Raw genomic sequence first — 1,083,369 nt, forward strand, 5'->3', positions numbered from 1 at the left:
ACAAGTAAAGCACCCAGTAGAGTATCTGGCACTAGCGAATCTAATATAGAAAGCTACTAAAAGGCCTTACAATGGTAAGGAAATGGTCTATGATCTCAGCATTCAAGTGGTTATCATCACACAAGCACTACTTACAATAAATAGTTTTTAAAAATCATTTATTTCCTTCAATTTCTCTGCTTTCTTTTCAAAATGCTCATTTCTTCCCCCCTCCCAAATTCTTTTACCTTATTCCTCTCTCCTTCAGCTCCAAGCCTGTCAGCTGATCTTGGGAATTTTCCTTGGAAATTTGAAAGATTCTTTGAGGAGAGGGAGAGGACATCCAGATGTACATACAGTTCCTAAGAAAATAAAACTCAATATAAAGGTGTTTTTTTTTATTTCTTTGATGTTTATAAGTAGCACTTTGGCAGGGATTTTTATGATTTCCTTAAATATGGTATACCATTAGATGGCAATATTTGCAATCTTTAATAATTTTATTCTTATTTTAGGGAAATATGTATATAAAAAAGTTTTACAGATGATAAACATAGGACAGATCAGATGCTTCTCCCATATCTATATATATAAAACCCTAAGCAACCGGTTGAGTGGATGATGCGCACTGACCACCAAGGGGCAGATGCTCAATGCAGGAGCTGCCCCCTGGTGGTCAGTGTGCTCCCACAGTGGGAGCGCTGCTCAGCTGACCAACCGGTGCCAGACGCCGGCTTATGGCTGGCGAGCACAGCTGCAGTGGCACTAGCCTTTCTCCTCCAGGGCAGTGCTACCAAGCAGGGGCAGCAGAGGCAGGCACCATGGGGCCGGGATGAGTGGGAACTGCGCCCAGCCTGGGCTCAGGCTCCTCTCTGGCCGCCTGCTGCTTCCCGCACTGCTACATCCCTTGGGAGTGGGGGAGGGGGGTGTCGGACCAGTCCGATACCCGCAGGGATGTGAGAGGGTACATGCCAGGCTGAGGGACCCCACCGGTGCATGAATCTGTGCACTAGGCCTCTAGTCTTTAATAAAAGAGCTGCTCACTTTCACTGTATTCAATTCTCCAGATGGTCTTCAGACCTTCTGCTGCAATATGGCACAAGGGCTTTTGCAGCTGCTCTGAATGAGGCAAAAGAAAATCTTACCCTGTTCAACAATTGTGAGAACACATTTACATATTCCTTCCTAATCTAAATCTTTCAGTAAGAAACAAACTAAAATTAACTCAAATATGAGACATTAGAGATTTCGGTCCTTTGGCACTTCCTTGTCCCGTTCTCTGCCAGCGTAGGTTCTGTCACACGGCTTGACAACTATGTAAGGACAGCGCTGCATCTACTCACATAGAGAGCAGCACAAACCCAGTACCTAAAATTAGGTTTTACTAAATTATATCACATTGCACTTTTACACCTGCTTGGCAAATAATACCCAGAAGAAAGGTACAATTGCATAGGTTCCTTGCCAGAAATAGCAGACAGGTTAACATTTTTTAAACACTAAAAAAAGAGATGGGGAGGATGGGGAAAGAGAGAGAAGAAAATGAAAGAATCCTTTCCCCAAACCATGGTCAGCACATATTATCAACAACATCATTGAAAGTTACTTTTACTTCTAATTTTTTAAGCCTCACTCAATGTGTTTTTATTGATTTGTAGAGAGAGAGAGAGAGAGAGAAAGAGAAAGGGGGAGAGAGAGAGAGAGAGAAAGAGAAAGGGGGAGAGAGAGAGAGAGAGAGAGAAATCTTTCGTTTGCCTCCCATACAGGGATCAAACCCGCAACGTAGATATGTTCCCTGACCGGGGATTGAACCCGCAACCTTTTGGTGTACAGGACGATGTTTCAACCAACCAAGGCAGGGCTCCTTTTATGTTTTCACTGAGAATTGACTGTGTCAGGGCACTGTGATAAACTCCTTATAACACTATGAATTAGTTATTATCCTCATTTCCCAAATAGTGGGACTAAAGCAGGTATAAGTTAAATACTTGCTTACTGTGTTCGTACAGTCAAGTGGGCATGAAGCCAAGTTTGAAGCCAATATTTCTTGAGAGCTTGAACTAATTTTATACCTTCAATTATCCAAGGTATAAAATATACATCTCTGAGATCACAACTAGAAACTGGAGGTAATGGTGAGACTTCTACTTAGTCACCAACCCCAACAACCTAACCTAATTAAATATTAAGTATTAGGAACTGATCCTCCACATTAAAAATCTTTTTTTGGAGGGGAATGTGGGAAGAACTCATGTGGATATCCAGTTTTCCCAGCACCATTTCCTGAAGAACTTACCCTTTTCTCATTGTGCATTTTTGGCAATCTTGTCAAAGATCAGTTGATTATATATTCCTGAATTTATTTCTGAGCTCTGTATTGTGTTCCATTTGCCTAAGTCTATTTTGATTTGAAATCAGGAAGTGTAATGCCTCCAGGTTTGCTCTTCTTTCTCAAGATTGTTTTAGCTATTTGAGGTCTTTGTGGTTCCATATGGATATTAGGATTATTTTTTCTATCACTGTAAAAATACCTGATACTATAATACAACACCATAGTAATCAAAACAGCATGGCACTGGCATAAAAACAGATATATCAATCAATGGAACAGAATAGAGAACTCAGAAATAAATCCACGCCTTTATAGTCAATTAATATTTTACAAAGGAAGCAAAAACATACAATGGACTAAAAATAGTCTCTTTAATAAATGGTATTGAAGGGTTAGGGTAAAAAAATAACAATAAATGATATTGGGAAAACTGGACAGATATGCGCAAAAAATGAAACTACACATAAGAATAAACTCAAAATGTATTAAAGACTTAAATGTGAGACTCAAAACCATAAAAATCCTAGAAGAAAACATAGGCAGTAAAATCTCAGACATTTCTCATAGCAATATTTTTTCTGATATGTCTCCCAGGCAAGGGAAACAAAAGAAAAAATGAACAAATGGGATTACATCAAACTAAAAAGTTCTTGCACAGCAAAGGAAACTATCAACAAAATGAAAAGACCACACACTAAATGGGAGAACATATTCACCAATGATATATTTGATAAGGGGCTAATATCTAAAATGTATAAAGAACTTAATAAAACTCAACACCAAAAAAACAAACAATCAAATTTAAAAATGGGCAAAGGTCATGACTTCTCTAAAGAGGACATACAGATGGCCAATAGACATGAAAATATGCTCAATGTTACTAATCAGAGAAATTCAGATTAAAACCACAATGAGATATCAGCTCACACCTGTTAGAATGATTACCATCAATAAACCAGCAAACAACAAGTGTTGGTGAAGATGTGGAGAAAAGGGAACCCTGTGCACTATTGGTGGAAATGCAGATTGGTGCAGCCACTGTGGGAAGCAATATTGGAGTCACCTCAAAAAATTAAAAATGGAACTGCCTTATGACCCAGAGATTCCACTTCGGGGAATTTATCCAGAGAAACCCAAAACCCTATGTTCACTGCAGTGTTATTTATAATAACCAAGATTTGGAAGGAGTCCAAATGTCCATCAGTGGATGAGTGGATAAAACAGCTGTGGTACATTTACACAATGGAATACTACTCTGTCATAAAAAGGAAGAAAAATTTTACCCTTTGGGACAGCATGGTTGGACCTGGAGAACATTATGCTAAGTGAAATAAGCCAGACAGAGAAAGATGAGTACCATATGAGTTCACTCATGTGTGGAATTTAATAAACAAACTGAACTAACAAGCAAAATAGAGGCAGACTCTAGTCAGGGGTGGGCAAACTTTTTGACTCGAGGGCCACAATGGGTTCTTAAACTGGACTGGTGGGCCGGAACAAAAGCATGGATGGAGTGTTTGTGTGAACTAATATAAATTCAAAGTAAAGGAGCGGAGGGGAGAGCAAGAGAACCCTCCGCTCTTTCGGCTCCGCGGGCCGGATAGAACAGCCGAACGGGCCGTAGTTTGCCCACGGCTGCAGAGCAGGCAGACAGCTCTGGTGAGTGAGGGTTGGGGTGGGCGTGGAGGGACTGAGGAAAAAAAAAAAAAGGAGAGAGGGATAACTCATGGACATGGACAACAATGTGGTGATTGTGGAGGGGGGTGGAGGTGGAAGAGGGCATAGAGGGGATAAATAGTGATGGGGAAAAAATAAGATAAAATAAATGCTAATGGAATTTTGATAGGGATTGCATTGATTGTATATTGATTTGGGTGCTATGACATTTAAACATTATTAAGTATTCCAACCCATGATGTCTTTCCATTTATTTGTGACTCCTTTAATTTCTTTCATCAGCATTTTATAGTTTTCAATATAAGACATTTACCTCTTTGGTTAAGTTTATTCCAAAGTATTCCACATTATCATCTTTATATGCCTTTTTAGTTTCAGTTTTACTAATGATTTTAGCAACACCATTTGTTCTTAAAAAAAAATACTGTTTTCATTTATTTTCAAGATATTTAAAGGATTTTTGGTTTTATCTTAGTATTGTGGGATATTAAACATTAATGAGGTGATGGGAAAATGCTTGCTTAATCAAGCTATTAAGCCAAGAAAAGGCATGAAGGACCTTAAATGCATATTTAAACATTCCAAACAAATCTTAAAAGGCTTTATAGTATGTCATTCCAACCAAATGACATTCTGGAAAAGAAAAACAATGGTGATGATCAAAACAACAGTAGTTTCCAGGAAACAGGGTAGAAGGAGGGATGAATAAGTGGTACACAGAGGGTTTTTGGAGCAATGAAAATATTCTGTGTAATACCATAATGATGGATACATGTCATCGTATATTATATTTATCTAAATCCATATAATATACAACAAGAGTGACTGTAATGCAAACTATGAACTTTGGGTGATTATGACATATCAATATAGCTTAATCAGTGGGAAAACTGTGCCACTCAGGTGGTGGGTGTTGACAAAGCAGGAGATTATGCATGTGAGGGGGCAGGGAATTTATTGGAAATCTCTGTACCTTTGGTTCAATTTTGCTGTGAATCTAAAACTATAAAGTCTTATTCTTTAAAAAGTTAATCACTACTTTTTTCCATTATTTCCCTAGTCAGGGACCTGTTATGCTTAATGGTAGAGTAAGAAAGAGAACTTGTTCATGAAATTCTTCTAGTGAAATGAATGTTGGATTACTTTTTCTTTAGCATAAATTAACCCAGAGAAAAATGTAATTTTCTCTGCATGGCTTTTATCTGTAAATAAAGATTAATTAAAGGTAATGTTTTTTGGTTTAATGTATATGTTGTGTGTATTTGTGTTTGTGGGGAGTTTATCGTGAAAAAATATAAGCATTAACAATTCTGGAATTTTTCTTCTCTGTTTATTTTACAAATATTCATAGGAGTAACACATATAACATTTTAACATTTCAAATAATATAGAACTGTATAAGTTAGAACTCCTTGTTCTTCACCTCCCATTTTCTTTGCCCAGTGAAATATATAATTTCACATATATCCCAAAAATATAACACACACATTATTGGTATATTTCAAATAGCATATAAGTATATGCCCTTTTTATAGAAATAAAGATAATACCATACAGATTTTTATACACCCTGGTTTTTTCCCCTTCATTTTACCAGTTATTTTTTCATCTACATCCTTTCTCTTTCCTGCTGACTGGGATTCATATGTGAGGACAGGAGCAGGAGCAGCCACCTTGCATCCAAAAGTGAAAGTCATGTCAGGAGGAGGGTAGTCATCTGCCCTTTGACCTGATACATGGTGGTACTTTGTTTGTGACATTGTAATTTAGGGTTTGTTTTGGGCTTTGTTAAAGTGTCTTAGACTGTACTCTAATACAATGTCCCTCGTGCTCAATTCCAGCGGCATCTATTCTGGAAGGCCTCCAGATTTCCACCTCCTTCACCCATATGCCCATCAGAACTGGTCACTCCTATCCTAGTGCTCTTTGTATTTTGAAACTGTTGTGGGTTTTTTTTGTTGTTGTTGTTGTTTTATTAGAGAGATTTTAATTTAGTGTCTGTTGTCCAACGTAGAAGCCTTACCTAGTGCCCCAGACTAAGTTAGTACCCCTGTCAAGTGCTCCCCTAATACCCTGTACTTCTCTGTAACAATTTTGCCTAAATTTTTTTTCAATATTTGTCTTCACACTATGTTGTCTGTGTAAACTCTATGTGGACAGAACCTTGGGTGCCTTTTTGGTAACTGTATCTCCAACTCCCAAAGGAAATCTAGAATAAATGATTTCCTTAAAGGTAGAAAATATGAATTACTCATATTTGTAGCCTGCTCATTCCTAAGCTCAATGTCAGCTACCTACTAGGTGGCAAATTAGTGCAGAATGCAACAAAGTGGGTTTGAATGGGAGGGTATTGGATAAGATGGGATGTGCTTAGAATATCAGTTCTGTGAAGGGCACTTGGTTGGTATTTTTGGCCAAACAAGTTCTTACAAAAGGCTCATCTAGTAGTGTTTTCATTAGAAAATATTTTTGTTATTTTAATTGAGATATAATTGACATATAACTATATTAGTTTCAGGAATATAACATTATATATATATATATATATATATATATATATATATATATATATATATATATAAGCCTAAGTGACTAAACTACCGAACAACCAAATGACCGGCCGACTGGTCGCTATGACATGCACTGACCACCAGTGTGGTCACAGACAACCTCCTGTGGCCCCTCCCCAGGCCAAACCTCCCATGGCCCCGAATGCTGGCCAGGCCAAGAGACCCACCTGTGCACGAATTTGTGCACCAGACCTCTAGTCTATATATATAAAAGCCAAACAACCAGAATGCCGGAACGACCAGAATGACCAGAAAAACCAGTCACTATGATGCTCACTGTGGGCAGATCAGCCCTCCCCAACTACCCATGGCCCCTCCCCTGGGCCAGCCCTGCCCCTGGTTGGGGCGGGGCTGGCTGGCCAACTGCCTGTGATCCCTCCCCCACTGGCCTGGCCCCAATGGCCCCCATCATGGTGGGTCAGGCAGACCCCACCCGTGCACAAATTTGTGCACTGGACCTCTAGTAATTAGATAATTATGCATTGTGACATGATCATCATCATAAGTCTAGTTAATATCTGTCAGAATACATGGTTACAATTTTTTCTCTTGGGATGAGAACTTCTAAGATTCATTCTCATAGCAACTTTCAAATATGCAATATAATATTATTAACTATATATATATTCCCCATGCTGTACATTAACTCCCATGATTTGTTATTTTATAACTGGAAGTTTATATTTTTAATTAACAAATATTTTTAAACTTCTTTATAGCTGAAAAATTATTATCAGCAATAGTAATTTTTTTTTAATGAGCCAGAAAGGAATGCCTGTTACATAAATTTTAAGATGGGCCTCCATATCTTAAAAGCAGTTGTATGAATATTTATTTCAACTTGAACCCTCACACCCACCTTTCATGGTCAAGCTTTTGGGAGAAAGTCCATCAGGCTAATTTCCTTATTCATAAGCAAATTATATCCTCATATTATTTAGGAAAAAAGAATTTATGCTTATATGATAATTAGGAAAAAATATATACAGAATACTTAAATATATAAATGGCTTCTCAGTCATTTATGATTATTAAAGTTATTTCAAAAGTGTTTTTACAAATCTTTCATATAAACAAAATTACCTAGAAATGGAAAGAAATTTCTAGAATTGACACAGTGCAGAAATTTAACAAAATAACATATTTGGGCTACTCACTTTGAATGCTAAACAATTCCATTCAACTCCCTCACACTAAAATTGGTCAATATTAAGTTGTCTAAATTCTGAGAGAGCAGGTTCCCATTATTGGCTTTTCCTTCTTCACTGTTTAGTAGTTTTGTATATCTCTCAGAAGGGAGCTAGACATCAACTTGCTTTTTCCAACTGCTGGGACACATTTTGAGCTCGGTGTTCCTGTCTATGGGTTTCTATGAAGTCAGAGCACTTCTATAGCTTTGTTACGTCAAGTCTTAAAGCACCCAGGAGCCAGGGCACATCCAGGCTGGCGTGGCCTGAGGCAGTTTTGCCTTAATGGGCCCTTTCTCTAAAAAATAATATTAAAAATTGTATTTTATGACTGTGTTGGTATAAAAATGAACATAATCCAAACTGGATTGTGTTCGTTGTTTTCTTCTAATTGAAAAAGAAATTGAAAACATCTTCATGGTTCCTCGGCCCTGTGCCTCCTGGGCTGAGTGGGAAGCCAACCCTGAGTGACCCTCCATTGATAGAACCAGCACACTTAAGAAGTGAAACTCATGGGGCTGCTGTAACAACACAACATTATTTTTGTTTTCCTATTAGCAATTTATTGAACACTTACCAAGTATTAGGCACCATAGTAATACACATAACAGAGACCTGATGTTTTCAACATTTGAATGTAGTAAGTCAAATAGGTGGACTAAAGATGGTGAAAATAATAACAACACAATAGGAGAGAGAGAGAGAGAGAGAGCGAGAAATCACAAATGCTTGAACTCGTTTATGTGGTAAGTTATTCTCTTTTCTGAGCCAAACCCCATTTGGAGGACCATGGGCCCTGTTTGGTTTGGTAAAGGGTGGCCAAGTTTCCCTTTCCTGTTAATAATGAGTATGGCCAAGTTCTGGGTCCCTTGGATGGGGGAGCTACCTGGTTTGGATCTCTGCAGCATCTGTGGACTTTGGCCAGGTTTGTTAAGTTCTATGTTTCCAGCCTCAATTTCTTCAGTAGTAAAAAAAAGCTTAGAAGAGGTGTCCCTACTGCTCTTAGGAAAGCCAGGTAAGATATATTTTAAAATATTGATCAGTATGATTAAATCCATCAAGAGGACATATACTATGACTACATATTATTTCTTGAAATAAATGCACAGCCCATCTAGTCAACAACTGTTTGTTAAATGTCTACTCAACACAAGCGCTGTACTAAGTATTGGGGTTACAAGAGGGAATACAACAGGCTTTTGTCCTAGCCACATGGAATGTGGGAGCCTTGCAATCAAGCCTTTTCTACAAGCTAATGTATTGAACACTGTGGAAGCAAAGATTTTTATTACTGACTAAGAAATTAAAATAGCCCTTATATTGTCTGTTAGGATTAAAGAGGAAAGAAAGGTGTGTGTTTTTAACGTAAGGTACACACTTCAATTAAAAAATATCATTATCCCAATACAACATTAGCATGTAAATTTTGCTTCAGGCTTTGCTTTGTGGAGAGCTCAGTTTAGGCACTATCCTTGTAAAATGTTCATGGATTTTTAAAAAATATGTTATTATTGATTTCAGAAAGGAAGGAAGAGGGAGATATAAACATCAATGATGAAAGAGAATTATTGATTGGCTGCCTCCTGCACACCCAACACTGGGGATTGAGCCCACAACCTGGGCATGTGCCCTGACCAATAATAGAACTCTGAGCTCCTGGTTCATTGCCCAACCACTGAGCAACATCAGCCCAGCTGGATTTTTTTTTAACCTCAAGAAACAAGCTCTCGAAAACCAAAGTTATAATGGTAAATCCTTGAATTGGGATCAGAGGTCCTGAGTTCTTAGTCTGAGCTCCACCACTAACAACGAATAACAGCAAATGATCATTCCATGAAGTTGATCTGCAGTTTGCCCATCTCAAAAGTGGAAGGGAGCATTGTAAGTTAGAATTATGACATTTTCCACATGACAGCATACACAAAAATTGTATTTGTGCAGTACTTTGGAACACTGGTTCATGGCCAGAGGTGACAGGGATATGGCTTCTGTCTTTCCAGGCTCTCTGGGCTGAAGAATCAATATCTTGGCACATCTGTAACCCAATAGTTACGCACCAGAGTGTTATAGCAGGGCTCACAGGTGGGATTTTCAAACTGTTTGACAGCAATACCCAAAAAATAAATTCACCTTTACATCGTTATTAGTACAACCATATACATCTAAAGCAGTGGTTCTCAACCAGGTGATTTTTCCCTCTAGAGAACTTTTGGCCATGTCCGGAGTGATTCTTGTTTGTCACAGCTGGGGAGTGGTGCAACTGTCAGCTAGTAGGTAAAAACCAAGTAGGGTTGCCGAAACCGGTTTGGCTCAGTGGATAGAGCGTCGGCCTGCGGACTGAGGGGTCCCAGGTTCGATACCGGTCAAGGGCATGTACTTTGGTTGCGGGCACATCCCCGGTGGGAGGTATGCAGGAGGCAGCTGATCGATGTTTCTAGCTCTCTATCCCTCTCCCTTCCTCTCTGTAAAAATACCAATAAAATATATTTTTTAAAAAAAAAAACCATGTAGGGTTGCCATAAAAAAGTATCATATACTGAATTATTTGAACGATTGAAATTTATTTTTCACAGTTCTGGAGGCTAGAAGTCCAAGATCAGGGTGTCATGTCAGCAAAGTTTCTTCTTTTTGACTTGTAGATGTCCATCTTCTTCCTGTATCTTCTCAAGATCGTCCCTCTGTGTGTCTGTGTTCTGATCTCCTCTTGGTATAAAGACACCAATCTTATTGGATTAAAGCCCAACCTAATGACTTCATTGTATTTTAATTATATCTTTAAAGATTCTATCTCCAAAGATAGACACATTCTGAGGTATTAGGGGTTAGGACTTTGCCATATGAAATTGGGGGTAAGGGTGGGGAAACACAATTCAGATTGTTACACCAAGGATGCTTCTAAACATCCTACAATGGACAGGACAGCCCCCTACTCCCCAAACATACACGTAGTAAAGGATTATATGCCCCAAAATTTCAACAATGCCAAGACCCTGGTCTAAAACCATGGCCTAGAATACAGTAGGTGCTCAATAAGTTTTTACTCAATAATGAATGTGTGTCTAAAAATATATGACAAAGTTTGATTAAATAATTATTACCCCTATTATATATGATACACTCTGATATTTTCTCTTCTGCATTTTAATATTGATTGAAACCACTAAATTGGTTTTTAAAATCTTGTAGTCTCATATTTAAACACATTATGATATATAAAATAGTACTCTAAGTCACTGGACTGTTTTTTAACAAAAAGGCTAAAATTTATTCATCACAATTACTATTTTTAAAGCACCTGTTAGGAGGCAATGCAGTTCTTCAAATGGTGCTACAGTTTTGAAAATAGGCAAGAGCTTCTTTGGAGAAATAAATGCTGTTTCCTTCGGATTCAGTAAAACAATCATGTTACTTTATAGTTATATCACATTTTTTACAGAAAATTTATTACATAAATAGCGCGATTGTCTCATTCACCATCCTTGACTCTACAGGGCCTTTAGCTGCTATTTAAAATTTAAAGTCACCCTCAAATGGGGATTATTGCTATCTGTTAGGTGTCTTGGTATAACTAAAAGATGACGTTGAAAGGAGCCATTCTTACCTGCATACGTAAGGCGACATGTTCAGTGACCATCACCTGAATGCATGACCAAATGCTGGGGCATGTGACAATGTGTGACTTTGTCCAGTTCTTCAAGTCATACATCCCTATTCTGGTTATGAACACGTTTTTAGGACAGTTTTTTGTAGCTTGGGGTTGAGAAAATTTACATGTCCACTTTTACAGAAATGACCAGGAGAGGGGAGTTTTCCTTAAAGGCTTGACAGGCAGCACCCTTTGTCACTGAAAAAGGAAATAAAATGAATTCTCTTTGGCAGCTTTATGCTAAACTTAAAAGCTATCAAGACACATTTTCATTCTTTATACTAAAATTATGAAATAAATGCTACAAAAATGTAATTTTGATTCAATGAAATGGATCACTAAATGGCATAAGGATGAAAATGGTATTTATTATGTATTATAAAATTAATATATGCTCTTGGTTTAAAATATATCTTGCTAAAATTGTATAAAATAAAAAGTCTTTGTCCCTGAAGGAAATCACAGTTAAATGTTTCTTCTATATCTTCTGAACATTTAGAACATATAACGTTTTTATGCAAATGGAATGCACACTATTCAAATTGTTCTTTCCCTTGCCATTTTAATTTAAAATTTATCTTGTAGATCTCTCACATGGGAGCACAATTTACTTGTCTCATTATTTTCCATAGATACATATCACTCCATAGTATGTAAACTGAGAAACTATCTCATTCCACTAACTCATGTAAGAAAGACATTCAGATATTTTATTTTCTTCAATTCAAGTTAATTTTGTCTCAGGATTCTATTCCCCTGGGTGGTCAAAACCGAATCTTTTCTAATTCACGGTTTTCCTGCATGGAATTTATCTGAATTCCATGAGGCTATGTAGGACAGAGGTGTGGCATGGATGGGGCATGGGTGTGGCGCCTTGTGCTTGGGTGTCTTTCCAAGCAGACAGGTGACTGAGATGTGTAATGTCCCACCTGGTCCTCACTGCTCCATGGAGATCTCCGATGACCACCCCTGGCTCTCACTCCAGCCCCTGAAGGTCCTTGGGCTTTCCCTGTTGTGTCTATGTCACTCTCAGACATAGGGATTACTCTGCCATGTTGGGGTTTGAGAAAGACTTTACAAACTCTCTCAGCTCCATTTTTTTGTTCCACCTCACAGCTATTCCTCCTTTACTCTTTTAGTACTATGTCAGATACTGTCAAATTTTAGGGAAGCAGTGTTTCTGGTCATTTGCAGACATTTACCTAAGCAGCAAGTTGTTGACTCAATGGATAGAGTGTTGGCCTGAGAACTGAAGGGTCCTGGGTTAGATTCTGGTCAAGGGTACATATCTCGATTGCAGGTTCGATCCCGACTCTGGTCCCAGCCGATCGATGTGATGTTTCTCTTTCTGTCTCTCCCTCTCCCTTCCATTCTCTCTAAAAATGTCCTCAGGTGAGGCTTAACAAGCAAACAAACAATAAAATACCCACCCACTGCACATCCACACTTCTTTTTTTAAAAAAATTCTTTATTGTTGAAAGTATTACATATGTTTCCTTTTTCCCCCATTGACCTCTACCTACCGGCTCTCCTCCCCCAGCACATGCCCTCACCCCTCTACTGTCTGTGTCCCTTGGTTATGCTCATATGCATGCATACAAATCCTTTGGTTGATCTCTTGTTCCCCCTCTCATCCTCCCTTGCCTTCCATCTGAGGTTTGACGGTCTGTTCAATGCCTTTATGTCTCTGTATCTATTTTTGTTCATCAGTTTATGTTGTTCATTATATTCCACAAATGAGTGAGATCATGTGTATTTATCTTTCTCTGACTGGCTTATTTCACATAGCATAATGCTTTCCAGGTCCATTCATGCTGTTGCAAATGGTTAGAGTTCTTTCTTTTTTATAGCAGCTTAGTATTCCATTGTGCAGATGTACCACAGTTTTTTAATCCACTTATCTGATGATGGGCATTTAGGTTATTTCTAAATCTTAGCTATTGTAAATTGTGCTGCTATGAACATAGGGGTGCATATATTCTCTCTGATTGGTGTTTCTGATTTATTGGGATATATTCTTATAAGTGGAATTACTGGGTGGACTGGGAGTTCCATTTTTAATTTTTTAAGGGAAATCCATACTGTTCTCCACAGTGGCTGCACTAGTCTGCATTCCCACCAGCAGTGCATGAGAGTTCCTTTTTCTCCACATCCTCGCCAGCACTTGTCATTTGTTGATTTGTTGATGATAGCCATTCTGACAGATGACTTGCATCTCTCAGATGATTAGTGACTTTGAGCATTTTTTCATATGTCTCTTGGTCTTCTGTATGTCCACTTTCAAAAAGTGTCTATTTAGGTCCTTTGCCTAAAAATGAATGGAAAAATGTCCTCGGGTAAGGCTTATCAAACAAACAATAAAATACCCACCCACTGCACATCCACTTCGTAGCCCCTTCATCCTGTCTTATTTTTCTATATAGAATTTATCATCTGACATATTATGTATGTACTTATGCATTGTATCTAGAAATGCAATCTCTATGAGCTCAGGAATTTGAATCTGCCCCCTATATCTCCAACACCTAAAAGAGTGCCTGGCACACAGTAAATGCTCACTAAAATATTTGTAGAATGAATGAGTTTAAATTAATGAATAGAACAAGTAGCCATCATATCGCCATCATTGGCCTTATTTGTCTGTCACATGAGCCTCTGGGAAACTCAAGGGAGTCTGTTTTTAAAGATATTTGAGTTTCTTTAAAAAATCCAATTGAATAAATGTTTAATTGTGTGAGTGGCTGACACTGAAGCATCAAGGACATAAATTTTACTTCAAGCACTGACAGCTGGGAGGAGAATGTTGAAGCCAGCTCTCCTGGGCTGCCCTTGTGTTCCCTTCCTCCTTGCATAGCTCTGTATACAGAAGAGCCATTAGGGACACTCATTCTGAGAAATGTGGAAGCAGCATTTTTTCCTTTTCACAAGCCAAACACTTATTCTCAGTGGGTAACATTTAGTAAGGAAGTGGTTTTTGACTCTAGCACTTCTCAGTGTTTCTGAAATGTACAGCATAATTAAATTATGCAGAGGTTGTGCTGTAATCAGGAGCAAATTTAATAAATATTCAAGCTGTTCATTGTTAGGAAATGAGAAAAGATTGTCAGAATATTTTTATTACTGCCTCAAAAGTCATCCAGAAGAGGGTGCTGATGTTCTTTATAAAATATGCCACACACACACACACACACACACACACACACACACACACACTCAGCCAAGCTTTCTTATGTATCAAGTGAAACTAACTGTATGACATTAAAATTGGGGCAGTTTACAAAATCTGCTTCAGTTCTGGATAGGTTAGTTAACAATTAACTACATCACCACCAAGAATACTGTATTTTCCATGACCAAAAATGCCCACCAGAGTTAATACTGTGATATTTCATTAAATCATTAACCTCTTGCAAAGCTAAGAGAAGATGAACAAAAGATAAATATTTTGGCTAAAATTTAATATTATAGACAATGCTATATTTTAAATGAAAATGAACACTTCTTTCATTTGATTAATTGCATAGTCTTCATTAAAAGTCTTTTCTTTCAAGGGTAAAGATGATGACCAGTTATTACATAACTGGGATTCAAGAAAAAAACATATGTAGATTCTGGTTATCTACCCCAAATGAAAACAGAGACTTGACATTGACAACTTTTCTGGTTCACTTGGTCAAAAATAAAATTTCAAAAAGGATGACATTTCTATGAAGTAAATAATTCTCAAAATTCCTCTCCACTTGTGCTTTGGAGATATAAGTTGAAGATAGCCATGGCAGAAACATCTTTCTTTTAAAAATCTGCCCTAATTTATCTTCCTTATCCTAGGTTTTCTGAGCTCCTGTCTTTATAGTTCAAACAATTTGTATTTTGATTATTTCTTTGAAGCAGAGCAGTCATGTGAAATGCAGATATCCTCTGGGGAAAATAAATGCAAATAGAGGAACTTTTTCTGTCTGCCTAAATGAGCTACTTAGAATACAAATAAGAAAAGCCATGCCCACAGCAAAAACTATTTTTACATTCCACCATTAGCTTCTAGGCATCACAGCTTTGAGAGGATGTAGCTATTGCCAAAAGCTCAGTAGATGGATGGTCTTAAATGAAGCTCCCATTTGCAGAGCTTGTAGAACAGGGCGCTCCTTGGAAAGAAGCAACCTCTGCATGAAGGAGTCGGTTTGTCATCCACACATTTTCAATCCCACACTGCCCAGAAGGCCAAAGTGATGGAACACAGTAGGCCTCTGATGCCCAAACGTCTGCCTTAGGCTATGAGCCATTGCAGCGACTCCCCTGAGAGTAAGTTATGTCAATCAGTTCTCAGACCCATTCTCTGTCCTTGTCTGCCCAGCTGTGTATCGTGGGAAACTACATCTCCCAGGTTGTCTTGCAAAAGAAGGATAAAGCCAGAGTATTCCTTCCCCTTCCCACTCTATTTCAGGTGGCATGTCTGGTAGTAACTGAAACACCTGTGTGGCTCCAATTCCCGGAGGATGGCCTCCCTCCAAGGTGTCTATTTCCATGGGATAGGCTCACTATGTGATCCTGACTCTTGGGGTCTGATCCATCCACCTCCCACTTTTCTCACTGGAGCCCCAAGTTGGCAGTAGTGTCCTTGGTTTCATGAATGCAGGGTTGCTTCCTAGTGCTGTTTGGTTACTTAGCTATTCTGTCATCTGAGAAAGCGATTCCCTGTGTTAGGTTTCCTTGGTTTGAAATGCTTACAGGGCTCTACTACTGAAAGGGAAGACCATCCTTTGTGCTGTAGGAATATTTGGAAAGAACTCACTCCCTAGTGTAGCCTGCATATTTTATTGCACAGCTGCTTTGATTCAATCTGGCTGGGCACTGAAAAACAAAGATTGGGTTAAAAACATATATTTTCCACCAGTCTCTACCCCGCTCGTTGCACATACAAAACGACCATACAGATAACTCTGAGGAACTTATGACAGTGTGACACCATTACTGTTGGGATTAGCTAGGTATTACTAATAGGAAAGGAGTGAAAGGGAGGCCAGATGTTATAAGGAAGGTCAACTGGGCAGCTTCACCAGGAAGCTGCAACTTTACTCTCCCCAGAGAACCACCGGCCCATTCCCCACAGATCACTTGGGGAAAGGGTTTAACAAAGGGGAGATGGATGCATGTAAAGTCAGAGTGATGTAGGAAAGGTGCCTGTCCGTCTAACCTGGAAACAGATCATGGCCAGAGTGAGGCAGCCAATGCAAGCCCATGAAAATGTGGAAATACATAACCCCGAGGCTCTCTTGTTGCTCTCCTGTGCTGAGAACCAATTCCAGCATGTAATAATTACAAGAGTTCCATCAAAAGGTTGATGGGACTTGGGGGGCTCAACAAGGGTGAGCCACATATGTAATTTACCTGTTGGAAACAGCTAAGGCACTTCCCCCAAATCTGAATAGGATTATTGTTAGCTGCCAGACAGCTCAGGGCATTTTATTGGCTCCTGTTGGCCAAACACCTGAACATCTGTAGGCTACTCCCCAAACTGATAATGCTTCTGTATTCTACCCTTTGATACCTTACCTTACCCTTTGAAGTGTATATTTCCACCTTGCCTTGGGACAAATTGTGTTTAATAAAAGCACAGGGTCCTGAGACAAGGAGAGTCTTCAGTTCCTTTTAGCTGAAGCTCCTCTGACCCCCAATTCCTTTCAAAAATATCTTTCATCTTTAGACTCTTTAATCATCTATGCGCAGCCCCTTTCTCCAGAATGCTGAACCCTTTGTAAGGCTGGGAAAAGAACCCCGGCACTCCTGTTCCTCTGGCTTTGCTCCTGCCTGTGTTTCCTCCAAAACCATGTGGTCCTACACACAATGGACCGATGGACTGCAGCTGGGGACACAATCTAACCTAGTCCGATGCTGGATTGGACTGTGCAGACATGGAGTGGAAGCTTTGGGCAATGGCTTTAATCCTAGTTCTGCTGAAAGCTAAATGGGACTTTTTCTTTGGCAGGATGGAGGGAAATGGGACCTTGGAAACTCAGAGGTCTAATCCCATGCAAATAAATATGACTCATTCTCCCATGCAAGTCTCAGAAAATTCCTTTTCTCGTTACATTCCAAAAAGCCCACGTCCCCTGGCAACAGGTGGGGATACAAAGAGGTCCCCACCAATAACACTTCTATTTTGGTTATATTTAACATATCTTCTATTTTATTATTCAACTCTTTAAATGTTTATGAATTTTTAAATATGTCAGTCAGGCAAGAAATAAACAACCTCCATGCTACTTTCTTAAAGTTTTGGTCAGAGATAGACTTAAGGGTAGAATTGTTAATGCCCCACACATACATTATTGAATATATTATTCCATTGGCTTTTGTCCATTGTTCTATGTCAATCTGTGAACTGGAGATAACAACAGAATCTTTCTCATAGGTGGTATGAACTTTAAATGAGAGATTCTTAAAATGATACTGGACCCACAGCAACCACTCAATAAATACCAGCTATCATTGCTGACTAAAAGATTTGCCCATCTATCATTCCTTTGTAGGGATTTATCTTTTAATCGCTGGTAGCTTTTAAGACGTTTGCTTGTCTTTGATATTTGCTCTTTAAATATTAGATATTTGATTTTTTTTCAGTTCTGAACAATTCTCAACCATTTTCTCTTATAATATTAGGTCTCCCATATTTACTTTATTTTATCCTAGAATTCCTATGACATGTACTAGACCCTGTCCCCTACTTTTCACGTCTCAACTTCTCTTGTTTTATTAGCTCTGTCCCACACACTAGGTCTTTTCCTTAGAGCTGTATTTCAATATATACATTATTTTTTTTATGTGAATTTATATTTATTCTAATTATAAAACTAATTAATTGCTTCTTTAAAATATCAGTGGGGTTTTTTTTTGTTTTGATTTTTTTTTGGGGGGGGGGGTAATTCTCACCCAAGGATATTTTTTTCCTTGCTTTTCAGAGAGAGGAAGGAGGGAGGGAGAGTGACAGAGAACAGAGAGAAAGGAGGAGGAAGAGGAGGAGGAGGAGGAGGAGGAGGAGAAAGAGGAGGAGGAGGAGAGAGAAACATTGATGTGAGAGAGACGATGTGAGAGAGACATGTCGATTGGTTGCCACCGCATGTGCCCCTACTGGGGAGGGGGATTGAACCTGCAACCCAGGTATGCGCCCTTGACTGGGAATCAAATCCATAACCCTTTGGTGTGTGGGCTGATGCTATAACTGCTAAGTCACTCCAGCCAGGGCATCAGTGAGTTTTGATTTTCAATTTAAATTTTCATTGTAATCATTTTCATTTTCCAAATCTGTTCTTTTTTATACTGTTTAGTGCTTGCTTTACCTTCTTTTCCTCTTTACCTATTTAAATACTTTAAAATATTTATTTTAAAATCTTTTTCAGATGATTTGATTATTTTTTGTTCTTGATGTGAAAATTCTTCTTCCCTTCCCCCTGCCCCACTATTACCTCACTCTCCATCCCAGTAATTTACTTCCTTCCAAGATTTGAATCTTCACTGGGAGCTGATTTGAGACTGATTTCCACAGCATCCTGGGTTCTCTGGGCTATGGAAAGGTCCCTATTGGGCCATTTTGGCTTTGCCTCTTCCGAGAGTCCATGGGTTAGCAATTAATTAGATGAATAACAGTATAAACATAATTATGTTGCTGTCTTAATCAGGAGCTTCTGCTCTATACTGTTGGTGTGAATTTGGATCTGCTCATTCACATGATGGTGGGTTTGAATGTCCTTGGGTTCCTTTTTTATAACCTCAGTTTTGTATATGCAGCAGGTTTTCTTGCTGCTATTCCCAGCTGGGGGCCTGGCAGAGTGTCTTGAGCCTGTGACCCTGACTTGTAACTGGTATCTCAGCTCTAGCGCCCAGTGTGAGTAGGGTCTGTGTCCTTGACTACCTTCTCTGCTCAGGCATCCAAACCCTCAAATCCAGCTCTTAGGGCCGCTACCTGCTGACCACAATACTCTAATACATTCAACCTAAGCTCCTTCCCACCCTTCTGATTTTGAGTTTGCTTTGCATTCTGGAAATGAGTGTTGAATTTTGGTTTTGAATTTTCATGTGTATCAACCCATCTTATTTCTTTTTAAAAATATATATTTTATTGATTTTTTACAAAGAGGAAGGGAGAGGGATAGAGAGTTAGAAACATCGATGGGAGAGAAAGATAGATCAGTTGCCTCCTGCACACCCCCCACTGGGATGTGCCCGCAACCAAGGTACATGCCCTTGACCAGAATCGAACCTGGGACCCTTCATTCCGAAGGCCAACGCTCTATCCACTGAGCCAAACCGGTCAGGGCATCTTTTATTTCTTATAGAATATTTCATGAATTCAAATCTATTTAAGGGATTTCTTTCCTCATTTTAGTCTGCATATTGATCATATTAAATTTAAAAAATCCTTGATAATTACAGAAAGATTCTCTTTTTATTTATTGGTTGATTTTAAAAAAATTTACTTATTGATTTGAGAGAGAGAGAGAGAGAACGAGAGAGAGATTTGTTGTTCTACACATTTATGCATTTACTAGTTGATTCTTGTATGTGCCCTGACCAGGGATTGAATTCGCAACCTTGACGTATCAGGAATATGCTCTAACCAATTGAGCTATCCAGCCATGGCCTTCAGACAGATTCTTTTATGAAGTATATACAATCTCAGAAACACCTGGAAGGGGATGTAGGTATAGTCAATTACCAGAAAGAAAGTAATATTACTCTTAGCTAATTATGAATCCACAAAACATTCATGAAATAATGCAAAATACTTATTTTCCCATCAGGTTATTGAATCAGTTGATATGCTTTTGGCTGGAGGTAACAGAAAATTCAATTAAAATTGGTTTAAACAATAAGAAAGATTTACTTTCGTGATGGCTGGGTGGCTCAGTTGGTTGGAGCGTCATCCCATACACCAAAGGTAATTCTGGTCAGGCAACTGCAACCCATTCAAGTTTCTCACATCAAAGTCTCTCTCTCTCTCTCTCTCTCTCTCTCTCTCTCTCTCTCTCTTTCTCTGATCAATAAAACATATGCTCAGTGAAGATTAGATAAAGAAATAAATAAGATTATCAAGGATTTAAGTCCATCTCATAACTTATTTCTATCTCACATGCTTTTAAGTATTAAACAGTTTTTCAATCATAGTAGAATAGGATCATGACACCTGTCACTCTTTCCCAGTCAAGAGGGAGGGAATGTGGACTTTATTTTTATTTATTTATTTTTATATTTTTATTGATTTCAGAGAGGAAGGGAGAGGGAGAGAAAGATAGAAACATCAATGCTGAGAAAGAATCATTGATTGGCTGCCTCCTGCACAACCCACACTGGGGATCGAGCCCGCAACCTGGGCATGTGCTCTTGACTGGGAATGGAACCGCGACCTGCTGGTTCATAGGTCAATGCTCAACCACTGAGTCACGCCAGCTGGGTGGGAATGTGAATTTTAAAGGAACAGTTGATGAGAATGTCAGCAAATTGAAGTCACATCTATAAAAAGAGCTGGGAAACAGCACTCATACTGGGTGGTTGAAAGCCTGTCCCTATAGCTAAGTGATGGTCAACCCACAGGAAGCCGAGTTTGTATCACTACACTTTCCAAAACAGACTGCTCAGTTTTGGTTTGGATCAAACCCACACACCTTCATAACTCTCTGAACTTTTTGAAGGTTCAGAATAAGTGAAATACTATGGTTAAAAATATAGCAAAACAATGATAATTTTGAAATCTATTCTTTAAAGATAATGCATTTTTCTCCAAGATATAAATATACTGAATGATCTCTTCGCCACACTTCAAAACTCACTGCGATGAAATAACATCCTCACTTACTAGCTATCCGAAATTATGCCTTTAGGGCTGTATTTTGTTTCACTTTGATCCATATTAAATACAAATAACCTCTAAAAATGTTGAAACATATAAACTCCATCAGACATTAAAAGTAAGTGCATGAATGTCAGATTGCTTCTTATTTTAAACCACAGAATTAATTTAATAGCATCACAAACTGCTGGTACTTAAACCCCCTATTTTACAGCTCCTGTGTGTTTACCCGAACACGAAGGCTGCCTTGTTTTGTGTTTCTGCATTCCTTGCCACTGTTTGTTTGTTTTTTTCTTATGTTTGAAAATCACTCCAAAATTATACCTCAGTAGATGAGAGAGGGGTGGGGCTGATGAGAGGAGCAGAGGAAAGAAAGTGGAAGAAAATTAAAAAAGGAACTGATGAGCAGAAGAGAGGGACCAAGCCAGTACAGCAATTGCCCTGCCTCTAGGGCAGGTAGACACTGACTCAGAACAAAACAATTCTTTTCTAACGATTTATTGACACGAAGTTTCTTTCTTTCTTAAAATGAAATAGACGGCCTCTGGTCAGGACAAGATGGTGTAGAGGAGCGCCTCCCTGCCCTCCCACTGCCGTGCAGTCCACCCGGACATGGTGCAGGAGGAAGCAAAGGAGGATGCTGAGAGCTGGCAAGAGGAAGGTGGGATGGTTTTCTCAGAAATTAAGGAACCAAAAAGTGACAGGGTGTCCCCCAACAGGGGAAGGTAACCCAGGATCATTGTTTCTCAACTCCTGACCTAACAAGAGAAGGAGGCCCAGGTAGGCTCATTCTGCCCCCAGATAGAACAGGAGTCCCCCGGCAACTTCAGCAGGCCCACCGCCACTGGCCAGGAGGACCACTGGGAACCCGCCCAAGACAAGCCGTGAGGGAAGTGCTCTCCTTCCTTGTGGGTCTGAGACTCGCCAACCTTCCCAGAGACATGCGAGGCCAGGCCTGGGACACCCCTCCTGGCCCACCAGCATGAACCAGCGGGAGCCTAAGGAGTACCATACAAACCATGCAGACCAAAATAACACCACAGAGGCTAGAACGATGAAACTGCCATTGAAGCCACAGGTCACACAGGTAGTCCAAGACCTATAAGGTACCCTGAACAGGTGACTGCCTTCTAAAATGAAAGCTTAAATAGGATCTGGAGCCTCCTAACATAATAGATAAAATGTTCATAATGCAATTTAAAATCATTCATCAGACCAAGAACCAAAAAACCCCACACTTGAATGAGAGAAGAAAGTCAACAGATGCTGACATCCACCAACATAAATCAGATGTTGGAATTGTCTGACAAGGATTTTAAAGCAGCCATTATAAAAATGCTTCAAATATCAATGATAAGTTCTCTTGAAACAAATGACAAAATAGACAATTTTAGTAAAGAAAGAAAATTGATTATTGGGAAAAAAAGCCAAATGAAAATTATAGATCTCAAAAATACAACAATACTAATAAAATGCTCACTGGATGGGCTTATGAGTACAGTGGAGATGACAGAGGATAGAATTGGTGAACTTGAGAACATAGCAATAGAATTCACCCAATCAGAACAAGAGAGAAAATAGACTAAAATAACATGAACAGAACAGAACATCAGGGACCTGTGTGACGACAACAACAAAAACAATACATATGATATCACTATGTCAACAAGTTAATGAAATCATGATCACATCAATTGACCCAGAAAAAACATTTGACAAAATTCAATATCCATCCATGATAAACACTCTCAGCAGATGAGGAGTAGAAGGGAATTACTTTGATAATGAGCACCTGTGAAAAGCTACAGCTAGCATCATAGTTAGTGGTGAAATGCTTTCCCCCTAATATTGAGAACAAGGCAAGGATGTCCACTCTTATTCAATGTAGTACTGAAAATTCTAGCCAGGGAAGTAAGTCAAAGAAATAAAATGCATATAGATTGGAAAGGAAGAAATAAAACTGTCCCTATTAGCAGCTAACAGATTTGTCTACATTGAAAACTCCCAAATAACTTACAGCAATACTCCAGAAACTGAGTTTTGTAAACTTTCAGGGTACAAGATGAACACATCAATCAGATTTCTATGTACTAACAATTAACTGAGGGAAATCCTATATAATAAAGAGGGAATATGCTAATTGACCATCACTCCGTCACAAAGATGGCTGCACCCACAGCTGAGGCCAAGTTCCCATAAGGAGCCTTAATGAGCAATCAGCAGGGACCTGAGGCTACACCCTCCCCTGCCCCCGTGGGGCTTGACAGGGGACCTCAGGCCTCGCCCCACACCTGGCAGGGCTTTATAGGGGACCTCAAGTTGTACTTCCTGTCCTGGTGCTGGGCTAGGGGACCTCAGGCTGCTCCCCCTGCCCCAGCACCAGGCCAGGTGACCTCAGGCTGTGCCCCCCACCAGGTGGGGCTTGACAGGGGACTTCAGGCTGCTTCCCCCACCCCAGCACCAGGCCAGGTGACCTCAGGCCGCACCCTCTGCCCCAGCACCAGGCCAAGGGACCTCAGGCCGTGCTCCCTACCCAGCGGGGCTTGACGGGGGACCTCAAGGTGCACCCCCAGTGCTGGGTCGGGGGAACTCAGGCCGTGCCCCCCACCCAGCAGGGCTTGACGGGGGACCTGAGGCTGTGCCCCCCTCCCAGTGCCATGCTGGGCCGGGGGACCTGAGGCTGCACCCCCCCACCTGGCGGGGCTTGACGGGGGACCTCAGGCCATGTCCCCCACCCAGCGGGGCTTGACAGGGGATCTCAGGCAGTGTCCCCCACCTAGTGGGGCTTGACGGGGGACCTCAAGGCACGTCCCCTGCCCCGGTCTGGACTGGGGGACCTCAGGCCACGACCCCCATCCTGGTGCCGGGCCAGGGGACCTGAGGCTACGTCCCCTGCCCAGCAGGGCTTGACAAGGGTGGGACTGGCCAGGTCTGGATCTAGCCCAGTGGTTGGCAAACTGTGGCTCACAAGCCACATGCAGCTCCTTGGCCCCTTGAGTGTGGCTCTTCCACAAAATACCACATGCGGGCATGCATGTAGAGTGCTGTTGAAACTTCGTGGCCCATGCGCAGAAGTCAGTTTTCAGCTCTCAAAAGAAATTTCAATCGTTGTACTGTTGATATTTGGCTCTGTTGACTAATGAGTTTGCCGACCACTGATGTAGCCCAATGGAGGGGGGGGGGGGCGCGGCTGGGTCTGGGTCTCACGCAATTTTGAGGTGCATGTGGGTGGGTGGGGACTTGACTCTCAGTCCCGTGGTGTGCCCCAGACTCTGACAGGAGGAAGGTTTTTAGATACATTTTAATAATTTTCTTTCATCTCTGACACTTCTATTATAGAGAAAGGGCAAATAGCAATATTAAATTATTTCTCTAATTAATCCCCTTTTGATGTGCACGAATTTCATGCACTGGGCCACTAGTCAAAATATAAAACACAATAGCATCACAATCACTCCAAATAAAATTAAACACTTAGGTATACACTTAACATGCATAGGATCTGTATGCTGAAAATTACAAAATGCTAATAAAAAAATCAAAGAAGACAATTAAATGGAGAGACATACCATATTCAGGGATTGAACACAACATAGTTAAGATGTCAGTTCTCCTCAAACTGATCTACAGGCTTAATGCAATTCCTGTCCAAATTCCAACAATCCAGGGTATTCTTAGATAGAGGCAAGCTTATTCTAAAATTTATATAGACAAGCTAAGACATACTTGACTTGAGAAAATGAAATAGGAGGCATTGATCGTCCCAATATTAAGGATTCCTGTATAGCTGCAGTAATGAAACAATGTGGTATTAATCAGCAGATAATGCACACATCAACAGAACACAGTGGAGAACCCAGATAAAAACTCAAGCAAAACACCCAACTAATTTTTCATAAAGATGAAAAGGTAATTCAATGGGCAAAAGATATCCATATAAGCAACAAAAAGAAGTACCTCAGCTTAGTATGCTTATACAAAAATTAACTCAATATAGATCATGGACCTAAATATAAATATAAAACTATAACACTTATAGAAAAAATCTGAGAAAATCTTCAGGATCTAAGAGTAGGCAAAGAGTTTGCAAATTTCAACACCAAAAGCATGATAAAAAAAAAAAAAGGAAAAATCAATAAATTAGACCTCATCAAATTAATAACTTTAGTTTGGTGTAAAAGCCCATATGAAGAGGATGAGAAGACAAGCTACAGACTAGGAAGAAATATTTGCAAACCATATGTCCAACAAAGTATTTAGAATATAATGAACCCTCAAAACAAAATTTTAGAAGTGGAGATCAATTAGTGGCTGACCAGGGTTAGTGATGGAGGAGGCATCTCGGGGGAAGAGGTGGGTTATAAGTGAGAAACCTGAAGGGCCGTGTGATGTTGGAACTGTTCAATAGCTTGAGTGTGGGGTGGACACGGGTGAACATTTACTTTGACAAAGAGCATATGCACGGGTGATCAAACTGTAAAGAACTTAGTCCACACACATATGCATCTGCAAACACACACAAATGAGCACAAGTAAACCCGGAGAAGTCTGAATAAGATCACTGAATTGTATCAATCTCAATATTCTGGCTGTGATATTATTCTATAGTTTTGCAAACTTCCTCTGAGGGGGGGAAACTGGGCAAAGTGTATAAGGATCACTGTACTATTTCTTACAATTGCATGTGAATCTACGATGATCTCAATAAAAACTTCATTAAAGAAGGAAATAGCCTCTCACCATCACATTAATAATTGACATTTTTGACTACTGCATTTAACTATCTCCTGTACCAGGTCCAAACAGCATGTTTTACTAGAATCAGGCAGATCTGCACAGGCCAACCAGCCCAGAGCAGAACATACTGCCTTCTATTAACAAGGACTCTGGCTACAAGCAAGCCATCATTTGAACAGATGTTTTAAAAAGCATTTTGGAGCTTAGAAAATGTACTCCTCTCATCTAACAATTCCACAGAGGGCAACTCTAAAATATCTGTACAGCTGGGATTTCTTAGAGGCAACTCTTATTCATTTGCAGAATTGGGGACAGCAGTCTCCTAAAGGGCTACCACTCCAGAGTATGTCTCCTTTCCTTCCATCTTCATACAAACAGTGCAGGCAGCAGCTCTTGTGTGGTGCCTTCCCTCCAATGGTACCCAAAGGTCTAGCACAGTCTCCAACCAAATTTTTATAACAAATAATGTTGACATTTTGATCTTTGTTTATATCTGCCCTGCATCTATTTCTCAAGTATTTCTAAACTTAGATAAAGAAAAAAGGGCCTTTAGATTAGCCATTTCATTGGAAGGGAAAATGGCCATTGGCAATATTTCTATAGGCTGTCTCTGAACAGCGAACGAACATGGAAAAAATGGAGTGTGGAGATGGGGTAGACTAAATGCTGCCTGCAGGACAAGTCTTAATACTCCTTCCATTGATCTAAATTTCCTGCTATATTATCCTTTTCAGTTCTACTTATAATAACTAAAAATGGTATGATATTTCCAATCAGACTGAGGTGGGGGGAAGACATATTCCAGATAGAATAAATAGCATGTTCAGAAATGCAGACTGAATTGCATAGGTTTTTAGGGATTCAAGAGTCCCATGTGGAATTCCATGGTGCAGTGATGTCCACATGGGGCAGAGGCACACAGAGTGACAGGAGGAACTGGGCCTGGTGGCTGGAGTCACTGGATCTGGACCATGAAGGGCCCATGGCTTATTCTGAAGTTGATGGGAACTGGAGAGTATTGTCAACTTATTTTAAACCTGGAGATGAAGAAAAGGGAATTTGAATTTCTATCCCTCCTCAATGGTTAGAGATTTGTTTCTAACTGCACACCAGATGTAAGTAATGCCCACATTCAGACCAGGCCTCCCAGGGAGCAAGAACATTGGTTTTCAAATTCCAGTGGGCTTAAGAATTAGCAGGATTCTCTGTTAACCATGCAGACTCCTGGGCCCCACTCACTGCGCCTTGTGCAGTTGGTCTTGAGTGAGCTGTAGGAAGGTCTGTGAACCACGTGATTCTGATGGCCCGGGTCTGTGGATTATACTTGGAGAAGGGCTGTAAAGGATTACAAGGTAAAGAACCACCCCCCACCCCTTTACTCCTATTCTAGGAACAATAGATCTGAATGCACTTTCAGATGGAATTAGCAAAAGTGGGTCCTATCTCCACTAGAGGGGAGCAGATCAAAATTTTAAATTTTAAACAAAACTTGTTTAAATTGTATAATTTTTTAAGAATCAGAGGGTGTAAAACAATTTTAATGCATTTTCCCCCCCATATGAAGATGTTAAAAGAAAAAACATTGTTTGGAAACCTGGTATTTCACCCCCCTCCCCCTTTTTTTGTAGTTTAATGACTATCTCAGATTAAAATATTTTCTCAATTGCTAACACATTGTTGTTCTAGGTGATGCAATTATAGGACTTTAGCAAAAATACCTTCTCTGTTTTACAGATGAGGGATGTGAGCCCCAGGAGGAAACCAGCTCTACATCTTCACAGTTTGTAGCAGCTTGGGACTTATCCCAGGTAGCCAGCCCATCAGTCTAATATCATTGCCAATAAACCATCCTATAAAAAGGTTAGATGATTTTGGGCAATGTTAGGGATGGAGAAAATAATACTGCAATATCAAATTTTAGTTCTTTTTGCTATAGTTTCATAAAAGCCAGAATCTGAAATTTTCATTTGAAACAGTCTTGAGAGCCATGTGAAGTAACCGTTTTTTATGACTATAAATCTGACATATCCTCTGTAGATGAAGTTCCCTATTTCTCTTCCCCCTCCACTGGATTACTCTAGTCCTGAGTTACAACTCCTTGATTTCTGCCTTTTCTTCTTGTGCTCATGTTTTTGTTGTTGTTGTTTTTAAATGGTAGATATATAGCTGCCCAAACAAATACAAAATAAATTAAGATTAAGAACAACAGCAGAGTAATTCTAATTTGTTCACCTTGTTAAAATAAGGAAAACAGGAGTAAATGCTCCAGTAAACAAGCCAGTTTATATATATATATAGTTAATCCTCACTGGAGGACACTTTTCCACTTTTTTGTTGTTTTGGGGTTTTTTTTTTTGTTTGTTTGTTTTTTGTTTTTTGTTTTTTTTGGTTTTTTTTTAGAGAGAGAGTGGAAGGGAGGGAGGGGTAGAGAGAGAGAGAAACATTAATGTGAGAGAGATTCATCAATTGGTTGCCTCCTGCACTTATGGGGGATGAACCTGCAACCCAGGTACATGCTCTTGACCAGGAATAGAACCCGTGACCCTTTGGTGCACAGGCTGATGCTCTGACCACTGAGCACAGTGGCCACGGCACCAGTTTATATTTTAAGTGGCCTTGGCTTTGATTTAAAAATTCTGTGCTAAAGGGTTGAACTTTCTCTTTTTTCCCCTGACATGCAGCATTTGCTTCACCGAATGGCTTAGCATCTGGTGAAGCCTGGTGCTTTCATGGCATGGCTCTCTCCCCAAGAGCTGCTAAAATAAAATAAAATGGCCTTTTCCTAAAAGGATACTGACTACTTTTGATCTAGGGCCTAGCGTTGGGCAGGCCCAATGGTATTTTATCCCTATGAAGAAGTAGCAGTAGTATTATTGCCCTCTTGTGATGGAAGTAATATGAGCTGGAAGGCTTAAGAATTTAATTGGAATATTAGAAAAAGCCCTGGATGGCAGTCTAACATTTCCCCCTTTTTAATGGGAGACCACCAGTCATTCCATGCCCTTTAACATGGTATCCATCTCCTGAGCATCCCACTTACGTGTAATGAGGGCTTTGAAACTCCAAATTCCCAAGGTGCAAACCAGCCTTACTGTTATAATAAAAGCTAAATTTGCCACGCTCCTGATAAGTTTAATGCACTGCGCTAAGAGATTTATCCATGGATCTTATGTATCCCTCATAACAATGCCCACTTGCTATTGGTACACTAGTGTACCAAAGCATTTCCTACTTACTATTTTTATTCCCATTTTACAAATGAAGAAACTGAGACTCAGGTTGGGTAAGGAGCTAATATATAAAAAAAATAGAGGTGGATGAGTCTTTACTTAATGAAGGCAGTCGAAGTACAAGTGCCTGATTCTAACCTCTGTGCTACCCTGAGCCTAATTACATACAGCCCCTCACAAGGCAACAGACAGAAAGGGATCCCGCGAATGCTTACATGGCCAACCCCTTTGAGACTTAAAACATGATGTGTATCTATATTCTCTTTAAGGCTAAGGTGTTCTTAGAAGGAAAAATAAATGTTAATTATCAGCTACGTGTTAGCTAGTGAGGATAAGCCTGCAAAAGCTGAGATAGGGTTAATGTCTAGGAAAAACTCCAGGCCAGGCCTGATTTTCATGCTCTATTTCCTGTAGCAGACCAGAATCCTGCTTCCAGAATCTCTGGAAACAGAAAGAATAAATAGAAAATACATTAAAAGGACCAGGACCTAGACCTGCTGTGCATATTCACGTTAGCGAAGGTGCTATTTCAGATGGATGTTAAGTTTCTGAGATGTCGAAGTCTGTGCTTTTATTTATGAAGAGTTTAAAGCTCCATCTTTAATAATGATTACGCTGAGCGCTCATGGAAACGTACATGAGAGAAAAGGAAACCACTGGAAGGAAAGAAACACTGAAATTTCTACTCCGGGAGGCATTGGGCTGGGTGGTCCCTGTACCACGGGTGGTGTCGAAGATGATTCTAGGTGGTGCATGAATAAATTTTGTAATACTTGAATGTTAATTTAATGGGCATTGGGTTAGGGACACCTAGCATCTAAAACCAGTGATTTTGTAGATATATTTCTTGGGACAAGGCTGTTTTAAGAAATGAGCAAATGGAAACTTGATTTGAACAAAAGTATTAAGTGAATAATAGTAATAGTGGTAAATAGATATGTACAAAACTTTGAGGGTGTTATGCGGAGGGATTGGAATTTGGGAAACTTTAGTATGGCAGACACAGTATATGATAAAAGCTCCAGATACTTGGGTTTGATTTCTGGTTCTGAAATGGACCAGCCATGTGACCTCGAGTAAGCCTTTCATACCTCTAGTCCAGAGCAGCTTTGACTGTAATTGAGAAGCGTGGAACAGACCAGGGGGCCCCTTCCAGGGACATGGACCCCTGGAGGGCCTGGGAGTATCACGAAGGATCTGAGAAGCCTTGCACTCCATAAGCCCTGATTGAAGATGGAATCAATACATCTAACCAGCAAACATACGACTAAGCACAGAGATGCTGTCATGATGGATTATGGACTTAATTAATTTGAACTAATGCAAGTGAAAGCTCTACTGAGTGCATAGATACTTGAACTAAAAGTACATTTTTAAAAAGACAGATAGGAAGGTAAAATTACGATGGGTATTTTTTATGTCGGCAGCCATCCATGCAGATTTTCCCTATGAGTTTAAGGTTCCACTCTGTGGAAAAGTTGCAATTGTGCACATCATAGAGGGTGGCCCAAGCCGCCACATATAGAGAAGCGAAGTGGTTCTCCTGTGATGATAGTACTGAGGGGAAACCCCCCCTCATTCCATCTTTCCAACCTAGAATATCAGCCACAAGTGTCCTCATGACCTTACAGAACCAGGCCAATTTCAAAAAAGGAGGTTTGTCGACAGTAACTGTTTCTGATGGAAATTGTTAATGATAACAATGGTAATTCTGATGTGAATCACTCCCCTTTATTTACAGCATAACGTGTGTGTGCATCAGATGCTGTGCTTGGCACTCCGTGTATCTCTAATCTTTCCGTGTCTCTGAAAACTAAGTATGCATGCCCCTGATTTGTAGTTAATGGAGCTGAGGTTAGAGAGGAGGAGGTTTCACCCGAGGCCACAAATCTCTAGGTGGCAATAATAGAATTCAAATCCCAAATTCTTTGGTTCCAAAATGCCAACCATTTCTACTGTGCTACCCTGTTTTTTGATAGAATAAAAGTGGAGAATTCGAAACAGACATAGGCATAGAAGACAAAGTTGTAAATATAGGTTGAGAAGAATTTTATTTAATTAGGATAAAGGCTCTGAGGTTAAAAGAAATGATGATGCAATAACCTAAGATCCATTGGTGGCCACGGTGAGGATTTGGCAAGGATTGAGAGAGAGTATTACATTTTCACAGCTATGGTCCCATCACTGTACCACCTGCCAATAACTGAAAAAGGTTTTCTCAAAAGTTAAGCCACTGGGATAATCACAGGGTTCCAGTGGCTGTCCCCACATTTACAGAATCCTTCAGACATATTTTCTGCAGCATCAATTGGTATCATCCAACAACTTGGCACTGTAACAGACTCAGCTGGTAAAGAGATTGCTTGAATCAGACACAATCATTGTCTTCCCGTAATTGTTATCCTATGGCAAGGAGGTACCTCTGAGACAAGCCCAGTGGGAAAGGGGTTAAGTAATACTCTGGATACATGATCATCTGTATGATTCTCAGATGTGGAGTGACACCATTTAGGTAGAATGGGTTGGGGCATGGTTTATTTCACTCCAGCCACTATAAATGGAAAAGAAAAGTAACGTATGTATTCATCCATTCATTCGAAATACATTTGATGAGTTCCAATCCTATTGAAGAGACTAATAGCTGGAGAATGCCAATAAATGATAGGGGAATCAGGGTTAGCAAAGTCCTAAATAGTAATTGTACTTTATCCATCACCCGTCATAAAGACTGTTGCCCGCCACTGTTGCCTATATATGACAGTGACTTATGATACCACCGTTGTCAGAACACCGGACAAAGAGCCAGGAAGAAGTGATCAAATCCCAATTCCAATGCTTATCAGATATAGGACCTTGTGTAAGTTTTGGAAACTCTGGGTTTCAGTATATATGGGGATAAGAATACATCAAATCAGCCTGGCCAGTGTGGCTCAGTGATTGAGTGTTGACACAGGAACCAAGAGGTCACTGTTTGATTCCCGGTCAGGACACATGCCTGGACTGTGGGATCAATCCCCAGTGTGGAGCATGCAGGAGGCAGCCAATCAATGATTCTCATTATTGATATTTCTATCTATCCCTTTCCCTTCTTCTCTCAAAAATCAATAAAAAATAAAATAAAATTTTAAAAAAGAACACATCAAATCAGAGAAAGATCTAAAGCAATGATCCTTTTCCCCATCATATAAAGACTGCCTCCTCTCTTATATACCTGAGAGGATCCAAGGTTCAGAGAAACTCATGAAATAACATCACTTAAAGATGACAGCAATCAAGTTATTATCTGGTTCTCTATCAGGGACTCGGGTGGACAGGAAGCAAAAATAAGTTTTACCTTTTACCCTGGCCAGGCGGCTCATTTAGTTGGTGTGTTGACCCTTAAATCAAAAGGTTTAGGATTCGATTCCCGGTCAGAATACATACCTAGATTGCAGGTTCAATCCCAGGGAGGCAACTGATAGATGATTCTCTCTTACCTACCCCCGCTCCCTCCCTCCCTCCTTCCCCTCTTTCTTTCTTTCTAAAAATCAATAAAAACATGTCTTGGGTGAGGATTAAAAAAATATTTTTTAGTTTTACTTTTTTCTTTGCAATTTTTGAAGTAGCCACTTGGTGGTGCCATAGGGTCTAGTTTTGTTTACATGCAGGAAAAATTTCCAAAAATACATTTTTTTCTATGTAAGGCTACCAGAGAGGGACTTCTCTCCTCTTTGCTATTTATACATATTTGTAGTCTGGATTTAAGCCATAAAAAAGTTTAGTAGGAAGGGTCTGGAAATCTTGAGAGTGTGGTAACTGAGAAGAAAATACAGGGTGGAGCCAAATTAGGTTTACAGTTGTTTCTAAGGAAAATAATACAATAATTAATAAATAATGATTCAAGAATAAACTATGTGTTTCATGTACTCACAACTGTAAACCTACTTTTGCCCCATCCTGCAAATAAAGTAGAAAGCTAGAGACTATCTGGATAGAGAAAGTAAAAAAATGTGATACCAGTAAAGTTTCACAAAGGTCAGATTCAGAAACAAACATGCCTGAATTAATTGCTTTATTTATTTTTATAATGGTAGCTTTTAAAATTTTTTTTTATTGTTTACAGTACTACAGATATCCCCCGTTTTCCCCCCATTTGCCCTCCTCCACCCAGCCAACACCCCACCCCAGGCCTTCACACACTATTGTATGTGTCCATGGGCTATGCATATATGCATACTAGAGGCCTGGTGCATGAAATTCATGCATGGGGGGGGGTGTCCCTCAGCCCAGCCTGCACCCTCTCCAATCTGGGACCCCTCGAGGGATGTCCGACTGCCTGTTTAGGCCCGATCCTACTGAGATCCAGGACTGCTGGCTCCCAACTGCTCGCCTGCCCGTCTTCCTGATTGCCCCTAACCGCTTCTGCCTGCCAGCCTGATCACCTCCTAACCACTCCCCTGCCAGCCTGATTGATGCCTAACTGCTCCCCTGCCAGCCTGATTGCCCCTAACTGCCCTCCCCTGCTGGCCTGGTCACATAACTGTTCTCCCCTGAAGGCCTGGTCACCCCTAACTGCCCTCCCCTGCAGGCTTGATCACCCCCAACTGCCCTCCCTTGCAGGCCTGGTCTCTCCCAACTGCCCTCCCCTGCTGGCCATCTTGTGGTGGCCATCTTGTGTCCACATGGGGGTAGCCATCTTGTGTGTTGGAGTGATGGTCAATTTGCATATTACTCTTTTATTAGATAGGATAGAGGCCTGGTGCACAGGTGGGGGCCAGCTGGTTTGCCCTGAAGGGTGTCCCGGATCAGGGTGGGGGTTCCCTTGGGGCATGGAGCAGCCTGGGTGAGGGGCCTGTGGTGGTTTGCAGGCCAGCCACGCCCCCTGGTGACCCAAGCAGAGGACGTGGTATCTGGGATTTCTTTATCTTCTATAATTGAAACTTTGTAGCCTTAAGCGGAGGCCAGGGCAGGCCAGGGCGGGCGGAAAGCTTGGCTTCCTCCATCGCCGGGGGCAACCCAAGCCTCCTGCTCTCTCCAGCTCTGTGGCCACAGCCATATTTGTTGGGTTAATTTTCATACTCGCTCCTGATTAGCTGGTGGGCATGGCTTATGGGCATAGTGGAGGTACGGTCAATTTGCATGTTTCTCTTTTATTAGATAGGATTTGTCCTTTGGTTAAATTCTTCCAATCCTCCCTCCCCCTTCCTCCGACCCACCACCCCCCTCTGAGACCTGTTTGTTCCTTGCATCCATGTCTCTGGACATATTTTGTTTGGCAGTTTATTTTGTTCATTAGAGTCCATATACAAATGAGATCATGTGATATTTATCTTTCGCTGACTGGCTTATTTCATTTAGCATAATACTCTCCAGGTTCATCCAGGTTGTCTCAAAGGGTAAGAGATCCTTCTTTTTTATAGCTGCATAAATTGTGTAAATGTACCACAGCTTTTTTATCCAGTCATCTACTGATGGGCAGTTGAGCTGTTTCCAGATCTTAGCTATTGCAAATAACTATTGCTATGAACATAGGGGTGCATATATTCTTTCTGATTGGTGTTTTGGGATTCTTAGGATATATTCCTAGAAGTGGGGTCATGGGGTGAAATGGCAGTTCCACTTTTAATTTTTTGAAGAAACTCATACTATTTTTGATGGTGGCTGCACCTGTCTGCATTTCCACCAGCGGGGTACTGGGGTTCCCTTTTTTCCACATCTTTGCCAACACTTGTTTGTTGGTATGTTGATGGTAACTATTCTGGGAGGTGTGAGGTGATACCTCATTGCAGTTTTAATCTGCAACTTTCTGATGATTACTGACACTGAGCATTTTTTCATAGGTCTCTTGGCCATCTGTATGTCCAGTTTGGAAAAGTGTCTATTTAGGTCCTTTGTCCATTTTTAAAACTGGATTGTCTTCCTGGTGTTAAGTTGTATAAGTCAGTGGTCGGTAAACTCATTAGTCAACAGAGCCAAATATCAACAGTACAACGATTGAAATTTCTTTTGAGAGCCAAATTTTTTAAACTTAAATTTCTTCTAACGCCACTTCTTCAGAATAGACTCACCCAGGCCATGGTATTTTGTGGAAGAGCCACACTCAAGGGGCCAAAGAGCCGCATGTGGCTAGCGAGCCACAGTTTGCTGACCACTGGTATAAGTTATTTATATATTTAGGAAATTAACCTCTTATCAGATGTATCACTGGTGCATCTGTTCTCCCAAACAGTGGATTCCCTTTTTATTTTGTTGATCTTTTCTTTTGCTGTGCAGAAGATTTTTAGTTTGATGTAGTCTCATTTGTTTATTATTTCCTTTCCTCTTGCCCTAGGAGATATATCAGTGAAAATACTGCTACGTGAAATGTCTGAGATCTTACTGCCTATGTTTTCTCCTAGGATATTTGTGGTTGTGCAACTTGTAGAAATGATAATAATTTTTAAAAGTAATAATAATAAATAAAATATAGAATAGGAAAAGCAAAGTAGAAAAAAATACAGATTTTAAAAGAAAAAATAGAATAAAAGGTAAGAGAGAAATAAGAGACATGAAAGAAAAAAAAGAAGAAAAGCAGTACAAAAATAAAATCCAAGAGAAAAAATAAAGATTTAAAAATAAATAAATAAAAATAAGTGGTGTTCCCAACCTCAGATTTTTGTGCCTTCAGTGACTACCCTTTGGATCTGCTATTTGTGGAACTAGCTGGAATTTGCATCAATGGTGGTCACATATGGCCACTTGGTGAGCCAATCCCAGTTCTTCTGGGAGGTTCTCTGGTGCAAGCCAATGTCAGTCCTGGTCCCTGCCTGGCCCTTGGCAACCTGACTGAAGCAAGTAATCCAGCGGACAGGGACTCCACAGGCAGCAGAAGGGCCTAGATTACAGTGGTTGGCAAACTCATTAGTCAACAGAGCCAAATATCAACAGTACAACGATTGAAATTTCTTTTGAGAGCCAAATTTTTTAAACTTAAACTTCTTCTAACGCCACTTCTTCAAAATAGACTCGCCCAGGCCGTGGTATTTTGTGGAAGAGCCACACTCAAGGGGCCAAAGAGCCGCATGTGGCTCGCGATTTGCTGACCACTGGCCTAGAACATGCCCACCTGTCTCCCAGACAGAAGCCCACCCCAGAGACATGGTCCCAATGCCTTGGCTCTGCTTGGCTCCCTGGCATCCCCTTGCTGCCACAAGTAGGAGGAGATTTTAAAAAATCAACCCCGCTTAGCACTCTGATCTTTCAGCACAGCCCACTCCTACTTGGACAGGAGCCCCGACCAGGCCAAATGCCCAAATCCTCCTTGGCCCTCAGACCTAGCCATGGACACAGTTTTCCTCCTAAGCTGTTCCCCTTTGCCTTGGGTCCCAGCAGGTGGAACAGACCGAGCCCTTCTGCAGGTGGGGGGTGGTGCCACCTCTGTGCTTCAGGAGGGCAAGCGTGATTCTCTTTCCCAAGCCACACAGTCCAGCCCCCATCCAGCTCTCTGCCCAAAGTTCTTCCAGAGAATTAATGGCCCCTCAGATTCACTGCTTTGCTGGGTGGCCCCTCCCACAGGCACAGATTGGAGTGAACATCCCAGGCTGGTGGTGTAACAAAGAAATCGCTCTTTGCCTGGAATGGTGCACTCTGAGTCACCCTTGTGGACCCAGTCTTCACTGATTCCCACCACCCAATGCTACATGGGCTCCTCTTCTCTTCTTTGTTGCTCTGGATTGGGGATCTCTACATGGGGCTGACACCCCATAATTCCAGGAGGAGGGGGCTCCACTGCCACACTTTCCTTTCTGCTTCCCAGCCATGCAGGGCGTGAGTTCCCACAACCTCTTGACATCTCCTCCTGTCTTTTCTCTGCTTTTCCCACTCACAATATTCCAGATCAGCTACACTTCAACTGGTTTTTCAAGCCAAATGCTCTGCAGTTGACCGAAATCCCAGCTAGTGTTGGGAGTATGAGGACAGAGCTTCCAGCTACTCTGCAGTCATCTTGGAATCCCCTAATTGCTTTTAGTTAAAAGTCCATGAGATGGTAAGTCATTTGGAATTTCAACTGTTTCATTTATAAAAGGAAGATAATGCATCATTCCCCACCGGCTTGAAGGCAAAGAGAACATGATCTCGTAGGCTACTTTCTCAAACCAACACCACAGATTCTGTTAAAGGGACTGATCAAATTGATGCTACATTTACATGTCAGACTCCTCCCTTCCCACGTGGTAGAAGGATTCTAAGGAGAATGTTTATCAGCCAATGGCAGTTACATGTAATAGTTTAGAGAGTCTTCATAAACCCAGTGTGCTCTCCTACTCGTCTCATCTGAGCCCCACATCTCTCTTTGACCTTCTTCTCTACAACCCATCCAACTGCCTGAATAAATTAAATCACATCACTCACCTTCTTAAAACTCTTTGATGGCCATCCATTGCATTTATTTTTATTTATTTAAAAATTTTTCAGTGGGGAGAGTGGGGGAGGCAATGGGGAGACAAGGACACACATGTAATATCTTAATTAATGAAGAAAAAAATTTTCAGTCCTTCAACATTGTTCTTATTATTTTTATATTATTTATTTTATTCATTGAAAGAGAAACAATTCTTTATCTAAAGGGGAAAACCAATTCAATCTGGGGATACAACTAATTTTTTTCTTTTTATTGAATTTATTGGGGTGACATTGGTTAATAAAACTATATAGTTTTTAGATGTGCCATTCTATAAAACATCATCTGTATATTGTATTGTGTCTTCACCACCCCAAGTCATGTCTCCTTCCATCATCATTTATCCCCCGTTTACCATCTTCTACCCCACCCCCCTTTTCCCTCTGGTATTCACCATATTGTTGTCTGTTTCAATGAGCTATTTTTTTCTTAATCCTTTCACTTTTTCACCAGCACTGCAATGTCCCTCCCCTCTAACAGTTGTCAGTATTTTTGCTATGAGTCTGTTTCTATTTTGTTTGTTAGTTTATTTTGTTCCTTAGATTCCACATATGAGTGTAATCATATGGTATTTGTCTTTCTCTGACTGGCTTATTTCTCTCAGCATAATGTTCTCCAGGCCCATCCATGCTGTCACAAAGGGTAACATTTTCTTCTTTTTTACAGCTGAGTAATATTCCATTGTGTAAACGTACTACATCTTTTTTATCCACTCATCTAATGACAGACACTTGAGTTGCTTCCAAATCTTGGCTATTGTAAATAATGCTGCAATGAACATAGGGGTGCATATATTCTTTCAAATTACTATTTCAGTGGGTTTTTTGTTTGTTTTTTCAGGTAAATTCCCAGATGTGGAATTGCTGAGCCATAAGGCAGTTCCATTTTTAATTTTTTGAGGTAAATCTATACTGCTTTCCACAGTGGCTGCACCAATCTGCATTTCCACCAATAGTGCATGAGTGTTTCTTTTCTTCACATCCTCAAAAACACGTGTTGTTTGTTGATTTATTGATGCCACAGCTGGTACCACACTCACCCCCTACTGAGGCTCATCAGGTGGGAAATGCCTCACATGGGAAAGAGTTCAAGAGGCCAAGTAATCAAAATATCACCACTATCAGGCACAACACAGCATAGCTTTACAGGAAATGTTAGCTAAATTAATAAATCAATGGGATTTACAAACTGGTATCTGAAATCAACTCAGGGTGCTGGTGGACATTACCAGGGCTTGCTCACATTGTTGAGCTCCTTGACTTCGTGGGCTACAGAAGGGCACATTTTCTAAACACACAGCAGTTAGGCAGGGTGATGTGACCAATACTGGCCAACGGAATGAAGCAGAGGGGACCTGTGTCCCTTCTGGACTCACAAAATAGACACTCCCTGTGCAATTCTCGAGTCTCTCTTCATTGCTGTGAGTGTGGAACTCAGTGCGGAAATGGTGGGGAAGCACGATCACTGAGTCACTGCATGGATGCAGGAGCCCGGGGAGTACCTGGGCTACAGCAGATTTTGAGTGAGCCAGAAATACATGTTTATGTGTTAAACTACTGAGATTTGCAAGTGTTACCAATGCCCAAAGCTGGCCTAACTGGACTATTACAAACACAACAAAAACTTTCTGGCACTTAATTTGAAATGCCTTTTGCCCATCAAGATAAAAATAATGTGGATGGTCTCTTTTAAGTCACCTATGGACACCCCATTACACCCGAGTTAAAACTCACAGAACAGAAGTCAGGAGGTGTTTTGAAAGAAATGAGAATCATTTTAAATTTTGAAATAGACCTTTCACTAAAAGGCAAAACATAATTCTTGTCTCCTCTGGATCAGTCTTTCTAAATCTCATGATAGTATCTATTCTTAGGTTTCGTCATTTATCACCTTCCTTTCAGGTTTGGCTGAGCCATGAATCATCTGGAAACACTGCAGTATACTGTTGACCTCTTCCATCTGGGATGTCAACGCCATGCTCACAGCTGTTCACTGCTATTCTCTTTATCAGAAGGATATTTTGCTTCAAGAGTCTTCTCTAAAATGGCAAAAGCTTGGCACATAACTTACTGTTAAACAAGTTCATATTAAGGAGCCAATCTCCGTGCAGCCCTTTTCAGGAAACAACTGGTTATGGTCTCACGCAGAGGCACGCAAGATGCTCTTCCACTGCTTTGAGTACTGCCTCCACGACCGCCATCACCTAGTCATCATCAACAATGTGCGTGGCCCTATGCTAAGCCTTTAGAGATAGGATTTGATTTTTAGTTGTCCCTGCAGCATTTTGTGGTACAAATTCTTATACCTATTTTACAAACCAGGAAACTAAGGCTCAGAAAAAGTGAACTTTTCTAAAGTTGTACAGTTAGACAGTGTTACTGGCAGGATTCAAACCTGGTTTTGCTGACTAAAGAGCCGATGCACTTAACCACAGAACTCTGCTGACTCCCCGTGGGGGAAGCAGGAGGGCCACAGATGAAGCACAGAGCTGCTCCTCACCTCTGCCCATCTGTGCACCTCCTGGCTGCTTAGTCCTTGGCGTAGGGTCACAGAAGGTACAGCACAGGAGATCTTTTTTTTTTTTTTTTTTTTTTTTTTTTTTAGTTTGGAAGGATTGATTTTAAATAAAAAATATTAACTCAATAGGCATTTTAAAGCTAACACATTAGAGTCACATTGCCCCTTGATTTCAGTATTAAATGGCTCTTGCAAGGATTTCCTGAAAGTTGTTTTCCCACCAGCCAGGTTTTGGCTGACAGATTACATATCTGCCTGAGAAGATGACAGGCTAACCCCCTTCACATTGGTGCTCCCTTGTGCCATTGGCGTGCTGTCAGGGATGAGTGTATAGCCAACCAGCATGTCCAGAGAAGCTTAGAATATATACATGATCTGCTGGGTTGCTTCATGATCTTCTCAAGGTCAATCTTTAACACTGGGGTATTACCCAATAGGCCTGAAGAGGAACCTCACCTGCCTATAAGACACAGTCTGTCGGGACTGGTGTTCACCTGTAGCTTTATTAAACTGTTGGCAACACAGCAGAGAAGGCTTAAGGGCTGTCGAATGGGACCTAGGTAGACAAATTCTGGGTAACGTCTGCTACCTTACACAGCCAGACAATGTCTGCACACATTTCACGAGCAGTTCTTTTTAAATTTATTTTTAATTTTATATTTATTTTTAATTTTTCATTATAGTTGACCATCAGTGTTACTAGTATATTAGTTTCGGGTGTGCAACATAGTGATTCGACATTTATATACCTTATGCAGTGATTATTATAAGTCTAGTAATGATGTGTCACTGTTATTATGCTATTACTGACTATATTTCCTGTGCTGTGCAAGAGGAATGAACTTACACATACGATTCTTATTCTTTGTCCTGCTCTTCTTTCCTGAGAGGCTGCCCTTCAGCATCTGGGTCTGAGAATGCCCATCGGTCCAACATAGACCGCAAGGAGAAGCATGTTCTTCGTGGTCCAGAGGAGACCCCAGGGCCTGGCTGCTCACCAGACTGCCATCCGGCAGAGTTTCGTGCCTGAACAAGGTAGGGCAGGAATGGATTGGCATTTCCTAAGATGTATTAGATTCTTTCTCATAACAATTGTTGATTCATAACTAATATGAGCACAGCTACTTGATCCTAGGGCCCCTTTTTCTTTTCTCTCTAGGAAATCTCTTTTAACGTCTTTACAATCTTTCTCTAGGTGAAATCATCAAGCCCCGTGGTTTTACATACATTAAAAATTCTTGAATTCCCAAATTACTTTTCAAGTTTAACCTTCTCCTATTGAATTTATTTACCCAAGTGCCTGCTTGACAGGCATCTTAAACTTAAGATATTCACATCTAAATTCTTCATGTCTTCCCTCTGACTCGACCCTCGTATCCTCCTTAAACTCCTGTCAATCAAATCAGAGCCTAGAGCACTGCCGAGGGTCCAACCGGGAGAGAGAAACCACACTGGCTATTTAAACAGAGAATTGTTCAAATGTGAAGGCTTGTTACTAGATATAAAGTTGTTCACTGGTGAGGACTTATAAGACCTTTAATATCATAACTTGTGGCCCAGCAATTGGATTTTTGAAGTTTGAGCTCTGAAGCTGCTTGAAAGGGATAGCTTTGCCCTTTTGGGCTCTGAAACCGCCTGCAGAGCAAGCAGCCCCCTGTGCTGATTGTACTGTTTGATAAGTCACTGATAACTAATACTCCTTGTACTGTAATTGCGTGATCAAAAACCAGCCTTTTGATCTACAGGTGTGTGCTGGAACTAGGATGTTGATAAATGCTGAATCATATATTACCCATTGATCTTATCTCACAACCCCACTTGTGTGACCCCTGAGCTGACCATTGAAAGTCCAGTTGGCCCACAATCAGAAAATGAATAATGTACATTTATAACCTCATTTCCCTAGAAACCAAACCATGCTCTTTGATAATCAGCTCCTTGCAACTTAAGCCTATTAAAACTCTGTTCTCAGGAATATAACCAATCCTATATAATAAAGAGGTAATATGCAAATTGACCATCACTCCAACACACAAGATGGCCACCCCCATGTGGACACAAGATGGCCACCACAAGATGGCCAGCAGGGGAGGGCAGTTGTGGGAGATCAGGCCAGCAGGGGAGGGCAGTTGGGTGCAACTAGGCCTGCAGAGGAGGGAAGCTGGGGGCAATCAGGCCAGCAGAGGAGGGCAGTTGCGGGGGGACCAGACCTGTAGGGGAGGGCAGTTGGGGGGAACCATGCCTGCAGGGGAGGGCAGTTGGGGGGGGACCAGCCCTGCAGGGGAGGGAAGTTGGGGGGAACCAGGCCTGCAGGGGAGGGCAGATAGGGGCAACCAGGCCGGCAGGGGAGGGCAGTTAGGGGTGACCAGGCCAGGAGGCGAGGGCAGTTAGGGGCAATCCGGCCGGCAGGGGAGCAGTTAGGCGTCGATCAGGCTGGCTGGGGAGTGGTTAGGGTGTGATCAGGCTGGCAGAAAGAAGCAGTTAGGGGCAATCAGGCGGTAGGCAGGCAAGCGGTTGGAAGCCAGCAGTCCTAGATTCTGAGAGGGATGTCCAACTGCTGGTTTAGGCCCAATCCCACTGGGGTTCCAGATTGGAGAGGGTGCAGGCTGGGCTGAGGGCCCCCCTCCCCCGCCACCATGCATGAATTTCATGCACCGGGGCTCTAGTAATCTACACTAATAAAACAGTAAGATGCAAACTGACCATACCTTCGTGACACCCACCACCTAATCAGAAGTGAGTATGCAAATTAACCCAACAAAGATGGCGGGTTAATTTGCATACACAGGCGTCGAGTGGCTGGGGGCAGGGCGGGACGCTTGTGTCATCGCCATGGCAATGATGCAGGTATTCTGCACTGCCTCCGGCCGCTCCGGGCCTCTGGGCAGCGTGGGAAGGCAGAAAGGTGGCTCCCGCCAGAGCAAGGGCAGTGCTGGCAGCCAGGGGAAGGAAGGCCCATTCTTGCATGAATCTTCGTGCATCAGGCCTCTAGTATAATAACTATGTATGGTGTCAGATGGGTATTAGACTTACCGGGTGATCGCTTTGTAAGTTATATACATTTCTAATCACTCTGTTGTACATCTGAAACTAATATAATGTATGTCAATTGTAGTTGAATAATTAAAAAATTATTTAAAAACAAACAAACACCTGTTCTCCCCTCATCCCACCTCAGAATGTGTCTTAGGCTCATGCCACGGCCTACATTCTCTGACTTACAAATCATATATGAGTAAAACTCTTTTTAAATATCTTCTGGAATTTTTGGTTAACACTAGGTAACTGAAAAGAACAAAGAACACTCAGTTATCACTTGAAGTAGCAATTGAAGGAACAGCCACCAGCTCTAGGCCTGGAGAATAAAGCAAAGGTCAGAGTTCATGAGAACTGAAAGCTGAGGGTGGAGCTGTAGAGCTGAAACTCAGATAGCTGAGGAGGGAGCACCGGTTGGTGCTGGTGTCTCTGAGAGGAAGCAAGGAGGCTGGCTTTGTGGGTGTTGGAAAACTGCCATGAATTTAGTCTCTGTTGTGAGAAGGAAGAGCTTCTGCTGGGGTGAAGAGGGATGCTGGGGCGACTTTCTTAGGAGCAAAAAGCCCACAGGAAGTGACCAGGAGGAACCAAGTGCCTTCTTCCTACTGTTTAGTCCATTGCACCCCCTATTGGCAGAGCTGCACAGGGAGCAGCTGGGAAAGCAGATAACTTGATAACTGGATTATTCTTAGTTCTTTCTTCCTGTTTAACTCTAGCATCAAATCCATCAAAAAGTTCTATTTTTGCTCTCTCTAAAATAGTTCTTAACTTTGTTGACTTTTTCCCTTTCCCAACTTAAACTTGATCCAAGGCTCCATCACCTCCAACCGGGATTATGACAATATCTGTCTTACTGGAGTTTTCAATTTCATTCTTTACTCGCCTCCAAATTGTACATTCATTCAACTCATCTCCCTAAAAATAAATAAATAAATAAACAAACAAACAAATAAATAAATAAATAAACAAATAAATAAATAAATAAAATAAATCACTGGAAAAAATTTCCTCAGGTGAGTATTAAAAAAAAAAATGAATTGTGGTAAAACAACCCACCCAAAGGAAATAATTAGAGAGAAATATGCTAATAGGCAGCCAGGGTTGTTAAGAAAGAAGGCAAAAAGATGGAAGTATTTGAGGCTTCTCTCACAGTGGGCAGCCTCTCAGGCAGCCTCTAATAACTGAGAGTTTAACAAATGCTTTAGGAAGGGGTTGCGGAAATTCACCCAAATAAAATGAAATTCTGATTTAACAATCCCAAGACCATGACACATTTTAAGGAGCCTTTCCTCATAAATCCCTGAATCAAGAAAGGTCTAAGCACCTGACTTCTCAGCAGTGCTTCATTACAGACCCCAGGAGGCTGAAATGTCAGGCTAATTTTTCTTCTTCACCCAAATTGAAAACAGCTTGAGATCTTGAAAGTCCTTGTCATCAACCAAGGCAGATGGAAACTAAAGAAGAAAACAAGCTTATAACAAAATAACAGCAAGATTAACCTAGGGAGAGAGAGTGAGAACTCAAAGGGGTTCAATAGAATAACTGTTCCTGCAAAAGACTGACCTTGGGTCTCCTTGGTGTAGTACCTGGCATCATGCTAAAGGGTGAAGGAAAAGGTGAAGTAAAGGCAGACATGGCACTATCTCTCCCAATAGCCCGATTTATGAAAATAGCTCTGATTAGATTAGCAGTCCGAGGAAGAGGCCAGTCAGTAGCAGTGAGAGTCTACTTGTTGCACACTGAGTTTGAGGTCTCAGCGAAGCACAAATAAAGATGTCAAGTATGAAGTTATTGCAGAAAGTGATATGCGTCTATAATTAATATAATATTAAGTCAGTGTTTTTAAAAATAGGTTTTGCTGAGCTTTATAATTTATCCAGGGGACCGGGGGAAGGATAGCAGCCTGTCGTGTGTCCTGCACCCCTCAGTCAGCCCAAGCAGCTCCAAGCTGTCATTTTAATATTTTGACTTTGCATCTGAAAAATGGGTTTCACTGCTTTAAAAAGACTAAAAGCCATAGTACTGGGTGATTTCTGAGGATTCTCTGGATTCTAAGTGCGAATCTATGGAATTGGGAGGGTTTCCATTGCAAAACAAACCATTCCTAAGATTCCCCTAAAGATGGCTGCTTTCTAGGACTAGGGCTTTCCTTCTGTGTTTTTTAACTTCCCTCTGACTTTCTGACTTGATTGTAGCTTTCCATTTGGAAAGGCAGAAATTTGAAATTAAAAAGACATTATTAACAAAGAGAATTTTCACATGTGATTTGGCAGATGACATAAAGAAAATCCTAATTTAATGAATTTTCTAATGATTCCTCTTTTAGTTTTTGGTAGGAACATATCTGGGGTGTACGGGCTCTCCAGAATTTGCAAAACAATATAAATAATAACCTTGGTGAGTAAGGCAGCAGCTAAAACACACCTCAGATATCTACTAAGAAGATTAAGAAGAAGGACAAGGGAAGATAGAAAGAAAGGGAAAAAAAGACAAAGAGAAAAAGGAAGTAAGAAGGAAGAAAAAAGCAGAGGAGAGGAAAGATAAAACCAGTTTACAGAAAATTAATATGGTTGGCATAATTTCTTTTGCTTACACTAAGTGGTTTTATCTTCTTTCCATCATTCCTTTTGTCAGACATTCTCCTGTTACTGAATTCTCTGGACAGGAACATTAAAATGCAGGAGTGGTGATTTCAAGAATAACTAAAAAGTGAAGGGAAAGATGATGGAATTAATAAGTTAGGTTTGTAGGAAACCAGGCCAACCAAATCTATTCTGCTTGCAGCAAACATGATTTAGAGAGCCCTTGCAAACTCTGACGACCCTGAGATAAAGGGAAAAAGGGGAATTAAAAGGAGAGGTCTTGTATAATACCACTTTTGTTCACAATCTATTTCACTTTGATTGAATGAAATTTCTTTTAGGCTCTGATCAATCCTAATTTCCATCAGGAATCTGTTAGCCTGTGGCCAGATTACCCACTCCCTGCATTAAGGGGGACCACTAAAATTATTAGCCTTTTCATTATTCTCAGCACCAAGTACATAGTAGGCGTTGAAGCTGAATTGAATAAAAGTATTTATCAACCAATGCTGGCCAGGGATATATAAATACAGAAAAGAATCATTTTCATTAGTGAATAAGAGGTACAGTGAACTGAATCTCTATTTTGATTAAATATTCAAAAGGTCTTCACATTACATAGAGACTGTTCTTCTCTTAGTAAGGACAAGATTCTGTTACAGAAAAAAAATTGTTAGGTAGTATGATCTCCACGAATATTTTTAAACCCCATTTAGTTACAAAATAAAGTCTACATTCATCCAAGAAATACTTACTGAGCACCCAGAAAGCACATAATTTGGGGCAGCACTGAGCGAAACTAATGCCATTCATGCCTCATGGAGCTTCCAGTCTTCAGAGGGGATTGATATTAAGCAATGAATTAATTAATTATTTGATTACAATTGTGATCAATTCTATAATGAGGACGTTTAGGATGCTAAGAGGTTAGAGACTCAGGAATTCTTTCCTGAGTAATAAATTATGCTTGAACCCATATATGAAGGTTAAGGAAAAGTTAACTAGGTGAACAGGGAAAGGAAGACTAGTTTTCAGGCAGCTTGACTGAAAGGCTAGGAGATGAAGGAGCTATCCACAGCTGTGTTTTAAAGCTGGACCACCAGATTACTCAGAAAGGTTTATACAGTAAGCCTTGGATTGCATGTGAAAATTGTTATAATCTTAAACTTGTATCCTAGCTGATTCTGAAGTATAAGGACTTATCCATTCTAAATTCTTTCTACCATTGTTTACATTTTCCTGACCTTTAAAATATAAAATGATGTGTAGATTTCCAGACCAGACATATATTTTAAATAATTCTTTTATTAAAGGGATACGATAAAATGTAGAAGAGAATGGAGTGACAATGATCTAAGCTACCTTTTTTTTAAATCATCACCTAAGGATATGTGTGGTTTTTATTGATTTTTGAGAGAGAGAGAGAGAGAGAGAGAGAGAGAGAGAGAGAGAGAGAAATAGAGAGAGAAATGTTGATATGAGAGAGCAACATTAATGGTTGCCTCCCATATGCACCCTGACTGGGAATCGAACCTGTAAGCCAGGCATGTGCTCTGACCAGGAATCGAATCCAAAACCTTTTTGGTGTACTGGGCAATGTTCCAACCAGCCAGGGTGATCTAGGCTGCCATTTGCCAAATCGTATTCTGTGGATTTAATGAGGTATTGCCTTAAAAATCTTTTGAGTTCTGTGGTCAAACCTTTGGAGGGTAATAATAGGTTAATTAAAGGTAAATAGGTTTCCTTACTGAGGTATTTCTCAGAGCCTTTACTATTCTATCTCACCGTTTTCTTACTAGCCTACCATGTGCCAATCTTATATGTTACCCAGGGATCTAGAATGACTGTGCAAGACACAGTACCTGACTACATGGACCTTGAAGCCTATGCAACATGGACTGTGACCCTCCAATAGGGAGACCGAGTTTGCAGGACTTTCCAACCATATTTGAACACAAACTACTTTTCAGCAGAGCATCTCACAGGACAATATTTGAAAAATGCTTGTTAGTCCTATCTGGAAGAGTCAGTATGAGGCATCCCAAAAACACTTAGATTGACTTACATGAAAATATTCTTTTTAAATGCAGACGAGACTTTGTTTCCTGGAGGACAAACCAGACGACATGTGGTGGAAGGCACTTTTAAAATGACACAGCAGCATCAGTACAAGACCATATGTGCCCCAGAGTGAGAAATGCTAACTCCCCATGTGCTGGATTTGACAGCCGGTTAGGGAGTTCTCATGGTAAGTCCCAGAAACCCACATCTTTCCTCAGACTGACTCTGCAGACAGGCCAGTTCATCTTTCCTAAGCAGTTGTCAATTAGGCAATAACTGAGTTTCCTTGTGGTATCTTATTTTGATGCAATTTTAATTCAAAGAAGGGAATCACTCTAGGTATGAGGCCATCTCTTCACTTGACAAACAAAGGTATATTCTGGAAGTCGATGACTGCATGAGTGTGTGTGTGTGTGCACATGCATGCAACACTAATGAGAAATTTCCTTTATTTTCTGTCCATCTCTAACCCAAGTTCTTCTCAAAAGTGATCTTCCAGGAGAACAAACACCAATGGCATTGCCCAAGCAACTAAAAGGCAATGGATAGTTTGGTGTAGTAGATCAGTGGAAAAGGCCTCTGAGGTTTCATATTATTTTAGGTTCCTTAAAATTCGTCATGCTTGATGTTAGGATTTGAATAGAAATTTTTCTTTTTTTTTTCTAAAATGCTGCACATAGTAATTAGACAAGAGATTTGCTTATATTAGGATCAGAGAGACCAAATGGCTTGTCTTTCAATTCTAGCATCTCAGAGTTTTCCTTTCTGATGAACTATTTTTTTTCAAGAGTTCTATTTCTTGTAGATCCTCATGATTCATGCTATATTGAGTTATGAGCATTGTGTTGTGATGTCATTTAGAAGGATACAAAAGATGACTTATTTTAGATAAATCCATATAATGAAGCTGTCTTGGTACATAAAAGTACTCAAGATTACTTACAAAATTGTTTAATATTGCTAGTGACAAATGTTTCCTATGAGTCATTTTCCTTCGGTGACAATGCCATCAACTAGTTAAGTCAAAGATTAAATCCACCTGCTCTGGTTCCTGATTTTAAATCCATTTTTAAGAGAATTAGCATTTTTAGATAATGTGAGTGTAGAAACCAGAGCAGAACACATTATAGAGCAAAATTAATATTAAGTCAGGACATTTAAATACATGCCATGTGTCCTGGCACATGTCACTGAGTGAAAACACAATGAACTGTGTTGATCCTCCATTCACCCAGTAAACTCTGAGCTTTTATTAACAACTAGTGGCCTGGTGCATGAATTCGTGCACATTGAAAGGAAATTAATTAGAAGAAATATTTTAATACTTCTATTCGCCATTTCTCTATAATAGAAGTGTCAACCAAATTCACGATCAACAATGACAGATCAAAACACACGGGTGTGATTGGCGCCAGCGAGAGCTTTACATGTACAGCATATGAGCAAGTCAACTTAGCCTTTTAAATATATAGAATAAACTTGTTTAATTAGACCTGCTTTCTGATTTAGCTAAACTTTTTCCAGCCCAGTGAAGCACCACAAGTTCTCTTTCAGGTAATTGTCAGCAACACAGCAGTAAATAGCAACATGAAGCAGATTATTATTCTAGATCACACAGGGAGAATAAAGGGTAAAATATTTAACTGCTGCAGTGTTTGACTATACTCTGTGCAGTGAGAAAACCTGAAGTCATTTTCAAGGTCCACCATTTCTTACTTCTTTTCAGTCGGGTCAAGTTTCTAAGCTTTCTAAATCTCTGTTTTCTGGCTAATGAAAAGAAAACAGAATTCCATCAAATCTCCTACCTACCTATTCCAGGACTTCTGTGAGGATCAAATGAGATGAGGCATGGGAAAACACTTCATAGATATTTGGTTAAAGTGTAAAATGTTTCCACCTGGCTATAAAGCAAGTCATGTTCCTAGGCTGAAGAAACTCCAAGGAGGCTAGTCACTAGGGAGATGAAGCCAGTGTTGCTATATAACATCATTACCCGACACCTACAGTGACCATTTCTGGGCTGGGCTGGGCTGTGGCCTGCATTTTGAGCCATGGGGTCTCAGCAGCATCGGCTGCGACTTGGTAGGGTGTCACTCTGGGGTGGTGGTGGGACCTGTGTTCCACTTGGGGGAAGCCAAGTGTTGCTTTGTGGGTGCCAGGTCTGCAGTGCCATTTCTCTGTAAATGGCCAGTGCACTTCACAGAAACTCCCACATTGAGCGTCTGCCCCCTGGTGGTCAGTGCACATCATAGCCACCAGTCGGACGGACACTTAGTGTATATATAGTATATGTATAGATAACCTCGGCTACAAGGATAATGAGAATACAAAAACAATTGTAATTCCTTTACAAGAAAAGGCTGTATATTGTCATGAGGACCTGGAACTGGAATATCTGGAACTAAACTCTCCCCTCCTTCTCCCTCAGAGCCCAGTGTTTCTCTTTACCTTTGCATGTCAATTGCATCTTGTTCTCCTTCTGAAGGATCGTTTTCTCTTCTTTTCCATGCAACTAGAGCAAGATGACAGCCATAACTTCAACTCCAGCCCCAGCCCAGCCCCAGATCTGCATAGTCTCCTAATTCTCTTTTTTCAACCCTCATTTCAATGCTTCAGAAGAGAGACTCTGAGTGGCCCATCTGCTGTGGCCAGGATCAACGGGTTGTGTGTTCTGCTCTTCCCACAAGGAGAGGCATGGCATGCAAACTGATTGACCCATCCATTCTACTTTTCAGGCCTTTTCAAACCTAAATTTAATTTAATCTCTACATCACATTCAAAAAGCATTGGCTCCACAAACAATTTTGTCATGCAAAATTTAAATGATTAACATAACTCACATAAAACCTGTGTGATTTTCTATTGGGATGTGTTTATAAATGTTCATTGAGAAATCTTTCCATAGCATTTATCCTAAATTGGTCATTTTAAGCAAGTGGTTCTTAAATTTTAGGCCACAAAACAATCTCATATAGAATTCCTTTGTCCTACTTCAGAAAGTCCAAGTACATCTGGGGAGAAATAAAGATGTGTACACACTTTCTCTGGGCGTTTCGGTTGTAAATGGACTACAGAGGTGGAAACTATCTAAGATTAAATAAAAGAAAAATGGAAACAGGGGCTAAGAATTTGAGAGAAAAGTCTTCTATTGAGGAAAGAACAGTAGAAAACTGGTCCTTTATTGTTCCTGGCTGTAAACTTTCTCAACCACCCAGAGAACTGCCAACCCCTTATTCCTGAACCAAACTTTCTCAGTGGGTTTCACTGTAGTATTTATCATGCTCCTGGGATTTGTGGCCAGAAATACCCAGCTATTCCCCCAAAATGATGTGCAACATCTCACTTCAGATGAGAACATTTTCTAACCAAGGTAAGTAACGCATTATCTACGCCTGCCAGGCTGGTAACTGACTGAGAAAGCTATTGCTCATGAAGGTTCTGATTATGAAGCCAGCTTCCAGGCTGATCTCTGAGATCACCTGAATGAAAACAAGACAGAGTCATTGCAAGCATCTGTCAAGGAAAGAATACAGACACTCCACAGAGGGGCCACAGAAACGAGCTTGCACTCAGAGACAAAGCAGCGTGACAATCACTTCATTCTGTCTTGCAAGATTCAACTTCAAACAATAAAACTAATACCTCTAAAGTTTTATGTTTTAGTTATTCATGTACTACATAAATTATTTCCTTTATGTTTCCAAAAAGGTAATCCTTTTAGACATTTTTATGTATTTGTTATATGTTCTCAATTTTTGGTGAAGAAATATATATATGTTTTTTCTTAAACAATAAATGTTAAGAAAACAACCCTGAAAAATATTTTCTTTGGCTTTTTTTTTTTTTAATTCTCTCTCTTTCCCTTCTGCAGTCTCTGGTTGTAGCTAGAAAAATGTCTTCCAGTCAGTCCCACCCATGTAAGAGAGGAGAGTCATGGTTTGCTCTCTCTGCTCTTTATCCATCCAGGAGGCTAAGAAGCCTTAATGCATTTATGGAAGGAAATTTCAGCTTGCTCTGTCATTGCTGCCCCACACATGTTTTGCAGACATGATCCTGCAACCAAGCCAACAGCTTTTCAGACAAGGTGATGGGCACAGCCTCAGGGAAGATGCCAATGGTGCAGACAGCCCTGCTCCAGAGTGAGCTGGGCTGGGAGTCACACATACAGTGTTTCTCCTGGCCTGCATGTCTTACACCCACTTAAAGAGCAGTAGAGTTCATGCAACACAATCTCTTACACAAGCCAGCTTCTTCACATTGTGCTCAGCGGAAGAAATAGCGATCTGTTCTAATACTGAAGCATAACCAGGCTAAGTGGACCCTGGAGACAACTATTCAGTCCTCATTTCTCCTTCCTCAGGAATTTTTAAGGATTGATTTGGCTCGATGTCGTTTACTAGTTAGTTTTAGAAACTACTTTACACATGAAACATACACTTGTGCATGCAATTTCATCAAGATTAAACAGGAATGGTGCCACCCGGACACATCTAGGCTTACCTATTCCCACCTGATCCGTTTTGCTGCTTCTATTGAGACAACACATGGATATCATCATACTCGGGCCAAACTAAAAGCACATCCAGTTCCCAACCTTTTCTCATCTCAGAAATCAGATAAACCTTGCAGAACACCTTCCAAATGGCCACTCCCCTGACAGTAAATACCACAAGTTACAGTCAACACCCTTTCTCTAATTCAGGCAACAGCTCACTGTAGGGAAAGACTGAAAAATTTAAAAAGAGAGAGAGAGTGAGAGAGAGAGAGAGAAGTATCTAAATCATAGTCCCACTATTAAATTATCGAGAGACCTTGGACAAATTTCTTCATCTTTCTGAGCTTCAGTTTCCTCACCCGTAAAATAAGAAAGATAATATTTACTCAAAATGTTGAGAAAGCAACTGAGGTTTACAAAGTACCATTATAGTTGCAGGCACATCAAAGCTCTCAGCCTGCAGCCTTTTCCTGCCTTTTGCTGGCCCCTTTGAACTTCAGCATTCAACCGTAGGTAGCTTCAGAAATCAAACTCCAGCTGTGTATCTAAAGAAAGGTTCTTTGTCAAAGTTTAACCTAAAAGAATCTCTCATCCAGGGTACGTCTAGAGTTGGATAAAATGCCATGAAAGCAATGCAATGTGGAAAATTATAGAATAGACTACAAGTGGCCTCCACAGAATGGCATTGTGGGGCTATGTCCATGAATAAGAGCTCAAGAAATTAAAAATATTTAATCCTGTGTATAAGTCATATCAATTCCACTTCAAATAATAAAAAAGTCATAGGGATATAGGACAGACCAGAGGCTATTAAATGGAGCGGCTAACCGCACAAGTATAGTGTCAAATTCAACTGCGTTCTAGTCCCAGCCCGGCCACATCCTAACTGTGCTGTCTTAAGCAAACAATTTATCCTCTGTGAGCTTCAGTTTTTTTATATATAAAAGGGAGTAATATCATAGTATTTAATTTATGGTGTTTTGTGTGAATAATAAATATTGTAATTAATATACAGAGTGGCACAATATCAGCCAAGTAGCAAATGTTCCATAAATGGTATCAATTATTATTGCTCATGTTTTCTTATTTTTTTCTAGACAATTCAGGTCAGATCTGGTCCTCTTGTAAGCACAGAGTTTAGCCTTCCAATGCTCCAAAATGCATGACAGGAACCTGAGGTTTGGGTACTGAAACAAAAAAAGAAAATGCTTCTTTCTGATGTAAATGGCCAGGAAATACTGTGGTGGGGATCAGTAGAGAAAGATGACGCTGAAGAACTATTTCTAGGCATCAAGAAATATCCAGTCACTTGGAGGCCACACTTTACAACCATCAAACGACATGTGAATTTTATGAACATGCTCATTTTAGCTCAACTGCCAGCTTTTTTTCTAGAGTGAAACTAAGATACTCAGCCTTGTGACCAACGGAGAAGCTTTTGTCTTCATCCAAGACAACTGGCTGGCGTGACGGCTGAAATAATGGCACTTTTCAATGCCATTATTTTAGATACCTAGAAAAGGTAGAAAATCTAGTTCTCTGTGTTAAATGGCAGGTATTCACTGTGAAATTCAGCAGGTGTACTAATAATATTCTAGGTAAAAGCAATGTTCTCAGGAGGATTCTAGTTTTTCTTTACTTCATGGGACCATCAACAGAAAGTTTAATTCATTACACTGCAGAAGACTGAACATGTCAGCCCCAGTCTAGAGCAGGGCTGGGGCTACCAAGTAAGATCAGTGTGATATGGAACAAAACCAAAGAAAAATAATTATGGTATTACTGCTTTGAATACCAGTAGGAAAAGAAAATTGGTGGTGGTGGTGGGGAGAGGGTATCCAATGAATGAATTCAAAATCTCAAGTTCAAAAGCTCTTGCTGATCCTGGACTGAATGTTTCAGGAGTCAACAGCTGAAAACATTTTAATAATTTTACATTATTTAAAAATAGCAGGTAAATATGGATATTCATGTTATTTAAATATAATATGCTCATGTGTGTGTATGTATGTATACATATTACTTGACATACTGGGGAAACCAACATAGCATGCAGCTGAGCACTGTAAGATGATGAGATTTATAAAATTCAAATTAGAATGCCTCTGGGTTTTGTGCACAAATGTTCATGGAAGTTTTATTTCTAATTGACAAAAGATGGAAACAACCCACATATCTTTCGGCTGGTGAATGGATAACCAAAATTTAGCATATTCATAGAGTGGAATGTTACACAGTAATAAAAATAAATAAATTGATAATATACACAGCAGCATTGATGAATCTCAAAAACATCCTGCTGAATGAAAGAAAGAAGACTCAAAGGCTACATACTCTATAAACCTATTTGTGTAACTTTCTGGAAGCAGCTAAACTTTAGGAGCAGAAAACTGATCAGTGATTGCCAGAGGCAGGGGTGGGGGTAGCAATTATCTACAAACTGGTGTGAGAATTTGGGAAGGAGATGTTATACAGCTTGATTGTGGTGGTGGTGGCTATAAAAACTCATAAAACCATACACTAAAGTGAGTGAATTTTACACTAAAATGACTGAATCTCAACACAAATAAAAGAAAAAAATACAGCTGTGCTTAACAAAATTCTATGGAGGACTAGCACTTCTCAGACATTGCTATAAATAGCTGAGCCCTTTCTGAGGCAACCTCACTGAAGAAGCAAGGCCTTGTTGAGTTGCAGTTAACTAGTGGTGGACCAGGCCTTGCTTGGGTCATCCCACTGCATTGCACAGCCCTGAGCCTCAGTGAGAGGCAGCAACAACCGCCCATCTGACGCTGACTTTCTCCCACCTTCCATGAGGCATCCCAGTCCCCGTGCCTCAGCTGGTCTGCACGCCATGGCTTCTTCCCAGCTTCATCAGGTTAGTGACTTAGTTCAGATTCTTGGGCACTTGATCCCCGAGACTTCTCTTTGTCTCCACATATCAAAAGCATGGGCAGGAGAAACCAATGTCCCAAACTGCCCAAACTTCCCGGCCCTGGCCAGGCCTTAGCCCTGCAAATGCCCCTTGGTTGGCAGAAAAACTATTGCAAAAGATCGGCCTCTTTGCTGGAACTCTTCCAGAATAAATCAAAGGAACAAAACAAGATCGGAATTAGGGATCAGGTGTGTGAGAAAGATGAATTCCCCAAGATCTCCCACTGACAATGTCTAGAGGGCAGTAGGGGGCGATCAGTGTTAAGTAGCAGGAATCACCTGGAGGTAGAGTGGTGATATTATATCTCGACTTTTATTCTCTGCTTTCTCTACATATCCTTCCCCTTCTTGAATGCCAAGGCCACTGTGTTTGCTCTCCTCATCCATACAGAAGAAAAACAAGACTGAAAGATGCCACTGCCATAAGCATGAGGCAGAACTATTTAAATGCATGTTTTCCCTTTAACAGTGGCTAGTAAAAACAGATGTGCTAGCAGTGGAAAATACATATCACATATTTTGAAGACTCAGTACAAAAAATATAAAATATTCATTAATTTATATTGATTTTCATGTTGAAATGGTAATCTTGGATATATTATATTAAATATATCTTAAAAATAACTTTACTTGTTTTTTTATACTTTTTAATGTGGCTCTAAAAATTTTTAATTGTCTACGTGACTTGCATTGTAGTTCTATTTGATAGCACAGTTCCATAAGCCTTGGATAATGACTTAATTTCAGTTTCCTCATTGTAAATTGTTGTAAGGATCAAAATTAATAAAAATTAAGAATTTAGCAATGAGTCTGGATCATGGGGAGCTTTCAAAAATGTAACAACAAAACTATAGATTTAAGTAATTATTTGCATACTATACAGGGTATTCAAGAAATGTCAGATTATTAAATGACCATAATATCCTATCTAATAAAGAGGTAATATGCAAATTGACTATCACTCCAACACACAAGATGGCTGCCCCCATGTGGTCAAAGATGGCCACCCCCATGTGGACACAAGATGGCGGCCACAAGATGGCCAGCAGGGGAGGGCAGTTGGGAGAGACCAGGCCTGCAGGGGAGGACAATTAGGGGCAATCTGGCTGGCAGGGAGGGCAGTTGGGAGGGACCAGGCCAGCAGGGGAGGGCAGTTGGGAGAGACCAGGCCTGCAGGGGAGGACAATTAGGGGCAATCTGGCTGGCAGGGAGGGCAGTTGGGAGGGACCAGGCCAGCAGGGGAGGGCAGTTGGGGGCGATTAGGCTGGCAAGGGAGGGAAGTTAGGGGTGACTGGGCCAGCAGGGGAGGGCAGTTGGGGGCAATCGGGCCGGCAGGGGAGGGCAGTTAGGGGTGACCAGGCTGGCAGGGGAGTGGTTAGGGGGTGATCAGGCTGGCAGACAGAAGCGGTTAGGGGCAATCAGGCAGGAAGGCAGGCAGGTGAGCAGTTGGGAGCCAGCAGTCCTGGATTGTGAGAGGGATGTCCAACTGCCCGTTTAGGCCCAATCCCAGGTTTGGGCCTAAATGGGCAGTTGGACATCCCTCTAGGAGTCCCAGATTGGAGAGGGTGCAGGAGTGCAGGCTGGGCTGAGGGACATTCCCCGCCCCTCCCCCCCGTGCACAAATTTCATGCACCAGGCCTCTAGTCCTATATAATAAAAGCCCAGCAACTGAATGGCAGAACGACCAGTCGACCAGTCGCTATGATGCACACTGATCAGCAGGGGGCAGACGCTCAATGCAGGAGCTGCCCCCTGGTGGTCAGTGCGCTCCCACAGTGGGAGCGCCACTGGGCTGATCAGGATGAGTGGCACTCCCACAGTGGGCCAATCCCCGCAGGCCACACACCCCCACCAGTGCATGAATCCTGTGTACCTAGCCGCTAGTAAAGAAATAAGTTTAAGTAGAGTAAGAGCTAGATTATAGAGGTTAATTACCTGCCTTTGTAATTCATGAAAAAGCAAAGTACTTTAAAAGGTTTCATGGGCAAATTGGAGTTGTCCCTGAAGAGAGTGGTGCTGGTGATGGGGCTGTAGAGCAGCATGGAATGGCTCTATTGGAAGAAGAAAGTCAATTCTCTGGAGTTTGGAAGAACTGGAGTATTAAGTGGTTCTAGGAAGGGTAAGGACTTGCATCCCACTCTGCAAACCACGCACAGGTTACTGGCCCTTGAAACAGAAGATCTGCCTAAACCAAGGCCCCAGGGAGCTGGGCCTGGGCCGAGGAGCTTAGAGTGTTTCAGAACCTTGTTCCCATGCTTGGCACAGAAGGTGTGAGACCAGTCTGAGAACACAAGTCAGGTACCCTGATGGACTAGGGACCAGGAACCCCTACCCATATTTCTGGATGAAATAAATCCAAACATTTCTGCAAGATTTAAAGGTAGAAAAGGAAAGTCTCTCACACACACACACACACAACATCAAAATGCCTGAGACAGGATGTTGTAACAACTCTGGCAAATGACTGAATTGGTTTAGAAAATTAAAAGAATATAGTATTTCCTGCACTCCAGGTTCTGTCTTATATATCCATGGTGGATTCTCATATACAATTTTGTACACTCATGAGAAAATGTTTTGGAATGATATATCTTCCAGTGTTATAGTATCATTTGGGGGGAAAATTGTAAGTCCACAGAAAAAGCCTCTTCATTTGAGTAGCCGCTAATGCTTCAGCAACTTTCCCAGACTTAGATTAAGAAATGTTTTGTGCCATGGCCAGTTTTTCTCAGCGGTTAGAGTGTCGGCCCTTGGACTTAAAGGTCCCGGGTTCAATTCCCAGCCAAGGGCATATACCTCGGTTGCAGGTTTGATCCCTGGCCCCCGTCAGGGCATGTGCAGAAGGCAACCTCTCTCTCTCTCTCTCTCTCCTTTCTTTCACTCTCTAAAAAGTCAATGGGGGAGGATTAGAATTTAAAAAAAGGGAAGAAAATAAAAAATAAAGATTTTTTTTGTTAGTCTCCTGAGGCTCCTAGGAGTATGTCCTCAGGTATTTGATCTGTAGCTGCTGACTATGACATCCCCGTCTCTGGCCCCACCCTGAGTGTGTCCCCAGTGATCAGGCATCAGCTGGCCTGAAATGAGAGTGATAGGCCACCAGCCTCCACACTTGCTCCTTGAGGTGTGGAATGCATGTGAACCCCGCTCTGCTTCACAGCTCAGATAGTTCAGGCTTCAATGGCCAGGCCACCTGCCCAGGACCTCGACTTAGAAATTGCCCACCAGAGTGTGTTCCATGTTTCTGCTGCATCAGCTGCACCTCTGGCCATAGTGGGTCTGGGCCAGACACCCGACTCAAAGGAGGGCAGTCTGTCTGCCAGGGACTAGTCAAGGAGCCGAACAGAGTGTTGGTCCCACAGGGTACTGTGGACTCATACACAAACTTAGAACTTGGAGGCAGCAGAGAAAACTAGAAAGCAGAAAGAAGAGATGGGCAGATGGAAGCTGGGTGAGAAATGGCAGAGAATAGAATGTTGGTCTGATGGCTCAACTCTGCCAGGTTCCAGTCTCATCCAGTGCCCCATGGTCTTTGAGTTCTGTGAGACACCCATGTACCTTAAAATAATTTCCCTCCTCTTGCTTGTTGACTTAAGAGCATCTAGCCCAAGCATGTCAAACTCTCGGGCCTGCGGGCCGCGTGCAGCCCACAGTGAATATTTTTGCAGCCCAGCCAATATAACGGTATATAAGAAACCTTTTAATAAAAATTTCATAACTTAATTTTTACAATATCTTGTTGTAGATAATTATTAATAAGGAACTACAACGTTTGCTAAAGACTGATTACTATAATCATGTTGCATTCATTTCCCTTTATGTGGCTTATGCGCAAGTGCACCATTTCTCTCCACTAATACTAGCAGCGAATATTTTAGCAGCCGATTGCCACATCATTGGTCTTGGACTGACTTGTTTGGTATGTGCAACAGGAAACATTTCACTTTCGGAGAACAAGAAAAATAGGTTTATTTGCATTACATTTATTAATTTGTGCAGTTATTCAGTGTCTGGTAAGTTAATGTTCAAGAAAAAATACTAATTTTCATAAAAATGTTCTATTATTTTATGTTAATGATTACTCGTTTATTTCAGCCCTTTGTATTCAGCATGTCTCTATCAAAATAAACCTACATTTCTATGAAAACTGAAGCTTTTGTTTTTTTGCGGCCCTCACAAACTTAAACCTTGTTTATTTGGCCCTTGTTAGCCTTTGAGTTTGACAGGCTTGCTCTAGCCTATAGAAAAGTTTTACAAGAGTTTCTTTGAGCCAAAATTTTGAGAACGTGCCTGGAAGCAAAATCTCAATAGACTGGGAAAATGCTCTGGAGAGTGGCAGCTTTGTTTGTTTGTTATAGCACAAGCTTTTTAAAGAACAGAACACATTTCTCCACATTGTACTCAGTCCAGCAGAGCCCAGGCTGTTGCTCTTACTCATCAGCGAAATTCCAGGCTTTGCCACTTAGCACATTCTCTTGGGCTCTGGTTACCTAATCAGCACCGGAGTTGTTCAAAGAGACATTCTTCTCTTGGCCAAATGTTTCACGGGCCCAGAGTTTGTGCTGCACATGAGAGCACTCACAGCTTAGGATGGGTGGCTCGGGGCTCACCTTCTTCAGTTCCACATAGCGCTTCTCCATGAAGTCCCAGAATGTCAGGCCTCAGTGGTATTTCAGCTCCAGGCACAGACAAGCTCACCTCAGGACCAGCAGTATTGAACAATGTCCTCTGCCCTGGTGCCAACCAATCAGTGGAGAGCGTGGCACTGAAAGAGCATACTGGAAAACTGATGAATATTCTTTTGAGAGCCTCACCTAAAATCTCCCTTAAGATTCCTGCTTGCAAGAAAGAGATCAGTACCTCAACGAAAAGGACCCAGCTTGCACCTCCCTCAGGAGAGCATGCCAGCGCCATTCCCTTTTCCTCCTTCTTCACTCTAAGGGACCTCACAGGACTTGCAACTAGGGGAGCAATGGGCAATGGCAGCTCATCCCAGGCTAAGCCCCTGAACCTGTCTTCAAGGCCCCCTTTTTCTCTGATTTCCCAGTAGTTAAAGCGGCCCAGACTGGGCTCTCCTGGTGCTTCTTCTATGCTAAGCCCTTCCTTGTTTCACTGTCCTAAGTGTGCTTCAGTTGTGGCCAATAAATTCTCGCTTGCTTAGCTGCATTTTATCTCTTGACTGAAATCTTTCAAGAAGAACCAAGGTCTCTTCATCTCTCCAGTAATATCACCGTCAGGAAACAGAAGAGGGCACCCTAAGAATACCTAAGCAATAGCAAACAGTAACTGGAGCATGCTTTTAAATACTGCAATGAATGCTTTCTCTCAAGTGTAGGAAAGCAAAGTATGGTCACTTTCGCAACTAAAATTATACAATGGAGCCACATGATTAAGGTATAAAGGGCAAGAATGTCTAAGTCAGTTTTTGAGAAAAAGGCAAGGCCTAAAATAAAACTTAATATCTGTTGTGGGAGAGAAAAAAAATTTTTCCCTCTACCCTTTTAGGTTCTTGGCTGAGACACCTCTCTGTAATGAGAAACAGAATAACAGGAGAAAGACAAATAGAAATTTAGTATCATATATACACCTCTGTATACATGGGAGATTCTCAGGAAAACTGAGTAACTCCCCAAAATGGCCCAAGCCATCACTCTAAATATTATCTGTAGCTAAAGACAAAAGAAGATGTTGGGGGAGCAGTTATGGGAGGTTATCAGATAAAGCAAGGTAAATAAGGGTAAGGTTATTATGTCAATTTAAGTTCTTTCTTTTTCCCATTGATAAGAGTTTCTAGAAATGTAGAGTCTTCCTTCTCCTCCTGTACAGAGTAGCAGACACCATTACAAATGGAGATGTCCCTTTTAAATGTATATGTCTTACAAAAGGGTAACTCCTACTATTTTTAGAGCTTCCCCTGTCTGTTGTTTCCTGAAAATAACTAGATCAAAATAATCAGTATGTCAAAGAGGCATATTTTGGGGGGTGGGGGGTGGGGTGAGATATTCTGCTCTTCGATGCTATTAAAGGTATTATATTCCCAAATAATAATCTAATTTGATTGTCACAATGGTACAATAAAAAAGGGTGATCAGAATTTATTATGTTTAAACTTAACCAAGGAGGTAAAGGACCTGAACTTGGAAAACTACAGAATGTTGAAAAAAGAGATAGAAGAAGATATAAATAAGTGGAAGAATATAACATGTTCATGGATTGGTAGACTTAACATCATTAAAATGTCCATACTACCCAAGGCAATCTACAGATTCAATACAATCCCTATTAAATTACCAATAGCATATTTCACAGATCTAGAACAAACACTCCAAAAATTTATATGGAACCAAAAAAGACCCTCAATAGCCACAGCAATCCTGAGAAAGAAGAACAAAGTTGGAGGGATCACAATACCAGATATCAAGCCATATTACAAAGCCACTGTAATCAAAACAGCCTGGTACTGGCACAAGAACAGGCATATAGATCAATGGAACAGAACAGAGAACCCAGAAATCAATCCAAGCCATTATGCTCAATTAATATTTTCCAAAGGAGGCAAAGGCATACATTGGAGCAGAGTCTCTTCAATAAATGGTGTTGGGAAAACCGGACAGGTACTAGACCACCAACTTACACCATACACAAGAATAAACTCAAAATGGATAAAAGACTTAAATGTAAGTCATGAAACCATAAAAACCCTAGAAGAACCTGTAGGCAGCAAAATCTTAGACATCTCTCCTAGCAATATTTTGCCAATACATCTCTTAGGGCAAGAGAAACAAAGGAGGAAACAAACAGATGGGACTACATTAAAGTAAAAAGCTTCTACACAGCAAATGGAGATGTCCCATCAACAAAATGAAAAGGGAACCCACTGTATGGGAGAACATATTTGCCAATGATACACCTGATAAGGGGTTAATTTCCAAAATATATAAGGAACTTACACAATTCAACACCAGGAAGACAAACAATTGAAAAATAGGCAGAGGACCTAAATAGACACTTCTCCATAGAGGACATACAAATGGCCAAGAGACATATAAAAAAAAAATGCTCAAAGTCTCTAATCATCAGAAAGATGCAAATTAAAACTACCATGAGGCACCACCTCACACCTGCCAGAATGGCTAACATCAATAAATCAACAAACAAGTGTTGGTGAGGTTATGGAGAAAAGGGAACCCTGGTACACTGCTGGTGAAAATGCAGACTGGTACAACCACGATGGAAAAGTGTGGAGTTTCCTCAAAAAATTAAAAATGGAACTGCGATTTGACCCAGTGATCCCACTTCTAAGAATATAACCTAAGAAGCTTGAAACACCATTCAGAAAGTGTATGTGCACTCCTATGGTCATAACAGCCTTATATACAATAGCTAAGGTCTGGAAACAGCCCAAGTGCCCATAAGTAGATGAGTGGAATACTATGCAGCTGTAAAAAAGAAGGATCTCTTACCCTTTGAGATAGCATGGAGGGACCTGGAGAGTATTATGCTAAGTGAAATAAGCCAGTCAGAGAAAGACAAATATTACATGATCTCACTTATATGTGGAATTTAATGAACAAAAGAAACTGACAAGTAAAATAGATCCAGAGACATGGAAGCATGCAACAGACTGATGATACTCAGAGGGAAGGGGGGTGAGTTGGCTGGGAAGGGAAGAGATTAACCAAAGAACTTATATGCATCTATACATAACCCATGGGCACAGACAATAGTGCAGTGAAGGCTTGGGGAGTTGACAGGAGTGGGGGGAGGGGGGGTTAATGGGGGGGAAGAGTATACCTATAATACTTTCTATTATGTCTATTTAATGAATATTAAAATAGATTCAGAGAAGCAAATAATAAAACTAACTTTTATAGAGCCATTTCTATAAGCCAAACGTATTTATGAGCATTATTTTATTTAATATCAACTGTAAGAAGAAGGTACTCAACCCACCCCCACCCACCCCCTATAACGGAGCGCGTCCCCCGGAGATAGACCACCGAGACCAATTGGATCAAACAGGGAAAAAGTTTATTGCAGATTCGAATCTGGGCCCCGCCGTAGCTGACGCAGCAGCAGGCAAGTGCCGTGGCGAGAGCGCCGTTGAAAGGGGCAGTCCCTTCCTTTATACCCCTTCCCTCTATAACCGTTGGCCTGGCATTCCCTGATTGGCCCCTTTGAATGACCCGCGAATGTGGGACCCCTTTGTCCTGGACTTTTCCTAATATGGTTTGCTCGTGCAGTGAGGAAGTTCTACACCGGACCTTTCCCTATATGGGTTGTTTGTTACAGAGACAGCTCTGTAATGCCTCTGGCAGGTAGGGGAGTGGTGGTCAGGCAGAAACTATTTCTTTTATTTATGGAACGGGGAGTTCTATAGTGCCTGCGGGGGGTGACCTTTCCAAGTGGTTGTTTTAAATTTTTCTACTCTGACTCTAGACCCCGATGTCTAGTCCCTTCCTGCCCTCCACACCCCCCAATCTCTAGTCACTAAGGGACCTCCTGTCCTAATCATTTTAACTAGCAACACTCTTGGTTTATCCAAATGATCTTCCCCATAATAAATAGGTAGACTATTTAAGAAATCTATATTGAATTAAGCAGGTTGAGAAAAAAGAGAAAGGAGAGAGATTAAAATAAAGAAAAGATGAGCTAGGACCAGGAGGAAGTTGAAGGAAAAGAAAGTGACAGGAGGAAAGAAAGAGGAGACAGAGCAGAGCAACAAGGAGAGAGGAGAGTGGGGGGATTGGAAATAAAGCTAATGAGTCTTAAAAAAAAAAAACACAACAAAACCCTCATGGATCTGAGTGACCAGCTTCCCTTTATTTTTGTGCACACAAACAGCCCAAATACACATATTTCAGAGGCCCAACAACACATCAGACAACGTCAACATAGGCCACAATGTCCCTGTCTCAGAGTTAATGCTCTGAGCAGCCAAAGGCAGCTTCCAGAGGGGGAACAATGAAGGGAGGGGTATTGACTCAGCAAGCTCAGAAAGCAGCCTTCCCACAAAAGCTTTTCCTGTCTCCAGCTGCTCATTAGTTAATGAATATGAACTATTGACTGAAGGATGGCCCCACAGGTGTTCAGGAAAACAATCTCATTTCAATCCAGTCAATTGCAATAGCCCATAGCCAGAGGGCAGCCTTTTCTCCTCTCTTCCCCTTCCCACAGCCTGAGGCTAAGGTGGTTCTTTGGATCCAGATACTTTCCCCCAACTGGGTGGGGCAAGTCCTGAAATAAAGACAATAGGACACTCATGGTCCTGTCCTCTTTATAAACACTTTAGGACAGAGACAAATTGAACTCCAATTTTGGTAACTGGTAGGTAAAATCCTTTTTATTTTTAATTAACTCTCATGGATTTATTTTAAAGGGTATTTAAAAAAATAAACTTGCACATAAAGCCCTTAATTTCACAAATATTAGTGTAAAGCCAAGAGGCATGTATATTTCATCAAGTGGATATTGAAACCCAGAGTCCTCCTAATTCTGACTTGATTTAAGCTAGTTTTAAAACAATCATTTTTCCGTTCTCTCTCTCCGCACACTTCACTGACCTGACCTTGGCCTCTCACCTTGATGATCTTTGACCCCTGAGGCAGCAGAAGACAATAGCCCAGTTCTGATGAATGGTCACAAGGGGTAAGCCCCTAACAGGGTAAAGATGTCTTAATCTAAGTTCTGTTTTAGCTCTTGAGCCCAAAGGCAGGATGACCCCGAGGCTACCTATTAGTAGATGATGTTGAGCACACTAAAATGAAAAGATACTTGTGTGTTTTAAGTTTCACTTGTCAGTTTGAATATTTCAACTTCAGGGTAGCATTATTATCAATTCTGTGATTTTTTTCATTTTAATCAAGAAGTTATTTTTATTCTTTAATCATTAGTTTGATGAGTCATTGAATTTAATTATGTATCCCAAAATACAATATTGAATTTTTAAATAACTGTCTAATAAAAAAATTATTTTGACTTATATACTACTTTAAAGATAACTTTTTCTGTAGGCAGCCTCTAAAATCCTTCCAGCTGATATGGAATTTTTGGACTGGAACCCAGATTCTTTGTCCACTGGAGTGGAAGAATGAATTCACGGACAGAGGGTAGTATAGCAAAGGTGGCAATTTATTAAAGAACAAGTACAGACTCCCACATGGGGAGGGGGAAAGAGTCCCACAGACTTTCTGTTTCCATGGTTTATAAAGGCTGCAGCACCTGTGTCCTGATATCCCCTCTGATTGGTCAATATTCCTTTTCGAATTGGTTACTATAGTGATTCCTGAGGCCCTCCTCCCTCATTGTCCTCCATTCCTTCTGGGCTTTCTTCCTCCTTTATTTTGTAAATATAGACCTTTCTTGGCTACTTCCAGTTTCCTTGTCTTATGGAAATGTATCTGCACCTGGCTTCCTTGTGTTATGGAAACATACCTACTCCCAGTTTATAGCCCTGTGGTTTTCCATGGACCCCAATTCTAAAAATTTCCTAAGCCTGCCTATATTCCCCTAAAATTCCTGTTTCACAGCCATCCCTCCTGGTACCCATGCCTTTCTGCCACCCTGCCCCTTGGGTGCACTCAGAGACTCAGATCTAATGAATAGAATATGGCAAAGTGATGGGGTATCGCTCCATAATTAAGTTACAAAGACTGCTTTCTCTCTCTTTCCCTGTCTCTTGCCCTTGATCTGGGGAAAGTGAACTGCCATGTAATGGGTAGCACTGTAAAAGGTTTTTTGATCTGGCAGGGATTGACATCTCTGGCCAGTTGCCCACGAGGGCTGGGACCTGCCAACCACCCAATGAGCGATGGTGGAAGTGGGACTTCCTCCAGTTCAACTTTGAGGCGGTAGCCCAGCTGATACATGACTCCAGAAGCTGGAAACTGTGGGAAAACATTAGTTCTTGTAAGCGGCTAAATTTGGGCGTAATATGTTATGCAGCAATGGAGAAGTAATGCATTACTGACATTTAAGAATTCTTATAGAACATTCAAGAAACACTGAACTAAGCCACCAAGGTTCCTGGACCTTTGCATGTGAGCTTTGGCAATTAACTCACAACTTTTCTGACTTCCATTCCCTTAGCCATAATATGGTGATTAAGCCCTGCAACCCCACAAGACCTTTCATTTACTTAGCGTTTGCTGTGAAAGTTATAAGATTATGAGTGTCTCACTCCACAAAGTGTTTGCTCCATCCCATGAGGGTAGAAAGGAAGCACCTCTGTGAGTCTGCAGAAATTAAATACCAGTTTTTGAAATGGGAACTTAGTCTTGGGAAAACTAAAACTAGATCAATGTGCTTATCCTGACTTGGAGTTCAAATAAGTATTCAAGTCTAACTGTGTTGGTTGAGTCCTACTCAACTGTCACCTCCTCAGGGAGGTCTACCCTGATAAGCCTGGGTGAAGCAGCTCCCTCCACTTCCGCCCAACCCATATTTCTGCTTTAATCACTTCATTGCACTTATTAGTAATGAAATATATTGCATTCACTTGTTTCTTTTATGTTCATTTCTTAATAAAGTTTTTTATTTTTATTGTTTAAGGGACCTCTCTACCTTATTCATTGCGAGAGCACCGCCAGCATGCAGTAGGAGCAAGATACATTTACTGCCTGCCTGGCATGGGTTAGGAAGGTGAAAGAATCACTGAGCCTTTCAGGTAAAGTACTGGACTTAAAATAATGAAATCATCTTTATGTTCAACTTAGAATGTTGGTGGGTGGGGGTTAATAGAATTCAGGGCTGATAATAATAGAGAGGCTCTGGATAGAAGCCAGAGAGGAGTTAGCAATCATTGCAAATTCTCTAGCTCCAGAGCTGTAGAAAGTGAGAGATGGACCACAGCCTTGAAGGCCTTCTATCTGCTAACACTCCTTGGAACATTTATTTTCTTCACCTATTCTCCTTTTTTTTTGGGGGGGGGGGGAGGTGGGTGGGTGTCATTGTTAACATTTGTTTAGGAAATAGAAAGATTCATCACAGATTTTCAGAACCTTCAACTGAGAGAATAAGAGCCTATCTTCCAAAATTCGTATTTGGATGGCATTACTTTTCTTCTACTGAACCTCTATTTACCCTCCTCCTACTGCAAAGCATTCTTTGTTTAGCATGTGTGTGTGTGCATGTGTGGTGGTGGGTGCTTGTGCATGTGTGTAAGTGTGTCTGGGGTGAGGGAGCTGTGAAAGGAAGAATGAAGGGAAGCGTGGATGCATTCAGATTTTTAAAAAAGTACCATAGTTTAAAAGTACTTTTATGTAACATTCTGGAAAAAAAGTGGATCACTTATGTCACTTCATTTGAGGCTCCAAAGGGATAACATAAATGGATTTAGAAAGATAGCTTAAAAAATAACCTCAGCTCGTCTTAATCTCAGGGACTTCCCTGAGTCTTTAGCCTAAAAGAAGTTTCAGCCTTCATTTATCTTATCTTCTAAAGTAAACCACACAAGATGAAAACATTAATTTCAAGTTTTCATAGAAGTGGAAAGGGTGGGGAGGGCCTGTTTTCCTTATTACTTAACCCTTCTTCCTTCAGGCGTGATTCTAGAGCCGAACGAGACAGTCTGTTCCAAATTGCCAATCACATTAATCTCTGTGTGGGCTGCTTAAAACATGCAAATGGCTCTGAAAAATGTTTCTCCTCCTACAAAGATAAATGAAAGTGTGCACCGCCATCAATTGCAATGGAGTCAAAGGAGGACACAAAGAGTTGATAAACGAGGAATCATTTTCTTTCCATAGACAAACATGTTGTAAGGAGACACGAGTGTTGATGGGTTTTATCCGTCTCCTGACTGGACACATATCTGTAAACTCCACTGCAACCTGTCCTTCCCAGTGTTTCCAGAAAAATCTTAAAGGATAGCTTTGGTCACTTCGCTCCCAATGTTCAAACACCTTCAGTAGTTAGTTCCCTACTGTCCATTAAAAAAATAAAGAGGAGACAACCAAGGTGGCGGCAGAGGTAAATGCCTGTACTTGCTGCCTCTCACAACCACATCAAAACTACAACTAAAAAACAAAACAACGATCATCCAAAACCACGGAAAAGCTGGCTGAGTAAAGTTCTACAACTACCGTGTTCCCCGAAAATAAGACATCCTCCGAAAATAAGACCTACTTACAGGTTTCCTTCTGGGTGAAATATAAGGCATCCCCCAAAAATAAGGCCCTTAGGCTCTGTCTCAGAATGAAAATTAATTTACCGTAAACTGGTCGCTAGGGCCGCCCCGACTGGCGTTTAGCAACCAGTGACGTTACGCGGAGTCCTGACGTCACTGCTGTGTGGAGGCGGAGTGGAGGTCGGAGTGAGCAGTGAGCGTGGGGCGGGAGAGAGGAGGAGACTTTCGCAGATGCGTGTAGAAGAACAGGAGGATTAGAGCGGACGGGACGCGGCGAAGGTGGTGAGTGCTGGTCTGTCTCTGGTGACACTACCTGATGCTCATGGCCGCCTTCATGATGACTGAAGGTTCTCAGTCAGTGGCAGACCCTGCTCCAGCCCAGATCCAGGCCCCAGCAAGCCCAGTGACAGTCCCCAGGCAGGCCCCAGTGGGTAAATGTCTGATAAAGGGGTAGGGGGGATGTCTGGTGAAGGTGTTCAGTGGCACAGGGGTGGGGAGAGGGGGATCACTTAAAATGACACAGGAGGATCAGAGGGGGCAATCAAAATGACACAGCAGGATCAAAAGGGGTTACTAAAATGGTAACCCCCCTCTGATTCTCCTGTGCCATTTTGATTCCTGCCTCTGATCCCCCCTGTGTCATTTTGAGTGATCCCCTCCCCCCACCTTGATACCCCAATTCCTTTTTTTTTACCCCTAGAAATGAGCGCAAAAAGAAAAAGCTACTCCATGGAGTACAAGAAAGGAATCGTGGAAGACTCTTGGGGCCAAAATCTTACTGCTTTCTGCAAAGAGAAGATGTTGAGTATCCGATTGGTCCGAAAATGGCGAGCAGAGTATAGTAACCTCATTGAACAAGTGGACAAGGGAAATGCTAAAAAGCGCAAGTGTGGATCAGGTCGGCAACCATTATTTTCCGAGCTGGAAGACCTGATCTGTGAATGGGTTGTTGACAGGAGAGCAAAGGCTTTGGTTGTGAATAGGGCTCAGATTTAAGAATTTGCCCTTGCAATGGCACCACAGTTTGACATAGCCCCCGAAGACTTCAAAGCATCACAACACTGGCTGGATAATTTCCTTCAGCGAAGTGAACTGTCTTTAAGAAGATCTACAACATTGTTTAGTTTGGAAGATACTCAAGTTATTAAGCGAGCACTTGCATTCAAGTCCTTTATTGATGATGCTGACTTCTCTAAATACAATCTTTCCAACATGATTGCTATGGATGAAACTGCAGTGTTTATGGGCCAATCATCTCAAACAACAATTGAACAGCGGGGAGCCTCCTTAGCGTACATTCCCTCCACTGCTTACGAAAGTGCACGTGTTTCCTGTATTTTGGCAATTCGTCTGGATGGCACTAAAATCCCACCTTTAATCATTTCTAAGGGCAAGAAGGAAAAGATTGAATGTGTTTTGGGCGTTTTTATTCTTGAAACTGAAAAAGCCTGGGCCACACAAGCAGTTATAAGGAAGTGGGTCGATTTAATGCTGCCGCTTGTTATGCGAGGGAGCCAAAGAGGTCTGCTAGTCTGGGATGCAGCCAGCACTCACGGCGCTAAAGACATGAAGACATTTCTTCACGAAAGAAAAATAAATCAGATAATGATTCCCGCAGGAATGACGGCCTATCTCCAGACTCTTGATATTGCAATAAACAAGCCATTCAAAGACTATTTGCGCATGGAAATTAATGACTACATTGAAAATAGAATGGAGAGAAATCAGCGTGGAAACTTTGTGAAACCTAAACTGCAAGAAGTTGTGACTTGGGTGAAGAATTCATGGGAGAAAATCACTGACAGTTGCATTGCAAATGCACTGCGAGCAGGCTACCTTGACAAGAAGTACTCATTTAAAGACAGTGCTATTGCTAAACATGAGAGATTTGGTCCACTGATTCTGAAAGAAATGGAGTCACAAGAAATTCACCAGGAAATTCAGGAATTGGATTGTTATGATGATGTTCCAGAAGATGATGACATGATTGTCATTGAATAAATGAGTAAATTCTTGATACTGTAGGATTCACAGTTTGTCTGGTTTGTGTTGACAACTACTGTACTACCGTACCATATACAGGTAATAAATTTCCTTTATTTTCATTTAACAATAAATGTGTACCGTATTCTTCTTCATGGAAAAATAAGACATCCCCTGAAAATAAGACCTAGCGTGTCTTTGGGGGCAAAAATTAATATAAGACACTGTCTTATTTTTGGGGAAACACGGTAGAAGGAAAGAAAAAAGCGCATTGAGACTGGTAGGAGGTGTGGAGGTGCGGAGGTGCAGAGGCGTGTGCAAAACAGGCTGGCAACTGGATGTGCTGTTGTTGTTTTTTTCCATCAGGAAGGAGATACAAGCTCTTGATTGCTCTGAACTCCAGTTCCAGGTGAAACTCTGGGGACCAGACTCATATGGGGAGAAACTGGACAGTCTGGCATTGGGCCAGAACACGAGGGCGGCTTTTCTCTCAGAGGTGCTCACAGTGATCATTGTTCCTGCATGGGGGCGCGGGACACGGAGACACAGGGACCTCTCCAGTGCAGGACTGACTGGCAGCCATTGCTGTTTGCTCCGCTCTGGTGATTCCCTGAGACCCCACCCCATCCAATTTATAACCCCATCCAAGCTGTGTGCAGTGGCTTTTGCATATGAATGGTCTGTCCTTTCACAGACTAAAACCTAACAAGCTCTTTGGGTCAGAGAGTTCCAAAGCTTCCAAAAGAAGGCCAAGGCTCGGCAGCAGCAGCCTGCCTTGCTGCACAGCTGGGCCTCATCTGGGCACTTCCAAACCCCAAACAAAGAGGAGGAATCTGCAGATCTCCCTATAGCTCCTGCTGGGTGGCCTCACACAGTGGCTGACTTTGCACCTCCTTGGAGATCCAAGAGCCAGTGTACCCAGTGGTCAGTGTGAGATCATACAAGATTACAACTCTTCACATCCATAAGCGACACACTCAAGGGGCAGACTCAGTGAGCACCAAAGCCCCACTGAAACAAGTCCTGCCCCATAAGTGTGTCTCCAGCACAGCAGTTCTTCCATTGTAGACACAGCTGGTCCTCACAGCCAATTGGCCTGGAGGTCAGTTCCTCCCAGTGATACCAACAACAATCAAGGCTTATCTACAATAAGACTATGCACACAGCCCACAAAGGGGTGCACCAAGAGTGTCCAGCTCAGGTGATTGGGGAGGCTGAGGCACTGGGCTCTATAGGACACCTACCACACAAGACCACTCTATCAACACAGGGAAGCAGCCAAAATGCAGAGACAAAGAAACGTGTCACAGATGAAAGAAGTGGCGGAAAGGAAACTACTGGATATAGAGTTCAAAACCAGTTATAAGGTTACTCAAGAATCTTTTAGAAACCTCCGAGGACTTAGTGAGACCTTCAAGTATCTTAGTGAGAATGCCCCAAAAAATGGAAAAGGACAAGTCAGAAATTAAGCATACACTGACTGAAATAAAGAATAATATACAGAAATTCAACAGTAGACTAGAGGATTCCAAGAATCAAGTCAAAGATTTGAAATATGAGGAAGCAAAAAACACCCAACTGGAAGAGCAACAAGAAAAAAGAATCCTAAAATATGAAGATAGTGTAAGGAGCCTCTGGGACAACTTTAAGCATACCAACATCCGAATTATGGGGGTGCCAGAAGAAGAGAGAGAACAAGATATTGAAAACCTACTTGAAGAAATAATGACAGAAAACTTCCGCTACCTGGTTAAAGAAATAGACTTACAAGTCCAGGAAACGCAGAGAACCCCAAACAAGAGGAATCCAAAGAGGACCACACCAAGACACATCATAATTAAAATGCCAAGGGCAAAAGACTAAGAGAGAATATTAAAAGCAGCAAGAGAAAAATAGTTAGTTACCTACAAGGGAGTACCCATACGACTATCAGCTGATTTCTCAACAGAAACTATGCAGGCCAGAAGGGAGTGGCAAGAAATATTCAAAGTGATGAAACAGCAAGAACCTACAACCAAGATTACTCTACCCAGCAAAGCTATCATTCAGAATGGAAGGTCAGATAAAGAGCTTCACAGTCAAGAAAAAGCTAAAGGAGATCATCACCACCAAACCAGTATTATATGAAATGCTGAAGGGTATTCTTTAAGAAGAGGAAGAAGAAGAATAAGGTAAAGATAAAAATTATGAACAACAAAGTGACAACAAATACATATCTATCAACAAGTGAATCTAAAAATCAAGTCAATAAAAAATCTGATGAACAGAATAAACTGGTGAATATAATAGAATCAGGGGCAAAGAAAGGGAATGGACTGACAATTCTTGGGGGAAAGGAGGAATGGGGAGTGCGGGAAGAGATTGGACAAAAATCTTACACCTATGGACGAGGACAGTGGGGGCGCATGGAGGCGGGTAAAGGCATGGGGCGGGGTGGGAACTGGGTGGAGGGGAGCTATGGGGGGGAAAAGAGGAACATCTGTAATAATCTGAACAATAAAGATTTATTAAAAAGAAAATAAAGAAAGCCCCACCTTTTCATTCCAGTATTCAAGGCCCCAATCAACCTTCCCATTCTTATTACCCACAACTTCTCAACATACTACATGTTATATTCCAGCTGAAGTCAACTATAAGAGATCCTTTTTCCTGAGTATTTATCAAAGTCTACATAGTGATGGGGTTCCAAAACAAAGTGAAAGCTGTAAGAAAAATGATTTTCCAATGAAGAGGGTGTTATAATCTTAGGACCTCCTCTCACATCTCTGCCCTATGAGTCAATCTCTTGGTTCTCAGTGCTTGTCAGACAGTCAACTTCCTTCAATACAAAGTAAACACAATGTGAACTGATTGCAAATGGAATTGTAAACATTATGAAAAATTAAACATTTTATGAGGCTGATAAAAATAGTGAAGAAGTTAATGAAACTCTCAAATATTTTTGCAGGTATGACCTCTTGATGACCGATCTGTGAAAGTCAAGTATAAAATGAAGAACTCAGCTCATGTTACCATACAATTGTGTCAAAAGTATAAAACATATGTGCTAGCTATTTGGCTCAGTGGATAGAGCGTTGGCCTTCTGACCGAAGGGTCCTGGGTTCATTTCCAGTCAAGGGCACATGCCCGGGTTGTGGGCTCGATCCCCAGTTGAGGGCGTGCAGGAGACAGCCGATCAATGATTCTCTCTCATCATCAATGTTTCTATCTCTCTTTCCCTCCCCCTTCCTCTTTGAAAACAATAAAAATATATATATTTTAAAAGTATAAAGCATACAAAAACATATACAACCCTTGAGCTATTGTTTTAAGACTTAGCATATTTCTGTGATTATTATTGAAAAATTTTAAAAGATAAATTAAACTTATGTTTGTAAGTTTTTATGTTTGATATCAATTTCCAATCAAATTTGTGTCAATATAAAAATGTTCAAACCTATAGAGAATTTTTATAGGGTTATTTGAGCCAAACTGATGACAACTGCTGGGAAGCAAAATCTCAATGGATTGAGAAAATGCTCCAGAGAATGGCAGTTTTTTTTTTGTTTTTTTTTTTTTAAATATATTTTATTGATATTTTCACAGAGAGGAAGGGAGAGGGATAGAGAGCTAGAAACATCGATGAGAGAGAAACATCGATCAGCTGCCTCCTGCACACCTCCCACTGAGGATGTGCCCGCAACCAAGGTACATGCCCCTGACCGGAATCGAACCCGGGACCCTTCAGTTCGCAGGCCGACGCTCTATCCACTGAGCCAAACCGGTTTCGGCTAGAATGGCAGTTTTGCAGCTTATTTTATACATTACAATCAAAAGGAGAGGCATAAGTAGGTTACATGAAATCCATTGTTGATAGATTAGGGAGGTGGGAGAAAGAAAAGCAGGAAAACATCTGGGATTGGATAAAAAGTAAAATGATAGACATATACATCTTTTACATAGGTGGGTACAAGATGATTAACAGTCAACAATCTATATAACAAAAGGCAAGCGACCGGAAAGACTAGAATGACTGGTTGCTATGACGCGCACTGTGGCCAACCGGCCAAATAGGAGGCGCGGCCAGCTGGCCAACCTGCTGCAGCCCCTCCCACCGGCCAGCCCGGCCTCGATCACCCCTATCGGGGTAGGCTGGCCAGACCCCAACCGTGCACATATTTGTGCACAGTGCCTCTAGTTAACATAATAATAACAATGAGGGGATTTGTGATCTCTGCTCTGGTGAGGTTATTGTGCCCAGAGGGGTCTGGAAAAAGAAAAGTTACCCTGATATTCCAAAGGTATGTTATCATTAGATGCAAAAAGACAATAGACAGGCTCACTTAAGGTAAAGATTGACTTTTGTCAGGGAAGATTCAATGCCTACTTTCCATAAATTGCTTTTAGTTAAAAAAATTTTCATTTCAGACCATCTTCTGTGCTTACTTTAGGTCTGAGTTTGCAAGGCCACCACGCAGGCCTTCTCTGAGCTTGTCAGGTTCAGTATATGGCCACTTTTTGTCCCCATTTTCCTGTACCACTATGAAATTTTGGTTCCCACTTTAAGCGTATTCCCTTTAATGGAATGTCAATTGCCTTTGGTCCTTGCTTATCTCTCAAAGTATTCTACATTGTTCCATTCCTGCTGATTTACCCATCTTCCTATTGCGACTCTTCATCCTTCCAGGTACAGCTAAAATACCACTTTCTCTAAAATTTCTTCCCAACCTCCTCTAATAAAAAGGAATCTTTCTTCTCCAAACACCAAACAGATTTTGTTTGTAGCAACTCTGGGACATCTCAGACACTGCCTTGAGGTACAGATGCCAAGTATGTAAGTTCAGCTGAGGGTAGGTTCTATAGAGTTCTCATTCACGCCTTCATGCAGCTAATATTTGTTGAACTCTTTTTATGTATGAATTGGTGCTCTAGGGCCTTGTCTCTGTAAACCATATCTATGTTGAATTCTATTTGCTGAACAAAGGGCGAATAAACTTTTGTGTCACTTAAGTAAGGAGAGATGTGGACTTTTCACTGTGGACCTGTTACAAAGGGAAGTTTTCCCACGGGAGGGTTGGCTCCCAAGCTGGGGAGCAGCACACTGGCCACCCCCGCTCCACGCCTCTCATCAGCCCAGCTGCTGGGTGTGGATAATACGCAGCCTAGCCTGTCTGTGGCCAAACACAGAACTTGACAGCTGGTGCTCTGATGAAGGGTTGTCGGGTGGAGCTCCAGGCCCATCCCTGGTGAACCCCACAGTTTGTTTGGGGTAGTTTCTATGGAATGGTAAAGCTGTTTCTCTAAGTTTGAGTCCAGAATCCTTCAAGGAGAGGACAGAGAAGGCGGTTCTGAATGGGCTCTGTAACACTGATTTGTGTTACATGTCAATCTTTGTAGAGAATCCAGAATTTAAAACCAAGCAACAGAGAGTTTAATGGTCATGACTCACTTGACGACTGTGACACAAATGCTTTAAATGCCTCGATACAGCAGCGGAGACTGTAATGGGGGTGAGCTGGAAATTGCATCCCCCTTTTAAAGGGATTCTAGTTTAAATTTTTGTAAACATGTGTGTGTTTAACACCACGGTATGCCAGTTTGCAAATCCTAATTTAGGGAAACAATGAATTTGTATTTTTTTTACCTTTATTATTTTTTTTTATTAAGGTATTATATGTGTACATATCTTACCATTGCCCCCCCACCCCACTCCCATACATGCCCTCACCCCCCAATGTTTTGCATCCGTTGGTTACTCTTATATGCATGCATATAAGTCCTTCAGTTGATCTCTTATTTCCCCCACCTCTCCCTAACCTTCCCGCTGTAATTTGACAGTCTGTTTGATGCTTTACTGCCTCTGTATCTATCTTTTTGTTCATCAGTTTATAATGTTTTTCATTATCCCCAAATGAGTGAGATCATGTGGTATTTTTCTTTCATTGACTGGCTTATTTCACTCAGCATAATGTTCTCTAATTCCATCCAGGTGCCTACAAATGGTAATAATTCCTTCCTTTTTATGGCAGCATAGTATTCCATTGTGTAGATGTACCATAGTTTTCTGATCCAGTCATCTGCTGACGGGCACCTAGGCTGTTTCCAAATCTTAGCTATTGTAAATTGTGCTGCTATGAACATAGGGGTGCATATATCCTTTCTGATTGGTGTTTCTAGTTTCTTAGGATATATTCCTAGGAGTGGGATTACTGGGTCAAATGGGAGTTCCATTTTCAGTTTTTTGAGGAAACTCCATACTGTTTTCCACAGTGGCTGCACCAGTCTGCATTCCCACCAGCAATGCACGAGGGTTCCTTTTTCTCCGCATCCTCGCCAACACTTGTTGTTTGTTGGTTTGTTGATGATAGCCATTCTGACAGGTGTGAGATGGTACCCCATGTCGTTTTGATTTGCATCTCTCAGATAATTAGTGACTTTGAACATGTTTTCATGTGTCTCTTGGCCTTCCTTCTGTCTTCTTTCGAAAAGATTCAATTTAGGTCCGTTGCCCATTTTTTTTTTATTGGATCATTTATCTTCCTTTTATTAAGTTGTATAAGCTGCCTGTAGATGTTGGAGATTAAACCTTTATCAGTGATAACATTTGTAAATATGTTCTCCCATACAGTGGGCTTTCTTGTTGTTTTGTTGATGGTTTCTTTTGCTGTGCAAAAGTTTTTTATTTTGATGTAGTCCCATTTGTTTATTTTCTCTTTGGCTTCCGTTGCCCTAGGGGCAGTATCAGTGAAGAAGTTCTTTCGGCATATGTCTGAGATTTTGCTGCCTGTGGATTCCTCTAGTATTTTTATGGTTTCCTGTCTTATGTTTAAGTCCTTGATCCATTTTGAGTTTATTTTTGTGTATGGTGTAAGTTGGTGATCTAGTTTCATTTTTTTGCATATATCTGTCCAATTTTCCCAACACCATTTATTGAAGAGACTGTCTTGACTCCATTGTATGTTCATGCCTCCTTTGTCAAATATTAATTGCGCATAGTGGTTTGGGTCGATATCTGGATTCTCTATTCTATTCCATTGATCTATATATCTGTTCTTGTGCCAGTACCAGGCTGTTTTAGGACAGTGGCTTTGTAATACAGCTTGAAATCTGGTATTGAGATCCCTCCTACTTTATTCTTCTTTCTCAGGATTGCTGTGGCTATTCAGGGTCTTTTTTTTATTCCAGATGAATTTTTGGAGAGTTCTTTCTAGGTCTGTGAAATATGCCGTTGGTATTTTAATGGGGAGTGCATTGAATCTATAGATTGCTTTGGGTAGTATGGACATTTTAATGATGTTGATTCTACCAATCCATGAACATGGTATGTTCTTTCATCTGTTTACATCTTCCTCTATCTCTTTTTTCAGTGTCCTGTAGTTTTCCGCGTATAGGTCTTTTACCTCCTTGGTTAGGTTTATTCCTAAGTATCTTAATTTTTTTGGTGCGATGGAAAATGGGATTGCTTTTTTAGTCTCTCTTTCTGTAAGGTCACTGTTGGTGTATAGAAATGCCATAGATTTCTTGGCATTAATTTTGTATCCTGCTACATTGCCAAATTCATTTATTAAGTCTATTAATTTTTTGATGGAGTCTTTTGGGTTTTTTATGTACAATATCATATCATCTGCAAATAAGGACAGCTTTACTTCTTCTTTTCAATTTGGATGCCTTTTATTTCTTCTTCTTGTCTAATTGCAAAGGCTAATACTTCCAGTACTATGTCAAACAGGAGTGGTGAGAGTGGGCATCCCTGTCTTGTTCCTGTTCTTAGGGGAAATGGTTTTAGTTTTTGCCCATTGAGTATGATGTTAGCTGTGGGTTTATCATATATAGCTTTTATTATGTTGAGGTATGATCCTTCTATTCCCACCTTGTTGAGAGTTTTTATCAAGAAAGGGTGTTGGATTTTGTCAAATGCTTTTTCTGCATCAATTGATATGACTATGTGATTTTTATCTCTCAATTTGTTTATGTGATGTATCACATTTATTGATTTGCGGATATTGTACCATCCTTGCATTCCTGGGATAAACCCTACTTGGTCATGGTTTATGATCTTTCTGATGTACTGCTGGATCCGATTTGCTAGAATTTTGTTGAGGATTTTGGCATTGATGTTCATGAGGGATATTGGCCTGTAATTCTCCTTCATTGTGTTGTCTTTATCTGGTTTTGGTATTAGGGTGATGCTGGCTTCATAGAAGGAGCTTGGAAGTGTTCCTTCCTCTTGAATTTTTTGGAATAGTCTGAGGAGGATAGGTTTTAGTTCTTCCTTGAATGTTTGGTAAAACTCTCCTGTGAAGCCGTCTGGCCCCGGGCTTTTGTTTGCCGGAAGCTCTTTGATGACTGCTTCAATTTCTTCCATAGTTACTGGCATATTGAGCTGTTTAGATTCTTCCTGATTGAGTTTTGGAAGGTTATGTTTTTCTAGGAATATGTCCATTTCCTTCAGGTTGTCCAGTTTGTTGGAATAGAGTTGTTCATAGTATTTTTTAACAATCCTTTGTATTTTGGCGGGATCTGTTGTTATTTCACCTCTTTCATTTCTGATTTTGTTTATTTGGGTCCTCTCTCTTTGCTTCTTGGTGAGCCTGGCTAGAGGTTCATCAATCTTGTTTATCCTTTCAAAGAACCAGCTCTTGGTTTTGTTGATCTTTTGTATTGTTTCTTTGGTCTCTATGTCGTTTATCTCCGCTCTGATCTTTATTATTTCCTTCCTTCTGCTTACACTGGGCTTTTCTTGTTGCTCTTTTTCTAACTCTTTGAGTTGTAGGGTTAGGTAATTTATTACCATTGTTTCTTGTTTTTTGCAGTAGGCTTGTAGAGCTATGAACTTCCCTCTCATGACTGCTTTCGCTGTGTCCCATAGATTTTGGATTGTAGTGTTTTCATTGTCATTTGTTGCCATGATGTTTTTTATTTCTTCTTTGATCTCTCTGGTAACCCAGTCATTGTTTAATAGCATGCTGTTTAGTCTCCATGTGTTTGATTTCTTTGGGTTGTTTTTATTGTTGTTGATTTCCAGTTTTATGCCACTGTGGTCTGAGAAGAAGCTTGATATGATTTCTATCTTCTTGAATTTGAAGAGACTTTATTTATGTCCCAACATATGGTCTATCTTTGAAAATGACCCATGTGCACTTGAGAAGAATGTATATTCTGTGGCTTTGGGGTGAAATGTTCTGAAGATGTCAATTAATTCCATCTGGTCTAGTGAGTCATTTAGGATTGATGTTTCTTTGCTGATTTTTTGTTTAGAGGATTTGTCCAATGGTGATAGTGGGGTATTAAAATCTCCTAGTATGATTGTATTGCTGTCAATCTCTCCCTTGATATCCTCCAGGAGTTTTTTTTATGTATTTGGGTGCTCCTGTATTGGGTTCATATATGTGTACCAAAGTTATTTCTTCTTGTTGGATTTCTCCCTTTAGTATTATGAAGTGGCCTTCCTTATCTCTTGTTATGTCCTTCACTTTGAAATCTAATTTGTCAGATATAAGTATTGCTACCCCAGCTTTTTTTTCAGTTCCATTTGCCTGGAAAACCTTTTTCCATCCCTTCACCCTCAGTCTGTGTGCATCTTTTTTTCTGAGGTGGGTTTCTTGTAGACAGCAGATATATGGGTTTGTTTTCTTATCCAATCCGATACCCTATGTCTTTTGATTGGGGCATTTAATCCATTTACATTTAAAGTTATTATTGATAGGTACTTATTTGTCGCCATTCCTATTCTTTACCCCTGTGTTCCTTCTTTGCTTCCTATTTCTTTTTTTTTTTTTTTTTTACAGCACACCCTTTAGCATTTCTTGCATTGCTGGTTTGGTGGTAATAAATTCTCTTAGTCCTTTTTTGTCTGTGAAGCTCCTGATTTCACCTTCAATTTTGATTGTTAGCCTTGCTGGGTACAGTATTCTTGGATTCATACCCTTCCTTTGCATGACTTTGTATATTTCATTCCATTCCCTTCTGGCCTGATGAGTTTCTGTTAAGAAATCAGTTGCTAGTCTGATGGGGGTTCCTTTGTATGTAACTTTCTGTCTCTCTCTTGCCGCTTTTAAGATTCTTACTTTGTTCTTGGTGTTTGCCAATTTAATTATAATGTGCCTTGGCGTCGGTCTTTTGGGGTTCATTTTGCTTGGGACTCTGTGAGCTTCTTGGATTTGTGTGGGTTTTTTTCTTCCCTATATCAGGGAAATTTTCTGTCATTATTTCTTCAAACAGGTTTTCTATTCCTTGCTCAGCTTCCTTTCCTTCTGGAACCCCTATTATGCGGATGTTGTTTTGTTTCGTGTTGTCCCAAAGTTCCCTTAGGCTCTCCTCCTGCCTTTTAATTTTTTTTTCTAGAAGTTGCTCTACTTGGGTATTTTTTTCCATCTTGTCTTCTAGCTCACTGATGCGGTCCTCTGCTTCTTCTAGTCTACTCTTGATGCTTTCTATTGAGTTCTTTACAGGAGCGATGTCATTTTTCATTTCTTCTTGGTTCTTCATTTCCTCTTGGTTCTTGCTCATATTGTCAAATTTGTCTTCCATTCTTTTTAGCCACCTTATGACCATTTCTCTGAATTCTTTTTTTGGAAGGTTGCTTGCCTCCATTTCGTTTACTTCCTTTTCTGGTGATGCCTGCTTTTCTTTCATATGTGGGCTGTTTCTTTGTCTCCCCATGGTCTTTCTTCTCTGGATGTCTGGTTACGTAGTTCTCTCTCTCCTGCATTGATTTAAAGGCACAAAATACAGCACTACCAGGTACAACACAGAAGGCACTGAACAGAAATGTATTCACGATATTAATAACCTCCAATAAAGGTGACCACCAGAGAAAGGCATATTAGGGGATAGGAGAGAAAGAAGAGGAAAAAGAAAGAAAGGGGAAAAAAAAAGGAGTGTCAAAATGAAATTGGGAAAAGGAAAAAAAAAGTAAGAGAGACAAGAAAGAGACTAAGAGAGAAAGGGGAACAAACTATATATATGGGGATAAAACTCCAATAGAACAATCACTAATCCTAGCAAATGCCAGAAACAAGTACCTGGGGATTAATACAAACTACAACACCAACTAATATTGAGTGAGGCAAGGGAAAACAGAAGCACAAAACAAACAAAAAAATAAACAAACAAAAGAAGAATAAGCAAAACAATCTCACAAAAAAAGCATAAAAATTCGATATAATCAACATTCAAGCGAACAACAACAAAAGGACAGAGAGAAAAACAATTATTTGGATAGTTAAGACAACGAAGAGAGAGGTGTGTATGGACTTGGAGCAGGGGATTGGAGATTATATGTAAGTAGGGTGAAATTTTAACAAGGGGTAAACAGAAAGAATATGGAAAATCTAAAGCAGGAAAGGGGTAAGATAAACAGGACACCAAAAAGGGGAAGGTTAGGAAGAGAGTGATGGCATAAAGGTAGAGTTGAGATAGAGTAAAACGATGCTAAAGGAAAGATGAAAATAGAATGTAGAACACTAATCCCAAAATACAATGAAGAGATAATAAAATGACACTTAAAAAAAAAAACGATAAAATAGCAGTAGTAATAATATGAATTGAAAATAAAAATGTAATAATTAAAAAGGTAAAATCAAGTGATGAAAAAAGAAAAAAAAGTTTCTTGATTAAAAGATGCAAAAAATGAAAATAAAAAAAAATAAAAAAAATAAAAGGTAAAAATAAGATGTGAAGTAGTGAAGGTCATTCACTTCCTCTGTTTTTCTGTTTGGCACGCCTGTTTCTCAGTCCAGACAGTATTGCAGTTCCCTGCGATCCACTGCTCTTCAGTGTTGTAAGCCAGTCCTGATTTTAAGCAGGTGGTGTGTCTTAATTTCTCGTATTCCTTTATTTTTGATTACACAAGAGTCAATTTGTGATTCAGCCCCTGGGTGGCAGTGTTTCTGGATTGACTTCCGGGTCTATCTATGGCCTCTCTAGGCAGTGTTAGAGCCTTCTTTCCCTGTGGCACTCACTACCGGTTTGTGGAAGTGGGCTGCCTCAGAGCTGGCTCTCCGATGGTCACTCCCTGCTCCGATCCCCAGGTTCCAGAAAAACACTTTCCCCTGCAGTCTCCCAGGGTGTCCCCAACTGGGTGATTCTGTGTATTGGGCTTAATAATCAGAAGCAAGGATTTGAAGAGGAAAAAGCCCAAGTGTGCGAACTCCGGGGTTGAGCGCAAGTCTAGGCAGCTGGCACACCTTTGAAATTCTTAGGGTGTCCCTGCACATCAGATCAAAATGGGTTGCTTTTTAGAGAGCCCTTCTGTTAGCAGCTCTGAGGACCCCCTTCCACATTCACGGATCACACCAGCCCCAACAGCCACGGATTTTTCTAGGCACAGACTTCCCTGGTCCTCCAGCTCCCACAAAACACCCGTTCCTCTCTCCCGCCGGGACCAGAGACCTCACCTTATCCCAGGCGAAATCTGACTTTTCTGTGGTGGAGTGTAGAGCTCCTCTGAATCTGTGTGTTTGCGCCAATTGGGTAGCGTTGTTCTGGGGCTCGCAGCTGTTCCGTGGGTGCCGCAGTTGTGAATTCTCAGGCTTCGGATAAGCTCCTCTTTCCCGTTAAAGATGGCGCAAATTCCTAGTCGGAGCCTGTAGCTCCGGGAGGGGACCTAGCCGCAGTGGGGGCTGCCAGGCCAGTGGAACCCCATCTAGCAGTCCCCCACCTTCTTCTGGAGATTAGCTGTCCCTTAACTTGCCAACAAACACTCCTCGTGCGACCCTTAGCTGTTCTTTCTTTCTGCTCCGGGACAAGGCTTGGAGCACGTCTGTCTATTCCACCGCCATTTTTCCTCTGAATCTGTATTTTTAAAAAATTAATCTTTATTGTTGAAAGTATTACAGATGTCCCCTTTTTCCCCCATTGATTCCCTCTACCCCTCACCCTCAATCTCCTCCACTGCACTATTGTCTGTTTCCATGGGTTATGCATGTATGTATATAATGAATCTGCATTTTGAAATTATTTTTAGTTTCATTCATTCACTAATTCCTTCATTTTGCTGATGAGGCATTTCCTATGATCTCTTTGTATCAGGCACATTTATTTTCTTATGAAAAACATCCAGTTTTTCTACTAAAGCAAAAAACAAAGTGGACATATTATCCTGGAGTTTTAACTGTTAAACTTCAAGCCTGTGTATGTACTTAGAACCAGCCTTGGGACTCCAAACTGATTCTTGCAAATCTGTACCATGGTAGGGAATGAGACTCAAAGCCAAGCTGAAGGAAGCCAAGGGCCAGGCCGAGGATGTGCCTCTAACCTTTGGGAGAAGACTATGGAAAGGTATGCCCGGGCTATCACCCAGTGCCCTGTCCACAGTGAGGCGGATGCTAAAGGGGAAGGCTAGTCTTGTCTTTCCCAGAATAGAAAGTTTGCTGCAAGTTTAAGTAGTTCTTCACTTGTGGGTTCACAGCTCTACTGAGAGGACAGAGGATGGAGGGCGAGAAGAAATGCACATGCTGTGACCTAATTATTCCCCTTCCTTGTACTGCACAATGGGTGAGACCTTGGTGTTCACTGTCTTTAATCAAGTTCTTAACTTGCTGCACAATGGAATCACCTAGGGAGCTTAAACAAACAACCAAAGTGTGCTGCGATAGAGGACTGGATAAAGAAGATGTGGTACGTACATACAATGGAATACTACTCAGCCATAAGAAAGGGTGAAATAGTGTCATTTGCAGCATGTATGAACCTTGAGAACATTATGCTAAGTGAAATGTCAGACACAAAAGCTAAGAATCATATGATTTCACTCACATGTGGGATATAAAACTGAAACTTATGAACACAAATAGCAGAGTGGTGGTTGCCGGAAGGAAGCGGGCAGGGGGAGAAGGAGGTCCTAATATAACGTGACAGGAGAAGATTTGACTCTGGGTGATGGGCACATGGTGCAATAATCTTGTAACATAGAAATCCACACATGAAGCCTATATGTTAATCTTGACCAATGTTACCCAATCATTTAATAAATAAAATAAAATAAAATAAAATAAAATAAAATAAAATAAAATAAAATAAAATGAAAAAGAAACAAACACAGTAAAAAAACAACAACATACTCATGCCCTAGCTCAGTGGTCGGCAAACTGCAGCTCGTGGGCCACATGTGGCTCTTTGGCCCCTTGAGTGCGGCTCTTCCACAAAATACCACGGCCTGGGTGAGTCTATTTTGAAGAAGTGGCATTAGAAGAAGTTTAAGTTTAAAAAATTTGGCTCTCAAAAGAAATTTCAATTGTTGTACTGTTGATATTTGGCTCTGTTGACTAATGAGTTTGCCGACCACTGCCCTAGCTGATGTGATTCAGTGGTAGAGCATCAGCCCAAGGACCAAAGGGTCGTTGGTTCAATTCCCGGTCAAGGGCACATGCCTGGGTTGCAGGTTTGATCTCCAGGCCTGGTCAGGGTGCATGTGGGAGGCAACCAATCAATCTCTCTCTCTCTCTCTCTCTCTCACCCTCCCTTTCACTCTCTCTAAAAATCCAAACTATCCTCAGGTAAGGATTAACAAATGAAACAAAGCATCTGATTTGATGGGCTTGATAGAGCCTGAGCATCAGGATTCTTGGGGTGATTCCAATGTGTAGTCAAGGTTGAGCAGCACTCGCCAAGACTAGCTTGTGTGGTAAGATGGGGTGGAGGCTGGGCTATGTGAACACTCTATCTGTCATCTACTGTCTTTCCTTACTCACTTTCCACTGTGTTTCCTTAACCTCTTTGCATTTTATTTCTTTTCTTCCCTCTGCATATTTGGCAGCCTTAGGCATCCCTTGAGTGTTAAAGCTTTTGTTTTAATATTACATTGTGCAGCATTTTCTCCCTTGCCACTAAATATGTCATAAATGTAATTGTAATGGCTGCATAATATTTTGTCATGTATACACATGATCATTTATTAAAGCAGTCCCCTACAGTTATACATTTCAGTTATTTCCCATTTTGTGATATTGTAAATAAAGTCACTTTATATAAATAAAAATATTTGTTCACTTCTGTGGTTATCTCCTTTGGGGAACTTTTTAGCAGTGAAAATTACTGGTGCAAAGATAATAAACAGTTTTAAGGCTCTTGGTATATATGACTAAACCACTTTTCAAAGGGGCTGTACTGATTTATGAAACCAACCAAGATGATATTCTATAATTAATTCTTTCTTTGTTGCTGAGATGGGTGCATTTCAATTGCGTGGGATAATTTAAATAGAATTCAATTAAGGACTGTATTGTAGGCTGTACATTCAATAATGCGTATTAAACATGATGTAATATTAATAAATATTTATTGTACACACAGACAGAGCTACATTTTATTTGTTCACTGCAAGACTTCATTAGTTTACTGCCACTCAAATCAGTAAAGGCCTCAATTTATTTTCATCTGAGTAATTTCCTTTGTAATTGTAACAAAATGGGATATACTCATGAATTACAAACCAGGTCTGTGGACATACTACAGAAGAGTCATCTAGATAAATTTTGAACAAAACTCATTCCTGGATTCCTTCCAGAGAAGACTCATGTTAATTAGATTTAATCTAGACTCTCGGAACCTGTAGTTTAGACGAAGTGGTCCAGGTGTGGCCAGTCCGTGTTCAGGCTTGGGTACCACGGTAATGTGTTACTGCTTGACTGTCTTCATGACTGTCATGTATAACAACGTCCTTCTTAAACTTTATACCGCTTATCAGTAGCCAACAATTCAAGACTTATTTTAAAATTGCAATGGGTTGATAGAGCTTCAAATGCTTATGAATTAAAATTCATAATAGGTTTCAAGTAAAATGTTCTTGCAGATGAACTAACTGTGGCAAAAAAATTAATATTTGACTATTCTGTTTACTATATAATGAACATTAAATAACGTCATAAATATGTCAGAATTATAAGGCATAAGATACATAGCAGAGAACAGGGATTATCAATAGGGTGACCTACCACTCCAGGGTGAGCTGGTGTTACAAGCATCAATTTACAGATTACCGTATCATGCATTGACAGACTGGGTGCAGCCTTGCAGGTTCCTTTTATTCTAGGGCATGCACACCCTGCCCAAGCCAGTTGCCTCTGTTTATGATGGTGTGCATTTGATATACATATTTATGTGTGAATTTTTGTGCAGGCACATCTATTAGAGGAACTTCAGAGAGAAAAATTCAATGTTGGTATCTTTCTGTGGAATGCCTGTAGACACTACAGAGAGCATTAGGACCGAGAAATGCAATTTGGGAAATGCTGACTGTCTTAATGAAGGCATATACTGTTGCAAATGGAAATGCAATCCAACTGACTCATGTAACAAAGTTTACAGAAAAAAATACGAGAGCATCTGACATTAACCAGTGCAGAAATGACAGCGGGGCTTCAGCAGGCCTGACAACCACTTCCCACGATGCGTAATGATCTCACATCTGTCTGCTTTGAAATCCAGCGATTTGCTCACTTCATGTCTCTCTCAACAAGTCACAAGTGGCACATCCTAGGCCCTAGAGCTTCCAGAAAGGAGCGCAACCCTGCCAACATCTTGATTTTAGCCTAAGACCTGTCAGAGTTCTCACCTCCTCAACTGTAAGGTGACACAACTGTATTTTTTTAAGCCACGGAGTTCATGGGAATCTGTTACAGTAGCAATCGAAAGCTAATACAGTGTACTCCCAGGTTAATATAGTCAGGTCAGCGTCAGTTTCTAACGCATTTATTTCGTTTCCCCGTTAGGGCGAAAGGATGGCTGGAGGGGTCTCATTATACCACAGTGTTAGCCACCTCAAAAGGGGCCGTCAATATCACAAAGGGATGTGATTTGGGAGGCTCATGAGTATTATGATTTTTCCGAGACTCATTCTACCCCATTTCTCTGGGTTTCAGCCCATTGCCTCTTACCCCACCGTGTCTCCCAACCTCCCAGCGATGACAGACTAGATGACTCGGCTGAGTGGCCAGTGACACTCCCTTTGTCCTGGCCGTCACACACCCGCACTAGAGAATGTGGAAGCCTCTCTGCTCCCTTGAGTGGAATGAGACATGTGGCCCAGGTCTGACCAATAAATGCATGCCGGCCAGCACACCCTCTTTTCTCTTTTTTCTGTCTTTTTTGAAGACATGAAGGCTGGATCTCCAACATCCAACTTCCAGTCATCAGGAAAAGACCACAAGATGCCAGTTGCTGGCCTTAACTTGCTGAGTCCCTGAACCAATGGCAGAATTTCTGTGATGCCTTTACTCATTTACCACCTAACCCAAACCTGCTTAGATTCCTTAGCAGTGAGCGCTGTTTCTTTGTCCTGTCAATTATTCACATATTCAGTGTTTTGTGTGTGTGTGTGTGTGTTTTTGTCTAAATAATTTAAAAAGGTGCCTAGTTCATTCATTTCTTTGAGCCTCATTTTATGATATGTGCATCAGATTGTGATTCTTTTGTGTGCAGGTATTAAATTATTTTTCTCCTGTTAATCTAGTTTTGTATCCATTTTATTATTTTTTTTTATAAGTTCAGCTATAGGAACTACAGCAGGGGGAATTCTCTCTCCCCAACAGTGCCCCAAAGGAATTATCTATATCTGTCAGTCCAACGTAATAGTTACAGGCACATGTAGTTTAGTTGTCAGGCACTTGACATGTGACTAGTGCAACTGAGGAATAAGGTTTTAATTTTACTGAATTTCATTTTCCACAGCTACCTGTGGCAAGTGGCATCTTGATCAGCTCAGTACTAATGTGGCAACTTCTTAAAGAAAACAACAATGATGAACACATTTTTTGCCACTAGCAAAGGAGTCCATAGTAAATCATTCTTAGATGACTGTGGATTACTCCACATTGCTCACAGCTGTGGTTGCCAAGCCATACCCTACCGGAAATGGACAGGAGGGTAAAGAAAAGAAGTTTTCCCAGTCTAACAGTAGGGAACGGTGGGGACTGTCGGAGGCTGTCTAAGGGGGAGTGTCGTTCTAGCCCCAGATGCTATTGCCACAGTGAAGGGAGAAGCAATATGGCCAAATATTCCCAAGAAAATCTGGAAACTGGGACATATGGCTAAAAACATCAGATTTTTAAATGTTGACAATTCAAAATGTAAAAGAAAATAGCTCTGGATGGGTAGCACACATAAAAGACATGTTGTTGGAGGGCCACCAATTTGAGGCCTGTGACCCACAAGATAAATTTCAGATTCTTTCCAAACAGGTGAGCTACTGACATCCCAATATCCTCTGCTCCAGCAACCTGAGACCACACCCTGCACTCCACACCTTTCTGCCTTTCTTTCTGCCATTGTCATTACTTCTACAACACTCGCCAGCATCACTCAACCCCTGTGTCTGTTCTTCAGGCCTCAGCTCAGAAGTCTTTTCTTCTATAAAGCCTCCTCTGAATTTGCACAAAATCAAAAGGCTAGCATAGCCTGTTGTACAGACAGCGACTATTCTATTTCTTATACAATATTAGACTAAGTTGCCAACCAGCTTTAGCAATTAATGCCTGACATTGGGCACCATTTATCACTGGTGGGTCTGAATCCAGCATCTAGAAGTGTTCTGGAATCTGGAGAAGGGGCTGTGCATAAATTAATAAAGAGTCCAGAGATGAAACATAATTTTGAAAGGCATTTGGGGGCGGGGGTGGGGGTGGGGGTGGGGAGGCAGAGGTGCTTGGCTGAAGAAACCAAGTTCTCCTTGTCTCAGGACCCCTTGCTTTTTATTAACACAAATTGCTCTAAGGCAAGGTGGAGATATACATTTCAAAGGGTAGGGTTTTGTACAGAAGCATTGCCAGATTGGAAGAATTACTTCCAGCTGTTTGGCCAGGAGGAGGCAATAACATGTAGATTAAGATGCCCTGAGCTGTCTGGCAGCAAGCAATCATCTATTCAAATCTTTTTCAGGTTTTGGTAAATGCCTTTCAGCCATATCAGATGATTCAGCCCTTGCTGACATGCTGGAATTGGCTTCCCGCAAGTAATTACTGCCGGTTTCCAAGCACTGTGCTAGGTGACTTGCACAGCCAGTTGTGCTAAGGGACTTATATACCATACTATCTGTTCTCCCCAGGGTTAAATAAGTCTCTGCTGCTACTTCCTTCTCTGTATAGGGTGGGCAATGGTAATGATGGCAAAGAATAGAAGATATACTGCATGTCAAGTGCTTGGTAAGTAGCTGGAGCACAGTTAGCACACAGTAAGTGTTAGGCTTCATTGTCATTTCTTACCCTGGAATATGCCATGTAACAGTACCCATATGATCATTTGGTCTGATTTAAATTCTAAGACCATCCAACTAACTTAAGATCCAAATTCAATGGAAAATCCATGCAACTGTCTTAACCTGTAGTAGCAAGTAGATAAAACAATTTTGTTCAAGTAGAATTTTTCTTTATAACAATGCTATGACTTAATATTATGAATTTTACCTTTCAGGTTAAAAAAACAAAAGCACTAACAGGTAAAGTGGCTGTCCATCATCACATGGGTGTTGGAGCAGGGATGTAAACTGAGGTCTGTTTGAAATTGAAGCCCAAGAATGCTGAAGCCCAGGAGAAGGGCTGCTCACCTATTCCCCAGGCTGGGAGAGGGAGTGAAACTGGGACTGGTTACATGTCTTGACAATGGTTCCAGTGCCAGAGCAGGGACCCGGATCTCCTGACTCAGGGGCTCCTTCCATTCTAGCCAATGCCTCTCCCTGCCAAAGAGATCGTCTGCATTCCCAACCTCCTTAAAGGACGATGGGAGCTCGGAGATGCCTTTGCATTTCCTAACACAGAGTCTTTTGGGAGAATAGCCTGGAGCAGGCCCAAGGATTCTCCTGCATGGCACTGAGACTCCAAAGACGCCACAGGGCACAGCTGCCCTCCATGACAGCCAGGGCCAAAGGGCAGGTCCACTTTTCTGTCTTCAAAGACAACCAGCAGGCCTCTCGGGAGGCTCAGTGCAGCTCTTGGCTTCTTCCTGCACCTTTGAAAAACCTAGAATATGCAGGAAAATCGGTTTCATGCCAAAGATAGCAGGCCCCGTGTCTCCCAGAAGACTGCCTTCATTTCTTGGAAGAATCGCATTCCTAATGCTGTGAGGTCTTTGGCTTCTGAGAATTCTTACGAGTGGGTAGAGAGTCACAATAAATCCCTTTGTATTTCCTTGAGGAAAATAGATTTATTTTATTTTAATGTTTTTATTGTGGAAAGACTCTTTCACATGAGATCTACTGTCCAAACAAATTGTAAGTGCACAGCACAGTCTGTTATCTGTAGGCATGTAACACAGCAAATCTCTAGAATCTATTCATCTTATATAACTGAAACTTCCATTGAAGAGCAATGCCCCATTTTGCCCACCCTGCAGCCCTGGCAGCCACCACTTTACTCAATTTCTATGAGCTTGAGTATTTTAGATACTTCAGATAAGTGGAATCATGCAGTATTCATCCTTCTGTGACTGGCTGATTTCACTTAGCATTATGTCCTCCAGGTTCATTCACGTTGCCTTGTATGGCAGGATTTCCCTATATGTAAATATCTCACATTTTCGGTTGTTTCCACATCTTGCCTATTGTCAATAATACTGCAGTGAATATGGGAGTGCTATTTCTTCAAGATCCTCATTTCAGTTCTTTTAGATGTGTATCCAGGAGTGGGCTTGTTGGATCACAGAGTAGTACTATTTTTAATGTTTTGAGGAACATAAGATACTGGTTTCCATAGTAAGCACACCATTTTACATTCCCATCAACACTGTACTCGATTTCCAATTTCTTCACATCCTCACCAACACTTGTTATCTTTTATTTTTTTGACAATTGCCATTCAAAGGTGTGATATGATATCTCATTCTGGTTTTGATTTACATTTCTATGATGATTAGTGTCCATTTTTAATATACCTGTTGACCATTTGTATGTCTTTTTTTAGCTTACTTTAAATTGAGTTAATTTTTATGCTATTGAGTTATAGGAGTTTCTTATAAATTTTGGTTATTAACACCTATTAGCTATGTGGTTAGCAAATATTTTCTCCCACTTCCTAGGTTGTGTTTTCACTCCATTGATTGTTTCCTTTGCTGTGCAGAGCTTTTGTTTGATGAAGTACCACTTGCCTGTTTTTGTTTTCCTTGCTTATGCTTTTGATATCACATTCAAGAAGCCATTGTCTAAGCTATCATCATAAAGCTTTTCCCAGAGTTTTTCTCCTAAGAATTTTATCAAAAATGAAAACAACATATTAAAACTTATGGGATACAACAAAGGCAGTATGAAGAAGTTTACAGTGATAAATGCCTATGTCAAGAAAAAAATAAAAAACTGAAATAAACACTTTTATATATGAAGAACCTATAGAAATAAGAAACTGAGCTCTAAGCAGAAAAAAAGAATGAGTAGAACACAAATAAAAGAGATAACTGAAAAACAATACAAAAATCAAGAAACCTAAGAGTGTTTTGAAAGGTAAAACTGATATATGCTTTGTTAACCAAGGAAAATTAAGACTAAAAAAAAATAAAAATTTAGGAGGGGCCCTAGCTAGTGTGGCTCAGTTGTTTGAGCATCTTCCTGTGCACTGAAGGGTTGCCAGTTCTATTTCCTATTAGGGCACATAACCAGGCTGTGGGTTCGATCCCTGGTCAGGGTGCACACTAGAGGCAACAGATCAATGTTTCTCTGTCACATGATTTTTTTTTTCTCTCTTCCTCTCCCTTCCTGCATCTCTAAAATCAATAAAAACATGTTTTAAAAAATTTAAGAGGAGACATTACAACAATGCCACGGAAATAAGAAGGATCATAAGAGACTGTTATGCCAGTAAGTTGGTTAAACTAGAAGAAATAGATAAATTCCTAGAAAATACACCCTATCAAGACTAAATCATAAAGAAAGAGAATATATAAACAAACAAATGATGAGCAAGGAGATTGAATCAGTAATCAAAAACCTCCCAACAACAAAAAGCCTAGGACCAGATGGCTTCATTGGTGAATTCTACCCAACATTTAACGAACAACTAACACCAATCCTTCCCAATTTCTTCCAAAAAAATTGAAAAGAGAACACTTTCAAGCTCATTTTATGAGGCCAGCATTACCCTGACATGGAAGCCAGACAAAAACTACAAAGAAAGAAAACTAATGCCAATTTCTTCACCTGGTTTATTGGCATTAGTTTTCTTTCTTTAACAAAATACTAGCAAATCAAATACAAATGCACATTAATAGGCTCACACACCATGACCAAGTAGGATTTATCTCTGTAGTTCAAGGATGATTCAAATACACAAATCAATTAACAAAATGCACCACATTAACAGAATGAAGGATAAAAATCACACAATGATCTCAGTAAATGCAGAAAGGGCATTTGGCAAAATTCAAAGCCCTTTCATAATAAAACTCTTAACAAAACTAGGTATGGAAGAATTTTACCTCAATAAAATAAAGGCCATACATGAGAAGTTCAGAGTATCATCATACTCAATGGTGAAAAACTGAAAGCTTTTTCTCTAAGGTAAGGAACAAGGCAAGGATGCTCATTCTCATCACATCTATTCCATATAGTACTAGAAATCCTAGCCAGGTCAACTACACACAAAAAAGAATTCAAATCAAGAAGAAAGAAGTGGCCCAGCTGGTTGAGTGATGACCCATCCACTAAGAGGTCACTGGTTCAATACCAGGTCAGGACATGTGCCCAAGCTGTAGGCTTGATCCACACTAGGGGACACGCAGGAGGCAGCCGATCAATGTTTCTCTCTCCCTCTCCTTTTCTCTCTCTCTAAAATCAATAAAAACATATAAAACAATAAAGAAATAAAATGTTCTATATTTACAGAGGACATGATCTTACATGTACAGAACCCTAAAGGCTTCATCCAAAAAGTATTAGAATAATTAAATTCTGTAAATTTGGAATATATAGTCAACATGCAAAAATTAGTTGCATCAAGCACTGATAACAAACTATCAGAAATATATGTAAAGATAACAATCCTATTTATAATAGCATAAAAAAACCCAATCAAATGCTTAGGAATAAGTTTAACCAAGGAGGTGAAAGACTTGTCCCTGAAAACTACATAACATGAAAGAAAGAAATTAATGAAGATACAAACAAATGGACTGATATTCATGCTCATAGATTATAAGACTTAATCTTGTTAAAATGTCCATACTACCCAAAATGAGCTACAGATTTAATGCAATCTCTATCAAAATCCCATTGGCAATTTTTTTTTTACAGAAGTAGAAAAAACAATTCTAAAATTCATATGAAACCACAAAAGACCCCAAATATACAAAACAATCTTAAGAAACAAAAGCAAAGCTGGGGGCATCATACATTCTGATTTTAAAATAAATTACAAAGCTACAGTAATTAAAACAGTATAGTGCTCAACAAAGGAAACCATCAACAAAATGAAAAGACAACCAACTGAATGGGAGAACATATTACTCAATTATACATCTTACAAGGAGTTAATATACAAAATTTATGAAGAACCAATACAACTCAACACCAAAAAAGTAAACAATCCAATTAAAAATGGGCAGAGGACCTGAATAGACACTTTGCCAAAGAGGACATACAGATGGCCAATAGACATAAAAAAAATTCTCAATGTCATTAATCATCAGAGAAATACAAATTAAAACAATAACGTTGGCAAGGATGTGGAGAAAAGGGGACCCTCATACACTGTTGGTGGAAATGCAGATTGGTGAAGCACTATGAAAACCAGTATGGAGGTTCCTCAGAAAATTAAAAATGCAACTGTATTATAACCCAGTAATCCCACTCTGGGCATATATATGAAGAAACACTAATTTACAAGAAAATATGCACCCTTATGTTCATTGCAGCATTATTTGCAATAGTCAAGATATAAAAGCAAATCAAGTGCCTATCAACATTGAACAAAAATGTAGTGGCACATATGTGCAATGGAATTTATTTGGCCATAAGAAAGAATAAAATCTTACCATTTGCAACAGCATGGATGGACCTAAAGGGTATTATGCTAAGTGAAATAAGTCAGATCTTACTTTTACGTGGAATGTAAAGAACAGAATAAACAAAATTGAAGCAGAACCATTGACACAGAGAACATACTGATGGTAGCCAGAGGGGAGGATGGTTGGAAGGATGGGTAAAAAAAGGTGAAAGTATTAAGAAATACAAATTAGTAGTTACAAAATAGTCATGGGGATGTAAAGTACAGCATAGGGAGTATAGTCAATTATATTGCAATACTACGTATGATGCCAGATGGGTACTGGAAATATTGGGGGGAATACTTTTATATATATACTAGAGGCCCGGTGCACGAAATTCGTGCATGGGGGGTGTGTGTCCCTCAGCCCAGCCTGTCCAATCTGGGACCCCTTGAGGGAGGTCCCACTGCCCGTTTAGGCCCAATCTCGGTAGGATCGGGCCTAAACGAGCAGTCAGACATCCCTCTCACAATCCAGGACTGCTGTCTCCCAACTGCTTGCCTGCCTGCCTTCCTGATTGTCCCTAACCGCTTCTGCCTGCCAGCCTGATCACCCCCTGACCACTCCCTTGACAGCCTGGTTGATGCCTAACTGCTCCCCTGCCAGCCTGTTTGCCCCCAACTTCCCTCCTCTGCCAGCCTGGTCACCCCTAACTGCCCTCCCCTGCAGGCCTGGTCACCCCTAACTGCCCTCCCCTGCAGGCCTGGTCCCTCCCAACTGCCCTCCCCTGCTGGCCTGATCGCCCACAACTGCCCTCCCTTGCAGACCTGGTCCCTCCCAACTGCCCTCCCCTGCTGGCCATCTTATGGTGGCCATCTTGTGTCCACATAGGAGCAGTCATCTTTGACCACATGGGGGTAGCCATCTTGTGTGTTGGAGTGACAGTCAATTTGCATATTATTCTTTTATTAGATAGGATTAGATAGGATAGAGGCCTGGTGCACGGGTGGGGGCCAGCTGGTTTGCCCTGAAGGGCGTCCCAGATCAGGGTGGGGGTTCTCTTGAAGCATGGGGCAGCCTGGGCGAGGGGCCTGTGGTGGTTTGCAGGCTGGCCATGCTCCCTGGTGACCCAAGCGGAGGCTCTGGTATCTGGGATTTATTTATCTTCTATAATTGAAACTTTGTAGCCTTCAGCGGAGCCAAGCTTCCTGCTCACTCCGTGGCCACAGCCATTTTTGTTGGGATTTATTTATTTTCTATAATTGAAACTTTGTAGCCTTAAGCAGAGGCCAAGGCAGGCCAGGGCGGGCGGAAAGCTTGGCTTCCTCCATCGCCGGGGGCAACCCAAGCCTCCTGCTCTCTCTGTGGCCGCAGCCATCTTGGTTGGGTTAATTTGCATACTCACTCCTGATTGGCTGATGGGCATGGCTTGTGGTGTAGTGGAGGTACGGTCAATTTGCATATTACTCTTTAATTAGATAGGAAATATATATATATTTTATTGGTTTCAGAGAGGAAGAAAGAGGGAAAGAGAGAGAAACATCAATGATGAGAGAATCATTGATTGGTTGCCTCCTGCATGCCCCCTACTGGGGATTGAGCCCACAACCCAGGCATGTGCCCTTGACCGGAATCGAACCCAGGATCCTTTAGTCCACAGGCTGACACTCTATCCACTGAGCCAAACCAACTAGGGCAGGGGGGAATACTTTGTAAAGTATATGATTGTCTAACTACTATGCTGTACACCTGAAACTAATAGAAAATAAATTTTGAATGTAAACTCTAATTGAAAGAAAAAGTGAGCAAAATTGAAAAACAACAACAGTATGTGGCTGACATAAAAACACACCTATAGACCAATATACAGAAAAGTAAGTCCAGAAATAAAGCCAGGCATATATGGTCAAACTTGATCTTTGACAAGGGTTCCAAGAACACAATAAGGAATGGTTAGTCTCAATAGATTGTGTTAGGAAAATTAGATATTTACATGCAAATGAAGGAAACTGGACCCTTATCTTACACCATACACAAAAATCAACTCAAATTGTAAGATTTAAATGTAAAAACGGATTTAGATAAACCAATAAAGTGGTAGCACAAACCATATGTTGGTGAGTACATTTTGAAATTTAATATTCTACAGCAATATCTCCATCTCTTAAGGAAAACAGTTGTTGCAGTTTTCTCATTAAACATACACATATCCACTGGAGGACACAGAACATGCAGAAAAGCGCAAATAGAAAAAAATTTTATTAGCTAATTATCCCATCACTCAGTGAACCATAATTAATTTTTTGGTATTTATATATCTTGTCTGTTTTTTAAAATACATATTATACTATTGTCTTTATTTTTTAACTTAAAATAGTATGAACACTTTATGATGAAACTGTTCTACACCTTGACTATGATAGCCACACAAATCTACACATGTGATAAAATTGTCTTGAATTCACACACACACACACACATACACACATGAGTGCATGTAAAATGGAGAAATCTGAGTAATGTTAGTGGCTTGTATCAATGCCAGTTTCCTGGCTGTGATATTGTACTATAGCTATACAAGATGTTATCATTGGGAATAACAGGGAAATGTTATACTGGACCTCTCAGTACTATGTCTTATAACTATGTGCAAAACTACAACTGTTCAAAATTAAAAATTTTAAAAATAACTTACAACATTATAACATCTTCCTCATCAACAAACATTGTTATACTATATCTTTTTTGGATTTTTATAGTACCATATAATTTTTGGAAAGTAGACTTTATTTTTAGAGCCCTTTTAGGTTCACAGCATAATTGAGCAGAAAATAGAAATTTTCTGTATCTTCTTGCCCCCACACATGCGTAGCTTTCCCTATTATTAACATCTATCACTAGAATGATACATTTGTTAGAGTTGATAACCTACATTAACAGACCCAAAGTCCACAGATTAAACTAAAGTCCACTCTTGGTGTTGTACATTTCATGGGTTTGAACAAATGCATAAGGCCTTGTAGCTACCATTTTATTAGGATAGTGAAACTACTCAGTATACTACTAATGGAAAATACAATATGATTTTGAATGGCTTCCCACTTTTCCAATATATGGCTATACCATACTTAATTTAACCAATCCTCTAGTAAATTCCCTTTGTAAAGGTCTCAGGGACCATAAAAATTGCTCATTGCAGACATAGCTCTAAATTATGGACTGATAAAACCAGAAAAGTCCTGGTAATTGCCTAATTCTAGCATACCATTTTACAGAAGGGAAGATTAAGGCCCAGAGAGGCAAAGTACTCTGTTTAAGGTCAAAGAAGCAGTTAATGGAAAAGTCTAGCTTAGAACCTTAGTCTAGACCAGCCGTGGGCAAACTACGGCCCGCGGGCCGGATCCGGCTGTTCTATCCAGTTCTCTTGCTCTCCCCTCCGCTCCTTTACTTTGAATTTATATTAGTTCACACAAACACTCCATCCATGCTTTTGTTCCGGCCCTCTGGTCCAGTTTAAGAACCCATTGTGACCCTCGAGTCAAAAAGTTTGCCCACCCCTGGACACTCAGGTCTTAAGTGACATCTCTGAAAAGGTAAAACATGTACTTGCATGAATTATTGAGCACTGTACCACCACTGAATACAGTTAAGTAAGTTCTGGCTCTGAAAGAGCAAAATCTATTATTAAGTAAAAACACCAAGTAGCACAATGGTATGAATAATACAGCAGTTTCATTCCAATGCCTATAGGGCAGGCAGTTAATGTGACAGTGGCCTGAAAGGGTCACAATAGAGTAGGGTGAGGTAATGGAAAGATCAAGAAACACCCTTCCTCATTTCCTCCAGTTAACTGTTGACAGATAGGAATGCAAGCCATGTTGCCACAAGTAAAGTTGGGTTTTTATGGAAAAATATCACATTAAAAAAATTCGCACAAACTAAAATAAAAATAACTATGTAAGCCAAGCAAAACATGTGTGTGGGCGTGCACACAAGCATGCTTTATGTATATATATGTACATAGAAAAGGAAGTCTGGAGGAATAAGCAGATGACAGCCATAACCCCTGAAATATGGATATATTGAACATTTGTCCTTTTTTTGGTTGTACCACCTAAAGTCCATTTTGTGACTGGGGGAACTACCCACCTTGCTGCAAGTCTTTCCCCAAACATATCTGGAAACCACAGTCGATCTGATAAGCAAGACGCGGCTACTAAGTGAGTACCAGGCTGGGGGCTCTACAGCGTGGAGATTCCCGACAAAGGGCTGATTCACGTCCCCCTTGAAACAGTGGGAGATTTTATCACACTACTCAAAATGGTGCATGATTTAAAAGTTACAAACGGCTTACTGAATTGCTTATTTCTGGGATTTTCCATTTAATATTTTCAGACTTCAGTTGACCACAGGAAATCGAAACTGCAAAAAGCAAAACCTCGGATAAGGGGTGGGGGTGGGGGGACTATTATACCCAGAAGTAAAAACAGGACCCCAAGTTCAGCTGTAATGGCTTGGAGGAGCGGTCAGAGGGCCCGCAAGCACCCTGTTTACCTGAGCTGTGCTTGGCAGGCAGGCCCTCCCCTGCAGCCCAGACAAGGAGGGGCCTCCTTTGCCTTCACTGGGAAGCACAGTCTGTCAGAACGAAAAGGAGCTCCGAGGGTCACTCTAACCTTCTCTTTTCACAGACGGATAAGCCAAGGACAAGAAAGAAACTACTTTGCAAAGAAGACACAGCAAAGACACACTGTTGAGCGTGAACATTCACCTACCGTTGTTCCCTACAATGACTCCAGGTTGCACTATTCTGCTGCTCTGGCCTTTGGTGCTATTGAGGGGCTGCCGATGAAGGAATTTGAAATCGGCACATCTACCAAATGACCGGATCAAGTTTTCCAAGGGGGACTTATTGCACATGAAGTGCTGAATTTCCTTACAGTATCTCTCACCTAGCTTTTTTGATCACCCAGCATTCGTTTAAAAGAAAACATTAATTCATCTATCAATATTCATCCAAAATCTTACTTGGAGGTAGCAGACACCTTTTAGCTTATATGATCAATTCACAGAAATACCCTTTCCCTGAAAAATAATCCTACCCATACTCACCACTTTCTAAACGCAAATATTTGTATCATGTGACTGTTTCCCTGCTCACAGTTTATTGGACCAGGCATGATACCTGGCTCAAGCTGGACCAATCAGATCTTTTTTCTATGGATTTTGAAATCTGAGAGTTTTAGAGAATTAACCAGTGGGGAAGGCTTTGCTACAGATATGGAAAAGCAAAGAAAGCTTGTTGAAGGGAGAATGAGAGAGGGAGAGAATGATAAAGAGAGTGAAAGGGAGAGAAGTCAAAGGAGGGAGAAACTGAGGAGGAGAGGAGGGAGGAAGCATCAGAGAAACAGGAACAGAAAGAAACAGGGCCAGACAGAGTGAAAGATACAGAGAGAGAGAGGGGTGTGTGTGTGTGTGGGGGGGGGGGGGGCGGAGTGGGGGGAGAGAAAACTGCCTGAGTTTCAAATTTCTTTTTCCAGTCATTTGAGAGGCCCAGCTGCCTTGGCGTTCCATGGATGACAGTGTTCTCTCAAAAATTCCCCCTTTCATAATTTGAGCTGTTGTTGTTTTCTGTTAATGGCCACTAGGAGTCTTAACTCTAAACAGCTTGGCATGCAATCAAAAAGCAGTGCTGGGGAAACAGCAAAAAGAAAGCATACAAACCAAAAAGTAACACATTATGGATTTTGACATATTTAGAGACCCCCTTATGCTTCTCTGTATCCACTCAAACACCTAATTATCTGAATTAACAACACCTTCACCGGCTAAAACAATTTAATTCACTCTGCCACTGGGAATGACAATTAAAAATTCTTTTGATATTATCATATCATGGATAGAGCAAGTGACTGCATCCAAGTTTGAAGGAAATGGAATGGAGATTGCCAAAGAGAACTGCTTGCTTAGTTAATATGCCAGAGCCCAGCCAAAGGTGCTGAAGGCTTCCTTGAGAAAGTACCTTTGGAAACCAAAGTGGGAGCAGGGGACGCCAGTGGGGCCCAGCCAGGTAGGAGCAGATGAACCGAGATGAACACAGAACACACTGTGTCATAGCTGTACACTGTGTGTGGCACCCCCTGGCCATGCTGTACATTATACTCCCTTGGACTAGCCCTTTGCATCAGCACTGCTCAAACACAGCATTCATTCCCATGAATCCCTCCGTCTGTTTCTACCTTTCCTTTTGCCTGCAGTGCTCTGACCTAACTCCTCCAGATAAACCCTTGTGTCTACTCCTTGAAACGTTGGCTCCTCTGGTGCCTTTCCCAGCCACCCTGAACAAATTTGGTCACCTCGTCCTCTGTCGCCTCCATTGCATTTGGCACACTCATATGCCAAACACTGTTCTAGATATTGGGAACAGAGCAAAAATCAAAACCCTTGCTTTACTGTGCTTACATTCTACTTTGGGAGAAAGATAGTAGGCAAATAAATATATAATTTTCAGTATTAATAAATGCTTTGAAAAAAAAGGTAAGTCGTATAAGGTATTGATTGATGGAGGAGGAAATGGGATCTTATTCTAGTAGTTTATAATGTTAGTTGTCCCTGTGTCTGTTCAGCTGACTATGAGTTCTGAGTAGGCTCTTTGTCTGGCACATAGCAAGTACTCAATAAATTTGTAATAAAATTAGGGTGTATCAGGACCACTGATTCAGTATTTAACAGTCAACAGCAGGCTCTCCAAGGTTATACAGACAGCAGGTAAGCAAGAGAGTTAACCACTTTCCCAGTGAATGATTGAAAATTATTTTGTTCCCTGAAAAATATAAGTATCTTATTTTCCTCTGACTTCACCCAGGAATGTAATTAACCAGAAAGCTTTCAGTATTGGTACTAAACATCAATTTTCCATTTCTGAGTTTCATAAATTGCTGTGTAGACTTGACCCCACATTCCATTTTCACTGGCTTCAATTATTTAATGCCACACTTTCTGTCCCAAACCTGCTGTTTATTATGAGTGTGTCTCTCAGTATTTCTTCAGCCACTACCTAATGAGGTTATAATCCAGTACACTTCGATTTGTTGTCAGACTTCCATTCCAAATACCAGATAATTTGGCTATGGGGACCCTTGAGGGGCTGAATTACTAGGCGGAAACAGGATGCATTTTATTGCACAAGAATATCCAATTCATTTCTGATTACTGGCATAAAGATGGAGATATAGAAAATGCTCTGCATAGGAGCTGCTACAGATTGGTTTGAATTCCTATTCTGTTCTGAAGTATAATATTAAGGTGTTCTTGGACAAATCAATCCCTGGTTCCTTCTCTGAAATGAAGATAGTAATTCCTACTTTGCAATGTTGCTACAACAATCAAATAAAATGTCTGCAAAACACCTAGCAGAGTATTTCACATGTGGTAAGCACTTAACACATAAAATTAATAGACCTTGCCCAGCTGGTGTGGCTCAGTGGTTGAGTGTTGACCTGTGAATGAGAAAGCACTGTTCAAATTCTCGATCAAGGGCACATGCCCAGGTTGAAGGCTCAATCCCCAGTAGGGGGCGTGCAGGAGGCAGCTGATCAATGATTCTCTCTCATCATTGATGTTTCTCTCTCTCTCCCTTCCTCTCTGAAATCAATAAAAATATATTTTATAAAAAAGACCTCAATCAAAGTGGTCAGTATACTCTGAGACCCTCACATAACCCCAGGCTCACAATATGAGAAGGTCTATATAGACTTAGGATCCCCCATCACGGACAGCTCAGGCTTTCAGGAATTGACTTACACCACAAGTAAACATGGTCTTAGTAATTTTAAAAACATTTAAATTTATTTAAACATTTTAAATCTCTCTCAATCATAAAAAAAGTTATCATTTCATTATAAAGGGCTAATTCAAGTCATAGGATTGAGACACTGACAAATTCAACATTCTATTTTTTAATTTATCCTAAGCATCTAAGAACCATCTTTTCGGTAGACTTTCTCTTTATTGACATCTCAGGCCTTGCTATTTCTCACTAAGACACTTTCATTAATTGTTCTCAATTGTCACTCCATGTGCTGGTAGAAGGAAGAAAGAAAGGGAAAGCCCCACTGGTGTGTGGAAGTTGGGCATCAACTAGATTTATTCATTAGCCAAGAGACTCGCTCAGCATCAGTAGATTTCTTTGGTGACGGTGACAGGCAACTGTTGTGGAGCGAGCGCGAGTGAATGACCACTGGAGTCCAGACCAAATTAAAATTTAGGGAGTCTTTATTAGCTGGCCGACTGGCCGGCGACTGCTCTGCCTTTCTCCACGCAGGGGGTGCAGAGAGCAGCCCCAACCCTTTGTGCAGGACCACTTTTAAGCACATTAACCACATCCTGTTTTTGCAGAGCAGGCAATTTAAGACAAAACAGTTTTTCCTAAGCAACGTCAGGATAATGCCATTGATGACCATGTTATTCACAGGGTCATCCTGTTCTTCAGAAAGCTGACAGTGTTCTATGGAAGAATGCCTACGTGCTGGGAAGGGGCCATGAGACCGTATCTCAAGGCCTGGCCTGGTGTCAGCACTGACAACTCTATCTGGGGCATAGTCCACGGCCTCAGTAGTGCTCAAAAATTCCCACTCTCCAACAGCAACATAAACAAATTCTGAGAATATTACATAGAAAAAAGAATTTACCAGGGGTGGGCAAACTTTTTGACTCGAGGGCCACAATGGGTTCTTAAACTGGACCAGAGGGCTGGAACAAAAGCATGGATGGAGTGTTTGTGTGAACTGATATAAATTCAAAGTAAAGGAGTGGAGGGGAGAGCAAGAGAACCCTCCGCTCTTTCGGCTCCGCGGGCCGGATAGAACAGCCGAACGGGCCGGATCCAGGCCGTAGTTTGCCCACAGCTGACTTAGACGAATATATAGGGAAATCACAGAATAGAAAGGAAAAGCTGCGAGTCAAGTAGTTGAGACAAAGCCCACAAGTCCTAAAATATTTACCAGCTGACCTTTTACAGAAAACGTTTGTGATCTACTTGAAATAATGGGAATAAATGGGCAGTATTTTCGGGATACCATGGCAGAGCTAGATCTGCCCCAATCATTTTCCATCCTTGTATCTCTTGTTTCAAGATTCAAATTCCTTGGAGAGAAAGTCTGACGGACTAAAGTTGGGTCACATGGCCAGACTTTTCTCAGGGCAGGGCTGGTTCCTTGACTCGTGCTCCCACTAAGGCAGTATACAACGGGTGAGGCCCAGTGCCCCAAACAAACCCAAGGAGCTGCTACGGAAGAACGCAGACTAGTAGGTACCAGGCAGCCATAAACTACAGAGTCCAGGACACACGCCCCACACAGCAGCCCGCGGCGGGTTCAGACAGGTGCTTCAGGCACCTGCTGCAAGTCATGGAGCTTTACGTTGTTCAAAGTCAGAAACAGACATGATAACCATGAATTCCAAGGTTTACTATATTCCACTTCCCCTGGTCCCCAAGACATTCGAAATAGCCATGAGGGTAAAACCAAAACAACAGCACTGAACAGGCCTGGCACTGATAAGCAAATCATGCCACTTCCCTGCGACTCAGTTTCCCTGACCTTCCCAGCCTACCTAAGGGAACTGTGGTGAGGTTCAGTGTCAGAAATAGGTACTCTGTAAACATTTGTAAAATGGTTGAGGATCTCACATGAATAAACGGGCATTATGTATGGAAAATCATTAGACAAAAGTAAGGCGTGATTAAAAATCCAAAAGGAAATCTTTTATAGCAGCATCTGACTGTAAATGCAACATGCTACAGTTCACAAAAAGCTCTTTGCTTGTCATCATTGTTTTCTACAGTCTACAAGTAGTGAGACTCCTCTCCTCTTCCCTCCCCGCAGTGCTATTCCCATCACTGCTGGGTGTGGCCTCCTTGTGGTCACCAGGGAACATGGTAAACTTGGGCAACAACCCAAGTTGTAGGAGCCTAGAAAATCCTACTGACTCCATGATGCCTAGGGCTTTCTTGGGAGTAGCTCAGTTCACTGGAGGAAGTTTTCCCAAAAGTTTATACAGGCTGACTCCTCTGCACATCACCCCTCTTCACTCCACCCTCCAGGTCAGCATTACCGTCACCCCCTAGCAACCCACCATGGCAACATTAACCCAATGATTTTGTATTCCTCACCAGGACTCCTAGACCCTGGGTAATTCATCCCCAAGTCTCATCAGTGCTTTGGGCTTCATCTAATGACAATAAACAACCGCAAACCCCTAACACTGTGTCAAGCATCCTGTTAAGGCTGTATATATACATTTACTGCATACAAGGTACTTAATACCATTTCACAAATGGGAAAACAAAGTCAAGGAGAAATTACACAATGACCTCAAGGTCACAGAGCTTGTAAGTGCCGGCACTTGGATTCAAATCCAGACTGGCTCTTTTAGGGATCCTCTTGGCTTGGGGACAGGGCTTTCATCATCTAAGTTATCAGCAGTTTCAAATAGAAGGAGAGCACTAATGTTGCTCAGAACAGGGAAAAGGTAAATATGAAAAACAATGAAGTGCTCCACTTCAAGTCAATTTCCTTTAACTCAATCATAAAATAAGATGGGAGCCCTGACCCGGTGGCTCAATTGGTTGAAGCGTCATCCCATAAACCCAAGGGTTGGGAGTTCAATCCCCAGTCAGGGCACAGACCTAGGTTTCGGGTTCGATCCCCTGGGGGCAGGCGTGGGGCTTATGGAAGACAGGAGATCAATGTTTCTCTCTCACATCAATGTTTTTCTCTCTTTTTCTCTCTCTCTAAAAATCTATGAAAGCATAGACTCAGGTGAGGATTAAAACAAAGATGGGAATGAGGAATGCAGACCATCACCAGGTGGCACCAACTACACATAGAGACCTGCGGAAGTTATAATTATTTGCCACCCCTACATGTGGACTCAGCAGGCCAAATGGGTAAAGTTCTTTTGAAACCTGCATTGCATGTCTCTCTGCTTTAGGCTCGGTGTTCAGTAGAACTTACTCTAACTAGTCACTATTTTTACTACTTCCTAACACAGTGTTTTTGGGTTCTGAAGAAAGAGAGAGAGAGAGAGAGAGAGAGAGAGAGAGAGAGAGAGAGAGAGAGAAAGGAAGGGAGAGAAAGAGGGAGGGAGAGAGAGAAAGAAAGAAGAAAGGAAGAAGGAAGATAGAAATGAAGGAAGATCCACCAGTTGCCTTCTGCGCAAACAGGGCAATACTGCATCTGTCTGAAAAGTAGGTCCTACCCTCAGGTCAATGATGTATGAGTTGAATGGATAACTTGAATGGGGATATTTGGAAGGAAACTGGAAGGCAAGGGCTTGATGCTAGCCTGAAAGACAGCCACTTCCTGGTGAGTCACAGGCATGGCAGGACCAAGCCAGGCAGCAGAGCAGTAGCAGGGTCTCTGGCTTCTCGCTCAACCTGCCCCAGAGGGCATTAGGAAGCATGAATCTGCAGCCTCATGACTTTCATACTTCTCTAGTCCATTTGAATGTGAACTTCAACATGCCATAATGGTATATTTTATTTCTCTTACATACGTATTTATTCCAGCTCCCCCATCTCTGTAAATAGCAAAACCATCCTTCTAATTAATTGCTCAAGCTAGAAACATTGGAGTTCCCTCTTTCCCTTCCCAATTATAATTGTGACAAATCCATTCAGTCCCATCTCCAAAATAGACTTGAATCCAATGCTAGTCCCCTAACCCGAGCCAGCCCCTTCACTCTCCTATCCCTCCACAGTAGCTTCCTCTTTCCATTCATAACCTTTACAAGCCAACAGAAAGAGTGACCATTCTTTTCTTGTTAATCCTCACCCAAGGGTACTTTTTCCATTGATTTTTTTAGAGAGAGTGGAAGGGGGTGGAGAGAAAGAGAGAGAAACATCGATGTGAGAGAGACACATCTATTGGTTGCTTCCTGCGCTCACCCTGACCCAGGGATTGGGAATTGAATCTGCAACCCTTTGGTGTACTGGCTGATGCCCTAACCACTGAGCCAATACCAGCCACCGCAGAAAGAGTGACCTTTCTAAAAAAAAAATATACACACACACACACACATATGTGTGTGTGTGTGTGTGTGTATATATATATATATATATATATATATATATATATAATTATTTCAGAGAGGAAGGGAGAGGGAGGAAGAGATGGAAATATTAATAATGAGAGATAATTACTGATTGACTTCCTCTTGCAGGCCCCCTACTAGGGATCAAGCCCGAAACCTAAAACCCAGGAATAAAATCGTGATCTCCTGGTTCATAGGTGGACACTCAACCACTGAGCCACATTGGCCAGCCCACCCTGTTTCTTGCTCTCACAGTGTCCTGTTCTCTTCTTTACAGCACTGATAGAGATATTAGCTGGCTGCTTACCTGCTTGATATATGTCTTCTCTGTCAGGCTGCAAGCTCCACAAAGACAGGGGTACTCACCTGACTTCTCACCACTAAACTCCAGCCCTGAACACAGTGCCCAGCATACCAGACACCCAATAAATATGAAATTAGTAAATAAGGAATGTCCACACCGACCTTTGGTTCTTCATGGTTTCTATTGTCTCAATTATTGCCTTGTCAATTTTTTCCCCCGTCTGCTTAGAGACTTAGCGTGTGCAAAGCCTTGCCTTTGTCTTGCCCGCATCTGTGAAGAAAGCAAAGAAGCGGAGCTCAGCCTCTCATACATCTAAAGGAAACAAGTTCAGGCTCTTTGATCTTGCTTAAGGCTTAGGAATAGCTGGTATGTAGCAGAACCAAAACTAGAACCAAGATTTCAGAAAGATTCACTCAGTGCCTTGGCTCTTCCGTTCTAAGTGGTTAATTGTTATCAACAAAGAATTAAAAATACATGGAAATACAAGAAAAGGATATTTAAACAGAGCTAGGGAAAGCCATAAGTCCTATTTAGTCTTCTTTATTTGCATTGTCTTTTCAGGTTAATAAGCAAATTGGGCTCATTTATGCGTTCTCTTCCAAGCGAAGCCAGACAGAATAACCTGTCTCTGGAATTTCATAATTGGAGACTCTTTTCAGGTTTTATGAAGATTTATTACAAGCGAGGCATGATAGTGGGTAATAAAGCTAGCTTCATTGACTGCAGCAATGATGGAAAGTAATTAAAAGCTGTGGCCATACTAGATTTTAATTAGTGTAATGGAATGTCTAAAATGCAGAAGCTATAGCCATTCATTATTCTGTTAGAGTTCCATATTCTCTAAAACATTAATGTGTAAAAGTATGCCCCAAGACATAATGGCTACATATAATGGATTATTTTGAATATGAACATTATTTTAAATTTTGTGAAGACAGTTAATATTTTCAGAAATATCATCCAGGTAATTTTTCATGAAAAGTTTCTGCTGTCATAGAGCCACACTAGCACCTTATTTCTCCATTAGCTTTCTACAAAATCAACTTGTTCTTTTATCATTTGCAGAAAAGTACAGCAGTACCATATTCTGAGCATGGCTGTTCAAATATCATGATTGATTGACCCATTCATTTTTTTTTCTTTGAAATTAAAACAACTTGTGTAGAACAAGATGCCCTCCCCATTTACACTTTTGGACTCATCCAAGAATAATCTAATTCACAAAAATAAATATTTCAGATGAAAAATGTCAGACTGGAATGATCTGGTTTAGCTATCCAAACCGATTGAATGATCAAGTGTGGATCATCTGTAAAAATGGACACTAGCAATTTCTATCATCCCTGTATGCACATGCCACTACTCTCACCAGGAGGTGGAACCTACTCTCTTGAACCCAGTCTGGGCCAATAGAATGTAACAGAAGTGGCATTGTGAATTCTGAACAACAGGCCTTAAGACACTTACCAGCTTTTGGTTCTGTCCTCTTGGATTTAGTTCCCATGTAAAGGAGCTCAGGTGATGCTTCTAAATGCTGAAAGACCAGATGGAGAGGAGACCCAGCCACCCCAGCCATTGCTGCCATTCCAGGTAAGGTACCAGTCACCTGACTGAACCTTAGATGCTCCAGCTCTCACTGAGTTCTCAGCTCAGTGATGCCACATGTGTGACCTCAGCCGATACCACATAACGTAGAGACAAGCTATACCCACTTGCCATGTTCAAATTTCAGAATCATGAAAAAATGGTTGCTTTTTTAAACCACTATATTTAGGGGTGTTTTTTTTACAAAGGAACAGATAGTTGAAACACTAAGATAATAATTTATTTTTGCTCCATGTAGACATAAGCTAAATTGGTCAGTTCAATACACATATATTGAGCAACTACTGTGAGTGCTAGGGGTACAAAGATGATTGATAAATAGTTTTAGTCTTTAAGAACATCTTGTTTAAAGAAAGATATAAAAGTAGAATCACAAAATTATATTTTAAGTGCTAACACTGAGGTGTACAGTTAAGAATTTTAAGGCGGAGGGAGGGAACAGCTGAGCTGAGTATTGAAATATAAGTAGGAATTATCCAGATGTAAAAAGAACAGAGGTTATATAAACCTTTGGGGGGGGGCGTTGACAGTGAGTGGGGGTAGGAGAGTAGGGGACATAGTAGAGGAGCAGGAAGAAATTTGGTGTGACTACAGTGTGATATGAAACAGGGAATGATGGGAGGTAAGCCTGGGGAAGATGCCAGAATATGGGTAACCTCATGTCCAGTAAGGAGGTGGGTCTATGTAGTATATGAAACAGCATGTACGCTGGGCATGGAGCAGAACTAACTTTTAAAAGAGTCACCAAGGTATATACATTAACAGGACCCACATCTATCATGGTAGCAGCCTGGACTCTTTTAATTGTGATGAAACCTCAATTCAAAGTGGATTAAGTGAAAGAGATTATTTTTTGGTTCATGTGGCAGGGAAGCAAGCTCAGGTGGCTCACAGAACTGGAAAAAAAGCTGGAGAAACCTGGGATGCAAAGGACAGAACTAGAAACCCCAAATCACCAGGACACACTCAACATCCCAGGAGACATTTACTTATTATCTGTTCATCTCCCCGAGGCAAATACTTTAAACCCTTTAACTGTTTCTTCTAGTTATTACCTTATCTTTCTAAAAAATATGCCTAAACTCCCTTTTTTTGAATTCTCCAATGTAGACATTGTCCACTCATTTTCTCTTTAGATAGATGAAGATTTTGGTTCTGTTGCATTCCATTTTCTTTGCCTCTACCCTGTCAATTTAATTAGATTACAATTTCTGATGAACTGCACATCTGTGTTTTACTATTACGACCACGTGTATATCTCTCACTGCTCAGTGAAGTGGTGTACCATCATTACATTTACGTTCTTATACCACTTTTGTTTTACCTGGAATTAAAATGGACTTCTTTTTTATTGTTCGGTTTCATATAAATCAACGAACTCTAATAATTCTTCTAATAATTCTTCAAAAACACTTGTCAATACACACTTTCCACTGTCAGACTTACAATATTTGGTTTCCATAGTCTCTCCACTTTGCTCCTTGAGCCCACGGCCCTGCCCCAGGCTGGACCTGCACCTTCTGCCCCAACAGGAGCCCACGTTTCTCTAAGCCGCCATTCTGGGGACTCCCTTGGCCTGGGTTGGAGCTCCTGTCTTCTGGATTCATTCTTCTATCTTAGTCCATCCTTAAAGTGAGTAGCTGGAGCCAGGAAAAAGCTGCACTGAAGGTCCACATTTCCACGTGGCTCTGCTCTTTGCGCTCTGTGTGATCTTGGATCACTTACTTTCCCTCTCTGGGCCTCATGTTCTCTGCTAGAAAGTGAAGCAAATGATTCTGGTTCACAAGGTGCTTGGGAAGATGAACTGGGTTTACTTGTGTAAAGTGAGTGGCTTGGTGCTGGGTCCATGTGAGGTTAGTTCCTACGGAACGCCTAGTCTTCAGCCTTCATGTTACTTAGGCTGATGGCCTGTGTGCCACTTACGCTCCACTGCTGGGATCCAGAAACTAGGTCCTGTGTGTTACACGGAGGACACCTGTGGTCTGTTAACTGCACCCTCCCACACCTCCTCACCCTGTGCCCACTGAACTCAACCCCAGAGAACATTATCCTTGAGGTGTGAAGTGCTAAACTTTCACAACCTGGACGCAACTTGATGGTGGCTGTACCATCTGCTGAGGCAGGTTAATACGGGAGAAAAATGGGCTCATCGGGGCTTTTTTGCATAAACAGGGAAATTTATTATCTGGTTGACTCCAAATGTAAGACTTTTACAAACAAGCACTGTCTCATTTGAGGTACATAACAGCTCCCAAAGTGGATGTATCACTTGTTATAATTCTCTTTGTACAGAAGGAGGAACAACCTTGGAATTGGTTTAGGGTTTCCCCAGGGTCTTATTATGTAATAGAGCTGGTACTCGAAGCCAGCCTTCTGAACTAAATAACACACGCCAATCATCACACCTATTAGACAAGGACCACCTTGGACTGTTCAAGCCCCTTAACTTGCATATTACAGTTAATTTCCCCAAAAACATCTCTGGGAGGAAGGTAACACCTCCTTCCATGAGCAAAGAAATGGGCTGCTGGGAAGTGGTGGAGCCAGGACTGATCTGAGGCTGTGTGACTCCGAAGCCCTGGTCCACCCACTACAAGAACTCCTGCTCCAACACATGGACCCTCTCAACTGCACCAAAGCCTCAGTAGGATGTGCTCCAGGCAACTAGCACCGGGCTGCAAACGAGTGTTACTGACTACTCACACTCCTAGCTGGCTGTTCTGGAAGCATAGGTTTTGAGACGTCTGGAGAGAGTGGCAGAGTGAGCTAGCCTTTCATCAGGACTGAGTCAGTCCCACCTCAAAGACCTGCCAACAGTGAAGTAAGGGTTTGCCTGGCCGCCTTGGTTTTCTAGGCCCCACCCCAGCCTCTGATCATGCAGCCGTGCCCGCCCACTCACAGGACACAGGGCATGCTGGGCTGCTTTCATTCTTTCCTTCATTTTTTGGGATGGGAAATGGGCAATGGCAAACAGCTAACATTTCTGGAGAATTTACCCTGAGGCAGGAATTTAGGATAGAACTGGAGAAATCATTTCGCAACAACTGAGGAGCTGCTTTGGGCACGCCATCACAGCAAGAACTTTCCTTCATTCACTCAGCAGATATTTATTACAGTGCTAGGTGCTGTTCTGGGCCTGGGGTAGTCAACAGACAAGAGTCCATATTTTAATTTGTTTACTTATTTTTTTGTTAATCTTCACCTCAGGGTATTTTTTCCATTGCTTTTCAGAGAGTGGAAGGGAAGGAGGGAGAGGGAGAGAGGGAAACATCAATGTGAGAGAGGCACATCAATCAGTTGTCTCCCTCACCCCCTGACCTGGTGTGGAGAGTGAACCTGCAACCCAGGTATATGCCCTTGACTGGGAATTGAACCCGTGACCCTTTGGTGCATGGGCTCACGCTCTAACCACTGAAAGGCACTGGCCAGGGCGAGTCCATATTTTTAAACACCAGACTATAATATTTTAGGTCATCTATGCAGCAACTGGAATTTAAATCCCAAGTTAAGAGCATTGACCTCAAGTGTATAATCTTAACCACACCATCTACACCATTCTACTTCCCACCATCTATCCACTCCCCTTTTACTATTTTGTTTACTTATTTTTGTTTACAACATCTAAAAATCCAAGGTTTTTGCATGTAGCATTCACTGTGCAAAGACAGGCAACCTTGGAATTTCTAAGAAATGAAAACGGCTGCATTTGGTATTTGTTGGAATAATGGGATTAGAGACCTTCGGCGTTGGAAGAGACTTGGCACAGCTTGTGATCCAGTCCTGCCTCCCTCCTTTCCCCCTCTCTCCTGCTCCATGTCTTTAACCAATATACTAGGGTACTCTTTGAGGGTCACCCATCTTCTTACCCACCCTTGTTCACCGGGAGCCTAGTCCATTTTTGAACAGACTGAGTGCTAGAATTATATTATTTACACTTAGCTACAGTCTGTTTGCTTTATCATGGCCTGCCTCCATGGTCTGGCTCCTGTTTCATTCCAGTCTCTCTTTTTAGTGTCCCCCTTGCTACTTAAACCACTGGCTTTCTTTCAAGTCCTTAAATGTACCAAGTTCTTTCCACCTTTTCTATTCGCTCTGCTTAGAATGCTTGTCCCTATGTTCATTTGGCTATGAGGAAGGCATACTTCAGGTCTTGATTTAAATGTGACTTCCTTAAAAAAGCCTTTAATGAATTCTAAAGTTAATTTTTTCTTTCAGAGTTTGTTGGATAGATGGGTGGATGAAATGGATAAAGTGAGTTATACTCATTACTTTTGATTCCACCTTTAGGTTTTACTACATAAGCTTAGCTCCACTTCTTCATGAGATTCCCCTTCCATTATATGCAGAATGAGTTTACATCCTGGCTGACTCTTTTGTAGCTTAAACATCCTCAGTTTCTTCTGTATTCCATTGGATACCAGAGCATAGGTGTGGCTGCTATATTGTTCATAAGGCACCTCTCATGGTCATATTCGATTCGAGCTGAATCTGAACAAAATGGAATTTAATGCATGGGAGGAAAAATATCCTTGACAGGGGCCAGCTGTGAATGAAAGGATCAATAAATAACGGAAACAATGACAGGAGATCAATATAGTGATGTTGCCAAGAGCAGCTAAGTACAAAAAAGACTCACATTTATGGCATTTATACCATTCATACAAATACCTACAGACATTTTACCAATCAGCCCTTTCCCCAGGAGGCCACGGAGGTGAGCCACTCAGACTTCTCTTCCCAAGAAACTGCCACAGGTTCCTAAGGCCAACAATCTCCAGCCACAGCACCTTTAAGTCCCCTGTGACATCCCAGCCATGGCCTCGCTGCCCTCTGGTTCTGGCCAATGACTGAGCACTGGTCCTCTAACAAGTAGTTTTGTTCAGGGACAGCCTTTTGGCCTGGCCAAGACTTTCAGTAACTTAACCATGTTCTGAGGCGCTTCCTAACCAAATTTGATTCTCCTTCTTTCTCAGTCACAAGTCTTCCTTCTTCCTCTCCCTTTATCATCATACTTAGCTAGTTCTTAATATTAATAATGGGAAGAAAGCAATGGACAGGCCCGGCATTATAAGCACGGTCATCTTGGCAGCTCACCAGGAAGCTTCAACTTCACACTCCCCAGGGAACCACCTGTCCATGCCCTGCAAACCACGGAAGGAAAAGATCCAAGAAAGGGGGAGATAGGTGCATGCACAGTTAAGTTGGGTGACATAGGGAAGGTGCTTGCCTGTCAGTCTAACCTGGGAAAAAGATAATTGGCTAGATGGGTAGAGCCACTGCAAGCATGTTAAGCCCTCAGTCTTAATTCGTTAAGCTCTCAGTCATAATTCCCAGACAAAGAATTTTCACTCTCACCCTAACTGGTTTGGCTCAGTGGATAGAGCGTCGGCCTGCGGACTGAAGGGTCCCAGGTTCAATTCCTGCAGGGGCATGTACCTTGATTGCGGGCATATCCCCAGTAGGGGATGTGCAAGAGGCAGCTGATCGATGTTTCTAACTCTCTATCCCTCTCCCTTCCTCTCTGTAAAAAAATCAATAAAATATATTTAAAAAAAAATAAAAATAAAAGAATTTTCACTCTCTTGCTTTGCTCCTGCTCCCTTGCATTCTCTTGCTTCGTGACCCACACTTGCCCATATGGTAGCCCACCATGTGGCCTTAAGCAGCCACATGGCCATGCGGCCCCCACATGCAATGGACTGCAACTGGGAACACAAGCTAACCTAGCCAGATGCTGAACTAGACTGGGCTTTAATATGGAGCACACACTCTGGACAGTGGACTTAATCCTAGCCCGGCCGAAGACAAGATTGGACTTTTCCATGGCAAGACAGAAGGAGATGGGACATTGGAAGGAAACCTCTCTAATTTTATATCACCCACAAAGCTTTCCACAAAAACCCCATCCTCCCATGGGGGACTTGGAAAATTCTTTTCCCAGTAGCACCCCAAGAACTCCACTTGCATTGGTAACAGGTGGGGACCACGAATAACACCTTCATAGGTGTCAGAACTGCATTGCCAACTAAAGTCTCTCCTCACCTACTCTGGCTCCCTCTCCCCTTTATCTTTCCTTCCATAAACCTTTTGCACATCTAATTTCTTGGTGTCTGCTTCTCAGAGGACCCAAACTGAAACTCAGAGCCTTATTTGAGAAAAATGAATCAAAATCAATGGAATACAAATTTAAATACACATCCCTGAAAGCAATCTGTACAGAAATGAAGAGCTCAGAGCTCAGAGATATTCAGCTTCATTAGCATCACAGCAAACCCACCTCTGTCAGAGGTTCCACTTCCAGGAACCTTGGCTACACGGTGGAATCGCCTAGTTCTGATGCCTGTTTCCCACCTGGGCCTGCTGTGTGGCTTCTGCACCAAGGTTTTTCAAAGCTCCCAGGAAGTTCTGATGTTTGCCAGGATTAAGAACCACAGCTCTGCATGGATGCCTGGAGGGATAATTGACCATAGGAATTTGATTCCTGGCCTTCCTTCTTTTGAATATATGACAAAATCCTGTTTTGGTGTTTCTGCTTCTAATTGACTTGTGATGCTGAGCAAGACCGGTACTGTCTCTGAGGTTTCCAGTCCAGACCTGAAAAGTATGAATTTCATTACCTATTTTGCTGAATCAAATGAAACAATGAATATTAAAACACTTTGAAATTACTTTGGGGTTATTAATGATGGTTATTCAATATAGACCTTGGCAGATACAAGACTTTACAAACCTGATCTTGGGATAAGAATCTTGGGTAGAGATATCTGAAACTTCCTGATCACTTCACTCTGCGAATGTAAACTCTTAGGAGGCGAGGATCATCTTGTCTGTGTGTTTGGTGGTATTAGTAACAGGTAATGACAACGCATTATAGGAAGGCAATTAATTTTTGCCCAGATGAGCTAGACTGGTATTTCTTAATTTCTTTTTCATATTTCACTTGCATCAGATTCTCTTTGGGATGCTGGTTAAAATGCAGGTGTCTGGGCAGGAAGGCATACAAAATACAAATGAAGGAAGGTAAGGGATTGGGGAACAGTCTGCATTTATAATAATCACCCCACTAATTCTTATGCAAACCAAGGTGCCACCTCACTCTGGTGTGCTTGGAGCCCGGATTAGTCCCTAATTAAAATGACAATGCCCTTCATTCCTCTGAGAAGAATTCATTTCATCACAAACTTATTTTAGCACCAAATCCAGCCCACTGTTACAACCACTTGATTGCAAATTACTTGATCAGTGTAGACCTTACACATTAAAATGGAAACAATTTAAAAATGGGTTTTAAGAATGCAATGGACATAAAAATAAACACTCAGCAAACATAGTTTTCTATTTAAGAATATAAATGGAAAATTTTCATTATTCAGTAGCATAAGTACAGACATAATCAGGAATTAAAGGAATAGCTCTTCTTACTTCTCCCAAGCACAACGCAGTCAAGTTGACTCAATAGATCTGATACCTTTGTAATTAAGTAGTTATTAATAACAGGAGAGGAGCAAAGGGAAGGCCAAATATGATAGGCATGTCATTTGGGCAGCTTCACCAGGAAGCTAAAGCTTTACACTCCCCAGGGAGCCACCAATCTATTTCCCCCAGATCACTGGGGGAAGGGACTGGACAGAGAGGAGAATAGATGCTTGCCCAGTAAAGTTGAGGTGATGCTGGGAAGGTACTTGTCTGTCAGTCACACCTTAGAACAGGTCATTGGCCAGAATAGGCGTGGACACTGCAAGGGTGAGAAATTTGGGATATTTACTCCCCTAAATATTTTTTTTTTCTAGAAGTTGCTCTACTTGGGTATTTTTTTCCATCTTGTCTTCTAGCTCACTGATGCGGTCCTCTGCTTCTTCTAGTCTACTCTTGATGCTTTCTATTGAGTTCTTTACAGCAGCGATGTCATTTTTAATTTCTTCTTGGTTCTTCTTCATTTCCTCTTGGTTCTTGCTCATATTGTCGAATTTGTTTTCCATTCTTTTCAGCCACCTTATGACCATTTCTCTGAATTCTTTTTCTGGAAGGTTGCTTGCCTCCATTTCGTTTACTTCCTTTTCTGGTGATGCCTGCTTTTCTTTCATATGCGGGCTGCTTCTTTGTCTCCCCATGGTCTCTCTTCTCTGGGTGTCTGGTTATGTAGTTCTCTCTCTCCTGGGTTGATTTAAAGGCACAAAATACAGCACTACCAGGCACAACTCACAAGGCACTGAACAGGAATGTATTCACGATATTAATAAACTCCAATAAAGGTGACCACCAGAGAAAGGCAAATTAGGTGATAGGAGAGAAAGAAGAAGAGGAAAAAAGAAAGAAAGAAAGAAAAAAAGAAAAAAGGAGTGTGAAAATGAAATTGGGAAAAGGGAAAGTAAAGAGATAAAAAAAAGTAAGAGAGACAAGAAAGTTACTAAGAGAGAAAGGGGAACAGACTATATATATTGGGGATAAAACTCCAATAGAACAATCACTAATCCCAGCAAATGCCAGCAACAAGTGCCTGGGGATTAGTACAAACTACAACACCAACTAATATGGAGTGAGGCAAGGGAAAGCTGAAGCACAAAACAAACAAAAGAAGAATAAGCAAAACAATCTCACAAAAAAGCATAAAAATTCGATATAATCTACATTCAAGCAAACAACAACAAAAGGACAGAGAGAAGGACAAGTTTATGGATAGCTCAGACAGCGAAGGGAGAGGTGTATGTGGACTTGGAGCAGGGGATTGGAGATTAGATATGTAAGTAGGGTGAAATTTTAACGAGGGGTAAACAGAAAGAATAGGGAAAATCTAAAGCAGTAAAAGGGTAAGATAAACAGGACACTGAAAAGGGGGAGGTTAGGAAGAGAGTGATGGCCTAAAGGTAGAGTTGAGATAGAGTAGAACGATGCTAAAGGAAAGATAAAAATAGAATGTAGAACCCTAATCCCAAAATAAAATGACACTTAAAAAAAAAAAAAAGATAAAATAGCAGTAGTAATAATATGGATTGAAAATAAAAATGTAATAATTAAAAAGGTAAAATCAAGTGATGAAAATAGAAAAAAAAGTTTCTTGATTAAAAGATGCAAAAAATGAAAATAAAAAAAAATAAAAAAATAAAAAAATAAAAGGTAAAAATAAAATGTGAAGTAGTGAAGGTCATTCACTTCCTCTGTTTTTCTGTTTGGCACGCCTGTTTCTCAGTCCAGACAGTATTGCAGTTCCCTGCGATCCACTGCTCTTCAGTGTTGTCAGCCAGTCCTGATTTTAAGCAGGCGTTGTGTCTTAATTTCTCGTATTTCTTTATTTTTGATTACACAAGAGTCAATTTGTGATTCAGCCCCTGGGTGGCAGTGTTTCTGGATTGACTTCCGGGTCTATCTATGGCCTCTCTAGGCAGTGTTAGAGCCTTCTTTCCCTGTGGCACTCACTACCGGTTTGTGGGAGTGGGCTGCCTCAGAGCTGACTCTCTGATGGTCACTCCCTGCTCCGATCCCCAGGTTCCAGAAAAACAACTTTCCCCTGCAGTCTCCCAGGGTGTCCCCAACTGGGTGATCCTATGTATTGGGCTTAGTAATCAGAAGCAAGAATTTCAAGAGGAAAAAGCCCAGTTGTGCGAACTCCGGGACTGCGCGTAAGCCCAGGCACCCAGGGAACGCAGGGGCTGCGCGTAAGTCTGGACTGCCTGAAATTCTTAGGGTGTCCCTGCATGTCAGATCAAAATGGGTTGCTTTTTAGAGTGCCCTTCTCTTAGCAGCTCTGAGGACCCCTTTCCACAATCACAGATCACGCCAGCCCCCACAGCCACGGATTTTTCTAGGCACAGACTTCCCTGGTCCTCCAGCTCCCGCAAAACGCGCGTTCCTCTCTCCCGCCGGGACCAGAGACCTCACCTTATCCCAGGCGAAATCTGACCTTTCTGTGGTGGAGTGTAGAGCTCCTCTGAACCCGTGTGTTTGCGCCAATTAGGGAGCGTTGTTCTGGGGCTCGCAGCTGTTCCTTGGGTGCCGCAGTTGTGGATTCTCAGGCTTCCGATAAGCTCCACTTTCCGGATCAAGATGGCGCAGACTCCGCGTCCAAGCCCGCAGCTCCGGGAGGGGACCCAGCCGCAGTTGGTGCTGCCAGGTCAGGGGAACCCCGTTTAGCAGTCCCCCACCTCCTTCTGGAATTCAGCTGTCTCCCAACCAGCCAACAAACACTCCTTGTGCGACCCTCAGCTGTTCTTTCTTTCTGCTCCGGGACAAGGCTCGGAACACGTCTGTCTATTCCGCCGCCATTATTCCCTCCTACTCCCCTAAATAAAGGAGTTCTCTTTCTTGGTTCTTCTTGTGCTCTTGAGACTTTTGTTGCAGGGTTGTCTCTCTCGGTTCCCCTGCCTTATAGTCCATGGCCATGTGGACCTCCACACACAGTGGGCTGATGGACTACAACTAAAAGTCACTCATCCTATTGTGTGAGTCTCAGAAAACAACCCCCAGTACCCAGTGGGAAGAGGGCACCCCAATTTCTCTGATAACAGATCTACTTCCTGTTTTCATCATTTCTCACATGGATTCTACAGTTTCTTCCTAGCTGGTCTCTTCCTGCTTCCTATGCCTCTAGGACAGCCTTGGGCAAACTACGGCCCGCGGGCCGGATCCGGCTGTTCTATCCGGTTCTCTTGCTCTCCCCTCCGCTCCTTTACTTCGAATTTATATTAGTTCACACAAACACTCCATCCATGCTTTTGTTCCGGCCCTCCGGTTCAGTTTAAGAACCCATTGTGGCCCTCGAGTCAAAAAGTTTGCCCACCCCTGCTCTAGGACCATCCCTGTAGAGCAGGGTGATCTTTCTGGAATACTGTATTATTTCCTAATTCATAGTCTTTAATGCCCCCTTGCTTAAATCCTTGTTACTCAAAGCGAGTTCCCAGAAGCACTGATATCATCAGAGCTTGTTAGAAATGCAGACTCTCAAATCCCACCCAGAATCCACAGAATCGGAATCTACATTCAGAACCACTTACATGTGATTTGTATGTTATTACAATGTGAGAAAGCCTTAGTCTATAGCATATTTTACAAGCTGCTGAGCTTGGTAGGCAAAGCTCCTTGTGGCCCCTCTTCCTTCCTCTAACTTTGCCCCACACCTTACTCTCCTTCCACCTTCAGCAATGGCAAATTATCTGAAGCTCTGCACACTTAGTCTGATATTCCACTTACTCACACTTCCACACTTGCTGCTCCCACTGCCTGGAACTTGCCTGGGCATCCCTGCTCCGGGAAGCCTCCCCTGGTCCTCCCTGAGGGAGTTATTGACTGTCCCTTCTGAAATGTTTCTGTATCATCTATATCACATTATGTTATGATTGTTTTTTGTTGTCTGTTTTCCTAGATTGTGACCATGTAGACCTATTTTTATTTTTAATAATACTTAGTTGATAAATTGAGTTGAAAACAGGGAATATGTTGCTCAAAGAACTAATGAACTTGAAGATCAGGGTCACTGCATACGTGATGTAATGTAAACTATGATGTGACGAGCACCCCCTTGTGTTGTGCAGTTTACAACTGTACACGGCAAATCTGGGAAAGATTACATTTGGTCTCTGTACTAGCCACATGCCAGTGATGACAAGTGGCAGAAACCAATTCAAGCTCGTTTATTTCAAGAATGAGAACTTAATATAAGAATAATGGAATAATTTGGGGATTATAACCAGAATTTATGAAACCGAAATGGAAACAGAAATTCAAACAGTTATATGACTTTTTATTTCTTATGGCTGTTTCCCTTTGCATATCAGTATTAATTGTCTTCAGAAAGGTTTTCTTTGCTTCTTGTAACATACAAACTTGTGACCACTGCATAGCCCCCAAGTTTTGGTATTCCTGGTTCAGCTACCCAGAAGGACAGAGATAAGTTATACAAAATTCTCAGGGAAGATAATCTGATTGGCTCAGCTTGGGTTAGTGTTAATGCATTGACTAGCCAGCTATGGATTGGCATGGGGCTGTGCAGTCTAATATGGCTGCTAGGGGCATATTTCTAGGGATATGTGTGTGGTAGTGTCCCCTGAAAGATGGGGCTTATCAACTGGTGATTGGAACCATACCCCAAAGGAAATGGTGTCCATTATAGTGCAATTATGTAACAGACTGGCTTGACTACTTAATACTAAGAGTATTATTGAGGCAGGGGCCATAGGGTTCATTCCCCTATGAGCCAGGAAGATTTGCTTGGTTCTTTGCCAACAACCGCATTGAGCCCTGAATTGTTGTCTCAGTAATGCTGTAGTTAAGAGTTTCCCTTCATCCCTTTCCTAGTTCAGCAACCATAAACTATAGCGAAAGAATGAGGAATGGAGAGTACAGACCCCCACGAAGACAAAGAGTAAAATCTACTGACAGACTTTGCATTCACCAAGGGCAAGAAATAGATCTTATTTATCTCTGTCCTTTTTCCCTCTCAAGAGACTAAAACACTTCATGAGTCTCCTAGGCAGTGGTCGGCAAACTGCGGCTCGCGAGCTACATGCAGCTCTTTAGCCCCTTGAGTGCGGCTCTTCCACAAAATACCATGGCCTGGGCAAGTCTATTTTGAAGAAGTGGCATTAGAAGAAGTTTAAGTTTTAAAAATTTGGCTCTCAAAAGAAATTTCAATCGTTGTACTGTTGATATTTGGCTCTGTTGACTAATAAGTTTGCCGACCACTGTCCTAGTGGATTGCATTAAAATGGAGTAGACCTGGCAATTTTTTATTCCAGACACAGGCAGATTAGAACAGTTTTAAAAGTAATGTATAAACAGGATGTCATGAGTTGCTTAATATGAAACTATTACATTATAAACTTTGATTCAGTGGCTTTCAAATGAATGGAACCTTAATTTATTGTGAATGTAATAGTGGTTTTGGGTCAGGTATACTGAGGTTTATATAGACTTTACCATGTGCTAACACTTTCAAATCTTTTAACCCTTTTCTCTAGGCAAATTATTTAACCCTTGCAAATCTCATTTCCCTCATCTATAAAATAGAGATAATAATAAAATCTACCTTGTAGAATACTTGCAAGAACTAAAGGGGAAAAATGTATATTCTTGTACTTGGCACAGTGCTTAGCATATAGTGAACATTTGATAATTGATAACCATTATAGTTATTTATGCATTTATTTATTTCAAATAATGACTAGCTAAGAAACATTTTGCCAAGACTCTAGGCACCCACATGAGGAGGTTAATATTTCTGGGTTGCATCATAATCCCAAAACATCCATGATGGCCTGGACACAATAATAACTCTTTAAAGCCAGCTAATTTGCCACGAGGGAGCTTACAAAGATAATGTTTAATGAGAACAGGTACAATCTGCATGTGTTCTTTCTAGAGCTTGCACAATTTCCAAGGGACAAAAGTCCAACTCAATATTAAAGTGTTTTTGAGCACTAAAAACACTGCGCAGTAAAAGCCAAAGGCAGAATAAGCAATTTTCTCTCTTCAGTGTGCTCCAAGCATTCATCTCTCTCTAATCTCCTCTAAATCACCATGACTAAATCCTTGTCACTGTTTGGGTCAGGAGGAAATAAATATCATTCTTTGTAATTAGAAACTCTGGTATTCCAGAAATCTTGACCAAACTACCTTGGCTTCTTTTTCAGTATCAATCAGCTGACAGGTCCTCAGTGCATTCTGTAGTCCTTTCAATTATGTCTCCAGAATAGATGATCCAGTCACCAATGGGGGTCTAAAACCAGAAAGCTGCAGTCTGAATGATTTCCTTAACAAAGAATGAAGAGGCAGAGAGAAAACTCATTGAACTGAAAGAAAACCCAGTGATAACTGGCTGGATACTATTCAATAAGCAAGTTCTGTCCAAACAGCCAAAGTAAATTGGTTTGGGTTAATTTACTGAAGGTATATGATATATTAACCAGTCAATCACAACAGAAACTGAAGAGCTTCTACTTAATTTTGCCATCCATGTTCATTCATTTGCTAGTTTTGTCCATTTCTTTTATTAGACCTCAAGCTCAACAGGACAGAAACCGCAAGTATATCATTTTACTACTGTAACATTATTGTATGACATATAATAGGCACTCAGGAATGCATTGAATAAGTATGAATGATTTCAAGCTAATGGGGACATATGTTTCTGCCATAGCCAAATTCTCTGGAAGTAGATACTGAGTCAGAGGTTGGAGTGCAAGATTTTTTATTAGATATCAGCACTTCTGAAAGAAAGGAAGAGGACAAGATTGGGAAGAAGAGAAAGTCAAATTGTGATAAGGCCTAACAAGCCTTGGCCAACTTGGCAAGGAGTCTTTGGAGCAAATTGTCTACTAGAATGTCTTGCATCACCAAGATAACTGGCTCTTCATGTCACCACCTTGCTGAAGCAGTCCTTGCAGGCTTCCTCAGGAAAGGCATCACCTCAGGTAAGGAGGCTTTCTGCAACTGAGGGCAGCCCTGAAAGAGTTGAAATCTAGAAGCTGTCTGCTGACCCCATTCTCCCAGAGCTGGAGAGCAAGTCCTTCCTTGAAAGGGTAACTATGTTGTGCGTCTTCGGGTATGCCTCTGTTTCTGCTGCTTTTTTTCTCTGGAGAAGAAGGTTCTCTGTTGGCTCAGCACAGATGTGCCATGAGAGATCTCAAACTGAGTTTAGAGGTTGACCTATAAATAAACTATTCTACATAATAAAGCAGGAGGCTTTTAATTTTTTTTCCTGACAATGAGTAAAGAATGGATAAAAACAGAGAGGTCCAAGAAATTGGGCTGAAGACTAATGTCTAATGTAAGAATTAGAAGAAATGATTAAAGGATTTTGTTAAGCTCTGAAAAAATAAATATTTAATTTTAAATTATCTGCCCTATGACTTCTCATCTCCACTGCCCCCTGCCCATGAGAGTTACTCTGTTCCTATATTAAAAACCTATGCTTCTGATCCACATGTATCTTGTTAGTACACTGGAGTACATTCAAAAGGTCAAGGTCTACCCATTTAGCTCAAAAAAACACACAATATACTTAGTGTTAAGGAGTGGAGCAGAGACATAGCCAGAAAACATGGAGAAGGTATCCACCCAACAGAGACCTTTAGAAGTCTATGAAAACAAATCTATCAAGATAGCAAAACTGGAGCATTTCCAACTGAACCTGGCAACTATTCAGTCTGACCAGGCTCTGTTTCGCTCTCATTTCCAGTGTGTGAAGGCCAGGGAACAATTGTTACTGCCATAGTCTCACTTGGAACAAATCAACTAGCTAAGATTCATACCAACCATTGACTTCGTATATGAGTGCACATAGCTTATGTCTACCTTTATTGACTATCCTTGTAGGGTTCATAGCATGGGCATGTCCTCTGTGTCCACTTGAGCCCCCAACAGTGATTTCATGGAAATCCAGAAAAGAAAACTGAGTTTTGTATGTAGGTCACACACAACAGTGAAACACATGCAGGGGAAATTAAATATCCATTGAGAGCAGGAAATTTCAGTATGGAGCCATGAGAAACAATTCCAAGAAGTTCTAGGATAGCATGGGTTGTCAGTTTTGAGATGACATTTATGTCATAATATTCTTCAAGGCAAGAGTTCAGAAGTCAATTCACTCAAGGAGCAATAGTTCAAGGATAATCTCCTCAGAATGAATAACGGTTGCAAAGAGAAGTCATTTGAATCTAAGAATTTCAGTAATTATACCAATACTTGCACACATACAGTCTATTAAATATTTGTGTTGCAAGCCTTCAAAAACACAGCTCAAACTGGTTGAACCCTAGAGCGGTGGTTCTCAAACTGGGGGTGATTTTGCACCCAAGGGACTTTTGTCAACATCTGAAAATATTTTTGGTTGTCACAAGTGGGGGGTGACTGGTATCTAGTAAGTAGAGGTCAGGGATACTGTTAAACAGCCTGCAAGCTACAGGACAGCACCCACAACAATAAATCATCAAAGATTTTTATACCTGGCTCAATGTATCTCTCTCCACTACTCCTGCCATCATTTTTGGTGATTTTGGCATTCATGTAATGAGGCATCCAACTTCCTGACCTCTCAGTTGCTTAACTGCCTCATCTCCAAAATCTTTCTCCACCCCACCTCAGTCACCCTCTCCCATGAGCACACGTAAGGTCTTCTCATTAGTAATTACTGCAACTTGAAAGTCTTAACTTAAAGCATAGCAAACCCTGACCACCGCCAGTTTCCTAATATGTTCTTTTTTAGTGCCCTCACTCTAGCAATGTGTGGACTTCCTGAGATTCTAACATTGAGGCCTGCCACAGTTTCACTACCCATCACCCAGCACCCCCCCTTATTTTCAAACATATATTTCATCACTATTTACTTTCTTGAATATAAATTTCACTGTACTTTCCTGGAAAACCCCAAATTCTATTGATTAAAGCTAATTTTCTACCCATTCTACAGCTGCATTTAAGAAGCTAAATATGACTGGAGAAAAACAGTTGGTCTCATTTTAAATTTATCATCGCAAATCTCAAGTGGGCCCTCAGATTGAGACAACTGTTTCACACTTCTGTTTTCTCAAACTCCTAGCATCTCCTGACTCTCAGCTTGTAAACTTGCTTTTTTCACTAATAAAATCGAAGAGATAAGAAGGAAACTGCCTCCGTCTCCCATCAGAACATCCATCAACCTACATGCATTTGAGTCCAAATGTTCTGTCTTTCCCCTTATAACAATGAACACACTCTCCCTGCTTCTATCCTTTCTCCACCCTGCAGCCACAGTGAAGTGATTGCTTTAAAATACTTATTTGTTCATGTCATGCCCCTTCAATTTCTCCCCACTGACCTCAGGGGAAGGTCTCAATTGCTCAGTATTACTCTGCATTACTATAACAATAATATACTAATTAGACCGCAAGTCTTCTGGACGTCACTCCGAATATCCTTCCTGATGAATCCAGGGCCAGAGGGAAGGCAGCACGGGTCCCGGGTGCCTGTCTGTGGCCGGAGGAGGAAAGCCTGGGTCCCGGGTCCCGGGTACTGGGTGCTGGAAGGAAGCCGGTGCCAGCAGTCGGGAGAAGAAAGGCCTACTCTTGCATGGATTTTTGTGCATTGGGCCTCTAGTCACTATATAAGGCACTCCAGAATTGGGCCTTAGCTCCTTTTTCCAGCTTCCCCTCTCACTGCTTCCCACCCAATATCCAGATTCAAGGTTCAGTTTTTCCGAACCATTTGCCATCTACAGACTTTGCCATGAGTTCTTACCTCAAGGCTTTTGTAGGTGCGTGTTCCTCACCTGTGGAAACAAATCCTAACGGCGACGCCTCCCAAAGCCTGAGCCTACAGGGGTCCGGAAGCATTTCCTGCAGCCTGGCTCATCCTCCTCTCTGGCTGGAGCCACCAGTCCATCCTGACCAAGGGACGGGGAGCGGGTGGCTCTTCTATGTCTTTTAGCCTGTGCACGGCTGAGCCTAGCTCAAGCCTGGGGCACAGCATGGAGCTTGATAAATGCTTGCTGAATTCAATTGAGAACTATCCTGCAAGCTGGGACTTGTGATTTGCTCTCCAGCCTGCTGGGAGATGTTCCAGCCATGCCCAGAAGGGGGGTTTTGTGTAAGATTGTCACTGGCTCTGCCTCCCAGGTAGGGTCAGAGTCCAGGTAGGGTAAACTCCCGGTGAGACCCAGAAGATTAACCTACAAGCACAAATCATTAGCCCTTAATGGTTCCCATTGAAGTTATTTTCACATGTGGTACTCTGTTAGGAAGCAGGATAGAATCATGTTTGTTTCTGCACCAGTGGATCAAATCTCAGTTTTTAGAAGGCTTGCACATCCTGGAAAAAGTAGTTTGTGTGTGTGCATATGTGCATGGGGAGTATTTTAAGGCTAAAGAGATTAACTTCTCTGGGAGCTCAAAATTCTTTGGGGGTTTTTGTGTATATAAGTCAAACATTGCCATATTTGAGATGTGATTCCCTCTTCAATCCCTAATCAATGGTCATCTTACTACTTCACACTTGTGATTCAGTCTCCTTAATTTTAAATTTCTTTCGAAAAGCACAAAACCTTCCAATGAGAGGGGTTTCCTTTGGAGTGCCCTGCATAAGCCATAGCCTCTTTGTTAGGCTCAGGAGGAGGCCAGATGTCCACACTGCCAATTTGTGTTCTTCCACTCGTATGCAAGCTGCCAAATGGCATGGAGAGAGCCCTGGACACAAGGCCAGGCAGGGCTCCACCAGTTGGGAGGGCGGAGAGCCTAGAGTGTGGCAACATGCTTGTCAAGGAGTACTCTGCCAGGCCAGGCCAGGAGGCCCTTGGCAAATGCAGACATCTGATGGCCTTCTAGGTACATCACAGTCTGAGGACAGTGGCATGGAATGTATTCCCAACTGCCTACCACCAAGGGCTTAGGTAGAAATGGCCAAATCAGACACTTCCTCAAGCATGGCCAGCATCTATCCAGGGCCAACCAATCCTCCTATAGACTGGCTTCTTCAAGAGCTTTTATCCTCTCGTGTTTTACTCTCTCTTTCCTATAATATCAAAATTCCCCTCTCTGTCAACTCATTCTTATCAGCATACAAGAATGCTGTGATCTTACCACAAAACCTTTCTTAACCCCATATTCCTCTCTACTGCCCTATTTCTTTGTTCCCCATCATAGCAAAACTCTTTGAAAGATTATATCTTCACTTTCTCCACAATCTTACTTCCAGTTTTTTTTTGTTTTTTTTTGAGCCCACTCTAAATAGCTTTTGTCTTCACCACTTTACTGATTCACTCTTGTTGAGATCAATACCCTCCATGTTGGCAAATCCAATCTTTTAGTCTTAGTCTTCATGTCTTAGCAGGATTTGCATTGCCAATCACTCCCTCTTTGTTGAAAACCTTTCTTCACTTGACCTCCAGGGTACCAGGGTAGACCTCTCTCCTGAAATCTACATTCTGAGTACCTTTCCAATAGCTCCATATGTATGTCTCAGCCACTCATAAGTTGTGAGATATGGGGAAAAATATTTAATCTCTTTGCACCTCAGTATCATTTTTGTAAATTAGACATAATGATCTTACCTAATTTATAATGATGTAGTGGAGATCAGATGAGGTAATAACATGAAGAGCATTGATCTTAATGCTTGGCATATAGTAAGTGCTCAATAAATGGCAGTTTTTTCTTTGTCCCTCCCCTACACTAGCGCCTCTTTTTGGATATTTTCCACTCAGTGAATGGTGTCATCCTGTCACTGGAATCAGAACCTGATATCACTCTTGATTCCTTCCTACTCCTAACCTCCCATATCAATCAATTACCAATGACTCACATGTCTACCTTTTAAGGATTTCTCAAGTCCCTCCCACCCCCTTTTCCTATTCCTGCTACCTCTTCTGCAGTTCATCTCTTGTCTGGCTGTGGCCTCCAATTGGTTATCCTATCCTTTAATATTGAGTTGGACTTTTGTTCCTTGGAAATTGTGCAAGCTCTAGAAAGAACACATGCAGATTGTACCTGTTCTCATCAAACATTATCTTTGTAAGCTCCCTGGTGCCAAATTAGCCAGGTTTAAAGAGTTATTATTGTGTCCAGGCCATCATGGATGTTTTGGGATTATGATGAGGAGGTTGAGAAGCATGAATTGATCTAGACTAAATTTTTGGGGACATTTATTCCTGATAAATCCAGAGGCAGCTGAGCTTGATCCAGCAACTCAAAGAAGGTCACCAAGGAGTGAGTTTTCCCTGTTTTTGTTTTTTGTCCTGTTTTCTGTGTTTTTCGTGTAATCCCTTGGGCTTTCACCCTGCCTGCCAGCTCCAGACACTGCCCTGTGGCCCCAGCCTGGCAGCAGAGCTCACATCATTACTGCTCAGGAAGAGATATCTCTCCTGGTAGCTCCCACACAAATCGGCCACTCTCAATCTAGTGGTTCTCAATCCACTAGCGTCAGAGTGACTAGAAGGCTTTGTTAAAACACTGATTTCTGGGTTACACCTCAGTAGGTCTGGGGCATGTTTTCTAAAAGGATCAGGTAGTAAAATTCTAGGCTTAGCAGGTTACATGCAGTCTTGCTTTTCCTTCCTTTATTTTCATTTTTGGCAGAAGCCACTGCCTCCACCTAATCCTCTTCCTTCTTTTTTATCCAACTCTTCAAAACTATAAAACTGGGGTCATAAGCTGTCTATAAACAGGCCCCTGACTGGACTGGGCTCTGGGGTTATATTTTGTTGACCCTGGGCTTCCCTTGTTTAAATCACTGTGTGCTTTACAGGAAACATTTGCTGATTCCTATGATAAAAGAGTCACTACAAGAGGTAAGAGAACTCTAGATGAAAGGAGATCTGAGGGAGAGTACCTAGAACAGCTCAAATGTGGGCCCCTTCCCAAGGCTGAGGCTCAGACCTCACAGGAGGTATGGCTGCAGCTCACTGGATGATAGAGCTGTTACCTGGTTCTTTGGGTCAGAGCTGGTCCACATTGCAGGGCAAGCAGGAAGCAAGCCCTGGGGAACAGGCAGGGTGTAGCTGGTAACTGGGCATGCACGCTTGCAGAGGACTGGTGGTGTGGACAGGAAACCTAGATGTTCAGTGTTCTGTTGAAAGAACTATGGGATGGTGAGACTAACTGTATCTGCCAGGTCACTGAGGAACTCACATTCTGGGCTCCTACTGGGGAGAGAGCCTTATTGGCTATTATCCCCTCCACACCAATGACTGTCAGTACAGTCTCTGGAACCAGCAGGAAAGCCCCTTCCTTTTGCCATGCCCCCACCCTGTGTCCTCCACTGAGAAAGCTTAACGTGGTGCTCACTATGAAGGAGAAATGCTTAAAGCACCTCCATCCATTACTGCAGAGCAGCTGTTGAAGGGTGAATGTGGAGCTGAGGGGGAATCAAGTGATAACTGGTGCACATGTAATTTGTCATAATCCTCATAATAACCCAGTAAGGAAGAGATGAAAATTACTTACATTTTATAGCTGAGGAAGCTGATCAGACAGGCTAAATAATTTGTCCAAAGTCACACACACAGTTACTGGAAGGTTTAAACCCAAGGAGGCTGATTCCAGAGCCTATGTTCTTACTGATGCATTGTGCCACTGACCATCCTATATAATAAAAGCATAGTATGCAAATTGTCCTCTCGACCCGGAGGTCGTCTGGGAGTTCAACCAGGGGGCGGGGCCAGCTGGAGGAAGGGAGGGAGGCCCTGGCTGGCAGCTGGCAGCCGCTAGGGACCCTACCAGTGCACGGACTTCGTGCACTGGGCCTCTAGTATCATATATACATGCATATATACCACTTCATGTGTGTGTGTCTGTATAGCATGTATACATACATGTCACCGGTTAACTCATTGTCAATTGAAGAATTACCTATTTTGGGGGAGAGAAGGGAGATGTATGTCACCATGAAAGCCGTAAAAATTGTTTCCCAAATGCAACAAAGTAGTGTGCACCTGGGCAGCCAACTTAGCACCTCTTTTCCCAGGGGCTTCTTTTCCTTTGGGTTTGATGTTGCTATGCCTGGTGAATGCCACAAAATAGGGGCAAGAATGGGGGATCCCATCACTGTTTCTTTTTCTCTTTGACTTTCAAGAAATCTTTATTGTTCCTTTAGTCAAAAGCATTGAGATGCTTAACATAAAACACAAAAGCTTCACTTTTCTAGAGCTTCAGGGGGAAATGATGAAAGAATGCTTTCAAAATTCTAGTCACAGACACATCTCTATTTTATTCAATTTTATCACTGTCACAGATATTAAAAGTATTAGAGAACATGATCTGGGTTTCCTGCAGTTTTTAGCATCTCTGAATTGTGATCTAAAGTCTCATCTATCACTCTATTTATCACTTGGTCCTTGGACACTAGTATCCTGTTTTGCAAAGCTCATGAAATGATTATTTCCTGACTTGTTAAGTGCCTCTCTCTCATGAATCATGTTTTACAAATACCAACGGAAGCTGAAAGCAGCCCTCGGGAAATATCATTTATGAGGGGTAAAGTGAATGTCAAGGTCCCTCCATTCTCACAGCCATGTTTTTTCTTTGACATTCATATTACACAGGCATTTGTAGACCTGGGGTTTCATTCTCTGAATTTGTTGGTACTGGATCATCTTACTTCTACCTTATTAATACCTATTTGTTTTAAAATAAAACCTTCAAAAAATTAGTAGGTTAAAATGTATAATAATAAAAGGGTAATATGCTAATCTTCCGGACGTCATTCCAGACGTCCTTCCTGATGAAGCTGAGACCGGAGGGAAGCCAGCCCGGGTCCTGGGTGCCTGCAGGTGGCCCGAGGGAAGCTGGTGCTGGCAGCTAGGGTAAGAAAGGCCTACTCTTGCACGGAGTTTTGTGCAACGGGACTCTAGTATCGTTATAAATGTAATACATGCGGCCTGGCCAGTGTGGCTCAGTGGTTGACCATCGACCCATGAACCAAGAGGTCACTGGATCGATTCCCAATTCCTGGTCAGGGCACATACCTGGGTTGCGGGCTCAATCCCCAGTAGGTGGTGTGCAGAAGGCAACCTATCAACGTTTCTCTCTCATTGATATTTCTATCTCTCTATCCCTCTCCCTTACTCTCTCTCTAAAATCAATAAAAACATTTTTTAAAAAAAGGAACAAATGCTCAATCCCATTCCCCACTCCACCCCTATCCTGGGCCCTGCAGTTGCTAATCTGCTATCTTGGTTTCTGTCTCTGTAGATGAGATGGGCCTATTTCAGTGGTCAGCAAACTCATTAGTCAACAGAGCCAAATATCAATAGTACAACGATTGAAATTTCTTTTGAGAGCCAAATTTTTTAAACTTAAACTTCTTCTAACGCCACTTCTTCAAAATAGACTTGCCCAGGCCGTGGTATTTTGTGGAAGAGCCACACTCAAGGGGCCAAAGAGCTGCATGTGGCTCGCGAGCTGCCGTTTGCCGACCACTGGCCTATTTTATAACTTTGTATAAATAGAACCACATAGTACGCACTTTATTGGGTTTGGCCTTTTTTGTTTAACACTTTATGTGTGAAATTCATCCATGATGCTATGTGTAGCAGTAGTTAGTTCATTCTCATTACTGTACACAAACACCTTTTGATAAAAACCATTTTTAAAATATGTTTTTTATTGATTTTAGAGATAGAGGAAGGGAGATAGAGAAACATCAATGAGAGAGATAGACACCAATTGGCTGCCTCCTGCAACCCCTCCTCTTCCCCATGGGGAATCAAGCTTGCAACCTGGGCATGTGCCTTGAGAATGGAACCAGGGACCTCTTGGTTCATGGGTCGATGCCCAACCACTGAGCAACACCAGCTGAGCCATAAACAACTTTTTAAAAATATGTGGAATGAGAAGAGTGACGTTCATGGGAGCTGATCTCTGCCATCCCTAGTCAACAGTGCTACTCGGAATTCTTATTTGAGTAAAGGGTTAAGGTGGGAAAGTATGGAAGGTGACTTTCACAGAAACCTCCCAAGATTGTGTATAGTGTATGTCTCCAGGACTCCGGAGAGTCCCTCACAAGGTAAGTATCTTATGTCGGAAAGGGTTTTCTTTCGGAAAGATGTGTTAAAAGCAGAATGTGTAAAACGTTGGGATTTGACAAAGCAAATAAACGAACTCATAAGAACTTCTTTTATTCTGGTTGCTCCTGGGGTGTGCTTACAGCTCAGGGATTTGTTCCTGTGAGAGAGTTACCTCCCTGGCCCTGCAGAGCCAAGTGTGGATAAAAGTGGCTCTTCCACTGGCCGCAGCAGCTTCACAGCAGAGCTTGTTAGAAATGCAAGTTCTTGAGCCCCATCCTCCACCTGAAGAAGCAGAAGGTCTGGGTTTTAATGAGCCCCGCAGGTGATTTTGATGTTGATTGAAATTAGACAAGCCCTGTTCTAAAGCAGCACAGAGTGGTGGTGAAGAGCATGGATTTCAAAGTTGAGGAAAGCTGGGTTTAAATTCCACTTCTGCCATTTACAAGAGCATGATCCTGGGCAAATTACTCCACCACTTTGAGACTCTGCTTTGTTACGCTTTGTTATATATCAAAATCCCTCTCTCTTAGGGTTTCTGTGAATTTCAGACAAAGACGGTGCCTGTGAAGAGCTCACCGCATGCTCAGGAAAGGGTTCTTACCGTGAGACCTCGGTGTCCTTGGATGGATTTGGACTTTAGGGTTTCTGTGAAATTCCTGATTGGACACCAGGTGGACAAAATAGGCCACCCTCGACCGATCAGAGACCCTTCTCTGGGATTTGGAGTCAGACATATGAGAATGTAAGGCCTCCCTAACTGCCTGACTTGTGAACGTCAAGGGCAGGTGAAGGAGGAGCCCGGGCCACCCATCTTCTGCCTTATGTGCAGAGATGAAGATTCAGCAGGAGTGTTGGGGGAAAAAATAATAAAGAAAAGAAAAATGAACCTGAGCTTTAGAAATAAGGGGAAATGAGAGACCATATGGCCTCAGAGAGCCAGAGAATAGATGTTCAATTTATCAATTCAGTCTCTTTAGAGTCAGACTATAATTAACACCCTGAGCTCCAGAAAACACTCCTGTATCCTTATACTATAACCCCTTTCATGTTACAACTAATGTGGAAGAGCATATGTTAATTGTAACAGAAAACAAACCTTGACTAAGACAAAGCATGTCTTTCACCTTGTCCCAACAAAGGCCCGGTGCCACCACTGTGGGAACCAGCACAGGCAGCGGGGACAGTCTTACGTGGTGCCCCTGATGCTTCTATCTTCTCGCATCAATATCTTGAAAACAGAGCAGCTCTGGCCAGCTGCACTGCTAATCACAGCAGGGGCCTAATTTGCATGTTCAACATATGCGCCTGGAAGAATGAAGATGGAGATAAGTTTGTCTGCGGTTCACCGAGAAATCGTCCACAACTCCCTCTTATAATAATGAGGACATTTACTCCCTGGAGTCTCAGACTATCAAAGTGGCAGATAAGGCTGATCAGTAAGCTATCTTTGGGTGAATTTATTTTGCTAGTAACAGGAGGAGAAAACAGTCCTTTTCTTTTCTTTTTTTTTTTTTAAATATATTTTATTGATTTTTTTACAGAGAGGAAGGGAGAAGGATAGAAATATCGATCAGCTGCCTCCTGCACACCTCTTACTGGGAATGTGCCCGCAACCAAGGTACATGCCCTTGACCGGAATCGAACCTGGGACCTTTCAGTCCACAGGCCGACGCTCTATCCACTGAGCCAAACCGGTTAGGGCAACAGTCCTTTTCTTAAAGTTGCAGATCATTTAAAGATGTAACAAGTTCAATTGACTCTGTCCTATGTGTGCTGCATCTCCTACTAACCTGATTGTCAGCTGACAGAACACTTGGACTCCTAGCTGAGCTTGCTCATGCAGAATTTTTTTTTTTCCTCTTCACCTGAGGATATTTTGATATTTTTTTCCATCCATTGATTTTTAAAGAGAGAGTGGAAGGGAGAGCAAGAGACATAGAGAAACACCGATATAAGAGATACATCGATTGTTACCTCCTGAATGTCCCTGACCAGAGCCCAGAGCCTGCAACTGAGGTACGTGCCCTTGACCGGAATCTGGAATCGAACCTGGGACCCTTCAGTCCACAGGCTGACACTCTATCCACTGAGCCAAACTGGCTAGGGCCAGAAGTTGTTTTTAGCCAACCTCACAGGTAGCCCCATCCTTGACCTGAAGAATCAGAATGTTTGGGTTTTAATGAGCCCTACCGGTGATTTTGATGTTGACTGAAAGTAGACAAGCCCTGTTCTAATCAGGAGAGAGTGGTGGTACCGATAGATTATGCATTGAATGGATGCTAGAATGCTGCTCCTCTCCTTCCCACCATCGGTGGACCCCTTGAGAGCCAGGATTCAGAGTCCAGCACAGTGCCTGGATTACTCAAGGAGACTCTCCAGAGAGCTGCTGACATCTGATGTGGTTAATCTTCTATTTCCCTTGAAGGGGGGAGAATAATATTAACAAAATATGGCTATTGAACTCTATGGGTCCAACCAAAGAAGTTAAATTAGACCTAAGAAAGGAAATAAAATGTATAATACACGCAGGATTGCTCTAAGAAAGACCTTTTGTTCAGAAGTTAAGCCTATTTGCTGTTTAATATTTTCATTAAGAGAACTTGCCCAAGTGCTTCAAATGAAATCTGAGAGCGAATAAATGCCAATATTGCCTAATATTTCTGCTCTTGACAAAGTGATAAAAATGGGGGTCAAAGGCTGGGTGACCTGCTAACCTTCTGTGTCCACCAGTTGGTATAAGTGACTCAAGGTTTGGGGAAGGAGCAGTGAGGACAAGGGCATCTAAGCCTGCTCAGGCATTCAAAACAATCATGCCTTCATCAGAGGGCAGACGAGATAAGGTCATAAAATCTCAATGAGGATTTTCATTTGTCTAAGACAGTGGTCGGCAAACCGCAGCTGCGAGCCACATGCGGCTCTTTGGTCCCTTGAGTGTTCTAACGCCACTTCTTCAAAATAGACTCTCCCAAACTGAAAACCGACTTCTGCGCATGGGCCACAAAGTTTCAGTCGCACTGTATGTGCACGCCCGCACATGGTATTTTGTGGAAGAGCCACAATCAAGGGGCCAAAGAGCCTCAGGTGGCTCGCGAGCCGCGGGTTGCCAACCTGGTCTAAGAAAACGATTTTCTTTTTTATCTTTACTGTTGAAAGTATTATAGATGTCCCTCCCCCCACTCTCTGCCCATTGACCAATTCCACCCTGCTCCCGCTCCCTCCCCAGACCTTCACTGCACCATGTGTCCATGGGTTATGCATATATGCATATAAATTCTTTGATTAATCTCTTCCCGCCTCCTGCCCCCACTTCTTCCCTCTGTGGTTCGGCAGTCTGTTGCATGCTTCCATTACTCTGGATCTATTTTGTTTGTCAGTTTATTTTGTTCATTAGATTCCACATATGAGTGAGATCATGTGATACTTGTCTTTTCTTTGACTGGCTTATTTAGCTAAGCATTCTACTCTCCAGGTCCCTCTATTCTGTAAGACAACAGTTTTCAACTGATACGCTGCAGCACACTGATATGCGGCAAGAATTTTTAAAACCTGTGTAACCAGACAAACAATGGGTCCGTGCTGCCTGTCGCTACTCGAGCCAATTAAGCAGAGACAGGAATGAATCATATATGGGCATTTATTCCAATATTGCCAGCAGTATGGGAGAAGAACAGGTTATCCACGAAAATCTGCTCTCCAGCCCACCATAAGCCAGCTGCTTATATAGATGGAAGTACAAAAGAAAAGTAGGCAAAAGGGCAGTTTACAGATATGCAAAAGGATTAGGGGTCTTCAAAGGGCTTAGTGATATGCAAGGGCTGGAGTTACATGGGAAAATAGCAAAATGGAGACCCAAAATTAACAGGTAAGAAGGCTGGAGATTTGCAAAGACCTGCCGGGCTGGGGATTTTCAGAGGGCTGGCGATTTTGGTTTCTGTTACAAATCTTTGTTAATCTTTCCATGATAATAGGCAGCTCCAAATGGGGAGGAAGGGCTGCATCTCCAGGTCAGCTCCAGCCAGGGTAGAATGTGCCTTCTTTAATCAGAATAAAACAATCATGGTTAACAGAGCATGATTCGTATTTCTTATAATACTAGCTATTTCCCCAAATTCTATTTCTGCCCCCTTTCATATGCAATATCTAACTAGTCAGGGGCACTGACCTCTTGTCCCTTAGATTCTCAAATGAAAAAATGACAACAACCAACATGACAATAGCCATCCAGTGTGAATGAATCAATATTATATCTCTTTTTTGGTCAGATATTTTTTTGGTGTGCCATAGAATTTTAGTAATCAGATTATGTGTGCCATGAGATGGAAAAGGTTGAAAATCGCTGGGCAGAACAGAACACAGATGCAATTAAAATAATTTAAAAATATATTTGATTGGCATCTATCTTGTCTATTTCGGTATGTACTGAAATTATGTTTAAATGGATGAAATTAAGGCTCATTCATAGAGTGGAGTTTAGATTTATTAAGCTTTAAAACATTTATTCATCTTCACATTTACTTGTTTTTTTTTTCATTAGACAGTATCCAGTTCAACATCCTCATCACATACATTAAAAAAAACAAACAACACACACACAAAAAACTGAAATCAAGGAGGGTAAAGCAGTCTTGTCCAAACTAGCAAACATCAGAGTTTGGACCCAAACCCAGTCTTCCTGATCCTGAGGCCACTCTGCTGTCTCTTACTTCAGGCTGACCCTTTCTCTGTCCATGATCTGATTAACACAGTTTTAAAATCCTGCAAATGGAATTTTCCCAGTGAGTGAAACACCCATTGAGAGCTGAGGATCATACACTGGAACACCTTTATTCTATCTGAGTCATTCTCTATGCAGGGTGAGCCTCAGAGCAGTGAGTTTCCTTCCTTCCAATACAGAACCAGAGCCATGTCCTGGGAAGATAAGCTAGAGGTGGCCCGAGGACCCTGACTGTCATCCCTTAGACTAAAGCTACACTAGAGAAACTTTTATATCAAGAAGGTGCCTATTTCTAAACTTTTTAGAAAATTAAGAATTGTATATTTTGAAATTAAGCCTTTGGCCCTGAAAAAAGGTTTGTCTTGTTTTAAACACACAGTATACATGTTGTAGTGTACCCCGAATCTCACAAAGGATGCGTCAAAAAGTCAAATTATGGAGTCATTTATTCAAAGGCTGGCAGTTACAAGGGAGCATACACATTCCAAATCTTGAAACCCCAAAATGCTCGCCACATCGGCTTATATAGGCAGAATATCACAAATGTATCGATTACATCTTTGTGTTTGGAATGAGGAACCTGGTTTGCACAAAGCAGTTACAGAAGTGAAATTGAGCAAGTTAGTTACCTATAAAGATTAAGTATAGTTTTGGGTTTATGGATCACTGAATCAATGGAAACACATTATCTGGAGCCACTGAGGCAATTTAGGGTAAGTGTGCTGTCCTGGTCTTGGGACCACTGAGTCAACCGGAATGCATTACCTGTAGTTACTGAGACAATTTAGGGTAATTGTGCTGTCCTGGTTCCCAGGTACAGAAGAATGTGCTTCGATAACCAGTAAGATCACAATCAATGGGATATTCAAACCACCAACAATGGAGTATTCAATTAATTGGGATAGCATAGATAAGTTCAGAAAGTCAAAATAACTTTTCTATTGTTTTAGCAAGCAAATCAGTACAGAAGCCAAAACAGCAGGGTTAAAGTTAAAGTTAAAACTGCAGTTTCTACCTGAGATGATTGCTACCATACTTCATACACTTGTGTCATACATGTTATCTTTTTCTTTCTGTTTTCTCAGCATCTGTTGGGAATTTGCCCCTGACTCTGACCCCATGTGATTCTACCAGGATGTTAATCATGGGGTTCAGAGTCCCTGATCACAGTGTAGGAGGAACACTCAAAAATGGACTTGATGACAAATCAAGACTCTCCCTCCAGGAATTTGAATCTGGGACCACAACATTCCGAGGTGGCTGAAGGCTCTGTTGGCAGAATCCTGGGGAGACACAAATGAGTTCCTCCCACCCAGACCACTGAGGATGCCTGTTCCTATCTCTCTCGATGCCTAGGTCTTCAGTTCTTTCTTCAATTCATGAGTTGTCCTTACTTGTCTGTCTATTTTCTTTTCTGTCTGTTGCTTAAGTTACTGGTTGTTTTTTGCAATCAAAGTACTCTAGTCTTGCTCAACTACTGAGTAGGGAAGTAATCCTAAACAAATTCTTCCCTCTCTCTGAGCCTTAATATTCTTATTTATACAGTGGACATGATGAATTAGATTGAGTGACTTTATAAATGGACAAATAAGGAAGTGTGAATGAGATTATGGGCAAATTTTAAAAAGAATTGGTATTTTAAGTTTTGTGCAATGCCTGGAAGACTACAAAGGTAAATGAGATACAGACAAGTGTCCAGACTCCTCATTGTTGTTCTGGGCATCCAACTTTTTACATAATTAGCATAGCAGAGCCAGTATTCCTAAACTTTTTCTATTGAGATAAATAATTTTACTGTATAGAATTGGTAAGGAATCATAAAAGAGCTCACAGAGGCAAATTGTGTGGATATTTGGTGCAAGTAGCCCCTTTGTCCCTATTAGCTCTCCTGCATCCCTGGTGGGCACACTGTTGCTAGCTTGATGCCTCTACAGCCAGTGATTCTCTTACCCTAGAGACACATTTCAAAGCCTTGAACCTTCGCTCATCAATGCTGGGCTTACCCAGGGCAGCTGTCAGTGGTTTGGCACTGTTTTATTCCTGGCATTGATGCTAATGAGATCTTGCAGCTTTTAAAACTCTTATACACAGCTGTGTACACAACCTGAATTCAGGAAAGAAAGATAGTAGAAAATGCCACCTAGTCACTTGCCTCCAAATTGGTCCTTTTCATATCTCCTCATCAGATCCCAAGTGATAGCCACAAGGGTATGTGTCTGAAAGTAGTAAAATTATGGAGCCTCCTTTGAAAATGTGGCTTACGGCCCACCTCACATCTGGTTTATGGCCCACAATCACCTCACCCCACATCTGGGCCCTCATGTATCTTCAGCCTCAAAAGGGAGAATAGATAAGGTTAAACATTCTTTATTGGATCAATAGGAAAAGTTAAGATTTATTGAACACCATATTCTGCATATCTTAGCTGTTTTAAACTCACAAGAGCACAGTGAGGTAAGCATTGTTCACTTGGTTTTTCAGTGGGAGAATCTGAGACAAAGAGGCAAAGCCAGGATTCGAATCCAGCCTATTTGATCCCAACATCTTGGCTTATCTTAACCACTATGCTTTTCTGCCATTGCCCCTTCCCTTGGTAATGGAAACTGGGTGAGGAAATAGCTAAATAACCAGAGACAGGATTAATAACTGTACTTTTGCATCTATGTGGCATCGTTATGTTACTAACAAGCCCTGGCAACACTCTTACCTGAGTACTGTATAGAAATAAATATTAGCCTAGGTAGCGGAGATTTTGGTGTGGCAAGGCCACGAAGTAATACCAGCCTTAGTCTATCATTTTCTGCACCTTCAGATATTCAGCTGTAAGCGATTCACAGTAACATTTTGAATTCCAGATGGTTTTACTCCAACACCCAGGAAACTCTGGAGCTAAATTTCTTTCTTCCTCATTTCCCACTAGGGAACAAACTCTATTTAAGATTGAACTGTGAAAATATTAAATAGAATCTCAAACAATACACTCCTGCTAAATCCTATCATGCATTACAAAGTTGAATAAACACATTTGAACAACTGATTCTCTGCTAATCGATTGCACTGGCAGGAAAAATATCTACTCAAACCTCCAGGCTCAAATAGAGTGAGCATACAGTACAACTGGAGAAGTCAGTAAGAGCATACTTCTTACTGAGTTTTATTAAAGCCTCAGTTATGGATCTCATTTCCATATATTATAATTGTCACCACTTAGTAAGCACCAGTTGTATACCAGATACTATGCAAAATTCCACACAAATACCACTGTGTTAAAGAGAATAACAAGAAGTAGATAATAGATGTCTCTGTTATCCTGAGGAAATAGGGGCATATACATTTGCCCAAATAAATGGTACAGTCAGGACTCAAGCCCAGGCAAACCTGGCTCCAAAGCTTATATTCCTAAGCACTGTGCTAGATGACTCCACTCTCCCAAGAAAGAAAGCATTGCTAGGTTCTTAAATCATCCCACCTATGGATTCAATGTCATGCACTGTAAAAATATTCTGATAAATTCCACCTCCTCACTCCTATTTATCAGGCAAGAGAGGAAACGTATAAAAACATCCAGCCACATTTGTCAAACATGGTCTGTTTTCCATGAGTACAGTAGAGACTCAGTAGATTTCCACTGATATCAGCTGAAGAAATAATCAATTCTGCTGCAAATTTGCCTTGCACTTAATGTCATTCATTTGCCCTTGTAAATAGATGATTTATTAGAGTTCCTGGGGTCTTAAGTATTCATGCTATCAAATGCTAACATTGAGAGACAGGGGAAGGTGCTAGGAAATTCTTTTTATGTCCATGTGAATGGGGTGACATAATTAATAGGACATGAGTGTTAGGGACTTCGGTTGGACTAGGATTCTGAGGGGCACGAGCTCTTGAGTGACCAAGGGGCAGTGCCTCAATCAAAGTCTGAGATCTCAGTCAAGGCTCTGTCCTTCACTTCTTTGGAATATACAGTCTTCTCTCTCCTTCTTCCCTATGAATCAATGCTGTAGCAGCTCCAGAATAAATAGACTCCCAGTGAAGAAACCCAGCAGGGACACTGTCTCAATTTATGACCTAACTGCTTGATATTTGGTCAATTACCTCCTCTCCATAGAACATAGCTTAGATTTTTCTCTTATGCATTTGCTGAAAGCAAAACTAACTACTTCAACATCTCTCACATCAGAAATACATTTCTTTTTACTCAAACAAAATAGTACTTATCATAGAAAACAACAATAGCAACGAAAATAAAGCAGCAAAAATACATGATACGCTTCAGCAGTCTAGAGTCCTGCAGTGCTGGGATCACCTGAAGTGACTATTGGTATGCCTCCTTACATTACACATTTCTTGCCATTGGCTGCTGTTAATTGAGTCTATTATTCACCTATCAATAAAGAAGCCAAAAAGGGAGTTATGAGACAGGTCTCATTATACAAAGGTCTAATGCCTGCATTGCCTCCAACAGTTTATCCAGGTTTCCAGTGTCTTCAGAATTTAAGAGCTATCATTCAAAATGACCCTAAAGGGACTTCTTGAATAAGCTACAGAGAGCTGGGGGTGCAAGAAAACCTAATGAACTAAATTCCAGAAAGTAATAAGACCTTCCTACGAGAGAAGAGAACACTTATTTCATCCCTGGTAGAACTGTGGGAGGGAGAGAAGTCTGCTAAACATAGATTAGGATAAACCAGTCAAGCTTTTAACATATTTCTCAGGGTGGCTTGTGAGCTGGCATGAGAGATTAGAACTCCAAGAAGACTCAATCACAGAAAAGTTCTGCACCCATTCATCACCTCTTTCCCTCAGGCCCTCATGGGTGCTTGAGGGTATCATGCCGAAGACTAGGAGTTGTTCTTCCAGGGGATCCCAGACTTTTAACAGAATGTACTTCAGTGGTCTTCCAAAGGCTGAGGGTGGGAAAGAGGGCTGAGAACAATTCCCCAAGGAACACAGTACTGGAGAACAAAGAGAACTTCCAGAGATTCAAAATGCTAGGAGAGGCTGGAAAACAGAGAGAGATGCCAGAAGTATTGCCAGTACTCAGAAATCAAGTTCTGCTGAAAGGAAAAATTGTCAGGTAAACTGAATTTGACTAAATCTGCATCAAAGCTAAATGAAAGATTAGATAGACTCATTAGTCTTACAGATTAAGAATCATACCATTTTCTGGAGGCAAATAATACTTAAATATCTGCTGATCTTTTTTACATACAGTATGTAGGACACAATAAAAAAATTGACACCTTTAGAAGCAAGAACATGTGAGTCATGGTCAAATAAGAAGTAATCAATAGGAAAAGACTCAGAGATGATTCAAATGTTAGTAGTATACGACAGGGAATTTAAAATAATGATAAAAATAGGTGAAAATCTAGAAAAAATGGTGGACAGCATGTGTGAACAGGTGGAGAATTTCAACAGAAGGTATTAAAAAAAAGAACCAAATTGAAATGGTAGAAATAAAAAAATAATATCAGAAATGGGAAGTTTATTTGGTGTGTTTAACATCAGACTGAACATAGTAGATGGAGGGATCAGTGATCTTAAAGATAGGCCAAGAGAAATTATGCAAGTTGAAACCCAAAGAGAAAAATAATGAAAAATACATAACAAAATATCAGCAATCTGTGATTCACTATATATGTAATTGGAGTCCCAGAAAAAGGCGAGAGAGAGAGAGAGAGAGAGAGAGAGAGAGAGAGAATATACGACAAAAGAAATAGATCGATAAACAACATTAACCCACAGCTCTAGTCAGCAGGATAATCCAAAGGAAACCATTATCAGACACAGAGAGGTCACACTGCTAAAAAACAAAGATAAAAATTATTTAAAGTCAAAGGTAGATAAATAAATATTACACATTGAGAAACAACAGTAAGAATTTCAGGTGACTTCTCAGAAACAATAGAGGCAGAGACAATAAAACATCGTCTTTTAAGTACTGAAAAATGAACAGTCAAGCTAGACTTACTGTGTTCAGTGAAAACAGTCTTCAAAAATGAAGGCAAAAGAAAGACATTTGGACTTATGAAATAGAGATAATTCATTTTCAGCACACCTGCACTGTTAGAATGCTAAAAGAAGTCCTTCAGGCTGAATGAAAATGAGGTCAGATGCAAAGCCTACAACTTCAGGGAGGAATGAAGGGCTCCAGAAAGGATAAAGGTGTAGGTAAATGTGAAGGGCTTTTTATTACCTATCTATTTATCTGCAATAATATATTTCTTTAAATAATTTTAATTGTTCAAATGAAGAAAGAATAATCATATTCGGTGGGGTTTATAGAATTTGTAGAAGTAAAATAAGACGACAAGACTTTAAAGAATGGAGGTGGGAATTGTAATGTACTGTGATAGGGTAGTACTCCATCACAAAGTAGTACAATATTATTTAAAGGTTGACATCACCAAGTAAAAATGAACATTGTACTCTCTAGATATATAACTAAAAATGCATAAAGTATAAAACTAATCTTTTTAAATAGATAAAATTCTCAAAACTTATTCATCTAAAGAAGAAAGGAAGGAAAAAATGCACACACAGACACATACACATACACATACACATCGGTCAAATAGAAAACAAATACCAAGATGATGAGCTTAAGCCCCACTATGTCAATAATTGCCTAAAATGTAAACAGATTATATTCTACAATTTAAAGTATGAAGTTATCAGACTGAATTTTAAAATGATGTTTAGAAGAAGCACCACTTTAAATATGATGACATGAATAGGTTGAAAATACAAGGGTAGAAAAAGATAGTATGCAGACACTCAGGTAAAGTAGACTTCAAGAAAAAGAGTATTATCAAACATAAAGGGGCAAATTATCTAATTAAAAACAGTCAAGTCATCAAAAAGACATGAACAACAACAACAAAAAGACATGAACATCCCAGATTGATATGCATCTAATTTTAACCTAAAATGTATAAAGCAAAATCTGATAGACCTAAAGAAATAGATAATTCTTGCCTCATGAATTAATAGAATATACATAGACAAAAAAGCCCAGTAAGCATAGAGAATATAGCATAGAGAATATTTAAACAATGCTATCAAACAACTTTGCCTAATGAGTATTTATAAAACACTATACCCAACAACTGCAGAATATATGTGCTTTTCAAATGCTCATGGAACTTTATGCTAGGTCATAAAACAAGTCTTAGAACAATAAACAGAATTGAAATTCTCTGACCACAACAATATTGTTAGAAATTATTAACAATAGGATGTCTAGAAAAATACTCAGATGTTTGGGAATTAAATAATGTCCTTATAAATAATTCATTGATTAAAGAGGAAATCTCAAAGGAAATGAAAACATATTTTGAACTATAGTAAAAGAAAAACACAGCAAATCAAAATTTGTGGGATGCAGCAAAATTAGTGCTTATAATGGGATATATAGATTTTAATGCCTATATTAGTAAATAAGAAAGTTCTAAAATCAATTAGATAAGTTTCTTTCTTAAGAAGCTGGTAAAAGAAGTACAGTTTATGCTGAGTCATTCCCTCATACTACAGAGGACATCTTCCTCAGGCAGACCTTTACCATCCAGGCAGCTTTTGCCTGGGGGAAGGGGGAGCAATTGCCCTGCTCATTGGAAAACTTCTGGCTCCACCCTGTGGAGTTCATGCCTTGCTGTGTTCTACAGCCTGAGGCTCATTAAGAGACTGAGAATAACAATCAGCCTGCAGTCAGAGATGGATCTTTGGCTGCTTTAAGTCTTTGCCTGATCTTCTTCTGGACCTGGGGCTAGGTGTGCATCTTGGTCCTCTCCAAAGGCACCCAGCTCCAGCAGAGGGAGCCACAAGCTGTGGATCGCTGATAGCTCCAGACAGGGTACTCAGGGCCAGTCACAAACAGCATCTGCTATTGGCCTGCACCAGAGACTCTTCAAAAAGACTGGAAGTCATAACAGGCTTAGCTAATACAGAGAAACAAACCTAAACAGTCAGTCAAAATGGGGAGACAAAAAGACAAGCCCCAAATGAAAGAAACAGAAAATTCTCCAGAGGAAGAGCTAAATGAAATGGAGATGATTGATCAGATGTAGAGTTCAGAGTAATGATTATAAGAATGCTCAACAGAATGAGGAAAGATATAGAAACTATGAAAGTTGACCAGTTGAAAGTGACATAGCACAGCGGTTGCCAACCTTTTGGACCTCATGGACCACGAGTGGTCCATGGACCACTGGTTGGCGACTGCTGACATAGCAGAAGTAAAGAATACATTGGAAGAAATAAACAGCAGATTAGAGGAAGCTGAGGATTGGATTACTGATTTAGAAGACAGGGTAGAAAAAAATCACTCAACTGGAGAACCAAAAAAAAACACCAAAAAACAATTAAAAATCAGGTGGACAGTTTAAGGAGAGCTGTGGTACAACATGAAACATAACAACATCTGCATCATAAGAGTAACAGAAGGAGAAAAAAGTGAACAAGTGATAGAGAACATGTTTGAAGAAATAATTGCAGAGCCCTAGCCAGTTTGGCTCAGTGGATAGAGTGTCAGCCCATGGCTTGACCCTTTCTCTTACCTTTTGAGACAGCATGGAGGGACCTGGAGAGTATTATGCTAAGTGAAATAAGTCAGTCAGAGAAAGATAAATATCACATGATCTCACTCATATGTGGAATCTAATGAACAAAATAAACTTATGAACAAAATAGATCCAGAGACAGAGAAGCATGGAACAGACTGTCAAGCTTGAGAGGGAAGCTGGGGGTTGGTGGGTGGGTGGGAAGAGATAAACTAAAGAACTTGTATCCATATATGCATAACCCATGGACACAGACACTAGTGTAGTGAAGGGGGTGGTGTGGAGGAGGTCAGTGGGGTAAAAAAGGGGACATCTGTAATATTTTTAACAATAAAAATAATTTTTTTTTAAAAAAAAAGAAGCACAGTTTAAACCTAAACATAAGTAGAATAAAGGATCAACTAACCCAATTCCATCATCTTTCAGAGCAAGGAACTGATGCCCAAAGTTGCTAAGTAATTCACCAGAGGTCATGCAACTAATCAGAAATGAAGTGAAAACTTTAAAAAATCCATTCCCTTCAGATGTTCTGCCTCTTCCCACACTCAGTCTTCTGTTCTTCCCTCTTTACTTCTTGTGAGATTTAAAATTCTTCCTTTAACGGGCCTTCTTTCAACAGAACTCATCCCACCTTGTTAAGATGAGGGGATTGGCTCTCCTGTGGCAGCGGGGCTGTCACCAAGCTCACAAGCTCATGTCTGGGAGGGGCTCTCACCCTGCTAAGTGCAGAGTGGAAGTCTTGTTACAGGTCTTAGACCAGGGTTTAAGTAGAAAAAGCTCTATTTCCTCTATATCTCCTGATTTCATTCATGATGACACTACTTGTGACCTAGAATGGTAACCTTTATTTCCCTTTGAGGCTCAAAACCTAGTGTCCTAACCTGGAATTGAAAGATTCCTTCAGTCTTCTCCTTAGTCAAGCCCCCTCGTTTTCCTCTGGATAACCTCCTCCCACCCCACCCCCCCCCCCCCCCCCGCCGACTCATTTAGAGTCCATAATATTTCTGTGGTACTGATTTTAACTCATCTCTAATAAGGTACTCACTCTGACCTATTTGGGCATTTTATTGCCTCCACACTTGTCCCAACCACTGCGATTGGATCAGGAATGAGACATAACCCAATATAAGCCATTAAGACACATCTGGGTTCTTTTTGCTAGGACTTATATTTTATTCAAAGATAGAAGCATAGTTTCTTTTTTTTTTGCTAAACTTAGAAATGTAAAAATGTAAGCTTTCCGCTTCCAGGGGCTATATATGGGAGGGTTTTACTTGTTAGTGGCAAACAGGAAAGATGAGCCAAGAGGAAGAGAGAGAAAGACACTGGCACCTGCTAACACAGATAATACTCTGAATTAAGGACAAATATTCCCTTTTATTTTTAAATTATGTTTTTATATTGGATTTTTAAAAATCACCTTCAACTAAAAGAGTCCCAACTAATTGATAAGGAGCCCCCAAAAGACAATGTCTTAGAGACATGTAAATTTCTAAACAGTCCCCAAACTCTAGAGAGGCTTTGAGTCAGCTCTGTTCCAAGGGCAGTGAGTATCCTGCTGAAACCCCAGTGGAGTGGGCCTGGGTTAGCCACTCGATATGGAGGCAGCCAATGAGCTGTACTAAAAAGATTCTTAATTTTATGGATTTGAACTAGAGAACTTAAAAAGAAATGTAGACGGTTGGTGTTATGATCTGAGTGTATCCTCTCAATGGTAAGATTTAGCCCTATCCCCCAATGTGATGGTATGAGGAAGTGGGACTTGGAGAAGTAATTAGGATTAGATGAGGTCATGAGGGCAGAATCCTCATGAATGGGATTAGTATCATTATGAGAGTCACAAGACAGTTTTTGCCATTTCTCTCCTTCCATCATGTGGGGATACAAGAAATCAGCCATCAGCTGTCTGCAAACCAGAAATGTGTTGTCACCAGACCTGAGCATCCTGGCACTGTGACCTTAGACTTCAAGCCTCCAGAATTGCCTGAAATAAATTTTGTTGTTATAAGGTACTTGTCTGTGGTACTTTTTTTATAGCAGCCTGAAATAAGATGGTTGGTGATCAGAACTGAAGTTTAAGGTATTTAATATATTTTTTTTTCTTAAAAATGGGGGTATAAGATAGATTTAGTCCTCTGGAGTAAAATTAAAATGCAAGAGTCATGGTATTCCCAGTTAGGAAGCAGCAGAATCCATAAAAATGCAGAAGTTAGGAAGTACAGAAAACATATTCAAAATTCATTATCTTCATGTCCTTATTTTTTTATTAGTAATCAAAACTATAAGTTGCTTTTCTGCCAGAAAACTATACATTAAAAAGTTGTGACTCAGATATCTCATATTTCAAAGAGAATGATGCTTATGGTGATCTGTAGTCTTACATTCTATTTATTAACTTAGTAGAGGCCCGGTGCATGAATTCGTGCACCAGTGGGGTCCCTTGGCCTGGCCTGAGGGATTGGGCCAAAACTGGCTCTCCGACATCCCCCAAGGGATCCCAGCTTGCAAGAGGGTGCAGGCCAGGCCGAGGGACCCCACCGGTGCACAGTTGGGGCCGGGGAGGGACACAGGAGGTCTCCAGGGCGTGTCTGGCCTGTCTCACTCAGCCAGACCCCAGCAGCAAGCTAACCTACAGAGCATCTGCACCCTGGTGGTCAGTGCATGTCATAGCGAGCAGTTGAGCAGCCTTAGCATATCATTAGTATATTATGCTTTGATTGGTTGAACACTTAGCATGTTAGGCTTTTATTATATAGGATTTCTGAGAATAAGTCTAGATTAAGTTCAGCATCAGTCATAATTGTGGAAATAATGCTCTTGACTGCTCTTGTTTTCTAACCATGCAGCATCAAAACTCAGTAAATGGGTATGTCAGAGGCCAAGTTCATTACACAAAGATTGCTGAGACTGAAGGGAAGCAGACAATACCCCAAACTCAGTGGATTAAAAAGTAGCATTTCTCAGTGGAGATGAGCATCAAACCTGGGATCAGAAGAATTCAGGTTGATTCTTGGTACTATTCTTGCTTATGAACAAGTCACATTACATGCTTAGTCTCTATTTCTCCTTTGTAGGTTGAGGGATATACTTATTAGCTGTGAGGTTCAGCATCAAAATGAAAATGTAAACATGTCTCAAAAACAGTAATTCTGTAGTAAATAGAAAACACTATAAAAAGGGAAGATATTTGAGACATTTGAGTAACTTCCATAAGAGTCTTCAAAAAATAGCATTCAAATAATATTTTCAAATATATATTTTTATCATCTGGCTGGTGTGGCTCAGTGGTTGAGTGTCAATCCATGAACCAAAGGTCCCCAGTTCGATTCAGGTCAGGGCACATATCCTGGTTTTGGGCTTGATCCCCAGTAGAGGGAGTGACAGAGGCAGCCAATTGATGTTTCTCTTTCATCAATGTTTCCATCTCTCTATCCTTCTCCCTTCTCTCTCAAAAAAATTTAATTAGCCCTAGTAGATTTGGCTCAGTGGATAGAGCATTGACCTGCAGACTGAAGGGTCCCAGGTTCGATTTTGGTCAAGGGCACATGCCAGGGTTGTGGGCTCGATCCCCAGTGGGGGGTGTGCAGGGGGCAGCCGATCAATGATTCTCTCTCATCATTGATGTTTCTATCTCTCTCCCTTCCTCTCTGCAATCAATAAGAATATACTAAGTAATTAATTTTTTCATTGATTTCAGAGAGGAATGGAGAGGGAGAGAGAGAGATAGAAACATCAATGATGAGAGAGAATCATTGATCGGCTGCTTCCTGCACACCCCCTACTGGGGATCAAGCCTGAAACCCAGACAAATGTCCTGACTGGGAATAGAACTGTGACTTCTTGTTTCATAGGTCGATGATCAACCACTGAGCTACACTAGCTGAGCTAAAATAATCTTTATTACAGCCATGGTATTAATTTCCTGTTGGGTTTTCTACAAATTCCCTAACCTCAATTTCTCATATGAACAATAGATAAAAATGACAGACCCCAATCACCCCCACACACATACACACAACCAGATGAGTACTAAATTTCATTTAAAATGTCTATATTCTGTCATTAACTAGATTATTCAACAAATATTTACTTCTACTGCCTGCCCAGCACTGTGCTGACCACAAAGAGCCACAAAAGAGAAAGCAAACAGCCATCCCCAGTGCTCGCCCCTCTTGGAGTTTGCATTGCAGTGGACTTGAACTGCAGAGCACATGGTGGCTGGTGATGTGTGATTGGACCCATAGCTCTTGCCCTGTAACATATGTTACTGTGAGAGTCCCATGAGCCCCAACCTTTCTGGGCTCTGGCTTTTGTAGGTAAGAGTTAAAACCATCCTTGAACTAGCAGTCTCCTTGGACTCAGCTGTCTGCCGTGAATGAGAGTCGAACGTGACATCTGTCACTGCAGATGACACTGGCTGTCAGAAACAATTGCATCTTTAAGAAAGGATGAAGAAAATTTCCCCTCATGCTCCCAAGGGAGTGTGCCAGGTGTAATTGTTATGCAAGAGGGGACTTTTCAAGTCAGCAGCGAAAGCAGAGCTCGGGACAGACTGGGAAGCAGCAGACCCATCTATCAGGTGCTGGCAAGCCTCCCTTTAGGGATAACCTATATTTTTTTCCCAGGGATGGAATGAGCTTTATTCAAGCCCTGCACACATCTTCCTGAAGAGAAGGTGTATGTGTAGAATTTGGGGGGTTTGCCTGCCTACAATTAATTCATCAATCCCCTCTCTGTAGTAAAAGTTCTCCAATTGTCTCTAGGAAATTGCTCTTCCCTATGCAGATGCGACATGATTTGTTGGGGAGCAAAGCACAGAGCTAGCATCCTCTTCACCTGAGTAACTGGTTGAGTAATGGGGACATGACATAAGCCAAGCCAACATGTTCATTCAAAGCTTACCCCAGTATTTTGCTTTGAAAACCCAAGAAATAAAACATTCCAGTTCTGAACTGGAAACTGCATGTGAGACTGGACCCGCTTGCAGCCATCCGGAGGGTCCATCTGAGCAGAGCCAACAGAGAACAAAGAGGAGCCACGAGAAGGAGAGACACTCCAATCCCAATGAAATACTTCTCAGCATGGAGCTCACAATGCCTAAAGCAGAACCAACTTTTAAAAATAAGTTTGTATTGAATTTTCTGTTACTTGAATTTTCTGTTACTTGAGTTTGAGAAAATTATAATGGATACAGATGGTGCCTATTTAATTACCACTGGGGGCAAGTGGGTTGGGTGACAGGATGGTTTGAATTGTCTTATCTGTCCTCTCTCTACACCAATCATCAATTAGGAGATAGCTGAGTTTGTTCCCAGAGCTGTATGAACCCACAGCCCAGACATGTAACCATTCTGTTGGATTTGACTTCCTTTCAATTAATTCTGTTAGTCATCCCACCCAAGGACATTTAAATTTTAAAAGATGACTTACATATCCCCAAGGGATGCATTCTTTTAGCAATATTTGTCAGGTGATTGAAATACCTTCCCTTCCTCCACTCCTTACTGTTTATCACTAAATTGAAATACTTCTGGAAAATCTTAAGAGAAATATAAAATAGTTTTCCAAATCACACTATGTCAGAACTTCCATTCCACCCTCTTACTTCTAGACAAATATTTATAAAAAGGCCAATTTCTATCACACAATTTAGGAATCTTGTTAGTAAATGACTGTTACCTTCTAGTTTAATGGGGATGATACATCTTATGAAGATAGGTAGTGCTGAAATATTCAGGAGCTTGTGGAGATCCTCACTGTACTTTAGCCTGGCTGGAGCTCTCTAACCCTGTACCATAGTCCAGGAATCAACCAATCAGAGCCTTCAAATTGCTGACAATGGGTATGGCATGGCATATTGTCTAAACACATAGGCTTTGAAGTTAGACAGCCCTCAGCTCAAATACCGGCTCAGAAAACTAATATTAGAGGAACCTTGGACAAGTTACTTAACCCTCTTGAGCTTCAATGTCCTTATCAGTAAAATGGGTACAATCGTAGTGCCTGTCACATAGGGCTGCTGGGAAGATTAAGTGAGATATAGGTAAGGAGCTTAGGAACAGAAGAAGGGCTCATCAACGCTGACCCTCATTAGAACATACAAATTCTGCTTAAAGCCTTTGAGGAGTCCCAGTTCACTGGAATCACACTTGCATTGCATTTGGTTTTTAAGAAGGGATGGGAAGGCTCTGTGAATGCACTTCCCATGGCCCATTTGCTATGGATCTGTCTAGAACAGGGGTGGGCAAACTTTTTGACTCGAGGGCCACAATGGGTTCTTAAACTGGACCGGAGGGCCAGAACAAAAGCATGGATGGAATGTTTGTGTGAACTAATATAAATTCAAAGTAAAGGAGTGGAGGGGAGAGCAAGAGAACCCTCCGCTCTTTTGGCTCCGCGGGCCGGATAGAACAGCCGAACGGGCCAGATCCGGCCCGCAGGCCGCAGTTTGCCCATGGCTCGTCTAGAAACTCTCTGAGCTCAGAATTCACTGTCTCTCTGCACTGGAGCAGCTCACCAGCAGGGCTCCTCCACCGTCAGAAAAGCCCACACTCTTCCCATGTTTAAAAAACACAAACATGTGATTCTAAACAATAGTGGTATGCATGTACATGTATGTAACTGTTTACGTCAACAATTCACTGTGCCTCCATAACTTCACTTGTCCTACCCACCCCATTTCATATGACGAGAAATAAAATTTATCGGTAAAGGAAAATTATCGTAACATCACTATTAGCCAGCCATAGAGTCATGCATTAGATTTTTTCCTTGCCTTTGAAAATGTTATGTGACATTTAAGATGTAGCACAGATATATAATATAATGCAAAGGGAACTGTGTGCTCATTTCCCATGGTAAGAAATATAGCATTGCTAATGTAGTTGAAGGTTCCTTTCATTACATGTTTAAAAAGCAGGTCTACTTGAATTGCAGAGAAACCGAAGGCATATTATGGTGGGCATTTCATTCATTCCCTCCTATTGTGGAATCCACAGAGAGCCCATCTAATGTAAAGGCAACAAAGGTGTTGTCTGCCACTTCTGAGGCCAGAAGGCTTCCTGGCTCCACAAATTATACCTTCATCTTCAGATCTCCCTCTCTTCCCTGAGGCTTAATAATAGCCTGAGCCTCCTTCCCACACTAGAGAAACTGCAGCCCGAGACACTGCACTGGGAAGTATTGATCCAAGGGCAATCTCTCCAGCCGAGGCAGGACCTAGTGGGACGTGGCTGAAAATGGCACATCACCACACTGAAGGACTAAACTAGAATTTAGGTGCCATCCAGATCTGAGCTTCTATCCATAAATCCTCTAAGTCTCTCCAGTCTTTTCAAAGGGCCCAGTGTGTTAGCTACTGCTGTAAAAACAGCTTAGAGCTGGGGATTTTATCTCAGGGCTGGATTAGATGTGATCTCCACCTCTGTCTTTCAGGAATGGATATGTCTGTAGGTATTGAAGTTGTCTGGCAACTCCTCAGTCACACTCAAGCTTTTATCTCAGCCGAAGAATGAAAAATGAGTGCCGACCTAGGGTCCAGGGTGAATGTAAATTAGGGTAAAGGTAGTGATGTTTGAGATGCCACCTGGCTCTGTGGTCTTTAGGTTCTGGTGGGTGGGCCATATTTATTGAGAACCCACTAAGAGCACTTTAGTCTGTGCTATTCAATATCTCACAAGAAGTGAAAAACTTGGTTATATGTATTTATGTTTTCAGCCTATTCAGTTGGCATTTGAAAGTGTGCAATATCTCTGAAATCACTTTATAAACTCAACATCTCTTTGCCGATGCAAGAGATTTTCATGGTTATCAAAGCCGTTTTCATTGACCCCTGGATCATTCAATACAAATATCCTGTGACCAACAAAAAGTAGGAGGGTAGTCAGATTTGTGAGCCCTAGGGGAGTCAGTGAAGCTGGAATCAATCAGCTAGGACAGTGGTCGGCAAACTGCGGCTCGGGAGCCACATGCGGCTTGTGAGCCGCGGTTTGCCGCTCAGTTGACTAATAAGTTTGCCGACCACTGACCTAGACTCTCGATTCCAATAATTGCAGGCTATTGTTGTTTCTTGTGATTAAGCCCCTATCCCAGTGGTCGGCAAACTCATTAGTCAACAGAGCCGCAGTTTGCCGACCACTGAGCTAGGATATAAATCTCCACAAAGGCAACCTCATATACAATTATTAAGTATACCTATGTGTTGCTGAAAGTCCCTAAAAGCAACATACACTGCTAAAATAGATTGTAAATCACCTTCTGTAATGATTTGCCTGATAATTAGTTTATTTTTAGTAAATAACTACATTTTATTGGTAAAGTTATTTAAGATGATCATTCCTATTAGCATGCAGCCTCTTTGGTTTGACATTTGTTCATTTAGCACATACTATATCCCTGTCAGTTGTGCTAGGCACTATAGGGGATACAGCTATAAAAAAGACAATTCTTCAAAGTCAAATAAGTTACACTCTAAACCAAGAATGCAAGTGACTAAGTTCAAAAAGAGACATTCTGAATGCTATTAAGGATTCAAAGGATGAAGAAAAACATCATGCAGGACTTCAGAAAAAATTATTAAGTTTGTTCATATGATATAGACCTTGAAGGATGGGTAGGATATTAACACACAAGGATGAAAAAGAAAGACATTACGATCAGAATGGAGAAACAAATGGTGCTGGAAAACTGGACAACCTTATGCAAAAGAATAAAACTAGACCACTATCTTATACCATACACAAAAATTAACTCAAAATGAATTAAAGTCTTAAACATATGACCTGAAACTATAAAATACATAGAAGAAAACACAGACATTAAGGTCCTAGACGTAGGTTTATTGATATTTTTGTGGAGTCGACTCCAATGGCAAGGGAGACAAAAGCAAAAATAAACAAATGGCACTACATGAAACTACAAAGCTTTTGCACAGAGAAGGACACTAGCAACAAAACAAAGAGCAACCTGCTCAGTGGGAGAAGATAATTGCCAATCTTACATCTGATAAGGGGTTAATATCCAATATATATAAAGAACTCATACATCTCAACAATAAAAAAACAAAACCCCAGCCCCCCCACCCCCCCCCCCAAAAATGGGCAAAGGATCTGATAACATTTTCCAAAGAAAGCACACGGATGGCCAATAGACACATTAAAAGATCTTCAACACTAATTATCAGAGAAATGCAAATCAAAACCATAATGGGATATCACCTCACCCCTGTTAGAATGGCCATCATCAGAAAGACAAGCGATGCCAGCTGTAGAAGAGCATGTGCAGAAAAGGCACCCTAGTGCCCTGTTGGTGGGACTGTGAATTTGGACAGCCACTCTGAAAAACAGTGTGGTGGTTCCTTAAATATGAAGAGTACAGCTACTATATGATCCACTATTCCACTTGTTGGTATTTATCCAAAAAATACAGAAACATTAATTTAAAAAGGTATATGTATCCCTATGTTCATTGTAGTATTATTTACAATAGCTAAGAAACAGAAACAACCTAAGTGTCCATTAAGGGATGAATGGATAAAGAAAATGTAAAATAAAATTAGGTCTCCTCCTAATATTCAAAAAGAGTTCAGAACCTCCCTTAGGGGCCTTAGATTCTAAGAATTGACAAAGGAACATTTTCCATGTGTTTCTCCTTCTTCCTGGCTACTATAATCTTTTTTTTTTGTTTATTCTCCCTTCTTTTCTCTTGTCCAAATCATATTCCATATCTGCTTCCCTTCTTCCCCTCCCACTGCTCTGTCTCATGCTCTATAGGAAACATAACCTAAGATGATTTCATTTTTCCCTTTTTAGTCACTTTCAATCAATACCTAGCAGCAAGGATGCAGGAAACAGTACACAGTGGGAGAAAAAAATGTCATAAAATCCTATTAGAAGAGTGTTCAGAGTTCCTTTGTTCATGACATCCAAAGCCGAGTTCTGTTATTTTCTCCCAGCCAAGATCCCAGAAGCCATTCTTGGAACATTAGAGCTGGAATAGTGATCAAGGCCTGCTGTGATCTCAGTTACCAAAAGCCAAAGGGTAACTGGAACCAAATGGAAGCGGAGTAACACATAACCTTCTCTCAGATCTTCTCCCGAAGCAAGCGTTCAGGGCAGTCCTTGCTTCATTCATCCATTCATTTGTTTATTCATCAAGTTTCAATTGACCACCTATCATGTATGTAACAGACACTCTGCCAATGAAACAAAGATAAGTAAGACTTAGAAGAATGAAGCTGAACTGAGAGGTTGTGGAGAAAAATGGCCTCCAGTAAAAAATTCATACATAAATTAGTCTCATAGGAACAGCCACTATAGAAAAATTAACATCGTGGCCACTGTCAGACACAGACACAACATGAATTCATTCAATCCTTCCAACTCTGCAAGGAAAGTCTTAAGAATCCCCATTTACAAATGAATTAAATGAGATTCAAAGAGGCTAAAAAAAACCTACATGCACAAAGTCACAAAGCTCAGAAGCAAAAGGACCTGATAAGAATCTGTCCTCAAATTCTAAGCCCTTGGTGCCACAGATGAGATGAAATAAAGGAGAATGTGTCTCTACACTTTAGGAAAATTTGTTGTTGTTTTTTTCACTACTTCTGAGAGGTATAGTCCAACAATAACTCCCCTAGTTTGATGCCTTGAGGAAGCAGAAAGGCAAGATGAGAAGTAAGGACAGAATGACAGTCAAAGACATGACCCATTCTCAGTTTCCTGGTCCCCAAGCCACTCTCCAGCACATTCAGGCACACATGTGTGTGTTGGCACACACCATGCTAACGACCTCTCCCACTCATGGCATTATTTTCTCTTCCTGGAATATCTTTCCTATATTTCTCTGTCCTGTTAATGTAGGCAAATCCAGGTTGAAGATCTGATTTTAATCAAATTCATATTTAGATTATTCCTGATTGTTTCATTTCACAATGCCGCCATTTTCTGAACCAAAACTCTACTAGCTCCTATGAAATCCTGCCATTCAAATGACCTTGAACTTTTACACCAACATAGCTTGTCTCGACAACTCAATCTGAATAAACCATGGTTCACATGTCCTTAAATACTTCCTGTTTTAGAGCATAGTTGGGCATGGAGAGTTGAAAAAATCTTTATTGAAAGATACACTTGAGAACAGGAGGGGGAAAATTGATAGTGCAATGTGAGTGGGAGCCAGGTGTCAATCAATATATTTGGCCAGGACATGCATACCATTTTTATAGGTAATCAATCACAGCCATCTCTAGAAGGCACTTGATGACTGGTAGTCTCGACGTGGAGGAAACTTGACTGACAGCAGGAATGGGAAACAGTCCGAGGTACTGCTGGTGTCACTGCTGAACTGTCAGCGACAGCTTAGTACGCCGTAATGGAGCCTGAAGCCTGCGCCAGGAAGGCACAGCAGAGAAACGGAGAGGGGCCCAGCTGCACCTGATCAGCATTCTCACCAGGTGTTTTACTTCTGCTTTTAAGTAACCCAGAGGATTCTGAATTTTGAGGATTTTGTGCTTGAGATTGTGGAGAAAACATTGATGGTGTGACCCATAGGAAATGCTGAACTGGATACAGTTTTCAAATACTGAAAGAATATTCTCTCAAATTTTTTGTGCTGATCACAATGTAACAGCTATTGATATGATGCTTTTAAAGCTTCATTGGCATTATTAGTATTCTTTCTGGAACTTCCTCAGGTTTGGACAATCAAGAAGACCATAAATCAAGCCCTTATTTGTAGCACTTGCCGGTTTCTGTGGCGCACATGCTCCCACCATGAGCTGCTTTGGGCTACCAACGGGCATCGCTAAGGGGGAGGTGGGAAGAGGGAGCCAGATCCACAGGGACAATGGATGTGTGCAGTTAAGTAATTAAGAAACTAGGCTTTGACTATTCCTTACCTTTGTCTTCAATACAATTTATTTAATTTTAAGTTTTTATAATTTGCATTTTAATAAAGGCTGTGTTAAATAAAGGCCAGCTTAAAAAAATTCTGAAATTCAACAATTAGCTCTTGCAAGCTATTGAAGCTGACTTCAGCACTCAACTCTTTCCTCTTGCACTACTTCCTCTCTATCTCATTATGTTGAGACTAGAGGCCTGGTGCATGACATTCATGCACTGGGTGGGGGAGGGGGGTCTCTCAGCCTGCCCTGCACCCTTTAGCAATCCGGAGCTCTAGGGGGATGTCTGACTGATGACTTAGGCCCTGCAGGGAGTGGGCCTAAGCTGCAGTCAGATATCCTTAGCACTGCTGTGGAGGTGGGAGAGGCTTCTGCCACTGCCACTGTACTCGCCAGCCATAAGCCCAGTTTGTGGCTGAGCAACGCTCCCCCTGTGAGAGTGCAATGACCACCAGGGTACAGCTCTTACGTTGAGTGTCTGCCCCCTGGTGGTCAGTGCATGTCATAGAGACCAGTTGTTCCACCGTTCGGTCAATTCTCATATTACCCTTTTATTATATAGGATAATTTTCATCACAGTACTCATCAAAATCTAATAGTATTTATTGTGCACAGTATTGTTGACTTCCCACATATCTATAGAACAGAAACTCATGAGAACAGTAACCTTGTTGCTTTTTACTGTATTGTATTACCAGCACCTGGAACAACCCTGGCACCATAGTACATGCTCAGTTAAGAGCTACCAGAGGCTGAGTGAAGACAGAATATGTAATACCATTCAATGGGTGAGAAAAAGACAAACTAATGGAACCTGGTCTAAGGAAATAGCAGGCATTACAAGTGAAGAAATTTGCAAGGCCAATGTTTAGAAGATAGTCAATCTCAGCAGAAATGAAGAAAATGTCTTTATAATAATTACTCTGCACCCTGCGCGCAGCAGGGACTGTTTCTCTCCACACCTCCTTGGAGCTTATTTTACAAGGGTGATCCTCAAACGTGTGTGTGTCCATAAGAGATTCTGACTCAGGAAGCTCGTGACTGTATTTTTAAACCAGAACCTTAGATGACTCTGATTCGGGTAATTCAAGCATCTCTCTGTGAAAAGCACAGTTAATGGATGCAGTGTTCTTAACCCTGGCTTAGCATATGCTTAGGGGTGGGGGGGGTGGGGTACTAGGGGTGCTAGGAGGATATTAACAATAGAGATGCCTAACCACCATTGCTTTTCATACACTTTCATTGAAGATTTCCCCTGGGCATTTTAAGGATCATTTTTTATGTGATTTTTTTTGCCTGATGAAATCTAAAATCTAACATGTAGCCAGAGTCTAACATTTGAGAAGACAGTCTTCATTAGCAACACTTCCTGTTTTATCTCCATAAGTATAAATACTACCTAAAGAGTGAGCTTACAGAACTACAGAATTACAAAGCCATGTGTCTTAAAAAATATAGTTTAGATTTTGAACCATTTACACTGGCCTTTTCCACTGTCTTTTTTGAAATATGCCTATATATTAACCACACAAATATGTATGTCTCTGTAGAGACAGTTGACTATGGTTATTGTGAGCAGGGTGTGCTTGGGGTTAAATGCTAGCTCTACCCCTAGCCTGTGGTATGACCTTGAAGAGATTCTCTAACCCTCATGCCTCAGTTTCCCCACAGGGTGATTGTGAGGATTAGAGACTCAAAACGTGTGAAGTGCTTAGCAAAAGTGAGGAGGGCTCTTTAGTGCTGCTGTCACATCATTAACCACCAGTGCAGCCTTAGCTCCGGAAATGCATGTCCTCAAAGGAGAGGAAAAGGCTGATAGTGAAGAAGGAAAACCACCTACCACATCAGCATGTGTACTGGCTAGCCGATATATATATACTAGAGGCACGATGCACAAAATTCATGCACTGGGGGGGGGGGTGTCCCTCAGCCCAACCTGCACCCTCTCCAATCTGGGACCCCTCGGGCATCAGGCCTAAACAGGCAGTAGGACATCCCTCTCACAATCCAGGACTGCTGGCTCCCAACTGCTCGCCTGCCTGCCTGATTGCCCCTAACTGCTTCTGCCTGCCAGCCTGATCACCCCCTAACCACTCCCCTGCCAGCCTGATTGATGCCTAACTGCTCCCCTGCCAGCCTGTTTTCCCCTAACTGCCCTCCCCTGCAGGCCTGGTCACCCCTAACTGCCCTCCCCTGCAGGCCTGGTCACCCCTAACTGCCCTCCCCTGCAGGCCTGGGTCCCTCCCAACTGCCTTTCCCTGCAGGCCTGGTTGCCCCCAACTTCCTTCCTCTGCTGGCTTGGTCACCCCTAACTGCCCACCCCTGCAGGCCTGGTCCCCCACAACTGCCCTCCCCTGCTGGCCTGATCACCCCCAAGTGCCCTCCCTTGCAGGCCTGGTCCCTCCCAACTGCCCTCCCTTGCTGGCCATCTTGTGGTGGCCATCTTGTGTCCACATGGGGGCAGGATCTTTGACCACATGGGGGCAGCCATCTTGTGTGTTGGAGTGATGGTCAATCTGCATATTACTCTTTTATTAGATAGGATAGAGGCCTGGTGCACGGGTGGGGGACAGCTGGTTTGCCCTAAAGGGTGTCCCGGATCAGGGTGGGGGTTCTTTTGGGGCATGGGGCGGCCTGGGCGAGGGGCCTGTGGTGGTTTGCAGGCCAGCCATGCCCCCTGGTGACCCAAGTGGAGGCCCTGGTATCTGGGGTTTATTTATCTTCTACAATTGAAACTTTGTAGCCTGGAGCAGAGCCAAGCCTTCTGCTTGCTCCGTGGCGGCAGCCATTTCTATTGGGATTTATGTATCTTCTATAATTGAAACTTTGTAGCCTTAAGTGGAGGCCTGGGCCGGCCAGGGCTGCAGAAGCTTGGCTTCCTCCATTGCCAGGGAAACCCAAGCCTCCCTCCTGCTCTCTGTGGCCGTAGCCATCTTGGTTGGGTTTATTTGCATATTCGCTCCTGATTGGCTGGTGGGCGTGGCTTGTGGGTGTAGCGAAGTGATGGTTAATTTGCATATTACTCTTTTATTAGATAGGATAGTAGTGCATATACATACTTTTAAATTGTGCCATTATAAAAAACTAGAGGCCGGGTGCACAAAATTCATGCATGGGTAGGGTCCCTAGGCCTAGCCGGCAATCAGGGCCAATCTGTGGGGCTACAAGTGGGGCAATCAGGGGGCCCCCACTGGCACCTGCCTTAGCCGGCCTGGCACTGCCCACTCACCAGCCCCGCCCCCCACCGCTGCTGCCAGTCACCTCCCTCTGCAGGGTGATGGGCAGGGCAATCGGGGGCCCCCTGCTGGCACCTGCCTTTGCTGGCCTGGGGCCTGTGGGCTGGGGGCAGCTCCTGTGTTAAGTGTCTGGCCCCTGGTGGTCAATGTGCCTCATAGCAACAGGTCATTCCACCAGTCATCCTGCCGTTTGGTCAATTTGCATATTTGGCTTTTATTATATAGGATGAGCATTAGATGACAGAGTTAAAAGGTTGAGTTAAAACAATGAGAGAGAAGATTTTCACTTAAATAACCTCTTAAATCACCCATTTCGAATCAAGAAAAAGAAAAGTATAATTGGCTACCTGGGGATGTGTGGACTAAGAAGAACTCAGGAGTCCAACTTTGAAATTTTGAGTTCTATAAATATATTATCACGTTAATATTATTAAGAATTCTCCACTACCATGATGATGAAAACACAGATTTTTTTTTTTTTTTTTTTTTAAAGAAAGTAAAAGATAGTGTTGATCTCACCGAGCTCACTACCTAGAAAGCACTCTGGTAGGATGGGCCGGTAAAATATGTGAGGTAGTGATTCTAATACAATTTGCCAATTTTGAGAAGATAGTTAAGCCAAGGGGTAAAAAGTTTTCTAGGGTTTCTGTCATCCCATCATCTTTGTTCATTCATTCATGTAAGAATTCATCCATCCATTTATTCAACAAACATGTCTTACATGTCAGCTGCATGCCAGCACTCAGACCTAGTTCCTACCATAAAGTATCAAATCGCTTAATAAAGGAGAAAGACCAAGAGCGCAATTCTCTTTCACCAAGTCATATGCTCTTTTACCAACCCCAATATCCCTCTCCAGTTCACAGATGAGAAAAATGAGGCACAAAGAAGGGAAACAATTTATCCAGGGTCATGCAGATGAAAGTCATGAGTCATTTAAAATGCCAATGTAATACAGCCATGTGACATTTAACAATGGGGATATGTTCTGAGAAATTTGCCAATAGGCAATTTCACTGCATGAACATCATAGAGGCACTTAGACACATCTAGATGGCATAGCCTAATATACACCTAGGCCAGTGGTCGGCAAACTCATTAGTCAACAGAGCCAAATATCAACAGTACAACGATTGCAATTTTTTTTGAGAGCCAAATTTTTTAAACTTAAACTTCTTCTAACGCCACTTCTTCAAAATAGACTCGCCCAGGCCGTGGTATTTTGTGGAAGAGCCACACTCAAGGGGCCAAAGAGCCGCATGTGGCTCACGAGCTGCAGTTTGCCGACCACTGACCTAGGCTATAAGGTAGAGCCTATTGCTCTAGGCTACAAGCCTATACAGCATGCCGCTATACAAAACAACACGTGATTAAATCAAGCACAAGAGAAAATGATGCAATGAAGAGACAAGGTAAACATGAGATGCATGAGGCTGCTGCCAGCATGACACAGTATACCAGTTTACAGCAAATTTTAACTTTTTTTTTATAAGTAGAAAGATCATACTCTAAAATGACAATAAAAAGTGTAGGGTAGTAAATATATAAACCAGTAACATAGTCATTTATTATCATTATCTTGTACTATGTACTGCACGTAATGGTATATGCTATACTTTTATTTGGCCGGTAGTGCAGTAGGTTTGTTTACATCAGCATCAGCACAAGCACCTGAGTCGTGCCTTGCACTATGATGTTAGAGCAGCTGTGAGGTCACTAGGCAATAGGAATTTTTCAGCTCCGTTACAGTCTTATGAAACCACTCCTGTATATGTGGTCCCTCATGGACCGAAATGTCCTTATGTGGCATATGACTATATAATAGCTACAATGAAAAAATGTTCATAAAGAAGTAGCTCTGGAGAGTGGTCCTCAGACCCCATCATAACTTTTGGGCATTTGTTAAAACTGAATTTCTGGGAAGGCTGAGATTGTTCTATTTGAGCAAGCATCCTAAGAGTTTGGGAACTGCTTCCAAGGAGTTTCTGTTGACTATTCTATTGTTGGAAATCAAATTAGCTTAGGCCATCCTTCTATTTAAAAGAAGAAATGAACAAACCACTGCAACCCCCAGAGGTCTTTGTTCTCTTGCTTTTTTCTTTGTTCTTTTTCTAGTCTCTCTCAAGAATACAATGAAAGTGCCTTCCTTTCATTCCTTTGTTTTCAATGAAGCAGAACAGCCCCATTTCTCACTCCATGGACACCCTGGAAAGAAGATCAGAGGCAGCAGACTAGTGATAAAAATAGGACACCTTACCCATGTTGCTTAGGCAAGACCCTCTCAATTTTTTAGAGAGGGAGGTGTGGCATCTCTGCCAACTGCTGCCTCCTCAGATTCCTTTAGGAGCACTTACCCAGAGTTCTAGAACAGTCTAAGTCTAGCCAGACTGCTCACAGAAGAGGTTTGTGTTTTGTTTAGGCTGCCTCTGCACCTCCTGGGTGGCACAGCTTCCATTGTAATGTGTCTGCATCTGATATAGGCAGAGATGAATGCACTGGGCCACCTGCTTTGTAATTCAGTCGGTTGCAGAATACAAACCTCAGAGCAAGAAGGTTTACCTTGCACTTTCTTGGTCAGAATTCTCTCTCTTTCAGTCATACATTCTTTACCAACACCAGTATTTCTTTCTGGTTTAAAGATGAAAAAGTTGAGGCACAAAAAGGGTAAGAAATTGTCAACATAAGAAACATCCAAATCTGTAAGAATTTATTTGAGCCAAATGACAAGAGTTGCTGGGAAGCAAAATCTCAAGAAAATGGCAGTTTTGCCACTTATTTTATGCATCAGAATCAAAGAGGAAAACATAAGGGGGGTATTTGGGAGGTATGTGAAATCCAATGACGATAGATTAGGATGGCGGGAGAAAGCAAAGTGGAGGGAGGGAATTTCTGGGATTGGATAAAAAGTAGAAGGAATGGACACATCTTTTACACAGGCAGGTATAGGATAGCTAACAGTTAACAATTAACATGAAAAACCATAACAATGAGGGTATTGTGGTCTCTGCTCTGTTGCCAGTGGGGAGGGGGAATTACTTTGATAATCCAAAGGTATGTTATTAGGTGATGCAAAAAGACAACAGACAGACTTAGTTAAGGTGAAGATTGACCTTTGTTAGGGAAAAATACAACCCTAAGGCATGGCTACCCACCATGAACTGCTTTTAGTCAGGAAGTTTTAATTTCAGGCCACCCTATGTAGTTACCTTTTGTCTCTGAGTTTGCAAAGCTGCCATGCAGGCCTCCCCTGAGCTTGTCAGGCTTAGTATGTGGCCCCTTTGTGTCCACAAAATTAAACAAGGGTCACTATAGATGAAAATGATAGGTCATTTCAAATAGTAATGAATTAACACAAGAAGTTTAGTACCAGGAAATGTGAGCCAGAAAATGGAGGAAGCATCTTATGACTCTGGCCCTGGCTGCACATTAACATTGCCAGGGCGGAGCTTAAAATCGACAAAAACATAAAACACTGATTCTCAGGAGCCAGCCCCAGGAATTCAGATGAACTGGTGTGGAGTGCGTGTGGGCATCCATGTTTTTTGAAAGCTACCTGAATACTCCTAATGTGAAGCCTAGGCGGAGAGCCATTGAACTACATCAGTGGTTCTCAAACTGTTACAGCTTTAACTAGCTAGTTGATATTAATAATAGGAAGAGAGCAAAGGGGAGACCAGACATGGCCATCTGGGCAGCTTCATCAGGAAGCTGCAACTTCATGCTTCTCAGGGAACCACTGGTCCATTTCCTGCAGATCACTGGGGGAAGGAATAAAACAAAGGGGGAGATGAGCACATGGGCAGTGAAGTTGGGTGATGTAAGCAAGGAGCTTGCATGTCAGTCTAGCCTGGTGAACAAAGATCATTGGCTAGGAGGGCAGAGCCACTCGTAAGGGTGCAAAATCCTGAAGGCTTAATTGGTTAAGCTCCCAGTTAAAGTCCCCAGACAAAGAATTTGTACTCTCTTTCTTGCTCTTGTGCTCCTGATTCTCACTTGCTCCAGGGCCTGCACTCGCCCATGTGCTAACCTGCCATGTGACCTTAGCAGCCGCATGACCATGGCCATGTGGATCCCACATGTGATGGACTGCAGCTGGGAATACAAGCTAACCTAGCCAGATGCTGGACTGGACCCTGCTTTAATATGGAGCAGATACTCTGGGCAGTGGCTTTGATCTTGGCCTTGCTGAAAACAAGATTGGATTTTTTCTATGGCAAGATGGGACCTTGGAAGGGAACCCCCTTCATCTTACATCATCAATAAAGCTTTCCACAATACCTCATCCTCCCCTGGGGACCTCAGGAAATTCTTTTTCTTGTGGCACACCAAGAACTTCACTTCCACCAGTAACAGGTGGGGATGCAGAAGGCACCCCACTGATAATAAAACTTCAGCGTAGCTCAGAATCACAGGGAGCTGGGTTCTACCCTCAGAGTTTCTAATTTAATACATTTGAGGTGGGGCCCAAGAATTTGCAAGTTCCCAAGTGATGTTGCTGCTGCTGGACTTGGGACCACACTTGGAGAACCATTGGACTGGATAAGAATGTAATTGCTAGGAAAGGCAGACTCAGGGTGCAGTCTTTCAATCCTCACTCGGCTGCACAAGAATGGGCTTGGGCCTGGGTCACTTCCTTACCAAGAGATAAAGAGCCTGTGTAGCCTGTGCTGACTTATGACCGGCCTTCTGTGGGAATGTCTTGAGCACTCTTTTGTCTCTGCTGAGTGTGTGTCATATGGCACCTGGCCAACCCCACTGCTATGTCTGCCCTCTGCAGGGAGGTACAGGGTTCCTTACACTGTGGCAGGAGAAGGATGCACATAAATTGCCCTGTGTTGACCACCTGGAGTGCCTCCGCCCCCTACCCCAACCCTTCCCTACAGGCCCTGGGGGACAACCGCCTACTATCAAAGCTGTTCTTGCTCTGTCTCTTCCTTAGGTAAGAAGAATGCTCTTCCATTTAGTGCTGGGCTGCATTCTGTTTTCCTTGGTGACTCCAAAATCAAGATGCAATGGGCAGCCAAAACCGGTTTGGCTCAGTGGATAGAGCGTCAGCCTGCGGACTGAAAGGTCCCAGGTTCGATTCTGGTCAAGGGCATGTAACTTGGTTGCGGGCACATCCCCAGTAGGAGGTGTGCAAGAGGCAGCCGATCGATGTTTCTCTCTCATCGATGTTTCTGACTATCTATCACTCTTCCTTCCTCTCTGTAAAAAATCAATAAAATATATTAAAAAAAAAAAGATGCAATGGGCACATGTGTTTAGATTCCTCTCTGGGATTGGTAACTGGTGCATGGTATCCTGCTTGACAGTAATAGTACATCATGGTTAAGACTCCCGAATTAATATCTCAATTCTACCACTTTCTAGCTGGTAGAAGATGGGGAAATCACTTACCTTCTTTAGCAGTGGTTCTCAACTAGGGTGGGGAGTGGGGTTAACTCCCTCTTACACACACTGGGGGACATTTGGTCATATCAGGGAACATTTGATTTCCACAGCTGACAGTTTCAACCTGGCATCTAGTGGGGAGAGGCCAGGGATGCTGCTAAATAACTTACAATGACCAGGAATTAGCCAGCCTCAAATGTCAATAGTACCGAGGTTGAGAAACACTGCTCAATATAACTATAGTTTTCCCATCTATAAAATGGGGATTATTAGTTATCTGCCTCATAAAATTAGTGTGAAGATTAAATGAAATATGGCATGTAAAGGACTTGGCACTGTACCTAGAGACTGTTAGTTACTGAGCAAATCCCTTTCATACATTGTCACCAGCCTAAAATTTAAATGCCAAGTATCTTGATAAGAAATGGGGGGGGGGAGGGGTGGTTCCTTAAGTGTAGCAATTGGTACTATGGTATCCACTGGATGGATTTGGGGTGAGGAGTAGGAACACTTTGCCCCAAATGCAGGCAATAGAGAGTGCACACTGTCTTTAGGTAATACTGGTGTAAAAACCATAGCAAACTGGACTAACATCAGTCTGTTTTTTCTATCACCAAACACCAGAAATTCTAAACAAGGTTGTAGATCAAATACTCCTCCCACCCCTGCGATGCATCACTTCCATCACTACACCCTCCCCTTTCCACTGGATATAACAGCTGACTAAGAACCAGGCACTAGTCTAAGTGCTTTACATATTTATTCATCTAATAATTTTAGCAACAAGCTAAAGTTTGTTGTGAGCAAGGTATTCATGTTATTCCCATTTCATAGATGAGAAAGCTGAGAACCAAAGAAGCTTGATAATGTGCTCACAATCTCTCATCGAGTAAGTGGTAGAGAGCTGGACCTGAACCCAGGAGTCTTGCTCCAGAGTCTATGTTCATAGTTATAGAACCAGGTAGCCTTTGGCAATATGTCACTGTCATCCCAAATTACCACGAAGTAAACCTTTTGAAGAACTGGACTTCAGTTCTCCTAGTGCATTAGGTATCTTTCTATCAGAAAATAGGCAGCTTCAGTGTTGAGTAAATTTCCCTGTAATACTAACACTGAGGAAATTTCACAGTATGTAAGTTGTTGGGGCCTCATTCTCACAGACCTATAGGTCAGAACCAGGACTAGGTAGACCAGATATTCTAGCAGCTGACACAGAGCAGAAACCTGAATAAATGTTTATTAACTGAATTCATATTTGATGAGTTCAGATAAACGCTCAGAGGCCTGGTTCCTATTGATGTATTTGCTTGTTTGTGGGCAGAAAGCAACATCTGCTCCCCAGATCCCTGTTTATTTTTCAAAAGTTTGGGGTGCCTTTTCAGGGTTTGGTTCACCTCAGTGTGAGTAAACATGTGCCCCAGCTTCCTTTGTGCTGAATAATGGCTTCGCAGGGTCTAATTTCACAGATAAAGAGCAGAATCGATCCTTCTATTTTAGGATTTGGTACAGAGGTATTGAAGTAGGAATTGGCAAAATGCAACTCAAGAGAGAAATAATTTAGTTTCCCATGGAAATATTCCGCTTCTAAATTTGCTCTTGAAGACAATGCGGGGAAATCAAATGTTTGAATCGGGCAAGTTTGAAACCATTAGCTCTAAACCATCTGAATGACAAATAAGATTACAAAGGGAAGGGTTAAATCTGGGACATTCACTCTTTAAGGAGACTTCAGATGTGCCCTCACACACAGAGCTGTGCAGAGATGGTAATTAAAGCATTTTCCCACAAGGCAGATAAACTTAAGAGAGATTTGAAAGGGCTTACCTCTCTACCCACGGAGAGGTGGTATCTATTAGACCATGTGTCTAATCTATCAAAGAGGTGAGCAGCATCATGCAATTGCACTAGTATTTTCAGATAGCAGAAATGCCAAAATTTTACTTTAATCATTTTTTGGGGGAAATTCTTTAAAATATATTAACCATTTTTCCACCACCTTAAAAGCAGACAGCATTTTTTGTGCTTAAATAATAAATAGTAGCTTTAGGACTGTATATAATAAAATAATCCTCTCCAGTGCTACTGACTCATTTTTTCCTCCACTTAACACTAATGGCTCAGCCTGCTGTTCTCTGTGTCCATTGATCTTGCTGTCTCTGCCAGTCACTTCCCCCTGATACCTATGGGCTTGTTTCTGGTGGTCTTGCCTTTTATTCTAGTCTAATCCTCTTGCCTGTTCTGTCCTGTTGCAGTCTGGGACTCCAGATAACTAAGCTTGTTAGAACAGTTTTGAATACAAGAGTAACGGGTTCTAAATGAAACAGTGGAGGGCTCTCCTATGAGTAAGGAGAAGAATAACATAGTCATTTTTATTTAATTTTTAATTTTTTATTTAATTTATTGGTGTGATATAGGTTAATAAAATTACATGGATTTCAGTTGTACAATTCTATAATACATCATCTTATATTGTATTGAGTGTTTGCCACCCCAAGTCAAGTCTCCTTTCATCGCCGTTTATCCACCCTTTACCCTCTTCTACCTCCCCCACTCCTTTTTCCCTCTGGTAATCACCATAGTGTTGTCTGTCTATGAAGTGTTTGTTTTTGCTTAATCCCTTCACCTTTGTCACCCAGCCCTGCCAACACCCTCCCTTCTTAAACTGTCTTGATGATTACTATTTTCATTTTTTAGAGTGCTTAGGTCTCAGGATAATGTGATCAAATCAACTTCAGGTTAGTATGGTTTTACTGTACCCTTAAAAAAACACTGAGGTTAGATTATTAAGCCTCTGATTCTTACATCTGGTGACAAATTATAAATACAGAATACTCTGAACTGGTGAAGCAGATATTCTTATTCCATATTTTTAAATAATGAAATGATGATTCAAAGGGTAACTGATTTGCCTAAAGCAGGCAGAGTTAGATCTAAAGTATAGGTCCTCAAACTTGGCTGTATATTTGAACACTGGAGCTGGGGACTCATCCCAGATTAATTCTATCAGCATCTCTAGACCATGTCTTAGCATTTTTTAAAAACATGTTTTTATTGATTTCAGAGAGGAAGGGAGAGGGAGAGAGAGATAGAAATATCAACGATGAGAGAGAATCATCAATCAGCTGCCTCCTGCTTGCTCTCTACTGGGGATCAAGCCCGCAACCTGGGCATGTGCCCTGACCTGAAATTGAATCTTGACGCTCAACCTCTGAGCTACTGCTGGGCCACCTTTTTAAAAAGCCATTGAGTTGCTCTGGCTGGTGTGGCTCAGTTGGTTGGAGCATTGTCCCATACACTGATAGGTGGCAGGTTCTATTTCCAGTCAGGGAACATACCCATGTTGTGGGTTCGATCCCTGGTCTGGAGGAGGCTAATTGATGTTTCTCTCTTACATCGATGTCTCCATCTCTATCTTTCCCTCTCCCTAAAATCAATAAAAACATGTCTTCGGGTGAGGATTAAACAAAAAAAAAGGGGGGGGGAGGGGAGCATCAAAATGTATGAAATACCAAAGAATAACTCTAACAAAATATGTACAAGACTATTTTCTACTGAAAACTATGAAAATTATACAAAAAACCTTAAGTAAATATGCCATGTGCATAAGTAGAAAGAAGAGAATATTCTAAAATTGACAAGTCTTCCAAGCTGATCTGTATATTCAATGCAATCCTAATCAAAATTCCAGCAGATTGTTTTTGGTAGAAATTGGCAAGCCAATACTAAAATTATCATGAAATGAAAAGAACCAAGCATAACCAAGATTATTTTGAAGAAGTAGGAATTGCATTCAAATAACAAGACCCATTGTGAACCTATAATGTGCTACTGGTGCAGCAATACACACAGAGAAAGTAGGACAGAAGAGAAAGTCTGGAAACAGACCCACACATGTGTGATCACCTGACATGACAGAGGAATACTGCCATGAGCTGGGAAAGGTAAGTAAAGCTGGGTCTGCTAGATATCCAAATGGAAAAACAACAACACAGACCTATCTGACCCCCACTTTACACTGTATACAAATGCTAGTCTCAAATGGGTTGTTTTTCTAAATGAAGAATAATAAAACTTTTAGAAGAAAAAAGTAATAAAATATATTTATGACCACAGAGTAGGTAAAATTTTTGTGAATTGACATTAAAATTACTACCCATAAGAAAAACATAAAATATCAAACTATATTAAAATTAAGAGCTTCTGTTCATCAAAACACAGCATTAAGAAAGTTTAAAAGCAAAATCTAGACATTTAAAATATGACTTGGAAATTTTAGAATATTCTTTTCTTTCTACTTATGCACATGGTATATATAAATGCAACAAAGACACATATCAAAAATGCATTAAGAACTCCCACAAATCAAGAATATAAAGACAAAAAAGTCAACATAAAATTGGGCAAAAGACTAGAGTAGTAACTTTGACAGTGTTTATACAAATGATCAGTAGGCATAGGAAAAAGTACCCAACTTAGTCATCAGGAAAATGTACTCTAAACCACAAAGCAACATGACCACATACCCACCAAAACGGTAAAGATGACAAAGACACTCAATACCAAATGAAGATGAGGGTATAAAGCAACTGGAATTCTTACACATGACAAGTGGGCATGTACAATGGTAGAACCACTTTAGAAAACTGTTTGGCAATATCTACTAAGTTGAATATATACATACACTATGACCTAGAAATTCCACTCACAACAGAAATATATCCTAACAAAAATATTCCTGTGTAGCCCTGGCCGGTTTTGCTCAGTGGATAGAGCGTCGGCCTGTGGACTGAAGGGTCCCAGGTTCGATTCCAGTCAGGGGCATGTGCCTTGGTTGTGGGCATGTCCCCAGTGCGGGGTGTGCGGGAGGCAGCTGATCGGTGTTTCTCTCTCATCGATGTTTCTGGGTCTCTATCCCTCTCCCTTCCTCTCTGTGAAAAATCAATAAAATACATTTTGAAAAAAAATATATTCCTGTGTACACCCAAAGACATGTCCAAAAATGTCCACAACAGCACTATTCAAAATAGCCTAAAATAGAAAAGAAACCAATTGTCCCTCAAAAGTAGAATGGATTAATTTTATATTCACACAAAGGAACACTATAAACAATTAGAATGAACATACTAATACTACACACAGCATAGAGAAATTGCATGCATCATGTTGACTAAAAGAAGCCAGACACCAAAGAGTACATTTCTGATTACTCCAGTTATATAAATTTCAAAAACAGCCCAAACTCATCTCCGGTGTTGGAAGTCCAGAAAGTGGTTACCTTTGCTGGAGGTGATGACAAGGAAGGGGCAGAGGAGGAGTTTCTGAGCTGCCGAATCATGTCCCAAGGTGTGTCCATCAAGCTGTGCCTAATGGAGATTTCTCATTGTGTGTTTTACATTCAGTAAGAATTAAAACAGAAAGCTCTCTAGCTTTTCATGTGTAACCAGAGTTGAAAACCACCCATCTAGAAGTCAGACCAGACTTCTTCCCTTCTTTCTTTCTTTCTTTCTTTCTTTCTTTCTTTCTTTCTTTCTTTCTTTCTTTCTTTCTTTCTTTCTTTCTTTCTTTCTTTCTTTCTTTCCTTCCAGACCTACCCATACAAGCCTTCCTTTCTCAAACTCTCTGGCTCCAAAGTGTCAACCACTGTTCTGGGTACAAAAGATACAGAGGAAAAAGCTATCATCCTTCCTTCAAGAAGCGAAATGTTTTCTCAGCTATTAATTACAGCCTGTGCCTGACAGAATGCTTCCCTTGCTCGCACTGCAGTGGTCACACGGTCGAGTTATCACGAAGTGTAGCTACAGGGTTGGGATGAGCTTCCTGAAGAATTCTGTTATGAGTGAACAGGACAGGATCCCACTATTGGCAGCCAACTACAACAGAGAATGTTGAATGCTGCACTGAGGTGCTGGCCCCAGAGTTCTAGGGCCTAGAGGTTTCAGTTGTATCTGGCATAAGGGTTATTCCACTCCCACTGGGATGGTCCAATTCCCGGTCAACACCACATGCTTTCTGGAGCATAAATGATTGTCATCCTTATGCGTTGTGGTTGGTCTGTCTGTTATAAGCAGTGTGTGAAAATTGGACTTTTCTTCCCTTTTATTATTTCTTCTCAACTAACTCCCTTTTTCTCTCTGAAATAAATAATAAGCAACATCACGGCAGAATCTAGGCTTTGTGTTTCCAAAACACATCCCCAAGCTCATGTCCTTGTCCTCAGGCACTTCCAATAACCAAGGCACTGGCTGACATGGGAAGTCAAAGCAAATCATCTTTGTCTTTCACAGCACACTCTGTCTTTTAAGAACGTGGCCATTGATTATTTGACCATGGGCATTATGCCAAGGCTTTCCTTTATAAACAAACAGAAGATGAGCTAACCTTGGCCTGCATCCTGTCTTTAGTTTACAATCCCTCTGATTGCTGCAACCAGAACATCTAAATACTAGGGGCCAACGTGCCCTGGGAAGTTACCAGTGACTTCACCTTGGGCACAGATTCTCTTTTGCCTATACCTTCCTTCTAAGCCAGGTGACCCATCCTGATAAGAACATATAATATTTCCAAGAAAGGAGTTTTTATTTCACTGATTTCTCCTCACCCTTCATGTCCCAGATTATTATTTTCCAGGGCAGGACTCCCTAACCCTTCCAGAATAGTTTAGGTTCACATAGTATAAACGTTCACAGAATTATATAATTTTCTTTTATAGCACTTAGTCCAATTATAACCAATCAATTTTTGTGATTATTTGTCTCATTCACTGATGTATTGCCAGAACTTTACAAAATGCTTAGCTCATAGTAGATGCTCAGTAAATATTGTTGAGTGAATGAGTAAATGAATGAATGAATGAGACCCTCCTGAAATTTTCCATTGTTGAAAAATTTTTTTCTTCTCTAAGATTATTTTCTGTTGCTGTAGATGAAGCACATCACCTTTTGCTCTGCATCAATGGAGATGGATGGCAGACAGGTGGCCAGCAGTTCCCTGTCAGAGCCCTTCAGATAATTATAAATTATGGCAAAGATACTTATTCTGAGGTTTTCTGTCTTGGTGATTTTCTCGGAAGGAGACCTAGGTCATGGGGACAAACTCCAAAAGGAAGGAAGGATAAGGAATATGCCATCTATATCCTCTATTTACTGGCATTAGAGTCGTATTTCGGACCCTGGTGTGACTTTTTTTGAGATTTTGACCAAATCCTTCCAACTCTCTACTTATAGGTCTCTTCTCCACAAATCATAAAACTGGACTGGATCAAACCAGGGGCACCCTGCTCTATACCTTTGCTTATTAATCCGTTTAACAAATATTTTTAAGAGCATAGAATGTTCTTACTCTTATGCTAGGCACTAGTTACTCAAAAGTCATCTAGAGAAATGGGGTCCTGCCTTCAAGGCATCCAATTAGGACTGGGGAGAAGAGGATGATTAGGGAAGTCTTTCTGGAATAAAAGTTGCCTAGATCAGTGATTTACCTCTATCATAATCAACTGCAGGTCTTGATAAAATACAGATTGCTGGTCCCCTCCCCACTTTCTGATTGTCTGGGGTAGGCCCGAGATGCTGCATTTTTTACCAATTCCCAGGTGATTCTGATGCTACTGATATGAGGCCCACACTTTCAGAGTCACTGGCCTGGATGACATGGAATGTTAAGTTAGAGACTTAAGAAATATTTGTTGGATGGATAAATGAATGGGTAGATTAATTAGCCAATCAGTTCAAATGCATCACTACATCAACAGTATAAAACCCCACTGGATTTTGCAGTGGTTTATTTATTGCACAGCTCTGAAAGACTCCGCACCTTCTCTCCCTGTGGTCCATAACATGACTCATCACGAACAAAAATCATATGACTGGAATCAATCAAGCTGCATTTTCCTATTTACGTCTTGCTCTATCTGGAGTTGCAATGGGTACTGACTCCTCTGGAGTATAATTCTCGCTGACTCATTTCCAAATCACTGACAGAAAGGTCAGTGTGGCTCCAGGCCACAGCTGAGGGCTCATCCGGAGCTATTGATAAGGAGTTGCACATCAGGGAGATTAGCCAGATTCATTTGGGTTCTTTCTTGGCTGCCTTGCCAAAATCCAGCAGAACTAAAGGTTAAACACTCACATTGGCATATGTGTGTGGATGGGATCTGCAGTCAGCAGCACAGAAAATTACACTAGTCCAATAGGAACACTCAAGTGCATGGGCTTTGTTTTCATAAAGATAAAGGTGTGTGTCCTGATTCTGTCACCTAACAGTTACATGATGAGCACCTCTCACCCTCAGTTCCCTCATCTGTAAAACATGCATAACAATAATAATTACCTCATAGGATTGTTGCACATAATGTGCACAACGTGTTTAGCACAACACTGATCTCATATTAATCATTCAACACATTTTAACTGGCACTGTTGTTATTCATTAGCTTCTCAAATGTCTTCATCACATCTATTGATGCTTTTGTAAATAATAAACTTAGAGTTGGCATGTACCCTTCAATTACCTTCAGACTGGGTCTGTAGGAGGAATTTCATTGCTTTGGTTTTCATTTCTGAGCCAAAGAATGGAGTGATTCATACACAGCTAACTTCCCTTCACTACACAATATAAAGATTTCCATACTGCACCAGAATTCAGTCCTGGTTAAAGGGACCAAAAAGTGAGCTGTGGAAGATAGCTGTCTTCCTTCAAATCACCTTTCAAAGATAGTCCTTGTCTTGAATCTAGCCATGTTCTCTAAAATATGAACAACTGAATGAGGAGTGTTCCATATCAGCTTGGGGATCAGACACCTCTAGTTTCCAGTCCCGACTCCACCATGCCAAGCTGTGTGATCTTGGAAAAGTTACTTGAGCTCTCTATGTTTCTATTTCATCATTTTAAAAATAATAATAATGTCAGGTATGTAAACTCAGCATCTTATCCTGTTGTGTGACCTTCATTTTAATATCTCTGGATTCATTAAAGGAGTCCATGCCCTTCGGGATTGGAATGGTTTCAATTCTATGCCTGCCCAACCTCCTCTGTTTAATATAAAAGCCCTAAGCATTTTAGAGGGTCCACATTTGTTCCATCCCTTTGAATGTTTCTTCAGTTTTTCTGGCAACACTAAATAAGATCTTTCTAAGGTAGGCCTTTCATCTATGCTGCCCAATGCAGGGCCTTTTCCATAATAGGCACTCAATAAATATTTGTTGAATAGATGGATGAATAAATGCAGGCAAGACATTCAAAAATAATCATGGCATTGAGCTAAAAATAAGGCAGCTTTGTTCCTCTGTAGACATGCAGTGGGCTAAATCACCACATCCCCTTCAAAGACATGTTCCATATCAGTCACTTATAAGAAATAATGGAAAAGCCTTCTTAATCATGATGCTGTTGTAGAATACAAGGATGCGAAGGGGGACTGGCCTCTGCGTTAGGCATCTATCAGTCTTCCTCTGGCCCAAAATCTGCATTATCCAGACAGAGCTAAGATCAAAGGAAAAATGCCTGGGCTCTCATTGCCAGGTGCCTTTATTGACTGAAAATTGGCAGAAACCCCACTAGTTTAGAAACCCACAGACTGCTAGAAAGCTTTTAAAAAGATAAATTAGGTCATTTCCCTCCCCTCCAATCCCCAGCCCCCAACAGTTTAAAACTAGTCAATGAGATTCTGTGACACTTGAAACTTAAACTCCTCACTGTGACCTAAACAGCCCTACATGATCTGAGTCCTGCCTAGCTTTTTGCTCAATTATCATCTTCTTAGAAAGCCACCCCTCACCCCACCACCAGACACTCCAGCCCCTAAGACCGATGCCTGCAAGCTTTTCCAGTGAAGGGCCAGGCAGTAAATGTGTTAGACTTTGGGGACTACACGGTCTCTGCAACAATTACCCAACTTTGCCATTGTTGTCTAAAAACAGCCATAGGAAATGCATACATTCATCAGTATGGCTGTGTTACAGTGAGATTTGATTTGCAGAAACATGTAGCTGTGTGTGTTTGGCCTGTGGGCTATAGTTTATTGATCACTTCCCTAATAAAAGACCCCTTTTATAACTCCCTACCCCACATCCTGCTTGGTTTTTGTCACGTATGTTTACGTGTTTATTACTCATCCAGCTCAGTCACTTGAATATGAGCTCCAGGAGGACAGGACCTTTGTTTTGTTAACAGCAATGTCTCAGGCACCATGGACAGTTCCTAGCTCAGTGTTTCCTGTGACTCTTTTAAAAAAAATAATATTATTTTATTTTCCATCACCATTTATCCCCATTATACCTTCTTCCACCTCCACCCTCGCCGCCCCCCACAATCACCACATTGTTGTCTGTGTCCATGAGTTCTTTCTCTCTCCTTTTCTCTTTTTTGCTCAGTTCTTTCACCCCCAACCCATGAGAGCTGTCTGCTTGCTCTCTATGAGTCTGACTCTGTTTTGCTTTAGTTCAGTTTATTCATTGGATTCCACATATGAGTGAAGTCATATGGTACTTGTCTTTCTCTGACTGGTGTATTTCACTTAGCATAATGTTCTCTAGGTTGCAAAGGGTAAAATTTCCTTCTTTCTTATGGCTGATTAGTATCCCAGTGTGTAAATGTACCATAGTTGTTTTATCCATTCATCTACTGATGGACACTTGGGCTGCTCCCAAATCTTGGCTATTGTAAATAACGCAGCAATAAACATAGGGGTGCATATATTCTTTTGAATTAGTGTTTCGGGTTTCTTTGGATAAATTCCAAGAAGTGGAATTGCTGAGTCATAAGGCAGTTCAAGTAACTTGTTGTTGAAGGAACCACCTCACCTTCTGCTCCTTCCTCGGTCACTCACTGCTCCCTCCTTTCAGTTCCTAGCACACTCCAAGCTCATTCTTGCTTCCTTGTCTTTGCACATGCCTTTGCCCTCTGCCTGAAGCACCCTTCCCCTTATCTTTACGTCTGCCTCTTCCATTCATTTAGGTCTCCGTTCTTTGAAGTAGCCTTTCCCAATCATGCTAAACAAAGTTTCCCAGGAGCCTCAGCCACTCTTGTCTTATTTTTGTCATAGCACCTATTAAGAAGAATTATTTTTTTCACTTGATTCTTGTATATTCTCCCCCATGGTTCCAGAATGTTTCTCAGAATGTTTTACCTAGAGAAGTGTGTGACACGTAGTAGCTTTTGAATAGATATGTCTAGAGCAGTGATTTTCAAACTTTAATGTGTATATGAATCACCTAAGGATTTTGTTAAAATGCAATTTCTGAATCAGGAGGTCTGGGGTGAGCCTTGCAATTCAGCAATTCTAACAGGCTCCCAGGATGGAGATGCTGCTGCTATGGGTCCATGGACACTCTTTGAGCAGGGAGAGTCCAGTGAACATTTTTGGTTGCATCACTTCTAAGGCAGGAAGTGGACTGTTAGCTAAGTGTCCTTTAAAAAACATTTGATATGTTTGCTAACCTGAGCCAAAAATCAAAATGAGATACCAGTCCCATCCTTAAAAGTCATATGCAATGCTAAATGGTAAGGACAGATTTTACTGAGTCACTTAAGTGGTTTTGGCCTTGGGCACCATGTCTTCAGTGAATGAGAAATGGGAACATTTCCCATATTAAATTCACCTTAAAAATGCTGAATCATCCATGGGGAACCAAAATAATTCTGTCTTCATTCCCTGATCAGTTATATTTCCATTTCTTTCTATCTCCATTTCAGTCTATTGCATACATTAGGGGAGTTACCTGCTCTGCACCGCGATGTGGTAACCCTGAGAGACCTCATGTTAGGTAATATGGTGCTGGCTTGACCTAAAAGAGGACTCCCCATCTCAAAATTGAAAGGGACTGTATGCAGCAGGGAAATAGAATGTGGCAGAGTGATCAAGAGCTGTCTTCTGGCATCTAATTACCACTTAAATTCTGCGTGACCTGGAGCTCTGTACACACACTGTTAATGCCTCAGTTTCTTCCTCTTACATGGGAACTTAAAGCATTCTTCAGATGATTAAGAGAGATAATTCTCATAAGAACTTGGCACAGTGCATGGCACATAATGCATATTAATTAACATTAGCTGAATCTTATTCTACTCCACTATAGAATATTATTATTGTATTTATTGAAAGTCCTCTTTATTTTAACATATTATTTTAACATAATTATTTTTAATAACACAATTATTTGTATTTCACACAATTATTTTAACATAATATTTAAGACAAGTAATGCTTTCTATGTATTTAAGTGCTGCTTTGTCTCATTTATTTCTGAAAAGAAATCTATGACGTATATATTGGTGTCTATATTTTGAAGATGAAGAAACTGAGGCTTAGGATGGTGAAGAAGTTTGTTAAAGATCAACTAGTAGGGCCCTAACTGGTTTGGCTCAGTGAATAGAGCATCGGCCTGTGGACTGAAGTGTCCCAGGTTTGATTCTGGTCAAGGGCATGTACCTTGGTTGCGGGCACATTCCCAGTAGGGTGTGTGCAGGAGGCAGCTGATCGATGTTTCTCTCTCATTGATGTTTCTAACTCTCTATCCCTCTCTCTTCCTCTCTGTGAAAAATCAATTTAAAAAAATCAACTCGTAGGGCTAGGAATAAAGACTCGAGCCCAGGTCTGGCTGATCTCATACATATATGTCTTGGCTTCAGAGAGGTAGATCCTTCCATCCCAAGGTGATTGATTATCTCTTTGGGTGATTATCTTTTCTGTAAGTAAGAGAGTTCTGGTTGATGATCATCAAGCATACTTCCAAGTCTAGTGAGCTGAGGTTCTGAGTTCTATTCTGATGGGATTCATTAGTTTGTTTTCCATTGGCTTTTTGTTTTATTTTTTTCACCATAGAGGTGTCCCATTTGACAGAGCTTTGGCTCAATAAACATCATGTCTTCAACCCTTAAGAATGCGCCTTGAGCCCAGCCAGTGTTGCTCTGTGGTTGAGCATTGACCTATGAACCAGGAGATCATGATTTGATTCCTGGTCAGGGCACATGCCTGGGTTGTGGGCTCGATCCCCAGTAGAGGGCATGCAGGAGGTGGCCAATCAATGATTCTCTCTCATCATTGATGTTTCTATCTCTCCCTCTCCTTTCATCTCTCAAATTAATAAAAATATATATTTTAAAAAAGAATGCTCCTTGATGGCTATGCTCTCCTGTATAGATCATTAACGATTAGCAACCATCCCCAAATTTAGTGATGTGAAACAATATCAGATTCTGCATGTCAGAAATTTGGAAAAGAGGTAGTAGGAACAGCTTTTCTTTACTTACAACATCCAGGGCTCTGGTTAAGAACACTTGGGGGATGGGGGTGACTGTTGTCTAGAGGCTGGAGTACCCAGAAGCATCTTCATTCGCATGCCTGGCACTTGGACCAAAAATGACTCAAAGGTTGGTATCATCTAGGACCATGGACCAGAGCAACTGCATGTGGACTCTCCATGTCTCAGTCTTCGCACAGCATGGTAGCTCAGTTCTGAAAGGTGGTGTCCCAAGTGGGAACATAAGGAGAGCAAGAATTTTCTCCTCTTTCAGACACATCCTCAGGAGTCAGGTATGTTACTTCCTTAGTACTCTGTAGTCTTAATGAATTACCAAGAAATGCCCAGATTTAAGAGAGGAAAATTCAATTCCATGTCTCGAAGGGAATCAAGCTCACAATGATGAAGAGCATGCTGGGTGGGAGATACTGCTATGTTATCTTTGGAAAATACAGTCTGCTACAACCTTCAACTCCACACTTTCCTATGTCATCATACTAGTACTGAACACAAAACATTTTGAAAGAAGCCAAAACTTCTCATCCACCTCAAATGACAATGGCAATGGGAGAAAAAGAACTTTCCCAATATCTTGAACACCCTTAGAAAAACATACCGTTTGGTAATTCATAAATGGTAGTATATAACGGAGTATCAAGAAGTATCAAGTACCAAGAAGTCTTTCTTACAAAACCAAAGGAGTTGTAAAAGGAGAAACAAATTACATGAAAGAACTTTAATGAATAACTACCCTTTATTTGCACCTTCAAGCTACTCTTAACATGCATATAATCTTCATTACTCAGTGAGATAAATAATATTTCAAATTTTCTATAATATGAAGGAAAAATGAGGAAACAGTATGTAGCAGTTTAAGTTTCACCTGGATAGGAAGTGGTAGAATGAAGATTCAGGCCCAGCTCTTTCAGACAACCGTACCCATGCAGTGATAACCTGGTCATCTTCCCTGGAGATCAGATAGTTTCTTTTTTTCAGGTGATAAAAATACAACCAAAGTTAGTTTATGTAAGTGGCAAGTCATGCCAGTGACATGAACTTCAGGCATGGCTGGATCTAGGAGCTCCAGCAATGTCATTGTGAGTCTGTCCCTCTCCATCTCTAGGTTCTCCTTCCTTTTATTTCAGTTTCATTCTTAAGCAGCCTCTCCCCATGTGGCCATCATCAGCTATGAGCCTATATCTTAATACTGGGCAAAGCTCCAGTCTCTATAAATTTATGAAAGTGTCCTTTTATTTCTTATCTGAACTAAACTCTAACTCATCTCACTGTGAGCAGGGAGATGAAATAAGGTTGTTGGCCAGGTCTAAGCCAGGCTTTCACCAGCAATATAGACTGTTCATGGTGGAGGAATGGTTTCCCAAAAAATATCTGGGTGAAGTATTCAGTGGCAAGATTAAGGACACAGGGCAGGAAGAGCATCAGATGCTGACTGACTACGTCCTCATTTTGCGGAAGGATAGTCTTGTAACTGGCAAGACAGCCTATTCCATTTTTATCAGCTGCTTCCAGGCCCCTGGTGTTCTATTATTGCATCTGTTCCTCCTTCCTTAGAGGAAAAGAGTTGACAAATTTATTCACACTAAAGTGTGAGTCACTCAATCACCAAGAATCTTTGCATTCTAGTTTCTATAATGAGCATTCACTAACCTAATAGCTATTGAGCACTCACCACGTGGCAGGTCTGAGCTAGGTAAGCACTGCAGGTGCAGAGGTGAAATAAGAGAGGCATGTCTTGCATAGATGTGAGCAGGTATTAATATTGTAATGAAAAATAGACTATATTTCCATTTGTTAAAATGTTAAGGTCATCTGGCAAAGGGCAAATACGCAGGCATTTTTTAATTGGAAGGAGTTCATAAATATTGCTCAGTGCTGCTTTCTGTCTCCCGACCCCCAGAGATCAGATTCAGCAGGTCTGGAGTAAGACCCAGGAATTTGAATTTGTATAAAGCACTCCCAGGCAATTTTGATGAAGATAGTTCAGAGGCCTGACTTTAACTCCCACTGGCTTAACTCAAAGGAATCAATCTCTAATAACTGCATGTCTGAATGTAGAAATTTCTGAATCTCTCCTGAAAGAAAGAAATATTGGAGCAAGGGTGCCTCTCTCTTCACCACATCCTGCACAGGAGCACCTGACCCACCCTCATCACGGAGCACCCACCCCTCTTTCTGCATGTCAGGATGCGCAAGGCAGAAGAAGGATGCCAGCAGTGTGTTGCCCATGGTACCACTCTCTTCACACTAAAGTCTGCCACTGTGGTCTATGCAGCCTCTGTCTGAGGGATTGCTATCTGACCAACAGAGCACACTTGGCTCAGCCATGTCCAGGTGGCAAGCTGGAGAATGAATGTCCCTAAGGTGGCCCTCAACATATGTCAGAAGAGACCTTGGTAGAGACAGACCCCAACCTCCTACCTTTTTACTGGGGTACCTGAGTCATGTTCTAGACTTTCTCTTAGAGTGCCCCAGTGGCATTAAGCTCCACTTGTCCACAGTGGTAACGGGCTTGTGAGGTTCCCTCCCTTTGGTTTCCTTCCCTCCCCATCTCACATCCCACCCTCCACCCATGTTTCCTGCGCTCATCTCTGCATAAAGGAGCAGCATTCTCATTCTTGTCTCAGAGTCATCTTCTTGGGAAGCCCAAAGCAACTGCATGTGTATCTCACATTACTATGTGTGCCCTCAGCTATCAAGCAGAAGATGGAGACTTTATTATTGTTATTATTATTATTACCATTAAATTGGAAAGAAGCACTCATGCTAAATAGCTGTTCCAAAGAAGAATGTGTGGAAGGAACAGACTGATATTAAAATGTGGTTGTACTAAAATAGTCCCAGAAAGTGTAGAGGGTGTTTATTATGCAGAATGCGTCCGACGATGATGAGATGTTTGGCAGAATAAAAACTAGGAAAGAGTGGAGAAAGCTGCGCAAAACACCAGCCAGACCCAAAGGTTTACTAAAGAAAGTAAATGGATAGAAAACTATTCCTTGGAATTTGAATGTTGATGAATAATCGGCATTTTCCTTCTTCATCTACTTTCAAATGGTGACAAATCATCCTGATTATAATTACAGAATGTGTCTATTTTGGGCAATCTGATGGCTATGGAGATCATCCCATTTTGTGTTCTATTGATTACCTCCCAAACTGATTCACAGGCTTTTAGAAGACCCAGGAATAAATAGTAGCATCAAATCTTTGTTCCCTGATGTGAAGAGAAAAAGAAAAGGAAAATATTTCTTGAATGAACACATAAGGAAGAAAATCAGTATTCAAAGAAGCTGGAGGATAAGCTAAATATGTAAATGGGCTAGGAGGGCTCTTTCAAACAAACATTCCGAATTGTCTTTTGTTTTGCTAGAACCCCAGGGAGTGGTCAGTATAGAAATGTTTCCAGTTCCACAGCTCAGACCTTCATTGGGTTACAGAGGAAAACACACAGTGGAAAAGCTCCTGAAATCAACTTTGCTGTATTGTTTTATTCTGAGAATTTCAGATAATGCTATTCTTCTGCAACTACTTATTAGATATTTTCAGAAATCAAATCATTAAATCCTTTCTTCTACATCTAATGGTAGCAAAACCAATTATTTCTGTCAGGATTCTTAGTTTCCAAGTAATAGAAATTGATTAGGTCTGTCTAACTTGAGCACAAAGTATTTCATTGGAAGTGCTGGGAAAAACTTTCAGATGTAAGGGAAAGGCCAAAGAACCAGACAGAGAAAAGGTGACCAGGAGCCAGGGATGCTCTGGGGACCCTGGTAGCAACTCATCAGCCACCACAGCTGGGATGAACCAGTTTTTGCTGCCTTCATGTTCATGGATGTCCATTAAAGATTCAGAATACTGGGGAAGAAAGGATAATTTGTCCAGCTTGAGTTACACGCCCACCTCTTGGCAAGAAGAGAGCAGTGCACCTCGAATGACAAATCCATCAAGATGGCATGCAATGGGAGGAGAAATCATTCCCAGAAGAAAATTAGGTACTGGACCCAGAGGAGGGGGCTGTGGAGCTTGAGGACCAGGCTAGAGGCATTGATAAATGATTAGTGAGATAACAAGCTCGTAAAAAAGAACGTGTCAGCAGGAGAGCTCCTTGTCTCACTATTTCATGGTCCTGTTATTTTACTGCCTTGTCCACAATGCTTTCTTTATAGCCCTAATAACTATCGTGCCAGCATCGGGGACGTCCCCTTCTCACCACTGGCTGGCTTCTGCCCCCAAGCCCTGGAATGCCATTGTACTTTCTTATTTATCCTCCAAACTTCCAGCGCAGAAGCAGCCCTGCCAATCTGCCCCATCTCTACTGCTGCACGTGGTGTCTTCCAGACTCAAGTTTGAGGAACAATTGTCACTCCCTTAAATCTAATGCGTAATCAATTGCTATGTGCTAGGAGTCTGACATATTCCCTGTATTAGGTACTTTACGTTATTCACCTCTGTGCAGGAAACCTTATAGTATAAAACTAAGATAATAATGGTAATAAAACAGCCATTGAGAGCCCAGTGGGATGTATTGCAAGGCCCTTGAAAACCACCAAATTTTCAAATATATCTTTTTGAATCATATCCCTCCCTCCCCCCACAAAATGCAGTAAAGCATAACTGAGAAACTCTAGATAATTCTCTTGGTCTTTAATGATTCTATAAATATGGGACAGAAGTCATTTACAAAGCCATTAGAATATCCTGGCTGGAACACTCACTGACAATTTCACAAATCACTTTTTCTTGTTTGCCTAATAGAGAGTGTAGATTTCTGACTCACTGCTGAATGTAACATTCTCCTCTTTGATGTCTCCAGTGCATGTAATTCTAGATGAGAACTCTAATTTTGTAAACCTCTTTATATTCACCACCAATGCTGGAGGGCGGAGGTAGGTAATGAGGGGCCTCTGGACTTGGACTTCTCAGATTCAAATCCTGGCTCCATCACTTAGTTCTGTGTGAAATTGACAAGATCTCTCTTTAGTAAGCCTTGTTTCCCTCACCTGTAAAATGGTGTAATGACAATATCCCATGTGACAATTCATTTCAGCACTGAGTGTCTGGAATTCCATAAATGCTTAATGTACATTAGCTACTATTTTTTTCTTAAATCTTTAAAATAATTACAGTAGGAAAACAATTGCTTCTGCAAAGATGAGTGAAGAAGAACAAAGCACATTAAAATATACAAGCTGGCGCCCTAGCCGGTTTGGCTCAGTGACTAGAGTGTCGGCCTGTGGACTGAAGGGTCCTGGGTTTGATTCTGGTCAAAGGCACGTACCTCGGTTGCAGGCTCCTCCCCGGCCTGGGCCCTGGTCGGGGTTTGTGCAGGAGGCAATCCATCGATGTGTTTCTCTCACATCGATATTTCTCTCTGTCTTTCCCTCTCTCTTCCACTCTCTCTCTCTCAAAAAAAGAACCAAAACAAACACACACACACACACACACACACACACACACAAAACAAATAAACAAACAAAACCCCAAAACATTACACACACACACACACACACACACACACACACACACACACACACACAAGCTTTGTGTTCAGCAAGGTTCATTCACCAGTGAGGGGACTCATTCCCCACACAATTCATATTTGTGTCCTAGAGAAGTTAAAAATTCCTTTGCAGGTTCAGCCTTCAGAGTCACCTACAAATAACTGAAATACTGAATCCATATACACCAAGAATCTAATGCAGATTTGACAAATAATTTGGGATCAAAACAGTAATCTTTTAGAAGGAATGCCCTTGAAATGTCATCTGATTTTGTGAAAAAACAAACAAACAAACAAACAAAAAAGCATATTAAAGCCTGTAGCAAAGCATTTCAAAACATAACTAAGCAAAAAAAAAAAGTAAATTAAATTTAAAAATAACTGAGCTACAGAAGACTGTACATGAAATTATATAATCCTCTGAGTGACTTATTAGAACTTCAGGGTTAATACAAGACTAATTAAATAGTCAGTTCACTGAAGCAATCATCTCATAATGATAATGTCGAATTCCCAGGAAAAGCGTTGTCGTTGCTGAACTGCAGGCAGAGCTCGAAAAATAAATAAAGGTCCCACAATTTTTTCTCCTCATCAGAAAGTTGGCTTTAAAATGTCATAGGAAACACATCCATGGTAAAGTCTATATTACTACTAATGAATTAGCACCAACGTAAAAGCACTAACTGATGACAACTATTTGGAGACAAGAATTTGGCATTCGTTTTCATAAAAAGGATCCTCCCAAGTTCATCATGAAACGTGACACCTGCTCACTCAAACACAGGGCCTGTCTGTGCACAGAATCTGAATCACTAGGAATGTGGTGCGGTGGGTAAGTGGCCTCAGGGAAGATATGTGACTCAAATGAAATAAGGAACCAAAAGATGTCAAATATTCCTCTCAAGGACTGCTCTCAGCCAAAGAGGCCGGAAGGGTTTGGCTAGAAGGAAATTTACTAGTAAACACGTTCCCTCTGGGCAGCACTACAGAGGAACAGCTTCCTAACAGTGGGGCTGTCATCCTCTCACGGGCCTTTCCACACTGCAGGGGTCTCACTGCTTAGGACGATGGGCACTGGTCTCTCCATCCCCACCCCTGGGTCTCATAGCACCCAAACTACCAGCAGGATCCTTCAGTCCTTGAGGTTACCCCTTCTCCTGCCAGCAGACCTTATTTAAAATGCAAATACGCCTGGGAGGAGGCAATGCATCATTACTGCGCCTGAGTGTGAATTAATTCAAAGCAACCAAATTCGACCAATGTGTGGGGAAAAGTCACAGAATATGTGTGTGTGGTGTGGAAGGCTGGTAGAGCCACTGTGAAGAGAAAAGGAATGCAGCTGAGACAGTTAGGTGGACACCTAAGGAAAATGCTGTTTTACATGGTTGCCAATTTTCAAATTGTGATAGATGAATTATTTTCAGTAAATATTGCCTCCCATCCTCTAATCCCACTTGGAGTGGAACACTGACTTTGGGCCTATCCATGTGACTCATTTTACCCAATATAATGTAGACATGATATAAATATCTCATGTGCTGGCTTGCTCTCTTGCACTCCACATTGATTATAAGAGCAGCATCCTTCGTAGGCACTGGTCCAAGGAGGATGAGCAGAACTGAACTCAACCCATAGCCCTACATGAACCTAATCCAGTCAACCCACAGCACAAAAAACAGAACCATTTCAGCTGATCCTCAGGCCCATAAGCAAGAAAAATGAATGCTTATTATTACAAGCCACTGAGTTGTGATATGATTTTTTATGCAGCATTACTGAACATTAATTGACATATTAATAACAACTGCTAATGCCAACTGAGCCCTCACACTGTGCCAGGCACTAAACTAAGGACTTAGCCGACATAATTGGTTTTCATTCTTAAACAAACTGGTGGGGTGGACATCATTCTCCTGGTGAAATGTCACATGATTGGCCTGAAGAAGCACAATCAGCAAGTGGCAGAAGTAAGATTCAAATCCAGGGCAGCCTGCTTCTGGTGCCCACCAGCCCTGTATTCCTTAGCCTCATTCTAACAGTCAAGCCCCCACTTGTCCATGGTCTGGAATTCATTTGTCTTACATTGCTAACTATTTATTGTGTTTTTACCACATACTACGCACTCAGTCTTGCAGGCAGTAAGAACTCCCTGCTTGAATGTATGTCAGCTGTTATTACTTTTATCATGTGAATATGTCAAAAAAATTTAAACAATGAGATCTTAAAGCAATAAAGGAAGATACATAATGTGGTTCTTGAAATAATATGTTTGATGTAACTGAAGAAAGAAATCACTTCTCATTGTTCACATTAAATCACTGATGATCACCAAAGATCTCAAAGATTTAATTTCATTTAGAACTAAAAGACATTTTATTCTCTCTCTCTCTCTCTCTCTCTCTCTCTCTCTCTCTCTCTCTCTCCCCTAAAATGAAAGAACTATATGGGAGCCAAAATATTTATAGATAGGAAAAAATGCCTGTGCCCCAAAACAATATTCTAAGGTGTACAAGGAAGATATTTTTCCACAAACAATTTTGCAACATTGTTAAGAGTTAAAAGGGACAAAGTATTTATTGAACAACTATTTACAGATATAAGATACTAATATTAGTTCTGGGACACTTAACAGTATTTAATAAAACACCCTTGTTTTACATTTCAAAAAATCACGGAAAGTATTCACAGTATCCCTTGGCCACACAGCTGAACATGGTTCATGGAGACTTAGAATGAAGGCTCTTCTGATCTGGCAAATCAGTAACCTTGTTTTGCCAGAACCAGAAAAGTGATAAAGGTTGCTCTGGTCCTGAAGTCACAAATACAAACACCCACAAGGCCCTTTAGGTAAAGTAAATAAGTAGAGATGGCCAAGAGTGTGGAGAGCGGCTACAGTGTTTGGACAGGTTCAAGCCTCAGACTAATGAGAAAGCACAGTCCTCTCATGGCAAAGCCACAGGCAAGTCCCAGCTTGGAGGGCAAAGCCCTCCCAGCACAATTATAGCCAAAGGCTATAGTTGTAAGCTTGAACCTATGGTCTGAACCTGTGGTCCCACGAGACTGAGTGATGTGGGCTTGATAGAGTTCAGGTGCGTGTAATTGAGTAGATTCGAAACAAACGAGAATGTTGTAAACATCTTGACCATGCCCTTACTTTGTTTGCCTCGTGGAATCTGGCTATAAAATAAAGACACAGCTTTCAGGCCATGGCGCTGTCACTAGCTCCCCATCAGAGAGGACAGTGTCCCATCCAGACCCAGCTTTCATTCTCTTGTCTGTCTTTTCTCAGTCCTTCACCGCCCCCTCTCAGGCTCACCGAACCTGGCTGAGCAGGCTCGGCACATATGGTGTTCACCGTGGGGCTGAGTATGCCATGGCTGTGCTGGCTTGCCACACAAGGGTAAGTCTCAGGGACTGAAGAGGACTGGGATAGAATGGAGAGCACAAATCCGTGCAGTCCCTGTTGGTTGCCCACAAGAAGTCATTCCTGACACCCCGTGTTCTTGCTAACAGCACCCTGACTTTGTTCAGGACACAGTATTCTTAATCCTAGGTGATAAATCTCAATTGGTGTAAGCAAATAATGGTGTCCCCTTTTCCTTTGCCCAGGGGTGGGCAAACTTTTTGACTCGAGGGCCACAATGGGTTCTTAAACTGGACCGGAGGGCCGGAACAAAAGCATGGATGGAGTGTTTGTGTGAACTAATATAAATTCAAAGTAAAGGAGCGGAGGGGAGAGCAAGAGAACCGGATAGAACAGCCGGATCCGGCCCGCAGCCGTAGTTTGCCCAAGGCTGCCTTTGCCAGAAGATAGGGATGGCCACGTGACTTATCTCTGGACAATGAGATCCAGGGAAAGCTTCCAGGTGGCTTCTGAAAATCATTCCCTTCCTTGAAAAGGAGATAAATGGGCAAGGAGCACACCCTTGAATGACCTCTGTCCTCCTGACTGATGTGATAGGGAAGAAAAGAAAAAGCCAATGCACTGCAGATGGCGGCAAAGATAGAAAGATATCAATGTTAAGCTCCTGAAGGAAGCGTACACACAGACTCCAGACTCCTTGTCAAACAAGTAAAAACATCCCTGTAGTGTAAGCCTCTACTACGTGCAGCAAAATGCAGTCCCAACTCAAGAGGCAGCTGGTAGGCAGCTTCTGCTGATGATCTAGTGCAGGAATACAGGCCCAGGGTTGCCACACCTCCCAATAAGCCAGAAATCTATCATATTTTTTTAAAAGGGAAAACACTTGTTTTCTTTTTTCTTTCTATTAGAGTATAGTTGATATACAATATTATATTAGTTTCAGGTGTATAACAGTGATTTGGCATCTATGTACCTTGTGAATTGATCACAATGACAATTCTAGAAATCACCTGTTTTTAAAATACTGGCTACTAAATCAAATCAATAAAACATTGTGCACACCAAACAAAACATACTTTCAGGCCAATTCTGAGAGCTGTAATTCTGTAGCTCTTGATTGTTGTTCATATCAAGTTTATAAATTCAGTCCCAAATTAACTACCCCCCCCATTTTTTTTCCTGAGTGGTCTTATAGGAAACCCACAAAAGGACCATCAGAAAGTAATTATGATGAAAGCACTGAATCCTGCAGATATAATAAGCCAGTTTTGCCTTCCTAACCATTAGAAGAAAAGAAAGGATGGTGCCATACCAATGGCCATGGATTTAAAAAGAAAGTTGAATTACCAGGTCATAGAGAAGATTGAATCTGTTCAGACGTTTCAATGGGTCTGTTTTCCACATTGATTTGTCATTCTTCTGAAAAGGTCCCAGAAACTGATTGTAAAGCTACATGGAGCTCAGGTTCATACAACTCTCATCAAAAGAGGGAGAAAATAAGACCTGTTAGATGTCAATAATCAAACCAGGGACTTGCTACCAATCTCAGGTGCATTGTGTGGCTTTGGATATTGCCTCCGGCTAGAATAAAAATAGCATCAATGCTAGTAACAGCAACAATAACACCAATGGCCTCCATCAAATCTAAGCACTGAGACAGATCTCTGTTGTTTTTATGTTGGGGAACTGCCTTCCCCTGCCCCATATGGACCCAATAGAACTACCGTAACAGTAAATCCTGTGGGCTTGCCTACCTTATACATGCAAGGGGAAGCACATGACCCAGTTCTGGCTAATCATCTTCCGGTGACATTGGGTGGAGAGATGGGCAGGAGATGGAAGCAGGGAAAATCAGAGATCCTTAATGAGAGTGGACACGTGGCAAGGCATTGTCTTTTTTCTCCTCCATCACCCTCAACTATAAAGACGAATGCTATGCAATACCAGGCACTATCTAATCACCACATGCATAACGCCTGTCTGAAAAAGAAGCCAAGTGAAGCCAAGGCTACACTGACTTATGTGTTGCCTTGCACTAAAGAGAGACACAACGTGCCCGGAAATAGTATTTAAACTCCGTGATCCAACTGTGCCCAAACAAAGTTTACCCCTTGGACACTGCAATAAGTAACCTGATGAATTCCTTGAGAAATATTGCTAAAGGGTCAGAACAAAAGGTGCAATGTGCTGGGAATGAGGTGTGACTGGATGTAAACCATGCCTGACTGGGTGGGATGGGTGGGAGGACAATTTTAATTTATATGCTTATCAAACATTCCCAATGGAAATACAAGTTTTGTTAATAGGAACCAAAACAAAAAAAAAGTAATACAGTACATAGAAATGTAATTAAAAAATTTCTGCTTCCTATTCTTAACAAGAGACCCTATATTAAATTGTTCTTTTCACTTCTTCTTTTCCCAGTGTCTCTAAATGAAGTTTATATTCTACAGACACAAAGGGCATGACATTCAGTGAATGATGCTCTGCAAACAGGCATCTTACAAACCAGGAAAATCCTGTATCTGTCTTAAACCTTTCCCTTGCTCATTGTTAACAAATTATATTATTGCAATGACAAGAAAGAATAAACATCTTATTTGTTCTGAAACAGGATTTAGGGTCAGGTAGGTTTTGTTTGGAGTCTCAGATCTGCCCATATCTGGCTGTGATTCTTAAATAAGTTACTTAAACTCAGTCTTGGTATTCTCTGGAGTAATACAAGTTTTGGTGAAAATTCCATAAACCATTGGGTGTGACAGCACAGTGCCTCGAATGCTATATAAGCTCAAATCAAGAGGTGTTTGACACTCAGTCCTTTCTTTTCTCTGTTATCTCTTTTTGCCCTCAGACATTCAATCCCAGTTTTCTTTTCCTGTTATTTCACTCTTTATCCATGTTTCCTCTGACTGTATCTCTTTTGTTTTCCTCCCAGAATAAAGCGTAATGGAGAACCCACAGTGGTGTTCAATGACTCCCCTGCCCGAACTTACATCTTGAGCTCCTACATTTTATCTTCAACTGCTTCTTTGACATTTCTACTTAGATGTCCATAGGCACCTCAAATTTAACACAACCAAAGAGAACTCTTGATTTTTCCCCATATCTCCAATACTGTTCTTCCCTCTGATATCCTCATTTGGGGAAATGGCATGACCACCTTACCCATGCCCAACTGAGTTTGTTCTTCTATTCATACCCCACCTCCAAGTCATTCACAGTCCTACTGGCCCCGCCTCCTGAATATATTATGTACCTTATTGGCAATGTTATCATCCAAGTTCAAGCTACCATCATCTCATGCCTGGTATCCTAGAGTCTCAAAAGTCTATGATTGAGTTCAGAGTTGGCCTAAGTTGATTACCACAGAACTGATGTCCAACATCACTACTGTTTCTCCCTGGGACACTTTCAAGGTCATACTCATCCAAGAAGAATTCACTGTAAGCTATAAAAATCAAAGCCCGGTGCCATAGACTTCTCAATGCAGCAGAGTCCAGGAATTATTGAGAATCAGCAATGAGACTCATGCTGGAGAAGCATGAGCTGACATCACATGGCACCAATTCACATATATTTTTTCAAGCTTAGCCATTCTTTCTAGGGTTATTTTTTCACCCCCGTAACACTAGGAGGGAGACCTGGCTTCTTAAGCTCATGAGAAGTTTACAGAAACCTGGTGAATTAATTAGACTCCTGTCAAGTTCAATCAGTCACTGCCCAAAGCCCTGAAAGGGAAGGTAGTGATTAATCTCAGGTTTCTATTGCTCAAACAAGAGCATCTAGGCTACTAGGTTACTAGGCATGGAATCTTGGCAACAATTATAGCTACCCTTTAGTAATAATAATATTCAATTTAACCAAATGGAATTACCATTTTTATAGGTCAAAATGGGTAAATAATAGGAATTTCTATTATTTAACCTAATAATAAAATCTAATTTTATTTATCACTTACTATGTGTTAGGAATGGTATCAAATGCTTTGTGTGTATAGTATGAAAGGGCTTAGCACAATTAAGAGGATTCATAATTACTGGCAATAAGTTTAATAGTTAATAACGTATCACTCAATCCCACAATAATCCTACAGAGTATTACCACCTCATTTTATAAATCAGGAAACTGAGAGTGAGAGAGGCTAAATAATTTGCCCAAATCTAAACTATTAGTAAATGGCAGTCAAACAGCAGGTCTCTCAGATTCTAAATGCTATGGGTTACTGCTTTTATAAGTGCCTACTATGTACTGGGCACTTAGAAGGCACCATTTCTAATTTTCACAAAAGTGCATGAAAGGTAAAGATCATTCCATTTGAAACAGAAGGTATCTGAGCCTCTAAGAGTTTAAGTGACCTAAAGCCAGACAATATGCAGCGTAGCTGTGAATGTAAACCCAGAGCTTGCTTCTTTTCAGGATGACAAACTGCCTTTCACATACGGAAGAAACTGGTTGGGTTTTTGTTTGTTTGTTTGTTTGTTTTTTTAGGGGGAAGGGATATACACATGTATGCATGCATACACACACACACATCTATATGTACATACACAAACATGCATCCTCTTGGGACAATGATATAAATCACATAGTCTCCAGAAATAAAAGAAAATAGGTTTTTTCGTTATAAATCCAACTGAATGTTCTAAAAAAATGATAGACTGTTCAGACCCATTGACTGGATATCTAACAAAAAGAAACTTATTTTCTTTGATTTCTGCAGACCACGTGATTTGTGTCATTGTCCCAGGAGTATTACGTTCATGCTAATCAACTAAGAGCTCAGAAATGAAAGCTGGGACCCTGCGCCCACATTTGTTCTGGATAAAAGTGCTCTGATGGGCTTCCAGTTCCCCAGTGAACTTTTGAGCCCTTCACTCCCTGGTGCGAAACCTTCCTGCCTCTTCTCCCCTCCCCTCAGGGAACCAATGCGACAAAGCGTGTGGAATGACTCACTGAAACATTATAGAAATGAACAGATCTTTCTGAGGCTGTCAGCCAACACTAAGGAATTTGGTACAGACCATCAACCAAATGGAACCTGATTCATCTGTATTAGCATGATGGGAATGAGTCAACTCTCAGGAGCCTCAAACCTTTCATTTCAATTAGAACAAATAATGTAAATGCTTTTAAACCACTAAAATTCAACAAGCTGCCCACATCTCCCCCAATACTCCACCTCCACTCTTTTCCCCCTTTCCTTTTCACAGACACAAAAGATTGCTAATGTCCAAGGACAGCCTTGCAGAGTCATTGTCTCCCTACCCATATACTGACTGAAGTCTATAGCTGCCAGCATTCTGGTTCGATCAGCCACAATTCTTTCCGTAAGACACCCTGCGTGAAGGACTCGGAAAACTGCAACTAGGACTCACCACCAGAATAGAAAAGCATGTGTTTTAGAATAATTTTTTTACATCCTAGATAAACACATAAATGCCAAATGTTTATTATCCATTATATAAAGTTGTTTTCTCCTTTTAATTAATCATAATGTTGAGTTTAAAAGCATGACTCTGAGATCAGACACACCTGGGTTCACATTCTGGCTCTAACAGCCGTGGGCAAACTACGGCCCTTGGGCCAGATCCAGCTGTTCTATCTGGTTCCCTTGCTCTCCCCTCCACTCCTTTACTTTGAATTTATATTAGTTCACACAAACACTCCATCCATGCTTTTGTTCCAGCCCTCCGGTCCAGTTTAAGAACCCATTGTGGCCCTCGAGTCAAAAAGTTTGCCCACCCCTGCTCTAGCACTTACTAGCTGTGCAGACACAGGTTTCTCACCTCATTTCTCACCTGTAAAATGAGGCTAATATTAATTCCTACTTCATAGGGTTTTTGTAAAAATTAAGTGAAATATAAAGCTTGTTAAGCGCTTAGAACAATGTTTGGCACATAATAAGTGCTCAACAAATTTTATATGGTATCCTTATTATCATCCAGGTAGTGGACAATAATATTTTTGTTGTTGTTAATCCTCACCTGAGGATTTTTTTTCCCCATTGAGTTTTAGAGAGAGTGGAAAGGGGGGTGGGGAGAGGGAGAGAGAGAGAGAAACATCAATGTGAGAGAGACACATCAAGGGGTTGCCTCCTGCATGCACCCCAACTGGGGCTGGGATCAAGCCTACAACCCAGGTATGTGCCCTTGGCCGGAATGGAACCTGCAACCCTTCATTCCACAGGCCAATGCTCTAATCACTGAGCCAAACCAGCTAGGGTGACAATAATCATTTTGTTGCAAGCAAGAAAAACCCAACTTACACAGGTGTAAGCAAAAAATAAAAAATACAATTAATAAAGTAGAAATTTGTAACTTCTGGTAACATAAGTCTAGGAGGTCCAGCCATGGCTGAATCAAAAAACTCAACTTATATCACGAAGAATCTGAGATTCATTTGCAGCTTACTTTTACTCTTAGAAAGAGGGTCTTTCCCAGGAGTCCCACTGACAGTTCTCACATTAGGATAAAATTCTTATCTAACTGTCTCTCAACTGATCATGTGACTCTCAATGGCCAGGCCTGACTCCACTCTCCCAGCCCAGAGGCAGTGGCAGGAAGCAAATGCCACTGGAACGCCATGGTCTGAGGGTGAAGGGAAAATGGGTCCCCAGAATAAAACAGATTCTATTACCAGGAAAAGGAGCAATAAAGTCAGAGAGGATTTAAGAGTTAAAAGTTTTGAGTCCCCAAGAGTTAAACCTGGCTAGAGATATAAAGGCCAAGCCAACCTAGTGTCTTGTGATTCATCATGTAGAGAAGTCACACTGTGAGGGTGGCATGAAGCACCGCTTTTTTCCAGAAGCCATTCTCCATTCTGAATCCATTCAGTACACTGGGTCAAGTAAATAGTCTTTAGATTATTTTAAATTATTCTTTTTTTAAAAAATAAACAAGTTTTTTAGAATTGATTTTAGAGAGAGAGGAAGGGAGAGGGAGAGAGAAACATCTATTGGCTGCCTCCTGCACGCCCCCTACCTAGGTATGTGCCCTGACCTGGAATCAAACCGGTGACCTTTTGGTGCATGGATCACACTCAACCAACTGAGCCACACCGACCAGGGCTAAATTCTTTTCAAGACTGCTATAATCTGACTGGCCACACCAAAGATGGCATTTCCCAATTTAGTTAAAATCACTTCTAAATGTATAAAAGTCTAAAGAGACAGTTTCCCCTGTGGAAGGGAAGGTTATAGGCAGCATCTTGCCACACATTCTTTATTTAATCCTGAGAAGTAGGGATCTTTATCACTCTTCTCCAGATGAAGAAATTGACACTTGGCAAATCTGAGTAAACTGCTAAAGCCACACAAGTTCACGTGAACATGCCTGGTTGTGTTTCTGATCCAACTTTGTCAGGCTTCAGGGTTTCTACTGTACCTGCAATAACTAGCCATCACTGTTCTCAGCAACACTCATGAGTAGTCTCTCCCCTTTGTGGGTCCTTGTTCCCTACGTGCAATGCTTTCTTCCTGAAGTAGGTAGAATAACCCTGAGTGAATGTGAGAGTCTCCACACACAAACTACCTTTGCATAATGACACCATGTACAGGTGAAGAACAATGTCACGATAGGATAGTCGAGGCTCTGCCGCTTCTATGCAAAGCCCCCTCTTCAGATTGGAATGTCTCACTGCACGCAGCTCAGGGGCCAGAGGTTTAAAACACCCAAGAAAACTCCCTTCAGCATTTGAGTCAAGTGTGGGAAGGCAGACATCTGTCCCAGTTCGCTGTGTCTTTCCCTCACGTACTGTGGAGGTTCCAGCTCTCCCAGCAGCTCGCTCGCCAGGGGCAGCGATTGTGCTGAAGTGAAATGTTGGGCGGCTAGAATTGTTTGTAGTCATTGTTGAGAGCTTTTATACTTTTTTGGTTTGAGTTTACAAGCATGGTGGTCATGGGTCCCTCTTGAACTAATGAAAATGTGTGGGATATTTTTCCAAATAAGAGGAATGTCCTATCCAAGAGACTGTCTGTTAGAGAAGCTAGTTTATGAGACAAGCCGTTTTCCTTGAAATGCGGTTCAAATTATACTGTTCCTCGAGAGATTCCCACCATGTAATTCCTCATTGCCATCCTCAATTCAGATGTAGGAGGATTTAAAGCTGGACTTCCTGCCTCCAGAAGGACTGAAGAACATTCTAGGTTGCATCACTCATCCTGTCAGGCTGAGTCCCGAGACCATTCATCCATCCATCCATCCATCCATCCATCCCTTTATTCACTTCATTCCCAGAGCTCCCAGCTACATGACTGGCCATGACCAGTTCTGCACATGGTGACAGACTGGGAGAAAAGCTGCTGGCATGGGGACCCTAATGGTTACCTTGATTGCTCCTTTCCCACGTTCTTTTCAGAGGAGAAATGGCTTGGACTCTGGGAGGCTGCACATGGAAGATGGGATTATCAAATCCCTGTTTAAAAAGGGCTACGTGTATTTCCTCAAAATATGTGCCAGGTGGCACAGAGACGCGCACATGCACACACCGGATAGTAGACAGTCTACATAGTTAGAACTAATAGCGAGCATGGAAGCATTATCAGCCTACAGATTTTTCTTCCAGGCCTGGAACTAACATGAGAAATAAGAATAAATAAAAACTTCCTTGTCTCATGGAGGCCGACAGTCTATTAGACAAGGACTAGCATTAAGTAGATTTCAAAATGATTCCAGGAAGCCCCAACAAGGAGAGAGGAGGTGAAATGTGGCCAGGAAGAGAGCTAGTTAACGGCGCTTTCTCTAACAGCTTACCGCTGTGGGCAATGAGCTCAGTGACCCCTGGGACATAGGGAAGCAGTGTGGCCTCAGAGTCCTTGGGTGTTTTTTCAACTACTCCATCCTTTACTGATTGAAGCCTGCTCCTGTAAATATTAAGTGCTCAGCACCTGGGCTGGCCCCCTGTGAGGCAGGTATGCTCCTGAGCAGTGGTCGCCAACCTTTCGGACCTCACGGATCACCAGTGGTCCGCAGACCACCGGTTGGCGACCACTGCTCCTGAGGCCAGAGAAAGCTCTGGAGTGTTGCAGGTTCTCCTGGTAGGATGCCATCCCATGCAGTAGGATGGTGCATGCAACGCATACCTGCACTCTAGGCCATAGCAGACAGCCTCCTTATGAGCCCCGACGGTCCCCACCTTCTGGCATTCACACTTATAAACCTTCTTCTCCTGAGTGTGGGCTGAATCTAAGGACTCACTTCTAAGGAATAGAATATGGTGAAAATGTGAGATGTCACTTCTGGGATTAGGTTACAGGTCTCTCTCTCTCTCTCTCTCTCTCTCTCTCTCTCTCTCTCTCTCTCTCTCTCTCTCTCTCTCTCTCCCCGAAAAGCTGGCAGTCCTGTTGTGAGCTGCCTTATGGAGAGGCCCATGTGACATGGCAAAGAACAGAGGCCCTCAGACCAACAGCCACCGGGATGAGCCTGCTGAAGACCATGTGAGTGAGCCTGGAGGTGGACCCAGTGTTCAGACAACTGGAGCCCAGGCTGATGGCCCGTGCTCCTGTGAGGGACCCTGAGCCAGAGGCACCCAGTCGGTCATACCCAGATTGCCGACCTGCAGAAACTGTGAGATGATACGTATTTTTTGGTTTAAGCTGCTTGGTTTGGGGATTATCTGTAACACAGCAGTCTATAACATATACAGCTGCACACAGAGACAAAAATAAAAATGTTTCCACTACTTTCTAATGAACAACGTAGAGCTTCAGAAGAGGCATTAACTTGTTACTGCCAAGAAGCACTGCCTTTGAGACTTTCAGGGGAAGAATGTAAACAGGTCAGTGAAAGCCCAGCTGTTTATACTTTTCATTGATTTAATTGGGCCTAACATACCATCTAGATTGGAACAACAACTCATTCATTGGACACAGTAACTGAAGTCATAATCTGAACAAATGTATTTGAACTAAATGTATTTGTTAAAGCCAAAGGAGAATCAATTAACTTGACACAATCGATTCCTGACTTTTACATTTATTAGGTGTTTATCAAAGCTATTGAGTGAAACCCCGAGCCCTGCTAGTTTTGGTCTTAAAATAACTAAAGCTGAGAAAGTAGTCATTAATGGACATAAAGTCTGGTTGACACAACGCTGAAATGCAGTTTGGAAAGTCATGTGTTTGAGACCAGAGGGACTTGTTTTTTAACCTGGGACAGAGACATCAAGTAATCTTTCAGCCTCATTTTAAACGTGAGCATTCTATCATGATCAAAAGAGCAGAGTGACTTAGCTCCAGGTGTTTTATTATGGGATGTACCTGTTTGGTTTCCTCCTCTTCACTCCATTGGTGAAGGGATCCCCATCCTAGGGCTCTGGGGATGACCAAACACAGGATCCCGACCCTGGACCCATGAGATTGACAGCTGTTTATTAGTCACCTCTACTCACAGCCAGAGGAGGAGGACACCACGTGCCACACAGAGCGACCTGGGGGCTGCTGTCGAGGACATAGTGAATAATCAGGGACCGTGAGGTGCAGGCTTTATGGTACAAAGAGGGTGGGGCCACTGCTTCCCTGGGAGGGTGTACTTAGCTTGTTGAGTATTTCCATGGGTGGTCCGGGAATGGAAACCTCTACTGAGGGGAGCAGGAACTTGGTCAATTTAATAAGAAGGCTATAGGGGATCTTTTCCATGGAGCAAAATAGGGAAGGGGCCTTACCCTTAGGCCACTCTAGACCCTCCTGAATTTATCAGATGTCAAGGAGGCACATAATATTAGTGTCAGGACTCACACTACAATGCCCTTGGGGCATTTCCCCACAAGGGACCCTGGAGTCTCTATTCACAGTTTCTCTTGAGATGTTGTTGATGGGATAAATAGACCAGACAAGCTATTAGACTTAAGATGTAATGAAATTGGCATGCACTTTACTTGAAGATAAGCCAAATACCTACAAAAGGATGCACATGTTCCTTTTACAATTTCCCTGAGAAAATCCCCTTTTTGTTTAGAAAATTTGCTTGCTTGATTTTTATGATCTTACAGAAGAAGTTCAAAGTCACAGAATCATCCCTCAAGGTCACAGATGATATTAAAGACTATTGTTTGAGAAAGCTCAGGCCCACAATTCCAGCCTCGAAGGTAACAATGGAGGTTACATTAACAGTCACAGCCACGGAGTTACAGGCAACCCCTCTGTGGTCTCCGTCAATAATGCAACAGCTTGGCCCATGCTGGTGTCCAAGACCCACTGGGACAATCCAGAATCCAGAATCTGGAAACTTTCTGCATAATGCCACACACTGAGATGAGAGGAGTACAAGAAAGAGAAAAGTTGAAGGGACTCTGAGTGTTTGGCTGAGGTTACTGGAAGGAGGGAGCTGCATTTAGAATGATGAGGGGAGATTTGCTCGAGGCACAGATGAGAAGGAAGGAGTTTGGGGACACAAGTCTGAAATGCCAATTAAACAATCAAATAAAGGTTTCAAGGAGATAGTTGCTTAGGAGTCTGGGTTTCATGGGAGAGAGCCAGATAAGAGATTGCAGTGTGAGGGCCAGAGCCTGGCTCAGGCTTCCAGTGTTTATGGGGGAGATGAGGAGGAACCCCTTGTATTCTCTCTGCAGGGCTGAGGGAAGGCCTGGCCGGGAAGCCTGGCTGCAGAAGAGTGGTTCTTGGGCAAAACAGAGACAACTCAGCAGGCATCTCTATCAGTTTTCCGCACCCTATGTCCAAGCTGCCACTGCTTTCGTTCCCCTTAACTTCAGGTACAGTGGAAGGAAAGGGACTTGTTTGGGAGCTTGGGAGCAAGAAGAAAGCTGCCGGGGTCACCCCAGCTCCCCTTCTCCTGCCCTGCACTCAGGACAGCTGCACACCGGGTAGTTTTCCACTGGCCAAGGGCTGAGCGGATGTGGTGCTAAAACTCCTCTGTGAAGATGACTCAGCAGCTCTGGTCTTCTGCCAGAGTCCTCCTGGAGAGGAGAGGTGCTGGAAGAAGGTCCCGCAGAGGGGGTGAGCACCTGCGGAGGATGTCCTCCTTCAGATCTTCACCTTTACACCCCGCAGCTGCCCGCCCCCCTGCCCGTGTCATTGCCTAGGAATGGCTCCTGTGTCTCCTGCACAGGCCGGTGCCCAATGCCAGAATGCCACCTCTGAGATGAGAACAGAAGGCTCAGAGAAGCCAGGCAGCACCCCAATGCCTTCTCAGCCAGTGCTCTTGCCCACTGTGCCTTTGGCCTCCTGAGCAGAACCAGATTTCTCCTGAGCCTCCTCTCAAGGTCTTTGTATCAGAGCCTCGGAGCTCCCCCTGCGCCTTACTTCCTCCTTAAACCCTGGTCCAAGTAGCAGAGGCTCATTCCCAATGGCTCAGCCGCTCACTCCTGTGTAAGGAGACAAGTTCAGAGCAGCTAAGGCTAAGCATGCCTCTGGATAAGTCATTTCATCTTTACAGCCCCCTCTTGGATGTATAAGAAACCTGAAGCTCCACATCTGCTTCCATTTTGAACTAAAAAAAGAAAGAAATGCGAGAATGACTTTGCTTCTTTTCCTGGGAGAAAAAAACCAATGCACTGATTGGAAAGTCCCTCTGTTTGGCTCGATACATAGTCCATCCTTTATCTCCATGCCCCAATGTACTTAATTGCGGCTGCTGGAAATGCAGAGGTTGTCCCAGGTAAGAGCACCTACCGTGGGAAGCTGAGGGCATGGGGAGGCCGGTTGGCTATGTCTCCCCACTATGGCCCCAAGCCTCACTGCTCCCACATGCAGAGTACAGAATGATTTTTACCCCAAATGGGAACAATGTTACCGTATTTCTAAATCTGAGAGACTCAGACACATCTGCTCATATTTATACCAATTCTGTTGAGGCTGTAAAGTTGCATATGCTATTTTGATGAAAGTTTATCTTAATTTCATTACTAGCTTGAGTAATCATTTGATAATTGTCTGATTTCCAAGTTACTGAGCAAAAAATCTATTTAGGTGTGTGTGTGTGGTTTTTTTTTTTTTTAAGGCTCATGACTTGAATAAAATATTATGCTATTTCACCTTCCTAAATGGAAGCCAAATTAATATATTTTCAAGCTACTTATGTGACTGCACATTGAAGGGACAGAGAGGGTTGCCAATGGGCATCATGGTGGCCAGTCACCAGATGCATTTGCGACTAGGAAAGATGCTGCATAAGAGAGCTCAGCATTTGGCATCAGACCAACCTGCGTTACAGGTCAAGCACCTTCACTAACTAGTTAGCTCTATTACCTTAGGCAAGTAAATCACATAGCTTCTCTGAGCTTATTCTTTTATTTAGAAAATGTTTTTTTTTTTAAATACCTACTTCTGTGAGTTTTAGTGATTATATATATCAGGTGCTTAGGATAATGTCTAGCACATAGTAGATGCTTGATCAATGAAAACTCTTAGTATTTTTATTAGCACTCTCCAAACCAGTGCACTCTTTGTGATATCCAAATTACATGAAGTGTTGTGAGAGATTTCACTCAGTTCATTGGCGGGAACAATACCGGGTTTCTCTGAGTGCACTACAATTCCTTTGTTGGAACAAGAAGCCAGGGCCACTGTGTCCCACAGCACCACTCCGCATGTGCTGTTCACATTTTAGTCCACAGATGGCCTTTCTTAGCGTTAAGCATTGCAAAACCTGGAGGAACTTAGCCTGGAACTCAACACATACATAGATGTCAATAACCCCTCCTGCCTTCCAAGCTGACTTCTCCTGCCCGCAGGGTCTGGGACTACCCACAGATCCCCATGGATTCCAAGTAGTTACTGTTCAGTAATCTCCTGTTGCCACACTTCACTCACCAAGCTGGGTGTCCTTGGACATGACCTGAGTCTGTTATGACCCACTGGATATCTTCCTTGTGTGGTGGAGGCAAGCGCTATATCCTATAGTCTGATTATTTCTAGCCCCAGTTTGGTGAAGACTGTCCTACTTTTCCAGTCCAAATATGCATCAGAGGCTATACATGCATAACACTTCTTTTGATTTCAATTTAGGAAAAAAAATTTGAACTGGAAAGTAGGCACCCTGAGTTCTAGTCCTAGCTCTTCTACAAATCACGTGTGATTATAGATAAGTGTTGTAGATTTCAAAACAATCACAAAGTCCTCTCTTGTCTATGTGCACACTCATTTACAACCTGACTGCATCCCACCCCATCAAGAGGTGTGCTCTCTTTTTGTAACCCTTGAAGCCAGGCTTGGCTGAGTGATGTGCTTCAGCCAATGAAACATGAGCAAAAAAATAAGTGAGCAGAGGCTTGAAAAGAGGGCCTTGCTCACCCTTGCTGCTGAAACCCATGCTACCATACGTGAGTCAGTCCAGGCTAGCCTGTTGGAAGATGCTGTCTGTGAATGATGTCCCACAAGACTAACCAGCTCCCAACAACAAGAAATGTGAGTGAGACTACTCTAGATCATCCAGCCTCAGTTAAACCAACTCAGACCAGAAAACGCACCCAGGCAACCCACGGAATTATGAGAATGCATATAATTGTTGTTTTAGGCCAATAATGTTCGGGAGTGTTTGTAAGTAACTAAAGCCAACTGATATAGTACATCAACTTCTTTCTCTGGTTCTCTTTCCGCATCTTGAAAATGAGGGTGTTGAACTAGATCAGTGCTGGTAAGTACAAGGCACAGGAACCACCCTCCTCCTAACACAAGACCATGCAAAACATGGTTAATGATTACAGCACACTTTCTCCTTCAACCCAGGAACAAGGATAGGATGCTTCTCATTCCAACATTCCAGTAGCTACCCGAAATCCACAGCATCGGTACTGGGACAATACCCCTTTGCCAGCTGTGTTCAAAACCAGTAATTCTAAGCCCTGACCAATCGCCCAAATCCCCCAGGGGAGGTATAGACTGTCAGATTGTCTGTTTCCACTTTGTTGACATCACATTCAGTAGGTCCGGGTCAACCTGGGAATCTAAAGCTTTCCAGATGATTCTAGTAATGAGGTAAGTTTGGGAACAGTAGACAATGATTTCTTAGGGGTTTTCCAACCCTATCCTTTGATTGTTCTGAGCAAAACACTTTCTTTAGCCTTAGATTTGACTAGATAATAACAGTATCTTCTATTCCTGATTAATCCCATGAATACGTACTAGTACATATCAATCTTCAAATCAATCATCCAACACTGCTTTGAGTAACGTAAGGTTCTCCTCTAATATTCTTCTTTCAGCATTCAGTAAGCCAGAAGGAAAAAGTCCTCTTAGGCATTCAGAAGAAGGAGAGAGGAAGGGAGACTCCCAGAGTCAGAACAAGGTAATTAACTGGATGCATAAACAATGGCTCCTGCTTGGAAAGCAGTATTGTTAAGAGGAAATAAAACAATTTCTAACAATGACCTAACTGTGAGAGCGACACAGTTACATGGCAACCAGATCAGAATATTGAAAGAGCCCCGTCAGTGTGACTCAGTGGTTGAGCATCGACCTATGAACCAGGTGGTCATTGTTCGATTCCCAGTCAGGGCACATGCCCAGGTTGTGGGCTCAATCCCCAGTGTGAGGCATGCAGGAGGCAGCTGATCAGTGATTCTCTCTCATCATTGATGTTTCTATCTCTCTCTTCCTCTCCCTTCCTGAGATCAATAAATTTTTTTAAAATATTAAAAGATAACCCTGTATTTCTAATCCTATCTAATAAAAGAGTAATATGCAAATTAACCACCACTCCACTACACACACAAGCCACACCCACAAGCCACGCCCACCAGCCAATCAGGAGTAAATATGCAAATAAACCCAACCAAGATGGCTACAGCCACAGAGAGCAGGAGGGAGGCTTGGGTTTCCCTGGCAATGGAGGAAGCCAAGCTTTCTGCCTGCCCTTGCCAGCCTAGGCCTCCACTCAAGGCTACAGAGTTCCAATGATAGAAGATACATAAACCCAAACAGAAATGGCGGCAGCCACAGAGCTGGAAAGAGCAGGAGGCTAGGGTTGCCCCCAGTGATGGAGGAAGCCAAGCTTTCCACACACCCTGGCTGGCCCAGGCCTCTGCTTGAGGCTACAAAGTTTCAATTATAGAAGATACATATATCCCAATAGAAATGGCTGCCGCCATGGAGCAAGCAGAAGGCTTGGCTCCGCTCCAGGCTACAAAGTTTCAATTGTAGAAGATAAATAAACCCCAGATACCAGGGCCTCCACTTGGGTCGCCAGGGGGCATGGCTGGCCTGCAAACCTACCACAGGCCCCTCGCCCAGGCCATCCCACGCCCCAAGCGAACCCCCGCCCTGATCCAGGACACTCTTCAGGGCAAATCAGCTGGCCCCCACCCGTGCACCAGGCCTCTATCCTATCTAATAAAAGAGTAACATGCAGATTGACCATCACTCCAACACACAAGATGGCTGCCCCCATGTGGTCAAAGATCCTGCCCCCATGTGGACACAAGATGGCCACCACAAGATGGCCAGCAAGGGAGGGCAGTTGGGAGGGACCAGGCCTGCAAGGGAGGACAGTTGGGGGTGATCAAGCCTGCAGGGGAGGGCAGTTATGGATGACCAGGCCTGCAGGGGAGGGCAGTTAGGGGTGACCAGGCCTGTAGGGGAGGGCAGTTAGGGGTGACCAGGCCTGTAGGGGAGGGCAGTTTGGGGCAAACAGGCTGGCAGGGGAGCAGTTAGGCATCAATCTGGCTGGCAGGGGAGTGGTTAGGGGGTGATCAGGCTGGCAGGCAGAAGCGGTTAGGGGCAATCAGGAAGACAAGCAGGTGAGCAGTTGGGAGCCAGCAGTCCTGGATTGTGAGAGGGATCCCAGATTGGAGAGGGTGCAGGCTGGGCTGAGGGACACACACCCCCGTGCACGAATTTCGTGCACCGGGCCTCTAGTAATAATAATAATAACAACAGCTAGTAATTATTAAGTGCCAACCAGGGTGCTAAAACTTTATTGTATTGTCTCCCTGGGTTCTCAAGAACTCTAGGAGTTCTCAATTGTCCCCATTTAATGGGTGAAGAAAGTGGGTTCCAGAGGCAAAAGTAACTTATCTGCAGGTCAGAGAGCTCATGAGAGGCAGAGCCAGGCGAGGTACATGTAGGTCTGACTCCAATCTCACACTCCACACTAGCATGCCACACAACCTCAGATGATGCTGTCATTAATGTAAAGGAACAAAAGCAAATTCTCAAAAGATATTCTTCTAAAACACAGCAACTATGACAGAATTTTAAATTAAATTAAAAACGGTGCAAAGAGAATGAAGCGTTGGTACCTTTCTCTTACATTTTCTCATCAAAACTCACAGTCCCAGTATGTTTATTGCTCTCTCTGTTCTAGTTCTTCTTAAAAAGAAGTTTTGATTGACAGCTTCTTGGAAGTCACTATAATTTAATCCACTTACCTTCACCTTAATCATTATATTTTGTTTCTACTCTCAACTGTTTCTACACAGAGAAGAAATATATCACCTTTGCTTTTTCTATATTTTTCTATTTGGAAAATGTTGGAAGGCTTTGTATGTTTTTCTTTTCTTTTCCAAACTCTACCTTCCTGGGAAGAAAGTTATATGTTCAAGAGGCTGAAAGCAGGAGAGCTTGGCTCTGATTATTAGTTTTGCAAATGAGAATGGAGAAATCACTAACAGTGGCAAATATTTCATTCATTTGTTCATTCAACACATATTTATTGAGCACAGGGTGCTGACTCTTTGATAGATTTCTTGAAACATTCAATCTCCTGGAGGAGAGAAACACAGTAAGATAAATGTGTAGCTGCATTGAGAGCTGTGGAAGAGAGAGGCAGGATCCACGACCTTATAACAAGGGAGTTGACCTCATCAGGGAGGCCAGGGGAGATTTTCTGAGGAAGGCACTGTGAGCTAACTAGAACAAGGAGAGGTAGGGGCAAGAATGTGCTAGGCAGAGAGAATAGCCCACGAAGGGCCCTGTTGGGAGCAAGAGTTCAGAGAAGACCAACATGGCTAGAACAGAAAATGAGTGAGCTGTGGCTGAAGGAGGAGACAGTCAGGTGGGCCATGCAGATCAGGATGTGGGTTTTAGATTTTATTTCCAGATAATGAACACATGGAAGGATAGTAATCAACGGGATGGCTCATGTGGATTTGTACTGTGAAAAGATCACTCTAGTTGTAGTGATTTATAAAACACTTTCCCATGAAAGACCTTGTTCATCATCTTGACTTGGCACAACCAAGCATCTCTCAAATTATTTTCTAGTAGGCAGAGATCTTGGCTTCAGTGGAATGATCTCAGGAACATTAGTCCCCAAAAATTCTTGCAACTATGACAGAATTTTAAATTAAATTAAAAACTGTGCAAAGAGAACGAAGTGTTGGTACCTTTCTCTTACATTTTCTCATCAAAATTGAGCAGTGAAGGAAGCTCCTGAAATACTGTGTATTAACAAGGAAGACCTAGCATCTTACGTTCTCCAGAGCTAAGCAGACCTTAGCCTGGATTTGTTTCTCAGTTTCTTGCAGAAATCAAGGCCCTTTGGGAATCATCGTGATCAGCAGCAGCCTTACCAAACATTACTTGAAATCACTGATAATAATAGTCAACACTTGTGAGAGCTAATCAGTACCCAAACTGCTCTGATTTGATCCTTCCCATATCTTGCAGGCAGGTAGGAAAGAATCATGCTCATTTTAGGGGTGAGGGATCTGAGTACAGACAGATGCAGTGAATTACTGAAAGTGAAATCTGGGGCATGACTCCAAGTCTGCTGATTTCTAGTTGCTCCTTTTAGCAGTTCATGGACTGGATGGAATGAATTCTCGCCTTTCTCATTTTTGAACAAAATCAAGTTGGACAAGTTTTTAACTTGTCTGGAGTTCAGTTTCCTAATCTATAAGTGCAGATAATAATAGAACAATTTAAAAGAGTTATAAAAATTAAATAAAATAAATGCACACAATACATTTGAAACAGCCCTATACATAGTAAAGGCCCAATGAATGTTAGGTTTTATTTTTACCATTATTATTATTATTATACTAGAGACCTGGTGCATGAATTCGTGCATGGGTGGCGTCCCTCAGCCTGGCCGGCGATCAGGACTGATCTGGGCATCTCACCCAGTTCTGATCGGGCCAGCTGGCTGCTTGTGGGGGGAGGGAGGGGCTGCAGGAGGTTGGCTGGCTTGGGGGAGGGGCCGAGGGAGGTTGGCTGGTCAGGGGAGGTTGGCTGTGGGAGTGCACTGACCACCAGGGGGCAGCCCTTGCATTGAGCGTCTGCCCCCTGGTGGTCAGTGCGTGTCATAGTGACTGGTTGACTGGTCATTCTGGTTGTTCGGTCATAACGGTTGCTTAGGCTTTTATATATATAGATGTTACACTATACAGTGTTATTCTGGGCGGGGAATGGAAATGCCTGAAAATAATAAAAGTTATTTTTTAGGAGCTAAAATTAATCAGGCAAATATTCTTAGTATTTAAAGTGTTTTACAATGAGGTAGGCATTATTATTATTCTCTTTTATACTGATGAAGAAATTGAAGCACAGAGATTAAAGCAATTTATTCAGAGCCGCTAAGCTGAAATGTGGCAGGACCCATATTTAGAGCCAGGTTGATCTGGCTTCCGAGGCAGCAGGCCTGGCACCTTGCAGGTCTCCCTGGAAGCACTGGGACTTATGGAGTGATCTGCTCAAATGTGAAGACCAGGCTGCAAAGGCAGCAGAAAGGCACTGGGAGCAGAGAGTTGGGAAAGAGAAGCTTCTTAGAAATGAATGTTCCTTCTGGTTCATTAGAAGTCTGACGAAGTTTTTAAAGGCTGAGAATTTTAAGGATATACACAGCAAATTGTATATTTTTCTGTTTAAAGTTTTCATGAAGACAATGTGGTAATGATTTCCTAATGGGTAAGGCTCTCAGTCTAAATGTAGGACACATACATTTCAGTACTTCATACTATCAAAGCATCATTTTACTTAGAAATACAGTAAATGCAAGATATGTCTTACTGGGTTGAGTGGTTTTGGGGGTTCAGGAAATAATCTGATGGTATAGTTAAAGGCATAATCTGAAAATAGAAATTTTGAAAAAGACTGGACCCAATGAATTATTTTGTCAAATAAAATTTACCACAAGGTAAATAAAAATAGGATTAAAGACAGGGTAATATCTATTAGAACTTAATTCACAAAAGAAAGAGCTGTGAGGAGCAAGAGTACAAGCCTGGTTACAGCACTGTGTGTGTGGTCAAGCACATTATGGGAACTGGTTTAAGTGGGTCTATGTAATTTTATAAATTCACCAAATACTGCCTCCAACATATTTCCAAACTAGGATTATATTCAAAGTTAACTTCAACTGATGTGACTGGAACGTTGGGTCCTATTACATTTTTCTAAACATTTAATTCAATAGTTATACAGTGAGGCAATAAATATGCCCAAATTGCACAATTTTATTAATAAGAAAGTGATGTATTATAAATTTCTTGATTCCAAGCATGTCTAGAATGCAGTGTTTTATTTTAGTTTACTATGCAATACTTTTTATCATGCTCTTTGTGTTAAGTTTGCATTAGTATCTGCAGTAAACATAGACCATCTATTCAGCAGAGTAATTAATTGTGTAGTCAATTTGAACAAAGTAACTTATTGATATTGGATTGGCAAAGGCAGTAGTGTATTGAGTGAATTTTGTAGTTTGTAGCTTATTATTAGGCTGTCCTAAAAAAATACTTGGAAAATACACAAATGCAGATGCAGACATATGTTAGATATGTGATCTTATTTTAGATGTAATCTGCATGTATCATGAAAACTTAGGGGTGGATAATAAAGTTATTATAGAATATAAATGCTTTAAACACATGTATGAAATATGTTGTTTAGTTAATCCCAATTATAATATTAAATATGAATATCATTAAAAACCAAATGAAATAAAGACTTGTTATAATCATAAACATTTTAAAATGACCATGTGATATGCTGGCAATATTATCATGACTTGATCATGTCCTTTATTTCATAATCATTGTCATGTTGCCTTCATTAGCTAGCCTTCCTGTGAAGTATAAATAAGGAGTATAATAAATAAGGAAGCATTTCATAAACATGCTAAATAATCCTAGATTATGCAGCTAACGTAGCTGCATGCTGGAAGCCAGTTCCAGCATGTCATAATTGCAAGAGTTTCATCGAAAGGTTGATGGAACTTGGGGACTCAACAAGGGCTGAGTCACATATGTTATCACCTGTTGGGAATGGCTAAAGGCATTTCCCCAAACCTGAAAAGGATGATTGCTTACTGCCAGACAGCTCAGGGCATCTTAATCTACATGTTATTGCCTCCTCCTGGCCAAACACCTGAACAGCCAGAGGTAATTCCCCAATCTGACAATGCTTCTGTACCTAACCCTACCCTTTGATGTGTATATCTCCACCTCGCCTTAGGACAATTTGTGTTAATAAAAAGCAAGGGGTCCTGAGACAAGGAGAATTTGGTTTCTTCAGCCAAGCTCCTCTGCCCCCCCACCCCCATATGCCTTTCAAAATTATGTTTCATCTCTGGACTTTTATTTAATTTATGCACAGCCCATTCTCCAGGTTTCATGAACCCTTCTAGATGCCGAATCAATACCACAGGCATTAGCTGTATATGTTTGGCTGTTTTAAACAGATCTTACAATACATGTTGATACCTGAGTATATTTACCATTGATTCTGTAATAGGTAGAATGTGAAAACATCTCAGTTTCACCTAAAAATGATGCTCCTTATATAAAGATAAAGACAGATTAGTATAACCAACACTTGTACACTGAATTTTCTTCCACTAGTAGATATAGGTCACAAAAATATTTTTAAATTGTGAAGGGACTTTAATGCTTCTTCAAACTGCCATGACAAAGGGCACGATTTCAACTTGGCAGAATGAGGTTAAGAGGGCAGTGAATAGCCATGAAGGCTCAGTCTTTTTTCATGCAAACTTGCTAAGCAGTCCAAGTATCAATTTCAAACTTGACCTCATTGGAATTCATTAGCTGAGAAACATGATTTTGTAGACAAGGCCCTTCTCGCAATCGAAGAAAAACCCTCGATGTCTTTTATCCTACACAATAATTACCAGTTGCTAAGTTGGGTTTTATGCATGTAAAAATAAAAAAGAATGAATTTAAGTGAGGCTAAATATAGAAGCCAAGACCCAGATTCTATTGTATTAGAATTCCACATGACTCAAGCAATTCCCATAGGTTGACAACCACCAGTCTAATTTTAAATCTAGAGACTTTATAGCAGTAAAAAGTATTCCTAATTAGGAAAGAAACTTGCCTGTCATCCTCCACTCTTGGTAGTTATCATAAGAAAATCATTTACATTTGAACTCAACATTCAAATTGAAACTTCAAGTTTCCCATTTTGTCCCAAGCCCCATTTGACAAACGCACCTAATAGTTTTGAATGCTGTGTGATCAGTAAATGTGGTGGGTACTGAGCTGGAATTTCCATAAGCAGAGCTTTAGCTACAATGACAGGACTTCACTGTCATTCATGCAGGCCAAATCTCAAAGGCATGATAAATGGTAGAACCTCATTTAATTACCATTTGTTCTTTCATGACAGTAAAACTTATTGTAAATTATGCAGATAAGTAATTCATCATGGGGAATATGCAAAAAAAAAAAAAAATCTAGGTCTGTGACATTAAATAAGTTGACCCAAGGCTTTGTGAAAATTAAAATTAATAGAGCAAGAGGGTAAAATTTGCCCTGATACTTAATACAAATGAAGTCTCCCTTCTTCTTTGAATGTCTCTAGTATTATCTACTTTTTAATCATTGTTCAATTGTGCAGTGCAAAGAGATACTACAAATTTCACAAAAAATTTACCTCAAACCAATTGGTTAGGTGTTTATTCAGTACCTACTGTGCACAAACCTGGTATTAAACTCTAGTTCATGGGGCCATTTTGGTCTCATTGGAATTCAAGGTTGTGCTGCCAGTCCATTTCTTAAAGTGGTAAGAGTAATAAATAATAGCTTCTACCTTATCCTAAGAAAATGTCTCCTAAATTTTTAATACCTCAGCTTTCTAAATTCAGAAGGATTTGTTTAAAAAATGTACTTATCTTATCAAAGCCTGGAGTTTCAGCTTGTATCTCAGTAAATAAGATCTTTGACTCCAAGATCAGTGAGTTTTCCCTTGTACAAGAAAGTCTCTTCTAAAGTTGTACAAATGGAACTGATAACGAAGGCCAACATTGCGACAAAGCAAGGCATGGCACAAGCAAGCTTTGACAAAGGGCAACAGTGTTTTATGGGAGGAAGAGGAGCTTAGAGAAGTACTATAGCAGGGGGTGTAGGAGGACCAGAGGGAAGCTACAGGCCTCACTGGAAGTCTAAGGAAACTACACTGAAAAAGAAATGGTGACAGCAACGACTAGCAAGAGCAGCATTTTTGAATGCATAATGTTGCAGAAATTATATGAAGCACTTTACATGCATTATCCCATTAAGCCCTCCAAATAACAGCCATTCTCTACTGCTCATTTTTTAGTTGAGGAAAAAAACCCAAAAAACCACAACATAGAGAGGTTAATAAACTTGCCCAAGGATACACACAGCTGGAAAGTAGCAGAAGCGAGATCCAAACCTAGCTCTGCCTCCAGAATTCAAACTCTTAATCACTATATTCCAGTCCCTCACAACTGTAGATTTTACTAATCCAAGGGTTAGCATTGCTTTGATTATGACAGTTCAAGGGTGTGGAGTTAGTCTCCACTCAGTAAATAGCACCTCAACTGGCCCAAGTCAAACCTGGGAGTGATCCATGAATAATCCTGTTCCATTATTGACTCTCAATTTATAGTCCACCTTGTCAGTTCTACCTCCAAAGTGAATCCCAAATATGGTCACCATTCTTCAGTTTTACCTTCATTGTCCAAAACCCCAGAAGCCATCCTATCTTACCTAGACTACAATGGTGGCCTCTAAATGGTTTTGCTTGGTTCTCAACTCCCTCCTCATTCTGCACTGAGAAGCCAGGGTGACAAGTTTTAAAAGAAAATCAGATGACAACACTACCTTCTTTAGAATTCCCCAGTAGATTCCCATTACTTACAGAATAAAATCCAAAATTATTCCCACAGTTTACCAGGTCCTTCAGCATTGCTCTGTCTACTTCTTCATATTTAATTCCAATAACTCTTATCCCATTCCACTGTGACCCAGCTATGCTGATGTTTCTCTTCCTTGACCAGACATGGGACCATTGCTCCTCCCTCCACTGGGAGTGCTTTTCCTCTGTGACTTCTTCAGATATGCCTTCTTTGTCACCTAAGCTCCAGTTAAAGCATCATTTTCTCCATGAATCCTTCTTTGAACCCCAGCTGTAGACACCCTGTTTTTGTTTCTTCATAGCACTCAGCACTACCTAATAGTATGCCATTTATTACATATTTATTATCCCGTCCCAAAATCAAATATAATTTCCATAAGGGTAGGGTCCTAGTCTGTCTTTGTCTCTCATTTTTTAGCACTAAGAGCATGAAATGGAACATATTAGTTGCTGAAAAAATACTGAAGATGTATGACTGAATGAATAAATGAAAGGAGAAAGTAAGGCTCAGAGAAGTTAAGTGGAACTTACTTAATCCATGGTTCCTTGGCTAGTACCAGGTGAAGCCAAAACCAGCAAGGTAAGACCCATAAGACACAGAGATATCCAAGTGCACTGGCATTTGAGTTCAGTCTTAAAGAAGTGCAGGCATAGCGGCAAAAGCAACTTAAACAGAGGGTACAGTGTGGGCAAAGGCAGAGAGGGGGAGAAGTTCAGGGCGAGCATGTTCCCTTACAAGAACAAAATAGCAAATTGACAGAGATAAGCAAAGAAGAGAAAAGGGTTGACACATTGCCTCCCACTCTGCAGCCTTCAAGCTTGTGGAAGAGTTTTTGCAACTGACACTAGAGTTAAGACATTCTTAATTGTATCTTTTTATTTTTTTAGCTCATCTGTTGCAATGCCTAGCCTACTGCTATTCTGTCTCCATCATGAAGCTCTCACCCAGCACAGATTCAATTACCACTAGGTTGCTTGGGATTCTGACAACACAGTTGGGCCAAAACTTGGTGGTGGATGGGAAGGAGTGGGAGTGAAGAGATGTGGGTTCCTAACACACCTGAGAACCTTGGGGAGGTGTTTTCACCTTCTTTGTATCTCAGTTTATTCACCTGGTGAGATCTAGCTGCACAGTAAATTTCTAAAAGTCTTTTGGTTGATGTAGTGAACTGGTTACCAATCACTAAGTCCTTCTGAGAAGGATAACCCCTATTTTGTAAAACTACTGTTTGAAATTCTCTATTTTTTAGACAGCCTCTTATTCTGAAAATAAATAAATAAATAAATAACGTTACTTTCTAGCCTGCTTTAGCCTGCTTGAATAATGAGGAAGATAAACTTAGCTGTCTGACCTTGTAGACCAGAGACTAGATACGCCCATACTCTCATGCCATGCCAGATGTATTTTTTAATTGGAGAGAACTGTGTTGTTGTCAAGGCCACCAGCGAGATAACCACTAAGCACACATAGGGCTGGTTTTTTGTTTTCGTTTTTTTAATAAAAAGGGAAGTTCTGCTTATAGCTCTGCTTAGAATTTGAATTCATTTTTCTCTAAGCCCACGGGTGAATAAAGTGTGACTCCAAACTCTCTGAGCATTGCTTGATTTATTCCAGTTTTCTGTAACACTTCAGTCAGTCACTTATTGGTTCATTCACATAGGGCTCATTGGTTATCTTCTTTATGAGGAGTGTATTAGTTTCTTAGGGCTGCCTTAACAATGGGAATTTATCTCCCACATTTCTGGAAAGAAGAAGTCCTAAATCAATGGGTTGAGGAGGCCACAGTGCCTCACTGGCTCTAAGGGAGAGGTTCCTGGTGACCCCAGGCACTTGTTGGTTTATGGTAGCAGAACTTTAATCTCTGACTCCATATCCACATGGACTTCTTTGTGTGTTTGTTTCTCTGTGACCTTCCTTAGCTCAAAACCAGCTTCCACCACTTCCTCCTGTATGACCTTGAACATATAATCATCCAGGCTTGATCAGAGGATTCAATGTTATTAAACACATATAATTTGCACTTTGGCATATGACTGGCACTCAGCTAGTATCCAATAAGCACCTTTTTGAAACTCTTATCCTCTTTGGTAAAGCATTTCCAATGTTGGGGTTGTCTATATGTCCTCAAAACAAATTTGTGTCCACATCAAACCACTACAAAAGACAGTGGAAGTATTTAACTGGGGGAAACAAAAAACTTACCATAAAAAACATGAGCCTGAAATACTCAGACTGTCTCTGCATTGATTGCTTTATCCAGATAAATGTTCAGTTGCCAATGTAGTGACATCCAAATAGACAAAGGCTAGATTTAAGGTTCATTTAATACCTTTTTACTTTCTAACGGGCAATTTCAGATTCTCTCAGCACTCTTGGAAAGATGTGGTTAATATATAAGATTTCTTGGTGTAATAAGCCTATTGTGCTTAACACAATCATTTTTATTCCTTGAAATCTTGACAATAGGAACAAAAATCCAATTTCCAGAGTTTCTTTGCCCTTAGGTTTCCATGGTTTATGTACCTCAAACAATGCCTACTCCTATTGCAATGGCCCAAGGCTTTCTGCTCTCTGTTCCTAAATACCTGCAGTCTCCTTCTAAGATGCAGGACCTGGTCTCTACTTGCTTCTCCTGCCTCGTTATCTTTGCATTTATTTGGTAGATATTTGAGAGCAACAGGGATAATCTACTATGAGCCATGCACTCTTTTATTTCTTTTATGAATGAATGAATGAAAATGTGCTGCTTGTTTAACAAAATTGGGATCATGTTGGGCATGCTGGGTTTTTAAAAATTATTCCCAATCCCCACTCCCCCTCCCTTTTGACAAATATCAATTTGTTCTCTATATTTATGGGTTTCTATTTTGTTTTGTTTATTCATTAGATTTTTTTTTGTTTTGCATATAAGTAAGATAATATTATATTTGTCTTTGTCTGATTTATTTCATTTAGCATAATACTGAGCTGTGCATTCCTTTAGACACTGAACACACCTTGAGTAACTCATCAGTTTTTAAATATAGATTTTTGTGGGATTTTTTTAGTCTGGCTTGGGAATCCAACCAGGGCATCTGAATTATAGAACAAGTTATGATGTCTCAGGCTGCAGGGCAAGTCTGACAGCCATTTTTGTCTCTTCTGAAAAATTATGTGGTTACAATATGGCATCCAAAGGAGGCAGAGTGGGGTGGGGTCGCTGAGAATAGGTTCAGGAAGTTCTTCTTCTGCGGCTTGTCAGTTCTCTTTCCTGGTGTCTCAAGTTTGGTCTGCGTCACTGTCCATGTTGTATGCCCTAAGAGCCTGATATCTGAGCAAATGCCTGAGCTTGTGTTACCTCATGACTCTGGAGATCAAGGTTAGAGCAAGGACCTGGTACTATTCCATCCCCTTCATTTCACTTAAACCTCCATAATGATGGCAACAACTGTGTCTTGTTTACCATCATGTCTGCCTCTGGGATACAGTAGGTATTCAGCACATATGTGTGAAAGGAAGGGAGCAAGGAATGAAGGAAGAGAGGGAAGGAGGAAGAAGAAAAGAAAGAAGGAAGGAAAAAAAGAAGGAAGGGAGGAAGGAAGAAATCATAACATGTCAAATACTTGCAATTGAGCTATATTCCTTATTCAGTTATGACTTAGTAGATTATCCCTGTTGCTCTCGAATATCCACCCTGCTGATATTATCTATATCTCATAATTTGAATGTTCTCCTGCTTTTATACCTCCCCATTTCAGCTTACCGTGGTCTGACCCTGTTAGGGCCTCTCTATTCAACCTACAGCCTTAACTCCTACTAATTGTCTCCTTCTCTCTCCATTTCCCAGTTCAAACTCCCAAGAGATAGAGAATCACATTAGCTCATTTTATCTTTTCTATTGTTGAACCCTACCACCTCACAGGTTATTCATCACTAATGGCTAGACTAACTTTTTGTAAGATGCTCACCTTTAGGCCAATCAATTGTGGTTAGATTTATTAGGCAATTTACAGGATATTTACTTTTTGAAAAAATATATTTTTATTGATTTCAGGGAGAAAAGGAGAGGGAGAGATAGAAACATCAATTATGAGAATCAGTGATTAGCTGCCTCCTACATGCCTCCTATTGGGGATCATGCCTGCAATCCAAACATGTGCCCTGACCAGGAATCAAACTCTGACCTCGTGGTTCAGAGGTCACCGCTCAATCACTGAGCCAAGCCAGCTGGGCAATATTTACTTTTTTATAAACATTTTTAGTAAACATTTTTCCAGAAAAAAAATGCAAAGCTTCCAAAGCTCACTCAAATGGCATATCAATTTTTTAGCAGCAGTAGCTCATTACCATATTGGCCAATATATTTTAAAAAGACAGATACATCTGAGACCCAAATCATCTTTTTAGAATGACAGTGGAGCCAATGAGAGGCACCATCCATATAGCTTAGGAGATAAGCCTGACTCATTCCAGGACAACTGGCCCAACAGAGTGCCTATAAAATCCTCTGCTCTCCACTCTCCGCTCTGCATCATCTCCATGTCAGGGAATAATTTCCGTATGGCAAAAGCACCCATATAGGAAATATTTACACATGTAAATATGCTCACTCCAATTTGAAGAGACTTTGTTTGCTTCATTATTTCACAGTGTGCAATTTACACTGTTTTCTCCTGTTGCTCTAGCTATTGGCAACAGGGGAGAGAAGCAGATATGAAATAAATTGTCAGTTTTAAAGACATCACTGTCTTTTGCTTGAAGAATAAAAAGGCTTAGTGTATTGGGCCAAAATTGAGAAAAAAGAGAATTTTTTCTAATTTTTAGGTGTTTGGATAAGTGCTTAAGTAGAGAATTTGTGACAATTAAGGGATCAACAAAGCTGAAATGATACAATGATTATGGTCCTCTGATTATGCTACAAGTCTATGCTCAGCACAGCCTTGTTTCCCAGTCTCCAGACCTCCTTTAAGCTTACAAATGATATTTCATTTAGTTTAAATCAATCAAGTGTCTCTAGAGGATTTCACCAGAAACCCAAATATAATTACACAAACACACAAGCTTCCTAACTATGTATGTGTTATGCCAACAGAAAAATATATCTTAAGTGCAATGTAGAAAGAGTAAAGATTTATAAAATGCATGTTGATGTCTCATGAATAATTAATAACAATATTATAATTAGAGTTGGATACATATATCCTAGCCAAAAAAAAAAAGGACAGAACATATGATTATATATGATTTGACCCTTACTCTGGTTGGAATTACTCCCAAAGTAGCCTCTCCTCATTTTTTTTTTTAAATCCTCACCAGAGGGTATTTTCCCATTGATTTCTAGAGAGAGTGGAAGAGAGGTAGGAGAGAGAAAGAGAGAGAAACATTGACATGAGAGAGACACAGTGATTGGTTGCCTCCCGCATAGCCTCTCCTCATTTAAATGAAGTTTACTCTCTTTCATAGTTTTCATTTCAGTAACTTACTCATTCAGCTCCTAGAAAAGGACTAACTTCATCACCATTAAGCCATGCAATGGCCTGAGGACATAGCTGGTCTTTCATTTATTCACTAGAGGCCCAATGCACAAAGATTCATGCAAGAATAGGCCTTTCTTACCCTGGCTCCTGGCACTGGCTTCCCTCCGGCCCCCAGGACCTGGCCTTCGCTCTGGCTGCGGCCTTCTGCCTTCGCTCCGGCCAGAGCCGCCTTCCGCCTTCGCTACAGCCCTGCTGCCCTCCTGTAGCTCCCTCCACCCCCCCCCCCCCCGCATAACAGGCGTCCCCCCCTCATAGCAGGCGTCCTGCCCTGCCCTGGCTGCTCCACACCACACACGCTCTGCCCAGAGGCCTGGAGCGGCCGGGGTGGGGCAGAATGCCTGCGTCGTCACCATGGTGACAATGCAAACGTCCTGGCCCGGCCGCCACCATCTCTGTCGCGTCAATTTGTATATTCCCTCCTTATTGGCTGTGGCACCACCATCTTTGTTGCAGAGTGATGGTCAATTTGCATATTCTGTCTTTATTAGATAGGATTAGATCTATGTAATGTCTCTTTTCATAAGAGCTCCAAGCCCTACAGAGAATGTTGAACTCATGCTAAACCAAAGTTTCGTGGAAATGAGAACTGTGCCTAAGGAGCAGGTGTAGTGGAGAGAAACCAAGAAGGAAAATTGAGAGGCAATGGAGAAGCTTTTGATAGGCTGGAGGAGACATAAGCAGTGGGTAAAGATGCCAAAAATACCAGCCCTCGGTGGCTAGTGCAGATAATATGATGGCAGAAGTTCTGCTTCTATGAAGGGCAATATTTGAATCTCTCTTAGGATTACACAGGTAGGATTAGCTTCTAGGAACATCATTTTAGTGGATATGCTAAATTTTCATGCTGTATGCAGATAAAATTCAAACCCAATGAGATTTATATAACACATTTTGTGTCCTTATCTAATAAAGGAAGTGTCCTGCCACTTCTCCTGGGTCTTATGTGACGAAATGTTTTGTTTTATTTTATTGTCCACACCATTTGGAAAGCACTGGAAGTCAGAAAGGAAGGGGCAGAGTTCACATGTATTAGATAACTAGAGGCCCAGTGCATGAAATTCGTGCACTGTGGGGGGGGGGTGTACCTCAGCCCAGCCTGCACCCTCTCCAATCTGGGACTGCTGGCTCCCAACCGCTCGCCTGCCTGCCAGCCTGATCACCCCCTAACCACTCCCCTGCCAGCCTGATCGACACCTTACTGCTCCCCTGCTGGCCCGATTGCCCCTAACTGCCCTCCCCTGCTGGCCTGGTAACCCCCAACTGCCCTCCCCTGCCAGCCTGGTTGCCCACAACTGCCCTCCCCTGCTGGCCTGGTAACCCCCAACTGCCCTCCCCTGCAGGCCTGGTCACCCCTAACTGCCCTCCCCTGCTGGCCATCTTGTGGTGGCCAACTTTGACTACATGGGGGCAGTCATCTTTGACCACATGGGGGCGGCCATCTTGTGCAAAGGCATGAGAGTCAATTTGCATATTACCTCTTTATTATATAGGATTATGATATGGGACTAGAGGCCCAGTGCACGAAATTTGTGCACGGGGGAGGGGGGTGTCCCTCAGCCCAGCCTGCACCCTCTCCAATCTGGGACCCCTAGAGGGATGTCCGACTGCCCCTTTAAGCCCGATCCCCTAAACGGGCAGTCAGACATCCCTCTCACAATCCAGGACTGCTGGCTCCCAACTGTTTGCCTGCTTGCCTTCCTGATTGCCCCTAACCACTTCTGCCTGCCAGCCTGATCACCCCCTAACCACTCCCCTGCCAGCCAGATTGATGTCTAACTGCTCTGCTGTCAGCCTGTTTGCCCCTAACTGCCCTCCCCTGCAGGCCTGGTCCCCCCCAACTGCCCTCCCCTTTAGGCTTGGTACCCCCCAACTGCTCTCCCCTGCAGGCCTGGGTCCCTCCCAACTGCCTTTCCCTGCAGGCCTGGTCGCCCCCAACTGCCCTCCTCTGCTGGCTTGGTCACCCCTAACTGCCCTCCCCTGCTGGCCTGATTGCCCCCAACTGCCCTCCCTTGCAGGCCTGGTCCCTCCCAACTGCCCTCCCTTGCTGGCCATCTTGTGGTGGCCATCTTGTGTCCACATGGGGGCAGGATCTTTGACCACATGGGGGCAGCCATCTTGTGTGTTGGAGTGATGGTCAATATGCATATTACTCTTTTATTAGATAGGATAGAGGCCTGGTGCATGGGTGGGGGCCAGCTGATTTGCCCTGAAGGGTGTCCCGGATCAGGGTGGGGGTTCCCTTGGGGCATGGGGCGGCCTGGGCGAGGGGCCTGTGGTGGTTTGCAGGCCAGCCACGCCCCCTGGTGACCCAAGCAGAGGCCCTGGTATCTGGAGTTTATTTATCTTCTACAATTGAAACTTTGTAGCCTGGAGCGGAGCCAAGCCTTCTGCTTGCTCAGTGGCAGCTGCCATTTTTTGGGGGATTCATGTATCTTCTATAATTGAAACTTTGTAGCCTTGAGTGGAGGCCTGGGCCGGCCAGGGTGTGTGGAAAGCTTGGCTTCCTCCATCACTGGGGAAACCCTAGCCTCCTGCTCTTTCCAGCTCTGGGGCTGCCGCCATTTCTCTTTGGATTTATGTATCTTCTATCATTGAAACTTTGTAGCCTTGAGTGGAGGCCTAGGCCGGCAAGGGCAGGCAGAAAACTTGGCTTCCTCCATCACCGGGGAAACCCAAGCCTTCCTCCTACTCTCTGTGGCGTAGCCATCTTGGTTGGGTTTATTTGCATATTCGCTCCTGATTGGCTGGTGGGCGTGGCTCGTTGGTGTAGCAGAGTGATGGTTAATTTGCATATTACTCTTTTATTAGATAGGATAAGTAGTTAACTGGACACTCGCCTGTGACCTGCTTTCCACTCTTTCCTGGCCAAGGAGATGTGGGAGGGACTTGGGAGGAGACTTCTTCAGACATAACAGTTGTTGGACTCCTTCTATGACATGTAATTTCTACAAAACTCATTGCATAAGTGCATGAAGCCAGGTTCATGCCAGTTTCCACATGAACAGAAGAGAGGAAGTAAGGAACTAGATTATGATGAGATCATGAAAAATATTGGCATTTTAAAATGTTCACGTTGTGAGAAAAAGAGGAAATTAAATAGTTTATGCATTTTATATCCTTGTTGATATTAAACATTATTTATTAAAGCACTGATAATCACTGCTTTAAAAATTAAACAATGACATTCCAACAATTACATGTAAATAAGTCAGTCTACTGCTGATGGGAAGAGTCAGAGGGATAGACCCTGGAGTCTTTAACACTCAGAGACTAGGGGTAGAAGATAAACAATGGGAGAATGCACTGATCCCCAGACAAATATCTTTCAGAACTGCATTAAGGAATCACGGAGACGTGTGCTTTCTCCTGGACCAGCGTTTTCAGTCCATTTAATTGAGCTCAGTTCACTACTTGGACAGCAGCGTTGTGCTTGGAGCTGGGCACGTCCCAGCTCACATTGCCTGGGATCCCGGGAGCGATGTTAGAGAGAAGCCGAAAATGCCATACTATGAAAATGTAGACCTAACTGGTTTGGCTCAGTGGATAAAGTGTAGGCCTGAGGACTGAAGGGTTCCAGATTCAATTCTGGTCAAGGGCATGCACTTTGGTTGTGGGCACATCCCCAGTAGGAGGTGTGCAGGAGGGGGCTGATCTATGCTTCTAACTCTCTCTCTCCCTTCCTCGCTGTAAAAAATCAATAAAATACGTTTTAAAAAAGAAAATGTATATTTCCATCTTTTATCTTTTTCTTCTTTTGTATTTTCAAACCAGCTCTTTTATCAGAACATTATGAGAAACCAGTGAAATACGTATCTTTGTTATCTGTGAGCATTTATAAAAATTGTTTCAAAAATTGTGACAAATTTTTATTCCCATTATTTTAGAAAACAAATGATCTTTAGTGGCTCTCTGGAGAAAACTCTTGTTTTATCTCTAAGATCAATAAATGATTTCAAATCAGTACAATTAATTAGCAATGGTTAATTTATTGTCATTTTATAAATACTTTTCTAATTTATTATCTTCAAACTTATTGATCCAACAAAATAAATATTTAAGAATATTGATGGCAAATGGAACACAAGTAACTGAAATGAAAGTGGGAAATTTTAGCTCTTGTCCATTCTGTAAAAAGAAACTTAATTGAGTCCCTGTAACTTCAGAGTTCATTGGAAAGCAGTTTAAACTGCAAGTGGCAGTCCTATTACCAAACTCAGGCATTCAGGCTCTCTGTCCTCGGTGTTTGAATCTTAAGTAAACAGCAGAATGGCAGAGGGAATGACTGGGGCGACTCCCCCCAGCAAAGTCCTGTGGCCCACGGTCCCTGTCCTAGTAATGACGGGCTCCACATCCTGGTCTCTGGATTTGCCATAGAACCTCCCCTTGTCCTCGATCGTGGCCCTGAAACCTCTCTCGAGCTCTGTAAACCTGCACTTCCTTTTGCCCGAGAGAAAAGTGCCCAGAGTTGCTTTCTGTTGCTTAAAACCAAGAAACCTGGTCAAAAACTTGTGAAATGGTCACCTGACTCTTTGTTAATTTCTAAATAACTAGATAGATGTTTAAAAGTGGGGGGACTGTATTTTGTGGGGTTTTCTACCATGCTGCTTGGGGGCATTTTTACCTGGGGCTCTGTGAGTCAGAAGGAAAAGGGGTAAGTGTTACTCTGGAGAACTGTCCGTGACAGAGATAAGAAAACCTGTGTGTGTCCTGCGCCCAACCAGCCGGCCTCCTTCTTGGGGATTCTGGACAAACTTGTCTCTTTCCTTTAAAACTGTTCTCAGGAAACCGAAGCAAAGGATCAAGGATTAGAGAGATCAAAATGTATTGTCGAAGACATTTGTTCAGAAATGGCCAAATCCAGGTTATAATGGATAGATTGAAAACCAAGGAATGGAGCTTCCTGGTTTTGCCCATTAATTTTTTTTTTTTTTTAAAAAAGAGAGAGAAGAGGCAAAATGGCAGGACTTAAATATAAGTGTGGTGCTTTGGCATTTCTTCACAGTTAAAATGGTGTCACTTTGCACTCTTGTGATGTGTAGGGGGAACATAATGTCAAATTATGTAAGAAATGTTTAACTCTAGTAAATGGTAGTGTGCCTCTGGGGGATTTAAAGACACTTTACACACTTGGTTTAAAAGAGCAATCCTGAGAGCATTTCAGATCTTGCAGTGAGTGATACAAGTGTTTCAGAAGGTAATGGACCCTATTCTTAATTTTGACAGCTCTAAGTTTTTCCTGTGGTTTCCTTGTTCATTTGTTGGTGGACAGTTCTTTTCTTACCAAGAATTCCTCCTGGACTTTTCTCCTTTTTAGAGCAGAGTCAAATTAAGAAATGAACACTATTTTCGTATTACTACGTTGTTCTTACCTGCACTTCATCTCAACAGAGGTTTAATTAGTCATTTACAAGGCAACATGCTAAGTTTCTAATTAATGGTCGCTTGCCTATCAAGTTAATGTCCTTGCAAATTATCTCCTTCTAGAGATTATTACAATTTGCAGATGCAAACCCATTATTTATTATATAGGGGGCTTAGCAGACACTAATTTTAAATGTAATGCAGGGATGGCTCCTACCATGCTAAGCTTCCCAAGTGAGTATGTAAGATGAAAAATGAATGCAGTCAAAATTAGGCTCTTGACAAGCCCTTGAACAGCACTGTGTTACAGACCAACAAGCCTTTGTCCCGCAGTCCTGCACACCTACACGATCATCCTTTCTTCTTGAACACAAGGTCATTGGCATATAGGGGACACATTGAATGACAAATAATTACTTTTAAACTCTAGAATCACATTAAGCATGGCTTGGTGCCCACACTGTGAATTAAGCATGAAAACAGTAGATTCCCCCCATATCCCAAGCTCACCCCAAGGCAGGAACTCTGATGGAGCATGGCCTGAGTTTCTTGCATTATTTAAAATGTTTAACCTTACTCTCTCTATTACATCCCTTCCACCAACTCCACCTTTCTCTCTTTTGGCTAAGCCTATGTAGGTGAATTTAAGTATAGAATATGACACCACTGTCATTTCTTTTAAGCAACAATAGTTTCATGGCTTAGATTTGACTCTTAGTTGTTTCCATTTTTTAAATATTTGTATTGTTTCTTTCATTAATACAACCCATATTCTCAATTCTAATTCCTTGGCAAGAACCTATGTGAAAGTTTCAAGGAAAAACCAAAGAACTTTATTTGAAATCAGTGCATTGTCCAAGATCTGAGGTCTGGTGAGGTCTCACGAGGATCCCAATGTAAGTCTAGAAAATCATTTTCAAGATTGCTAAGTCATCTGTGCCTGGAAATGTTTTCTCCATTGCACAGGATACTGGCATTGTGTAGATTCTCAGAAAATATTTATTGAATGAAAAAGAAGGAAAGGGAGAGTGAGAGGTAAAGAAGCATGGATGATGGAAGGAACAAGGAGAGAATATGAGGGCGGGGGAAGGAGGGAGAAAGGGGGAAGGAAAGGAGTTAGGACATAAGAGCATGAGTCTGAGGGCTGATTCTATACATCTGGATTCCTACGACCTTGAAGTTACTCTACCCCTTTGATTCTCGGTTCCTCAGCTCAATGTATAGATAGTAATCAAATATCTGGCACTTAGTGATTCAGTGCCGGGGATGACCAGCAACCCCTGAATGATGGATGAGCAGATTACTCTGACACAGTTTCACTGTGCAGGAGTGGGCTAAGGGGCTTGCCCAGCTGAAGAGGCCAGGCTGCCACGACTGCCTGCCCCGTTAGGCCTTCATTGGAATTTTTATCTTTAGATACAATCAGTAGGGTGAGGAATCTTGGGAGGACACATGTGTTTACATTGTCCTTTAGGCAAGGGCATCCAAAGATTAAGCATAAGGATTCCGGTAAACACCCGGGAGTCTGCACATGCACAGACTTGTTTGGAAAAGTCAAAGAATAATTAGGGGCACCGCCTTCGACACTCTCCTAAGTCTCCCCTAAGTCAGAATTCTGATAAACAGGGCAGGTGGCCTTCCACACACTTCCCTATTTTCAGAATGTCCTCCTTACTAACTTTCCAACCAAGTCTCGTGTGCTCCCCAACAATTCAGCAATGGACGCTGCACCTGTTGAGCATTTATTAGCTTTATAAGTGGTATATTAGCATAATGGGTCATAGTTAGCATTCTGACTGTTTTGGAACATCACATATCTGCTATATTCATGAAAAGTAAATATATAAATGTTTATGTCTGGAGTCAAAGAGTTGGCCAATGAAAGTTGTGTTGTCCTGAATAATCTGCCTACAAAGACCAACATGAAGCAGGGAAAGTCTTGTAAAGGGCTTTCAAAAGACTCAGCCCTCATAGGCAAAAAGCACAGAATCGAGAAACACTGATGTGACAAAAACCTGGGGCCCGCTGAGTCATTCCTAACAGAGCTGGCACTCTGTGTCTGGGCCATGTGTTCGGTGCATACAGTAGTAGTCCTCACCTTGCTCAGGGATGGACGTGCTCCTGTGCTCATTTTTCAAATAAGGAAATGGAATGCAGAGAAGTTGATTAACATCCCCAAGGTCACACAGGTCATAAGTGCCTGGCCCGTGTTCAGTCTCACTTGTACTGATTGCAGCACACCTAGGCTTTTCCTACCACGTCACCCTCACACTTGCAACTGCTTATTGGGGAAGAAACACTAGTAAAAGAAGTTAAGTGTAGGTGCAGGTGTTGAAAGAGAGAGCTCACTATAATACAAAGCTCATGCACCACCAGGTAGGTGTCCTTGGGCCAGGGGAAAGGGTGTTTGTGTTTTATACGATATGAAGTTCTGACAAGTAATAGCAAAGGACCCTGCAAAAATGCTTCTAGAGTATGTATTATGTGCCAGGCACTTTTATGGTAGCTCATTTCATTCCTAGTAACTCTTTGGAGGCAGGAGATGGAGTTACTATAACCTGTGAGTAGGAGATGGAGTTGGTATCGGAACAACAGCAAACTGGCGCCAATGAGTTTCTTCCAAACAGCTGTATGGTTGCTCTGATGATTGCTTTTCACATGCTGTTTGCCTTAAAGGGCTGGTGAGAAGATGTGACGGCACACACGGGCAATGAATCTTAGAGCATGAGCTGGGACTTACTGAGGATGCACTCGTGGAAATCAGGAAGTCTGAGATTTCCATGCCTTCTATAAGCCTTAATTACCTCATTGGTAAAGTATGGCTGGTAATACCTAACTACACTACTTCAAGGAGGATCGTTATGAGTACAAACATTTGGTAAGAAACACAAGTCTAATGGTTAAAGCACAAGTGCCCAAGTCAGATTGCCTGGGTTTGAAAACTGGCTCCACAATTCAGTAGCTGTGTAACCTTGCTTAACTTAACCTCTCTATGCCTCTGTTTCCTTATCTACAAAATGGGGGTGATAACAGTAGATACCTCATGAATGGCTGATCGCATTATACATTCAGAGCACAGGGTGATATGGGTTGTCATACTTGTGCTCTCTGAAGGATTTATGCATTTAGGAATGGAGAACCATCATTACTTTATAAACAAATTTAGATCAACAATGTAGGCAATCCCTCCTGATTACTCGAAGCTGTATTGTTTTTTCCCAAATCACCGGAAGCTGAACGAATTGCGAGCAATGGGATGGAGAGTAAGGTAGTGCGTGAAGATCTTGCAGAGGCAAGTCTTTCATCTGCTCTCTGCTTTGTTGCCTGAAAGAAAATCTTCAGACATGTGCTCTGCTCGTTGATGTCCCCTGTTTTGAAAGCCAAGTCTATGCCTTGCCCTGTTTATATTACAAAGTTTACAGTGCCCCTCTTGGTACAGTGAAGTGATGGCAGCCACTGGTTTTGCTGTTAGGAAGTCATTTATAGTGTAAGAGCAGTAGGGTATCATGAGGGAAGAGGTGGGGGATAAAAGAAGAATATATGATTTATTGCCTCTTTATTTAAAAACAGCACCCAAATTTCCTCGACAAACCATCTCTTCTCCACCACAGTAAATGGGGTTTGGGCAGAGTTGACATTACTCACCATTTTCTCCATAATGGAGAGGCAGGAACTGACCCAGGGCAAGCCAATCGACACATTCCAGCCCCCTGGTGACACTCCCTCCCTCTCTCGATTCTTGTCAGAGTGATGTGTATTCTAAGACTGCATCTCTCTGTAGGCTCTACTATCCTATTAAAAAAACTCAAGCATCAGATCAGAGCAATTGGAAGACAACTGATAGCTGAAGCAGACTCTCACTTTCTTGAGGGAATCCGGTCTCCAAATTAATGAAACTACCAATGTCTCTATTGTGGAACACAACTCATCTCCCAAGTTTACAAACCTCCAGAGAGATACTAACTCTGTTAACATGCTAGTGGATTTATAAATCTGCTCTGAAATGGAAAGCAGATACCTCCCTATGATAAGACCACATGGCCTTTGGGTCCCATTCATCATATTAGAGGTAACACACAGAACATTGGAGGTGTCAGAGAACTGAGGTGTCTTTTCAAATCAGTTCACCATTCCAGCAGAAATAGGAAAGCAACAAGCCAAGTCTTCATTGTGTCCATCTCGCCTTCCAGATGGAGAATACAAACCAACATAGACTTGAAGGTGATTTATTATACACTCTCTGAGAAGAAACTGCAACTAGCTTCCCACAAGTCAGTGTCCATTGAGAATTACTAATAAAATAACACAGCTGCTGGCTAAAATGCCTCATTGTGACTATTTATTTTTAAAATCTGGGGTGATAGGTGCACAACTAAAAACTAGAAAAGGAGAAAGGTTTTACTTGGAAAATCATTGGATTGAGGGTTCCCCTTTGGCTTTCTCTCAGACATTAATTTTATTTGCTCATTCAGTGTGTATTTACTGAGCATGTACTGCATGTCAAGCATGGTTCTAGGTCCTGGGATACAGCTGAGACCAATGCAGTCAAGGCCACTGTCCACCTAAATTCACTTTCTAGGTGGCAACATATTTGAAACAGAGAAGCATACAAATAAGCATGAAAAAAGGTATAAGGTAACTTCATGAAAAAAGGTATAGGGTAACTTCTGATGGTCTTAGGCTCTACAGCAGCAGTTCTCAACCTGTGGGTCATGACCCACAGGTTGAGAACCGCTAGCAGGGTCACCTAAGACCATCAGAAAACACAGATATTTACATTACGATTCATTAACAGTAGCAAAATTACAGTTATGAAGTAGCAACGAAAATAATTTTATGGTTGGGGGTCACCACAACATGAGGAACTGTATTAAAGGGTTGCGGCACTAGAAAGGTTGAGAACCACTGGCCTAGTTGGACTTTCGGTTTTAAGTGATGGCCCCGGGGGCTGCAGGAGGCCAGACTATAGTAGGTGGAGTGTGGAGGCAGGAAGCAGGCAGGAGGCGCCTGCACTGGTCCAGCCGTGAAATGTGTCCTCACTTCAGGGGGATGGGAGTGGAGGAGTAGGGAAGTGATCTGACTCTGTCCAGGTTTTAGTTGCAAGCACTAGACACTGACTCTGCCTATCTTTAGCACCAAAGGGAGGGTTTTTGTTGGGCGGGGGTGCATGTAGAGGCTGAAGAACCATCGTTGCAGATGCTCAGGGACTAAAGACACAGAGGCAGCAGGAACCAACCGAGGCCATGCCCTGAAACAGCACAAGTGCCAGCGCCTCAGCTCGGCCCCTCAAAGCTGCATTCTCCATGTTGCCACCTCCTGAAAATACACTAAGTGGCCAGATTATTATGACCTCTGAACACATAATAATCTGGCCACTAAGTGTATATCCTATCTAATAAAAGAGTAATATGCAAATTGACTGTACCTCTCACTACACCCACCAGCCACGCCCACCAGCCACACCCACCATCAATCAGGAGGGAATATGCAAATAAACCCAACTAAGATGGCTGCAGCCACAGAGAGCAGGAGGGAGGCTTGGGTTTCCCTGGCAATGGAGGAAGCCAAGCTTTCCACCTGCCCTTGCCGGCCCAGGCTTCCACTCAATGCTACAAAGTTTCAATTATAAAAGATAAATAAAGCCCAACAGAAATGGCTGCCACCACGGAGTGAGCAGAAGGCTTGGCTCCACTCTAGGCTACAAAGTTTCAATTGTAGAAGATAAATAAATCCCAGATCCCAGGGCCTCCGCTTGGGTTGCCGTGGGCGTGGCCGGCCTGCAAACCACCCCAGGCCCGTCACCCAGGCCACCCCATGCCCCAAGGGAACCCCCAACCTGATCCGGGACACCCTTCAGGGCAAACCAGCTGGCCCCCACTCATGCACCAGGCCTCTATCCTATCTAATAAAAGAGTAATATGCAGATTGACCATCACTCCAAAACAAAAAATGGCTGCCTCCATGTGGTCAAAGATCCTGCCCCCATGTGGACACAAGATGGCTACCACAAGATGGCCAGCAAGGGAGGGCAGTTGGGAGGAACCAGGCCTGCAAGGGAGGGCAGTTGGGGGTGATCAAGCCTGCTGGGGAGGGCAGTTAGGGGTGACCCGGCCAGAAGAGGAGGGAAGTTGGGGGTGACTGGGTCTGCAGGGGAGGGCAGTTGGGGGGGACCCAGGCCTGCAGGGGAGGGCATTTAGGGGTGACCAGGCCTGCAGGGGAGGGCAGTTAGGGGTGACCAGGCCTGCAGGGGAAGGCAGTTATGGGCAAACAGGCTGGCAGGGGAGCAGTTAGGCATCAATCAGGCTGGCAGGGGAGTGGTTAGGGGGTGATCAGGCTGGCAGGCAGAAGAGGTTAGGGGCAATCAGGAAGGCAAGCAGGTGAGCAGTTGGGAGCCAGCAGTCCTGGATTGTGAGAGGGATGTCCGACTGCCTGTTTAGGCCTGATCCCACCGGGATCAGGCCTAAACAGGCAGTCGGACATCCCTCGAAGGGTCCCAGATTGGAGAGGGTGCAGACTGGGCTGAGGGACACCCCCCCCCCCCCGTGCATGAAGTTTGTGCACCGGGCCTCTAGTCCTATATAATAAAAGGCTAATATGCAAATTGTCCCCTCGACCAGGAGTTCAACCAGTAGGCAGGCCGGCTAACCGCCCATGTCCCCTCCCCATGGCCAGGCTGGCCGGACCCCACCTATGCACAAATTTATGCACCAGGCCTCTAATATATTTATATATACACTGAGTGGCCAGATTATTATGCATTCAGAGATCATAATAATCTGGCCACTCAGTGTATGTCCACACTGTCCCTGAATCTCCACATGCTTTCCTTATGAGTTGAAGGTCCTGGCAGGATCATCAGAATGGCCTGTCCCAGTGATAGGCCTGTATCTCTGCCATAGGGTCAAGAAGAGGGACTTTGGCTATTTTGGTATCTGTAGCAGGAGTGTGTGTGTGTGTGTGGGGGGGGGGGGGCTCTGCTTCCCAACATGACTCAGGCAAACGGTTCACCCAAATTAGGAATCATATTCAAACTTGGCAGTTCAAAAAAAATGGCTGATATCCACTACTGTACATGGGTATTGCTATTCGGGACCAGGAAAGTGACCACACATCATAAATCTTGGAACTGTTGACAATTTGTTAAAGAACAAAGATCAGAACAATTAGATGGATGTTCTTAAGCTAAATGTCAGCACGTAATGTCCAAAAGTTCCACCTGTGTGGGAAGAGAAGGGAGAAAGGAAAACTTTGCAGTAGCATGTATAAAACAGGATGGGGCATGTTAATGGCTGGTAGGCTTAATCTGAGTCAACACTGAGCTGTGGCTGGCCCAGCAGCAGAAAGCCGCAAGGAAACAAAGCCAAAGCACAGAAACATACTTGAGGCTTTCTGCCTGATTCACGATAAACCCAGGTGTATTTCCAGTTTATTTTTATGGCTGAAATGAGTGCTCTTCAATGTCCTGAACATCACTGAGCCCTGCTCTTGGGGTTAAATAATGGTGTTGAAACCTTGCAAGGAAATTAACATCTCAGGCTCCGTGGTCAGACAGACCTGACTGGGCAAGTGGTTCAACCTAAATCTTAGGTTAAAGGAAGATGATACTAGTAATAGGCCCAAACTGATATCATTATTATAAAGACTTAAATGAGAAAATACATGGAAATGAATGTCTAATGCCTAGACTGTGATAAGTACAATAAATATTAGTTGTTGCTTTCACACACAAAAAAACGTTTTATAGCTTCTAAGAGTACCTAGTTGTGTCTCAGAACTGAACACACATAGGCCAATTAATATATATTCATTTAGTTAAAATATATGCTTAGAATTGCCTAGGAGAGAGAAGGGGACTTGAAAACAAACATATATACAAAATTCCCAATGTAATTCATTTCTCACCTCAGTAGATTTGACAGGGTACTGCTCAAAATCCCTATTTCTGTGAGTTTACCAGGATATTGTATGGTGGCATTGACCGTGGCTCTGGGTCACACCCAGTCATGCCTGACCTTGTCAGCCAGCTACCTAGAAATCTAGAATCAAATACAGTAATCATAAATAAAGTTCACAGCCTTCCCTTCCATGTTCTACTAACACCCCATTTTACAAGACTGTTAGAGGACAAGGCAGGAAAGTGGTAGTTAAAATTTTATGCAACAGAGTAGTTTATACAGGGAGACAGTGACCTGTTGTATAAAAACCAGAATACTGAGGGCATAATTTACCAGATTCATTTACTGCCGTGTGTATGGTTTATATGTTCTACTTGATACTTTATAAAAATATTTCAAATAAATCTTTAACTTTATAAGAGTTGTCTTATTCATCTTACATTTCAATTTTTCATAAAAGAGAAAAATTGATCAGTAGACCAACTGATGAAGAAGGAAGCAGACAGGATTTTTAGCTTGGGAACAGCAGGCCTCATGGGGGATATAAAACCAATGTGCATTAAAGTCTAGGCCATAGCTGCATAAAATACATACATTTTCCTGAAAAATTTGGTTCTTAATAAGCCATGAACAAGGACATGCTTGGCTTGGCTCTATTTTCTGTAGATTCTCATGAAAACCATCTTTAATATCGAGTTTCTTTATATCACGTACATTGAGCCAGGGCTTGTACTTGCTCTACAGGGCACTTCCATGGAGTCAATAAATTGAATTCCCAGCATTCAGGAGCAATCTGAAATCAGATCTCAGAAAGATTATATTCCCACTTGGCTCTAAGTCAGAGATTCAGCAGGAAGGAGCTTGTTTTGTTTTGTTTATTTTCATGTTGTTTCTAGCATAGAGTAGTTGTTTTTGCTAAGTTAAGTTTATTTATCCCTGAACTACAGCTTTCCTCTGTTAATTTGGTCACTAGCTTCTTAATGATGACTTTTGGTGCTGAATACAGTGATTTCTTCCTCCCTTTCTTTATTCATTCACTCAGTATGTATTGAGGATAAGATATGATAGGGACTATGCTGGGTGCTGGATGCTGGGTAGGTGCAGAAAAGGCCCGACCCTTTAGCAGTTTTTAAAAAGTGAATTTTTAAAAATTAAGAACTATTGCCCCAGCCGGTGTGGCTCAGTTGGTTGGGCATCCTTGGGTGCACCAGAATATTGCTAATTCAACTCCCAGTCAGGACACATGCCTGGAATGTAGTTGCAGTCCCCAGTAGGGGGCATTCAGGAGGCAGTAGATTGGTGTTTCTCTCTCACATTGATGTTTCTTTCTCATCCTCTCCCTTCCTCTCTTTCTAAAAATGAATTAAATATATATATTTTTTAAAAATTAAGAACTATTGTCATGACTTCATCTGCCCTTGACCTGAACATTTTCATTGCTTTACTCCTTGAGTGGCTCTGTAGCCTGGGAGTCTGAGGAACGTAGATGAACTGTGAGCCTATCTAGACTTCAATGTCCTCATCTCTAAAGTAAGTAGATGGGATGAGATATTACCTAAATTCTCTTACACTTTAAAATTTCAAATTAGTTTGCATTTCTGGTGCAAATCTCTTATCTTATAGGACTTGTCCAACCAGGGAATGAAAAGGAGAGATTGAAATCTAAGCCTCCTGACTTTCTGCTAAGTCACAGGCAACATCCTGATAGGAAACTGGTTAAATACAGCCCTCAGACACACATTTTTGGTGTTCCGTTTGCTTGTCTGTTTGTATGTTTAGTTGAATCAATTAAGCTTAAAATTGGGTAATTTCATAAAACGTGGATTCAAGTCTTCTCCTACAAATAAGAGGACCTAGCAACACTGAATTGTATTCTCATGTGTCAATAATGGACCTAGAGAATTAGCAGCTACCTCCTCAAGCAATCTGTTCAGTCAAGTCCTCATGACTCACTATTGTATTACACAGAGCTCCCTCCTCTCCTTTATATTACTCACCTTGTTCTTTATGACTATGCATGAAAAGGGGACAATCTAGTAAATTTGACAAGCTTCGTGACCGAAACTAATCTCATAGCGTGATTTGATCATAAATTCCTAACTGGGCAAGGCATGGTGGGTAGTCACTCCTCAGGCCTATAATTTCCACAGTGAAAGGTTTATCTGTGCCTTAAGTAAGCTCTGTCCATTGCTATTGTGAATGTAGGTTAACACACCTTTGAAATGCCAGGAGAATCCTTTTTTTTCAGACCCCTCAGACTCTACCACGTGACCTTTTTGCCTGTCTACCATCCCTATTTACTGCAAACGTTAAATATGAACTAATCTGTATGCACCAATGGGAAAGAAGTATGTATCCATTTTACTTTTTATCCAATCATAGGGATTTCTCCCCCTTGCTTTCTCCTGCCACCTTAATCTATCACTAGTGGATTTCAGATAAGCTTCCTTACATTCTCTCTTTTGATTCCAAATGTATTAAACACACACACACACACCACCACCACCACCACCACCAACAAACAAACAAACAAACAAACACCTCTGTAGAACTGCCATTTCCTCCAGAGTGCTTTGTCAATCCATTGAGATCTTATTTCTGGGCATGTCTTCCTCCTCCATTTGACTCAAATCAACTCTCAAGAACTCTATTAAAATTTTCTATAGATTTGAATGTTCTTACGTCTACACGATTTAGTGTAAGGTTTGTAAACCAGAAATGGATATGTGAATTTCCGTGCATGCATAAGAGTGTGGAGAGGAAAGGAGTTTATTTTTAAATAGGGTTTATAATTATATATAAAATAAGAAAAGAACTAGGCATAAAACACTATAGGTTTTTAAAGTTTATATTTTTTAATTTATTTCAGAGAGGAAGGGAGAGGGAGAGAGAGATAGAAACATCAATGATGAGAGAGAATCATTAGTCAGCTGCCTCCTGCATGCCCCACACTGGGGATTGAGCTCACAACCAGGAATTGAACCATGACCTCCTGGTACATAGGTCGACACTCAACCACTGAGCCACGCTGGCAGGGCTCACTGATAGAGTTTATCCTCAACTAATTAGAAATTAAAGTTTGGGACTTACTATCTGCTTATGTTATTGAATCAGCAGAACAGAAATGGAAATGCCATTCAGAACTGTTATTTAAATTACTCACCAACATTAGCTTTTAGATATTTCTCCTTTGTGTAGTCCAATCCAATAACCACAATATATATAGAGAGAATTTCAGGTAAAACCCACACGACAAGGATAGAAAGCCTATCATGAGAAATGGTAGATTTCTTATTGTTTGAGCTTGTTTTCTTTAATTTCTGCCTATGTAAAAAGGATCACACAGCTAAAGAGGATCTTTGTCAATTTTTTAAAATATTTTGAACAGAGATTGTCTTGCTACCAGTTCAGGCTGGTTAATTAAAGAAGAATATAGGAAAATGTCTCCTCATCTTAGTTCTTTAATTCTTTTTTTTTTTTTTAAGTGCAAGCCATTTTCTTTATAGTCTTATTCAGTATTTCAGTCTTGTATGATTTCAGTATGATTTAGTATTTATTTTCTTTTGGTCTTCTGTTTTTCTTTTTTTTTAGTGGAAGATAAAGTAGTTAATTAAATGTTTATATTAAAGATAGAAAATGTGTTCAGGAGAAGAAACCACTGTTCTCATTTGAGTTTGCTCCCCTGTTGGACCAAGCTCTTTATTGTTCAAATTAAAAGGCAATTATTAATGGCACCTCATTCTTCTTTTCTTACATTTTTGGGGCTCTTCCAAGAAAAAATATTTCTTACCTCATTCCTTACTACCATTCCCAATGTCCCCATGATGCTTAGTTTTTCCTGTCCTTGAGTTGACTAAAGGAATTAACATTAAAAGATTAAAATATTATCAGTTAACAGACTTTTTTGTTGTTGTAACAATAGGTTTGAAGCAAAGAACCTAGGAAACTCAAATTTTTCCTTTAAGGCAAAAATTCCCCTCTCTCCTTGTAAAAGCCAGTCATTTGAATTCAGTGCAACCTCTCTCAAGATCATGAGGTCTGCTCTGATGCTGAGAATTTTTACAAATGTTATGCAAGGTCTTAAAACATCCCTGGTTTTTCCTCTGACAGCTTGTTGTTCTGCATCATTTACTGCTTTCAAATAATGCTTTTTAAAAGAGATGGCAGGTTTTTTGTGGAAAGTGACAGGACATATAAGACATTTTTTTTTTTTTTTGGCCTTACCCACAGATAAGAAAGGCATAATTTTGAGCTTGAGTTTCTTTCCTCTAGCAACTGAAAGATGAGTTGCCCACAATATGCAATTATGTGGCTCTAGACTCTTTCATAGACACAGCTACAAGCTGTCTGGAGAAAAGACATTGCCGACATTTCATGTGGGCACAATGTGAAATTCAAGCAATAGAAGGACGTCAGAGAGAATTTTAGCAAATAGAGCTATTTCTTTTCAATATTTGCCCAACATTCACTTTCCCCCATATGCCAAATTGTTTGTTCTTCACTTCATCATCATAAAAATAAAGTTTGTTTCTGGGACAGATCAAGGCCCACTGGCAATGGGGAAAAATGTGTTTTCGGGCTTTTGTATAACATCCATTTCTGTCCATTCTGCTGTTTAAATTTAAGGGATACTTCTTTTCAGTGCAGAAGCACAAAGAAAAGGAAGCAAATTACCAAAACAAACAAACAAACAGTTCGTCAAGATAATCAATATAAATAGAATGCTTGAAGCTAGACAAAGCCACCTGGAGAAATTGTTCCTAACGCTGCATGTTTAACTGTAACCCTGGGAGCTTTCAGAAAATACTGAGGACTAAGCCCTAACCCAGACTGATTAACCCAAAACTTCTGGGGGAGGGGGAACACCAGGACATTAATATTGTTATAACGCTTCCCAAGTAATTCTAATACTTAGCTGGGGCTGAGACCCATTGGCCTGGAGTCAAGGACGAGGTGAAGGGGTGCCTAGAACTAAGCGCTGGAAGACTCTGGTGTTCCTAAACCAGGAAGATGAGGCAGGGCCAGCAGAGGAGACAGTGACTGAGGCAAGAGGGATGTTGAGTGGTGGGCAGCAAACTGTACTTGTAGAGGGAGGAGAGCAAACATTTTTGGCTGTGCAGGCCTTACAGATGCCACTGCACCCACTGTCTCCTGAAAGCTACCTCAGGCCGTCCATCGAGAATGAACATGGCTGTGTGCAATGCCAGGGGCCAGTGAGGTGAGAATTAACAAGGAACCCAGGGGTGGCGTGGGTCCCTCTGCAGTGACATTTATAAAGATATCAAAGCCACTGTTGGGGCAGTCATTGAGTATGTGGGCCCCTTACTCATGTAAATATTTTTTAAAAAATTGTATTGATTCTGTTGTGCTTAATATAATGCTTGTAGGTCAGAATTCAATAATAGGTATACATTTTTATAATTTCAGAAAGGCCTTTTTCAAATAAAATACAACAACCTTAAAAAGACACGCAATCAAAAACGAATCCATTTGACATTGGGTAGGGTTTTCCTTTTAAGGTGACTGTACTGATGTTCCGACAGGGGGTGCGGGTGCATTTTCTCTCAAGAGCTCCCCTTTGGGTTTGCCTGGAGAAGAGTTCTCCTTCTCTCTACGCTTGTTAAAATGGGGCAGAATGTATTTCCTCTCTGACTTGTCTTGAACACAAAGGACGACAGTGTGTTACTAATGTTGAAACCAGAACCTCTGGAAAACCGAGGAGCCCATTGAAAATCCAGCTTCCCTCACAAGGAGAAAAAGCCACAAGGACAGTGATTCTTTGGAGACCCAGACTTGCTTGCACTGCGTTAACAGCAAAGTCAGCATGGCAAGCACGGTTACTTACAGTTTATAAGACCTCTCACTCAACCTCCTCAGGGAGTATCCCCACACTCTCCAGTCCCCTCTTACAATGGTAACATCTCTGGGCTTAAATAATAAACAGCACAGGAAGGCTCTGGAAAGAGAGAAGAAGAGGGCAGACTGTCTTAGGACCTTGGGATTCAGTGAGCTGCCTGGGCTTCCTTAGTGCCTCCCCTCTATCCAGGACAGGCACCCCAGAAGCCTTCAGCTCTGAACCACCAATCAGGACAGACCAGGAGCTCCAAGAGAAGCCTGTTCTGCCTAACCGAAGGGCCAGGAAAAGAGCAGACTAATAATAGTAATGCCCAACCTCCCTCAGCCAAACACCAACAGAACAAATGCTCCCTCCTCACTCCTCCCCCTCCCAGAGTTTAACAAGTCAAACAGGGAGCCACTCTTTTATCCAAGGAGCTGGCCTTCCATCCCCACAGCAAGTGGCACTCTGATTCCCCCACCCCAATGGGTCAGTGGGGCCAAGCAGGAAGCTGATTTCCTATCCCTTGCCTGGCCTGGTGGAGGCAGGCAGCTCGCAGATTCCCCTGCCACGTGGTGTCATCGCCCCACGGAGACAGTAGTTCTGATGACTGTCAACATGGACTAGTTCTGACAGTTCTTGACTTTCATTTAAATGGAACCATAGAGTGTGTATTCTTTTGTGTAACAAAACATATTTGAGATTTATCCAAATAGTTGTATGTATCAGTAGTTGGCTCTTTTAGGTGTGTGTCTGAGCAGTATTCTATTACATGAATATACACAATTTGTTTATTCAATCTCCTGTTGATAGTTATTTGTTTTATTTCCAGTTTGGGGCTATTATTAAAAGTTACTATGAACTTTCTTGTACAATCTTTGTATGGACATCACTGATTATGACTTGATCTTTTAGGCAACATTCCACATAAATCTGAATCTTTTGGGTGTATCCATCTACTTGAGCTAGGTCTTCTACTAAATTAACCAGATAATTGTTAACTATTTTCTTATTTCAACCGCAATCTGAAGAAAAGGAATTGGAGAATTGGATGGTATGAACACAATGTGGTTAAAAGACATTTCAGCTCAGACTATTTGACAAAGTAGAGATTTAGATTTTATTTATCAAACCCACTTACTGAATCTAATTAAGTGGCAACACTTAAGATGAATGGAGTGCCACTCAGGCTGCTAATGTGCGCACCCTCAAGTCACTCGATACACGTTAAACCATTGATTTGAGGGAGTCTGGGGCTTGAGGGATATCTTATTGAATTCTCAGTCCTTGAATATCATTTTTGTATGAACCTTTCAGAAGTTAGAAGTGATGACATTTTATGCTGAGCAAAGAAATTGATAAGCTTTTAAGATCAACAAACTAAAAGGAATGATAAGAGTTTAAATGGTTTCCATTTTGGGGAAAGTATGAGGTGATGGGTAGAATATCAATTCATCTTCATTTATGGGCAATTCCTCAGGTGTCCTAGTCTCTCCTCCATGAAAGAAAGTGAAAGAGAGTGATAGATGAGTTGTTTTCAAAACAGATCCAATGGCATAGAGCAGTGGTTCTCAACCTTTCTAATGTCGCGACCCTTTAATACAGTTCCTCATGTTGTGGTGACCCCAAACATAAAATTATTTTCGTTGCTACTTCATAACTGTAATTTTGCTACTGTTAATGAATCGTAATGTGCGACACAGATATTTACATTACGATTCATTAACAGTAGCAAAACTATAGTTATGAAGTAGCAACGAAAATAATTTTATGTTTGGGGGTCACCACAACATGAGGAACTGTATTAAAGTGTCGCAGAATTAGAAAGGTTGAGAACCACTGGCATAGAGACTCAATTCTTCCTAACAATTTAGAAACCTCATCTACCTATGATGTTTCCACTTGCTGTATGTATCTTGCCATAACTTAACCAATGCCACCCATTGCATTTAGATATGGCAAAACAAGACATTTTGAGTTGCAAATGCAAGCTAGTACTTGCAAATTTTATTTTGAAGTAGAAATCGGAACACCTGGAATCTGTAATCAAAAAATAAAAAATAAAAGGCTCTTAAATACAAATGTATTAGGGAAGTAAATCCCATTAATAGCATCATTCCAATTTCTATCTCATCCATAGACTTTAGCTTCATCCTTGCACCTTATCCCTTCCCTAGGGGCCCATTAAGCTTCCAGTTATGACTAATGTACTAGATTCAGGGTTTACATGGCATTTTTCTGAAAGGCTCGGTAAACATTCCCATCTAGGATGGTTATAAAGGTCTGCAAAGCAAAGCGCCTCCTATGAGATGCTGCTGAGTGCTCATCATTTTTATTAAGAGAGACGTGGTTCAGCTGTGAGAGTCCTGCAGCAAGGAGCCTGCGCACAAAGGGCAGCAGGGCCAAGGCCTTTACACTGATTACTCCGGTTCTCCGGGGAACATTAAAGGAGGAACTGGAATTACCTTTTTCTGAGAAACTCTTTGGACTCAAGTCCTCAATTGCTATATTCTGACCTGACCTTCAGAATATGATTTCCTATTGATATGAATCTGTGTTGTTAGCTCGCTTTGAAGTACAATAAAGGCTTGATCAACTAGATTAAAAATAGAGGTTGCTTCTTTCCCATGCATTCTGAAAATTGCTTTTTGCCCATTAGCTAGTAATGGTTTGCCTTCCATTTGCATGGCTTTGCAGTTTTCTGGATCTCTCTGAGCCCTCTCTGCACTCACTTCCATGTTCTGCTTTTGGACTATCATCTCTGCAACGTTTTTTGTTTACTTGTTCGCTAGGAAAGAAAATCTCCCAAATGTCACAGTGGGAAAGCTATCCCCTATCAGACAGGAATATGGATGCATTTCTAAGCATGGAAAACCATGAAGCATCACTCAGTCACACACCTCAGAACCAGAACAATCACTTTAAGTCATATAATCAATCATTTTCATCGGCCCTTTGAGGAATGACAGTGAGTTTCTGGGCTCCCATGTTGGTCACAGATGCTGTAACTGGTTCTCCCTTTGAAACCTCATGTACCTATGATGTTTCCAGTTACTAAAGTTTTAAGGACATCCTTTAAATCTCTTATCTATGCCAAATGCGTTTAAAGTTTAGCCTGACCTGTATCTCCAAATGCCAAAACCAGCAGCCACTTCAGGATGAAAATTCTACTTCCTTCTTATCTGTAACATCTAACAATGGAGAGACTGGCGCAAACTTGAAACTGCACCTAGAAGTCAGAGGGCCCCACAATATTGCTGTCCTATTCTGCCTAAAGCTGAGCTGGAGACCAGGACCTGCATGGCTCCTGGAGACTAAGCCATGACCATGTGCTTGACCCCAAGCCTGGACTGGTGGCTGGCTCTGTCAGATCCATTGATTTCCCAGACAGGAATCGATTCCTCCATTTCCTTCTACCATATATCAATTATTATTGAGCAATTTACAAAATAAAGATGACAACTGCCCCCAGGGAGCTTACATTCTGCTATAAGAAGACTATAAACAGATAAATAATAAAAAAAACACTACACTTCTGGATCATAAGTGTTATAAGAAAAACAAACAGTATGCCTTGATAGATGATAATGGCAGGATCTCTATCACAGATAAAGTAGTCTGAGAAGATCATGTGCTGTTTCAAGGAACTACGGTAAGCGCAGATATTGTACAAATAGGTATTTTACTGATGTAGTCTGGTGTTGGGGCATGCAGAGTTACTAGGAAATGTGACACACTTAAGGGGGGTATGTGGAGAGTTTGAGAGTGACTATAAGGTTGTGGGTAGGATTAAGGGAAACCAAGAAGAATTAGTGATGATCTCCCATCACAACTAGGCATGAGCACATAAGGAGGGGGAGGAGATTCTGGAACTTGGAATCTGTTGCTATAATTGTAAGAGAGATACTTTACAGAAGCTATGACTTAAACAAACAAACAAACAAACAAAAAAATTAGCTGGATTGTATCCGGGCAGAAATAAAACCCATAAATTCACCCTCCTTCTGTTTTTCAACCTTTCCAGTGCCCCCATAATTAGGGAAACTCAGCCAGAAGCCCAAGGGCAGGAGGTCCTGAATGGTGCAGTCCACAGAGGTTGGCCTCCCAGGGCACAAAGCCCAGGGGAGAAGGATGGAAAATAACCATCATGAGGTAGGGTGAGTCAGGTTCTGACATTGCTAGATTGTGAGCCACCATTGTTGACACACCAATGGGAAAATTCAACTGAAGGGTGAGGGAAACCAGTGTACAACCAGCCCCTCACCATGAAACTGCCCTGGGCAGGCTGGGGTTCTGTGGGCCACCAAGACTGTCCACCTTTCAGAAAGATATATTAGTCTTTGAAACTCAGTAACTACAGTCTTTCCCAGGAAGTGTCATTCTACAGAAAATCCTGTTATAATGAGATTGCACTGGGCAATATTTTAGAAAAATCAAGGCATTTTGGCAATTATAACAACAAACATTCTAAACAATAGGGAACCTACCTACTTGAATGACTATTTCAGACATTCCAGATGACAAGTTTTGGTAGATTAAGGTCTGATTTATCCTAGATAAAATGAAAATTGCCTCCTGGCTGGTCTTGGATAAATTTGGATTGCAGGTAATAAGTGACAAGATGAATTTCCTTTCCAATCAAATCACTTGTCACACTTCAGTCCACCTTCAATTACTTATGCTATCTTTAGCGTTCAAGATACATTTCTATTTATATACCAAGTTATGGGAAACTATTTAAGAGCTAGAAAGAATTTTCTTTTCCGGATGCATTTTGTATCTCCGCAATTTCAAAGTTATACAATTGGTGGTTTATTTTGACTCAAATTAACCCCACAGCTTAGCAAACATTTGTTGAATGCCTATTCTGTTCTGACAAAAATTACGTACACTAAAATTACTTTTGAAATGCTAACTCACCCAATGTGTACCATATTACATGTGCAATTTTGTGTTTACAGCCCTGTATCTATATGTCAATATTCTTTTTATTCAATGTTACTCTAATACTCACAATTAACATTTGAACTTCTTTCCTTGAGGATATTGACAGAGCATCACCTCCTATTTGCCTGGCTACTTAATGTGTTTCCCTTCTTGGTCACTGGTTAACACACATTAGAGTCATTCACACATTTTTTCCATAGGTTTTGCCAACATGCACTGACTGTAGCCAGCTTATCTACATCCACTGGCTATTTAAAACTAGAGGCCCATTGCATGAAGAGATTCGTGCAATAGGCCTTTCTTGCCTTGGCTTCCAGCACCGGTTTTCCTCTGGCACCCGGGACCCAGGCCTTCGCTCCGGCCAGAATCTGCCTTCTTCGTCTTTGCTGCAGACTCCGGACAGAGTCTGCTGTCTTCATCTTCACTGCGGCACTCCGCTCCTGTAGATCCCTTCGCCCCCCCCCCCCCCCCCCCCGCCCTCCCTCTCATAGCAGGCGTCCTGCCCCGTCTGGCCACTCTGTGCCTGGAGCAGCTGGGCGGCTGCCATCTTTGGCCTTCTAATTTGCATACTCACTCTGATTGGCTGTGGGTGTAGCGGAGGTATGGACAATAATAATAATGTTTGTCTATTATTAGGTAAGATAGCTAATGTGATGGTGGCATTGCAGCCTGGCATGGCTGAGATCCTGGACGTTGGATTTGCTTATGTTGTGACTCCACTGTGCTGTGGCAGGCACATGGTGACACAGAGGTGAGCCTTGCACAGTGTCTGAAGTCCAGGAAAGCCCAGCCTTATGTAGGAGGGAGGCGGTCCCAAATCACTAAAGGACTAGGAGAAGTAGTAAGTGTCTCAGGCAGAGCAGAAGAGGTCAACTCTGACAGTCAGAAGGGCTAAAGGGAGGAGGTGGCATCTGAGCAGGACCTGAAAGGATGGCTAGCAATGTAAGGGACACGGGCTGTGGAAAAGGAGAGTCTACTCTAGACAGAGAGAACATAAACTCTCAGAGCTTGGAAAGGGCAGGGGCATTCAGGGAATGTGAAGGTCTGGGCGTTATTACTCCTGGAGTGAAGAGAAGGGAGCGGGGGTGACAGGGGTAAGAGTAAGGCCAATAGGTTAGAACAAATCTGGATGTGAACCCCAGCTCTGCCTCTTTCGTGACCTTGGGCATGTTACCCACCCAACCTTGCTAAACACTGTGGCTCATCTTCTGAATTAAGAAAGCAACACTGTCTCCCAGGATGGTTGTGAGCGTTAAATGAGCTGAGGTGTTCATTGAATGCTAATACCCTACCCCCATACCTTATTTTTCTTCTGAAATCACTGTACCTCCAAAGAAAGCAAAAGAAGGATTTGAATACTGATTTTTTAAATTGTACAATAACATCTATTGAGAATTCAATATATGCTGACCCTGAGCTTAGTATTCTGTATGCATCCCCTCCTGAGTTGTTTATTATCATATGCACTTCCAGATGAGGAGACAGGGACCTGCAGAAGTGAAGTAAGTGTCCCAAGACTGGTAAGTGGTATAGCAGGATTTTGAGCCAGGCAGTCTGTTTCTGTGGTCCCTGTCCTTAAACATCACACTAAATTACATCCTTTCAAACTCCATCCCTCTATTCAAAACAAATTCGTTGACAACATATTATGAGTCAGACACTCTCAGTAAACCAAAGACACAATGATCTCTGGCCTCATAAACCTATGGTCTGTACAGGAGAAGATATATAAACAAACCAGTAAGTTGTATAATATTTTGGAAGGAGATGGTTCTATGGAGCAAGACGGAAGTAGGAACAGACAGTAGGGAGGCTAGGAGGAGGTTACAATGTTTAAATGTGATGGCCTGAGCAAAGAGGATGTTGGTTTAAATATAACAAAGCTGACATCGAGCAAAGATTCAAAGGAAGTGAGGGAGAGCCCTTGAGGATATCTGGGAGACCACAAATGAAAGGGCTCTGAGATGAAGCAGACTGGGCATGTTGGAGAAGCAGGTCAGTGTGGCCCTGTCTGGTTTGGTTCAGTGGATAGAGCAGCGGCCTGCGAACTGAAGGGTCCCAGGTTTGATTCCCATGGGGGGGGGGGGGGGGCATGTGCCTTGGTTGCAGGCTTGATCCCCAGTAGGGATTGTGCAGGAAGCAGCTGATTGATGTTGCTATCTCTCTGTTCCTCTCCTTTCTTCTCTCTAAAATCAATAAAAAAATATCATAATAATAAAAGGCTAATATGCAAATGGTTGTCATGCCATGATGCCGTAATGACTGATCATCAGGGACCTGAGGCTGCGTGGTGCTGGGTCAGGCCAGGGGACCTGAGGCCATGCCCCATGCCCTGGCAGGGCTTGACGGGGGTGGGACCAGCTGGGTCTGGGTCTCACCCAATGGGGGTGGGGCCGGCTGGTCTTGGTTTGGCACGATTTCGAGGTGTGCGTGGGTAGGCGGGGACTTGACTCTGGGTCCCATGGCATGCTCCAGACTCTGACAGAAGGGAGCTTTTCATATACATTTTACTAATTTTCTTTCATCTCTGACACTTCTATTATAGAGAAAGGGCAAATAGCAATATTAAAATATTTCCTCTAATTAATTCCCATTTAATGTGCACAAATTTCGTGCACTGGCCCACTAGTACATATATAAAAAAGGTCAGTGTGCCTAAAGTGGAGTGAGTGAGGAGAAGGGCCAGCCACATCTGTAGGTCCATCCGAGCCCTAGAAGGACCTTGGTTTTTCTAAGAATGAGCTGGGAGCCATGGGCAGATTTTAAGTAGAGGAAAGGCATGATCTCACATTATAACAGCCTCAGTCTGCCTGTGTACTTGGAGCAGGGGAGCTTTCTACAGGTACTACAGCCATCCGGACAAAGTGAAGATGGCATAGATGGCAACAGCAGCTGAAGAAGTGACAAGTGGTCGCATTCTGTATATATTATGAAGGCAGAGGCAATAGGGTTTGCTGATGGATTAAATGTATGAGAGAAAAGGGTAGTCTATGATGAAGGCAAGAGTTTTTAACCTCATAAGCAGAGTGCTCTGTGGCACCCATTCATCACCGCTGCTGCCACTAATCAGCTTTCCACACCAAGCAAGGGGTATCCACTCTCCCAGGACTCTCAAACTCAGGGTAAGAGACCAGGGGGGGGGAGGGGGGGGGGGGGGGGCGGGGGGGGGGGGGGGGGGGGGGGGGGGGGGGGGGGGGGGGGGGGGGGGGGGGGGGGGGGGGGGGGGGGGGGGGGGGGGGGGGGGGGGGGGGGGGGGGGGGGGGGGGGGGGGGGGGGGGGGAGGGGGGGGGGGGGGGGGGGGGGGGGGGGGGGGGGGGGGGGGGGGGGGAGGGGAGCAGGGTGCCGGAGGAGCCACCGATGGTGGATGTGAAATCGGAATTTTTGCTGTTGCACTGGCCCAAATAGAACAGTAGACTGTTTTCAGGATCCCCAGGGCGAAAAGCTGCTCAGTCTGACAGGAAGTGGGAGTCACCGAGACAGTGGGGAATAGCTCTCTGGGAAGCTGTGCTACCAGTTTTGCTTTAATTACTCTACATTTTTTTAAGCTGCAGAAAATATAAAGGCTCGGCCTAGGTTTCCCTCTGTGTCTGGAAAAAAAAAAAAAAAGCCATTTCCTTCCTCTTGGTCTTTCCCTCTCTTCCTCCAATGCACACATGTTCTCCTCCTGGTCTTCTCCTTTCTTCCTCCAATGCACACATGTTCTCTCTGAGCAGAACCTTGGGTTTCTGGACATATGAGCATTAGCCACATATCTGGGTGGACTCTTAGTACCCACACAAGTCAAACAAGGAGTGATGCCACTTTTCCACATAGATCAACAAATGAACACTTACATATATAGACTGGCTCCCCCATCACCTGCTGTATGATCTGGGCCAAGTTAACCTAGAACAGCTCCTTTTCTTAACTGTGTCAGGGGAACACCTCTTAGAGTTTTTATGGAGAGTGAAATAAAGTACATAAGTCCTTAACTCAGGGCCAGGCACATAGAAGTCCTTAATAAACATTGTTTGCTATTTTATTATCATATGGTTATGTTTGTGATTAACCTTATTTATAAGCTTAATTAAATGCCTGGAATAAAGAAGATGCCCAATAAATGTTCATCCATTCCCTTTCTCTCTCAACAAATTTGGGTTCTGAATCTTCCAAAACCAGAGCCAACCTTACTATTCCTGGAGGAAAGTGCACAGTGGTATCAGACAGCATGAGAAGTTTCAGCAGATGAAATCGAAGATGAGGTGCTAAGGGAGCAGCAGCGATGATGATGAGTAGTGGGTGAACTAGAGAGGTTTCCAGGACAAAAAACTGAGTAAGACCTGGAATTCACATACTCTCTACTCTTTCTGCCAAGTAGCAAAGCTTTTCTGCACCTGGCACCAGTTATCTACTGCCAAAGAATGCTGCATAACAAGCAGCCATAAATGCTCCATGGCTTGTAATAAACATGAATTTCCTCTCGTGTACTGGTCAACCAGGTAGCACTGCTGGTCTGGACCAGCCTTGGCTAACCTCAGCTGGGTTCACACATTCATCCTCAGGCAGGGTCTCTGGGACCTCGCTGGTTGACGATGACTGGATGTTGACTAGGGCAATGGTATGACAGGCCCATCTCATTATCTAGCAGACTCCCTGGGCTTGCTCACACAACTGCATCAGAGGGAAAACAGAAACACAGGCCTCTTGAAGCCAAACTTTGAGCAAACACTGTCTCTCTTCTACCACATTCTATCTTCCAGAGCCAGTCTTTGATAACTATTGGCCATGCAATGGGCATAGATATAGGGTATTAAGAATTGAGTACATTTTTGCAATCAATTCACCACCCACATGAACTTTTGCAAGTCAACACCTGCACAGAAAGGAGAAGGTGTTAGCTGTGCTCAGCTGGGTCACCCTACTATACATTTATGACAGAGTGACTGTCAATCAAAGGACTTATTTGTATCCTTTCTAATGACTGAAAAATTGAGTTTTCAGCAACTAAATGCACAGTCCCTGTTGGAAAAGCCCACTTTTCAGAGACAATATTAAAAAGTTGTATGCAGATCACATTGTTATAAATTGATCCTATTTCCCCAGAAACATGTTGTTTTTATTTTCATCACTTCTGATTGATTTTGGCAGGATCTGTCAGTCTCTGCTACCCTCTAACTCTGAGCTCACAGATTTCTCTGATCTCAGCCTCTCTGACAAGCTGATTTCTAATGTGTGTTTTTTGAATGCTTCCACTTATTGGAAGTATTTATTTGTAAAGCAATTCAGAGATAAATCCTTGCTTAAATTATTTGTCTACTTTGGAAAATCGGATTTTTTTTTTTTTAAAAAAAGAAGGCATCCCTGGGCATAGTTCTGGCAGATGCAAAAATCAGAAAGCAACCTGAGCAGTGTTTTTACTGAGGTCTTACCTAGAATTGAACAAGTCATCCTTAAACCAGTAAACTACTGCTTGGTGACTAAGTGACTTAGAGAGCAGCCCTGAAGGGAGTGTGCATAAAGCCTACTCCAGATTATGAGCTTCTGGAGAAGACACTATGTTCCTTCCCATTGTATACCCAACACCTACTACAGTTAGGCCTTTGGTTATTGATTAATTAATGCTTATCGAATAAGGAAAAAAGTGAGTTTAACCAGAAGTCATGTTCTCTTTGACAATTTTCAGGTAAATAACAAAATGCAATGGATTTATAGAGATAAAAGGCCCAGATATAAGTTGGCTTCCAAAAATATCCATCCATCTGTGGGGAAGCACGGGACTTGGTTGGAATGTCTGTAAGGAGGATTCTCCAAAAGGTCAGGGGCCTCTGAGGGGACCTTGCCGAAGGCAGCAGCCCCTATCCTGACTTTTCCAAACAAGTCCAAACCCGCCCCCCTTACCCCCGCCGGGGTGTTTTGCTAGAATCTCTATGTTTAGTCTTTAAAGACCCAACCTTGTAGAAGCCTATACTTTTTCAAGGATACTTACCCTGCTGATTATATCTAAAGGTTAATTTTAGTTCAAGCTGTTGTGACAATAAAAGCCTAAAAAGACAGGCTAACAGAACTGCTTTTCACTTTTAAAGTAAAAAAGTCCCTTAGCCCTCTCTTTCACAGAAATCTGTGTCAGAGCAATCTGTTCATTCGTTGCTCAGGGTCTTCCGGTCAGTCCCGGCATGCATCCACTTGAAAAGAAGAGCATTCCAACATCCCGCCCTCCCTAACATGTGCATTAGGCGGAAAGTGGACAGAAGGAGAGCAGGGAAATTATAGGGTTGTCTTGGACAAGATGCTTGAATTTAAATGCGACTCAACTTCACCAGTGACAGACTCCTGGCCTTTGTCTCGGACATCATTCAGTTGAGGGACAGAGGGGAGACCTGCAGCTGGAAATACTAAAATAATGAGAACATATTCAAAGAAGTTTCTTCCTGCCTAAGGAAAACTAGAAGATACAAAGTTGATTGTTCAATATATAGCTTTTAAAAATAATTCCATGATATGTAAGAGTTCTCATTAATTTCATATACTTGGTCCATTTTATTTCTTTTCAAAATCATAGCCACTCAATCTCCAAACACATATTATATTAATTAGGTATCATTTTCTTACCCAAATTGATATAGGGCTATTTTTGGGAAGAAAGTGATGGGGGAGGGTGTTAAGAACAGGGCAACTGAAGACAGACTGCCTGAGCTCAAATCTTTGTCCTGCCACTTACCAACTGTAGGACTTGGACACGTTATTTCATATCTTTGTGCCTCATTTTTCTTCATTGTAATTGGGGGTGATAATAAGAGTACCAAAGTACCCAAACCCATTCGGATGCTTCAAAGTTTGATGGAATGATTTATGTAGAGCTTATAAAACATAAAATGGTACCTTACCCAAGTAAATACTCAAGAAAGGTTAAATGTCATTATTGATTTTCTGCCATTATTAATGTACCTTATTTCTTTAGATCTCATTTGGAATAATATGGGTTGAGAGGGATCTACCATTCAAAAGTTAGCTTTGATAATAAAGCTGTTACCCTATTTTCAAATTTGAGCTCTTAGAGATGCAAGTTCCATTTACAGACCAGATAAGATGCTATTGCCATATGCTCAATTTAAATGTACCTGAGGTGTCTGGGACTAAACTAAGAAAATAAAGTATCTTACCTACCTATATCCTATCTAATAAAAGAGTAATATGCAAATTGACTGTACCTATGCTACACCCACCAGCCACGCCCACCAGCCACACCCACAGCCAATCAGGAGGGAATATGCAAATAAACCCAACCAAGATGGCTGTAGCCACAGAGAGCAGGAGGGAGGCTTGGGTTTCCCCAGCAATGGAGGAAGCCAAGCTTCTCCAGACCTGGCCTGCTTTGGCCTCCGCTTAAGGCTACAAAGTTTCAATTATAGAAGATACATAAATCCCAACAGAAATGGCTGCCACCACGGAGCGAGTAGAAGGCTTGGCTCCACTCCAGGCTACAAAGTTTCAATTGTAGAAGATAAATAAATCCCAGATCCCAAGGCTTCCGCTTGGGTCACAGGGGGCGTAGCCAGCCTGCAAACCACCACATGCCCCTCGCCCAGGCAGCCCCACACCCCAAGGGAACCCCCATCCTGATCCGGGACACCCTTCAGGGCAAACCAGCTGGCCCCCACCCGTGCACCAGGCCTCTGTCCTATCTAATAAAAGAGTAATATGCAGATTGACCATCACTCCAACACACAAGATGGCTGCCCCATGTGGTCAAAGATCCTGCCCCCATGTGGACACAAGATGGCCACCACAAGATGGCCAGCAGGGGAGGGCAGTTGGGAGGAACCAGGCCTGCAAGGGAGGGCAGTTGGGGGCGATCAAGCCTGCAAGGGAGGGCACTTAGGGGTGACCCAGCTGGCAGAGGAGAGAAGTTGGGGGTGACTGGGTCTGCAGGGAAGGGCAGTTGGGAGGGGCCCAGGCCTGCAAGGGAGAGCAGTTGGGGGGTACCAGGCCTGTAGGGGAGGGCAGTTAGGGGTGACCAGGCCTGCAGGGTAGGGCTATTAGGGGTGCCCAGGCCTGCAGGGAAAGGCAGGGGCAAACAGGCTGGCAGGGGAGCAGTTAGGCATTAGTCAGGCTGGCAGGGGAGTGGTTAGGGGGTGATCAGGCTGGCAGGCAGAAGCAGTTAGGGGCAATCAGGCAGGCAGTCAGGTGAGCAGTTGGGAGCCAGCAGTCCTGGATTGTGAGAGGGCTATCCGACTGCCAGTTGGGATTGGGCCTAAACGGGCAGTCGGACATCCCTTGAGGGGTCCCAGATTGGAGAGAGTGCAGGCTGGGCTGAGGGACAGTCCCCCTCCCCCCGCGCACAAATTTCGTGCACCGGGCCTCTAGTGTAGAAATAATGGCAGTAATCAATTATGATTATCTACTATGCATAGGAACATTATATAATTCTAATTCTTACCACCTTAAAAGGTAGACATTATTATCTTATTATAAAAGTAAACCCCAATGCCCTAACCAGTTTGGCTCAGTGGATAGAGCATCGACCTGCGGACTGAAGGGTCCCAGGTTCGATTCCAGTCAAGGGCATGTACCGTGGTTGCGGGTACATCCCCAGTGGGGAGTGTGCAGGAAGCAGCTGATTGATGTTTCTCTCTCATCGATGTTTCTAACTCTCTATCCCTCTCCCTTCCTCTCTGTAAAAAAATCAATAAAAAAATATATTAAAAAAAAAAAAGTAAACCCCAAGGCTCTGAGAGGTTAAGTAATCAGCATCAGGTCACACAGCTAGAAAGTGACTAAGATGGATTTAAATCCTGCTTTTTCTGACCAAAGCTCACATTAAATTACATCTTCATATACCCCTTCCTTAGTCAGCTGTTCTCAGCCCTGACAACACATGAGAATACCTGGGGAGCCTTTGAAACTACCAATATCCAGGACCCATCCAGAACAGTCCAATCACAGCCTCAGGGGATGAAGAGAAAAATCCAGGCACCTGTGATTTGTAAAGCTTTTCCAGGTGGTTCTAATGTGTAGTCAGAACTGAGAAGCACTTACCTAGACTCTGCTGTCTGTTTGAAATGTAATTAATTTAAAGGAGCACCTTTGGCATAATCTATTCCATTATTTAGTTTAAAGCAGCTTACTAGTAAATGGAGACTCATTTGCATCATTTACATAATGCCTAATTTTCCCTACTTAGAAAGTCATCCCTCCAAATTTGGGCAAAGAATCCCACATCACTTACCCTTTTTATCTAGATTATGAGCCATGTAATAGTTTCTGGTGATTTCTCTTTCTCATCCAAAAAGTATTTTTAGAGCCCTCTTTGTACTTATTATCAGTTATTACAGACACAAAGAAAAATGAGCCAATTTTTTTCCTCAAGGAGCTGGAGATCATCATTGCAACGATTACCTAAAAAGCATTTTATTGATACTGGCCATTGTAAAAGCCATCAGGTACATAGAGGCAAACAAACAACATGTAATTGCTGCCTCTTGAAAATTAGAGTCTAAAAAAAAAAAAGAAAATTATAGTCTAGTATAGAGACAGGAGATCACCATGGTAATCAGTAAATAAATATATAATTACAAATTATGGTAAATGCTATGAAGAAAACAAACAAAGAGGGTCTCCATTGGATCAGGTGGTCAAGGATCGGGTGGTCAAGGATAATTTCCATGAAACAGCTTTAAAATCATGAGATTGTTTGATAGTTATATAGTGTATACTAGTAATACTTAATTTTATAATAATGAATATATCAAATGAATACATTTTTATGTTTGACTTCTTTTTCTCAGCACAATATTTTAGAGATGCATTCATGTTGTTGAGTGTATCAATAGTTCATTTCTTATTATGACTAAGAATTCAAGTGTGGGAATATATCCTTGGTGATTATTATGCTCATGAAAGTGTAACAATCACTGGATTAGACTATTGGTTCATTAACAGCAGGAAAAATGCCTGATACAGTTATTGTACTTTTCAAAACTTGGCCCACAATCTTGGACTTAGTGAGTATATAATACACATTAGCTGATTAGGTAAATTTGGATGCTTATAGATATATTTTTTAAAACAAGAAGTTTGAGTTTAGCAGAGGAACCTAGATGGTGGCATAGGTAAATGCTGGTACTCGCTGCTTCCCACAACCACATCAAAATTACAACTAAAATACAGAACAACTATTCATAACTATCTGAAGTCCTACAACTAGAGAAATAAAGAAGAAAGTACATGAGACTGGTAGGAGGGGCAGACGCATGGAACAAGCTGGTCTGACATCCACATGAGGTGTGGCATATTTTTTTTTAAATTTAATAAATCTTTATTGTTCAGATTATTACAATTGTTTCTCCTTTTTCCCCCCATAGCTCCCCTCCACCCGGTTCCCACCCCACCCTTTGCCCTTATCTCCCCCCACACTGTCCTCATCCATAGGTGTACGATTTTTGTCCAGTCTCTTCCTGAACCCCCCCATACGCCTTTCCCCCTAAGAATTATCAGTCCACTCCCTTTCTATGCCCCTGATTCTATTATATTCACCAGTTTATTCTGTTCCTCACATTTTTAATTCACTTGATTTTTAGGTTCACTTGTTGATAGATATGTATTTGTTGTTCATAATTTTTCTCTTTACTTTTTTCTTCTTCCTCTTCTTAAAGAATACCTTTCAGCATTTCATATAATACTGGTTTGGTGGTGATGAACTCCTTCAGCTTTTTCTTATCTGTGAAGCTCTTTATCTGACCTCCCATTCTGAATTATAGCTTTGCTGGGTAGAGTAGTCTTGGTTGTAGCTTCTTGCTATTCATCACTTTGAATATTTCTTGCTACTCACGTCTGGCCTGCATAGTTTCTGTTGAGAAGTCAGCTGACAGTCGTATGGGTGCTCCCTTGTAGGTAACTAACTGTTTTTCTCTTGCTGCTTTTAATATTCTCTCTTTGTCTTTTGCTCTTGGCATTTTAATTATGATGTGTCTTGGTGTGGTCCTCTTTGGATTGCTTTTGTTTGGGGTTCTGTGCGCTTCCTGGACTTGTAAGTCTATTTCTTTCACCAGGTTGGGGAAGTTTTCTGTCATTATTTCTTCAAATAGGTTTTCAGTATCTTGCTCTCTCTCTTCTTCTGGCACCCCCATAATTCTGATGTTGGTACGCTTGAAGTTGTCCCAGAGGCTTCTTACACTACCTTCAACTTTTTGGATTCTTTTTTCTTTTTTTTGCTTTTCCGGTTGAGTGTTTTTTGCTTCTTTGTATTTCAAATCTTTGACTTGATTCTTGTGTTCCTCTAGTCTGCTGTTGGGTCTCTGTATAATATTTTTTATTTCAGTCAATGTATGTTTAATTTCTAGATGGTTCTTTTTCATATCTTCGAGGGTCTCGTTATATTTATCAGCCTTTTCTAGGATATTCTTGAAAAGCCTTATAACCGTGGTTTTGAATTCTATATCCAGTCGTTTGTTTTCCTCCATTTCTTTCGTTTGTGATCTGTTTCTTCGTCCCCCCATTTTTCACTGCTTCCCTGAATTGGTAGGGTAGCTTTGTGTGCTAGGTTTCCTATATGGCCCAGTGGGTCAGCCTCCCCAGTTAACCTGAGGTGGACACTTTTGGTGCACCCCTTTGTGGACTGTGTGTACAGCCTTGTTGTAGTTAAGTCTTGATTGTTGTTGGTATCACTGGGAGGAATTGATCTGCAGGCCAGTTGGCTGTGAGGATCAGCTGTGTCTACACTGGGAGATTTTTGGTGCTGGAGGCAGCCTTGTAGGATTAGCCTTGCCAGATTGCAAAAGCCTCTGTGCTCAGCTTGGGAGGGGCGGAGTCTCAGGGTGGAGCAGACAGCCTTGGCTTCCCATCAGCCCTGCCCTTGTGTGTCAGTCTCCAGACCTCTGCCTTCTGCGGCTCCCCTGAGTTTCCACCTTACAGTCCAGATTTCCCCTGTAAGAGCGTGGGTCCCCAGGGGCTCGCCCGGAACTGTGGTTCAGTGCAGTTGGAACTGGGGTTCAGTGCAGTCAGGAGCTTCCAACTCCCTTCCGCTAGGGATAGCCTGTGGTAACCTCCGCAGTCAGTCTTTGTGCACACTCGCGCCTCCAGACCCCTGCCACCGCGGCTCCCCTGAGTCTCCGAGTCTCTGAGTCTCTGTGTGCCTTTCTCTCTACCTGACAGTCCAAACTCCCCCTGTATGAGCCTGGGTCCACGGGGTTTCGCCCAGAACTGAGGTTCAGTGCAGTCGGAACTGGGGTTCAGTGCAGTCGGGGGCTTCCTTCCCCCTCCCGCCAGAGAAAGCCAGCCAGGCACTCCGCCGCCCTTCCTCTCTGGGCACACGTGTCTCCATACCTCAGCCCTTTGCCGCTCCTTCTCCGTGAACTTTCCTCTTTCCTTCTAGTTGTAGAATTTCCACTCAGCCAGCTTTCCTGTGGTTCTGGATGGTGTCCGTTCTGTCTTTTAGTTGTAGTTTTGAAATTGTTGTGCAGGGCAGCAGTTTAGGTGCTTACCTATGCCGCCATCTTGGTTTCTCTCAGGTGTGGCATATTTTTAATTGGGAGGACTATCTGGGTTGTGGAGGCCTCCTGTGAGGAGCAAGGGGTCCCAGCCCCACACCAGACCCCCTGCCCAGGAAGAGAAGTCCATGTAACTTCAGGCTGTAAAAACCAGTGGGGGATTGTGGCTGAGTGACACGAAGACTGCTGGAGACCCAGACAGTTTCTCTTAAAGGGCCAGCTCATGATCCCTTTGAGCTCCAGTGCTGGGGCACTGGCTTTGGGGAATCCAGGGACATATGGAGAGAAACTGGATTGTCTGACATCAGAGCAATAACTCAGGGATGGCTTTCTCTTGGACAGGGGTGCTTGCAGGGGTCATTATTCCTATGCTGAGACTTCCCCCATTGCAGAACTGACTGGCAGCCATATCTGAGTTTCCATCAGCCTGGCTCACACCATTCACTCCACCCTGGTGATTCCCTGAAACCCTGCCCCATTCAATTTGCAGCCCCACCAAGCTGTTTATGGCAGCTTTTCCATGTGAATGGCCTGTCCTGCTCAGGCTTAAGATTTTGCTAAAATCTCTTAAACAAGCAGCAGCTAGCATCAGTGTGCCCCAAACCTATCAATAAGAGGCCCAAGACCCAGCACTAGCACCAGCCTGCCTTGCTTCACAGCTTAGCCTCACCTGGGCACTTCCAAACCCAACACAAGTAGAAGCCATCTGCAGACAGCTCTATAGCTCCTGGTGGGTGGCCCCACACAATGGCTGACGTTGTACCTCCTGGGAGGCCCCGGAGCCAGTGCACCTGGTAGACAGCTTCAGACCATACCAGACTACAACTTTATACATCCACAAGCAACATACTCAAAGGGCAGATTCAGTGAGGTCAAAGCCCTGCTGAAGAAAGTCCTATTCCATATGGGTATCTCCTGCACAGCAGCTTTTCCACTATAGTCAAAGCTGGCCCTCACAGCCAATTGGCCTACAGATCAATTCTCCCACCCCCCACCCAGTGATGCCAACAGCAATCAAGGCTCAACTATAAGACTGTGCACATAGCCTGCACAGGTTCTCACCTACAGTGTCCAGCTCAGTTGACTGGGGAGGCTGAGCTACTGGGCCTTATAGGACAACTACTACACAAGGCCATTCTACCAATTCCAGGAGACATAGCAACTCTACCTAATACATAGAAACTAACACAGGTAAGCAACCAAAATGTGGAGACAAAGAAACATGTCACAAATGAAAGAACAGAAGAAATCAGAAAAAGAGCTAAATGAAATGGAAGCAAATAAACTACCAGATATAGAGTTCAAAACAATGGTTATAAGGTTGCTTAAGGATCTTAATGAGAGTTTCAAGGGACTTAATGAGACTTTTAAGGATCTTAGTGAGAATTTCAAGAACCTTAGTGAGAACATCAAAGACATGGAAAAGGACCAGTCAGAAATTAAGCATACACTGACTGAAATAAAGAATAATTTAAAGGGATTCAACAGGAGAGTAGAGGATTCCAAGAATCAAATCAACAATTTGGAATATGAGGAAGCAAAAACACTCCCAATCAGAATAGCAAAAAGAGAAAAGAATCTAGAAATATGAAGATAGTGTAAGCCTTTGGGACAAGTTCAAGTACCAATATTCATATCATAGGGGTGCCAGAAGGAGGAGAGAGAGAGAGATTTCAAACCTATTTGAAGAAATAATGGCAGAATACTTCCCTAACCTGGTGAAAGAAACAGACTTACAAGTCCAGGAAGCACAGAAACCTCAAACAAGAGGAACTCAAAGAGGCCCACACCAAGACACATCATAATTAAAATTCCAAGGGTTTAAACAAAGAGAGAATCTTAAAAGCAGCAAGAGAAGAGCAGTTAGTTACCTACTAGAGAGCATCCCTACAACTGTCAGCTGATTTCTCAACAGAAACATTGCAGGCCAGAGGGGAGTGGTAAGAAATATTCAAAGTGATGAATAGCAAGGACTGACAACCAAGATTATTCTACCCAGCAAAGCTATTACTTAAAATTGAAGATCAGATAAAGAGTTCACAGACAAGAAAAAGCTAAAGGAGTTCATCACCACCAAACCAGTATAACATGAAATGTTGCAGAGTATTCTTGAAGAAGAGGAAGAAGAGGAAGAAAAAGAGGGAGAAGAAGAAGAAGAAGAAGAAGAAGAAGAAGAAGAAGAAGAAGAAGAAGAAGAAGAAGAAATATGAACAATAAAATGGTAATAAATACATATCTATCAACAATTGAATCTAAAAATCAAAATAAACAAATAAGAAATCTAATAAAATAAACTGATGGATAAAATAAGCCAGAGGTATGGAAACATGGAACAGACTGACAAATCTCAGAGGGAAAGGGGTAGAGAGCGTGGGACGATATTAACCAAAGAACTCATATGTATACCAGATGCCTGGCGCCTGAAATTCGTGCGCGGGTACAGTCCCTAGGCCTGGCCTGTGATCAGGACCATCTTCCCCAGCTGTCCGCAGCCGGACCCGCCCCCCACCGCCACCCACCCCTGGTTCCCCGTTCGCCATCGGGTGACCGGTGCCTGATGGCCGGGAGAAGGGACCAAGAGGTTGGCTGTTACTGCCCGCTCGGTGGCCCTGCCCCCGCTGCAGGTGGCCATCAGGTGATCAGAGCCTGCTGGCTGGGGAAAGGGACCAAGAGATGGTCAGTGTGCCTCATAGTGACTGGTCCAGTGGTTGTTCTGGTCATTCTGCCATCAGGGTCAATTTGCATATTACCCTTTTATTATATAGGATAGAGGCCTGGTACATGGGTGGGGGCCGGCTGGCCTGCCCTGAAGGGGGCCCTGGATTGGGGTGGGGGAATCCCTGCTGGGGGGCGAGGCTGGCCTGGGTGAGGGGCCGCTGAGGGTTTGCAGGATGGCCATGCCCCAATCGGGGTGAGAGTCTTCGCTGGGGGTCAGGGCCGTCCTGGGCTTGGGGCTACCAAGGGTTTTCAGACCAGCCAAGCCACCGATCAGGGTGGGGGTCCTCGCTGGGGTGCAGGGTCGGCCTGGGCGAGGGGCCACCCAGGGATTTGCAGGCCAGCCACACCCCCAGCTTTGTCAGGAAGGATGTCCGGAATGACGTCCAATCTATCTGGTCTAATTAGCATATTACCCTTTTATTAGTATAAATATTCATTACCTATGGAAACAGACAATAGGGTGGTGAAGGCCTAGGGCAGGGCAGGAACTGGCTAGAGGGAGGGGCAATGAGGGCAAAAAAGGGGGACATCTGTAATACTCCCAACGATAAAGATTTTTTAAAAAAGAAGTTTAAGTTTATTTAAACAACAAGATGCTTGACTTGGAGAGAACACTATTTAGGATTCATTTCTTTTAGAGTAATTTATCCCTAATTAAAGACAGATTGCCCTACATGTAACAGCTATGTTCAAAAAGTTATAAATTGTCCTTGGCTTAACAATGATAAATGAAAAACATTAAAACTCCCCAAACAAGGTATGTAAGGATGTTTATTTTGTTCTTTTTTGTTAAACAGTGAGAGCAAAATAACTTATTGGAATATAAAGATAAGAGCTGATTGAGCTGCTAATGTAGAAAGGGGGTCTTTTCACAGAACCAGTATTTTCCCCATCCCATCTCCATTTGATGTCAATCAAAACATAGCACTGGCCATTTAGTTGGGAAAAAAAATGCAAATGCTTTTTTTTAAAATAACATCAGTTACTTTATGTCCAGTAAAGGAATGGGAAAGGGGAAAATGAAAGAAGAGAAAACTATGCTGTAATAGTCAGGGTGTGGTGGGACCAAATAGCAGTTTTCTAATGGAGAATGTCTTCTTGGTCTGGAGGAGCCAAGTTCTGGAGTAAAGTAGCAGTTCCCCTTTTAGCAGATGCCTCCCGTCTGCTGCTGGAACACATCACTTGTACCTTCATCTGCCTTGTCCAAGTGTGCAGTGTCTGTTTCATTGATTGGCTGCCTGTCAAATCGGAATTTCATCTGGCTCATTGACAAACCCTGTGGTCCACAATAGGCTTTCATTAGTTTGCTAAGTGGTCTGTGCCTCTTAATTGTAAACTGCACTCCAGAGCCATCCTGTCCCGCCACCTTCAAATGAATATGATCGTTGTTCTCCATTCTGATGAGTTTCCTCAGCCGCCCTTTCACAAAAGAGGTACCAGGTGGGCCCCGGAGGAGCACAGAGGAAGCACCATTAGCAGCAGAAGCAGCAGAAGAAGGAGGCAGCAGTGGTGGAAGAGGGAGAGGACCACGCATATTATGCATCTGGATAATATTTTTTATTCTCTTTGCAATATAGCTACCCACAATATACATGTGACTTTTTAAAAGTAGTTGTTAATTTGAGCCGACAGACATGCGAAAGATTTGTTTGAGGTGAGGACAAGTTAGCACATCAACAGCATTGAACCTGTTTATTCTCAAGATTTAAAAAAATGAAATGTGTCTAATGCAGGCAGACCTCAACCAATTTATGAACATGCCCACGGTTGAGTCTTACACTTTAGCAGTGATGTTAATTAATTACATAAAATTCCAATTCATTGAGAGGTTAGGGTACTCCTGTAAGACCCTAAGACAACCTGCTTACCTTTATTTCTCTCTGCCATCACTACAGCCCAAGTCACAGCACCCAAAATCTAGTAGGTGATCAATAAACGTTTCTGGAATTGAACCGAATGTAGACTAATTGCTTTAATATCAAATATGAATGCGTACAATGTGCTTATTCATAATAACTGCTTGGGAAGTGTTAAAAGAAATCCTTACCCAGCCTGCATTTTAATACAGGGCACATTGCTGACCCACGAATGACATTCTCCTTAACTTCTCCTGTGAAACCAGATTAAAACTGTATACAGTTAGTATGCCAGGAGCAGTCTGGGAAATGTCACTGTGGTTTGCGATTACCAGTTGGTCTAATGAAGAAAACAAGCTCCCCTTAATAAACTGAGCGTACACAGGCTGGGGAAACCTATTAAAATGAAGAAAGACTGGCTTGGCTAAACTAAAAGGTTTAGACATATTACTGCCTATTAAACTTCAGTCATTCATTATGGGATAAAGCCATCAAGAGTGGATCCATTTTGATAGGAGGCAGTTGGAAGATAGTTCTTGAGTGTTCAGGCTCTGGAGTCAGATTTAGACCTGCCTTGTCCTATCAGAGACCTTGAGAAATCTGCCCACCCTCTCTGACCTTTGGTTTCCTCACCTATAAGAGGTTATCAGACTAGCAACCTCGCTGAGTTGCACTCTGATTGAATTATACAATGTATCATAAAATTACTTGCTGGACAAATTGTGGCTAGAAGTCCAGCACACCAGCATTATCCGAGAACTTGTCAGAAAGTCAGAGTCTTGAGCTCCACCAGACCGACTGAATCAGGAACTCCGTTTTAGTGAGATCCTCAGGTGACTTGCATGCACGTTAAAGTCTAAGAAATGCAGATCCTAATTATACCTGCCAGGCACACAGTGAGTGCTGGATAAATATCCACATTCTATAAACAATTCAAAAATTATAAATAAAATGTAGTTCCATTCTCTCCCAAAGGATAGTCAGGTGTATTTCTTTACCATATTATATATGTCTTTCATCTTCTTAGATATTTTTTTTTTGCTATTTCAAAGATCAACTGTCCTTTAATGTACAGCATTCAATATAAGCACTGACTTTCTTAGTTTGATTATCCAAACCAGTGTGTAATAGTAGACGTTCATCACTTTAAAAGCAGGCCAGATTTCTTTGTGGATTACAAACTTACAGCTTCATGAAAATGGGCAGGTTGATGCTAAAATGAAATCATTAATTGACCTTTTTCCTCCGCACAGCCATGAACAGAGAGATTGGTTTTAAATGGATTCTTCACACTCTGGAAGCTTGGTCACTGCTCTGCACACCCATAATTGACAGCAAAAGATGAAACATAAAGAAACAAAGGGTAAACAAGTTAGAGGTGGTCATTTCTAATTTCCTTGCATCTATTTGAACAAAGATTGAATATGGTATAAATTGGGTAGAGAGCAACAAAGCTTTCTTTCCTCGTGGATTCTCCCCACTCTGAATCAATACACTGGTGCATGTTGTCTGCAAACCTCTAAGAGAAATAAGTAGCTCAGCATTTGGCTTTGAGAATTCTCCTTTTCCCCTGAGAAGTAGCTGGGAGCACAGCAAAGGCAATGAATGCATTGCTTATGAGTCTCCAACAGAAAGCACAAACCATGGAATTTTCCTGAGTAGCCTGCTGGCCCCAAAGCACATGGCCTGGAGATGGTGTCAGGCTGTAAAATGTTAACTTACTAGAGTCTCTTTCAAGAACAGACATTTAAAATCCTGATGCATTAGAATTTCTGCTCCTTCTTCCACAAACATAGCTGAATGAAAACAGAAGAAATAGAAGGCATTTTCAATGGAAGCTTTAAAGCAAGGCAGGATCAGAAGTTGGCCCTCTGGTTAGCATGCTGATCCGAGTTGTTATTTCTCTCTGCCTTTTTTGAGAATAATACTTTCTGGTCTCCCAAGATTTGTAGCCCCTGCGTGGTGATTAGGTCTCCCCGAACATCCCCGGACATTGTTTGTGTACTGTTATCTAACCATCAAGTCGAGAAGTATAATTTGTCTTCAACAACCACTCCCTACACACAGTTACACGCATGCACCATGCACACACACTCCTTTTCTTGGGTCATTTCTCCCCACGTTAAATAACTTTACCTCAAGTTGCCCCAAACCCCTCTTATCCTAGAGATGATGAATCCAATAAAATAATTCACATCGAATTATCTGTGCCTAATAATGCCTCTATTTTTAAAACCTTATTATGAAATGTTGAAGGCATACCCACAAGGCACAAAGAATAGCACTTTTCTATGCAGCACACTCCAAAGCCTTCCTGTTTCATAGAGAATGAAAGGCACATTTCCAACACTGGCCTCCCAGCTCTGCACGAGACTCTCCCCACCTCCCAGCCATTCTCCTCTCCCCCTCTGCCCAGCCATTTCCAGCGTCCGCTCCAAGCTTTAGCCCGCTATGCTCCCTTTGCCTGCAACATTCTCTTCCAAAAGATCTATTTGACTCCTTTTCTCATTTCTCAGATCTCTCTAAAATGTCTCCTCATCAGAAAGGCCTTTCCTGACCACACTAAGTAAACTAGGTTTCTCTACTCACCTCAGTCTCAGAATTTCAGATCCCCTTATCCTGATTTATTTTTCTCCACAACACTAAGCACCACCATACAGACTGAGTTGTGTACTTACTTATTGCCTGGTTGCTCTAACTAAAACATTAGTTCCATGAAGTCAGGGATTTTATATATTTTTTTTTCCTGATATATTATTGGACCTAGAAAAGAGTCTGAGACATAGTAGGGGCTCAATGAGTAACTGTAATAAGTGAATTATTTCAACTTTCTCTGTGCTGACTATTTAGCTTAAGTATAAATATATGATATAAATAAAATTTAAAAATTATATATATGTAAATATATGTGCGTGATGAGTCATCCATTTATCCTTCTTGGTTTCAGGCACCTTCCTCTTTCCTGGAGTTAATCAATATACTTTATTTTGTGCTTATAATTTTTTAAAAAATCAAAACTTTTTATTGATTTCAGAGAGAGGAAGGGAGGGGAAGAAAAAGATAGAAACACCAATGAGAAAGAATCATTGATTGGTTGCCTCCTGCATGCCCTCTTCTTGGGATTGAGCCCCAAACCCAGGCATGTACCTTGACCTCCCGCTTCACAGGTTGATGCTCAACCACTGAGCCACACCATCCAGGCTGTGTGTATCCTTTTGATGCATTTTAAAATCTTACATATATAGGTATTCTCAAGTAGTATGTAACATTATGTAGCTGTATACTATACTGTAGCATAGCTTAACAGAGCATGACATGGAATTAGTACTATAGTAAAGTATAACATAATCCTATCTAATAAAGATGGAATATGCTAATTGACCCTCACACCATCACAAAGATGGCGGCGCCCACAGCCAATTAGGAGGGAATATGCTAATTGGCTGCCACACCCTCAAAGTTGGCAGCACCCACAGCCACAAGATGGCAGCACCCAGTCCCCTCAGCCCCACCGAGGTGGCAGACCTGCCTCTGGAGTCCCCCAGTCCCCTCAGCCCCCCAGCTGCCCAGGGCCGGCCCGAGGTGCAGGCAAGCCTCGAATGGTGGCTGCCCAGCCGCCCAGGGTTGGCTCAAGGCACAGGCAAGCCTTGGATGGTGGCTGCCCAGCTGATGCCCGAGGTGCAGGCAAGCCTCAGATGGCGGCTCTCCAGCTGCCCAGGGCTGGCCCGAGGCTCAGGTAACCAGGGCTAGCCAAGGCTTGTGCTGCCAGCAGTGGCAGCAGCAGAGGTGTGATGGGGCATCACCTTCCTCTGATTGGTGTGTCGCCTCCCGCCCCTGAGGGCTCTGGGACTGTGAGAGGGGGCAGGCCAGGCTGAGGGACGCCCCCCTCCCACTCCAGTGCATGAATTTTCATGCACCGGGCCTCTACTATAATCATACTAGAGGCCTGGTGCACAAAATTTGTTCATGGTGGGGAGGGGTACAGGGGGGTGTCCCTCAGCCCAGCCTGCAACAATGCCAACATCCCTCACCCCGGTTTCTAGCCAGAGGCTCCTCCCCTCCCTCTGCGCAGCCTCTGGGAAGATTCTTGCCCTGGGGCCTCCTCAGGGCCCCGGCCCATGACGCCCGGCAGCTCGGGTACTTAGGGGCTTGGGCTCCCAGGTCCCGCTTCCCGGGCTCCCAGGTCCTGCTTCCCCAGCTCCCAGGTCCCGTTTCCCCTCCAGCGTGGTGCACATCAGCTGTCGTGGGAGCCGCACCTCAGGAGTTGCCCCCTTGGACCATACTACTTGTGAGCGCATGGGGGCAGGGAGGCTGTGGCAGCAGCAACTTGATGTCTGTAGCGCACCCACCGGATCCCCCCCACCCCCCGCCATGGCTCCATGCTGGCTGCGTCCGCACTGTGGGCAGGGGGCTTCTAGTCTGCAATTGGGGCTGCCGGGCTGCGACTGGGGGCTGCAGGTGGAGGATCCTGGAACCCATAGGGTTCCGTCAGTGTCAGGAACTGGGAAGATCCATTTTTCTGGGTCCTCTCCTCCCTCTGGGGCCAAGGCAGGTCCGCACCCCAGCTTCTGGCCAGAGGATCCTCCCCTCCCTCCGCACAGCCTCTGGGAAGATGCTTGTCCTGGGGCCTTCTCAGGACCCCAGCCCACGATGCCCGGCAGCTTGGGTACTCGGGGGCTTGGGCTCCCAGGTCCTGCTTCCCCAGCTCCCAGGTCCCTCTTCCCTGCTGCTGTGAGCTGCACCTCAGGAGTTGCCCCCTTGGACAGTACTACTTGCGAGCGTGGTGGGGTGGGGGGTGGCCGTGGTGGCAGCGATTTGATGTCTGTAGCACGCCCGCCGGACCCCCTCCCTGCCGCGGCGCCATGCTGGCTGCGTGGCACTGACTACATCCACACTGCGGGCTTCCAGTCTGTGACTGGGGCTGCAGGCAGAGGACCCTGGCACCCATAGGGCTCCATCAGTGTCAGGAACTGGGAAGATCCATTTTCTGGGTCTTCCCCTCCCTCCACATGGCCAGGACGGGATGAGCTCGCGTTACTGCGAGCCCAGCTTTGCTCACCCCAGCCTCAGGCCAGAGGCCCCTTCCCTCCCTCCTCACAGCTGGGGCACAGACGCTGGGCTTGCATCGCCGGGGCGGCGACATGAGCTCAGTGTCCTGCGCCCAGTCCTCTGGCCAGAGGCCCCTCCCCTCCCTCCACGGCCAAAGAGCGGGCACTGGGCTCGTGTTGCTGGGGCGATGGCGCCAGCGTCTGCCCTGGCCTCTATGGGCGCCACCATTTTTGTCGTGGAGTGATGGTTCATTTTCATATTACTCTTTTACTAAATAGGATAGGAGAAAACAGTGGCCTCAAACATTGATGCACATCAGAATCACCTGGGGAGCTTTAAAAAATCTCACTGCCCAGATCCTATATGAATTTCATCTGAAAATCCCAATGGTGGGGCACTGGCACTGTTGCTTTAAAGCTTCTAGGGGTTTCCAATGGCAGTCAGGTTGGAGGACCAGTGGTACTGCCCACAATCGAGTATAGTGGTCAGGAGTCAGGCTCAGGAGCCAGCCTGCTGGGGTATTCAGCCTCCACATCTCTCCAGAGTTCCTTATGCCTCCTAGATACCCAGCCACCCTGGGGTGGAGCAGCATACAGAACCAGTTCTCAGAGATATTGACCAGAATACAATGCTACTCCTTCAACTAATCTTTCTTAGGCATTTTTCTGAAATATTCAACTTTCAGTCATACTAATATGGCCTTCATCTAAGTCACTGGCAATCTCCAAAATAAGTGGTCAATTCCTTGCTTTAAAACACTCCAAATGCTTCGGAGTTTGTAGGACTTTATTAAAGTACAACACTATAAAGAAGAGTGCACAATCAATTCTACAGCAGATGAATTTTCATAAATTCAGCCCACGTAATGAGCACCTTGACCAAGACACAGCACCCCAGCCCCAGAGTTCCTCTTAGGTCTTCTCTGGGCTCTACCCTCCAAACGCAACTACTCACTTAACATCGAATAAGGGATTAATTTTGCCTGGCTTTGAACTTCACACAAATGAAATTATAAAATATATATTCTTTTGTCCGGGTCTTTTATTCAACATAATAATACAAAACACGTTACATCTTAATACTTGTTACATTTTAAAAAGAAGTCTAACATAGAAAAACAAGCAGAAAAGAAACTAAAAGGCACTAATTCCTAATAATGTGTTTGATTCTCTACCTAGAAAAGTCAGAGAAACGATGTAAAGGGTTCTATAATTTATTTTTTTAAGACAGCCATTTTTCTTTCAAAATAGAAAAACTTTAAGATTGCCTGTTACTAACTCATTCATAGACCTGTCAGTGTGCTTTTACATACTATATTTACTTAGAAAACCATGTGAATACAGATTATTTGTAAAGGCTTCCTAGGAAGGCAGGTGAGGCCCTGTTAGTAGATTAAAACAGTCCATCATCTCAAATTCATTTTTATTTTATCTGACGGTCTATGCTTCAAATGATAATCATGAACTCATAGTGATAATTTTAAGCTAGTAACTATATTAGTCTGAAATACCTTTAGATTCATTTATCCAACAAATTTTGAGTATCCTGTTGAGAAAAAAAAAATTGGTCCCTTCTCTAATGTATCTTACAGTCTGATGAGTAACAGGTATTAATTATAGAATAATGCAAATACATTTAAGCAATGCTAAGAGCTGGTGGGGGCAGGCACAGCTCTATGGGAGCAAATCAAAAGGAAGAACTGACTTGATTAGAAAAGTCAGAGACAGTTTCCCAAGAAGTAATGGTGAAGCTCGTAACTAAAAGCTGCATAACAAAAGAATGGTACTGGAATTTAAAACAGCCCTGCAAACTTACAAGCTACATATACAGAAATGGAGTGCTGAGACATTATCTTCTCCCGCATCACTGACTACACAGGAAGAAACTGAGGCCCAGTGAGTGGAACAAGGTCACACTGTGAGACTCCAGCAGCCCAGGGATGAACAAACATACCCCTTGACTCCAAACACAGTGTTCTTCCTAACATTCCACACAAGGTCCTAACTGCTTTGGGTAATATGGTATCAGCGTTAATTTTTAGTACAAGCCAGAGGAACTTGGCCACAGTGGAGTGGAAAATATAGTAATAGCTTTCATTTGGGTATTTCCCCAAATGAAAATTACATCATAGATAATAAATATGCAAATCAATAATACTTTATACACATTAAATGTATTAAAAGCTAATATTTATTGCATATTATGATGTGTCATTGTGTGAAGCACAAGGTATATATTAAATTTTGTTATCCTTTCAAACAACAACAACAGGGAATGAATATTGCTATCATAAGTCTCATTCAGCCTAGGGAGGTTGAATGGGTTGGCCAAGGTCACACAGCCTGTAAGAGCTAAGATTTTAACCAAATGATTCTACTAGAGCAGTGCTTTTCAATAGAAATATATGCAAGTCATATAATATAATTTTAAATTTTCTAATAACTATATTTAAAAAGTAAAAAGATACAGGTGAAATTGATTTTAACAATAATTTCTACTTAGCCTAATATATCCAAAATATTATAATTTAATATATAACCAATATAATGGTTATTAATAAGATCATTAACATTCTTTTTAATCATATTAACTTTTGACATCAGTGTATATTTTACACTTAGAGCACAGCTCTATTTCTTTATTAAGATTTTTTTAATGTTGATATTATTGCAGGAGTCCACATTGCCATTTGAATGCTAAATTTTCAGAAGAAATACTTAACCTGTATTTAGATTTCATACACTTGAAAAAGAAAATTCACATGCCAAAATTGTTTTAAGCATACTTAAATGTTTCTGATAGCTGTACTAGGTATTCATTTTTTAAAATTTAAACTTAATTTATGCTAAATTAAATTTAAAAATTCAGTTCTACAATCCCTGTAGCCACATTTCAAGTACTCAGTGAATGCACATGACCTGCAGGTATGGTATTGAACAGCACAGCTCCTGAGCCCATGTGCTAACCACTAGTCTACTCTGCTTCCTCTATCACTACCCTAATGCCATCATAGTGCTGTATGACCACCGCTATGGGATCCAGGAGAGTGAGGACTGGGTTCTACACTAGTTTCATCCAGGGTCACTTCATGCACCTTGAGTTCTCCTCAGCTGAGTTAACTGAGGCCCATGAACCTCGTCTGGACTCACTTGGAAAGGCTGTAAATTAAGAACCTAAGGAAGTCATTCAGAACAGAGTCTCAGCAGAAGGGAGAATATGCACTATTGAAATGAGTCTTTCTACAAAGACACATCTGGCACTTCTGAAGGGAAGAGCAGAACCTATTAAAAGAAAAGTATTCCTTCTGGGGCACCTCTGCCCTTTCAATTTGAGAGCATGTTTAATTAGTTAGGAATGTTGTGTTCTGATCATTCCAGTGTAAAAATTCTAACATGGAGGAAGGAGGTCTGGAAATGGAGCTATTACCTTATCACACGGATCACCCAGGACCTCGGAGAATTGCTTCTTTAATTAACATAGTTAGTGATGTACCTATTTCTGAAACAATCATATAGGCAAGGGGAACAATCCTTCGACTGACACAGGCCTGGGTCACAAGATCTACACCTGGAACTAGGGGCAAGGTCGTCTTTGTCCAGAAGCACTCTCTGAGATTGGAAGAGGATTCCCAGAGAAAGGGCAGGATCCTGGCCGAATGAGCAAGTTTTGCTCTTAGGGAAATCTAAGGAGGTTGGCCACTCGCTGCCCCTGACAACACCAGGCAAGAGGTGTGGCTTTGCCTCTATATGCTTAATGCCATGGTCAAGTTTTGATGTGATTTAAAGGGGGAATTTCCTTCTTCTTCTCCTTCTCCTTTTTTTTTTTTTTTTGAACATTTATGTTCTAAAAAAGATAAATAGATGAGGAAATGGGTGTCTTATTAACTAGTTGGGGGAAATTCTTTTAAAATTTATACTTACATCAAATCGTCATGTAAATATCTTACAACTTTAAATATCTTACAACTTTATAGGTCACTTATACCTCAGTAAAGCTGATATTTTTTTTAAAGGAGAATGTTCAGAAGTAGTAAGTGTCCTACATGATACTATGGTTGGTGAGTCAATGGTACAACAAAGGGCAGAGGGAGAATAGGCTGGGTGTGGTTCGTAATTTCTATTAGAAGACAAAATTCATCAGTCTTTCCTCAAAATTGTACCCATGGCCAAAGGACACAGTCCATCATCATAATTGGTTGGCCCTTTTTTATAGTGGCAGTAACAATCGTTGTGTTGGGAACTCACAGCAAAATGAACTATCATTCTCAGCTCTTGCAAGGAGCCATAAATTTCAAAGGAAAAAGATGATTATTTCTGTAAAACAAAGCTAGCAAATATCTCCAACTAGAGAACAGAGAAATAAAGTTTTAGTTTCAACCAGTGAATTACATGTTTTATTTTCCATGATTGATTTTTGCTAGTTAATTAGAATGATTCATTATTAAATCAAACATTTTCCCTCCAGGGATGCTGTAAATCTTTACTTTTTTTGACAAATACATTTGACAAATAAAATTTCCTTCTAGTAGTGTTTCTACTTTTATGCCCTAACATTTTTTATGACAAATGCTTATAGGAACTGGTAGTTTATAAAACAGATTACAATGGAATCATGAAAGAAGAGTTTCTAGTGGAGCAAAATTCCCTTAGATTGAGAAGTTTAAAATAAAATAAAGTTTAAAATAAAATTTTCTGTAGTTTTCATATTATATTTTAGTTTCTGTCCTCATGCAAAGTAAAATAGAGGAATCATGACACCAGGGCAAAATAAATAGATGTACCACATTTTATTGCACCTTGATGTTAAGAACATCTGCTTGATGAGGCTTTAAAATTCATATTTAATTTCACTAGACTAAACCATGAGCTTGATGAGGATAGAAATGGCTCTGCTTATTTCTACTGTATACATGTCTTGTCCATAATACAAGTTAAAATGTTGAGCAAATAAATTTAAAATGAGGAAACCAATATTCTAAGGGTTAATTGAATATGCAAGTCTTGGAGTTATGAGATCAAAATTATAACATGGGTTTCTTAATGTTCACTAACACAATGTTCTACTATCTAATTAAAGTAATAATAATGAAAAATAACATCCCTGCACATACTGTTGTATCCCAGCATCATTTTCTCTCTGCTTTTCCATCAGCTCCCAATTTTCATTGGAGATTTCTAGAATCTTTAAAAATTTGACACAATTACAACTTGAGGAGCACAAGACTTGAGTTAAGCCAATCAGTTCATTCCACCTTCTGGTTCCAGTGATTGGTTCAAGGGTAGGCATGTGACCTAAGCCAATCCAATCAGATTGACTCTTAGAACTTCAACAGGAAATGTTCTTACATATGCTTTCTTTCTCTAGTCTAGACAGAATGGAATGAGGTGTGAGTCCTGGAACACCTGTGGGGATGGGAAGAATAAGCCATCTTTGCCATCATGGGAGTAGCCAGTCAGATGCAAATGCAGAATCATCTGGAAAATATAACTAAAGGAATTAAGGGAATGAGACCAGAGTCCATTGTAAATCTCTAGATCAAACCACACCTAAAAGTTTAACAGTCTTAGAATGTTCTGCCATGTTACACATTTCACTTTATTTTCTGAGCTGAGTATTTTTGGGAAAAAGAGTTATGGCCAACCCAATGGCATCTGTAGAGCTTCTACCATATACAATAATGGTGATAAGCACTAAACATACAATATATTATTTAATCTTTACAGCATCTACATGAGGAAGTAATTCTGCTACTCCACTTTACAGATGAGGAAATTGAGAGTCCCAAAGATTAAAGATGTGCCCAAGATCACAAAGCTACTAAATGATAGATTCTGGCTCCAGAGCCCACCCAATTAACCACTGTACAATAATCCCTAAAACCACATTGCCTCTAACACAACAGGCTCTTTCCTACTCAGGGCCTTTTCATTTGTATTTCCCTCTGCTTAAGAAGGTTGTTCTTGTCATTCATGTCTCAGGTCCATGAGCACCTCTGAAGAAGCCTCCCTGACCACCTTATCCAAGTAAGACTGGCCAGGAACTCTGTAACATACCACTCTATTTTCTTTATTATGTTCTTCTTATTCTTATTTATTCCGCACCAAAATGTAAACTCTGTGAAGGCAAAAACCTTCAACCTTGTTCGCTTCTGTATTCTAGTATTTGACATAGGACGGGCCTTTAATAAACATTTTATATTTTTTGAATAGTAAATACCTCAAGTAATTAGAAATGATTGTGATCATTCAGATCATAATCTCACTCCCATTAATGTTTGTTAATAAAATTAAAAAGGGATGGACAGAGACACAGAGAGAGAAAGAGAGATACTTCAGAGTCCTTGGAGACCATAATCACTGGACGATTTGTTTTGCTGTGGCACCTAAGCAATGTGATGACTCAGCAGGTCTGCGTCATCTGAGAATAGCCAAGTTATCATTTTAATGTCCTCTGTATCCAGTCATATGCTTGGCTACCCAGACAGCTATTTAAGGGAAGAAAGCAAGGAGTTGACTCCAGGTTCTGTGTGATTCATGGGCACGAGGAGACCAAGTGGAAGTAAAATGGAATGAAAATGAGTGCTGAACAATATCAGTTCTTGGCCAGGTCTGTGTAAGTACAGGGCCTCCTTAGCATGCCCCTTCCTCAAACCCACTTTTACTAGAGCACTCTTGGCAAAACCCCTAGCCTACAACAGTGCCCTGAAACACTTCCCTGAGCCCACCTGACTTCAGAACCACTGTGATGGACAATTCCCTGTATAACACCAGTGTCCACCTCAAGAGCATATTTGGAGAAATCTATCCACTTTTCTGCCTCAGAAGTGAACTGGCCCTAAAATGTGGGGTAATTGGTATCCAAGGAGCAAACCTAAACCAATGGAAGATTGAAGTCAGTGAATAAGTGACATGCTCTCCCATTCTTTGACTGACAATTTCTCCAAATTTTCCTCAGAGAGTCTGCATTGTAATTGAACTCTAGTTGCCCAAGTATAAACCAGTTTTTTTTTTCTTTTTTTCAAATTTTTATTAAGGTATTATATGTGTACATATCTTACCATTGCCCCCCACCCCCACCCCACTCCCATACATGCCCTCACCCCCCAATGTTTTGCATCCGTTGGTTACTCTTATATACATGCATATAAGTCCTTCAGTTGATCTCTTATTTCCCCCACCTCTCCCTAACCTTACCACTGTAATTTGACAGTCTGTTTGATGCTTTACTGCCTCTGTAACTATCTTTTTGTTCATCAGTTTATAATGTTTTTCATTATCCCCAAATGAGTGGGATCATGTGGTATTTTTCTTTCATTGACTGGCTTATTTCACTTAGCATAATGTTCTCTAATTCCATCCAAGTGCCTACAAATGGTAGTAATTCCTTCTTTTTTACGGCAGCATAGTATTCCATTGTGTAGATGTACCATAGTTTTCTGATCCAGTCATCTGCTGATGGGCACCTAGGCTGTTTCCAAATCTTAGCTATTGTAAATTGTGCTGCTATGAACATAGGGGTGCATATATCCTTTCTGATTGGTGTTTCTGGTTTCTTAGGATATATTCCTAGGAGTGGGATTACTGGGTCAAATGGGAGTTCCATTTTCAGTTTTTTGAGGAAACTCCATACTGTTCTCCACAGTGGCTGCACCAGTCTGCATTCCCACCAGCAGTGCACGAGGGTTCCTTTTTCTCCGCATCCTCGCCAACACTTGTCATTTGTTGATTTGTTGATGATAGCCATTCTGACAGGTGTGAGATGGTATCGCATTGTTGTTTTGATTTGCATCTCTCGGATAATTAGTGACTTTGAGCATGTTTTCATGTGTCTCTTGGCCTTCCTTCTGTCTTCTTTCGAAAAGCTTCTATTTAGGTCCGTTGCCCATTTTTTTATTGGATCATTTATCTTCCTTTTATTAAGTTGTATAAGCTGCCTGTAGATGTTGGAAATTAAACCTTTATCAGTGATACCATTTGCAAATATGTTCTCCCATACAGTGGGGTTTCTTGTTGTTTTGTTGATGGTTTCTTTTGCTGTGCAAAAGCTTTTTATTTTGATGTAGTCCCATTTGTTTATTTTCTGTTTGGCTTCCATTGCCCTAGGGGCAGTATCACTGAAAAAGTTCTTTTGGCATATGTCTGAGATTTTGCTGCCTGTGGATTCCTCTAGTATTTTTATGGTTTCCCGTCTTATATTTAAGTCCTGTACCCATTTTGAGTTTATTTTTGTGTATGGTGTAAGTTGGTGATCTAGTTTCATTTTTTTGCATGTATCTGTCCAATTTTCCCAACACCATTTATTAAAGAGACTGTCTTGACTCCATTGTATGCTCATGCCTCCTTTGTCAAATATTAAATGCGCATATTGGTTTGGGTCGATATCTGGATTCTCTATTCTGTTCCATTGATCTATATGTCTGTTCTTGTGCCAGTACCAGGCTGTTTTGATGACAGTGGCTTTGTAATACAGCTTGAAATCTGGTATTGAGATCCCTCCTACTTTATTCTTCTTTCTCAGGATTGCTGTGGCTATTCGGGGTCTTTTTTTATTCCAGATGAATTTTTGGAGAGTTCTTTCTAGGTCTGTGAAATACGCCGTTGGTATTTTAATGGGGAGTGCATTGAATCTATAGATTGCTTTGGGTAGTATGGACATTTTGATGATGTTGATTCTACCAATCCATGAACATGGTATGTTCTTCCATCTGTTTACATCTTCCTCTATCTCTTTTTTCAGTGTCCTGTAGTTTTCCGCATATAGGTCTTTTACCTCCTTGGTTAGGTTTATTCCTAAATATCTTAATTTTTTTGGTGCGATGGAAAATGGGATTGCTTTTTTAGTCTCTCTTTCTGTAAGTTCATTGTTGGTGTATAGAAATGCCATAGATTTCTTGGTGTTAATTTTGTATCCTGCTACATTGCCGAATTCATTTATTAAGTCTGTTAGTTTTTTGATGGAGTCTTTCGGGTTTTTTATGTACAATATCATGTCATCTGCAAATAAGGACAGCTTTACTTCTTCTTTTCCAATTTGGATGCCTTTTATTTCTTCTTCTTGTCTAATTGCAGTGGCTAATACTTCCAGTACTATGTCAAACAGGAGTGGTGAGAGTGGGCATCCCTGTCTTGTTCCTGTTCTTAGGGGAAATGGTTTTAGTTTTTGCCCATTGAGTATGATGTTAGCTGTGGGTTTATCATATATAGCTTTTATGATGTTGAGGTATGATCCTTCTATTCCCACCTTGTTGAGAGTTTTTATCAAGAAAGGGTGTTGGATTTTGTCAAATGCTTTTTCTGCATCAATTGATATGACTAGGTGATTTTTATCTCTCAATTTGTTTATGTGATGTATCACATTTATTGATTTGCGGATATTGAACCATCCTTGCATTCCTGGGATAAACCCTACTTGGTCATGGTGTATGATCTTTCTGATGTACTGCTGGATCCTATTTGCTAGAATTTTGTTGAGGATTTTGGCATCTACATTCATGAGGGATATTGGCCTGTAATTCTCTTTCATTGTGTTGTCTTTATCTGGTTTTGGTATTAGGGTGATGCTGGCTTCATAGAAGGAGCTTGGAAGTGTTCCTTCCTCTTGAATTTTTTGGAATAGTCTGAGGAGGATAGGTTTTAGTTCTTCCTTGAATGTTTGGTAGAACTCTCCTGTGAAGCTGTCTGGCCCCGGACTTTTGTTTGCCGGAAGCTCTTTGATGACTGCTTCAATTTCTTCCATAGTTACTGGCATGTTGAGCTGTTTAGATTCTTCCTGATTGAGTTTTGGAAGGTTATATTTTTCTAGGAATATGTCCATTTCCTCCAGGTTGTCCAGTTTGTTGGAATAGAGTTGTTCGTAGTATTTTTTAACAATCCTTTGTATTTCGGCGGGATCTGTTGTTATTTCACCTCTTTCATTTCTGATCTTGTTTATTTGGGTCCTCTCCCTTTGCTTCTTGGTGAGCCTGGCTAGAGGTTCATCAATCTTGTTTATCCTTTCAAAGAACCAGCTCTTGGTTTTGTTGATCTTTTGTATTGTTTCTTTGGTCTCTATGTCATTTATCTGTGCTCTGATCTTTATTATTTCCTTCCTTCTGCTTACACTGGGCTTTTCTTGTTGCTCTTTTTCTAACTCTTTGAGTTGTTGGGTTAGGTAATTTATTACCCCTGTTTCTTGTTTTTTGCAGTAGGCTTGTAGAGCTATGAACTTCCCTCTCAAGACTGCTTTTGCTGTGTCCCATAGATTTTGGATTGTAGTGTTTTCATTGTCATTTGTTGTCATGATGTTTTTTATTTCTTCTTTGATCTCTCTGGTAACCCAGTCATGGTTTAATAGCATGCTGTTTAGTCTCCATGTGTTTGATTTCTTTGGGTTGTTTTTATTGTAGTTGATTTCCAGTTTTATGCCACTGTGGTCTGAGAAGATGCTTGATATGATTTCTATCTTCTTGAATTTGAAGAGACTTTGCCTATGTCCCAACATATGGTCTATCTTTGAAAATGACCCATGTGCGCTTGAGAAGAATGTATATTCTGTGGCTTTGGGGTGAAATGTTCTGAAGATGTCAATTAATTCCATCTGGTCTAGTGAGTCATTTAGGATTGATGTTTCTTTGCTGATGTTTTGTTTAGAGGATTTGTCCAATGGTGATAGTGGGGTATTAAAGTCTCCTACTATGATTGTATTGCTGTCAATGTCTCCCTTGATATCTTCCAGGAGTTTTTTTATGTATTTGGGTGCTCCTGTATTGGGTGCATATATGTTTACCAGAGTTATTTCTTCTTGTTGGATTGCTCCCTTTAGTATTATGAAATGGCCTTCCTTATCTCTTGTTATGTCCTTCAGTTTGAGATCTAATTTGTCAGAAATAAGTATTGCTACCCCAGCTTTTTTTTCAGTTCCATTTGCCTGGAAAACCTTTTTCCATCCCTTCACCCTCAGTCTGTGTGCGTCTTTTTTTCTGAGGTGGGTTTCTTGTAGACAGCAGATATATGGGTCGTGTTTTCTTATCCAATCTGTTACCCTATGTCTTTTGATTGGGGCATTTAATCCATTTACATTTAAAGTTATTATTGATAGGTACTTATTTGTCGCCATTCCTATTCTTTACCCCTGTGTTACTTCTTCGCTTCCTGTTTCTTTCTTTCTTTCTTTCTTTCTTTCTTTTTTTTTTTTACAGTAGACCCTTTAGCATTTCTTGCATTGCTGGTTTGGTGGTAATAAATTCCCTTAGTCCTTTTTTGTCTGTGAAGCTCCTGATTTCACCTTCAATTTTGATTGACAGCCTTGCTGGGTACAGTATTCTTGGATTCAGCCCCTTCCTTTGCATGACTTTGTATATTTCATTCCATTCCCTTCTGGCCTGATGAGTTTCTGTTGAGAAATCAGTTGCTAGTCTGATGGGGGTTCCTTTGTATGTAACTTTCTGTCTCTCTCTTGCTGCTTTTAAGATTCTTACTTTGTCGTTGGTGTTTGCCAATTTAATTATAATGTGCCTTGGCGTCGGTCTTTTGGGGTTCATTTTGCTTGGGACTCTGTGAGCTTCTTGGATTTGTGTGGGTTTTTTCTTCCCTATATCTGGGAAATTTTCTGTCATTATTTCTTCAAAGAGGTTTTCTATTCCTTGCTCAGCTTCCTTTCCTTCTGGAACCCCTATTATGCGGATGTTGTTTTGTTTCGTGTTGTCCCAAAGTTCCCTTAGACTCTCCTCCTGCCTTTTAATTTTTTTTTCTAGAAGTTGCTTTTCTTGGGTATTTTTTTCCATCTTGTCTTCTAGCTCACTGATGCGGTCCTCTGCTTCTTCTAGTCTACTCTTGATGCTTTCTATTGAGTTCTTTACAGCAGCGATGTCATTTTTCATTTCTTCTTGGTTCTTCTTCATTTCCTCTTGGTTCTTGCTCATATTGTCGAATTTGTCTTCCATTCTTTTCAGCCACCTTATGACCATTTCTCTGAATTCTTTTTCTGGAAGGTTGCTTGCCTCCATTTCGTTTACTTCCTTTTCTGGTGATGCCTGCTTTTCTTTCATATGCGGGCTGCTTCTTTGTCTCCCCATGGTCTCTCTTCTCTGGGTGTCTGGTTATGTAGTTCTCTCTCTCCTGGGTTGATTTAAAGGCACAAAATACAGCACTACCAGGTACAACTCACAAGGCACTGAACAGGAATGTATTCACGATATTAATAACCTCCAATAAAGGTGACCACCAGAGAAAGGCAAATTAGGTGATAGAAGAGAAAGAAGAAGAGGAAAAAAGAAAGAAAGAAAAAAAAGAAAAAAGGAGTGTGAAAATGAAATTGGGAAAAGGGAAAGTAAAGAGAAAAAAAAAAGTAAGAGAGACAAGAAATTGACTAAGAGAGAAAGGGGAACAGACTATATATATTGGGGATAAAACTCCAATAGAACAATCACTAATCCCAGCAAATGCCAGCAACAAGTGCCTGGGGATTAGTACAAACTACAACACCAACTAATATGGAGTGAGGCAAGGGAAAGCTGAAGCACAAAACAAACAAAAAAATAAATAAAAGAAGAATAAGCAAAACAATCTCACAAAAAAAGCATAAAAATTGGATATAATCTACATTCAAGCAAACAACAACAAAAGGACAGAGATAAGGACAAGTTTATGGATAACTCAGACAGCGAAGGGAAAGGTGTATGTGGACTTGGAGCAGGGGATTGGAGATTAGATATGTAAGTAGGGTGAAATTTTAACAAGGGGTAAACAGAAAGAATAGGGAAAATCTAAAGCAGTAAAAGGGTAAGACAAACAGGACACTGAAAAGGGGGAGGTTAGGAAGAGAGTGATGGCCTAAAGGTAGAGTTGAGATAGAGTAAAACGATGCTAAAGGAAAGATAAAAAATAGAATGTAGAACCCTAATCCCAAAATAAAATGAAGAGAAAATAAAATGACACTTTAAAAAAAAAAAAAAAAGATAAAATAGCAGTAGTAATAATACGGATTGAAAATAAAAATGTAATCATTAAAAAGGTAAAATCAAGTGATGAAAAAAGAAAAAAAAGTTTCTTGATTAAAAGATGCAAAAAATGAAAATTTAAAAAAAATAAAAAAATAAAAAAAATAAAAGGTAAAAATAAAATGTGGAGTAGTGAAGGTCATTCACTTCCTCTGTTTTTCTGTTTGGCACGCCTGTTTCTCAGTCCAGACAGTATTGCAGTTCCCTGCGATCCACTGCTCTTCGGTGTTGTAAGCCAGTCCTGATTTTAAGCAGGCGGTGTGTCTTAATTTCTCGTATTCCTTTATTTTTGATTACACAAGAGTCAATTTGTGATTCAGCCCCTGGGTGGCAGTGTTTCTGGATTGACTTCCGGGTCTATCTATGGCCTCTCTAGGCAGTGTTAGAGCCTTCTTTCCCTGTGGCACTCGCCACGGGCCTGTGGGAGTGGGCTGCCTCAGAGCTGGCTCTCTGATGGTCACTCCCCACTCCGATCCCCAGGTTCTAGAAAAACAACCTTCCCCTGCAGTCTCCCAGGGTGTCCCCAACTGGGTGATCCTATGTATTGGGCTTAGTAATCAGATGCAAGGATTTGAAGAGGAAAAAGCCCAAGTGTGCGAATTCCGGGACTGCGAGTAAGCCCGGGCACCCAGGGAGCGCACGGGCTGCGCGTAAGTCTGGACTGCCTGAAATTCTTAGGGTGTCCCTGCACTTCAGATCAAAATGGGTTGCTTTTTAGAGTGCCCTTCTCTTAGCAGCTCTGAGGACCCCTTTCCACAGTCACAGATCACGCCAGCCCCTACAGCCACGGATTTTTCTAGGCACAGACTTCCCTGGTCCTCCAGCTCCCGCAAAACGCGCATTCCTCTCTCCCGCCGGGACCAGAGACCTCACCTTATCCCAGGCGAAATCTGACCTTTCCGTGGTGGAGTGTAGAGCTTCTCTGAACCCGTGTGCTTGCGCCAGTTGGGGAGCGTTGTTCTGGGGCTCGCAGCTGTTCCTGGGGTGCCGCCGTTGTGGATTCTCAGGCTTCAGATAAGCTCCACTTTCCGGATCAAGATGGCGCAGACTCCGCGTCCAAGCCCGCAGCTCCGGGAGGGGACCCAGCCGCAGTTCGTGCTGCCAGGTCAGGGGAACCCCGTTCAGCAGTCCCCCACCTCCTTCTGGAATTCAGCTGTCTCCCAACCAGCCAACAAACACTCCTTGCGCGACCCTCAGCTGTTCTTTCTTTCTGCTCCGGGACAAGGCTCGGAACACGTCTGTCTATTCCGCCGCCATTATTCCCTCATAAACCAGTTTGATATGCATACTTCATTAACTTTTTTCCTCCCTGTATCACTCTATTTTCACTGTGCTTCCTGATACCTCTTCCTGAATAAACTATCTGCACCCTTGTCTCAGGATTTGCTCTCAGAGGAGACTTTGAGAAAATTACAAAAAGATTCTCCCAGAAGTGTAAATGCAAACAGAAGCCCTCTCTGGTGGAAAAATTACAAAAAGGAAAAAGGCATCCCTTCCTTTGAGTTGATATAGACACCCCTTGAAAAGTATAAGCTGTGTTTTAGCCCACCTCTTCTGCCTACTGGGTCAGATAATCTTGTGCAGCTCAAAAGTGCTCAGTTGTACATGGTTTTCCTACTCTAGCCTCTTTCTGCATCTCCTCAGAGGTAGCAAAAATATTTCTAAGGTTTATTAGCCTTAGAATTTATCAAATTCCAAAGTGGCTTTATTCCCTCAAATTCCATTTTCTCCCAGAGTAGATTTATTAAACCTCTTCTTCCTATATAACAAAAGCCTAATATGTTAAGTGTCCGGTCGTCCAGTTGTCTGTTTGACCAATCAAAGCATAATATGCTAATGATATGCTAAGGTTGCTCAACCACTCGCTATGACGTGCACTGACCACCAGGGGCCAGACAGTCAACCAGTCGATCACTATGACATGCACTGACCACCAGGGGGCAGACACTCCGACCAGTAGGTTAGCTTGCTGCTGGGGTTTGGCTGATCAGGACTGAGCGAGATGGGCCAGACATGCCCTGGAGCCCTACTGCGGTCCCTCCCTGGCTGGCCAACCTCCCGCATCCCTCCCCGGCCCTGATTGCGCACCTATGGGGTCCCTCAGCCTGGCCTGCACCCTCTCGCAATCCGGGCTGAGAGACAACCACCACCCCCCTTCCGAGTGCATAAATTTCATGCACCAGGCCTCACTTAGATAGATAATAATCATGATTATAATTAGTAAAGATTGCATGTGTTTAGATTCCCAATTACTCTGTCATACATTACCTCACAAGTTTCTCACATGTGTGTATTATTCCCATTGTATAGATAAGAAAATTCAGATTCAAAGAGGATAACAAACTTGCCCAAAGCAAAACTAGCTAGTAAGCTAGGATATAATTTACCTAATATTTAAACCAGCATCTTCTAATTTCAAGTCCTAAAAACTTTTCACCAGCCCAGGCCTCAATATGCAGTTAATGGAACACCTGGACGTATTTGGAACCTGAATATTCTTTCTCTGAGGCTACTGAGTTCTATAAATTTCCTATTGATTTGGAAAGTAATTCAGAGGGACAAGTATCTGACATGTATAACTCAATATATATATTTTTAACGAATGAATGAATGATAGAAAGGATGAGTAGTAAGAAGGAAATGGATTCCTTAATAATGAAAAGTAAAAGCCAAACGATTGCCCTTACTGGTGTCGCTCAGATGGTTGGAGAATCTATTCATAGTACACCAAAAGGTGGCAGGTTCGATTCCCAGTCTGGACACAAACCCAGGTTGTGGGTTTTATCCCCGATCAGGGCACATGAGGGAGGCAACATATTGATGTTCCTCTTTATGCTATTATACTAAAAAGACTCAAATATCTAAAGAAATGGTGGGTTTGATGTCAGATCAGGGCTGGAATATTGCCACTTACTAACTTTGAGACTTTGAGCAACTCACTTCAAGAGTTGTTTAAAGGATTAAATGAGATATTTCCCCCAGTGCCTAGGGCAATTTCAGGAACATAGTAGACTTTTAATAATGAAATGTTTTTATTAATTAATTAACATATGTTAAGTGCCTGCTCTATTCCATCACTGTGTGAGTCACATGGGGAAGCCAATAAAAGACAGTGCCTGTCTTCAACAAGCCTAGTGGGGAGCTGGGTTTATAAATCAGAAGATAGATTCAAAATGCTCTTCAGTTCTGAGTGTTCCCTGAACATGTGTTACAGAAATGTGCCCCTCATTGCCTCATCATTCTCCTGTGAGTTCCAGCAAAATCACTCAGCCACTGCTTTGTTTGGGGCTGTGTGTAAATCATGGTATGTGCTAGGTTTCTCTGTCCCTTTCTCATTTTGGAGAAAGGGACAACTGGCTCAGAAAAATGCTGGGACAAAGAATCAAAGGAACACTTCTAAGCTTGACTCTCAGAAGAGGAGTGTGAGCTAAGTGAACAGAGCCAGAAGTCCTGAGTTTTAACTGGTTCCTGTCTTGTAGCTAACTTAGACAGCAAGTATGACTCTCAGCTCATGAGCTTAGATGTGCAAAACAAACCAAAACAAAACTACACATTTTCTTATCTTTTTTAAAGCCACTTGGTGCCAATTCAGAGTTCACACCACCTGGCTGACTGGTGGGAGATGGGCTATTAGTGTTATCACATTACTGTTCTTGAGTCCCCCAAAATAGAAATCAAGAGGAACCCCAGAAAATTTCCAGGCAGATTTTACTAAGCTTATGCTTGAGCACAAGGGAGGCAGCACAGAGGAAATGGAAGATCTCTGAACTGCTTCGGGTGCTGGCTCTGAGTGGCTGCTTTTATAAGCTGGGGGCCAAAGTGAGCTTGTGTAAAAAGGTAGGCTTTTTGAAAAAGGTGGGCTTGTGGAATTGTCCACTTCAGGGTCGGTGACTTACTTTCCCAGCTGCGTTGTATGGTAACTATGTTCACACCTACACTGTGGGGACAAAATGGCAGACCACTCATTGTCACCACTCTAGGAAGGTCAAACAGCTGTCAAACCCAGATCAACCTTGCAGCAGTTGTTTACTAGTAAGTAGACAGTTGGAAGATAAAATCAGCTACCTGTGCATTTTTGAGTAGGGAGAGGGGTGGTGGTGATATTTTTGTGGTCACCTTATCCCGAATTCCTTCTGACCATCTGGCCTTAACTTAGCTTCCTGCCACCCCATATTTTTCATTCCCGGGCGCAAGTCCCTGTGCTGTCTCATTAGAGATCCCCCTTCCTTGAGACGACCAACATCCTAGAGCTGTGTAGCAGCACAAACTCTGGGACACCTCTCTGGTTATCACTGAGAGTCCACAGTACCTCCAGCCCACATTGTCCCTCTACTTCTGATCCGATGACTGCCTGAGGGCCAGGCTCAGAGCCTGTGAGCTTTGGGAAGACTGGGGCCTCTGGTGTCTCCTGGTACCTCATGTGGTCATCCTGCTCTAGATACTTCTCAAGGGCACTTCTAGCCCAAATCTCCACTGCTTAGGTCTCTCTTTCTCTCTCACACTCATACATTTCTGTCACCAAAAATTCCTTGTAATCCCAAGTAAAATTTTTTTTGCTTTTCTACTCTTGCTCCCCATAGAGGCCCCCTTCCCTCTTGTCTCCCTGGCAGAAGTCTAGCATCATCTACTCAATGGACTTAGGCTTTTGAGATCAAAAGCCCAAAGGGGAACAGAACCCTCTTTTTCTTGTTTGCTGCTAATCTTTCATGAGGCAAGAGAGCAAGACTTGCTACCTGCTTGAATGGAGGAAGGAAAAAATACATTGGAAAAACATGCAATTGAACATGTTTGTAAATGATTCTAACAGATCTCTCTACTACTTGAGTTTCAATGCAACAAGCATGGTAATCAATCAAGGTCTTGACTAGCTACATGTCTGCTGTCATATATCAAAGGAAGAGACTCATCTTAGAAAAGCATGTGTTTATGGATAATTAGAAGTTAGATTAAAAGGAAATTGCTCCTGCAATGTTTGTGTTTGAGCAGAATTGATTATGATGAGGCGTGAGAAAGACAAATTTGCCAGAAAGTATCACAAGTCATCCAACACCTTTCCCAAGAGAAACTGAATTGGAATCCAATACCACATGAGAGGAAGATACAGACAATGGCCCTCATTAACTGGGCATTCACTATATGTCAGTAACTCTATCATATTATCTTATTTAAACTTCACAAAAAGGTGAAATGTGAGCTCCAGGAGGAAAAGGACTTTGTCTCTTTCACCCCTAGCCATAAACAGTGGATGGCACATTGTAGGTACTCTATAGATATTTGTTAAGTGAATGAAATAATTTATTATCTCCATTTTCTAATTTAAAACCAAGGTTTAAGGATAATAGTCACATAGTGAAAGAGATAGGATTCGGTGCCAAATCAATGTAATACACCATGTCAATAAAATAAAAACCAAATCTCAAGATCCGTTTAGTGCCAAATATCCTTCTCTTTCTAATCAAAATTCTTGGAATTGACCAAGAAAAAAAAAGACTCAAAATTATGATAATCAGAAATGAAAGAGGAGATATCACTACTCCTCTCACAGAAATAAAAGGGATTGTAAATGAAAACTAAAAACCTATCTACCAACAAGTCAGATAACTTAGATAACATGGACAAATTACTACTGAAACTGACTCCCTCAAAAAGAAATGGGAAGTTTGAGTAGATCTACAGCAAGGAAAGAGGTTGAGTTGGTAATTTTGAAACTTCCACAAAAAGAAGCCCAGGCCAACATGGCTTTACTGGTGAATGCTTCTAAACACTTAAAGAAGATTTACCTACAGAAGAATTAATAAAAGTTTTCACAAACTCTTCCAAAGACTAGAAGAGGGAATACTTTCCAACTCATTCCATAAGACCAAAACAACTCTGATACCAAATCCAGACAAAGACATAAGAAAACTATAGACTAGTATCTTTTAAGAATATAGATACAAATCCTCAACAAAATACTAGCAAACTGAACCCATAAACAACAATAATAACAAAAAATGATGATTCATATGACCATGTGAGTTTTATACCAGGATCATAAGCTTGTTTTAATATCCAAAGATCAATGTAATGCACCATATCAATAAAATAAAAACCATGTCCTAGTTACTTCAAGCTCCAGGAAAATTAAAACTGAGAAGACCCTCCAAACGATCCATAAAATAACCCAATGGCACCAAATAAAGGTGAAGGCAGAGCAGGTTCCAGAAAAACTGAAGGGCTGTGAAGCATGAGAATCACATCCAAATTTAAATCATGCAACCCTGGTGGTTCAAAGTAGAGGATCTTAAAAACCTGTGGTGGGGGCAGAGTCCTGGGGAAGGGGGAAGCTGAGAATATTTAGTGTGGGGGACACTGATGTACCACCCAGCTCCCACTTCAGTGAAGGACTCAGGGCCCCTGCTTCTGGGAGTACTGTCAGTCCCTATAAGAACGGCACTGACGCCGAAACCGGTTTGGCTCAGTGGATAGAGTGTCGGCCTGTGGACTGAAAGGTCCCAGGTTCGATTCCGGTCAAGGGCATGTACCTTGGTTGCGGGCACATCCCCAGTGGGAGGTGTGCAGGAGGCAGCTGATCGATGTTTCTCTCTCATCGATGTTTCTGGCTCTCTATCCCTCTCCCTTCCTCTCTGTGAAATATCAATAAAATATATTTTAACAAACAAACAAAAAAAAGAACGGCACTGACTATAGGGACCACCTCTCCTTCCTGGGGAGCCTGTATCCAGTGGCCAATATAAATGAGATGGCTGGGAGTATGAGGGCCTGGGCATCTTGGTGCTCTCTAGGACACCTCATGAGGGCCTTCCTAGCCCATGAGCTCCTTGGATAGTTGGCAGAGACTGTTTTGGGGCCTATATCACAGCTCAGTTGCTCTCTGCTCAATTCCACTTCATCCCTCACCCTCACTGGTGATCCTAAGATATTCCTTAGATAAACCTCCTGCATAACACACGCTATCGCAGGAACTATTTCTCAAGAACCTAACCCTTGACACCCAGACATTTAAAATTCTTGTCCTAAAACACAAGCCCTGATCACTTTTATATCTTTTTTCTATAGCATTTGGCTGTTATCATAATGTCTAGTATAACCCCAGGTATGGATATTTTTTATCTTGGAAAAAATATATGCTTGACTTGGGGAAGTGTGAAGAATTAGAACTTCAATTCGTTTGTTTCATTAGCTTGTCAGCTTCTCCCTCTGATACCTAAAGCATCACAGGGGCAGAAAATCCCTGGCTGGGTCTGAAAATTAAACTGACACAGACAGATTAACATGAGAAAAGCATACAAATTTATTCAATATATGTTTTATATTGATACAGGAGCCTTCAAACAAACCAAATGAAGACCTGAAGAGTTAAACTTGAGTGTTTTGATGCTAGGTTTGATGAAGAGTGGACAGCTAAGGAGAAACATTATAGAGCAGAGAGGGAGAGGTCAGCGAGGTAAACTGGGGGTGATGAGCAGGGCCTGTGTATTCCGATTCTCCTTGGCATGCCTTCATCTTTGAAGACAAGGCTGCTGTTTCCTCTGGGTGTATGGAGAGTACCTTTTGTAGAAGTGTTTTATGATTAAGAGGGAAAGGTGGAGGAAGGTCAGGGTGACCTTCCTACTTCTGCCATTTTCTGAAATTCCTTCAGTTTAAAATATTCAATGTCAAGGTACGATATCTAGGGAAAGTATGTTCCGAACCCCATCAACATCAAGGAAGCTTGATTCCTTCTCTTCAAAATCTCAACAGAATCAAGACTTTTTCACAAATGCTTAAATGTACTTAGGCAGGTTTCAACCCTGTTTCCTCCAACCCCATCCCTACCCCTAGTTTGGTTTGTATGACCAGATTCACCCAGTACAGGACAATCAACACTCAGTAAGCCCCTAGTTTGTACACAACTCAGGCACAGGAAGTGGAAATAGCCAGGCCGTCCGATGCTGCCATTGTCCTGGGAGGACCACTCAGTGCCCTCTGGCTGTTCCCAATGGACAGTAGCTGCTTCTCCTGGGCCGAAAAGGCCAGAATATTAGCACACACCCCTCCAGGAGTCTGAGCCAATGATTACCTAGTGATTGGAGTTGGTGCATAAAATCTCTAGCACCCTCAGCTCTCTGTGAAACCAGGCAAAACACTGAAACCAGACCCTAATCAAGCTTTTCTCTCTAGCTATTTTTGTATTTTCTTTGTGTGGGTGTGTGTCTTTCAGGAGGTAATAGCAGGCCTTCTCAAAGTGCTCCTGAGACCAGCAGACCAAGCTGGGTCAAACTGGTCCCAGAGGTTTGAGCAGGCGTGGTAGCAGCCAAGTGCCCCTAAGCTGACCTCCAGAGCCCAGTAGAACCAGATTCACAGAAATCAAGTGACCAGAAGCCTTTAAAGAGCCAGACATCCGTCCACAAGGAAGGTTGGATGCCCAGACCAAACAGGAACACATAGAGGCTTAACCAATTCCACTCTGCCACACTTGGTACTTAGATGGCTCAGTTCCCAAGCTGTCTACTCAGACCCCTGAATTAGAATGAACACATATGCAGTCTCTCCTCTCGTCTGCTTCAGGTCTTCTTTTAGGGAGATTGGTTTGGGCTTCATGTCTGGTATCCTTATCTGGCTGCCTGGCAAGCAGACCCTTCTCTCTGCAAAAACCCTGTTGCCTCAGACTCTAGTTTCTCTGTGTGCGACAGCAATGAACCCAGCAACTTTGCTCGGTGACGCTGTTACAGAAGACCAAAGAAAACCAAGGATGCTTCAAAGAAAAGGAGGGACACTGTTTAATATGCAGGCGGACTCAGGGAACAGCCTTACAAATCTGAGTGAAGGAATATGCATGGGGCCCTCCCTTATATCTCCCTGTGGTCCTTGTCCCACAACATAGATTATGCTTCCAGTCCTTTTCGCTGGCCTTGCAAGAAGGCCCCAGGTATTGGGGGTCTCCAGGGCATATCTGATGGTCTGGCCTGGCACCAGCGTTAATAACCCTCTCTCCGAGGCAGTGCACTGTTCACAATAACAGGTTCTGCAAGACTAGTATCTGGGAAGGAGAGAGGGACTTAATTATAGGTTACACTAAGCTTGCTGGCTTGAATTCAGATCACTAGCCCCAAATATCAGGGTTTCGTTGGAATTAGCCCTTTTTAGCCTTCTCAACATCAGAAAGATATTCTGAGGCATGTTTTCTACTCCATAGTCCAGGCTCTGAAAGAGCGCTCTAGTGTAGCTATGTGCCACCTCCAGATGACCAACCCAGACTCCAGTGCCCTCTCTTCCTACCTTGTTCTCCTGCCTCCCAAACAAACCAGTCATTCTCATCTTTGCTTCAAGATCTACTTCCTAGGGAACAAAATTATGGCATACATCATTCTCAACTGTGTAGAATATTAAAGATTTAATACAAATACAAAATAACATGAACATGCATGTGGGTTTCTAATGATCCAAAGAGAAGTTTTTTATTCTTTCAGCCTTAATTTGATTCAGACTGAATTAGAAATTGAGTAAATAATGAATTAAAAATTCACCTCAGTGCGGAGAAAATGGAACCCTCTGGTGGGAATGCAGACTGGTGCAGCCACTGTGGAGAACAGTATGGAGTTTCCTCAAAAAACTAAAAATGGAACTCCCATTTGACCCAGTGATCCCACTTCTGAGACTATATCCCAAGAAACTAGAAACACCAATCAGAAAGGATATATGCACCCCTATGTTCATAGCAGCACAATTTACAATAGCTAAGATTTGGAAACAGCCTAAGTGCCCATCAGCAGATGAGTAGATTAGAAAACTATGGTACATCTACACAATGGAATATTATGCTGATGTAAAAAGGAAGGAACTCCTATCATTTGCAACAGCATGGATGGACCTAGAGCGTATTATGCTAAGCAAAATAAGTCAGTTAGAGAATGATAAATATCACATGATCTCACTCATGTGTGGAATATAATGAACAACATAAACTGATGAACAAAAACAGGCCCAGAGACAGAGAAGCATCGATCTGACCATCAAACCTCAGAGGGAAGGCGGGGGAGGGTGGGGGGAAGGGGAAGAGATCAACCAAAGGATTTGTATGCATGCATATAGGCCTAACCAATGGACACAGACAACAGGGGGGTGAGGGCATGAGAGGGGGGTGGGGTGGAGGGGCAATGGGGGGATAAGAACACATATGTAATACCTTAATCAATAAAGAAAAAAAATTCACCTCAGCCGTTTAGCATAATGGCTATTCGAGATTGCCATAGGGAGCTATTAGTTAATCCCATCAAAGGCTGCGCCTCCTGCTGAGAAAGTGAGGGCCTCCTGCTGTCCCCTCCACCTTTTCTCATTGGGGGGCCATGTCACCATTAGCACCTCACTGGTGGCAGATTCAGCAAATAGAGAAAGCTGTTCCTGCTTTGGTCTTAAATCAAAGAGAAATTTCAAAGTCCAAAACCATGCTTGAATTGTTAAACCTTTCTTTTAAAGTTTGAGGAGAAAGCCACATTGAGATCCAGTTCTTTCTGAATAACCAGGAAGGAAACACACACACACACACACACACACACACACACACACACACACACCCAGCAAAGGTAAGGACATTTTCTTCAGAAATCTAGAGAGTAAGAATAATAATAAAAATAATACAATAACAGCTATTTTTTTAAAAAAATTACCATGTACCTAGCTCTCTTCTCACAACAACCCTAAACGTTAGGTATTTTTACTCCCATTTTACAGATTAGAAAACTGAGGTTTGGGGGGTATAGTAACTTGAAGAAATATCAAAGGAGAAAATAAATATAAGCTCCATGAGAATAGTGATCATAACTTGTTCATAATTGTATTCAGTTAGCACATTATATCGTGCATAAAAAGTGCTAGATAAATGTTTATTGGTGCCAACATAAGAAACACTCAAACCTGTAGAGAATTTTTGTGAGTTCACTTGAGCCAAACTGACAATTGCCAGGAAGCAAAAATCTCAATGGATTGAAAAAATGCTCCAGAGAATGACAATTTTGCACCTTATTTTATACTTTACAGTCAAAGGAGGAGGCATAAGGAGGGTTACATGAAATCCATTGGCGATAGATTAAGGAGGTAGGAGACAGCAAAGTGGCGAAGCTTCTGGGATTGGATAAAAAGTATGACAGACACATACTTCTTTTACATAGGTGGGTGGAGGATAGCTAACAGTCAACAATTAACTTTATCACAATGAAGGGTCAAGAAAAAGGAAATTGATTTGACGTTCCAAAGGTGTGTTATTGTATATCCAAAAAGACAACAGACAGGCTTACTTAAGGTAAAGATTGACCTTTGTCAGGGAAGATACTGGCCTAGGACATGACTACCTGCCCTAAACTGCTTTTAGTTAAATTGTTTTAATTTCAGACCATCCTATGTGGTTACTGTTAGGTCTGAGCAAATAATTGAATTGATACATGCTCTCCTGGGAACTGACCTTTAGCCCACTTCACAACTGACATTCCCTTTTGCTTTTGCTAAGACCATTATCTTTCCCCTCCAGAGTTGTGCAGGATCCAGACCCGCCCAGAGAATTCCCCGCTGAAAAAGCTCACCTAGAATCTTTTAAAAGTCTCTGACTCTCCGTCTCTGGGTGCTGGTGCCATTTTGGGGCTCAGCCCATCAGGTGTTCAGATGACCTAATCTATATATATATAAAAACCTAAGCGACTGATCAACCAGTAGACTATTTGACTGGTCAATCGGTCGCTATGACATGCACTGACCACCAGGGGCAGACGTTCAATGCAGGAGCTTCCCCCTGGTGGTCAGTGCAGAGCAGTGGGAGCACTGCTCAGCTGACCAATAGGAGCCAGACTCAGGGCTCATGGCTGGCCGCTGCAGCCTGGAGACCACAGTAGAATGACAGTAGGCACAGAGGGGCCAGGAGTAGCAGGAACGGCAGAAGGCGTTGGACTGCCGGTTTCGGCCCCATCCCCGCAGGCCACCTGAGGGACCCACCAGTGCACAAATCCATGTACCGGGTCTCTAGTAAATTTATAATCCCTTACCACTTTTGGCTTTGTGCCTTCCTCCTTCGGTGACCCGAACAGTTACCATAGGTCTCTGAGTTTACCAGACTACCCTGCAGGCCTTCCCTGAGCTTGTCAGGTTTAATGTGTGGCCCCTTTTTGTCCACAATTGGATGTTGGATGAAAGTTGAAAATCTGTTCTGTGGACCAAGTTTTCAATATTAAAGGAAACATCCAAGGCAGAGGCAGCAAACTTTCTCTGTAAAGGGCCAGGTAGCAAATATTTTGGGCTTTGCAACTAATTCTGCCCTTGCAGTGGAAAAGTGGCCATAGACAACACATAAACAAATGGGCATGGTTGTGTTTCAATAAAACTTTATTTTCAAAACTGGATGAGGTCCTAAATGGCCCACTGATTGTAGTTTGCTGACGGCAGATCTAGAACCTTGTTACTCAACTTGGGGTCTGTGGCTCAGCAGCACAGGCATCCCCTCCTCCAGAAATGCAGAACCTGGTCCCTGTTGCAGACCTTCTGAATTAGAATCAAAATTCTAAAATTAGTTAGGGTCCAGGGATTCATATGCACAGAAGCACTGCTCTAGGAGTGTTGGCTGTCCATCAGAATAATTCCATAGGTTTTTAAATGAAGTTTTATTTCCATTCAACATTGTCTGAGTGTGGTGACAGCAGATATTTGCTTGGTTTTATGTGACGAGGTCTGCATAGACACTCCTCCTTATTAAATAAGGGGCAGAGAGATAGAAAAAAGGCTGAGGAAGATCAGTGCAAGCCTGCCAAATTGGAACCAATCACCTAATGTGGACTTTCAATTTAGCACAACTCATAAGTACTAGTAACCTCACCACTCCATAGAGCCAAGAAGACCTGTTCTTTTTCTTTTTCTCCCCCCAAAACAGAATAACTTCTACTGAACCGAACCAATCAGCCTTGAATCTGACTGCTCAGATATGCATACAAATAATTTACTTGGCTTTGCCATCACAGATCATTGCCCAAAAAGTACATGGCTGTGCCCATGAATGTCAGGTTCAGAGCCTTATAAAAATGTGACTACTTCTCTCCAAGAGTTGAATTGCCTGCTTGTTAAACTTACCAATCATTTCATGTTCTATCAAAGATGAGCCCAGCCCTAGCCGGTTTGGCTCAGGGGATAGAGTGTGGGCCTGCGGACTGAAGGGCCCCAAGATCGATTCTGGTCAAGGGCACATACCGGGGTTTTGGGCTCCATCTCCAGTAGGGGGCATGCAGGAGGCAGCCGGTCAATGGTTCTCTCTCATCATTGATGTTTCTATCTCTCACTCTCCCTTCCTCTCTCTGAAATCAATAATAAAAAAATTATATATGATGAGTCCACAGTGGAAAGGACAGAGGAGGGTGAGTATGGGGTTGAGAGTCTTGCCCAGTCAGAAAACGACTGGCAACCTGCTCCACCTCCTGCTAACCACCCGAGCCTGTGCCAGGCACTCGCATGCTCAGAGCCACTGTATTCCCATTGGAAAAGGGGATTAAAACCACCAGCTCCTGTTTTCTCAGTAACTATACTAGTAAACATTTTATTGGTGCATAACCCTTGACCCTTCTAGGAATATGTTTTATAAAATGTTCATATAAGTCTGTATATATGTGTATGACAGTTTATACTGGTACATACTCATCCAGTGCTATTTTAATAGTAAATTTGAAATTACCATGGTGTAAATAATATGAGAACGGCTAAATAAATTGTGGGCCAGATAACTATGTCATAATGTGTAACAGTTTAAAAAGAGGTGACGCAATTACCCTGAAGTGAAAATATATCTGTGCTATGCCGTTAAAAGAAAAACAATGCAAAACAATGCCATATTCCATTGATTCCAAGATGTGCATTTTCACACTTTTATAAGGTGAGTCTTATAATTTATGATATCTTGTAATTGTTATTAGCTAGGCCACAGTCTTGATGTTGTATATAAGATAATGACAGATTACATAATTAGTGACATATTAGCTTTAATTCAGTAAGCAAAAAACCCACATACTTATGGAAATGGATGTGTTCCTATATGTTTCTTTGACATTGTGTATAGAATTAAGTAAATAGGACTGGGAGTGAGATGGGAGAGGAAGTTTTGCTTTTCAGATTTTATACTGCTGGTATTGGCAGCAAACATGTTTCATTTTTTAAATTTGAAAAATAGTCTGGTAACGTCTTTATTCTTGTCTCACCAGGCAGGTGGAAATGTTGTTTGCAAAACTATTGCTGCAGAGCTAGCTGTGTGGGTTCTACTTTCCTTTCTCACCCACGGAGGCTAGGCATAAGACACAGAACCTGGAGGCACTCAGGGCTGGGCATAAGACACAGAAACTGCAGACATTGGGGGCTGCCACTTTTTTATTTTGCCTTGAGTACAACATTTATTCTGTGAGAAAATGAGACAAGATGGCCCATGGCAACAGGAGAAGCCAATCTTTGCTCATTGGGATATCACTTCTGATCATGAATGTGCCATGAGGCATTCGGCAAATCAGGGAGGAAATGTCAAAACATCAGCAAATTGTGAGTAAATAGACTCAGACACTTTGGTGGAAACTTGCTGAGAATAGAGGCTGGGGTTTCCATATGCCCTGACAGACTCCCCTGGTAGAAGCCCTCATGAATATTAACCACGTGTGCATTTCAAGGTGGATGCCAGTGGTATAAGCATATGCACACTTCTGAGAGTGTCTACCGTTAGCTCCTGGAGCCCAGGGCCCCTGCTTCACGTAACAGGGGCTCCGCCCACTATGACAGGCACCAGACCTAACATACCCCATATACTAGTAAGCAGCTGGTTTATGGGTGGGTGCAGAGCAGATATTCGTGGATGACCTGCTGCTCTCAACCTGTTTATGGAAATAAACACTTGTATATGATTCAACCGTGTCTCTGCTTAATTGGTTCAAGTAGTGACAGGCAGACCAGACTCATTGGTTGTCTGGTTTCAAAAATATGTCATATTTTCCCCCACATGCTTTTTTAAGCTTCTGTGTCATCTCTGCTAACATCCCCATGGCTAAAGCAAGCAACTAAGACAGCCCAGATTCAAGGTTGAGGAAGTAACTCCGCATCTCTGGTGAAAGGAATTACAAAGTTATACAGCCAAACATGGGAATACAAGAAAGAGGAAAGAATTGAGGCCATTAATGCAATCAATATGCCATATAACTACCTAGTAAGAACTAACATTTCTCTGTGATTTGTGTATTTTGCAAAGCATTATTATATCTATCTATCTATATAAAAGCCAGCTACCATAGACCAGAGACCAGAACACCAAGTCCGCTAGCCCTGGCTGGCCCCGATCCCCAGGGAGTGGTTAGGGGCGCCGCTAGGCAACGCGATAGGGTGTGAGTTTGATGGGGAAGGTCGAAGAAATAGAGGGGAAGGTCTTAAGGGTCTGCGGGGTTGGGGTGGTCGGCCCGGAGTAGGTTTGGAGTGTGCTGTGGAAGGAAGAGGAAGATCCGATTGGAAAATGGCTCAGCACGGTACCTTTCTCATTGCCAACCAGGACAGCGCCAGCCGTGGACTTAATGGGCAGTTGTTTCATGAGTGCGCTTGGGACCGACATGTTCATGGCAATGGCAGTGCTCCCGAAACTTCACTGATTCCAAATAGTAAACAGCCATCAATGTCAAAGAACAGAAAAATCCTCTCCCTGGACTTGCAACAAGACTGAACACCATTTAAGGAGGGGCTAGAAAAACCGGAAGTATGCGACCAGAGGATTGTGGGATTGTGGAGGACGCCTGGGCGCCCACGCTAGAACTGAGCCTGTTATTGCGCATGTGCACAGTCAGCACTGTAGTCCTCAGTCTCGCAGTATTTGGACATGAGGAGCACACACGCACCTCCCAGGAATTGCAGATGAGGCGCACCGCCATCGAAGCCTTCAATGAAACCATCAATATCTTCGAAGAGCAGTGCCAGACCCAAGAGAAGTGCACAAGGAGTATTTGGAGCGCTTCCGGCTGAGGGCAATGAGAACGAGATGCAGAGGATCCTGCTGAACTCAGAATGGCTCAAGTCTCGCATCACTGAGGTCCACGAGAGCCGCACAAAACTGGAACAGGAGCTGCGGACACAGGCCTTGGACAACTGAGAGATTGATAAGCGCGTGAACGGCCTAAAGCCAGACCTCATGCAGCTGCGCAAGATCCGAGACCAGAACCTGGCATGGCTCACCCAGTAAGGCGCCCGGCGGAAGAAAACCAACAATTGGGAATCAAAAATGAGCCTGAAGACCAGAATGCACTGATGGAGGATGAGGATGACCTCCCCCACCATGAGGAACGAACCTGGTATGTGGGCAAGATCAACCGCATGCAGGCCGAGGAAATGCTGAACAGCCAGCAGGATGGTACCTTCCTCATCCGTGAGAGCAGCCAGCGGGGCTGCTATGTCTGCTCCGTGGTGGCGGACGGTGATACCATGCACTGTATCATCTACCCAACGGCCACTGGCTTGGGTTTTGCAGAGCCCTACAGCCTGTACGGGTCTCTGAAGGAGCTGGTGCTGCATCACCAGCACACCTTCCTCGTGCAACACAACGATGCCCTTACTGTCACACTGGCACATCCTGCCCGTGTGAGCCCGGCCCCCTCTTCTACTCCCCCCACCCCCAGCCTGCTGACTCATACGGAGCAGGACTCCATCTTTCCGTCTGTCTGTCTCTCTTCTTCTTTGTGAATCTTCCTCTGTCTCAATCTCTCTCTTGCTGATGCTCAGCCCCAGCCTGGTGCCCTGATTTTTAAGCCATAGACCTGGGGTTAGGGCAGGAAGAAGGCAGGAAAGAAGTTCGCTGGGCCACTTCCAAGAACCGCAGCTGTGACATTTGGGGCCGGGCGGTCCCGCCCCACAGACCCAACTTCCCCTCCAAACCCTGAAGTGAAACCTGCACTGGTTACCCCCATATGGAGCTGCTTCCCAGAAACCCTTCTCCCCCAAAAGCAAAATGATTAAAAATAACCTCAAGAGCTGGGCTCTATCGGGCCCCAGGCTTCCCAGGAGCCGAGGCTGCTGCAGGTACTGCTGGGCCAGCTGAGATGCACGCTGCCCATAGCACCGCCGCTCGATGCAGTTTCAAGGCTTCTCCTTGATCATGTTGGGCTCTGATTTTGTTTCCTCAACTGTAAACCCAGTTTCTCCTCTTTTGGGACAAAAACCCTGGTTTTTTATGCTGCCATGGGCCCCCCTCCTGCCTGCCCAGCTAGGCTGGCAGGTGGGTTCTGTATGGTATGTTGATACTGATGTGGATATAAAACACTGAACTCAAAAAAAAAAAAAAAAAAAAAAAAGGAAAATGGGATAGTGATGAATAAGAAACTTGGGAGACAGTGAAGGGCAGTTTGTCCAGACTGTTGAGAGTTAAGAATCAGAGTTTAACTGGGATAGAAATCCTGCTAACAGCACCTGATGCCTGAAAGCTGAGCACTCTACTTTTAGGTTTTCCAGTTCAAGTTTTTGGAGCCTGTCTATTAAAACACTCCTGGTTGGAAAGTATTTGTATAGAAGCCCATAAGTATTAAGTATTTGCTGTGTTTACCATGCTTAGCTCTCTGTAAGGAATATGGAATAATGTTAAACGCCTCATGTTCTCAAGAAGCTTGACTTTTAAAATAAAAAATAAAGAAGAAATATAAATATTAAAAATAGAAAAAGAAGCTTGAATTTTAGGGGCAAAATCAGGCAGCCAGGTGAGTGGTTAGGGGTGATCAGGCAGGCAGGCACAGCGGTTAGGAGCTAGCAGTTCCGGATTGCGAGAGGTATATCTGACTGCCAGTTTAGGCCTGATCTGTGGGATTATGAGAGGGTGCAGGCTGAGCTGAGGGACCCCCCTCTGTGCATGAATTTTGTGCATTGGGCCTCTAGTCCTATATAATAAAAAGCTAATATGCAAATTGTCCCCTCATCCGGGAGTTTGACCAGGAATTCAACCAGGGGGTGGGGCCAGCCAGTCAACTGTCCACGGCCCCTCCCTTGGCTGGCCCCGCCCCTGATCACCACCCCCTCATTAGGGTGGGCCAGCCAGACTCCACCCATGCACAAATTCATGCACTGGGCCTCTAGTATGTGTGTGTATATATATATATATATATATATATATATATATATATATATATGCCTAAGTGACCGGCCAACCTGTAGCTATGACACACACTGACCACCAGTGGGCAGATGCTCAACACAGGAGCTGCCAAGCTGCGGTGAATTGGCAGTTGCAGTTCTCAGGTGACGCACCTGGAACCAGAGAGGAGGGAGCTCAATTCTGTGGTGCATCGCCCAAGAACCACCCTCTCGCAATCTGGGACCCCACGGGGGATGTTAGAGAGCGGGTTTCGGCCTGATCCCCACAGGCCAGTCCGAGGGACCCCACCAGAGCACGAATCCTTGTACCAGGCCTCTAGTATCTTTATATAGCTAAATCCATTCCTGAGGACTAAAGAGAATGAATTCTTTTAGTAGGGCAAATATGAGTTGTATCAATGCTGAAGTTCATTTTTACTTCTAGCATCTTGGTCCCTAATTTGTACGTATATGCTATGGTAGTCTTAAATTCTAGTTCAGAGATCAGTGAATAAAATTGCTTTTTTTGCTTTTTTGCACATGAACTTTGTGGTTGCCTGATATTCACTTGTGTTTGCCTGATAGACACCCATTTATCTTTCAAAACCTACCTATTATATCACCTCCTCCAGGAAGCTCTCTGGTCTCTCCAGATAAAATAAATCCTGCCCTTCTCTGATCTATATTTGTGCATTGTAGTTGAGTCTGTTTTCACCCTTGTCTATTGGCGTAAGCTGAGATCTGCCTTCTGGAGTCTGAGCCCATTGAGAAGAGTAAGGAGCACAGGTTCTTCAATCAGGCTGCTGCTTCCTACAGGTGGGACCTTGGATAAGTTATTCAACATAGGCTCTTTTACCTCCTTATTCTCATCTGTATAATGGGAATAATAATTACATTTGTTCAAAAGGGATACTGAGAGAAATAAATGAGCATTAAACATTTGGTAAAATACATTGAAGTAAATTTATAACACTGGGTCTAGACTGCTGAAGTAACTCTAAATCCCTGAGTTCTAACAGGGTCCTTTCAGGTCCAATGTTTAGGTATAAATCATTACCGATACTGCAATCAGGACCTGAAGAAGAGGGGGGAGAACGGATAACTGGGCAGTGTAACAGCCTCTGAAGACCACCTCATTCTGACCCTGATTCATGATTCATGAAGATAAAGAAAACACAGGGCCCTGACCCAGTAGCTCAGTTGGTTAGAGTGTGGACCTGCTAAGCCACAGTTGCAGGTGCAATCCCCAGTCAGAGCACATATGAGAAGCAACCAATGCAGGTGTAAATAAGTGGAACAACAAATTGATATTTTCTCTCTCTCTTTCTCTTTCTCTTGCCCTTCTTCTTCTTCTTCTTCTTCTTCTTCTTCTTCTTCTTCTTCTTCTTCTTCTTCTTCTTCTTCTTCTTCGTCTTCTTCTTTTCTCTCTCTCTCTCTCTCTCTCTCTCTCTCTCTCTCTCTCTAAAAATCAAGTTTAAAAAACCACAAAGAGGATATAAATGTACCCAATTAATATTCATCTTTATAGATCTCATTTCTAGGTATTGTCTTTCTGTTCCTCTGAGCAGAAGGTTTACTTAAATCATTTCAATAAGCTCTATTCATCAAAAACCAAATAATAAGATGTTGGGACAATGGGAAATAAAATGAAGTGGCATAACCCATCCCTGAGGCTGAAGAAGCAACAAAATGGAATTACATAAGCCACCCCGAGTCCTCAATTTGAACTATGCATTCACTTTGAGACATCTCATCTTCAACATGGGTGAGCTGAGGATTAGAGGAACAGAACAGATGGCATCTTGATAAATTAAATTAATACTCGGGAAATGAGGGAGGAAATATGTTGTCTACAAAATTCAGAAAGATTTTCTAGTAGAATAAAATGTACAGTATATTTTGAAGATATCTGAAGATTAATTTAAATGTTTGTGTCATCATCATTGTTTTAGCACATGGTGGGGCAAAAAAGAATCTTAAAACATGGAAAGATATACTTTGGCATCTATTTACTGTGTCACAGTGTTACCAAATATTAAATTCAAAAGACAAATTTGGTTTGTAAATAATAAGCATGTTATTGTTTATCAAAGAAATTGTCTTTGTAGAATTATATAATTGGGATTTTTAAATTGGTTTTCAGAGAGAGATGAAGGGAGAGAGAGAAAGAAAAAAAAAAACCTTAATGTGAGAGAAACCTTGATCAGCTGCCTCCTGAACACCCCCCAGCGGGGATCGAGCCTGAAACGTGGGCATGTGGCCTAACTAGGAATCAAATCAGCAACCTTTGGGTGCATAGGACAATGCCCAATCAACTTAGCCACACTGGCCAGGGCTATACTTGGAATTTTTAATAATAAATGTATACATAATAAAAATACAAATAGTACAAAAGGGTATACAGTGAAAACTGTCTTCCTCCCAACTCCATTCCTCAATAGAAACATGATTACCAGTTTCTTACATAGCCTTTCTTTTCTTGTATATGCTTATATATTCTGATAATTGCATTGCAACTTGATAGAATTCAAGGTGTTTTTTTTCAATTTATTGAAATTTATTTTCAATTTATTTTGCGTATTTTTTTTTTAAAGTGACAAAGCATTGAAGTTTAAAGAACTTACATGATTTGGGCAAAGTTGTTGAGTGAATCAGCTAGGATTTGTTTGGTTTCAAGTAACTGAAAGAATGCTGGTTAAAAAAAGTTATCAGCTCATGGGTAGATCTGACAGCTTCAAACACAGATTAAAGTATTGGCTATTCCTTCTCTCCCTTGCTGTTTTTGGCTCTGTTCTCCACAGGTTGCTTCCATTTTTTAGATGCCATGAAACAGTGGTCAGCAGCTCTAGCCCACATCCACCCAGTTTTAAATCTATCAAAATGAAAGCGCTGGTCTCTTCTTCACCTATTCAAAGAAAGTCTGAAGCTTAATTCTTACTGGTCCATATTGTCTCATACCCATTCCTGAACCAATCCCTGTGCTAAGAAGAATGTCCTTTCACCCTAAAAGCACTGCTTCCACAAAACACATGATCTAAGAGTGAGAGAAACTGTGTTGCCCAGAAACAACTAGGGTGTCATTATCAGAAGAAGGATGAATTGATGGCAGGCAGATGGAAATCACAGAAATTCACATCACTTATCCAATTAGGAGAAAGACAGGAATAGGTATCTCTTGCTTTGTGGTAGAAACTGGTCATATCTAAAACTAAGATTGGGGAAACTAGAGCTTCCTCTTATAATACCATGTAGTTGTTTATTTTCAAATCGTATTTCTTATACAGGATAAGCCTCAGTTGAACAAAGGCTATAAGTTAGCCAGTGTAATGTTCCTGTTTTCTACAATTCTGACTTGAATTCAATAGTATAATAATCCAGATTTTGGCCACTTTCCAATTACTTTCAGAACTGTTCCCAGTAAATATATGGTGATAGCTTTATATTTTTCTCCCTCTCAGGAAATTCATTATTGGAATCCTTCTTAACCCAGAAAACATGAACATATACATGAAACCCTAACTGAAATAAAAATGATGAAAGAATATCGTGACTTACATCAAATTAGGGAAATAACAGTTAAGACTCAAGTAGAAGTATATCGAGGCAAAAATATCCCTTTTTAAATGCACATTTCAAGTGATATTTAAGAATGTTGTTCACAAAAAAAAAAAACCCACCCACTATTCACTAATATTGAAACTATATTGCTTTTAACTTAATTCAGCAGAAAATTCAGGCAGAAATAGAGGTCACCTAGTCTAATGCTGTGGTATGACAAAGCAGACCATTGGGAAGAGAATTAACTCAGGTGCTGGCTTGAAATGCAAATTGTTGGGCATGACCTAGCTCTAATGAGTTAATGATCTGCAGGTGGGGTCTGAGAACTGCATATTAATTAGCCCAATTGGTGATGCTTATGCAGCCTAAACTTGGAAAAAATGAGAATGGTCAAAATTCTTTTATAAACAGGACTACTGAAGTGCAGAAAGTGGAAATGATTTGCCAGTAAATGGCAGATCTGGGTAAACTCATGTGTCCTGAATGCCATACGCTGACCTCTTCTCTTGCTTTCCACCTTTTCTTTCATCCATATCCATGGGGTCACTGAGAAGAAATCTGGCTGACCAGATTCCCCAAGGTGGTGTGAAATTCTATTAGAAAGATGTCTGGTGGGGAAATGATCATAGCAATGACCTTTAACTGTACCTTAGAGAATTCATTTTCCTGACCATTCAAAGCATCTGTCTGGTTTAATACTTAGTTGTTTTTTAAGCAAAATTGTCCGAGAGAGAGAGAGAGAGAGAGAGAGAGAGAGAGAGAGATTGATTGCCTCCCATACTCCCCAACTGGGGATTGAATCCAAATCCTAGGTATGTGCCCTTGTTCCAGGATAGGAGAGGGCCTCATCTCCCCCAGTTGCTAGTGGAAGTGGGGTTCTTTGTGTATTTCTGGAATTAGTATTTCTGGAGGCCCCCATAGAAGGATGAATTATAGTGGAAAGCTTTACTTCCATGGAATTACATCCCTGAGTTTTCAGTGTCCCATTTCCCTTAGTCCAGTATCCAGAGTTTTCTTTCCATGCTGGAGCCGGTTCCAGTCCAGCATCAGGCTAAATTAGTTTGTGTTTCCAGCTGCAGTCCATTAGTTCCTTGGGTGTGGGGTCTGCAGGGCCACATGGCTATGGAGGAAACAGAGCAGGAGCAAAACAAGAGAGCCCCACAAGCCAAGACCAAGCACAGCAAGGAGCAACAAGATAGCAAATTCCCTTGTTTAGGAGATTATGTATTCCCAAATTTCCCAGTGTTTGCAGTGGCCAATCCATGGTTTCCCAGGTGTGACTGACATTTAAGTGCCTTCCCTAGGTCCAACTTTATTGGGCATGCAGTTATCTTTTCTCTGCAGATGGCAGAGGGGAGGTAAGTTAGGAAGCAACTTTAGTGGCCCAGAGATATACAATATATACTTACAATGGTTGCTTTGACCTAAGAGGCAACAGCAGAAGCGATGAGAAGTGATGGTAATTTGTGTATAAACAAAGCCAAGAGGACTTGCTGGAGGAATGAGAGTCCTGGGAGGCAGAGAATTAAAGAGTCCTCCAAGGTTTGACGTCTAACTGAAAGTGGGGAGCCTGGAGAACAATAAACATATAGATCTGATAATGGATCAGTGTTCAAAACATATAAAGAATTCCTATGACAGGAAACACAGGTATGCCTTTATATTTTCTTCTAAAACTTTTAAAGCATTGTTTTTCACGTTTAGGTCTTTAATAAAAGTTGTAGCATTTCTCTTTATGGCTTGTGACTTTCTGGTTTGGTTTTCATAAATCTCCAAAGGAAGCAGCGGTACATATACAGCAATACCTAAGTCACATCTGGTAAGAGAAGTTAAGTTGGTGAAATTAAGTAATAGGGCCCAAGATTTCAGTGTGAGACTTGATCACAGGGTCTCTTCTTGGGATCCTACAAACACTTGGAGCAAATTTGTCATATTATCAACGTTTGTCTTAATTTTGACTTTTTGTTTTAATCTTTTATTAAAATAACTTGCTACTTAAAAACAAAAGTCTGCATCAGGAATCATGAGTTGAAATTCTTATAACAAAAGGCAGTGAAGTGATAAGGAGAATGAGCTTTGGAGTCAGAACAAACCTGCTGTGTGTTCTGGGTCAGTTACTTAGAAATCTCTGAGTTTTTGTTTTCTTGTTCATAAATTGGGGAAAAGTTTAACTACTTGTAGATTTGGGAATGAGAGGAGCAGAGTGAAATCATGAGCTAATCTAGTGCTTTTTCTATAATAGGCACTTAAAATAATAGCTAATATAGTATTCAATAATATTTTCTTTATTATTAATAATATATTATTATCATCATGAATTGACTCCCATTTTGCACCAATTATTCTATGCGCATAGTTTTATTTAATCCTCCCAACAACTATGCAAATGCTTGTTGTATACCAGGCTAAGCACTTTTCATGGTGTGTATGCTAGGAAGCATATTTTGTGCACTCAAAAAAGAGGGGGCGCATTCACATTTAAGGGGACATTAATAAATCATTATTCACCGAGCTGAAGGTAAGTCTGAAGTAGCCAGGAGAAGGATTGGGTCCCCAGAACCTAGTGAGAACTGTCTAAGAGAGTCAGCCGGGAGGAACCATGACCTTCCCTAGAGGCCGCCCAGAAGGCGGAGCTGAAGAAATAATTATCCTGACCTCATGCTCCTCTTGCCCTCATGTCTCCCACTGACTCTAGAACAATCAGAGGATGAGGGAGTCCATCAATGTCCCTGTTGGTCAGCTTCCAGGCACGGAACAGGGAAGGAGGACTCAAGAACAAGTGCATATATGACTAATTATATATTTTTTTGCACCAGCCCTAGGGATGTGTACCACTATTATACCATTTTCACATAAGGAAACTGGAGTGCAAAAGGTTAAATCACTTGCTGACAGATGGCATGGGGTGAGGATGGGGTCTAGGTCTACACCAAGCATGTCAAGCTCAAAGGCTAACACGGGCCAAATAAACAAGGCATGAGGCCAGCGGGCCGCGAGTTTGACATGCTTGGTCACAGTCCTGATCACGCAAATGAGATGCTCATGCCTCCCTCATAGTGAAGAGACTAAGTCCAGATAAACCAGGCAAAAAGCTGGACCAAGATCCAAAGAGAGAGCTAGGGTTCCTCAGTTCTGCCTGGCTTCCAATGCCTAGCTTCCAATGCCATGTTCCTCTGGGACGCCCCCATGTGAGCACCTGGCAGCGACTCACAGGAGGCAAACACTAGGGATTTTTCCTCATAATAACAAAGTGGAGAAGTGAGTACTAACTGAAGTGCTCCACTGGCTGTCACCTGCAGGGAGGGAGCAGTCATCCTTAGAAATGAGGTCTTCACAGTGACATGGAAAACGCTCAGAGGAGTCCGTGTTTGCAGACCAGCATTTTGCAAACTCCCAGAGATCACTAGATATGTTCTGAGAGTTTGCATAGTTTGGAGATTTGGGGAGTATCTGCACTCATTGATTTTTAAAGGCCATAATATAATTAGGAAAAGTTAATTAAAAAAAGAATAGTCTGAGGACTTGCAGCTTTTATCAGGACACTTTCAAGGTATGTGGCCACTTCTCCCAACCATTTTTGGCTTAAACAGGGGCTTTACAGGTACACAGCTTTATTTGTTTTTGTTTTCTTTCCACTTAATTTATACTCTTATTAGACAGGATAAAGTTAGGAAACATTTAAAAAGCAAGAAATTAATGATCATGAAAATGAGGGTAACTACAATTTCCCTTCCAATTGGCACTTTCTAGATTCATACATTGATTAATTTGATCAGAATTGTGTCTACTGCCCCATCTTCCATTGTTCCGTAAAGACAAGTCAATGGTGATTGTACTAAATTTGGCTTTTGATTTATTGGAGATAATAATAACTACCCATATGACAGGTTATATGCCGAGAAACATTGCAAGTAGAAGCCCTGGAATATTTTATTAACTTTTCATTTGGAAACAAAACAGTAAAACATTAAAAATAAATTTAATCAGTTAACTGCCACACATCCAAAACAGAAAACATCCTCACATGCCACGATATTTTAAATTTAATTAAAAAATCAATTTGCAATGAATATTATAAAAATAGATACATTACTCACAATTCGGGTGTCCTTGAATATTTTCAGCTGAAAATTCTCACGAAAAATGATTTTAAAGTTGGTCAGGGCTGCCACTTAGGGAAAACATTTTTTTTAATAGACACGCATGGCTGTGGAAGGTCCACCACTTGTGTGTACAGATGCTTATGGCATACAATGGGCTAAAAAAATCCAAGCATTCCAAACAATCAAGTAACGAAGCCATTTTAAAAAATCTATTTTCATGCTATAACACCTGTTAAAAACCAATCCCTGTTTTATGTAACCCTCAAACTAAATAAAATATAATGTCCTTTTAAAATATATTTTTATTCCAGAATTAATTCCAAGTACATTAACTGGAGTGGGGTTTCTTTAAAGGAGAAATGTTGGCATTTCTCTTTACATAGAAAATGATTACTATTGATGATTATTTAAAATTTTGTTTTATAATACACTACAGGTTGAAATGTTTATTAAATAAAATTTCTTCTCTATGATATGCCATGAATGAAATAATGAAGTTATTCATTAACCTGACAAGAGGATTCATGAAACATTGCTGTGTGTAACAGACATGTGTTTCTAGGAAATTCAGCATCATTTTCTCTTCTTCTGGCAATGTTGCCAGGACTCTCCTTAGGGAACTTCCTCTCTCAACCACAGTCCCATATAGTTTAGGACTTCATGCCTTGTTGACAGGCACCTTGAAGCAGATCAAGAAAATAAAAATCTAGAACCACCCACACTAGACTAATGACTTTTACTGGAACCAGGAGAATAAAGAAGCCCTCTTTTGGCTGGAGCCACTGAGCTGGAAGGACCTAGGCTGGGATTATCTTAGCACTGCATGGTAAGTAAGAGTGAGCCTGAGAAGAAGCAACACCCAGAAAAGCAGAGCCAAGTGACAGACAGATTCTTGATGACGTGAGTGAGCCCCTAGATCCAGCTGCTACTGAACTCAGTTGGATTTCGCTCCTAGACTTCTCAATTACATCAAGCAATCACTTGATAGATGACCTTGAGTAAACCACTTTATTTTTCTAGACTTTAATATCCTCATCTATAAAATAAAAAGTCATTACACTAGATGGCTGCCTAAGATCGCTTTCAAATCTTACATCTTTTGATATTGTGATTGACCATGCATTAGTGATTTCATTGATAGAATTCTTATATTGACCTGGTTTCAATTAACAACATAAATGGTGCTGACCATTTCTGTCCTCTTCATAGATTTAAAACAAAAAAGGTGATTTGTACAGTAGTTATAATTGTAGGGGCCTTGAGAGGTAATCTAATCTTACTCCTCAGTCTCTGATCTAAATTAAAAAACATGCAAATGTTGTTTTATACACAGTATTTTCATTCTGATGGAGCTCGAGGTCAAATGTGATCAAAGATGCTATTTATAGCTAATATTATAGCCTAAATATTCCTGCCACCATTTCAATGGGGAACCCTGGCAGTTATCCATTTTAGTCTTACATGTATTTGATGAAATTCTTCTTGTACAATTTAGCAAATGCAAAGAAAAATCCCCTTTATGTAATCCTTCATAGTTTCATAATTCTTTGATGGACAGCATCTTTATCCCCTGCTAATTATTTTCCCTATAAGGCAGGGTATTGAATTTCCCAGAAGATGTTTTACAGCTAGGGAAGCTTTTGAAAATATATAATATTTTGACCTTTTGAGATAAGAGATTTGTTGTAAAACTAGTCCTTTTTATTACTAGGGTGTCATTCAAAATAAAAGAATGCATTTAGACATGTTGCAGCAATTTACTTGCTATTACTCAAATCTTACCCTCTAATTAGAAAGAGAAATATGAAGCCTCATCAGTGCATAATTTAACAAATTCAATGTCATGAAATTATCATATTTTATTCTTGCCTAGCACCAAAATTTGTGGGCACAGAGAAAAAATGTTCACTTCTAAATTGTAAGATATGGCTTTTAACAAAAGAGTACTTGAAAGGCAAGAGTACAGGTTCAGGATAATCAAAGGTTTTGGACAAGTTCCAAAAGGCAGATTTTAAAAAGTGATTCAATCTTCAGATCCCATCTGCTTTGGGATGCAGTGAGAAAGACATGAAGTCATTAGGGGAGAGAAAATTGTGAAAACCAGGACTTTTGAAAGTCCTGATGGAAATGAAAATGGAGTGGTAGGGGTTCTAGGAAGAATTCTCAAGGGAATTAGGATTTCTTTTTTATATATATATATATATATATATATATATATATATATATATATATATATTTTATTGATTTTTTACAGAGAGAGAGAGAGAGTTAGAAACATCTATCAGCTGCCTCCTGCATACCCCCTTACTGGGGATGTGCCCGCAACCAAGGTACATGCCCTTGACAAGAATCAAACCTGGGACCTTTCAGTCCCCAGGCCGAGGCTCTATCCACTGAGCCAAACCAGTTAGGGCGGGAATTAGGATTTCACCTTCGGGTAAAGAAACACAAGTCCATGAAAATGTCAGAGATCTCTGGCCACTGGAATTCAAGTTTAGCCATATTACAGTAAGTTAGAGGCTTCACCTACCAACCCTAAAATTATATTAGTGTGACAAAATCAAAGTTATTTCTTATTCACATCACAATCCCTTCTACTTGGTCATTTCCTTTTGTGGCTCCACCATTCTCCAGGCCCTCAGGGTCCTCTGCATTCCGGCCAGCAGTGAGAAAAGAAGACTTAGGAAAAGCACACCCATATCTTAACCCCTTTGACTTAGAAAGGACACAAATCACTTCTCTTCACACTCCATTGACCAGCATTCACTCATATGTCTACATCCAGGTGAAAAGGAGGCTGGAAAATATAAGCTAACTGTGTGCCAGGAGAAAAGGGAAAAGGTTTTGATGAAATTTTCATTGTTTCTGCCACACTGCCTCACCCCTCCCTCCCTCCTTCTATCGTCTTTGCAGAAGCAATATTACAAAACAGTTAAAAATGCAGAGTTAAGTACGCTCTAGAGTCAGAATACCAGGATTCAGATGCAAGCTCTGCTCTTAGTAGCTGTGTGATCTTGGGAAATTATGTAAACTGTCTGTGTTTACTCTTCTGTAAAACAGGAATAATGAAAGTACTTACTCATAGTATCATTTTAAATATCAGATAAATTAATGCCTGTATAGAACTTGGAATGTGCCTAGAGCTGTTACTTCTCAGTGTCTATACCAGGCAGACTTCTGGATTGCAACAGAAACAATTTTGCTTATTTAAGCAAAAAAAAAAAAAAAAAAGAAAAGAAAAGAAAAAGAAAAAGAAAAAAACTTATGAGGAGAGTAGGAAGGCTGAAGAACCAGGCTGAGAAAACAAGCCTAAAGCAAAGCAAGCAACCTCTGGAGGCCAGGCCTTGGGAATCAGAGTGGTTTCCCAGCGGGAGCAGATCTCTCCCCCTCCCTCCCCCCAACCCCCCTCCACAGACCACCTCTGCTGCTGAGGAGATTTCCTCCAAACCCACCGCACCCTGCAGCACTTAAATTCCAAGTGCTACAAGAAACTGTCTGATTGGCCAAGGTGAAGTCCGATGCTGTCCTTGAACTTGCCAGAATGGAGATAAAGGGAATTTGGCTCCACTTGTTCTCCGTTTCCCAAGAATGCACACAATGACACATTTCTAAGAGGAGAAATAGCTTTAATGATTGGATTAAACGATTGGATGATTAGGTTTTAATGTTAGGATTCTGGACAATAACAGAAACAACAAAGAGATAAATGTCTATTATGCGACCCATCTTCTCTTCTATTCACCCACCCACTTATCTATCCATCCATTCAGCCATCTATCCATCCACCCATCCCTCCATATACTCAGTCAGCCAGTCAGCCACCCAGCTACTCACATAGTCAGACTCCCATTTAGCCAGACACCCATCCACCCACTCACTCACCCATCCTCCCATCTAATCATCTCTGTTCACCTATCCAGGCAGCCAGCCATCTACCCATCTATTCAGTCATAGATATATATTTCATAAACACACATCACCAGATTTCAGTCACGATCTTTATATCCTAGTGCCCATAAAAAAATGAATCTTTCAGAGGAAGCTTTTATAGACCTACTTCTCCCCAAGGCTTATGTCTCCCTGAGCAGTAGATGAAAAATATTGAAGCTTGCAAGAAATTGACTTGAAAGAATTAGGACCCCTGCCTAAATGCCTAATGTGGTATAAGATGACTCCGGCCCCAGGGTGAATGGAATCTTATGTTTCATAAAGCAAGATATTTGTATGATTCAGGACAAAATGACCATGGCCAAATCTTAAATTCAAGATTCATCTAAAGCAAGAATGTTTCTTTCAGATTCAGATCCAAAATTTGCATTAAAGGCAAAGAGTGCATATGAATTCTATTTAAAATTATCTTCATAGACTGGATTAGGGTTGAAACTAATACCAAATTTCTATTCTATCTGAGATGCATTTAATGTTTTGAGCAGAGTTTACAGCTTTTTTTCTGAACTAATAACCTCATTTAATTTACAATTTCTATGTTAGAATTGACGTAGTCAAAATAAAGAAAAAATCATGCTATTTTCTTCAATGAAATTCTAAATTAGCTCTTGGCATCTCTAGCTATGACAAGCTCCACAAAAGATTCTGTATTTTAAGGGAATTAATAGTCTTGGCATTTTAATGCCATGTTTTTGAGAAATTAAAATTCAGTCACTAAAATGTGCTGTGATGCTATTGTAATAGATACCTTCTTGTGTCTGCCTCCTTTCACCCCCCCCTCCACTTCATTAATGCTCAGATATTTATATAAATCAGCTCTTTTAGTCCTCACAACAACCTGTGACATAGGCCTTATAGTTTCCTTTGTATATTTGGGAAATTGAGATTTATAACATTAAATAGCTTTTCCAACTTCACATGCCTATGATTGATGAAACTGGAAATCAAATCCAGTAGTCTGATTCCAGAATCCATGTTCAACCATTGTATAGCTTGCAGATCCATGGACCTGTCTCATTCAGGTTGGCTCATTGGCAGCTATGCTTGGGATATGTGACCCCACCATCTTGATTACTCTTATTAGGGTTAGATACCTCATTCAAGAAGGACTAACTGGGAGTTGTTCTGAAAATCTGGAATTGAGATTAAGAGACTCCTATTTATTCTATGTCAGCTTCAAAAAATGGAAGGGACATAATCTTAGAAGTACTGGGTGGAATATTTTCCACATGATTTGGGGCTGAGTAGCAGAAAAACTTGGAGACAGAGGGCAGAAGAGTTAAGAGGATGCGCCAAGAGAAATTTTGCTTATTTCTTAAAACATTTTAGAGCCGAAACCGGTTTGGCTCGGTGGATAGAGCGTCGGCCTGCGGACTCAAGGGTCCCAGGTTCGATTCCGGTCAAGGGCATGTACTGTGGTTGCGGGCACATCCCCAGTGGGGAGTGTGCAGGAGGCAGGTGATCGATGTTTCTCTCTCATCGATGTTTCTAGCTCTCTATCCCTCTCCCTTCCTCTCTGTAAAATATCAATAAAATATATTTAAAAAAAAAAACATTTTAGAATTTATTGAAATATCACTTGGTAAAACATGGGTGTAATGGTAGCCTCACCAGTAACAGCAATGTTGCAGACACCCCTTCCCAGATTTTTGGAAATATAATTATTTCAGTATTTAAGAAAATCTGTAGAATCTGATAAATTAGACAATTCTCCTGGAACATGTACCTGTTATTTGCTTCACTATTATGCTTGTAACTGACATTTTTAGTACTTTATTTAACTTATGTTAGCAGTCCCAAAGGCATCTTAATCTGTAGCTTGTTATTCTGAATAAAGCATTGCTAATTAACTCATTTCCAGTTAGGATTCTCTCTTAAAATAAAGTGCCCCTTTTCTTTATTATAGAACTCTGTAAATGGCTTCCTAATCTTTATAAATTTTGTTTAACTATTATAAACATTATGTCAAACAATTATTACTCATGTTCTCTTTATCTTTTCAGTAGTTCAAATCCCTCATAAGCCCATTGCATCTTTTCCTTTGAGTTCTGGAATTGCCCCTGCATCTGTACATTTCCCATGTGTGTGATTTAGCTCGAATGGCGTTTTGTTGCTTGCAACCCAAGTGCCTAACCCTGTAAGAAGCACGGCAGGGATCCAGTGTTTATTAAAAGCTTACTACCTGCGAGGTCATTTACATAAGTTTACGGATTTAATTCGTCTGAGCTCCCTGGGAGCATCAAGTTCAAAGCACTTAAGTGATTTAAAGAAGTTTTATGGACTCTAGAGCCAAGCTCTTTCGCCTATCAGGCGTCCTCAAACTATGGCCCGCGGGCCACATGCAGCCCGCTGAGGACATTTATCCGGCCCTCCAGGTGCCACTGCCTTTCCTGCTTAGCAGCCAACTCGTCCCGGGCCCGCAATGCGCACAGGAATTTGTTCATAGTTTTGTTTTGTTTTTTAACTATAGTCCGGCCCTCCAACGGTCTGAGGGACAGTGAACTGGCCCCCTGTTTAAAAAGTTTGAGGACCCCTGCATCATGCTGTAATCTACCTCAGAATTTAGAGAAAAAAGAAAAGGAAGAAAACACTCAGGAATATTGCTCAAAACAGACCTTTCTGAGTAATGAGGGTACAGGTAAAATATGATGACTGCTGTTTGCTTCTAAAACGTATCACCACCCCCTCTAAAGCATTGAGGAGTAAGTGCCTATTTCTTTATGACCCTGTGTACCTGGTGACTGTCACAACTTGTGCAAATCAGAACAGAGCCTACCTTTTTGAAACATGTAGGAGTTAAGCAAGAAATGGAGAAAGAGTAAAGAAGAGAAGCCAGGACCTGCAGAACTGCAGCGCATATCCAGTTGTACATTTATACTGCTCACAAGGTACTGACTCTGACCAAATGAAAAAAAGCAAGTTAATTGTCAGGGAGACAGAGATCTCACTACAGAAACCCAGGAGAGTGGGCCCCAGAGAGGCAAAAGGGGAAGCCAAAGCAAGGAAACCTGGGCAGTGGCCTGCGCACATCTTCCCACCAATGTTCCGTCCGTCCAGGTGGTCTGACTGCTCTCTGTCCCATCTTGGTGCATTTTGGCCCTGCTCTCACTGCCAACTAGCTGGCTTTCCCACTGTACCTCATAGGTTCCGTTACTCATGGCATCTGCTTTCTAGTGCCTTCTGCATACTGACAGCTCCTAGCCACTTCTGTTCGTCAGGATCCCAGATGCTCCACTTCGTACCTTTCAACTTGACCTGAGACCTTTAGCAATGCAGTGGGCTCCATGCTTCCCAACACAAAGTCCCAGGCCAGAGCTTGATGCCTGAGCTCATCTTTACTTTGGCAGAAGTTGTGTTTGTTTGTGGGTGTTTTCTCCAGACCCTCTCATACAGAGCTGCCTAGTCCATGGATCTCCAGTTGTGCTCATCCCTGGTCCATACAACTCTGGGTAGTGGCGGGGAGAGGAGGGAGCAGTGGAGCCAGGACACACACTGTAGAAACTGCCATGGCTAAGGCTGCCTCTGACCAGAGGCAGTGATGGAAAAGGGTGTGGCAGTGCCAGGAAGAGGTGCTTGGTCTGGGTTTGGCTTGAAGTCTCTCCGTGTATTAATAAAACAACAGGTGGCATGTGCCAGCCCTTAATATGTGGTTGTAACTATTCTGAATGGCTATGTACATGGTCCTGTCTACTGCTAATAATAATTTTATGGACAACTGCGGCACCCACGGAACACCTGCGAGCCCCAGAACACCGGTCCCCAATTGGCGCAAACTCGCGGATTCAGAGGAGCTCTACACTCCACCACAGAAAGGTCAGATTTTGCCTGGGATAAGGAAAGAGAGAACTACATAACCAGACATCTGGAGAAGAGACACCATGGGGAGACAAAGAAACAGCCCGCATATGAAAGAAAAGCAGGCATCACCAGAAAAAGAAGTAAATGAAATGGAGGCAAGTAACCTTCCAGAGAAAGAATTCAGAGAAATGGTCATAAGGTGGCTGAAAAGAATGGAAGACAAATTCGACAATATGAGTAAGAACCAAGAGGAAATGAAGAAGAACCAAGAAGAAATAAAAAATGACATCACTGCTGTAAAGAACTCAATAGAAAGCATCAAGAGTAGACTAGAAGAAGCAGAGGACAGCATCAGTGAGCTAGAAGACAAGATGGGAAAAAATACCCAAGTAGAGTAGCTTCTGGAAAAAAAAATTAAAAAGCAGGAGGAGAGCCCAAGGGAACTTTGGGACAACACGAAATAAAACAACATCCGCATAATAGGGGTTCCAGAAGGAAAGGAAACTGAGCAAGGAATAGAAAACCTGTTTGAAGAAATAATGACAGAAAACTTCCCTGATATAGGGGAGAAAAAACCCACACAAATCCAAGAAGCTCACAGAGTCCCAAGCAAAATGAACCCCAAAAGACTGACGCCAAGGCACATTATAATTAAACTGGCAAACACCAATGACAAAATAAGAATCTTAAAAGTGGCAAGAGAGAGACAGAAAGTTACCTACAAAGGAACCCCCATCAGACTAGCAACTGATTTCTCAACAGAAACTCATCAGGCCAGAAGGGAATGGAATGAAATATACAAAGTCATGCAAAGGAAGGGTCTGAATCCAAGAATACTGTACCCAGCAAGGCTATCAATCAAAATTGAAGGTGAAATCGGGAGCTTCACAGACAAAAAAGGACTAAGGAAATTTATTACCACCAAACCAGCAATGCAAGAAATGCTAAAGGGTCTGCTGTAAAAAAAAAAGAAATAGGAAGTGAAGAAGGAACACAGGGGTAAAGAATAATTTTATGAAGAAGAGCCCCATTTTGAAGTAGTGTTCTATTTTAGAGATGAAGAAACTGAGACAAAAACAGCTTACACTCTTGACCCCTACATAGATTAGGGGTTATTAGGAGATGTGCCATTTAGAAAATGAAACAGAGAAGTTATTTCTTGTGTTTGGTTTCTGATCCTTGATGAGACTTGGGTATTTTTCAAGCACCTAAACAAACAAGCAAAAAGCCAAGGATGGAGGGTGTCCCACCATAAAAATGACATGGCAGTGCCCTCCGCATGACAGTCAGGCTCCAAATCAAGGACCTGACCCAGAGATAGTCTGCAGGAGGGTCATCTTTCCAAAAAGATTTTGGGAAAATGGACTCAGCCGAGCAATGGAGGTATAGGTGGACCAGGACACTCAGGTCTCCCTCTTCCACCTGGATCCTGGTTGTTAAAAGGGCACAGGGAAGGCCAATTCTGCTCCCACCTGACCGTAGGATGTGATATATTCTCCTCCTCCAAGAAGACTTCCCAGATATTGCAGGACCTCTCCTGCCTTGGAATGCTCATTTCCCTTATTTTGGGCCAATACCTGAATACTATCCACAAAATAGGAAAAGAAGAAATAATTGTGGGTCCAATGTCTGAGCCACTCTGTGACGGCTTTCCCTGTGGCAGCAGCAGGGCACAGCTGAAATATCAGCACTAGCAGTTGGCTCAGATGCCCAAAGCCAAAGTGGCCATGCGTCTGGGGCTCTTTGCAGTCTTCGCTGCGGTGGCTGCTGTGTTCTCTTCTGTCTGGTGCTCGGATCCCTCTCCTTTCTCTTTGGAGGGAGGGCCAGGTCCTGGTTCTGAAGAGGCTGGGGGAGCTTCGTGGCCTGGTCCATGTGCACTGAGCCATCAGCGGGAAGGGAGGGCAAACAGCCAAGATACAAGCTGCCAAGTGAAGGGAAAGGAAACCGAATACCATAAGGAGACTGCGGCGCCCACTGTGCATTTGGCAGCTCCTCCTGACGCAAACTGGGAGCTGGGGAGCTGGCCTTCCTCTCAGCCGCAGCAAGTGCCTCCTGTGGAAAGGGGGTCGTCTCCCAGCCTCTTGAACACAGGCTGGTGATGGCTTTCAGGCTGCAGCCATACTGCCTTGATATGAAGAAATGTGCAATCATGTGCAAAATCCATCCCTCGTCCTGTCTCTCCCTGCCCAAGTAGTTCCTACTCTATTTCTACCAACTGCAATTCATCAACCGGGAGAATGCCTAAGAGGCGCTTTTGTCTTCCTCTCAAAATTTAGAGTATCTTTTAATGTATTTGTATGCATGTGTTTTCAAGGAACCAATGCCCTGCAGAAGCAGAGTCACATATTTCATGACTATGTTGCATACCTGTCTATCAGCTATAGAATCAGAACATGTAGACTTAAATCTTGACGTGGTGTGTGTGTGCGTGTGCATGCACATGTGCGTGTGCGTGTGTTTTATTAAGATCAAATCTCTTTCTGAGCCAGAGGATGTCTGTCTTTCAGAAAAGAACCACTGAACTCAAGTAAGATTTTTGTTACTGGTCTTTTATTTTTGTTTTATTTTTAATAGCCCAGCGTTATTCTCTTTGGAAGATTTTTTTTTTTTAAATAGACACCTATATATCTTTTCTTCACTTCGTCCAAGGTTTCTGAGCCTTGCACATGTGATGCTTTGGGCTGGACACTGTGTTTGAAGGACGATCCTGTGCATTGTCGGGTATTTAATAGCACCTCAAACTCTGTCTACTAGATGTCAGCTCAACTCCTTCTCTCTCTCCCCTGCCTGTGACAACCAAAAATATCTCCAGGCATTACCAAATATTCCCAAGGGGGCAAAAGCACCGTTGGTTGAGGACCCCTGACCTAGAGTAAAGGCACAGGGCTTGTACACAGTAGGCACTCAATATGTAGACTTAATTGTGAATAAACAAAACAGTATTTCCCACTGTTCCTGAGGAAAATGCATAGCATCTAAACTTGGCTCTTTTGGTTAATATGGCCTGGCCATCACTTCTTTTGCAACTTGGTTCTCAAACCATGCACTCCCTCCTCTCTGCTCCAGCAGCATGCCCTTCTGCCAAGCTCATACCTCTGGGTATAATGACCTTCCCTCACCTTGTACACTCACTCCTGTTTGTCCTTTAGAGTTCAATTGAGTGACACTTCCTCAGGAAAATGACAGGGAGGTCTTCCCTTCCTGGATTCCAGCCCTTATTACAGCTACTCTCCTACCTCAGGTCTCTCCTCCTTCACTCTTGTTGAAAGTTTACATTTGTCCGTGAATTTTTGATAATGGTCTCTCTGCCCTGCCTGGCTGTAAGCTCCCCCAGGGCAGGGACCAGGACCAGGGGAGTTTTGCTTTTAGATTCCCGTTTTGTCACCATTGTTGTCCAGCACCCAGGACAGATCTTGGATCACCTTGAGGTAAAGGTATTTGAATAAATGATTATATGATTGAATGACCCTGAGGACTGTTTCCTAACAGACTGACAATTGAAAATATCTTACTTCCTTGTTCCTGTCAGCAAAGAGATTTTAATTCAAATAGATGCTGATTCCCTTTTATTTTAAAGCTGTCCTTTTATTTTAAAATCTTGATTTAGGTTAATCCATTCAATTGCAAGAATTTGCACATGACAATATGGATTAGGACAGTGCTTCTCTAACTTTAGATCGGCACACCCAGAGGGCTTGTGGAAACAGACCAAATTGCTGAGCCCCATATTCACGGTTTCTATCAGCAGGTTGGGGGCAGAGCCTGAGAATTTGCATTTCTAACAAGTTCCCAGTTGATGCTAATAATGCTGCTTGGAGTACCACATTCTGAGAACCACTATCCTAAAACAAGCAGATCCATAGAAAGCTGGTGGGAGTTTGGGCTTATTTTAGTGGTGGCTTTTCTGCAAAAAACTATTCTAATAATTATTTTATAGGAAACTGGGTTATCAAATGATGAAATGGAGGACCATGACCACACAGCTAGCTAGTAAGCTGTAGGGTCAAGAAACAGATTCTTCCCTCCCCCGGACCCTTTTTCAAATTACTTTTTATTTTTCAATTAGAGTTAACATATAATATTATATTAGTTTCAGGTGTACACTGTAGTGATTAGACATTTTACACTGAGTGGCCAGATTATTATGATCTCTGAACACATAATAATCTGGCCACTCAGTATATATATTAGAGGCCTGGTGCATGAATTTGTGCATGGGTGGGGTCCGGCCAGCCTGGCTAGGTGGAGGGGACATAGGCAGTTGGCCGGCCTGCCTGGTCGAGGGGACAATTTGCATATTAGCCTTTTATTATATAGGATATACACTGAGTGGCCAGATTATTATGTGTTTAGAGATCATAATAATCTGGCCACTCAGTGTATAACATACTAATGATCATCCCAATAAATTTCATACCCATCTCACATCATGCATAGTTATGATATTATTGACTATATTCCCTATGCTGTACTTTATATTTCCATGACTATACTGCTACTACCAATTTGTACTTCTTAATCTCTTCACCTTTTCATCTCCCTCCACCCCTTCCCCCCTCCCCCCGGCACCAAGCACTCTCCCATCTAGAAACCATCAAAATGTTCTCTGTATCTGTTTGTTAATTTTATTTAGATTCAATTGTGTGTTTTTTTTCAATTGGAATTCATTTTTATTTTTTATTTATTTATTTTTTTATTGATTCAGGTATTACATGTGTACATATCTTCCCATGATTCAATTGTTGATAGATATGTTATTTATTGCCATTTTATTGTTCATGTTTTTATCTTTTTTCTTCTTCTTGAAGAAGACCCTTTAATATTCCATGGAATACTAGTTTGGTGGTGATGAACTCCTTTAGCTTTTTCTTGCCTGGGAAGTTCTTTATATGTCCTTCAATTCTAAATGATAGCTTTGTTGGGTAAAGTAATCTTGGTTATAGGTCCTTATTTTTCATCACTTTGAATATTTCTTGCCAATCCCTTCTGGCTTGCAAAGTTTCTGTTGAGAAATCAGCTAACAGTCTTATGAGAGCTCCCTTGTAAGTAACTAGCTGCTTTTCTCTAATTGCTTTTAAGACTTTCTTTTTGTCTTTAACCTTTTATGCTTAATTATGATGTAGCTTGGTGTGGGCTTCTTTAGGTTCATCTTGTTTGGGACTCTGCACTTCCTGGATTGTGTGTCTATTGTCTTCACCAGTTTTGAGAAGTTTTCTGTTATTATTTTTTCAAACACGTTTTCAATTTCTTGCTCTCTCTCTTCTCCTTTCAGCACCCCCATTATGCAAATATTGGTACGATTGAAGTTGTCCCAGAGGTTCCTTATCCTATCCTCATTTTTTGGATTCTTTTTTCTTTTCACTGCTCTGATTGTGTGTTTTCTGCTTCCTTATATTCCAAATCCGGATTTGATTCTTGGCTTTATCTACTCTACTGCTGATTCCTGGTAAATTATTCTTCATTTCAGTTAATGTATCCTTCATTTCTGACTGTTTTGTGTGTGTGTGTGTGTGTGGTTTTCATGTTTTTCTTTTTATGCTGTTTAAGTTCTTACTGAGTTCACTGAGCATCCTTATAACCATTGTTTTGAATTCTGCATCTATTAGATTGCTTGTCTCCATTTTGTTTAGCTCTTTTTTTGGAGTTTTGTTCTGTTCTTTCATTTGGGACATATTTCTTTGTCTCCTCATTTTGGCAGCCTCCCTGTGTTTGTTTCTATGTATTAGTTGTAGATTCTGTGTCTCCCAGGCTTGGCTTATGTATTAGGTGTCCTGTAGGAATGGCTGCCACCACCATTGGAAGATCACCTGTACAGGGTTCAGGACTTACTTCAGTGGGGCTCTGGTGCCCATTGAGCCTGCCCTTGAGTGTGTCACTTGTGGAGGTGGTTAGGTGGTGCTTCCATGTGGTCTGAAGCTATCCACCAGGTGTGGCCTCCCAGGAGGCACAGGCCAAAGTCAGCCACTGCCTGTGTTCTACCTAGGGCCTCCCAGCATAAGCAACAAATTGATCTATAAATGGATGCTACTTGTGGTGGGCTTGGAGGTGCCCAAGAGAGGAAAAACTTTGAACCAAGGTTTGCTGCCTCTAGTGCTAGGCTGGGACCACTTAGTGAGAGGTATAGGGAATGCCGAGTCTAGATGCTGCTTATTTGAGAGATTTTAGGAAAGTCTGAACCATGAGCCAAGACAGGCCATTCAAATGGAAAAGCCACTGGAAACAGCTTGGGTGGGCTGCAAGTTGGGTGGGGTTGGGTCTTGGAATCACCAGGGTGGGGCAAACAGTGATAGCCCGGTTGATGGAAATTCAGATATGGCACTGCTTGCCAGGTCTGTGCAGGGAGGGCTCAGCAAAGGAATAATAGCCCCTGCTAGCACTTTTGTACCTCCAGCCCTGGCCCTGATGCCAGAAAATTCAGTTCCTCCCTTATGTCCCTGTGCCCTTCATGCTGCTGCCCCAGTACTGGAATGAGTCTTTTTTCTTTTCACTGCTCTGATTGTGTGTTTTCTGCTTCCTTATATTGAGTAGATCTGTGAGTGGGCCCTTTAAGAGGAACTCCAGTAGCCTCTGTCTCACTTAGTCACAATCCCCGTGGGTTTTTAGAGCCAGAAGTTGTGGGGACTTCTCTTCCTGGCACTTGAACCCTTGGCTGGGAGGCCTGGTGTGGGGCTGGGAGCCCTCACTTCTCAGGGGGGACCTCTGCAGTCAAGATATCCCTCCCAATTTATATCAGCCACACGTGGATGTGGGACCAGCCTATCCTGCATCTCCACCCCTCCTACCAGTCTTAATGTGGCTTCTTTTATATATCTTTAGTTGTAGGACTTCTGTTCAGCTAGATTTCAGGTGGCTCTGAATGGTGGTTGTTCTGTAGTTTAGCTGTAATTTTGATGTGGTCCAGATCCATTTCTGACTGTAAAGCCTGCACATGCCCATGTGTCTCTTAGTTGCCTAATGGTGAGAATTGCTGGAGGCAGTTGTTAAATATATAGGTGAGTTTTTCAGTGAAACAGGTTTGGGAAACACCGCACCAGCTTTACCTCCCACCTCCCACTCTGAGTTGCAGCTTCGTGGCTGGGGCTTCCCACGACTCCATCTTCTCCCCCAACCACCTCCAGGCAGTGCTGTCATTCAACTGTGATACAAACCAACCTACTTGGTACTTCTTCAGCTGGGATCGCTCCAGAACTAAGCAATTATGCAAAGATGCAAGGTAAAAAGGCCTTTTTAATTTATTTGTGAGAATCAAACTTTATTCCTTGGTAAGCAACTTAAAACATGAAAAAACGGAGCTATTGTAGATGTGTGAGAGTAATTGTGCATGTGTGCACGTATTTAAGATGAATTAATTATTCTTCATCATACAGCCTTTCTTTTCTGCTGCTGGAGTAATATTTGTGCTGTTAGGGCAATTTGGTGACAAGTTTAAAATGCTTTCTGGCTCAGATAATGAGAAGATTATCATCACTTCCAGGGAAACAGCAAGGACACCCAAGGATAATTCACTATTGGGTTTGAAGGTCCCTTTCATCCTGAAAAGCAGATAGAAAGGCAAGTCAGTCAGAGTTCAGTAGCCCCCTTATCTGCAGTTTCATTTTCTGCAGTTTCAGTTACCAGCCATCAACCTTGGTCTGAAAATATTAAATTGGAAAATCCAGAAGTAAATAATTCATGTGTGTTTTTAAATTAATTTTTGAAAGAGAGAGAGGAAAGGAGAGAGAGGAAGAGAGATTTGTTGATACACCTATACATGCACTCCTAGTTGATTCTTGTATGCACCCTAACTGGGGATTGAACCCACAACCCTGTCACATCAGAATGATTCTCCAACCGACTGAGCCACCTGGCCAGGTCAATTCATAAGTTTTCAATTGTGTGCCATTCTGAGTAGCATGATGAAGTCTCACACTGTTTTGCCAGGAATGTGAATCATCTCTTTGTCCAGTGTCTGCTCCATACAAAGATGCTCTTAGGAGCTGTCTTAGTGATCAGATCAACTGTCCTGGTATCACAGTGCTTGTGTTCAAGTGGCCCTATTTTACTTAATAAAGCCATATTTACAGAACTTTTACTACAGTACATTCTTACAATTGTTCTATTTTATTATTAGTTATTGTTGTTAATCTCTTAATGTGCTAATGTATGAATTAAACTTCATCATAAGAAACCCATAGTAGAAATAGGGTTCAGTACTACTCATAGTTTCAGGCATCCACTGGGGGTCTTGGAACATACCTCTTTCAGATAAGGGTGGACGACTGAACCTAATCTCAAGAAGTTACAATCCGGCGGGGCTCAGGTTGCCAGCTAAAATGCATGATGCCCAGTAAAGCTGGAATGTCGGATAGCATAACTCATGCAATACCTAGATATACTAAGAAGATGATGAATTGTTTAACTGAAATTCAAATTTAACTAAACAATATAGTCCCCTCCCCTCAAATGTAACCTTAAATCTAGCAAGCCTAAGTGGGACAAGAGGGCAAGTGCCCATACAATTATAACACAATTCCAGTGCTGCTTGGACAATGAGCGCTACTTGAATGGAACTACTGAGGAAGTGGTTTGAGCCTGAAACTGACCGTAAGTGTAAGAACTCCCAACTTATGTTCCACAGTTCATTCACACATATATGTATTTATGTATATACTAGAGGCCCGGTGCACGAAATTCGTGCACAGTGGGGTGGTGGTGTCCCTCAGCCCAGCCTGCACCCTCTCCAATCTGGGACCCCTAGAGGGATGTCCGACTGCCCCTTTAGGCCCGGGATAGGGCCTAAAGGGGCAGTCGGACATCCCTCTCACAATCCAGGACTGCTGGCTCCCAACTGCTCATCTGCCTGCCTTCCTGATTGTCCCTAACTGCTTCTGCCTGCCAGCCTGATCACCCCCTAACACAGCTGTGGGCAAACTACAGCCCACAGGCCGGATCCGGCCCGTTCAGCTGTTCTATCTGGCCCGCGGAGCCGAAAGAGCAGAGGGTTCTCTTGCTCTCCCCTCCGCTCCTTCACCAGCAGCAGTGTTAACATGGCAATGTCGGGAAACACGGCCGCAGCTCCTTCTTCTGAGTGGGCGGATTTATATCCGCCCATTCAGTGGAAGAAACAACCTCTCAATCTTCCAGAGGCTCCTTGTAATGCCCCCGGACGCGTCCCCCGACATCACCCTGGGAATGCGTAGACACATTATCGTGGTGATGTAGGGAGACACGCCCCTGGAGAGCACAGTATCAGAGCATTAGCTAAAAAGGAGACCAACAACACTGTTCCCACTGAAGTTGATGTTTTAAAGACCAAAAACCTTTCAACCCAGTCTACATTGCCATCTACATCTACATCCCGGGCGTAATTTGGAAGTTGCACTAAAGAAAATGTTTAATTTACTGTTTACACATTTTGTTCTTTTCTATTTGTTTTAGTTTTAAATTATTTTATTATATTTAAGTTTAATTTGAAAGGCTTTTGTACCTTTCCTTTGTTAGGCAATTTTATTTTGCCTTTGCCATCTTCAATATAAGGTATGTTATTGTGCTATGATTCCTCCATTTTTTGAAGTTTCAAATTATAATAATTAGTGTTTACATTCTTCTTGTTAAAATGTTTGAAATGAATAAAACTATTGAAATAAAAAAAAAGACCATACCCTTTTATGTAATGATGTTTACTTTGAATTTATATTAGTTCACACAAACACTCCATCCATGCTTTTGTTCCGGCCCTCCGGTCCAGCTTAAGAACCCATTGTGGCCCTCGAGTCAAAAAGTTTGCCCACCCCTGCCCTAACCACTCCCCTGCCAGCCTGATTGATGCCTAACTCTCCCCTGCCAGCCTGTTTGCTCCTAACTGCCTTCCCCTGCAGGCCTGGTCACCCCTAACTGCCCTCCCCTGCAGGCCTGGTCACCTCTAACTGCCCTCCCCTGCAGGCCTGGTACCCCCCAACTGCTCTCTCCTGCAGGCCTGGGTCCCCCGCAACTGCCCTTCCCTGCAGACCCAGTCACCCCCAACTTCCCTCCTCTGCCAGCTGGATCACCCCTAACTGCCCTCCCCAGCAGGCTTGATCACCCCCAACTGCCCTCCCTTGCAGGCCTGGTTCCTCCCAACTGCCCTCCCTTGCTGGCCATCTTGTGGTGGCCATCTTGTGTCCACATGGGGGCAGGATCTTTGTCCACATGGGGGCAGCCATCTTGTGTGTTGGAGTGATGGTCAATCTGCATATTACTCTTTTATTAGATAGGATTTGTGCAGAGAATATTTATTGTGTTTCTACCAGGTGCCATCCCTGTGCTAGCCATTGGGCATTTAAAAATTAATAATGATGATAATAAAAATAACTAATAATTATCAACTGTTTAAGACAGGCAAGTACTAGGCTAAGCACTTTTGTTGCACTAATTTTATATTTTTCATAAATGTAGGAGGTGGGTATGATTATTATCTATTTTACAGTTGAGGAAAATAAAACTGAAAGAGGGTGTCGACCATCCTAAGAGCCATGCAGCTAATAAACAGTAGAGCCAAGACTCAAACCCAGATCTTTCTAACTCTGGAATCTAAATATTGAGCTCTTGTTTCCTACTGCATCTCCAGCGTGAGATTTACACAGTTCCTGCCCTCAAGCAGCTCACTCTCTAGAAGAGGAACTAGATGTGTAACTACAACTAAATACACAAGGAGAGTATGGTGATGGAAGATGGAAAATGGGTCAATCTCATCCAGTTGGTTTACTGTCCCCTTCCCTACCCCTTCCCTCCCCGCACCCCCCCATGCCGCCGCCCCCACCTGGGGCAACTGAGGGCAATTGAGTCCATTTCCACCTTCTGCTTTTACCACCCAACTTCTCTCAATTTGTCCACCTATGTGTGCCCTCATGTCTTCCCTTCCCACGGCAGACACGGCTAATCATACGTGAAGGAAGCCTTTCCTGCCTAACCTGCATGTACCTCAGAGGTCTTCTCAACACGGCCTTCAGTGTAGCCATTATTAATTAGATTTAGCACGTAAAGTACATATATATTGTCTGTCAAAGCTAATCTACAAGGATTCGTCTTATAAAGTGAGGCATGATGAGCTGGAATAACTGGCCTGAGGTCACACAGTGAGTCAGAGACAGAGGTCTAGGAGTCAGGCGTCCTCCTTCCTAATCCAGGGCTCTTGCTCCCACCCACAGCCTCCCATTCTCAGCTGGCCTGTGTCATCTGTTGCCAATCAAGGGAAATGATGATAAAAGGAGTTCAAGTAGGGAGAAAGGAAGTAAAATGCCAATTACTGAGTCCCGACAGTTGGGTGCCTGCTTGCAAGTTGCATGGGGATACAACTACAGAAAATGGCTTAATTAAAGCCAGATTCTGGTGAGAGGTTGGCAGTGTCTCTGAAACTCTTGTTTACACTTAAGTGCATGGAACACTATGCATTTATGTCATTGCTGGACCATATTTGAGTTGAGGAATATTAAATATTTTTTCTTTGTCAGTTTCTAACATGCTGCTCCAATTGACTTTCCTATTTACTCACACCACTCATTTATTTAGTCCACCGCTGCATTTCCAGTTGGATATTTGAAATATCACTTCCAGAAAATTCTTAGGCATTCAAAGAAAACTTAAACTACAAGCAAAGGCATAGAAGGATAGAAAGTATACACCTTTAAGATTAAGTACAGGCCTAGTCATGGTCATTTAATCCCATGGTGTAGTAAGAAGGGCCTTTAGAACCAAAAAGATTTGAAGTTTGCACCAAAATTCTGTCCTTGCCACCTGGGTGACCTCGGACAAGTTAATTAACCTTTCTGATCCTGGTTCCTCATCTCTCTCAGAGATGCAAGGTTGGTGTAAGGTGACAGAGACTGTATTGTGTCAGACATTTCCATTTTCTTGCTAAAATCTTATTTTTTTGTCTACTTTATGCTAGGGTCATAACAGCTGATAGCTAGTAAGTACTTAATACATTCTAAGCCACATGGGCCTCTTTGTGTGATCCTTGTAGGTGTGTTAGTTTGATTTCCTCACTGCACAAGTAATCAGGACCCAAAAGCAAACAGAGAGAGAGAGAGAGAGAGAGAGAGAGAGAGAGAGAGAGAGAGAGAGAGAATGAGAATTAGGCAATGTTCCCTGCCCTGGCAGGAAGTTGCATAGCACCACTTTGGTCACACTGCTGGTTGGAGCAGTCACAGCCCACTCAGGTATGAAGGGAGAGAATTAGGAGAACTAGGCACCACCTTGGATAGAGAGAGACAAGGTTCTGGGAGAACACGTGGGGCAGAATATTGCTGGGACCTTTTAGGGGAAATATAATCTTGCTGTAGAATATGAGTGTCATGAGGGCAAGCCTTGAGGTATGTTTTGTTCTCTATTTGGCCCCATTGTCTGGGAGGGAACTGACTCCCAGAAGTGCACAGCAAATGTTTGCTGAGAGAATACCAGTTTGTAAGACCTGTGACTTGTCCAACTCCTTATTTTATGGAAGATAAAACTGAGACCCACCGAACAGAACGGATCTGTGCAAAGGCAAAGCTGGAACTAAACCTGGGATTCCTGCTTCCAGTCTCATGTCCTTTCCATACCCAAATTCTGCCTCTCTTGGGAAAATCCGAGAGTAAAAACTGCTGTCACTCAGTGCATGGCGATAATGACCAGCTTTGGAGCAACCCTTCTCCCAGCTAAAAATCACGACTACAAATTGCTACTTGTTAAGAAACCTGTGTGAGTGCACCATGTTCAGAAATATCTGGAAACCAAGGGAACGATTATTGCAGAATTGCTCGCCCATGGCTCTAGCCCAGGGGTGGGCAAACTTTTTGACTCGAGGGCCACAATGGGTTCTTAAGCTGGACCGGAGGGCCGGAACAAAAGCATGGATGGAGTGTTTGTGTGAACTAATATAAATTCAAAGTAAACATCATTACATAAAAGGGTACGGTCTTTTTTTTTTTATTTCAATAGTTTTATTCATTTCAAACATTTTAACAAGAAGAATGTAAACACTAATTATTATAACTTGAAACTTCAAAAAATGGAGGAATCATAGCACAATAACATACCTTATATTGAAGAAGGCAAAGGCAAAATAAAATTGCCTAACAATGGAAAGGTACAAAAGCCTTTCAAATTAAACTTAAATATAATAAAATAATTTAAAACTAAAACAAATAGAAAAGAACAAAATGTGTAAACAGTAAATTAAACATTTTCTTTAGTGCAACTTCCAAATTATGCCCGGGACGTAGATGTAGATGGCAATGTAGACTGGGTTGAAAGGTTTTTGGTCTTTAAAACATCAACTTCAGTGGGAACAGTGTTGTTGGTCTCCTTTTTAGCTAATGCTCTGATACTGTGCTCTCCAGGGGCGTGTCTCCCTACATCACCACGATAACGTGTCTACGCATTCCCAGGGTGATGTCGGGGGACGCGTCCGCGGGCATTACAAGGAGCCTCTGGAAGATTGAGAGGTTGTTCCTTCCACTGAATGGGCGGATATCTGCCCACTCAGAAGAAGGAGCTGCAGCTCTGTTTCCCGACGTTGCCATGTTAACACTGCTGCTGGTGAAGGAGCAGAGGGGAGAGCAAGAGAACCCTCTGCTCTTTTGGCTCCGCAGGCCGGATAGAACAGCTGAACAGGCCGGCCCGCGGGCCATAGTTTGCCCAAGGCTGCTCTAGCCAGTGAGATTGGGATTGCCCCCTCTTGTGAGGTGTCAATGAATCAAATGCTGCGATGTTTTGAAGGGACCATTGATTGACCTCTGAATAAGATTTCAAGCAATTTGGGGCCAAAAAAGCAATCCCGTAGGGGACTCCTGCTGAACTTGGATGCAGCCCCTGCACCATATGTTTACAAAGTAACTATGAGGCTGGTTGCGACATTTTACTGCTCTGGTTTCAGAAGATGGCACCGTGTTAGGTCATCCAATTAAACTACTTCATTAGCAGGTTAGCTTTAGGTACCATTACAGGGAATCCAGAGCTGAAAGAGAATAAATCAAAGGTCAGAGAAAAACCCACAACAGCTTCCAATTAGAATACAGAGAAAATGAAAGATAAACAAGATAAAACCTGGGAGCAACAACGGAACAGTGCCACCAAGATCCCTGGATTCCAGCAGCCCCTGCATTACCTGCTGGCTGCCTGAGCTTTGCAAGCTGCTGAACCTCACTGTCCCATGGCTCCTATAATGGAGACACTCATAGCATATGTCCATGCCTTTGTTTGAATATCACAAAAATGAACAAATATAAAGCATTTATTTAGGACAGTGCTTGGGACATAACAATTGCTATATAAATGTTAGCTGTGAGCCCTAGCTGGTTTGGCTCTGTGGATAGAGCATCAGCCTGTGGACTGAAGATCCCAGGTTCAATTCTGGCCAAGGGCACATGCCAGGGTTGTGGGCTCGATCCCCAGTAGGCGGTGTGCAGGAGGCAGCTGATCGATGATTCTCTCTCATCATTGATGTTTCTCTCTCCCTCTCCCCTCCTCTCTGAAATCAATAAAAATATATTTTTTAAAAAATGTTATCTTTGGTTATTATTATGAATCTGAAGAGTTGATCATTTTTCAACAAAGAGTTGTTAGCATCAGCTGCCACCTAGCTAGCAGGTGGTGGAGCTGAGATGCAAACTCCAAAGTCCAGAGTTTGTTCTCTAGGTCTTGACATCCTCCACCAAGAAGGTTCATTTTTCCCTTTCCTGGGAGCTGCATTTGCAGTCATCATTTGTTTGAAAGAGCTACCCACAATGTGGTTTGATAGACGATTTCCCTACAGACACTGCAGATGGAGAGAGGAACGTGGGACTTCCAAAAACCAGTGTCTGAGGTTCACTGAGCTGGGAAGTTTCCCTGAAGTGAGGCTGTGGGAAACAGGATGAGAGGAAGCAGCCTAAGAACAGCCAGCCCTGGGCGACCAAAAGCTTGGCATAGGCCTGGGCTATCTGCCTCTTTTTAATAAAGGCCAAGGCTCACTCCTCCTGCTCCATCCCTGTGGTGGCTGGGTTAATGGTCTCCTCTGTGTTTGCCCATAATCTCCTCTTACTTCGATGGACATAGACAGACAGAGTCACCTCCTCTGTCTTCCTTGCTCAATCCTCCTTTACAGAGAGTAGCTATTGAGAGTTCAGGTGCAACTTCCTGCCTCTTCCCACAGAATAACTTCCAGAGTGAGCAGAAGTCTGAGTTGTCAGATGTGTGTTACTTTCTGCAAAACTGTATTGAGCTCTCATACTTGCTAAGTGTTCCACAGTATTCTCGGGACAACCTCATGAAGTAGGTGCTATTCCTGCACCCATTTCAATGATGAGAAAACAATGGCTGGAAGAAGGTGAGTAACTGCCTAAAGGAACAGGAAGGACAAAGGTGAGATTCCGACCAGGTCTGCCTAACTCCAAAACTCCTATGATCAAGATTTGGGTGAAACTGTGCCCGTAATCCAGACTTCTTACAGTGGCCTACAGTGCCCCACATGCCCTGCCCCCCACTTCCCTCCCTGACCTCCTCTTTCTCCCCTCCTCATGCCATTCCAGCCACACTGGCCTCCTCATTATTTGAAGATGCCAGGTCCAGCTCTGCCTTTGGCCATTTTTCTAGCTGCTCCCTCAGTTTGCAACATCTGTTCCCCAAAGATCTGCTTGAACTCAGTCTCTCAGCTCAAGTCTTCACCCACCTCAGATTATTTTGACCTGTTCAATACTAAAACTGCCTCCACCCACTCTGTTCTCAGCTACCTCGATTTTTTTTCTTTTTTCCAAACACTTATAACTTTCTTACATACTATATCATTTACTTACTTTTAGGTTTATTGTCTGTTTCCCCCACAAAATGTAAGCCCAGTGAGTGTAGGGATCTTTATTTAGATCACTGATGTATCCCAAACACCTGTAATAGGACCTGATGTAGTAGGTGCTCAGTAAATAGTTGTCAGATAGGATTGAATATCCCTTCCTGAGATGCACACATGACTTCTTCAACGTTTCTCTATTCTTTCTTCTTATCCTTAGAAATTTTCACATGCCTGAATGATGTCCTACAAAAATCTTTCTAATATCTCTGAGTATTTATTTATGGAAATTGCATACATTCTATTTACATTTATATACAGAATTTTCCTTCAGTCATTCAGGTTTTACTTCCTTCCTGCCTCCCTCTTTCCCTCTCCCTCCGTTTCCCCCCTCCCTACCTCCCTGCTTTCCTTCCTTCAAGATTTTCTGAGGCACTTACCATATACCTGGCACTCTATCTCTTTCTGGGGATGAGATAATGAAAATTGCACAATCTTTGACCTTTAGGGAATTACTTACTGTCTTACATCAGACTCACCAGAAGGAGACCCCAAGACTAGGATTCATGGGCAAGTGATTTATCCAGTGCTCCTAGGAGAACCAATGAAGCAATAGGGACCCAGGAGAACAGATGGAGTAAAAGCCAATCACAGGGGCCACCTCAGGAAGAATCTCAGCCTCACACTGGTCCTGTCAGACAGGACTGGACTTTAAATTACCTCTAGGAGCTTGTTCCCATTGGAAGCAGGAGAGCTGGCCTTTCACACCCCACACCATCTTGGTTGGTCCTGGTCTTAAGGGTGCTCTGGGGTGAAATAACCCCCAGCCACTTCCACTTCTCTACTTGAAGCAAGTTTGGTAGCTCCAGGCCGAAGTGCTGTAAGTGTGGCTCACACAGCAGACAGGGGAGGGGGCACAGGCAAAGGGGAATTCTAGGAAACCTGGCTGGAGCACCGACAGTGTCCACACCACTTAATTGTCTTTAACATTAAATATAGAACTTCATCACCTTCTATTTGGTTCTATATACTGTCTCCCCCATCTCATCACCCCAGCCCCCCACCCTGATGTCTTCCAGATTTCTCCCTTCTTCCCTGTAGGTACATTTATTGAACACCAGGAATGGACCAAGCACTGTACCAGGGGCTGAATGAACATCAGCCTGTCCCCATGGAGATAACAGCCTGCTGCTGTGTACTGAACCATGCATGTGTCTGTGTCATGTATATTTATCACATGAATGGTTGTCACATCAACCCCATTCAACATTTATTTTATTGAATACTTTAACCAATTAGAAAACATTCTATTACCTTCCTTTAAAATATGTTTGATTTTTATCTTTTTAGGTAGTCAGCACCTATTAGGCTGTTTAGAATTCCTCTCAGTTTTTTGTCACCTATGGATTTGTGCAATAACAAGTCATTAACAGAAGTGTTGACAGAATCATACTGGAGACATATATCTATACATGGACCTCATACAATTAAATACAATTAAATAAAACTTCTGGAAGCATGTGCATAATCCACTCCATCTAACTATACTATTGTTTTATTCACTTCTTTCTTTCTTTTTCTAAGTTTTATGACAAATTTTGGCACATGCATTTGATACAGTTCAGATATGCTACACCTAGAAGAAGATCGCAGAGAAAGAAGACCATCAAGGGAAACAGGATATAATATTTGGGGATTTAACAAGTTAATATACATAAAACACTCAGCATGGTGCCTGGCACAGAGCCTTCAGTAAATGTTAGCTACAGCTATAGCTGCCACAACTAACACTATTCCCCAGTGCTAGTAATTTATTCATTTTCTGCCTTTTCTCTAAAACCTTTGGCTGAATGAGGTAAGTCAAATTCACCAAGCCATTCATTGGCCTCTTAATTTTAACCACCCTGGTGTGTTACACTAGAAAGACTACACTTAGCTATTTGGCAATATTCATCATGGTGACTGATTGCCTCCCAAGACCTGGGTCTCCCATGGAGCTTCCACCATGAGCAGTGTCTCCCTGGGATGGTAATCTGTTTCTCTCCATAAGATTGCCATCTTCAGATGATTAGAAGTGCACCTGTGTTCTAAACCAAAGAAGTTTGTTAAAAACTTTACAGTGTGAAACATGTTTGGCTTAAACCCAGGAAAGGACAAAATGGTACACAGAATTTCTCATCAGCTAGAAATGGGTGGTGTGTTCAACAGGGCCAAGGGCCATGATCAAATTACCAACCAATAGACATGCAACAACACAGTGCCTGGCACACCGTAGATCACCAATAAATACACGTGAAGGCAGGCGAGGGTGGGTGGGTGGGAGGTAATCAACCAAGGACCTTGTTTGCATATATGTATGGCCCATGGACACAGACAATGGGGCAATGAGGTCCTGGGGCAGGGGGGTGGGGGGTGAGTTAGAGGTGGTTAATAGGGGGAAGAAAGGAGACATATGTAATACATTCAATAATAAAGAATTATTAAAAAAAATACATGTGGGGAGGATGAATGAAGGAAGGAAGGAAGGAATTAGATTATAATCAAACCCAAAGTTTCTAATGAGAATAATATTGCAGGTCTTAAGCCACTCTGAGTTCTTTAAGGATTAAGACAGGATATTAATTAATTGCTTAAAAACCCCAATTTACCAGTCTTATGGCTCCCTCAAGAAAAGAAAATCAGATTAGATTACAAATAATTACCTTAACAATCTTCCTCTAGGGATTTTTCTCCTTCTAATCCATACTACAAATAGCCACCAAATTAATCTTTGAAGTTTAGTCTTTTATGAATTTATTCCTAACACCACCTACATTTCTTTCTCTCTCCCAGTTTCTCCACTCATTCATCAAGTATTCAAATTAGACAATAATAACTATAATTCTAGGTAATATTTCCATTTCAATGGGCGTAAGTAACTTGTGATTTCTATGTCCAAGATAGAAATGTTTCAAAAATGCACTGTTTGATGAGAAAGACAAATTTCCCTCACAAACCATGCTACCCTTTCACTCTCTTTGCATGACAAGTTATTTAAACACTTAGAATGGTGGTCCCTGGAGCAAATAGCATCATCCAGCTTATTCAGATCCTCCCATGGAATATGGCAGGAAAATAGATTTATGCAGCTACTTTGAAAATAGAACATTTAGACTCAGAAAACTACCTCTTGTGGAAAAGCTAAATGTTGCACAACTCTCTTAGAGTAACTTGATCTATTAAGACCTTATGAAATAATTAATAATCATTTCCTAGAGAATAATATTTATACTAATGATAATAATACCTACCATTTATTGAGTACTTTTTTTTGTATGTCAGTCACTATGACAAAGATTCTAGAGCTATCAGTTTATTTCATCTTTACTTCTCTATGAAAGTTACCCTTGAAATCCCAGTTTCATAGATGAGAAAATTGAAGCTCAGAAATGTTGAGTAATTTTTAAAAATATATATTTTTATTGATTTCAGAGTGGAAGGGAGAGGGAGAGAGAGAGATAGAAACATCAATGATCAGAGAGAATTATTGACCTGCTGCCTCCTGCATGCCCCACACTGGGGATCAAGCCCACAACCCAGGCATGTTACCCTGACAGGAAATCAAACCGTGACCTCCTGGTTCATAGGTCAACCCTCAGCCACTGAGCAAAATGTTGAGTAATTTGACCCAGGTGAACACATGGCAAGAATGGAACGGAATTCAAAAGAAGCTATTTGACACTACCTCCTCCCTTTTAACCCCTCGTTTTATTGACCCCATATATTTCTTTAAATAGCAGAGAGTTGGAAAGAGAAATAGCATGAATATTTCAGTATTTCTTCTTTGAGTTGTTGTATAGACATGGATAACCACTGTATCAGACACTGTTAATCACTCTGATCAATAAATCAATATTTGACTGTTGACAAAGGAGAGGGGAAGGAATGCAATCATTTCTAGCATTGAACATGTATCAGGTACTGTGCCAAGTGCTTTCCAAAGTTATTTCTTTATGCACACAGTAGCACTGCCCAGCACTGTGCTTGCCACAAAATAAATACTCACTAAATATGTGTTGAATCAAACAGGCAACTTAATGCTTTAAAGTAGGAGCATCAGATGACAAATCTGAGGTGGGGTGACCCAAAGAGTCCTCTCTTAGTTACTGTCCACAAATTTGTAGTCAGGAGAGCTGTGAAAATCTTCTTCACAAACATGTATTCTTAAATGGAAAAACAATAGTTAAAAATGTGAATAAATTTTTAGACTGGTGATATAGCTTAAGTTTACCTCTGTAAAGCACTAGAAATAGTGGCAAAAGTGTGTTAATTAACATGTGAAGTATGAATCAGATCTGTGATGAGTCCAGGGTAAATTTTCAGGGATTACGTGTGAAGGCAGAGTCCACAGAGGGTGGCTGGAATGAACACAGGGACATGAGGACATGAAGGGAGCCCCACTCTCTGGAGAGAATCCCAACATGAGAACCCAACAGCAATGGATACAAACTTGAAACACGTTTCCACAGACAGAGCAGATTGCTGACGGTTCCACCCACCACCCAATTAGCTGCAAAATGCTCCTCCTGCCAGCCCACCAGGGCCCCAGCTCATTCCAGGGGTCCATATGAAACCAGCTTCGGCAAACACTTGGCTAATGGTCATGCATCCCTTTTACCTTCACCCCATTATTTTTATTCTCCAAGTATTTGATGGTGATGGAGGAGAAAGAGAACCAGAAGCAGCTATCTTTATGTTTAGATTGTTTCATTCCTGGCTAACTGTAGGGTAATAGCAAATAGATACAAAGAGAACAACTCAGAAAATATTAAAGGTTTTGAAAATCCAATCCAGAAGACCAACTGTTCCCCCGTTTTACAGATGAGGAACTGGGGGCTCAGAGAAGGTAAGTAATTGCTTGAGGTCTTAGTGTGGGTGGCAGAGCTAGAATCTGAGTTCGGTCTCTTTGCTTCCAAAGTGCGTACTCTTAGCTTAATGTAAAGAGGATAACACAGAACACTTTCAAAATAAGTGTTCAATTTAGAATTCAAAACAGATGTTATGGAGAGGTGGTGACAAAAATCAAGCAGCAAGATTGATTTTGGACATTCTGCTTCGGCAACAACTTCAACACTTAAATAGTTGGAGCTCAAACAACAGATTGGGGCATGGAGCTTATGGGGTGCTATCAACAGATTGTTTAAAGAACCTCGTTAGAGGAAACTACTATCTATTTGTAGAGTACTGAAGGTGGAGAGGGGGAAAACCCATTTCACACAATCTGTCATGGTGGCATAAAACTATGTGGATACTTTGGAATTGAAGGTTTAAATTACTTGTACAATTAGTTAAGTCAGAACTAAGATTATGTGCTTACCAGCCAGAAACATGCCCTTCTTGGTGGTCATGACTGCCTACAGTCAAAGGATTCACATGAAGCCAACACACCAGACACATCATTTGCCACGTCTTAAGAGTCTTGAGGACTATTTTATCTGCATAGGAGCCACAGCAAACACAAAAGAAGCAATAATGCAACAACTCAACCTCACTCAAAGGAGTAAACTTTTATAAAATTCTGGGCAGATTACAACCTTTTCTAAAATAAAGACTGAGAAATTGTCAGAGGATGCAGAAAACTTGGGGCATGCTGGAGAGATGGGAGGCATAATAACTGAAGGCATTATAGATCCCTAAAGTGGATCCTGGAACAGAAGGAGGACATCAATGAAAAAACTTGGAACCCAATAAAGTCTGAAGCTTAGTTGATAACAACATGCCAATGTCAGTCTCTCAGTTTTGACAGTGTACCATGCTAATATACATTGGGGGGGAAATGAGTGAGGGATACCTGGGAGCTCTCTGTAACTATCTTTGTAACTTTTCTTACATGTAAAATGATTGCAAAAATAAGAAGTCAATTTAAAATACCTGGTATAGCCAACTGCAATATTTTTCCAGTGGTCTCCCAATTCAGCATTCTCTTCCCCATCACCATAGTAACAGGGTTCCCAGAGAGGAGGAAGAAGCAAGCAGGCAATGTGACCTTGGTTCCCAGTCAAGGACTTTGCCCACAGAGGGCTCCTCCAGAAAGTTTGTCTTTGTATGGTCAGTACTTAGTATCTCGGGCTATGGAACACCTGCCCATGAACATGGGAAGCATCCCAGTTTGTGCTGCTGATGGTCTTGGCATTTGAGGATATTGTTTAGTCCATAAGTGTGGTGCCTGGTTTCAAGGACTCAATGATCATAAAAATGTTTATAGTACATAAATGTACCCATCCCAAAGGGGAAAAGGCTGAACTTCCTAAGAAAAGACTTTGTGGGAAGACCCTGACCTTAGAGGGAAAGATTTCAAAAGTTAGAAAACTACCATGGTATCCAATGTAGAGATCAAAATGAAAGATAATTACCAGCCACATTCTAACTCTTCAAGAGAGAGGAAAAAAAAGACACAAAAAGCTCTCACAACTGGGAAAAGCCCCCAAAACATTTAGGACATAGGATGCTGTCTTCTGGGAATTCTATTATTTAACATCAATTAATTACTTACTAACTCCCCACTGTGTGCTAACTGGGCTCATGGATATACATGATTCTTTTCACTTAAAGAGTGGTTAACAGCTTTTAGGAAAAGTCTCTATAATAAAGTGCTCAACAGAAGTAACTGATTTGCTGAAATATATGTGATTCCCCAAAGTATGAGATAAAACAAAAAACTAAGATGCAACCTGCAGCATAAACTGAGAAAAGTCTGTAAGTTCTAATGTGGTAGACATCCAAATGGACTTTTGGTTTTAAATGTAAAGTGATACAGAATATTCTGTGATTTCCATTGTAATATATGTCTTACTGTAAATCAACAAAAAATATAATTTAAAGACTAAATTGCTCACTTCTTTACCTACAATCCAAATAATTAAATAAAATAATTTAAAATATTAAATAAATAAAATTTTAAGAAATAAAGGAGGAAAGAACATAAGAAAGAGAGAAAAGGAGGGAGAAAGGAGGAAAGAGGCAAGGGAGGAAGAGAGGCGAGAGGGAGGAGGGAAGAACAGATTTGTTCAGATACTTCCAGGGGCCTAATTTAATCCACCAGCATTTCTTCTCCCACTCAAAATGCTTAAACAGTGCTCTTCTTCCAGGAATACTGAGTTTGGGAAACACTCCCACAGTTATATAATGCTTTCTAAGAGGGAAGGAAAATAATAGATTTGTCTACTTGGTCCTTGTTAGGCAGTAACCATTCTACTGGTCTCATTGAAAATGCTATTATGAAGGAGAACGTTAGCGGACAACAGCCCAACCTCTCCCTTTTCTTGGATTTGTTATTGTTTTTGGTCATAAGATGTAGGTTCTAAAGATCAGAAGAATCTCAGCAGCACCTGTGCTGGCTTCCCAGATCACTGGCCAGGAGAACATTCAGGCACAATGTTTGCCTTAAAGCACCTTCCTTCCCCCCTCTCCCTTTATTATTGACTTTATTAGATATTTAAAAAAGTATAAGTTGTACAGTCATGCATTGCTTAACAATGGGATGCATTCTGAGAAATGCATTGTTAGGCGATTTCGTCCTCATGCAGTATTATAAAGTGCACTTGTACACACCTAGAAGGTCCAGCCCACTACTACACACTATGCTATAAGGTGTAGCCTATTGCTCCGAGGCTAATAAAGCTATACAGCATGTCACTGTACTGAACACTGTAAGCAACTGTAACACAATGGTAAGGATTTGTGTATTGAAGTATATCTACACACAGAAAAAGTACAGTCAAAATACAGAATAAATGGTAAAAATGGTGCACTTGTATAAGGCACTTACCACAGGTGGAGCTTGCAAGACTGGAGGCTGCTCTGTGCGAGTCCCTGCATGAGGCGTGAGTGAAGGTGATGGCCCAGGATGTTGCTGTGCACTATTGTTGACTTTATAAACACTGGGCACTTAGGCTACACTAAAGTTATAAAGAACACCAGATCAAAGCAAGCGCAAGAGAAATGATGCAATCAAAAGACATGATGTCTGAGGCTGCTGCTGGTGTAATACACACACGATTTTATATCAAACTTTTTATTTTTGGTAAGTAGAAAGAGTACACTTTAAAATAACAATAAAACAAATAGTAAAAAAGAAGAAACCAAGATGGCGGCATAGGTAAACACCTAAACTGCTGCCTCGCACAACAATTTCAAAACTACAACTAAAAGACAGAACGGACACCATCCAGAACCACAGGAAAGCTGGCTGAGTGAAAATTCTACAACTAGAAGGAAAGAGAAAACCTCACAGAGAATTGGAGGTACGGCAAAGGGGCTTTGTGCGCGCAGAGAGGAAGGGCGGCTGAGAGCCTGGCTGACTTTCTCTGGCGGAAGGGGGAAGGAAGCCTCTGACCGCACTGAACCCCAGTTCTGACTGCACTGAACCCCAGTTCCGGGCGAACCCCTGGGGACCCACGCTCTTACGGGGGGAGTCTGGACTCTCCGGCGGAGACTCGAGCTGGGAAAGGCAGAAGTCTGAAGGCGCACGCGGGCCAGTGCGCACAAAGGCTGCGGAGGTTGCCACAGGCTTTCCCTAGTGGAAGGGAGTCAGAGGCCCCTGACAGCACTGAGCCCCAGTTCTGACTGCAGTGAACCCCAGTTCCAGGCGAGCCCCTGGGGACCCACGCTCTTGTGGGGGGAGTCTGGACTCTCAGGCGGAGACTCGAGCTGGGGAAGGCGGAGGACTGAAAGCGCACATGCGCGCAAGGGCAAGGCTGACAGGAAGCCAAGACTGAGACTCCACCCCATCCAAGCTGAGCACAGAGGCTATTGCAATTTGGCAAGTCTAATCCTATAAGGCTGTCTCCAGCACCGAACTTCTCCCAGCATAGACACAGCTGATCCTTACAGCCAACTGGCCCGGAGGTCAATTCTTCCCAGTGATACCAACAACAATAAAGACTTAATTACAACAAGGCTGCACACACAGTCCACAAAGGGGTGCACCAAGAGTGTCCACCTCAGGTTAACTGGGGAAGCAGACCCACTGGGCCATATTGGAAACCTAGCACAAATATCTACCTTACCAACTCAGGGAATCAGTGAAAATGCGGGGTCAAAGAATCAGATCACAAACGAAAGAAATGGAGGAAAACAAACGACTGGATATAGAATTCAAAACCACGGTTATAAGACTTTTTAAGAATATCCTAGAAAAGGCCGATAAATATAACGAGACCCTCGAAGATATGAAAAAGGACCAACTAGAAATTAAACATACACTGACTGAAATAAAAAATATTATACAGAGACCCAGAAACAGAATAGAGGAACACAAGAATCAAGTCAAAGAATTGAAATACAAAGAAGCAAAAAACACTCAACCGAAAAAGCAAAAAGCAAAAAAAAAAATCCAAAAAGTTGAAGATAATATAAGAAGACTCTGGGACAACTTCAAACGTACCAACATCAGAATTATGGGGGTGCCAGAAGAAGAGAGAGAGCAAGATACTGAAAACCTATTTGAAGAAATAATGACTGAAAACTTCCCCGACCTGGTGAAAGAAATAGACTTACAAGTCCAGGAAGCACACAGAACCCCAAACAAAAGGAATCCAAAGAGGACCACACCAAGACACATCATAATTAAAATGCCAAGAGCAAAAGACAAAGAGAGAATATTAAAAGCAGCAAGAGAAAAACAGTTAATTACCTACAAGGGAGCACCCATACGACTGTCAGCTGACTTCTCAACAGAAACTATGCAGGCCAGACGGGAGTGGCAAGAAATTTTCAAAGTGATGAATAGCAAGAACCTACAACCAAGATTACTCTACCCAGCAAAGCTATCATTCAGAATTGAAGGGCAGATAAAGAGCTTCACAGATAAGAAAAAGCTGAAGGAGTTCATCACCACCAAACCAGTATTATATGAAATGCTGAAAGGTATTCTTAAAGAAGAGGAAGAAGAAAAAAGTAAAGAGAAAAATTATGAACAACAAATACATATCTATCAACAAGCGAACCTAAAAATCAAGTGAATTAAAAACCTGAGGAACAGAATAATCTGGTGAATATAATAGAATCAGGGGCATAGAAAGGGAGTGGACTGATAATTCTCAGGGGGAAAGGGTATGGGGGGTTCATGAAGAGAATGGACAAAAATCATACACCTATGGATGAGGACAGTGGGGGGGGGAGGTAAGGGCAGAAGGTGGGGTGGGAAATGGGTGGAGGGGAGCTATGGGGGGAAAAAGGAGAAATAATTGTAATAATCTGAATAAAGATTTATTTAAAAAAAGAAAAAAAAAACAAATAGTAAAGTTAATAATAAACCAGTAACATAGTCATTGATTCTATTTTCAAGTATTGTAGCACAATAGGTTTGTTTACACAAGCATCACCACAGACACGTGAGTAACACGTTGAGCTAAAATGTTATGACAGCTGCTATAATCTTATGGGACCACCATCATGTATGTGATCTGTAATTGACTGAAAGGTTAGTATGAGGTTCATAACTATACTTATCATACAAGTCAAACAAAAGTTAATAATATTTCCTTCCTTCCAAGCATCCTTCCTACTCTGAAGCTTGTTTTTTGTTTTTTTTTCATTTGACAATTATATCATGAACATCCCTCCAGGACAATACATACAGATCTAATTTACTTTATTTTTGCTTATACTTATGTAGTACTTCATGATATAAATGTGTGTCATAATGTAATCAACCTGCTCTCTATTGGTAGACTTTGTTTCTGCTTTTATTTTCCACTAGATCAATGTTACAATAAATATCTATATCCATCTATATCTATTTATATATTAGATATCTACAATTTTATATAGACATAGATGCTTTATTTCTGTAAAAGAGATACCCTGAAATGAGATTATTGTCTCAAGAAAGCAACCCACTTTCCAAGTCAGATGTAGAGACAATTACAAGTATCCATTGTTCCTCTTTTAATATTTGAGTCCCCTTGAGAATCATATGATAACATAAAAAGATAATGATCGAACACCCTGCACAATGTGCAACCAAGCAAAGTCCCCAACTGAACTTGATGGAAAAGCTTTTCATAGAGATTTTGTAAACCAAAGTGTGATGGTAACTTCACTAGGCCTTGAACCACCGTCGGCCATTCTTATCACCATGAAAACTTCTTCCAGGGAGTAGGAAAAGAGTTTTCTAGTAGTACCTTAGTCAGGGTGCTTGTCTCCTCCTGAAAATGCTAAGATTTATCCATCACTAATTTTTCCTATTCCTTTTTCAGGGGAGGAGTTGTATAAATAATGAGTTAGGGCCGATACAAATGACAAAGGAAAGCCATCTGATCTGCAGGGTGATGTAGCCCCCTGTGACCTCAAGAAGATTTACTAGGGAAGGGGAAAAAGGTCATTTTCTTAAATCAGAGCACATTTGAGATATTAGATTCCTTATAATGAACATCAATTTCTTTATGATTATTAATGTTATACCTCAACAGAATCTTCAGCACAGGGATGGCTATGAAAACAGATTAGTCCCCTTTGGTCTTTCCAAATGCCCAGTGAAGAAGAATCCTATCTAATAAAAGAGTAATATGCAAATTAACCATCACTCCGCTACACCCACAAGCCACGCCCACCAGCCAATCAGGAGCAAATATGCAAATAAACCCAACCAAGATGGCTATGGCCACAGAGAGCAGGAGGGAGGCTTGGTTTTCCCTGGCAATGGAGGAAGCCAAGCTTTCCGCCTGCCCTTGCCAGCCTAGGCCTCCACTCAAGGCTACAAAGTTTCAATGATAGAAGATACATAAATGAAAACAGAAATGGCGGCAGCCATGGAGCTGGAAAGAGCAGGAGTCTAGGGTTGCCCCCAGCAATGGAGGAAGCCAAGCTTTCCACACACCCTGGCTGGCCCAGGCCTCCATTTAAGGCTACAAAGTTTCAATTATAGAAGATACATAAATCCCAACAGAAATGGCTGCCACCACGGAGCAAGCAGAAGGCTTAGCTCCACTCCAGGCTACAAAGTTTCAATTGTAGAAGATAAATAAACCCCAGATACCAGGGCCTCAGCTTGGGTCACCAGGGGGCGTGGCCGGCCTGCAAACCACCCCAAGCCCCTCGCCCAGGCCTCCCCACGCCCCAAGGGAACCCCCACCCTGATCCTGGACACCCTTCAGGGCAAACCAGCTGTCCCCCACCCATGCACCAGGCCTCTATCCTGTCTAATAAAAGAGTAATATGCAGATTGACCATCACTCCAACACACAAGATGGCTGCCCCCATGTGGTCAAAGATCCTGCCCTCATGTGGACACAAGATGGCCAGCAAGGGAGGGCAGTTGGGAGGGACCAGGCCTGCAAGGTAGGGCAGTTGTGGGTGATTAGGCCAGCAGGGGATGGCAGTTGGGAGGGACCAGGCCTGCAAGGGAAGGTAGTTGGGGGTGATCAAGCCTGCAGGGGAGGGCAGTTAGGGGTGACCAAGCTGGCAGAGGAGGGAAGTTGGGGGCGACCAGGCCTGCAGGGAAAAGCATTTGGGAGGATCCCAGGCATGCAGAGGAGAGCAGTTGGGGGTGACCAGGCCTGCAGGGGAGGGCAGTTAGGGGTGACCAGGCCTGCAGGGGAGGACGGTTAGGGGCAAATAGGCTGGCAGGGGAGCAGTTAGGCATCAATCAGGCTGGCAGGTGAGTGGTTAGGGGGTGATCAGGCTGGCAGGCAGAAGCAGTTAGGGACAATCAGGAAGGCAGGCAGGTGAGCAGTTGGGAGCCAGCAGTCCTGGATTGTGAGAGGGATGTCCGACTGCCCATTTAAGGCCCGATCCTACTGGGATCGGGCTTAAAGGGGCAGTCAGACATCCCTCGAGGGGTCCCAGATTGGAGAGGGTGTAGGCTGGCCTGAGGGACACCCCCCTCCCCTGTGCACAAATTTTGTGCACCGGGCCTCTAGTTTCTGTTATAAAAATCTGAGCTAGAATCTTAACTCAGCCACTTTTGCTCAACATAATGGCAACTGTTTAGATTAGAACTCAGGAGACCCAGGTAACATTGAGTCATATAAACTCTCTGAGTTTACAGTTCCTTTTTGCAAAATGAGGCTGATACTGCTTCCTGCTCTCCTTACCTACTGTAGTCAATGGAATGAATAGCACACCTGGACGATCACTGAAACCCATATAAGGATAGAGCTTGAGCACACAGCCTGGAGTCACCCCATCTCTGACTGTACTGCTCCTCATTACCCATGAGCAATCTTGATCTCGTTACCTGCCCTCGGAGCTTCAGCTTCCAAAAGAAGATAACATACCTAATCTTACCACTGATTTAAGGATGAGATGGGATCATACATTCAAAAGTGCAAGCGCAGTGCCTGGTGCATCATGAGAGCTCACTAAATGAGAGCTGTTATTTGTAACGCGCCACTCCAAGGGGATAATTCCTTAAGGAAGCTCAAGCTTTCCTCTAAGGCCACTTATGCATTGTCTTCATTCAGTAGCTGCTTTTCTTCCTCTCCTGAGCCCTCTGTTCTTGCTAAGGCCCATTTGTCTTGTCTCTGAAAGATAAATAAAGGCCTCAGTGATAGAACCAAGGCTGCAAAAAAGGGGTGAGAACATGAAATCTAGCCTGTGGTTTGACACAGGCCACAGCAAAACACCACATGAACTGCTCATTGCTTTGCATCTCAGAGCAAACCAAGAGATCAAAGAGCAGCTAGGAGAGCCAGATGTAATTAGAGAAACTTCCTTCCATTTATTCTGAGATGCAGTATGTTGGTTTGGGGAAACTGAGGAATCAGCAATGTATTCCCCTGCCTCGCCTTTCACTAGCTTCCATGTCATCTTGATTTCTACTTATTGCCCTCAAATCAGGAAGTAGAGATTATTTGAATCAGTCACTTCAGTATAAGTATGGAGGCCTATTTTATTTTATTATTATTATTTTTTTTATTTTGGCTCAACTGGGGCTGGATTATTCTACCAGCTCTGGGGTAAGGGACAGCTCTGACTTTAGGTTGTATGGCCTGAGGGAGGTCGTTTGGCCCTTGTAACATGGTAATAGATTAGAGAACTGGGAGTCCCTTCTGGAATTACACAATTTATGGACACTACAAGTAGTAATAGTTATGATCCAATATTAAACTTCTGTTTTCTGCTTTGTAATTTCCTTCCTTAAGTTTATTAAATAACACAATCTTGTTATCATTGTGTTTTGGAGGGCTTAGAGAAGGCCCTCTGGTTATGCTTGGCATGCATAAAACAAAGAGGAAAACATATTGTAAGACGATGAAATGAACTAACCCATGTTGTGCTGAAAGTGTAGTTCAGACCAAAGAGGGGTGCCTTGAAGTCTCCAGGTCAGATTTCAGCGTGTCCCAGAAATTACCAAGGGAGGTGATCATGGTCTACTGAGTCTGGCTCAGGGTATTGTCTTGTCGGTCTTAAAAAGTTGATCCCACTGGAGAACTCTGTGTCATGTGAGTTATGTAATCATTATAACAGTGACTTCAGCAGCTGCCACTTCTTGGCTACCAGACACTGTGTCAAGAACACCAATGACGATGTAAGGTAAGTGGTCAATACCATTTTAAGTCCATTTTATAGATGAAGATCAGAGGCTCGAGCCACTTATTTGAGGTCCTTCCATAGAGGTATGTGGTGATGTGGAGTTCAGACCCAAGTCTGTATGTCTCCAAAAATGAGGCTTTTCACTGCACAGGCAGTAACCTTTAGGTTATCAAACTCAGACTTTATGTTCAGCCCTACCTTTGCCAGGGATTCCTGCCAACAATGCAGCCAGATTTTCTGCCTGAAAACTCCAAGTGGAACTTGGGGGAAGCATGGCAGTTATGAGCTATTGACTTCTGCCTGCTGTGACTGTAGAGATGCCCAGAGCAGTGTGTAAGGGGCGGGGCATGGAAGGGCATGGCTGCCCATTTGATGAGGAAGGACACTGAAGATAGGGAAGGGCAGTCAGCATGGTGAGGAGGGATGCTCCACTGAAAACAGTCAGTGCCCCCTCCCCATGTCAAGATTGAAAATGACATTTCGAATTCATCTACTATTGCCACCCAATAGAATTTTCTGTGAGAATAAAATTGTTCTGTATCTGCACTAGTCACCTGGGGCTATTGAGCACCTGAAATTTAACTAGTATACTAAAAAACCAAATGTTAACCTAATTTCAATTTAAATGGCCGCCTGCGGCCAATGACATATTGGAACAGTGTAGGTATTGACCATTTCTCTGCTGTCTAGTATGGTGTGCAAGTCAGGGAACTAGGTCCTGATCTCCATGTTCACACCCCTGAGACTTGGTTTAGGGGAGACTCTCCAATCAGGCTGCCTGGGCTGAAACACGGATCCTCTATTCACTACCGTGTAACCCCTCTGTGCCTCAGTTTTCTCATCTATAAATGGATATTAAAAACTGTAACTACTTCATAGGGTTGTTATGAGGATTAAGTTAGTTAGGGTTTAAAAAGTGCTTTACCATTTTGCAGCAGCATGGATGGACCTGGAGAGCATTATGTTAAGTGAAATAAGCCAGACAGTGAAAGAAAAATACCACATGAGCTCAAAAATTTAAGGATAATAAAGAACATTATAACCTGATGAACAAAAAGATAGATACAGAGGCAGAGAAGCATTGAACAGACTGTCAAATTACTTTGGGAAGGCTGGGGAGTGTTGGGGTGGGGGGTGAGTAAGAGATCAACTGAAGGACTTGTATGCATGCACATAAGCACAACCAATGGACACAATACACTGGGGAGGGGTGAGGGCATGTGCCGGGGGGTAGGGGAGGCTGGGGGAAGGTCAATGGAGAAAAAAAGGAGACATATGTACTACTATTTGTAATACTTTAAAGAATAAAATTAAATTAAAAAATTAAAAAATAATAAAAAGTGCTTTGCATAGTGCCAGAACCTAGTAAAAACTGAATAGATTAGTTAGGTGGGCATGCATTCATTCAACCAACATTTAATATGCCAGATCCTGTGCTCAGTTAAATGATATAAGGATGCAGAAATGAACTAGATTTATTGATATATTTTCTACCCTCCAGAAGGTGTTTTTTTTTAAAAAAAAAAAACAACAACACAACAACAACACTGCTGTATCTTTAGGATTTTTATTTCTTTTACTACCCCAATCCAGTGTGTCTAAATAGTATGCATAGATCAGCAGTATGAATCTAAATAGTTTGTATAGATTAGCAATATCTGCTGCGTGTGTGTGTATGTGTGTGTGTGTGATCTAGCATGGCACCTGGTCCATTGTAGGAACTTACTAAATCATAGAATTTTTATCTTGTTGAAAGAGTTTATGTGATATGCTTAGCTTCCTGTGCACTGAACTCAGTGGTAGGACAAGCAGGTGGTAGCATGATAGGGTTTGCCTTCCTGATTCTTTTCCCTTGGCCATATTTTAGAGGCTTAATGAGATTTGGGGGTGTGAGGGACCTGAGGGTAGTAGATGCTCCCCCAAATTCAGAAGTCCAGCAAGGGACTAACAGTCACCATTTGTTTTGTCTAATCAAGTAATATTAAGTTGTTTTTCTTTTTCCCCCAACATCCACTGATGTTCCTCTGAAGACCGAACACTTATTTTCCTTAAGAAACCACTCCTTCCTCTCGAAGTTCATGTCCTTCCGTGGGCGATTCTGTCTCTGAGGCTGAGCGTGGGGTTTTGGATTGCCTCATCAGAGCACTGCACACCCTTAGCCATGGCGATTAAACATGAGTGGCATCTGGCCCAAGTTAGTTCCAGGTTCAAGTCACAACTTTTGGAGGATTCTTGAGAAGAAAGAGTATTTCTTCCAAAGGACTTAAACTGAAAGGACATTGTCCGAAGTTGCCAGTGGACCTTATACAAAGAAGATCTGACCTTGAGTAAAGTCAACACAAGGTGAAGCAGAACTGAAAGAAAAGGAACGGAAGGAGTCTGATGGTTTCTCTTGAGTTCTGGACTGGTGGTGCCCAAAGCTCTATCACTGCACATTAGGGAGGTGAGCCAATACATTCCTTTCTGTGCTTAAACTGCTTCGAGTTGAGTTTCTATTCCTGTAACCATAGGCTGCTTCCTGTGCCATTTCCTCTGTGCTGAGTGTTTGCTCCCAGGAACTCTGTAGGAGTCGAGGCTAGATGACCTGCACTCTGCTTCCCTCTGGAGCCCTAATCATAACAGAGCAAATGGCCAAACTGCTCACGTGCTCGTGGCAGCAATTTTAAGGATGTCCTGTGTAGGACTGACCCTAAGAAGAGATTCTAAAAAGGCCTTGCTTTGTAATTTAAATTCTTAAAATAGCTGCAGATTGCGTATGAGAATGCCGCTGGGGTTCCTGACTTGCCTAACCTGGGATGGGGAGGTCAGAGATTCTCAGTGAATAAAAAATAGGCTGACAGCAAAACAAGCTAAGAACGAAATGCTCTCTGATCCTCACCAAGAATGAGTCAGGGCTCCACGGGGCAAATTAGTGACTTTGCAATTATCTAAGGACTTCTTAAAAATACCTTTAGCAGCACAGGAGGAAAGCTGACCCATTTCTGGGTCTGGAATCAATAGACTAATAAAAGGAATCCTTAAAAATAGCTTTCCTGTCTTAAAATATATTTCCCATTGAGCAGTAATCAGAAGAAAATTTTTATCTGGGCCCTGGCTCATTTTTTCTATGGTTTGACATAAGCCTTCGTATTCTGGGTGGTTCTTTGCCTGGACACTGTGCACAGGGACTCCATTCCTGAGTGGAGACTCCAGTCCAGGTTTCGCACTCTCTGTGGTGAGCAGCTGTTTCTCCCTCAGGTGGGGTAGGGGGCGAGGCCAGAGAGGCTCTCAGAGGTCACTTTGCCAAGAGGGATGCATCTGGTATTCACATCCTGTTTCCATCAAACTGCAACCTGGAAGCTAAGAGTAAGAAGCAGGGTCTGAAGTGCTGAGAATGATGACTTGAAGTAGGCCTAGGAAGTCCTACGGGAGGGAGGAGTGGCTGCTTAGATGATCCCGGAGCTGAGTGGACAGGAGAGGGAGGAAACCAGTCTTCAGAAAAGGGCAGATTCTTTAGGACTGGTGGTAATTTGTGGACAATGTCCTTTTCCTGGGCTTCGGTACTTCCTGATTCTGACTCCCTCAGAATGACACTGTCATGAAGACATTCTGTTCCCACCCCCCCGACCACCACCACCATGGGCTCTCTTTCCTACATATGTAGATCAAAATGTCTTTCTTCCTTCCAGGTTCTGTCCAGTACTTCCTGCACAAGTAATAATTTAGGATCTTGTCTCATCTTCTCTTGTGTCATCAGAATGAAAATTCCCTAAGGAGCATTTCTCTAACAGGGACATGGACCATTTGCACCAATTCTTTCTAGGGCATCTGACAAAAATGTGTATTTCAGAAATCAACCACAGACCAAATACATCAAAAACGTGGGGAATGGAGTCCCAAAAGTTCCATCTTTAAGATTATTTCCAGGCATCCTTTATGCACACTAAAATTGGAGAGCCATGGCCCAATGGTAAGAGCAATGTATTATGCAAAGTGGGCTTCCTATCACCAGACCCCTCCGATCTCCAGGGAAGGCCCCACATGAAGTTGTGGTGCTCAAATATGACTGAGTGGGAAAGTAGAAAAGAAAGGACAAAAGAAGTGGAAACCTGCATTTTCCTTCCCACCTCATTGCCAAAGCAATGAATCCTGTTTCTTCCCAGTTCAGGGGGAGAGACCTTAAAAATTCCAGAAGCTCCAAGCTCCTTCCTAAATTCAACTCAGAGTCACTTTCATGAATGCTGTGGTTAATGCTATTTTATGGACCTGGGAGGTTTGTCTCTCATGATACACAAGATGGCTCTGAAACTCACTTTATTGCAGAGCATAACGTGGATTTTTGTAATGGGGACAGAGGTGATTTCACAGCCATGCCTTCTGAGCTCCGAGGCTAAAATAATGCCCATGGGAGGGACAAAAGAAAAATGCAAAACTTGTGTCTTTCAAGATTTCTTAATATAAATTTGAAAAGGATGAAAAATAGAGGTTAATAACTACAAGTTACTGATGGGACATGGAGTATAAAATTAACAGATGCAAATTGCACAAAAGGGGCTTTCTAGGAAGCAGACAAAATAAGGTAAGAGTTGTCCATAATGGTATTTGAATGTTGTCTCATGGAGGCAATATAAAGGTGGCACAATGATGATTAACCCCACAAGTTCAAATATATTTATTCAGGAACCTTCCCTTAAAGTGAGAAGACTGCAAAAGAAAAAGAGAGAGAGAGAGAGAGAGAGAGAGAGAGAGAGAGAGAGAGAGAGAGAACCAAAGGAGAAGTCCTGCGCTATGCTGTTGCTGTAGTAGCTGTATCCATCAGTATGGAGAAAAAAACTAAGAGATGATTATGGTGAAATCAAATAGTTACATTTCTTAAACCTTATTTGAAATGATCCTTTGAAGTCCCATAGCAAAGCAAAACAGGGGCCTGAACCATTAGTATCTTGCTCAAGACACATGTATTTATTTATCAGGTAGTATGGCCAGGATCTGATCCAGGTTACTGTGGTTAAGGATTTGACTCATATCTTTTATTATTTCTTTATTTCTTTTTATCCTCATCTGAGGATACGTTTGCTGATTGTAAAAAGAGAAATGGAGAGAGACAGAGATGTCAGAGAAATGTTATAGGTGGGGTGCCCCTGTGTCCCCATCTGCTACTGGTGGAAGTGGAGTTCTTGTGATGTCATAAGGAAAGTGTTAGGTCTGATCAAATAATTGAATCAACACCCCCTCCCCTGGGAACTGATCTTTAGACCACTTCACAACTGACAATCCCTTTTGCTTAGACCACATTCCATTTGCTAAGACCATTATCTTTCCCGTCTGGACTTGCCCAGGATCCAGACTGGCCCAGAGAATCCCCTGCTGAAAAAGCCCACCTACAGTCCTTTAAAATCTCTGACTCCCTGCCCCTGGGTGCTGGTGCCATTTTGGGGCTCAGCCCGTATAGGTTTCCAGATGACCTAATAAATGTGTAATTCTTTACCACTTTCAGCCTCGTGAGTACCTCCTTCAGTGACTCTAATAGTAAGGAATTCCCAGAGACTCACACAGGAGGAGAAGTGATCTTTATATCCATGAAATTAAACCTCTGAGTTTCCAATGTTGCATTTTCCTCCATCCCACCATGGAAAAAGTCCAATCTTGTCTTCAGCAGGGCAAGAATTAAAGCCACTGCCCAGAGTCTCCATTCATATTAAAACACAGTCCAGTCCAGCATCCTGCATGCGGAGTCTGCATGGCCCTGGACCATGTGGCTGCTCAAGGCCGTATGGCTATGACTAGAGGATGGGGAGTGTGGGTCATGGAGCAAGAGAGAAGCAAGTAGGCAAGAGCAAAGCAAGAGAGAGACAACTGTGTGGGGATTATTACTACCAAGATTTCCTACACTTACAGTGCTCCACCCCCTGGCCAATTACCTTTTTCCCCAGGTTGGATGGACAGGCAAGCACCTTCCCTACATCACTCTGACTTCACTGTGCAGGTGTCCATCTCCCCTTTTGTTTGATCCCTCCCCCCAGTGATTTGCAGGGAATGTTTGCAGGGAATGGACCAGTGGTTTCCCTGTAGCTTCCTGATGAAGCAGCTAAGATGACCATGCTTACAATGTCTGGTCTTCCCTTTGCTCCCCTCCTACTATTAATACCAATAACTAGCTGATTACTACGATAACAAAACAGCAATGAACACGTGAGCTTAGAACTTCATTTGCCCATGATATACTGAGGTGTCTAACAAAACAAGTTCAAATCAAGACCACAAGATGCTTTGTTAGAAAAAAAATTAGAGAAAACTTATAAACCCCTTAGTGTCTATGTAGATTAAACAAACACCTCATTAATGAATGCTGTGTTCATCATCATTATCTCAACAACAACACTTATCATTATGAGCATTACCATTATTCCCCAGATAGGACAAATTTTAAAGCTTACTAACCTTAGCTCTCTAAAGCTCACAATAAAAGTCTAAATTAAAAATAGAAAAGTAAAGTGGGTTGTGAGTAGATTCAACTGCTCTAGGAAATTTCTACTTAGTTTAATGTTAGCTAGAGAGTCGCAGAGTCAGGATTTGAACCCAGGCCCACCTGATTCCAGTATCTGAGCAGATCCTTCCATGTACCATTCTGCTTCACATAGTTCTCCCTACCCAGAAAATGCCCTTTGCCCCTCTCCTTTTAGAAAGCTATCACCTTATGACCTTTTCTGCCACTATCATGGAGACATATTTCAAAATAGAAATTCTCCCCAGATAATCCTCTTTGATACACTTTCCATGTTTCAGACACTTTGGACTGTATAGTCCATTGTCATCTGTGCTTTTCTAGTTCCTCATACTATTTCACATCCCATTTCTAGGTTCCTCCTAGCTGATCCCATACCACCCAGGGCCTATAGCTCTATGCTTGGACCTCCCAGAGGACATTATCATTTTCTTTTATTATCTTCCCAACTAGACTGTGAGATCCTTGAGAGCAGGAAAGTTGGTTCATTTAACCTGGTGCTCAGGATCCAATCCAGAAGCTGGTACATAATAACAGTTCAATGTGTGTTTATAATAATCAATGAAAAAAGAATTAAACTCTAAAGTTGAGTTACTTAATAAGTATTAGAAGTTCCCATATACCTGCCATAAATGATAAAGTTTGTCAGAACCTCTGCTCACAAAATCTAACTTAAATGAAAAGTGATACCTGTTGCAATGGTAAAAATGCATTCACATTTGAATAGCAGAATTGAAATGCCGTGAGGCCCTGGAATGCACGGTCAGGGCACACACACCAGAGCTCTTGGCTCACTGGAAGATTTCACATATATTTCTTGTCACTTAGCATCCCCAGGCTTGAAAATTGGTGCATGCTGAAAGGAATCTCCCAGATAAGCGAAAATCCCGATTCCCTGCTATGTTCCAGCAGGGACAGAAGGATTGCAGTTTCATTTCCTGCCAATTTTTAAATTATGAATATTTTGGTATGATTATAAGTAAGCAAGACAAGCCTACCAGGGAATCAAATAATCCAGGAACATGAAAACATAGATTATTGTTTTCCTTCCCCTTTCCTCTCAACTTGATTTGTTTTGCTTTTGCAAAAGAAAATAAGGTCAGGTGGCAGGAAAATTACTTTGGGAAATTTAAATCTACAGAATCATAGCAAAAGGAAATTTGTTTGTTCTCTCTTACTCAGTCACACCATCCATGTGCATAACTCTTCTCTGGTGTCCTTAGAATTACAGACAAATTATTTAATAATTTTAAGCCCTCTTTTATGTAAAGAAAAAATCACCTTGCTTGGTCCCCCAAATACCTCTGCAGCTGAGGTAAATTCCTTAGGAACCACCTCTTTGAAATATTCATAGTAAAATGTAGACAGTTTAAAAAGAATCCCTAATTCAGAACAATTAGAGGTGACAGCAGACTTCCTTTTAAGTTTCTGGAGTGAAATAAAAAAGCTTAGCTTTCATGGCATCTTTTTGTAGTAACCTGAAGCACGGGTTTTGTTATGTTAATGAAACACGTTACTATTTGAGGACTCACTATATTTTCCTTTCATACAAAAGCACTTTCAGGATCCAGACAGATTAGATTAGGGCAGGACTACCTTTCTTTCCCATCACCATTTTATAAGCAAATCTACCCACATCCACCATATGTTAGTTGAGTTAATGAGAGCAATAAACAAAGAAACCAAGATTAGTGATGAACACAATCAACAGAAAACTTCACTTTGCTCTGAAATCTTCCCTTGTTTTTGTTATTTGAATGTTATTGCTAAACATAAGATGAGAATGCTTTCTTGTGTACTTCCCTTTATGTTCACAGACTTTCTGACTCACCGCTATTCATGATCAAACACAAATTTCACAAAAGGTTTAATTGCATCTAGACTTTAATAAATATTCTATTTGGGATCTGCAAGTAAGACTATAGGAAGGTGGGGGATCTTTTTGTTATGCAAATGCAAGCCAGTGGAAGCTCTTTCTGAAAGCTATTTAGCTGAGCCCTCAGAGAGCAATGTTTGAAAGGCCTTTTTCTTTCTTTTTTCTCATAGGAATGTCAACCTCATTACAAGTCTGGTTATAACATCTTTATTTCATGGACATTTGGCAAATCAGTTCTTTTTGAGATGACTTTTGATAAAATGTGTAATGATAACTTCATGTATTTTTATAAGCTATCTCAAATGCAGTTCTTTATTTAGGGATGGAAGGTCAATTTCTTGATAACACAGAATTTTTGCAGAAGTTTCTCCAAGAGGATTTATCTCTCTGCAGAAGGCAAATGTACATATATCTCTTCTTTTAGTGTTCCCATTCAGCAGGACACAAATTCATAGCCTCTTTCCTGAACTTGTGCCAGACTCATATTTTTTTGAATAGCCTAAGTTGAAAGAACTCTCCATTTTCAGTTCTATAAAACTGAAACTTATTAATATGAAACACTGATTCCATCATCCCCATTTACAATCTGCAGAAATCCTCCCAGTCTAAAGCCACCGTAGTTTGTGAAAATAAATACAACTGAGACAATCAACCCAGAAAACTATTTTGAGAAGGTGGAGATGTAAAGGCAATATTTACTCAGGTAAGCCAAACTGAAGAATTGGGGTAAGCAGAGCATTTACCTAATATATTAGTTATCATGTGGGAATAGCTATTTGGGTATGCATTTCAATGTATACCACATCTAGCTACCCACTTCTATTAAAATAAATTGTGTATGTAAGAAATTTGGTTACCCTTGTGAATAGTTGATTTTCAAAATTCAAGTTAAATATTTATTCTAAAATACGTTGTTCTATTTTTCCTTATCTTTTAAAATTGATTTTTGAGAGCGAGATCAAGAGAGAGAGAGAAACATCAATTTGTTGTTCCACTCATTTATGCATTTATTGGTTGATTCTTGTATGTGCCTTGACCCGAGCTTGAACCCCACAACCTTGGGATATAAAGACGATGTTCTAACCAAGTGAACTACTCTGCCAAGGCTCTTTTATATCTTCTTAAGTAGGAAAACATTAATAAGGTGGTTTTCCAAGACCAATTTCTGCAAGTATCATTATTTATCATTCCAAAGCATGTCTTATTGCCTACAGTGAAATATATTTTTGTGTGACTTGATTTTATTATTTTCAGTCTTATGATTATCCTTTAATTCCATCCTAACCCATTTCATTTCACATCAGCAAGAATCACCAGATAATAAGAGTAATGATGAAGATAAGATTTCTCAAACAAATAAACCACTTTCTAAGTCCCTGAAAATACTATCTAAAATAAGACAGGGATCAATTAAATAAATTAGCAAGTGAACATTGTTTTACTCAAGAATCTATTTCTAGATTATTTGATTTTTTAAAAATTTTAAAGTTTTTATTTTTTAATCTTCACCCAAATGTGTTTTACTGATATTTAGAAAGAGAGAGAGAGAGAGAGAGAGAAACATTGATGTGAAAGAGAAACATCAATTAGTGATTAGGTGATCACTAATTAGGGAATCAAACCAGCAACCTTTTTTCTTTGGTGTATGGGATGATGCTCCAACCAACTGAGCCACCCAGCCAGGACTTGATTTTTTGAATGTTGTTTTTCCATTCAATTATTTATGTCCAATTTTGGTCATCTCATTTATTACAAGTCCCTCTTCTACTAGTTGAAAAAGTATTTAAGCCTAAAATCTGTTGAAACATATTTTTAATATAACATCTAATTTAATTTTCATGTCATTCCACAGCGAATACTATTATCCCTTATTTTACATGAGGAATTTCTATCTAAGTCATTAAATAATTTTCTCAGAATAATTCTGCTATTGGGATTGACAGACCAAACTTTTAACTCAACATAGGCATACCATAAGGTTCAAATGACCATTTTGGTGCTTGTGAGCTATATTTTAAATTACAAATAAAATATTGATCGGATGAGATTATTACCCTCTAGATAACATAAACTTTATTGTGAGATTTAAAAAATTTCACTTGGCCAAAATCTTTTAGTAACAAACACACAAAAACATTAAAATAGGCATTAAACTCAGTTTTATTTCACTGAAACATGTTATATGAGTAACGTAAAGATGTGATTGTTTTTCACCAAAGTGTCTATCAATTGCCAAAGAGTTAGACATCCCCTCACACTTGTGGTCTTTTACATAATCATATCAAACACTGCAGAGGAGAATGGTGATAATCTAGGTCTAGATTAGGAAACCTTGGTTTAGTGTCTTACTTATTTCCATTTCCTCTGTACTTTGCTCCTAGTTGGTGGAATTAAAAAAGCAATGCTATAACTACTACTTTCATTATATGGTCTCCAGATGGCTGACTAAAATTTATTCCATCACCTTGAGGTTATTCAAGTTATTCCAAGCAGAACTGGAGGAGGTGGGGGTCAAATATGCAAACATAAAAGAGCTTATTTGAGGATATAAATACTTGTGCATATTGGAATCTTTGGTAGAATTGTATTTTTCTAAAATAAGAATATGGATGTTAACAAAAGGTAGATGTTAAGAGCCTTTGACTGTGTTCTGGGGTTATTTTCTTTCTTGTTTATCAGAATTTGAATCTAGGAAAGCCATATTTCCTGGTTAGATGCCTGAGTCCTGCTTGGCATATCTGATCTTCAGCAGTAGAAGAGTTATGATATCACCAAGGACATTGACTTGGCTTTTAGCTTATGTAAAAAGTATCTTTGAAAGGATATACATTTTAATAGACATCAAATAGACATTAAAAATTATAAAAGTATTTATATTAAAATCTGTTAATGTCTATTTGAATATGTATGGGGGGCATTAAGAAGAGCATTATATTTGTCTAGTTTATGTTATACTTAATAACCAAAGCAGAGATTTATATGATTAACAAAGGTAGATACTGAGTTTATATTTTAATTAGTTTAATAGGCAAAAAACTCACAAATCTAAAGGAATTTGTAAAAATATAAAACTCACTCAGCCGGCGTGGCTCAGTGGTTGAGCATCAGCCTATGAACCAGGAGGTCACGATTCCATTTCTGATCAGGGCACATGCCTGGGTTGTGGGCTCCATCCCCAGTGTGGGGTGTGCAGGAGGCAGCTGACCAGTGATTCTCTCATCATTGATGCTTCTCTCTCTCTCTCTCTCTCTCTCTCTCTCTCTCTCTCTCTCTATATATATATATATATATATATATATATATATATTCACAACAAAACCTTATTATAGCATTTAAGAAGTTCCAAATGGTTCTGAAGACAGAAGTCATGGTCATTCTCTACCTGTGTCTAAAAAAGAAATATTTGATGAATGGCCTTTTTCTGACCTTCAAGAGCACCCCTTCCACAAATCATCACATGCTCCCTATCTAACTAAATTCATTTGTATCTTAAACATGATCCCTCCTTTTGGCCAAATATTATTTCAGCTCTTTTTTTTCCTTCTTTTTTTCCCCTTTACCTGCCCACACCCCATCTCCATAACACTTTGTACCTCATTTGGTCCCTTGTCCTACCACTGTGGCTTGGCAAATCACTTTTCCCATTTGTAATATCTTCCCTTTGCACCATCCATGCATATGGTTCCTTCCTTTAAAATATAACTCTCTTCTTTGAGAAATATGTGATTCTGTTCCATTCTGTTACTTCGTCCATGCAAGCTTTTAGAAGTGTATTAACTTGGATTTGTTGGTATGTTGTCTTGAAGTATGTGCTGTCAGTTTTTTTCACCTGTTTATGTTGTATCTCCTAAAGGAGATTATAGACTCTTTAAGAGAATGTGTTCTAAAAATTGCATCCACCCTAAGTGCCTAGAACAATGTTCACCCCATAAAAGGTGCTGAAAAAAAGTTACTGCTCAATTTTTTGGCTTGCTACATTTTCTGTTCCAGGGAAACCAGTACAACATACTTTGAACATCTTTTATGTCTTTAAAATAATTATAACATGAAGCCTGCCAAATTGTAACAATTTCCACATCACTCGATTATTTATTTTAAATTGGTAGAGAATGAGTGATGACCACAAAAGTTATGCCCTTGAAGAGAGTATGGTGGTAAAATCAAATATATTACTTAATTTAAAAAAATCAAACAGGGGTGGTTAGGGTTAAGTTGAAACTTGGGTTTATTTTTAGTTCTCAAAGAGACTAGTTAGGGAGCTTCACTTGAATATCAAAGCCTCTAGCAAACTCATGATGCATTTGAAGATACATAAAGACAGATGTGATGTAAACTTTAAATTCCCACTACACATTTACAACAACTCCCATCAGTACCTACGAAAAATTAGAGCATTGGAAAATACATAAATATAGCCCATGGGGTGGGAGAAGGGGGCGGGGTGGAGAGAAGTCTCTAGATAGCTTAAGATCCAAGCGTGGAGTGTTGGTTTGTTTTCAATCCATCTGCGGGTCGCTGATTAGATTCAGCACGCTGGCCAGCTCCGCTCTCGGCGGATTTATTGGCCTAAGAGCACAGGGAGGAAGGCACCATCTGCTGCTTTTGAATTAATAGATAACTGGGAGCCAGGGATGAAGATGGTGCGATAGAGTCATCGTATTAGATGTTGATGCCAAAGAGTTTTCTTTTTCTTTTTTGGGGGGAGGGGGAGACTTTGTCTAATCTCGGGGTCCCCACGCCTCTACCCAGATCCTCCAGTGAGCTAGAATGGAGAAAGGGCTGAAAACCAGAAACCCTTCTATTTCTCTGCTTGGCTCATCACGGCAAGAAAGTGTTCCCAGTTCTTGGAATTGAAGGATCTTCATCATAGCTTTTTTTTCTACTTAAATTAGTTGAGCTGCAAGGCCGATACACAAGTCCGCCCTAAGCTGATCACTTTTATTTTAACGAAAGTGGGCGTATGTAAAGCAAATTGCTGGAGTCCGAGTTTACACAGGTGGGACACATACGCTGCCCACGCCCCAGGTGCGAAGAAGACTGGGGAAAGGAGGTAGGCGCTTTACCACACTGCATCTCGCTGGCTTTCTCTTAGTGAGACCTCTGGATTTAGCATCCTCGCTAACAAGTCATCACTGGTTAGTGTATTTCTTCCTCCCTCAAGAACTTTTGTCCGAGGGAGGGGGAGAAAGGTCGAGGCAGTGAGAGCTGAGGATCAAGGAGGAAATTGTCCACAAACGGAAGGGGGAGAAGAGGGTAGGAAAGCGTTAGGGTCCGTGCTGAAGCTCTGAGACTTTGGGGTCGCTCGCGCTCTCCTCCTCCAGCCCTCTGCAGCCACCCTTTATGCCACGGACACTGGAGAGTTAAGCCAATAAACACGTAAGCGCCGCTCCCTCCCCAATCGGCAAGTTGCCTCTTCGGCTCTTGGCTGCATCGACAGCTTGCAACACTCGGCATCTTTTCTGCAGGCGCCTCCTTCAGCGGCTGCAGATGGCATTCGGCTGCGGGCTCCGGGCTTGCCATTGACTGTCCCCTTTGCCCACCTCGGGCCCACGGACGCACCTCTCTCTTCCCTTCCTCCCCTCGCGCTCCTGGGTTTGAGCGCAGCTCCGGATCGCCGGGCGAAGGAAGCAGTCGCGGCGGCCGAGGCTGAGCTGTAGGGCGCTCGCTCCCTGATTTAGGGAGAAGCGCCCATCCGAGAGAGCCGACCCCCAGCAGCCTCCAGCGCCCCCCATCTTTTGCACCCCAAGTCGGGGCTTCAGGGACCCCCCTCTCCAGGTGACACCATGCTGGACCCTTCGTCCAGCGAAGAGGAATCGGATGAGATCGTGGAGGAGGAGAGCGGAAAGGAGGTGCTGGGCTCGGCCGCGTCCGGCGCGCGCCTGTCTCCCAGCCGCACCAGCGAGGGCTCGGGCGGCGGCGCCGGGCTGGGGGGCGGCGGCGGTGCGGGCGCCGGGGCCGGGGTAGGCGCCGGCGGCGGGGGCAGCGGCGCGAGCAGCGGCGGCGGGGCCGGAGGGCTGCAGCCCAGCAGCCGCGCCGGCGGCGGCCGGCCCTCCAGCCCCAGCCCGTCGGTGGTGAGCGAGAAGGAGAAGGAGGAGTTGGAGCGGCTGCAGAAGGAGGAAGAAGAGAGGAAGAAGCGGCTGCAGCTCTACGTGTTCGTGATGCGCTGCATCGCCTACCCCTTCAACGCCAAGCAGCCCACCGACATGGCTCGCCGGCAGCAGAAGGTAGGTGAGCCCGGGAGGCCGGGCAGCAGCGCCGGGAAGTCGCCGGGCGGGCGGGGCGAACAATGGGAGCTGGCGGCGCAGCCGGCGGGGAGGAGCTGGGGGTGGAGACCGCGCCCTGGGGAAGGGGCTGCGAGGCCCCCTTTCCGCGGCCGGGACCCCGGAGGGGCCTGGAGTGCAGCGCCGCGCTCCGGGCCTCCCCGGGAGCGCGGGATGCGAGCCTCGCAGGTCCTGCTCCGTGGCCCGGGAGGCTCTGGGAGTGACTTGCAGCCTGCGGCGCCCACAGAGGCCTGGCTTGCTCGCGGGCTCCCGGCACTCTCTGGCGGCGGGCGGCGGCTCTCTGCTCCAGGCCCGCCCTCCTGGGCGTGCGCTCGCCCGGCGGGGGCGCCAGCAGGTGGGGGCGCCCGAGTGGAGCCAGCAGAGCGCCTCTGTGCAGCGCTTGGCTCTCGGAAGCTGAGAGCCACCGCCGGGCGGAAGAAAGCAAGCTCGGAAGGCGAAGCTTCCAGTCTCACCGGGAAGGGCACCCTCCTGCCTCCCCCGGGTCAGCAGATCGCGACTGGGGTTGCCTAAGGGCCCTGGGGCACCGCTTCCCTAGGTGCCCTCCAATCCCCGTCCTCTTCCTCACTAACCCCAAAGCAGGGGCACCCCCTCTGGTCCTTCTGCCCGGGTCAGGCCCTCTACCTTCCCCCCTATGACCCTCTTTTCCTCCCAAGGTGACATCGCCGCGACCTTCTGGCTTTCCGAGGCCCTCAATGCCTGGCCGCCGCTGGCCCCTTAAAATGCTCCAGCAAAAAGCCTCGCAATTATAAGCTTGAGAAGCTTTCTGTGTCTGAGGTTGGAGCTAGGTTGAGGCGGCTGCGGGCCGCCTTTGATGTGAAAAAAGCGCCTATTTCTATCTACTGTTCTCCAGCCAGAGAAAGGAGGGGGGTGGCGCCTGCAGGAGGAGGGGCAAGAGGGGAAGGAAGGGGTCAGCGCTCAGGTGGAGTGAGTCAGTGAAGAAAGTCAGCGATGTGTTTTGTCTCCTCCCTCCGTGAATGTGCAGCACGTGAGCTCTCAGAACAGCCAGTGAAGGCCCCGAAGGGCGCTGTGCGAAGCCAGCCCCAGCCCCATCGAGGTTGTGAGACCAGTTTCTTAAAATAGTGAATTTCTGGTTGCTGCCAGTTAAGACCGAATTTTATATTGCTGTAGTAGAGTCTGAGGTTTTCCTATATCTATCCACCCTTATCTTGAGTGAGCCCAGGTTTCTCTGTTTGCTTTGCTTACATAGGTACACACACCAGCCAGCACTGATGATTTATTTCAGCTAGCTCAAGCTTGCGGACCAGTTTTATTAAAAATAAAACTCATTTCCTGGTTGAGAAATAGCAGGTGGACTATACACACTCCATTCTCCACCCCCATCACTAGCTCCTTGCTTTTTCAACCTGTGTTTGGGACTACATTAGAGCAAAAGTATCCTCAGAACAGCAAAAGTTTCTTGGATATTTTTTTTAATATTGGGTGAGGGGTCCACACATGGGGCCTGATATTTCAGGTTTCAGTTTGGAATTATTATGGTAACTGTCTTTATAGCAGGGGAAATTCCATCTTTAAAATCTATCCCATTAATAAATCACCAACAATCAAAGATGTCCTAGTTATTTGGCAATGAAAACTGTTGTGATTTACAGAAAAAAATAAGAAACAAACTTCCCTTTATCAATCAAAAGGCTCTTGCGCTGTCCTTTAAATAGATGCTGACATCCAGCACTAGAATGAGAGAAATCTGTTCTCACAGAGACCCAGTTCTAAACAACAGTCGGCCAACTGAGAAAGATTATCAGGAGGCTCAAGTCTTCTCATCTGATTGTACCTTTTATCTGAATCCATTCAAAGCTGTGCTTTTGAGGAGCGAGAGGGTTTTGTTTTTACACATGACCTTAACATCAGAGAGACTACAAAACAGATTGATAACACTGGTATTTGGTCAAACTATTTTTAGTTATTGCAACAAATTAGTGCTAATACACATCCTAGCAAAGCTGCCTCAGGACTGTTGGCTGTCTTAGGAAGCTGAGTATCTATCTTCTTATTATAAGAAAAGCCAAACTTTCCCATTGCTATATCTTTGTTTTTAGAGTCTTTCTGGAATAGGGTGTTTTGCCATTTTTTTTTTTCTCCCAGTAGAAAGCTTGGAACTTTGAATGAAATAATAATTTTAAAAAAAGAATCCCGGCCAGTGTTGCTCAGTGGTTGAATGTTGACCCATGAAACAGGAGGTTCCCCAGTTAGATTTTTGGTCAGGGCACATGCCTGTGTTGCAAGCTTGATTCCCAGTAGGGGACATAGGGGAGGCAGTTGATTGATGTTTCTCTCTCATCCATGTTTTCACCTCTCTGTCCTTCTCTCTTTCTCTCTAAAATCAATTTAAAAAAATTAAAAAAACATTTTAAATGACCTATCATTGAAAGTAACTAAAATTTGCATAATTACTGTGGTAAAATTCAAATCCAACAAATAAGATTGATGAACTAAAATTAGTCTTGGAGAAATATAAAAAAGTTGTTAACTAAATATGAGTTTGTAGTAGACTGGATATGAATGAACTAGAATTGATGTAGAGAAAGGGAATAGAGTGACATGGAGGGAGGGAAAGAAAACTGCCTATGAAAAAGAGATGCTGAATTGGGGAAAAGAAGAGATCATTTCAAATCCTCATACTATGTGCCTTCAACTTAGACAATGTTATATGTCAATTATCTCAATAAAGCTGGGGATAAAAATAAGATCATATCATACTGCATATAATGCACATTACAAAACCAAAGAATCTATATTTATAATACTGGCAACCATTTTTCAAGCGCCTACTATGTGCAGGGCACTTCACTTCCGTCATATTTAAAATTAGACTTTATTTTTTAGAAGTTTTAGATTTACTAAAATCTTGAGAAAACTGTACAGAAAGTTTCGATATAACCCTCACCTAGTTTCCCCCATTATTGATATTTTACTGTAATATGGTACATCTGTTACAACAAAAAACCCATATTGATACTTACTATTAACTAAAATATATAGTTTATTCAGATTTTCTTAGTTTTTACCTAAATTTCCTTTTCTGTTCTTAGGTCATTTTAAATTAACCCCAACAACATAAGGGTAACCATCCTCATTTTTAGAAGGGAAAACAGACTGAGAGAGGTTTTGTAATTTTCCTAAAGCACTGTGCAAATATGTGAAAGAGTGGGGACTGAAGCACGGGGCATTCTGATTCCAAATCCTATCTTTTTAATAAGCAACACTGGCCAGAAATATTCTAAAGTGAAAAACAGAACCCTAGCATCCTGAGAACATATGTGTACTTCTTACCCAGAGTTATTTCTTTTTGAGTTGAGAGAGGCCTACACGTCTTCCTCAGGGCATCTATCATGTCCAGTGGTCCCCTCTGATCCACAGCATAAGTTCCAAGGCGTCCAGGGGATGCCTGAAACCACTTATGGTACCAAACCCTATATGTAATTTGTTTTTCCTATACATACATTCCTATGGTAACATTTAATTTGTAAATTAGGCACAATAAAGATTAACAGCAATAAATAAAAATAAAGTACAACAGTTTTAAGTTATGCAAATGGCTTTGGGGTCATATTAAGTAAAAGTGTTACTTGAACATAAGCACTGTGAAACCATGACTGTCAATCTGATAACCTAGGCATTCCCAAGTGACTAATGGAGAGGTGGCATACACAGCCTGGATAAGCTGGACAAGGGGCGATTTACAGGGGATGGAAAGGGGTGACATGAAATTAACATGCTACTCACAGAAAGGCACACAATTTAAAACATGAATTATTTATTCATGGAATTTTCCATTTAATATTTTTGGACCATGGTTGACCACAGGTAGCTGAAACCACAAATAAGGGGGGACTACATGGGCAATATATACATTTAGGTACTAACCTCATAAAGAATATGAAGGAGAGGAATGTTAGCTGATAAATCTGAACACCAGATAGTTGTCAGTCTTTCTATGTGGTTCGAACTAAAAAAAAAAAAAAAAAAAAAAAAAAAAAAAAGTATTTTAGCTCCGAAGACCAACAGGGAAGGAGCAGAGGCTGAAGGTGCTGTTGCTGGATAATTCTGATAGTTAACTACTTTGGTTTTACTTTTACTGGAAAAAAGAGTTCCGGGGCATTCTAACAATTGTCCCAGTTAAAAGATGAGACTTTAAGCAGACTATGTGAAAACATAGTGTATCATTTATAGGTGTATTTTTCTGGTACTGCTATGAATCTAAATATAACATGCTGGTAATGATAATTTATGACCAAAATAAAAACCTGACCATCATACAGGCACAGTGTACCATGTTTCAGGAGCTCAAAAATGATGATCTGAAAGACAGTTCTGTGCTTAGTTTTCTTCTTTTGTCAAAATGCAGAGTGAATACCTAGAAGTTGGCATGGCAAAGTGACACCATATGTTTGTAAATTCTGTAGTGGCGGTGATGGGTGGCTGCCTCCTGTGAAATAGCTACTATGATATTACTGTGGGAATGTAAAAGAAGGCACTGTAAACAGTTGTGTACTGTTTAGATGGATGTAACCCACTTTTTAAAAAGTGGATAGGAATTATTTATAATGCCTGGATTACAAATGTCCAAAATGAATATTGTGTGCATGTGTAGGTTTGTGTACATGTGTGTCTATGTGTGTGTATGTATGTATATGCTGAGAAAAAGAGGCAACCCTAAAATTATGCTTATTCTATATGAACTCCCATATCATTCAGGAGGACTTTAGACCAGGTGAGCTGTAAGTTCAAACTACTCACTTCCATGCAATTTAGCTTATATCTTGCCATGAAAGTATGACTAACGTTGAATCACTGTTAGCCATAGAAATTCATCTTTATTCACTTACTTGACCTTGTTAGCTGGTCATGACTCAGGAGCCTATACCTTTCATAAAATTTAAGACCTACTGCTAGTTAACTATATATATATTTAATTAAGTTTATTAGGGTGAAATTGGTCAACATGATCATATTGTATTTTAAGTCAATACTAGTGATTCATCCATTCAGATATGTTTTGAGGCATTTGGATTAGCTCCACTACTCAGAATTCTTAAGGGTTGCTTAGTCAGTGCAATATATGATTTGCATTTCAGAAAATAAATACTTTAATCTTTGAGAAAACAAAGTGACTGTTAAACCAGACTGCTTTTAAAATAATTACATGTTTCTCGCTTCATCAAGGAAAAGATGCATTCTTTAAATATGCTTTTTGGCACCCCCACCCTGCACACCTCCTCGGTGCAATAGCCAGGAACTGTTATGCAGTGGTAGCGGCAGAGGCATTCTGAAGATGCGAAACACTGTAAAAGTAATAAGAGAGGCTCTTGCTTCATTACACATTTGGAATAGCCTTCTGATTCTCTAAAAACTGGACTGAAGAACAAAGGAAATTAAATATTTCATTCCAGAAGGATTGTACTGTGTAAAGTGGTAAAAGTCAAATGATTCAGAGATCTTTCCCCTCTAAAGGCAAATTTAATACACAATAATAGGCTATACATGAAAATATACTCAGTACTTGTGAATTGGAGCTAGGTGTCTTTACAACTTAAGCTGGAGTGATCAGGAAAGTTCTAGTAACTTAGAACTAAGTTTTAAGTATGTGTTCTCCTTGCACTAAGCACTCTCCCAGGCTTGGTGGCTGAACCAGAAGATACCTGTGAGATATGCATCTGAATTGGGAATCTATGTTCTAGTTTGGAAGATAACATATAAGCTGATAATTAGAAAGTGTTTAATTAAGATGCGGATGACAATGCAAAAGTAGTGGAAAGATATGCATGCCCACACAGGATTGGATTTAATAGTAGGAACATATTCATTGAGGAAGTTAGATCTTAAAGAATTTGTATGACTTGTAAGCATAAGGAAAGACAGGAATTCCAGTCTGGAGAAGAGCATGAGATAGCAGAAGTATGGAAAGGAGTCATTGCTTGTGGGACACTATTAGTCTGATTCTTTTGGCTCCAAGCGACAGAAACTAACTCAAGAAGAAAATAATGGGAAGGGGACAGATTTATTAGTGCATGTAATTAGAAAATCCAGTACAGAGGTGACTGCAAGAATGGCTGCATCTAAGAGTTCAAATTACTTCCTCAACAGAATAAGAAAGCTGGCTGATGATGGAAAATGATGTATAATAAAACCTGTGTCTGAGCTCAAACTCTGCAACTTGATTGTAGGCGAGTCATCCTCTGTCTCTGTTGTCATCTGTCATGTAGAGATGCGGGATGGAGAAGCTTCAGATATTGTCTAATGTCCCCTCTATATATAATAATTGATCATTTTTTTCTGGACAATGAGGTTACTTATTACCAAAACTTACAATTTCATTTAAACTTGTATTTGGTATGTTTTTACATTACAAAATAAGGCAGTATCTTCAAAGAATCTGAGGGGGGTTGGAAATGAAGTTAGAGTTCCCTTTGTCCAGCTATCTGATTTTCAGACAAGGAGGTGAGATCTTAAAAGGTTACAAGACCACAGACTACATGAAAGATTATAAGCTGTGGCCTGTGACCTGAAAGTGATCCACAATTGTATTTTGTTTTTTCTACAATGAATTTTTTTAATTTTTAAAATTAGTTATTGGAATTTAAAATTATTAAAATATTTCACATTTTAAAAATCTGTATTTCTGGCTACTCTTATAATGGGAAGATATAGCAAAGCTGGGCCTAAGCTTTCATGAGTTTGCAAAAAGCAATAGAAATAAGATTACCAAGACATTACTTAAATACTAGTTGTGACATGTTGATCACTTTTAACTAAAACTATGCTTGTTCTAAGATATATATATATATACATATATATATACACACACACTGAGTGGCCAGATTATTATGATCTCTGAATGCATAATCTGGCCACTCAGTGTGTATGTGTGTGTGTGTGTGTGTGTATGTGTGTGTGTGTGTGTGTATGTGTATATATATATATATATATACATATATATATATATATATATGGTATCCCTCTTAGAACAAGCATAGTTTTAGTTAAAAGTGATCAACGTGCCACTACTAATATTTATATAGTAGTATATATATATATATATATATATATTAGAGACCCAGTGCATGAATTTGTGCATGGGTGAGGTCCAGCCAGCCTGGCCAGGGGGAGGGGACATGGGTGGTTGGCCGGCCTGCCTGCTGGTCGAACTCCTGGTTGAGGGGACAATTTGCATATTAACCTTTTATTATATAGGATATACACTGAGTGGCCAGATTATTATGCATTCAGAGATCATAATAATCTGGCCACTCAGTGTGTGTGTATATATATATGTGTGTGTGTGTGTGTGTATATATATATATATATATATATATATATATATATATATATATATATACACACACACACACACACACACACATGCTAGGACTATCTGGTTCTTGCCAACAACATCACAACATCTCTTCTCGGCTGCACAGATATTGATGGTCTGACCTTGGCACCTATAAGGCATCCAAAAAGAGAAACTGGAATTTGGAACTCTGTTCCTGTTTCTGGCAACAGTTTCCATGTTAGGATCAGATTTATCTTTTCTGCAGAATCGGAGAGCTTATGATCAGAATTACTTTGTTACTTTTTCATTTCTCAGTCCAAGCATGTGATAGAATTACTTCTCTGTCAATAGCAGGTAAAGAAAGGGGAATGAGGTTATTCAGTGGGTTGAGTTCTGATCATTGTTTTTGACAGATGATGGACAGTGAGGAACAGTAGCTAAGAGCATAGACTCTGAAACTCAAATGCCTTGGTTTGCTTCTTGGCTATCTGCCTAACTGGCTGTGTGATACTGGCCAACTTAACATCTCTATGACTCAGTTTACTCAATAAAATGGAGGTAGTAGTGGTGTCTTCTTCACTGGGTACTTGTGAAAATTAAGATTATACAGTAAAGGTCTTAAAGCAATATCTGGCATGTGGTAAATGTTATGTGTTGTTATTGCTAAGTTGGTATGTACAATGTTGTTTTATTTTTATTGGTGAAAGGATTAAAAAGTGTAATATATGTGACGTACTGACCATAGCAAGCCTTGTTTGTTATTGCTGTCATCATTGTAATAATCATCATTATTGCTATGATAAGCAGACTTGCAAGGTAGTGGATATGATTATAGCATTGTCTATGAAACAAATGAGGTAGAAGGTACGATGCACCCCTATTCCTCTTTTGTTGAGACATTTCACTAACTTTGCAGTCTCTGGTACAAATCCCTGGTCAGTTTTGTGACCTGGAGGCTATGTGACCTTGGACATATTTTCCAATCTCTTTAAGTCTTAGTTTCCCCATCTGTAAAATGGGGGGAAATAATATTGAGTGTTACAAGAAAAAAAAGCATGTTAATTGCTTAACAAGTCCTTAATACGGGGTAAATGTTGAGCAAATGTTATCTGCAACAGTTAAAATAGTCTTCTTGCATTTTTGTCCATCAAAGGCCCCAATGCTATTTTATACTATAATTTCTTATTTTAGAACATCTTTCTCACCTTTTTCCCCTGACTTGCTCTTGTTTGTCCTTTAATTAATTCAGGTATTATCTCCTTCAAAAACCTTACCAAACCTTTATATTGGACTAAAAGTTCCCATAACTCCCTGGTTCATGCCCATGTTACATCCTGTACACTATAATTAACTATCCTTTTGTGTGGATTCATCTCTTCCACTAGATTGTAACAACCTCAAAGACATGGACCACACTTTATTACTTCTCGATTCCTCATCTCCCAAAACAGTGCCTGTCACATAGTAGGTGCTTGTAAAAATTCCAACTGTTTAAACTCTGGGCTTTATTTCCCAAGGAGGTTCCAGGAGAGGAAGTGGAGTCATAAATACAATCTGCCTCTATTAAAAAAAAATGACTTATTTACTTTTATCAAAACTTCTCAGTGGAAAACATGAAAGGTAAATAAATTACCAAATGATTTCAAAATTATTTATGTTGCAGAAACATACCGTCAATCACTTCCCAACTTAGCTTCTTTATACCAACAACTGATTAATTTCTAGATTCATTACAAAGAAAAGTCTTCTTTCAAAAACCATAAGCAATTATGAATTTCTTGCAATGGCTGAATCCCAGTTGAATTTGAATCACTATAGTGCATGTTTAAGTGGCCAACATTAAGTCAGGAAGAGCCCAGGTGAGAATAGAATCTTTATATTGGAAATATGTTCTTTAGGATGTTTTATTTGCTTTAGCTCTTTATGAAGGAAAATAAGGCAGTCACAGTATTATATTGAAAGTTAGGTGTTTTTAATATTATCAGTCTCAATGTTGCCGAAGTTATAGAATAGAACCTATAAGTTCTATATATTTAGACTTAAGTAAATATGCTGCTTTTCTCTAATTTTATTCTCTGTGGGGTTTTGGCACTATTTTATCTCTTACATTGGAGGTCTTTTATGATTGTAGTTGGGATATAAATAAATATTAACTATGGCATACTGTATTGGATAGGGGAATAAGAATATGATGGGTGTGAAATAGCTATAAAAAAGTAAAACTGCTTAGGTATGGATTTTTCTGATGCCTTTAGTCAAAGGGAAAATTATCTCATTTCTTTCATTTTAACAAGCAGAGGAAACACTGAGAAGTTTAAAAAATAAATTGAATTATCAATCCCCAAGTGTTCCATGCTTCCAGCTACTGTTCTAAAATTGAGAGCTATAGAGTAAACTGACAATGTGTTGTTAATAGTAATGATACTGATAATGATAATTGATAACGTATTATACAACAGCCAATGGGAGGAAAATATCAGCCTGTCATATGGTGTTTCTCAGTAGCTCTCATGTGCAGTAGTAAAGTTTGGAGAGATTTTGAAGTTAACTTTTAAAAATTATTCCTACGTGTTCCAGGAGCACATGCCCAGTTTCCAACCAGAGGCTGCAGTGCTTTCAAAAAATACAATAGGATTTTGGCAAACATGTGGAGTGGTACAGCGAATCTACTGTGCCACTTAGGAAAGCAAACGATAAACATTGAAAATTTTTGCAAATAATTATGCCTTCTGTTGCCCATTCAGGAAAACAGCCTTTTGGTGTGGATGATAGGCATGGAGTTGTTTAAGCAAAATGAGTTAAAACATATCTTGAACATCTACTTTGGCGATTTTTCTGACAAGTACAGCAACTGTTGTCTATATGGCAGAGTGTCATAACATACTCTGTTCAAAACATTTCTTAGGGGCTCTTCCATATTCAATTTTTGTTTGTTACACATATCAGACAACATTGTTTTGAGCTACTTATACATATAAGAAACTCACTAAATCCTGTGGGCAAAATATGCAAAGGCACTTTAGACAGTCTTCCTGATTTCCAAAAACCTATCCATCTGGTTGAGAAGTTGAGGTGCACCAACTTAGAACACACCTTGTACTGTAAGTCAGGGTGTCATGAGTATCCGAATCTTAAATATTGGTGTTCTTCGGGTCTCCATCCTTGGCTCTTGTTATGAGTTGTTTGTGTCTGCCCCCCGCCCCCAAATCCATATGTCTAAGTCTTAACACCCTTCCTTCAAAATATGACCTTATATGGAAACAAGTTCTTGGCAGATGTAATTGTTAAAGAAAAAGTTGTTAGGACCCTAATCCATTATGCCTGGCGTCCTTATTGAATAGGAAAATTTAATATAGACATGCACATAGGGAGAACACCATGGGAAAAAGAAGGCATACATTGGAGTGACACTTCTACAAGCAAGGGACACCAAAGATTGCCAGAAAACCACCAGAAGCTAAGGGGAAGGTAGGTATGGGATATATTCTTCCTCAGAGCCCCCAGAAAGAACCAACCCTGCCTACACCTTGATCTCAAATTTCTAGGCTCCAGAACTGTAAGAAAATAAATTGCTGTTGTTAAAATCACCTGGTCTGTGGCACTTTGTTACAACAGCCCTAGTAAACCAATATAGCCCTCTTTTCATCTCTATGCTGTCTCTCAGCAACCTCACCTCTGAACAATGGTGGTAGCTACTAACATTTCTACGTTTCCATCCTCAGTGATCTCCAGCACAGTTCTCTCATGAGACCTCAAACCCATATATTTAGTCATTTACATCAGTGCTGCTGAAGGTGTGATCTCGGACTGGTCCTAGTCATGGGTCTATAAGAAGGTAAGGAACTTGCATTCAAATGCAAATCAACTCTGCTCTCTTCAGGAAAGTCTCCTTACAAAAAATCATCAGTTGGATAGCTTAGTGATGAAGTTGATGTAATTTCCTGCACTAGAACTTTATCTTGGTGAAGACCAATAAAAACAGTTCACAGACTGGACAGGTTTACAGACTAGGAAGAGCACTGACCTCTAGGACACCTCCCCATGGAAGTCTTCAGACCACTCAATATAGAACTTTTCACCCCTTCTCTTTTCTAATTCAGCAAAGACACATGTATTGTCTTATGGTTGTGGAGTACCGTTCTGGTGCTACTATATAAGCAAGGCAGAAATGCAAAACTCCACTTAAAACCTTTACTGTTGCTCATCCTCACCACTAAAGGGTGCACATGTCCTGTTGATGTTCCTGCTGAGAAAATTTTCTTCTCTTTCTCCTCTTCTTCTTCTTCATCACTTGTGCCCTGCTTTGGGTCCTTATGACTATTTACATGGACTGTTGAGGTAACCTTCTAACTGTTCTCCCTGCCTCCTTTCTTGCATACATTTCATCTAGCTTCCAGAGTGATCATTCTGAAGCAAAAATTTAATCACGACCTTTCCCTGCTCAGAATTCTTATGTAGCTTTGAGTTGCATGCACAGGATAAACTCTAAACTCATTGGCATAGTATAATTGCATCCTATTATACCATCCAGCCTCAACTCCTGCAATTTTGTACACAACCTCAGCTTCAGCCCATTAAATCACGTAACATTCCTACACTGTTGTATACTGTTTTGTGTGCCACGTTGTCTTTGCACATGCTGTTTCTCCTGTGTGAAAAGCCCTTCCTACCTTGTCTTCCATCATTCTCCTAGGTAGACAATGGCACTCATCCTATATAATAGAGTGGTGATATGCAAATTGACCATCACGCCTTCACAAGATGGCTGGCTATGACCAGGCCAGCAGGGAGGTTAGTGAAGGAGGACCAAATGACTGAACAAGCAGGCTGCATGGGCGACCAGGCCAGCGGGGGTGCTGTGAGGGGTGACCAGACCAGCAGGGATGGGCAGTTGGGGGCGACCAGGCCAGCAGGCAGGTGAGCAGTTAGGAGCCAGCAGTCCCAGACTGTGAGAGGGATGTCCGACTGCCGGTTTAGGTCCGATCCCAGGGATTGGGCCTAAACCAGCAGTCAGACATCCCCCAAGGGGTTCTGGATTGGAGAGGGTGCCGGCTGGGCTGAGGGGACCCTTCCCCCCCAATGCATGAATTTCATGCACTGGGCCTCTAGTTCATTATAAAGAACAGGACTGCCCTGACCGGTTTGGCTCGGTGGATAGAGCATCGGCCTGCGGACTGAAGGGTCCCGGGTTTGATTCTGGTCAAGGGCACGTACCTTGATTGTGGGCAGGAGGCAGCTGATTGATGTTTCTCTCTCATTGATGTTTCTAACTCTCTATCCCTCACCCTCTCTGTAAAAAATCAATAAAATATATTAAAAAAAAAAAAACAGAACTAAATAGTGAGTATTGGATGTTTACTTAGACAGGTACCATTCTATACATTCATAAATCTTAGCTCATTTAATCCTCACAGTAATTCTATAAGATAGGTACTAATCATCTCAATTCTACAGATAAAAAAAAACCAAAAAACAAGAGGCAAAGCAGTTAAACTTGCCTTGGACATATACATTTAGTCAGTGGTAGAGCTGGGTTGGGGCCCAGGCAGTCTCATGCCATCATGCACTTTTAACCATGTGCTATATTTACTACATTAGGGCATTGAGCACACCTTACTACATTGTATACTTGTTTCTTTCTCCTAACTCTACAGAGATGATTTCATTTAGTATCCCCTGGTGCCTGATGGATAGCATACCACCTAATAGGTGCTCAAAAAAATAGTTGGTGCACAAATTCATGACTATTTAGAGAACAGCAATTTCTCACCATTTATGCATGTTCATTAAGATGATCTCATTTCTTCTTTAAAGCAACCTTTTTTAGTAGATGGGGCAGGAACTCTAAAATCATGTTTTGTTATAGGCAAAAGTGAGGTGCAGAGAGGTCCCACTGGCTGGACAGAACTACAGAACTTCCACCTGGGCCTCCTAAATCCATGTAGGGCTTCCTACTGTGCAGTCAGGTTCAGATTCATGCTAAGTATGGCCAGGCCATTGCTGACTTTTGAAGGTCAGAACACACTTTCAGAAGGTCCACCTCAGCTCGTAGCAAACATGTGCCTCTCATCTCACATCCACTATCTTTTTTGTTATGAAAAAATTGGGAAATTTTTTAATCTTTGGAAACTATTTGTCTACATAACTTGGTTAATAAATGACTATGATATCTGAAGAATCATGGTGTATTCACAGGAATCCTTGTGAACTGAAAAAAAAATCTCATCAATTGTTTTCGATTATTAGTACTAAATTTAACAATTAGTGAATTTGCCATATGTTTTAAAGTCATTTAGTTGAACGTTTAGTCATTTCAATTTTCCAATTTTAGTTTTCCATTTGGGAAACAATATATTTTATTTAAGATCTTGGGCTTTTTAGGGCCCTGGGAAGTTTGATGTCGCTGGTTGCCATGCATCTGTTGCTTAAGTCTTTGATGAGCTTTGATGGAAGAAGTGGTATTTGAGGTAAGCCTCAAACTGGGAAGATCAAAGGATAGAAATGTGATATGTTTTGAGAAGAAAGATACTTTCAAATATTCAGAGATGAGATTATGCAAAGCAAGTTTGAAGACCTCTGAACAAATACAATTGTATAAGGCTCCAAAATTGGAGATAAAAGAAAAAAGAACAGAGATTGGTTCCTGATCATGGATGAACTCCAGAGTAAAAGGGCTGGTGGAAGGGGTGGGGGCTTTATCTTTTAGGCAGTGGAGAACCACTGAAGAATTCAGAGAGAGCAGCAACCTGAGTAGTGTAGTGTTAGGAGATTGATCCAAGTGAAGTGTGTGGAGAGTATGGAGAAGGGAGAGAAAGAAGGAGTACAAATGTCTTCACATTATGAAAAAGGTCACGAATTATGCTTGAATGTTTTAGCCAGCCCAGGTTATCTTTACTGGTTTCTGGGGAAATTGGTGGAAAATCTCAGAAAATTAATGCTATAGGTAAAAAGTGTCTTGAATTACTAGTTCAAAGTCATTTCGTTAGGACAATTGTTGATTCTTGTTTTTGTTTTATTATAGTATTTTTATGTATTTGTCATAATGTGTAAGGTATGAGTGTTCGTTTCTCTTCTTACAAGCTTAAAAATGCGAAGCAAGGTGCCTGCCCTCAAAATTATACTTAATTTCAGTGGCCAATGTTCTGATGCCTTCCTGTGCAGGTGCAAAAACACTCCTGCATAACATTGTGGAGAACATAATGTTTCTTGGACAAAGATCATAGAGCCAGATGTGGTGTAATTTCAGAAATGGTACATGTGATTCCATTCCAGGTTCCAGCTGACCTAGAGGATTCATATGGAGCTTAATATGGGCCCCGAAGGGAATGAGCCTCACAGTAAGCCCAGGTTTATATCAAGCTCACAGGAGGATAGAGGAAGGAGTCTGGCTTATGGTATCAGTAAGGAATCTGGAGTGATAATTTCAAGGCGTGCCCAACCAGACTAGAAGAGAAACTTGGACTTGTCCCTACCACTAAAAACTGATGAGGTTTGCATAAACATCCAGGGCATTGGGTACATTTTTATCCCTGACCTTCCTCATTTCTTAAGTAGAAAGATTTTGATCTTAGTGATGATTGGAGAAAAGTTATCGGATCACATTTATTAGTGGTAAGAGTCACATCAAAAGGGTAGCATAAGGTTCCCAATAATTTTTCTGTTCTTGCACATCCTTGGGAACCATTATCTTTTCTATCTTTCATCTGTTAATAGAAATGGTAAGATTTGGAGGTGGGCATTCCTATAGAGAAAGGTTACACACTTCAGCCCAGTCTCCTAAAGTTCTAAAAATAAAGAGGTTTTTTTATTTTCCTTCTGTCGTTGCTAGCTGTCGTTGCTTCTGAGTCACCATGTCATTACACAAGTCTTTAAGGCCTCAGGACACCACACGACTTACCAGAAGTTGCATTGTATCTGAAGAATCGGTACTATTTGAACATGAGGAGGCAGGAGAATAGGTACTCTGGGGACATCATGAGCAAAGACAGAAGCCATGCAAAGCTAGAATAAAGAGCATATGCAAGGCATGAGATTAGAAAGGAAGGCTGGAACCAGGTAGTGGTAAACATTGACTACTACTAGACTTTGTCAGTTATCCTTTATTCAGGCAGCTGGCAGCGTTTAAAAATGACCTGTACCCCTGTGTAGCCCCAATGGAAATACCACTGAACTGAGCTATAGGCTCAAAGATAATACAGCCATGTGGGTGACTGCCAAATGGGAGGGTGATTGGTCTTGCCCTTATCTTGAAGTGATGAGTTTTTCTATGAGGCACTGGAAGATTAAAATTTTTCAAAGAATATTGTCAACACAAGCAAAATGCCTATTTGCAAAGGACATGCTTTGCTCCAGCATTTTTGCATGGCCAGGTTAGAAACAACTTCCTATGGGCATTGACAATGGCCCCACATAATTGGCCAGTTTTCCTGTTTACCTGGCAGCGGAGAAAAGAAAAGGATTCTTTTCTTCTACTTACTCTCCACAGGCAGCCTATATACTGCTGTGTATTATGATTCAGCATTAACAGACCTTCAAAGGGAACAGACACTGGGTAAGATTTGTACTTGTTTTAATTAATCAGAAGTACCTTCCCCAGAAAGCAGCAGTTCTAAACCATTGCCAATCTGTCATTTAGTCCAAAGAGCTTTTCATATTTTCCCCTTCATTTCTATGCACTAAGAGCTCAAAAGATGTCTTTTAGTCAATATTCAGTTAGGAGTTGAGTCAGAAGGCCGTGTTGAGTTCTTATAAAGAGGCATAATGTAGCCACTTGCTCTCGCCTCCATTTGCTTGTGTAGAAAACAGATCATAATTTTTCACTTGTAGGTCTGCTCCAACATAAGTTAAAAATTATTCCAAATTAAGTGTTTACTTCCTTATAACCTCGTAGTAAATTACAATGTCAGAAAAAAATTTTTGGAAAAGAAAACCAAATTCAACATTATATGTTTTGTATATGCCAAAATTTAGGAGGATTTATGACCTAGAACAGTTCCTTCTCTGTTCACAGTAAGAACTCTGCATTTCTGTTTTGTATATCAGCCAAATTCCTTTATATAATGCTTTCTCTAATCACTGTCCTTTGACCTATTCTTTTGTTTTCAGCTCAAGATTATCTTTGTCACTGAGCTATGGTGTCAGAAACAAAAATAATTTACTCCTAAGATTTAACAAAGATTTTCTACACATAGGATAGCAACAAGGATATTTAGAGAATGCATTCTTTTTAAAAAATTTGATTTAAGTTAAATTTACCTGCCTACTTTAAATACCTTATCTTTGGGAACTACCATCAATATGAGACATTTAAGTTGGATGAAAATTTATACTTGTTCCATGACCTCAGATTTATATAAGCAACACATAGCATTCAAGTGATGTGGATAATCCCACAAATTACAGTAAATTTAAAACCACAGTAAATTTCACCAATATAGCCAACCAATTGAAATATTCCAATAAAACCTTCAATTGTATCTTATAAACATATATAGATATAAATTTATATATCCTATTTTTAGTGGAAACTATTGGTATCTATCTATTATTTACACCCCAATTCTAAACAGAATTGCAGTTTTTTAGGTAATTTTCCCCATTCCCAATGTAGAAATAAATGCAGATCAGTCCAAGCCAATCAACACATAGCATTGTACTAATGTACAATTGGCTCACGAGTGACTATGTGACCTAAGTGGATTCACTCATACCGAAGGGAAAACTTGTATTTTATGCTTAGGAGAAAAGTTTTACTCCTCTCTTGATGGACAGACCAAGGATACCTGTGCCATCTTAGAACCATGCAGCCATCTTAGAACCATGAGGAGACCTAATTTTGGCTGGAGTTGAGGTTAAAGATAGTGAAGTAGTTGAGATTTGGAAATAACTTGAGTTTCTGGTGACTATATTGGGCCATTCTCTTATTGTGTAAGTCATTTTATGGTAAAGTTTTCTTTTTTTCTATGAGGCTAGCATTACTCTATTTTCAAAACCATATAAAGACACTACAAAGAAAGAGAATTACAGGCCAATATTCCTGATGAACATAGATGCTAAAATCCTCAACAAAATATTAGCAAATCAGATCCAGCAATACATTAAAAAGATTATACACCATGACCAAGTGGGATTTATTCCAGGGCTGCAAGGCTGGTACAACATTCACAAATCAATAAATGTGATACATCACATAGATTGCAAGACAAAAAAAACACATGATCATATCCATTGATGCAGAAGCCTTTAACAAAACCCAACACTTTTTTTATATATAAAAACTCTTAGCAAAGTGGGAATAGAGGGATCATACCTCAACATAATAAAAGCCATATATGACAAACCTACAGCTAACATCACACTCAATGGGCAAAAACTAAAACCATTTCCACTAAGAACAGGAACAAGACAGGGATGACTGTTTTCACCACACTTGTTCAACATAGTACTGGAAGCCCTAGCCATAGTGATCAGACAAGAAGAAAAAATAAAAGGCATCCAAATTGAAAAGGAAGAAGTAAAACTCTCATTATTCACAGATGACATGATACTGTATCTAGAAAACCCTAAAGACTCCACCAAAAAACTACTAGCTTTAATAAGTGAATTTGGCAACGTAGCAGTATACAAAATTAACACCCAGAAATCGATGGCATTTTTACTATATACACCAATAATGAACTCTCAGAATAAGAAACTAAAAAAACAATTTAATTTACTATTGAAACAAAAATATTAAGATACTTAGGAATAAACTTAACCAAGGAGGTAAAAGACCTGTACTCAGAAAACTACAAGACATTGGAAAAAGAGATAGAGGAAGATATAAACAAGTGGAAGAATATACCATGTTCATGGATTGGTAGATTCCACATCATTAAAATGTCCATACTTCCAAAGCAACCTATAGATTCAATGCAATCCCCATTAAAATACCAACAGCATATTTCACAGATCTAGAATAAACATTCCAAAAACATATATAGAACCAAAAAAGACCTTGAATGGCTGCAGCAATCTTGAGAAAGAAGAACAAAATTGGAGGAATCACAATAACAGATATAAAGTTATACTACAAAGCCACTGTACTCAAAACAGTCTGGTACTGGCAGAAGAACAGGCATATAGATAAATGGAATAGAACAGAGAACCCAGAAATTGACTCAAGTCATTATGCTCAATTAATATTTGACAAAGGAAGCAATAGCATACAATGGAGTCAAGACAGTATCTTCAATAAATGTGTTGGGAAAATTAGAGAGGTACATGCAAAAAAAAAATGAAACTAGATCACCAACTTACACAAGAATAAACTCAAAATGGATAAAAGAGTTAAATGTAAGTCATGAAACCATAAAAATCTTAGAAGAAAACATAGGTAGCAAAATCTCAGACATCTCTCATAGTAATATGTTTACAGATACATCTCCTAGGGCAAAGGAACCTAAGGAGAAAATAAACAAATGGGAGTACATAAAAATAAAAAGCTTCTGTACAGCAAAAGAAACCATCAATAAGATGAAAAGGGAGGGTGGGGTGATGGGAGAGGAGTGATTAACTAGGGAACTCATATGCATATATGTATAACCCATGGACACAGACAATAGAGTGGTGAAGGCCTGGGAAGGGTGGGTCCAAGGTGAAGGGGGTCAATGGGAAAAAAACACACAAAGGGGACATCTGTAATACTTTAAATAATAAAGATACATTTAAAAATATTCTTATTGATTTTTAGAGAGAGAGAAGATGAGAGAGGAAGAGAGAGAAACATCGATGTAAGAGTGAAGCATTGATGGGCTGCCTCCTGCACGCTCTACTGGGGGATTGAGCCCCCAACTGCGCATGTGCTCTGACCAAGAATTGAACCAGCACCCTTTTGGTGTATGGGATGTCCCTCAACCAACTGAGCTACACTGGTCAGGGCTAAGGTAGAGTTTCTTTACTTACTTTTAAAATTAGTCTACCCATGCTCTTCAGAACAGGAATTCTAGAACTTGACTTAACTTTATTTTGCATATTTAGATTCAGACATAAGTAGAGATAAAATCTTATTTACCATGTAAGAATAAAAAAAAACCCCACAAACAAAAATGAATTATTTCCTTCTAACTCTATAATTTGTCCAAAAAAAATTGTTAATAAGGTATTAATCATGTATTACCACAAGGTTATCTTTTATTATAACTAAGAGGCTAAAGTGAATTCAATAAAATATTCTTCCTCACTGACTTAAATTGATTATTTTAAACATTTTTCAATAAACAATATGAAACATGTTTATTACAGAAAAATCAAGTAATATGGAAACATAAAATAGAATTAAAAGTAATCCCTGGTTTGGCTCAGTGGACAGAATGTCCACCTGCAGTCTGAAGGGTCCCAGGTTTGATTCCTCTCAAGGGCACATGCTCAGGGTTGTGGGCTCTATCCCCAGTAGGGGGTGTGCAGGAGTCAGCCAATCAATGATTCTCATCATTGATGTTTCTATCTTTCCCTCTCCCTTCTCTGAAATCAATAAAAATATATTTTCAAAAAGTAATCCCCTAGTCCCACCACTCAAAGACATCCACTCTATATGTAAAATATATTTTTATTATCTTCGTGGATATATATATATATGTAGATATATCTATATATCCATATATATATGTAGATATATCTATATATCCATATATAGATATATAAATATGTAGATAGATCAATATTATATATACTTTTATATGAAAGTAATAATACTATATAAGTATACTTTTACATCCTGCTTCTTTGCACAAAAATAATTTTTTTCATGTTAGTAAATATTAAAAAATACAAGTCTTCTAAATGGCTTGTAGCAATTCAGTTTATGAATGCATCATAACTTAACCAGTTGTCTGTTGATTTTTGTTCCTTACCACAGTATATACTCTATAATGAGCATCTTTGTGTAAATATTTTAGTACACGTCTACAAATGTTTATGCCCTTAAATATAAAGAGTATGTTTATTTAAAATTTTGTTACCAATTCCCACAGCATCTATTAATAGTTACACTCCCACTAGTGGGACATGAAACTGTCTGGTTCCCTACATTAAACCTAGACTTTTTTTTTCCCCAATGTTGCCAACCTGTTGGATGGCTTTAAAATTTTGTATTGCATTTCCTTTTTTACATGTTTATTGCCTCTTTTGATTTTTTTTTTTAATATAAACTTCCTGTTTCTTCCCATCCACTTTACTGTTTGTTTTTAAGAGCAGTTTCTATTTTAGTGGTATTAGCGCTTGGTCATATCTGTATAATTTATGCTCTGTAATTTGTTGTTGGACATTGTTTTCTGTTTGTTATTTTGTTGGCCTAATATGTTTACCTGGACAAAGTTTCTTAATGCAGTGGAAGCTACCCACTTTCCCCCTTTGTGGCTTATGGGTTTCGTGCAATGAAATATCTTTTCCACCGAAAGATTATAAAACTGTTCACACATATTTCTTCATGGTTTCATTTTTGCCTCTATATTTTTGATTTATCTGATATTTATAATGGTGTAATGAGTGAAGTATGAAAGCAACATACTTTTCTTTCCAAACAACTAGCTAGTTTCAACATCATAGATTAAATAACCTATTTGCTCTCCAGTTATGTTAAATGTCTCCTTATCAAATACGCTAAATTCTTATTAATAGTTGATTTTTTTTTGAGTTGTGGGTAGAAAGCCATTAACCTAACTTCACCTTCCTGTTCCAAAATTACTACGATTTTATTACTATACATTATGATAGGTTTTAGGGTATTTTAATAGGGGCTTTTCTTCTATTACCCTTCTTCAGAATATCCCTGACTCTTCTTCCATTTTTTTATTCTTTGAGGGAAAAATTTTCAATGATTCTCTCAGTCTAAATTAAAGACTGTTTGGATTTTGATTGAAATTCCTTTGCATCTATAGAGTAATATAGAGAAAGCTGACATTTTTGTGACATTTATGACTAATCATAAGAACTAAGAATATCTCTACATTAATTCAAATATTTTTAACATACCTTAGTTTATTTTTTTATCTTTCAACATACATGTTCTAAATATTTATTATTACATTTATTTCTAAGTAAACTATAACATTTATTAGATGTGTGCCCTTTCCTGCATTAACCAAAACCCCCCATTCCATTTACAAAGCATAGGTGCTCAGGGCTAATGGGCTACTTCCTAATACACCTGGCACTTCTGCCCTATCAGCTGAGATGTATGCTCAAGAGTAATTGTGTTTCCCAAACCTGTTGAAGCTAGTTTCAGCAGTTATTGTAATTTCATAATTTAATATTATATAACTTAATTAGATATGATTGTGAAAGCTAAAATTGTGTTTATGTTAACCAAATTAATTGCTTTGAGAAAATTCAATTACATCTAAAAATGTCTTATTTTGTAGCTGGGCAAAACAGTACAATTTTGATAGAAAAGTAATAAAATCCAAAAATTCTTTGGTCAGATTACTTCACAATTTTTAAAAATTTTTACTCTTTAAGCAAATCACAACTGAAAATTATAGACTATATACTATTGGTGTTAATGAGGTTGTGGAACTTTAATCAGTGAATCTATATATAAAGGCAAGGGTGTACCCCTACGTAAAAAAAAAATCAGAAAATGAATAATTATAAATTTTAAGTAAAATTAGATATTTGTTACCTTGTGTGCTAAGATTCTCTATTTCAGCTAATTTAAAAAAAATTAACCCACAATAATTGCATTGAGAGGAATTCTACAGTATTTTTTTGTTGTTGGCATGTAAAAAAATATAAACTTAAAAATATTTTTTGCTTGTCATTCTAAATAATTTTAAGGTATTTTTAGTGTCTCTTGATCCTGAATTATTTCAAATTAAAATAATTTTCCTTATTTTCCTATATGTTTACCTTTTCTTCTAATTTCATTGGCTAACATTGACTTCTCTGTCACTACTATACATGGCAAGATAAAATTGTGTGTACACTTTGGCATACATACATTTTAAAACACTTAAAATCAGGACAATTAACTTTATTAGGGTCTATAGATTTCTTTGAAATCAGAACTTATATCTAGTAAAAATTGAGTTTTCCTCAAGAAAGGGAAGTCCAGTTTTCATGTGGGGAGATCTGTTTATTGTGAATAGGGCTCATTCTTAAAAAGCTCATCTATACTAATAATAGAGTAATATGCAAATTGTCTGGGACTCTGTCACAGTAACGACTGAACAGCAGGCTGCGTGGGGCGACCAGGCCGGCAGGGGGGTTAGTGAGGGATGACCAAATGACTGAACATCAGGCTGTGTGGGGCAACCAGGCTAGCAGGGGGGACAGTTGGGGGCAACCAGGCCAGTGGGGGGGGGCAGTTGGGGGCAACCAGGCCAGTGGGGGGGGCAGTTAGGGGTGACCAGGCTGGCAGAGGAGGGCAGTTGGGGGCGACCAGGCCAGCAAGGGGGGGGGGGCAGTTAGGGGTGATCAGGCAGGCAGGCAGGTGAGCAGTTAGGAGCCAGCAGTCCCAGATTGTGAGAGGGATGTTCGACTGCCGGTTTAGGCCCGATCCCAGTCGGACATCCCTGAGGGGTCCCCTGATTGGAAAGGGTGCAGGCTGGGCTGAGGGGTCCCCCTGCCCCCTGTGCATGAATTTCGTGCACTGGGCCTTTAGTACTAGAATAAAAGCTTAATTAAATCCATTTGTATTAAATAAATATTTCCAGTTTTGAATCTTTGAAATATAAACGTATAAAATAAAAGGGGCAACCAACTTTTAAAAAGTCAAGTAACTAGCACCTCATCTCTATTTAAATTTCACTATTATTCTACTGAAGATTTTATCATGAATTCACAGGGAAGTATTTTCAGGCTCAGGTAGGAGCTTTGTATTGGGAAGAAGAAAATGAGGAACACCATTTTACTTATGACTGCACAATCCTAGACAATCAAACAATATATGTCATCTTTTGCAAGTTGGACTTTTCCCACCTGTTCATATTTCTCACCCACATCCATGTAGAAAAGCTACATTTAAACTCCTGAGATAGGGGTTAATACTCGTATTGGTTTCCATATTCCTTGATAGTTGAGAACACCCAATCCTTATAGGCATGTCCCAAAATCCCCTTTGTCATTAATGAGTATTCTCCCTCAGAAAGGTATGATTTGAAGCTTGAAATTACACTCTTTGTATTAGAGACTCCAGAATAAAATTCCCTGCACCAGAAAAGAAAAGATGAATGTGCCTGCCACCAGTCCATGGATAGCTTGCCATGACCTTCACAGGGCAAAACTGTGAAAGAAATGTACGGAATGAAACTTATTGCTCTAACAGGGAGATTAATAATTTTATTCTACAAATCCCAACCAAATAGGTTCTATCTCTGGTTTGCATACTTAAAGAAGTAATGATCTGTGGACTGGAGTTTTTAACAAGCAAGTAATTTTTAAAACTTTCTGAGCTGTGATTTTGATATTTTTGTTCATCCCAAATTTTTTTTTGAACAAATGGTCTTGAAAATGCTGAGATACATGACACCAAGAGAGAATTCAACCTGTCCGCTTACTTATTTTGTCTCCTGTATTGTAGATGCTCTCTCACAACATCACTATATTCTTGACTACAGACCAAAGTCCTGAAAACAGTGTGCATGAGTGTGATGGTAGAATTGTGTTTTATTTTCTTAGAGGTTCTTTCTGCTTTTTAGCCTGCCTATAGAGAAAAGGTAATAAAAGTGGTAGTGATCACTGTGATGTTTTTCTGATTAATTGGCAGTGCCTTTAGGAATTCAGTTCATTCTGTTTGTGCAAAATTAATATGTCAAGTGTAAGATAAAGCGTTTGAACCACTGCTCAGGCAGACTTCTTAGGGCTTGCAGCTCATTTACATATCACTGGAGAATTGGGGAAAAGATGCTAGGAGATATTATCAATCTGATATCTTTTTAAAAAATATCTTTATTGTTGAAGGTATTACACATGTCCCCTTGTTTCCCCCATTGAACTCTTCTAGCCCTGCCTCCTCCCCAGGCCTTCACCACAGTATTGTCTGTGTCCATGGGTTATGCATATATGCATATACTAGTAAATTCTTCCGTTAATCTCTTCCCATTCATCGACCCTCACCCTTCTTCCCTCTGAGATTCCTCAGTCTGTTCCATGCTTTTGTGTCTCTGGATCTATTTTGTTCATCTGTATATTTTGTTCTTTAGATTCTACATATGAGTGAGGTCATGTGATACTTGTCTTTCTCTGTCAGTCTGATTTCTTTTAAACATTTTTTTTAAAAAAGGAACAATGGAATATAAAAAATATCAGTAACATAGCTCTGATCTGAGTATTTTAAGTTTGTAGTTATTTATTCATTTGATGCTACGTAGATATGTGGATAAGTACCTAAAATGTGAAATATTAAGTATAAAAATGTTTTAGGGAAGAGAAAAAGAAAGATGGTTTATGGCTTGTAAAAATTCCCAGAAGGAGGTGTCTTCTAACCTGTGTCCTAAAATATACTGGAATTTCAAAAAGTGGAAATTATGATTATCTTAGGCAAAGTCATAAGGTAGAGAAGTGCAGGGAATTTTTAAAGAATTGGGGTGATGTAATTTGGCTGGGGCATAGGAGATGCTTCAGGAAATTAAAAGTAAAGTGAGGCTAATGGGTTAAATCAGGTGAACCTCAAAACTCATTGAATTCAGACTTAACATATGTTTAATGAGGATGAGTTACTAAATATTTTAAAATATGGGTAAACTGCTTACTCATATTTTAAAATATTTTGTTAAACCTATAGAGTGTGGCTGAGGAGGAAAGATTAGAGAAAGAAGGTCAAGTTAAGGAGTAAATGTTAACAATCTGTTGATGGGGCCATTATGAATTGAACTTGCCCCTGGCAGAAGAAAAAGAAAGAAAGGATGAGAAAGTCATCTCAAAGGCTGCTGGTGAAGTGGTGGGTTGGGAATAATTTGTTATATCAAAAAGCAAAGAAGTTATCAACAAAGCCACAAGACAATGAGGACCCTGCCAGAAGGGTCCCGGAGTTACTATAATAGACTCTGACAGGCCAGAGATGGGCCACAGAAGCATTAGTAAGGACAATAACTGAAACAGTTTGAACCTATTAAATGTATTCAAATTCATTAGGTTATGATAATACTGGGAAAAATACTCATTTATTAATTGGTCACTTTTGGAAGATGCTAGAACACCAATTTTTGTAAAAACTGATAAATGAAGATAAAGAAGCATTTATCCTGTCCTTCCTTATGACTATTTTAGGGCAACCGGAGAAGGGAAAGTTTTTTCTTACAGAGCATTTCAAGTAACATATTGCAACTCCTAATTAATTAACGGGTCTAGGCAGTGATCTAAGTGTTGACAAAATAAAAAGACAAATAACTAGACATTATGTATCTTCTGATAGGAGCACAACACCCTGCCTATCGAGAAATCTTGCCAGAAAATTGAACTTGAGTCTGATCAGTCATCTACATCTAACTATCAAAGTACAGAAAGTCCAAGTGAGAGAGGACCATACCCCATGCCAGATGGGGATGAAATCAGGAGAATTTGGGCTGTCAGAAACTCTGCAGAATAAAATATCAGGTCTTCTTAACCACAATAACAAAATTGGAGGAAGAGATAGATGAGAGTAAGAAAAAGGGGAAAGAAGCAGAAGAGGAGGAAATGTTGATAGATTAAAAGAAATTTAAGAGACATGTCAACCGATTACATCAATATTTTAGGGCATCACAGATGAAATGAAGTTTGGAATTTAAATTCTCAAAATCCAGTTATGATGATGATAACAGTCAAGAAAATTGTTAATGTTGATGAAATCAATATTTTTCCTCACAGCTGCATGTTAGGCCATTGAATGCTTACTATGGGCCTCAAAACTTAGAGTTACATGTATAACCTAATTTGATCCTCAAAACGACCCTAGGGAGATATGCATTAATTATCTATTTTATAGAGGTAATGTATTTGAGTCCCTGAAAGTTTATGTAACTTGCTCATGATCACACATTGGACAAGTTGCAGTTTCTATGTGCACAGCTACATTTTCACTGCTCAATGTCTGGACACTCCTATTTGCACAGCTACATTTTCACTGCTCAATATCTGGACACTCCTATTTGGGGGACATAGCAGAAATGTGAGTCTTGGGATAAAGGGCTGTCCTCTACACCAAAATCTAAAAAAACCAGACTTCTGACAAGGCCTGAATACCTGACCTAAGATAGACCAATCTGATAAACATTTCTTTCTGAGCTGAAAAGTGTGGAACATTTGAAGCAAAGGAATAGGAAGCATTCAGAATGCATTCTCCCCACAGTAATAGCATCCTGTATTCAGTGGGAATGAGGGTGTCAGAGTTACAAGCTACCCTGCTTGTGATAGCGAGGGTCCATGACTGTCTCCAATTATGATCTGGCTCTTTTCTCAGGAGCCCAGCTTTGGTTCGAGCCTGTTTTCCAAACCCATTCTGCCTTCATAAATACCCTGAAGCCTACCCATTTTTTTCCAATAAGTTCTTTTCTTGATTAAGTTAACAGAATTAGTTTCTCTTATTTTCAATCAAGAACCCTGATTAGCTTGGCCAGAGTTTGACCACATGTTTGTATGAGACTGAGCCTGTGACTTTGCCACATAACTAAATAAGATGAACAGTCAGAGAGCAGTCAGCTGTTTTTCCTAGTTTATATATTATACTAAGAATCCATTTTTTTTTTCACTTGCATTAGTATATTGAATACCCCTTGAGATTAATTTTTTTTTAAATTTCAGAGAGGAAGAGATAGAAACATCAATGATGAGAACCATTGATCAGCTGCCTCTTGCACACACCCCACTGGGGATCGAGCCTGCAACCTGGGCATGTGCCCTGACAGGGAATCAAATCATGACCTCCTGGTTCACAGGTTGACACTCAACCACTGAGCCATGCCAGCAGGGCTCCCTGGAGATTTTTAAGTCTCTAGTTTTAATCATTAAATTTAGTTCCAAGGTCCTGGTAACTACAGATCCTATGACCTCCTTAAATTTAGATGATTTGCTGTTCCCTCCAGTTTGGGTGCTGTGTGTCCTCGGCTTTGACAAGCCATTCGGGAGAGGGGTTACTCCTTAGTATAGGATAGTGAAAAAGATAAAGCAGAAAGGCCAGGGGAATCTTCCCATGAATTGAACATGAAAAAAATCTGAAATAACCCACAGGCACAGGCAATTATGTCAAAGGGGGTGTTATCTGTCTGAATTGGATTTCCTTTGGTCACACATTTTAGCCTGAATTCTTGTTCTCGACAAGATGGTTTTGCTGTTTTATGTTTCCCCTTTTATTACAGTTTTGCCAAGTCTAAGACTTCTGTCATTTGTTAGCCTGGTGAGTTTTATATCTGATGAACCACAGTTGGACTAATGACATGCTTGTTAACTTTATCAGAAGAGGTCTGACCAGAGCTCAGTGGTCTGGCAATCCCCCTCCTTTCCTAGGCAGTGGAGGTGGAGGCTCAATGAAAGACATTTTAAAAGACCATAGCAACAATATCCACTCCTACATGTAAAATGTCTACATTTGGCCCTGGATCACTCAATCCCAGTTAAGATTGTATATAGTTGCCAGGGCCTAGGTTTGGGGCTGAGAGGGGAAAATATGTACAAAGATCAAAGGTAATAGCTTATTTAAAAGGAAAAGAGTATTAATCTTTCTATATTCTTAAGCTCTGATAGAGACTTTTAATTGCCTTTTAACATCCATTCTCCTCTGCTTCCTAAAAGCAGGGTCCTAATTTTCAGCTGGAGACAAAGACACTTCCCAGTCCCCCTCTTGTAGCTGGATATGGCCTTGGACTAAGTTCTGGTCAATCAGATGAAAGCACAGGTTTCTGTGTGATTTCCAGGACGTGTCATTAAAAAAGGGCCTTCCCATCCTCCCCCTCCTTCCTGCCTGCTGTCTGGAAAGCAGATGTGATGGCTGGAGCTTGAGTAGCCATCTGGGACCATCAGGCAGAAATTTTGTTTTGAAAATGGTGGAGCAACAAAATGGAAGTGACTGGGGCTCAAATGCAGTTGAGTCCAACTCTGTACCGCTCTCCCCAGCTTTAGTTTGCATGTGTGTGCACGCAAGTATACACACACACACACACACACACACACACACACACCTATACGTTTACTAGTATGTCACTGTTATTTGGGTTCATTTAATAATTCAGTTGTATTTCCATTAGAAATATAAGCATGAGATGTCTGTCTGTAACGTAGAAACCTCAGATATATCTGTGTCATGGCCATGAGTCTTCATTATTTACTAGAGGCCCAATGCACGAAAATTCATGCAAGAGTAGGCCTTTCTTCCCCGGCTGCCGGCACCACCAGCTACCCTCTGACACCCAGGACCCAGGCTGCTTCCCTCCTCCGGCTGCCAGCAAGCACCCGGGACCCGGGCTGGCTTCCCTTTGGCCCTAGCTTTGTCAGGAAGGACATCCGGAATGATATCCGGAAGATGTCTGTTCTAATTAGCATATTACCCTTTTATTATTAAAGATTGATTTTACTAATAATGCAAAATACATGTGGTTTTAGACATAAACAGAATAAGGAAATAATGTAAACTTAATTTTTTCCTGTTTAATAGTAATTATTAATAATCACTGAAATGAATATTTACATCTAATTCTTGGAAGATTAATTTACTTTAACTTGAAACAGCATCATTTGTCTCATGGAAAAGATCATTTTGATAGAATTACCTGATAATGTTTGTGCAGTTCAAAAAAATTGGAAATTAATTATCCAATGGAAAATGGATAAAAAACATTTCATTATACCAGAGCCTGATAGTGACACTAAACTTGATGATTAATCATCTTTTTATTTAAACACATTTGTCAGGTGTTTCACAAAGTGCCATGCCTTCCGTGGCTAGGAAGAACATGAGTTCTCAACCAGGCTCCTTGGCTACAGCTCAAAGAAACTTTGAAGCAAACTTTGGTTAAGCAGTGTGACCTATTGCAGTGCACACATATGTATGCCTCGTCCTGTCCATTATGAAGGGGAGTTTAAAATTTTATCATAACTCTAAGCCAAAGCTGTATCTATCGAGTGAGATGGAAGCAATATATTATTATTGGAGGCCATGGACTATGAGGTCTGCATTTCTGGCTAGCTCTCTAACTTTTTGTTTTTGACCTTGGGAAAAGCACTTAACTTCCAGGAGCCACAATTTTCTTATCTATGAAATGAGTCTCATATCTGCCTTGGTAGAATTTTTATAAAAAAATCAATTAAATGAGGTAATCTAGGCAATGTACCTATTATAATGCTAGGCACATCATTGGCATGCAATAAAAGCTCTTATGATCATTATTATTTATATGGTGATGATGATTAACTAGATAATTGAGGTGATCATGCAGAAAATTAAACACACAGTCTTGTTGTGAAATAAAAAACAGGATTATCTTGATTGGCTATATATTGGACAGACTTACAAAAATCCTCACGGTGGTTTAGAGTGCAGATTCTGGCACTAGATTACCTGGATTCTAATCTCATCCCTACGACTTACCACTGTGTGACTTTGGGCAAGTTACTTGACCTCCCTGTGTCTCAGTTTTTTCATTTGAAAAATAGGGATGATAGTACTTCATTGAGTCCTAGTGAAATTAGATGAGATACTATTTGTGAAGATCTTGGAACACTGCCAGGGCACTGCTAAGTGCTATATTAATGCCTGTTCTTGTTATTGTCAAGTTGATGTGCAATGTAGACCTGTGAACATTGTGCCCTTTCGACCCAGGATGGACGAGGTCCATGTAGATTTTATCTTCTGTATAAACTATTCCTAATATTTTGCTTTATTTCAAATAGGATTATCTGCTTGGATGTCCTTTCATCTGAGGATATATGATGTCTAAATCTACATTCATGGCTAAAGTCCATGAATAGGAGAACTGTCATGGAAACATTTTTAGTAATGAACAATGGCTTTCACTTAAAGGAAATAAGTCATTTTTCTCAACCTTAATTTGTAGGGGGAGAGACATAATATATTGATGTATTTGGGAGAGAACAGTATAGTTAGCAGACGTAGTTTCAAAGCTCCTTCTTAGGGAAGTCCCAGTATCACAAGGGGATGCCACGTGACCATAGGATTTTATATTTTATATTCTTCTGAGATTAATTATTTTATGTATTGGAGACCCATGTGCCAACATGAGTACTTAAAAGATAAGGATTTCCCCCTCTCCAATGAGATAGTAAGGTATTTGTGAGAGAAACTCATACAGACACTTTTTATTGCTATTGTTAATCCTCACCTGAAGATATTATTTTTCCATTGAGTTTTAGAGAGAATGGTAGGGAGGGAGGGAGGGGGAAAGAGAGTGAAACATCAATGTGAGTGAGAGAGACACATCTATTGGTTGTCTCCCATACATGCCCCGACCCGGCCTGGGGATTAAATCTGCAACCCAGGTATGTGCTCTTGACCAGGAATTGAACCCACAACCCTTTGGTGCATGGGCCAAGGCTCTAACCACTGAGAAACACTGACCAGGGAACAAATTCATGCAGTGTTTAAATCTGCCAATGTCCTCTGCACGTGTCACTCTGAGGACTATACAATGAAAATCTCAGCTAGTGGCTTTCCTTTTGTTTGTTTTGGACTGAAAGTCTTTTCTTCTTACTTACTCACTAGTTGATAAGTTTTTCTCTCAACATTTTGCATGCTGGTTGGTGCCTAATAGTGGATTTAGAGTTGATGGGTGGTTATTATTCCCATTGAATTGGATGGAAATTTTAAGGCTGAGAGAAGTTAAATAAGAACGCGTGAGGCTCATGCTGTAAGCTAAGGGCAATAGTGATGCAGATAACTAGTTTTTTGTAGTTTACAAAGTAATCCATGTGCATCATCTAACTTACTCTTTATTAGTGACCTAGTCAGGACTCACTCAATACATTCTACTCAATTTGCTCCATGTCACTGTGTCCCATACTGAGCTCATGATTCCCCTAAACCAGTGGTTGGCAAACCGTGGCTCGCGAGCCGCATGCTCTGTTGACTAATGAGTTTGCTGACCACTGCCCTAAACATATCATTAGCTCCTGCTCACTTTCTTAATTTCAGAATCACCACACACGTAGTCACCCAAGCCAGAAATCTCAGTGGTTATACTTGAATGCTTCTCCCTTGCATCTCATGTGTAATCTACCTCCAAGTCATTGAGATGTTTCATGTATCTTTCTTCCTGGTAGTATCTCCTCAGCTAAGAACCTAGTTCATGCTTGGGCCTTTGTTCTGGCCATCCTTGTTTCTCTCTTTGTATATTTCAAAATCCTTCAGTCCCCACTCTCTTCTATCCATTCTTCACACTCACTGCCAGATTCACACCTCCATGGAAACCCTATAATGTTCCCTATGGGGTAAGTCTTAGCTCCTCTCCAAGGCATCCAGCCCTTCATGGTCTAGCCCTCCCACTCCCACCTTTTCCTCCATAACTCCCCACTGCTCCCTTCTTTCCACTTCTTGTCCCATAGTTTGGACTCTAATACCATGAATCCACCTCAGCCCTTCACACTGTGCATTGGTGAACTCGTCCCTTGGCCTTTGCTAATACTCTGCGTGTAAGATCTTTGCCATTCCCTTCCCCTAAAATACCACAGCTTTAAGCAAAGATTTTCTAGACATCTCTCCCCACAACTGAATTAGCATCTCTCATGTGTGTCCCCATAAGCCTCTGAATGTAGTTCTGTTGTTGAGCTTATCAGTTAATTATAACGATCTCTGCTTATTTTGCACCTATCTACCCATCTCAGACCACGAGTTACTCCAGGGAAGGCCATATCTTACCTTTATATTTAGAGGGCTCACCCAGTGCCTGGTACAAAGCAGGCCTTGAATGCTGAGATATTAGAGCTGAGAGGCATCACATTATATTGGACATTTGGTGCCCAGGTTTCTCAAGTGGCTTGTTCATTAATTTGAGGGCAAGGTTTATTCAGGATGCAGGGATAAACAGTTCCTTCTACATCCAAGATTATGATGATGATGATGATGAATGAACACTATGTCCCAGGCACTTTTCTGCGTGTGTTATAAATGTTAACACATTTAATTATCTTAACAGCAGTATGGGGTACATTTTATTAGTATTCCCATAGAGATTAAGCAACGTTCATAGCAATCACACAGTTAGAAATTAGGAGAGCTGGGATTTGGGCAGAGTCTGTGCCCTTAACCTTTTTGAAAACACACTCTACCAGGTACACAGTCATAGGGTCTCTGAGGACCATCTGAGAATCCCTTGTTTGACAATCCCAGCTGAACAACCCTAATGTTGGATTTTCCTACTTAGAGTATCTGAAAGCTATTTGATCTTCAAAGTATTGCATGGTGTATACTCTTTCCCTCCTGCCCCGTGACTTTGATCTTTAAATCTATCTTCTAAAAACCAACTGTTTTCCCTCCATCACATTTTAAATTATGTGCCCCGCCTCTGTCCAACCAGGGACGTGTTTCTGAGGCATCTCCAAGTCTCATCATTCCATTGTTAGTGAGGACAGTAGTACCCACAGTCAATGAGACCAGCCCCTGGACAGACCTCCAGGTGCTCCATAGGTATCATGTCTTCTGCATAGATGCTGGCTCTCAGAACCCGCTCCTTAATTATATACTTAAGGCGCATGAGGATTTCTCACCTGTATCAGAAAGCGACATCTGCTTTCCTAAAAGCTAGTACATTCATGCAAAGCCAGTCCTCTCTGTCCACTTTAGCATGTCTGTTTTGGAGGCTGTTTCACTAATGATGAATTAATCCATCTTTAGTCTTAGCAGAAGCAAATTCTACATTTGTTGAGGGTTCACAATGTGACAGGACATTGACTTTCATGTGTTATGTGGGCCACAGTTTCCCAGCATTTTACAGATGATGAAACTGAGAGCCAGAGCGGCTAAGTCTTTTGCCCCAAGTCAACTCAGTTAATAAGTGGTAAAACAGACATTTAAATTTGTATTTGACAAAGTCCCTACTGTTTGCTCTATAATAGCTTGCTCTGTGTTCTGCTCCTGTTAATATTTATTACTTAGTTATATCCTCATATACTGGCATTGAGTCACCAGATAATTCATTGTGAAACATGATGTAGGGAAGCTCAAATGATAAAAAAACAAAACAAAATAAAAAAGCAACAAGTTGGAATATTGAGTAACCCACGCCATGAGTCAGGGACTATTGCACATTTTGCTTTGGCTATTGCACATTGCTTCTGGAAGATACATCCGGCACATAAAGCTCCCCAAATTGGCCCCATGCCTGGACCCTAATTAGCACTCATGAGGCTCTGACCTTGTAACTGAAAGAAACTGGCCATGCTTTCCTCACCTTCCCTTTCTGACCTTCATGTCAGGGCTGTTGTTAGTGTCTTGGCTGGTGGCTGATGCTGTGGAGTCCCCACCTGCTGGCAGGCCATGCGGAGCAGGGGCCTCCATTCTCTCTGTGGGCTGGGAACTGAAATGTGTGAGTTGAAAGAGCCCTAACTTCATAGTCAAATGTGAGTTCTCTCCTAGCTCAGTCACATACAAGCTGTGTGATCTTGGGTAAGTTACTGAATTTCACTGAGCTTCCATTTCACCATGTGTAATATTATTATTACCGTTGTATTACCTGAAAGAGGAGTTTTAGTGTCTTTCAAATACTAAGAAATGGTGAAAGGCTTCCCCTTGCATAGAAACAAATTATCTACAAAAATATTTAATAAATTCAGGCTAAGCAGCCAGTTGTCCACATTGGCATAAAGATAGGTGGAGAAATTGAGTACTGTAGAGATCTTGGCATGAACAAATTTGTTCCTGATTCCTTCTTGTATCAAAAGAAGTTTCCAGGATTTGCCTCAAAACCTGGATCTCACTAGTTTCAAGTCCTGCAGAGCTTCTCCGTAGCCATCAGGGCCCAGCTCCAACTCCTGGATGTGGCAAACAATACTTTCTTATAATCTCACTCTAGCTTCTCCAATTATGCTCCCAAATATACCTTTTACTGGTACTTCAGTCCCATTGACAAACCCATGACTCCATAGATGCACAGCCTTCTTATCTTTATGCCTTTTTGCACATGCTGTTCTCTTTGACTATAATGCCCTTGATATATATATGTATATACACCTATGTATACACAAGCGCACATATATATGTATGGGCTAACGCCAGCTCCACCATGAACATTCTGGTCACATACTACCTCCTTAAAAAGACTGCTCCCTAAACCTACGTTCTGGATGGCCAAAGGGCCTTCCTTTTGAGATCCCTTTGAATTCAGTGCTTACCTTTCTCCTCACCTTATTTTTTAAAAAAATTTTTTTATTGATTTCAGAGAGGAAGGGAGAGAAAGGGAGAGAGAGATAGAAACATCAATGATGAGAGAGAATCATTGGTTGGCTGCCTCCTGCATGCCCCACATTGGGGATCGAGCCCACAGCCCAGGCATGTACCCTGACTGGGAATCGAACCATGACCTCCTGATTCATAGGTCAACTTTCAATCACTGAGCCATGCCAGCTGGGCCTCCTCACCTTATTTTGATTGCCCCATTCCCCACCAGATTGTGCGCTCTTGGGGCTTAGGGCAGTGTCTCTGTTGCTTCAGTTTCTGTCATATAATAAAGACTCAATACATCTTACCTAATAAAAGAGAAACATGCAAATTAACCATCACTCCCCTACGCCCACAGCAAATCAGAGTGAGTATACAAATTAACCCAACAAAGATGGAGGTTATTTTGCATATGCAGGCGTGGAGCGGAGTGGAGTGAAGCCTGCTATGAGGGGAAGGGGGGCAGCGGAGGGAGCTACTGTAGTGGTACTTCAGACAGAAGCGAGGACTTGCTGGCTCCGGGCGGCCACAGAGCGGGGACTTGCCGGCTCCCCGGCAGCCCTGGAGCCGGGACTTGCCGGCTCCCGGGCGGCTGGGAGTGAAGCCAGGGGAAGGAAAGCCTATTCTTGCATGAATATCGTGCAATGGGCCTCTAGTATTTGAATAAAAGGAAGGAAGGAAGGAAGGAAGAAAGGAAGGAAGGAAGGAAGGACTGATATAGGAAATTTTTTTTGCTTAGTTTTTGTTTGTTTATTTGGGTCTGATTTAGGCTGATGATTTAGTAAGTTACTGGAGAGGGGAAATGCCTGATTTATCTTTGATAAATCTCATATATTTAGACCAGCTATTCTCAAACTTTTACACACTGAATTAACCCAGGATCTGTAAGAGATGCAGATACCTTCACCTCAGTACATCTGATAATCTCCCAGGTGATTCCAATGTGCATCCGGGAGAAGAAACACTAGATTCGTGGTCGGCAAACTGCGGTTCGCGAGCCACATGCGGCTCTCTGGCCCCTTGAGTGTGGCTCTTCCACAAAATACCACGGCCTGGGCAAGTCTATTTTGAAGAAGTGGTATTAGAAGAAGTTTAAGTTTAAAAAATTTGGCTCTAAGAAGAAATTTCAATCGTTGTACTGTTGATATTTGGCTCTGTTGACTAATGAGTTTGCCCACCACTGCACTAGATCAACCAGGACATGCTCAATAAGTGTACAGTGATTGAATCATTCAATCAATAAAGCTCACCTGGGCAATGTGTCCAAATAGATACAGTTGTAGATAAGTAAGGGCAAGAGAGGAGTGGAGTGGAGAGGAAGGGAAAGAGAAAAGGACACCATTAGCTTTTGATTGGATCACCTAATGAGTTTGACTCCTCCCCATGAATACAAAATATTTTCAAAAAGAATTTAATGTAGACATTTTCAGTTTCTTCTTTCTCTTTCATTTCTAATTCCATTGGGCATGGTCAAGTCTAGGTTTGGGATAGGGCAGCTGAGTGTCCCTGAAATGCTATGAGTGTACCTTGATAAACACCACAGTGAACAGGAGGTGCCTGGCAGTTCCTCCTGTCAAGACCACAGGGCTCAATTTTGCTCCTTCTGCAACTTCCATGTCCCCTTTGTGAGGTGCGTGCAGCTGCTCTCTCTCATAATAGGACAGCTAATATTGACCTGCATAATTCATGGTTACAAGATGTATACTGGTGATGATAAAGGAAACATGTTTAATTTACATGGCCCGTATTTTCTCTTAAAGAGCCAAGCACAAACAAATCACAGCCTCAGAAACAAAAAGTAACAGGGAGAATGTGTTTGGATATCTTTTACAGAGATAATACAGGAAAATTGAATTTCAAGATAATATAAATACCTGTATCAAAATAGGGTTTTCAAAAATTCTACTCCTGTGGCATTTTACATGGAATTTTCTGGATTAGACATACCAATCTCCTTACCATTTTCTGATTATGTTAATTTGCTGCAAAGAAGCCTATGATATCAGTTCTTTTTGTTTTTATTTCAAGATAGTACTACTTAATGGGAAAAGTAACTCTACTATCTTGTATATCTTTCTCCATTTCCATGAAACTAAAAAAAAGTGCTTTAACTTTCTTTTCCCAGTTTGAAACCTACATTGTTTCTTATAAAATAGATTTACATTTTGCAAGGATTTAGAAAACTTTCAAATTAAATTATATAAAGATCTCTGCTTCATCAGACTTTATAATTTGTGTCCCAAACAGTGAGCCATGCTCCTCCAAATATTATCCACTCTTCAAGCAAATGGAAAATGGATGTAAAATTCCATATTTGAATTTGATGACAGACCGGATATGATTCTAAACATTGTTACCTATTACCTGGGCAGCATATTTGTGTAAGAGGATTGTAATTGGGAGAACATTACAGTTTCTTGCCTTATTTTCCCAAATGTCAGGGACACCCCTTACCTGAACTTATGTTGTATCATCCTCTATAAGTTGGCTGAACTTACAATCTAATACAATTTTCATGCTTCCAGGGAAAGCAGATAGATGGAAGAGCAAAAGAAATACAATAATGATATGTATTGTACTAGTAGAATTTGGTGAGCCCTGACCAGGTCCAGCCCTGTGTTAGCCAACATTCATGAGATCTTGGAGCTACACCTCACAGGGACTGTACACACTACTATCATGACCCAATGTTTTCAGTGGGGAAACTGAGGCATGGAGAAGGTAGGTGGCCTTCAAAACTGATTAGGGGTGGAGCCAAGATTTGACAGATGTCTGACCCCAAAGTTGGTGCCTTTAACTCTATTCTTCTGACTCAGTTTGTCACTGAAGAAGGGATAATACCCAGTTGACTGAGAGGACCTCAGGAGACCAAGAATCAAGTCCAGAGTTTCTGTAACCAGTGTGTGGTGGGCATCAGCAATCACTTCTCTGTCCTCTTGTCTATAAAACCAGGGCATCTGCTTAAGTACATTATACTGCTCTTTAAATCTGAATGGCCTGCTATTGGATATCCCATCACCATTAGATGGGAAATGGTGATTCTATAGGATGGTGGGTGGCGTCGATGGAAAGCCAGCAGTGTGCCCCATTTATGGATGTGGGAGCTTCAGATATGCCCATGGCAGGTGCTTCCACACCAGGAGCAGGGTGTTTCCATCAAGTGGCATTTCTAGGAGTGCCTCTTCATGTGGTACCCAACCACACCTTCATGCCAATGAGGAGTCCTCAAAGGCTCAAATGTGTTGGAAACATCACTTTTCTTTTTTAATTACACTAGTGATTCTTGTTTCTCCTCACAAAACCCATGACAGAGAATTTAGAAAATACAAGTAAGCAGAACAGTGAAAATATGAATCGTTGCTAATTGCATCAGTAAGAGATAATTCAGTGCACCTATTTCTAGTATGCTTTTTTCTGATCACACACATATATATTTTGAAAAGTTAGATTATCCTATACACATGGTTGATAATCTTTTCTTCAATTAATACTTTTTAATAACTGAAATAGTTTTCTAAAAAGCAATCTTATACAGAACCCCAATAGGTAAACAGATAAAAATGAAAATGATCTTTTTGAGGAAGGGGTGCAGAGGAAGAGGAGTGAGACCACACTCAGCACCAACTTCTCTTTCTGTCTCCCTTATGCCCTCACGGGGGATCTCGAAGCACCACAGGCCAAAGCCCAGAACTTAGATAATGAACATCTACTTTAGGGTAAAATTAGTAAAAGGTAGTAGTCCTGGGTGTCATCCTGTACACCAAATGGTTGCCAGTTCAATTCCTGGTCAGGGCACATGCCCGGGTTGTGGGCTTGATCCCTAAGGGGGGTGCAGGAGGCAGCCAATTGATGTTTCTCTTTCTCCCTCTCCCTTCCTCTCTCTCTAAAAATTATCAAAAACATACTTTATTTAAAAAAGTACTAGTGCCCTAACCAGTTTGGCTCGGTGGATAGAGCGTCAGCCTGTGGACTGAAGGGTCCCGGGTTCGATTCCGGTCAAGGGCATGTACCTTGGTTGCAGGCACATCCCCAGTAGGGAGTGTGCAGGAGGCAGCTGAATCGATGTTTCTCTCTCATCGATGTTTCTAGCTCTCTATCCCTCTCCCTTCCTCTCTGTAAAAAAATCAATAAAATATATTTTTTTAAAAAGGTACTAGTATTCATAATAGTTGAAACTATCATTTGTCCAAAATTTCAGAATAATAGAAAAATCTGTGCTATCTTCTCCCAGGTTAGAAGAGTAGTCTAGACTCTCCCTAAGCCTGGGCTTAATCACAAGGAACAACAACAGCCTGTAATTATTGGAATCGAGAGTCTAGGTCAGTGGTCAGCAAACTCATTAGTCAACAGAGCGGCAAACTGCGGCTCGCAAGCTGCATGTGGCTAGCGAGCTGCAGTTTGCCGACCACTGGCCTAGACCATTAAAGGAGAAATGGGGACAGAAAGTACCAAGTGGTTTTCACATTCTTTTCTAATTTTAGACATACAAACATATTGAGAACACTCCATACCTAGAAGCAGTTTCTCTGAAAATGAACAAAAAGTTGTTGGTTGTGTTGCTTCTTTTAAAGAGGCGGAGGGGCTCTTTAGTCTATCCAAGCACAAATGCATCTGTAGCCAGCGAGAAGCAGATGGCCCCTCTCCCTGGCCTTCAGTTCTGTGACTGTAAGGCTGGGAGAGTTTTCAGCAGTTGCAATAGTTGGCTTCATCTATCATACAAGCCTTAGTGGCAGCAGCTTGTCTCTTTACATTTAGGATCTATAGGTATGAACCAAGTAAGCTTTGCGCTTTCACATCACAAATGATGATGAGCGATGTGAGGAGAGACAGAGTCAAACGGATTCTTCCCCACTCTCCATTTCTTAGTCCTATTGGTGACGCGGAGCTTCAAGCTGGAATGTATGGTGATAGGTGAAAGCTCTGCTCCAAAGGTGAAATTGATTCTCTAAACGTTCTCTGATAGAATGAAATCACCTTCCTGCTCACATTTTATGCCATCTACGGTAGCAACGGCATCTTTATCTCATGAATGCTTCCTAAGACCCAGGCCCAGGGTTTCTGGAATCTTTTTTAACTTTGACATATTACAGTGTGTGGCCTTGGGCAAGTCATTTATGCTTTCTGCTCCTCTGAGATCACGTGCTACCTTACTGATCCCTTAGAGCAGGGGTCCTCAAACTATGGCTCGCGGGCCACATGCGGCCCGCCAAGGACATTTATCCGGCCCGCCGGGTGCCGCTGCCTGTCCTGCTTAGCAGCCGACTCATCCCGGGCCCACAGTGCGCATAGGAATTTGTTCATAGTTTTTTTTTAAACTATAGTCCAGCCCTCCAACCGTCTGAGGGACAGTGAACTGGCCCCCTGTTTAAAAAGTTTGAGGACCCCTCCAACTGTCCCTCAAACCATTGGAGGGCCGGACTATAGTTTAAAAAAAAAACTATGAACAAATTCCTATGCGCACTGCGGGCCCGGGATGAGTCGGCTGCTAAGCAGGACAGGCAGCAGAACCCGGTGGGCCGGATAAATGTCCTCGGTGGGCCGCATGTGGCCCGCAGGCCGTAGTTTGAGGACGCCTGCTTTACTCAAATGAGACTCTGAAGGTTAAGGAGATTAAATGATTTCTCTAAGGCCTTATAGTGATTTGGTGATAGAGCCTGCCTGCAATCCAGGTTTTAAGACATTTACCCTATGCTCATTCCAAAGGACAAAATCACCATCTAACCAGTGCCAATGTGGCTGATGTCACAGAAATAATCTTATGTAGGGGATAAATCCGAGGTTGGCCCAAGTGTGACTAGTGACTCACTTTTTAGCTGTGTGAGTTTGGAAAAGTTTTTTTTTAACCTTTGCATTTCAGTTTCTTCATCTGGAAAATGAAGAGAATAAAATTTACTTCAGAGTTTTTGTGAGGATTAGGTATATATAGTGTTGCCTAGTACCTGGCACATGACACAGAATAGATGTCAGATATTATGATACTTATTATCATATCTACAGTTAAAAGTGAATTGTCTCTGTTTAAAAGCTGTCCAGGACTTTAGAGACACTCCATAGCCTGCTACCCTTAAAAAAGTGGGTGTTTGTTATTAAGCAAATATCCTGGTTATAATCTTTGAAATGTACATACTTTTATACAATTGTATGTCTAGGAAATGCACTGACATTTGTCCATATGAAGGAATAAATCTTGCCTAGGAAATTGGAGCTGTTCCATGGCTGACAGTTGGTAAAGTCCACAACTTGCATGAGCATATATGAGGATGTTATATATCCATTTATCGAAAGAATGACTGGGTAATAAAAATGTCCTACTGCATCTGCAGCCTGGGCTTGGATGAGAGGATCTCTTGTGTGTGTTTGTGTTCTCCTAATGTAAGAATAATCTAATTGAGTCACCACAGAACATGGGGAATGTTATCTTAGGAGAGAAACATCCAGCCCAGCACACCACATCAGTCAGTGTAATAGCTTTAACATCATCGGAAAGGCCATGGATTGAAAGATTTCTTAAATCATGTCTGTGCTGCTATAGACCCAATTTCCTGTCGGGATACTTTGTTTATGACTGAGTGGAGTTGTGGGGTTTCTAATTAATTTAGCTTCTAGCACTCAGCATAGCCATTATCCCTTCACCTTGTCTTTCCTGTATTTACTCTTCTAGGAGAAAACAAGGGGGTGCGGGAGGGTGACAAAGACAAAAAGCACAAGTATTTTCAGCATTTCTCTCAATTAGTGTACCAATTTGGTTGATAAGCATATTCAAGGGGTGGGAGTAGGAGGGAAGATGGCTAGCAGATGATTAAGATTAAAGTGGACTGAGAGAAAGCTTTTAACTCAGATGGGGGTAAATGTTCTCTTTTATGTTAAGATGATCCTGATTTGTAAAAATGTCAGAACTTTGGTGACTTGCTGTGTGCTAGAATGGAGGGAGAATAATTTTCAAAGATGAACTCTTAAGTGGATTTTCAACAGGTTTCAAAGATGAGGACCTACTAAGTGCCAGACCTCCACCTGAGCCATGGCATTGTGTGAAGATGCTTATGTTCTTTTGTAATGAAATGATTGCAGTAGGATGTGATAGGTTCTTTGATAGAGCTCAGCACAGGATACTATAGGAGAAAAGAAAGGGGAGCCCATCAACATGGCATGGATGGGTTGACATTTCAGTGGAGGAGATGCCCTTGTTTATTGACAACAGGTTGGCTATTGGGCAGAAATAGCTCCTGAAAGTTACAATTAAGTGATAGTTGAAAGTCTTCTTGCGTTTTCAGTATGAACTATTATTTGGTCCCATATCGAGAGCTGGCTGTCAGAAATGAGTAGAGTAATCTTTAATGTTGAGTTTAAAGCCTAAAGAGCTAATACCAGCTCTGTGAAGTTTTGACTTGTTCATTTTTCTTGGCCCAGAACCCACGAACCAAGAGTGTCTGGTAAATCGTAGGCTCTTAGTAAATAGTTTGTGGATGGGTAGATGTTGTACTTTGAGATTCAAAGTGTTTTCATATTTATCTGTTAATTCAATCTTCATGTGATATGGGTGAATTTATCATTTATCATAGGTACATTTTTTTATGCTTGGAAACCAAGTTCTCAGAAGGTGAAAAACCTGAATAATTTTAAACTATTAGCCATTAGGTCCCTAAGATCTTGATATGCCATCATTTTTGTCAATTCTCAAACTTTTTTTATTTGTATAATCAGCCCTGATCTATGCACCTCTATATGGTCATCAAATTCAGTTGCCTACAGGGATTATATATAGGAGGTGAAAGACAAATTAAACAAAATGAAATACAGTTAGAAGTGGTGGAGTCTGTGATGAAATGGAGCATGTGTTCATCAACTGAAGGAAACCAAAATAAAATTCTTAATAAAACACACAGATAGGTCAAAGCAAACATTCTCATTTATTGATAGGATTGGGATCATAAGTATCCATTTTGCAACCTCAACAGAAAATTTGAATATAAAATAAATCCTAAGCAGAATAATAAGCATGAGAGATAATTTTTAAGAAGCTGTTGGTATACTATTCTATAGAGTTGCATATTAAGTAAGATAATATATGCTCATTATTTAGCATAATGCAGATTCATTTGAATAATATAGTGATGATATGACTGCATTGAAAATGATTATATTTTCTATTTGAGAAATACTAGTCAAGATTTTACCCTTTGTAGTCCCTTTATATGTATTAAAAGAAAACAACGTAGATCCCTCAGTAAAGACATCTATGATGCCATGTTAATAAAATTTTAGAACTTAAAAAAAATCTGTTGGTTATATATTTACATGTTATTTAAAGCATACTTAATGATCTAATTTGGCTTCCCAAATATAAACATATCATTACATTAAATGAAATAGTCAAAGGTTACTGATATGCGAGGTACATCTAGACCTAACCTTTGTGTCCTACACGGCTCTTTTGTATCCATTTGCCTTTTGGTACAGATTCTGGTAACATTTTTTTTTAAAGCTTTATTGCAAAAATAGGATTATTTCAACGACCAATTGGTCATTTTCTTAGTTCTTTAGTGATAATCTTAGTTTTGCTCGGTTATTTTAAAATGTTCTCTCTCTGGTAAATGAAACAATAGGAACTGTTTTACAGAGCCTGCCCATTTCTGGTTAGGCTGCTACACATTTGATGGTTTAGAAAGGCAATGTGGTAGATGGAGTGATAGTATTGTTACCTGGAGACCAGATTGGAGCCCCTGCTCCATGACTTATAAAAGTGTGACCCCATCCCGACCTCCACCACATATCAGTGGCTCTCCATAGGATGTGGGGTTCAACTCCCCTAGAGCACATTTGAAAATGTGGTTGGATGGGGTGTGGTTGTGACAACAACTAGGCAGAGCTCTTGCCATTTAATGGGTGGGAGCCCAGGACTTCACTGGACAGTGCACTGGACACCCCACACGATGAAGCAGTTACTGGGACAAAACTTGTAAGTTCTCTCTGAGAAACTGTGCTCTAGGCAATTTATTTGCCCTCTGTGAACCTCCTTTTCCTCATTTGTGAAATGTTCTACTGAGCTTATAGGATTATAATGATCAAATGAGATAATATATGTGAAAGTGCTTTGTAAGCCCTAAAGCATTGTGTGCGTGGGAAGTGTTGGGATAATTTCTCTAAGTGGCAGAGCTCTTTACAGAAAATAGTGAACTGTATAGCCCCACAATCTCCCTTTTTATTTTAATATGGCTTAATCTGGACCATCTGGGCCAAAAATGTTTTGATCCATTAAGACCTTTTGGTTCTCTCTATTCTTAGGAAAACCCCTCAGTTTACAAGATGTGTTTATTTTTAGTAGTGTCAACTATAGTGGCCGTTTACCAGTAGCTAACATCAAAGCTATTCAAAATTCAAAAGAATTGTTTCCAGGTCATTTATGAAAAATGCACAATTGGAAAGTCTACATGGTGTGTACAGCATAACTGCAAGGAGTATGAATTTAGTATCCAAAGGCATCGGGTTTGAGGCCTGACCCCATTACATTCCTACTGGCTATGGGATCTTGGCAAATTAATTCACTTTTCTAATTCTCAGTTATCTATAAAGTGGGGATTAAAATACTTAGCTCATGGGTGTTGTAAGGATTAAATAATGTATCTTTGGCATAATGAGTATGTCCAATAAAAAATATATTTTCATCTTGTTCAGTCCTCAACATTTGCTTGAAAAGTGGCCATCCTGCCTGTTTTCACACTTCACTACTGATGAAAGCATTCATTCCACTTTTCGACTTCTGGTTCGGGACTTCATTGTATGTTTGGTCAAGGGGTGGGGAGATTCCTTCATAAAACTGGAGGAAAAAAATAACAAATAGCTTCCACCCTGCTCTGCAGTACACCGTCTGATCTCTGCTATCAAATTATGTAGTGTAATGTGAGCATGTCACATCAAGTCTCTCATCAAAACCATTAACAGCAGATAGGCAGTCAGTTGATGTGTCATTCTTGGCTCCCAACAACAGTTTAGGTGTATTTTTAAATACTCCGTCTGGCAGTTCGGGGTGGGGGGTGGCGGGGGGAATTGAATAGACAGCAACCAACAGATTTCTTTCTAACAAAGATTCCCCACAACATGTCCACCCCTTTCCAGGAAGGAATGGGTTGAGATATGCTGTACCAATATAGCAGAGTGGCCATGTTATCTAGCCACCACGCCCAGGATAGGTGCTAGACGTGCCCACCAATTGCTAGATCAAGGAGACCTTCCCTCAGAGTGTGACTTCAATGTGAGCAGAAGCATCTGGTCTCAGTGACTCTGTGAAAGGGTGAGATGATGTGAGAGCCTCTCTTTCAGCTGCTTGGGAGCAACAAGGACTTGAAGGCCCAGAAAGGATGACAGCTAAGGATCTAAGACAGTATGACCACAGGTTACTCTCCTCAGACCACACTTTCTGCTCTTCTTGCCATGACACCAATTTTTTTAGTATCAGCTCTATTGAAGTATGATTGACAAGTAAAGAGGATCTATATTCAGGTTGTATGTACATTCTCTTTAAAAGTGTATGATGTGATGACTTGATATCTGTATACACTGTGAACTGATTACCACAATCAAGTTAATTAACACGACTAGTTTTTTACCTTTTGTGTGTATGTGTGGTAAAATACCCATGGCCACCATGCTATATGTTAGATGTCCAGAACTTATAACTGAAAATTTGTACCCTTTGATCAATATCTCTCCATTTCCCCCATCTTCTAAGATGACACCAATTTTGTATAATTTTTTTTTGAGATAATAGTAGGTTCACATGCAGTTATGACAATACGGAGAGGTCCTACACGCCCCCATTCCCAAACCACACCCAGTTTCTCCTAACAGTAGCACCTGCACAGTTATGCTACAATATCACCACCAGAAAATCAATACATTCCATCAACCTTATTCAAATCTCACAAGTTTTACCTGTACTATGATGACAGTTCTAAGGAAAATATAAACCTAGTGTCACAAATCCCATTTTAAATAAGTTTTTTATGATAACTCCGATCAATGGAAAACATGGCCAGAACAAAATGGTCTCAGGAAGGTCTCAGTAGCTCCACAGAATCTGCCTGTCTCCCTTGCTCTGTCTTCTACCTCACTGTGTCTTCTATCACCTGGTTCAGAATTCTTGTGATGGAGTGAAGTGTTATGCCTCAAGGTCACATTAGGATGTAGGATAAGACTCAGCAGCCCATGTTTCAGTTACTTAAACCCATGGCCCGCGTACAGTCAGGACGTTGAAGTCTGAATTCTGCGAGGTTAAGAAATTTGAAAATCTGTTTGTACCCTGAGCTACTACTCTGCTGTTCACTTGCTGCAGGGGTTCAGATTCTGGTCTGTCAGACAGAGCTGCGGTAAAGGAAGGGTTTTGACTGCTGGTGTACACATAGGAAGCACTATTACACCTTCATGCCTGGCAAACTGCTTCATTTCTGCGCAATGAAGCTATTTTCTTTAGTCAACAGTGGCCAAATATTGGAGGCTGCATGGAAAGGGTTCAAGGTTAGAAGCCTGAACAATTGGAGTTTTAAGTCCTAGTCTCATTATTGACCAGCTATGCAACAAATGACCTCCCCTCTCAGCTTTGCTTTCCTCATCCTTTGAAAATTGGAGGTGGAGATGACAATTTGTCCTCATAAGGCAGTGATGGGGCTTAAATGCTCTAAAGCCATGGTTCTCAAGCTTGTACATGCTTTCAAATCACCTCAAGTCTGATCCTGTAGGTCCTGGGGGAGGCCTGAGAGTGTGCATTTTTAACAGGTTTCTAGGTGCTGCTGGTTTGGGGAATCACACTTTGGGGACCCCTGTGATTCCTTTGGGATCCCACTTTGGGAGCCCCTAATATAAGGGATGTAAAGTGCATTCCTGACCATTGGTATTCACACCAATAAGGAATGAGATACCCTCCATCCCTGCCCCCCGCAAAAAAATCCTCCAAAACAGAGTTCTTTGAATTTCTAGAAACTGACCCTCTGGTTAATTTGTAAACAAGCAATGTATATCAAAAGGCTATGAAATTATCAAGCATATTTGACAAGCGTGCACAGCCACTTTTTATATTTCCTAGTTTAGAAGAGCCTTTCCCCCTAACAGCAAATTTGGGGTTAGGGTCTTCATGCTGGAAGTATGAGCACATGTGTGTGCCAGCATGTGTGTATGCACACACACTTCCTGGATATTTATGTGCCAGCCTCGCCCAACACATACTGTTTTACCCAGTCAGGGCCCACCCTACATGCCAGTTTTTGGCATGTGTATGTGGGAGAAGGAAGATGGGAAAACAAGTGTTCTTAGAAGAATTGCAAAGAACCTCTCATTAGAGAGGCGAGTTAAAATATTTCAGTCTCTGGGCTATTCTCTAAATACACTAGATTACATCAGTCTTGATAGAATAAACTGTAGGCTATGAAATTGTCTTTTTCTAAAAAAAAATTGATATAATTCACTTGTGCTATGAGTGCAAAAATATCACTCTACATGTTATTTTCTTTGCCATCACTGATGTTTTTTTTTTATAAAGAGGGAACCCCAGGTGGGAACCTAAGAGATTACTTTAATAATCTTCAGCGCCCTGGATCTCCTAACATTGCCTGCAACCCTTGATCTCTTTTTACTAATTCATCTTCCAGACTCCTTACATGCTCTGACTTCCAGCACTGAGGACAACACTCTCACAGTGTGTGATAAAACTTGGATTTATTGTGTGAGACTCAAACTGACGTCCAGATTCTAGGTGCTATTGAACCCATTGCTGCAACAAATGGTATAATTGACTCCATTTTTAGCAGATGCTAGCTGTTGAATATTCATGCATTATACAAACATCAGTGACTTCAGCTTTTTGTCCAATAATTGGCTGGGTTTGAAATGTATCTATGAAGATAGACCGTTTTTTTTTTTTTTTTTTTTTTTTTTTTCCTGAGGTTACAGCAACAGACACCAAAACACAAGCTGCAAAATGTTTCAGAATCAGGAGATTTGAATGGCAATGGCGAGCTCAGCTTTGGATGTCAGTTTGGATTTGGTTCTTTGTCCAAGTCCTCCTAATCAGAGATTATTTCGGGCCATTTCCCCTGGTACATTATGTAATGTCTGCAAAGAGAAGTCGGATGGAGAACATCAGCACAGCCATGGCAGAGAAGCGTGGCAGGGTCACTGCAGGCCATCACTCAGCTTTAAACCTGCCGCCCCCTGAGGGACAGCAAAGATGGAATTGCCCGATCCCCAGTCGGTTCATTCCTAGGAAAGGCAACCAGCAGAAATTGAAATCGTAATTGCTTTCCTTTATTCAAAGAAATCATGGATGAAACAATTAATCAGATGAAGGTTTACCTCCTTCAGTGCACCAGAATAAATGTAGTCTTGTTTTCTGATAAGACTGTGATGTCATTCAAAGGGTTAGGCCTTTAGGGGGTGGAGAAAAGGGATAGCCTTAAAATGTATTCAAATTTTTAAACTGCAGCTGTGTATTTTAATCTGGAGGTGCACATTAATCTTGCCCCCTCTTTGACATCTGCTTTTCTACTAGCTACAGGCTCTATGCTCCCAACCATTTTCCTTATATTATGGATGGGCTTGGAGAGCATTATGCTAAGTGAAATAAGCCAATCAGAGGAAGTCAAGTGCCATATGATTTTACTCATATTTGGAATCTAACAAACAAAATAAACTAACAAACAAAATAAAAACAGATTCATAAATAGAGAACACACTGGCAGCTGTTGGGGGCGGGGGCTGGTGGACACTGGGTGAAAAAAAGGGAAGGCATTAAGAAAAAAAAAATTCAGCCCTAACTGGTTTGGCTCAGTGGATAGAGCGTCGGCCTGTGGACTGAAAGGTCCCAGGTTCGATTCTGGTCAAGGGCATGTACCTTGGTTGCGGGCACATCCCCAGTAGGATGTGTGCAGGAGGCGGCTGATCAATGTTTCTCTCTTATCGATGTTTCTGACTCTCTGTCCCTCTCTCTTCCTCTCTGTAAAAATCAATAAAATATATTTAAAAAAAAGAAAAAAAATGAATAGGCACAAACAACATATGGTGATTATAAGAGTAAAAGGGGGGTGGGGAGAGGTAGAAGAAGGTGTAGGGGAATAAATGATGATGGAAGGAGACTTGACTTGGGGTGTGAACATACGATGTAATATACAGATGATGTATTATAGAATTAAACACCTGAAACCTGTATGATTTTATTGACTATTATCACCCCAATAAATTCAATAATAAGGGGAAAAATTAAAAAATAAAATTTTTAAAACTCAGTTAAAAATAGTACTGCACTGAGTCACCGGAAGGGGAAATATAATTAAACATAATCATTTGTATTTCCCTCAGCCAGGATAAACTTCAGAGTGTGCTTAACTTTGGAATATATGAGTCTGGTTATTTCATCAGAGATACAGCATTGTATATTTAAATTATTTTTCCAGCCCATTCGGGATTTTGTACTTACAACGAGGCTGTTTATTGATTTAGCAATGCAGCTGAGGGCGAAGTGTAGGCTTTTAATCATAGCAGCACAAGTATGCCTGTGGTTGAAGTTGCATCAGCTGAGTTAGTACAGCTGCAAAAGGCACATACTGTTTTCACACAAGCTGTCATAGAATTGTCAGCAGCTATTAATTTTTTGAAAAGGTAATAGATATCCCTGGAGAAACCAAGAGAAAGTGGCAGAGTAAGTGGCAGGTCATTCCTCATGTGGTGACAGAACGTAAGCTTTTGTAAGTTTCTTTCTGACTGTCATCAGTCACAGTCTTGGGTTCATTATCTCAACCTTGACATTGGGATTCTTAATCTACAAACCCAACTTCTTCCCACCATTTTCCTGCCTGAAAACAAAAGTCCCATTAGTCAAGACTGTGTTTCTTAATGTTTCTATATCAAATGAACAAGCTAATGGGTCAGTTACTATACCGATAGAAATCCATCTATCTTTCCATCTGCCAATGTATCCATCCATTCATCCATCCATCCACCTACCCACACACCCATTTGTTGATTGATTCATTCAACAGCCTTCTCAGTCTCATGCTTGGTTCTCAAGACACCAATTGTGAATAATAAGCATTTATTTCCTACCCTCATGAAGCTTACATTCTAACATGGAAGATGAATTTTAAATAAGGAATTAGACATTTGAGGGAAGCTGCTAGAGAGACTGGCAAAGAAGATATGGTGGGCAGAATTCCAAGTGATGTCCAGGGCCTCTCACCATTGTATAATTCTCTCTGTGTTTTGTGGGGGTAGAACCTATGAATGTAAAAACATATCACTCTTTGCTTATGTTAGACTAGAGGCCCACCACACGAAATCAAGTGAGACCCAGTCCCAGCGCGCTGAGGGACCCAGCGTCAAGTCCCCGCCCACCTGCGCACGCCTCGCCGCAGCCCCGCCCACCTTGAAGACAATTGTGGACAGAGATAAGAATAGTTTCCTGCTCTAACCTTTCCTTCTCAGGAGCACTCAAATTGACCTTCATTGGAAGATGAGAATTGAACAGAGCAACACTTACTTGTTCCCATGAAGAAATCATATGATGTTCAGCAGATGCCTTTTGGCGTTTGGTCGTTACGGCCTCACAGCGTCACGGCCACAGGGTTTTTATAATAGAGGTTATAGGGCAAGAGGGATATTTTCCCAGTGGGCCTAATCTAATTACATGAGGCCTGTGAAACCAGAGCATTTTTCTCTAGCTGGAGAGCAGAAGAGGAACTCAGAGAGATTTCAGTCCTGGGAGGATTCGATGCTCCATGGCTGGCTTGAAGATGGAGGTGGCCTCTAAGAGCTGAGAAGTCCCTGGCTGGTAGTCAGCGAGGAAACAGAGACCTCATTTCTTCCTCTCCCTTCCTCTCTGAAATCAATAAAAATATATATTTTTTTTAAAGTTAGGTTTCTACTCTATAATTTCTTCATACTGATTTGCAGAGCATATTGAACAAGCTATCAGCTTAAGGGCCTCAATTTAACCTCAAAAGAAAAGATTAACAAAGAATTCTACCAAATTATTTAATAAACCCTGGACATTTTCTCTTTAAAGGAAACTCCAGATTTGGAAGTTGTTTTGACCCTTGCTTCATGATTCTAGAGGGTTAAAGGAGTAAAGAATCAGAGTATTTCAGGAATCAAAAAGTTTCTACAAACATAGGCATCTGAAAATGTACCCATTGATTGGCTCTCTTTCCCAGGATGCTCTACTGCTTTAACAAGCTAATAGAATGATGACATGCAGTTCGCATCTTATATGAAAATGCCGAGTGATGTGGTTTCCCAGAAAGTCATGCAGAGGCCATTCCCTGTTCCTTAGGAAAGTGGGAAGCAGCTGATTTGCAATGCCCACTATCCCTAAGCAATAAAGCATATTTTTCAATACTGTATACTTGGCCTTTCAAGATATGAGGTTCTAAAGTTAGCCAGAGAGCAAAAGCAAACAAATTACACAGTGTCTATTAAATATTCTGTTATCACAATGTTTAAAAAGGCTCATCCATCAACCTTGGATTCTCCATGTGAGTGGAAGCAGATATTTTAAATCCTCAGGAAGGAAGATGTTCAAATCCTCAGAGGCTCTAGGGACCTTCCCTGTCTTTGTTTTTATTTCTGGACCTTGGACTATTTTATGTTATTCTTAGTAGGTCAAGGTTGAGAAGGACCAAGGAAAGTTCAACCCAGATCCTTCGCTTCATTTGCAACTCTGGCTGGAACATTTTGCTGAGGAGAAGGCCAAGGACAAGCTGAGCTGCGTGCAGCTTCTGGGTCACAAGTAGATTTCCGTTAGCCTGTCCCTGCCGACTGTGGAGACTTGAAAGCTGGGGGATTAGTGCAACATGCTGAAATGTGAAAAAGAGTGACGACTATGTGTCAGCTCTGTTCGATGTACTCCAGGAGAAACCACATTTTAAAAACTCTCCTGTGTAAAACAGCACCGAGGCAGGTTCCTGCAGATAGTAGGGTCATCTTTCCCAGTAGTACCAGCAAGGCTTCAGTTAGCCATGCCTGTATTTTATTTATCTTTTAAAAATATATTTTTTATTGATTTCAAAGAGGAAGAGAGGGAGAGATAGAAGCATTAATGATGAGAGAGAACTATTGATCGGCTGTCTCCGGCCAATCCCCTACTAGGGATTGAGCCTGCAACCTGGGCATGTGCCCTCACCGGAAATCCAACTGTGACCTCCTGGTTTATAGGACAATACTCAACCACTTAACCACACTGGCTGGGCTCTCTCTTTTAATTTATTTTTTTCAAGTTGCCACCAAGGGAAAAACTTATTCTCTTTTCTCACCCTGGAGTAATGTGCTTGCTCTAAATGACTGCCCTAAGCTGTGAATAGATTTTTTTAAAGTTCTCTGATCACACTATTTTGTCATTTTGGCCACACCTATATTTCTTATAAATATGCTAAGTGTTCATAGCAGGAAAGGGTCCTCAGTCTATCATGTAATTGTTAAATGTATGGCTTTATAAAAATAGATTCATCTCCCACAGTCACTCTCCATGGGTGGAGAAAAATTGATCCCTTGTCCTACTCAAAATGAAAAATAAAATGAGAAGTGAACAGTAAATATTTTAACTATTCAAGTTCCACACGTCACCATCACAAGATTAATTTGAAGCTTTCAGAGAAAACCGTCAGCTGTTCTGATTCAATCAGAAGAGTTTTGTTATGACTAATCTCGCTTTTGTCAGTGAATTTGCCCACCTGAAGAAGAGAGTAGGCCCGGGAGAGAGAAACGCAGAGAAACAGTCAGACAGAAAGGGAGAAAACAAAAGTTGCAGGCACACAGAGAGAACATGCCTTTTATGTAAAAGCCACATAAGTTGTTTTATTTCCTTAGAAATTCAAAAAGCAGAAGCACGAGGCAGCATAAGGTGACCAATCTTTAATAGAAACACATGTGGCAGGAGTGTATGCCACCAGGCTTCTCTCTTACATATCTAGTTATTCTTTTTTCTTTTTTTTGTTGTTTTTTACTAAAATTTATCTTTATTGTTTAAGTATTACAGATGTTTCCCTTCTCCCTACCCCTCCACTTCCACCCATCCCCAGGCCTTCACTGCACTATTGTCTGTCGCTGGGCTATGCATATCTATATATTTAAAACGCTAATATGCTAAGTATCCAACCGTCTGACTGGTCACTATGATGCTCACTGACCACCAGGGGGCAGATGCTCAACTCAGGAGCTGCTGTGATGCACACTGGCCATTTAGAGAAACGGCACCGCAGACCTGGTGCCCACAAAATAACACTCAGCTTCCCCCAAGTGGGACACAGGCCCCACCACCACTCCAGAGTGACAGCTCACCAAATCGCAGCCAACACTGCTGAAACCCCATGGCGTAAAATGTGACCCACAGCCCAGCACAGCCCAGAAACGGTGGCTGTGGGCGCCAGGTAATGACGTCACATAGCAACGCCTGGCTTCCTCTCCCTAGCAACTAGCCTCCTTGAAGTTTCTTCAGCCCAGGGACCTGACTTGCTTTATAGCCAGGTGGAAACATTTTATACTTTAACCAAATGTCTGTGAAGCGTTTTCCCATGCCTCATCTCATTTGAGCCTCACAGAAGTCCTGGAGTAGGTAGATAGGAGACTCGGTGGAATCCTAGTTTCTTTTCATTAGCCAGAAAACAGAGATTTAGAAAGTTTAGAAACTTGACCCAACTGAAAAAAAGTAAGAAATGGTGGACCTTGAAAATGACTTCAGGTTTTCTCACTGCGCAGAATATAGTCAAATACTGCTACAGTTAAATATTTTACCTTTTGTTCTCCCTGTGTGATCTAGAATAATAATCTGCTTTGTGTTGCTATTTACTGCCGTGTTGCTGACAATTGCCTGAAAGAGAAGTTGGGGTGGAACTGGGCTGGAAAAAGTTTAGCTAAATCAGAAAGCAGGTCTAATTAAGCAAGTTTGTTATATATATATATGTGTATATATATATATATGGCTAAGTTGACTCGCTCATATGCTATATGTATAAAGCTCTCACTGGTGCCAATTACACGCATGTGTTTTGATTTATCATTGTTGATCGTGAATTTGGTTGACATTTCTATTATAGAGAAAGGGCGAATAGTGATATTAAAATATTTCTTCTAATTAATTTCCTTTCAATGTCACGAATTCATGCACCAGGCCACTAGCATGCATATAAGTTCTTTTGCTAATCTCTTCCCTCTCCCCACCTTTCCTTCTGAAATACATCAGTCCGTTCCATGCTTCAGTGTCTCTGGAACTATTTTGTTCATCAGTTTATTTTGTTCATTAGATTCTGCATATGAGTGGGATTATGTGATACTTGTCTTTCTCTGGCTTATTTTGCTTAGCATAATACTCTGTAAATGTTATCAAAGGATAATGAACATACAGAACATTGCACAGATCTTACAAGTACACACCTGTGTTATCTGCATTCAGATCAAGAAATAGATGTTACCTGTCCCCACAGCCCCCTCTCAATCACTTTCTCTGCTGCAGTCACCACTGTTCTGAGTTCTGGCATCATGGATTCCTTTTGCCTGTCGTTGGACTTTATATAAATGAAGCATACAGTGTGTCATCTCCTTGTCTGGCTGGCTTCTGCCACTCACTGATTGGTTTGTGAGGTTCATCTGTGTTGTTGCATGCAGCAGAAGTAGACTAATTTACATTCTGTGTATATTCCATTAACTATGCCACATGTGTTTAGCCATTCAGCTATTTGCAGTTTGGGACTATTACAACACACGTTCTCATGATCAACCTAATGTCAGTATCCCCCACTTTTAGAAAGTTTGCATTATGCTTCTTTGCTTTTATGAAATGTAATGTCCTTTAGCATCTGTTGTTGCTAACTAAAAAAAAAAAAAAAAAAAAAAAATCAGAGAGGATTTTGCTTTTATAAAAAGAGGCAGAAATTAAGAATAGCACCAGTGTTAGTCAGGGAGTCATTATGGAGACAGGGTACCCCCAGCAGCAAGAGCGTCCCTGCCAGGGTCCTGCCCAGGAGCTACACCCGCATCACAACATTAAGGCAGCTTAGCTTTGAACTGTGTCTGTGAGCATCTGTGCTTTATCTCTATTTACTTTGTGAAACCTTTAGCAAAATGTGACTTGGGTATCAGAAAAGCCCAAGTGAGCTTGTAAGGGCATTACTACTCAGTGCAGTGGTCGGCAAACCGTGGCTCGCGAGCCACATGCGGCTCTTTGGCCCCTTAAGTGTGGCTCTTCCACAAAATACCACGGCCTGGGTGAGTCTATTTTGAAGAAGTGGTGTTAGAAGAAGTTGAAGTTTAAAAAATTTGGCTCTCAAAAGAAATTTCAATCGTACTGTTGATATTTGGCTCTGTTGACTAATGAGTTTGCCGACCACTGACAGCGTAAAACTGGATGGAATTCGGTGTTTCAATCATGGTCTATGAAATAAAGACATTGTGGGTGCACTGAAGGTGCAAGCATCCACTATCCGTACTATTTTCACACAGAGAAAAAGAACCTTGACAGCTGCTGGAGTTACTATTGGTTCTGCTAATGGCAAAGTGGTCCTGTAGGCAGGTAATTGTTTCTTCACTTTATGCCATTTAGGCTTTAAAAACATTTCATAGGATTTCACCACCTTTGGATTGCAAGGGCTGGGGGGACCTGTACATATTTTTTGGTGATTATATAAATACATATTTTTGTATGTTTTTTTAAATAAATCTCTATTGTTCAGATTATTACAATTGTTCCTCTTTTTCTCCCCCATAGTTCCCCTCCACCCGTTCCCACCTCACCCTCTGCCCTTACCTCCACCTCTGCACTGTCCTCATCCATAGGTGTACGATTTTTGTCCAGTCTCTTCCTGCACCCCCCACACCCCTTTCCCCCCGAGAATTGTCAGTCCACTCCCTTTCCATGCCCCTGATTCTATTTTATTCACCAGTTTATTCTGTTCCTCGAATTTTTTATTCACTTGATTTTTAGATTCACTTGTTAATAGATATGTATTTGTTGTTCATAATTTTTATCTTTACCTTTTTCTTCTTCTTCCTCTTCTTAAAGAGTACCTTTCAGCATTTCATATAATACTGGTTTGGTGGTGATGAACTCCTTTACCTTTTTCTTATCTGTGAAGCTCTTTATCTGCCCTTCAATTCTGAATGATAACTTTGCTGGGTAGGGTAATCTTGGTTGTAGGTTCTTGCTATTCATCACTTTGAATATTTCTTGCCACTCCCATCTGGCCTGCATAGTTTCTGTTGAGAAATCAGCTGACAATCGTATGGGTGCTCCCTTGTAGGTAATTAACTGTTTTTCTCTTGCTGCTTTTAATATTCTCTCTTTGTCTTTTGCTCTTGGCATTTTAATTATGATGTGTCTTGGTGTGGTCCTCTTTGGATTCCTTTTGTTTGGGGTTCTGTGTGCTTCCTGGACTTGTAAGTCTATTTCTTTCACCAGGTGGGGAAGTTTTCGGTCATTATTTCTTCAAATAGGTTTTCAGTATCTTGCTTTCTCTCTTCTTCTCGCACCCCCATAATTCTGATGTTGGTACGCTTGAAGTTGTCCCAGAGGCTCCTTACACTATCTTCATATTTTTGGATTCTTTTTTCTTTTTTCTTTTTTCTTTTCTGGTTAAGTGTTTTTTGCTTCTTTGTATTTCAAATCTTTGACTTGATTCTTGGAATCCTCTAATCTGCTGTTGGATCTCTGTATATTATTTTTTATTTCAGTCCATGTATACTTAATTTCTAGTTGGTCCTTTTTCATATCCTCGAGGGTCTCACTAAATTTATTGGCCTTTTCTAAAAAAATTCTTGAAAAACCTTATAACCATGGTTTTGAACTCTATTTCCAGTCGTTTGCTTTCCTCCATTTCTTTCATTTGTGACCTGTTTCTTTGTCTCTGCATTTTGGCTGCTTCCCTGAGTTGATAGAATGGCTTTGTGTGCTAGGTGTCCTATAGGGCCCAGTGGCTCAGCCTCCCCAGTTACCTGAGGTGGACACTCTTGGTGCACCCGTTTGTGGGCTGTGTGCACAGTCTTATTGTAGTTAAGCCTTGATTGTTGTTGGTATCACTAGGAGGAATTGACCTCCAGGCCAACTGGCTGTGAGGATCAGCTGTGTCTATGATGGGAGAACTGTGCTGGAGACACCCTTATGAGATAAGACTTGCTTCAGTGGGGCTTTGGTGCTCACTGAGACTGCCCCCTGAGTGTGTCCCTTATGGATCTGAGGAGTTGTAATCTGGATGGTCCCACTCTGACCACTGGGTACAATGGCTCTTGGATCTCCAAGGAGGTGCTAATTTAGCTTCTGCCTGAGGCCACCCAACAGGAGCTACAGAGAGATCTGCAGATTCCTCTTCTTTGTTTGGGTTTTGGAGGTGCCCAGATGAGGCCCAGCTGTGAAGCAATGCAAGCTGCTGCGGGGCCTTGGACCTTCTTTTGGATGTTCTGGGTCTCACTGACTCAGCTGCAGTCTGTTAGGTAAGTTTAGAATTCAAAGGACCAGGGCATTCCTATGCAAAAGCCTCTGTGCTCAGCTTGGATGGGGCGGAGTCTCAGGGTGAAGCAAACAGCAATGGCTTCCCGTCAGCCCTGCCCTAAGAGGCCCCTGGGTCTCAGTGTCTCATGGTAATCGCTGCAAGCACCTCTGAGAGAAAGCCGCCCTCGAGTTTCGCCCGCTGCCAGACAGTCCAGTTTCTCCCCGTATGAGTCTGGGTCCCCAGAGTCTCGCCCGGGACTGGAGTTCAGAGCAGTCGGGAGCTTTTTTCTCCCTCCCGCTTGAGAAAGACAGCCGTGTACTCAGTGCCAGCCCTCTCCACGCGCACACCTCCGTACCTTTGCCTTCCGCAGCTCCTGTGAGTCTCAGTGTGCTTTTCTCTTTCCTTCTAGTTGTAGAATTTCCACTCAGCCAGCCTTCCTGTGGTTCTGGGTGATGTCCATTTTGTCTTTTAGTTGTAGTTTTGAAATTGTTGTGCGAGGCAGCAGTTCAGGTGTTTACCTATGCCGCCATCTTGGTTTCTCCTGTTTCTATTGACCTTAGAGACAGAGGAAGGGAGAGAGAGAAACATCATTGGCTGACTCCTTCATGCTTCCTACTGGAGCTGGAGCCTGAAACCCAGGCATATGCCCGGATCAGGAATCAACTGATGACCTCTTGGTACATGGGACAACTCTCAACCAACTGAGCCACATCTGCTGTTTTTCACCATTTATCTTAAGAACTGTAGTCTTACAAAAATCTAAGAAACAGAAATTTAAGTGTTCTGTTTTTTTTTACTTAAAAAATGTATTAATCCAACCTGAAGATATGTTTTTATTATTTTTTTTTAGAGAGAGGAAGGGAGAGGGAGAGAAAGATATCAATATGAGAGCAAAACATTGATTGGTTGCCTCACATATGCATCCCGATTGGGACTCACAACCTGGGTATGTGCCCTGACCAGGAATCGAGCCCAAAACCTTTTGGTGTCTGGGACAACGTTCTAACCAACTGAGCCACACATGCCAGGGCTAAGTGTTTTTTGTTTTGTTAAACTGTATGCTTCAGAAGAGGAACAGAACAATTTTAAAAGGGTTGACTAGCTTCACTAAGGGAAGGAGCAAAAATAAGATAGGAGTAAATGCCTGACTGGCGTAGTTCAGTGGTTGAGCATCGACATATGAACTAGGAGGTCACAGCTCAGTTCCCTGTCAGGGCACATGCCCAGGTTTTGGCCTCTATCCCCAGTGTGCAGTGAGCAGGAGGCAGCCGATCAATGAATCAATGATTTTCTCTCATCTTTGATGGTTCTATCTCTCTTTCTCTCCCTCTCCCTTCCTCTCAGAAATCAATAAAAATACATTTAAAAATATAAGATAGAAGTAAAGCAAAACCTGTTTTGTGAAGTTTGTGTCTCTGTGGAGCCCCCAGAATTAAGTTTGCTTTTGAAATGTTAAAATGTTTAGTGATTTATATTTTTCACTAATTGCTTTGATCTTTAAAGTAATGAAAACAGTTGAAAGAGGAAGAGAGTGGGTGCTTTATGGGCTCAACACTTAAGTGTCATGGAAATTATCCCTTATGATGGCAAAACACACAGAGTATACTTCAGCCTCTTTGGAAACATGTTCTCCTAGTAACAAATTCACATCGACATTTTCAGAATATGTCTTGCCATGTCAAAAAAATTGAAATTTGAGAATACCATAATTTAGGTCCTTTCATAGTGTAATTTCATCCTGAGAATAGATTAGACACTTTGGAAACTTATAGTCCTGTATTGTGTGAAATACAGATTTAGAAGAACCAGAAAAAAAAGTCATATGAATAACACTTTATTTTGATTACATTTTAAAATGATAATATTGTAGATATATTGGGTTAAATATATTGTTAAAATTAATTTTATCTGTTCCTCTTTATTAAGACAGCTACTAGAAATTTTAAATTTACATATGTGGCCCACATTAAATTTATATTGTATTTTTAACCTTCACATCACCAAAAACCAGTGGTTTGGCCCAGAAAATAATGAGTTTTGATGGGATTAGAGAAATGAGTTTTTTAGATGTGCTTACTTTCTAAGTGCTTACTTTCTACATCTACCCACAGATCCATGGCATATGTGGACTTAATTTGGTTGCAACTATATTTTGCCTTGTTGTTTCATAGTTTTTATCCTAACCTTAGTAGACACTTACTAAGTGCCAACTGTGTGTAGAGGTAAGAGAGCTGTGTTATATAGTCAGTGCCTCTGGTTGAAAATAAAAGCCCCACATGTTTGTTTAATTAATTCATTAATTCATTCATTAAATATTTATTAAGCTTCTGCTGGCAAACAGGCAAAGCATGGGGATTTGGTGATAAACAAAGCACAGCTTCTATTGGAAAGGAGCTTAGAGTCCAAGGGAAGAGAAAGACAAGAACACAGAATGTGTGTATGGCCAGTAGAGACCTGGGAGGGAGCAGGGCAGCATTATGGACTCTGCCCTGTTTTAGATACTTTTCACCAGTGACTGTCTACTCTCATGTCTCTCCCTATCCCCAAACAAGCCTGTTTAATTTCTACCAGCAAGTCAGAAAATGTAGAGGGCCACCAACCAAGAGTGAGTGATCTGAGAAGGGGTTCTTATATATCCTATATAATAAAGCCTAATATGCTAAGTGTCTGGTTGTCCAGTTGTCTGTTCAACCAAGTCGTTTGTTCAACCAATCAAAGTGTAATATGCTAATGATATGCTAAGGCTGCTCAACCACTCCCTATGATGTGCACTGACCACCAGGGGGCAGACGCTCCAACTGGTAGGTTAGCTTGCTGCTGGGCTCTGGCTGATTGGGGCGGGCCTGACACACCCTGGAGCCCTCCTGTGGTCCCTCCCCAGCTGGCCAACCTCCCACATCCCTCCCCGGCTCCAATTGTACACCAGTGGGGTCCCTCGGCCTGGCCTGTGCCCTCTCGCAATCCAGGACCCCTTGAAGGATGTCAGAGAGCCGGTTTCAGCCCGATCCCACAGGCCAGACCAAGGGACTCCACTGGTGCATGAATTTGTGCACTGGGCCTCTAGTAGATACATAAACTAGTTGCCTGTAGAACCATGCCTTTGAGCTGATGCTTTGGGGCACTGCCTCAAATGAAGTGATGGAGAATTCACTCGATCTCTTATACTTTACAAAAGAGTTCAACCTCAGTTCCCTAAAAGAATGTGTATATGTTCTTTCAGAGATGGAGTGGTCACATTTTCCTGCCCCTGTGACTGACTTGCATAATGCCTATAGGACCATCAAGGCAGCATGTGTGGCCTGAGGCAGCACATGCCAGTTGTTTTCTCTGCTGCCTTTACAGTGAGATTGCGTTCATATCTGAAGCTGAGAGATGTGTTTTATGATTGCATCTTACACTGATCTCAAATATAAAAGAAGGCTTTTTGTTGATTCATTTCTAGCAGGAAGGAATTATTTCAAATTTCAGTTTGATGTTTCTAGATTCTGTTTTCAGCTCTGATTCAGACTAGCTGATTAACATTGAGCATATTAGCTAGACCAGTGGTCGGCAAACTCATTAGTCAACAGAGCCAAATATCAATAGTACAATGATTGAAATTTCTTTTGAGAGCCAAATTTTTTAAACTTCAACTTCTTCTAACGCCACTTCTTCAAAATAGACTCGCCCAGGCCATGGTATTTTGTGGAAGAGACACACTCAAGGGGTCAAAGAGCTGCATGTGGCTCGCGAGCCGCGGTTTGCTGACCACTGAGCTAGACAGTCTGGATAGCATCACCTCACAGTTCACGGTTAACTTACAAATGAAAGGACTTTTAAAAAGCAATGTTTGCACATTATCTTAAGGAGGTGGGTCATGATTGTGGTGTAGGAAGATCCTGAACTCACCTCCTCCCATGGACACAGCAAATCTACAGCTACACACAGCACAGATCTCTGAAAAAGACCTTGAAACCAGCTGAACAACTCTTCCATAACAGGGGATACAAGAGCCACATTGAGTCAGGTAGGAGAAGCAGAGATTTGGCTTTGCCAAAACCCGACCCATGGTGCAGCCACTCACAATCAGGTGTGATCTCACAAATACAGGACTATTCCCTGGGGAGCAAGGGGTTCGTTTCCCACGTCAGTCACTCTAACCCTTGGGACCTATACCAGAAGGACAAACCAACAAAATGTCTGGCTTTGAAAACCAACCGGGCTTACTTCCAGAACCATAGGGCTGTAGGGAATGCAGATTCCACTCTTAGAGGGCCTGCATGCAAACTCACTCACCCTGGGACCCAGTGCAAAAGCAGCAGTTTGAAAAGGGCCTAGACCATATGTGAAGTCGACTTATTTGCTACCCTAAAGCTTCTACCAGAGTGGAAGAAGTGTGCTGGAACTCTCTTGAAGGACAGAGGCACTGATGGGTGCCATTTCTGCATTGTCTTTTTAACCCGCTGATGCCAGTGGGGGCATCTCAGTTTTGCACTGCAAAGGCCAGCAGAGGAGTACAGCCTGTGAAGCCCACCCAGGGGCTGCCCCTTGACAGTGTGGTTGTGGTGGCCAGGGAGAAGAGTGTTTCCCCACAGGTCTGAAACAATTTGAGAGATGGTTCTTAACAGGCTACCATTCCCAGGGCACTGCACAGACAGCATACTGAAACACACCACAGTTTTCCTGTACAAAAGGCCTATTTACTTTTCCTGGAACTTCAGCCTGAGGGGCACAGTTCAAGTTTACCACACATCTGAAGGCTACAGAAATGCCCTCAGCGAACATAGGCCTGGGAACACCATCTTTGTGTTCTCCCTTGGTCTTGCTATAGCTCACTGGTATCTCCCAGGAAGAAATACGTACACTTGTATGAAGCCCTAACTTTTGCAACTGTCACCAAGGTGACAGCTCCAGATCTCCTGGTCTGGAGGACAGAAGGGTTTATGATTTGGGTCCTACAGGACTGCATACATTTGCATAACTTAAAAACTGCTGCCTGAGTGTCCAGTCTTCAATCAGCTTGAAACTAGTTGCTTACTGAGACTTCTCTCTCTGGAAACTAACAGGTATTAACACACCCTCAAACACCAAGACCTATCAAGAATAAATCATGCTGCTTAGACAATCACAAAGGTTCAAGAGACAACTAAGAGCTAGGGCAAGGTTAAATGATAAAGTTCATCTCCAACATAAGACCACTTTTTCAAAAATGAGAGAGATAAATGTTTTTGCCTAATGCATAGAAACAAACACAGAGAATAAAGCAAAATGAGGAAACAAAGGAATATGTTCCAAATGAAAGAGCAAGATAATCCCACCAAAAAAAAAAAAAAAAAAAAAAAAAAAAGAATCCTTGATGCAATGGAGATAAGTCATTTACCTGATAGAGTTCAAAGTAATGGTCATAAAGATGCTCACCAAACTCAGGAGAAGTATAAACAGTAAGAACTTCAACAAAGAAGTAGAAAATATAGGAAAGTACCAAACAGAAGTCACAAAGCTTAAGAACAAATAACTGAACTGAAAAAAATAACATTAGAGGGGCTCAATAGTAGATCAGATGAAGCAGAAGTAAGAATCAGTGGTCTAGATAACAAAACAGAGAAACTCACCCAAACAGAGCAGAAAATAAATTTAAAACATGAAGATAGCTTATGGGAACTATGGGGCATCAAGCAGAATATCATTTGTATTATAGGGCTCCATGAAGGAGAAGAGAGAGAAAAGGGGTCAAAATTATTTGAATAGTGGTTGAAAACTTCTCCAACCCAGAGAAGGAAACAAATGTCCAGATCCAGAAAGTCCATAAAGTTACAAGGAAGTTGAATCCGAAGAAATCCACACAGAGGCACATTAAAGTGTCAAAAGTTAATGATAAAGAGAGAATCTTAAAAGCAGTAAGAGAAAAACAGTATGTTACCTCAAGGAAATACCAATGAGACCACTAGCATATTTCTCAACAGGAACGTTACAGACCAAAAGAGGGTGGTGTAATATATTCAAAATGTTGCAAGAAAAAAAAAAACAAAAACAACAACTTCCAACCAAGAATATTTTATGCAGTGGTCGGCAAACTCATTAGTCAACAGAGCAGCAAACTGCGGCTCGCGAGCCGCCTGTGGCTTGTGAGCCGCAGTTTGCCGACCACTGTTCTACTGGCAAGGTTATAATTCAGAATTGGAGGTGAGTTTTCCATATAAGTAAAACATAAAGGAGTTCATCATCACTAAACCAGCCTCACAAGAAATGTTAAAGGAGATTATTTAATCTGAAAAGGAAGAGCACTAATTATTAACAGGAAAACATATGAAAGTAAAAGTGTCAATGGTAAAGGTAAATATATAGTAAAGGTAGTGGGTTAATACTTACAAAGCTATTGTGAGGGTCAAAGATAAAAGTAGTCAAAATAACTATAATTGCAATAATTAAGGGCTACAAAAATAAAAAGATGTAAATTGTCATATCAAGATATGAATGGTGTAGGAGGGAGTAAAAATGAAGAGTTTTAGAATGCATTCAAACTTAACTTGCATTCAACTTAAAATACTGTTATATATGTTGTCTGTATGAGCCTCATGATAACCACCAAACAAAATCCTATAGTAGATACACAAATGCTAATGAGAAAGGAATCTAAGCATAATACTATAGAAAGTTATTAAACCACGAGGGAAGAAAGCAAGGGAGGAAGAAAGTAACAGAGAATAACTACAAACAACAAAATGACAATAAGTAAATACTAATCAATAATTAAGTGTAAATAGACTAAAGTCTTTAATTAAAAGACATAGAGTGGCTGAATGAATAAAAATATCAAGACCCATGTATATACTGCCTATAAGAGACTCACTTCAGATCAAAAACACACAGAGACTGAAAGTAAAGGAATGGAAAAATATGTTTTATGCAAATGGAAACCAATGGACGATTGGTTTCCATTTGCATAATGGGACGATAAATCTAGAAATCAATTACAAGAAGAACACCAGAAAAGTCACAATTACATGAAAATTAAACAACATGCTAATGAACAACCAATGAGTCAATGAAGAAATCAAATAAGATATCACGAGAAAAAATATTTTTGTAACCATCTATGGTGGTTCATGATGAATAGACTTATTGTGCTGATTATTTTACTATATATATATATATATATATATATATATATCATTATAAAACTCATAAAACGTTCTGTGTTAATATCTCAATTTTTAAAAAAAGTGTATATCTTATCTGTGTATATCACATAAATTTTCCTCATTGTAGAGAGAAAGTTACTTTCCAATAAAAATCAACTGATGAACATTTAATAAACATTGGTCCTTGCTCTGTATGAAAAATCATGAATTACCAACTACTATATGATGCAACTGTTCAATTGCTTGAGCAAAAATATTTGATGTCATACCTATGAGAGAGGAAAGAGAGGCGGTCACTGGAGAAGGTTTCAGGGAGAGGTGGGTGAGCCATCCTTCACAGCTGGGTTTGAAGGATGGGAGAGGATTGAAATAAGTCTCTGTAGGGCAGGGCTTTTGACAGTCACATGGCATATCACTTTATCTACAATTTTTTTTTTTTTAGTAATTATCCTATATAATAAAAGGCTAATATGCAAATTGTCCCCTTGGGAGTTTGACCGCTCGCTATGATGTGTGCTGATCACCAGGGGAGGGTGCAGAATGAAGGAAGGCCCCAGCCAGCAGCCAGCAGCTGGGGGAAGGAAGAAGGAAGGCCCCGATTGGCCCTGATTGTTGGCCAGGCCTAGGAACCCTACGCATGCACAAATATTGTGCACTGGGCCTCTAGCTTATTATATACATTAATACAACAGATGTAAATCCATACTGCCTCATGCATGCATTTTCTTGAAGTTTGCAGGGTGGACAATATGTACTTCTGAGAGAGGAAAATGCCACACAGCTGAGTCTAGTGGTAATTATGCCATGCACAGCACCAGAGAAGTGCAGGAGAAGGTCATTGTATCACATTGCCTAGTAAGAGGAGTGGGTGGAATATGCAGAAGAGAGAAGGAGAAATTAGGTAAAAATGCCAAATAGTAAAAATGTTATGGCCAGTTTGACTTGATTCAAGGGTGCTTTACATCCAACTCTTTCTGTAATTGCCATCTCTGACTCCTAGCTTTGGTTGGGTCATCAGCCTCTTGAAAGCTTAATGGAAGCTAAGATACTCCCCTCCTCCCCCCACCACCCCGCCCCAACTCCCCACCAAAAAAAATAGATTGTGTGCATTCATATTTCAACATCCATCTTTTTCCTTACAATGCCATGGGCTCTAGGTGAAGAAGGGCTGGTTTATAAGCAATGTGTAGTAATATAAATACCACACCCCATGTCTAGGTTTGGTTTTCCCTTCTAATTCCTTTGGTTTTCTTACTCAGGATCATTAGAAGTGAAAGGAGAGAAGGGAGCTGGGCTCTCCTGTGTCCCTCCACCCCCAGCACTGTGCTTGGCACCCAACACATACTGGGGCCCTGAGTCCTTCCAATAGCTCTCCATGGGCAGGTTGCATCTCTACTTAAGGTCAGGTAGTGGAGTAGAGAGTTATGTTTATCCTACTTAGAAATACTTCCATAAAGTAAGACTTGCTGTAATAAAAGACAAAAATGGACATTGCATAATGATAAAGGGGTCAATCTAATGGGAAGATATAATATTTGGAAATATTTGTGTACCCAACATAGGAGGATACCTAAAACTGCACATGAGAAAATGTCATATATTGCCTGAGAAATCACATCTTGATAACATTTAGATTTTGCAGAAGTTGGTCCAGGAAAATGAGCTTTAGTAGAAAGAATGGCCAAAGAGAAAATTCACTGTGGCAAAAAAATCTTTGAAGTCATTGTGAATAAAATTGGATAGATTAAACAAATGCTATTAAAGTTTTTCAAAAGGAATGAGCTCCCTCCTATGAAAATAATTTTGATAAAGTAAAAATGAAAATGGAAAAATTAGAGATGATTCACTTGTGCTGAAAAGAAATTTGATTAAGGAATTCAATTGGCTTAATAACATTTACCTTAGAAACTCCTGCCTTGATGAAGATTTTGCAGTGTTGATTTAAATCTGATTAATGTTTGTAATCAAAACATTTGTGGTGTTGAAATGGCAGGGTCAAACTCTGGGGCCAAAATGTCTTGTTCCCTGCAAGGTCCATTTTGTACAATAATGCACTGTGAATTCTACTGTCTCTAAGGTAGAAGTGTTAACTACTGTTCCAGATATTAAAGCCCATAGCAGTAATTCTTCATTTCAAAGTCCTTGATCAAAAAAGTGAATGAGCCCAGCTGTATGGCTCAGTAATTGGGCATTGACTCAAGATCCAGGAGGTCATGGTTCTATACTTGGTCAGGGCACATGCCCCAGTTCTGGGCTTGATCCCCAGTGGGGGGCCTGCAGGAGGCAACCAATGGATGATTCTCTCTCATCATTGGTGTTTCTATTTCCCTCTCCCTCTTCCTTCCTCTCTCTGAAATCAATAAAAACAAATCTTTTTAAAAAAAGTGAACGATTTTGGACTGCAGTCTTTGCTGTTGCAGTTAAAACTGTAAATGTTCTAGAAGAAATAATTATGTTAGAATCTTATTCAGGAAGAGTGCAGATTCCTTGCCTGAGCAAGGACAATTTCTGAATTAGCATCATCTGAATTAGTGCCTTTTCAACTGGAAACAATTCTCTCTAAAATACTTGATAGTTTTTATGCTTGTTTTCTTTAAATTGCATTTGGTTGCAATTGAGGTTAATATTAGTCAAATTTGACTCTACTTTGATTGCTAAATTCAGTAACAGGCTCTGCCTTTTTCTGAATGTGTGGCCTTAAACAAATTACATAATCTCTCGAATTTAGTTTCCTCAACCTTAAATGGGAGCGTGCGCGCGCGCACACACACACACATACCCCATGTGGTTATTGTAAGACTTATGAGAGGAAGACTTCGTGTACCTTGGCTTGAAGTAAATGCTCAATAAATTGTAGTCTTTACTATCACCACTGTTACTAGTATTGCACATTTTCCATGCTCACAATGTACTTACCTGTTTGGTTTGATGATTTGTTCTCCGATTTGGTTGAAAAATTTCCAAGACAAGGGTTAGGCCCTGTTCCTTTATTAGCTCTTTTCATTCCTCTGTGTCAGTCTTCAGAATCCAAGCAAAAAACCCAGCTGGCTCACCCAGACTGGGCAATTGAGGTATGCTGAAAGAAAGGGTTATGTAAGAAGAGTGGGTTGCCTTGGCTGGTTTGGTCAGTTGTTAGAGCGCCAGCCTGCTGATCAAAGGATCAAAGGTTCGATTCCAGGTTAAGGGCATGTACCTTGGTTGCAGGTTCCCCAGCCCCTGTAGGGGCATGTGTGGGAGGCAACCAATCAATGTGTCTCTCACCTTGATGTTTCTCTCTCTTTCCCTTCCCTTCCACTCTTTCTAGAATCAATGAAAAAAATATCCTCTAAAAAGATTAAAAAAAAGAAGAAGAAGAGCGGGCAGAGTAAGGGAAACCCTTAAGGCATGAACAAGCTCCCTGGGGCTAGCAACAGCTAGAGTCCATAGCACCCATGGCTTGACAAGACAGGAGAGGAGGGCCACCCAACAGGAGGTGTGGCTTTAGATAAAGAAGCAGCAAACTGCTGTCTGGCAGAAAGGGAGCCAGTAAGCAAATACTCCAACCTCCCTCTCATCCCTTCTGGAGCCTCTCACTAGCTGAGCCCAACAGAAAGCCAGAAGACAAGGACGCTGGGTAAGACAGTCTGCAGAAATCAACATCCCTGAGTGCAGGGGAAGGGAGGTGAGTGGGTCTGAGAAGTAAACCCAGAGGAAGCTGCAGAGCCTCCTCTAGCCCAGTAGATTGATAGAGCTGCTTTCTATGTGCCAGGTGCTGATAAATGTTTGTGGAAGAAAAGGAAAATGTTTCATAAAATTTCAAAAAATCATCTCTAAATATAAATCAAGAAAGACTTTTCCTAGTAGCATGGTAGTTCAAAGGTAAGGTTTGGAAGCAGACCAACCTAAGTTTGAATCCTGCTTTTACCACTTCTTTTGAGATCAAGGGCAGTGATTAAATAAGTTTAGTTTTGTCCTTAGAGAAAGGGACATACGATTAATATCTACTTCATAGACTGCTTTTGAGGAGTGAATATGATGTATATAGTATGCCTGGTACAGAAAGAAGTGCTGAAATGTTAGCAAATAAATTATGGTTCTCAACTGGGGGCAGTTTTGACCCCAGGGGACGTTCTGCAACATCAAGAGGCATTTTTGATTGTAACAACCAAGGAGGTGCTGTTGGCATCTAATGGGTAGAAGCCATGGCACCTACTTGGCCATCTTACTATGCCCGCCTAGGTATAGTAAGATCCTCCACAACAAAGAATCATCTGGCCCACAATGCCAGCAGTGCCAAGGTTGAGAAACCCTGGCCTAGAATGTTTCCATCTCACATCTTCATCCTTGTATTATGGAATACTCATGTTTAAGACCCATGATTACTACTCCTTTTTCAGTCAGTAAATCTGAGATTTCTGTCCTCCCCTCCCATAAAAAAATATGAGGCAATATTACATATATAACACTTCAACGCTTTGTGACAATTTCCTTCCACTGTGTTAAGTAAATGAATACATAAATAAGGGAAACATAGAAATCACTGTGATATGTTATAATCCAAGTTACAACTTCTCAATATTAAAGCACTTGGGTCAAATATATATTATAGATTTCTAAGGAAGAACAATGCAGAGCTATTTCTAGGGGCGTTTCAAGTCACCAGGGGGGGATATGTTGGAACCCATTGTTGTGTCTGCAGCTGTAATCTCTGGTGAGGCCCTAAAGCCACAACTCTTAACAGTAATGGATCTGCAATAGGTCAGTAGAATTAAACATTAATTTAAATAAGAATCACCCTTAAAATCACTTGGTTGTGTGTTTTTCAATCTCTACCCAGAGTTGTTACCCCTGACAACAGTAGACTTTACTCTTGAGAAAGTTGAGGTTATTAAAGCGAAATGTCTCTTGACCTCAAGATGGCTCTGGGCCTTCACTATTTGCTTTGTTTCCTCCAGCCTCAAAGGAAGAGTGCTTCTCCCAGTTATCCAATTCATTTGTTCATTCATCAAATATTTACTCCAGTCCTTGGCCAGGGCAGAACAAGCCTAATGGTCCCTGTCCTCCTGGAGCATGGGGACATTAATCAATTAAGCAGACAAATTAATAAGGTCTGCTTGTGACCAGGGCTGTGAAAAAAAGCAAGGGTGATGACAGAAAACACAATCTAGTCCTACTTGAGCAGTCTGAACAAGGAATGTCTCTTTGACGGGGCAACATTTAAGGCAAGGCAAGAAGGAAGAGAGGTTTTTCCAAGTGCAAGGCAGGGGAAGAGCCCTCTAGGAAAAGGCTAGAATGTGCAGAGGCCCCCTAGGCAGGTAAGAGTTGGATATGTCCCGGGAATAATCATTGGGGAGTGAAGTTTCAGTGATGAGAGGATATGGGACAAAATCAGCTTGAGAAGAGAGAGCAGGGTCATGAAGACCTTTGAAGTTATTCTGAAAGGAGTGGGAAAATGGAATTATGTTAAGCTGAGCATCGACTTAATATTTATTGTTTTTCCTTTATTTTTTTTTAAAAAAAAGTCTGAGTAAAGTTATTTTTATTTTATTTATTTTATTATTTTTTAATCCTCACCTGAGGACTTGCTGAGAGAGAGAGAGAGAGAGAGAGAGAGAGAGAGAGAGAGAGAGAGGTTGCCTTCTATACATGCTCTGACTGGGGATTGAAACCGCAACCCAGGTATGTGCCCTGACCAGGAATCAAACCAGCAACCTTTGGTGTTCAGGATGATGCTCAGCCAACTGACCCACTCCAGCCAGGCAATATTTAGCATTTATTGTGCATTTTCTATTAGAATGGGTTGAGAGCACTTAAGGGATGGTAACTCCTTTAATACTCACATCCACCTTGTGAGATAAGTATTATTATGCCCACTTTTACAGATGAAAAAAGAGAGGCACCAGGACATTATAAAACCCAAAGTTACATAGCTATGTGTCCAGGTTTCTCAGCCTCACCATCGTTGACAGGTGGGCAGGGGCTAGGGTGTTTAGCAGCAATACTGTCCTCTACCCTCTACATGCCAACAGCACTTTCCCTCTTCCCCCAGTGTGACAACTGAAAGTCCAGTCTTTGGCAGCTGTCCTGGGGGTGGGGATAGGAGGGTAAAATCATCCTGGTTGAGAATCCCTGCTGTATAGAAAGATAAAAAATTTAAAACCTCTCAAACCCCATCACCCAGTAATGACTACACTGATGTCTTCCAGGTTCCTTCCTAAGCGTTTTCTGTGTTTGCTTCAAAATATGGTTCTTGCAAAGATCCACCTCAGAGCAATGGTCCCCTCGTTCCCCAGCTAGTAGGTACTCAACCCCCCACTCATCAATCACCCAGTGAGGGTAGTGATATGAAGTTGTGTGGCTGGGCTCTCCTAAGCGTTAAAATAGATCTTGAGCCCTCACTGGTTTGGCTCAGTGGATAGAGCATCAGCCTGTGTACTGAAGGGTCCCAGCTTCGATTCTGGTCAAGGGCATGTACTTTGGTTGTGGGCACATCCCCCGTAGCAGGTGTGCAGGAGGCAGCTGATCGATGTTTCTCTCTCATCAATATTTCTAACTCTCTATCCCTCTCCCTTCCTCTCTGTAAAAAAAGTCAATTATATATATAGATCTTGAAGGTGGAAGAGTGGAGACGTGCAGGCAGGTTAAGGAGCAGGCCAGTGTTCTTTGCCTCATGCCCTCTCCATCCACAAGGGTTCTTCTTGCTCATCTCAGAAACCCTACCTGGTACCCTGAGGCAGTGCCACCTCTGAGTCAAAACTAGTGCCTCTTAGCAGTGCAGGGTCCTGGTTGATGATGACCTAGTTCAGTGGTCTGCAAACTCATTGTCAACAGAGCCAAATATCAACAGTACAACGATTGAAATTTCTTTTGAGAGCCAAATTTTTTAAACTTAAACTTCTTCTAACTCCACTTCTTCAAAATAGACTCGCCCAGGCCATGGTATTTTGTGGAAGAGCCACACTCAAGGGGCCAAAGAGCCGCATGTGGCTCGCGAGCCACAGTTTGCCGACCACTGACCTAGTTTGAGGACACAGAAGAGTGTATCCTTCTCTGGATCAGCACCCAGGACCAGAGAATAGTGGGAAAGAGGATGGCTGTAGTGTACTTTTGGGAAAAAATGACATGCCATAATGAGCTTGCTTCAGATTATTGATTTGAAAAATGTGAAGGTGCCTAACATTGTGAGTGTCACTTAATAAGTGTCCATAAATGTTTGTTTATTCATTCAGCACCTGGGATGTCAAGAGGGTGTGTTGAGCTCTTTTCATTTCAAAACCTCCCCCTTCACCCAAGGTCTCTAACTCTACCACCTTCAAAGTCCATCAGCCAAAGATTTGCTAACTCATTCATGAAAATGTATTTTGTGTGTGTCGTGTGCTAGGCAACATCGTGGAGTTCACGATATATTAGAGGAGGAAGAAATCAAAGAAGCACATGAGTAAATGTCAAATGACAACTCTGACCACCAATTTGAAGGGGTGTTTGGTACCTGTTAGGGGGACTCAAGGGGTTGGATCCAGCCTTGGAGTGGGGGAGTAGAAATTGCTCAGTGGGTGTGAAGGCTGTTGATTAAGAATGAGCAAACATGAATTAGGTGAAGAAGGTAGAGACAAAGAATGCACTCCAGGTCGAGAGTACTGCCTATTCAAGGCCCAGCAGACAGGCTGACTTTACCTCAGGAAGCCCAGCAGTGGGTCTTACAGATATGCAGGTTCGTGAGTACATACGTACATGTGTGTTAATCTGCCATCACAGGCCGCTGCCCACACTAGATAATACTAGGCTATAATCAAAACTCATGTGTCCTGTGGTTCAGTCAGGTTTAGTTTTCATGGACATATATTAGTTGCCTATGCAGAATTGACTTTTGCTGTTTAGCTTGGCTTTGGAAGGCAAGTTTCCAATCAGAATGTCTGTCTTTATGAAAGCCTTATAGGATAGAAACCATATAATAACCAGTCACACAAACATAGTGAGACAGAAGAATCATGCATACAGCATTGTGTCCAACCAAACAAATAACTATTAAAAAAAGGAGACCTATGTACTACTATTTGTAATACTTTAAGCAATAAATAAAATTTAAAAAAACCACAAATAACTATAAAAAGAAAATCAGGATCCAGGAACATCCAGATAGGAAAGATGATTAAAACTGGAAGTACTATGACATTGTGGAAAGAACATAAATTTTGAAGTCTGAATTAGCTGCATTCAAACCTCAGCTTCACCTCCTATGGAAATCTGAACAAATTGCTTTACTTGTCTGAGCCTGTTTTCTTATCTGTAAAATGGGCTAATGACACCTACTTCAGAGGGTCAGTGTGAGAAGTAAAGATGACTTACGAAAATCACTGGCACATTGTTATGCTCAATAAATGGTAGCTGTCATTATTCTGACTCATAATTTAAAGTTGGTACAGCTGGATTTCAATCATTGAACCACAGATTTCACTCAGAGCTTCCTGGTGTGTGTCCATAGCAAAACAGGAAAGTTTCAGGATTGACAGTGTTAATGAAGTAAAGGCATAGGAATTCCTCTTAAGACAAAATTGTCTGGGGAGTTAAGCATAGAAGAAATGTTTTACCCAGGTCTTCACTGAGGGCTCCCTGAACAACATAGGGACAATATCTATTTTTTTAAAACATATTTTATTGATTTTTACAGAGAGGAAGGGAGAGGTATAGAGAGTTAGAAACATCGATGAGAGAGTAACATCGATCAGCTGCCTCCTGCACACCCCCTACTGGGGATGTGCCCACAACCAAGGTATATGCCCTTGACCGGAATCAAACCTGGGACCTTTGAATCTGAAGGCTGATGCTCTATCCACTGAGCAACACCAGTTAGAGTGGGACAATACCTTTTACATCATCCCCATAGCAAAGAAATATAAATCCTATGCATTTATTTCTTATTTAATCTTTCAGAGTAAGCCAAAGAGCAATTTTTGGCAGGAATTATTTTTAATTCAATGTTATATATCTGCTAAGAAACATTCTTGCCTTTTTGTGGCGTTTAATATGCAGATCATATATTTTTATTTTATTTTATATGCATACATTTAAATAGTGTTTATGAAGCACTATCTCTCAGACGTCAAGTAAGTCTCAGAGATATGTGATAATGCCATTTTACAGACGAGGAAATTGGGGTTAGAGTTCAAGGTTAGTCACAGAGATGTATCCAGGACTTGGACCAAGGACCATTTAACTTATTCTGTTCCATCCTTGTCTTCTACCCCAGCCTGCCACCTTCACAAATAGAGCTGGACCGCATGCTCCCAACAAGGAAATAAAGGGCTTTGTATAAAAATAGAATGAAGGAACATTAAAGTGGGGGCTCTTGGTATAAAATAGTTTTATTACTAAGACATCAAAGAAGAATGTTTTGTAAATGAGTTTTCTGGGAGCAATGTTTTAATCTTTTTGTTGTTTTTTTCTGGTTTATTCCAAACCATTTAACTAAAATGACATAGATAAAAAAGATATCAAGAAACATTCTGCGAGATCATAGCAGTACAATATAGACACCAAATTGCACGAATGGCTGATTTGAACTCTTAGCCTTCAAAGCAAGCAGAAATAAACAAACCTGTTTATATTAACAAGGAATATGCTAACCCACAATTTGTAACTTAAATGTAATTCTATATTTAAGTAATCAGCTTAACTCATATCCAGTAAATACAGTCAAATTTAACTGGAATTTAAAATATCTTCCAAGTTCATTTAATTTTGATTTTTTCTACATGATTCTGAGTGAGAGTATAATAAGTAACCCATGGTACATATATTAAAGTAAATAATTAGTGCCTTCTAAGGGAGAGGTACCCCTGAATCATCCAAGGAGTTTCACTTTCGATAAAGACTTTACTATTTGCTTTCAACATTTTTTTCACTTAAAAGAATAATGATGATGATGATGATGATCAAGAACTATGAAGGGTCTGAGATTTTACTCCACTTGCTTGCTAACAAGCTAACTTGCCAGAGATTCATAGATGCTGCAGGTGACACAAAACTCTTGTATCCATGAAGAAGGACTTTCCTACTCCTGACACAGCAGGTGGCAGGTGCTTCCTGTTGATACCAGTTCCTCTTGCTCCCCAAGTCTCACCGGGGTGACATGGAGGTGTCCTGGTAGATACTGCATATTCAGTGGGTCTGTGTCTAGCTGAGGCACCATGAGCTTAGGAAACCTTAGACATTGCTGCTAGCAAATCTGCCCAACTTTTGTCCTTGAGGGAGACCGCATCTTTATTATCCTCATCAGGAAGCAAATCCTTCCTCCGCCTTGCAGAGAAACCCTATCTCCATCTTCCAAAATATAAACATCCTTGAAATGATAGTCAAGAATAAAATCTGTCTCCAGAATTGTACAAACACCATGAGGAGTCACTGCCCAACAACAATGATGGTGCTGCTGCTGGTGGGTAACATTTATTGAGCTCCTCTTTTTCAGACATTGAGTCAAACCCTTTGTATATATACTCTCATCTGACCCTCCTTATAATCCTAAGAGTAGACAGTGTTATCCTCATTTAAACAGAAACATAGTGGAGACTCAGAGGTTTAGCAACTTTCTAGGGTCACATATGCAGAAAGTGGCAGACCCAACACTTGAGGGCAGGTCTATTTGACTCGAGAATCTGTGCCCTTATTCCTGACATTATCTCACTACTTAACAAAATACACTTATACTGAATATTTCTCATAGAGGAATCAAGTTGCTGTATAGAAGTAGAAAGAATTTCAATTGGGTCCATAAAGGTCTAATCTGTCTTCTCACCAGTATGTCAAGGGAGAGTGCTTCACAGGGGGAGCTTATTGGGAGAGTAGGTGACAGAGCCCAGATCTGAGTGTGGAAAGTCTGTCTCCAGAGATGGAGCACTTCACAGTCTAACTAGCTGACCCTGGACAGATGAACCCTCAGTCACAAAAGCAAGAGTCCTGAGTCTGAGCAACTAGTCTCCTTATTTGATGCTTTACACATCCATTTAAGAAATGCACAGTCTCTCAAAACACAGAGATAAGTGTTGTCAACAAGGGTGTACTATCTGTGAAGTGCTGCTCTTCTCCTCGGGAATGTGGGCAATTTAGAAACACATGACTCACATGGGCTATGCAGAGAGGGACCATTGCAACAGGATGCTGGAAAATGACAAGCAACCAAAACTTGGGTGAACAGTTCTAGAGGGTAATGCCAGCAGCATCTAGAGACTCGTGGCAGTGAATTCTCCATCAGCACGTGGAGATTCTGAAATTTTAAGAGCCAGGTCAGATCATTCATTCATTCAACAATCTCTTATAGACTGTCTACTTTGTGTGAGATCTTCATTCCCAGTCTGGCCCTGCGAAGGCATTAGGGGTGAGTTAATTAAATGTTTGACCAAATATAGCAGGCCAATTTTTAAGCTGATAATCTTGTATGGCCTATGAACGATGTTATAGATATCCAAATGGCCCTTGGCAGAAAAAAGGTTCCCCACCCTTGCAGAGGTGCTAGAGAGGGTTTTATTCAGGAGAGTGAAATCTCCAGGGGAGTTGTTAAGTTCTTTCAAAGCTTTCTTTCCTTTAGCTCCTGAAGAGCAGCAGTTTGCAAGTTAAGGGAAGGGGTGATGAAGTACGTGGAGGAGATATATAAGAAGACAAATGCTGTGTTTAAAAGTCATTACATCTTTTTCTGCATAAGACCTATAGCATAGTTTAGGCATGGGTATAATGGCAACTCTTTTTTTATACTGGCGTCATTTTCTCAAACTAAGAGATGATTTCACTCTGATTAGAAATCATTTCTGACTGAATTTAAATGACCTACATAAATATTTTATAACCACTCTGCATCAAAATATTTGAGAATAAGCTGGACTACTTAATAAACTTGTATGTGTTAGTGCTGCAGAGAAAAAGTAAATTTGAGTAAATGTAGGGAATCTATATATATAAAAGCCTAAGCGACCGTTACAACCGAGACCAAATGACCGGTTGACCAGTTGCTATGACGCTACTGACCACCAGGGCGCATCTGCTCAATGCAGGAGCTGCCCCCTAGTGGTCAGTGTGCTCCCACAGCCAACCAACCTCCCACAGCCGGCCAACCTCCCACCGTCCCTCCCCCCAGCTGGCTGGCCCTGATCAGCCCTGATCGGTACTGGGCAGGATGGCCCTGATTGGCCCTGATGTCCGGCCAGGCTGAGAGACCCCACCTGTGCATGAATTTGTGCACTGGGCCTCTAGTGTTGGAATAAAAAAGATGTTGACAGAAATTCTTTGGATCAACAAATCATAGATAGGAAAACACTGGTCCCCATTAATTTAGTTTTAGTAATCACCTACTAATTAAATAAATCCTAGGATATTTCTGAGCAATCTGCAGATGGTTGCTGCTTGTGTTGTGCTAGGGAGTGCCCAGGGGTGGCCAAGATGTGAACCTTGGCAAGCTGCTGATAGTGTCAGGCCTGGTCCACTTATCAAGAGGTATTGGGCACACTGAGTCCAGCTGCCACTTGTTTGAAAGATTTTAGGGAAGTCTGAAGCCTGAGCCAGAACAGGCCATTCATATGGAAAAGACCCTGCAAACAGCTTGGGTGGGGTTGCAAATTGGGTGGGGTGGGATCAGCTCTGAGGTGGGTAGGTCCCAGCACTTTTGTCTGGGAGAAAGCTGTCCCTGAGTTCTTGCTCTGATGCCAGACAATTTAGTTCCTCCCCATATGTCCCTGGATCCTTTCAAGCTGCTGCCCCAGCACTGGAGCTGAGAGGGAGTGTCTGAGTAAATCCGTGCACTGGTCCTTTAAGAGGAACTGCCTGGGTCTCCAGCAGCCTCTGTGTCACTCAGCTACAATTTCCACTGAGTTTTACAGCCTGAAGTTATGGGGATTTCTCTTCCTAGCACTGGAACCCTGGGCTGAGCAGTCTGTTGTGGGGCTGGGACCCCTCACTCCTCAGGGAAACCTCCATAGCTGAGATATCCCTCCTGATTAAAAACACGCCACATGTGTGAGTGTCAGACCAGCCCCTTCTAGGTCTCTGCCCCTCCTACCAGTATCAATGTGCTTTTTTCTTTAATTCTTTAATTGTAGGGCTTCCATTCAGCCAGATTTCAGGTGGTTCTGAATGGTAGTTGTTCTATATTTTAGTTGTAATTTTGATGCAGTTGTGGGAGGATGTGAGTACCACATTTACCTACATTGCCATCTTGGATCCCCCTATAATAATGATTTTGAGGAAGAAAGTCATCAAACACACTCATGTGTATACACACACACCCACACACCCACACACCCAGGCATTCATGTTCAGGATTGTTTCCATTTTCCCTTTAATTTTCTTTGAGAATTGGATATCCATAAACATATTTATTGAAATTCCAGATAATCTGGTTAAAAGCCAGATGAACTATTCTTAGTGTGAGAGAACCAAGTTTTCTGTAGTGAGGGTCAGGATGCATCAGGGGAACAGACCCCAGTTATTTGGAGCACTCACTTTCTAGCAGTGGTTTGTGTCAAAACTTCTGTGTTCTGGGTTAAAAGTCATGCCAGAAAGGAGAAAGGATGTCTAATGGGATGGCGTGCTGCATATATTAGCTCAAATGCTGAGTTTGTTTTTCCAAACTCTTCCACAATGTTTACAGTTCATGGATACATTTGGCAGCACCACTAAACCTGATTTTGCATGATTCAGCTGTGTTGGATTCTTTCCAAGAAGACTTGGTTATGGACAATACCAATGGAACCCTGCCTCACATAGAACTTGGCTCTATCTCTAACAGAAACATTGGCTCCCAAAGATGCCAGGAAGAAAAGCTACCGAGTAATGTCCTTGTTCTGAGAAATCATATAAGTAGTGATGCTGTAACCTAAACTACAAAATTGCTTTTTGTCACTTGGTGTTCACAAGTGCTTGCCACATTTAGTTTGAAAGCTGAGTAAAACTGGGGCAGGACTAATCTGTAAAGAAAAGACTACTTCCAAACATTTTTTAGGCTGATAACCTTTAGTCAGTTTTTTTTTTTTTTTTTGTCACTTGACTGAGTAGTTTTTTTAAAGGTGCATGTACATTTTTATTTTATTCACCAGTGGTGTCTTTCTAGCTTGTATTTACTGAGCTACTAAGTACCTGACACTCAGTCACTGAGTACTATAAATGTATCAATTCACCTAATTTTTACACATTGCTGTGAGGTTGATATTACTATTATTTCCATTTTACATGTGAAGAGAAAATTTTGCTAGTAGGTGGCAGAGTGGGTAGCTTGGGTCCAGAATCCATGCTCTAAATCTCTACTACCTCCCCAAATTAGGTTATCAAAGTATTTGTCAAGTAAATGAATTACTACATGTTTTAATTGGTATTGTGGCAGAGGATATGGCCTTTAAAAATTAAACAATACACTATTATTCCAATACATTGATTACCTATGCTGTTTTACTTAATGAAAAACATATCTATGTCTAGAGGCTCTGCTTCTTCCTACATGCTGAGTTTGAAGAGAATGACATTCCTTGAGAAGGTAGCATCCTTTCAGCATGGGTTCTCATCTGCCACAACTGGTCTTCACAGCTGCAGCAGCTGCATTCTAAGAGCCTTGATAAATAAAACAGCAGCTTGCTATGTGCTAGACATGTGCTAAGCACTTAATGTGCATTATCTCAGTCTTCACAAATGGTTTCTGTTTAAAAGGTGGGGAGGCACTCTTGGAGAAGTAAAATAACTTGCTCATGGTACATATTTAGAAAGGGGTGTTGGGAGAACACTTTGACCCACACTCATGCTCCTATCTTCATGCTCTACTGCCCAGTGTCCATGATTGATACCTTCTTTATTTTCCCTGCTGTGCCTAATCCAGTTCCTGGTACCATGGACAGATCCTGGTACCTGATAAGAGAGCAGTTCTAATTAGCTGACTCATTGAAAGATCAGTTGGTTACTTGATTAACTGATGGAATATAATGGAAAGTTGAACAGCCACGAGAGTCGTGCCTCTCATGTGTTATTGGGACCAGGCCTAAATGGGCAGTCGGACATACCTCTCACAATCCAGGACTGCCGACTCCCAACTGCTCGCCTGCTTGCCTGCTTGATTGCCCCTAACAGCTTCTGCCTGCCAGCCTGATCACCCCTTAACCACTCCCCTGCCAGCCTGATTGATGCCTAACTGCTCCCCTGCTGGCTCAATTGCCCCTAACTGCCCTCCCCTGCAGGCCTGGTCCCCCCCAACTGCTCTCTCCTGCAGGCCTGGTCACCCCTAACTGTCCTCCCCTGCAGGCCTGGTCCCCCCCAACTGCCCTCCCCTGCAGGCCTGATCCCCCACACTGCCCTCCCCTACAGGCCTGATTGCCCCCAACTGCCCTCCCCTGCAGGCCTGGTCCCCCACACTGCCCTCCCCTGCAGGCCTGATTCCCCCAACCTGCCCTCCCCTATAGGCCTGATTGCCCCCAACTGCCCTGCCTTGCAGGCCTGGTCCCCCAACTGCCCTCCCCTGCTGACCATCTTGTGGCGGCCATCTTGTGTCCATATGGGGGCAACCATCTTGTGTGTTGGAGTGATGGTCAATTTGCATATTATCTCTTTATTATTTAGGACTAGAGGCCCAATGTACAAAATTTGGGGGGCGGGGGGCGGTCCCCTCAGCCCGGCCTGCACCCTCTTGCAGTCTGGGAGCCCTCGAGGTATGTCCAACTGCCGATTTGGGGAGTGGGCCTAAGCTGGCAGTCGGACATCCTTAGCACTGCCACGGAGGCGGGAGAGGCTCCTGCTACCACTACTGCACTTGCCAGCCATCATCCCGGCTTCTGGCTGAGTGGTGAACCCCCTGTGGTAGTGCACTGACCACCAGGAGGCAGCTCCTGCATTGATCGTCTGCCCCTTGGTGGTCAGTGCACATCATAGCGATCAGTCGTTCCGCCATTCGGTCTATTTGCATATTGACCTTTTATTATATAGGATTCCCTTTGCTATACTTCATATTCCCCAAAGATGAAGGGATTAAGTAATACAAATTGACATATGCAAAGTAGCCCCATGTAGCTATTTAGAATTAAAACAATTAAAATTCAGTTCTATTCACACTAGTCACATTTTAAGTGCTAAATGGCCACATGTGACTCTTGTCCTCATATTAGACAGACAGGTCAGCACGGCCATCAGCACATCGGTTGGACTGCGCTGCTGCGGAAGATGCGGTTACTGTAGAAAAAGAATCTCTTATGAGAATCACAAATACATTCTTATCTTAGTTCTTTGGCCTGAAAAAGAGTATCTTTCCTCATCATCTCTTAGGTTATTGAATATTGCCCAAAGGGTACTGAGAAATATATTTATTTTTATTTTGTTTAGGATTCAGTACATGTGCTTGAGAAAAAAAGGCACTTTTTTTTAAAACAGGCAACCACAGAATTGCCCTGACTCCCAAAAGCAACGTGTTCTCATTGGAATTTGAGAACCATGAGGTGCATCTGCAAACCCTGCACTCATTCGTGCTTTCTAGTCACAACTATGACTTTTCCCCACACACAGCTGTGTCAGGGACTGAACTTCCATGGGTGCCAAGGGGTCTAAAGGCCAGGGTCATTGCCAGAGTAAGGAAATCATTTGATCATCAACAATTTCCTTAAAAATCATTTTGTCCAGTCCTGCCATTTTGCAGGTGGGTAAACAAAGGCTCAAATAGGAGATGGAATTTGTAGTTAGGGCTGGTTAGAGCTGCTATTAGGTGCATGGTGATATTTGCTGAACTGATGTGAATCAAGTCACCCCCCCACCCTCCTGCCTCCCACCACCCCTCCAACTATCCACCTCATACCCACCCCCCGCCACCACCAAATGGATTATCTGAATGACATAGTGAGCAGTGAAAATAATGCTTTTACTTCTGTTTCTTTGCATTCTGTCAAATATATACATGGAGACATTGGAATCAGAAACAGATTGTCTGGAATGAAAATGAATAGGGCTATAATATTTGTAAAGTAATTTCTTTTTGTGTCAGTGGTACTATTCATTATAGGAATTTAGAAAATAGAATAAGAAAAAATTTAAATCACCTATAGCAAAGCTATTCAGAGATACTACTATAAATGTAATGGTTATGTAGCCTTCTTATTTTTCTGTGTGATTTATAAAAATAGATCATGTACTCTTTTTCATTATCATCAACATTTTCCCAAGTAATTTTATAAGATTCTAAGTCTTTTGCAGTGGCTGACGTAATATTCCATTGTATGGTAATATCAAAATGTATCCATTTGAATCACAAATATTTCCTTTTGTTTATCATAAACAACCTTGTGATGAGCATCATTGTAGGAAACATTGACATAACTTTCTGTAGGATAAATCTGTAAAATTAGAATTGTTCTTTCAAAATTTTAAAAAAGATTTTAAGCCTTCAGTGAAGGTTTTCAATTTCCCTCACAAAAGCTTATACTCATGTATCCAAAATAAAACATGAAAGTAAACTCCTTGAACATATGAACTGTGGCTATTTTATTCAAGACTCTATAGAGTTCAGAATAGTGTCTAAAACATAGTGGAATCTCAATAAATAATTATTAGCCCAGAGCCTGGCATGTAGTGATGCTTCATAAATGTTAATTACAATTATTACTTCCTTTAAAGTTGTTATAATTCTTCTCATTGCACACACATTCTCAGTGCATGGAGACATTTTTATAGGTTTAGTTGGAATTATGTCTGAGAATAAACATAAAACTTCTGAAAAAATCCAACCTATCTCTTTTATACTCTCATGTGGATTGCTTCCTTTGTTGAATATCTCTAAAACACGTTCAGCTGGTTGCTGTCTTTTTTATTTTGTTTTGTTTTTTAGAAGCCTCGTTCATGATAGCTAGCGTATTTTTCTGCCAGCGTATTTTCCTTGCTGTCACTGGATGTCTGCTCAGGCTCAAAGAATACAACCCTTGGGGCAAATGAGCTCGAGCAAAATACTATTGAGTTTATGAAAAAACAAGGAAATGATAACAATCATGCCATCTCCAACATGGTGCTTTGTAGAGTGTCTGCTGGCTGGCCTTCCACGGTCCTCCCCCTTTAGGGGGTGGATATAATGGGCTTATTAAAAACATTGGCTTTTGGTTGGAACTGGAGTCTGCTCTCCTGGTTCTGTGTCTCTCTGTCTTGGTTTCCTCAGTTGTCATAGCAGTGCCTACTTCTCAGGTAGTCAGGAACAGCCCATGAGACAGGGCACATAAAGCTCTTAACACCAAGTCTAGCTCACAGTCACACCCAGGAAGCGGTGGCCACTGATACCAGAGCTGCTTCCTTAGCAGCGATGGAGAACGGAATGGACTTGACATTGGCTTCCAAATTCTAACAGATTAATAGGTTAAATTTTGCTGAGCCGGCCACTGGTGAAATCTTGGCAAATTTTATTGAGCCCATTTTCCACTTGGAGAAAATGGGACCCAAAGTTGCATAACAAATGCTTCTGGCATGCCAGGAATCCAGAAAAATGTTGGAACTGGAACTTTAACCAAAGTGTCTCTATTCCTATTTCAAATTGCCAGATGTCTCCATGATATCATACTAATGTGCTGGTGATGATCATGATCATCAGAATGCTGATGAAAGCTTGCGTAAAATGAGCACTTGTTTTTGGCCAGGCAGTGTGCGTCTGTATAGTTTCTCACAACCATCACCATGTAGGTGCTATTATTCCTAGAAACTGAGAGAATTTATTAATTTGACCAAGATCACATAGCTGGGAACTGTATAGTTCTATCAGTTCTATATGGAGTCATAACCTCTGTATTATGACTAATTATGCTAAGACACATTCTGCCCCACAACACCAACCATCCAGAAGCTAGTCTCTGCTCTCAGCGGAAATCAGTGAGAACATTGTTTCTAATCATTGAAATGACTTCCAAAGCACCAGGATTGAATATATAGACAGATCAGATCAATATTAGAATTTCAGCTCTGTTCCCTATCTGCAGTGAAAAATTTAAGTTCAGTGAAAAATATACTAAACCACTAGCTTTTCAAACTTGAAGTTCAGTGGAATTTATCTTCAAAGTCTTCTTGGAAAAATGTCTGCGTGAAATCCTGCTTTTCTTTGTAAGAAGAGGTTTATTTTGCCTGCATTTATTAGCTTTCTGGTTGAGCACGCGCAGCAGCAAGACAGCAGATTATTCAAACAAACAAGTCATGCTGGCGAGCACAGTAATAACCTCGTGATTTAGACGAGGCCTGGCTGCGGGAAAGGCTCTAGCAACAAGGCCTGCCACTGACTCAAGAGCTAGATCTGGACCGCATGCACATGCAGTAGCTTTGCAGAAGGAAAACACGCAGCTCTGTGGGTCGCCCAGGCTATTCTCATGGGTCTTTAAAACACATGGATTGAAGGCATGAATCCTAGTGAAGCAGACATTGAGAAATGAGTAACTTTCATGAGTCACCAACTTCCTGGGTATCCCCACAATAAAGTGCATGTTTATCTCAACTTCCTCTTAACTCTGTTCTCACCTGAGGAAACCTAGGGATACAGATGCTGCATCGTGCAGCTGTACGCGCAGAGCCTGAGAGAAAGCTGGAGAAAGAAAGGTGGGGTGACAGGTGCTGGCACTGTACCTCATCTCATTTCTCCCAAGAGCCTCTTTTTTTAAATTTGAAAACAAATGAAGGAAGGTAACTAGTACGGAAAGGTATTGTGTGCTCTGCCCTTCAGTTATTTCAGAGTTGAATGTCTGTGGACAAACCATGCCATTCAAACTAGTCATGCCTTTAATAAAACTGCCAAAATAAGTTATGGAATTCCTTACACAACTGTGAGGATCCCACAAAGATGCACTGGAGGCTACTTGAATTTTATTATTTAGGACATAGCATGGATAGTAGTGACTAGACAGCTGGACTGTATCATGATGATGACAACGACAGGGATAATAACCATGATGATGATGATGATAGTACCTAACATTTTGGTTTACCTACCATTGTGCCAAGGACAGAGCTACAACTTCATACATTACCTTATTTAGTCTTTGCAACACTTATAATGAAGACACTATTAATATGTCTATTTTACAGACCAACAAACTGAGGCTTAGAGAAGCCAAGTTCTTGTCCCAAGGCCACAGAGCTAGTGAGCAATAAATCTAGAGTTCAAACTCAAACAGTCTGACTCCAAAATGAAGACTCTTAATATTCTTGGTCTTCAAATATTTTTGAACACATATCCCATCAATAAAACTTTTTGAGACACTCCCTCTTTATAGTTATTTATAACTAATACTATACTAATATACGATGTACATAATAATATATATAAAGTATACATTTAAAAGAATGAACCACAAATGAAATAATGTTTGATTTCATTATATTTATCAATGAAAGAAAAGTATTTTTGATCTCATAAGAAGGTAATTATAATTAATGTTTTGATGTCAGGAGTATGTATAAATATGCTTCAGTATTTTTGGAAATTTTTATTTAATATTTTATGGAATGATAACTCAAAGGCCCAGTTTTGAGTTTTTTTCATTACTTGACCATGGCTGAAATAGATGCTTTAGAAAGGTCTTTAGGACCAAATGGGAGGTAGGTGTCACTGGCTGCACTTTTTAAATCAAGATTTGTGTGTTTCAGCTCCACCTATCTGTTATGTAGAGGTTTTTGTTGAAATCCAGCTAGTAAGTTGCTGTCTTTCCCGATGACAATCTATTGTTATTCAATAAATTTTGGGTCTTTATATCTTTTAAGAATTTGGGCAAAGACTTATGTGATCTTGTTAAAAGGACTCAGAAACCAGTTAGAGAAGGCTCACACTTGCCACAGGTGATCTGAGATTCGATAGAAATAATGACTACACAGCATATGATGTCAAATATGTTTAAAGCACAACAGTACTAAAATACACAAGACAAAACAGAACAAAAAATTGTAATTGGTCACCTTCCAAGTAGGCTAAGACACCAACCCATTATTTTGATCATGTAAATAAAGAGTAAGTATCAAGTATTCTTTTTTGTCTTTTCTGTATGAGCTGTACCGCAGAGTAAACAAATAATTGATGGAGGAGACTTTCCCTGTAGGTACTTGTTCTAGCTGGTACATAAAAAAAATAGTGAAAAACTGTAACCCCCCAATAAAATAATGCACTTAAGCACTTGTCATTGTGGGCTATTAACATTCCCAAAAGGGAATTAGTCACAATGTGACTACTGATTGACCCCAAATGCCCTCCCCTGCTGGCCTGATCGCCCCCAACTGCCCTGCCCTGCTGGCCCAGTAACTCCCAACTGCCCTCCCCTGCAGGCCTGGTCACCCCTAACTGCCCTCCCCTGCAGGCCTGGTCACCCCCAACTGCCCTCCCCTGCTGGTCCTGTCATCGCTAACTGCCCTCCCCTTCCAGCCCAGTTGCCCTCAACTGCCCTCCCCTGCTGGCCTGGTCACCCCTAACTACCCTCTCCTGCTGGCCATCTTGTGCGAGGGCATGAGGGTCAATTCGCATATTACCTCTTTATTATATAGGATAGTACTCCATTGTATGGTATGGTGATACAATAGTTTATTCAACCAGCCCCAAATAATGGATATTTGCTATTATAAATAATGCTTCAATAAATAGATGTGCATATATCTTTTTTTTAATTTGTCTCACCTACCTTTACAACCATGCCTAGTAGGTTAAGTTCATTACTCATGTCACACAACTATTACGTGCTGAGCTGGGATTCAAACCCCAGGTTGCTATTCAGCTCCAGAACCCAAGTTTGTATTTGCTGTGTCTTTATTATCCCAAGACTAAAACATTGGACCTGGAGTTATAGCAGTTCAATGTTGAGGTACTGATGACTGAAGTTTAAAAATTACCCTCCCTTTGATTCGTAAAAGTAAGTGGGGGGGGGGGGGGGGTTGGAGGGAGGCTAAGTTTTAAGAAGGAGAAAATCCAAAACTTAGATCCATAGGGGGAAAAATAGAAGTTCCTGGTGGTGGAAAAACTTAAGGTGCACCATTCTTGATTGTACTTGAAACTGGGGCACAGGCCAGAAACATACAGTAATGAGACAGCTCACCCAGGCCTCAAACTGGCCACTTCAGTCATCTCTGTTCAAAGAACACCATACATTTTGTTGTTTGTTTTCTTTCCGAAACTACAGGAATATTCTGGATGGGGTGGCAGATGATATTATTGAAAAGATAATAGTCTAGACCAGCCGTGGGCAAACTACGGCCCGCGGGCCGGATCCGGCTGTTCTATCCGGTTCTCTTGCTCTCCCCTCCGCTCCTTTACTTTGAGTTTATATTAGTTCACACAAACACTCCATCCATGCTTTTGTTCCGGCCCTCCAGTCCAGTTTAAGAACCCATTGTGGCCCTTGAGTGAAAAAGTTTGCCCACCCCTAGAGACTATATTAAAAACTCCTGGAATAAAATACTTAAATACCAGACAATTTCTGAGGCCATTTTTCCTCTTGTCTAGAGTTTGGCCCCCAGGTAACATAGTATCTCTGCTTTTTATTTTTATTTTTTATTTTTATTTTTTTTAAATATATTTTATTGATTTTTTACAGAGAGGAAGGAAGAGGGATAGATAGTCAGAAACATCGATGAGAGAGAAACATCGATCAGCTGCCTCATGCACACCTCCCACTGGGGATGTGCCCGCAACCAAGTTACATGCCCTTGACCGGAATCGAACCCGGGACCTTTCAGTCCGCAGGCCGACGCTCTATCCACTGAGCCAAACCGGTTTTGGCAGTATCTCTGCTTTTTAAATGTGCATGTCCTTTTAGAGAGAGAAATTTAGCCATCCTTCATGGCCAAACTTGACCCATGAAGACATTTTTCCTGTGTTGACTACAGGGAAACTTGTGAGTCAGAATTTACCTGTTCTTTCATTATGCACTAAGAAATGGGACATGAACTCATGCCATCCATTGGGCATCCTGAGGGCCAACTAGAATAGTAGCTCCAAAAGGGGAAGGTTTTCTGCTTTTTAAATCACTGTTGAACCCTCAATGCCTAGAACAGTGATTGATACATAGTGGTGCTCAATTAATAACTGAATGAACGAATACATGGATGAATGAATTTAGGCTCCAGAAATTTGAACAGTAAGTGCTTATGTTAAACTTTACAGATACTTCATTAGTCTGCTTTGTGCAAAAATTACCAAGGAGGGAAAATGTTTTCCCCCTCAGTCTCCTGTCTTTGGCTATCCTTTCCTTTCTCCAAAGATTTCCAACTAGTTCTAGAATGATGCTTCTCTTCTTCCCTGCCCTCACCACCAGTCCAGATCTTTCAATATAGCCTATGTCAGCTTAGTATTGGAAGGTCGGGGTGGGGGTGCTTAGAGCATTAGGATATGAATGATTAGAAATAGATATTTAGATTTTTAAAAGAGCTTCTTAGAACTAAAAAAAAAACCCCTCAATTAAATTGTGAGGGTCCTGGGGATCAAAAGGAGATGAAGAGTTTCAGTGAAGTGGAGGATGTAAAACCTTCTCTGGTCTCTTATTGTTAATTTTTAAAATCAAAGAGGCAATTTTCCAAAAGGTGGTCTCTGAGATGCAGACTTGGAATCCACCTTCTGCATAACCTTTCCCTCTCGTGGTCTGCTTGGCTTTGGGTACCGGCTGCCCTGCGGTGCCCTCGCTCACTCCGCTGCCATCAGCTCCCCACACAAACACAGCATGTCCCGGCTCCCAGCAGTAGTTTCCTCTGAAGTCTAGTCCTCTGTGCCCTCTCCATGGAATTGACCTTGCTCTTTCCAGAAGCCTTGTCCCACATGGCCCCCTTTCTATTTCTGCTCCAGGATTCTCGGCTGCCCATGCTTGTTGTCAAGTGTGTCATTGTCCCTTCATCCTGGTCTGTCAAAGGCCCAGGAGGCTGACCCAGCACATCTGCTCTTCTCTGGGCTTCCACACCCAACTTCAAAGCTGCTTGCTCTTTGAAAGAAGTGGGTCTGTGTAGGAATGGCTTTTCTTTTTCTAAATTGGAGTGTCTCAATGGGGTGCATGTCCTCACATGCCCCTAAATTTCTCTTGCCCACAGATTCACTGCTTTTGTGTTTGGCAGCAGCCAACTCAGCAAAAGGGCTGATGGCTTTGTCTGCTGTGGGTCCTCAGAGCAGTAAACACTGCTGAGAGGAACTGTGGAGCCCCCCTCCTGGTTATGTACTATGTGAATACAGTAGTGTGTCCTCTCACCCCCAGGAAAACACATATCCTACAACCCAAGGTTCCCTGTCTCCAAAATGCCTCATTTACATCAGTAACCAGAGTTCCAGATCATGAAGCAAATTGGACCCTACTAAGCATAAGCCAGCTTTTTCTTTTCATAAATGTAGAAACTGAAGTCCTAGAGAGAGTGATCAGGACTAACACTCACTGGGTAGCACCTAACTGCCAAGTCCTATGATAGCCTTTATCTATACTAATAATAGAGGAATATGCAAATTGTCTGTGACACCATCACAGTAACAGTAACAACCAAACAGCAGGCTGCTTGGGGCGACCAGGCCTGCAGGGGGGTTAGTGAGGGACGACTAAACGACTGAATAGTAGGCTGCATGGGGTGACCAGGCCAGCAGGGGGGTTAATGAGGGATGAGCAAATGACTGAACAGCAGGCTGCATGGGGTGACCAGGCTGGTTGGGGGGCAGTTGGTGGAGACCAGGCCAGCGGGAGAGGGGCAGTTGGGGGCAACCAGGCCAGCAGGGGAGCAATTGGGGGTGAATAGGCCAGCAGGGGAAGGCAGTTGAGAGCAGTTGGGCTGGCAAGGGAGGGCAGTTGGGGGGGACCAGGCCTGCAAGGGAGGGCAGTTGGGGGCAATTGGGCTGGCAGGAGAGGGCAGTTGGGGGCGGCTAGGCCTGCAGGGGAGGGCAGTTGGGGGTGACCAGGCTGGCAGGGGAAGGTAGGTGGGTGTGACCAGGCTGGCAGGGGAGGGCAGTTGGGGGCAACCAGGCCAGCAGGGGAGGGCAGTTGGGGGTGACTAGGCTGGCAGGAGAAGGTAGTTAGGTCTCCATCCCCAGCAGCTGAGTGAGTGGGTCTGTGGTGGGGCCACAAGCATTGATGTTTTCTATAAGCTTCATGGGTAATGCTGACACCAATGGCGAACCCCCAAATTTATTGAGTCTCTTGGCTACTACTGGGACTTGGAGTTCAGTGATTTAAATAAAAAAGGTTTCTCTCCTTAGGAGCAGTGGAGCAGGAAAGACAGACAGAGTTCATGCCTTACATTAACTTTAGAATAAATGCCAGGGGTCGGGATGAAGGAGTTCAGAGATGGGGCTTTTAGCTCAGGGGCTGGAGGAGCCCTCACAGAGTGGTGACCTTTAACAGCATTTGATAGGCAAGTAAGCTTGAGCCAAGTGAGGAAAGTGAAGGTAGAAGACAGAAGGAAAGGCCCTTAAATGACATTACTAGCCAAAAAAAAAAAAAAAAAAAAAAAAAAAAGGAATAAGTGAAACTGTGAACACATATAGAAAAATGGAATTTGAATTATTGTTAACAAATCATAGGGGCAATCTTCTAGACATAGTATAAAACTATAAAAGTCTGTTTCCCAATTGTGGACAAATATTACAAAAGAGTAAAAGAGTTTCCTCAAGGAGATTTCAGTAATATCCCATGCAGACTACCCATGTGCTCACCAGTGCATGAAATAAACACTGCTTGGCCTGGTCAGCATGGCTTAGTTATTGAGCATTGACCTTTGAACCAGGAGGTCATGGTTTGATTTCCAGTCGGGGCACATGCCCGGTTGCGGGCTCAATCCTCAGTAAGGGGCATGCAGGAGGCAACTGATCGATGATTCTCTCTCATCATTGATGTTTCTGTCTCTCTCTCCCTCTCCCTTCCTCTCTGAAATCAATTAAAAAATAATTGCTTGTCCATTATTAGGACAAATGACGTCACTCAGGAAGAAAGTTCACCCTCTAGGTTGCTTCCCAAAACTACTTCTTAGTCAGGTGGAGCAAGATTAGATCACCGATGCCTTTAAAATATCAGTAACACAACATCTTGGGGGAGGGACTGAACTGTGATAAATACCATTTTAATGAGCCAGAATTCATGTGTGAGTGCAGAAAGGTCCCCGAAACTCCTGCACAGCCCCACTGGTTCCCGCTGCCACGAGGTGTTAGGAGATGGAACTCAGAAACACTGATGGCTTTTTATTCTTTCCTGCCTCTGACTTTCAGGACTAGCTCCAGTGGAAGGATTCTCCCCTGTCCAGCTTAGGTCTGCATTACATATGCTGTTATGCTTGGCTCCCTTTTTATATAAACTCTGTGTATTTAATTAACATACTTTATTTGTTAGAGCAGAAAATACAGAGAGTTCCCACATTCTGAGTATTCCCTTCCCCCAACACAGTTTTTCCTATTCTTAACATCTTGCATTAATGTGGTACATCTATACATGTAAAAGCCTAATATGCAAATTGCCCCTTTGGGTGGGAGTTCAACCGACTGGGAGCTCGACCGCTCATTATGACATGCGCTGACCATCAGGGGGTGGTGTGGAATGAAGGAAGGTCCTGGGGAAAGGAGGCCCCGGCCAGCAGCCGCAGCCACTAGGGACCATACCCATGAATGAATTTCTTGCACTGGGCCTCTAGTTTGTTATAAATAGTGATCCAATATTGGTACATTATTATTAACTGAAGTTCATCATTTGCATTAGGGTTTACACTGTAGTTCTAGTGTTTCCCAGTTTCAGAACCTTCTGACTTTGTCCCATTTCTTCTCTGCCCTTCTGTATCACAAATCAAGATTGATGGAGCAGGGTAAGGCCTCCTCATCCCTCACAATTCCCCAGTAGCCTGAAGAGTGACCGCTGATCAATTCTATCTTCTCTCACTGTTCATGACAGACAGGACAGGTTCTTACCTAAATCAGTTTCAGAAACTCCATGTCACAGTTTGAGAGGTGATACATTAAAGTGAGGGTGGGGGATGTCCGGCCCAATAAATCATTTGGTCTGGCCCTGCCAAGTCATTAGGGGTAAGTTAATTACGTGTTTGACCAAATATAGCAGGCTAATTTTTTTATGGTTGTTGTTAATCCTCACTGAGGATATATTTTTTCCCATTGATTTTTAGAGAGAGTGGAAGGAAAGGGGAGAGAGAGAGAGAGAAACAGAGAGAGAAACATCGATGTGAGAGAGACATATATCAATTAGTTACTTGACCCTCTGGTCTGCAGGCCAACACTAACCATTGAGCAAAACTGCCAGGGCTAGCAGGCTAATTTTTAAGTTGCTAATTTTGTTTGGCCTGCAAATGGTGTTATAAATATTCAAATGGCTCTTGGCAGAATAAAAGGTTCCCCACCCCTGCATTAAAGGGTCTTCTATAACCTGTATGTAGACTGCATTCAGATGTTTAGGCTTTCCCTCTGGAAACAATTGCTAATGATAATTCACAGCGAAACCTCATAAGACTCAGGATGGTGTTAGTAATTTCACATGTTCCTGAGCTGGTCTTTTTCATCTGGGCTTCAGCCAATTGGGACAATAAGCTGTTTCCATTTCTAATGTCCCTCTGAGAACTGCCTTTAATCCCCACTTTTTTTAAAGTTGCCTTTAATCCGCACTTTTTTTTTTTTTAAGTCTGTAGGTTCTAAATTATAAATTGACAAAATAAATTCTTACTCTGTCCTCAAATAGGCCCCGCATGTTCTCTTCTTTCCCCATTCACTTTGTGCCCCCACCCTGGAATGCATTTCTCGTCCCTTCTCCCACCACCTGCCCTCCTCTCATCTCCCAGCTATTCCTGTCTCTGCCAACTGAGATTCTCAACACCACTCAAGACCCTTCTCTGCTCAGATGTCACCGCTAGCATGAAATGTTCTCCTAATTCTATGCTGAACTGGAGAGCTCATTACTGTTCCCTCTCCCTGCATGCTCTCAAATCATTTTGCTCTCTTGCCTAAAACATCTCAGTGGTTGCCCATCCTACTCTGAACTAAATCCCAACTCCTCTCTCTGGCACACAGGCCCTGCACCACACTCTGTTCCCTACCTCTCCGACATCGCTGGACCACTCTCCAGCTTCTGCAGCATCAACAGCTGGTCAAGTTTGTTCAGTGGTCGGCAAACGGCGGCTTGTGAGCCACATGTGGCTCATGAGCCGCGGTTTGCCGCTCTGTTAACTAATAAGTTTGCCGACCACTGCACTAGGTCAATGGTTCTCAAAGTGTGGTCCACAAACCCATGGAGTGGTTTTCCTAGTAATGCTGAGACATTATTTTCTTTTTGCCCAACTGTGTTGACAGTTGCATTCATGGTGCAAAGGGAATGGTGAGGAAATCTGTGTGAGAGCACAATGCCAGGCAGCGCTGGCAGGCTGCACTGGTCATTGCATTCCTCCGGCCATGCACTCGTTGTTTAAAAACTGCCAGGACACACTCTTGGAGTATTTTATATGATGAAATGCTAAGTAAACATCAAGTACGCAACAAAGGGCAGTGGTTATCTTCTGGACAGGAGCTTGTGTGACTGAGTTGTCAACTGAACTTTTTTTCTTAAAAGGTCTTTTTAAAAATATATTTTTATTGATTTCAGAGAGGAAGGGAGAGAGAGAGAGAGAAACATCAATGATGAGAGAGAATCATTGATTGGCTGCCTCTTGCATGCCGCACACTGGGGATCAAACCTGCAACCTGGGCATGTGCCCTGACCGGGAATCAAACCATGACCTCCTAGTTCATAGGTCGATGCTCAACCACTGAGCTACACCGGCCAGGCATCAACTGAACTTTTTAACGGAAAATCAGTTTTACTTGAAAGAACTACTGACAGACAAACTAAGGTTAGTCAAACGTAGGTAGTTGGTAGATGTTTTCCAGAAAATAAATGGAGGAAGCCTGTTACTTCAAGAAAAACCAACTTATAGTATTTTTTTGCCGATGATAAATTTTGAACTATGAAGCCCTGAAGACTTTTTGTGATACCAATGGTGATATTAAGTAATATGATTGTTTACATATTGTATAATGAAATGTTTCAATATTTGGAATATTTGTATAACTCAATAAACTAATGTTTTCCATATGCCTAATGTAAGATATACATTTTTAAAACCATCCATAGGTAAAAAATTCTTTGAAAGAGCTAAGATATAGCAATAAGTTTTAATGTAAGAGAGGACAAAAAGTTCATTAATGTGGTTTACAGTTTTACATTGCAACTAACATTTAAGAAAATGGCACTGGTTGAACTTTTATTTAGTATCAAAGAAAACTACCCACATGTTCCTGGAAGGGCATTAAATTTCTCCCTTTTCCAACATCCATCTGCAATGAACATCTCCTTATACCCAAAACACATTTTCTTCACAATCTTCAACCAAAACAGCACATCACAGCAGATTGGATGCGGAAATGATACGCAAACCTAGCCCTCCTCTCTTAATCTCTAAAAGAGACGCTTGCAATACTATAACAATGATGCCAGGCATTTCACTAATTTTTGCTTCAGCAAATACAGTGATTTTCATAAAAATCTATTATTTAGGTTAATAGGCAATTCATTTAATGTTATTTTAATTAATTAGTAAATATTTCAAACTCTAATTTTACTATCAATATAGTATATATATCAATAAACATGACATAACTTGCAAAACAAAATAAATTTTAAGAGTGTAAAGAGACTTGAAACCAAAATGTTTGAGAACCAAGGCAATTAGGATAACTCTTTATGAGGCCTCCAAGTCTAAAAATCTATATCTGACCACCTGCCAGAAGAATCTAGGTGAACTACATACTTCATTCAGGGGTCAGACACTTGATCCGTCTCTTAAGCTGCTTTGCTGTGTATACCCGAGTGTAGGGCATTTTCTCCTAATCCTTTCCTCCTCTCATCCCATTTTCAATCAAACCATTAGCCCAACTCATTTTTTTCTCTTGTACGGAATAATGGTTTACTAAGAGAATTCCAGCTTCATCAATGTTTAAATTTTGTTTCCAAGTTCACTGCCCTTTAGGACATAGAACCCTTTGTATTTTCTTGCCTGCCCAAGTAGGCATAACATGGCTAGTTGGTCTTTCTATTTTCTAATGATTTAAACATGTAGAGTTGATTTTCTAAAAGTAAAGACATTCAGCTTCTGCTACCCTATTTTTTTTTTAATTAGCAAGAGCTTTATTAGCAGATTTTATTATTTTTTTTTTTACTAAAGAAGCTCTTCCTAAAATGTGGTAGATATGTGAGGATGACCATACTTACTATTTTAATGATAGTTAGTACATAAAGCCTATGATTTCACAGATATCATTGGTTAAAACAAGTTTCAGCTTTTAAAAAAATCATGTTATTTGAAATGTATTCAAGGCAAAATATAAAGGAAATAGTAGTACATTGGGATATGGAAAGGGCATACTCATGATGATGTTACGTGAATTGTTGAATTGGGGGAAATCATGTTCCAAAGAGCAGTCCAGGGTCACAGACCATCAACAGTCCCTCCTTTAATACTTTGCCCCTCAACTTTCATTTCTGAATTAGTCAGTCATGCTTTTCCATAAAGAGGTCTTTCAAATTGATTTTTATTTGCTCAAGCCAAATGAATAAAACTCACTTAAAACACCTTTTTCAGAATAGGTTATGTAAATGGATATAATGTAGAAGGTGAGAAGAATTTTATGTAATTAAGTAATATTTGGTTAGCATGATACAATTTTTAAATTTCCCAGAAGCACAACTTCATTTAGGATAGAACACATTTTAATCTAATTGTAGGAAGTGGAGGTTTTAATTATTAAACATTTAATGGATCAATATCAATTTTTGATAACCTTCAAGGAAAGGTAACTACATAAGCATTGTTCTCAAACTTATGGCTTTTAAAAAACTTGTGGACATCACATTTTTGCCAGCTTTCTATAGTGAAAAGCTTAAAAAACTGTTTTTCCCAAATAATATTTTTTTTTAAATAAAGAAAAGACATAGCTCATATTATTTGGTTGTAATACATAATTCTGATTTATACTTTAAAGAAGTACTTTATTTATGTGTATAATTGGAACATCTCCTTATACCCCAAAACAACTTATATTACTGATTGCCTATGCTTAGCATGCTACCATTTAAATTTATTCCCTTGGGACAAACATCACTTCCCCCTCTTCTACAATACAGTTGCTGCTGTGATAGGAGGCATATTAAACAATAAAAACCTTAGTAAATATGCTTTCCTTCTTGCCTAGAGAAAGCCACATGTATTCATTAGGCAAGAATTTGGCTGCAAGTAAGAGAAAACACTTGAACAAAAGATTTGAACAAATAATCATTCATATTTTCTCACATAATGAGAAGGCCAGAGATGGTGTTTACAGACATGTGTTCAGCTCCTCAAATATATAAGGACCAAGATCCCTATGATGCTCTTGGCCTTTCCTTTGTGGTCACACACTGGACACCAGAGATCTAGACAATGTAGTTGTATTCTCAGCAGAAGGAGGGGCAGCAGGAAGGAAAAGGGTTATACCACCAGACATGTTTGTTTTATGAGGATTTCAAAAGTTTCTCTAAAAGACCCTCAAAAGCTTTCTGCCTCTGCCTTATGGCTACTCATAGATGCATAAGTGATGGGAAAGAAGTTGGCTTCTCAGCCTCTAAAATGGGGGGGCCTAAGAAGAAGGGGGTAAAAAATACCACATAAGAGTAACTGCAAAAGACTAAATAAAAGGAGCATTGAAAGAAGGTAAAATATTAATGAAAGTGAAAAGGAAAAATTAAGTCATAACAAAAATCTTCTTGCTGTTTTTATTAGTTGAGTCCTAACTCTGTTCTGTAGACTGCTATGTACCTTACATAAATTATCTCTTCTAGTCCTCATGGACATCCTATGAGGTAGATAAGAGTATTTCCTAAGTACAGAGAAGGAAACCAGAGTTAACTGCTTGCCCAAGGACTTGTATTAAAGACACACTTTGGCCTGAGATGGCTCTGCTTCTCCATCGCCTCTCCTGGGACCAGCATGGCAAATGTGCAGTTGTCTTCACTATGGGTTGGTCCCATTTCAAGCTGCTCCAGATGCTGTAGTTAGTGGCAAACTGCCTGAAATTCAGTGAGACTTTCCGGGCCTTGCCTAATGGGTGGGTTGAACCAAGAACGCCTGAGTAGATCTAGCAAACGCTGCTGCAGCACTTTTTTCTACAATGGTTACCTATCATTTGTTCAGGTTTTCTGCTCCTGGAACTCATTAGTTCAACTCTGAATGCTGATCCGAGGCTCTGTGGTTTTTATACATATTGAATGCTTGTAAATGGACTTCTATTTCAGGAGGTTCTGTTTGTAAACAGCTCATAGAAGCCCGGTTGTCTTCTTAGAGTTGTGCTGTCAGCTACTCCGGGCCAATTATCTCTGAGTGTTCATGTAAGGTCACCTTCAGGGTTCAAGCTTGTCTAGGTCAGTAACTTTGACCTGGAGATAAATTCTATCCCACAATTTGGTTCTTAGACTGATTATTTATGGGAGCTCCTAGGAGAGATTTCCATTCACTCATACAGTCAGCAGAAGTGTGGTAAGGAATCAAAGAGAGCATGTGATCTCTGACTATACTGTAAGAAAACTGAGGAGTTAAGATTGTGCCTTGATGATTTTATATCTCCAGAACCTAACACTGTGCCTGGTGTATATTAAACACAATTAATTTATGTATTCATTAAACAAATATTAGTTTATAGGCCATTATGTGCTAGACACTAGAAGCCTAGCAGTAACTTAGAAAGACATAGTTCTTGAACATGTGAAATATATGCTCTCACAGGGAGACAAGTAATGAAAAGTAAGCACAATTTTAAAATAAAGAACAAAGGCCCAAATGTCCATTAATTGGAAGACAGATACATTTTGGTATAGTCATACAATTGAATACTGCTCAGTCTGAGGATGAACAACTGTTGCTACCCCCAACCACATGGCAGAATCTTGCAATGCATGACTGCATAAACATCAAGTTCAAAAATAGGCAAGACAAACTTATGATGCTAGAAGTCAGGCTACTGGGCACCTTTGGAGAGGGGCAATGACCTTGGAGACATGCAGGAGCTTCAGGGATCCGGGTTATGTTCTTTATCTTGACGAAGAGTTGGTTCCATGGGAAAATTCACTTTGTGAAAATTCCTCAAACTCTGTGCTTATGACATATATTTTTCTAAATCATGTTATAATTCAGTTAACTAAATTGATCTTAGAGAAAAGTGCTGACTATGATGATGGCTATGAAGGCAATGCCTAGGGTCCAGGGCAATGGATAGGGATTAGCTTGGGGGACACTATTGTAGACGGGGTGGTCAGGCAAGACCTTCCTGGGAGATGCTGGGTAAGCTGAGCCCCAAGAGTGAGAGGGTAGCAGCCATGGGGAGAGGCAGGCGAAGAGCATCCCAGGCAGGGGAATGGCAAGGGCAAGGGCACTCAGGCAAGCAAGGTTGGGGCACATTTGAAAATGGAAAAAAGCCAGTTGGGCTGAAGCAGAGTAAGTGGAGAGCAGAGTGGGACGAGACAAAGCCAGGAGCCAGCAGATGCTACATCTTGTGGAGCCACTGGGCCCTTATCACTTGACTCTTTTTGGTGCCAAGCAGTGTACTATGATCCTTAAGTACATCATCTCATTTCCTTTTCATCTTTACAGCAGCCCTGGTCTAATAACTCCCATTTTATACATGAAGAAGCAAGGCTTAGGGAAAGCAGCTTGTCAAGGCCATCCAGCTTGGAAGTGTGTGGTATTCCCAGAACTTGAACCCATATCCTTTGAACACAAGCCTGTGTTCTCCTGATCCTGCCTCTGAGCACTGGTGTTTAGATAGCTACTTCCTGGCATGATCCATGTACCTTTAAGGTTGTGAAAAAAAGCATTGATTAAAGGAACAAACTCCACCTGGGAAGGTCTGGGAAGGAGCACATGGGCTAGATTTTGAAAATACAAATAGAATTTAACACAGGCATGCTTTCTTGAGGTAACAGTATGTGCAAAGACTCAAAGATGAGAATTAATCATTACAACAACTAGGGTTTATTGAGATTTCATGTTGTTCCAGGTTCTGCAATGAATATTTTACTTATCTGGGTTAATCCTCACAACAATCCTCTGAAGTCAATACTGGCCCCATTTTACAGATGGAAAAACTGAGGTGTGGAGAGGTCCAGGGGTCCTCAAACTTCTTAAACTGGGGGCCAGTTCACTGTCCCTCAGACCATTGGAGGGCCGGACTATAGTTTAAAAAAACAAACAAACTATGAACAAATTCCTATGTGCACTGCGGGCCCGGGACGAGTTGGCTGCTAAGCAGGACAGGCAGCGGCACCCGGAGGGCCGCATGTGGCCCGCAGGCCGTAGTTTGAGGATGCCTGGCAGTCGTTTGCCCAGTGAACCACGGCTAGTGAGGTGACTAAATAAACTGTGCTTGTTTAAACAGTGGTGAGAAAAGTAGTGAATATGGATGGGCAGGTATCCAACCTAGACATGGACAGAGATCTGCCTCTAGAGCCCATGGCCCCGCCTCTCCCTCTGAGAGCTTGAGGTGTCTAGGGAAGTGGGGGATATTTTGTAGGGCTTCATGATAGGCGTTCTTGAACCTGACTGAAATGATATTGCTGAAGGTCCCCTCTTTTTGAGAGTTTTATATTCTGCAATCTCTCCCTTCTGACTTTTTAAAACATACCTTTGTGTGGTTTTTACCTGCTTTTTCCTCTCCTCTAGATGACTAGTTCCCTGAGGACAATCCCTTATGGCTTTGATTCCACTGGGCCTGGGCCCTGGCCAGTGAGATCAGAGATTGAATGTGTTTTGATAATCATTACACCCCTAGGGCCCAGGCAGGTGGTAGGTGCTCTGTAAATATTTCTTGAAAAATGACACTATGCTTATCGAACAAAAGGTTAGGGTGAGAATGGATTTGGTCTGAGTGAACAATCAATCATCATCATTCAGAGGGTATGCACCTAATTTTATTTCCATTGCTTAAGTATTTAAGAAAGCGAGGTTTATTGGTCTCCCTTCCCTCTCCTGCCCCATCACTCCATTCCATCTTAACCCCTAAATCACACAAAATTTATATTGACCCAGTCTTGGAAGGAATTCTGAACAAGAAATTCTGTGAGGCACCTTAGTTGGTACTACACAGTAAAGATTTATGATCTAAGCCAGTTAAAGCTGGCCTGCTTAAAAGAAATTCATGGTAGGGTGTCACTTTTATGAGCAAATCAACTTCTGCCCAGTATTTCAGTTTAAATGATTTCAAGTACATACAAAATAACTATGATTTTTCTGTCCAGCTCCACTATCCCTGGTGAGAACACAAAAGCTCAAGTAGCTTAGAAGTGAGTTCATTCTGTGCCATAGGCCCATTCTGACTAGCCACTAGCATATGTGATATTGACCACTCGCAATGTGGTTATTCTGCCCGGGATGTACTGACAGTGACACATACACAGATTTCAGACATTGCATAGAAACAGAATGTAAGATAACTCATTAATAATTTTGGATATACCAAGTTCAATAAAGTATATTAAAATTCATTTCACCTGTTTCTTTTTACTTTTTAAAATGTGACTATAAGAAAATGTAGATTTATACATGTGGTTAACAAATATGACTCTGATAAAAGCCTAACTCCTGGCTGGCTCAGTGGTTAAGCGTTGACCTATGAACCAGGAAGTCACAGTTCGATTCCTGGTCAGGGCTCATGCTTGGGTTGTGGGCTTGATCCCCAGTGTGGGTCATGCAAGAGGCAACCAATCAATGATTCTCTTTCATCATCATCGATGTTTCTATCTCTCCCACTTCCTTCCTCTCTGAAATCGAGGAGTTGGGCTTGAGATATATATATATATATATATATATATATATATATATATATATACACACACACACACACACACACACACACACACACACACTAATAAAAGAGTAAAAGAGTAAGATGCAAATAGACTGTAACTTCAATGCCCACCAGCCAATCAGGAGTGAGTATGCAAATTAACCCAACAAAGATGATGGGTTAATTTGCATATGCCGGCATGGAGCGGCAGGGAAGGGCATGACACCTGCTATGAGGGGAAGGAGGGCGACGGAGGGAGCTACTGGAGCCGTGCTCCAGACAGAAGTGAGGACTTGCCGGCTTCTGGGCAGGCCAGGAGTGGGGACTTGCCGGTTCCTGGTCAGCTGGGGAGCAGGGACTTGCCGGCTCCTGGGTGGGCCGGGAGCAGGGACATGCTGGCTCCCAGGCAGCCAGGGAGTGGGGACGTGCTGGGTCCCAGGCAGCTGGGAGTGAAGCCAGGGGAAGGAAGGCCTATTCTTGCACGAATATCGTGCAATGGGCCTCTAGTGTGTGTGTGTGTGTGTGTGTGTGTGTGTGTGTGTGTGTGTGTATATATATATATATATATATATATATATATATATATATATATGGCTTTAAAGATGAAAGCATTTTAAATTTATATAGAAATTCATAATTTTTAAAAAGACCTCATATTATGTCATTGAATAGCTATTAAAATTATCACCATTTTCCCAGTGAGAGTTTATCTGCTTTCTAAGTGAGAAGACTGAGGAGGAGATGACATTTATTTATTTAAGCCTGGCCTCTTCCAGAAAGGCATTTAACTCTCTGGCCAATTCAGAGAACAGAAGTGGCTTTTCCAAGATGACACAGAGGTGGGTAGAACGGGGACTGTAATTGTCCTCTTCCTTCTACTAGAACAGCAGTTCTCAGACAGTATCCCATCCTTGTTATAAAGAGCAACTTTATAAATAATGATGGAAAGAGCAAAGTTTTTAGCTGACTTTTTAAGGTAAATTAGAGCTGATGAAAGGATATTGAAAATAATTTATCTTTCGTGCACTTCATTCACTTATTTATTTAACAAGCACTTTATTTAGTGCCTGTCATGTGTAAAGCATAAGTTGGCCCTGGGGAAGGAAAAACCAAGATGGCGGCATAGGTAAACACCTAAACTGCTGCCTCGCACAACAATTTCAAAACTACAACTAGAAGACAAAATGGACATCGTCCAGAACCACAGGAAGGCTGGCTGAGTGGAAATTCTACAACTAGAAGGAAAGAGAAAAGCACACTGAGACTCACAGGAGCTGCAGGAGGCAGAGGTACAGAGACGCGTGCTCGGAGAGGACTGGCAAATGAGTGTGTGGCTGGCTTTCTCAAGCAGGAGGGAGACAAAAGCTCCCTATTGCGCTGAACTCCAGTTCTGGGTGAGACTCTGGGGACCAAGACTCATACGGGGTAAAACAGGACTGTCAGGAAAGAGAAAAGCACACTGAGACTCAGAGGAACTGTGGAAGGCAGAGGTACCGAGGCACGCGCGCAGAGTGGGCGGGCAACTGAGTATGCGGCTGGCTTTCTCAAGCGGGTGGGAGACAAAAGCTCCCAACTACAATGAACTCCAGTTCTGGGCGAGACTCTGGGGACCCAGACTCATTCGTTGAGAAACTGGACTGTCTGGGAGCGGGCGGAACTTGAGGACAGCTTTCTCTCAGAGGTGCTTGCAGCGATTACCACGGGACACTGAGACACAGGGGCCTATTAAGGCAGGGCTGACTGGAAACCAATGCTGTCTGCTCTGCCCTGAGACTCCGCCCCATCCAAGCTGAGCACAGAGGCTTTTGCAAGTCTTGTCTCTTAAGAGTGTCTCCAGCACAGAAGTTCTCCCAGCATAGACACAGCTGATCCTCACAGCCAATTGGCCTGGAGGTCAATTCCTCCCAGTGATACCAACAACAATCAAGGCTTAACTACAACAAGACTGTGCACACAGCCCACAAAGGGGTGCACCAAGAGTGTCCACCTCAGGTAACTGGGGAGGCTGAGCCACTGGGCACTGGACACCTAGCACACAAAGCCTCTCTATCAACTCAGGGAAGCAGCCAAAATGCAGAGACAAAGAAACAGGTCAAAAATGAAAGAAATGGAGGAAAGCAAATGACTGGATACAGAGTTCAAAACCACAGTTATAAGGTTTTTTAAGAATTTTCTAGAAAAGGCCGATAAATTTAGCAAGACCCTCGAGGATATGAAAAAGGACCAACTAGAAATTAAGCATACACTGACTGAAATAAAAAATATTATACAGAGATCTAACAGCAGACTAGAGGATCACAAGAATCAAGTCAAAGATTTGAAATACAAAGAAGCAAAAAACACTCAACTGGAAAAGCAAAAAGAAAAAAGAATCCAAAAATATGAAGATAGTGTAAGGAGCCTCGGGGATAACTTCAAGCATACCAACATCCCAATTATGGGGGTGCCAGAAGAAGAGAGGAAAGCAAGATACTGAAAACCTATTTGAAGAAATAATGACCGAAAACTTCCCCACCTGGTGAAAGAAATAGACTTACAAGTCCAGGAAGCACACAGAACCCCAAACAAAAGGAATCCAAAGAGGACCACACCAAGACACATCATAATTAAAATGCCAAGAGCAAAAGACAAAGAGAGAATATTAAAAGCAGCAAGAGAAAAACAGTTAGTTACCTACAAGGGAGCATCCATATGACTGTCAGCTGATTTCTCAACAGAAACTATGCAGGCCAGATGGGAGTGGCAAGAAATATTCAAAGAGATGAATAGCAAGAACCTACAACCAAGATTACTCTACCCAGCAAAGTTATCATTCAGAATTGAAGGGCAGATAAAGAGCTTCACAGATAAGAAAAAGGTAAAGGAGTTCATCACCACCAAACCAGTATTATATGAAATGCTGAAAGGTACTCTTTAAGAAGAGGAAGAAGAAGAAAAAGTTAAAGATAAAAATTATGAACAACAAATACATATCTATTAACAAGTGAATCTAAAAATCTAGTAAATAAAAAAATCTGATGAACAGAATAAACTGGTGAATATAATAGAATCAGGGGCATGGAAAGGGAGTGGACTGACAATTCTCAGGGGAAAAGGGGTGTGGGGGGTGTGGGAAGAGACTGGACAAAAAATCGTACACCTATGGATGAGGACAGTGGGGGGCGGGTAAGGGCAGAGGGTGGGGTGGGAACTGAGTGGAGGGGAGGTATGGAGGAAAAAAGAGGAACAATTGTAATAATCTGAACAATAAAGATTTATTAAGTTAAAAAATAAATAAATAAACTAATCATAATATAAAAAAAAAAAGAAAGAAAAAAGTTGGCCCTGGGGAAACATTGCTGAACAAAACAGCAAGACAAGACAGATCATCTAACAAATTCAGCCTTAACTGACAGGTATTATTGACATACTAGAGGCCCAGTGCACAAAATTCGTGCAAGGGGGGGGGGTGTCCCTCAGCCCAGCCTGCACCCTCTCCAATTTGGGACCCCTTGAGGGATGTCTGACTGCCCGTTTAGGCCCGATCCCAATAGAATCGGGCCTAAACGGGCAGTCGGACATCCCTCTCACAGTCCAGGACTGCTGGCTCCCAACTGCTCGCCTGCTTGCCTTCCTGATTGCCCCTAACCACTTCTGCCTGCCAGCCTGATCACCCCCTAACCACTCCCCTGACAGCCTGATTGATGCCTAACTGCTCCCCTACCAGCCTGATTGCCCCTAACTACCCTCCCCTGCCAGCCTGGTCACCCCTAACTGCCCTCCCCTGCAGGCCTGGTCCCCCCAACTGCTCTTTCCTGCAGGCCTGGGTCCCCCCCAACTGTTCTTCCCTGCAGGCCTGGTTGCCCCCAACTTCCCTCCTCTGCCAGCCTGGTCACCCCTAACTGCCCTCCCCTGCAAGCTTGATCGCCCCCAACTGCCCTCCCTTGCAGGCCCGGTCCCTCCCCTTCTGGCCATCTTGTGTCCACATGGGGGCAGGATCTTTGACCACATGGGGGCAGCCCTCTTGTGTGTTGGAGTGATGGTTAATTTGCATACTCTTTTATTAGATAGGATATTTAAGTGAAAGGTATACAATGTAATGATTTGATACATGTATATTTTGTAAAATGATTATCACATTAATGTTAATTAACATCTCCATCTCCTTACATAATGACCATTTACTATTATTAGCTATAATCACCATGCTGTATATTAAATCCCTAGAGCTTGTTAATCTTTTACTGGGTGTTTATACCCTTTGACAATATCTCCCCACTTCCCCCACCCCAACCCCAGCTCCTGGCAAATACCACTCCCCTCTGCTTCTCGGAGTCCAGCTTTTTTGTTTGTTTTTTTTTTGTGTGTGTGTTGTTTTTTTTTTTTGTTAATCCTCACCCAAGGATATTTTTCCATTGATTTTTAGGAAGAGTGGAAGAGAGAGGAAAAGACAGAGAGAAACACTGATATGAGAGAAACACATCGATTGGTTGCCTCCTGCATGAGCCCTGACCAGTGCCTGGGGTGGGGAGGAGCCTGCAACTAAGGTATGTGCCCTTGACCTGAATCGAACCGGGGACCCTTTGGTCTGCAGGCTGACGCTCTATCCACTGAGCCAAACCAGTTAGAGCTGAGTCCAGCTTTTTCTAGATTCTACATGTAAATTATATCATCCTGTATTTCCTGTTCTCTGACTTTTTTAACTTAGCGTAATGCCCTCAATTTTCATCCAAGTTGTGGAAACAGCAGGATTTCCTTCCTTCTCATGGCTGAATAACATTGTCTTGTATATATAATCACATCTTCTTTATGTATTCATCTGTCAACAGACACTTAGGTTGTTTCCATATCTTGACTATTGTGAATAATGCTGCACTGAACATAGGGCTGCCAGAATCTCTTTTTGGAAAGGAGATCCATTTTCATTTACTTTGGATATAGACCCAGATGTGGGATTGCTGGATCATGTGGTAGTTTTATTTTTAATTTTTGAGGAACCACCATGCTGTTTTTCATAATGGCTGCAGCAATTTACATTCCCCCCAGCAGTGCACAGGAGTTCCCTTTTCTCCACATGCAGGACAACACTTGTTATTTCTTGCCTTTTTAATAATAGCCATTCTAGCAGGTGTGAGGTGATATCCTCTTGTGGTCTTGATTTACATTTCCCAGACAATGCTGAATACCTTGTCAAGTACCTGTTAGCCATTTGTATGTCTTCTTTAGAAAAATGTTTATTTAGATTCCTCCTCATTTTTAAATCAGATTATTTTTATTATATAGTGTATGAGTTCCTTACATATTTTAGATATTAACTCCTTATCAGATAGTTTGCAAATACTTTCTCTCATTCCATAAGATGCCTTTTCATGTGGCTGGTAGTGTGGTTTCTTTTGCTGTGCAGAAGCTTATTTTTAAAATTGAACAAGTAAAGGTTTTGCATTTATTTAAATTTTGTTTTTAATTGTAGTTGACATATAATAGGATAAGTAATATTATATTAGTTTCGCGTGTACAACATAGTGATTCAACATTTATATACCTTACAAAGCGATCACTACAATAAGTTTAGTAACCATCTGTCACCATATATAGTTATTATGATATTATTGACTCTGTTTCCTATGCTGTGCATTACATTCCTGTGACTTATTTTATAACTGGAGTCTTGTACTTCTTAATCCCCTTCCCTTTTCCCAGCCATCCCTCTAATCCCCTTCCCTCTGACAAACATTAGTTGCTCTCTGTATCTGTGAGTTTGTTTCTGTTTTGTTTGTTCGTTTGTTTTGCTTTTTAGATTCCATATGTAAGTGAAATCATACAGTGTCTATCTTTCTCGGTCTGACTTATTTCACTTAGCACAATACCTTCTAGGTCCATCAATGATGTTGCCTTTTAATTGGATTCCTTTCTCTTCAGTTTTTGTGTATTTTTATTTAGTTTTGGTTTATGGTTACCATAAGGTTCATATACACCCATCTATATCTATAGCAGTCTACTTAAAGCTGATAGGCATGTAAGTTCAATCGCATTCAAAAAGCACTGCATTTTTCTCCCCCTCCACTCTTTATGTTTTTGATATCATGTTTTATATCTTTTTGTTTTGTGTATCCCATGATTATTTATTGTAGTTATAGCTAATTTTGCTACTATTGTCTTTTAACCTTCATATTAGTTTCTTAAGTTGTTAATTCACTGTGATTATTATATACTAGAGGCCCGGTGCATGAAACTTGTGCATGGGGGAGGGGGAGTCCCTCAGTCGGGCCTGCACCCTCTTGCAATCCAGGACCGCTTGGGGGATGTCTGACTGCTGGTTTAGGCCCGATCATCCCTGTGGGATGAGGCCTAAGCTGGCAGTTGGACATTCCCCCACAATCCGGGACTGCTGGCTCCTAACCACTTGCCTGCCTGCCTGCCTGCCTGATCATCCCTAACCACTCGCCTGCCTGCCTGATGACCCATAACCGCTCACCTGCCTGCCTTATTGCCCCTAACCGAACACCTGCCTGTCTGATCACCCCTAACCACTCACCTGCCTCCCTGATCACCCCTAACTACTTGCCTGCCTGTCTGATCACCCCTAACCACTCTGCCTGCCTGCCTGGTCACCCCTAACTGCTCCGCCTGCCTGACTGATCATCCCTAACCACCTCTGCCTCGGCCCCCGTTGCCGCAGCTTCATCCGGAAGGACGTCCGGAATGACATCTGGAAAGTAGTTCGGCTATCCGGTCTAATTAGCATATTATGCTTTTATCATTATAGATTTGCCTTTATCAGTGAGATTTTTTTCCCCTTTTCTGTATTTTTTTTTTTTTAATGTCTGATTATGACCTTTTTTTTCTGGATAAAGAAGATCATTTAACATTTCTTGTAAAGCCAGTGTAGTGATTGGGAACTCCTTTAGTTTTTACTTGTCTGGGACACTCTTTCCTTCAATTCTGAATGATAACCTTGCTGGATAAAATATTCTAGGTTGTAGATTCCTTTCTTTCAGCACTATCAATCATTACTCCCTTTCGGCCTGTAAAGTCACTTCTGATAAATCAGCTGATACCCTTAAGGGGTTTTCCTTGTATGTGACTTGATGTATCATTCTTGCTGCCTTTAAGATGGTCTCTTTATCCTTAATATTTGCCATTTTAATCACAATATGCCTTGGTGTGGGTCTCTTTGGGTTCATCTTCTTTGGAACTTTCTTTACTTCCTGGACCAGAATATTTGTTCCCTTTCCCAGATTAGGAAAGTTTTCAAAGATTATTTGTTCAACTATTCTTTCTGCCCCTTACTCTTTCTCTTCTCTTCCTGAAATCCCTATAATGAGAAATGTTAGGGCACGTGACGTTATCCCAGAGATCTCTTATACTATCCTCATTTTTTAAAATTCTCTTTTTATTTTCCTGTTCTGATTGGGTGATCCCCACTATTCTGTCTTCAAGGTCACTAATCCATTCTTCCATATTAACTAATCTTCTATTGATTTCTTTTAATATATTCTTCATTTTAGATATTGTTTTCTTTTGATTGGTTCTTTATTACATTTTTTATCTCTTTGTATTCTTCTATGTACTCTCAAGATTTTTGAACATACTTATGACCATTTCTTTGAATTCTTTATTACTTATCTCCTTTACATTGGGGTTTTTCTCTGGACTTTTTTCTTGTTTCTTTATTTGGGGCATATTCTTCTGTCTCCCCATTGTTTGAGTTTCTATGATGTGGCTAGAATAGCTGTCCCTCCCAGTCCTGAAAAAGTGGTCTGTGTGTAAGCTCTGATTTGGACAGTTTGGGCAAGCTGGCTAGTTGGAATGGGTGCTTGAGGTGCCTGATATGATCTCTGGTCTGAAGGAGTGGGTTCCAGGTGGGGCAACCTGGAGTGTTTTGCTTCCTTGCCTTTCTAATCTGGGTGGTGCTGCCTGATGTAGAGGGGACTGCTAGGTGTGCTCTTAGCATGCACTGTTGCTTTAACTGTCTATGATCAGGGCAGGGTCGGGGCAGGGCTACTTTTTAGCTCAATGTTCCACCAGCTTTTCCCTCTCTGGGTGGGACAGGTCTGTTCTGTGTGCATGGCTGCACTTCACTAGTTCTATTCCTTCTCTAGAGAGTACAGCTCCTCACATACTCAGTCATGCCCCTCATTCCACATGGTCATCCCTGCCTGTGTGCCCTGTTGCTTTAATTGTCCACAGTCAGAGCAGGGTCTGGGTGCACTACTGCATGCCTACTTCTCAGTGCCCTACCAGCTCTGCCCATTCTCCCCAAGGGCAGCCTTGTGTGTGCACAGCAACACCCCACTTACTCCACAGAGGGCACCCCTGAGTGTGGGTACCACAAAGTTTTGCTAGCTCCACACTTTCTTTGAGTAGGAAAGCTCCACATGGGCATGCAGCAGTGCCCACTACCTCAGCACTTTCTCTGGGTAAGGAAGCCCTGCAGGTGTGCACCACAGCTTTGTGTCAGCACTTCACTTTTTTCAGGTGGGGGAGCCCCTAGTGTGTGCATCCCAGTGTGTGCTATGGTGCCCTCCTATTTCTGCTTGTTCTGGTTCCAAGAGGGGTGCCTGTGGACATGCCACAGTGCTCAGCAAATCAGCCAGAGAAGCTGGATGGACTCCCACCCACTAACCACATTCAGAAAACATGTAAATAATGGCGCTCACCAGTTCCTCTTGTTCTGGGTTGTTCCCTCAGCTCCCAGAGAGCTCTCATGGTTTCCTGACCTTCTCTATGCAGTCCCTCTCTCTTGCTTGTTGTACAAAAGCTGTTTGATTGGCTCATAATTGTCTCTCAGGAAGAATTGCTCAAAATATAGGCATAAGTTTAATATGGTCTTGGGAGGGGGTGAGCTCAGCACCCACCTAAACCGCCATCTTGGACCCACCTCCCATATTGTTTTTAGTTAGATGTAGTTCCACTTGTTTGTTTTTCCCTTTTGTTCCTTGTGTCTTTCAGGTCAGAAAACCACTAACAAGACAATGTTAAGGAGCCTTTTTCCTGTTTTCTTCTAGTAGTTTTATAAGTTTGGGGGGATTAATTAATTATGTCTTTAATCTATTTTGCGTTAATTTTTGTGAGTGGTTAAGATAGGGACCCAATTTTATTCTTCTGCATGTGAATATTCAGTTTTTACAAAATCACTTATTGAAGAGACCATCTTTTACCCTTTGAGTATCCTGGCTCCCTTTTCAAATATTAGTTGACCATATATGCGCGTGTTTACCTCTAGGCTCTCAGTGCGGCTCCCATGGGTTACATGTCTGTTTTAATGCCAGCAGTAGACTTTTTGGCCACTATAGCTTTGTAAAGCAGGGCATTGCAGACCACCCGAGGTGCCTGTGCAATGGTGTGTGGAACAACCATCTCTAAAACAAACTAACAAACAAACAGCCCTGATTTGCAGCAGTTGCCAGTTTCCATGCTGTAATTACTCCCACCTTGGCTGATATCTAGCTTCCAATAACATGTCACTGAATGTAGAGTTGGGGAGAGACGTGGGATAGTAGCCCATATATATCATCTCTATAATACAAACAATACATGTAAATAACCCCAAAAATACAGATCACAGTAACATGTGATAAGATAATAAAAAAGCAATGAATGTTGAATATGTATTAACTTTTGTTTTAATATGTTTATTTAGCTGTAATTTATATTAATTTTTAGAAATGGTTGTGTTTAACAACTGCCTCACAAAATTCCTGCAAACTTAGCATTCAGCTCTCACCTGCCTGTGCAGGCCGGCTCCAGCCCACCAATAGGCCTGAGTGTAAAGTCCCATGATCCTTTGGTGGAACAAGTGCTCACTCTTCCTCTCCCTCTGTTTCTTCCAGATCAGCAAACAGCAGCTGCAGACCGTCAAGGACCGCTTTCAGGCTTTCCTCAATGGGGAAACCCAGATTGTGGCTGACGAGGCCTTCATGAACGCTGTCCAGAGTTACTATGAGGTAAGACACCATAAGGAAGGATGGCGGGACTGCTCAGGCCTGCGGCCCAGGCTCAGTGGGCACAGCAGCCTTGTCCTTCCATAGAACCACTCCTCCTGAGGCAAAGCGGTGGGTGATTGGTTACAATTTTAAGGAATAATTGTATTTTATTTGGGGGAAAACTATAAAAGAAGCAACTGTTTACCAACTGATTTTTATACCAGGCCCTGTGCTGAGTGCTTTACATGCAATGTCTTGCTTAATCCTTATAGCAGTCTTCAGAGTTAGGTCCTGATATTATTTCCATTTTACTGATGAAGAGACTGAGGTTCAGAGAGGCTATGTCAATTACTCAAAATCACACTCTTTAAATGCCACAGCTATAACTTGAACTGAGTCAGGGGCCTTTTCCCTCCACTTACAACCTTTCTGAAGGATGTTAACATCTCGTAAGGACAGTGCATTCACTATCTTATTCTCCTCGCCATTAAAATGGTGCTGTGAGTTCTTTTTGCAAGTTAGAGCATCGTCCAAAATGCACCACTATTCTCAGGAGAAAATCTAGAAGCGAGAGAATATATCTTGTGTATATATTACAAGTAATTTTTCACCTTTAAACCTCAGTGATTTATTTATTAGTAAAGAGAATTTAGAATTCTACTAGTACTTTTTTTTTAGCATTAAATATTTACTTGTAAATCTAAGAATGGCAGTTGCCAGTGGTTACAGGGGGGACAAATGGAAGATGTTGGTCAAGGATACAGACTTTCTGTTTTAAGATGAGTAAGTTCTGAGGATCTAGTGTACAGCATGATGACTGAGTTAATGACACTATTGTACACTTGACATTTGCTGAGAGAGTAGATCTTAAATAAAAAGAAAATGTTAACTGAGGTGATGGTTAGGTATGTTAATTAGCTTGATCATGGTAATTATTTCACTATATATGTACATAAAATAATCACATTGTACACCTAAAAAACCATGTGTACAATTTAAATATATACAATTTTACTTTAAATTTAGTAATTATTCTTACATAATGTGCGTATTGGCTATCATTGGTACATCATTAATGGCAAGTGGACATGCCATGCCTTCCTATTCTGACAAACACATTTTCAGAAATGATTATTTGATCATTGAAAGACATTTTACTTTAAATTAATCTATTTTCATATGATCCAAATATTCTCTGTGTTTGGAATCCTGTGCCTCAAGTCTTACCCATTGTCAAGACTAGATTAAAAGCATTAGACACTATTCCCTAAGCATGGAAAAACTTATGGTATGTTGTCACATGCAATTCAAAGTCATAACAATAAACTCTAAAATAGATGTAAGGAAATCCAACAAACTGAATTTTTCACCATGGATTACTTTCTTTTTAAAATTATTAGGGAGCAAATTATTTCAGATCAGAAACATTGGTGCTCCTCCTCCACTCTTGCTAGAGCAGGTGACTCCTCCTTTCACGGGGAGTGGAGCAAGACCACAATTAGACCCTGGGAAAATGTTATTGATTAGCTTGCCAATTACTTTTTCATAGTAAACAGCCTTTGTCTTTGTGATATTTGCCAAGTCCGGCCACACTCATTTTACATGCCATTTCCTCAGTGAAATTTCTATGCGATTTATTTTAGAAGTTTTTATACTTGTCAAATTTAAGCTTTTCCTTTACATTTTCTAAGGTGTATCAATTATTGACAATAAGGGCCAAACTTACTGCTTTACCTGATGTGATGTAATGTTTCGGTTGCATTTAATGGAAAGTGGAAATGAGATTTGGAATCACAATGAGGGTATGGCAGTGAATAACTTGAATACAGTTTACAAAATTTCTGTCTAGAAACTGCCAGGAAGTGAAATGAACCCCTGTCCTCCCACCCTTTCTTCAAGTTCTGAAAGCCAGTTCTGACCAGATGAAACCTTATCGATAGTTCATGTTTAAAGTCATTCACCAGTTTATAAATTTCAAGAATGCTCATCTTAATTAGAAAGCTCATTTGACTAATGATATAAATTAAAAGAAAGTGCCATTTCTATCCATTAATTAAATTTGAAAATTAGAAGTCATCAGCATGCTAATGAGTCTCTGTCAATTACCATTATATCTACAGTGACCCTATATTTTCTTCTGTACTGGCCAGTTTGTTTGAAATCACTTTTTTTTTAGTCTGATGAGAATCCAGGCTTTGAGAAATTACTGAATGTTTAATGTTGAGATTTGGGTAACAGGAAATAAGGGGATGTGAATTGTTTACCACAGTCATCAGTAAAGCTCGAAAGCCTTAGGGCCACGTTTCCTGGGATCCTCTGTAGCACAGACCCCCAGTCAGAGGTCAGTCAGGGTAGCACTGCCTGGCAGAGCCCCGGTCTGTTCCCCTTCTCTCTCCCCTTTCCCTTTGCTCTCCGTGATGGAGAAGCTAATGTCTCTTCCTCTCCCCGAATCTGAAATGCAATTACTTTTCTGTCAGTGTCTGTCTTGGTCACGAGTCTCTGGATTACAGATGACAGACACCTACTTCAAACTGGCTTCAAAATGAGATTTATCTGCTCAAGCCTTTGAAAGCCCAGGGAGGCCTGGCTTAGCTGTGGCTCCATCCTGAGATGCAAAGGTGCAGCAGGACGAGCATCATCCTCTACACTCAGCTTTGCTCTCGTCCGTCGGCTTCCTGCTTAGGCAGGTTGGTCCCCTGCAGCCCCAGGAGCACAGAGAACCTCTTCACTGAGAGTCCCAGCAGAAGGCCAGGTGACTGGGATGGAGTGACATGGGTCAGGTGTCTTTTCTGAAGCCAATCACAGTAGAAGGGGGTGGAACAGACCGGGACTCAGGCCTAGGACACATAGCACCTCTGAGCCCGAGTGCAGGCTCAGGCCCAGCAGAGCCATCTGTATTGAAAATGCAATGGTTTCCCAGTGTGAAATTAGGGTGACTTTTACCAGGAGAAGAGGGAATGTATGCTCGTCAGAAAAACTTCACATGTATTATCTTTCTAAACTCTCTCTCAAACACACACACACTTTCTCACACACACATATACTCTCACTCACATACACACACACTCACACACACTCACTCTCACACACATACACTCACTCACACACACACTCTCACTCACACACATATACTCACACATACTCACATGCACACTCTCACACACACACTCTCACTCACACACGCCCACTTTCTCACACACACTTTATCACACATACACTCTCTGTCACACATACACTCACACACACTCACTCACATGCACACTCTCTCACACAAATACACTCTCACTCACACACATACATGCATGTATACTCACTCACATGCACACTCACTCAATCACACACACTCTCACTCACACACACTCACATACACAAATATACACTCTCACACACATTCTCACATACACACACTCACACACACTTTCACTCACACACACACATACTCTCTCTCTCACACACCCCCCACCCACCATGTCACACCTCCAGTTTACCAAGGTAATGTCATTAAGAAAAAAATCTTTACTGAAAAAGTTCTGAGATTATGCACTAGGCAAAGTCCAAGTCAGTGTCAGGTGTTGGCCTTGTGGTACTAAAGAATAATGGTTTGTCACACACTAGAGGAGTAAAGACAGTTCCCATCTGTGCCCATCAGCCCAGCGTGGCCCCGGGTGGCCAGCACTAACCGGCAAGCTGGTGAGGCCTGGGTGTAAGCAGGGCCAGGAGAGAGGGAGGCCAGGTTCTCTGAGGCGCTCCAGAGCATGTCGGCTTGCTTTATCCTTTCCTGGTGGCCCTGACTATCAAAGCCGATCACACAGGACAGCAGGTTAATCCTTAATCTCTTCCATTAGGGCTTTGAGGGCTGGGCACTCTGAGATCTGTCCAGCAGCCCCAGCCTGTTCCCACAGCCACAGCCCTAAGGCACCTGAGAGCCACCCATTCCTCCACGGCCCCCATGTCTTTTCTAACCCTCAGCTCCAGCCTCACCGACACCTCCCATCTCCTTGGTTCCATCACAAGCTGGGCCAGGCCCTCAGAGAAGAGAGGTGGTGGAAGAGTTTTACAAAGTCGTTCTCATTCAGATCCTACCTGGAAGGAAACGTGGGATGTGGTTGGAAGTGAGGATGGAGATCGGTGGAGACTCACACGCACTAGAGCACCACAGCTGACATCAGGTGTCAGCCATGCCACTGCTCTGACTTCTGCTTGTTGTATCTTGTTTTTAGCTGATCTCCTCTAGCAAAGGCCTGGGTAGCATTTGTCAAACTGCCTTTGAATGTGTATCACAGAATTCTCCAGTTGCTAGCAACAGAAACGGACTGCGGTTAAATTAAGCCTTAATAGTAATAACAACAAGAACAACTGTTTGTTGTTGTTTTGGCTATTAAAAGAAATAATCAAGCATAAGAAAAAATGGAACCGGAGCACACTGACTTTAGGAAGCCAGGCCACAGAACATAACAGGCGCCCTGTCACTGGTATGAATCTACTCCTATCGCATTCCATCCGGTGGCACCCCACTCTGAATCTGAACCCCACCATCCACCACAGGTCATGGCCCCATATGTGCATCTGAAGTTTGTACCAGGATCCCTTAATTTTTTGGTGAGGGTTATCTTTAAGATCCAAAGGTGCATTTTATTTTAGAAATGAACATTCATCTTGCCTCAACAAAGGTAAATTTTGTATTTTTTTCATGTAGAAAGACTTGTTTTAACTAATTATGAAAGTAAAGCATGCCAAGTATAAAACTAGATCGTGTAAGAAAAAATCTAAAAGAAAATGGCTAAAAAAATACCTGTAATTCCATCATCCTAAACAATTACTATTAAATTGGGATATATATCTCTTTAGATACTTTTATATGTCTGTACACATACCGATAGCTATTTGATTTCTCTATTAAGATGTAAAATTACTATGATATATTAATAATCCACTTGTTTTAGTAGCACAGTAATTTTCAATCTCCTTTTTACCTTTGCGAAAAATCACACATATGACACCCTCATCAGTAAAAGATTTTATTACCTATGATGTTCTTGATCCAGGGTCATGCTCCTATCCTTCTAGCCCACCTCACCCCTACCATTGGAAATCTCCAGGTTAACAACAGATCATGGACATCTTAGATGCCAGTGGAAAAAAATAGCTTATTTCATGGCTGCATGGTAATCTGTTAAAAAACAATAGGTAACTTTAGTTACATTCTTACAGCAGACACCATGCTCACCGGTTGACACTCATTGTCTGGTTGAATTCTTTCCCAAGTCCTACAAGGTGGGTAGCTATGATTCCCATTTGAGAGTTAAGGAAACTGAAGCCCCTAAAGATTAGGCTTCTTGCTTAGGAGCAAAGCTAGCAACTGGTAAAGTCAGGATTTGAACTCAAGTCCTCTAACTAGAACCTGCTCCTCTTATTATGCAGCCATTCCCTAGTAGTAAGCAGGTTGTTGTGTATGTAGACCTTATTTACTTTAACATCTAGGTATTTTTGTTCTTTATTTTGGATGATGTGCTTTCGTAGAGCAGGAAAGGGGCTGTCTTGATTTCTCAGCCTGTCAGCAAGGAAGTGGGCGCTGGGCCAGCTTTGCCCCACACCGTGTACAGTCATTTAAGTACTGGTGTGCTTGTGGGTTTCTAAAACAACCTTGAGGTTGCTTGGCTCTGGCAAGGGAGGGAAGGACTGATGGATGAGGGCGAGTCACTGAATTGATTGCCCTTCACCATTCCATATTTATTTGTTCATCTTCTATCTCCCATTATGACCTATCTGGAACTTGGCAGAGGAGTAGGGAGTATTTATGGATGTGCCGCATAGAACTGTGCCTGGGGTTGAAGTCCCTTGGAACAGCCGAAAACAAAACAAAACGAAAACACCAGATAGCGCTCCCAGTACAAACGAGCATCAGGGGTGGTTTTAGAGACACAAGCACGTTGGTGCTCAGTGGCTGTACTCAAGACAGGGCGAGGCTGGCCCAGGCTCACGTCCCTTCTGATGGACTGAGAAGCCAAGATAGAGTATGTGCCTGGAAAATTAGTTTTCTGTCACCACCCCTCTGCCCCTGGCTGTCTCACATTTCATCTTCGCTGTCTCCTCAATCTTCAGCCTCCTTCCTCACACTCTTGACATTCCACGCATCCTCCCTCCTTCCGGGCCTGGCCATCATATCTCACCTCTGGACAGATGGAGCCCTCTACTTTTCAAAGTCCTTTCAGAAAGTTTTATCCCCATCAAAGAAGGCTGGCTGCATGAACCCCATGTGACAGGGAAGGAGAGGGGGGTTCATAGAGGTTAAGTGACAAATATTTATTGAGTGGCCACAGGAATGAAGGAAGGGACTGTGTCAAGCAGATGATGTGTGCAAGATCCAGTCGTCACCACCAGGTATAGACGCCAGCTGGGGTCATTTCCTTCCACTGTTATCAGGTCCCCCAGATATCTAGCTTCAGTCCATTGTTGCAGAGACCAATATATTATGCTTGCTGGTTTCACCTTTACCTTCTTGCCCCATCCAGATAGGCTCTCTATAGGGTCTCTGCTTCGAGAAGTCTGCTTTGTTCTTATTCATTCACTCATTCAACGTAGTACCAATTGCATGCCAGACACTGTCTTAGACACTTGAAGAAAAAAAAATAGGGAAAAGCAGTTACAACTCCTGCCTTCCTCACACTCAGATATTAACCAAGAGTCACAAAGACAGATGACTAATGGCAACTATGGAAGGGTTTGTGGGGGAAGGAAGATGGTGCTGAGGGCTTATGACTGGCCCAGTTTTATGGGACGCTGGTATGAACAGATGAAGAGGAGAGTGTGACTTCTTTGTTCATTGTTTTCAAGTACCCTCTCATGCTCATTAGAGCTGAAAACAGAGTTAACCCCAGCCCCTTTGAGTTCTACAAAGCTTCCTGCTGGTTCTCTTGGCCCCTTTCAGGCCTGTTTTCCACATTAAAGACAGAGAAAGTGAACTTGATTTTGTTATGTCTTAGCTTAAAACCTTCAATGGCCTCTCAGTGCCCTTCAGATAAAGACAAACATACTGAATGTGGCCTCCCATACTTTTGGCCACCTGACCCCTTCCTGCGCACCTTACATCAGTCATTCTCCCACCTCTCACTGCCACAGCCACCCTGGATTCTTATGTCCTCAGACACTTGGTGTCTTTACACATATTGTTTCCTATCTCTGAAAGACTGTCTTACCCTCTCGTCACCTAACATCTTTCACATGTCATTTCCAGCAAGCCTTTCCTGACCACACTAGAACAGATTCCTGGGTTTAGGCCGGACCCCTGTACTTTCCCTGATAACACTTGTCCCAGCTTGTAACAGCTATTTGGGTGGGATTATTAAGATGATGTCATGGAGGCTTGCAGGCTGGGTCTGCATCTGTTTTGCTCACCATTGTATCCCTGGCACCTGGCACAGTGCTTCCCACCTTCTAAGTGATCAAAGAAAGAAGAACAGGTTCATAAAGAAGAGTATAAATATCACAGCTGGAAGGACAACCACCCAAATATTATAGTTCGACTCCCTCAGTGTACAGATTAGAAATTGGAGATTCAGAGAGGGGAGGTGACTTACCCATAACACAGCAAGCTAGTGGCAGAACTGGCCTGTGACGATGGTTTACAGCTCCTGCCTCCTCACAAAATTTCTCTATTTGCCTCAAAATTTGTAAGTTCTTTGAGATCTAGATCTAAAACTGAGACACAGTGTGTTAGATGGAGAAACAATCTGTATTAACCATTACAAAGTTTCAGGTGAATTCTTCAGCCCCTTAAGGGTTATAAGGCCTAAGGATTCATTTGAGTATTTTTTCTAAAATTGATTTTTAAATGAACTCGAACATCTCAGCTGAGGACCAGTTCTGAGGTACAGGCGAGTGGGCCATGGCCTCTAACCTGTGAAGCAGGCCCTCAGCCCTCCTTCTTCCTAAGTGACAGCATGGAGTCACAGTGAGCGCAGGCCACCTGTCTAACAGCTCTCCACCAAGGGAGCCCTGGTGATGAAGCAGCAGCGATGAAACGCGCCCCAAGTGATGCCATCTCCTGGCCAACAAGGGTGATTCCTGAACCCAGACGAGGAGCGAACGTTTGTTCTGCCTCTGAAGGGTGACCACACAGCTCACAGATGTCAGGTGTTTCCTCCCTGTGGATATGAAGCAGCCGCTTCTCCACCTTGTCTACACCCCAGGACCATGTGGCTGTGCTGGGCACTGGAGCAAGAGCAAACTGATCTTAATGAATGTCTTGGTCCCAAGACCCAGGCAGCACCAACAGAACAATCCAGGGTTCCCCACCAGGCAGGGGAGCCCATTAGGGAAGGAAGGAACCCCAAGGCCATGCATTTCTAGTCAGCCAGCGCGAGTTACCAAGCGCAAGTCCCTTCCCCTCCCTGGAGTCTCTGTTTTCTGTCTGCAAAATGGACTGAATGTAACACCTGCTCTCTATGTTCACTTCCTCTCAAAGTGCCCGGTAATGTACTGGGGACACATGACATTGTGGGAACAAGAAGGACACAGTCCTTGCCCACAAGGCGTTTACATTTTGGAAAGGGAGACAGATTAAATACAGATTTGCTTAATACTGGTTCCATTTCAACTGTGATCAGGATCACTGAGAGGCTACTAGTAAAATGAGCTGTAAGTAGTGGTTAACATTTAAGTGCTATGTGGGGACATTGGGCCAATTGCTTTACATATTGTTGTAATAACAGCAACCACAACCCATTAGGCATTAATATGGGCTATTTTTTAAAGTGCTTATCATATATTAACTCATTTAATTCTCATTTTAAAATACCTGTGATGTAGAGAGAACTATTATCCCCAGCTCAGAGATGAGAAAACTGAGGTACAAGAGATTAACTTGCTGAAAGAAACATAGCCACTAAATAGCAGAGAAAGAACCCAGCCAGCCTGGGCTCAGAGTCTATATACCTTATGCTGTCTCCCAGAATATCACTGTCTCATTGATCCTTGCTAAGTACTGTTGTTATTCTCATTTTCCACATTTGGACCCCAAGCCAAACGTGTGACGTCTGAGTTTGCACAGCTAAGAGGCGGTGGGGCTGTGACCTCACGGGCCTCCTGTGACGCCTATGAGCTGGTCTCCAGGACAGACTTTCTGATGTCTTTCCTGGCCCTGTTCTCGCTCAGGTGTTCCTGAAGAGCGACCGCGTGGCCCGCATGGTGCAGAGTGGGGGCTGCTCCGCTAATGACTCTCGGGAGGTCTTCAAGAAGCACATCGAGAAGAGGGTGCGCAGCCTGCCGGAAATCGACGGCCTCAGCAAGGAGACGGTGCTGAGCTCCTGGATGGCCAAGTTCGATGCCATCTACCGCGGGGAAGAAGACCCCAGGAAGCAGCAGGCCCGGATGACCGCCAGCGCAGCCTCTGAGCTGATTTTGAGCAAAGAGCAACTCTACGAGATGTTCCAGAACATTCTCGGGATCAAGAAGTTTGAACATCAGCTCTTGTACAACGCTTGCCAGGTAAGCTGCCTATCACCTGGGCGCAGAGTGGTGAGTAAGCAGGGTCACGTGATGACTTCTGTGTGTTCTAGACACCATTGGCTCCTTGGGCCATTTCTTGATTTAAAAAAACAACAACAACATTAAAAATTATATTTTACAACTACATTGGTAAAAGTTGAATGTAATTCAGGCTAAAACAGGATAGGATGGTTTTCTTCTGATTTTAAAAGGAATTAAAACATTTTGTGAGCCCCTAGAAGTCTCATGGGCCTTAGGTACTATGCTTAATGTATCTAAGGATGAATCAGCCCTGTGAGTAAGACCTAGCTCCCATGTGTCAGAAATTCAACAAGATCAAATTAATTGATATTTTAGAAAAGATTGTTTTGCTTTTAAAACAGATGGTGTTTCCCTCTTGAGGGGCTTGTACTTCCTCAGCTAGGGAGACCATTGGCCCTCCGGCCTGGTCATCAGGAGTAATTATTTGTAATGGAAAGCTTCCAGAGGCCTGAGTATGCCATGCCCCTGTGTTAGTTACATCTGTTATCTCTGAGAGGATCTGAAGGGGCTAGCTGGGGCTCTGCTTGGGCCCAGCTCAAGATGGGCTTCTGTTTTCTCTGGATCAGGGGTTGGGGGAGTGAGGTACTTACCCTGGGTCTTCATTTCCTGCAGATCTTTCCATTATATTCCTGCATTCATATAACCAATATTTATTGAGTGGCAGCTTTGCAATCTGCAGATTTTAGTGATTGGCACTTGGGAGCATTTGTTAAATGCACACATCCAAGCCCCAGCCCTAGAAATGCTGCTTCTGCATTCTCAGGGCAGGGCCATGGAATCTGCATTCTAAACACAAGCCCCCTACCTGGTTATTTTGCTGCCCTCTCCTTCTGAGAACCATCAGAGAAACTGAGCCATGGCCTGGTTCACCTGCGCCAACGCTGCCCCTAAGGTAGGTTAAATGGAGACACTAGCGTATTGGCTAAGATTTATGCCTTGCTCAGAATCAGACAGACCTTGGTAAATCTTAATATGACCCCCTCACTAGCTTATGGCTGCAGGGAGATAGTTAACCTCCCCATACGTGAGCTTGGGATGAAATTATTATAAGGAATCAATGTGTATAAAGCCCAGAGCAGCATGTGGCACTTTATAAATGGTAGTGGTTAAAATATATTATAGTCCACTGGAAGAGACAAAAAGTCAACGCAGTATCAGAACAGTGCCACAGGTGATTGACATAAGAGCTACAGGATTTGGAGGCTTACTTTTTTTCACCTCCTTGGCTACCTCCTAGTTCAAGGCACCAACATCTCTTGCCTGGACAACCACAGTGTCTACGCAACTGGTAATACTGCCTCCTCCCTTGCCCATGGTAATGCACCCACCAAGCACAGCTGGAGTGATCTTCTGGATCATGCCAGTTCTGTCCCAAAACCTTCCAGTGGCATCCCATCACCCGTAGAAGGCACCCCAACTCCTCTCTAAGGCTTGAGGCAGTACATGAGCCAGGGCTGCTCACACCACTTTCACCACATGCTTACTCACGGGTCTTCCCATTTCCCTAGCACTTCACATTCACCTGGGCCTTTGCATTTGCTCGCCCCTCAGCTTACTATGCTCTTGCCAAGACCTTTGCACACTGGCACAACTTAAATGCCAACTTCTCCAAGAGGCCTTCCAGGCCACCCCATCTAAAGTTCTCCCTTGCCTCACACCTCACCGAGTCACTCCATCCCATACCCCAGTCCTATTTCCATCATCGCCTTTACCACTGTTTTCCATTTCTTATTCATCCATTTTTGCCTGTTTATTATCTGTTTTCCTCTCCCTGCTCATTTCCCACCAGACAGTTAGCCTCATTCACCTTTTCATTATTTGCTAATATTTCCAGTACATTAAACAATTCTTGCACATAGTAAGTGATCAATAATTGCCTACTGAATTAATAAATGGATGGCAGCAGATTATTTTAACTGGTAAATAGGTCTTGTTGTCCATCCTATGGCTTACCTAGAATTTTCTGGGTATGTTAGTAAGTAGGAATCTATTTAGCATTTCATAATATAATATGTACATTACATTTAAAGATTTTCTGACATCCTATTTTCTCCTCGGCCACATTAATTCAGAACACTGATTGCCAACCCAAAGGCAGAGGGTTTCATTTATGGGTCAAGAAGTATTTTAAAATTCTCCTCAATATAAAATTAAATTGTTTTTCAATTTAAAATATTATTGCACCCCTCATGGTATAGGCAGGTGGTATTACCACCTACCACCACCACTAACTCCACTGCTACCTTCTCCACCACAAGGAGATGGGTTGTCAGAGCTCCAGAAAGATAGACAATCATCCACCTGGGTGGTAAGTAAGATTAGAAATTAGAGATAGTCAAGTGTTCCTAAACCTGACAGGCAAACAGTTATCCTAGGGATTCACTTTTCTTTTAATTGCAACAGTGTGTTATGTGTGTTTTCTGTTCTTGCTCAAATGTCAGCATCATTGGAATGAATCCATTGCTATGCCACTTCTTATCTCAGTATTTTTGAACTTGTTGAATAGGGCTATGTGGCCAGACCATAGTTTGTTGTATTCTCCTAAAAAAATCAATTAATTTGACTCATATTTTTAAAATCTTTCCCATGAGTTAGAAAAGAATACAATAAAAAATAATGGCCTCTCTCCCAAGAATAATGATTGTCTTTAGCTAAAAGAGAATTGTGAGAAACCTAAAGTACTTCTTGGGACAGGAATACTTAAGGCATTTAGTACTATATTCTAGTCTCACACCTAAGTCTGATTATTACTTCAGGGCTTCACATCAATAGAAATTAAGATAAAGGGCATATGTAGATAATTCATACAAAAAATAAATGAATTCTAAATATCTGATTAGTAGTATGTTCTATGTCTTTGATAATCTGAGTTATGTAAGTATATTGGCAAATAACGTATGTATTTTAAAAGAAAGATAACAATGGTAATGATAACACATTGCAAATGTTATAGAAATAGGTATTTTCATCACTGACTATTGGGATAATTTATTATTTTAACCTTTTTTAGAGTAATCTGTTAATTTTCAGCCAAAACATTTGTAAAGGGCAGACCTGTTGACCTAAAAGCTCTCCCTCTAGGAACTGGTTATAAGCAAACACTCCGAGGTGTGTACAAGAGTGTTGAGTTAACCACATAAAAGGATACTTTTCAGCCAGTAAAATAGTTGTTGAAGAAGAAAGCTTACCACACAGGAAACATTCACTGGCTCTTTTAAAATGGAAAACCAGGCTATGACACTGAGTATGAAGGCTTGATTTTACTTTTATGGCAAAAGAATTGGATGGTGAAAAACAAAATCATAACTACTTGTTTTTAGGGGTAGCATTATGGTTGGTTTTTATTGTTTTCATGTGTGCTTTTCTGTGTTTCTGGATTTTCTGTCTTAACCATATAAGTATTTTGTAAATGGAACTAAATAGCAAAAATCTCAGCAAAGAAGCTATCAAAACAATGGGATAAGGAGAAAATCTTCTGCATTGTTTTCTAGACTTCAGCGATTAATATACCACTTCATCATTGTTGTCATTTCCAAGTACTACCTGTATGATTACTTATTTAATATTTCTAATTAAACCAATGCCTAAGTCACTTTTTAAACCTATCTTTCTCTTTAGAAGTAATGAATGTAAATAAAATCACAGCTTTAAAGTATTAGTTAAAAAAGCAGCCAATATGCATTAAAGTGACATATAACCAGTGAAACAGAAGCTCTTCATTAGTCTTCCCTCATGTATCATCCACACACCAGTGATGTGGGAGGCATGGCTGGGGCGACCAGTGCCCTGACGTGCTGAGGTTGGTGAGCCCCTGATGCCATCCCTGAAAGTAGCCCCAGACTGACCAGAACAGCATTCATATAAGTCTGCATTTCTCATGACCTGCAATCAGCTTTCTGAAATTATAGATTTGAGGCCCAGGTTAGGTAGCTCAGTTGGTTTGAGCATCGTCCCAATACACCAAGGTTGCAGGATCGATCCCCAGTCAGGGCATATAAAGGAAGCAACCAATGAATTCATAAATAAGTGTAACAACAAATGAGTCTCTCTCTCTCTCACTCTTTCTCCCTTAAGTCAATAATTAATTTAGAAAATAAGTTATAGATTCATTTCCTTGCTTTCTCATGTATCACACTGAACTCAGCAGAGCTCTATTAACACAGGGGAACAAAGCTAGAGAAGGGAAAATCACAAGGCTTTCATTCTCACTCTGTTTAAATAGTTTTTGTTTTGCTTTGTATTTTCTGGACCTTCCTCTGAGACAAAGCAATTTCTAGGTGCTTCCCAAACCAGAAATGTACACATTTTCTTCTCACGCATGTTGCATTCCAGGGGAAGCTGTCATCTGATTTCTGCTGCTGCTTCTGAATGCTCCCCTAATCTCTGTAAGGTTCTTCCAGGAACTGCAGTTTGCATCTCAAATGAGAAATGATGTTTATCAAAGAGAAATTATCTCAGTTATATTCTACGTGTCTATTGTAACTCGAACCATGTCTATCAAAACTTTTTAAAAAGTGAGGAGGCTTAACAAATGTCTTCATATTTGCATATGGGAATTTTTACAGTCTATCTGGCTTATTTGAGAATCCTTAGTCCTATCTCATAGAAGCATTTGCTTATACTCAACATAATAATCAATGTAAAATAACTGGAAACTCTTATTACAAACTCAGTGTTGTTTTTATGTTCCTAGACTCTGGGAGGAAGCAGTTTATTATGTCCCTATTGGGGCATTTGAGTTAAATTCTAAACCTAACCAAAAAAAAAAAAAATAGGCTAGTCTCTTTGAGAATGGCTAGAACACCTGGGAAATGAGACTAAGACAGATCTTCTTGCCATCTTCATAAAAGGCAAAGTTGATGATGATAACAATGATATGTTTTTAAAGTTTTAAAAATGCAAAGCACCATCCCTCCCATTCCTTTACTGGCCTGAAAATGAGTTGATTTGATGTCCAGTTGTACCAAGTATCTGCTACTTCTGACCCTTCTGCTTAACTGGACAAGTTATTCTTTTTTTTAAATATATATTTTATTGATTTCAGAGAGGAAGGGAGAGGGAGAGAGATAGAAACATCAATGATGAAAGAAAATCATTGATTGGTTGCCTCCTGCACACCCACACTGGGAATCAAGCCTACAACCTGGGCATGTGTCCTGACCAGGAATCGAACCATGACCTCCTGGTTCATAAGTCAGCGCTCAACCTCTGAGCAACACTGGTTGCGCTCAGTTTGTGTCTTTTTCTCCTTGAAGCGCATTTATCTTGACCTGTGATCAGATCACAGTTCGATTCCCAGGCAGGACACATGCCTGCTGGGCTGGATGAGTTATTCTTCATTGCTTCATTCTCAACCGTGTGCACATTTTCTCTTGAAAAACATTGCTGAGGTCTGTTTTAAAAGAAGGCAAGTCTACATCTCCATGTTTTTAAATGTACATAAACTCTTCTTAGGGAAGTAACCCAGCTCATTTCCAAGGTGGGTATGTTTCTTCATGTTTGGAAGCTGCGCTGTGAGAATGGCATTTCTGGTTCTCCTGTTATTGATCTCACCTGTAGCGCCTTGAAACATCAGCTGTATGACTCTGACCTTCTGATCAGCCAGCATTTGTGCCTAAGGGGCAGTGAGGATAACATGCTTGTTCCAACTAATGGAAGATGACAGCGTTCTCTTCATTTATCTTCATGGAATGTCTAGAGATTTTTCACCTAATCTGCAAGACTTCACTAGAGACACATGGATTATAATTTTCCACTCTACAGATACCTTTGCATTTTCAAAATTGAATTCCACATCATTATTGATCTACTAATTTTCTTAACATTTTATTTCCTTTTTCCCACACCATCATCTGTGTGGCCTTTGATGATGTGGTTATCTTATTACAGTGCGATCTTCCTTTGACTTGATTAGCACTTGGCAGATTTTAGACGCTGAAGAGAAACCTCAAATTAGCAGGCGTTCAGCTGTGACCCAGATTATTATAGAGCCTCATTATAGAGTCTGTAATCCAAAAATGTCCAGGAGATCTATCTGTTGGCTGATATTTTGCTTCTTGGACTGGCCTGTATTTCTTAATCACTTTCCTTAGCCCTCTAAAACCAATACAGTTCTTTGCTCATAATGGTTTTTTAATTAATATATTACTGAAAAATGGGTTAAAATCTGAGGGGGCTGGCAATGAGAGTCTAGTATTAACACTTTAATTTAACAAACCTTTCATTATTCATAAATTCACCCACTCATTGAATATATATTTTAAGTACCTACTATGCACTAGGCACTGAATGTCAAATGCTAGAGACGAAGCCTAAACTTTCCTATTCATCATAGAATGACCCATGACCTAGCTTCTGACCATCTTTCTCTTTGCTAACCACAAGACATCTACCAATGACCTTATAGCTTTAGTCCAGCTTAGATATTGTATTTGTATTTGTTGTTTTGCTTTGTAACAAATGATCACAAACTCAGTGGCCTAAGAGAATACCCATTTGTTATCTTACAGTTTTTTTAGGTCAGAAGTCCAGGCACAACTTAGCTAGGTTCTCCACTCAGGGATACAGAAAGCTAAAGCTAGAAAGATGCTTTTATCTAGGTTGTGTTCTCATCTGTAGGCTCAATCGGGAAGGACCCATTTCAAGCTCCCTTACAGCTCATGTCCTTACAGCTGTAGAATTTTTCAAAGCCAGCAAGAGACAGAGAGACTGAGGGAGGGAAGGAGAGAAGGAGAGTATCTGATGCTTCAAATATCTGATTTCTAGATCCTCTTTTTAAAAAATTACCTGATTAAGTCAGGCCCACCCAGAATAATTACCCTTTTCTATTAAAGCCATCTGATTCAATACTTTAATTACATCTGAAAAATCTCTTCACTCTTCTCATATACTATTGATCAGAAGCAAGACACAAGCTCTACCCAGTAAGGGGGAGAGACTATAATAGGGTGTGACTCACTGGACGTTATCCTAGGGTTTCTGCCACAAGTGTTCTTCCCCCATCTTGATGTTCTTTATATGGCTGGCTTCTTCAAGCATCAATTTACAATGTGTCCTTTTTAGAGAAGCACGCTTTCATTACTTTGCCTAAAGTAGGCTTCTCCTTGTTTGTTTGTTTTGTGACAGTGACTTGTTTATTACCATCATAGAATTTCACATAATATGAAATTACCTTGCATATTATATGACTTATTCATTCTCTTATTGTCTAACCCCGTCCCCCTCCCCACCCCCCGCAAACACACACACACACACACACACACACGACTATCTCTTTAAGAGAAAGACTATGTCTATTGCATTCACAGCTATAAGGCCAACACTCAGCACAATGCTTCGCACAAAATAGATGTCCAACTACATCAGTAATGCAGAGGCTAAGGCATTTATGGCCTCCTGGGGCTTACATACCCACGAAGGTGTGTGTTGTTTGGCCATTTGTTTCTGGTAAGATAAAGTGCAGCAATGGAACAGGCATGTCGATCAAGACCTGAATCTACCTGCCAATACTCCTCTAGTATAGTGTGGATTTCACCTGAGGTTCACAGTATGTCTTCAGCCATGGACTTTCCCTCTGGTCACACCCAACTTGTTTCTCCCAAAACAGGGTTGAAAAAGTTAAATCTTGCTTTCCAAAGTCACGCACAGCCTCTAACAGTCATTAGATATTTGATGGATTGCTGGTTTTCAGTGGCTTTGCTTGCCAAGTGTACTTTAATTTTAGTATTCTTGGGATGTGGAAAGAGGCCAAATGCATATACCCCATGAACATGTTTGCTTCTGTTCTGAGAGACAAAATTGGAGAGCATTAAAGATGTGGAGGGGACAAAGCCAGATAGAATATTTAATTTCCCAGAGCAACAATTCTCTGAAGACCCCATCATGATTTTTTTTTTTTTTTATGATGGGGTCATCAGAAAATTCTCTATAAGTTCTTCCTGGAACACATGGCCAGATATTTCCATCTGGCTGCACCTGATGCTTTTGAAAGACTAACTGCAATGGGAAGTTGAAATTGAAAGACAGTGGGCATCCTGCATCTGAGGAACACGGAATTGGATATTTTTTATGCAGCCTTCAACACTGCTATAGACGTCTTAGCAATCTTCCCTTTGTTGCCAAAGTGGAGCCACCAATGTGCTCTTTTATTCAAAGTCTGTTCATAAGCAGTGAACCACAAAATTGTAATCAGAGGTGTTAAAGAGGTGTGCTTTCAGAAAAAGACATACAGAAATGGTATTTTCTATGCTTGCCACCTCTCACTTAATGATGGAAGCTATTATAAACCATCTAACACAGCTTTGCAAATAGAGATGTTTTCTAAGCTTTGTAACGTGTGCCACCCAGACCCCCCATTGCTAATGATTTGAATTTACCTTCTTCTCCCAACATGTAGCCTTCTTGCTTCTTCAGCGATTCAGACCTAAAGTTTGCAGAGACTTGGGAATTGGGGTGTAGTAGACTGCTTAAATTCTGTTACTAAATGTTTCAGTTTGAACCCTTTCTGAAAATAAGCATACACTCTCTGAGTTCTGTGTCCTGCCTGGCTAGTGAGTGGTCTTCATGGACCATTTGAGGAGGCTCTGTGACCTGTGTTCTGACCTCCAGTTTGAATAGTAATGATGCCCACCAAGTGGGAGCATTTACTATGTGCCAGGCACTAAGTGTAATCCTTTACATATATTATCGTATTTAAGCCTTATAATACACTAGAGGTCCAATGCACGAAATTCGTGCAAGGGGCTCTGCCCTCGCAGCCCGCCTGCCTTGGCCAACCCTCACAGCCCCACCGGCCTCGGCTGGCCCTCGCAGCCCTGACTTTGTCCAGAAGATTGTCCAGAAGGTCGTCTGGATGGTTGTTCTGCTGTTCGGTCTAACTAGCATATTAGCTCTTTATTATATAGGATTTGCAAACTAGATATTTTACCATATTTTAGCAAGGAAAAAATAAAGACAGAGAAAAGTTGAACAATTTTCCAAGGTCAGGCAGCTGTCAGCAGCAAAATCAGGATTTGGCTCAAGATCGCATGACTCCAAAATAAAATCTTCAGCTCAATTGCTGAAAACTGTAGTGTTTTTCATCCATTTAGGAAGTTCTGGAGAGTAGGTAGAAATTTTACTGTTCCTGCCTATACAAATATGTGTATGTTACTAAATTCTAAAAGCCTAGTCCTGTTTTTCCTAACGTTTATTGGGGTAAAAGGAAGATTAACAGAAGACTCAATTCTGTGTATTAACTAATTATGATTTTAGTGGGTGTGTCTTCACTCAATGTAGACCAATTAGGTTTGTTTCATTCATTTAGGTTTTATCTTATTAATGCTAATATTTCCTGGTTTAAGTTTTGAAAACAGACATAAAGCCCCACAGTGTTTGGAGGATGGTTAAGATCAGATGTGTTTATCTTTCTTGTCTTGTCCTTGCACATGTGGGATCCCGCCAACTCTGACTTTAAAAAGTAGCTACGTGGTGCTTCACAGCATGAGCCCCTTCCTGGCGGGCTCAGGGACCCAGAATGAAAGCAAAGTTGCTCTCTGGAGGCATACCCACAAAAGCACATGTGAAAATTCAAATTACAAAGGTCTTAAATTAAGAATTAAGCCAGGGCAATAAACATGTTAGGCTTTGTGGATCCTACATTCTTTGTAGCAACTACTTAATTCTGTCATTGTAGCGAAAGCAGCCCTAGACAATATGTAAGGAATGGGCATGTCTGAGTTCCAGTAAAACTTTCTTTCCCAAACAGGCGGCTGGTAGAGACCTGACCCAGGGCGGCAGTGTGTCGACCCCTGGATTAAATAAATATCACATTATAACAAAGAATTTTTTATTTTCCATAAACTTACCCTTTGGATATAAGATGTTACCTTTTCAATCCAAAAGGTTTTAACATAAAACTTAGCTCATCAATGTGTGACGAGTGGGAAATGATGATTGTCTACAATGTTGGAACTGAAGACAATCGTTATATAACACAGGAGCCAAATATGTTCTGTCATATTCTTCATATACCAGACTCATTGCAGGCTCTGCTCCTTAGCACTGTAAATCTTGGACAAGCCACTTAATGCCCCTAAGTGTCAGTGTGCTTGTCTGTAAAATGGGAATAATAACAGGTTGTGTTTTACTGAATTTATTCAGTGAGACTATGATAAGTTAACAAATGAATCACTTAGCACCATGCTTGGGCATATGCACATTAAAAAAATAGAATAATCATCATTTATATTACTGCCACTGAGCCAAGACTTGGCCCATGATTGGGCATTTACCAAGTGTTGGTCCTTGTAGAATTTCACAGCTAAGACCTCCAGCATAGTTATAATTTAACTCTAATATTATACAGAAATTGAACACTGAACACCAGTGGTAGGAAATAGGACTCCAAAGTTGCAGACATTTGCATTCTGGCTCTACTACTTACTCTGTGTTCTTGTGCCAGTCAGTTAACCTCTCTGAGCCTCATGTTTTGCGTATACAAAATCAGAGTAATGAGAGCTCCCACCTAATAAGATAGTTGGTACTAGTTTTTATTAGCCACCACTAATTAATTGAATTCCTATGACTTGGGAAAATTCCATTCTGTTGAATAATGATGTTTAGGATTGAGCTGGTTCTCTGGAATCAGTTCTTGAAATCAAACCATCAAATTGTGCTAAGGAAAAATCTTGCCTTCAAGAAGTATACAATGTAGTTTGAAGGGACAAAATTATATGCAAGCAACATCCATCCACAATACAGAGTCAATTTATAACATAGTAGACAGCTGTAATATATAAGGGTAGCATAAAATGGTAGTAGAGATATTGTGTGGGTATGAATCTAAGCTCAGCTACTTATTATCTATTTAACATTTAGCAGCTTCATTAACTTCTCTATAAAACATAGATATTAAAGCTATTAGATAGAAATAAGAGTCACATGCTAAAGAGTCAGTAAACATAGCTTGAATTGGCCATGGTAATTAGTGGCAATGGTGATGGGGGTAGTGAGGGTGGTGACATAGTGGTGTAAGCTTCAACAGTTGGAGGACTTTGGAGATCTCAGATAACAATGGGGTTTGATTGGTCAGTAGCCTCTCCATAGAGGAGATTCTAGTTGAGCTGGGTTTAAGTGATGACTTGGCAGTTTAAGCTAAATGAGGAGAGATTATTTGAGATGCCTGCTATCCTCTTTTGCCCAGTGATGAAACAGAATAAAGAATAAATTGTATCATAAAGATGATTTTGAGCATATGCCCTGACCAGTAATCGAACCATGACCTCCTTGTTCATAGGTTGATACTCAACCATTGAGCCACACTGGCTGGGCATGAAGCTGATATTTAATGCGCAAGATAGTGAACTCATTGTCTGTGTGCATGATTTAAGCTGTCTCACTGCCAACACATTGATTTTTATTGCACTAGAAGAGAGAGGAAGTGGTAGTACAAGCTGCTTCTTTTTCAGGATGTAACCCAGAAATTGTAATCACCTCCACTCAGACCCCATTGCAAGAACTTAGTTATATGACCATATCTCTTCACAAAGAAGCCCTACAGATATCTCTAGCTGAGCAGCCATGTTGCCAGCTAAAACTTTGTGGGATCTAAAGATTCATTCATTTACTGATAAAATCAGCTTGGATACCAGGGCCTGCTTAGCAGTCTCCACTACTTTGTCAGACTCATTGTTATTACGTACTTTTTAAGGCATGCAAAATGACAGAAAATATGATAACACCAAAACAGGCAAACCCATTATCCAGGTTAATAAACAAATGTTATTGGTGCAGTGGAAGTCTTAATCCCTCATCCTGCCCTAAATATGAAGTAACCATTTTCTGCTGTCACTGTTTATCTTTTCCATGCATTTCTTTCCTTTTTAAAAAAAAGATTTTAAAATTCATTTTTAGAGAGAGAAGAAGGGAGAGGGAGAGAGAGAGAAACATCAATGTGAGAGTGCAACACTGATTAGCTGCCTCCTTTACACCCCCATCCGGAGATTGAACCTGCCACCCAGGCATGTACCCTGTCCAGGAATCAAACCAGCAACCTCTTGGTGCATGGGTTGATGCCCAACAAACTGAGCCACACCAGGCAGGGCTCCAAGCATTTCTTCATACTTTTGTTACCAACATCTGCACTTGGAACAGGTCTAGTACTGTTGTGGCTATATGAATCTTCATAGAAGACATATTGGACTGCGATTTTTTTTTGCACCTGATTTTTTTGGGAGGTGTTCATCATGATTTGAGAAATTTATTCATATTGATACATGCAGCTCATTTATTTTTCTGGATGATATTACATTCTGGGTATGTTGTCACTTACTTAATAATGAAATTCCAGTTTTTTACTATTACAAAGAAATGCTATTGTGAATATTTCTATACATGTCTCCTTGTGCACATGTACAAGAATCTCTCCAAGGGAACGTACCTAGAAGCATAATTACTGGTCATGAGGTAATTGCATCTTCAAGTTATTAGATATCACCAAATAATTCTTCAATTTGTTGTACATTGCTTTGAACAGCATATAAATAATTATTTTATTTTTTACAAAGAGTCAGTTCAAAATTTAAAACTTTATTTTAATGCAGGAACTGGACTTCTCCTACATTACTGGGGGAAGGATAAGACTCAGCAATTCCACCCCGTGGTACTTATCCAAGAGAATTAGCATTTTTGTCCACCAAAAAAATATGCACAAGAATATTTAGAGTGGCTTCATTGCCAATAGCCCAAAATTGGAAACAACTCAAATACCCATCAACAGTGGAACAGATAAATACAATGTAATAATACTCAGGCAAATAAACAAAGAACACTGGTGCCTTTAACAAAAAGGATGAATCTTACAGACATATATTGAGAGAATATATCCCAACCCAATGAGTACATATTCCATTACTTTATTTATGCTGAATTCAAGATCAGGAAAATCTAATCTGTGGCAATATAAATCAGAATAGTGATTGTGCCCAGCTGACATGGCTCAGTGGTTGAGTGTCAACCTATGAACCAGGAGTTCACAATTCGATTCCTGGTCAGGGCACATGCCCAGGTTGTGGGCTCAATCCCCAGTGTGGGGCATGCAGTATGCAGCCGATCGATGATTTTCTTTCATTATTGATGTTTCTATCTCTCCCTCTCTGAAATTAATAAAAACATATTTTAAAAAGATAATAGTAAAATAAAGAGAGAGAGAGAAAGAGAGAGAGAGAGAATAGTAGTTGCCTCAGCAGAGGAGGGGCACTGGGTTAGTACTGATTTGAAGATACTCAAATTCCAAAATGTTCAATATCAGTAATATCTAAAATGGTAGCCACTAGCCTCATTAAATAAACTTTAAAATTTAGTTCCTCAATCACACTAGCCACAGTTTAAGTGCTCAATAGCCATGTATGGCTTGTGGCGGTCAAAATGGACGTGCAGACAGAACATTTTCATCCTTATACAAGTTCGCTGGGGCTGTTCTTTATCTTGAGCTGGGTGGTGTCTGCTTGGTAAACATATGTCAAAATTAATCAAGGTGTATGCTTGAAATGTGTACGTTTACAGTGCCTATGCCTCATGAATAAAATGTACTTCAAAATAAATATGCTATGCCTCATAAACTAAGGGGAAAGGGCACAGAAAAGAAATAGGAAAGAGGAAAAAAAAGCAGGAAGATCTTATAAATAAGAGCTATTCAAATTTGAATTTTAAATTATAACATGTAATGTGAACTCAAAAGAAAAAAAGCTCCATACAAAAATAGCAAATTAACATGACTTTAAAAGGAGATTATTTATCATTAGCTTAAATCAGCTCCTTCTAGTTTGCAGGTTTAGAAAATTATCAAAATCAAAATAAAACCCTGAGGTCTCAAGCAACTTTCCTCAAATTAGGAAGCATCCATGGATACTCTGGCTCACTGTCCTTGTTGCATTTCTACGTGACTAATCTATGTTGCTAATTAGATTCCTTCATAAAGCACGGTTTCAATACTTTTCTGTTCAGCACCAGCATCTTTGTCTGTGTAGAGATGTGTGACCCCAAGCATGGGTAAATGTATGCAGAGTAATGAGTTAGATTAGAGTGGTCTGATTTCTGTTTTATGAAAGTTAATTGGAAGTGCAATGTTAATCTTTGTCACAGAGCCCTGATTAACCCATTGCCTATCTTGCATTCGCAATAGAGGATTCTTTTTAACATATATTTGGTTTAAGATTATCAAGAAGCATAAGGGAGAAGCAGTCTGAGAATTGTAGATCGAAATAGACAGTCATACACTGGAGATATACACATGTCCTCCATCATGTCTGGACAGAGCAGAGTGAATCGGAAGAGCTACGTGACCTTGGGCAACTTCTTACCTTCATTGAGCCTCAGTGTCCTTACTTCCTGCCTTTGCTGACTGCCAGGAGGAGTCGTTGTCTCTCTGTTTGTTCCCACCATGAGTCAGGGCAACCACTAGGACAACACAGAGCACAGTTGTCCTACAATCCATTACCAGGCGCAAGACTGTGAGCATCTGAGGGCTGTGAAGTGCATCTTGTTTCCGTAGCACCTAGGCCTCTGCCTGGCTCCAGTATATCTCACAAAAGATTTATTGAATAAGTGAGGCAGTGAGTGAATGAATGAATGCTGTAATATATATTGCTATGTAACATATAACTCCAAACTTATACACCTTTATTATCTCACTAAGGGCTCAGTGCACAAATTCGTGCACCTTGAAAGGAACTGTGGGCCACGAGGCTGCGGTGGGCACAGGGGTGGGTCTTGGCCCATCCTCTGTGCCCCCACCCAGCCCCTCCTGCCATGGCTTTTAGCCCCCTGTCTGCCGGCAGCCCCGCTTCCACTGCCGTTGCTCCCACATGCTAACGGTGTTGGCCCTGCTCACACCCGCTGACGGCGTGGAGTGATTGGGGCCAGTGCCAGCAGCGGGTGCAAGCAGGGCCAGCGCTGTTAGCGGATGCAAGCAGCAGCTGCTGCCCTGATCACCCCTCAGGAGCAGGGGGAGGTGGAGAAGCCCTGAGGGGTGATCAGGGCCGGCAGCTGCTGCTTGCACCCGCTGACGGCGCTGAGCAGTTGGGGCCAGCACTGGCAGCAGGTGTGAGCACCTTGGCAGGACCATGGCATGTGGGAGCAAAGAATTTTCAGTAACCACCAGAGGATCGCCCTGATGACAGCAACCGGCGCCCTGCCTTGGTCTGGCGCCCCCACTCATCTGCTCCACCATTTTGCTGCAGCCAACGCCTGCCATGTTTCGCACTCTGCCGTCTGCTCTGGATGCCTTCCATGTTCCGCACACGTGCTCCCTGGTGGTCAGCACATGTCATAGCGACTGGTTGTTCAGTTGTTCGGTTGTTCTGCCATTCATTCTATTTGCATATTAGCCTTTTATTATATAGAACTAGTGTCCCAGTGCATGGAATTCATGCACATTAAAAGGTAATTAATTAGAGGAAATATTTTAATATTGCTATTTGTCCTTTCTTTATAATAGAAATGTCAGAGATGAAAGAAAATTAGTAAAATGTATATGAAAATCTTTCTCCTGCCAGAGTCTGGGGCACGCCATGGGACCCAGAGTCAAGTCCCCGCCCACCTGCGCACACCTCAAAATCATGTGAGACCCAGACCCAGCCGACCCCAGCCCCGTCATGCCCCGCAGGGTGGGAGCGCAGCCTATGGCTCCCCGTCAAGCCCCATCGGGGTGGGGAGTGTGGCCTCAGGTTCCCTGGCCCTGGCGCCGGGGCGGGGAGCGCAGCCTCAGGTCTCCTGCCCTGGCCTCAGGTCCCCCTAGACTTCACAGTTACTCAGAGACTCAGGCTGATGGAGCAGCCAACATTTACAGTGTCTTGAGCTGCCATGCCAGAGGGAAAAGAGGACTCTGGTGAGTCTCACACCAGCAATCAAATGCTCATCCCAGCATATTCACAGCATTTGTCTCACAGTCCATTGGACAGAACTAGTCTCCCCAGCTGCAGGGAGACAAGGAAGTATAGCCTTCCCAGGGGCCCAGCAGAGAGAACTGGAAATATTTGGCAGGTAGCATCAATGACCACCACAGGTTCAAAGGAGGGCTCTCTCTTCCCTGTTGATGCAGAATGAGAAAGTGTTCAAGGCAGGGCATACAAGGTTACCTAGTACTTCCAGAAAACAACCACAAGAACAACACTAATGTAATATTAATTACAACTTGAATTGTGCTTATTATATGTAAGAAATTTAATTGTCATACAATAACTCATTGTTGGCCCTTGAAAAATACGAGGGTTAGGGCACCAACCCTGTGCCATCAGAAATCCACATAGGACTTTTGACTTCCCAAAAACTTAACTATGAATAGCCTACTGTTGACAGAACGAAAGTCTTACTGATGACATAAATAGTCACTTAACACATATTTTATATGTGATGTGTATTACATACTTTATTCTTGTAATAAAGTAAGCTGGAGAAAAGAATTTGTTATTAAGAAAATTATAAGGAAGAGAAAATACATTTATAGTACTCTGTATTTATTGAAAAATATCCACATATAAGTGAACCTGTGCAAATCAAACAGATTATGAAACTGAGACACAGAATGCTTCAGTAACTTGCCCAGAATCACATCATATAGCTAGTAGGCAGCAGGTCTGAGATTTGATCCAAGATCTCTCTGACACTAAAGACTGAGCACTTAAACTTCACTTTATAAATCAATTCAGCTGTTGTGCAAATCACTTCCTCTCACTGTTGACTTGAAGGAGCAAGTCGCCTTTCCTGTAACTTCTCCACATCTTTCTGGTTTAAGTTACAGGTGTGATTGAGATGGATTTGCAGAATGTTCCATCCTTTCATTCCCTGATCATGCTCAGAGAAATAAATAGAATGTTTCCAGACATTTAGAGGCAGCACTGAGCTCCGTATCCACTTGGGTACTAAGAAAACAGGCTCCTACACTAACTCACTCAGCAACATGAACACATAGGATGCTGGGACCACTCCACCTGAAGCAGGTCCAGGGCCACTCATTGTTTCCAGATATCAGATGCTTTTGATCTCAGATGCAAAAGCAGACAATAATAAAAATGACTAGCATTTGCACTAGGGATTGCTATAGGTATGCCTTTTCTCATGCAGATAAATACTATTCACTTTTCTATCACCATTTTAGAGATGTGAAACCTGAAGCTAAGAGAAGTTAACTAACCAAGGCCACAGAGCAGGTTTTTGGAGAGATTAAATACTTGATTTCAAATTTCAAGCATTTATCCACCCTAGTGGACACATGAAGTTGCTTAATATTTTAACCACACACACACACACACCCATTTCTTCTAGTGTCTTTCCTATTCCCAAGTCAAACTTATAATATTTATTTCAAAGGTAAAGGAGAATAAAAGATACAGATATATTTCACTTGTTTTCCCTTGGTCCAAAAGATTACCTGAGTCACTGAATTTATTTTGTATCATAACAGTCGAGCTTTCCCAAGTAGCTTCAGAACAACAGCACTTACTCACTTATTATCACTGAAAGGACCTTTAAGTTTGGATATGAAATGGTACTGGCTCCAAAGTCACCCTCAAGCTCAAACTTTCATTTTTTTTTACATTAAAGTGTAGTTGACATACAATATTATATTAGTTTTAGTAACTTGCCCAGAATCACATCACATAGCTAGTAGGCAGCAGGTGATTCATGGTGATTCAACATTTATATTTAGGTGATTCATGGTGATTCAACATTTATATTCCTTACAAAGTGATCACCATGATCAGCCTAGTAACCATATGTCACCTCACCGTGTAAAGTTATTATGATACTAGGGGCCCAGTGCACAAATTCGTGCACCTTGAAAGGGACTGTGGGCCATGAGGCTGCAGTAGGCACAGGGGTGGGTCTCAGCCCATCCTCTGCCCCCCCCCTACCGCCCAGCCCCTCCCGCTGTGTCCCGGTCCCATGTCTGCCTGCAGCCCCACAACCGCCGCCCCTGCTCCCACATGCCGATAGCGCCAGCCCCATTTGCACCCGCTGATGGCATGGAGCTATTGGGGCTGGTGCTATCAGCGGGTGCAAGTGGTAGCTGCTGCCCTGATTGCCCCTCAGGAGCAAGGGGAGGTGGAGAAGCCCTCGGACAATCAGGGCCAGCAGCTGCCACTTGTACCCACTGATGACACCAAGCGATTGGGACTATCACTGGGCACCGGCAGTGGGTGTGAGCAGTGGCTCCAGCACCACTGTGGGTGCAAGCGGGGCCAGCATTGGCAGTGGGTGCAAGCGGCAGCTCTGGCGCCAGCAGCAGGTGCAAGCGCCAGGCAGGAGGACCGCAGCACGCGGGAGCAAAGTATTTTCAGTAATCACCAGAGGCTCACCCCGATGACAGCAACCAGTGCTGGTCTGGCACCCCCGCTCACCTGCTCCACCATCCCGCTGCGGCCGACGCCTGCCATGTTCCACGCATGCTCCCTGGTGGTCAGCACACATCATTGCGACCGATTGTTCAGTTGTTTGGTTGTTCTGCCGTTCGGTCTATTTGCATATTAGCCTTTTATTATGTAGGATTATGACTATATAACCTGGGCTGTACATTGCATCCCAATGACATTTATTTTATAACTGAAAGTTGTGCCTCTCAATCTCCTTCAACTTTTTCGCCCATCCCTCACCCTACCCAGCCTCTGACAACCATCAGTTTGTTCTTCGTGTCTATGAGTCTGTTTCAGTTTTGTTTTATTTGTATTTTCTTTTCTTTTAGGTTCCACATATAAGTGAAATTATATAGTCCTTGTCTTTTTCTGTCTGACTTATTTCATTTAGCATAATGCCCTCAAGATCCATCCATGTTTTCATAAATGGCAAGATTTCATTCTTTTTTAGGTCAAATAACATGCCATTGTATATATGTACCACATCTTTGTTATCCATTCATCTATCAGTGGGCACTTAGGTTGCTTCCATGTCTTGGCTATTATAAGTAATACAGTATTGAACTTAGGTGTGCATATATCCTTTTGAGTTAGTGTACTTGTACTCTTCATATAAATATCCAGAAGTGAAATTGTTGGATCATATGGTAATTCTATTTTTAAATTTTTGAGGAATCTCCATACTGTTTTCTATGGCGGCTGCACCAATTTACAATCCAACTGACAGTACATGAGGGTTCCATTTTTTCCACACCCTCACCAACACTTATTTGTTGTCATTTTTTATAATAGCCAGACAGACAAGTGTGAGGTTATATCTCACTGGGGTTTTGATTTTTATTTGCCTGATTTATTAGTGATGTTGAGCATCTTTTCATGCATCTGTTGCCATCAGTATGTCTTCTTTGGAGAAATGTCTGTTCAGGTTCTCCGTTTCTTTAATCAGATTTAAAAAATATATAGAGAGTTCTTTATATATTTTAGATATTAACCTCTTATTGGATATATCCTTTAGAAATATTTTCTTCCATTCAGTACGTTGCCTTTTCATTTTGTTGATGGTTTCCTTTGTTGTGTCAAACTTTAGTTTTCAATCCATATTTGAAGGAACTATTAAAGATCTTTGGTAATAATTATTGGCAAAGGAATGAGGATACAGTAGGAAAAGACAATGAGATATGGCTCTTAGTATCTTCCAAAAAATTTAAATGACTTTATTTAAGGAAAAAGTAGTATGGGTGTTACATTAAAGAAAGGTTTCTCCAATTAAGTTAGCAACGTATTATTCAAGGTAATAAGGGAGCATATAACATCTCCCTCCCTGCAGAAGTCTGAGAGGCCAAGCCCTGCTAGATGGAAATAGCCAGAATGGCAAACGGAACATGCACTTTGTAGGTAAAACATTCTGGATCTGAATTCCAGCCTTGTCATTCACTAGCTGTGTGAGTTTGAGCCGTGACTTCACCTTACTGAGCCTCAATTTCCCCATATGCAAAATAAAATGTGCTCTCTTGGCCTTGTAGGGCTATCTACGTAATTGAAGGACATAGAGCCTTCAATTATAAATTTATAAATTGATGCGTTATGGAAGCACAAGATGATCCAAAGTTGAGTGTATGCCACTTCTTAAAACCTACCCTGCTATAGAATGTCCAGAAAAAGAATAAGTCCAGCAGCTAGAATAATCTCATTTTAGTTTCACTCCAGGTATAGTCACACTAAGTATTTGGGGGAAGCTTCATTAGGATTTCCAGCAGATGAGTCACAGGCTCCCAGGACTGAAACAACAATGTTTGCTTCTAAATGAATGTTAGTCTTGTCCCTCAAGACAATGGTTATAAAGGCCTCCATGGTGTTTCCATTCACACTCGTGTTAGTATCATCACTTGCAAAACCTTTCTCTAATGGAAAATAGTGTAGGAAGCCCACATCCTTGCAGGTGCCACTTGAACAGGGCACTGGTGACTTTCTCAGGCAGCTGGTGAGGATGACAATGTCTCTTTTGTTTAACAAACTGTCCATTTTAGAGTCTGTGACTATTGCTATGGAGACAACTGTGAAATCAGAAAAAACTAGGTATTGGGCTTTAAAAATCAAAATTACTTCCCAGATGTCCCACCAACTGAAACTGTTCTTACAGATTAGTTTTTCTGTTTGAACTTCCCGATAAATGAAATTATATATAAAATAGAGGCCCAATGCACAAAATTCGTGCAAGGGGCTAGGCCCTCGCACCCCCGGCTTCATCCAGAAGGTCGTCTGGATGGTCGTTCTGCTGTTCGGTCTAATTAGCATATTAGCTTTTTATTATATAGGAGATATATATATATATATATATATATATATATATATATTCTTGTGTGTGCCTTCTTTTTCTCAACTTAATGTCTATGACACTTATTTTGACAATTGCAGGTAACAGTGGCTCATTCACATTCATTGCTGTGTAGTATTCCAGTGTGTGAATGTACCAAATTTGATCTATTCTACTGTTTATGAAGATTTGGGTTGCTTCTGTTTGGAGCTATTTGTAGTAAAGCTATTCAGAGCACTCTTATACATGTTATTTAATGGGTGTTAGGACTCATTTCTTTTGGTAGATACCCAGGAGTGGAATTCTGGATCATGAGACTGATATATGTATGCAGATGTTTATCTTCAGTAGATATTGCCCAACAATTTTCCAAAGTGGTTTCACCAATAAGCTCTGTTGCCAGCAATAAAAGAGACTCCGGTGCTTCACATTTTCACCCACAATTGGTCCTTACCAATATTTTTATTTTTATTTTATTTTAAATTTTATTATGAAGATATAATATTAGCAAATAAAGTTGAGGCTAATGAAGGACTTGGCCAAATAACCCATGTTTTACATTTTGCCAGCTTTGACATAAGGCACTTAGAAATAATTAATTTAGAGCATAAAGGACCTTTTAGAAAAAAAGGACATGAAAAATGATCCAGCTGAGTGTTTTTCAAGTTTCTTTAAACTGTAGAATATCTTCCTGATAGATACTTACCAATGTTTTTAAAGCAACGACTTTTTTTTAAAAAAAGAGTTGCCTTTGAAAATCTGTCCAAGTCCTTATAACACTCTCGAATGCCTATCAATACAGATAGAATCATGAATAGAGCAAGAACCTGACTCTCTTGTGGGTGGTGTTTCTGATCTTACTGTGCCATTAAGAAAGAAAGAGAATTTTTATTTGAGAGTTTGGTTGTTGATCAGTATGAAAAACATAAAGGAAGCAGAAGGTTAATTACTTTGAGTGAAGTGTTGTTTTTGCTTTCTTTTGCCAGAATCCAGGATTATTTATCATTAGCTATTGATCAATATGCATAATGGGTCACTTAAAGATATTGCACATCCCTTGCATAACTAGAAACGGAGCAATCTTAGATCCTGTAATTAATAATGTAGCAAATTAGCCTTCCCGGCAGAGTGATCTCATGTCATAAGTTGACTGCACGTCTCCTCCAGTGCAGACTGGGTCGATAGCTCCTGTCCTCCTGGTATTTGTGGCTAAGATCCGGTCTGAAAACCTCAAGGTTGTTTTTGTTTAGTTCAAGGAATGTGACTCTTCACTTTCAAATTTGAATGTAAACAAGTCAAGAGCTTAAGTTTGGGAAAAGAGGTATAAATGCATTACTTATGCTGTGAAACACGATAAAAGAAAATAGTGTAATTATCCTTCCAATGAATTCAGAAGTGCCTCCATGGACCTAAAAAGGCCATTTCTCTCCCTGTCCCTTCCCCTAATCAGGGTGGGGAGTTACTTCCAATAGCTGCGGACAGTAGCTGCTCAGCAGCTCCTCACTGCTCCATGCTGTTACCCAAGGAGAGAGCTTTAAAACACCTGCACCGCCCCTCCCTCAACCTGTTTCTCTCTCTTGTCCATTCCTGGTTCTATGCCTTTCATCAGCGTAACATTCCTCAGGAGCGATAGTCAGGCATCCCTCAGTGAGCTGAGCAGGTAGCGCGAAACCGTGTTGAAAGCCTGGTGCTTAAGTCCAGCTCTCACGTTCCAGCAGCCCGGCCTGGGAAACTCTCTCTCCGCCTCAGTGACCCTCTCTCAGAGATGGGGCGTGGGCACAGCACCTCCTAGTGGGGCAGTAAGTTTCAGGGAGGTATTCACAGGGGTGATGGCCTGTTTCTAGGGTGATGCCTCCAGAGCATCGATTTAGGAGCAGGCGGACATCCCCCAAGGGGTCCTGGACTGTGAGAGGGTGCAGGTCGGGCTGAGGGATCTCCCCCGCAGTGCACGAATTTTGTGCACCAGGCCTCTAGTAGTGCTATAATAGATGGTAGGAATTCTTTGTATGTCCTTACCAGAAAAAATAAGATGTATTTCTATGCCTTGATTTACTTATTTTAAATTATTATTTTTACTGCATGAGTCTCCAAACCTGGGAAGTGCTCAGTGGTGTCCATCACAGCAGTGCCAGGTGACAGCTGGGCTGTCAGGGAAGGAGGAGCCAGGTTTGAGAGACAGATAAGCTAGCAGACCTGTGGATGGGGGAAAAATCAAGGAGAATACTCAAAGAGCCTGTGGTTTCTCCCTGCCCCGAATGAAGCAGGGGTGTGAGGATTGATCTAAAGCCCCACTATAGGGCATACACTTCTTCTGTTTCCCCCTGATCCTGGGCCCTCCTGAGCATGCGTCCTGAGTACACATAGCAAGGTCAAGTGCACACAGGGGAACAGTTGGCTTCCATCTCTTGACCAGACAACCACAGGCACAATCCCTTGGATGCCTCAGGACCCAAGTGTGGCCACCTGACCTGTGATACTCTCTACCCTGAGCCCTTCCTCTGCCTGTTCCAGACACATAGCCCCTGGAGAAGCTCTCCAGAGCACCCTGGGAAATTGCGCCCTCCCCGAGACCATGGTTTCCACGGTGCCTCTCAGATGGAGCCCGCAGAGGTGGCAAAGGGCTTATCAGACCCAGGAGCAGCCAGGCCTCCAGCAGCAGGCATTTTGAGCAGCACCTGCAAATTAAATTAGCAAGGGTTCCACTTCATCTCCTGAGCAGCTCAGCCACACCCCCAACCATTCCCAAGCCAAACTGACCCAGTTTGAAATTAAAATCAGGTTTATTTTTAGAGGGATATATTTTCCGCTTGCCTCAGTCTCCATGGATGCTTTTCCCATCTGGCCCCATAAACATTGGAGTCCATTATCCCCAGAGCTGCTGAGCCCTTCAGAGGGCCACTTGAGAGATGGAGGCCCAGTGGAGTCTTGCTCATGCACATTCAGAGGCAGCCCCTCACTTGTCTTGGGCCGTGCCTACATTGCCAAAGCGGGGCTGTCGACAGCTATGTCCCTTTTCCTCTTCTGTCTGCTGGTCTCGAGGCTGGCATCAGGGTCCCTTGGCCTGGAAAAACCTTCAAGTTCAAGGTGATTTACAGCCTGGTCACACTCGGGTTTAGCAGAATCTGCTGGCATTCATTGGAGACCTATAACATCTTCTCCTGATAAAAATCCAGACGATATGAATGGCCTCTTTGCAGCCAGGCTCAAGCATATTTGTCATCACAGCTGAAGGCTCTGTAATTTTCCTTTGTAGCACCTTCTGCAAGGGAATTTTTCACAAAACTGCCTGGATAACATCTGGCTCTTTTCTCAAAAGTGTAAGCTTCCTTAAGGCCCCAGCCAACTCTCACATACCCTTCACTAGGCCAGAGCCCAGTACTATAGTCAGTCCTCAGCAAATGAGTGAAGTCAGCTGCTAGACCAGTGGTTCTCTGCTGGGGAGTGTGACACCTATTGCCCACACCTCCGGGACATTTTCAATGTCTGGTGATATTTTTTGGTTCATCTCAGGGAGGGAGGAAAGGGTGCTACTGAAATCTGGTAGAAGCTAAAGAATGCAATGCTGTTCAACATTCCACAGGGCACAGGACAGCCCCACAACAAAGAACAACCAGTCCCACGTGTCATTAGTGCTGAGGTTGAGAAGCCTGTGCTGGGTAAATCTGGTCCCAGTGGCTATGCCTGCACTTGGCTGGCCTGCCCTCTCAGTGATTAACATCCTATGGCTTGGAGTAAGGCAGAATCAGACTCCACCTCTCACAAACAGGCTGGCGTTGCACATTGATCTGACCTCCCTGAGCCTCATTTCTCCATCTGTCAACTGAGAATGAAAATATGACTCCCTTATACTGTTCTTGCAAGGTTGCTATGAGATCATTCCTATAAAACTTATAGAACCATATGTGACATATGTTTAGTTGGGTGCCGGGGCTGTCCAGCAGCCCCTGAGCGACAGATGAATGGATTACTCCAACACAAAATTTGCTGTCAAAGAGAGGGCTAAGGGATGGCCTGGCCAAAAGAACCAGGCAGCCTCAATTGCCTGCCTCATTAGCCTTTTACTGTAACAGCAGTTTAAGTTTATCTTTTAGATACATTCAATAGGGTGAGTAATCTTGGGATGAGACATGTGTTTACATTGTCCTCTCAGCAAGGGCATCCAGGGATTAGGCTTAAGGATTCCAGTAAACACCCGGGGGTCTGCACATGCACAGACTTGTTTGGAAAGGTCGAGGAATAATTAGAGGCGCCGCCTTCGACACTCTCCTAAGTCTCCCTTAAGTCAGAATTCCAATAAACAGCGCAGGTGGCCTTCCACACACTTCCTTTTCTCAGAATATCTTCCTTACAAGCTTTCCAACCAAGTCTCATGCTTCCCCACAGTTGGGTTGTTGTCATTCTTATTTTTGCTCCTGTTACTATTTGAGCCAGGAAGTTTGGATTTAGCTCTTACATCAGTCAGGATAAGCTACATTGTGCTGTAGTAACAAAAGCCCCAAATCACAGTGGCTTGAAAGACAAGGGCTATTTTCTCTTTTGGGTTGTGCCCACCTTAGGTTGGCAAGGGGGCCCTGTTCATGATACTTACTCAGTAATCGTTGGCACAGCCCCATCTCAAATTATGTGCCCACTATCCCAGCGCAAAGGAAAGCTCTGGAGGGTCTTGCACCAGCCAATAAAGGTTCTAGCCTGGAAGAGACACACAGCACATGTGCTCCCAACTCAGTGGCCAGAACTAGTCACATAACCCCACCCAATCCTGACAGTTATAGGAAGTTGAGAGCGACCATGTTAGCAGAAGGTAGGAGGCTGGAAATGTTTGCTAATAGGACAAATGACCATTAGCATAATGGTAGGATACTTTTTTTCTTTTGGCATTGGCTGCATTTTTCAGGATGTGTATTTTCCAGGAATGCAGCACCCTCATTTACAGATTACCCAATTACTTATAGTTAACAAATACTTGCTGATGGTGGGCCCTGTGCTAGGCACTGGGAATATAATGGTAAGCAAACCCAGATAAAAATCCCTGTACCCATGTACCTTATAGACCAAATTAATTGAAAGGTCTTAGCAATGAGTTTATACTTATTAAGAACTCTGAAGGAAAGAAACAGAGTTCGGTGGGGAATAAGATATAGACTAGGAGTCAGGGGTAGCCTGTCTTACCTCATGTTTGAGCTGTGTGTAAAGGCTGCGTAGGCATTCATAGGTGAAGCAGGGAGGGAAGGAGGAACTTTCAGGAGAGAGGACAGCACATGCAGAGGCCCAGGCAGGGAAAGCATGAAGGGCTGAAAGCAGGTCTGTGTGGCTAGAGCAGGACCGAAGAGGGCACAGTGGCAGATGGGGCTGGAAGGGCAGGCAGGGACCAGGTCATGCAGATCCCTCGAGGTCTGATTCTGTATCTCCACCAGGAGCTGAAGCCTTTGAGGGACTTAGTGCACAGGACTAGCGTCCAAACCCAGATGGTGCCCATGAACTCCAAAGTTACAAAGGAGTCCTGTGTTTGGAAGGCTCCTGATTCCTGTCCCTCACTAGATGTGTTCTGAAATCACAGACCCGTACCTCACCTGCAGCATTGTACAGCAAGTACTCTGAGTCTCTCTCCAAGCCTGAAGCCCCGAGCCACCTTCTGTTATAGCAAGTGTCCCCTTGTGAGTGCCCTTCTCGCAGTCAGGGAGGCCTCCCACAGACGCTGAGGAGGAGGACACACATCACTCATTGCAGCGCACCTGCCTGCAGGCAGCAAAGCTCCCCGTGGGGCTGATGTACTTGTTCCCTCCTGTGAGAGTGAGGTGCACCCAGCCTGTCAGACGTGCAGGGTTGGAATGTGTTATCTCCTTGACCTTGGAGGATTGGAATTTCCAGATCTGCTGTCCAAACTGGTACAGTCACTGAGCCCAGCCCATCTCACATCACATCGGAACATGGACAAAGAGATGTGAGCAAGTCAGTCACCTGGAAAACAACCAGGACTGGCAAAGTCGTAGCCTAAGCATCTCACCTGGCTGTGCTTGTCTTAGAGGAGAGGAAAGACACAGCCTGGATGTTGCCCTTCAGACGGGGACAGAAAAACAGCAAGCTCTCTGGCCATTTCCCTTTGGGTTGAAAAATAATAGTTTGGGAACTCTCTAATGGTGGCAATTGTTTAACCTCTACACCCTCAGACAAATATTCCTGGTTTACAGTGGGCTCTCAAACATTGAAATGGACAGGGTTTTTTGTCTGTGCTTTTTTCAATGCACTAATTCATTTCCTAGCAGGGCCATCATCCATTGAGTACCTACAATGAGCCAGACACTGTGCTGGGCCCTGGGAAGATGACAGGTAAGACAGTGCAGGCGACTTCTCTCTTCTGGGAAGCTTTCATTCTGGTGAGACAAGATGAATGAAAAACATGTAAATAATTAAATATGATAATGTAGGGTCATGGAGGGGAGGGGCAATTTCTTTAGCTGGAGTGGCCTGGAGAAAAATCACTCTTAGTGAGGTTAGATTTGGCCCAAGAACTAAAAACGAGGAGCCAGCCATGAGCTGGGTGGAGACCAGTTACCTGGCAGAGGGAATAGCAAGGAGAAAATGGGTGTGAGGTGCTGCGGCACATGGAGGACAGAGAAGAAGGTGGTAAGAAATGAAATTAGAGAGGTGGGCAGGATCCTGATCTCACAGGACCTGGTGGTAGTCCATGATAACGAGTTTGGATTTTATCCATTGGCAACAGGACACCATGGGTGAAGTTTAAGCAAGGAAGTAGTAAGATTGTCTCTATGCCTTGATAAGGTCACTCTGGCTGCTGAAGAGCGAACAAGCATGGATGTAGGGAGAGTAGGTGGGAATCTGAGCAGTGGTCACACGAGAGATGATAGTGGTTTGGAGATACGGAGAAGCTATCAGATTCAGCAGAAAATACAGAGAAGGGATCAATAAGAATTGCTGCTAGACTGGACATGGAGTATGAGAGAAAATGAAATAAGGGTGATCCTCAGGTTTCTAAATATGAGTAATGGGTAGATAGAGGTGTTATTTTCAAAGAGGAGAAAAGAGCAGACTTGCTGTAGGTGGAGCTAAAATGTCTCTGCTGTGCAAGTCAACTTTGATACTTTTATTAGGTATCTGAGTGGACATGTTTAGTAAGCATACCATTATGCCTGGAGTTCAGGGCTGGAGATATACTTGGTGTATTCAGTTGTATAATAAATGCCAAATACCACAGAACTAATTCGTATTGTTTTACCAGAACATTTGGCTTTGTTCTATTTTTTCATTCAACAAATAATGTATTTAATAGGACAACATATGATATTCTGTACTGAACTCTAGCAGATCCGAACTCATTTAGTTTTTGATGGGCATCATTCTATCTGTCTAGTCTTGAGTGTAATGGGTTTGTTGAAAGAGAGCTGAATGAATTGGAGATATTAGCATATAGTAGAAGAAAAAAATCGATCAGTTCCAATGTATAGACTTTCTCTGCTACATCTACAGAGTAAATGGTCCTGCTCCTAGAAGTTCTGAAACAACCTAAGATGGAAGAGCTGGCTTGGAGGCCTCCCCAGTGGACATCACTGTCTCTGAATTATCTCTGCCTGCCCAGAGTTGGTCTCGTGAACCACCAATGTTTCTAGAATCTGCATTTATTCCAACAGGAGATTGGAAAAATAGGATCATTTGGAATAAGAACACTCAATTTTCAAGACTTTGTGATGCAAAATATCCACCAATTCAGCTTAAAAGTTAATCAAGCTGCATGATAGAATTTAGATAGTCAAAGCAAGCAGATGATGAGAGATCACTATACTCTTCAGCTAATTGTAATAACCTATAAGTCTAATGTAAAAGATAAAGATCATATCATCTCTCTGCCCCGATACTGTTGGTTTTAAAGGTTTTGGTATAGACAAGTGGTAGAAATAGCAGCAAAGTCTTCCCATTTGGGTGACAGTATCTAATGTAATTCCATTTTCAGAAAACGGCAAAGTGCTTTGATCTGTCAAACCATGTAGCAAGCAAGTGATACAGAATGTTTCCATTTGGCATAAAGGTCTGGCTTCACAATTAAACACCTATGATTCAAGGAACTAGACCCAAAGCTTTCTGGAGTTTTCTAGAAAACTCATAACATTAAAGATGAAAGCTGGCATTTCTACTGGATCTAGAATCTAGATTTACAATAATATAAATTGAAATGTGTACCACCAATAGTAATCTATTGTTTTCATATCTATAAACAAGAGATAAATGTGAATATGCATAGTCTGATAATATTCTCAAAACTACACTGAATTTTAAATTACTAAACAGAATATATTTTCCTGGGCGGTATGGCTAAGTTGGTTGGGCATCGTCCCAATAATATCATTCGCCGGCCATACAAAATTATCAACTTAAATTAGCCTGCTATATTTGGTCAAACATTTCATTAATTCACCCCTAATGCCTTGGCAGGGCCAGACCAAATGATTTTGTGGGCCTCATAAGGCTCACAGGCAGGGCATTCCCCATCCCTGTCCAAAAGGAAAGTATAGTCCTTTATCAGGAGAAAGAGACTTGGTCTGGGCAACAATACAACAACAACAACAACAACAACATGCCCATCTCATTATCTCACAGAGTTTTAATAGGATTAAAGAATATAACACATAACATTCCCAGCACCTGGCATTTGGGAAAGTCTCAATAAATGGTGACCAGTATTATTATTGTAGTATAAAAGAGAAAAAGAGCAACAATTCAGCAATGATACAAGGCTATAGAATTCTCAGAATTGGCCAGGTTTGATGTTGGCTTATTTACACCCATTAACTTTATGACTGTAAGTCTTAACATTTTGGCCAGCTCCTCCATGTACAAAACAGTGATGATAATAACATATTATGTCAGAGAACTGCTGAAGAGCACAATTTCTGACCAACTGTCCAGGACTCAGGGAGAGAGAAGGGGATTTTAGTTCCAAATATCTCCAGTGGAGTCCACAAGAGGAACTGAGGTAAACTGCATTCAACTCTAGTTTACACATTGAAAGTGGTTTTTATTTATAATCCTATCTCATTCCAAGAGGATTTTTGCCTGCTCATATTTTATATAAGTAGTAATGATTCATCTTTAATGTTATTAAAGAAATTCAGAGGTGAGCAATAAGGTTTCGTTTTAATTCATCATCTAAGAAACATGTTTATAATCCAAACAGGAAAATGAGCAAAGAGCATAAACACTGAATAAATACAAATCTACACTAATAAAAGAGAAAGATGCAAATTGACCGTACCTCTGTGACGCCCACCAGCCAATCAGGAGTGAGTATGCAAATTAACCCAACAAAGATGGGTTAATTTGCATATGCAGGCATGGAGCAAAGACTGAAGGCTCTGGCCCAAGCAAAGGCTGAAGACTGAAGACAACTGAAGACTGAAGACTGAAGAGGCTTGGCTTCTCCGCTGTAGCCGGAGCGAAGGCCTGGGTCCCAGGTGCCAGAGGAAAACCGGTGCCGGCAGCCAGGGGAAGGAAGGCCTATTGCATGAATCTTCAAGCAACAGGCCTCTAGTATACAATAAATATGTGAAAAAAGTTTCAACATTGCTAATAGTTGAAGAAGTTAACAGTGTCAGATTTTTTACCAATTATAGAAATATCAAATTATTTTGCTGTACACACGAAACTACCTAATGTTATATGTCTACTTATGTTTAATTTGTTACCTCTTTGCCCTGATAATTAACTTATTAAAATTCATCACATTATTTCTATCCTCTATCACCTCAGGAAGAAATTGCCCAAAGACCAGTTCACCAATGTGGTGGAAGAGGTTAGAGATGGCAAGTCCGATGCTCTAGGATCTGAGTCAGTGATTCTCAAACCTACCTGTACGTTACAATCATCAAAAGACTATCAGTGTGGGGATAGAGGTCATGTGTGTTACTGACTGAAGGGCCTTCTAGATAGCTGAAAATATTTCAGGTCTTGATTTGGGGGTGGTTATAAGGTGTACCTTTATATAAAAATTCACTGAGCTGTACATTTAAGACTTGTGCAGTTATACCTCTTTTTTAAAAAAAATCATTCCTGTTCTCAAACTTTTTCATTAAGTGAAATAAAGTACAGGTGATAATCATCATTGTTGCGATGCTAGCATGTAACATAGGAGGTTGTGCAGCTTCAGGGTCCATCCTCAGAATCACCTGAGGAGTGTGTTGAAAATAAGGTTCCCAGGCTGCAACCCAGAGATGCTGATTCATCAGGTGTGGCCTGGGGCCTAAGGAATCTGCTTAAGGAACAATAAATAGCGCAAGGTCTGGCACATAGTAGGTGAACAGTAAATAGCTATTGGAAGCATGAGTTACTGGACCAAGCACTTCATCTACAGTTTAATAATAAGCATCAAGTTTAATAATAAGCAACAACTGGCCTGGCTGGTGGAGCCTGGACCTATGAACCAGGAGGTCACGGTTTGATTCCCGATCAGGGCATATGCCTGAATTGCAGGCTGGATTCCCAGTAGGGAACGTGCAGAAGGCAGCCGATTATTGATCCTCTCTCATCACTGATGTTTCTTTCTATCCCTCTCTCCCTCTCCTCTCCTCCCTGAAATCAATAAAAAATATATTTAAAATAATAATGATAATAAGCAACAACTCTCTAACAGTATGCCTTCAATAGCACTCAGTTCTACACTGAAGAAAATGGCAAATTGGAGATGTTAAACAATTCGTCCTGGGTCCAATAGCGAGGGACTGGGGAGTCACCTGTCTCTCATAATGACCAAAAGTCTGAATGCTCAAGAAAAACTGTAGTTTTGTTTTTCACCCTGGAGGAACTGGTGTGATGGAAAGAGATGGGAAGAGGAGGAAGTACCCTGATTAATCAGAATATTGCTTTGACACCCCACTGTGGGAGCAGGAGCTGGAGACACCCCAATGAATGAAAGCCAGTGTTAACTGAGATGCTGGAAGACAGACTCTGGAAGCTCTGAGTCAGCACTTGCAAGCCCTTCAAACACCAGTGCAGTGAAAGGGAAGGTGCTCTGGCATTGGAGCCGGTTCCTCTCATCCCACAGAGATTTCTTCTGGGGCGGAGCCCTGGCAAAGAGAGAGGCTGTTAGCTAATTGTTCCGTCTGCACTTGCTTTCTGCCCGACATCAGTCCTTCGGGCTTCCCTGAACGTCAAAACCTGCTTTCCACGCCTCTGCCCCTTTCTTTATCCTGTTCAGCTTCTGCAGGTGCCACAGCTGCTTGGCTTGGCTGCATCACTGATCCAGCTGTGTAGGCAATTACAGCAGGGTCACAAGTGACTCAGCTGGGTTCTTCATTATGTCTAATTAGGCTCATGCCTAGTAAAGACTGGGCAGGAGGTTCCATTTTCCTACGGGGCTCTATGTGCCCGACTCAGGCATCGGTACCTCTCAGTGCTTTTGCTCTCTCCAAATAGATAACTCTCTTGAGAAAAGGAAGCAGTGTGTGAGGGAGTGGGATCTGGGGCAGGATTTAAATCACCACCTATTGACCTTGGGCAAGTTACCTGACTTCTGGGTAGCTCACCTTCCTCCTCTGTGAAACGGAGATGATAGGAGATAATAATAATAATAATAATAATAATAATAATAATAACAACAACAACAACAACAACAACAACACACATCACATCATGAAGATTAAATAAGATTTTGCACATACAGCCCTAACCGGTTTGGCTCAGTGGATAGAGTGTCGGCCTGCGGACTGAAGGGTCCCCGGTTCGATTCCAGTCAAGGGCATGTACCTTGGTTGCGGGCACATCCCCAGTGGGAGGTGTGTAAGAGGCAGCTGATCGATGTTTCTCTCCCATCGATGTTTCTAACTCTCTATCCCTCTCCCTTCCTCTCTGAAAAAAATCAATAAAATATATTTTTAAAAAAAGATTTTGCACATACAGTACTTAGCACAATGATGGATGCATAATAATACACACAGAATATATACAGTGAAAGTGTGAGTGTGTGAGTGTGCATGTGTGTGTGTGTGTGTGTGTGTGTGTGTGTGTGTGTATAAATATGCACTCAACAGATAGAATTACTGTGCTGGCTACTTTTTCCTTCCTCTCCCTATCTTGACACTTTCTCTGTGCTCTCAGCTCTACTTATACCCAGTGCTGTTCAATATAAATCTAATGCATGCTAATGCATATTAAATAAAGTAAAAATAAGCAGGTAAAATTAATTGTAATGATATATTTTATTTTACCCAATATAACCAAAACATTATTATCTCAACATATAATGAATATAAAAATTATTAAGATATCTTACCATTTTTTTATGAAGCCTTTGAAATCTGGAATGCATTTTTCAGTTGTAACACAAGTGAATTGGGACTAGTGTGATATTTCAAGTGCTCAATAGCTATGTGGGGCTAGAGGCTAAGAGCAAAGCTTTATCCTATCACCATCCTCTATGAAAACTTACCAATCCAGTATTTCTCCTTCAGGGCACAATATCAGCTTTTGATTCTTTCATTCAAGAAGAGTTTATTAATTGCCTACTATGAGTTAGACACTGTATTGAATGTTATGAGGCAAAGGGACACACTTGGGGATAAAGTGTGTCCCCCGGAAACTCGTGTTTTGAAGGCCTAACCACCAGGGAATATAACCCTATTGAGAACAGAGGCTCCACAGAGGTAATCAAGTCAAAACAAAACAAGGTCCCTAGAGTGAGCCCTAATGCATTATGGGTGGTGTTTTTATAAGAAAGGGACATCTGAACAGACACACAGGACACCACCATGTGGAGACAGACATTCTGTTGAGAGCAGAATGGATAAGAGGGGAGTCTAGGAGGCCCCTTTCTATGCAAGGCAGGCGGATCTTACCAGTTTTCTCCCAAGCAACTCCTCATCTTAGACACAGGAATAAGAGTTTTGTCACAGATTATTTTTAGCTCCAATCTGGAATCCAAAGCATCATCAAAGTATGGATTTCTGGGCTTGATTAACTTAAGTGGGGTTTTTTTTCTGTGTTCTCGGTCTTTCTACTTTACTAACTCTATTGGGAGTGTTTTCGCCTCCATTGGGCTTTCAGAAGTGGAACAATGAAGAGAGAAAAGTCATCTTTCTGTGCTGTAGTTTGTTAATTGATTAAAAGTTTGCCGGTCTAGAGAACACCAACAAAGGCTGTAAAAAACAGGTGCTATTGGGTGCTATTTAATTCTGGATCCTTCTATGCCTTCTGAATTTTATGGCATTTTCTTAGAATTTCAGGAGTGCTGTGTCTAGCTGGTATTGGCTTTGAACGAGGAAACCACCCTCAATAATCCCAGCACTTGTTAATGATGACAACTTCAATTTCCAGGTACAAGTCTGTCTTCATTAGCATTCACTCCAATTCAGAGTGGGCAGATGAAGGAAAGTCTGCCAGACCTAATTAGGGATTTTAGTTGGAGGCAAAAAGTGAAGAAAGAAAACAGTAGTTGAAATAAATAGAACCCCAAAGGATACCAGCAAAACTCTTAGATGTCATTAAATCATATGTGAATCCAATGAAAAATGGAATGAATGAAATTCAAATGTACACACACATGAGTGTCTGGTAGGAAAGATTCAAAAACCAGGGAAGAAACATTCTCTGAGAGTAAATAAGCTTTATCACTCAGGCCAAGAGCAATGTCCGAGGCAACTGGACCATTGTCTCAAAGCATCCTGTTTTCTTTCCTGCAGCACAGGTATAGTGATCTGAAATGGTCCTCTTTGTTTCATTTTCTTGCTTATTGCCTTCTTTCCCCACTAGAATGTTAGTGCCAAGTGAGAGAGACCTTGTTTGATTCACTCAGTGCTGTGTCCCCAGTACCGAAAATCTTGCCTAACATGGATTAGGTGTCCAATATATGGGTGGAAGGAATGAACAGAGTCAATCAAGTCCTGCAGCATGATGACCTAGTGTCAAATGCCAAAAATTCCTCATGTTGCCAGGAAGTCACTGTGGACACCTTGCTTAGATGAAGGACTTGCCAAAGAAGATGCTTTGCTCTAATGATGGGTCAACTGGATTGAATAGTGTGTTATATACAGGGACTAGGTCATTGGGAATTTTTACTCATCTTTCAGAATTGTACCTTTTGCAACTAAGGGAAAATATGATCTGGCATTTCACCTCAGTATGATTTGCCTGCTTTTCAGCTTGGTGTTAACACGTTATAGGACCTCCGTTGCTATCCTGTTGCTGTGCCCTAGTACCCTAGCAGCCACTGGTTGAAACCTATCGTAGAGCCCCATAGTTCCTTTAGACACTCCCTGGGGTCTGCTACTTCTAAGATTTTTCTCTTCAATTTGCCATTAATTCTACTGAAGAAAAAAGTCGTTATTAGAATTCAATTTCAGCTTCCTCATGGGGCAGGCCAAATGGCAGCAATCTTTGAGGACAGTGGAAAGATGTTCCCTGGAGATTTCTCAAACCCACACAACAGAGTTTCCCCTTTGCGCTCTAATGCCAATTCTATAGCGCAAGTCAGAAAATGCCCAGTGGTTTCCCTGAGATTAACTACAGAACGTTCCCCGTTCCCACCAAGAGGGCCCTCCTTGGATTGAGTGACTTCTGGTAGAAAAGACTTTGGAGCCTCTTAAGCAGTTTACAACATTTTCAGAAATAATGATGTAGGGTCACTTAGTTGGAGGTGTGAACCATCTTAGCAAATTCCTAATGATATATAAAAAAGTTAAATCAGGATGTTCACACATGAATTCATTTAAAGAACAAGCTGTCTTCATACCTTATAAATACTTCTACTGTCAAAATTTCACAACCTTTTAATATGTTTGTTAAATAATGGGGATTACCTCTACAGAGAGATTAGTGTGAGCAGAATGCTGACATCATAATGGAGTGACTGGGAACATGGGCTCTGGGGCCAGGATGTCTCAGCTCAGATTCCACTTGCTGACCATGTCATCCTGCTCAAGTGACTTCCCCTCTCTGTGCCTCAGTTTCTTCATCCATGAAATGAGGCTGTGTGGCACCTATTGCATAGAATTATTGTGAGAATTAAATGAGAATTCATTTAAAGTGTTTTAAATTTACATTAATTAAAATTACATGAAAGTTAAATCAATCACCTGCACTGGCCATATTTTGGGTGTTCAATAGCTGTGTGTGACTAGTAGCTACAATGCAGACAAAACATTTTCTTCATCTCAGAAAGTTCTGTTGGATAGGGATTTTCAGAAATAGACTTAAATCATCTCAGTAACTCCTGCACTTCCTTTGCTTTCTTCCCGTCAGTCACCAGGTACTCGAGTCTGTATTGTTATGTTCCCTTTTCTCTGTTCTCATCATTTACAATCCATTTGTTCCTCGATGATACAGGTCAACTGGTCTCCCAATGACTCTCCTCTGTGGCATCCTCTAGCTTCCCCAGGCTGAGCCCACAGCACTTGCTTCTTTCCTCCCCTCTGGGGCTCAGCCCACAGCATTGTGACTGGTCCCTTGGACCTTAGTCTCCACAACCCTCAAAGGCAGAAACCATGTTTTGTTTATTTTTGTGTCTCCCACAACCCTTGGCATGTAATAGGCATTCAAATGTTTACATGAATGGATGAGTCAGTGAATAAATGAACAGACCTTCCTCTGCCTGGGACCAGGAGGCTATATCTAGTTCTTAGTCATTCTGCAAGGCACCCTTTTCAGAACTGCTCCTGTGCCCGAGGCAGTGCCTACAGGCATGAGCCTGGAAGTACCTGCCGTGAAAGCAGATGACAAGCAGGGCATCTCCTCCAAACATCACCTTCCCTTGACTCTTCAGAGAGACTCCCCAGGAGTCTCATGGTCCCCTCAGAGAGCCTGGGAGCTATGCTCCTAGCCACATTCTGTTCATACCTGCACCTTTAAGTTTAAAGGGGCAGCTCTGGGCCCCTTTACTGGGATCTTTAAGTACTGGAACCCCACCCCTCACAACCACCAACACTAATAATAACTTTTCCCCAAAGTAGCTGCTCTCTCTCTTGTCCTCGAAGAATAATGTGAGTGAGAATGCAGTTTCTAGGATCCGATTAAGGGTTCCCATGCTGCCTCTATCACTTACTAGCTGTGAAGCCTTGGGGACGTTACTTAAAAATCTGTGCTGTGTTTTCCAACCATAAACTGAGGATAATGATAGTACATCCCTTATAGAGTTAGTGTGAGAATCGAGGGAGACAAAGCATGTGAAGTTCAAGCACATTGCCCGAGGCCTGGTAAAAGCTAAGTAGAGATTATAGTGTTAGTCCTAGAATTCCAGTTTAATGATACCAATGAATGATAGGATTAGCTCCCCAATTCTTCCCTTGAAAATGCAAAAAAAAAAAAAAAAAAAAAAAAATCATCCCTAGTAGAACTGAGCTACTATCAGGGATTGAGCATTGATAATTATAATAATGAGAACTAAGATTTATGTACCAGACACTATACCAATGCCTGACCTGTATCATCTAATTTCATCCTTGGAGGAATCTAAGAAAGATCAACCAGGATGAAAACCACAATGCCTTTTCAAGCCCTAGTCCTAAAATCACAAAAGATCACTTCTGCTGAATTCTATTTTTTAGAAGCATGTCATTAAGTCCAGCCCACACTCAAGTATTCGGTGGAGAATTAGGCTCTACCTCCTAAAGGGAAGACTTGCAGTGACTTTGTAGATGTATTATTAAAAACAGCACAGACACAAGATGTGTTTCCGACTCTAGGTTGCGGTCTAAAGGGTACAAAAGTCACTTCTCTAGGTTGACTGTACTATCCAATTTATCAGATAGGAATCATGGGTCCATAGTGTGGGAGAGATAGACCCACTGAGATCACGCAGACCTTAGAAAAGGTTGGCAAACTTTTCCTGTAAAGGGTCAGTTAGTAAATATTTTAGGCTTTGCAGGCATGTGGTCTCTGTAGCAATGACTCGACTCTGCTGCAAAAGTGCAACAGCAGCCACAGGCAATATGCACACTACTACCAGGTATGTCTGTGTTCCAACAGAACTTCACAAAACAGACCATTGGCCAGATTCGTCCCATGGGCTACCATTGGCCAGATTTGTCTAATGGGCTATAGTTTGTCAACCCCTGGCCTAGACAATATTTATCAACCCTGGCTTTACAATAAAGTGGATTATTTTCTTAATGACCAATGTCTAGGCCGCAACTTAATTAAATCAGAATCTCTGGGCATGAGAACCCAGATATCAGTATTTTCTTAAAAAGCTTCCCAGCCTGGGCCGATGTGGATCAGCAGTTGAGCGTTGACACAGGAACCAAGAGGTCTCTGGTTAGATTATTGGTCCTCTGGGCACACGCCCAGGTTGTAGGCTCAATCCCCAGTAGCGCACATGTAGGAGGCAGCCAAATGATGATGTTTCTCTCTCATTGATGTTTCTATCTCTTTATCCCTCTCCCTTCCTAACTCTCTAAAAATCAATACAAACATATTTTTAAAAGCTTCCCAGGTGACGTCAAAGTGCAGCCAGCATTAAGAAGCTCCACTGCTGTGGGGGTGATCACTCCACTTGAGGAAATTGAGGCCCAGTAGAGAGAAACGTCAAACCCCAGATCACAGCCACATAGAATGTCAGAGCCAGGATGAGCCAATACTTGCCAGGAGAAGGGGTCCCAGGTTGCTGTATTTGTGTAGTTATTCACCATTGGAAACTAAGTGTGAGATGTGGCCTGCACAGGACACACCCGGGGGTGGTGGGGGTGGGGGGCTTACAGAAGAATTGTGTTGCTAATGAAAAAGTGGGAAGGAACTTGAATGCAAAGACAAGAGTGAGGCCTGAATTCATCCCTTAATGACCCTGGGCAAGTAAATTCCCTCTCCAGTGCTCTCTCCTCTGTCCATGACATAACAGCACACATTTCTGAACAGCCATTGCATAACGCACGATGCTAAGTGCTTTATGTACCTTCTCTTTCCTGACCATTGGAATCGCCCTATGAGGTGGGCGAAGCTAGGGTGTCCATTTTTGAAACTATTTAAGTAACTTGTCCAAGATCCCATAGGTAGGAAGTGATTGAGCCAGGATTCAAACTCGTCTTTCCGTCTCTAAAGTCCATGTGCTTAACTGCCTATATCTCTCAATGTTCTTGTAAGGATCGAATCAGATAATCTATGGAAATGTATTAAAAGCTCTATAGTGCTGTGCATATGCCAGGCATTATAACAGAAGCTCAGTTTTCACATTCCAAGTGCTCTGAAAATTTTAGCATTGTTTTCCCATGCAGAGTCCTGCTCTGGTGGACGGGGAAGCTCTCCAGACCAAGGCCCCACGGAGACATAGGTGCAGCCACATCAGTGACTCCAGGCCACTGGGCCTCTGTCTTCCCACTCCTGCCACAGGACAGCTTGATGGCCATTAATGGGGTTGGCGCCCCATCTCCATGTTGTTTGGGGTGGCCTGTTAGTTAAATGGAATGGCTCCCTTTGCCAACAGGCTTTTCCTCTGGCTGTGTCACCTCCCCTCCTAGCAAGGTTGGGACCTGCTCTTTTAGGCTGTGGCAGTGCTCACGGCTGCCAGACTGTCTGCCTGAACTAGTCAGGGCCAGTCAGGAGACACACTGGTTATTTGAAGAGAGGGCTTACTATGAAGGATTGTTAGCTAGTTATAAAGTTGTTAACTAAGTAACCCAGAGCTGAAAGGAGAACGTGACGGTATCATGGAAGCTGCAGGAGGCAGCACTGTCCCAGGAGTTGGGGACAAAGGGTGGCCTACTAGTAAGAGGGGTGCACAGAGCTGAAACTTAGACCTCCAAGGACCACCTGGTCGCTGATGCTAGTGCCATGTGAGGACACAGGACAGCCAGCTATGAGCCAGGAGGCAGACACTCACCAGACACGGAATCTGCTGGTGCCTTGATTTTGGGCTTCCCAGCTCCCAGAACTGGGAGAAATAAATATCAGCTATTTAAAAACTGCCCAATTTATAGCAGCTCCCATGGCTAAGAAACCCCTAAATGTAGCTCGTCCCATGGTTCTTCCATGGATGTCTACTCTCTCAACAGCCTCTCCTTCTCAGTGACCTTCCTTCAGTGACATCACCTGCCTTTTTCATTCAGGTGATTCCCAAGGCCTTGCCCTTTGCTTCAGTCTCGCCATTATTTCCTAATCTCATATTTTCCCTAATCTGCCCAGATCCCCAACTCAGCATATCCAAATGAGCTCCTCATTCTCCACAGCACCCCAGTTTTTCCTTCCAGCTTTGCGGTTTCTGATGCCAGACACTCAGGAAGCTGGAATGAAAACCTCAAAGTGTTATCTTCTCCCCCCACGTGTGAGGTACTGCCACCCAATCCACCGCTACTGCTGCTGGCCTGGCACAGCCCCTTGTCACCTGGAGCCCCTAGTTCCACAGCCACCGCTGCTTCTGTTTTCTGTCTTTGAGCATTCTTTCTTCTTTCCCAGGTAGTGTGGTTTCTCCTGCCCAAACTGAGATTTTGTCATTCCTGGCCCCAAAACGTTTAATCTTCCCAAATCCAGAGGAAGTGTTCATGCACTCAAAATCTAAGAGAGTTCATTGATATGAGTAAAGACAGTTGGTATAAGAAAATTCAACTTTATTTGTCATGATCCTCAGTATAAAACAAAATATAATACAACCACAAATTTCTTGGGTATTATGATTATCTACCACAAAAAGAATTTAACAATAAATCACAACTGCCTTCTTTCCTCACTGTGTGGTGAACACAATAGGGAATGGTGAGGACTGTGACCAACTGGAGAATGAACACCTCCCCTAGCAGGGTAGCTCCTCTTGGGCACCAGTTCCAGCAGGATCAGAGGCCCACTCTTCACAGGTCTTCTAGAATTTCAACAGAAGCTAAAAATCTCAACTAAAAAATATGTCATAGAACAATCAAAGCACACCTTCACTCTAAACATGGCAAACGAGGTGCCTGCTTGGGTCTCTAGTCTAAAGAAGACTCATACTCTTCCCTGCTAAAATGCTCACTACTGTTCTCCGCCAGTGTTGCCCTTGGTCAAACAGATGTCATCTTTCTAAATTTGCTTTGAGCTTTCTTACCACCATACTTGTATCTGCTGTTGCCTCCACCTAGAATGCCCTCTCTTCTCATCTCCCTTTGCCACATTTTGAAATCTCATGCATTCTGCCCATCTCAGGAGCTACTTCTTCCTAGAAGCTTTTGCAGTCATTAATGGGGAAATGTATCTCCTGGAAGAGAAACCTGAGAAAGTACTAGCACATTTGTGTGAACTGATTTATGAACAAGAAGAAGAACTTAAGGATTTGAAAGATTAGGAAATGGATCTGATACCTTTTGGATACTTAGCAAAAAGAAATTCTTTTTATCAAGTTTCATGTTCAAAGGATTATACAAACATGTCATCTAAATACAAATTAGTATGTTGTTTTTGTTCCAAGCCTTATAACTCTTCAACCTGAGAATGATGGGGAATTGACTAGCTTTAAAAAAACAGCGATTCAGTTACCACTCAGGGAGCCCTGGGGCACTGACATTCAAGTCCAGTCTTGGCTGATGCCCAGCCTGCATTTGAAGGCATCGGTTTTCTTCTCCTTCCACACTTTCACTGCAATTGGAGGTCATTATCTCAAGGTGACATTCTATTCTCTAGGCATTATATCTTAATTATGTTTACATTATGATTTAAAGTTCATTGTGTTGTCTCTTTAGTCATAGTTCATATTATTCAAGTGTTTATAAAGCCACCTTATAAAGAGAGAAGATGTAATAGAGGGATGCATTTTTTTTTCCAGCTCAGGTGCTGTGTGGAAAAATTAATTGTGCTGTTTTGCCTAGAGAAAACACTTTACTACTTGGATGAAGTCAAATGTCAGGACTTTCTTATTCAAGATGTGGTCATTCTTAGGACGTGGACATTTTTCTATAAATAAAAACCACTAAGACTCTTGAAAGCTGTCAAATCATAGCCTAGTAACAAAGGAAGTCAAAAGAAACTTTAGTTGTCATACTATTATTTTTATTCACATTCTGAAAAGATTTATTTTCTGAGACTCATTTGGAGAAAATTGCTGACCATGTCAACTCAATTATTCTCTTCCTCTTTTCTCACATCACCTCTCACTGCTACCACAGACTCCTTAGGGACAGTGGGTCGTAGTTTTCCCAGGTCACTCTGATGCTAGCCATTCTGAGGGCTGTGTGACCCACCGTGCAGGCTGTTCATGAGAACAGGGAGCACCATGACATGGAGCCTCTGAGATGGCCAGTTTCTACACTGTCAGCCTGAGGAAAGCCTTTCCGAAACCTGCAAGCTTCCCTACAACTAGGTGACAAGAGATGATGACAAACTAGAACAGGACTAGGTTACAGACAGCAAGGGAAGGAATTAAATGAGTCTTTTGGCTCACTGGAAGCTCGGAGGAGTTGCCAGTGCTGGAACCATGGAGCACCACATATGGAAGGCAGGCCTGGAGGTGAGGGCCTGGATCTGCCTCCACCTTCCTATTAGTAGGCACTCCATAAATCCTGGGTGACCTGAATAAGACTGATAACACAGCAAGATCTCCCACTTACTGGTCACTTCTTGTCATTAGCCACAGCAATGCTGTTAGGCAGAGACTGTGATACCCATTTTTTATGAACTGATAGAAGCTTTAGAAGAGATCCTAATCTCTTCTCCCAAATAGTCTCCTAACCACAGTGCTTTACGCCTCATCAATGTAATGTAATTGTGCACCTAGCACAGTGCACAGTGTGTGCTCACTAAATAGTTACTGAATGGATGCATAATGGGGTTAGAGAAATGATAGACTGGCATTTTTCTGTACCTTTCTGGGCCTCAGTTTCCTCAACTGTAAAATGGGTTTGACTTATTTCAGTTGTACCCACTTCACAAATAGAATGCCCCCACCTACCACACATCGTGCAGTTCAGGTGAGATATAGTGTCTTTGAAAGTTCTTTGTAATAAAAAAAAAAAGTATAATAATATAATAATACCATATACATGTTAAGATAGAAGTGAAAAAATGTGAAGGGTAACCAGGAAGATGCAGGAAAAACTTTTAATACACAACATTGATATTTAAGGACAAGATTTCAAAATGCACAATCTATACTAATAAAAGGGTAATATGCTAATTAGACTGGGAGACCTTCCGGATGTCCTTCCAGACAAAGCCATGGTGGCAAGGCCAAGGCAGAGGTGGTTAGGGGTGATCAGGCCAAGAGGGGAGGGCAGTTGGGGGTGATCAGGATGGCGGGGGGGGCAGTTGGGGGTGATGAGGCTTGCAGGGGGGCCAGGTGGGGGCAAGCAGGCCGGTGGGGGGGCAGTTGGGGCAATCAGGCCAGCAGGGGGGGCAGCTGGGGGCAAGCAGGCCGGTAGAGGGGAGCAGTTGGGGGCAATGAGGCAGGCAGGAGGCAGGTGAGCAGTTAGGAGCCAGCAGTCCTGGATTGTGAGAGGGATGTGCATCAGTTGGATATCCCTGAGGGGTCCCAGATTGGAGATGGTGCAGGCCAGGCTGAGGAACACCCCCCCCCCATGTATGAATTTCTTGCACCAGGCCACTAGTCTATATATATAAAAGGCTAAGTGTCCATCTGTCCATCTGACTGGTAGCTATGATGTGCACTGACCACCAAGGGGCATACACTCAATGCAGGAACTGCCATGACGAGACTGGCCATTTAAAAATAAATGGCACCGCAGGCCTGGTGCTGACAAACCAACACTCGGCTTCCCCCAAGGGGGACACAGGCCCTGCCACCACCCTGGAGCTACACCCCACCAAATCGCAGCCAATGCTGCCAAGACCCCAATGCACAAAATGCAGCCCACAGCCCAGCCCAGCCTGGAAACAGTTGCTGTGGGCACCCAGTAATGACGTCACATAGCAACGCCCGGCTTCCTCTTCCTAGCGACTAGCCTCCTTGGAGTTTCTTCAGCCCAGGAACCCAACTTGCTTTATAGCCAGGTGCAAACATTTTACATTTTAATCAAATGTCTGTGAAGCGTTTTCATGTGCCTCGTCTCATTTGATCCTCACAGAAGTCCTGGAGTAGGTAGATAGGAGACTTGGTAGAATCCTATTTTCTTTTCATTAGCTGGAAAACAGAAATTTAGAAAGTTTAGAAACTTGACCCAACTGAAAAGAAGTAAGAAGTGGTGGAACTTGAAAATGACTTCAGGTTTTCTCACTGCACAGATAGTCAAACACTGCTACAGTTAAATATTTTACCCTTCATTTTCCCTGTGTGATCTACAATAATACTCTGCTTCATGTTGATATTTACTGCTCTGTTGCTGACAATTACCTGAAAGAGAAGTTGAGGTGCTTCACTGGGCTGGAAAAAGTTGAGCTAAATCAGAAAACAGGTCTAATTAAACAAGTTTATTCTGTATATATAAAAGACTAAGTTTGCTGAAACCGGTTTGGCTCAGTGGATAGAGCATCAGCCTGCGGACTGAAAGGTCCCAGGTTCGATTTCGGTCAAGGGCACGTACTTTGGTTGCGGGCACATCCCCAGTAGGAGGTGTGCAGGAGGCAGCTGATCGATGTTTCTCTCTCATCGATGTTTCTAACTCTCTATCCCTCTCCCTTCCTCTCTGTAGAATATCAATAAAATATATTTTAAAAAAATAAAAGACTAAGTTTACTTGTGCATGCACAATATATATAAAGCTCTCACTAGTGCCAATCACACGTGTATGTTTTGATCTGTCATTGTTGATCATGAATTTGGTTTACATTTTTATTATAGAAAAAGGGTGAATAACGATATTAAAATATTTCTTCTAATTAATTTCCTTTCAATGTGCATGAATCCATGTACCGGGACACTAGTAGATAATATTAACGGAAGAAGAAGTAGTCAGCATACCACTGAAAATTGAAAATGTTTAAGCCAATCCATCCTAGTCCTATCCTGGTACCCTGAGGTCTCACACGCCTCCTTTCTTTTATTTACCTGTTTGTTATTTAATTTAAAAAGAAAGAAATTCCTTTAGTTGGCAGCAGTTCAGTGCTTTTTCTTAGAATTTATAAACAGTATTCTAATAAGAAACCCCTGGCTGTTGGAGGAAATAATTTCTACTGGAATTGGATGGCACTTTGCAGCATTTACTGGCCCGTATGGGACTTTTGCACAAACTCCCCGAGGAAGTCAGTGTGAACTTACAAGCTATAAACTTTAGCCATTTTAAATTGTCCACTGATATCAACCCGTTAGGAAACATGAGCAGATGGGAAAGATTTGTGCCTCCTTTTAGGTCCCTCTTAACCCAAATCCACACACAAGACTGTTGATCCCTTTTCTCTGCCATAAACAAAGCTCCTCCTGCTGCTTGAGCCACAAGCCTTTGGCCATAAAGGAAGCAACATTACTGATGGAAGTTCTCAAGCTGTAGTGACAGCACTGCTGCTGTCCTGCTTGGTGGCACTCACAGCAAACACCACCATCACCATCATGTTACTAAGAACTAGCATGAGGCCGGCACCTTCTGAGCATCACTGTGTGGGAAGGAGCAAGAGACCAAAGGGCGTATGTAGTAATGGCAGATTCTCTAGTCCCTGGTGGCTTACAATACATCCCTGCCTAATTACCCAGTAAGTTCTGTGACACTCCCTAGTGGGAGCTATTCTCAAAATGCATAATGTTAAATAAGTGGTCATTTTGACATGTCCACTAAAATACAAATAAGTTGGACCTCATCTATTTTGAGCCGCCAAGACAAGCTAGGCAAGGGACCATCTATAGACCATAAGCAGGACATTCAAAAAGGCAAACACAGAAAGAATAAAAGGGTAAATCCTCAAGCAAATGCCATTTTGAAACCTGGGATTTCATTTGCTTCTGCTTGTCTGCAGACTAGTCACTTTTTTATTACATTGTGACTTATAATGTACATGAACTGCAATTGCTAAAATAGAAAAAAACGCTTCAGAAATTCAAGGGAAAATCTCTCAGGTTCACAGTTAACACATATGTGTTTCTGTTGTTGGGACCAAACACACCTTCCTGCCCACTGAAGTCAGCTGACCCATTGCATCTTCCTCTGCCTCACTTTCTGAAATAACTTTAAATAAAAATTTGTATTGTTATTTTCTCTATATAGAAAGGCCAGGTATTTTTTGCATCTAAAATGTTATGTTGAGAAAAGTAAAATGCTCTTTTTGTTAGCTAAACACATGCAGGGTACAGAGTTTTTTCATTCACTCAATGCAGTTAACTTGTGTCCTCCCTCCTGTCCCCTGCTTCCCCTCCCCCCCCATTGCTCCCCATCTGTAGGCTCCTCACTGCAACTTTCAGGCCTGGTGAACAGGTCACTTCACACTAGGCTTCAATTCACTAACCTTTAAGCTGAAATATTAGGGTTAGATTATTTTAAGCCCCTTCTCTTCTAAATATTAGCATCATTATCACCACTCTTTGATTTATATGGTATATTTATACTCCATCAAATGCTCCCATAGAAAGTTTATTGATTGTTTGATTATGTATTCCTTTAAGTCTTTTATTTTTATTGATTAATTTTAGATAGAGGAAGGGAGAGAGAGAGAGAGATTTGTTGTTCTACTTATTTATACATTCATTGGTTGCTTCTGGTATGTGCTCTGACAAGAGATCAAACCTGCAGCCTTGGCATACCAGGATAATGCTCTAACCAACTGAGCCCCAACCAGGGCAGTATTCCTTTAGTTTTGATCACTTGTGTTTGTGTGTGTGTGTGTGTGTGCGCGCGCGCGCGTGCGCGCACGCACATGCATAAGTGTGTGTAAGCATGTCAAGTTTCATACCTGTGAGAAATGGTTAGCTTTGATCTGCTCCATAACCACATCAGATGTTGGTGACCATCTTGCATTATAAGAACTAAACACAAGAAGTATTCATAAAGGCAAAAAACATCACTTCTCTACTTATCCATTTTTATAGTTTACTAGAGGCCTGGTGCACGAAATTCATGCATGGGGAGGGGGTGTGTCCCTCAGCCCAGCCTGCACCCTCTACAATCTAGGACCCCTGGAGGGATGTCCGACTGCTGGCTCCCAACTGCTCGCTTGCTTGCCTTCCTGATTGCCCCTAACCGCTTCTGCCTGCCAGCCTGATCACCCCCTAACCACTCCCCTGCCAGCCTGATTGATGCCTAACTGCTCCCCTGCCAGCCTGATTGATGCCTAACTGCTCCCCTGCCAGCCTGATTGCCCCTAACTGCCCTCCCCTACAGGCCTGGTCAACCCTAACTGTCCTCCCCTGCAGGCCTGGTCTCCCCAACTACTCTCCCCTGCAGGCCTGGCTCCCCCGCAACTGCCCTTCCCTGCAGGCCCGGTCTCCCCCAACTTCCCTCCTCTGCCAGCCTGGTCCCTCCCAACTGCCCTCCCCTGCTGGCCATCTTGTGGTGGCCATCTTGTGTCCACATGGGGGCAGCCATCTTTGACCACATGGGGACAGCCATCTTGAGTGTTGGAGTGATGGTCAATTTGCATATTACTCTTTTATTAGATAGGATAGAGGCCTGGTGCATGGGTGGGGGTGAGCTGGTTTGCCCTGAAGGGTGTCCCAGATCAGGGTGGGGTTCCCTTGGGGCATGGGGCAGCCTGGGTGAGGGGCCTGTGGTGGTTTGCAGGCTGGCCATGCCCCCTGGCGACCCAAGCGGAGGCCCTGGTATCTGGGATTTACTTATCTTCTATAATTGAAACTTTGTAGCATTGAGTGGAGGCCTGAGCCAGCCAGGGTGTGCAGGAAGCTTGGCTTCCTCCATTGCCAGGGAAATCCAAGCCTCCTCTTCACTCCATGGCCACAGCCATCTTGGTTGGGTTAATTTGCATACTCGCTCCTGATTGGCTGGTGGGTATGGCTTGTGGTTGTAGCGGAGGTATGGTCAATTTGCATATTACTCTTTTATTAGATAGGACTAGAGGCTGGTGCATGAAATTCGTGCATGGGGGGGGATCCCTCAGCCTGGCCTGCACCCTCCCCAATCCAGGACCCCTTGGGGGATGTCCGACTGCCTCTCACAATCCGGGATTACTGGCTCCTAACCGCTTGCCTGCCTGCCTGCCTACCTGATCACCCCTAACCACCTCTGCCTGCCTGCCTGATCGTCCCTAACTGCTTCCCTACTGGCCTGATTGCCCCTAACCGCCTCTGCCTTGCCCCGCACCCAGGACCCAGGATTCCTTCCTCCAGCCGGTCACAGGCACCCAGGACCCAGGCTTCCCTCCCTCTGGCTGGCCACAGGTACCCAGGACCTTGGACGGCTCCACCCAGGCTGCAGCCACAGGTGCTGGTGCCCAGGACTGCAGGGCGGGTGGCTTGTCCCTCTCCTGGGCCGCAGCCTGTCTGGTCCCCATTCCTCTCTCATGAACTCATTTGTGCCTGGCTGGTCCCCATTCCTCTCTCCCCAGTGTTGAGTGTCTGAGCCATTATGGTGTGAGGGCATGATGACCACTTGCATATTAGCTCTTTATTATATAGGATTATTAAAGAAGGGAGGGGTTAAATAATTTATGTTAAAATAATATTTTAAAAGTCAGAAAACTATATAGAAGTAAACAAACAAGCCCTGAAATTGTTCTGTTTTAGTTTTCTGTTACAACATAACAAACTACCCCAAAATTTTGGCTTAAAAACACAACCACTTTATCATTTCCACTGATTCTATGGGTTGGCTGGGCTTGGTTGGCTGGTTCTTCTGCTCTGTGGGGTAACAGCTGGGATTGCTGTGACCTACAGTGCTCCCTGAGCTGGTACATCACAGACGGCTTCTCTCATGGCAGCAGTTAGTGCTGTTCATCTTTTCAGAGAGCTTCAGTTCACTACACACCTCTCCATGCATGGTGGGCTTGTCCCAGCATGCCAGCTGGCCACCAAGAGGCAGGAAATAGAAACTTTCAGCCCACTTAAGGTTTGGCCTCAGAACTTCCATAACATAATTGAGCTACATCCTATAGGCCAAGGCCAATCACAAAGCCAGCCCAAACTCAAGGGGCTGGGAATAGATTCCACCTCCTGACACCAGGAGTGGCCTGTGCCTGCAGGGAGGAGGCTTGCTAGCAGTGATTTTGGAGACTATTCCCTGCTGTAACAGTTTTATATCTATGTGTCCACTACTTCTCTGCCCTTATGCATGCACATAGTTATGTTTCAGTGTCAAATGTAGATTTTTTAAAAAGTGCCCTGGCAGTTGCATTAACAGCAGAATGTTTATTGGACTGAAGTCTAGATCGGCTCTTCCTGAGGTGCTGGTGGACCACCTGCCTCCTATGCAGACCTCCCTGTAGTGTGAGGTACCCCCAGGGAACCCCAGACTCAGTAGAACACAATTCAGAAAACACTGACTCCAGATGGTGAACAGAACACATGTAAATGCCATCATTCCCTTCAGCAGCCTTTCCAAACTAATAAGGAAGGGGAAGAAATTATGACAAAGTGATGTAAGTTGGTTAGTAAAATAGAGGTAAATGATTTTTTTAGCAACTCAAAAGAAACATAATCCTAAGCCAGCAATAAGGAAATCTGAGTGCTCTATTATATATGTATCCTTAAATGGCTTAGGAATTGATGACTCTATGTATCTCTGAAAATGGGGGTTAAAGAGAGAGCTACAAATAAGGACTTGTTGAAAGTCTAAGGAGCATTGCTACTCTCAGAAAACCAGCCTCACCCTGCCTGCAAAAGGATTGGGAAGGGTAGTCACAGGGCCTCTGGAGGGGTACACCAGGCATAGTTGACTGTGTAGATGACATAGTGAACAGGGAATAACTGGGCAGATGCAAACCGGATGTTGAGACCTTCAGCTTTCTTCTGCTGCATAGCAACCTGATGCTGTAATTAGGTCTTTATCCTCCAAGCAGGAGACAGGAAGCATCATCCTGGGGAATCTGTAGCATTCAATAAGGTATATATGGAGATAGCAACATTGGAGATTGCCCCCAAGTAAGACCCCCAGATCATCCTAAGTGAAGCTCTGTTCTCAATATTTCTAATTAGATTTTTAGCTCCCAGTTCCCTTCTTAAAGACAACCAAAAACTAAAGATTATCATGCATCTGAGCAAAGCCTCTAGCATGAAAGATAGAGACCAAAATGAAAATCAAAGGCAACTTGGAGGAAACATAGACCACAAGAGAGAAGAAAATGTCAACAGATGTTAACATCCTTGGTAGGATCAGAGAAGATATTGCAACCATGAAACAAGAACAATGTGTTATAGGAAAAGGAACATTTGGAGATCAATAAAGGACTCTTGGAAATAAAAGAAAGTTAAAAAAAACTTTAGTAACAGCAGTTAAAAACTCAATAGAAGAATTATAATACAAATTGAGAAAATTTTCTAAAATATAAAGCAAAGACTTAAAAAGATTTCAAAATAGGAAAGAAATCATAAGAAAATAAGAGAATCAGTTGAGATTCATCATCTAAATGAGAGAAGTTCCAGAAATAGAGACCAGAGAAAATGAAGGTGAGCAAGTCATCAGTGAAATAATTCAAGGAAGTTTCAAATTAAAGATCCCAGATTAAAAGGTTCCACTAAGGGACCAGCAGAATGGATGAAAACAAAGCCATACCAGAGTACTTCAGAGTGACAGAACATCTAGCTTCAGGAAGTGGAGGAAAAGAGATTTAAATAACTAAGGGTAATGTAAGTGGGGCTTTTAAAAAAATATATTTTTTATTGATTTTTACAGAGAGGAAGGGAGAGGGATAGAGAGTTAGAAACATTGATCAGCTGCCTCCTGCACACCCTAGACTGGGGATGTGCCCGCAACCACATCCCCTTGACTGGAATCGAACCTGGGACCCTTCAATCCGCAGGCCAACGCTCTATCCACTGAACCAAACCTGTTAGGGAGTAAGTGGTGCTTTTTGACAGCAACACTGTAAGCTACAAAGTGAGAGAGTAAAGCTTTTCAAATCGCTAGAAATGAATAGTTTTCTTTTTTAAATTTAATCTTCACCCAAGGATATATGTTATTGACTTTAGAGAGAGAGGAAGAAGAGAGAGAAAGAGAGAGAGATTTCGATGGGTTGCCTCCTATACACGCTCCGACTGAGGATCAAACCCGAAACTTAAGGCTTTGACTGGTAATTGAACTGGGAACCTTTTGGTGTATGGATGACTCTCCACCCAAATGAGCTACTCAGCCAGGGAGAAATTAATAATTTTCAATCCAAAAAGCTACATACCCAGTTAAACTATCAATAAAGTTTAAAGAAAGAAAAAGGTAATTTCAGACATGCAAGGTATTAACAAAAAATTATGTCCCATGTATCCATTCTTAAAAAGCTGCTGAAGGGAGTATTCACAAAATAGGGAAGTAAACCAAGAAATAGGAATACTTAACATAGGGGACAAGGAGAGCTAATACAGGACAGAAGAGAAGTGAGGGGAATCCCCCTCCTCAGGTGACATGCAGGGAGATCCCAGGAGGAAATCTACATATCAGTTATAGAAGACAATCGGCCCTCAGAGAGCAGGTCAGAGAACTCAAAGAAAGGTTTCCTCAGGAAGATGAAACATGGGTTAACTGGTGAATCTGAACATTTGCACATCTCCAGAGGAAGGTTAGGTTCAGTGAAGAATCTGGGATTGAATAAGCAGGAAGTACATAGAAGCAATTAACTCCAAGGAACACAAAAAGTTGTTCAAGAAAGGAAAAGTAATCCGAGTTCACTAAGCTTCAACTGTGAATAGCCATTATATAGGGATAATAATGCAAATCCCAACCAAGTCTGACTCCAGTCAGAATTCTTAACTACACTATACTGAACTCAAAACCAGTTTTCCTTTCCGTCACCTGCTATGCATCTCCAGCTAAACATGAAACCAAGCCCTGGCCTATTTGTTCCGTGGTTATAGCGTCAGCCCACAGACCAAAGGGCCTCAGGTTCAATTCCTGGTCAAGGGCACGTACCTCCTTTGCAGGTTCCCCAGCCCCAGTAGGGGTGCGTGAGAGGCAACCAATCGAAGTGTGGTTATGAAAACAAAGTAATTTGTCATGTTCCTCATTTTGCCTTTGGTGATAAGGAATTCACAATCTTGTTTTTGTTCAATTTCAGTGAGTTTCCTTAGCCTAAGTGTTTCAGTGAAATTACCATTGCCACTTTTTCAACCAGTTCATGTCCTTTGCAATCTTGTCCATAGAAGTTTGATGCATTCATGTCTTGTTGGAAACCACCTAATTTTTTTCTGGAAGTAAAGTAGATGTATTGTAAATTAAAGGTAAATGAATGAGTGAATCATTTACCATCTTTAATTGGTAGCAGAATTTTCAATATGATCTTGTGTTCTACTTTTATTGTAAACTACTGGGTTCAGGGACACAGTGCACTGTATAGTCTTACCCTGCAATAGATTCATCTCACAGTTCCATCCACATCCAGCAGGAAGACATTATTCCCCCCAACATCTCTCTCAGAAGAGTGAGAAAGTCTCTTACATGCAAAGCCTCTAGGAAATGTCATCTTGTGTAGTATTGATGCATATACTTTATATCCAAGTGTGGTGTCCATGATGCAATCACTGTGGTCAGGTGACTGGGATCTGCCAAATGGCTTAACCAGGGAGAACCCTTCCTGGGGCTGAGGATAGGATTAGCTTCCTCCAAATTGCATGGGCCAACTTGGAAAATTATGGGTATGAAATGAAATTCAGAGTATTTTTACAAAGGATCATTGAGGAAAGGAGGTTTGGTGGTTGCTTAGATATGTTCTTTACTTGAGCAAGTGACTTTTCCAATCATCAGTGTGAATTGAAGATGCAAACCCTTCTTTCCCCAGCAGCAGTGAGCCCATGCAATGCCCATATTTAGATTTCTAATACTATTCTCCTGTAAAAGTCACCAGGCCTCCTCAGAGAAATAACGAATTCTAGGGCTAGGGTAGGCAATATGCAGGAGGAACCTGGACTATCGTGGAATACGGAAAAGTAAGGAAGTGCTTAAAGAAAAGCTCCAACAATGGACATATGTAAAAGGGACACAGGAGCTAACAGAAAGAACTCCCAGTGGCCAAATCCATAGCAATTACAATGACACAATAAATAACGCATTGGGTTATTATAATGTAAACTATACAATAAGTATCCTTATATAAACAAATGACATTAAATAAATGGAGGATGAGAGACAAATCCCCCACACAGAAGAATTCCAAATAATTTATGTAGTTACTACTCAAGGAGATGGAGCATAGCCCACCCACTAAGTTTGGTTACACTTAGTGACTTACTTCCAATGAGAGGAGTATAAGGGGGAGAGAGAAGGAAGGTCACTGTACAGTGGAGAAACTTGGAAAACATGATCTTAGCCAGGTTGATCAAGGTTGATCAATAAAGAGTCCCATTGATAGTATGTACCCTCAATATGATATGCTGAGGATGGCTCTTCACTTCTGTGGTCTTCATCTTCAAAACCCATAAACACAGAATCCATGAGAAAACCTGGAATGGCCCAAATCTAAGACATTCTAAAAATATCTGACCAGTACTGCTCAAAGCTGTAAGGGTCATCAAAAACAAGGAAAGCATGAGAAACTCTCACGGCCCAGAGGAGTCTGAGACATAATGGCAAATGTGACGTGGTGTCCTTTAAGAGACCCTGCAAGCAGAAAAACTAAGGAAATTCATGTACAGTGTAGAGTTCAGTTAATAATAATATATTGATACTGGTTTGTTCATTTTGACAATTGTACCATGGTAAAGTAAGGTATTACCAATAGAGGATCCTGGGTGTGGGGTACATGGGAACTCTGTACTATCTTTGCAACTTTTCTGTAAATCTAAAACTAGCCTAAAAGAAAAGGTTATTTAAATATAAAAAAGAGGAGGGTGCTCCCTACCCTGCTGCTCTCAGGGAACATTGCTGTTGTCCCAGTGATGAAAACCATTGGTTTAGGTCTTGGACTCTTAATCTGGGGATCATTTAATGCCTTAACTGGTTGGACAAGCTGAAGAAAGTGAACATTCTCAAGTGGAGCTTATCTGAAGCCTGAGAATCCACAACGGCGGCACCCCAGGAACAGCTGCGAGCCCCAGAACAACGCTCCCCAACTGGCGCAAGCACACGGGTTCAGAGGAGCTCCACACTCCACCACGGAAAGGAGAGAGAGAACTACATAACCAGACACCCAGAGAAGAGAGACCATGGGGAGACAAAGAAGCAGCCCGCATATGAAAGAAAAGCAGGCATCACCAGAAAAGGAAGTAAACGAAATGGAGGCAAGCAACCTTCCAGAAAAAGAATTCAGAGAAATGGTCATAAGGTGGCTGAAAAGAATGGAAGACAAATTCGACAATATGAGTAAGAACCAAGAGGAAATGAAGAAGAACCAAGAAGAAATGAAAAATGACATCGCTGCTGTAAAGAACTCAATAGAAAGCATCAAGAGTAGACTAGAAGAAGCAGAGGACCGCATCAGTGAGCTAGAAGACAAGATGGAAAAAAATACCCAAGAAAAGCAACTTCTAGAAAAAAAAATTAAAAGGCAGGAGGAGAGTCTAAGGGAACTTTGGGACAACACGAAACAAAACAACATCCGCATAATAGGGGTTCCAGAAGGAAAGGAAGCTGAGCAAGGAATAGAAAACCTCTTTGAAGAAATAATGACAGAAAATTTCCCAGATATAGGGAAGAAAAAACACACACAAATCCAAGAAGCTCACAGAGTCCCAAGCAAAATGAACCCCAAAAGACCGACGCCAAGGCACATTATAATTAAATTGGCAAACACCAATGACAAAGTAAGAATCTTAAAAGCGGCAAGAGAGAGACAGAAAGTTACATACAAAGGAACCCCCATCAGACTAGCAACTGATTTCTCAACAGAAACTCATCAGGCCAGAAGGTAATGGAATGAAATATACAAAGTCATGCAAAGGAAGGGTCTGAATCCAAGAATACTGTACCCAGCAAGGCTATCAATCAAAATTGAAGGTGAAATCAGGAGCTTCACAGACAAAAAAGGACTAAGGGAATTTATTACCACCAAACCAGCAATGCAAGAAATGCTAAAGGGTCTGCTGTAAAAAAAAAAAAGAAAGAAAGAAAGAAAGAAAGAAAGAAAGAAAGAAAGAAACAGGAAGCGAAGAAGTAACACAGGGGTAAAGAATAGGAATGGCGACAAATAAGTACCTATCAATAATAACTTTAAATGTAAATGGATTAAATGCCCCAATCAAAAGACATAGGGTAACGGATTGGATAAGAAAACACGACCCATATATCTGCTGTCTACAAGAAACCCACCTCAGAAAAAAAGACGCACACAGACTGAGGGTGAAGGGATGGAAAAAGGTTTTCCAGGCAAATGGAACTGAAAAAAAAGCTGGGGTAGCAATACTTATTTCTGACAAATTAGATCTCAAACTGAAGGACATAACAAGAGATAAGGAAGGCCATTTCATAATACTAAAGGGAGCAATCCAACAAGAAGAAATAACTCTGGTAAACATATATGCACCCAATACAGGAGCACCCAAATACATAAAAAAAACTCCTGGAGGATATCAAGGGAGAGATTGACAGCAATACAATCATAGTAGGGGACTTTAATACCCCACTATCACCATTGGACAAATCCTCTAAACAAAACATCAGCAAAGAAACATCAATCCTAAATGACTCACTAGACCAGATGGAATTAATTGACATCTTCAGAACATTTCACCCCAAAGCCACAGAATATACATTCTTCTCAAGTGCACATGGGTCATTTTCAAAGATAGACCATATGTTGGGACATAGGCAAAGTCTCTTCAAATTCAAGAAGATAGAAATCATATCAAGCATCTTCTCAGACCACAGTGGCATAAAACTGGAAATCAACTACAATAAAAACAACCCAAAGAAATCAAACACATGGAGACTAAACAGCATGCTATTAAACCATGACTGGGTTACCAGAGAGATCAAAGAAGAAATAAAAAACATCATGACAACAAATGACAATGAAAACACTACAATCCAAAATCTATGGGACACAGCGAAAGCAGTCCTGAGAGGGAAGTTCATAGCTCTACAAGCCTACTGCAAAAAACAAGAAACAGGGGTAATAAATTACCTAACCCAACAACTCAAAGAGTTAGAAAAAGAGCAACAAGAAAAGCCCAGTGTAAGCAGAAGGAAGGAAATAATAAAGATCAGAGCACAGATAAACGACATAGAGACCAAAGAAACAATACAAAAGATCAACAAAACCAAGAGCTGGTTCTTTGAAAGGATAAACAAGATTGATGAACCTCTAGCCAGGCTCACCAAGAAGCAAAGAGAGAGGACCCAAATAAACAAGATCAGAAATGAAAGAGGTGAAATAACAACAGATCCCGCCGAAATACAAAGGATTGTTAAAAAATACTACAAACAACTCTATTCCAACAAACTGGACAACCTGGAGGAAATGGACATATTCCTAGAAAAATATAACCTTCCAAAACTCAATCAGGAAGAATCTAAACAGCTCAACATGCCAGTAACTATGGAAGAAATTGAAGCAGTCATCAAAGAGCTTCCAGCAAACAAAAGCCCGGGGCCAGACGGCTTCACAGGAGAGTTCTACCAAACATTCAAGGAAGAACTAAAACCTATCCTCCTCAGACTATTCCAAAAAATTCAAGAGGAAGGAACACTTCCAAGCTCCTTCTATGAAGCCAGCATCACCCTAATACCAAAACCAGATAAAGACAACACAATGAAGGAGAATTACAGGCCAATATCCCTCATGAATGTAGATGCCAAAATCCTCAATAAAATTCTAGCAAATAGGATCCAGCAGTACATCAGAAAGATCATACACCATGACCAAGTAGGATTTATCCCAGGAATGCAAGGATGGTTCAATATCCGCAAATCAATAAATGTGATACATCACATAAACAAATTGAGAGATAAAAATCACATAGTCATATCAATTGATGCAGAAAAAGCATTTGACAAAATCCAACACCCTTTCTTGATAAAAACTCTCAACAAGGTGGGAATAGAAGGATCATACCTCAACATAATAAAAGCTATATATGATAAACCCACAGCTAACATCATACTCAATGGGCAAAAACTAAAACCATTTCCCCTAAGAACAGGAACAAGACAGGGATGCCCACTCTCACCACTCCTTGTTTGACATAGTACTGGAAGTATTAGCCACTGCAATTAGACAAGAAGAAGAAATAAAAGGCATCCAAATTGGAAAAGAAGAAGTAAAGCTGTCCTTATTTGCAGATGACATGATATTGTACATAAAAAACCCGAAAGACTCCATCAAAAAACTAACAGACTTAATAAATGAATTCAGCAATGTAGCAGGATACAAAATTAACACCAAGAAATCTATGGCATTTCTATACACCAACAATGAACTTACAGAAAGAGAGACTAAAAAAGCAATCCCATTTTCCATCGCACCAAAAAAATTAAGATACTTAGGAATAAACCTAACCAAGGAGGTAAAAGACCTATATGCGGAAAACTACAGGACACTGAAAAAAGAGATAGAGGAAGATGTAAACAGATGGAAGAACATACCATGTTCATGGATTGGTAGAATCAACATCATTAAAATGTCCATACTACCCAAAGCAATCTATAGATTCAATGCACTCCCCATTAAAATACCAACGGCGTATTTCACAGACCTAGAAAGAACTCTCCAAAAATTCATCTGGAATAAAAAAAGACCCCGAATAGCCACAGCAATCCTGAGAAAGAAGAATAAAGTCGGAGGGATCTCAATACCAGATTTCAAGCTGTATTACAAAGCCACTGTCCTCAAAACAGCCTGGTACTGGCACAAGAACAGACATAGATCAATGGAACAGAATAGAGAATCCAGATATCGACCCAAACCAATATGCGCATTTAATATTTGACAAAGGAGGCATGAGCATACAATGGAGTCAAGACAGTCTCTTTAATAAATGGTGTTGGGAAAATTGGACAGATACATGCAAAAAAATGAAACTAGATCACCAACTTACACCATACACAAAAATAAACTCAAAATGGGTACAGGACTTAAATATAAGACGGGAAACCATAAAAATACTAGAGGAATCCACAGGCAGCAAAATCTCAGACATATGCCAAAAGAACTTTTTCAGTGATACTGCCCCTAGGGCAATGGAAGCCAAACAGAAAATAAACAAATGGGACTACATCAAAATAAAAAGCTTTTGCACAGCAAAAGAAACCATCAACAAAACAACAAGAAACCCCACTGTATGGGAGAACATATTTGCAAATGGTATCACTGATAAAGGTTTAATTTCCAACATCTACAGGCAGCTTGTACAACTTAATAAAAGGAAGATAAAGGATCCAATAAAAAAATGGGCAACGGACCTAAATAGAATCTTTTCGAAAGAAGACAGAAGGAAGGCCAAGAGACACATGAAAACATGCTCAAAGTCACTAATTATCCGAGAGATGCAAATCAAAACAACAATGCGATACCATCTCACACCTGTCAGAATGGCTATCATCAACAAATCAACAAACGACAAGTGTTGGCGAGGATGCGGAGAAAAAGGAACCCTCGTGCACTGCTGGTGGGAATGCAGACTGGTGCAGCCACTGTGGAGAACAGTATGGAGTTTCCTCAAAAAACTGAAAATGGAACTCCCATTTGACCCAGTAATCCCACTCCTAGGAATATATCCTAAGAAACCAGAAACACCAATCAGAAAGGATATATGCACCCCTATGTTCATAGCAGCACAATTTACAATAGCTAAGATTTGGAAACAGCCTAGGTGCCCATCAGCAGATGACTGGATCAGAAAACTATGGTACATCTACACAATGGAATACTATGCTGCCGTAAAAAAGAAGGAATTACTACCATTTGTAGGCACTTGGATGGAATTAGAGAACATTATGCTAAGTGAAATAAGCCAGTCAATGAAAGAAAAATACCACATGATCCCACTCATTTGGGGATAATGAAAAACATTATAAACTGATGAACAAAAAGATAGTTACAGAGGCAGTAAAGCATCATACAGACTGTCAAATTACAGGGGTAAGGTTAGGGAGAGGTGGGGGAAATAAGAGATCAACTGAAGGACTTATATGCATGTATATAAGAGTAACCAACGGATGCAAAACATTGGGGGGTGAGGGCATGTATGGGAGTGGGGTGGGGGTGGGGGGCAATGGTAAGATATGTACACATATAATACCTTAATAAAAATTTGAAAATAAATAAATAAATAAATAAATATAAAAAAGACCTTTATGGGATTGTAGTCTCAATTAAATGAGTACATGTGCACTAGAAAGCACCTAGCTCAATGTAGGCACTTGGTATATTTAGTTGACTCGCCACTATCAGCAGGATTCACCCTTAATCCTTCCCATCTGTTTTTCATATAAGCCATAAGAAACGCTAATGTAAGCTTTTCATCCTTCCTTCCCACATTTCCCATCCTACCTCCAGCTGTAACCTTTCCAGTGGATTCCTACTGCTTCTAGGATAAAGATAAATAATCTTCCCATAATCTACAAGACCCTCTGCAGAGGCTTTCCATGACCCCAGGCACAGCTTGACCCCTGCCTATCTTCCAGCCTTATCTCATAGAACTCGCCCCTTGTGGTGTACTCCAGCCACATCAACTTGCTCCCACATTCCCTCTGCTACAGGCCCTCTTCACATACAATTTCTGTCTGAAATGTGCTTCCCCACTCTTTCCCTAGTTAGCTTCTACTTATCTTTAATTCTCAACTCAAGAGCCACTGGGTCAGACTTCTTTGCAGAATCATGTTCTCATCCTTTGGAACAATTATCTACATGTAATTTACATGCATGTGCATGGTTACTTGGTTGTTTGCATCCCTCACTGTTGTATACATTCCATGAGGGAAGGACCAGTTCAGCTATGCTCATCATTGGATGCCTAGTATCGAACTCATTGCTTGGCACAATCTATGTTTAATAAATGTGGAAAGAAGGAAGAGACAGAAGAAGGAATGAACTGCTTCTGTTACAATCTTTTATTTTTTTAAATATATTTTTATTGGTTTCAGAGAGAGAGAGACATAGTTAGAAACATCAATGAAAGAGAAACATCATCTATCTGCTGCCTCCTGCATGCCCCCTACTGGGATCGAGCCCACAACCTGGGCATATGCCCTGACCGGGAATCGCACCATGACTACCTGGTTCATAAGTCAATGCTCAACCACTGAGCCACACTGGCCAGGCATAATCCCTTTTAGAAACATTTTCGTCTCCAAAGATACAGATGTCTTGTTTTGTTTTTGTTTTTTTTTACCTTTTCATATTCTTTTTTATTCAACTTGAATGATGTTTGCCTTGGACCTAAAATAATGAGCAAAGTGTAAAATTTACTTTGAAATCATAATCTGAATATTTTAAACATTTCATTTGCAAATAACTTGCTTTCTATTTCAATATGTCATTTTTAAGTTTTGCTCAGTTAACCCTTTAAAAATTGGTGCACATATGTAGTAAAATCACTTAACTGATACTGACATCTTAAACCAGAATTTTGAAATGTTAAAACTAGTTTCCTGACCTCTCAGCTTCCAACTCTGGTGAATGGCAAAGTGAGAGAGAGTATTAATGGACTAGTTTGGCCCGGCCAGTGTGGTTCAGTGGTTGAGTGTTGACCTATGAACCAGGAAGTCACAATTTGGAATTGTAGTCTCAATAAAATGAGGGCAGAGCACATGCCCAGGTTAAGGGCTCAGTCCCCTGTAAGGGGTGTGCAGGAGGCAGCAGATAGATAATGTTTCTCTCTCATTGATATTTCTATCTCTCTCTCCCTCTCCCTCTCTCTATCAAAAAATCAATTAAAACTTTCAAAAATAAAAATAAAACAGACTAATTTGAAAGGCCTGTGACTTGCTGGGCGCTCAGCTTCCAGATCTGGTTTGTGAAGCACTACCATCGAACGTGGGAAAGAAATGCAACTGAGCAGGTGCACAAGGCAGTCACGAAGCACTGGCATTGCTGGGGCTGGGGCTGCGAGCGAAGATTCCCAGTTAAGTTCCTTTAGCATTGAAGTATCTCACATCACATAGACTGAGCGGTCCGTTTCTGGTCATTCACAGGCTTCCTAGGGGTATCGGTTCCTTGTGATAAAGTAGAAGAAACAGTGGAAAAAATAGCCCTGTACCTATCTTTAAAGTGAGAGGGGGAAAGCTGAGCTCTTTCCTTGATTCCAGAAAACTTTTATTGTGGCATCAAGGCACAGCCACAAAATCTGTGGACTGTGAAATAGGATTTCAATTATTAAAGAGGGAAGCCTCCACCTTTCCGAATGCCCTTGGTCTTGTGTACTGCTGAAAATAGCTCAATGACCCCCTTCTCATTGTCTTCGTACTACCTTTGAATTGCTAGTTAACGAGGCAGCCCTTGCAATACATAATTTTCAATTCTCCTACAGGTGTAAACATGGTGTCTCCTTCAATATGATTTTCCCCAGCTAGGTCCTCTGGAGACAAAAGGCCTATAATGCCATTCTTCCCTCTGTTTGTCCCTTCTTACCCATTACATGTCAGGCAGGACAGAAATCAGGGTCAAGCAGAGGAATTTTGTAGATCGTGGACATATTGAAGTCATTGAGTTGTGACTGAAGAATCAGAATTCTTCAAAACAATACTGTGTATCAGGGGCTCCAAGGGTAAGTGTTGGATAAAAAGAATCCAGTGTAGGTTTCTGTTCATGAAATCCATGGAGAAACCAGATACAGTTCCTGCCCTCAGGAGTGTCTACTCTTATAGGAGCACTAGAGGCCCAATGCATGAAATTTGTGCAAGGGGCTTGGCCCTCGCATCCCCACCTTCATCTGGAAGGTTGTCCAGAAGGATGTCCGGAAAGTCATTTGGCTGACCAGTCTAATTAGCATATTACACTTTTATTATTATAGATTAGATGTGTGTGCAATAATAATAATACCAAGTTCCCTAGTGCTAAATGTTCTGAGAGGGGCCAGCAGGAAAGCTACACACAGGAGATTCCTTTCCTTCTTTCTTCCCACAAGAATTTATTAAACCCTTAGGTCAGGCTCAGTGCCAGTCAGCATACATCTGACAGGTGTTAGAGAAGCATGCTTCCTGGACTCGGCTGCAGCTTTTCTCTGGAACAAGGGAGCTATAGCAGGCCAGGCATGGAACAGAGTGAATGTTCCCGGCAAGGTGCCAGTTGAATCCCCACACCTCCATGAAATAGCCTCTCAAACAGGGTTCTGCAAATACCTGCCCAGAGTATTTTTGCAAATCTGGCACCTCTTGAACAAATTTCTTAACCATAGTATGGACTTCTGAAATTCCCATTCTTATCTCTTTCTTTTCTTAAAGTATTTCAGACCTCAGCCCGCTGGTAATCTGGGGAAGAGTCTGGCAGTGAGGGGATTAGCATGCAGAAATTAAGCCCTGTCAGCTCAGCAGTGTGCTCTAGGCCCCCACCAACAAATGCCATGGCAAACAGGCTGCTTGCCCAAGGTCGCATCTGCAGCAGAGTCTCTCGCCCTCGGTACTGTTGACACTTGGGGCTGGATAAATGCCTCCTTAGAGGCTGGCCTGTGCATGGGAGGGTGTTTAGCAGCCTCCGTGGCCTCTTACCCACTAGATGCCAGTAGATCTCTCTCCTTCAACTCTGACAATCAAAAATGTCTCCAGACTTTACGAAATGCACCCCGGAGTTGAGGGGGTTGGGGTGGGGATGGTAAAAATCACATGTCCCTCTTCATCTGGTTAAAAACCAATTGCCTATAGAGATCATAGTATTTTGTCAGAAAAATCTCAATCTGAATCTCTTTTGAATTTAAACCTATTACTGGGAGGAGACTATGGTTAAGGAAATATCTTATGCAGCCATCTCATACATTATGATGCCTAATATCCCAGTTTATGTTGAAGATTGTCTCTTGCAGTTCTGGTAAGAGATTGCAGGTTGCCATGAAAATAATTGCTTCAGAGGGGTTTGCAGAGAAAGGGATAGCAGCTCCAGTCCTTGGCTGTTCCCCAGCACTGACTAGCATAAACTGCCAGTACATATTGACTTAGAGATTAATTATTAATGGTAGGGGAGCTTATAAATTTTTCAGAATTTTTCCTTGTTGGGTGCAGCAGTCTGACTTCCTACCAGGAGCCTAAGATCCCTCCCACTGTCCTGCATCAAAGCCACGGCTGTCGCCCAGGGCGTTATCTTGTTCTGTGCAGGCTGCCTGCATATGTTGACTCTAAATTTTTTAATCGGCCGTTTCCAACTCAACTGCACACGTCAAACTGCAGAGACAGAATCCATTAAGCAGTGTCTGAAACCCAGGGGCTGTGGCATCATGATGTGATATCTCTATGGCAAAATTTCACAATCAGAAATTACAGGAACATATCGTTTGCTGAAATGTCAGCAAAATGCCTGCAGGAATTAAAAGGAGGCAAAACACCACCACCAATAATGATAATATTTCTGTACACTCCTTTCAACTTTTTGGAGGATTTTATATCTATTTAAGCATCTCATTTTCTCTAAATCCTGTACTTTTAGACACTCCCTTATTTTTATAAAGTAAAATTAATAGGTAACTGATCCAATAATCACTGAATCATTAGAGCTGATAATAATGACTGTTATAGGTTGAATGATAAAAGCATAGAGAAAATGTTTTAAAATTTTAAAACATATGTATACCACATAGACCAGCTTCAAATACTGAGGGTTCCCTATTACATGGAGGATAAAATATTTATAGGCAATTGCTTAATAAATATACATATTTAACACCTATTTTTCATCAGGAACTAGCTGAGCAGTTAACCTGAAAGCTATCTGGGTTTCATTTCATGTTAAAACCATTTCTCAAAGATGTATTTTTCCACTCTCCTGCCTTCGCATACAACAAACATCTTGATTAAAGTTAACACTTTGCAAATCAAATCTGTGTCCAGGAATGCATGAAAAAGGCAGGGTATTAACCTGACACATACATTTGGTATTGCTTTTTAAAAACAATCCCCATTGCAAATTTGCTTTTTTTTTTTTTTTTAAGTAAATTTTAAAGGTGATTATTTGAATCTCTGGCTAATTTTTTTTTCCATTTGATATTTCATAGTAATTTAAAAGACAGAGGGATATTTGCTATAATTGCTATAGTTTTTGCTCTGAGGGCCTAAAAAGCATCCCCTTTGCTAAGAAAATTCAACTTTGGTGCTTTTGCAAATATGAATGGGCACCGTCAGCAAATGAACTGTCCAGTCTTAATAACAGTTTCTTCTGAATTGCAAATAAATTTTAAAAAGAGGAGAAATCATTAGTCTTGATGGTGGCCTGCCCTCAAAGTGTTTCTTAGCCTGGGCAATTGACATATATTAGAAATACTGTAGATTGGATGCAAGGAGATCCTGGGCCATCTTGATTTGAACCTCTCCGGCGCCAGAATTGTGTATTTCAGTCACTATTGTGTTCATTTATGCTGCTTAAAATACTGTTTATTTGCAGGTTTCTCTCTCAGAGGAGTCGTTCTTTCTTTAATGTCTCTCCCTATTCGCCTCTCACAATGGAAATTTAATTATAACATGTTCTCTTGGGTTAATTTGAATCGATGTAGAGTTGTCCACACAGGTCAGGTAAAATAGAGAATAGAACAATTTTCATATACTTAAGATAGACTTTATATTATAAGCACTCTAACCAGTATTTTTATGGCAGAGACAGTAATGCTCACAAAATATTTTATGTCCCCTTGCATTTCCTAGGTCCCCCTACAGTTAGGTTAGGGCCGCATGACTGGTTCTACCCAACAGGCTGTGAGTTCTCCATGCTCTGTGTTCCCCTGTCACAGTGACCCGGGAAGCCACATACTGAGATGGCAAGATCACAAAATCGTGGTGCTTCCATCTTGCCAAGTGAGTGAAACACAGTCCCTCATGATCCCATTGGACACATAGGATAAGCAAGAAATAAACCATTGTTGTCTTAAGACACTGAGATTTCAGGTTTAATTTGTTACCATGGAATAATTTAGCCAATCCTGATGAATGTGTCTCCCTTTTGACTTTACTTTAAAAATATTAATTTATATTTTTAGGGTAACACATGGTTATCCTTGCTTATGACTGACTGGGATTAATGACCTCAAGTTCATTGAAAACACAAAATCTACTTCTGAACACCCCCACCCCCCAACTATTTCTAACTTGATGAATATGGCAAGAGCAGCAGTCGTTGATATATTCTCACAAATAAATTAAGAACTGTTGCCTGTATTAGAATAGATGACATCCTGGTACCTTTGCTTGTCTGCAGCACACGAGTGTATTATGGGCAGGAAGCATTTAATATGTGCTGGCAATGTAACTTGGGGTATGCTTTTCATTTCTTTTTTCTCATCTATTGCAAAATTTGGAATCTTATTTTTTTTTTTAATCCTCACTTGAGGATATGGTTTTTATTGATTTTAAAAAGAGAGGAGGGGAGAGGGACAGAGAGAGAGGTGAAGAATAAACATTGATCAGTTCACTGCTGTACACACCATAGCCTGGATATGTGCAACCTCTGGTGTACTGGATGACGTAGCAACCAAGTGAGCCACACCAGCTAGGGTGGGACCTCATTCTTTTTAATACTACCTGTTCTTCTTGACCACAGACACTTTTAAAAAAACTAGTAAAAATATATATATAATTGACCCAGCCAGTGTGGCTCTGTGATTGAGTGTTGACCCATGAACCAAGACATTCCTGGTTTGATTCCCAGTTGGGCACATGCCAGGGTTGCTGGCTCAGTCCCCAATAGGGGTCACTCAGGAGTCAGCCGATCGATGTCTCTCATCAATGTTTCTAACCCTCTCCCATCCTCTCCCTCTAAAATCAATAAAACCATATAAAAATAATTTTTAAAATATATAGCTACTTGGTTATGGATTTGACACCAGGAATTAATATTCCTTTGACAGGTCTTAACCAAGGTGAAACACACCCTTTATAAATATTTTTGGCTTTGAACAATGGTATCACCAATGTAGATACACTCTTCAGGGCAGGAAAAATGAGATAATGATATATGTGGGTAGACTTGTGAATGCACCCAATTTCTACCAGCTACTTGTATAATGATCAGCCTGGGACTAGAAATTAAGCATGTCTTGTATTTGTGACATGCTGCTCAAAGGTAACAGAGGTGCATGTGACATATACCCTGGAAATTATACTATTTGCCTCAATTTTAATTGATGTCGGCAGCTCTGTAATTTAGAGCTCTGCATGTTTTCTACTGCCTGAGGTCTCTATTACACACACACACACACACACACACACACACACACACACACCTGCATGCGCATATACATTCACTAAACCATAACTGTAGAAGCTGCAAAACTTGGTTTCATTTTGACCTTGTGAATAACTTTTATATTGCATCATAAATATTTGAAAAATGAAGGTCACTTCCTCTTAAAATAAAGAGCAGGCATTTTTAGCAAAAGTATCTGATTTTATTAGTGTATAGAGGTGTTTTAGACATCATCGGATGTTTCTGGATTTCCCCTGGGGCGCATTATTTGTGCCAGTTACAAATTGCTTCTCGCCAGGACTTGATGCTGCTGAGATACAAATGTTGTTCAACAGCACAAACAGGCATTTTATTTTTTACAAAATGTCAAAATCAGCTGCCCGAACAGAATTTCAGAAATCAGTAGTAACTAAATCCAAAACTAATGGCAATAAAAATAAAATTTACATTTGTTCAACACGATAATTTTGAAAAATAATACTTCTTTTCTGTTTTTTGAAGGGATTCTGAAAGTTATCCCTACTGGGTGTAGTGACAGTGTGATGGTTAAAAGCGTGCACTCTGGACTCAGAACTGAGTTCATATCCCAACTCTACCACTTCTTTCAGATGTTACTCTAAATCCCTCTGGGCCTCATTTTCCCTATCTGTAAAGTAGTATTGATTGTGATAGGAATACCTATCTATCTCAAGAATTAAATGAGCCCTAGCCAGTTTGGCTCAGTGGATAGAGCATCAGCCTGCTAACTGAAAGGTCCCAGGTTCCATTCCAGTCAAGGGCACATGCCTGGGTTGTGGGCTCAATCCCCATTGGGGGACTTGCAGGAGGCAGCCAATCCATGATTTCTCTCATCATGGATGTTTCTATCTCTCTCTCCCTCTCCCTTCCTCTCTGAAATCATTAAAATATATATATTTTTAAAAAGAATTAAATGAGATAGTGAAGGAAGCACTCACTATGATGCCAGGCTGCAGTAAATACTCAATATTCAATACATGTGAAGGTGGACCCTAAGTGCATGGAAGGCATGTTCTGTGGTTATCCTGCCCTCACAGCTCATAGTACAATGCTGAGTACAAAGCAAATGTTTAATGAATATTTTAAATGGTGAGCTGAGTGTTAATATTTCCAGTTTCCAAATGAGGAAACTGAGGCTCCCAGAGTGTAATTGGTTCACACCTCTATTCTTCACACCCCTTGAGTCAATTAGTCTGTTCCCTTTGCACCTTAATACTCAATTTCTGTTATACACTCAACAAAGGATTTATTAAGTTTAAAGCATTTCCATTCAGATTTCTATTTAGGTCATGATTTGAGCACCTATTAAGTGTCAGATGCCGTACTAAGTGCTGGGGAAAATTTTTCTCATTAACTCATCAAAACAGCCAAGCAACCCAGCAGATATCATTATCTTCATCTCAAATTTAATTTTGTAAATATTCTTGCTCAGCTGCCATGCCTCAGTCACTGGAGATTCTATAGGATAAAACAGACAAGGCCCCTGTCCTCCAGGCAGGCACAGTCTTACAGAGAACATGCCCTGGAGCACATAATGCAAATGTGATGGGATGATGAAAAAGAAAGTTCAGGATGCTATGGGGACCTAGAGAATGTAACCTTGGCTGGGGCCAAGAAGCCTCCTAAGGGAGCAATATTGAGGCTGGAATTCAGGTTAATGAGTATGTGTTAGCCAGACGAAGATGACAAAGGAGGGCAGAGCATGAACATCAGCCTGGGGCCCTGAATGAATGTCATGTTTGAGATCCAGAAGTACAGAATGGCCTGAGCCTGGAGGGCAAGACCCAGTAATGGGAGATAAGGCTGGAAAGCGGAGCAGGGCCAGATGGCAACATCTCCCTCAGCTTTGATAAGAACCTGGGACTGGGGCTTCTATTGCCAGAGAAAATGGAGCATTATCGAAGGGTCTTAAGCAGGAGAGTAACATGAGCAAATGCACATTCCAAGATGAGCAAAATGCAGTGCTGAGCATGGATTTGGCTCTTGCTCTCAAAATGTGGTTCGCAGCATCAGCATCCCCCAGGAATTTGTTAGAAGGGCAAATTTTTGCATCTTACCCCAGACCTACTGAGTCAAAGCTCTCCCGGGCTGAGGTCATGATGCTGTTGTGCACCATAGTTTGAGAACCACTAGCTTTTGGTAGTGGTTCTCATTCTTTGCTGCACATTGGAATCAGCTAAACAGTTTTTAAAAATACCGATGCCCGGGCCCCAACTGTTTTAGTTGGTCTGGGTGCAGCTGGGATGTAGGGATTTTCTTTCATTTCCCCAGGTGATTCTACTGTGTAGCAGGATTGAGAACCGCTATATCAGAGAAGATGCAGGTAAACCGGTCAGTGGTCCAGGATAGAGACCATGGCAGTCGGGCCCAGGGAAGTGGATACACCGGATAGATGGCTTCAAAAGATATTTAGAGGCGACTCACAGTTACGAGAGGATAAACCAACCTGGTCCCAGCATCCTGTCTTCACAAAACTACCTGCTTCTTGCACACCCTGGGCTTCAGTTGCCACACTCTCACCCAGAAAGACAGTGCCCACTCTCTTCTTTGGCTTCAGTTCCCCGTGTCCTCAAGACAGTGCGCGTGAATCGGACCATCTCCCACCCCAGCTGTGAAGATCGTTAAGATGATCCATAAAAAACGCAGCTGTGTCCTGCATGCTGGATCAACTGCATAGACCAACCACAACAGTACTAAATTATGGCCTCGACTTTGTGGACCTGCTCTGTGCTTGACGAGTATTGCCTCCTTTTATTCTCACAACAAGCCTCTGCTCTTTGGCATTGTTACTATTAGCACTCCACTTTGCAGAGGAGGCTGCAGACAGAGCTCAGTATATTGTCCAGTGTCATGGGTCTGGGAAGGGGCAGAGCAAAGACTTCAGCTCAGATATGACTGTTTCCAGTTCCTGGGTCTCTGACCACTATGCCCTACAGCTATTCTGGCCCAGAAGGGAGATCTAAGACATGTGACACTTGGAAGGTTTCGATACTGGACTGGCCAGAAATGTCCATAAAAGCAAGATGATACATCGCTAAAGTAATCAAGGGGGCTTCCCTGAAGGAAGGGAGTCTCAACCAGCCCCTGAATGACGTGGAAGATGGGAAATGGTGGAAAGGAAAGAAGAGGTCACTCCGGGACTTGGGTGGGAAGGGAGAAAGCCTGGTTGAGCACTACAGGATCATAAAGAAATGGGTTGGTTTTCTGTTTGAGGTGTCTTTTATGTTTATTTGCTTTTTGCTCAGAGAATTACTGCCTTTGGAGGCACTTGTGTTCTATTTACTGCATAGCCAGAAGCCAGCAAAGACATAAAAGCAGTGACTCAAATGCAGAGGATGTTCTTATTGGCTGGCACACCCCGGAGCTAAAGCCTGCATTTTGCAATCAAAGAGACGTACACCCTTTAGAATGGAAACTTTGACCTGCTCAAGGTCTTCTCCTGGCGAGAAATTAAGGCATAATAAAAAAAAGACACAAATAAAAAAGATCTTATTTTAACTCTTCTACAAATGAGGTGGAAAATCCTTGGGGGATTTTTATAAAAACAGAAGGTAGCTGAGTGTGAATAGGGCACCAAACCACATTTTCACTACAGATACCCCTGGAGCAGAGCCTGGTGGAGACTCAGAGGGGGGCAAGGCTGCCGGTTACATCAGATTCACCCCAGTTGTAATAATAGAATAATAAACCCACGTTATATTGAGTCTCTACAGTGTGAAAATGTCTATTATTATCACCATTGCAATAGTCCTCGGAGGGTATTATTTTAGAGCTACAGGTACAATTGCTCAGAGAGGTTGAGTACCCTGGCCCTAGTCACACTGTGAGGATGTGAAAGAAGTAGGGTTTGATTTCAAGGTTTTCTGATTCTAAAATCCCTGCTCTTTGTTCTAAGGGCTATCCCTTCAGTGCAGGGCCAACTATCTCTGGACTCCTGGCAAACTATTTTTTCTTTTCTTTTCTGTTTGTTTGTTTGTTTGTTTGTTTGTGGTTGGTAATCTTCACCCAAGGACTTTTTCCCCATTGACTTATAAAGAGAGCAGATGGGAAGGCGGTGAGGGAGAAATAGAGAGAGGGAAAACATCGATGTGAGAGAGACACATGGACTGGTTGCCTCCCGCACCTACCCCAACCAGGGCTGGGGATGCAGCCTGCAATCTAGTTATATGCCCTTGATCAGAATTGAACCCGGGACCCTTCAGTCCATCCGCTATTCTAAGCACTGAGCAAAACCGCCTGGGGCAAACTATTTAATCCTTTGAAGCCTGGTGTCTTGCCTTTAAGTGGGGGACACCTGTCCTGCCACTTTGTGTTATTAAGATCCGAATTTGCACGAGTATGCGGGCTGCAGAACGCCAAGTGCTAATGGCTGCAAGATTGACTGAAAGCAATGCCCTCTGCTAAGTGTCACACACACACCATCTCATTTAACCTCTTACCAATCCTGCAAGGTAGCGATTAGCACTCTTGTTCCCATTTAGAATTAAGGGGGTTGGGGAAAAGTTAAAAGCGAAAACTCAGAAAGATCTAATAACTTGCTCAGTGTCCCTCAGCTTCCAAGTGGACAGGCACGGATGTGAACCTGGACAGTAGAGAGGGGGGCACCTGCCAACCACCTCTACAAGCTCCACAGTGGAGGTGGACAAGGGGAAACGGGCAGTAAGAGAAGGAGAAAAGGGATTGGTGGGGCACCAGGTGTTGAGTGCAGTAATGCAGCCACAGCCCCAACCTCAGCACGTCCTGGACAGGAGTGTGGGCAGCCACCGCCTGGCCAGGGACTGACACTGTCCAGGCTGTAACTTTCCAGACTGCAGTGCACCAGGCAGGCAGCATGCCCTGGAGCTGAAGGAGGGCAAAAAAGGTGGAACTGTGGATAGGAGTGATTTACAGGGAGGCGCTTCCCCCTCCTCTGCAGTAGCTCTGGGCAGCCTCCTTCTGACACTGATCCCTGGGACCTGAGGGGCCAGGCTGGGAATGGAAAGGAAACCAGGAGAACAGATTGAGCTAAACCCTGGCAGGTGGCTTGCCATGCAGCTGCTTGGGCACACCTGCCTCAGCCCCAAAGCCCAGAATTAAGGATGTGTTATCAGGATTGGGCCTGCTTATATGCCAGCAAAGTTTCCCTTTTTCCAATTTCTGCAGAGAATGGCATTTCCCGGGACACAGCCACTGAACTGCAAGACAGCAAACTAGAATTTAGCAGCGTGGGAGTTTGGTTCCAGCTCTCTCACTGATGATTGTGTGACTGTGAGCAGGTCACTTTCCCCCTTTAGGTCACAGTTCATTAGCCAGTGAGGCAGTCATCAGAGCCTGCTGTGTATTTGACACCAGGCTAAGGTCCAGAGCTGCATTGGTAAAGTAAGCCAAGTCGTACCCATCACTGCCCTCCTGGAGCTGACAGCTAATAGGTAAATGCCAATAATCACGGGAATGCATGTAAAGTTACAACTGTGGCAAGTGCTAACCAAGGAGAGGTGCATGGTGCCTGGGGAGCAGGTGACAGGAGCAACTCACCAGTTTGGAGGCATCAGAGAGGCGTGCAAAGCTGGGGGTGAAGGAGAAGAAGCGATTAGCAGTCAAGGGGACATAAGAGAGTGCTCCAGGCATGAGGAGCAGCAGGTGCAAAGGCTTGGCAGCAGGAGGGAGGGACCCAGTGGAGCATTCCAAAAGGGGGCGGGATGCCCCACAGGCCACAGAGCTCAGCAGCGCCTACCCCTGGCCGGCCTCCCTCCCCGCCACACACAACTCTGGATCTTTATCACTTTAGTTCTTATGCTGAAGTGGGTCTGTTTGCTCTGATGCTGAGTATCATAGACTTTTCCAGAAAGCAAATAATGGATAAAGTAATCTGCCTATTTCTGCTTAAATTCTCTATACGTTTGAATCATGCCTTCTCTTGGCTTGACCAAAGGCTGTCTTGCAGCCGTAAAATGATGACTTTGAAAGAGTCCAGCTCTGGCCTCACCTCCAAGTCATTGAAACATGTGAGCTCTGGGGAATTCAGGCATTCCTCAGGAAAGCCAGCGCTCAAGGACAGCCCCCTGCCTCACTGCCTAGGTAAATCCTTCAGGGATGGAAGTAAATGAGTGGGCTCTGAGCCTGGGCCCTATGGTGACTTCTCCTATAGGACCCTTCACAAGTAGCTACCTTTTTACTGAGATATAGACCCGTTTGCACAGCAGGGTTGCTTCCTCCTCCCAGCCCCCCTCACCTCTACCCACCCACAAATTCTGTCCATGGACACAAGAAAAGTGAAATACACACGAGAATCACATAGATGAGCATATGCCCAAATGTACTGTCGGGGTGCTCAAATGTATTGCAAGCTTGGTCAGATGAGTTTGGGGGATGTGGGCTACTGCAGGCTGCCTGGTGTAGGCTCGAGGCTCTCCAGGAAGAGGGGAGGCCCAGCAGACTTTATTTGGCCACAGACCCCTTTCTCATTGAGCATCCGCAGGACTAAAGTGCCCCAGAATATAACTTTGAGAAATGCTCATCTAGGTTTCAGAGACTCCTGGGACATCGTCTCAGATGAAGGGATAATGACAGAGAGGTCCTGACTCAGGCCCAAGATGCTCCAGCATGTCCACTCCAGGCTCCCCAGGTCCTGTATCTGCTTTTGTCCCTAAATCACAAACATCAGGGAGAGGAATTGCCACTCTAAAATAGGGATAGATCTAGAAACTATTTGCTAAAGGATAGGACCTACTATGTGCCAGGACCATGCTAGGTACTTAGCACATTTATCTCATTTAATTCTCCTAGCAACATGCTGAGGTAGGTCTCTTATCCCAGTTTTACAGATGAGGAAACTGAGGCTTACAAAGCTTCAGTGACTTGTTCGATCCCTTTAAGTAAGGAAACCGCAGAGCCAAGACTCGACCCAAGTCAGCCGATGTGCCTCAAAGCACGCCTCACATGGTCTCACTTAGTCCTCTCATCAGCCGTGCAAGATAAAAATGATTCCCACTTTGCAGCTGAGGAAACTGAGAGGTGAGGAAGCTTGACAAGGTCATGGCACCAGGACGTGGAATAGATGGGCCCAGGCTCCCCTTCGCCGGTTCCCAGGCCGTGAGCTCTGCCACACGGTATTCCTGCAGGTGCTGGCCTGCATTTTTGTCTTTGCATTGACTGAAGGGACAGAGCCAGTGACCTGCAGAGATTCCCAAGCCTTGGGATGGGCTTGAACTGGTAGTTTAGGCGATACCCGTCTGTACTTGGGCAACGCTGAATCAGTTCCACGGGACTTTAAAAGAAAAGCCCAGCAAATGGGAGAGATCTGTAATATTATCAACAACAAAACATATATATTAAAAAAAAGAAAAGAAAAGAAATAAAAGAAAAGCTCAGAGAGAGAGTTCCCTCTGTTTGGCTGGCAAATCAAAACAACCAGACTGCCTCTGCTTGACCTATGCTAGTGGGAAGATTATTTGCCTAATTAGGTAAAGAGCCTTAATGCCCATGTCCATGCTTCAACCCTAATGAGCTGTTAATGGGAAAGGCTTGCCCTTGGCCTGGCTCCCCAGCTGACCTTCCCCCGCCTGGTGGAAAGGACCAGTGCAGCAGACAGAATCTTGTTTCCATGGAAGCTCATTCTCTGGCTTTCTTTCCAGCACTTGAGAAGATAATTACTTGATTTCTCTTTATATTTTTGGATTTCATGCAGTGGGGCTGTCAAGCCTTCGGCTGAGGATGTCCTTCTCGATCACGCCAGGCTATTTCAGGGAACTTCGGCTGCATTTCCGTTGTCATCTTCCCTTCAGATGGTTAGCGTCAGGCCTCAGTGTATGCCTTCCACTAGTTCTTGCTAATTAAAGTCTACGGGAGCTTGACCTGGAGAATGTGAAAGAGAAGCCAGGGAAATTTGTCAAGAAATAGGAGCCCCTGATCGCCTTCTTTTCCTGTGCAGACTCTCACAAGACCTCAGATCTACATCAAGGGGTACTCCGTCCCATCTGACCTATTCTCCTCTGAATCTTTGATGCCCCATTGTGGCCCATGTCAGAAATACAGCCAACATGGGCGGCTTAATAACACCAGGGCAGCCACCATTTCCTGAGGGTTTGCTGCAGGCCGAGCAGTGGGCTGAGCCCTTTATAGCCATGTCTCAGTGAATTCTCATGACAGCCTTATGTAGAGTTATTATCCTGATCACTCAGATGAAGCACAGAGAGGTTAAGTAACTGCCCAAGATCACACAGTTACTAAGTGGCAGAGCCAGGATAAGGACACACCCATTGCTAATTTCTTGGAAGTGGGGTGGGATCTTTTAGAGCTGCTCCAGAAACCAGAAGAAATCAGCCAGTCATGACAGGTGGCAAAGGGTAGATAATTTACATGTCTCCCCCCCCACCCCACCCCCACCCTACACTCCCCCAGTGGAGGCTCTGTGTGTGAAATCGGCCCTTGTGTCCAAGGAACAAAGTGAGGGCATTGGATTAGTTCATTGTCAGGACCAACTAGAAAACCAAACAGGGCATTTGAGAAGGAAGCCCATGTAGCACAGAGCAAAGAGCTCCACTTCGAGAAGGGCAGACTCCCTTTTAAATGGCTCATATCACTTTCCCAGCGGTGGGACCTGGGGCACGCTCCTGAACCTGACTGAGGCTCAGGCTCCTCATCTGTAAAATGGGGTAATAATGATACATGCCTCATAAAGTTTGTGGGATTTCCCAAACTGCTCTGTGGAATATTTGCTTTCAGTGGTATAATTGTGTAAAAGGCAAAGCTAAATGCAGTTAAATAGTCTTATTTACTCTAGAATTTCCCAGAATCTTTATTTTACTGACATGTATTATAAATGTGCAGGAGGGAGCAGCATTTCCTAAGCCCAGAGTCCTCTTCTTGGGAGAATTAACATTAACATCTGTTTCTTGGGATCCTTTATTTTTTTATTTATTTTTTTAATATATTTTATTGATTTTCTACAGAGAGGAAAGGAGAGGGATAGAGAGTTAGAAACATCGATCAGCTGCCTCCTGCACACCTCCTACTGGGGATGTGCCCGCAACCAAGGTACGTGCCCTTGACCGGAATCGAACCCGGGACCTTTCAGTCCGCAGGCTGATGCTCCATCCACTGAGCCAAACCGGTTTCGGCTGTTTCTTGGGATCCTTTAGAAAAGGCTGTAATATAGGTCATGGGGTACCTGGGCTTGGTGTAAGCATCAATAAATACTAATCCCCTCTCTTTTGTGCCTGAATTGTTCAATAACCATATCTGTTCTTTAAGGAATTTAAGTGTCATAGAGTCAGGGTCTGGGTCTGCCTTGATCTCTTTGGATCCCAGTGTCTTGACATATCAAGACATTCCACAGACATCTGATGAATGAATGAGTAAATGAGTGAACCAATGAATTAATGAATGAAGTTTAGTGTAGACCTAGCCTGCTCTTCTTCAATACCGTCATTCTCTGCTGTTTTCTAGTTGCATCCAATGGAGCCGGTGGGAGAATTCAGATGCCTTTGCAAAACTTAGTAATGGGGATTGTTCTATTATGCTTTTTTCCCCTTTTCAGTTTTTTAAAATCATTTTCTTATTGTTGACACTAGAGGCCCGATGCACGGAATTCGTGCAAGGGGCTTGGCCCTCGCAGCCCCAGCTGCCTCGGCCCTCACAGTCCCGGCTTCGTCCGGAAGGTCATCTGGACAGTCGTTCTGCTGTGCGGTCTAATTAGCATATAGCTCTTTATTATATAGGATTCTAAAAGATGTTCCATTTTCCCCCCTTTGCCCACCTCTACCCAGCTCCTGTGCCCCCTCACTCTAGCCATCTCCATGCTGTTGTCTATGTCCATGGGTTATGCATATATGTTCTTTGATTAAAGCCTTCATCTTCTTTCATCCAGTCCCTCCCTCCTCCTCCCCTCTGATAGCTGTCAGTCTGTTCCTGTATTCATGCCTCTTTTTCTATTTTGTTCATCAGTTTATTTTGTTCATTAGATTCCACATATAAGTAAGATCATGTGGTATTTTTCTTTTTCCAATGGGCTTATTTCACTTAGCATAATAACCTCCAGGTCCATCCATGTTGTAAAATATAAGATTTCCTTGCTTTTTATGGCTGTGTAGTATTCCATTCTGTAAATGAACCACATCTTTTTTATCCACTCATCTACTGATGGGCACTTGGTGTGTTTCCAGATCTTAACTATTGTAAATAACATTGCTATGAACATAGAGGTTCATGTATTCTTTCTGATTGGTGTTGGAGATTCTTAGGATATAGTTTTAGAAATGAGATCACTGGGTCAAATGGCAGTTCCATTTTTAATTTTTTGAGGAAACTCCATACTGTTTCCCACAGTGGTTGCACCAGTCTGCATTCCCACCAGCAGTGTACTAGCGTTCCCTTTTCTCCACATCTTTGCCAGCACTTGCTGTTTGTTGATTTATTGATTGTAGCCATTCTGACAAGTGTGAGGTGATACTGTGGTTTTAATTTACATCTCTGATGATTAGTGACATTGAGATTTTTTCATAGGTCTATTGGCCACCTATATGACATCTTTGGAGAAGTGTCTATTCAGGTCCTTCGCCCATTTTTTAATTGGATTGTTTGTTTGTCTTCCTGGTGTTGAGTTGTATAAGTTCTATCTATATTTTAGAAATTAACCCCTTATCTGATGTATCATTGGCAAATATGTTCTCCCATAGAGTGAATTCCCTTTTCATTTTTTATGGTTTCTTATGCTGTGCAGAAGCTTTTTGCTTTGATGTAGTTCAATTTATTTTTTTTCTTTGTTTCCTTTGCCTTAAAGGCATATCAGCAAAAACACTGCTACAAGAGATGTCTGAGATTTTACTGCTTATGTTTTCTTCTAGGATTTTTATGGTTTCATGACTTACATTTAAGTTTTTTTATCCATTTTGAGTTTATTCTTGTGTATGGTATAAGTTGGTGGTCTGGTTTCATTTTATTGCATGTACCTGTCCAATTTTCCCAGTACCATTTTTTTTAAATATTTATTGTTTCAAGTATTACATATGTCCCCTTTTTCTCCCATCCCAGTACCCTTTATTAAAGAGACTATTTTTACTTCATGCTCTTGACTCCTTTGTCAAATATTAATTGATCATATAGACGTGGGTTGATTTCTGTGCCATTGATCTGTATGTCTATTCTTATGCCAGTACCAGACTGTTTGGATTACAATGGCCTTGTAGTATTGTGATACTTCCAACTTTGTTCTTTCTCATGATAGCTGAAGCTATTTGGGGACTTTTGGGGGGATTCCAGATAAATCTTTGGAGTATTTGTTCTAGACGTGTGAAATTGGTATTTTAATGGAAATGCATTGAATCTATAGGTTGCTTTGGGTTGTATGGATATTTTAATGATATTTATTCTTCCAACCCATGAATACAGTTTATGTTTCCACTTATTTGTATCTTCCTTTATTTCTTTTTTCAATGTACTATAGTTTTCCAAGTACAGGCCTTTTAACTTCTTGATTAAATTTATTTCTAAGTGCTTTATCTTTTTGTTGCAATAGTAAATGGGATTGTTTTCTTAGTTTCTCTTTCTGATAGTTCATTATTGGTTTATAAAAATGCCACCAATTTCTGAATATTAATTTTGTATCCTGCCACTTTGCCAAATTCATTTAGTAGATCTAATAGCTTTTTGGTGGAGTCTTTAGGGTTTTCTATGTACAATATCATGTCATCTGAGAATAATGACCATTTTACTTCCTTCTTTCCAATTTGGATGCATTTTATTTTTTCTTCTTCCAGTACTATCCTATCTAATAAAAGAGTAATATGCAGATTGACCATCACTCCAACACATAAGATGGCCGCCCCATGTGGTCAAAGATGGATGCCCCCATGTGGACACAAGATGGCCACCACAAGATGCCTAGCAAGGGAGGGCAGTTGAGGGTGATCAGGACAGCAGGGGAGGGCAGTTAGGGGTGACCGGGCTGGCAGAGGAGGGCAGTTGGGGGCAACCAGGCCTGCAGGGGAGGACAGTTGGGGGGGGACCCAGGCCTGCAGGAGAGTGTAGTTGTAGGGGACCAGGCCTGCAGGGGAGGGCAGTTGGTGGTGACCAGGCCAGCAGGGGAGGGCAGTTGGGGGGGACCAGGCCTGCAGGGGAGGGCAGTTAGAGGGGACCAGGCCTACAGGGGAGGACAGTAGAGGGCAACCAGACCAGCAGGGGAGGGCAGTTAGGCATCAATCAGGCTGGCAGGGGAGTGGTTAAGTGGTGATCAAGCTGGCAGGCAGAAGCCGTTAGGGGCAATCAGGCAGGCAGGCAGGCAAGCAGTTGGGAGCCAGCAGTTCTGGATTGTCAGAGGGATGTACCAGATTGGAGAGGGTGCAGGCTGGGCTAAAGGACACACACACACACACACACACACACACACACACACACACACACACACCTCCCTTTCCTCCCCCCCCCCCCCATGCATGAATTTCATGCACCGGGCCTCTAGTGTTGAATAAGAACACTGAAAGGGGACATCTCTGTCTTGTTCCTGATCTTAATGGAAATGCTTTCATTTTTGCCCCTTGAGTATGATGTTGGCTGTAGGTTTGCCATATATGGCCTTTCTTACATTGAGGTATGTCCTCTCTATTCCCACTTTACTGAGGGTTGTTTTCCTTTTTCATAAATGGGTGCTGGATTTTATCAAATGCTTTTTCTGCATCTATTGATATGATCATGTGGTTTTTATCCTTCATTTTGTTTATGTGGTGTATCACATTTATTGACTTGTGTATATTGTATCAACCTTGAATCCCTGGAATAAATCTTAGTTGATCATGATGTATGATATTTTTAATGTATTGCTGGATCCAGTTTGCTAATGTTTTGTTGAGGATTTTAGCGTTTATGTTCTGACAGAATTCTCAACATTAGCCCCTAACCAAATCACATTGCTGCCTCTCAGTGAAGTAGTCAGATGTTTCCTTTGCATATGTATTTTGAACAAGACATTTCTGAGTGTTCCCAGTGGGTTTTCACCTGGTTCTGAAGAACTGTTGGGCTTCAGGGGGAATCAAATAGAAACAGCTTATTTGAGCTTAAAAACAACATTAAGGATATATTGTTTCCCACATGCATCTAATGGCAAGCGGGGATCAGTGTATCACTGGTCAGCGATGTGACTGTTTTCAGGAGGTTCTTTTTATTGAGAACAGTATTTCCAACTCATGTTCTTTGGACATTATGCAAAAAAAAAATACAAAATTTAAGTTAGAAAATCTTAGTTGGTCAAAGTCTAACAGATATCCTTACTGCAGAACTTCTCAGACACTTTATGCATTTCAACAGAGAATTTTCCCAAACATTTTTGGCCATTTCTCTGGAGCCTTCTAGAACCCTTTGTTCTGGAGTATCCAGTAACACTGATGTTTAGTAGAACACCCTTTTGGAAATGCTACCATAGAATATATTGCCAAAAGTTGCCATCTTTGTGGTTTATGAAATAGTCCTGCTCCTCAAAACTGTGAAAAGGAGAATGGAACAGAGTGATAAAAAAAAATACACAACATAGCCTTGGCCTGTGTTATTAGTGGTTAGAGTACTGGCCCACACTCTGAAGGGACTGGGTTTGATTCCTGGTCAAGGGCAGGTACCTGGGTTGTAGGTTTAATCTCCGGCCTGGTCAGGCCACGTGCAGGTGGCAACCAATCGATTTGTCTCTCTCACATCAATCTTTCTCTCTCTCTAAAAAATGTTAATGGAAAAATATCCCTTGGTGAGGATTTTTAAAAATGCTCAGCATAAAGCCAGATGGGCTTCTATGTATTTTGCAAAACAAAGACTAGCCATGATGCTTCAAAAGTATGACCATACATTTTCTAGTGTTTTTATTTACCTCTTGGTACAAATAACTTCTTTTCTATACCATTTTATAGCATAGATGACATTATTTCTTTAGCATGAACCTGGGTTTTCATTTTCAAATTTCTGAATAAAAATTTCATCATTTTCAAGTTTATGAATAAAAGTAGCTTTTAAAAGAAAGGAACTTAGAAAACTCACAGACTTCCTATGCTAATTTTTGTTGTGAGTTAATATATACTAAAAAGAAGAATAAAGCCCATCCTAGTTGAATGTTATTCTTTCCTACTTATTAACCTTTAGTCTGGTTAAAATAAGTCATAAATTACTTAACAAAGCAGACTCAATTACGGTTTGAAGGATGACACTAGGGCCTAGGCTCATTTAGAAATAAAGGAAGAACTTCAATTCACAGGTCAGGGATTAGCAGCTCTGGCCTGCCACCTGTTGTTGTGCATAAAATTTTATTGGAGCACAGCAGTGCTCATTTATTTACATACTAGAGGCCCAGTGCATGGAATTAGTGCACTGGTAGAGTCCCTAGCAGCTGCTGGCTGCTGGCTGGGGCCTCCCTCCCTTCCCCCGGCCAGCCTCACCCCCTGGTTGAACTCCCAGATGACTTCCCAGTCAAGGGGACAATTTGCATACTATGCTTTTATTATATAGGATTGTCTATGGCTGTTTTCACACTTCATTAGTCATTGCAACAGTGATATATCTATGGTCCTCAAACCCTACAATATTAACTACATGGCCTCTAGTGTTGAATAAGAGCACTGTACAGAAATGGTTGTCAATATCTTTCATAGATTTGTAGAAAGATGTGGAAAAGATGGAGATTACATAACCACCCCCTCCATTCTATAGATGGGAAAATTGAAACCAGGGATATTAAGGAATTTTCCGGATTTATTTATGCTTGCATGTTCTGATCCTTATACCACAATAGCTCTAACAACCATGGAAGACAAAGATAGATTTCAGCTTGGACAGCAACCCCAGTTGAGTGGTAGTGGCCCTCTGGAGTGCTGGTTGGGAAGGCTCAGTGAGAAGAAAAGCAATGGTTGATTAATATTTCATGGTCCATCGGTGGGAGAGCTCAAGAATATGTGCCATGTAGGCACTATGGCTGCACACTCTGCTCCACACATTGTAACAGTTAATCTCTTTCCTTGCATATCTGCTGTGTAAGCACTTTCTTCATTGGGCCAAAAACAGAGGTGCTGCATGGGGCCTCCTTGAAAACACTGCTGCCTAGCAGTTCACACGTGATTCTTGTACAAGTTCATTCAGATATCTTTCTTAGCAACTGCCAACCACTTCACACTCCGCCTAAAAGAATGTAACACGGGATTTCCTTGAAACTGGACTTGTCTGTTACAAGAATTTTTACTTTCAGTGAAACATGTCCATGAAGAGTCGGGGTGTGAGATGGAAAGCCTTGAGTTTATTGGCTTTTGTGATGCAGACTGAAAGTCTTCATGTTTGTGTTTCTCGCAGCTGGACAATCCGGATGAGCAGGCAGCACAGATCCGACGGGAGCTGGATGGACGACTCCAAATGGCAGACCAAATAGCCAGGGTAAGGAGACTGGGGACATTTGCTGGGGGACCAGGCCAAAGTCCCCCACGGGAAGACACATTATTAAGAGCCATCAAAAGGTAAAACTGAGGATAATCACTCTGGGCCTCCACCTTCCTTTCTCAGGGCAACTCTCCCAGATGTAGCACATGTATTTCCCAGACTCTATTCGTTACCCAAACTCCAGCCTCACCTTTCTGCTGAGTCCCAGATTGCTATTTCCACTGGCTAGTGAACATTTCAACTTGGACAGTACCCTGATATTTCAAATGGAATGTGTTCAAACTCTGACTCCTTTCTTCTTCCTCTGACCACATATATATACCTACATTTATCCCCCTCACTATTCTCCATCAGGTACTATGGATGAAACCTCCTAATCATTCTCAACTTCCCCTTCCTCCCCACAGCACTCCACACTCAACCACCCATCCAGTTCATTATCTCTGCCTCCTAAATGTGGCTCAGATCTTGTACTGCTTTCTAGCAACACAGCTAGCACTTTGATTCAGACCCTCATCTTCTATTCCTGAATCTTAAAATGGCCTTCTAATGGGTATCCTTGCCTCCAGTCCCTCCCCCGCTCCTGTCCATTCTTCAAGCAGTTGCCATTATAAAACTTATATATGAACATCTCAAAACAGAGCCTCAAAAATCATTCCATAGCACTCCCTCTTGTCCCCCAAACAAAACATTACCTCTTTAGAATGATATCCAAGGGTCTTAATCCATGGATTATATCCTTCCTTATTAGCATCACCTCCCACATCTTTCCCACCAGAAATCCCCATTCCAACTATGGAGAATGTCTCCCTCTGAATATTCCAGGCCTTTTTCAGCCTTATTGCCTTGGTACCCACTGGTGTTTCAACCTGGAATGACTTTCTTCTCTCCTCCGACTCAGCCTCCAGTATTCAACTTAAAACCCCTTTCTAAGAGCTTAGGAGTTAGTTCTTCCTACTTTTCTGCTTTATTCCTGCCACATATGAACCTTTATTATAACAGTACATTGAATGGTGGTGATCCGTTTACGTGTCTGAGCATCCCAGTAGATTGGATTTTCCAGGATTGGGATTATATCTTACTATTAACGACTGTTTGCCTAAGTATTATTGCTATCCCTACCATTTGTGTTATTATTAACAGTAGAAATGCTAGCAGTGTGTATTGATTGCTGCCTCTGTGTCAAGCATACTAAGTGCTTTACATGTACTATCTCATTCAATTTTCAAAGCTACCTTATGAGGACATTTCAGTTATCACTCTTGTTTAGAGATGGGAAATCCAGACTGAGGAACTGTTAAGAGGCTACACTGCACCCTTAACTCAAGTCTGAGTTGGGAAAAGGGTGAGGTACTCAGCTCAGGAGCAAAATTTAAAAGTGGGGGACAAATGCATTCATAAAAATATATAATATTTTAATGCAATATTTTACACTCATAATTAATACAGAAAACATCTATGAAAAAACAATATACCAAAATATTAAATAACCTATCTTACTGTTTCTATGGTAGTGACAGGCATGTGTGCATGTGAGGGTAGGAGCTGTGGGAGAGGGAAGGGAGGATGGGCAGAGAGTGGAGCTTGGCATTCAACCTTTCTCTTTATGGAAAGAAATATCTCAGGACGTGGACATAAGGAAAGGAATTCTACTGGAAGAGAAACTGAAGAGAAATTCCAAGAAGCATGCAAATCCCATTTGTGCTCAAACAGTTTTATTGAAATGTTTTGTATCTTGTTTTTGGACACCTTCAAAGTTTATAGTACAGTCAGTCTGGTGGTTAAAAATAGTATACAGTTATGGATTTGGCTAAAGGTAGTATAAAAGGCTCTTGTGTTTGAAAATCCTGCTTAACATGGGAGTAAATATCAATAAGGCTTTAGAATTTACTTCGGCAAACTCAGTGTCTCCACAACAAATTATGTTGACAGTGGAGGTCATTTGCTCCATTCCCTGCCTTTAGGTAACAATTACACCCCAAACTAAGTATTCATCCCATTTAAAGAAAATCACACACACACATACACACTTCAAAAACAAGATCATGGCACCTTTATTTTAGTTGTTTTGTTTACTTTGAGGCTTAACATGATAATTTCAGAACCTAGTGTAGGCTAATTTTAATGGTTAAAAGACCATGGATGAACAATAGTCATATAGTGATCCAAGTTGCTCATCTCTGAACAGTAGATGAAAGAACTCTCTCTCCAGCCCACACTATCAGATATTCTGATACCAAGTAGAATATTATTAACAACTTAGAATTAGACTTTCTTAGATAATGAAGTAGGCAAGTAAAGTGAACCTTTGTCATGATTTATAGAGCATGGAGAATAATTTCAAAGTAGATGGAAGGCCCCCCAAACGTTTAGGGTACAGAGGATTTGTATGAAAATCTGCACACTGCTATCTCCTGTTCTGCTCGAAACAGACTGCCATTCTCAGGGCTCATTCATGCCAGTGGCCCCTTGGCACAGTTAGTTGATCCTGGAAGTGAGCTCTTCACCTAAGTGGAACCAGTCGCATTTCTCAGCCTGCCCTGGCCATGGTAACTGGTCCAGAACTGGCTGCCTGCCCAATGCAACTGAACTAATGAGTCCTTTCCCTAGGCTATGGACTACATGCAAACAGGGCTGTGCCTTTCAGGAGTAGAAAGATGTCTGAAGCTATTTTTAATTCTTTTATGTAGGGACAAGAAGAGGGAAGAGTGAGGCCAACACAGAGAAAGAACCTGAGACGGGGACTATACTGAAATTCTCAGGATGGTCAAGTCCCTGGATCTACTTATTCTTGAGACTCAGCTGCGGAACTGCTTTTCCCTTAGTTTAGTTGGGTTCCAAGAAAAATACATTCTCTTTTTGCCTTAAACCAGCTCATCCACTAGACATTAAGTAAAATATCAAGATCTCAGATATTGGTTCATTCATGAAGAGATACTGAAATGGGTACCCTGCTCTCTTCTTTTAGCACGCCCTGATTTTCCCATCTTCGGCATCCCAGTGGATTTTAGCGAGGGTGTGCAGCTCAGCCCATATGGCTGAACATCAGCTTCTGTACATATCATAACCAGAAATTCCTGGATGAGGATATCACCCATATAATTCACTCTGTTCTCTCAATTAAAACTGGGTAGAGCATTTTGATTGAAAGTTAGAGGCGCAAACTAGAGGAAGCTTATGTAACAGAGTGGATTAACTCTAGGGATTTAGGAGTGTCTCACAGAGCCCATGGGCAAGATGCAGCCAAAGCGCAGAAAGGAACTGGAACCAGGGCCCACCAAGTGGTCAGGACTTCCCTCATCTCTTAACTTTGTGTGTCCCGCTCATTTTTTCTTCTCTCTGCAAACCAGCCTTCTTTGCTTCTCAGATGGGAACATGGCTGCTACACAGCTCTCCGTGTTTCCAGTGTGGCCAAATAGGAAATCATTTAGCCAATCAACCTCTCTCTCAAATCTTCTCCCTATCTCCATTTCCCCTTTTCTTACTACCACCTTCATTGTCATAATTTCAAGAGGCAGGCCTCTGATTGGCTGACTTTGTTCAAGGGCCAACCCCTGGAGACATTAATAATCCACTGTGGAATGAGAATGAGGGCCTCAGCAAACACATGGATGCTGGAAATACGCCACTGAGGATGAGAGTGGTACCTGAGAGGTCAGGCTGTGGATGAAGTGGTCATTATGAATTGGGAGATACCTCAAGATATGCCCCAAATAAACAGCTATGACTTATATGGTATTTACTATGTACCAGACTCTCTGCTAAGCATTTTGTATTTGATAGCCTATCTGACCCTCCAATAACCTTATGAAAAGGATGCTATCATTATCCCCATGTCATAGAGGAGGCTGAGCAGAGATATCAGAGGACTTGGCCAAGGTCACCCAATGACCAGAATCTGCAGTCTTAACCACTATGCATACATTACCATTATAATAAGCCTTCCCAAATGCAGGCCCTCATTTCCCCAGTCCACAGCTCCAACATGCCTTTCACCCAGGCCTTCACCTTACCTCATCCTGACCTCTCTTTCTCTGCTAATCAGTCCTTTATTAAATGTGTCAGGCTGTGCCATTTCACCTAAACTTGAGAATTGCTTTTGACCTGTGGCAAACAATCCTGGGAGTTACAGTAATTCCCGCACTTTCGGCGCATTGAAGAGTTTGTGATGTGCCCAAGCTAACTCAGCTGGTAGGTGGGAAGCTGAGTGCTTTAATGCCAAGTTTCATGCTCTTCCCCTGAGTGGTCAGGTGACAAACAGGAAGTTATGCCAGTACAGGCCTGCCCCAGGTCCTCTCTCCCTAGGGGTTGCCCCTCCAGCAAACTACTTTCTCTCTTCCACTAAACTTAGCTGTGTATTCTCTTCAGTTTATCCAGAGGCCAAATGAAGCAACAGCATCAGGCAGAACTGGCTCCTGGAATTCTGAATCCTTCCTACTTTGATTTCTTTGGAATCTGGAAAGGAGGTTATAGGACCCAAGATTGTTCTGTCCCCAGTATTCTCATCGTCACACACGTATGAAAGACACATGTTTGCCTTTTCTTCTTAGGAGAGAAGGGAGGCAAGTGCAAGGTGGCTTTCCTCTACATACAGTCCTCACACAGTACCTACCAATTCAATCACACCAGCACCCCACGAATTATCAGACAGGAACCGCTGCCCTCACCCTCACTGTGAACACCAAACATATGCTGCCTGCAAAGTTCCATGAGCTCTAAATGCATTTTATTTTTAATCTGGTAGAAAAGACTTTTTAATCGCTGTTCAAAATTTTCCCAAATCCTGTCAGGTTGATAATAAAGGGTCCCCAAATTTCACCCAGGGATTAAGTCTAAGTTATTTAAACTGTGTGATCAGTAAAGACACTGGAGCTTAAGCAGGCAGATTGTGCATTGGTGCTATGATATTTGTCAGTTCTTTTGGCCACAGTTTAGGGTAAAATTCCAAAATTCATGGGCTAATTAGATAAGACAAACAATACAGCTTTTGTAGTATTAGTAGCAGAGGTCTGGATGCAAAATAGCATTGTCTTTTCAAGCTATAATTTAAATGTGAAGTTGCCATTTAGACCCCTATTCTCTGCAGAGCAAAATTCCCATCTCATTACATGGTCCTGTTGCAAACATTGATGAGAATATGCCCCCAGGAAAGAAATAATATCCAAACATTTCCCTGATGGAAAAGTTCTGCTTCATGCATTGCCAAAAATCAGACAATGGATTCCTCTCCTTCCAGAGAATGATACTGCTCCCAGCTAATACATTAATTTTGCTGTACCCAGCATCCACCCTGCGCATGAAGTGGTACAGTATCCGTGAGCACAGAGAAGCTGAGCTCATTGTTTTTTCTGAAAGAATTGTATAGGGAGCATCTCCCTGAGCCTGGCCTTTGTCAGGGAGCTAAGAACCCAGGGAAATCGAAGTTCAAGGAAAAGTCTAAATGCCAAGAGGTCTTCTGAGATTTATTCCAGTGACGGGAAGTCCATCCAATTCATAAAAGCTGAGGAAGTAAGACCAAGCCACTCAAAGAAAGGTTTGAGTAAAGAAGCCAACCCAGGCAACTGTGATACCTTTACTGCTAAGACCTTCGTTTTCTTTTTTAACCCTCCTCCCCTCCCCTGCCCCGTACTTCACCCCTGCCTATCATCCACATTCACTGGTAATTGTGAAGCAGCCACTGCTGTGGAGAACAAACTGTCACAGCTCTGTGCTAAATGCTGGGACGTGAGGCAAAGCATGGAGGCGATGCATGCTACGAGCCCTCCATCATGCTTACCTCAGCTCTGCCCTACTGTATGATAGCTAAGAACATGGTCTCTGGGTTTCACATGCAATTCTACTAATGACTGATTTAACTTCTAAGCCTCATTTTCCTCCAGAAAGTAGGAATAAATAATAGCACTAGCCTCAGTGGGTTGTTTGACAAATTAAATAAGGAAACATAACTGCTTAGACTAGTGCCCAGTTTCATTACCACTCAGTAAATGCCAACTAGTATCATGACCTTTACTAGAGTCACCATCATTATTAGTGTTATTGTTGTTGGCGTTGTTGGTGGTAGCATGGTGTCTGATGTATATGGATATGCATATATGTATATGTGTATTTGCATAGGTATATATACTTATATGTATGTATATATGTATACATCCATGTATATATATATGTGCATATGTATATGTGAATATGTATATGAGTATGACTAAATGTGTATTTGCAGGGGGAATTATTGAAAGCAAAATAAGAGACTTTCAAGGAACTAGAATGGAAAAGGAATAACTAGACTTTGTGGGAATTACAACACCAGTGGAAGTCAAAGCTCCTTTCCTATGACTCTAGAGTCTAGACAGCTTATTCCCCACTCTTCTCTTCCCTCCCCATCCTCTCTTTCTCTTCCTCTCTCTCTACATCTTTCTCTCTCTTCTTTGCCAGGGGTCTTATTCTGCTTCCACCAGGTCCAATATAGCAGCCACTCATGAATCAACATGATCTACTGTTTCAGCTCCACCACTCACTGCAATCTCAATATCTCTCAGTTCAATTACTTGAGAGAATAAATCTGGTTGATCATTAGCCTTTTAATAGTATTGGTTGTTTGACTTTGAATCAGTTGCCCATGTAATAAACATATTATTTTTTGACACCCAGAATTGGCAAACCAATTCATATTTCTGTGATCTAGGTAGAGTTCTACCCCAGCCTCAGGGATGGAGGACGTAACTCATCCCTAAGCAATTCAGCACAGCATGCTTCTGGCCTTAGAGATTGGTCCCAAGTATATACATAAATCAAACTTTTTTGGGAGAGAATTCTCAGATTAAAGACTATCATCTTTGATGGGCATTACAAGAGGAGATATTCACTCTTCCTTTTGTGATGGGATGTTGTGAGGTTTGGATCTTTAGCAACCTTTTTGTGACATTAAGAGGAGCAAGATTGAGCATGGAGCCAACCTAGAGGAACCCAAACCGAGCTTTGGAGTAAAAACTCATTCAGTTGTGGTGATGTCACCTGAGTGCTGATTACAGCTGGGTCTACCCCAGGACATTTCAAGCCAATAGATTGCTTTTATTGTTCAAGCCAGTTCAAATTGGATTTTTTCTGTCACTGGCAAAAAATATATATATCAAACTGATTTGTCTTGCCCCTCACCTGATCAGTTATAGAACGTAGCTAGGGAGGGCTATTTGATGTTTCAAGTAGGAAATGATTATTTGAGAAGGTGATAAATCCAAAGTATATTCAAGGCACCTGGACAACTTAGAGGCATGAACACACAAATAGCACAATTAAGGCATATTACTATTACAACTGAATCCATAAGCAAGGAAGTGAAAAAAAGGTCAGTTTTGATACTGGATTGCTTTATATTCTTTTCTAAATAATATTACTCATGCTTTTCATTGCTTCATTAATTTTTTCAAATTTTTTTGAAAAAAGTAACTATTCTTTCAGAAATAGCCACAGGCTATGTTCGAAACATCTTAAATGAGCTCCTTTTGAATTATTCATGTGAGAACATTTCTATAGATATCCAGAAATAAGGTGTCTCTCTGTCAACATAATTAAAAACAACTGATTGCATTTCTCTAAAAAGAAACACTATTTCAACTGAAACCAGACTTGAAAAATATCACCCCATTTTTCTTTCCACAAATCAGAGAAAACTGGGGGGTGAGGGTCGGGGGAGAGAATAGAACTATAATAAAACATTTGACCCTTACTTACTCTATATTTATGTCCGTTTGTAACTATTAGGGATTATAAGTAGAAGGCAGGCAGCTGTCTACTCAACTAGGCTGAACATTTTTCCAGCACGTGCAAAGCTCCCGGGTGGTGGCTATTATCCTAACTCTAGGCTTTAAGATGTAAACCTATGTAAATCACTCTCTATTTATGCCTCTGTTCATATTTTGCTTTTTATTTGCCAGGAACGCAAATTCCCCAAGTTTGTATCCAAAGAAATGGAAAACATGTACATCGAGGAGCTGAAGTCGTCCGTCAACCTGCTCATGGCCAACTTGGAGAGCATGCCGGTGTCCAAGGGCGGCGAGTTCAAGCTTCAGAAACTCAAGCGCAGCCACAACGCTTCCATCATCGACCTGGGCGAGGAGAGTGAGAACCAGCTCTCCAAGTCGGACGTTGTGCTGGCTTTCTCCTTGGAGGTAAAAAGCTCGAGCCCCTTGGAAGTCTCCGGGCCCAGCAAACATCACACGGTGATTGGAGGCCTCACAATCAGCTTGTGTCTTTCTTGCACCCCAGGAACAGTTCCTAAAAGCACAGCTTGCTGAGCAGGGGCCAGCTAATCAGCAAACTATTCCCATGCCTCAGGGAGTCCATGCTTTTCTCAAGGAAATGCAGTCTTAAGAACCACTTACTAAATTTCATCTCACATTACTTTTACTGTCTTAAGCCAGTGATCAAGGATTTTGTAAAGAGCTATGCCATTTAGAAAGTTTAAAGTCTGGACAACCTGGGTTGAAGTTATGAGAGAAGCAATGGAGCAGCATTTTGTGGTGAGTTGTAAATTGTCTTTCCCACCATCTCTCCTGTTGGCTCCATGCAGAGAGCCTGTGATTGTGGTGGAGCCTTTTTAGTTTTCCTCACAACCAAAAGGAAAAACCCATTTGGGCCAAAATTCTGGTAGAATGCTCAGTATGTCATTACACTTCTCCATAACTTCTATTCAGATGTTTGCTGCTCAGACATATACTCTAAGGAGTCATTCTGATCCAGCTTCATCAGAATTCCGCGGAAGCTGGTTCAGACTGCAGATCCTATTGACCCAAATCTCTAGGGGGTTGGAATTTAAAGTGGTGCAGTCATTTTGGAAATAGTTAGGTATTTTCTCAAAAAGTTAAACATAAAACCACAGTATGTCCAGCAACTCCACTCCTAGATATCTACCCCAGAGAACTGAAAACACATCCACAGAAACATGCTCACAACTGTTTACAGCAGCATCCTTTATAATAGCCAAACAGAAACAATCTAAATGTGTATCAACTGGGGAATGGAAAAAGTTTTGTACGTCCAGGCAAGGGAATACTGTTCAGCAGTTCAAGGGAATAAACTACTGATATATGCTTTGATATTTAAAAAATATATGATTTTATTGATTTCAGAGAGAGGAAGGAAGAAGTAGAGTTAGAAACATGAATGATGATAGAGAATCATTGACCGGCTGCCTCCTGCATGTCCCCTACTGGGCATGGAGCCCGCAACCCAGGCATGTGCCCTGACCAGGAATCAAACCATGACCTCCTGGTTCATGGGTCCATGCTCAATCATTGAGCCACACCAGCCAGGCATGCTTTGATTTATTGAACCTCAAAAACATTCATGCTTAGTGAAATAAGCAAGATACAAGCGACCACATGTTGTTTCAGTTCATTGATATAAAATGTCCAGGAAAGGCAGGTCTCCAGAAACAGAAAAGAAATTAGTGTTTCCTGAAGCAGGAGTTGGACATGGACATGAGGGACCTAAAACTAATTTATGATGATGGCTGCACAACTTAGTAAATTTGCTAAAATCATTGCTTATACTCTTAAAATGGGTTAATTATATGATATATAAACTATGCCTCAATAAAGATATCAGAAAAAATAATCTCTAGGCCAGTGGTCAGCAAACTCATTAGTCAACAGAGCGGCAAACCACGGCTTGTGAGCCGCATGTGGCTCGCGAGCCGCAGTTTGCCGACCACTGCTCTAGGTGGATGCAAGCCAGGAATATGCATGTTAATGAGCTACCCACGTACTTCTTTTTCTTTTAAATAAATCTTTATTGTTCAGATTATTACAGATGTTCCTCTTCCCCCCCCCCCCCGCCCCGCATAGCTCCTCTCCACCTGATTCCCCCCACCCATTCCCTTACCCCCCACCGCTGTCTTCATCCATAGGTGTAAGATTTTTGTCCAGTCTCTTCCCGCACCCCTCACGGTCCACTCCCTTTCTATGCTTCTGATTCTATTATATTCACCAGTTTATTCTGTTCATCAGATTTTTTTTATTGACTTGATTTTTAGATTCACTTGTTGATAGATATGTATTTGTTGTCACTTTGTTGTTCATAATTTTTATCTTTACCTTTTTCTTCTTCTTCCTCTTCTTAAAGAATACCCTTCAGCATTTCATACCCACGTACTTCTATGCACTCCCAAGTTGGAGACCCATTCATGTCTTATTACAGCTCTACCTCCCAGGATTTTATGATGGCCCTAGATTTGGGGAGACCAAGAGAATAGATCAAATTTCTGTAGACGTAATTAGAATGTGTAAAAACTGAATTAATTTTCTAGAACATCATTAAGACTTGCTGTGAATTAACCGCGGGTAATTTGCTTGTGCTCAGTTTGGGTTGAGATAGCCACATTACAGTATTTCCGACATGCATTTTGCTGTCAAAAGAAGCAGTATTTGGTTAAATATAGACCATTTGTTGTATGAAAAGTCATCAGTGTAATTTCACAGAAACTTCCTTTCTTTCTTTTTTAATACCACTACCCGAGGCACTGAATGCTTTTTCTTAGGTGTCTTTGAATTTGATTATTGCCAGTTAGAGGTGGCAATTTATTCCCGGCTGCTTCTTGTCATTCTACAGAGGGAAGAAAACGTGCTTTATTGATTTGCATGAAGCTTTTAAATCTGTAATTTTCTGATTCTTTACCAGTAGACAATATTATACAGCTGATTAGTTGAAATGCCAATGTAGGCGAGTCCCCAGCCATCCTCATATGTGTACATGATTCAAACAGGCTTTAACCTGTAAGTACAAGCACAGAATAAAGCGTCTCAGGGCTCCCCAATGCTTTTAAATTAGAAAACAAAATCGCACATCACACCAAAACGGCCAGCAAAAATCATTGTATATCTATTTGTGAGCATGTTTGGGGGACACAAAGACAGGAGGCAAGAAGAGGGAGAACGTCTGTCATCTCATTAGGGAAGGCTGGGTTTGAGTTTTCAGGTTGGAACAAGACAGATTTCATGTAATTATAGAATTACCTGCTGGAAGGGACACCAGAGAGCGGTTAACTGCAGCAAGAGAACCGAGGTCCGGGAGGCCGAGTGGCATGGCCGTGGGCAGCGGGGAGCTCTGATGAAAACTGTAGGTACTTAAAGAATGCCACTGTGGACCTGGCTCTGTCATTATCCACTCAGTGATCCTCATAACAATCTTTGGAGGCATTTGCAGGTGAGGAAACAAAGCCTCAGAGAGGTTAAGGAGCTTATAAATGATTGCACAGCTAGTAAAGATGCAGATTCCGGATTTGAACTCAGACCTTTTAAGTTCCAAAAACTGTGTTCTTTCTTCTGTGCCTCCCATTTCTTCTCATTTCTATGATTCTTCCTCATGTAAAATTTTTCTATTACATACATCATTTGGTCCTCACACAAAAGCCACAGTGAGAGAGGACACATTTGTCCACTTAATAGATGAGGAAACTGAGGCTCAGGAGTTTGAAAAGAAAAGTGGAGTGACTTCCAGAACAAGTCACTTGTCCAACATCACATGGGAAGTACAGTGGTTCTTAGAGTATGACTCCTGAATCAGCAGCAACGTGTTAGCATCACCAGGGAAATAGTTAAAAATAAAGTCTTGCCCAACCAGCATGGCTCAATGGTTGAGCATCAACCTATGAACCAGGTTTGATTCCTGGTCAGGGCATATGCCCAGGTTGTGGGCTCGATCCCCAATGTGGGGCATGCAGGAGGCAGACGACCAATGATTCTCTCTCATCATTGATGTTTCTATCTCTCTCTCCCTCTCCCTTCCTTTCTGAAATCAATTTAAAAAATCTATATTTTTTTTAAAGTCTTGGGCCCCACCCCAGACCTACTTATCAGATACTGGTGGTGCAGCTCAGTAGTCTCTGGTGTCACAAGCCCTCCAGGTGATTTGTATTCACACTAAGTTTAAGAGCCACTGGGCTAATTAGCAGCAAAACTGACTTGTGAATCCTGGTTCAATGTCAGCCTTATTGTACTTCCTGGAATCAAGCCCATATAGAAGTGTATGTGTTTGCACGCCCACATCCCCTCCTTGTGTAATGTCATTACCTCTTCAAGAGTATAATTGATTTTTTTCAATATATATTACTCATTCTAGATCTCTGATGCATGCCATTTGTTGCAAATTCTTACACCAGTGTCTCTGCCCTCGCCTCATTCCCTCCCCCCTCTCTGATAGGTAACAGGGCATACCAGTGACTAGGAGAATAACAGTAGGTGACTGATGAGTTTGAGGGTAGAGGTGGGAAGTGCTAAGACTTGTAAATCAAGACACTAGCCTTTTCCTTCCATCTAGAACAGTGGTTGGCAAACTGCATCTCGCTGTGGTTTGCCGCTCTGTTGACTAATGAGTTTGCTGAGCCACAGACATGTTTTTGGTTTGACCCAGTAATGTTGTCCTGCACAAACTTTGGGTATTTTATTCCCCCCTTTTTGAATTATTATCAAAATTTCAAAATCAGATATTTGACTTGGATTCTGATTCAGATTTCCATTTTCTGGTAGGAAAAATGAGAGTATCTGGCAACAGTGGACCAGGGAAAGACAAGGCCACACGGGCTGTGACGACTATCAACTGCTCCACTTAGGTGGAGTATGCTCTTCAGTTGCCACAGTCCCACACTCCCTCTTGTCTCTGACCGTAATGCTGAATGCTACTTGCCCTTAACCTTAGCACTTCCATCATCACTTATCTTACTATGAAGGCTAATGTAAACTCATGGGCCTGTGTCTCTGCCAAGTGCTGAATTAAAAACTAGATTATTTTTTTAAAAAATAGGAGATAGCAGATTTCTCTGTGGAAATGGAAACGGATCCTGTGAGTAACATAGAAAAGAGTAGCCATTTCACATTACCTGTCTGGCCTCCATGAGCATATGAATTAATGAGACTTGTCTTTCCATCTGGGAGGCAATAAGCTACACAGTCAGAATTACGTCTTCATGCTAGACTGGTCCCAGCGTGGCTGGTAGAAACCTAGTAGAAGCCATCAGGTATGTGCTGGCTTTTTTGTAACTTCTTCTCATGCATATATTTCCTCTAGATGAGTCTGCCCATGCTCTGCCAATAATTCCTACTTTGTGTGATTGTTTCCAGGTGGTGATCATGGAAGTGCAAGGCCTCAAATCCTTGGCTCCCAATCGCATTGTGTACTGCACAATGGAGGTGGAAGGGGGAGAGAAACTACAGACTGACCAGGCCGAGGCTTCTAAGCCCACGTAAGTGTTGTTTCTCCACTATTTATTGTCCACAAGGCTGTGATCACAGGCTGCAAGGTCCGGTTTCCATGGAAAATTCTAGAAAGCATATACTTTGTTTATTTTTAAACAAGATGACTTGATTACATTTTATTTGGCAACCATAACATGTGTTCAAGTTCCTCTAAAGCAGAGAACAGAAGGAAATTAGAGAAACAACTTCTTCTCTGGGGGCAGAGAGTCCCAACTTCCATCCTTCAGTGTGGTGTACAGGAGAGTGGGACATAACTTTGTCTTATTATATTTTCTAAATAATATTTGGTTTATTATAGAAACCATTTTTTTTTTCAAAATCATTATGTGCCACAGTTATAAATATATTAGCAAAGCACTCTGTTACATTAAACCTAATACATTATTCCTATGGTCTGTGCGTATTTGTCAAACTCTCAAATAGTCACTGTTACAGCCCTACAGTGCTTACACTTGAGTGTGGGCTACAGAAAAATAATTACACAAATTGATAACTACAAATAGTTATAAATGCTGAGGAGAAAAGAGTGCTTTGAGAGGAGATAGCAGGGGGGCCTAAACCAGTTTGTGGGGACAGTCAGAGTAAGTTTTCCTTAGGAGTTACAAGCCATTTGGACTAATATTATAAAAGTTGATCAAAGGCAGTGGGAATGGAAAGTAGGTTCCAGGAAGATTCAGCTTGTGCAAAGGCCCTGTGGCAAGGAGGAATTAAAAGGCCAGTGGAGCTGGTGGTCTGAGAATAAGGTATGCCTAAGCTGCCACTGAGGCAGGAAGGGGACTCACAATGGAGGATTTGTCAGGCCATGAGGAAAAAAGCCTAGAGATACATGAGTGATGATGATGAATTCATTTGGGTCAACAACTCTTAGATCTCAAGGATTCTTGAGAGATCGCTGCTCTCTTCTCTGCTTAATGGGTGCCTCTCTCTCTTTCTTTTCTATCTCAATTAAGCCAGCTTAAACTAATGAGAATCTTTTCTTATTGTTGTTAATTCAAAAAGAAATCATAGAAGGGGAAGCTCCAAACAGCAGCTTACTGCTTCTCCTCCCTCTCAGTACTATGCATTCTTTAGCAGAACATGAATAACTTGCCAGGATGTTCAAATAAAATAGTTCGAAGAAAGCACTGAATGTTTCCCAGACTAGAGAAAATATGAGGGCATTGTATGCCTTCAAGTGGTTATTTGCATGAATAGGCAAAGGCCTCAGATACTTAGAAGCTGCGTGAAATTAATGAGCATCTGCAGAAGGAAATGGAAACCTGTGCAACTTGTCACTCGCCACCCTTCCTCCCTTTTTGAAACTTGGTTTCAAACTGTAAATGAATGCAATTTTTTAAAAACTATTATTGATGAAATCCCAACGTTTCCCCCACTGTTGCCATGGCCTGGTCATTATCAATGCTATTATATCATGCTGCGTTATTCGCATGTGCTTTTAAGAAGTGCCATATAGCCTGGCTGGCATGGTTCAGTGGTTGAGCATCAACCTATGAACCAGGAGGTCATGGTTCGATTCCTGGTCTTGGCATGTGCCTGGGTTGCAGGCTCGATCCCCAATGTGGGGTGTGCAGGAGGCAGCCAATTAATGCTTCTTTCTCATCTTTGATGTTTCTATCTCTCTCCCTCTCCCTTCCTCTCTGAAAAAAAAAGTGCCATATACTTGATATTTCTGCCAACCTTTTAAGATGTTGGGTCCAATATAGTGTCACAAGTGAAATAAGGAAGGAAAAGTCTCTGATTATTTTAACAGGCTGTTGCTTTATATGTGGTATTTTAACTAAAAATGTAATTCATATCATCTTACTGGGTTTAAAGATGTCAGTTGCCAAGGTAAATGATGAGCTGAATTCCATGTGCTTGTGAATATTTAAAACCGAGTTTCAAATTACAAATTAATATGAATACTTGGGTCTACCTACTTGAAATACTCATATTTCACATATATATTCACTCATATCCATACATGTACATCATTATGTCTGTATAAAGAAACATCTCACACTGAAACAGTTTGCTTTTCTAGCTGGTGTATAATTTTTTATTCCTCTTCAATCAGTGAGTGGCTATTACCAAAACCCCACTGAGGGTAGGTAGGTTGTTTGATTGTTTGGCTGGCTGGTTAGTTGGCTATTTGGTTTCTTAATATAGTAGGAATGCAAGTCAAATCAGTCCACAGTGGCTACCTAGAGTGTTGTGTTGAGAATGCTTTTGAAGCCAAATCTGTATTCAGAGGACAATAGTGCAATGATCACCTTATAATGTCTGCCATGCCAATGGAAGGAGTATGATTGCCCTGTGTTTGCCATTTCAGAGTATCCCAAAGAAATAGACCCAGAGTTTGAAATCTGCCAATGCTCTTGCTTCTTCCTATCTTTTCCTTTATCCTTTCTATATAAATTCTCCTTATAACCTCTACTCATCTTCCATCTAAATCCACAGTTCTTTTCCTGTGTGTCTTCTTTATCTTTCCTTTGTCATAGCCCTGTTCTGGTAGTCTGCCTCCGCCACCAGCTCTATCTGGGGGGTAGATAAGCCTGTTTGTGCAGATGCGTTTCCTTCCTCCCTCCCTTGTTTGGAGAATCCTCTCCATCATTTCTTTTCTCTGAAGCTTATATTTCTATTCCTTTCATCCCCTCTTCTACTTACAGCTTCTCCCATTAGTGATCTCCAGCTGTCATCTCTGCTATTCGATTTTGATTATCTCAAAAAGTATCCTTTGGAGGGTTAGCTTTCATCTGTTCTAAAAATTCTTTCATCATCTGGCAAGTTTAGCCTTTTTTCTGCCCTATTCTTCTTTCGAACCTTGTCCTTGGCCCTTATTACAGCCAGCTGATACTCATATTTATTTAGTCATTCTAAAACTAAAATTCCATTCAAGCCAGTTTTATTTATTACTCATAAATTCTATTGATGCTACTACCAAGTGTTTCACCCAATAACTGGAACACAAACACCTATCCTATCATGTATCTACAAGGAATTTGGCTTTTGTCTTTTTTTTTTCAAGTACAGTCATAAATCCAGGAGTACATTACATAACCCAGCTTGTCCAAGAGTGGGCTTTTAGAACTTTAATGAATAGAATACACTAGGGAAAACAATGACAGGGAGAGTGGCACCTTTTTTTTTTTTTTTTTTTTGGCTGGCTTAGCTGAAAGCTGGTTTATTTTATTTATTTTTTTATTGTTTAAAGTATTACAAATAGTAGTACATATGTCTCCTTTTTTTTCCCCATTGACCTCCCCCTGGCCTCCCCTACCCCCCAGTACATGCCTTTACCTGCCTCCCCCGCCAGTGTCTTGTATCCATTGGTTATGCTTATATGCATGTGTACAAGTCCTTCGGTTGATCTCTTACAGTGCCCCCGCTAACCTCCCCTGCCTTCCCGCTGTAGTTTGACAGTCTGTTCAATGCTTCTTTGCCTCTGTATCTATTTTTTCCCCATTTCTTTCCTTTAAAAACTCTTGCCTCTGCAGACTAGAAATAAACATTTAATAACAAAAAATGTTTGAGTCCCAATTTCAATGTCCAACAGTTCTGAGTCCCCGTTTCAATGTCAAACAGTTCCTTATGTGTACATGTCAGCAGTGATATCTGGATGGTGGGCACATGGTGGCAATGCAGGTCCGACCCTCTCTGGTTTGGTCCCAGGCAACCTGCCGCAACGCACAGCTGCTGACTGCTAGCGTGGCATGGCAAGGCGTCATCAGCGTCTTCCATCTCTGGACTGTTTCTTCTCTTGTCTTCGTGGTTGGAGCAGACCTATCAATTCACCTTGGTCTAGAAAGATTGGGAAATATAAGACATTACATCTCCTTGTTGTCCTGAGTTTTTCATGGTGTATGTTGTCATTTCAAAGGCTTTGAAGATTTCTAACAGTAAATAAATTGATTTATCAGTAAGTTTCCCAATCTTTTTTTAACTAACACCTTTTAGCATTCATTGGAAATGCTGGTCTATATCATACAAACCCAGTAATAGAGGGCGAACTTTCCTTCACCTCCTTTATCAATATCAACCCTCCACTTGGAGCAGAGCCCTCTCTGGCATGCTTATGGTGGATCAGCTGAACATAAGAATGCTGTGTTCATGAGTTAATTATACTTTTTGTTTGGGGGAAAAATGGTGTGTGTGTAGCCCTAACTCATCCTTCATTTTATCAATCTCCTTACAACATGTGGGCTATTTTCAAGCAGACTATATATCCTGGGTTTTTAATATAGAAAGCCAGGAGAATATATGATCAAAAGTTTTTAAGATTTATATTTGCTTTAAACAATGTATTGCCTACATTTGCCCCATTGTTTCTGCCTCTTATGGGAAACCATTGGGGCTGGAGGCTGACGTAGCTGAAATCGTGTTTTAGGTGAGCAATGTCAGGAAGGCATGGCAATGGAGAAGGGAAATGCTCGTGGATTCAAGAACCCAGATAGATTTGTCCAGCTCCTTTGAAATAGAGCAAAGGACTTTTCTTGCCACGAGGCAGCGTCTCTCAAAGGGTTGCACTCTCACCTCTGCTGGAAACAGAGATTGTGTTAGGTGTTACCAACATGGCATTGAGTAACAATCACGTGATAAGGAAGTTACTTTTTTCCCATTTCTTCTTAAGTTCTGACCCAGTCAGGGAGAATGTTTTGATTTGGTTCTAGTAAATCTTTAACACCTGCAGTTAGAATTTAATAGCATTGTTCAGATCTCATTTGATCAAAGAAGTTTTCTGTGCTGGTCCTTGGCATGGTTAAAATGGAAACATGAAATTTGGATGTGAGGAATGATAGGGAGGGTAGGCATCTGCATTCTCCCAACAAGCTTGCGGGCAATGCTCTACTTGTTTCTGACTAATGCTGGGACTACGGCCATGAATACCACAGGTCAAGCCGTGGCCTCATAGAGCATCCATTCAGTAAAGAACAGGCAATAGCAAAGAGATAAAGGGAAATAGCAGGCAGGGGTTGTGTTGCCTCCTCTCATGGCTGGTGGTGCCCCTTTATCTATGGCAGCAGTGACATGGTTTTCTTTTCTAAAGAAATATATTAACATTTAAAAGGTGAGTTAATTAAAAAAAAAACACACTAAGTAAATAATAGCACAGGTGGTACCCAGCTATGATTTAAAAATCATGAAAGTGTCTTGTGTTGCTATGTGGAAATGGCAAAGATTGGGAGAATGGTATGCAAATTATGTTGGGGAAATTGATGTAAGAAAACCTGGCGTAGTCCCTGAGTGGAAAGTGTGTTCCGAGACTCTCTCTCGTGGTGGTAAGTTACCCTCTAAAGAAGCACGCCCTGGCCATTAAATACCAGAGAAAAGTAGGTCATTTGGTTGAAAAGAAAGGCAGTTGGAGTTAGCAGCCCAATATTATGCTGACTTATCTGAAATTATATTCTTCTAAGTTGAAACCAAGGACGTCAGTTGGCATTTGATTATATAACAAATTCATTATTCCATGATAAGCATGGCTTCATGATGCATGGATTTCATTATTGTCAGAAATTCAAAAACAATCAACCTGTTTGCTGCCACTTTCTGAGGGATAAAAAAATAAAAATAAAATACCTTAACTGGTAAATCTTGCTATAGTCCTGGCATTTTTCAATGGCATCTTATCTAATGAGACCGCATTTGTTCAAAAAAGCAAAACACAAGTCCATTCTGTGAAATATATTATTTGTCCTAATGGCACAACTCAGAATGGGCTCAGCTTATTAACCCAATTGTTCATAGAAATGCAGTTCCATTAAGTCAATTAAAGTCAGAAAAAGGAAGTTGTGGCCTCCAGTTCCCTGCCTCATGTATCATCTTCCTAATGATACTTCCTTTCTCAATACAACTAAAAACGTTTTCTGTGTGTTGGGCCTTGCAGTGGTTGAAATGCAAACAATGTCTTTCCTGAGTGGCTCCTTTGAACTTTGCATGTGAGGAATGATAGGACAGGTGGGCACCTGCATCTCTCAACAAGTGTGCAGGCAATGCTCTACTTGTTTCTCACTAATGCTGGAGCTACAACCAGGAATTCCACAGGTCAAGCCATGGCCTCATGGCACGTACATTCTAGTAAAGGACATGGGCAATAGCAAACAAACACATAAATATGTAAGATATTAGAAGATTGTATTTTTGTTCTGAAAGAAATGAAAAGGCTGTTGCACTAAAATGTAATGGAGCTGGAGAGTACTCTATCAGCTAAGGAAGCTGCCCACAGTCAGTAATGCATGAGTTGGTACCTGAAGGAAGAGAAGGAACCAGCCACTGGAAGAGCTAGAAGAAGCATTTTAGGCCCAGGGAACTGTAGGTGCAAAAGCTTTGAGGTAAGAAGGGGCTTGATGTGTTCCTGGACCAGAGAGGAGAGCAATGTGAGAGGTTAGTCAGCAAGGGCAAGTGTGCTACAGGAAGAGTCTAAAGAGCCAAGAGGGACAGATAACCAGGACTTGCAGGCCTTCTCCAAAACCATGGGAAGGAGCCACTGCAGTATTTTAGGCCAGGGACATATGATTGGATTTTTATCTGGACACTGGAAGCATCTTTAAGGATCAGAGTGAACTTAGAACATACATGGAGCGCATACTATTTGCCAGGTACTAGTGGGGACTAATGCACACGTGCCCCTTGACATCACAGAGCCCTGGAGAAAAGCTGGCTGGAAAAATGCAAGTGCTGGGCCCAGAGTGATCAGTTCTTTAGGAGCCACCACATGGAAAAGCAGCCTCCTCACAAGCATCTCCTGTCTCAAAACCCCACGCTCGAGGTCACAGTCCAGGAGACAGTTACGTGGTACTGAGTGGGAGCGTGTCTACCATTTCTCGTGTTTTTTCTTTCTGAGAAAAGGCTTAGCTTCTTTCGCGGTTAATTAAATCATAGATGGTAAAGGCCAGCACTGACCCAGAAATTCAATTTTGCTAGGCTCCCTGAAGATATGTGAGTTGGGAGGAAGCAAAAATATAATCACAGTTTGGGATGCTTAGAGACTCTCCTCCCAGACCAGGAAGCTGGTTCCAAAAGCCACAACTGTCATTGAAAACCAGTTTGTGATCAATCGTGAGCTGGAGGGTGAAAGTATGCTGGTGGGTAACACAGCAAACAGTGCAGGAGCTGGAGAATGAGTTTTGCAGAAGGAGCTCCTAGTGCTGCACCAACTTTGACAGAAGGTTGCCGCCTGTGTCATGTAGGTAACCACGCTTTCTAGCATTGCCATGTGCTGAGAAGTGGTATCCAAGACCCCTTCTCCCTCAGCAGTCCTATAGTTCTTTGTCACCCAGCTGATCCAGAGGAGACCCAGAGTGTCAGAACTGAAGGCAGAGTTTTCAGGAATTGCAAGTAACTTTCAGTTGGTGAAACTTCTAGAATTGGTAGGAGTTCCAGAATTGGATGATCGGGTAGTGGCTGGAGTTTGGCAGTTAGACAGTGATGCTCCATTCAAATGGGAGAAATCCTTGAAAGTTCTGATTTCATGGTAACTATGTTGAGTAGCAATGACACAAGGATGTTCTTGTTTTTGTTTGTTTGTTTTTAATATATTTTTATTGATTTCAGAGAAGAAGGAAGAGGGAGAGATAGAAACACCCATGATGAGAGAGTCATGGATTGGCTGCCTCCTGCAAGTCCCCGACTGGGCATCGAGCCCACATCCCGGGTATGTGCCCTTGACCGGAATCAAACCTGGGACCTTTCAGTTTTCAGGCCAACGTTCTATCCACTGAGCCAAATTGGCTAGGGCAGATGTTCTTGTTTTTTAATCCTCACCCAAGGATTTTTTAAAATTGATTTTTATTGATTTTTGTGCCAAGGACCGAACCCACAACCTACGTATATGCCCTATCCAGGAATCAAACCCAGGACCTTTTGGTGTATGGAATGATGCTCCAACCAACTGAGCCACCCAGCCAGGGCAAGGATGTATTTTTTAATGGCCCTCTAAGGACTAAGTGACAATAGGCCCATTGGCTGGCTTTCTGGTTTAGCTCTTGAATACTGTGACTGAGCTTACTTGCCAATTATATCTAACTAGAGGCCTGATGCACAAAATTCGTGCAAGAGTAGGCCTTCCCTTCCTTGGCTTCTGGCACCAAGCTTCCCTCTGGCACCCAGGACCTGGGCTTCCCTCTGGCACCCGGGACCCAGGCTTCCCTTGCAGCCCCAGCTTCGTCCGGAAGGTCATGTGGAAGGACGTCTGGTCTAATTAGCATATTATGCTTTTATCATTATAGATGCCAAGTAACCTGAGAACTGAATTGATTGCACATCACTGTTCAGTGAAATCCAATTCGATACACTTCTCCCAAGTGGGAGAACCCGCTCTACTTCTTAGTGATCAGGGAGAATCTGGGAAGGAGTGTCATATAGTGACTTACCTGTAATAATGGGATACAGCCCAGAAACTCTACATTCTCACTAATAAGAAAACAAGAGAGCTTGGATTAGATTAACTGCTGCATAGAAGCAGTATGGCACCATGGACCAAAGCATAGAATCAGAAGCCACAGGACTGGGACCAGGTCTCAGCTATGTGACCGTGGGCAGGTTACCTAACCCTTCATGCCAAATTTTCCACATTCTTGTGGAAGCTATTATTATCATGGCTTCATTCTTATTTGGAGGAAAAAGGGAGAATTGGAAAAAAGAGTGACCTGCATCTAGAATAGTGATCACTAACATTGATTCAAAATTTTGGGCCAGGTGCTGTACTAAGTATTTCATAGTCATTGTTATTCCCATTTTACTGATGAAAATACTGAGGTTCAGAAAGGTTAAGTGATTTGGTCAAAGTTGCACTAATAATAAATAGCTAGCCAAGAATCAAACCCAAAGCCTGTACTTTTATTTATTTATTTATTTTTTTGATATCTCACTGTAGTTTTTGTTTTTTTTTTTTCAAATTTTTATTAAGGTATTATATGTGTACATATCTTACCATTGCCCCCCCCACCCCACTCCCATACATGCCCTCACCCCCCAATGTCTTGCATCCGTTGGTTACTCTTATATGCATGCATACAAGTCCTTCAGTTGATCTCTTATTTCCCCCACCTCTCCCTAACCTTACCGCTGTAGACAGTCTGTTTGATGCTTTACTGCCTCTGTAACTATCTTTTTGTTCATCAGTTTATAATGTTTTTCATTATCCCTAAATGAGTGAGATCATGTGGTATTTTTCTTTCATTGACTGGCTTATTTCACTTAGCATAATGTTCTCTAATTCCATCCAGGTGTCTACAAATGGTAGTAATTCCTTCTTTTTTATGGCAGCATAGTATTCCATTGTGTAGATGTACCATAGTTTTCTGATCCAGTCATCTGCTGACGGGCACCTAGGCTGTTTCCAAATCTTAGCTATTGTAAATTGTGCTGCTATGAACATAGGGGTGCATATATCCTTTCTGATTGGTGTTTCTGGTTTCTTAGGATATATTCCTAGGAGTGGGATTACTGGGTCAAATGGGAGTTCCATTTTCAGTTTTTTGAGGAAACTCCATACTGTTCTACACAGTGGCTGCACCAGTCTGCATTCCCACCAGCAGTGCACGAGGGTTCCTTTTTCTCCGCATCCTCGCCAACACTTGTCGTTTGTTGATTTGTTGATGATAGCCATTCTGACAGGTGTGAGATGGTATCGCATTGTCGTTTTGATTTGCATCTCTCGGATAATTAGTGACTTTGAGCATGTTTTCATGTGTCTCTTGGCCTTCCTTCTGTCTTCTTTCAAAAAGATTCTATTTAGGTCCGTTGCCCATTTTTTTTATTGGATCATTTATCTTCCTTTTATTAAGTTGTATAAGCTGCCTGTAGATGTTGGAAATTAAACCTTTATCAGTGATACCATTTGCAAATATGTCCAAAGTCTGTACTTTTAAACAAATATATTTTTTTATTGATTTCAGAGTGGACGGGGGAGAGACAGAGAGAGAGGGAGAGAGAGAGAGGGAGAGAGAGAGAGAACCATCAATGATGACAGAGAATCATTGATTGGGAGCCCACAACCCAGGCATGTGCCCTGACTGGGAATTGAACCATGACCTCCTGGTTCATAGGTCAACGCTCAACCACTGAGCCACGCCGAGCCGGGCCCAAAGCCTGTACTTCTAACTCATTCTGCTACCCTATCTTTCTGAAAGAAATCACACCACTAAAAGAAAGTAATTTAATTAGTATTGATTACTCAGCAAAACTATCTAACAGGGCTCATTTCCTTTCCATAAACTGGGTATTTTTGTGGGTGAAGTCACGGGCTATGTAAATGGTGATGAGTGTGCTGTCATGAAGTAGCCCTCTCACAGATGTTCCATCTCTGCAGACACTTAGCAGGTGGCATTCAGCCCATGACCAGCAGCACTGCCAGGTGCTACACAGGTGAGTCTGCAGAGATGACCCAGAGGTGGCCCCGGCCCTCAGGAGCTAAGAAAGTCAGGGGAGCCACTAATGGTAATGATCACCATCCTTCTTTCATGGAAATCAGTATCAATAACAATTGCCCCAACCATTTATTGAAATCTACTAGATGCCCAGCACGGAGCTAGCTGGTACCTTATAGCTGAGTCTGACAGGCCTGGTCCAAATCCCAGCTCCACCCCTCACCAGCTGGGTGTCCGCGAGCAAGTGGATTCTCCTCATTGAGTTTCAGTTTCCTCAGATTTGAAATGGAGACAATAATATAACCTGCCCCATGGCATTGGTGTTGAAAAATAATATGATCCATGATCAGGGTGGAGTTCAATGGATGGCATATTGTAACTTCTCAGAAAATATTATTAATAGTAAAAACCCACCATAATCTCACTGAATCCTGTTAAGAAATATCTACCCACTCATTGCATATAAAGAAAAAGAAGCTCAGCAAAGTTAGGAAGCCTGCCCTAAATCCTACTGCTCCTTAACCTCAGGCTCCAGGACTCCAAGCACCTGGGAAGCAAATAGTCACTTCGCCTAATGAGAAAGGGCACGATTGCCAAAATGCTTCCAAGAGGCGAGAACAGACCCTCGGGATGCGCTGCTATCCATTTGATGATCAAGAGCTGATTCCCCAGAACAACAGAATGGGAAAGGGCGGTGTCCTCCCTGAGTCCCCGTCCAGAGTCACAGCACACCGCGGCATGGACCCCTACAGCCAGGTCTCCTCAAGCCCATTCTTTCAGCTTCTTTCTGGGTCGGAGCCTTTGTTCAGAGAGGTTAGCTGCTGAGATCATGCTTTCCATGGCTTCCTAAGGGCCAAGCATCCCTCTGCGCTGTGATATAGAGCTCATCTCCCTGCAGCGATGCAGGTGAGTGTGGGGCTCCAGGAAGACAGATGCTCTTCTTGGCATGAGGCCGACCATCAGGGTGTTTGGAAAATTCCGGGCCTCTGGTGCTTAAATTCCAGAGTCCTTCAAAGTTCCCAGGGTTCCTTAGTAAGGACTTGAAAGCTGTCCCACCTCCGTAGTCTCTGGTTGAGAGGGCTTGGGGCTTGGGGTGGAGCAGCTGTTTCTGGGAGGCTCTCATAGCTGGAATCTGGTTGGAAACATGTTAGCGATTCTATGGAAAGTAAGGTGTAGCATAGGCATCAGAGAAAAGCTCTGGTTGAGACAAGACCTAGCTTGGATCCCAGTTGTTACACTGGGTAAGCTACTAAATCCTCTGAACCTCAGTTGATGGCTGAAGGCTTGTTGATGAGGATTCAAATTTAGTTATATCAGCAAAGCGCTTGGCACAAATGTAAAACTGTTATTCTTATGTTTATTGCTGCTATCAAGGGAAGCCTGGGTAGAAAGGAAAAGAGATAGTACAGGCCACCAAAGTCAGGTGATAGGACCTAAAGAAGCTTAAGGTGTTTTATCGCTCAATTAGATGCCCTTTTATAGTTTCCCTTGTAATGTGTTCATTTACATGTAGATTTATTACTTGCACTTGGAAAAGTCTGTATGTCAGGCTAGTTTTCTTATAATGCCTGACATGGTCAATAATACTCAGAGCTAAGCCTTATTAGCTAATGGTGAAGGGCTCTGGGAAAAAGCTAAAAAGGAGGCCCAGACAATGAAATACTATTCAGCCATAAGAACGGACAAAATGCTATCATTTGCGACAACATGGATGGACCTTGAGAATATCATGCTAAGTGAAATAACTCAGTCAGGAAAAGCTAAGAACCATGATTTCACTCACATGTGGGATATAAAACTGAAACTTATAGACATAGAAAACAGTATGGTGGTTGCTGGAGGGAAGTGGATAGTGGTTAGTAAAGGGTAAGGGGGGCCAAATATATGGTGACAGAAGATGACTTGACTTTGGGTGGTGAGTGCACAATGCAATATACAGATCATGTATCATAGAAATGTTCAGTTGAAACCTATATAATCTTATTATTAATGTCACCCCAATAAATTTAATAAAAATCAATAAATAAAAATTAAAAAAGGAAATTAAAGTGTTTAAACTATCCCTTTGCATGAAAAACGTAAAATAAAATAAAAAGGAGGGCCATGTGATGGACTTGGAAATCTCTTTAGAATACTGATGATTATCTATATGAATAATAGACAAATATGTAAATTGACCGTACCTCCACGATACCCACAGCCAATCAGGAGTGAGTATGCAAAGTAACACAACAAAGATGGCGGGCCTGTGGGTAGCGTGCATGCACGCAGGCACTGAGCGACCGGGGACGGGGCATTCCCGCCTCCTGGCCACTCCAGGCCTACACGCGCAGGCGCCGAGTGGCCGGCGGTTGGGTGGGATGCCCACCTGCTCTCTGTGTAGCCGGGGTGACGAGGCAGGTGTCCCGGGACCCCACCCGCTTTGAGCCTGTGGCCAGCGCATGCGCACGCCAGCACCGAGTGTCCGGTCCTGTCAGCCCAGCCTGGGGGTTCGCAGTCCTTTTGATTTGTGCAGCCCCTGGACAGGAAGTAGAAACCAAGAGCGGGGAGCATCAGGAATTCTGGGAATCGTAGTTCTGGTGGCAGACGCGATGCAGGATCTTTTAGACCAGTGGTTGGCAAACTGCGGCTCTATTGACTAATGAGTTTGCCGACCACTGGGATAAGGGCTTAATCACAAGGAACAAGAACAGACTGTAATTATTGGAATCGAGAGTCTAGGTCAGTGGTCGGCAAACTCATTAGTCAACAGAGCGGCAAACCGCGGCTCTCGCGAGCCACAGTTTGCCAACCACTGTCCTAGACACTAGAACAAAGTGAGCCTGGAGCAAGTTACTGTTGTGGGTGGGGGAATGGAGGGAAAGCAAAGGTGAGAGACATAAGTAAAGTCACAGTGTCGAGGAAAAATTAAAGGGAAGGTATCCTGCAACTTCTAGGAAATCTCCACCAATGGAGCAAAGAAAAAAACAAACACCTCTATTATTCTGTGAGCACCAAACCAAACTGGGTCGGGATCTCAGACAATTCGCTCATATGATTGCAAAGACAGACAGAAATTCCCGTATTGGAGACGGCTCCCCTGAGGGCTCCCAGATTGGAGAGAGTGCAGGTCAGGCTGAGGGACCCACCCCCCTGTGCACGAATCTTTGTGCACTGGGCCCCTAGTAATGATATAACGAGCAGAGAAATTTCTCCATTCAAATGAGTACTAAATATTCAAAACAACAGAAATGGTTGCAAAATATCCACACAAAAAACAAAAACCAAAACAAAACAAAAAAGGCAGAAAAATCTAGAAAATAGAGTGAATCCAGTGTATGAGCTCTTCTTGACACTAAACCACCGTCACTTTTCAAGTAATGACAGAATACATACACACACACACCAAGGAATTGCTAAGTACATCCCAGATTAAACTAAATCTCTATAAACGTGGAGATATCTTGCCATTTAGCAAACAAGTTGCCATGTAATCTAATGAAGGCAGGGTTTTATTGTTTCAGATTTTTTCTTTTGTAAATTTACTAGCAAGATAACAGGAATAAAAAGAGGGGTCTTATCTATCACTTGTTTACATATCACTTGTTTACATACCATAGAATTGCAATGTCACTATCTGAGGACTATTAAAGGGGAATTGGAGCAGGAATCCTCAGCATCTGCATCTGAGGTCCTAGATGCTGGGACTTCTGCCCTGCCATGTGCTGTCACCTGTTCTTCTCCCCAGGGCTCAGTCATGCCGTTTCTACTCCAGGTACAGAACCAGGCGATTTTCTGTTGCACTGAATGTGTCAGGTCTCGGGACCTGGAAAATGCTTCTCTCTCCCTCCCACTTTCCTACTTTAGGGAGACCCCAAACAAAACAAACCTCAGCCAGCCTGTCCTCTAGAATGGCAGCCTCCAGAGCTCATTGTGCTCTGTTGGTTATTGTGATCAGGACTCATCTCCAGGGCCTGCCACATGACCCCACAAATACATGTGAATCAGGGTGAGAATCTGCTTACAGAATCTGCTTACACGATGATATTCACTCCATTCAGTCCGTCCTTCCTTTTTCTCACCCTGGGAGTGGCTTTTATATGTAAACACTCTGCAAGGTGCAGGGGATACAACAGGAACCAAAGAAGCAAAAGGCCTATCACGGTGGCACCATATTGAATGGGACAGGCAGATATTAGACAAGACCACTGGGTAGAGATGCATCCGAATTTGGCTTTGGCCTACAGTTCAATCAACATCTACGCGACAGCTTTCTCCAACTTCACCTTCGGAAAGCCTAATACTCAAATGTCATTTCAAAGTCATGTGTGGCGTCTCTGCACTTGTGCCCACTCCATGATCATGCAACACATAGGTAACCCTCATGGCCAATCGGTGTGACTAATGTCTGTAACACAAGCAAGGCATGCCATTCTTCCTTGTTGTTCATTCAGAATATTCATTTGAAATATCACTGAGCATTCCAAATGCATTTTGAAGTCAAAATGGTTAAATGTGCTTTATGTGCTAAAATCCTATCAGTCAGTGCAAATGCATAAATCAAAATGTCAACATGTAATAGCTGACTCTATAAAACTGCTTATTTTATATGAAAAATATTAAGATTTTCAAACAGATGAATAAATAAGTAGATAAAATAATGTAACTTGGTAGCTGTAGGATGAATATAATATCCCTTTTGAGCCAAGAAATCTTTATATAACATAAATAATAATGCAAGGCAGAAAGATTAAGATAAGGCTATGTTATAATTCTAATCTTTGCAGACCTGCTTGGTGTAGTAGCAATCATCACATTAATCAAAATAAGGTAAAGCTTTCCTTAATCCATTCCTATCCAAAAGGAAGGAAAGCTGTTACAGCTAACAGTTCCCCACACTGCAGAGCTGACCCCAAATATCTCCTCAACCAGCCCTTGAGGCAAAGTAAACATTTATTTGGTGTCTATCCTCAATGTGTCATATGAAGATGCAAGGGGGAGTTTTTAGCTGATAGTGCTAAGAAATTATCTTTCCTACACCATAATAGCAAAAGTTTAAATGTTGACTATTAAAATTTTATAATAAAGTTGCAATGATAACTACATTGTTAATAATTTTATTTGATTCTTGTATTCCCAGAAGCTTATTCTGTAATGTCGATACTTTGGCCAAATATTTGCTTGTAACTCTCAGCTCATGCAGGACTCAGTCAATGTAGGGCCAGGGCCCTCAGCTCTGCTGTAATCCGGTGCAGATTAACCACATTGGAGAGAGAAACTGTTTTTGTTAGATTGGCCAGAAAGTGTCCCTAAGATGTGACAACTTGACAAGAAGGAACCAGTCTGGTAAAGTGCATGCTGCTTAGAGAGAATGGGGAGTTCAGAGACCCTGTGATAAGGAGCCTGCGTATCTGAGGGGCTGGGAAGAGTGAGCAGATTGAGAGGGGAAGGAAGAAAAAGGAGTCAGCAAGGCCATATCCCAGGTCTGGGGGCGCAGGTAAGAAGTTTGGATTATAAGCCCCAAAGTAACCTGATGGGATTTACATCTCAGAAAGATCCCTCTGGCTGCTGTCTGGAGCGTGGCTATGCAGGGCATGGGCAGAAGTGGAAGCTGGGACCAGCTGGGAGACTGCTGTCATCATGTGGCCAATGGTAGTGGCTGGCAGTGGCAGAGAAAGGGGAGTGAAAGGGACAAGTTCAAAACACACTGGGACCTAGAACCAAGACCCTCCTTCCTTCCCTAGTCTGCTCTTTTTCCAAAGAGAGTACCACGGCCTCTGGAGGTTACATTCTAGCCCTGGACAACATTTGGCTCTTCTCTCATGAGTTTGCAATTGTTTCTTACCCCCAAACCTGGCTTTGCACATACCGCTTGCCAGTTTGCACCCTGTAGTTCCAGCGTCTTGGGGAACGACCTTGAGTGAGTTGAAGCCAGCCAGCCAGCATCTCTTACAACCTTGTGGGCAATGGATGAGCAGCTGGGAACTGGGACAGTCAGTTCTCCAGCCAAGTCTTCTGTTTCCTCCAAGGATTACTCCACAGCTGTACCACATTTGTTCTTTCTCCACATTTGCAAAGACGTGTCTTTTACAGAACATTACATGCTGATATTAGGGTGTCATTGACACCAAATGAAAAGAGAAAATTAACACATTCACTTCCCCCAGAAGGTTTTATTTGCTGCTTCATTTAAAAGTCAGGGTGTACTGTGCTGTGGTAATGCTCGCCACTGATGGAGAGTTAATGTGAAAGGATCTCAAGAAATCGCCTACAATGGGTCCCATCTCACTGCGCCAGAGAGTGGTTCTCCATGGATAATGGGAGTGTTGGGTCCTTGAAGGCTTTCAGGAGGGAAGTGTTTAATTGCATGTAAGTAAGTCAGGCTTGAGTCCAACTTTGCAGGGGACTCTCAGACCCAGGGCTCTCCTAACAGAGGCAGCTGCTGAAACATCTGGGCGGGAAATACGTATTTTTTGCCTATACTTCCAACAACATTTTCTTTTAGTCTCTATATTGAATCCAGCTGTACTTGGTCTTATTATTGGCTTAGTATTTAAAATTAGATCTGATGTTTCTGATAAAAAATCATTGCCAAAAACGGAGAGAAAGAGTAAGTAAGGAAAAGTTAAATATCACTCATTATCACAAAACCTGGCAATAATGATTGTAAATGTTTTGGTGGTGTTTTCTAGTTTGCTCTTCTGTATTTCTCGAGTGTGGGTACACACACCCACAGATATATGCACGTGATAGGTAATCTTTTACGGAAATCTTTACACTCACCTGATTGTTTCTTTCGGAGAGATTCCTAGAAATGGTATTATTAGTTCACAGCTAGTTATTTCCTTCGTGTTGGTGAGTAGGGTGACCAGCTCATCCTGGTTTGTCCAGGGTTTTGGTCTTAGCTCTGAAAGTCAGTGTCCTGGGTAAACTGGTAATTGGCCGCCCTGTCTGAGAGACATAGTCCTGGGGAGAGTGTATGGCGATCGTCACTCACTGAATGTATTGGTCAGAAGCCCTGTGCTCTCAGCTTCCATCAGGATTCGCCTTTGTCTCTGGCCGCCTCAGAGAATTCATTGCCGCTTTTAAGCTTGAGCCTGGAATTAAGATGTGGGTCAATTCTTTGTATACAAACAGCAAGCAAGTCATTGTGCACCGACGAAGGTCACTCTCCAGGCTCACTGAGCGATCTCAATCTGCTCCATTTGTCCAGATACTTAAAAAGCTTCACAATTAGAATTATTATATAAACAGAGAGCGTGGTGTTTGTACATTGAGGTGAGAACGATTAATGCCTTCGCTATATTTGTGCAGGATCTTGTTTAACACATCAGGAGAAAACATCAGGATTAAAGTACACAGGGAGAGACAATGAAGTAAACGTGGCTCATCTTCCAGGCCTTTTACAATAACTAGTAACAATTTAAGTCCTTTTCTTAAACAGTTTGTTCATTAATCCCTTCGCATTTTTTTAACCTACCAGGGATCTGGACACCTATCCATATTGTAAATGTCTGCCAAGCAGGTGCTAGGACCAGAGTTAAAACCACTGGCTTTGTTGTAGTGTATCCCCCATCTTACAAAGGGCGCCTCAAAAAAAGGTCGAATTATGGAGTCATTTATTAAAAGCCGACGGCATACGAGGGAGCAAAAGTGCTCCAGACCTCGCAGCCCCGAACAGCTTGCCACTTCTGGCTTATATGCAGAATATCACAAAAGTATTGATTACATCTTTGGGTCTGGAATGAGGAACCTGTTTCAGGAAAAAGCATTTTTACAGAAGCAGAATTTGAGCAACTTAGTTATCTAAAGTATCTACGAATCACTGAATCAACAGAAATGCATTTTCTGGGACCACCTGGACAATTTAGAAAAATTGTGCTGTCCAGATACCGGGACCACTGAGTCAACCGAAACTCAGTTATCTGTAGCTACTGAGACAATTTAGGATCACTATCTGTCCTGGGTCCCAGAGGAATGTGCTTTGATGACCAGTGAGATCACAATCAATGGGATATTCAAACCACCATCAATGGAATTTTCAATCATACATAAGTTCAGAAAATCAAAATAACTTTCAAATGAGTACAGAACCCAAAACAGCAAGGTTAAAATATTAAACAGGAATTTTTACCCAAATATGGTTGCTACCATACTTCAGCTTCAACTGAAGTAACCGAATACCTAAACTTTTCTAGGGTCTAGGGAAAATGATTGTATATAAAAACTATGCATGTGTAAATATAAAAAATAAATATAAAAATAATTTGAGAAAAAAAGAGAGAGGAAGGGAAGGGGAGAGAGAGAAAAAAAGGATTCTCCTTTTTGGCTTTTATTATCTCTTTTTAATATATACACACAAAAAAAAGTTTTCACCCACATTTGAAATGGAAAATATTGAGGAACTTATGAAAGAGGATGAGAAACCTATATAACCTTGAAGATACTCTAAGTAGAGAGGTGGTTAATAGGACTTCATTCTCAACCCAAGTGGCCAGGGTGATTAAAACCACAAGACTCTTGAAATTGCCATCAAACACCTCGTTAAAAAGTGGAGGTAAATCACACAAAACTTCAAGCCAGCAGTATTTGCACTGATTATTTAGACCCAAAGTGCTGATCAGAAGTGCGTACTTTCTCTGCATGAGGTTAAACCTAATCAAGGTTGATGAGTGATTAAATTTCTTCAGAGGAATGCTTATTTTCAAAAGAAAATGGGAAAACACAGATCCAAAAATATCGTTAGTTCAACTAAGCAAAGGCCACGGTTTGGTGCGTTCTGCTGTCCACTGCCTCAGGTCTCCAGATCCACTTCTCACCCTGATTTTACCCACTTATTCTGCGCCCTGATTCATACATTTCCTTATTCATTAAATAAATACTCATTCACATAAAATGTGAATTTGACAATGCTCCAGGCACAAGGCATAGGCCCTGCCCTCAGGGAGGAAACATACACATGTAAACAAATAAGATGATTAAAGACAGCAGTAGGACTCCAAAAATGAAACAAAACATGCTGATATGATGGGAATGACTGGCTGGAGAGAAATCCCCTTTGGATGGCTGGCCAGGAAGTCCCTCCCTGAGGGACTAGAATCGAGGTTACAGTGTCAGGGGTCCAGTCATTATAGATCAAGCACAGAAACATTTAAGGGAGAGAACAAAGCAAGTTGAAAGTGGGGTGGGAATCGCTTGTGATGTTCCAGGGACAGAAAGAAGGACATTGTGTCAGGAGTATGTGAGTAAGGGGGAAGTCATAAGAGAGAAGCAAGGTCCTTGTGGGCCATGAGGGGACTTCATGGACTTTGGATTTGATATTAACGGTCACAGGAATTCATCAGGAAGTTGAAAGCTAAGGATGACTACCGTGTCAGTTGTTAGGTGGGCGACAGATTGAGGGAGAAATGGAGCTCTGAGTAGTTTTGTAATCTAATTCGAAGTTGAGTGATGGCTTCCTGGTGTTCGTTTACTTATGCTTCAGAAATTACATATACGGGTATACTATTTATTAGGCAATAAAAAGGAAGCAAGTAGTAATGCATGCTACAACACTGATAAGCCTCAAAAACATTACAGGGAAAAGAAGCCCGATGCCAAGGACCACATGATACAGGATCCCATTTATCAAAGGTCCAGAAAACGCACATCTTTGGAGACAGGAGGTAGACTAGTAGGGGCCTAGGCTGGCAGGCGGAGTGGGACAGGCTGCAAAGAGGCACAGAGCCCTTTAAGGGTGAGGGTTACATCCTAAAATTGGATTCTAGCTGTGCCTGTGCAGTGTTGCAAATGTACTAAGAATCCTTGAATTGTACACATAAAAGAGATGATTCATGGTATGTAAATTATACTTCAATAAAGTTGTTATTTAAAACACTTATCAGGGAAAAAATTTCATATTGTAGCTGTTCAAGCAAGAGATGATGGTGGCTTAAACAGTACTGGCAATAAAGAAAAATAGGTATGCTTTGGAGAATGTACAGAAAGGCTTGTGGTTTAATGAAGAGTGTGTGTGTGTGTGTGTGTGTGTGTGAGTGTGTGAGTGTGTGTGTGTGTATGTGTGTGTGAGTGTGTGTGTGAGAGTATGTGTGTGTGTGTATGTGTGTGAGTGTGTGTATGTGTATGTGTGTGTGAGTGTGTGTGTGAGAGTATGTGTGTGTGTATGTGTGTGTGTGTGTGTATGTGTGTGTGAGTGTGTGTGTGTGAGTGTGAGTGAGTGTGTGTGTGTGTGTGTATGTGTAGTGGGGTGAAAGTCATCCTGAGTAGCATCTAGGTTTGGGGTTCGAGCAACCAGACAGTTGAGGTGTCTTTTCCTGAGCTGCAGAAGACCCGGTTATTGTTTGTCACCACACCTGGTGTGTTATTGTTTGTCACCACACCTGGTGTGTCACCATCAGTATGAAGCACGTGACTGGTAGTGAGTTACTAAATTTCGCCAACACAGAAAATTTAACCAAACATAGACCGATTGGGGAGCATCCTCTACTAAGATCTCTCTCATTCTCTTGTGCACTTTTTGAGTCTGGAAGAAGGTGACTGCCTGATGGGTAAGTGCTTGGGGGAGTGCGTGTAGCCTGCAGCCTTCAGGGCTGAGTCATGGCCCCAGCAGTGGATGCGGCTGAGGATGCGCCGAGGAGCCTTCTCTGTTGTCACAGCACGAACTAGATCAGAGCTTTACTCCCTACACGGCAGGGGCACTTCTTTCCAACCGGTTATGCCTTTGGGAGCAGCCACACAGCAGAGCACCTTCCTAATTGGTTTCTCCCTAATTGGGACTCTGAAGAGAGAAGGAGGAACACTCTACTTCACCTACTATAGAGAAGACCCAGATATTCAGACATTATTAGCATGAAACTTGTCCCTGCAAAAACTTCCTCAGGGCAAGGAGCCATCAACTGATTTATGAACATGTTGCTCACCTGGGGCTTCTCAATTAGCATTTCATTGGACCAGTCCAGACTGGATACATTTGAAACCTCAAATAATAATGGCTTGTTAAGGAGAGGGGAATCCTATTTCATCCCACTGGTTGTTAAAGCATTGACTGTGACACAGTCCAGATGGGGGAGGGGAATAGAAGCACCCTTGAGTGACCTCCGTGGTCAAAACGAAATCACCAAAACCCTCATTAGTTGGAGTCTTATGACTCTATACACTGATTAAACAACAGCTTAAATGGTGAACATAAGTAATGTGCATATATACCACTTTTTTTTAAAATATATTTTATTGATTTTTTACAGAGAGGAAAGGAGAGGGATAGAGAGTTAGAAACATCAATGAGAGAGAAACATCGATCAGCTGCCTTCTGCACACCCCCTACTGGGGATGTGCCCGCAACCAAGGTACATGCCCCTGACCGGAATCGAACCTGGGACCTTTCAGTCCGCGGGCCGACGCTCTATCCACTGAGCCAAACTGGTTAGGGCTGTATACCACTTTTGAATACCATATCAGCATATAATTTAAAAGAAAAACATCAGATAATGTTTTGTTTTTAAGATTAGATTTTCCTGAGAGCACTACTCTGTTTAATAATTTCTATGGTTATGATATCAATATAGTTGATGTCTTTTAAATCCCTTGGTTTGAAATTTTCAGTTTAGTAAACAGGCCATAAAGTAGGTCTTATTTGCTTTCTAACAAATAAGGCCAAGCAGCTTGCCCATGGGGATTTAAATCATAATTTACATTTAGGTTTATTTTTATAGACAGGCCATAAGTACAATTCATAAAGCTGGATAAAACTAAGGCACTAGAAAATTAAAAAGAGAGATTTATTTTTTCCCCTTAAAATTGAGCTCAGTTGTAATTGAAAACTGCTTTAATTACACAGGATAATTGGATTAGGCAGGAGTTTGCATAGTTTGTCAGCATCCCGATGTGACAGTATTTGTGGTTCTGTTGAGAGCAGGGTGCACACATACCAAAACACACACACACACACACACACACACACACACACAAAACAAACTGGAAAGAAAGTAGAATGTAACATGGAAATGATTCAGAGGAATTAGGACTTAACATTATGTAAAACTAAATCTTCCTATATACATATTAATGATGAGTCTTCATAGAAAAATCTATTCCAAATATGGCTTTGTGAAGAATTAGGACAGATAGCTACTTTTAAGTCACCCTCCCTTTTTCAAATCCGAGATATTTTTAATGTTCACTGCAGTTAGATCTACAGTAGCACGAACTGCATTTTTCTGAGATTCCAGTCATTCCTGACCACCCTCATGCCTTACCTGCACACTGCCAGAACTATTATTTGTTTTACTAGAGGCCCAGTGCCCGAAATTCATGCACTCAGAGGCGGGGGGGGGGTGGGGGGGAGCCCTCAGCCCAGCCTACGCCCTCTTGCAGTCCCGGAGCCCTTGGGGCTTCTGGCTGAGCGGCGCTCCAACTGTGGGAGTGCACTGACCACCAGGGGCAGCTCCTGCATTGAGCATCTGCCCCCTGGTGATCAGTGTGTGTCATAGCGACTGGTTGTCCTGCAGTTTGGTCAATTTGCATATTAGCCTTTTATTATAGAGGATATTTTTCTTTCAATCTGCTATTTTTAAACTTATATATATATTTTTCTGTTTGATGGCAAATAGTTGACATAAAAACAACTTCAGTGGAAACAAAACGTTAGTAAATTCTAGATAGATTCTGTTCACTGAAAAAGGAGGCTACAAATGTCAACCAAACTGTCCTGTCTCCGAAAAGAAAGGATGACACATCTAGACCTTCTCCTGTGATACAGACTCCTCCTGAGGTCAACAGAGAATGGGAGAGAATGGCGTCTCACTCGACCACTTTGGTATCAGTGGGGTGTCTTCCACGTCCCCACATATTGCCAATGGAAGTGGGCTCATTGGGGTGCCACAGGGAAAAGAATTTCCAGAGGCCTCCACAGGAGGATGAGGTATTGTGGAAAGCTTTATTTCTGTGGAATTAAACCCCTGAGTTTCCAAGTTCCCATCTCCTCCTGTCCCTCCAAAGAAAAGAACTATTTGTCTTCAGCAGAGATAGGATAAAAGCCTTTGCCCAGAGTTCCCGCTCCACATTTGCACAGTCCAGTCCAGCATCAGGCTAGCTTTTAGCTTGTGTTCGCAGCTGCAGTCCATTGTGTGTGGGGTCCACACACCCATGGGCCATGCAGCTTCTAGGGCCACCTGGCTGTGGAGGGAGCACTGGTGAGTGCAAGAAAGCAGGGGTGAAACAAGAACAAGAGAGAGAATTCCTTTGTCTTGGGATTATGTATTCCCAAATTTTTGCAGGAAGGCTTGCAGTGGCCCAGCTTTCTGGCCAATTATTTTTGTTCCCATACATTATCCTGACTCATTGGGCATGCATCCATCTTCCCCTTTGTCCAGTCCCGTTTCCCGGTGATCTGCAGGGCATGAACCCGTGGTTCCCTGGGGAGTGTGAAATTGCAGCTTCCTGGTAAAGCTGCCCAGATGGCCTTGCTTGTGACTGGCATTCCCTTTGCTCCATTCCTTGTATTAATACTGATAACTAGCTAATTACAACATTAACAATATTTGATGTCTCATCTTTGTGCCACTTAAAATCATCTCCAGGATACAAGGTCTACATTTTGAGAATCACAATGCCCAGTCTCTATTTGTTATATTGTTTAATTATACTCTGAATTTCTCTGGTTAACATTCATTCTAGAACATGCCAAGCTGTTACTCGAACATTCCATGGTTTCTTTTCTGCTTAGTAAATCTTTCCATGACAGCTGCAAGTGAAATGAATGAGAAACATTTAGTTAGTGTTATTGTTAATGCCGATAGTCATGACAAAAGAAAACACTTTCCTTCCAGTTGGCTTTGTCTCCTGAATTATCTGAATAAAATAGTAAATGAAATTGTTAGTTCCTGAAGGGAAAACCAAAGGGAGTTCCATGGGAAAGGAAGCATTTGAAATAGCGCCTTACTTCTCTCTGAATTTTATTTGTATATACATCAACATTTTAGTACAGGCTTAAAATAGATAAAATGATAACTATTGAAGAAGTTCCCAGGCTACAAATAAATAGAGTGAATAATTTTTAATTTGATAAATTCAATTTAGTATCTACAACTTATTTTGAGAGCAACACTACTAGATGCCAAAGATGAAGAAAAGCAAAGCCAAGAATTTGCCCTGAGGACACATGCATACGCACAGGGAAATGGGTCGTATGTATTAGTGACCAATATAAAATAGAAAAGATTCCCTTCTGAGAAGAACTGTGGGTTAATTCTTGTTGGAAAAACAAAAGAACTCTCCTGGAGGAGATGGCTTTTGGAAGTGGCCTTGAGTTTGGCTTTTTGCAGGTGCAGGGTTGGCAGGAAGGGCATTCCAGCAAAAGAAGCCATGCCCACCATCGCCTAGTCTCAGAGGTGCAGGGCTGTGTGGGAAGGGATCTTCTAAAAAGGCAGAAAGGGAGGGAAAAGGAATGAAATCTATAAATAGGTTGAGTCGTGGTGAAACAGAGCCTGGAAAATTAAACCAAGGAGCAAGAACTTAAAGAAATAAGTACATTTAGAAGGACAACTGGAGGAGAATGCTCAGAAGAAGGGGATCTGATGGGCTCAGCCTGGTCAGCTGGACCTGTCAGCTCTGGCCAGGAGGGCAAGGCATTCATATGCCACAGGTGTGGCTGCTGGAGGTCAAACAAAGGCACGGAGAGGGAGCCAGAGAGAAAGGGTTGTCCTGAGCTGGACACTAGGCGCATCCACCTCAGAACAACCCTGTGAAGTAGGTGTTGCCCCATTGACAAGTATTAGAACCATCAGGTAACTTGCTCTAGGGCAGTGGTCAGCAAACTCATTAGTCAACAGAGCAGCAAACCGCGGCTTGCGAACTGCATGTGGCTCGCGAGCCGCAGTTTGCCGACCACTGCTCTAGGGGATGGGAAGGAACTTGAAAATGCCACAGGAAATTGTTAGACAAATCTCTCTCTGGAAATCTCCAAATGCTCAGTAAAGCAGGAAGCAGATAATTTAAAAAAGAGATGGGCAACTTTATCTCTCAACCCAGCCATAGGATGTTTTTTAAGGAACTATTTAAAAGGCTGGAGACGTTTTGGAAAAGTTTCCTTTAAAAAAAAAAAAACACCACAAATGCATATTACCAGCACTGATTTAAATGATTCTTTGCACAGCTGTGTACTTTGCTGAGAATAAGTCATTTGCATTTTGGGATTTTTTTTTTCTGGAGACAGATGGATAGTCTGATGCAATTCTTAAACAACTGGGGCTGGAAATGGTGTGCAAATGCACTGGGGTGAGGAATAGAGGGGAGGGGAGATATTCAGGGATCAAACAGTCAAGACCACCACCAGTCCTCCTACAGACTGAGTATCTCTCAGAAGTGCCTACAGTTCCCAGGCCACTGGACGTTTGGAACCAGTTAACGATTGCCCTGTGCATTGTAGCAGCAGCCCTGGGCTCTGCAATGTTTAAAAGTTATAAAGGGGAGAAGAGAACCAGTCTATACTAAATATATGCCGAGCAGATGCCAGTAGCACCCCCAACCATTGTAAAAACCAAAAAAAATATCAACAGACATTGCCAGGTGTCCCCTGGGAGGGGCGGGCAAAGGCACCCCTAATGGAGAACCATTGATTTAGCTATTAATCCTTTTTATCTGTGATAGCAAACCATTTTATTTGTTTCTACTAACTAGAACCGTGTTTTCAGAAAATGATTGTTCAGCTGTGGGAAGTTGCAGTTTGTGTTCTTTGGCTTTGCAGGCAGGATCATCAGTGAAAAACTGTAGCAGAGAGTCTGGATGCCTGGTGATTAACGCAGAAAAATGAGCCAACCGGCCAGGACCGAACTCGCCTCATATTGTTGACAAATAGTGACTAAGAAGGCTAGCTATTTGTTGTAAATCAATTTAGGGTTTTATTCTTGAGTCATATGATCTTCTCACATGCCCACAATAAATAGAAATGCATTCCAGTCTAGTTTATTTCCTGATGATGTCCAGGGCTGGAGCTTGATTGACATGATTCGATCAGAGGAAATGGAGGGGTTGAGTTTCAGTATTAATGAAATACTAGGGAGTCATCAGCTACCAATAAAGAATAATCCAGTGGCACTTCTCATTCAGATACTCAACTCCCTGCCTCTGCATCTCCCTGGTCTAACTTTCACGTTCTCCAAAGTATGGCAGCGCTTCGACCTTGTGTCTGTCCCTGTCACCGTCAACCCTAGCTGCAGTTCATCTTTATTGTCAATTAACTCTACTTGGCTGAATTAACAAGGTAGTTAAGAATGCAAAGGACCCAGTGTGTTCTTCCACATTTCCATACCCTCTGAAATATTTCCACAGCAAATAGAAATATGCTTGGGATCACGGGGTAAAAACACACTGTGGTTGAAGAAGTATTGGGGAAGCGCTCTGAAAATCTCTTGCCAAAATCAGAGAAGCATTTACAGCTTGCCGTCGCCATCTAGTGGCCAAATCCTATCATAACTTCATTTTCCACCTGGACTTCTGGAGTCTTTTGTCTCACTCTTTTATTGGTGAACAAATGATGAAATAGGCCAGTGTATCCGAAAAGTCCGGCTCAGAGTTAAACAAGAAAGAATTATATAAGAAGAAGGAGCCAGGATCCCTAAAAATACCAGCAACTAATGTTTGTCACTTTTCATTTGTAAAACATTTTCACACTGATTTCATGAAGGCTGGCTAAGACAAGAAAGCCTATACTTACCATGTTCTGGAAAACACATCAGATGTACAAATGCATACAGGCCTGATTGTTCAGCTTTGGGAAGAAGTTTCAATGCCTCCACCCAAAAACACACACACACACACACCACACACAAAACTTCACAAAGGCCTGGTGCACCCGTAACAGCTGTCTCCGTCTGTCCTGCATTATGTTCATGGCACCAAGAACTCAACCCACACGCCAGTATTTGCTGAGGGTGGGAGGAATGCAGAAGGCAGGTGCACTGAACTCCACTGCATCTCCCTCTCACACTCCGGAGCCTCCGGGATGTGGGGAGGGACTACCCACAGGCAGCCCTGGGCCAGGGTCCCTGGGGATCCACACCAGCTCCAAGCTGAAACCAACACAAGGGAACCAATTAAAGAAACTCTGGGTGGTAGGGGCAACTGCAGAAGGAGGAGAGATGAGTGAGAGCTGAATTATTTGGAACATGCACTGAGGGGGTGGAACTTGAATGGGGGGAGGTTGGGGAGAATGAGGTCACCATTAGGAGCGAGGAAAAGGGAGCTTTGGGCATTGGGATTCTGCCAACCAAGCAAGCATTTCCATGCACAGAAGGCTGCATTCGTACCTGCCTGCGTGGCATCCACAGCTCTTGACTTCCTGTCAGCTGCTTCTCACACTAGCAGCCTCTTTGTGCTTGTCATCCATCCTTCCGTCCAGGTAATGGTCCTCTGGACACAGAAATGCTCCCCAAGAATGTACATTCAAAGGCCACTTTTCAGAGAACTCTGGATCCCACAGCCAGAAATCTGTCTATACTTTGTATTCATGTAGGTTGCAATGATCAGAACGGTAATTCAAACTGGTTTAGACTGAGAAAAGATTTCATCATTCCATGTAACTGAAGAATCTAGGCCTACAGGCATGGCTGGATCCAGACGCTCATGTGATGTCATCAAGTGTTTCTCCTCTCAGCTCTTTCCTCTGGGTTGCCCTCATTCTCAGGCAGCCTCTTTCCTTATGGAGGCAATCTGGTTGCTGCCAATAGTTCATGGATTACATTCTATGAGAATAGTAACCCCAACTGAAAAAGCTTTGCTTTCACTGTGGATTTAGCCGAAGTCTTGTACTGAACCTCATTGAATCAACTGAGTCAGGTATCCACTTCTGAACCAGTCATCATAGCCGTGGAAATGCAATTGGGTCAGCTGCACCCAAACCATAGGAGCCAAGGTGGGGGAGAGGTGGTTCCCAAGGAAGAACTGGAATGCTTTAAGCAGAAGGAGGCACACGGGTATTCAGCAGGAAAAAGTAACAGATGTCCATGAACTTCGCCCATTTTCCCTAGGCCAACTCTGCCTGCCCTGTGGTAGCTCATTCACCATACCAAACCTATAAGTTTCTACCCTTTATCCAGCAGCCAAAGTCAGCCATCCTCCATTAAAAAGGGAAGAACTGACTCCATGGGTGTTAGTGCTATTACAGAGCTACAGAACAGCCTCCCCTTCTCTCTTTCTCACGTTAAACACTCTCCCACATTGTATGGTCCCCTAGCCCCTCTACTTCGCCCTTCATAAATATCACGCCTTTCATTTTGGGTTTCTCCACCAGCCTGGGAGCTCATGAAAGTGGGGACCATGCTGGCAATAATTTTAAGCACAGTAGGTGCTTGATAAGTATTTATTGATTGAACAAATAAGCATGGAGTTTTCATTCATTGGAGAGCAAAAGAACATACTGAAGGACTTTTTCTGAACCACAGTGTTCATTGCCTCCATTATTCATTTATTAGCTCACTGTATTCTGCCTTGGGACATTTTTTTTAACTATCTTAAACTACTTAGTTCCTCTGTGCCATTTTTTTTAACTGTTCAGGTAATTACTTGGTTTTTCAAATGAATTAGGACAGAACCTCGGAGCCAGACATCTTTGTAGCACCTCAAAACTTAACATTGTGGTGTACAAAGAGTAGATTATCAATTAATGTTTATGAGGAGATTGACCATACATCATTTCCCAGGGTATTACAAAATTTAAGATGTCTATCTTTGTCTACAGGATTTTTTATAGGGTTAGAGGGATATTTGAGTAAATATATTTCTAATATAATAAATGTTCCTAAGTTTCCTCAAATAATAAATTTTGGACATAATAACAATATATAGATAGACTCTATAGATAGACCATATCTACACTAATAAAAGAGAAACATGCAAATTGATCGTACCTTCACAACACCCACCAACCAATCAGGAGTGAGTATGCAAATTAACCCAACAAAGATGATAGGTTAATTTACATACTCGGGCACCGAGCGGCCATGGCAACGATGCAGGCATTCCACACTGCCCCAGCAGCTCCAGGCCTCTGAGCAGCGTGGGAAGGCAGAAAGGCAGCTCCAGGTCAGTAAGAAGGCAGAAAGACGGCTCTGGGCCAGAGCGAAGGCGGTGCTGGCAGCCAGGGGAAGGAAGGCCCATTCTTGCAGAAATCTTTGTGCATTGGGCCTCTAGTCTCATGATAAATATCTGTGGTATTAGACACTTAAAAACTGCCCTCAGTTTTGGAGACTCTCAAAGGCACCTCACCTGTAAAGTAGAAGTGTTCAACCTACACCATTAGGTTGTTGCAAGGATTCAAGCAGATGATGCCTGTACAGTGCTGGGCATCGTGCCTCACACATGGTATGCAGTCAATCACTGTTGCTGACAGTATATAAAAGTGTGGAATTGTAGATGAGGTGTGCTGTAATATGATCCAGTATTACAAATAAAACAATGCCCAAGCCAAGGGCCTTGTGATAGTTAGATGAGACTTTCAACTTTCTGGGGAGCTGTTGGGATAGATTGAATGTAATATATGCCTGTGAGAAGGACATGAATTTTGGAGATCCAGGGGCAGACTGTTATAGTTTGAATGTTGTATCCCCCCAAATTTCTTATGTTGAAGCCTGAATTCCCCATGTGATGGTATTGGGAGGTGGGACTTTTGGGATGTAAATAGGTCATAAGGATAGTGCCCTCATCCATGGCATTAGTGTCCTTATTTAAAAAAAAAAAAAAAAAAAAAAAAAAACACAGAGAGAAGATCTCTCTCTCACTCTCTGCCAAGCAAGAACAGAACCAGGGAGGGGTCTCTCATGAGACACTAAATCTGCTGGTGCTTGGACTTCCCAGCCTCTAGAACTGTGAGAAATAACGTTTGTTGTTTAAGCCACCCAGTCTGTGCTATTTTTATAGAAGCCCAAGCTGAGCAAGATATTGACAGAATTGCAAAAATGTGGAATTACAGCCCAGCCGGCATGGCTCAGTGGTTGAGCATCGACCTGTGAACCAGGAGGTCATGGTTTGATCCCGGTCAGGGCATATGCCTGGGTTGTGGGCTCAATCCCCAGTGGCGGTAGAGGGGGGGGTTTGTTGGAGGCAGCCAATCTATGATTCTCTCTCATCATTGATGTTTCTAACTCTCTCTCCCTCTCCCTTCCTCTCTAAAATCAATTAAAAAATGTGGAATTACAGACAAGATGTGCTATAACACGATCCATTATTACAGATAAAGCATTGGCCACACCAAGGTCCCTAGGCATGACCATCAAATTGCAATCTAACGCATTATGATAGGTGTGAATATAAATCAAATATGTAAACTGCCCAGCAACACCACTGCTGTAATCATAGCTAAACTATATGTCAGTCAGTTATTTGTATCACTTATCTGATTTTTTGGCATTTCCTCTCACTCTCCACCAAAATATAGCTTTTTTTTTCCATCCTCCATGAAGGAAAAGAGAACATTTCAACACCCTAAATATCGCCAGTATTTATGCCTGACATAAGACAGAAGGAAAAAAAGTCTGCTGATCCAAACAGATCTCCATTTTCATGTTAATTTTTAATGATGCAAATAATTCATAAAAATTACAAGCAATCATAATGGATAATAAAATATTTAATCACTTAGAGTGATGGAATTAATTACCACAATTCTATGATTTTCTTGAATGATTGGTGGAGGGAATCAACCTGACTTTTGACCCTGTAATGAGCTGCTGGAGCCTAAGCTATGGACTGTCTGATGGGAGGGGCCAGGCATTTGTAGGCAGAGGGCAAAGGCAGTCTTCTTTAGGAGGATGTGGACTAGAGCTTCACTGAAAGGCAGTGTAGCATTGGTTCTGCTCCCCATCTGCGAAGGGTGGTGTAGCTATGTGGCCTTACTCAGAAGTCATGCAGTTGTCTTATTATCCATGTAAATCAGAGAGTTATGAGGGGGATAGGTTAAAATACTATTGGTTACTGAATTTCCATTTTCAATAAATTTACATATCACAACATTTTACTCAGAGACAAATGCCTCCTCCTCCTCCTCCTCCTCCTCCTCCTTCTTCCTCTCTCTCTCTCTCTCTCTCTCTCTCTCTCTCTCTCTCTCTCTCTCTCTCTCTCTCATTGGTTCCATATTGTTGGTTGCTCACAATATTGTGAGGCAGTCACAGTAACACAGACCTCTTTTTCTTCAGGAATCCAATGCTTACTTTATTAAATGACATGGTTGGTGTAAAACCACATAGAAGAGTGATTGACACATAGCAAGTACTCAGAGCTCTGTTATTATCATCATTCTTTACTGAGTGGAAGACTCCCTTTTATAGCTACTACTAAGAATCACTATTATAGTAACTTTCAAATCGTCATTCCAAGAACCACTGTTGCAATGCACCCATTAATGGCTCTCAAACTAAAAAAGAACTTGCCTATGGTTAGCATCTCAAGGAAACTGAGTTATTACTCTTTCTTCCTTCAAGGGCCACCTAATATTGAGGGGAAATCTATGACTGGGCAACCAAGGCCTGTCTATTTGTTCATCTTTGTGAACCTTAATCAAAGGTCTGATTGCTGCTTGTTCCACATGCTGACTGTAGACTCTGTGGTAGTCCACAAACATAGCCAAATAGCAAAGCCACCAAGGAAGATTATTAAAAATAAATACGCTACATAAATTCTTGCATAGTAGGTATGGAACAGAGCCTGAAAATCTCTATTCTAGTACCTCACCCATCCTCCCTTTAACTCATGATTTTGAGACCCTTATATTGTCCCATATAAATTATTATATACTCCCAGCCTCCCCTTACTCTGAACTATTCTGTACATTCTTTTTTCTTTTCCTTTTTTTAAAAATTGTTGACAGTATTACAGATGTCTCCCATTTTTCTCCCACTTTACCCTCCTTCACCCAGCCATTAACCACCTCCCCAGGTCTTCACCACTTATTGTCTGTGTCCATGGGCTATGCATATAAGTATGTAAGTTATCTGGTTTATTTCTCCTCTTCCTCCCATCCCCACATCAAGGTATGTCAGTCTGTTCCATGCCTTCATGCTTTGGGTCTTATTTTGTTGGTGAATTTGTTTTATTCACTAGATTCCACACATAAGTGAGACCATGTGATATTTGTCTTTCTCAGATTAGCTTATTTTATTTAGCATAATAGTCTCTAGTCTAGGTCCATCCATGCTGTTCCAAAGGGAAAGGAGATCCCTCTTATTTACAGCTGCATAGTATTCCCTTGTGTAATAGAATTACTTTTTTATTGTCTAAAGTTTTACATATGTCTCCTTTTTTCATGCTTGAACCCGTCCCCTCGCCCCCTGCCGCCCCAGCCATTTCCACCCCAGGCAAGCCCCCACCGCCCCAGTGTCTGTGTCCATTGGTTATGCTAATATGCATGCATACAAGTCCTTTGGTTGCTCTCTAACACCCCTCTCCCCTGCCATTTGTCTCTGGATCTATTCTTGTTCATCAAATGATGTTGATCATTATATTTCAAATATGAGATTACGTGATATTTATCTTTCTCTAACTGGCTTATTTCACTTAGCATAAGGCTCTCCAGTTCCATCCATGCTGTTGCAAATAGTAAAAGTTCCTTCTTTTTTATAGTGGTGTAGTATTCCATTGTGTAGATGTACCACAGTTTTTTAATCCACCCATCTGCTGATGGGCACTTAGGTTGTTTCCAAATCTTAGCTATGGTGAATTGTGCTGCTATGAACATAGGGGTGCATATATCCTTTCTGATTGGTGTTTCTGGTTTCTTGGGATATAGTCCTAGAAGTGGGATCACTGGGTCAAGGGGAGTTTCATTTTTAACTTTTTGAGGGAACTCCATACTGTCTTCCACAGTGGCTGCACCAGTCTGCATTCCCACCAGCAGTGCACGAGGGTTCCTTTTTCTCCACATCCTCTCCAGCACTTGTCGTTTGTGTGATTTGTTGATGATAGCCATTCTGACAGGTGTGAGATGGTATCTCATTGTTGTTTTGATTTGATGATTAGTGACTTTGAGCATATTTTCATATGTCTCTCAGCCTTCTGCATGTTCTCTTTTGAAAAGTGTCTATTTAGGTCCTTTGCCCATTATTTGATTGGATTGTTTATCTTCCTTTTGTTAGGTTGTATGAGTTCTCTTTCTGTAAATTTGAAGATTAAACCGTTATCTGAAATATCATTGGCAAATATGTTCTCCCATGCAGTGGGCTTTCTTGTTTTGTTGATGGTTTCTTTTGCTGTGCAGAAGCTTTTTATTTTGATGTAGTCCCATTTGTTTATTTTCTCCTTAGTCTCCATTGCCCTAAGAGATGTGTCTGTAAAGATATTGCTATGACATATGTCTGCTGTTTTGCTGCCTATGGAGTCTTGTAGTATTTTTATGGTTTCCTGTCTTTCATTTAAGTCCTTTAGCCATTTTGAGTTTGTTTTTGTGTATGGTGTAAGTTGGTGATCTAGTTTCATTTTTTTGCATGTATCTGACCAAATTTCCCAACACCATTTATTGAAGAGACTGTCTTGACTCCATTGTATGTTCATGCCTCCTTTGTCAAATATTAATTGAGTATAATAGCTTGGGTCGATTTCTGGGTTCTCTGTTCTGTTCCATTGATCTATACAGTATGTCTGTTCTTGTGCCAGTACCAGGCAGTTTTGAGAACTGTGGCTTGGTAATATAGCTTGATATCTGGTATTGTGATCCCTCCAACTTTGTTCTTCTTTCGCAGGATTGCTGTGGCTATTCGGGGTCTTTTTCTATTCCAGATGAATTTTTGGAGAGTTTGTTCTAGATCTTTGAAGTATGCCATTGGTATTTTAATGGGGATTGCATAGAATCTGTAGATTGCTTGGGTAGTATGGACATTTTAATGATGTTGATTCTACAATCCATGAACATGGTATGTTCTTCCATTTGTTTATGTCTTCCTCTATCTCTTTTTTCAATGTCCTGTAGTTTTCTGAGTACAGGTCTTTTACCTCCTTAGTTAAGTTTATTCCTAGGTATCTTAATTTTTTTGGTGCAATGGTAAGTGGGGTTGTTTTTTTCATTTCTCTTTATGTGAGTTCATTATTGGTGTATAAAAAGGCCATAGATTTCTGGGTATTAATTTTGTATCCTGCTACATTGCCAAATTCATTTATTAGGTCTAGTAGTTTTTTGATGGAGTCTTTGGGGTTTTCTATGTACAGTATCATGTCATCTGCAAATAAGGACAGTTTTACTTCTTCTTTTCCAATTTGGATGCCTTTTGTTTTTTCTTCTTGTCTGGTCACTATGGCTAGCACTTCCAGTACTATATCAAACAGGAGTGGTGAAAGTGGGCATCCCTGTCTTGTTCCTGTTCTCAGGGGAAATGAGTTTAGTTTTTGCACATTGAGTATGATGTTGGCTGTAGGTTTGTCATATAAGGCTTTTATTATGTTGAGGTATGATCCCTCTATTCCCACTTTGCTGAGAGTTTTTATCAAGAAAGGATGTTGGATTTTGTCAAATGCTTTTTCTGCATTGATTGGTATGATTATATGATTTTTGTCTCTCACTTTGTTTATGTGATGTATCACATTTATTGATTTGCAGATATTATACCATCCTTGCATCCCTGGAATAAATCCCACTTGGTCATGGTGTATGATCTTTCTAATGTAATTCTAAATCTGATTTGCTAGATTCAAATTGTTGAGGATTTTAGCATCAATGTTCACCAAGGATATTGGCCTGTAGTTCTCTTTTTTGTGGTGTCTTTATCTGGTTTTGGAATTAGGGTAATGCTGGTTTCATAGAAAGAGCTTGGAAGTGTTGCTTCCTCTTGAATTTTTTGGAATAGCCTGAGGAGGATAGGTGTTAGTTCTTCAATCTTGTTTATCCTTTCAAAGAACCAGCTCTTGGTTTTGTTGATTTTATTTTTTGTTTGTTTTTTGTCTCTATACCATTTATTTCCACTCTGATCTTTATTATTTCCTTCCTTCTGCTTATGCTGGGCTTTTCTTGTTGCTCTTTTTCTAACTCTTTGAGTTGTAGAGTTAGATAACATATTACCATTTTTTCTTGTTTTTTTTTTTTTTTTTTTTTTTTTTTTTTTTTTTTTTTTTTTTTTTAGGTAGGCCTGTAGAGCTATGAACTTTCCTCTCAAAACTGCTTTCACTGTGTCCCATAGATTTTGGATTGTTGTGTTTTCATTGTCGTTTGTTGCCATGATGCTTTTTATTTCTTCTTTGATCTCTTTGGTAACCCAATCATTGTTTAACAGCATGCTATTTAGCCTCCAGGTGTTTGATTTTTTTATTGTTTTTATTGTAGTTGATTTCTAATTTTATGCCATTGTGATCTGAGAAGATGCTTGATATGATTTCTATCTTCTTGAATTTGAAGAGACTTTGCCTCTGTCCCAATATGTGGTCTATCTTTGAAAATGATCCATGTGCACTTTAGAAGAATGTACATTCTGTGGTTTTGGGGTGAAATGTTCTGAAGATGTCAATTAATTCCATCTGATCTAGTGAGTCATTTAGGATTGATGTTTCTTTGCTGATTTTTTTGTTTAGAAGATTTATCCAGTAGTGTTAGCGGGGTATTAAAGTCCCCTACTATGACTGTATTGCTGTCAATCTCTCCCTTGATATCCTCCAAAAGTTTTTTATGTATTTGGGTGCTCCTGTATTGGGTGCATATATGTTTACCAGAGTTATATTTTCTTGTTGAATTGCTCCCTTTAGTATTATGAAGTGACCTTCCTTGTCTCTTGTTATGGCCTTCACTTTGAGGTCTAATTTGTCAGATATAAGTATTGCTACCCCAGCTTTTTTTTCATTTCCATTCGCCTTAAAAACCTTTTTCCATCCCTTCACCATCAGTCTGTGTGAGTCCTTTGTTCTGAGTTGCGTCTCCTGTAAACAGCAGATATATCAGTCATGTTTTCTTAACCACTCAGCTACCCTATGTCTTTTGATTGGGGCACTTAATCCATTTACATTTAAAGTTATTATTGATAGGTACTTGTTTGTTGCCATTTTTATTCTTTATGTTTGTGTTCCTTCTCCCCTTCCTATTTCTTCTTTTTACAGCAGTCCCTTTAGCATTTCTTGCATTGCTGGTTTGGTGGTAATAAACTCCCTTAGTCTTTTTTTTTTTTTTTTTTTTGGTCTGTGAAGCTCCTGATTTCACCCTCAACTTTGATTGATAGCCTAGCTGGGTACAGTATTCTTGGATTCAGAGCCTTGCTTTGCATGACTTTGTATACTTTCATTCCATTCCCTTCTGGCTTGATTTGTTTCTGTTGAGAAATCAATCAATAGTCTGATGGGAGATCCCTTGTAGGTAACTTTCTGTCTCTCTCTGGCAGCCTTTAAGATTCTTACTTAGTTGTTGGTGTTTGTCAATCTACACTAATAAAAGAGAAGCATGCAAATTAACCATCACTCCGCTACGCCCACCAGCCAATCAGAGCGAATATGCAAATTAACCCAACGAAAGATGGCGGTTAATTTGTATACACAGATGGAGTGAAGACTGAAGACAACATAGAAGGAAGAGGGAGGAAAAGTGGAAAGCAAGGTGGCGGTGGCGGCAGGAGGAAAAGTGCGGGGTGGCGGCGGGAGGGAAAGCACGGGGCAGCAGTGATGGCGGGAGGGAAAGCGTGGAGTGGTGGGCAGAGGTGGCGGGAGAGAAGGGAAAGCATGGGGTGGCAGTGGGAGGGAAAGCATGGGTGGTGGGAGGGAAGCCTGCTGGAAGCCCTGTTCTTTCAGGAATCTTCCTGCAACGGGCTTCTAGTTATTATAATGTGTCTTGGAGTCAGTCTTTTTGGATTCATCTTGTTTGGGACTCTGTGAGCTTCTTGGACTTGTGTGAGTTTTTTTCTTCTTCCCAATATCAGGGAAGTTTTCTGTCGTTATTTCTTCAAACAGGTTTTCTATTCCTTGCTCAGTTTCCTCTCCTTATGGTACCCCTATTATGTGGATTTTGTTTCATTTCATGTTATTCCAAAGTTCCCTTAGGCTCTCCTCCTGTTTTTTAAGTTTTTTCCCCAAGTTGTTGCTCTGCTTGGGTATTTTTTCCTACCTTGTTTTTTAGCTCACTGATTTGGTCCTCCACTTCTTCTAGTCTACTTTGATTCTTTCTATTGTGTTCTTTATTGCAGTGGTGTCATTTTTCATTTCTTCTTGGTTCTTCATTTCCTCTTGGTTCTTACACATATTGTTGAATTTGTCTTCTAACCTTTTCAGCATCCTTATGATCATTGCTCTGAATTCTTCCTCTGACATAATGCTTGCCTCCATTTCGTTTACTTCCTTTTCTGGTGATTCCTCCTTTTTTTCATATGGGGGCTGTTTCTTTGTCTTCCCATGTTTGCTTCTCTCAGTGTGTCTGGTTATGTAGCTCTGTCTCTCCTGCACTGACTTAAAAGCACAAAATACAACACGACAAGATACAATGCACAGAGCACCACACACAAATGTATTCACGATACCAATAACCTCAAACAAAGGTGACCACCAGAGAAAAGAGACTTAGGGGAGAGAAAGAGTGCAAAAATGATACTGAGAAAAGGAAAATATGTAAGAGAGAAAAGAAAGAGAAGAAAAAAGAAGGGGGGGAAAATATATGTATATGGGGGGAAAACTCCAAAAACCCAACAACTAATCCAAAAAATGCAAATAACAAACACCCAGAGATGAATGCAAACAACAAACAACAACTAATCCAAAAAATGCAAACAACAAGCCCCCAGCTGAATCTGAGGAGGCAGAGCTCTATCTAGGCAATCTCTGACCTTTCCGTCCACGGATTGCATCACCAGCTGTGTTTAATTTGCCAATTCCAGGTGGATGTTGTTTGATTCAGCTGTTCCTTCTATCTGCTCTATGAGAAGGCACAGGGCCTGTCCACATATTCAGTGCCGCTTTGTCTCCTCCTGGACAAACTTTTTAGGCACCCACAGCCAGGGAGGCTGGAGTTTTGGTGTTCTTGGGTTCACAGCTGAGGCAGTTGGTCCCTGGGCAGTGTGGTTGTAGGGTCCCAGGAGGTATCCCTGGTTGAAAGTAAGGCTGGGCTTCTGATCACAGCCACGCTTCCCTGCAAGATAGTGTGGTCTCTGCAGCAGAGCCAGCTGCTCTGGCAGAGATTTCAGCAATAGTAGAGGCTGCCCAGCCAGGGGAGACTGATCTGCCAGTTCCCAATAGTCCTGTGGAATATAGCTGTCCCTCACTCACAAATACAGACACTCCTGGCACATCCACACACTCTCCTTTCACTCTCTCACTCACACACTATCTTGCAGCCTGCTGTCGTGTCAGTTGCCATCTTGGATCTTTGCCCCACAGCTTTTTTATCCATTCATCTACTGATGGGCACTTAGGATGTTTCCATATCTTAGCTATTCTAAATAACGTTGCTATGAATATAGGGGTGCATATGTTATTTAAAAATGGTGTCTCAGTGTTTTTAGGATATATTTCCAGAAGTGGGATCACTGGATCAAACAGCAGTTTCATTTGTAATTCTTTGAGGAAACTCCATACTGTTTTACATAGTGGCTGCACCAACCTGCATTTCCACCAGCCATGAACTAACATTCCCTTTTCTCCACATCCTCGCCAGCACTATAGTTTTTTGATTTGTTGATGATAGCCATTCTGACAGGTATGAGGTGATATCTCATTGTGTTTTTAATTTGCATTTCCTTGATGATTAGTGACTTTGAGCATTTTTTCATGTTTGTTGGCCATTGGTATTTCCTCTTTGGAGAAGTGTCTATTCAGGACCTCTGCCTATTTTTCAATTGGGTTGTTTGCTTCCTTTTGTTGAGTTGTATGAGTACTTTATATATTTTGGAGATTAACCCTTTATCAGATGTATCATTGGCAAATATATTCTCCCATACTGGATTCCTTTTTCATTTTGATGGTGGTTTCTTTTGCTGTGCAGAAGCCTTTTATTTTTATGTAATCCCATTTGTTTATTTTTTCCTTTATTTCTCTTGCCCTGAGAGATGTATTGGCAAAATTCTGCTATGTGAGATGTCTGAGATTTTACTGCCTATGTTTTCTTCTAGAATTTCTATGGTTTCATGGCTTACATTTAAACATGTTATCCATTTTGGGTTTATTCTTGTATATGGTGTAAGTTGGTGGTCTAGTTTCATCTTTTTGCATGTGTCTGTCCAGTTTTCTCAATACCATTTGTTGAAGAGACTGGCATTACTCCATTGTATGTTCTTGCCTCATTTGTCAAATATTAATTGACTATAATGGTGTCGGTCAATTTCTGGTGTCTCTGTTCTGTTCCATTGGTCAATATGCCTGTTCTTGTGCCAGTACCAGGCTGTTTTTATTATAATGGCTTTGTAGTATAGTTTGATGTTGGTATTGTGATCCCTCCAACTTTGTTTTACTTTCTCAGGATTGCTGCAACTATTTGGGGTCTTTTGTGGTTCCATATAAATTTTTGGAGTATTTGTTCTAGTTTTTTGAAGCATGCCATAGTTATCTTAATAGGAATTGTGTTGAATCTATAGGTTGTTTTGGGCAGTATGGACATTTTAATGATGTTAATTATTCCAATCCATGAACATGGTATACACTTCCATTTGTTTGTATCTTCTTCTATTTCTTTCTTTTTTTTTTTTTTTCAATGTTCTATAGTTTTCCAAGTACAGGTTTTTTACCTCCTTGGTTAAGTTTATTCTTAGGTATCTTATTTTTTTGTTGCAATGGTAAATGAGATTGTTTTATTAGTTTCTCTTTCTGATGGTTCATTACTGGTATACAAAAATTCCATCTGGTTATGATATCCTGCTATCTTGCTGAATTCATTTACTTATTCTGTACTTTCTTGACCAATTATTATCATAAATTACAAACCAGCTAACATTTATTGAGAACTCTCCATTGAGAACACTACCCTGAACCCATAATATTCACTGTCTCTCATTTAATCCTCACAACCCCTCAAAGAGGTAGACATTATTATGTCCCCATTTACAGATGAGAAACTTGAGGCTCAGCGAGATTAGGAGATTTTCCCAAGGTCATAGAGCTGCTTAGTGGTCTGCCACATCTGTATCAACATCAACCCAGTGTGTCTGATTCCAGAGCTCCAACTCCTAAATGTTACATAGTCATGTTTACATCATTATGTACATACATACACAATAATTACTACATCACTCCCCTGCCAAAGGCTCCATGTTCCCTGCAGCAAGGATTGCAAATGTAAATGTTTGCAAAGGCCAGGCAACAAATACCGATTCCTGAAGATGGTGGGGATAAGGAACAGAGCTAAGCATATCTTAGCAAGCCTGCCCAGGTACAATGCCTTTTCAAACAGTGGCCAGGTCTTTGGCTCTCTGCCTTCATGAAATCAGCAACTACATAATCAACAAGAATCACTGACTGAAAAACTGATCTTTATTTTTCTTTTTTAGAGCTTTGCTTATTAATAATGACAATTTCTATGTCATAGCTCAGACACTAACTTTACAAGCAGGAGTCAAAAATTTCCCTTTTGGAGAAGAGAAAGTTAAAAGGTCCAGAGGCTAAAGAGCTCAACCCAGCTTCTCTTTCTGACCACTGCCCACCCACCTACCCACATATGTGGAGCACTCTAAGGTCTGCTGACCCCACCTGAAATTCTACAGTCAATTCATTAAAACAAAGTGGCTAAGAAAGGGACTCAAACATCAGAAAGTGGGAGTCATATCTACCACATAGCAAATATGAGATTTTTGTCAAATTACTTAATATTGCTAAGTTTCAGTTTCCTTATCTTTGAATGAGACTAACATCCCTCAATACCCCATAGCATCACTGTGAGGATTAAATACGGGTAAGAGAATGTGTGGAAAGCTCTTGAAACAGTGCCTGGCTCATAGTGCTCAATAAATGATAGCTGTTGGGATGAACTGATGACCATGGTAGTGATTAGTAATTAAAATGATTACATTACTCAGCTGAGAGTATGACAATTTGAGATTTCCCCAGGCCCTTCCCCTATGGCAGATAGGGAATTGGGATGGGGAAAGGGATATTCTCTCACGGTGATGCTGACTGGCAATAACTCCTGGAGAACAGAGAGGGTTAGGGAGATCTGTGCTCCAACGTCTTCCTTTCTCCATGTCCCCTAGACCTATCCCACCAACAGTGTCACCCACAGCAAACTGAATGGCCTGCCTTTCTTCCTTCTAACCAAGCCTTTTATGTGATTTCATTATTTTCCCCTACAGAGTAGCAATCAGTTTTACCTGATTACACCAGGACAGGAGGAGGACACTCCAGTCTCAACATTCCTTAGAGATGACCTTGGTTATCCAGAACAAAAAGTATTAGCTAATAAGAATTTCCTGGTGCATTGGTTAGTTTCATCCAGTTTCCCAAAGTATCACCCACTAAACATTAGCCATTCGTGATGCTCTTTGGGGAAAGGGCTCTATAATCACATAAGTTTTGGAAATGTTATATGCTGTGGGCCCTCTTGAAAGTTCATAATAAAGACTGAGAAATCCTGCATAAAGAAACCAGTCTTTGTGTAAGTCAGCATTTCCTAAACTAATTTTATCATGAGGCCCCTCTTTCTCATAACATCTGCTAACTAAACTGTGCATGCTCAGGCACTTTCACCTTGGAGCTCTGGCAGAAGGGGGAGAGGGGGGAGAAAGAGAAAGGGAGGGAAGGGGATAGGGGACTAGAAGGACTAGGGAATGGGAGGGGAGGGAGGGGGGGAAGAGAAGAAGGAGAGAGAGAGGGAGGCAGGATATCAAACCAGTCTCATTCACTCACTGAGTACTTTCAGGATGTTGGATACCAGAGATAAAGTAGAGACCAAGAATTTAGGTTCCTCCCTTTTGGTGACTTTGAATCTGTGATCCCCCACCTCATTCTCTCTTTACTTCACTAAAGTAGGGAACAGAATAAAGGTGAGCAGCTTGATGGGGACCCCTCCTCTCTGGTCTCAGCTCAAACTTGGTGTTCTCTGGATATCCCTTGGTCATCCTACCTAGTGTGGCCCTACCCCAGCCATTCTGTGTCATGAGCCTGGTCTACTGTCTTCATAGCTCCTATTCTTCTCAAAAATTATGTTTATTTATTTGATTATTGTCTGCCTTTCCCAAACAATAAGAACTTCATGAGCGTAGGGTCCTTCTCTGTCTTATTCATTGAGTCTTGCCCCAAGTGCCAGACCAGTGCCTGGCACTTATTGGAGAGGTAGGTGGATATGTGACTGGATGAACAAATGAACAATACATGGAAACTAGTGAAGCTAAACCAATAAGCCTTCTCTTATTCACTGGGAAACTCAGAGTGAATGGGAAGGGCAGCTCTCCAATCAATGCTCTGTTATGCCCATTTCTATGCTATTGCTCCAGCCTCCTGTCTTGCAAGTCCAGGGCAGAAGTCATTTGCCTGGTGCCCAGGGACTCATCTCCATTATTGACATAACAGTATCCTTCAGCAATAGATTTCTTATCTATTGAAGTGGTTTGGATTAAAATAAGTGGAATCAGAGGGTTCATAAGTCTAGAAAACTCTGGACCTGACCTAGAAAGTCTAGCAGGGGGGAAAAAAAGAAAAGAAAGAAAGAAAAAAAAACATCTAGCAGGAATGGATGGGGTAGGCAGATGGGACACTCTGGGAGGGTATCTGAAGTTGGGCAGCTGCAGCAGGACTTCTTAGTGGGCTCCTGTCTAGACTAGATAATGTCCCCATGTAAAGCCCCATTATCATCACTACACCAGTAGCCATGTATACAGTGCTTATAGTGTATAGTATGTTATAGACACTATGCCAAGTGTTTTCTGTGTTTTATTCCATTTAACCTCATAATGGCTTAGGGATTGAAACTCTGATGAGTTTTCAGATAAGGAAGCTAAGATCTAAAGAATTTAAATAGCCTTCCATGGTTACACAACATACAAGTGACAAAGAAGAGAATCCAAGCTGGCCTAGTACATTGGGAATATTCTATTTATAGTAAATGAAAATTAATCTGATATTAGAACTCTTCAATAGCACTATTTCAAAATTTATTATTTATTCCACAAGGATTTGTGAAGTGTCTAAAATGAGTCAGCATTAGTCTAGATACAGATATAGCAGAGAACAGAGCAGACAACAGCCCCTGACCTCCACAGAGCTTGGCCTCTATTGAGGGGAAACAGGTAACAAACAGACAAGAACATAAGTAGAATGAATGTTGGATGACAATATGTGCTAAGGAGAAAACTAGAGGGCAGGAGAATAAGGAGTTCTGGGTGCTATTTTATGCAGGATGCTCCGGGAAGCTCAGATCACTGATAGTGTAACTTTGGGCAGAGCCTGGAAGAAGCTGACACGTGACTCATGCAGAGTGTTGCGGGGGAGCATTTCAGACATAAGGAAGAGAAGCTACAAAGACCCTAGGGTGGACATGTGCTTAGCATTTTTGAAGAACAGCAGAGACCAGTGTGGCTGGAGTTGAGTGAACAATAATGAACTTGAGAGTCAGAGGCAATGAAGGTCTAACTCGTGGGCTCTTGGAAGCCATAGTGAGGACTTTGTCATTGATTTTGACTGAGGTGGGGAAGCACTGGAGGGCTTTGAACAGAGGAGGGATCAGAGCTGTCTTACATTTTAAAGGATCACTGTCCTTGGGTTTTGAGGGACACGGGGCAAATGTTGAAAAACACATTAGAAGGCTATTGTAATAAATCAGGGGAGAGATAATGGTGGCTTGGACCTGGATGGAATCAGTGGAATGGTGGAAAGTGATTGGACTCTGCCTATATTTTGAAAGTAGAACCAAAATATTTGCTGGAGTCATAGGTGACTCCCAACTTTGGGTCAGAACAACCAGGAGGCTGGAGTGGCCAATTGTTGACCTGAAGAAGACTTCAGGAGGAGCCAATTTGGATTTGGGGTGGAGAAGATTAAAGTTGAGTGTTAAACATATTAAGTTGGAGGTGCCTATTAGACATCACTAGTTGGTCAGTGCAGACCAGTATTTCTCAACCTCAGCACTATTGACACTTTGAGATGGGTAACAGCTTATTGTCGGGGACTATCCTGGGCATTGTAGGACATTTAGCAGCATCCCTGGCCTCTACCTACTACGTGTGCATAGCAGCACTCCCCCCGCACATACACACACACACACCACCACTGTTAGAACAACCAAACATGTCTCCTGATATTGCCAAATGTATCAGTCCAGGGGGGACAAAATTGCCCCCATTGAGAACCACTCATGTAGACAGAGAAGAGATATGCAGACTGAGGCCTGGGTGTGCTCAGGTTTAGAGAGAAGATGAAGAAAAACAACCAAGGAACTGAGGTATAGCCAGGGAGGTAGAGGAGAATTAGGAAAGGGAACTCATGCTTCACGTGTTATGTGAATGAGTCTATGTAGTTATCTTGATGAAAAACCTCTGTAAACAAGTTCATCAAGGTGCATAGGATTTGGTGGTAAATGTATTACAGCTGGTCATAACCACCCAGCTATGCCAAAGAAAGGACTTGTTACAGCTGCCGTCGTGGCCTTCTTCGAGAAAGCCTCCAAATTCAACCACTTGGGGTTTTAATGGGTCTTTTCAAGCACTGCCACCTCCAGGACCCTGTTAATAACAGTAACTCACATTTACTCAGTCAACCACTGTGCTAGTGATTTTCCTGAATTCCATAATCTATTCTTTACAACAACCCCATGAGGTAGGTATTTTGACTATCCCCAGCCTACAGGGAAGGAAACTAAGGCTCAGAGAAGTTGTGTGTCTTGCCCACAGTTACCCAACTCCTGAGATGAAGCCAAGACTCAAACCAGGCCATCTGACTATAGAGCCCACATTTGTAAGCACAGATACTTAGATTTCCTCACGGGCTACCCCTGGCTCTGTTCTCTGCCACTCAATTTTCTAAGGTGCTGAGTCTCAACATGGTGGAAACCTTAAAAAGCAAAACAGAGCACCTGACAAGCAAGAGCCATGGGAATGGAGAGCCACCAGAAGCTGCTGTGCCCCAAATGAATCTCATTGCACACCTTGCTCCCATCTCTAACCAGGGAAAGAAGGATGCAGGAAGGAAGGAAACAGGCAGGCTGATGTGACCAAAAAGAAAAAGTCTCTACTGTACCCCAGGCCAGCATACTAAGTGTCAGCTTGGGAACATAAGGGTTGCGGTTTTAATTACAGTCAAGGCCATGTACCTGGGTTTCAGGTTCCCAGGTTCAGGAGGCAGCCAATTGATATTTCTCTCTCTCTCTTCTTTCTACCTCCCCCTCCCTTCCATTCTCTCTAAAATCAATAGGAAAAATATCCTCCAGTGAGGTTTAACAAAAAACAACAACAACAACAAAACAAAATAGAATGAAAAAAAAAAAGGGCTTTACTGAAAATGATAATTAACATCGGTAAAGGTCTTGGAGGCACTGAAAGGTTTTTACAACTATTATCTACCCAGAGGGCAAAGGAGGGCAAGTTTTGTTACTGTCAGATCCATAGCAAGTGAAAAAACCTAGTCCACAGGAGAGAGATCAGCCCTTGTGTTGGGGCTCTCAGGCACCTTCCTTTGACTTTACATCTCCCCAGTGAGAAGACAAGAAGAGCACTGGACCTCCCAGGTAGCAGCACATGGCAGAAATACCTGCCCACATACTCAGCCTGGGCAAAGGACATGGAACTGATTTCTACTGGGAGTGTGTGTGCAAGTTGGCCTTGAAGGAAATTAAAGTTAATTCTGGCTCTTATGAATTAGTGAGCCTTGGGATTTATTATTTCGGAGTGAAAACCAAATGACAGGCATGCAGTTTTAGTTACACCTGGCCCATAACAGCCTGGCCAGCAGAGTGTCTTATTTGCTAGACTCAAGTAGATACAGTGTATGGGGCAAAAATCATTTTCAAGGGTCTAAGAAATGATCCAAACCTCAAAAGGAAGAGGATTAACTCTAAAATAAAGATAGCTGCAAAATAAAAAATAATGTTGAATTATTTTTTAAATGTAACCTTATATCTACTGGTTGACTGCAACTCAATGTTCATCCAGGTTTTTATTATTTTACAAAATGTTCTGGAGTGCCTTTAGTATGTTCACTCTTATGTGAGTAGGAGTCCCGAAGTAAGAGTAGCTGGGCCCTTGGGGGACCTGGATGGTCAGTGCAGGAGAGTCGGATTTGACTGGCAGTGCAGGTAGTATTCTTACTCCGCTGAGGCACGTTAGTATATCATGGTCTGGTTGAGTGGTGGTGATATTTCTCCACAACTGAGATTTGTCACTTTTCAGAAACAACTCTCTGCCTCCTGATTGGGCCCATGCCATGCACTTTCCCTAGTGCTTTAAAAAACATCTGAGTCCTTACTGAAGGGCATCTGGCCAGCTGGCCCAGTCACCATTTCCCTTTGAGACTCCTGGCATTTGTGACCAGTCCCAGTGACTTCTCATAAATGTTAAACAGAGAGAAAAAAAATAACAAATCCACAAGCCAGTCCCTGGAGGTATAGACAAGCATGGCTCACAACAGTGTCCTCAGGGACCCCTCTCTGTGGGATGATGGGAACCCAGCCCATGAAAGCAAAACCAACAACAGCTCCCATAATCCATTCTGTCAAAGGCAACAGGGAGGTCTCACAGGATGGGGCTGGCTGGTCGGAGGGCAGCCAAAGCTCTGAAAGGCCATCCCTGAGCCCCCCAAGTGCTACCTCTGAATGCCCCCCACAGCTTGGATATCCATTTAGATAGAGCCACACATGTTGGAGCGCTCAATGCTGCTGAGGTTGGCTTGCTGCTCATTGCCTCCCATGTGGGAGGCTTGATTGGAGTGCCTTTGATGTGGTTGGGCTTCCCCTAGGAGCACTTGACCACCAGTGGTTTGAGAGACATTGGCTGCCTGCCTGGGCCTTGGAACACGTTGACAATCTTGCTCATTAGGGGACCTAGAGAGAGCCTGTAGCAGCCTTAGCCAGCACAATCAGGCCTCAGGCCAGTTCTCACACTGTGGAGAGACTGCCTCATTTGACATTGCAAACAGGGTGGTTATTCTCTGAGGACATATGAGCTAGGAACTGTTTTTCCAAGCCAGCAAGGTCATTAGGCTGGTGTTTATTGAGTGCCTGTAATAGACTTTCTAACTATGTGAAAGGACTGTAAAATGTGTCTGGGCTCTCCTGGATGTGCTATGCTAACTGAGGACTACAGCCCAATCTACAGGATGAAGAATAGAACCAAGATAGTGTGATTAAGTACCAGATAAAGGCACTGTATCCGTTAGCTATGGCTATATAATAAGCCATCTCAAAACTGAATGCCTTCAAACCACAGTCACTTACTTCATTCACTTAGCTGCAGATTGATTGGGGTTGGCTGATTCATACGAGGCTTGACTGGGTGGCTGTGTTTCAAGCTGTGGGTCTGGTTGACCTTGACTCCTGACCTGGAGGATGCTCTGATCATGGGGATGACAGAGGCACCAGAGGGGCAGCCCAGCCACACCAACACATTTCAAGCCTCTGCTTCCATCTTATCTGCTAATGTTCCACTGGCCCAAAGAGTCACACGGATAATTTCAAAGTCAAGTTGTAGAGATATATATGCTCTACATAGAAGGAGATCAACGCAAGTAGTCACATAGACAAACCCAACATCAACGGGGCAGGAAGAAAACTCTCCGGTTGAGGGAGGCAGGAGAGAGGAAAGCTCTTTGAGTAATAATCTGACTCAAGAGAAGGCCAGAGAAGAAAGATATGTGGGACGGGGATGAGGGGAAGTATTCTGGGCACTTAGAGAAGGAAGGAAGTCCAAGAAAGTGAGGACGAGTTCTCAGCTCCTTCTCCTTTGCCAGAGGAAAAAAAAAATCAAACCTGAATTCAAGTCCCAGTGTTATTTTGCTCAGACTGAGAACACAAATGCCATTGCTCAGATGGTTTTGAAACATCTCACATCTTCATGTTTGAGTCTAGTGCTGGCACTTAGCTAAGTTGTTCATGTATCTCTGCGATGTCACTGAATAATTATGCAAGGCTTATTGACAATCAGACTGGGAGGCATTTTCTCATCTAATTCGACCAAGAGAATGCTCAGAGGGGAGCACGAATAACATACCAATTTTATAGGTAAGAAAATAGAGGCTGCAGGAGACTCAGTCACCTGCTCAGAGTCACTAAAGTAGAACGTGGCATAGCTGGTGTGGAACCTAGGCGGCCAGAGTTCAGACCCTCTTACTCCTGTGCTCCCTGGATAATGCGAACTGCCCTTTAGTGAGAACTTACACTGCACTCAGTGCTTCTCTCATTTCATTGAGAGATAGAAGCCCTGTGAGGTGGAGGCTGTTAACATGCCCCTGCTGTAGACCTGTAAAGTGAAACCCGAGAGGCTAGTAAATTTGTGAGATAATAAAGCTCTTAGATAACAGAAACAAGTCAGTCTGCCTCCAAACCCTTCCCCACTGCCGCAGCTCCTCCCAAGTGCTCTTGGGGCTCCTCTCCTCTAGGCAGTGTCTCTCTCACCTTTTCTCGGGTTGCTCACACCCTCAGTGGAACTGGTTGGAACACAAAGGGGTTTGCAATGCATTTTCTCTTTTTTTCCCTGGTCAAGCTCCCTTTTGTTTCTTAAACTTTATTTTTATTGTTGACACTATTACAGGTGTCTCCATGTCTCCATTTCCTCCCCTTTGCCCACCTCCACCCAGGCCACACCCCCCACCCCTCTGGCCATCAACTGTTGTCTGTGGCCATGGGCTATGCATATACGCTCTTTGGCTATCCTCTTCACATCTTTCATCCAGTCCCCCGGCCCTCCCCTCTGAGAGCTGGCAGTCTGCTCGGTGTATCTGGTATATCTGTGCCTCTGGTTCTTCACTTTCTAATTCCCTCTTCTAGTGGCCTAGCAGACTGTTGTGTTGCTTCTGTGCACCCAGGAGCCTTCTGGAGGCTGCAAGGTGTCCCAAGGCAGATTCGAGTTCTGAAGACACAATTAACCATAGGGCTTCCCAGTTGCTTATGAAAATCACAGGTTACAACCATAATAACCAGCTCAGGTTATAAAAGCGATGACAGGAAAAAGCCCAGTGTGGGAAATTAGCTAGGAACTGGCTGGCTGAGTCACAGAGAGGAGAAAGTGAATGAATGTACCCAGCAACTCCTTGAGAGCTCCCCACTCCACCTGCTTTTTTTTTTTTTTTGCCTGTCATGCAGTGAGCAGTTCATTTTCTCTAAAGGTCCTTAGGAACTTGGAATAAATCGGTGATTAGAGTTAGGCAGCTAGATGATGGAAATGCAGAGGAACCTCAGGCTGGGACACAGCCATCATTTCCAATGACAAAAACCTCACCTCCTTTCACAATGGCGGATATCTTTGGGCCACGCTGTTGACTCCATCCCAGAGAAGGCAACGTTGATGCTCAGGCCTCAGGCCATGTGATGTGTTGTCATCCCTATGATTTAACCCTTGAAGTCCTTCCCACTTCACCCGCCCCACAAATACAGGACACCCAACACCAGGCTCACCCCACAGCACTGCAGCCACCCACACTCCCTAACCCCTCACCATTGGGCTTACCCCACCCTGCCCACAGCACTGCATGCCACCCACCCTCCCTAACCCCTCACCATTGGGCTTATTCCACCCTGCCCACAGCACTGCATGCCACCCACCCTCCCTAACCCCTCACCATTGGGCTTATCCCACCCTGCCCACAGCACTGCATGCCACCCACCCTCCCTAACCCCTCACCATTGGGCTCACCCCACCCTGCCCACAGCACTGCATGCCACCCACCCTCTCTAATCCCTCACCATCCTGCTACTTAGCCCCAATAGTGAGCTTTCCATTTAGATCTTCCTGTTGACCACCTAGATGTTTTCTCATGCCTCAGCCTCCGCTGGAGAATACAGTCTAAGCTCGCAGGGCTGGGTAGGGTCCTGAAATATCTGGATTCTGGTGGATTTCTGGTTTCTGGTCTGGCATACATAGAGGGTGGAAGTCTTGGTTCCTGTCCCCACAACAAGAAAACGGCTGAACAAACTGAAAATCGACAACTCTTAGATCCACCAGAGAATTTAGGTCACAGGGCAAACCGCTGTCCCCAAATTAGAAAGACAGCCAGCTGCGGCAGGGGCCAGGAGCCTGCTGCTTGCACACACAGCTCCCTTTACCCAGTACATCACATTCAGCTTTTCACAAAAATGAGAAGGCAGACTAAAAATAAAAAACACATCGGAAGAGACAGAGCAAGCATCAGAACCAGACTCAGATCAGGCAGTGGTGCTGGGATTATCAGACAGGATTTAAAACAACTATGGTTAATATGGACTCTAAGGAGAAAATAAAGTAGGCAACATGCAAGAACAGATGGGTAATATGAGCAGAGAGATGGAAACTCTAAGAAGGAATCAAAAGGAAATGCTGGAAAACAAATACCCAGGATCTGTCTTTAGGACAAAAATATAGTAGGCTGTATTATACAAGTCAGCAAACTGAGACGCTGCCAGTGGCCTAAGTCCACATATCTAAAGAGGAAGTAAGGGTTGGCACACAGATCTCCTGTATTTGAGTGAATTGTTGTATATATTATTCCACAGGTCTTCCACAGGCACCTGGCACTGAGCTAAATTGGAATACTACAGGTAGCAAGACAGACTTGGTCCCTGCCCTTATGACGTTTATAGTATCGAGTTTGCTTGAACGTCCTCTTTAACCATCCCAAAGAATGTAAGTTCACAATAATCAAGCATTGTTCCAGTTAACTTTCAACTTGAATCTCATCACACGTGTGTACATGTGTGTGCAGGAATTCACAATTCAGGGATTTCATTCCTTCAGCAAATGCTCACTGAGCATGCCCCATGGTGTCAGGCACTGTGCTAGGTGCTGGGGATAAAGCAACGAGGGAAACAGAGATCCCTGCCCTTGTGCAGTTTGCATTCTAGCAAGAAGAGGCAAACAGAAACACAAGGAAGTACAGGTGATACTGGCTGGCCGCTGTATTTAAATATTCCACCCACCCTCCTGGCACTTCCAACCTCCCTTTTCCGGTTTATGTTCCTCCTAGCAATCTATGATATACGTAGGAGGTCTGAAAGGTCCGGTGATGAAGTGGACGTGGGGTGAAGAGGAGGCAACAATAATGTTCAGTGGCTGGCAGTTCCTTTGACTAAGTCGGGTGCCTTAGGAGAACGGATGTGAGGGAGGGAAGCTAAGCTGAGGCTTGTGCACATTTGATTTCCTATTCCTGGGAGGGGGCACCGATGGAAATGTCAAGTAGGCGAACCGAGCCTTCATCTCTCCGCCTCTCAGACAACCCATTTTCTGCAAAGCAAACATCTCATTTGTGTAGATAAGAGGTAGCCTAGCCTTTCTAGTACATTGGAGGAATCACATCCTATCAATCGGTTTACAGGAGACACCGCGGTGGCACGATTGATCTGCTTGCCATAGAGCCTCCTGCAGCCTGCCTGCAAGCAGGCCAAAGGTTTGATGCGGTTATCTCTGGGCAATTATTAACTCTCCCTCTCAGCAATGGGACCAAGGCATTCGCATTCCCTGAAATGACACTTCTCCCTTGTTAAAGCCCACACTTAATTTTATGAACCAAACCAATTTAACACCCAGCTCACATGAGCCATACACCTTGAATAAATGCAAATCCAGGTGTCGTGGCAGGAATTACGGCCTTGTGCTCAGCATCACCATGGCAACTAATGACATCATCCGCCGGCACCAACCTGCACAGAATCCAATTCTCCAAGGGTCCTTCTTTGCTGAGAGTGGATGCGTTGTTGGCTGACTCACATGCACCTTCATAAATATCACTCTGCTGTCAAAGGTTCGCAGGGGATGTTTGCTGTCATTTTGGGAGGTATATTCCCTTTGTGGCAAATGTTGATTTTTGTTCTTGAGGGGGGTGGGGGAAATTCTAATGAAAATTACTGTACTTGATTAGCAACATTTGTTGATAACATATGGTCTGAGGAGGCTTCCGCAAATAAGAGGCTTTAAATAGTAAACAGAGATGTGACTTTGATGAAGCAGATGCTCTCCAAACACACAGGGAAGGGCGCTTTGCCTGTGGATTTCTCCTCCCTCCCCCCCCCATCCCCCGCGCATATTTCTCTCCCCTAGTTTCTCCCCCAGATCAAAGTGTTCAATTTCAAAGCATGGCACTGTGGCATAGGCTTGGAGAAATAATGTGCTGTGACTTTAAAACTCATCTCCACCCAAAATATGAATTATCTGCTACTCATGTTTATTATTTGGTATTAATAATGATGTAGTGTGACTAAATGAGTCAGCCAGCTCAAGTGGATCTGGAAGCAGCATTTGGGTACCACGTGTCTGCAATGCTACAAAACATAATCCCAAATTTTCCAATGCGCCAAGACTACAGGAAAGGGCTCCATGAAGAATTGAGAGCAGCAAATCGGATCGCCGTGGAGTGAGCTACCCTTGTCGGTTCATCTTTATGGATGCACTAGGGTGAGCACACTCTAATCCGCTAATGAAAATGAAACTATTCATGTTAGACTGAGCCAGTGATCTCTCCATGTATAGTAGGGGTCGGTACACTTTATAAATACTTTAGGCTCGTTGGTCATATGGTCTCTGTCATAGCTACTCCACTCGTTTTGAAGCACGAAGCAGCTTAGGCGACATGTAAACAAACGGGCCTAGCCCTGTTCTAATTAAACCATTTATGGACACTACATGTCAACTTCAGATAATGTTCATGTGTCATGAAATATTCTCCTTCTTTTGATTATTTTCAGCCATTTAAAAATATAAAAACCATTCTTAGCTCATAAGCAGGTAGTTGGTCAGACTGGGCTCATGGACTGTAGCTTACCAACCTCTGGCCTATAATCCTGAAATGAAAGACATATTTTGTGTGCTTTCTGTGTGCTGGATATTGAGTTGAACAATGTGTATATAAGAACTTATCTCCTATTTGTCCTGCCATGGACCCTCTGGGGTCAGTTCTATTCTTAGCTCCAATTTACAATGTAAAGCCATGGCTCAGACTCACACCTAGTAAGTGTATTCATCTGCATGTGGCATCTCCTGAAGTAGAATATAAGGTTCATAAGGGCAGCGCTGCTATCGCGTTCACCTTCGGATCCACAGCAGCACCTAACACAGTGATCTGCACATGGTGGACATTCAGGGAGTGTTTTCCACGCGAAGGGATAAGTGAGGGGCTAATTAGGTAGGATCCCTAAGCAGTGGAAGTCAGAGCTTCATCCCATGACGTAAGTTACAGGAGTGCATGTAATACATGGTGCATGGAGCCTAGTGAGCCAACTGTTCATCTATTTATTCCTCACCCTCGCACAAAATGTATTTGGTTTGGACTGGACACACATGTCTCAATACTCATTTCTTCATAGTTGGAGGTGTGCATGCCACTGGGGGTGATGGCATTTCTACAGTCTGTGCTTGTGTGCTGGTGGCACTGTCTATCATTATACCTATTGGCATCTACCTGGCTTCCAGGCCTTGGCCTCATCAGGGAAACACTCCTTGACCTTCAAGGGCCCATGCCTTGTTTCTCAGAAAGCTGTCCAGCTGTGCATGCTGCTCCTAAGAAACCCCGAATCCTCTGGTTCAAAAGAAGCAGTCACACCCGTGGTTATCTCATGTGTCACTTCTTTCCAGAATCTTCTGAATTTGGTGACACAGTTATTCTGCAATTGTCACTTCTTCCTTAAACAAATATTTATTGAATGCCAGGCCTTGTGTTGAGTGTAGGAGATTTTTAAAAATCATGCTATGCTCACTGCCCCCAAGGCGTTCTCTCTCTAAAGAGAGAGCCAGATGCACACTTATACTCACTCTAATGCTGAGCTAAGTTATGGGGAGGCAGTAAGCTCTGTGGTTTCATGCATGGGCTTTGGGCTCAGAGACTCTGAGGTTGAATCCCAGCTCCGTGATAGCCTGAAGCCCTGGTCCAGTTACTTAACCTCTCCAAAGCCTAGTTCTCCTTTTATAAAGTGGGGATCATAACAGAACAGACCTCACGGAGCTGTCAGAGGATTAAATAAGATAATCTATCGCAAGCTATCAGCCCAGGTCCTGACAAATCATAAGCACCCAGTAATTGATGACTATTTTTAGCATTTTTGCCAGCTAGCTGTACCGTGTGAGTTCAGTGGTAGACAAGATGGGGTCACAACAGGGGATCCCCTCATCCACTGTCCTTTTTCTGCCTGTGTTCAGAGAGAAGTCAGTCAGTTAACGTTCCCAACCATCAGTCTCTTCAGTCTAATTTTATTTCAGTTTGGGAAACTTTGAAGAAAAGGTATTCATCTTAATAACCAGTCTGTGCACAGCAAAGGAAAAGAAATGAGCAGAAAGGGATGGCACAATGAGACAGAGATTCACTGATCAACTCTGGCCCCGCAGGCCGGTCGCCACTTCCTGCACCAGCTCATTTGGCTGCAGGAATGTCACACTCTGTGACGTGTACTGAACATGTGAATAAATGCAAACTGAGAGGTTGGAGCAGCCCGATCCAGTTGGTCTTCAAACGGAATTCTCCCATTGAGTTCACAGGTTAACCAGATCAAGCCACAGAGCAGAGAGTTGGGGAAGGTGTGAGGAAGGCAGTACGGAGGCAGGGGTAAGAGTGGGCTGTGGAGTCAGACAGGTGTTTGCTCCCTGCCTGGGACCCTTTGCGAGCCTCTCTGAGCCTCCGTTTGTCATCCGTAGCTAGGGGGCTGTAATTGTAAGCCTTTCACAGGATGGCCAAGGTAAAATGCATGCGGGACTGTATAGCATTTCTGAGGTAGGTAGTTGTGCCTTGCACATAGTACTTTCTGAATAAATATCAGCTGTTTTTAATATAAAGACAGTCAGGTCTCCCCGTGGCCGAAAAAAGACAGAGGGGACCTTTTCATGATATTTCTTCCCAAAGGGGAGAGGGACAGGGAAGGATGCTAATAATTAAACCTCCTCAACTCTTAAGAATAGAAAGATTAACAACAAGAAGCCAGGAGCGGTTTTCACGGAGTTCAATGACTGTAGCGAGGGGCAAAGGTTTCATGTCACACCAGTGGCAGCCAGTCCCTCCTTGGTCCTCACAGAACAGCCTCCCACTGCTGCCCCTTCTCCGTCCATGCAGAACACTGCATGTCCCCCCTCAGTCCACGCAGAACAGCCTCCCACTGCTGCCCCCTCTCCGTCCATGCAGAACACTGTATGTCCCCCCTCAATCCATGCAGAACAGCCTCTCAGCTGTCAATCCTCAGTCCGGGCAGAACAGACTGGAGGGCACTGGACTCAGCGCCTGGCTGTGGGCTTAGGTCGGTGAAGCTGCACAGGCCCCACACTCACACAGGACCTGTGTTGGGTAAAATGCTCTGGTGTTGTCATCTTGAACTTCTTAATAATTTCATCTTTGGACTTGTGTTTGTAAGTGAAGTTTGATGAAACAATGGGAGATGCATTTGGGCAAAGGAAATACTCAGAGAAAGGAAAATGCTACACATCTTGGTACCTTGAATGGCACTTTTTTTAATGCTTTTTGAATTAGGAGCCCCCACTTTAATTTTGCTCTGGGCCCTGAAAATGTAGCCAGTTCTGATTAGACTGGAGACTTTCTCTTTTTGCCTGCTCCAAGGGGCCAGGTTACCATTTTGAAATCCAATGGGTAAAGGGGGGTTCAGTAGTGACCTAACAACTTGAGGTGAGCCAAGGGTCAGGGTAGGAAGCCAAAAGCACAGCTGCAGGCCTGGTGGGAAGGGAAAGCAGCTCAGTGTCCGGTGGCCAGGGGTGGTCAGGGCAGCCTCCAGCAGCGTGACCTCCTTCCAGCTGACCGGGTCTTGGAGGCCTCGCCCTGCCCCACAGTCTGAGGCACGGTGAATGCCTTGTGAGCTGAGCAACGCTGGGTAGTAGCTGGGGTTCAGGCAGACTGGGCTAGTGCCTGCTGAGCAGGCCACAAAATCCCGCAAACCAGGTCCAGGGACAGCATCCTGGGGATGTCGTTTGGGGAGCCCCAGGCACTGGGATCAGGGCTCTTGGTGGCTCAGTGTGAAAGCATCTCATTCCAGAACTGTCCTGGTTTCCAGCAGGAATCTTCCGCATCCCTATAACCAACCATGATAAATGCCCAAAGAGATTATTAGCACAGTGAATCATAAATAATAATTTAATGCTCATGTTTTTGCCGATTTGCTAATCTATCTATATAAAACCCAAATATGCAAATCAACCAAATGGTAGAACAACCGGTCACTATGACGTGCACTGACCACCAGGGGGCAGATGCTCAATGCAGGAGCTGCTCCCAGCCTGTAAGCCTTGACCGGCGGTAGCAGTGGGGCAGGGCCGGTGAGCAGGCAGCGCCAGGCCAGCCAAGGCAGGTGCAAGCAGGGGCCCCAATCAGCCCACCAGCTGCCCCACAGATCAGCCCTGGTTTCTGGCCCAGCCTAGGGAACCTACCTGTGCATGAATTTCGTGCACTGGGCCTCTAGTCATTAATAGTGCTTATTGTTGATAATCATGGCAATAATAGAAGCAAGAGCTGTAAATTAGGAATTGAGAGATCTGTGTTCTAGGCCAACTTAGGTGCAATTCACTGGCATAGATACACAAGATCTTGAGTTTCTCCTGTTTTTTTCAATTGTGAAATAGGGATGATCCTAGCAGTCTTACTACTTACCTTGTGTATTAGGAAGGACAGTGTCTGTCTTGCTTATCCAGCAAAGGTACAGACTTAGTTAAGGAGCTTCCTAGATATGTGTTGAGCAGATAACACAACATATGAGTGTGATCATCACCCCTAGGAGAATACTTCTGACATATCCTTATTCGGAGAAGGGAAGGCAGCCAAAATGTGTTGTGTTCTCGTCCTGTTCCAAGCCTGCTACTATTTTCTCTGTGAAATGAGGTTATTTTATTGCTGAGCAAATGAGATAAAGGAACATTAATTAGTTTGCCTCAAGTCCTACAGTTTGTGATTAACCACAATTTGAACTAAGGATGTCTGGTTCAAAATGCTATGCCTTGTCACATCGCCTTTGCTAGGACAAAGATTGCCCTATATTGGGGCTTGCTGCAGTTGCTGATGATCAGAATTAAGACTTTCTATCTATTCACTGAACATTCTGCTGTTGAGTTGAAACCTTTAACTTCTTGTTCTGCTCATGCCCTTGTCTGTGGCCTCTTCCTTGCTCTGTTGTGGCTGTTATGCTTCCTCAAGATTCTTACCCACACAGACCCGCATGGGGATGGGCTCCCCTCCCCACATCATTCTGGTGCTCTCTTGCCAACTGTCTCTAGAGCTCTCAGGTCTTTGAGCTTATTTGAGTGCAACAGTGAGATTAGAAATCAGATTTCTATCACTTACCAAAAAAAAAAAAAAAAATACAACCAAAGAACAGAAAAAAATAGTCAAGCTTGCTGTTAGTCAAAAAATGCCCATGAAAATGATAATGACAAAAATAGGCCAGAAAGAAAAAAAAGTGACTAGGGACATCCAATGATGGCAAGATGCCCTGTGATGTGCACTCTCATTCCCAGGTGGTAGAAAGACAGTCCCACCTTTATGGAAAGCATTTTGGGAATAGGTATCCCAAGCCTTGAAAGTATTCATGCTTATGGACACATAAAGAAATGATCTCCTAGGTCTCTATCCCAAGGAAATGATCAGAGATGAAATAAAAAAGCAATGCCTATCCCAGTCTCAATAATAGAACAATCCTGTATAACAAAGAGGTAATATGCAAATTGACCGTCATGTCCTCACATAAGATGGCCATCCCCCTGTGGTCACAAAATGGCCGCCACAAGATGGCTGGCAGGGGAAGCATTTGGGGTGACCGGGCTGGCAGGTGAGGGCAGTTAGAGGTGACCAGGCTGGCAGAGGAGGGCAGTTGGGGGCTACCGGGCTGGCAGGGGAGGGCAGTGGGGGGCAATCAGGCTGGCAGGGGAGCAGTTAGGAGTCGATCAGGCTGGCAGGGGAGCAGTTAGGAGTCAATCAGGCTGGCAGCAGAAGGGGTTAGGGGCAATCAGTCAGACAGGCAGGTGAGCAGTTGGGAGCCAGCAGTCATGGTTTGTGAGAGGGATCCCAGATTGGAGAGGGTGCAGGCCTGGCTGAGGGACACCCCCCCCCCCAGTGCACAAATTTCATGCACTAGGCCTCTAGTGATTAAATAATTATAATGTATCCATAAGGTACAGAATTAGAGAGTAATTAAAAGGAATAGCTAAGTAATATTTTACAATATGGAAATTGGCCACCATAGAAGGCAAAATGAAGAAACATCTCTATATAAAGTTTTATCTCTTCCTGATTCCTAGTTTTATAAAAGAATATATATTTGGCATCATTTAGACAAAATTCATTAACTGCATTCAAGGTGCTAAGCACTAGGTATACAATATAAATAAAAGACAGTCTCTGTGCTTACGGGACTTACAGAATAATAGGGGTTTCAGCTATTAAACAATCATACAAATCAACAGTTAAAAATCTAGTGTTTGCCAGGACAGGAGATTAAATAATATGTTTAAGAAAGTTTAACACTGGAGCCAAATTTACACCAGGAGACCATAGGCCATGATCTCTGAGAAAGGGTGTCCAAGCTGACGTAAGAGAGAACCGAAAGGAGAGTGGTGGGAAGAAGCGCTGCCAGCAAAGGGAACAGCCATACAACAGCCCACAGGTGGCCCAGACAGAATGCCCATGGCACTGCAGTGGGTGAATGGGAGACCATACCAAGGGGTCTGGATGGCATCTTGTGTGCATTGGAGCAGCTACCATAGGAGGGTTTAGGGCAGGGACTCAATGCAACGCAGTGACACTTCTAGAAGGTCATGCTAATTCCAGGTACAGAGTGGGTGGACATAGCCCTGTAATATCAAGTAAGAACAGTAATGAGTGAATGGAGAGGCCACATCTGAGGGGCCCAGCAGGGGCTCACGTCAGCCCCGCCTGGCACTCTACCCTGATGCTAGGTAAGCCAGGCTTCCCTCTGGGGTGGTCTGAGACTCAGGTGCCCACAGACCATGAGTGAGGAAGGGACTTTGCCACATCCCTCCTTCCATCTTTCATGACAGGCTGAGCTCCATCCACTCTTCTATCCCACTCATCTTTGAAAGCCAAGAGAAAGGAGGCTCCTCACACCTCACTTCCCACTACTACTGAAGTCTCATTTTAAAGGCAGGTGTTGGCTCAGACCAAATGAAACCCCATCTCAAAATCTGGAACTGCAGCTTCTAAGAACCAGGGACTCCAAGGATGCGAGGAAATATTCATTAGTGGTTACCTGGGAATATGTGTAGGTATAGCAAGAGCATGGGGGAAAGTTCCCACCACTTGATTTCATGCGAACTCCTCCTGATTCCTCCCAGTGCTCTGTGAAGACCCGTGGCAACTTTCTGAGCATCTGTCTTGCATTCCCCTAACAAGTTAATTAACACTTTTTGTCACTCTGGCAGCTTTGGAGGGGAGGGGAAGAGAATGTGACAGCCAGCGCTGCCTCTGTTAACCCTGCACTCACCCAACCCAGGCAGAAGGCAGCTGAGTTTAGCATCATCCAGGCAGAGGTCTCCACACTGACTTCTCCCATTCTGTCTACAGCTGGGGCACCCAGGGTGACTTCTCCACGACCCATGCGCTGCCTGCTGTGAAGGTGAAGCTGTTCACAGAGAGCACCGGAGTCCTGGCCTTGGAGGACAAGGAACTGGGGCGGGTAAGTGCTCCCCTCACAGGTGTGCACACAAGTTGCTCCAGAGAGCAGGTGTCTCCAGGTCCCCTGAGGCAGCATTGCCAAGTGCTGAAGGACTGGCTTTGCCATTCAGATCCCGGGGTCCTCTCTGCATGGACTGTGCAACCTTGAGCAAGCAAGTGCTTCAACCTCTCCCAGCCTCAGTTTCCCCGCCCCCAATCTGGTCACCACAGTGCACACTGCTGAAGACTGAATACCAAGCAGGGTCTTCCAGCCTTCCAACCCAAACCCCTGTTGTGGAGCGAACACGAGTGAATGACGACCACTGGAGTCCAGACCAAATTAAAATTTAGGGAGCCTTTATTAGCCGGCTGGCGACTGCTCTGCCTTTCTCCACACAGGGAGTCCACAGAGCAGCCCCGACCCTTTGTGCAGGACCACTTTTAAGCACATTTACCATATCTTGTTTTTGCAGAGCAAAACAGTTTTTGTTAAGTAATGTCAGGGTCATATTATTATTATTTTTTAAATATATTTTATTGATTTTTTTTACAGAGAGGAAGGGACAGGGATAGAGAGATAGAAATATCGATGAGAGAGAAGCATCGATCAGCTGCCTCCTGCACGCCCCCTACTGGGGATGTGCCCGCAACCAAGGTACATGCCCTTGACCGGAATCGAACCCGGGACCCTTCAGTCCCCAGACGGACACTCTATCCACTGAGCCAAACCGGCTAGGGCTGTCAGGGTCATATTATTGATGACCATGTTATTTACAGGGTCATCCTGTTCTTCAGAAAGCTGACAGTGTTCTATCTTGCAAGGCTATTTTGTGAGGTGCAGCTGGGATTCAAGGCTAAGTCGACTAGGAGGAAGCATGCTCAAAAATTTCTATTCTCTAACACTCCCTTAGGCCAAAGCACTCCCTGCCCTTCACTATCCTGAAGTGAAAGTGTGATTTAACAAACCGACCACCTAACAATCTTTAAGTCAACACAACATCACATAAAGGGAGAATGAAAGGCAATGACTCAATAATAATGTAATTTCAAAATGTGAAGCTCCAGGCACGACTGCATTAGACCTCAAGAAGGGGTCCCATGAGGAGACTCGCTGTGACAGGGCAGCCGCAAAATCCACTGTGGAGGCTGGCGACTCCAAAGCCCAAGCACCAGTGAACGGACTTATTGAATCGATAAGCAAGTGTTGGTAACAACGTTGCTTTTATTTCCCTGGACAAGTGCTAAAAATACTTTGATTGCATGTGTAACAAGTTTTTTAGGAGCTGGACTCAGGTTTTCCCACCTCCATTTATAGTCAGTGGGAATACTCGAAAGTCAGGTGGGATGCAGGACAATTCCCTATTGGAAAGGATTATCTCACTCCTTTCCCAGATGTTTATTATCCCTGGGGCCCACCATGCAATACCAACAGAGCTCAGCACCAATTACTTTTCAACCAAAAAAATTCTCCCACCCAATTTTTGAAACATCCAGTGGATGGTACCACTCCCTTTGAGTACTACTGAGATAATAAAGACATTTCTTCTTGCATCTCAGCTATGGACACTGCACCAAAAAGCCAGTGGTATTTTTAGACCAGAAGTGAATTAGCTTGAAATGCTTCCATCACCCCACACTGCATAGAATAAGATTTGAGCTCTGAAGTGCAGCCTGCAAAGGCTCAGGTGATCCGTGATCAGGCTTCTGGCCACCTCCTCAGCCCTTTGCTGCCACTGAGCCCCAGCATCCTAAGCCAAATTTGAGTCCCTCAAATAAACCAAATTCTTTCCCACTTCAGGTACCTTTCCCTCTGTCTGGAGCCCTGGCCCCACCTCCCAAATCTTTGAAAGGCTACCTCTTTATATATGCCTCTCCTCCCTTCTTGGAGAGCCTTTGCTGACTGTCCATCCTCCTTTAATTGCTACCGCAGCCCCTGTTCACATCCTCCACTGAACCTATCACCACTGAGAGAAAGGGAGGAAGAATTTACCGAAATGTTTACCTCTGTCCTCTCCACCAGGCTGTGAAAGCTCCATGGAGACAGAAACCTAAACGATTTTGTCCGCCACCCCATTCCCAGAGCCCAGCACATAGACTCTCAATATATTCCATGTCCCACTGGCTGAATGTATAATCCCTCTGAAAGCTGTGTGACTTCAGCCAAGACTTCTAACCTCTCTGAGCCTCTGATATTTTATCTAGAGAATAAGAGAATATCCCAATATAGGCACACAGGTGTGCGCACCTCACAATGCCAGTAAGAACACATTACCCACTCTTTCTTCTTTCTTCCTTTGTCTTTTCACTTCCTTTTCTGCCTTTCATCTGTAGACCTGACCTGGAGTCATATTACTGGGACCCGAGCCACAGATGGAAGTAAAATACAAAGCAAACAAAGCTAATAGCAAAAAAAAAAAAAAAAAAAAAAAAAAAAAGCTTCCCTACCCCAAAAAGGAGGGGGATGAAAGAAAAGAAGACGTTTAGTGTTTTCTTTGAGAAATGACAAGTATCCATTTCTGCCCCTAGTGAGAGGCACACAGATGGGGAAGTAGCCTGCCTTTCATTTTTCTGCAAACTTTCTTTTCCATGAAGAATCGTGTCAGGAATCATGAGAGTCTCATAGAGCTAGGATATTCATGTTAGAAGAGACAAGCCCAGGAGCACTCAACCTGAGTCCAGGAGGGAGTCCAGGAGACCCGGGAGCCCCTGAAATTGTCTGCAAATAGTGTGTGTGTCGGGCGGTGGGGATGGAGTGGGGGAAGATATGTGCATTTTTCTGGACTCACTAGTTCAAAGCTTTCACCGGCTTCTCAAAGCTGTTCCCACTCAGAAAAGTTGAAACCACTGGGCTAGTCAAAGCCTTTCATTTTGTAGATGAGAAACTGATTCCTGAAGAGGCAGGAAGCTTGCCCAGAGCCCCCCGTTTTGCTGGGCCCCAGGCAGTGCTGGCCAGCGCTGTCCTAAGCCCTTAATGTGCAGCCCCTCGTCCAGCCTTCACCATGGTCCTGATGAGGCAGCGGCAGATACCACTCCTCCAGTACTGACTCGCACGCTGGGTCCGGAGGCGGTAATTCACCAGGAGTGATGTTGCCTTACCCGCAGGGCCACTTTTACTCCACCACAGCGTCCTAGGCAAAAATACAACCCTCAGCTCTGTGGCCATGAGCTCGCCACAGCCCCCACACAGCCATTCTTTTCTTAGTAAATCATTCTCTCTTATACATTCCCCCAGATACTAGTTTACACTTGTTCCTGCCAGTTGCCCTGGTGCTGGCCTGCGGGCCCTTGTGCCAGCTGGGGCGCCCTCTGCTGGTGGCACTGCCACAGGCCGCAGCTGTGACTGCTAAGTGGTCTTTTCCCATGCGAAGCTCCTTGGAGCCCTCAGGAGAGTGTTTCTATGCTGTTCTTCCCAAGCGTAGCAGGACACAGCCACGTTCAAAGTCCCAGTTCTACTTTCATTCATCCCACAGTAGTAATTTGTTTCATCTTTATTATGTTTTGTTTTTATTAACCTTTCTAATAAAAAAAAAAAAGCCATGCATGCTGTAAAACTATTAAATGGACATGTAGTGAAACGATGGATCCCTTCCACCTCATCATAGAATCGTTTCCCAAAGAAAGAGCCTTGTTTTCAGTTTATTGTATATTCTTCCCCAAATAGTCTATGCACGTACAAGCATAGCATGTATAGGCATATGTGTATATATCCCTCCTTAAAAAGAAGCACACACTAGAAAATTATTGTATACATACTGCTCTGCACTTTGCTGGAATTATCAGTGTATTTGGAGATTAGTCCATATCGGCCATATTGACTTCCCTCCTTTTTCATAGCTGCATAGTATTCCATTGTGTGGAAGCATCAGAATTTATTTAGGTTGTTTTCGGTCTTTGGCTATATAAACAAAGCTTTGGTAAATAATCTTCAATTTATTTCCTTGAACATATGTGTGTATCTGTACAGGATAAATGTCAAAAAATATTTTGCTGAATGAAATTTGAATTTTGATAGGTCCTGCCAAATTGTCCCCTAAGGAGTCATATATGCCAACTGATACTTCTACAAAAGGCACGAGAGTGACTATTTCCCCAAACCCATGCCCATACTCCAATATCATCCAATTGTTATACATCAAAAATGACTGTGGGCCCATGTGTCCTGTCATTTGTGCTATGCACAGAGCAAACAGGAATGATGGCAGGCAAAAACTTAACCTTAAAAAATGTAAAGGCTATGGACATAAAAGCTAGGACTTAGAGCACCGTGTGTGTGGGAGCACATAGCCAGGGGACACAGTCCAGTCTGAGGGATGGGGGTGCCTTCCAGCCAGGGGAACACAGAGGTAGGGAGGGACATCAGGGTGAAACAGTCCCCTGGGAGGACCTGCCTGGGTGCCCAGGTTCCTAAGAGAAGCTGGGGCTGGCTGGCGTGCAGCTTACCGCTCCTGCATGGGGCCAGTTGTGTTCCCACATCAGCATCACCACATCAAAGCACAGCACACATGGCTGCGGCTGAGATGACGAAGTGCTTGATTAGCAGCCTGGAATGTCCAGATGAGGTGTCTGGGCTGCGCCGGGCTTACGTGCACCCAGAAGGACCCTAATAATTCAGCAAGGTTGACACATACAAAGGAGTCGTCGCCCGGTCAGGAGGGTGGGGATGAAGACAGAGGAGAATGCGGTGACCTCATCTCCCCATCCACGCTGGAGAGGAGGTGCCCCCAGGAGGCCCCCACGTAGGGGAAGCACTCTTTGTAGAGAGGCCAGTACTGAGCGGAGGCCATTTGCTTTGGCAAGCGGACATCATATTGGCCATGGGAAATGCCCGGAACCAGATGGTGGGAGGCCTGCTGACGAGCTCCGGGCGCCCAGGGCACTGCTCCCACTGACTTTGCCAAAAGGGCAGGAGGGAAGGAGACCCAGGGCCTGGCCTGCTGTCTTCCGGCCCAGGCTGGGCTTCTCCTCTTAGCTCCCTGCACATCACCCCACCTCACCTCCCAGGAGAGAGGGTCAGCCTCGCTGGCATCTGCAGCCCTCCTCCCCACTCTCCAGGTTCAAGTCTCAGGATACAGAAGATGACAGAGTTCTCCTGAGGGCAGGGAGTGGCTCTCCACCCCGCCCCCTCCCCAGTGGCACCCTGACTCATTTACGTCCAAAGTCCTCCAGTAAGTCCAAGTCCACTGGTGCCAGTGACGTGAACTTACACATTTGATGGTTGAATCTTAGCTAAATTAACCCTCACAGAATGAACAAATGCCTGAAGAAATTACCACAGAGGAGCTCTGGTTTGAAGTAGTCCTAATATTCAAGCCTGGCAAACAGCATGAAAACGGTGGCCTGCCCCAGGCCTGCTCGCAGAGTTCCGTCACCCACCCGAGACAAAGCGTCCAGTGATCACACAGGACCCACACCAGTCAGGACTATGGGAAATGCAGACTCACATCCTGTACCCTTAACCACCAGCCATGCCCTCAACATATACAGCAAAATAAGGCTCATAATAGAACAAAGCCACCACAATTCGGAAGACACTTAGACTATGGTTTTTTGTCTTTAGCCCATCTTTTAAGACATCTATATTTGTGTGTGTTCTATAATATATGTAATTAATGTTAACACAAAGTAGACATATAAATGTGAAATATATATATAATATATTTTTTACTGATATTTATATATAGGCATATCTCATTTTCCCGTGTTTATTTTTGTTGTTGTTGTTTTTTGTTTTTTATAAATTGATGGTTTGTGGCAAGCCTGAGCTATTCTATCAGCACAATTTTTCCAACAGGCTCAGATGATGGTTAGCATTTTTTAGCAAAAAAGTACTTTTAGACGTAATGCTGTTATACATTTAATAGACTGCAGTATCGTGTGAACATAACTTTTAGATACACAGAGAAACCAAAATCTTTGTGTGACTCACTTTATTGTGATTCTCGCTTTATTGCGGTGGCCTGGACCAGAACCCGCAATATCTCTGAGGCGTGCTTGTATTCATATTGACATATTTTATATTGATAGTGATACAGTTACAGACATTGGACTAGTTGCTCAAAAATATCTTACTGATGTAGGGCCTGGTCAAAAACACGTTGGCAGCCTGTGGTCTGAAATATCGGGATTTCTTTTATTTCCATCATAAGTCATTGAGAGGACTCTAATTTTGTCTTTAGCAAAAATATACAAATTTCCCTTCATCAGAGAGAGGGAATTTAATGGAAAAAGAAAAAAGAAGGAAGAGTCAGGCTTGGAGTCAGAGTGAAAAATCAGCACTAGCGAGGCCTGTGAAAGGGGCGGATGGTCCTTTTCTGCCTCGTTCCCTCTTTTTCTTGGAGCTCTTGATGCACAGTTGCCCAGAGAGCCCTGGTGCCTGCCCTCCGAGCCCAGCCTGAGCTCGCATGACAGCGGTGCAGCCTCTGCAGGGCCCCTCCCGCCCCTCCAGAGGTGACAGGAGCCCAGGAGAGGGGCCGGCCTGGCCACTCCTGGAGAAAATGGCTTTGAAAGCAAAGCCAAAGCAGCCAGGCACGCTGCCAGCACAGAGGCAAAGCTCAACCAGCCCAGCTTCTGTTGTCCTGTGTTTAGTTCCCATTCCCGTGGTTCAGGGGATTTTCCAAATTCCGCTCCTCCCAAGCGCACACTCCCCAGGTCCCACGTGGCTCCTTGGAACCCGTTCATCTCCAATGCAGAAGGGGAGTCACTGAGCTTCACTCACAGCTGCGGAGGCAGGGAGACCTGAGGCACAAATCCCACAGGGCACACCATCCCCAAAGCCCACTGTAGAGGCTGTTTCAGGCCCACCCTTCCCGCCAGGGCAGAGTGGGCTGTCCCGTGATGAGATGAAAGTGCAGCTGAAATCGGTTGAGATGTGTGCCTGGCAGCAGGCCCCTTCCCTCTCTAAATGGCACATTTTCCATACATCAAATAAGGTCCCCCCACCTTCCCTGCAGCCGCTGAGGGATTCTCCTACTGCGATGGTGGCGGGGGTGGGGGGGATCCCAAAGGTAGGGAGAAGGGTGGGCTAGCAGTGCCCTCTGAGATGTAAGGTGTTTCTTCCCTTCACACCATCTTCTCTGTGAAGAGGGTGATGGGCAGAGAACACTCGGTTGCTGTAGTACTTCTGAGCTTTGGAAAAGTACAAAAGCAGGATTCTGGAAACCACAATCCTTACTTTTAGAGAGTTAGCCAGGGAGAGAGAGAAGGGAGCAGAGAACATCATTTCTATCCTCGGGCCGGGCTGGTTGGCAGGAGGTAGCCGCCGTTGGGAGGCAAAGCCTTGGTTCTGAGTCCAATGGCCAGGACTCTGCTTCAAATGACTGCCTTCCCTCGGGCGATGGAACCTGGGCAAGACACTCCTTCTCCACAGCAAAGTTTCTCATCCACCAAAATACGCCCATAACAGTACTTCTATTTCCTGGCTAAGATGGTTGTCCTTTATCCCAACAGGTTATTCTCCATCCCACCCCGAACAGCCCCAAGCAGTCAGAGTGGCACAAAATGACAGTCTCCAAAAACTGCCCCGATCAAGACCTCAAAATCAAACTTGCTGTCCGAATGGATAAGCCTCAAAACATGAAGCATTCTGGGTAAGTGCTCCTTCTCTGATGGGCAATTTTGGACACGCTTCCATTTATTTCTTAAAATATTTTCTAAATAGAAAAACTGATCCTCAGAGAACCACCTGGAAAGAAATACAAAGGATCCATGGGAGGTTATTAAAATACTTACTCTCATATTTACAGTTGTCTGCGGTCTCCATGGAGGATTGGGTCCAGGACCCCTCACAGATGCAATGGCGTAGGGTTTGCATGTAGCCTGGGCACATCCTTGCATATACTTTAAATTGTTTCTAGATTACTTAAAATTTCTAACACAATGTCAGTGCTATGAAAACAGTTGTTATACTATATTGTTCAAGGAATAATGACAAGAAAAATGGTCTGTACATGTTCAGTACAGACTCAGCCCTCTAGGCCTGACTACATAGGAGACACTGGCCACAACCTACCATTTTTAGAATATTTTTGATAATAGTTGTTTGGATCAAAGGACACGGAACCCATGGATGCAGAGGGCGGCTATGCCATAAGCTTCCTCAGTTCTTAGGATCACTGCACTGTGTTTGCCTTGGTGCTGTCAAGATAGAACCATTTCCTTCTCCTCTGGACTAGGATTCCCAGGACATCCATTGCCTCACTAGAAGCATGCTGGGTGATTCCGGTTTCAGAAGTTTTATTGGCTTCATTTACCTTGTCAAAGGCATTCTGATTTCTCCGACTATGAATCCCTCCCTTGCACCTTCGTTAACAACCACATACAGGAGATGTGAACAGTTGCCATTGGCGACCTTTAAATAATCAACTCATATGAAGTCAGCTTTTCCTCCTTCTTTATATTCTTGGCATACACTGAGTGGCCAGATTATTATGATCTCTGAACACATAATAATCTGGCCACTCAGTGTATATCCTATATAATAAAAGGCTAATATGCAAATTGTCCCCTCGATCAGGAGTTCTACCAGCAGGCAGGCCGGCCAACCGCCCATGTCCCCTCCCCCTGGCCAGGCTGGCCGGACCCCACCCATGCATGAATTCATGCACCGGTTCTCTAATATATATACTGAGTGGCCAGATTATTATGCGTTCAGAGATCATAATAATCTGGCCACTCAGTGTATATTCCAAACTGTTGAATGGGAATTCTCCCGCATATCTCTCCTCTTCAAGGTACACATCCAGGTTTCAAGCAAACGGTTGGAGAATTCTGTGGAGTTTCAGTAGCACAGGGAGAATTCGGCATCTTTAGCAAAACCCTGGCTCACAGAGGGAGTCAGAGAGAGAGAAGTGAGGAGGGGAGGGCAGACCAAAGAGAGGGCCAAAAATATGAATGAATATCTGTCCTCAAAACTGCTCTTTAAAAATTTCCTTAAAGGGATCAGTAGCTCAACCCACATTTCGGGCTGTGGGAGCCCCATACCAGGAGTGTCACAAATACTCCCTCAGGTCATCCCCAGAGCAAACACTTGGCATAGGCATTATTTTTCCCATTGAACAAGTTCCCACATTTTTTTTTCCTTGACTCTGTTGGAAATTGATCTAACTTATATGGATTCAGGGACTTTTCTGTTGATTTATTTGTAAAATTATTAACATATTTCAGGTACCTTGATTTCATAGATGAAAGAAGAAATATATAGCTCACTTTGACCTGTTCCATAGCTATTTAATATCACTAGACTGCCGTTTAAAGATTATCCCTGCCGGGACATATACCAGGAGGGCCTGAAATAGTCCTGAAAAGTGAACAGTGGGCACCTTGATATAGCACCGTCAGAACCAACGTGGGTGAACCAGGGGAGCAACCTGGGAAGTTGCACAAGGGAAGATTCAGGGAAAGTGGAAATATTATGAACTACTTTTTTTGTTTTCATTTAAACTTAAAATAGCTTTACTGAGCCCCATTGTGTGGGGGAGAGTGATAGAAACATCCGAGCAGTGTCACTGCTTAGAGGAATAGAGAGGAATTTTTAAGGAGCCTGGTTGAGGTCATGAGTTGTATTCACTTCACTGTGTATTGAAACATAAAAGGAAACTCAGAATTACTCCTGGTTGGTGGACTGTGCTTCGTTGAATGAGCCCCTGGCCTGTTCAGAATAACTTTCTTTATTGCATAGAAAAATGTCAGTAAGAACATCAACGCTGCCTTTGGCCTTAAGACATTGGTACCTGGGCATGTTTGAAACTTAGCAACTCCTCCGTGCTTTCTAATTATTATCTTTTACATCCATGTAGTGTGTTAAGCTCAGGAAGTGCATTCACTTACATGATCTCATTTCATCCCTGATACAGCCTCACAAGAATTAGGTATCATTATCCCCACATCTTAATAAATGGCCTCTTTCTTCACCCAATTGCTCTAAGATCCTTGGAGTCATCTTGGTCTCTCTTTCTCTCTCATCCTTCATCTCATCCATCATCCAATTCTCCTCACTCCACCTTCAGAATAAATCCAGAGCTCAGCCTGTCATCACCACCTCCACTTCACCATTCGAATTCAAGCCTCCAGTACTTCTGCCCTCATTTGTTTGCACTTGCCTGTAAACAGTCCCTCTGCTGTCTTGCCTCCCTGTAATCTATGTAGAATAAGCCTATCTAATAAAAGAGTAATATGCAAATTAACCATCACTCCACTACACCCACAAGCCACACCCACAAGTCACACCCACAAGCCACACCCACAAGCCAATCAGTAGTGAATATGCAAATAAACCCAACCAAGATGGCTACGGCCACAGAGAGCAGGAGGGAGGCTTGGGTTTCCCCAGCGATGGAGGGAGCCAAGCTTTCCGCCTGCCCTTGCGGGCCCAGGCCTCCACTCAAGGCTACAATGTTTCAATGATAGAAGTTACATAAATCCAAAGAGAAATGGCGGCAGCCATGGAGCTGGAAAGAGCAGGAGGCTAGGGTTGCCCCCGGCGATGGAGGAAGCCAAGCTTTCCACACACCCTGGCCAGCCCAGGCCTCCACTTAAGGCTACAAAGTTTCAATTATAGAAGATACATAAATCCCAACAGAAATGGCTGCCGCCATGGAGCAAGCAGAAGGCTTGGCTCCGCTCCAGGCTACAAAATTTCAATTGTAGAAGATAAATAAACCCCAGATACCAGGGCCTCCATTTGGGGGCCGGCCTGCAAACCACCACAGGACCCTCGCCCAGGCTGCCCCAAACCCCAAGGGAACCCCCACCCTGATCCAGGACACCCTTCAGGGCAAACCAGCTGGCCCCCACCCGTGCACCAGGCCTCTATCCTATCTAATAAAAGAGTAATATGCAGATTGACCATCATTCCAACACACAAGATGGCTGCCCACATGTGGTCAAAGATCCTGCCCCCATATGGACACAAGATGGCCACCACAAGATGGTCAGCAAGGGAGGGCAGTTGGGAGGGACCAGGCCTGCAAGGGAGGGCAGTTGTGGGCGATCAGGCCAGCAGGGGAGGGCAGTTGCGGGGGGACCAGGCCTGCAAGGGAGGGCAGTTGGGGGCAATCAAGCCTGCAGGGGAGGGCAGTTAGGGTGACCAAGCTGGCAGAGGAGGGAAGTTGGGGATGACCAGGACTGCAAGGAAAGGCAGTTGGGAGGGACCCAGGTTGCAGGGGAGAGCAGTTGCGGGGGGGACCAGGCCTGCAGGGGAGGGCAATTGGGGGGGACCATGCCTGCAGGGGAGAGCAGTTGGGGGAGACCAGGCCTGCAGAGGAGGGCAGTTAGGGGTGACCAGGCCTGCAGGGGAGGGCAGTTAGGGGAAAACAGGCTGGCAGGGGAGCAGTTAGGCATCAATCAGGCTGGCAGGGGAGTGGTTAGGGGGTGATCAGGCTGGCAGGCAGAAGCGGTTAGGGGAAATCAGGAAGGCAGGCAGGCGAGCAGTTGGGAGCCAGCAGTCCTGGATTGTGAGAGGGATGGGGATCGGGCCTAAACGGGCAGTCGGACATCCCTCGAGGGGTCCCAGATTGGAGAGGGTGCAGGCTGGGCTGAGGGACCCCCCCCCCCCCCCCGTGCACGAATTTCATGCACCGGGCCTCTAGTTCTTTTATAAAACACAAGTCAGATCCCATCACTCAACTGCTGGAGAAACTCCCACTGATTCCCCAATTCATTCAGAGTAAAAGTCAATGCTGTTACCATGGCTATGGGGCCCTGTCTGATGAGGATTTCATTACCTCTCTGACCTTGATCACTGCTCCAGACATACTGGCCTCCTTGCTCTTCCCAAAGACTCCAAGTGGACCCCCATCCCAGAGCCCTTGCTGCCACTGTTTCCTCTGCTTTGAATGCTCCTTCTCCTCCATGCAGATGTCCATGTGGCTCACCTTGGTTTCTGCATGTATCTGCACCTTATCAGAATGCCTTTCTGGGCCTACCTGTGTACCCCCTCTCTTTCTTACTCTCCTTTATTTTAGAGCACTTATCAACATCTCACATATCATAACTTTCTTTATTCGTTTGTTGTCTGTCTTCCCCACTAGACTGTGAGCTCCTTATCATTAGGGACATTTGTCTCCTTTGTTCAAGGAAGCGACTATAGAGCCTGACATGAAATAAAAGTCCAATAATTATTTGTTGCATAAATAAGTGAATGAATGAGCCCCCATTTTACAAGTAAGGAAACTGAGGCTTAGAATTCACATTTTACAAGTAAGGAAAATACTTTTGCCCAATTCAGAGTAAGCCTCAGATCCAGGTCTAGAATAGTTTCAGTACAACCTTAACTACAAACCTGAAACTTAAAATCAATGAGCCACAGTCCATCATCCTGGAGTAATTCACAACAGTACTGATTTTCCTTTTATGTTTTAACAAGTCCTTTTTAAAAAATAATTTTTTATTTATTGATTTCAGAGAGGAAGGGAGAGGGAGAGAGAGATAGAAACATCAATGATGAGAGAGAATCAATGATCGGCTGCCTCCTGCATGCCCTCATTGGGGATTGAGCCTGCAACCCAGTATGTGCTTTGACTGGGAATCTAACCATAACCCCCTGATTCATGGGTCAAGGCTCAAGCACTGAGCAACACCAGCCAGGCTGTAGCTCTGCCTTTTAATGAGAGTATTTATTTAGCCTATTTATATTTAACATAATTATTGAAATGGTCGGTTTAAATTAAATTGCTATTAGTCATCTTGCTAGTTGTTTCTTGTTTGTTCCATATGATCTGTTTCCTTTTTCCTCTTTTTCTTCCTTCTTTTGAATTAATTGAATACCTTTATTATTCCATTTTATCTTCTTTATTATATTAGTATATAGAAAGGCCAATTAGGTCAATTGCCTGCTGTAATCTTCGGCACTACCACTTACTAGCTGAGGGCAAGTTGCTTAACCTCTCTGGACCTCATTTTGCTCAGCATGAAATGGAGGTAATGATAGCGCTGGCCCCGAAGGTTATTGTGAGGATAAAATGAGTTCATAAATGTCAAGCATTTGATGTAAGGTGAGAGCTACAGCTACAGCGGAGTCGGTGGTGTTTGTTACCATTGGTGTTGTTTGCATTCACCCATGCTTTGCACCTTTCCTCAGCCATGGGTCCTGCTAGGCTGCTACAAGAAGACTGAGCCACTGGAGTCTCAGCCCCCAGCTCCCTGCCCGCCCCCGCCCCCTGCCCCGTTCTTTCTCACTCCCCAGGGAGGGGAGGGAGGCCTCCCGGTAGGAATCATGGTTTTTGTCTCACTGTGACTGTTCTTCTTAGAAAAAAATTGTCATGAAGAATTTCTGGGGAGGAAAGATTTTGCCCAGAGAAAACAAGTGCCTCCCTCTGCACCTGGACCAGGGCAGCACCAACCCCCCACTTCTGGGCTTGTCAGTCACTCTGGCTCCTTTGTGAGGTGCTCACTGGCTGCCTATCCCTAGGCATTCTAATGGAAGATACACAATAAAACATTTTCCCCATGGATACCTATTGAGTGCCCATCATGTGCACGCTAGTGCTAAGCACAGTAGGTGCTTAATAAACAGCTGAGGTGCTACTTCACTTACAGTCACAAACACCACGTGAAGGACACGGTCCCATTTTTTTATTCCCCCCAGGTGCTGCCCTGCCAAGTAGTCCAGGGCAGGGGAGCCTGAGGCCAGGGAGTCTTCCATGCATTTAACTGGGATTCCTGGGACTTAAGTTGAACCCAAGTGCACCTTCCTCATCTCTCTTTTTTTAAAAAAGATGTTTTTATTGATTTTAGGGAGAGAGGAAGGGAGAGGGAAAGAGAGATGGAAACATCTATAAGAGACAAATATCAATCGCTGCCTCCTGCATGCCCCCTACTGGAGATTGAGCCTGTAACTTGGGCATGTGCCCAGACCAGGAATCAAACTGGTGACATCTTGGTTCCTGGGTTGATGCTCTACCACTGAGCCACACCAGCCGGGCTTCCTGGTCTCTTGTTAGTCCTTTGTAGTTCACTCTGGACTCTCATAGAACTAAAATGCCACAGGGAATGGCAGGGATGTCAGTGGCCCACTGGCATGGGATTTACCAAAATGCTACAAGACAGGATGTATTAGAATCATGGTGCAAAATGTGACCTGGAGACCCAAACCCAGACATGTGCACCTCACCCTATTTCCCAACAGATATGTGCCTGAAAGCAGCACATAAATTGAAATAAAGAATCCAAAGGTGAATCCTTTGCAAAGTTGGTAGTTACAGACTCTTTCTACTACCACTAGTAGCAGCAAGAATAACAACACTCAACAGCAATGCCTAACATTATCAAGATCCTACTACGTTCCACTTACTGTGCTAAACACTTGACACGCATCATCTCCACGAGCCCTCACAACAACCGATGGAGTAGGTGCTGTGCTATCCCCACTTACGGCCGAGGAAACTGAGGCACAGGCAGTTACGCCAAGGGACAGCTCATGTCAGGCCCAGTACTCTCACCTAGGTGTTCCCACTCTGAGTTTGAGATATAACCACCAGTCCAGACTTCGGCTCACTGTACCACAGTGCTGATTTATCTGCTCATAAATCCAGATTTCCACATATCCAGGCAGCCTGGAGAGAGAGTTGGGGCCACCAATGCCCACACAGACAGCTGTCTGTAGGGTGAGGGCCAGGGGCACCTGTGCGCCTGCAATGACAGACTTCGTCTGCCCCAGTGCTTCCCCTTCAGTTTATGAGCACGGCTCACCCTGAGAGAAGACAGCGCAGGAGCCCACCAGCCAGAAGCAGGATGTTGCAGCCCTCAGTTTGCTCCATTTTGACACCTTCTGGCATGTGCCACATTAGCGATGGATTCTGAGGAAAACCTCCGAGGGAAAGCCCCCCTCCACACAAATCAACTGCCACTTTCCACAGGAGGGCTGCTGCGTTTTCTCTGATCCACTCGACTCGCCCACCCAGAGCCTTTCCCCAGAAGTCCTCTCTGTCTCTCTGTCCAGCTGAAATAACTATTCCTGGTCTTATTTCAATAAAGAAACCAAGCTTGTCCTCTAGACCAGGAGGAGATGGTAGGGAAGACAGTGCCCTAGAACCAGGCTGTTCTGGTTCTAGATTAAATTCTGCCAATGCCATTCACCGCTGGAGCCCTAGGGAAGGTGCTTGAACTTTCTGAATGTCAGTTTCCTAAACTGAAAAGTAGTGTTAATAGCAAACAATAAGTGTTTTTGTTGTGCCAGTTATTGTTCCAAGCACTTTATCTCTCACTAGCTACTTTAATCCTCATGACAGCCTTTGAAGTAGGTCCCGTTGTTATTATCCCCATCGTAAAGGTCAGAAAACTAAGGCCGAGATATGTCTAGTGACTTGCCCAAGGTCACACACAATCCTAGGCAGCATGGCTCCACAGTCAAGCTCTTAACCTCTCCGTGTGGGTGCAATGAACTCCTGCGAAGTGCTTGGCATAGCACAGAAGGCGAGCCGGACTTCTCTCAGCAGTGGCTGGTGTTTTTATTCTGAAGAAAAGTTAGTGATTCCTTCTGAGTTACATTCTATGGGAACAAGAGAACTCCTTTTCCTACTTCCATTCTCATCAAGTAAAACTAAACGCTTTAGATGTAGTAGCTGCATTCATTGTTTCTAATCTCTTTATGTGGATTTAGGTTAAGGGAGAAGAGAAAATGAGTAGTAGCTGCCAGTATAATTTCAGAAATGATGAGACTGTTACAACCTGCCAGTCATTACTAAAAATATAAAATTCTTCAAGCTAAGCTTCCTGGCCAGCCCTGGGCTCCGCTCAAGGCTACAAAGTTTCAATTATAGAAGATAAATAAATCCCAGATACCAGGGCCTCCGCTTGGGTCGCCGGAAGGCATGGCCAGCCTGCAAACCATCACAGGCCCCTTGCCCAGGCCGCCTCATGCCCCAAGGGAACCCCCACCCTGATCTGGGACACCCTTCAGGGCAAACCAGCTGGCCCCTACCCATGCACCAGGCCTCTATCCTATCTAATAAAAGAGTAATATACAAATTGACCATCACTCCAACACACAAGATGGCTGCTCCCATGTGGACACAAGATGGCCACCACAAGATGGCCAGCAGGGGAGGGCAGTTGGGGGCGATCAAGCTTGCAGGGGAGGACAGTTAGGGGTGACCAGGCCTGCAGGGGAGGGCAGTTAGGGGCAATCAGGCCAGCAGGGGAGCAGTTAGGCATCAATCAGGCTGGCAGGGGAGTGGTTAGGGGTTGATCAGGCTGGCAGGCAGAACCAGTTAGGGGCAATCAGGAAGGCAGGCAGGCAAGCAGTTGGGAGCCAGCAATCCTGGATTGTGAGAGGGATGTCCAACTGCCCGTTTAGGCCCAATCCTACCGGGATCGGGCCTAAACGGGCAGTCGGACATCCCTCGAGGGGTCCCAGATTGGAGAGGGTGCAGGCTGGGCTGAGGGACACACCCCCCATGCACGAATTTCGTGCACCGGGCCTCTAGTTTTATCATAAGGCAGCTTTTATTGGGCATCTACTTCCTGCCATGCCTCATGCTTATACTTCTCAAGCATCACCTCACTTAATCCCCCCATACACCCCTGGCCCTGTTTGGAGAACACTGGGAGGTTAAGGAGCTTGCCCAGCATCTCAGGGTAATTGGCAGAACTAGCGCTGGAAGGCTCCTCATCAGCACAGACAATAACCCTCTCTGTCCTTGTCCCTGGCTCAGTCTCCGTTTCTGCATGAATATGATAATCTATTACTTCAAGAGGGTTGAGAGCTCTGTCCAGGACAGCAATGTGGTCCACATAATACAGAGCTGACCGAGTTGGCTTCAGGGTGACGAACAGCCATCCAACCGTCCCCACAGCCTCAGCCTGGGTCCGGCCCACCCCCTCTCATCTGCACACTGTCACCCTCTCCTGGCTGGCTCCCTGCTTCTCTTGCCCCTCCCATCAACAGCACATTCACCACCATGGCCACTGGGGTCATCTTAAGTAGAAATATAACCTTAGTTTTCCATCCTTATTTAGAATGAGTGTGTTACTGATACAATTTACCCAGTAAAATGTCACTGCTGTGAAGTGAACAGAGTTTGGGGCAAGAGTGGAAGAGGGGAGACCAGGGAGAAGCCTATTGCCAGGCCCAGGTGGATGTGACGTAGTTTGGGGAGTAGCAGTGGAGATAGAAATAGGCAGGATATACTTTGGAAGGAGAACTCGAAAGACTTGGTGATGCATTGCATGTCTTTATGCGATGTTTTTAAAACTCATCTGAAATCATTATAAAGGTTGCTCTGCTTTTCCAAGAACATGGCATTCAAAACCAATTAAAATATTGCAAATACTTATTGACCACCTACCATGCACAGTTGACCCCTCAACTGTTCTGCAGTTAGAGACACCGAACCCCCGCACAGGCCCTTCACATCCGCAGATTCATCCAGGGTTGCAGTCCGCCAGAATCTGAGGCTGGGAAACCACGGTTGGGAATACAAAATTCTGTTTTTGATCCACTATTGATTGAACCTGCAAATGTGAAACCCTCAGATACGACAGGCAGACTGTACAGTAATTATTGGAAAAAAATCTGTGTATTAGCGGACCCGCACAGTTCAAGGGGCACTTCTATCAGGAACTGCACTAGGAAATTGAAAGGGAGAGGTGTCTGTGCCAGAAACCTAGAAAGAAAGGACCAGATTCCTTCCCTCCAGGAGCTCACAGTCCAACGGGTGTGTGAGGATAAAAGCAAGTAAGTGACTGCTGCCAGCACAGAATTGACTTACGCAGCCCAGGAGGCGGTGGCATCAAGTAAGGATAGAGACTCAGGAAGAACCTGAGTTCTAACCTCAGGTGCGGGGAGAAGGCACTCAGGCAGCATAACTGTGCAAAGTTATGGATGAAGGTGTGAAACCACGTGGTCAGGAATTACAGACAATAAAGGTGCCAGCTGAGCCTGGAGAGTTCACCGGGGCCAGAAAAGGCAGCGCTGCCAGGTCAGGTCAGGATGCTGCATGTTGTCTTTAGAGGCTAAGGCTTCCCAGAGTGTATTCACACCAATAAGGGCACTCAAGATGGTTTACTGATCCACAGACAAGCATGTATTAGTTAAGTAGATCCTAATGCATTTTAATTTGTCCTGCATCACATATAATTGGTGTATCAAGGCTACAATGTAAAGTTTTCTTTCTAAATAAATGTATTCATGTTAAATAAGTCAACTCAAACTTTCAAGTGAATCATAGGATAAATAGGCGGGCAGATATGGGATAAATTATGAAAGTGGAATGTGAGCGGCCAGAGTTTGGGGCTCCCTTCATGTAAATGGGGAGACCCACTGGAGTTTCAGCGGGGGAGGCGTGAGAGCACTACAGATGGTGGCCCGATCCCAGGACCAGGAGGAGGAAATCATGCTGGGTTCCCTGAAACCCCTGCAGAGGTTCCCCCCGCACTGTCCCTGGGTGCGCCCCTGTGGCCGGGGCTGACTTGGTGGAGCTGTGAGGGGAGGACTGAGCAGAGGAGGAACTTTGCAGCAGACGAATCAGGAGCAATTGAGGAGCAAGGAGGCGGGGACAGAGGTGCCAGGAGACTCCCTGCTTCTCTTGAAGGTTCTGGCTTGAAGGTCTGAGTAGATTTGGGCCACCGGCCACTCCAAGGGCCCCTGGGATTTGTCAAACAGCATCAACTGTAATTAGGGGCATTGTTCTTTCTGCTCCAAAGCGGAAATTCTGTCTGAATCTTGGTGAAGTGAGGGTTTGGAAGTTGTCCCGTTGGTTCTGACAGCAGATGAAGCCAGTCCTGGGCTGGAGTGTTAGAAAGTGTTGGGGTTTGACCAGCTCTCTCCTCACCTGGCCTAACAGAGTCTGAAAACCACCAGCCTCCCTTCCTGGATCAGCGCCAGTTCAACATGTAACAATCCACAGGCCTTGGGGTAATTAATGAGTGAATTAGCAACACTGGTCTTAAAATCTCTGGACAGCTTTGACCTTGCCTCTGTGGTCCTTAACCCTCCTTTTTATTTCATGTTTCTGTATAAAGATGAATTTCCACCAACAGAAGAGTGTTTGGGGAAAAGGGAAGAGTACAGGGATGACTTTCTCTGTTGACTTGAAACTTCTTCCAACTTCTTCCCTGTAACGTATACACCTGCCTTTGGCAGAAAAATAAAAAAAAGAACCTGAGGGAAGGTTTTCCTGAATGAAATGTGGTAAGAGGTAAAGAATTGGTAGTTGTAAGATTTTTTTTCTTTGCACCACACCTGTTAGGAGTTTCCCCGACCTAAAAGACTTAGTGGGTGTACACAGTAAGTCACAACGTAACTTTCTCAGGGTGCTCCTGGAGCCAGTCAGTCTGAGGATGGGAAGTGACTTGGCTGCTGTTTCTTGCTCAGCTCGAATCTGCTTTCTCTTTCTGGGCCGTGTGCATGTCCTTGTTTCTGAGCACCAAGCCTCACGGTCAAGTGTATTAAACGATGCACTCACACAAGCATTAATGCAACTGTGTCTTTTCCCTTTTCCTTAGGTATTTATGGGCCATCGGCAAGAACGTCTGGAAGAGATGGAAGAAAAGGTTCTTTGTGTTGGTGCAGGTAACTCTTCAACTCTAATTAATCAGCCTTAAGAGCCATCAGTTTTAACCATGTGGCAGGATTAATGGATAGTTTTTAATGGATGTAAACTACCTGAAGCACACATAGCTCAAGCAGCAGCTCCATGAAATTTTGCCCTTACAGATCCATGTAACCACCAACCAGAGGCATACGCACATTTCCAGAATCCAGGGTGTTCCCTGTGTTCCTTTGCCTATTTTTATATCACTTTAAATTTTTTAAAAATCCATGCATGCTCATTAATTTCTATTCTGGTAATACAGAATTATGTAAGACTAGAGGCCTGGTGCATGAAATTTGTGCATGGGTAGGGTCCCTAGGCCCGGTCAGCAATCAGGGCCAATCGGGGCCTTCTGGCTGCCAGCCAGGGCCTTCCTTTGTTCCGCGCTGCCCCCTGGTGGTGAGCACATGTCATAGAGAGCAGTTGAACTCCTGGTCGGTCAAACTAACGAAGGGGACAATTTGCATATTAGCCTTTTATTATATAGGACCAGATGCCCGATGCATAAAATTCATGCAAGAGTAGGCCTTCCTTCCCCTGGCTGCCGGCACCAGCTGCCCTCTGGCACCCGGGACCAGGGCTTTGTCTGGAAGGACGTCCAGAATGATGTCTGGTCTAATTAGCATATTACCCTTTTATTATTATAGATAAGTAGGAGAACTCCCACCCAGCCTGTGGCGGGGGACCCCAGGGATGGAGCAAGCCTGTGCCTATTTAGGGCAGTGGGACACCAACATTGTTTTAGAAGAATCTGCTGTTTCTAAAGACACTAAAATACTCCTGAGAAAATTCAGAATTTAGTTGGGCTTTTTCACATCTATTTTATTGTTTGTGTGTTTATATTTAACTACCTCCACTCTTGTTGATGCCCAGGCTTCCAGAAGTCTCAACTGACCCTCTATAACGATGTTTACAGTCTGGAACGTATATTTCCAGATAGACTTTCTTTAACCAAAAATAATCAACTTTTCATGTTGTTCTGCAAATTGCTTTAAAAAATCATTGTAGACATTTTCCCATGTTTGCACATATACCTCTGGCTTTATTACCTGTAAATTTCCCCCCTTTTCTTTTTTTCTTATGATGGGAAATTTTAAGATTTACTCTCTCAGCAACTAGAATTTTCCTTTTTGATAGACTTCTGGGCTTCCCCAAATGGGACTATTATTAACCATGCAGCACAGAACATTGGTGTATACAGGTACAGATATGGATGCAGATATTGATACTAGTAATACATTAGTAATATTTAAATAGTATCTTTGCTCTCGAGTATTTCTTTAAGAAAAAAATATCCAAAAATAGTAATACATGTCTTTGAAAATCCCTCCTTTTTTGTTTGTTTGTTTGCTTTTTGCATCAGAATTTTTCAGTTTGCGGAGGAATTTGCTATTGCCTCTTTTTAATTGCAGGCTCCACCAGAGCATGTAAACTATAATTCAATTTGCGAAAAGTTAATTTCTGCTGTACTCTGAACAATATCACAAAGTGCGCCACCTTAATTTAGTGAGTAAGGTGTTTATCGGGTAACTGTGTTGGCTCTAAGCACTAACTGGTATTTAGATCACTCTCAGTTCTGAAAGCTCACCATGACACAAACACCTCTTGGGCCTTGAAAGTTGCACCAACCCTGAGCTCCTAAGACTAGACCTTCTACAGATCTACTCACGTGCCTACCACTGAGACAAAATGCTTCTCTGGCTGTAAGCAAGAGATGATCTTTGCTTTCATATTGCTATGGGGTACAGCAAAACCGTAAAGTAAATTAGCCAAATGAAAGGTTTGGAATTATGTCCAACCTCCAAAAAAAAACCATGGCTAAGCAATAAAGGAGATTCTATTTTGAGATACATTTCTCGGACTACCAACGGACCAATATCTATGGAGCACCTGCTTTGTATAGGGCACATTGGTAGGTCATAGAGAAGGACTATGAGGCCCTGTCCCTCACTTCCAGAAGAACTCTATTAGAGTTCTTTACAGGCAAACAGACTCAAGCTAATTAAGATCTTTTTTAAAAGAATGTATTGGAAGGCACTCAGATAGTTCATGGGATTGCTAAAAAGGTTGAATGACCAGTCCTTACTACAAACAAAACCAGTTCCAGAAGTCTAGGTCGTGGGAACCATGGCTAGCATCATGACAAAATCAGCTCTGACCATTTTCTGTCCTCCCATCTCCACTCAAAAAGCCAAACCTGAGAGAGAGAATTGGGTTGGTCCAGCTTGGATCACGCACCCAACTTTTAGCAGGGGCAGGCGATGGCACTTTGATGATCAGGCCCATGGAGCTGTCTCCAGTGCAAAATCAGGATGCCAGTGCCAGGAGAAACGGATGCTGGGCAGGCAAGAGGAGCTGATGCCCAGTCTGAAGAGCACAACACAAATGGAGAGACAAGCTATATCCAAAGAAGCAGTGCTAAGTTATGGGTGGTTCTCCCCTCAGTGCGCTCACATGGCCCGGCAGCCTTTCGGACTTCCCTGGGACTCTGCCTGGCCTCCCCCAGGACACTATGTGCTGTTTCAAGGCCAGTTCTGTTTCTGATTCACCTTGACGTCCTTCCCTCTTTCCCCCACTGCACACATACACTTCCTCCAGCTCAGTGTGTGGCACGGCCATTCGGGAAATTGTGGAAGGGGAAGGGAAAGGAAGAGAGAAGAAGAGCCTGGATAGTGACAACTCCCCGGAGGAAGAGGGACGAGAGGCCCTCTCACCATGGTAGGGAGTCTCCCCTCCCATATTATTGGTCCACTGTGCCCAAAAGATTTCAGGTTAAAATCAGTTTTTGTTTGGTCTTCAGCCAAAATATTTCTGAGATATCCACATCCTCCACCCCCCTGTTTAGCACCATACAAACCATAATATTCTATGGTTCTTCTAATAATGTTCATTATTGCTTACATTTACATGATCCTCAGAGTTTACAAGGTGGTCATCCAGTTGGTCTTTACAATCTTTCTGTACCATAGAGAGGAGAAGTTTTATCTGCCTTTTACGTTAGAGCAAATTGAGGTTGAATGACTCGCCCAAAGCTCATGGCCCCTAGGCAGCCAATGAAACCTAACACAGTTCTGGTATTTAGACTCTGTGGTTCTTCATACAAAACCATGTCACATTAAAAAATGGTCATTGGTCCCAGGAACTGTATGCTTCACATTATAAAAGTGTTCTCCATTCTCAGATCTTGGATCTAGGATGTTTTAGTCAATGTTTCCTCATTAAAACCTTCCCTGACTACCCAACTACACTAAATCCCCAAGCTCTTACAGTGCCATAGATCTCTTTTTAATACTTATCACCATTAATATCACATTTCTGAGCTAATATAATTAATGTCTACCTTTCTGCTAGGCATGAGGGCAGGGACCACATCTGGTATTGTACATCTTTATATTCCCAGCACCCACTTACTACCTAAGTATTTGGCGAATGAACAAATAATTGAATGAATGAATGAATCTGCCATACAGAAAGAAGTCTTTTCTAAAATATATGTATGTGAACTTTGAACAAGGGCTAGTGACCAGGGTTCGGTAAAAATGACAGCTGGATCTTTGATCATTCTTAAAGAAAGATAGTAAAGGCAAGAACAGGGGATTTAGACAAAATGCATCTCATTAGTTGTATGTCCAAGTACTATAATCTCCTATGGATGCTGGGAGGAAGAAGAGGGTGAGTCAGGAACAAAAAAAAGACCAACCCTCCTATCTGGACTCTAGTTGCTAATTATAATTGAAACTCCAGGCAAACTTAAAATTTCAAGACAGTTCCTACATGTAAAAACAGTGGTTCTCAAGCTTTAGTGTGCATCAGAAATACCTGAGACACTTATGAAAAGTAGAGATTCCTGGACCTCAGATTCTGTTTCAATTGTTCTGACTTAAAGAATCTGAATATTTATAACCTACCCCCACTAGATACACACACTCTAGGAATGTGGCCTGCCCACTCCATACAAAACATTATTGCAAACCTCTTCCTAGTTTAAATAAGTGGTTGGAAATAAGCTAAGGGTTCCTTGTGTATCTGAAGTTTAGCCACCTTTAAAACAAAAGCAAAAAGATTGTACTCTCAGGAGTCCCAACAGCCAACTCCATGATTCCATGGAAAGGTGCATTCCGGCTGAAAAATCCCCAGCATGTGGAAATTGTAGTCCTTTACGCCCATCTCTCCAGAGTGCATTTTCAGATTCTGCTGGACATTTGAGATAACTAGATCTTTATGTTTCCTCTTGTGCTGGTCCAGGCTCTCAAGCTGGGCTGGTTGACTCTCTGACTCGCAACGTGTGTTCTAGGCTCTTCTATGCTATTATTGCAAAGATGCTCACTATTTCATTAATTTTCTTTAAAATACAGTGTCAGTAGAATTCTACTGGGACATGAAAATATGCATTTCATTGGGAATAGTGACATCACTTAGTGATGTCTTGTGGATGCTTTAAAAAAATAAAAAAGCTGCCAAACTTTTGCTATTCCTTCGCCCTCAAGCACTCTGAAAAAACTGAGGTTCCCCACAAACTTGAAATAAGTAGAAATATTCAAAGAGAAATCATTTTTTATCCCTTCCTTGATTTCCTAAAGTAAGTCACCAAACCCCAAATTAAAATGGTCCTAATAAACCAACTGCTTGAGCCCAAATGTTGTCAGGAACAACTTCAGCAGTATTACCAGAAGGGGGCAGCAGTGTACAGCATTCCAAGAAGCAAGCAACTGAAACAAGAAAAAATAAAACAGCCAGGAGCCTATAGTAAGAGTAAATGCAGGATCTTGAAATAACACCCTTCTGTTGTGATTTTTTCTGTTCTCAAGTGAGTGTCTGCAACTCTATATTTGTTTGGCAAGTCATCACATTAGCAAACTGTACCATGTGGTATTGCCAGAGACAGGTAAAAATCCTGTTCCAGCAATATCTGTAATTACGGTCACATCACGGGGGATCAGCTACCTATAGAACCAGTAATGGGTTGGAAAATCCTGGTGCTGTGCTTAGAGTCATACTATATGTAAGTTAATGAGAAGAGAGAGAGAGAAAAAAAAAACCTCTTTATTAGATCAACTTTCTAGAAAAAAAAATCAGACTCCATTAGTGAATACCCACTGTATGGGGAATAAAACCAAGATATATGACTCCATAAGCCAACTCTATATTAGAATGTCAGTGCCAAATGCCAGGAAACTGTTTACATCAATACATGTGTTGAGCATTTTCTCTGTGAGGTCACGCACACTGTATAAAGCCCTCCGCTGCTCAGAGAATCCCCCGGCACCAATAAGACACAGGTAAAATGCAGGTGAGGACTCAGACTTAGATAGGTGACAGCTTATCAGAGCTGGGGTGGGGTGCAGGCCTGTGGGACCACCAAGCTTGCACTCCTAAATCTCATTTTTAAAATACCACTTTAAGAGAAGAGGGTGCTATTGGGTTTTCTGCTTATCACGAGAATAATACATATCCTCTTATGAAAATACCCCTAGTGACCTGGCTGTATGTTTCCCTTGAAGCCCATCAAGGCCTTGCAATATCAGGAACAGGTTCTGCAAACTCCATGCATTATAAAGGCACAAAGTCGTGCCGACAGGTTTCATCAGGAACCAACAGAGGGCAGCAGCAGATAAAGCAACCAGTAAACACGCTCCCTTTATCTCCCACTGGGATCCTCGGGCCTCCCAGGCCGAGGTGCTGCAGGGCTTGAGAGCGCCAATTTCTCTTGCCTTCAAAAAAAGAAACAAACTTCACCATGGAGAAGGAGACTAAGAATGTCCCCAGCAGCAATCAAAGTTCACTTAGAACCTGTCTCTTTCAATAAAGGGAACTAAGAGATGAGGGATATGGCACCTTTTCGCCAAGGCATTTGACATCGTGGATGGTAAATATGCCACGAGCCTGTAGCCTGAAGCCCGAAGGATGCTCACTCTCCCACGGGCTCCTGGCAGACAGGCCAGAGCAGTAATGTCCACCCAGGTCTGGATGCACCGTGGCGACAGGTCCTGAAGGCCGCCTGCAGCCACAGGCCCACCCGGCACTGGCATCCCACCCGTGTGGGTAATGTGGGCTACATCCGAGACAACGGCCGAGCCAAGGGAGAGGATGGCTGTAACATGACTGGCTCCCAGCAATGGCACGCTCAGTGCTTATGACAGCATGTCACTCCTGCCTCTGAGATGAGCAGAAGACTTTTCAGAGGAACCAAAGGCTCTCTTCAGTGGAATGGGGAGGTGCGGGGGGGGGGTAAAGTAGGAGGCTTGATGCTGAGAATTGGCCTGGAAAAATGAAATACTAAAAAAAATCAAAACGTTGGGGCATAAATAAATGAATGACCAAAAGGCCTGTGTTATGATGTGAGCTTGGCAGTCGCGGCTAGGGCCACAGTCAATTGCCACTATTTGACCTGCAAAAATGGCTGTTTCATGTGGTTTATCCCAATTAAAATAACAGCAGTGACGGTAGCAGCAAACTGTTATTAAGCAATTACTGAGCACCAGTAACTGAGTCTAAGTGCATTCCATGTGAACCCATTCAAATTGAGTGAGGAGGTTGGTTCTCAGATTATATCCAGTCTACAGATGAGGTCACAGGGAACCAGAGAGGCTGAGTAACTTGTTCCATGCCACACAGCCAAAGGTGACAAAACTTATTTGAACCCCGCTCCTGCACACAGGGCCTCAGGGGAAAGGACATGTTAAAAGTTGAGGTGCCTCCTGGGAAGGTGGAGGAAGGATGTATTAAAGGCTGAGGTGTCTCCTGGGGAGATGGGCTCTGAGGCCCGGCCTCTCCGTCTGTCTCTCCTCCAGGTCAGTCAGTACACCTTCGCCATGTGCAGTTACCGGGAGAAGAAAGCGGAACCTCAGGAGCTGTTGCAGCTGGACGGCTACACTGTGGATTACACCGACCCCCAGCCAGGTACCAGCCACCCACAGGCCCTGAACCCACAAAGCCCGCCCCCTTTCCAAATCAATGCTCCACTAATATCTGTTGGGCATTTACTTAATTAAGCCTTGTTCCCAGGCTTTCAGAGGCAGGTGACCAGGATAGCCACACAGTCCCTGGCTTGTGGAATTTCCATCTTGGTTGAGTAAATGCCATCCCGATCAAGAATGTTGGTTTTATTCAATGGATCCCTGTAAAATCAAAACAAAATCTATACATATCCCCCCAAAAATGTCTATGCACACTTTGAATAATTATAATGGCAGTGTTTATTAAAATACATTTCATTTTCAAAAGTGAGCTATCGCCTGTTAAAATGCATACACATTTTTTGGGACACCTTGCATATATTTTTTACATAGTTGTGCCCACATCAAGTATATACTATACCCTAGACTGCTAAAAAAAAAAAAAAAAAAAAAAAAAGAAATTCCTGAAAAAAGAAGTCCTATAGGAACACCAAGGACTGTGTGTGTGTGTGTGTGTGTGTGTGTGTGTGTGGTTCTTCACCAGTGATTGTGTATTGTGGTTGTATAGTGTGTCTCCATGTCCAAGCCTGCCCGGTACATCCAGATCTGCTAACTACATTTCCAGGCTGGCCGATGGCACGTGAAAAGAAAGCGCTCCCTAAATATCTTTTTTCCTAAGAAGACACCAATCCACAAGCATAGGCATCCAAGCCCCTAAGCCTGTGTAACTAAGAGAACCATGAGAATAGTAGTATTTCTCATAAGTTCTACTTCCTGCCCCTCACACCTCTCCCCGCCACCACCCATTTTATCTTCTTCCCAGAAAAAAATGAATAGAAATCAGCCTCAAAGAACCTTCAAAATGGGTGGGGGTGTGAAATCATTTCAGCATATTAATGAACAACAAGCACCAACAGCCCTCTCCCAGAGAAGTTTATTTTTATGCCAAATCTGCACAAGGAAGCATTTCCAACCATACTGCATTATTTGGCCCAAAACCTTTTTTTCTACTCCCATATTGCTCTTCCACATGCAACAAAATACACATAAAAGAAAAACAGAGTTAGAGAGAAGATGGGGTGTTAACCTGGAAGAGTGTGGCTAGGAAGGCCCTGGGCCCAGTCCACTTAGGACAGTGGTCAGCAAACTGCAGCTCGCGAGCCACATGTGGCTCTTTGACCCTTTGAGTGTGGCTCTTCCACAAAATACCATGGCCTGGGTGAGTCTATTTTGAAGAAGTGGTGTTAGAAGAAGTTTAAGTTTAAAAAATTTGGCTCTCAAAAGAAATTTCAATTGTACTGTTGATATTTGGCTCTGTTGACTAATGAGTTTACCGACCACTGACTTAGGGAAATTCGAACCTGAGGCACTTAGTCCGGCCTCACGCCCAGGAGGCAGTTAACATCCCCCCAGAGCTGACCACAGAAAGCCTGAGTTAAAGGCTCTGCCTGGAAATCCTTCATCACAGATAGAACCTACTAGAGTTTGAAACAATGTCACACAACATCTCATTGAAAGGATGTGGCTCCTGCATTAAAAAGCCAACCTTCGGGTGTTCTATGATGGTTTGCGATCTTCTCAAACCATTCAGTTCCCTTCAGAGAAATGGGTTCCACCTTTGCTGAGACCTGCAGGTTAAGGTGGGAGGCTAAAGGGCCAACATGAGAGGGTCACATCTTCCGACAGTTCACCACTTTTCCCTCCACATGATTGCACTTGGTCCTCTCCTCAACCCCACCCCTGATGGAGACAGGACCAGGGTTGTGGTTCTGTTTTGTAAAGGGAGAGACTGGGCTGGGACTCGGGACCAGTCCATGCCCCCTTTGGCACTTGGAGTAGCTGTAACTGTCATGTTATCCTGGAAGCACAGCCTCTCCCCACAGAAGGGCAGGAGAGGAGGAAGCTCTTCTGTCCACCAGCCAAGGAATGTGCACATCTATTAGAAAGCTCCTCTTCCTTTTATCACATTGACACCATGGGACATCCCATCTAATAAAAGAGTAATATGCAAATTAACCATCACTCTGCTACACCCACAAGTCACGCCCACCAGCCAATCAGAAGCAAGTATGCAAATTAACCCAACCAAGATGGCTGTGGCCACGGAGCAAGCAGGAAGCTTGGGTTTCCCCGGCAATTGAGGAAGCCAAGCTTTCTGCACACCCTGGCAGGCCCAGGCCTCCACTCAAGGCTACAAAGTTTCAATTATAGAAGATAAATAAATCCCTACAAAAATGGTGGCAGCCACAGAGCTGGAGAGAGCAGGAGGCTTGGGTTGCCCCCGGCGATGGAGGAAGCCAAGCTCCCGCAGCCCTGGCCTGCCTTGGCCTCTGCTACAAAGTTTCAATTATAGAAGATAAATAAATCCCAGATCCCAGGGCCTCTGCTTGGGTCACCGGGGGCCATTGCCAGCCTGCAAACCACCACTGGCCCCTTGCCCGGGCCACCCCATGCCCCAAGGGAACCCCCACCCTGATCCAGGACACCCTTTAGGGCAAACCAGCTGGCCCCAACCCCTACCCATGCACCAGGTCTCTATCCTATCTAATAAAAGAGCAATATGCAAATTGACTGTCACTCCAACACACAAGATGGCTGCCCCCATGTAGTAAAAGATGGTTCCCCCCATGTGGACACAAGATGGCTGCCACAAGATGGCCAGCAGGGGAGGGCAGTTGGGAGGGACCAGGCCTGCAAGGGAGGGCAGTTAGGGGCAATCAAGCCTGCAGGGGAGGGCATTTGAGGGGGATCAGACCAGCAGAGGAGGGAAGTTGGGGGTGACCGGGCCTGCAGGGGAGGGCAGTTATGGGCAAACCGGCTGGCAGGGGAGCAGTTTGGCATCAATCAGGCTCGCAGGGGAGTGGTTAGGGAGTTATCAGGCTGGCAGGCAGAAGCGGTTAGGGGCAATCAGGAAGGCAGGCAGGCGAGCAGTTGGGAGCCAGCAGTCCTGGACTGTGACCGTTTAGGTCCGATCCTTTCTGGGATCGGGCCTAAACAGGCAGTCAGACATCCCTCGAGGGGTCCCAGATTGGAGAGGGTGCAGGCTGGGCTTAGGGACACACACACCCCCCCCATGCACAAATTTTGTGCACTGGACCTCTTGTAATTTATAAGTTCCTTTACCAGTGATGTAAAAGAGAAGTAATTTGATTGTGTTCTTGAGAATAATAAGCAGCAGCTTCTTTGCCTTGTGTGTGCCACATCCTATTTATTTTCAAAGTAACATTTGATTGAAAATGAGATTTAAATACTCCTAATTGTCATAAGAAAAGTCTAACTCGGAATTTCTCAAAGAGCACTAATTAGAAATGAAGTTCCTGGGCCCCAAACCCATGACCAACATAGAAGAGGGGAGAGCAGAATCCTCATATTTCAGCAAGCCTTGTGGGGCATTTTATGCACAGTCAGGTTTGCCAGCTAGAGGTGGAAGTAAGGTACAATTTAGCCAGTGCCCACAGAGGTGTGAGGAGTCTCCCCAGCTGCCCTCTGAAAGGTGAGTGTGCGAATGGAGAGGACTTCTGAGCCCATCTGCACCACCCTCCCCCCGCCCCACTTCTTGGCTTTATCCAGGCTGTCAGTGGGCCCAGCTGTGGAGTGTTGATGGGGCAGGTAGCCTTGTAGCTGTGATGTCCTCACCTTTGTATCATCCTGGGACCCCGTGGTCACCCAGACATAAGCATTCACACTCAATCGCCTTTACCTTGCTTAGGGGCCTTGGCATATCCACTTAGGGAACTGGTAAAGAACTCTGTAAGTGTTAAATACAGGCTACTTGTTTTCAGCTAAAGACGAAAACACTGCACCCTACCTTTCCCTGGTGCGACAATCTCTCAATTTCTATTAGAGTAAGTGGAGAAGTTTTCAAATAAAAGGATATTCATTCAAAATAATTCAAACCACTAAATTAATTCTTTCACAGCTTTACCATTGTAAATGGCTCCATCCATGTGTGCTATCGGCCAGTCTCTCCCCCAGGGAGCTGGCCAGCACTCTGTGCCTGGTCAGCCTCCGTCTGTCCCCAGAGTGTCCCACTGTGCCTGACAGGACAATGCCTGTGCCATGCTCCACGGAGAGCCTGTGCACTGCCACATGTCACGTTTCGCAGGTCCTGTCGCCAGGAACTGCTACCTTGTCTAACATGATGCCCAGAGGAACGTGTTGATGCTCACTGCGCTTTCTCTCCCTGGTTTCCTTTCATCCGCTTGCTCGGCTCCCTTCTTGCTCTCCTTGGCATGGCCTGGTCTCCGTGTTTTCTGGAAAAGCTCTGTTGCGCTCCACTGCGGTCATGGTCACCACTGCTGCTGCTTTAGATGCTTCTCTTCACCCTGCTGCCTCCAGGAGGAGGTTCCAGTGCTGCTAATGGCCGATCGCAGGGAGCTGTCACTATGCCCGGCCGTGTGTTTGGGCCGTGCAGCCGAGTGGTCACAGTCCTCAGCTCTGTGTGCCCGGCCTTGTGGTCGGGCCGTGCAGCCCAGTGGTCACAGTCGTCAGCTCTGTGTGCCCGGCCGTGTGGTTCAGCTGTGCTGCTCAGTGGTCACAGTCGTCAGCTCTGTGTGCCCAGCCATGTGGTTCAGCTGTGCTGCTCAGTGGTCACAGTCCTCAGTCTGTGTGCTCGGCCGTGTGGTTCAGCTGTGCTGCTCAGTGGTCACAGTCCTCAGTCTGTGTGCTCGGCCGTGTGGTTCAGCTGTGCTGCTCAGTGGTCACAGTCCTCAGTCTGTGTGCTCGGCCGTGTGGTTCAGCTGTGCTGCTCAGTGGTCACAGTCCTCAGCTCTGTGTGTCTGGCCGTGTGGCCCAGCCGTGCATCCCAGTGGTCATGGTCATCAGTCTGTGTGCCTGGCCGTGTGGTCTGGCCATGCAGCCCAGTGGTCACAGTCATCAGCCCTGAAGTTAGATAGCGGGGACCAGAAGCTCACCTCTGATGCTCACAGGCCTGCTTTGAGTTCATGGGCTAGTTATCGCCTTCTCTGTGACTCCATTTCCTCATTCACAAAATGGAAATAATGTACTTACCTTAGAGGGCTATTGGGAGGATTAAATACAAATCTGAAAACTTCTTGGCATCCTTCTCTCTCTACCTCTGCACTTTGAGGCAACCTGTGAACGGACTTTGTGACCTTAGCTGCAGCCCTGGGAGAGGCGGGGGGAGCGGGGAGGGAAAGTTCCTACCAGTGGTGTCTACCTGGCATTCACTGACAGATCAAAGCAGCTTATCCCACGGGAGCCTGATCTGCAGCAGGTCTGATGGCCACTCTCCTTTGAGCACCATCTTGCTCGCTTCTCAGGGCTTCAATCGTCCCTCAAAGATCTTCATCTTTCTCTTGCCCCCTCCAGAATTTTCCTTCTTATCATGTCATCCATCCATTTCATCAGGTTTTCCCAGCTTGCTCACTGTACATTAGCCTACCCAATTGGCACATTCTAAAAAACCCTCCTTAAAAAACTAGGAAAAATATCCCCCCATAATTATAACCACCCAAGATCTTTCATTAAAAATGCTGTACTATCAGACCCTCCATATAAAGGAGTAGCCCCTGTTGTTCTAGAATCCCTGGAAACTCTAAGTGCAAAACTGCGAACATACACAACTCTTGTGGAATGGACTCCTGGGTTAATATTATCAACATGATGGCAAAGTCCATGCATCACCTAGTTCAATGCCAAATGTCAAGCAGATTAGTGGCTGAGACTTGCTGGAAATTTGGGGCTGCTAATCACTCCAATCATCCTCTCAGTTTTAACTTATAATTGGGAGGATGATAAGGAACCTGATGAAGATATGAAGCTTTATATCTGGCCACTGAGTTCCCAGTAACCCCAAAACACCAGCTTTTGGAATATGTTGACAGACACGATGTAACTGTGGCCTGAGTTCAGAGAGGCTTCCACCTCCCTTACTCTAAATGTTAACCTTGAGAACTTCCCCTGGGAAATGATGGACCTTAGAGCATTCATTCACTCAAGAAGTATTTGTTGAGCACCTACTATGTGCCATGTACTATTCTAGGTATAAGGGACACATCAGTGAACAAAACAGACAAAACCTCCCAGTCCTTATGAAGTAAAGTAAGTTATTTAGCTTGTAAGATAGTGATAAGAACTATGGAGAAAAAAGAAGCAAGCTAAGAGAGATGAGTAAAGAGGGCAGAGATCAGTGAAAGCTTGAACAAGAATTTGACATTTGAGCAAAGACATGAAGGAAGTGAGGGTGTGAATCATACAGATGTCTAGAGGAAGAGTGATCTAGGCACAGGAAACAGCAAGTGCAAAGGTCTTGAGGTGAGAACATACCTGGAGTGGTTCAAGGAATTACAAGAGGCCAGCGTGGCCACCATGAAGTGAGTTCATATATGTGCATGAGAGAAAGAGAGAGTAAGCGATGAGAGTAGAAGTAGTGGAGGGTCAACTCACATGGACCTTGCAGGCCTTGCCAGAACCTGGACTTTTCCTGCATGAAATGTGGAATCACTGGCAGGTTTTGAGCAGAGGAGTGACATGACCTGACTCTTGTGCTCAACCAATTACCCTCAACTCTAGAGGATGAGGGCAGACAGAGCAGGAAGGAGGCTGTAAAATAATCCCAATGAGAGGTGAGCATGGCTCGATTCAGGGTAGCAGCACTAGGGGTGGAAGAAGGGGCCAAGTTCTGGTATAATGTCCTAAAGAATTGATGGCCATGAGAATTCCCCTGGAAGTGAGTAGTAAGAGAGAGTGAGCAGTATGAAGTGAGCTGTGGGCTTAAGCAACTAGAGTGATGCGCTAGCTTTACTGAGATGGGGAGGCATTCGGGAGACCAGTTCAGTATTGTATATAATAAACATGGAGAAGTCAAGAAAACCATTAGGTATTCAGGCCTGCAATTCAAAGGGAGATGTCCAGGGTGGAGTAGAAACGTAGGGACCGTGAGCATGTTCCTGGTATTTGAGAGTAGATGGCATCACTGGAAGACAGGGTGCAGATAAAGAAGAGGTCCAAAAACAAAACCCCAGGATGCTCCAACATTTAAGAGGCAGGAGGAGAGGAGGATCCCCAAACAAGACTGATGCGCATCAGCCAGGGACGGGGAAGAAATCAGGTGAACTTGAAGCCAAGTGAAGAAAGCATTTCCAACAGAATGGAGTGAGTGTCACATCTGGCTGATAAGTAGATGGATGGAATAAAATAAGGACTTTGAATTGACCATCAGATTCAGCAAGTCACTGGGGACCTTGTCAGTTTTGGTGGGGCAATAGCCAGCTTGGAGGGGCTGTGAGCAGAATAGAAAGAGACCCTCAGTATTGGAAGTTTGGTCCTTGCATAGTCTGGAACTTGTTAGAAATGCAGACTCTCTGAATCAGAAGCTGCATTTTAACAAGATGCCCAGGAGACTCACACCTGCACTAAAATCTGAGCAACCCTGGTATATATCTCCTGCTGCAGTAAGGAGAAGGGAGACGTATGGGTCAAGAGATATTTTTGTTGTTGTTTATTTGTTTGAAAGATGAGGAAAATGATAGTATATGTATAGGCAGACGTTTACCCAGCCAGTAGGCAGCCGCTTGATAATTCTGGCCCCACACCAAGACAGAGACAAAAGCCATGCTCAAAGCTGCCTCTTTACCATCATGGGCTCCCTCTGGCCAAGTGGCAGCAGCCTTACTTCCCACTAGAGTCAAATCAATTGCTCCTGCCCTCTCTGGCCCAAGGAAAAGCAGCAGAATCTACCATTCTCAGGGCTCAGTCCGGCCAAGAACATTGAGCTCAGCTTAGTCGTTTTTATTCCTTTTGTTCCAGGTTTGGAAGGTGGCCGAGCCTTCTTCAATGCAGTCAAAGAAGGAGACACCGTGATATTTGCAAGTGATGATGAGCAAGATCGCATCCTGTGGGTCCAAGCCATGTACCGGGCCACCGGGCAGTCACACAAGCCTGTGCCCCCGACCCAAGTGCAGAAACTCAACGCCAAGGGAGGGAACGTGCCCCAGCTGGATGCCCCCATATCCCAATTCTGTAAGTAGATCTGCCATTTGCTCAAAATAGTTCTGTAGAGGCAATCTCCAAAGCTGAATTAGAAGAACCTAGTTGCTTTAATATGAAAGATTCATAAAATCATGTTTGCTGGAAAAAACCCACAGTAAGTCCAGGGGGAAACGTTGGGGCAAAAATGTTAGATGAAAGTAATTTTAAAGTGCAATACTTGACACTTTAAGGACTAAACAAAGGGAAGTATATTTTAGGTGGATTTGTATCTCTTTGTGAGAGTTTGGAATTCACAACTAAACATGTATTTGCTTGAGTCCTTCAAAAATAGTAGATTGTGCATGTCCTTGCCTCATTTCTTCCTATTAAAATAGGGTTTGATTTGAAAAATAATGTAAATCTGCAACCTAGAATCATTTAAAAATAAATGATGACATTACCACATGCAGTGGAAACAAACAAACAAAGAAAAACCAGGGTACCTAAAATCCCATTCTGAGCTAAAACACCAAAACCCAAAATGTGAAACCATCTCCTTAAATAGCCCCTGTTCTCTTCCAGTTTCTTCTCCTCTTACCTCTACATGCATTTTAATTTCTTTCCTCTTTGCCATGTCTTCTTGCTACTAGGAGAGTTTTTTTCTCTCCCGAGCCTTCTGATGCTCAGGGTCAGGTGAAATTCGGTTTAAAACAGAGAAGATAGCAACATTGGAAACATAAAGCACCCAATAAAATAATTTATTTTTGTTACAAACAAAATAGTGACTTTTGCCTTTCCCTGATTATCAAGTCAATTAGAGATAGCTCAGGGACAAGTCGCTTTTAGCTATAATCATGGCGATTCCTTACTTTAGCATTGAACCCACCCATTCCGTCTGGTTCACTGAGCAACTACCTAGGTGATGAGACACACTAATGAGAAAGACAGTCGAGGTCCCTGCTCTCAAGATACCTGCATCCCAGTGGAGGAGTCTACATAGCAAGCAAGTCAGCAAAGATATAAGATCGTTTCAGACACTGAAAGATACCATGAAGAATGTCATGCCCAGTGACTGAGTGAGGAGAGGGGATATTAGACAGTCGATCTGAGTATAAATCCAAATGATGGGGAGTCAGTCTCACAAACATCTGCAGCAAAAGAAGTGTAGCAGAAGGGAAAGCAAGTGTGAAGGCCCACAGCACAAACCTGGCTGTTAGCACAGCGCTCTGACATAGTCCTTCTCCTTAAGTTGCTCTTAAACGAAATGTGGATATGGATGGAATAATTTTGCAGCTACAGCAACTAAATAGAGATAAATGCTCTTGCCAATGAATTCCACTGGCATGCCCATTTCTGTCTAATGAGAATATCCTCTTAAACCTTGTAACATCTTTGCTGATGGAGAAAAACTCTTTTTGTATGACAAATACTATTAATCAGGTGCTCCCAGGAATTTCTGTCTAATACTGATGGTTCTTAAAGGAAGATGCATTCACTGTGGAACATTGTAAGTAATCACACAGCCACTGTAGATTTCCATGCAAAAATCCCAAAACAATGAGGAAAAGGTTGAGGAGGGAATGGGGAGAAGGGACAGCCCTTCTGACTATAACCACCCCAATGTCCCCACTTTCTTCTTGTGGCATTCAGGTTTCATAGCTATAAAGAGAGCAGGCATCATCTCTTTTTAACGGTTTAGTTGTTGGTTGAGATAAACCATATCCAATATTTATTTAATTAAAAAAACTACAACTATGGGGTGGAAATCCTCCTTTCACCTTGCCCAACAGGCTCCTTTTAAAAATATATTTCTTTAAATATTATTTTGTTGATTTTTAGGGAGAGAGGAAGGGAGAGGGATAAAGAGATTGAAACATAAATTATTTGAGAGAAATATCCTCGATATGCTGCCTCCTGCACATCCCTCACTGGGGATCGAGCCTGGAACCCAGGCATGTGCCCCGACCAGGAATCTCACCATGACCTCTTGGTTGATGGGTCGGTCGATGCTCAACCACTGAGCCACACAATCCAGACCCAACAGGCTCCTTTTTAATACATTTAGAAATAACACCCCCTCTGAAAGGGAGTTACCTTGTGTATCAGCAGAAAAGTTTCCTAATTATAACCTCCATCCCATTCAATCTCATAAAACATGTATCTCAGGTAATATTTGGAAAATTCAAGTGTTATTTCCAAATAATCTCCATTTTTTCCTGAAGTCATTTCACCTTACATCCAGTGTGTCTGTTCTCTCATCTGCCCTGATTAAAACATTATTACTTGGTTTGTGTTTAGCCCACTATTTCCTCACTAGAGTAGGAAAGAGGAAGGACGTTCAGGAGTAATACTGATAAAACAAGGTACGGCTGATGGGAGCTGTGGATGGATGTCTCCTCATGGAAACACTTAGGGGCTCTTGACTTAGATTTCCCTCTGTGGGCAGGACTCATTTGGCTTGAAGTTGAAGTGCTAGTCATCAGCATCAGCAGGAAGACTCGGTTGGGTATACAGGAACTTGATGTATGTCACTCCCCCGTTTGTACTTTCATTAGAGAGCATGGAAGGTAGGCTTTGAGATGCGTGAGGTCAGATAACTCATGCCTCTGGTATTTATCAGGGCCTGGCTGGTGAAGCCACCTTCTTCTTCTCTATTGCCTCCTCAATCGCTACCCAAGAATGGGGGTTCTCCAAAGAGTGTGAGGCCCAACCACACCCACCAGGTTCTGTAAGAACAAGGCCACCACTGCCAGCCATGCACAGGGTGCTGCGGGAGGCATTTTTCACACAGACAAAACTGTGAATGGCCCCTATTGATCTGTGCAGCACCCAATCTACACAACAGTACACCACCACCCTGTAATAAGTGACAATCCTTACCCAGAGCTTAGCCAACAGTGTTGAACCCAGTAACCCCATAGTTCCTTTACTACCCTGGAAACAGAGCCTCAATACTACTCCAGATTCAATCTATTTGCTGGTTCAGCCACTTCACTATTCCAGGGTACCAGCCAGTGAGGCGTCTGCTCTCATGACTTAGAAGCCCAAAGAGGTAACAGGTCAGGATCCAACCAACCCAACTCCGCACCTGATCACCTGCAGTTATGAGTATATGAAACCCATAAGAAAGATCAAAAAGGGAACCAGGAATGTTACATTCTGTGATACCATGAGTGGTTATACATATACCCCCAAAATGGCTAGGGGTCATAATTTTATTAGACTTACATCACAATTACTTCCCAGCTGCATTTTATTTGTTAAATTTAAACTGTCACTATCAAAGGGATTAGTCAAACCTAAGGGCAACCAACTCATCCAGATTTGCCCACGACTTCCCTGGTTTTAGCACTAAATCCTGTGTCTCCAGGCCTGTGTCCTCAGTCCTGGGCAAGCTGGTGCAGACTGATCACCTGGTCCTACAAAGCCAGCTTATAGGGAAATGAACAACAATCCCAGCACAGTAACAGGTGGAAAATGTTGATCTTCCACGTACCTTCTCAGTCTCGACACCCATTTGCTTTGTGTCTCATCACATACTTTAAGTCAAACACAGATTCTCTAACAAAAAGAGTCAAACTATCAAGTATTGCATTTTAAAAAGGTTTCCTTGACTTCCGAAAGGTAAGGGTCATTGTTAAATACTTTATTCTGTACACACCTCATCAAATCCTGTCTTTGAATATATGTTCAAAGTATTCATCATTCTTGCAAGTAAATAATTCTTAAGAATGACTTTCAATGAGTTAACTTTGCAATTACTTTATTAGTATTTACATGGCAAAGGGAAGCTACAGATAAATGGGAGAGGACTTTGGGGGTAGAAAAAAATAAACACTCCAGTCCTGTCACATCACTGTCTGTTCAAGGGAAACTCGAGAATGGAACATTTTACAGAATGGGAAACTTGGGAGTAATTGTGAGTTTATTTGGGTCTTTCTAAATTCAGTTTAACGAACTTCTGGGTGCAGTTTTTAGTTTTTGCAATTTCAAAAGCTCAATTTCAGAATGAAAAGACATGTCTAAGAAAGAGTGGAGTGGAGTATTTATATTCAACTGTAAATACCGGAAAAAATAGATCCTGCTATTCATTAGTTTGTATGACTCTACAATGATTTTGGGAGGGTCCCACCAAACCTTAACTTTTTTGTTCTTTTGTGGTTTTTTTGATGTGTGTTGTTGATTTAATCCCCCCCCCCTTTAGGTTAAAACTTGAGAAAAATTAAGTCAGTGCCTAGTTAAGCAACTTTTTTAAACAACTAATTGCAATTTTCCAATTTTAAGGCCAATAGTGCTTACCTTGGAAACTATGTCCAAATCTGTATTTGAGTGTTGCCACAATTTATTATGTCAACGGCCTCTTATGGAGACACCTGATCCCTGTGTTAGAGGAATGGAGAAAATCAGACCTCAGAGGGGGAGGGGGTGGTATTTTAAGCTTTGTATTTGGTCAATTGATTGATATATCACTTGCAATGAGTCTCATTTTAATGTCTGTTTTGCAATTAATAACTGTTTATCACATCATAGATCCCCAAAGTTCAGTGTTTTTGAGAATTGTTCTATTTTTGCTTCCACCTGAACAGTCTTCCACAGTTAGAGGGGTCTTGGTTACTGTTGGTTTGTGGGGGAGGGGTTAATTTTTGTTTTTGTTTTGTTTTGTTTCATTTAAGTTTTCTTGTTCAATCTTTGCTCAAACCCAGGAACTTTAGCTGCTAGGTTAGAACTCCTGTCTGCTTTCCTGAGCCTTGTTGCTAGTCTTTATGTTATTCTGGTTTGTTCCTTCTTACCCTGCTAACTTCTAGCTGGACTGAAGGGTAAGTGTTCCCCTATAGCTAGCACAGCTCAGATAATCAGACTAGATTATCTGACACCTGCAATGTGCTTCCTCCCTCTCCTCTTATATCTTTCTCCTGTCTAGACTTTGTAGTAAAATTTTTCATGTTATTTTCCTGACCTCAGGTTTGAAATGTAAGCTTCATACTGAAACTAGGATGCATGTGACGTGTGCATAATTGCCTCCTCTCCTTGGCTTTCATATTGGCATCAAATGATCCTCCGAGTAAAGCCAACTATTAACATTTCATTTTTTTCATTCCAAGAATATTAATCAACATCACAACAAAATGGCACATAATGCCCTTGTTTCATGGAATTCACAGCCACCTGACTGCTTAATGCCTGAAAACAGATCATCCTGCTCTCTGACACTGTGTTGCTGCTTTTGTTTTTCCTTTCCCATCCCAAAGACTGGAATGGTCAGTGTCCCAGTGGTGTGGTAACCATAGATGCCTTAACAAATAGAAAGGTGGGGTAGGAAACGGAACAAAACTTTAAGAAATTGCAGAATGCCATTAATAAAGTAAATGTCTTAATTGAACACTAAAGAATGAATTCTACCTGGCTTGAGGGTGTGCTCTAAGTAAGACCCAATGGAGGACTAATTTTGAAAGGAGAGCAGTACTGCATGGGACTACCACACACAAAAACAGGAAAGTAAGGACTGGGTTGCGTCCATGTAGCTTGTTCACAATCTCACAGTGCCAGGGAGGGCTTTGACTTCTGGTCTCGAATGTCTCTCTGCTACTCCCCCAAGAACAATGACAACAGTAAATTCTTCAACATCACTTGTATTTGTATTAATTTTTCTAAAAATACTCCTGAAAGAGCAAAACCTAAAGCTTAGGAAATCTTTTTTTTTAACTATTTGAGTTATGAATAAAAGAGAGTATACAGTTTCTTTGTTCACGTAGAAAAACCTGACTACCAAAAATTGTCTTGAGGCAGACTTGACATTAGAGGGAGCAAGAAAAATTGGTCAAGAGAGCAGGCAAATATGTACTTCAGTATTTTGAATGCTAATTTAGAAGTCGTAGGTCATATCATTTTTCCTGATCATGTAATAATAGTCCTTCTTCTAATTCTATTTGTTTCTTGAATTTGCTTTCTTTTCCCCTTTATTTTTTTCATTTATTTTGCATAAATGTACCCCTGGCTAGCAGACAGATTTTTTTTAACACTCCAAGCAGATAAATAATGTAACTTTATTTCCTTTGAATGTCTCATGAGGCATTTTTAAAAGCTTACCATAGAATGTAAACTTAGTGGGAATTTAGGGTTTTGCTTTACTTTTTTTAAAGAATGAAAGAAAGGATGGATGAATAGATGGCTGAATGGATTTTGTTCTGCGTAAATTTACATGTATTTTCACAATAACGCATTGCTATCCTAGTAGATTTCCAGATACTCATTTGCCTTAATTCCTTTCTACAGTTTTATCTCCTGAGGTTTTTGCTATATATTCTTGTATTGTCAACTTGCAGTTGCTACATTGCAGGAGTGTGATATCAAAGAATTAATTCAATATTAACTTAATTTGCATGACCCCAAACCACACTGTAAATCAGTTTCCTTCTCATTGTAAAAGAAAATGAACTTTTAAAGGAACAAATCTCCACAATCAGGCCCCAAATTTTCCAAATACCATGATATGACCTAAATAGACCATGTTAAATGAAGCTTCATTTCTTTATTAACTACTTCAGGCACATTTAACATATTAATTCAGCCAACTAGAGTGAACTTATTTTTGCTCATGTTGTAGGGAATATAAAAACATCAAGTATTCTGCAAATTAATTGAAGATGTAATAACTACAGCAGAGAAAATTAACTATCATTTCTTTATTATGAAATCATTAACAAAAACTCTGTTATGATTTTTATTCAAAGCAGTTGTTTTAAAAAGAATTATAAAAATTAACATTGAAATACACATCACATGTTTATCCCCTTGTGTGTATTGTGTATTGCCATAATAGGTTTTTAAAACATTTATCTTTATTGGTGAAAGTATTACACATGTTCCCCTTTTATCCCCCCAATGCCCTTCTCCACCTCACTCCCACCCCCTCCCCAGGCCTTGACCACACTGTTGTCTGTGTCCATGGGTTAGTATGCATATATGCCATAATAGTTTTTAATTCAAAGTTTCTGCAAAATTCATTGTGCCCTTCATAGCTCCTGAAGAAGCCATCCTCTGTTGGCCATGCAGTTAGCTTGATTTAGTCCAAGGGACTAGGAAGGGATTGAGTTGATTCTCAAGGGCAGCAGGCATGGGAGGACCAGTCTTCTGTTTGCTGCGCAGAGCTCAGGAGGGGCACAGCAACATCCCCTGGTTACTTGATCATGCCAAGAAAAACTCTTCTCGAAAATTCTGTGAACAGCCAGCTGCCATTAATCATTGTCACTTCTTTATTTCATGTCTTCTGATGAGGTTGACTACTGTCATTGTTCGTTATTGTCCAAACCATACATTCACTCTTGTACTGTCAAGCAGATATGACAAGTACACATTTTCCATATAAGAAAGACACAAAGTCACCTTTTAATTTGCAGTTTGGGTTCACAGTGACTTTAGTTACATTAGCTATTCTCTTGCCTCTAGCATCCATCCGGAGTCACAACAGCCATAACTGTGCTCTGAATTTCAGAGATAAAACAGCTACCTCCAGCTTATTGTAAAAGGGATTCATTAAAGAAAGGAGCCTCTCTCAGACAGCTTATTAATACAATCATAATTATTCTCAGCAGCAGAATTTCTTTTTCTCCAGCCCACAAAAAGTCCCAAAATGTAATATTACAAAATAGAGAGATTGAACTTTTGTCTTCATTCTTTCAGCTGTTAGAACAAAAGAAAATCTCAATAGAATGAAAAACTGAAAGCTCTATTATTCTCCCCAAGAAAATTACATTTATTTGGTAGAACTTATTGCAAACTTCTCTAAAAATGGTTATATCTGAAACAAAATCACATTATGCTTGTTATTAAGACAAGAAATCATGAAAAAATATCATATACATATTCCCATTGTGAAGGGGGGGATGGGGAAAAATATCAAACATAACATGGTTGAGAATATCAAACATCAAGATCAATTACAGAACACTATAAATGGTAGGGTGGTCAATCAGGAACATCACTTGAATTTAATCAATAGATATTTTTCCAACATCGCTTAAATGACAAACCAAAATTGTTTCTCAGCAAACCTGGGTTAAAGGATTTGGTTAGTTTCCACTTGGAAGCACTCCTTCCATAAGTCTCCATGTCCATCAGCCTGCACTTGTGCCGTCGATACCGCTGATAGTGCGCTAAGTTTCCGAGTGCAGTTAGGTGCCAGTACCAGCTTTACCCATCTAAGTTTAGTCTGAAGTCAGTGTCCTATGCCTATGCCATAAAGGACTTCGCATTCCTGATGCAGCTAATCCCCAGAAGTGAAACAAGCAGCATTGTTGGAAAGATGTGTTGGATTATGCCTGAGCTGCAGGTCCTATACAGATGCATAGCCCATTGCAGTACATTTGGAGCCCTTGCCAACCGAGCACAAGTTAGGAGCTGCCCAACCAGGGCTGGAAAAGGTAAAGGGCAAAGATTAAAGTCAATCCGTAAAATGCAGTCGTCAATCTTTGATTTCTAAATAATAATAATAATAATGACGAATAGTAATAATAATAAGAGCATGGGTATGCATCTCCCTAAAGCAAGAGATAATACAAACATCATTGAAGTTTTAAGCAGCCAGTTGACTCTCCTAGTTCTCTAATTTGCTCACCCTACTGTTAAAATTCATTTTCATTCTACTGACACCTGCCAAACATTGGCAAAGGAAGTGATCCCAAGGTGTCCTGAATTCAAGAATTAACTTTCTTATACTTTGGCTCTGGGCTATTTCCCCCTTGTTAATGTCAACATTGGAGTTTTCATTTTTTTTTTAGTCAACCACATCCAATTGTTTGTAGAGGGGGAAATGGAATTGCAAAGAGCATTTAATTTTTAATGTTTGGCAGTGTAGGAGAACAGTCTGGGACAGTGCAAGAATGACTATATGGTGTTGCTTGGGAAGCACCCACAAGTTCTTTGAAACAGAATTTGGAACAGCTGGACCACTGCAGTGTTTTATTTTAAAATAGACAACATATGTAATGCATATGGTCCTAGACATGTATGGAGACACAGGCAGACAGTCTGAACGGTAGCCAAAGACACCTGCACCTACAATTCTGTTTCCTTCTATGAGATTTTTTCCCCTAAGAGCACATGTTCCCACTTTGGGATTTGCAAGATGCCATCTGAATCCCCATGTGTGTGACTCCTTATTCAAGTCAGTGGGAAGTTTCCTGGGGTGGAAGTGTCAGAATAAGTCCATTAGTGAACACCTCCGAAGGGCCCAGCTCCTCTGGGAGCTGGCAGGGAAAATTACAGATCAGAAACTTGCCCTCAAGGAACATATTACCCACCAAGGGACTCCACAGAGAAACTGGAACTACCCCAGCAAAAACACAAAGACAGGACATAGGAGTTGGCTATACAGTGGCCAGGAGGAGCATAATGTGGAGTGATTGGAAAGGACTCCCAGCTTCAGAGCAACAAAACAGTTTAAGAAGCAACCTGTGACTAACAGTAGCTTTCAGTTTGGAGACAGCCTTCACTCCCTAAGCACATTAACAAGATGGCTTTGGGAGCACGAAGAAGCCTGTTCATTCACTCGCAGGGACAGTGTACTGAGCACTTACCCTGTGCCAGGCTCCAGCGCTTCCCAGCCCCTTCTCCTCGAGCCTCTCCACAGCACCCTGAGGGGAGACTCAAACACTAAGCTCAGCGTGCAGGTGAGGAAAATGGCACTCAGAAATATGAATCAACCTGCCTCGTGTCATGCTCATAAAGGCAGAGCTGGCCTCAAAGTCAGTCTGTGAACCCCTAAGCCCACCCACTTAACCACCTGCTATTTTAGCTTCAGTAAACTTGTTCCCATTGAATTGAGTATGTCAACATTCCAAGAAATCAAGAAATAGAAAATACTTGTTGAAAGAGTGCATTTATTTATTTTGATGAAATAAACTCATTATATTAATATGTATGTGCCAGGTACTAGTCTAGGTTCTGGGAATATAGTGAGAACAACCACACAAAAAAATAAAAAAATCCCTGCTTGAAAGGAACTTAAAAATCAGATCCCTTCCACTGACATCTTAAAACAGCATTCCCGGCCTCTCCTCCTCTTTCTCTTTTCTGAATATAACAAGCTCAATGAAACTCTCAAAGATTCCACGGGAGCCAGCCACCCTTATAAGTGCTCTTGAGTTGTTGGAACCGTTATTAAGATTAGGAGCCTAATTCTGAGTAAATGATGATTTTGTGTAAGCTCCTTTTGCTTGCTAGAAATTGCCACTCCATTAAGTTCTATCCCACACATATAGAAGGTGTGCGAGGGATGGTAAGGATGGTGGAACAACAGTGACAGCAGAAAGGGAACGGAAAGCTCAGCTCATTTTGCACACAGGAAGCGGAGGGTCAGAGATCTCTCAGCCAGCAGCCCACGGCTATTTTGTAACGGAGCTTAAACTTGAATCTAGACCTCCACATCCATCCCAGGCTCATTCTACAGAAGGGCCCAGAGAGAGAAAAGAAAGGAAGATGGGAAAAGTAATCTGTATGTGGATAGGGTTACTTTCTAAAAAGAAAACCAGCTAAAGCCGGTTTTTCGGTAAGCCGGTGTTGAAACATAAAACCAAGATTGTTCTTCAGATGTGCTCTGGGCTGAGAGTTGGCAGGTGAAGGCGCATTGTAGTGGGTGGGGAGGCGGCGCGTGGATCTGCATCCAGGTCTTTGCGAAGGAGCCAAGTCGCCTTTTCAGATCCGTTTCCTGAGTGGGCAGCAGGCAAAATAGTTCATCGCGAAGTTTTCAAGAGGTTCAACCCAAAAAGAAAGACTAAGAGACGTGAGACACATGCCATATTTTTAACAGCTACAAAAGAGCCCCCTTCTCTTTGAGCTAAATGACCGGTGGCACCATCATAATTGGGGAGCAATAAAATAGCTGAGCCAAACTATCAGAGAAAGGGCTGGGCCGATTAATCAGCTTGCAGCCTCCTTCTGAGAAATCCCAAGCAGGCAGCTGTGCTACCTAAGAAATGCCTCGTCTGTCTGTTCCAACGGGGAGGCAGGGCGGGGGTGCCACCGGATGAGCAATCCATGCACCCCCCTGTTAGTCTCTCCTGAATTAAAGTGGCCGACAGGATGAAGCTGCGGGATGCAGAGATACCCCTGGATTGCAGGCATGCCATTCTGTGGGGAGGGGGGACCTGAAGTCGGAGCAGCTTTAAACACTTGTCTTGGGCCAGAGGAGGCACATACACCCACCCACCCCCCACCTCACACACACACAGAGATGCACGCACACGCTGGAAGCAGCTAGCTTTTGTCCCCAGCACCAACTTCTTGGCCACCTCTCTTGCCAGCCACCCCGAGTCAAGGGAGAAAGTAACTTGGAGACCACACAACCAGACAAAATAATCCTCCTAAATACAGCACCTAACCTCACATGGAAAGCACTTCCTTGAATACAAATCTGACAATTAACACAGCAAAGAGGATTCTTTCAGATCCTCTAATATAATTTCTGCATATGTGATATTCCCTCTAAAAGTCTGTGTTTTCTCCTCCGAACAGAACGATTTGGCTATTAAAATACTCATTCTTCACATGCCTTCTGGAAACAGTCGCTTCTGGGTGTCTCGGGCATAAACAGCGCACTCTGCTCAAACACTGACCACTTGCTGCTTCTGTGAAAAATGACTGAAGATTTGAAAATTCTAACAATAAGGAGGCATAAATCTAACATTCCGTGCATATATTGTTTAGATCCACAAAATCTATAATGTGAGGAGAAATCATCACTTTAAATAAATCGTCATCTTAAATCATCATCTTAAAGTCACACTGCTACCATAACCCAAGTTTTCAGCCATTCCCCAAGCATGGAAGGGGGACAAAGCTGCCTGGAATGAAGGCCGTGTATGAAAATATTATCCAAACACCCTCTCAAGTCAAACATCTATTTTCCCTGTGCCCTGACAGCGTTCCTGGTCCCTGGCAGGCCCCCACACTCCAGTAGAACAGTGCAGGCAGGGAATGAATAAACTCTTGCTTGATTTGAAACAAGATTCCTTTTCTCCGCAGTCTGCATATCAGGAGAGTGAACAAATGTGAGGTGGAGTGAGCTGACTCCTTTAATGCCTCAGACCTTCATTCCCACCTCGTCAGGATTTGCTTGGATTCTCTGCGTTCTTTTGCCGATTGAGTGTAGAGTACTTTTGTTACACATATTGAGATTAATTAGTTAGCCCCTAGGAGGTTTTGCCTACAGCCTTCACCCTGTAAGGGAAGGTGTGAATACATTGAGATTATTAATTCACAATAAATGGCAGATCATAGCCCTTGCCGAGTACATTGGTTTGTCTCTTCCATAAGCTTTGCTAGCTGAGTACACACAGGCAAAGGCAATGTCCCCGACTACCCCAAACTAAATCCCCTTTAACTTATTCTCCAGGTTTCAATGAAAATCTTTTGTTATTATTATTATTTTTTTTAATTTTGGAGGTCAGGGACCCAAACCTTTTGTGAAATCAAATTGGCAGTGGGGGCTTGGAAGGGGTGGATACAAATATTGTCACTTTGCTGAAAATCAGCCTAACCCTTTTCCAGATAATCCTAATAATTGTAGAGAAATTGCTCTAGACATAACCACTGGAATGGCAGAATCTATTCAAAATCTACAGAGCTAAATAGGCTTTGCGAAGCAAATATCCGATCTGCTTTCAGTGTTCGGTGAAAAGCAGGTGAAGTTACGGTCGTGTGCTTAGTCTTTAAAGAACGGCATAAAGGCACTAAAGTTGTGATCATTTGATAAACATATTGATGCCAATATATTCTTGCCTAAATGCAATAAACTCACCAGTAAGTGATGCAAGTTGACAATGGGAAGGTAAAAAGAATATCTTGGGGATGTTGGTGGGAGGCGATGGGAAACAGCTAGCGTTCGTAATGCCTAGTGAATTCCTGTGTATTTGAAATGTCAAAGAAAATGTGATGTGTTTTTCTAAATTGTGTCTCTCTCTACATGTATAAATGAACAGACGCAGATAGAGCTCAAAAGCATGGCATGGATGAATTTATCTCGTCCAACCCCTGTAACTTTGACCACGCTTCCCTCTTTGAGATGGTGCAACGCCTTACTTTGGATCACAGACTTAATGATTCCTATTCTTGCCTGGCAAGTATATTCTTTGGTCTACAGCAATTTAAACACAATGACATTTTTTTAAATGAAATATTTCTTTACCTTGCTGTTAGAAGCTCTTTTCTCCAGTACAGAGCCCCCTTAACAATGATAAATGTGTCCTTGATTTCCTGGGTCGAGATAGTTTTTCCTTCCCAAAGAAAGAAGTCGGCAGGAAGTTGTCAGTAGAGACGATCCAACTCCCCAGCCTCCTTATCCGAGCTTCCCCCTTTTCAGCTGCTACATGAGAAATATTCCCAAGAGGGGAACCGAGTTTGGCATCTGCTGGTGGAGAACTTGTAAAACCCGACTGGGTTTCTAGACTTTAAGATCCGCCTCCCTCCCATCCCAGATAAGACCCTGTGCTCCTGTCTCTGAAAGGAATGTGTCCTTTCCGTTTATTTTTGAAAGATTAAAGTGATTTGTACATAAACTCCACTTGATTTTGCATAAGCTCAACTGGTTAGGGTTTGTTTGGGTGGGTGGCTTCTTTTTCTTAGTGGTATTTAGAGCATTTCACCCTTTGGGGGAAGTTTTTATGATGCATTAGGCGTTTGGAAGTCCAGCTCCCAGCAAGGGAGTATGTCTCTTGCAATTCTGTTTTAAGCCCAGATTTAAATCGGTTAAATTCAAGAGACTGCTATTATGTCGTTACTGGATTCCTGAAGAGACATTTGTGGCTTTATACTATCAAAGTTGGAAGCCTAAAAAGGACCCAATTTCTTTTCTTCTGCAAACCATAAATTACTTCATTTTTAAAAGGTAAATGTTATGAATTCCACTTTATAGATGGGAAAGGTGAGGGAAATGATGAAATGACTTTACACAGAGGAAAAGCCTCATCCCTGCTCCTAGGGTTAATATATCTGCATATTATTAATGTGATATACTTAAGTAATTAATATGATATACTTAACATATCATTGATACTAACATACATATAATGAAAATATTTTCCTTTTTAAGTGGCACAGCTATATCCTAAATCTATTCCAACTAATTTTTATTTTAAATTCTTTCTTTTTTTCTGTACCCGAGACCAAAATATCAAAAATAGTAGATAAAATAGTCTTAAAAAGCAAAGCAGTATTATGTGGAATAATTTATTAATCTGCATCTCATAAAAGATGCATTGATTATCTCAGGTTTGGAATCACTTTATCAGAAGAATCTGAACTTTGCCAAACTGGAAAGGAAAATATCAATTTGACTTTAAAAAAAATAAAAGGGGGGGGGGGGGGCGCTTACCTTGCATTGCAAGGCAATTTTTCTCAAATGTATTTCCAACGATTATGTGATTTTTTTGTGTAATTATAAATTGCATACATGAAACTTGTAAGAATATGCCTCTGAACTTTACTCATTACCTTCACGTATAATTTTTATTCTCTTGAAAAAAAATTTTTGAACTGTATTATTTTCAGGACTTTTTTTACATCATCATTTTTTTTAAACCAATTTTTTTTTTCACTGAGAAATTTATCACTAAGGAGACGACTTTCTAAAAAAATAAAATAAATAAACCAGAAATAAAATTTTGATTTTGAAACTGTGTTCTATTAGTCATGTATAAGCTTGCAAATATGCTCCCAAATCCAGAATTTATTATAATAGCATAAAATTGTTTTCTTCCCCATTTTCATACCTATATCTATTAATCATCATCCCAAAGTTTCAGAAAATAACAGCAATTAAAAAGCCCTATCTCCTGCCTCTCTATTCCATTTTCTCATTATTACAATCTTTTTATTTCAGTTAGTTTTGGAGACCGACCAGCAGGGATACATAAATTTTTCTGTGTCTTCGACTGAGTTCCTAATTGATATTTCTTCAACTCTTTTCAAAGCAGCTATTTTGGCATCTACAAAAGACGTGGTGTCATCCGAGTCGTAGAAAATATATTTTAATCTTTCACAGCAGTGTTGTTTCTAAGATTTAGCATTTGGGGTAGCAGATGGAGTGGCAAAGAAGTTGCCTATAGGGGCAGCCCACTGCCTCGACTACTCTCCCGCCCTCTGCAGTAACTTATCATTTGAAATAGGAAAGATGCCGTCTCGTTGGATGCATTGCTGAGCTGCATGTTGTCAGTGGAAGAGTCTGCAGATCACTAATATGAGATTGGAGGGTTGCAGAGGCCTCCCTCACTGAACTTCTGTGGCCTCTACCTGTACCCCGTCACTTTCTCCTTTTGCATTTTCTCTCCCAAGACAAAGCAGTATTCAAAAGGTGACTCTGAGAAGACCCTCCGAGTAAAATTAACTTTATATTTAAAACAATCCTAAATTCCCAGCTCACAAACTGCCACCTAAAGTGGTTTATTTCTTGATTCAGAAAAGTACTGAAACCAAAAGAAGTCAGTCATGATTCAGGCTTGGCCCAAGGGTGACCTTGAATGGCAAGTCCCTTGGCCTCTCTGAGCATCTGTTTTCTTGCGTGCCTAGTGCCTCCCAATCTACTCAAATCGGAAATTCTCTTTTATGGCAGAGTTTCACCTGGTCCTTCAGCAAGCAAATAAATAATAAGACAAATAGTTTCTTGGGGGGCGGGGGGCCTAAGGCAGAAGCTCCTCTCCATTTAACTGAACTGTATCTGACTCGCTACTTCAAAACTTAGTATGTTATTCTCTTTGGAAAAGTATCATCATTATTAAAAAAATTAACGACAGTTGGCATTCAATATATTCTGTATTAGTTTCAGAGGTGCAGTATAGTAGTTAGACAAGGATGTACTTTACAGAGTGGCCCCCCATCCCTGACACTTTAAGTACCCACCTGGCACCATACATAGTTATCACAATATTATTGACTATATTCCCCCCAAATTTTTGCTTCCAAAGTGGAGGATTTATGAAGTCCTGGCATACATATAGACCAGTCACAGTATTGCTTAATGCTCCAGAGTACAAAAACCAGAAGACGTGGAGTCAGACAGAGCTGAATTTGAGTCCTGCCTCTGTTTGTAGTGTCTGTGAGTCACTTAATAGCCCTGATTCCATTTCCTCGTCAGTTAAATGAAGATGAATCTGCCCTGTCTCCTCTGCGAGGCTGCCCTGGGGCTCGGCTGAAAGTTCCTTGTCAAGTATACAGCACTGTCCCACTTTAAGGCATTCGTGTTTTTATTTGTCTTGTCAGTAATGAAGACTACCCCACGCCCACGCCAACACTCTCCTACGATGTACAGTTCAGTGTTGGGAAAGTGGGAGACCCCCTCTGGAATCATGCTTTCTGCTAATCAGACACCTCCACTCACTAGCTCTGGGACTCTGGGAAATTCCATGTGCTCCCTGAGCTCGAGTTCCCACCCATCACCAGGGCTACCAGCACCTGCTCGCGGGGCTGGGATGAGGTTACCCCGAACAGCACACACAGTGGTTAGTGCAGCAGCGGGCACTCAATAAGCAATCAGCTCAGGCTATTTTTCAACCCTCTCCACTCTCCCCCAGCTCTTGCAGCCCTTCCGAAGAACAGCAACAACCCGTATTTAAAAGAAAGTCTCTCTTTTATTCCCCAAACAGGGCTGGTTCAGTCCTGGCCAGGTGTTTGTGCTAGATGAGTACTGCGCCCGGAATGGAGTCCGAGGCTGTCACCGGCATCTCTGCTACCTCAGAGACTTGCTTGAGCGGGCGGAGAACGGTGCCATGATCGACCCCACCCTCCTTCACTACAGCTTTGCCTTCTGCGCATCCCACGTCCACGGGAACAGGTGAGCACCCATCCGCAGGTACTTCTCAAGGTCATGTTCCTGGTTTATGCCTGGTCCTGCTTTTAGGGTCACCGCTAACTCTCTGCCCTGCCCCATTCCCTCAGTAGGACACACAGACACACGGACTAGTACACAGACACAGAGAACACAGAGGGCTAGCTTAGGTTCTTCTCCTTTCCTTCAAGAGACTTAAAGGAAGTGGCACATGGACTTGGAGAGTGGTCTGTGAAATGAGAGCCGTCCAGGTCTAGATCACGGCCCCTCCGCTTGCTAGCAATGACCTGGTGGTAGTTGCACCCTCTGTGCCAGTTTTCACTCTGTAAACAGGACAGTAATGTCCTAGCATGGTTGTTGAGAGGATGCAAGGGCGCAGAAAGGGCACAGCACCTGCCTGGGATCTGGCGAGGGGTTAATAAAGGTTCGCCTTGCTGTTACTATCACTCTTTCCATAAATATTAAATGATTACCGAGTGTCAGACACTCTGGAATACATTCAACATGCACGATGAACAAAAACTAAACACCGAACAAGGGCAGAGGGACACAGAGACCGGTGCTCTGAGAAAAAGGGGTAAAATGTCATGACAGCATTTAATAAAGGAACAGGACTCCGAGGGAGTGGCAGGTCGGCAGCAGGGCCTCCCGGAGGGAGCAATGCTAAGGCTGAGAACTGAAGCAAGCATAGGAGTTGAGCAGCTCCAGGCAAAAGGAACAGCATGTGCAAATGCCCTGCACAGGGAGGAAGCCAAGTCCATTTCAAGAGCTAGAACAAGCAGGTGAAGCTGAAAGGCGAAGATAATCACAGCGCTTTTAGTGCAGCCATGGAGCTGGGAAGAATGTCAGAGGTCACCATGTGAGCAGCCCCCTCATTTTATAGGTTTTATAGACAAGACCAGAGCATCTGTTCTCCTAACTTTGTACAAAGTACTCTCTTCCTTTAGACGTTGCCCAGCTCCTGGAGGAAAAGATCCAAGTTCTGAATAATGCAAAACAGCAAATAATTTAAGAACGTTTCCATTTGGCTCTGAAGATGTGGAATACATTTCAACACTGCCACAGCCAGTTTACTAGCCCAATGCATGTAGCCTCCCATGGCTGCAAAGATGAGCCTGCCTTACCCCAGAGCACCCCACCCAGGCGCTAGGGAAGGCACCCCCAGGGGAAGCTAGGTGCTTCAGAAGCCCGGCCTGTGATGCAAAGGTTGCTGCTCTGGGAAATTCTCACGTGAGGGAACCCTGAATTGACTGCATTTATTTCAAGTTAGAACCGTGTCAGCCATCTTCATCTTTGCAAGCTATACAACTCAGGAATGTCCGTGGGATCTGTTCTGTGCCTTTCCTTTCTCTAGTGGTGGTGGATTTTATCAAATGCACCTTTAGCATTTAGAGCTAGATAACAATAGCATTGTAGGTTTGCATAGTTAGCAGGCAATCAGGTTTTCATCATCTGCCATTATTATCAGGTTCACTAGCCCTGCATATGACCTTTTATTTGCACAAAGGATATTTTTGAAAACCTGATACCTGAGAAGTATCTGTGCATAATTCTGCTTTTTATAAATATGTACACTTTGATGACTATCTGTTACAGTCTCTTGGACTGAATTCTTGAGAGAGAGAGAAGTTGCATTATATTCTCTGGGTTGTCACACTGTATTCTACATATGTTACTGAATAAGAAAGTGTTATAAAATAATGAAGTGTTGTTGTAAACTCCCTGGTAAACATCATCATGAATTATGATACACATTGTCTGGATTTCATATTGTAAGACTGCCACTTGCTTCACAGTTAGGTTTATACATCTTGTCATGGAAACAGTTTGGGGTTTCTTATTTTCTTTTCAGTTCTGATTTTCCTTATGCAAGTTTGCATCTTTTTTCCTTATTATTTTGGTTTGAATGCATTTGCTCTTGCTGTTTGATGCATCCTTCTTTTTATTTCTTTTGTTTGTGCATGTGTGTGTGCTCTTGATTCTCCTGTGCTGGCCACTCTCTGTGCATGCCCCGTGCCAACACCCCCTCTCCAAAGTCAACAAATGCATGTGTACCTTAGTGGGCTGCCACCACACACAGACCCTGAAGGGAGCAAAACTCCCTCCCCATCTGAACCAGAGGCTAAAAAAGATACAAAAAAGGAAAGTAAAAGAAGAAAAGATTTCAAAACTCAGGCAAACCCAGAGCCCAAAAGGTAAGACGTGACATGTGTATTGGCTTGTATTTTGCAATGTCTGTGACCTTCCCCTACACCCTCCCCCATCCACACCACAACCTCTACCTATACCACAGCAAGCTTTTTGTATTCCTGAGGTCTCTTTTCCTTTAAGGTTTGTCAAAAGCGCACTTTAAAAACAATCCTAGCAATGGGTGAAAATACCATGTATTGGGGCTGAATTTGAGTCAGGTGTTTAGTGACTCTTGAAACATGTTCTTATTTTTAAAAACTAATTGAGCAATATATAAACAGAATCATGAGTCAGATTGCTGTTTTAGTGGCATCTAGTTAGGGTCCTGGTACCTTACCAAGTCATTCATATTAAGCAACCCGTGCTTTCTAATTTTGAAATTATGTTTCAAGAGCAAATAAAATGTGTTGGCATAAGATGGGTCTATACATTTATAGTGGCTCTATCGTTTTCAGCAAGCTCCCCTCAGTTTCACACTAATTTGTGAAAGAAATTGATCTTCAAATACAATTTATAATAAAGTCACAAAATAAAGCCTCTCACTAAATTAATGGCTCTTAGTAGAATCACTTATATAATAAGCTCACCCTGAAGGCACTTTTAAGTTCTAAAATTGTGTTTCTCCTCTCCTGTTTCCTGTGACCTTTAGGGATACTCTCTTTGTGAATTGGTAAAATGGCAAATTGGTGGCTTTTTCCCCCTTAAAACTAGATTTACAGTTATTTCCTGTGTTACCCATGTGTTCTTCTTCACCTTCCCTACCCTCACTCCAAATTAACACTAATATTTTCAAATGTCTTTGTTGTGGTTTTAAAACCGATTTTATGGCCCTGGCTGGCATTGCCAAGCCATACAGAGTTCACAAGTGGGTATACTTTGTGCTTCAGTATAAATTTATCCACTGGAATATTTCTAAGCCCTGAAATATATGCAGTTCGTGTGTAGGCAGACAGATGACAATGCCAACTTTCACTTCCTAGAGCAGGTGGCAAGCTGTCCATTAGTGTACCCAGGTCTAATAATGAAGGTCACAGAAAGCCCTGATTCCATGTGGACATCCGTCTTCTGAACTTGCAGTATGTAAGGCTGGAGGGGAAGTGGAGTTTCTATGTGTGCCTCCCTGTGGGGGTCGCAATGCAAGGCAACCGTGGTTTGCAGCCAGTAAGGAAGTGCCTTGAGAATGTTGCAGGTGCCTAGAGACTCTGGCTTCTGTCCAAGGTGCTGCTTTTGGGAGTGATCAGAATTGAAACAAAACAGCAAATGGTCACACTTGATGGAACCTGACCTAGTCCCTGTGTCATGAAAAATTATCCAAAAGGATCTTGAATGGTACTTTGAGAGGATTATGTGTCCTAGGGTCTATGTTTGCCTGCATTTTTTAAAGAAGAAATCGTAATATTAAGTATCAGTTATGTAACATTCTGCAGTTTACAACGCGCTTTTATATATTCTATCTCACTTGCTATAACATTTTCAATTTGGCTATTTTTACATCCATTTTGCATATGGTTAAACTGTATGAGTCGCTCACTGAAGCAGCAAACCTGGATGTTCTGAGTCCTAAGGTCTTTCTCTTTGCATATATCAACACGGTACATAGATTCGAAAGATCTGAGTACTAGAGCCTGTTCTATGTATATCTAGGATTACTGTGTCTCCTTTCTGTGCCTCAGTTTTCTCATCAACAAAATGAGTACACAGAATCATAGCATCGGGAATATCTCACCAATCTCTAATATCATCTTCCATGGGTTATAATAGCAAATGAAGTAGTACATTGTCAGATTTCATAAATAAGGTTTAATTAAAATAAGGATAATTGCTGCCATTTAATAAGCACTCCCTACATGCCAGGCACTGTGTGGAGTGCGATTTACATATATTATTTTATCTTATCCTTATTACATCCCTATAAGTATTATTATTACCTTCATCTAACAGATGAGAAGTTTGTGGCTCAGATAAGTTCTGTCACTTACACCATAACAAATACATGTGTGTGACTAATGCAAGCATGAATATTCTGACATGGAGTTTGCATTTGCACCTCTCTGCCTGCCTTACTGCCTGCCCTGCATTAACACTGTGTACATGTGAGATTCCAGCTTCAGCCATTTGATATGAGTTTAAACATCTCAGGTGAGATATATAGTAGTCATGAATTAATTTAAGAGTTTTCCATTTTTGTCCTAAAAATGTCAAAAATCCATTTGGCCCTCCTGACAATGTTGGATGGTGGAGAAAGCCAGCACTATATCTCAAGTGTTAGATCACCCAAGGGAGAGTCTCCTTTGAACACTAACCACAGCCCTTGGTGTTGACCATTTTCCTATCCTGTGGCACCAGGATGAGCACTGTTTGCATGTAGAGATGTTATCTATTCGTTGACCCAGATTAGGAAGGAATTCATGTGTCATGGACACAAATGGCCCTTTCACTGGGTTTAACTGAACAATAGAACCTGTTTCTATTGTTACCTCACAACCAGCTTTCGATTAGATAGCAAGTTGCTTTTTACTTAATTATTAACTTTTTAACCTACTATTAACTCAGCAGCCCCAAAAGTGGAGGCAGAGCTCTGCCCTGCTGCAGCTGGAAATCATCAGTGAGTGCCCAGGTGCTGATGACCGAGTGAGTCTCTCCCACCTTCCCTGGAAGCCTGTGTCACATCTCTGTGAAAACCTGTGCCTATGTGAATCGCAAACACCTAATCCAAAGGAGACACTCTGGTCAGCCAGGAAGATGTTTGCTCTCCATTAGCTCATCCACTGCAAGAGATGGAACCATCCACACATTTGGCATCCTTACACCATAGCAAATACGTGTGTGAGCCTAATGCAGTGGTGGTTCTTGACCCGGCATGATCTTTCCCCCCAGGCGACATTTGGCAACGTCTGGAGACATTTGTCAGTGATTGTCACACTGACAGGGTTAATGCAATGTCCTTGAGCAGGTAGAGGCCAGGGATGTTTTTAAATATCCTACAATGAACAGGATGGCCCCCTGCAAAAAAAAAAGCCTTTCAAAAACTCCCAGGTGATGGGCTGAAATTTCTCCTCTCTACTTGGATTTTTGTTTCTTTTACACAAATTTATTCTGTGTCTAAAGGCATAACAGTTGCACCTACGCAGTGGTTCCCACACTCTTGTCTGCATATAAATCTTTCGGTCCCATCCTAAAAGAATTTGATTCAGCAAGTCTTAGATGGAGCCGGGCACCTGCACTTCCAATCAGCTCCTCCCGGTAACGGTAAGGCATTTGGCCTTCAGAGTCCACTGGTTTAAGGTCTTGGTTGTCAAATGTGGCTGCACATTAAATGTCTTGGGGAGCCTAATCAATGCTGACACATTAGCCCCACCTTCAGAGGTTCTGATTTGATTAATCTGGGATATGGCCTAAACACCATGCTTTTAAATCTCTTCAAGTGATCCCTACAGGTAGCAATGTTTGAGGACCACTCATTGAGGGAACATTAGTTTGGGCCAGCTCTTTAAGACTGAACCTATTTTCTCTGAGAGGGAAAAGGAAAATATATGTTCAACTGGTTGCAGTTGGCGATCATAAAATCGACAGATGTAAATCACTGTATCTTCTAATTTTTAAATCAGCTCCTAAGGTTGCAGTACTTAATTTTCACCATAATATTTTCAGTATTTTTTCCAGATGACATTTAGATTAGCATCACTTTGGTCACTGTCCCACAGTGACAAGGCAATCAAATGGCTCCGATGATGGCAACTTGCATCAGTGTTCCTTGGATCCCTTTAATATTGGGATGGGGAAATTTTCTCATTTACATTATTATTTAACATTTCTTGAATGCCAGTGCTGCTCTTCACATATGGCCTGCGGAGAAAGTACATTGTATCAGCAATTAACAAATCCATAATGCCAACCGCCCCAATCCAAAGTAAGCTGCATAGATTAATGAGTCTGCAAGCAGATGTAAGAGGGCAGGAGTCCTAAAAATCTCCAAAAATGTGTCCAAATATTCTTCGGGGAGATGTCTGAGGAGCCAGGGGACTGCTTGTGCGCAGGAACCATGGGATGGATCCCTGTGGGTTAGATCTGAGTGACTGGGCAATCAGATGGAACTCATTTTTCTCCTGTTACTACACCAGGGTCCCTAAGTCAGTAAATGGTTCCATCTACCCAGTTGCCCAAGACAACACCTCAGGAGCCATCCTTCATCCATCTTACTGAACACATTACAAGGATTCAGTTATTCTGCCCTGTCAGAGCCCTTAAATCTCAAGTCCATCCACTTCTCCATCTCTTCATGCCACTACCAGAGTTCAGGTGTGATTGACTCTCCCCTGGATACAGTGATTGCCTTATTGACTGTGTTCTTGCCTCCAGTGTTGGTCCTCACTCCCCGCCCATGTCACACAATGGTTTCTTTTATTTCTTTTTTTGTGTGTGTGTGAATTCCTACCTGGGAGTAAATGAGTGCTTTTTGCATATTTTTATTTTTCCTTTTACTCCAATCTCACCTTCTTCCCTCTCTCCCTCTCCCTCTGTCACATACACAAACACCTATTATGACATTACTAGAGGCCCATTGCATGAAGATTCATGCAGTAGGCCTTCCTTCCCCTGGCTGCCAGCACCGGTTTTCCTCTGGCACCTGGGACCCAGGCCTTAACTCCGGCTGCAGTGGAGAAGCCAAGTCTCGAGGTTAGGCTTCTCTGCTCCGGCTGCAGCGAGGCTTGGCTTCTCCGCTCTGACCGCAGCGGAGAAGCCAAGCCTCTTCAGTCTTCAGCCTTCAGTCGTCTTCAGTTTTCAGTCTTCAGTCTTCACTCTTTGCTCTGTGTCTGAATATGCAAATTAACCTTCCATCTTTGTTGGATTAATTTGCATACTCACTCCTGATTGGCTGGTGGGTGTTGCGGAGGTACAGTCAATTTGCATATTTATCTTTTATTAGTGTAGATGTCTGGGGCTTTTTGACTCTCCCCTCCCCAAAGAGAGAGAGAAGACTGTAGCAGGGATAGCTCTATTTTACTGATTTCTGAATACAGCTCTTTAGTAGCAGGCAGGTGTGGATGGGGGGTGGCAGTGACCCTTATATTTTTGGCTTCATGTTACACACTGACACAGACATTATTGCCCTTGTGGACAGGAGCTCTCGACCAATTGGCCTTCAGGCTCTGAGCAGGTGTGGGCTCTGCATACGGCTGAGTCATGCTCTCTAAATTCTAAAGAACCACCCTCACCTAATAGGAAGTACTTGTAAGGGAGAGAGGGAAAAAGTCCAAACGCATTTCAAAGAAAGTCTGCATCACAGGGAGAAATTCTCTTTAGAGCTTGCATTGTGGCTTTTTATGTGACTCTCTTCCTGGGGAAATTTGCCCCAGGAGAACAGCAGAGTATCCAACTCAGACACAAAAATCTTATAAAATGTCAGTGCAATCTTTCTGACAAATGTTCAAGTAATATGCATTTCCCTTCTAAAATTCCAGTATTGTGTCTGACCACTTAAAAGTCTACACATTGGGGCCCTAACCAGTTTGGCTCAGTGGATAGAGCGTCGGCCTGCGGACTGAAGGGTCCCAGGTTCGATTCCAGTCAAGGGCATGTACCTTGGTTGCGGGCACATCCCCAGTAGGGGGTGTGCAGGAGGCAGCTGATCGATGTCTCTCTCTCATCGATGTTTCTAACTCTCTATCCCTCTCCCTTCCTCTCTGTAAAAAAATCAATAAAATATATTTAAAAAAATAAAAATAAAAGTCTACACATTGGGTATTCAGGTGGAATCTAAAGTCAAATTAGCTGTGTTTGTCTGGAAATAAAGAAACTCATCTCTTCCTTTAATCACCAAAGAGAAAAATCTATATAATATCATGTTTGGAAACTGGTCCTTCTGGGGAAAGAAATATAAGCTCTCTGCATTTTATATCATTTTTCTATCATCTGTTGGGTTCTTGTTTCATTCCATATCTGGGCCTACCCTGGGCCACTTTGATGGATGTCTTTGTGTCAATAGCATCCATGCTCTTTGAGATTGTTCAGTAGGAAAAACTTCATGATCACTCCCACCCGTATAATAGACACCTTCTGATATTGCTGGGCTACCACTGCATGTTTAGAAAAACAGTAAACAAGTCAGAAAAGACCTCACTGGTATATTTTCTGCCATCTCAAGGCATCTTTTTCAAATTGCCAACATCAAAGAGTGGCAATGCACATTTGTAATGTTGTAGAAACTGCTCCTTGTTGCTTTGTACCTTACCCTTTGTGATACAAACACTTTGATGTATTTGTTTTAGCAGCATGTCTTGGCCCCAGGGCGTCAGGGCATAATTAAAAAGGGCCTTGCTGGAGGGAGAGGAGAAGGAAAGGCCAAGGCTGGGCTTCCTAATGAAGCAGTGACCATGGGAGTGAGAGCCCTAATTACCACTCATCATTAACCTAGAGATTACACAACCATCTCGATGAGCAGGCAGGGAGGTCTGCTTTTGAAATGACAATGCTTTGGTGCTATCTTGAATTTGTAGTTATTAGCCACAAAGTAAAATATGCTAGTCTAAGAGTAAATTCAAGGGTCATTCTAAAAGTTGCAAGGATAAAGAATTTCTAGAAGTCAATTAAAATAAAAGGAAGAGCTAAGGGAGTGTGTTCGGCCTGAATGTTGTATTCAAGGAGCGCTGCCAGGCACATCAGTAAGAGATTCTGTCCCACTCTGGCCCTTGCCACTCTCAGGTTTCTGGGCTGGAACAATTTCGTTGCGAGTAGGATTGTTATCATGCTTGTTTGAGGACATTTTTGTGGATCCATAATGCAGTCTTCAGGCATGCATCCATTTGGAGAGAGAGAATATATCATGTTTACAGCGCCTGCACCAGCATATGTGGACATTTGCATTTGGAGAGAAAGTCTATTCCCACTTCAGCTGGAGTTTTACCCCTTGTTGGTGGTGATTGGAGCTTAAAGCTGGCTGTGTGTGGAGAGGTGGGCCAGACATTCTCTCCTTTTGTTGAATCCAGACCTTTTTTTTTACACCTGGATTCTGATGCAATATCTGAACACACCGACCAGCGTAAGCTTGGAATTAATGCAGTAACCTGACTTCCTTGAAAAGATATCTGACCTCGCAAAGCAGGGTTTTGTGGCCCAGTTTTCAGCATAATGTGGAGACTATGCCAATAGGATCATTAAACGCCGGGAACCTGCTCACCTGGCTGTGTAGGGAATGTTTACCGACCCAAAGAGATACGTTCACTTTCATAAAACTAGCTGCAGCTCCTTTTCTTCCACTAGGTCGCTCATACTTAATTTCAAAGATCAAAATAAGTTGTTTCATGTTAGAAGCCTAGTGTCTGATCACATTGGATTAATCCTACAATAGACATTAATTAACAAGCTCTAGCTCAGAAGCATTTGGGGAAAGGAGAACAAGCTGTGTATCTAGTAACTTAAAGTATGGGCAGCTGGGTTGGGGTAGTTTACATCTGACAAGGGGAAGAGAAACAACTCTAGATATATTATTATTTGTGACACGGCTCACGATGGGAGCCTGTGAGGAGAGTGAAGATGACAGAACTGGTGCTAACCACGGTGACAAGGACTTGAAGAGCAGCCGACGTGACATCTTTCCTATCATGCTGCTGAAAATGTCAGCTTTGTGAAGGACAATGAGAAAATGGTTTGCCAAAAACTTGAAAGGTGGGTTCCGGAGATGCCGGCCGTGTCAGATGCGATATAGTCTCCAGTGGCCGGGGAGATCCACTTCTGGCCGCAGCGATGGCCTGCAGGTGGCAGGAAGAGTGCCCCGCCTGCGGCCGGCTCCAGAAATGCCTGCATTTGACCTGCATATTGTCTCACGTTTGTGGAATCATGATACACAAGGAGTGAGTTGTGAGGCAGTGGTGCAGTTAGGTGGAACCAGAGACCAGGAGCCACCTTTCCTTGGTGTGTGTGTGTGTGTGTGTGTGTGTGTGTGTGTGTGTGTGTGTGTGTGTGTTTCTATACCTGGGTTCAAAGGTATCAGTGCTTCCACTATATTGGGAGCCTGGGAGGTGATGCTGGGAGCTGCAGGGAGTGGGAGGGGAACTGGAATGGGGCAGTGGCAGAAAAGTGGGAAACAGATCACAGCTCTGGTTCTCAAGCCATAAATGCCGTTAGAATAACCTGGGGGGCTTGAGCCATGATGAGGTCTAGTCCCAGCTGCAGACAGATGAACCAGAGCCTGGGGACGGGACCAGAGCTCTCACTGTTCCAGAAAGTACAGCTAGAGCTTAAGAGCGACTGGCCGTTGGGGACCGTCTGGTGAGAGCACAGCTGCTGGACCAGCAAATCCGCCTGTGTCTTCTCTTCTGTCCATGGGCTGAGTGTAGGTCACGGGACAGCGGACAGTGACCACAAGAGGGAGGAACTGGTCCATGGGAAGGTCTTCAGCATCAACAGCAGGGAAATAGGCACCTCGGTGTACCCTTCCCCAAGGTCCTCACAGTGCTGCCAAGGTCATTCCTCCAGAGGAAATTCGAGTGCTTTTAGGAAATGGCAATGAGCACTAAGCCACAAAAAAAGAGGCAGAAAATGCACCAGCCAGGATGCGAGAGGACTGGGGTATTCAGGCCTAGACGTGTGTTCTGAGTAGGCACATCTTAGCTGGGATTTACTGGCTAAGAGTTTAAAACCCAGCTCCATCTCTCCTCCTCTCCCATTCTGTGTGACACCCTAAGTGTTAAAAGTGTTGAGAAAGGAATCAGTTTTATGGCAATTATAGAATCACCCCCAAATGTTTCTAGAAAAAAACAACATCATCATGGCTTCTGAGACTGGTAAGTTCTTCTATTTACTTCTCGATCAGCACCGCTTGGAATACCTTGGAAGCAGTGCAAACAGCACTTTTGGAAGGGATTGCTAGCTTCCCCAGTGGACCAGGCACTCGGAGGAGATCTCTGGTTTTATTTTTATTTACTTTTTAGATATTTAAATGCTATATTTATTTGTGTGGGGTTTTTTTAATCTTCATCTCTTGTTTTTAATTCACTCCAATCCAAGGGAGATCGGGAACTCTGGATCAGAATACCCTTTCAGCTACAGGAAGAGCCAGCCAAAAATATTTCCCTGCTCTAGGGCAGAGGTTCTCAGTACGGGTTCCAAACCAGCATGGACAGAGAACTTGTTAGAAATGCAAATTCTCAGACCCCACCCCAAATTTACAGAACCAGAAACTCTTGGGTGGGGCCCAGCCATGTGGTCATGGCAAAGCCATCCAGATAATTCTGAGGCACTGCCGTAGGGAACAGGTTTCATTGCTTCTGTGAGAAGTGCTCCCCAAAATATTGAACAGGACTTTTCTTTTTTTTAATATATATTTTTATTAAGGTATTATATGTGTACATATCTTACCATTGCCCCCCCACCCCACTCCCATACATGCCCTCACCCCCCAATGTTTTGCATCCGTTGGTTACTCTTATATGCATGCATATAAGTCCTTCGGTTGATCTCTTATTTCCCCCACCTCTCCCTAACCTTCCCGCTGTAATTTGACAGTCTGTTTGATGCTTTACTGCCTCTATATCAATCTTTTTGTTCATTAGTTTATAATGTTTTTTATTATCCACAAATGAGTGAGATCATGTGGTATTTTTCTTTCATTGACTGGCTTATTTCACTTAGCATAATGTTCTCTAATTCCATCCAGGACTTTTCAATTAGTAGCTCTGTAGAAATCTTTCTAAACCTGTACAATTAACATAGGCAATCTAAGGGTCCATGAAAAATAAGTTGATGTTTGATAGAATGTTTAAAAATAATTATGTTTTTAAAAAAGGATATTTTTGCTCTTTAACTGACATGGTTACAACCTGTGATCTTTAACAGATTCTATTATTCCCTCATGTCTCTTCCTTTTGTAAAATAACATCCATTGTTACCACTACCATTTAAGAGCAGTTCTGGCAATTGCAAACAAATTTGCATTCATTGTCAAAATCCTGACATGTTTTTTTTTTATAACCTGGGTTTTTGGTTTTGGTGTGTGTGTGTGTGTGTGTGTGTGTGTGTGTGTGTGTCTGCACTACATGCCTTACAGATGTTGAGTTAGTTTCATTTATTTTAAAATAAAAATATTCATATGGACATAGGCAATTAAGCGAACTCAAGAATAGATTACAATACATTTTAGTTGTTTGCTTTTCTGAATAGTGAGATAACAGTTCAGAAAGAAGAGATTGTTAGGGAAGTGGGAGGTGCTAACTGACACCTTTAATAATTACAAATGTGAGTGATCAGAACAAAAGGGAAAATCATAATCAAATTTTACATTGTAATAATACCCTTCATAGTGAGAATTAACTGAGAAGGCCAGGCACACACAAAATGTTTAGTTTTTATCATCTCAAATGCAAACCTAAAAGTTCCCTCCTAATTGCCTAAGTTAGCCATAGAAGACTTGTTAGTTAAGGAATGAATGATTTTATTCCGAGAAGTTTATCTCCTAATAATGGCCGCAGGCATCTCTTGGCTGCCCATCCTATATAATAAAAGGGTAATATGCAAATTGACTGAACAGTGGAATGACAGAAATGCCTGCAGCCCCTCACCTGGACCGGCCTCATCCCCTAGTAGGCGCCCCCACCCCAATCCAATCGGGGGCGGGGCCGGCTAATTGCCCATGGTCCCTCACCCCAGCCAGCCTACCCCCAATGGCACCCATGGGGGCATGCCGACTGGACCTCACCAGTGCACGAATTAGTGCACCGGGACTCTAGTGTTAACTATTCCATGCCAAAACCCCTCTGTAACTTGTAAGTTATATTTAATAGCATTTTCTCTCGGTTAATTCCCTGCTAAGAAACAAAATCTTAAAATGGCTTATTTTTTCCAAATCAAGTATATGCACACACATGCCAATTGTATAAACGTGTGTTTGGTGTGTTAGTAAGCTGAATTTTGTGTAAACAAATTCCAAAAGCTACAGCTAAAAGAAGTTGTACATTAAACATGAGACTTTAGCACAGAAAATGTCGCATGTATTTTGTGGGGGCCAATGAATTCATTCTGAGATTTAACTATAGATTTTTAATAAACTTTTTTGAGATTTCTCCAGAAATTTTGAAAATAAGGGCACATTCATAGATTACCACAGCCTACCCAATATTTACCATTTTGCCTTTTTTCTTCCATCTTCCCTTAAGTTCAAGGGAGTATGAAAAAGTGGATCATAATAGGATTTTACCATTTAGCAGTGTTTTTTATAAAGTGTGTGTGTGCAGGAGGAGGGTTCTCATTTTTTTCCAGTGGGACATTTTCAGTATTTTAAAAGAAGGAAACTGACCGACCAACCCCTAACAGGAGGTACATTGCTATCATTTGCCAAGTCTTTTGTGTAGTCAGACTGGTCTAGTGTACAGGATTTTCCCAACTTATGCTGGATCCTTGAGAAGGCCTATAAATAAGACCATTTGTTTGGTCTCAAGATGACTTGCATTTGCAAACTGAGGAATGTTCCAATAGAAGTATCATGGTGACGCACCAGCCTGCAAACTGGCTCAGGCAGCAGTCAAAACAAGTCACTACAGATCTGGGAAGCTGAAGTCTTTGAATGGGTCAGATTACCCTCCGTCTAATTTGGCACAGATAAATTTGAGCTATAGATATGCAGCGTCCCTTTGTATTTTCAACTTAAATGGTCCAAACCAAACAGGGAAAATGTGTATGGACCTAATGCCGATTTAGAAACACGGGAATACGGTGATTAAACTGAAATTCACTTATTTGTGCTAAGGTCCATTGTATTAAAATGAGCAATAGTTTGCTAAGATTGAAAAACATTGTATGTGGCTTGTTTAGTTTTGTTTTGTTTAGCTTTATTAAGATATTGACAAATATATGTAAGTTTAAAGTATGTGATGCTATGATTTGATACACAGATATATTGTAAAATGATTATCACAGTAAGGTTAATTAACACCTACATCCCCTTACATAATTACCATCATTTTGTGTGTGGTGAGAACATTTAGTATCTACTCTCTTATCAACTTTGAAGTATATAATAAGTACTAGAGGCCTGATGCACGAAATTTGTGCAAGAGTAGGCCCTTGCAGCCCTGGCTTCGCCCAGAAGGTAGTCTGGAAGGTCATCCGGATGGTCTTTCCACTGTTCAGCCATTCAGTCAATTTGTATATTATGCTTTTATTATTATAGACTAGAGGCCCAATGCACAAAATTTGTGCAAGAGTAGGCCTTCCTTCCCCCAACTGCTAGCACTGGCTTCTCTCCGGGACCTGGGCTTCCCTCCGGCCGCTGGCAAGCACCTGGGACCTGAGACCTGGGCTTCCCTCGCAGCTTTAGTTTCATCTGGAAGGATGTCTGGTCTAATTAGCATATTATGCTTTTATTATTATAGATTAGAGGCCCGGTGCACGAAATTCATGCATTTTGGGGGGGGGGGTGTCTCTCAGCCCAGCCTGCACCCTCTCCAATCTGGGATCCCTCTCACAATCCAGGACTGCTGGCTCCCAACTGCTTGCCTGCCTGCCTACCTGATTGCCCCTAACCACTTCTGCCTGCCAGCCTGGTCACCCCCTAACCACTCCCCTGACAGCCTGATTGATGCCTAACTGCTCCCCTGCCAGCCTGATTGCCCCTAACTGCCCCCCCCCCTGCAGGCTTGGTCGCCCCCAACTTCCCTCCTCTGCCGGCATGGTCACCCCGAACTGCCTGTCCCTGTAGGCCCGGTTGCCCCCAACTTCCCTCCTCTGCCGGCCTGGTCACCCCTAACTGCCCTCCCCTGCAGACCTGGTCCCTCCCAACTGCCCTCCCCTGCTGGCCATCTTGTGTCCACATGGGGGCAGCCATCTTGTGTGTTGAAGTGATGGTCAATTGCATATTACTCTTTTATTAGATAGGATTATTCACTAGAGTCCCCCTGCTGTGCTTTAACTAGAAGTTTGTACCATTTGGTCAACACCTCCTTATTTCCCCCACCCCTCAGGCCCCGGCAACTACCATTCCACTCTCTATTTCTATGAGTTAGACTTTTTTAGATTCCATATGTGAGAACATACAGTATTTGTCTTTATCTGACTGACATTTCTCTTAGCATCATGCCCTCAAGGTCCATTTATATTGTTGCAAAAGGCAGGATTTTTTTATTTTTTATGACTGAATATTTCACACATATAATAGCTTACATTTTCTTTACCCTTGGCTATATATATATATATATATATATATATATATATATATATATGTATATGTATATATATATATATATATATATATATATAATATGTTATATGAAATATATGTGAAATATGTATCCATTTATCTGACAGTGGGCACTTGGATTATTTCCACATCCTGGCTATTGTCAATAATGCTACTATGAACATGGCGGTGCAGATATATTTTCAAGATGGTGATTTCCTTTCCTTCAGACATACCCAGAAGTGGGATTGCTGGATCATTTGGTAGTTCTATTTTTAATTTTCTGAGGTTCCTCTGTTTTCCACAGTGGCTGCACCAAATGACATTCCCAACAACAGTGCACAGGTGTTCCCTCTTCTCCATAGTCTCACCAACACTTGTTATACTTGACCTTTTGATAATAGCCACTCTAACAGGTACAAGATGATATCTCATTGTGATTCTGATTTGCATTTCCCTGATGATTAATGATGTTGAGCATCTTCTCACCTACCTGTTAGTCATTTGTATGTCTTCTTTGGAAAAACATCTATTCAAGTTCTCTGCCCAATTTTTAATCAAATTGTTTGGGTTTTGTTTGTTTGTTTGTTTGTTTTTGTTGTTGTTGTTTCTAATGCCAGTTGTTCCAAATTTTCAAGAGAATTGTATTATAAAACTTTCCTAATTTAAAAAATGTTGGCAAGTAGTTAAAATTTTTAAGAAACTGTGAGACACACAGACCTAAAAGCTGAACCTCCAAGCCACTAGTTTGTACATTTTACCATTTCACAATAAATGAGCGACAATTTTGCAAATGTCTCCAAATGATAATCTCAAAACACCCCACCCCCTTTAGTAACCAGCTCTGAGAAGCAGGACTTCTCCTAAGGTTACATCTGTCATTGCCATTGTTCTTCTGAGAGAGACAGTTTCCTCCTGCTAGAGATTTGATTTGATGGTGTCAGCACACGAGGTTCCTGTCACTTCATGCCATGTCTTCCTTCAGGCCCGATGGGATTGGAACTGTGACTGTGGAAGAAAAGGAACGTTTTGAAGAAATCAAAGAGAGACTCCGAGTTCTGTTGGAAAATCAGATTACACATTTTAGGTAAGGATCTGGGGTAGAGGGGCTCCTTAGGAGGGTGAGACTAAGAGGGCTTGATTTTCTGAAACTGTAAGTCAATCAGATACACATTGGATATTTAGAAATAACCAAATGAAAAAGCAAACTGATAAGACTGGGTTCCACAATAGCTCAGAGACTTTGAAATCTTAAGGTCATTTTATTTCCACCAAACGAAAAACCACTCCTTGTACAAGTTGACCCTGGTCATCAACCTATTTTTTGTTTAATCTATTAAAAAGTTGTATTTGAAGCTTCTTCAAATTTCCTAAATAAAGCACTGAAAGATCTTGTGAACCACATCATGTGATTAGGGCAGGAAGGCAGTGGTACCCACAGAAGCCACCTTCCCCTCAGAGACAGGACAAGCTGCTCCTCAGGGAAGGAAAGTTGATGGGCCTTGCAGGTTGTCTCTTCTCCACACACTGGAGCCAGCGGCAGCGTCTGCCTTGAGCCTTGTGCCATGTAGCCCACTTCTCCTTGGGACAAATCAGTCATTTCTAATGCTGCACTTGTGATTCTGGACGAGAAGCCTGAACTAGTAACTCAAAAATAAGAAGCACATTTATAATGGCATAAATCAGGCCCTTCCAGATACAGGGGCTGGATAAGCATCTCATTATTTTTTTATTCTCAGAATAATTTTGTAAGGAAGTTATTATAGTCCCCATTTAAACAACAAGTAAACTTAGGCTGAAAGAGGTTCAAGACTTGCCCCAGGCCAGTCTGAGTGTAAGTAGCCCTTGCTGGTCCCTTTGTATCATAAGGAACAGTGTCCCAAAGGGCTGGTGACAGCCTAAAACAGTCAATGGAATTCCTAGTGTTATCTAACGCAGATCCCCCTGCCCCGGATAAATCTCTATTGATCATTCACTATATGCAAGATGCATTGCCAATAATGAAAAATCCAGTAACAATTAAAAACCACAAGCAAGGAAGGACAATTTGCAGAATCATGAATTTGCTCAAAAGACCTTCCTTCATTTTCCACATGAATCCTTTAGGGATTAACCTTACCCTCTTTCAACTAATATTTTTGTAATGCTGGTCTCTATAATAATATTTAAGGTCTCCGTTGAGCTAACAAATGGTTCTCTTCACAATAGAAATCTACACAGAGCCTTGTCATCACCCTAAATATTCTTTTCTGCTGCAGACGTCTGCAGAGTCTCTCTTCAGTCATCATTCACACATACACTTATATACATTATATACACACATAAATGGTGTGAATTCAGATTAACATAACACAACATGACAAAATAGAAAGCACTTTCTGTTCCTCAGAGAATTTCTATAGGAATCAAATTTCAGTATATTTCATGCTAAAGTGTAATAAATTGGGCAACCTGAAGAATTTTCTCTTTTTTAGGTACTGCTTTCCATTTGGTCGACCTGAAGGTGCTTTGAAAGCTACTCTCTCACTTCTGGAAAGGGTAAGAATGAAAGTCAAAGACAGATTCCACATCTACAGAAACATGAACAAAATTGTAATGGAATATTGTGGTTGAATGACCTAGACTGTAATTTTTGAGGTATTGTTTACCATTCATCAAATATCAAAATACGTGTGAAAAAACTGCCCACAATCTAGGTGTTTCCTCTCTAGACAATAAATAGTTGGATCTATTGAAGATATGTCCCTAGTCCTTCCCTGGTTCATGGACAGGCTTTGCCATTCTAACCGTGCATCTGAACTCTCTAAGAAATATAAATGAGCAACGCATTTAATTGAACCATCTGAATAACCTGTTTTCCCCACCTTAAGGTTTTGATGAAAGACATCGTTACCCCAGTGCCACAAGAGGAGGTAAAAACAGTCATCCGTAAATGTCTAGAGCAGGCTGCTTTAGTCAACTATTCCCGGCTCTCAGAGTATGCCAAAATCGAAGGTAAGACTCCCTTCTGCCCCCAGGTTTTCATTTAAAACTTCGTATGCCTCCCTGGGGAAGTCTCTCTCTTTTCTGATGGGCACCAGGAAACAGGGGTCCATCTGAGTATGTTAAGCTGAAACTTGAAAGCACTCAAAATATGAAAATGTGAACTCTTCCTTGGATGTGGCCAAATAAATGAATGAAAGATCAGAGGCTCAGAAATCAGTCTTTGTAGGGGAAGAATATTAAACACGGGATGTTATCCGATAACTGAGGTCCCTCTGAGAGTCTGTTTCAGCCCTAAGTGGCTGATGTCTTCCAATGAAAGAGTTCTGCGGGATTACTACCTGCTTTAAATAGAGGAAAACAAAGTTTGTTGTCCACTGTTGATGGCATTACAAGTAAAACAACAACTGAATAAAGCAACATCAAGATTTTGCTGAATTCTTTCTCGTCCCTTGAACTTATGAAGAGCTATCTTTGGTAGCATTTCAAACTTGACGGCAAATTAATGTCCAGCCTCTCTGATGGCTCCTGATTTGCTTTTGATTTCATTTGTTATTGCTACATTAGACCTAGGATGGTTGTCACCGCTGCCCTCTCAAGTTTTAGGGAAGCAGTCACTGATGACCAAGTAATTCCCAAAAGTCACCTTAAGTAAACTCTACTTGAAAAGGTATGGTTCTTTGGGACCTATTCATTTGCAGTTTATTAATCACTTTTCATTGTTACCCTGTTGGCTGCTATAGGGTGATTTGAAAACCACACCCAACTTGACCAGTGGTGTAAGTGTATAAATGTGGAACTTCTGTGTGCAAAACTCAATGTGTTCGCATTCTGGAATCTGATGTACTCTCACATGTGAAATGCCAGCAAATACCCATTGTTGCTTTTAGGACATGACTGGGGGAAAAAAAAAAAAAGACCTAACCAACCACCAAAACCCATCAGTTATCCTGCCAAAGTCCTTATTTCCCTAGAGAATTAGGCTAAGATCATGTCAAATTCACAGTGTTCTGTACATTACATGTCTCCCTCTCTCAATTTTGTCTGTCTGACAATGCAAATTGTGTACCAGTGGTAATGAATTCATTGTTATGCATCCAGGGAGAAACACCTAAGAATTGGGCACTAAAAGGATGTTTATCAACTCTTGACTTGGTAATGAGTGACAAAAATAGAGGAACAAGAAGATTGTTAAAAGAGCTATATTAGAAAATAATTGTTCCAGCATTTACCTTCCCAGGACACAATGATTGGTTGTGTTTGGTAATGCCAACCGGGCACCTAATAATTCTAGGTGAGGCCAGAGATGGGATGGAATCAAGAAACGTTCGGTTGCCATGGCTGCTGCCTCCTAGGTCTTGGTCTAGCTATTACTAGTCTTGGTAAGATCTGCTCTCTTCTTTCAGATAAATATATCCAAAAACAAACTTTAAGATCTGTAAGTAAAAATGCATTCATTTCCAAAGTAGATCAGCTGGTCTGTAATTTCCTTTTGTGCCTCAATTCTTCTTGGTTGTGTTAATTATCTTTTGCACTGTGACTTTTAGGTCTGGGGATTCTTTGAAGAAACCAATCTTTTTTTTTCCAACTCTCTTTTCAGAGAAGTACCTCATTCCACACTACCTGCTCTCTTTGCTTCTCTCCTTCCTTGTTCGCGATTGGCTCAGCCATTTTTTGACATTATCTCTGCAAAAGTGGCTGTGACACCAATTTCAAAGCATGCTGGGATTGTTAATTCAGACAACCCAACATCCTCTGGCTGCATGTATCAGGTTTTCTTTCATGAACATAGTCCACCATAGGCTGAGACATTGCAGCTATAAAGATATTACTACCAGACAACTTTCTTTTACAAGGTTCCAATCCTACACTCAGAAAAGAAACCATCCATTTTTACATTTGAGCCCCTCTGTGAGCACTGACAGCTTAGTTTCCAGAGAATTTTGGAAAGAAGTTGTAGTAATAATGCTGGAGACTATGTTTATGAAGAAATACCTCAAGAGCCTTAGATACTAAAGTCTGAAATCCTTAGTATCTTGGAGCCTTAAATCAATGAAATTCTGTTTCCCTTTACTCATGATGTTTTTGGTCATTGTATTCTTGCAAACAATTCTAAAGAGACGTGTAAAATCATGGTCACAATCTCTCTCGTGACTCACGGCATGCTGAATGGTTAATCCAGTAGATCTCCGATTTTGAAACTCCTTTTTCCTTTATCCTGTGTTTATCCCAAAATACTCTGTGGCTATTTTCCTTTGAGCTAATGTAACGTTTTCCTCTAACCTATGACCTTTAACCTCTTTACCTCTGACCTAAGCCTCTTGCATGCCCAAATCCTCTTTTATAGGGAAAAAGAGAGAAATGTATGAGCATCCTGTCTTCTGCTTGGCCTCCCAAGTGATGGATTTAACCATTCGTGAGTACCTACCACTCCTCGCCATGCTGTCTTCACTCTTTCTGTTTTCATTATTTCAAGAAAATACAGATCCAATCAACTCACTCTCCTTGCTTCAAGTTGTTTAGCATTGGCTTGTCTGTTGATTCTGTCTGTGAAATCCAGTGTGAGAAGTCCAGTCACTTTTTATCAGCCTAAAACAGGTTAGACAATTAAGCCATTTGTTTGTGATAAACTCAGATTTGTCTGTAAGTTTTTCAGTTATTCTCTGTCTGTGACCTGAATGCATTTTTACTTTGCTTGTGTGTAACCCCAATTTGTAAAGTGCTTGTCACTGGTACACAATAAAAAGGTAGCATCTAGGCCGGGAGCAATATGTTAGGTGTCAGATAAAGGACAGCTGGGGCAAAATCATGCCTTCTTTTCCATGTTTAACATGTCAAACTATTGTGGGTATAAGATCACATGAGGTGGTCTATTCTCTGTAAAAATTAGATCTTACATGCCTCCTGTCTCTTTTCTCTCAAGCTGGAAAGCTTTCCCTTGTTCTTTCTGGAGATTTTGACTTGTCCTTGTCCTCTAAGCTTTGGCTAGAACATATGACTTAATTGTCACTTGGAGAGTTCATGTATGTTTCATAGCTTGATTTCACATTAAACTTAATTTTACTAATTTTCTATTTGTGCAGCATTTTTCACCTCTGTGAAGGACCCTTTTTTTGCTGGCCCCCACACTTCGGGGCGGTGGGAACCCAAGGGCGACCTTTTCTTCCAATGTCATATATCACACATAATTGGGGGGCATTTTGGTCCACTTGCTCATTAATCCTGCATATCTGTTCTTGTTTCTCTCTTTCTTCTCTCCTCGTTGTGCTCTCTCTTTCAAATAGAGAATCAAAAGGACGCAGGTGAACCAATTGTATATGCATTATAAACTATCAGGATTGTTGAGTTATATTTAGTTTCTTTTTTTTTTTTTTTAATGGCTCCTTAATGTATGTACTCCCAAAGACTGGTGTGGAGTTGCAATGATACTTAAGGAGTTAATTTGTGCTGTCTAAATACCCCTCATGCCCATTAGATGTTAACCTTTATAGAGTAGAATTTCCATAAAGGCATAAGCTTTGGAGGAACAGAATTCTGGTTTGTACGCAACTTTTCATCCTTGGTTTCCGGATTCCAGGGATTTGGCCTCATGTGCTTTTTAAAAAGTTACTGAACCAAACGAATCTTCACTTTTGTTTTTCATTTCTTTTTTCTGTTTCCTACCCTACTGAGAAGTTTGTGTTCTTTGATGAATGTCTATCAGCCAAGATGGAGAGAGGTTGTGTTTGTGCTGTTCTGTGTATCGTGTGGTGAGGCAGAGCACAGGCACAGGGTGGAAGCTTCGCGAGAGGAAAGCTCTTAGAAAACTCTCTGACTTTGGATGTGTTCTTCTTGTTTAGTCCAAAAAATTCTAAGCATTTTGTAAGGAAAGCTCTAATAACTAAAAATATAGTATTAACTTTTGTTCTTAAGGTCTAAAGGATTCTCAAAAGATTATTATCATTTCATTGAAGTTAAACCTATTTCATTTAATCAAAGATGAACATATTTCAGATCAACTCAGCATTTCTGAGCACATGCTAAGCACCAGACTGGCATTAAGTATTGGAAGACTCATGAACCTATGTTTAAGACACATGTGCCTTTCTCTCCCAAGAAGGGAATGTATTCATTCATTCATTCATTCATTCATTCACTATTTCATTCATTCGACAAGTGTTTACTGAGGCCTACCTGTGCCAGGTGCAGTGGTGAAAGCCAGGGACTATGCAAACAACAGGAAACAGCTGATAACCTTATGAAGCCTGTGTGCAAATGGGTGCCTAGTGTCACTCAGTAAGTATGCAGCTGCACCAACTGGGACAGCTATGCATAAGAGGACACTGTCAGACACCTTGGAAATCTTCACAAGGTTGGAAATATTGAACTACATCTTGAAAGAATCAGTGAAAGGGAGCTGGGATTGGAAAGTGGAGAGGCATCCTGGACAGAGAGAGTAATATGTGCAAACACGTAAAACCATATAGCTAATAAAAATAGCTAATGCTTATTCAGTGTGTATTATGTACCAGGTATGACTATTAAATGCTTTATATGTATTAACCTCATTTAATCTTCAAAAACCCTTATGAGGTGGATACTACTATTATTCCCATTTTAGAGAAGAGCAAACCAAGATACAGAGAGGTCAAATAACACACTTCTAGTAGAATAAGGGTAGAGACAGAATCTGAGTCCAGGCAGAGGCCACAGTCTTAACTACTCTGTAATTCAATGTGGTTGCAATGAAATGAAATGATGGCAGTAAAGGGTGCTGATGATGGCAATGTAGACAGGAGGCAAGATCTCAAAAGCCTTGATATGCCCTAATAATAGAGTTCCGATTATATCTCATGGTCCAAAGTTTTTAACCTGGAATCTATGCCAACTTGTGAAGGCATATAGATTTTTCAAAGGAAAATTCCACACATCTCACATCCAAAGGTGATAAAAAGCCATTAAAGGCTCTTTAAGCAAGAGGGTGGCTTGATGATTGGCACTCCAGGACAATCATACTGGCTTTGATGGGGAGAAAGGACTGAGAAGGAGGACTTGAGTAAAACTGGGTCTAAAAGTTAAGGTCCCAGCTGAGACGGTTTTGAAGCCTGGTATATCTGAGGCTTCTAAGCAAAACAAATCTCAGTCACACTCACAATCATAATGATTTCTTTCTGGATCTTTTCATCTTTTTTCTTGCCCTCCCTCTCCTTTTTCAATTCCCTCAGAGGGATCTAAGCACAAATACATGGGTGGGTATTCAAAACCAACTGTATGGAGGTGGCAGGGCACAGCTGGAGTTACATGCCCTAATTGGGTAGAATGTGGATAGCTAGGAGCCCTTTGCTCAGGCTGTGCTTTGAGAGGCTATGGGACTCAGCAGGTGGCATTTTGGTGGACTTGTGCTTTCTGTCTGGTGGCATTATGAGAAATTAAATATTCAGTTTAATTACAGTATCTCAAGAAAGTAAAAGGCTGCTACTCTATGAAAGAAAAGTTGTGACTCCTGCACATAAATTTATTATTTTAAATATATTTCCACTTAAGCCATCACATGTTCTGAACCCAGCAAGCTCTATGGATACACTACTATTGCTGTTTTGCCTCAATTCTTGATTAAATACTTGTATAATTTTCTGAGCATCATAAAAATTCAATTGAAACTTGAAATAAAAAATATTTTCTTCAACTATACCAAAGATTTGCAAAATTAGATAGATTAACAGATAGGTAGATAGATAAGCAAATGTAGATAGGTAGATGATAGATAGATAGATAGATAGATAGATAGATAGATAGATAGATAGATGATAGATAGATCGATAGATAGATAGATGATAGATAAATAGATGATGATAGATAAATGATAGATAGATAGATAGATAGATAGATAGATAGATAGATAGATATAGAGCCAGCCAACCCACCTATGGGCTAAGGACTTCATATGGAGAATCAGATTCCATCTTTACCCCTTTTACAGGTGAGGGAGCTGAGGATAAGTGAATTTCTCAAGCAGGATTTAAACCAGATTTTTCTAAATTCAAATACCATGCTTTTTCATCTCTTTTCTCACTGCCACCGTTCCAGTTGATGTGGGGGGCACTTGGATAGTAATCAATGAATGGGTAACTTCAAAAATACCTACAACTTTTAATCCAGGAAAAGTACCCAAAGACAGAACAGTCCTTTCGGAGACCAGATCACTGCCAAAACCTTCCCATCCTGAGGTCTCCCTCAGAGCAATTGAGATTCCCTGAGATTACCCAAAGAACTGAAGACTTTTGTATCCCCATTTGACAGAAACCCTCTAATGTAGGACAAGTTCACCCAAAGGACTTCCAAGCAGATTCTGTAGTGCTGAGGTTCGGTATCATTCCCTGTCTCCAGCCAAACTTCCTACAGGTCCAAGGACAGTTGAAGGAGAAGAGACAACTAAGCTTGCAATCTTTGAACACACAGTGCAGAGCCACCTATCCAAGGGCAAATCCCTTCCCACCAAGTGCCAGGCCCTTCCGAAATGAGCACCACCTCATGCTTCATTTCTTACACAAGAAACTAAATGTTTCCCTTTCCTTCCTTCTTGTTTCAGGGACACATCAATCAGGGTTTCCAAGCCCAGATTATTTTGTAGACTAGTACCTCATCCATGTTATAAAAAGTGAGGAGGGCAAGGAGGAACATGTTTCCAACACTGTCACCAAGGAGGATCCCGGATGAAAGAAGGCAATGTTAAAAAAGATGCCATAAACCAATAAATATAAAACCAGTGTCTCTTCTACCAGAAAAAAAAAAATAGATACCGCTGCTGCTGATGATGATGATGACAACTGTCCTTTATTGAGAATTTAGTATGTATTTAGTAGTTACAGGCATATCTCAGTTAATTCTCACAGCTTTATAAGTAGTATGTTATTACCATATTTCTTTGGCTCTAAAAGGCCATCAATTATAAGATGTACCATTAATTTATATACTCCTAAGAACAAAACAATGCTGCCAACTAAATTGTTAGACGCCATCAAATGTAAATGCACCCAATTTCAGAAATGTTAAAATATGCCACTTACACTCAATGAAATAAGAATTCACTCTTTGTATATAGAAATACAAAGAGAGAGAAATAGAGGCATGTTAATTAAGTTGCCCAAAAATACACAGCTACTTAGTGGCGGAGACAGAATTTGAACATGAGCATAATTCCTAAGCCTACATGTTGAACTTCTAAGCTATGAAACACCGTGGTTGTTAGTGATAAAATTGTAAGACTAAAAAGGGGTTTCTCAATCATCTAGTCCCAAACAGTCACCTGACAGACAGGAAAACTGAGGCCTAGTGGTTTCTAAATAAGATGGGCAGTTAGTGACTCTAGTTTGGGATCCTGCACACTATTCAGGAGACTTCACCCCCAACCAGGTGACCTTAACTTTCATCCAAGAGATGATGGCCCCACCCCAGCCCGTCTGGCCTGAATTTTCAGCATGACAGCTGAAGATGAACAGTGTCCACAGGACAGTATCCTGTATACGCAGCTCCCAAGAAAACGTCACCTCAGGACCAGCCTGGGTACCAAAACTTAAATAACTATCCTGGCTCCAATGAACTTTATAACCTCTTTAAACCTCACTTTTATTTTCCTCCCCCAAAGGGTTGTTGCAAAGATTGAAGCACATATTCCGAAAAGAGCTACTAGCACAGTGTCTATTAGCATAGTTAGCATCACTATATTTGTTGTTGTTATTTGCTTATTATTATTTAAAAGAAAACATCCCAATCTAAATGTATAGCATGGACATAATGTTTTATTTCAGAATTGGAATATCCTACCTAATAAAAGAGTAATATGCAAATTGACTGTACCTCCCTATACCCACAAGCCACGCCCACAAGCCAATCAGGAGCAAGTATGCAAATTAACCCAACCAAGATGTCTGTGGCCATGGAGAGAGCAGGAGGCTTGGATTGCCCTCTGCAATGGAGGAAGCCAAGCTTTCCGCCTGCCCTGGCGGGCCCAGGACTCCACTCAAGGCTACAAAGTTTCAATTATAGAAAATAAATAAATCCCAGATACCAGGGCCTCTGCTTAGGTCACCAGGGGGCGTGGCTGGCCTGCAAACCACCACAGGCCCCTCGCCCAGGCCACCCCATGCCTCAAGGGAACCCCCACTCTGATTTGGGACACCCTTCAGGGCAAACCAGTTGGCCCCCACCCGTGCACCAGGCCTCTAGCCTATATAATAAAAGAGTAATATGCAAATTGACCATCACTCCAACACACAAGATGGCTTCCCCCATGTGGTCAAAGATGGCTGCCACCATGTGGTCAAAGATGGCTGCTCCCATGTGGACACAAGATAGCTGCCACAAGATGGCCATCAGGGGAGGGCAGTTGGGAGGGACTAGGTCTGCAAGGGAGAGCAGTTGTGGGTGATCAGGCCAGCAGGGGAGGGCAGTTGGGAGGGACCAGGCCTGCAGGGGAGAGCAGTTGGGGGCAATCAAGCCTGCAGGGGAGGGCAGTTAGGGGTGACCAGGCCGGCAGAGGAGGGAAGTTGGGGGTGACCGGGCCTGCAGGGAAGGGCAGTTGGGGGGGACCAGTTCTGCAGGGGAGGGCTGTTAGGGTTGACCAGGCCTGCAGGGGAGGGCAGTTAGGAGCAAACAGGCTGGCAGGGGAGCAGTTAGGCATCAATCAGACTGGCAGGGGAGTGGTTAGGGGGTGATCAGGCTGGCAGGCAGAAGCGGTTAGGGGCATCAGGAAGGCAGGCAGGTGAGCAGTTGGGAGCCAGCAGTCCTGGATTGTGAGAGGGATGTCCGACTGCCCATTTAGGCCCGATTAATCAGGCCTAAATGGGCAGTCGGACATCCCTCGATGGGTCCCAGATTAGAGAGGGTGCAGGCTGAGCTGAGAGACACACACCCCCATGAATGAATTTTGTGCACCAGGCCTCTAGTAAAAGAATACATCTCAAACTTTAAAGTTCATAAAAATCCCTGAGGATCTTGTTAAGACATAGATTCTGAGTTTGCAGGTCTGGACCAGGGCCTGGAAACCTGCATGTCTAACAAGTGCCCAGGTGATGCGGAGCTGCTGATCCAGGGATTGCAATTTGGATGTCAGTGGAATATAGAAGGCAGTTGATTGATCATTTTATCATTAATTTCAAAATAAAACATAGCAATATAGCTCTACACATATTTGTTAAATACCTACTAAGTTCCAGGATCCATGCCAGATTCCAAGGGAGTGAGCAATGAGCAAAAGCAGCCATGGTCCCTAACCCCAGGGAGCTGACATTATAGTAGAGAGCACAGGCATAAAACATGTAGTTACATTCTGCCTGTAGTAAAGGGAAATGCCAGGTGCTACAGGGTCTTCACCAAGGCCAGTGTCTTTGTCTTTGATACATTGCAAGGATGATGTCATCCTGGAGGTCAAGGGCTAGTTCCCCAAGAAGAACTGTCTCTGGCCTTGTTAAAGTATTTGCCTCTATTCAGCATCCTTCCAGATGCTCCAAGATCCTGCCCCAGAGAGCTTGTGGCCATATACGTGAAAGCTTATTTGGGGACTGGGTGGATATTTAATAGTAGTATTAAATCAGTATTCTTGCTAAAGCAAGTGACAAAATACACATACACACACACCTCATATAGTTTAAGCAAGAAAAGGGAGTTTTGGGCCAGTGTAGCTAGGAAATGCCTGGAGGAACTGGTCTCAGGATAAAGAATTTTAGTGTGTTTTAATCTCTCCAACTGCTGACAGGTATCTTTAATGTGACTGGAGGTCATGGTAGAGAGGTTGGGAACAACATGGTCTCAGATAGCACCGGCTTTCATCCTAGCTAAATAAACCCTAAAAGAAAACAAGCTTTTCTCTCCAAGCAACTGTATAAAATTCCAGAGAAGGGTCTCATTGGCATGCTTGAGTCACATGTTAATCTCTGAGTCGATCAGAATTTCCATGACAGTGTTGGTGTATGGTTGGCCTAGCTTGGCTCACATGACTACCCCTGTAGGATTCATTGCTTGACATTCACACCAGAACCACATAGAGTGGACGAAAGGCAATTCTCCTGAGAAAGGTTATTACACATATAAGAATAACAGATATCCAATACTGAGTGTGTCTATCCAGAATTAAGCTCCCTTTCCTTAAGTGCAACAGCTCATTGTTTAGGACAAGGATACCAAATTAGAGAAGAAAAATATAATAGCATTATTTCTTCCTTGTAGATACAAATTATTTTAATTTAAATCAAAAGTATTTTTAACTATCTTAAATCATTTTAAATTGCATTGAGACACCTGAAGTCGTTCTTGGGTTTGGAAGTTTAGGTTATATTGTTCATGATTCACAATTCAGCTTAGTACATGCATTAAGTAACCAGGGGCTTTGGTTAAGAGATAAAAGTTGCCGCATCCTGTCTATGCATGTTGCAACACCGAGTCTTTGCTTTGCCATGAAAGCAATGCACTGGGTGGGATTCACTGAGGGTTTCCTTCCACCTCAAGGACCTGCCCTGGACAGGCTCTGTTCAAGCCCCAGAAACACATAATTCGCTGGGAATAGAGGGAGGGGGATATGTATGTGGTTTGCTATTGTTAAAGGCCATAGCACAAGTAGAGGTATCAGCAGAGGAGTCGAGCTTTGTTATGAAGGCACCCTCTTGTTATGAAAGGGATCTCTTAAAGGCTTTAAGTAGGAGTAGGGCAGGCTCAGAGGCATGTTTTACAGAAGAGACAAAGATAACTGCAGTAAAAAGAGCAGAGAAAAGGATCCATGATTCATCCAACAGTCTGTATTACCATATACTTCACACTGCCCTAAAGACGGAATCTTCTGAAAGGGAGTGATGGTCCCGCAAGGGGATCACTGTATGTAATTTACAGCCCACTGAGGAAATGGTGCTGAATTGTAATGCTGCATTAAACGTATGGTCCATGGAGCCATCCTTTGAGGGAGGCAGGGTACCCTGGAAATGTGACATGGCTATCTCCTTAGCTTTCTGTTCCTATCTAGCTTTTTACCCACCCCGAGTCCCACATCAAAGCAAATGGCTACAGGCTAGTGATTTGCAGTAATAGCACAATACAAACACTGGCATCTTCAGCAACATGTCCATAGATTGGAACCGTAGTAAGTGGGCTTCCATCAAGCACATCCATCTCTCACATGGTATTTCAGAGGCTGGCACTTCGCTCACTGGAACCCGGATGCTCAGGTTATTTAAGGGCTAGTTGGAGTGCCTCTCGCTCCTGGATGCTTCCCTTCCTTGGCTGAGCTGAGCACGCAGAGGAATTCTCTTTTTGTTTCCTGCAGTCACATTTAACTCTCTCTTTGGAAGCCAAACAGATTTAATTGTGTAAACATGAGCAATGGTAATTGGGTAAATGAAGTTGGAAACCAAGGTATGATGTTTTTGTTTTGCTCCGTGAGGGGGAAAAAATAGGGAGCTTGTGTTTCTATAGTGGCAAACCTCACTGTCAGAATTCTGGACAGACACTTGGCAGCCGGAATCCCTTCACAACTTTTCATCAAGACCCATTGGCTGAAATATGTAGCTGCTCCTGGCAGGTTACGGATCAGCCTGGGACCTTTCATTGTTCTATAAACCACAGTGCAAATGTTTCTCTACGCAGGCCCTGTTCTCTGGTGAAAAAGAGTGAGAGTTCCCATGAGAACTGCATACTCAGGTAGCACGCACTCATTAAAAAGCCAGGATGTGTTACTAGGTTGTGTTATCAGAGACGTCCCTAACTTTCAGCTCAGCTGTAGGTAGAAGACCAGATTTTAAGAAAAATTAAACAGGAGTACTTTAAAAAAAATAAATAAAGGCTCAGTCGTTGCCTTCTTTTGAGTAGCTGTGATTTAAAACTGATTTTTCTAAATTCCATTTACACACAATCTTTCACAAACAAAAGATTTAAATAAGAGGAGACTGCTAAATAATTATTTTTAGCTCTGCATTCAAAACTTTGAGGTGACCCCATAAGAAAAAGATTTCATCAACTTTTGCTTTTAATCGATAGTTTTGCCAAAATATTATATTTATTCATATTGCAGATATTTTTATTAATGTCGCTAGAATTACAGTTTCCTATAAGCCTGCAGTAAAAATCATTTCCCCAGTAGAAAATTCAAGCAAACTTGGCAATGGAGTATGTCCCTTCTCACCACGCAGGCTGCTTTATAAACGGGAACTATTGGGAAGCGGCAGGTCCAAGGTTAATGAGGCGCTTGTCAAAGGGAGGGAGTGGGGAGCTGAGGGCCCTATGCCTATGGAAGGAGCGGCTATTGTTCCAGGATGTTTGCTGTGCTGATACTGTAAACCACAAGACAGATGGGTCAAGTGCTGATTACGGCATTCTAACATTTGGAATAGCAAGTAACATATTTGATAAGCTGGCAAGCTTTTATATATGATTCAACCCACAATATAAAAGCCATGAAAATTCCAAATTGAAAATAATTAAATGAGCTGGAAACAATCAGATACCACACATCCCTCCCCCCCCCCCCCAATGACAGATTTTGACATGTTGAAATTCCACAAAGGGAGCAAGAATATTCCCTAGCGCACTTGAACTAATAGCGGCCCTTCATCTGCTCTTGCAAGGCAATTTATTCCTGCCTTTGCACAATATTGGAGAGAACAATAAACATTTGTAGGCACCTTAGGCTTTGCAGAGATCTAGCCCATGTATTGTTTCACTTGCTCTTACCAGCAACCTTGCAAGGTACACCAAAATGATATTAGAATTCCCGGATTCTAGATGAGGAAACTGAAGTACAGAGAGGTTTAAGTAGAAGGGGCAAGGTTCTGTAGGAGGTGAAGCAGCATATTAAGGGTGAGATGCCAGTCTCCCAGCTATGACTGATCAAGTCCCATTCCTGCTTAGCGGGAGGAGGAAGCAGTCTTTGCCATACCAGTGTCCGTTACTGTGCAAAAGTGTGTCTCGTTTCGGTCAGTGATGCTGCCACCATCATTCACGTGCATCCCTCTGGATAAAGACCTCCAGTCTGTCTATTCAGCCAGTCAGTGTCTCCGTAGGGTGGTGCTGGTAGCACTGGTCAGAGTCCAGTCCAGTAATGGGGCAGTAACGCCGAGAAAGCAGTGGCTCCCCATTTGTGTTTTATCATTCTTGCTTGTTTGGTAGTTCTTTTCAGAGTTCGTCATCCTACTGGTCACTCTTTGTGAAAGTCACTTTGTCTCTTTACTTTTTTTACCGTCTGTCTTCACCCACCTGAGCAGCTCCCCGGCCATCTCCTGGGCCTCCTCCGCCCACCCAAATACAGACCAGCATTTTATGTCAGAGGCTCAACGGCAGGACTAGGCCAAAATCAAGTACCATAAACTTCTCCCATTTCTTTACTCGGCAGCTTCCTAGTTTAGTTTGCTTTTCCGTTCATTTTCCTTCTTGAAATGTTGTTTTGGATTGGAATACTAAGCTGAGGCTCTCAGGTTCGACACCAGGTTTTGGGAAAGAGAGTATTTATTTCCAAATGTCCACATTTTTTTTGTCTAGCTATGTCTGACATATGCAACATTTTCAAATCTCAATGTCAGCACAAAATAACATTGTTGTTGCATAACATTTTGCATGACGATTTCTTTTTATGTTATGAGCTTCAATTCTGTTGTATGAAATGTTTACTAAGAATATTGTATTTTTAGTTCCTCTTCAGTGCTCCAGCTAGTACAAGATTGGGTGATAGGAATATTGTGATACATTTCAAGACAGCAGAAGAGACCAAAAAAAAAATCATTTCTAAGCTCAAATTTCTCCTTGACCTCTGTTGGGGGAGGGAGGAGGTGCTAAAGGATTTTGCACAATATTTTCTTTAAAGACAACATCTTAGAGAAGTCTCTTTTAGTACCATTTTTTTTTTTTTTGCCATTTAGATACTAAGTTAGCTATGCAAAGAAAGAGGAAAAGAGTGTTATGTCTCAATAAAGTGGCTTGATCTCCATACAGTGGAATTGCAGCTAATTAATGGTAAATGAAAGTCTGGCTATATGGGTTAATTGGAAGATCAAGCATTCTAGATTAAAGGATCCTTAACCTGCATAGTCTAATGGTTGCCTGTTAAAGTAAAATTGCAAAAGGTTTTATTAAACATACTGTCTGTATATATACATCAGGCATACACATGTCTGTGTACATGTGCACGCACCCAGAGAATGGCTGTGTACACATGTACACTTTATGTGTATCTATCGATATATATTGTAGTCAATCTAAAAGTACTGCATATTAAAACAAATCTTCAGGTGGTCCTAGCTTAAGCATCTTGGATTTCTCCAAACATAAATATCATTCACAGTTTTTAAATGAAAGTGCATAAAAATATTGGTTGGAATTATTTCATTTCTACATGATATATCATGAGCAGCCAAAATTCCCTAGGTTTGGTAAGTATTCCACCCAAAAGGACAATGCTGCCTATTTTTAAAGCAAGAGATTTCAAAATGCCCAAGTGGGACTTCCTGCAGATTTGTATTAATGTGCAGGCTTGTCTGGTTACTAGAAAATGTATGTAAGTGTGTGATGTGTGTATGTGGGTGTATGTGTCGAATGGGTAATAAGCATAGAATGAGGAATTTGCAAATTGATGTGTAAATGTGAATATCAACTAATAAAAAATAGTAGCCTATGCATATTTACTATCAAAATGCAAGCACCTCACTCTACACATATTACCCAAACATATATACACAGTATGTTTGTAGAAATGCCTGAAAGTCTACTAATGAAATTATCATAGTCCATTTATGAAATTATAGACAGGCCAGGTGCCCCCAAAGCACACAAACCCCTCACTATTTCTCCAAATATTGATTGCTATGGCCCAGGCATTGTGCTGTCAGCTCAGCTCCACACACTTGCCTGCTCTGAGTGTAGGGTATTGGCTGCCTGATCTGCATATTTATGTTCCCTCAGTTCCCACCTTCAGGCCCTAACCGTATCCAGCCACGCTGCCACCTGAGCACAGCAGAGACAATGGAGCTTTCCGTTGGCCCAAATCCAGAAAGCCCATTTTCACACTAGTCACCAGGCTTGTTTGGCTAAATTCCCTCAATAATCTTACCAGTCCCAGCCACCACTCTTAGCTCCACATTTTGCATAGTGTTTCACTAAACTTGTTTTTCCTTTTTTAATCCTAAATTACTGATCATCTGATATATTCATCACCTATCTAACAAATGCACAAAGAGAAAATTATGGGGCACTTTTTTGTAAAGTTGAGACCAACTTCCTATGATTTTGTTGTTGTTGTTGTTAATCCTCGCCTGAGGATATTTTTCCCGTTGATTTTTTTTTTTTTTTTTTAAAGAGAGTGGAAGGGAGGGAGGGGGCGTGAGAGAAACACTGATGTGAGAGAGAAACATGGATTGGTTGCCTTCTGCACACACCCTACCAGGACAGGGATTTTATGTGCCCTTGACGAGGAATGGAACCCAAGACCCTCGGTTTGTGGGCCAGTGCTCTAACCACTTAGAAACCCAGGCCAGGGCCTATGATTTTGTTTAAACACAACCCCTCCCATAAACAAAACAAAACAAAACAAAACAAAACAAAACAAAACAACAAACCTTCCTGTGAAGCATTAAGTAATCTTCTCTAGCAAGGAAAATCCTGAAGCCAAAACACATCTGCTTTGATGAAGAGATGAAATAAGTTTCGGCAGTCCTTTTTTGCACATATGTGCCTACCTGTGGAATTGGGCTAAGTGATCCTTATTGCCATTATACCCCAGGGCTACAACTGACTGAGGCTTCAAGGTTTGAAGGGGCTAAGCATGAAATACAAGATCCCTGTGAGTTCAGACTGTTTGAATCCAGGCAATTTCATTGGCTAAGAAAATCCTTTATATGTTAAATATTACTTTTTTTCCCACCAGGAAAAAAGTTTGTAAGTTTGCATAACATGATGATTGCTAAACATTCATGAATTCAGCTCTATAAAGGGTGCAATATAAACCAGAGTTTGGTTTGTGCTTGAGTCAGCTAAAAAGAACGCTTTCCACACAATAAAAACTAAAAATAGAGAAAAACTTGGAGTACATTGTTGCCACCTACCCTATAAGATTTCAGTGACCACTCTTCAGCCAATAATCTACCCCCAACACCCTTTCAACAGTTTGATCCTTCCTTCTACCTAATGGCCCAGGAATGTTCAGTAAGTTTCAGTCTCCTCCCTGGACAGCTTAAAACAGCAAGATCTGTGACTCTGCTTTTTTAAAAATGAACATTCCAATACTTAACAGGACTTGCAGACTTATAATGAAAAAGATTCTGTAGTATCGCATGTTTAAGGACAAATCCAGGCAACAAATGTAGCAGCAATCAAGATCAAGCTCCTGTAGCATCGTCCCCACCGTGTAGCACAGCACAGTCAGTGCTATTAGATAGAATACTTATGCTGTCTTTAAAGAACGTGTGTACAAAACGTCACTCAATTTGAAATGGGCTGTCAAAGAAAATGTAGCTTAACATGCCAATTTGAAGCTGGAGCACTGCTTTCCCTTAATATCTATGATGATGATGATGATGATGATGATGATGATGATGATGATGGTGATGATAACTATAATATGGCTTTCTGGTTTGCTCACTACTAATCTTGTGGCTCTTAACATTTGCATGACACTTTTTTAAAACATTGGTGACTATTCAAAATTTCTTATCCACTCGTGCTAATGGCCACAAAACCAGCCCGATGCTTTCGCCGAATTTTAACGCAGATTCTTGTACTACAGAAAATGTAGGCCGGTTAATCACTCCTGCCAAAAAGCTTGAAGACACAATCCGTCTGGCTGAACTAGTCATTGAGGTTCTCCAGCAGAATGAGGAGCATCATGCAGAGGTGAGCGGCGCGTGGGAAATGGCCCAGGTTCCTCAGCTGCGGCTGCGGAACGGAGGGGACAGGTAGCGTTGGGAATGAGGTGCCTTAACCCCCTTTGCTTTCCACTGGCCTTGCCAAGAGAGTGCAAGTGGAAGGTGGGTGAGGAGAAGCCTGGGAAAGTCTGTTGAATACAACCCAAAAGGGATTGTGTGTTGTACGTTTCGGCTTCAGTTTTCAGATGTTTCTAGCCACAAGCCAAAGAGGTGAGTGTATTTTAAACTACTATGCGAGCAGCATATGGTTATTGTCCGGAGCACGCAAAATACTTTCTGGTCTTTTGTGGTTGTTTTTGTTGCCACTACTGTTGCTTTTATTTCTTTTATTTGGTGTGTGGATCACAGGCCACATTGTTGGATTTATCTTCATTTGTTAACCTCAGGTGACATAGATGGCTACACGCAGGGACAGAGTGAATTATTCTATGTTGTTCCACTTGTTGATTCTCCAACATACATCTAAATAGATACAGCTTCCTTTTTCTTACAGACCACTGTCAAAACTGTGGTTTCAGTGATAATAATGATAAACCAAGGGATTTCAAGGCTAACTAAGTCCCAAACCTGTAAGGTCTTAAATAATCCAGTCCTCCAAGAAAGACCCCAAGGTTTCATTGGGGTCCCACTGTGAAAACACTGCCTCCTTCAACCCTGAGGCTTCAGGTCGTAGCTCTTTCTGAAAATCACACTAACTCTCACTCTTCCTCTCCATTCAACTCTACAGCATAAGGAGCAGAAAAGGCAATCCATAACCGTTATTTCTCAAGCACCTAAAATGGTCATTCCTGTGACTAACTGAAATTGACAGTACAGTTAACTAATATCTAATACCCATAAACCCAGTCATCCCGAATAATGCCTGTTTGCATATTTAAATTTCCTCCCTGTTTTTCTACTGTTCCACTCAATCGTGGCTGATCGTGGCAGGGGAAAGAGGTATGTGCCTAAACCGAATGAGCCAGCCACCTTCTGTCATAGTCTGTGCATGCCCTTCCAGTGACCTGTCTTCCGATGGGACTTTCCCGGGGCTCCCGCTTTCTAACACTGACCAAAGGAATGTAACAGCAACTTGCAGGGGGCTGCTTGTGACATGGGGGGCCCTCCGCAGCGAGGGCAATGTGGGGGGATCCTCTCGTGCGTGCATGAAGCAGTTGATACACCTGACCACGACTGCAGTTACATCCCGACACGTGTCTCCTTCCTGCCGTGACTCTGTCCTCAGCCTGTCCTAGTCCCTCTGTCCGTCTGTATTTACCGCAGATGAGTCCCGAGCGTGGTAACCAGTAGCTGCCCAGAGTGATACTAATCTCCCTCTACGACTGTCTGTATGTGAACCGTATATACAGCATTTATATATAGAGAGAGTGCCACAGAATCGTTACTTGTATGGAACCCGCCCAGAAATGGGGTGAAGACCCCTCAAGATGGGTGTAGGAGACAGGCCTAGCCAGCACCCTCCAAACAGAGGCCTAGGACTAACATCCAGACACATCAAATTAAGTTGGGCTAGAACTGTTTCCTACTCTATCCCATCTGATAACAGTTCTTTCCAGGTTGGGGGCATTTGGGGTTCAGGTGATGGTAAGTATGTTCTTCCTGGGTGTCCGCAAGGGTAAACTCCGGAGGAGTGGTGGGCTCGGGACTGCCCTCCCCTGATAACAAACCAAATCACACATTTTTAAAGACATGCACACAAAGAAGAAGGTCTTCCTCAGTCACTGTTGTACTTTTAATTAAATGAAAGAAGGAAAATGGCACATGTCCTTGATTTCTAACCAAGTTATTTTTGAGGCTGCTACAGGCTAAGAAAAGATGACTATTTTCCCAAATTACTACAAAGAGGTACCAAAGGAACACTGATATTCCAAAAAAGAGTTTTCTTTTTCACTTTTCCCCAAATACTTTTTCACTAAGGGCTAATCATCATCTGAAACTGCTCTAGTAACCATTATCACAAAAATATTTTAATCTTACATGTTCAAAAGCCAGCCAGGGTAAACATCAGTTCAGTTCTGTTTTCATTTACTAGCTTTAGAAGTTAGGAATGAAAGCTTCAGCATGCTTTGGAATTTGGAGACCCAGTTGGTTTTTAGATAAAAGTACAGGATTATTTCCTGAATTAGTCATTTCACCCAAAAACAAAACTTCCTCACTCAATCAATCAAAAGCTACCTGTGTGCTGAGCACTGAGGCGATGGCCTCTGTGCTTCTTTGAAGGACAAGGAGGCAGAGATAATATTGTCTTCGAGCAGAGAAGGCAGAGTGGCCAGGAGCGCGGGCTCTGTGCCAGAGATGCTGGAGTTTGAATCGCAGCTATGCCTCTTCCTTGCTCTGTGATCATGGCCTAGTTCAGCTGTGGGCAAACTACGGCCCGCGGGCCGGATCCGGCCCGTTCGGCTGTTCTATTCGGCCCACGGAGCCTAAAGAGCGGAGGGTGCTCTTGCTCTCCCCTCCGCTCCTTTACTTTGAATTTCTATTAGTTCACACAAACACTCCATCCATGCTTTTGTTCCGGCCCTCCAGTCCAGTTTAAGAACCTATTGTGGCCCTCGAGTCAAAAAGTTTGCCCACCCCTGCCTAGTTACTTAACCTCTCTTGTCCTGTAAGTTGGAGATAACTATACACTGAATGGCCAGATTATTATGCATTCAGAGATCATAATAATCTGGCCACTCAGTGTAAAATCTAGCTCATGTGGCAGTTGTGAGGATGGAAGGGTGCATTAAGCAGAGCATCTGGTAGTAAGCCTGGTACATAGTAAGCACTCAACAAAACTCTACTGTTGTGTGATGAGGAACAAATTGGTATGGAAGCAAAAAATATAAAAAGGACCATAAAAAGTACAAACCGAGGTGGAGAGCACCAAATGAATGCTATAGACAGAATATGTTGAAAGGTGAGTGGGTTCATTTCAAGGTGGAGTTGTCCAGACGGGCACCAACACCTGTCCTCAAGGTTCACTGGCAGATTGAATCAATTAATTGGAATCTCATGGGCGGGACTAAGTGTTGAGTGTTGGTCATTGTTAAACTGCCTGGCTGATTACAGTATGTAGCCCGGTCAGGAGCCAGGGGTGTAGCCATAGGTAGGATTTGCCCTGACACGCTAAAGAAAAGGCTGAAGTATGAACATTTTTTCTGCTGCCCGTACTCACTGCCACATTCTTTGGGTGCTCAATAAACTAGCAAATTACTAAATCTTAAGCACGGATCTTGGCTCTGTAGCCATGATGTTTGGTGGCACCACAAATGAAAGTGACAAGCAGACTTGCTCCCACACCAAAAATCAATAATCCTTAAAGCCATTTTAAATTCCAATATAAAGTAATTAAATGCCCCAAGAGAAAAAATTGTCCATGGCTACAAACACATCACATACACACACGTAGTATATGGTAGCAGTGTCATGTTCATCTCTTACCTGCAGCATAATTCTGCTCTCAGAGCCTAAGTTATTCACTCACACACACACACACACACACACACACACACATACACACACACACTACACTTTCATGTATTGTTGCTTCAACTTCCCAACCTCTCTCTCTCTATGTATATGTATGTATATGTATATATGTATTGTGGTAGTACACAGAGGGGTACATATATATATATGGAATTTGTGTACAAAAATACAGTGTGTTCAGTGTGGTTGACTGTACCCCTAACGCATACATTTTTGCCTTTAAATAATGAAAAGCACTAGGTAAGTATTTAGAAGCTGAAGTATAACTTCTTATTTTTTTTGGAAAAGATTTCTAAAGACTTTCAATGCCCACAGACGTTGAGTTAGCTCATGTACAAAAATAGTGTCCACCTGTCTGAGCAAACAAAACCAATAAATATTGTTTTGGTTTTTAATTTTGAAGACTTGCCTTGCCCAATCCAGTCACACAGACTCTGTTCATTTTTGGTCATTCCTGCCCTTGCCAGAATCTTTCCTCCTTCTCGGAGGCGGGTTCAAGGATGAGGTTCTGAAAGAATCCCCTTGGGCGCACAGAAACAGCTCTGGTCTTCCTCCCCTCACAGCCTTACATTTCAATTCTCTCTGTTCACTAGAACCCTAAGTCCCTCTGCCGGAATTCAGGAACGAGCATTCCTATCACAGCAGCCATTGTTCTTCGCAGGGCTACCTACCTATATCCGTGGTCAGCAAACTGCGGCTCGCGAGCCACATGCGGCTCTTTGGCCCCTTGAGTGTGGCTCTTCCACAAAATACCACGGCCTGGGCGAGTCTATTTTGAAGAAGAGGCGTTAGAAGAAGTTTAAGTTTAAAAAATTTGGCTCTCAAAAGAAATTTCAATCGTTGTCCTGTTGATATTTGGCTCTGTTGACTAATGAGTTTGCCGACCACTGACCTATATGATTATTCACACCACAACTGCAGACAATCGCTCAATCATTTATTAAATTCCAAGGAGGGACTGAGTTCTCCAAAGATAGTAAAGGAGGTGCTGGTTATGGTCTCTGGTTTGCAACTTTTAAATAAAGGTGGTAAGAAACAGGTTCAAGGTTAGGCTAAACAATTTTTAATTTCAGGCATTTAGGGCTGGTGTTTTGTCCTGTCATCCTAGGCGGGGAGGGGGGGAAAGCAACTCAGTCTCTCCAGTAACTGTTTTTATCAAATAACTAAAGAATAAGTAGAATAAGTACCAGCCAAGACTTCCGTGTGCCTTCGTGAATTCTGTGAATATCCTGCATCAGGACTGATGACAGTCAGCCCTCCAGTTAGGGTGGGGGTGGGGCCCCAGCAAATTCCAACATGTAGAGGGTCTCTGCCTAAAAGGCTGCTGGCTGGGAGAGCTCAGGGCGGGTTGGAGGCGTCCTGCCTTCGCTGGATTCCGCCAGGTAGTCAGTGAGCAAGCCCCACACCTCAGGGCTCTCATCTCCAGGTGGTAAACCTACAATAAAACCTCCTTGATTCAGACCCAAACATTTGAACTTTGTGACAATTCCATTGCAGATGTGTCTCTTTTAATTTTTCTTAAGTAAAATGTGTAACATGATCTCAACTTTCTCTGGAAATTCTAAAGGCTCTTCTTACAAGTTTCACCTCGGGACCTGCCAAATTAAACCTTTGTGTCTTTGACTTCCATTTGTATGTCAATTTATCTATGATTATTAGAAATTTTGAAAAAAACACTTTTACATTTATAATGTATTCATATAACACCCAGTGAGTACCTTCTACTTTGGTGCTCAGACTGCATTTGAAAGTAGCAACTACCTACTTTTAGGAGGCCCAATAATTTAGGCTTTTATGCTCACCGCCTAGCCCCATGGTCGGCAAACTGCGGCTCGCAAGCCACAATCGGCTCTTTGGCCCCTTCAGTGTGGCTCTTCCACAAAATACCACGGCCTGGGCGAGTCTATTTTGAAGAAGTGGTGTTAGAAGAAGTTTAAGTTTAAAAAATTTGGCTCTCAAAAGAAATTTCAATCGTTGTACTGTTGATATTTGGCTCTGTTGACTAATGAGTTTGCCGACCACTGGCCTAGCCCTTCTCCACAGCCATTACTCTGAATCAGTGAGGTTTTACTGTAAATTAAAATGGAAACAGCAGGTGTCTATTTCCAGCCAAGCTGACCTTGAAGAATGGTCCATGACTTGATTTTTTCCATTTAATTTGCAAACCAGCCACATGTTGATAAAGGAGAAGTAAGTAAAATGAAATCCCATGAAAGAAGAGAGGCAGACCGCTATTCTGCCTCCTAGTGGCTGTTAGAATATCCCCAAATAACAATAGATTACAGAAAAGCTTGGCTATGAACAAACACTTTCATTTATGGAATTATTTCCATAATCATCATTCATGTTTTCAAACGCCTTCCATCTTTTTTCGGTGAATGCTCCTGAAAGTGTTTCCCATGTAAATACTTTACGGCACTGGGTGGGGAGGTGGGGAACAAGACGAGGCTGGCAATGTTTTTGTTTTATTGCTGTCTTTGAAATCAGCAAAAAAGGGCCTGTGACCGCCACTCATTCTGCATGCTCCCTGCCAGATATGATTAGTCAACATGCATGCATGCCTTTGAATTGCATTCACATCTGGCCCAGTCCGATGTGAATGTCGCCCCGAGACCCTGCACAATGATTTCCAAGGACCCACGTGCATGAAAATGAGTTACTTCACTGATATTTTTTGGTTTTCAATGTACATATGTGTCCAATCCCACCCCACCCCCCTCCCCTGAAAAGTAGAAAAGTAAGTCCTCATCTTACTGGTTCCCAGAGTAAGCCTGATCTTCCCTACAGACAGAATATAAAACCAGAGGCTCCCCACTTAAAGAGATTTTTACTCAAACATTTTGTGACAATTGCAACAATGGTTTCCTTTGCCTTGGTATGAAAGAGGAGTAACATTGCCAATGCGTGGAGAAACACGAGTCATCGACCTTGTATGAGACTGTAGACAATTAAGCCCCACACGTGTAGATATAAGTGAACACTCATTGCAAATTTTCAAGTTAGACCAGCAGAAAACCCATAAACACAGTGAAGAAACTCCCAAATTCTAATACCTTAGAGCAAGAACCAGCCAACAACACTGATAAAGAGCATGACCCAAACATACTGAGTTATTGTAAACTGAACAGAAATTCCACGTCTGTCACAGCTACAGCTGAGTCCTCTGACCAGTGGGTCAGATAAAAGACTCTCTAAGGCAGGACTGGAATCCTGAAAAGCATGGCCTTGGGACGCTTAAGAGGCCCAGCTGAATAAAAAATGCTGTTCTCTTTACAATAAAACTACCAAACCCTGCTGATGCACACTGAACCTTGGCCAGCGAGGGCTTCACTTCCCACCTCATGTTGGGGAGTGAGAAGCTCATTGCCTTTTTGTCTGTTGTTTTTCTGCCAAATTTCAAAGGCCTTTGCATGGTGGTCGGACTTGATGGTGGAGCATGCCGAGACGTTCTTGTCACTCTTCGCGGTGGACATGGATGCAGCGTTAGAGGTGCAGCCCCCAGACACGTGGGACAGTTTCCCACTGTTCCAGCTGCTGAATGATTTTCTGCGCACCGACTGTACGTATCATCTTTGACTGTTTGACCTACCTAAGTCGTGTGCAGATGAGCACCTTGTTAAAATGCGTTTATCCCAGACAGACTACAGGTTGGACATAGCTCTTTGTAGTTTTATTATTAATTCAAAAACAAACAAACTTACAGGTGATAGACTTTCTTCCAACAAATGTTCTGTGACAGGGAAGCCCTCTCTTAACTAAGCAGAAGAACCCCAGAGCAGTGTCAGGAGTGGTGTCCGTGGGGTTCTTTTGTTCTGGAACAAGCTAATTAACCTCTTCACATTTTTCAATTTTTATCCAAAGTTGCTTTTTAGATTTAAAAAAAAAAAAAAAGCCTAGCTAAGTAACAGCCTAAGCATCTTGGAGTATCTTACACAACACAGAGCCATAAAGTGGACCTTCCTGCCCAGGGAGAGTGATGAAGGAAGGGTAGCATAGTCTCTCCTCCTGGTAACACCGTGGGAGGAAGGGGGTGGGTGCAAGGAATCCTAGAAGAGGGTCGGTTGCTGTTTTGTTGCTTGTAAAGGAAAATGATTGTTTTTCTTTTTGAGAAGAGGGATACAAATGGATAAAATGTTTTAGAATTCCATTTTCTTCCCATACAGATTGAAGCATGAACTTTGATGCTGTTCCTGTACTTTTTTCTTTCTCTTTTTTGGGGTTAGGGGCTCTCTTAGAAGCCATAGGTTTAATGTCGAAGACAATCCTCTCTGTGTGTATGTTGTATGCTGACAAAGCAACTGTGGGCCCTTACCAAGACTTTGCTTCTCTGTTCTAGATAATTTGTGCAATGGAAAATTCCACAAACACCTGCAAGACCTGTTTGCCCCACTTGTGGTTAGATATGTGGATTTGATGGAGTCCTCAATTGCACAATCCATTCACAGGGGCTTTGAGCGGGAGTCATGGGAACCAGTCAAGTAAGGAAACCTCTTTTGATACCATCGGAGTTTGGGTGCAAATAGCTGGAGAGTCATACAGAAGTGGATTAACGGTGTCTTATGGTTTTCAGTGTTAGCGTGATGGAGAGCAAACACTGGCTGTGTTTCTAACTCGGATGCGTATGGTCTCCTTGGCCAAAGGGGGAGTGGGAAAGAGGTTGATAAATGTTTTATGAAATTAAATCTTTGCTTATTTCACAAGATAAATAAGGAATAAGGGATAGAACCCTGGTTGTGGTATTTGTACTGTGTATCTTACTCCAATGGTGTTTTCCCTAGGAATTAACATTTCCCAAAGTGTGTTCCACAGGGTCTAGACAAGGTGTCAGCAAACTTTTTCCATGAAAGGCCATGTAATAAATCTTTTGGCTTTTCAGGGTACGTGATCTTTGTCACAACTCCACTTTGCTATTGTAGCGCCAAAGCAGCTATAGGCAATTGGTAGAGGAATGATGTGTGTTCCCATGAAACTTAATTTGCAAAAGCAGGAGAGTGGCCTGTAGGCCATAGTATGCCATTCTCTGGCCTAAGCCTTTGAGATGTACTCAAGAAAAGGACTCTATGGACAAATATGGTTAGAAACTTCTATGTACTCCACACCCGTGTCTCCTGGGGAGCCACAAAGCAACCAGTCAGTGTATTTCAAAACTCTAACATAGAAATACAGAGCCTTGTTTAACTCTGCTTAACCCAGGGTTATTTGACCACAGTACTCATTTTGTGTAATGGGATATCAATCTAAAGGACAAATTCCAAAAAATCCTGTGGACTGAATTTAGCATGTCCACACTGCCTGGGGAATCTACTTGAAATGTCTAGCGGATTCACTGCCATCTCCACTCCCAGGCACAGAGGAGGGCCGGATTCCAGATGCTGGAGGGCAATCTCAGACTCTGCTTTCTGGGGACATGGGGTCTCCTAGAGAAATTAATGCAAAATAGCTTTCTCAGCCCTCCTGCCACATCAGAGCTGGGGAGGAAGTGTCTTAACTTACGCTACTGCGAGCAGGTTACTAGGCAGTAGCTCTTTATTTGCAAACACATACCAAGAAATCTGGACTGGAGCTTGTTATTCTCAATTCCGCAACAGTCTCTTACTATGGCCCTGTGACTTTTAACTCATGAGAATAAAACTGGGTCCCTTGATTAACAAGGGACTCTATTTTTTTAATGCTCACTGTAATTTCTACAGTTGTGCTTAAAGAACTGTTGTGAAGGAAAAGGATAAAATGAATAATATTCACATTTTGAAAATAGCTATGGTATTGAAATAGCATTTACTTGCATTGGTTTAGATGTAGAGGCTACTACTATGGACACACACGGGAAGAAATGATTGGCATCCTGCACTGCTTCTTAAAGGGCCCTAGAGCGAGGGCCTCGCCCTCCACTCACTAGCCAGAAGGCTAACAAAGGCAATGAAATTGTTCTCTCATCTGCAAAACTGAGTTTTAAAAATGTCCCTACTCGGTGTCCAAGAATTGTTGAGAAGTTCTGTGACAAGGTCACTAAAGCCATTTTATAATCTGTTCAATTCTTCAGATACCAAGCAAATTGCTGCTAATTCTTTTTTAAAATGTTAACTATTCTTAATATTGTCAGAAGTAAAGACAGAATCAAACTGATTTTCACAGTTGGAAGTCTTATTGTGGGAATATTTTGTTGGGTATTTACAACAAAGTGATTAACAAAATAAAATTTGAACTCATGGATCAGTAATTTAAAGGTCTGAAAATTAGTGAAGGATTAATAGTCATAAATAATAACCTGAGAATATTTTATGTTGATGTATTTTTTATGTAGCTTTTAACATGATTGTGGTTTATCCAATTCATGCTAAATAGGATATGCCCTTCAGAGTATGTAGATATATTTGAAAGTGCCAACTAAAACATAGGCTAAATTAAAATTCATGGAAACCACATATTGTATTAGGGGATTTGTATACAAAGTGTGGATACCATGGGACAGATTTGCAGAATGATCAGCAGGAAACAAAGGGGAAGGATCTTGGGGACATGCTTATGTGCTGAAAGGAATGAGTCTCTCTGTACTTCCTTCCATGTGAAGAGAAACAAAATAAGAACAAACATTTATCTGACCAGCTAGGGGGTTGATAAAGAAGCAGAGATTCATTTTTCTTTGTGGATGTTTTTCTAAGTAAAGAATGATTTTTTGGAATGATTTTCATCAAACTTACTCAAAACAAGAAACTGACTTACATAAGTAGATTTGGTTTCCTCAATCTTTTCGAAGTTTGGCACGTGATCCCCCAATACACACACATAGAGAGACCACAGCCTTTCTTCAAACATTTGTTACATTCAGTTCTGTTCTTCCACTTTTCAAAAGTCAGAAATATAGGTATCTGATCATAGGTTAAATGACTGCAAAATGCACTGTAAAAGCTTCCTTCCTGAGAACTGGTGTTCAAATGTTAAAGAAAAACAGCACTGTGACAAGCTTGCTAAAAACAGGTTTTAAATATCCTTCAGGTTTTCTTAATTTGAAATATGGCCACAGAAAAGAAAATATCATCATCACCAGGGTTTGGTACAAGTTATTTGGCAGGAAGAATAAAAGGCTCAGTCCTAGTGCTGCTTTCTCTAGAGGGATGACCTCCCACCTCTGCAAGGAGAGCGAAGGGAGGCTCATCGCAGTTCCCATCAAGCCAGAGAGAGTCGCGGTTAGAACCTCTGTGCTTTGGCAGGGAGTGTTAGCACTTAGCTGCTCGCCACAGCTGAAGACAGACAGCCTCCCCAGGCCAGGCTTGAGCTGGAGCTCAGAGCCCTCTCCTGGAAATGTCACCAGGCCACCACCCAAGCGGGGCAGGTGTGCACAGCCCTCCGGCAGCCCTGAGTATCAGCTTTTGGTCCTAACTAGCAGATGGACAACATTTCCACAAGCTCTTTAGAGTTGGTTCGCTGTTAGTCAAGTCACCATGGAAGAAAACTTAGAAAGTGTCTAATCCAAAGCTTGCCAAGCCTAGTACCTTCTCCACACTACCCTCTCCTTGGCAGATCCTCTCTCGATCTCCAGGTGAACACCTGTAGGCACAGGGAATCCCAGTGTCATGGTTCCTATTTCAGGAGGGGATGACTCTGAGTGGAGAGCTGAACCCTTGCTGTATATACATGGAAAATCTGGATTTCTCAAAATGCACTTTCCCTCTCTCTGCCTGAGGTATACATATGGAAATTATTTTTTAAAATAGTATTTTCCAGATTGTCAAAGATGTCAATATCTTAATGAATAATAAACTGTCAGACCAAAGACACCTTAGCGATATGTAGATGGCCTGGTTTGAAGCAGACAAGTTGTAGGCACGCAGTCAGACTCCCAACTCTGCCAGCAAAGTGCTGTGTCACCTTGGGCAAGTCAGCAGACCTTGCTGTGCCTCAGTATCTTCCTTTGAAAACCAAAGACGTTGAATACCCAAGACTTTTTCAACACTAACCTTCTAGAAAATGTGATTTTCCATATTCACATTTGATCACCATTGCCTCCTTAGCACCTAGAACAGGGCCTGGGACATAGGTATTCAGTGAGTATTTATTGATTAACTGACCTTTATTAGGGAGCCCATATAGGCTGAAAATTGTAAGGATACAATAGAAAAACTATGGGAAAGGAAGAAGAAAAAGATATAGCCCCCTGTTGGTGATTTCAGTCTAGCTGGTTCTGAGCAACAAGCACGCAAGAAAAATGACTTTAAATATTCACCATTGTATTTACCAAATAACATAAGGAAGAGCTTAGCCTGGAAGGGGATGAACTTCCCCTGAAGAGTCATGAAAGAAACAGCTGGGAGCCCAAGATTTCAAGAGGCGCAGAGGTGCTGGAAAAGGGCATGAACAGAAGTAGAAACACGGGGGCAAGTGGGGTGTGCAATGGAAACTCAACGCCCTATTGGGCCAGCATGGATTATAAAGGAGGCAAGTGATTAGGTTGGAGAAATGTGTGGGACCTTCTAAAATCCCAGGAAGTTTGCAACTTTATTCTCTGGGTTGTGCATTCTAAACAGGGGCTTTACAGCTCCTGGAGCTGGTGCAAATTGGTTCTTGGTGTGGGAGAGGGAAGAAATATCTTGCTCTTGTTATGTACATTCACATACAGTATATTGGTGCTAGTACATTTTCATGGGAAGGCAGTTGGGTGGTTCAATGATGATAATGAATAAAGGGTTGATAAATACTGCTCAGAACTCTGAGACTTCAGATTGCCCATGCCCCACAGGAGGAATCAGACTTAAGAATAAGCACAGAGAGAGACATTCGTGTCCAGAGCACCGAGAGATGACAAGATGTATTACATATATTCAGCAACGAATGGCTGATAACATAGGAGACATCCGTATCTTACTTCTAACCCATCCATAAACCTAAAGCTTCTTTGAGAGAAGACCCAATCATGTCATCTCTGCAGGGAGACCCAGTCTCGATTATAATCAATTCCAGAAGCAAGGAATGACTCTCACTCTAGTCATTGCCATCAGCAGAAATGATGAGGTGCCCACATAGTTGTAGCTTTCATCCATGTGGGAGCGAGCAGATGAGAATTTTTTAATCCAATGTTCCAGAGATGGAGCCCTTTGACATGCATGGGAGTGATCCTTTTTCAGCACATCCCCAAAATGAATGAGTCTAATTTTTAACATTAGCAGATGTGAGGATTGCAATTCACACTTCTTCTACTATTCACAGATATCCAATTATGATTCTCACAGAGAAGCATGATGGACTTTTTAGGTAGTTGCTAACGGGCCCTCTAAAATAATAATTGGTTATATCCATCAGCAGATCCACATGTATATAATGCTTAGACTTGCCTCTCTAATTATTAATATGTTATTAATATCCAAATGAAATATTAGTAACCTTAGTAATGCACTATATTATTTTGCTAAAAGCAGAAATATCAAGCATGCTTCAGCCTTCTGAAAGCAGAGCATTATAATATGTCACATGAAGGAAATGTTTTATGAGTCCAGCTCAGCAGTCCAGCCAAAATATCATATTTTGCAAGTACAATATGTTCTGATTAATATAAGTATTTTTTAAATTTGTGTGCAAAACGAAGCTCATTTCTGATTTGTGTACCCACCATCCACTAATATGTTTAAAGTAAGTTGCTTTTGCATACATTTGTATGTTATTCATTTCTAGCTACTTTTAATTTGCTCAGAATTGACATTTTAACTTTCCACACTGCCATCTCTAAAGCTCTCCTAATTCTTCAATCGTTATTCAGTGTGTGCCTCATCTAATGATCACATGTGCTTATGTGGGCTTACACATGTCTCAGTGGAAATCGCCAATGATTTTGTTACATGGCAGTGTTTAAGACTGTGACCCACCAGGGACTGAATGCAAAGGCAAATTCCCAGTTAAACAGAGAAATGTGAACAGAAAGTGCCATTTTCCCTTCTACTGAACTGTTATATTTAGCTTCTTCTTTTGACCGTTCCCACAAGAGCACCCTTTAGTCCCAGGTAGAAAAGCACAATTCATTTTCCCATCTGTGAAGGTAAAGGACACACCTGTGAGACACCTGTGTCCCTTAAGGAAGAGAATGCCATGTTGGCAATTTGCATTCTAGGTTTTTCCATCTACAAGCCAGGTTTTTCCATCTACAAGCTATGTTGTCATTGTGAAAGAATAACTTGTTTCTAAAGGGAGACACCTGTTCAGACTACCTATAGGGGCCAGGTTTTCTGACTTGCCCCCCTAAGCAAGCCCAGAGGTAGCTCCAGCCCTTGCACGAGTTCTGTTAGTCAAACACAGCTTGCCCGGGGCAGAGCTGCTTTGGCAAACTCGCTCTTCTCCTGCAAGATCCAAAAAGAAAGCCTCAACTCCTTTGCCAAAGTGCTGTCAACCCTCCTTACACAGGAAGGCTCCTCTCAGATGCATAGGCTGGGCTCCACCGTGCCAGTGACTCTGGCTGGATGAACACCCTTAAAATGCCACTACAGAGTCACACGATGCCAGCCTGGGACAGCATATGACACAGTCCTTGGAAGAGACATGGTTGACTCGAGTTGGGGTTATTGATTTGTTTTATTTTTCTCTCTCCAGTCATAAAGCCCTTCCTCTCTCTTTCATCACATCAGTTGATTGATCTTTGTTCAAGAACAAAAAGCTTCTATAAAGTAACACTTTTAAATGATTTATTCATTTTTAACTTAAATTTTAACTTCTTATAGAAAAATACATCTTTAATTTTCACAAATTAAAAACACCTATAGAACAACCACACAGATCAAGAAACAGCCCCCCTCAACACCCCAGGAGCCCCTGCCATTCATTCTAAGGTCTCTATCTCACATTTGAGGGCAATCACTATAACATGAGGCCACATTTTAAATCCACTTGTGGCCAAAGAATTTACTATAAGAGCTAAATTTGTATGTGTGTTTTTAATTTGCAATGTCTAAATATTTCTTCATTTTAATTGGACTTAGTTTGAGAGGGGACGTTTCCGTTGTTCTCAAGTGTTCTGTAAAATTATTTGAAGCCAGTCATTCTTGACACAATTCCTTCATCTTTGCCATCAACTCAGATGCCCCATTGCACACACAGCTGTTTACAGAAGTAGCAGTTGGAAAGAATTTTGTTTCTGTCCACCACCACCTTGTGGGTACATTTCTTGTTACATCGTGTAGCTAATATCTGACCCAAGGAATGTGCCTCCATCAAAAACAGGTTACAAACAAAAGTAAGAAAAATAAGGTGCTCCACCCTTTCCATCCCAGCTACTCCTCAGCACCCTTAGCCACAGCAATGCCAAGGATTCCACGAACTTCAAGTTTCTAGCACAGGACAAGTTCTAGACGCTCATGGCAATGGACTTGGAAGCTGCAGACCCTGCACAAAGACATTGAAATATGTGATCATGGTGGAGAGGTGTCCATGACTGTCCATGCTTTTAAGTCACTCTGTGGTTAATTTCTCCATTAAACTCTGTCATTTCCTCTGACTGCTGAGCCACACCACCGCTGCCCATCTGTCAGCTACTTTCTGAAGTGTGTTGCTGTTGTCTTGCTGTGGACTTAGCCAATTTATTTACACCTGTTGTGTGCTTCTGCCTCATCTGCATTGTCACTGTGATGGTATTTTTTCTTTCTGTCTGTTTCTTCCACAGGAGTTTAACCAGTAACCTACCCAATGTGAACCTACCCAATGTGAACCTTCCCAAAGTACCAAATCTACCAGTTAACATCCCTCTAGGCATCCCACAAATGCCTACTTTTTCGGCACCGTCATGGATGGCTGCTATATATGATGCTGAGTGTGTATTCAGTTAACATTAGATCTAATTTAAATTTAAGTGATCTTGGCATGGATATGTCTTGTTTATTTCTATACATCCCATATAACAGAGATGGAGAGGGATAATTAGACATATTTTGCTGATCATACAGAGACAATATTGTTTATTTCTGGCATGTGGCTTGTTTGTAAGATATTTGCTATATATACAGCACTAACAATTTTTCTTACGCCCACTGAATGCTTGAGGACTATGTTTCACTTCCTGAATTCTTTTGCAAAAAGATCCTGCCCATGTTTTGTTGTTTTGTTTTGTTTTTAATACAGGTGGCATGGCTTTAGGAGTTATTCATCCAGAAATAGTCCAGGAAACCTCTTTCATGGGCTGACCCGTCATCTCTGGCCTGATCCAAATTTAAGAGGGAAGCACACCTACCTGAAGCTTTTTAAAAAATAAATAAATAAATAAATAAATAAATAAATAAATCCCAGAGACTGTTTAAACCAGAAAGTGTATTTCTGGTGTCAGCAAATGGCAGGCTATAGTAGCAGGACGTTGAGGGCTAAATGAAAATTTCTGAATGGATCAAGCCCCAGTCATGTGCGTAACAACACTCTCCAAGGTCATCATGTAGCACTGTGCGCTGAGACCTAGGTAGCAAAGTCTTTAAATGTGAGACTGCAAGACTGAACAAACAAATAATGAAGTTTTTTGGTAGCGGTATCCCCTGTGGTCTGAGTGTAGAAACTCTTTACAAATTCCGGGCCACACGGGGTTTGTTTTCTTGGAGGCCGAGCCATCCCTTTCATGCCAGCCAGCAGGTCAGGGGAATGGAGGCTGAGCAGCCATTTGTCCCAAGGCTTTGGAAATGAATCCTCTCTTTCCTCAGCAAGAAGAAGATCCAGCACCTCTCAATTCCACCTCAGGGAAATGAAATGAGAACCACGTGCATGATTTAATAAGTGAAATAAGGCTTTGCGATGCTGTGCCCCCTTTGATCCTTTTCTTGGACCACAGCTAATTATAGGCCAGATAAGCTTTTTCTTGAAAGAATAAATTGGCACGTTTTCAAAGGGAAGTGTTAGTATCAAAGGAATAAAAAATGATCTGAAACTGGCAGTGAGTTTTGAAACCTCGAAAGCACATCCGTCAAGATGGCCCTGGACATTTGCATTGTGCTGTGATGCAGGTAGAGCACGGGACCTGAAAGCCACTGCTCTGCCGGGCTCCTCCAACGCTGCCCGTATTTTTTAAAAACTGAGCTTGTTCACAAGTTCACAATGAAATCATAGGGGTCAGTGTGTCTGTTTCTCTTTTAAAGATGAATCACACCTCTAAAAATTTATATCTGAAAAAAACACCCATAAGTCATATTCATGCTAAGATGACTATATTAAAAGTTAGATTAGGTATTATCTGTTAATAATTAAAAATAAATATCTGAAAGCTTTTTACCTTCTTCTCTGCATGCTCTGTGACATTGTTTTTGAAAAGATATGAATCAAGACATTGTAATAAAGCAGATAATGGTCTCTGTCGATTAATTAAGGCATGAGTGGGAACACATTTTGGTAACTGCTCAGCAATCAAAATAATCTTGGTGCTATTGCCTTAACATTAACAGTTTATCTTAAAAATAAAAAGAAAATATTCTTTTCCTCATGTCAAAACTTAATAATAAGCTCTTCAAAGAAAAAGAAAAAAACCCTAGAAGAATTTTTTGAAACTCCGAAACCAGATGGGTGTCAAAATGTTGTTGTAATAAATACCAATTATTGCATTCATATGTACTTAATGATTTAAAACATACAACCATGCAGTTCCAAAACGGGGTTTAGACTAGACAAAGTTGGGGTTTCTTTTTCCCAAGCCTAGGATGGGGTAAGGGGGAAGGCTGAACCTCCACGGAGAAACAAAGCGTCCCCCCACTTTGGAGCAATGCATATGGCAGTATCTGAAAAGAAGGCCTAGATTCTCAATCGCCCACCAGGAAATGCCTGATTCTATATCTTTTCATAATTCCAGTTTCCTCCTTTGCCACCTTTCATTTGAAGGTCGTGTTTCCATGTTACCTGCTCCTCCGTGTCAGATACGTCTACGTACTGACCTCAGACTGGTCTGTCCTTGAAAACATGTCCCTGTTGGTCAAGGCCGTAGGCTCCCTCTCGGCATGTTGGGAGCATCCCCCCGCCACCCCGCAGTAGCTGTGTATGCATTTATGCACTAGCTATATTTCTCTCTGAAGCATTAATTCAATGCAGCTGGCATCTGTCACAATAGAAACACCCACTCTCATCTGTTTCTATAGACGATGTCAGAACAAGTGGTAATGCATGGTGTGTTGGACATTTTATAAATTACTGTGTTAGCATTAGTGGTATGCGAGGAAGGGGGTGGGAGGTGGCCACCCCTCAGAGCTCCAAATGGGATTGTTAAAAAAGAGAAAGCCAGCCAGAGAAGGGCAAGAGGGTGAGAGATGGAGCGTTTCCCATACACAGGCTTTCCGTGGATGTCCCAGGTAAAAGTTTCTTACACATCATTGTACAGAACGGAATCAAGACCAATTCCTCCATCTGGACTGGGTAAGATGGTGCAATGGTTTTAAAAAAAAAAAAAAACAAGCTTTGCAAATATCTCTTGTCCACTCATCTCCCCACCCCCAACCTCATCCTGGGGCTGCCTATGCGATGGGCTGGTCTATTGGAATAATAACCAATCTGAACAGACGCATGGATTCAAGGTATCCAGGTGGACTCGTCTCAATTTGAGTCACCCCCACCTCTCTCCAGCTCTTCAAGAGAGAAAGCAGGTCCTCGCTCACCACTTTGTTAGCACTGTCCCTTTAGAACTCCAAGTCTGTGCAGTCTCCAAGAGGCCTCCGTCTGGAGGGGAGCTGGGGAAATGCATGAAGCCCGAATTTTAATAACTGCATGTTGCCATGTAGTTATTATTTGTTGAGACTTACTTCTCCCTCTGGTTTGTGGCCTTCATCTGAATCATCACATGTGTTAATGTGGTTATTAAAAGAAGGCTGATTTTTACCATACACTGTTCTCCTGGCCGTTATAGGGCAATACATCCCTCAGACTTCGCACTGGTCTGAATAATTGGCTGAACAAAGCCGACTAGGTCATGTATGGTAAAACTCAAAATCTGCCGGTGGAGAATGCCCCCACCTCCACCGCCAACACGCGTCGTTTTGTATGTTGAAGCTACTGTTTGCCTCAAGCCTTCTAGTCCCAGTTGTCTTTGTGTCAGCTTTTCAGAGCTGAAGGCTAGTGGGTAACTCTTGGCTTTTTATTTTTACCCTGCCAGCAATGGATCAGGCACCTCAGAGGATCTGTTCTGGAAGCTCGATGCCCTTCAGACCTTCATTCGGGACTTACACTGGCCTGAGGAAGAGTTTGGGAAGCACTTGGAGCAACGGCTGAAGCTGATGGCAAGTGACATGATAGAATCTTGTGTCAAAAGGTAAGCCCAGTGCCTGGGCAGTCTCTGCACGCCTTTCCCACCACACACTGGCCCAGGGCAGGGATGATTGGCCATAATTTGGAGTTTGTTTGTTTTTTAGAAAGTGATTGATTATCAAGGTCAGTGGGAGTGGTGGCTACCCAAGTCCAGCTTCTGTTCACCTGCCCTACATCTGCCCCACACCTGCCCCAAGCAAACAATGTGGCTGTTATTTCACTGAGTTCCATAGGAAAGGCTCCATGTCGGTTCTTGTTTGTATCTCTGACATCCAGCAGCATCTGGCACAAAATACTTAGTAAACATATTTTAAATGTAGGAGTGTGGTATGCGTGGTGGGCAGCTAGATGGAAATCAAAGAAGCACATTCTATTCCCGAGCCAGCGAATCCAGTGCAGGAGCAGGAGGAATCTAGTGAATTTCCAGCCATGTGGGCAGGACCTGAGCAGCATCATTCATTCTCTACATGTGAACCAAGCCTGTACTACCTGCCAGCTATTAGTTGTCTTGTGCAAAATCTAACTAGATATCAACAAGAGGGCATGAGACATGTTGCCTGCTTTGTCCCTGTGGATTGTGGGATTGAGGTGGGAAGGCTGCACTTGCAGTCCCCAAGTGGACTGTTCTGAAGGCAAGGAGAACAGCACGCATCCTTTCTACAGGAATTGTTTGAGCTCCTCCTCTCTGCAGGCACAGTACTGAGTTCCCGGCGTACCAATGACTGCACCCTTCCTTCATGGAGTGTCTGTATCCATACAGCCTCCGACACCATTATCATCACCCTGTCTATCCCCAGACACATATCCAAGTGCTTTTGCCAGTTCCCAACAATTCCATTATAATTCCTCATTAAAAAAAAAAAAAAAAAAAAAAGACCATAAGCATCACAGGACACTTGGATTTCCATACGTTGTGTAATTTAGTTGATGGACCAGTTGTGGGAGTTGGGGACTGGGTTTGGCTGGGAGTGCTCTGAATTCATCGTGTTATATCTTGGAAAAAGAAAAGGAATGTAATAGCATCAAAACTGGAACCGAAAGGCAGAAAAATGACATAGTCACAGGTAGGTGAGCTTCTTGGCAGGAATTAGAAAGAGCAACGTGCTATGGAGAATCCTCAGGAAACTCAAGTCCCAGTGATCCAGATTCTGTGCTTTGTCCTTTTCTTCCCACTCTTGGAATCCAAGGCAGGCCTATTTCTCAACCCCAAGGTCAAAATGTTTCCTTAGGGTTTTGACTCTCACCATCTGTCTCAATTTTAGGAAAAGCCAATCTTTTCCTATGGCTAAACCATTTCACACAAAAACTGCTTGTCAAAGTGGCTCCTCTGGCAAAACGCTCTTCCCTGGTCATCCCTGGGACTATAAAGCATTAGAATTAAGGCCCACTAGCTTCTGATCTGTGCACACGGTTGTACAGAAAGACACCCGTGCCCTTCTCTGGAGAGCCAGTCTTTTGAATAGATAATAAGTAATAGGAGATGACATATAGGGTGGGATAGTGAGTCAGCCACTCAACGAGTGTGAGCTCTTTAACAGCAGGCAGTGTATCTCATTCATTTTGAGCTCCTCGCCCGTCCCAGGTCCCAGCATCATGCTCGACACATGGTAGCTGTTAAGTAACTGTTTATTACTACAAGTCGGTCACCTGCACATGTACTCCTGACCCTGGTGTCCCTTCCAGTTAAGGCCCCAGTCTAAGCACAAACCAGACAAGAGCAAACATGAGTGGAAATATTGTCCCCAGACAGCCTGAGTCAGAGGGTAAGACATGAAGCAGTCTGTGGGTGTTTTAAGACATAGAGCCCACATTAGGAGAGCCTAGAACCTTTGCTTTCCTCTTTGGGACAGAATAAAGGTCCCCTGTTCTAGGATAACAGAGTAAGAACATGATTTTATGGATGTAAATATGCAACACCAAACGTCAATCGGTACTCCTCATTGCCAAGTTTCTAAGAAATTGAAATCACTCACTTGATGACATCATCCACTTAATGAACCTGACAGAGCCTCTAGTCTAGTCTATATCAGGCGCTGTGCTCCACACAAAACACGGCGCCCTAACTCTGCCCTCAAAGAGAGTCAGGTGGATTAAATGACCTCTCCATTCCTGCCTTTTGTCCCGTAGAGCCTTCTCGGTCATATTAATTTTGCATCCAGCTTCCTGTTTTCACAGCCCCATGCTCTAAGGGCTATGAGCAGCCCTCCTATGAAAGCAGAAGATGATTACTTCATTGTAAGGGATCGATTTAGCATTTCCCTGTCTCAAGTTGGACCAGGACTGGCCAGTGAGCCTCAGAAGATCAGCACAAGGACCTGTCCAACTCAGTCCCCATCAGGCCTCCTTTGCACAAAACCAGAAAATGATGTATTTGCAGGGTAGCTTAAAATGATCATCGTGATTAGAAAGCTACATCAGTGCACCGAGTCTTTAGAAGCCAAGATACATTTATCTTTAACATGATCATATAATATATAGGAGTGTTTTAAGGCATTTTTTTAGTAGTTTTCTTAAGAGCTGGGCTTCCAACCTTAGAAATTATACTTGGCTTCCCTTGTGCACCCAGGGTGTGTTAGCAAGCTGGCATCCTCTCCGAGCTAGCTAGCTGTGTGGTCCCTCTCTGCACTGTTAGGAAACTGCTACAAATGCCTCTTAAAGCAATGCCTTCCTGGTGGCTGCGTGATCTCCAGAACCTGACGGGGACAATGCTGAAAAGAGGCATTGGACAAAGGACCTTTAGTAAAACCACTTACTAACCAGGTGCTTTTCTCTAAAGACATGTGATGAGGATGTAACCCGCTTCTCTGAAACCTTTCAAACCATAACTGGGCCCCTTTACAGGCTGATATCAAGGATTAGATCTCACACCTGTAGCACCAGCTGGCCATGTTGGACCGAGCTTTTTCTGTGAGCAGTTAGCACATTGCTGGGATCACAGTTTGACCTAAGTCAGAATTATGTCACAGTAAATTTCCACCATTACTCAAGTCTTAAATTGGGAAGTATAGTATGACATTTTTACTTATAAATATAATGTATTCTTTATTGCAAAATAAAGCATTGGCACGGCAAGGCAAACAAACAAACAAGCATAGTGGAAGTCCCCCCTTACCACCTCTCCTAATTTCACTCTCCTCCACAAAGGTAGTCTTCTCATTTGTTAGTCTTTAAAGCAATATAATAAGCTTGTTGGTGTTTTGTGTGTGTTTTTTTACTTCAGTCTCTTTCAAAGCCAGGGTAAAATTAATAAATAAATAAAACAATAAGTGTCATTTAAGATTTTTTTTCCCAACCAGGAGATTGTGAAGATTAGAAACTGCTTTTTTTTGCGGGGTGGGGGGGGGCGGGTTTAAATGAAGGGATTCAAGGTAGGCAGTTGCCAGTGTGAGAGAACTTACATATGCTATAATGCTATAATTGGGTTTTTGTTCATTCATTCATTCTCCTGCAATTAGATTTCTCCATAGCATGTGAGCGATAGACAGAAATACGCCGAGCTACAGGTGTCCCATGCACTGCCAAGAAAGAAGGGTGTGCGTGGCTGTCTCCCTGAATAGGCCTTCCTGAGCTGGGAAAGTCATTTTTAAAAGAACACATGTGAAGTCATTGTCCATTGAAACTGATTATAGCCTTCAATTTTCTTTTCCACTAACCTCTCAGAAAATGTCTCCTCCTCCTGCTGCCATCTGAATGCTGAATTGGTCTTTTCCTACTTTGTTTTAATAGAACCAGGATTGCATTTGAAGTTAAGCTGCAAAAAACCAGTCGATCAACAGATTTTCGAGTCCCACAGTCAATATGCACCATGTTTAATGTTATGGTTGATGCCAAAGCTCAATCAACAAAACTTTGCAGCATGGAAATGGGCCAAGAGGTAAAAAATATATATATAGATTTCTCCTCCCTTACACACCCCCCTCCCCCTGCCATTGATCATGTAGAAGAAAACTTCACAAATTCCTTCCATCTACACTAGTCTGCTAGTTTCTGAAATATACTCTAACATTTGTAGATTAAGCCACAGATGAATGTTTGGTGTCTGTTTGTTAAGTAAATGTCTAAGGCTTGTACTAATGAGCATGCCAGTCACTTGGTAGTGATTCTTGGCTGGAGTTGGAGTTGCCATTAAGTTCCTTTAAGTCCAATGATGTTTGATGATCTTATTTATTAGGCTGGTATCTCCAACAGATGTTTGCCAGAATGCAAATCATTTTCACATTTGAAGTGCATTTTATCACTTTGAACATCTGGACGGCAGGAGAGCTCTCTTTTTCGAATCTAGCATCTTCCAGGATCTGTAATGTTGGATCACCCTGCTACCCAGTCCCCAGCAGCAGGTTCTGAATTTTTAAGAAATCACAGAGATTTTCCTGAGATTGATTGTGCATCTTCCCTGACCAAAAGTTTAGTCCTTTGCTAAGTTTCCAGCTCCAAAGTGGCATTTAAAATGTAAAGGAGAAAGAAACAGCAACTTGGGCTTGATTAAAGACCATCGTGATCATTTTCCTCTGATGGCCTTAAGCCAGCTAGATATTCATATACCAATTTAGAATTAATTCAAAAACATTTCTGGCAACTCTCATGTTGTTGCCAATTGGCATAAATTGCTCCTAAATCAGATCTTTCGATACCAGCCCTACATGCTCAGAATTTTTTACTAAATTATATTTGCTCCTTATTCGTTATTTATTTTCTCTTTCGGCACCTTCCATTTTTAAATGTGGGTTGGTGGTATTCTCTTCCTGGCAAGACCATCTTTAAGCTCCTTCTCCCCCAACCCCCCATCAGCTTCCTCCGCCACTTTTGTGAGCCTCTGCCCCTGACTGATTTTCTGGTTGGGGACTTTTCCCCGGGGTTATGTTCTAGGCTTTGGGTCACATGCAAGGGGTTCTCTTTGCTGGTTCCCTTTGCTGCAGGTGAGAGATCTGGAGCAGCAGATCTAACGTCAGTGCACCCGACGAGTCAGAGAGCTTCTCAAACCCAGATTGTTGGGTTTCACCCCAATAGTTTCCAATAGGTCTGGGGTGTGGTCCAAGAGTTTGCATTTCTAACAAATTCTCTGGTGATACTGATGCCACTGGCTGGTCTAAAGACCACACCGTAAGTACCACTGGTCTGGAGGTTCAGTATCCAAACCTGAGTGAAGGAGAGGGCTCAGGCAGGAAGGTCAGCCTCCTGGGGAAGGCTCAGGCTGGGGACAGCCTCCTGGTTAGTGGTCTCACCCGGGCTGTGCTGTCTACTAGAGCTGGTCAAGTGACTCAGCCTCTTTGGGCCTCGGTTTCTTCATCTGTAAAATGATAGCACTATTCTAGTTTTATTCAGGCTGCTTTTAGCTGCAGAATCAGTTCTTCAGATCTTACTGGGGAAAAAAGGGGGGCCAGCATGTGAAATGAATAAAATTTCTGGATGCAGTCGGGGCATTACCCACTCACATTTCTCTGGGCAACTCTGAACCATCTCTTGGGCTTCACAGAGCCCACTTAAAAAACCTGTTTTGGATGATCTCTAAGAATCATGGGTGACTTCCAGAATCCTCCTCCTGAATTTTTCTCTCTTTGGAGTTTTATTTTTTTAAATTGAGATATAATTCACATACCATAAAATTTGTTCTTCAAGTATACAATTCAGTAGCATTTAGTATATTCACAAAATTGTGCAACCATCACCACAATCAATTGCAGGACATTCTTATCACCCTAAAAAGAAACCTGGACCCATTAGTATAATTCCCAACCCTCCCTCCCCAGCCCCAGGTAACCGGCACTCTATTTCTATTAATAAGGACTTGCCTATTTGAGCATTTCATATCAATGAAATATACTAGTATGTGGCCTTTTGTGCCTTCTTTTGCCTGGAATAATGTTAAGATTTATACATGTTGTTCCATGAAATTTATGGAGCTATTTCCCAGGAAAAAATACTTTCACATACAATTTCAAGGGACCTGTGAAGTTTGTCAGGCCAAACTAAAAACCCCGTTGGAAATATGTGATAGGAAATAAGTCCTTTAAGGGACCTTGCTCTGTGGCTGTGACCTTGAGTGGAACTTCAGTGAGAAGTCTCATGCAAATGGTCCCTCATCAGCTCTCCCCGTTTTCTAGAATGGGGACATTTATCTCCAAAGTAAAACTGAACAGTTAGAACGACATTGGCCAAAGGTGATGACTGGAAATATCCTGAAATTGGGAGAATAGATAAAAGTTTAATTTTTTGGAATTTTCACTTTGTGAGTATTTGATATTAAACTCCTATTATAGATCTAGTCACCAATGCCTGCTTCCACCTGGATTCCAATGCCCTCAAGGAGTTTTAGAATAGATTCTCCAGTTTTCAATCACTTCCTGAATTTCATCACTGGGGTAAAGTAGCATCTAAAGGCAGCTGTTGAAACATTTGTTAACCATACTTTTCCATCTTAAATATTTATTTTTTCATTAAAATTTGCAAAGCACCAATAGAGAGGAAATTGTATATTAAATACTTTCTCACTTGGCCTAGAGTGTTTTCATCTCATTTCCAAGGTCAGATGGTCTTAACAGAAAGACAACATACACACAATCTGTTCCATGACAAGGCAAAATGTGCAGCACTGGGAGTCAAGTGGAATGATTTTTGCGGTGTGATTGTGAATTTGCAGCAACTTAGCTCATTAGAAGCAAAAGTGAACTTCCCAAACTTTCCACGCCATTGAAGATTAGTAGTTCCCTTGCTATATCATGATCTAGGGCCCCAGAATATAATTTATTATTATTATTGTAATTATTATTATTAATTATTATTAAGCCAATCCAAGAAGGCCAGCAGAAGGGACTGAAAAAATGCAAAAGTAAGAAAAAGCCCTCTTTGTACCCAAATTGGATAATTCATCTGACTGCAAAAAATGTTGTGACAAGATAATCTAGCAGGGGTGGGGAGGGATGGTAATTAAACGATATCCGGTAGTATTTATACTCCTTCCTGGAGCGTCACAACTGCATGGAACAATTACTCTCCTGAGAAAGAGCAGAGTAAAGGCAGAGTACTCACTGTTGCTCCAGAAAAGTTAATCAAATAAGTCTTTGGAGAAACTGATAAAGCAAATCCATGTATTTGGTAATTACTTGTATGTGAATGAAGGCTACTTAGATAAATACCCCTTTGCCACATAATAAGCAGAATAGATATTACCTTGCCCTACTAGCCCTCCAAAGTGGGTTTTATTTCATTGAGATTATAATTGACGTACAATTATAGGTATATAGGTTTTAGATGAGTTTAGAGAAATACACATAACTACCATGCTAATCATTAGTTACGGCAGCAGTAATATTGTCATATAGCACTTCTAAGTTTCCAAACCATGTGTCCATGCATTGTTTCATTACTTTGTAGTGATTTCTGTCTTCACAACAGGGATAATTCTAGCCCCGTTGAGGAGATGAGGAAATAGACTAATGGAGATAACATACTCAAGTTTCCTCTAGAAGTAAGAAGCAGAATAAGCATATCAAAACATTTTTTATAGTCCTAGCTGGTTTTGCTCAGTGGATAGAGTGTTGGCCTGTGAACTGAAGGGTCCAGGGTTCAATTCCAGTCAAGAGCACATGCCCGGGTTGTGGGCTTGGTCCCCAGTGTGGGGCATTCAGGAGCAGCCAATCAATGATTCTGTCTCATCATTGATGTTCCTATCTCTCTCTCCCTGTCCCTTCCTCTCTGAAATCAACAAATATATATATTTGTTAAAATATATATATATATTTTATATATATATATATATATATATATATATATATATATATATATATATATATTTTAAAACCCACTTTTTTATAAGCAGAATAAAAGAAATGTGGACAGGAGTGGAGATAATATTTTCATAGATAGTGAAAGGGAGAGACAGTGGGAGTACCTGGGAGGAGTCAGGGCCAACTTTGTCATGGAAAACATGAGAGCAAGGAGAGGTCCCCACAAACCACCATGTCTCCATATACTTTCATCTGGATTCCTTAGAGAAGGGAAGAGAACGCTTGTTTGTCTTTCAGAAAAGTCATTGTTAACTCCTAAGAACAGATCGTGCCTGAGTCTTCCATGAGTGATGAATAGAGAACATGCTCTTGGTTCTTTTGCCGTTTCAGCTAAGTTTTTTGAGAGAATGTTCCTGTTCTCAATGATGTTCTTTGCTTGTTTAGAAGCCCCTCATTTAATATTTCATATTGTATTATTTTTGCCTACAGCTAGCTTTTCTGAATTAAATCTCATCATTAATGTCATAAATGTGAATCACTTATAGCGATCCAAAGAGAATCTGGGAGAAGGCGCAGTCACGTGAGGGCAGGTGAGGGTGTGACTCCTTATCACAAGACCTAAAAATGAGTTGGGAGCCCTGTCAACATTCCTGAGGTCCTTTGTTCTGACATCTTCCTGTGTTTCTAGCACAGAACTCTGCAGATAGTTTTTGCATTTAGCTTCAGGTTTCTGCCACTTCCTAGTAAATTCTTTTGTGAAGGTAACAGCAGAGCCAACGTGGGTTCTGTTTATCAGGACTGTGCAACATGTGCCATTTGCTTTTTTTTTTCTCTAGTCAACTAAAAGGCAAGTAAAATGAGATGACTGAGCAATAAGACCATCTCCCCCTACCCTTGCTTTCTACTTTATGAATTTCAACAAATACCGGTAATATTGGAATTGTAATTATAAGTTGACAAAATGTTTCCACATCTAGACCCTCAGTACATCTTCAAACTAGATCTATGATTCTGAGAGCAGGACTGCCAGGAAAAAACTTGACCCTGATTTTTTAATAGCCCTGACTGAGTGACACCTGGTTGGTACATTGTTCTGTGCACCGAAAAGATTGCAGGTTCAGTTCCAGGTCAGGGCACATACCTAGGTTGTGGGTTCGATCCCCAACCATCCCATGTGGGCTCATATCAGAGGCAAGCGATCAATGCTTTTTCTCCCTCTCTCTCTGCTGTCCTCTCTCTCTGGAATCAATAAGAACATATCCTTGAGTGAGAATTAAGAAAGGAAGAAAGAAAAGAAAGAAAGAAAAGGAAAGAAAGAAAGAAAGAAAGAAAGAAAGAAAGAAAGAAAGAAAGAAAGAAAGAAAGAAAGGAAGGAAGGAAGGAAGGAAGGAAGGAAGGAAGGAAGGAAGGAAGGAGGAAGAAAGAAAGAAGGAAAGAAAGAAACCTGCTAAATATCTTTACACAGGGTCTGCCTCATTCTCATTACAAAATCATCAATAATTTGTACTGGCTTCTCCCCTCCCCCTTTGATCCTAGGTAGTAGTAGTATCTGTTGTGGGTTTTTGTTGTTGTTGTTGTTGTTGTTTATAGGTGAAGAAACCAAACTATATTTTCTTAGGCAACATAACTAACCAACTTTGCACTGGGGATTGGTCTAGGTCTAGGTCTTCCAATTACAAATAAAATTCCACTATGACTTGAAATGAATCAACCTAATTCACATTCCTTTGCTCCCTTTCAATACTTCTGATCACCAGTTATCAGAATATCAAACCACATTAATATGGCTTATTATTTCTGCATGTTTTCATAGCTTTCTGGATGGTTTAATTTTTCTTTTCTTGTGTGCCCTATTGTCCTAATGTTGATTTGCATTGTTCCCTTTTCTTTCGATTCCTAATTACTCATCCCTCTGAAAGTTTGCTAACGAGTGGGTAAGTGCATTCTTCTTTCCGGAGAGCAGTGTTTGGCATTGTTGTTTCCCATTGAGGAAATAAGGAATAATTCAATGGATACTGAGATGATCTAATAAATGTCACGGAGCTGGCATACAGTGCTTTCTGTTGAAATTGCTTTTTCTTTCCTCCTGGCATGTGCAGCAGATTTTGTTTGTGTGGGGTTTGTTTTTGCATTACTATTTAAATTTAATAACCGACAGCAGCAGTTAGAGAATTTGAAAAACTTAGTAGCAGTCTCATTAGTGCTCTAAGCCTGGGTCTGCTTGCCCATGATGGAGAAAACAAGTGGCAGCCACCAGGGTTCAGAAAGAGACACTGCCTGGCCGCTGAGTCAACACACGGAGGTAGAATGAGGTGCGCTGAGGCATTAACCCCAAATAGCCAAAGGTCTTAGAACAGTTTTTGCAAAATCATTCACAGTGTATTGGTCAAATTCCCTTTGGAAGGATGTACTTCCTAAGCCACATCTCCCAGTAATTTCCCAAAGATAATTTTCATCCCTGTATTAAATTATTGTGGGATCGTGCTTTGTACGACCCAGATAGACACGCTGCTAGGCTGTGAAGCCGTCCATGCCAGCTTTTGTAAATGCGTGTATGTCTCTACACATATCAGAGCAATTGAACGCTTTGGGTGAGGAGCAATGTGCCTGGTAATTTTTTTTAAGAGCTTTGTATCTCTCCTCATCAAAGACACAGAGTCAGAGTCTTACAGCTGTGTCTGGGACTGTGGAAAGGACCGGGGTGGGCAGGCCAGGCTTTATGTATAAATTGCGTTGTCTAAAAATTACCGGTGGATGCCATGCCATCACCTCCCAAACATGTTAATATTTGTCTTTCTGTGTTCTTCAGCATCAATACCATTCAAAAATAGATGAACTAATTGAAGAAACTGTTAAAGAAATGATAACACTCCTGGTGGCAAAGGTAACCTTCCGTTTCAGGTGAAATGTTTCGTTGTGAGCATTGCTTTGTTATGTCTGTATTCCCATTAAAATGTCACACGTTAAAAAGTTGAGCTGGGTACTTATATTTCTCAGGAAACAGGATTGTGCCTCGCCCAGCCTCAGCGCCGAGTGATTTTTCTGATGATTGCGAGCCGAGTGAGGATGAAGCGATGAAGTGGCATATGTTAACTTAATAAGAATTTGTCCCCAAACGCTGCACTAGGTTATTCAGGAAATGTTTGTTTTGTTTTTCAGCATTGACAAAGTTAGGTTTTTAAATACAGAAAGTTAAACGGTAATAAGGAATTCTGCCATCATAAAAACCCCCTCCCCTTAGTTTCACATGCAGTGAGAGTCATAATAAAACAGAAAAGTCAGATAAAGCTATTTCAGTCACCCTCATGAATTCTAGAATTTTAACTAAGTAATGTTGAATGGGAAGACATTTATATTTGCCAGTGCTAAACTTCTGTTTCCCCCAAATTACTGATAAAATACAAATAAAAATAGATTGGATTAAATGTAGTGCTAATATGTAACATAAAGATGGCTTTGCGCAGTTTGGGATTTTGAAAAGTGCATTTAATATTATCGCATGCTATATGCAACGCAATAATATTTTGTCACTTTGCACTTCTGGAGCACTCTCTATTTGCAATCACATAATAATGAAGAGAAAGCCGGATAAGTCAAATATTTCTGTGTAGAGGCGTCTACTCCTCTCCCCGCAGGCTGCAATCACATAATAGAAGGCGAATGTGAGCAGAGGCTCGGTGCTGGTTTGAAATGTTGCTCTTTATCATGAGCAATTCTACTCTGAAACACTAATTCTTTTCTCTCTTTTGCGGTTTTTCTAGTTCGTTACTATCTTGGAAGGAGTGTTGGCAAAATTATCCAGATATGACGAAGGGACCTTGTTTTCTTCTTTCTTGTCATTTACCGTAAGTAAAGATGTTTACATCGTTTTGTTAAGGAAATATGGAATGCTTCAGATGGATAACATGAGCTGGTAAAGGTCAAGGAGCTGACATGAGGAGGGTGCTGCTGTGGCATTTGGTTTGGATTTTTGTGTGTGTGTTAATTTCGGTCAACCATCAGTGTATACTCATAATACCAGGAGAAGGAGCAGGACACATCATAGCAGCCGGCAAGTCAAACCACTTCTGTTTCATCTGTGAATATACACTATTTGCACACATGTACGCCTCTATATATTCGTATCCCAGGAGAGTTGGTGGACCTAGCCCACCTTAGCTTCTTAGGCAAAAACACCGTTTCTGAGCTACCATTTCCTCGTCTGCAAATTAATTTTAGAGGTTGCAAATGGAGACCTATGGGTCAGAAAGAGCTTGTAAATATGTTTTATTTGTTCCTCGCAGTGTCGGGTACACTTTCCTTAACTGAATTAGTTTCCCGCATTTAACAATCAAGAGAATTCACAGAGAAGTCTGAGTGACTTTATGAAGTGACAGTCAGCAGCTTTATGAAGGCCTGTCTGTGGGCACAGCAGCCGTCTGCGGGGCTCAATCACAGTGTCTCCACAGTACAGACATTTTCGCCAGTTTCCTGGAGCCCCTCCAGGCTGTCTTGCTCACTCATAGACCTGCCGGGGCTTGAGGACACTTGAGTTTACACCTCTGGCACAGATGATCAAGCCTGTACAAATTCTGAGAGGCTCTAATTCTGTGCCAGAATCGGGCACGGCCATAGAAGTTAGTTAGGTGGCGGGCAGAGGCCAGCCTAATTCTCTGTAGGTAAGTGGGGTGGATCGCTGTCAGTGGACTGCTCCGGGGCTTCTTCCCTTCCTGTGCTAGGCGGGCACTGCAGCTGCAGGCCTCCTTGCCATCTCTGATGGCAGGAGACTTGCTGGCTCTGGGGCCAGCTGTTGTCCTCTGACAATGCCATAGGAAAGGCCATTTAGGACCCACTATCTTTGAGTCTTTAAAAGAGACTTCTTTTATGAAGAGTTTCCTAAAAGGGCATTGAATGCCAAGGCAAGGCCCAGCACAGGATAGAGGGTAGCACATCATCATCTTTGGAATCCAACGAAATGGGGTTCAAACCCCATTACCAATATTAACCAGCTGTGTGATCTTGAGTAGGTGTCTCATCCTCCCTGAGCCTCATCCTCTCTGAGGTTTGTTTTAGTTTTGGTTTTGGTTTTGGTTTTAGGGAGGTGTGCTGTTGTATCATTTTGCTGTGTGTGTGTGTGTGTGTGTGTGTGTGTGTGTGTGTGTGTGTGTGTGTGTGTTAATTGCAGTTAACTACCAATGTTGTGTGGAAGTAGGGAGTAAATAACGCCTTCCACCATGAGCTTTTTTGAGGATAATAATTTAAGTGAAAGAGCTTAGCATAGTCCTAGCACACAGTAGGTCTCAATAAATAGCAGCTATTATTAATAAAAGATATATAATATGTTTACTATATACAGACATACATACACACAAGTTCTTTCCAAACATGCCCTTCTTGGGTCTTTCCCTAACCCATACATTAGATTTCCTGGGAATTAAAGGAAATGTAGACAGAAAACATGTAAAACAATTCTAGATAGCATCCACGTATCTGCATGCCCATCTTGTTTTGATATGCAGCTCTGACCTTCCCAGGTGTGAGAACTGAATTCAATCCCAGAAAGCGTGATGACCCCAGTCTCAGGAATTTATTGGCAAAGGTGGGGTGGGAAGAGGGTGGTGACAAAAGGAATTGTATCTGATTTCACTCTGTAGAACCACCCATAATGTGTCACAGCTGAAAGGAAACCTACCCAACCCACTCCTTTGACAAACCAAGAAACCAGGCCCAGAGAGGGGGAGTACTTTGTCTAAGGTCACACAGCAATGGGCAGCATGGGAACAGGAACCCAGGTTTCTGCCAGCTTCCCCCCACTGCCGAACAGCTTCCTGAAGAGAGTGGGATTCAGCTGGCACTTGCCTGGCACTAGAAGGCAGATGGGCAACTGAGTGGCGAAGATGCATGAGGAAGGATTCAGGGCTCACGAGTGGGAAATATTAGATAATCTTTCCTGCCTCGGTGAAGTCATGAAAATGGTGAAAAGAGGCAGAATGTAAGGCAGCACTTCTGGAAGATGTTCCCTGACTCCCACAGAAGACATCACTTTCTCGGAGTCTTTATTTTGAGCAGCGGTTTTGACTGCACGGCCTTGACCCAGCAAATCTCCTCTGCCGCTTCCTGGGCAGCATCCCATCCACCAGGGGCCCCACCCGAATCACTGCCTTCGCTGGAGGACCAGTAAAAGGTGATCCCATGGCAGCGATGCCAAAGGCCTGGCACCCGGGAGATTCTCACAGGAGCGTTTGAAACAAAGAAGACCTTGCAGAACTTGCACGAGTGTCCCAGCCGACATTTTGCAGCCACACGGGCATGCCTCCTGGAGGTCACTTCCTGCCTGTGCTGGCCTGTACCTGCCCTTCCTCGTGATGCTTCTCCCACACACGTGGCCACCTCCAGGCCAAAAGCACCCACTTATTGTTTGCAGCGCATGTTCTCGTCTCCTGTGGATTCCGTGTTGGAGATCGAGCTGTGCTTAGAGGCGGCAGGAACATCTCTGCGCGTGGATTCTGAGCTCCTGCCCAAATCTGAGAGGTCCCCCGGAGCCTTCCTGTAGCCCAGCCGCATTGATTACCGGGAGGAGTGCAGGGGACGGGGAGCAGGGCAACGGGCGTTGTGGGAAGAGCCATCAAGGCTGAGAGAACCAGGAGTCCGGAGCCCCGGACAAAGGCGGAGCCTTAGGGTGCCACCTGGCAGGATTCCCTCCCTGGCTCCCACTTCGGATCCACTCTGCAAGTATTACTGCGCACTTACCACGTCCCCACCCCAGCGGGGCTGCCAAGGATGAGCCATGTGCTCTGCCCCCCAGAAAGCTGACAAGTATCGACAAATATGCCACCCTTTCCCCCTCTTTCTCCCGCTGAGCGCCTCCTTTCCTGGGCTTGGTTTCGTGGTCCAAGCCAGACATTTTGGAAACTGCAGTGGCACAGAGCAGGCAGGAATATTTATTTCTCATCTCCATCTGCATTGCTTCCTCTCTTGGAGAGGAGCTGGGGGGAGGAGGGGGAGGAGATGGGGCTTCTTGTGCCAGCCCCTGCGCCCAGGCGCCCGCCCCTCCTCCCTCCGCCCCTCCTCCCTCCGGCTCCCTCGCAGCAGCCCGGCGTTTCTGGAGGCAGGCGCCTTTGGAACTTGGGAAAGATCAGCCCAGTTGGAAGTCGCAATTAGCAACTACCCACCCATTTCCCCTGCCTGCAAGATGTGCTTTTGTGTGGGCTGCCTGCCTGCAAGAGTCCCTGTCTGTAGGTAGCTTCACGCTGTTCTTTTAGGAGGCCAGGAAGGAGGGCAAGCAGGTGCCCGGCCCCTCTCCCAGCGAGTTAGCATCCTTTGCGGGGTCTCTCCAGGCCTTAGTGAATATGCTGGTTCTGGAATCCGTTCGCTCGTTCATTCATTCATTCATTCACTTGTTCATCCACCTGGCATGTTGACTGAGCACCTCTGTGTCATGCCTCGTGCCAGGAGCCGAAACACATGTTCTCTGTCCTTCTGGAGCTTACACTCGGGAAAGGAGACAGACAGTAAAAAAGGAAAGAAAACTGTAGAATAGGGGAGGTGCTGACAGGCCACACACTGGAAAGAGAGGGAGAAAGAGACGGGAGGTCGGGGATGGTGTCAATTCAGCTAGGATGGTGGTGGCCGCGGGCACTAAGCTGAAACGTATAGGGCAGCCGTGGCAAAGGGGCAGCTGTGGCAAAGGGGCAGCCGTGGCAAAGGAGCAGCCGTGGCAAAGGGGCAGCTGTGGCAAAGGGGCAGCCGTGGCAAAGGGGCAGCCGTGGCAAAGGGGCAGCCATGGGTAAAGAAGAGGAGAATCTTCTGGACAGAACGCCTGCGATGGCCATGAAGCAGGGAGGCAGGAGGGATTTTTCTAGATACTTTGGCGGTGAGAGAAACAGGATTTGGGGTTGAGCAGATGGAGGTAGGCCAAGGTGGAAGGCGGGAGCTTTGATGCCTGAGGAGCTGGCCGAGCCGAATGAGTTCTGAGAGTCAGTGGGCACAATAAAGAGCCCTGAGTGGGGAGGCCTGGGAACCCCAGCTCCACCCTTACCAGGGAGCTCTGTGACCTGTGCTAGGAGTCCAAGGCTGGGCTTCTCATTCCCTTCAGTGTACTGTGACGCCAGTGGTATTAGATGAATTCCAGAGTCTAAAATAGCTACGAGAGCTTAAGCACTTGCTAAGTGCCTGGCACAGGGCTAGATGCTTTCAGTAGATTTTTCTCATGAATCCCCTGAACAATGCCATTCCAGAACACTCTTCCACAGATGATGAAACTGAGGCTCAGAGAGGTTAAGCCCTCCAGCTCGACTGGCATCTGCCCTTCCTCCCAACACTGCAGCCTCCAAGGAGAAGTGAAGATGTGGGAGGAGCCCTCCCCACAACAGAATTACGTCAACTCCTCTGAAGCCCCCCTAGAGTTCACCCAAGATCCCCCATCCACCAAATTTATTTGAAATGGTCATACTATAACATGGAAGCCCCTTGGGACAGGATCCAGAAAGTTTATTTTAGGGTTGTCAGGGACCCAAACCCCATTATATGTCCAGTTTGCTAGGTCTCAACTTACCCTCATTCATGCTTTCCCCACCCCTTTTTCAAGCACTTTTTTTTTTTGTTACTTAGAAACAAAACAAAGCAGACATGTTTCTTCTTGCTAGAATCCACAAAGGGCTGGGATTAGCAAAAATCTACCAGCAGCCTGGACTGCTTTTGTGCAGGTGACTCGATGTCATGCCACAAAACAAGACTGCCACCCTGGTCAAAGCCAGAACTGGACCACAGAGATTCACTTCTGTCTACAGAACATTTTGGTTGGGAAGCAGTTCAGATTTTAGTGTGGGGTGAATGTTCACAATAGTTGGCTAGTGTTGTCATTGATGGCATTCCATTTTTGCTTTGGGTTTGAGGAATTCCCTGCATGGAAGAGGTGGCTGTTTGCACTGTGGGCTGGTGCTGGTGGCGCAGACAGAGAGATCTCGGGCCACCCTCAGAGGGTAACATCACCCAGTGATCAGATGCTGAATTCCTGGAGATTCCAATCAGTTGGTCTCTATATTTCAGAGTGGAGATAAAGCTATGGTAGTAATAGCTGATGTTTATTGAACACATACATCAGATCCTCACATTCACCCTATGCAGTAGATACAATTATTATCCCCATTTTACAATGAGGGAAGTTGAAGAAGGTATGCAAAGTCACACAGCTACTAAGACTCCACCCTAGGGTCTCCTGTATTATCATCAGAATGCTATTCCCATAGAAGCCCAGACACCCATAAGTGAAGTCAGTTAGTGACTCTTCCAGGAGACTAATGGCTATCATTCCTAAAGGAAAGAGTCATCATTTTTCACATCTGACCAGAAAAAAAAATTATAAATAATTTAGCAACCAGCTAGTCAGTTTTGCAATAACACTGAAGGAATAGACATTCAAAATTTCCTGCTTCCTTTGTGGCTTTCCAGATAATCTTTAGTTTCATGTTAATTATTCATTCAACACATGTTTATTGATTGTCTATTTTGTGCTAGGCCCTGGGGGCTCAGCAATGGATGAGGGAGATCTATTCTCAACAAGTAGTTTACAAGCATGGCAATTATTCAAAGAAGGAGCCAATGCAATGGGACCATATCCAAAAGGGACCCAACCTCATGTGGGAAGCCATGAAGAAATTGACTGACATTTGAGCTGAGATCTAATACATAAGAAAAATTTCACCTGGTAAAGAAGAGAACAAAGAGGTTTTCAAGGCACAAAGACTTAAGAGAAGAGAGCGAAGGTCAAGTACATTCTGAGGACTGGAAGTTCCTTGTTATTTGGGGAAAGGTCAGATCAAAGGAAAAAATGACAGGGGTGGGGTTACAGAGCTAGTCAGGAGACTGATCATGAAGGAGCTTGCCCATAGTGATGGAATTTAAGGGTTTACACAGAGCCATTATCAAAATTGATTCAGCTGGAGAAGCTAAGAGAGGACACAGAGAGACAGGCTACCTGGTATAAGTCGGTGTTGGGTCTGTGGTCTTCTCTGATTTTGAAACCTTGAGCCACCATTGGAAGGCAAAGCTTATTTTGTCTAATGTATTTTGTTCACATAGACCAACAAAGCACCGTGCCAGACTATATAGCACTGATCCTCCCAATTTCTTTTATCAGCCACTCCCCAACGTTTCAGAATTTGACATCAACTTTGGGGTCTATGACAGATAATTTTGTCACCTAGTGGGGCATCCTCCTCATTTCCAAGTCATGCCTTGAAAACACAGTTGACAATTAACATACCTGCTGTCCAAAGTAACCCTTGGGAAGCTTTTCAGAAGGAGAAAATAAGCATCCAAAGTTAACCATTTCCTTTAATATTCTTTGGTAGACAGAAAGATGATTATCACTCAAAGTGAACATAAGACAAACACAGTATTTTCTTCAGACTATGAGGTACAAGTACCCAGGTCACAGAAATGTCAGCTATGGAAGAAGTACCTCAGGAATACGTATTTGGCTTCAAATATGAAATAATTGTTCTGAAGTAAAATGTTAGAGATTTTGACCTGACCTCTCAGCCCATGCAGTGAGAAGCTCATCACCAGAAAGTCAGAGGGAGAGATGTGACTGTGAAGCCCAGACTAAGAGAAATGTGGGCAAGTAATTGACCATTTGTGAGTCTCAGTTTCTTCATCTGTAGAGTGGGAATGCTGATGCCTACTTCAGAGAGCTGATGGGACAAATAGAAATAAAGTGAGCAGTAGGCCTTGCATGGTACCTGACATGTTGTTCACATGCACCAACAAAGCACCGTGCCCCACAAATAGCCATTTTAACCTTACCTTCCACTTAAACCTGTAAGAAGGTTTAAATGGCCCTAGTGATTTTAATCAACCATTTTCTCACCTGTTCAGTCCTTAGCATTGCAATTATTCCTCCTATGCAACCCAAATTATTATCTATAACAGGACCAACCAAAACTCTCTTAGAACTTCTATTTCAGTACATTCTTACACTCAAGACTTTGATTCATCGAAGATATCTTCCATTAAGCATAGTGTATTTTTAGCATTTAGAGTTTTATTTTAATTCTTCAAGAACTTTTCAGTCATACATGGTCTCTAGATTACCTCTCTATTAATCCAAATATTTACTTAACCAGAATTCAATAACCCATTCTCCAAGCATATTTTGGATTGAATCTGATTTATCTCAGTGTACTTGTTTGTTCAGTTCTGCCCTTATTAGAGTATAACCATGAACATATTAATTAACTGCTGACTTCAGTTTACTGACCTATACAATGGAAATAATAATATGACCTACATTATATGGTCTTGTTAGAGTTAAATGAGGAAATGTTATATACCTGGAATTGGGTAAGCATTCACTACTTGTTAGGTATGGCTTTTATTGTGGTTATGTCACCAAGTACTAAGTATAAGAATGTGTTACTCAATCAGCCACCATGTTTTAAATGAGTCCTGTATGTACATTATTGAGCTAGAGTTGTAGATATGGAAAATTATAAAAAAGAAAAGGCTCTATCTTTGTTACCTGAACGTTACTGTTTAAAGTGCATGCACAGAAGTGACTTGAGATTTTTGTGGTCCAGTGTTTCCAGTGATGCTCTGGAGTACTATACGCTCACTTCCGACTGCTGTTGAGAGTCAATTCTCCACATTTCCCCATCTCTCCAGTTACTGATGTCACGTTGGTAGCTTGAAATGGACCATTTGCACCACTGAATAGGCAAACACGATTAGCCAGGGAGGAAGTTTCTTCCCCTCTTCTTCTCCTTTCTTTTCCTTCTCCAGAACCTTTTAATTAGTACATCACTGAGTGTTTTCCAAACATAAGGTAGGTACCACCTGGCACCTGGGAAGATATCAGATGCCACAAAAACTCAGCATGAAATAACTCCAATAACAGTGTGAGGGGGTTAATCCCTTTATAATTTTATTTTCATTCTTATCCTTATATTAAAAAGAAGTTTTGCCCTAGCCGGTGTGGCTCAGCGGATAGAGCGTCGGCCTGCGGACTGAAGGGTCCCGGGTTCGATTCCGGTCAAGGGCATGTGCCTTGGTTGCAGGCACATCCCCAGTAGGAGGTGTGCAGGAGGCAGCTGATCGATGTTTCTCTCTCATCAATGTTTCTAGCTCTCTATCCCTCTCCCTTCCTCTCTGTAAAATATCAATAAAATATATTTTTTTTTAAAAAAAGAAAGTTTCCATTGGGTGCTGATGTATCTCTTACACTTTTCTAATATGTCAAATCTTCATGTGTAAGGGAGAGAGGGAGGGAGAGAGAGAGAAAGAGAGAGAGAGAGAGAGAGAGAGAGAGAGAGAGAGAGAGAGCATAGGCCTCGGGCTCCACACCCTTGGCAGGCAGCCTTGTCTACCTAGAATGTAATAACTTTATTTTACTTATATTGTATTTATTTTTATTTATATTGTATTTGTTTTACTTTCTTTTATTTAAAATGATATTGATTTTCATGTGTGGCAGTGATATAACATTTCCTTTTATAATTGAACCAATTTAAAGAAGAATATTCAGACAATTAATAAATATAGTATAGATGGCATATAGGCAATAGCGAAAATCAGAAAGGTGGCATGGATGCCGGAGATTGGGAAGCTGTGATACATTCTAACCACCCCATTTTCCAGTTGTGTAAACTGAGACCAGAGAAGGAAAATGGCTTGAACAGCTAGCTCAGGCACAGAACCCAGACCTGCTATCTCTTCCATTTGTTTGTTTTCCCCACTCAATCTGAGCTGAGAGGGGGAAAGAAGTAAAAATACTCCACTGTGTAGATTACCTAGGCTGATAATAAAGGACAAGAAGTTGCTGGCGGCAGGGATTAAACTATTTATACCCTCAAGTTCAGACTGAGGCAGCCGAGGGGGGAACGGCAGGGCATCGCGGTGACAGGTGATGGCTTTGCAGAAACATTACTATTCAGTAATGACGACACAGCCCTCCCTTGCCCAGCACCACGACCATGCGGAGCCAGGCACACAAGTGAGACCTGGCCCTTGCGCTCGGGAGCTTGCGCTGTATGGGCTCCTTAGTGTTGAGAGACATTCAAAAGGCAAAGCAAAACCGGAAAGTGCCAGAGTGGGCAGAGGCCCCCACTTATAATCAAATAAAAACAAGCCTTCCTGGCTGCTTAGAGATTTTACAAAATTAAAACTCCCCATCTGTACATCCGAGTTTCTTCTAAAATGAGTGTTTGCCACGTAGACAAGCAAAAAGGCAGTACAGTGTCATTAAGAGGGCAAACTGAAGCCCACAGACCCGTGTTTCCAGGCAGCTCCGGGATGCACCAGCTGTGGGTCTTTTAGGAAGGCGCTGCACGGCTCTGAGCCTCAGTTTCCTCATCTGTAAATGATGATCATCAGCATGCCCACCGTAGTGAGGGTGAATTACTTACAAATTGCTTAGCCTTGTGCCAAGCAAGTAGTAAGCATGCAGTCATTGTTAAGTCTTAGCAGCATCCACAGGGTGGGTTTGAAGGAGCCCACGAGCCTTGCAGAAATCCTTTCTGGGAAGGAAGGGTTGGGACAGAGACAAGGGAAACTGGAAGGAAAACGGTCTGCTTCAATCGGGCATCTGTTCGGAAGCCCCGGGGGGGAAAAGAGATGAGAACATACACTTCCTGGACCCAGTCTCGGAACACAGTACCCTGAGCAACAGGAGACACGAACAATTCTCCTCGTTAATGAGGCTGCGGCTCCTAATCGGTGCGTGGAACAGAATGCCTTTGTTTAATAGAGATCATTTCTCTGCCTCTGGCCCAGCACCCCAGCAGTGCCAGCAGCTCTTTGTTTAAAGGAAGGTGGGGACTTTAAGTGGAGTGGTGGGAAGGGCTGTAGGAGGCATCATTACCCTCATTACTATGATAATAGTTTAATCACAATCAATATTTATGAACATGCACAGAAGCCCTGCAACTCAGGGTTTTCGTGTTCTCGCCTAAGGACACTTTCCTGGAGAGCTGGGCTCTCTCCCCCCTCCTGCTGGCCCCTCTGAAGCTCTCAGTGGTCGCAGGGGCCACTGCAGAATATCCATGACAGTTCCATCAATAGTTATCATGAGGTCTTATTTGTGATCATAAGTGTGTATCCTCATCGCTATAACACTTTTTGGTTTTCAAAGTCCTTCCAAAGTCATCTTCAGACTTTGGTGAACTATCTTGTGGAAAGGATAGGGCAGTATAGGGGGCAGCATAATCCAGTAGCAGATCCTTTGAGGTCAGACCCACTTGGGTTCAAGTTCCAGCTCTACCACCTTTTAGCTGTGTTCCCTGGGGGAAAACTCCTTAAGCTCTCTGAGCCACAGTTCCTTCATTTGCAAAATGAGATGGCAAGTTCTTATAAAAATTGAGTAAGATTGTGTAAATCAGGCATTCAATCACTGGCAAATACATCCATATTTGTATATGTGACTCTGTATCACTATTAAGTATTTCTATGTTGTCTATGAGAAAGCCAAACAATTGCTTTCCTCAAAGTCACATAGACAACAGTTGAAAGTCCAGACTTGGCATCCAATACTCTCTTTCTGATATCTGGAAAAAAAAAAAAAATTCAACACTCATTCCATTTAACACTGACAACTCAGGGAAACCTTATTTTAAAACATTCCAATGCTTAACTCTTATCTTTCAAATATGAATCCGATTTTGAAAGCCAGTGATCATGTTTCTAAGCAATGGCCATCTGATGAGCTGCCCATAAAAAATATTGGGTGTCATAGTTCCCACATCTGTGGAAACAGGGTTTCTAAGCCCTGGCCCTTCTGAAAAGGAAAACCAGGGGAGCTGCATATCCACGTAGCACATCCAGGGTACTTCGTGGGCACAGCTTCCCAGGTGGCAGAAATGCCATTGGTCTTCCGCCAGCTCTGAGGACGGGTCAGCCCCTCCAGTGACAGAGCTCGGAGAATTCATCACGCCGCCTGTGACTCCAGATAGGCTTCAAGGACTGTATTTTATCCAGTCTCAGAAAGTGTGGGAAGGGGCTCTCATTGTAACTGTCACTTGGCCCCAAGCAGGAGCCCCTGAGGTTTGCTCAACCGCTCACCCGCACGCACAGTCCCAGTACATCCACCCACTGGCACATTCTGTCTCCCCCAAGCAGTCAGTCCCTCAGTTGGCACTTGCAATGCATTCTTCCTCCCGAGATGCACTTGAGCATCCAGATTATGTACTGAGGGAGGTGTCTGCTAGGCTTTGCTTGTGCCTTGGCAGAGGACACATCTTGGAATCCTGATTTCAGCCCAGCAGAGAGCCTGGAGGCCTTCCTGCAGAATGCCCTTCCCCTGAGTGTTAAACATTCTATCACTTGTTTTGTTCTTTTCTCAATAAACTTTTATGAAAGAAATATAGAGACAGACGTGGCTAAAAAAATGAAATAGTACAGAGGCACTTGTGATAATAGTTTTTTTAAAGGCAACATCCCTCTGTCCTACCACTCTCCACCTTAATCCCTTGCCCTAGGAGGGACCTTTGAAACTATGTTGTGTTTATCTTCATTTCCCTAGGTACTGGTCTTATGTTGATGGATTTCACAGGCTGACCCCCACTGTCATAGAGCGTTAGCCCACTTCACCATCTTCCCCTTCTCCTCCTCCTGTTACATTGGGTAGCATTGTTCTTCTCTTTACAACTTTAAATAACTTCCATCCACCTTTAGTCCTCATTTCACCCACAAGACAAAGCTACGGACACCCACGCCCTTTCCTTCCCCTGCTTTCTCCTCCAGCTGCTCTCTGGGTCTAAAATGGGAACTGAATAACCATCTCTTCATTCCGATCACTAAAAATGGATTAGTGTGTATTGAACATCTCTGGCATCTAGACCAGCACAGTTCAATATTGCTTTCTGCAATGATGGAGATATTCTATAGCTGAACTGTTCAGTACAATAGCCACTGCCACATGTGGCCCAGGAGTACCTGAAATGTGGCCAGTACCACTACAGAGTTCACTTTTTCATTGTATTTTGTTTAAGTTCTTAAATTTACATAGCCACCTGTAGCTCTTGGATCATGCAGGGCCAGACCAAGTTTACTATGGAAACCTGATTACCTGGAGTAGCCTGATTTTCCAGCAGAAATGATAGCCATCACTGGCACCTGGAAAGTCCTTACAGTGCCCTGAAACCTATTCTAGGAACTCAGTTAACAGCTCCACAACTTCATAGGGAGTCCTATTCCTCCCATTTTGTAGATGAGGAAAGTGAGGCATGGAGAAATTAAGAAACGTGTCTGGTGAGTGGTAGAGCTAGAATAGTGAGTGGTAGAACTAGACTTTGGTGCCATATGATCCAATGCCAGAGTCTGTGCTCTAAACCACTTCCCTCTACTGCCTCCAAGCCCCATCAGAAACTCCCGTTTTTAGGAACATTCATTTCCAATGGTGTGGTCACGGCTTTTTCCACGTTATTGGCCCACACGATGCTTATCATGCATTTATATGTAAACCCTGCCCATCCCATTTCTGCCACAAAAGGAGAACATAAACTGGAGGCTGAGTGGGGGGAAAGGGGGAAATATGGGCAAGCAGCAGAGGGGCAGGAGCCCAGCTACAGGAAGCTGTTCTTTGGCCTGGTAATGCCAATAAGAATCATCTAGTGGCTCACACGCACCGAGAGTTTGCCATGTCCTTTTGTTATGCCCCTTTGCGTGTATCCTCCTCATTAATTTTTACAACAGCTCAAAGAGGTACAGATGAGGAGGCAGCAACCAAGGGGAGCTGGGAATATGAAATGAGGTGGCTCGTGAGAAACACCGAAAACAGCGCTGGCACCGAGTAAACATCAGCACATGCTGCCTATTGTACTCCTTTCATGTCTTTGCCAAGTCTACCCACTGGCCACGCTACACTGCCTGTACCTGGGTGAATGGTCTTTATTTATCTCGAATGTTTTTTTCTCTTTTCCCTGTTACTACAGTTTTTCCCGAAGCCTCCTTTCCAGAGCTCTTATTAATGCTGAAATAGTAGTAGCCTTTTGCTTTCTTGCTAGAGTATGTATAACCTTTCCAAGGTGGGACGTGCTTCCTATTCCACATTCTAATCAGAACCTGCCTCGCACACCAGCCAATAGTCACAGACATTTTTTGTTTTAGTTCCAGAAGGAATTCAGGAAAACAATCAGCCAGGCACCCTATTACACTAGATAAAGTCTTGAGGCCAACGGATTGGGCAAGTAGCAGAGGTCAGTCAACTAGTGAATTAGGATCAGAAATGTACATTTTGTGATTCTTCCCACACCTCGCATCTCCCACTTGAATCATGTTCTATCCAGAAGTCAGAAAGGTTCTACTGGGAAGGACCAGACAAGAAATATTTTGGCTTTAGAAGCAACAAGGTCTCTGCCCCAGACACTCAACCTCTGCCCTGGTAGCATGAAAGTAACTATACACAAGATGTAGGTGAACAGGCATGGCTGTGTCACAGAAATGTCAATATCCTGTAATTTTCACGTGTCAGGAAAGAGTATTCTTCTTTGGATTTTCTTTCAACCATTTAAAAATGTAGAGACCATTTGTAGCTTGCGGGCCATACAAACACAGGCAGCAGGCTGGCTTTGGCCCATGGGCCATCGTTGGCTGACCTTGTTCTAGTCTGTTAAGGATAGATGGGAGCACACTTGACAGTCAACGCCAGTGAACCACAAGTGAGTTAAACACCAGTAATAATATTAGCTGGTGCTTCTTGAGCTCTTACTGTGTACCAGGCATTGTGTTGAGCACTTTACATGATTCAACCTGTTTGGCCTCACAAGCACCCTCTGAAGAAGATACTATATTATCCTCAGTTTGAAGATGAGATCATAGAAGCCGTGGGAAGTTAAATAATGCTTCCCAAGCTCATTCAACTAGTAAGTGATGGCACGTAATGAAAACCAAGAACTGGCTGACCCAAAGCCCCCTGTACGTCCCACAAAGCAGGCCCCCCTCTCCCTGATCCCAGGTGGCCAGTAGGTAAGAAACAGATTTAGAATGACATGTCATTTTCAGAACATCAACAACTTGAGGTAGTGAAAGGACTCTGCACATTATAACCAGACCTGGGCGTGTGTTCCACTTCACCACTTACTGGTTCACCTCTTGAGAGTTGCTTAACTTCTCTGAGCCTCAACATCCTCATCTGTGGGGCAGGGATGGTGAATTGAGTGTTCTAATGCTCAGTGCTGATTGTGTTAATTATATAGAAGGTGCCTTGCATAGTACCCCACACACATGTGCTCAATAAATATCATTAAAGATCAGGTGAAAATCAGGTTGCTCATTAATGATGTTTTTTAAATTTATTTCTTGTTGACAGTATTAAAAATTTCTCCCATTTCCTCCACTTTTACCCCCCTCCATCCAGCCCCTACCACAGCCCAGGCCTTCCCCACACTATTCCCTGTGTCCATAGGTTATGCATATATTTCCTATATGTTTTTTATTTAATCTCTTCCCGTCTCCTCTACCTCCCTCCCCACTGAGATTTGCCATTCTGTTCAATGCATCCAAGCCTCTGGGCCTCTTTTGTACATTGGATTCCACATATAAGTGAGATCATGTGATATCTGTCTTTCTCTGACTGGCTTATTTTGCTTAATAATCTTCAGGTCCATTCATGCTGTCGCAAAGGGACCTCCTTCTTTTTTACAGCCACAAAGTATTCCATTGAGTAAATATACCACAGCTTTTTTATCCATTCATCTACCAATGGGCACTTAGTCTGTTTCCAAATCTTAGCATTGTAAATTGTGCTGCTATGAACATAAGGGTACATATATCCTTTCTGATTGGTGTTTCGGGTTTCTTAGGATATATTCCTAGAAGTGGGATCACTGGGTCAAATGGCAGTTCTAAGTTTAACTTTTTGAGGACACTCCATACTGTTCTCCACAGTGGCTGCACCAGTCTGCATTCCCACCAGCAGTGCAAGAGGGTTCCCTTTTCTCCGCATCCTCGCCAGCACTTTCGTTTATTGATTTGTTGATGATAGCCATTCTGACAGGTGTGAGATGGTACCGCATTGTCATTTTGATTTGCATCTCTCAGATGATTAGTGAGTTTGAGCATGTTTTCATATGTCTCTTGACCATCTGTATGTCCACTTTCAAAAAGTGTCTTTTTAGGTCCGTTGCCCATTTTTTGATTGGATCGTTTATCTTCCTTTTGTTAAATTGTATGAGTTCCCTATAAATTTTGGAGATTAAACCCTTATCATATATAACATTGGCAAACATGTTCTCCCATGCAGTGGGCTCTCTTGTTTTGTGGATGGTTTCTTTGGCTGTGCAGAAGCTTTTTATTTTGATGTGGTCCCATTTGTTTATTTCCTCCTTGATTTCCATTGTCCTAGGAGTTGTGTCGGTAAAGATATTGCTACGACATACGTCTGATATTTTGCTGCCTATGGATTCTTCCAAGATTTTTATGGTTTCCCGTCTTATATTTAAGTCCTTTATCCATTTTGAGTTTATTTTTGTGTATGGTGTAAGTTGTTGGTCTAGTTTCATTTTTTTGCATGTATCTGTCCAATTTTCCCAACACCATTTACTGAAGAGACTTTCTTGACTCCATTGTATGCTATTGCCTCCTTTGTCAAATATTAATTGAGCATACTGGCTTGGCTTGATTTCTGGGCTGGCTGCAGAAATTTTTAAAGCCAAACGTTGTAGCCAATTTTGCTAGTCTCTTGAGATGGTGGTGTGGTCAGCGTTTCTAGGCAAAAGCGGAGAAATCAGCTCAGAGCCCTTGTGAAGTCAGACAGGCAGGGGTGGAGCGTAAATTGTTTCCTTGGCTAATTTTTTTTTTCCAAGAGACCGCAGGGAGAAAGGAGAGCTCGGGCAGTCACTAATGCAGTGCTATCTGTTCAGACTTTTTCCCTCCCATCTTTGAGTCTGACCCACCAGATTTCTGTTTGCAAAAAGGGCCTAATCTAGTTTTTTTTGTCTGTGCATTGATTTAATAGTATCAAACCCTGAGGCCCGCGTGGTCTGCACCTGGGTTGCTTTTTCCCCTAATGAAGCCAGGGAAGTGGCTTAAGCCCCCGCCGAGCTTCCTATCAAAGCTTCACAATGATTAACTCAGGTCCCCTTGTTAGGAGCAGGCAGAAGAAAATCCCTTAGTCATCAGCATTGTGAAAACCCCAGAATGGTGAGTGCTCAATGAAAAGATTACCTTGGGCACCTGAAAAATAATGGAAGAGCTCCACGGAGAACCCATTAAGCCTGTCTACACACGCTAAGTCAGGTGGAGGGCCGGGTAATTAACTGGGACATTGAGGCCAGAGAAACCGTGTTGGACCTTCTGCCCTAAATGAGTCAGCACAGATAATTATTCAAATCCCTCAGACATGTTCCTGAAGAGGCCATTTTAGGTGGCGTCTACACACACACATACACACACACACACACACACACATCAGGAAGACTGGTCAATAGAAGTGGTTTGATAGTGTGTGTGTTTTTAACTGAATAACAGGCATCCTAGGGATGGGAGGTCCAAAGCTGTCACTTCTTAGCTGTGTGACTTCAAGTCAAGTTGCTTCCTCGCTCTTCACCTCATTTTCTTCAACTATAAAAAAGGAATGTTACTAGGACACCCCCGTCCTCAAAAGGTTGTTGTGAGGATTAAATACAGCAAATGCAATATTCCTGGCTCCTCACCCGGCAAGTCCTCAGCACTCAAGAAGGGTTACTTCCAGATCTTAATTGTTGGCTGGACACAACTCCTTGAGTGCTGGAGAGATCGTGCCTTCAGACAGCGTCTAAGGACGGGGCCCAGGACCACAGAGCACAGCCTTCACCTGCAGCCACACGAGCAGGCTTCTCACTGTCGGCTTATCCCGGACCCTCACCCTCGGTCCCTATAGCCCCTCCTGAGCTGCGTCTCCTTTTCTAAATCTTTTTCCCAAAACTGGCTATCTCCAGCAGTCAGGTGGGAGGGGGCTCCTGGATACTACTAGAGAAAGGGTAGTCGTTGTCCCACCAGAGGGGATGTGAGAAAGCAAAGAGTCTCAGGAAATGAAGTCATACTTCTTGCCTCTCCTTCGAGGGTACTGGGGTCCCTGCTTAGATAGCGTACCAGACCAGGTGTCTGGGGCAAACCCCTCCCCCTTCCCCAGCCCCCCATGCCCAGGGCACATAGCTGGATCCCAGAGAGCAGTAGGAAGGTGTCATTGAGTCACAGAGCACACTGGTCTAATGAACGCCCAGTTCAGCCATCCTGAGGTAGGGACAGAGGGCTTCGCCGCCTGCCCCAGTGCATCAAGGGCAAGTTCTCCGATGCATTGGGGTGTTCACAGAATTGGCAGAGAGTGTGCCAGACCAGGATTCCACTCAGACACCTGCTGGTAAGCTGGGGAGTTCCCAGCGTCCTTTTTTTATGGTAAGAAATTGCCTGTGGTCTAGAGGTGGGGCGAGGAGCTACACCAGTGAGCCAGTGTGTCCCCTAATCAGGACAGGGGCAGGTACATTTCACCGGGCGCCCAGCACTGCTCCTCATGCTTATATGATTGCCTCATTCAACCTTCTCAGCGTCCCTTGAGTCACCTTATTATGGCCCATTTGCAAAGGATGCTCAAAGAAAAGAAGTAACTTGCGCAAAGTCACAAGCCAGGAAATGGCAAAGCCCGAGTTCCAACCAGCAATCCCGCCCCATCCTCTTAGTCACTTCACTAGCAGCATTTCTTTTAACGTTTTTTAAAAAGAGAGAAAATTACACATACACTTTTGAGAATCATGGGTGGGGAAAAATACAAGGTGACAAAATTCTATAAAGCAGGTAGTACATTGTAAGACATTTATATTTTATTCATCAAAGCATCGACATGTGATGGAAAATAGTTTTGTGTCGATTGTAAGGCCTGCTGTGGATCTGATCTGTGCTCGTGGGTTTCTAACCTTGGCGATAATTTCAAAGTCTGGGGGGCAGGGCACGGAGCTGGCTCTTCCTCTCTGTGTAGAGCGCAGCTGGTAAATACATATTCCTAGGGCTGCTTAAAAGAAATAACGCGTGAAGGTTGCACTGGGGACATTGGGCAGGAGGGGCTCCAGGGACCAGAGCTCTGACCCTGCTTCTGCCGGTGCCCGCTCTGCTGTGTCTCACCATGTCTGCTGTGAAAACGAGCTGGTGGCAGCTGCCTGCCACTCAAGGAGATGAGCATGAGAGAACAGGACGCAGCTATGGAGGAGTCTCGCACGGAGGGCTGGGCTCGCACCCAGAGCATCCCATGGCCTCGGCCGCAGCTACCCACAGAGCAGGCCTCGGCATCCAGGGATGGCCCGCACCCGGCTGGACTGAGATAGGTGTCCGCACCTTCTTTGGGGCCCCTGTCATTTCACTCCTCATTTGGATGCTGTGTGCTAGAAGGACCGTGAACAACACTCCACCTGCATTGCAGCCCTTGCGTAACTACAGGAAGACCATGGTTTTCTTTGCCTTTAGTCCTTCTCCTGCAAGATGCCTCTGCTTTCACTCCCTTACACAGACCCTTCCAGACGCCCCTGTACCCTTACCAGCACCCCTCTTAAAGCTCAATGCCCAGAACCAAAAATGGCCTACCACATGTTTCTAACAATAATAGGACCACAATTTACTCTGAGCCAGTTTTTCCTGTTGTTATGGGACTGGAGGAAGATTGATAAGACCCCGTGCAAGTCAGCGGTTACCAGAGGGGAAAAAAAACAAGCCTCGGGAACTGAAGGCGGTGCCTGTAGCTGAGCGGATGGCTTTCGTTCGTAGCACAGAGCTTGCTCCGTCTTCCTGAACTGCCTGGGAAGAAGCAGGATGTGACTGGTGTCATTCTCCGGATTGGAACGGCATGTTAGTGGTAAATGGAGAGTAGGCGTGTTTAAAGGTTGATCATTTCAGCTGCAGCAAAACTCCTACCAAATGCCAAGTACCAACTCCATGGAGCAAAGGAGGCCATTTCCCACTGAGCCATTATTTTGCCAGCACCTGCTCTGACCACTGATGCTTGAATTCCCTGCCCGATTCTGTCATTGGTGAGATCAGGAGTTCCAAAGGGAAAATTGGGGCTCAGGGGTCCTGGCTTCTCCACCTCCTGGCTGAGGTCATTAGCAAATAAATTCTTAAGTTCTGTGGGTTTTTTGTGTTCTCAGTCATAGATATGACTCACAGCCCCCACTTTACAGGGTTGCTTAAAGAAGAAACTGCACAGCCTCAGCCAGTTGCTCAGTGGTTACAGTGTCAGCCTGCAGACTGAAGGGTCTCAGGTTTGATTCCCGTCAAGAGCGTATACCTTGGTTGCAGGCTCAATCTCTGGCCCAGGTCAGGGTGTGTGCAGGAGGCAACCAATCAATGTGTCTCTCTCACATTGATGTTTCTCTCTCTCTCTCTCTCTCTCTCTCTCTCTCTCTCTCTCTCTCCCCTTCCCTCCTCACTCCCTTCCTCTCTCTCTAAAAATTGATGGAAAAATATTCTTGGGTGAGGATTAACAACAAAATGATTTTTTAAAAAGAATCTGCACATAAAAGTGCTTTGCAAAGTGGAAAACATCCTAAAAGTGTTAGATGTTATTTTAAATGGGGGAGACTTGGAAGAAAGGAAATCTACCTTTTTGCCCAAACTAAAATCTGGAACAGGAATGGAGAGGAATGATTTGGGGTTGTGAATCATTTAATAGAAGTATTATTTGTGCGAAATTGGGAACACCTTCCTCAAACCTTTTACTAGCCCAGAGAAGTTTGCTTCTTTGCAGGGGGGCCAGCTTTATATAGAAACACTAGTGTCCCGGTGCACAAATTTGTGCACATTGGAAGAAAATTGATTAGAAGAAATATTTTAATATCACTGTTCTCCCTTTCTCTATAATAGAAGTGTCAACCAAATTCACAATCGACAATGACAGATCAAAACACATGCGTGCAATTGGCGCCAGCAAGAGTTTTATATGTTTTGTGCATGTGCGAATCAACTTAGCCTTTTATAGATATAGAATAAACTTGCTTAATTAGACCTGCTTTCTGATTTAGCTAAACTTTTTCCAACCCAGTGAAGCACCCCAACTTCTCTTTCAGGTAATTGTCAGCAACACAGCAGTAAATATCAACACAAAGCAGATTATTATTGTAGGTCACTCAGGGAGAACAAAGGGTAAAATATTTAACTGCAGCAGTGTTTGACTATATTCTGCACAGTGAGAAAACCTGAGGTCATTTTCAAGGTCCACCATTTCTTACTTCTTTTCAGTCAGGTCAAGTTTCTAAGCTTTCTAAGTTTCTGTTGTCTTGCTAATGAAAAGAAAATAGGATTCCACCATATCTCCTATATACCTACTCCAGGACCTCTGTGAGGATCAAATGAGATGAGGCATGGGAAAATGCTTCACAGACATTTGGTTAAAGTGTAAAATGTTTCCACCTGGCTATAAAGCAAGTCGGGTTCCTGGGCTGAAGAAACTTCAAGGAGGCTAGTCTCTAGGGAGAGAAAGCCGGGCGTTGCTACCCGGCACCCACAGCCACTGTTTCCAGGCTGGGCTGGGCTGTGGTCCACATTTTATGACATGGGGTCTCAGCTGCGATTTGGTGGGGTGTCACACCAGGATGGTGGTGGGACCTGTGTCCCACTTGGGGTAAGCCAAGTGTTGCTTTGTCGGTGCCAGGTCCACAGTGCCATTTCTCTGTAAATGGCCAGTGCATGTCACAGCAGCTCCTGCGTTGAGCATCTGCCCCCTGGTGGTCAGTGCACATCATAGCGACCAGTCCAGACAGTCGGACACTTAGTATATTAGTCTTTTATATATATAGATGTCAGCTTTCAGTAGCTTCTCAATCTGGTCATTCCTCTGCTGTTCCTCAACCATCCTGAAGCCAGAACTGTTCACTAGCCTTCTCTCCTTCCTTCCTGCTACAAATTTTCCCCAAGTGCTCTTTCTAAGACAGGTTCCAAGTGAGTTGCTGGGAAGATAGGCATGAGCAAGATGTGCCAATCTATGAGAGACAGACATTGCACAAAAGTGCCTGGCCTGCATGACCATCAGGGTGGCAAAGGAAAAGTGTGGGGTCTGGGAGAATCCATTAGATGGGGGCCTGCGGATCGTCTTGGGTGCTGGCCATGGCTCCAGGAGATGGAATGCTTTGCTCTCTCAATGATGAACCAATGTGTGCTCAGCCCTTTAATGTTTATGAAGCACGTTCTAATATTATTTTCACCTGATCAGGCTCTCAACCCTACAAAGTGCACAGTATTAGCACCCTGATGTAGAAATCTAGAAACCAAGACTAAGGCATAGAAGTGATTATCCCAGGGCCAGCTGCTCCTGTCACTATGGAACTTCTGACTCTAAACCCTAGGCTCCTTTCACCACACATGTTGGCTCATTGGTTTCTCACCCCTGGGAGGTGACATTTTGCAAAGTAGCTCTGGGAAAAGGGCAGGAGTGAAAATCCTCCCCTGGGTACTTTGATATGGGTGAAGGTGTGATTTCCGATATGGATCACAGCCCAGTGTCAAGGGGAAGCCTACCTGAGAGGGGAAAAGATACCCTAACTGCTGTGTGTGCATCGCTGCCTTTGTGGTCGCCCATAATACTGGAAACCCTCTCTGACCCCAAATATAGCCCCATAGTCTTACCTGTGCCTAGAGCAGTGGTTCAACCTTTCTAATGCCGCGACCCTTTAATACAGTTCCTCATGTTGTGGTGACCCCCAACCATAAAATTATTTTCGTTGCTATTTCATAACTGTAATTTTGCTACTGTTATGAATCGTAATGTAAATACCTGTGTTTTCCAATGGTCTTAGGCTCTACAGCAGCGGTTCTCAACCTGTGGGTCGCGACTGCTATAGAGTGTAAGACCATCGGAAAACACAGATATTTACATTACGATTCATAACAGTAGCAAAATTACAGTTATAAAGTAGCAACAAAGATAATTTTATGGTTGGGGGTCACCACATGAGGAACTGTATTAAAGGGTCACGGCATTAGAAAGGTTGAGAACCACTGGCCTAGAGGAACACGTGTGACCAAATGCAAATCAGAATGAGACACATAGAACATCTGTCGGACTCCCAGAGATGTTATTGCTCAAACCCCACTGTTGATTGGCCCAGGTTTGCTGAGGAATTTCACATCTTAGCTACTATTTGTTGCACGCTTACTATGTCCCAGGACTTTGGGTGTATTCACACTTATGGTGACAGCGGAAGTAGACTCTAGGATCTTCATTTCGCAATGATGCGACTAAGCCTCAGAGAGATGAAGTAACTTGCCCAAGGTCACACAGCTAGCCAGTTGAAACGGCAGAATTTGAACCTGCTCTGACTCCGAACTCCATGCTCTCCAACACTCTACTCTGCCAGACTATGTCTCCAAAAACTGAAAATAAATTTCATAGCCATTTCCTGCACTTCCTTCTGGGCTTTCTAGTATTTAAATCCAAGAGACACAACAGCACCCTTGGGACAGTTTTGGAAGGCTCTGGTACCCCTTCTAACACCCACCCACAGACACCCGCTTCCCTCTGGGCTAAGGATGCCCACCCACCACATACCTCTTCTTGAGGAGAGTTCATTGAAACTGAGAACTGAAGGATTCAATTCAGACAAACCTGCAGCCAAATTACACAAAGCCAAAGATTGCCACCAGCCTTAGGTGCTTTTTTAGACTGGGGAGCACTCCACTCACCAGCGGGGTTTAGCGATAGTCGTTTTTCTCCCTTTTAAAGGGAGGGAAGAACATGCAAAGCTACCACCCCAGCTACAGAATCTCAGGAAAACTTGACTCTCTTTCTCTTTCTGTTCCCTTTCTCTCCCTCCCCTCTCCGTTTCTTCCTTCCTTCCTTTTTTCCTCCTCCTTTTTCTCCTCCTCCTCCTCCTTCTCTCTCTGTCTCTCTCTCTCTCACACACACACACACACACACACACACACACACACACACACACACTTTCTCTCTCTCAAGCAATAAATAGCTATGGCTTGGGGGAAAATAGCAACAGATTTTATTTTTTCATACCTTCCCATGTTTCCTGGCCAGCTCCAGGTGCCAGCGTATTGTTTTAACTCTGATGGGGATTCAGCATTGAGCTGTGAACAATTAAACGTAAACACCAGCCTCACTCCCATCCTCTTCTTTCCTTCTTAGGTGAAGGCAGCTTCCAAGTATGTGGATGTACCTGTGAGTATATGCAAATTGTCTTTGTGGGTTTGGTTGTGTGTTTTTTTCTTTCTTTGTTTGCGGGGTTTTGTCTTGTTTTGCTTTGCTTTTATGAGAAGTTTGATGGTGCTGTTTTCATTAGTTGCTGCTAAATTGTGTATTTTCCTGAACTGAATCACCAGAGGGGGGAGGCCAAGAACATTTCCTGGTAAAACTGTATCAGATGAGAAGAGGGTACAGTTTCTTTCATCAGGGAGACGCGTCCTATCTGAGGGTAAACCCAGTTTACTATCATTTTTATTTTCATTAGTTTCTCTGACATATTTCAGTCTGTGGCTACTCACCTCCCTGCTGCATGCACCCCTTAGAAGTAGAGTCATAACCTAGAAATGTGCACAGGCTGCTGTATTTTTTAAAAACAAATAAATTCTGAATTTGTTCATTTTGGGGTCAATTCTGCAATTGTTTTAAGGAAACCTTACAAACTGTGCATGATTAGTGCAGACCTCATTAATGAAGAGAGCTCTCAAAGTTCACAGCCGAAGCACTTGAAGGTGACCAGGATTTACATTTAAATTGAGGTTAAGTACGCACATGGAGGCTAGAGCGTGGGATTACCTGTGATGAACAGGACACGTTGGTAGGCGGACTCTGCCCTGCCTATTAGCAAAATAAAATTGCAGAGATTTCAGTATATTCCAATGAAGGGGAAGGCAAGTGATTCTGCATCTCTGTTTCTAACAAAAGAGATGGGAGTCTATTATAAAATATTAAATTTAGAGAGCTTATCTCAATAGCCACCAAGGGTCTCGTACTGAACGTTTCTCATTCTGAACGTGGTTAAGTACCCTCCTTGTTCAAATACTTATTTGTTAAAATTTGTGTTTTTCTAAAGGGATTTATATTAACATTTAAATTCATTTCCCCAGGAAGTTGAGTGTGTAATGGTTTATTGGCTTATTTCTCACAGGAAGGCAAAATGGAAAATTGGAGTGAATTTGGCATTAGCATATATTTTGTTTGTTTAATGAAAGAATGTACAATCAATAATTGTGCTTTGAATTTATATAATATTTCTCATCGAGGGACCTCAGGCTCCTTCACATAGATAATCCTTACAATGAGGGAGAGAAATGTTAAGCAATTTATTTTCCCAAGCCCCAAACTATAAATTTTCAGTTCACAGGGAACAAACTATTCACATTCTCTGGGCCTGTTTCTCCATCCTTAAAACAGGGATGATAATACTCAAGACACGGGTTTGCTGTGCAGATTAAATGGCACACATGTGTGGAACCCTGGGCACCATGCCTGGCCCTCATCAGACATTTCAGCTGCAGGAGCAGGGCACGTGGTGGGGTGGGCGTGTGAGGCCCACAATCCAGTGCAGGAGGGTGGGAGTGGGGCTGAATTGGCTGACATTAGCTCTGGCCTGCCATGGTCTTCAACAGCAATAGAAACTGGAATTCTAGGCTTGTAACTCAAAGATCTGGTGGCTGAGGTTTGTTTTCTGTCGGCCTCAAAGAAGAGGGAAGATCACACCAGCAAGGGTAGAACAGGTGAGGAGTGGGCAAGGCCCAAATACGCAGAGAAATTTGATCGGGCAATTGGTACTAACAACTCAAATTGACATTTGGGGGTGGTCAGAAAAGTCAAAAATTGGCCATTTCCTGTGATTCAGATTGATGGTAAAGTTGAGGGAAAATGCACAGCAAAAGTGCCCTGCTCTGTAGTCATCCCATGTCCAGGGATGGTTTATGCCACAGCGGAAGCCTCGCTGGGCTATGGGGGAACAAAAGGAATTAGCCAAGTCTCCACCCTCTAGGGAGGCATTAGAAAAGGAAGCAACATGTGCCCAAATGTGACACACTTACCAATGATGATAACTGCAGCCAAACCTTTTAAAGCCCCCACTCTGTGCTGGGCACCCTTCTAAGCACTTTACATTTAATCTTGATAACAACCCCACTTTAAAGATGAGGAAACTGAGGCCCAGAGAGGCTCACTTCCTTAGGGTCCCAGCTGCTAAGTGGCGGAGCTGAGATTTCAACCAGTGCTCTTAACACTGTGCCACCTGCCAGATGGTGTTAGTGAGTGGGCAGATGAACATCTTTATTTGGTTGAGTAATTACTGTACTTTAGTATTGGAAAAACTAAAAATCATGATTTTACCAATTATTATGGCTTAGAAAAAAAGATAAACTTTAAAATTAAGTTGATTAAAGTGTGCTTTATAGCAAATACTATTATAGTGATATTGTAAATTTCATAATATAGTAACACTGGTATTATAATAATTATATAGCAATAATAGTATAAGTAATGTTTTAATAAATAAACAACTTTAGAGAAAATAATAGTGTATAGAAGACATATTCTACATTTACATTGTTTGCATGTAGTAAATAATAGTAATCATTTACTTCTCAAAACCACCCTACGAGGGGTAATGTTTTCATCCTGTTCCACAACTGAGGAGAGGAGGGAGGTTAGTTGCATGCCAGTAAGCAGGCGCGTGAACGGTCAGGTGCTCGCCCTTTGACTAAGTGGAGGGAGCCTGCTGGCACTGGCTCCCAAGAAAGAGCCCAACTGTGTGCATTTCTTTCCAACTCTGTCTTCGATGAGGGCACATTAGCAGCAGCAACTCGGCCATGGAGAAAGTATTTACACCATGGAAATTGGCAAGCACTACAATTCAAGGTCTGTTGTTTGTGTTGTTTTGTTTTATTGTTTTGAAGAGCCAGTTTACCAGCACACCAGTGGCCATCACCTATTGAATCAGTGGTCCCAAACCAGAATGTGCAGCAGTAATACTTGGCAAGGATTTGGGTCTTATCTTGCTTTGTTTTTTAATAGCGATTTCTAGCCCCTTGTCTCCAGGGATTCTGACTCAGTAGTTCTGGGATGGAGCCTGGAAGTCTCTTTCTCAAGCTCTCCACGTGATTCTGATAGGCAGTCCAAGTTTGGAAGCCAATGGGCTCCAGCAATGATTCTCCACCTTGCCTACGTATTGGAAACACCTGGGGAGCTTTTTACACCCATTAGTGCCAGGTTGCTTACCAAATTAAAACAATCTGGGGTGTGGGGTCTCGGCATCGGTGTTTTTAAAGCTCCCCAGGTCCTTATCATCTATAACCAGGTTTAACAACTGTTACATAAAATCATCTTTCAGGTTGTTTCTAGCTCTGAAGACTGAGTTCATTTGCATAGCTCTATGAGGTTGGCACATGGTTCACTGGTTTAGTTCTATGTGGGAATTAGTAGTTAGTTACCTTAGAGACTTGTCTCTTAATTATCCACATTAATGGAGAGAGGCATTATTGCCAGTCATTGAAAACGTGGCATAAATCCCAAAGCATCTCTTTGTCTTAGACGAAATATTCGAACACGGTATATATACATAGCAGGTTTGCACTCCCAATTAGGCCTTGCCAAGGGTACTAAAAATCTGAATTTGTTTTCTCAAACTCAGAGGTATCCTGGCAGGAACAAACTCGGATTTAAATGCCTTATTTTTTCTCAGCCACAGAGTGGATCCTTCACAATGATATCTTCATAATGATTAACTCAATGGATAGAGTTAACTATACAGAGATGAATGTATTTGTTGTTTATTTCATGTCCAAGCCACGTTTAAAATAAGCCCTGTAATTGTGGGGTATTAAAACCATTGCCTAGCGTTTTCCCCACTGTTTGTAGATAGCAATGTGGTATCAAGCCTAATTTCTCTAATAGCATCGGTTGTTTAGCCAAGAAAAATTTCCATCTATAATTACAAGTTAGCTTGTTTGTGTGTAAACAGTTTTTATTTTAACCATTTGGTTGGAAATCTACTTAAAATGCATTACACATCCTCCCCTGCCTTTTTAAATAGGGAACTGGACATACTTCAACGTTTCCTCCATGATAGAGGAAACCACTGTGACTGTGACTCCCAGGGCCCCCGAGGTGTAGGGTAGCTTGCCTCTCCCAGACCCCAGTCAGTGGTGACCCTACATGTGTGGAGCTACAGTTCGGCAGCCTTTTCCGCCACACAGGGCCCCAGGGAAAGCAGTAACCCTCTATTATCAACACACCCCTTGCTGGCCACCAATGGGTGGGAAAGCAAACTCCTTGGAATTGGATGGAAAGCTGATTAGAAAGGAAGATGATTGTGAGTGGGGGCCTGAGGACTCTATGAAAAGAAAACTACACATTTTCCAGCAGAGATTTTGTCGTTTTTATTTTGATGGTGGTTTCTCTGAGGCCCTTTGTTTCCTCCTTGGTTCCAAAGTAGGTTATAGAGGTAGGTAAGGCTATGAAATAACATAACATTCAGGGGTTTGATGTTTATATAGTAATATATGGCTTTTAAAGCACTTTAACATACTTTATTTTAGCTGATAATCATAATAACGTTTAAGGTAAGTAGGGAGCTTTTAATCCCATTTTACAGATGGTATAACTAAGGCCTGGAGAAATTTAAATGATTTTCACAAGTTTTCATTTGTGGAGGATCCAATAAAAAGCCAGGTATAGTAAGTCCTCACTTAATGTCATCAATAGGTTCTTGGAAACTGTGACTTTAAGTAAAATGACAACTAACAAGTCCAATTTTAGCATGGCTAATGGACATAAACAAGAGTTAAGTTCTGGGGGCATCTTGTCAACATTATAACAGAAAGACATGGAAGGAAACAACGTTAGTGGAGGACCTGCTGTAGAGTGACTGAGAGCTTTAGAACGGAGGTGGGAGGGACTTATTTATTCATGGATTTGTTCATTCAGCAAATATTTACCGAGCACCTACTGTGTGCCAGGCATCAATCTATGTGCTGAGGATACAGTAGAAAATAGGGCAAATAAAGTCCCTGTACTCATGGATTTTATGTTCTAGTTGTCCAAGACAGGCAAAAGACAATAACTGAATCCACAGTACAATGTCAGATATTGGTAAGTGCTATGAAGAAAAATTAAACACAGTCAAGAAATAGAGAATTATGGAGTTTTTTAACTACCTGGGGAGATGAATCATCCTGTGTGGGGTTTTTTTAATCAAAGTTTTTAAAACTTAAATGCCCCTTTGAGGATAGCAAATGTGGTGAAAATACCAATTACTGTAGATCGCTGTTTCTATCATTGAGGGTCACTAATCGGTCTGCAGGCTTTGGCTTTGGGTCTTAGCTCTACTGTGGCTGCGTCTGTCCTGGAAAAGGCCATGTCTGCCACTAGCAGCACCAGGAGAAAAATGGAAACAGTAATAATAAATGTCTCAGGTCCCCCAGGTAGGGGTCCCTATCCCCACGGAGATGCCTTTTGATGCTGCCAAAGGGAGAGGAGGACAGAGGTGCCTTGAGAATGGAGAGCTATCACTTTCATCTCATTGGAGAACCTCTATTGTTGCCTATCATAAAACTGCCGCAATTATAGGCCCGTCACAGAACCTGCTCAATCCCGTCCATGAAAATTGCTTGAAAGTCTAACAGTTGACTGCTGTGGCTTTGGGTTGTCTTCATTGTTTTTCAAATTAATACCTTGTCATTGTTTCAGCAGGTGTTAAGAAATGTTACTAGCATCCCAGGGGCCAAGCATTGGCCCTTTGCTTGATAATTGTTTGCTTTGTATTTGAAAAATATACAGTCCTACTGTTTCCAAACCTTCCTCATTTTCACCCTGGAAATTACACAGAAGTGTTAACTAACTTCAATTTGCAGTGCTTGACAGTCCCGTCTTGTAGAGAAATGATACTTTGTGATCTAAGGTAAATCACAGTAATGAAAGCTAATCTTTTTAGTTATTAGCAAACATACATATCTACTGTGGGAATTTAAGGGGTTTGTGGCAGCTCTCCTAATGACCCATATTACAGTGTTTTAATAGGTTTCTTTGGAGATAACTTTGATTATGACATGTCAAGCAGTGTGCATTCTGAGTTTCTTTTTTTTTCTTACAATAAATCATTTCCTATACTATATGAATCACCTGCTTACCTTTCCAGAAAATCTAATTTATTTAAAAATCAAATCCTTCGCCCCTGCCCTTTTTTTTTTTTTTTTTTTTTCAATCCTTGGACTATAAGCTGCACCCAGGAGCAAAGACAAATGGTTGAATGCCTCCTGAGTAAACTGATGAGGAAATACTACATACTCCAGTTAAATTACCCCCAAAATGTAACTTGGGTGGGTGGAAGGGGTATAGATTGAATTCTGATTTCTTTACTTAGCAATTTCTTAATGTTTTTAAAAGGAAAGGGGGCTGGGAAGGCTGTCACCTTTCTGATGTTACAGTAAGGAGAGACCATGGAAGACAGAGTATATGTGGGTATTTTTTAAAGGGAAAGAGGGTTCAATCCAAAGAAAAGCCAGATAATGTCTCTGGGTTACCCAATGAATTGTTGATTCATTAGAGTATCTTTGCCAGAAAAAAAAATTAATAGTAGAAAAATATGTGTAAAACCCTGTAATCCCGACTCCCTTCTTAGCCAGGTTTGATTTCCAGAAAGTGCAGAAGGCTCAAATACCCATTCTGACCAGTCCGGGCTGTGAACAGCTGTGACATACACCACGGAGAGCTTGGAACTCCTGCAAGAGGGGAGTGGGAGGGAGGGAGGAAAATGCAGGGGTGAATTCCCTTTTCATGTTTTCCTGTTTCTTTGCAGAAACCCGGGATGGATGTGGCCGATGCCTACGTGACTTTCGTCCGCCACTCTCAGGATGTCCTTCGTGATAAGGTCAATGAGGAGATGTACATAGAAAGGTTATTTGATGTAAGTAAATGCCTTCTCCTCCTTGCAGACCAAGGAGGAGACCCTCCAAAATGTGACAAAATAAGAGACAGGAGGATAAGTCACATTTTGAGAACATGGATTGGTCCCAATTCAAACAAAATCTTTTCCTCTCCCTCTGCCTTAGGCTCTTATCTGTTGTGTGTCTGTTCTGAGGCCACCCTGGTGTGGCGTGTCTCAGCCCCAATCTGTGTGACACATAGGATGGCGCACAGCCGCTCGGCAAGCAGGCTCGGTCCTGCGGGACGCTTGGGGGCAGCTTTCTCTAACTGGCAAAGACCTTTCCTAGTCATGGCTCTCCTCCTTGCAATCTGGCCTTGCTTTAGGGAATATTCTGTGGGGAAGCTGAGCCAGCTCCCCTCCTGGGGGCGGACCCTCCCGGACACCAGCTGTGGTGTGCAGATGTGCCTAACCGTGGCATTGTTACCGCTTCAAAAAGGATTCTGTTTCTGGGAGACCAGAGATCCTTCCTTAGCCCTGGGTTTTGGCAAACACTTTAGAGCTGCTCCGTCAGTTGCCGTTCTAAGCCCAGGTGCCCCCTGCCCACCCTCCCACTTGAAAATTTGGGACAAAGTGCACGCACATCAGGCTGCCGACCCAGACTGAACTTCAGGCACATAGATTTCCGACGGCTCACAGTGGCTGAGCGCTCTCACTCCCACCGTGACTGTGTCTGCACTCCCAAAGCAAGCCACTGAGCCAAAAGGAAAAAGGAATCTGCTTTGGTCTCAAATCGCCCACCTCTTTCAGGCCAAAGCAGATGGGACAGGGCTATCTGATTAAGCCAGATATTTTGCTTCAAGTTTCCACCGAATTTGCCAGTGTAGACCTGGCCAGAGTGCAGGGACGCTGACGCCCTTGTCTCGTGTGGCTCTAACCGTGCCGCCTACTTCTGTCTCGTGCAGCGTGAGCTCCTCCTGTCCAGGTTCCTGCATTTTTGGTGCCAGCCCGAACATTAATGTTTGGTCTACAATGGGATCCGTGTTTCTATATTTTCCTGTGACTGTGTTCAGTTTGCATTGCGTTTGTGTGTATGTGTGTTTTTGTTCCGCAGCTCAGTGAGCTCATTGTTGGCACTGCTGAGGGTACTGCAGCTCCTGACTTTTATCTGCCTTGTCTTCCAGCTCATTTGCTTTCCTTGTGTGCTGAAAAGGCCCCTTTCTTTTTTTCTTTCCCGATCATCCGCTTTCTGTGCTCAATATCGCTCCTTCCTCCGCATCTCCTTTCTCTGAGAAACCCTTCTTACTTTTAATTCCCACCCATCCCCTCTCGGGTTAAAATGGAACTTATCTCTCATGTCAACTGTTTTATCACATTATACCAAGTGGCATGAATCAGAATCAAATAATCTTCCTGTGTACATCTTCTAGCATGACCCGCACCCACTGAGAATGCCTCATACCTGCACTGAGCTCTCGGTGGGCCCACCCCCTGCCTGCATGCTGCCTTTATGACAGTCCCGAGCCCAGAATGCCTGGGGGGACGGTCACCACCCCATAGGCATTGAAAACAGGCAGGCAGCACCCTCGGGTCTGCAGTTAGGAGTGTGGACCTGCTGCCCATCTCCACTGAATTAAATTCCAAACCACCCATTTTTCAGAAGCCTGTGGATTGTTCTTTTCAATGCCTAGGTTGCCTTTTCCCCCCTTTGATCAGTATCTTCTGATTCTCAGTTTTGTGTGGCCTTTGCGTGCGTGTGCGTGCGTGTTCCTGTGTGAGCGTGTATGCGAATAACCTCATGCTCTCAAAAACCTTAAAACAACGGGCGCTGAATTTGACGTTTAATCTGCAGTTTCGCCTGCCGCTCCATTAACAAATAACCCATGCTGCCCTCTTTGTTATTTTAATTAGAACGGCAAGGGGACATTTGTTTAAGGTAGCCCTCTCTAAGGCAGCCGGGCAAATTGTCCTCTTCTGTGACCTTTTTAAAGGGAAAGTGCAGCTGAATTATTTGAAAAGTAAGAGTCCAGGCGTGGCTCGCACAGATGGCAAAAGCAGACTCGTCCGACTATTGAAGAACGCAGGCAAACTCAAGCCCTCGGGCCTTTCATGTGAATTAATAATGAAAAGAAAAATGAATAATGAAAAACAAAAATGAATATGTTTTTCAGAAAGCAAGTTATGTTTAAGGTGATGCAAAAATTCACAAATATTCCGGTCCCTTGTTGAATTACACATTGACCAGCACGAAATGGCCTCAGCAATGTGGTGAGGACTCCCACAATTTATTCTTGGATTGTCCCGGTTGTGTTTTCCTGAGGGTGTCTTAGTTCCAGCCCCCTGAGGATGGGATTTTCCAGACTTCAGCATTACAACCATTCCCTGAACATCAGTAGCTTGTTTAGAGATAAATTCTTTTGCCATTTACTTCCTTACTTTTCAAATAACCTGCTCCCCTAACTCCCAGGACATTGGTGCCAGGCAGCCTCACTGAGGAAGCGCAGAAAAGTTACTGACTCTGTCGTGGATTTGAAACATTTGTCATTTGAAAAACCCAGAGTTGCTCAAGAAGCTTCATTACCATGCCGTCTTGGTAATTTAATTCAGTCCTTACTGTTTTTCTGTAATCTAGCAGCAAAACATCAGATTACCAACATGTTTGATTATTTTCGGCTTCTGTTTCCTCAAGCATGGTGTTTATTTCTTTGCATATATGCACTGCAGGGCCCTGGTGTCCACAGAGCTGAACAAGGGGACAAGAATAGGAAGGCAGAGGTCTGTGAAACGTGCCACCCTATATTTCCTGCAGCAGCGACCTGGCCTTTCCACGCATTCCTTTATGACAGGGGTCCTGGGGCAGGTTCCTAAACAATTGGCAGAAATCTATTGAGAAAAACGTGATCTGAGAGCTTTCTCTTCCAAATTGTTGCCTTTTGACAAATGGCAAAAATGAATAATAGAAAATTAGCATTTTGAATGAGGGGGAATCTATATCTCTGGGATTGTTTGCTGTTTGGGGGCTGTTGGTTCTGACTGTTGTGGCATTCTCTGGTGGTTAGCTCCTGCTGGCATCTGTCATTCCCAGGCACGTTCTCAGGGGTCCTTTGTGTTTTAGCTGTGTTTCTTAGTCTTGGTTTTATTTACCTAATAAGTCCTTTACGTTCTTGCTATTTAGTATGATCCCCCCGTTTTGTCGTTTTGAGAGTGCCCTGTAGGGAAGGCTGGGTGGCATTAGTGTGGGTCCATATCTGGGAATATTTGGACTAATAGCTGGTCATTGAATGCGTGCATCTTCCGTGTCAGCCAGGCCTTCATTTCACTGCTCTCTCGGAGCTGGTTTTCTCTCTGCCTCGTCATGTTCTTTTGGCTGGAACTGGGTGCTTGTGGGGGATTATCGGCATAGCATTTGGGGCTCTATATTTGATGTTCTGCATTTTTATCTATTTTATTATGTAACGTAAGAACAGCTTTCTAAATTCATCTTCAACGATTTTTTTTTAAAAACAGGCATTCTCTAGATTTATTGGAGAAATATGTTCAGACATTACGTTGCCTAACCAGGTCTTCTTAATGCAGTGAAAGATTGCCTGTGTGTTAATATAATTGATTTACAGAGGCCTATAAAATAACATCAACTTTTTTGGTAATGCCCCTAACTGGCCCAAAATTAAGTGCTGATTGAAAAGAGCCCTCATACGGCTTCACATATTATTTCAGATATGCAGCTGTACATTTTTATCTGTGTTTTGTCTTTCTCTCTCTCTCTCTCTCTCTCTCTCTCTCTCTCTCTAAAAAATGACATGCAATTGTAAACTGGTTTCGGTTACTGCAAAGTAACAGTTTACAGAATTTTAAAACTAAGGCAAGAGAATGTGTATAATAGCAATGAATTTAAATTTTATTAAAGATACTGAATTTTTAAAAGAGAATCAGATTGCTGTCAGACTCAAGTGGAAGCCTGGCCTCCTTGAAAATTATTGCTGACTTTTAAAGAAAATATAAAACATCAATACGAAATAATCTCCATCTTCCTAAAGCAGCAAATGAGAAGGATCACACAGCCCAAGAAATAAGTCAAAGGCAGTGATTTAAAAGCTTGAGTGTCCATAAATCATGCAGATGGCTCTCCCCCTCCTCTGGTGATTAATTCAACATCTTCCCCAAAACAGAAACATGCTTTTTGAAATTAGAGATCAGATCATCAAGAGAAGCACCTAAGATTTCAAGGTCTAAACAAAAATTAATTTCTTTTCTTTCCTCCTTGTACTTCTTGAAGACACAGACTGAGAAGAAAATCAGGATTAAAAGAGATTTTAATGCTTAGGGCGAATTCATCTGCTTAAACCTCCCAGGCTCAGAGATGAGTGATTAAAAGCCATCCGCACTTGGACCGGGTCCACACTGGGTAACGTGCACCCGCACTGGCGCGTGCACCAGGCCGGGAACATTTGCCTGGAGATGATATGTGGATTATATAGGTCAATTATACGCTTAATCTGCCTTCTGGAGGATTAAATTTCTGCAGATTGACTCTGCGTTTGGCTTCTCCGTGGCAGTTATCAGATCAGGGAGGGGCGCACTTCATCGCCCGGGCAGTTTCCGGCGGGGCCCTGGTCCTTTGCCTTGCAGATTTCCACTTGCTGTTCCATTTTCAAATCGTAGATGTGTCCACTTTAGATGTCAGCACAATCATTGAGTGTGAATATCTCCCTTTAAAGGGGCAATTTGAAAAATGAAACCTCTGCCTATTAAGATGTACAGGGTGGGGCAAAAGGAGGTTTATAGTTGCAAGTACCCCAAACAGAGTTCATTCTTGTATTATTATTTATTAATTATTGTATTATTTTCCAGCCTATTAACTGTAAACCTACTTTTGCCCCACCCTGGATTTGCTGTATTCGTGTGTGAAACCACAGATGACCTTGTTTTAATAACCTTATTAAATCACAGAAGTGCTCTCCATGTGCACATACCAGTCAGAGCAGGAGTCAGTCTGCTTGAGTTCGGAGGAACGGGCTACAAGGAGAACGTGTTATTATGTAAAATCTGTAAGGTGTCCACCCACTGTCCAGGTGAGGGAAACCACTTCCAAAAGTGCGAAGCGGGGAGCAGTGCACAGGGCTCAGCAGTCAACAGGCTGCAGCTCTAGGGGCTGACTAAAGAGAAGCCAGGTGTATGGCCCGTGGCACGGAGAGAGTGTGTTGTCTCCCCTGGAAGCAATAAGCAGGTTTGACTGCCCCAAATGGGGACTGTGGGTAGTGACCCTGGGCCCCGCTTCTGGAGCATCCTTACAAGCTGGGTGACCTTGGACCAGGTGTTTAGTCTCTGAGCCTCAGCTTCTCCACCAGATGGTCATAAGCAAAACCTTCTCCCGGAGCTTACCAGGGTGAAATGCTGTGCGCAGCTGCAGCCCCGGGCTCTGGGGAAGCCTTTGGTAAGTGTCAGCACCACCACCATCAGCACCATTTCATCATCACCATCACTGAGGTGGGGTGCTTTTCTCAGACATCTTTTTCTTGTGAAATAAAACTCCATACCCGCTCTAAGGTGCTGTACGAGGAGTCTTGCTGTCACTTTCAGACATTAACCCCCAGTTGGCTTAGAATTGCTTGGCATAGTGGCCTGGTGGTCCTTTTTACCTGTGGTAACACACAGTTCCCAAACAGGCAGGATAGCTGTGATCAGGATCGGGACTGGGAATCCTGATTTTGCCACTCTGAGTTGTCTAACTTCCGGTAAACTATGCAGCCTCTCTGAGCCTCAGTTTCCCCATCTGTAAAGAAAATGACTTCTTATAGTTGTTGGAGGACTAAATAACATAATGGATGTAGACTGTCTTAATGAAATATTCAGCAAGTCTTTAATTATCATCATCATCATCATCTCATAGAGCTGTTCATTCCTTCAATAGATGTTGAAATGACCTAGGCCCACCCCCTGAACTAAACAATTCTGATTTATTGCATTGGCAAATAAATCAGAATTCACCTTTTGAATGTGAGGAGTTTGGGAGAGGGGAGGAAAGGGAGAAGAGGTTAATAATACCTCTTATTATTACAGATGTAATATACATACATTGTAGACATTCAGAAAATAAGGCTAAGCAAAAATAAGAAAATGTTATGTTCCCAGCACCCAGAGATTATTACTTGAGTGTTTATTCATTTGGATCTTGTTCTGCGTGCTTATATACATTTTGTACTTTTTACTAAAATAAGTAAGGAAAAAATTACTTTTTTAAGTTAGTGATCTTCATTTTCCTTGTCAACAAATGTTCATCTAATACACTATCCATATTCAAAATTCCCCACTTGTCCCAAAATATTCTTTTTTTTTTTTTTAACCCTCATCCGAGGACATTCTTACAAAAAGGAAGAAAGAGAGAAACATCAATTGGTTGCCTTACGTCCATGCCCCCACAGGATAGAACCCCAAATCCAGGTATGTACCCGACCGGGAATCGAACAGGCAACCTTTCGGTGCATAGGGCAGTGCTCAACCAACTGAGCCACTCTGGCCAGGCCCCACAGTATTCTTTACAGCTGCTTTGAGCCAACGAGGATCCAGTGCAGGCCCCACACGGCATCTGGTGGTGACGCACTTCACATTTCTTTCTTCCAGCACTGGCCCTTTTTTCCTGAGCCTGACTTGTTAAACGGACCCGCGCCAATTGTTCTGCAGACTGGAGGAGTTTATTACTATCTAAACATAGAACTGATCTGAAGAGGAAAAAAAAAAAAACCTAGCTGAATTCAACCAAGTAGTTTTTTTAGACATAATTAGTAACTCAGCATAATCCAACCAGGGTTTTTTAAAGCTGTCTTCTGTGTGTAAGGAGAATTTCTAAAGCTAGTTTAAAAAAAACAACAACAAAAAAAAACAAAGACAATAAATCCACAGAGGCCAGGGCACAGGTTGACCATGTGAAGAGCTGCAGGGGTTTTACTTCATGTATTAAGGAACAGATACCTGAGCTCGACAGGTAAATCTGAGGTCCATGGTCACGGTCCAGTATTTCCTGTGTCACTGCAACGGCTTTGGTGAAATCTTGGACCAGTAACTTTGACATGGACCCCCTCCCCCAGGTCATTCGGAAGGTTCCTTTTTTAATTCTGCTAGGATTTTCCTGAGGTTATCAATCTGAAATGACGCCCTTCAAGTCAATCTGAAGCTGAGCTTTCAATTCTCTTCAGATCAAATTTTAATGGAACTACAGCCTTGCCCTTATCATCCTCAATTACCAGGCTGGAGAGCACGCCCTTCCCTCTGCTAGGACTGCCTTTGGAATCTGCGTAATTATATACATTGGGACAGGAAAACAGATCCAACACGGACCAAGAAAGGCAGCTGGGAAAAGAGAGGCCACTGATTTTCCACTGACTATTGAATTCCAAAGTGAATTATGGGAGTTAAGCCATGTCCGGGGTCTAACACTAGAGCTGTCATTTCCTGAGAATAGTGTGGAGACTGGACACAGAGTCAGAGGGCGTGAGCAGTGGAAGGAAAGAGAAGGCCTGGCCTGGCACCTCTCGCCTGGCTTAGTTACACTATAAGCTATCTGTCTGTAATAATATATACTGAGTGGCCAGATTATCATGATCTCTGAATGCATAATAATCTGGCCATTCAGTGTGTGTATATATATATACACACTGAGCAGCATGTGGAGCAGCATCCCTGGCTCATACCCTCTAGATGCCAGGAGCAGCTCCCTCTCAGTTTTAACAACCAAAAATGCCTCCAGACATGGTCAACCCGGGAGCTCGCTCGGGAGCTGTGTCAGGCTCCGAAGTAGACTGTGTTGGGGAGCTTGGTGCAATGGCTGGAAAAGCTTGTGAGACATCCGACTCCTCCCCCTGAGCCTCTAATATATATATTAGAGGCCCAGTGCATGAATTCGTGCATGGGTGGGGTCCAGCCAGCCTGGCCAGGGGGAGGGGACGTGCATGGTTGGCCAGTCTGCCTGCTGGTCGAACTCCTGGTTGAGGGGACAATTTGCATATTAGCCTTTTATTATATAGGATATACACCAAGTGGCCAGATTATTATGCGTTCAGAGATCATAATAATCTGGCCAATCAGTGTATATTACAAATATTTAGCCAAAAGAAAAGGGCAGCACTAAGAGAAGTTTCTGATCTTTGACATGACAGAAAGAAAGCTGTTATCAGGGTGAGAGCGTTGGAAAGAAGTTCCGTATGCCCCCGATGCCTTGTTACAGTGAATCTCACATTCAAACATGAATGCTCTCTCGCCCCATGGCCTTCACAATAACACATAAATTATAACAATTAATTATTTTGCTTTTGGAGTTCTTAGATATAGAACACATTTTTATTCCACATGGACATTGGAATGTTTTTCTCCCAGGCCTGGGCTGTTGGAGGTTTCAGCGATCCTATGTGCAGAAAAGATAAGGGTCATTAATCGTATTGGATTATTTGGATTGTGTCCAATGGGTTATTGCGATCCAAAGGGAATTGTTTTTGTTAGCATCATCCTTACAAGTTTACACTTCAGTGGCATGGCTTTAAGTAGTTCTTTTCTAATCCAGCTTCTTCCCCCTACAGCCAGTCATAGAAATAGGTCTTGTTTACTTTGGGGCAAACCTTATGTAAAACCAGTCTTGCAATTTCTCTGGAGCCATGTGCAACACTAAGTATCTTTACCGGAACAGCTCTCTGCCTTCCAGGAGTCGTTTGGTGGATGCAATCAATTTCTTTTCTTTTCCAGAGGAGAATGTTCCAATATTCATCCTAAGAAGCCAGACTGATTGCTCTGTTATGTTAAGGTCACAGTATCCTTGCTAACATGACCCACAGGATACTTTTATGTCTTAGAAAAGGTGTTTTTCCCCTGTGGCCAACTTACAGCATGGAGTCAGTAAGGGACACTCTTACACCACACATGTGCACACATGTATGCACACACACACAAACATACGGTAGTCAAGGCACATTTTGTAGAACAAATATTATCACATTGTGTTGCAAGATACAAGATATAGTAAATCCTCAAATACTTCCCATGAATTAACCAAATAACTGTTTCTCTCCCTGCTCGGCCATGTAGAGGCTACTTCCTAAAGATTTCACTGTCTAAGCATATCTAGACTCATAGTCACTTGCTCTAATATTTTTTAATGAATAAATCTAAAACATCATCTAGGTTCTTATTATTCAAAGTGTGGTCCAGGGACGCTCAGCATCAGTCTCACCAGGGAGTTTATATAAGGTGCAGAATCCGAGCCCTAACCCCAGTCCAGATGATTCTAAATCTGCATTTTAACAAGATCCTCTGATGAGTCAAGTGAACATTAAAGTTTGAGAAATACTGGATAAGATCAGTGACTAGATAAGATCACCACTCACAAGAAACAAAGTTTACATTGTAACCCAGTATGTGTATGTACACACACCCACACACACACATGAAACAAAAGTTTCTGAAATGATATTTACACTATGTTACACTCTGATTGTCTAGTCCATCTTTGAAAAGATTGGTGGTGACCAATCAAATGATTCCACACACACTGATAGGTCACTCTACCTTGCACCAATTCTCACCCTTGGCCTCACTGACCTTTGACCCAGGTGGTTCTTTGCTGTGGGTTCCAGCTTGTGGATGGGAGCATGTGGAGCAGCATCCCTGGCTCATACCCTCTAGATGCCAGGAGCATCTCCCTCTCAGTTTTAACAAACAAAAATGCCTCCAGACATGGTCAACCCGGGAGCTCTCTCAGGAGCTGTGCCAGGTTCCGAAGTAGACTGTGTTGGGGAGCTTGGTGCAATGGTTGGAAAAGCTTGTGAGACATCCCGACTCCCCGCCCCCCCCTGTCTCTCCCCTGAATAGTTCCACTCCGAGCCCAGGGAAGGACCAGGCAGCACGTTAGTTGAGTGGTATGGATGCCCGCTTGCCTCCCTCAATTGCTTTGCTTTATATAATTCCACCTGGACCTTGGTTATTTTTTTTTTTTTAATTTTTGCTTCAACCAGGTGGCTACCAGTTATTTTTGTGTGTCCAAAAACCTGCAAAGAAAGCTCAAGTTGAATATTTCATTCATTCCAAATTCCCAATGCAGAGGAGAAACGGGTTGATTAAAAATCCGGTTAATGGAGTCAAGTGATTTGCCTGCAGTGTGGATATTCCCACGTCAGAAGGCGTGCGATGATGGTGTCACTTGCCATATTGGGCGCCTTGACTGCCTTTGGCAGATTTTTCACTCTGACCATCCCTGGACTAATGCCAGTTACACCAGCAACCCTCCAGGTCTTGCCCAGGATGGGGATATTATTAATTACCAGATCTGCCTGCCAATTGGGATACAAAAGGCCCTCTGGTTTTTTGTGTAAAAAAATTTTGGAAAAAACGAATAATATGTAAAATAAGCTAAGTTCATCTCATGAGCTTTCTTATGAAATTCTCTAACTCAGTGTTTAAGGAGGTGAAATAGCATTCCCTTTTGTTCAGAAAAGTCGTTATTCGGCCTAGGACAGTGGTCGGCAAACTGCGGCTCGCGAGCCGCAGTTTGCTGCTCTGTTGACTAATGCGTTTGCCAACCACTGGCTAGGGGCTTAATCACTAGAACAACAACAGCCTGTAATTATTGGAATCAAGAGTCTAGGTCAGTGGTCAGCAAACTCATTAGTCAACAGAGCGGCAAACCGCGGTTTGAGAGCCGCAGTTTGCCGAACACTGGCCTAGGAAATCATCCTGTTCAAGAGAAAGCACTGTGCTTGGGTGCCTCACTGGCTTTGGGAGCACCAGGCCAGTGTTCCTCACCCAGAGGTGATTTGGCCTCACCAGGACACTCAGCAACATGCGGACACATTTTTGGTTTCATAGATGGATGGGAAGGTGCTGTGCGAGGCGAGTGAGGAGGCCAGGGAGGCTGTAAGCATCCTGCCATGCACAGGAAGGACCCACGGCCAGCAATGGCCCGGCTCCACAGGTCAATAGGGAGGAGTTAAAAATCCTGTCTTGAATGGTCTGGGCCCTTTGAGAGGGTCATTTTCCCACCTAGGGACTCCAATGACTGTCTCTGAAGAATACACTACTTGGAAGATAGCTCAGAAATTAATATCAAAAATCCTTTTGACAAGCTTCATCCAAACTACCATTTTAGGGTCTAAAAAATAAAAACCAAGGAGTTAACACCTTGAACTTAACACTCACCCATGTGTGTTCCCACAGAGCTGCAGTGCTTCAGTGAAACTCCAATCATGTCCGTTAAAGGATCACAGCAGCCCTAGCTGGTCTGGCTCAGTGGGTAGAGCTTCGGCCTGTGGACTGAAGGATCCCAGTTTTGAGTCCGGCCAAGGGCATATGCCCAGGTTGCGGCTCGATTCCCAGTGGGGCGGGTGGGGGGGTGGAGGGGGGACAGGTGTGTGTGCAGGAGGCAGCGAAACAATGATTCTCTCTCATCATTGATGTTTCTATCTCTCTCTCCTTCTCCCTTCCTCTTCGAAATCAATAAAAATATATTTTTTAAAACATTTTTAAAAATATATTTTTATATATTTTAAAAAATATATTTTTATATATTTAAAAAAATACGGATCACAGCAGCTCTTCTACTGGAAAGTGACCCTGGAAGCGTTTAAGGAACTGGCTCTCTTGCAGCGAACAGACAGTAAGAGCACAGGCAGTGGAGTGAGGCACCCACACATCCCAATTCTGGGTCTGCCACTCACTAGCTGGGTGACTTTGGGTAACTTACTTATCAAGCCTTAATTTCCTCCTCTGTAAAATGGGGATAAAAGCATGACCTGGCTATTTGGATTAGGAGGACTAAATGAGGCGATGCCTATAAATCATAAACCACAATGGTTGCCTCATAGAAGTTACTCCACAAATGCTTCTCCTTTCATCTCCGTCACTGGTAGTAATAACATAAAAATCAGCTGACACCCTTACCTAATACCAAGATAAGCTTTGCAGAGAGAAGAAAAGTAGTGATACGTTCCAGGGATTCCCAGAGCCAGAGATGAATTGGTCAGAGGTCATGATAATAAGTAGCAAAGAATCCAGTTGTATGCAGGGTCCCTAAAAGAAATTTGTTTTAAAGTAGAGGAAGAACCCAGAGCGATTGGAGCCCCAGAGGGCACAGCTCCATGGTTGGATGCACAGATGTCTAGGATTTGGATAAGAGAAAGAGGGAGGGTTCTATGCTCAGGCACTAAGCAGAGAGCGTCCCTGACCCACCAACACACGTTTCAAGAGCCTTAGTGGAGCGTCCCTTTGGAGAGGTCCTTTTAGAATTGAGTCGAGGGATGATTTCACCCAAGACTGTGATGACACCAATTGAGGCATCTGGATATTTGCTTTGTAGGCATTAGCTGCTCCATGGCCCTAAGGGCTAAGTTCTCTTTACGTTAATATGTGTTGTCTTTTACTATGTGCTTCCTAACCAGGATGTGCATCAGCACTACTTATGTGTTGTTGTTTTTAATCTTTAAAATGTCCTCATCCAAGTTGTATACCAAAAATTCTGAGTCAGTAGATCTAAGGAAGGGCTCAGGCATGTTTTTTAAAATAATAAATAAATCCAAGGGTGTGATCAGATCAAAAACCACCGATTTAGGGGAGTGATTCTGGTGGGGGATTCTGTCACTCAGGGTATATTTGGAAATGTCTGGAGGGAGACACTTTGGACTGTCAAAGCTTGGTTAGGGGCTGGATGCTACTGATGACAGCGTGGTACCATTCTGGTGCCATGGTAGATGGTCAGCATCCTACACTGCACAGGACAGCCCCCCAACAAAGAGTTATCTGGCCCAAAATGTCAGTAGTGGTGAGGTTCATGAATCCCGATTTAGGGCATAAAAGATACGGAAAACATCTTTATTTCTATTACTTCTAGACATACTGTTCTTACTTTGTGTCCTACAAAACAGCTCCATAACCTTATTTATTTATTTGTTTGTTTAGCAACAATAGGAAAAAATAGGGGAAGGTACTATTATTTCTACTTTTAAGATAAGAACCTAAGGTCCAATAGAGCTTGCCCAGCACTCCAAGGTCCCAGGGACCCCATCCTGAGAGCAGTGATATTGTTTATGTTATTCACCGTTGCACCCCCAGTGTCTGGCATATGTAAGCTCTCAGTAATTATTTGTTAATCTGGTATTGATGAATTCTTAGCCCCTTATCAAGGATAATTTCTATTTCCAATTCTAACTCAAGAGTAGTAAGTAGAGCCTTTAAATATCTCACTATTAATTACTGCAATTGTCACCTGATGTTTTTGGGGGGAGACCTTGAAACAATTTCTAAAATGTCTTAGTTCTGTTTCCTGCCTTACGGGGCATTTGAAACAGAATCTGATTCTCTGGGTGGAGATCTTTCAAGACTCTGGCTGTGCCCTGCTAGCCCCTAGCATCACTCTCTAGACATTGGGAATTATCCAGGATCACACAGTAACTTCCCGCACTCCGAACACAGGGCTCTTTCTGCCACAACTTGTGTCTGAGAAGGTGGGACTGAAATGTTATTGGCACGAAAACATTCTGAAAGCTGCTCTTTTGATTCAATCCCAAAGAGGACTTTTGGGAAGAGGGAAAAGGGCAGCTTTCTCCTAAAAGGCAAATGCAAATAGGGAAAGATTGCAATTAATTAAAATAAAGGGCTGTTTAATAATGACAATACTGATAACTTAGAGCAGGGGTCCTCAAACTACGGCCCACGGGCCTGCCGAGGACATTTATCCGGCCCGCCGGGTGCCGCTGCCTGTCCTGCTTAGCAGCCAACTCGTCCCGAGCCCGCAGTGCGCATAGGAATTTGTTCATAGTTTTTTTTTTTAAACTATAGTCCGGCCCTCCAATGGTCTGAGGGACAGTGAACTGGCCCCTGTTTAAAAAGTTTGAGGACCCCTGACTTAGAGTTTCTCTTGTGTATATTTTCCTGACTGTGCATTGGAGACAATAGCATCATCTTGTTAAAGGTACTCTTTCTCTTACATGCCCTTAGCAGCCCCAAGAGGCGGGTAGCTAATGGTTCTCATTTTTAGCTGTGGAGGCTTGTAAGAGTTCATATTTACTAGGTCCTAGCTATGTACCAGGTACTATGCCAGGCACTTAAATGTAATAATTTGTGTAATTTTTATAACTTCCTGTGAGTCAGGTTTTCACAGATAAACTAGTTGCACTGGGAGGTCAATGACCACTACCTTCAGAAGCCTGGGAAGTGATCAGTTCTGAATCAAACTCTTTTTTTTTCCTGCTGCAGACTGGAAACCTAACCACAATGTGTTAGGCAAAAACCTACACTGTTCAGATATGTGCCCCAGACTCCCTCCCACAAAGTGCTCTGCATCCCAGGGCATCCAGTGGACTCCCTGCGATGGAAGTCGCTGTTGCCCACATGGCAGGACACAAGACAGAAACTGCGGTTCCATGACCCCCTGTAGAGAGGGCTTTCTAGTCACAGCTTGTCCACTAACAATTTGGGGAGTTGTTTACCTAACCGGGCAGACCCCTTATGAAGAATTCCACCCCGCTGGGGCAGGCCTCCTCCTGGATCTGAGGACACTGTCACGGGGCTCAAGTCCCAGGAAAACCAGCAGAATCTGGACCTAACGGTGGGAGGCCCCTAGAAGCATGACTGCCCCCCCTTCAGGGTGAAACCCCATCCTCAGCAGAGGACCGTGGCGCCATGGGGAAGCCTGCATCCCATATGTGCTGCAAACCCACGTCCACCTAGGCCCCACTGAGGGTGGGCTTAGCTTTCTGTCTTATCTCCCTCTGTGTTCTGTCTAGGATCTTTTCTCCCATAAGAATAAAGTTTTGTGATTTATTGGAGGGAGAGGGAAGGAGAGGAGGGAGATGAGGTGGTGATGGTAACACAATGCCATTACATCCCAAACGGTTGATAAATGGTTTAGAGTAGCAGCTGAAGTTCCTTAAGCAAAGCTTGACACCCTGGTATTATTAAACAACAATGCTCAAGATTTTCCTACGAGGCCTGTTGACTCTAACTTACCGACATAGCTAAGTTTTCAATGGCACAATGAGGTTTCACAGATCCGCAATACTTTACAGGGGGGCAAAGTAATCCAGAGTTACAGAATAGCCTGGTTATACAATCTGTGCATCATACAAATGTAGCTGCAACTAAGTCATTACGTGGTCATTATCCAGTAATGCCTAAAGTGTCAGCAAGGTGAACATTTGCAATCAGGTATCACCAAAGTCCTTCCTGGATTTGTTACCAGCCAAAGCTTAAAATAAACAATGTGACAAGGTAATGAAAGGGAGAGGGAGGGAGGGAGGGAGGGAGGGGGGTGAGGGAAGGAACAAAGGGAGGAAGGGAGGAAGGAAGAGCAGGAGAGAAGGAGGGAAAGAGTTGTTTTTCCCTCTTGAAGCTTTAAAGAGCTTACCAGATAGATCGTCAGCTGTTAGCCAGCTCTTGAACGTGGCAAATCCCTTGGCCTGTGGAAAGCCCTCTCTCTGCATTGTTTCTAAAGAGTTTGTTTATTCAAAATATGTCTGCTTTCTGCATTCACTTTCCCAAGTGAGTGGGGCGCCTGGGCAGTAGCTGAGTCAGCACCATGCACCCTTTAGTGAGGCGCTCCTGCCTTCGGGTTCTTGAACATCACCAAGTCCTGGTGACCCAGCACAGGGGATGGGACGGGGACCTGACGAGATGCTTTAAAGGCTCCCCGCTCGGCTTCCACAGAACTAGAGAAATGGAGGCCTCTTTGCATTTGTTGGTGCACATTAAAAATGGATGTGGGCAGCCAGCTTAAAGAACTCACTAATGGCAAGATACACAAAGAAATGCTTTTATGTTTGTAGCAGACTTTGTGAGCTTGGCCGGGCAAGGGGGTCTATCAAAAGAAATATGTAAATAACACAACCTGCTTTACAAAGGAAAAGAGAATAAAATTAATCCAAGACATCCGCGGGGAAATACTATGTTCTGCCCTCGGCTTTCTTTTTACTACTTGAGTCAGACAGCCAAACAATCCAACACACACAATAGCACGCTGTAAAAACACACCCAGACCGAGCCATCCCTCAGCCCCTGGGAGAGAACTCCAAATGAGTCCTCAGCCCCACGCACAATATTATTATTAAATCTAACGTGATCGTAGCCAAATTGTTGGCTTGGTCACAATCCCCCTCTCCCCCTCCTTTGCGGGGGGGAGCGGGGGGGGAGGGGGAGAGGGGGGTGTATTGGGCGGGGCGGGGAACCCAAGCCAATCAAAGTTAAAATAAAGTCTCTTTCTAGCAAGACTCCTGTCTATAACATGTTGTTCCTTATAGAAAGTGGGATATGGTGGCATTTGCTTGATTAACTTGCTCGACAAAAGTGACAGCTGCTGCGGGTGCATGCGGATAAGCTGCACGGCGCAGTTCCGCCTTTGTACATCTGTCAGCAAAAAAGGAAGAATAAAGAGTGAAAAGAGACAAATTGGTCCCAAAAGACTCTCCATTCAACTTAGGAGGTTTGCCCCATTCAGGCGCTCGCTGTGCGCCTCAAGTACTGAGAGCTTATTCAATTTCATTCACTCTTTCGAATGAACCCACAAGTGTTTAATTTCTTATTCTGTCGCCTCAAATAAAGGGGGTGGCGGAGAGGGGGACGGGAGGCTTGCGGACGCAGAGCATTCATGGCAGGGCAGGGTGATCCCGCTGGCCGGCGGCGCATTAACTCATGGCTGATGTAGGTGCAACTCGGTGTGCTCGGGCCCTGGACCCGGCTGAGGGCTTGCGGGGGTTGGGGGAGTCTGAGCCGGCTTCTCTGCCTCGCCGGGGGGTCCAAAACCAGCTGTAGATGCGGAGGGCACGCAGCAAGGTGCAGCGTGTCCTGTGCAAGGACAGTGGTGAGGGTTCGTGCCTTCTCCAGAGATGGGTAGCAGGTTCCCCATGAGGGGGTTTGGGTGAGCGATCTGGCAAATGTGGGTTGTTGTTTTTTTTTTCTCCCAGAAAGAGAAGAAAAAATAGAGTCACACGCAGTGAGAAGTAGTAAGAGGGGAAGATGGTTTCCAGAGATTAAAAATAAAGCAAGAGGAAAGGGCGCCATTGGAGGCAGGACCCAGCTGTATGCGGGGAACACATGTTCACAGCTCCGAGGCAGCACTGCGTCTCTCTTTCCTGAGCCCTGAGCCCAGGCATCGGCACCTGCTTCCGGCCTCCCTCACAGGGCGGTGGCTCTGCACCCCCAAGGTTTCCTCTGGGGGTCTGAGAAGCCTTGACCAGTCCCTGTGCGATCGTGCTCTGCGGTCACTTCCCATCTTTCTCCTGCCTTCGCCACTCCTCCTCCTCTGTTGAAATCCAACATTCCCTCCCAGCGCCAGGCCACCATCCGAATAGCATGCCTGCACCCAAGCCTTCTTTGTTGACTGCTTTTTGGAAACCGCTCAGTGCCAGCTCTGGTTCCTAAAAAGATGGCACCCCTTCTTCATGAGAAATCAGCCCTCAGAGAGCCCAGGCTGAGCACATTGACATAGATCTCATGGTAAGGTGCTTAGAGGACTTTCAAATTTTAAACTGGCCCCAGTTGTAGTTGCTAGCTTTTGTTGCCTTGGCATTCGGGAGCTCTGGACGGTGCCTCCAGGCTGGTACAATCATGTCCTCTCATCATCTGCTGGGAGACCAGCTGGGTGGTTTGACCTAGAGCTATGGTCGGCAAACTCATTAGTCAACAGAGCCAAATATCAACAGTACAACGATTGAAATTTCTTTTGAGAGCCAAATTTTTTAAACTTAAACTAGATAGGTACATCGTTATTAACTTAATTAGGGTACTCCTAAGCTGGCCTTTGCTAAAAACGTCCTCAATCTGATTGAGGTACACTCAAGGGGCCAAAGAGCAGCATGTGGCTCACGAGCCACGGTTTGCCGACCACTGACCTAAAGCATTGATATGTTTACCTGAGTGTTCTCCATGTGGTAACATGGGAAACATGGGAATGCACACATCACGTGTGTTTTTTATATTGAGGATCACGATTCAACAACCCCAGCCAGGAGAACAACTCCCTGAAGTCAAGGTGAATTTTCCTGCATAAGAACTTCAACTCAGAAAACTCTCATGAGTCAGAACTATAGGAAGTTTAATATGTGCAAATTATGAAATTAGCCCTAATGTGATTAACCAACCACATTTGTTTTAAAAAGACAACATTGGCACTCCACTTGGTCTTTCTGTTCTGTTCATGAGTTACAATCCTTATTTTAGAGTCTGATTTCTATAATCATTTCTATATGGTATGCAAATTTCTTGTTCAGTTGCTTACGTCAATCTGCTTGTGAATTAATGCAGTTAACTCCGAAGGCAGTTCCTGTACCTAAGAAGCAATCAGGGGGTGGGCAGATGCTGTTCGTGAATAATCTGAGTTCAGCTCATAGAATGAGTCCCTCTCGTTACCTCGGCAGTCCCTGAATGCATATCAGAGAATAGTTTTCAGATCAATTATTTCCACTCCTCTCGTGGATAATAGGTGGGAGGATGTGCCACCAAAACTGGAATTTTGTTTTCAACATAATTGAGCGTAAAGTGATTGAGATGGCTTGAAAGTGTGAATTTGGATTGTAACTATACATTTTCTCAAAACAGTAGGTTCCTTTGAGAGGACAGAGGCTAAAGGCATGGGGGTCCATTTTCTCAATGCACAGGGAGGCCTAGGACTAAATCCCCAACATATCCAGAGAAAAATAGGCCCCAGAAAAAGGTATTGTTAACCAGAGTCAGTTTGTTAATTCCCAAACTGCACACCTGCCCTGGGCAGCCCAGGTGGCAGACAAGGCCTGGTCAGAAGCTGATTGGGGCTTAATCACATTGCACTCATTATTTATGTCTCTGGAAGAGAGAAAGAGTCTGAGCTGAGGAAATCCAGGTACATAAGAGAACTGTTTCTTTTCTCTTAAATATCACAGTTCCTCCAGTCCGCTCACTGAAAGTGACATTTGCTACAAAACTTGTCTATTTAACAGCAGTCACACGCTCGAGTCCATCCTGATTTGCTGTGATGGGTCCTGCTGACCAGCCAGGGGGCATTAGAACAGCTAGTGGTGGGCCATTTTCCATTGTTCATTCAGGGCTTGACCACTGGTTACATTTTTATTCAATTACTTAGACGCCCAGCAGTCTCAGAAGTCAGATTGTATACAGGCCAGCACAGATCTAATTCTGATACCGAAATTGGATTCTTTCTTTCAGGACAGGAGGGCTTCGGAGACTAATGACGAGAAAGAGAGAAGGGAAAGGTATATTTTGCTATTTGGGCACCTTAACTTCAAAGATGGAAGGAAGGGTTTTGCAGGAAGTCATGCCTCATTCATTTAACCTGGTATTAAGTAGGGCACGGAGTTACAGGAAGAATTCGTTATTGAAGGAGCCCCATGTGCTTCAGGATCTCTGGGGAGTCGTAAGCAGGAAAAATATAATGCAAATTAAAAACCAATTTTTAGATATGGCTTACTATGTTTCCCTTTCTTTTTCAGAGAGAACAAATTCATATAAATAGTATATGCTATAGAAATGTAAATGGGATTTAAAAAGTAACATCTTGAGGTTGTTAGGTAATTAAAGTTTGATATAAACTGCTTAGAATAGTGCTTGACACATAAATGCTCCCTACATGTTTACTCATTATTTTAATTGCTAATTTTTATTTTATCTCATCATTATTGATAATTATTATTATTAATGTAGCTATAGAATGTTTTTCCAAAGTGAATTCAATGGAACATAAGTGCCCTAAGAGATATTAATAGGTGGCTCAGGAAAAGTGTTTTGTTTTGTTTTTTTAGTCAAATACATTTGGAAAATACAAACCAAAGTCAAATGGAGATGTTCTTTTTTTACTGCTGGACTTCTCAGAGCATTTAATATGTTACTGTAACCTTATGAATATGATTGCCAGTCGTATTCAGACACAGTAGACAGAATGCCTGTGTGTATTCACATACACATTTACGGGCCAGAGGGAAATGCAAAGCTGGGGAAATTTACACTGCTGGTACTGTTGTTTCCTCTTAAAAACTTGCAACCAAATCCCTCTGGGTGGTTTTGTCCCGTCTGCCTTTAGCGCCACTGATGTTATAAAACAGTAAACGTTCCCCATCACAAATGTTCGAGTTTGTGATGTTCTCCAATTTTCCCCCTCCCGAACTTTGGGGCCAGTAGCTGGAGACTCAGGCTGGGGCAGGGCTTTCCCGCAGCTGGGAGGCCGCTGCCTTTGATGCACAGGCTCTTTGCTTTTTAGTGGGCATTGTTTTGTGTCTTCATCATGTTTTTGAAGACATCCCCCGCCTCGAATCCAGGAACTTCAGAACCACCTTGGATTCAAAAGGTGAAAGGCCCTTACTCAAATTTTCAAAACATGTTCTTATCCTGGACAAAGAGGCGGGTAGCCTCTCTCTGGAGCTGCCCAGTCCAAGTCTATGTCACTGTTTAAATAAGTAAAAAGACACAAACTCTCTGGATTGGTTCAGCTGGGCTGGAAGCCCTTCGATAAGAGGTCACTGGTGTGAGTTACTATGGTAATTGAGTAGTACCAGCAATAGTTTTGCTCTCATGAGCATTAAAGCACATAATAATAGGCAAACAACAGTGGTTAAAGCAAGCAGGTAGGATTACTACGTCCCTTTGTCAGAAGTATATAATGTCTTGTAGTCAGTTTTAAAGACTTCTCAACCCCCAAATCCACCCCACCATCACCTGCTGAGTAATTTTGTATGCTTAATCTCCTGCCCTCAACTCCAAGATCTCTGCTAATTTGAGGCAAATGGGTATTTCTGACATTAAATAGGGCAGCAAGGAAGCTCTGACCTAGAAAACCGCATTCTAAAGCACCAAGAAAAATATTCCTTTCAATGATGAGGGGGGCGAATAGCTTTCACTGAAACGGGCGGTTGCAGCCTCCCAAGGAAGGGTTTCTGCAGAACAAGAAAGAAAAGAGAAAGAAAGAGAAACTTGCAGAGCATCCCCACTCCCAACTTCCCCCATAAAACTTGTCACTTCGCATTGCCATCCGCTACCCCAACAATAATCACTCCGTGCCTATTGCTAATTGCAAGCACAGCTGAGGCCCAGCGGGGAGCCCTTGCACAGTCTCAGGCCTTTATACGAGGCTCAATCTGTTGTATGGCACTTGTTCACACACAAAAAAACTACCAGCAAAGGCAGAAAGAGGCAGAGTCACAGGTTTCTTGTAATCCCTCCGCCTCCCCGCTGACAGCCCAGCCCTAGAAGCATTCCTGGTTTTGTCCTCCTCTTTACAAAATCCGAAGTGACCTTAAGCTGTGAGCATGTCAGCTTTTGAATGTCGAGCTTCTTCAGGTGCATTAAGGAGCAGGAGGGGGGCTGCATCTGGCTTCTGCGTGTCTGTTTGCAGCACCCCTGGGGCGAGCTGGGGCTTCCTGTAACATGTAAAATATGAGTGTGAACTCAGGGTTCATGGCAAGGAACAGGAGGTCAGGCCTCCATTCGGATCCAAGTAGAGAAACTGGGAGTTTGCAGCTGTTTTTCTGTACGTGTAATGACACCACCTCCTCCCCAGCCACCAGGCACCCGAGCGCCGTTTTTTGATAAAATGTGCCACAATCAGTGTGCTACTTGCAGATTTATTCATATCAATTTTTACAATTTATATATTCAGAGACAAGATTGCTATTTCGGCGACTTTATGTTGGAGGTGGTACGTTTGCGTCTAGAGAAAGGGGGAAAGAGGTATGGGGCAGGGAGGATGGGCAAGAACGAAAAGAAATGAAGTCTGTTCCTCGGGCCACCAGCTGGGGTGTTGTCAAGGAGACAAAGCGTCCCACAGGAGGGTCTGTTTTCCCCTTTTGCCCAGAGGTCACTTTCTGCCCAGACTTGGAGGTGGCGAATCTATTGCTTCTGGCCCAGAAGAAGGCCATGAATAGCTCCCGTGAGGAGGAGAGTGGGCTTGGGTGGTGGGGAAAACCCCTCATAGACAAGGCCACTTGAAGAAAGGCCTTCTTCCCATCCTCCCTCACGGTCAAGAACAGGCGCAAGAAAACCCTTGGCCTGGGCCTCCCCTGGCGCCTGGCGGGGAGCACCCAGCCCTTCCCGAGTACCTTGCACCCTCTAAATGACCAGGGAATTGAGCCCCCTGTGACATGCCCACTTGCAGAAAGTCTCTTCCCTGCCCGAAGCCTCAGACTGTCTTTCCACCGAAGGAAGAAATGGTGGAGCAAGCATGGAGATTAAGCCCCCCAGCCTGGGGAATGAGTGCTCCTCAGTGGGACGGTGTTAATTGCCGAGCTTGGTGCAAAGATCATTTCGAGGCATTTAAGAAATACATGATTTTTATTAGTATAACTGTTCCACGTAGGAGTTATTTCTCAGCAAAGGGCAAAAGCTCTGCCAGCCTCGCATTATTAGTCTAATTCTACTTAATTGTTTCCGAGAATAAGGGCTCCCTGAGCACACATTCCAAACCTTACTAAGTCGGTGGTGGTGGTGGGAGTGATTCCTGGGTGGGGAGCTGCTGCCCTTTTGGGCTGAGGGACGGGGTGTCAGGGCTGAGTGCTGCTTGAACAAATCTGCTTGGCAAGTCAGGGGTGGGGGCCGGTAAGGGGAGTCTCCGTGAAAACACGGGTGACGTGACAGTGTGAAAAATGTGCCCTTTTTTGTTGTTTGGACCCGATTCTCTGTGAGGATCTCAGTCCTCATCTCTGGGCTTCATTTAATTCTGTTTCACAGATTTAGAAGTTGGCCCTATGGCATGTTTTAAATAAAGCAAATAAATGACTGAGCAAATGTACCAGATTTGTTCTTTGTTCTTCAGTCTCAAAATTTGGCCTTGAGAAATTGTCTCAGTCCTGGTATTAAATAAGATGCCCATGTTCATCTTACAAAGAATGTGGGGCGTTTTGTGAGACACGGCTGTGTTTCCAGTTAAATAGCCGAGCTTTCTTAAGGAAGGTTTCCTTTCCAGGGTGGGAAGTGACTTTTCATTGCCCAGCTTTTTGCTCTAATTATAGCAAAATAAACATAAAATTTACCATGTTGACCATTTCAAGGTGTACACTTCCCATCGTGTTACGCACATTCACACTGTTGTGCACCCAGTTTCCAGAACCCTTTTCGTCTTGCAAAACTGAACTCTGTCCCCATTAAACAATTACTCCCATTTTCCTCTCCCCAGCCCCCAGGCTACCGCCTTTCCATTTCTCTCTATGAACTTGAATTTCAAGATACCTCGTGTAAGTGGGAATCAGGCGGCAATGGCCTTTTGTTCACTGGCTCATTTCAGTTATTTGTACACTACCCTCGAGGTTCCTCCATGTTGTAGCATATGGCAGGGTTTTCTTACTTTTTAAGGCTGAATAATAGTCCATGGTGTGTATATATCTCCTTTTGATTATCCATTCATCTGTCAGGGGACACATAGGTTTCATCTATCTTTTGGCTATTATCAATAATGCTACTATAAAAATGGGTGTGCAAATATCTCTTGGAGATCCTGCTTTCAATTTTTTTATTTATTTATTTTTTTTTTTTTTTTTGCGTATGTTCACTAAAGCTTAATCACCATCTTTTTATAGAGCACTTACTTAGGTTGTGGAAATGGTGGCAGCGTGGTATCTCTGTTTGAGTTGATTCCAGCTTCTGCTTTAGGAAGATATTAGTGCCTTCCTGTCTTTAGGTAGATATCTGAGTTGATTGGACTTTGTTTTTTTCATTGAGAGGTGGTACACCATGTACAGCAATACCTACTGGAAAGTATTAGTGAAGAAAGCCTTTCAGAGACCATCACATCTCCTTGCAGGTAACCACCTGCCATATTGAAACATGGGGTTGGGCAGGATACAAGACTTGTTGGGTTTTATACAATCTGATTGGGAAAAAAAAAACCCTCATTTCTAATCTGGCTTTGACTAGCTTGGATAGCTTACTAAGATTGCCAACAAGTAGCTCTAGCCAGGTAGCTCAGTTGGTTAGAGCATTGTCCCAATTCCAAGGTTGCAGGCTTGATCCCCAGTCAAAGCACATACAAGATCAAATAATCATAAATAAGTGGAACTGCAAATTGATATTCCTCTCTCTCTCTCCCTCTCTCTTTCTCTTTCTCTTTCTCAAATTAATAAATAAAAATTTTAAAATATATTGCCAACAAGTTAATCAAACCACTTATAAAAACAAAGAATGTGTCTTCCAGAGAGTCTCCCGTGAGCTTAGCTTTGAATTGTAAACTCTTCTTGATTTGCTTTCAGAAAGGCCCTTCAGGTTGGACTTGCCTTCTATGTCTCCACAGGCAACTGATAGTGACAGCACTGGACTTGGGTTAGAAGACTACAGCACAGTAGGTCAGGAGTCCAAGTTTGGAGTCATCATTTTGATCATTCATATGAAATCTCAATACTCAAGACACTTGTTGGTTGGTATTTCTCACATTTCAGGATTAGAGACTTGAGATGTGGTATTGAATAGGTAACTACTTATTTCAGCGATTTTCTACCAGTGTGCTGCAAGATTATTTAGTTAGGGACACTGTCTTCTCCTTTCCTTTAAAAATGGCATCAGCCAACACAATAGCCTCCCAGTGTGAATGAATCAAAATTATATCTTTTTTTGTCAGATTGGCAAATAATAGATTTTTTGGTGTGCCACAAACTTAGTAATTAGTTCATGTGTGCCATGAGATGAAAAAGGTTAAAAATCACTGACTTATTTTAATAAAAGATTAATAAAGTAATATGTAGGCCCTTTCTAAGGAGGTTAAAATAATATTGCTCCCAAAAGCTAAATTCTATATACATTCCTAGAGAAGAAGCAAAAATTTTGAGCAGTAAAGAATTTCAATTACATTTTAAAAGTTATTTTTTGTTTGCACCGTCTCCTCTTAGAAAAGGAAGCTAAAGGCGAAAGCATAGCTGAATACCCTCGGCATCAGGTTATAGAAACCATAGCCTCTGGGACTGTGGTTTTCAACCAGGGAACCTGCCTTCCCCATCAGGCTGGATGCATCAGACTTTCAGGGGATGCAGTCCAGAGTTTGGCACCTCGAAGAGCCACGGCACTGGGACAGTTGTACGAAGACTTTAAATAAAGGGGGTTTCAGGCACTCAAAGAATTACAGATGTTGAAAAACAACCCTCAACTGCAAAGAACCTTTGGGACAGCCTTTAAGGTCATTCCAACAACCTGTAGCCTCTGATTTCCGGGTCTTTGGGCTCTTAGCTGAGCATCCTGAAGCTGCGACTGGGAAATACCCATTTCTAGCAGCAGTTCTGGTAAATCAAATCCTGGGTTATAACAACACTCAAATAAGGCAGAAGCACTCAGATGACATGCCCTTTGAGATATGCCCCGAGGGAGCTCTGACAAGTCCTGAAACTTGCATTCAGTCCTTCAGTGCTTTGCCTGCTTGGTAAGGAAGACTTGAACCTGCCAAGGTTACTTAGGCACAGCCTCTGTGAGTCTGAGTTAGAACACGAATGCAGCCACAGCCTGGCCATCCTTCCACCTGAGAGACACGGCTGTGGAATTGCGGCTCAGGTTAATGAAGCTGTGGGCACTTTGGTAGAAGGGTAGAGAACCCCTGGATGATGCTATCACGTGCTCTTAAATTACCCAAATTGTAAGGAAGAAATAAGCATTGAAAGCTTCAAACATAAAGTATTTCATTACAGTATTTCAATCTATCCGTTTAAATAGGCTGTGGGGGGGTTTTCCTAACTAATTATAACCCGCTTTGGTCACAAAAAGCAAAGAGAAGAACTTTGTCACATGGGTGTGGCACAAGTATTATCTTCCTCTTTGACCCCTTGCCAACAAACAAAATGCCCTTTCTCCATTAAACACTCTAGGCAAGATACTGAGTGGGAGAAAGGGTACTTTCCAAAGAAAAGCTAAAACCCCTCCAGCATTCACTGTGTTTCTTCAGTCCAGAAATTCAGGTTGGTTACCAAGAGGTTACAAATTACCTGTTTTCTCAGACCTTTTTAGAATAGAAACTGCTCAGAAAGCTTTGCACAGCCCTAAAGAGCTTGTACTTAAGGAGATGTGTTTTCTTACTCATGGTTCAGCTCATTACAGCTAACAATTGGTGTATGCCTGACACTGTTGTAAACACTCCGCAAATATTAACTCATTGAATCCCACAACATCCCTATGTAGTTTTTACTACCATCCCCATTTAACAGAGGAGAAAACTGAGGCACAGAGAGGTTAACAGGTTTATGAAGAATCAAGCACAAGAGAAACCTGGTTCAAGGCCATTCTCTTAGCCACTAGGATGCACTGCCTGTCAGCTCTTGAGTCCAGGCTCCATCTCTTGCTAGCTGCTGGACCACTTTACCCTGTGAAGTGAGACTATAGATGATAATAAAGACTCAACTATTTAGAGTTTGGCCATGAACTATCCAGGCACTTAGTGCTTTGCCTGCCTGCAGTATAATGGCTGGAACATGCCAGTTTCAAAGGAAATACATATTTAGAAGTGAACTAACAATAGAACTCACATCCTTGTGAATTTCAACCCATTCGTGCTTAAGATATATTGGACTGAGTCACGAGTTTTTGATCAAAAAAGGTGTGTGTTTGTGCATGATACAATTATTGCTCCTTAGGCCAAATACCATCCAATTTCTAAAAGAGCTCATGAAATATTGCCCTCAGTTATAGGCCTGGGAAAACATGTCTTGTTGGAAGTGTGTGTGTATGTGGGTGTGTTTTCCTGAAAGTGATACACTACTGCATGCATGTCACACTTCAACAAAATTTTTCTTTAAAGAAAAAAGCAGCACAGAAAGAGCTGAGTTTTGCACCAGACTATTTTCATGAGACTGTCTAAAATTGTCCCTCTCATAGGACACCCTGATGCCATCTTCTTTAATTTCACAGGAAACTGAATTTCCCCAAGGTTCTATTTCACTCTCCCTGTTCACTGACAATTTTAAAGCTTATCATGTATAAGTTTTCAGAATCAAAATTTTGATCAGTGTTAGAACTTTTTTTATCTGCAAAACTTTGTTAGGAAAATTCAATCCTTGAAAACTCAAACTGTCCACAGTGAGAATTTCTCACTTTTTCCTGGTAGCAATTGCTGAGTTACCAACCTAAAAGGAAATAAGTCAGGCAGGGCTACAGGAGAAAAGAAAAAATATGTTGATTCTTACTACCAAATGGCACCCCTCACCCCCACCCAACTTCTAATCATGTCCCTTAACAGTCAGTAGTGATTGACGCATCTATCAGGTCTCTAAGGCTATTGAGTGGTTCTCCATGGGAATCCCCTTGACTCCCCACACTGGGCTTAGCAACTTTCTAAGCACATAAAAAGTCGAATCTGTTCAACACCAAGCCACGCTTGGGCTCTGAGACGGATCCAACAGCATTATCCTACCCACACACTTCTCCTTTGAGAACTTCCAAGCTGAATGACTTTGCCGAGGGAACTAGAGCTGTTTCTATATAAACAAGCCATTCGTTTTTTAAAATATTGAGCTGAATAACAGGCTACTTATTTATTTAACTTATCTATGCCCCCCCCTTTTTTTTTACAGAGCTGTTAATAATGTCAGCATCTTATGTAATTATGTGATGCTTGTAGAATGCCAGGCATAGTGTCTGCAGGTTGTAAGGGCTCAGTATTCAACGACTTGGTAGCTATTTTTATTAAATGCGTGTGTGTGTGTGTGTGTGTGTGTGTGTGTGTGTGTGTGTGTGTGTGTTAGGAACCTTGTGTGAAACAGTACTTTGTTTCAAACAGGAGACTCTGATGTCTTATGAAATCGGCTGGTCTGACAGGGTTGTGTAAGTTAATGGGTAAGTTACCCTCATGATTAGTGAGTATGGAAGCACAGTGAATAGTTCCACCTCCTTTCAGCCTCTGTTCCTTGTTTTCATTGCCACTCATGTGATATATGACTTGCTCTGAAAACAAGTGAATCATTAACAGTAAGGTCTCTTTAGGACATCAAATGAACACCCGGGATGGGGATCTAAGTGGAGGTGGCCATGGTCACTGTAGTGATTGATGCTCCACCTTGCTGATTAGAGACCTTCCAAACCCAAGTGAAGGTCCATTTTCTGTGACTCTGTATTGTCCAGTAAAGTGTGAATTATCTGTCTTATCTCTCAACCCTGCAGCTTCTCTTAGAGATAAAGTTTCCAGGGGAGCAGTGAACCCAAGGGTAGGGAGGAGGGAGGCACATGAGTTACTCCTCAGTTCAAAATTTTGGAACTTCTCAGTTTCAAGAAATATAGGAATCAAAAAAATAATATTTTAATACAACATTTAAAAAATCAGAATTAATGTCAAAAATCCATGAGGAACAAACTATCAAAATATTAAAGACAGTACCCAATCCTGTACTTGCAAGACCCTGCCTCCCTTGCTTCTCCCTAAGCCTGGTTATAGTGCAGCCTGACACTGCAGAGGAGACATGTTATGAGTAAGGGTGCTCTGCGTGGCGTGTGTCTTCGCAGGGCAGAGTGTGTGACCTCGTATATCTGCATGTCAATGACCTAAGCTTCTACTAGAAATAAATCCAGAAAATGCCTTTGTGTTCTGTATCGAAAGTACTTATGTCTATTATATTTCTGAGAGTAATAGTAGCAAAGGTGGCTACATTTTATTGAGTGCTTACTATGTCACTCTGTGAGGCACATTACATAAAGTAATGGTCTCTTTTAATGCTCGCAGTAACCCTATGAAGTAGTACTGGTATTCACCCTGAGAGGAAAGTGAGTCAGAGGTTCGAGTCGCTTGCTTGAGTTCACCCAGCTAATGGGGAGCAACCCAAGATGAAGCTGTAACTTACCCACTCAGGGTTTGAATCTAGATCAGTATACGTAAAAATGTGCTTTACACCTGCAGAACGGTTTAGTAGGTTTGGGTGATGGCCTATCAGAATTGCATTGCTAAGAGCTAGCCATGTGTCCTTTAAGACTTCGCTTACCATTCCAGAGATACTCATTAAGAATCATTTCTTCCTCCACCACACAGCTTTCCCCAGCCACTTGCTCTGCTTTCCCCCTTGTTTCCTGGTATTTCTTGGGAGGAAGGGAGGAAGGAGAGAGAGTGAGAAGAGAGGGGAAGATGATGACGATGATGATGGTGGTGGTGGCGATGGTGGCAACATTTACTGAGGCCTTTATCACATGCCAAGTACTGTGATGAGAGTTTTACGCACGTTACTTCATTTAGTCATCAAAAAGGCTAGGTAAGGCTGGTTAATCCCCATTTTGGGTCAGAAAACTGAGTCTCTGAGAATGTAAATAACTTGTCCAAGGTCACAAACTTAGGCAAAAGACAGGTAAGGTCTGTGCTCTTACCACATTATGGGATGGAAGGAAGAAGAGCTAAATGGTACTATATTAGATCAGCCTCCAGCTCGTCTTCGAGCCCTCAGAAGTGGTTGCTGCTACTGGAGCAGTCCCCAACTTTCCAAAAGCCCAGTTGCCCTGCAGGCCACAGCTATGACAGCCGTCCTTTCTGGTTCCAACTACAAAACCCTTCCAGAATTATCCCCAGAGGGCATACTGTACAGCTGTCCAGGGTGCTGGGATTTTATTCCTCCAGGGCTTTTTTAGGATTAAAATAGCCTTACTTAGGAAGTTTCCAATGAATACACACAAGTTAAGAGCAGGCAGCGAAGGGGCCGTGATTATACCTAAATACTTAGTGCATGTTATCAGCTCACAATTTTTATTCCTAAGGATTTAGAGAACATTTTGCCAAAATTGTAGTGCCCAGGTGTTAGAATATCTCTGGAAAAGGCTTATCTGAACCACAGAGAAAACAAAATGGGAAGAACTAAAAATGTTGTATTAATTTCCCCTTCAGAAAAATCATAACAAATCTGCTATATTAGCATCAATCTCAACTAAAGCAAACCTGGCGAATAAGCCCTGTAAATTGCATGAGGAAGCACAGGAGCTGCCCAGAGATCAGGAGCTTGCTGATCACTGTTTAACCATGGGCTTTCTGGGAGGGAGAATGCCCTGGTCTGTGCCGTTAGCCTATTTCCATGGTGTAAATATTCCCACCATGGCCTATTTCCTGCCTATCAAGGTGCTACCCTGGACGTGGAGCTGGGAAGAGACGCACGGGACTAGCTCTCATGAAGAGCACACCATTATTCTAGCCTCTCAGGAGGAGTGATCAGATGAGCCACTATTTCAGTCCTGGAGAACTGGACTCGCTCGCTGTGTGACCTTGGGCAAGTTGCTTCACCTCTCTCAGCCTTTGTTTTCTCCTCCACAAAGGATAATATGAAAGATCCCTTTCCCCTCTGCCATTTTTAAGTTCTAGAAGGCAGGGACTCCTGCTTTCTCCAACATCCAAATGCCTCTAAGCGCCTTTGCAGAAAACCAAGTTAGCACCGTGCTGCGCCAAACGTGCCGCCAACTTCATCTCCTGAGCAGAAGGTTTGGAAGGAGCGATTCTCCCTTTTGCCTCTTTAAATGTGTAGCCAATGGGGCACCATCCACTTTTTACACTTCTCCTGCTGGATGTGAGATCCAGGAGGAATGGATGTTCCAGGGCTTTCTTGCTCTCCTGGAGTGGGAATCTGTGCGTGTGATACACGGAGCCGCTGCGCTCTGCAGTGCCCGCCCGCCACCCTTTCAGAAGCCGGGAGAGTCCTAATGGTGCTCTACCTTTGTGTGTGTTTACTTTTTACTCCCTCGAAGCCATTTACAAGAAGGGGAGCTACTCTTGTAAAACAGGGGTGGGGGTCGTTATTTTTTCCTGGAAAGTGGCACGTCTCTCAGCAAAGAGAAAAGGCATGTCGCCCAAGGCTTGCTGGCAGTGATCTGAGCCAGCGCCGGTTTGCCTGTTGTCACAGCCAAAGCAAAATGCCACCTCTGCCTAGAAGCCAGAGCGCCACATTCCTCTTTGTGTCCCTGAGAAACACCCATCATAAGCCCTGGGCTTGCAGGTTTGGCCAGGAGGTCATCCAGGTCCCTTGAAGGTCATCTTTCATCCCCAGGAGCCAGGGGTGGAGGGTATAGAGGGATTGCTCATAACTCTCAAAATGGGTTATTTGAGTCCCCAGATTGCATGTCAGAAACAGCCAGTAAATGTGGGATTTGAGGTTTGGGGTGAACACAAGAGCATCCCCAGTTGCCCAGAGTAAGGTAGGACTGAGGAAACGCCAGTGACCCAGTGACACCCCTGTCCTCAGGCCCCTTCCTAACAAACCCAAATACAGTGACAGCACAGGCTCCAGAATCCCAAGGCAGGAGGTGCCAAAAACACCCCAATAACCACTACTTCCCTTTAAAAAAAAGTTTCCGTAACATGTTCTCACTCCTAGAGGGGAAAACCTGTCCATGCCTGAAGCTGCCTGACCCGGCAGCCACCCCTCCACGGAGTGGAGTGCAGCTCTCAAGACAGAAACCCCCGCCCCCGCCGCCTGCTCCCTGGGGAGGGACAGAAGGTGCCTCCACTGACAGTGTCGCCTCCTGATCTTTAAAAGAGCAGAATTTGGCTGTGAGGCTGCGGCGCTGCCTTGACTGGGGTGTGTGGTCTCTGGTGGCGGCTGGGCTCCAAGGAGAGCACAGTTGGCTCTGACGAGGCAGGAGCCCAGACATAAAGGATTTCAAAGAGGCCGCCGAACGCCATGGCTGAGCCGCCGCCGCTTCTTGCAAGGTGAAACTTGGCAGTTCTACCTTGCGAGTACAAACCCAAATTAATTTTCTTTAAGAAAATTAAGTCAGAAACAAGGCTTGGGAAAAACTGTGAGTGTTAGGCATAAACTGATTTTGGATGATCTTTAGGTGAGAAAGGGTGGAGTTACCATCAGAAACATGTTTTTATTTATGCTTTTCAAATCCCCACTGGTGTGCAGTGTGTGTGCGTGTGTGTGTGTGTGTGTGTGCATGTGTGTGTATGTGTGCTGGTTAGCATGAGATGTGCCTCGTCTCAATTCTCTAACCACTCTTCTTTTCTTTTTTTTTTTTTTACATCTTTTCTGTGCCCAGTTCATATAGATGCCCAATAAAGAACTCCATAGGTCCATCCACACCTTTTCATTTTATTTGTAAATTGTTTGCTATAAGCGGCAATGCGTAATGAAACCTGGTGAAGTTTAAAAGATTAGATTTTTTTTTCATACTGACACTTCATAACACTGTTCATATGTCTCCGAGTGAGATTTATGAATATATGAGCAGTGCTGCAGAATTAAACCGCACCAGAGACTTCCTGCTCCACAGGGGTGGCAGTCTAAAGTGACACAGCTTCAAGCATTTTTCACAGACAAGAAGCAAAATTTAACCCCCTTCAGGGGAAGTATGATTTCAACAGCTTGAAATGAGCTCATTTCTAGATGGTTTTTTTTCTCTCATCTTCCATAATTTTTTGGTGTTAAGATTAAAACAGATTGCACAGCCCATGTAAGGGCACGGAAGATGTCCAGAGTATAATGTGGCCATTAAAGAGAAACCCTCTTTCATTGTCTTTATCCAAACACCCCAGTGAGGAAAATGAAAGTAAACTTGGTCCTAGATTTTTTAAAGGCTCTTAACCATGATTCTTGGAATTGTCCTTAGCAGACGAAGGCTGGATATTTCAAAAGGTAAGTAGTAAGTGGCATCAGTTAGTTCAGTGGAGAAGCCCTATCTCCCGGGCACCAAGTCAACAGCATTAGGAAATAAACAGAGACTTGAGTCTCCAGTGAGTAAAACTGACCAACAAAACGGAGAATCAGAAGAGAAAGTGTGATCTATGTGAATCGGTCATACAGTACATGAGGGATTCTGTTTTACATTCGGAGTCCAGACCAATGTCTTTTAGGCTGGTCTGCTCTCTTGAGATTTTGTGTCAATAATTGTTCATGATCTCTATGCTCTCGAATCCTCTTTAATCATTTTGTTTCCCCTCTCTGCTCTATAAACACCCCATGACGTGTCGCTGGAGAACTTTTGTCTCTTTTTTCAGCAATGGTACAACAGCTCCATGAGCGTGATCTGCACCTGGTTGACGGACCGGATGGACTTACAGCTTCACATTTATCAGTTGAAAACACTAATTAGGATGGTAAAGGTAAAAGAAAAGCATTCTTCTTTGCAAATAGCTTACTGAAATGCGTTTCATTGGCAAACTGCAGAACTTCCTTAACACAAGGAATGTGGGTTTACATTTAAAACAAGATGATTTCCACAACAATATCTCATGCAAGAACAACCTATCAAGTTATTGTGGGATGAATGGTTCATTTATTGCTCAGACAGCAAAGGAAAATTTCACAGAAAGGAATTTGACATGTTATCAAGGCTGCAAAAATACTTGATGCATTTGCCATGCAAAAATACCATAAGGTCTTGGGACCCTTTGCATTATAATTTCAAAAGCTGACTGTTGGTACCACCATGCTAAGCACATCAGTTACCAATTTTATTTATGGTTGAATTAAATAAATGTTTGCCACAATTGATTTAATAGAAATATTTACCTCCAACTATTTCTAAAATATGTCCTGAGATCATTATCAGGATGCAAATCAATATTGTTCTGTCGTTAATTGAAGTAGTTTCTCTTACAATGCATGTGTGCGACCCAATGGAAAGGCTCACAAAGGTGAGATCACATACCCTGAAAGTAGCTTTTCTCCTGTTCTTGTGTGTGTGCCTTGGACTAATGATAATTATTTCAGCGTGAAATCTCAGTGGTTTACATGAAATAATAAGATCACAGAAGGGGGTAAATACGGTTTTGATCATTTCAGTTTCCATTCAATGCTTCTCCATAGCAGGTTTAAAAACAGTGGTATGCAAAAATCTCATTCAAAGTCTCTTTAAAAATATGGTAACAATAAAATGTAGCTGAATTTATATTACTTAACAGTTTGCCAAAGATCCCCCCACCCCTGCTACCCCACCCCTTCCCCGATCCCTACCCCCTTTTCTTAGTCTCCTTCAGATTAGCACCATTTTGCTGAGGTGCTCCTCTCCCCAGTGCAGACAAAACCAACTACTGTTCCGTTGAGTGTAATTAAGGAGAATTATTATCATCTGCGCTTGATCTGGCAGCGTCCACCCAGGGAAGGTTACAGCAGTGCACTGCCGCTCTTCAAAAAGAATATGTACACTCGGACTGTGGGCCCAACCGAATTTCCACATTTTTATTTCAGTTCCTTAAAGCAAACTCACTTAGCCATTATTGTTTGACTACCTGAATTCCATTTTCTGGGTGTAAATTCTCTTTGGAGGAATTTCTGTTTGACCCTACTGAATAGACATGAAAAGAAGACATTAATTTTAATATTTTAAAATATCTTCCCATTACTAATATCTCCAGGTCTATGTTGGGAATGTTGGAATTAGCACTATTTTATTAAGAAAAAAAAATATGTCAGAGAGGAGGTTTATTCTTAGCCTTGTGCAAAAAAAAAAAAAAAAGACATGAACCATAGGGAAGGGACACGGAAACATCACTGCCAAAGGACCCCTTCACTTTTGCCAAAAGTGGGCCCGGCCCCCCTTAACTAGAGCCTCAATATGGGAGGATGAGGCGGAATTCGCCCCCTCTTTACAAAGTACGTTACCCAGTCTCCTTCTCCAAGGCAGACATCAGAAGGTAACTGGCTTGCTTTGCCGCCTCTGCAGCTATCCACCCAGCCATTCATTATTCAGCAGCATTTCCTCATCCATCCAACATGGGACAAACATTAGTTGAGCCCCTACTTATATAGTACAAGGTGGAGGACTGAAAAGTAACGAGATACAGTCCCCACCCAGCTGGAGAACACTGAAATTCGCATAAAGGGGAGAACACTCAAGTGCTTTCCACCTTTTGAAACAATTAAGTTATGCTAAGTGGCCACAGGATAAATGAAAAGTACAAAATAAATCAGGTTAACTGCCTGGTATCTGGTACCTACATTTACTCAGCCTCCAAGCTTTGCCCCTCCAGGTGAAGACAGTTCAGGTAGCTACCCAGAGAGCTAGCATGTCCATCCACTTAGGATGACCTTTTAACTTAGTGTCAGAACCAGGTCGCTTGGAAGGGGGAAAGCAGGTGCCATGAAACATCAGGCGGGGACAATGGGTATAAGCTGGCAAAGCAGACATGGAGTCATCCTGTCAATGATCTTATACGATCGGCCTTTGAGAGCTGGGTGCATTCCCTCGTTAACTGTGCAGTCATTACAGCGCATGACCTTCACGAGGGGTTGATACTGGGACTGTGACAGGAGGCCTGCATTAGAGGGACTATGGAAAAATAGAAATGCCGCTGGCAGGGGCGTTGCAGTGTGTCCCGGTCCTTCTCTCGCTCCCCAAGTCAACAGGGAAGCAAACAGCATATCGCAGCTAAATGATATGCAGTGTGACGGGAAGAGCTGTGGCTGGAGAGAGACCTCTCTCAGTGCAATTCCCTACGAAGGAGACGACAGCCAGATGCTTCTGGTCATGTTCAATTAACGCTAAGGGATTTCTAGAAAAACAGCCCGTGGGATACCTAAGGAAATCCAAGAGAAATTGCCTGAAGGAACAAAGAAAGAATCTGTGGTACAGTAATCCCAAGCCAGTCCTCTTGAAAGGGGGCCAGATTTCTTCCCTAAGACCCTGACGTTGTGAGCGGAAGAGACGTGCTTCTTTCCCAAGGAGATGAGACACGAGTCACATGCCTGCAACATGCGGGCGAGGCTCTAGTGCTCCGTCTCCCACAATCGTTGCTGCGCCTAATAGGCTTCACACACAACATGCATATGTCTGTCTTGTGAGCGAGACAGAGGGCCACGCAGTTACGAGCCTCAAAAATACTAAAGACCAGACTGCAACATGAATCGCAAAATACCATAATCACTCGATCCATTATTTATAAGCTAATGGCCCCTTACACTGTCTCTCATATCCTATTATAATAATGTAAGAGAAAGAACCAGACCAGTTCCCCCCCCTCCCTTAAAAAAAAATAAAACAATTCTGGAACATTTCCCTTTATGGAACTGAATAAACACAAGCTTATGTTCTTTGCTTTGTCTCATCTAATACAGTGTATCCTGTCACAGTGTCTCATTTTCTGTCACTCAACAAGTCTGTTTCGGTGCCAGTGCAATCTGAGCGTGGTGGCTTTTCATTTGACCACGCGTGAAGTGTGACTGCCGCTGACGGCCAGTGTTCTCACACCCCACCTGCTCTGTCCTGTCCCTCCCCTCCCTGATCCCTGCATCTCTTCCTCCCTAGAAAACCTACAGGGATTTCCGATTGCAAGGGGTCCTGGACTCAACCTTGAACAGCAAGACGTATGAAACCATCCGGAACCGTCTCACTGTGGAGGAAGCCACGGCGTCGGTGAGCGAGGGTGGCGGCCTCCAGGGCATCAGCATGAAGGACAGCGATGAGGAGGACGAAGAGGACGATTAGAAGGCCCGGGCCTGGACCCTATAACCAATGCATGTCCTTAGTCTGTTAGTTACCCCATTAGGGAATTTTCTGTCACCCACCATGCCCATGAGATGTTTACCAATACAATTGCCATTTTAGCTCTGTGGTATCAAGATTAGCAAACGACCTTCAAGCCCCCCATCTCCTGCCCCACGACTATATGTTTACAGCAATCTGGAGCACCATTCTTTAAATCCTGTTCATGGAGAACACGTAGTCCCACTGCTAGGCGTGTCCCTTTGCCAGCAAAGTCAAATGATGCTTCATTAACGTACCGTGTATGCGTTGACAATGAATGGATGTGAGGGCCAGTTCACCCAGTACTTTCACTTCTTGGTTTCACATATGTGGGTGTCAGTTATTTAAATGAGTATAATAAATTAATTTAATTAAGACACATAGTTCTGCTTTGTTTTTTGAGAAACAAGAGGCAATGCACCAACAACCAACGTTTGGTTCTCTCTGTTCCCTTAAAGCTAAAACATGAACCCCTGGTGTCCTTGTTACCATCCTTCCATTTATCCTTATAGTTAGCCAAAACAGGATGGCTACATACCCGTAGGCTGATCCTCCTCATTGCCATGGCAAAGGTTAGCCTATCGAGACTGAACATCAAGCACAGTTCAGAGCAACTGTCTTCTGTCCAAGTTTATCCTATTACATGTTACATTTTGCTTTTCTGTTTCAATAACCGTGTATGTAAAAAACTGAATATTTAAGTTACAACCCTAGACTATACATGTGTTTATAATAAGATATGGGTATCTCCTTCAGTAGGCTGTAACCATGATTTCAATGGTTTTGTTCCACCTGTTTTTTATATCTGTCATGTACATTGCATTTTGACCTGTAACTGCACGACCCTGGGGTCCGCTGCAGAGCTCCCTCTTTCTGTGTAAACTAGTGGATCCATCCTGCTTTTGCCTTATATAAAGCCTACAGTTATGAAAGTGTGAACAACTGTGGCTTCTCAATAAAGAACTATTCAAACGTTCGAAGAATACACTTTTGAGTCTTTTTTCCTCTGTCTCCTATGCAAGTCAGAACTGGAACACACGAAGCGGGCAGAGGTGGGGGCGGGAGGGAGGAGTGGTTTTCTTAGCGCGCTCTCCCGCCTGCTGGACTGGATCGTTTTCTGAGCTCGTCTTCACGAGGGACAGCCGGAAACTTCTTGAATTCAGCCTCCACCGATGCAGAGTCTGCGGGCATTTGGACATGTTGGGCAGATTACACTTGCATTATAGGATAAATAAGGGTTTGCTAAGCAAGGGAGTCGTGTAAACGAGAGAAATGTTTCTCCTGTGCGCAGAGAAGGCCAACAAACTGTTTTTAAGCACCACTTTAACAGCAGTGTTTGCATTCAAACAAAGTGTGTGCCAATTATATATGATTCTTATATATTTGTTACAGCATTTTACAGGATTCTCTACGTTGTGGAGCACGTCTCTCTTTCCCCAGCCTTGTCAGCAATGTCATCACCTGGGTCTGAAAGAAACAAAGGCGGCATTGCCTGGTCTCTTTCATCTGTGATTGTCCCTAAACAGGCTGACCTTGCCGGGGGCTGACCGAGGTTTAGGCGAAATGACCACTTTTCCAATAGGACCAGGCACAGTGCTCACCACTTGCTCTCTACAAACCAACCCCTCTGAAAAGCACCACCCACTCTTGTTTAATCCTCGACGTCTGCAGGTGCAAATCACAGTACTCCTTGCCCTCGAGTTATAAGAACAACTCCCACTTACTGAGCAGCTCTTCTATGCCAGGCAAGCTGCATCTATTACCTCATTTAAATATCACAACAAACTTGAGAGGAGAGGACTGTTATTATCCTGATTGTCAATGAGAACATTGAAGTGAGAAAGGTTAAGGTAACTTGGCCAACCTTGGCCCAGCTCCCTGTAGAAACGTGAATCCAGAGGACCTGGTGCTACGAGTGGTGGGATGCATCATTCAGGTGGGAACAATCTTTGCCCAATGGCACCACGTTAAGTCAGTGTGACAAAATTTTTATAAAGTTATTTGTATTATGTTCTGAGTTGCAAATTAAAGCATATTTCCTGCAACAATGACAAACAATTAAAAAAATTGCAAGTAAAGAGGAAGCATCTGCCTAAGTATGAAAGTGGAAAAGAAAAAGATGCTCAGGAAGTCTGGGAGAGAACAAACTGAGCGAGTCAGATAACTAACCAAAAGACGCGATCCAGGAGGCATAAAGAGACGCAAGTCATAAAGACTGTCTCTAAAACCAAGGTTAAAACACTTCCTTCAGGAGGAGTCTTCCTCACAGCCGACCAGTGAGGGGCGTGGTGAGTAGTGGTCCCGGAAGGGGGCTGTGGGGAGGACGGGGCATCAGAAGAGATCACAGAGGAAGAACTGGCCAAGTTTAAGTCAAGATTATCCTAGACACTCAAAGCTGAGAAGGAGGCAGTTTTGGTATCTTGATCTTTCTTTTTTATTCCTTTGGGACAAAATCTTACGTTTTCTGTTCTTTCCTTTTTATTATTTTTTATTAAAATATACATACAGAAAAATGCACAAATCTTAAGTGTATAGCTCAGTGATTTACCACAAACAGAACACACTCATGGAACACTACCAAGTCATAAACAGAAGGTAATGAACACCCCCAGGCATACCAATGCCAAGGCCCTTTCCCATCTCTACCACTTCCTACTCTCCAGGGGTAACCACCATCCTAACTTCCAGTTGCACTCATTGAATTGAACCCTTACATCATTAGAATCACAACGTATATTCTCTAGTGTCTGTTTTCTTTTTGTTCTACATTAGATTGTTGGTGTCACTGTGGTTCATTTCCTTTCACTACTCTATATTCCAAAGTATGACATAACCACAAGTTTATTTATTCGTATTAAAGTGTGCTGTTGTTTTTTTAGTTTGGGGCTATTATGAAGAATGCTGCCATGAATTTCCTTGCACATGTCTTCTGATGCAATTTCCAGGTGATGGGTAAAGGCATGTTCATTTTAGGAGACACTGCCAGTTTTCCAGGGACGTGAACAGAGTTATACTCTCACCAGCAGGGTAGCAACGTCCTGGCAACACTAGGTATTGCCACTCTTTTTAATTTTTATCATTTTGGTAAGTGGTGTAGTGGTGTATAATTGTAGTTCACTTGATTATAAAAATGGAGTCCATACATATGCTTTTTAACATATGTATGGGCAATTTGGGTAGTCTCTCTTGGGAAACTCGTGTTTCTTTCCCCCTTTTTTTATTTTAGAAAGAGAGAAAGAGAGTGAAAGAGCGATACAAACATTGATCATTTGCCTCCCGAATGCACCCTGACTGGGGATCGAACCCTCCACGCAGTCATGTGTCCTGACTGGGAATCGAACCCTCGACCCTTCGGTGCACAGTGAGGCATAGAGGTGTTGATGGAAATATTAACCCATATAACATTCAGGGAACATACTGATCGGCACTGCCAGAAACAGCCAGGCTCTCTCTAACCCCTCTCTCATCAGCCAGCAGGACCTTTCTAAAAGGCAAGTGTCACCTGTCCCTCCTTCAGTTAAAAGCACCCAGTGGCTCCCCTCGCTCATAGAATGAATCCTAAGGTGTTGTGCACGGCCATGCCCACCCCTCCAGCTTCCTCTATTAACTCTGCTCCTCTCACTCTAGGTGTCAGCATCCACCATCATCTTTCACTTCCTCCTGTGCACCCCAGTTCTTCCCACCTGTGACCCTCCCCCTAAGCACCTCATCTCATCCTTCGAACCCAGCTAAATGTGGCTTCCCCAGAAAGCCTTTCCAAACCCACCCTCGAGTCTCTGTCCATTTCCCTGGCAAATACCCTCCTAACACTCTACTTCTCTCCGTTTTCGTCACACTCTTCTTGCCAGGTATTTGCAGAATTGCATGTTTCATGCAGCATTTCTCCAACTCAGGAAGGTGTGGCCTTTACCAGTTCTCCTACTCTACCTTCATTGCAGTCACTAGATATACAACTAATACGTGAAGTCTACAAGTACAAAACCGTAGATGATCTGATTACTCTTAGAACCTTTAGTCTAGGTCAGTGGTCGGCAAACTCATTAGTCAACAGAGCCAAATATCAACAGTACAACAATTGAAATTTCTTTTGAGAGTCAAATTTTTTAAACTTAAACTTCTTCTAACGCCACTTCTTTAAAATAGACTCGCCCAGGCCATGGTATTTTGTGGAAGAGCCACACACTCAAGGGGCCAAAGAGCCACATGTGGCTCGCGAGCCGCAGTTTGCCGACCATGGGTCTAGGTAATATGAATCTTCAAAAGATTCAAGTAGATTAACTACTAGAAGATTCAGAGGAGGGAGAAGGAAAGACGGCTTCTAGCAGAGGCAGGCCTTGAAAAGCAGAGAGAGGACAGGAAAGGGTGTAAACTAAAGCAGAGAGAGCTGAGGGGATGTTTCTCTTGGCTGAAGCATTCCCAGTGCAGCTAGTAAACGCTCAACAAATACATGTTGACTTAAGACGGCAGTGACTCTGCTCAGTGCGCTAGAAGATTTGTGCAAGGGGTTGGGAAAGACTAGGGTGGGAAAGGTGGATTCAGATTTCAAAGGAGGACATTTAGTTTCACTGAGTTTGGGTTTGTCCGTCTGAATAACAGAGAGCTAACCAGTATTTTTATTTTTTCAAAATATTTAAAGACATTTTTTAAGTTTAAAAAATCAAATAGAGAAGAATTATATGAAACAAAAAGTTGAAGCCTCTTCCTTCCCCAACCCATTTCCCCAAAGTAGCCATTGCTAACAGATGGGCACATATTCTCCCACATATGTTCAAATCACATACAAGTATATTGGAGATATATATATATATATATATATATATATATATATATATATATCTCCACCATCCAATATCCAGTTAGATGTACTTATGTATTTTATGTATTTATATTTTTAAATGTATTTTCACAAATGGGATCCATCCTCAGCCCACTAAGGCAAATTATATTTTTCATTTATCAAGGTAAAATCATTTTCATGTCTGCACATATAGATTTTCCATATTACTTTTCATGGTTGTGTCATATTTAAGGAGATTGTCTGGTCAAAGAAGAAACAAGAACAAAGTAAGGCAAACTGAAAATCCAGGATGAAATCTAGGATGGACTGAAACATAATGGAGGAAATGACCATCTGTGGAAGTGACCCCAGAGACTGAAATGTGTGACTGAAGAATTTCTGAAACCCCCTAAATTCAATCTCCATCTAACTGCACTGTATTATAATTATCTATTTATGTACTTGTCTCCCCGCTAGACTGCCAGCTTCTGAGGTCAGGGACTATGTATCCATTTGTGTTTGCCAATCTGATGCCTTGGATATAGTAGGCACTCAATAATGTTGGTTAAATTGAATGAGTGAACATTAGAGCACACCTGAGTATGATCAAGAAAGCATAAACTGAATTTATTGCAATATACAGTACTTCATCAATAAAGAAACAATCACTAAATGAAGTGAAGAATCTCATCAACTTTAGGAAAACCATCCACCTCTCACTATCATTACCTGAATTTCCAGTTAAGTATGAGCAGTCATGCCATGACAAGGGTTCCGTCATTATTGTTTCGGCATAAATTTTAGTAAGTTCATTTTATTTAAATTTTAAACTCCAAAATAAATGTGTTCTTCACGGCCAATTTCCATCAGCACATGATTTAAAAATCTGAACTAAAAGCAAATTATGCACAATTCTGTAATTCTTGATAAACATTTTTTAAAAAAATCAATAGTCATCTTTTATTCAAGATTTTGTTTCTTTACTTAAATACTAAAATTATCATCTGTTTTTCCTTCTCATGAGACCATGCATTTCATCTAAAGTTGTAAATCTGTATTTGTTGTAATTAAGCAAAAGATGAGAAAAGAACCAGTGATCGTGCGACCTGCCAGCAGAGCTCTCTATCCTGAGGTCAGCGAGGAACGCTGCATGACAAAGTGATCAGGGCCCCCAGCGAACAGGGCATAAAATGATCACAATTCACCCACATGACGGCAAGCTAAGGAATGCACAGGCAACAATGAGCCAAAGAAGTACACACATCAGATTTTTTTCTTGTTTCCTAAGAATTGAGAGCGTGATGGCAAAAAGCAACTGTAAACATGGTTAAGTTGGCATATTTCCCTGTGTCCATCAGAAACAAGTTGGCTTGTTTCCTGGATGGTGAATACAATTTCAAAGAATAAACAAGGCTTTGCTTAAATCTTCAAGCAGGAAACATGTAATTGAAGATGATACAAATTTCAGAGAAAGTGTTGGAAATTTGGAATGTACTTAAAGTCAAAGGCAACCTAACAAGACAAATACCGGTGGTATTTGGTGCATAGAAAAGTAAAGTTTATATGGAAGCTACAACTAAGTTTCAAATTTTAATGTCACTATGTATTTTTAATATATATATATATATATATATATATATATATTTTTTTTTTTTTTTATTTTAGAGAGAGAGGAAGGAAGAGAAAGAGAAACATTAAGCGGTTGCTCTCATGTACATGCCCCACCCCACCATAACTGGGGACTGAACCTGCAACCTGGGCATGTACCCTGACCAGGAATTGAACCAGTGACCTTTCCTAAGCCAGTGCTCAACCAACTGAGCCACACTGGCCAGGGTTTAATGTCACTATATTATTGTGAATGGGACTACTTACTGAACTATGCAACTCACTCAGTCTTCTCAAATACCTCCTGAAACAGGGTCTTGAACACAATAAATTCCCCCACAGTATCCTTTGGTGTAATTAATTTCATTTTGAATAAAAAGTACCCTTCATAAAAATCAAAGATCAAGATTATAGACTAAAAATTCCAGAGCGTATGGAGAATATTGACATTGCAATGTCCTTGGGAAGTTGAACTCTTTAGAAGATGCTCAATGACACAACCGTCTCTAGTTGTCTGATGTTGAAAGCTGAACTCCTCTGAAATGATGTGTGGCAGGGTGTGGAGATGAGTTTCTCTCCAAAACTCAGAATAGTTCTGATAATTCCAGAGACATTAACATAGACTAATGATCTCTGAATCAAGAAAGTGGATTTCCTTCTGCATTGATAGCAAGTAAAGCCATCTCTGATACACTTCTTTTCCAACTTATAGTCAAATTAATTATTCTACTTCACTGATTCTAAAATAAAACGTTCTTCACTTTTAACATCTCTGAAAATGGCATCTCTCCCACTGTCAGGAAACAAAGTCACATTGCATCTGCCCTCTGCGGCTACTATGCCTGCATAACAAGGCTGCTGCTGCACACAGTCGTGGGGTAATGTTCCTTCGGAGAATGCAAGGAAAGGTCTGTGTCCAAGGGAAGAGCCTTCCACACAGGGAACGGAGGGCAGGGGCAGAACTAGGGGCTGACCCAGGAGTGGACATGAAACACATGCTCATCCTGCCTCCCTCCCCCCCACTCTATTTGAGAAAGAAGAGATGGAAGGGACCTAGATCCTGTTGTTATAAAGAATGGAGGTGCAAACCATTCCAGTTAAATGTTCAAGTAAAGGTGGAAGCAGGGACCAGGACTGTAACCCCTGGGTGGCTGGTGTGCAGGGGTGATGGAAGCTGAGGACGGCGGGCCAGGCTTGCAGTCAGGCTGACCTTGGCGCCAATTTCAGACAATCAGTGGTAATCACTAGCCCTCCAATCTTGGCCAAAATACTTATTTCCCCAGGCCTCAGTTTACTCATCTGTAAAAAAGAAATAACCAGAATAATATACCCCAAGTGTGACCTATATTTATAAACTCATTGGGTTAAATGAAATGTGTTGATACATCTAAAGTGCTTTTATTAAAAAAAAACCTAAGTGCTCAGTAAATGTTAGCTAACATTTTACTGTTAATTTCCTAAGCTCTTAAGAGCCTGCTGCACGTTTTAGGCTCTGAACAGATCTCAGGTATGGGTCCTTTAGAAGCTGGGCTCTGCTACTCCCTGTTCTTGTTCCACCTCTTCCCAAAAACTAACTCAGAACCAGCTGCACATTGGCCACAACGTGTTGAGCAAGGCATTCTTTTTTTTTTAATTTATCTTTATTATTAAAAGTATTACAGATGCCCCCTTTTTTTTCCCATTGACCCCCGTCACCCACCCCTCAGCCTTTACCACACTATTGTCTGTGTCCCTGGGCTATGCATATAGGCATAAAAGTTCCCCATTTATTAATTCCCCACCCCCCTTCCCACCCCTGCCTTCCCTCTCAGATTCATCAGTCTGTTCCATGTTTCTGTCTCTGGATTTATTTTGTTCATCAGTTTATTTTGTTCATTAGATTTCCCATATGAGTAAGATCATGTGATCTTGTCTTTCTCTGACTGGTTTATTTTCTTAGCATAATACTCTTCGGGTCCCTCCATGTTTTCTCAAAGGGTAAGAGATCCTTCCTTTTTACAGCAGCATAGTATTCCATGGTGTAAATGTATCACAGCTTTTTTTAAAAATTTCTTTATTGATTACGGTGTTACATATGTGTCCTTATTCCCCCATTACCCCCTTACCCCCTTCATGCCCTCACCCCCCTGTTGTCTGTGTCCATGTACCACAGCTTTTTTATCCACTCACCTACTGATGAATACTTGGACTGTTTCCAGATCTCAGCTATTGTAAATTGTGCTGCTAGGAACATAGGGATGCATATATCCTTTCTGATTGGTATTTCTGGTTTCTTAGGATATATTCCTAGAAGTGGGATCACTGGGTCAAATGGCAGTTCCATTTTTAATTTTTTGAGGAAACTCCATACTGTTCTCCACAGTGGCTGCACCAGTCTGCATTCCCACCAGCAGTGTCCTATCATTCCCTTTTCTCCACATCCTCACCAGCACTTGTCATTTGTTGATTTGTTGGTGATAAGCATCCCAACAGATGTGAGGTGATACCTCGTTGTCATTTTAATTTGCATCTCTCTGATGATCAGTGACTTTGAGCATTTTTTCATTTGTCTCTTGGCCTCCTGTATGTCCACTTTGGAGAAGTGTCTATTTAGGTCCTTTGCCCATTTTTTAATTGGATTGTTTGTCTTCTTTTTGTTAAGTTGTATGAGTTCCTTATATATTTTGGGAATTAACCCCTTATCGGATGCATCATTAGTAAAATATGTTCTCCCATGCAGTGAGCTCCCTTTTCATTTTGTAGATGGTTTCTTTTGCTGTGCAGAAGCTTTTTATTTTGATGTAGTCCCATTTGTTTATTTTCTCCTTCGTTTCCCTTACTTTAGGAGATGTATTGGCAAGCATGTTGCTATGAGAGGTGTCTGAGATTTTGCTGCCTATGATTTCTTACAAGATCAATGTGATTTCATGACTTCCATTTAAGTATTTTATCCATTCTAAGTTTATTCTTGTGTGTGGTGTAAGTTGCTGGTCTGTTTTCATATTTTTGCATGTATCGAGCAAGGTATTCTTGACACCCAAGTCCTCTTTTACCATTTGATTTTGTGCTTTGGGGAAGAAGAATTGATCTCCCTTGTCTACATTTATGTGTACTCTACTTTCCATTGACATGGATCTCAGTAAATAATTATTGAAGAAATGAATTAATGAATAAATGAATTTCTTTCCATGTCTCCTCTTCATCATCACTGCCTTAATTTGGGTTCCCTAGAAACAGACCCTGAGACAGGGATTCTAATGCAAACAGTTTTCTTGGGAGGTGATCTCAGGAAACATGAATAGAGGAATGGGGAGGGATGCATGGGAAGGAAAGGTAGCCACTGGTAGCTGGGGATTGATTGCCCTAGAGAAATAGGAGCCTGGCTAGAACATACATTTTAGAGTTATCCCTTCTGAGAGGTGAGAGAGCTGGGGTATTTATACCCAAATCCTTCTTATCATCGAGGGCAGCTGAGAGGTGAGGGCAGGGAAGGTAATTCTCCAGCACGCAGGCCTGCAGGGCAGGTGAACAGAGAAAACTGGTCATCACATAAAGCCCTCAGGTAAATAAGTGCAAGAACAGCAGTGGGGAAATCAGGACTAGCTACAGTGAAGTGGTAAGGCCCAGGGGAGTGGGTACAGCACCAACAGCCTCTATTACAATCACCCTTCCACATCCCAGGGCAGAGACTGTGGTCCACGCTGGCCTGAGGACAGCGAGAGAGAAACATCATGTTTTATACCAGGAACATTGCCTCACCAGGCTAGACTGGAGGTCCCCCAAGAGTAGTGAAATAAATCCCAGCCTTCACCACAATGGAATACAATGGAGCTGTGAGAAAGAATACAGTGGATTTATATATGCTGGTTCTGCAAAATAGCCAAGATACATTGTTGAGTCTTTTAAAAAATCAAGGGCAAACCACCTTTAAAAAATTTTTAAAGTAATACACACACACACACACATTTTCAAGAGATTAAATAGATATTTGTCATTTTGCCTTCCCAGAATCTAAGTCAAAACCCATGGAAATTGAAGGGAAAAGGATGTCCCTTCCTCCCACCCTGACAGCTAGAATGAGGCTAATGAACAGACATTCTAGCTCAGAACTTTCCAGCCTTGGGCAAACTACGGCCCGCGGGCCGGATCCGGCTGTTCTATCCGGTTCTCTTGCTCTCCCCTCCGCTCCTTTACTTTGAATTTATATTAGTTCACACAAACACTCCATCATGCTTTTGTTCTGGCCCTCTGGTCCAGTTTAAGAACCCATTGTAACCCTTGAGTCAAAAAGTTTGCCCACCCCTGATTTGACCCTTAGGAGAAGGACCTGAGGTGCCAGCAGTAGAGGCCATTCCAGGGCATCGAGGGACAGGGCTGTGGCCCAGCAGCAGTGGCGCCCAAGCAGAGCTGACCCTGTGGCTCTTTGACTGTGTCTCACTTCCCTTGTCTCTCAGTTCCTGACTGAGCCTGTTTCCCAGCCTTCGATAGGTTATGTGAGCTACTCCACGAACTCCTATTCCGCTGTCTGTTTCTGTTGTTGGCAACCAAGAGCACTGAGTGATGTAGGAGGGACTCAGAAGAAGCTGGTAACAGTGTTTAGTTAAGATTTTGACAACTGGATATCAATATGGTTGGTCTCCTTTGGAATTGTACATATTTTATCTTATACATTATTCTGAGAAGGGGTCCACAGTCTTACCAGACTGTCAAAGGGGTCTGTGGAGAGAGGGAGGGAGGGTAGGAGGGAGAGAGAGAGAGAGAGAGAATGACTGAGAACCCCTGCCAAAGCTCTTCACCTTTCACTTCCCCATCCTACCCCTTGCTCTGTCCATTGTCTCTCTTCCTAATTTTCTTACCTATAAAATGGGGACAGTGTCTTTTCCTTTTTTATATAAACCATGTGAGCTATACATTTTTAATTTTTTGAAAGAAAGTCAAACCATCAAACTGGTCAAAACTATTTGACACATTCTACTGTTTGAGGGTATTAGTCAGTCATGTTTTAGTGTTCCCAGATAGGATGAAATAATGGTGAAGAGCAATGGGTGTGGGGTCCTGCGCCGGCTAGCTATGCGTTCAGGCTCTTGCCACTTACCTAAACATGTGGCGTTAGACTAACCACTAGCACCTGCCAAGCCCCATTTATTCCATGTGAAGACAGGGATAGCCACCCCACCTGCTTTGTAGGGTCACATTGTTAGTGGAATAATAACAGTAATCACTAATAATTACTAAGCTCACAGGGCCTTGTACATAGAAAGGAACCAGTAACAGTGGTTGCCTCAGGGAAAGCAGACTAGAGCTTTTGGGTGGAAGGGAGACTTGATTCTCACTGCCTACTGTATTATGTTGCTTGAACTCAGTGTCAGCAGCTATTCTTACTGCATCCAAAAGTCATTGATAGATACAGAGGCAGTAAAGCACCGAACAGACTGTCAAATTACAGCGGGAAGGCTAGGGAGTGTTGGGCAGGGTGGGGGAGAGATCAACCAAAGGTCTTGTATACATGCATATAAGCACACCAATGGACACAAGACACTGGGGGCGGGGGGATGAGGGCATGTGACAGGGAGTAGGGGAGGCTGGGGGAAGGTCAATGGGGGGGAAAAAAGGAGATATATGTACTACTATATGTAATACTTTAAACAATAAAAAAAATCTCAGAAAAAAAAGTCATTGAATGAAGAAACACAAAACTCTGATCTACTAATAACCTCCAAAATGATCAATATTAATTTATTTACTCCTTCATGTTCTCTAGGTGAGAACTTAATCTAATCTGCAAACATAAACCAAATGAGAAACTTCCCCCACCGAACTATGTTATATAAGCATGTGCTCCAATTTAATTTAGGGGGACAGAGACTTACTTGCCATGGCTCCTCTTTCATCCCCCAAGCCAGCTCTCACTTGCAGATTGGTAAATTTCTCCTGTGCATTACACTGCACCCCCTCTGCTTTAATCCCCAAGGGGATGGGGGAGGGGGTGGTAGTGAGGAAATCTTTATTCTGGAATTGAAATAAATATCTTCTCAATATCCAAGGAAAGTCTGGGATGGCTCCCTTCCCTTCCGTTAAAAACTAGATACCTTTCCAAATATGAGTAAGGAGAACGAACACACCAGCCTGCCTTCTAGAACCAGAGAGAATGAGAAGGTAGTCTGCCTTTAACTGTAGTCAGGAACATAAACAAAAGAGAGCATGATTCTTTTCTTTCTGTCCTTTGATTCAGCCAACAAACCGTATTCCTGAGTCCAGCTGGTATGTGGCCAGCTGGTTCCAAGGCTGAGCCGTAGCGGCCACTGCCTCCTGGAGGTCACGGGCAGGGGGCTTAGCACAGTTTACTCTCACAGGAATGTTCGAGGAGTGCCAGGAGGAAGGGCAGCATCTTCAGAAGGGAGCTTTTAAATTGCCGACACCATGTGATGCTGTCAGCAAAACGCAGACTGTGGAAAAGTCCCCAGGACAAAAACAAAAACAAAAACCTGATTTGTTTTTGTGGGTTTTTTTTTTTTTTTCAAGAAATAAATTACAAGGGAAAAAAAGAGAGAGATGGAGAGAAACATATACATTAACAGACTTAAAGGCATAATAACCAACCATAATGTATGGGCCTTACATGGGCCATAATTTAAGCATAGGGTTATTATAAATCATGACATTCATAAGAAAATTGGAAATGTGAACACTGATAGGCTATTTGAAGATGTTAATGACTTATTATTAATATATTTGATGGCGGTACTTATTTATAGATAAAAATATTATGCCTGGGACTTGCTTTAGAATAATATGAAGGGGGAGTAGATGGGGATGTAGATGAATTAGAATTGGCCATAGATTGATCTTTTGGGGACTAGGTGCTGATATATGGGTTCATTACACTATTCTGTACTTTGTGTCTGTTCAAAACTCATAATAAGGCTTGGCTATTTTTCAATCACCAGTGATCAGTGGAAATCAGAGAGGTAATGAAAAGCTTGCAGTTCCCTGCTAGAGAGAAACTCACATCCAACATGAAAATCTAGCTCCTGTGAGTAAAGAACTTTGCGCCTTCTCTCCTAGTTTGTTGTGTGGACAGAAACCCTCTTTTCGTTTCTAGTACTTCTTCCCCCTGGAACTTCTGATTCTTCTTCTAGGCATGGTGAGAGATTCCAACTGGCCCCGCTGTTCTCAGCAGTGACCCCTCCTGGCCAGCCAGCTTGCATTTGCAAAACATCTGACCAAGGCCAGAGCAAGGTCCTTTGAGAGCTCTTGGGAGAGGCATAGACCACCTTGGCCCCATTAGCCCACGGCTCCCCCTACAGGTCCAGACCTCCAGCTCCAGGTCAGCACCCACATGCAGGACCTAGGAGCTAGCTTGCCCACGGAGGGACAAGAAGGTCTAGAAGGCATAGAGGGCATAGCAGCTCCCTTTCTCCCTGGGGCTTCTGAAGAGCAGGGAGTAGGGAAGTTTCTCAAGGAAATGTTCAAAATCTAATGCAAGCTGGAACCATCTGGACACCCAAAAATATGTGACACTGGCCTCCCCTGTCTCTGGACAGTTCTCCCTCACACAAAACTTCTGTGTGAGAATGTTCCTAATGGGATATTGCACAAAATTGTGAACAATCCTAAGTCTTTAACAAAGGATCCTTTAACTCATGTTAAACCATATAGTGGAGTACTACAGAGACATTAAACGTATGTCTTGGTTGCATATTTAAAAGATGAGGAAATATTCACGCTGTTTTAGTGGGAAAGCAGATTATAAAATAGTGTATACCATATGATGTCAGCCCTGCAAATGCATAGAAAGAACATATGCCAAAGCATTGTCTTTGATTTCTGGGTAGTGGGATTTGCACAATTTTAACTGTGTCCTTTGTAATTCTCTGCTTTTCCCAAAATTTCTCCATTAATTGCCTTTTAATCAGAAAAAAAACACTCACTTTATTTACAAAAACAAGTGAAAAGCAAAATAAGAAATTTTGTTGTCCTGTCTCCCCTCTCTCCCCCTTCAGACTGAAGGACCACAGTTAGGAATAACAAGGGAATTTTAATAACAACAGCAAGCATTCTCTGAGGGCTTTCCTTTGGCTGGTGCTGAACTGGCCTACGCATTTTCTCATTTACCTGGCAGCACCCTGTGCTGAAGTCCATGTTCATCCGTCAAAGTGAGCAACTCGGGCTTGCAGAAAGGGTTCGTAACCTGCCGGTGCGCAGAGCTAACTGTGGAGCCAGGCTTCTAACTTGATCTGATTCCAGAACCCACTCTGCCTCAAAGACACTCAGCCCAACAAAGCCCAGAAAGGAGTTTCATGTGGTGTCATAACATCTTAAGAAATGCTGTGCTCCAGGGAGACCCCAGTCCACCGTGACATGCATTCTCTCTCCAGAAGAGCACTGGGCAATGAGCTGCCAGGGGAAGTCTCACCCATATCATGCAAATGCCTCCAGAAACCCTTTGTTTATTAGTTTAGCCTGTGGCCTTGATGGATTTTAACTTCACCATCAGGGAGGTTTTGGGGCTGTGTTTTCTGTTTGTTTACTTTTCCCCTCTAATTTTGTCCTCTTTGAGAGTCTCAGACCATCCCAGCCATGCCCATCGTCCATGCCTCATTCCTGGAGCACGGTTTGCAGAAGGTATTTGTGCCTACCTATTGGTTGCATGAAGGCCCGTAAGCTGCATGAGGGCAGAGATTGTAGCGATCTAGCAAGCACTGTGTTCCTGGCATGGAGATAGTGCCCAGGATAGAAAGCCTCAAAGCAGGTGTGCTGGCTAACTAATGAATGAATTCCATCACCTTGGGTCTTCCCTCCTCTCACTCTTTCAATACCAGAGAATTCTTACCTTTTTCATGTAGCTAAATTAGAGCACCAGCTCTTACCTCCTCACCCCCACCTTAATTGCTTAATTGTGGGTTCTTAACTTTCTAAAAGTGCTGACATCAGATTTGCCCCCAGTGCTCCTGGCAGAGTTCAGCATGGATTTGACTAAGGGAATGTATTAGGTTTGATTCCTGTGTCCCAGGGCTTTTTCCTGCTAAGATAGGAAATCTCCCAGAGCAAAACTGTTAGTTCTGCTAACTGGGTCACTTGCCAGAGAGCCAAGATCCTGTCTTTCCCCCTGGTCTTGTCTAGGGCCAAGACCCAGTGAGTTGAGCTCTAGACTTGCCAAGGCTTTCTATTAGTGCCAGTTCCTGCAAACATCCCATACCCCATCCTGCCTTCAACCAGACCCTCCACCTCCCAAGGCAGCCTGCCAGATTGTGTGTCTGGAAAGTCTGAAGCAGTTCCTGGCCTGAGGTTCTTCACCTGGAACCCTCGGCAAAGAGTACAAGTCCAAGTTCAAAGTTGCTACTCCTCTGCTGAGGTCTTAGATGAGAAAAAATGCTTCAAATGAGCTCCCCTGATTAAGCATTGAGCCCTGGGAAAATGGATCAACTGTGCAAACTCCAAAGACAATGATGTTAGAAATTTAGATGCAGCTTGTTTTTAAAAGTCTATACAAAATGCCAATTAATTTATGTGGTTTTCTGGTTCAGAGAAAGAAATCCAAGACACAGTACTCAAAAGACAGGTGAGGAGCAATATCTCTTTGGGGAACTGGGTGGGGGGAAGAAAGTGAGGGGGGCAAGGCAGATAAATTCATGCTGATTAGTCACTTATTTAACACATATATAGAGATATAATAGGTATACAGAATGTGAACAAATAAATGTATTTAGACATGTCTCAAATATATAGGAAAATAACCAAATAGTAAGCATACACGGCTTGAAGATATTCATAAACCGGAACCCAGATCAGAAAATAGACCCTCACCAGCACTCCATAAGCCCCTTCTTGCCCCCAAACTTTGCCTATTACTGAACTTAATTTAAGTGGAATCATGCAAAATACAGTCTTTTGGATCTGGCTGCTTTTGCTCAATATCATGTTTGTGAGACTCGTTGATGTTGTTTAGTGTGGCTGTGATTTGTGGATTCCTATTGATGTGTAGTAGTTCATTTTGTGAACATACCACTATGTATTTATGGCGTCCCTCTTGCTCGTTATTCAGACAATTTCCAGTTTAAGACTATGACAAATACTGCCACTGTGCACAGTCTAGTACATGTCTTTTGGTGACATAAATACTCATTTCTGTTGGGCATGTTCTATTTACAAGTGGGATTGTTGGGTCATGAAGAATTCAAGTTTTCAATTTTAATAGATGCTGCCAAACAATTTTTCAGTGTTTGTCCCAATTTACACTCTGTCAGCACTTGGGGCTAGTTGCTTAACTCCGGTTTTTTATCATGGTGGTTAGGAACACAGGTTCCTAAAGCTGCCAATTACATGACCTTAGACGTGTTGTCTAGTCTCCAACAGCCTCAATTTTCAAGTCTCTGTACTGGGCATATTGATTATAGGCACTGACTTCATAGGACAAGTGGGTATTTAGCTTACTGCTGTGTTTGGCATGCAATATGGGCCCTTGGTAGTAAGTAACCCACAGATGGCCCTCGTTTAAGCTGCAAAGAGGGAGGGTCTGTGTGTGAGGGAGACAGAGGTAGAAAGAGACTGACGGTTCAGGTGGCTCTCTATTCAGCATTTTTGCAGTTTCCATTTTGTTTTTACCTGAGCCAACCTATAAACTCCTGGTGTGAGGCACGCAGACAGAAGTCTTTACCCAGGTGAGAAGGTGGGGTTGGGCTGAACACAGGCGAGCTCCGGAAACCTCAGGGCCCGGAGGAATATTTTGTTAGCAGACACACCTGAGAAGTTGCTATCCAAGCCACACTGAACAGAACCCAGGGATTCACTTGTCAAGCGACCCCAGCCTTTCAGATTCTCAGCTAACTGTGGAGCCAGGCTTCTAACTTGAAGCCAAAGCACCAGCCGGGTCACACCTATGCTGACCGGCAAACTTCCAGAAGTCTGGGCGAACCTGAAATCAGGTCCTCTCCCCCCATCGCCCCTTCCAGGCCCTCCTTTCCCCGTAGCCCTAACCCCAGCTCTCAGCACTTAACACTAATACCTTTGGTCAGGATCCACGACGGAGTTTAACTAACTGCCAAGTGAAATAACGAGGACAATCCTAAGCCGGCTTCCCAGGGAGTCAGAAATCCCCATCACCCCAACTAGGCAGGGCCTGTCACTCACCAAAAAGTCTTGTTCTTTTTATTACATATGTGTTTTCATTATATATTATACACACTCATATGTATTTGTGTGTGTAATATATATTTAATATAGAATAATTGTTCTCTATAAACGATTGTTTCCTTTGGGTTGCACAACAAAACCACGTGTCAGGAACAAAAAAACAAAAAAAAAAAACACGTTTGCACGAGGCCACTGCCTTCCCTACTGCGCCTATCAAAATGACACGTTTGCCGGCAAACCGCTGCGCCCGGGTATGGGATCAGATTCCTAATCAAATGGCATTTCTAAGCAGAGGGTTGTCAATAGCAGGGCTATATATACATATACACATAGAGATATACACAATATGCATGCATATGCATATAGGATATATATTTAAATACATTTTAAATATATGTGCGATTATATATGCATCAAGGCAGAGGGGAGAGCACACCTCGCTGCAGGGCACACTGCAGACCTGCTCTTTTAGAGGACTCCCTCTGGCCTAGGAGTGCGCTCCAGGCCCGGGTTTCCCAAGAGGCAGTGAATGTCCTCTGAGTTGTCACGAAGAAGTTTGGGGGAATTCTGGAAACCATGATACCCCGCTGCCCTTGGCTTATAGGCGTCTCTCCTGTTTGAGGGTGAAACCAAGCCGGTGCATTGATTTTTCAAACCAGTTCCCTTTGCAGAACAGCCGCCGGGTGTAGTGGGACCGGCGTTGGGCCGCGGGCAGATGCAGACGGCTCTGGCCCACCTGTCCCCCAGGCCAGGCCTGAGACTGCTTGCGCGCTCCCGGCGGATATCCGGAGCCCGGGAGCTCTCCGGGCACCCAGCCTCGCCTCGCCCGGGTATCTGGGGCTCTTTGTCTCTCACAAGTGCTAATCCTGCAAACGGTGCACACCCCAGGCCAAGGCCCCATGCGCCTGGGACGAGCCTGCCTCTGGCAAGCCGGTTGGAATGTTTTCAATAAAATGCTTCCTGGGGGTGGGAGAGGGGGAGATCGCAGAAGAATTCGTCTTCAGGAGTTAATCTATTTTCAGCGTTTAAGCGCGGCACCATGTAAATCAGATCCTAAATGTCCCTTTAGAAAGAAGTAAGGAAGAAAGGGAGGGAGAAAGACTTCTTAAACCATAAAGTTTAGTTTGGGGGTTTCTGTTTTGTTTTCCAAACAAGTTACAGAGAAGCCACAAGAAATAACATCAGATCTACTCAGCAACCTTAAGCCCGCCGTCTGCCCCCACGCTGCTCACCCCCTGGGAAGGTGGCATGGGATGGTCTGTATGTATTGATTGTGATCTAATCATCCATCAGAAATAAAATGATAGTATTTTAATTAATATCATCTAGAACCAAGAGCTACAAGCCGCCAGGGCTGGAATGACACCTTCTTGGAGTAGAGATGCTTGCCTTTCCCCTGGGGGATCCCAGAAGTGATGCAAATGTGTGAACTTTCGCTCAAGAAAGGGGTTTTCCTCTGAGGTTGGCTTCACCTTCGAAAGGCCTCTGCTCTGTAATGTGTCCTAATGGGAGGGCGATTTTTGGCATTAAATTTTTTTAAACAAAAGTCAGTCATCATTACAATGTTTGGGTTACTGACCATAAAAAGGCTAGAGGGAGGGGGCAGGCGGGGAGGCTAGCCGGCTAGTCATATTTAATATGCTTCCCACCAGAGAAGCCCCAGCAAAATCGACAGACAGCCACCAGCTGAGCCTAAACTGCGATTTCAATTAAAACACTGAGCTCCAGTCCTTAGGGTTGAGCCTGGCTCCCCCGTGCGAGTGGCTTGGCCGGGGTCCGGCGACCCACAGCCCCAAATCCCCGAGGTCGCGGTCTGGGTCAGGCCCAGTGGAGCCACAGAAGCGCTGGGCTTAGCACCGTGGGGAGAGCTCAGGCTTCGCTCCGGCAGCGTTTCCCCACCGCAGCCGCAGTGTGGAGGCCTGGGCGTGGGCCAGATGGGCTGAGGGGAAAGCGTCTGTCTTTCGGCTGATGCACCAGGAATGAGATGGGCCCGGAGATGAGTCCTCAGGGTGGAGGGGGAGCGCATGGTGGGTCCAGGCCTCGCAGGCCAAGCGCGGTGGGTTCCAGCCCGCGCTGTCCAGGGAGGCTGCCCGCCAGGGGCCTGGGTTCCCTGAAACTGCAGGAGCATTGCCTGGGAATCCCGTCCCGGGGCGGAGCGCGCTGAGGCCTAGCGGGCTTTGCGGGGGCCCGTCTGCGCCCTCCAGGTCAAGTGGCTCTCTGGTCTAGCTGTGGGCCTGGAGGCAGCGAACCCCCAAAGTGGAGCTTGTACACCAGTTTGGGAGAGAGACTGACCCTTCCAGTCTGCCGCCACGATCTCGGTTCACTTGGATGGGGAAACCATCGCTCTCAAGGACAGGACTACTTAGAGAGGGGGGTTGGCAAGCTTTGTTTTCCGTGAATGGATCCACATTCTTGAAACATCTTACCCCTGGATCTTCCTATTGCCCTTTATGTTATTTGGATTTTTTTCCCTCACTGAAAATGTGTAGGTAGAAAAAAGTTACATTATCTCACAGAACCCCTCCATCAACTCCCTAAAATTGTGAAATTTTAATTCCTATGGTTGTCCCTCTTTTTTTTTTTTTTAAAAAAAAAAAAAGCATTTTGGCCCTAAAGGGGGAAAGAAATACTGCAACTGAGGAGGAATTTGGAAGGTTGGGGGCAGCAAAGTGAAATCTCAGCGCTCCCTCCTCCAAGAGCCACGTTTCCCCAGTCCTCTATTCTTCTGCCTGAAATCATCTCGTTTACAGAAAATATTTGTTTGCACTATTAGTTGGTACTGGAGTTAATTACTCAATGTGTTAACATGAAGTAATATGTATAAAAGTAGGACCAGTGTTTATTGTGTGGGTGAGCTGTTGAGCGGTGCTTGAATAAACTGCAATTAGGGTTAGATAGAGATTAATTAACATGTGAGTGGCAAGGTGTAAAATAGTTTCCAACCCTCCACTTCAGTGTAATCTGCAGACAAGGGAAGGAGAAGTTTGTGGAAGCTAATTAAATACTTTCCTAAAAGCCAGTGTATTCACCCAACCTTTGGAAAGAGAGGCACATTAGGAGCAACTTGCTTTTGCCCACACGCTTTCTTTCTGTGGAGGTAGCACTCCTTTGTGATGCCGGGCAGGGAGATGGCTTCTGCAGCTACAGAAAGCGGGAGGGATGGCGAGGCAGGTTCACGGGAAGCCTTTCAGCCTCCTCCAGCTTTCAAACCAGCAGATCTCGCAAGCTGCTTCTGAGATCCACAATTACCCAATTTGGAAATGGGTTTGGGGTACGGGGCTGGTGGCTGAATGGGATTCCCAGGAAAGTCGGGATAGAAATTCAGGTTTGGAGACTGTAGTGATAGTGTTTCAATGCCGGGGTGAGTTGTTGGTTTGTTTCTTGTTTTGGTTGGGGGGGGGGTTCACCTTTGTTATTGCTTTCACATTAACGTAAGGGTGGGGGTACATTGGGTCTGGAATTCTGCCTCTCTGAACATTGAAATTAAATGGGCTGTATGGACATGTTCCCCTCCAGAGGAATAAGCCCCTTTCTAGCTTTGAAATCTGGAAAGGGGGAGGGGGTGAGGGGAACAGACTCGTGACTGCAGAATTTAGGGGTACTTTCTGAGCTTGGCAGGGTGAGATGTGAACCCACAGCAGTCACCCTCTGGGCAACTTTCCCTTGGAGACCTTTGTTCCTACTCCTTGCTCTCCAAGTACACTTTTCCTTTCCTTACCTGCCGTGTGGATATCCTGTCTGAACATACACTCAGGAGGAGTGGGTAGAAAAGAAGTTCTGAAGGAAAGAAGGAGTGGTTTCCCTGAAGTTAAAACTAAACCGTTCCCAGTCCCTTTCCCTCATGGTTTTCCGGGGATGTTTGGCAGCAGAGGCCTGGAGTGGGATGCTCAGTGCCTGCAGGCCTTTCCTGGGTGAAAAGGGAGAGGGTTTGTGTCCACCAACCATTTCCTGAGCGCCACAAAGTCCTGTGTCTTTGGAGATGGAATTCACTGTCAAACCCTCAACCCTGTTTGCTCATATTATACCCACCATAATCCTCTTAAACTGGTTGCAGCCACAAAGCTGGTGGTCTTGCAAAAGCTGGCAGGCAAGATATAATTGTCCCGAAAACAAAACCATCCAAAAGTTAAAAAAAAAAAAAAAAAACATGCACACACACCCCCACCTCCTCCTTTCCCAAACCTCATTCTCTCCCTAACTCTCCTGCTAGCCGTCCTCCGCCCCATAAGAGCCCTCAGCCTCCACCACTTTTGTTGTCGCCAGGAGCATCCGTCCTGTTGAAAGTGCTGGAGCGTCTTTGAGCAGTTTGTTGTGATACGCAGGTGGAATGGTCTGCAAACAGATGAATTCAGCCGCTCCAAACCGGGCTCGGAGCGCGCTGCTTTTGTGCGCCAGGCACAAAACGCTGAATTCCTCCGAACTTAGTTGGGGCCTGTCTAGAAAAGGGCCTTTTCTTCCCTCTGCTTGTACCTCTGGCCACACTAAGTCTCTCCGCCCCCATCCAGGCCCCTTCCCTCTCCCCTCTGATAATCCTTCTCTTTATTTTAGAAAAACACAAAACCCGGTTCCACGCGGTGCTTTAGTGGCTAAAAGTGAAAGAGCTGCCTTGGCAGAATTCAGCTCTATGAATCACTTCGGAAAATTGGTTCGACTGAATGGCCTTAGGAGGAAAAGCGTTTTAATAGGATCCAGGGGAGGTTCTGCTGTTTCAATCTGCTCCTTAAACAGGTGGAGATTGGACCTTCTCAATTATACAAACAGCAAGTACCCATCAGCGGGGAGAGCTGCCCTCCGCATTCTCCCCGCACGCAGCCCTAAACCAACAGCAGAGCCGGGCTTTGCCTCCGACACCCGATCACAAATCAGCGATTCTGATCGATTAGGATCTCAAACAGTCCTCCAGCTGGCCGCGCAGTCTCCCGCAGCCGAAGGCAGGGAGCTGGCCAGAGAGGGGGAGGTGCCCCCGCCGGTCGCCCTGGTCCAGGGGACCTGGAAGCGCGGCCTTGCCCTTCCCGATGCTTCGGGGTCGTCCTTAGGCGGTGGGAGCTCTCTCCCGACCTCCTACGCCAGCCGAGGCAAGCTCGTTGTTTTTGCATAAATTAATATTTCCCCATTAACAAGTTCGCCCTCCAAACGCGGCGCTCGCGTCCATGCGCCACATCCTAATGAGGTAATTATCATTTGCGCGTGTTCGGGGCTGGCGCCGGCTCCGTGGGTAAATGGCAGTTTATTAGCGCGGTGCCCGGCTCGGCTGCAGAGGGCTAAGGGATACTTCGGCAACTAGATGGACACTCAGGGGCCCTTTGGGACGGCGAGACCAGGACCCCCTGTCCTCCCCGCGTCCCCCAAACCTATAGGCCCCCAAAGTTGTGAATCACGCACGGAACTCTGCCTGGGTTTGGACTCCCCCCCCCCTTTTTTTTTCCACCGGCAAAACCATCACGATTCCTCCCCCTCCCCCTCCCATCTCTCCCCTCCTTCCCGATTCGCGAACCGCTCGCACTTTCCCAAGGGGAGCGCGGGCGCCAGTTGCCTCCTTTTAAAGTTTGAGGGGCGGTGGCGGCGGCGGCCGGCAGGCGCGGGGTACACAGGGGCCGCTGGCGGAGCCGCGCCGCCGCCCGAGTCATTCCACTTGAAGTGACTTCATGTGATGTCAGCTGAATGTAAAAGACAGTGATCCTCACGCGGAGGGGAAGATGTTTGCCATCAAAATGTGACAGAGGAAACGCGCTGCATGGCTCGGAAGGCATCTCCGTGGCGGTGGGGGAAAGAGGTAAATGCTCGGTGGCTTTCCGATCCTCTGTAACTTTGCCCCTTCACTGTCCAGCCCCCAGCACGCGTGCCGGCGGCCGGGGTCTAGGGAACAGCTCTGGGGGGTTAATTTGAGGCTCTTTTCTTTCTTCCTCCCTTTCTCTCTTTCTCTCTCTTTTCTAGTCCTTTGTAAACCCTCCCCGCTCCCCCTTTGAAAGTCCCAGGGCAGGGCTGGTGGGTCCCTTTGCACGCTGGATAAATGGGGCGGTAATTTGGTACCCTTGGGTGCACTTTGTTCTGCCCCTGTTCATTTGAATGCAAATGGGTGACCTGGACCCGACTAGGTGCTTATTAAACTGCGGTTTCCCTCCCTGCCTTTTCCGGAATGCAGACTTAGAGGAGAGAGGCTGCGCCCTGGCCCAGTCTGCACGGCTCGGCTCGGAGCGCCATGGCAAGCTCGGCTTCCCTGGAGACCATGGTGCCCCCGGCCTGTCCCCGAGCCGGAGCGTCACCGGCCACTTCCAAGACGCTGGCCTTCTCCATCGAGCGCATCATGGCTAAGACGTCGGAGCCCCGTGCGCCCTTTGAGCCCCAGCCGGGGGCACTGGAGGCAGACAGCGGCCAGGGCAAGAAATTGCTCAACCTCTGCTCACCGCTGCCCTGCATGATCCCCCTCCAGCCCCTGGGCTATGACGTGCCGTCCAAGACGCTGCTCAGTTACTCAGAGCTCTGGAAAAGCAGCCTCCGGGCGGGCGGCGGAGGAGGCGGGGGGGCTTCGGTGTGCGGCGCCAGCGGCTTGTGCAAAACCAACTGTGGCGTGTGCTGCAAAGCCGAGCTGGGCCTGGCGCCGTCCGCGCTGCCCGCGGGCAGGGTCATCAAGCCGCAGGTCATCAACCACGCGGTGGGGCTGCCGGCCAGCGGCTCGCTCTACTACTTCAACTACCTGGACTCGGCAGCGTACCCGCCATCTGAGCTTCTAGGCGGCCACCTCTTCCCATCTGGCCTCCTCAACGCAGCACAGGCCCCCACCGCCGCCCTGGCTGCACACCCCAAGCTCTTTTTGCTGGAGAACGCCAAGTTGGCCGGCCTGGCCGCGGACAAGTTCCCCCATCCGGCCCCCTATGCTCATAAGGAGCGCTTGCCCGCGCCGCTGGAGCAGGTGCTGAAAGAGAACTCGGCCCTGACCGCCGAGCGCGGCGGCGTTAAGGGCCACAGCAAGCTGCCCGGTGCCTCCGCGGATGGCAAGCCTAAAAACTTCACCTGCGAGGTGTGCGGCAAGGTGAGGCCTGGGTCCCTGGGGTCTGGGAGGTGTGAGCAGGGGCGGCTGCTTTCTTGGGGATGCCTGGCACTCCCCTTTCTCACGTTTAGGAGCTCCCCAATAGCTGTCTACTCAAGTCTGGGGCCTCAGTTTCCTGTTCTGTAAAATGGGGGTGCCGAGGTCACTGGCCACACACAGCTGGCAAGAGCAGAGGGTTGGGAAGCCCTTTGCAGAATGAAAGGGGCTCTGGTTGGGGGGGAGGGGTGTTGCCTGGGCAGGGTAAGCCATGGCCTCCCTGGCCTGAGGCTAAGCTCTCCCATGGACACACCACAAGGCCCCCTCGTGTCCTTCCATAGGTGTTTAACGCTCACTATAACCTCACCCGCCACATGCCGGTCCACACCGGAGCCAGACCGTTCGTGTGCAAAGTCTGCGGCAAAGGCTTCCGCCAGGCCAGCACGCTGTGCAGACACAAAATTATCCACACCCAGGTACGTGGCCCCGGGTCCAGCCTGGCCCGCGCGCAACACCCCGCGCCTGAGCGACGTCGCTGGGGAGAGGATGGCCAAGGGTTCCCTGTACTCCGCTCCGAGATCCCATGCCCCTCCAAGGTGCTCCTTCAAGGTACCCCCGAGGTGGTCTTTCCCTGCCCGGCACTCAACCTCACTGTGTGCGCGCCCCTCTCCGCAGGAAAAGCCTCATAAATGCAACCAGTGCGGCAAAGCTTTCAACCGCAGCTCCACGCTCAACACGCACATCCGCATCCACGCGGGCTACAAGCCCTTCGTCTGCGAGTTTTGCGGCAAAGGCTTTCACCAGAAAGGTAACGTGCGGGGCGAAGCCCTCTACTTCTCTCACCTGGGGTTTCGGTGGGCCACGCTAGCGGAAAGGCAAAGCGATCCGGCGAGAGGGAGCGTGAGCGCTGCAGGCTCGCGCAGCGTTTCTTTAGAATCGGGTTGTGCAGGGTTTGGGTAGGAGCTCCCGGGCCGGCTAGTAGACCTCGCTGGATTCTGGTAGGTTGCACAGAGGCTCCACATTTGGGAGCTGGGGAGTGAGGAAGGCAGGGACAGAGGGAAAGAAGGTAGGAGAGAGTGTGTTGCCTTACAGAAAAAAGGTTCCCTTTGTAGCCGGAACTCCCCTTTCTAATAATAATTTTTAAAAAAATGTAGGCAAAATCCACCACGTGGGAACGACTTAAGACTCGGGGAAACCGCTACTGTCCCCAGAACCCCCAACCTCGGCATTTCTCTTGATCTTGCAAAGCATGTCGACTGCCCAGGTGGTAGTTGGGGGACAAGAGGGAGTAAATTTTTTTAATGAGAAGGGGTGGGGGATGAGGGACGAAGCCTGGGTTCGAGAGAATTTCTTGGAGCGAAGTAGCAAGCCAGAGTTGGACCCCAAGTGTCTCTGGGCGCGCGAAAGTTTCCGGGCCGGCCGAGCACAGCGGGAGGGACGCGGGGTTGGCCTCGGGCCCGGGGTGGGGGCTGGGGAGGCGGAACTGGGCACGGGCTGAGGCGGGGGCTCGGCCGTCCAGCCAGTCCTGAGAGCTGCGGGCTTGACGCTGACGAAGTTTGACAACTTCTTCACTCGCAGAGGTCGCGCCCGCTTAGCCAAGCGTCGCCTTCTGAGCGCGGGCACCTGAGCCAACCCCGGGAGGCCCAGACGCCACCCTCCCCTTACCACTTCATCCCCGAACTTTATTGTTTTGGGTCTTTGTAGGGAACTACAAGAACCACAAGCTGACCCACAGCGGCGAGAAGCAGTACAAGTGCACCATCTGCAACAAGGCCTTCCACCAGGTCTACAACCTGACCTTCCACATGCACACCCACAACGACAAGAAGCCGTTCACCTGCGCCACCTGCGGCAAAGGGTTTTGCAGAAACTTTGACTTAAAGAAACACGTGCGGAAACTCCACGACAGCGCGGGCCCTGCCACCCCCTCCACGAAGGACCTGGCTCGGACAGTGCAGAGCTGAGAGCGACGGCCTCGCCCTCCCTTCAGACCCTCTCCAGCCCCCAAACAGATCACACCTATAAACTTATGTCTAAAATTAAGAGGGAAAGAAACTATAGCAGAGAGGCTAAAATCTATTTATCAAAACCAGCATATTTTTGGAAAGTTAAACGTTTCCTCGATGACTGGCAGCAAGCAGTGTGGCTCCCACCTTTGTATATTCGGGAAACTTATTTAAACCCTGTGCGCCGAAACGTATTTAATTCCGGGCCTCGGCTTCTCCTCGGGCGGCGGGGTGGACACCAGCCTGGGACAGGAACGCCGGGGAAGAGCCAGGCGCCTCAGCCGTCGTTCTACAGCCATGTAAATCCTCCTGTCCATCCGAACACGGAATATACACATATATGACTCAATAAAGAGGTCATTGTGCGCGTTTTCTTTCCCGCCCCCTGTCCCCTCGCGGCGCCATCAGCTCAGCAACGCCGAAGAAGGAGCAGGCAATACACATGTATAGCATTTCCCTCCCCAAATGCGACTTCCTTGGGGCGCTGGGACCCCTGGGAGGCCAAACCAGTGTTCCTACTGCGCTTGCGCACTAAGACCCTCCCCAGCCCCCCTACCCAAAGCTTGGGTGAAAAGGCCTTCACGTGATGAAATTTTTCTCTTTGGTGACTGTTCCGACGCTTGGAATTCTGGGTGTTGCTTTATTTGGATGGCTTTTTTTTTTTTTTAGAGGGGTTCCAAATGGCTGGATGTTGGGGAGCAAATTTGGGGTGCGTCCTCGAGCAAAGCGGTTCCTCGCACGGAGTAAACGGTCTGGCACTAGCCCAGTAGGGGCACTTCTCGGCTGTACCCTTCTCTGGGCGACCTAATGGGGCAGCTGTCCCTCCCAGTCTTTCCTGGAGGCGAGGGCTGAGGCCCAGGGTCCCTGCCCAGCCCGCGCTCTGGGACTCCCTGGTCCGCGCGGCTGATCTGGGGCCGCGCTCCGCGTGATGGGGGGCCCTGCCGCGGCGGGGGGGGGGGGGGGCCACACCCCGAGCCGCCGCCGACGCCGCCTCCCGCACCGGATCACCGCGCAGTCAGCCCATTTCCTGAATCGCTAGCTATCTCCTCTCCTCCGCCCGAGCGCGCTGATGAAATGATCTCACGCTTGCTTCCTAAGTAATGACCCAAATTAAGAGAGAAAACAGAGACCCTTCAAACAGCATTACATTAATCATCTAATCATTCCCAGGAGGGGGCCGGCCGCCGCGCCCCGTTTGATCCGAATCTGGATAATCAACGAGCTCGGATTACTGGCTGGGCGCGCCGACCTCCCCCCCCCCCCCCCCAGTCTTAATATTCGCGCGGCGATTCAGCCCACGTCTCTAGACAAAGTCCCCGGCGCGGAGAGGAAACGCGGCGCGGGCCTGGGCGTGCGCTTCCATAGTCCTGCCTTTGCAAGCGCGAGGGCGGCGAAGCTGTGCGGCTGCGACGAGGGTTCCCATGGCAGGTGCAGGCTCTTTGGAGGGAGAGAATTAATGAGGGAGGAAATCCCCAAGTAACTATGAACGTGGTTTGTTATCTGGTTATCCCAGAGCCCGGTATACAGTAGGCGGTCAGTGCTCGTCGCGGCTGGGGCTTACAGGATTTTAAAAGCTGGCATTTCCGGAGCGCCTGTTCCATTACAGGCCCTCGACACACATTCTTCCGAATGTTCACAACTCGCTATGGGGAGGATTATGCCCACTTGACGGATTGACTAGTTGAGGCAGAGATAAGCCAAATGACATGCCTAGGGTTATGGGGACCAGGTGGGGCTGGGATTCGAACTCAGAGCTATACGGAAATCTAAATTGCCTCCAGTTCTTGTCCTTGGAGGAGAAATCGTCAAGTTGGGATCCAAGGAAAGACGTTCGGCTGCTAGGTGGATGCTTCGCCCTGGTCACCGCCAAAGGTGGGGTCCCGGCCGCCTTTCCAATCCGCAGACCCATTGCGCGGGGAAGAAGTGTCGATTTTGTTTGCACAGAGGAAGGCGACAGCTTCCTCAGGCTGTCGCGGGGTTATTTTTAGTGCCTCCGATTCAGAAATAGGAACGTGTACATTAGAATTCCATTTCCTGAAAGGAGAGCGTCCTCGTTTCTGTAGCCTCCCCCACCTCCCCAAGTCTGGGAAGATGCAGCGGGGAGAGGAGGGGAGGAGGAAGCGAGGAGGAATTTAAATGTTAGCTCTTTCTGGCTGCAGTTCGCTGAGGGGAGATTGGGACCCAGAGGGAGATGCAGATTTAACTTCGAAATTTCGGTAGATGCCACAAACCCCAGGAAACCCCGGGATGGGCAAGGACGGCTTGGCGGCTAAGGATGTGGAAATACCGCCTTGCCTTTCCCAGACACCTCTCTCCAGGGCTGGTTTGGGGAGTCGGCTCCTTCCCCTGTTCTCAGAATAGGTTTTATTAGCCCCGCCTCCTCCGCACAGCCCGCCCCCATTTCTGGGAGATCTTGGGTGTCCCTGACAGTGGTCTCAATCAGAATCCCTTCCTTCTTGCATTCCTGAAAGGATCCTTTGCAGATGTGCTTCTTGGAGACCAACCAATGGTCAGGACAAGCCCACATTCTTTCTAAGTAGTTCCAGAACTTTGGGAAAGGGGTAAACATCACAAAATTTGGTGCAAAAGCATCCTCTTAGAGAATTGGGTTTAAAAGTTGGCCTGCGTGTGGAAATAATGCTCAAGTGCTCCTTTAAGAAGAAAATATAAATAAAAAATAGGTGGGATGTCCCCATCGGGGAAATAACTTTCTAAACATCAAGTGAGAGAACTTTCTTTCAGAAATTCTTCTCTTCACAGGAGAAACACCGAAAGGGTCCCCAGCTCATAAAACTTGAGAGATGTGTTTCAGGTACAGTTCTGAAGAGGGTGAAGGGGGCCTGCCTGCAAACTAGACAGCAGATGAGAGAAAACCAATGAGTGCAGCAGCAGGCATTTCTCTCTTGGACTGCTCTTCTCTGCGGTAGCTGGGGCTCTGGGGCAAAACTGAGCAGAGTTTTGCTTACTCCAACCTCCTTAAGGTGGTTTCCTCATAACCTGATTGTTACTTAACCTGTCAATCGCTCTCACCTGAGAAGGTGTTATTTCACATCTGGTGGTAATTATAGGTAAACAGAATGATTCTGTGTCTATAGGGCTTCGCTCTGTCTCCCACAGGTTTAAAGTCATTCCTCCCAGGTTTAAGATGCGTGTTTCCTTCAGATGTGGGATGCAATCAAGGATTCCTTCACCTGAAAAGTAGTACGAAGAGAAAGGGAACCTTTTGTCTGAATTACTGAATACCTTTCACAGACAGTGCAGGTTCTGAAGGCAACACTAAGCGCTCTTAGTCACCATCTTAAATGGGGTCTTTCTTAGTTGTTCACTGTGCATCGGAATTGGTGGGTGAAAGGCTCTTTCAGATTTTCCCCCTCTTAATATTAAACTGTTTGCATGACTTGTAGTTTGCAATATCCGTAAATGACTTAAACAAGGTAGTCATCAGCTGCATATTAATATTCTAACCTTGATTAAATTGAAGAGGCCACCCTTAAAAATATTTGGGGAAAAAAATCAAATTGCGGGGGAGGGGGGACCCTGTCACAGACACAAAAAGACTCCAATTATCTTTTCCCCTACAAGATGTTTGTTCTGTCCATGACTGCTCACACTTCAGCAATCTTGCCAGCAAAACTCAAAAAAAAAAAAAAACCCTCCCCTTGTTCCAAAGCCACAGCCTTGTACATAACAGATTGTACAGTCCTGTTGCCTTAGGCGGGTTAGAGGTTCCTCTCCGCAAAGAGCGACACAGAGAAGTTGCCAGCATCCAGACATATTTGGGGGAGCACTGTGCTCCTTGCCTTGGCTGCAGAAGTGGGTCTGTAAGGTCCCCATTTTGCTGTTTGGCTCACAAGAGGATGGAGGGCTGCCTGAGCCAGGCGCAAGAGTTACAGCAACAAGGCATCCAGGTGTGCCTGTACTGAATGGTCTAGGGGAGGGAAGGGGAGGAGTGAGAGTGAGGAGTGGGGGGCTGCCAAAGAGGGGACAGGAGTCTTGAGAAAATGCTGGGAAATAAACAACCTCAAGGCAGCTGCGTTGCCCTTTTCCCTGCACTTCCCTCTCAACCGTCTGAGCAACCAGTTTGCTCCTAGAAACATGTTAATTGCCAACGGAGCTCATTAAGGCATGCACATGCAAAACACAGCAAGAAAGATTAAATGGACAAAAGCGCAATAATGAACTGTCAACAATCGGGCCCATCTACGAGACCAGGATCACTCAAGAATGAGGCATTTAGAGGCAACAAAGGATTGTCTGGGACAGGAAGAAAAGACGACCTAGACTTTTGTTTAGTCAACACAATTGATTACAAATGAGAGATTAACAGGATAGCTTCAGATTTTTTTTAAAAGAGGCAGAAAAGAAAAGTCCAATTAAGTCCACCGAATGTTAACTACATTGCGTTCCATGCCTAGCCCCAAAGAAATTCTCATTAAACCATCCCTGGCGATCCCTTTTGGAAAGTAATTTGTCTCCCTGATGGAGCAGAGAAAGAGAATCGTGTAAAAGAAAGCGTTAGTTCTTGGCACAATGAGCTTAGGAGACACACTAGAAAGAGCCAAAGGGGGAGTTAATGAGCATCTGACAAACTGCTTGGATTCAGGCCTAGAGAACAGCGATGAAAAGATGAAATTGGCCAACAACTATTCTTTATATCAAACATAAAAAGGCCAATCTGAAATGGGGCTGCTCAAAACTGGTTGAAAGTACATAGCCCAAGAAAAGGGAGCCCTGGCCGGGCTCCGCAGTGGACACTGGACAGACAGAGGCAGAGCTCAGCAGGCCACCAGCTAGAAAACAGGCAAAAAGGCGGGCTCTCCACCACCAAGCAAACTCAGCCACCCGCCCTTTTGGAGGGGCTGATTTGAAGCTGTTGGTGTCCCCACCCCTACACTCTGGTTATTTCTTTCACAAGTGAAAAATGGATCAGGCTAGCCTTTGAGGGCTCCCTAAAAGTTCTGGTAATCTGGTCATTCATCAAATTATTCCTCTCTTCTGGAGCCATAGCCCCCACCCCCAGGGGCACCATATCCACCAGTTCACATTCAGTTCTCCTCTCCCTCTCCGTGACCATTCAAAACCCTCCCCTCAGGTGACTGTCTTCCTAATTCTGCGTGGAGCAGAGCGGGCAAGGAAATGAAGGCTGATGAAACCCGGCTTTGTGAAACAGGTCACAGAGTAGTTACATTATTTCTCAGGGTTGTTTATCTGGCTTTCAGGGACCACCTCATTTTAATGTTTCCTTTTTTGTACACAGTAGACCAAGGGTATGGATCTGAGACAAGCAGTACATCTTAATCAAACCTAAAAGTCCAGGCATCCACAGCAGAAGCATTTGGGGGTTATTTTACAAAGTCTGGTACAGCCAGGTGGACAGAATCAAGCGGTGTGCTGGGGTTTTCAGCTGAGTCCACCAGCTAAGGAACCAGAACAAATTCTGTGGTTTCTTAATGCCTTATTTATTCCATTTGCCGTGGGATCAGTGCCATCTCAGATACTAGAGTGCAGCATTTAAATCTTGATTCTAGGTTTTGTATCTTCCTCTCAAATCCTTGGTAACAACTATCACATTTCTGAGGGCTTGGCTTGCACTTCAGGCTGTGCTCATGCTTCGTGGAAAAAAATATATTGGTGTCTAGAACTAAAGAATGAGGAAGAAGAAATATACCAATTCAAAATAAAAACAGTCATCGAAGAGTACAGACTAGTTCTGGTTTTCAAAGCACAGAGGTGTTATAAAATCTAGCAAGGTGCATTTTAGGAATGAGACTTTTTTATTGCAGATAGACTACATGCTGCTATAACCAGTTCTTCACCAAGATGATACACCATCATTATTGCTTCTCTCCTTTCAACGAAGTTTTATAGTTTTAGGTCATATTTAGAGCTCTTTTTCCTCAGTTTCACTGTCTTCATTTTACCCTTAAAAGTGGACGGGGGTGAATTGTGTAAGGAAGAAATAATATTATCTATCAGAAGAAAGTAGAGTGAGTAGTTAGGAGCCTGATGTCTGGCTGAGTGCAAGTTCAAATCCTAGTTTAGCCACTTATCAGGAAAAACAATTTTGTGTCTGTTTCCTCATCAGCAAAACGGGAATACTGAGTATCTGTCTCATAGGGTTGTTTTGAGTTCTATGTATTAAGTGAATTAATACATATAATTAGAACTTAGAACAGCACCGGACACATGCATAGTAAACATTCCAGAAGTTAGCAGTCATTATTAGAAAAACTTTAATTTAGCACTTTATAAAGAAATGTCACCTGTGTTATCTTACTGACTTTTCATTACATATTAATATGCAGGCTTTCTTAGCCCCATTTTAAAGAGGAGCAAACTGAGCTGCTGAAGATGGTACTGGGGACTCACACTCAGATGATTCAGATTGCCTGTGAGGCCACGGTTCTAACAGGAATGTGCATAAGAATCACTTAAAATGCACCTGAATCCCATTTACTGAGACACCGAGTCAATAGATCCGTTCTCGGGCCCAGGAATCTGCATTTCAACCAGAAGCATTTGGTTCCCCAGACTGTACTTTGAGAAACACTGATTAGCATCTGTGTTCTTTCTACCTCACCATGATGCTGCCTTTGAAAGTTAAAATAACACCTTTAGCTCCTTATAAATGAATGCATTTGATCATTCAACAAATATGATGTGAACACCTCTAGTGTGTCCGACACTGTGCTGGGCGCTGGCGTTACAAGGAAGAGAAGGGCCCAGCCTGTGCCTTTGAGTTTACAGTTTTGTGGGGGAGGAAAATCACACAACAAATACCCCACATGCATCTCGGTTATGAAGATGAAATTGGGCATCCGATCAGTCTGGGTTGGGGTGTGTAGTGGACATCTGTTCTTTTTGTCTGCTGATCATCATTCTCCCGTCTGGTAACAACATCTCAATTTTAACATTTCCTCTGGAGATGTCACCCCTCCCCCACTCTCAGTCCATATGGTTAAGGTGGGGGCTATTCCATGCCTCCACGGTGAGCATGTGACCCAGGCCTGGCCAATCAGAGCACAGCACCTTCCCGGACTGGGCACCTGACCCAAATAGGGCCAATAAAAGTCATACCCTGGGCTTAGGCCAAAGTAGGAGCCTTTACCTCTGGGGCTCATGAGCCGTTTGGATGTTAGTACGAGGATCCGTGTAGGCATGTTTGTTACCGTGTTAGGGAAGACCTTCCTGTACTGGAATTAGAGGTGAAGGGGAGCGGAATTGAGAACTCGCCCTGAAGACCTCACTGGCCCTGCTGGCTGGGAGTGAAGCCCGAGGCACACGTGGACTTCATAGCTATTTGCTCTAAGTGGAGTCTCTGCTCTCATCCCAAGACTCCTGACCGATACTGGCAGGAGAAAGGAAGGTCTGAGATGCTTCTCTAGGAAGTGGTGCCCGAGTTGTCTTCAAAAAGCAGGCGGTGTTTGCTGTGGAGAAATGGAGGAAGAGCTCTCTCAAGCAGCCCAAGTGAAAGCCCAGAGGTGGGAGAAAGACGGTGAGTTGATGCAGCTTTGAGGGGTTTGGTATGGCTGGCTGGTTTAATATCATTAGGTGTCACTTCTGAGAAGCTGTGGGGCCCTGGGCTAGAGGCTTGCCTTCTCTAAGCCTCAGATTTCTCTGCAGAATGAGTACAAACATATCATCTGCCGCCTGGAGCTGTTATGATTCAATGTAATGAGGCAAGTCAAACACCTGACCCATTGCAGGCATTCAGGTAAATGATTGCAATTATCACCGGGAGGTGAGGCACCTGGAGAGGGCTTGAAGGACTGGTCGCATCCTGCATGGTTCAATGGAGCTGTCTACTGGAGCTAGAGATGTCTTAGGGATAATATCAGTGCCCTGGTGCTCTATCAGTATGTGTCCAGCTACTGAAGCCTACCTATTTCTGAGTGATGCAGGAGATGTAGGTGAATACTGTAAGCTTCGGAGTTGCATAGACCAGCTGATTTCAAGACTCACCAGCTGTGTGACCATGGGTCTTTCCTCCTAACATTCTGAGACCCAGTTTCTTCATATTTTACATCTTAACAGAGTTGTTAGAAGGATTTGAATTTGGTAATATGTGCAAAGTGTCTGGCACATAGTGTTTAGTAAATTATGGCTACTTAATTCTTACTAATTACTGCTGTTACAATTGTTACCATTCAAAGAATTTTCAAATCCTTTGTCAGCAGAGCAAATAGGACTCATCATTCTTTAGTAAATAAAGCGTTGTAAGTAGTATGAGGGCAGGAACTGTCTTGGCTTTGTTCACTGTTGTGTGTCCAATGCTTAGCACATAGTAGGTACACTGAAATGAAGAATTAGAGATCAGCTTCTCCTCCCATGGGCAAAAGGTTACCCTGCTCAGTCTTCTGGGTAGCCACGGGCACTCCCATCTGTAGCAATTCAGTCATAAAACAAATGTTTATTGAAGGCCTGCTGTGTGCCAGGTACTGAGGTGGGGATATAACTGAGCAAGACAGACTTTGACCTTGTGGTTTTACATCTTAATGATGGGAGACAGGTGCTTCACAACCTGTTAAAAAAAATGAAATTCAACTGAGTAAATGTGAAGATCTCTTTGGCTTTATTAAGTGATTCATGAATTGGGACGCATCTCATCTAGCAACTAGAAGGGGGCAACTAGGGGTTGTACAAAATGGAAGATTTTTATAGAAAGAAGGGTGGGGCATGGAGCTATTAACCAAAGAAAGGATTATTTTTAGACCAAAACCATTTCTTTTGAGGGAGGAGACCCTTGAAGGTTTGTTTTTGTCTTCCCCAAGCCCCCTCATGCAGATCACTTCTTTCTGTGGAGATGATAAGGGAAATAGAGAGGGCCCATGTGACAGAGAGCCTTACTAGTGCCTGACCAGGAAATTCCAGAATGGTTGATTAACATGGTATTTCTAGGAAAGGTTGAAACAGCAATTAGGTCAGGTATTAAATGTACGTTTGGTGTCATTGGCTAAATCATCATGCTAAAGCACATGTTTCACCACTTGGGGGGCTACGGTTTTCTCTTTAACAAAGCCAAGAAACAGGAAATAATTTCAGATTATGGTAAACACCAGGAAGGAAATAAGAGAGTGACCTTAGAGAACATATGTGGGGAAAGGCTGCTTGAAATAGGTGGTCAGTGCTAGTGTTGGTGCAATTAAAGTCCCTGTTGCACCCAGGAACTAAGAAATACACCACAACTCAAATTGGCCCCTAGGATTAACCCACTTGAACTTCATCAAAAAGCCTCTCCTCCCCACAGCTCTAAATTACTCATTGGTTGGCCCAGCTCAAATCTGCTTGGGACTCAGAAAAGGGGATTTCCAAGGAATGCTCAGAAAACAAAGGGTACCACTGGCAGGGGCTACTCTAGGCCATTGACCCACATACCATTTTCCCACTGGTAATTGATCAAAGTGAAAAATTTTATAGAAAGAGATACTGCTGCCATGTTTTTAAAGCATGTGTTTCCCAGCCAAGTCTCCAGATGGAATCACCGAAGCAACACATCCTTGACTTAAATGTGACTGTTTAACAGTTATATTGGGTAGGCCATATTTTTCCACAAGGAAGTGCTTGCTTGTCTTAGGAACTTGAGACTCTTAACTTTTGGGTAAGAGCTTTCCAGGATGCCACTCTGTCTCTCATTGCTTCCTGAAGACACAGAAGTCAGAGACCTAGCTGTGGTGTCACAAGAGGCGAATAATAGAGTGAACTATGGTGCAGCTCATAGAATGATCAGGTTTGTTGGAAGTCTTAGTGCCAATAACTGTCATTTATGAACAATTCATAAGCATAAGGTTGGTTCTGTTGTTTGTTTTTGCCTGACCATCATCCACTTCCCTTCTTCTGGTTCTGAGCATTCTGATTTTGCTTTGAGGGAGCTGCCCTTCTCCACTGAGCACAGACACTGGACTTGTGAAGAAGGCCCCCTCCACTGGCTGAGAGACAGACATGGGGCATAAGCTGGGGGGTACAGATGCTTTCTTTGGAGTTTGGCCCTTGAGCAGAGGGATAGGACTACACATAACAGATGCACATTCATTCTAAGGAGACTGTAGGTCATCCTGTTACTTACACATCCTGAGCTACCCCAATCCCTGCCCTTCCACATTATAACCTTCGGTTCTATTATCTCCCCCATAGCATTCCAATGAGTTAATTTTCCACATAAATTGGACAGAATTGTTTTCTGTGGTTTCCAACCAAAGATGTTGACGAGTAGAGTAATCTTCCAACACATGACCTACCTTCTCCTTATGGTCCTTAGAAACAACATCTGAAGATCAAGATTGGATTTGCCTGCCCAGCATTTTTATTGTCTACCAGGGCAATAAAACTATATTGTACAGTCCCTTCTTTTAGTTATGAGACTCTGTCAAGTTGACATGGACTACTTTGCTACATGAAAAAATTTTGGAGGAAGAAAACCATATAACCTACCCACACCTCACATTTACATTCAGAATAAAAATGTCTTCAGGTTGAGTTAGGGCTAAGGCAAGCAACTCAGACAAGAGGGAAGTTAAAAGCAATGATGGTGAGATTTAGGGTTTTTTGTTTGTTTGTTTTGCTTTGCTTTGCTTAGGAAGAGCTCTGGCTAGGCGTCGGGGAAGGAATGGGGATATGTTTGTCGAAGGTACAAACTTCTAGTTAGAAGATGAATAGGCTCGAGGGAGCTAATGCACAGCATTGTGAATATAGTTGACAAGACTGTATTTTATACTCGAAAGTTGCTAAAAAAAGGTTATCTTAAATGTTCTTCCCACAAAAAAGAAATGTTAATTATGTGATATGATGAAGGTATCAGCTAATGCTACCATGGTAACCATATTTCAATATATGTTATCAAATCAACAGGTTGTGTACCTTAAACTTACACAATATATAAATTCTACTTTAATAAAGCTGCAAAAAATAACAACAAATAACTCCCCCCCCCCCCAAAAAAAAAAAGTGTTCAGGATATACTATGGTTATTTTTCCCAGCACTTCCTGATGCAGGGATAACTTGTTAAGTGTAGTCTACTAAAAAGGACGACACACATCTCAAGATATATTTTTGGAAGAGAATTGGCTGAGGTCAAGTAGGGAGATGGGAAGGAGGCTGGCGTTAATTCTGGGGGTTCTCAGCCTAGAAGTCTGTGCTTTGTTTATTGAAGAACACAGATCCTAAAATCTGGTGCACATTTGGAGTAAGAAGCAGTATTTATCTATTTGTCCCCTTTCAAAATGAATGATTATAAATTAACCACAAACCTATATATTCAAACAAGGTGGTCAATATAAATAGAAAAACAATAGGAGAAAATATGCTAGCTACAAGGATTGCTGAGAGAGAGGACTGGCTTGGACAGACACGGAGTTTCCTGGTAGCTAAACCAAAAAGGGAAAGACAATGGGTTATGTTATACTGATACTCTTCTAAAGACACCAGAAAACAAGTAGGATAGCTTCCTTGATCAGATTTTCTTACAGATTTCCTTTCAATTTACCTCTTCAATCTTGAATATTAAGAAGTATGTACTCATCAGCCTGCATATTGATCACATTCTAGTAAGTTAGCACCTTGAAGGTGCCAGCCAACTTCAGTCATGGCACAAGGGTTCTTGTAGAAAGAAATGGAGAAGCCCAAGCCCTGACTATTGTGGCCAATTCATGAAAACACAGGGCTTTTAGTAAAATTGCCTCCTGGATGGAATGTTCTCATGCATTATACATCTGAAGTAAAATTTGCAGGTTTTCTCTGGGGATGAAGGCAGAGTGGAATTGGATGTCTTGAGTGAGCCAGAGTAAACGTGGGATATACACTGTAGGTCTAAGATTAATTTGAACAAGATGCACAGGGTCTCCATGGTTTTCTTTCAAATCTATAAAATTGACAAAACCATTGACTATCTACTGCAAAGGAATATTGTGATAGAAAAAGAATGTCCTGGTGTTTGCAATTGCATCCTCGAGGGTGCTTCATAGAACTCACAAGTGGCTGCTCACAGCTTATAGTGCTCATCACATCACTTCTGGTTAAATCATGGGAAGCCAGTAGCTTTAAGTCAGTGTTATACATTCCATCTTCTGGGAAAAGAAATGCCAGTGTCTGCTCTCAAGAGAAAGGAGGTTTTAATTTCCCCATGAGTTGTTTTCTTGTGTGTGTGTGTGTGTGTTTGGGGGGGCGGGTAGTGAGGTGGGGTTTTTTGTTTTGTTTTTTAACGACAGCTGATCTGCTCTCCGGTTTTACCTTTCCCAATTGCTGTTTCCTTTACTCGGCCCATGGAGTGGTCTCCTTCTTCCTCCACCTAATTCTTCTTGTGTCTGCCTCCTCATCCTCAGAGTATAGTTCACTTTGGAAAGTTATTTCTTGGAAAAGGAGTTAAATTATCCAGACTAACTAGCCATGCTCAGGTGGGTTTGGCCTACAAACCCTATCCTTGGAAAGGGCCTTGACCCCCACTCCCCCACTGCTTATTCTAGATGTCCTTCCTCTGTTCTCCCTCTCACTCCACATTTCCTCCCTTCTTTTCCTTCCTAGTACTTTTCACACGTCACTATTCACTTGTTCCTATCTTGTTTGCTCCACAAGTACACCTGCAGTACCAGAATGTGGGTCATGTTGTCACCATTGTGTGTCCAGTGCCCAGCTCTGTGCCTGGCATGTAGTAGGCGCTCATCTAGATATGAATGAAGTTATGTACCTTTTCCTTAAAAAAACACACGTTGGGCCCTGGCCCGTGTGGCTCAGTTGGTTAGAGCATTTTCCCATGCACCGAAGGATCTCAGGTTTGATTCCCAGTCAGGGTGTACATACCCAGGTTGCGGGTTTGATCCCCCAGTCGGGGTATGTACAGAAGGCAACGGATCGATGTTTCTCTCTCCCTCTCCCTGCTCTCTCTCTAAACAAACAAACAAACAAACAAACAAACACAAATCAAGTGTTGAAAATGATACCTAGATCTCAAAGTGTAACTGTCTCTAGTTCTGTGCTCTCACTCAAACTGGGGAGCAGAAACTCAAACCCACAGAATGTATATTCTATCATGGGGACAAGTGTGTGGCATTTACTATGCAAAAGGGAATTTTATGAACACTTTTTAATTCTCTTAAACCTGCAAGGCACATGTCATTTCATTTGGAGAAAAAGGCTCCTAAAGGCTCCAGCTTGGCCCAGCTGTTGCTGGCTGAGCAGGCATTTGAGGCTGGATCTGACTTCCCAGGATGTCATCTCCCCTTTGGGACATGGCTAAACCAGGCACCCTCAAAGCTCAGGTAAACATTGCCTCCTTCCTTCAAAGTTCCAGGTGAGTTCTCTTTCCTCCAACCTCTTACAGCTTTAAATATATATATACATATATATATATATATATATATATATATATATATATATATATATATACTTTTTTTTTCTCCATGAAGAGGGAGAGAGAGAGATAGAAACATCAATGATGAGAGAGAATCATTGATTGGCTGCCTCCTGCACCCCCCCTACTGGGGATTGAGCCCGCAACCTGGGCATGTGCCCTGACTGAATAGAACTGTGAACTCCTGGTTCATAGGTCGATTGATGCTCAACCACTGAGCCACGCCAGGCCAGGCACCTCTCACCACTTTTTCTCTCTATGATGTCTGGTATTTTTCTATCGTGGGTCACCAGTTTCTTATTCACATCCCTTTACCAGGTGACTCTTCCAGCCTGGTCTGGTTCCAGCCAATCTCATCCTGTTGCTCACTCACCCCTTCCTGCTTTGGGGGCCAGCTGGGCCAGTTTCTTTCTGTCCTTGCAACAGGCCACATCCTTTCCTCTCTTGTGCCCTTGAACATGTAGTTCCCTCTGCCTGGTACACTCTTTCCCCCAGGGTTATATTTCACTTGCTTCTTTGTCTTCTTTAAGACCAACCTACAGTATTGCCTCCTTAGAGAAGTCTCCTTAATGCCATGACACGGAGAGACATAAGCTCTTGGGTCCTTGATTTAGTTTTCAGCATCATCCCAACTAGAATTATTTTTGCGAGCAGTTTTGCTTCTCTTTCTTTCCCACTTAGATATAAGCTCCATGAAGCAGGGACCATGTCTGTCATGTTCATTAGTCTGTCCTTAGCACCCAAGTGTATGGCTTCGCCCACACCACAGTAGGTACTCAACAAATATTCGTTGAAAAACACTGGATTGTGTCACTCTTCTCCTCAAAACCCTCTAACGCTTTACCATCTACCACTCAGAGTAAAAGCCTTACTGTGACTTAAAAGGCCTCTATCCCACCCCCTTGAATTGGCAGCTCTGAACTCGTCTACCTTCTTCCCCTCACTCACTCTACTCCAGCTACACAGGCCTTCTTGATGTTTCCCACACATGCCAAGCAAGTTACTGCCTCAGGACCTTGGCATTTACTATACCTCCTCTGGAACATTTTCTCCATTATCCCCTTCTTCCTTCAGATCTTTGCTCAGATCTTGTTCTCTAAGGGAGGCCTTCCCCTACCAATCTATTTGAAATGTGGAGCTTCCCCTTACACACACACACACACACACACACACACACACACACACACTCACTCACACTCACTCATGCGGACACTCACTCCTACCCTTTCTCTCGCCCCTTCCCTGCTTTATTTATTGTCTCTCTTCCCCTACTAAAATATAAACTCCACGAGGCAGGTGTCTTTATATATTTCCTCACATCCCAAAACAGCACTAGCACACAGTAGGTGTTCAGTAAATATGGCACGGGTGGCGATCTTTCCCCTGCTGGCTTGCCCCATCTTTCTTCATTGCCCTCGGAGCCAGCAAGCCTACACTGAATATCGCTTCAAAGAATGAAGGCATCTGTTACTAGGTGCTAAACATGGTCCCTGCAAAGAGTAAACCAGACACATTTGAAGAAACTGCAAATCTTCAGTAAACATCTGCAAGACCTTCAGAAAAATAATACTGGAATAACACTGCAAAGCCTTAGCTTTTTGCTTCCTGCTCTCATGAGTGTAGCTAATCATTAATGGAAGAAAATGATGTCTTTCCTTGCGTCTGTTTTTCCCTCTCACTGCTGACATCTCTCATAGTTTCCCCTCTGCAGCCCTGGCTGCTTTTCATGTAGACCCTCTCAGGGCGAGGAGTGGCTTCTAAAGGTGAGGCAGCTAAGCAATCCTGGGGGCATATAACCGTGGTTTAGCTCCACGATTAAGAGAGAGACAGAAGGAGTTGGAGAGGTTGGATGCATAAAGCATTTTCCACCTTATTCATCCACAGCTAAGCGCTGCTGTTCAAGGGTGACCTTAATGAGCTTGGCTTTTTAGTAACCGCGGTCACAGGTGTGGGGAGGTGCCCCCTTCCTGCCACCTGGGTGTGTGAGTCACCATATTGGAGCTGAGTTTTCTGTTTTTGTTTAAGAAGCAGCCCCTCCTTTTCGTGTAGAAACCTTTTCCCCTTGGCCTGGATAGCAGGACACCGTGGCCACCTGCTGAGTTCTCCGTCTGGGAGCCAGTCAGTCTCTCTCTCTGTTCTGCTGGTGCTTTGAGAGGTTCTTCCAGATGCAGCTGACAGCCTCCACTTCACCTGCCCGGCCCAGTCCCTCCTCTCGGCCACCTTATTCACAGGCTTCTTGAGCACAGGGAGAGGAGGCCTCCCCAGAAGTTCACCGAGCAAAGTAGGATGAATACAGGAAGCTCTCTTGGTTCCCTTGCGTTAGAGGTTTGGTCTGCTCACTTTTATTTGACCTCACTGCGCTTCACCCCTCACTGCTCTTCTGAGGTACTTGAGGAAGATAAAATGTCTTATTTCCACTTTTTAGATAATTTAGGCAAAAATATTTGCAGAATCTGTATTTCTCTAATCACCCTGATTTAAAAAAACACACAAAACCAACAATTACATGTCATTACAATTTAAAAGCGTCTGAGGGATGCCTAATTAGAGCCTTTCTTTAGCTTATTTTATAAAGTATGAAAAGCCACAACAATTTTTTAAGTACTAAAAAGCCATGAGTTTCTATAAAAACTCGCCTTTTGTTAGTCACAAATGCCCTTGAAGCCAAATAATTTGTAAACCCTGTCCCCGAATTTGCTTCTGTGCTGCAGTACTTACATGATCGATTTTGAGAAGTTGTAGGAGAGAAAATAAATTCTGTCTCCAAATGATGTTTATAATCTCAAATCTAAATTAAAACATGTCGATTCCACAGCAATAGTCACTATGGAAATAGAAACATATAGGCCTGGATTCTAAATCAAGAGAGTGTTTAGCTGGGTGGTATATATTTTCCATCATGTTTTTGAAAAATCTGTTACAGTGTATGCATTTTCAAAGGCTTGGATTCGATAAGCTTCTAAGAAGTAGTACATGTGTGGGTCAGATTAGAATTAAATGTACTTTGTATATTTTTCAAATGTAGCTAATAATTTTTGGCCCCTTTATTAATGAAAATACTGTTGAATTTTTAGTTATTTTATGAGATTAAAAAAATAAATAAAAAACGTATAGGAAATAAATCCATGGAAATGTCTGTAGCAGGCAGATATGCCTACACATTATCTCCATTCAAATTCTTCTAAAATTCAAACGTTTTATTAAAAACACTAACAAGTATAGAATAGATTTTAAAGAGTTTAAATAGAATTGCCACTCACATCTCCATTTACACCTAATTATCAAGCTTTATTTAGTTTTAGAAACTGTTTAAAAATATATTTGCTAGTTTAAAAAATGGTGAGCTTTAAAAAAACCCAAAGGTAATAGAAATAATTTATCCTAAAGATATATCATGCAAAAAAAAGTCTCTAAATTTACTTAGAACTTTTAGAAGTTAAAAAGGCTTTCCCCTCTGTTCAGATGAATGAACAATTTACCTTCATCCTTTTAACTTTTTTCTAGCAAGTAATCAACAAGTAAATATTCCTTCAGACAGTAATTGTATGCCTACTATGTGCTAGGCGCTATTCTAAAATCGAATGTCACTTTTCAAATAATATAAAGCAAACGTGTACTGTGATTTTTGTTTTAAATGTCATAAGCCAGGCATATAACTTCTTTACATAAAATACATAATTATTCTCATTTCAAGGACTCAGGATGTTTAGAATCAAAACAGTTACCTTCACATTACCCTCTGGAACTTAATGGAAACCAAGTCTACCTTCCTTTTCTTGCACCAGGCATACCTTTCTAAAAAGTTAAAAATGGACAGGAGTCATTATACTCTCCTGGGTGAAGACAGACAAAGTGATACATCCACTCTACCAGTTCCTTGCCCAGCAATCTCATCAGTTGCACAGGGAGGGTGCCTCGCCTCCACTTCCCCCACTAAAGCTCTCCTTTTTCCCCTCTTTCCCCAGGCCTGGAATTGGATCAGCATCTCTCCCTCTGCTGATACTTAACCTCAGGCACCTGTTTATATACATGTGCAGTACCATGAAAGGAAGCAGTTCAGCCTATCTTGTCTGTGTGCAGAACTTTAGCCATTTGCACATCCTTGTACATGTACAGCTTGTCTTCTAATTAGCTAGAATGCTAAGATCTTTCTCAGTGTCAGCTGCTACCTGGTAGTCATGCCTCCATGCACTGGGGATAACAACCTGTGAAATCGAGATGTGTGAGTGTCCCCACCCCCTTTTCTAACAGGGTTAGCCTAGGCAGCAATTCTCTTGTCTACCTTTTTGGTCTCGCTATTCAACTTCACCCTATTTGCTAGAGTGTACCCCTAAACTTCTCAGACTTGCACCGTTAGGGTTTTTCCTTGATCCCATACCAATTCATACACTTAGATTTTGTTTTTGAGCTGTTCTGGAGTCACACAGATCCACTCTTGGTGGAAGGTCACAAATTGTTTAACAAATAATGGATGTGAAGTTTTCCCTGAAATTCTGAAAAGCTATTCAGAATTTAGAGCTCCTAGTTGCTAGTAGCATGCACGTGGCTTAAATGATGAGGAAATGGTTCACTTTCCCCCTAATGAACCCACAGCGAGGAGCCAGCTCTGTGTCTGTGTGGCTTGGATGGGCTGTCCTCTGTGGGAAGTTTTCCTGAGGCTGGCAGAGAGGTGCTGCAGCCTCTCGTGCAGTTTTGACAGTGTCCAAAGGAACCATCTTCTGTCCTTGAGAGCAGGAGAAACTTTCCCAGAAACCCTCCCGGCTGACTTGCTCTCCTGTCTCATTGGCCAGAATTTTATCACATGTTCATCCTAAACCAATCAACAGCAAGGAGAAGGGGATTAGCAGGGCTGCTTTAGATCAAAGGAGCATATCCCTTGGTACCACCAGTTGGGGCGAGGCAACTTCCCGGAAGCAGGAAAGGCTTGGAGAAAGGTGAGATCTAAATAAAATCAAGATGCAGTTAAGAAGGGTGTGGAGGAAGCAGCGACATGGATGCTAAGACAATAGTGTCGGGTATATATGATTTTTGGGGAAAAGGCAAGAAAGATATTCACAAAGTCAGAGTGGCATTTTAGAACTAAAGGACACTTTCCCCCAGGTTAGCAAAAGGTAGAAAGTGATATTTCTCTTTTGGATCATAGGGTGTTTTTTGTTTTTTGTTTGTTTTTGTTTGTTTTTTAATCCACATCTCAGATCAAGAAAAACACTTCGTATAGATAAATTTATTTAATGTTGGAAATTCCCACTTAGTACAAAAAATAGAATTTGTTAAAAATTTAGCAGCTTAGTTAACTTGCTTTGTAAATTAGCAGTTATAAGAAACAACAGAAATAAAGCACTTAAACCTCTGTGTCCAAAGTTCAAAATATTATCACTGGAGAGAATTAATTAGCTGAAGTCGTCTGAATACTCTGTAATTTGTTTTCCTCTAAATGTGATTTGACATTTATATTAAACCCAGATTCTTAAAAAAATGTTTTTGATGCTACTTGGCATATCTTTGTACTACGTTATGTGTTGCTGTAGGATTTACAAGATCAGCATCGAGATGTCATCAGGGAGACATGCAGCCTTGCATGGTGATAGACTTTCTCAGGCATCCCAAAGAAGCAGCAGCTATTTACATTGAACTTGAACAGGCAACTATGGAAATGTCAAGAAGCATTACATTTTGGGAGTTTGGAAACATTGAGAAGAATTAGGCTTTTCATTATTAATTTGCATTCAAGTGACCGAAAAGTGTCTTTTGGGTTAGAATGATTCCATATGGGCAGAGCAAAGACCAAGGTAGCTAGCAGTCTCACACATCACAAGCGCATCTCAAAATCAACTTAGGGGGTCATTACCTATATCCTTTTTCCCTTCTATGATTTAGTTAAAATATATCAAAGAGCATTTTGTGTAGTAAGAGTAAGAGTAGATTCATTTTATTTGGACTTACTTTTCTATTATGAAAAATTTCAAGCATATACAAAGGTAGAAAGAATACTATACTGAACCCACATGTACCCATCACTCAGATTCAACAACTATCAAGATTTGTGCCATACCAGCTGCTGCTGCTTTTTCTTTTTTTGCTGATATATTTTAAAGCAGATCCCAGATATTACTTCATTTCACTGCCATATATTTCAAGATGTATTTTTTAAGTATAGATATTTTCTTACATAACCACAATATGATCATTATCATTCCTAATAAAATTAATAATTTTCTGATATCCTGTAATATCGAATCACCAAAACATCGAAATGTTCCAATTTCCCCCAATGAACTAATTTTAAAAATCTTAATACAGTTGCTTTATTTAAAACATAAAACTTTTGTTTATATATCTATATAATCTGTTTGTGGAAAATTACAATGTGAAATAGGTTTCTTAATGTGGGTTCTTGCCAAAAACATTCTGGAAAGCCATTGCTGAGGGCACTCAGAAGTTTTTGTGGAGGACTCAGGAGCAAATTTTTCTTCTTGTAGATGGGCAGTTTCTATAGATGCAAACAACAGCTCCAACAAGGGGTTAATATACAAAATACATAAAGAACTCATACAACTCAACACCAAAGCACAAATAATCCAGTTAAAAAGTGGGCTAGTTATAAAGTGTCATCAATGGATACATTTAAAAATAAATAAATACAGCTCTGAAATCAAAACAATATTCTAAACTTTCAATTACCTTCTGAAGTATTATGTTGGAAGTAAAGTATGGAAATGTCAATTAACTACTTAATATTGAGTTTCCCCCCAAATTCAGTAATTGTAGTCTTCATTGCTAAATATTAGAGTAGATTTTTTAAAATGTTTGTAAAGTTATTGATTCTGGGAATTACAAGGGCTCTTAGGATTGGTTTTCTAGTTTAATTGGTTTTCTAGGGTGTGCAATTAAATATAATGAAGATCCATATGTAATTTTGAATTTTTAATAGCTTCTTCAGAAAAATTAAACAGAAACAAGTTAAATTAATGTTAATATATTTAATATATTGAAAATATTTCAATATGTGAACAATGCAAAATTATTAATAAACTATTCTTTTGTCGTACTGTCTTTAAAATCCAATGTGTACTTTACACTTGTAGCATATTTCCATTTGAATGCTAAATTTTCATTGGATATCTATTTAGATTTCATAACAGTTAAAGTTGAAAGAGTTGTTTTAAACATACTTAAAACATTTTTTTAATCTTTCATCCTCCTGCTCTCCTTACATTTTTTTTATCCTCACCTGAGAATATGCTTTTTTGTTGTTGATTATTAGAGAGAGGGGAAGGGAAAGAAAGAGGGGGAAAAATAGATGCAGGAGAGATGTCAGTCAGCGACCTCCCACTACATGTCCCAACCAGAGATCAAACTCACAACCCAGGCATGTGCCCTGACTGGGAATCTGACCCTTGACCAGTGCACAGGATGACACTCCAATCAGCCGAGCCACACTGGCCAGGGCTAAACTTTTTTCAATAATTGAAATTAAATTAAAGTTAAGCTTCTTAGTTGTACTAGCTTCATTCAAGTGCTCAGTAGCCACATGTGGCTAGTGGCTGCCATATTGGACAGGGCAGATACAGAACATTTCTACCATTGCCAAAAGTGCTGTTGTTTAACACAGGTTTAATTCAACTCACTGAGGAAACTGAGTGGCAATCAGTAGCAGACCTGGGACTAGAACCTTGTTTGTAAGGAGTTTTGTAGATATTAAAAACAAAGAAAACACCCAGAATACCAACCTTTCAGAAGCTAGGTGGTCAAATGAATTTCAACACACTGAGTTTAATGCATTGTTTATTGATAGAGAAGTTTTCTAGGAATAAACCTGCTTATATACACACTTGGTTGTCACACAGAAGATTTAAATCAAATACACCATAGAAGTGTTCAGTTTATGTTCAGTGGGAATTTTTTGTATTATGGCAACATATACAGGACATAACATTTACCATTTTAACCTTTTCTCAGAGTACATTTCAGTGGCATTAAGCACATTCACACTGTTGTTGAATCATTGTCACCATCCGTCTCAGACCTTTTCCATATTCCCAAACTGAAACTCTGTGCCCGTTAAACATTAATTCCTCATCCCTCCCGCATCCCCAGCAACCATCATTCTACTTTATGTCTCTGAATTTGGTACCTCATATAAGTGGAATCATAGAGTATTTGTCCTTTTCTGTCTTGCTTATTTCACTTAGTGTAATGTCATCAAGGTTCATACATGTTGTAGCCTATGTTGGAATTTTCTTTTAAATGCTGAGTAATATTCCATTGGATGTATATGTCACATTCTAAAGATTGAGATAAAGTTGATATATAACATTGTATAAGTTTAAGGTGTATGACATGTTGATTTGATACATTTATATATTGCAATATGATTACCACCATAGCTTTAGCTACTACCTCTATACATCACATAATGATCATTTCTTTCTTGACATGAGAACATTTAAGATCTAGTCTCTTAGCAAGTTTGAAGCATATAATTGTTGAATATAATCACTATGCTGTGAATTTGATCTCCAGAATTTATTTTTTTCCAGTTGCAGGTTTGCACTCTTTAACAATATCTCCCCAACTTCCTCAGTCCTTCATGCCCTGGTAACCACCATACTACTGTTTCTATGAGTTTGACTTTTTTATATCTCACATATATAAGTGATACCATGCAATATTTGGCTTTCCCTGTCTGGCTTATCTCACTAAGCATAATACCCGCAAGGTCCATTCATATTATCACAAATGGCAAGATTTCCTTCTTCCTTATGGTTGAATAATATTTCATTGTATATATAGATATAGAGATATACCATTAGCTCTTTATCCATTTATCTGTTGGTAGACACTTGGGGTATTTCCATATCTTGTCTATTGTGAATAATGCTGCAGTGAACATGGGAGTACGAATATCTTTTCAATACCTGTTTTCAGTTATTTTGGGTATATATATTCCGAAGTGGGATTGCTGGAGCATATCGTAGTTGTAATTCTGGGAGGACCTCCATACTGTTTTCCATAGTGGCTGAACGCTTACATTCCCACAAACAATGTACAAGAGTTTCCTTTTCTCCACATCCTTCCCACCCAAAGCTTGTCTCTTGTCTTCTTGATAATAGCCATCTGGATTTGCATTTCCCTGTTGATTAGTGATGTTAAGCACTTTTTGATGTACCCATTGGCCATGTAGATGTCCTCTCTGGGAAAATGTCTATTCAATTCCTTTGCTTATTTTTTAATAGGATTGCTTGTGTGATTTTATTACTAAGCTGTCTGAGTTCTTTATATATTTTGGACATTAATCTATTATTTGATATATAGTTTACAAACATTTTTCCCATTGTGTGTGCTGCCCTTTTTTTTTTCTTTCTTTTTTTTTTTAAATATATTTTATTGATTTTTTACAGAGAGGAAGGAAGAGTGATAGATAGTCAGAAACATCGATGAGAGAGAAACATCGATCAGCTGCCTCCTGCACACCTCCCACTGGGGATGTGCCCGCAACCAAGTTACATGCCCCTGACCGGAATCGAACCTGGGACCTTTCAGTCCGCAGGCTGACGCTCTATCCACTGAGCCAAACTGGTTTTGGCACTTTCTTTTTTTTTTTTTTTTTTTTTTTTTTTTTTCACTTTTGCTATGCAGAAACTTTTCAGTTTGATATAGTACCACTTGGTAATTTTTGCTCTTTGTGCTTTTGGTGTTATATCTAAAATAGCATTGCCATGACCAAAGTCAAGGAGCTTTTCCACTATGTTTTCTTCTAGGAGTTTTGCCATGTCAGATCTTATGTTTCAGTCTTTAATCCCTGCTGAGTTAAGTTTTGAGAGTGTTGTAAGATTGGGGTCCAATTCCATTTTCCTACATGTGGTTTTCCAGTCTTTCCAACACCATTTGTTGAAGAGACTATCCTTTTCCTATGCTTCCTGGCTCCCTTGTCAAATATTAGTTGACTGTACATGCAAGGGTTTATTTCTGGGTTCTCAATTCTGTTCTTTTGGACTAAGTGTCTAGTTTTATGCCAGTACCATACTGTTTTAATGTAGCTTTGTAGTATACTTTGATGTCAGGAAATGAGATGCCTCTGGTTTTGTTCTTTCTCAGGATTGTTTTGGCTTTTGGGGGTCTTTTGTGGTTCCATATAAAGTTTAGGTTTGTTTTTTCTAATTTTGTGAAAAGTGCCATTTGAATTTTTATAGGGATTGCATTAAATCGATAGATAGCTTTGGGTATTATGGACATTTTAACAATATTAATTCTTGTTATCATGAACATGGGCTATCTTTCCATTTGTTCCGGTCTCTCCAATTTCTTTCAATAAAGACTTACAGTTTTCATTGTTCAGATCTTTTGTTTCCTTTGTTGAATTTATTTCTAAGTTATTTGATTGTTTTAGGTGATATCACAAATGGAATAATTTTTATTTCTTTCTCAGATACTTCATTGTTAGTATATAGAAATACAACTGATTTTCAAATATTAATTTTTATATACTGCAATTTTACTGAATTCATTGATTGGTTCCAACAGCTTTTTTTGTTTTCTTTAGGATTTTCTCTATATAAGATTGTATCATCTACGGATAATGGCAATTTTACTTCTTCCTTTGCAATTTAAATACCTTTTATTTATTTTTTTCCTACTTGCTTCAGCTAGGACTTCCAGTACTATGTTGAATAAGAGAAGTGAGAATGGGCATTCTTGTCTTGTTTCTGATCTTAGAGGTAAATCTTTCGGTCTTTCACTATTGAGTATGATGTTAGCTGTGGCTTTGTTATATGTGGCTTTATTATGTTGAGGTGTGTTCCTTCTATACTCAGTTTCTTGAGGGTTTTTATCATAAAAAGATGTTATATTTTGTAAATGTTTTTTATGAGTCATTGAGATAATATATGGTTTTTGTCTTTCATTCTATTAATGTAGTGTATTACATTTATTGATTTATGTATGTTGAATCAGCCTTGTATCCCACAGATAAATTCATTTGATTATGGTGCATGATTCTTTTAATGATGTATTAAATTCAGTTTGCTAATATTTTATTGACTTTTTGCATCTGTATTCATCAGAGTTAGTGGGCCATAGTTTTCATTTAGTGTCTTTATCTGGCTTTGGTATCATGGCAATGTTGGCCTCATACAATGACTTTGGGAATATTCTCTCCTTTTAGAATTTTGAAAAGCGTTTGGGAAGAATTGATGTTAATTAGTCTTTCAGTATGTGGTAGAATTCACCAGTGAAGCCATCTGGTCCTGGGATGTTTTTTGTGTGTTGGGAGGTTTTTGACTACAGATTCAATTTCCTTACTGATTACCGGTATGTTTGGATTTTCTATTTCTTTATGATTCAATTTTGGTAGGTTGCATATTTCTAGGAATTTATCCTTTTCCTCTAGATTATCCAATTTGTTGGTTATAATTGTTCATAGTAGTTTCTTATGATCCTATGGATTTTTGTGGTATCAGTTGTAATGTCTCCTTTCATTTCTGATTTCATTTATTTGAGATTCCTCTCTTTTTTTCTTAGTCTGGCTAATGGTTTGTCAATTTTCTTGGTCTTTTGATAAAATCAGTTCTTAATTTTGTTGATCTTTCCTATTGTTTTTCTGGTCTCCAATTCATTCATTCATTCATTCATTCATTTAATTAATTGATTTTTTTAGAGAGAGGAAAGGGGAGAGAGAAAGACAAACATCAATTTGTTATTCCACATAGTTATGCATTCATAGGTTGATTTCTTTTCAGCAACTGTTTTTTATTATTATTGTTGTTTTTAAATGTATCTTTATTGTTGAAAGTATTACAAATGTTCCCCCTTCCTTCCCCCACATTGACCGCATCCCCCCTGCCCACACCCTCCCCCCAGGCCTTCACTGCACTATTGTCTGTGTCCATGGGTTATGCATATAAGTTCTTCGGTTAATCTCTTCCCACCCCCCTCCCCGCTTCTCTCTCAGATTGATCTGTCTATTTCATGCTTCCTTGGTTGATTTTTTTTTTTTGTATGTGCCCTGACTGGGGATGGAACCCGCAACCTTGGTGAATGGGGACAACACTCCAACCAACTGAACTACCCTACCAGGGCTCTAATTCACTTATTTTTGTTCTAATCTTTGTTTATTTCATTCCTTCTGCTAACTTTTGGCTTGTTTTTTTCTTCTCTTACTAGTTCCTTGAGGTGTAAAGTTAGGTTATTTGAGACCTTTCTATTTTCTTAATATATGCATGTGTCACTATCTAGAAATCCCCCACTTTCTGAAAGTTTGCATTGCACCACTTCACTTCTATGAAAGACCTACATTAAAACAGTAATGGCTTATTTTGTGAAGGCAAAAATCCTCTTGAGATTTCTTTCAGTTAGCGAAAGCAAGTATTAAGGTAGTTCTTTTGTAAAAGCGAAGTGACATAATTCAAACTTTTGTAAAGCGGTGGAGGTATTCTTTGCTTTAAGCCATTTCAATTTACGAAAGGCTTCATAGGACACTGTGCTTTCAGATAGAGAGGGAAACCTGTAAATTTTCCTCTGAGAACTGCTTTTGCAACATCTCATCATTTGGGATATGTGTCTATTTTCATTTCTTTCAAGATATTTTTTATTTCTGTTTTGATTCCTTCTTTGACCCATGGGTTGTTCAGGAGTGTGTTGTTCAGTTCCCACGTTTATAAATTTTCTAGCTGTTCTCTTGTTGATTTCTAGTTTCATTCCATTGTGTTTAGAAAAGATACTTGGTATGATTTCTATCTTTAAATCTTTTAAGGTCTGTTTTGTGGCCTATCCTATGATCTCTCCTGGAGAAGGTTCTGTGTGCACTTGAGGAGAATGTGTATTCTGCTGCTGTTGGGTGGAGTGTTCTCTAAATATCTGTTGGGTTCATCTGGTTTAATATGTGACTCAAGTCCAATGTTTCTTTGTTAATTTTCTGCCTGAGTGATCTATCTATTGCTGAAAGTAGGCTATCGAAGTCCCCTACTATTATTGTATTGCTTTCTATTTCTCCTTCAGATATGTTAATATTTGCTTAATATATTTAGGTGCTCTGATGTTGGTTACATATATATTTGTGGTTGTTATATTTTTTTTTCTATTTTATTCATCAGTTTATTTTGTTCATTAGATTTCACATATAAGTGAGATCATGTGATATCTGTCTTTCTGTGAGTGGCTTATTTTGCTTAGCATAATACTCTCTAGGTCCCTCCATGCTGTCTCAAAGGGTAATGGATTCTTTTTTACAGCTGCATAATATCCCATTTTGTAAATATACCACATCTTTTTTATCCACTCATCTACTGATGGGTATATCTTCTTGATGAATCAACCATTATCTATAATAATAAAAGCATAATATGCTAATTAGACCGGACAACCTTCCAGACAAAGCCAGGGGTGCAAGGGAAGCCTGGGTCCTGGGTGCCAGAGGGAAGCCGGTGCCTGCAGCTGGGGGAAGGAAGGCCTACTCTTGCATGAATTTCATGCATCGGGCCTCTAGTCATGATATAAAGACCTTCTTTGTCTCTTGTTACTGTTTGTTGCTTAAAGTGTATTTTATCTGATAGAAGCATAGCTACCCTCACTTGCTTTGGTACACCACATCTCATTTACACATTCAGCCAGGTTCTTTCCACCATTGGCTGTTGTGATTAATGCTTATGTGAATGTTGATGTACAGATATCTGTTGAAGCAGGGAGGATTTCTTTCTTCATTCTTTATCATAAACCTACCTATTCATTAAGCTTACACAGTGTCCAAATCAGTAGTAGTGGAAACGCTGCTTCAATGGAAAACCCCCACTCAAGATCTTTGAATAGAGAAAGAAGTCTCTTTGTTCTAGTCATCTTTTCTGGGAAATTATGAAAACTGCTTTGTTTTCTTGCATTGAGAAGACATTTAGATCTTCATACTATATTAGACCTTGTCACCACTTACTATATCAAGAATTACCTTTTGTTTATCACTACCTTCAATCCCACCCACCGTCCAGAAAGTAAATTCCATGAGGACATGGATTTTGGGGGTGTTTTGTTTACTGCTGTATTTCTGGTGTTGAAACTGCACCTGCTCCACTGTAGGCAGTCACTAAGATCTGCTGAATGAATGAGTGGTGCTTGAATGATACCACCTCTGTGTTTACTGGATAGCATTTTAAAAGGCTTTCCATTTGGTTTCTTTTGCATATCTGAGTATTTGATTTTGGTAGAGCATGCTACTACAAGGATATGTTTATAAGTATTATAGATCTTATAAATAGTTGGAGACAGAGTATGGAAAATAATTATGTTGCATTGGGAGATGAAACAAGATAGAGATGGACTAGAGAAAATATAGAAATAGAATTTTATCTCCCTCTAATTTGACTGAATTGCCCCCAAAGTGGAATTGCCTAAAACATTAAAAAAAAAAAAAAACTTGTACATTAATAACCTAGGCTTAGGTCAAAGCATTCTTCATTATTCCTTCCTTACAGTGGAGGTTAAATGACCTAATTATCATCAATAAGATAAAAACACGCTAAATCACCACTTTCTAAAGAACACTGTTTCTTCTCAATGGCACTATTTATTGATTTGATTGTAGTCAATCTACATTACTTTAGCAGAGTTTCTGTCCTTGTCTTTGAGACACAATTTAGAGTTGTTATAATAGCAAGAACTTTAAAACATTACTATAGGCAAGGGACCTGGTCCTTTTTCTTGCAAGCAAGGAAACTTGACTCTGAGAGGTAAGATGATGTCCGGAAACATTTTTTAGCCTCTGTCTTTGTTGGAGTCATTTCCCTTGTCTTGGATTTTAGTCGGTATATAATCTCAGTTCCAGTTAGAAAGGGAGTCACAATGCCAGGTGTCAAATCCACAAACCAATTGTCTCCTAATTGCTGAAGTTTGACACATCCCCATGTTGGCCCCAGAAAACTCTACACGTTCTTTTATTAGCAATAGGGAATTAGATTTCCTATGTAGACAAATTAACTTCTAAATTATAAGAGAAACAAAAACACCACCAGCGAGAGAGCAAGACCCCTTGTTCCAACTCAAAAGCTTTCTAAAAGAAGTTTGTCTCCTCTTTCCCTTCTCCACATTTTCCACCATTTCTTTTCCGGTCTGAACTCACCACATGGCGATTGCCTTCTCTGAAGAGGAGACTTTGGTAGGCAACCTAATTAAAGTGGAGAGGTCAAAGTAGACTATTGAAATGAAGAGTGTTTCAACCATGTAGCTATTATATTTGGGCAATTATTGAAAAGGGGGAAGAAACTCTTTAGGGAGATTTAAAACTTTGCTTCAAATAAGACTTCAAAAAATAAAAGGATGCGAATTGGCTTCGAGTAAAAAGACTAATGAAGTAAGGAAGGAAAATAAAAGGATACATTTTGTAGATAAACTAAATTCATGGTCTTGTGCATCAAATTTTATACACTAAAACTCATCTGATGGTGGTTTAAAGCTTAATATCTTCCTCTTGTCTGAAACTAGTGATTGCAAACTCTGGTTTTTCACATCATAACCCATCCTCACCTCACCCTCGGCCTGTCTCCAATGATCTCAGAAGTGACAAAATGACCTCCAAATAAGTTTACTTTTGACTTGGTAACATATCCACCTTTTTTTTTGTTTGTTTGATGGAAAGGGAGAATGACAAAAGTGTAAAGAAAGTGAAAGATTAGTATCTTCATCTAAGTCTTAAGGTGACAAAAGTTAAAACACCTCATGCACAATGCAGAGAAAAACCGTTTGCCTTGTATTTCATTCACACTGCTCCCGATGCACGGGGAGACCAGAAGTCTGCTGTCCAGAGTACAGGGCTTTTTTTCCTTCGTGCTTAGTAAAATTTAAAGTCTGGAGAAAAACTGCAGCTTTTCCCGATCCTTAGCATTGCATAGCTTAATAATTTCATATACTCGAAGCATTTCAGCAGAAAATGAGCTTTGACTATTTATAGATTAGCAGCAATCCAAGAAAGGCTGTGGAAAATTCTGGAAACGGCCTTTATTTTGAAAACCCATTACTAAAATAATTAATAGTTTTCATGAAGAATAAATAGCAGGTACAATGTAGGGTATGGACAGGGGACTAAATTAGGGGGTGGAGGTGTGAATAGTTGACATTTCTTTTTTCTTGTCTGATTCCTACTAATTGTGCACAAAAATATACATTAGATGTGGCATTTCTCCCCTCCTTACGAAAACAATGCTTGGAAATCCCTGTGTAAAGCTAATTTGTCATGAGGAATATAAAGACCTTTAGTGGGGTATCCAGGTCCCTATGGAAATTTTTTTTATAAACACACCATGTGGTGCAATCTGTTACAGCCTACAAGAAGGGGAGGGTGGAGCACACTCTGTGGGGCCAGGAACAAAGTCATCTCTGGGGCTTTTGGAGTATTAACTAAAGTGGGAGAGATGACACAGCTTACACCTAGAAATACCTTCCCTTCTGCCCTAAATCCTAACCCATAATATATTAAATGTATGCCCTCTTTAAAAACTAGTTAGCAAGTTAGTTTAAGGGAGAAAAACCTGAATCATTTTTGAGATGGTTAAATTGCCATTCATTTTGTATTTTAATCTAACCTACTGGTGATTTAATTTACAAAACCCAAAGGAAGTGTACGCTCAAATATTTGAGGACGTTAACGTATCAACCACTGTTTAATTTTGGAATGTGCCTACTTGCTTGACACAATATTTTACCATCTCAACAAATGTTTAGCCTTTTTTTCACTTGACTAAAGAGAAATAAGTTTCACATTGCCTCATTCACCTTCTTCTGTGCATATGCCGGGGAAGACTGGATGTTAAAAAAAACTTCCTCATGTTCCTTTCTCCTACATCGAAGTCTGTTTACCAACTCAAAGCTGCTAGAAAGCGCTGCATTCTCCTGCTAAATCAACTGCATGGCTAGAAATCAAACTGTAATGCAACAAGGGAAAAATTATCAATTTATTTTCATGGCAGAACGTTCTTGAGGAGGTATAAAATTTTTCTGGTCGCTATGCCAAGTTTTCTTTTTTTTCCTTTGTCTTCCATTTTTAAAGGCTTTCAGCTTTGATGCTGATAACTCTTTATAGTTATCTAACAGTTCTAATATTTTGTGACATTTTGTATTGTGACACTATAGATGAAATTGTCATCGGACTGACACTCTGTGCTGTTTAGTCCTTAATTACAACTGTTAACACTGTAGAGAAGTATGCTAATCTGCCAGTGCATATTATGAAAACAACGTTATTGTTATCCACACCAACACCCACTCAACAGGATATTTCCAAGATGGTAGTGTAAAGGAACGTGTCGGCAAAATGGATGTTTCAATCTAGTTTGTCCTATTATCTTCCTTTAAAAACACAAACCAGTTTGAACTACACAATCTTTCATTGTACTGTAGCGTAGACTCCCTTCAGTAGCAGGAGCTGCTTCTATAGTTAGAAAAGTTATAGTTTTGTGTGCAAGCAGCAGTGCACTGAGGAACCTCAGAGCTGTTCAGGGTTGTGACCCAAAGCTTTCTGACAGTTGTTTCAGAAATAATAAAAGTAGAAGAGAAGGAAGGGCAAGTTTAAAGATGAAAAGACGAGGGAGGAGCTGTTTGCACTCACAGGGTTGGCAAGTCAAAACCCAATAGCCATCCCCGGCTCTAGGAGAGTGTCCTTTTCCCAAACCGAGTCCTAGCTGAGGTAACTGGCTACTGACCAAACGCTTTGTACTTGTTTCTGCAGAACTTGTAGAGCTTTGATTATTGCCGAGGAGCAAAATCCTCTGAATCTATTTTTTGACCAATATTACTATCCTAAAGCAGCTAAGTGCCACTGTCTTTTCATTTGTTAGAAGAAACTAAAATAGCCTTATCCCCATAATAAAATAACTGAAAAGTAAGGATTCTAGAAAATGTAAAGTCAGAACTAACAACTGGGACTCACTAAATGAGAATGACTAAATGATTTTTTTAAAAATAACATACACAGCACTAATTTAGCAATTTATTTAATAAACAGTCTACCTTCCAATATTAGTTTCTAATACTTGCATGGATTTGATCGAAAGCAAATTCATGACCTTGAGATAGTAGTGGGTCTCTAAGGGACATTCTGAGACTGGCCTGTAGATTCTCATGTCTTTACTATCATTGAGGAGGTGATGGGGCATAAGCATATACTCGGTTCCTACAACCTTCAAATTCTTTAATATTCAGCTTTACTAAACACGTTTTTTAAGCTAGTATGAGAAGAAGTCATCGCTGTGCCTTGTTCCGAATGGTATTTTCTGCTTCATTTTGATTTTCAACACCAATAGGATATGGTGCTCTTCCTAAAAGAAACTGTTCCCATTTGGGAATATATTCTTCCACTGATGCCCAGTAAAGAGTCTAGGAGAAAAAAACATGCAAAAGAAAAAAAAAAACATATCAAGCAATTGAACTTGGCTCTTCATAATAGTCTAAATGTTTATTCACTTAAATGTGTGTGTGCGTGTACACACATACATGTAGAATGCACTTCCTCTACAGAATATTTTATGTTAATTTTAGAAAAAAAATCTGGCTACTTACTAGTGTTAATTTTCAAATTTCTCAGTAAAACCAGAGCCTGGCAGAATTACAGATTTCAGAACTTTATTGTGATTTTGCACGCCCTCTTGTGGCCAACCTTGTGATTATTACCAGTATTATTTACGGCTACAGTTGTTAAATGTTGTTGTTTAATGTTACAAATCCCATACTAAGTGATTACCCACACTAAAATTATTACAATAAAATGATTAAATATGAATTGCTTTAAAATTAACATAAAAATATTTCATCTGGGATGAAGTCAGGAACTAAAATATAACTTGTATGTTACCATATAGGATTTGGGTGAATTGACCCCTTATTTGCATGGGGAAAACATTAAAAAAAATGCACTGTATCTTTGAACAAAGCACATGATATGACCGATTTTAATTTCTTTCTTTTTTTGTATAATAAAAAAAAGCAAGATTACCTAACAAGTTTTTAATTCAACTAACTTGGAAGTTGAGGTGCTGTATGATTGGCCTGCCTCTAGCAGTCTGCAAGTTCTGGAAGCTCCTGCAACATCACCATATTCTGTGTGAGAGCTTTAATGGTTTCTTGGCTGACTGTCCTAAGGAGGTCAAGAAAAGTAACTGCCCAAGCTCCTCGTCACGGGAGGGCATTTTGTATTAGGTCATCACTAGCAATGCCATTTTGGGAAGTTCAGCCAGTTGGACAGCATTAAGAACACATAATGATTCACTCTGAGCATGAGAAAGCTCCAGGGGTTCTGAGAGTTGAAATTGGCGAGAGATCTCCATAACCCTGCATGAGTGCATGTGGTTGGAGAAACAGCCTGACGACCTTAAATTAGAGGTCATCTTGCTGGGCGAGACCAGCTAAGAGAAATACCACGGAGGCCTGCGGTTGGGATCTTCTCCACCATTTGTGGCTAGATGAACCCCTATTGTGTGGGCCTGAGTGAGGAACTGGAGCCTTCAACAAAGAAAAAGACATGCCTAGGGCACATTCTGTACCAGAGTGTTTTCTCTCCTTGATCACTGGCTTTTCTCATTACTCTAGATCAGTGGTCGGCAAACTGCGGCTCGCGAGCCGCCGCGGTTTGCCGCTCTGTTGACTAATGAGTTTGCCAACCACTGCTCTAGATGAACACAGAACATTGAGGGGCAAATTCTCAGCCTTTAAATTTGAGTCCATTTCATCCCTGGTTAGGCAAGCAACATTATATTTGTAAAAGGTCATTAAAAATATCAAATCAAGCTATTCTATATGTGGTTAAATTCCCTTTCATCAAAAATACATTCATATGCCAAAGATGGTTTATTTTTGCCAACCATCTTCCCAATCTGTTCTTGAACTGAGCAAAATAAAACAGACAAAAGCCACACTATGCTGCATAAAATGCATTTAAATGGCATCGGTTGCATGTTTGGTGAAGGGCTGAACCGCTTGCGCCTTGTAACTTCAGCCAACAGGAAAAGCACTTTGGTTCGGCATGTTGTCACCTTAACCGTTAGTGCATATTGTCTGCCAGGGTTTAACAGGATAGTCGTTTCTAAGTGACTAGGTGAAAAGACACAGGACCTTTATAAAATTTTACCTTGTAAAAAAATTTTTTTAATTAAGATCTCATCAATTACCTACTATGTACAAAGTATGGCTCTGTGGACATATAATGATCAGTCATATGTTGTTTATTTTAACTGAATAAATACATCTTGGAAATACACACATATAACCACTAGTTAATTTACAATGATAAAGTCTCTACCTTTGTTTCTTAAGATTCTCACCTCAAGAGACACCACCTCAGGCGGTGGAAGTGGGTGACTCCGGGTCTGCAGAGACTTTTCTGCGGCTTCTATATCCTGTAACAGACATCAGCATTGAAAACATGCATTTACATAGCACGCACCTGCGGTAGCTACAGGGATGTCTCAAGCCTCTCACTTTGGCTCCCCTCGGATACGGTTCGAACTGATGGAGGCACTGAAGTAGGAGAGCTGCTCATTGCTTAATTGACCATTTCAGATACAAAATGCAGGGCTTTTTAAAAAATAAAAGGTGTGGGGTAGGGGGAACTTCTAAATTCTGCCTTATTTTAAATAGTGTCAGTAATTTTTGCAAAAAACAAACAAAACAAAAAAACACCCTCCTCTAATAAAACTGCTCAGAGCAACGACTTAGCTCTAAAATCATTAAAAACAGCCAGATGGATAAAATAGTCAAATATTCAGATACAAAAAGTCAGTTACCCAGCCCCACACTGTGCTAACCTTGAAAGTAAAGAGATCGATTCTGTCTGGATCATGTAAATGATATATTAATGACACATTTCATTTGTTCAGTATTCCACTCTTGTAAAATTTTATACATATGCAAATACTCCTCATATTTAAAAGAAGGTCAGTAAGGTACCTTTGCAACAAGAACCTGTTCACTTTATCTAGATTTTTAGAACTAGATTTCTAAGGTAACCTCGATGGCAGGTTTTACTGCTTGGCAGTGTATCATTCAGCCGACGGCATTCAAGCTCTGCTTTAATTTGGAGCTTAACTTGTAGATGTGTGTATTTTCTCTTATGATTGTAGCAACACCAGGGTAATTAAACTTAATCCATACCCTGGGAAAGACTTTACCTTGATGCATGTATGAATTTCATGCCCAGAAACATAGCACCTCCAAGTTGTTCCTGAAACATGTGAGTTCTGTTTAAATGAATGCTCCCATCAGCACCTGTGTGTCTGGTGCTTGCTTATGTTTGTCAGGTTCACAGAGGCCTTGGCTGAAGGCCATGTAAATTCTGTCTCTCCTTTGAGCTTAGAAAAAAAGGAAAGTTCCCTGATCCTGGTACAAGCATTGGAGCAATCTAAGTACAGGGCTGTTGGACAGACGGAGGGAGATGGAGAAGGGCGTGGGCGTGGGTGTGAAGAAGCCAGTGCTGAACAGGAGAAAAGAGATAGCAGATGGCAGCGGCGGGGAGCACGGGATGGGTGTGAAATGTAAAAGGGAAAAACAGGAAATTCCCTAAAGGGACTCCCCAAAGTTGCACAGCCATTGATGCACCTGCTGTCTAGAGGAAGGTGATTTGAAGGGGAAAAACATCAATTTAGGGATAAAAAGCCCATCTATTAGCATGGTGATCCCGTCCCAGAAGTTTACAGTTAAGACACATGCTGAGGAGATTTGATGCCAATGCTACAGCAGATAGAGAACACTAACTCTTCTGTGATTACATTGAGATTTTACGGGGTCCTGGGAAAATAATGTTTTACTTTTATAAGACAAATAGAATAAAATCACAACCCTAATTATGCCATTATTCTAAGAACAGTTATAAAGTTGTAATTTTTTGTTAATCCTCACCCGAGGATATTTTTTCCTTTTTTTTTTTAGGGAGAGTGGAAGTGGGGAGAGGGAGAAAAACATCTATGTGAGAGACACACATAGCTTGATTGCCTCCTGCACACACCCCAACCTGGACTGGGGATTGAACCTGCAACCCTGCAGTGTCCAACCACTGAGCAACACTGACCAGGGCATAGTTATTGTTAATGGTAGATCTAGGTGTCACGGATACCTGTAGACAGGATTATAAACACTTTTCTTAAAGATCAGAAAGTAAGGACACTGACTCTCTCACAGAAGAGCAGATCTGTACGGGGAAGCGTGGCCTGGAAGGCAGGCCGGGGCTAGGGGCTGGACGGTCACCTCTGCAGCACGTCCACAGGAGGTCATCACCTCCAGAGGGCTTCTTCCTGAAGGGAGGCTCACTTTGTGGATGTCCTGCTTACCTCTCTGACTCCTTGTCTTCTTAGCTGGCTCCTTTCTCTTTTATCCCAAGTGTGGGCTTTCTTAAGATTTGTGACATCTGTTGTCTTCTTTTTACTTTTTCGCCCTCCAAAATGGTCTCTTCTCTTCTGCTTCAACCATTCATGTACAAGGATGGATGATTTTTCTTCCTAGCCCTTACTTCTCAGTCTTATAAACCAAACTCATCTTCTTGCTACTGAAGTTACTGAATGTATAATAGTGGAAATTCTGTTCACCCAGCTGCCCTTTATCTTCAACTCTTTCACTCTCTGCCATTGAAAGTTCAGCGCTTCAGGATGTCTCTCTGCCTTTCCGCATCATTCCCAATGAGATGGTCTTATTACACTTACCATTCAACAGATCCTTACTGAATGCGTTCTTGGACTATGCCTAGACTACATCCCAGTTGCTTCAGTCCATACTGAAATGGATTAATTTTGCTAAAAGACTTTAAATATGTCCTTACCTAGATTAAAAGAGTAACTGATACCCACTACCCAGAGAATGAAGTATGAATTTCTTAGCCTGACTGGAAAATGTCTGACTACACGCTGCCAGAAGGAAAGGATCAGCAATTACACTTGAAATGATGCTTTATGTATGATGGAATTAATTTCAGTAGCATTTTACTTAATATATTTCATGTCATTTTATTGGAAGTGTTTACCAGAAAATCTAAAATTACATATGTGGCTCTCATTCTGCTGCATAGCACAACTTAGGTGTATCAGTTCCTAGGAATTCTGGGAGTCAAAGGGATACCCAGTGATACCTCAGCAATGTAGTTGGCAATACCTGGGCTCTGGAAACCTCTGTGGGACAAATGACCCGATTCCTTCAACAAAGAAATTAAAAGGGCAGGGAGGAGATTCAGGACTGCAATCAATCAATTAATAACTGGATTTTATTTGTGTTTTTAAAGGATTATACTTTTTTTAACTTAATTTTTCCCCTATACTCTCTTCCATTCACCCCTTCCCTCCCCCACAATTACCTCACTGTTGTGTTAATGGTGGGTTTTATTTGGATCCTGATTCAAACTAATGTAAAAATGTGTTTATAAGCAAATCAGGGAAATCTGAATCCTCACTGGATATTTAAGGAATTACTGTAAATTTCTTAGATTGATAATGATATTGTGACTTTGCTTAAAATAGTCCTTCTCTTTTACTGATTAACACTGAAATAATACAGAGGTAATAAATTGAGCAGATGAAACAATGTGTTGCTGACGATTAGCTTCAAAATAATTTGAGGGGCTGGGATTGGAGGTGAGGGGCATGGATGAAACATGATTGGCTGTGTTGGATAATTATTGAATCTGGTGACATGCACATGGAAGTACATTCTTCTCATGACAATTAAAACACAAGCTTCCAATGTGCATGACGGTGTGTTACACGGGGGCAGCCAGTAGAGATGAGCTGACATGATCTGGAAAGGTAAAACTCGAACACAGAAGCTCATGGACTGACATCTTCCCCTCCTCACAGACGCTCCTCCCTCCAACCCAGCAACAGACATCTCCCTACAAATGTATAGTGAACCCAGCTGGGGCTGGGCTGGGTTTAATCTTTTAAGCTGCTGGAGGTGCAATTTCTGGGATAGGAAAAATAAGACAATAAAGCAGGAGATACAGGGTGATTGTTATAAGGAATACTTAAGTATTCACTTATTCTTCATTGAATTGGAGAAAATGAGAAATGTCAGGAGGAAAGCGGACCAACGTGGACCTGTAAGCCACTGGCCATCCTGGGTGACAAGCAGTTTGTGCAAGGCTCTGTCAGCTGGCTAATTTATTTTTGCAAATGCATTTAGAGAAATTTCATTGAGTTTCATATTCATTTTGCTGAAATTTTATTACATTTAAAAATAGCCCTAGCTGGTTTGGCTCAGTGGAAAGAGCGGTGGCCTGTGGACTGAAAGGTCCTGGGTTTGATTCCAGTCAAGGGCATATGCCGGATTTGTGGGCCTGATCCCCAGTGTGGGGCATGCAAGGAGGCAGCCAAGCAGTGATTCTCTCTCATCATTGATGTTTCTATCTCTCCCTCTCACTTCCTCTCTTAAGTCAATAAAAATATATTTTAAAAAAATTTAAAAATAACTTTGTGACAACTGACCTTAGAAAAATAATACTGCCCAGTCAGGATTAAGGTAGGTATCCCCACTTAAGTTTTCTCTTTACTATCCCACTAAAACGTAATTGTTTTTATACAAATCATGCCCTTTGTTAAGAGCATTCCCAAGTATTTTATAGTTTTACTGCTAATGTGAAAGTTATCTCTTATATTTTCCAACTGATTTTATATGTTTATCTTTTATTTATTAATTTTGCTCAACTCATAATAGTTTAAAAACAATTTTGGCTTTTCTTAGTATATAACTATGCCATTTTAGAATGCTAGTGTTGTACCTTCCTTTCTAAAAGTTAAAGCTCATTCCCTTTTAGTATTTATTATATTGGCCAGAACATCTAAATAAGATCAAGTAACAGATGGTGAGCTAGGTCATCCTTATTTTGTTACTACTGTATTTATAGGAATGCTCCCAAGTTTTAATGGAACCACTTTTGAAGCACATTGCACTAAGTACATATCCTGATGTAACTCAACCTGTTCTTGACAAGAGGTATTAGGAGTAGTTATTATGGTTTTCTCATCTCTACATAAAGGAATTAGAGCAGATTAGTGGTTTTCAGAGTTCCTTAAAGCCACAGCAGGGCAGGCAAAAAAGGGCTAAGTGGGTGGGGCTTTGGACCAAAGCTGTCCATTTTTATCTATTTTACATCTTTGGAAAAGGTATATGGTGAAAAAATATTAAAAACCTTTAGATGACAATCTAATCTAATCTATATGCTGTTTAAAGCCTCTTCCAACTCAAAATTCTATATTCAAATCCTATTTTACTTTCACAATAATTTTTATAAGAGTCATTAAAATTATTTCCAAAGTTAAGAAAATATGAGAGACATATAAGCATAACCAATGGATACAGACACTGGGGGGTGAGGGCATGAGTGGGGGGATGGGGGGGACAAAGGGAGGATAAGGACACATTTGTAATACCTTAATAAAGGAAAAAAAATAAAAATCCAGAAAAAAAAGAAAATATGAGAGAAAGCAGAATAAAAAACTGCGTACACAGTTATTCAAAATATGTCAAACAAATACAGGGAAGAGACTATATCTGGGATATAATAGGTGCTCAATAAATGTTTATTAAAAGACTGTAAGGAAATGTACAAAAATAATTCCTAGATGGGCAGGATAAGGAAGTTATTTCATCATCTTTGCTCTTTCAAGATTTTTGCGTGAGAATATATTACTTTGATAATCAGGGGGTAAATACCATATCACACTGGTTTCTGATGGCTATAAAACAGTTCATTATTTTCCTTCTAGATATGACAGTTAATTTCATACCTATTAGATCCAATCTCTCCATTCTCGAAATCACGTTACATCTAAATAGCAAATGAATCCTCCTCAAAAACTCACTCGTACGTTTCTTACATAAGTCTCTATTTTTCTTTTACTCACACACTTTCACTATATTATCTGTACATATTAAGTCTCAATTTACTCATTTGGACTCACAGTACATATCCAACCTTTTCCTGTGACTTGCCAAGCTAGTTAGCTCATGGCCCCAAAACACTATTAGGGCCACTCATTCTTCTGCTGTTGGCTCTCCTGCAACCATCCAGTGGGATGCATCGCCGTCTGCCTGTTTACACACAGCTCCAGCAGAGCCTCCTCTGAGACCCTTAAAAGATTCAAGCTCTCCAAGATTTTTTACACTTACTCCTAGAATATGAGTGCTGAGTAGTCCACATAACTTACTGTTTGATCATACAAAGTCTCATATTTTATGTGTGACAACTTTACCTCATCAACTAAGCCTGTTAGCTTCTTGAGGTGAAGAACTCTGATTTATATTTATTTTGTTGTCCCCACTTCCTAACTAGAACTAGCTCAATTGTAAGGACCCTCTGGGTATTCATCAAATACTTGCTCATTAAAAGATGCTTGAAAACCAAATATTACTTGCACTTGCAGGAAGTACCAGGAAGTGGCAACCAAGCCTTCAAGCCTTCTAATTAGTTTTTCTGACTTTTCACAGCAAATTCCAGATTATCCTATATTTTTCCATTTAAAAATAAATATTGCAAAAACCATTGGGCAAGTAAGACATATGGCAATATAGAATGCTTTGGTAGCACTATGGCTGTGACTTAAATTACTGTGGCTCAAACTGCCAGAAGCTGAGAAGATAACTGAATTTTCCTCTTCCTTTATCCTCTAGTGAGGACAGAAGATAGCTAAATCATGCCTATCGATGAAAATATTTAACAATAAAAACTGAAAACACTGCTTTATAACTTAAATAATATAGCCTTACCACCAAATGTTTTAGTCATAGGATCTCTTGGAAGCTTGACTGGAAGCAAACTTTTAGGGTTTTAATTATGGATGAAGCCATACAATTCTGGAAGCAAAGTATAGCAAGCAGCCAAAAATGTTACACATATGATTTTACTCCAAGTGGGCACATTGGCCAAATGGTGAGGCCCTGCGCAATTACACACTTTGACCACCCCCTCCATCAACATCAAAAGGGATCTTGAAAATCTGTTATCTGAGATATGAATCTGTGTGTTGACTGTGGCCCCAGTAAGGCAAAATCAAATCGTTCTTGTTTTTATGATGTTAAAATAGTTTTGAGTTGGATCTAAATACATTATAGGTACTTTATGGTATTTCAAGATCTCCCTACAAAGAAAAGATGGAAAGCTTCATCTTGTATTTATTACTTATTGCACAAAAAACGACCGTAAAATTCCTTCTGTAGTCATTTATTTTCTGGTTGATTGAGAACATTTAGCTTAAGCAAACTTCACTTTTTTTCATTTAAAAAATAAGACTCCATATGTTATTTATCTAACTAACATGGGTCTAAAAAGTAGATGATGCTTCATTAATTCTATTTTTTACTCACAACAAAGACATTATATAAATCAAAATTATGAACTTCACTTGAAACATTTTTGCAAAGGTGGGCAAAATCACTATACTCAAGTCATGGAAACTTACCTTTAAAAGGCTAAGGTTCCTTTTAAAAGCAGCCTCAGCTGCTTGAATCTGAGATGCCTTTTCCTTGTTTTGATCTCCAAATTTACTCTTCATTTGTTGAAGTAACTTTAATCTTTGTGATACTCTAGAAAAAATGGAGATTATATAAAGTTCTTTTAGAAGGAGACATTTTATTGCTTGACCAATATAAAACATTCATTTCTTAATTGTACTTCACTTCGAATTCAACCTATTTTGAAAGCCCATTACTATGTAAATTAATAAGATAGTGAAAAACTTAGGTAGTTCATTAAGTCTTAAATCTGGATAAAATTATTTTTATTTTTATTAACATATACTGGTATACCATAAGTACATGCTTCTGTTTCTTTAGCCTCTCTGATCTTCTGAAATTATATTAAGATGTGAAAATATGTTTTCATTTTTGGTGAAAATGCAAACTGTAATACACATCCCTTTATATATACTTTGTATATGCTTATGTATACACCTCCACACACACATACATTGATATAACTTGCTATACAAAACCTTCTGCTTAACACTTCAATACCCCTGAAGCTCATGTTACACATTTAGAATTGTGCTAAACTTCCATATGTTTGAAGAAGCAATAAAAATATTTTTTTCCTCTTTTGCCAAGAGAAAGATGAGTGAGAGGCTGTACGTATGCATACCCACAAGGTAAATCAGCAATTGAAGAAAGATGTAAAAAGTTGTAAGTGAATTATCAAACTACTTTGTTATACATAATATACTTTAAAAGTTTCTCACTGGTCCGATGCTCAGTTGACACGTTTTTGGTCCTCTTAAATGATTCATAAATAAAGATGTCACATGATAAAAAATAAGTAAGTGGTATATATAATAGTTTAACTGTTTCCCAGATAAATGTGGTGATTGTCAAGAAACACTGCTTCATATGGCTGTCACTGAGGGTAGAGCTAGAATTTGGTATTTGAACAGTTACTTTCATAAATAACATTTCTTAACACATTGCGGACAGATCACGAGAATTCTCGCTTCATATTACACAGTGTTTTACAAAATATCATACTTTAAAAAGATATTAGCTTGTAAGAACATGTAATAACTTCAAAATGCAATGGGTATTTAATTTTAAAGCATGCCTTTAATATTTATGTAAAACGTTTTTTGTACTCGTTCAATAGAAACTTATCTGGCCCCTGGGTAAAACTAGCAATAAAACTACTGGTCCACAATGTGTTAAAAGGCCAAGGACGAGGGCCTGGTAATTAATTAGAGGGAAGGAAAACATGAGAACCTGCAGTCAGAGGGAGAGAAGGGTTAATACCAAATGTAAGTGCAAGATTGACTATATCATTGCAGGGCCCAGTGCAGAATTTAAACTTGTTAAAAAGTACTAGGAATTTCAGGAGTGCAACATTAGGGAATTAAACCAAGTGTGGGGGCTGTGGCTACACAGGGCACATACCCCAGGAAGCTGGCCCAGGGTAAGAGGCCTAGAGAAGTCCATTAATTATCGATGTGTAGCCCAGAAAGGGTGAGGGGGGGGGGGTGAAATGATCTAACTATTAGTAACAAAAATAAAAACATATAGAATATAATTATACCTTTTAATTTTTGTTATTCTTGAGACAATGACATTCCGTAAGACCAAAATCTCTCAAGTGTCTGAAAATTGAAATGACACACTTTCAGATCTTTAAGTCTTCCTGTGTACACAATGTTTCACTAGTCAGTGTAATTTATACATTTAGATTAATTAGCCTTTAAAAAAACTTACATTTCTTCATGTCTTTTAGAAAGGCGAAGTTCTTGAGCGAACAAGGAATTCATCTTTAGTTAAAGCTGCCTTATGAGCTTTCTGATAAATAATAAAAACATTTAGAGTTACTTCCACCACATGTCCTCAGCTTTGCAACATTTGATCATTTTAGTACCTCAACCCATTAGTCCTCTCAAAAGAAAAAAATTAAACTTGAGATGTAATAATGTATAAAATGAAAGTTTGGATCTAAAAACATTTTTACTTACAATGCATAGTTTTTCTTAACCAGATGCATCTAAAAATGCTGTGAATCAGGTAAATTCAACACATTTCACATTTTCCCTTCTCCCTCCCCCCCCAACACATTTTAACCTTAAATAGAATTCAAAACAAACAGGCAGCTGGTACTAAGACTAGTAAACATTTTATTGAATCAACAGAAAGAAAAATATCTACTCTGTAAAATTCATCACAGGAACACCATCCCTCATGCACGTGCGCGCGCACACACACACACACACACACACACACACACACACACAAACACAAAGAGAGAGAAAAAGGCAAACAAGTATTAGAACCACTGAAAACTCCCTTTATTGGAAGACTGCCCTGTCCCACCACTTCTTTTCCAAATAGGAAAGTGTTTATGTGTAACTGTGGGAAAAGCACCATTGGCCCCTCGACTTCACCCTGGCTGCTCAGGACTCACACTTGAGAAGTCTGGGAAGGCCATTTTCATGGCACATGAGCAAGCTCACCTTGGCTGAAGAACCCAGGCCAGAACCGGTGGAGGTCCAGCTAAGTGCTCTGAAAGGCTTGGATCCTGAAGGCAAGTCATCTGATTGGGTGTAAAAGTTGAGGGGGCCAGCTCCTAAGGGAGAAAAGACAGGAATAAAATTCCTTCCTGCAATGAAGCATTGGCTCTCCTAAATTTTATGAAATGACACACTGATTGTTAATCGCCCAAGTGCCCCGTGCTATGGAAAGAGAGTGCAGGGCAGGGAGCCAGGCCACGGAATTGTAACACCGCCCTGCCTGCCCTGCCCTCAGCAGGTTTCCTCCTCCAGGGACCATTGCCTTGTCTTCAGCACCGAGGACAGCAATCGCCCCAGGATCCCCACCCCTACCCCCCAAGGATGGAGTTACAGATATTTCCCCCTAAAATCCCTGCAGCCCAGTCCTCGCTGCCTTCCAGTTTCCAGTGCCCTGTCAAGGAAACCCCGGAAAGTTGATCCAGGGTCACCTCTCTGTTACGCCTGCCATCAGCACTTCAAACCCCACACGAATTCGGCCTTTTGAACCGAAGACCCGCACGGTTTCACAGCCTCAGCCCTCCGACCACCCCACGTCCTGCCTACACACCCACAGGACTCGGGAACTTTCCTCAGCACCCAGCTCTTCCCCCTGAGAAACATGTCCTCTCCGGCCCTGCAGGCACTTGTGCCGCCTCGGGCCACTCGGGAAAGTCCAGCGACCCACCCGCTGTGATGCTGTGGGACTCCACGCCGACCTCTTCCGGAAAAGCACAGCGTCTGCGCAGAGGCCGGGTCTCAGGACGGGCCTGGGCGTGGCCACGCAGCCGTCTCCAAGTGACGTCATCACGGCGGTATAAATGGCGGCCTCTGAGCGCAAGGTCAGCGAGGTGGCGCTACTCTGAGGGGTGAGCTCTCAGAGCCGCTTGCTGAGAGTCCCGGGAAACTTTGGTGGTGGCTCAGTTTCAAGGTCGTTTAAAATGGGATCTGAATGTGTTCAACAGGCTCCAGAGAATGCAGCTGACCTTTTAGAAGCTCCAGTGTCACAATGGATGTGAGGACACAGTCCGAATAGTCCAGCACTTCCAATGGACTTGGCAGTCTCACCGTGGGTGTCCCATGCTGAGCAGCGGGCGGGGCGCAGCTCGCACACCCAGAGGGGCAGTGAGATGGCTTTTCACGTCTTGAGTTTGTGTGCCAGTCGCTGCATTTATGTGGATTATCCCATTCATCGAATCCCACTACAACGGATGAGATAGGTACCAGTATCCTCATTGGGCAGGAGAAGAAACAAGCTTGGTCGTTTATTTAGGTCATGGCTTGAAGCCAGCAGAGACTTTATTAAATTCCCCACTGCCCTCAGGACACACACCTGGGAATCGCACCCAAGTGCCATAACGAGCATTCTTAAACATCCCTTTCCCCTTGAAATCGCTTTGTGCGGTACATAATACTATCATCATCACAGAGGGAGAAACTGAGATTCAGGAGACATAAAGCAGGTTTCTCCTAAAGGTTTCTGAGTTGGTAAAAGGCAAAGAGCTAGGACTCCAACCCAGGGGTCTTTTGTTCTTCTTCCTAAATATTTACCTAACACTTAGCTCTCACTTGGGGACTATGGCACTTCCCAGGTTCCTCCTCTCTCAACGTTGTTTCCTTACAGAAGCACCCCCTGATGTAAGACTACAGCTCCACCTCTCTCTCTGTCCTCCTCCTCCTGCTTTGTTTTTCTCCACCACACAGCACCAGTCACATCTTTCTTTTCCTTTATTTTTATTGTTGACACTATTACAGATGTCTCCACTTCTCCCCCTTTGCTGGCCCCAACAAGCCCCTGCATATCTTATAGTCACTTGTTCATTCGTTTACCAATGTACCCCCTACTAGAATGTGAATGCCCTAAGAACAAATATTTTCTTAGGAGGAAATTTGGATCTTCATTTTCACTTCAGTTAAATCTAGTGGGGTGACATTGGTTAATATTATATAGGTTTCAAGTGTACAATTCTATGATGGGTCATCTATATATTAGATTATGAGCCCATCACCCTATATTTGACCCCCCTTTACCCTTCACTACTCTGAACTCCCTTCCTTCTGGTAACCACCAAACTATGGTCTGTGTCTTTGAGTCTTTAAAGAACAGGTATTTTTACCTTTTATTTGCTGTTCTGTTCTTAGCAACTAGAACTGCCTGACATGTAAGTGCTCAGTAAATATTTTTTGAATGAACAGATGAAATAATTCCCCAAATGAAATTCCATCATAAGGTCATAGTGGTCTGTCTTTAGGTAATAGAACCTTTGACTTAGCTCTTCCATAGTATTACTTAGTAAACATGAAAAATAGACCATTGATTGGCCCTGTGTTCTAAGACTGAAATAGAGGTTACAAGGCATTCTTGTTTATCTTTTACCTAATTTAAAGATTTTCCTTAAGTTGGTAATGGATTGCATGAAACAGAACTGAGAGTGTACGTTAAATATTTGTATGTTGCTTAAAACAAGCTTTGCTCACCTACCTGCCTTAGAAATTTTCATGCAGGTTTTAGGAGAATAGTAGGTGAAATATTCTTAGTGTCTCACATACCCTTAGAGGTTATCTACATAGGCAGGGATAATTTACTCTCTACTTAAAGGTCTGTGGTGATAGGAGGAAATTTGGATCGCTATCTTCACTTTATTTGTTTAAACCTATTGGGGTGACATTGGTTAATAATATTATATAGGTTGTCCCTCCTCAGGTCATAGGCCACAGCTAAGCCTTTCTGTGAGACACAGAGTTAAGGAAGACTCTGGCAATTGAAGGCTATCTATTACTGTACAGTTTCTGTATTTATTAGATAAATTTGGGTACTTCCTGGGTGAGATATTCATGGTCTATTCTGTGAATTATTGCAACCTCTGAGTAATACCCAGCCCATAATGGGGCATTCTGTAAATGTGTAGTATGGTTTATATTTCTACCCTTGGGCTAGTTCTGTTCATCAGCTTGATATCATTGTCCCCTTAGCCTCATTAGTGAGAAAGTACTGTCATCTTCTCTTCTATATATATAAAAGGCTAATATGCAAAGTGTCCCCTTAGGAGTTCAACCAGGAGACTGGGAGTTTGATCACTCGCTTGACGTGCACTGACCACCAGGGGGTGGCAGGAAACAAAGGGAGGCCCTGGGCAGCAGAAGGCCCTGATTGGCCCTGATTGCTTGCTAGGCCTAGGGACCCTACCCTTGCAAAAATTTCGTGCACTGGGCCTCTAATTTAGTCATAAATTCTATCCTATCTAATAAAAGGGTAATATGCAAATTGACCATCACTCCAACACACAAAGATGTCTGCCCCTATGTGGACACAAGATGGCTGCCACAAGATGGCCAGCAGGGGAGGGCAGTTGGGAGGGACCAGGCCTGCAAGGGAGGACAGTTGTGGGCAATCAGGCCAGCAGGGGAGGGCAGTTGGGAGAGACCAGGCCTGCAAGGGAGGGCAGTTGGGGGCGATCAAGCCTGCAGGGGAGGGCAGTTAGGGGTGACCAGGCCGGCAGAGGAGGGAAGTTGGGGGCAACTGGGTCTGCAGGGAAGGGCAGTTGGGGGGGACCCAGGCGTGCAGGGGAGGGCAGTTAGGGGTGACCAGGCCTGCAGGGGAGGGCAGTTAGGGGAAAACAGGCTAGCAGGGGAGCAGTTAGGCATCAATCAGGCTGGCAGGGGAGTGGTTAGGGGGTGATCAGGCTGGCAGGCAGAAGCGGGTAGGGGCAATCAGGAAGGCAGGCAGGCGAGCAGTTGGGAGCCAGCAGTCCTGGATTGTGAGAGGGATGTCCGACTGCCCATTTAGGCCCGATTCTATCGGGCAGTCGGACATCTCTCGAGGGTTCCCAGATTGGAGAGGGTGCAGGCTGGGCTGAGGGACACACATCCCCGTGCACGAATTTCGTGAACCGGGCCTCTATTAAGGATATATTTATTAAAAATCTGTAAGATGTAGTCTCTGCCCTCAAGAGCCTAGAACCTATCTAGGCTATTAAGGTATTAAAAAAAACAAAACCCTAGAGGGTGACTGCTGAAAACATAAAAATGACTAATATTTATTGCGTGTTCATTCTGTACTAGGCACTTTGCATGAACTACCTCACCTAATCCTCTAACAACCCTGTGAGCAAGGGTACTGAACTCTTACTATCTCTATTTTTATAACAGAACACTGAGACTTAGAGAAATGACTTAAGATCACACTGCTAGTAAATGAACCCCAGTTTGTCTGGTGTTAGTAGTCAAGTAATTATGTATGTTATATTGAGAAGGTGCAATTAAAAAGTATGCAGACAATAAGGATGCTAGAGAAGAAAGAGAGCACTATGAGTTGGAATTGTCTAGACAGCTTAAAAGACTGGAAGGTGGATTTTGAAAACTGGATGGACTTGGAGGTCTGGTTTTGTAATCCATTGTATCAGAGGGCAGGCGAAGGGAGGGTGAAGTCTTCTAAGTGAAGGAGGCAGTGTGTACAGAAGTGTGATGAGACCACATCTGGGGTGAGGGCCAGTGGAAAGGGAGCATTGAGAAGAATGTTTTCTCCTCATTTCCCTCAGTTTTGAAGATTTCATTTCTGGTGTCAGAGAACTTTAAAATAGAAGTTTGACAGTAATAAGGAGAAGGAGTTATTGGAGGTGAGACTGGTAAGTAGAGAATAGAATGAAGACAGAGAAAGAAGGCTTGAGGATGGAAAAGGAAAGACAAGTTTTATAGAGTAAGAGTAAGATATAAAAGAATTTCAGACTCTTTGACAATTTCAATGACTCCAAATTACTATCAGAAAACTCTGTTATAGTTTATAGTCTTTTTATACCTCCTTTGGGTTTACTCTGGACAGACAATTACTAAGAAAATAAAAAACTCATGCCTGAAATGGAGTTCGTTTATCTTCCTGTTGCAGGAAATCCCAGAAGAAATTTGGTAAAGTGGATCCAATTGCCTGCACTTCTGCTTTTCTTCACTTTGAAATAAAATCGTTAGAATTTTACCTTTTTCCATAATTGTAGACTGTCTATTTTGCTATGGAAAAATATTCTACACTGAAAATATATCTGAAATGCTTTAAATTGGCCCTTGATGGGTTTTGACCAGAGAGAATTTACAACCAGATGCCTCTTTAGGATCTTTTGTCAATGAATCAGCTATCAATCTAGGTCCAATCAGATAAAACTCTGCAATAGAGAAATCATTATAACAGCTGGTTCCTACATTGTAGATACTCTTGGGTGAGAGAACAAGGCCATACTGATAACCTGCCAATCTTAGACATTTCCAGTGAGAATTTGCATATGCCTTTCCTTCTTGAGAGAGCAACTTAAAAACCCCACTAGTTCTAAAAGTCATTGAGAGAACATTAGCATTTTAAAATTGAGATCACACATGATAATGCTTAGCAAATCATTTATATGTTGTATACACAGTAAATATGTATACTTTTTTACTTCCTAAATATCAGTAATTTAAAGCTCACAGATTCACAGATTCCCCCCCCCTTTTTTAACTGACATCCTTCTGTGTATCATTTATAAAGGCTTTTTTTTTTTTTTTTTTTTTTTTTTTGCAGCCCCATCTTCTCAATTTCTCAGCAGCTCTCATTACACTCATTGGTCTCTCTCTAACTCTTTAACTCAGGCTTTTCTTGAAGTAAGAATTTTCTCTTTCATAGCCTTCCTGCTGGTTCTTTATTTTCTTCATGATTTTTTCCCTTTTGCCCTTAGAGTCCTGTAATAACCTTATCCTTACTCTATTATTGAGTAAGCAATTAAAAACCTTAAATGCAGATAAATATCACATGATCTCACTCATTTGTGGAATATAATGAACAACATAAGCTGATGAACAAAAATAAATCCAGAGACACAGAAGCATTGAATAGACTGTCAAACCTCAGAGGGAAGACAGGGGATGGGGTGAGATCAACCAAAGGACTTGTATGCATGCATGTAAGCATAACCAATGGACACAGACAGTAGGGAGTGAGGGCATGTGCTAAGGGGTGGGAGTGACCGAGGAGAGGTCAATGGGGGAAAAAGGAGACATATGTAATACTTTAAACAATAAAGAATTTGAATTAAAATAAAAAATAAAGTAAAAACCTTAAATGCATACTTGACTACTGGTGAGCGTTGCATTCTGCTGTTCTCATCTCTTTGTAATGCTCTGCCACTGACTTTGCAGCAGCCATTTTTTATCATTATTGTTTGCTGTATCCATCCATTTGAAAACATATAATTTCCTTTGAAAGAACAAGAGTTGCAGTTTTACTGTATTGCAACTTCTTTGTTTCAGGATCTAATGATGTGTAAAATATTGTGTGATTTGATGCTTTTGGGACGGATAATTTTTAAAAAATCTATATCCTTCACTTACATGAGAATAGCATGAGAAAATGTTTTAACCTAACTTTCTTTTTAACATTTCATGTAAATACATTTCTTCTTTGGCTAGAGCAGTGGTCGGCAAACTCGTTAGTCAACAGAGCCAAATACCAACAGTACAACGACTGAAATTTCTTTTGAGAGCCGAAAACTGACTTCTGCGCCTGGGCCACGAAGTTTCAATCGCACTGTACGTGCGCGCCCACACGTGGTATTTTGTGGAAGAGCCACACTCAAGGGGCCAAAGAGCCGCATGTGGCTCGCGAGCTGCAGTTTGCCGACCACTGGGCTAGAGCATCAGGTCTTGTTTTCAAATCTGATTTTATTTTTCTCAAGCATCCCTTTGGTATTGCTTTTTAGTAATGACTTTCTTAAATCAAAATCTGAGCAATTGTACTGGTGGTTTATTTTTACAAGTCTCCTCTAATTTGGATAAAATGGCATTTTTAATGTAAGACTATTAAAACCTTTAGTTAAATATTTATTTGGGATTTGGCTAATTTCAATAATCATGTGTTGTAGAGGCAAAAAAAGAATTTTTTTAGTATCGTTATGTATGGGTCTGCTTTTCTTAAGCTATAAGAAAAATACAAATAGATGGCCATAGAAATAAATGGCAGATTAATTTTATTTAAACTTTAATGTATTTCCCCAAGTCCAAACGTGTATTGGTTTGTTCATTGGCTTGTTTATACATTCAAAAACAATGTTTTCATTAGATTAAATGTGAGCCTCATTTTTTAGTCAACTTTAAATGACCTCCAGCTGGTGGAAATGTTAATTGTACTTTGAAAAATTGGATAAATTATTCTTTTACAATTTCTTTGTCTGAAGAATATTTATTTGATATGAAATAGGAGTTAAACATGTTGGCTTATTTGTTTAAATTTTGAAGAAAGGTAGTGGAGGGGAAAAGAAATGGATTCATTTTAACTCTAGATGGCAGTTAAACACAGCTAACAAAGATCAACTTGTTTGAAATACAGAAACACAAAAATAGTAAAACACACACACACATTCTGTTCTACCATCCAGTTAATTATATTCTCAAAATGATGTCTTGGATTGATATTACTAAACAAACATATATAAAGTGTAATTACACACAAGTGGAATAAATAGTGTAGGCCTGTAATTGCAAGATTTTTTTCAGCTAGTAATATGGCATACACCTGTGCAATGGTTTATATTGCTCATATTTTATTTTGTCATTTTTACTAACATTTAATTCAGTATAGTTTCATTTTATGCACAATTATTTACCAATATCAATTCAAACCATATGCCATTGGGAAAACTATTACATGTTTAATGTCTTGAAAATTTTAAATACAAGCAAAGCCTATTACCGTGAAGAAATGTGTTCTATAAAAATCCACTCTGCCCAGCTGGCATGGGTCAGTAGTTGAGCATCGACCTATGAACCAGGAGGTCATGGTTCAATTCCTGATCAGGGCATATGCCTGGGTTGCAGGCTTGATTCCCAGTGTGGTGCATGCAGGAAGCAGCCAATCAATGATTCTCTTTCATCATTGATGTTTCTATTTCTCTTTCCCTAACGATACTAAAAAATTCTTTTTTTACCTCTACAACACATGATTATTGAAATTAGCCAAATCCCAAGTATATATTTAACTAAAGGTTTTAATAGCCTTACATTAAAAATGCCATTTTATCCAAATTTGAGGATATATATTTTAAATCCACTCCAAAGTCTGGGATAGATATTGATGCATGTACAGTTGAGATTGCTTTTATGTTAATTTGCTGTACATTAAAAAATATTTTTACATATAAGCATTTAATTCACAGTGTTAGCTTGTTGCTTTTTAGGGTACCAATTATATTTCTGATAATATTTACAAGGGAAAGGAAAAGCTTGTCAGATCGTACTGTGTTCTTATCTCATGGTCTCAGCTGCTTGAATAGTCTGTCTTTCTATAGACATGTAGAGGGCAACTCTCTCTGGTTTACAGTCTACATTGATATGATGTCTGGTAGGACAAGAAGAACTGAAACTATACCTAATTAGGCTCTTCTGATTTGTTAGGTGGCTTAGAAAAGGAAAGGATGCAATATTTTTAAATAATTGATTGCAGATTTTACATAAAATAAGGAAATCCTTTGGAGAGGACTTATTTGATAAACTTTTTTTTTTTTTAAATAAATCTTTATTCAGATTATTACAATTATTTCTCCTTTTTTACCCCATAGCTCCCCTCCACCCCTTTCCCACCCCACCTTCTGCCCTTACCTCCCCCCCACTGTCCTCATCCATAGGTGTATGATTTTTGTCCATTCTCTTCATGAACCCCCCATACCCCTTTCCCCCTGAGAATTATCAGCCCACTCCCTTTCTATGCCCCTGATTCTATTATATTCACCAGATTATTCCGCTCCTCAGGTTTTTAATTCACTTGATTTTTAGGTTGGCTTGTTGATAGATATGTATTTGTTGTTCATAATTTTTTCTCTTTACTTTTTTCTTCTTCCTCTTCTTTAAGAATACCTTTCAGCATTTCATATAGTACTGGTTTGGTGGTGATGAACTCCTTCAGCTTTTTCTTATCTGTGAAGCTCTTTATCTGCCCTTCAATTCTGAATGATAGCTTTGCTGGGTAGAGTAATCTTGGTTGTAGGTTCTTGCTATTCATCACATTGAAAATTTCTTGCCACTCCCTTCTGGCCTGCATAGTTTCTGTTGAGAAGTCAGCTGACAGTCGTATGGGTGCTCCCTTGTAGGTAATTAACTGTTTTTCTCTTGCTGCTTTTAATATTCTCTCTTTGTCTTTTGCTCTTGGCATTTTAATTATGATGTGTCTTGGTGTGGTCCTCTTTGGATTCCTTTTGTTTGGGGTTCTGTGGGCTTCCTGGACTTGTAAGTCTATTTCTTTCACCAGGTGGGGGAAGTTTTCGGTCATTATTTCTTCAAATAGGTTTTCAGTATCTTGCTCTCTCTCTTCTTCTGGCACCCCCATAATTCTGATGTTGGTACGCTTGAAGTTGTCCCAGAGTCTTCTTACATTATCTTCAACTTTTTGGATTTTTTTTTTTGCTTTTTGCTTTTTCGGTTGGGTGTTCTTTGCTTCTTTGTATTTCAATTCTTTGACTTGATTCTTGTGTTCCTCTATTCTGTTTCTGGGTCTCTGTATAATATTTTTTATTTCAGTCAGTGTATGTTTAATTTCTAGTTGGTCCTTTTTCATATCTTCGAGGGTCTCGTTATATTTATCGGCCTTTTCTAGGATATTCTTAAAAAGTCTTATAACGGTGGTTTTGAATTCTATATCCAGTCGTTTGTTTTCCTCCATTTCTTTCGTTTGTGATCTGATTCTTTGACCCCGCATTTTCACTGAATCCCTGAGTTGGTAAGGTAGATATTTGTGCTAGGTTTCCAATATGGCCCAGAGGGTCTGCTTCCCCAGTTAACCTGAGGTGGACACTCTTGGTGCACCCCTTTGTGGACTGTGTGTACAGCCTTGTTGTAATTAAGTCTTTATTGTTGTTGGTATCACTGGGAAGAATTGACCTCCGGGCCAGTTGGCTGTAAGGATCAGCTGTGTCTATGCTGGGAGAAGCCCGGTGCTGGAGACAGCCTTATAGGATTAGACTTGCCAAATTGCAATAGCCTCTGTGCTCAGCTTGGATGGGGTGGAGTCTCAGTCTTGGCTTCCTGTCAGCCCCGCCCCTGCGCGCATGTGCGCTTTCAGTCCTCCGCCTTCCCCAGCTCGAGTCTCCGCCTGAGAGTCCAGACTCCCCCCACAAGAGCGTGGGTCCCCAGGGGCTCGCCTGGAACTGGGGTTCACTGCAGTCAGAACTGGGGCTCGGTGCAGTCAGAATCCTCTGACTCCCCTCCACTAGGGAAAGCCTGTGGCAACCCCCGCAGCCTTTGTGCGCACCGGCGCGGCGCGTGTGCGCACTTTCAGTCCTCCGCCTTCCCCGGCTCCCGAGTCTCCGCCCGAGAGTCCAGACTCCCCCTACAAGAGCGTGGGTCCCGAGGGGCTCGCCTGGAACCGGGGTTCACTGCAGTCAGAACTGGGGCTCAGTCAGGATCCTCTGACTCCCTTTCACTAGGGAAAGCCTATGGCTACCTCCGCAGCCTTTGTGCGCACTGGCCCGTGTGCGCCTTCAGACTTCTGCCTTTCCCAGCTCGCGGTCCGAGGCTTCCTTCCCCCTTCCGCCAGAGGAAGTCAGCCAAGCTCTCAGCCGCCCTTCCTCTCTGCGCGCACAAAGCCCCTTTGCCGTACCTCCAATTCTCTGTGAGCTTTTCTCCTTCCTTCTAGTTGTAGAATTTTCACTCAGCCTGCTTTCCTGTGGTTCTGGATGGTGTCCGTTCTGTCTTTTAGTTGTAGTTTTGAAATTGTTGTGCGAGGCAGCAGTTTAGGTGTTTACCTATGCCGCCATCTTGGTTTCTCCTGATAAACTTTTTTTTCTTGTATTTAGCCATTTATGCACTGAGTCCATTTCCAAACAATGGATTTTTGCGTAGGCAGGCAGCTAATGCCCCGGGGAAAAGGCCCTGCACAGGAGCCCCCCCACGGTTTATAGGTTTATCTTGGTTCCTCAGTATCTGCAGGGAATTGGTTCCAGGACCCCCGCGGATACCGAAATCTGCGGGTGCTCAAGTTCCTCTATAAAATGGTGTAAAACAGTGCTTGGAGTTGGCCCTCTGCAACCTTGGATTCCTAAATGTGGATTGAAAATAATGTTTTGTATCTGGGGTTGGCTGAATACCAGGATGAGAAATCCATGGATACAGAGAGCTGCCTGTTGTTCCAAAACCTTGTAGGCCTTGCACGTGATGTTGTGCCTCTCAGCCACAGAGGTGGAGAGTCAGGGCAGCCTACAGAAAGGTGAACTTCGAACACTGCAGATCCTGGAAGAAGCATTTACCTTTGAGTTGGTGGAATAAATGTTCCAAGAGATGGAATCATGCTATGGAGTTACTGTGTCTTTGGAGTAATTCCCTAGACTTCAAACTCCTAATAGCAGGTGTTGGTTTATGATAGGTTCTTGATAAATGCTCATTGAATATAAGTTGGCAACAGGATAAATGCTTTGTTTTTTAAGCAACATAAAAGAAGTCTCATGTTACTAAAAAAAAAAAAAACTGAACTAAAAGAATTTATCCATTTATTTCAGAGAAGTTTCTGCTAGAATTTTATAATGATTAATGTACTTGCCACTCATCTCTAACAGATTGTTGCCTTGCATGAATACAAAGTTGCCAGAGCTTCTGATTTTTCAAGTGAAGACAGAAATTTGGATTTTCACATGAAATCTTCTGATTTTTCAGTGCTAGCAACTAATTCAAATAAAAAACAACAAAGCAAAATATATACATACTAGGGGCCCAGTGCACGAATTCATGCACGTTGAAAGGAACTGTGGGCCACGAAGCTGCTGTGGGCACAGGGGTGGGTCTCGGGCCATACTCTGCACCCCTGCCTGGCCCCTCCCGCCGTGGCCCCCGGTCCCCTGTCTGCCGGCAGCCCCTGCTCTTGCTGCTACCACTCCCTGCTTGCACCAGCTGACTGTGTGGAGCAATTGGGGCCGGCGCCAGCAGTGGGTGCTAGCGGTGGCTGCTGCCCCGATCGCCCCTCAGGAGCAGGGGGAGTTGGAAAGGCCCTCGGCCAATCGGGCCTGACAGCACCAAGCAATCGGGGGCGCCACCAGGTGCCAGCAGTGGGTGCGAGTGGGGCCGGTGCCAGCAGCAGGTGTGAGCGCCAGGCAGGACCACAGTGTGTGGGAACAAAGAATTTTCAGTAACCACCAGAGGCTCACCCCAAAGACAGCAACCGGTGCCCCACCTTGGTCTGGCGACCCCGCTCACCTGCTCCACCATCCCACTGTGGCCGACGCCTGCCATGTTCTGCATGCGCCCCCTGGTGGTCAGCACGTCATACCGACCGGTTCGGTCTATTTGCATATTAGGATTTTATATATATAGATACACCAGCAGATGAATGGCTTGCTGTCTTCAATTATACCACTCTCATTTTTAGCTCATTACATTTTACATGTTACAAATTTGATTAACATGTTAAGTGCCCAGTCAGTCACCGGTGACTGACACTATACTTTCTGTCCGGAAGACAAAACAGGCTGGGTGCTTAACATGTTACCTTGAATCTTTTATTTATGGTTGCAATTCAATCATACTTTTTTTGAGGTTATACTTTAGTTATCTTAAAATTAGATTTTGGGTTCTGTCTCAAAGTCTTTAATTTCATATGCATCATCAGTCTCTTGGGTGATATCTACAGATACCTGCTCCTATCTTTTGCATTTTGATCCTTCCTAATTTTATTCTTGAAGAATAACCTTAAATTTAGTTTTGGGAGTAAGTTGCTATAAGTACTTTGTGGCACTTACTTGAGGTCTAAAAATGCAAATAATAAAGAAATGTATGATAGCCTCTTCATTAATTTTTCTTCTGCTTTCTTCCTTTCTACAATCTTCTTTACAGTCAGAGCGATTTTTTTCAAAACATAAATCAGAACTTGTAACCCCCCCTCCTCAAACCCTGTGGTGGCTTCCCACTGCCATTAGAGCAGGATCCACACTCCTTCACATGGTCCTGCATGATCAGGCACTGCTTCCCTCTCCCATCTCATCCTTACCAGGTCCCCTCATCCAATCGGGTTTGCTCATGCACACCAAGCACAGTCCTGTCTCAGGAACTTTTGCGTTTGATGTTGCCCCTTCCTGAGCATCTTCCACAGAGCTTCACATATTCTTCACCTGTCATTCTCTGAGACAGTCCTTTCTTGCTCACCTTATCAAAAATAATCCCTTTCACCATCACTTTCTATTCTTTCACCTTATTTTTTTATAGTACTTACCTCTACCTAGTATATATTTGCATGTGTGTGTATATGCGTATATTCATATATGGTATATTTGCTTACTTGTTTATTATCTTTCTCTCCCACTAAAATATAAATTTCATGATGGCAGGAACCCTATCTATCTTGCTGATTGCTGTATCCTTAATAGCTAAAATAGCACCTAGCCCTATTCTGTATAACAGAACTGTAAAATAAATGAATAAATAAGACCTAGTAGCCACTGTGGTATTCAGTGGTAGAAGAGAGATCTCAAGTTTAGAAAGGGCAGCAGAGGCAAAGTAGGGAATTTATGTATCGGGTTCCTCAGTACTGTACATTTGATATATGTGCCCATCATTGTAGTCTATGACCCCAATCACTTTTTTTTTCAATTTTAGAAATTTGACTTTCTATATTGTATGGTAGAATTAAAAATGGTATGTTAAACATGTTTTGTAGAACTACATTCATATAAATGACTTACTAAACTCATGGTGTGATTTTTGCATATGGACTATCCTATATAATAAAAGGCTAATATGCAAATTGTGTCTATGGGCGGGAGTTTGACCAACGGGGAGTTAGACATGCGCTGACCACCAGGGGGTAGCATGGAACATGGCGGGTGTTGGCGATGTGGTGCTGGCAGTGGGCAGCAGTGGAGGCGCTGCCACCCTGATGGGCCCTGATGAGAGTGGGACTGTGGCAGGATGGTGGAGCAGGTGAGCGGGCAGTGCCAGGCCAAGGCAGGTGTGAAGGGAAGCCCCAGCCAGCAGCCGGGGGAAGGGAGGCCCCAACCGGCAGCCGGCAGCTGCTAGGGACCCTACCCATGCATGAATTTCGTGCCCTGGGCCTCTAATACTGTAATAATATAAAATCTATTAGAAAGTTGTTGTTTCTGAATCTACACTATAATGTTAAATCTGAAGTTTGCAAAATAATCCTGCAGATGTGCCTTATAATAATGCTTCAAATTGCTATCAAATGACTACAGATTCAAAGAAATAAAATTAAATAATGACTTATGTAGTATTTTCTTTGTTTTGTATATCCTTGGTGTATAGAAATTATTGGGAGAGAAGTAATTCACAGTAGAGACAACAGAAAATATGTTAACTTGTTAAAAGTATTCTAGCATTGTTGAGATCAAGGTTTTTTTGAGTAGTTTTTCTTAATTTTGTTTTGCATGTGAACTTTTTGTTTAATGTATTTTTATTGATTTCAGAGAAGAAAGGAGAGGGAGAGAAACATCAATGAAGAGAGAATCATTGATAGACTACCTCCTGCACGCCATCCACTGGGAATCGAGCCCGCAACCCAGGCATGTGCCCTTGACCGGAATCGAACCTGGGACCCTTCAGTCCGCAGGCCAACGCTCTATCCACTGAGCCACACCAGTCTGGGCTGCATGTGAACTTTTAATCTATTTGTGTAAGATAATTTTTCTAAATGACAATGAACATTATATTATTTCCCAAAGCTAGATGACTTTTTTGGTTCAAATGAATTATGGCTGTTGAATACTTTCAAATTCCCTTTAAGATCACTATTTTGTTTCCATTGATAGGGTAAATATAGTCTGTTGAGACTTAATGTGAGTTTATGGAAAGTTCTGTGAAAAAAAAGCACCTTATTTTATATGAATTCATTTCTCTGCCAATATATATATATATATATATATATATATATATATATATATATATATATCCATATAAAATGTCCACCTTGATTAAAAGTAGACCACTCTTAGCATACGTAGAAAAAGAAATACAGAGTAGTAAGTTCATCTTCCTATCCCAGACCTAATTAGATATTTTAACTCAGTTTATGCTGGGAATAATGGTAAGCCCTCTGACCTTTACAACTGAAGGCACTGGAGGCACTGGAGCTTGCGCTGATTGACTGGAGGGACAGTGTGGTGAAGTGGTGCTGTTGCCCTGATTGGCTGGAGGGGCAGTGTGGTGAAGTGGTGCTGTTGCCCTGATTGGCTGGAGGGGCAGTGTGGTGAAGTGGTGCTGTTGCCCCGATTGGCTGGAGGGGTAGTGTGGTGAAGTGGTGCTGTTGCACTGATTGGCTGGAGGGGTAGTGTGGTGAAGTAGTGCTATTGCCAAATTACATCGCATGGATTCTAGCTCCAAATTTCCTACCTGAGAATGCAGTTTCATATTGACAAGAAAGGGAAAATATTGCCTTCTTTATTTCACAGGATACTTGTGAGGGTCAAATAAAATAATGCATATGACGTGGTTTCAGAGTTGATATACACAATGAAAAGTATGATTTTCACTTCTGAGCAGCATTAATGATAAAGTAGACCTATTTTATTAGACTATATTACATAGTCTTAAGTGAGTTAATATCCTTATTATAAACTAGAGGCCCGGTGCATGGAAATTCATGCACTGGAGCAGGGGGTCCCTCAGCCCGGCCTGCCCCCTCTCACAGTCCGGGAGCCCTCACAGGTGGGAGGCGACCCGGCGATCAGGGGAAGGCGACGCCCCCATCACACCTCTGCTGCTGCCTCAGCCAGCCCTGGTTACCTGAGCCTCAGGCGGCCCAGCAGCTGCCATCAGAGGCTTGCCTGTGCCTCAGACTGATGCTGGGCAGCTAGGGAGCTGAGGGAACTGGGGGACTCTGGATGTAGGCGCACAGAGCAGCTGGACCTGCCTGAGGGCGGGCACGGCCGTGCCGCACACCTGCTGCCCCAGCGGGGCTGAGGGGACTAGGTGCCGCCATCTTGTGGCTGTGGGCACCGCCATCTTTGAGGGCATGGCAGTCAATTAGCTTATTCCCTCCTTATTGGCTGTGGGCACCGCCATCTGTGAGGGTGTGATGGTCAATTACAATATTCCCTCTTTATTAGATAGGCTTGTTTAACTTAGGACATGGTTCTATCTCGTGGACTCAGTTTCCTTGATAACACAGCTTTGGTGTACAGGCAGTCCTTGGGTTAGGTCGGACTCAATGTACGTCGTTTTGTGGTTACGTTGCTGTGGAAACCCCTTTCACGTCCCGCGTAATTCAAGGTTCCGATTCAGGGTTCGGGTTCTGGAGAAGGCCACACACAAATGAAAAAGAGACTAGAAAAGTATTAATTTGGGAAATGGGGGCCAGGCCAACTCTAGTGGGAGGACGACTACTCACTCTGGCTTTACCATCCCTTTTATTAAGATTAAAATTATAGAATACACCAATATCCCCTAGGCAGGAAACTCCCAATAAAAGCCAATCAGTGAATTTAGGACTAACAGGTGGGGGCTGCTTCAACTACCAATATCTAGTAATTAGTTTTGACCCTTTAGAGCAATTAAGGTTGACCAGCCCTCCGAATTCCCTGTCCACAGCTCTCTATTATTAAAACAATGATTGGCTTCTGGCACAATGCCATCTCCCATTTATTTATAACAAAAAAAGTTTTGTCATTTTGACATATGTACATATGTGCTTTATGTTTTTTATTATTTACTTACCACAAGTAAAGGTCAGGGATTATTATTTTTCTTTTTAATTTTTTTTTTTTACTGTTTCAATTCATTACTGCTGTGTATGTGCTCCACGTGAGTGACGTAGGTGCTTATGTAGGTGGGTTCCGACTTACGGCGAAAATCACGTTATGTGGCGCCGTAGGAATGGATCCCCGATGTAATCTGAGAACCTACTGTATTTTAGTTCTAGTTTATTCTATAAATTTCCAGTTCATATCTTTTTTTTTTTTTAATCCTCACCCGAGGCTATTTTTTCCCATTGATGCTCAGAGAGTAGAAGGGAGTGGAATAGAAGGGAGGGAGGGAAGGAGGGAGGAAAGGAGAGAGGGAGAGAGAGAGAGAGAGAGAGGAGAGAGAAAGAGGGAGGGAGAGGGAGGGAGAGGGAGGAGGGAAAGAGAAACTTCGATGTATTTCTCTCACATCAATTGGTTGCCTCCCGCATGAGCATTGACAGAGGCCAGGGATGAACCTGCAACCAAGGTACCTGCCCTTAACAGGGAATCGAACCCACAACCCATTCATTACGCAGGCCTATGCTGTACTACTAACACTGGCCAGGGCTCCAGTTCATATCTTTTCAAAGATAGTATTTTTTCTCATCTCTGAAATAACATGAGCTGAATAGACCGATAATTGCTAAATTTACTAGTATTTAGCATGTGAATAAAGGTATTTATGCATGTATTTAACATGAAAATAAAGGTTGATTTTTTTACAGTAAATCTTGCAAGCTTATCCTTAGTTCTACATTTTTTTTTTTAATTAGGCATTGTGAACTAATGTCCTCAGGCTTTTTAGACTCAAAAGAACTGAGTCTTTAATTTTCATTCTGAAACTTACAAAAATTAATTCTCAAAAGTCACTGATAAGTAAATAAAGTTAATTTAAAAATGTTTTTAAACCCACAGAGTAAAGGTTCTCAGGAAAGTAGAATTAACAAATCTACTGAAATTTGAAGTATTTCTTGGAAGCACAAAATTATAATCCTATTGAATCCCCAGATATGTGAAAAAGATTTGGTTATTTCTAAGTGATTATTTAAAAGAGAGTTGTAGGGAGAACCAAGATGGTGGCATAGGTAAAAACCTAAACTGCTGCCTCGCACAACAATTTCAAAACTACAACTAAAAGACAAAACGTCCATCACCCAGAACCACGGGAAAGCTGGCTGAGTGGAAGTTCTACAACTAGAAGGAAAGAGAAAAGAGCATTGAGACGTGCACAAGCGCTGAAAAGCTGAGGTACGCAGGCGCGCGGGCGACTGGGAGCACTGCTTTTTTCAACCCGAAGGGAGACAAGCTCACGATTACTCTGAACTCCAGTTTCTGGGGAGACGCTGGGGACCCAAACTCCTACGGGGAGAAGCTGGACTGTCTGCCATCAGGTCAGAAAGTGAGGGTGGCTTTCTTGCAGAGGTGCGCACAACAATCATTGTTTACTGCGCTGGGGTGCGGGACACGGGGACTTGGAAACGCGGAGACGCAGAGACGGCTGACTGGCAGCCATTGCTCTTTGACATGCCCTAGCCTAGTGACTCCCTGAGACCCTGCCCCGCACAATCTACAAACCCACCCAAGCTCCACGCAGCGGCTTTTGCATATAAATGGTCTGCCCTATCGCAGCTTAACCTAACAAATTGCAGCTCTGGTCAGATAGCTCCAAAACCTCCAAACCCCAAGCAAAGAGGAGAAAACTGTAGTTCTCGCTGTAGCTCTTGCTGGGTGGCCTCAGACAGTAGCTGACCTGCACCCCATTGGAGATCCAGAAGCTAGTGTATCTAGTGGTCAGTGTGAAATGACACCAGATTTCAACTCCTCACATCCAGAAGTGACACATTCAAGAGGCAGACTCAGTGAGCACCAAAGCCCCACTGAAGCAAGTCCTGCCCCATAAGCGTGTCTTCAGCACAGCAGTTCTTCCATTATAGACACAGCAGGTCCTCACAGCCAATTAGCCTGGAGGTCAATTCCTCCCAGTGTACCAACAGCAGTCAAGGCTTAACTACACCTAGACTTTGCACTCAGCCCACAAAGGGGTGCACCAAGAGTGTCCACCTTATGATAGGCTGAACCACTGGTCACCTACCACAGAAAACCACTCCATCAACACAGGGAAGCAGCAAAATGCGGAGACAAAGAAACATGTCACGAATGAAAAAAATGGAGGAAAGCAAACTACTGGACATAGAGTTCAAAACCACATTTATAAGGTTACTCAAGAATCTTCTAAAAACCACCGAGAAACTTGATGAGACCTCTGAGGAGCTTGGTGAGACCTTCAAGGACCTTAATGAGAATGCCAAAAAAATGGAAAAGGACCAGTCAGAAATTAAGCATACACTGTCTGAAATAAAGAATATACAGAAACTCAACTGTAGATCAACGTACCCCAAGAATCAAACCAAAGATCTGAAATATGAGGAAACAAAAAACACCCAACCTGAAAAACAAAAAGAAAAAAGAATCCAAAAATATGAAGATAGTGTAAGGAGCCTCTGGGACAACTTCAAGCGTACCAACATCCGAATTATTGGGGTGCCAGAAGAAGAGAGAGAGCAAAATATTGAAAACCTATTAGAAGAAATAATGACAGAAAACTTTCCCTACCTGGTGAAAGAAATAGACTTACAAGTCCAGGAAGCACAGAGAACCCCAAACAAGAGGAATCCAAAGAGGACCACACCAAGACACATCATAATTAAAATGCCAAGGGCAAAAGACAAAGAGAGAATCTTGAAAGCAGCAAGAGAAAAAGTTAGTTACCTACAAGGGAGTACCCATACGACTGTCAGCTGATTTCTCAACAGAAACTATGCAGGCCAGAAGGGAGTGGCAAGAAATATACAAAGTGATGAATAGCAAGAACCTACAACCAAGATTACTCTACCCAGCAAAGCTATCATTCAGAATTGAAGGTCAGATAAAGAGCTTCACAGACAAGAAAAAGGTAAGGAGTTCACCACCACCAAACCAGTATTATATGAAATGCTGAAAGGTATTCTTTAGGAAGAGGAGGAATAAGAAGAAAAAGGTAAAGATAAAAATTATGAACAACAAAATAACAACAAATACATACCTACCAACAAGTGAATCTAAAAATCAAGTGAATAAAAAATCTGATGAACAGAATGGACTGGTGAATATAATAGAATCAGGGACATAGAAAGGGAGTGGACTGACAATTCTCAGGGGGAAGGCGATGTGAGGGGTGTGGGAAGAGATTGGGCAAAAATCTTACACCTATGGATGAAGACAGTGGCGGGGGGTAAGGGCATGGGGTGGGGTGGGGAATCAGGTGGAGGGGAGCTATGGGGGGGAAAAAGAGGAACACCTGTAATAATCTGAACAATAAAGATTTATTTTTTTAAAAAAGAAAGAATTGTACTATTTGTATTTAAATTTTGTAATCATTCTTAGGGACACTTAAAGTAAGAGTGAGCCTTAGCTAAAGCTGTGCAAGAAGATCTTACCTGTCCTGGAGAAGAGATATATGTTTTCAGGAAAATTGAAAAAAAAAAAAAAAAACCTGGATTCAGATAAGTAGCCTGTTTTGTAATCTTTCTTTGGCAGTAACATTATTAATATAACTATACCTGCAGTGGCAAAGTAAAAACCAAACTCTTTAGCTTGATGTTTAAGGTATTCCATGTTATAGCTCTCATCTTTTCATCTAATTTTCTAAGATGAAAATTTTGTTTATGCAGGACTTTCTACAACATTGACATAAACAGCATTGCCTTTATTACCTACTTTGTCACTCGAAATCTATCCATCTCTCAAGGTTCAACTAAATTATCATTTCCTTCTTGAACTTCTGAACTCCTGTGGACTTATTTATGGTAATAATGCTAATCTTTGTGGGACCTAATGGTATACTGTCATGTATTGTTATATTTTTGGTACATTAGTATGTATGTGTATGTATATAGAGAGACTACATATATTTTACATTATTTCTTCTGTAGGGCTTAGAATACAGAGATAGTCATAGAAATATGTTCAGTAAATGCTAAAATGCTTATGCTGGTTGCTTTCCCTAGTATTATAGTTCTTGGTTTGAAGTCTGACTTAACACTTAAAGATGGACTGACCCCCTATCCACTCCTAGAAACTGGGGCATAGACTCTTGGAGTCTGAGTACTCTCTATGCAGAATAATACTCTCATTTTCAAAAAACTCTGACTAAAAAAATAAGTGTTTAACAGACTCTGTAGGAAACAATATTTAGTCATTATGTATTCTTCTTTTACAGCTCTCAGTTACTGAAAGCCCCCACCTCACAGAGTTAATTATGAGAGGTTATCTACCAGCCAACTTAATTATATTAAAGGAACACCACTGCATCTGAGGCTATTGGGGGGCGGGGGGAGTGTTGGCCATTTTCTCTTCTAGTGCTGGTTTCTCCTTACCGGGAACACGGATCTCATGTCTTCCATCAACTTTATCTTTATCCACTGCCTTTATTTTCTCAGGAAGAACTCCAGCTTAATCAGATAAAGAGCAGATTTTTGATAAGTTGTCATAACAAGAGTATAAAAACAAAGTGGTTCATTTTACTATTAAAAGTTATAGGTTAGCTAGCCAGAAACAGTTTCTAGGAGAAAGTCACCATCTGAGCTTTGCATAAAAGTAAAGGAGAGGGCATTCAGGTGAGGGGAGTGGCAGAGTCTAAGTGAGTGAATAGATTGGGTTGCCTGGAGCAAAGGTGTGAGTTGAAGAGAAGTATAAGGTTAGATAAATGGTAGTAGACAAGGGAGGGATGAAGATATCTTTCCAGGGGTCCTCAAACTTTTTAAACAGGGGACCAGTTCACTGTCCTTCAGACCGTTGGAGAGCCGGACTATAGTTTAAAAAAAAAACTATGAACAAATTCCTATGCGCACTGCGGGCCCGGGACGAGTCGGCTGCTAAGCAGGACAGGCCGCGGCACCTGGTGGGCCGGATAAATGTCCTCGGCGGGCTGCATGTGGCCTGCGGGCCGTAGTTTGAGGACCCCTGCGACATTTTGTGATTCAGAAAGAGAACCATTAAGTGTTCTAAGGAAGATTTGGTTGATTTTTAAGATAGCTTAATTAACAGAGCTTTGCACTTGCATTCTTTAAAAATGTTTTTGAATATAGTCGTTAAACATATTCTCTTTTACCCCTTTTGCTCCATATTGCATGTGGTTTGTACATAGTCTGCGTGATGCAAACTCAACAATGTACAGTAGTTTGATTTCTTTGGACACTCTAAAGTGAGTTTTTGTTGACACACTGGTTATTCTCCAGTAATAGATTTAATTTTTCCTTTTTGATTTCTGTTTCTGTTGTTGCCTAATGTAGATGTGAATCTGAATGTAGTGTTCTGTGGTTTATTGCAGTCTTTAACAAAGCAACATAATCTTATCTAAGAGATAAATATGATAATATAATTATCATACTTGATAATTTTAACTCAGTTTTTTTTTTTTTTTAAATCCTCACCAAAGACATGCTTAGAGAGAGGACAGGGCCAGAGGGGAGGTGGAGAAAGAGAAAGAGAGAGAGAGGGAGAGAGAGAGAAAAACATCAATGAGAAACATTGATTTGTTGCCTTCCGTACATGCCCCAACTGGGTTGACCAGGAATCGAACCAGCAACCTTTCTGGTGCATAAGATGACACTTAACCAACTGAGCCACTCTGGCTAGGCTGACTCAGTTTTTGTTCAGTAATTTTACATAGAGATTGTACTAATCTCCTAAGCTTTTCCCTAAACAAAATTCATTAACAACTCTTAACTAGGTTATCATTAACTCATATTTGTGGAATGTCACCAGGAAAACATACTTATATACAGCAAGTGTTGATTTTGAAAAATTTTGGAAAATAAAAAAATATGTGTAAGGGTATGATTCTAAATAGAAATGTATTCTACCCATTTACATAAATCATTTGGGAAGAATAACCTGTTTACTGGATATTGAATTCTAGGTTGACAGTTTTTTTTTCTTTCATCACATTATATATGTCACTCTATTACATGGTTTCTGACCAGAAGGTAGCTGTAATTCCTATCTCCCTCCCTCTTAGGTAATGTGTGTGTTGGGTTTCTTCTTTAACTTTGGTTTTCAGCACTTTGAATAGGATATGCCTGGGTGTGATTGGTTTGATTTTTTAAATTTTTTTTTAAATTCATCCTGCTTGGTGTTCTCTATGCCATTAGGATCTGTAGTTCAGTGTTACCAATATAGGAAAATCTTGGCATTTATTTCCTGAAATATTTTTTCAACTTCTTTTTTTCTTTCTTCTCCTTCTGTAATTCCAAGAATATACATGTTACAGTATTTGATATTGCCCACAGCACTTGGATTATTTTTGTAGCATTTTTGTTCATTCTTTTTCTCTGTTGTGGTCACATCTATTAACCTGTCTTCAAGTTCACTGATTCTAATAAGTATATTGCATTGTGGTTTTAGTTGCATATACTTGATGACTAATGATACCAAACATCTTTGATGAAGAACCTGTTCAGCATTTTACCTGTGTTTAAAGTTGGATTGTTCCTATTATTAAATTGCAGGAAATAAACAGAAATCAAGATATCTAGCTAGGTTTTTAGCTTGACTGACTGAGTAGATGCTATTGCTGTTTATTTATATCAGAGGTTGGGAATGTCTGGCCCGCAGAAATCATTTTGTCTGGCCCTGCCAAAGCACTAGAGGTGAGTTAATTAAATGTTTGACCAAACATAGCAGACTAATTTTTAAGTTGATAATTTTGTATGTCCTGCGAACGATGATATATCCAAATGGCCCTTGGTAGAAAAAAGGTTCCCCACCCCTGAGATGGCAGAAGACTGAGGAAGGAGTAGGTTGGGGGGAAAAAAATCAGAGTTGTGCTTTTTTCATGTTAAGTTTGGGATCCTTATTAGGCATACAAAGTGAGATGTTAAATATTCAATTGGGTATTAATATCTAGTTCAGTTATAGGTTGGGACTAGAGATATACAATGAGGAAGTAAATACAACAATGGAGGCTTGAGAAATAGAAGATGTTGAGGTAGGAGAAAAATCCTGCCTTCACACCCTGAGTAATTTTTACTTTCCAGAAGTACCTAAGGGGGCCACAGTTCCATGACCCCAAGTGGTTCTCAGAACCTTTTTACAAGTGAGGTAAGGGAAATATCACAAGAAAAATCACAGAAACGAAGAGATGTTTCAACTTCTAAATTTTGTGGTTTTTTTGCTCAGTAGTTAGGCCTGACCACTTTATCTGCCATACCCCATTACTCTCTGTCCCCCTCTCTGATTTTAGCTTTTCTTCTTTGCCTTTATACTTGACATTAGATTAAATATTATTTATCTATTCGTTGTCTATCAACTGTAAGTTTCATGAGGTCAAAGACTTTGTTTTGTGAACTACTTTATTTATCCCTAGCACCTAGAACTCCTTCTTGTACCTAGTGGTTGGTGTGTAAATACTTGTTTTGTGCTGAAAGGAGGAGGTGCTGGATAAGCCCTAGCTGGTTTGGCTCAGTGGATGGAGCGTTGGCCTTCGGACTGAAAGGTCCCGGGTTCGATTCTGGTCAGGGGCACATGCCTGGGTTGCGGGCTTAGTCCTCAGTGGGGGGTGTGCAGGAGGCAGCCGATTGATGGTTCTCTCTCATCATTGATGTTTCTAATTCTCCCTCTCCCTTTCTCTCTGAAATCAATAAAAACATATTTAAAAAAAAGAACTGTGGATAATGATGATGAAACCCCAATCTAAACAGATTGAGAGAATGGAAGAAAGGAATGTATCTTGTGATTATAGACTACTCTATCAAGAAGATTTATGGTCAGAGTGAAACGCCAAAATGAGATGGGAGTCAAAGGCGTCTTGGTATCGAGATTTTTCTAAGTTGGTGATAATAGAGCATATTTATATACCAAAATGAATGATTCAGTAGAGAAAGATAAGTTTTTCATTCAAGTGAAAGGAGGGCTAGTTACACAAATGAAGTTCTCAGGAGGACAAGAAGGCATGGGCCATCTATAAGTAATGGGAGATAGAATGGTTGGCCTTACATAGGAGCAAGGACACTTCTGCTGTAACAAGGGGGAGGTAAAGAGTGTGACTTTCAGATGTTAAAGATTATTGACTTTTTCCTGAATTATTAGAATAGGGCAACCCCAAATCCTTGAAGTTTTCTTATGTAATCACCTTACTCAGTTGTCAGAGAAGGTGTCATAGTAAATCATAAAGTTCTAGAGGCTATCTGTATTCCTATTTGGAATGTTTTACAATGTACAAAACCATGCCTTCCACTGGGGGTTATCTATAATAATAAAAGCATAATATGCTAATTAGACCAGACGACCTTCTGGATGCAGCCAGGGCTGCGAAGGAAGCCCGGGTCCTGGAAGCCAGAGGGAAGCCAGTGCCAGCAGCCTAGGGAAGGAAGGCCTGCCTACTCTTGCATGAATTTTGTGCATTGGACCTCTAGTGTTTAATAAATAGAAAATATGATAGGGATGCTAAAAGTAGACTACAGCCACTGCCAGCAGAGTAATCATAATCCACTTGTTTTGGTGCACACTCTTAAGACTTGGGTAACTTATGAATCTAACACAGAAAAATTTTATAACACTGAGCAAAAGGGGAGCTCTTGAGGGAGATGAGGGTGAGGTTAGCTACTACAGTGTTTTATGTTTTCCCCAGTGTTCAGAATTTTAATTTTATCATTTTTATTTTAGAGAGAGGGAGGGAGAGAGGGAGAGAGAGACAGACAGACAGACAGACAGACAGACATTGATTGGTTGCCTCCTCCTGCATGCACACCCCGACTGGGGATTGAACCTGCAACCTGGGTATGTGCCCTGACTGGGAACTGAACCCACCAACCTTTGGTGTAGGGGACGATGCTCCAGCCAACCGAGCCATACCAGCCAGGGTGTCAGTGTTCTGAATTTGAGGAGATATTTAGGCCTAAATCCTTTTCTTCTTCTGTTTTTTCAATCTTTATTGTTCAGATTATTACAGATGTTCCTCTTTTTCCCCCCATAGCTCCCCTACACCTGGTTTCCACCCCACTCTAGGCCTTCCCCCACCTCCCAACTGACCTCATCCATAGGTGTAAGCTCTTTGTCCAATCTCTTCCCGCACCCCCCACAATCCCTCCCCCCACCCTTGAATTGTCATTCTACTCCCTTTCCATGCCCCTGATTCTATTACATTCACCAGTCTGTTCTGTTCATCACGTTTTTTATTCATTTGATTTTTAGGTTCACTTGTTGATAGTTATGTATTTGTTGTCACTTTGTTGCTCAAAATTTTTTATCTTTACCTTTTTCTTCTTCTTCCTCTTCTTAGAGAATACCCTTCAGCATTTCATATAATACTGGTTTGGTGGTGATGAACTCCTTTAGCTTTTTCTTGTCTGTGAAGCTCTTTTTATCTGACCCTCAATTCTAAATGATAGCTTTGCTAGGTAGAGTAATCTTGGTTATAGGTTCTTGCTATTCATCACTTTGTATATTTCTTGCCACTCCCTTCTGGCCTGCATAGTTTCTGTTGAGAAATCAGCTGACAGTCGTATGGGTACTCCCTTGTAGGTAACTAACTGTTTTTCTCTTGCTGCTTTTAAGATTTTCTCTTTGTCTTTTGCTCTTGGCATTTTAATTATGATGTGTCTTGGTGTGGTCCTCTTTGGATTCCTCTTGTTTGGAGTTCTCTGTGCTTCCTGGACTTGTAAGTCTCTTTCTTTCACCAGGTAGAGGAAGTTTTCTGTCATTATTTCTTCAAATAGGTTTTCAATATCTTGCTCTCTCTCTTCTTCTGGCACCCCTATAATTTGGATTTTGGTACACTTGAAGTTGTCCCAGAGGCTCCTTACACTATCTTCATAGTTTTGGATTCTTTTTGCTTTTCCAGTTGGGTGTTTTTTGCTTCTTTGTATTTCAAATCTTTGACTTGATTCTTGGGATCCTCTAGTCTGCTGTTGAATCTTTGTATATTATTCTTTATTTCAGTTAGTGTATGCTCAATTTCTGATTGGTCCTTTTTCATATCCTTGAGGGTCTCACTAAATTTCTCGGAGGTTTCTAGAAGATTTTTGAGTAACCTTATAACCGTGGTTTTGAACTCTATATATCCAGTATTTTGCTTTCATCTATTTATTTCATTTGTGACTTGTTTCTTTGTTTCCACATTTTGGCTGCTTCCCTGTGTTTGTTTCTATGTACTGGGTAGATGCTAAGTCTCCTTGAGTTGATAGAGTGGCCTTGTGTGGTAGGTGTCCTATAGGGCCCAGTGGCTCAGCCTCCCCAGCACCCCTTTGTGGGCTGTTTGTACAGTCTTGTTGTAGTTAACCCTTGATTGCTGTTGGTATCACTGGGAGGAATTGACCTCCAGGCCAATTGGCTGTGATGACCAGCTGTGTCTACACTGGAAGATCTGTTGCACAGGAGACACCCTTATGGGGCAGGACTTGCTTCATTGGGGCTTTGGTGCTCACTGAGTCTGCCTCTTGAGTGTGTCTCTTATGGATATGAAGAGTTGTCATCCGGTATGTTCTCACTCTGACCACTGGGTACACTGGCTCTTGGATCTCCAAGGAGGTGCAAGGTCAGCCACTGTCTGGGGCCACCCAGCAGGAGCTACAGAGACATCTGCAGATTCCTCCTCTTTGTATGGGGTTTGGAAGTGCCCAGACGAGGCCCATCTGTGAAGCAACTGCTGCCACTAGGCCTTGGGCCTTTTTTTGGAAGCTCTGGGGCTCTCTGACCCAGCTGCAGTTTGACAGGTTTTAGGTGGAGAAAGGACAGGCCATTCATATGCAAAAGCCACTGTGCACAGCTTGGGTGGGGTTGTAAATTAGGTGGGGCAGGGTCTCTGGGAATCACCAGGGCAGAGCAAACAGCAATGGCTGCCAGTCAACCCTGCACTGGAGAGGTCCCTGGGTCTCCCTGTCTCGCACCTCCATGCAGGAACAATGATCACTGCGTGTACCTCTGAGAGAAAGCCGCCCTCGCATTCCTGTCCTGATGCCAGACAATCCAGTTTCTCCCCGTATGTGCCTAGGTCCCCCAGAGTCTTGCCTAGAACCGGAGTTCAGAGCAAGCGGGAGCTTGTATCTTCCTCCCGATTAAAAGAGCAGCACATCCAGATGCCAGCACTTTCTGCGCCTTCGCACCTCTTACCAGTCTCAATGCGCTTTCTTCACCTCTCTAGTTGTGGAACTTCCACTCAGCCAGCCTTCCCACAGTTCTGGGTGGTAGTTGTTCTGCCTTTTAGTTGTAATTTTGATGTGGTTGTGAGAGGCAGCGAGTATAGGTATTTACCTATGCCACCATCTTCAAATCCTCAGGCCTAAATCCTTTTAAGAATAGCAAGGACTCCTTATCACTTTTTTAAAGACTGGGAGAATTTTTAAAAGCCAAGGGATGATTTTGGAACTGTGTAATCTGGGTGCTCACATGCATGCATCCACATGAGGCATTTAAGAAGTGAAACGAAGGGAAGAAACAGGAAATGCTTTCTCTATCTAATGGAAGACATCTGATTATTAGTATGGTGAAAGTTTAAAAGTAAAGAATATTATGCCACCTGCTGGGATGTTCTGACACAGAATCCAGTTTACATATTTTTAGGCAATGTGCGAATTTTATATCAATAAGAGGTGTCTTAATAAGCCATATTAATAAGTTCAGTTTTATTGTCCATCTTTCCATATAAAAATATTTTTAAAATCTAGTATTCTAATAGCCCATCCCATATTATTTTTAAATGATCAATTTTAAAACATTTATAGGATTCATGAGTCATAAACATGTTAAATATTGGAATATATATTTTAATTTATTATTAAAGTACCAAGAGTTCTAAGATAAGTAACCTTAATTTATTTATTCTAATTCTTTCTTTCTTCAATCAATAAAGCTTTGGCAGAGGGAACAGATGATCTTACTTATGTAGTGAGATACTCTGAAATAACGTACTTTATGGGCTTTACCAACAGGAAATATTTCGAATTATGGCACTCCCTTCTTCGCAATAGTTAAAGAGGCTAACTCTAGGGGGAGGAACAGTGATGGTTGATAATAACAGCAATATATTTCATGCAGTGAGAGATGATGCAGGATATAAAAATTGTCTGGAGCCCTACCCGGTTTTGCTCAGTGGATAAAGCGTCAGCCTGTGGACTTAAAGGTCCCAGGTTTGGTTCTGGTCAAGGGCATGTACCTTGATTGCGGGCACATCCCCAGTAGGAGGTGCAGGAGGCAGCTGATTGATGTTTCTCTCTCATCGATGTTTCTAACTCTCCCTCTCCCTTCCTTTCTGTAAAACAAACAAACAAACAAACAAACAACAAACTAGCAATAGAAACAAAGTTCATCTCTTTCATAGTACTATACAATATTCTGTGCTTGGTGTTTGACAGTAGCAAATATAATTGTTTCACTTTTCTGAAATTATGAAGCTTTTTTTTTAAATACACTGAGATATTTAAATCATTAGAAGAGAAATACTAAAGCTTAGGGCACTGTGTATGGTTGTCCATTTGTGCTTCTGCCACACTTGTTTCTGGACAGAATATAAGGATTCATCCCCATTCACCTGCCTTGCATCTAATTTGATGCAGTGAGTTTTCTCATCAGTGAAGGGAATATCTCAATATTACTATTTAATTGGGCAAGTTAGGTAGTTGACTTTTTGTTTCATGATTGACAAGAGGTCTGCTAAGCAATTAAAAAATAAAGATTATAGGATAATTATAATGGCTAATATTGACTCTCCCAAGAGCTTTGCATGCATCTTCTCATTCACTGCTCACAGCAATCCAATGCGGTAAACATTCATTTCTCTATTTTCAAGCTGATGCAAATCACACATAAAGCAGTGAAGTAACTTATCCCGAATCACCCAGTAAATTACTGGGCAATTCTGCCCAGAAAGTGGCAGAACTGACTGGAACCCTTGGCTGTTTGATCCCGTAGTCCTCATTCTTCAACATTTTTTTTTCCCTATAAGGAAATGAATTCCAGGTGTAACAAATTTAATGCAGAATTTGGGGAGCACAGTCTATAAGTTAGGTAACATCCATGGTTATAGGCTTTACTTGTTTGCTCATCTCTACTATTGTACGAAATAAATATCTTTGCATAAATTGAAGAATTAATTTTTAAGATTCAATTGTAATCTTTGCCTCATCTGACTTTTGAAGTGCCTTTGCCAACAAGTTCACATTCTGTACAGAGTATAGCTAACATGTGGCCTGTGGTAGACATTTAGCAAATGCTTATGGAATGAATTCTAATGAAATGCTCAAGATATCTACTATTTAGAACATTCTCCTGAGCTCTGCAAGGTTGTTGCCTCCAATCCTAACTTTACACCATGCAGAAATAGTATGGGGAAGGGAAGAAAAGATACCAATTACATTATTTCAAATTACCACAAGTCAGTCAATTTCCTATATTTCAATTTTTAAGCAACATGATTATTAAATTCAGATAAACTGCTGGTCTATCTTTCTGGCAAACTTCATAATCACAAAAGCCAATTTTACCAGGCTGGTACCCGACTCCTAGTTCCTACCTTCTGGTGACTTATGCTTCATTTCTGCCTGTGTTGGTGAAATAGCATGTCTCTGAATCCAGACATGTTGAATAATGACTTGTTCTTAAATCTTAAAGTTCTCAACAGTCTAAAGTCACTGTCAGAAAATGGAGTTTTGGGTTAGTGGCTCTTTGCACTCTTGTTTCTTTGCCCCGTTCTTGGTAGCAGAGATGAAGCTTCCTAGTCTAGGGTTATATTCTGGACAGCAAAGCCATGGAGTAGGGCAGTGGTCGGCAAACTCATTAGTCAACAGAGCCAAATATCAACAGTACAACGATTTAAATTTCTTTTGAGAGCCAAATTTTTTAAACTTAAACTTCTTCTAATGCCACTTCTTTAAAATAGACTCACCCAGGCTGTGGTATTTTGTGGAAGAGCCACATTCAAGGGGCCAAAGAGCCACATGTTTGCCGACCACTGGAGTAGAAAATTGATTTGTCAGTTATTTTGAACAGTCAGAGCTGCTGTTTCATGGAACCATCTTGGGTGGACTTTGAAGTAATTAGGGCCCAGTTGGCATGGCTCAGTGGTTGAGCATTGATCTGTGAACCAGGTCATGATTTGATTCCTGGTTGGGGCACATGCCCAGGTTGCAGGCTAGATCTCCAGTGTGGGGCATGTAGGAGGCAGCCAATGATTCTCTCATTATTGATGTTTCCATCTCTCTCCCTCTCCTTTCTCTCTGAAATCTATATATATATCCTATATAATGAAGATGTAATATGCAAATTGACCATCACTCCAACACACAAGATGGCCGCCACCATGTGGACACAAGATGGCCAGCAGGGGAGGGCAGTTGGGGGCGATCAGGCCTGCAGGGGAGGACAGTTGGTGGGGGGACCAGGCCTGTAGGGGAGAGCAGTTGGGGGTGACCGGGACAGCAGGGGAGGGCAGTTGGGGGTGACCAGGCCGGCAGGGGAGTATAGTTAGGCGTTGATCAGGCTGGCAGGGGAGCAGTTAGGGGGTGATCAGGCTGGCAGGCCGAAGTGGTTAGGGGCAATCAGGTAGGCAGGCAGGCGAGTGGTTGGGAGCCAGCAGTCCTGGATTGTGAGAGGGATGTCCGACTACCTGTTTAGGCCCAGACCGGGATCGGGCCTAAACGGGCAGTTGGACATCCCTCAAGGGGTCCCAGATTGAAGAGGATGCACGCTGGGCTGAGGAGAGCACCCCCCTCCCCCCGTGTACGAATTCCGTGCACTAGGCCTCATATATATATATATATATATATATATATATATATATATATATATATATATATAATATTATATTTTAAAGAAGTAATTAGGAATGTGGGAACCCCGTTCGCCCATGCTGCTTCCTAGGATTGTGATGCAAGACCAATATAAATTCTTCTGCTGCTCTTGGTTGTTGGTGGTGGAAAATGGTCTCAAAATTCTTATGCAACTGCTCATAGGATCCAAGCAGGTTTAAATGACTGATGATGGGCAGACACAGGTGATGGAAGAGATGAAGACTCTGGTGAACTGGAGAGTACATGCCTCACCTGAAAAAGGCAACTAACTGCTACTCCTCTCCATCTGTTACCCAGTTTCAGCACATGTGGAGTCCCAATGAGTGTAGTTTGAGGAAGACTAGGGTTATATCATCAGAGATTCATTTTTTTTGTGTGTGCTGAAATTGGTCTTTCTTCCAGACAGCACTGGAAACTATTAAAACATTATTTCTTAAGTTCCATTACTTAGGGCAGTGGTCAGCAAACCGTGGCTTGCGAGCCACATGCGGCTCTTTGGCTCCTTGATTGTGGCTCTTCCACAAAATACCACAGCCTGGGTGAGTCTATTTTGAAGAAGTGGCGTTAGAAGAAGTTTAAGTTTAAAAAATTTGGCTCTCAAAAGAAATTTCAATTGTTGTACTGTTGATATTTGGCTTTGTTGACTAATGAGTTTGCTAACCACTGACTTAGGGGGAATGAAATATCAGCTCTTTAATCTCTATGGAAAGAAAAATTGGAACCGTGGTATTAAGAGTTGAATTCCTGAATGTGGGGCCACCTAAGGTTAAAAAAGAATGATGGTTTAAAGCTGCCAGTTTCGGGTCCCCCTATTTGGAAATGTCAAAATTCCTTGTAAGTAGAAGCGATTGTACTGATCATATATATTTCAGATTCTCCAAGTCTTTCCAGTCTTCATCCTCACAGTAAATATTAAGAGGGAGAAGTTGTTACAACTGTAGTCAATACACTGGGGAAAATAGTACTTCTTAGCAGACTCATAAAGTGAAAACAGTTTAATTCAATATGCAGCTAAAACTTTGTCATTTTTAGTCTTTAAAGGAGGAAAAACTCAGAAAAGACATTTCTTTTTGGCTTTCTGGCTGTGTAAAGACTCCTAATATTCATTGTATTAACATGGAAACTAAGATGAAGGGTCAGTGGGTGTAAATGTGATTTGTTAAGGGAGACTAGTAACCTGATTTTTTTTTATTTGATATAGATATTTTCATAGAAATGCTCATCACTAATGAATACATCAAAAACCATACTTTATTTTATGTATAGCAATACAATTTACATATTAAATAACACTATAATAGAATGATTTGATATAGTTTTAAACAGAAGTAAAAGGGAAAAATTTCAGGTTACAAAACCCCTCCCCCTGGAACAAATGAAAAAACCCCAAAACACTTTTTCCAAATGGGTCAATGCAGCAAATGTCTTCAGTGACTATGTCTAATTCCTTTGCACAAATGGTCAATGGAATAAAAAAAAAAATTAACCCAACTGTCACAATCACTGCCTCAAAGAAATAACACATGTTAGATTCTTTTGGAATGCAAAGATGATTCTTTCTACTTCAATACACAGAAAATTGAATTCACATATCCACCACACACAAACCACCCCCCCCCAAAAAAAAATCAAAAACAAAACTGTGACGGAGTTGAAACTAGAAAAAAATTAGCTTTATATGAAAATATAAAATTCTATGATTATATACCATAGATACAAAGTTCCCAGAAGATGCTTATCCAAGCAACAAAATATTTACAGTCTTAATGTGTTTAGCTATTTCAAAGTGAAGTGAAAGAAACACGAATCAACATGAAGGCTAAGTGATTTTTTTTTGTTTGTTTTTAGTTTTTAGAAACAATGGCTGCTTGCTAGTTTCAAATGTCTTAACAAAAGAGTCACTACCCCAAATGTTGGAGAGTTGCGACATTTTATAAAATCGGCTGTCTCCTTTTCTGGAGATGTTTATTTCTTAAAACTCAAGATATTTTTCTTGAAATTAATTATCCTCTGTAGAAAATTCTTCCCTTTGCAAATATTTAACAAAAATACTAAAAACAGTTTAACAGCTAAGACAAAGTAGAGGCCAAATATCATTATTACAATTCCTTCCTATTTGTAGCATGCCTTCTTTCTAGAGATAAGTAAAGCCAATATTGGATGTTAAGTGGCAAGATGTTCAGGGAAAGTGCAAAGGGGTAAGTGAAATTACAGCTGTTAAAAAAAAAAGGCATTTCCCTTCATATAAAAATTCACTGACACCATTGGAACATAAACTTTGGAACATAAGGAGTTGAAATGCATTTTCCAGTATAACTGCTAAATTCTTAAGACAAACTACATTTTTATTATTATTTCTTAAATTATGATGAGTTTGGGTTTCTTTTATTTATTTTTTTGCTTTGAATTAGTACTATGTATCTTTGGTAAATTGGTACTATATTTTAATTTTTAAATACAGTAAGCATTCAAGAAAAAATTCATAACAAGGCAATTGTGCTGTGTCATTAAGAAATAATTAAGGTTAGTTGATTTAAATATGTCACTCTGGGCTAAAAACTCCCAACAGCCAGACCTTGAATACCATTACCTTCTCTGACCTTGCTGGACTCTCCAACTTGAAATAGACTAAAAGCTCCAATGAATAAAAATTCAGATAACCAATTCAATTGATCTTATTCTTCCTGAAATTCAGACGTTAACTTTTTGTATATAAAAAAGATATTGTGGCTTTTGGATGCAAGAGAGTTCTCCTGATGGAAATAAGGTGTCTTTCCTCTGATGTCCAGCACAGGCACTTGGCCTGGTCATTGCAATTCAATTTTGTATGATGTGCACATTCTGTTTACCTAGAGCTAAAGTCATATACCCAATATGCTTATTTTACAAAATAGCACACATTAATTTGCAAAAGCTATTTCCTTTCCCCGAGTGCAGTGGTGATAACCTTGTTAAGCAATGTGCTTATGTTTCAAAGAAAATGCCATCTTTGAAGCTCTGCCCCGGAAAAGCTGCAAGCATGCTTCTACCAAAAACAAATGAAGAATAGGCAGGTACACTCTGTGGTGCAAGTGAGGAACTGCTGCATATCACTGTCCTCAGTGAAGTATGCTTGGATCGCTTTGGCAAGATGGGCAAATAGCAATTGCTCCTAGTTCAGCGGGTCAGGATTTGTAGACTTTGGTTCAAGCCCGCTGTAAATCAACAACTGGCTCACAGAGAACTTCTAAACCATCCTTGTAATGTCTCTATTCTATTTACTAGCTATCTCTTTTATCATGATTCTGATGGCCATATAAGAGAGGGTCACAGAATTGTGTTGGAGGGTGTGCAGTTCCATGAATTGAGACCTCTGTAAATAGCACAGAAGGGAATACTTGCTGTGTGTCTCCTAACCAATGTTGACTTTTATATTAAGAAAAAATTACTGAGGGATCATGAACCCCAACTTGAACATTACTTCTGAAAGTCAAGTCCACTGTGCCAACTACTGTAGTTAACTCATGTCAATACTCTATACAGCCAAAGTGACCTACTTAATTGACTACAATGATCTAGCTCATGATATGAAATCTTTCCCTTCCCAATTCCCTGTGGCCTTCCGGCAGTTGTAGTGCTTCAGTGTTCAAGCTTTATTCTTGAGTGTTAGGTAGAGCTTCCTTGTGTCACCTCTGATGGGAGCAGGGGGACTGTAAAGGTGTCTTAATCATCTAGCACAAAGTTAGCAAACTTGGCTCATTTTCACATCTTTTCTCAAGGACTATTCTATGTTGCTGAATCTATGTGATAGATGAGATTAACCTAGCCCTGAAAATTACATAGTTCATGAGAACTCCATTGACTGGGCCTATGCATTAGAACTCCTGGGCTTGGCCTGTGACCTCTCTCTGCTTAGGGGCTTTGGCCCTTCAGCACTGTTCTGACAAACTTCATGGAAAGCCAGTGCAAGAGAAATAGGACCTCAGTGCTGATGATCATTAATGGGGACTTTTTGTTGAAGTTTATTGACATAAAAAATAATCAAAACCCACTTTTTTTCTTAACAGGTCCAGTTCTGGCCATGATTTCACTCCTGACAGAAGTTGTCCCTCGAAAGCAAACAAGCACTAGGAGAAACAGATCTCAGTAGCTAGGTTATTTTTTTCTAACGGAACTGAAAATTCCTCATAATGTTCCCAATTTTCCCATTATGTACAGTGGGGTGAATGTGGCTCCAGAGGCTAGGCCCTGGGTTCTGTTTGATGATCATCAGCCTCTTTTACTGACGTTATGTCTGTTCTTGAGGCTAAACTACACAAAAACATACAAAACCGTATCTCTCTTTTAAAAGCTATTTGAAAATGTAGGTATCACGTTTTATCCAAGATTCTATTTTCCTCTCTCCAAATCTGATTTGTCCACATGTGGGAGTCTAGATGGTCCTAAGACTTTTGCTAATTCAGTATTTTCATTCTAATCCTAAGTAGAAGAATGTATGTAATTATGAGATTTATCATTAAACGTTTGGCAAAAAAAAAAGGAAAGAAAAGAATGTTAACTAGATAGGTAGTTTTTATTAGATTGCTATATGAGTAATAGGAATTTTAAGGACTAGTTTCAAAATTACACACCTGCAAAAATGTTCATATTCCACCTGCCGTGAGGTATGGTATTATAAACCAAGAAACATTAATGGAGAGTCACTAAAGGGTTTCTTAATGAAGTTGTGTAAAATATTGCCATCTCTCTACTGTAAAAGATAGCCCTGCTTTTAGGGTGGAGCTATTTCAGAGTCAAATGGAAATAACACACACTGTCCACATAGCTATTGTGAAAACTGTAATACAGAGATATCCTTTATTTTGACACAGTTGGGCATTTTTAAGCTATGAATATACGTTTGTAACTAATAGGTGATGTTCACATGAAGCAACTTTGAAACCTTCTAATTTCTTAATGGATGTCTTCCCCATCATCCATGGAACTGTTTCAAGGCCATGAGGTTGACCAACCTTCTTAGTAGCTCCCAACAACCTACTATTCTTTAAAAGAAAACAATGCTCATCCACTAAAATATAGAAGGCATACAGTATTGAACAATGTCTAAAAAAAAATAGCAGAGGAGGGCTGAGGAAAAATACAGCATTGCCTGCTAGTAGAATGTAACTGCTTTAGCAATAATAATAGAACCAAGATTCACTGTCATAACAAAGACCTTCACTGTACTGAACTAAAAAAGTAGCATGTATGTTGTTACGGAATGTCACACCAGGGTTTGCTTTAGTATTAGATTATAGGCAGTAACACTGATCATATAGTGCAAACTAGGTCAAATTGCGTTTCACGGGGGTAGGTGGGGGGGTGGGGAATGAACAGAGGTGCAAATGCTCAGTAGGATACCATTAAGACATAAAATGGCAAAAAATAAATATCAAAACTTTTATCAGTGTAAAAAAGTAACTGGGTTATTGTATAACCTAGAGTCTGGCAAAAAAGGCCTCAAAAAAGTTCTCAGTCTTCAGAAGTTTTACAAATTAGGTGCCCTGGCAGGGTCGCAGTCACACCAGAGATTCCATGCTCTCGGCAGGGTCCGATTCATCTGCAATGAGAACAGCACCATTTTTGTCCACTGCCATGGGACCGTTTCCATTTTCTTTAGTGCTGACCAGGCTGAGCATTGCTTTATAGACAAACTGGTATTGTTCCTGAAAAACAAGAGGAAGACGGCGTGAGCCAGAGGGCAGCTTAGGCATTTCATCTACGGCAGGAATACTAATTAGAAATGTAAAAACATACTAGAGAAACAGGAATGGACATTTATGCTGTCTAAAAAATCACATGAATTCTTTATAACCAAGACATGTGCTTTCTTCACATCCTTTAGATTTCTGCTGAGAGCTAATTAAGATAACAGGATATCCGCCTATTGTAACTAGAGAACCCTATACCCTAGAAAGCAGAGTTTCTCCACCCCAGCACCACTGACAGTTTGGGCCAGATGATTCTTTGTCTTGGAGGTCTGCTTATTCACTGCAGGATGCTCAGCAGCATCCCTGGACTGACTGGACGCCAGAGCACTTCTCTCCAACTCTAGTCGTGACAACCAAAAAAGTCTCTTGACATTGCCAAATGTCCCCTGGGGATGGGGAGGGAGCCCAAATCACCCCCAGTTGAGAACCACTGCTCCACAGCCTGAGTTTTGACTGATGTGGTATAGTCTTCATAAATAAGCAGAGTACTTACAATGTCTGTGAAAACTCCAGGCCTCATAAGATTGATCATTTTTGCAACCTGGAAAACATCCACGGCGTTTTCATTCTCTAGCTGCTGGGACAAGGTGGTGAGGGCACACAGCATTCCTGCTGAAACCGCTCCATACCTCGGGAAGAAAGAAAATGCTAGTTCAGATCTACTAAGGGGCTGGAATGACCCTCACATATTTTCATAGAAGCTAAGTAGACTGTATTGACACTTACTCTAGAACACAAAAATGAATGAAATACTGGACAGGGGAAGAGATTTAGAGGCTAAACCTTAAAGATGACATTTGTTTATGAGTGTGAAACCTTCCAAACTGATTTTATCAGATACTTAGCTTGATGTTTAAGATGAAAGGAGAAGTTCAAAATTAGACTTTGGAGAAAGAAGATCTGATGTCGGGATGGGTTAGATAATATGGTAGGAACAATAATATCAGAACTTTAACTGTAAGCCATTGAACAAGTAGAAAGGTGAAAGGCTCTACAAGTGTTTTTTTGAACAATCCCAAACAGCTAAATTGAACTTACAAAATATGAATAAAAATGGAAATACAATGCTCAAATGCAATCAGAGAATTCTCAAAACAAGTTCCATATTAAGTAATTATTTTGGGCACTAAACTTCCTAAATGAGGGCATCTTCTATAAAATTCGTTGAAAAATATGGTTCTCTTTGCTTAAAAAAGTCTTGGAAGAAGACGACTTTTCACCAGGCTGGCAGCTTCATTTTTCTATGAACTGTGACACACAGTTTCCACACTAATGATGAGCAAACAGAGGATTAAATACAGTTGTTCAAGGTGGTGTTTCTGGTACAAATGAGACTAGAACATAGACGCCATGTGTTCGCTGTTCTGTTAAAAACGATTAAATATGCAGTTCCTGCATTCTTACATGAAATTAAAACATGACAGACTTTTACATCTTTAATACAAATAAGACCAATGTCCTCTTAACCATCACTCCAACTGTAGAGGTAAAGTATCCACAGATAAAAACGGTTGCAATTTTGGATGCAGCCTTCCAGATGTCAGTATGTCAGTGCACTTCAACCAGCTCATTCTTTCCTCTGCTATAGGCGTACCAGACTCACTCATCGCCCAAGGACGAACATTTAGGGTTACGTGTGTATCTTGTGTGCATCGGAAGAGGAGCCATGTGGAGAAGAGCTGGGTCACAGGTATGCCTGTTTCCGTTTTCAAGATATTGCCAATTTCTCTCCCAAGTGGTTATTACATGTTTACACTTATCCCGGCATGAGAATATTTGTTTTTCCTCATCATTTAATTAATTTTTTGGTTAATCCTCACCTGATTAGTGAGCATGGAAGGGGGAGGTGGGGAGAAAGAGAAAAACATCGATGTGAGAGAGACACATCGATTGGTTGCTTCCCATACCCACCCCACCAGGGCACTTGCATCCCAGGCACATGCCCTTGACCAGGAATCGGACCCTTTGATGCGTGGGCCTATGCTGTAACCACCGAGCAACACTAGCTAGGGCTTTCCTCATCAATTTAAAGTTTAATTCTTTTGCCAATCCGGTGGGTGAAAAACTGTATCTTACTATTGTTTTCATTTGTATTTCTTGATTATCAGGGAAGTTGAATATCTTTTTGCTTATTGACCATCTATATTTCCTCTTTGGAAACTGACTATTAATATACTTTGGACATTTCTCTAATAGGTTTGTCTCTTTTAAATAGATTCACAGAAGTTATTATACATTACCTATGGCACATGTTGCAAGTATTTTTTTCCAATTTCTTGTTTCTGTTCACATTGTTTATGGTTGTTTATGTTGTACTGAAGTTTAGATGTAATCAAGTTGATCATATTCTCACTTTTGGCTTTTTTGGAATCTTGTTTGAGAATGCTTTGTCTAGTCCAGTATTTTACATTGTTTTCACATTTAATGAATTCATCTGAATTTTATTCTGGTTTTGGTGTAAGGTAAGGTGTGAATTGTTATTTTTCCCATGGGTAACTAATTGCTACAGCATATTTTTTAATGCTCTCAATTAGAGTTTATAGTTTTCGTCATAGACCTGGCTAGTTTCATTCTGGGTTAACTGTTAGGTGTTTTAGATTTAGAGTTTGTTACTGAGAATGGACTCATGGCATTTTCTGTTTGGTTTCAGTTGATTTTCACATGGTGAACTTGTATCCGGCCACACGGCAGAACTCTTTAAGGTCTAATAATCGGTGAACCATTTCTCTAGGTTGGCTACATCTTTATCTGCTGGTAATGCCAGTTTTGCCTCTTTTCAACCCTTATGTATTTTGCTTTACTGTGTTGGTCAGGACCTCCATAGTTTTGTACTCTAGCACTACAGGGATTCATCATGCTGTATTCTTTAATGGTAAAGCTTCTAAGTTTTTAATATTAAATAGAAATGGTATAGGTTTCTGATAACATTGATCAAGTTAAAGAGGATGCTTTATACTTTTAGTTTGCTGAGTTTTTCTTTGGGGAGTGGGGATTATGAATAGGTGCTATTTTGCTTTGCAACATTTTTGATTTTTTAAGCAATACCTTTAATAATAATGTTCTGAATTCACTGAGTTTTTTTGGTAATATTTAACCAGCTCTTCATTCCCAGAATCAATCTAATTTCTTCATGATGTATAATTCTTTGAATATAACACACTGGTTTATTTGACAGTATTTAGACATTTTTATTCATATTCTAATGTCTGTTCTATGTGTGTTGTTTAAATGCAGCCTGTCAGAACTTAGTGGCCTTAACAGTTTTGAGAACTCATCCTTTATTCAGTTCTTAGTCATCACTAATGTGTGGTGTGCTCTTACTATGTTGCTAGGCTCTTTTTTAGATATTTTACATGCATCAACTTAACCTTCACAATAACCTATTTTTAGGTACTATTATCCACATTTTGATGTTGAAGAAACAAGGCACATTCAGGTGAATTAACTGGCCAAAGCCTCATAGCTGGTGACTAGAGCCTAGCTTTGAGCTGATACATGTAAATGGCTAGGAACAGAGACTAGCACATCTTCCGTATGTTCAAAAAGTATTATTTATTATGCTTATGATTGAAGGGAGAGGGGCAGGAAGAGATTAACCAAAGAACTTATATGCACATACATAACCCATGGATGCCGACAACAGTGCAGTGAAAGCCTGGTGGTAGGAAGCAGGGGGAGGAGGTCAACGGGGAAAACAGGGTAGTGCATTGGTCATACTTTCAAGTTATAAAGGAGTTTACAGTATGGAATTATAAATAGTTTTAAATATTTATGTCCTTTAAAATACTTCTATTATTTTAGCCTTTTATTATAGAAAATACCAAACCTACATAAAAGTACAGTACTACTGTAGCCACTGATAAATCATAACAGTCACCAGCTCAAGGGAAATCTTATCTCTACTTCCTCCCCCATGTACGTTGAAAAAAATCCCAAGTATTTTTTTGTTATAAAACTCTAAAAGTAAACATTATCATCACACCCAAGGATATTAACAATTCTCAAATGTTTTCATGTAATTACAGATATATGGCATATTTTTCTCACCATTTTTCTAAGTTCTATCTTTTCATTACTGTTGAGTTTTACCTTTTAATTCCTTGAACTTTTTAAATCTATTTTTTTCCTGTTTTCTTGAGGTGAAACATTAGCCTTATTTTTAATCTTTTCTGCAATAAATACAGCTTACGCTAGAATTTTTTTTTCTCAGTGTAGTTTGGCTACATTTAAGTATTTTGTAATTTCTATTTTCAATAACCCATCAATTATCTACAATTCTAGATATAAGGACTTCAGTGTCTTAGTATAAGGATTTGGGGCCTCATTTCATTATTGGTTTTTAATATTAATGCATTATAATCAATGAATGTGCCCTTGTGTGACATTCTTTTTAATGTGCTCAAATTCCATTTATGGTCAATTTATCTAAATAAAATATTTGCATGTGAAGAGACTATACGGTCTCTCAATACAGTCTCTTAGGTAAACTCTTTTATATATCACTATTAGATTAGTCTTGTTAACTGTGGTATTCAGATTTCTTATTGTTCCAATGTATCCTGATCATTCTGTGTAAGAATTTATCTCTTTATTCAGTTCTCAGAAAACCTCAGCCATTTAGACATATGTTGAAACTTCTGTATCCAGCTTACGAGTTTGATTGCAGCTTTGCCCATTTTACTACCAGCACGTCTTTCCATTTCCTAGGCTCTAATTTGTTCCTGACACACAACACAGGTTTTTAATTCATTTCACAGAGTCTTCCTTCAGATCTCTGAGCATATTTTAAAATCCTGCTATGATTGCTCTTTCCTCAGATGCTAAGTTGTACTGAGTTTACTACTTTCTCATTTTAGCATGGTACTGATGTTTTCCAGGGCGAGAATTGAACCTTTGCTAGTCTGTTCTAGAGAAACTTGGGGACCCTTTTCCTCTTCTTTCTTAAAGTTATCCAAACCATGTGAGGTTGCTCTGGCCTTTCCTATATTTAGCCACTCTTAAGTCAGTATCTAAATTAAAATGAAGTATCTACACAAGATGACATTAAACATGACTAAAAACTAAGTCAAATCAATTGCACAGATATTTTTAAGTACCTTCTATAAACCAAGCATGGGTCTGAAAGAATAAAGACTGAAAGGCCTTTTTTTTTTTTTTTTTTTTTTGCAGTTTGGGAGTTGAGTAGGATTAAAGGATGTTTGTCAAGTTTCATGGATCTGCATTTAAAATTATAGGGCCATGGTAAAAAATGAGGCAGGTCATTTATAAGCTAGATCTGTTAGAATAGTATACAAAGTCCTGCCTCTGGCAGCTTGTCTGCACTCCCTCAAAGCAGTGCTTGTTTAATTAGTGCTGTTAAACATTTTCATCTTTCCCTTCCTATGCCACAAAGTCATCAAAAGAAATGCAACCAACCAATTAAGTTACCAACCAATGCAATGTTTGTAGGTGCTCTGCTGATACACATTTTATTTTTTTTCCATTGGGTTTTTTTTTAAAATTTCTTTATTGGTTAAGGTATCACATATTTGTCCTCATCTCCCCATTCCCATCCCCACGCATGCCCCCACCCCCTTGTTGTCTGTGACCACTGGTTAGGCTTATATGCATTTATAACACACCAGAGTTCCTTGCATAGTCAGTGTATATCATAACATCTATATGCCCATTTAATTACTTTCTACTATTTCATATCACTACTCACAATTGTTACAGCTTTGCTCTTAAGAGGTTGTTTTTAACATGATAGCCAAGAATGCAACCTTGGGGGGAAATAGCAATGCAAACACTTTCCGCAGTACTATAAGAAATTAAAACTTTGTAAGTGAATGAGAAAGTAGGAAAACACTCAGTCTGACAGATGTGAGTGCAGGATGCTTACTGTGAAAGTAGCTGGATTCGAATGTGGCAGGGCTGGCTTCTAGCCTTGCCACCTGGGCAGCTGCGAGGAGAAGCGGGGGTGTGGTTTGCTGGATCCCCTACTCAGAAGGGCCCTGCACTTAAGTTTAGTGCTCTGTTGTAGCCATGTAGAAATTCTTAATTTTTGGACAATTGTTCCTGCATTTTCATTTTACACTGGTCCCCACTGATTGTAGCTCTGACACTATCTGTGTACACAGGCTGTTACTGAGCATCACTATACTTGTTTTCTCATATGTGAAGCAGGGATCCTAAAGCTCCCCTCCCAGAGGGTAAATTTGAGGATTAAATGAATTGGTGATGGAGTGTCTTTGCAGCAGCTGGTATAGAAGGCACTCCATACATTTCTGCATCTCCTATAGACTGTCTCAGGACCAAATTAAAATAAGTTATTGAAAACCCCCAAAGAGCTTTTGCTTATTTTGGCTATATCTGTCAATATCAGAAATCAGAACTGAGGAAAACCATGCAAGCACAACATTCCATTAAGCATCAGAGCGAGGATGCCCTCCCAGGTCACACAGCTCGGGAACGCTGTACTGGATGCTCGCGACAGAAGGGCCTTGAAGACTGTCCCTTTCCCCTCCAATCCCTCAATCAAATGTCCTTAGAACACACTTCGAGAACTATTCAGTGAAATTAGGCTACTGTGATATCCAACAGGGTGACAGATACGCCCCCAGAGTGAATGTGCTGTGAGTGAGGGCCTCATCTTCTGTCTCACAAGACTGTAAGAACCATGCCTATCTTCCAACTTCTGTAGAAACAGACTTCCTTGTAAAAACTTGACAGTAATGATATGGCTCAGCTCTGAAGAGAACTGACTTAAACAGATGAATACAGGATGCTTAAGTTTAGTGCTCTGTTGTAGCTATATAGAAATTCTTAACTAATCAGCCTGCCCTCAAAGAGCATCATTTTACTTTTTGGTGAGGAATTCTGTCATTTATCTAGAAATGTCATCTACCTGGCTCAGAGCTGAGGACCCTGAAAGCAGGTGTTAAAAAGATCGCTGTGAAGACCGGAGATATCGTGGAGTCTGTGCACTGAGAGCTGAACTCTGACTTACAGTAGAAGCGCTCAGGTCTGCTCTCCAAGTCTGCTCACTTCTAATTTTGAGCTTAAAACACTTTGTAAATTGGTTTTACTGCTCACAGAATTGACAAACGCAACAAAAAACAAGGTGCAAGGCTCTCTGGGGAAAATTCATATCGGGGTACATAACCTTGAATTTTTGTAGGTCATCACAGTCTGAAGCATAGTACCCACTAATGCCAATACTTGCCCAGCACCCACTATGTGCCAGGCACTGGGCTTCACTCGTGGAGACTGAGCTGAGAAAGTTACCACTGCTGGTCTCAACAGTCATGTGGACAAATAGTTACAATCATATATAATAAAAGCCTAATATGCTGTCTGGTCAGCTGTTCAGCCAATCAAAGCATGGTATGCTAATGATATGCTAAGGCCACTCAAACTCTCACTATGACATGGACTGACCACCAGCAGGCAGACAGTTGACTGGTCGCTATGGGCAGGCACTCCGACTGGTAGGTTAGCTTGCTGCTGGGGTCTAGCCGATTACAACTGAGCGAGATAAGCCGGGCATGCCCTGGAGCCCTCCCGGGCCCCGATAGTGCACCGGTGGGGTCCCTTGGCCTGGCCTGCATCCTCTTGCAATCCGGGACCCCTCGGGGATGTCAGCCAATTTCAGCCTGATCCTGCAAGCCAGGCCGAGGGACCCCACTGGTGCACGAATTCATGCACCAGGCCTCTAGTATATGATAAATAGGAATGGCTCTGGTAAGGATGTGATGTTTATAAATGATTTTGAAACCTCTGAAATGAGTTACAGACATTTTGAACAGTGTGTTGAATGAAGGGGCACTCAGAGGAAAGAGACTTTGCAGGGAAAGTGGCCTGTAGGAGGATGGGCTGGCAGCTGGAAAAGGAAGCAGGCCAAACTGTGAAGAATTTGGAAAGTGTGCTGGAAGGGTGGGGAGCAGAAACAAGAGGTGGTAGATGGGGCCAGCTGGAAGAGGACAAGTTTGGTTTTAGATAAGCTACATATAAGGGGTTTGTAGGCCATCATGAAGGAATATTTATAGGTACTGAAAGGTCACTGGCATTCAGAGTATTGCACTAGAGCTAGCAGCTGTTTAAAAGTTTAAAGTTGTTCCTGAGTAATGTGGAAAAGGAATTTCTATGGAATCGCTTATCACCTAATGACGGTGGATGGAGAAATGAATGAACACACTGCTTTAGGTGGTTTTCATCCCGCTCACTTATATATGATATTTGTAGACCCACTGGTTTAGGGTTAACTTTTTCTTATTTAGGCCTAAGAACAGCTACCTTTGATAATTTCAGAGGTGGAATAAAATAAAAATCATTGAATAATACACCCAAAAGCTGAATATGAATAAGTGAATAAAACAGTGCTGCTAATACTGTTTAACTAGGTGGTGGTGTTTTTTTCTTTTCTCCTTCCCTTACCATAAAACTATAAGATTAAGTGTTTTACTGATTTTAGGACAAAATTCCTTGGAGTATTACCATACCATCCAAGTGAGTCTTAGAACTTGGGCAGCAACATTAGGATTTGACCTGAATTAATAGAAGATGGTAACACCAAGAAGTAATTTAAAAAGGATTCACTTTAGTGGGCGGGGGGCGGGGGGGGACCCTCTAGAATCAGCCCTAAATTTATGTATAACTGCCTACCCTAAAGTTTCATACCCAGTAATTTTGAGGCTGTCTGTGTGCTATTTTTATACACTGTTGGTGGTTTTCACATTAACTGAAGTTTGGACTATAATGCTCTACTAATCTTAATTCTTAATCTAAGGCCAACATTCTGCAATAGTCACTATTTCCTAAGGAAGCAGCCAGTAAAATGGCTTCCTTCAAATAGAAAAGAACTCTGGATTTGAGGTAAAGGTGCTGACCTAGGCCAAAAATCTTTGTGCACTTTCAATTATATCATAAGTTCAAGGGGGTGGTGTGGGGGAAGACAACATAAGCTTTACTTTCAAATGGACTAATACCTATGCTATTGAAGTAGTTGGTAATTTAATGAGCATGACGGATGCACTGGCCAAGAAAGCTAGATCCCTGGGAACTAAACTAGAGATGAGGATGTGTAACTAGTGCCATGTTGGCTAAAGGTTGGTGAGGTTCGATACAGCTGACTCGCAGGTTTGTCCAGATACCCATACACCATGAGGCCTGTCTGTGGCCCTTTTCCTCTTAGGAAAGTGGATGGAGCTGGGTTTGAACACTGTTTGTACCTTAAAATCTCTGAGCCAGGAGCAACTTTACCTTTAAAACCCCAAAGACAGAACTCTAAACTTCAAAGCACACTGTAAACTCTAGTAGTTCAACTTTACTGCTAATCAACTAATCCATATTTTAAAAGGTTTCTTCCCTAATAGGTGTTTTTGAAAATTCAATGTAGGAGTGTTAAAATAAAGGTAACTATCCAGTCAACATAGATAATTAGTAATTTAACTGATTATTTGTGTTACTGAAACATAAAACCTCGGCAAGCATGCAAATCTATTTTTCTGGGCTCAGATACAGGACTTTCCCCTTTCTAGAGCACACATTCTAGAACCTGAAGCCTTGAAGGGTTCGACACGTTAAAATGCAGACCGGACCACAACACCCTGCACAGGTACAAGTTAGAAATGATACAGAATTGTCCCTGAGAGGGAACAAGTTTCTAAAATGTCTTCCCTTTCCGCTACTGGAGCAATGCAACAGGCAACTATGTGAACTTGAAACTTAAGAAGCAGATACATACTCATCGTGGACAATGGTGGGGCCATCCCTTGTCAAGGCCTCTTCCTTGATGACGTTGACAAGTTCAAAGGTACTGCTGATGGGGGCGTCTGGGTTAGGCCACTTGGGACACTGAAAGTGCCGGACTTCCAGGACATAATCATCCTACAATGAGACAACAGAGTTCATCTCACTCTACCATCCAGTGGCTGGAACCTGCTCCTGAGAAAGCACTTCTTGCAGACAGACAGCTAAAGAATCCAGAGCGAGCAGCTCATGACAGTGAAACAGAAGAATCCTATTTTGTTCAGGCAAAAATTTCATGTGACAATTTTTCTAATCTTTAAAATTAAAGAAGAGGAAGAGGTTAGGAGATCATTTCAGTTACTAATATAAGCCAGCTCCCCTCTTACCTGCCCCTTAAGAAGGCAGTTACTACACATCAAAATACTGTGTAACCAAAAGTCTTATCATTATCATCCCTGCAACACACCACAAGCTTTCCATTTCTGATGGCAAAAAAAACACTGAGCTCTAGAATATTGTTTGTTCCAATTATGTCAACAGACCCATTTGTATGTGCTCACTCAGAGAAGCTGGTTACGTTTCATCCACCCAGCTGGGAAAGCAAATGCTGGAAGGTGGAAAAAGGGGAAGTATACATATTTAACATGAAGTCATACTCACATGCCTGGAGGGTGGTCAGTTACTCAGGCCAATCTGCCTAGATATAGCTATTCCTCAGCACTGAGGGTTAGGTTACCTGTGTAGCTTCCAGAATAAAGTCGTGGATGATAATCTGTTCTTCATTAGAGAGGCACAGTCTGTCTTTGCTGATAAGGGTGACGGTAAAGGCCTCACAGTTCATGGATTCTTCTCGACTTGGCCAGTACACAAACTCATCTTCTGCCTATGGGAACCAAAATACATACATAGATAAAATCCTCTGCAGTGCTGTCAAACATTTGTTTATGAATTTTCTTGCAAAATGATTTCTTACATTTGCCGTACCTCTCAAGTCATCTTTTAAATTAGGTTCATAGAATTATATCCTTACCTAATCATGCTGAGTTCACTGGATATTTATTGCATTCTATTGTAAAACATACGTGATCATAACCATTTCTACCAGTTCTCACCTATGTCACTGTAACAACCAAAATGCATCTACGGAGGATGCACTGGCCGCGGCTGAGAAGTGCTCTGTAATATAATTGTCGTGGAAAAGGAGACAAGATTTAGGTCAATTAATTCTAAGCTATTATTCATAATTGCTTAAGCAACTAAGACAGGCTAATTGTCATTTCCTATGGATTATGTTAATAATAGTTCACAGTTGGTTAACATTTTGCAAAGGACTTTCATAACATTATCTATCTTATTTAATGATTACAGTATACTAGACTAGTGAGGTAAGGGATTTTTCTCATCGGCATTTACAGGACATCGGGACTCAAGAGAGGTCCATGAGTTGTCTAAAATCTCTGATAAAATGTTAAAATGTTAAGGGAAAGAGGCTGTACATAAATAAGCATTTGGCTGTAGTTACAAGATGTTCTTTTAAAAGGAAAGTTAGTACGTGATGTTAGGTTTCAAAGGGGATAAAGTAGAAAGCCTTTTAGCCTTGAATCAGGCAAGCTTTAAAATGTTCATCTATTTTAAAATTAAAAGTAAACATTCAGGCTTCGTACTTGAATTCTATCCTTGAAAACTGTGGCGACCTTAAAAAAGTTAATTGTTGCAGAGGTTGGGAACTGAGAAATACAATGATTTTGACAATAAGCCCTCCTCCCTTCCCTAATCAGTTCCTAAGGCAAACTAAACTTTCTTTGGGCATTTTCCTGAAAATGCTAAGATACTGCTAGTGAAGTCAGAAATAATTCTGAATAGTGTTCAAAACAAAGAGGGTTTTGTTTAATATTACAATGTTGCATTAGAAATGAGCCAACAGTCCAATAAGACTTATCACCCTTTCAAGTTTCAATACAGCTATTGCCAAGTACATTTTTATTTTTAAAGCTCAGCATAAGGGGAAGCAGATTAGCGATTGGGTTCAGTCTATACAAAAGAAGTCTGTAACTGTCAGTGTTTCAATAAATTTCATCCAAAGGAGATGGAAGTAGGGCCCTTTTAACAGATATTAAAAACAAGGTCATTGATGATGGACAAGGCCACTAAATTTAACTAATATGCACAGACTAAGCATAGGATTTAGGGTGGATGTGATCCTGAATCAATCAATGTAGCCGAGCCTTACACTCCATGGCTGCAAAGTGGAAGAGTAACACTACCTATCTCAGAGAACTTGTATGAGGACAACATGAAGAGTAAATTATGGAGTGGTCTAAAGGCTTCCAGAGTGATGTAGTTATGGTGACATAAAGGCAGAGAGAAACATTTGAATACAGGTAGTAAACGGGAATAATGGGTCATCTTGAAAGACTGAGAAAAACAAATGCTACTCGTTAATTCAGTAGGCACCCTACTCTCATGCTTATTTTGTGACAAATATATTTACAGAGGTCAGCGATATCTAGGCACCTCTAACGGTGCTTTCTGCATCAGGAGCCAGTGACTTCCGGGCTAGTCAAGAATTGAGGTCTTGTAAAGTTAATACTAGTAACAAACAATAAAGTAAACAGAGGAGTCCAGAAACATTTTTAAATTTTTTGTTGTTAATCCTCACCCAAGGATATTCTCCCCACTAATTTTTAGAGAGAGTGGAAGGGGGGGAGAGAGAGAGAGACATCAATGTGAGAAAGATACATAGATTGGTTGCCTCCTGCACACACCTTGACCAGGGCTGGGGATTGAACCCAAGACCCTTTGGTATATCAGTTGATGCCCTAACCACTGAGAAGCACTGGCCAGAGACACTGTTTTTAGGAAAAACTACAATATATGAATCTGACTTTGGTACTGGAGCTGAGAGTACAGACCAGTGTGATGCTACTGCAGCCCCCCTATGCCTCAGCGACACTGAGATGACGTGGTCCAGGGCAGTTCCTATATCCCAGTGGTTGGCAAACTGCAGCTCGTGAGCCACATGCAGCTCTTTGGCCCCTTGAGTGTGGCTCTTGCACAAAATACCACGTGTGGGCGCGCACGTACAGTGTGATTGAAACTTCGTGGCCCATGCACAGAAGTCGGTTTTCAGCTCTCAAAAGAAATTTTAATCGTTGTACTGTTGATATTTGGCTCTGTTGACTAATGAGTTTGCCGACCACTGCTATATCCTGTCTGCAGACCATGTGTCCACTCATTTGGTCCAGCCTCCCCATACCAATGAGCTTGGGGGTACATGCTTTTGGTGCTGTCCTCTGTTAAGTGAAAATAAAATACTAATTCATCCAACAAATGAATGTCTTAACAGCCCTAAATGCCTCCAAATTCCTCATGCCAACAGAACAGACCCCTACTGCCAGCTAATTTGAAAATTTACACTCGGTTTTCAGCTTCAGCTTCTCAACTTGGTTGCCACTCTATGGTGCAGAAGCAGTCTTGGTATTCTGAAGCTGGAGCAGAATGCGACAGCGAAGAAGCTCCTACTGACTGGGCACACAGTCAAATGCATGTCACCCAGACTAGGGTTCAATCACACTGTTCTTTCCTGACTGAAAACCTCACCAATCTGACACTCATGAGGCAGATCCTCATCATGTTTTTGTTTTGACTTCATGTTCTCACATGTCCTTACAGTAACTTTTGAACCCAAGTAATTTTGAAACGTAGAGATCTAAGCACAGAAATTTAAGTTTATCTATGCATACTTGCTGACCCTTCTCTTACATAGTTTAGAGAGCTCAACAGGGAAGGACTAAAGAGAGGAGAAAGAGGTAGTTGCTTAGTGAAGTTCTTAAACACCTTTAAGTGGGAATGGGAGAGCCTTTCCTTACCTCCTTCCCTGTAATGGCTCTGCCTTACCGATGGCAGGGAAAAGCAGTGTTATTACTTTTTATACAATTTTTTGGGGGGTGGCTGGGAGATACTTCTATGATGTGGGTGGGACACACACTACAGCAAAAATGATTGAAAGTATGAGCTCAGGCGACTCAGGTTTAAATCTTGACTCTGATTGATCATTCATGTATGCCCTTGAGCAACTTACTTCCCTCAGTTTCCCCAGCTATGAAATGAGATAATAGTACCTATGTTATGCAATTGTAGAGGAGAATGAATGAGTTAATAACCCGTGCCACCTCAATAAGTTAAAAAAATACATGTAGAGTGATAAATACAGCTACATTCTCAAATGTTAGCTGCTATTATTTATAGAGGTCGTTGAAGGTTATGCATTAATGAAGTTAATAAAAAGAACTTTTTCAAAACCTGCTGCTGCACTGCTATGCACAGTGCAACTGAGGGGCGGTACCACCAGCATTAGAAATCAAGTAATGACCTGGCAGGGAGGGTAACTGAGTCTGCAAAAGGAATCTGAGCAGACTTAAAGATGAGAGGTCTGGGTTCCCTCCCTAGCATCTACAGACACTATACAGCCCTGTGGCAAGGTACCAAAGTAATTCATGCTTCTGGCTGCACCGGCTCGTTAACATATAGCAGATGTGCTTCACTTACCAAGCTCTGGTTGTCTGGCAGCATGACAATGATCTGTGCATTGTGATCCCAAATCATTCGCCAGAAATCTTTCGTGGTATGTGGCAGAGGATGCTGGGTTATAATAAATTCATTACTCCTGTAATAGCCCTTCAGTTAGGAAGACAAACAGTTATTGATTTATGAGTATTTTATTCTAACTTTGCAGAAGTAAAACATATTCATGAAATAAGGTAGCACTGCTTGAACTGTACTGAAATAATTGAAAAAAGGCATTCAGTGCATTTGGCTAATTTTTAGATGCACTTCTGCTAACACGTGTAGACAATTTTCTCTCCATGTACAATTCACTTCTAGTTGCCCCTGCTGTTTTTACTTAACAGTAATTTCAACATTTATTTAAAGACGAGATGGGTGGAATTAACAATAAAATTAATTCCTTAACAAGTGCTTTTCTTAGTTTAAGCATTTTTGTACTCCCAACAATTAGGGGTCTTTTGTTAGAGGTTCCAAGACACGGAAATCTCTATAATTTTGATATTACACATTGATAAGTTCTTTGAAAAATGAAATCAGTTACATAGGTGGTATCTGCTCTTTAGCACCTTTCAGTTTAATTGACTTTATTTATAATTAATGGTTGACTCTCACCATGATATAAGAAGCATTAATGTAATCTGTTCCTTTCATTCCAGGCAATGGTGCAAGGCCCACTCGAGCGCGCTCAGCTGTCACGAGAAAACAAAACGCCACATTTGTCTATTACACACATGGAAACAACAGCACGTCCTAAATTTACCTGGTAACATCCTCCTGGCTCCCCTTTCTTTTTATCCAAGCTAAAGTGTTACAGCTTAGCAGCATGTAAAATGAAACGGGCTCCACGTTCCCAGGACATAGGCAGTGTGGGAATAGTTTTACTGTAGGAGACATTTTCACAGCACACCACTGATACTCTGGCAGAGATGACAGGTTTCAGATCAAGTTTTTTCTGGTTTCATAGTCCTACAATTGCACCACTATATCTTACTTCGCTCTTTTGCCATCGGCTTATCCATATCGCTCTCCCCATGAAGGGCTTAAAACACAGTGGCTTTTCCCAGTGGAGATCATCACAGGTCTGTGCCTGTGTCCTGAGTTATTTATACAAAGGTCACCACCGAGCAACAGCGCTTTGATCTCAATAGGCAGAATACTTCAGTGGTACAGTCACCACTGTGCAGGTTCATCTTGGGAATCCAAGTTTTAAAGGAGTGTTAATGCCACAGTGATAACGGATAACGACTTTACTTTTTTATAGTTTCCATATGGTAGAAGTAACCCAGTTCTTGCATTTTGAGGTGAACTGAAACTAGGTTTCATGTCATGCAGCTGCAGTAACTTGCTGGCACTGAGAGCCACCCCTCCCCAATTTGACCCAATTGCCTCTGTTGTCCTGCGCATAACCTTCCCCGGGTAGTATCCGATTACATATTAGTGCTATGTAATATCCAATGGAAAAGATATAACACACCCAACCAAGTCAAACTGATTGTAAGATCTTACATGGCACTACCGAAGAGTTTCTGTTCTTTTCTTTGTTGCACTCTTTCTGAGCACTGAAGCATTCCACGTATTTTGCATTACACTGTGTGACCAGCTGAAAGAAAAACAACATTTCAGTCTTCATTCAAGGGCAGAGTTGTGGACATGCAAACTATCCTTGTTGTTGTGATAATCATTTCACAATACATATGTTCATCCAAATACCTTGAACTACAATGTTAAATTTTATCAATAAAGGTAAAAAAAATAAAACAAACAACAAAGTATAATTGATAGCATTTGCCTGATGATTTGGGAGAAATATACCAATAATCAGATTACTACCTAGCAGATAATTTAGAAACTAGGAGAGTATTTTTTGTTTCACTAGTGGTATTTCTCTGTATTATCTTGGTTGTCTGTATGCTTATTTCTTCTACCAGGGGTTTGGCTCCTTTGTGATAGGTACTAGGTAATAGATATTTACTGAATGAATGTGGATTTTTTTCCTGTTGATGTCATTGGTTTTGTGAAATTTTTCCTTGGAATTCTTCAGGTACAAGAGCTATGCTAAAAAGCGCTAATCAATTTCTCAAAGAATTGACTAAGTTCTCAGTAAATTTTTGTTGAACTGAACTGACATTTTTGTAAGATTGTTATAATTAGCCTAGTAGTTTGGTTATTCTTCCTGTTTATATAAATTGGTTGAACCACTTTGTCAATCATATATATATATACATATATATATATATATATATATATATATATACACACACACACACACACACACAAACACACACTCTGGCTCATGTTAAAAGAATACATGGGAATGGCCTCCTCCAAACACTAATGTCAAAGGCCCTGGATGCCATTAAGTTTCTGATTCTTATTTTTTCCCCTTCAAGTTCTAAAGTGGTTAGTGCCTGTAAAAGGTCCGATTACCTGGTTCCCAATGGAATGAACGAATTTCTTTGATGAATTTTTAAAAAAGTACATGTACTGCACCAACACTGTAATAGGTATGAAATGGTTTCCTGTGGTTTTTATTTCCATTTCCCTAAAGATGAATGATGTAGAGCATCTTTTCATGTGCTTATTGGTCATTTGTATATTTTCTTTGATAAAATGTGTATTCAAAACTTTTGCCCATTTTTGATTGAGTTGTCTTATTGTTGAGTTGTGAGAGCTCTTTGTACATTCTGGACACAAGTCCTTTGCCAGAAATATGGTTTGCAAAAAAAAAAAAAAAAAGTACATGTAAAATATTACAGAAATAGAAAAGGCAGCATTTAAGAAATGTTGGTATTTAATTATTTTTCAGGAATTCATTTTAAACATTTAAAGTGAGACAGTAATTACCTCAAATCGCTTTTAGAGTACTTTGGATGTTATGGAAGGAGAGCTAGAAATTTGAAATTGTCATGACTGAACTCTGAAATTAATCTTCCTCACTTCCCATCACTTGCTATAATTTGCTTGGCTGTCTCATTTCTTCAGGGGAGAGTCAAATGAAGGTTTCAGAGTCTATGAAAGTTTTACCATGAAAACCAAAACTGTACTGATTCATCTCATTCTTTCCACCTTGATACAAAATGGGAAATTACACATGGGACAGTGTGCAAAAAAAGAGAATTTAAAAGACTGAGAGACTAGGAAATAGAAAAGCACTTAGAGATTAGAGAGACAGACAACATTGGAAAGATAATAAATCCTTTGAGATAACAGCTTTTCTGGTCCTAATTATGTTAACAGCCCTTACAGTCTCTTTTTCTACCTTTATTCCAAGTCAATTCCATATAAACCATAACTGCCTTTAAATTTCATGCCCCTTTCAAAGAAAAAAGAACAACCATTTAGGAAAAGTTAATTTTAGTATTCTTTAGCAGCTCTTTCCTAGTTTCTAAATTATCTGCTAAGATAGTCTTCAATAAGTGTTCTTAATAAGGATAAGATAGGGTAGGGTATTTTTTAGACAGTGAGCACCGATTCTAAAGCATTATGTCATTGTGGTCAGGGGCTGGTGCCCATGTTCAGATAAAGTTGTAAATTGTTCCGAAGAAAATACAGCACCGCACTATCTACTTGGGCCCCAACAATGCATACAGAGGTCAAATTTGGTATTTCTTTGCATTACACCTGAGGAGAACAAAACAGTAATCCACTTTAAATTTTTTTTTAAATATATTTTATTGATTTTTTACAGAGAGGAAGGAAGAGGGATAGATAGTCAGAAACATCGATGAGAGAGAAACATCGATCAGCTGCCTCCTGCACACCCCCCACTGGGGATGTGCCTGCAACCAAGTCACATGCCCTTGACCGGAATCGAACCCGGGACCTCCCAGTCCGCAGGCCGACGCTCTATCCACTGAGCCAAACCGGTTTTGGCAACAGTAATCCACTTTAGTGTGTATGTTCATGCAAAAAAAGACATGACCCCAAACTTGTGGCATTTCTTAATTCCTTGCTTTTTTACCAAAGAAATGTATGAAAACGCTACCTTGAACTGTTTTTCCAGTCGTGTCTTTCCTCCTACTCCTGGTATGAGGATGCTGTTTACATAGCTATGCAGTTGATTTGAAGATACTTCAGTCTCTTTTCCAAGAATGGCTTCCAACAAGGCATCATGGATGAAAATGTACTGCTCCTAACAGGCACAATATATGGCAGTCACTGAGCAAGGCCACTGAGGGGTGACCACTAAAATCTACCTTGGATGAGCTCTTCCCCTAGCAGGGACCTCCCCCTGGATTTCTTCAAGCATTTACCCCTATCTGGTTTGCCCCCATACTTACTTGCTTATCCACTGTAACTTAGTTTAGGGTAAGACTGTGCTGAGTGTAGTTCTATCCTCCCTACCATGCCCCAAACGACAAGTTCAATGTAGCACACGATGGAGAAATGGGAGTTCAATGAAGGACTTTAGAACCGTTCTTTCACATGCTATACATATATTTTTCACTCTCCACAGCCCTAGATCCAACTGTATTGGCTACATAAGTGCTTGTGTAGTTGCTGAGAATTCCACATTTCAGATCCACACAGAAACGGAAAACTGGGAGCCAAAGAATGGTATCACGGCCAGGATACCTTCTAATACAAACCAGTGAATTTTTTCAGGCCCTGAGAGAATGAATCTGTCTCCTCAATACCATTCCACTTGCGGAGCCCGGCAGCCAGCTTACCTCCGTCTGGACGAGGTAGTTGCGCTGCGTCCTGATATGCTTCAGGAAGCCCAGGACGTTCACTGTGCTTTTGTCTTTGATCTGCTGCAGCATGCTGTCGATCACTATGTAGGTGCCTGTTCTGCCCACGCCAGCGCTGGAAGAGAGGAGGACACTCGGTAGGACCTCTTGCTTTCTCATGTAATGAACTGCGACTGGAAAAATTACCACCTCAAGTGCCAGTGAGCATAGAATCACCCTGTTGTTTAGACACGTAATTCATCCTGCATGGCATCCAAACAGGTTCTGAGGACAGGTCCCACTTCCCGAATCTCGATGGGGAGCACAGCCTGCCTTCCTACCACAGGAGCCCCAGGAAGTGGCGCACTGGCTTTCTCGGCCTCCTCGGCAGTCAGCTCCACAGCTGCTGCAGCAGGATGGGGGAATTTCCTTTGCTGGTTCGGCCTGTGCCTGGTTCCCCAATGCTCCCCGTTATTCTGGGGGTGCCCACTGTCCTTTCAGTAAATCCCCTTTCTGCCCAATGCTCCCTGCCAGTATTAGAAAGCTCCTATTTAAAGGGGTGCTTTCCTTTAATAAGCCAGGTATAGAATAAGAATGTCACATCTGGAAAATCTGGCCTCCTCTTCACATTTTTTTTGTTAATCAAAAACGGGAAGATCTAAGCCCTGTGTACTGAGCAGCAAGCTTCTTTAGGCAGTACCCCCACAGCACGTCCCCATCTCACACTGGTGTGTGACCCCCAAGCCCTCGATAGCCATTCATCTCTATTTTAGTGATTCCTAATTTGGTTAGCAAACATGCAGAGTTCTCATGGGATTTTAAACAGAAGATGGGTTCCAACTTCTGCAAAGGACCTTGCAGAGCATGAGAACAGCCCAAACAAGTACTTAGAAAATGCTGTGCAGCTAGAAACATAAATCACAGAGTAAGCAACATCCACCTGAATACCAAAGTGAAAAAAAGGCCAAGAATACAATTACAAACAAAACTCAGCAAGAGCACTTTCTAAACAACCAACTAAGGCCGTTTAAGGTAGTGCAGGAGAGAAGTTTTGAAAATATAATCCTCTCATACACTGTAATTATTTCATGGAACCCACAAGAAAAGCCATAGACAGAAACAAAATCTCTAGGGTGGGAAGCTGTAAAATTGTGTTTAAGGTCAGATTTTTACATATGAGCAGCCTGCAGCTTCCCTATACATAATGGAGATTTTATTAATACAATCATGTTATACAAATCAGAGTATATAAGAGTAGATTTTGTTTTAACCTTAAAAGCAGCAGATGCTTTCTTAATATTGTGGGAATATGGTTGTTTTATGTAACAGTTTTTACTGGTCCCCGTCTTCAACGAAGACTCAGTTTCTAAATCAAACAGCAGCAAGACCACAGCGGTTCAGATTCCCAAGTCCACAGCCCCGCTCTGCCCACTTCGCAGGGCATCCAGGCGGGTGAAAGGAAGCCCAGCCTACCTGCAGTGCACCAGCACCGGGCCCATCTCTGGCGTGCGGGCGGCTGAGGACCTCCGCACAAAGGTCAGGACGGGGAGGGCGTATTCGGGGACGCCCATGTCAGGCCACTGCGTGTAGTGGTACTGGATCACCACCCTCTCGTTCTGGCGGCCCTTGGGATTTCCCTTCTGACCCTAGAGGAAGGTGAACACAGACATCTTTACACTGAGTGTGAGCATTCTGGGTAACAGGACCCCTGGCCTCGTTCTCCCCAGCTGCTGCTCCTGGCCAGGTTATTTCCTCTCTGTGGCATCTCCTGCCATAAATGGAGACATTTTCCCAGCTGGACGAGAAGTATCAGACATCGCTTAGGAGAAAAATGGTTTAGGACGGTACCAAGAATGAATGCTTAAAATCTGTTTTTTGGACTTGGAACCATACAAAGCACTTTGTAATTTGCCCACTGGCCTCATTCCTGACTTCCTGCCCTGCCTCCAGAGGCCTCCTCATGCCTTGCTTTCCGCTGACAGTGGCCAGGACCTCCACTTTCGCTCCACACCCAGAGGGACCTTCAGGAGCCCAAGTGCAGGTGGACCCTGAGTGACAACTGAGTCTCAATCTCTTTAAATTTATCATTTTATAAATTAACTAGAGGCCCGGTGCACGAAAATTCATGCCCTTGGGTGGGTCCCTCAGCCCGGCCTGCACCCTCTCGCAGTCTGGGAACCCTCAGGGGATGTCCGACTAACAGCTTAGGCCTGCTCACCAGCCAGAGCTATCCCCTGGGGAGTGGGCCTAAGCCACAGTCTGGCTTCCCTCTGTGGGAGGCGACTGGCCAGCGCTGGCCAGCGAGTGGCTGGCTCTGCCCCGATTCATCCTGCTGCCATCACAGGTGGCCTCCCTCTGTGGAAGGCAACCCCGGCAGGCCAATCGGGGGACGGTGCCGGCCCTGCCATCCCCGATCACCATCCCCTCCGCCTGCTGGCACCTGCCTTGGCTGGCCTGGCACCACCCGCTCGCTGGCCCCACCCTTCCGCTGTTTGGTCAATTTGCATATTACCCTTTTATTATATAAGATTTTTCGTAGTACTTTTCCTTTAAGTGGCTGAACTTTTTACATTTTAACTACTTTAGATAAAAAATTTCTCCAAACAGATTACTTACTATGATACTGCTTTTCTTATATACCTCTAAAAACTAAAAAACAAATGAACAAAACAAAACAAAAAGGTTTGCTGGCTCAGGGTCATTACTAAATCAGCACTGTGGCCTGCGGGGTGCTTGGCCCTGCGCTACAAGGCCCCCAATGGCTCTGATTTCTTAATTCTTCTGTGAACTCTCATTTTCAATTACTACTTTATCCTATTATCAGTGTGCAAAACATCTAAAGTTCTTATGTACGTCCTCCTCTGACTTAAGCTGTTTCTAAAATTAAGAGTAAGTGGCCCATGTTTAAATACCGGAAGGGTTTCCCTGAGTAATGGGCTTTGCAAGTAGAAATTGATTGCTTACTTGCACCAGCTCAGTTCTATTAGAGAGAACACAGATAATGCAGTGCTGCTGACTTTTATATACTCTGCCATTCTTGGGGGAAAAACTAAACGAAGAAAGGACTCAATAACCTTGGACCCCAGGTGGTCTTCAGAGCAACAAATTGTATATAATAATTTGAATAAGTGAATTCTTCTGGAGTAAGGGGCTACAGCTCTATCACATTCTCAACGATGCCCAAGACTCAAAAACAAAACAAAACAAAAATCGGTCAAGACCCACTGCTACAAACAGCCAATACTCAAAGTCTCCACAGAGTAACTAGTCCACATTCTCAACGGGCATCGGTCCAGAGGACCCAGTGCTGCTGTCCTGATCGGAGTCTCGTTGGGACCATGGAGTTTGAACATCCCGAGACTCACACCCCGTGGAAAGGCTGCCTTCAGGTTATCTGTTCCTCTTGCCCAAACTCCGCGGGGCAAAACAAAGTGAAGTGGGTTTCTTCACTCCAGCCCTCTGACCACTCGTGCCACTGCACCTTTCCAAGGGGGGATATGGATTATGTAGCATTAGTTTTCCACACTTATTAGTAGCATCCTGTAGCCTTCGTGTTCCTTGAAAGCTGTCAGAAAATTGGAATTAAAAAGCTAATGCAAGCTCTGGCCGGATTGGCTCAGTGGCTGGAGTGTCAGCCGTGGACTGAAGGATCCTGGGTTTGATTCCGGTCCAGGGCATGTGCCGGTTGCAGGCTCAGTCCCCAGCCCTGGTGGGGGCAGGTGCGGGAGGCAACCGATAGATGTGTCTCTCTCACATCAATGTTTCTTTCTATCTCCCCCCCTCCCTTCCACTCTTTCTGGTGAGGATTAGCAACAAAAGCAAAGCAAAACAAAAGCTAACACAGACACTGACGTATCTGCCGGGTACCAAAACCTAAGATTCTAAAACGAAGCCTTCTTCAGGAAGAGGTTAAAGAACTCAGGCCAGTTAAATCCTATTCTGTGCTTTGCCAATATCCTTCACACCAAACAGTGGTGACAATCAAAAGAGTTGTGAAAAACATGCTTTAAAATATTTTCAAAAACCCAAGCTGGTTATGAGAACTGGCCTTGGTTGTGCGGTCATTTCTGTGCAAGTTTAAAAAGAGCCGCCTGGCAGCCCCCATCCCCCGCAACTGCCTTGATACCTTCTTCACTTTTGCATTTCTGACTGAGAAACGACGGACAGTGTAGCAGGCATGGACTTTTGTGCTCTTCAGTGTGACAATAATGTTTCCATACTCCTCACTGTTCTCTGTCGGCCAATACTGATCACATTTTCGCTGCAAAAAAAAAAAAAGTTGTAAATGGCATATGCAATTCTTGCCACAATTGTACTGTTGATAATGTAACTTCAAGAGACAGTGTTAAAGCGCAGGTAGTATCGCATGTAGCCGACAGAAAAGGAACTCATGGGCTACAAGTCACGGGCTGGCAGGACCTCTGAAGAGGTTCCTCTCGGACAAGATCATTACAGAAATGATCATCTTTCAACACATGATATACTACCAAGCAGGCTAAAGAAGAGATCTGCATGTTGGACCCGTGAGAAATGTGGGTGGGATCTGTTATAAAGGGAGCTGGAGGAAGGCGGGCTGCATGCACAGCTGGGGCTGCCGAAGGATAAATGGGGACTCCAGCAGCCAAAGTGAAGCTGCAGTGATTCGAGCACCAAGCCTGCATCTTAGCCCTCATTCCAGCCCAAACCAGCATCATCGGTTGTGAGTTGATCATCTAACGCGCTAAAACACGGACCATCATCTTGCAAAAGGTTCCTTTAATGCCGACCCCGGTGCTAAGGCGGTCTCTTCACCTCCCTGTCTGAACTGTTCCTAGTTCTCTGGCTACACTGTTTCTTCCGACTCCCCTGCTTTTGTTCTCTCCACCCCGACACGTGGCCGCCCCTCCTGTCCTTTTCAGCCTGTGCAACTCTCCTCTTCACTCACTGTTCAAATCTCATTTCAAATACTGGTTTCTTTACAAACTGTCTGTGCGAGAAGACACAGCCATCCATTTCCAACATCGCCCCGATACCTGCTCCTCTCGTATCCCAGGTGACCCATGCCTACCAGAGCATGGCCAGGTGAGGGCAGGGGCGCTCCTCATTCCTGTAACTCCACGCTTGGTCAAGGCTCCCCGCCCCCTCCCTCCCCCGCAACACACACACAGCAGGTGCTCCATAAATATGTTTTTTGAACAAGGATATATGATTAAGAGGCTCTTACTCTTCCTTTTTCCACAAGGTTTGTAATCATGATGATGATTCCAGTGTTTTGTTCCCATATCATCCTCCAGAAATCTTCAAATGTAGACTTTAAAGGGCCCTGGGTGGCGATGTAGGCTTTTGCTTTGTTGTAACCCTTCGAAGATGACACAGCACAAAGTCAGATGGAAGCAGTATCACAGAGCAGTTAATAATTCAAGTGCCAGCCAAGCAGGACAGGCTGTGCTTCTAGTGAAAGTTCTGTGTAGCACTACAACACACCAGAACCTCTCCCCGGCACTCTCCAATGGTCAGAAACAGGCGTATAAAAACAGCTTGACTTACATCGACATAGTTTGCATTAATGTAGTCGCTGTGCTTAGAGTCCTTTCCTGGTAGAGGTCTTAACTTCACCCTACTGTGATCATCTGTGGAGGATAAGAAAACAAAAGAGCAAACCAACATGTACAATTCCGAAAGTAGCAGCATTCTGAAGCACGAAACAGGCCGAAAGGTTATGTGACACCTCCCAGAAGACCCCTGAAATCTTTCGTCAGAAGAACAAAAATTAAAAGACCCAGCATCTGAACCTCACGTAAAAAACACAGCCTCATGCTCTGACCTGTGAGTGCCCCACAATGCAGACTGAGGTCCTTGTTAGTTTATAACCACTGCAAGTTGCGACCCTCCAAAATTTCCTTGTCCTACACTTTAAATCCAGTTTCCAAGGCCTCTGATTAACCTATGCCCCCCTCCCCTCCCCATTACTACAAATATTAAAAAGTGATTGTTAGGAAACACAACGAAGTTTTTGGGTAACGGACATTCTTAAATGCATGGCTTAGACCACAGGCACCCTTTAGAAATGATCTGTTTTAAAAGAATGTACTTAGGAATGCTTTTGATTTTGATGAATCCACTATTACATTTTTTTATTGTTCTAATTTTTAAAGTTCTCAGGTACTGTTGAATTATTTAATTGTTAAGTGTGGTATCAAAATGCAGTTATTTTAAAACGGGGAAAAATCTCTTATTGTACAGAATATTGTCTTTGCAATATTTTTGTATACAGTAATTGTTTGTTCTATCAAGTCCACAGCATCTATTTTCAGCAGTTTTCACGGCTAAATTAAATCCGAGTCTCTGCCGCCCCAACAGAGTTTACGGCATTGAGGGAGCTACAGCTGCCTGTAAGGGTACTGTCCTTGCACGGCTCTGAAGTCAATGACCAGATTTTAGGATCCACTTAACCTGAGCTGTGACCAAAAGTGGGTGATGCTATGTGCCTCTAGTTGCCCGACAAAGTGAGCTTGTGTTTTTAGGATAACAAACTAAATAAAATAAAGCTGAGGTCATAATTTTATTTTCCCTAGCTAGAAATGGGCAAAAGCCAATTTACATTTCTGTTTATAGTCATGGCCATCCAAGGCTAGTTCAAAAAGAAGCCCAATGAATGGATTAGCCCAGACACGACTGACTGATTGTATCAAGCACCTTTTTAAAGCCGTCTACCTTCTGGGAACCATGAATGGCTTGTTCTGACAAACTCAGACTATAGTTGACATGAACAGGACTGCCTGATTGAAATAGGCCCCGAAAAATTTCAGTAAGGCATGTGGATACAAACTGTTCTGTGTTCTTAGCTTTATATTGTCAATTATTTCTCAGAGGGACCAATAAAAATAATCCTTCAAGTTGCAATTTCACATTTAGTTAATAAGGTAATACAATGGTTAAGTAGATCAATGCAGGCAGGAGTCGGCGTGCTGGCGTCCACATTTACCTTAAAAGCTGTGATGCTTTGTGAGAAAGTTGTTTTTCCAGCACATTCAAGGACAAATTTTACTTGTTCCATGGCATTTCCATGCTACTCTCTGCTCTGCAGAGGTATCAACATAGGGGTAGACCAAGGTGATAAGTGATATGCCCAAAACCTGGCCAAATGGCCAGGAGGACACCAAAACCCAGCTCTCTGAACTCAAGACCAATACAATCATAATGGACCTGTGAAAGTGTAACCACAGCTAATTGGAGACACTGGTTTTCCAGCAAAACTATGACCCTTGCTCACGTTACACAGAAGCTGCTTTGATTTCCTCCCTTTGCTTTGCCACATATGTTTAGCCAAGAGAGTGAGGTCACTAGAAGTAAAGATTGTTGTGGTGGAGAGAAAGGTATGAATGGACATATGCAAGACACATGCATGTATAGATCACTGCTTTAGTCATATGAGCTACAAATTCTCACAATCTCAGCACGAGCCTTGACTGGATTGGCCAACAAATACCTCCAGAGTCAATTCACTCAAAGATGGAGAGAAAAGAAAAGTTTGACTCTTCTTCCTTGTTCTCTTGTTTACCTGCTCCTTCTCTCAGATAACTGAAACAGATACTCTTTATCAAAAAATGACTTGTGGTTCTTTTAAAACTTTATCTAGAGGAAGAAGTAAAACTACATTCATAGATGACACAATCTTGTATTTAGAAATTCTAAGGAATCCACACAAGAATAACTATTAGAACTAATAAATTAGTTCAGCCACGGTTGTAAGATACCATATAAACATACAAAAACCAACTATTTCTATACATTCAGTGAACAATCTGAACATAAAATTAAGTAGACAATTCCATTTAAAATAGCATTAAAAACAATAAAATACCCAGCAATATACTGCATAAAAATGTAGCACCTTTAAAATGCAGACTATAAAACATTGTTGAAAGAAATAAAAGATGACCTAAGTAAATGGAAAGACATCCCATCTTAATGAATTGAAAGACTATTGTTAAGATGGCAGTGCTTCCCAAATTAATCTACAGATTTGATGCAATCCGTATCAAAATCCCAGCTATGCTTTTTCTTACAGTAATAAACAAGCTGATCCTTTAGCCAATTCATGTGGAAACACAAGGGGCCCAGATTAGCCGGGGAAAAAATCTTGAAGAAGAACAAAGTTGGAAGACTCACAGTTCCCCAACTTCAAAAGCTTATTACAAAGCTATAATCAGTAATCAAGACAGTGTAGTACTGACATAAGGATAGACGTTAATGGAATAGAATTGAGAGTCCAGAAATAAACCCTTACACCTATGGTCAGTTAATTTGCATTAAAGGTCCTAAGACAATTCAATGGGGAAAAGAAGAGTCTTTTCAACAAATAGTACTGGGACAACTGGATATCAATATACAAAGAATGAAGTTGATCCCTACGTCACACCATATACAAATATTAATTTAAAATTGGTCAAAGACTAAATGTAAAAGCTAAAACCATATTCATGACTGTGGATTAGGCAATGATTTCTTAGGTATTACACCAAAAGCATAGGCAACAAAATAAAAAACAGATACATAGGATTTCACCATAATTTAAAAAAAATAGGGTGACCCATAAATGTATGCACACACTTTAAATAATTATAAAGGCAGTGTTTATTAAAGTACATTTCATTTTCAAAATTGAGCTATCAGCTGTTACAGTGTGTATACATTTTTTAGGGACTCTCTTATATGTGCATCAAAGAAGGACACCATTAAGAAAGTGAGAGGGCAATGCACAGAATGAGAGAAAATGTTTGCAAATCTGTCCGATCAGAATGTCTAAAGAACTCAAACTGGAAAAAAAGGATAAGTAATCCATTTTAAACATGGACAAAGAATGTGAAGAGATATTTCTCTAAAGAAAACATACAAATGGCCAATAAGTACATGAAAAGATGGTCAACATCACTAACCACTAGGGAAATGGAAATCAAAATCACGGTGAGATACTACTTCACATGCATTAGGATGGCTCTTATAAAAAAAAAAAAAAAAAAAAAAAAGCGCCGAAACCGGTTTGGCTCAGTGGATAGAGCGTCAGCCTGCGGACTGAAGGGTCTCGGGTTCGATTCCGGTCAAGGGCATGTACCTTGGTTGCGGGCACATCTCCAGTGGGAGGTGTGCAGGAAGCAGCTGATCGATGTTTCTCTCTCATCGATGTTTCTAACTCTCTATCCCTCTCCCTTCCTCTCTGTAAAAATCAATAAAATATATTTTAAAAAAAATGTAACAAGTGTTGATGAGAATGTGGAGACACTGAAACCCTAATATATTGCTGGCTGGAATGTCAAGTGGTGCAGCCACTTTGGAAAACAGTTTGGGAGTTCTTAAACATTTTAAACATAAACTTACCACATGACCTAGCTATTGCATTCCTAAGTATAATCCCAAGAGAATTAAAGATATATGTCTACGCAAAACCATATATACAAATGTTCGTAGCAGCATTATTCATAATAAAAAAATTAGGATAATACAAATGTCCATTAAATGAGTAAGCAAAACGTGGTATATCTATAGCACAGGGTATTATTTATAAGAAGGACTTAAATACTGATACAGCTATAACATGGATAAATCTTGAAAACATCATGCTATGTAGAAGAAGCCAGACACAGAGGGCTCCATGTTGTCTGATTGCCTTTATATAAAATGACAACATAGGCAAACCCATAGAGACAGAAAGTAGGTAAGTGGTTTCTAGGGAGTTTAGGGGAAAAGGGATGGGTGTGGCTGGGTAATGGGTTTCCTGTTGGGTGCTAAGAATGTTCTATAGCTAGATAGTGGTGATGGTCCTACAACTCTGACTCCACTAAAAAGCACTGGAATGTAAACTAGCTCTAAATGGGTGAATTTAATGGTATGTGAATTATATCTCACTGAAGTATTACAGACTCCAGCACTGTTCAAATTCAAGTGGTCCAATTTAAATGCACTATTAAATAAAACTCTATAATGTGTTCCTTACCATCATGTATGTTAACCATAAACATCTGTGCCCTGCCCTTAATAGGACAGATATATTATCTGCCAGTGACCCAAGCACCGATGTCTACGAAAGTGGCAATCTGGCCACAGAAGTGGCCTGTGCTCCTATGGTATTCCTGGGCTCCATAAGAATAACACTTATTTGTCCTAGCCGGTTTGGCTCAGTGGATAGAGTGTCGGCCTGCAAATTGAAGAGTCTCAGGTTTGATTCCAGTCAAGGGCACATGCCAGATTGCAGGCTCGATCTCCAGTGGGGGACATGCAGGAGGCAGCCGATCAATGATTCTCTCTCAGCATTGATGTTTCTATCTCCCTCTCCCTTCCTTTCTGAAATCAATAAAAATATATTAAAAAAAAAAATAACACTTGAGCCCGGGATCTTCAGGATACTCTTGACCCTGGAAATACGTTGGATATGATTAAACACGTGGACCACAGGACTGGAGGCTCACCACTTAGGGCAGAGACCAATTACCTAGTCTTAGAAAGATGGCTTTGAAAGTCAACTTACTTGATTCAATTTCAGAATTTCTATTTGTATTAAAAGATTTGGCTCTCACTGGTTAAAACAATGTCAAGATAGCCACATGACATTAAAATTTTTTGGTTTCACATATGGAGTCACATGTGAAAACAGTGAAGCTCAGAACATTTTCTTTTAATCATCTTATTATTAAGATTAATGAAAGAGATCCTACAGCTTAATGAAAGACTAAGGGGGCAGAAAATGTCCCCATTTCTTCCTGGGTCCTGTTGAAGACGGGTGAATGACAGATAACTTGCAAGGGTAGTTCTTCGTTGGCACCCTGATTCTGATGCTTGGCTTTCAGCTTATACCCGGCATGAAGATTTAATCTCCTCGCAGTTGAAGAGAGCTTGAAGTTGATTACTCACATGCTAAAATGTTGATGTATCTGTTTTTGTGCTTGTTATCTGGATGATTGGAATGTTCTGCGGTGATGTTCATGTCAGCCGTACAGCGTTGGACTTCCTAGTGAAGAAAGCGCAAGATTTCAGAGGTTTTAGACACACTTGAGACGTTGAACAAGAAGCACAAAGTATTCACTCAATCCCTAGTCACTGTCACTGTTACCTCCCCAAACAACTTCAGAAATAATTAGTACTGACATATTCCTAACAAAGTTAGGAGGGATGTGAATAAGATAAAAGGATTTCATTCTTTACTAATTCATCAATCATCTACTTTAATACAGATTTGTCCCTAGACATGGGGATTACAAAAGAGTATCTCTTTTTAAGTCTGTCACAGTCTCATGGGGGAGAAAACCATGCAAAAAGATGATAGTCAAGCATGATTAACAGAAAAGAGGCCTGTAGAAATTAGGGTTGGAACATAGAGGAATGTCAGGCGGGAGATCATTCACGGGTCCTAAAGAATGAGCCAGCATTTTTCAGGCAGACGTATAAAGCCCCACCATGAGTTGCAATATGCTTATCAATTATATAGTCTCAATTAAAAAATTATTTGAGAGCGGGGGGAGGAAAGGGTAGAAGGAGGGAGGGAGAGGAATAGGGAGAGAGAGAGGGAGAGAGAGAAACTGATGAGAGAGAGAGAGAGAGAGAGAGAGAGAGAGAGAGAGAGAGAGAGAAACATTGATTTGTTGTTTCACTTATTTATACATTCATTGGTAGCTTCTTGGATGTGCCCTGACCAGGGATCAAACCTACAACCTGGGCGTATTGGGATGACGGTCTAACTAACTGAGCTACCTGGTCAGGGCTACATAGCCCCATTTTATAACTGTCAGATTGCAAATTGACTATAATAAGTCAGCCCTGAAATGACGCTGATATATAGCCCAATCGTCATATCTGGCTCAAATATATGTCTCTGATAATTATTTGTGAACTCTAATTTTATTTAAATCACCCTTCTTTAGAAAAACAGAAGCAGCAATTCTCATTGGCTACCTGTGCCATGGGTCTAAACACCATCCATTAGCCTAAACCAGGTTGCTGTAAAGTCAATCTTTTCTACACTGTTATGCTTCAAACCCAAGGAAGTGCTGGCGCTAACTAGTAAGGGAAGTCCTTGGCAGCGCGCAGCTGCTCCAGAGCAGGAGCACAGTGGCCGGATAACCAGGAGGCAGTTTTCCATGCGGCAGCTGCAGCAGCGTTTAGGAGCTCGCAGACTTTCTGTCACAGAGGAGTCGCAGAGCAATTGTGGATGTTTTCCACAGTGTTTACGTCGGGCATCACGAACACACAACTTGCACATTCACAGAGGACTTCCGGTGACGAGGCCTCTCCTCTCCGAGGAGGAACCCGCTTTAGTCAAAGCAGCCCAGGTGTACAAGGGGTGCCCTCTACTGAAAGAAACCACATTCATGGCTCCTGGTTCTGGGACATTGTATATGGAATTTTTCATAATTGTGGGCCCTCCCAGTTGTCCATTAAAAAGAGAAGAAAAGCCCACAGGCATGAATTCAACACACTCTTCTGTGTGTTTCATGACAATGCTTACCCTTTTCTTACTCTTAAGTGTGATAAACTCTGATAATTTCTATTCTCGTGGTTTATAGCCTATGGCTTGGCAAATGCTGGTTTAAAGAGGCCTAAGGCTGCCTTCGGCTCTTTTCCCTAAAACTAGATAAAGTGTTGGGCACAGAGCGATGGGTCTGAGATCTCAACATGGACAAGAGCACAGCGATGCTCACCATACTCTGCGCATCTGGGGAGCTGGGCCTTCAGAATGGCCTAGAAAGCACGGGGAATGCTCTTTTGAACAGTATCAGGGCAGAGAGCCTTTGAAAATGGATCTGTCTTCTGGAAAACATGAATCAATCTATGCACAGATCCCTGAAAAACGTGACACCCTTTGCTTCTGGGTTTTGAAGGTCATGGGCTGGCATGTACCTCTGCAGGGCTGAGCTGCTGAAAGTGTGCCGAGAGACCCCAGCTTCTAGTGCTGTAGTCTGGGATGCGCTTTGTTTGCTGGTATTTCCCCCCACTGTGTAAGTCTGACCACCCCAGCCATGGACTGAGGTTGAGCCTCTATTATAATGTAATGCAATTGACCGAGCCTGCTTGGGAGCAGCTGTCTGCACTGCTTACAGCAGTCATCCGATATGGCCAATCAGACTGTGGTTGTCTAAAACCCTCCATTGGATCCGTTGCCTCTATTTCACTTTTCCAATTATGTGAATGACAGAAAACACAGAATAGTCATAAACCATGTTAGATCTGATTTTATTAGAAACCAGGGCGTTTGCCTAAGGCCTTGCGATTTTGTCTTGTTGATAGTGATGTCATCTGTAATTCCTTGCAGTGCTGCCTGGCTCATTCAGATGATAACATCATCTGATCTCGGAGAGCGGCTTTCCCCATCAGAACTGGCATTTCAAAGTCAATGTGATTTTAATAGGTGCTGAAACCTTCTAAGTGACAGTGGCGGATGGAGTGTGTATAGGAAAGTTACCTACTTAGCCCTCTGACAAAAAGTTTAGGATTTGAGCTTGTAAGTATTTTACTGTCCATATAACAAAGCTGGAATTCTCAAAACGATATCCTTAGTATTAAGAGGTACACAGCCACAGAAGACAAGAGATTTAAAATGTGGTGAAACTTCAAAAATGAACAAACAAACACACTAAGAGCTGATAGATACTCAGGATTCCTGGGCGGTGAAGCAGCATAATCCCCCTCTGCATGGAGACCTGCTGTCCTGCCATCAGAGGCATAATTGGAACAAATTAACTGGACGAAAATACACCTGGACATCTCTCGGCTGCCTCAGCGTCACAGCAGGCCAAGGAGACGCTGAGGCACCCATGTGAGACCGTGCGTGTACCATTCTCGGGGCTGGGTTCAGCCAGCTGCTGGTCACACTGCATCATCCCGCCTGGACTCCGCTCAGGCCACAAACTGCTGCCCACGATTTCCTTTCAACGCTGCCCTGACGCTGCATCCTCTCCCTCAGAACGCCCGGGCGGGTGGGGAGGGTGGTTCCACATTCCTAGCCAGCCTCTCCAGTGCCCATCCCACCCCTCACCAACCCCCTCCCCGTTCCCAGATGGTGTTAGCTCTGTGCCCTCTGACTCCTGTGCTCAGCTTCCTGCCACTTACCTCGCTCCTAGCTCCCCATGCCGGTCCTCTGCCCCCGCCACCCAGATGTCTAAGGAAAAGCGCCGCCTCACGGCTCCAGAAAGCCAGCCAGTCTTTGAGGGTCATCGTAAGATAAAATGATCTTTTCTACGCAATTTGTGGAACTGGGCTCACTCACTTTTTTCTCACCCTTCGTATGAACCTCAACTTAGTCAACCATGATTTTCTTCATAATAAGGGTTTAAAAATGCTTTTCTTCAAGGCATTTAAGATCCAAACTGGCATTTTGTCCCTGAGGCTCAGGAAACTCTACAGGGTCTTTCCCTGCAGGTGGCGGTCTGCACGCAAAATCACCCCTCTGTTCCACTGATGGCCTGGGCCACACACACTCTGCATCTCACATAAAGTGACTGTGGCCGCCGGTCCCTCAGTGCAGGGGCTCAGGTGGACACGGCTTTGTTCTCTGGATTCAAGATGAGCAACGGGCCCAAATTTAGCTCAGCTGGAGTTAATTGTAACCGAGGCAATGCCCTCAAGGATCTGGTCAAGGGTCCTGAACCTCTGGCCTCATCCTGCACTCTCCTGCCCTGGCCTATTAATCCTGTCGACCCCAGGGGCCCGAGCTCCCCTTTATGAAGGGTCATGCGAGCACTGCGCCTGAGGGAGTCCCTGGATGATGGCGGTGGAGCCTGGGAGATGAGGTTGAAGTCGGCTCAGGCAGCCAAGGGAACAGTCACTGACCGCCTCCCGAGACAATGATTGATATTATGTCCAGTGACTGCAAAAGCCGCTAAAGGTATAACGTGGCTAGCTTTTCACTGGCTCCAAAATTTACCCAAGACAAAAAGCTTGCTTTCAGCATCACCAGAAATACCAGTGAACCGTTTTTCTCATTCTCCTCCAAGCAGCAAAATTCTGAGAATGTAACAGCTATTCACAATTTTTTTCCCCCACTGCCATCCATGATTTTTTGACAAGATGGGGCAAATAGAACTTTCGGTGAAATACCCAATCATTCCACAGGGATCTGCTCTTCCGCGCTCCCCCGGACGCTGTGTCTGTGTGAGCACTTAGGTTGCTTGGCCCTCTGCCGTCGCTGGAATACACACCGGCCTGCACCCAGCACACTGAACTTGAGGGCAGGGTCGCTCTTTAACTCCCCCTTGTACTTTATATTGTGGCAGAGATTACCAGGCACTCGTCCCTGTTACATGAGCTGTTCTATTCTTAATGGCCAAATATCCACTGGCAAGTGGTATTACTCTATAATCTTAAGATAGTTCTTTAACTAATTTTAGGGCTTTATTCAGATGTTACATAAAATTTTTATAAGTCAGCTTCCCAGAAATCTGGGAAGACTCTAGACCAGGGGTGGGCAAACTTTTTGACTCGAGGGCCACAATAGGTTCTTAAACTGGACCGGAGGGCCGGAACAAAAGCATGGATGGAGTGTTTGTGTGAACTAATATAAATTCAAAGTAAAGGAGTGGAGGGGAGAGCAAGAGAACCGGATAGAACAGCTGGATCCGGCCCGCGGGCCGTAGTTTGCCCATGGCTGCTCTAGACCAAAAAGACCATGTCACGGGATGCTGGTATCCTCGGTGGGGGCCCCTGAATTTTGGCTCCTCCCCCTGCCCCATTTTCAATCGCCAAGGTGATGGTTGGCCCCTCAGCGGCATGATGGGTCTCAGACAATCGCTGGTAATTCTGCTTTTTCTCCGCTGACGTCAGCTCATTACAGACACTGAGGGAAGTCTGGAGGGTGTTGAGGTTCAGCCTGCGGGCTCGCTTCAGAAAGCCCGGGACTTAACACCTATGGCTGTCATTTCAAAACGAAGCCTCCCAAAGCCTTCGTTTTCTCCTGGGTCAAGTTTCCTCATCTGTAAAATGGGGACAATAAAGCAGCCCCCTCCTGGGTGGTCCTGACGAGCGAGGTACAGGCTGGCCGTCGTCATTCCACGTGAGAAGACCTGGCAATCTGGGGTGAGGTTACTGCTCCCTTACCATGATGAGGGTTTTGTGTTGTGTTTTTAAAATCACACACGATCTCCTCTCCTGACCTTCCTTTTATACCCATTACGATCTCCTGTTTCTAAACCAGCCTCAGTACCTCCTTCCACAGCCTGTTACCAGTTTTCCTTTTCAGCAGAGCCAGGCAAAAGCAATGCTATTAGTGTTTTTAAATACAGCCCATTGCCCCTACGTTAGAAGCCGACAGTGTATCCGTGAGCTCTCATGCTCTGTCTCATTCCCCTTCGCGTCGCTCCCTTACTGTTCTCTTGAGAAGAAGGAGATTCCTCCTGTTCTGAGCACCTCTGGTTTTCAACCTTTCAAACCAGACAGACTGTGAAATGACGCCAGCAGAACAACGCCTGCCCCCTCCCTCCCTAACTACCTGCTCATAAGATTTAAGCCCTAAAGTTCAATACAGGCTCCAAAAGCTGCTGGCCTCCATCTTTTTTTAGGTTAGAAATAGGGTACAGATGCCCAGGATTTGATAACAGGCATGGTTCTGGTGCTGCAGCAAAGCCATTTTAAGTCCCATCAAGTTTACAGAGGTGTAGCTGATTATTTTGAATAATTAAATGGTGTCGAAACCAGCTGTGATGAATAGCACTGGGGTCTCAAATCATAAATAATTGAGAAACTGGAGTTGCATTTGATCATCCTGATCAAATTCTGTTCTCTGGAGGATAAATGTTTGTCCTGAATACCATCAACATTGTTAAATGCCTCAATATTCTCGCTCAGTCATCCAGCCAACAGTCAATTGAACTAAATCACTATAACACCACACACAGTTGCTGTCCTCATGAATACAAAACGTTTGACTTTAAACCATGTTCTCTGCAGTTGAATAGGCTCCTTTTTGGGTAAGCGTCAGGCACATTACATACTTGACATGTTTTTATTTGTTCCATGAAACACAGGGCCGGGCAGGGTAAAATCGCTCTCCCACCTCTGCTTTGATACTGCTCAAAAAACAAAGCAAAACAGACACTAAGAGAAAGGCTTTCTTTAACATGAGTTGTCGCTGTCACTGCCTGGGGATGGCCTTCGGACTCAGAATCTGCTCAGAGACGGGCTCTGGCCCTATTGCTATTGCTCATCCTCCATGCGGAATCACCGCACCTCCCAGCTGTGCGGCTCGAGAGAATGTCACAGGGCTTGTCTTCCATCACTTCATCTGATCCTCATGCCCATTTGTGACAAGAGGTGGGCAGGTTAGCATCCTCATTGTCGTTTCCATTTTCAAGTAGAAATGAGACAGAGGGAGGAACCGACTTGCCCAGAACGCTAGGAGACAGCTGAGCTGCCATGAACACTTGGCCTCCACGGCACGGCTCCTGCTGCCAGGGATGTGCCTAGCGCGGCGCCTCGGTGGGGAAAAGGGCAGTCTAGTCTGTTTAATCGCTCCCATTGCCACCCTGTCACTGTGAACTGGCAGGGACCCCAGAGCTGGCAGGCTGCTGCGAGCTGCACGCTACCTTCTTTCCTGTACCCAGTGCTGGGAGCCAGGCGGCTGTTAGCCCGTCTCGTCTCCCAGGATTCCCAGTCTAGGCAGCATCAACCTGCGCAGGCCTCCCTTGCCATGACCCCAGCACTTTCAAAGATGAAGTTCATCATTCATTTTCCCCAACTTGAGGATGTAGGTGACACTGGGGCCATTTTAGAAATGAGGATGCTGGGCTCAGAGACGCAGTGACTGGCCCAAGGGTGGCCCAGCTCATTACAGGCGGAGCCAGCATCGCCATCTTCAGATTCCAAATCTGCAGACCCCGCCACAGCTGCGCACCTTGGACGTGCAGCCCCTGGGCAGGGTGGCGGGGGCGGGGGGGGGGGCACAGGGAGCCCTGTCCTTGTGGTGGCTGCAGCCCACTTAGGATTAAAGTGAAGACAGAGCCCGAGTTCGCCTTTCCACCTCTCAGCCTGTTCTTTCACAGAAGTGCATGTTGGGGACATGACACCTAATTTTTATTCAGACAAGAATGCCTGTTAAAATGATAAGTATAAGGAAAAAAGGAGAACAATACACAATCTCCGCTTTCCGCATGGTTATGCTTGACGTCAATTCATTTCAAGTTTACAAAAACCCCTGTGAAATGAGAACTAGGTCTCTGGACATTTCACTCTGAAACATACCTCAAAATCCTCGGAGAAGCCATGCTGGTTATTGGAATAGAGCTCCCCGATGTGTTTCACAAACTGTTTGACCGGGATGGCCTCCATGTCATCTGGGAATAGAATGACATTCAGAGTCACACAGTCTATCTCCACAGAACAAGCAGCACCGGTAAGGGGGACAAAAGACAAATGCGTGGTTTTCTGAAGGAGTGACACCACCGTGTCACCTGAAATAGACATCCTCGAGACAAGCATCGGGATTCACTTTATGTTAGGGTCTCATTACGATTTTGAATGTTTATGGTTAAATATCATTTTTAAAAAAGGTACATCATAAAAATTACCTCTATTTTTATATTCAAGGCAATATACCCAGTCAAATTGCCACATACGCTTAACTAAAAGTCTGATCTTATCAAGGGTACCTATTTGTCAAGACATTTTATCACAAACTGGTTGGCATTTTTAAATTGCTATTCAATGGGGCCCAGCTTGAAGTTGGAGCGATTAAGTTCTAGTTGCAATCTCTGCAGGCTAAGCAATCTATATACACCATTACAGATAGATGCCATGTACAAGCCGCCTTAGGGTTCAATGCCATCTATGTAAAGTATTCAAGATTTTAGTTCAAGACAGCTGTGTCCGTATGATGCCAAGTAATCAGTTTGGCTGAAGTAACGGGAGTTTTTTTGGTGCCGACAGCCTAGGTATGGATTCAGGAAGACGCCACGTTCCAATTTGTTATGTTGTCACTCCACGAGGGTGCTTTCAGTTCCTGACCCATGTGTGCCTCAAGCTGCTCTACCCAGATCCGAGCCGATGCTTGAGGGCCCCTGAGAAACGACCACGCCCTGCTAACTGGAGCTCCCCAACCTCTCCCCTCCCCCACCAATATTTCCTTTAAAAAAGACTCCGCTGAATTTGAGATAAACAACAGACATGACATTTACTTTATTCGGAGTGAAAGATCTTTGGCAAACGCACAAACATCTAAACTGCCACAGATGCTTTTCTTAGCAAAGGGTATGAAGATCTGTATGTGTAAATGAGGTCCTACTTTGGCAAGAATGTTAGAGATCCAGGCCTGACAATCTGATTCCCCTTCATCTGGTGACAGCTAACATTGACTATGTCATTCCTCCTCTACTTACTTTCGAGAGAGCAAAGCTCCAGGGTGGCTTTTTGCATCTATTGACATTTTCAAACTTGAATCATTCTTAAGCGGAAAATAGCATCTCCTATATTTTGTTTAAGGAAGGTGATTTATGTGTTCATAATCCAAACTGCTTAGCACAAGAAATGGTCCTTGTCAAACAGGTGCTACTCTGTAAGCGCACATCTTTCTGTGTGAACAATTAAAGACCTAATCATTTTAATAGGCCATCTTACGAAAAAATTGCCAAGTTATTTACCAATATTTCAGGGTTGAAGCTGTTCATGAATATGCAATCACGTTGCACACCCAAGAAATCTATAGCTCCGTGATGATGTAACCGGCATTAATTAAGTAAGCAGAGCCAAAATGTTTCCCCAGAATATTTAGCAGAATGCAGTTTAAAAAAAAATGTTCCCCACATTATCTGATCAGTTCACTTAAAATGTTCAGATGTAAGCATATTTTAAAATAATGATCAAATGGCAAATACATTAGCTTGGGTTGAAAAAGGGGTTAATTATGTACAAAATTGGAGAGTGTCTAAAAGAGTAACCCAAGAATAAGCTCATCTTCAGACAAGAGGCAAAATAAGAGAGATGGCATGAAGCTAGCCCCTCAGACACTCTCGGATACAGACTCCAGCCTTTCTCTCCTGTTCATTGTCAAATGAGACATTCCTGTTTGCAAGGGCAGAGTGTCATCGTTAACAGTGTCAGAGGGGAGGACAATGACAGGTGAGAACTGTAGATTCCTAATAAAGTTATGGTGAGCACATGGACTCTAGTTCAAAATAAGAAAAAGACATGTTCGCTTTAAAGCTATTTTTCTCTGCAAGGGACAAGCCACAGCATTTTAGAGGTCACAGCCTACCTCAAGTCATTAAAACCATGCTTTAATGTTAACAGTCCTCTTTTTCCCCCTGAAAAGTGCTCATCTGTAACACCCAGGCTAATGCCATGCGTGCCCAGGAACCGGACTGCCCGCTGCCCCAGGGCTAGATGCAGCAGAAACCCAGCAGGGCACAGCAGGCTCATCCTGGCAAGAGATGAGTCACTAGCCTCTCCAATTCGCTCCTTTATCCAAGGAAGTCTAACCACTCCCCTCGGGTTACCAGGCATCACCGGAAACGCCATGAAACTGGCAGCCAGCCAGACACACAGACACACACAGACACACACAGACACACACACGCCCCACATGCACGCTGTACTGGCCACCGTCAGCTACCCAGATAACACATTACTTGTCTTTTAATCAAGATAAATGAAACTGAGGGGCCATAAATCTTTTTTCTCGATATTAAGATGAATATAAGGCTATGACTAATTAGAAGTCCTAATAGTTTTCCTCTTATACAGTTTTTCTATTAAATGTCTGTCAGCATGAGCCAGATAATTATAAAATTGCTGTATCCAGCAGAAGGCCAGGCAATTAGGGCACCATCCCAGACCTGAGCTGCTCGATTTTCATCTGGACGGACCCTCTGTTACAAGAGCACATCCATCTGAAAGATGTTATTTCCACGAAACATCGGAGTCTCATTAACGAGTGCAGAGAATATTAGGCAAAACCATGGACCAGGTGCTTTCTGTGCCCTTTTATGTAGCACATGCATTAACCTGTATGATTTTCATGCTCATCTTAGAGTGGAGAGACAAGCTCAGAAAGATTAACTGAAGGCTGCAGTATGGCTGCAAAAGCTGGCCACCGACCGAAGGCCCAGATGCTCCGGCTCAGAGACCGGGTATGTCGGGGCAGAGTGAATGGGAACCTCTGGATGAGGCACTGACTGAGCACCCAGGACTCAGCCAGAGGGAAGTGAGGTGGCCTCTGCCCAAGGGAACCTTTGTGTGGGAGAGTGAATGCATTTAAGCATATGGTGGAGACGAGAAGTGCCATCAAAGGGATGGAGCTGGTGACTAAGGTGAGGGCACCTGTCCCTGATGCAGTGGTGGCTCAGTCAGGTGAGGGTAGCTGTCTCGGATGCAGTGGTGACTCAGGTGAGGGTACCTGTCCATGATGCAGTGGTGACTCAGTCAGGTGAGGGTACCTGTCCCTGATGCAGTGGTGACTCAGTCAGGTGAGGGTACCTGTCCCTGATGCAGTGGTAACTCAGTCAGGTGAGGGTACCTGTCCCTGATGCAGTGGTGACTCAGTCAGGTGAGGGTACCTGTCCCTGATGCAGTGGTGACTCAGTCAGGTGAGGGTACCTGTCCATGATGCAGTGGTGATGGGGAGAAACAGAGACCAAGAGCTGAGTGGAATCCCAGTGAGGATGCTGCTCTAACCACCTGCCACACAGTAGATTGTTAGGGTCTGAGGGCAGTTGGTATAAAGAGAAGGCAGCCACCATTTATTAAGCTCTCACTGGCTGCCAGGGACTGTGCCACATGCTTTTTCATAGATTTATCTTTGTAAGAACTAGGCAAAGGGGACCTTGGTATCCTCCCATCACACACAAGGAAACCGTGGGGACTTATTTCTAGTGACACCATTCCTCAGTGATAGAGCTGAGATTCGAATCAGGTGCACTGAGCCCAAACCTGCGCTCCTATAGGCCGAGATTCACTCTCCAAGCCCCACGGCATCGAGGGAAAGTGAGGCATGAGAACAGCTCAGCAACCTGATGAAAGGGTACTTTCTAATTTTGTGCCAAAATTTTTACTTGCTGGGTTTTCACACCACAAAGGTATATTCCATTAGGCAAAAACAGGGTTGCTACTGTCATCACGCAAGCACCCCATTATAAAATGTTTGAGAGTCTGTTGCAAATCAGCACCTGCAACGTGGGCTTGCTGTTTAAGTGATACTATTTATACTTTTCCCCAGACTTTAGCCCTTTGTGGTTGGAACTAAACTCTGTAGGAAGAGGCCTTTTATTTTGGTCAGTCGGCAACAAACCGCCCCGTGGACCACTTCTGAGGAAGTTGAAATTAACCTCTGGTTTGCAGGCACCGAAGGCAGGCGTGAGCACTCCCTCAGAGAAGGTGCCGAAGCCAAGGATTCTCAGGAGGAAAAAGAGCAGAGTAGCGTGACCACAAAGGCAGCATTGGGGGAAATACGGAAAAGTGGATTTGAACACACAAAGAAAGCTGGTTCCAAAGCCTGCGGCCATGTCTCTGCTGTGCTCACATGTTCAAGGCCATGGGCGGAAGCGCCCGGACTCCGTCTACGCTTCTAACCCGCTCGCGTGTGCTGAGTTTGCTGGTCATCAAACACAAGTGGAAAAGCTTAGCTTTCTTGTCAGCAATTTTTGGTGTGATATTCGAAAGGAAAAATCAGCCACCCAGGGGGGCACTGCCACGGCCCAGCCCGGGAAACCTCCGGGAAGGCGCTCCAGCCTGTGAGTCCGTGACATTGTGCAGCTGCCCTGCTGCCAGCCAGGGTGACGGACACGCCCGAGTGCCGGGCACCAGAGGATGGTGTGCCCACCTCTGTGCGACTCCCCTTCTGCATCTCTAAAATGGGGATAATGACAGGACCTAACAGAGTGTTATGAAAAGTAAACTAGATAACACAAGTACTTGTAAGAGCACTTGGACTTTAGCAAATACGTAGTGATTGTGGTTTACTGTTTGGTGCTAATTGCTTTATGCGTATGATCCCCCTGAGATCTAGGGGCTGTCATCACCTTCATTTTATAAATGGGAAAATGGGCTCAGAGACCAAGGTGCCCAGCCAAGGTCCACCGTCGTTATCAAGGATGGGGTCAAAGCTGACCCCAAGGCTGGCTTCTTCTACCTGATAGGACCTCTCTAGACCTTCAAATGAAAATACATGGTTAGAGAGGCCAGAGAACCCATCAGTTAGCTGCCTGGGCTGCCTGCTGCAGGGCCGTTGAACACATACTCCTGCTTGCTTACTCGGGCAGTGTGTGGGTCTATCATTATCATTAAGAGTCCAAGGGGCTAAGTCACTCACTCTGTGATCAATCTCTGTCAAGTTCATTTAGCCCGTAGTGGTTCCCTCAGCCCTGTTCCAAATTCCAGCCAAACCTGTCCGTGGGCAAGGGGAACCTACGAAGTCCCAGCACAATGCGTGGCTGAGGTCACTCCTGCTCAGACCCTCCCCAACGCCACGTCCCAGGACTGGGCTGTGAGCAGACAGTGTTACCCACTCCTCTAGTGGACAGACCTCGAACTTAGGAACACAGTGTCCTTCTTGCCTGCCCCTGGGCCCCAAGGCCATGTTCAGGCCTCTCTGTGCCCGGTAATACCTCTGTATCCACTTAGGAAGATACATTTAGGCAACTATGAAACACTAGGACATTACCGAGATTTCAGTCCCTGAGTCAGGACACAACAGCGGATTTTTGTCCGGACTCTGAGGAGGCAAGGAGTGTTGAGGAGATTGGAACATTTTATTTCCTGCCATAAAAAGAAATCTCTTTTCATTTGTGACACAGTGAAGTCAATAAAGAAAGGGCTTCATTATAGTCAAAAGACCAATGAATCTTCTTTGAAGATAATCTCTGCATAAATAAAATATGCCAACAAGGTTGCTTTACACTGCGCTTTTAAAACCCTTTTATATGCTGGCACCCGCTGAAGCCAGGACCTTCCATGAAGGTCTGTTTTAACTACCAGAGAGGCATGAACCATTTCTGGATTTCTAAGCTACTGGTTAGCAACAACATTTTGTATTGTAATGCTCTTATTAGAAAGTGAGATTTTTCTAACTTCCAGAGAAAAGCATAAGCTAAGTTCTGACTTTAAAAAGCTATATATAACAAAAGTGTAAAAGAATAAGTAATACAGTATAGTGAATAGCCCCACCGGTGTGGCTCAGTGGTTGAGTGTCAACCCATGAACCAGGAGGTCACGGTACGATTCCTGGTCAGGGCACATGCCCAGGTTGTGGGCTCGATCACTAGTAGGGGGTGTGCAGGAGGCAGCTGATCGATGATTCTCATCATTGATGTTTTTATCTCTCTATCCTTCTCCCTTCCTCTGAAGTCAATAAAAACATAATATTTTTTAAAAATACAGTGAATATAATTTGTAGATGACATATGTACACAAGGCTTCATTAATAATTGCAGCAAAAATATTATTCCATTTTGTTGTTTCAAAACAATATTCCCATGTACAATTTAACTTATCTGGGGGAGGGGGAGGCCCACTTTCCCCAAACTTCATATAGGGAGGGAGCAGACACTGCAATTCACAATTTTCGTGATAAAGAATTGATGTCATTTCTACAGTGATTGGAACGTGACCTCAAAAGCACTTCTTTCATGTTGGATAAATCCTGTTGCATTAGCCACCACATTTTACATAAGTGTAGGTGAGACCAGGAAAAACTATCTATACTCTTATAAGACTGTGTACACTGCAGAGTGTAAATTCCTAAATATGTTAAACTTTGTATAATTGATCAACTTAAAATTCTCAAAAATACCTATAGCCCTAGCCAGTTTGGCTCAGTGGATAGAGCGTCAGCCTGGGGACTGAAGGGTCCCGGGTTTGATTCTGGTCAAGGGCACATGCCCGGGTTATGGGCTTAATCCCCAGTGGCGGGGGGAGGGGGTGGGGGGCGTGCAGGAGGCAGCCAATCAATAATTCTCTCTCATCATTGATGTTTCTCTCTCTATCTCTCTCTCCCTCTCCCTTCCTCTCTGAAATCAATAAAAATATATTTAAAAAAACAACCCATAAACTGCTGTCTGCAAGGGCTGACTCTAGAAAGGTTAGCAAAGCTTTCCTTAACCATTTGTCTATTTTATATTACTTCTCTGAAGTCAGCATGGATTCTCCTTATGCTTTGGAATAGAAAGATCAGAGCTATTTATTTATGAATTTTAACCACAGCAGAATCATCCCAAAATTGCTGATTTAATGTATAAATTTAGTCAACATTCAACATGTTTATGAATCCTCCTGGAGTCATTTAAATCACACAGGGAATAAAAGTACTAGTGGGTTGAGTCGCTTCCTTAGGAAGGAAGAGACTAAAAATGACCAGAGAACAAAAGTAAGGGGAGAGGGTCTTTGATATGGAGGAAACTTTAACCAGTTAACTGCCACGATATTTTGAATTTAATTAAAAAAGGTCTGCCCCTTGTGTCTATAGACACTTATGGTGTACAAATGGTTAACAGAAGGATGATGAATTCCAAGACGATGAACGAGAGTTTAGTGCAGAAGCTAATAGTTAGTGTTAGTGAAAGTAATGACAAAGAACAACTCAGAAAAAAAACAAACGCAGAGAATATTCACATTTTGAATTTGAAGAGGCCTTGATTGAATGAAGCAATATCCAAATGAGGAGCCCCAAGACCTGAGATCTGAGAACTGCCAAAACAGCACCCCAAGAGGTGGCAGGGCCATTTCTAAGCATCTGTGTCCTGAAGTCTCACAGAATTTTAACGCTCTCTCCACCATTTATCTATGTCACCTTGGGCAAATTAAACAACTCTGAGCCTCAGTTTCTTCACCTGTAAAATGGGGATATCAACTGCACCAGTCTCTACAGGAATACAGTGAAAATAAACACAAAGCATGAAGTTGGTAAATGCTCAAATATTAGATGGTGATGATGATGTTTTCTAAAAAAAGGTTAAATGTAAAATAAGTTCTAGGAACAGAGTCCTGTGTGTGGAATGTGGAATGTGTATATTCCACATTTCACACTGCTGGCTCAGGAGCTCTATTTTGTAACAGTTTTGGCACCTGAATTTTCCATCTTACCCTGTTGCACACATTTTTAGCCAGCACGGTGATTCAGTGTCCAAGTAGTTGTCTAGAAATATACTTTTAAACGTCAATTATAAATATGAGGCATTCCAGTGATACAGCAAGTTGATAAATCTGGGCCTGTAGACCCATTATTAGGTTTTGGATAAAAATGAGACGTAACTGAGATCCAATGGGCAAAATTAGTATTCTATATGATCTCTATAAATATCCTATTGTTTTTAGAAATAAGAACAATTAGAAAATTCCCAAGGTAAATGACTTAAAATCATCCCAAGGAGGTCTCCAGTAGAAAAAAGTTGGACAGAGAGTTTAAACAGAATGAAAATAACTCATAAATTTAAATTGTGTTTTTCTCATAATTAATTTCCTCATGTAAGAGAGAGTTTGTACTGTAATAACTAGAAGAAACCACAAGAATAAAGAGAATAACGATGGTTAAAGTGCTTCATAAATTACATTTTACAAATTTAATTGTTATTATTATTTAATATAATATATTGATTTCAGAGAGGAAGGGAGAGGGAGTCAGAGATAGGATCATCAATGATGAGAGAGGATCACTGATCGGCTGCCTCCTGCATGCCCCCTACTGGGGTTTGAGCCCACAACCCGGGCTTGTGCCCTGACGGGGAATGCAACCTGTGACCTCCTGGTTCATAGGTCAACGCTCACCCTCTGTACCACACCAGCTGGCCTACAAATTTAATCATTAAATAGGATGGTGGGGTTTTATTTAAGAAAAATAAGAAATTGGGATCACGTTGAAAACTCTTTAAAGAAAGGTCATAGGGGGTAACTCCTTCCCAGTAGAGGGTGAAATGAGTTTACCCAGGCATCTCTTCATAGTTAGGAAGGCTATTCTACCTGGGAAAACCTGGGAAAACAGAGAGGGGAATCTCTCTTAGTTTCACTAGGTAAGTCCTTGAACACCACACGCATTAAAGCTAAGGTCATTCAGTTTCACAAATAGGCAACAACTTGTCAAGGATGCATCTACGATGCCAACTGAGGTACAGCCAGGCACATGGATTCCTCAGCCAGTGGAGAATTTGAAGACATTGTATTCCCATGTGCTACCATGAGTAAGAACTGGCAGAAAGTCGTGTTTAAGGAAGGCCTTTGGGTTGAATTTTACTTGGTCATGAATAGGGAGCTGGGACATGAATCAGGAAAGATTCAAATGTGTCTCTGGTCTAAGACTCCTCCGAGGTGTGGGTGGCAAGGCAGGCATGACTGATGGCATGTCCTAGGATCCTGGGGGTTCGGAAGTCTAAAGCCCAAGCCAAAGAGGGTGGCACAGTGGGCACACCCAGTGGGGGTGGCCAGTGTGAGGGGGATCCCAACCTGAGAACCCGTGAGAGCTGGCTTTCCAGGGCTGCGGGACCAACAGCACAGGGTCCAGCGGACACGGCTCACTCTGCACCCAAGTGCTTTCGCCATCACCCAGGTGAGCTTTAACGCTGCCGCCAGTGCGTTGGGCAGGTAGCCTGCTCACTTCACAGATCCTGAGACCGAAGCTCAGAGAGGTTAGGTCACTGACCGAAGGCCTCAAGGTGGACACAGGGCGAGATCCTCAGTTTTCTAATTCCTAACCCCGTGGGAGCAGAAAATAAAAACGAAGACAGCACAGAAGTATCTCACCATTTAACCTTTGAAAATTGATTTCAACTGCACAGCTACCCAACAGCTGCTTGTCACATGAATCAGTTTAGGGGAGAGAGGCTCCCGGGCAATTTCCCAAGGTCAACAGATATTCTAGGTGATGCAGGAGGAAAAGGCTTATCCACACATGACTGCACAGACTCGCAGACCCGACAGAACGACTTCCTCCTGGCGGGTGGGAGCCTGGCGCCTCCTGCCTGCTCCCTCTCCTCTCAATGCCAGAGTGCAGTTCCCTCCACCACGAAGGAGGGGCAGGGCGAGCAGAGAAGTCCCGGGCTAACACAAGACAGATCCCGAGGCCACAAAATGGTCCATGGAGAAGTTAATCAGAGACTTTCTGCTCCCCACTCGTTTCTGGGGGACAGGCTTTAGTGAGAGAAGCTGACTAGATGAGGAGCACAAGGCCAATTCCAACAACATCTAATGAGTAAACACACGCAGACACACATACAGGGCAGGGAAGGCCCCGGCCGTAGCTGCACCTGGTGAGGGTTTGCAGACAATAGCAGCCTCCTCCCTGGCGCTCAGAGAACGGCTGACTGCCTCGGAGCTTCGCAGCTGTGGCCTTTCAGGAAGGTTTTCTGACATTCATTCATTCTCTCTCTCTCTCTCTCTCTCTCTCTCTCTCTCTCTCTCTCTCTCTCTCTCTCTCTCTCTCTCTCCTCTCGCCTCTTTCTCCTCTCTGTCCCAGAGATAAAGAATGCCTACTATGTGCCAGGTATTCTTCTACACTAGGGAGACCCCACATGCCTTTATGAAGATCTCCTAGAGTGGGGACACCTTCAAACCCCAGAGGCTGACCATCCTGGCTCAGCCACTGTTGAACTCCTGAAGGGCCATGCATTTCCCACAGGGCTCGCCACTACCCCCACCCCTCGCCCTGATGGAGTGTACGATCTTTCTACCGGAGGACAAACGAAACACATTCCAGACCAAGCACATAGCCCTCGACCTCCACGCGAACGCCTTAAGAACCCAAACTTCCAACTCCAACACAAATGACTTTCAGAGTAAGGAATCAGGGGAGGAAACTCAATCTTAAAAATGTATTGCACATTATGATTTTAAAAAAAATCTAAACACAACCACCTATGAAAATGAGATGCAGTCCAAGTAGACTGCAAAAGTACGCGTTTCTCCCTTTTTCTACCGTTGCCTCCCTCCCTACTACGCATCTGGTCAGAGTCACTTGTTCCTCGGAAGGAGGATTTCATTACTTAGCAGATATGTAAAGGAGCGCAGATTTCATTAACTTGCCCCGAGTTAAGATCTCTGAAACTGGGCAAGCTTCACAAGGCTGTGCAAATAATAACTTGCCATGGCTGTCACACACGCGGAGAACAAAAGAGAGGAACAATTAGCCCCTGGAAAGAAGCGCAGGGCCTCACTCACCCGGGATGGGGATAATAGGGATGCTCTCATTGGGGACCACCCGAGGGGAGCTGCTGTCTTCCACGTAGAAGTGAGCCGTCTGGAAGCATTTTCTGTGCAGGAAAGAGAAACACATGCCCACAGTGAGACCAAAGAAATGCACTTTGTCCGAGTTCGTCATTGTTCAGTGCTCCCCTCGCAGACCTTCCAGCTTTCAATGCCACACAGCTCCAAGCAACAAAGTAACGGGCTACACAGAATGACAACATTCACCCATTGGAAGAACCCCGAACAGCTGATGAATATTTACTTTGTAGGATGCCTACCTATCCTGATTGTCAAAAGGGAGAGGCTTAGTAAGGAACCCCTCAGATGCAGGAAAACTTGGCTTGGATGGAGTCAACTTGCTCCACAAACTGCTAGGATTTATACCCCACCATATGTCTTAATCTGACATGTTACAGAGGAATAATTTGCTGTTCGAAACCTCCAGCACCAAGTTCAAAACCACACTTTGAACACAGTCATCACACAGCCGAGGACACAATAGCACCACATTGTCGGGGCTCTGCAAAGACTCCCAAAGCTGCAGACAGTTCCCTAAGGGGGTCAGAGGGCTTGGGGGGGGGGGGGGGCGCAAACGCTCAAAATCCGAGGCCCCTGAGACCGATCGGAGATGAGGACCCAGCCCCCAAATGTCATCTGCTTGGAAGGGTCTGCTCTGTTTTTACCTGTACTTCAGGCACAGCAGGGAGCACACACCGGTCATCATGGGACAGGCTGCGCACGGAGAAGCCACCGCCGCTCACTCAGCCTCTTCTCTGAAGCCGCGGCCTGGGCTTCCCAGCACCCACGTCACTGCTCACTGCGGCCCTAATGAGCTGCCGGAAGCACAGGCTGAATATTTAATGAGGCTGCTCAGCGTGAATGGCTATTGTGACCAGGGAAGGGTCCCTGTTCATCTGGCGGAGGGGCTGCACAATAGCGGGCCTACTGCCGGGCCTTTCAGCCCAGCAGGCGGCCTCCGTCTGGTGCCCTGTCACTGGGATGCGTCCACCCCAGCATCGCACACCCAGCCCAAGCACACAGCACCACCGCTTCGCTTCCCGTACTCCAGCCATGGGACTGAGTCAACTTGTCTCCGGAGTTGTCTCTGCTCATCTAACCAAAGGTGGCCTGGGATGCTTCTGTTGGGCACATTGTGTTTCTATGACGCCAGGGAGGGTGGGGTTCAGGGAGCTGGAAAATCCAACATCTCTGTGCTGCAAAGGTGGGAGGGGAGCCTCCAGGCCACACAGGTGTCACACCTTAGCTGTCATTCCACGCACAGTCAGAAAGAATCATATCTCATTGTGCAGTGGTTTTCTGTGAGCGGTGCCTTGTCTCAGATGGAAGAAAGCTCTGAGCGACTGTACATCAGGCCCTGCTCTGGAAGCACCTGGATGCTGGTCCACTCCCCTCGGGCCCTGCTCTAGAAGCATCTGCACCCTGGTCCACACCCCTCAGGTCCTGCTCTAGAAGCATCTGCACCCTGATCCACTCTCCTCGGGCCCTGCTCTAGAAGCATCTGCACCCTGATCCACTCTCCTCGGGCCCTGCTCTGGAAGCATCTGCACCCTGATCCACTCTCCTCGGGCCCTGCTCTGGAAGCACCTGGATGCTGGTCCACTCCCCTCGGGCCCTGCTCTGGAAGCACCTGGATGCTGGGCCCTGCTCTGGAAGCACCTGGATGCTGGTCCACTCCCCTCGGGCCCTGCTCTGGAAGCACCTGGATGCTGGTCCACTCTCCTCGGGCCCTGCTCTGGAAGCATCTGCACCCTGGTCCACCCTCCTCGGGCCCTGCTCTGGAAGCACCTGGACCCTGGTCCACTCCCTTTGGGCCCTGCTCTGGAAGCATCTGCACCCTGGTCCACCCTCCTCGGGCCCTGCTCTGGAAGCATCTGCACCCTGATCCACTCTCCTCGGGCCCTGCTCTGGAAGCACCTAGACTAGTGGTCAGCAAACTCGTTAGTCAACAGAGCCAAATATCAACAGTACAACGATTGAAATTTCTTTTGAGAGCCAAATTCTTTAAACTTAAACTTCTTCTAACGCCACTTCTTCAAAATAGACTCGCCCAGGCCGTGGTATTTTGTGGAAGAGCCACACTCAAGGGGCCAAAGAGCCGCATGTGGCTCACAAGCCGCAGTTTGCCGACCACTGACCTAGACTGCTGCTGCACTCCCCTTGGGCCCTGCTCTGGAGGCACTTGGACCCTGGTCCACTCCCCTCGGGCCCTGCTCTGGAAGTACCTGGATGCTGGTCCATGCCACATGGGCTCAAACATACATTCTCCCACTCTTGGCACATGTCTCAGAGGACTGCTCTTGCATAGCACTGAACAATAATATATTTCTATGAATTACCTGGAATTGGTAATATCAATAACAAGTGTTCATCACTTGTCTAGCTGCCTTTACCTAAATTTGGAAAATCTGTCAGGCTAACTTAAGCTCCAGGATATGAAATGCACAAAATACGCTAACTTTCCAGTGGTAATCTGCTGAATGTGAAAGTATAGAAAACCATGAGAAAAAAAAAATCCCATCATTTTGATGTTTGAGGTATATCTTCTGTTTCTAAATTAGTAATGAAATTTTCTATTATTGAGTACTCCCCCGCAACCCAATTTGCACCAGTTTCCAGAATGCAACATTAGAGTTAAAACACAGCTTATAGACTTCATAAATGAACTAGAACTTTAATGACTCAGAGTCAGAGCTAAGAAAAACCTGCTCTTGTTGAGCTATTGGACCACTCAAAAGTATTTATTAACCCAAAGAAATGTTCTACGCACCTGAAATGAACACCTCTCGGTTTACCAGGTCACACTTCAACTAACTGGGGGAAAAAATCCCACAAAAAAATAAGTCTTTCATTTCAGGACCTAAATTTCTAAAACATAAAGCGAGAAGTCAAAAGGACCGTTACTGGCCAGGGAACTGTGGGCGTCGAGTGGCTTAGGAAGGCTACCGTGCCCCGTCCATCTCTCTCTGGAAGAGGATGGCAGGCAGTCCTCAGTCGCTCTCACTCGTGGAACCACAGGCTCCACCTTCTCTTTGGAAAAAGCCTGTGTGTACAAAAGCCAGTTGCACTCCTGTGCCCCAGGTGCTGCTAGTCCTGGATTTTCCTGGAGCAGCAGGACTGTGCTTGCAGAGAGGAGCACGGCCTGGGGATGAGGGTAGAGGCAGCTGGCTCTCCACAGCTGCACCTCATGCCTGGCAAACGCCCACCTCCCGGGACCAGCAGGGCTGGTGTGGGCACCTAACTCCACAGCCTCGGGGAAGCGTCCTCCCTTAAAAAAAGGTGTCCACAGACTCGGGAAACATTCATTCAGTGCCCACTGTACAGCAGCTGCCCAGGAGCCTTAAAGCTACTTCCTAAAACAAGCAATTTAGAACGAGTTCTCTACATCATACATGATCTGTGCAGAGAAACTAGGAAATACAGATGAACACAAAGAAAAAGGTCTATTGAAATTATCCTAAATCATCCTCACTGTGATCACGATATTAACATTTTGGGATATATTGCTCCACCCTTTTCCTTATTTATTGACTATTGCTTGATCACTGACGATGAGGTGCAAAAGGTCCCTGCCCACATGGTGCATATATGCCTTCCTTCTCTCTCTCTCTCTCTCTCTCTCTCTCTCTCTCTCTCTCTCTCTCTCTCACACACACACACACACACACACACACACACACACACACACAAATTTTCAGTTAAGTTGTGCTTATTGACCAGCAATGCTTAACTCTGGTTTGGGGAGCTTTAAAAATACAAATGTGAAGGGACCAAGCAGTACCATTGGTAGTTACAGAATAATCACTGAGATGTAGATTGCAGCACATAATATGGTAACTTGTATGGGGCCAAATGCTTCTGGTGCTTGACCACATTTGGTCAACATATTAAATCTATATGCATCCCACAGAATGTTCTAAGCAGCAAGACGGAAACCAGCTTTCCGTGTTACTCTCCATGCATTCATCCCTTCTAAGAAAACCTCATGGGCTCCGTATTTTATGATTTCTAAGACAGCTTGCTGGGAGTCAGGAGGGTCATATGTGATATCCTCTCCAGTAGCTGATCAAGGCAACATGCACTGTGCTTGCAGCTCCCTGGTCGCCAGTCTACACCCCAGGACCGAAGGCCCAGACCACAGCGTGCCTGAGGGCCTTGAGGGCGGGGTGTGGTCCATGGACCAGTCTGGCTTCTACAAAGCCCACGGACGCTTTATGCTTACAGTCGTGAGTATTTGGTCTTCGACTGAAATTTCTAAAAGTAATTTTTTCATCCTTTCATTAGGGAGGTATTCTGAAGAGAGATCCTTTCTCAAAAATAAGAAATTCTGCACTTGAGAAAGCACAGCACACGCCAGAGTGCATCCTCTAGTCGGGATGCAGTCAACAGCAGCCCAAACCAGTAAAGACATCAGCGTCAATTCCCCGGTCTCCGCACTGGGACACGCACTCTGCCAGCACGTGACAGGCCCTGATGAGTAATCACACACACCCCCCGCAGCTGCTGACAGTGCTTTCTAAGCATCATAAATACTCTAGATACAGAGGCTTCCGAGTTGCACGAAATACAGAAAACTGCAAAGACAAGCGGGGAACCTCCAGACCTGCAGCCTCCTCCCGTCCCCAGAAACCCGGCACACCCTCAGGAATGAGCAAGCTTCTGCAGACTTTCCTGCTGCTGCTCCTGTTTTCCAGGTAACTGCTCAGATGCCCCCTGGAATGTCCTAAAGATTTTCCTCCTTCTATCCCTTCCTGCCCCTCCAACAAGAATCTGGGAACAATTCAGGTGGCTGATACTTTTCAAAATCAAAAGGTGCTGATCTTGAGTCCAGAAAACCAGTATTAGAAATGCCTGGACTGCCACTCGGCTCCTCCAGCGAGGGCATCCCATCCTATGTACAGGAGGGGGGTCCGAGGTCTACAGACGTGCAGGTCAACACGCACATCCCTCTGGCGAGCCTGAGAGGCCAGTGTCCTCCGCCAGGGTCCATGGCTTAACAGCACTGCCCTCGACGTCACCGTGACTGCTGGGCGTGACGAGAGCAGGATCCCAACACAATCCCCAGGCTCCTACGGAAGCCCATGATGACAAAAGACCCAAGTGTGGGCATAAGGATTAGAAACGAAGTCACTGTCTTCACATTAAGCTCAGTGGGTTTGGAGTCACATCAGGGTGACAAGGTGTTTGTCAGGGTTGTGCAGCTCAAAATGCTAATTGCAGACTAGGACGGGCAGTTGGCTGAGCGGCTGCTGAATCTTAATTAAGCAATCTTAACTGATTTATAGACTGCCCTCATTTAAATGTGCCCTGGCACACCCGCTAATACTCCCATTTATTCCCAGGCTGTCGAGCACAGGAATCACATTAATATCTACTTTTGTAAATGGATCTGCTGTAGTAAACCATGTATGAACGAGAGCCACTTGCAAACAGACACTGAAACCGCCCTCATGCCTTCAAGGAAGACGACTGTGACTGTGCTGAGTTAGGAAGATGCGGATTACTTATTAGGGCAAAAGGTTTCCAGAAACTGAAGCGCCAAAGACAACAATAGGAGGAAAACGCTGTGGGTGTTCGGCTTTTTTAGAGCGAGGAATGGAGAGAGAAACATCGATAGGTTGCCTCCCGGCTGGGGAATGAACCTACCTCCTGGGAATGTGCCCTGACTGGGAATTGAACCCGCCACCTTGTGGCGCACAGGACCAATCCGCCAACCAACTGAGCCACCTGCCCAGGGCTTGTTGGGCTTTTCCTCAAAGAGGAGTAACTGCTCGAAATAACTCGGGTCCTGCTTGGAAAGTGAGTTCCGAGTTGAGATTTTTCACGTGCAGCCCCATGCGTGTGCTGTTCAGTCTCCTTCCTGTTGGTTAAAGGACTCTGTAGGCTCAGTGTGCACTTGCAGTGTCTTTTTCTGGAAGGAATCGTCCACAAAGAGAAACCAGAGCTGCTCTTCCTCATCTGCATACTGCCCAAGCCATTCAAGGGACATGTGAGCTGACAACTATGATCAATGACATATTTCATGGGAGGGCTGAGCTGGAGGCCCTGGGACATCTGGTTGTCATACTTTGGACACACGGGGCTCGTTAGATGTGAGGAGATGAGGGGGAAGGGAAGGGGAAGTGAACAAAATGAGATGCATGGGGTGTGAGAGGACACAGATACCAGATGAGGATAAACACTTCAAAATGCTGGATCTCACATGGGGAGGAGAGATGCCCCAGTCAATTGTGTTACCCCTGGAAGTGACAACAATCCGATTCCTGAAGTGACAGTCTCATAAGAGGATATAAACTGTCTGCAACGAACATCTCAGGAAAGTGGGAGAAAATGAACAAATCATATACGCATAAGAGGTCTTGGGCAACATTCTTGCTAAGCATTAAGCTTGCCAAGAAGTCTTTGCAGGCACCTGGGAGAGACTGAAGTACTGGTTATACTTTCCAGGGATTCAAAGACCAAGTGCCAGAGCAGGAAGTTCTGATGTGACAGCTGACTTTGAGCAGTGAGCTCTGGACAGCTGTCCCAGTGCTCCAAGCTGTGAGCAGAAAAGAGGGTTTGCAGGTGGGGCTTCAGGGGATGGGGGGACCTTCGGGAGTCTCCCACACTCAGTCAGGACCCTGGAGTGCTCTGACTTTCTGACTAAAGCTTGAAGGCTCCTCCAGTTCATCCTGCCACTATTTGAGGGCACGGACACAATCCCCCACTAATTGGGGAGGTAAATGGGGGCCTGATGGTCCCACTTCTTTTAGGCAGGCGGTGGGAAATGAAAATGCACGTTTTCTGTACTGCACAGATGATTCCATATCTATAGCTGAGAATGGCCTGGTAAAAAACCGTTGGCAACTACGTATTTCATTAGCATACTGACTGAGATAAGTCAGTCAGACGTGCGCGCTGAGTGCTATTTTGAGGAGGATTTACGGGCCTCCTCCCTCGACAGCCCCAGATTGTAGTACTTTTTAAATACTTGGGACCATCTGGGGGAAAAAGTTGATTCAGACATCACACCATCAACCAGGTTATATTCCAAATGATTTAAGAAGTTAATATTAAAATTTGAAACCATAAAAGTACCTAAAACAAAAAGTAACCTCTAACTTTCAAATGATGACTCAGAAACCAGAAAAGAAATTTATGGAGACATCTGACTCCATAAAAGCAGCAACATAAACACAGTTAAAGGGAAAGCACAGATTAGGAACGAACTTTTGCAACCATATTGCTGACGATGGATATCTCTCGCGATTAGAAAAAGACCAACAATGCAAAAGAAGAATGAGCAAAAGACAAACAGTTTACAGCAAAAGACAAATGACCCACACGCGAGAGCTGCTCGACCTCACTCATCACTAAGAGCAAACACACTGAAACTACACTGAGACATTTTTCACCACCGAGGTGAGCAAGAACACCAAAGCTTGACAATGCACGGCGCTGGGGAAGCTGCATGGAAACAGGCAGGCTCCTGCGTCTCTAGAAGAGGCCAGCTCGGTAACCCACCCCGGGGGCAGTGTGGCACCATCCATCCAAAGTAAAACGGCCCTAGCTGGTTTGACTCAGTGGACAGAGCGTCGGCCTGCAGGCTGAAGGGTCTCAGGTTTGATTCCGGTCAAGGGCACATGTCCGGGTTTCGGGGGGTCAATCCCCAGTAGGGGGTGTGCAGGAGGCAGCCAATCAATTATTCTCTCTCATCATTGATGTTTCTATCTTTCTCTCCCGCTCCCTTCCTCTCTGAAATAAATTTTAAAAAGTATTAAAAATGCTTACGTTAAGAATAAAAAGAAGTAAAATGCGTGTGGCTTGTGACACCGCCAATGTCTTGAATTTATCCGACAGTTGGACTTACCTATTTGAAAATGACACGTAAAGTTATTCACCAGGGTATTGTCTGCAATAACAAATGACTGCCAACAACCACAGTGACAGCCACAGGGGACGGGTTAAATCACCACACCTCTGTGCAGAGGGACAGCACGCTTCTGTAGAAATTAATGCAAAACTACCCGCGCCCAGAGAAGAACTCCATGTGAACGGGAAAGGTCTGTGGCAGTGAGTGTTGTGCCGTGTAGAGAAGGGGATACGGGTTCATACAGGGCGGGGCACAGTAGGTTTACAGTTGTTCGGTGGAAAGTAATACAATAATTAATAAATAATAATACAAAAGCCCTAGCTGGTTTGGCTCAGTGGATAGAGCGTCAGCCTGCAGACTGAGGCATCCCAGGTTTGATTCTGGTCAAGGGCACGTGCCCGGGTTGCGGGCTCGATCCCCAGTGGGGGACATGCAGGGAGCGGCCAATCCATGATTCTCTCTCATCATTGATGTTTCTATCTCTCTTTCTCTCTCCCTTCCTCTCTGAAATAAAAATATATTTAAAAATAATAATAATAATATTAAGAATATACTGTTTCGAGCACTCACAACTGTAAGCCAACTTCTGCCCCTCCCCGATTGGGCACACACACAGTGGCTGGAAGGACAGAGAGCAAACTAGTAGGAGAGGTCACCTGTCTGCGAGGAGGTGGGGTCAGGGCGGTGGGTGACGGGTGGAGATCTAGGGACATATATGTAATTTTAAACTTCTTCCTTTTTGAGCCGTGTCTAGGACTAACTATTCAAAATGTAACAACTTTTTGAAAAATTAAATACTTGGGTCTGCTTTCTTCTTCCTCCTGGGGGATCACCGGCTACTACTTCTTGCAGCCCCGTCCTCCCGCCTGGGAGAGGATTAGGAACGTGAGGTTCGACAAAGGGGCAAGTGGTACTGCCCTTGGGGGCATGGGCATGGGCATGGGCTTGGCAACAGCTATTTTAAATGTTTGCAGGGTTGTCATTTAGGCAGCTTTTGAGGCTCTTCTCCTGGTTCCCTGCCACATTGTGGAGGGAGACACAGGCCTGGAGAGGAAGGGGGAGTGGACACAGGAATGCCTCCCTCCTGCACCCCAGCCTCCTGCTCCGCCTGATGGAAGAGGAAACGGCCCGTCTGAAAGCATTTCCCAGAGCAGGGGAGGATGGAACTTGTCAGGAGGCTGCCACGGAAGCTCCTGGGCATGGAGGGCGCAGCCAGGGGGAGGTGGGTGGGTGGTGCTCAGTGCACAGAGCGCTCAGGAGGAACGCGGGCTGTGGCTCTGGAGGAAGACAGCATGGCTGGGTAGCCGCATAAGGAAGAGTGGAGACTGAGGGCAGGATCCGGAGTGGTCACAGGGCGTGGCGCTGTGAGGAGGGGCACGGCTCAGGACAGGCCACCTAAGCAGGGAGGCCCAGCCCAGGACTTCTCAGAGCCTCAGCTTCCTTGTCTTCTCAGTGGGTCATCTATTCCATACACAAAGCATTTTATGTTCATGACCTCACTCAGAGAAGGAACTATCATTAGACCCATTTTCGAGATGAGAAAATTGAGGCCCGGAGGGCTTTGGTAAGCTGCTCAAGGTCACAGAGCCAGGAAGAACTGCAGTGAGACCCCATGTCTCTGGAGCTAAAGCCTGTGCTTCTGAGCTACTACATTAAAGAAGGAAGTTACATGATTCACAGCCGGGTGGGTTCTAGAGACACACTGGTTCTCGAGAGGGTTCTCAATTGCTAGACCTACAAGAAAGGTGCTTCCTCCAAGCCTCTGAGGAACAATGCCAGAGGGACTGAGCAGCTGTAACAAAATACAGCCCCTCAGGATCGCAAGCACAGCTACTATAACAGGCGCGCTCCTGCTCCTGGGCCAGCACGTACATGGGAGTGAATACAGTCCCCGGCCATGGCATCATTTCCGGAGAGGACGTAGAAATCAGGCATGCGTTCATCCTTGTGCCGTGCGGGAGGTGACGCGGGCCTTTTTGAGTTACAGTAAAAAACTCATTATATTCGTACGGACTAAGCAGGAAAGTTAGGCATCGACGAGATGTCCAAGGTTCTCTCTGCTAAGATTACATCTCTGACTCTAAAGCTATACCGAGGGGTTTCTATTTCTGTTTTCACCCTTAGAGCTTTGAAAATGGATTAGACATTGAAGACTTCAATAAGTAAAAAGAGGTCATAGAAAGAGAGTGGTGTCACAGTGTTAGCGGCTGCTGCCTCTCCCTGCAAGGCCGGCACGGCCCCGTGCAGCTTAACAGAGGCAGAGCAGAGTTTCCTGTCCACCTTCCATAGTTCTGTACGGTGCCCCTCAGATCCCAGAGGCAGACCCGATTATAGCGATGGACAGTAAACATTCCACCAATAATCTGATTTACCTACAGATTTTACATGGAGACAAATCATTCCATGTAAGAATTCTAATATAAATTCTACCAATTGGTTCATTGACAGTAATAAGGGATTACTCACAATATTGATTAATATTAAATTGCCAATTAAGATAACGAAAGTATTAATTGCAGTATTAATAGTAAGTGATAAGCCCTACAGAAATCCCCTCAAGAGGCTCATGTGTGGTGACTAAGATTGCATAATCACGACTTCTAAAGGTTTTCCTATAAATTTTCCAGGACACGCATTTCCTCAGTTATTTAAGCCTTTATTTCATTTTTACATTTCAGCCATATGGAAAAACACATGATATGTCCCCATTTGCTCACTTTACTCTCCCCTTCCTACTCTTCTTCCCTAACTTATCTATACATTTAGGTTTCTGAAAGGTATTTTTCACTTGTACAGCTAAATGCATGCATTGGGTTATTTTTTAACTTGCAAACATGCAAACATCTGAAACTTTGGAAAGAAAATGGATGCAATAGACACACAGACACACAAACAAAGAACACCCCCATTATGTACCATCTTACAAACAAAAAACGCCCCATAAAACAGCACAATAAAGCAAAGCAAGCCCGCACAGCACACACTTGAATTGGTACCAGCTGCCCGCAAAGCTGCAATGGTGTTTGCAAGTTTTACTTTTGGGGCTGGGTGGGTTAGAAACAGGTGAGTTTGAGCATGTGCTGTCAAGAGGACTTTAATCGCCATGGCAACAAAACAAAAATCCAGCAAGCCAGTCCCAGCAGAGAGCCCCCAGAAGCTTGACCGCCCCTCACCTGCTCCCCTTTTCTCCTCTCTCCCCAGAAGAAGGCACTTCACGGAAGCGTCTGGGAAAGCCCTTCGACTTTATTTTGTTACACCCTCTAAATGGATGAAAAAAAAAAAAAGAACAGGTGTAGAAGACAGCATTTTCAATTGACCACCAAGAGTTCCACACAAATGCCCTCCTGCCTTCTAACAGGGGCACCCCCCTCATCAGGCCTCCTGTCTAAAGAAAGTGTACACAAAGGGGGCTGGTTTTATTTTAGTTTTTTTATGCTGAGGTTAAGAAACACGAAATGGGAGCTTTGCTCTTAAAAAGCCATCTTCACATGTTAGAAACCTGCATCCCCCTGTGTTAACAGAAGGTTAGAACACAAACCCAATAATGCCCTTTCTAACTCGTATACCTGTCTTTCCACCTTAGACATGCTGTCCTGGCAAACGGGATGGTGTAAAATACCCCGGGAATGAACAGGACTTAGCAGGCATCCAGTGGGCACCATCTGACCTCCCTGCTGGCACAGATTTCCCTGGATTTGATGTCTTTTCCCCAGACAGCCCTCTCCCTGCTGGACAAAGTCGTTCCTCACTCACAACACCGACTGGAAGGCCTGGAGGCACTCAGGGAAGGGGGTAAGCAGCTGCTACCTTATCAGGATGATGCACTAACCACAGCCCCTGAGACTTGGCTCTAGCGTTGGAGAGATGCTCCTTTGTCGCAAGAACACTGGAAAGCACTTCTTTCATTTCATTTGAACCCCTAACCATCTGGGCTCTAGTATGTCACACTGGTATCATTCCTATGACTTCTAATCTCAGTCACGAGAGCAGCAAAGACAAACTGGGGTCTCTGCAGGTTCTCTTTTTGGGCCGTTCTGATGAATTCCCTGCACAACTCTGAGTTCAGGTGTGAATTCAAAAGAACACGGCTAACTTTGATGGACTTGGTGGCTTTTTACTTCCGGAATGAGGGTCCTCTAATTCTCAAGTGTTGGGAGTTTATTCTCCCTTAACAAAAGCGTTCCTTTATTTTGATAATTATTAGGCTCCATGTTGGATAAAAGTGCTTGGCAAAGGAACCCAAGTTGGGGAAAATAAAAACTTGGGAATCTGATGAATGGGGTGGGGTGGGGTGGGGGCAGAGGGGGTGTAATTCAGAACTCTTGTCTCCCTCTACTGAGCACATTCTGGAACTACAGCTGTCCCCAAACACCAGGACCATACTCCACACTCCTTGCGGCTACAAACACTAATCTGAAGGAATCACGAGTGTGTTGTTGGAGTGTTTTTGCAAATTTTCATAAAAACTTGAAATTTGCAGCTTCCTAAAATATTTAGACTTCTTCGCAACCCTTAGCCTCCTCCGAATCCTGCCAGACTCGCTGTTGAGGGAGTTTGGAGCGGCGCCGGCATCTCCGCAGTTTCCCTCACACACAATCACAGGCTCAAAACTCCCACCGGCAACTGACAACACTTTGCTGCGAAGCAAATGCCAGCAAACCGATAACTAATACCTCGAACAATCGCGGGGGCTACCTGAGCAAACGGACCGCAGACACAGTCAGTCCTGGGAGAGAGGAAGTTGCACTCTGAGAAATCCCAGGAAAGGTGTTGGTTATGTGCATCCAACGAGCATGCACGGGGTTTGCCTCTCTGGGAGAGCGAGCTGGGGTTAAAAACATGCCTGTCCACTTCTCCTGCCCAGGATCAGTCCGTCTTTCAAACATCACGAGTAGGTTTAAGTGGAAACCTTCGCGGTGACTCTCTCCCTGCTTTTGTCTAATGACCACGTGTTAGCCGCTCCAAGAGCTGTGACTGTATCTCAGGGCCAAGGCGGCAGCAGGGGGCCGGTTACTATAACAACGGGCAGGTCTCTTGAAATCTGAAAGGCCCCGAGTAGCCATTTGCGAGACAGTTATTGAACAAAAAGTTGCTGGGATCGGCAGCATCAGCTGCCACGTGGCCTGGATTGCCCAGCGCAGCTGCAGGAGAAAGAAGAGAGAGGTGCCCACCTCCAGGAGCAGCTGGGGAAACCCAGGCTCCGCCCCCAAGCCTCCAGGTCTCAGAGGAAGTCAGGGTAACAGTGCTGAACTCAAACCCCAGGCAAGCCAGGCTCTGACATCATGAAAGGCACCTTAGCTCTCCACACGGGCTTCACACGCTGTCAGGTTTGGAAGAGCTGGATTATAAAAATTACTCCTAATGATGAATAAATTACTGAAATGTGGCCACAGGAAGAGGGGTTCCCTAAAGAGAGGAGTGTCAGGTCCCTCACCAGCTTTAACAGAAAAAATGGTGCCGGAATACCTGTGGTTCTGTGAATAGTCTGTTTGCAGAAAAGATAAAGGTGATCACACAAAACCACAAAAAGTATGATTGAAAGCTCGGACTTTTCTAGACTTGAGAAAAGTTGCATATGAGCCTGCCTTCCGTTTCCTATTCCCGCCCTCGCAGGAGCGGCTGGGACTGAGCCAGCGCAGGCGGAATCCCTGGAGAGGGTCTGGTTCTACCCAGGACAGGACTTTATTTCGCACAGAGAAGGGCAGTTTGAGGGCATTTTCTCTCTGACCATCCTGAACACCACGACTGTGTGCCTCTTGGTCAGTTCCGGCACAGTGCCCTCTGCCCAGAGCATTTGTCCTTTGTTCTGTGAAAACCACAGCCAAACCTTCCCTCCCCCAAGCCTTTCCTGGCTCGGTCTCCTCCCACCCCATCCCGGTGGTGGCCAGAGTCCCTCCCAGAGCAGTGTCTCTGGTTGTCACCACCCACCACTGCGACTCGAGAACTTAACTACCCACAGAGGGAGGCTGGGCCGGGGTCTGTGTGTGTGTGTGTGTGGGGGGGGGGGGCGGGGGTTGGAGGTGGGGCGGAGGAGGCAGACTATCCACAGAGGGGGTGCCCGGAAAAGGGCCACCATGGGCACTCGGCCAGCCCCCCAGTGCCACAGGATGGGAGAACAATGCTGCCAGCTCTCCCACTTTATCACACCCAGACAGCTGAGGTTCTATGTAAAATCCTCCCATTTTTAAATCAATCCAGATTTTTAAAGACAATGCCAGCTAAAGAAAACAGGTCTGGAGGCCACCAGGTCTCACCCCCATTTGGGATAACCTTTGTTACCTGCTCGTCTCCTCCAGGAGCTACAAGCTGCCTGAAGACAGGAAGTCTGTCTCCTCACTGAACCCCCAGGGCCTGCCACAAACTGATGGCCAAGAAATGTCTCTGAATGACTGAGCAAAGGAGGAATACATGGGGCAGCCAGAAAGGGTCTTAGGTCAACAAACACAACAAAACTCTAGGTGTGAGCACCTCCAAAGCACACCAGCCGTGTGACCCTGGGCACGCCACTTCCCCGCTGGGATCTTCCTCTGTGGGGACGAAGGTGACGCGGTTCCCCCGCCTTGGCTCTCACACCTGGCTGTTAAAATGATGTGATGTGTGTGTGTGTGGCGGGGGTTGTGTTATTCTGTGTGTGTGTGACCGTGCTTTGTATTAATTCTACCCTGTGTGTTGCTGTGATTAGCGACGATTCCCCTGGGCCGACTGTTCACAGTCACCTGCATGGAGAACCCATTCCTGCTGCACTTGTTTCCTCTGTGGCTTCGCTGGGGGAAGAGGAGCGAGTGTCTGCACAAACCCAGTCCCCATCGAGTGAACTGAGTGTCGGCGGCTGGAGCAGATGGCAGAGAGGTGCCCCGGCCGGCCGCAGCAGCCGCAGCAGCTCCGGGTCACGGCTGCCACCCTGGGAATACAGGCGGGGCCCGCACTCCACAGGGGCACGCGTGGTCAGTCATTCCGTGAGCAAGAGGGGTGTGAGCATGTGTCCACACTCACACACATCCGTCTGTTTGCTGGAGCCTCCACTATGACACAAGCCCCGCCCACATTCGCAGTCTGCACCCTTCATATTTATGCTACCGTCTCCCACTGAACATCCAGGAGAGAAAAAAATGGCAACGTCAACAGAACCCACTTGTTTCCATGAACAGCATCCTTAATGAGGCAACACCAACACATGGCAGCATTTCTGAGAGTCTAAAGATGGGAGTAAAGAGACACCTTTTTCTATCTGCCTCTGAAGCTAAATTGGTATCGACCAACTTACTACGGAATTTACAGGGGGCTTGGTCATGCGCTGAGCGGGGACATGACTTTCTCAGTTCGAGCTTCCTCTAGCTCCAACCTTCAACAAACCTAGGTCAGATGTTACAATTCCCATGTAGGAGCTTCTAGTTTCCTGTTTCTGAGTCTGTGTAGTTCAATCAGCCCTATCGAGTCTCTACCCTTCCGGAAAGTTCTTTCCTAGGCTAGCATTATGGTCCATGAGACGCTCAATCTGTCATCCAGGGAACCAGCACGGAACAGCTGGGACTAAGATAAAACAAACAGGTTATATTATTCGACGTAAAAATCTACTCAGCTTCTAGAACACCTAAACATATAGTTGGTCCTCTGACATTTTCTTCCAGAAATTCCAAACCATAGGAGCTTGAGACACACAAACACACGCACTATAAACACAGGCTGTGGGAGGAGGTACGTGCCTTCAGGCAGGCCACTCCTCATCCAGGCAGAGCAATGTCAAGATGAAGCCGGGGGTGGGGTGGGGAGGGAGGGGGCTATGCTGTCGAACTGGCTGGCTTCGAATCTGGGACCCACCAAAGAGCAGTCTTCTGACGTGGGCACGTCACCAAGCCTGTTTTCTGATCTGCCCAGTGGAGACCAGAATTCCTAGAATCTGAATGTGGATCAGGTAGGAATGCAGTCAGCTTAGCACGTGTCTCATATGACAAATATCCAATAAAAGATTCCTGGCTGGTAGGCCTTCAGGTACGCAAAACCTCTTCAGGGGTGAGACTGCTGACCAGAGAGAGAGCTACCCTCAAAGCATGTTCCTCAAGACGACAGAGAAGCCCACCTGCTTACAAATGCCTTGCAGCACTCCCAACTTTAAGTGGACGCCACTGTCCCTCGCTTCGCTATTCTCCGGGACAGGTTACTAAGTAAACGAGCTGCGTGTCCTACCATGCGTTGGACACCCTGAACATGGCGCTTCTCCCAGCATCCACCGCACATTGCACAGGGGGGATAGCCACCGACCCTACCACACAGGCCTGTGGGAAGGACCACACGAGATGGTGCCACCAGAGGCGTGGCTTGGCGCTTGGCACTAACCGAGAGCCCGGTGGACACTCGCAAGCACTAGCACCACCGTGCTGTGGAGGCCCAGTGGAGGCCCAGAACTCGGCGACATCGGTTTCGTTTTCCTCGTTCCTGACCCCGTGAAACTGCAGTGTTGACACCTCTACGTGAACGCACTCAGGAACCAGGACAGGAGCTGCACAGGATCAGGCCTTGGTTGCAGAGACTGGCACCACAGAGACCTGGTTTCAACCCCCAGGTGCCAGGCCTGCCCACCGAGGACACGCCAGGAGGCTTTGACCCGCCTCAGTGCCCTGCTCTGGCAAGTCCGTTCGTCAGTCACCCGCTCTCACTGGGCCTCCAACGGAAGAGATGCGCTGTCGCCGTCGCTTCGAAGCTGCACTGCCAAGGGGGAAGCGCCCGGCTCTTCCGCGTCTACCGATTTTCTGTGTGAGCCCCCAACGCTCCCTTCTTTCACATCAATGAAAAAAAAGGGACAGAAACAGGTCCCTGTCCCCCAAGGCTGTTCTCAGGCTGAGCCCCTCATCCGGCCCAATGCCAGTTCAGCTTTGCTTCCCATCCTCTGAGAATGTTCTCCTTCACACTCACTTGTGCACCAGCCTGAGGAATTCGGGAAAAGCTCAGAGGCCGCATCTATTGGATGATATTTAAAGCTCTGGTTCCTTGAAACCAAGCTCTGAATATACAAACAGATTGACACGTGTGTGTGTGTGTGTGTGTGTGTGTGTGTATAAAACAAAATACAAACAGTTGTCACTTTCTAATGAGAAAAGCACATCTTGAATGGACGGCTCTAAAACCTCTCTGTAGTCCATTTCACAGCCCTTCCCACGAGCAGCCTGCAGTCAGCATGCATGCTGGGGCAGCCTGGTTTCATCTGCTTGGCCACGGAGATCTGTTCTGGGGTGGGCAGAGGACCAGGGTGGGCCAATCAGAAATAACCCTGAGGTTTTGGCTAAAATTGCTTGGACCATAAGTTTTTCATACTGTGGTAGCTGTGGCCTCTCCGTCCTGCGTGGGAGTCCGAGACGAAACCACGCGGCGTGGCACAGAGCAGAGCTGCTCCTGCAGACCTGCCACCACTGCACGTGCTCAGTCACACCCATGCCAGCAGCCTCCCGTTCACCAACGGGCTCCCCATGCTGGTCTGCAAACCGCTTTGTTCTAGAGGAGGGTGACCCAGAGGAGAACCGAGTGTTCCCAGGCTCACCCCGATACACAGTGTCACGCCTAACCTGGCTGGTCTGTAGCATGAACCGTGCTGTGGCTACTGCTGGACGCTGCGAAGCCCGAGATGCCCCCTTCCTGTTCCCTTGTTCTACCCAACTGAGAGCAGACCGAGGATCCACGATCAGTCTGCCAGCAGCTTCTGTTGACCTTTCATCAGTTCCCATCACCTGCACTGTGACTCTCATCTAAGCCGCCATCACTTCCTTCTTGGACTAGTGTAGTGGTCTCCTCGCTGGCCTCTCCACTTCTGCCCTTGATTCAACTCAGTCTCTTCTCAACACAGCAACCAAGGAATGCTGAAGCCAGATTGCAACATTCTTGGGTACCAAACCCTACTTATCTTAGAGCGAAAGGCAATGCGTTTACAATGGCCCACAAGGCTACACTCAACCTGACTCCTCTCTACTCTTTCTTCCTGACACCCTCTCCTACCACAGGGAGTACGGGGAGAGTGGCAGGAGGTCCCTTGCTCTTCCTAGAACATGCCAGGCACGCTCCTGCCTCAGGGCCTTTGCACATGCCGTTTCCCTGCTTGGAACTTGTCCCAGATGGAGCACATTTCCCTCCTCCTTTAGGTCTCTGTTCAAATACCACTCGCCAGTTACACCTGCCTTATCTCCTCTGAACACTGGTCCCTAAGGTCCACATGCCCCTCCCTTTCCAGTTTCATTTTCTCCATCACATGCCACACCATCTTGGATGTTACATACTTTACTCACTAGTGTTTAGCCTGTCTCCCTCACTGGAATGTAAGCTCCATGAGAGCAGGGATTTTTGTCTAGTTTGGCTCATTTGGTATCACCAGGGCTCAGAAGAGCACCTGGCACACAGCGAGGGCTCACAATGGATGGATGTAGGGGAGGGAGGGGGGGAGGGATACGACACCTGCTCCTCACTGAGGAAGCTGTTAGATAAAGGGCAGGAGCCTCCACGCTTGTCTGAGAGGTGAAAGCAGCCAGGCAACCACGTGGGCCGCCTCCTCCTGCAGCTGCACCTGGCTGAGGGGTAGCTGAGAAACACCCACCTTCCAAATGGAAGCTGCCAGCAGGCTCCCCCGGGGAAGCAGTGAGAACTGGTCCAGGACAATGGTGTACAAGGTTGGCTCACCATCAGCCATTTTTATCTTACACGTCGTAAGTGCCACAGAATATGAGCAACATGTTCCTATCACTCAATTTTCAGCAACAAGCTATCGGAAAATCAAGGTGCAGAGGTCTTATGCGGACGTGACAGTGAGTCATGGCCTCAGAGGAACCAGAACGCCATGGAGCTTATTAGCTCGTGTGGCAGGGTTAGACACAAAAGCTCCACGTGGCGACGGGACGGCACCAGCAAGTAGCAGGGCTGGGATCCGGGCCTGCATCCCCCTAGTTCCCAAGCACAGCCCCTTGGGCACTAAATCCCAGAAGCTCCTCCTAAGTGCGCTGACCTCAGAGCGGCTCTACCCCTGGCTTCCTCCGGCTACAAGCCGCTCTCCCAGGTGTTGATGGGAGCAGCTCTCCAGCTGCCTCTCCTTTCAGAGTGAAGGGGCCATGGGCTTCTGCTCCTCCCCCACCCCCAGGGCAGCGAAGGGGCCATGGGCTTCTGCTCCTCCCCGCCCCCCCCACCCCACCCCACACACAGGTGCTGCCCGGCTCACTCACCTCCAGTAAACCAGCACAGCGATGAGCAGGATGAGGCACACAAAGGTCAAGGCTGACACCACAATCAGGGGGATGATCCACTCCATCCTCCCCGGGGAAGGGCGGCTTATCATCCCAGAGGTGTTCTTTTCTGCTGCAAAGAGAGACCATGCCAGTTAGAGGACAGGCCAGCAGAGAGGGGCCACCAGTGTGGCCGAGTTCTGCTCCGGGGTGGGTGCCCACACAGACCTGGGCTCCCGCGCGGACGGCCCGGTGACAGGAGGGGCATCTGCAGCCCATACCATGTCCTACCGAGTCCAACCAAACCCGGCCTTTCCTGCAGGCGGCACCTGCACCACCAGTGGGATGGGTTTGCAGGTAGAGTTCAAGGTGGTTGTAAAGAGAGCTGTGGAGACAGGCACTCCACCGCGCTGCAAGGACGTGGCTGAGCCAGAACGGCCTGGACAATGAGGAGACGTGGCGCCGGAAAGGCAGCACCACCCTCACCTCTGGAGGGGCTGGCGCCTCGGGGCTCGCTGGCGCAGGGCAGGAGAAATGGCACGCTGGCTTTGCTACGTGAACCAGCTCTGAAGACAATGGTTATGAATATTCTCTAGGAGCTCAGCAGCCATCACCCTTCCCCTAATAAGAGCACCCCAATTCTGCGTTGGGGAGCAGATTCTCCCTAGCAGGCAGTCATGGAGAGGCCCCCAGTGTCCCAGCCGAGGCGAGCGTGGCTGCAGGGAGGACAAGGGTGCTCCCTCCATGGAACCTCAACCGCTGGGTCTGCACAGCACCCAGCCCAGCAGGAGCCCCCCACCCCAGGTGGCCCTCAGTCCTCAGCACCCAGAGCCCTGGAGCTCCCATCTCTCCTCAAACCAGATTCTCCAGCGTTGCCTTTGATTGCATCACCCCTCCCCCAGCCTCCCGAAAGCTCTAACCTGGAGGACGCCCTGCCCATGCTGCCCAGCAAGCCTGCCTCTGAGCAGCAGCCCAGCGAGGGGTTCACAGGGGAGCTGAGCCTGCTCTTACCCGGGCAGCGCCTTCCTGTCTCAGGCCCGGGAGCCTCGGGGGAGAGCCTGTTCTCCCGTGGCGTGGGCAGGTGCCTGGAAGCCTCCAGGTGGCCCGAATGGAGCGCAGGTGTGGTGCGGGGCTGGGAGAGCACAGGGAGCAGAGGCGACGGTGAGAGGCGGGTGGCAAGAAAGCAAAGGTTAACTGTGACCGCGGAGAAGCCGCCGGACAGATCCAAAGCCAGCTCAGGCTGCGTGCGCTCGGCCAGGACTCCTGCGCTGGGAAAACGAGGCCAGCCTCCGCCAGTGGAGTCCTTCTCAGGACGGACTGGAGGGAGGGCTCATTAGGCCGGGTTTCCGAGCGAGAGAAGGTGGGCCGAGCAGAGAGGGGCACAGTTTTAAAGAGGTCAGGCTCCCGAGTACGGGAGTGTGTCACAGCCTCCTCCGGTTCCCTGGAGCGCTGCTGGCGGGTCCTCTCCTTCGTCTCCTGCAGGGCCCTGTGCGCAGGCAGCGCCCCATTTCTGCCCAGCTCACGGGGAGGAGGCCAGGCAGGTGGGCACACCCGATTAAACCACAGAGAGCCCTCCACGTTCCTACTTGCCTTCCTAGAGGGGCAGCCACTCCTCCGGACCCACAGCCGCACACGTTTTGTTAGGCAGCTACAGGCACACCTCGGAGGCACTACGGGTTCGGTCCAGACCCCCAAACTAAGGGAGTATCACAAAAAAGCGAGTCGCAATCTTCCTGCTGGTGGAGAGTCTTGCCTTCAATTTGTAAAAAACACAGTAACCTTGGAGAGCAATGAAGCGAATCGCACAAAATGAGGCTGGCCTGTATTTGCCAAGCCCTACTGTGTGCAGGGCCTGGTGCTGGGGGCTGCAGAAGCACCAGAAAGACCCAGGGGGGCGGGGCGAGGAGTGAAAATCATTTAAAGGGGGAGAAGCAGACACAGGAGCGAGCAATTAGAATAAAGGGAAGGGGGAACAGCTGTTCCAGCCCAGGGACTCTGGAGGGGGCTCCCTGACGTGAGGGTGAGACCTGGGCGTGAGCCAGGCCCAGGGCAGGAAGGACGGGGTCCGGACAGAGAACTAAAGGGGTGGGAGTATGAGAATGAGGAAAGTCGGATGCCACGTCAGCCAGGACTTTGCTGGCTGAATTAAGAACAGGGTTTAGTCCCAGGGCAATGGAAGCGTCCACTCACCCTCCAGGTAACCCCTTATAGCAAAGCTCTGGGGATGGGCCAGAGAATCAGCTGCAAATGAGAAGAATTTGCGGGGCTCCAGCAGGGGGAGCCAGACAGACAGGCAAGTCTCTCAAAGACTGGAGCTCCTGTGCAAGGAAATAGGGCAGGAGGCTGACACTATAGGCCATGCATCCAATGATCTCAGATTCCACGCAGGGAGGGCCTTGCGTCCCGGAGGGACCCCCAGTGTCACATCTCCTCCCCACCTCCTTACACTACAGGTTTGACGGTGGGCAGGGGGCCGAATGCAAACCCCACGTCCTACTCATCTTACCACTGAAAAGGGCTCTTGGCCCAAACAGTCCCTTCACAGGGACATCTCTCTCTGTGGTGTGCACATCTCTGTGGGGTGCACATGAAGGGCTGCTGGTGGGCCAGTGGGGCCGGGGCTCAGAGAGAGCCTGCATCTGAAACACCTTCCCAGTAATACCCCGAGGAAGGGGCAGGCTAACCTCCGAGAGCACCTGCAGGGGGCGAGGTAAGTGGCCACCCCGTCGCAGACAGCTCTCCTTCCTCCAGGTTCCATTTCAGAACCCAGTCAAGTGCCTCCACTCTGCCTCTTAAAAAAATTTAAAAAAAAGAAAAGAAAAACAGTTTTCAGTGGCATATGTCATCGCTGAATTAATGCTGCTTGCCTTTTCCTGGCTTGGCTCTCGGCCCAGTAGCAGCACATAAAAGCGGAGTGCACTGCACTGTGGGTGCTGCGGGCGGGAGGCGTCAGATGGACCCTCTGACACGCTGCCCGCGCCGCAGGGAGGGCGGGCTTCCGCGGCAGGACAACAACCCCGCTGTCGGCAAGACTAAGGGAGCTTGGCGCCCCCGGGCCACTGACCCGGTGGAGGACGCAGGGTTCCTTCCCTTTCCAGAAAGATCCAGAGACGGACAAGCTGCCCACGCGTAACTCTCTAGCCTGGTTCGATCGCGGGCAACTTGACTGTATTTGTTCTGAGTGAAAACCACCCTCATCCATGAATTAAGGCAGCTGCTTTTACAACAACTGTGGTAAAAACACTTAACAGTTCCCATCTGAACCCTTTCTAAGAGTCCAGCTTAGTGCTTAGTGGTGTGGAGTATATCCACACTGTTGTGCAACCAGTCTCCAGAATCTGTTTTAATAAAAAAACTGAAAGTCTGTCCCCATCATCTGCGCGCCCCTTCTCCGCCCCCCCCCCCCTCCCCGCAGCCACCACTCTACTTCCTGTCGCTGAGACTGACTGCTTTGGGCACCTCAGGTAAATGGAATCACATGTACTTGTCTTTTTGTGACTGGCTCATGTCACTTAGCGTGATTTCCTCACGGCTCACCCACACTGTAGCATGTGCTTTTTTAAGGCTGAGTAATATTCATTAGATGTACGTCCCACACTGTGTCTCTCCATTCATCCGTCGGTGGGCATCTGGGTTGCTTCTACCCCTTGGTTACTGTAAATACTGCTGCTAGGAACACGAGCACCAATGTCTCTTTGAGACCCCGCCTGCCGTTCTTTTGGGTGGATACCCTGAAGTTGGATCACAGGGTAGTTCTAGTTTTGATTTTTTGAGGAAACACCTGCTGTTTTCCATAGTGACTGCACCACCCTACATCCCCGCTGACAGCGCACAGGGCTCCGATTTCTCCACATCCTCACCAGCACCTGTTACTTTGTTTTGCGTTTTGATAGTAGCCCCCTAACAGGTGTGAGGTGAAAAGGTGGCTGCTTCTTTAAGGGGCCATGGCATTTGTCTTGATTACTCTCAAGCCCTGACATCTCTAAACCACTGTTGCAGAGACATGACTATCAGTGACAAATACACACACTCTCCTGCGACGGGACCCTGGTTCCGGGTTCCCATCACCTGAGCAGGATCAGACCCCCACGTTTCCATCTCCACCATCCCTGGAGTTCTCGTGAACCCCACTCCTGACATCCCATGGAGCCACCTCATCACACTCAGACAATCAACGCAGTCTGTCATGTCTACTTCAATGAGGTGCTGGAAAACGAGGGTATCCGGTAGATTCCAGGCTGGTCCCGACCCACCTGGCACCGCAGACACAGGTGCTCTGCCAGCAGTCTGACGGAAGCTGCGAGCCGAACGCCGCAGGTCAAACACCCCTTCACCCTGAGCTCCTGACTGTGCGCTCCAAGACCCCGCGCGCCCGCACGCGCCTGGGTTCCCACACAGTGAGATATACAATCTGCCCCCAGCAGGGGTGGGAACTGGGAGGAAACTGAGACACACTGGCCCCAAGTGGCCCCCAAAACACTCCAAGCTGGCTTCTTCTCGCTCTCCCAGGAAGAATCTTCCACAACGGGAGCTGGCCAACAGCACTAGCCCGGCTGAAACTGCTTCATGCAGTGATCATGCAAGGGTTTGCAGGGGTTTAAGTAAAGGAGGCTGATGATTTCTCCCCTATCTCCAGGGACCTGGACCACTACTTGTTTTTGTCCTTGCATGAACTACTCTTGTTTCCCTCACATCAACTTCTTGGCAAGGGAAACTTTCTGTTAATCCTGTGAGTCAGGCTCTCAACCACGGCCCTGCCGACATTCTGGACGAGGAAGTCTGTGCTGTGCAGACTGCCCTGCGCACTGTAGGGTGCAGCAGCCCCTCCTGTCAGGACCCCCCAAGACATTCCCAGATGTTGCCACATGTCCTGAGGGGGCGGGCGGGGGATCATAGATGGTTGAGAACCTCTGCCATAAATGCGAAACTGTGATCTTTTTGTAAAGAACACATTCAGATATTCACTAAATAACGAGCATTTCATCTGCAGTCATCCCGTGTTGCCCACTTGGGAAATAAGCCTAAAGCACCGGAAGGCGTACCACGTGGCCTTCCCTGACCCGTGGACTCGGCCTGTTTGAGCCCCGTCTGCCACGGGCTGTGTCTTCCAGGGCACCTTCCTTAGCCTCTGGGCCTGTTTCCTCACTGGCCCAACAACAGCAATGCCAGCACAGCCCTTGCGGGGGCGCTTTAGGGTAACTGGCACAGCCCAAAACAAACGCTACCTGGGGTGTCATTTTTTCCATAATCAGAGATTCCCAGCTGGGTTCCTCAGAACTGGAGAGTGCCAGAGGTCCTCCTGGCTTTGCCTAGCAGAGCGGAGGGGTGGCTGGGGCTCAGCGCCCCAACTCGGGCAGGGGCTCTGACCATCTCTGTCAGGTCTTAGCTCTGAGCCAGACAACATCTCCCACGGGCCGGATGTGGCCTGGAGACTGTGCTGACCCCTGAACCGGACCGCTCCGTCAGCACTGGCTCAGGGCTCACCTGGAGGAGCTTTCAGGGAGGGGGTGTTTAAACTGGAGTTCTGAGCAGGATTCAGTCTGGAAAAAGGTTTCCTTGATTTGTGGAGACCAGAAAGGAAACCCTGGCACTAAGAGATAGGTGCGCAGCATCCACAGGCGCCCACCCTGACATGCTTCTGCAGGGCATTCTGCAGGGCACCCCACCCCAAGAACGTTTTCCCATGTCTAGTGAATTTTGGGGATGTCTCTACCAAGGGGCCATGTTGGATTTCCATGCAGCACACATCCCACTGAAGGCGTTGCACTAAATAGATGCTGACAAAATGCTTGGTGAGAGGCAGAGTGACTGCATGAAGGCCTCCAATCCGTCTGATCAGCTTCTAGGGCAGGTGCAACTATAGCAATCAACGCTACAGCAGAGGCCAAGCACCACGGTTCCTATCTGTTGGCATGGTACGAAGGGGAAAAAAATAAAGACAAAAATGAAATTGTTTTAAAAATTTGAACTCACTGAAAAACTGGGAGATGCTGCACAAAGACCTGGGTTTCTGGCTCACTAGGCATTCCCACTGACCACAACCGGCTGGAACTGAGTGAGGTGGCCCTCTTTAGGAAGGGCATGTGCTGTCTAGTTTGCCGTAGTCCTCACCACCCCCTAATGTCTAGCACCTGGCCCTCTTCCCTCATGGATATTACCTGTCTGATTTCTGTAGGTGCCTAAGTTTGTGCCATTTCATCAACAGAAAAATTCCTCCTCCTCGCTTTCCTTGTGAATTAATATACTAAAGCTACTACTCAGAGGCCTTGAAAAGATGTTACCAGACATCAAGTGAATTTAAACAAGTCTCTTGGAGACTCTGGTAAAAACATAGTTTGTAACTTTAAATGTTAACACTTTTTTTTTCACATAGTAAATATTGATCGCAATAGTTGTTTTTACTTAATGTGAAGAAAAAAATGTTAAAGAGATTTTTAAAAATGGACATGCAAAGGTCTTTGAAATAAGTCACAACTAAGATAAGAATGACAGTGTTTCATTTCAAAAATAAATACCAAGCTGGAGGAGGCAGACAGGGGAAAGGGTGGGATGGATGGAAGAGAACTGAGGGGGATTTGTGGGTTTTACCCTCAACTTACATCCTTTCCTGACAAACAGGCACAGACACTGCTGCTTAAACGAGGGGTCGGTCAGCAACGGACGGCTCGCAGATCAAACCTGGCCCGCCGTCTGTTTTTGTAAACAGTTTGGGTGGAACTGACCGCCCCTGCTCAGTGCTGTTTGGTTACTTCTGGGCCCCACGGTGGCGTGGAGTAGGCAACACAGACCCACGGCCCACAAACCTGGAAATGTTACTGTCTGGCCCTTTGCAGGAAAAGTTGGCCGGCCTCTGGCTTACGCAATCACCACCCCACTCTGAAATTTGAATTGCCTGGAATTCTAAGGCAAGATCGCTTTCCGCTCGAAGCAGCGAACCTTCCCACTGAAACGAGGGTGTCCAGGGAGGCGCTCTGAGCTGCAGTGCTGGGGACGGAGTAGAGTTCTTGGATGTCGTTTTCAATGCCGGTTCATTGGCGACCAGTCTTCTCATGCTCCCTAAGGTCCAGGATGCCTGTGAAACGCAGACCAGCTGGGGCCTCCTCATAGCCACCATCTCGACTGGGCTCCTCCCTCCTGTCACAGACAGGTGACTCCATTTATCTACACCTCCTTCTGCACTAACAGCTATTAGGACCCCCCTCTGCAGAGGTCACTGAACAAAGATTGGCCCGAGGATCCTGAGTGGACAAGGGACAGAGCCTTCTGGGTAATCTGACTCCAAAAGTGAATCTGTCAAGATTGCAGATGCTCAGACTCCTGATGGTTGAAGCTGGGGACCCAGACGCCCGCACCTGGAGCTGGGACTCCCCCGGGCATACATCTGTTCCTTCGCCACTCTCCCTGGGAGCTGGGATTGGAGTCCAGCTGCAATGACTCTTTCCCTCACCTGGGACACGCCCCAGGCCCCGCCCCGCCGCAGCCTCTCACAGTGTGAGCACTCCCACCCACGCCCTCAGCAGTCACCTGTCTCAGGATGCGGGAGAGCAGTGCTTACCAGGAGCTGCCCAGAGTCCAGTGGTCGGCAAACTCATTAGTCAACAGAGTCAAATATCAACAGTACAACGATTGAAATTTCTTTTGAGAGCCAAATTTTTTAAACTTAAACTTCTTCTAACGCCGCTTCTTCAAAATAGACTCGCCCAGGCCGTGGTATTTTGTGGAAGAGCCACACTCAAGGGGCCAAAGAGCCGCATGTGGCTCGCGAGCCGCAGTTTGCCGACCACTGGCCCAGACCATGCTCTGCCAGCCCTCGGTGCAGAGCCTGAACCACTCAAACTCGAGCATCCATTCCAGGGCCACCACTTGTCTTCGGAGAACCATGCTGGCCAGCCACCATCACCATCACCATCACTTCCGAACTGGGATTCCTGTGTCCACTCTTGTGCTCCCCCTTCCCCCATATAATCTCCACTCCGAGGCCTGAGTCATCTCCCCCAAAAGCTCATAGATGACTGTCTTCTACTGAAATCCACCGCTAGTTTGCCATCCCTTAGAGTCCCGTCCTCAACCTGGCTGATGAGCCCCTTCCCGCTCTGAGATATCCTATATCCCCCTCCTGACTGGTAGCCAGACTGGCCTTCTGACGGCTCCCCGACTGCTCCAAGTAGCCCCACTTTGGGGTCTCTGGAAGGTTCCTACATGGATCTCTGCATGGCCAGCTCCTTCTCATCACTTGGGTCTCTGCTCAAACGTCACTCCTTCACCACTCGAGGCTCCACGGCCGCTGTGCCCACTCTGGCACTTAACCACTCTGTGAAGTTATGCATTTGTTTACTGGAATATTCAAGCTCCCACACTAGGACCTAAACCCAAGAAGAGCAGAGGCCCGTTTTGATCTGTGTTCTATTCCCAACGCCTAGTTCAGTGCCTGGTACACACTGGGTACTCCATAAATATTTCCTTAATATCTTCCAGTCTAAGAAATTCGGCTTCTTCGCAGCGATTCCTAGAGGGAATGTCACCGTTCATGTAGGAACAGCTTCAAACAGCCTCACGCGTGGCCTGGTCTTTCCTGCTCGCTTCCGCAGAACTGCTCGGCACCGTCCCCTACACCAGGACCCACTGCGTGGCCTCCACAGGAAGCCCGCTTCCAGAAAGGAGGCCAGCCCAGCTTTCGGGAGCACGCAATTCAAAACATGAAAATTTATTCTAAGTTGTATCTTAACATACGAGATCTCAGCTTTAGATGAATTTTAATGTTTACAAGTGCAAAAGCAAATAAATATTTACCAGTTGCTTTTTTTTTTGCACTCTTATAACTCCCAAACAGCTTAGATGCAAAAAATTGTTGTTAAACATCTTGTAGTCTGGCAAAAGGAAGGATTTCTTATTAAGAAAACACCTCACAACAATAACAACCCCTGATGCTCAAGGCTTCCTCGGAGACACCCGCGGAGGGTTCATTAACATTTGAACATATGACAAAGCAAAACTGCCACCGGTCAGGGTGACAGATCACATCCTCACCACGGAGGCCTGACCAGCCACATCCTGGCCTCACCCCCTAGAACCTGGGGCTCTGGGTGGAGAGCCCTGTTTCTTGTGGTGGGACCATGGGCTATACCAGCTCTCCCCACGTGAGCCTCTCATCTGTTAGGTTCCATGTGAATGTCACTTCCCCACAGTCCCTGCCCTGCTCACTATCCTCTCCCACAGCACCTTCTTCCCTCTGTTCCCACTTCACAACCTCCACCCTCAGTGAGCTCGTTTTCTGGCTGCCAGCCACCCTTCTTGCTCTCTACCATCCTGCTTCCTGGCGTGCACCCCAGCTACCTGCTGCACCTCCGTCTCCCCTTCTGCACCGTGAACTTCACGGGGCAGGGCTAGGCTCACCTGGGTTAGCACCCAGCCATTGTCTGCCACCAAGCAGGCGGTCTGTCATCACAGGTTGAATAAGTGAATAAGGAATTAAATCTTAATGGATAAATTTAATATTGATGTCATCTTTAGTCGTTTACTTCACTGTGCAGTTGAAATCCTTGGAGTTACTTTGAGGAAAGTAGATTTTACCAGAAACAAAGATCAAGGCAAGGCTTATTCCAGCAACAGTGAAGAAGCAGGTTACTCTTACTGGAATAAAACAAAGACACACACACACACACACACCTTCCGTCCACAGCACAGGCATTCGGGAGCGCTGGCACGTTCTGGATCTGCACTCCTAACCCAATTATTTTTAAAGGGCAAGACTCTTCACAGAGCCTGGAGCCTGCATGAGGATGCCACCTACCTGGGTTAACAGTGATAAACTTGCTATCCTCAGAAAAGCGGTCCCCTGGGGACATGGGCTTTTTAGATGGCAGTTCAGGACTCTTGCGATCACTCCCTTCGTATGGTTCCTCTGTGGCTGTGGGGGGCACTTGGGTGGAGGTGACTGACTCAGAGTCCAGGCGGGCACCCTTCGTGTCATCGGGCTTGTCAGTGGGGACGGCAGTGTGGTCTTGCTGGGGCCCAGGTATAGTCTGATGCCCCCCGTTTTGGGCAGTTCTACCGGGAGATGAGGGCACGGGGGTGGGCTCGGCCTGGCTCCGGCCCTGGGCGGCGTGGGTCACCCCGCTCTTCTCCTTCTTCTCGGAGTCCTTCTCCCCCTCCTCCTCGTGCTCCCGCTCCCCGTCCTCACTCTCACTTTTCTCATCCTTTGCCCCTTCCTCGGCGCCCTCGCCATCCTTGCTCGGTGCAGAGTCGCCATCCGGGGCTGGAGAAGCCACGGCCTCGGTGGTGGCCAGGACCGGTCTGCTGGCCTGCTTGCTGGCTGCTGCAGCCGTGGGGAGGCGCGTGGGCCACACGGTGCTGGGGAAGGAGGAGATGCCGCCGCCGCCGAAGCCCAGGCCGGCCAGGAGCGTGCTGGTGACCACCGAGGCCACCGTCGCCTGGCTGCCGCTGGAGGATGGGCCCATCCCAGTCGCCATGGAAACGAATGAGAAGGGGATGCCCGAGGATGTCCAGGTCGAAGACCCCGAGCTGATGGGGGCCATGTCGGCCGAAGAGGCAGGAGATGCTGTGGGCTTGAAAGGGCCACCAGGGGGCGGGGGGAGGAACAAAGAAGAGAAAGCAGAGAAGCGTCAGTCATTAGGTTGGGAGGGAGGTCCTGGTTATGACCTGCAGAGGGTTTTACGGGTTTTTATTTTACTCGTGGGCTTTCCCAAAGCTCGGCGCCAAAGCTGACTCAGGTGACCATGGATGGCCACCTCTGCTTTAATGGTTTTTAGTCCCTTCTCACACAGAGCAAGCCCAGCTTTCACTGCTATTGCTCAGGAGGAGCTAAGTGGCCCAAAAGTGAGGAGCATTAAATTAGACTGAAAGACAAATATCAAATGAGTGGTCAGTTGGCAACACCAGCTGGTCAGCTGCTCTTGGGTGGCCCTGGATGCGGCGGGAGGCCTCGCTTTCTTATATCTCTGGCACCTGTGGACAAGACCCCGCTCTTGGGTCCAGAAGGCCCTCCTGGATCTGGTCCCGCCATCTGACAGGGAGGAAGTAGAGGAACAGGGGAGTGTTCCGTCCACGCCTGTGGGGCAGGGCCACCTGCAGGCTCTGGGACCTCTTCACAGCCCGCACTCCGCCTCCTGCACCTTTCAGAGTCTCTGGGCCTATCCGGGGCAAAACGTTTGCCCACGGACATGACAACAATCACTGCTCCGCTTAACAGCTGCCAGCAATGTGCCAGGGCTTCCCACACTATCTGGGATGGTCATCACCCAGTTTTACAGAGGAGGAAACTGAGGCACAGAGATGTCAAGGGCAGCTTGTGTCCAAACCGCAGCTCACGCTCCCCACTGTGCTAACCTGGTGCTCAACGGTGGGGCTGCACTATGGGCGGGCGCTCAGGAAACAGCCAGGGCCGCTGAGCTCTGAGCTTACTGTCAGTTCTGACAGCCAGAAATCCGTTCAAAACAATATGGCCAGGACACCTTAGATTTTATCGTTTTATCGCGAGGTTTTAATTCGAAAACTTTGTAATTTAAAGAGGATCAAGTTAGCAAATATTGAGTTCTTAAGTTGGTTAATGAAATGCCCAATGCCACACAGGATGGGGCACTCAATCAATGAAGTCAGGAAGCCCGGGCTGAGCGAAGACCCCTCGCGCGCGCTGAGCCTCGGTTTCCTGAACCATAAAAGGGGAATAATGGTAACACCAATCTTGTGGGAGGCTGTGAGGAGTAAATAAAATAATAAAATAACCTGTGCTTGAAACCCAGGAAATGCTTAGTCAATGTTAGGCTATTGTTATCATCAACAATGTGATCACTATTATGATTATTAGTTGTACTAGAAATGGGAAAACTTCGATATTGATCGAGGTTCCGGAAATTTGAAAATCCACATAACTTTGGGCAAATGACAACCTCTGAGAATTTCAGCATATGTCCAACCAAGGGCTTGGAGCAGACCTGTGCAACCCTACATCCTATGACCCTACAGGTAATAAAGAATTAAAAACCGGAGAATTTTTCACCTTGACAAAAATTATACTGTATAATACTACTGCTCTAACTCTGCTGCACAGCTTGTTTTCCTAATGGATTGCATTATAAACAGTGAATAATGTAAACTTTTCTGTATCTTAACTTTTTCCCATTAAGCAGTTTCACAACATCATACTGCCACCTCGTGGTGACAGTTTCAACTGCATGCAAATTAACAACCAGGACAAAACAATTAACTACTTACAAAACATTCTCTACTTACCACTCCTGTTTTCACAATTCTGGTTCCTTGGAATATTCGAGTGGTATTAGCTGAGAAACAAAGAAATTACATTGTAAACCATGAATTTTTTGTTCCAAAAAAACCTTACTTACAGACATAAATGTGAATTACATATAATTTGCATGGAATGAAATATCATTCCTTTTTAGATTTTTCTCCCAACCACTTAAGAACGACAAACCCTTTCTGACTGTGAGTCACTGAAAAACACGCAGAGGGCTGCATTTGGCCTGTGGGCCATAATTTTCTGAATCTTGTCTTAAGCTATTAGTTTAAAAATTTTTTAAATTGTTACTGATTTCTGACTTATTAAGGTAAAGCTTACATAGAGAAAAATGTGCAAGTCTTAAGTGTATAGTCCAATTAACGTTTACCCCTGTAAACACCTGTGTGCCTACACCCACACTGAGTACAGGCATGCCCCCGCACCCCAGCCAGTCTGCCTGTGCCCCACCCACTCAACACCCACCCCCTTTCCCAAAGGCACCCACACTCTGACCTAGGTCAGAATTCTAGTTTTGAACGTCATAGAAGTGGAATCATATTATTTCATTGTTCCTCTCTATTTGTTTTTTTGTTTATAATTTCTTACACAATCCTTTCAGTGATTACAATATACATCCTAAATTTATTATAGTTTACCTTAAATTAGCACTTTTAATACCTCCTAAGAATGGAAGAAATATACAATTTTTAAACTCCACTGGCCTACCTCACATTTTGTGCATGGTCACGTATTTTATTTCCACGTAAGTTTTAAAACCCGTCGTTGTTTTAAGTGGTCAAATTCTTTTATACTAACTATGCATTACTCTCCCTGGTGTTCGTTTCTTCCTGAAGTTCTGTTCGCCCATGTGTGGCTATTATTGAACAATATAACACTATAACTTTAACATAACACAAAGCTTACCACTTTAACCCCCTTTGGGTGCCCAGTTCAGTAGCATTAAGTAGGTCCACACTGCTGTGCAGACTTCTCATCTTGTAAACCTGAAACTCTGCCCCCATGAAACATCCCTGTCCCCCCCACCCCAGAGCCCGGAAACACCCATTCTACTCTGTTTTTTCCGGAAGTCTGACTGCTCTAGCGCGCCTCCCAGAACTGGAGTCATACATGGTTGCCTTTTGGTGGCTGGCTTATTGCACTTAGCACAGTGTCCTCACGGTGCCTCCAAGTGTCAGAACCTCATCCCTTTTTAAGGCTAAACAACACTGCACAGTACATGTACCACATTTTATTTACTCATTCTTTACTGGTGGGTGTTGGGGCTATTTCCACTTTTTCGCTATCGTGAATAATGCTAAACAATGTAACTTTTTTTTTTTTAAAGGACATATCAAACTGTGTCTTTGTCTTTATCTCAAAAACCAATAGGGCTATATATACTAAAAGTCTGCTTCCTATACCATACATGGCCCTGAGAAATTAGCAAAAAAATACGCTAAATACCACAACAAAAAACATTTGAACCTGCTGTTATTTTTATCTAAACCAGAAGTGGCAGGTGACCAACACAACTTCTGTTTGCCCTGCAAGCTATTTTAAAAAACTAACTTTGTTGCCACTGTATACAGTAAGTTGGTAAGCACTGGACTGCTGCTTTCATCTAAAAAAAAAAAAAATCCTAAATTCTGGCTTATCCTGTAAAAATCACAAAATTTGTCAAAACTGAGCTCACCTTCCGGCGAAGCAACATTCAACCGGAGCTAAGTGTCCATCACCCTGCTCAGTGGGCACAGGACCTCCCCTTTCCCACCCACAGACCGCCCTCCTCTGTCCATGTGCCCTGCCTGGCCCCGGGCACCCGAGTTTGCAACCCCCGACCTAACCATCCATTCATTTTGCATAGCTGAATGTGAAAGTTGCAAAGGGACTGGAGATGTCATCACCACCAGGTCACATGAGGCAGCCCAGGAAGCAATGGGCTCTGGCCAGGACTAAGCAGACCTCCTACCTTCCTTTATGCTGCCCCATCATGGTGCTGCACAGAGGCCTCAGACACGTCTGCACATGCACCTCCCTTTAAGACGGAACGAAGTTCCCAGGAGACCTGCTTCGCCTGCCCTTCCCAAAGGCTCTGATTAAGGCCGACCAACTCCACAGCCACTCCACCAGCAGCCCGCTTCTCATTAATCCTGAACGATTTCCAGCGGGGACAGCTCTGGCCGTGGTGACCAGGACATTCCTACAGTCCCTTTCCCTTCACGTGGTCCACAGGCCCCAGGGAACTCAGGCCGGGGACACTGACACGGCACTGTCCCTAAGCTCTCCTTAGACGCAGCCCTTCCTTCCCTGTGAACAGAGCAGCGGATCTCAGCTGCATGGCAGGACCTGGGACTCTGTCTTCGACTGAAAGTGGAGATTTTTGTGCTGCCGTGTATTTTACTTTTTAATTTAAAACTAGAGGCCCAGTGCATGAAATTCATGCACTCGGCGGCGGGGGGTCCCTCTGCCCAGCCTGTGTCCTCTCGCTGTCCAGGAGCTCTCAGGGGATGTCTGATTGACGGCTTAGTCCTGCTTCCACTTCTGCCACCGCCGCTGCCCTGGCCAGCCATGAGCCCGGCTTCTGGCTGAGCAGCACTCCCCCTGTGGGAGCACACTGACCACCAAGGGGCAGCTCCTGCATTGAGTATCTTCCCCCTGGTGGTCAGTGTGTGTCATAGCAACAGGTCATTCCACCATTGGGCCAAAACCAGCTCTCCGACATCCCCTGAGGGGTCCCAGATTGCAAGAGGGTCCAGGCCAGGCTGAGGGACCCTACTAGTGCACGATAGGTGCTGGGGAGGGATGTGGGAGGTTGGCCAGCTGGGGAGGGACCGCGGGAGGGCTCCAGGGTGTGTCCGGCCCCTCTTGCTCAGTCCTGATTGGCCAGACCCCAGCAGCAAGCTACTGGTTGGAGCGACTGCCCCCTAGGTGGTCAGTGCATGTCATAGCGAGCAGTTGAGTGGTCTTAGCATTTCATTAGCATATTATGCTTTGATTGGTTGAACAGCCAACTGGACGACCGGACACTTAGCATACTAGGTTTTTATTATATAGGATCATCTTAAGAGAGAATCCATCATCGTCGCAGCAGGCTGCCTATAGGCCTGTGGTTCACACAGAATCTCAGGAACCCCTATTTTCCATGACTGTGGAGAGTTACAGAGAGGCTTTGAACAATAAATCAGGATGTTATGTGTTTGTTGGAGACTGGGGCATGTAGATGATGCTTACTCTTTGGGGATGGTCCATTGCTGTGCAGAAATGATCGGCTTTGGAAAAAGAAATCCAGACCTAGCGTAGCAGCCAAGTGGTTTTTCACAGGTTACTCACCTGCCCCAACACCATTCCCCCTCTGAACAATACCACCTGCGTTACACCTGCCATGAGGTCAGATGACATAACTTATGGGCAAATGCTCTAACTGTGACTCATTCTGTGGCTGCTGCTTGCTGTTGTTACTATTATATTGACCACAGTAAGGTAAATGTAACATATTTAGAACATTAGTATTGGTATATTTACTATGATAAGGAAAATATTCCATGTGGCTTCCTCATGTAAAAAAACATATTCTTACCAACCCACAGGTAAAGTTTACCAAAGAAGGCATCCATAAATCCTCTAAGCTTTTTCCTTTCCCTGTTAAAGCTTACGTCCTGCAAGTTAGTTTTGTACATTGGCCTCTACTGCTCACAGTGCCTCCCCGGCCCACCACCAAAGGTGAGCCGGCTGGTTCTCCTAAGACTTCGTTTTCATGAACTTTCCCCGGGATGCTGCGGGGCACATGCCGGAACCGCTGTGGGAGGAGTGAGGGTCTGTGGCCCTCGTCCCCCTGCGGCGACAAACACAGCACAGAGAGGGGCGAGCTCCCGTCCACTGCTGAACAGAGGAGTCCACGGACACTCGAGACAGCAGCCATTTCAACAAGCCCACAATCAGGCATTTTAAATACTCCATGCTTAGAGCTTATAGCTGACGAGGCCTTTTGGAATTATATTACACTAGAGGCCCGTTGCACAAAGATTCGTGCAAGAATAGGCCTTCCTTCCCCTGGCCTCGCTCCTGGCCACCTGGGAGCCTTTGCAAGTCTTTGCTCCCAGCCGCCGCCAGGGAGCCTTTGCAAGTCTTCGCTCCCAGCCGCTGCCTGGGAGCCTGCAAGTCTTTGCTCCTGGCCACCGCCTGGGAGCCTGCAAGTCTTTGCTCACAGCTGGAGCGCCACTCCTGTAGCTCTCTCCGCACCCCGCCCTCCCCCATAGCAGGCATCCTGCCCCGCCCAGCCACTCCACGTCTGCACATGCAGATTAACCTTCCATCTTTGTTAGGTTAATTTGCATGCTCACCCCTGATTGGCTGATGGGTGTTGCGGAGGTACAGTCAATTTGCATATTTCTCTTTTATTAGTGTAGATTACAAACACTTGATTTTTCAAAGTCCACACAGAAGCCAGCAAGCTCAGGGGGCCTATTAGTCAGGAAAGGCAGCTCTGCGGATCCCAGTGCCCAGCCGGAGCCCGCAGAGACCACATCCAGATGCATGCAACCCGATCATGATGTGTGTGTCCAAGGTTCCCGCCCCACCCGCAGCAGGCGCCCACTCCAGCCTGCTCTCTCTCCCCAGGGCCGGCACAGGCCTGGCCGTGGCCTGAGCTCCCTCCTCAGCATAGGCAAGGGGCCAATGTGTTCAGAGCCCAGGTGGACACATGAGCATGAGTTATTTGTGAAAAAATACAGCATGCTAACTTCAATTAGTTTAAACGGAAGGATGAAATAATGCGAACATTAGCAAAGAACATTTAAATACTAAATGCAAGATTGTAGGGCTGGAAGGGATCCATGGAGGGCATCTAGGCTGGAGGGCTGCTTTCTGGGGCTTATCATTTAGCACTTTTTAAATCAAACCTAACAGTAAGGGGATATTTATAATTGGTACCAGAGACACTATGCAAACTACTTAACAGGCATCAGCCCATGGCATTCTGTAAGGATGCTGTGAGGTCGGTACTATTAATACAACCACATGTTGAGCTGTGAAACTGAAGCTTAGAAAAGCTAATAAACATGCTCAGGATTGCAGAAATACAAAGTGCAGCCAGAACTCAAACTTGGGGCCCCCCTCCAGGGCTCCAGTTCTCAACCAGGACTTCTGTCTTCAGTGTGCCTGCCAGTCACCCAGACGTCTGGTTAGGACTCAGACCACCCCCATCCCCCCCAGAAATGCTGAGGGGACTGATCTGGGAGAGTCCCGAATGGGCATTTCTCACAGGCTTCAGCCAACGCTGCTGCCGGTCCTACAGGCTTTCCAGGGCCCCTGAAAATGCTGTTTCAGCATTTTCCAGGGAAAAGCCTTCACCAGATACAGGACTCAAAACGGTGAAGGACCACTGGCCTGGTAGGAGGTTTCCCTGAAACTGAGAGGAGGGCCTCATGGGGAGGACCTTGGTCTGGCTGAGCGAAGCCCAAGCCCTGGTCCCTCCACGCTGGCCTAAGCCCACATCGCGAACCAAGTCCACAACCATGGCCCACAGGCTGGCAGCCGGTTTTGTAAATAAAGTTTTATTGGAACTAGGACTAGAATGGGGTTAGGGCAGTGATTTTTCACCTTTTTCATCTCCTGGCACACACAAACTAATTGCTAAAATTCTACATCCCACCAAAAAATATATTTTTACCAATCTGACAAAAAAATAGGTATAATTTTGATTCATTCACACAGGACGGCCATAGTTGTGTTGGCTGTTTTCATCTTTTTATTTGGCAATCTAAGGGAAAGGAGGTCAGTGTCCCTGACTAATTTGTCAGGTATTGCACTGTTTTAAAAATTCTCCTAGTACACAGGTTGAAAATAACTGGGTTAGAGCGAGTAAGTTAGAGTGGATCCTGTCTTTATTTAAAATTCTGATATGTTGCTCATGAATTTTTTATTTATTTATTTTTTTAAAAATATATTTTATTGATTTTTTACAGAGAGGAAGGGAAAGGGATAGAGAGTTAGAAACATCAATGAGAGAGAAACATCGATCAGCTGCCTCCTGCACACCTCCTACTGGGGATGTGCCCGCAACCAAGGTACATGCCCTTGACCGGAATCGAACCTGGGACCTTTCAGTCCACAGGTTGACACTCTATTCACTGAGCCAAACCGGTTAGGGTTGCTCATGAATTTTTTAAATTGACTTTGCTTTTAAAAAATACTCCATTAAAATATCGTGTGTCTTAATTACCACGTTTTTTGCAGCCCTTTAAATTTTGCACCTAGATGAATGCCTCCCTTGCCTCACCCTAGGCCTGGCCCTAGAACTTTCTGCCAGTCCCCCAAATCCACAGGAACAAATACCTATTTCTCAAGATGCTCAAAGGTCCCACAAGCAGGGCCCAAGTGTGGCTTGCCAGCTGGAAGGTGAGCGGTGTGTGTCTGGGCTCTGGTTCTAGGGTCACGCTAGATCCAAGAGGGATTCTGTGATCTGACACAGCCAGATACACAAGGATAGTAAAAATCACCACTTTGCTCTTCTTCCCTCTTCGGGCCTATGAAGCTCTAAAAGGTGGGACTTAAAGCCCCACAGATTCCTAGGCCAGGCTTGTGTTCTTCCAGCCCAAGCACCTGAGCAGGAAAAGCCAAGCACCAGGGGCGGGGCTCAGGGAAGCCGGCCTTACCTTGAAAGAGCATCGTCTGGCTGAAGTCGCTGCGCATGTCGTTCCGGCACACGGCCTGGACGCGGAACAGGTAAAGGCTATCAGGTGAGACATGGCTAATGGTGGCTTTCTGTAGGTGAAGAAAGAAAAGCAGTGAGCAGGTGTAGAGGCCAGCACACGCCCACCTTCTAAGCCTTCTAAACCTAAAGTAATGTTAAGAACCACGTTCAGGTTTGTGCTGCCACGGCAACAGCTGCTGGACACAATGCTCCCATAGACCAAAGGCTTCCTCTGGAAGGAAAGAGTGGTCAGAGATAACCTGGCCTGGGAATCTGCTTTCAACACTGAAATCTGCAGGATAAGACGGAACCAAATCAGTCTGGACTCTGATGCTTAACTGAGGTTTGGATTGTGTCTTAGGCCCCCTTTATACTCATGAGTCTTGGACTCCTTTCATCACTAATATCCTTTATAGACTGCAATTATTTACCTGAACCAGCCTCTCGAATTACCAAGTGGACTGCTTTCCAGAGCCAGAGAGTTTAAACATCCGCAACAAGATATGTCTGTCTTTGCAGAGTTAAGGTCTTGTCGTACATTCTCCATGGGTAATACGGGGCAAGATGCTAGGAAGGACACCTGGCTAAAGGTCAGGAAAGGTGAGATGCGGCCTTTTCACCCACTCACAGGCTGATCCTGGGCCAGGTGTTCAGTCTTTGGCCTCTGCTGCCCTCCCGTGTAAAATGGGGAGAGAAACAGCTACCTCACAGGGTCCTTGTGAAAGCAAGGTGACACAGGCCAGGGAAACCTGTTCATAGGTAGCCCACACCACACCACAGAAAGAATGGCCCTGGTCTAACACAGGGCCAGCCAGCTCCAGCTCACGGGCCAAATCCGGCCCCCTGTCTGTTTTTGTCAATAAAGTTTTATTGGCACGCAGCCACACCCATTCCTTTACATGTACCTATGGTATCTACCATGGCAGGGTTGAGTTGTTGCCACAGCAACCTGAGGTCCCATGTCCCATAAACCCTAAAATCTTTACTACCTGGCCCTTTCTAGAAAAAGTTTGCCAATCCCTAGTCATTAGACACCTGCCAAATCCAGGTCCCCATTCCTCAGAGCTTTATTCCAAGGGCCTTTAAAAATGAGAAAAGAGAAAGTACCTGAAAAGAAGAGAGCGCTTGCTTTGTGAAGAAACAAACAAAAAAAGCAACTGATTTCAAAGACGTCCCTACTGGATGAACGAAACGTAGATTCTGGGCCAAGTATCCAAAGCAGCCTTGGGAGCTGAACTGCCAGGCGGGTTTCCCATGGCAGCCACCGAATCCTCCGACCAGGCGTTAAGTGGCACTGTGGCCACACCTGCTGCTGCGGCCTAGAAACCGGCTCCTGGTTAGGGCAGCAGGTGACATCACGTTAGTGAACTGTAAGCCTTATTTATCACTTTTGGAGAAGGTAATGGTAACATCCGCCCCCAGGAGGATGGGGAAGAGGCACGTGACCTGGAAAAGGCTGCACTGACCTTAAATATTCCTCTGAGGTTTTCAGGCCACAGCAACCATCCGTTGGAGAATAGTTTTGTTGCTGCCAAGTCAGCACACTTGACTTCCCGGGGAATTAAGAAAATTAATCTTGTGTGTCCGAAAAGAAATTAGCCACCCCTAGAAATTCTCAGAAAAAAAAGACCTTGCTATCAGAGCCTGTTTTTGTCTGCATCGCTCTCGTTCTCTGAACCCAATTCACGCCTCTTTCTCCAAACCTCTGACCCCGTCTCCTGTTCAGGGCAAAGTCTCCGCTCCACCGACACAGGGATTTATTGGATTCACTCCAAGCCAGTATCTATTCATCTTTTCGTGTTTAATTATTTTTCACTTAGAACAAGACCCGCCTAAGCGCCTACACAGCTTCTGCTGATTAATGCAGCCATCTTTACTTCAGAGAGAAAACCCCTTGTGGGCTCCCAGCAGCGACAAGAGAAAGGTCAAAACACATCACAACCTCGGGGAATTTTCGGTAGGTTCCTCTCTGATTTCATGAAGCTCCTCGTTCCCTAATGGGACCCAGATAACTATGTCTAGTAGGGAAATTGAAAATATAAATGAGAATGAAGAAAAAGAATCTTCATCTAAAGGAATACACGAAGTTTTATTCTATCACTGATTGAATGGGCCCCGGGAACTCTGCTGGGAGAGAAAGGGGGTAACGATCATTAAGAATCCCACTCTGTGCGACTGCATTTGCCACGTGCACATACAATTACGGACTTCCATTATTCCAAAGCCTTCCTTTGATTAACAGTGAAAGCAGAGGCGCTCCAATCCGACTGTGTCATGTTGAGTTTCTCTGCAGAGATGTGAAGACTAGTGCTCCCTGGAGGGTTTGCTTTCACAGGGGAGGAAGAGCTGCTACAAACATCTGTTTGGAAGGGATTTTTTGGGTGTTGGCCACGAAACATTTATGCCATTTTAAGGAGAGCTGTGGAATTGTGCCTGGAGCTCACGGTGAGGTCAGATGCCATAGTGTCTGAGAGACTGAGAACAGTGGCTAAAAATTACATGGTCCCAGGGATCCTCCAGGAAGGAATGTGAGGGGATCCGACGTGAAAGGAAGTGTGGGCAGTGGACGGCTGCATGGTGGCGGGACAGTAGGAAAGAGGAAGAGGAGGAATAACTGCAGTAGTAACAGCGGGTCCTTACACACTGCTTCCCAGTGCCAGAGTCTGCTGCCCATGCACACAGCATCTCGTCTCTACAATAACCCGGTCAGATGAAAAGGCCTTAACAGCAGCTTTCTGTTTCTATACTAACGAAGACAGAGGAGTCAGTTTAAAGGGCCCAATTATACAAAAAGGAACTAGCTTTTCCGGGTGGCGTTGGGGGGTAAGTGTGAGGGGGGATGGGGCCCAGGCAGGCTCGGCCACAGTCCACACTGGGGAGCTACTGCCTGGTGGCAGCGTGAGGTGGGGGCCTGCCTGCAGTGCCTGGCAGAGATGCGGAGGGAGTCCCTCTCCTAACTGCAAGGGCAGCAGGCGCCCCGACTTTTACCAAGTCTTTGTCGCTGTCCTTCGTGAAGGTCTTCTCCTTCTCATCTTCGTTCTTGGTCCAGCTGTAGGAGATCATGTAGTTCATGATGGGCGGGTGGTAGATGGTCTCGGGCTGGCTCCAGGACACCTGCAGCGCCGTCTGGTTCAGTGGCTGCACCTTCATGTGGACGGGCGGGGAGCTGCATACTGAAGACAGAGGGTAAACTCAGTGGGCTCCGGCGACACCACACCCCCCAGGGCCCAGCCCCGAAAACCTGACAGAGCAGCACACACAGCACCCCATCCCGTCACCTGAACCTGCCCTCAACATTTTACCACATCTCTCCTCCCTCTTTCTTTCTTTCTTCTTTCTTTCTTTTTAAAAAAATTATTGTTATTATTTTTAAATCCTCACCCGAGGATATTTTGTCATTGATTTTTTTTTTTTTTTTGAGAGAGTGGAAGAGAGAGGGAAAGACAGAAATATTGATGTGAGAGAAACACATTAATTGTTGCCTCCTGCATGAGCCCTGCCCACGGCCTGGACTGGGAAGGAGCCTGCAACCAAGACATGTGCCCTTGACTGGAATCGAACCCAGGACCCTTCGGTCTGCAGGCCGACGCTCTAGCCACTAAGCCAAACCGGCCAGGGCTCCCTCCCTCTTTCTACACACACAATCACACACACACAATCACACACACACACAATCACACACACACACACACATAATCACCCACACACAATCACACATACAACTGTTTTCCTGCGAAGGCATCATAAGCAAGTTGCAGATTCCCTGACACTTCACTCCTTCATAGCCCACCCTGCCTCTCCTAAGACTAAGGACATTCTCCCATCTGATTGCAAGAGACCGAATGTTTTGTGCCCCCAAATTCATGTTGAAACCTAATCTCAAATGTGATGGCATTTGGAGGTGGGGCTTTGGAAAGCGATTAGGTCATGAGGGTGGAGCCCTCATGAGTGGGATTAGTGTCCTTATAAAAGAGGTCCCAGAGAGCTCCCTGCCCTGCTCGGGGAGGACACAGCACTGTGCAGCAGGAGGTGGGCTCTCACCAGACAGGGCACCTGCGGGGCCTGACCTTGGACTTCCCAGCTTCCAGGACCCTGAGAAACAAATTTCTGTTGTTTGTAAGCCATCCAGCCTATAGGAGTTTGTTACAGAACCCAGTGGAGACAAAAACCCTAAAACTGTGATCATGCCTAAGAAAATAAACATTAATTCAATAGTACTAGCTGATGCACAGTCCATATTCAAATTTCCCCTTGTCTCCAAAAGATTGTCTGAAGATTGTTTATAGCCATGCCCCCCTTACCAGAGTTGCATTTCATTATATAAGGCTTTGTCTCTTTTTAAAAATTGTATTTATTTATTTATTGTTTTATCCTCACCTGAGGAAATTTTTATTGACTGTTTAAAGAGAGCAGAAGGGAGAGAAACCAAGATGGCGGCATAGGTAAACACCTAAACTGCTGCCTCGCACAACAATTTCAAAACTACAACTAAAAGACAGAACGGACACCATCCAGAACCACAGGAAAGCTGGCTGAGTGAAAATTCTACAACTAGAAGGAAAGAGAAAAGCTCACAGAGAATTGGAGGTACGGCAAAGGGGCTTTGTGCGCGCAGAGAGGAAGGGCGGCTGAGAGCCTGGCTGACTTTCTCTGGCAGAAGGGGGAAGGAAGCCTCCGACCGCACTGAACCCCAGTTCTGACTGCACTGAACCCCAGTTCCGGGCGAACCCCTGGGGACCCACGCTCTTACGGGGGGAGTCTGGACTCTCGGGCGGAGACTCGAGCTGGGAAAGGCAGAAGTCTGAAGGCGCACGCGGGCCAGTGCGCACAAAGGCTGCGGAGGTTGCCACAGGCTTTCCCTAGTGGAAGGGAGTCAGAGGATCCTGACTGCACTGAGCCCCAGTTCTGACTGCAGTGAACCCCAGTTCCAGGCGAGCCCCTGGGGACCCACGCTCTTACGGGGGGAGTCTGGACTCTCGGGCGGAGACTCGGGAGCCGGGGAAGGCGGAGGACTGAAAGTGCGCACGCGCGCGCGTGCCAGTGCGCACAAAGGCTGCAGAGGTTGCCACAGGCTTTCCCTAGTGGAAGGGAGTCAGAGGCTCCTGACGGCACTGAGCCCCAGTTCTGACTGCAGTGAACCCCAGTTCCAGGCGAGCCCCTGAGGACCCACGCTCTTGTGGGGGCAGTCTGGACTCTCAGGCGGAGACTCAAGCTGGGGAAGGCGGAGGACTGAAAGCGCACATGCGCACAAGGGCAAGGCTGACAGGAAGCCAAGACTGAGACTCCACCCCATCCAAGCTGAGCACAGAGGCTATTGCAATTTGGCAAGTCTAATCCTATAAGGCTGTCTCCAGCACCGAACTTCTCCCAGCATAGACACAGCTGATCCTTACAGCCAACTGGCCCGGAGGTCAATTCTTCCCAGTGATACCAACAACAATAAAGACTTAATTACAACAAGGCTGTACACACAGTCCACAAAGGGGTGCACCAAGAGTGTCCACCTCAGGTTAACTGGGGAAGCAGACCCACTGGGCCATATTGGAAACCTAGCACACAAATCTACCTTACCAACTCAGGGAAGCAATGAAAATGCGGGGTCAAAGAATCAGATCACAAACGAAAGAAATGGAGGAAAACAAACGACTGGATATAGAATTCAAAACCACGGTTATAAGACTTTTTAAGAATATCCTAGAAAAGGCCGATAAATATAACGAGACCCTCGAAAATATGAATAAGGACCAACTAGAAATTAAACATACACTGACTGAAATAAAAAATATTATACAGAGACCCAGAAACAGAATAGAGGAACACAAGAATCAAGTCAAAGAATTGAAATACAAAGAAGCAAAAAACACTCAACTGAAAAAGCAAAAAAAAAAAAAAAAAAATCCAAAAAGTTGAAGATAATGTAAGAAGACTCTGGGACAACTTCAAGCGTACCAACATCAGAATTATGGGGGTGCCAGAAGAAGAGAGAGAGCAAGATACTGAAAACCTATTTGAAGAAATAATGACCGAAAACTTCCCCCACCTGGTGAAAGAAATAGACTTACAAGTCCAGGAAGCCCACAGAACCCCAAACAAAAGGAATCCAAAGAGGACCACACCAAGACACATCATAATTAAAATGCCAAGAGCAAAAGACAAAGAAAGAATATTAAAAGCAGCAAGAGAAAAACAGTTAATTACCTACAAGGGAGCACCCATACGTCTGTCAGCTGACTTCTCAACAGAAACTATGCAGGCCAGACGGGAGTGGCAAGAAATTTTCAATGTGATGAATAGCAAGAACCTACAACCAAGATTACTCTACCCAGCAAAGCTATCATTCAGAATTGAAGGGCAGATAAAGAGCTTCACAGATAAGAAAAAGCTGAAGGAGTTCATCACCACCAAATCAGTATTATATGAAATGCTGAAAGGTATTCTTAAAGAAGAGGAAGAAGAAAAAAGTAAAGATAAAAATTATGAACAACAAATACATATCTATCAACAAGCGAACCTAAAAATCAAGTGAATTAAAAACCTGAGGAACAGAATAATCTGGTGAATATAATAGAATCAGGGGCATAGAAAGGGAGTGGACTGATAATTCTCAGGGGGAAAGGGGTATGGGGGGTTCATGAAGAGAATGGACAAAAATCATACACCTATGGATGAGGACAGTGGCGGGGAGGTAAGGGCAGAAGGTGGGGTGGGAAATGGGTGGAGGGGAGCTATGGGGGAAAAAAGGAGAAACAATTGTAATAATCTGAATAAAGATTTATTTAAAAAAAATAAAAATAAAGAGAGCAGAAGGGAGAGAGAGAGAGAGAAACATCCATGTGAGAGAGAAACATTGATAGGTTGCCTGGACTGAACCTACAACCTAGGTTTATGCTCTGACCAGGAGTCAAACCCACGACCTTCTGGTGTACGGGACGATGCTCCAACCCCCTGAGCCACCGGCCAGGGCAGCTTTAGCCTCTTTTAATCTAGCATAGTCATCTGACCTTTTTCCCTTGATGACTTTTTTGTAGAAATCACGCTATTGGACCTGTGGGGTACCCCAACAAACTAAAATTGTAGCTCAAACACCATTGTAAACAGATCAGAGGAAATAAATTTAAAATGAGACGTTAAGTACGTTTAAAGCAAAGGTGTGTGTGCGCGCGTGCGCGCGCACACACACACACACACACACACACACACACACACACACTAAAGGGCTGGCCCAGCAGGACCTCATGGAATAATTCCCCGACATGGGCATATGGAAAGGCAGGCCCACCCTCCTTCCCCTTTTTTGTGGCGGCAGGTTTGAAGGGACATGGGTTCTACATCCACCTGCGAAAGGGCTGAGCTATCAAGTTAGCCTTTAATAGCAACATTTTAGTTCCAAGTGTGCGCTTTCCCAGTGGCTGGGGTTCCTGCCGCCACTGGGCTTGGAGACTGGGCTGGGTTTCTCAACCTTGGTACTATTGATATTTTGGGCCAGACTACTGTTTGCTCTTGGGGGGGCTGACATTGTAGGGTGTTTAGCAGCATCCTTGGCATCCACTCATTAGATGCCATTAGCAATCTCCCCCCCCCCCCCAATTATAACAATCAATAATGCCACCAGTAATGCCAAATGTCCCCGAGGGGGTGGGGGGAGGCAATTACCCCCAGCTGAGAACCAGGGGTCTAAATTGGGAGATGGGGGCTCACCAAAGGATGCCACACGTGGAGCTGATGTTACGCCTGGATGGAAGGACGGGGGGAAGAGAGGCACTCAGTACTATCCAAGCACAGCATAGAAGGCATGGACCCAGCTATGGGCCTGGGAAGACCGCAGAAGGTACCTGGGGAGCAGAGGCAGGGGGAGAGAGGAGGGCAGGCCCAGGGACTGTGGGAGGGAGGGGCCTGAGGGAAGCCAGGCCTGGGCCAAGGCTCAGAGAAAGAGGCGGGAGGAACCGTGCAGCCAAGTGGGAGCTGTGGAGGCCCAGCTGAAATGTCTGGCCTTCATCCTAAGAGCACTCAGAAGACACGGGAAAGACCTGAGCAGAGAAGGACACAGGCGGGTTTGCACTCTGCAGAGATCCCTCGAGCTTCAGCTGAGCCAGAACCTGGGGGGACTGGAGTGAGGAGGGGGCCGGGGAGCAGGTGCTGCCGGCTGCTCACTGCTGGAGACCAGGGAGGGGGGACGAAGAACTGCGGTTCTAGAGTGAACGGTTAGAGCAAGGACGGCATTGGGGGCAGGGGAGGGGTGGTTGAGGGGAGGAGGTAAGCCAGGGGATTGTGGCGTGGCTGTGGTGTCTCCCAGGAGCCCACCATAGCCAGCTTTCCCAAGAACTCGGAGCCCCAGGCCACCCTGGGGAGCAGGAGGCACGGGCCCTGCTGTAAGGAGCTGGCCGCCCGAGAAAAGAGGACATCGGTTCTGACAGGGCGGCATCCGCTAGCTCTTCAACTGCCAAATCGCGCTGCAGCCGAGGGCTCTGCTTTGTGGCTGGGACAGGAGGAAGGATAAATTAATGAGGCATCCCCACTGCCCCAGAGAACCCTGGGGCATCGCGCCGCCTGCCACACAAATGCCACCAGAGTAGGGACATCAAAGAGTGTGAATGAAGGCTCCACAGAGATGAGGCTGAGTGACAGCGTGGACACTAGGTGGCACTGACACACCGTTAAAACACCCCGACCTTAAGTTTCTCAGGAAGGCAGAGCAGGGGAAAGTCAGGAGACCTGCACCCTGTCCTTCCACATGCCAATAAGGAACCCAGATTTCTATGCTGGAAGCTCCGGTTCCATGCAGTGACGACCATGTCAGACTCCCTGACTTCTGCATCTTCTCTCACCTCCTGCCGGGTTCCCATTCACCCCTTATTCCTGATCAGCAGTGGCTGCATGGGATGTGCGTCTCTCTAATGGTTACATCACCACCACATAAATAATTTTATCACCCACACAAAGCAGATGCAACCACTGTTATTTATTCTTTAAAATTAAAATAGCTGGGTTCTCTTTGCTGATTAAGATGACTCATGTTAATGTTTTTAAAAAGAAACCCAAGTAGTACAAAAAAAGTTAAGAAGAAAGTTGTTTTTTTAAAACCACCCCAAATTCCAGCGCCCAGAGGTTAAGTATTGTTAGCTAGCTGGGAAGTCGGAATGCAGGTATATCTTCCGACCTGTGGCCTGTGGAAAAGCAGACGCACAATCTGATGTAAAGGGGGATGCTGCATTACAGCATCGCAGCTGGATTTTCACTGCTGCTGTGTGCTCTACTCAGTAAGTCATGCATATACTTCCTGGTCAGCGAATGGAGCCTGGTATCCCTGCTTTGAATGAAGAGACAGAACTCCACCATCTCAATGTACCAGAAAGCACTGTGCTGAACCCACGAAGGAGACAGGTCTGTTCTCCCTCTGACAGGACCACCTACCAGGGCAGGAATTTAGTTCCCCACTGGCTGCACAGACCACTTCTGAGCTGTGGGCAGGGGGTCTGCAGGTAGGGGAGTGGCATCCAGATCTCTGGGGCTGGCAGATGGAACAGAAATTTCCCTCCTGCTGTCTGTCTCCCCCCACCACCTCGCTGAGGGGGAGGAGCCATGTGGCCAGACTTGGAGAAGGCATTTGCAGAGCACCAGGAGGACTCAGAGCAGGCCTGGCCGGTAGTAAATATTTTCGTTTTGCGGGCCATACAGTCTCCGTCACAGATACGCAACTGTGCCTTCGAAGCACAAAGCAGCCCAGGCAACATGCATAGGGACGAGTGTGGCTGTGCACCAATCAAACTTCTCTCATGGACGCTGCATGTCAATTTCACATCCTGGTCACGTGTTATTAAGTCTTCCACAGCCTGTGATCTTTCAACCGTTTAAAACATAAAAACCATTCCCAGCTTACAGCCGTACAAACGGTGGTGGTGGGTGAGCCTGCGTTTGCTGATCCCAGGCTTCAAAGGTACAGGGAGGCCACACCTTTGCCTGAAATGTGTGTCCTCAGCACTGACCTCTGTCCCCAGCACATCTGGCAGCCTCTCTAAATACCACCCCCAGCCCTGCCCCCTCGAGGTGCTCCCTGCACCAGCCTCCCCTCCCTGTGCTGCTTCCATTCCCACTGGTGTCTGCCTGCTTCCCACAGCCCCCGGACAATGCCCACGCCAGCTCTGAGAAGGTCTGCCTTCATTCTGAACAACCTTTGACTGTGATCCTAGACTTTCCTAAATGGTGAAGAGGCTTCTAGCAGAGCCAATGGTTCTCTGGCTCTAAAGCAACGTCAAGGGTATTTTCTCAGTGGCTCCGCAAGTGCATGAAGGTACCCCCCCACTCCTCTTCATTTGGGGTGTTAGATACACCACTGTGATTCATGGTGTGAAGTCGGTGTAATTTCCAAGTGCCTTAAACTATTGAGTTGAAGGTCCTCCCAGGCACCCTGCCTCCTCCTTTTCTCCCCTGAGGCAACAGGCCAATTATTAGTCAGAGTCCGAGAGAGCTAGCACAGCTCAAACACAGCCACTTGGTGCCGCTATTCCACCAAGCTTGTCAGCAGAATGGAACTGGGGGTGGGGTGGGGTGCGAGATCATATGCCCCGAGGGTGTTGTCCGGCCAGCCTGGCCTGAGCCAGGGGAGGGGACTGGGCAGGGAGAGAGTGGGCACTGTCCCTTCTCAGGCAGAGGGACCATTCCAATGGAACAGCGCTCAGCCCCTCCCCCAGCTCAAATGCCTCTGTTTCCTTTCTGGCCCCAGCTCAGCTCGAACCCTTGAATATGGAGCCGGTTAGAAGAAACTTCTAAAGAAATGGCCTCAGGGAAGGACTTCCCTTTTGAAGGGCTGTATAAAGAGGGCTCCATGAACATGAAATCCCCCCAGCTGACCACACAGAACTGCAAGCCTGGAATCTGGTCCCCTCCCTACCCTCCTGCCCAAGGTCTCCTGAGAGGGAGTGTGCAGGGCCAGGTGCCAGATCCAGAGGGAGGGGATCGCAGCAGGACCCACTCCAGCATCCGGGGAGTTTCAGCTCCCAAAAGGATCTGGCTGGAGCTGCCAGCTGCCCAGGACACCCGTGGACCGGGCCGGGGTTCCTCTCAGGTGATCCAAGAGGCGCCTTCAATTACTCTCCCCACTCAAGATGAGTGAGAACACTGGGGTCCCAGGCTGGCCAAGGACACAGTGGGGAGGAGGGTTCAGAGCGGGGACCCCATCTGTCACATCCCACACCGGAGGGTCATGTGCATTCCAGCCTCAGACACCTCCCACATCTGCCTTCCTATCTGCAGGTGGGAATAAAGATGTCAGGAGAGTTAGTCAAAGTGCTTAAAGGACAAAAACGGCCTCATGAAGGGCTATGCACCTATTGTAGCCCCAGGTCCATGGCTTCTTCTGCGGGTTAACAACCCTTTGCAAAAAAAGCTTCCTTCCCACTCCTCCTCTCAGTCTTCCCAGCTTCTCTGTTATCAGTGACAGAGGAAGAGTGCAGGGTCTGCAATTTCCAGCCCTCACCTCCTCCAAGGCCCTCCTCGAACACCTAACACTGGTTGCTGCCCAATCACCATCCTCCCCCATCAGAAATGCAAACTAAGTTCCAGGTCCCTCAAGCTCTCACAGGGAGCTGGAAATATACGCAGCCTACAGGCTGACCACGCCCAAGGCCTTCCCTCTGTGCCAGTCTGTGCTGACACAGCAATAGTACCAAGTTCAAGCCTGGCTCCGGGCTGAGTTAGCGCATTTCACCAATTATGTCATCAAGTCCTCACTGTAATTCAGTGGGGCTGCTGGCTCCATCATCACGTCTGCTCACATCTGTTTTAGAGACCGAGATTCAAGGGGGTCACTCATCCTCGTAATCACTCGGGAGTCAGACTACTTCAGTTCTGGAAGTGCCAGCTACATGGTCTTGGATAAATGCGTGACATGCCCAAGCAACTGCTGGCCGACGTGTAGGAAGTGTAAGGAGTAGCTATTGTTAATCAGTTACTGAGCACCTACTATACACCAGGACCTTGCCCAGGAACTAGCCACAAAGGTGAACACAAGTTGACATGGCTCTTGACCTTCTGGAGATTACAGCCCGTGGGGGAAACGCACCCACCACTTAGCCCCCGCCAATCAGTTCTGTATCTATAAACATGTTTGTTGTTAGATCCCACATATAAGAGAACTCTTATACTATGGATCTTTCTCTAACTTATTTCACTTAGCACAATACCCTCTGGTCCATCCATGTTGTCGCACGATTTCATTCTTTTTTCATGGCTGAATAATAGGCTACTGTACATATGCCACAATTTCTTTATCCTTCCATCCATCCATGGGCACTTAGGTTGTTTCCATGTCTTGCTAATTTTGACTAATTCTGCAGTGAACATTGGAGTGCAGATATCTTTCATTGTCAGGATTTTCATTTCCTTCTAGTAAGTACCCAGAAGTGGGAGTGCTGGATCACATGGTAGCTCTACTTTTACTTTTTTGAGGAACCTCCATACTGTTTTCCACAGAGGCTGCATCCATTTGCATTGCCACCTGCATCCTTGCCAGTACTTGCTATTTCTTGTGTCTTTTTTTAATTTTTATTGATTTCAGAGAGGAAGGGAGAGGGAGAGGGAGAGACATTAATGATGAGAGAGAATCATTGATCGGCTGCCTCTGGCACACCCCATCTTGGGGATTGGGCCAGCAACCCAGGAACGTGCCCTTGACCCGAATTGAACTGGAGGACCTTTTAGTCCAAAGAAAACCACTCTATCCACCAAGCCAAACCAGCTAGGGCTATTTCTTGACTTTCTGATGATGGCCATTCAAACAGGCCTGAGGTGATAGCTCATTGTCGTTTTGATTTGCATTTCCTGATGATTAATGATGCTGCCTATCTTCTTTTCATGTACCTGTCAGCTATTTGCATGCCTTCTCTTATTCTAATATTTGGTCTTTCTCCCCAGTCCCTGACACAGGGCTCCTAAACGCCTTGTAAATTCCTAGTGATCAGAGCACTAGGAGCATCTTTTGTTCCATGGAGGTGACTGCGTGGGCTTGGATACCTTCTGGATTAAGGCTGGTTACTGGACAAACCAAGCCATGATTAGAAACTGGAAATTTTCAGCCCCTCCCTCCTTTTCCAGAGAGGGCAGGGGCTCTGGAAATAGTTAATAATTGATATGCCTATGTGACAAAGCCTCCATAATAATCCCAAAAGTATGAGGTTCAGGAAGCTTCCAATCTGGCTGTTCATCTGTTACCTTTATCATATCCTTTAATGAACTGGTGACTGCATTCCCCTGAGTTCTGTGAGCCACTCTAACAAATTAATGGAACCCAAATAAGGACTTGTGGGAACCTCTGATATGGACTGTGGACGGAAGGGGCCACATGCTGACCTGACAAGCTCAGGGAAGGCCTGCATGGCAGTCTTGCAAACTCAGAGACCTAAAGTAAGCACAAAGGATGGTCTGAAATTAAACTTTAACTAAACGCAGTTATGGTGGGCAGTTACATCCTAGGCCAGTATCTTCACTGACAAGGTCAACCTTTACCTTAACTGAGCCTATCTGTCTTTTTGCATCTATGATAACATACCCTTGAAGTGTCTGGGTAACCTGTAACTTCCCTTTTTCTGGAGCCCCTGGGGCACAACCAAATGTGGGCGCCACGACAGATACCACAAATTCCTTCATTATCATGTTAATTGTTCCTGCACGCACGTAAGTATGTGTACATCATTTTACTTTTTTTTATCCAATCCCAGGGTTTTCCCACTGCTTTGCTTTATCCCACCTCCTTAATCTATCACCAATGAATTTCATGTAACCCACCTATGTCCCTCTTTGATTGCAATGTATAAATACAAATGTAACCCACCATTCTCTGGAGCATTATCTCAATTCGTTGAGGTTCTGCTTCCCGGCATATGTCGACAGTTTGGCTCAAATAAACTCACAAAAATTCTTCATAGGTTTCAATGGGTTTTTTTACGTTAACATTACCCAAGTGAGACAGAAGTTGTGGGTAACCTGGGGATCTGTTACTTGTGATTGGCATCTGATGTGGGTGGGAGGAGTCTTGTGGGACTGAGGCCTCAACCGTACACAGATCCTTGTGGGATCTGACACTAGCTCCAGGTAGATGGTATCAGAACTTAGATGAACTGTAGGACCCCCAGCTGGTGTTGCAGAGAATTTCTGGTCACATGTGGTGACCAGAAGTGTCAGAAGTGCAGTGTTCTGTGTGAAAGTGAAGAAGACACAGGAGATGGACAGCTGAGATTTCCCTTCTCAGGAGGAAGAACATTTTCTACTTCACTTGCGGAGTTTCCTCTACACCACCAACGGCACCAGCTCCATTCCAGGAACAAGTCCTGGTGTGCATTTCTGCTTCCCAGCCAACGACTGGGTATTGGATCTCTGTGTAGCAACTGCCATGGAAGACAGGAAGTCTGAAAACTTCCTTATCCCGTCAGGGCACTGTGCACTGTGTCTGCTGTGCATGTAACAGAGCCACATGCTCAATCCCACAGCAGCAGCCTGTGTGGGGAGGCAGAGGTGGACACGTGGCTCTGACTCTCCCACATGATACTATTCCTGACCTCTCCCACCTCCTTAAAGTCTTCTTTCTTACGCCATCTCCCTCTTCCTCTGTGAGCCAATGGCCAGGGGAGGTGTCCATGTCCTGTGCAGGAAAACGCATTGTTCAGCTTGGCGCTAAGGGAGGTGGCAAAGTTCAGAATGATGCGTCTTCCCGGCTCCACTTGACGACAGCTGCTTCTGGAACCCTGGGTGGAGGGCTGGGTCCCAGGTACCCGAGGGCCCTTACCTCCTTCAATTTGAAGGTGCTGTGATTTCCTGCCGAAAGGGCCAAGTAGAAGTCTCTCTCTCTCACTGAACACATCATCCTTGCAACGTGATACCTTTTAACTTCCAAGGCTTCCCACTGCCTTGAGGTAGTCTGAGCTAACCGAGAGTCTGTACCAGAGACCGGTGCAGGCCGGGTGGGCACATGCCAGCACCCTGCACTGGAGTTGGGTTTCCTCTAGCTGAGTCTCCCATTTCCCACCACTGAGATGATGTTATGCCCGTTTATCCTGAAGAAACACCTGGGACACGTAGGGCCCCATAGCTGCCCTCGGAAACTCGAGACTGTCACCTACACCCCACCCCAGATCGATGGCCCCAGGAGCTGTCTGTCCGCAATCCCAATGGCCATGGTGAGTGATCATCAGTGACCCATACAGACAGGTTGGCCAGGCTTCATTAAACCACTGACTCTAAGTGATTATGAGACAGAGGCCAGGGTGCCCTCATCTGTTTCTTATTTGGCTCTAAAATAATTTTTCTCTTAGAATTAGGTATCACTGAGGCCTGCTACCTAATAAATTTAAAACGAGTGTCCTGGGTCTTGCCTGACATTCGACTAATAAGCTTTGGCAGCTGCCTTGGTTATCAGTTCTGGCTCAGGGAGGCCACAGGATGAGCCTGATTGTTGGGATTCCAGCCGGGGTCTGACCCCTAGATGTGGCACCTGCCCCAAATGGCCATGTGGTAAGGATGTCCTCAATGGTATATATAGCTCCAGGGTCTCCCTCACCTGGGAACTGGCGTCAAGCGGCTCCGCTTGGGCTTGGTGAAGAGGACCCAGAGGAAAACGGGAGCGTGGGGTGGGGGAGGCTGCCACTAGCATGGACAGACCAGGCTATGCGCAGGCAGCACCCCTTGTGTGGACTCACATGTGCAGCACCTGGGTGGGACCGGCCACTGACCCTCCGGAATCAGGGTCCTTATGCTCTGAGGAGCCTGGGCTCTGGCTGGCTGGTGAGAGCCCAGTTCTCAGTGGCTACTACTCTCTTCTCTGAGAAGGGTCTCTCTTCCTCTCTCTCCCGTGAAGCCTTTGCAGGTGCCAGCTCAGGGGGAAGGATATTGCAGGCACCGTGCACTTGATAAAGAACCCCTGTTAGTATTTAGTGTCAGACATACAGACAGCGCTTTCAGAACACAGGCATAGATTTTAAACAAAACAGCCAAGACACTCATTTTGGTCCACGCCTGTGCTTCGGAATCACACGACCAGTCCAGAGAGGGCCCAAGAGTGATGTTGCAACCATGACAACCACTAGCTGTGCTGAGAAGAAAGGATGACTTGGGAGGACTCGATGTGTGCTTCCAATTTACAGATGGTCTTTGAATCTCAGGCCTCAGGGCTGATGAGGTGAGACAGTTTCTTCTTCTTTTTTTTTTTTTATCCTCACCCGAGGATATGTTTATTGATTTTCAGAGGGAGAGGAAGAGAGAGAGAAACATTGATGTGAGAGAGAAACATGGATGAGCTGCCTCCCGTATGTGCCCTGACAGGGATCGAATCCTCAACCTTCCAGTGCATGGGACGATGCTCAAACCAGCCACTGGCCAGGGTAAGACTTTCTTATGACAGGAGAAGGCCAGGGTTCTGTCCAAGTTACTGTCCCTGAAGGAAAACAACCTTGACCAGCGAGTGTCTGTGGAGTGAGCAGGAGAGGGCGGAAGACAGACTTGTCTCCCGCGGGGCTCCTCCTGTGATTCCCAGGAGACGCACACACACCTCGGGCCTCATGCTCCCTAGTTAGTGAGACAGGGGAAGTGAGTCACCCTGGGAAAAAGAATGCTGGTGGCCTTGGTTAATTTCCAGACTGCTGCCCGTGAGCACCACAGCGCCCACACAAAGCCAATGCTAAGGAAGATTTTTCTGGAGCAAAGAAAAGCTGAAGCCGTAGGAGGGTGGCTAAGTCCGCCTTGAAGATCAAACTGCCACACCTGCCTGGAGACAGAGGCTTAAGTAATTAGGTAATATTTATAGTGTGAAGACGACAGACGCCCTGGGCGCCTGTTACAGATATCAGCTCAACAGCTCCCCAGCCACGAGCAGGGCTGCCGGGAGCGGCCTGCCTCAGCGCCTGCAGCTCTAAATGCCTCATTCTCACTGTGAGGTGGGCAGCGTGGTGCTCCCTGGGATGGACAGGAAAGCCCTCTGTCCATGGTTTTTGAGATGAACGCTCCCATCCAAGTGGCTTATGGTAAGAGGGAAGATGGCTTTCCCAATCCTAGGAGCCTTTCCGGGAAGTGACGTGGAATCCTACTCCAAACGCCCGGCCAGCCTTTTCCCACGGGAGCACGCAGCCCGGTGAGATCCCATGCCCCACTCTGTCTCCTCTGGTGAAGGAATCTTTTTACTCCTGGCTATGCGGCATGTGTGGGTTAGCTCAGTCCATCTGTCCCTCCTTCCCTCCCTCCACACCTCCCTCCCTTCTTCCATTGATCCTTCCTTCCATCCATCCAATATTTACTGAGAAGCTAATAGTGAACACTGCACTCGCTCCAACAAAAAAAGACAAAAAGACAGTCTCACCCCGCATGGAGCTTATGTGGTAATGGGAGAGCTAGATATTAGGGAAAAACTCACACAGATGCATGTACATGAGTGCTGAAAGAGAAAAGTACTGGTGTTTAGACCAAGAGGCTGGGCAAAGGCCGCCAGGAAACCTCCCTGGGGATGGGGCCCTGGAGCTGAGCTATGGAGGCTGAGGAAGGGCTGCTTAGGCACAAAGGTGAGCAGGGCCTTCCTGGCAGAAGAAACAGCTGGTGGACTGAAGGGTTGGGTGCCAAGGGAAGTCAAGTGCAAGATGGGGCTGAGGAGGGAGACAGGGTGTGGAGGCTCCATTGATGACTGTGGATTTCACTGGAAAGGTTTTAGCAATTTCCAACAACCTGGCTGTGCACTTCCACTAGGAAGAGAGCATGGTTCCCTGTTCTGAAAGTTATTCTCCAGTGGCCATGTCACATGTAGCAGGTTCTGAAACATACAAAGAAGCCACTGCTGACCTACAAACAGGAAAGTACAATTAGCCCTCGCTGGTTTTGGCTCAGTGGATTGAGTGTCGGCCCTTGGACTGAAGGGTTTGATTCTAGTCAAGGGCACGTACCTCGATTGTGGGTTCGATCCCTGGCCCTGGTTGGGAGGCAACCAACAGATGTGTCTCTCTCACATTGATGTTTCTCTATGTGTGTGTGTCTCTCCCGGTCCCTTTCAATCTCTTTGAAAAATCAATGGAAAAAATATCCTCGAGTGAGGATTAACAACAATAAAAATGAAAGTACAATTATTTGCAGAGTACTTCCCATACCCCAGGCTCTGTCATATATGTTCCCTACACTGATTCAATTCATTTAAAGGGCCACAAGCCAAGGAGGGAACTGTAATTATGATCTTCATTTACAGACAAGGAAACCAAGACTTAGATATCAACTAGGGCAAAAAAAATTTAAAAGTTAATGGTTGACTTGAGTCCAGGTATGCTTGACCACAAAATCTATATTCTTACCCAGTGCCTTATACTGTCTCATCATTAATTCACTCATTCACTCGCTCATTTATTCATTCAATGAACAATGACTGTTTACCTACTATGCCCTAGGCACTGTGTTAGGCTCTGCTAATTCATGGATGCACAAGGTCGTCAGCCTAGAAGGCCCCATGGCCCAGACAGAGAGGGTGCACCGGCCCTATGACAAGGCCTCAGTAGCCTGTGCCCTGAGCACCCAACATCGGTGCCAAAAGCACGCCAAGCAAATAAAGACTGATTCCTTGTGAAGATACACCGGGTCTTTAGGAAGAGCACCCTATCCCCATAAGCACATGTAGTTGTAAAGCTCCTTCGTTCGGGGAAGGAGTAATAAACTGCTGTTCGAGCCACCTGCTGACAGCCAGAACAAAGAGGCCTCCGCTGTGGATTCATCGGAACCTGGCAGGCCTTGGAAACTGAGCGGATGCTGCCTTTGCACATAAGAGGATCTCAGCTCACATCGCAGCTCTGTCACTTCCTGGCTGAAAGGCTCTGGACAATCGCTTGCTCTCTCTGAGTCCCAGTCCCCGCATCTATTAAAGAGAAACAATAACACTGCATTTCTCTCTTTGTACCCCACAACGTTCCATCCAAACTGTTAGAAACCTCAGAGGCTCTAGTCCAAAACCCATCCCTAAGGATCACTTCTACCTTCGCCAGGATCGCCAGCATCCAACCATTGGCATCCTGCCAGGAATATTTCTATCAGCCTCCTGCTGGTCTCGCAGACTTCACCCCAGGTCGTCTGCAAACACTCCTCACATCCCAGAGTGAGGGCTCACAAACCTGTTCAGATCCTTCTATAGTTCTGCTTTGGACCCTCCCAGGGCCTCCCACTGCTGTAAGAATACAACCTTAGTTCCTTAGCAAGAAAAGTCTTTCATGCCCACCTCTCCATGCTGCTTCCCATGGCCCAGGGCCTTTGCAAATGACCTCTCCCTCTAAGAACTTTGCAGGGCTGGCTCCCTGGCACCACCTGTCCTGTCCAGGGCAGATCCCTGGTCCCTTTCCCACTGCCTCCCCACTCCTATCACTCTTAGTACACCACCTGATGTAACCTCGCAACCGAAGTTCTTTCATTGGTTGACGTGTGCATTTCTTTCTCACCACTAAAATGTCCTCTCAAGATGAGGAACTCCTCTCCCTCGTTTCTAGTGCCATAGTAGATGCTCAACAAATATTTGATAAATGGAAAGTGAGTTCTGCCCTGGCCAGGTGTCAGGTGTCCTCCAGTACACCAAAAGGTTGCAGGTTTAATTCCCGGTCAGGGCACAAAACTAGGTTGTAGGTTCGATCCCCAGTCAGTCTCTCTGTCTCTCTTTCTCTCTGTCTATAAAGAAATAAAAATCAATAAACATATCTTCAGGTGAGAATTAGAAAATTAAAAAAAAAAAAAGGAAACTGAGTCCTGCCAGAGGTTGTTTGGGGGAGTAAATGAAACACTAGCGCAAAGCAGGCTAGCACAGCATCAGGTACACAAACCCCTCCCACAGCCTTTTAGCTGCAGGTGCTTCGGGCACAGCCTGGAGTCCGCAACTGAGATGCCTGACAGTTGAAAAGAAACTCACTGGCTACAAACAGGAAGCCGAAGCACTTAATGCTCCACGAGGTGTCTGTGAAATATCAACTTTATGCCAATCATCAAAGGCACCTTCCTTTATAAGGGGACATATGTAATACTTTCAACAATACAGAGTTTTAAAAGAAATGTCTGCAATAGTTTAGAGTGCACGTTCTCTAGAATCCTGTTTTTCATAAGGAACATATCTCAAGCAATGAAACGATGTTCGTAGTGCCAAATGCTGTTCAATTCAGAATAAACTGCTATGTGAGGCTTGCATAAAAATAAATAAAATAAGAAGAACAAAAAATTATAGCAACTCACGAGATGTCTGAGCATGTACAAATGTTTGATGTAACATGGCATGACCTTCAAAACTGGGAGGAACCCGGAGTGTGGACAGCCTTAAAACCAGCCCTACTTTCTGCCTTCCTTCTTGATCACTCCTAAGGGGAAAAGGTAACAGCTAAATGATGGTTATTTGTAAGAGGAGGAGGCATCAAACACTGCACTGCCACGAGCTTCCCTGCACTTTTCTGTGTGAAAGTTTTTGCAAGGAGCAAGCCAACGCAGGGACGAGTTTTGGGAGGGCAGCTCCTCCCAAGGAATTAAGTGCTCCTATCAGAGCTTCTCTTAGTGAGAGAAAATAACGCAAGCTCATTAGCACGGTGAGTGGAAATGATTAAACCGAAAATAGAACAACATTAATATTTTCTCCCCAAACTGCAGACAACCTCGATTTCAATGTCCACGTCTGAAAAAGCAATCGCGGATTTACTTCTTTGTTAATTTGGGTGGAAGTGTAACGCTCGCTCTCAGTGTGTGCCGATTTGAAGCAGGCTAGACCTTCAGCATTCTCACGCGATGGTACATGTCCTTACACTGCTGCTAACAAAAACACGAACTGAAAGTGTGGTTAAAAAGGGGTGCCTCCATCGACAGAAGCAAAGACCATTTTCCAAAAAGCACGGCACTGGCTTAGGAGAACAGGGGTCCACAGGCAGCCCAGTGTCCCCACCACTTCCTCTGCTTTCATTACGTCATTCGGTGTCACTTGAATTAATTCATCCAATCAATTTATCACACCAAGTGGTTTTGATCCCACTGTGATTCGAACAGGCTTCATTAAATTAATAAACCATATGTTTCATGTTGTTGGGAGGAAAGCTATTTCTCTCTGTTCGCTGTTCCAAACGTCTTCACAATGGGCAGTATTCTGCACTTAATCACCAAATGCTCTTCCGTGTGCCCTGGGTGTGTTGCAGAATAACGGAAATGACAGCCCATTAAATCTTAAAGTCTGCCCACGTTATTTACCGATACAGGGCAGGCTGGCCAACTCCATGGCCCTTAAACAAGCCTAAATACTGTTTCCATTTACTGGAACGAAAGCTTTAGACTTTTTTTGGGTGACATCCATTAGAAGTCCTTCTTCGGCAAGAATACAACGTTAAGATGACTTTGCCCCCTTGTCTTTGGTGTCTCACACGGCCAATGTGTCTCATTCTTGGCATCAAAAGGCTTGATTCCGCTTTCTCTATTCCAGTACATCCAATCACCCTGACAGAGGGCAGGACGGGACGCGTAAGCGCAGGCAGCCCCCACAGGCTGCTCAGTGCACACGAACTGAACATCGCAGCAGGGGAATGAGGAGGTGGGTGCTGTACTCGGCTTGCTGCGGCTCTGCTTACACTTCTGGTGGCAAAGATGACCAGGCGCTAAGGTGAACTGCTGAGTGGTTGGTTACCAAGTTAACAGACTCATTAGTCCTAGGGCCTTGTGGTGGGATGGAAGAATAAAACCAACCAATGGGCACTTTCACAGTCACAGCTACTATCATCTTCAAGAAAATAGTTACTTTAAAGCAAATTTAAAGCCATCCATTAGAGCAGGGGTCACTAAACTGTGGTTCCCAAGCCAAATCCAGCATGTCACCTATTTTTTGTAAGTTAAGCATATGCACATACACTGAATGGCCAGATTATTATGATCTCTGAATGAATTCGTGCATGGGTGGGGTCCGGCTAGCTAGGCCAGGGGGAGGGGACATGGGCGGTTGGCCGGCCTGCCTGCTGGTCGAACTCCTGGCCGAGGGGACAATTTGCATATTAGCCTTTTCTTATATAGGAGGATATACACTGAGTGGCCAGATTATTATGCGTTCAGAGATCATAATAATCTGGCTACTCAGTCCTCCATATATATATATTGATTTTAGAGAGGAAGGGAGAGGGAGAGAGAGAGATAGAAACATCAATGATGAGAGAGAATCATTCATCGGCTGCCTCCTGCACGGCCCCTACTGGGGATGGAGCCCGCAACCTGGGTATTTGCCCTTGACCAGAATCGAACCTGGGACCCTTCAGTCCACTGGCCAATGCTCTATCCACTGAACCAAATCGCCAGGGCAAAGTTAAGTTTTTATTTCTACATCCAGTCGTTTTTATATACTGACAATGGCTGCCTTCATGCTACAGTGGCAGAACTAAGTAGTTGCAACAGAGACCACAGGACCCACTGTCTGGTACTCAGATGAAGATGTTTATTGACTCTTGTCCTATGTGATTAGTTGATTTTTCTTTCTTCTGTGACAACAGCCCAATAAATGCATAGCTCCATGCTCAACATCATGGCTCTCCCAGGCACTGAGAGCTTCCCAGTAATGACCAGATAGAGACTGTCAATCAGACAGGATCGGTTCCTTTTGAATTACCTGAAAATTACAGAATACCATCCTTCTCTTTTTGAACTCTTCTTGTCTTGGCTATTTATTCTCTAAAGTCAACAATCTCAGTCCTCCCACTGCCTGGTGATGCCAGCACCTGCGGGTGGCCCTTGGCCTGTGGTGCCCTGGAACTGAGTCTTCTGGGGCGGAAGGAAGCAGAAACATTGGGCACGTGAACCATGGTTCCATGGCATGTGCACTAAATAGCAAATAGGACATCCTGAGTCATTAGGGCAGTGCAAATCAAAACCCCAAAGAGATACTACTCCCCCTCCTGTAGGATGGCAAAATAAAAGAGGTGGGTGATCTGGTGAGGATGTGGAGAAGTCAGAGCCTCCTACACTGCTGATGGGAAAGGCAATGGGGGCAGCCACTCGGGACACAGTTTGTCAGTTTTTCAAAACAGTAAGCACAGAGTATGACTCAGCAACTCTACTCCAGGGTTATATCCAGGAGAATAACTATTTCCTTACAAAAACTTATATATGAATGTTCCTAACAGCACTGTTCATAATGGCCAAGAAGTGGAAAAAACTCAAATGTCTATCAATTGATAAATGAATAAAAAATGTGGCATATCTATACAATGGTATAGTATTTAGTAGTAAAATGAAATGCAATTCTGATACGTGCTTGAATATGGGTGAACCTTGAAAATATGATGCTAAGTGAAATAGGCTCGAGAAGAAAAAGCCATATTCCATTCCATTTATATGAACGACCCAGAATAGCCAAGTCCAGAGAGACAGAAATCACAATAGTGGTTGGCTGGGGCTGGGGAACTTGAGGAGAAGCGGGGAAAAGGAGAGGGTGGAGAACAGGAGTGACAGCTCATGGGCACGGGGTTTCTTCATGCGGTGATGAAAATGTTCTGAAAGCAGATACAGAGTTGTGATGACTGTACAACTTTGTGAAAATACTAAAAACCAATGAAGTGTACACTTAAAAAGAATGAACTTTATGGTATGTGGATTAAATCTCAATAAAGCTGTTATTAAAAATATGAAACAAATAGACTATTAGCAATAAAAAGCAATAAGCTACGATACATGCATATACGTCCTGGATAAATCTTAAGCTCCTAACGCCAAGGGAAAGATGAAGCACGTCAGCGGTGGCTGGAAGGCACCACAGGAGGAAGAACTGGCTGCACGTGGACATGACGATCTTTCTGGGGCGATAAAAATGGCTGTAAAGCTATAAATTTGCTAAAAATTATTGACTTGTTCAATTGCTAAATTTTATGGTATGTAGATTATGCCTTAAAAATAAAAGACACCCAAAAGCTGAAAAACAGGAACTTCATACACTGTTGGCACATACAATCACTTTGGGGAACTGTCTGGCCATATGTAACCAAATCTGAACATGTATGTGTACGCTGAGTGCAGCCTTTACTCCTGGGTGCATACCCTGCAGAAATGTGTCCATATGCTCATTACAAAACATGTTCAAGAATTTTCATAATCACCGAAGTGCGGGAATAATCCATACACCCTTGTCTATTAAAAAAGATAAACAATTCAGGTACAGTCACACTATGAATTCAGCAATAAGAAAGAACACACTACAACTGCATGGGACAGCATAGATGACTCTCAAAACCAGAAGACCACAAGGTGCAAGATACGAAAAGGTCACCTGCATGGCTGTTTCCATGAAACCGACCAGCAGGCGAAGCTAGCTCACGGCCATGGCTGCCCTTGGGCACAGTCTGTGACCAGGAACAAGAGGCGCCGGTGCTCCTGGGAAGCTGGTGGTGTGAGCTTCTGGATCTGGGTGTTTGTGACTCAAGTGTATCCAGTTTGTGAAAACTCATCAAGCTGTCCATGTATTATATGCGTGTTTTTCTGTGTGTTAATACTGATCCTCTGTTTAAAAAAGATGTAGGGTCCTAGCCATTTTGGCTCAGTGGATAGAGTGTTGGCCTGCAGACCAAAGGGTCCCGGGTTTGATTCCAGTCAAGGGTGTGTACTACGGTTGCAGGCTCCTCACTGGCCTGGGCCCTGGTTGGGGTTCGTGCAGGAGGCAACCAATCGATGTGTTTCTCTTACATCGGTATTTCTCTGTCTTTCCCTCTCCCACTCTCTCTAAAAATCAATGGAAAGCCCTAACTGGTTTGGCTCAGTGGATAGAGCATTGGCCTGTGGACTGAAAGGTCAAGGGCATGTACCTTGGTTGCGGGCACACCCCCTGTAGGAGGTGTGCAGGAGGCAGCTGATCAATGTTTCTCTCTCATCGATGTTTCTAACTCTCTATCCCTCTTCCTTACTCTCTGTTAAAAATCAATAAAATATATTAAAAACATTAATTTTTTTTAAAAAAAAGAAAGAAACTGTTAAAAACATGGGAACATTAAAAAAAAATCAATGGAAAAATATCCTTGGGTGAGGATTAAAAAAGAAAATATAGGACTGCACCTATATCTCTTTCTGCTTCTCGAAAGATCACGAACATCTCATCTTCACATTCACACACCTTAGGAGTCAGCAATGGACACTGTGATAATTGCTACAAACCTGCAGAATGAAGAACTGGCCATTGCATGGAAGGACGGGTCCAGGGCTCCGCTCAAATTCAGCGGAAGTCCTTTCAGCGGAGGCTCTTTGCCTGCTTCGACAACTTAGTGCAAGGGGAAACCACTATCTCCATTTTCCTGGGTATGAAGGGCCATGCATTCTCTTTGCAAGGCTGACAAACATCGCATCCTCAGCCCGTTTTTAAGGAAAGGACTTTGCAACTGTCACATCCTTAGCAGCTCCGAGCTCCCAGATCCGGTGCTCCCTTGTGATATAAATTCCTTACCCCCCACACGTCCTCCACATTCATGTCTCACAAGACAGTCAGCCCCCACAAGCTATTTCCTAAGCCAGTTCCCTCGGGAGACAGCGCTGGAGTTCAGTGGTTTTCTTTTATTTTTAGCTTGGTGTAAAAAAATGAGCCTGCGTGAGGTTTTCTATGGCGGCCCAACCGAAGGTATTTTGTGTGCTTCTTAGCCCTCCCATTGTTCCAAGCTGACAAATGATGCCCTTGACAAGGTGTCAGCCCCGTATTACTGGAATATCCAGTGGTTCTTGACAGAATCTGGCCAGACTAGCTCCTCCTCACCATCCCCAAACAAACCAGATAGGAGGAGAGGGTCACACTCTTAAACATCCTTGCCTCTTCTTTTAGCTCCTTTTCAGTTACGCGCCTGGAAAATGGGCTTATTCTGACCATCAAAGTGCACGTCAATGCGGTTATTTGTGGATAGAATCTCAGTCCCCCTGTTCCCACAAAGGCCGTGTGCCAGAAGCCAGGCCCCTTTCACTGGGGGTGGGGGCACTATTGTCAAACTTCTCCACGGAACTCCTCCCACTGAACTCCAGTGCTGATAGAGCATACAAGCTCACCCTGCATTATCCAAGTTCACAGTTTTGAAGAAGGAGAGCACTGGCTTGAGAGAGATCATGAACACGCCTGTTATTCCTTCCTCCCTTCCAGGTACTCGGGCTTTGATCAGCCTTATTCCGCTAAGCATTTCCCATACTCTGAGCCACCATTATAAGTCACAGAGCTGGGAGGGCAGGCTGCCAGGGTAGAGTCGATTTTCTAGTTTCCTGGGAGAGAAACTCATGCTCATTTCACATTGAGAAAGTAGAAATGGAAAAGATTCGATGGCTGAAAATTATAAACTTAGGTTTATCAGACACGGACATTAAACTGGGAAGTGATAGTTTCAAAAGGCCAGGTGGTGCCTAGAGGGACAGAGCTGCCTGGAATCCTTGGCTGGGCTGCACGTTGGTAAGGACGCTGCAGACTGGGGTCCTGGGAACAAGTCCAGGCCTTGAGACAAACTCCTGATCCCGACAGGGAAACAGTTAAAGAGTAAGACACCCCAACGCTTTCTTGAGACATGAACTGACTAGTGCTGATGTTGCAAGGTACAGAATCCGAGAGAATGACTACTATATTCCTAGTCAAAGGGCAGTTTTGAACATATCCAGTTAACTGAAGTTATTCCCACACCTGTTTCTCCTAAGCCACGACCCGAATCCCTTCAGCAGAGAAGCATACTCTTAACACCAAGTCCCACTTCTTGGCTGGTTTTGAACTCCTTTTCATTTGAAGTAGTTTATGATCAGGAATCTCCCTGGGGCAAGGGCACTTTACCCAAAGGTACCTTTAGAGGCTTCCGTCCCCAGTGGGTTATCGAGGAAGTCTGTCATGTCATGGTTCCAGGCGTCGCGGACGGCGGACTTAGACACCACCCTGCCATTCAGACCCTGCTGTGGTCGGAAGTTATTTCTCAGATACTCCACTGACTTGACGTGGTCTTGCTGCTCCGTGGTAAAGATAGAATAAAAAGCCTCGAGCTGCACAGAGAACCAAAGAGGGGAGAAAAAAAGAACATCGGTTAGAAAAGCTCCGTGGTCCAAAGTGGGTGGGGGTGACAAGAACACAATAATGATAGGATGGGCTCCAGGCCAAGCCTGACACACCCGAGGGACACAGGCTCTGGCTCATCTGGCTGAGGCTTCTGTCCCATCAACTAACCAGGAAAACCCTTCACTGGAGGGTGTAGAGAATTCTTAGTCCATGTCTCAGAGTCCCAAGTTTTCTGCAGCCCTGGTCCCTGGCCACGCCTTCAATATTATAGGAACATTGAGTTTTGGTGAAACCGGGAGGCTCTGGAGCCAGACTGCTTGGGTGGGAATTCTAGCTCCATGGCTCCACCACTCTGTGACGCTGAGAAAGATGCTCAACTTCTCTGAGCCTCAAATTTCATCAATAAAGTGGTGATAATTACAGCAGCATCCACGCGATAGGTTTCAAGTCAACATTAAATGAGATCATCCATGTACAGTGCCAGGTTCCTGGCACATAGGCCTCAATAAATGTCAATGATCTAATTCATCCTAAACTTCTCCTTATATCCTGGGGATCCAGGGCATCCGATTCGCTAAGTCACAAAGATGCTAAATGCATGGCTTGCCAGTTAAACTGCCCCCCCGAGATCAGCAGTCACCAGGCAGGGCAGCACAGTCAGATATTCAAGCTTTCTGCACCTCAAGTTTCCGCATCTGTAAAATAGACACAATACTAGTACCTATCTTACCAGGTGATGGAAAAGATGAAAATCGATGTTAATCACTTAGCCCCCAGAGAGCCCTCAGTCAAGATCCGAAGCTATCATCATTACTAACATTATTAAGGAACATTTCCCATAAGACTGCTGACCAAACTTTCATGGGAAAGCAAAGGGAAAAAAAACACTCCAAACTCCAGGATCCTACTTCTATGACAAAAAAGCATCCCCACTGGCCCTCAGCATTCCACTCATGGAAGCAGGTCACAGGAAGGGCAGGGGGTGGGTGGCAGAGGTTAGTTCCCAACGGTCCACAGAGCTATTCTTGTCACCAAAGAAATGGACCATAGCCTAACATTGCCAGCCACCGAAAATACTAACTCCTTGATGTGGGAGAAGGAATGGGGTGAAGAAGAGAGAAATCGAACCAACTCTTCTTGGACCACCTGGCCCCTTGAATGCGGGTCAGAACGCTGTCTGCAGGAGAGCCCAGGTGTGATGGGGTAGACAATGTCTCCCTGGCATGCAGAGTGGCTGCCCTCGGCCTCAGGGCCAGGAGGTGGCTACCACCAGTGCATAAACAAACAAGAGCCTTACCACCGCAGATTCTGGATGGCCATCCTGAAGCCTGGAACTAACCCCAGTGTTTCTCAAACAGCCTCGCAGAAGCAGGCCGAGAATAGCCTGCTTCCTTCTGAAACTCCCTCTCTTTGCATCAGAAAGTAATGAATACATAAGTGCAGTACAGAGTGATTTTAGCCAAGAATCATTCAAGTATATGGGTTCACCTATCATCCCACCTTCCCTCCAATTCTGCAAATGTGAAGTGATAATAAACCGTGAAACCTCTCTGCTTTTTCATCAAAGTAATAGAACCAGACGGTCTCTCAACTAGCCTCAACGTAAAAGTAGCACATTATTCTTGAGTTACTCCAATTCTCTGCTGTTCACACAGCATCTCCTCTAACAACTCGCAGCATTGCCAGGCAGAATGTGCCTCCCCTCCCTCCATCCTTCCTTCAGATGTTCCTTCTGTGGTTATAGTGAAGGGAGAGAGGCAATCAAAGATCAGATGGTTTACTCTGTCCAAATGTGACCCACTCGGATGCAGGATGGTGGGAGTTGCTGGAAAGAAAATCCCCAGGCACGGCACACCCACGTCGGGATGACCAAAATCCCGACTGAATGCGCCCAAAAATGAGAGAAGGTTTCAGATTTTCTTAGAGAAAATAGCTTCTTAAAATTATATGAAGGGAAGTAAAGACCCTCTTGGAGACAGTCTAGGGAAAGACTAACCAAAATGATTAAAGGGACGGAGAGTAAGTCCTGTGTCAAAGGTCAGAGGAAGTGGGATAGTGTAGCCTGCAGAACCGGGAATAAGGAGGAATTTGATTAAAGGCCCTTGTACGTGGAAGATGCTGACCAGCTCTTCTCCATGGCCAGAGAAGGCCGAATAAGAGGAAATTGGTTTAAATTACAGCCTTAGAGATGCGAGTTGAATAGAGAAAGGAATTCCTTAACTTTCAGAGTGATTTTCAAAGAAAATAGACTGGGCGGCCATACATAGCACATTAGACCGGAAATTTTCTGGAAAAGACAGCCATCTGTCCTGAAATAGTGTAATCTCCGAGATGCCAGGACAGGATGGCCTGCGAGATGTCTCAGCAATTCGATCTGAGGTTTATTTCTTCTGTAGAATAGTTGCTTCTTTCACAAGACAGCATTTAGTTCTCCTAAAAAGTTTATTTCTGATGCCTCAGGAAAGAATTAGTCATAGAACTATGAAAACAGGCAGGTTCTGAACTTAACACAAAAATGCTTTTGCTTAAATTGCTTCTCACAGCTTAATGGCATGCTATGGCTTAAAAGCTCGGCCACTTCCTTGTCATTAACTCAACTTGCCCTAAGATTTCGAAGGCAGGATGTGATGGTTCTCGCAGAGTGAACTACTGACCTGAATGATATTATATTGTCAACTGGATCACACCTTCGCTCCAGTCACACAAAAGAGGAAAAGGAGGACACTCTTAGCAGACTCAGCCACGGTCCTTCGGTAGGCTGGCAGCATTCAGGAAAATCCTGTCATTCCTGTACGTTGAGTGAAATTGCAGTGGCCTCGCGTTGGTAACTGGCACGCCTGAGTAGGGCCTGGAAGCCCCCCCACCCCCCGCCGCCCAGGGTCCCTGGGTTGGCGAGGGGAGCCCATATTTTCCACTTTGGCAGGGAAGCAGTGATCATCTGGGCCAGAAACCTGCTGAAACAGTGCCTCCCCCTGACCAGCAGTTTCGCTTTCTGAGGTTTCAGTTACTTGTGGTCAACTGCAGTCTGAAAATACTAAATAAAAAATCTCAGAAGTAAACAATTGGTGAGTTTTGACTTGTGTATATTCTGAGTTGTGGGATGAAATCATGTGGTATCCTGCTGTCCTGCTTGGGGCACGAGTCATCCCTTTGTCTGCATCTCCATGCTATAGACGATAGCTGCCCCTTAGTCACATAGTAGCATCTTAGTTACCAGGCCACCTGTCAGAGCACTGCAGTGCGTGTGTTCATGTCGCCCTTACTTTCCTTAATAATGGCCCCAAGCACAGGAGGAGCAATGCTGGCAACTCAGACATGCCAAAGAGGCAGTAAAGTGCATCCTTTATGTGAAAGGTATGCATAGATAGGAAAACAAACATAGTGTATGTAGGGTTTGGTGCTATCCGCGGCATTAGGCACCCACCGGGGTCTTGGAGCATACCCCGCAGGTAAGGGGCGACTGCTATATGTCACTACACAGATGCTTCAGGTTTTCCCTGGTCCGTATTACCCCTAGAAGCATTCTCACTCACTAAAGGGGAAAGTGACCACCACCTGGGCCTCCAATGCAGTTTTTGATTCCCAGGGATGCCATCTACAGAGACTGTAACGAGAAGGTGCCGACTGGGGGTGTGCAACACAGCAGCCCCGCATAAGGCTGGGGCTATAGCACAAACTATACAAAGCCGTGTTTCAAGTCTTCTAGACCTGGTCAGCAGCCACCCGATGGTCCTTTTAACATGCACAGGAGATCATATTACCCGACCAGTGCTTCTCAACCACCTCCCATTCTCACTGTGGGGCCCTAAGGATCTGGCCTATGCCTAATCTCCAACTGCAAAACTCCTATGCTGCCTGGGTTCCAAACCCTGTTTGTAACCCCTCCTTGCTAATGGGTGACCCTGGTCCAAGTATGTTGTGTTTCTGAGCTTCAGTTCTCTTACTTGGATAATGAAGACAACATCATGACCTACCTGGTGGTTTTTGGCACAATTCCGGGCTCATAGTAGATACTAAATAATTATTATCATTGCTATGATTACTATTATTACTGCTTTATGGGAATGTAGTCATCATGACTGTACTCTAAGCTCCCAACAACCTAGTACTATCTGCTTCTCCCTTCTCTTCCTCTTTAAAAGGTGTGTCCATCACACCCATTATGTGCCATGTACTAGTACTTGGTTATTAGTGCTTTATTTATTTATTTTTTGTTTTATTTTTATTTTTTTAATAAGTCTTTATTCAGATTATTACAATTGTTTCTCCTTTTTCCCCCCATAGCTCCCCTCCACCTAGTTCCCACCCCACCTTCTGCCCTTACCTCCCCCCGACTGTCCCCATCCATAGGTGTATGATTTTTGTCCAGTCTCTTCCTGAACCCCCCCATACCCCTTTCCCCCTGAGAATTATCAGTCCACTCCCTTTCTATGCCCCTGATTCTATTATATTCACCAGATTATTCTGTTCCTCAGGTTTTTAATTCACTTGATTTTTAGGTTCACTTGTTGATAGATATGTATTTGTTGTTCATAATTTTTATCTTTACTTTTTTCTTCTTCCTCTTCTTTCAGAATACCTTTCAGCATTTCATATAATACTGGTTTGGTGGTGATGAACTCCTTCAGCTTTTTCTTATCTGTGAAGCTCTTTATCTGCCCTTCAATTCTGAATGGCAGCTTTGCTGGGTAGAGTAATCTTGGTTGTAGGTTCTTGCTATTCATCACTTTGAAAATTTCTTGCCACTCCCGTCTGGCCTGCATAGTTTCTGTTGAGAAATCAGCTGACAATCATATGGGTGCTCCCTGTAGGTAATTAACTGTTTTTCTCTTGCTGCTTTTAATATTCTCTCTTTGTCTTTTGCTCTTGGCATTTTAATTATGATGTGTCTTGGTGTGGTCCTCTTTGGATTCCTTTTGTTTGGGGTTCTCTGTGCTTCCTGGACTTGTAAGTCTATTTCTTTCACCAGGTGGGGGAAGTTTTCAGTCATTATTTCTTCAAATAGGTTTTCAGTATCTTGCTCTCTCTCTTCTTCTGGCACCCCCATAATTCTGATGTTGGTACGCTTGAAGTTGTCCCAGAGTCTTCTTACACTATCTTCAACTTTTTGGATTTTTTTTTTCTTTTTGCTTTTTCGGTTGAGTGTTTTTTGCTTCTTTGTATTTCAATTCTTTGACTTAATTCTTGTGTTCCTTTAGTCTGTTGTTGGGTCTCTGTATAATATTTTTTATTTCAGTCAGTGTATGTTTAATTTCTAGTTGGTCCTTTTTCATATCTTCGAGGGTCTCGTTATATTTATCGGCCTTTTCTAGGATATTCTTGAAAAGCCTTATAACCGTGGTTTTGAATTCTATATCCAGTCGTTTGTTTTCCTCCATTTCTTTCATTTGTGACTTGTTTCTTTGTCGCCGCATTTTCACTGCTTCCCTGAGTTGGTAAGGTAGCTTTGTGTGTTAGGTTTCCTATATGGCCCAGTGGGTTGACCTCCCCAGTTAACCTGAGGTGGACACTCTTGGTGCACCCCTTTGTGGACTGTGTGTATAGCCTTGTTGTAGTTAAGTCTTGATCGTTGTTGGTATCACTGGGAGGAATTGACCTCCAGGCCAGTTGGCTGTAAGGATCAGCTGTGTCTATGCTGGGATAAGTTCGGTGCTGGAGACAGCCTTATAGGATTAGACTTGCCAAACTGCAAAAGCCTCTGTGCTCAGCTTGGATGGGGTGGAGTCTCAGGGCGGAGCAGACAGTATTGGCTTCCCATCAGCCTTGCCCTTGCACGCGCACACCTCCAGACCTCTGCCTTCCCCAGCTCCCGAGTCTCTGCCCGAGAGTCCAGATTCCCCCCGCAAAAGCATGGGTCCCCAGGGGCTCGCGTGGAACTGGGGTTCAGTGCAGTCAGAACTGGGGCTCAGTGCAGTCAGGAGCTTCCGACTCCCTTCTGCTAGGGAAAGCCTGTGGCAACCTCCGCAGTCTTTGTGCACACTGGCGCGCGCGCCTCCAGACCTCTGCCCGCCGGGGCTCCCCTGGGTCTCCCCCCAGGGTCTCCGAGTCTCCGGGTGCCTTTCTCTCTACCTGACAGTCCAGACTCCCCCGGCATGAGCCTGGGTCCACGGGGTTTCGCCCAGAACTGGGGTTCAGTGCAGTCGGGGCTTCCTTCCCCCTCCCGCCAGAGAAAGTCAGCCAGGCTCTCAGCTGCCCTTCCTCTCTGAGCGCACAAAGCCCCTTTGCCGTACCTCCAATTCTCTGTGAACTTTTCTCTTTCCTTCTAGTTGTAGAATTTCCACTCAGCCAGCTTTCCTGTGGTTCTGGATGGTGTCCATTCTGTCTTTTAGTTGTAGTTTTGAAATTGTTGTGCAAGGCAGCAGTTTAGGTGCTTACCTATGCCGCCATATTGGTTTCTGGTTACTAGTACTTTACAAACACTATTTTGGTTCCTAATTTATTTTTAGTTTAAATAACATTAAAGTAACATTATTAATAGCATTATGACATCATTAACACTAGCATCTTATTACTTGTTGAGCGTTTATTACGAGCAAGGCATTATGCTAAGCGGGTCATGTGCCTTCTTTTCTTTACTCCTCACAGAAATCCCATAAGGTCGGGCGTACTATCGTATCATTATGATTCTTGACTGGTGAGGAAACTGGGCTTAGAGACATTAAATCACCTGCCCAAGGTCACACAGAAACCAAGGGGTGACTCTTTTTCATGCTTTCAGCGGCTTCATGCCAAACACATTTGGGCCCACAGCATTCCTCATGGGGTCACACTGTGTGGGAAACTGTGTGATCAGAGACCCCCCGCAACAATTCCCCTTAGCTAATCCCTAAATACCGCTTCTGCAGGACACCGATGGCCACATAACTGCCTGCATTCGGGGCATTCTGGGAAGACCAGCCTCTGTCCAGCACAGGAGGCCGGCCGTGTGGCCAGGACGGCAGTACCAGGCGAAGATGCCGCCCCCCTAACCAAGCCTGTGTTTTATTCACTCACTCTTTGCCAGGCACAGCTAACAAACACACTTGAGTTTATCTTTACTATAACTAATGAAGCCTTTATCATGGAGTAAAGCTAAATGAAAGTTTTTATTTCTATAACATTAAATGGACTTTTTAACTTTGGAAGTGACCATGTAAAACATCTCTTCCTTTTATCCCTGCTCAGGGAGCTGTAATTGCATTTTAACTGGTGCTGTTTCAAGAACAATTTTAACCTTGAATTGCAAATGTCTTAGCTGGAAGTATATATAAATCATTTCAGCTTAGTTTTTATTATAAAAATATTACAGAGAATAATTAGTTTTTAATCTGTTGGTTCGAATGAAAGGAAAGCTGAAATGTATTCATGCCGCCGTGCGCAGCCAGAGCACTGGTCCACGGGATGGGGGAGCAGACCATTGTGGCTGAAGGGGGAATGTGAGGGAAAATCAGAGCGACATTCTGAGCCGTGGAGAGGCGATGCACACAGTATTTTACGAAACGCGTAGGTAATGGCAATGAAACAATGCCAGCGTCCACTAATAGCAGAAGAAGAACCCCAGGACATGCACCAGGAACTGAAATGTCATGCCTAGGGTCATGGAAACACTTTCCACCATGCATTTGAGAGGTGACAGGGGAGGTGCTGTTTTGTTGGCTCGTTACTAAATAAGTCATGATGGAATATTAAGTTCTCAATAGCCTGGAGCATCCAAAGGTTTACTTACTGAAACATGGCTGCAAAATAAAATCCAAGAATAGCCAGCTAACCACGGGACCACCCCCTAACCCCACCGGACCCCATAGCTACAGACAGCTTTTCATGAAGGTGATTACAGAAATCCTTGCAGACAGGAAAGGACTGAACCACAATGAACAAAGAAAGCTATGTGGTTCATAGCTTTTCAATGAACAAAGAAAGCTAATAATGACACCTTCGCCCACTATTTAAAAGAACCTTTATGCATATGCACTGCCCATCATGGAGTGTTGGAATAGAAACGTTCTGAAGGAAGAGATTCGTTGGTGATTATGGCCTTGAGATAAACATTAGAGCCTCACAGCCAGTAGCCACACGTGGCTATTCCACTGGGAATGGGGCTAGCCCTACATGTTGCAATAATAATAACTGGGAAAAATTGGGCTAAATAAAATATAGTAAACTGAATTTCACCTGTTCCTCTTTACATTTTTATGGTGGTTACTAGAAAATTTTGAATGATGTACATGGTTTTTGTTTTATTTATACCGACAGTGCTGCCCTAGAGCCTTGGTGAGCAGGTAGGAACAGCAACAAGCCCCACCCAGTGTCTCCCAAGCCCCTACTGCGGTGCCAGGGCCCAGAGCTCCACACACATTCCACCATGGAAGCTTTGGAATGACTCCTTCATGGGCATTATTATCATTCCCCTTTTACTGACGGAAACCGAGGCAAAGAGTCTGAAGACTAGCACCAGGAGTGGAACCCCACGCAGTTTGGATCCAAATGGTAAATGGTGTTAATTCAAAAGAGTTGCTCCATTGTTTATGAAAGAGACAACACTGATAAAAAAAAAAAAAAAAAAAAGTCATGCAAACAAACCTTCCCTATTCACTCCAACTTATTCTTAGGTGGGGTGGGGGGGCGGGAATCAAGCATCCAAAAGTAAACAAACTTGTCCTACTGGCTTGGCTCAGTGATTGAGCATCCATTTATGAACCAGGAGGTCATGGTCCATTCCTGGTCCGGGCATATGCCTGGGTTGTGGGCTCAATCCCTGGTGTGGGGTGTATAGGAGGCAGCTGATCAATGATTCTCTCTCCTCATTGATGTTTCTATCTCTCTCTCCCTCTCCTTTCCTCTCTGCCATTAATAAAAATCCTATCTAAGAGTAATATGCAGATTGACCATCACTCCAAGACACAAGATGGCCGCCCCCATGTGGACACAAGATGGCCACCACAAGATGGCTGGCAGGGGAGGGCAGTTAGGGGTGACCAGGCCAGCAGAGGAGGGCAGTTGGGTGTAACCAGACCGGCAGAGGAGGGCAGTTGGGGGAGACCAGGCCAACAAGAAAGGGCAGTTGGGGGGGACCCAGGTCTGCAGGTGAGGGCAGTTGGGGGGGACCCAGGCCTGCAGGTGGGGGCAGTTGTGGGCGATCAGGCAAGCAGGGAGGGCAGTTAGGGGTGACCAGGCCAGCAGAGGAGGGCAGTTGGGGAAGACCAGGCCAGCAGGGAGGGGCAGTTGGGGGGACCAGGCCTGCAGGGGAGGGCAGTAGAGGGGGGACCAGGTCTGCAAGGGAGGGCAGTTGTGGGCAATCAGGCTAGCAGGGAGGGCAGTTAGGGGTGACCGGACCAGCAGAGGAGGGCAGTTGGGGGGTACCAGGCCTACAGGGGAGGGCAGTTGGGGATGACCAGGCCAGCAGGGAGGGGCAGTTGGGGGGACCAGGCCTGCAGGGGAGGGCAGTTGGGGATGACCAGGCCTGCAGGGGAAGGCAGTTGTGGAGGACCAGGCCTGCAGGGAAGGGCAGTTAGGGGTGACCAGACTGGCATGGGAGGGCAGTTAGGGGTGACCTGGCTGGCAGAGGAGTGGTTAGGGGGTGATCAGGCTGGCAGGCAGAAGCAGTTAGGGGCAATCAGGCAGAGGCAGGCGAGTGGTTGGGAGCCAGCAGTCCTGGATTGTGAGAGGGATGTCCGACTGCCCGTTTAGGTCCGATCCCAGTGGGATCGGACCTAAACGGGCAGTCGGACATCCCTCAAGGGTCCCAGATTGGAGAGGGTGCAGGCTGGGTTGAGGGACACCCCCCCGCCCCGTGCACGAATTTCATACACCGGACCTCTAGTGTATTTTAAAAAAACACAACAAAAGTAAACAAACTGCACATTTTAGACATTTACTGCCTTTCTGATAGTGTCCCCAAAAAGCACTAAGATAAAATGCATGCTCAGGAAAATGACAGGCGGTGTCATATTTTAAACTACAGGAAGCAAACAGTCCTGGAAAGGGAAGGATAGGATGGTCTCCAAAGGCCCAAGTACCAGCATTTGAGAGCCACTGTTTTAGAATAAAGCACATCTGCACCACGTCCTCTGCCTGGTCAGGACACAGCTGGCACCTTCCCAATGTGCCAGTCCTGCTCTCTGACCTTCAACACCAGGAATGAGTGTCACCATAGTGTCTGGGTGACTAAGCCATGGCACGGTTTCTGCCTGGTATTAATGATGGATGTTTAATGGAGCCACACAAGCTACCCTGAGTGCTAGCCACCAAAGCCCGCATGTGATTTCATCAGCAACACCATGTTTAGTTCTAGGTTGTCACATGAGGCAGAGTCAGGGTTCACTGGCTCCAAGACTGGTTTGAAGGTCCAAGTAGACTCACAAAGGAGAAAAAAAGAAGTAGTTGCTCCTATTTACTCTGGAAGATTTCAAAGAAACCCACATCCTACCAGCCAACAGTCTGCGCCAACCACAATACTTCATGGTGAACATGCTCTCATTTTTGCTGCTTCAGGCACGCACTGTGTGAGAGAGGAGAGGAGACAGCGAGAAGGATGAAGGATTGGGGACGTCCCCTTTCCGACAGACGCAGACATGGAATTGTCTGCTTGGCTCCTCCAAATTGGCCAGCTGCCCTTCTGAAATGAACATGTTGTGCTAACTTCAGAAAGAATGTTGGCAGGGCCGGGAGGTCTGCTGCGCTACCACTGGGACGGCGAATGCCTTCCTTCCCAGGGTGGACATGGCTGTGACCTCATGCAGCGGGCCAGCAGGGACCCAGCGTGGCCACATAGAAACGAGCTGTTTCCTCCCCTGGGAGACAGACAGGGATCTATGAAGCTGTGCCTGATCAAGTCAAATCTTATCTGAAGATGGTTTATAGTAAAGACACAAGGGAGTCGATATGATTAATTTATTTCTTCACTATTTTCTTGAAACAATAATTAATAGCTATAGAGAAGTCATCTATTGAAAGTCAGAGAGGAAAACTCTGTCCTCATGTCTTCTCTCTGAGTGTATGGATGGCAGGGAATTTGAGGGTAAACCAGTCTTAAAGAAGAAGGCCCAGTTACCAAATGTCAAAATGCTTCTACCTGACACACACTTGGCAAGCACAAGCCTAAACCCGGAGACCGCAGTAAAACCCAGCATGCGTCCGATGGCTTTCCAACCTGACAACCACCGCTCTTTGCCTCTGCCCCTCACAGGGCCAGGCTTGGCTTTCTTAACCTCCTTATCCCAAGCCTTTATATCTTTGAAGACAAAAGCATGTATCTTAATCCACAAAGCTCATCCCCCAATCCTGAGGATGCAAACACATGGACTGGAATTTTATTTTGATAAAACGATGCTGGCTTCACCATTAGGAAGAAAATTTGCTTCAATAATTCATTATCTCCTTGAGGCTGGCAGATCCTGTTCGGAAACCAAATTGCTAGTCCTTCTTCCTTGTAGTATGCTTTTATTTATTTTATATATATAGAGAGAAGCATTGATCGGCTGCCTCCACTACGCACTCCGACCTGGGATGGAACCCACAACCTGGGCATGTGCCCTGACCAGGAAATTGAATCGGCGATCTTTCGGTGCATGGGATGAGCCACAATGGCACTAGTCCTTCTTTTTTGATAAGAGCAGAAAAGAAAAAACTCTGTAAGTCAAATGTTTGCCAACAGCAGTGAGGCCAAATACATCTTCTTGGCCTGGGCCCATGCCACCTAACTTCCTTACTGAGATGTGGTGTCTCTCCTGCATGAAGCTCCTGAACAAACTGCTCCTTTTATCCCCAGGGGCAACCCTCATGTCTCAGGAAGTGACTGCTGATTTATTCAAATCAGGAACATGATCCAAGACCCACCAACTCGTTGGTTGGCCAATGTCTACTGGACCTATCTTCTTGAATACTAGCCTATCTAATAAAAGGGTAATATGCAAATTAACCGTCACAAAGATGGTGGCGCCCATAGCAACAAGATGGAGGCGCCCAGTCCTCTCAGCCCTGCCGGAGTCCCCCAGTCCTGGGGGGACGGCCGCAAAGAGCGGGCAGCGCAAGCGGCCTGGTGGAATGCTTGCTTCCTCACCGCAGTGACGAGGCAAGCGTTCCATCCCGGCCACGGAGGGCTTCTGGCCAGGCCAGGGCATGGATGGGCCTCTGGGCCGCGAAGAGCCTCTGGGCAGCGGGCGCGGAGCGGCCAGGCCCTGCAGAGAGCTACTGGCGTACGGATTTGTGCACAGGGCTGCTAGTCTGACATAAGATCAAGACTGTTGTCAGCTGGTAACTAATCCTTGAGCTGAAAGGTCAATAGGTACTACACTAACCATATTGGGAAAGAAAAAAACCCAAAAAACCCCAGTTCAGTGGCTTCAGGAGAGAAAGAGCCCCTTTTTTCAAACAAAACCCTGGGAGAGAAGGGACCAGAACTTTGCAAAAGTACCGAATCACAGAGCCATAGCAGAAACTTCAAGATGTAAGAGCCTGCGTGGCCCCTGAGAGAGTGAAGCATGAACCTCACTTGCTAGTTATATTCCTGGTCAGGATGGCTTCAGGATCCCCACCCCCCCCACCATTGTTTCTTGAAAATACTCCCCCGCCTTGAGCTACCCCTGAAAGGGGTTTCTGTTTCTTACTCCATAAGAGATCTGACCAGCATACCATCCACCAACTGCCCCTACTCCCTATTCCATCCTCTGCTCTTGGAACATCTTTGGACTCTTTTCCAGGCCAGTCAGGTTCATAATCTTGTTGCCGGTGTTTCTAGGAACAGCCAGATAGGAACCTCCCGTTTTTAGACATTGCTGGTTAATGGCTTAAATGCCTCTTACAAATCCGTCCCATTGTTCCTAGAACTATGGAGAAGAAATCAATGCTTCTGCTACCTCAGTGTATGCTGCATTCTTTGGCGACTAAGATAATCCCTCTGAGAGCTTTCTCCATTCATCTCTTACTCCTGACGAGGTGATTTCAAGACCCCTACCTCCCCTGGAGGCTCCTCTTCCTCTGACATTGCCCCCAACCCCATGTCCATTTTCAGCAATTCCTGCCCACAGTTATCGGCTCAGCCTAAATTCAGCTTCCTATGAAAACTGCCCAGGCCACACTCAGAGATAAGCAGTTCAGTGTCGAGGTTAGCAGCACGGGTTTTGAAATCAGACAAAGCCAGGTTTGGTTTCTGGCTTCAACATTCATGAACCATGAATACCGGGGCATGTTACCCAGTCTTTCCACACCTCAATGGCCTTTGTGTCCAATCTAGTGTCAAACCCATCTCTCAACATTGTTTTGCAATTAGATTGAACATATATAATGTGTTTAGTGGTGTGCTTTGCACACAGAGAACTCCATCAAGGGTGTTTTCCTTTTCTTTCTTCATGTATATAAATCTCTCCCTTTTCTGAATGTTGGGTAGGGTTAGTGGTTCTGAGCATGATCTTTGAGATTAGACACCATGGCTTGGTAATCGGTGTGTGACCTTGGGCAAGTAACTGCACTTCTGTGTCTCTTGTCTGTGGAGTGGGGGTACCAACAGTAGCTACCTCATGAGACCGTTGTCCATGAGGATGAAGTGTGTTTCTACATGTCAGGGGCGTAGACGAGTTCCTGGACAAGATCCTATCACCACTGAGGAGAGCTGTTAGCTGCTTGAGGTCGAAATATCGTCCGATTTCATGCCTGCAAGTCTCTCTAGCTAATTTATAGCTGAAAAACCATGTTTTATATTTTACAATTCTTAGTTTCAAAAACATGTTTGTTGGAAAGAATGAATCAATGAGGATTAGAAGATCCAAAATATTAAAAAAACAAACCCTATCTAGCAACGTTAGCTAGTTAAGACAACACAAAGCAAGCAAACAAACACAGTTAGCCCCCTTTGGGGGCTGGGTATCTACCTGGTGGTAAGAGATGGGGACAGGCTTCCGGAAGACTATCCACTCCACAATTTCGCTACACGGAGGGGTTGTCAGAGAACCTGTGTACCGGTAATAGCTGCCCAGGGATGCAGGCAGGAGGTCCCGGAGGATGAAAGGATCCAGAAAGGTCTCCTTCTCTGTTTGGGGGAAGAGGCAAAAGAAAAGACAACGGTAAGTCGTACAATACTGCAGACCCACAGGCAAACCCCTGCATGTTGGTGCCACATCATAAGCTTGTCTGTTCATATCCCGGGAGGCACAGCTCTGGTGGGAAAGCCACAGAAAACACAGAAGCGGGTCCCAGGGCGTGTTTTGAGAGCTGCACTGCATCTCACGAAAACAGGTTCCATAGGAGCAATGCTCCCCAGGAAATGGTACAGTAGTCTCTGAGCAGCCCTGAGAGGAGCAACGGGCTTGCCTTTGTTTAATCCAAACCCTCACAATCTCATTTCACCAGAGAGCCCTTCCCTATACAATGCTTCAGGACGAATAACCAGAGGAGCAACCGCTGGGGCACCCATGAGGGAACCAGGTGGAGAAGGAACCATGGGTCAAGGTGCAGCTCCAGCGTCGGTTACATCACTTTGCTTTCACCCAGGGCCTGGGGAGATGGAAGTGAAACCTAACTAGGAATGACCCTGAACTTACAAAGTGGTGGCCCTGACAACAGGCTTCTTTCTTTTATAAAAGGGGAGGGGAAGGGTCTTCACTGACGTAGAAGAAATGGCATTTCAGCTGGGACCCAGCAGTGATCCCTCACAGTCACTCTATGAGGAAACAGGCACCAAAGGGGCGAGTACCTTCCCAAGGTCACAAAGCTTCTAGGTGGCAGAGCTGGGGTAAGAGCAGAGGCAGGGGGCTTGCATGGTCTGACTCAGCCAAAGGAGTTGAAGTGAGCTAGGTGCGTGCTGAAGGGAGGGGTGGGAGAGAAGAGCATTTTAGGCCTGGGAACAGCATGTGTGAAGGTCCTGAGGCAGGAAGGAACAGTGCAACATAGGCGAGGGTTCGGGGTTGTAATTCTCCCAATCAGGCTGGCAGGTCATCCAGCTTCTTTCACAATCAGAGAAAGTTCTAGTCTCTACCTAGGGCTCCAAAGGTCTAGCCCTGACCTGTAGTTCAGTTTGCAGTTTCTTCCTTATCCCTTTTAGGCGACTCCTACTGCATCTGCTAATGTTTTGCCTTAACTCCATACTGGCCTCCACCCTCCCTGGACCCCAGCACATTCCTGGGGGGCTTCAGGGACCCAAGTTACTTCATGGATACACCTGTGCCTACAGGAACATTCGTCCCAAGCCTCATGCCTCCTCCCTCTTCTTTCTTACAGAACAAATAGTGTGGGTTTTGGGGCAAATGTGTATCCCTAAACTCAAGAGGCATAGGTAGCCCTAAATGGTTTGGCTCAGTGGATAGAGTGTCAGCCTGCGAACTGAAGGGTCCGAGGTTCGATTCCAGTCAAGGGCATGTACCTTGGTTGTGGGCACATCCCCAGTGGGGAGTGTGCGGGAAGCAGTTGATTGATGTTTCTCTCTCATCAATGTTTCTAGCTCTCTATCCCTCTCTCTCTCCCTCTCCCTCCCTCTGTAAAAAAATCAATAAAATATATATTTTATTAAAAAAGAGGCATAAGTAACTGGGAATGATACAAAACCCCCAACAGAAATAAATTACATTAGAATAATTAAAATTGCATTTCCTCTTAGCAGAAATTAGTCGAACAAAACATTTACTATATTCCAGGCTCTAGTCTGAGTTTTTATATGTTGATCACATTTAAACAGCACTTACTGTATGTGCCAGGCATAGGTCTAAGACCTTTATAAAGACTAATTTATCTAATACTCGAAATAGCCCTGTGAAGTGGGTTCTATTATTACTAACGATTTACACAGCTGGAATGCAGAACCAGGCAGTTCAGAATCCAGGCTTCCATTCTTCTTCTTCTGAAAAGACTTTTAATTGATTTTTAGAGACAGAAGAAGGGAACATCTATGGGCTACCTCCTGCATGCCCTCTATTGGGGATTAAGCCCGCAGCCCGGGCACATGCCCTGACCAGGAATCAAATTCGCAACTTTTTGGTGCACAGAATGATGCCCATCCAACTGAGCCACACCATCGGGCAGGCTTCCGTTCTAATGAACCATCACTGCACTGTCTCACTTCATGACCCTGTAAAATACATACTTTTAATACGACCATTTCACACCAGTGGAAACAAGGCACCGAGAGGTTCAATAAAGCCAAGGTCACTGGGGAACAGTGAAGGGGCTGCAGTTATCCATGAGACTCAAAAACCTTGGCTTGGTTCTGACATGGGTTTTGAATTCGCTTTTCTGAAGGAAATATTAAATATTAACAATCAAGGCAAAAGTCCTCAAATTACAGGGCTCCATAATCAAAATGACAAAAGCGGTTGCTGTTCGACAAAAGGCCGACACAATGGGATTGTCCCTGTGCCCTCTGGCAAGTCTGGGCTTTCATTTAAACCTGGTTCCCGCCGCCTAATGATGGGGGATCCCTGCAAGCGCGCTTGGCTGGGACTGTCGGCCTAAGACCAGGAAATATTTTGGCCTCTGCTTGTACTTCCTGAGCTGTGTAAGCAACTGAGGGTGTGTAGGGCTTGACATTGGAGGCCAGAAAATCACCACCTTCATTTCTCCCTCATGCTGAAGGTGAACTTGGCTTCGCAGCACAGCACACAACCTGCCTCAGGACCAAGGGCTCGGGACGGAAGAAGCAGAAAATCTTTAGTTTTCCCAGGGGCCTGACCCTATGTTAGGGCTGCAGTTAAGAACGCTGCAGGCAGACAGGGAGTGAGCAGAAGTCCCTGCAAGCCACGCTGAGGCAAAGCCCCATGAAGCACCCACGAGAGGAAGAGGCCGGGCTTTAAAGAACATAAAAGCTAGGGCAGAAAGGCCTGTGCTGCCAGCTCAGGGGCTAGATTTCAAAGGGAACTCTGTTCCTGTAGAGGCCCATGACTTCAACAGGGACACGTGGAAACTGCTGCCGTGACCACTGCTACAGATGCGAGGGCTTCTCTGTCCTTGACTGACAAGGGCAGGTGCTGGCTTTACTGGTTAGAAGGTGGATCAGATGGGTGGGCAGGCTGGCAGACCTGGCAAAGGGGCACAGAGAGGTGGCTTTGTTTTTGTTCGTTCCACTACCGTCAACCACTTGGATCTCAGAGCTCTGAGACCCAGAAGGTCCCCAGTTCAGTGGCTTTAGGAGCGAAAGAGCCCCTTTTTTCAAACAAAATCCACGTAGGAGCTGGGCACCTCCCACGGCTGAACGTGCAGCCACCCTGGCTGAAGCTGAGCTGGGAGCCTAGGATACTGAAAAGCAGCACGTTGGTCTAATTCTTTAATTTTACTGCTGGGGAAGTGGAAGACCAGGGTGAAGTAATAAAGCCAAAGTAAAAACTGGGGGAGAAGACAGACACTCGGATGGGATTCTTTCTTCAGGGAAACCCCTTAGAATCTGGAGCAGTGAGCCTAGGAGAAGGAAAAGCCACTGAGTGCCAAAAACCTCAATCACACCACTGCTGTCCTTGGCACTTCACTCCATCCCTCCAGGGGCTGGAGAAGGGAGCAGATTCTCAGTCCGCGGGTTCAAATCCTGACTCTCCTACATGGGAGCTGCGTGATCTCAGTTACCAAACCTTCCCGGGCTGTCGTGAAAATTAAATAAATCATTACAAGAAAGGGGTTCAGGAAGAGCGTGGGACATAGTAAACATGTCGTAAACAATTAATATCATTCTTATTTTAATTATTACTTGTATTATTATTATTCCTCTAAACTACCGAAGCCTAGTCACGTACATCTTACATAACCATAACTATGTGTTTCCTTTAAGTGCTTGAGCACATGTTTTACTTTTTTAAGTACTGGATTACTAGTGCCTTAAAGGCACATCCCACCTGCCACATTCTTCATCCACCTGAGGAGAACAGGGTGGAATTTTCAAGTTTTCTTTGCCAAAGCTCTAGCATAGTTTTAGAACCAGCTGACACTTAACAGCTGTGTGTGACTTCAGGGAAAGAGCTTAACCTCGCTGGTAGTTCCCTTATCTGTAAAATGGGGACACTGAGAGCATTTACTGCTCAGGGTGGCTGTGAAAATTAAGCAAGCTAATAAATGTGAGGCTTGGCACAGTGCCCTGTACACCCTGACTTATCAAGGCCAGCACTTGGCTGAGAGCAGGCCGGCTCACCCTGTTTGACCCCAGGGATTAGCAAATGTTTTCTGTAAAGTGCCAGGTAATAAGTACTTTAAGTTTTGCAGGCCAATGGGGTACTTATATAACCAACATTTCCGCAACTTTATTAACATTATTCAAAATGCTAATAATCACTGAGGACAATTTTTAAAATCTGGGTCTTCTATAATAAAAATGGAATTCTTTTGGGGAGAAATGCCATTTCATTTAATTAGGGTTCAAATGTAAGAACCATCCTGAGTTTAGGGCCATATAAAAACAGACAGTAGAACTGATTTGGCCCCCAGAGCACATTTTACGCTTGTTATTATTATTATTATTATTATTATTATTATTATTATCTCCCAAGGGTATGTTCACTGATAAGAAAGAGAGAAGGAGAAAGAGAGAACATTGATGTGAGTGAGAAACATAGATTGACTGCCCCACTCCCCACCCCAACCAGGGATTGAACCCGAAACCCTGTGGTGCGTGAGACGACACGTCAACCAACTGAACCACCTGGCCAGGGCACCTCCCTTATTTTAAGCCCTGATGGGGGCTGGGGGTAAATGTTAGAAAGCCACCTAGATATCATAACTACAACATGTTCAGGTGCCTCCATCACTAATGATAATTTCTTTTGTGAACAAACATTAGAGAATTAAATCTTGAGTTGCTTTCTTTCCCTCTTGAGATTTAAAGTTCAAATTTAACGTCAGTTTTTACTGATCTGCCTCAAAATGCCATTTCCTGTTCAGTCCCACAGACGGTGTCTGCTGACAAATGGGGTGCTCATGATGCTTCATTCTAAGTCAGAAACAGTTTTAGACATGGTGGCCTGCATTTCCAGCGCTGTCCACAAAGCTAACCTAAGCCACAGACGCTCAACAGCTGGACCCCAAACGGAGAGTTACTGATATACAGCTCATGGGAAGAAGGAATGCACTTTCCCCCTAAAAACTCCAGAAAGTTGTAATAAATGTAGATTTATTATTAATTCCATTTTTATTATAGAAGACCCAGATTGTAAAATGGAGAGAAGTGCTAGAACTAGGTCCCCAGATTTGAATCCTAACTTGTCTACTTAAAGGTCTGACCTAAAACAAGTTATTCAACCTCCCTGTAACTGAACCCTCATCTGTAAACTGGGATTCTCATACTATCAACTTCTTAAGGAGATTCTGAATATTGAATGAATTAACAGTACTTCCAGGCTTGGGCACAGGAAAAGCACATATAAGTGCTTATTAAAGGAATCCTATAAAAGAGAGGAATATGCTAATTATCCGTTGAGGCATAACGACCAATCACATAATGACCAGATCACGGATCTGCAGGAGGGTGGGTCAGCACACTACAAGTGGGCGGCGAAAAGCTACAGGAGGGCGGCAGAGAGCTACTGGCACACGGATTCCTGTGCCCGGGTACTAGTCTCACTATAAAAGGCTAGTTTGACTTCAAACCCACCCTGATCAGAGCCTTCTGCTTTCAACTTCCATCCTAATTAGTAATTTGAAGTCAAAACATTCCTATTCCAGCCACTTAACTAGTTGAGAAAAATATCTGAAACACTCTATTTATACTGCACTCGTTCCACGATATCATGATGAACAGGTGCTGTGTGTTACTAGATAAAAGAACTGAAGAGAAGTGCATCTCATATCCCCCTCTCAAGGATCCCAGTGCCGTGTGCAGACAATATTATATTTTAATAATTAATTGTTCATCAAAGAGAAAGATGAGGAACAGGGATGCTAAATTCAAAGTTATTCAAATTGCAAAAATGAATAATGTATGACTTTTATATTAAATACACACTGTATTAAGGAGTCTACATTTCACCCAACTCTGTCTTTCACTTTTAAGCATTCTAAACGACAATATGAATAATCAGTTAAGGGAGGTTTATTTAGAACAAGAAATAGCTATTTGAATGCAAACGGAGTCTATCCGAAGATGATTAAATTTTTCTTATCAATTAGAAAATTTTGTATGAGGGCTTTCAAGTCATGGTCAGCCATTAAGCCCAGCGCGGCCCAGTTATCCTGGCAGCTTCCTTTCAACATTCAATTATATCTGGCTCAATTCTGTTCAATTTCTTATTTCTGATAGCAGTGCCAGGAGGCAATCTTTAATTAAAGAAAATTTGAAAGATTCAAACATGCATAATTGGATTAAAAATGTGATCATTAAAACATTAGATGATAATCATCTGATTGATTGCATTTTCAGTGTGTTAATAACCTAATATTTTTATTGCTTTAGTTATATAGGAAAAAAGAAAACCCTTTATAAGATATGATGAACAATCAACATATAGACAAGACTATGCAGCAGTAACTAAGGATTATGGAATTACTCTGAAAACGTGCGCGCGCACACACACACACCAATGAACAAAGTATTACACGGGAAGGTGTATGGTCAGAACGTGGTGGTCTTTAGAGAAAAACATCAAAAACAAGGAATCCACCAGTTTTAGTGAAGAGTATAAGCCAGCCTTGGGCAAACTACGGCCCGCGGGCCGGATCTGGCTGTTCTATCTGGTTCTGTTGCTCTCCCCTCCGCTCCTTTACTTTGAATTTATATTAGTTCACACAAACACTCCATCCATGCTTTTGTTCCGGCCCTCCAGTCCAGTTTAAGAACCCACTGTGGCCCTCGAGTCAAAAAGTTTGCCCACCCCTGGTATAAGCTAAACTAACAATAGAAAGCTCAAGCTTTCTATCAGCCCAGTGATTGTTTAGCTCCTCAGGACTCCCCAAAACTTTTTATAAGAAAAAACTATCAATTTTTCTTTAAACACTTAAAATTACTGGGTAGGGCTGGCCTGATACAGAGTCATCTATTGACAAAAATCAGTGTTATCCCTGAACAGTTTCATTCCTTGCCTCTCTCTGGTGGCCATAACTGACATGGTGTGTACATTCTTGTAGCTTACTTCTGATGCTCGGTCAATGACTTAATTCACAGAGGGGAAACCGAGGCACACAATAGTTCAGTGATATTGACAATGATTAGGGAGTTACGTCAATGTGAGAGGGCATTTTGGAGTCTAATAACACTGGGCTCAAATCATCGCTCTGCGGCATGAGCAGGGACAAATGAGCCAATCTTTCTGAACCTCAGTTTACCCATCCTTCCCATGGGATTAAAAACTCTTCTCTCATTGTGCTGCTATGGAATGAACAAGACTGCATGTACAGACCCTCCTGGCCTGGCCAGGCACCCAGCTGGGCTAGTAGGGGTGAACCGCAGAGGCCTCCTGCTTCTTCCTTTCTCCCACTTCCTGGTTCCGTATCCACTACCCTTTTTTTCCTGACCTTCACCAAACCTCAAATCATCTTTCTCACCATTGTCTCCATCATGTCATTTCATTTTTGTCTGACTCAACTGAATCAAGCAGCACACATTCTATTTCAATAGCCAGGTAGTGATGGAGACAGAACTCGGAGATCCACTGTCATTTCCTGCCACCACACAGTCTCTCTACTCAGGTCAACAAGTAACAGGAGCAATGCTGGTGGTGGTGGGAGGGCTGACCTGCCCAGGCACAAGTATATACAGTGAGTCACTGGCTCCTCAGGACAAATCAGTAAGTTTGGTATTATTATTATTATTACCTCATGATACAGTTGAGAAAACTGAGCCACAAAGAGCAGGTTGTACAACTAGTGAAAAGCAGAACTGACATTCAAACCCAGAGTCTATGCTCTTGGCCGCTACACAACAGGTCTCCTACACCATGAGGTCCTCAGGCAGCGGGTCAAAGCATCACGCGGCAGCCTCGAGTGCTTCAGCAAGCACTCCTGCAAAGGTAACTGGGGACATATTTTACACTCTCTTTGCTCTCCACATCCCATCGAAACGTCCAGGAAAAGCACATTTCCCTGGGCTCTTGTAACTTTGTTCAAAGACAAAATATTGACAGAGAAGGCTGGCCAAATGAGAACCAGCCTCAAATTCAAATGTAGCCCCAAAGGAATCACTTTTGAAGTATTTTTCTGTCTTAACACTATTGTTAGCAACACTATTAATGATAGAACAGAAGCCTCCCAGCATTCCATTTCCTGTCTGTGGCTAAGAAAAGAAATGGAAATACCTAATAGCTATGGTGGAAGGTTTGGACACACCAAAACCCAGGAAACTGTGGAAATGGCCTAAGTGCGCCTGTTTCTAGAAGATTCTGAGATCAAAAGTGTCCAGATAAGCATCTGCCCTTCCTGGATCCATAACAGACATGAGCCAATTAGTCAAGACCACGAAGCTCATATTTTTAGCACACTTCAGGAAAGTTCCATATAATTCAATGAGGCAAACATAAACTTCACACGGGAAACTGTCATGTGATAAGATGTTCAACACTCCCGGTGGGCTGTAGATAATGAATGCAGCATGACCTTTCCCACTCACAAGGGAGACAGGAATTTGAATGATTTCTCTCTTTAAGGTAAACACTAAAATAGAATCCTCCTGAGTTCAGTTGAAACACATTTTGATCACATGGTGATTTGGGCAAAATCAAGTCCATCTCTGTCAAGTCTATCGAATGGTACGGGGGACCTGAGAGGGTGTTCACACTGTCCCGGCATTAACAAACCACTGTGTGAAGACAACAGAGACAGTAGAGCTACTATAATAGCTTCTATATAGACAAGGCAGGTGGACAAACATTTTGTGTAAAGACTCAGAGAGTAGCCTGCTGGTGTGGCTCAGTGGTTCAGCACTGGCCCCTGAACCAGGAGGTCACCAGCTGGATTCCCAGTCAGGCCACAGGCCCAGGTTGCTGGCTCAGTCCCCCAGTAGAAGGCATAGAGGAGGCAGCTGATCGATACTTCTCTCTCATCAGTGCTTCTATCTCTCCTTCTCCCTTCTTCTCTCTCTAAAAAATCAATAAAAACATTAAAAAACAAAAACAAAAAAAAACGCTTTATCATAAAGAAAAAGAGTAGGAGGGTAAATATTTAAGGCTTTTCAGGCCAGATAGTGTCAGAGTACTTTTGCAAGCACTCTGCCCTTGTAGCGTGAAAGCAGTCATAGACATATGTAAATAAATGAGTGTGGTTGAGTTCCAATAAAACTTTATTTACCACCATAGACTGCAGGCCAGACTCGGCCAGCAGATTGTGCTTGCTGACCTGTGATTTGAAGGACAGTGAACACATGCCAGGCCCCCTTCCTGCAGGTACTTTCCTTGTCCTATTCATTCAGCATGAATACCCACGAGGCAGGTACTTTTTGTTATCCCCAAGGTGGGACCTCGGGGACAGAGAGGTGTAGCAATTTGTACAGGATCACACAGCTCCCAAGCTGGTGAGCTGGGAGTCAAAACCCAGGCAGCCTGTTCCAGATTCCTTGTTTAGTGGTGTTAACAAATTCCATTTCTTTACTAGTACTCCATAATGCAGGCTTTTTATAAAAACTCATTCTGAAGTCCCATCTGCTTATTCATGTGCACACAAGATTACTCTGCAGGCACATATTAGTCTTTTTGACCTTTAGCACCAAGAATAGCAAGGCCCCCTCCCCCCAAAAAATTTCTCATGAGATTAAAATTTTCCCAAAGGGAGGAGGAATCTTGTTCAGAGCTTCCCCTCAACACCCTGACCAGCACTTATCAGGCACTGGATGGACGGGAGGATGAACAGACACCGTGATTAAAGGAGCCTCAAGTTCACAAGCGCAAAACAGGCCAGAACCGCTCAACCCCCTAACTCACCTCCGCCCCCTCTTCTTGCTGCCAGCCTGTGCAGACGCAGACCCCTATTTCTGCCCAGTGGTTTGTTTTTTCCCAGAAGCCCCTTATTCTAGGATTTGTCCTCTTCTCCGAAGTCCAGATAAGATATTTTTTAGAGACTTGAGCCATTTAGCCTCAGACAGATAGTTTATGCCAAGAGGTTCGAGCCCCAGGATAATGCCACTGGTGCTGGAGTGAGGACAGACCATGGTCTACGTATTTCTCCACTCGTCCATCAACAGTCTATATGATGAGCCTCAATTGAGACCGAAAGATGCGGAGTGACTGGCAGGGAACAGAGCAGGTGGTGTGGGAGTAGTGAGGGCCGGTCTGACATCACAAGAACTCTGGTTCAAGCCCCCAGCGGCAGCCTGCTTTCCTCGTTCTGTATTTGGGGGTGTGACAGTATCTCAGAGGGTTGCAGGAGGACTCTGATGCCTTCCGGGCTAACTAGACCCTCACTCAGCAGAGCCAGACACCAGCACAGCAGCAGTGAGAGGCCTTTGTCTTCAGTCCCTTCACCCAACATCCCACCCCCTTGGTTTCTGACTTCCTTTTTCTAAGTCTGAAAGGAAGTATTGGCTCCCCAATTCACCTCTTAACGATACAATCCCGAGGCCGCAGGCCCTTCTTTGGCCTGCAATCAAGTCGTAGAGAGAACAAACGGCCTGCCAAGGCTGCTTATGGGAAAACGTTCATTAAGAAGTCCTGTCACTTCCCTCTCCATGTTGGTGGGCCACTCAGTACTTGACTGTCCCAGAGGAAAGCACTGTCTGAATCTCCTACTTTTCAAGGCTAATACTCACTGTCGTCTTTGATTGTGAAATTCAACACATGTGCAGAAAGCTGCACAAAACAAATGTACTGGTGACAAATAACCAAGTGAACCCCAATGTGACCTCCACTCAGAACAGGGGGAGCCCTGGGCCCCTCCCTGGGCCAGTCCAGACCCTCAACTCTTCCTCATCCCATCCCCCCCCTAAGAAGTAACCACTGGCCTCTTTTTAAATCCTCAGTGCTTTGCATTTCTTTTAGTGTTACAACTACAGGTGCACCCTTAAACCACACAGGAGAGGGTTTCTCATTTTTTGAACCTCAGGTTGAGGAACACTCCAGACTCCCATTCACTTTGTACTCTTCGGAGGTGCCCATGTGGTGGGGAGGCAGATTCTCGTCCTTTCCATCCATCGGTGAAATGTTCTTGTACGATGGCACTGTGCTGTATCTGTCCAGCTTGCTACCCACAGCCGTGTGGGGCGTTTCCAGGTTTGGGCAGTTAGGCAACACAATGCCACAGACATCTTTGTACAATTCCCCTGGCACGCTCCTGTCAGGGTTTCTCTAGGGCAGTGGTCGCCAACCGGTGGTTCAAAAGGTGCCGACCGTTGCTCTAGGGGACACACACGGGAGGGCACTGCTGAATGAAGTTGACCAGATCCTGCCACATTGTTTCCAGCAAATATTAGAGAACCTGGCATTCATACCCTGCCAACACTTGCCACTGTCAGGACTTTTCATAGTTAACTATGTGATGCGTGCTGCTAGATTATTTTTGAGCTCTGTGCATGAAATAGCGTTGAGAAATTCATGTATAATACATATAGGCTATTCTTTAATTTACAAATAGTCAAATGCACAAATCTAAGGGGATATTTTATATATTTTTATATTCTACCTATGTAGCCATAGTCCAGAACAAGATATATACTATTTTTATCACCTAAAAAAGTTCCCTCATATCCCTTTCTCATTCCATATACCCCTTCACCCCACTTTCTGACTTTTGTCACCATAGATTAGTTTTGCCTGTTCCTGAACTTTACATAAATGAAACATGCAGCATCTGTTATTTGCACTTGTGTAAATCACATAGTTCATTATTTTTAATTGCTGGGTGATACTATTCCCTAGAATGCATACACTACAACCTGTATACCCAGCCCCCACTGGTAGACATCTGAGCTGTTTCCATTGTGGGACGGTTGCTGACCTGTGATTTGAAGGACAAACATTTTGTGTAAAGAGTCAGGGAACAAAGCTCCCCTGTACAAGTCTTGTGTGGGTATTTCTCCTGGATATCTACCTACTAGTACATGTGCCATTGCTGGCTCGGCAGGTACGACATGTGTGACTCTGGCAGAAAGGCCACATGGTCCTTGAGTGGTGGCACCACCTGCATCCGCACAGCTGGTTGGGGTGCCAAGAGCCCACACCCTGGGGCTGGTGGCGGGTGAGGCAGGGCAGCTGGATAGGTGAAGCCCACTCACCGTGTTAGAAGGACTGCAGATTGCTCCAGGTCTAGAGACGCTCACAGGATGTGACTGGTTGTAGGAACCTCCACGCCAGCAGTGGGACAAGCGAGGCTGCACCAGCTCTGATGCCACACGAAATCGCTTGGCCAGGTAGGCACTTGGCAGATTTACTCCCTCTCTTCCCTGCCTGCCAGATGCCTGGACTGACTCCAGCTGTTCCATGACCTTGTCCATAGATGTGGGAAGTTGATGACAAGCACCCGGGGCAGGCGAGAAAATGGGTGGAAAGCACCGCAAAAGTGAGCCCAGGGAATAAACCAGTCAGTCAGGGAAGCTATTTTGCAAAGAAACTTTTTTTTAAAAAATATGTCTCCATTGATGATTTCAGAAAGAGGAAGGGAGAGGAAGAGAGGGATAGAAACATCAATGATGAGAGAAAATCATTGATGGGCTGCCTCCTGCACGCCCCATACTGGGGAAAGAGCCAACAACCCAGGCATGTGCCCAGACAGGGAATTGAACCTTGACCTCCTGGTTCATGGGGTCGACACTCAACCACTGAGGACACAGGCCAAGCTACAAAGAAACTTTTGATCTTGCCATAGCCCCAACTTGCACTGAGTGTTAACAGAAGCTTCCAAGAGCCTCATTTTGTGACATTCACAGGAGTGTTCTCAGGTAATAATTTACTTGTCCTCTCACTGATGGCTTTCTCAGAAGAGCCTGGAGAGCAAGGACAGGATGCCGAGTCCTCTCACTCTGGCCAGTATCTGAGGCCATTTCTAACTGCCCCCCAGCTCCCCACCATGCACCGCAAAGTAGTCTGTTTGGGAAGTGGGAAGTGATGGCACGAAGCGGGATAGGAAAAGAGGGCAGGTAGGCAAAGCTCAACAGCAAGTTTCCTTTCAAAAATAAAGACTGGTCTTTCTGACATAATGGACAGAGGGAGTGGCTAGGGTTTCAATGCCTGCTGTTTGGGTGGACACCATGAAAAAGAATGAGAGTAGGTAATCCAAAAACTTGAAAGAAAAAAGTAAACACTTTTTAATTGACATGGGAGATCATGTCCATTTCTTAGCACTGGCCACATCTCCACTGTGGGACGGTGAGGAACAAAGCTCCCAGGTACAAGTCTTGCGTGGGTATTTCTCCTGGGAGTAGCACTGCTGTACGAACCTCGGAGCCTTTTATTTATTTATATATATTTTTATGTTTTATTCTTCTTAATATATTTTTTATTGTTGATAATATTACAGATATGGCAAGCCAGCTAGGGCAACCACGGAGTCTCTTAAAAGCAAGAGGACCAGAAGGTGATTAGGAAAATGTCTCTGGAAGGACGAGAACCTCGTGCCAGGTGTGGAAATGCTCCCCACAGACCTTCCTTCCTGGGGCAGACAGCCGCGAGGAGCCTGCCCACCAACAGCCTGTAGGCCAGGCCTTGGGACCCACCACTGCGCCCACGTGGACACCACGCCGCTGGGTGCTTCAGCCAATGACAACATGCTGGGGGTGGGGGCTGGGCCACTCCCGCCCAATGTACAACTCCTTCCTGCAGGCCTTGCCCTGCGGCTCTCCAACAGCCTGGCCAGGACTTCCTCAGCCATCCTCTGGCTCCCTGACCCCTCTCAGAGGTGCCAGACCTGCGCCACACTCGCCCCACCTGCTCGTGCTCCCTCTCCTCTTCATCCTTTGTAGGAAGTCCCTCCCCACAAACACCCTCCTGCACTTAAAACTCCATCTCGGTGTCTGCTTCACAGAGAACCCGAGTGATCAAGTGCCAGGGATGACTGGCTGGAGTGACCAGATTACTCATTCCCATCTCGGCTGAAGGAACAGAAGATTCCTCCCATTAATAAAACATTCACTTAATGAGACATCAATATTCTACGATATGACTCCCCGAGCTGAAGAAATCAAAGCCAATTTTGAACTACAACAAAAATCCATATTGACTTTTTCTTCTTTACACATCTCTGTCATCATTCCCAAGCCAGAGATTCTGGGAAGGGCACGATTATTCATGTCTCATCAAATTAGCAGAGCATTCAAATCCCTCACTGGGCCTGCACCTGAAAATGCTTCTAGTTCCCACAACAACAACATTCTTTTTTAGCCATTTGAAGCCCATTTTCCTTCGCAAGAATGACAGAAGTGATGAGGGCTGTCACTACGGAAGTCAGTAACAGCCTGAGAACCGAGGGCAGAATCTCCACTCCTTTGTCTTCCCAATCGAAGCCAAACCTGAGGGCCCTCTGGTGTCTCCTCCCCTTCTTCCAGTTTTACATTTTGATATTTTCTCTTATGTGTATGCTTACTTGATTCACTCATTTGGTTAATATTTACTGAGCATCTACTATTTGCCGCACATGCACGGGTTCTCGCCCTCATGAAGTGTGTGCTTTAGTAGGTAATATGTGAGTGATGAGCAAACAAGGTAACTGCAGATACTTTTAAGTGCTTTGAGGAAAGAAACATAGGATGATGTGACAGGGAGTGGGGAGAGGGTAGGTAATTTGATAAGATGGTTAAGAACTTTCTGAGGAGGCAAGATCTGAACTGGGAACTGAAATAGTAAGAGGGTGACCCCCTTGCTGTGAGCTAAGGGGCTTCCGGAACCTTCCTGACAGAGGAAACAAACAGCCAGTGCACAGGCTGAAAGGGGTGAACTGGGCCCCGGGAAGGCAGCACTTCGCCTCCCTGCCAGGTCCCCGAGGGCTGGCCTGTGTGGGTCCTAGGCCAGGGCCAGCCCTATGATCTCACATAGTAGACGGGCAACACTCTTACTGGAAAAGTTAGTGAACGGCCTTTGCAGGTAATTGTTTTTTTGCAGGTCTCCTCTGGGTTGTCAATCCGAAGCTACGGCAGAAACTGCAGCCCAGGCGCCTGCCACCCTCCTGCTGCCCGGGAGAGTCTCCCTACATTTGACAGCCCCTTGGAGGCCATGGTGGGTAAGGAGGAAAGACGCCAGGATTGTGCCAGGACACACCTGATGAACTGAAGGGTGACCATGCAGTGAGTGTGCTGAGATTGGGGATCTGAGAGTTCAAGGGAGCCCACTGCTGGGGGTAACATAGGGGATCTCCTTCCGTTATCTGCCAGGGCTACTCAGATGCCACAGCTGGTGGAGCGCGTCCTCTCTGGCTGAAGAACAGGTACCTGTTTTGAAGTTTCCAGAACTCTTTCCACTGTGTTTGTTTAAAAAAAGGAAGACTAGTCTGGGGAAGGAAGACCTAATCTATCATTTACTATGTAATCTATCATTTACCATGTTTCTCAAACTCCCAAACTCAGAATCTACACTATGGACCGGAATGGCAAGAAGGAGTCTGATCAATGGCCTGTGCAAGGGGATCGTTGGGGAAAGGAGCTCAGAATACACAACGTGTTGCCCACACACCAGCTTTCTCTGCACTGCTGAAGCTGCCCACACTCCACTCTGCGACCAACCTCAAACACAAATGTGCAGACAGAAGCAGTTTTGGCAATGGTGCCTTGTTCCCTAGGGGGCCTGTCATACGACCTACTTTGCAGCTCTGTGAGGTCTGCTTCAAAGACACAACAAACTGAAACTGAGAAGAAGCCATAGACACTTCCTACAATGAAAACCTCTAGGGGGCTTTTCACTACTGCGATGAGGTTTACTCTTATCACTTGCTGTGTGATATAGGAGCAGATTGATCCAAAATGTCACCTGCTTCAACCAAACACTGACAACTGGTTTTAATTTCCCTTAAAAAGGGAGCAGGGGTGGGGGGAATTTGTTCAATTCTGCAGAGTTGGCTAATGTCTAAAGACAATCCTCCCAGAAGGTGCAAGACATTTTATCACAGCGTGGAAATAAGGGGAGATTTATTATGATTACTAATGCTATTTCCGTCAATGTCTTTGAAATTCTACTTAGATTATTAAACCTTTGAAAATCATTACATTACATCCAGACTCTGCCCCTCCCTGCGACAAGGGTACTTTTGAAATTAGAGGATCCTGATGTCACAGGTAATGATGTATTACCAATAATAAAGTTGCAGGAAAATCTCTCCAATAAAAACCAGTTGGGAAAGACAGAACCCATTTATCTTACTTTCTCTCCCAGTTTTATGCCCCAGGATAAGACGTCTGCTGCACAGAACCATGGCCGGGCTCTCTCCATTCGAGGAGCTGATGGTGCCTGCTCACATGCAGCAAAGTTTAATGACTTGTCACAGCTACTTAAATTTCCCCCCTCAATCTGGAAATTTATAAATTAGAAGATTCTTGAAAGAAGACTATTTTTTGAAGAGATATGAGACAAGTGGCAGGTTCCAAGCATAGGAATGGTAGGTACATCTCAGGGCATTTTGATTTATGACACAGGCATTCAGAGTGGTACCTGAAAAGAAATAAATTGCTTACTGTTAACCCAGATCCATTTGTAGGTAATAAATGGGCATGCTCCTTACCCATCAAATAATGGCTCTAATGCCCTTCAACATCGGGGGATGAGGAATGAGTGTCACCCTCTGTCCTCTGCAAGATAACCCATTTCTGTAGGAAGATCTTAGCCCTTCACCTCCCAGCAAAAGGAAGTGTACGTGGCTTACTTACCATGATGTACGACGCCCTTCAACCCATGGATAATAGGATCCAGCGCAGAATTGTCCCTTGGACTGACCTACATGTAAAGGAAACATGATTGGTTAAATCTATTCTGGCATCAGACACAACAGTCTCAGTTTAATCTTCTAAAGAGAAGGAGGGGGAAATAGATGTTATCTAGCAAGCTGCTTAGGTCTCACATATACCCTGGCTCTCGCCAAACATAGATTTATGGCATAATAAAATCAAGTGAGGAAGTCTAAATCAAAAGAAAGAAACTTCTCAGAATACACGAGAACAGGAGAGAAATACCATAGTCCTAGCAAAATTTAAAAAAGCAACAGCAAGACTCTGTCTTCCTCCTTTATTTTATTAAAAGTAGATAGACCCTGATCGGCTAGCTAAAGTCATTGAAAGTCGTCAGAGAGCAATCCATCACTGACGAATATTTCAATGCCTTATTGTGATTGTGTTTATTTCTTTTCTTTTAAGAAAATGATCTGTTCCCTGCCAACTTACTCTCCTTCTAAGAACCCTGTTCTCCTATGTCTTATCACATACTACAAAGGGCATTTCTAAGAGTCACTCAGAGCAGGAGAGGTGAGGTGAGAGGAGAGGAGAGGAGAGGAGAGGAGAGGAGAGGAGAGGAGAGGAGAGGAGAGGAGAGGAGAGGAGAGGAGAGGAGAGGAGAGTTCGAAGAGACAGTGTCTCCCACCTTCCTTTCCTTCTGGGGTTTTTAATCACCCCATAAGCCAAGCCTCTTTGATCTTGACCCTCACCCACTCTTTCCCTTAACTTTCTGATACTACTCAGCATAAATTCTCATTCTTGCCCTTTCTAGAAGATTAAAATTCCACCAGCATATTATAATTTTGGTTTTTAGGTATTTTCTTTAAGACACATTGAATATTTATTTACCAGTGAAATGAAATGACTGAAATTTGCTTCAAAATAATGCAGGAGTGAATAGTAGGGGAAGTGAGCAGAATATAGATATAACAAGACTGGCCACCCATCAATCATTTATGACCTTGGGTGATGAGTATTGGATGGATCATGATACAATTTTCTCTACTTTTGTGTATGTTTAACTTCTCCCAAATAAAGAGTTTTTCAAAATCCATTATTTGTGGCCAGCATAGCTCCTGAATTATTTTTTCAGGGAAGGTATGTACTTTTAATCCACTTTTAACATAATGAAGTTGAGATATTGATGAATCTTTCAATGTGCAGCAAGCCTCAACTGGGTGTTTCCTAGTTACCCAAAGGAACCCAGGGTCATCTTAGGTTAAATTTTAAGGTAATTTAAAAGTGTCTACTCTCCTTCCCCACTTACAGTCTCCCTGCTGGGCTGCTGCTCCCGGTTTGCTCTTTGATGATAACCTGTACTTCACACATTTCTTTTTTTCTTCGGCTTCAGCAGTGGTTCAAGCAGTGGTTCTCAACTGAAGGCAATCTTACCTATCTCCCACTCCCCATCCCTAAAGGGGACATTTGGCCATGTCCACAAACACTGGTGGTTGTCACAAGCAGCAGTGGAGGAGGAGGGGCTACTAGCATCAAGTGGGTAAAGGCAGGGCTGCTGCTAAAAATCCCATAATGCTGAGAATGGGCCCCCCACCCCCAATAGAGGTATTCAAGATAACAGTGTGGAAGTTGGGGTGGAGGAACTGGGTTAGATGCTCTATAAGTTAACAGTGATTATCTGTTAATGTCTGGTTCTTTGGGTGTCATTATGTATGGTATTATGTTTATCCTATCTAATAAAAGAGTAATATGCAGATTGACCATCACTCCAACACACAAGATGGCTGCCCCCATGTGGTCAAAGATCCTGCCCCCATGTGGACACAAGATGGCCACCACAAGATGGCCAGCAGGGGAGGGAAGTTGGGAGGGACCAGGCCTGCAAGGGAGGGCAGTTGCAGGTGATCAGGCCAGCAGGGGAGGGCAGTTGGGAGGGACCAGGCCTGCAAGGGAGGGCAGTTGGGGGCGATCAAGCCTGCTGGGGAGGGCAGTTAGGGGGGAACCCAGGCCTGCAGGGGAGAGCATTTGGGGGGTACCAGGCCTGCAGGGGAGGGCAGTTAGGGGTGACCAGGCCTGCACGGGAGGGCAGTTAGGGACAAACAGGCTGGCAGGGGAGCAGTTAGGCATCAATCAGGCTGGCAGGGGAGTGGTTAGGGCAGCCGTGGGCAAACTACGGCCCGCGGGTTGGATCTGGCCCGTTCGGCTGTTCTATCCGGCCCGCGGAGCCGAAAGAGTGGAGGGTTCTCTTGCTCTCCCCTCCGCTCCTTTACTTTGAATTTATATTAGTTCACACAAACACTCCATCCATGCTTTTGTTCTGGCTATCCAGTCCAGTTTAAGAACCCATTGTGGCCCTTGAGTCAAAAAGTTTGCCCACCCCTGGGTTAGGGGGTGATCAGGCTGGCAGGCAGAAGCAGTTAGGGGCCATCAGGAAGGCAAGCAGGCAAGCAGTTGGGAGCCAGCAGTCCTGGATTGTGAGAGGGATGTCCGACTGACCGTTTAGGCCCGATCCTACCAGGATCGGGCCTAAACGGTCAGTCGGACATCCCTTGAGGGGTCCCAGATTGGAGAGGGTGCAGGCTGGGCTGAAAGACACCCCCCACCCCTGTGCACGAATTTCGTGCACCGGGCCTCTAGTAGACTAATAAAATGATGTGGGATTTGGTCCTACATAGTAAATCTCTCTCTGAAACTGGGCTTGATCACGCGACTTGTTTTGGCCATTGTGATGTTAGCAAATGTGATACAGGAAGAGGTTTCTATAGGACTCTAAGGGGTTTATACTCTCCTGTTACTCTCTGAAATCCTGAGATTGCCAGGTGAACAATCCCAGGCTAGCCTACTGGAGGATGAGAGACCACATGGAGCAGACACAGGCAGACTCAGCGAGGTTGTCCTAGACCCACCAGTTCATCCGAGACCACCAGCCACAGAAGAACTTCAGTCTGCAGAGACCAGTCAAGCTGACCCCGACGGGAAGACCTGACCAGCCAAATGGGAATCAAGAGTAATTACATAATTATTGTTTTAATTATTTGGTGTCATTTGTTACAGCGCAAAACTTAGCTGTTAGAGTTTCTATGAGTGTGTAGAGTTAGAGGATAGGGGACAGGCTAAGATTCAGTAATTTTTGTAACCAATACACTTTGCTTATGGTTTGTCCTCAAGGTTTCTCAGTGGAATTCAATGTCACAAGACACAGCATCTGCTATCAACCTGATCAACTCATGCGCTTCTCTAAAACTGAGTCACCCCCCTCTCCAATGGGAACATTTCAGAGATACTCTGATTTCCCATCCCATCTGCAGGGGAGTATTTTGTATTTATAAGGACCCTTAAGTGCATTTAGTCTTATATGATAATGTGAAAGCTCAAAAATAGTGTTCCCAATCCCCCATGACTACACCTACTGATCAAATCTGTAGCCCATGCAAGAGGGAAATAAGCAGACCACAAATCCAAGTTCAATTTCTGGTCACTTCTGACTACAGTATTCCTGTGCCTGATTACTCAGGCCTGGTCTCATTCAAGCTCAAGGGCCTGACCCTAGATTCAAAACAAGCCCATAAATGGAATGCCTCCTGCAATGCCCATTCACCTCCACTACCTCCACTGCTAATTTATGTGGCTGGGGTTGAGAAAATGGAGATTATTGGCCGGTCAAGGTAACTTAGCAATAATACTAAGCTCATTCTCTAGTTGATGTCTTGGTTGCAAAACTCAGGGTGAGGATCCAAATAGCATGCTCATAAGTGGATTTGTTCCAGTAAGGCAGGACCCTAACTGAGAGTAAATGTGTAAAGCTCAGGGTATAAAGCTGAGTACAGATGCAACATTCAGTAGGGGTAGATATGATTAGGAAACAACTTGACCCAAACACTCAAATTTGAATCAATGTCAAACAACAGCAATTTTATCCCTGGACTTCTCAGTGCACTTAACTCTAGAAGTAGTACCTACTTGAGTTCAAATTTAAAAAAAAAATAAATCCAAAGTTATGTTTTATTTGACATCCGCTCAATGTCTTATTATGCTACTCCTTTTCAAGCCACATGAGGCGCGTTCCTGGCTCTTGAAATTTACTTTCTCCCACTTTAAGATCAAAGGAGTTATGCAGCAATGCCAAGGAGGCAGCGATTGCACAAATGATGGACGAGGAGAAATAGACACCCCTTTCCTGGCAGTCAGGTGCTCTCGCTGCAAAACTCAGGGTATAAAGCTGAGTTTCAGCGCAGCTTACATGACACTTGTCATCTTCAAAAAGGACGGCACACAAATGCAACCTAGGGCTTGAGTTAAAGCTTTAAAGTATGTTTAGATAGAACCAAAATCCATTCGGACATAAGCCATACAGGAAACCATGACATGCAGTTTTGGTAAAAGGACAAGTGTATATAAATGCTGATGAAATCTAAACTTCATAAAATTTTCTTTCCAAATAATAGCTCACCAGAAGGGTTCAACCAACTATCACATTAATAACCAAGTTATCAATAATCTCTGAAGATGTGTCTATAATCCAGGCTCCAGGAGGGCCTGTGTTTATTCATGCTTGAAGCAAAATGAAAGGGAGGCCAAAGCCCTCTCAGACTGCACGTGCCTGGGCTCAGATATGCACTGCCATTTACTTTTCCTGCCCACTGTGCCATTTGGCCCTTGACTGGGATCCTAATAATCTTCAATCTATCAAGTCCTGGCCATCTGCTAAATAGGACGTCCAAGACAACCTACTTGCCTTGATTCCGACATCGCCAGCTGCTCCTATAGTCCTATAAACGTCACATCCAGCCAAGATCCTCTTGTGGGAGGAAGGATTTATGCCTGCTGCGGGTGATGGCTGCACCATTAGCCATGGCTGCAGAGGATAGGGACAAACAGCAGGACCGGAGACTCCGCACGGCCTTCCAGAATCGCAGAGCCGACGATCTGTCCTCGCTGATGGTTAGCAGGTCACTGTGCTTTTAGAAGCTAAGTGTCTGATCAGGACAAGGGCCAGCACTTCTCATCAGATCGGATTTCAGATCTGATTATCATCTCCTGAAACTGCTCCTTCCTCGAAAGCCACGTGGCCAGGATGCTGCATCCTCTCCCATTCTCACTTTAACACCTTGGCTACCATTCACCAGACTTGGGTTCAAGTTGCTGTTAAGAACTTCCTGGCACAAACCATTTACAACTTGGCTATGTTCACACCCCTGCATTTCAGTCAGACCTTACTTGAGACAGAGCACAGTTTCCTTTGTTCATAAATTAAACACTTGTCAATCATTTAGGAAAGGTGCCTATGTACAAGAAGGAAATAATAGCATAAACCATCAACCACTGACCTATACTGACAGCATTGTTCTTTTCTTAATTTCCTTTTTTTAAATACTCACAAATATGATTTTCCTTCTTCTCTCACTATTTCTGAAGCATAAGTTTCTTTTTGTCCTTTTGGACACTCAACAACATTTTCTCTTCTCTCCTGACATAAAGCAGAATCAGAGGGGTTGGGGCACTAAGCATCGAAAAACGCCCGGAATAAACTCAGAGAAGAGTGAGGTGTGCCAAGAGTGGGGCATGGCCCGGAAAGCTGGGCCGTCTCAGGAAATGAAGGATTGAGGTCTTCCAATCAGCTAAAGGCAAGCAACCAAGTGTGGACTCCTGGCCAGGAGGCTTGGTCTAACTTCCACTAATCAAGTTCCAGCATGCACTTTCAGCCTGGTCCACAGATATGCAAAACACGCCAGAGGCAGCTCACAGGAGATGGAGAGCCTGTCAGAGTACACGGTACGGCGATCCTCATCCATCCTAGGCACTTGACACACGCTCTCCAGGGCTGGTTTCCGCCCACAGACAAGAAAACTCCAAATTCCTTAGCCACGGGACGCGATTAATATGAAAAGGCAACATGATTATAACTGCTAATAGCATTCATCCTTCCCCATTTCCAATGGAGCTTGAGCACAGACACCCTTACTCACAATTAACTCATAATATCAGTGGAAACTAGTCAATGCACAAGTTACTCATCTCCAGAGAATCGAGATTCGTGGTCAGAGAAGGCCATGAAGGAAATGAATTTAATGCTCCTGGTCTACCGAAACCGACCATTCTCTAGTCCTCTGCCCCCACATCTCCAGCCCATGAGGGTATTGTTTAATTCTCAGACTCGGCTGGGAAGAGCCTACTGCTGAAAAACACACACACACAAAAAAAAAAACAAGCCATGTGGTGACAGTGAGGCCCACCTGCCAGCACTGGGCTCGCCTACTGTCAATACAGGCCATTCTCATATGTTCACCAGGATCAAACTGTCCTGGGCTGGGTGTACAATGCTGTTTCCCCTGGCTTTATCCTAGCCCTCACTTTCAAAGCCAAAGCAGGAAGGGGGGTGGGCAGGCTGGGGCACCTGGCAAATGAAACTCTCACAGGGGCCCACATGGTGATTTCCATCCTCCTTTGTCTTTCTAAGGCATCATGCTGAGGGCCAGGCAGGTAGTGGGAAGCCTTGTCACAGCAGTTCAAGAGCATCTCAGACCCCACCTGCACACCCCTGCCAGGCCATTCCAAGTGAAGAAACAAAAAGGAAATTCTAACTTAGCAAACTACAACCTAGAGTCTTAAGCTACAGTGCAAACCATTTCACACAGATATTGTCATGACCTTTGAATAATAATATAAAAAGCACTCCATCTGGGGGAGCCTGGGGCAAGAGAAGCTTATTTCAGGTTCCAAGACTCGCCTGAGTTTCTCTCTATCTGTGTGGCGATGTGGACAGCTCTTGCTTTCTCTCCTTAATAACCCGGCCATGCACTGAAAAGCCCCAACAGTATCAAAGGCTTAGGGGAGAAAGCAGAGCTGCTTGGCCACACGTAGCAAGTGACTTCAACCAAAACACATTAGACGTGAACTCTCACCCTTGCCTTTTCATTCCCCCCAAGCAAAAAGCTGCTCAGGGCACTCCGTTTACAACAGACTGAGAATCAAAAAAGCACTGTGTGAGGACTGTTTTAAATCTCCACCAGGTATGCAGTAAGAAAAATATCAAGAGACCAGGCATATAGGATCAAAGGGGTCACTGGATTGATCCTTCTCTTGAAAAAAATTTTTTCATAGCAGCAGTTGGGTCATCACTCAGGATACAACTGAAGTTCAGTAACCAAGCATCCAGATGGCATTATGAGGGATGGGGAGGACTATGTAAATATCATGTAGTATCATCCTATATAATAAAAGGCTAATATGCAAATAGACCGAACAGCAGAACAACCGAAACAACCAAAACAACCAAATAACCGGTCGCTATGACATGCGCTGACCACCAGGGTGTGTGTGTGGAACATGGCGGGCATTGGCCATAGTGGGATGGTGGAGCAGGTGAGCGGGGGCGCCAGCGGGGGCAGCTGGTCGCTGCCATTGGGGTGAGCCTCAGGTGGTTATTGAAAATTCTTAGCTCCCACACACCGCAGTCCTGCCCAGCCCTTGCACCTGCTGCCAGTGCTGGCCCTGCTCACACCCGCTGCCACTGCCAGAGCAGCCACTTGCACTCATTGCCAGCGCCCAGCGACAGCCCTGATCGCTGGGTGCCATCAATGGGTGTGAATGGCAACTGCCAGCCCCAGTTGCCCCTCAGGGCTTCTCCACCTCCCCCTGTTCCTGAGGGGAGATCAGGGCCAGCAGCCACCTCTTGCACCTGCTGCTGGTGCCAGGGCCGCCACTCACACCCACTGCCAGTGCTGCCCCTCTCGCACCTGCAGCCAGTGCTGGAGCCACCACTTGCACTCGCTGCCAGTGCCTGGCACTGGTCCCGATCGCTCGGCATCATCAGCAGGTGCAAGCAGCAGCTACTGGCCCTGATCGCCCCTGAGGGCTTCTCCACCTTCCCCTGCTTCTGAGGGTCAATAGGGGCAGCAGCTGTCAGCAGACAGGGGAACAGGGGCCACAGTGGGAGAGGCCTGGTGGGAGTGTGGAGGATGGGCCGAGACCCGCCCCTGTGCCTACCTTTCAAGGTTCATGAATTCATGCACTAAGCCCCTAGTCCTGTATAATAAAAGGCTAATATGCAAATTGTCCCCTTGGGAGTTCGACTGACCGGGAGTTCAACCACCCACTATGACGTGCGCTGACCACCAGGGGGCAGCGCAAAACGAAAGCAGGAGGAAGGAAGGAAGGGGAAAGGAAGGCCCCAATTGGCCTTGATCACCAGCCAGGCCTAGGGACCCTACCCATGCATAAATTTCATGCACCGGGCCTCTAGTATATAAAATATTAAAACAACCTTGCTTTTTCTGATAGTTGTATAAAGAGGTGACAGGGATAAAATGGTATGGTGTCCTTAGTTCAAATCACATGAACCTAGCTCTTAGAACCCACTCACAACTAATATTCACAGGGGGCCCACCGTATGCTGTGGTGGGCTGATTAAAGAACTCTCCCAGGATCCCTTGCTCCAGGTATTCAAGTCCCATGTAAGCTCCTCCCCTGGAGGGTGGGCTGATCGAGTAGCTAACTTTTAGCCAGCAGAACGTGGCAAAGGCAGAGGGAAATCACTTCAGTGATTAGGTTACAGGAGAGTCTAATCTCCATTTCACTGTCTACTCGGCTGACACACCATGGTGAAGCAAATGGCCATGCTAGAAAAGCCCATCTGGGAACTGAAGGGAAACTGAGGTCCTTGAGCAACTGAATTCTGCCAACAACCCGAGTGAGCATGGAAGCGGACCCTTCCCCACCTGACTTTCAGGTGATACCCCACCCGGCTGACACCTGGCCTGCAGCCTCGTGAGAAACCAGGAGGCGGAGGGCCCACAGAAACCGTGGGATGGTAAATGTGTGTTGTTTTAGCTGCTAAGCCTGCAGAAATGTGCTGCACAGCAATAGATAACCACGTGCCCCCCCAAAAAACTGGGCACCAGGATATGATACCGAACAAATCAGTGTTCCTCCTTCAGAGCTGAAAGTGCAATTTTAGTTCCCACAGAGGGATGAGGGCCATGGCTCCCACGAGGAGTCCACGCCTCACCATTTTCCTTACTCTGGTGGATCAGCTATTAAAAGTCGATTCCAATCCTTATGAATAAACGCTTACCCCTGACATACCTGAGCTGCTATGTTAATTCACAGTTTCTAGAGTTTGAAGGGACATGATATGTTCAGAATCCAAGTTCCAACTGGGAAAACGTGGCAAAAATAATGAGCAAACCCCAAATGATGCAAACAGACATCGGTAATTCAGGGACAAAGAGCTTTAGTAGCTGTTGTGTTTAAACAAACATAAAAAGACAATAAATTACAGCATCAAGCCTTCTTAATGAAAGATGTCCCTGGGCAAGGTGTGTAGCAAAATGCATTGGCGTGAGCAGCTGTGGTTTCTAATTCATAGCAACCAAGCTGAATGCCAACTAATTACACACCCCAATGCCTTTTTGGGAGGGGCTCTCTGCTCTGTGCTTGCTGCAGTACCGCATGACCGCTACCGTACGATCGCCTCTGAAGATTGATGACTACGTATCAATCCGCTCTCCCAGGCAATACCTCACAGGGCTTCCTCTATCCAAAACCACGCTCACGTGAGGACTCCGGTGCCTGATCCTATTACTATAAGGGGGACTTTAGGTCCCTGTCACTGTCCTTCTGAAATCAACCCATTACCTCACCGAAACATTCCACTTCATCCACTGACAAAGCAATGAGCAATGTTTTCTCTCGACAACCTTAGAGCCATCTGAGCAGCTGATTTAAGAGCCTTTGGAAAGCAAGGTCGGGGGGAAGGGGAGGGCTGTGGGGGACACAAAAAGCTTATGTGGACAAATGTCTTCAAATCCATGAATTAGGGAAATTCCTTGCAAGTAAGTGGCAGTCTAAACAAATGCCGGGCCACCTCCAGGAGGATACAGATTAATGCTAACTGAACGGCTCGGCTTTGCATTTAAAATGCACCTGAGTTCAACAGAGGATAAAATTAAATTGCAAGGAAGAAAGACAAAATCTTTCCCAGCAGGCCCTGATTGATAGAATGTGCCACTTGTAGCGGAACAAAATGGAAAGCCAGAAAGTTTGTTCCCAGCCATCATTGCCTCACTGGGCCAACTTTCTCTCCTTTGAGAAAATAGTATGATTTCTTCATAGAGCATGTAGTCTACTAACTTGTGCTCGGCAGCTTTCAATTCCTTTAGCAGCTCGGTTGGAAGAAAACGGCCCCCGCGCGGGAGGTGTAGGTAACACTTAAGCAGGCAGAAGCTTATCTTATGAAAGCTGCCTGCGAAGGCAATCGAGAGTTAAGTCGCTCCTTAGGAAAGGAGCTCCTGGAGTTCGGTGTGATGAGCTCGTTTTGAACAGCCACTTGGGTAGGTGAGACCAGTGTGGTGGGGAAGTGCAGTTCCGGAAACCAGGCTGGTAAATCCAGGTTAACATCTTGCTCTTCCACTGGACAGCTGTGTGCTCATGGGGATGTACCCTGACCAGGAATCCAATCAGCAACTCTTCGGTGCCCAGGAAGACACCCCCACCAAATGAGCCACACCACGCAGGGCCTCAAAGTTATTTTTAAGTTACTGCCTGTGTATGACCTTCTCAAGATTGCCAGGTAACTGGCTCACATGTAAGTTGGTTTCATTAAGCATCAACTCTAAGATGCAGGTCCTTAAAATTAAAAGGATCCTCCTATAGACACTGAGGCCCTGGATGAAATGAGTTGTTATTTACTTATTATGTTCATTCTTAATTCAAGAATACCATAAAATAGTAAAGTGCACACATCTTAAGTGTACAGCTGTATGAATTTGCTCAGATGCAACCTCAGTCCAGATGGAAAACATTGGCAGTACCCAGAAGCCTCCAGTATGCCCCGCCCCCCAGATGATATCTCCCTATAAATAATAATGGAACCAGTCTCCTGTTTTATCTGCTTTCACTTACCACTGCATCTCTGAGAGTCATCAATGTTCCAGGTAGCAGTGGTTTGTTCTTTTTTACTGCTGCAAATGATCTTACCATATGAAAATACCATGATTTATTTATCCATCGATTTGTTGTTTTATTGAAAAATTATTTCTCTTCCTGTCATATAAACTATCACCATGATGCAGTTATGGGAAGGTCCTCAGCCAATAGAGCCATCAGAAAGGATGCCACGTTTCAGGAATGCAGGACGTACAGAAATGACACTGAAGATGAACTTCATTCAAATGGTACCAAAAAGGCATGGCCAATACCATGATAGACTCTCATTCTGTCCCATGACCAGAGGAATCAGCGTTATGGTCAAGTGCAAGGACTTTACGAATCCAGCAGACCTTCAGGTTTGAGTTCTATCTACCTGCCTGACTGTGGGCAAGTCACTTAACCTCCTTGAGATTCAATTCCTTCAACTTTGAAATAAAGACAGCATCAATCACCTCTTATCACAGTTATGAAAACTGATACAATGACCCACACACTGAATAACACCCCAACACACTAGTTATTACTGTATTATAACACTGCAATATACATTGAGTGGCCAGATTATTATGATCTCTGAATGCATAATAATCTGGCCACTCAGTGTGTGTGTGTGTGTGTGTGTGTGTATTAGAGGCCTGGTGCATGAATTCGTGCATGGGTGGGGTCCGGCCAGCCTGGCCAGGGGGAGGGGACATGGGCGGTTGGCGGCCTGCCTGCTGGTCGAACTCCTGGTCAAGGGGACAATTTGCATAATAGCTTTTTATTATATAGGATATGCACTGAGTGGCCAGATTATTATGCATTCAGAGATCATAATAATCTGGCCACTCAGTGTATATAATATAATATGCTTGGAAAATTTATTTCAATACATGCAAATCATGATTAGCTAATTAAAAACATCACAGTAAGCTTCTATGTGAACAATCCCCTTACTTACATTCCCTCCCACTATTAGAAAATACCTTGGGTCACTCAATACTGTGCCTGGTACAGTAACACTCTATAACAGCCGTGGGCAAACTACGGCCCGCGGGCCGGATCCGGCTGTTCTATCCGGTTCTCTTGCTCTCCCCTCCGCTCATTTACTTTGAATTTATATTAGTTCACACAAACACTCCATTCATGCTTTTGTTCCGGCCCTCCAATCCAGTTTAAGAACCCATTGTGGCCCTGGAGTCAAAAAGTTTGCCCACCCCTGCTCTATAATCTAAGGTGGTTTCTCAGACAATAAAGATAAATTAGTATCAATGACTTCAAGCATATATGTAAGTGACATGCTAATTCTTTCCTTTGGGCTTACCTGTAAGTGAAGCCCAAACTGAGTTTCAGAGTCTTTCCTCCACTATCAACGATTTTTCATAGAGCAGTAACCCACCTGGTTATATCCCCAACCCCCTGAAAACCTGTTGATATTACTCAAAACTAGAGAACAAAGTTTTAGTTGGGAATCTGTGTCCAAAATGACTTTTTTTAGTCTCCTGAGGGAAAGGGAAATGTCTTGTTTGTGACTTCCAGTCATTTGCAAGTGTGCAGAAGATAAACCAGCAGAAGGTTTATCTATGAACTTTAGATACTCTGTATACCACCTCCCTGAAACCAGAGGGAGATTCAAATCCTCCCTGGTTGGAGGTCAGGCCACTGGGACACAGAATAATGAGGATGTAGGACGATAAAAGAAGAGACATACTATGTGATGATGGCCTAAAACTCTACCGGCTCTGAAAATGCTATGTATAACTGAAGCATTCGGTTGAGTGCCATTTTAGCAAGGATATAGCCACTACTACCTGCCCAAGAGTATAAATGGCCATATTTACTTTCTGTTTAAAAAATAGCTTTTAAATTAACTCAGTATCCTTGGAGTTCAACATTTCCTTTTTGTTTCCTACTGAGTTTCTTATATAACAAACAGTTGAAGTGCTTGGAATCATTCGGCTGCTCCAGATTGGAAGGAGGAGAATGAGACTCAATAATAGCACAAAACCTCATGAGTTAAAATAGTGACTCCAAATCAAGCTGCCCCGTGCTGATGAGCCACTTGTCAAAGGGGTACAGGCATACTTGGCTAGAGTAGTATTCTTCTGGGACAGCCTATCAAAATTAATACTGGGCATGCTCATTGACCCGGGAAATATACTTAAAAGAGTTTATGTGGAGAAAAACCTTGGGTAAATGAAAAAGGGCACACACATGTGAATACAACACTTTGGTATTATTCATTACCGGAAAAGATTAGAAAGAACAACAACAACAACAAAAATAAAAATAAAAACACCCCATTAATAGCTAAGAAGTTATATAAAGTATGGTATCATCTGTTCACTGTAACACTATAAAATGGTTAAAAGAGATAAGGAAAAGCTATATCTACCAACATCAAGACATGACTAGGACACATTATGAGGGTCAAAACCCTTTATAGTAGTTTCATCCTATTTAGGTGATGCAATTAATGAAAGATTTTAAAACGTATGAGAGTAGATAGAACAAACATCGCTGGTTCCCTCCGGAGGTTGGGATCAAGGCATCTTACCTTTCCCTTCTTCTTAATGGACCCCCATGCTGCTTGAAATTTGTACAATATAATTATGTTTAGAACCAGAAAAAAAATTAATTGCATTTACCAAAACATTGTGTTCAAATACTGATAGACCTGTATATATAAGTTATGATAATACTTGTATACACATCAAACTTGATGTGTATATTTTGTGATTTTGATTTATGTATTTTTCAAATTTGGTATATTTGTATCAAATCTATAAACGATAAAGGAATTAAGCCATACACGCCTGTATTACAGCAAGCATCTGGCAAAGACAACCCAGGGCCAGTGAGGGCATAGGCTCCGTGGTTCCCACTGTGTTGCTGTCCGACAGGCCAGAGGTTGTCAAACCAGAGCATGCCTTCTCCGTGGCTGGGAACAGACCGCAGTCCCACACCACTAATCTCTAATCCCCTCTCCTCCACGTGGGCCTGGATGGGGAAGAAAATGCCCACAATGAATAGCTCTGTCGACATTAGGGAGCCTGGCCTCCCCGTGACCTGGCATGGAGAGCAGAAAATGTGTTCCCAAACAGGCCCAGGCTGAAATCAATGCTCATCCTGTAGCTTGAGATGCATGTGGTCCTTTATACTGGAAAGGGGTTTAAGGAGACAGGGTCCACTAAAGGCAGGGAAGACCTGAAGAGGGACACTCAGAGCGGGTGTCAGGAGAGTCACAGCAGCAGGTGACGAGTTGACAAGTGACCCCAAACTGGAGGAGCAACCTCAATGTGAGTTATTTCTCTCTCCGTGTCCCCAAGGACCCCTCATTGTCGACATGAACACACACACATCGTAGGGACATAGCAATGTTTCTGAATTTCCCTGGTGTCAGTTACAGTCCCTCCCAATTCCCCAGCAGGCCCTGGGCAAACCTAGTTCAAACTGATTTCTGTCATTGCCCCTGCACGCCCAGGCAAGATCCTCAGAGGACCATCCCAAATGCTAACCACAATCTAATCTTCTTCAAAATAAGAACAGTTAGTATCGTAGTACCCACTGGGGAGTTATAATGCGCCACACGCTACTCCAAGTGCTTTACATTCACTCTTTCATTTTGCTTGCAACAACCCTATGAGGTAAGATCAAGTAATTATTCTCATAGCACAGATCTGGCAACGAAGGTTTTGTGAGAACAAGTAAATTGCCAAAAGCCACAGCTAGAAAGTGGCAGTGTAGGTTCCAAACCCAAGGTCATGGACTTTCTGGTACAACCTAAGTCAGTGGTCACCAACCGGTGGTACACGGGGTCTGAAAGGTTGGCAACCGCTGACCTAAGCCATTGCCTACATCATAACTGCGACACCCCAGGTGCACTCTTCCCCTCCCAGGCCCCATGACCAGGTTTCCAATCCTTCTCATTCTTAAGGATGGCGGGAGCCACCAAAAATCCTTTAAAAAGCCATCCAGGTTCACACACACACACACACACACACACACGAAGGCTTTACAGACAGATATGCACAAACAACAGGTGCCCTAATTATTGTAGGGGAAACAATATTTCAGTGGAACAATTGATATTTAAGGGGAAACAGTAACCAGGGTGAACAATATTTCAGGAATGCCATGGTGAAAAATGACAGGTTCTCTCAAAGTTCACCGTGGGAAAGGCTGGTCTAAAGGATTCAGAGCAACATTCAGAATTCCAGAAGGCAAGGGCAATGTCTGTCAGTGGGATTTAATGTCCCTCCAAGGCAAGGCACACAATTCCACTGGAGGGCCTCTCTAGAACAATCTGGAAGGATAACGCCTTCAATATTATTCTGCATATACCTTTATGAAGGGGCCAGGCTCTCACTCTGGCTCCGTGAATGTCGCCTGTGTAAAGCTTCCAAAACTAGAACCTCCTCACAGGGAGCCTTACAATCTCCGAACCAATGACATTGCACAAAGCACCCCGCTCCATCCGCACAGCTGGCCCCCAGCAATTCATCGGGTAAAAGACATGCCTCCTCAAGCTCAAAGTGCACATATTCAGACACCATTCCAAAGATCGTGCATAAACTATTTTCACTGATTATAGAAGACCTACCAATTTGCAGCCCCTGAAATTCCCACCAGCAAGTACTGTGTACATACTGAAAATGGGGAACAACTGAGAAGACAAATGAGCGCCCATGCACTTAGAAGTGTGGCCGGATTGCACGGAACAGACACCTGTGTTCTGCAACATCATTTACAGTCTAGAAATAGGAAGCTATACAAATGCTAATGGGCTGTGCAAACGCTATGCACTGTTGGTCCACTTTGCACACACCCAGGTCCTAGCTCCCCGACACCCTTGTGAGGCAGGGCCGAAGCATCATTCTATTTTTAGCACCCACTCCAGTACCAAGCCCGCTGACGGTACTGAATAAATCTCTGCTGAGTGGATAAATGCCTTCATATGATGGAGGCATAAAGGAGTGTGTACTCATTCTGCTCTCAATGCAGTAACGCTGGGGGGAATATTCAGGACCTGATTCTGGAATGTCAGATGCAATCCATAGTGAAATAAAATCAGTCACTGAGCACACCGAAGTTAACAGGGTGTTGGTCACGAGTTGGCAGTTCAGTGGCAAGTAATTCTTTTTGCAAGTGGCTCTTTTCTTGTCCCTTCTCTTTCAGCCAGGGTCCAGTCAGGAGACAAAAATCACATCAGCAATTTGAATGTTAAGAATTGTGAGCAAGTCAAAGGTGGTCAGCTAACACAATGGGAAATAAAGAGGGTATAAGGGGAATAGGGAAAGCAAAGGCCACTACCTCAGGAACAGAGAGGGAGTGAGCAAGAATGAAATTAAGAACTCAGAAGAGGACCCTGCCCACGAGGTTGGTATTTAGACCTTTTTAGGGAGGACATGGGTATGACGGGACATGCAGTCCAGGCCAAGGAACCTGCCAGAGGGCATGGGCTGACAATGACCCAGGGGACTGGCCTGGCCTGGCCACCCTGGAAGACGGGTGTGTTGGGTGGTGGAGAGATTAACACATAAAATGCTAAGAATGTAGGTAGCAGCCTACCTCATGGTGAAGAGAGCTGCTGGAGTATGTGGCTGTCGCTGTCGTGAGTGTTGCCATCGGGCCTCCCTACTGCTGATCTGCCATGCCACGTGCCCACAGACACAGGCAAACCCTCACCCTGGCAGTGCCCTCCATCGACAGAGCTTACCACTGTGCCAACTACCAAAGGAGACGTGTTTACAGGGCTCAGATCAAATATCACAACAATGGGCAAAGAAAGGTAGATCTGAAACTGGGAGACAATAAATGGCTAAGTGGCATGCTTCCCATTAGAGTTTGAGTGAGAAGGTGGGGATTGCCACTGATTTATCATCAACAGATACCAAAAATTATGTAAGGCACCGACTCAAAGTGTTTTCTCTGTAACAGGAGAAGTAAGAAACAGTAAGTACTTAGTACAATGCCTGATAAGAGCAGGTGCTCAGTAAGTATGCAGTCAACAAATGAGTAAATGTTCTTAGTGTCTTACCTTTGACCATGACTCTGGTTAGTCTGCCAGATTCTGGAGGGAATGTCTGATCCAAGAAATTGTATTTTGCACACTTACTTTGTTACAAGAGCAAGTTTTCTTAACATGTAACATATTACTCAAAACTCAATACACATGGAAAAAATCTTTAGAGAGGTCTTGACCCATTTTATAAAAATGGATAGCCAAAATAAACATTTATTTAAGTTAATATAGGTTATCGCTTGGAACTGAGATACATTTTGGTGCAATGTTAAAAGGCTGTCTGTATCACCATATGTGCTGCAGCAGTATTTCGTACACGTGCCTTTATGGTATAAGCATGTCAGTACACCTTCAGTGGCCCAGAAACCTCCTTTTTATGAAAACAAGGGGACACAAAAATCTCCACTGAAGTTTGGAAGTAAGTAATCATTTTACAGAAATATGCTTCCTTGTATAAATGCTCTACTACACAAATCATTGGAACATCAGACTCCCATGATGCACCTAAGAATCTAATTCTATTGACAAAATTTTTATTGAGACATAATCCAGCACAGTCATGTCCACTGTGAAAGGTGAGATATAAGCAACCAACGCCTGGAATTTCTATTTTTACCACTAGCTGTTTCACATTGCTCCTATTCTCAAAATTAATTAGAACACCTTTCATTTGTAGGTAAGAGAGATCATGGTTTAATAATGTATAGGAAATTAAGTACTAAATGCTGAGAGGAGCCTGACATCGATATTTCTAGTGAAGATAATCAAGAATAGAGACAGCTAACAGTCCTCTTTTCAACAATATTCTAATATTAATATCAATTATTAAATTCTTCTCAGAAAACCACATGGACCCTTAGAAAGGAGACCGGGCATAAGTTGTATACCCGCCCAAAATTCAGTGCTACAAACAGATCAAATTAAAAAGATCTTTTCCTTACGAAATTTCCACATCCCAGAACCATGCAACTCAAAACATCAGTATCTATCTCAGTGCACAGCTGTTTTACTAAAGGTATTGCAGAGGACCAAGTAAAGTCAGAACTAGGACCGGAAGGGAATCACACTGACACCCCAAGCAAGACCACACTCGGTCCTGGACACCTCGCGGAGTCTCCCCTGCCTGGTCTCACATTCCTGCCTAAGGTGGGGCTGTCAGTGCTTCTCTGTCTAGTGTGTGGTATCTGCTGAAATGGTCCACAAACCTGCTACCTAACCCCAATGTTAGAGTCCACCTAACATTTAAGCAGAATCACCCACATGAGCCAGTGGCTCGTCCCTGTCCCTCTCTAGATTCCATTCTGTGCCCATGATGACAAAAGCATAGAGGTGGTAGAAAATCTGCCCATATCACCTCCTTTTCAGTTTTTAAATAGAGAATGTGATTTTACCTGGGTAAAAAAAATATATACATAAGGAATATAATTAGACTCAATTAATTGGAAAAATCTGGGAATTCTAGTTTAGATACATGATGACAAAGATCGGTTACTATGACATAGCCTTGACGTCTATAAGAAAAGTAGCAATAATCCCTAAATTTGTGACTATTACTTCAGAAAGTCATTGTACCAGAAACCCTCACATTGAAGCAGAAATTGCACCTGCCATGTTCACTGCTGTATAATAAGCAGATAGTGTAATGTTCATGGAACGATTATTAAGTGAATGAATTAATAAACCTCAGAAGAGACCCAGTTCCAAAATGATGCGCGAATGATGGACGACTTGCTACGAGGTGACTGAGTAGTTCCACGTTATCTCTAAAAGTCATAATACACTGAGTGGCCAGATTATTATGATCTCTGAACACATAATGATCTGGACACTCAGTGTGTGTGTGTGTGTGTGTGTGTGTGTGTGTGTGTGTGTGTGTGTGTGTGTATTAGAGGCCCGGTGCATGAATTCATGCATGGGTGGGGTCCAACCAGCCTGGCCAGGGGGAGGGGACATGGGCGGTTGGCCAGCCTGCCTGCTGGTCGAACTCCTGGTCGAGGGGACAATTTGCATATTAGCCTTTTATTATATAGGATATACACTGAGTGGCCAGATTATTATGCGTTCAGAGGTCATAATAATCTGGCCACTCAGTGTATGTGTGACTGTAGACCCTCTACTGCCAAAACTGAAAATAATTGAATCCACCCAAATTAAGTAGCTACCAGGTGCTCTCTTAAGCTAGTTTCTTATCCACCTGGACATAACTCCACCAGTCCCTTCTCCAGATGGTCTTCCCAGAACCTTCTGGAGTCTTACATGCCGCTTTAGGCAAGTGAACTCACACATTTCCAAAGGGAAGTCAACATCAAAATGAGGCTTTCTATGCTGAGTCTGTACCTGGAACTCTTCCCTCTCCCATTGGCAGTGCAGTTTTATAGCTGTTGGTTTTAGGTGTCCATATCAGAAATTCATTTGCAGTATGATAGTTAATGCTAATCTTGAATTTCCTCAAATTTTATTTGCTGAAAACTAAAGTCATGTCAAAGCCTAATAAAACTATGACAGTAATTAACCCAACTCACACACCAGAACATTAACGTAGCTCTCTTCGGCCAATGCTAATACAGATGCCCCAGAAATACAATGAATTTTCCCACCGACAATGACTACGGCATGTTATTTGCCTTAGTGAAACTCTAGCCATAAATTTCAGTGGACAACGGTTTCAGCCCTCCAATTCCACTATAATACTAACATTCCTATATTTATCAACAAAAAAATACAGGTACTCCTAACTCCAAAATGACCCTGCTTCTTTAACTGAGGTGTTTCCCCCTAAACTATAGTTAAAGAATCATTTCTTTATAATAATCATCATTAATCAAGACGTGTTCATTGCAAAAAATTTAGAAACTACTTATAGGTAAATAAGAAAAATATCAAAATCTAAGTTTTATCCTATCATCTGGATATAAACAACATTAATATTTTGATATATAGACTTCCAGTCTTTATTCAGTGCAACATCCAATCACTGTGTGGCAGCTAGTATGCTTAAACTCCTTATGAGAATTATCTCATTAATTTTCACAATGACCCTAGGCAATTGATAAAGTATTGCCATTTATAGATAAAGAAATCCAGGTGTACGGATGTTAAGACTTGCCAAAGGTCAACAGAGAAGTCAGATTCCCAAGTGTCCCCTACATTATCCTGTTCCCCAATGTATTAAAAGTATATGCATATGCATAAACATTTCATTTTCAGGTTATTAAATATTTTTCAATGTTATTTAGTAGTTGCTTATAATTCCACTGCACAGATAGACCAAATGTATGTAACCCATCCCACTGTTGGAATACATAATTATTTATAAGTTTTCACTATTAATTTTTAGAGTTTGAGTGAACATCTATACAGCTATGTGCATTCATATTAATTTCCTTAGAATAAATTTCTAGAGTTAGATATTTTAGATTTAAAGAAATCTGCAAAGCTCTAGAGTTTGGACTCAGATGGCCACACTGGCACAACACCCACTCTGTTCCTGATTCCACTCCCGTGAGCTGTGTACGGGAGGTCCATCCTAATGAAGCGTTTGTTTGTGTGACCTCTGCTCCTTACCAGAAGCAACCTAAGGAAGTCACAGAGAATCATGCTGAAGTCCCCGATTTCAAATGGTCCTCAATGCATAAAAATACACCATCCACAGTTCTCCACTGGGCACGGACACTGTGAGACAGTCTAGCATGCCTGGTGCACACCCGGTATGTCATCAGGATTTACTTAGTGAATAAACAAATCACAAATGAGGAAAGCCAAGGCAATTACCAAGAGAAATACAATTTCCAGCTAACAATGGCAAGGCCTGAAAGCCCTTTAGGTCAGACTTCTCGGGATCACGTAGATTGCAACTTAATTTGGCTATTAGAGAGGGAATATGGAATTTCCAAAGCTGTTGCGACTTCATGTCCAAATCTCACATTTGGCTCACAAAACAAGGCATCACAGGGTGGAGAAGAACGGTGCTCCACAATGATACGGCACCCGAGCCCAGGAGCTGCTAAAACAGCACCATGACAATGTCCTTCGGGCATTTATAATAATAAGAAAATCCCTGCAAGATTCCAACCTGGGGTTGTCATAAAGTGCACTTCGTGTTTGGCAGAAAAAACAACAATGCACCCGAGAGTATAGGCTGTGGTGTGGTGTGTGCCCTGAAGCCAAGGGCAGCATGCAAATGATAACCCGAGTGAGACAAACATGCCACA

The 1,083,369-nt window shown here is 42.9% G+C and overlaps 4 protein-coding genes across 20 annotated transcripts in view; 2 read left to right on the top strand and 2 right to left on the bottom strand.

The window, feature by feature from the left end:
* The first annotated feature begins 353,243 nt into the window (after positions 1–353,243).
* Positions 353,244–812,436, top strand: CADPS (calcium dependent secretion activator). 16 transcript variants are annotated; one of them, XM_080671526.1, is made up of 32 exons: positions 353,244–354,582; positions 464,440–464,553; positions 473,686–474,018; positions 555,247–555,327; positions 563,262–563,495; positions 568,443–568,564; positions 628,430–628,541; positions 635,966–636,105; positions 647,960–648,026; positions 654,840–654,948; positions 662,715–662,927; positions 675,854–675,990; positions 679,511–679,698; positions 681,729–681,887; positions 696,036–696,137; positions 697,525–697,588; positions 697,921–698,044; positions 700,380–700,448; positions 701,317–701,334; positions 714,765–714,871; positions 720,544–720,564; positions 721,777–721,933; positions 722,711–722,852; positions 730,013–730,159; positions 733,457–733,612; positions 737,335–737,482; positions 744,142–744,216; positions 745,094–745,177; positions 768,400–768,432; positions 775,049–775,156; positions 807,984–808,088; positions 811,232–812,436. In XM_080671526.1, the coding sequence occupies exons 1-32, from the start codon at positions 354,142–354,144 to the stop codon at positions 811,409–811,411; spliced, it is 4,290 nt and encodes a 1,429-aa protein (XP_080527652.1). In that variant the 5' UTR covers positions 353,244–354,141; the 3' UTR covers positions 811,412–812,436. The 16 variants fall into 16 exon arrangements, with proteins under 16 accessions (XP_080527652.1, XP_080527647.1, XP_080527648.1 ...); XM_080671521.1 differs by lacking the exon at positions 681,729–681,887; XM_080671522.1 differs by lacking the exons at positions 681,729–681,887; positions 730,013–730,159.
* A 22,695-nt stretch (positions 812,437–835,131) lies between these two features.
* Positions 835,132–837,935, top strand: FEZF2 (FEZ family zinc finger 2; the record flags this gene model as incomplete). The annotated part of the gene is made up of 4 exons (XM_080675558.1): positions 835,132–835,977; positions 836,313–836,447; positions 836,647–836,779; positions 837,676–837,935. The coding sequence occupies exons 1-4, from the start codon at positions 835,147–835,149 to the stop codon at positions 837,933–837,935; spliced, it is 1,359 nt and encodes a 452-aa protein (XP_080531684.1). The 5' UTR covers positions 835,132–835,146.
* A 27,902-nt stretch (positions 837,936–865,837) lies between these two features.
* CEP15 (centrosomal protein 15) lies at positions 865,838–882,039 on the bottom strand. 2 transcript variants are annotated; one of them, XM_080674307.1, is made up of 6 exons: positions 881,957–882,039; positions 881,236–881,348; positions 880,490–880,570; positions 878,722–878,845; positions 871,609–871,683; positions 865,838–869,668 (listed from the first exon to the last, which is right to left on the bottom strand). In XM_080674307.1, exons 3-6 carry the CDS (start codon positions 880,540–880,542, stop codon positions 869,534–869,536), a joined length of 387 nt encoding a protein of 128 aa, XP_080530433.1. In that variant the 5' UTR covers positions 880,543–880,570; positions 881,236–881,348; positions 881,957–882,039; the 3' UTR covers positions 865,838–869,533. The 2 variants fall into 2 exon arrangements, with proteins under 2 accessions (XP_080530433.1, XP_080530434.1); XM_080674308.1 differs by having other exon boundaries at positions 868,232–869,668; positions 881,840–881,963.
* Positions 882,040–915,161: 33,122 nt separating this feature from the next.
* The window catches only part of PTPRG (protein tyrosine phosphatase receptor type G), a 696,636-nt gene continuing 528,428 nt past the window's right edge, over positions 915,162–1,083,369 (bottom strand). The window contains exons 6-29 of the mRNA XM_080675721.1: positions 1,062,208–1,062,274; positions 1,045,412–1,045,569; positions 1,031,362–1,031,554; positions 1,007,570–1,007,754; positions 1,004,544–1,004,652; positions 997,884–997,933; positions 995,425–996,199; positions 985,635–985,767; positions 966,543–966,634; positions 955,653–955,744; positions 948,339–948,435; positions 942,978–943,060; positions 942,655–942,789; positions 941,578–941,712; positions 938,925–939,097; positions 937,452–937,587; positions 936,767–936,913; positions 934,288–934,381; positions 933,394–933,470; positions 932,764–932,892; positions 928,952–929,098; positions 928,211–928,353; positions 918,980–919,115; positions 915,162–918,441 (exon numbers count right to left, since the gene is read on the bottom strand). Of these exons, the coding sequence (XP_080531847.1) occupies positions 918,295–918,441; positions 918,980–919,115; positions 928,211–928,353; positions 928,952–929,098; positions 932,764–932,892; positions 933,394–933,470; positions 934,288–934,381; positions 936,767–936,913; positions 937,452–937,587; positions 938,925–939,097; positions 941,578–941,712; positions 942,655–942,789; positions 942,978–943,060; positions 948,339–948,435; positions 955,653–955,744; positions 966,543–966,634; positions 985,635–985,767; positions 995,425–996,199; positions 997,884–997,933; positions 1,004,544–1,004,652; positions 1,007,570–1,007,754; positions 1,031,362–1,031,554; positions 1,045,412–1,045,569; positions 1,062,208–1,062,274 (3,633 nt within the window). The 3' untranslated portion in view covers positions 915,162–918,294. The remainder of the gene's footprint in view (positions 918,442–918,979; positions 919,116–928,210; positions 928,354–928,951; positions 929,099–932,763; positions 932,893–933,393; positions 933,471–934,287; positions 934,382–936,766; positions 936,914–937,451; positions 937,588–938,924; positions 939,098–941,577; positions 941,713–942,654; positions 942,790–942,977; positions 943,061–948,338; positions 948,436–955,652; positions 955,745–966,542; positions 966,635–985,634; positions 985,768–995,424; positions 996,200–997,883; positions 997,934–1,004,543; positions 1,004,653–1,007,569; positions 1,007,755–1,031,361; positions 1,031,555–1,045,411; positions 1,045,570–1,062,207; positions 1,062,275–1,083,369) is intronic.

The sequence above is a fragment of the Plecotus auritus genome, assembly GCF_963455305.1.
Source record: "Plecotus auritus genome assembly, chromosome: 6".
In the NCBI taxonomy this organism is placed as follows: domain Eukaryota; kingdom Metazoa; phylum Chordata; class Mammalia; order Chiroptera; family Vespertilionidae; genus Plecotus; species Plecotus auritus.

Bases quoted from the DNA above. Each gene is read 5' to 3' on its own strand.
- CADPS (XM_080671526.1), top strand. From the start codon at position 354,142: ATGCTGGACCCTTCGTCCAGCGAAGAGGAATCGGATGAGATCGTGGAG. The intron at 648,027-654,839 runs GTAACTCTTCAA...TCTCTCCTCCAG, and splicing joins GGTTCTTTGTGTTGGTGCAG to GTCAGTCAGTACACCTTCGC. The intron at 721,934-722,710 runs GTACGTATCATC...TCTCTGTTCTAG, and splicing joins TGATTTTCTGCGCACCGACT to ATAATTTGTGCAATGGAAAA.
- CEP15 (XM_080674307.1), bottom strand. From the start codon at position 880,542: ATGAATTCCTTGTTCGCTCAAGAACTTCGCCTTTCTAAAAGACATGAA. The intron at 878,846-880,489 runs GTAAGTTTTTTT...CATTTTTTCTAG, and splicing joins TCTAAAAGACATGAAGAAAT to AGTATCACAAAGATTAAAGT. The intron at 871,684-878,721 runs GTAAGTTTCCAT...TGTCTGTTACAG, and splicing joins GGAACCTTAGCCTTTTAAAG to GATATAGAAGCCGCAGAAAA.